Genomic DNA, 1,040,465 nt, shown 5'->3' on the forward strand with positions numbered 1-1,040,465 from the left:
AGGTAGTGCTGAGCCACTTTCTTGCACTGCTTCAGTCCCTGTGGTGAAGGTATTCCCACAGTGTTGTTTAGCAAGGGAGTTCCAGCATTTTGACCCAGTGACAATAAATGAACAGCAATATATTTCGAAGTCAGGGTGGTGTATGTCTTGGTGGGAAACTTAAGAGGTAGTGGTGTTCCCATGCACCTGCTGTCCTTGGCCTTCTATGTATTGAAGGTGAGGATGTGGGACATGATCCTCCGTTCCCCCCACCTGTGTCCCAATCTGCCTCCTGGCCCCATCCTTCCAATCCAGATCATCTGGCTATTCCACATCTTGTTGCAATCTGTCTCCTAACCAACCAAAGTCCCAATCTCTCTCCACTAATCACCCCCTTTCACCCCTCCCTGATCCCAATTTCTGTCTTCCAAATCCCAATCTATCTCCCAGCCCTGTGCTACTTGGGTCCAAACCAGATAGTGAAGTACAAAACAAGACACAGATATTTTCCTTGAGGGTAGATTCATTTAAGGATGCAGCATTACAGATCCCTGCCTCTTAACTGCGCATCCAGTGTCCCAACTGACTCTCTTTATAGTATTTTAATACAAGCAAAATAAATAAACCAGTTAACTAATTGACAGCCCCTTAAAAGGGCACTGTAACAAAAAGATAGCACTTTGAAGGAAACATAACGAATCAAATTAAAATGTTGCTTCTGGCATTTTCCATGTAGAGAGCCCTCCATTGGGGGCCCCCACCACCTTCAGACGGCAGGACGGAATGCCACAGTGTGTCCAGAAACTTGACAAGGGCAAGGACATGAAGGGTGTGAAGCAGTAGTCTGTACAGAAAACCCCTCTGTGCGGAATGGAAGGGCACGGAGGGAATTTCTGTGAGACAGCTCAAGTTGTGGGCTGAGGTTCACTGCAAGCTTGAGATGTCTTGACACCTCGAATGCAGTTAGGGCTGAGCACCATAGTTTTAAAGCTGTGAATGGCTTTGGTGCAAGCTGGACATCAACAGACATACAACATGTAAGCTGTTGTGGCGTCATCCAGCCCACTCCTTTGCCATCCAGCACATACCCAACCCTGGCCACTCTAGCAGCCCGAGCCCCTCTCTTCCACCAGCCACATGAACCTGTATTGGTAGAGGTGCGGATTCTTGAGCAGCAGCTCCCTGATGACAGTGATACTCCTGATGGGAGAGAGTGCCAATGTGAGGCAAACATGTTTCAGTCTTTGATCAGTTCCTGGTAAAGGACCTGCAAGGAGGCGCGGAGACCTCCCAAGTCTATAAACAGGAGCAACAGGTCATAATTGAGGCCATGCATCTGGCGGAAGAAATACATCATCATCACATACCATTGGGAGGGGGCTTGATGCAAAGATATTGCTGCAGGGCCTGAAGGCAGCAAGTTGCCACTTGTGTGCAAAGTGTGAGAATGGATATTTTAAAATATATTTTTGGAGAATATTGTGTTATTCTGTGAAAAAGACTGGGTCTGTGCATGTGTGTGTAAATAATTTAATTAAGCTGGGGAAAAGTTACTAGAGACAGGTTGTCTGGGAGGTTTAAGACATGAAAGGATAGAAGCATTAGGTGTGCATTTACAATGAGATATTATGGTGAGTTTGAGGTATAAGTAAATAGGTTGGATCTAACATTTGCATTTTTAGATAAGTTGAGAGTTTGTTTAAATATCAAAGTGAAGTCAGAAGTAACAAGAAACATTTTTGCATCTTACAGATGTCCCATGGGTAGACAGAAAAGGATATATTACATTTTATTGACCTGAAAGCAGAGACATGAAAGATTTTGTATTTGGAAGGATTTGAGTTTTAAAGAGGTATGAGAACAATGGAAGTGGGAGAAAGATATTTTAGAGTTACTGTGGAGAGCTTAGGGGTTGGCAGTTGGTGGTTGGCTATTGGCTATGTGAGGGAGATCTCCTGGAAACAGCTGCAGGCTGGGAGAAGGTGCAGTTTTGAATCAGCCATCTAGTCAAGCCAAAAAAGTCTTAGGCTGCAAAAAGCAGTCTTGTTCTGAAGTCTTGGATTTCCACCGCAGAGCAGAAGATAGTTTAAGAGGTCATGTGGTATGCCTTTATTAAAGCTACAGCAGTTAACCTTGGTAATATTACTGGATTTTTATAGTTAAACATTTATTAAGGGAGCGTTGCCTGGAAGATGTTTAGTTGTGAGTCTGACCAAGTAGGGAGTTCTTTGTGGGGAATGTTTTGTAAGACTAATTTTAACTGTGTAACTGTAATCTTGTGTCCTTAATTTTTCTTTTCTTGTTAATAAAAATTTTTCTTTTAATTTTTAAATCCCGAAAATGTTACTGGACTTCTCACTGCTGAGATCAGCCTGTCTTCACAATTTCAGAATACAAAAAAAAATGAGTATGGCCCGTAAGCCAAGTTTCCCTCTGGGATTTGGTTTGCTCAACAATTAACATCTGCTGTGGTCATAACAAAAGGGAAACTAATGTCTGACTGCCCTCCCTAAGCAGGAGGCTCAATGTCTCAGCAGCGACCCATGCATCCTTTTGTCCCAGAAGAAGTCAATGAACCTCTTCTGTATCTTAGTGACAAGCTCCTGGGGAGGGATCAAAATGACCAACTAGTACCACAACATTGCAGCTATTAGTTGGTTTATGATCAATGCCCAACCCCTGTTAGATAGTACACGGAGCAGGCCCATATAGTACACGGAGCAGGCCTATCAAAGCTCTAGGTGAGCTCACTCTCTTTATATGCTCTTTATGAAACCAATAAATCAAAATAAACAAATAAACTAATTAAATTAAATTAAAATGGGCATGTTAGTGGGATGGTGAAAAAGGCATATGGGACACTTGCCTTCATCAATCGAGGCATAGATTACAAAAGTAGGGAGGTCATGTTGGAATTGTATAGAACCTTGGTGAGGCCACAGCTGGAGTACTGTGCGCAGTTCTGGTCGCCACATTATAGGAAAGATGTGATTGCACTGGAGGGGGTGCAGAGGAGATTCACCAGGATGTTGCCTGGGATGAAACATTTAAGTTATGAAGAGAGGTTGGAGAGACTTGGTTTGTTTTCATTGGAGCAGAGAAGACTGAGGGGCGACCTGATCGAGGTGTACAAGATTATGAGGGGTATGGACAGGGTGGATAGGGAGCAGCTGTTTCCCTTAGTTGAAGGGTCACTCACAATGGGGCATAAGTTCAAGGTGAGGGGCAAGAGGTTTAGGGGGGATGCGAAGAAAAACTTTTTTACCCAGAGGGTGGTGACGGTCTGGAATACGCTGCCTGGGAGAGTGGTGGAGGCGGGTTGCCTCACATCCTTTAAAAAGTACCTGGATGAGCACTTGGCACGTCATAATGTTGAAGGCTATGGGCCAAGTGCTGGTAAATGATTAGATAGGTAGGTCAGGTGTTTCTCACATGTCAGTGCAGACTCGATGGGCCAAAGGGCCTCTTCTGCAGTGTGATTCCGTGATTCTGTGAAATTGATAGCCCCTTAAAGGGGCACTGTAACAAAGAACAAAATTCGCAAAGGAAACTTATCAAATCAAATCAAAATGGTGTTATCAAGCCAACAATGCACTCCAGCCCCTATAGCTCCCACCGGTCGCGGAAGGGCTCAAGCATGATGGCGAATACAGTGTGCTCCCTTCCCAGGGACACCTGAGCATGAACATAGCCATGGAAAAGAGACATACATTCAGGCCCGACAACCCCCTCAATCGGCCATTGCCTGGACCTGTTCATGGCCACCTTGGCCAGGCCCAGGAGCTGCAACTTCACACAATCTATGTACACATAGAACACAAATTCTTCAAGGCTGCAGAAAGTACAGGCAGCCTGGGAGTCCTTGAACCATCTTAACTTATGGTTGTATGGGACATCGGCATGTAACACCCTCCACGCCAAAGCCACTTATACTGGTGTCCAAAGATCACCCAAAAACTGTGGAGCAGCCCCTTCTGACTCTTTCTAAGTGCTCTAAATCCCTTTTCAAACACATCACCTGTGCATCCTTAACATAATTAACCAACCATTAACCTCTCCAACTCGAACAGCACTGTGAAAATATCTTTCACCTCACAGATTTCAGCAGTGCAAGAAGGTAACTCACAACCATCTTCTCAATGGCAATTAGAAATAAGCAATAAATCCAGATCTTGCCAACAATGCCCACTCCTTTGAGCAAATTAAAGAAAACAACCTCTACAGCTGACAGAAACAGGAACAACATCATGGGTGGAAGTGATATAGGTAGAAGAATAGCTAGTAAATGTGTGAATGAAATCTGACAATTTAACTCTGTGTGGTTCTTCTTAATTTCTCCCTTTCACCTCAAGGTCAATCCTAAATGAGAATTATATTTTTGCCTGCAGGATATGGAAGGGGCGGGGTGGGGTGAAGTGAAGGTTTTGCGGGGAGGGAACGGTGAAGTTGTGGGCACTGCTGCAACACAAAATTTAGAAGCAGCAGTTCTTCCGGGCTGTGGAAAGAAGTGCACAGGAGATTTAATCCCATTTCAAGGGAGATATGAGCCTAGAAATTCAATTGCACAGTGCATAGGTCACAGTCATAAAGCCAGGTATTAAAGTACAAAAGGCAGACATCAGAATGTATATGCATCGTGCACTGGACCGGGCTCGTCTGAGGTTCAATGCAGGACCTTTTTTGTGAAATTTCTCTGCCTTTGTGGATATGATGATGACACAAGGGAGAGCAGAAGCTGCCGGAAGAGGAACTTAAGCAATTTAATATCAGCAGAGAAAATATACTGGCGACACTTAAGGAACTAAATGCCAACAAGTCCCCAGGATCTAATGGCCTACATCCTAGGGTTCTAAAGAGGTAGCTGCAGAGATAACGGGTGCATTGGGTAATGATTTTCCAAAATTTCCTAGATCCTAGAATGGTCTTAGCAGATTGGAAGTTAGCAAATGTAACACTGCTTTTCAAGAAAGGAGGGAGAGAGAAAGCAGAACTACAGACCAGTTATCCTGACATCGGTCATTGGGAAAATGCTGGAATTTATTATTAAAGAAGTCTTAATAATGCGCTTAGAAAATCATAGTATGATAATAAAAAGACAATCAAAATTTACAAAAGGAAAATTGTGTTTTACAATTTAGAGATTTTGGAAGTAACTAATAGGGTAGATAAAGGGGAACCGGTAGGTATAGTGCACTTGGATTTCCAAAAGGCATTTGATAAAGTGCCACACAAAGAGTAAAACACAAGATAAGGGTTCATGGAGTTGGGGGTAATATATTAGAATGTATGGAGGATTGGTTAACAAAGCAGGGAGTAAGGATAAATGGGGCATTTTCAAGTTGGGCTGGATGTAACTAGTGGAGTGCCACAAGGATCAGTGCTGACGGGCTCGATTTTATGGGGTGCTGTGTTCCCCGTGCCCCCCAACTGAAAACTCAGTTGGAAGCTGGCCCACAAAGAAGTCTGCTGTCCCGCAGCCATTTTATGCTCACCAGGGTGTTAATTGGTTTAGGGTGAGACTTCCACCTCATCTGAGAATGAAGTCCTGCCTTAGAGAGCTGCTGAACAATCAGACTGGCCAGCAGCTCTGTAGTCCTAGTAACACCATGTTTGACTGGCTGCCACTGCTGGGATCACAAGCAGAATCTGAAGAAGGGACGTAATGGAAGCCAAACTGAAGGTAAGTTGGAATATTGGCAGGGCCTGGCTGGCAGGGGGAGGTGGGAATCCAGGTCTGAGAGGCCGAGGGATGTTTAAAGGGGAGGGGGTATGACTTTGTGGGTGGATGCCTCTGATGAGCACACAAGACCCCCAAAGGAGGGTCCCCCACTTCTTTCCTAACACTAGCTCACCCAGTAAAACCTGCTGGGCTACTCACTTGGCCTTGGTCTCCCCCAGTCACGGGTAAAATAGTGGCAGGAGTGGGAGCAGGCACTTAAGGGATCATTAATTGGCCTCTTTAGGCTAATAGCCCCAAGGGCAGGTGGACCACCTTAGTCCTCCATTGCCGCCTGTAAAGTGGAAGACAGTTGGGGGCGGTAGAAAGGCAGTGGGCAGGCCACACACTGAATGTTACCTACTCCCCCAGCTTCAAACACAGTGATGGAGGGGTATAAAATCTAGCCTGATGTGTCGGTTATTTAAAGTCTTTATTAATTACTTAGACAAAGAAATTGTGAGTGAAGTATCTAAGTTTGCTGTTGACACAAAATTAGGTGGGACTGTAAACTGTGAGGAGGTCACAAAGAGGTTACAAAGAAATATAGTCAGATCAAATGAATGGGCAACGAGTTGGCAGATTGAGTATAAAATGGGGATGTGTAAGGTTATTCAATTTGATAGTGAGAATAGAAAAAATATTTTTTAAAAGGTGTGAAATTTATAAATGTTGAAATGCAGAGCAATGTGGGCATACTTGTACAAAGAACACAAAGTTAGTATCCAGGTATAGTAAGCAATTAGGAAGGCAAATGGCATGTCGCCCTTTATTGAAAGGTAATTAGACTAGAAGAATAAGGAAGTCTTGCTACATTTAGGGCTTTAGAGGGACCACACCTGGCGTACTGTGTCCATATGTGGTCTCCATATCTCCATAGGAAGGATGTATTTGCCTTAGAGACAGTGTAGTGAAGGTTCACTGGATTTATTCCTGGGATGAGAGGGTTGTCCCATGATGAGAAGCTGCATAAATTGGACCTACACTCTGGAGTTTAGAAGAGTGATAGGTGATTTCATTGAAACATTCAAGATTCTGAAAGGGCTTGACAGGGTAGACACTGAAAGGTTGTTTCCCTTGACTGGGGAATCTGGAACTTGGGAACAGCCTCAGGATAAGGGGTTGATCATTTAGGACTGAGATGAAGAGAAATTTCAAGAGTGTTGTCAATTATTAGAATTGTCTACCTCAGAAAGTTGTGGATGCTCCATTGTTATTATACTCAAAACTGAAATCAATAGATTTTTGATATCTCAGGGAATGGAGTGACATAGGGATTGGGCAGGAAAATGGAGTTGAGGTAGAAAATCAGCCATGTTCTACTGAATGGCAGAGCATGCTCTTGGGGCCAAATGGTCTACTCCTGCTTCTTGTCATTATGGAAGCAGGAGGGTGTTGTGCTGAAGACCATATGCACAACAGGCCTTCAGGCAACATTTCTCCTATCTTAACTTCACCGAAGAATAATTTATCATGCACCCTTGCTTTAGCAATTCTGTTATGATATGGCAGGTGGTAACTGCCGGGCTGACCAAATCCCAAAGGGAAACTTGGTCAATTTAACACAACGGTTTGCAATTTGTATTTTTATTATGAGAAGGTGCATGTACTGAAGTCATAAGTAAAGATTCCACTACTACTTTTTGAGATTTTAATTATTAAATTGAAACATTTATTAACAAAAGAAAAGAAAACCTAAACACACAAGATTACAGTTACACCGTTAAACTTAGTTTTACAACATTTCCCAAAAGATTTCTACTTTGCTAGACTCACAAATAAACACCTTCTCCAGGCTCCTATAGATTCTTAATCTATAAAACATCCAGCAATATTACCACAATGCACCCACTGTTGCTATAAGGGAGGTATCTTACAGGGCTTCTTTCTCCCTCTCACTTGGCAATGGAAATCCAAAGTTTGTAACAAAACCTTCCTTTCTGGAACAACCAGACACTCCTGTGGGGTGGCTAGAGGCTGCTCCCTTCACAAGTCTTCACATAGCACTCTCTTCAAGATCGCACATGGCCACACACCATATAGCTTTTAATCCTTTCTTAAATACATTTTTCTCTTCCTTCTTTACCCATTGTTCTTAACTTTCTTTGGGAGTTACCTTTCCCAGACTATAAAAATTTTACATGTTGTCTTAATGACCATCACTTTTGGGAAAAGTAAACTTAATAACTTTGCTTTATTCAATTATGATCTTTACCAGTTGCAAAACTTCCTTTTTTTCTCTATGAAATTCAACAGCTGAAAATCCAACTCCTCATTTATTTCCTAATGCAAATTCCTATTCACAACCACAGTGCAGAAGAGGCTCTTCGGCCCATCGAGTCTGCACCAACATAAATTCACCTTGTATTTATGTGTATCCCATCTTAGCTTGTCCATCTCCACTTCAAAATGCCTGCTTTTAGCCTAACCCTTTGATAATTTAAACCTTGCAGTCTGACCATCTTCAGTTTAATTAAATTAGTCACACATATACACACAGAACATACACACAGCCTTCACAAGCCTGCTTCACAGTATCCTACCGTAATATTGGAAAAATGATATTTTCTTTATAATGAGGCTATCCCTGAGCTATGTCTACCTGCCTACTGCAGCACAACTGGAACTTTGATGCAGATAGCTCTCAACTCTTATGCCACGGGGTTGTTTCAGGTTGTAACATGCAACATCAGCAGTTGCTCACTGTTGAATTAGGAAGATGACTAAGTCTCCCTACACCAGGTGAAATAGCTGCTTGGCACAGCAAAGCAGGACAAGCTAGCACCAGGTTTCATCCACATGCAGACTTTCCTTATGTTCCAGATTCCATAGTCTGCACTCATTGCCTTATTGTTCCTGATCAGCATCCTGGAATCTTCCTGAATAGAAAGAGATTCCACTCTTGTCAATATTCATCTAGATCTTTGATTCCTGAAGAAGTCTTGATGATTCTTGTACCAATCTTTTGTGCTGTCTTCACTCTAATTAGATAAGTCAGGTCACAGGCTGGCTACAGGTCCTATTCAGAATTGGCTCATGACTCCTGTTAGGAACCCAAGCTATAAAGTTGGTGTACAATAAGAATCAGGCCATCACCAGAAGTGTCTTTGAGCAGATGGTTAATGTGATTTCAACTGGTGTTGGGGTGCCAATATCCACCAATGAATACCATGGGAAGTGCTGAGTGCAAGCCTGTAATTCTATATTTATTAGACAGCATGAATAGTTCATGCTGCCTGAGTCAACATTTATATGCGCTGCAGTTAATGCCTCTGTGAGACTGGAAGCCTCTCTCAGCACTGGCCCCCAAAACTGAGATTACAGCAATCTGAAGTTCCATGGTAGCCATACAAGCTGCCCTGGAAGATGTTATAAGTGCCAACAGATGCTCCATCATGATGGGCATTATGTCATGTTCATGGTGCTGATATTGTGCTCCAAGCTGATCAGAAGGCTCTCCATGCCCTGCCCAAAGCCCAAACACAAGTTGGAGTTGGACTCCTCTCTGCCCACAATCATGTGCACAAACTTGTGGGAAGCTCCAATTTCATGGTGTATGCCTATAACCTTCAATAGCCTGGGCCCTCAAAGTCAGAATGAGCTCTATTGCAGAGTTAGTACATGATTCCATCCTATGGCGAGCCACCACCCGTGCCATCCTATTCTCTGCACTAACTCCTAAATTCTTTTCCCCCATGATTCATCAAATGCCTACCCTCTAAAATATTTACGGTTCTAATCTCTGAGCTTGTAATTGGTATGGTCAGATTGAGTGACTGCATCTTCACGATGGCGGATCTTCAGTTCCAATCACAGGGGCATCAACATTTTCAGCATCTGAAATGAAAGAGAAACACAAGGATTGTCTTTTAATGTGAAGAGAGAGCAGAGGGAGATGTGGCTGATAAAAGTAGTTATGATTTATCAGAATGCAGAATGAAGAGAAATTAAAAATGAAATGGAAGACAAGGTGTGAAGGAACCATGAGCAACATCTCTTCCAACTCACCCATTCACCATGGCCATAACTTTTTGCAGTTGAGGGCTAGCACATTTTCTGTGTTTTCAAGGTTGTCAAGACCTTGGATAGGGTGCACATGGAACTTGCTAGAATTGTACCATGGATGAGAGACTTCAATTACGCAGTGATACTAGAGAAGGTGAGATTGTTGCCCTTAGAGCAAAGAAGGTTAGTTCTAGTGAGGTCATTGAACTTTTTTGACAATGCATCCATATCCTGGATGTTAAACTCCTGATATTAACACCTTCTGCAACTTCTTCCCACTGTATCCTGAGTTATTATCTCAGAAGAAGAGAATGTCCTTCCATCTGTCCACTGCCTGCACTAGGGCTTCCAAGGAAGCATTGGAAAACCATGGTGCATCCCTCAGTGTTTATTGCAGCTATTTAAGCATTTAAGAATAGCTGAGGGTCTCCTTTATCCTGAAGACATATTGCACCTCCCTTTTTAACTGGTGTCAGGGGTACTCAACATCGACCAATGAATACTACAAGAAGCGCTGGCTGCAAGTCTGTATTACTATATTTATTAGACACTATGAATATTGCATGCTGCCTGAGTCAACATTAATGTTTGCGTGCAATTTATGCCCTGCCACCTGATCATCCATTACCAGGTAGGTTGAATTTCAAGATCATTCACCCCATTGCCATTAAGTATATAGAAATAACAATTTGATTTTGTTCACCTCAATTTAATGCTATTCCTTTATAATGTTTGATCATGTCAAGTTTATTTTGACTTTACCACAGAATGTGCATTAACAGTATAATTTATACTTTTAGTATTCTCACTCTTGCTGCTATGAATTTTCACTAATATTTATAATTAAATTATATTCTTCAGTTTGCAAAATAATTAAGTTTATTTTTAATTTGAACTAAAATATACATACTTATGAAATACTAATCATTGGATCTTAATAATAAATATTCAGAAACAAACAGAACATAGCTTCACTTCAGATGGAATATGTTCCTGAAATGGTTTTTATGTGTTTTAGCTTCTAGAGTGCCATCAGAAGACTGCAAATCTATCAGCATTGCTTCATGCCCAAACAAAGTTGAAGAAGCATTAACAATTTTTCCAACAATACAAAGCAAAGTCCAAGCTCAAATTATGCCATGTGACGATTTATCTGACAGCACTTCCTCATCTCAGAGTTCTTACCAAGAATATCTGTCTAGTTTACCAACTGACATTTCAACACCAAGATCTGAGTCATCTTCACAAATTTCTTTGAGTTCAGAAATGGTAGATAATTTTGTAAACAACTCTGAATGCTCTGTAAATAGCTCAATGCCAAGTGAAGCACTTCTAAACCTAATGCAGAGTTATTTTGCAAATGGTGATGATGTTAAGTCTGTGAAGATTTCAATACTTCTGTCCCAGACTGATGACTTAAGTCACAGTAGCAATGTAGAAGAAAGCACCAATGAATCTTCTTGCCAAAATAATTCTCCAACAGATTCTGAACAATATTCCAGAATTAGTTTAAAAAATATATGTGGTTTTCTGCATGGTGGAAATAACTCAGCAGATGTGGAACCTTCCTTGGCTTCAGTTGAAAATTCTGCAAGAAACAGTTCTAGTCTTGATTCACAAGACGTTGTTCATTTTGATTCGCAAATCTCGTCAATGGTGGGTGGTTCAAGTGACTGGTACTGTGCAAATGATAAGGAACCCTGTAGCAAAACTACTACAGTTAGATATGTGTTTACTGATAGTGAAACTGATGTTTAAATGTTGCTATTATAGCTAAAAATATATGTAAATCACTGAACTAAAATCAGTTTAAATTGTATGGCATAGGTAGAAGTGATTACTGGAATAAAACTATTTTAATCCTACTGATAGCCAACAAAGACAAATAAAAATCAGATAGTTTTACATTTTTCACTATTCAGTCCAGAGCTTGAAATGCTTCTCTTATGATTGACTAAAACTGCACACTGTGTTCAAAGTGCAATTTCCCAAAGCACTGTATTACTTTATGTCACCTTTGCTGACGTAAAGGGTTTGATTTTTCTCCACCAACCCGCCCCAATTTGGTACAATAGTAAGGAAAGTTGGGTGGTGAGGCCTGCTGCTACCTCTGAGTCTCTGCTGGTATTGCCACTCAATACATGTAGAATGGGGAGGTTTGTGGCCTATTTCCCTCCCATCAATCCCTCTTAACATAGTTCCTAGGAAATACCAAGAAGCCTGCCAGAAGGAAGGTCCCAAAATTCATAGATGTATGGAGAGGACTTATTAGTGTGTTATCTTCTATTTTTACCACTCTCTCAACTATTGAAGGCCTCAATTTCTGCTGGGGTCTTCAACAAAACAATTAAATTTTGATTTTTGATTTTTTTGTCATATTTGATCATTGAAAATTTCTTGCCAGTGTAAATCTAATAAAAAAACTTGCATTTTATATAGTATATTTCACAAACACAGGACACCGCTAAGTGCTTTACAGCCAATGAAGTACTTTTAAAGTGTTGAATTGTTGCAATGTAAGAAACATGGCAGCCAATTTGCAAATAGGAAGCTCCCATGACCAATAATGAGCATGTAATCTGTTTTGTGATTGAGGGATAAATATTGAGCAAGTCACTGGGTTAAAACTCCTATATTTTTCTTGAAATTGTACCATGGTATCTTTTACATTCACCTGAGAGGGCAGGTGGTTTAACATATCATCCAAAGGTTGGTACTTTTGACAGTATCACTATCACTCGAGTATCAGCCTAGATTGTTTGTGTTTAAGCCCTGAAATGGGATTTAAACCTACAACCTTCTGACTTGACGGTGAATGTACTACCAACTGAGCCACAGCTGACACTCCTTGCAATGTTCCTTCCATGTGGGGGCATGAAACAGAGGATCGTGAATTAGGTGTATACCTTTCAATTGACTTCAGTGAAAAGGAATATTAGATGTCTATAAGAGGCAACAGATCCATTAGCATCCATTTTGTTGAATTTTACTAACATGAGCAGGCAATACAAATATGGATTTAGTTGCTGTGAAGTGGTTAAAAATCTTTCCTTTAATGGTATATTTTTTCTCATTGTTCCTTTTAATCCCTCTTTATTCCATTTCTATTTTTATTTTGTTTTCCCCTTTTTCTCTGTAGCTGGTTGTTGTTTTGTTGTGTGGTAGGTATTTAGACAGAGTTTTTGAGACGCTGCTTCATTCCGTAGTCTCTTTGACTATAACTGTTTATTTACAGAAAGTATTTACGTATTTCGACCTCCACACATGGTTGGAGCTTCTCTCTCTTCCCGATCTTGCTTATTTCTCAGTCATGTGATCTAATATCATTATTACATCGGCATCATATATGCTTCTGATGTTAACCCTTTACTCCATATCTCCCTCCAAGTCTTTATGCCCAACATACTTACATCCTTCTACATCTCCCAAACTATCAGACTTGATGGGGTTAGCCTCTGAGGCGCCTTGAGCAATCCCTGTTCTTGTTCTGATCTCCTATGAGCTTGAGGATATTCATTATTCTCCCTTTTATTAGTGTGAGTGATCTTCTCTTGGGTGGCTGTAGAGCTTGTAGCAAATCTTTCCACTTTAGGATCTAAGTAGTAAGCTCAAGTTTCCATTGGCTTTCTTTCTAAGGATATTAAGACACTGCAGTTTCTCCTTATGATACCCTGGACTGTCTCAACCCTGTGTGATTTAGGTTGTGGAACTTTTTCAATGATTGTACCTTCCCTCTGTTGTTCTCGGATCCATACTCTCTCCTCAGGCTTCTGCCCTGGTAACTCACCTGCTCTATGCCTGTGATTAAAGTTCTGAGCCTGGTTGCTTCTCTGGTTTTCCTCATGCTGTTTTATCTTTTTGTGGTCATTCGTAGTGATGTGATTTGAGTTTTTGTGTCAGAGATAGAAGTTGAGCTCCCAATATCCTACCCATTAGTAACTCGTGGTGAGAAAGCATACTGTAGTGGTAAGGATTGATGACTCAGAAGAGCTAGATTAAGGCCTTTGTTTTTCTTTAATAAATCCTTAATGGTTTGTACCCCTCACTCAACCTTTCCATTTGCGTGAGGATAGCGAGCTGATCTGGTTACATGAATGCAGCTATATTTGTTTGCGAAATTTTGGAACAGCTCATTTACAAATTGCAGCCCATTGTCAGACACTACAATGTCAGGAATGCCATATGTTGAATAAATTCTCTTGAGGGATTGAATGACTACTTCTGTTGTAATACTATGCAATTGATTTGCTTCGATCCACTATGAGTAGTAATCAATAACAATAGAAAGGCTTTCCCCTAAATTCAAATAAGTTAAATCTCATGTGCTCCCACGACCTTGATGGAAAGGTAGAAGGCAATGGTGATTCTTTTTGTTCCTGGCAGCTTACAGCATATGTAAGATAGTTGGAAATCATTTCTTCTACAGAGTGAGTGTAGACCACCAGACTGACTGTTGCGCCCTTGTAAGACACTTCGCAATTCCTGGATGACCTTGGTGATGTTTTTGAAGAATATCAAGCGGAAGTGCTCTCGGTACGACTATTCTCTCATTGAAGACTAGTATGTCAATGACAGGTGGTTGCGCCGTTCAATGTACTGGCATAGTACTTGATTACTGGGGATATAGTCTAGGTATCCTTCTAGTGAATATTCTCGGATTTGAAGATATTCTTCACCTCGCTGCTGGGTTTGCTTTAATTCCTGAAATTTCCTTGTTGTGGCTAGTAAATGCCACAAGGAGTGATTCAGGAAGTATATGCTTCAACCTCCTCAATGGAGTGCAAAACCTCTTGTTCAGTTCATTCTGATAATGTTCGTGACAGTGTGTCCACTGTTGTTTGACATTTTTCTTGCACATACTCTGTGATGTAGTCATAACTCATCAATCTTAATCTACACCGATGGATTTCGGGTGGCAGCTTCACAATTTCTTTCATGTTCAGAAAGTGACTAGTGGTTTATAGTCTGTTTTGGCTTTGAAACATAATTCCTTAACAGTCTGATAATTTTTTTGAATGCCTGCATTGATGCCTAAGCTTCTTATTTTATTGTGGTGTATCATTATTGCCTTTCTGTTAGTGAGCTAGAGGCATAGTAGATTGGTCTACCCTTACTGTCTCTCTTCACTTGAAATAGTACTGCCCCCGGACCTGTAGACACTGCATCTGCTGCCCCTATGGTCAGTAATTCTGGGTTGTAATGTGCCGAGATTTCAGAAGAGATTAATGGTTGTTTAATCCTTTCAAAAACATTTTGCTGATCCATATTCCAGCACCACTGGAAATGGTGTCTCAAGAGTTTGTTGGCCTCCGCTAGAACCAGTAGGAGCCTGCCTACTTGGTTCACCATCCCGAAGAATCTTTGAAGCTCAGTTATGTTCCTGAGTTGCTCAAATTCTCTGATAGCGTTAGCTTTCCTGGATCAACTGTGATTCCAGTGGCTTCTACTTTGTGACCTAAAAACATGGTCATGGGTTTGGCGAACTCACATTTTTCAGTCAGTGTTAGGCCTGCATGCTGTAAGGCTCTCAGGACTACTCTGACCGTACGATCATGCTCTTCTCTCCTGGATCCATGTATAAGTATGTCGTCCATATGACATGCTACTCCTTCCATGCCTTCTATAGTGTTAAACATTGCTCGCTGGAAAATTCCTGTAGCAGAGGCAATTCTAAAGGGCAATCTATTGAAACGAAAGTGTCCAAAGGGCATTAAAAATGTAGTCAGCAATCTGGATTCTTTGTCCAGAGGCAACTGCCAAAATTCACTGTTTGCATCCAATTTGATAAATAAAGTGTTCTTGGTTAGTTTGGCTAGGCTCTCATTCATTGAGGCAATCGAGTGGATCTCACATTCCACTGATTTGTTTAATTGAGTTAAATCCACCCAGATTCTTATGGAGCTGTTTGGTTTTAGGACCATTACCTTGCCTGAACACCATTTTGTGGGCATGCTGACTGGTGAGATAACCCCTTGCTGCTGCAACTTTTCTATTCAGACCTTGACTTTGTCCAAGAGTGGGTGAGGGACTTTCCTCGGTGTAAAGAGGCACATTGGTTGAGCAGCAGCCAAGGGGTGATGTGGCATCCAGTCTTTAATTTTCCTAGCCCTGTAACCAATTTTGGGAATTTATTTCAGAATGTAGTGATGTAATTCTCATCAGCAACTTTGTCCACCTTACAAATTAATTTCAGTTTCAGGCATGTGTTTTTGCTTGATAAAGAGCATTCTTGATTTTGAATGACATAGGGAGGTTCAAACATTTCTCAATCTTTATATTTCAGCTTTGTCAGGAGTTGGCCTTTCATTTTTAATGTAGTAGAACCTTGTAATTTAATAGATGAGGGTTGCAATGTAATCTGTATGAACCATTTGACTTCATCTGATCAAACTGAAAGTCCTGCTCCTATGTGTAATTTAAACTCTGTGGGGTGTTCATCTATGTCGGGTTTAACAGTCTACTACTTGTTTGCAGTGTCATTTACCTCTCCTAGGAAGGATGTTCTTCTGGTTTTGCCACTTCTTGTACGTGGCTCTCTTTTGAAATTTTCTCCTTTTTGCATGTTGTCAGCAATTTCGAGTGACAAACAGTTTTGAAGTGGCCTATTTTTCCACAGTTGTGCACCCTGCCTCCCGCCCCACTGAGCATTCTTTTTTTTTATGGATTCATGGGATGAGGGCTTTCCTGGCTGGCCCATTCCTAGTTGTGCTTGAGAAGGTGGTGGTGAGCTGCCTTCTTGAACCGCTGCAGTTCATGTGGTGTAGGTACACCCACAGTGCTGTTAGGGAGGGAGTTCCAGGATTTTGACCCAGCGACAGTGAAGGAACAGCAATGTTTTTCCAAGTTAGGATGGTGAGTGACTTGGAGGAGATCTTCCTGGTGGTGGTGTTCCTATCTATCTGTTGCCCTTGTCCTCCTAGATGGTAGTGGTCATAGGTTTGGAAGATGCTGTCTAAGGAGCCTCGGTGAATTCCTACAGTGCATCTTGTAGATGGTACACACTGTTGCTACTGTGCGTCAGTGGTGGAGCGAGTAAATGTTTGTGGATGTGGTGCCAATCAAGTGGGCTGCTTTGTCCTGGATGGTGTCAAGCTTCCTGAGTATTGTGGGAGCTGCACTCATTCAGGCAAGTGGGGAGTACTCCATCACACTCCTGACTTGTGCCTTGTAGATGGTGGACAGGCTTTGGAGAGTCATGAGATTAGTTACTTGTCGCAGGATTCCTAGCCTCTGACCTGCCATTGTAGCCAGAGTATTTATATGGCTAGTCCAGTTCAATTTCTGGTCAATGGTAACCCCCAGGATGCTGATATTGGGGGCTTCTGTTATGGTAATGCCATTGAACCTCAAGGGGCAATGGTTAGATTCTCTCTTGTTGAAGATGTCATTGCCTGGCACTTGTATGGTGCGAATGTTACTTGCCACTTGTCAGCCCAAGCCTGGAGATTGTCCAGGCCTTGCTGCATTTGGACACGGACTGCTTCAGTATCTGAGGAATCGTGAATGGTGCTGAACATTGTGCAATCATCAGCGAACATCCGTACTTCTGACCTTATGATGGAAGGAAGATCATTGATGAAGCAGCTGAAGATGGTTGGGCCAAGGACACCTCCCTGAGGAACTCCTACAGCCATGTCCTGGAGCTGAGATGACTGACCTCCAACAACTACAGCCATCTTCCTTTGTGCTAGGTATGACTCTCACCAGTGAAGAGTTTTCCCCTGATTCCCATTGACTGCAGTTTTGCTAGGACTCCTTGATGCCACACTCGGTCAAATGTGGCCTTGATGTCAAGGGCAGTCACTCTCACCTCACCTTGGGAGTTCAGCTCTTTTGTCCATGTTTGATCCAAGGCTATAATGAGGTCAGGAGCTGAGTAGCCCTGGTGGAACTCAAACTGGGCATCAGTGAGCAGGTTATTACTAAGCAAGTGCCACTTGATAGCACTTTTGATGACCCCTTCCATTACTTTATTGATGATCGAGAGTAGACTGATGCGGCAGTAATTGGCCGTGTTGGATTTGTCCTGCTTTTTGTGTACAGAACATACCTGGGCAATTTTCCACATAGCCAGATAGATGCCAGTTTTGTAGCAGTACTGGAACAGCTTGGCTCGAGGTGTGCAGGTTCTGGAACACAAGTCTTCAGTACCATTGCTGGAATATTGTCAGGGCCCATAGCCTTTGCAGTGTCCAATGCCTTCAGCCATTCCTTGATATCACGTGGAGTGAATCAAATTTGCTGGAGACTGGCATTTGTGGTTCTGGGGACCTCTGGAGGAGGCCGAGATTGATCATCCACTTGGCATTCTGGCTGAAGATTGTAGCAAATGCTTCAGCCTTATCTTTTGCACTGACGTGCTGGGCTCCCCCATCATTGAGGATGGGGATATTTGTGGAGCCTTCTCCTCCAGTCAGTTATGTAATTGTCCGCAAACATTCATGACGGGATGTGGCAGGACTGCAGAACTTAGATCTGATCTATTGCTTGTGGGATCGCTTAGCTCTATCTATCACTTGCTGCTTATGCTGTTTGGCATACAAGTAGCCCTGTGTTATAGCTTCAGCAGGTTGGCACCTCATTTTCAGGTATGCCTGGTGCTGCTCCTGGCATGCCCTCCTGCACTCTTCATTGAAAAAGGGTTGATCCCCTGTCTTGATGGTAATGGTAGAGTGGGGGATATGCTGGGCCATGGGTTTACAGATTGTGTTTGAGTACAATTCTGCTGTTGCTGATTGCTCACAGAGCCTCATGGAAGCCCAGTCTTGAGTTGCTAGATCTATTAGAAATTTATTCCATTCAGCACAGTGGTAGTGCAGTTTGTTCTCGCCACACCAGAGACATTTCAAAATGGATGTTGGCTCGCTTCTCCCCATTTTGGTGGGCTTAGGCTTTGGCACGCAGTCTCTCTTCTGGCCTACAAATTGAATGTCTCACTTGATCTTCTCCATACGAACTTTGCTTCCCCTCGAAAAAATACCCAATTCTGTTTCTTAAGTTCTATTTGCCTCACAATCTGCACTGCTTTCACCAGCATTAAATCCTCTCTTGTCTGTAAGAGATCTGATAGTGCCTCATCGGGGATCCTGACTATGATTTTGTCGTGATTCAACTCATCTTTTAAAATTCCATAATCGCAGTTTCCTGCCAGCCTACAGAAATTGTTGATAAATGAATTCACGTTTTTGCCTGGCCTTTGCTGCCTTCTATTAAATTTAGCCCTCTCGATTATTAAATTCTAAAAGGACTCCGAAATAACAGTCAAAAACTTGCATGACTTCTTCACAAGAAGCTGAAGCCTCATCAACCCCTGCCTTGCCATCATGTTATCAGCGAAAGTCCTACAGCATAAAGTAGAGTACTGACATTGTCTTTCTGATCTTTTTTATGTAATCCTGAAGCAGTTCTGTATCTTGTGAACCCTTTTCTCCAGCTGTCCCAGTTCTGGGCCTGTCGTGGGCCTGTTGTGGGCCTTCTGCACTCTGAAGTGATTCTGGGATGGCAGGGTAGAGTCCATGCTTCTCTGGAGCCCTTGAATTGTTCCTGCTCCTCTACTGCTGCTTGCTGCTTCAGGCCTGTGCTCACTGCTGTCCAGTCTCTATGTCTGTGTCACAGCTTGCATCTGCTGCTCCCATAATGTCCCATCAATGTCTTGTGAGTCTTGGAAGTTTTTCTCTTTTTTCCTTCCTTTGAGGATCTCTTCGCTAGCCAGCCCTGTAACTTCTTTCAATTTCATGCTGGGTGCTTTACTCACTGCCACCATGTTTTCTTGTGTGGTAGGGGTTTAAATGGGGTATTAGATATTGTCTAGTCTCCCAAAGGAATGCTGCTCGAGTCCATAGTCTCTTTAAACATAACTGTTTATTTACAGAAAGTATTTACACATTTGGACCTCCAGGCAAGATTGGAGCTTCTCTCCCTTCCAGATCTCTCTTACTTCTCAGTCATGTGACCTGACATCATTATTACATCAGCATTATGTATACTTCTGATGTTAATCCTTTATTCTACATCTCCCTTCAAGTCTTTATCCCCAACATACTTACACCCTCCTACAGTTGTGCTGTCCCATCACAACGGTGGCAGCATCTCATACCTTGTAGTACAGTGTGCAACAGGAGCTTGTACAGCTGATAGTATTCTAATTTGCAACTCAATTAAGTAATATCATTATGCTCCCTGTATAGAGTGACTCATGTGAATGGAGTGCAGTTATGATAAGATAAATTGGAGAAGGGCTCCTTCTCTATTAAAACATAAACTGCATACTTTGAAAGTGAATTGTAACTTCCAAGTGGGAAGCTGGGAGAAGCCAATGGCTAGGCCTTAATTACATCCTTCTGCCAACCAGATGGGTAAAGGATTCAAGCAGGTCTACTTTCTAGGCCATGGTCTGCCCAACGGTACCAAGGCAAAAAACAGTGGGGCATTGGGGCCATTTTGTGGTAGAAAGGGGTTAACTCAGGCTAGTAAAGGCACAAAATTACCTTGTGGGACCCAAAAAAGCATTTCTGCTCCTCCTGACCGCATTAAGTAATGGTTTTAATAACCTGAAAAGCATCCTCTTCCTCCCCAGCATATCAAGTGAAGTAGTGAAGTACTCAATAAGCCATAAGAATACTATGGCAGTCATAAGAACCTAATTAGCATATATTAAAGTTGTCATTGCATGTGACAGGGCCTAGCTCAGCCAAAAATAAATAGGATTCAGTTAACATAATGGTATCTTAATGCCGCAGCAATTGATCATACTGGGGAGGCAGTGGCATAGTGATATTGTCACTGGCCTAATAATCCAGAAACCAGTGATAATGCTCTGGAGACCTGGGTTCGAATCCTGCCACTGCAGATGGTGAAATTTCAATATTATAAATATCTGGTATTAAAAGGCTAATGATGACCATGAAACCATTGTTGTAAAAACCCATTTGGTTCATCAATGCCCTTCAGGGAAGGAAATCTGCTCTTGTCCTTTAGATGCTAGTGGTCATGGGTTTGGAAGTTGCTGTCTAAGGTGAGTTGGTGAGCCATTTGACTCCAGACTGTGGGTGACTCTTAACTGCCCTCTGAAATGGCCGAGCAAGCCACTCAGTTGCATCAAACTGCTAAGAAGCCTCAAAGGAATGGAATCAGACAGACCACCCGGCATAAACCTGGGCACTAGAAATGACAATGGCAAACTCAGCTCTTTGTTGACCCTGTAAAGTCCTCCCTAACATCTGGGGGCTTATGCCAAAATTGGGAGAGCTGTCCCAAAGAATAGCCAAGCAACAGCCTGACAGAGTCATACACACGGAAAAACACCCTACAGACAATGTCCCAGACACCACCATCACCAATCCCTGGGTATGTCCTGTCTCATCTGGCAGGACAGACCTAGCAGAGGTGACAGCACAATGGTGTATACAGTTGTGAGGGTGTTGTCCTGGGAGTCCACAACATAGACTGAGGAGCCCATGAAGTATCATGGCATCAGGTCAAACATGGGCAAGGAAAATTCCTGCTGATTACCACAAACCATACCACCCCCGCCCAAATCAATACTCCTCCATGTTGAACACCACTTGGAGGAAACACTGAAGGTGGCAATGGTGCAGAATGTACTCTGAGTGGGGGACTTCGATGCCCATCACAAAGAGTGGCTCGGTAGCACCACTACAGACCGAGTTGGCTGAGTCCTAAAGGACATAGCTGCTAGACTGGGTCTGAGGCAGGTGGTGAGGGAACCAACAAGATGGAGAAACATACTTAACCTGATCTGCACCAACCTGCCTGCTGCTGATACACCTGTCCATGACAGTATCGGTAGGAGTGACCACCAGACAGTCCTGGTGGAGACAAAGCCCCCCTTCACATTGAGGATAATCTTCATCATGTGTGGCACTACTGCCATGCTAAAGGGGATTTCAAACAGATCTAGCAACTCAAGACTGAGCAACCATGAGGCACTATGGGCCATCAGCAGCAGCAGAACTGTACTCATCAACAATCTGTAACTCCATGGCCTGGCATATACCCCACTCTACCATGGCTGCCAAGCCAGGGGTTCAACCCTGGTTCAATGAAAAGTGCAGGAGGGCATGCCAGGAGTAGCACCAGGCATACCTAAAAATGAGGTGTCAACCTGGCAAAGCTACAACACAGGACTATTTGCATAAGCAGCTAGTGATAGATAAAGTTAAGCAATTCCACAACCAACGGATCAGATCTAAGCTCTGCAGTCCTGTCACATCCAATCGTGAATAGTGGTGAACAATTAAACAATGAACTAGAGGAGGAGGCTCCATAAATATGCCCATCCTCCATAATGGGGGAGCCTACCATGTCAGTGAAAAAGATAAGGCTAAAGGATTTGCAACAATCTTCAGCCAGAAGTGCCGAGTGGATGATCCATCTTGGCCTCCCCCAGAGCCCCCAGCATCAAAGATGCCAGTCTTCAGCCAATTCCATTCACTCCATGTGATATCAAGAAACTGCAAAGATACTGCAAAGGCAATGGGACCTGACAATATTCCGGCAAAAGCACTAAAGACCTGTGCTCTAGAACTTGCCATGCCACTAGCCAAACTGTTCCAGTACAACTACAACACTGGCATTTACCCAGCTATATGAAAAATTGCCCAGCTATGTCCTCTACACAAAAGGAGGACAAATCCAATCCAGCCAATTACAGCCCCATCGGTTTACTCTTGATCATCAGTGAAGTGATGGAAGGGGGGGGGTGGTCATCAAAAGTGCTATCAAGCGGCCCTTGCTTAGCAATAACCTGCTCACTGATGCTTAGTTTGGGTTCCACCAGGGACATTCAGCTCCTGACCTCATTACAGCCTTGCTTCAAACATGCACAAATCAGCTGAATTCCCAAGGTAAGGTGAGAGTGACTGCCCTTGACATCAAGGCAGTATTTGATTGAATATGGCATTAAGGAGCCCGAGCAAAACTGGAGTCAATGGTAATCAGGGAATCATATCTCGCATAAAGGAAGATGTTTGTGGTCGTTGGAAGTCAATCATCTCAGTTCCAGGACGTCACTGCAAGAGTTTCTCAGGATGGTGTCCTAGGCCCAATCATCTTCAGCTGCTTCATCAATGACCTTCTATGCGTCCTAAGGCCAGAAGTGGGGATATTCACTGATGATTGCATAATGTTCAGCACCATTCACGACTCCTCAGATACTGAAGCAGTACATGTCCAAATGCAGCAAGACCTGGACAATATCCAGGCTTGGGCTGACAAATGGCTAGTAACATTCACGCCACATAAGTGCCAGGCAATGACCATCTCCAACAAGAGAGAATCTAACTATCGCCCCCTTGATATTCAATAGCATTACCATCACTGAATCCCCCACTATCAACATCCTGGGGGTTAGCATTGACCAGAAATTGAACTGGACTGTTCCAATAAATACTGTGGCTACAAGAGCAGGTCAGAGGCTAGGAATCCTGTGGCAAGTAACTCACCTCCTGACTCACCAAAGTTCATCGTCTACAAGGCATAAGTCAGGAGTGTGATGGAATAGTCTTTACTTTCCTGGATGCGTGCAGCTCCAACAACACTGGAGAAGCTTGACACCATCCAGGAAAATGAAGACCACTTGATTGGCACCCCATCCACAAACATTCACTCCCTCCACCACTGTTGCACAGTGGCAGCAGTGTGTGCCATCTACAAAAGGCACTGTAGGAACTCACCAAAGCTCCTTAGACAAACATTTGACCTCTAACATCTAAAGGACAAGGGCAGCAGACACATGGGAATATCATCACATGGAGGCTCCCCTCCAATCCTGTCTTGGAACTATATTGCCGTTCCTTCACTGTCGCTGGGTCAAAATCCGGGAACTCCCTCGCTTAACAGCACTATGGGTGTACCTACACCGCATGGACTGCAGCCGTTCAAGAAGGCAGCTCACCACCACCTTCTCAAGGGTAATTAGGAATGGGCAATAAATGCCAACCTAGCCACCGATGCTCACATCCCATGAATGAATAAAGACAAAATCACAGGTGATCTGCAGGTCAGGAAAAATGTCCTACAATATGTTGCATGTACAGATAATGAATTCTTCCCACTTGTCTGTTATTTGCACCATATTTGTGAAAAGAATCTCCATTGCTTACCCATGAGATCAATGCTCCTTAATCACAGTTCTTGAAAACTTGACCACGAGAATCTGGGTCTCCAGACTATTCAGTTGAATGTGCTCAGCACTGCACTCTCTGTGACAGAATGGCACTCCTCTTCTATTCCCAGCTCTTCATACTCACTGTTGCTGAGTGCCTAATCTGCTGAAAAATGTTATAATTCACTATCTACTTCATCCCAAGTGGGTATTTCTGTGCTGGCGCTTGCTTGAGTAAGATCTGAGCAGAAGACTTGGAACCCTTGAGCACCTACAGGAAAAGCATGAGAAACAGCAAAATAGGAGGGGAGTCTTGGGCTTCTGGTTCATCATGACATTCATCTTCTTACAGCTTTTCAGTTCATGCAGCACCAACATTTTTCATTAAAGTACTTTGCAAATGCTTATTCTCCAATAGTTGTTGCCGTTGTGCTGTTCACCCATCCTTGCTTACCTCTTTTTTTCTGATCTGTCCCCAGCAACATTCAGAGGAAGAAAAGTGAGGTGAATCAAACCTATTGATTCGTTCACTCCATTCCCAGAGACATCTACCTGAGGGGATGGGGGAGGGGAGTCAATGCATAGGGTAATGTGCAGAGCATGAATGCAAACAGAGGTGACATGGTGGACTATCTTAGAATGTAAAAGCTATGGAAACTCCAAGATACCACTCATTCATGTATAATATTCTGCGGTTATCCTTGCAATCTAGTTGAATATTGATTTATTGGGAATCTTTGTAAGTGAAAAAGTTAGCATTTGTGAAAAGACACATGTAAGATAAAATGGATAAAACTGATCATACGTTCTACTTGAGGAAATCTTGCTGCCACTAAAGTGCACAGCATTAATGAGAAATGTTATGTTCATGACCAGTAAACATTGGGCAAGTTATGTCCTTGCCAGCTCAATTAACAATGCAGTAGTCACTTATTTGATACATTGATGGTGAGCTGAGGTAACATGTATTCCTAAACATACCTTGAAAGGGCCCAGTACATAGAAAAGTAATTACTGTCCCCACTGTCATCAGCATTGTAGTGTCTCTAAGTGCAAGAGGGTGCCAGGGTATATATGTATCACAACTTCTGTTTAGCTTCACAGTGAAAGCACAGTTTTCTGAAGCATTGCTTATTGGTCCAGCCCAAATAGGAGCACATGGCTCTATAAATATGGATGTAAGAGTATTGGGGGCTGCTATCATGGTTCACATGGTGCTTGAAAACTTGGCTTCCCTTTATTCCTCCTTATCCTCTAATATAGCACAGGAAAATTCCTAAGCAATTCATCAATACGTCATATGTTCAATGCCTAGTGGTCCAAAATGGACACAAGAAGCAACAGTGAACCATTCAACAAAGTACAGATGAAAAAAAAGATTCTTGGCAAGCAATGCTACAAAATTCCTGTGAAGGGTCTACTTAGGGCTTACCTATCAGGATCTGCCTGGGAAAGCTATGCACCTTACATATATCAGAGATTTAATGATATTTGGGCCAGGGGCAGAAAAAGAGGAAATTTTAACAATATACATTGAACAACATTCCTGTTCTAGCCACTAAAAAACTGAAATTGGGCAGATAAACCTAAGAAAATTTTGGGCTTGGTATCCCACATAAGACAAAACAGTAATAGGAAATAAGTGTGATACAAAACAAATGCTCCCACAGGTAGCACATTTGAACATCTCAGCAAGTGCATTCTAGCCTTAATTTAGCATGCTGCAAAATATGAGATTAATTTGTAAGTCTTATTGTAGGTGATCATGGTATTACCCTTTATTTGTTTCAGTGCTTTTGCAAAAGCTTATTTGTTGCAAAATGAAAATACAGTTCTACAAATCTTGGATCTGTAGTCTATGTAATATATGTTGAAAAAAAATATCATTTATAATGCTTCAGCTTTTGAAGGGCTGTAGATCCAATTATGGGCACTGAAAAATCTTATTCTGTTGAGGGTTAAATCCCTTTGGGGATACTCAGTGGAAGATTGGTCAAGTGTACTGAGTGATGGGCTGAGACCATAATTGCAAATTACAAAGATGGGATCTTCCACATACATGGAGCATAAGATCATAAGAAATAGGATTAGGCCATTCAGCCGATCAAGACTGCTCTGCTATTCAATAGATCTTGGTTGATCTGATTATGGTCTTAACTCCACTTTCCTGCCTGCCACTGTCCACGCCCCCCCATCACCACCACCCAATTTGACCCCATTGTCAATCAAAAATCAGCCTTCAATATATTCAATGTCCAAACTCCACTGCTCTCTGTGGGAAAGAATTCCAAAGACTAACAGCCCTCTGAGAGAAATAAGTCCTCCTCATCTCCGTCTTAAACTGGAGACACCTTATTTTGAAACAGTGTCTCCAGTTCTAGATTCCCCCACAATAGAAAATATCCTCTCAGCATCTACTCTGTCAAACCACCTCAGAATCTTATATGTTTCAATAAGATGATCTCTCATTTTTCTAAACTCCAATGATTATAGGCCCAGCCTGCTCAACATTTCCTCATGAGACAGCCTCTTCATTCCAGGAATCAGCCTAGTGAACCTTGTCTGAACTGGTTCCAATGCATGTATATCCTTCCTTAAGTAAGGAGACCATAACTGTACACGTACTCCGGGTGCAGTCTCACTAATGCCCTGTATACTTGTAGCAAGAGTTCCCTACTTTTATATTCCATCACCCTTGCAATAAAGGCCAATATTCCATCTTCCTTCCTAATTACTCGCTGTACCTGCATGCTCAAACATGAAAATGTACAATCCCTCTGTATTGCTGCATTCTGCAATCTCTCTCTCCATTTAAATAATATTCTGTTTTTCAATTGTGTTACGATCTGTTTAGGGACCAATAACATTTAAAGAGAAATCTGAACATCTCAGTTTATGTATGTGTACAATTTTGGAACTCCTCTCCCAGATTTTAAATATGAATAAACTAACCTTCTGAGTTAATCACAATGCAAGTTTGCTGTGAGTTATTAGGAAATTGGATCACCCAAACTGAGGCTTTGGGAGCCTACTTTAAAAATAATTCAAAACACTTCTTCTTACGGACAGTTGATCAGTGGAGGAAGTTCAGTTGCCATTCTCTCCTGTCCGTAACAAAAGATTTTTCCACTAGCTGCAAGCTAAGCAATCGTCCAGCTTCTTTTCCCTCATAAAATCCAAACCGAGATTAAGCCCTATCCACAGTCCATGTGCTGAATGATAAAGTTAGCTTTTCTTCTGCTTACAGTGCTAATCTTACTAATTGTCATTTATTTTCGACATCTTCACTCTGTGAGCTGTAAACTACACACAAGGTCTAAGCTGCAACAAAAGAACTCTCTCAGCAAATACCCAGATAAAATAAAACCATAGACTCTCCCTAAGCTCCACCCATTTCCATGTGGACATAATACACACAGCCTGTTCCCAGGTAGAAATGCAAATTAACTATCTTTTAATTCCAGGAGTTTCTTTATTTTGGGAACCACGCAAACATTTTATCCCTTTACTTGAATAACTGCAGAAGTCATGTCTCTAGTCCTTTAGTTGAGTAAGCCCACCAGCCATTTTGTGATCTTAACTTTCTAGATGTTAACCTCTTAAGTCAACCTGACCGCAACCTTTTAAGTATAATAAACTCCAAGCTTGTTTGAATTGCATTTACTTCAGGATTATTGCCAGTTTCTCCATCAGATGCTTCTATTTACCTACATTAACTTTAACCTCCAACGTAAAAGTTATGTCTCTAAACCAAAAGTTATATTCTGTTAGATATAAATAATGAACTAAGTTCTTGACAATTCTTCCTGCCGAAGTGGAGAATCTCACATTGTCCCACATTATAGTCCATCTATCAAATTTGTGCCCACTCACTTAATCTATCTATATCCCTTTGCAAACTCTGTATCCTCCTCACAACTTAATTTCATAGCAATCTGTTCCTACCTAACTATTTTCTGTATCATCAGCAACTTTGGCTACAATACACTCGATCCCTTCATCCAAGTCATTCATATAGATTGTAAATACTTGAGGCCCCAGCACGGATCCATGTGACACTCCAGTCGTTACCGTTTGCCAACCTGAAAATGACCCATTTATCCAGACTTTCTGCTTCCCGTTAGTTAGCCAATCCTCTATCCATGTTAATATCATCCCCAACAACATGTGCTCTGAGCTTATCCTTTTACTGGAATAATTGCAGAAGTCATGTCTCCAGTTCTTTAGCTGAGTAAGCCCACGAGCCGTTTTATGATCTTAACTTTCTAGGTGTTAACCTCTATGTTAATATATCATCCCCAACACTTTTTATGTGGCACCTTATCTAATGTCATTTGGAAATTTAAATACACTACACCTACTGTATCCCCTTTATCCACTCTGCTTGCTAGATCCTCAGAACTCTAATAAATTTGTCAAACACAATTTCCCTTTCATAAAACCATGTTGACTCTGCTGGATTGTATTATTTTCTAAATTTCTGCTTCCACCTCCTTAATAATAGATTCTAGCGTTTTCCCAATGACGGATTGTGGACTAACTGGCCTATAGATTCCTGTTTTCTGTCTCCCTCTTTTCTCGAATAGTGGTGTGTTACAATCCCATTAACGTTTAAAAAGTTGAATACCCAGTACTTAACTGAAAGAACCACAGCAGAAGATTTCACATTTTTAGACAAAAACAAGCTTTACTGCATATATTAAAAAAATGAAACAAAACAAGCACTTCTAATTTAACATTATAGTTTGTTAAGACTTAGAGTGTACTCACTTCACCTTTTTGAATTTACAAAGTATGCCATTGCTCTCTGGGCCAGAATTTTGATGTTGGCGTGCAGGGTTGGGCTGGGGACACCGACGCGTAAAATAATGCGTGGTGATGTCAGGCGTGCATCCCAATGTCAGCATGCGTCATTTAGATATTACATTTGGTGGGTGCGTGCCAGAGGCGGTTGCACGCCCGCCGAACCGTCAACAGCCTATTAAAGCCATTAAAGACCCAATTAAAGTACTTATCAACACTGCCTGCCCAACCTTAAACTTGGTGGGCAGGCGATGAGCCCAAGCGGCCTTCAAGTTTTTCAGGAAACCTAATCCACGGGCGGGATGAGGTTTCCTGAAGGTTTTATTAAATAAATAAATATTTTTTGCACAATTCATAAACATGCCCCATTTCATGTGACACTATCACATGAGAGGACATGTCTAAATAATTTTTAACTTCATTATTTATGAACTTTTATCATGTACTTAATCTCCCTGAGGCAGCTCCGTGCCTCAGGGAGATTTCTGCACTCTTTCACATTCATGTGCAAAAGAGCACAGGCCCCGACTCTCCCTCCTCCCCCTGCCTGCACAGGTAGCGCTGAGCACCGGCCGTGTGTCACGCTGGGCAGACCTTAATTGGTCCACCCAAGTAAAATGGCGGTTCACAGCCAATCGCAGGCGGCGATCAGCTCCATGCCTGCCTGACCATACAGAAATTTCTTCCCCTGGAATTCACCTTAATTTCTCTTCAGTGTTCCAGTTATTCTCCAAGGTACCTCATTTCATGGGGACCCTTCCATTAGCTTTCAGCTAAGCAATCCTCCAATTTTGTTTCAAAATCTCATTATGATAGACTTCTCAGCTCAACCTTAGGCTTTGCTGTATTCTCTAGGTTAACTGTTTTCACTATGAGGGCTACTATTGAGTTCTTTCTCTAGCTCCAAGCTAGGCAAATCGTCCAGCCTCTTTTCCCTCACAGACTTTATCTCCAAACTGAACTCGTGTTCCCACCCATGTTATTCCCACATTTCCTGCAATGAGTGATGAAGTTAGTATTTTCTCTACTTAACATGCAGGCCTTGCTAATATTTATTTATTTTTCCCTTGATTCAGTGAGCTGCAATTGTCTCTGTCTGTTCCCAAACTGAACTGCTGACTGCTTGACTCTGTGAGCCAACACACACACATGGATAAATTGAACAACACCCTGACCCACACCCCATCTCTATGGTAACATGGCATACTTGGGATGTTCCAAACAGAAATGTAAATTAACTATCTTTGTCCTTCAAATCAAGCTCTTTGAATCTATGGTCCACACGATTAATTTATATCTCTAATGAATATTATTGACATCTCCAAACTCCCTGGTCCCACCAAGGAATTCCTTTATTTACAAAGGTGTTCTTCTTTGATCTAGGAACTACATGAATAATTTAGAAACTCGGGGGGAAAAGCCCATTGTTTCAATTTTCTCCATTCTAATTCTAACCTCATTAAATTAACATAAGTTATGATATCTCAGGCCTGCTTACCCAGTTCCTTAGCCAGGTTTTTCCAAGTGGCTACCTCCTTTTAGATCTTAGGATGCTGGACATCAGGTTCAGGATTGTTTTAATCTCTCCCTTTTCCCTCCTGCTTTTCTACTATTCTAGGGATGCTTTTGCATCTTCTACTGTGAAGGCAGATACAAAATACTTGTTCAAAGTCTCTGCTATTTCCTTGTTTCCCATTATTAATTCCCCAGTCTCACCTTCTAAGAGATCAGGGCTCACTGTCAGTCATCTTTAGTTCTTTTTAAATACTTGTAAAAGCTTTTTCTGTCTGTTTTCATATATTTATTGCTAATTTTATTTCATACTCCAAATTCTTTCCATATTCCTTTTTTGTTAGTCATCTTTTGCTATTTTCTAAAACTGCCAATCTTCTGGCCCACTACTAATCTTTACTGCATTGTACATTTTTTTCTTTCAATTTGATATCATCCTTAACTTCTTTAGTTAACCATGAATGGTGCATTCTTCTCATGGAATCTTTCTTTCTCAATAGAATATATTTCCATCGAGAGTTATTAATTATCTCCTTAACTGTCTATCACTGCTTTTCTACCATCTTACCTTTTATCTGACCTCCACTTTAGCCAACTCTGTCTTCAAACCATTGTAATTGTTTTTATTTAAGTTTAAGACTCTAGTTTCAGACCCAAATTTCTCACCCTCAAACTGAATGGGAAATTCTATTCTGTTATGATCACTCTTACTTAGAGGATATTTTACTAGAAGATCATTTATAAATCCTGCCTTATTATGTATTCCCAGCTCTAAAATAGTTGTTTCACTCTTCGGTTCCAAACTGTATTGTTCTAAGAAACTGAACCAAATACAACCAATGAACTCATCCTCCAGGCTACTTTTGCCAATTTGATTCATCTAATCTCTATGAAGATTAAAATCTCTCAGGATTATTGCAATACCTTTCTTAGGACAAGCTCCCATTATTTCTTGATTTATACTCTGTTCTACAGTGTAGCTACTGTTAGGGGGCTAGAAAACACACTGACTAGTGACTTCTTTCCTTTGTTTTTTTCTTATCCCCATCCAACTAATTCTACATTTTAATCCTCTGAACCAAGATCATTTCTCACAATGGTACTGATCTCATCCTTGATTAACAGAGCTACCCCAACTCATTTTATTTTCTTCCTGTTCTTCCAAAATGTCAAATACTATTGAATATTCAGGTCCCAGCCATGACCTTGTTACAAATGATGCATGCATTCAATTAAACAGCCCTATTCTGCCTTTGTACCATTTTCCCTAATGTGACTTTATTTCTTATGTTTGTATGCTCTGCCCCTTCCTGTGACACTCTGGTTTATAATTACCCGCATCCCCACCCTTCACTAATGCCTTATCCTTTCTCTTTAATTTTCCAAATCTCACCTCATGTGAACCCTCCGCCCGCACTCCTTGCCTCCCGATGCTCCACTATTGAGTTTAAAGACTTCTCTACAGCTCTAATTATATGATTTGCCAGTACACTCATCCCAGTGTGATTTTTTTCCCTAGTACTGATGCCAGTGTCTCATGAATTGAAACCTATTTCTCCCACTCCAACCTTTGAGCCATGCATTCAGCTCTCTGACCTTATTTACCTTATGTCATTTTGCCTGTGACTCATGTAGTAATCCAGTAATCTTTGTGGTTCTGCCTGAGGAGATATCCTTAACCTTGGCATCTTGGCCAGCAACACAGCCTTTGGGAATCACACTATCAGCTGCAAAGAACAGTCTCTATCCCACTAACAATACTGGCTCCTACTGCGACTACATTCCTTTTCTCTCCCTAACTTGAATGGCCTCCTGCACCAAGGTTTTTTTTATTCATTCATAGGATGTAGGCTTCGCTGGCTGGGCCAGCATTTATTGCCCATCCCTAGTTACCCTTGAGAAGGTGGTGGTGAGCTGCCTTCTTGAACCATTGCAGTCCATGTGGTGTAGGTAAACCCACAGTGTTGTTAGGAACGGAGTTCCAGGATTTTGACCCAGCGACAGTGAAGGAAAAGCAATATATTTCTAAGTCAGGATGGTGAGTGCCTTGGAGGGGAACTTCCAGGTGGCGGTGTTCCCATCTATCTGCTGCCCTTGTCCTTCTAGATGTTAGTGGTCATGGGTTTGGAAGGTGCTGTCGAAGGAGCCTTGATGAATTCCTGCAGTGCATCTTGTAAATGGTACATGCTGCTGCTACTGTGTGTCGGTGGTGGACGGAGTGAATGCTTGTGGATATGGTGCCAATCAAGCGGGCTGCTTTGTCCTGGACAGTGTCAATCTTCTTGAGTGTTGTTGGAGCTGCACTCATTCAGGCAAGTAGGAAGTATTCCTTCACACTCCTGACCTGCGCCTTGTAGATAGTGGACAGACTTTGGGGAGTCAGGAGGTGAGTTACTTGTTACAGAGTTTAACTAGTTACACTATAAATTTAATAAAATATTTTTTTCTCCCCAATACCGGTTTAAATGACTGCCCCAGTTTAGATGGAAAAAAGACTTAAAACTCACTGATTACCAACTCCACATCTATTGCTTCTGGGCTTCAGCTCTCAGGTCTCACTGTCTCTGGCTCCCTCTCTTGGGCTACTCTGTTTTTGTACAAGACTGCACTGAATTTCCTCAATTACCAAATTCCTGGGCTAGGATTTTTCCTGCCTGCCGGCCTCAGGCGTGTTCGGTAGCATGAATGGACAATATTGCATGATCGGTTTTGCGACGGTGTGAAACCAGTTCGCGACCATCCACCTAGCCTCCGACCTGCTCCTACAGCCACAGTATTTATATAGATAGTCCAGTTCAATTCCTGATCAACGGTAACCCCCCCCAGGATGTTGATAGTGGGGGATTCAGTGATGGTAATGCCATTGAACATCAAGGGATGATGGTTGGATTCTCTTTTTTTGGAGATGATCATTGCCTGACACTTGTGTGGCGTGAATGTTACTTGCCACTTATCAGCCCAAGCCTGGATATTGTCCAGGTCTTGCTGCATTTGGACGTGGTGCAGTGGTCAGTTTGCTCATCCTCCCTAAAGCCCTGCTCTTGTTCATTCAAGCTGCAAAATCCTTGAACCTGTTGAACAATTAACAGGGCTGAGGCTCCTCCATTGCTCCCTTGTGGATCCTCATTTCTGCCTCTCTTACAGTCACACCATTCTGTCCTGGGCCACAGACCAAATCTGAAATTCCTAGCCTAAGGGGTGTGATTTCCTCCTCGAGCAAAATGTTTAGGTAACTTTCCCCTCCCTAATGCATCACAATGTCCGAAGCTTGGACTCCAGCTGATCAACTCAGAGCCAAAGTTCCACAAGCTCCAGACATTTACTGCAGATGTGGTTGATGTGGATTATGCAGTTATTCACCAGACCCCACATGTTACAGCAGCAACACAACCACCACCGCCCCCCGCCATTTTATTTTGTTTTATGTAAATAATTAGGTTTCAAGTTTAGAATATCAAATTAATTCCAAACCCATGATCACTACGATCTAGAAGGACAAGGGCAGCAGATAGATGGGAACACCACCACCTGGAAGTTCCCTTCCAAGTCACTCACCATCCTGAATTGAAAATATATCGCCGTTCCTTCACTGTCGCTGGGTCAAAATCCTGGAATTCTGTTCCTAACAGCACTGTGGGTGTACCTACTCCGCATGGACTGCAGTGGTTCATGAAGGCAGCTCACCACCACCTTCTCAAGGACAACCAGGGATGGACAATAAATGCTGGCCCAGGCAGCGAAGCCCACACCCTGTGTCTGAATTTTAAAAATTCCTAAAAAGTTATCCGCAGTTATATTACAGAGTTTAACTAGTTACACTATAAATTTAATAAAATATTTATTTCTCCCCAATACTGATTTAAACGACTGCCCCAGTTTAGATGGAAAAAAGACTTAAACTCACTGATTACCAACTCCACATCTAATGCTTCTGGGTTTCAGCTCTCAGGTCTCACTGTCTCTGGCTCCCTCTCTTGGGCTACTCTGTTTTTGCACAAGACTGCACTGAATTTCCTCAATTACCAAATTCCTGGGCTAGGATTTTTCCTGCCTGCTGGCCTCCAGCGTGTTCGGTAGCATGAGTGGACAATATTGCATGATCGGTTTTGCGACGGCATGAAACCAGTTCACGACCATCCACCTAGCCTGCCGATGGCGGGCCACATTCTCCGCCATCAGACATCTGGAATCTCATTGTAATACATCAGCATGTCATTATTAGGCCTGCCTGCCAGAATCATCACCTCCCGCCGCCACTGGATCATCTGCCCACGTCGGTGGGAAAGCACGCCAGTGTAGAACACATCTTGTCAACTGTGACATGAAGAGATTGGGACTTACCCGCCAGGGCTTTGCTCACATTGTGGACATCTGAGGAGTAGAAGATGCTGGAGCCCGACACCAATGGCACACTGGAGGAGTGTCATTGGTATGCTGGGTGAATTCTCATGGACATGGCTCTGCTGAGAAGCAGCGCACGGAAGTTGGATAGTCATTTTAATGCTCACAACAGATGATGGTCGAGGGGTTGGGAGAAGAAGGGCTAGGATTGTTTGGGAGAGGAAGAGTATCAGGGTGGCGTGAGGCTGGGAGGTGGGGAATAAAGGTGTCAGGATGGGGTGAGGTTGGGAGGGGGGAATGAATGTGTCAGGATGGGGTGAGGTTGGGAAGGAGTGAAGAAAGTACACCCTCCAATCCTGCAACTACCACATAGGCCAGTTGAAGAGGAGAACTTACACTCTCCGATCACACAGCAACAACAGAGACCCAGGCTTCCTTTAACCGGTTTTATTCAAGCATATGCAAGGGAGCCACAATCATTCCTAAGAATGAAGACCCAGCTCCCAGACTGATTACTTTTCATTACTTTTGTACTTTTTCTTATCATAATACATTTGAGTACATTTCAATACATCCAATTGGTAACTGATACACCGACCCATGCTAACTCTATCCTAATGAGTACATAAACATGTGATTTTGCTAACCAGTTATTCTAAAGGATGTATACATAATTATATTATCCAATCAAAATTTAAACACTTATGCAAAGACCTTGGTTCTCACAACTCAAGACTGTTTGTGTTTCATCAAAGCCCCCTCTTTGTCCATTATTCATCTTCCCATATCTAAGCTAAAACCATCTGCCCCTTCCCTATGTGAGAGAAGAGTACACTTAATCTAATTTATGTCCTCCTTGTGTCTCCAGTCTGACTCTCAAGGCTGTGTAATGTTCATCTGGTAATCATCAACTCTTAATATGTTTGGCAGCCATGTCTGCCTGGAGATTTTAAGGATTTTTCAGTAAATTCTTATGGTGTTCTCTTTTAGCATTTTTTATTTCCCCCTAACAGGGAGGAATGAAGGTGTCAGGATGGTGCGAGGTTGAGAGAGGAGGAATCAAGGAGTCAGGATGGGGTGAGGTTGGGAGGGGGGAATGAAGGTGTCAGTGAGAGAGGTTGGGGAGGTAGAATGGAGGAGAACAAAGTAATAGGGGAGAAGATGGCAACTGGGGAGGTAGGTGTAAGAGGGGTGAAAGCTGCAAGGGAAGGAGTGCAGAGAGGCAAGGGTGTCCAGGAGGAGGAAGGGTTAAGGAGAGGGGAGGGATTAAGGGCGCAGGAAGAAGTAAGTGAGAAAGGACTTAGGAAAGGTATAGGAGTAAGGCTGGAGGAAGAAATGAGACTGGAGGAAGAGGTAAGGCTGGAGGAAGGAATCGGGAGGGAGGAGGGACTAAGGATGTTGGAAGAGGTAAGGGTAGAGGAAGGAATTGGGGGGCAGGGACTAAGAGTGGCAGAAGAGATAAAGGTGGAGGAAGGAGTCAGGAAGGAGGAGGGACTAAGCAGTGGTGGGGAGTCAAGGGAGTCGGAGGACTGTGGTGTGGGGGGAAGGGGTTCCAATGGGGGGATAGGGGTCGGAGCGGGGAGGGATGCAAAGGGGGGAAGGGGCACGAAAGTGGGTAAGTGTTGTGGACAGGGGAGTGTGCAGGTGAACGTGCATGGGAGGGATCGAATAGGTAGATGTCTGCCTCCTAGGGAGCGAACTGATGGTGGGCATGGTATGGAGGAAGGGTGAGAATGACCGAGGGCAGGGTGAGGTGGTAGAGTGGGAAGATAAGGGTTCCACGGTAGCGATAGAAGGGACGGCGAGGATGGTTGGTGGGGAACCAGATGCTGGGGGTGGGAAGGAGGAGGTCAAGAAGGTGAATGTGGATGAGGGTGGGGTTTTCAGGAAGGAAGGGAATGTGAAGGAAGGGGACATCCCTGAAGGAACAGGGTTGGGGCTGGTAGGTAACGGAGGGAAGGTGGAATGTGATGCCATAGGGGTCAACAGTGATTGGAGAAAGGAAATGGGTGACTGGGGAAAGGAGGGTGGAGTGAAAATAAAACCGAATTAGCACCAGGCTGTCCAAAGTGAAAGTGAAACATGAGCCGTGGTGGGTAATATCATGTGCTGCATGGGAATGTGATCAGTATGTGGGCGGAGATGCGGGTCAGCTCAGATGGACAACTGAAAATGAACCCTAGCAGGCAGCATTGAAAATGCTGAGGACATTGAGGTGCGTGTGAAACGTGAAGGATCCGCGTGCATGGGAGAGTGCTTGCACGAGGCTCCGAAAGGCCCACTATTCCCTCCAGAATCACTCGTGGGTCGGCTGCTCCCTTTACGGTGACGGGCCTTCCAGGCTGATTATGTCCGCCATTTTACTGGAGGAGGAGTACTCTTGGGTGCAGATGAGGACGTGATGGAACTGAGGGACTGGCTGGCTGACGGTGTTGGTCCCTTGGCAGAGCGCCCTGTGAACCAAAGATAAGTACTGCATGGCAGCAGAATCAAAAGCAGGAGAGAGAGCACTCACAGTTGCGTTGAGAGGGAGATGATGTGGTGCAGGATCTTCAGGTGGGTTTTTGCCATCGACCTCACCATCGCCACAGGCTGGATACGCATCCTCACCAGTCAGCGTGATGGCACACTCCTCAAAATGAGTGAGAGGCCTAATGTGGGCCACTCCATTCCTGGTCTGGGGCCTCTCCCTGCTAATGTGAGCAGGCTTCTCTTGCATGAAAACGAATGGAGAGAGTGTGAGCAGGACACGTGGCACTGCATGGGCTATTTGTTTGGTAAGCGGTGCCATGGACAGGAATGAGGACGTGAGTTCAAGAGTATATGAGCCCGAAGGAGATGTGAGGGTGTGTGTGAGAGTTAGTGATGTTGTCCCTTGTGGTGTGAGATTCCTTTGGATGTGTGATAGGTTTGTGAGTGAGTGAGTTGACAATGATGAAAAGAGTGAGTTATCCTGGCAGAACACATGAAACTGTTCATCCTGTAGTGGCACTGGGTGGGTGTCCTCTTTACCAGGGCATTTATACTGACCATCACTGCCACTGCCTTCCAAGCCTGGTTGGTCATGCCACTGCCCACCCTATGGCCAGACAAGGGGTAGAGGACGTCCCGGCGGGCCTCCATGACTTCCACAGGGCATTCCAGTGACGCATCGTTAAACCTGGGGGCTGCAGTCTTTATGCCTTTTGTGGACATCTTCTCTGCCGCAGTTGTGGGCTGGAATCACTAAGATGTGGTGTGCGCGGCTAACTTTAAATATGGCACCTGGTGAGATGGTGGGCAGACGACTGAGAGCCCATCTGCCATTGAAACAGCATGTTTCCCAGGGATGCATAAATAATGTGGTGAGCTTGGGATGATATGGCGTGAAAACCTGCCATCATGGCCAGCGAGAAAAACATCATTTTACTCACCTGCTACCACACTTAGTGCAAATCTGGGACAATTCCGCCAATGGATTTAAGCACTCAGTCACATATGCATTCAGCCTCGAGATGCCACCTTCATGCAACTTCCATTGGGCTTGCACTAAACCTCCTGCATTTATACTAGATCAGATTCCAGTGAGATGAGTCAGCCATTGTTGGCTGGAGAACCAGTTCTAATTAGTTACCTAATTAACTATCTGCAGGTGCCTCTTGGCTTCTTGAGTGTTGTTGGAGCTGCACTCATCCAGGCAAGTGGAGAGTGTTCCATCAGACTCCGGGCTTGTGCTTTGTAGGTGGTGGACAAACTTTGGGGAGTCAGTGTTTGAGTTACTTGTCACAGCATTCCCAGCTTCTGACCTGCTCTTGTAGCCACAGCATTTATATGGCCAGTCAAGTTCAGTTTCTGATCAATGGTAACCCCCAGGATGTTGATAGTGGGGGATTCAGAGATGGTAATGCCATTGAATGTCATGGGACAATGGTTGGATTCTTTCTTGCTGGAGATGGTCATTGCTTGACACTTGTGTGGCGCAGATGTTACTTTTTGCTCTTTTACCTGAAAAGAATAGATCCTTAATGTTACTTCGGGCTTGTGTTCAATTCATTCATATTAAGCATACGCCAAACTATCACATCTAGACTCCTATTGTTTTAATAGAAGCAGAGCGTATCATACCAGATGCTACCTTGCTGGAACCAAAGCAAGGAGTGCTATGCAGTCCAGGTCCCACTGCAATACAGGAATGTGGGTGACAACAACTTCTCTGTACACTAGGACTTTTGTTAACTTGCAGCTTCCATAGAAGCATCAACACTGGGCAAATTTTAGAAATGGGATTCAGTGGAAATATCAAACAGTTGTCACTTTCTATTTGAGGATTGTGATCTCCCACATGTATGCATTGTAGCTGTAACCCCCAGTCTATCATTTTAAAATAGGTTTGCATTTCCGCTCGGAATTCTGGAATGGCACTGACTCCATAAGAGAAAGCAAAAAAGACAATATTTGGAAATATATTTGCAGGCAGGGTAAAAGTAAGCAGCATCTATTTAGGCTTGGTGATGGGAAATTGAAACCAAGTCAACCATCTGTTTTTTATTCACTCATGGGATGTGGGCATCACAGGTGAGGCTAACATTTAATGTTTATCACTAATTGCCCTTGAGATGGTGGTGGTGAGCCGCCTTCTTAAATCGCTGCAACCTGTGAGGTATAGGTAGGTACATTCACAGTGCTATTAGGTAGGGAGTTCCTGGACTTTGACCCAGTCGCAATGAGGGAATGGTGATATACTTCCAAGTCAAGATGGTGTGTGACTTGGAGGAGAACTTGCAGGCGGTGGCATTCCCATGCACTTGTTACCTTTGCTCTTCTCGGCTTTGGAGTTTGCTGGTTTTTGAAGAAGTCTTAGTGAGTTGTTACAGTATATATTGTAGATGGCATACACTGCAGCCAAGATACATCAGTGGTGAAGGGAGTAAATGCTTAAGGTGGTGGATGGAATGCCAGTCATGCAGGCTGCTTTGTCTTAGATGGTGTTAAACTTCTTGAGAGCTGTTGAAGCTGCACTCATACAGGCAAGTGAAGAGTATTCCATCATACTCTTGGCTTGTGCCTTGTGGAAGGTGGAAATGCTTTGGGGAATCAGGAGATTGAATACTCACTGCAGAATACCAAGCCTCTGACATGCTCTTGTAAGCAAATATTTATGTGGAAAATGGTGACCTGCAGGATGTTGATGGTAGCGGATTCAGCAAAGGTAATCCCATAGAATGTTGAGGGGAGGTTGTTAGATTTTGTTGTTGGCAATGTTCATTATCTAACACTTGTGTGATGCAAATTTTACTTGCCATGTGTCGGCCCAAGTCTGAATGTTGTCCTAGTCTTGATGCATACAGGCAGAGACTGCTTCATTACCTATGGAATTGTGAAGGTTATTTAATGTGCGCATTCATTTGTGAACATCATCATCCTTATGATTGAGGGTTGGTCAGAAAATTATTTCTGACGAAAGGCAATCAGCCTGAAACATTAACTCGGTTTCCCTCTCCACAGATGCTGCCTGGCCTACTGAGTATTTCCAACATTTTATGCATTGATATTAGGAATTGTTACATATACCATGCAGGTCTGCAGGATTCCAGAGCATGCCGGTCGTTTCATTCCTTTTAGGCGTTATAGCAGTTTGTACAGCTGAGTGGCTTGCTAGGGCATTTCAGAGAACATTTAAGAGTCAACCACATTGCTGTGGTTCTGGAGTCACATGTCGGCCAGACCAAGTAAGGACAGCAGATTTCCGGCTGTCCTTACCTGGTGTGGCATTAGTGAGCCAGATTATTGCTTTACTAGTTTTTTATAGTTTCAGATTTATTAATTGAATTTAAATTCCACCTGCTGCTGCAGTGGAATTTGAACACATGTCTGAGTCCAAACCTGAGCCTCTGGATTACTGGTCCAGTGACATTACCATTACTCCACTGCCTCCCTATATGTATGGTTACTGAAGGTTGAGATTTTTATAATCAGCTTTAGACGGGGCCTTCAGCCAGTTGGCAGCCTGAGCAGATCTAGTCCTTGTTACTGGCCACCACTGACATCATTGGTCAGTGTGGTCAGGCTGAGCCCTTAAACTCAATGTGCTCCATTGCTGCACAATGGATATTCTCCATCTTCTCTAAAGTCCGGGATGGTATTAGGACTGTACGACTTGTGAACTTGTTGATCCTGTCTCCAGACTGAATCTTTGCATGGGAACCCTGCAAAACAAATACTGTACAAGGCTCCATATTACCCTGTCAGCAGTTGTCCTATTTTGGAGGATGGTCCTAAATAACAAGAACCCTACCACTGCTTTTTTCAGGTAAACTGCATGGTTTTGGCTGATTAAATTACATCCCAAGCACGTGGTGTCCCTAAACTATAGCTGCTCAAATTAGGAAAATGGATCATCTCACTACAATTTGAGGGCGTGCATTTTGCATGCAAGAAACTGGAATTCTAGCTGTTGGATTCCTCTGAAACTTGGGTTTGTATATGCTTAAGTATAACTTTCCACAAGTCAGACACCCAGCTGACCAAAATGAAACTGAAAATATCATGGCTTTTTGAGAAGTATAAAAATAGAGAAAGAAAGAATGCGGCAAAGACATGATAAAAGAGCGTAGAAAATTAGAGAATGACGAATTAATACCACTTGATTTCAGCTGCAGCCCATGTAAGGTACACCTTTTACAGCATTTATGATTATCTTTTAGCTGCAACTTGACGCTTCCTTTTAAATCTCAGCACCTCGGGCTGGCCCAGAATTACACCCCCATCGCAAATTCTTTTTAATGAGTGCAATTATTTTTATGAGAGATGTGAATTGCATTTTAAAGCCAAAGCGAATGTGACGGGTCGGCGTGCACCGTTGCAGGGAATTTCAGGTTTGTTCTTGTTTGTAAAACACTGCGAGGTGGAGTTTGCACCTGCGGAAGATCTGGGAACCCCGTGTACCATCCAGGTGTCAACCAAGAAACGTCGCGAGACTTAAACCTGTATGTCACAAAAGGTGTGAGGAGGGGAGGGGCTTTGTCAAAGTTTCAGGGCCGTGGGAATGCGCCATGGGGGTGAAGTGTTCGCCTGAATTTCTTGGTGGGGAGGAATAACTGCCGCTTCTTTCATAAAATGGCATTTTAATCCCTTTTCTGTTCCTGTTGGACAAATGCTGTCAAAGTTTAAAAAAAAATTGTTTATTTACGTCTTCATTTTTGAGACCGTCCAGAACCTGGCGTTAATGAAGAAACCTGATACAGACACTGGCGTCGGTAAGATGGTTCATCAATTTTGAATTTATTGTTCATTATCTTATTTATTTTTCATTGTATTAAAATAATTGTCATTTTTGTTGTTATTTTTAATTAAAAACCTCCTTTGTATAATCTTTAGGTCTTTTGCTTAGGTCAACCATTCTCCATAACAGTCAAGTATATGTTATGAGCACGAAGATGTACATCAGAATTTATTATTAAGAATAATTAGTTTATATGGATATCTTTAATTTCCCCGGTGCATGTGATAGGATATACAGCTTGTATTAGTGTTGTTTGCTAGGCCTCCCCTAAGCAAACTTAGGTTCACTTAGTCCTGACTTTTTCCCCTCTTAGGCACTCGCTTCAGCTTTAGTCATTACTAGAGTCGGCTGCATGCCTGCCGATAATTGAAAGGCCTATTAAGGCCATTAACTAGGTAATTAACCTGAATTTTACACTGCCCGTCCAACCTTACGTTTGGTGGGCAGGCAAAAAGGCCAAGCAGCCTTTATGTTTTTCAGGAAATCTCATCCACGAGTGGGTTGAGGTGTCCTGAAGCTGTTACAAATTAAATAAAAAGTTTCATTTGAAATTAAAAACGTTTCATTGAATTTTTCTGCTCTTTATTAATTTTTTCAAAAAGCGCTTCAATCTCCCCAAAGCAGCTCCATGCTAGGCCAGCTCTCCCTCCTCCCCCCATCCGCACAGGTAGCGCTCAGCGCTGTTGCTTGTGATCCACACAGGGTGGGCCTTAATTGGCCCATCCACGTGAAATCGCAGTGTGGAGCTGATCGCGGTCGGCTCCACAACTGCCCCCATCCACTCCCGCTGAGCCCAGCCAACAAATGGAAAATCCTGGCCTCTGTCTTTCCCACAAGGGCTTCGAATCTCCATGCTCTAAGAACTTGCTTGGAATTGTCTCCCAAACATCACTTCAACTCGGACGTTTTCAACAAGGATCCACCTTCAGGGTTACAAGCTCTCCTTCCGATGTTCCTTTACCCTGAATCTCCACGTACACTCAAGCTTCAACATCCAAACACAGCTTCAGATATTCGGCCGCCCAAAGGCCTGCACTAAGGAGCCACCAACCTTCGGCCACCTCCTCAGATCTTTTGCCTTCTCTCAAGCCCATTTTGCTTCAAGTCTGCTCCACGCAGCTTTCTCTCTTTAACTCAGAGCCTATTGCCTTGTCTCTTTTTCTCAACTTTGTTCAAACAGGATCTATTTCTGATCTCTGTCCTTGTCCTATACCTGGAACTGTCTTCTGGGGCCTGTTTTTGCCCCACACCCTGGTTTAGGATCTTCTTCTTCTTATCCCTGTCCGCTTCCCGTGTCCTCCTCTTTGGGACACCTTCTTTCGAATGGCACTCCTCTTCAGGTGATCTGACCTCCTGTTTCATACAGTTTGCCTTTTTTTTCCTTTTTCCCTTCAGTGCATACATGCAGGAGCAGTTCTCAACCTACAGAGCTAAAGAAACAAACTGTGCAAGTGCGCACGGCCAATTTCTGGCCTGCAGGCATGAAAAACCACAAACTGAGTATGTGTGACCATTCTACAGCCAGCGCATGCACAGAAGACCTGAAAATGGAAAAAGCACAAACTGCACATGTGCGGCCATTCTATGACCAACACATGTGCAGAAACCCCAAGGTCTGCTGGGTACTGGCGTTTCAAGCTTCCGACTACCGATTTAAACTCAAAGAAAGTTTTCTTTTCCTTGTGGGGGCTCGGCACAATAGCAATAACAAGCCCTCCATTATCATGTGGTAAAGTTACCACAAATTCAGGGTAATAATTGATTGCACTTGGGGGTCATATGTGCCATATACACGATACAGTGAATAGAATATGCAGAATAGAAGTTATGTTTAATGTATGTTCAACCATGAGGACAGAATCATATATGTAAATGTTTCTTACCCTGACAGTTCCTATGATCTCTTAATCCTGCCATGGTGAACAGTGCCAGTGTTATTTCAAGAGCCTAGTAGACTCCTGAATTGGTTGTTGCCGGAGCCAAAGAAAAACCTTGTAGCATGGCTCATAGCATTACTTTGTTACTCAAGAACCAGAACTGAGGAGTGGACAGTGTGGTGTACTCTTCCAGCAGGGTCATAATGGAACATACACTTAGCATTCTCAAACAGTAATTCTATTACTTAGGCAATCAGGGGAGCACTACAGTGCAATCCAACCAATGATTATTGTGCTCTGCTGTGTCCTGAACAACTTTGTCCTGCAGAGGGCCTAACAGTTGTGCACTTGGCAGGACCAACATCTCTCCAAGGTACAGAAAATCTGTTGGAAGCATAGAAGATTTCAGTGTAATAGTGATCAATTCTCTTAAGGTTTATGATCAACGCTGTGTGGAGATATCAGAATCAGATAAGGTATTGAGGTATTGGGTTACATTGCCAGGATGATTCAATATAAGTAAAACACTCCGTTTTGTCTGAGTATATAGACTTTGGTTAGGTCTCACTTGGTCACTTGTGAGGTGACCAAAACTGTGTCCAGTTTTGGTCACCTTACAGAGTGAGTGATTTGGAGGCACTGGAAAAGATTCAATGAAGGGGCACAGTACTCAACTGGAAATTCCTTAGTTACCCAGATAGGTTTAAAAAAAGCTGCGTCTATTTACTTTAAAGGAGTGATATTTAAACTAATTAAGGAAATAAACTGTTCATATTGACACACAATTTAAATTAGTTAGGGAAGGGAAGACCAGGAGTAATGCATCTAACTTACCCAAGAATAGAACTAGGTTACATGCCAGGAGATTATTTTCCTAGTGTAAAGAAAAATATAATTTCTTCCAATATTACAGTGGGATACTGTGAAGCAGGCTTGTAGGGGCTGTGTGTTTGTGTGTGTGACTAAGTTAATTAAACTGAAGACAGTCAGACTGCAAGATATAAATCATCAAAGAGTTAGGTGCAAAAGCAGGCATTTTTGAAGTGGAGATGAACAAGCTAAAATGGGATACAACTAAATATAAGATGGATAGGAATTGCATTTTTAACTGTTAAATTTCAAAGAGAAATAAAATTAAGTTTCACAACTGGCAACGATCATAAATGAATAAAGCAAAGTTATTAAGTTTATTTTTTCCTGAAAGTAATGGCCATAAAGACAACATGAAAGATTTTTATATTCTGGGAAAGGCTACTTGCAAAGATAAGAATAATGAGTTTAAAGATGAAAGAGAAAAAAAATATTTAAGGTAAGATCGAAAGCTACATGGGGCATGACCATGTGATCTTGAAGAGTGTGTTGTGTCGGGACAGATTGGGAAAGTAAGCAGCCTCCAGCCAGCCCAGAGAAGTGTCTAGTTGTTCCAGAAAGCAAGGTTTTGTTACAAGCTTTGGATTTCCATTGTTGAGTGAGATGGAGAAAGAAGCCTGTGAAATACCTCCTCTTTAGCAACAGTGGGTGCCTTGCTGGATTTTTAATAGAATCAATACGGAATGTTGTCTGGAAAAGGGCATTTATTTGTGAGTCTAGCTAAGTAGAAATATTTTGAGAAGTGTTATAAGACTAAATTTAACTGTGTAATTGTAATCTTTTGTGTTTAAATTTTATTTTCTTTTGTTAATAAATGTTTTCATTTAATGTTTAAAATATCCATAAGTGGTAGTGAAGTTGCTACTTCTGACTTCAGTACACATATCTTCTTGTAATAAATACAAATTGCAAATCATTGTGATAACTTGACCTTATTTCCCTTTGGGATTTGATCAGCCCAGCAATTACCACTTGCCATATCATTACAGTAGAGAATATTAGACATATGGAACAAGATACATGCAGTGAATGCTTATTCACTGCATGCCTTCAAAAGACAGTTAAAGCAGATCCTGGTTGGGGCAGAGATCATGGCATAAAAAGGTAGCTGGAATAGCAATTAATAAAAATCTTGGTCCAGATCTGATTGCCTATTAGCATTGGAGAAGGATTTTCCAAACTTTTTTCCCCTAAAATGGCCATGGGTTTTTGTTTTTTACCTCTTCCAGGGCCACTGGTGGGTAGGGGACTTTTGTGAATCATATGTTTAAACTTTATGGAGCAGGCTCAATAGAGCTGGTCTTTTCCTGTCAATTTTCATTATCTCATTAGGAGAAAAAGATTGCAACAGCAGAAAAAGAAGAGGTTGACCACAAGCGAAAACAACTGGTTGCACAATCAACAGCTTAGTCTGCTGCAGTCATCAGGCAGGGTCTATGTGATCAAATATTTAATTAAGTGCCATATGCCACCAATGAGCTGTGTTTGCTGCCAACACCATGCATGTGCAGTTGTATGCTGATGGCAGACCAAGGTTAGAGGCTGCCATCTTTATAGAAGAAAATGTGCAACAAGGCTCATTCGTGGTTGTCACTGCCCCTGGCCGTAGGAGGAGAGAATATTGTGAATTTCTATCCTGGACTGATAGTGATGGATTTTGGAAACTCTTTTTACATGGTGTTAGAAGGGAAGGATTTGCCGACGGAAAATAAAATCTTTATCTTGTGGGATATTTTACTGTAGGCATGTTGGAGAGTGTTTCTAAACTGTGTCCCACAATCCCAGCAATATAGGTAGATTGTAGATTGCTCTGAGTGTTAGACTATATTGCCTCTCCTTCTTCCCCCTTCTGCCATGCTGAGTTCCAGGCTACAGACTCCAGCAGTTATGTCATTGGATTTCTGCACATGTGTGGACCATTGCGCATGCTCAGGTGGCTATCAGTGGCCATCTTGAGTGGTCATATTGTGTTGGCTGAAGACACAGTGAACAATAATTATCACCATTTGGATACTACTACTTTTGTACGACAGAAAAGCTTATAATGGGATGTCTAGTTTAGCCATTTGATAGCCTCCTGAGATGTCAAGTGGAGAAAAGAGGTGCATCCCTCAACAGATCTTACTGGGTAGGTTCATGTGATGTGTTCCATGGTCAGAGACCATTAGTTCAATTGCACTTCAGGGTGTCTCTCAACTTACACTTGTGGAATGGTGGCAGCACCAACTATGCTCTATGCAGATTTGGCTGTCCATTGAAATCAGGAACTTCTGTTGTTGGTTCAGTGATAAGGAGTTGGTTCTATGTGCTGTATGTGTCCCATTACTCCATCTGGAAAATGGGCTGATACGAGCTGCATGAATATAACCTGCTGTTTTGCAGAATGGCTAGTATGATTTCAAGTGCTCTCATGGTGAGTTTTTTCAAGTCTTTGTGAATAAGAACGTTGGTGTTGCTCATAATTTTTTCTATTTCATTTCACAGTGGTGTTGTGGCAAATGGTAGGTGTAGCAATGTGGGACAGTATGCAGTATCCTTGCCAGCTAAAGCTTTGCCTCCATTGAGATCATCCAAAAAGCTCATATTATTTCTCTGCAGTAACCTGAATCTGCATCATATCAAAAGAACTATCATGTCACTTTCCAGTGTCAGTCAAGACACTTTTTAACAACCTTTACAGTGAATGGTGAAAGTGTCGACAGTGCAGTTTGTGCTGATGCATTCCTTCAGTGAAAGTATATTGGGAGGAAATATTGAGGACAATAGCTGTTTGATGTCATTACTGTCCTCCAGGGATTGAGTTTTTTCAGTACCTCCTTCTGTTGGGACAAAAAATGATCGTGCAACTGCAGCACAACAATGAGTGATGAGGTTTCTTCAACCTTTATGTTAGGGATCTCCACATGATTAGTTGAGCAGAGTGATAGGGACATTTGGGTGTGGTTTTGCCCTGAAAAACATCACCACTATGTATTTAGGAAGGGGGTTGCTGGCTGGGGGAAGAGGTGAACTGCAGGGTGTTGGAAGATAGGGGAAAGGCCACGGGGTGGCTCTCAGCACCCCCTCCCCTGCCTTCCTGATGCCAGGTCCCTTGATCAGGGAGAATGCCTGATGTTATGATGTGGCAGGTGGGTAATTGCGGGCTGACCAAATCCCAAATGAAAACTTGGCCAAGCTATCACAACGATTTGCAATTTGTCTTTTATTATTAGAAGTATGTGCCCTGAAGTCAAAAGTAAAAATTCCACTACCACTTTTAGAGATTTTAAACATTAAATGAAAATATTTATTAACAAAAGAAAAGAAAACTTAAACACACAAGATTGCAGTTGCACAGTTAAATTTAGTCTTACAACATTTCACAAAAGATTTCTACTTAGCTGGACTCCCAAATAAACATCCTTTTCAGGCATCAGTCCAAACAGATTCTCAATCTATGAAACATCTGGTAATATTACCGCAAGACGCCCACTGTTACCATAAGGGAGGTATTTCACAAACTTCCCTCTCCCTCTCACTCGACAGTGGAAATCCAAGGCTTGTAACAAAACATTGCTTTCTGGAACAAACAGGCACTTCTCTGGGGTGATTAGAGGCTGCTTTTCACAGGTCTGTATTCACACAGCCCATCTTTCAAGATCTTACATTGCTACTCACTTATACAGCTTTCAATCTTGCCTTAAATATATTTCCTCCTCTTTGATAAACCCATTGTTTTAAACTTTTTTTGGCAGTTACCTTTCCCAGAATATAAAACTCTTTCATGTTGTCATTTTGGCCACCACTTTCAGAAAAAATAAACTTAATAACTTTGCCTTATTTATTTATGATTTTTGCCAGTTGTAAAACCTCCTTTTTGAAATTCAACAGCTAACAATTCACTCCTGACTTATCTCCTAATAGAAATTCCATTCATACTGCATCTACTGGGATCTCATCTTAGCTCGTCCACCTCCATTTCAAAATGCCTGCTTTTACACCTAGTCCCGTTGATGATTTAAACTTTGCAGTCTGACTGTCTTCAGTTTAATTAAATTAATCACATGCACACACACCACAAACACACAGCCCGCATAAGCCTGCTTCACAGTATCCCACAGTAATATTAGGAAAAATGATATTCTCTTTACACTGACAAGGGCAGCCCCCACCTACCCCAACCCACAGGAGTCAGGTTCGCTAAGTGGCAACTACCATTCCTGCCACTGGTTGAAAAAGAGGCACTTAAGATTGCCCATTTAAGGGCCTTAATTGGAATTAGGGTGGGAAGACATCAACAAGTGTTCCCTTCCTGGACTTAATTAGGGTAGAGGCGGGAAGGGGCAGAGGTGGGAAGGTGACAGATCCCCAGCCTTCACCCTGTGGACTGATTTAATGGCCACCCCAGCCAACCCCCCAACTTCCAAACTCACTTCAGAGGAGGGCATTAAATTATGCCCATTAACTCTGCTTCTCCCTCCACAGATGCTGCCTGACCTGTTGATTATTTTCTTTTTGTTTTTATTTCAGATTTCCAGAGAGCATTTTAGAGACTGGCACTACCCTATTTCCTAACAGAATTCCTTAGTTTTCTCATGCAGTATTAAGTTACAGCACCAGCCCTGTAGAGGCAGATGCAATAAGTGATCCAGATTGGTTTTGGTGGATAGAGAAGCCAATTTGGATTGGAATAGAATCAGAGTTAGACAACAACTAGCAGCTATATGGGTAATTTAATTGGAAGTTGAGGAAGTTGAAGTTGGAGTTATTGGGATAAGTAAGCTGAGATCAAACACTTCATGGCCCAATGGTTCCAATGCTGCCGAGACAGGAAAGATTTTCTGTGAAGAAGTTATTGAATAGATAAGATAAGAGAATGGATGAACTTGATATATAGTTTTGCATATAGTTTACTCTTTGGAGATCAGTGAATAAGAAATTCCGTTCAGAAAATTGAAGAGTGAGGTAATCTATGATGTGTTAAATACTGCTTGATCTATGGAATGAGTAGCCATAATGGGCTAAATGATCTTTTTGCATTCCATTATTTTGTTCTTTATGTTTTTTTTACTTAAAAATGAAAGGATAAGTATAAAAATTCACACATTTGCTGTTGGGATATTAAAATGTATTCCTATGGTGTTTTTTTCCAGATTTGTTTGAAAATGAAGGTGCGGCTATGTTTAAAGTTGTGTCGTTTGACACACCAACAGGAGTAGTGCTTGCGATTACCTTTGCAAGCAAAGTGAAAAGTAATTACAAAATTAATTGGAAGGCTGTGCAGCATGAACACAAGGAAAGGGTACTTGCAACAGATATTGAGCAATGCAAGTAAGTTCCCCAGATACTGAGCGTTACAGTGAGTTATGAGAACACTTCATTTTCACCCCTGATGATGTAATGAATGTCATGGAATAAAAATCATATTTAACTGTCAATTTCAAAGGTAAAAGTAAAATTAATTTGGAAACTTTTAACTGAGTGCAGGAACATCAATACTAAAGAAACCTTGAATGCATATTAATTGACACTAAATTGTTACCATTACCCAGAGCCAATGTGTATAATTGGAAAAATATAGTTGGAAAAAGCAAAGAAGATATGAGGATGGGTGAACTTTATAAAGTTCTGCTTGGTGACCTTTGTGAATCACCAAATACTTAAGCAGAATGATGGAGAAGGGAAAGGGTACTTTGTATGTGGAAGAAAAGAATTATTGGAAATCTAATGTTTAATGGACATCTGGAGTACTATGTACAGTTTAGTTTTTGATTCCTTAATTAAGAAAGGGTGTAACTGCAGTCGAAGCAGTTCAGAGAAGATTCACTCGACTGATTCCTGAGATAAGGAATTTTTTTATGAGGGAAGGGCCTATACCCACTGGAGTTCAGAAGTATGAGAGGTGATCTTATTGAAACATATAAGCTGCTGAGGGGATTTGACAGGGTGGATGCTGAGAGGATGTTTCTTGTTGTGATGGAGTCTTGAACCAGGGTACACAGTTGAAAACATTTGGAGTCTCCCATTTGAGACTAAGATGAGGAGAATTTTCTTTCTTTCAGAGGTTCATCAGGCTGTGAAATTCTCTTCCCCAGAGCGGTGGAGGCTTGTCATTGAATATGTCCAAGCCTGAGTTAGTTAGATTTTTGATTGACAAGGAGGTCGAGGGTTATGCAGGGCAGACAGGAAGGTGGAATTGAAGCCACAATCAGAACAACCATGATCTATTAAATAGAGGAGTAGGCTCGAGGGGCTAAATGGCCTATTCAGAATTGAATCACAAAATCATGGAATTGTTACAGTGTAGGAGGCCATTCAGCCCATCGTGTCTGCACCAGCTCTCCAAATGAGCAGTTCAGCAAGTGTCATCCCCTGTCTGCATATTTTTATTTTTCAGATAATTGTCTAATTCCCTTTTGAATGTTTCAATTCAATCTACCTCCACCACATTCTCAGGCAGTGCATTCCAGACCTTAACCACTCACGGTGTGAAAAAGGTTTTTCTCATGTCACTTTTGCCAATTACTTTAAATCTATGTTCTCTTGTTCTCAATCCTTTCATGAGTGTGTAACAGTTTCTCCCTATCTACTCTGTCCAGACTCCTCATGATTTTGAATATTTATCAAATCTTCTCTCAGCCTTCTCTTTTGTGGCTCTTGTAGCCACAAAAGCTATGAATACAAATGTTTGTTCTGTGCCTAATTCTTGTGTTCTTGTGGAAAGTGGGAAAATAATAGTTGTAGAGTAAGAGGTGCTGCTCCAAGTTTGGTTGTAAGTACTTGAGTGCTTCATTGATTTTTTTTAAAATAAAACTTTTAGATCCGTTTTTTCACAAGATTAGTGAATTCAGTAGAATGTTTTGTTTTCTTTAGACCCATTATAAGGCCCACTGCTTTTTGATATACATCAGTGACCTGGACTTGGGTATAAAGGGCATAATTTAAAATTTTGCAGATAACACAAAACTTGGAAATGTAGTAAACAATGAGGGAGAGTGGTAGCAGATGAAAATTTAATGCCAAGGAGTGTGAATGATTCATTTTGAAGAAGAGTGAGATGAGGCAATATAAATTAAATGATACAATTTTAAAGAGGATACCTAGCAGTTCACATACACAACATTTTGAAGGCGACACGGCAAGTTGATGGGCCTGTTTATCTTTTTAAAAAGCTTGTGGAATGTTGGACTTTATAAATAGAGGCACAGAGTACAAAACCAAGGAAGCTATGCTAAACCTTTATAAATCACTCATTAGGTCTCAGCTAGAGCATTGTGTCGAGTACGGGGCACCATACTTTAGGAAGGATGTCAAGAGATGCAAAGGAGATTTATTAGAATTATACCAGGGGTGAGAAACTTCAGTTATCTAGAGAGATTAGAGAAGCTGTGATTGTTCTTAGAACAGGGAAGTTGAGGGGAGATTTAATTGAGTTTTTTGAAATTGAGGGGTTTTGATTGAATATACGAACATAAGAACAAGCAGCCAGAGTAGTCCATTCGGCCCCTTGAGCCTGCTCTGTCATTTAATAAGATCATGGCTGATCTGGTAGTAACCTCAAATCTGTATCCCACCTACCCCTGATAACCTATCACCCCCTTGCTTACCAAGAATCTACCACCTCTGCCTTAAAGATACTCAAAAACTCTGCTTTCACTGCCTTTTCAGGAACAGTGTTCCAAAGACTCATGACCCTCTGAGAGAAAAAAATTCACCTCATCTCCGTTTTAAAGGGGTGACCCCTTATTTTTAAACAGTGATCCCTAGTTCTAGATTTTCCCACAAGAGGAAACATCATCTCCACATCCATCCTGTCAAGCCCCTTCAGGATCTTATATGTTTCAATCAAGTTGTCTCTTACTCTTCTAAACTCCAGCAGATGCAAGCCTAGCCTGTCCAACCTAGAGTAAATAAGGAGAAATTGTGTCTGTTGGCAGCTGAGTCAGTAACCTGAGGGTACAGATTTATGATCATTGGCAAAAGGAGTTGAAGGTTTTTATACAGCAAGTTGCTTTGATGTGGCATTCACTGCCGGAAAGGGTTGTGGAAACAGATTTAATAGTAACTTTCAAAAGGGAATTGGATATATACATGAAAGAGAAGTATTTGCAGGGCTATGGGAAAAGAGCAGTGGAACTAATTAGATAGCTCTTTCAAAAAACTGGCATAGGCATATTTGCTGAATGGCCTCCTTCTCTGCGAAAGACTCTATCTTAATGGTATCCTGGAAACTGTCACAATGCATTCATCCATCAACACTCCCTGATCTGTCAAGGATGAAAACCATATAAATTAAATGGCTTCTAGGTGATATTGGCTTCCCCAGTGCCCTTGGATAATGATCTTATTAAGAATGACCTCTACAGCAGCAGAAAAAAACAACAAGGTACATGCCCCCTATAAGATTGATAACCAAGAGGACCTTTGGGATCTTAAAGATTTGATTTCCTGCCTAGATAGATCAGGAGAGCCTCCCCACTATGTTGCAGACCATGTGTTGTACATAGTAATAGCCTGCTACATCTTTTCAAACTTCGCCATTCAAAAAAAGCTAGACATTGCTGCCGAGGGTGCCCTTGTTCTTTGGAGCCCATACTTAATGGAAGAGAGCACCGTGATTACCTGCACTCAGAAGTCTCCTCAGTTATCTCTGCAAAGGGCATTGCAACACATCTCATCATTGAAGTCTTCTGAGTAATAGGATCTACTTTAAAACAACAGTTTCATCTCCTTCTGTAAGGGGACATTTCCTCAATTTTCTTCCAATTCCAAAATGTGACAACACAGCCCTTTTGGCTCCTACGTGACTTAGAAAAGATACTTCCACTTGTGGGGGAGACCAAAATTAGGGGTTGTAGATAAAAGATATTCACCAAAAAATCTAAAAGTAATTCAGAAGAAGCTTCCTTACTCAGAGAATGGTTAGAATGTGGAATATGCCACTACAGGAGCACTTGGAGGTGAATAGCAAAGATGCATTTAAGGCAAATGTAGATAAACACATGAGTGTGAAAGGAATAGAGGGTAACCCTAATACAGTTAGATGATATCAGGTAGGAGTCTTGTGTGGGGCACAAACACCGACATCGACCTTTTGGTTGAATTGCCTGTTTTGGTGCTGCACATAATTTCTAATTCTATGAATAATCTCACCCTTACTAATACGATCTAATCCTCTTACCCCACTCTGAGCCAGTGCATGGAACTGAAGAAGCAAGTGATACAAGGGGTAAGTGAATGGATTGTGATCAATAAATATAGGGCAAGTCTCTGTGCAGGAACTCAGGAGTGGGCTTGAGTGTGAGTTGATCTTTCTCTTCAGTGTGATTTGATCTTGCTATGGACAAAGAAATAGACACATTGCAAAAAAATGTTTTGGATTGGGGGAGAGCGGATTTTAGTAAAATAAGGCATGACCTGGCCAAGGTAGACTGGGAACAGCTACTTGTGGGGAAATCTACAGAAGAGCAGTGGGGGGTGGCATTCAAAAGGGAAATGGGGAGGGTACACGCTCAACATGTTCCCGCTAGGGTGATAGGAAGGAGTAACAAGCCCAGAGAACCATGGATGACCAGAGATATTCAGGATATAATAAGAAGAAAAAGAGAGGCTTTTAGCAGGTACAAGGGGAGCAAATCAGCGGAGGCATTAGTGGAGTACAGAAAGTGCAGGGGGGAGGTTAAGAAAACAAGTCGGAGAGCAAAGAGGAGATATGAAAAAGCTTTGGCTGGTAAAAGTAAGGAAAATCTCAAGATATTCTATAAGTATATCAATGGGAAGAGGATAACCAGGGAAAGAGTAGGGCCCATTAGGGACCAAGGGGTGCAATCTATGGGTGGAGCAAGAGGACATTGGCAGAGTGTTGAGTGAATACTTCACATCCGTCTTCACCTAAGAGAATGAGGATGAAGGTATGGAACTCGGGGAGAGAGACTGTGAGGTTCTTGAGCAAATTGACATAGGGAGTGACAAGGTATTGGAGGTGTTGGCAGCTTAAAAGTAGATAAATCTCCAGGTCCGGATGATCTGCTAAGGGAGGCAAGGGAGGAGATCTCAGGCTCTGACCCAAATTTTTAAATCTTCTCTGGCCACAGGGGAAGTGCCAGAGGACTGGAGAACAGCTAATGTAGTTCTGTTATTTAAGAAGGGTTGTAGAGATAAGCCAGGGAGTTACAGACCAGTGAGTCTCATGTCAGTGGTAGGGAAACTATTGGAAAAAATTCTGAAGGAGAGAATCTATCTCCACTTGGAGAGGCAAGGTTTGACCTGGGATAGTCAGAATGGCTTTGCCAGAGGGAGGTCGTGCCTAACAAATTTGATTGAATTTTTTGAGGAGGTGACCAGGTGTGTAGATGAGGATAGTGCAGTTGGTGTAGTTTATGTGGATTTCAGCAAAAACTTTGACAAAGTCCTACATGGGAGACTTATAAATGAGGCAAATGTACATGGGATACAGGGTAATTTGATAAGGGGGATTCAAAATTGGTTTAGTTGCAGGAGACAGAGGGTGATGACAGAAGGCTGCTTTAGTGACTGGAAGCCCGTGTCCAGTGGCATACCACAGGGATCTGTGCTGGGTCCCCTATTATTTGTCATTTATATAAACAACATAGATGACTGTGTCGGGGGTAGGATTAGTAAATTTGCGGATGATACACAGATTGGCCGGGTGGTTAACTGTGAGGTTGAGTGTCTTGGGCTACAGGAAGATATAGATGGGATGGTCAAATGGGCATATAAGTGGCAGATGGAACTTAACCCTGAAAAGTGTGAGGTGATACACTTTGGAAGGAATAATTTGGCAAGGAAGTATTCAATGAATGGCATGACGCTAGGAAGTTCTGGGGACCAAAGGGACCTTGGCATGTGTGTCCATAGATCTCTGAAGGCGGAGAGACATGTTAGTGGGGTGGTGAAAAAGGTATATGGGACACTTTATCAATCGAGGCATAGATTACAAAAGTAGGCTGGTCATGTTGGAATTGTATAGAAACTTGGTGAGGCCACAGCTGGATTACTGTGTGCAATTCTGGTCGCCACATTATAGGAAGGATGTGATTACATTTGAGGGGGTGCAGAGGAGATTCACCAAGATGTTGCCTGGAATGAAACATTTAAGTTATGAAGAGAGGTTGGAGAGACTTGGTTTGTTTTCGTTGGAGCAGAGAAGACTGAGGGGTGACCTGATCGAGGTGTACAAGATTATGAGCGGCATGGACAGTGTGGATAGGAAGCAGCTGTTCCCCTTAGTTGAAGGGTCAGTCACGAGGGGACACAAGTTCAAGGTGAGAGGCAGGAGGTTTAGGGGGGATGTGAGGAAAAACTTTTTTACCCAGAGGGTGGTGACAGTCTGGAATGCGCTACCTGGGAGGGTGGTGGAGGAGGGTTGCCTCACATCCTTTAAAAACTACCTGGATGAGCACTTGGCACATTATAACATTGAAGGCTATGGGCCAAGTGTTGGTAAATGGGATTAGGTAGGTTGGTCATGTGTTTCTCACGTGTCAGTGCAAACTCAATGGGCCAAAGGGCCTCTTCTGCACTGTGTGATTCATCACTATCTTCCTCATCATCTTCCTCCTTACTATCATCATAGTCCACTAACACTTCAAAACAGAGTTTTACATCTATTTAGGTTGGGTTAGTTTAGGCTTTGTAGTTTGTTGTAGATGTCTTAATACCCACAGTTCTCTTAGGATTGGGTTAACAGTGCTGAAAGTGTTCTGGAAGAAGCAATATAGCATGGAGATGGCTTCCATTGTGTGTTGATTTTTACAGTCCACTTGATTGAAACCATGCCTTTAGCATGGTTTCTTGCTAACAATAGTCTTTTAATACAGATCAGAGTAGTTGCCATTGCCTTCATCCATTGCCCCTGCTGTGGCTCAGTTATGCAGGTTTCCACAGTGATAAACCTTGCTTTATTATTAATGATGAGGTGTGATTCAGCAATTTCACTCAGTTTATGCAAAGCTTTTTTTTAACTACATGGTAGTGTTGGTGCTTAGGGTGGACAAGGAGCCAAAGGAAGTGTTTAGTGTATTACCTCGCTTGCCTTAGTGAGATCATTGACTTTCTCATGGCACTGGTCTATAGCTCTGGAGGTAATAGATTTGGCATTCAGTTCCATTGCCATCGCCCTCCGGGGCATGAGTGACATTTCGATCCTGCTACTGCTTTGAGTATCATGTTGTCTGCATCCGATGTCACTTCTCTTGAAGAAGACTTAAAGTTATGGGCCTGTGAATTTATGGCATCATCACCTGTACCTTTGTATCCAGCTGTCTCGTTTGACTGTGTGCCACCTGCTCCTCTAGTAGTCATTCGTGCGAAGGATAAGAAAAAGATTGACACACGCAGTGAGGTTAGCTGAGAATCCACAGAACGAGCCAATCATTGCCTCTTCCTTAACCTGCTTGTGTCCCATACCGGTGCTGCAGTATTCAGCAAGAACTGAATTTTTGAAAAATGAACCCAGATTAGAATTATTTTCTATGTGATATGCACCACTCACTAGTCCAATCCATTGTCATAAAAATCGTATAACTCACTATACTATAGCATAAGTCCCAGCAATTTAAAAGTAACTCTTATTTCCAATTTATCTCTATGGGAAAAATGGTCAAAAAAAATCGCAAAAACTTAACACCCAATCAGCTATGCACAAATACAACAAACAAGTAGCGGATGCATTATTTGCCGGCCAAGGCTGTAAATTAACATTCTCATGAACAACTAACAGTAACATACCAGGGAACTGTAACTTCACAGAATGGCAGGATTGTCAAGGCACAAGGATTTGTTGATTACAACATGGCCATATGTGCCCTGCATCAATGACATTACCTATGCCTACAGGAAAGGATTTCACTTTCTCAATGACCAACTACTTTGCAAACAGCACTACCATGGCCTGAATTTTTCCCGCATCGGACAGGCTCGATGGGCGGGGGTGGTTGCAAAGCCTCAGGGAAATTGAAGCGCTTTTGAAAAAAAAATAAATGCAATAAAAATTTAATGAAATATGTTCCCTCGATGGGACATGTTTTTATTTTTCAGAAAAACTTATTATTTAATCCGTAAAAGCTTTAGGAAATCTCATCCCGCTCGTGGATGAGGCTTCCTAAAAACCGTAAAGGCCATTTGGACTTTTCGCCTGCCCGCCAACCATAGGGTTGGACGGGCTGCGTAGACTTGAAATTAATTACTTTGTTAATGGCCTTAATAGGCCTTTCAATTATCGGCGGGTGCACAGCTGACTCCAGAGTCGGCTGTGCACCCGCCGAACGAAATATCGCGAGACTGTGCAATGACGCACGCCTGACATCATCGCGTGTCATTTTACACTCCGTCATGTTGGGCCCGCCTCCGCAAGCTGAATGTAAAATCCTGGCCCATATTTCTCAGATGGATGTTTGCAGTCTAGGAAATTGCCATGATTCATCTTAAAGCATTCCACCATGCCAGCAATCTTTCGCCTACAAAAATTGGTCCATGCCCGACTTCTGAGAGATCAAGTACCATTTACAGCCACAGTTCAAGATGCCTCTGCACTTTCTCAAGACACAAGCTGTGCACAATGCAATGGGGAGAAATCAGGGCAGTGGGATTAATTATGATAAAAACAAAAAACTGCGGATGCTGGAAATCTAAAAGTTGGTCTAAAAAAATGCTAGCAGAGGCATGATGAACCGATTGGCCTTCGGTGCTGCAAATGTCTTCAGCAGAGTCACAATGCAGCATGTAACTGGAATTTTGAAGCCTCGGCTCGAGTGCCTGCAGGCGGCACACTTTTGCCTTAAAAAGAGGCATCTTTGTGGAGGCCTAGCAGGAGACATAAGAATTAGAGCCAGGCCTTTCAGGACTGAAGTTTGGAAACACTTCTACAGGGATGGGGTGGTTGAAGTTTTGATGCGGGGTCAATTTTTAATTTTAAACCTGAGATTGATAGATGTTTGTGAACAAAAGGCGGTGAGGGTTTTGGGACAAAGGCGGGTACATGGAATTTGGTCACAAATAAGCCATGATTGTATTGAATGGCAGAACCAGCTCAAGGAGCTAAATTACTCCTTACTCCTCTTCCTATCAGCAAGAGGAACTGCAACTGGCCAAAGAGGCTGCAACGACATTTGCTGGTAACTACAGGAATTATCTCTGCCTGTCTGATACAGCAGCCCTTCCTTTGACTATTACATCTGACTACTGCATAAACATTTGCTCCCTTCCCAATATAAAGTTACCATTATTTACAAACACTTCCATGTGTATGTGAACTTACCTGGCTCCCTTGAACTCTCATTCACACCATCATATCAAAGCTATTTTTAAATCTTGCCAAAAATAATGTCTGTATATACAAATTTAATATAATTATCATTTTAATGAAAGTCAATACTGTGTATAGTCATTGTTTCTTCCAACATGCTTCACCAACCTGGCAGCCAAGGTAGTCTGCGCATCCATGATAGAAGCTAAGATTGTTTTGCATGTCGTTCAGTCTCAAACCATTACATGCTCCAGTATGGTATTTTCCCTAAGCTGTATGGGTGTGCAGCCACGCACAATCAGGAATGGGCCAACCACGCACAAACGATGTTCCCTTTAAGATATGCACACGCACGAGTACTTGCTAATCTTAAGGGGATTGTGTAGTGCAAAAAGCCAGCCAAGCACAGCAAACAGTTAGAAAGAAACATTGCTCCAGGATGGACTGCATTAATAAATCAGGGAACTGCAAATTTGGGTAATGAACGCCTCTATTTTCCCAACCATTTACTGCACATGCTTGGAGACTTGCTATAGTATTTTTGCATATATTTGATGTTTCCTCGTTTCCTCGAAGAGCTGGATGCATGATATCAAGTTACCTAGGATCTTTGACCAACAGCTCACATCTCCTGATTTTAAGATCATCAGCATCCACCTCCTCATGTGATTCTAGTTCTACTGTCTACTCTGTGCACACCCACTGCACCCCCTCCACACCATGCCCATACCACCCCCCCCCCCCCCCCCCCCCCCACCCACCCACCCCCCAATCTCATTGTCTAATTCCTCCAGGTTGTATGCCAGTGGGCTAATGCTTCAATGAGGAAGGAGGACTGATGATAACTGCTATGAAATGTATACAGGATTGGATGCTTGCTTTTGTCTTGTCTTTCTATTTCTGAGAGTTTGTGAGCAACACCTAAAGGACCAAGGGGAAAAAAGGTAAAAATGGGCTGCTAAAGAGCTGAGTTCATATTACTTTCAGGATCAAGGGGCTCTGATCAGCTAACTTGCTGACAAGTAACGCAAGGTGAAATGGAATGAGATGGAAAAGAGGCATGTAATATCCCGACAAACTTGCAGTCGGCTTCTCTTCTCTGACTTCCCCAAATCTGACTCCTTTTACAAACTCACTTCCCCAGAGTTGTTGATCCTTGCTCTTTGGGCTATTTTTTTTTTGTGTTACAGGCCATCTTATTTAACAAGAATACAAAAAGTGAAAACCACCTCCAGTTACCATGTGCTGTAGTCAAACTATTGCAGAAACCAAAGCTTAGAAATCTAGCCATGGATTTCCCATTTTTAGGGCACTAATCAGCCTAGGTTCCCCCATACAACAGGCAGGAAGCACATGCACATTGGTAGAGGATGTTCCACTGGCTGGTGGAGTGCATGCTGGCTGGCAGCATTCTAAATGGAAGGTCATATATCTAAATTAGGTGTACTGAGGTTATGCTGTAGTGATGGTGGTGAGACGTTAAACTGAGGCCCTATCTGCCTGCTCAGCTGGATGCAAAAGATTCAATGGTGCTATTTTGAAGAGGAGCAGGAGAGTTATGTATAGTATCCTGGCCAATATTTATCCCTCAAACAATGTCACAAATACAGATTATCTAGTCCCTATCACAGTGCTGTTTGTGCAAACTTCTTGCACACAAATAATGTTGCATTTCCTATGCTACAGCACTGATTACACTTCAAAAAGCACTTCATTGGCTGCAAAGTGGTTTGAGACATGTAGCGGTTGTGAAAAGAGCTATATAAATGTAAGTCCTTTCTTGTTTTATGCACAATTTGTATTCCATTTTGGTGCTAACTGGCAGGAATACCTCCTCATTAGTGCTATGTAAAGGCATTTTGCAGCACTTGCAGGTTACTTTCTGATTTAATATTTCTGACTACACTCGAAAGTTCATTGTCTGCACAGAGAGTTTGCTGCTATTGTACTGTTGATCTCTTTGCAGCCAGACTATCAGTGAAGCAGACATAGATGGCCTGGTAGGGCTGCCTTTGGTAATAGAGAATGAAAAGAAGCATCAAAGACATCACAGAGCAAATAAATCTACTGAAAAAGGGAGGAGCAGGACAAGGAGAGCACGGAACAGGAGGCTATATCCAAAGAGAGTCTTCAAAAGGCACTTCTCCTACCTCAGCTTTACTGAGGAGAAATATTTGAACTGCCTTTGCTTTACCAACTGTGACACTTGCTGCAGCCACTACTCCAGCCTCAAACAAGAGTACGGAGAGCACTACCTGTGGTTAAGGTCATCATGGCCCTCAACATTTATGCCAAGGAACTATTTCAGACTGCAACATTTCAAAGCTTTCAATGTACTAATGTATTAAGGAGGTCATTGAGGATTTCTACAGGATGAATTAAACATTTATTTCCCATTGACAGAACAAAGCCAGACGAGAAAGCACAACGTTTCACATGCAGGGCAGACTTCTCTGTGATGCAAGATGAAAGTGATTCCACACACAATACCTTGCTTGCTCCCTATCACCACCCTGGCATTTTTATTCAATGGGATTCTACTCCCTGAAAGTGCAGCTGGTTTATGAATATAGGCAGCACATCATGCAGGCGTGTACATGCTATTCTGATCAGCCTTCCCACTTACCAACAGTTGCACCATTCATACCACTCTTCTACAACCAGCATTCACTTTCCATCCTTTTGTCTTTTTTTCACTGCAGAAACAAATATCAAAACCAAACGCAGATCAAAAAACACATTTATCAAACAAATGTCAGCACTGATGAAAAATATTAATCACTCTTGTGCAAGCCAATAGTTATATGCTTGTTTTGTTATCCTAATGCTGCTATGAATTGCTTCCCTGGTGGCTAGAACTTGGGAGAGAGGTGTCTGCTGAGCTTCCAGCGAGGGCACAGCAGATGACCTTGGATGATCTCAAGCAGCTGAGGCTGCAGATTGTAGCATCTTTGCACAGTCTGCTGAGTCGCACCACAAGGGCACAGGCAGTGTTTATGGGGGAGTTATCAAGCTGTCAGCCTGAGAGACAACAGCAGGTGCCTCTCCCATGGAGCCAGGGCCTCTCTCCTGGGGTGACTCCTCAGTATACTTTTACACCCTGTTCTGAAGCAGATCCCAAAGTGCTGAGACACCCTAGGAACAGTGATCACCAAAGCCAAAATAACAACCATGCTGCCATGGAAGCTGTCAAGAGCTGTCAAGTTCAAGACACCCTTCATCATTACATGGTATTACATAGAATATAGAGCATAGAAACATGCCATTCAGTCCATGCTGGCATTTCTTGCAGTATAGAATGTGGCTGAGACAAACAGATGAGATGTTTTCAAAGAGAAATTATATGAGTATGTGATACAAAAGGAATAATAAGCGATGCTGAAAGGCTGAGATGAGGTAAATGGAATGAGAGGAAACTTATGGAGTATAAACACCAGCACATAATAGATGGGCCAAATGGTCTGTTTATATGCCATGTGCTCGATGAAATTACACAACTGGTAATCAAAACAGAACACATTTCCATGTGCTTGAAATTCTGGTGCAGAATTTAACACATTTTACAAAATAGATAGCTGTATGGGACTTTGGCTATATAGTTACGTGTTTTGACTGTTCTAATTACATTATGCTGTTTAGAGATTAAGAAATGGCAAGTGCTCAGAAGATGAGCAGCACCAATCATGCACCCCAGAGAAAAGGAAGTAACTATAATTAGCACTGTTTTTCCTAATTTATAGAGATAAACTGTGGTGCAATACACCAGGAGCTCCTTATAATTATGTTGAAGTCATTCTACAAAACCTCGATGGCACTAGGAAATTTATAAAAACAGTTAATATTGAACCACTTACGTATCGAGGATATGATCCTGAAGGTAGGACACTGTTAGTTTTGCAACCATTCAAGGTATCATGTTAACAACATAAAAAGGCATGCATATATGCATATAACTATTTCAAGACCATAATTTATGCCTGCCATAAAAGCATGAATCTAGAAGTTCCATGCCAATTTTGCTGTAGAATTAGTCTGATCTGAGCAGATGAGAAATTTAGGATGGAATCTGTTTCTACTGAGTTTCTTACCCTTGCATCCCTTTCATTGTGACATCACATTTACAGGCATGAAGCAGGTATACCTGCTGTACTGATGCCATAACTGGGCACCACAATGTCATACAGAAACAACAATCAATCTAAGAGAACATTATTGCTATTTAGAGAACAGCACAATGGTGAAGGACCAAAGAATGGATGATTTTTTTCCCTTTCAATACTTAGTCAACCACGCACATCACAAATATAAGAATCCATCACAGGACTCATACAACAGAAAGTTGAAAATATTGATAAATATTAGACTGTTGAAACATGAATGGAAATAGCAGGAGAATAGTTTGGAAGATGCTTTTGTAGTTATGTGCTGGGTAGTTAGAGTATTACAGTTAGGGCCTAGAAATTTGGTCGCATGGCACCTATTTTTCAAGCACCAAGTCACCTACTAAGGTCACAATTTGGTGCGCAGGAAGTACCTGTCACAATGATGAAGGCAGTTCCACTGTCATCAGTAGTGCACTTCAGGAATATTCAAATGAAAGAATTATGTTCTGTGTTTTTTGCAATATCGTTTATCCATTTTTGAATGCCCTCGTGCTTCATTCACCATCTGTTGAACTCACACAACACAAACAGTTAACAATTAACGAATAACAGTTAATATTAACATAGTTAACAATAAAGAAGGCCCATCGCCTGCAATATTTAAAAAAAATCATGCAGTAAGTACCAGGCAGGACAAAAACAGAATTACCTGGAAAAACCAGGCAGGTACTGGTTTCTTGTTCAGGCTGCTGTTTAACTACAGTTTTTTGAGTTTATTGCTCTGGAAAGTTCATTTTGTGTAAAAAGAGAGAGATTTTGTTGGAGTTGCACTGCTGGCTATCTCAGAAATAGTTGGTTGCAGTTATGGATGGTTTAATAGTCTACCTTTGGAACTGGAGAAAGAGGGAAAACAGCAGGAAACACACCACAGAGCAGGAGGAGATGGCCACTGAGCAGGAAGGCATATCACAACAGGTGTTCAGGGAGCACTTCTGTTACATTATGCTCAGGAGCAACATCTTCGGCACCATTATTTTACCAAGAAGCCAGTCAACGAGCTAGGTCACCTTCTATAGCCAAAGCTCCAGCCTCGAACCAGGGAATGGACAGCACTCTCTGTGGTTGTCATGGTCGCCATGACCTTCAACTTTTATGCCACAGGCTCCTTTCAGGCTGATTAGGCGATATCAATCACATCCTCAGTTCATAGTATACCAATGTATCAGGGAGATCACTGAAGTTGACTACACCAAGAGGAACAACTATGCCTTCTCCTTCTGTGGACAGAGTGGACCAGGATGAGAGAGCGTTAAACATCCCTACACGGCAGGCTTCCCCAAAGTGCCATGGACTGTACGCTCCCTATCACTATACTGCAATCTTTATCAATCGAAAAACATTCAATTCTGACAACACACAGCTGGTTTTCAATCACAGGCAAAAAACAACAACTTACATTTATATAAAACCTTTTAACTTAAAATGCCCCAAGGCATTTTACAGGAGCATGAGCAGATAAAATGTGATACCAAGCCACATAAAGGGATACCGATGCACAGTGGCACCAGTGTTTACCATCTACAAGATGCACTGCAGGAACTCACCAAACCTTCTTAGACAGCACCTTCCAAACCCACAACCACTACCATCTAGAAGAACAAGGGCAGTACACACAGGGGAACACCACCACCTGGAAGTTCCCCTATAAGCCATTCCCCAACCTGACTTGGAAATATATCGACGTTCCTTCACTGTCACTGGGTCAATATCCTGGAACTCCCTCCCTAACAACACTGTGGGTGTGCCTGCACCACATGGACTGCAGCAGTTCAAGAAGGCAGCCCACCACCACCTTCTCAAGGACAATTAGGGATGGGCAATAAATGCTGGCCTAGTCACTGATGCCCACATCCTGTGAACGAATAAAATAAAATTAGGACAGGTGACCAAAAGCTTGGTAAAAAAGGTAGTTTTTAAAGAGCATGTTAAAGGTAGAGGATGCAATGGGAAATCGGAGAGGTTTGGGGATGAACTTTTTGAGCTTTTAGACAGCTAACGGCATATAAGAACATAAGGAGGAGTAGGAGTAGAACATAGAGCCCTCAAGCCTTCTCCATCACTCAGTACGGTCATGGCTGATCTCCTACCTCATTTTTAACTTTCCTGCCCACTTTCCATGTTCCTTGATTGCTCCAAGACCAAAACTCTACCTCAGCCTTAAATATATGCAATGATGAAGCATCCACAATCCTCTGGATTCCCCAGCCTGGGGATACAACCTCTGTGTTCATCCTGTCAACCCCCCTCAGGATCTTGAATGTTTCAAAGCGATAGCTTCTCATTCTTCTAAACTCCAGAAAAGTATAGGCCCAATTTATTCAGCCTTTCATCATAGGACAACACTGTCATCCCAGGAACTAATCTAGTGAAGCTTTGTAGCATTGCCTCCAAGTCTGTTATAGCCTTCTTTAGATATGGAGACCAAAACTGCACACAGTTAATCATTTGCGACTGAGATGGGGAAACATTTCTTCATCCAGACATTTGTGAATCTTTGGAATTCTCTATCCCAGAGGGTTGTGGATGCTCTATCGTTGAATACATTCTAGGCTGAGATAGATATTTTTGGTCTCTTAGGGAATCAAGGATATGGGAAGCAGATAGGAAAGTTGAATTGTGACAGAAGATCAGCCCTGATTGTATGCATGGTGGAGCAGACTTGAGGGACTATATGGTCTGGTCCTTCTCCAATTTTTTATGTTCTTAGGGCCTAGGCAACTGAAGGCACATTTACTCCAGAATTCTATCCCTGAATCTCTCCAGCTTTCTACCTCTCTCTCCACCATTAAGATACTTTAAAACCTACCTTTTTGACCAAGTTCTTAGTCACCTGTCCTAATAACTCTACATGACCCAGTATCTCATTTTATCTGCTAACCCTCCAGGTGTGGCCTAACTGAAGCCCAATACAAATGTGGCAAGACTTCCTTATTCTTGTACTCCAAACCCCTTGCAATAGAGGCCAAAATCCCATTTGTCTTCCTAATTGTTTGCTGCACCTGCATGCTAACTTTCTGTGTTCCTTGTATGGGTACAAGCAAGTGCCCCACTCACCACTACCTTCTTAAGGGCAATTAGGGATGGGCACTAAATGCTGGCTACCCAGTGACATCCCATGAAAGAAGAAATTTTTGAAAGTCTCTGAACATCAAAATTTAAAAGTATCATGCCTTTTTATAGTAAGAAGCCAGAATTGGAGGAACACAGAGAGGGCAGTACAGCTGGAAGCGACTACAGAGATTAGGAGGGACAAGGCCATGGAAGGGTTTACATGCTATACATTATTTTTTAAAAACAGAGAGCATACCATGGAATTTTATGGAAATAGAGTGAGGTAGGAACAGAGAAAAACAGTACTTCCAAATTCGGTTAAAGAGAAAATTCAGTGCTATGTAAAGGGCTGCAGCTCAGAACTTCCTCTATTCTCTGTCCATGAATAAATGAGCATTCTGAGGGAGAACTTTGAGAGGGGCAGTTGATCCACTGTCAAAGCCCAAGGGGTCTGGTATAACAGGGACGTTAGCAGAATTAGTCCCTGGCAGGTGTACTGGCAGGAAGGTTAGTGAGTAAGAGGATGGAACATTGAGTTTGCTGCTTGTAAGCAACGGGTATCCTGATGGACTCTGTGGAGAACGCTGAGAAAAACAGAGGTTAGCTGTGGGATTATTCAAAGGAAATTTACACTGTGACAGAGGCAGAGAAGTAGGAAGACAAAAGAGTAGAAGTATTGGGACAAGGGAATAAGTAAAATGTAAAGTAAAAGTAAAAGACAATGCATAAGAGTCAGAGAAAAGAGAGAAGGGCCTAAGAGCAGTTAAAAGAAGAGAAAAAAGGGAAATAGAAATAATGGATGCAGGTATAGCGCAGCATTGAAATTTGCATGTGAATGAACACTGTGAATTCAGGGTTTATAAGTATAGCAAAGATTAGGAGGTAAATGTCCAGGTCGTATAAGGAGGATAGTGAGGATAGTGAGTGAATAATGTGGGAGAGTCCAAAGTTAAAGTTTGTGGTCTTATGGTAGGACAAAATTAACTTGTACACAGATAAAGACAGCTTGTGTATCAGCAAAGTGCCCAGTCATGAATGGTGGTGGACCATTAAACAACTAATAGGGGGAGGAGACTTCACAAATAGCCCAATCCCAATGATGGAGGAGCCCAGCACATCAGTGCAAAAGACACGGCTGATGCGTTCGCAGCAATCTTCAGCCAGAAGTGCTGAGTGGATGATCCATCTTGGCCTCCTCCTGAGATCCCCAGTATCACAGATGCCAGTCTTCAGCCAATTCGATTCATTCCATGGGGTATCAAGAAACGGCCAAAGGCACTGGATAATGCAAAGGCTGTGGGCCCTGACAATATTCCAACAATAGTACTGAAGACTTGTACTCCAGAACTAGCCGCTCTCCTAGCCAAGCTGTTCCAGTGCAGCTACAACAATGGCATCAACCCAGCAATGTGGAAAATTGCCCAGGTGTGTCCTGTCCACAAAAAGCAGAGCAAATCCAACTCACCCAATTACTGCCCCATCAGTCTACTCTTGATTGTCAGCAAAATGTTGGAAGGGGTCATCAACAATGCTATCAAGTGGCACTTATTCAGCAATAACCTGCTCACTGATGTTCAGTTTGGGTTCTGCAAGGGCCACTCAGCTCATGACCTCATTACAGCCTTGGCCCAAACATGGATAAAAGAGCTGAACTCTAGCGATGAGGTGAGAATGACTGCCCTTGACATCAAGGCTGCATTTGACCGAGTGTGGCTTAAGGAGCCCTAGAAAAACTGAAGTCAATGTGAATTATGGGGTATGTTCTCCACGGGTTGGAGTCATACCAAGCACAAAGGAAGATGGTTCTGGTTGTTGGAGGTCAATCATCTCAGCCCCAAGATATTGTTGAAGGAGCTCCTCAGGGTAGTGCCCTAGGCCCAACCATCTTTAGTTGCTTCATCAATGACCTTCCCTCCATCATAAGGTCAGAAGTGGGGATGTTTGCTGATTATTGCACAACATTCAGCACCATTCATGACTCCTTAGGTACTGAAGCAGTCGGTGTCCATATGCAGCAAGATCCGGACAATATTCAGGCTTGGGCTGATAAGGGACAGCTAACATACATGCCACAAAAGTGTCAGGCAATGACTGTCTCCAACAAGAGTAATCTAGCGATCTCCCCATAACATTCAAATGCATTACCATATCCAAATCTCTCACTGTCAACATCCTGGGGATTACTGTGGTAATCTGAGGCGCAATACGCCTTTAAGAGAATGTGAGCAGATTGCCCACATGACTGTATTACCCAATTGCTGTGTAGTGTGGGCTACAACGTTAATCTGTAGTTTAGAATAGGGCCTGTTTGGAGAAGCGCACATGGTGTTAATGCTCTGTTACTTGTGTAAATAAACAGTATGTGCTTCAGGGGAGAGGGATAGACTGAAACCGCCAATTCCCTTTCCCTTCTCTCCATAAACAGTATAGTTTAATTTTGATAAATCTTATGGATGTTCCCAAATTCCTGTTAGTGTGCAGTCAAGTTAAAAGTCACCAGCTGAAGACTTTTGTGGATTTAAACAAAGGGTATTATTTATTTACACCCTCACCTTGGAAAGTCTAGTCCTACATCAATCACACATCAGACACCCAAGAAAGATACAATTAAAACCATCAGAATAGTTAGCAGTTCACGTGTCTTTGGGAGTCCGGTGAAGGATGGAGCTTTTCCCACTCTGGAATTGAAGTTCAGGCAAGTTCAGGTGGCTGGGGTTAAATCTGGATTAATTGCAGGGTTCCTTCGAAGTAAAATAAAAGCAAAAAACTGCGGATGCTGGAAATCCAAAACAAAAACAAAAATACCTGGAAAAACTCAGCAGGTCTGACAGCATCCGCAGAAAGGAATACAGTTAACGTTTTGAGTCCGAATTACTCTTCATCAGAACTAAGGAAAAATAGAAAAGAGGTGAAATATAAACTGGTTTAAGGGGGGAGTGGGACAGGTAGAGCTGGATAAAGGGCCAGTGATAGGTGGAGATAGCCAAAAGATGTCAAAGACAAAAGGACAAAGAGGTGTTGACGGTAGTGACATTAGCTAAGATATGTGCTAATTAAGGGTAGAAAGCAGGACGAGCAAGGTACAGATAGCCCTAGTGGGGGTGAGGTGGGGGAAAGGGATCGAAATAGGCTAAAAGGTAGAGATAAAACAATGGATGGAAATACATTTTAAAATAATGGGAACAGGTGGGAAAAAAATCTATATAAATTATTGGAAAAAGGGGGATAGGAAAGGGGGTGGGGATGCAGGAGAGAGTTCATGATCTAAAGTTGTTGAACTCAATATTCAGTCCGGAAGGCTGTAAAGTGCCTAGTCGGAAGATGAGGTGCTGTTCTTCCAGTTTGCGTTGAGCTTCACTGGAACATTGCAGCAGGCCAAGGATGGACATGTGGGCATGAGAGCAGGGTGGTGTGTTGAAATGGCAAGCGACAGGGAGGTCTGGGTCATGCTTGTGGACAGACCGAAGGTGTTCTGCAAAGCGGTCACCCAGACTGCGTTTGGTCTCTCCAATGTAGAGGAAACTGCATTGGGAGCAGTGAATGCAGTAGACTAAATTGAGGGAAGTGCAAGTGAAATGCTGCTTCACTTGAAAGGAGTGGTTAGGCCCTTGGATGGTGAGGTGGGGGGAAGTAAAGGGGCAGGTGTTGCACCTTTTGCGGTTGCATGGGAAGGTGTCATGGGAGGGGATTTAGGTGTAGGAGGTGATGGAGGAGTGGACCAGGGTGTCCCGGAGGGAACAATCCCTGTGGAATGCCGGCGGTTGGGGGTGAAGGGAAGATGTGTTTGGTGGTGGCATCATGCTGGAGTTGGCGGCTATGGCAGAGGATGATCCTTTGAATGCGGAGACTGGTGGGGTGATAAGTGAGGACAAGGGGGACCCTATCATGGTTCTGGGAGGGAGAGAATGGTGTGAGGGCGGATGCACGGGAGATGGGTTGGATATGGTTGAGGGCCCTGTCAACCACCGTGGGTGGAAAACCTCGGTTAAGGAAGAAGGAAGACATGTCAGAGGAACTGATTTTGAAAGTGGCATCATCAGAACAGATGCGACGGAGGTGAAGGAACTGAGAGAATGGGATGAAATCCTTACAGGAAGCGGGGTGTGAGGAGCTGTAGTCAAGGTAGGTGGGAGTCGATAGGCTTGTAATGAATATTGATGGCCAGTCTATCACCCGAAATTGAGACAGAGAGGTCAAGGAAGGGAAGGGAAGTGTTAGAGATAAACCATGTGAAAATGATGGAGGGGTGGAAATTGGAAGCAAAATTAATAAATTTTTCCAGGTCCAGATGAGAGCATGAAGCAGCACCGAAGCAGTCATCGACGTACCAGAGAAAGAGATGTGGGAGGGGGCCTGGGTAGGACTGGAACAAGGAATGTTCCACATACCCCATAAAGAGACAGGCATAACTGGGGCCCATGCGGGTACCCATAGCCACACCTTTTATTTGGAGGAAGTGAGAGGAGTTTAAGGAGAAATTGTTCAGTGAGAGAACAAGTTCAGCTAGACGGAGGAGAGTAGTGGTGGATGGGGATTGTTTGGGCCTCTGTTCGAGGAAGAAGCGGAGAGCCCTCAGACCATCCTGGTGAGGGATGGAGGTGTAGAGGGATCGGACGTCCATGGTGAAGAGGAGGTGGTTGGGGCCAGGGAACTGGAAATTGTTGATATGATGTATGGTGTCAGAGGAATTGCGGATGTAGGTGGGAAGAGACTGGTCAAGGGGAGAGGGAATGGAGTCAAGATAGCAAGAAATGAGGTCCATGGGGCAGGAACAGGCTGACACGATCGGTCTGCCGGGACAGTCATGTTTGTGGATTTTGGGTAGGAGGTAGAAGTGGGCCATCCAAGGTTGGGAGACTATGAGGTCGGAAGCTGTGGAAGAAAGATCTCCAGAGGAGATGAGGTCAATGACAGTCCTAGAAACAATGGATTGATGTTCAGTGGTGGGCTCGTGGTCCAGGGGGAGGTAAGAGGAAGTGCCTGCCAGTTGACACTCAGCCTCTGTGAGGTAGAGGTCAGTGCGCCAGACAACAACAGCACCACCCTTGTCAGCAGGTTTGATCTCAACGTCAGGATTGGACCTGAGAGAACAGAATGCAGCAATTTCAGAGAGAGACAGGTTAGAGTGGGTGAGAGGAGCAGAGAAATTGAGACGACTGATGTCATGCCGACAGTTCTCAATGAAAAGATCAAGAGCAGGTAAGAAACCAGAGGGAGGGGTCCAGGTAGAGGGAGAATATTGGAGGCGGGTAAAAGGATCCATTGAACGGGAAGAGGACTCCTGCTCAAAGAAGTGAGCATGGAGACGAAGGCGGCGGAAGAAGAGTTCAGCATCATGCCGAGTCCGAAATCCATTGAGATGAGAGCGTAAGGGTATGAAACTGAGTCCTTTGCTGAGCACTGAACGTTCAGCATCAGAGAGGGGAAGGTCAGGGGGTATGGTGAATACACGGCCAGGGCTGGGATTGGAAGATGAGATGGGGACAGAGGGACGAGCAGGTGTGGAGGGTCCTGGTTGGGCGTTGGTGTCGATGAGTTGTTGGAGCTTGCGTTCCTTTGCACCTGAAAGAAAGAGAAAAAGTTTCTTGTTGAGGCGTCGGATGAGGCGAAGAATAAAATGAAACTGGGTGCAAGGGCAGCTTAGAAATAGGATGCGTCGGTGGTGCTGGAGGGAGAGGTTGCATGTGTTCAATATGGCGGCGCATGGCACTGAGTGTGGATCTCAGGATGCAACGGGAATAGCAATCCGAGAAGCGTTGTATGTCACAGAGATACCTGTAATCCTGGGTGGGTTTGAAACATAAAGGATAGAACTTCAGTTGAAATCCATGTGGGTTAAGTCGGAGACGGAGACAGTCACTGAGGAAGGAAATATGGCTGTGAAAGCGAGTTTTAGTAAACACCTTGTCAAACACCAGGAGAGAAATGGAAAGCAATGAAGGTGAACAAGGCAAAAGAGAGAGGTGGAAATCCTGTCGGAGAGAAGAGCAATACTTCTTCAAAGCAGGCATTCCTAGAAGAGAAGTGGCAATCAATCAAACACTAAGATAAAAGCAGAAAACTGCAGATGCTGGAAATCCAAAACAAAAACAAAAATGCCTGGAAAACCTCAGCAGGTCTGACAGCATCTGCGGAGAGGAATACAGTTAATGTTTCGAGTCCAAATGACTCTTCATCAGAACTAAGGAAAAATAGAAAAGAGGTGAAATATAAGCTGGTTTAAGGAGGGGTGGGACAGGTAGAGCTGGATGGAGGGCCAATGATAGTTGGAGATTCCCAAAAGATGTCATAGATAAAAGGACAAAGAGGTGTTGACGGTGGTGACATTAGCTAAGATATGTGCTAATGGTGACATTTTCCTTCAAAGTCATCTCTGTTCAGCAGGTCAGGTAGATTGGTCCTGTTGGCTGTTGTAACCAGATGTCTAATTTCTTACAGGCAAACTCGGCACTGTTCAAAACATTTTGGAGGAGGCTTTTAAAAGACTTAAGCCTCACAGGTCTTGACAATTCAAGATGACACAGCCTTTCTTTGCAGCTGTGATGTTGTTGCTGGTGTTCTGCCGACTGCCCGGTCTCTCTCTCTCAGTTTTTAGATAAAAAGTTTGCAAAGTCAGACGGCAGTTTTAATCACATGATAAATGACCATAGATTCACTATCAAGAGCAAATGATGGTCTTTCCTAGAGAAGAAGAATTTTGAGTCACATAGTCAAAAGCCACTGATATACAATGGAAGTTAGACAGTTGCCTTTAGCACTTCATTGTGGATGCTCATTCTCGATAGCCCTCTTTTTGTTACATGACAGACCCGGAGTCAGAGATTCTGGGAGTTTATTGTCCCTGTGTTTTGGAGTAAGCCTTGACAATAGCAGGTGTGAAATTCCACATAAGCGTGCTCTTTAGGCATGTCCATGCAAGGGAGATTCCTGCCTATTATAATCCAATTTGGAACTTTCCAAAAAGCTTGCTAGGCTGTTGAAGTTGCAAAAGTCAGGTGAGCCCCCGGCAGCCATTTACAATTCATCAGGGCCTATTTTAAAAGGAATATAGTTTTTTTAAAAAATGTAATATCTTCATGCCTGCACTGGCATGACGGTGGGTAAACACAAGAGAGAAAAGAGGAGCATGGAGAAAAGAGCTGGTATTGACACTATGCGGTAAATCAGTTATTGCAGTTTCTCATATAAAACTTGAGCCACATGCACAGTGCAATGCAGAAGATGAAAAAATACATATATTTAAATCAGTATTTCCCGATAAATTCAGTTAGACAATGCACTTTAGTGCCAAATTATTGTCCAAATAAATTTGCGATAAATTTTTTGGATTTCATATTAGTTGTGTCTAAAGAGTTATGCCTCTACTAATTTTCATCCTAAGGGCAATAACTGCAACTTGTAACTGTCAATAGATGATTCAAAATACTGTGCTAGTGGCTAATCTCATAAATGAAATCTATCAACCGAAGCAAAAACAATGTTCTAAAATTAACTAGAATTTAAAAAAATACACTGTGCAGGGAAAATTTTTATAAGAAGCAATTTCACCTGCCCATTTGTTGGCTTTCATGGTCAGACCTCATCTCAGCAAGCATCCATAGGCAGCTCACTGCAGGGATGTGTGGCCATGCTGGAAGTTCTTCCCTTCCTGACCCTGCAAATATCATTGCAAAAAAGTTTTTGGGGCTGTTTTCTGAGCTGGTTAGGCCACTCAATGCCTGGTATCAATGGTTTGCACGTTCATAGTGCACTTCATACCCATTGGTAGGAGAAAATTGCAGTGGAGTCAAAGAATCAGATTAGGATTCTGATTTAAATATTTTAATAAAGCTCTCATCGGCTTTGGACAGCAGTACTAGCTAGTACTACCCAGTTTTCAACTCCCTTCCATGCTGATTGCCAACAGGAGCAAAGCAGTGATAATTGAAAATTGACCCCACCATTCTGATTTACAGTTCAACATTTTTCAAGGGTACCAATTGATACTATCTAATTTTAAGTTTGCTGCCTACATCACCTTGATTCTTGCCATTCTCATAGCTGTAATTTACAAATAAGACAACAGTTGGTATTTTTTTAAATAGACATCTCAAGGGCAATTAGGAACGGGCAACAAATGCTGGCCTTTCCAACCACACTCATACCCCGTGAAAAGAATTAAAAAAAGAATTTATTGTTCTTCATTAAATTTCCTCTATGAAGATATTGCTGTAACATCCTAACATAACTGTTGCATAATTTTTACTTAGAAGTTTGAACTGCTTACATTTGGAAAATAAGTAATTATTACTTGCAGCTATTAGGTTTTTCTTAGTGCATTATACATTATAATAGAATCTCCGATTGGTGTGATGTCGCATATGTTCTGGTACATTGAATGGCATCATTTTAAGTTTCACGCTAATCCTTAAAAACAAGCTACAAATTTCTTTATCGTTTGAGTTCCCGACCTGGGCTGTGCCGTCATGGGGAACCATTAAGCATAGCCAAGCCTATCGTAAAGTTGGAGAGAAAAATAGAAAGGGAAACACCCAGACCATTTTATTGTATGTTTTAAGAGTGAGTTATACTTAAACCCCTACGTAAGACCTCGAGTTGAAACTTAAGAAGGCTGACTCACATTGGCTTGCTTCTTCACTGTTCTTGGAAATACAGCAGGGCAGGACTTCCACCCACCCAAGCAGCATTGCCTTGACCACATCCCAAATCCCAAGGATGGGCTGTTTAAAAATTTGGAATAATGTCCATGCCACTAAGTGCTACTGGCATGCTGCTTCTGTGGAAGCAGTGGGATTCTAGACCTTCAAGGTAGGGGTCATGAAGAGATTTAGCAGATTCTTGATCTATGTGTGTTTTACCACATACAGCACAGCAAGTATGGCTGTGTCATGTCTATCATGGCTGTACAATTTGGAGGCTTTTCAGGATTGCTTGATATCCTGCTTTGAGAAACGGTGTCACAACGGAATGGGTGTACACTGATCTAAGTTTATCAGTGAGGCAAGGAAGAGGCAGAAACCTAATTGGAATGTGTTTGTTTCATAACCTTTGCCCCTCTGTTCACATTGCATTGTATTTGTCACCCTGATCCTGGAATTTCAAGGTTCATGTTCTCATTCTTTTGTGTCGGTATGGTAAATAAAGAAGAAAGTACAAATCAATTAATAATAACATTAAATTACAATTTTTACTTTGAAACCCATTTTTAGTATTTAATGAGAAACATGGCTGTGATGCTCATCCATGCATGAACAATGGAAAATGTGTTTTAAAACCAGAGAGCACTCTTGGATACGTATGTATTTGCACCTCAGGATATTCTGGAGACAACTGTCAGTGTGCTAATAGTGAGTACTTCACTAGAAATTTTCAATAAAATTTCTTTTGAGATTATGCAAATAATAGATATTAGCCTATCTTTCTGTCTTTCTTTCGAATGCTTAATTGGTTGTTTTTCTGAAGTTTATTTTGATGAAGGAAAATAGTTTCTGAATTAGCATTTTTGTTTCTCCCTGCAGGCATAAATACTTCTACATCTTCATTTCTAACTTCTGGATGCATTGTAGTATTGTTTCTCCTCATTGTTATAGGCTTCCTTATCTACTTGCATTTTTTCAGGGAAAGGTAAACATTTTCTTTACAATTTAACTTTTCCCTTTAGGAGCCATTTCTTTGCACGTGTGAACCGTGGAATTATCACTTTATTTTCTTTCTTCAACATCTTAGGAAGCATAAAACCACAGAAAAAACAACAAAGACTCGAAAGCCGCATTCAAAAATGTCATCCAAAGGTCCTAAACACAAATCTTCAGAGCCTACAGATTCCAATTACGACGATACAGAAATTCCTACAAAAAATGTTTGTAGCAAGAATTCTGATACCCTACAATTACATTAACTATTTATTAAGCACATTTGTGAAATTAACAGAAAGTAATCTTAATCTTAATCTTGCAAGATTTTTGTTCAGGTGAATATTATATGAAATGCCAAGTTATTTACAATATTTAAGCTTACGTACTTTCAGCTTCATTTGGAAAAGTAATTTTTGAGTCTTGATCAGTAAGAAAATACAGCTAAGCAGTCAGCACAAAAAATAAATATGGCCATAGAGGTCTCCTCAATGAGCCAGTAATGTAAACAATTATGTTAAAAGAATACATTACTATCTTTATCAAGCCTTTTTTACTCACATCACACTTTCAATATTTACCTTCTGTCAGACACCCTCTTTTTGCTAACCTACCAGACATATAATACTAATAGAGTGTTTAAGCTGAATTAGCTACTAGATGCTAGATAAGCATATAAGCAAACGGTATTCCACTTCAAATAAATTCTGCTCCAAAATCTTCTCAAGTCCTCTAGACCCCTTCAACTGTTCTATCCTCTTTTACCTTAATGGATAGATCCTATATATATACAAACATCATAGAGTGTTTGCTATAAAATTGAATTTACAGCCCCTTTCCTTAGGAAAATTTAAATTTTTATGGGCTCAAAGAACCTTCAGTGCTTTCCTAACTTAGAAATAAAGAAAATAAGGCAATGTTACCATTGCTTAAGAGAGTCAAAGGTGTGAGCTGTGGTGGGTGCAATGGGGAATGCCAAGGGTGGACAGAGGAAAACCATAGGCTAGGACAGGCACGAACAGGAGCAACCTGGAGAATTTATTTAAATAAATATCATGAATTATGACATATTCTTAGGTCTCAAATGGCTAAGTATTGCTTTATAACTATAATCTTTAAATATTTCCAGGAAGGAAGCAGCTCACCACATGGAACAAGAAAGGTATGCATTATGAAAGCTGCAAAATATTCCAGTACTTAAGGAATTGTAGCCATGGTAAAGTCAAACGCATCTAATTCTGAATAGACATTCTTAAGCTAAGGAACGTTACTATGGGCACTACATATTTTAATATTTAATTGTTAGACTTAGAAATAGATGGACATTTACTTCTTTCTCATTAAGTCTTCCTCTATCCACATATGGACCTTTTCCCCCAAATTAACATTGGCAGAAAGAAAGAAAAATGTTTTAGATTTCTATGAATAGAGTTCGGTGCCAGCCAGAAAAAAATATAAATAATATTCCCAACTCACATATTTTCTTTATAAAGAATTAGGATTCACAGAAAATGTTGTCATTTTCCAAGACCCATTGATAGAAAATTAAAGGTGACACTTCCTAATTAGCTGACCACTAATTCAAGGTTCATGTTTGGACAATGCATTGGGTTCTTCATTTGAGAATCAGGCATATGCTGACAATTCTACCTATAAATAATTTATCTAATTCAGTAACTCAGTAAAGGCATTAGAAACAAATGTCAGAATGCAAGATAATTGAGAACACGATTGGGAGAGCCAGCATTCCATTGTCTCTCACTGCTTAACATTTACATATACTGCACAATACACCTTGTGACACATCCCTTAATATAGTTTTTGAGGAACTAATAACATGAAGGCTTTGTGCTGCAGTACACTTCACTTCTACAGGAAGAGCTAACCCTATCCAAGATATTCTGCAGGGCACTTGCAATTGATGCTGCAACCGTAAGGCGACCTACCCTCTAATATGTCCAAACACATTTGCATAGGTTTATAATGTAAATCTCAGAGTAGTGATGGATGAAAACAGAACACTGCATGTATGCATCCAATTGTATCTCATCAGTTATTCATCTAAAGCATTCAGAAGATTCAGAAATGGGCAAGGAATGCCAATTCTCACTCCTTTTGTATATTGCCAATGTATGCACTAGTAGCAACATAAAAAAACAAAACTGTAAAAATCTACAGAAGAGGAAATAAATAGTATATCGCTGAACAAGTCAGATCCCTTAATTCCAAATCTGCCTCTCTTAAAATAAACAAGTAGCACTCCTTAGATGGCTCATTGCCTGCAGTTCAGAATTTGGTTGAGGAATCTATTTTAGTACCACTGAAACAAAGGGCAGAATTTTCCGTGCCCTCTGGCGGCAGGTGTGATAGATGGCATGAGCGGACAAATGGCGTGATCGGTTTCACGACGGCAGGAAGGCAGGTCACGATTGTCCGTTGGCAGGCTGCATTTCCCACCATCAGTCGTCAGGACCCTCGTTGTAATACATCAGCATATCATCATCAGGCCATCCCACCAGTACCCTCTTGTACCCCCGCTGGATCATCCGTCCACGTCAGCGGGAAAGCACGCTGATGTGTTTCACAATAGCACAGAGGCAGTGTGCACTTGGCAGCCTGCACTTTGAGTGAACTGGAGGTGAGTGCACAGCAACATCCTGCAGAGCTCGCCAGGATCGCCTGTTGCTCTGCAGGCTTCAGGGGCGCTGGGGAGTCAGGGTTAAGTGCTGCCCTGCCCGACTGCTGGTGGGGTGGGGGGGAATCAAGGGGTGAGTGCAGCCTTACCGTTGAGGTGACTTGTGAATGGGGGTAAATGCAGTCCTGCCTCTGAGGCGACCGGTGGTAGCGGCAGCGGTGGTGGGGGGGGGGTGGGGGTGCGGCAGTGGTGCTAAGTGCTGTGATGGTACTTCAGGGAGGGTGCCTCCAGATTCCTTTTCAGAAGTTTCTTCGGAGCCTGATTGGAAGCCATGGGTCATGGGCTCTGTTGGCTGTTTGGCACATGTGCCTGCAAAAGCAAGGGGAGCAGATTAGTGCACAGCTGTGGCTTGTGAAACAGGACACATCACTCACGGTATGGTTGTCTGATGGATGTTGCATTGCTGGATCCTCACTTGGTAGAGCAGCGCTGACCTCACCGTCAGCACAGGAACGGTCCAGATACTCGCCGGCTCGCTGGATGGCTCTGTTTTCAAAGTCTGTGAGGACCTTGATTTTGGGCATTCTGTCCCTGGTCTCTCTCTCCCGTTGAGTGCCAGCTTGTCCTGCATGGATAGATATGGAGAAAGTGTAAGCAGAACACCTGCCAAGCCAGATGACATTAATGCCTGGCCTGTGTGGGTGTTGAGTGGTCCCATGGATGGGATGAGGACAATGACAGTGAGTGTGAGAGAGTAAATGGTGATGTCCCTTGAATCAGCAGTGAATGCGGGCCCTGTGGATATGTGATGGGTTTTTGAGTGTGTAAGTTGAGTGATGAGATGAATTACTTACCCTGGCGGAACGGAAGAGATCATTCATCCTCTTGCGGCACTGGGTGGCTGTCCTCGTTTGCAGGGCATTGGCACTGACCACTGCTGCCACCGCCTCCCAAGCCGGGTTCGTGCTGTTGCTGCCCACCCTGCGGCCAGAGCAGAGGTAGAGGACATTCGGGTGGGCCTCCATGGCATCCAAAATTCACTTGAGAGACACGTCACTGAACCTGGGGACTGCAGTCTTCTTCACTTTCAGGGTCATGTCTTCCATGCAGCAGTATTGAGCTGGAAGCACTGAAATGTGTGCTGGTGTCTGGACTTTAAATGTGGCGCCTGGAGTGATGCAGTGGCGGGTGATGGCAGGTGGGCGCATGGAAACGACGTGAATAACAAGGCAGGTTCGGGACGATACCATGTGAAAACCCGCCATTGCAGCCGACAGATAAAATGTCATTTTACCCGTACACTTAGTGCAAATTTGGGGAAATTCCGCTCAAAGAGTGATACCTGATTTGATAACAAAGCGACAACCAGCCTCTCTAGAAGAGGACAAAGTGAGCTCCAGTTTCCTTAGTTGGTCAACCTTTACAAGGTGAGTTATGTTTAGTGCTGCAATGTCTATTTTATACCTGTTCAGTTCTCTGGCAGTCAGCATTTTAGTCAATCAGCAGAACCATTGTCCATGACTGTTTAACCATTCCAAACAGCAATGCCGAGAGAGAAACAAACATTTGATTCTTGATTTTGGTTATTTTTGACCAGAAAAATGGGTTGCTGCAGTTGACCAAGGAATAGAGAACCATATTTAAGACTAGTAGCAAGCCAGTTGAGACATCTGGAGATGGGTAGTGTTGAAATATCTGATGTATTCACACCAAAAACTTGAGCTTCCCACAACGCCTTGCTACTATACCTCTTAGCCATAGAAGTTGGTATATCTGCCTAGCCTGCCTATTTTGTCCAAGTTGATGTCGTGCACTGAGGAAACAATTATCTCTGTCATCTGGCATTCACATTCATGGGTCACCCTCAGCTAGTTTAATCTGCAAGCCAATGCTGCTTCCCAGAGTGTGTCCATCGCCATGCACAAGTGACTGCTTGGAGCTACAGCTGAGATTTTTGCATCCATCTAAGGGAATCATTGTGCCTTCGTTCAGAGTGCTATCCCTTCTGCTTAACACTACACACATAATGACAATGTAACATATGTCTTAGCAGGCTGAAATTCTGCTTTCTATGTGTGGGTGGTCCTAACGCATTTTGCCCATTGCATTTTGTACTGCTGGTGTTCGGAGGGCATTTCCCTGGGTTTCATTCTGCCCATCATTTAATTGAGTTGGTATGATCCAAACATGATTTGGAGCACAAAGTTTAGAATTTCTGAAAAGGAACATAAATGTGCTGGTGCTGCTTCTGAAAATGGCACCAGTACTTCCTGTTGGTGCATCCTTGGCACCAGGCAAATGGGCTTTATTCTGCCATGTTTTGTGTTGTTAAGGCAGAAGCTAGCTCACATCTAAGGGGAAAAATATTCTGAATAGATGTATCCAGTAGTAAATGTGAAATTAAAAATACTCAGAACAAATAAATATTCAATCCAAAGAAAGAAACAATAGTGCAAAGTCTATAAATCCAAATTGGCAAAAAGTAAACTACAAAAGTAAACAACAACATGTCAATGTGGACAGTTTTAAAATTACTTTTTGTTTCTGTGCATTTGCAGAACCCTGCTTTATTCCAACTTTTAAAAGCATATACTACTGGCCTGGTGACAAGTGTACATCTTTATTAGAATACCTGAGCAGCAAGGAAACATCCCTAAAACACCCTGAAAGAATGCTGCAATGAGGCTTCTGCCATGGAGCAGCATAAGCCTCCTGCAACCCTGGCACTTACCCTTTGGAAGACCTAGGCCAAGTACAAATCAGACACTAACTGAGATCATCTGCACCCAGCATACAACCGCACCCTAGTGCAACTACATCTACTTATCCATGGTTGGGAGGAGCACGTATGGTGATGGACTGTAGTTTTTCAATGGGGACTCATTGGGTTAGAGATGACCCTGTACTTCTGGGTGCTGAGTCATGAATGGCACAGTGATTAGGATTTGGGATGAAATTTACATTAATTTACACATGTAAATGGGACTTCCACCAGCAGCAAAGTGGGATTTATAGGGGGGAATTTTAACCAAACAATGAAAACATATGCCAAATGGGTGTAGAATTTGAAATTCTGGATTTAAAGCTCAATTTTGGCCCTAATTCCTGATTACCAGAATTTAACTTTACCTGGAGATGCTAAACCTGACATCTGCAGATTTTACACTCAAGTGCTAATTAGATGCAATTTTCAGGGAGCTGTATATGTAGGCTCTTTTCACCCATTTCAACCGAAGGTGTGGAGTGCTCTAGCTGGCACACAGTGGCATGTTAGAGGATGGCTCAGGAACCAAGGGATAGGGTGCACAGACTCTTGGGCTTGTCACTGGCGATCCAGGCAGAAGAGGTTCAAAGAAGGAGGGTTGTCTTGTACCTATGGGGGCAATGTGTAGAGGGGTAGAGGCCCTCCTGGCCCTCTTTCCTGCATCAGTTGGTGCTGCTCTGCCTGGCTTCATGTCCTTCTCCCATTTCTCATCAAGACCATGGGGGACACCAGCAAGGTGCCCATTCCAAGCGCTCCCTTTCTCCTGGTGGCTCCGAGAAAGTGTCCAGTAAGATAGTGTAGCACACCATCTTATTGGACAAACAACTGTTTGCAGTTAGGAGAGAGCATTACAGCAAGTGCTAGCCACCAAAATGAGTCCTAGCAGGCATTTTAAGTGCCAATCAGGCCATTAACAAGTCTTGGGGTGGCTGTCCTAGCACAGGCTGAAACATCTTTATCAAGATGGTGCCTTAAGCTAAACACAGGCTAAACTGGCATTTCAGTTCTAGGCTTTATATTTGCCAACTTGGAGGATCATTATTGCCTTAGCACACTGCTGAAAATCCCCCCCTTTGATTTCTAGGCCTGAATTTTTTTAACTGCTGGGAGATGAGCCCTGCACATGTATGTTATATACATCTCTTGTGCAAGAGAACTAATGTTCCAGGCTGCAGGAAATGGGCATTGTAAACAGGGTCCTGTTTAGTTGTATCCAGTGTTATATTTTGAAATTGGTAGCTACAGTATGCATGCAATGTTGGACACTGCATCCATTCTCTCCTTCCAATTGATGTTGGCGTTGGTAATGTATCAATATCATGCCTATTATTACGTTCATTGATTCAATGTAAATGTACCATGGGTGGGTCCTTTATATGAAGATAAGACTATATACATACAGTGTTAACTCGGAGGCTATGTATGCATGTCTGACTTCTTCATCTGCTGCTGTATTCTGAGGACAGAGTCATGGGACTATTATAGCACATCCTGTCTCGGTGCTCCCTTAAAGGTACATGTACATCATATCACAACATCCAGTTTTTTCTAAACTAGAGGTTTAGAAAACCTGTCCTCAGAATACAGGGTCAAATTTATTGTCCGGCATTCAGGCTGGGTAGTTCGTTACCCTCAGCCGGTTATGGGCATCTTTTATCTTCCCCGGTTTTTCAATTAATACATCTTTACTCCTGGGAATATCAACTAGTGATGACTGGAGAGGGTTGTCCACACTTGTCTGCCAAATAGTAACTCTACATTGGTTCCGCAGTACAATGAAATCTGCAGGTTTGATATGATAGTATTCAGTTCCAACTATGCCACACAGCCTGTCGGCTGATGATCTGCATTGCAGAGTTAAATGGTCTTCGCCCAGTGTAAGAATGGGATTTCCAATGGTGCTCCTGGTGGTCTCTGGTTCTTGTAATTATCTTAATGACACCATGGATGGTGATCAAAGAAAAGTCCCTCCACATCAGTAGACCAGTGACCCCTGGACCTGTGGTGTCCACAACTTAAAATATCCAAGGTGACCAAGGTGAGTTGTTGTAGTGGCACTTGAGGGTATTGGACCCTAGGGACAGAATCTCTGAGCCATTGTATGTGGTGAGTTTGCCAGCAGTTGATTGAACCCTCGCTTGCCACTTCTGTGGTTGCATACATTTCAGTATGCAAAGTGGAAGAGTACTTGCACCTGCACCAGTATCCAGTTTTGCGTACAATTTGTGTTGTCTCTGCATCTGTAGGCATATAATCTGGATGGTGGTAAAGGCTTCTATTGGTACCACTGTGCCAATACATTCTTTGATATTCACTGTGCTGAATGTCTGCTCACTTTGCATATTGATGGCCTGGTTATTGTCATCACCTGACTGTATAACTTGGCTAGCTATTTCATGGATCACATTTGGACAATGGGTGTTACATGCACCTGGTTAATTGGAATGCATTTAAGTACTGCTTAAAGTTAAACCCTTCAGAGTCGGCTATTTAGTCTCTGTTCCTGCATAAACTTCACAGCAGGTAGGCTTATACTATGTAAGCCCTCCCAAATTTGAACAGTTTTACTGAGATCCAGTGCCTGCTTGCTGGAGCAAGATGCGATGTCCCAGAATGAAGGTACAGTGTGTAGGATCCCTATAATGCTGCAAAATCACTTACAAATGGTGAGTTAATAATTGATGGTTACTTTGCTTGCACACCAGTTCTTCGGATATAAATGAAAGGGTTGAGGCTTGTATACTTCTCAGTCAAATCTTCAAAAACAAAGCTGCCACAATGTTATGTTCTTCTATTTGATGTAAATGCAGCGATCATGTAAGAAGGATTGGCAAAATAATAATGTAGGTTTTTTATTTGAAGATAACGCGATATACATACTGTGATATCTAGGAGGCTGTATACACATGTCTGACTTCTACATCTTCTGCTGTCTCTAAGTACATAGTCATGGGACTACTACATCATTTCCTGTCTCAGTGGTAGTGATTGACAGCAGTTTATGATATGGTCCTTAAAGTTACATGTACCTCATATCACAACAGATAATTCTGTATCAGTATTATACCTAATTTCAGCCAGCAGATGTACCACTAAAACCAAGGGTCAAATTGAAAGATAACGTAGAACATGACAGTTAATGGACTGAAGGCAAGTTGCCAGCAAACTTAAAAAACAAAATAAAATACATTTTAAATGGCACAAATGTCATTCGTGGCATAAATAGAATCATAATGGTTAAAATCGATGGAACTGGATTTAAACATGGCTAATCATAATTCCTACATTTTCTCACAGCAATGTACTCAACTCATCCATGTAGATGAGGCCAGTCACGATTTGGCCTTGCTGAAACTGCAGCTATTTGTGATAACTGGATTTTATAGACCATAAGACCATAAAATGTAGGAGCAGAAGTAGGCCATTCAGCCCATCAAGTCTGCTCCACCATTCAGTGAGATCATGGCTGCTCTGATAATCCTCGACTCCACTTTCTTGCCTTTTCCCCATAATCCTTGATTCCCTTATTGATTAAAAATCTGTCTATCTCAGCCTTGAATGTGCTTAACAACCCAGTCTCTGCAGCCCTGACTGGTAAAGAATTTCACAGATTAACTACCCTCTCAGAGAAGAAATTCCTCCTCATCTCTGTTTTAAATGGGCAACCCCTTACTCTGAGATTATACCTCTGGTCCCAAACTCTCCCACAAAGGGAAACAACCTCTCAGTATCTACTCTGTCAACCCCCCTAAGAATCTTATATGTTTCAACAAGATCACCTCTTATTCTAAACTCCAATGAGTACAAGCCCAACCTACACAACCTCTCCCCATAAGAAAATCCCTCCATACCCAGGATCAACCTAGAGAACATTCTCTGGACTGCCTCCAATGCCAATATATTTTTCCTTAGATAGGGGATCAAAATTGTTCACAGTATTCTAGGTGTTGTCTAACTAGAACCTTGTATAGTTTTAGCAAGACTTCCCTATTTTTATACTCCATTCCCTTTGAAATAAAGGCCAACATTCCATTTACTTTACCTATTACCTGTTAAACTTGTATTTTAGCTTTTTTGGATTCATGCACAAGGACTCCCAAATCCCTCTGTGCTGCAGCCTTCTGCAGTCTTTCTCCATTTAGATAATATTCAGCTCCTCTATTCTTCCTGACAAAGTGCATAACTTCACATTTTCCCACATTATACTCCATCTGCCAAGTTTTTGCCCACTCACTTAACCTGTCTATATCCCTCTGTAGACTCCTTGTGTCATCCTCACCACTTGCCTTCCCACCTATTTTTCTGTCGTCCGCAAACTTGGTGATAGTACATTCACTTCCCTCATCTAAGTCATTAATATATATTGTAAATAATTGAGGCCCCAGCACTGATCCCTATGGCACTCCACTAGTTACAGGTTGCCATCCCGAAAATTCCCCCCTTATCCCAACTCTCTGTCTTCTATTAGTCAGTCAATCCTCTATCCATGCTAATATGCTACCCCAACACCATGGGCTCTTATCTTATTAAGTAGCTTTTGTGCGGTACTGTATCGAAAGTCTTTTAGAAATCCAAATATATTATATCTACTGGTTTCCCTTTATCTATCTTGCTTGTTACCTCCTCAAAGAATTCTAATAAATTTGTTAGGCATGATTTCCCCTTCATGAAATCATGCTGACTCTGCTTGATTAGATTATGTATTTCTAAATGCTCTGCTATTACGTCCTTTATAATAGACTGCAACATTTTCCCAATGACAGATATTAAGCTAATTGGCCTATAGTTACCTGTTTCTTTTTGTCTCCCTCTCTTTTTGAATAAGGGTGTTACATTGGCCATTCTCCAATCCTCTGGGACTTTTCCAGAATCTAAGTATTCTTGGAAGATTACTACTAGTGCATCCACTATCTCTGTAGCTATTTTCTTTAATATCCTAGGATACAAAGCATCAGGTCCTGGGGACTTATTGGCCTTTACCCCATTAGTTTCCTGAGTATTTATATAGACTTAAACCCATCTTAATAATGATCATCGATAGGAGTTTCTACGTTGCTTCTACTATCCACCCATCATTCAGCAGAAACACTGGAGAAACAGCTTACTATATTAGATATTATGGAACAACAGCATTTTAAAAGTAATCCACCAGTTGCAACGTGCATTGAGATACTTTGAGAAGATGGAAAAGGCTTTATAATGCAAGTTCATCCTTGTTGTTGAAACCAGTGATCAAACATCAGTCTGACTTTAAATGTTGCTCCACATGAACACAAGGCATGAGCTATAAATAAGCTTTGTGTAGGGTCCCCACCAAGGTCAAATCCTTTTTTTCATTTTTCATTGCTAATCTTTTGCTGCATTTTTACCTACACATTTTTGGCAGGATTTTTGTTTGCAAGATTTTTCAGTGCTACAATAAAAAATCAAAACATGCATGTTGCCCTCAGTTGTATTTTTTGGATGAGGAAGAAGAGGATTCATTTGTAACTATCAGTACTCATGTTGTAATTTCTTTGGAGCTTTCAGTCTAAGAATTGTCTGCAGACACTTGCCTTCTCTTGCTTCACAAGGGAGGCAACAATGAAAATCTTGCTATCTGTTATAACCTGGGCAGTTAATATTGTGTGAGAGAATTGCCACTCCTTTCTAACTCCAATGTGACTGTTTAATTTAAAATTGCAGTGTCCAAGGACATCTGCACTAAGCCAACGGGGTCCTCTTGGAATTTGCTGACTGAGCTCTGATGACATCATTACATAGTATTTACAGTATAGAAATAGGCCATTCAGTCCTACAAGTTCATGTTTGTTCTCCACCCAAGCCTCCTCATACCCTTCATCTAACCCCATCAACATATCCTTCTATTCTCACTTCCCTCATTGTTTATCTTGCTTTTCCTTAAAAGCATCTTTGCTAATCACATACTGCTCACCCTCCCAGAAGGAAAGTCAGTTTTAAACTGACCAACTTTAAATAAGGCCATCCTTCAGCGATTACATGCTGTCAGCAGCCTCGGGTCTCACTTACACACCTCAGTGGAAACGAAGTCCCACGCTCAAGAGCTGCCATCCAATCTGATTGGCCAGCAGCTAGCAGTCCCAGCAGTGCCAGGATTCAGTACTGGGTGCTGCTGAGACTGCAGGCAGTCCCCAGGAAGAAGAGAACATGGCCACCGGAGAGAGGTAAGTCTGTGGTTCTGGATGGGGAGGGATCGGGGAGCGTAGGGAGGGGGGTGGTGGCTGGGTTTTGGAGGCAAGGTACGGACGGACAAAAGGAAGTATCATTTTGGGAGTGGTTGCCCCCAGTGCGCACAAGCACCCCCAAATTATGTGCCCCCCTTCTCGCCTGTTCAACAAACTAATTTTAAAAAATGGCCTTCCCACTCTCACCCACCTGCCACTGCCCGCCAAAACACGCCCAGCAGGGAGGTCATAAAATGCAGCTCTTTGAAATCATCATTGATTGTCATGAAAACCCATCTAGTTCACTAATGTCCTTTAGGGAAGGAAATCCTTACCCAGTCTGGCCTATATATTTTATTCATTCAAAGAATGTGGGTTTCGTTGGCTAGGCCAGCATTTATTGCCCATCCCTAATTGCCCTTGAGAAGATGGTGGTGAGCTGCCTTCTTGAACTGCTGCAGTCCATGTGGTGTAGGTACACCCCTATTAGTGAGGGGTTTCCAGGATTTTGACCCAGTGACATTGAAGGAACGGTGATATATTTCCAAGTCAGGATTGTAAGTGGTTGGAGGGGAACATCCAGGTGGTGGTGTGCCCATGTATCTGCTGCCCTTATCCTAGATGGTAGTAGTCATGGGTTTGGAAGGTGCTGTCTAAGGAGCCTTGGTGAATTCCTGCAGTGCATCTTGTAGATGGCACACACTGCTGCTACTGTGCATTGGTGGTGGAGGGAGTGAATGTTTGTAGATCAGATGCCAACCAAGTGGGCTGCTTTGTCCTGGATGTTGTCAAGCTTCTTCAGTGTTGTTGGAGCTGCACTCATTCAGACCCCTGACCTACTGCAATATGGCTGACTCTTAATTTCCCTCTGAAATGGCCGAGCAAGCCACTCAGTTCAAGGGCAATTAGGGATGGGTAACAAATGCTAGCTTTGCCAGCAGTGCCCACATCCCACCAAAGAATTTTTTTTTTTTTAAGTTTCACTAGTTTGACAATAACCTCCCTCATTTGGATCTTAAATGTTTTTACATTTTTAATTTTTTTTCTTTTAATATCATGTCCACCACGCTAGTTTCCCTACTAAATAATGAAGCAACAATATTATTTACTAATTCTGCCATTTTATTGTCATTATGTGTGCTTATTATGTGCATCCTTTAGTCTCCCCTAGTGGCCCTATCAATATCCTGATTTTTCATTTATCTATTTTCTTTCTATGCCCTTTGATAATTTTTTATGAAGTTTCTGTTTGTCTTCCTAACTCTTTTCTTTTTACTGCTTTCCTAATTTTTTCATAATCTCTTTTGTCAGCCTCTCCTTGGTTATCTATGTACTTATTATATGCCTTTTTCTTTTGTTTTAGTTTTGCCTGTATTGGATGGAATCTTGTAGTTGCATCAAGTGCCCTGACGGTGGGACTGGAAGTATACGGGACTTCCAGTCAGAGGCAGGATGCATGGCCACACACAATCATACAGCAGCCAGCCAATTAGATATTCAGAGTCCATGGGCCTAGCCAAGCCAATTGTCCACTGGGGACAGACAAGAGGTAGATCACCCTGCCATCACTTCACAGCGTCAGAGTTCGGGGCCCCAGGCATTCAGACAGGCATACACTCTCTGCATTCTAGCAGCATCAGTCTGGCTGTGAGTGATGTTTTGAAAATAAAACTGCTGATTTGACCCCTGGAAAGCTGCAACCGCTGGTGCAACCGGCTGCTGTTTTTGAACAATATCTCAGTGCAAAGAACAAGTTGTGTTTAGTTTAATGAAGCCTGGCTGCAGGTTCTCCTCCGTGCCATCCAGGAGGTCCTGTTCGCAGCAATGGCAGCAGGAGACCCTCCCGCCTGACCAAGGTAGCCTGGACAAAGTTTGGAGCTGAGGTGGGCAGCGATGGGGTCTACAAGCGAAATTGGATCCAATGCTGCAAAAGTGAAAATGACCTCCTGCACTCCATAAGGGTAAGTGGCATTGTATAGTCACTGCAAAGTGGCACTTGTGATGGCATCAAACAATATAAATGTGCAAGTGCTGAGGTGTACCAGGCAGGAGTTTGGGTTCTAGGCCTCAGCACCAGATGGAACATGTGGAGTGAATCTCTGAGAACCAGCTCATGCTGTGAAAGTTGTACCAGTTGCAGGAGAATGCGTGGGTGGAACAACTATGAGGGAAGTGACATTGGCTGTCATAAGCCAGCATACTCTTAAAAGGGTTGCTGTGCATTGAGATGATACTCAATCCTTCTGTTTGCCTGCAGGACAAAAGAGCACATATCATCAGGCAGCACTCGACTAGTGGCAGGGTCCCTGACTTCCGTCTATTGACCTCTTGCAGAGAAGGAGGCAGCTGATCTGGCCAGGCAGCAGGATGGATGTTCAGTTGTCGACAGCGAGGCTGGAGTGTCAAGACAACAGAGTGAGGAGTTCTCCAACTTGGTTTTAGAACTGGGCATACGAGACACACATGTGACACTGCATTGGGAAATGGGATTGTACATTACTTCAAGCTAATTCTTTGTATTCTCCGCTAGAGGTCCTCGCAGTCAGGAAACACCTTTCCTCCGGTCTGCTGCAAGCCAGAACTCCAATTCTGAGGATGAGGCCAAGGAACACTCAGAGGATGCACCATTACATCATTCCCCTGCACCCTCCAACAACACAGAGACAGTCATCTTGGTGGGAATACATTCATGATTATGCTCGGGGCACAATCTGCTAAACACATCACAGGCATGTCGTAGTGGCTGATGGAAGATTTTACAGTCGAAGTCCCTGACAAACAGAGGACTGCTGGAGAACTGGCCCATGCTGAGCCCCATGCTGATGACATGCCTCTGGGAATTGCTGCAAGAAACCTGCTGGAGACACAGAGACAGACAGGGTAACATCTGGCAGAGGCGCCAGAGACTTTGCACAGGCTTGAGTGAACAGTGGAGGAGCCCAGCCAAGCCATCAGTTCTGTCATGGCTCTGGCATGTGAGTGCATGGAGAGTTTGGTGACCACCATGGAGACCCAGGTCCAGCAGGACACCAAGTGGCTGGCTGGATATGCGCTTGGACCTGGATTCTGTCACTCTGACCATGAGTCTGATGGCTAGTCAAGAGGGGGTCGAGGCACCTCAGCCACCCTCCAGGTGCCCCTTCTCCTCCTGGAGTCAGGCAAATGCCATCGTACACTGACGGGGAGGAGGAGCAGCAGAAATCTGTTGCAGTGATGTAATCGACGTGCTCTAAGGGTGAAGTAAAAACAGAAGGTGCTGGAAAAAACTCAGCAGGTCGGCCAGCACCTGTGGAGAGGGATGCAGAGTTAACATTTTGAGACCAATGTGGAACTTCATGCCAAGGCTGTTGTTCCTCCTCTCTGCCAGTGACCCCAGCCCCTCCAGTAGGTGAAGCTGACAAAGGTGCACCTGCACCTGTGCAGGAGACCTTCAGCAGGCCAGAGCCTCTAGGCCTAAGGCCACCAGATGATGACCACCAAGGCCACCTCAAGCAATGAGGCATTGCACTCATAAGCTGGCTCCACCTCAACTATGGATGTTGGGTTCATATCAAAGCGTAGTGGTAGAAAACATATGGACAATACTTTCCAGTGGCACAAAGATGGCATGGATGCCCAGCCATTCTATGACATTGTAAGTTTACATGTAAATATATTGTTTTGAGCACTTTATTAATGTGTGTTGAATGGTCATATTGTTGGGATCTTTGGAAACCAGACAGTGGTTTTTAAGGGCTTGGTACTTCATTGAAACTCAATGATGGCTGATTGTGGGGGTTATGGACAAACAGGTTATTGTTAACAAAAACAAAAATACCTGGACAAACTCAGCAGGTCTGACAGCATCTGCGGAGAGGAATACAGTTAACGTTTCGAGTCTGAATGACTCTTCATCAGGTTATTGTAAAGCCTTGTTGTGGAAAACCTGAGCTTCTTGACATAAAGTGGTTTCTATGTTTGTCAACCTTTGTTAGATCGAGAAAGTGGAACCTTGTGGCAAGACAGCATATGTAGCTCACCCCCTTATCACCCCTCAGAAACTGTTGCCTCAGCAGCATCTGCAGCTGAGGGAATCCATATTTTGCAGGTGAACACAAGAGTTCTTATCCAGGCCTTGTCAGGACTAGAGAGTGGGTGAATGAGTCATGTGCAATCTCCAAGTCAGAAGTGTGTGAAGTTTTGACAGGACCATGCATATGGGTTTGCCCATGCCAAGGGCCTGAAGCCTTTTCCCTTCCAGTTGCCATGTGTCCAACTGTGAAGCCCTTCAATGACCTGATGGCATAGAAATTCAAGGCCGTGGTGACTTTTAAGGCACTGACATAGGGTTGCCTCCCATTCCAAGGAACTGTAGGTCATCCTGCAGGAGCTGACATTGGTCAGTGACTGACTGCTGTGACATCCTTACCATCTTTGACACTGCCTTTCTGACATTTGCTGGTAATTACTCCATGTGCGGTATATTCGGTGCTCAGCGTTATACTGGCTACTTTTTGCCAGCATTCTGAGCTGCCTGGTCCTCTGCTGTCACCCCTTGTTGTCCTATTGTGCCTGGCCCTTGACCATTTTCTGCTGGTTCCTCTGCTACTCCATCACTGGGCACACAAGACCCATCTATCTCCCTGAAGTGAGCTGCAGACAGAAGGCTGGCAGGGATCTGGTCAGCACAGTCTATTTTGCCCTCTTTCCTGACTGGATGACTGTGAACCAATGGGGAGCCCACTGCCATGCATCAACCACACCCTGATCTCCACCCACCCCACCGTGGCCAACTCTCTCTTCAACCTGGTCTCCAGCCACCTCTTCCAGCTGTTGCAGCTCTGTCCCTGGACACTCCCATTCTGACACTGGAGTTGCAAGCAATCACCCTACACCCTCCCTCAGTCACCTTTGACCCTCCCTCCATCACTCTCAACCCTCCCTCCATCATCCTAGCTCTGCCTTCCCTGACACCCAAGCCACCCATCATCATACTTGATCAACTGTCTGTCAACCTAGAGCTGCACCCCCATCACCATTAAGTCCCCCGCCCCGGCACTCTAGTCCCCTGCCCCTGTCACTATTGATATGCCAATGTCATTCTGGACCCTCCCTCTATTACCCTTGACCTGTCCTCAGATACCCTCGACTCTCTCAACGACACTGTTGACCTTTGATCTCCCCCGATCATGCTGAGCTGCCTTTGGCAGAGATTGACCTTCCTACTGTCATCCAGTTCCCTCCCTCTGTCCCTCATGATCCTTCTTGGGCCCTCCAGGACACGTCTTCCCTCCCTTAGACAGCCATGACCCACCCAACTTAGGGCCACACAACCCAACCTCCATCCCTCAGACTGCCGTGCCTCAGGCTCTCTGTACAGCCACCACCCTCCCCTACAAGGATAGCCGCCATGCCCCCTTCCATGACAACCATGACCAAGCTCCATGGACAGCCACCATTCTGCTTTCCACAGACAGCCATGCCCCATTCTCCCTGTACAGCCACTACCTTCCCTTTCATGGACAGCCACCGCCCTCCCTTCCATGGCAACCTCCTTAGACAGCTGCCACCCAAGCTCAGTACAACCGCTCAGTCTCCTCTCCCTTGATCCAACAATGTTCTGCTAACAAGAAAAGCAGCTCCTACTCAATCCAAATCCACCAAGAGGACTACATCACCTGCTGCACACCAGCCATGAATCTGAAAGTACCTGTTTCCCATTTGCTACTGACTTAATTGCAAAAGTACAGTTTAATCTGGCGATCATGTATTTTAATGTGTATGCATGGCACTCTAATGCACTGATGGGCAACCTAGGCTAGTGAGTGGGCCACATGAGTGGTCCTCCTTCATCTCAGTGGGCCGCAAGATCGAAATTGGGCGTGTGCACTAACCATGACCCTATGAATAGAATTATATACATTTAATACACACTAAATATTTCATGAGTTATAGGAAGTGCTTAATCATTCATGCATTAATAGAACTGTCATCAACTTCAAATGGTAAAGACAAAGCAAATACTTATGCTTCCCTTACATCATATTTAGTGCGACTTCTGGTTGGATCTATTCTCCACAAGCTTTCTTAGATTAGGACTCATATGCTACACAATTCAGCACTAAGGTGCTTATTCATTAGTCTGTTGAGCTTCTTGCCTTTGATGTGTGCTATAGCAGAAAAAGTCTACTCACATGTGTATGTTGATCCAAAGATTGACATTAACTTTGCAATGCAATGCTGGAGAACTGGACCGGGGATATTCAACCAAGATTCTCGTATACTTTTCCTCTTTATCTGGTTAATTTTGCCTTCATCCAGGGCAGAAACATGAATTAATTCCTCCTCAAACTTCCTTTTCTCAACCCCAAACAATGTGACATACTATGCCACATTGGCTCAGATCAAATTCAAATGGATTTGAGAGTAACGAGAGGAAGGGCTTCAGATCACTCAGAGAAGAAAAGCGGCTCTCAAAACACTCTGCACTGTAGACAACACTTGTATGTGAACTAATGGATCATAGTCATTTCTTTGATCAGTGTTTTTCCAGCATTTTGTTCAAATTTGGGAAGTGATTGTCATCGCATGAAGGTAACTGAGTGGATATTAACTGCAGGTATAGCATGAATTTTCTGACACTAGAAACTAGTGTGGGCAAGAGGTGATTTTTTTTCCCCCGTAATGACTCGTTCAACACGTTCAAGTGACCATTGATGTCAGTGAGAGAAACCACGTCCAAAATCCAGTCTTCATCTTCTAACTCTAGGTATATTTGAGATTTCTGAGCGAGAAACTGCTGGATTTCTGGTAGAAGTGCCAGGAAGCAGTCCAATACTTCACCACAGTGTGCATGACAAGGTCTCCATATTCTGTTTCAATTTGGTCCATGAGTTCCACAAACAGATGGTGATGCCGGGGGCGAGTGTGTATGAAGTTAACAGTCTGTATCACTTTATCCATCACAGCTTTCAGTCTGCCTCACTTGTCATATTTAGCAAAGAGCACTCCTTGGTGTATTATGCAATGCACATCAAATATGTCAAGTACACAAGCTTTCAACAAAGCTACAAATCCATGGTGTGTTCCTGTCATGGAGGGGCACCCATCTGTTGTAACTGATTAAATTTTTTTCCAAAGGTAGCTCATGCTCGTATCAGTAAATGCCTCAAAAAATACTGACCCCACGTATTCAAGAGCTTAAAAACTCTTCTGTCATGTTCAGATCACTGTCAACACAATGAACCCACATGCAAAGCTGAGCAATGTCATTAACATCTTAACATCCAGCTCTATACTGATAGCCTCACTTGAACGTACAGTTCTGAGAAGCTGCTCTGCCAGATCGGCAGCTATATCTTACACTCTGTGACTTGGTGTGCCTGCTGAGTTGCAAATATTTAACACAATTGATAATTTCCTATTGGTTTTTAAACCTACCAAATAAAACATCTGAGGATTCGATGATGCGTTGTTTCACTAATTCGCCATCCGAGAATGGCTTTCTGTTTTTTGTAAGTAACCAAGCAGAATGAAAGCTAGCCAAAGCCACTATGTCAATCTCATTTAATGCTCATCTAAGTACCTCCTTCTGTGTTCCCACGGGTTCCTTCAGTTTTGGAAGCTGTCAAGCACATTGAGCAGAACCTACCGGAAATCTTGTGATGTGAAAGGAATGGTGTGTTTTATAATGTCTCTTAACGTTGTATTTTCTTGGAACTGATAACATTTCATTGTAAATTAAAAATGGCCTCTCTTTCTGTTCAATAACAAAATAATCCAGTTCCTAACTCTCATTTACCATTCTGCCGTTGTCACCAATTTTCCTCTTTTTGGCTACTTCTTCTTCCTCTGTACTTTTTGATTTTGCATTTGGTTGTCCTTCTTTATCACGCCACTTCAACACAAAGCAATCCATAGGGACAAAGTAAATTACCGCAAAAGTAACATAAAAACGCACAACCTCCCACGTCCAGTGGTGTCATAACCAAGAAGGGATGGGGTAATTTTGCTAACTGCGCCTGCAGGCCTAGTATTTGTGGGGCATGCTGATTGAACCATAGCAGCGCTTTGATTGGACGCAGAGAGAGCGCACGGCCGTCACAGTGAATGTTGTGTACAATCAGCATGCACCTCACTTCACGCGTCCTTACTTTGCATGCGTTTCAATTCAGTCATGCCGGTAGGAAAAAATAAGTGGACAGAAACCAGTGGAATCTGGCAACAGTCAACAAAATGTCTCATGGGCCACACTCAGAACCCTGATGGGCTGCATGTGGCTCCCGCTGCCTAGATCAGGAACTACAATTCACATTTAATCTGCTGCCAACTTAATTCCCAACTTTCATTCCACTGTCGGGAAGCTGACATTTTGCACCCCACACATTAAGTGCCCTCACCCACCTTGTTCCCCACTCCCAGGAGCTTCACTAGATTCCACCCATTCTTTTATCTAGAATGTATTATTATGGGCTAGTTCTTGATTTTTAGCAAAATATATTTCTCCTGGACTCTATTAAAATCACAATTTTAAATGTTTCCCACTGCTATTTTTTGTCAGTAAATTATTCCAATTTACTTTTTAGTTCCATTCTCATTCCCTTTAAATCAGCTCTTGTTCAATTTATTGCTTCGCCCTCTATCTTTCTTTTTTTATTTTATTTTCATAATCCCTATTGTTCAGACTTTTTTTTCCAACAGATCCTTTCCCCCATCTCACTAGTTTAAAGTCCTACCGACAGCCCTCTTTATCCATTCCTCTCGAACACTGTGCCCACTTTGGTTTAGTTGAAACCCATCACAGTGGTACAGCTCCTTCCTGTCCAGTATTGATGCCAGTAACCCACAATTGCAGCAGATTATTTATCCCCTCAGTTATCAAATCCCCCATGACTACAATCGTTCTATCCTTCTTTTCCTCCCATCCCCCAATTTCCTAGGCTGCTTCCTGCTTCTTGGTTCCCTGGTTAGCATTCTGGCTGTCCACCCCACAGCTTGCATCTTTATCCTCACAGACAGGAAGTGTATTCTACCTGTCAGGCAGGACCAGTGTCTGCAGAACCTCCTTTTCTATCTCCGCTTAGTTCCCCTTTTCTTGCTGACTAATAGTCACACTTTTGCCTTCCTGCACCCGAGCTTTCCTGTGAAGTGTGACAGAAATATGGTGAAAGCAATCTAAAAATTCCTCCACTTCCCTTATGCGTTGGAGTGCTCACACTCACATTTCAGGCAGAAGACTCTGAGCCAGAGTGCCTCAAGATGTTTACTGCCGATGTGGCAATCTGGTGCAGTTGTTGTCAAATATCACAGTCCCAACACATTGCCTGTGTTGCCATCTCTAACCTTTATTTTTTAACTGACAGTATTTTATATCTATAACTAATAGAATCATAGGAGCCAAGACTAGAAGAGTCAAGTAAGATGTCTTTTACTTTGTTTTCATTTACTTGTGGGCAAGTAGGAGCAGAAGTGCTCTTCCAGGTCCAATAAAGAATCCTTGGCCGCCCCCTGCTCTAGGATTACCCCCCTGCCCCCATCCTCCCCAACCTCCACCACTCCCCAACTTTCTTGGGATTCCTTGCACTATCACCTATCCACTTACTTTAGCTGTGAAGATCGTTCCCTCTATTCCAAGCAGTATCCTCCAACTAACATGATTTTACTGGCCGTCCATTTTGCTTGCTTTGCTGAATTTGCGCCCGGCAGTAAAAATCGAGGCCCTGACCTACAAATAACTTCCACAACAAGGATAGCAGTATCGTTGATAGTAAAGGTGACCACAGCCATTAACCTCCATGCTTAATACATATTTCAGACTACTATCTCAGCATCAATAAGTACATGAATCAGATAACAAAATTTCAAAAGTGAGTCACACCTAAAAGTTTATTGAAAGTCAGATGGGGGCTGGGTTTTAACTCCATCCACCCAGCAAAAACCAGACAAGAGGACAATTAAAATCACCCTGAAGCATCTGGGTACTGAGAGGTTTGGATTTTCATCTGTTTTTCAAAGTCAGCAGCAAGGACACCTGCCCATAACTGGCAAGGTTCATTTTAACATATGCATGTTGAATTCAAATTACCTCATTGGAATCAGCTGTAATGTTTTACTGTGCAGCCTGGGCAGGAGACAACATTGAGGTTCCTGCCAGGTCAATCCAGCGGTGAAGAGGAATAGGGCCTTAAGCAGCTCAAAGACAAGTTCTTATTTTAAAAAATTTTCCTTGTAGGATCAGAAGAATTCCTCCAGGCCCCCAGAAAAAGCTTACACCTCCTCTGCCACAAATAATTCCCTAAATCAAGGGATCCCTCTGCAGGGAAGTCTACCAGCCAATCCTGTCACTTATCTGCTGTCAGCAGATAGCTTCATACCACAATCACCAAATTCTAAAACTGTACCATTAACAAGAACTCGTGACTGGATTTTCCATCTTGTTTCTGCTCAATTCTAGCTGTAACAGGACAGGAGATGGGTCGTGGAACCATTCCACTAGAAGTAACAGCAAACTTTGAAAATATCTTCCTATATTTAGGTAGGCAGATTTAGATTATAGATAATGACATGAAAATGTCAATGTGCCAATTTTAAACAGCTGAGTGGCACTCTGCTGTGTTAAGTCTTCCCAATGCAACTCCCAATGCAGTATGCTGTTGGACAGTGTGAAGTGCAATGCACCCCCTTAATGAGCGCGTTGCCTTCAGTAATTAACATCTCCACCATAAGTGCCCATTTAGATGTGATTTGTGTTGGTCTGAGTTGAGTGCAATGCCTGAATTGGCGGCTGCGACGAAGGGCGGTGCGTCCCGTAAGGCATCGAAACAGTCGCTGATTAAAGTCACCAAGAAGCCACCTAAGAAGCAGAGAAAATCTCGCAAGCAGAGCTATTCCATTTACGTGTACAGGGTGCTGACCCAGGTCCACCCTTCCACCAGGATCTCGTCCAAGGCCATGAGTGTTATGAATTCCTTCGTTATCGACATTTTCGAGCGCATCGCCTCCGAGGCGTCGCACCTCATTCACTACAACAAGCGCTGCACCATCTCGGCCCGGGAGATCCAGAGCGCCGTCTGCCTCATGCTGCCGGGGAATTGGCCAAACACGCTGTCTCCGAAGGCACCAAAGCGGTCACCAAGTACACCAACTCCGTTTAGGTCGACAATTCTGAAGATTATATAAAAAAAAATAAGTGCCCATTTAGCCATGGCTGACTTTCTCACAATTTCCATTGCTGCTTCCACCATTGGTGTGACAATGTGAAGGTAGGATCCCCCTCCACCCGTTTGGGCCCTCTCTTGGGCCATATGTGCCTGTTTCTCTTGGAAGGACAAAAGAGAGCGAGATATGGCACTGCCATTCTCTATAGCCGATGACAACTGCTCCAATTCATTGGAGATGTGTATTTGAATAGTGACAGGTCCTCAGCAGCATGATGGCTATGAGCCATTCTGAGAGGTCAGTGAGTGGCCTGGGTACATATCCCTCCCATGTTCAGGAGCAGCATGTATCCTGAGTCTTCTTAATTGATCTGTCTGCTTGAGGGTGAATATCCAGAGGCCTATCTTGAGGATTGGGCTAGGACCCACCTTAATATGAAGTCAACCTTTTCCCGCAATAATCATCTGACCATTCTCTGCCACTGACTGTGATAGTGATGTCCATCCACACCTGCTTGGTCCATTTGGCTAGCTTCCTCCTGCCACCCTCCTGGAAGGGGACCTCCCTCCTCTCCCTCACAGCCTCCAGCATCACCTCCAGGTTGGCATCTGAAAATTGAGGGGCTTCCTTGCCCGGGTTCTCCCAAATGGGAGACTTATAAAAAAGGCAAATGCACATGTGACACAGGGTAATTTGATAAGGTGGATTCAAAATTGGCTTAGTTGTAGGAGACAGGGTGATGACAGAAGGATGCTTTAGTGACTGGAAGCCAGTGCCCAGTGGCGTACCACAGGGATCTGTGCTGGGTCCCCTATTATTTGTTATTTATATAAATGACATAGATGACTATGTTGGGGTAGGATTAGTAAGTTTACGGATGACTCAAAGATTGGCTGGGTAGTTAACAGTGAGGTTGAGTGTCTTGGGCTACAGGAAGATATAGACGGGATGGTCAAATGGGCAGATAAGTGGCAGATGGAATTTAACCCTGAAAAGTGTGAGGTGATACAGTTTGGAAGAAATAATTTGACAAGGAAGAATTCAATGAACAACATGACACTAGGAAATTCTGAGGAACAAAGGGACCTTGGAGTGTGTGTCCATAGATCTCTGAAGGCGGTGGGGTGGTGAACAAGGTATCTGGGATACTTGCCTTTATCAATCGAGGCATAGATTACAAAAGTAGGGAGGTCATGTTGGAGTTGTCTAGAACCTTGGTGAGGCCACAGCTGGAGTACTGTGTGCAGTTCTGGACATCACATTATAGGAAGGATGTGATTGCACTGGAGGGGGTGCAAAGGAGGAGGTTATGAGCATGTTAGACAAAGGAGAGCCAATGGATGTTATCTACTTGGACTTCCAGAAGACCTTTGACAAGGTGCCACACAGGAGGCTGCTCAGTAAGATAAGAGCCCATGGTGTTAGAGGCAAGATACTAGCATGGATAGAAGATTGGCTGTCTGGCAGGAGGCAGAGAGTGGGGATAAGGGGGTCCTTCTTAGGATGGTGGCTGGTGACTAGTGGAGTTCCACAAAGGTTAGTGTTGGGACCACAACTTTTCACTTTATACATTAATGATCTAGATGAAGGAACTGAGGGCATTCCGGCTAAGTTTGCAGATGATACAAAGATAGGTGAAGGGACAGGTAGTATTGAGGAGGCAGGGAGGCTGCAGAAGGATTTAGACAGGTTAGGAGAATAAGCAAAGAAGTGGCAGATGGAATACAACGTGGGGAAGTGTGAGGTCATGCACTTTGGTAGGAAGAATAGAGGCATAGACTATTTTCTAAATGGGGAGAGAATTCAGAAATCTGGAGTGTAAAGGGACTTGGGAGTCCTTGTCCAGGATTCTCTTAAGATTAACTTGTAGGTTGAGTCGGTAGTTAGGAAGGCAAATGCAATGTTGGCATTTATTTCAAGAGGAGTAGAATATAAAGCAGGAATTTTCTGCTGAGGCTTTATAAGGCTCTGATCAAACCACATTTAGAATATTGTGAGCAATTTTGGGCCCTGTATCTCAGGAAGGATGTGCTGGCCCTGCAGAGGGTCCAGAGGAGGTTCACGAGAATGATCCCAAGAATGAAAGGCTTAACATATGAGGAACATTTGAGGACTCTGGGTCTATACTCGATGGAACTTAGAAGGATGAGGGGGGATCTGATTGAAACTTACAGAATACTGAAAGGCCTGGATAGAATGGACATGGGGAAGATGTTTCCATTAGTAGGAGAGACTAGGACCCGAGGGCCCAGCCCCAGAGTAAAGGGAAGACCTTTTAGAACAGAGATGAGGAGAAACTTCTTTAGCCAGAGAGTGGTGCATCTATGGAATTCATTGCCACAGAAGGCTGTGGAGGCCAGGTCATTGAGTGTATTTAAGATAGATAGGTTCTTGATTGGTAAGGGGATCAAAGGTTACGGAGATAAGGTGGGAGAATGGGTTTGAGAAACTTATCAGCCATGATTGAATGGCGGGGCAGACTCGATGGGCCGAATGGCCTAATTTCTGCTTCTATGTCTTATGGTCAAAGGAGATTCACCAGGATGTTGCCTGGGATGAAACATTTAAGTTATGAAGAGAGGTTAGATAGACTTGGCTTGTTTTCGTTGGAACAGAGAAGACTGAGGTGCGACCTAATCGAGGTTTACAAGATTATGAGGGGCATGGATAAGGTGCATGGAGAGCAGCTGTTCCCCTTAGTTGAAGGGTCAGTCACAAGGGGACATAAGTTCAAGATGAGGGGCAGGAGGTTTAGGGGGATGTGAGGAAAAATTGTTTTACCCAGAGGGTGGTGACAGTCTGGAATGCACTGCCTGGGAGGGTATCGGAGGTGGGTTGCCTCACATCCTTTAAAAAGTACCTGGATGAGCACTCGGCACATCATAACATTGAAGTTTATGGGCCAAATGCTGGTAAATGGGATTAGGTAGGTAGGTCAGGTGTTTCTCATGTGTCAGTGCAGACTCGATGGGCCTCTTCTGCATTCTGTGATTCTGTGACATTGTGCAAATTATGTTTTCTATGATCCTTCACTGTGCAGTCACAGCAGCAATGGCTGCCGTAATCAGGTTAAATCAGGCCCACACTTGAGTTTGCCCACCTCCGTTTCTGCCCCGGTGGCTGTCAATTAGCCACCAAACCCATCTCCATGGCAATTAAAGGCTCACCTCCTCAAAGCTTGGGAGCCATTTTTGTTTTTCTCCAGGTTCGTGGGGCCCAGAAACAATACTGACTTCCATTTCCTCCCCGCAGTGAGAATCCAGCCTTAAATGTTCCATGTGTGCTCCAGGAGCATAGCATCAGAAAATCTACCGGTGGCTTTTAATTGGTAGTGTGTGCACAACAAAAAGGCTGCTTTTTTAATGGCTTTGAGGATTTCAGGTAATTTTTCAGCAAACTAAAAGGAATATCAGTAAAGGGAATGTCCTGTATTGGAGATTTTAAATGGATTATCAAATTATAGTAAAAAGACTATCATGTATGTTTAATTTCCATTGTCCTATCAGGAACTCACTTTCCAAGTTACGAGACAGCTAAGATTTTCTGCTTAAGAGATATCCCAGCGTAAACTTAATGAGACGAGCTTTGTACCCATCCTGTAGATGCAATCCTCACCCAAACAATTTTCTGGTGTTTTTCACTAATTTGAATTTTTTTGTCAGACTCGCAACAGGATTCATTTGCCCATCGGGGAGCTGACTGATGAGAGGGAGAAAGTTGCTTTAGACTGTGGAAATTTACTGAAGCGTAGTCTGGACAGTGGCCTCTGGGCCTGGCCAAAAAGAAAACATTTTTAAATATTTCACCTTGACCTGTACTGCCAGTTACCCTGCAATTGATTACACTTTAAATTTTAAACCACTGCTCTTCCCAGTAGCAACTTTGACACCAAGGCCAGAAATTTACCTTTGCCCGTGCAGGCACACAGCAGGCCTGGCCCTTTGGGTAATGGGGCAAAGTGATGTTGGGAGGACTTCCTGATGTTATTGCGCCACCTCACGATATTTCGGTCGACAGGCGGGCGTGGAAATCAGAAACCCACCTGCCAACAATTAAAGGGCCAATTAAGCCTATTAAATCCCCAATTCACCGTGATTTTGAGTGGCCCGTGAGCTTTTATGCTCAGCGCACAGGCCAATTGGCCTGGCAGCCTTCACGTTTTTCATTCATTCTACATCAGGGCAGGATAAAAGGCCCACAGGATGTTGGTAAGGTTAGGAGTTTTAAATTGAGTTGTTTGTTGGTGGATTACAGTTCGTTTTTGGCATTTTTTTGGTTGATTTGGATATTTCTAGAAGTGTCAAACATTTGCAGAGGCTTTCTGCAGAAAGGCCCCTTCACCACTTAAACCTGTGCTATCATCAGGTCAGACATGGAGGGACCTCAGCTGGAGGGACCTCCTCAGAAGAGGAGGAGAGGCCCAGAAGGGAGATGAGGCCAGTTGTCCGCAGGTACCATCCCAGAGTCTGCCATCTGGACTGAGAGGCTCAACCACAAGGGGTAGAGGGCCAGCAGGATTTACAAAGGAGAAGAGTCTGGAGAAGGCGCCAATACCCAGCAGGCAAAGTGTACAGGCAGCAATCATGTGATCTGGACATGACCAAGGTTCAGTGCTGAAGAAGGCTTTGCCTCTCCAGAGAAAAGTCACCTCTATCTGCGACATAATCAGGCCTGAAATAGCCTCAAACTGTGTAGGTGATCACCCTAGGCCAGTGGCTCTGAAGGTGACAGTGGCACAACTTTTTTGCCTCATGATCGTTTCAGAGGTCGGTGGAAGATCTCCACAGAGTCTCACAATTCGCTATGCACAGTTGCATAAAGCTAGTTACAGATGCACTGTTCCAAAGGGTCAACACCTTCATTCAGTTCAGGACAGACGAGACCAGCGAGGCAGATCAAGCCAGAGGATTCACTGCAATAGCAGGATTTCCCAGAATTCAGGGAGCCATAGCTAGCATGCATGTGCCCATGAAAGCATCAGCAGGGGAGCTAGGTGCCTTTGTGAATAGGAAGGACTTCCACTCTCTAAACGTGCCAATTGTGTGTGACCACAAGAATGAGATACTGCAGGTTTGTGCCAGGTATCCAGGAAGCTGCCACGATGCCTACATCCTGCGTCACTCCCAGGTGCCAAGGCTGTTCATTGCACCAATATGGATGGGTGGCTGGCTACTGGGGCACAAAGACTATCTGCTGAAAAGGTGGCTGAAGACACCGCGAAGACATCCAAGGACTCCTGCTGACAAGACCTCCAACTGCAGTCATGCCTCCATAAGGGCAATAATTGAGAGGACAATAGGCCTACTCAAGATGTGGTTTCGCTGCCTGGACCGCTCAGGGGGATCACTGCAATATCGTCCAGAACACATCTCCCTTACTGTAGTAGTCTGCTGCACCCTACACAATCTCTCTCCTTTGGAGGATGAAGACAGCTATGCTGTTCCAGAGGCCGCAGATGATGAATCCAGTGCTGAGTCTGAGGAGGAGCCTGATCAGCTCCAGGGTGAGGAGCAAGATACAGCACTGAGAATGCTATGGGAGGCAGGGAGGCCGGGGGGCCTTGATTCAGAGGGCTTTCAATTAGGACTCCAAAACCAGGAGTCCAAATGATCCTAAGGAGGCCGCCACCTTACTGATCAGTGCTGAAGAGGCCCTCCTGTCACCCTTCACTCATGTCCCTCCCTCTAAAATGAACTTTGCAGCCCATTCTATGTGTGACTCACGATTCCAAGGCCTCCTCCCTAACAATTGCATGAATCACACTAAGGCCCTTGGACATGATCCCACATTTTAATAGTGAAGTGTGAAATATACGAACGCCTTTACACACATGTCAATAAAAAATAATTCATCTGTAAAACCCCTTTGGTGATCATAGTGACTTAAATTTCTGCTTACGAGAGCTATGTCTTGGTACTTTCCCTTTACCAGCAGTTGCATTAAAGACAGGCTGCTGACTCTGATGCCCCATCAGCTTTGATGACCTTAGCGGGCATCCTCTGGTCCCCTGGGCCTGTGTGGGCCCTGACTGGGTGGGAGACCCCAGTGCCATGGCTGGGCACTCCTCAGTCATCACGATCTCCTCAGATACGACAGTCACTGGCAAAGGGGCAGAGGAGCTGCTGCTATCGTCAGAAGCGCCCTAAGAGGAGTCCTCAGATGCACGGAGCTGCAGGTCATCCGCCTAAATGAGGTTTGTTTGAACCTCCTTGCTCACCAGAGGTGCATGGGACTCCAGCAGAGTCACTACATGCCTCATTCATCTCTCTGTGAACATGCAGGTCTGAACGCAACCCCAGTAACCCCTCACTGACTTCAAGGAGCTGCCTTTCCATGAGAGTCGCCACTCTCCCTGAGGCAGTTGCACAATTATTTTTTTTTGTTCATAGGATGTAGATATTGCTAACTAGGCCAGCATTTAGTGCCCATCCCTAACTGCCCTTGTTCAGAGGGCATTTAAGAGTTAACCATTTTGCTTTGGGTCTGGAGTCACATGTAGGCCAAAGTGGCAGATTTCTTTTCCAAAAGAACATTAGTGAACCCCAGATGGGTTTCTATGACAATTGGCAATGGTTTCATGGTCATCATTAGACTTTTAATTCCAGATTTTTATTGAATTCAAATTTCACCATCTGCCACGGTGGGATTTGAACCAGGGTCCCCAAAGCATTACCCTGAGTTTCTGAAGTACTAGTCCAGTGACAATACCACTATACCACTGCCTCCACTTCAGGGATCTCATTTTAAATCCCCTGCCTGCACCCTCATTCGTCCCAGCGCTCGTCCTCTCCCCACCCGCCCCTGGCAGCGCTGAGCCTCTCCAAACACGTATTTCACTCTGGCCAGCAGTTAATTAGTCAGCCAGTGCAAAATTGCTGTCAGGAGTCGATCATGGCCAGGAGCAGATTTCACACACACTTCCGGTTCCACCGATTGTGCTTGTCTGACAAGCCTAACATTCAGGCCCAGGAATTTTGCACCGTCATGCAAATGACAGGAAAATTTGTTTATTCTGTTCTCGCTATTTTGATCTCCTGTTCTTTTCAACTGAAAGCTCCAGAAATGACAGAGCGCTACATAAAATGCCCTATCCCATTTTCTGCCACTATCTGCTCATGCTACACTGGTATAGCCACCTGTGAAAAATCTTAGCTTGTGTGTGAATTGCACTGACAATGAGTACCAACACTGAAACTGGTTTTACCAAAATATTGCTGGTAAATTATTTCTGAACACAGTTGTTGAAGTAAGACTTTATTTATTTGTATCTGAATTTATTATAAATTACATAATCTTTTGGTTCTATGCAGTCCTGAAGTGCCACTTCATAACACCAAACTTTAAACATTTGTGGGAAAGAATCCACTCCTGCTTCAAACTGGTTCATATTTGAAAAGTATTTAAAGGATTTTAACCCCGTTGAAAGTAAAATGCTTTTCATTCTATATGAGTATTGTTAAGCCAAAATAATTTGCAGAGATAATTCCTGTTCTTATTAATAAAGCAAACCTACTTACTCAGTCTCAGATCTCCTCTATTTCCTGCCATGTGTAGCTCGAAAATAATGATAGTTCTGAACATCTGTGGATGCTGCAGCTCATTGCAACATGTCAACCAGGAGTGCAGCTGAAGGGGTAGAAAATCAGCCAGCACCTAGAGTTGCTTGAAACCATCCCAAATCTGATCTGTCACTTGGGAAAGGACAGAACCAGAGTATGACCTCTATAACACAAAGCAATTTGGACCCTGATGAACTCATATCAGAAATAAAGGTGGGACCCACCCAAAAGATTAGACCAAGGTTGTGGTTTGCACCAAAAATTATGGTGGCAGTAACCTTCTCATTTATCAAATACCCAATGGCATCACTAGTTAAAAAAGCAGCTAGTCAGCAATGTTTTTCCTTCCCACTCCTCTGGCAGGCACTAAGATGCACTCAGTGACAATGATGGCTGCTTTGTTAATTTCCATAAGGTGACCCAACCTTGACCCATGTACTTCTGGAGATAACACCATTGGCATCCACTCCACTGCAATTCTGCCTGAAAACCAAGTCTGTACATTTTTAGGGCCAAGAACGTTAACAAACTGTTGGAACAGGTTTAGTTCCAACCAGGGAAAAGCAAAGTAGCAGTACACACCTTTATGCAGCTGTCACTATTTTTAATGCTCCCTATGCACATAATTGTCGTAATTCTTGTGACACCCAGCTGAAATAAAATAGAACTACAACAGCTCCTTGGCTTATTTTAATACTACTTTCATTTTGCATAGTTAATCTGAAGCCAAAACTTATTGCCATAGGCTAGATTTTTTAAATTTCGTAAGTGCATTAGACAAGTTCATGCATTTGCTTTTATGGAGATAGAGTAAGATAGACATTTATGAGATAATATTCTAACTTCTGCCTTCCAACGAGAAAGACTCCTCCCAGAATATAAAGTCAAAAATTCAGCTTTTATCATATTCTTATTTAGATCAGGGGCTGAATTTTACTGTGGGCTTCAGGATCCCAATTTAAGAATCAAGTGCAGGTCCCAAGCCCATACTTGCACCAGGACTGGCTTGACAGGAGAAAAATTGGGCATTACCCAAAATTTAGGGTCTCTCTCCTGGCTTTAATTTTGTGATGGGACCCAAACATGGGCAAAAGATCTCAGAGAAGCTGAACTTGATTGTATGCTTTCTCCCACCAGAATTTCGACAGTTATTACCTCAATACAATGCATTGATCTGAATAGAGGGGAAAATTCAATAATTGTTGTAGGTACAGAAGAAGGAAGACCCTGGAAATGAACTTGTCAAATCAAATACCCACCACCATCCTCACCCCTAAACCCCAGCTCCAAAATGGTTATCTACACAACACAGGAGGCCAACCAAAACTAATCCCACTGTCTCTGTCACCCCATAGTCCAGTACCTTCCCTTGCCCCAATATTTATTCATTATTAAACAATGATTTCTGCCACAAATATTTCCTGTAACAAGGCATTCCATTTGTCAACAATCCTCTGTGTAAAGAAATGTTGCCCAATCTCTCTCCTTTCACTCTTAGTAATAAATCTTAGGACCTGATTTCAACCCATTCAAAACCCAAACACTTGCACAGAATTAAATTGGGCCCTAAGTCTCCAAAAGTGGAGGAAATTGTTCTTTTTTATTCAATTTATCAAAGCTCTTGATGATTTTAGAAACCTCTATCAAACTTCCTATTACATACCTTTCCTCCAGTAGAAATAGTCCCTGTACCTGAAGCCTCTAGCATCACCTTAGTGGATCTATGTTCTTTACAGCTTCAATGTCCTTTCTGTAATGGGGCACCTAAAATTGTACAGATTACTCTTAAAAACTGTGGAAGGGGTGTTTGTTGGCTGGTAAACTCACTGTCTTCTCGCATCTGACTTACTGGAGGGCCACAGTCAGCAAGGCACATGGTCCAAAATTGGTTTGTTTATTGGATTAGATTCCAATTGTGGCCATCTGGCGTAATCTAGAGCCAGAAGGAACACTTTTTCTGCTGGCTTTAATGGACATTTTTGATGGCGTTCACTGGCTAGGCCACATCCTTTATTAGAAAACCTAGCACAGGCTTTGAGGTGGCTGTTTCTTAAGAGTGGATTCAAAATAGGGATTGGGACCCTCATTAGCATATGTAAACAGTTAGACATTTTTAGGCACCCTTGAGATGCATTTGTCACAGAAATTCGACCTTGTTGCCCCTATTTTATACCTGCAAAATGGGTGCAGTATGGTCCAATTTTTACCCCTGTGTCTTTCCACCAAGTGTATACTTGCATTCCATGAGCTAGATTGAATGGAGGTAGCAGGGTCATGCCTGCTGGCAGGAGAGCTGACAGGAGCCCCTCTTGTCTCTTTTAGGGAAGGCCCACTGAATTAAGTGCCACACAGACACTTGACAGGCCAGCGGCAGGTCTTCACCCGGGGGGAAGGACCTCCAGGGCGGAAGTCACACCTGCTGAGGGCTGCCAGCCAATCAGAGGCTGACAGAACTTCTGTACTTAATAGTGCCTCCAGGTAGGCGATGGCTGCTGCCAGTACTATACCCACCAGAGGCCTCAGATTGAAGAGGGACCTAGGCACAGCTGAGTGATGGCAGGAGAGGGGGGGTTTCACAGGGAGGGTGATGAGAGGGGTAGGCAGCAAGGGTAGGGATGTGGCTTTCAATGGCCTCTCTTCCTTCATGATGCTGGGTTCCTCAATCTGGCACTGAGCGCATTTGAACGAAGGACCCCCCCCCCCCCCCTTAGAGCCCATCTTGCTCCCTGGATGGCAAACCCACCCAGTGGAGGCAGGATGAGGCTCTTAAATGGGCATTAATTGGCCACAATGGCAACAATTGGCAGCGGGGCAGGAACCCATCCATGGGCCTTCCAACTCAGGAGTTAATCAAGGTGGTTGCAGGAAGGTGGCGGGGAGGGCATTAAATTCTGCTCCTTGTTTTTCCTGCTATTTTGTCCCTCCTCCAAGAATATACCCACGATGCAGCCAAAGTAATGAAGGTGTACATATGAGCTGAGCTTAGATAATCTAATGGAGTCAAGAACGTAGGTCAACAACACCTGCTCCAATGCACTTACAGTAGAAGACAGGTGTCAAACCTTTGGGCCCATAAACTCCACTGTAAATTGTTCTTGATTTTTCTAGCCATTTGGAAAATAATTTAAAACTCTCACAATTAAGCCACTGGCAGCTTGAAGAGTCAAAGGTATTTGAGCAGCCAGAGAAGACAGTACTCTGGAGAATTAAAATTATAATCGACAAGTAATTATGCTTTTTAGCACTTCTGAGCTTTAAGTTATCAAATCTTATTAACAGGATGATCAGAAAGACACTGTTCTTGAGCAGGAACCAACAGAAAAAAATGTTAGATTTCAAGTTGAACCAATGCGATATGACATTGAAGATCTGGATGGCCTTCATGACAAAAATTGCAAAGAAAGGAGGCTGACAGAAAAGTACCCTTTTGATAGCCAAAAAGATAGCCTCAAATCTTCAACATCACCTACAGGTAACTAATAAAATTAAAAATGCTTAGGCTGGTATTTTTTGTTTTATATGTAAAATACAAAAGTATGTGGAGGTGATATAGCAATAGCCTACCCCAGGATGATGGGGCTGCAGCAAAGTATTTATTATAGTACAGTGATCTATTTCTCATGGTTAGCTTAGACACTGTTTCATATCTATGAACCTCGGCATACCAGATATCAGCCCTACTGTTCCAGAGGCGCTGTATAATCCAGATTCTTTCCCAATGGAAAGGAAAATAAATCACGATGACACCTTCTTATGTATTTGTGGATGAGTTGAAACCGACATTTAGGGATGCCTTCAAAAATCTCAACCATCTGTCATCTCTGTTGGGAAAATGAATTGTGAGGAAAATCAAGCAAGGGGAAGGGAGAAACATTTTGTTAAAGATGGGTCGGATAAATAAAGGTTAGGATAAATGGGTAGGATAAATAAAATGTTGCACTCTTCCATACAGACCCAGAAAGATCATTGATCTGACTTGATCTCTTGTCACTGGTGAGTTGACATAATTTAGTGTCAAGGGGCACAACACCATTGGGTATCAATGTTTCCAGGCTTGGTTGAGAAAAAAAATCAGCTTCTGTTCCATCGCTCCCAATTTGAAATGTGCATGTGTTAATGACAGACGAGGATGTAATTTGGCTCTAATGTCCTCTTCTGCCCACAGGAGTGAATTGCCTACCAGTACTGGATTCAAAATCAGTCTGGCGGGATAATAGTACTAGTACTCTTAGATTAACATGATACAGAAACCCGTGTTTGAAACCTAGAATTCAATTTGTTGAGAAAATATTAAAAAAACAAAAAATGGCAGTGGTTTATTTTATAAAGCAATCAAATTTACCATCAAAGTTTTCAGTGCCCAAAATTTCAGAACTCCCACTGCCAGCACAAATGGGATCACTTGTTATGTTCCCAATGTCATAGGGATCTGCAGGCCAACTGGAAAATTCCAGTCAGCCTCTGATTAAGGGCCTTATTTGATCTTTTAATTGAATCAAAATACCTGTTGCTTGTGCGCCCTATCTGGTCTCCAAAAAAGTGGCCAGTCATCAAGACCATGGTGGGGAACTAGCACACTAGCCAGCATAAGGAAATTCCGCATCTGCCCGCCTCTGTTCCCACTCCCATATCGGCATTAAAATCATGCCCCACATCTCCCATATCTGGGAATTCCTACTGCTTTATAGAATGATTACAGCAAAGAAAGAGGCCATTGGGCCCAGCATGTCCTTGCTGGTTCTCTTCAAGAGCAACTCAGCTGGTTCCACTCCCCTGTCTTTTCCCTTTAGCCCTGCAAATCTTTCCCTTCATGTGTTTATCCAATTACCTTTTGAAAGCTGCAATTGAATATACCTCCACTATAGTGCATTCCATATCCTAACCACTTGCTGCGTAAAAATGTTTTTCCTCACGTTGCCTTGGTTCTTTGGCCAATCGCCTTAAATCAATATCTTCTAGTGGTCTACCATTCCATCAATAGGAGTGGTTTCTTCCTAACTACACTGTCCTGACCCCTCATCAAATGTCCTCCCAACCTTCTCTTCTCTAAGGAGAATAGTCCCAGCTTCTCCTTTCTATCCACAAAATTAAGGTTCCTCATTCTTCAACCATTTTTTGGCTGAGTTAGGATCTAATGCAGTGTTTTACAACCTGGGTTCTCTGGAACCCAAGGGTTGGTGAGCATCCCTAAAGGGTTCTGCACAATTTTCATGTCTCTCTTTCTCTGGGTGTTTCTCTCACACACCAGCACAGCGTTTAGTTTTCCACATTTTCCCCAGGAGGATAAGAATCCCTAGTAAATAGGGGACATCCCCAGACAGTCTGAACACATTCACCCTTCACTGCTGCAGAACTTCCAAACATCCCAAACTCTGCACCAACTTTCTTGGCTCCGGCTCAATTCAGAATCGTTCACGTGACTACAATTTCCAGAGAGTCCATTAAAGGGAGCTGCTGTCAGCACACAAGACCCCATTAAAGATAGCAGCACAACAAATAAAACACAAAATACCCAGTATTCCATTAAATGAAAAATAATCATTAAAAATGTTTGCATTTCTATTTACTCGTTCAATAGTCTTGTACTTTGTTTTCATTTTTGCTTTATACAGTGGGAGGGAAAGTGGGAGAGAGGGTTAGGGTTCCACAGAATTTCACAAAATATTATGAGGTTCCTTAACCAAAAAAAGGTTGAAAGCTCTGATCTAGTGTATCATGGAAGAAGGTATGTCCGGTGAATTGAAATGTATTGACATGGGAGAATATGTCTCTTACTGGGGTGGTCCAAGACGAAATGTGGCCTAAACCTCAGAAGAGCCCTCAAAGCAAGTAAAAATACATTGGGATTGTCCCCCATGCTTGGGGGCTAAGGCGAACATGTCTGGGAACTGTCTCCTCAAATGTTGGGCAGGTTTCTAGCTGTGTGGGACTGGCTGGGTTAAGAGATGTGTCCAGAGTGGTATAAAACTTAGTTTATACTTCCTGCCCTGTGCTGAGTAAATGCCATCCTGCTGATCTCACTGATTCCAGTAAGCTCAGCTCTGCAGGTAGCAGCATTAGGGAAATGTTAGGTCGGTTAGCAGAGTGGGAAAGCAGTTGGAAGAAGCAATTTAATGTGGATACGTGTGAGATTATGGAAAGAAAATGAGTAAATGTGTACGTACAATGGAATGAAGCTGAAGGTTGAATAATGAGACCCACAGATTCAAATGTATAGCCCAGAAATTTGATTACGCTAAAATATGGAATTCCTGACTTATAGTTATGAGGAGAGACTTGAGGTACTGGGACTATTCCCACTGGAGGAAAGAAAGCTAAGAGGAGATTTATTCAAAGTTTCTAAAACTATGAAGGGTTTGGATAAAATGAATAGGTAAACAAAACTCTCTTTGGTCAGAATGAGAGTAATGAGGGAGTCAACAATTTAGAAGTATCACTAAGAGTGAGTAAAGTGGTTAGAACAAAATTCTTTATATAGTGGATTATAAGAATGCTTTGCCACATGGAATGGCTAAGACAGAGACCATTGTTGCATTTAAGCAAACATGAAATTGAAACATTTTGTGTGACCAGCACTACCTCAACAGAGCCTGAGAGCACTGGTGAGTTGAGGGAATCTTAAATATCTTCCTAAAAATCTAATATTTAATAGATTTAACATTTAACTGGAAATGCTGCTTAAATTCTAAGTCTCATCCAAGCACCTAAACAGGGAGATAGAAACTATCCATTGGCAGCAGCTGAAATAGTTAATTAAGGGGACTAGCTCAAATTAGTTTGTTCTGTACTTGGGCTCAGCCCCTTTGTTTCAGAATATATAAATTCAGACTTTATCGTAGTGTGAGAGTTTGGTGAGCTGAAGGAGTTCAGTGAGGAGGGGAGGGAAGTACCTCCTTTGTTTTTTACTAATTTTTTTCACCCTTCAGGAATTGGTTCTTGTTTTATGACAGGGTAGAAGCGAACTGTTTGGTAAGTATCTGGTAAGTGGATAAGTCTATTCTATTCCTAAGGTTCAAAGTAATACAGGAAATTGTGGTAAGGTTTATAAAATACATAAAATAAAATAAATAATTGAATTAAATAATTAATTATTTAAAGCACATAAAAATGGTAGGACAAGGGATGTGTCAGGGCTGCAGCATGTGGGAGCTCCTGGGTGCCAGTGTGACCCAGGCAAACACATCTGCAGTAAGTGTCTACAGCTTGAGGAGCTTCGGCACAGAGTCATTAAGCTGGAGGCTGAGCTGCAGACATTGTATCACATCAGGGAGGGGGACAATTACCTGGACACTTTGCACCAGGAGGCAAGCACACTCCTAAGGATGGGGTCTTCTGATTTGGAAGGTGGCCAGGGAAAGGAGGCTATGACTGCGAGTGAAGCAGGTAAGAGGACCTAGAGGCCAGGAGTGTCAGCCTCTGCAATTGTCCAACAGGTTTGAGGTTTGCTTAGCTTGTTTGGATGGGAGTGGGGGCTGCAGGGCGGATGAGCTGACTAACCATGGCACTGTAATAAAGGAAGCTTTTCAAGTGTGGAGAGCTAAAAGGAATGTAGTGGTAGTAGGGGACAATATAGCATGGGGATTAACACTGTTTTCTAAAAAAGAGTGAGAATCCAGCTGGCTGTGTTGCCTGTCCGGAGCCCTGGTTCGGGACATTTGCTCAGAGAAGAACTTCAGTTGGAGGGGGAGGATCCAGTTGTCATGGCCCATATAGGTACCAATGACATAGCCAGAAAAAGGAAGGAGGTTCTGCATAGACAGTAAGGGGTTAGGCACCAAATTAAGAAGCAGAACCTCGGTTGGCAAGGATGAGTACCCTGTTAGCATGGATCAGTGTGGAGAAGCGTTAAGGCTGGCCATCAGCCCCGCCCCCCCACCAACGTGGAGCTGAGAGGTGTTAGAATCTGAGTGCCAACTGTCAGTGACACTGGAGCTGGCCAATGGGGGTGAGCCCTAGCTGCTTGTACTGAGTGCCTTGCGGGTCAAGGGCCATGACTCGGATGTGCCCTGCAAGGTGTTCCTCAGGTGGGGTTGGCCGGGCTGCAATGGCACTGCAGGTAGAGAGTGGACTAATCAATGCTCCTCTGTCCTTTCAGAAGTGGAACCATGACAACATAGAGAGGTCAAGAACAGGTGGAGGCCCCCCCAAACCTTCTAATATGACCAGGTTTGCAATGGATGCTTTGGAGCTGGCACCCACCACGGTCAGTGGGTCGTGGAGAGACAGGGGTCTGTGACGAAGGTAAGAGTGCAGTGCATAGAGGTGAGAATTTTGGATTGTGCAAACATTCTTGTGTAGTCTCATCATCAATGGGAGCCTCAAACCTGGAGTCCCCATTGATCATTGAAAGATGGTGGCACCATGATGCAGAGCTCCATTATCTCACCAGGGCGCTTGGCATACACAGTGACAGTGTGATGACTTAAACCAGTGACATGTCGTTGTTCTCCCTTAGATTCACCAGCATGCAGTCATATGCAGGACCCCAAAGAACCATCCTTGATGTCAGAGGACCGCCAGGCTTCAGATGCACCTGTGCCATGCCTGCTCTCTGAACCAGGCACCAGTGCAGATACCAGCACCTCGGTGGATGTTAGATTGTCGGCCAGAATGTCAGTGCACATTGGTGAGGGTGCTGCACACTCACTTGAGGAGCAGGCAGAACCAGAGAGAGCCCATGGTGCTGGCAGTCGGTGGACCAGGATGAAGCTGAGTCAATGCTGAGTCGAAGGCAGATAATGAGCCTCTGGAGTCATCCATTAGGTGGCAAATGCTGATGACCAGCAGGATGTGCGGAAGGATCTGGCGGAGAGCCATGAGGGTATGCGTACTACGGTCTCTGTTGTGGAGGAGTCCATGAGGAGCATGAGCACTGCATTGACCCTCATCATCGATCACACTGACACCTCCATTGAAAGAGTAGCAACCATCATGGAGAGGCAGGTCCAAGGACAGAATCAGAGGCTGAAGCAGATCTTTGGTAGTTTAGCTGAAGGAGGGTTGCATCAAGGCATCCCTGGTGTCCCTGCCTCCCTGAAGGATACAAAGTCTGCCTCCATGCCCTCAGCATTCGCTTCACTATGCTCCTCTTCTGACTCATGACTGGATCGATCCTCTGTGGCCTGTGGAGCTGCGTAATGATCCTCTTCCTCCAGTGGATCCCCCCCTACCAATGCCAGATTGTGGAGAGCGCAGCATGCAACCACTATCAGTGACACCCATTCTGGGGGAATGTAGTGGTCCCCCTGAACGGTCCAGGCATCGGAAGCGCATCTTGAGAAGACCTATGGTCCTCTCTATCACCACCCTTGTGGAGGCATGACTCATATTGTAACACTGCTCTGCCTCTGTTCTTGGCTGACACAGAGGCATCGTAAGCCACCTTTTCAATGGATAGCCCTTGTCATCCAGCAGCTATCCATCCAGTCGGGCTGGAGCACTGAATAGCCTTGGCACCCAGAAGTGCCTGTGGATATGAGCGTCGTGGGAGCTGCCAGGGTACCTTGCAGAGACTTGCAGAATCTGCATCATGTGGTCACAAACTATCTGGATGTTAATCAAGTGGAAGCCCTTCTTGTTGACAAAGACACCCAACTGACCTGCTGGTGCCTTGATGGCCACATGTGTGCAGTCGATTGCACCCTGGATGCAGGTGAACCCAGTGATCGGTGAAAACCCTCTGGCTCACTCAGCCTGGCTAGCCTCATCCATGCAGAAATGAATAAATGTCAGTACCTGCCTGAACAAAGCTTCTGTCATCAGCTTGACACAACTGTGGACAGCTGCTTGGGACACTCCACAAAGATCCCCTACTGACGCCTGGAAAGAGCCGGAGGCATAGAAGTTGAGGGCCGCTAAGCCCTTTAGAGCCACTGGCATGGGGTGTCCACCAACACAATTGGAGGTAATCTCAGGCCTCGATCATGTGACAAATAGATGTCACTGTTTCCCCAGAGAAGTGGAGCCTCCTTTGGCATTGCACCTCAGACATATTGTGGTAGCTGCATCACTTCATGCAAACCCTGGCAGCAGGATAGTGGCGTCTTCTGTGGCGCCTTCCACCTTGGACTTCCTGCTGGTCCTGTGTGCCTTGTGCCTGCACCTCTCCTCCCACAGGTTGCTCCTCTGGAAGCTCCATTGGGACACCTGGCCTCCTCTTCCTTCTTCCTCTCTCTTCCTCCTCAGAGGAGGTGCCATCAGCGGAGAGCACAGTCCCCATTACCAGCGTTACAGAAGGCTGTATGATACCTGGAAGGATCCACATGGTCAAAATTCACCAGGGGCCTCATAGACACCAATGAGTCTTGAAATGAAGCCTGGAAATGCTAAGAATGAAGCTCAGAACAGATGAGAAGCAATGAAAGCAAAAAGTCACTTGTGGGAGTAACGTATGAGCCCCTTAATTATAATTATACGATAAAGCGGAGTACAAAGGAAGCAATAATGGAGAGCCTGTCAGAAAAGTACAGCAATAATTTTAGGGAATTTTAATCTACATATAGGCCAGAATTTTACCGTCGGTGTGCGGGCGCACGCCCGACATGCCTGAACATAACATGACGTCGATGACGTGATGACGTCGGGCATACGTCCTGACGTCATCACACTCTTGCAAGATATTTCGTTCGGTGGGCATGCGCTGGAGTTGGCTGTGTGCCCGCTGATAATTGAAAGACCAGTTAAGGCCATTAACAAGCTAATTAACTCGAAATTTACACTGCCTGTCCAACCTAACAGTTGGTGGGCAGGTGAAAAGGCCAAGCGGCCTTTACATTTTTTAGGAAACCTCATCCACAAGCGGGATGAGGCTTCCTAAAGCTAATACAAATTACATTAAAACTTTAATTTGAATTTAAAAACATGTCCCATCTCATGTGACACGGTCACATGAGGGAAGATGTTTCATTAAATTTTCATTGTTGTTATTAGTCTCAAGGAGATTGAAGCGGTCTTTCGCGCACATGCACAAACTGCCTCCAGCCGCACAAGTAGTGCTCAGTGCTGCCACTCGCGATCCACGCAGGTCGGGCCTTAATTGGCCTGCCCACGTGAAATCGTGGAGCGGAGCTAATCGTGGGCGGCAGTTGGCTTCCCAACCGGCCCTGCCCACTCCCGCCAAGCCCGCCCAATGAGGGAAAAATTCTGGCCATGGACTGGAAAAATCAGATGGGAACGGTAGCCTAGATGAGAAATTCATAAAATGTTTTCGGGATAGACTCTTGGCACCATGTTCTGGAGCCAATTAGAGAGCATGCTGTGCTAGACCTGATACTATGCAACAAGATGGCATTAATTGATAACCTCATAGTGAAGGCATCCTCAAGTAGCAGTGATCATAATATGATTGAATTTTACATTCACTTTGCGGGAGAGAAGAGTGAGTCCAGGACTAGTAAACTTAAATAAAGGCAATTATGAGGCCATGAAAGCAGAGCTAGCTAAAGTGAACTGGCAAATTAGGTTAAGGGATAGGTCAATAGAGATGCAGTGGCAGATATTTAAATGGATATTTCAGAATACACAGAATAGATACACTGCAATGAGAAAGAAAACTCCCAAGGGGACAATCCACCATCCATGGTTAACTAAAAAAGTTAAAGACAGTATCAGACTTAAAGAAAAAGCATATAATTGCACAAAGTTGGTTGCCAGGTAAGAAGATTAGACAGAATATAAAGAACATCAAAGAACGACAAAAAGATGAATAAGGAGGGAAAAATTAGAGTATGAGAGAAAGCTAGCTGGAAATATAAAGACGGATAGTAAGAGTTTCTATAGATATTTAAATAAGAAAAGTGTTAACAAAGTGAGCATTGGTCCTATAGAAAGTGAGTTTGGGGAATTAATGGAAAGTAGGGAGATGGCAGATGAATTGAACAGGTATTTTTCATGATAGATGATATGCATAACATCCCAGAAATAGCTGTAAATCAGCAAATGGAAGGGAGGGAGGAACTCAGGAAAATTACAATCACCAGAGAAGTGGTATTGAGCAAATTGTTGGACTGCGGACTGACAAATCCTTGGGTCCTGATGGATTTCATCCTAGGATCTTGAAAGAAGTGGCTAGTGAAATAGCTGATGCATTGGTTTTAATTTTCCAAAATTTCAGGGAAGGTTCCATTAGATTGGAAAATAGCAAATGTAACTCCTTTATTCAAAAAGGGAAGGAGACAGAAAGCAGGAAACTAGAGGGCAGTTAGCTTAACATCTGTCATAGGAAAAGTGTTAGAAGCTATTATTAAAGATGTTATAGCAGGGCACTTAGAAAAGTTTAAGGCAATCAGGCAGAGTCAAAATGGCTTTCTGAAAGGAAATTATGTTTAACCAATTTATTGGAGTTTTTTGGGGGAGTCACATGTGCTGTGTATAAAGGTATTGTACTTAGATATCCAGAAGGCATTTGATAAGGAGCCACATCAAATAAAAGCTCATGGTGTAGGGTGTAATATATTGGCATGGATAGAAGATTGGCTAGCCAACAGGAAACAGAGAGTAGCTATAAATGGGTCTTCTTTTGGTTGGCAGGATGTAACAAATGTTATGCTATAGGAATCAGTGCTGGGGCCTCAGCTTTTTACAATTTATGTCAATGACTTGGATGAAGGGACAGATAGTATGATTGTTTGACTTGGATGAAGGAACGTATAGTATGATTGCTAAATTTGCTGATGACACAAAGATAGGTAGGAAAGTAAGTTGTGAAGAGAACGTAAGGAGCCTGCAAAATGGCATAGATAGGTTAAATGAGTGGGCATATACCTGGAAAATGAAGTATAATCTGGGCAAGTGTGAAATTGTTGATCTTGGCAGGAAAAATTAAAAAGGAAGCATATAATCTAAATGGTGAGGGATTGCAGAACTCAGATTCAGAGGGATCTAGTGCATGAATCACAGAAGTAGGTATAGCAAGTAATTAGGAAAGCTAATAGAATGTTACCGTTTATTGCAAGGGGAATTGAATCCAAAAATGGAGGTTATGCTTCAGTTGTACAGGGCACTGGTGAGACCACATCTGGAGTACTGTGTACAGTATTGTTCTCCTTATTTAAGGAACGATGCAAATGCTTTAGAAGCAGTTCAGAGAAGGTTTACTAGGCTAATATCAGGAATGGGCGCGTTATCTTATGAGGATAGGTTGGACAGGTTGGGCTTGTACCCACTGGAGTTTAGAAGAGTCAAAAGCGTCTTGATTGAAACCTTTAAGATCCTGAGGGGACATAGCAGGGTGGATGTGGAGAGGATGTTTCCACTTGTGGGAGAATCTAGAACTAGAGGGTCATGGTTCAAAAATAAGGGGTCGCTCATTTAAGACAGATGAAGAGAATTTTTTTCTCTCAGAGGGTCATGAGTCTTTAGAACTCTGTTCCTCAAAAGGCAGTGAAAGCAGCATCTTTGAATATTTTAAAAGCAGAGCTAGATAGATTCTGGATTAACAAGGGGGTAAAAGGTTATTGCGGGTAGGTGGGAGGTTACAGTCAGATCAGCCATGGTCTTATTGAATGGCGGAGCAGGTTTGAAGGGCTGAGTGGCCTACTCCTGCTCCTAGTTTGTATGTTTGTATGTTCGTATGTTAAACTCTTGAAGCAGAGGAAGATAAGGCCGAAAGGGATAGATTAAAACAGAGTTGAGTTTTAGATGCTATATCATAAAGCTAGCACAAACACTTGGGCCAAATGACCTTCTGTATGTTTATGATTTTAAGATTTTAACTGAGCTCTGCAATAAATTATCATGACCTTCAGTAAGCAATTTTACTGCATGTATTTGCACTCTGCCTGTCTTTTACAATATTACACCCAAGTCCTCAGTGTGCCTGAGAGTGCTTCATACTGACACCGGGCCTGGATTTTTGTGCAGTCATGGAAACTCTGCAGTGTATCGAAAATACCTGAAGGACCACAGATCTGGAAATCACACCCCCACATCCAGCAGAAACTATTTTAGCCATTGGGGTTGGGGTGGATTGGAGGCGGGATATGATTCAGACATGAAGAAAACCCGAACTCAGCAAGGTCATTTGATATCAGTGCTGAGTTCAAATAGATCCCACTTTTGCTGGAGCAAGGGCCTTATCATGCAGTGTGTGAGTTACGAATTTTTAGAGTAAATGTAAATGCTCTTGAAGGGTGGATAAGATATGTAGAACTGTCAAGCTGTCAAGTTATTTAAGTCTCTGGCCCTTTAAAAATTGAAAAAAAAACTGCACACCTGTATCAGAGAGTTGAAAAAACTGTTCTATCGGTTTCAATAGCTATTTGTTGACATAATCCTTAGCGCTATAATTATAACATTATGAATACTTGACTGCTTTCTACAACCTATCATTATCACAGTGGAGGGCTGTGAGTTCACAGTTTGATTGACAGCTCAAATGGGTTATTAAATGATAGAATTGTTACAGCACAGAAGGAGGCCATTCAGCTTATCATGTCTGCACCAGCTCTCCAAATGAGCAATTCACCGAGTGCCATTCTCCTGCCTTCGCCCTGCAACTTTGCACATTCTTTCCTTTCAGATAACAGTCTAATTCCCTTTTGGATGTTCCATTTGAACCTGCCTCCACCACACTCTCAGACAGTGCATTCCAGAGCCTAACCACTTGCTGTGTGAAAATGTATTTTCTCATTTGGTTTTTGCCAATTACTTTAAATCTGTGTTCTTTCATTCTCAATCCTTTCATGAATGGGAACAGTTTCTCCCTATCTACTCTGCCCAGACCTCTCATGATTTTGAATATCTCTATTGAATTTCCTCTCAGCCTTCTCTTCGACGAAAACAGTCCCAACACCTGCAATCTACCTTCATAACTGAAGTTCCTCATTCCTGGAGCCATTCTCGTAAATCTTTTCCGCACTCTCTCCAAAGCCTTCACATTTTCATTCAAGGTGGCAGGACAGCTTAAGAGCACCGTTAATAAAGCACACAGTATCCTTGGCTTTATTAATAGGGGCATAGAGTACATTAGCAAAGAGGTTATGTTGAAGACACTACTTTGCCCTCAGCTGGAGTATGGTGCCAGTTATGGGCGTTATGCTTTAGGAAAGATGTGAAGGCATTGGAGAAAGTGCAGAAAAACTGTCTTTGATGTTTTTAAAAATTTATTTGCACAAGGGTGTAGGTGTCGCTATAGGCCAGGATTTATTTCCCATTCCTAACTGCCCTGAGGAAGTGGTGGTGAGCCGCCTTCTTGAACTGCTGCAGTCCATGTGGTGTATACTCACAGTGCTGTTAGGAAGGGAGTCCCAGGATTTTCACTCAGTGGCAGTGAAGGAACAGCAATATAGTTCCCAGTCAGGATAGTGTGTGGCTTGGAAGGGAACTTGCAGGTGGTGTTCCCATACATCTGTTGCCCATGTCCTTCTAGGTGGCAGAGGTCACAGGTTTGGAAGGTGTTGTCAAAGGAGTCTTGGCGGGTTGCTGTAGTACATCTTGTAGATGATACATTGCTGCCACTGTGCGTTGATGGTGAAGGGAGTGAACGTTTAAGGTGGTGATTGGGGGAACAATCAAGCAGTCTGCATTGTCCTGGATAATGTCAAGCTTCTTGAGTGTTGTTGGGGCTGCATTCATCCAGGCAAGTGGAGAGTATTCCATCACATTCCTGACTTGTGCTTTATAGATGGTGGACCGGCTTTGGGGAGTCAGGAGGTGCGTTACTTGCCACAAAATTCCCAGCCTCTGACCTGCTCTTGTAGCCACTACAGTTATGAATACAAATGTTTGTTTTTATAAAGGATTTAAATGTATTGAATGGGCTTTCGTGAATGGAGTTTTTTTATACTATTGATAAGCCTGTAATAGATACTTAGAAATGCATTTAATCTTGTCATGGCTCCTGTGGTCGACCCATGGTGGATACTGGGCAAGTTGTCATATAGGCCAAGGGCATGGGTGGAGGACATGAGTTGGCATTAAGTTGGCACAGAGGTTATAAGGAAGGGGCCATGTGGGGGTTCATGAATTGGTACTAAGTTGACATAGAGGCCATGGGGATGGGTGAAGGCATGGGTTGGCATGAGTTGGCATCAATCGGCATTGAGGGTGAGGGTAATGTTAAACAAAACAACTGGGACAAAGTTCCAGAGAACAGAGGCGGGCCATTTATTGCCAGGTACTGTGTCTGCTTCCAATCGGCGACCAGGGTTGGTGGGCCTGACTCCATCCTACACCCACCCTCTGGAACGAAGATCCCACCATTTGGGGAACTTTTTCCTGAGGTGGGTGTAGCGAGCCGGGAGATATCTTGGCTCAACACACCCACCTTGAGAGCAAAAATCCTAGCCCAGAACGAAATTTTAACAAAATCAGACCCCAGCTGGCAAAAAGTAACTAACTTTCAGTCACTAACTTTATTTACTTTGTTTCACTCAAGTATATAAAAAAGGCTGTTGGAAATAAACAGAACAAAGCAGTAACTTATTTTTTAAGAAGTAAATTACATTTTTTTTTGTTTAGCTGATGGAACTGGACCCTCAGAGGACGTCAGATCTGATTGTACAAATCAAGAGCCCAATGAAGAGATGATTCAATCTATATCTGAAAGCTGTGGTGTAGGGAACAGTCAAGCTGACTTCCATTGTGTTTGTCAATGTAAACATTTTGTTGACAGCATGCCATCATCTGACAGCGATAGCATGCCAATTAGAAATTTACCACCAAGTTCCCAGTCTGATTCAACAAAAACTAGGATTTTAAAAGAAGGAGATGATTTTGAAAATGCCACTGACTGCAATTTAGCAGTCAAAGGATGGGAGACACCTAGCCCTATGGCAAATGAAGACCTACTGGACAGAAAGCACTATTATTTAGTAAGCATTGATAAACTTAAATCTACAGCGCACAGAGAAAAAATCCAAATAGGTGACTTACCAACTCGGAATGACTGCATAAATGAATGCTGCTCTGAAACTTCTTCCCAAGACGTTCTGCAGTGTGATGTGTTCAACTGTGACTGTGATACAAGTAGTCAATCCACAGACAGCTCTTGTTCATGTGCTGAAGAATCAACATATTGTGCTCTAAATAATATTTCTTTACAAGACAACTGTGATACTTTTGTTTTCATTCCAAAGAGACCGACTGATTGTAGTCCTCCACAAGTCCATGCCATAGAGGAAAATTCTTGTGTGAAGGATCAAAAACTGGTCTTCCCACGACATAGCAAAAGTGGTGCAGTCATATATCGACTTTGTGAGCCTGAAACTGAATCCAAGGACTAAATATGCAGTGGTAGGTCACAAAATACGAATCACTGAAGTTGTCATATTAAGTGGTACTAGAGTTACGTTTTACTCTTAGCCTTTATCAATGACAGTGAAGACAAAATATAAAATAATTTATTAATTTCATTTTTCTCTAAGGTATAAAAAATAAAGTGTTTACTAATGTTTCTATTTTCTCAAAAATTAGACAAATTGAGCTATTGTATATGTGTGTTATTGATCCCAGTGCCCAGCACAAAGATTAGCTAGAGGGTGAAATTCCTCTTTTAACAAAAGAAAACCTCTTTTTCTCCTTCATTAATGACCAGTCATCAATTAGCCATGGCACAGTGGTAGCAATCTTGCCTTTGAGTCAGAAAGTTAAGCAGTTCAGGGACTTGGATCAGGAATTTTAAGATGGCGGGGTTTCTCTTCCCACCATCCGAGGAGTCAACGGTGAATACATTCCCGCTGATACAGCCTGCCCCGCAGCCATTTAACGCTCCAACAAGTGTTATTTAGCTGGAAGCGGGACTTCTGTCCCTCACTCGGGAGCAAGTCCCACCTCAGAGAGCTGCTGGCCAAGCTATTCCCTGCAGTGCCAAAGCTGCAGTAGACAGGACTGGGACGGCAAGCTGCCCCCAGTGCCTAAGTCCCTGGAGTCAAGGATCAGATAAGTGTGGGGGTCTCAGGGCAGGGTGGGAGGTGAGCCCCTGCAGGTGGGCAAAGGGTGGTGGGGCAGTTGGTGGAGAAGCCAAAAAGGGAAAAAGCACCTGTAGGGGCCACACAATTTTTTTTTGGGGGGGTGAGGTTTGCCTGATGTTACAAAGAGGCTGCTGATGGTGGTACCACCATCCACCACCCACCCTCCCCCCACCCCACTTCCTGCCAAAGACCTGAACAGGGTTGCTTTTTGGGCTTACCCCCTGCCCCAGAACACCTCCTGCCAACCTGAAAATTGAGGCTGGATGGGAAACAGCCCTTAAGTGGTCAATAATTGGCCACTTCAGGGCCTCAATTGGGCCAGGGTGGACAGGCTGGCCTAGGCCTTGCCCATCCCAGCATAAAATTGCAGAGGTTGAGGCGAGCTGGAGCCTGGTGGGAAGGCCATTCGAAAAATTTTACGGCCACCTCCTGCCTATAAACCCACCAGCAAAGGAATATAAAATTCTGCCCTTGAACATAAGATCTCAGCTGACACTTCAAAGCACTATCAAGAAAGTGTGCACTGTCAAAGGTGTGCTGTCTTTCAGGTGAGACATTAAATTGAGGTCCTGTCTGCTTTCTCAGATGGAAATAAAAGAGCCTATGCTACAGCTATCTCTGATGTCCTGGCCAATATTCATACCTTAACCAACAATACTAAAGCAGGTTATCATTATCACTGTTGTATGAAAATTGGATGCCATGTTTACTACATTACTCATTTCAGAAGTACTTAATCGGCTTTAAAGCACTTTGGGACATCCTGAGGTTGAGAAAGGTGCTATATAAATGCAAGTCTTTCTTTTATCAAAATCACATTCTCAGGAATCACATATTTCAAAACACCATGTTCCCATAACTTTATTTGTGGCTGTTAATTATGGAGAAAAAACCATTCAGCATTAAAAGAGAAACCTCATCCCTGATGTCTACTCCACAATTTGCATTCTAAATGTATTTAACCCTTAAACTGCTAGGGACTCCTAGGAATTCCAGACTCTCTAGACTGAACATTTTTTTTAAGTTTTCAGCACACAATCTGACACAGAAACAATGAAGCTATTGAAATCCCAGGAGTAACTTTATTACTGTATTATTAATCCTAGCCTCCATGAGTAAACATTTAAAGCAATTTTAAACAAAATAATAAAAGTTTATTTCTACTTGCCCTGTCTTCCCATTTTCCTCTCTTCTCCCTTCGTTTGTCCCTTGTTTTTATTATTTTGCACTTAATGCATTTATAACTAATTAGCAGGGCCCCGAGGCATTGCTTACAGTAAGTCATGATATATGTTTCATAATGATATGAAATTAATGATATTATGCCATGCAACAATTAATGTATTATATAACCGTAGAAAAGTTGTGGCATTGCTTACTGACATAAAAACAAGAAATGTTTCTCACATTTAGCTGACTCACCTATTTCTAATTTATTCTGTCTCTCAATCCCTCTATTTGTCTGCCACTGCACTCCTCCTTCTCTCTATTGTATTCCTTAGATACTTGAATTGTCATTTCTACAGGATAAATTTTCCTCTGCTATACTACCTGTATTGGGTAATATCATGGTGGAAAATGCCTGTCACTAAATCATCACTCTTCTGATTGCCACTGGGTCTTCTCTTCCCACTTGCCAGCAGGGATCCCAGCAATCTGTTTCTTGACCATCCCAGCTCAGGTAAGTGATGGTGGGGGGAGAATTGCCTGAGAAACGTTGGAGAGGTATAGCAATACATCCTGGAGTGGCAACAGAAAGCCTACTTTTAGCAAAACGGAGAGGGCTTGGTCATGCGTACCTTTCTGTTTCTTCAGGCTCTCTATCTCTTTTTTGAGGTCTTGTTGCTCATCACAAGCTTTAATTTTATATTTAAAAAATTTCTTCAGGGTGCTTCTTCCCTTTTTTGCAGTAGCTCCTCTTTCTAATGACACTGTAGTGAATGCCCTGCTGCAGCACCACTGGATTTTAATACCCAACAGTCGCAAGCACCCTCTGTATAGCAGGAATCTCTTTTGTAGCCAGAGCTGCACTTTAGTTAGATGTGACAGGAAAATGGGTCAGGTTCACTGCCAAATTGGGGTGGAGGACAGAATTACCAACCCTAGAGAAAAATACATCCCTTTTTTTCACATTTGACAAATTACCTTTCTCCTTTTGTTAAAGTCTTTAATTGCCTCTCTCCGCTTGGCTGAATGGTTGTACTCTCACTTCTGAATCCAAGATGAGTATTGAAGCCTCATTCTGATAATCACATAATCTGGCCAACAAATTAGTTAAGTACTCAGGGATTGTACCATTGTCAAAAGTCTTCCAATAAGATGTTCCTCTGAGATCCAGGCTAGTATTATCCCTCATCAACACCATCAAAAACAAATTAAATAACTTTTTCTTATTGCTGTCTATGGATCACTGCTCTGTGAAAATTGACTGCAAATCAAAATGTAATTTGTTGGCTGTGAAGTGCTTTGAAATGTCCCAATGACAACAAAGGCACTGCATAAATGCAGTTTTTTTCTTTCATGCTATTTTCTGTTTCCAATTCTCTGTATGCCCCACAGAGACTGTCTTTTCTCTGCACCTTTTTTTCTTTTTATATGTCTACGTTGTGGCTAGGATTTTATGCCCCTCCCCCCCACCCCCGCCCTTATCAGGCGGGATAATTACAGTCCCACCAAACTGAAAAGAGATTTAAATGGCTCGATGCATCCCCCGGGGGAGACATGCCATGGCGGGGCCATAAAATCCTGGCCTGTATGTATTTGCTGCAAAAATAACAGAGTAACAGAGTGCATTCAGTGCATTCCTTTGTTAGTGTAGAAAAAAAAACAATCTGGCAAAAAAGAGATATGTCTTGAATTGCAAATTACCATAAACTGCTCCACCATTAGCCTCGCAAACTTGCCACCCTCCCCATGAAATTGTTGGATTTGCACTGTGAAAACAAATTAATCTCTCTCAAGAAAGTTAGACCTGCTATTTCACAGCATAAGGGCCTTGTTAATGGAGTAATTTATGTTTCCAATGCCTTTCCACTTTGAAGCCAATATCAGTTAATGATAATTGTTCTGAACATGCCATGTGAAGCATATAACAAAGGTGAAAGTTAAACTGGGGAAATTATAAAGGAATTAAATCCTTCCTAGAGAAAAATGCATTAGGGAATACAAATAACTGACAGAACTGAAAGGAAACAAAGAAAGCACAAATTAGAAAGTGCTCTACTAAATGTGAATGTCGTGATTGAGAATATGTGGGCTCGCAACAGGCTAATAAAACAAGAAACGTGTGATCAGCAGAGAGGCAGATCATCAAGTTTGATTTGTTGAGAATTGCGATGAATTATATAGCTTTCATGTGTTTGCTGCATTTGCCTTTGGTTCTTGAATTTCATGAATTAAAAAGCAACCTAAACTCTTGGCAAGAGCTTGTCTTCATTCATATGTCTAAGTGTTATGTTCCCTAGGCAAAAATCTTAGAACTATACATTTTCTTGCATGTTGTTTGGTGATATTTTAATAAACTTTGTTTAAACAATCATCTGTTTGAGCTAGTACTTCAGAACTTTAATAAACATGCAAATCCTTAAATTTCATTAGTTAAGGAGATAAACTGTCCAAGGTCTCAAATGCCCTGTTGACCTCACCAAGTCACTATCAATTTGCACTTCCAGCAAGTTGCAGCACAAAATTAGGTGGAACTAAAGGGTAAGGAAAAATCCAACTCAAACCATTCACCACAAAATGCCCTACTCCAGAAATTCTTGGACAATATATTGTACATACTTTCTCTTACTTCATTTTTATGTGTAAGGCTATATCTTTTTCATATATCTGATTTATTCTCAACTGGCATGGGGACCTGGGTACGATCCACCCAATAGAAACTGGGCATGGACAGTTAACATTTAGATGGTTACTTCCCACTGGGCAGAAGTAGTTTTGCAGCTCATCTGAAGACAGAAGAGGCCCTTCAGGTAAAGCCTAAAATTTTCCTTTGTGGGAATGGGACCAGAACCAGGCCCACAAGGAAAGTGACAGTCTCCATTATCCCTGAATATATGAGATCTTCCTATGAAAAGTTTATACAATAGCATAAGCCATTTATTTTTATTTAAACTGAATCGTTTGGTTTATTTTCCATAAATGAAATCAGCAATTCTTACCTTGATATATGCATTTCTATTGTGATAACAGTCACATAGTAAACAGAATAGTACAATAATAAATTTGATGTACTGCTCAAGAGTGAAAGCGTGCACTTAAGTATTAGTCTCATTTACAATAGAAGCATCATTATTACAGTATAAGGGATGGTGGTGCAAGTTTCTAACTGAAATTTAATGGCCGCAAAATTATGACTATATTGTGGTGGTGAAAAGATTTGTTTTTAGTGTGGCATCAGAGAACATTCTTAAAATGTGTAATCTTAAGTGGACAATTAACATTATTGCAAGACAGCCTGATGGTTCAGTGAATCCGTGCACTGATGTGTGTGTATTTGTAGAAATTCTTGGCAGAATTTAGCTTTCAAGTCGGGGACCCAAAGTCAGGCGCAAAGCAGGGTCTCAAACATGCTCAGAAGGGTGGCAGAACTTCCACCTCAATTTTACCGGTGGCAACTCATGAATAAAACGGGTTTACTGTCCTGTGCAGGATGATCTCCTGCTCCCTAGAGCTGCCATCCCAATCAGAGGGCCAGCAGCCCAGAAAGAAGAATCAGTTCGGACCAGTACTCTTATTTCCCAGTTTTTATGGTGTTCCATTTTAAGGTATACAAGATCAGTTCAGAACAGTATTCTTATTACCCAATTTTTACTGTATTTTTCCTTCTGGGAACTCAACAGCGCCACTAGGAACAGTGGCCTGGGCCCTGGAACCTATACAAGATTTCTTTTTTAATTCACTAACAGGTTGTGGGCATTGCTGGCTAGGCCAGCATTTATTGCCCATCCCTAATTGTCCTTAAGAAGGTGGTGGTCAGTTGCCTTCTTGAACCGCACGGTGTAGTTTACCCACAGTGTTGTTAGGGAGAGAGTTCCAGGATTTTGACACAGTGACAGTGAAGGAATGGTGATATATTTCCAAGTCAGGATGGTGACTGGCTTAGAGGGGAACTTCCAGGTGGTGGTGTTCCCATGTAGAAGAGTGAAGCAACATTTTAAGAACTTTTTAAAAAAGATATTGATGGAGGGAAACCCCTCTGACCCAATTGATGGAACTGCAGGGACTGCCTTCCCTGCCTGCAGCATCATCTTTGAATGAGGAAATACTTGCCCCACCCAGCATCATCCCTCTCCCCCAGGTTGCCATTAGGAGGCTGCCTCCCCACTCGGCAAGGGGTTGATTCAGCCGGTGGCCATTAATGGGCCATCTTAATATTCAAATCCACTTGCTTATGGAAGAAAGCCTGTCAGAAACCAGACACACTGTTGGTAAGATGCCCTGATGGCAGGACCTCATGGGGGGACCATTTTGACCTGACTCCCCTTAATTTTATTGGCCCCCTACCGATCCTGCCTCCTGGGTCCAGTAAAATCCTCCCCTCTAATATTCACTATTGGGCTGGATTTTACACTCCCCACTGGCGAGGTTGAAGGTGGGGGCTCGTAAAATTCAGCACATGACCTTCTTGCTCCCTACTCGCCCACCCCAACCTGTTCGAAATTTTATTGAGGGGCTTTTGGGAGAATCGGATGGCCTGCCCACCCTTGGTCCAATTAAGGCTCTCAAATGTCCAATTATTGACCACTTAAGGGCCTCATACCACCCCTACTATGGCAAGGGGAGACCCACGCGATGTAGGAAGCCTGTCAGCTTTAGTGGCACAGGCTGGTTTCAGGAAAGTGGGGAGAACCTCCTTTGCAGGTTCCCTGTACCCATCGGAAGCACCCCACTCAAAATCACACTTCCCCCTTTACCCTCCATCCTGGCACCCCACCCCTCTCACACTCCTCGCCGAGGCCTGCCAACCTGAACCCAGTGAAATCTTTCCCTCTTGCCTTGGAGTCCGGGCCCAGCGATGAACTCCAGTGGGGACTGCCTGTAATCCCAGAAGTGGCCACTGCTCCTGCCTAGCAGTGCTGGGATCACAGAGCTGCCAGCCATCTGATTGGCTGGCAGCTCTCTGAGATGGAACTTCCTGTCCTTGAGGGATGGAAATTCACCACCAGTCTATTAACAGCCAATTGACCATTAAATGACAGCAGGGTGGCCATTCTTCCCCTCAGTGACTCCCCACCAACATTTTAACCCTGTGGTGGTGGGGGCTAGTGGCATGGATGACTGTTCCCCATAAAATCCAGCCCAAGATTCTTCACAGAGTGAGTTTCCTAACTCATCCAGACTATCTGTTATATGTCTTGAGTTGGAAGGGGATTAATCCATCCTAGTCATAGAGGTCTACAGCACAGAAAAAGGCCCTTCGGCCCATCAAGTCTGTGCCAGTCAAACAAGTACCTAACTATCCTAATCCCATATTCCAGCACTAGGCCCAGAGCCTTGTATGCCATGACATCATAAGTGCACATCCAAATACTTCTTAAATGTTATGAGGGTTTTTGCCTCTACCACCCCTTCAGGCAGTGAGTTCCAGATTCCCACCAACCTCTGGGTGAAAAAATTCTTCCTCACATTCCCTCTAAACCTCCTCACCCTTACCTTAAATCTATGCCCCATGATTATTGATCCCTCCACCAAGGAGAAAAGTTCCTTCCCATCAATCCTATATATGCCCCTCATAATTTTATACACCTCAATCTCCTCTGCTCCAGGGAAAATAACCCCAGTCTAACCAATCTCTCCTCATACCTAAAACTCTCCAGCCCAGGCAATATCCTGGTAAATCTCCTCTGCACTCTCTCAAGTTCAATCACTTCCTTCCAAAAATGTGGATTCCAGAAATGCACGCAATACTTTAGCTGTGGCCTACCCAGCGTTTTATACAGTTCCAACATAACCTCCCTGCTCTTATATTCTATGCCTCAGCTAATAAAGGCAAGTATCCCATATGCCTTCTTAACCACCTTATCCACCTGTCCAGCTACCTTAAGGGATCGGTGGACATGCACACCAAGGTCTCTCTGATCCTCAGTACTTCTTAAGGTCGTACCATTCATCATGTATTCCCGTGCTTTGTTTGTTCTGCCCAAGTGCATCACCTCACACTTATCCAGATTAAATTCCATTCACCACTGATCAGCCCATCTGACCAGCCCGTCTATACCCTCCTGTAATCTAAGGCTATCCTCCTCATTATTTACCACTCCACCAATTTTAATGCCATCCGCAAACTTACTGATCAACCCTCTTACATTCAAGTCTAAATCGTTTATATATACCACAAACAGCAAGTGACCCAACACCGATCCCTGTGGAACCCCAGTGGACACAGGCATCCAGTCATAAAAACACCCCTAAACCATCACCCTCTGCTTCCTGCCACACAGCCAATTCTGGATCCAATTTGCCAAATTTCCTTGGATCCCATGGGCTCTTACCTTCATTATCAGTCTCCCATGTGGGACCTTATCAAAAGCCTTGCTGAAGTCCAAGTAGACTACATCAAATGTATTGCCCTCATCTACATGCCTGGTCACCTCTTCGAAAAATTCAATCAAATTGGTCAGACACGATGGGCTGAATTTTGCCATCAGCGAGCAGGGGGCGGGGCCCACTCGCCAACATGCAAAATGACGCGGGATGACGTTGGGGGAGCGCCCAACATCATCCCGCCCCATTTAAACCTTAAGGAAGGCGGGGGCACAGACAAATCAGCTGCGGGCCCGTTGACCTGTCAATGGCCAATTGAGGCCATTGACAGGATCATTAAATCAATCAAAGGACCTGCCTGTCCAATCTTAAGGTTGGCGGGCAGGCCAGGAGACCCGGCGGGGAATAGAAAAAACATGAAACCTCATCCACCGGCGGGATGAGGTTTCATGTAGGGATTTAAAAAGTTCAATAAAGTTTGAGTGAAATTTATGAACATATCCCATCTCATGTGACATTGTCACGTGAGGGGAACATATTAAGGATTTTTTTTTTTACTTTTTTTACAACTGTCAGTGATCCCTCTGAGGCAGCACTTAGCCTCAGGGAGATGTGCGCTCTTTCGTGCGCATGCATGAAAGAACGCACCCTTGCTTTTGGGTAATCTCCCCCCCAACTGCACAGGAAGCGCGTAACACTTCCTGCAGGGTGTCACACTGGGCGGGCCAACTTAAAATGGTGGCGTGGGCCACTTCTCCGGTGGGGATCAACTCCCTGCCCGCCGGAGATTGGGTTGGGCCCGCCCTCCCGACAGGCAGAAAATTCTGCCCAACGTCCCCTTAACAAAACCATACTGACTGTCCTTGATTAATTCCTGTCTCTCCAAGTGTAGATTAATTCTGTCCCTCAGAATTGCTTCCAATAGTTTCCCCACCACTGAGGTTAGACTGACTGACCCATAGTTCCCTGGTTTATCCCTCCCTCCCTACTTTAATAACAGTACCACATTGGCTATCCTCCAGTTCTCTGGCACCTCTCCTGTGGCCAGAGAAGTATTGAAAATTATTACCAGCGCCCCTGCTATCTCCTCCCTTGCCTCACTCAATAGCCTGGGATATGTTTCATCCAGGCTGGAGATTTATCTACTTTTAAGCCTACCAGACCACTTAGAACCTCCTCCCTTTCTATGCTAATTTCTTGAATGATATCACAATCCTTCTGCCTGATTTCCATAACCACGTCATCCCTCTCACTTGTGAACACCGACACAAAGTATTAATTTAGAAGCCTACCTACGTCTTCTGGCTCCATGCACAAATTACCACTATGGTCCTTAATGGGCCCTACTCTTTCCCTCGTTATCCTCTTATTCTTAGGGGAGGACCTTCTGGTCAGGGAGCAGGGGCGTGGCCCGCCTACCGACATGTAAAATAACGTGGGATGACATCGAGCGGAACTCCCGACGTCACCCCACGTCATTTCCATTTTCAGGTCAGCGGGGGCACAGTTGAGTCAGCTGTGCGCCCGCCAACCTGTCAATGGCCTATTGAGGTCATTAATAAATCAATTTAGGTAATTGACAGGGCTGCCCCTCCAACCTTAGTGTTGGCGGGTAGGCCGGGAGCCCCAGCGGGCTTAAGAAAAGCATGAAGCCTCATCCACAGGCAGGATGAGGTTTCATGAGGATTTTTAAATATCTAATAAAGGTGTGAGTTAAAGTAATGGACATGTCCTAACTCATGTGACAGTGTCACATGAGGGGACATGTCAGGGAAATTTTCTAAACGTTTGCCTTAAAAGTTTTAATTCTGAGGTGATCTCCTTGAGGCAGCACTTAGCCTCGGGGAGATCAGTGCGGCCTTTCGTGAGCATGCGTGAAAGGGCGCACTCCCAGCTGAGGGAATCCCACCTCCCCCACAGCTCGCACAGGAGACGCATAGCACTTTCAGGCTGACGTCACGCTGGGCAGGCCTTAGTTGGCCCGCCAACTCAAAATCGCAGTGCACTTCCCTTACAATGGGGGGAAAATCTTTCCTTTAATGTACTTGCAAAATAACTTTGGAATTTCCTTTATTTTTTATTTTATTTTTTAAAATGTTTTTGCTCTCCTAATTTCCTTTTTAAGTTCCCCCTACACAATCTATACTCCTCTAGGGCTTCCGCTATTTTGAACCCTCGGTATCTGCCATAAGGCTCCCTTTTTCTCTTTATCCAATCCTGTATATCTGTCGACATCCAGGGTTCCCTGGATTTGTTGGTCCCATTCTTTATCTTCACTGGAATATGTTGGTCCTGTACTCTCCCTATTTCCTTCTTGAATGAGTCCCACTGCTGAGATGCAGATTTACCTAAATGTAGCTGCTCCCAGTCCACTCTGGCCAAATCGCATCTGATCTTATTAAAATCAGCCTTCCCCTAATTTAGAACTCTGATTTCTGGCTCATCCTTGTCATTTTCCATAACAATTTTGAATCTAACGGAATTATGATCACTATCTGCAATATGCTCCCCCAATGATACCTCGACCACTTGCCCAGCTTCATTCTCTAAAATTAAGTCCAGGACCACCTCTCTTGTAGGGCCTTCTACTTACTGGCTTAAAAAGCTTTCCTGATGCATTTTAAGAATTCTGCTCCCTCTAAACCTATCACACTATGACTAACCCAGTTAATGTTGGGGAATTTGAAATCCACCAGAATTACTACCATATTATTTTTACACTTTTGGCTCTGTTTGGCTCCGTCAGGCTCTGATTGGCCCTGTTTGGAACAGTGTGGAACTGTTTGGCTCTGCCAGGCTCTGTTTGGCTCTGCCAGGCTCAGTTTGGACCCGTTTGGCTCTGCTTGGCTCTGTTTGGCTCAGCCAGGCTCTGTTTAGCTCTGTTTGGCTCTGCCAGGCTCTGTTTGGCTCTGCCAGGTGCTGTTTGGCTCTGCCTGGCTCTGTTTGGCTCTGCCAGGCTCTGTTTTGCTCTGGCAGGCACTGTCTGGCTCTGTTTAGCTCTGTTGGCACTGTTTGGCTCTGAATGGCTCTCTTTGGCTCTGTTCAGCTGTGCTTGGCAGCGTTTGGCTCTGTTTGGCATGGTTTGGCTCTGCCAGGCTCTGTTTGGCTCTGTTTGACTCTGTCAGACTCTGTTTGGCTCTGCTTGGCTCCATTTGGCTCAGTCAGGCTCTATTTGGCTCAGTTTGGATCTGTTTCACTCAGTCTGGCTCTGTTTGGCACTGTTTGGCTCTGCTAGGCTATCTTTGGCTCTGTTTGGCTGTGTTTGGCTCTGCCAAGATCTGTTTGGCTCTACCAGGCTCTGTTTTGCTCTGCTTGCCTCTGTTTGGCACTATTTGGCTCTGATTGGTGTCTTTGGGTCTGTTTGGCTGTCTATGCCTCTGTTTTGCACTGTTTGGCTCTGTCTGGCTCTGGTTGGATCTGCAAGCCTCTGTCTGGCTCTGCCAGGCTCTGTTTGGTTCTGCTAGGCACTGTTTGGCTCCCTTTGGTTCTGCCAGGGTTGGTTTGGCACTGTTTTTATCTGTTTCGCTCTGCCAGGCTCTTCCAGGCTCTGATTGGCTCTGCCAGTCTCTGTTTGGCTATGCCAGGCTCTGGATGGCTCTGCCAGACAACAATTGGCTCTGTTCGGCTCTGTTTGGCACTGCTGGGCTCTGATTGGCCCTGTTTGGCCCTCTTTGGCTCTGTTTGGCTGTATTTGGCACTGTTTGGTTCTGACAGGCTGTGTTTGGCTCTGCCACATTTTATTTGGCTCCGTTTGGCTCTGCCAGGTTGTGTTTGGCTCTGTTTGGCTTTGTCAGGCTCTGTTTGGCTCTGATTGGCTCTGATTGTCTCTGTTTGGCTCTGATTGACTCTGTTTGGCTCTGAATGGATTTCTTTGGCTCTGTTCGGCTGTGTTTTGGCTCTGTGTGACACTGTTTGGCTCTGTCTGGCTCTCTATGGCTCTGTTTGGCTGTGTTTAGCTCTGCCAGGCTCTGTTTGGCTCTGCCAGGCTCTGTTTGGCTTACTTTGGCTCTGTTTCACTCTGCTTGGCTCTGTTTGTAACTGTTTGGCTCTGATTGGTGCTCTTTGGCTCTGTTTGGCTATCTATGGCTCTGCTTGGCTCTGTTTGGCTCTGCCAGGCTCTGTTCCGCTCTGCCTGGCTCTGTGTGGATCTGTAAGGCTCTGTCTGGCTCTGCCAGGCCCTGTTTGGCTCTGCTAAGCACTTTCTGGCTCTCTTTGGTTCTGCCAGGGTTGGTTTGGCTCTGTTTTTATCTGTTTGGCTCTGCCAGGCTCTTCCAGGCTCTGTTTGGCCCTGCCAGGCTATGCTTGGCTCAGTTTGGCCCTGTTTGGATTTGTTTGGCACTGTTTGGCTATCTGCAGCTCTGTTTGGCTGTATTTGGCTCTGCCAGGCTCTGTTTGGCTCATTTTGGCTCTTTGGATCTGCAAAGCTCTGTCTGGCTCTGTCAGGCTTTGTTTGGCTCTGCCAGGATCTGTTTGGCTCTGCCTGGCTCTGCTGGGCCCTTATCAGCTCTCTTTGGCTCTGCCAGGCTCCACCAGGCTCTGTTCAGCTCTTCCTGGCTCTGTTTGGATATGCTAGGCTCTGTTTGGCTCTACCAGGCTATGCTTGGCTCTGTTTGGATCTGTTTGACTCTGTCTGGCACTCTTTGGATCTGATTGGCACTCTCTGGCTCTGTTTGGCTGTATTTGGCTCTCTTTGGCTCTGCCAGGCTCTGTTTGGCTGTTTGGATTTGCCACATTCTGTTTGGCTCTGTCTGGCTCTGCCAGGCTATGTCTGGCTGTGTCTGGCTGTGCTTGGCTTTGCCAGGCTCTGTTTGGCTCTGATTGGCTTTGCTTGGCTCTGCCAGGCTCTGTTTGGCGCTGTCTGGCTCTGTCGGGACCTGCAAGGCTCTGTCTGGCTCTGCCAGGCTCTGTTAGGCTCTGCCAGTCTCTGTTTGGCTCTCTTTGGTTCTGCCAGGGTTGGTTTGGCTCTATTTTTATCTGTTTGGCTCTGCCAGGCTCTTCCAGGCTCTGATTGCCCCTGTTTGGCTATGCCAGGTGTTGTTTGGCCCTGCCAGGTTCTGTTAGACTCTGTTTGGCTCTGTCTGGCTTTGTTTGGCTCTGCCAGGCTCTGTTTGGCTCTTCCAGGCTCTATTTGGCTCTGTTTGGCTCTGCCAGGCTCTGATTGGCTCTTGCAAAGCCAAGCAGAGCCAAATAGAGCCTGGAAGAGCCAATCAGAGCCTGGCAGAGCCAAACAGAGCCAAATAGAGCCTGGCAGGCTCTGTTTAGCTCTGTTTGGCTCTGTCAGGCTCTGCTTGACTGTTAGCCTCTGCCTGGCTCTATTTGGCTCTGCCAGGCTCTGTTTGGCTCTGCCTAGCTTTGTTTGGCTCTGCCAGGCTCTGTTTGGCTTGGTTTGGCTATTCCAGGTTCTGTTCGGCTCTGCCTGGCTCTGTCTGGATCTGCATGGCTCTGTCTCTCTCTGCCAGGCTCTGTTTGGCTCTGCTAGGCTCTGTCTGGCACTCTTTGGTTCTGCTGGGGTAGTTTGGCTCTGTTTGGATCCGTTTGTCTCTGCCAGGCACTTCCAGGCTCTGATTGGGTCTGTTTGACTCTGCCGGGTGCTGTTTGGGTCTGCCAGTCTCTGTTTGGCTATGCCAGGCTCAGTTTGGCTCTGCCAGGTTATGACTAGCTCTGTTTGAATCTGTTTGACTCTGTTTGGCACTGTTTGGCTCTGATTTGCTCTCTTTGGCTCTGTTTGCTTCTGTATGGCGATAATTGGCTCTCTTTGGCTCTGCCAGGCTCTGTTTTGGCTGTCTGGCACTGTTTGGATTTTCCACATTCTGTTTGGCTCCTTCTGGCTTTGCCAGGCTCTGTTTGGCTCTGTTTGGCTGTGTTTGGTTCTGCCAGGCTCTGTTTGGCTCTGATTGGCTCTGTTTGGCTCTGTTTGGCTCTGCCAGGTGCAGTTTGGCTCTGTTTGGCTATGCCAGGCTCTGTTTGGCTCTGGCAGGCTATGATTGGCTCTGTTTGGATCTGTTTGACTCTGTCTGGCACTGTTTGGCTCTGCCAGGCTCTGACACATTCTGTTTGGCTGTTTTTGTCTCTGCCAGGATGTGTTTGGCTCAGTCTGGCTCTGACTGCCTCTGTTTAGCTCTTTTTGGCTCTGCCAGGATGTGTTTGGCTCTGCCAGGCTCTGTTTTGTCTGTTTGGCACTGTTTGGATTCGCCACGTTCTGATTGGCTCTGTCTGGCTTTTCCAGGCTCTGTTTGGCTCTGTTTGGCTGTGTTTGGCTCTGCTAGGCTCTGATTGTCTCTGTTTGGCTCTGATTGTCTCTGTTTGTCTCTGAATGCATCTCCTTGGCTCTGTTCGGCTGTGTTTGGCTGTGTTTGGTTCTGTTTGACACTGCTTGGCTCTGACTGGCTCTGTTTAGCTCTGCCAGGCTCTGTTTGGCTCTTCCAGGCTCTGTTTGGCTCACTTTGGCTCCGCCAGGCTCTGTTTGGCTCTGTTTGGCTCTGTTTGGCTGTGTTTGTAACTGTTTGGCTCTGATTGATGCTCTTTGGCTCTGTTTGGCTCTGTTTGGCTATCTATGGCTCTGTTTGGCTCTGCCAGTCTCTGTTCGGCTCTGCCTGGATCTGTTTGGATCTGTAAGGCTCTGTCTGGCTCTGCCAGGCCCTGTTTGGCTCTGCTAAGCACTTTCTGGCTCTCTTTGGTTCTGCCAGGGTTGGTTTGGCTCTGTTTTTCTGTTTGGCTCTGCCAGGCTCTTCTAGGCTCTGTTTGCTCTGCCAGGCTATGCTTGGCTCAGTTTGGCTCTGTTTGGATTTGTTTGGCACTGTTTGGCTATCTTCAGATCTGTTTGGCTGTATTTGGCTCTCTCTGGCTCTGCCAGGCTGTGTTTGGCTCTGCTTAGCTCTGTTTGGCTCTGCCAGACTCTGTTTGGCTCTTCTTAGCTCTTTGGATCTGCAAAGCTCTGTTTGGCTCTGTCAGGCTTTGTTTGGCTCTGCTAGGCTCTGTTTGGCTCTGTCAGGCTTTGTTTGACTCTGCTAGGCTCTGTTTGGTCTGCCTGGCTCTTCCAGGCTCTTATCAACTCTCTTTGGCTCTGCCAGGCTCAGCCAGGCTCTGTTCAGCTCTTCCTGGCTCTGTTTGGATCTGCAAGGCTCTGTCTGGCTCTGCCAGGCTCTGTTTGGATCTGCTAGGCTCCGTTTGGCTCTGCCAGGCTGTGCTTGGCTCTGATTGGATCTGTTTGAGTCTGTCTGGCACTCTTTGGCTCTGATTGGCTCTCTCTGGCTCTGTTTGGCTGTATTTGGCTCTGTTTCACTCTGTCAGGCTCTGTTTGGCTGTTTGGATTTGCCACATTCTGTTTGGCTCCCTCTGGCTCTGCCAGGCTATGTCTGGCTGTGCCTGGCTCTGCCAGGCTCTGTTTGGCTCTGATTGGCTTTGTTTGGCTCTGCCAGGCTCTGTTTGGCTCTGTCTGGCTCTGTCTGGACCTGCAAGGCTCTGTCTGGCTCTGCCAGGCTTTGTTTGGCTCTGCTAGGCTCTGCCTGGCTCTTCCAGGCTCTTATCGGCTCTCTTTGGCTCTGCCAGGCTCAGCCAGGCTCTGTTCAGCTCTTCCTGGCTCTGTTTTGATCTGCAAGGCTCTGTCTAGCTCTGCCAGGCTCTGTTTGGATATGCTAGGCTCTGTTTGGCTCTGCCAGGGTATGCTTGGCTCTGTTTGGATCTGTTACAGGCTCTATTTGGCTCTGTTGGGCTCTTCCTGGCTCTGTCTAGCTCTGTTTGGCTCTGTCTAGCTCTGTTTGGCTCTGCCAGGCTCTGTTTGGCTCTGCCAGGCTCTGTTTGGCTCTGCCAGGCTTTGCTTGGCTCTGTTTGGCTCTGTCTGGCACTCTTTGGCTCTGATTGGCTCTCTCTGGCTCTGTTTGGCTTAATTTGGCTCTGCCAGGCTCTGTTTGGCTCTGATTGGCTTTGTTTGGCTCTGCCAGGCTCTGTTTGGCTCTGTCTGGCTCTGCCTGGACCTGCAAGGCTCTGCTGGCTCTACCAGGCTCTGTTTGGCTCTGCCAGTCTCTATTTGGCTCTCTTTGGTTCAGCTAGGGTTGGTTTGGGTCTGTTTTTATCTGTTTGGCTCTGCCAGGCTCTTCCAGGCTCTGATTGCCTCTGTTTGGCTATGCCAGGTGCTGTTTGGCCCTGCCAGGATCTGTTAGAGTCTGTTTGGCTCTGCCTGGCTCTGATTGGCTCTGCCAAGCCCTGTTTCACTCTTCCAGGCTCTATTTGGCTCTGTTTGGCTCTGTCTGGCTCTGTCTAGCTCTGTTTGGCTCTGCCAGGCTCTGTTTGGCTCTTCCAGGCTCTATTTGGCTCTGCTTGGCTTTGCCAGGCTCTGTTTAGCTCTGTTTGGCTCTGTTTAGCTCTGCCTGGCTCTTTGGGTCTCTCTTTAGCTCTGTTTGGCCCTGCCAGTTTCTGCCAGACTCTATTTGGCACTGTTTGCCTCCGTCAGACTCTGTTTGGCACTGTTTGGCTCAGCCAGGCTCTGTTTGGCTCTGCCTAGCTTTGTTTGCCTCTGCCAGGCTATGTTTGGCTCTGCCAGGCTCTGTTTGGCTCTGCTTGGCTCTGCCAGGCTCTGTTTGGCTCCGATTGGCTCGGTTTGGCTATTCCAGGTTCTGTTCGGCTCTGCCTGGCTCTGTTTGGACCTGCAGGGATCTGTCTGTCTCTGCCAGGCTCTGTTTGGCTCTGCTAGGCTCTGTCTGGCTCTCTTTCATTCTGCCAGGGGTCGTTTGGCTCTGTTTGGATCTGTTTGTCTCTGCCAGGCACTTCCAGGCTCTGATTGGGTCTGTTTGACTCTGCCGGGCGCTGTTTGTCAGTCTCTGTTTGGCTATGCCAGGCTCTGTTTGGCTCTGCCAGGTTATGACTGGCTCTGTTTGGATCTGTTTGACTCTGTTTGGCACTGTTTGGCTCTGATTTGCTCTCTTTGGCTCTGTTTGGTTCTGTATGGCGATATTTGGCTCTCTTTGGCTATGCCAAGCTCTGTTCTGTCTGTTTGGCACTGTTTAGATTTTCCACATTCTGTTTGGTTCTGTCTGGCTTTGCCAGGTTCTGTTTGGCTCTGTTTGGCTGTGTTTGGTTCTGCCAGTCTCTGTTTGGATGTGTTTGGCTCTGATTGGCTCTGTTTGTCTCTGTTTGGCTATGCCAGATGCTGTTTGGCTCTGTTTGGCTATGCCAGGCTCTGTTTGGCTCTGGCAGGCTATGATTGGCTCTGTTTGGATCTGTTTGACTCTGTCTGGCACTGTTTGGCTCTGACTGGCTCTCTTTGGCTCTGTTTGGCTGTTTTTGGCTCTCTTTGGTTCTGCCAGGCTCTGACACATTCTGTTTCGCTCCATCTGTCTCTGCCAGGATGTGTTTGGCTCAGTCCTGCTCTGATTGGCTCTGTTTGGCTCTTTATGGCTCTGCCAGGCTCTGTTTTGTCTGTTTGGCACTGTTTGGATTTGTCACGTTCTGATTGGCTCTGTCTGGCTTTTCCAGGCTCTGTTTGGCTCTGTTTGGCTGTGTTTGGCTGTGTTTGGCTCTGCCAGGCTCTGTTTGGCTCTAATTGGCTCTGATTGTCTCTGTTTGGCTCTGATTGTCTCTGTTTGTCTCTGAATGCATCTCCTTGGCTCTGTTCGGCTGTGTTTGGCTGTGTTTGGTTCTGTTTGACACTGCTTGGCTCTGACTGGCTCTGTTTAGCTCTGCCAGGCTCTGTTTGGCTCTTCCAGGCTCTGTTTGGCTATCTATGGCCCTGCTTGGCTCTGTTTGGCTCTGCCTGGCTCTGTTTGCATCTGTATGGCTCTGTTCGGCTCTGCCAGGCCCTGTTTGGCTCTGCTAAGCACTTTCTGGCTCTCTTTGGTTCTGCCAGGGTTGGTTTGGCTCTGTTTTTATCTGTTTGGCTCTGCCTGGCTCTTCCAGGCTCTGTTTGGCTCTGCCAGGCTTTGTTTAGCTCTGCTAGGCTATGCTTGGCTCAGTTTGACCCTGTTTGGATTTGTTTGGCACTGTTTGGCTATCTTCAGCTCTGTTTGGCTGTATGTGGCTCTCTCTGGCTCTGCCAGGCTGTGTTTGGCTCTGTTTAGCTCTGTTTAGCTCTGTTTGGCTCTGCCAGGCTCTGTTTGGCTCTGGTTGGCTCTGCCAGGCTCTGTTTGGCTCTTCTTGGCTCTCTGGATCTGCAAAGCTCTTTCTGGCTCTGTCTGGCTTTGTTTAGCTCTGCTAGGCTATGCTTGGCTCAGTTTGGCGCTGTTTGGATTTGTTTGGCACTGTTTGGCTATCTTCAGCTCTGTTTGGCTGTATTTGGCTTTCTCTGGCTCTGCCAGGTTGTGTTTGGCTCTGTTTAGCTCTGTTTGGCTCTGCCAGGCTCTGTTTGGCACTGCTTATCTCTGTTTGGCTCTGTTTGGCTCTGTCAGGCTTTGTTTGGTTCTGCTAGGCTCTGTTTGGCTCTGCCTGGCTCTTCCAGGCTCTCATCGGCTCTCTGTGGCTCTGCCAGCCTCCGCCAGTTTCTGTTCAGCTCTTCCTGGCTCTGTTTAGATCTGCAAGGCTCTGTCTGCCAGGCTCTGTTTGGATCTGCCCAGCTTTGTTTGGCTCTGTCAGGCTCTGTTTGGCTAGGCCAGGAACTCTTTGGCTCTGCCAGGCTCTGTGTGGCTCTGCCAGGCTCTGTTTGGCTCTGATTGGCTCTGTTTATCTCTGCTAGGCACTTCCAGGCTCTGATTGGCTCTGTTTGGCTCTGCCTGGCTAAGTTTGGCTCTGTTTTACTCTGTTAAGCTCTGTTTGGCTATGCCAGGCCCTGTTTGGCTCTGCCTAGCTCTGTTTGGATCTGCAGGGCTCTGGCTGGCTCTGCCAGGCTCTGCTTGGTTCTGTTACGCTCTGTTTGGCTCTCTTTGGTTCTGCCCGGGTTAGTTTGGCTCTGTTTGTCTCTGCCAGGCACTTCCAGGCTCTGATTGGCTCTGCCAGTCTCTGCTTGGCTATGCCAGGCTCTGTTTGGCCCTGCCAGTTTATGATTGGCTCTGTTTAGATCTGTTTGACTCTGTTTGGCACTGTTTGGATCTGGTTTGCTCTTTTAGGCTCTGTTTGGCTCTGTATGGCTTTATATGGCTCTCTTTGGCTCTGCCAGGCTCTGTTGTTTCTGTTTGGCACTGTTTGGATTTGCCACGTTCTGTTTAGCTCCGTTTAGCTCTGCTATGCTCTGTTTCGCTCTGTTTCACTCTGTTTCACTGTGTTTGGATCTGCCAGGCTCTGACAGTTTCTGTTTGGCTATGCCAGGCTCTGTTTGGCTCTGTTTGGCTATGCCAGGCTATGATTGGCTCTGTTTGGCTGTATTTGGCTCTCTTTGGCTCTGCCAGGCTCTGTTTGGCTGTCTTTTGCTCTGCCAGGCTCTGTTTGGCTCTGTCTGCTCTGGTTGGCTCTGCCAGGCACTGTTTGACTCTGCCAGGCTCTGTCTGGATCTGCAAGGCTCTGGCAGGCTCTGTTTGACTCTGCTAGTCTCTGTTTGTTTCTCTTTGGTTCTGCCAGGTTTGGTTTTGGCTCTGTTTTTATCTGCTTGGCTCTGCCAGGCTCTTCCAGGCTCTTCTAGGCTCTGATTGGCTCTGCTAGGCTATGATTGGCTCTGGTTGGCTCTGTTTGGTTATGTTTGGCACTCTTTGGCTCTGTTTGGCTGTGTTTGGCACTATTTGGCTCTGCACAGCTCTCTGGCTCTGTTCAGCTGTGTTTGGCTCTGTGTGACACTGTTTGGTTCTGCCAGGCTCTGTTTGGTTCTGTGGCTCTGTTTCACTCAGTCTGGCTCTGTTTGGCACAGTTTGCTTCCGTTTGTCTCTGCCTGGCTCTGCCAGTTGCTGTTTGGCTCTGTTTGGCTCTGCCAGGCTCTTTTTGGCTCTCTTTGGCTCACTTTGGCTCTGTTTGGCCCTGCTTGGCTCTGTTTGGCTCTGCCCGGCTCTGTTTGGCTCAACCAGGCCCTTCTTCACTCTGCTTTTGCTCTGCCAAGCTCTGTTTGGCTCTGCTAGGTTCTGGCAGGGTCTTTTTCGTTCTGTTTGGCTCTGTTTGGCCCTACCAGGCTCTCTTTGGCTTTGATTATCTCTGCCAGGCTCTGTTTGGCACTGTTTGGCTCTGCCAGCCTCTGCCAGTGTCTGATTGGCTCTGTTTGGCTCTGCCTGGCTGGGTTTGGCTCTGCCTGGCTCTGTTTAGCTCTGTTCGGCATTACCAGGCTCTGTTTCACTCTGTTTGGCTCTACCAGGTTACGATGGGCTCTGTTTCAATCTGCCAGGCTCTGTTTGGCTCTGCCCTGCTCTTTATGTCTCTCTTTGGATCTGCCAAGCTCTGTTTGGATCTGTTTGGCTCTGTCAGTCTCTGTTTGGCTCTGTTTGGCACTGCCAGAGTCTGTTTGGTTCTGATTGGCTCTGTTTGGCTCTGCCTGGCTCTGCCAATTGCTGTTTGGCTCAGCTTGGCTTTGCCAGGCTCTTTTTGGCTCTGTTTGGCTCTGGCACATTCTGTTTGGCTCCATCTGGCTTTGCCTGGCTGTGTTTGGCTCTGTGTGGCTGTGTTTTGCTCTGCCAGGCTCTGTTTGGCTCTGTCTGGCTCTGATTGGCTCTGTTTGGCTCTGCCGGGCTCTGTTTGGCTCTGTCTGGATCTGCAAGGCTCTGCCAGGCTCTGTTTGACTCTGCTAATCTCTGTTTGGCTCTCTTTGGTTCTGCCAGGGTTGGTATGGCTCTGTTTTTAACTGTTTGGCTCTGCCAGGCTCTTCCAGGCTCTGATTGGCTCTGCCAGGCTCTGATTGGCTCTGGTTGGCTCTGTTTGGTTATGGTTGGCATTGTTTGGCCCTCTTTGGCTCTGTTTGGCAGTGTTTGGCACTGGTTGGCTCTGAATGGCTCTCTTGGGCTCTGTTCAGCTGTGTTTGGCTCTGTTTGACACTGTTTGGCTCTGCCAGGCCCTGTTTGTCTCTGTGTGGCTCTGCTTCATTCAGTCTGGCTCTGTTTGGCACAGTTTGGCTCCGTTTGGCTCTGCTTGGCTCTGCCAGTTGCTGTTTGGCTCTGTTTGGCTCTGCCAGGCTCTTTTTGGCTCTCTTTGGCTCTCTTCGGCTCTGTTTGGCCCTGTTTGGCTCTGTTTGGCTCTGCCCGACTCTGTTTGGCTCTACCAGGCCCCTCTTCGCTCTGCTTTTGCTCTGCCATGCTCTGTTTGGCCCTGCCAAGCTCTGTTTGGCTCTGCCACACCCTGCAAGTGTCAGTCAGGCTCTGTTTGTCTTTGTTTGGCTCTGCCAGGCTCTGTTTGGCACTATTTGGCTTTGTCAGACTCTGTTTGGCTCTGCCAGGCTCTGGCAGGGTCTGTTTGGTTCTGTTTGGCTCTGTTTGGTCCTACAGGCTCTCTTTGTCTCTGATTGTCTCTGCCAGGCACTGTTTATCACTGTTTGGTTCTGCCAGGCTCTGCCAGTGTCTGTTTGGCTCTGTTTGGTTCTGCCTGGCTCATTTTAGCTCTGTCTGACTGATGGTCACCCATTCCCTCTCTGTCTGTACTTCCGTAAGCTCTGGGGTGGCCATGTCTAAGAACGTGCTATCCACAAAACTCTCAGCCTCGCGGATGCACCTCAGTGCCTCCAGCTGCCACTCAAGCTCTGAAACTCGGAGCTCAAGTAGCTGCAGCTGGTGGCACATTCGGCACATGTGGTCATTCAGAGCACAAGGAGTATTTAGGACATCCCACATGTTGCAGGCGGTACACAACACGGAACTGAGCTGCCCTGCCATGCCTCTAGTTGAAAAAAAAATCTTACTTTAATTTAAATACCGTTAAAAAAAGTTCAATTATTTATGTGCTTTATATAAAAACTAGAACTCTTACCTTTCCTTAGCTTAAACCATTTTAAGCTGGAGAAAAAACTGGAGAAAAACACTTTCAGGTTGTCTTTAGAATTGTTCATCTCCTTAACCTTATCTGCTGTTTTCAATCGTATAGGATGTCATATATCTCCTTTGCACTTCATTACTAATAATTGCTCCCTCCTAACCTCCAGCTTGTTAAACAAGTTTTGGGTGCTTTGGTGTAATGAATTAGAATACAATGACACTGTAATAGTAAGTGGGCATTGGAGGAGAAGATAAATCTTTAACAAAAACAAAAACAGAATTACCTGGAAAAACTCAGCAGGTCTGGCAGCATCAGCGGAGAAGAAAAGAGTTGACGTTTCGAGTCCTCATGACCCTTCGACAGAACTGTTCTGTCGAAGGGTCATGAGGACTCGAAACGTCAACTCTTTTCTTCTCCGCCGATGCTGCCAGACCTGCTGAGTTTTTCCAGGTAATTCTGTTTTTGTTTTTGTTTTGGATTTCCAGCATCCGCAGTTTTTTTGTTTTTATAAGATAAATCTTTACTGGATTCATAAGAAAATGTTTAGGAGAATTTAATATGCTCAATGTCTACTGCATAGCTGTTTTTAACTGGAGGCTACTAATTATACATTATTTGACATTAATGACTTTTTGAAGTTGGGTGTCTGATAAATGTATAAGTCACCACTATGCATAACAGCTTTCAAAACGATCATCAATATTCAGGTCCTGTAATACCAAATGACTATTTGAACGCATTTGCTTGTCACTCATAGTTGAACATGCTTTTGGTTGCAAGAAGGACCCTCCATTGGTGCTAATTAAGAGTCAGCCAACTTTCAGGTGAATTGAAACAAAAACGGAAATTGCTGGAAATACTCAGCAGGTCAGGCAGAGGGAGAGAAACTGAGAGCAGAATTTTCCACTCCTGCCAGCAGCGAGAATCGTGGTGGGCAGGTGCAATAAATTTGGTATGATTCAGTTTCCTGCTGGTGAGAAATTAGTTTGGAATTTTGTTCTCCCCACTTTGATGGCGGGTTAAAGGTGGATCGAGTTTACTGCTCATCTATGTCACATTTGCATTCATTTGCATCTCATGAATGATCATTAAAAGTCCAACTCGCCAGAATTATGTTCTCCCTCCAAATGAAGTGGCCCACCAGCGGATAATTAGATGTAAGTGGTGCACAGCTGGTGAACTTCACTTCATCAACAACTTGGAGATCGGTAGGCGCTACTTACACTCACCTTTAAGATGCTGTGAAATATCAGGTGCCTGTCTCACAAGCTGTGCCAAGGCTGGGCATGGGAGGCAAGAACAGTGGGGAGGGGGGAGATGGAGGCAGGACTAGTGAGGGGGGTGTGCAGAACACAAGAGGGAAGGGGTGAGACAGAGGCAGGACAAGGTGGGTGTGCAACTCGAGAGGGGAGGGAGAGATAGAGACTGGACTAGGGGGTGGTCAAGGAACAGAATGCAGTAATGAAAGACTGTCGGGAATTATAATGCTGTCCAAGTTAGATTACAGGAGGATATAGACAGGCTGGTCAGATGGGCTGATCAGTGGCAAACGGAATTTAATCCAGATAAGTGTGAGGTGATGCACTTGGGCAGGACAAACAAGGCATGGGAATACACGATGAATGGTAGGACCCTGGAAAGCACCGAGGATCAGAGTGGCCTTGATGTGCGTGTCCACCGGTCCCTTAAGGTAGCAGGACAGGTAAATAAGGTGGTTAAGAAGGCATACTTGATACTTGCCTTTATTAGCCGAGGCTTAGAATATAAGAGCAAGGAGGTTATGCTGGAACTGTATAAAATGCTGGTTAGGCCACAGCTAAAGTATTGCGTGCAGTTCTGGAATCCGCATTATAAGAAGGATGTGATTGCACTAGAGAGAGTGCAAAGGAGATTTACCAAGATGTTGCCTGGACTGGAGAGTTTTAGTTATGAGGAGAGATTGGATAGACTGGGGTTATTTTCCCTGGAGCAGGGGAGATTGAGGGGGGACCTGATTGAAGTATATAAAATTATAAAGGGCATAGATAGGGTGGACAAGAAGGAACTTTTCCCCTTGTTGGAGGGATCAATAACCAGGGGGAATAGATTTAAGGTAAGGGTGAGGAGGTTTAGAGGGGATGTGAGGAAGAATTTTTTCACCTAGAGGATGGTGGGAATCTGGAACTCACTGCCTGAAAGGGTAGTAGAGGCAGATGGCCTCATAACATTTAAGAAGTATTTGGATGTGCACTTGCGATGCCATGGCATGCAAGGCTATGGGCCTAGTGCTGGAAAATGGGATTAGAATAGTTAGGTACTTGTTTGACCGGTGCAGATTCGATGGGCCAAAGGGTCTTTTTCTGTGCTGTAGACCTCTATGACTCTGTGAGTTAGAGACTCTCCTGGGACTGAGGCCACACTTTGGGGGCACATTGAAGGAACTGTTCTGGGTCTGAGTCCATGCTCTCAGGGTTATATTGAGGAGACTGTACAGGCTCTGCATTTGCATGTGTGTCTTGGTCTCAGTCTTGAGTAGGGGAAGGCCTCTCTGGGCATTGATGGTCGTGTACAATATGGTGTGCAGGATGTGGTCAGTCTTCTATGGAATTTGGTCCTGCGGGTTGTTATACAGCTGGTGGTATTTGCCACGCTGAACAAATGCACAAGGGAAACTTGACCACACTATGAAAACAGTTTTGCAATTTGGATTTATTACGACAAGGTTTGTGCATTGAATTCAGAAGGAATTAGTCCACTAACACCTTTAGATATTTAAAAAATTAAATTAAAACAACTAAAACAAGAAAAGAATTAAAACATATACACAGATTACAGTTACAACATTACTTAATATTATAATAAATCCCAAAATTCCTAATTAACATGACTCCCAACTACACGCCCCCTTTAAGGCAACAGTCCAAAATAGATTTTAATAGGCAATCCAGCAAGGTTACCATAGGCAACCACTCGACAGTGGATTTCCAAAGACTTTTAACACAACTTTGGTTATTGGAACAGCAGACTTCTGCAAAGTGGTTAGAGGCTGTTTCCCCAGGTCTGTTTCACACGGTGTATCTTTTAGATCTTACACAGCCATCCCTGATACAACCTTCCATCCACCTTTAAATATGTTTCTTCGTCTTTAATCTGTAAATCCCAATGTTCTCATATGTCTTTGGAATTTATTTCCCTCATGCTATAAAAATCTTTTATGTTGCCAAATGGCCTTTTCCTTTTGGGAAATTACAGTGGCCTGGGGGCTGGGACTGAGGTGCTTGCTCCGCCTTTTCTTGCTGGAAGCTGGAATAGAGAAGAGATAATTAGTGATTGACTAGGCAGGCCCCAACACTATAGGTCACGCACAATCATTGTCCCCATGTTGCGGATGGATCCTCACTGGCTTGTTGGGGGAGGCCGATCTCACCTTTTGTGCAAGGATGATCTCTGCCCTCACCAGTCAGCTCTGCCACCTGCTCCATGTTGGAGAGTGTTCTCAGCTCAGGAATCCAACTTCCAGTCTTCGCTCTCTCCCTTCTGTTGTAGGTGATCTTGTCCTGCATAAAGACAGACAGATTGACTGTGAGCACTATGGACAAAAGAGCATTTCAGAAGCATGCATGCCTGCTGTGTCGGCTGAGCCCTCCCCAGTCAGGGATTAAGTTATCATTTGTGCAGGATCTTACATAAGATGGTGAGCTAAAGTGGCTGGCAGGCATGATGTCCATTTGCTAGTAGTGTGGACTCTGATCCCTGTGGACTCTAATCCTTAGACTGCCTTCTGAGGGTGTGAGTTTGAAATGCATGGAATTTTCACTTACCCTGGCAGAGCGCATCAGATCATTCTTACATTTCCTGCACTGCAGGATGGTGCTTTTCTGCTGGCCACGGGCACTGACTTCCCTGGTGACCTCTCCCCAGGTCATTGTTGTTGGGTGTGAGGACCTCCTGCTCCCATTCCTTGGAAAGAGGACCTCCCACCTTTCCTGGATGGTCTGGAGGAGAATCCCCGGGGAAACCTCGCTGAACCGTGGAGTGGAGGGTTTTGTTCTTTTGGGTGCAATGGTGAAGCAGAAATTTACAATACACCTGGCCTTCTGTGAATGAATGCCTTTGCAGATGCTGTTTAAATATGGCGTCAGGACCTTTGACCCCATGAGGTAATGGCACAAGATTCAACGAGCTCCTCGTTGACGCATGATTAATCAGCTGAAAAGCAGAAAATCATGCAGATTAATCCAACCCACTACCCAGCGAGAATCAAGCCGACTTTCCCGCCCACCACTGCACTTAATCTTCAAAATGGAAAATTTCACCCCGAGTTAATATTTCAGGTCAATGACCCTTCAATCAAAACACAGACTCATTAAATTTCAGATTTCCATAATCGGCTTTTTTTTCTAGGTATTGTTGATCCTGCATAACTTCTGCTATTGGAAATTTTGTGGAAGCACTGTGTGTTTTTTGATGTGTTGTAGTGAGTTGCTGGATTTGGTGGGGAATGTTTCTGCATCCTCACAGGGAGGATTTGTAGCCTGTTCACACAAGGGCAACAAAAGAGTGGGGATTGTAGTTGCAGAGCCTCTGGGTCTGCAACATAATAGGGAAATGGAGCACAGGCTGCAGAAAAGGGACGCTCTGCACAGAGGGAGGTGTGGGAGGTAGGGAGGAGGAATCTGGGATTCCATTGTTCCAGGTGAGCCATCCATAAGTGGCCACACTGACTCGTGTTCCCTTACGATGGCAGCCCTTCACTACCTTTGTTCCACTATACCCCATTCATCTGTGACATCCCATTACACTGCAGAATCCTGCAATATATGCCGCCAAAAAAAACCCTGGCTATAACATTTTTATCAAACAATGTATCCGATGATAGAAGCAAAAATGAACTATTCACTCTTAAGCACTGCTAAAGTGTCTATCTTGAGGCTGGCCTTGCCTTTCTTAGTTTCCTACATAATGCTATTCCAGTGGCTGCACCGTGGCTGGCAAAAGGCTGCTGACATTCACTGGGGGAGACTACAGAGGGCCTTGCAGGATGCCTTCAAACAGCTCAGGGTCTTGAGGACACTGCTTCAGGCTGCATCACCTTGACATACGTGGCAGCAGTCTGGTCTGACTATTTGGGAGACAACAGCCAGGGCACTGATCATGTGGCAATGATGGGAGCACGAATGCTTCATCCTGAGAGATGACAGCAGGTTCATGCTCCTCAATGCCACTGGCACTCCCCTGGGGTGGCAGCTTAGCAATCCTAACAATCTGTTGGAGGAAAGATGATTGGACTACCGTCAGAGTCTGCATGCCCTTTTGAGTACTGAGATTTGCAGCCATGATGACAGCAGTTTGCGGCTGCATGGCACCAAGCGTGGATCTCATGACCTCAGTCTGAGCTTCCACTGCAGCACTGGGACATTGGGTGGCTTCTAGCTGTGCAGTGATAGAAGTTGAGACTTCAGCCACCAGATGCTGTGTTACAGGTGATCCATAAGCGCTGCCATGGCATTGGCCACCAATCACACGGTGGAAAGGATGGGCTCCAAACTCTGCATGAAGCGCTATGCCAAGTTAAAGCCAGACTCCTCCATGCTCCTTGACAGTGACAACAAGCTGTCTGGCAGGCCAGCTAATACACCAGATCTCTTGGTGTGCATGTTCAACAGGGTTCTCCTGTTTACAACTCCATCAAAGTCCTCGTCCGAGTCCTCTGCATCAGTTCTCAATGTGACCTCACCCTCCGGTGATCTGGGATGAGAACTATCCTTTCCATCTGGACTGGCTACAGCCCATTTGTATCATGTAACTCACCATGTGCCCATCCCAATTCTACACTGCTCTGTAAAGGCTGCAGAGTACCAGCACCTAAGCTGGTGGCTGCAAGTGTCAGATCAAATGATGGTGCTCCTTCATCGATGCTGCAGTCTTGCTCTCGCCCTTCCTCCTGAGGCTGTTATGGATGGGCAGGCAGCAGTTTTTGTATGTCTGAGAGCAGAAAGTCTAAAAGGGAAGGTTGGTGTGAAGGAAAGTGGGTAGGTTGGAAAGCAAGATATCCATGGTCACACCTTCAGCATCTTGCAATTCATACCATATAACAGGGTGAGAGTAATGTAGAAGCTGGGAAGGGGCATAAGGCAACAGGAATGGGCCTGGGCAGACCATGTGACCTTTACACCTGAAAATAAGTCTGAATTAATATTTAACCCTCAATGTGAGATAGTTAATTCCACAAACGATGGTATGCTTATTGGGATTTGGGGGTTGGACAGCAAATGGGTGCTGCTATGGACTCAAAGGAAGCAAACAAATTCTTACAAATAGAACTCAAAAGGATTTGCACCCATGTTAATCAGTGGGAAATCAAGTTCAAAATAGGTAAGCAAAGTGCTTTGTATTGGAAGTAAAAATAACAAGCACGTATGTTCCATACAACACAAACACAAACAACAACAAAAAAGGCTGGAGAAACTCAGTAGATCTAACAGCATTGTGGAGAGAAAGACAGAGTTAACGTTTTGAGTCCGTATGGCTCTTCTTCAGAGCTAAAGAGAAGTAAAAATGTGGTGAAATTTATATTTTTTAAGAGGGGGCAGAGGAGGTGAAGCTGGATAGAAGGCCAGCGATATATGATGGGGTGGGGGGAGGGGACACTGGTGAGAAAAAAGATCGAAAATATTATTTTCAATCTTTTTTCCCACCACTGTTCCCTCCCCTCTCCTTACCCCCACTAGGACCATCTGTCGCTTGTTCATGTTATTCTTTCCAGAGTGCTTACCCTTGTCCAGCTATTATCACATTCTGCTTTCTGACCTGAATGCCACCTTAGCACCTCCTATAGCCAGTACCACAACCATAAACACCCCTTTGACCTTTTGTTTATGACATCTTTGGTGATCTCTCCTTTGCCTCCACCTATTGTTGGCCTTCTATCCAACTTCATCTGCTCCACCCCCCTTAAACAGTATAAATTTTACCACAATTTTACTTCTCTTTAGCTCGGAAGAAGAGTCATATGGACTTGAAACATTAACTCTGTCTTTCTCTCCACCGATGCTGTTAGATCTGTTGAGTTTTTCCAGCATTTTTTGCTTTTGTTTCAGATTTCCAGCATCCGCAGTATTTTGCCTTCATTGTATGTTCCAAACGTGAGATAGAATTTGTCTGGATGAAAATTGAATGGAACTTATGTGTGATCATCAAATTTTTCTCACCATGTTTAAGGATTGAAGCAACACTAAAAGCAAACTAGCTACTGAAATATTTTCTAAAATCAGTGGAGTTCAAATCCCATTGAATTCAAATTTGTTTACAGGCCCCTGATCAGATTGCTCCTGGAAACCTTAGAATCACGGAATCTTACAGTACAGAAGGAGGCTATTCAGCCCATTACAGTTGTGTCGTTTCTCTGAAAGAGAAAGCAATTCCATTTCCCTGCCATCTTGCCCGATTGTTTTCAAGTTTTCATGTTCAAATATTTGTCCATTTCCCAACAAAACTTAACAAAATATTTAATGAATTCTTCAAAAATCCTCTTATTCTTCTTTGTACTAATGAAAAGGGCCCCAGTTTTTCTCCTCTCTTCACAATCAGTGAATCTCTTCTGTACTCTTAATGACTGTCGCATCCCTCCTAAAGTGCCCAGAATTGAGCACAATAGGATAATTTTTTCTGCTCCTCACACCAAGTACCAGATAAATGTAGCACAACTAAAGGCTGTTCCATCTTTCCGGGCTTCAAATCACCCAAATTTACTCTCCTGGGCCAACATTGAGTGGGTGCGTCCCTAACGTGAGTCAAACTCTTAAGCCAGGAACTGAGGTCCGAAACAGGAAGCTCTTAGGTCTGCAGCTGCACTCGAAGCCACTAACCTTGGGGGCTTCCGACTACCACAGGAGAGGAGAAGACCCTAAAGCCCAAAGGTCCTCAGAGGAGAAGGAGAAAAATAATTTACTGCTGCTTCCATCCCCTTTGGTTGCTTCCAGGTTGTCCAGAAGCCCAGGTACACCCATCCAGGAAAGCTCCAGAAATCCTGCAGCTGTGTAGTGGGGGTGGAGATGTGAAGTTGGCTCAAGCAACAACAAAAACTGGTATTTATCTAGCACCATGAACATAATAAAACATCCAAAGGTGCATCATTGGAACCCAAAAATCCAAAATTTTATACCATATCATATAATTGATTATGATATTAGGGCTGTAATGACTTGACGAGCAGACAGGTTTCAACAAGAAACAGATGAACATTATTATAGAGAGCTTTTCAGATGTTACATGCTCGATCAGGACTCTCAACAGGAAGCCCCACCCCCTGGATTGCCCACGCTTAGAGCTCATTGGTCGGAGTCTCTCAGAACATCCCGTGATCCCTGAGAGACAGCAGGAGAGGTTATACCTTCAGTTGCTACATTTTCTCCCCCTTTAGTTTTTTACAATTTCTACTTACAAGGAAACATTTGAATATCCAACAACATATACATATATTCAACTTCAGGTGCTTAAAGATCAAGTCTCTGAGGTGCTCTCCCTATACAACTACAGCGGCGTAGCTCTACCACTAGAGGTTCCTCAACAAGATCAACAGGACCTAGAACTGCAGTACGAGACACAACATCAGAAATTGGCAGTTCTGGGTTTAACAACTCCAAAGAGACATCAGGCATGTCTATTACAGCTCAATCTGTCACCTCAGGAATTGACTGTTCGACGTTAATCACAGGTGGAATAGATGGTTGTTAGACTGTCTCTCTAGCACGAATATAATCTACGTGCTTACGAACGATTCTATCTTCCCCTTGTACCTGGAAAGATAAGGGACAAAGGTTCCGGGAACCCAACAAGGTTTACTTCCGAAATTTCAAACAAATACCATGTCAGCTACACTGGATGTGCAAGCTTTGCTGTGTATATTGTGGTTCAAGTTTTGATTATTCTGATTCCGCTCTACCTTCCGCTCTAAATTTGGAAACACCAGGCTTAATCGTGTACATAGCCAGTGTTTCATCAATAAAACAGGTGGTGTTGAACCCGTAGTCGAATGTGGCACTGTAAGATAACTGAGAAGAAAGCGGGAAAGTCGAGATTCTGGAGTACCTTCTGATAACCTTTTCACACCAGACTTGAAAGTTTATACAGCTCTCTCAGCTAAACCATTCAATGAGGGATGGTAAGGGGCTGTTTTAATATGTCTGATTCCATTCAGATTCCTGCATTTCTGAAATTCTGTGCTGGTAAAGGCTGTACCAGTATCAGAAATGATGATTTCAAGTAGGCCACATATACTAAAACAGTAATGTAACTTCTTGATAGTTGCGCTCGATGTTTGCGACTTGACTTCATATACATCCATCCATTTAGAATGTGCATCTACAATCAACAAAAACATGATACCTAAGAATGGTCCTACATAATAGCTATGTAATCTAACCCAGAGTCGACCAGACCACTCCCACGGATGTGGGGAAGCTGAAACAGGCAACTTCTATTGTTGCTGACAATGGAGACAGTGCTTAACCATGCTTTCAATGTCATTGTTAATGCCTGGCCACCAGACATAGCTTTGTGCTAGCATTTTCATCTTTGATATACCTAGATGCACACTGTGAGCTCTGTCAAGAGTGTTTCTCTATCTTGTGATGGGATCACAACTCTTGGTCCCCATAACAAAATCCCATCTTGACAGCTTAACTCTGTGTTTCTGGTATGAAACGGTCTCAAATCTTCAGATACAGGCAAATTTGACCATCCTTGCAAAACAAATTCTCTGACTTTCCACAATAATGGATCTCTGTTTGTCCAATTTCTAATTTGCTTCACACACACAGGTGAAGAATCCTTGAAATTTGGTAATAGCACAACTTCTTGTGGAACAGGAGCATGTTCAATGCTATCTGGTAACAGGAGACGACTGAATGCACCAGCATTTGCAATGTGCAAGCCGGATGGTACATAAAAGTATACTCATAGCAGATAATATCAGAGCCCAACATTTTATTCTTGCTGATGCTATTGGCAGAATGGCCTAATCCTCACTGAATAAACTCATTCATGGTTTATGGTCCGACACGATGGTGAAATGCCATCCATGTAGATACTGGTAGAATTTCTTTACTCTGAATGCCGCCGATAAGCCTTCCTTTTCTAGTTGGAAATAACCTTTCTCAGCTTTGGAGAGGGTTGTCAAGACGTAGCCAATGGGCCTTTCTGATCCATTTTCCATTCTATGTGATAACATGGCTCCTACACCATAAGGAGCGGTATCACAACTCTTTCGATGGGTCGTAGTGTACCAATAAACATGATGAATGCAGCAATTTCTTTACTTTCACAAAAGCTTCTTCCTATTGTGAATTCCACGACCAATGATGATTCTTTTTAACAACAAGTGTAATAGTGCCAACACAGTTGATAAGTTAAGAAAGAAGCAGCTATTGTAGTTGATCATACCCAGGAAGGACTTGAGTTCGGTCACATTGGACGGAGAGGGTGCACCTTTTATTGCCCGATCTTTATCTTCTACCAGATGTAAACCCATGGCGTCCCACCCTGTGATCCAGGTAAGTAACTTCTGGTGCTTGAAATATACATTTTTCTTTCTTTATCTTTCCATGAACCTTCTTAGCGCCTCCTCCAGGCTGGCCAAGCCTTCGGTCTCAGTTGACCTTGTGATTAGAACATCATCTAGGTATACTACCACCCAGGGAAGTGCTTGCAAAAGACTCTCCATCGTTCCCTGGAAGATAGCGCATGCAGATGATACTCCAAGGGGTAGGTGAGTGTACTGATAAAGACCATTTTGAGTGTTAATAGTCACATATTCTCTCAATGTGCTATCCACTTCTAATTGTCAGTAGGCATGGCTCATATCCAATTTTTTATAGGACTTGCCTCCAGCCAGCTTGGCATATAAGTTGTCTATCCTTACAATGGGGTACTTGTCCAGTTTTGCTACTTTATTTACGGTCAATTTATAGTCCCCCCAGATGCGTATAGTTTGGTCAGGCTTAACCACTGGAACTATGGGTGCTGTCCATTCCGAGAATTGGACAGGTTGGATGATGCTCAGCTTTTCTGACCGGCACAGTTCTGCATCCACCTTCTCCTTCAACACATAAGGCATAGGCCTGGTCTTAAAGAAACATGGTGTCACCTGAGGATGCACATATATCTTGGCCTGCACACCTTTTAACTTCCCTAATTCACCCCAAAATACCATGTCGTATTTCCTTAGCAGTTCAGGGACTTCGTCTGTTTTCAGATGAAATATCATAGACCAGTCAAGCTTGATCTTTTGTAACCAGTCTTGGCCTAAAAGATTGGGTCCTTCTCCTTTCACCATTATCACAGGCACATGGGCTGTCTGTTGCCTATAAAACGCTGGTACTTTGGCGATGCCCCTTACCTGAATACATTCGCCAGTGTATGTCTTTAATTTAGTGATTGTCCGCTCCAGGTTTATTGACTGTCTACCTTTATTAAGGTATTTGAAAGTGTGCTCTCCCACCACTGTAGTCGAGGCACCTCTATCTACCTCCATTATTTGTGGCTTCTCATTAACTTGGATTGTGACGGTGATCAGCTCAGTTTTTACGGGAGTTATGTTATGCAGGGAATAAATGTCAGCATCGGTAGCTTCAGGTTCTGCTGTATTTTTTAATTCAATCATGTTAGTTTACTGCTTTATGGGCTGCCTCAACTTTGCCCTGCATTGCCTTTCTATGTGACCTTTCTTTTGGCAGTAATGGCATTCTTCCTCCTTGAATTCACAGGTGTCCGATCCATGGTCACGCCCACATCTACAACAACTTAATCTTGGAGTCACTGCTGAAGTGTTTCTACTAGGCCTTTTCATGTTTCTAACAACGGACATTGCAACTCGCTTCAATGCTGTGTCTCTGGTTTTCACACCATGTTCAGCGGTAGGTTCCCACCCACATGAAGAATAGCGCCATGTTGTATGTGTTGCAAAGCCTGCGAGTCTCTTGCAGCAATTTCCATTGGTGAGGGGAATTTCTAGGGCGCACTTAAAGTCGATGTTGACCTCGGCAAGTAAACGGCGCTGAATGGTGTCGTTCTGAACTCCACAAACTAATCATTTAATGTGTCCCCAAAGTCGCAGCGTTCTGTTAACAGCTTATGGTTCGCTACATAGGTTGTGATGGACTCTCCTAGGGCCCTAATTCTGGAATTAAATTTAAAAGCTGCATTATTATGGTTGGCTTCGGCTGGAAATGCGTTTTCACAAGGGCCACTAGTTCATTATGGACTTAGGATTTGGCGCACTCGGGGCTGTCAGGTTGGGAATGAGATTGTATGTATTACTGTCACATGCACTCAAATGGATGGCTTTCTGCTTTTCTTCTGCAGTAATTTCATTCACTACAAAATAAAATCCAAGGCGCTCTACTGGCTCCAGTCTTCCATTGTCGCATCATAAGTATCGATTCTGCTGAAGAGTGGCATGACTGGTGAGTAGTCTTTTCTTTTCTTAAGATTCGATGTGCTCACGGTAACAAGGCAAGGTGCAATGTCAGAGCTATCCTATCCCCATCCCCAAATGTAGTGGCTCAACGGACCGGACAGGTTTCAACAAGAAACAGATAAACTTTATTACAGGAAGCTTTTCAGGTGCTACATACTCAATCAGGACTCTCAACAGGAAACCCCACCCTCTGGATTGCCTGCGCTTAGGGCTCATTGGTCAGAGCCTCTCAGAACATCACGTGACTCCTGATAGACAGCAAGAGAGGCGATACATTCAGTTACTACAGGGGCAAATGATCAAAAGCTGGGCCAAATATATAGGTTTTAAGGAGGGTCGTAAAGGAGGAAAGTGAGGTGGAGCAGAGATTTAGGGAAGGAAATCCAGAGCCTAGGAGCTAGGCAGCTGAAGGCACAGTCACCAGCAGTGTAGTGATTAAAATCAGGGTGCTCAAGAATTAGAAGAGTGCAGATATCTTGAAGGGTTGTGGGGTTGGAGGAGATTAGAAAGATGGGAAGGGCCATGAAGGAATTTGAAAACAAGAATTTTAAATTTGAGGTGTTGAACAATTGGGAATCAATGTGGATCAGTGAGCACAGGGATAATGTGTGAATAAGACTTGATGTAAGTTAGGACATGGCCAGCAGAGTCAAGTTTCCAGAGGGTAGAATGTAATTAAAGGACAGAAGAGATTGTAGTTACTAATGGTACTGGAATTCCCCCATGAAGCCAGGGTTACACAATATTTGTGTATACACACATATTACCTAGGTAATATGGGTACAGGGGAGCACAAAATCAAAATATGCAGGTAACACAAAGGCAGTGTGGTTCAGGATATAAGCGACTTTGAACATTCTCCACCATCCATAAACTTCAGCTCATCCAAAACACTGCTGCCCTTATCTTATCCTGTACAAGTCACGCTCACTCTTCACCCCTGCGCTTGCTGGCTTACATTGGCTACTGACCCCCATTCCAAGACTCAATTTAAAATTCTCATTCTCAGTTCTGAAGAAGAGTCATATTCGACTTGAAACATTAACTCTATTTCTCTCTTCTACGGATGCTACCAGGCCTGCTGAGTATTTCCAGCATCTTCTGTTTTTACTTAAAATTCTCATTATTTTATTCAAATCCCTTCATGGGCTGCCCCTCCCAATCCCTGTAACCCCCTCCAATCTTTTACCTTCTTTCCACCCCTTGAAAACTCCAATCCTCTGGTGCATCTCCCTATTCCTTTGCTCTATCCTTAGGACACCACTTAGAATTTCCTCTTTAAACTCCTCTGCTGCTCCTTCTTTTAGAACTCACTTCCTTAACCAAGCTTTTTGTCACCACTCCTAATACATCCTTCTTGATCCTGGAATCCCTTTTATCTGATAATACCTCTGAGGCACATTGAGCATTTTTCTACAGTGGAGCCACTACGTAAATGTAGGTTGTTCTTCTTGTTGTTGATATGCGTCATGTAAAGCTTCAGAATTCCTCACTGACATTAGTCATAATTTCCATCTTTGTAAGTTACATACAAATAAATAATGCATAACCTTCTCATGGGTTCACCTGTTCAGTGTAATTGATGCATTTAAAGTTTCTTGCTGCTTAGAAAGTTTTTGAGCCTTTCCCAGTTCTGCTGGCATAATTCATTATTTTTGCTTTGATGAACTACTTCACTGGCACATTTTAGATCCCCCACCCCACCCCCTACTATGGTAAGAAATGTCAGAGCAGCACAGATTTCCTTACTCTTCTTTGTGCCTTAATGGAGGAGGAGGAAACAAACAGAAAGAAATAAAGGGGAATGAGGCCTCACCAAAGAAGGATAAAACCAATCCACAATTACTGCCCACAGCAAGTCTATATGTTCTGCAGATCTTATGAGGCACTAATTGAATCTCTCTGCCTTCAAAGACTTTGATTTAATAAGGAAGCCCTGAATAAACCATCTTATGCCTGATGGTCCCAATCAAGTCTGTGTGTTGCTGTCAAAGAGAACAATTCTGAACCTTTATACCACAAGTACATTTCAGGCTGCAAATGGCCACTTATACAACAACTAGGGAGCCATCTGAGCTTGCATATGCTAGGGCACTGATGGCATCTTTAGGAGAGACTTCTACACAGAGGGATGAAAGTTATTCAGTTCAGTCATTTTGCTGGATTTCCAAGAGTTCTGGGGTAGTAGACAGCACTTATATTGTCTTGTGCACTCCCGCTGTGTAAATATTAAATTTCCTAAATGGAGAAAGATTTAGCTTCCTTATTCATTTTAGTACAATTAGCTGCATTGAATCCTGTAATTCAAAAAACAAAATTTCAAGGAGTAATCAAATCGTTTTCAGCTTGAGGAACTTCAGCTTCCCAATATTTCCTGTATTACAACAGTGGCTACACTTCAAATATAGTTCATTGGCTGTAAAGGCTTTCAGATGTCTGGTGGTCATGAAAATTGACCTATAAATGCAAGTCTTTCTTTCGTTTCACTCTTCAGATAAGTCAGTTGAGTCTTTGGACGGCTTCTGGGAGTCAATGGTGCTTCTGGGAGACAGTGAGGTTAATTTAAAACATGTTCTCCCCCCCACTCCCCCACTGTCTCCACGCCCCTCATCTCATCCCATCCAGTGTGCTATGGGTTGACATCCTCCAAGTTCACCTATGCTCTGAAGCGCAACTGTTCTCACCCAATGATTTTTGGCCTTCACCAACTTTGAAACCAAACACAGACAGGCAGATTCTAATTTAAGAGTTATGACTCACTGATGTCATCGATACCATGACAGCATTTTAAATTCAGGATTCAGAAGGTATCAGGTAGCCAACACCGACAGCCAAATAAACCACATTGGGAGTCAAGGCGTGATCAGAAAATGCCACGTTAAGTTAAAATATTTGACTTTTATGTGGAATCCAGCAAGTCAGGAAGAGAAAGACTGCTGCTCAGCCCCTGACAGAGTCCTTGAGCCGTCCCCCTTCTTGCACTGATCAACATTGGCTCAGAACCCAGCACTGTGTTGATGCTGGGACTGTACCATTTTGTGAATAGCAGCTTCTGGCTCTCCTTACCGTACACAATTTTTCCTCCCACTTGACGACCATTTTGATATTTCCCTTGCTTCAAGTAGGAAACAGATTTTAAAAGTAAACAGACGGTCTTTACTCTTTTCATGACTTCCAAATGTTCCACCCTGCATCAATTCCAGCTTGAACTAAAATTGTCCCCGGCACCGGTGTGTTTACTTTCAGGTTGGCACGTACACAGGATCACAATACCAACAGCGCTGAGGGGTAAATGTTGAGCTTTAATGCAGCCATAAAAACAAACAGTACAATACAAAATGGCTGTGAACACAACAGGACCCAGACTTCCACCCGCCAGAAGGCAAAAACATATCTTGGCGTGTCCTCTTTCTCTCTCTCACCTGTATATCACATACCCATCTTGTGCTAACTAACGATGCCCAAAAAAAAACCAAGATGAATACATCCCTTGCATCAAAGTGCACTCACAAGTGAACATATAGAATAAAACGTCATAAACGTAGAAATAAAAATGTCTTTGTGAAAGGCAGTCCAAACAACTGTATAGGAAACACGACAAATAGCGTGCATACTGAGCCAGGGTGACCAATTGTCCCAGACTTCGTGCAACCATCCTGTATCTCTGGAACTTGTCCCGCATCCTGGTTACCTGCATCCAGGACGCATTTTGCCATGTATTCCCGATCATCGAATTTCATGCATGCGCACTGTACTCTCCTCCTGGTGGCCCGCTTAGATGCCAAAGTGCCCCTTAATTTATTTCCCGAGAGATGATCACCCTGCACTGGGCACACAAACACATTGCACATGGATGAACTACCCTGGGCTTTATTCAGCACTTAACTAAGAGCATCAATCCAGAAGTATGCAATCTGCTAGGTGGTATATAATGCCTCTGATGAGCGGAGCATCTTAACATAGACGTCGAGGGAACAAGGCTAGTGCCACATGTGGACTGCTGGCTAAGCATGCTTTAAGCCAGTGCTATGGGATCAGGATCCTGGGCTGGGGTCTGCAAGACTGGAGTAGGCGATAAAGACTGTGGCCCTGGATCAGACATCAGTATCTCCACATCGGGTTGCAGCTCAGTGATTCATCCCAAAGTCAATGATGGAGGCAGAACTGTGGGATCCATTGTAGCAATTTGTGTGGCTGACCCAATAGCTGACACTTCTGACAACACTGGAGCTGTGGATGGTGTAGATTGACCATCTGGTATGTTAGGGTTTTCCGGAACAGGCCGGATGGATGGGGAACATACACCGTGGTTGATAGGACCATAGCCAGAAGTGAAGCAGATTCGAAAGGCCAGTACTGACCTTGTATCATTCAGATATCTAGACTCGATAAGTTGTGCTACAGGGCTGGGAACTGATAAATTTGTGAATATTGCACCAGCCATTATCAATAGAGATAACCAATTAAGTAGTATGGTGGTCCAATGATAACAGCATCCAGGGGGCTGTGTATAAGGCACAGTGAGGAAGGACTCTTGAAAGCATCTTGGACGCTCCGATTAAAGACTCCATGCCAGAAATCTACTCCAGTGGAGAGCAGGTAGAGAGGGTGGCCATATGGTGTGGGCCAGCTTGCCAGGTGTCCTGGGACCAAATCCATCCAAGACCAGTCATAGTTTTAGGGCAGATGATAGTTTTAGGAGCAGATAGGTGTAGGCCACAATGTTGCCAGTTGTGAAGAAGTTCTTCAGGACTGTTACTACCATAGTAGAGGTCAGCTGCAAGCTCAGTGACCAAGCCCTCCACTTGAAGATCATCTAGGACATTGCATGTCAATTCCTTAAGGGCAGTTTCAGGTCCAGGCATGTCCATGACAGATCACATATTTCCATGAACATCTTTGTAGGGTGTGACCACTCCACAATACTTCATGGAAGAACATACTATTGAATCTGGAAAAGACATTGGTTAGATCTGTTGCAATAGTGTGTTTTCACTGGGCAATCTTATATAAGGTTAAGTCAACATCTGGCATGAATGCAGGCTTACTGTAGCACTCAACATGGGCGAATATGTGACAAGTTGAAAACCCAATTTGACATCTTCACAAGTAATGAAAAGTTAAGATACTCCACAGTGATCCACTTCAGGCTGAGCAGACGCCAAGGTTTTCGAGATCATCAGACTTTCATTGCAACTCAACCTGTTTGTCTCTGGCATACGGGGGGAGGCGACCCTTTCTTTACAGAGGCTGTATGGGTCCCACATTGAAAGTGGCCTTGAAGAGTCCAACTTTGTCATTGTAACCTGGAAATAATGGAGCCAAGATATCAACATACTCCTGCAGGAGTGTCGGGAACTGAGAACATGTGTGCTGAGGCAGGGTGTGATCCGAAACCACAAGAACAGATCCTGAAAGCAGCTGAAGGTGTTTACACCTTTTGTTGCTTGGTAAGCGTCTGTGTCATGTCATCCTGAGAAGGATGAGAATCTTGGTTGTGGAGGTGAAGACAGGTCATATACGAGCAAGATGTTCATTGCGAGGTAGGACTCATGGTTCAAGGGAGAAGTTCGTGATGTGAATCTTATCATCAATGTGAATCATAATATGTGGTGGAGGCCAAATGTTGGGTGGCTTGTTACACTTTAGTCCTGAAGGAAGGGTAGACAGTTCAACTGCAAATGTAATGAGGTCTTGCAGAATCATCAGGTAGTGTCATCTCATTGAAATCCATGGTCAGATTGTTTTTGAACTTGAGGGAGCATGAAACACATGGGTTCATCTCACTCTGCATGGGTTGGAGGAAGGATGATATCCATAAAGATAGGTGGTGGAGTCACCAACTAACACTAGGCATTTGGCCATCAAATTGACTCATCATTGATTTCCATGAATGCAGTGCCTGCAAGTGCCTGAACATTGAGGTTCTCCAAGACCAGCCTTCCAAAGACAAGGTTGTGATGGTCTCTGGGCAGAGAGAAGCGTGTTTCACCAACCACGTTTAAAGTTGATGAACCATCAGTCTGGTGAACAGATTGGGTTGAACCCTTGACTGAGACACCGAGTCTCATAGCTGTAGAAGCACAGATCATGTTGCCAGTGGTTCTACTGTCGATGGTCATCTGACTAGCATGGTGCTCAAAGAATGTGTTTAGGTAGGTTAACAGACAGATCTGTACACGGAATGCAGCTGATTCTAATGAGGCATCAGCAGATTCTGCATCCCCTCCATCTAAATGAGCATCTAGGACACTATCCTTATCATCATTATTCAAGGGCAGGTGGTGGTGTCACTGGACTAGCAATCCAAAGACATAGGCTAATGCTCAAGGGACACCACAGCAGCTGGTGGAATTTAAATTCAATTAATTATCTGGAATTAAAAGCTAGTCTCAACAATGGTGACCATGAAACCATTATCAATTGTCATAAAAACCCATCTGCTTCAATAAAAATCTGGCAGGAGGAATTCGACTTCCAGTCATTGGTATGATTGTGGAACCACTGAGATATGGCGGCAAACAGATCTTCAAGCTGATGTATGTTATCCATAACCAGTCTTTCTCTCTCCTGAGCAAGAATGTCTGCGTAGTTTTGGATCTCCTCAAGATGGCAGATGATTTCAAGACAGCCACTGTGGTTAACCAAACAGAACTGCATGTTCCCAAGTACTCAAACAAAAAAGAGTATCCTTCAGCTCAAAACTTTCTTCTCTCTTTGCACAGCAGGTTTGCCTATTCTCATTACAGGCCCCAGAAGATCCACAATGGTCAGATCAACCAATCATCCAGAAGGTAACCATAGTGCTTCCAGAGGAAGAGATGAAAGAGATTGATCAGCAATCTGAGGAGTCTCTACTTCCGGTCCTGACAATGGTATAGCAGGGCAACTCTGCAACCACTGTGCATATGTTGCAACTCTCTGCTAGCATTCCAAAGCCACAAGAGATGCTGGAACCTAGTACCAGCCATCCATGGCAATGAAAAGTAGAGGTGAACGTACCATTAAACCTTATTCTCGTCACAGGAACACTATTCCTCAGCCACAGAGAACATTGAGATGATCCACATGATGACGGAAAAAGTGAAAGAAGCTACAATGAGACAAATACAATGTTCGCCCATCCTGCAAGAAACGAGTTAGAGTAACAGCAACCACCGATCAACGCAACAGCCGAACCAACCAAGTGTGGTTCAACATGAAGGAAAGGAAGAAAAGAATGAAAGCATACCCAGATGCCAGCTCAACCTCCAGGCCAACAGGAAAAACCAACAATGGCAGAGCTTACCACTCCTCCGACAGAACTGTGAACAAGGTATGGAAGGGTTATAAGACCACCTCCAGACCACCTGAACCTTTAAATTCAAGGACTTGAAGTGGGGAGATGGGGTAATGATAATGTAGTAAAAGCGCTAATATAGTAATAGTGATAATGTATGGCGAGATTTTCCGGTCCCGCCAGTCGCAGATGAGATGGGAAAATTTGGAGAGGGGCTAAATTTTCCCATCCTGCCCATGGTGATACCTGCCGCTGGCAGGACTCGGAATTCCTGCCCTTAGTAACAACAATGTAAATGTATGGGACTGATAACAATGTAAGATATGAAGCAAACTACTAGAACTCCAAATGCATTGGATAAAACCTTGGGGGAGGTGTAATATAAGGGTCTGGCATATATAGGGTTAATGTGGGATTGAGTACAGTAATGCCTGCACAGGGATGTAAGAAGGCACATGAACCAGACCCAGGGTCAGTATGGTGTTGAGCAGAGACATGTATAGACCTAAACATGGAGACTGCTCCTAGCTTGTGCCCTTTACTGTACATGTGTAAATAAAGATAAAGACTTACAGTTAACTTACAGAAGACTGCAGAGACTTCTTTAAGACATAGTGTTCTGTAACCAACACCCTCCCAACAACGGGGTGCTGGCAGACCTGTGAGCAGAATGGGGGGGGGGGGTTGCTGGCAAGAGCTGTGAGAGCAAGTGGATCGGGTGGTGAGATGCTTGCGAACCTGTGAGAGGGGTGGAGGGTTACAGTGAAACCTTCAGAGCTGAAGGTTGAGGGGGAGGGGGCAGCCGCACAATCCACCCCAATTCTGATGCTGCCTCCTGTCAGATCCACTCCCCAGGCACCTACAGTAGAGCCCGAATACAAACTGCAATCCATACGCAAAAAGAAAGGCCTGTTGAGACACCATAAATCCGGGACAATGTATGGCGAGAAAAGTGCAGGAGGAAAAGCTGAATTACTGGACAATCCCAGAAAATGAAGGAAGGTTAGTTATCCTAGACTAAATCGAGGTCACTAACCATGTATAAGAGCCAAATAAACTCACCAATTTACTTTGAAGAGGCGTATGAAAATATTCAGATGCTGAACCAGGCCAGTATAGGCTGTGTTTACATTCAGATGAGCACTTGGAGAGGATCACAATATCCAGTGGTGTTGAGGTGGAACCTCGAACTTTAATGCAGCCATAAAACAAACAGTACAATACAATGTTACAAAATGGCCATGCTCACAAGGGAACCTAGGCTCCCAGCCACCAAATGGCGATAACATATAGTGACGCAGTGTATACCCCTTTCTTGGTGCCCACTTTGAATACTACACCAAGGCCATGCATCCACCAGAGTGATCATGGAGAGGTCTAGAGGAGTCTTGAAGATAAACTTTGGCTTTAGCCATGAGGGAAACTATAGTATGGACCTGAGTATGTTTCTCATATCATGGCATATGCTCCACACTTTCAGTATTCAAAAACAAGACAATGGAATGATAGGAGGAGTTGTGCTGCTCTGAACCTGAGGAAGCTGCAGCTTACTAACAGGGGCATCAGTATGCAGAGAACTCTTCTGTTTCAGCAGTCAGAAACATTCATAAGGAAATAATTAATAGTGAAACATTCTGTTTGGATTAAAATAGCACTTTTAGCAATATTCCATCACAACTTCTTCCCAGCTTTTCTGACAATCTCAATAAACTCCAATATTTGTCTTTCTGATCCCATAAACACAAACGTTATATGACTCCTAACCACCAAATCAAAGTGCAGCATTGTTGTTAACTTTTATACTTCATAGTTGATAGATTTTTTAAAAATCTCAATAAAGCAGTACTGTCTAAAACTATCTTCACTCACTACATGTGGCAATTCAGCCACAAACATCTGGCAAATTAATGTTGTTCATTTGTAAAGCCACATAAGTACTGAAACAAAAACAGAAAATTCTGGAAAAACTCAGCAGGTCTGACAGCATCTGTGGAGAGAGAAACAGAGTTAATGTTTCAAGTCCATATGACTCTTCCTCAGAGCTACGAAGTTGTATTACGGGTTGTGATAGTGAGTATGAGTATGGATGTCACTCACTAGACTGTAATTTGTCATCCGTTTCTAATTGAGCAAGGAAGAATCAACCAAGTTGCTGGCCGACAGAAATCACATATTGGCCAGGCCACGACTATGTTTAACAGAATATAGTTCAGTTGTTGGATTTCCAGTGACCTAGAAGCTGAAGGGCTACTTACTCGATGGAATAAGAAAAATAGTCCACCAATTGTTATCTTCTCTGTTCCTGTTCTCTCTGGGCACCTCTAAATGATGATACATTTAGATCTGCTGGGCCGCTCTGTGAAGCGCTGTGAAAGCAGGGCCAGCTTTCAGAACAACAATGGTCCGATTGCTCTCAAAATTTTCTTGGGGAATCATCAGAGATGTTACCCGAAGAACTTGGTTTTCTTTAGCTGGTGGTGGCTGTTTTTTGCAAAACGGTTGAGGTGCTTGAGTGACGGGCAGCACTGCATAGCTGCCAGTGATGGTTGAAATGTGCAATTTTGGCAACCTGGGGCAGTGCAGCAAATGTGTTCAGCCTTCACCTTAATCAACCTGTAGAAACAAGTGATTGAAAGGAAAAGGGCACTACTGGCAGAAAATGGGAGGTTACAGGAGATTGGCATGATCCAAAGGTCTGTTAAATGTTCAGATACTATGTTCAGAAATGGTAGTAGCTAGAGCGCAAACAAGGCATATGTCAAAATACAGATGTCAACATGTAGAGATTCATCAATTCTGATCCTTCCCTGAGTCTCTGAGTCTTCAAATATGTCAATCATGATAAAATAGAGATATTTTACCCTTGAAGAAGTGTTTCTTTTAAAATAAGTTGGAGTACACTGTCAGAAATAAAACACTTCAGTTAACGGATTATCACCACCCTCTGGAAGTGCATACAGGAGGTTTGCTTTATGGAACAGGTGATTGAAAAACCCTTTTGAAGCTGCTCTCCTGGCTCTGGCAGTGAGTGTTTTGTTTTTTTCCTGAAGATTTAAAATCTCAAACCTGTTTTCAAAAGATTGTGCTTCTGTTTTATTAATATTATATACGTTTTGTATCATGTTGCAAATATGGTCTCCTGATTGCCACACATTTTGTAAGCACCAAAATCCTATTGGACAACATTGCATAAAAGGAAAAGCAGAGTGATGTTTGGTTTTTAAGAGATTGATCAAACTATCACTTCCCCAAAAGTTCCCTCAACAGTCTTTTTCCCACATGAACACTGTGCCCTCCCATATGTAATATGCACGCTCTTCATAGAGCCACTTTCCTCCAACTCTCTCAGTTCACACTGGTAGTCTTCCCTGTACTGCCAGTGCAACCTGGCACTCCCCTTGAACGTGTGATTCCCACTGATGGTACTCCCTTGTAGTCCTTGTAGTAACATGTTAGAGAAATACTTTAAAAATAATGATATTTGTGATGAATTATTATGGCCAAAAGGTAAGGAACATTATAAGGAGCATAAAATCAAAATTACTTTTCCACTTTGGGACCTAGTTATTGGATCAGGATAGTAGCAGATCAAGCACAGTACTTTTTTTCCATTAATTCACGGGCTATTGACAATATTGGCAATGTCAGAATTTATTGCCTCTTCCTAATTGCCCTTGAGAAAGTGTATCACTGTAGTCAATTATAGCAACTTTTGATACAACTGTTTGGTTTGCTCAGTGATTTCAGAGGGCAGTTAAGAGTCAACCACATTGCTGTGAATCAGGAGTTACATATAGACCAGAGCAGGGAAAGACAGGTTTCCTTCCCTAAAGGTTATTAATGAGGTTTTTAACGACAATCCAATAGTTGTCATGGTCACCATTACTGATACTAGCATTTGATTCCAGATTTATTCAATTAACTGAATTTAAGTTCCCTAAATGCTCTGGTGGAAATTGAACTCCCATCTCTGTTTTATTAGTTTAGATCCCTGGATTACCAATCGAGTAACATGAGTACTATGCTACCGTATCTTTGTACAGTACTTTCCTTTTTGTGGAAGATCTACTTTAACCTCAAAGTCAGCTGGCACTACCAGTGTCAATTTTTCTGCTTTCACAATAACTACCCATTCAGTTTTAATCTCTGGTTAGCACCTGTTAGGTCATGGTTCCAATAACTGTTTTGCATAGAGCTCTAGTGCTACAGTTCATCCTAACAGCATGGATTGGATTTGAACTCAGGCTGAAAAGGTAACAGGGAGGACGGTGTATAACGGCTCAGTTACAATGCTGTTAGAATGCTTCATTGCCACTTCATCAGTTTTGTGAGCAGCAGCAGCTACTGGTGGCCAAGTTCATTGGGGAAATGCAAAAACAAGACATCCTTGTAAGGAGACTTCGTAGGTGACCAAAATCTTGTTTAAAGATATCAGTCTTATCTCATCTGCATTGAATTGAGCGCATAATCTTTGCTGACACTTCAGTGCAACACTGAGAAAGTTCTGCATTTTGGATGAGATGTTAAACCAAGGCTCTAGGTGCTCTCTTTTGAGCGGACTTAATAGAGCCCATGACACTATTTAAAGAGTTCTCCTGGTTTCCTGGACAAACTTTTTTGCTCAGCCAACGCCAATAAAATCAAAAGCAAAATCTTGCCGATGCTGTCAGCAGATTATCCGGTCATTTATATCTTGCTGTGTGCTGTATGCAAACTGGCTGCTGCACTTCCCTAAATTAATGTTTGAATCCCTTCAGTCAGGTTTCCATCCTATCACAGTACCAAAATGTTTCCTAGTGAAGTCACAAATGACATTGTGTGTGCTCATGACAAAGGTAAACAATTCCTCTTCATCCTTCTTTACCTGTCTGCAGCCAAGTTTTTACACGGTTGATGACACAATCCTCTTTCCACTGTCGCCGAGCTGGGTGGGACTACTCTCACTTGGCTCCATTCTTATCTATCCAAGCATAGCTAGAGTATCACTTGGAGAGTCTTCTGTTACCACTCCCACACCCTTGCTTCTGATGTGCCCCAAAGAACTATTCCTGGCACATTCCTGTTTCTCATCCACATGCTGCCCCTCAGTAAAATCATCCTAATGCTCAGTGTTAGTTTTCATGTGTATACTGACAACACCTAGCTCTACCTCACCACCACGTCCCTCAACTCCTCCACTGCTGCTGAATTATCAGATTGCTTATCCAACATCCAATACTAAATGAGTAGACACTTCCTCCAATTAAATATGGGAAGGCTGAAGCCATTGTTTTTGACCCGTGCTCTGAATTCTGTTCCCTTTCCCGAGCAACAGTCCAAGACTAATCCAGGCTGTTCACAACCTTGATGTCACATTTGATCCTGAGATTTGCTTCTGATCAAATATTCACACCATTATTAAGACTGCCCAGCTGCCTTCATAATATCGCTAGACTTCACCCTGTCTCAGCTTAGCTGCTGCTAAAACTCGTCATTCAAGCCTTTGTGTCCACTAGACTTGACTATTCCAATGCACTCCTGGCTTGTCTCCCAAATTCCACCCTCTGTAAATTTGAGGTCGTCCAAAGATCTGCTACTGTGCCTTAAATTGCACCAAGGCCCTGTCACCTATCAGCTTTGTGCTCGCTGGCCTATATTGGCTCCCAGTCAAGCAACATCTTAATTTTAAAATTCTCATCCTTGTTTTCAAATTGTCCCATGGCCTCATCCCTCTCTATCCCTGTAATCTCCTCCAGTCCCACAAACCTCCAAGATATTTGCACTCATCTGATTCTGGCTGCTTGAACATCCCCCATTTTCATTGTCCCCCTGATTGGTGGCTGTGCCTTCAGTTGCTGAGGACCTAAGCCCCTACACCCTTCCACCTCTCCATCTTGCTTTCCTCCTTTATGACACTCCTTAAGACCAGCTTCTTTGACCAAATCTTTGGTCATATGAGTTAATATTCCCTTATGTGGCTCGGTGTCATTTTAAGCTTTATAATGAATCACAGAATCACAGAATTGGTATGGCGCAGAAGGAAATAATTTGGTCCATCATGCCTGCACTGGCTCTCCAAATGAGTGACTCACCTAATTCCATTCTCCTACCTTCTCCCTGTAACCCTGCACATTCTTCCTTTTCAGATATCAGTCCAGTTCCCTTTTGAATGCTTCAGTTGAACCTGCCTCCACCACACTCTCAGGCAATACATTCTAGACTCCAATCACTCGCTGCATGAAAAAGTTTTTCCTCATATCACTCTTACTTGCCTTTTACTATATATATGCCTATAGAATACTTTGGGATTCCCTTTAATGTTAGCTGCCAGTCTCTGCTCATACTCCCTCTTTGCTTCTCTTATTAGCTTCTTCACCTCCCCTCTGAATCTTCTATATTCAGCCTGGTTCTAAATTGTAGTTTCTACCTGACACCTGTCACAAGCACACTTTTTCTTCTTTATCTTAATTTCTATCACCTTTGTCATCCAGGGAGCTCTGGATTTGTTTGCCCTACCTCTCCTTCCATGGAATATACCATAATTGTGCCCAAATTAGCCCTTGTTTGAAGGTAGCCCATTGGTTAGCTACCATTTTCCCTGTCAACCATTGACTCTAATTTGTTCAGCCCAGTTCCATTCTCATCCCATTGTCTTTTTCCATAGTCAGCCTGAACCTTAAGATATAATGATCACTAAATGTTCTCCTACCAACACTTGACCTACCTGACCCACCTCATTTCCTATGAAATACCTAGGTTAAAGGCGCTGCATAATTATAAGTTGTCGTTGCCTCACTTCCTTAAATTACAACACTGACTACATTTCAAAAATATTTAATTGACTGTGAGGTGATTTCAGATGGTCTGAGGACATGAGCAATACCATATGTAGACAAGCTCTTTCTTTCTTTAAAGTAATAGAAGTTTGCGTTGATCTTTAACAGCAAACATTGTGTCCTCTAGACATTGTCAGCATGAAATGAGCAGCATGTATTCATGCAAGGAGTTGGGACTGTATGAATTGAGAATGACTTATCCTAAAATTAAACCATAAAAAATGTAAATAAAATGTTAAAAAAGACACTGGAATTCTTAACATTCCCATTTTATTAAACAGTAAAGAATATTAGCACAGACACTGTAGATTTTACAACCTGCGTCCAATCTTTTCTCATCACTTGTGGGTAACACTCCTGTTTCTAGGTCAGAAGGTTGAGTACAAGTCCCACTCCAGAGACTTCAGCACAAACATTTAGGCTGATACTCCAGTGCAATGCAGAAAGTGCAGCACTGTCAGAGGGCGCCACCTTTTGGATGAGATATTAAATCTGATCAGGTGGATGGAAAAGATCACGTGTGCATAAGAACATAAGAACTAGGAGCAGGAATAGGCAATTCAGCCCCTCAAGCCTGCCCTGCCATTCATTATGATCATGGCTGATCTCATTTCGGCCTCAACTCCAATTTCCAGCCCTCTCCCCATAACCTTTCAACCCATTACTAATTAAAAATCTGTCTATCTCCTCCTTAAATTTACTCAGCGTCCCGGCATCCACTGCATTCTGAGGTAGTGAATTCCACAGATTCATGACCCTTTGAGAAAAGTAATTCCTCCTCATCTCTGAATTAAATCTACCACCCCTTAGCCTAAAACTATGGCCTCTCATTCTAGAATGCCCCACAAGGGGAAACATCCGCTATAAGTCTACTTTGTCCAACACCTGTAGCATCTTATTTGCCTCAATTAGATCTCCTCTCATCCTTCTAAATTCTAGCGCGTATAGCCCTATCTCTCCTCATAAGACAAACCCTGCATCTCTGGAATCAACCTAGTGAACCTCCTCTGAACCACCTCCAGTGCAACTACATCCTTCCTCAAGTAAGGGGACCAAAACTGTGCACAGTGCTCCAGGTGCGGTCACACCAATGCCTTGCACAGTTGCAACAACACTTCCCTATTTTTATACTCTATTCCTTTAGCAATAAATGCCAAAATTCCATTTGCCTTCCTTATTACCTGCTGTACCTGCACATTAGCTTTCAGCAATTCATGCACAAGGACACCCAGATCCCTCTGCACTGAAGCATTTTTTTTTTTGCAAAAATATACTTTATTCATAAATCTTCAAAAACATTTCGAACATTTTAAATCACCATTACAAAAATACAAACAGGTTCAACTTTTACAAACTGAAACACAAGGTGTATCAGAAAAAACAATGAATATTTCAATCATTGGCAGACATACATTTTAATCTGTGCAAACTGAGGGGCTCTTTACAGTTCCCAGCCCCCCAGTGCACTGTGGCAGAAAGGTCTTAGGCAGCGACCCTTCCCCATTGCGCCTTTGCGGCGGCTGCCCCAAGCTTAACTGTGTCCCTCAGCACGTAGTCCTGGACCTTGGAAAGTGCTAGTCTGCTACACTCGGTCAGGGACAACTCTTTGCGCTGGAAAACCAACAAGTTTCGGACAGACCAAAGAGCGTCTTTCACCGAGTTGATGATCCTCCAGCTGCAGTTGATGTTTGTCTCGGTGTGTGTCCCTGGGAACAGCCCGTAGAGCACAGAGTCCTCTGTCACAGAACTGCTCGGGATGAACCTCGACAGCAACCACTGCATCCCTCTCCAGACCTTGTTTGCAAAGACACAATCTACAAGGAGGTGAACAACGGTTTCTTCCCCACCACAGCCTCCTCGAGGGCAACGTGCAGAGGGGGTGAGACTCCTGGCGTGTAGGAAGGATCTTACAGGGAGGGCCTTTCTCACCACCAGCCAAGCTACATCTTGGTGTTTGTTGGAAAGTTCTGGTGATGAGGCATTCTGCCAAATTACTTTGTCAGTCTGCTCAGGGAACCATCCCACAGGATCCACCCTCTCCTTTTCCCTCAGGGCCTTTAAGATGTTACGTGCCGACCACTGCCTGACGGACTTGTGGTCGAAGGTGTTTCTCTGCACAAATTTTCCCACGAGGGACAAGTGGTACGGCACAGTCCAACTACTTGGAGCGTTCCGCGGCATCGCGGCCAGACCCATCCTTCGAAACACCGGGGACAGGTAGAACCTCAGCATGTAGTGACACTTGGTGTTTGCATACTGAGGGTCTACACACCGCTTGATGCAGCCGCACACAAAGGTGGCCATCAGTATGAGGGCAATGTTGGGCACGTTTTTTCCCCCTTTATCTAGAGGATTGTACATCGTGTCCCTGCGGACATGATCCATTTTCGACCTCCAGATAAAGTGGAAGATGGCTCGGGTGATCGCCACCACACAGGAGTGTGGAATGGGCCAGACCTGCGCCACGTACAGCAACAGCGAGAGTGCCTCACACCTGATGACCAGGTTCTTACCCGCAATGGAGAGGGAGCGTCGCTCCCACATGCCCAGTTTCCTTTTCACCATAGACACTCGCTCCTTCCAGTTTCTAACTCGTGCCCTGGTCCCTCCGAACCATATCCCCAGCACCTTCAGGACATCAACCCTGACAGTGAAGGGGACAAAGGATCGGTCAGCCCAGTTCCCAAAGAACGTGGCCTCGCTCTTCCCACGATTTACCTTGGCTCCCGAGGCCAGTTCGAACTGGTCGCAGATGTGGATAAGTCTGTGCACCGACAGCGGATCAGAGCAGAAGATGGCGACATCGACCATGTACAGGGAGACTTTGATCTGAATGCCTCCACTACCTGGGATCGTCACTCCTCTTATGCCCGGATCCTTCCTGATGGACTCAGCAAAGGGTTCTATGCAACACACGAAAAGAACAGGCGAGAGAGGGCAGCCCTGCCTGACTCCAGATTTAATAGGAAAGCTATCTGATTCCCACCCATTGATTGAGACTGCACTACTGATGTTAGTGTAGAGCAGTTGGATCCAATTGCGAATTCTGTCCCCAAACCCCATTTTGGAGAGCACATCCACCATATAGGTGTGCGATATTCTGTCAAAGGCTTCTCCTGATCCAGGCTGATGAGGCAGGTATCCACACCCCTGTCCTGTACATAGGCAATCGTATCCCTGAGCAGCACGAGGCTGTCAGAGATCTTCCTGCCCGGCACAGTGCAGGTCTGGTCAGGGTGGATCACCAATTCCAGAGCGGATTTGATCCGATTGGCGATGACCTTGGACAGAATTTTATAGTCCACATTCAACAGTGAAATGGGTCGCCAATTTCTAATTTCCTCCCTTTCCCCCTTGTGCTTGTAGATGAGGGTGATAATGCCTTTCCTCATGGATTCTGACATACTGCCGGCCAGGAGCATACTGTCGTACACTTCTAGCAGGTCTGGGCCGATCCAGTCCCACAGAGCCGAATACAACTCCGCCAGCAAGCCGTCGCTTCCGGGAGTTTTACTCTTCTCGAAGGACTCAAGGGCCTCAGTCAGTTCGTCAGGAGTTAGCGCTTTGTCCAGACTCTCCCGTGTAGTGTCATCTAAGACCTCCGTGATAGAGGACAGGAAGGACTGGGAGGCCGTGCTGTCTGTGGGCTTTACGTCATACAATCCGGCATAGAAGGATTTGCTAATCCTCAAAATGTCAGATTGCAATGACTTAACTGAGCCGTCTTCTTCCTTCAGGCTGCTGATCACAGAGCTCTCTCTGTGTACCTTTTGGAAGAAGAAACGTGAGCACGTCTCATCCTGCTCTACAGAGCGGACTCTAGAACGGAAGATGATCTTGGAGGCCTCCGAGGCAAAGAGCGAGGCTTGCTGGCTCTTCACCTCTTGGAGTTCCTCCTTGATATCGACCCCCATCGACCGCAGCCAGAGCAGATTCTGCATGTTTTTCTGGAGTCGGGACATTTCCCTCTGTTCCTTTCTAGCTTTCTGGGTGCCTTTGAGGACGAAAAACCTCTTGATGTTTCCCTTGATTGCTTCCCACCAGTGTGTCAGTGACTCAAAGTGGGGTTTCATGGTTCTCCAACCTTTGTAATCCCTCTTGAGCTCCTCAATGTTCTCTGGGGTCAGCAGTTGCACGTTTAGCTTCCATACCCCCCTGCCAACCCTCTGGTCCTTCTCTAAGTGGCAGTCAGCCAGTAGGAGGCAGTGGTCAGAGAAGAACACCGGCTTGACGTCGGTGGATCTGACTGCAAATGCGCGGGACACAAACAGGAAGTCTATCTTGGAACGGACTGACCCGTCAGGCCGCGACCAGGTGTATCTACGCTGCCCTCCATCTGCAGGGTTGCTGAAGACGTCGTGCAGCTTAGCATCCTTTACTGTTTCCATCAGGGATCTGGATGTAGCGTCCAATCTGCTGGCGGCCCTGCCAGATCGTCCAGCCTCATCGATGATGCAGTTGAAGTCACCGCCCAGAATGACCGGCCTGGAGGTTGACAGCAGCAGTGGGAGTTGCTGAAAAACCTCCAGCCGCTCAGCCCCTTGTGACGGGGCGTAGACATTAATTAAACGGAGTGGAGCATTCTTATACATTATGTCTGCTACGAGGAGGCGCCCGCCCACCACCTCCTTAATCTGGGAGATGGTGAAGCAGCCTCCCCGCAGCAGAATCCCCAGGCCGGAGGAACGAGAGTGGTTTCCTCCTGACCAGATCGATGGCCCATGGGACCACCATCGTGACCATTGTCTGTAGGAGCTGAGGTGCCGTATCGCACACTCCTGTAGAAACAGCAGGTCAGCTTTGACCTTGGTAAGGTAGTCCAAGGTCGCAACACATCGCGTAGTAGATTTAATGCTACGCACATTTATGGATACAATCTTTACACCCATTTTAAAGCAGTTAGTCGCTTACCAAACCTGTTGTCTCTGAGAGTTTCTTCAAGCCCGTGGTGTGCTCAAATTGCTTCACTTGGGATGGGCTGAGGAAAGCGTCCTGAACCTCCCCATTGGAGATGTTCTGCTCGGGTGGCATCTGGGGGTCCGTGCAGAGAGCGGGGTTTGAAATGTCCTCTGTTGGAGAAGCTTCTCCAATCCTCTCCCCCTCTGGGGCGTTGCTGCTCCCGGCTTCCCGGAGCTGGGGTGCGCTGAGCTCCGCCGTCAGGATCTTCATTTCTGGCAGGTCTTTCTTTTCCTCAAACACCTTCAGGAGTTTGACACAAGCTGCCACATGCTTGAAGGTCACATCAAAGAAACCAGCGCTGGGGAAATCCTGTAGGCAGTAGATATCCGCAGCCTCAAAACCACACAGCTTGAATAGGATCCTCTGCGTGAAGAAGGTCCTATCCATTCCTGTTCCTTGCTCGCTACCCTTCACCATGACTCGGATGGTGTTAGGTACCCCATGGTAAGGGATTTGACTGGTTATAGCCATTGCTCTTTCCCTGGCAGAAATGCGCTGAAGGTCTCTCCCCTGCCAGATAAAGTATCACTGAAGCATTCTGAAGTTTCTCTCAATTTAAATAATAAGTCGCCTTTTTATTCTTCCAACCAAAATGGATAACCTCACACATCCACGTTAAACTCTATCTGCCAAATTTTGGCCCTTTCACCTAAGCTGCCCATATCCATTTGTAAATTTTTTATTTCTTCATCGCAACTTACTTTCCCACCTATTTTGGTGTCACCTGCAAATTTAGCTAAAGTACCTTCTATCCGTGAATCCAAGTCATTAACATAGATGGTAAATAGTTGGGGCCCAAGGACCGAACCCTGTGGCACCAAACTAGCTACAGCTTCCCATCCAGAAAAAGACCCATTTATCCACACTCACTGCTTTCTGTTGGTTAGCCAATCCTCTATCTAAGCTAATATATTGCCCCTAACTCCATGTGATCTTATCTTGTGTATTAATCTTTTGTGCGGCACCTTATCAAAGGCCTTCTGGAAGTCCAGATATACTACGTCTACAGGATCCCCATTATCCACTTTGCTTGTCACATCTTCAAAGAACTCTAGCAAATTAGTCAAACATGATTTACTCTTCATAAAACTATGCTGACTCTGATTGATTGCATTTTGACTTTCCAAATGTCCTATTACTACTTCCTTAATAATGGATTCCAACAATTTCCCAACAACAGATGTTAAACTAACTGGTCTTTATTTTCCTACTTTTTGCCTCCCCCTTTTTGATTAAGGGCATAATATTAGCATTTTTCCAATCCACTGGAACCTTTCCAGAATCCAGGGAATTTTGGAATATTATAGCCAATGCATCCACTATCTCTGCTGCCACTTCCTTTAAGACCCTGGGATGTAGGCCATCAGGTCCTGGGGACTTGTCACCCTTTAATCCCAATAGTTTGCTCAGTACTTTTTCTCTAGTGATGGTGATTGTTCTAAGTTCCTCCCTCTCTATATCCTCTGCACTGGCTGTTACTATTGGTGTGGTTACTTTAAAGAATGACAGGGGAGTTATCCCCAGTGCTGTGGCCAATATTTATCCTTCAATCAATATCACTGAACTGATTAACTAATCATTATCACATTGGTTTTTGTGAGTACATTTTGAATATTTCATAACGGTAAATGCCTTGGAACATCCAGAGGTCATGAAAGGCACTTTTTGAATGCAAATCCTCCTTTCATCCTAAAAGTCCCTGACAATTTGATGGATATTTAACAGCCCGAAGCAGCAAGCAACATCTGACTGATAGCACTTGCCAAAGCTGGGAAAATGACACACTAACAATTAAAGAATCTTATGAGAAATGTCATCCATTTAAATGAGGACCATGTTATGATTTTCAAATGGAACCACACTTCATTAAGTGTAATATGTTGTATGATGTCGTATGTGCCTGCATGTTATTGTAATGTAAAGGTGCTCAGCAGAACAAGGGTTATTGTGGGACCGACGAATAGCACTGCCCATGGTGTGATGTAGATAACAGACTCAGAGAGAACAGTCTAGAAAGAAGACTCTGGAACCAATCTGCATGGAGGCAACAGCATCACACATGACAGTAACCTGGGATCTGCAAACTGTTAAAGGTTAACAATAAAGGGTTCATGTTCAAATACACAAGTCTCAGGACCTCATCATTGAGACATCTAAAGAATTCATATTACAACATGGTTGACAACAGTGGGATATCAGCGTTATCAGCATAGCACAACACGGTTGGCAGTGGCGGTTACTTTTAAAAGATGTCACATCAGAGATAATACCGTAATCTGACATGGTGATCCACAGTGATATGAAAGGTGGCAGTTTAAACAATGAACCCAAAACAGTATCCCAGGTATGAAAAACTAAAAGCAGCAGAAGGCAAACGAGATAGATGTGCAGCTAAGAAGAAAACTTGAAGAGAATGTTAAAGAAGCTTCACTACAGAGGTGGAAGTGAGGGATCCACCAGAGCGGGTGGAAGTCCAATACAGAAAACTCCAAGAATCTGATTCTTGTTCACAAGATGGTGAGCAAAAAAACAAAAAAAAAGTAGCTGTATTTACATTTTAGAAATGGTGGTGGTCCCAAGGGCTCAGCATCCAGAGGGCAGCTGAATGAGAGCTGCAAGTAAAAAACAAGGGTTTAAAAAAGAAAACAAACCTGTAAAAATCAGCTGGCAGAGTCAAATGTTTAAGAAGAAAAACTGCAGAGTAAAGTATAAACTGCTGAAAAAAAGGAAATTACCTGAAAGAAAAAAAGAGCAAGCAGTGCAGAAGAAAAAAGTGCTGTCACTTTAAGTTTTGAAAAAAAGGCCGCAATCAGAGCACGAGCACGCCAAAACTCCAAAGAAGAGGACCTGCAGGAATAAAAGAAAGAATTGCAGAGAAAAGCAATACTCCTACCTTGGAAGTTTAGAAATGCAAAAACAAAGGCAGCCACGATCACTGGAGAGCCCGCCAACATCTGAAAAAGTGCAGGAAACTCACAGCACAGAAAGCTGACAGCTGCAGTCAGTCTGAGTGAAAAAACAGTTACCTGACAGTCTTAAAGGAGTAACCTCATTTAAAGAAGTAACTACAAGAAAAAAGTCTGCCACAGACAGCAAATTAGAAGAGTCAGACGCATTTCTGCTACTGGAAGGGCTAAACAAGACCCAAGAATAGGAGTCTTGGAGAAGACAATTTTCAGTGTACAGAAGAAGTATAAGATTAAATAAGCATCAGAAGAAGCACAAGTTGATTTGGTGAGATATTAAATGGCTTTGATAGATGTTTTAAGCTCCAACCCTAGAAGAAAGTCTAGCATGCTTTCAATACAGTGCCAAGGGCAACAAGAGATACAAGAGAAAGAACAACTCCCAATAAAGCGCTGAGGGCAACAAAAGACCCAGAGGCTGGGCAACAAAAGATGCCAGAGTGAGTGCAATAGAAAACCCCAAAGAGAGGGAGCCAAAAGACCCCAGAATGAGGGAGACAGATGGCAGTGCAGAGTGAGCAGGTGGTTATGAATGAAGGAAAGCTATCTGAGGTCATGCAAAAAGTAAATTAAGCTGTTCTACAAGAAAATGTTCACATCAGAGCTGAACTGAATATTTGAATCGTAAGATTCAAGCTGAGTATATACCTCTGAAAACGCACAATAAACTGAAGTCTTCAATGAATCAAGCTGTTAGAGATCTGAACAAACAAATTTCAGAGATACCACAAAGGTATCAGGAGGAAATAACGACCCTCAATTCCACAGTTGGCAAATCAAAGTAGCAGTTGTGCAAACTCAACCAGATGTGGAGGCAAACAAGACATGCAAGAAGTTGTAACCCTGAAAGAATCCCTGAAGAATCAATCAATATGTAGCCATGGAAAGACGTGAGGAGCTACAGAGAATGTTGAATATTACTTCAGAAAAAGCTGCGGTGGAATTATCAATAGAAATGAAATGATGCACTGAAGCCCAGAGTGAGTTGAAAGAACAATTGATTGTCCTTCAAGATCAAATGCAACAGGGAAGTATAGCGATTCAGCAACATAAAGAAATGAAGACTGTCTTAAACAGCAGAATGGAAGCACAGCAGAAGAAACTTGAGGAGACTATGCTGAATTGCAGAAAACTTCAACATGAAGCAAGTGAGCTCCACAAAGTAAAGGAAAACCATTGAAAGACCTTTGAATTTTACAAGAATCCTTAGGTCAAAGTTTATTCTTCTGGAAAATTACAAAGAGAAGGGAAATGAATTTAGTGTCACTCTGAACAAACTGAAGAACTGGTTGGCAGAGGAGGCTCAGCAATATTCTATATTCCAGATGGAAGCCAAAAGCTACAAGAAACAGACTAAAGAGCTGAAGTAACAGTTGAGTGGAAAAGAGGAGGCACTGAAAGGAAAAGTCATCAAACCTTCCAAACTGCAAGCTGATAATGAAGCAATGGATTGCACAATTACAGAACTAAAGTAAGTTGAGACTTCGCCAGAGACAGACTTGGCCAACAGTGAATCCAAAATGAAGGACAAGGAAAAAGTTCTGTTGCAGAGAAACAAAAGACAGAACTAAGGTCGGAAAATGTAAATCTGACACTGAAGCTCAAGGCACTAGAAAAAGAAAAAGCTGCTGAATGAAAAAATTCATAAAGATGCAAAAGGATTTGAAAACAAAACAGCAAACAAGTATTTGGCTGAAATTATGAAACAAGTGGAAATGAAAATTATACACCCAGCAAGATGGCAGACACCACAAAAAAAGAAAATTTGCGTCCACTCTAGGAATGAACAGCGTACATATTCCCTTCGAAAGGAACGGGACAAAACCACAATCTCCAGAAAAAGCAGACAGGTTGTTGATAAAGCAAAACACAACTCAAGGTAGCACAAAGAGTGAATCAGATGGAGATAGCCAAGTACCAGAAACACAGAGTACTACTACCATTTCTCCAGACGTGATAAACGGAGATATGGAAGAACTATCAAGCCTCAAGACAATTTGAATTTATAAAGTCTGAGATGGGGGAATGAGGGGCAGCAAGTAAAGCTTGTATTACAAATAGTTATACTCTATTTGAAAGTAAAGATTTACTTGGAGAAGAAAAGGAGATGTTGTATGATGTTATATGTGCCTGCATGTCATTGTAATGTAAGGGTGCTTAGCAGAACAAGGGTTGAAATGGGACTGGAGAATAACACTGCCCATGGTACGATGTACAGAGTTACATGGTAATAGACTCAAAGAGAACAGTCTAGAGAGAACACTCTGGAACCAGCCTGCATGGCCATAACAGCACCACGCATGACAGTAACATAGGATCTGTAAATAGTTAAAAGCTAACAATAAAGGGTTCATGTTTAAAAATGCAAGTTTCAAGATCTCATTATTGAGACATCTAAAGAATCCGTATTACAACACAATGGGGGGAGAACTGCTGAATGGATCCCCTCCACATAGTCTGTAAAAAATAAAAAAAATCCCCCACTAGAGCTATACCTTGAGTGCCCTACCATCCATTCTTAATTAGCACATTCGTTTAGATAATATCACCAACTTTAACTTTAACACCTATGTGTTCTATTGTACTATTGTCGTTGACATCTTTTGATGATCTGCTTCTATCACTGCTTGTTTGTCCCTACAACCACACCCCCCCCTCCTCCACCTCTCTGTCTCTCTATCTCTCCGCCCCCCACACACACACCTTAAACCAGCTTATATTTCAACTCTTTCTTGGACTCGAACTCAAGTTCTGTCGAAGGGTCATGAGGACTCGAAACGTCAACTCTTTTCTTCTCCGCCGATGCTGCCAGACCTGCTGAGTTTTTCCAGGTAATTCTGTTTTTGTTTTGGATTTCCAGCATCCGCAGTTTTTTTGTTTTTATCTCTGTGTTTAATTGACTGCCACTGCTCTTCAAGAAATGCTTACCTCCTTGAAGAAGTTCTGTTCCTCTCTGCGACAAGATTTCCGTATCTCTCTGTTGTCTTGCTCACCTTCCTTGCTTTCCATTTCCCTCCTAGTGTTTGACAAGGTGTTTACTAAAACCCGCTTTCACAGCCATATCTCCTTTCTCAGTGACTGTCTCCGTCTCAGACTTACCCCACGTGGATTTCAACTGAAATTCCACCCCTCATGCTTCGAACCCACCCAGGATTACAGGTATCTCTGGGACATAAAACGTTTCTCGGACTGCTGTTCCCGTCACATTCTGAAATCCACACTCAGTGCCATGCGCCGCCATATGAACACACTCGACCTCTCCCTCCAGCAGCACCGCCATACCCTTTTTCAAAGCTGCGCGTGCCCCCAGTTTCATTTTATCCTTCAGCTCATCCGACACCTCAACAAGCTTTTTCTCTTTCTCTCAAGTGCTAAGGAACGCAAGCTCCAACAACTCATCGACACCAACACCCATCTAGGACCCTCCACCCCTGCCTGTCCCTCCGTCCCCACCCTTTCTTCCAATCCCAATCCCAGCCGTGTATTCACTATACCCCCTGACCTTCCCCTCTCCAATGCTGAACGTTCAGTGCTCAGCAAAGGACTTAGTTTCATACCCTTATGCCCTCACCTCAATGAATTTCGGGCTCGGCATGATACTGAACTCTTCTTCCGCCGTCTTCGTCTCCGGGCTCACTTCTTTGGGCAGGAGTCCTCTCCCAGTTCAACGGATCCTTTTACCCATCTCCAATATTCTCCCTCCACCTGGACCCCTCCCTCTGGATTCTTACCTTCTCTCGATCTTTTCATTGAGAACTGTCGGCGCGACATTAGTCGTCTCAATTTCTCTGCTCCTCTCACCCATTCTAACCTGTCTCTCTCTGAACTTACTGCACTCCATTCTCTCAGGGCCAACCCTGACATTGTCATCAAACCCGCTGACAAGGGTGGTGCTGTTGTTGTCTGGCGCACTGACCTCTACCTCGCGGAGGCTGAGCGTCAACTCGCAGACACTTCCTCCTACCTCTCCCTGGACCATGACCCCACCACTGAACATCAAGCCATTGTTTCCAGGACTGTCACTGACCTCATCTCCTCTGGGGATCTCCCTCCCACAGCTTCCAACCTGATAGTCGCCCAACCTCGGATGGCCCGCTTCTATCTCCTACCCAAAATCCACAAACAGAACTGCCCCGGTAGACCGATCGTCTCAGCTTGCTCCTGCCCCACAGAACTCATTTCTCGTTATCTTGACTCCCTTCTCTCTCCCCTTGTCCAGTCCCTTCCCACCTACATCCGTGATTCCTCTGACACCTTACATCACATCAACAATTTCCAGTTCCCTGGCCCCAACCGCTTCCTCTTCACCATGGACGTCCAATCCCTCTACACCTCCATCCCCCACCAGGATGGTCTGAGGGCCCTTAGCTTCTTCCTCGAACAGAGGCCCGAACAATCCCCATCCACCACTACTCTCCTCCGTCTGGCTGAACTTGTTCTCACGCTGAACAATTTCTCCTTCAACTCCTCTCACTTCCTCCAAATAAAAGGTGTGGCTATGGGTACCCGCATGGGCCCCAGCTATGCCTGTCTCTTTATGGGGTATGTGGAACATTCCTTGTTGCAGTCCTACTCCGGCCCCCTTCCACAACTCTTTCTCCGGTACATCGATGATTACTTCGGTGCTGCTTCATGCTCTCGTCAGGACTTGGAAAAATGTATTAATTTTGCTTCCAATCTCCACCCCTCCATCATTTTCACGTGGTCCATCTCTGACACTTCCCTTCCCTTCCTTGACCTCTCTGTCTCAATCTCTGGTGATAGACTGTCCACCAATATCCATTACAAACCCACCGACTCCCACAGCTATCTCGACTACAGCTCTTCACACCCCGCTTTCTGTAAGGACTTCTTCCCATTCTCTCAGTTCCTTCGCCTCCGTCACATCTGTTCCGATGATGCTACATTCAAAAACAGTTCCTCTGACATGTCGTCCTTCTTCCTTAACCGAGGTTTTCCACCCACGGTCGTTGACAGGGCCCTCAACCGTGTCCGGCCCATCTCCCGCGCATCCGCCCTCACGCCTTCTCCTCCCTCCCAGAAACATGATAGGGTCCCCATTGTCCTCACTTATCACCCCACCAGCCTCCGCATTCAAAGGATCATCCTCTGCCATTTCCGCCAACTCCAGCATGATGCCACCACCAAACACATCTTCCCTTCACCCCCCTTATCGGCATTCCGTAGGGATCGCTCCCTCCGGGACACCCTGGTCCACTCCTCCATCACCCCCTACTCCTCAACCCCCTCCTATGGCACCACCCCATGCCCACGCAAAAGATGCAACACCTGCCCCTTCAATTCCTCTCTCCTCACCGTCCAAGGACCCAAACACTCCTTTCAAGTGAAGCAGCATTTCACTTGCATTTCCCCCAACTTAGTCTACTGCATTCGTTGCTCCCAATGTGGTCTCCTCTACATTGGAGATACCAAGCGTAAACTGGGCGACCGCTTTGCAGAACACCTGCGGTCTGTCCGCAAGAATGACCCAAACCTCCCTGTCGCTTGCCATTTTAACACTCCACCCTGCTCTCTTGCCCACATGTCTGTCCTTGGCTTGCTGCATTGTTCCAGTGAAACCCAACGCAAACTGGAGGAACAACACCTCATCTTCCGACTAGGCACTTTACAGCCATCCGGACTGAATATTGAATTCAACAACTTTAGGTCGTGAGCTCCCTCCCCCATCCCCACCCCCTTTCTGTTTCCCCCTTCCCCTTTTTTTTCCAATAAATTATAAAGATTTTCCTTTTCCCACCTATTTCCATTATATAAAAAAAACCCACTAGAGCTATACCTTGAGTGCCCTACCATCCATTCTTAATTAGCACATTCGTTTAGATAATATCACCAACTTTAATTTTAACACCTATGTGTTCTATTGTACTATTGTCGTTGACATCTTTTGATGATCTGCTTCTATCACTGCTTGTTTGTCCCTACAACCACACCCCCCCCCACCCTCCACCTCTTTGTCTCTCTATTTCTCCGCCCCCCACACACACACCTTAAACCAGCTTATATTTCAACTCTTTCTTGGACTCGAACGCAAGTTCTGTCGAAGGGTCATGAGGACTCGAAACGTCAACTCTTTTCTTCTCCGCCGATGCTGCCAGACCTGCTGAGTTTTTCCAGGTAATTCTGTTTTTGTTTTGGATTTCCAGCATCCGCAGTTTTTTTGTTATTATTATTGCTTCTATCACTGCTTGTTTGTCCCTACAACCACACCCCCCCCACCTCTCTGTCTCTCTATCTCTCCGCCCCCCACACACACACTTTAAACCAGCTTATATTTCAACTCTTTCTTGGACTCGAACTCAAGTTCTGTCGAAGGGTCATGAGGACTCGAAACGTCAACTCTTTTCTTCTCCGCCGATGCTGCCAGACCTGCTGAGTTTTTCCAGGTAATTCTGTTTTTGTTTTAGTCTGTAACTTCCTTCACAGTGATGGCAACAGCCTTCGCTGATGGTGGGTGACGTCATACGCAAGTGCTCACGCGCACAGGCCCATGACGTAATACGCAGCTGCTCACGTACACAGGCCCGTATCGAGGCGCAGGGGAGAAGAAAAGGGTCAAATCAGAGGAAAAAGCTGCAGCTGGACGGCCCCGGAGGGAGGGGGGCTGTGGGCTCAAACCGGCCTCTTCATTCAGTGGGCAAATGATTAATAAAGAGTTTATTTTCTTGTGTTAATGAAAAGTTGGTAGTGGGCCAGCAGTCTGTGGATTTTTCGTGTTTATTACACGCCCCCCCACCCCCAATCACACACACACCCTGAATTTCAGGGCGGCTTGTTTTTTGTTTTGTTTTCGGTGCGAGAAAGAAACAGTAAGAAGCAGCGGCCTTGTTTTCTGAGAGGAAAGGAAATGTTCTGTTTTTGGTGGTAGAGAAGGAGGAAGCGACGTTCCCCATAAAGAAACGTGCGTTGTTTTCTTTTACTCGTTTTCTGCCAGTTTATTTTACCTCCTTCCAAGCACCCCCCCCCCACCCCGAGTCATGCTGTGATGGTAAATACGGTGTAATATTTAAGGAGAAATATGGGAAATTGTTTGAAATCTCCTACGTCAGATGACATTTCTTTGCTCCATGAGTCTTCTGACCGGGCGAGTTACGGAGACGGCACCGAAATAGATCAGGAGCCGCCGCCGCCATATCAGGTTCGTCTTTGTTTGGACAAGTTTTCTTTTTGTCGTCTGTCTGTCTGTCTGTCTGGTGTCCTTCGACCTATTTCTATTGTATGTGTCCAGCTGCTTATAAAAACAAGCCAGTGTGATTTTGAAGTCTATAATGTCTTATCTTTGGTCACTATTTTTAACGTTTTTCGCACGATCATCAAAGCAACTGCTTCTTAAGAGGTCTTTTACTATTTATTCGTTCGAAATAAAATATGCCGCTGCTGGCCAATGAAAAAGTAAAACAGTAAGACCCTAGATATCTGAAGCTTTACGGCGAGCAAGGCAAAATAGTTTGCCATATTCTCACCGTATTGACTCATGTTGATATATTTATTTTTAATTATTCTAATAAATATTTAGAATTTGAAGTTATAGGCCTATCATTACTTACGATTAAAACTATGTCACAGCTTTTGAGTATTTACTATTCTTCGTGTCATTTGCAAACTGACGGCTTCATTGTTTAGTGTAATTATTAAATATACCTTATTTGATCCATGAGCCAGCCTATATAATTTATTTTATCTTTGGTATATATTTCGCTTTACGTTTTAGCACAGTTTAATGCAGTCAGGAGAAAACAAGAAAGCTTTGTGAAGTTAGTACACTATTGTGTCTGCAGTGGATAAAAATATTCTTGTCCTTATGCAGAAACAAATTCTGGCCTTTGTCTTGTACAAATGGAGCATGAGCATTTTGCACTGACATTGAACTTCAGTGCTTCACATTTCAGTAGGAATGAGCATTTTTTAAAATTCCGTCCTAGACTTTGTGAATAAAGCTTTGGTTCAATGTTTGTCAAAGGTACTGCCATCATGTGGCAGTGAAATTTGATCCATTTGGCTCCAAATTCCCTATACAAATTCACAGAAACAGTTTCTCATTTCTTTCATGTGTCTCCCATCTCCTTTTCCCAGTTGATGTACACTATATCACATTCTTTTATGGAATTATGTTGAGCTTTTGTGATAACACTGTGGTGTTTGTTGGAGATTTGTTGCAATATGGCTTTCTCCCACCCTAGTTTTTTAATGGCAATCTGAACTTGAGTGAATTGGGCTCCAAATATCCATTTACCTGTAGATAGAGTTGGCTTTCTTAAAATTATAAATGAATTGCTTATTTGTCTTGAACTATAGGATGACTTGATTCTCAAGTATTTGCTTTGTTATATTAGTATTTTTGTTATATGTTGGAAAAGGTGTGTTCTGGAACAAAAAAAAGGGCAAATAATCTTCTAAAGGAGCATTGTCTTTAAGAAAAAGTTGGTCTAACTTTTTATCTTGTTTTCTAACAGAAAATCCTATAAAACTAGCCAAATGCATAGTTCAATCATTTGTGCATGATGTCATTATGACAAAATTCGAATCTTGCTCTACCCATGTGGGAAAAGCTTGTTTAGCACTGCCTTGTGACGCCACTGATCCTTTGCGTAGCTTGTAAGCTTCATTCCAGTGTCTGTTTTGTGTTTTAACTATTAGTAAATAGTTTAAAACATCATTAATAAAAGGTTGGTGTGACACTTTTTAAAGTTAACTTGTGTTCATAACTATTGGAAATTTTATATTCATTTTCATTCACCAGTTTATAAACTTATTTTTAACTTATGCCACTAATTTCTTTTGACACAATTGAATTTGCCAGATGCATCTTTATTTTAGGTTGAAGTTTGCAATAGACCTAATGAAGCTGCTTCTGATATTACCATAGGATCATTATTAGAACACCAGTGTGTTGCTCGATTACAGATCTAGATTTTCAGGGGTATGTTGATTCTTTTTTTTCCCCCCAGTCAATGTACAGATACTTGGTGACAGCAATTTGAATGCTTATAGTGCCCTTTTATATAATATTCCATAAAGAGAGATGGATTGAGGAAAGGTTGGCTTTTTTGAGACCTTTAAAGGTGGGGAGGAAGAAAGCAAAATTAAAAGGTATAGAGAGTTTCAGAGAAGAAGTCAAAACAAGTGAGATACACGGAGGGTGGATGCACAGGTGAGGAGAGTCTCAAGAATGTAGAATGGCCTAGGATGGGTGAAGAAGACTGAGTGCAGGATAGGATGTGACTGGCCAAGTTTTGATCAAGTTGGAGCACATAGTTCCATGAAGCTTTTTGAGCATTTCAGTCTTGAGCTAATAAAAGTATGGATAGAACTTTCGTAAGATAAAAGCAAAAAACTGCAGATGCTGGAAATCCAAAATAAAAATACCTGGAAAAACTCAGCAGGTCTGGCAGCATCTGTGGAGGGAAACACAGTTAAGCTTTCGAGTCCATATGACTCTTCAACAGAACTAAGTAAAAATAGAAAAGAGGTGAAATATAAGCTGGTTTAGGTGTGGGGGGGGCGGGTACGGTAGAGTTGGATAGAGGGCCAGTGATCAAACTTTCGTGCTAGAAGGGCTGAAAATCAGGCAAGCGTGACCAGTATTACACAAGTGAAATCATGTTTCCTCCATAATTTGAATATGGAGTTTGAAATTTACTTTAACATTGAACAGGACAGTTAAATTGTGGATAATCCTGCTTTAACTGGCATGTACAACCATGGAATGGGTAGATGTAGATACTGGAGAATGGGAGCTTCTGATGAATCAAATACATTAACTCTGGTTTTCTCTTTTTGGCTCTAGGTTGTTTGACATGTTTGTGACTTGATGTTGGTAAGCAGTTCAGAAATCCCCAAATAATTATGGTGGAAAAGCAGGACAGGATAATGTGCAGTTAGGTCCAGAAAACACTGGCTCCATTGGCTTAAGTAAGAGTGGAACCAGAGAGATGACTGATGACAGCCATTCGGGAAGATGGAGTGATCAACTGTGTTAAATACTGCAGGATAGCTGAGGAGGACAGAAGCAAAGCTTGCTATGGTTCTAGTTTGAATGTGTCACCATTGACTTTGACTAAGGTTATGTTAGTATAAAACATAAGCCAGATTGTGAAGATTCAAAGACGGTACAGAATTAGGTTGCAACAAAATGTTGAAGGTCCTTTGGAGAAAAAACGGGGGCTGAGGAGTTAATGGTCCGTGATCTGAGGAGTGACTGATAACTGTCTTTAAAGGGGAGGGGAATGGTGTCTGAACAAAGTTTTGTTCATGGATACTTGAATATACTGTAATTTCCCTCCTGGATAATTTTGCTTGTGGACAAAGATACTACTCAAAAGATGTTGAACCTAGCATAGTGCAGCATTTCTACTGGCTGTTGTTTGTTCCTCCAGTGCTGTTATCCTTTCTTTATTGATTGTTGTCCAGGTTCCTCCTGCAGATTCAAAATAAAATGTAGTTAAGCAAGTGGATATTGGGAGAGAGACGACATCAGCATTGGGGTCAGGATTGAAGCTGGGCAGGTAGTATTGCCGTTTGAGTCTAATCGTGCTGAAAGAGCAGATGTGTGCTAGTTGAGATGACATAGTAGACAAAATATATTTGTGTACGCCAACCAGCATGTAGTTGAAAATGTTGGTAGATGGGAACATTGTAACGTTGTTTGTCCAGTTTGAGTGTTGTGGATTTTTTGAGAGAATTTTGGAGGGCTCTGCATTTTTGCTTATGAGTTATGGCTGTTTTCCTTTCAGGAAATGGTGCAGAGAATCTTTAATGTCAGGCATAAACATAAGAGCATGTAAACCATTTAATGGTCTTAAGAGAAATTTTTAATCAGAATTGTCATTTGTAGTAGTTGAAACTTCCAAGTAGAATTCTTGAAATGTGTTTTATTATATAAGTAACACTTCGGTGAAAATTGGATTTGGTTTTATCCTTTCTATGCTAGAATTTTTCTGCAGTGCTATCTATCTTATAAATAGCATGTCAATTCAATAACTTGAGTGTTTTTATCATGTTGCCATGTTATATCAATGTGTTTCAATTCCTTCCAACGACAGCCATGGAATCATGCAGGGTTAGGTACAAAAAAAGGCTATTTAGCCTGTCATACTTGTGCTATCTTACCTCATTAGAGTTACCTATTATTTCCCTATAATTTTTCTGTGCCCTTTTTCCTTTGCTGCTTAGGTGTTGACTTGGTTTGAATAAATACTTGTGGTAAAGCATTCAAAATTCTTCCTAACTTCCCCTTTTCATGCTTCTATTTCTAAGTTCATACTTCCTTGTAACTGGTATTGATTCAAAGGAAGCAAACTTGGAATATTCACTTTAATAATTTTGAGTACTTCTATTATAAACTGAGTGCTGTGAGGATCTGTTGAGAAATGTATGTATCAGTAAACACTACCTGTCACTTTCAATTTATATTTCATTGGACTTTCACCAAACTTAATGTCCTCATGAGTTCTTGCCATTTTTAAAAAAAGTACATTGGGAGCCTCAAAAGAACTATGCTTTTCAATCAGAACACCAAACAATCAGTCTTAATAACTCATGCCTTAAAATTGGGTCTTAAACCTGTTAATTTAGTGTTCAAATGCAACTCTTGAGTCAGATGAGCATGGAGTTTTTTTTTTATTTCTTTTTCAGCGATAGTAATGCCAATGAATGTCAAGGGGAGATGATTGGATGGTTGGATTCTGCCTTGTTGGAGATGATTATTGCCTGGCACTTGTTTGGTGCGAATGTTATTTGTCACTTATCAGCCCAAGCCTCAATGTTGTCCAGGTCTTGCTGCACATGGATGACTCTTATCTGAGAAGTTGTGAATAGTGCTTAAGATTGTGCAATCATCAGCAAGCATCCCCACTTCTGACCTTATGATGGAGGGAAAATTGTTGATGAAGCAGCTGAAAATAGTGGGCCTAGGACATTACCCTGAGGAACTCCTGTCGTGATGTCCTGGGACTGAGATGGTTGGCCCCCAACAATCACAGCCATCCTCCTTTGTGCTAGGTATGACTCCAACCCGTGGAGAGTTTCTCTTTGTTCCCGTTGATTTCGGTTTTACTAGGCCTTCTAGGGCATACTTGGTCAAACGCTGCCTTGATGTCAGGGGCAGTCACTCTCACCTTGCCAAATCTCTGGAGTTCAGCTATTTTATCCATTTTTGGACCAAGGTTATAATGAGATCAGGAGCCGAGTAGAATCCAAACAGCATCAGTGAGCAGGTTATTGCTGAGTAAGTGCTGAGATAGCAACATCACTTTGCTGATAACCGGGAGAAGACTGATGGGCAGTAATTGGCTGGGTTGGATTTGTCCTGCTTTTTGTGGACAGGACTTAGCTGGGCAATTTTCCAAAAGGCATTTGATAAGGTGCGACTTAAAAGGTTACTACGCAAAATAAGAGCTCGTGGTATAACAGGTAACATATTAGCATGAATAGAAGAATGGTAGTAGGCATAAATTGGTAATTTTCAGGTTGGCAAACTATAGTTAGTGGAGTGCCAGGGGTTCATTGCTGTGGCCTCAACTATTTCCAATCTGTATCAATAACCTGGATGAAGGGATTGAATGTATGGCTGCTACATTTGCTAATGACACAAAGATAGGTAGGAGAGTAAATTGCGAACTAGGGGACACAGTTTAAAGATTAGGCATCTCCCTTTTAAGCCAGAGATGAGAATTTTTTTTTCTGAGAATCATTCATCTGTGGGATTCTCTTCCCCAGGGAGTAATGGAGGCCATTTCATTGAATATATTCAAGGCCAGGTTAGATTTTTGATCAACAAGGGAGTCGAGAGTTATCAGGGGGCAGACAGGAAAGTGGAGTTGAGGCCACAACGGATCAACCATGATCTTATTGAATGACTGACCAGGCTCGGGGCTAATTGGTCTACTGCTCCTAATTCTTGTTCTTTGTTCCACGTAGCTTGTGTTTTAGCTATATTGGAACAACTTGGCTAGGGGCACAGATAGTTCTGGAACACAAGTCTTCAGTACTACTATGGAAATGTTGTTAGGGCCATAACTTTTGCAATATCCAGTGCCTTCAGCTGATTCTTGATATCACGCGAATCAATTTGGTTGAAGACCTGACACCTGTGATGCTGTGGACCTCTGGAGGAGGCCAAAATGGATCATCAGCTTGGCACTTCTGAAATGTGATTGCAAATGCTTTAGCCTTGTCTTTTGCTCTTATGTATGTGAGGATGGATTGGAGAGGTTGGGACTGTTTTCCTTGGAGAAAAGAAAGCTGAGAGGAGACTTGATAGATTCAAGATCCCGAGGGGTATGGACAGGGTAAGAAGGTGTTCCCATTCAAGAACGAGAACTAGAGGGCACAGATTCAAAATACTTTGCCTAGGAGTAAATGTGATGAGGAAATTTCTTTTCACCCAGAGGGTCGTTGGAGTTTGAAACAAACTCCCTGAGAGGGTGGTGGAGGCAGGTTCGATCGAGATATTCTAAAGGGAATTGGATTGCTATCTGAAAAGAGACAATGTGCAAGGTTATGGGGAGTGGGACTAGGTAGAATGCTCTTTCAGAGAGCCAGCGTCGACTCGATGAGCCGAATGGCCTCCTGTTCTGTAAGTCCTATGATTCTGCGCAGGGCTTGCCCCATCATTGAGGATAGACATTTGTGAAGCAGCTTCCAATTAATTGTCCACTACCCCACTCTCTACTCCCTAATGGCATACAAATTAACTTGTTTATTCTTTTAATAGTAACACTTCTGTGCTTCCCTGTTATCAATCATCCATCTCACCACCCATCCAAAGCTATGCGCAACTATTTGTCCTAAATTGACGAATTTTAAAAATCTATATTGGATTTTGTCCCCTTCCTTACCACAGCCGGCACTCTCAGTTTGGAAGAAAGGTTTCTATGCTTAGAATGACAATGATACTATCAATTCAACAGTCGTTGTCTTTTGACTAACAGCACTGTGGGGCATGGAAGGAGGTCCCGAGTCCATCATTTGATCCACACCGACCATCCAACCAACTTAGGCAGTTGCCACCACCACCCCACACACACACACACACACACACACACACATACCCCCTCCCAAAAGGACTCCAAGTTACTGTGGTAAAATGCACTTTTGCATGCATGTTGTAGCAATCTGGAGCTATGGACAGTGATGATAGAGGCTCCAATCTTCTTCTATCACATGGCTGAGCAGGAATCTCTTCCACTCTATTACATAGGGGTTGGAGTATGAGTGAAGATGACTTACTGCAATTGCATAGGACCTTGGTAAGACCACATCTGAAGTCATGTGTGCAGTTTAGGTCTCCTTGCCTAAGGAAGGATATACTTGCCGTAGAGGGAGTGCAAGAAAGGTTCAGTAGACTGGACAATCCTCTCACCCCAGGAATCAGAGGAGAAATTTATTGTCTAATATTCCAGAGAGTTTAGAAGAAAAAGAGGTGGTCTCATTGAAACGTATGAATTTCCTGTGGAACATGCTAGGGTAGGTAGTGGGAAGATATTTCTCCTCTCTTTCCCTCCCCTCTTTAGCCCTCCCTCCCCTCTTTAGCCCTCCCCCCCCCCCCCCCCCCCCCCCCCCCCCAACCTGGCTTTGATTTGTAGAACTAGGGGCTATATTCTCAGAAAAATAGGTCAATTCATTAGGACTGAGATGAGAAAGTTCTTCACTCAAAGTCGTTGTATCAGCATTGAAAGATACAGCACTGAAAGCCCCTTTGGACTATGGATGCTCAGTCATTGAGTATATTCAACAGAGATTGATAGACTTTTGGATACTAAGGCAATCAAGGGATATGGTGATAGTGGAATTGAGGTTGAAGACCTTGTTGAATGGTGGAGCAGGTTCAAAGGGCTGGATTACCTACTCTAATATTCTCAAGTTCTTATGCAGGTTCTTCATTTGGTGGCTGGGTTTCTTTTATCATTATACAAAATTCTTTATTTGCGAGGAGTAGATGATACTTGAAAATGCACTTCAATCAATTCTGACTTGTATTTACTTGTTGCGTAGCGAGATGAACAGCCAGTCTTTAATTCTAATATATGTACCAATAGTTTCTGTCGACCTGCCACCCATTACTTAATGGACCCAAAAGTAGCCATGCAACTTTGGTTGCTGACCTGATTAAACCGTCTTTATGGCTAAGATAAAACAAAGTGCTTATAGTGAAGCAGTCATCATAGACCAGGCTCTCAATGTTTTATACACAATTGGTGACCTTGGAAAAATTCACAATTTACAAAAATGAATTGTTTTACAGAAATTGTGACAAAAAATGAAGGCAAAATCATCAGACTTGAACTCTTGTCAAAAATGATCTTCAAATCTTTTGGGAATGTAATTAAGATAATAGTGTTAATTATGTCCCTTAGGCATCCCTGACTCATAGACTACCATACTTGGTGGGTGAACAGGGTAGACCCAGTTGCTGAGTGATTTTCATTCTGGTCAAGAGCCCATTGATCAGAGAAATGATAATTTATTATAATCTGTGCTTTTGTGTTTGGTAACAGGTGTAGCTCATTCAACTGCTCAAGCCTGTGCTGTTGCTCTGTTAGCTTGTGGATAATCTGTACCTCAGCTCCATTTATCAATATTTTGATCCATATCTATTGATATCATCACCAAACAAAAATTTATATCACTTTTAGTAAATGTTGCCATAACACAGTTGTTAAATGTGCATTCCCAAGGTTATACAAAGAGATTGGATTGCCCAAAGTTGGTATGCACCTGAAGACACTGCAAAAGTGAGAAAGCCTGGATAGGTTTTTCATTCCAACATTATCTATAGACTGTACAAATGGCCTGAGCTTTCAATAGTAAAACATTTGTGTTGCCAGATGTATATCAAATGTGATCATTTTTTAAGAATTAACAGGTAAAAATCTTGGGGAAAGGAGCAATGTTGCAAAAAAAGGTCAAATGCATTACATTGCAGTGTGCAGCATGGAAAACAAACTTGGGGAATTGGAAGCAATTTTAAAAGATCTAAATTTAGTAGCATCAACAGAAATGGGAAAATAAATATGTCAAGAAATCTATTTAGGAGTGATAGAAAAGATAGGAGGTGGAGAAGTAATATTGGTAAGAGGGAATACTTGTAAGTGGGATACATTTGGCCATTTGACAATGAGTCATCCTGCCTAATGCCACTTTCTGGTTCTTGGTTATGGCATTTCAAATGCTGATCCAACTTCTTAAATGTAATGAGGATTTCTGCCTCTACCACCTTTTTAGGTAGTGAATCTTAGACCTTGATCACCCTCTGGATGAAAAGGTTTCCCCCTCGAATGCCCTGTGAACCTCCAATCTCTTACCCTAAATCCATGCCTCCTGGTTATGGACTGCTCAACCAAAGGGAAAAGGGCCTTCCTATCCACTCAATTTAGATCACTTATAATTTTATGCACTTCAGATAGGTCCCTCAGTCTCCTCTGTTCAAAGAAAATGACCCTAGTTTATTCAGTCTTTCCCCACAGTTAACATTCTCCAGTCCAGGCAACATCCTTGTAAGTCTTATCTAGTATAGTCACACCTTTCCTATAGCATGGTAACCAGAACTGCATGCAGTACTCCAACTCTGGCCTAACTAGTCTTTTATACAGTTCCAGTGGAATTTCCCTGCTCTTATTCTGTCTCTTGCCTAATAAAAGCAAGTATCCACTGCACTGCAGGAATTCACCAAGGCTCTTTCAACAGCACTTTCCAAGCCCACGACCACTACCATCTAGAAGGATAAGGGCAGCAGATAGATGGGAACACCACCACCTGGAAGCACCCCTCCAAGCCACTCACCATCCTGACTTGGAAATATATCACCATTCCTTCACTGTCATTGGGTCAAAATCCTGAAACTCACTTCCTAATGGCACTGTGAGTGTACCTACACCACATGGACTACAGCAGTTCACGAAGGCACCTTCTCAAGGGCATCTAGGGATGGGCAATAAATGCTGGCCTACCCAGTGAAGCCCACATTCTGTGAATTGAATCAAAAATAAAAAATCCTGCGTGTTGTCTTTACTTATCTACCTATCCTGTCAATAGGGACCAGTGGATGTGCACTCCAAAGTTCCTCTTCTTCTGTATTCAGTACCTTAACATTTATTATGTATTCCCTTGCCTTGTCAGACTTCAAATGCATTCCCTCTCACTTCTCCAGAATGAACTCCATTTGCCACTGTTTCACTCATCTGACTACTACATTTGATATCTTCCTGGAGTCTACAGCGTTCATCCTCACAATAACCATAGCCAATTTTTATGTAATCTGTAAACTTCTTAATCATACCCTCTGCATTCAAATCCAAATCATTGATGTATACTGCAGAAAGCAAGGGAACTAGTACTGAGCCCTTTGGTCTATTCCTTTCTCTCATTTTAAACAATGGTGCAACTTTAGCTGTCCTCCAGTCTTTTGCTACCAGACCTGTAGTCACTGAGGATCGCATAATAATGGTCAGAGTCTCTATTTCTTTTTGCTCTCCCTTGGCACGTTTCATCCAGAACTGGGGATTTATCCACTTTCAAAGATGTTAAATGCTTTAATGCTTCCTCTTTAACTATGTTACGTTCATCTAATCTACCTTACTCCTCTTCCCTGATTTGTATTGTCTGTATCATCCCTCTTTTGTGAAAACAGATGCAATGCATTCTTTAAGATTAATTCCCATGTTCTCCATCCCCAGTCAGGCTACCCAATGGTCCCTACTGTCTAGTTATCCTCTTGCTCTTTGTGTACTTTTTTTAAAAAATACCTTTTGGTTTTACATGTCAACATGTTTTAATGCCCTCCTTTTGCTTTCCTGATTGCCTATTAATTTTGCCCCTATGACTTTTAATTGTCCTGTAGATTTTCTGCAGTATTGAACTTTGGTATCTGACATAAGAGAAGTAAAGTCTGAGGCTGTTTTATGTATCCCTCCTTTCTTATTTAATGCCTCTATATCCCCAACTCTTTCCAATGCTTTGTAAATTCTGTCACACCCAAAGTCCTCTAACACTGACACGTGCTTTTTTTTCCCATCCACTCTTTCCTTCACCATCCTGTTTAATCTTCACACCAACTAAAATTCTAGGCTGCTTTCTGTCACTTCTGTTATACAATGTTTCACCCTTTGTTAGTAAAAAATCCTCCCCTACTCCGAGGGCATTGGTGAAGTACAACTGTGCTGAAAATCGGCAATGCTTCCTTTTAAACCATCAGTTACGGTAGCATTGTGCCCAGTCTGCTGCTTGTTAATTGTCCTAGCTAGATATTGTGATTACTACCCTGGAGGCCCATTTCTTTTTTTAAACTTAACATTAATTATTATTAATGTTATTGTTGAAACTTGATTTGTTCTTTCTGATTATTGGTTTTAATGTAAACTGTTTATTTAGGCTGCTGACTTCGTTTTTACAAGATCATCTTCCTTTCCTCTTTTTTTGTTTTGTGGCCTGGCATTTGAGAGGCGACAGCCTACCTGGCACTCGCAGTTGTTGCTCTGTAAAAATGCAACATGAGGGAGTATGTTGGAGAGAGATTTTTGGCTTTCAAAAGAACATTTGGTAACTTGTGTACATGTAAATGACATCTGGAGTTTGAATTTCATTATTCATTATTAAATCAATGTACACAAATCATGCCATGTTTTGTCAATATATTGGTGAAAGACAATAAAGGACTAGAAGTGATATTCCAACATTGTATTTCTCTTGTGTGTGTCAAAAAAGGGCACCCATAACACTCTTTGCAAATTTATAAAGCTTTTTTCTGAATTTTCTCTTTCCAGTGTAGTTCATATCTAATACAAGAAATCCTGATAATCTTGGCTCCCCTGCAAAAATATCGGCTGTTCTATGTATTGCAAAATCCCCTATTCAAAAGCAGCCAATCAGGATTTACTTGGAATGGTGGAAGTGTCATTATAGATTAATGTTCTCTTTTGTTTTCTTTGGGGTTCAGAGTATTTATACAAAACTTTCTTTGAAATTGTGGGGCAAATAGCACATGAACTTTGCAAGGAGATTAAATGAATGAGATAAGTCTGTGATAGATTAGACATAGCTGCAAGACTAGAGAAACAATGTGAACAACTGCCCTTGAAATTAAAATGCCAAGGTGTCCAAACCAAATACCAATGGCTGGAATCACACTCAACATATGGAAGGTGCTTGTCCTTGTTGAGGCTAAGTATTGAAGCTCAAGGTATCACTAGGAATTCCTCAAGACCGCTCCCTAAGCTGTCATCAGCTTCCTTCAAAGATCTTCCCTGTCAAAAGTTTAGGAGTGTGGCTGTTCAATAAGGATTTCAAAATGTTGAGGTAATTCACAACTATAATAATGAAGCTGCGCAGCTAACAGTAGCAACTGGACATTATCCAGGCTTCAGCTGACAGTTGGCCGGGATATTGCCTGGCACTTACGTGGGATCAAGGACAATGTCTCAACTTCTCCTGCTTTTCGATGGTACCACTGTCACCAAGACCCCACCTTCATACTCATGTAAATGTTGAATTTTGGAGACCAAAAGCCATGGGGCCGTATTTTACATGGGTAATGTTTTCGAGGGGTTGATATGCATGTTTGATTTGGGCCCAAATGAAATCCAAGAAAGATGATCTTGAGGGAATAAAATAAAAACCAGCAACACTAAAGAATCCATATTAACTACTAACATTTATGACATTATAAACTATATACAAATCATCCAACGCAATATAAATATGTAACAAATTAACTGCAACACTTCACGTTGAAATTTTTTGAAATCACTCTGATCACCATCTGAGTCACTGAATAATTCATCCCAATCACTTGGTTATGTAACATCATTTGGATCTTCTTTGTCTTCATCAAGCATGTCCTCGGTACTGTTGAGCACATTTTTAGAAATAATTTTTTGACAGTATTGGAATTGAGTTCATTCCATGCATCTGTGACCCATTGACACAATGTTGCTAGCGAGGGTACTTGCATATTTCTGCTCTTAATGAATATTTTTTCACTCTTCCAACATCCAATTGTTTCACGTCTTACAGTACTGCCCTTGAGTGGTGTATTTACATACACATCCAAGGGAAGAACAACATTCGTAAGGTCGCCAAGAGCAACTGCCACATTGGAGTTGGTCGATCTCAACGTCACTGACTACGTTGTCGATGAGGTAGGAACCCAAAGTATCCCAGAAGAGCAAACATTTTTCTTTGTGCAGGTTTTAGAGCATGGGCGAGTGGGGTTTATTTTGGGTTAAGAGGCAGGCATCAGAGAATTGGATGAGCTGAAGTTTATAGAGGATGGAAGAAAGGAAGTCCAGTCTAGAGATGATGCAAACGTGGCTGAGAGTTTTGACACCAGTTGGGCTGAGGCAATAACTTAAACTGTGATGGTGACGATATGGGTTAGGAAGCAGGACACAGTTTGCAAATAGTCAGCTTTAACTTGAGAAAATGGACTCCTGGGGTGGAATCTGTGACAAGGGGACAAAATTTGTGGACGAGGCCTAGGATGATGGCTTCAGTCTTCCCAGTGGAGGAAATTGTGGCTCAGCCAGAGCTGGATGTCATATAAACAGCCAACCAACTGGGTAGTGGAGGAGCTGAGAAACTTGGAGCTTGGTGTCAATTGTACACTTGTGAACTCTGATACCATGTCTTGGAATGATGTTACAAAGTGCAAAGCTATAGATGAGCAAGAGGAAGGGTCAAAGTTCCTTAGTAAACTTCAGAAATAATGTCATGAGGGTGGGACCAGATGCCAAAGCTGGAGATGCTCTGGCAATGGTCAGATATGTAAGAATGGAACCAAGTGAAAGCAACCCACTTGGGTGAGCAGCAGAGGAGAGGCTTAGAGGAGGATGGAGTGGTTAGACATGTCAAATAGGACAGTATGATCACTGGTGGTGTTACTTGTGTTTTTCTTTAGGACTGTTGCAGTGCTGTGGCAGAAGTGGAAACTTGGAAGGGATTCAGCAGGAGGTTCCAGGAAAGATGAACATGGATGTAGGAGGTGACAGCACGTTAAAATAACTTAAGGGTCTTAGCATCTTTGAAAGTAATTAAGTAATGGTTGACGGCTGTTTTTGTGACTGGAAGATGTTTCCAATGGGGTTTCACAGGGCTCAGTACTATGCCCCTTCCTATTTGTGATAGATCAATGTTTTAAACTGGAATATACGGGCAAGATTAAAAAGTTTGAAGATGATAGAAAAATTGGCTTTGTGGTTATCATGAGGATGAAAGTTGTAGACTGCAAGAATATATCAATGGAATGATTAGGTGAGCAGAGGTGTGGTAAATGGGATTCAATCCACAATTGTGAGAGTGCATCTGAGAGGACAAACAAGGCAAGGGAATACACAATAAATGGTAGGATGATGAGTAGAAGGACCTTGGACTGCATGCCTATAGATCTCTGAAGGTAGTCAAGAAGGCATATGGGATGCTTTCCTCTTTTAACCATGGCACAGAATATAAAAACAAGGAGGTTCTGTTGGAACTATACAAAAACACTAGTTAGGCGACAGCTAGAATACTGTACAGTTTTGCTCACAGCATTATAGGAAGGACATGATTGCACTAGAGAGGATGCAGAGGAGATTTATAAGGATGTTGCCAGGAATGGAGAACTTGAGCTATGAAGAAAGAATGGATAGGCTGGGAATGTTTTCTTTGGAACAGAGGAAGCTGAGGGGAGATTTAATTGAGGTTTATAAAATTTAGGGACATGGAGAGAGTAGCTATTTATCTTTGTAGGGAGACCAATAAGCAGGGATGTAGATTTAAAGTAATTGGCAGAAAGATTAGCGGGGAATTCAGATTTTTAACCTAGAGGGTGGTGGAACCTGGAATTCACTGTCTGAAAAGCATGGTGCAAGCACATCTCATTCCTCTAAACCCCAGACATGTGTAGGTGAATCTACTCAGTGTCTCATCATAGGACAGCCCTTTCATCCCAGGAATGAATCTCCCAAGACAATAATATCCTTCCTTGGGTATGGAGACAAAAACTGCACATACTAGCACATTTTCTAATTATGCCAGATCACTGTACACTTCTCTGAAGTGCCAAATTACATTTATTTACATTGAAAGTGCTAAATGCATGTTGTTGGCCTGCTTAAAGAATATGGATCATTTACAAAAATTGCCAATTAAATTAAACTTCAAACTAACTTTTTGGATTAATAAAAATTGCCAAATATTTATCCCAAAAATGACATACTTGATATTCTTTGTATCCATTTGACCCAACAGTATTCTAGTTGTGGTCTGACCAAAGCCTTGTGCAATTGTAGCAAGACTTCCTTATTTTTGTGGTATGGCGATGTGGTGGTGGTATTGTCGCTGGACTTTAATCCAGGGACCCAGGGTAATGCTCTGGGGACCTGGGTTTGAATCCCATCATGGCAGATGGTGGAATTTGAATTCAATAAAAATTTGGAATTGAAAGTCTAATGACCACAAAACCATTGTCGATTGTTGTAGAAACCCATCTGGTTCACTAACGTCCTTTAGGGAAGGAGATCTGCTGTCCTTACCTGATCTGACCTACATGTGACTCCGGACTCTCAGCAATGTGACTGACTCTTAAATACCCACTGAAATGGCCTAACAAGCCACTCAGTTGTATCAAACTGCTACAAAGTCTCAAAAAAGCAATGAAATCAAACTGACCTGGCATTGACCTAGGCACCGGAAACAATAACGGCAAACTCAGCCCTGTCAACCCCGCAAAATCCTCCTTGCTAATATCTAGTGCCAAAATTGGGAGAGCTGTCTCACAGACTAATCAAGCAACAGCCTGACATTGTCTGTGAGTCATGATTCAGTGAGTATGACTATGTCCCAGACACCACCATCACCATCCTGTCCCATCGGCAGGACAGACCCAGCAGATGTGGTGGCACAGTGGTATACCGGCAGGAGGGAGTTAACACGGGAGTCCTCAACAACGACTCCAGATACCATGAAGTCTCATGGCATCAGGTCAAACAGGCAAGATAACCTCCTGCTGATTGCCACAAACCGCCCTCCCTCAACTGATGAATCAGTGCTCCATGTTGAACACCACTTTGAGGAAGCACTGAGGGTGGAAAGGGTGCAGAATGTACTCTGGGTGGGGGCACTTCAATGTCCATCAAGAGTGGCTCAGTAGCACCACTTCTGACCGAGCTAGCCGAGTCCTAAATGACATAGCTGCTAGACTGGGCCTGCGGCAGGTGGTGAGGGAGCCAACAAGAGGGAAAAACATACTTGACTTCATCCTCACCAATCTACCTGCGGCAGATGCATCTTTTCATGACAGTATCAGCAGGAGTGACCACTGCACAGTCGTGTTGTGTAGCACTACCACTGTGCTAAGTGGGATAGATTTCGAACATATCTAACAACTCAAGACTGGGCATCCATGAGGAGCTGTGAGCCATTAGCAGCAGAATTGTACTCAAACACAACCTGTAACCTCATGGCCTGGCATATCCCTCACTCTACCGTTACCATCAAGCCTGATTCAATGAAGAGTGCAGAAGGGCATGCCAAGAGCAGCACCAGGCATAACTAAAAATGAGGGGTCAACCTGGTGAAGCAATAACAGGTCTACTTGCGTGCCAAAACGCATAAGCAGCAAGTGATAGACAGAGCTAAGCCATCCTATAACCAATGGATCAGATCTAAGCTCTGCAGTCCTGCCACATTTTCGTGAGTGCTGGTGGATAATTAAACAGCTCACTGGAGAAGAAAGCTCCACAAATGTCCCCACCCTCAATGACCAGGGAGCCCAGAACATCAGTGCGAAAGATAAGGCTGAAGCATTTGCTACAACCTTCAGCCAGAAGTGCCGAGTGAATGGTCCATCTCAGCCTCCGGAGGTCCCCAGTTTCACAGATGCCAGTCTTCATCCAATTCGATTCGCTTCTGCTTTCTGCCACGGCCACTCAGCTCCTGACCTTATTATAGCTTTGGTTCAACCATGGACAAAAGAGCTGAATTCCCTAGGTGAGGTGAGAGTGACTGCCCTTGACATCAAGGCAGCATTTGACCGAGTGTGGCATCAAGGGCCCCTCGCAAAACTGGAGTCAATGGGAATCGGGGAAAACTCTCCACTGTTTGGAGTCATACCTAGCACAAAGGAATGTGTTGGAGGTCAGTCATCTCAGCTCCAGGACATCAGTGCAGGAGTTCCTCAAGGTAGTGTCCTCGGCCCAACCATCTTTATCTACTGCTTCAATAATCTTCCATCCATCATAAGGTCACAAGTGATGTTCGCCGATGATTGCTCAATGTTCATCACTTGCGACGACTCAGATACTGAAGCAGCCCATGTCCAAATGCAGCAAGATCTAGACAATATCTAGGCTTGGGCTGCCAGGTGCTAAGACAGTAAGATGTAGGAGCAGAAGTAGACCATCTGGTCCATCAAGTCTGCTCCACCATTCAATGAGATCATGGCTGATCTGATAACCCTGAACTTCACTTTCCTGCCTTTTTTCCCCCATAACCCTTGATTCCCTTACTGATTAGAAATCTGTCTATATCTGTCTTGAATGTATTTAAGACCCAGCTTCTACAGTCCTCTGCGGTAAAGAATTCCACGGATTAACTACCTTCTGAGAGAAGAAATTCCTCCTCATTTCTGTTTTAAATAGGAGCCCCCTTACTCTGAGATTATGTCCTCTGGTCCTGGACTCTCCCACAAGGGGAAACACACTCTCAGCATCTACCCTGTCAAGCCCTCTAAGAATCTTATGTTTCAATAGGGTCGCCTCTCATTCTTCTAGACTCCAGTTCGTACAGCCCAACCTAATCAACCTCTCCTATTAAGAAAATCCCTCCATACCTGGGATCAACCCAGTGAACCTTCTCTGGACTGCCTCCAACGCTAGTATATCTTCCCTTAGATAAGAGGACCAAAACTGTTCACAGTATTCTAGGTATGGTCTAACTAGTGCCTTGCATAGTTTTAGCTAGACTTCCCTATTTTTATACTCCATTCCTTTTGAAATAAAGGTCAACATTCCATTTACCTTCCCTATTACCTGTTGAACTTGTATTTTTGGGATTCATGCACAAGGACTCCCAAGCCCCTCTGTGCTGCAGCCTTCTGCAGTCTTTCTCCATTTAAATAATATTCAGCTCCTCTATTCTTCCTGCCAAAGTGCATAACCTCACATTTTTCCACATATTCTATCTTCCACTTTTTTGCCCACCCACTTAACTTGTCTCTATCCCTCTGTAAACTCCTTGTGTCATCCTCACCACTTGCCTTCCTACCTATTTTTGTGTCATCCACAAATTTGGTGATGGTGCATTCGCTTCCGTCATCCAAGTCATTAATATATATTGTAAATAATTGAGGCCCTAACACTGATCCATGTGGCACGCCACTAGTTAGATCGCCATCTTGAAAATGCCCCCCTTATCCGAACTCTGTCTTCTAGTAGTTAGCCAATCCTCTATCCATGCTAATATACTACCCCCAACTTATTAAGTAGCCCTACATGTGGTACCTTATTGAATGCCTTTTGGAAATCCAAATATATTACATCTGCTGGTTCCCCTTTATCTATCCTGCTTGTTACCTCCTCAAAGAATTCTAATAAATTTGTCAGGCATGATTTACCCTTGAAGCAGTGTTGACTCTGCTTGATTAGATTATGTAATTCTAAATGCTCTGCTATTACATCCTTTATAATGGACCCTAACATTTTCCCAATGACAGGTGTTAATCTAACTGGCCTATAGTTTTTTGACTCCCTTCTTGAAAAAGGATTTTACATGGGCAGTTTCCAACCCCCTGGGACTTTACCAGAATCTAAGGATTCTTGGAAGATTACTACTAGTGTATTCACTATCTCTGTAGCTACTCCCTTTAATATCCTAGTAACACCACACATAAGTGCCAGTCAATGACCATCTCTAACAAGAGAGAATCTAACCATCGCCTCTTGATGTTCAATGGCATTAGTATCACTGAATTCCCCACTATCAACATCCTAGAGGTTACCATTGACCAGAAACTGAACTTAGACTAGCCATATAAATCCTGTGGCTACAAGAGCAAGCCAGAGGCTTGGAATCTTGTGAGCTTGCGACAAGTAACTCTCTTCCTGTCCACCATCTATAAGGCACAAGTCAGGAGTGTGATGCAATGCTCCCCACTTGCCTGGATTAGTGCAGCTCCCGCAACACTCAAGAAGCTTGACACCATCCAGGACAATGCAGTCTGCTTGATTGGCACAACGTCCAGAAAGATTCACTCCCTCCACCACCAATGCACTATAGCAGCAGTGTGTACCATCTGCAAGGTGCACTGGAGGAATTCACCAAGGCTCCTTAGACGGCACTTTTCAAACCCACCCACAGTTTCAAGCCCATATGACTCTTCAGAGCAGACTCTGAATAAGAGTCTTAAGGTCTTGAAATGTTACCTTTCTCTCCACAGATGCTGTCAGACCTGAGTTTTTACAGCATTTTTTGTTTTTATTCCAAACATGATGTGGCCTATTCATTGCAAATCATGAAAGCATAACTTATATGGAATTATTTTACTTTCATGGCTCTGATTTCTAGCATCCAATTTGGCTTTTTTTATTGCTTCACCGCATTGTCTGATGTTGAAAGTGAAGTGCACAACTTTAATTTCAATTCTCTGCATTTACCTGTTCTAATTCAATTTCAACATTGTATATGTATGGCCTGCATTCCTTTTAACATGTGTAAACTATTATTTCACTTGTCCTATCTCTCCAATTTTTGTAAATACTTTGTTGTATCTGCTTCAACTGCTCTGCTTTTTGGAGTGGTGATCAAACTTGTTCAGTTTACAGATTTTTATGTGATACCCCTTGAATAAATTCAGAAATGGGGACCTTTGTAGAACTCCACATTATTCTAGCCTCAAATCTGAGATTATATCTCCCTTTATTTGTTTTTTTTTTAATTTTTTTCCCACTGAACCTATGTTCCTTTCTAAATTCTGTGGGCCTTTAGTTTACTTAGTCTTTCAAGAAACTTCTTATCAAAAGCTTTCTAAATGTCTAAAACTATATGGCATAAAGATTGCTCAAAGCTATTTTTTCTAGCTTCAAAATATACAATTTTTTTCACTTTTCAACAGGATTTACTTGTGTATGATTTTTGGATGCCTTTTGATACTGTGACTGGGTAACCATAATTTTTATAGAAGCTTTGGTGCGAATCTGGTTATTGACCATGTATGAATTGAAGCCCAGCTAAATCTTGTCCTTTTTTTATTTGTTCACTGGGTGTGGGCATCACTGTTTCAGCCAGCATTTATTGCCCATCCCTTATTGCGCTTGAGAATGTGGTGATGGGCTGCAGTCCATGTGATATAGGTACGCCCGCAGTGCTGTTGGGGTGTTCCAGGATTTTAACCCAAGAAGAGTGATATAGTTCTGTCAGGATGGTGTGTGGCTTGGAGGGGAACTTGCAGGTGGTGGTGTTCCCGTACATTTGCTTCCCTTGTCCTTCTAGGTGGTAGAAGTGATGGGTTTTGAAAGTGCTGTCGAAGGAGCCTTGGTGAGTTGTTGAACTTTCCAGCTCTCTCCTACCTCCTCCGGTCTTTTTTTGACAGAGACAACCCTGACTGGCATTAAAATTTAGCAAAGCTAATCACTTAAGAGCTTAGTGAAATTTATTTTTAAATTATATGACAGCTCTGCAGTTAAAAGGAAAGATGTAAAGTAATCATTTTTTAATTTGATATTTATTTAGTACCAAATAAAACCAATTTTGTTCTTTTAAGAGGCCTGACTAGGACCCTAAAATATGCAAATATTAAATGCTACAAGAAAAAGCATGTGTAACAGATCTTGTCTAGCAATTCCATAGCTGCTTAAGGGACCTTCTCAATCTGAAGCTATTTGGCATATTTAAGGCAGCTAAATGGAGCAATCTTCTCACATTTGCTAAATACAGCTGTCTAAACTTAACTGCAGTGCCCAACAATGTCTTTGACTGACATATTGGCCTTGACAACTGATGTTATGGCTCCCACATAGGCTTGCTATATTTTGAGTAATATAAGATGTGGAATTATGCAAATTTAGTTTTTAATGATAGTTCCTTCCCCAGGTTAATATCCCACCTATCCATTTCCATATGCCCTTCAGACTAAACTGCAATGGCACAGGTGCTGAATCCTTGGTCTTCTACTGAAGACTCATACATAGGCAGGAACCCATAAATGGAATATAATTTTCATGTTTGCAGTCGGCACATAATTTACTTCAGAACTGATCAAGTTAGGCTACTTGCTACAATGCTTGGAGAGCATGTCATTCAGAATGCATGTCCAACTAAATAAGTAAACTATTTTACACCCTTCTGCTTCTCAACAGCATAGGAATCTTTGTATGTTTGATTGTGTGAATTTGCCTATCCTTCCATAGCTGAATATTGATCCACCTCCTTTCTGAGGGTTAGTCATTTCAGTTTCAGTTGCCTTTATTGGAATTCTGGCTATACATGGCCACAACTATAAGAACAAAAAATAGTGGAAGTAAACCAATTCAACCTTTCGAACCTTCTCTGCCATTCAGTATGATCATGGCTGATCTCCTCCTTCGGTTCCACCTTCCCACACTATTCCCATTTTTTTCCATTTATGGGATGTGGGCATTAGTGGCTGAACCAGCATTTATTGCCCACCTCTAATTGCCCTCGAGGGTGTTGGTGAGCTGCCGTCTTAAACTGCTGCATTCCATGTGATGTAGGCATACCATGGTGCTATTAGGGAGGGAGTTCCAGGATTTTGACCCAGCAACAGTGAAGGAACAGCAATATATTTCACAGTCAGGGTGGTGTGTGGCTTGGAGATGGGGAATTTCCAGGTTGTGGTGTTCCCCTATGTCTGCGGCCTTTATCCTTCTAGATGGTAGTGGTATTGGGTTTGGAAGGTGCTGTCTAAGGAGGCTTGGTGAGTTTCTGCAGTGTGTTTTGTAGATGGCACTCATTGCTGCCACTGTCAGTGGTGGAGGGAGTGAATGTGCTATCTGTAAAACCTTAATTCCCCCAAGTGAAATAGGGAAGGAAGGATTGATTTGATTGAGAGTGAAGGTAGAAAAGTAAATCATATTTTTAAAAATGTATTTTAGTATTTTGAAAATTTAACTATTAACGAGCTGCAGGAATGAGACTCCACAGTTTTAGTTCACTTTCTGGGATGGCGAAATTGAGTAGCATGGCAGGAACATAATTATCCTTTTAATGTGGAGGTTTAAGTAGCAGCCCTAACTTTATGGCGATGAAGTGGTTGGAGAAGAAGTTTCTTCTGATGTCTATGGCCATCTGAGACATATTAAATTTCCCTTGTTGTGTGACCATAACCAAAGTCTCAGCATTCTGCTGACAGATCAAAAAGTCCAAAAAATGCTAGCCCTAGGGAGCCTGCAGTTCTGAACAGAAGAAAATCCAAAATCAAGGCACTTGCCAAGGTGAATAAACCTTGCACAATTATCATCTCCCTAGTTAGAAAATGTAGTCATTATGACTAATGGCAGCTAAAGTCTAAAAGTGATTATATCTGTCTTTTTACCAACTAAAATAGATCAGTCAAATGCAAATTTCATTACTTGATTTTAAAGATATACTTTGCAGACATAAAAATGTAATGAATGTTAACCACAGCAATAGAGGTGCCAGTATCTAATCTAAAAGAAAATGTTTGTTTTTGCAATAATGCAATTAATTCTACAGTTACCAGTCTCATACTACAAATTGCATTGCCTTGTTATAAATTGCAGAGAGCATTGCAGAAGGGTTAGTTCATTTTCAATTTGTGACGGTGTCCACGTTTTAAAGTTTTTTTTTAACAACCCAGGAGATTCAGCAAGCAACCTGGGTATTGTTTAAAATGTGGTTTTGCACTAGACTTGAGCTGTAGCACAAAACCATGCTAAGTTAGAGACTACCTACCAAAGATTGAGAGATTACTAAATAAGGTCATAGCTTTTTCTTCAGTGTTTGGGAGTCATCACTGATCTGACCCCCAAGTTATGTTGCCACTCCCATGTCAACATGCACTCAAAAACCATTTTGCATCAGTGACTGTGGGGGTATAATAATGAAATTACTTGCCTACAAATAAAAGTGGTGGCTTATATAATTAACACTTCTTAGCATTTTTATGGGGAGGTAAGGAAATTAATGTGTTCAAAAACAAAATATGGCAAATGCTGGAGATTGAAATAAAAAAGTGCTGGAAAAACTCAACAGGGCTGGCAGCATCTGTAGAGAGAGAAATAGTTAATGTTTTGAGTCCAATATGACTCCTGTTAGGAACAGAAGTTTGAAATTAATACATTGTCGCGATGAAAATTGTGTATTGGAAACTACACAGCCATTTTGTAAATACCTGTTGGATGAATCTTGACTGGGAGAGTTAGCAATTAATAATGCATTTTTTCTGTAAAGAACTTTTGTCCTTATCTGGTTTGTCATTGATTTGAATAATGTTTACAGAAGTCATTATATTTATGGTCCTTGGTTCCTATTAATGGCCTTGTTGTTTTAATATTTGTTGGACAATTAAGCACAATGTTACAATTTATTGGTAAAAGGGTTCCTGAGCCCTGTGCAGATCCTTGCGCCTCTCCTTTGCAACTCTGCACCATGGCCAAGAAAGTCTTCCCTCCCCTGCTCTACTAGTGACTGTATTTTAGCCCAAACTACAAGTTCAAGTTTGAAGTTCCATGTTCAGAGTATGTTGCTTAATCACCTTGTTCTGTGCTTCTGCTCTGCTCTTCTCAGTGGATGAAACCCTATTCAAATTTGCTATCATGACCTTGTGGATTTCTCTGCCATCAGGACTGCTGCTGTGCTCGATTGCTTTGTAAGACTTGAATTTCGTGACTCAGCTCGATCACTCGGTTGCTTCAAGTTTTGATCTGTTTCAGCTTATGGTGCCAGTCCCACCTGCTCAGCTTAACTGTCTTATCAGATTGTGAGAGAAATTCATTTTCTCCTTGGCTGAAGTACCTGATCTCCTCCTTCCAAGTTCTCAGTTTTCCATTCCTTCATTTGGGAATTTTTCATTCTCTGCTGAGCTAACTCTGACCTGTTATTTCGGATCTCCAGCATCTGGAGTGTTTTGCTTCTGATCTGTTCCTGCTTTGCATTCAGCTCCATTTAATATTGAATAACTTGTGCTTTGCCACTTTTCATGTGCTTCCCATGAATTCTGATGCCACTCATCCTTCACAATAATTATGTTAGCTTTTGTTGGACTGAATTGTAATGGCTCCCATTGCTTTCTCAATTCAATGTGCTCCTTTCCTCCCTACAGCTGTTTCTTGGACAAGTTCACCTGCCCCAATTACATCATTTTTTTTCTCTTCCTTTACTATTTCAATGGGTTTCATGGTCCTTGAATTTCACCCCCATTGTTACCTTCAACAATTACATAAATTGTGAACACCAGATGATTGTACTGGTTCGCTGAATTTCCTGTGACCCTATCTGAGCAATGGAAGTATTTATATTAATCATTCCAATAATAATGTCATAGTCTATAAACTTTTGTCTGCATAACTGCAGCCACATAGCAAATGGGACCTGCTTTGGTATAGGATCCATAGGATCTCCAGTGTTGAGCTACTCTTTTTCAGTTGATCAGGACTGCCTATCTGACATCCAGTACTGGAGGAGCAGAAATTTCCAGACAAAACTGAAGCCATTGTCTTTGATCATTGCCACAAACTCTGTTCCCTCACCACCAACTTAATCCCTTTCCTGTCAATTGTCTGAGGCTGAACCAGGCTGTTCGATGTCATATTTGACATTGAGCTTCCAGCCACATAGGCTGCCTGAAATAATGGCAGGGTTATTTCCACTTTCGTAACATTGCCTGACTCTGCCCCTGCCTCAGCTTATCTGTTGCTGAAACCCTCAGCCATGCTTTTGTTACCCCTATGCTTGACTATGCTCAAACATACCTGGCCAGCTTCCCACATTTAATCTTCCATAAACTTGAGGTATCCAAAATTCTACTAATTCTACCATGTCCTAACTCATGCCCTATTCCGTTCACCAAGCACTTGCTGACCTACACTGACTCACAGTTAAGCAAGGTCCCAATTTTAAAATTCTCATTCATATATTTTCAAGTCGTTCCATAGCCTTGCCCTTCCCTAACTCTGTAATCACCTCCAGCCACAAAACCCTTGTATATTTGTGCTTCAAATCTGATCTCTTAAGCACCCCTGATTTTTAAATTGCTCCTCCATTCCCTCCCTGGAATTCCCTCCCAGGATATGTCGGCGTAAAGGTCCCACTCTGGGCTCAAGTTGTGTACAAAAATTATACTAGTGTTTTTTTTAACCCTTAAGTTTCTGTGTAAACTCATTTGCATATCACAATGTAAAATCTGTCCTGAACCAGTGCAATCAGGCAGCATTTTAGAACACAATTTTTTTGTTTTGCTTTTTGAAATGAAGTCCTTGATATATTTGAGTGGTAACTTGATGCAGTTTTAATATAGCTGTAAATAAGTTTATCACAAATAAATATTTTCAATCAGTGTCCAGTCCTCCCCTTCTAAGTACAGGCAACTTGATTTTAAATAACTGAAAATGATTTTAAGAAGAATATTTCAGAAATATTCTCATTTATATTGGTGTCAGCTTGTCAGCTTCTTAGTAAATTAAAAATATTACTCAATTTTTTAAAGCATACCTATTAGCATATGGACTCTGCATCTAAAAACAAAAAGCTTAATTTTAATACTTGTCTCAGAGGCCTGCAAACGGGACCCAGTAACAGAAACTTGCAATGATGATCATTTTGATCTGGAGGTGTGGTCAATTTGCAGTGTGCTTATTTTAAAAACTGCACAAAAGGCCCAGGAAACTCAGTTTGAGTTGGGTGTAATTTGCTCTTGTAATTCCTAGATCTTTTGAGTGGGTTTGGTTATTTCCTGTGAATTGCCCTGGAAAAATCCGACATTGTGAAAGGATAAGTAAATTATTTTCAAAAGCAAATGCAGTTAGCAAAAAATTGAAGGCATCCTTGTCGGATCTGTTAATTGTATGGCGCATTTCAAGCGCATATATTATTTTACTTTTAAATGCCATTCTGTTTTTCTTGATGAGGGGTTGGGAGGAGGCATTTTTTTTAATAGCAAAATGCCCATGTATTAGTTCAGTTCTGTCAAAGGGTCATGAGGACTCGAAATGTCAACTCTTTTTTCTTCTCCGCCGATGCTGCCAGACCTGCTGAGTTTTTCCAGGTAATTCTGTTTTTGTTTTGGATTTCCAGCATCCGCAATTTTTTATTTTTATGCCCGTGTATTAGGTTGCTTGATACTGGGAATTTACTGAATCCACTAAGAAATATAGCACTTTACAGTAACAACACTACATTACTAACCCTTCAAGTTAACTTGTAACAATTACAGTAATTATGGATGTTACAAGGTTCAGTTATTTAGTCACTGCTCTTTCATTGTTCAAACAACATAGTCATTCACTTGTCACCTCAGCTTCTTGCAAGTCAGTATTCAGCAAGCCAGGACTGCCACTGCCTGAATTCTCTCATGCATAGCAGATCTGGCTGAGTTATTTGTATGTCACGTCATCCTGCAAATAGAGGTTTCTGCTCAGCGTTTTCTTAAGGTGAAGCTATTTTTCTCCAAGCGTGAACTTCAGTTACTACTTAATGTTTGCTGGGCAATACCTCAAACAAATCAAACTTATATATAACATTTGAATCAAAGCAATTAGCTGGGATTTTCTTACAGGAGACTAACCATTATGAAAAGTCAATCTACTGAACAAAAAAGAAAGACATGCATTTATGTAGAACTTTAAGACCATGGGATGTCTCAAAGCACGTTACAACCAATTAAGTACTTTTGAAGTGTAAACAAAAAGTGCTGGAAATACTCAGCGTGTCTAGCTGCATTTCTAGAGAGAGAAACGTAGTTAACATTTTGAGTCAGATTTTGACTCTTCAAACTGAAGGAGGGTAGAATTGTGATGTGTTGCATGCTGTCGAAAGTGGGGGAGGAAGACCAAAAGGGAAGGTTTGGGATTGGGTCAAGGGCAATAACATAGGAAGATACCCAAAGCCCCAAGCACACCTTCCAGGTGAAACAGTGATTTGTTTGTACTATTTTCAATTTAGCAAATTGTATTCACTGCTCACCATGCAGTCATCTCTACATTGGCTAGACCAAATGTAGATTGGGTAACTGTTTTGTGGAACACCTCAGCTCAGTCCGTAAGGATGACTCCGAGCTTCCGGTTATGTGCCATTTTTAATTCATCACTTCTCTCCCATGCTCACATTTCTGTCCTTGGCCTGCTGCAGTGTTCGTGAAGCTCAATGCAAGCTTGAGACAGCACCTCATCTTCCATTTAGATACTTTACAGTCTTCTGGACTCAACATTGAGTTCAACCATGAACTCTGTCCCCCATTTTGATCCTTTTTTTTGCATGTGCCGGTTTGAATTTTGTTTTTCATGTTTTTGCTTTCAGACAAAGCTGCTCTTTGAGGATTTACACTCACTTCCGGACTAATGCTTTGTCTCTTTACCACAATCATTACAACTTTCTTTGCCTTTTGTTCCATGACATTTTTGTCATTTAATCTCTCCTGCCTGCTACCCTTTCCCAGACCTTCCTTTATGTTCTTCCTCTACCTCCCGCCACACCTCCCCTCTTCACCCCCCACCAGCATAAACCCATCACATTTCAACCTTCCTTCAGTTCTGAAGATGTCATTTTTGACTCAAGACATTAACTCAGTTTTTCTCTCCACAGATGCTGCCAGGACCTGCTGAGTATTACCAGCACTTTGATTATATTTCAGATTTCCAGCATCTGCAGTATTTTACTTTTACGTAGTGTAGTCACTGCAGTTTGGGATTGAGGATGATTTGCTTCCACTTTAGTTCAGTGGGTTCTGAGATGGATGATGTCCAATGTGCGATTGGCAGACTCTGCCAAATGTGGAGCAGGTGGTGCTTAAAGGGTTGGGCAGTTGAGGTGTTTGGAAGTTTGTGCACTGTCTCTGACGTGTTGATTTCACCTCTCTGTGCTCCTAATGAAGTCTCTCTGTCTTTGGTTCTTTCCCAAATAAGCTTTCCCCATTTTGGTCGGCCACAAGCCAGGGATTCCCATGAGCTGCTGGGAATGTTTCACCTCTCCGGGACTTTGAGGACATCCCTCTTGGGAGTTTCCTGCTGCAACCGTTTTCCAAGCAGAGCAGTTACTTTGGGAGCCTGGTGTAAGCCATACAACATATCATGCCCAGTGGAGCTGGTTTTGAGTGATTAGTGCTTTGATGCTAAGACATATTGGCTGCCTCTCCCAAGCCAACATGTGTGCTGCAAAGTCTCTCAAACAGCAATGAGATCATGACCAGGTAATCTGTTTTGTTGTGATCTTGATTGAGGAATAAATATTGGCCAGAGCACCAGGGATAACCCTCCTGGTCATCATGATATATAGTGCTATGTGATCTTTTACAAACACCTGCTCAGACCGAGGAGGCCTCAGTTTACTGTCTTATCCCAAAGACTGGAAGCTATCAGATAGTTAACTTTTTGAAGGGATGCCCATTGAATGAAACCGATGAACAAACATTTATTTGGTTTTTTAAAAATTGTTTGTTATCATCATGCACAAATGATGGGCTTTGTCAACAGATGATTCAAAATTAATTTTGTTAATTTGTCAAAACTAAGCAAGTGGTAGTGTGAATATTTTAATACGATAACTGTTATTGCACCTTAATTGAAGCATTATTACTTTGTTCCAATGTGTCTTTTTCTCCTGCTCCCACCTGTTCTTCTTAGGAACAAGTTCAGGTTCCTGTCTACCATCCTACTCCAAGTCAGACCCGGTTAGCCACTCAACTTACCGAAGAAGAACAGATCAGAATAGCGCAAAGAATAGGCCTCATTCAGCACCTCCCCAAAGGGGTCTATGACCCAGGAAGAGATGGATCAGAAAAGAAAATTAGAGAGTGAGTTTTGAATTTTCATAATTTAAAAATCTCTCAAATAAGTCACTTAATCTCAGCCCAAGGTTGCTGCGTCAAGTAGTTTTTGCTCAATCTATTAGAAGGACACTGCAATTAACCACCTGTACCCCATTTTTAGTACAAAGCCATTCTTAAAAGTAACCCCTTGTGCCAACAATTGAAAGCCATTGCTAAAATGATTGAACAGCTCTTCCCACCTTCCTCTTTCTGTTCCCCTTTTAGAAACGCTGGTAATGCACTGACTTTGTTTAACATTTACCAGTGCTGTGCTTCAGATTAACCTGTTGAATGCTAATTTTCAGCCCTTGCAGTGTCAAACCTGAGTTAGCTTTTCCCCGTGCAACATTTTAACTAGTGTTTCTGATCTGTTCTAAATTTTAATATTTGCTTTGCATATTTTTTCCTATGGCTCTATCAGCATGGTTTCCATTCTGGAGCTCAGACCCATAAGTTATGATTCATTATCTTTTAGCAGCTATAAAATGTTAAACATAATCATATTGAGAATTTACTGCTTTTCTAATTGTACCATGAATGCTGAAAAAGCACCGTGTGCAAGTCAATTTTCTGAAGTTATACAGTAACTTTTTTGTGTGCATTAAACTAATTTGTGTTCTTCTAAGCATTTTTTTTGCCTTTCAGGTGTGTTATATGTATGATGGACTTTGTTTATGGTGATCCAATTAGGTTTCTTCCATGCATGCATATTTATCATCTGGACTGTATAGATGACTGGCTGATGCGATCCTTTACCTGCCCTTCGTGTATGGAACCAGTGGATGCTGCATTGCTTTCTTCATATGAGACCAACTGAGAAGGCTTTGCCTTCTATATCTAGATACCGTGGAAAAAAAATCCTGATCTCTACCATTGAGCCAAAGAGTCAGAGATTTGGAGAACCCTGATTGTATGCGATCATGTACTAAGTACAACACTGACGATAACTCATGACTGCAGTTGTTAAAAACTTGTATGTAATACTTAAATGCTGTTATAAAAAAATAAAAGTAATCTACAAAGCCCTGACCACATGTTGTGTATCTTAAACAAAGATGGCTAATACATTTGAAGTGACCATTAGTTTTGTGACATGAGCACAAAAACCATGATGCAGTGTGCATTTCAAAAGTTTTTGTAAAACATACTTGCATGTTAAAGGAACAGTATCCTCTCTTTGTCATCTTGTTACGGCTGTTCATTGTTGTTTTATATCGAATGCATGGAATGCTGTTTTCGCAAGTCGGTGGTTACAAAAGTATCCCATGCAGCACAACTCTCAGGAACAACGGGTGCTTACTTTCTTTTGGTATAAAAGCTATCTGGGGAAACAACTTTTAAAAATAATTTTGAGGCACTCAAACTTTACATCTGCTGTAGCTTAATTTATGTATGCATATGTACGTACAGATGCATATGTATGTATGTGTGTGAATGTGAGTGCCTGTAATTTTTATGCAAATGGTTAGCATTTTTAGTGCCTCAACCAATGTTTCTAGCACCTCTTTAGCCAAAAGAGCCTCTGCAAAGATGGCATGTTGGGTCTTCAGGTTCCTTGATGAAAGGATACTGCAGTAATATATTATCATTTGTGTTCCGCTACCATAAAGTTTATAATTTGCTGGCATGTGGAAGAAGAAATACGGATTCAAGTTATGAAATCTAGTCTTTTGGCCTACTTAAAAGGATACTGTTTCTATACTGCAGTACGTTGTGTTTAGTATTTTGTGGCTTAGTCTTTTCCAACAATGATTTGGTGGGATGCTAACATTTTGGTCAGGGTTTTGTTTACAGGAAAACTCTAGGTGCCAGTATAGCAAACAATTTGTGCAGAAGATTAAAATGTTTGTTTACTATTTTTTTGAACGATTATTTGGCTTCACTTCAACTATGTAGTGGTACTAAATGCATGCGAAGACAGACTTCATAATACAATAAGTAATATCTCCCACAGTCCATCAAGCAATGTCAATGCTGATGAAGAGACATATATGCAAATACTGAGCCTATGGACCATTGTCCTGAAAGAAAAATTACTTCCTGTGCAAAAACCTGGGGAGCACACTGCAGATGAGTAGTGAACAAATATAATTGTTTAATAAAGTTTTGTTGCAATGATTGAACTCTCATTTTAAATTTTAATTTTACAGCCTGAAAAGGATTATTGGTCCTGTATAAATTTGGCAGTTGTCCATAAAACATTGAGATCAAAATTCCAATTGCACAGTACTTTTTTCTTTGCATATGTTAAAACAAAATGGCAGAATATGCAACACAGTATTTACTTGAGCTGGTCAGCTTGTTAGTCAACCTACACCATCCCAACTGAAGTCATAGCACAATTAAAATCTGGCTGGCACTAGTTGCAAGGACAAGGAACAGTGAAGCTTTAGAATATTAGTGGATGAACATTAATCAGAAATTCCGATTGTATCTTCCATTAAAGAAATTTGAAAGACAAAAATGCAGTGGATTGGTTGAAGGGACGTTCTTCATGAAAAGGTACTTGCCAAGCACATTGAGGAAAGGTGATGTGAACACTCCTCATATGTTGATGTGCAACTGATAAGATGCAACATTTTAATAAAATTGGCCACTATCATTTCATAAAGTTTGCAGGTACTTTTTCATGAAAACTGCTTTTAAAAAATTTATAAATAGATCAAATTGTGGATGAAGAAAAACCATATAATTGGACCTGGAGTTTTCCTTTTTTAAAAAAAAAATCTTTAACACTGGCACAAAGAAGTAGGAATTCAAGCTTTTTTGCACAGTTCTTTTCCATTACAAATGGAACTCATGGCCTTAGGTCTTTTGAAATGATGTCTTGTTATGAGCCAGTCTAGCATGGTGCTCAAAAAATTGATTCGGGATGCACCTCTGAACATTCTAAAGAATAGTTAGTAAAACTGCATTTGAGAATCAAGTAGTTCCAGTGGTGTGCAGAGGTTCTTGTAAAGGCAGAGATGTATTTTTCAAAATCTTCTTTCACATTTTGCATTCAAGATTCTCAAATTTTTGAGTACTATTAGCTGACTTGCAGGTCTTCCAAAATAATGGAAACTGTGCTCAGATAAATTAATAGGTTGAGGGGAAGTTTGTTTGTTCAAAGCAGCTTAAAGGCTCTAGCTTTAATGGTTTTGCATTATTTGTGAAATAAGAGGTAAGATTTAAATTCAAACATTTCCTCATGTAACTTGAGGGACACAAGTTGCAATAGATGTTGCTAAGGTTAAGAGCCGTTGGTCTTAAATCATTGTAAAGGAAGACCTGTGTTTGTGCAATATTTTCAATTGAGAAACCATAGTATTTGCAGCAGTTTCTTTTATGACCATTCCACAAACTTTTTAGTAACTACACTTTTATTGTAATTATGTTTAAATTTCAGACTTTCAGCGTGCACATAGGGGTGCACAAATGTGTGGGAGTAATCAAGAGTGTTGTGTGTAAAACTGGCAGAACTTTTGAGTGTTCCATTTTATTTATAAGTGGCATATTACACAAATTTATGCAACGATGGTGAGTTGAATAGCCTTTTAGCAGTGGTTTGTTTCTAGGCACTTTGTGTTAACAGCTCTAACACAGATTTTGTTTTGATACTATTTCAAAAGACTCTTAATGCTCCAAGCTTGTAAGAATTGGCCTGTCCCCTTGAATGGATTGGTGGCAGCATGGTTTTTCTTTTCCTTATAAATGTTTCACTGTACTTCTGCATCATTCTTCTGGACAATTAATTAGATGTGGTTTCACTACAGTTTTGGTATGAAAACACCAAACAGGTAATTCATTCATAAGCAACATGATCATAATGCTTCCCCACCCTGAAAACAATTTTTTAAAACATTCCTGCCATACCAGTAAAAGCTACACTGAACTAAGATTTTTTTTTGTACGTTTCACCTGAGAATCAGGTTTGAGCTACTGTGAGATTGTGTTCTACTGCCTTTCTTGCCCTACACCACCAGCAAAACAACCATAAGCATTTAAAACTAGTTTCTTTTGCATACTACCATATGATTCTGAAATTACCCCACAAGAGCACACAAACACATGCATTTCATGTACAGTTAAATACACTCCACTAATTTAGATATTTTATTTGCTTAAAACCAAAGCTTACTGAAAAATAAATGGAGTTGAACACTGCTTTCTTTTGGTCTATTTTTGGCCTGTTGCCACCTTAGCTACAGTTGCTTAGTGGGCTAAGAGTTGAGGCTTTTAGATGTATCCTAGAATGAAAAAAATGATCCACCTTTTTGATTACATTGCGGCGCGGGGTTGGGTTGGGGTGGGGGGGGTGGGGAGAGATAACCTTTTAACCTTCAATTGTGTTAATATTTTAGTTCAAAATATTTGTTTGTCAAGCAGATTATGCCAGCCTACTACTGTGATAACTGTGTAGCCAGTAATTTTAATGAGCTTACTCATGACCTCCTTAACCCTGTTAATCAAAAGACTTTCCTGAGTTAATAGAGAATCTTTGCAAATGTGACATGATAAATTCTTGGACATCAGATTTGGTCGAATGACTTTTGCTTAAATTACAGAATATTCAAAAGCTGAAAACAAATTTCCTGGCTATATGGTATGAGATATTTCTATGCACATTGTAGGCCATTTTATTGCATTATCTACTCCAACTTGCTGAAATGTAGAACATTGTAAAGTTCTTTACAAGTTGTATAACCAATGTGTTAAATTTGTTCTGGTTTTATTTATTGGTAATCAACTTGTCTCAATAAATATTATGCTTTTTCAATGTTTAGGTTCTTGACGTTTTGAAATATTGATTTTACGGAAGTGTTTTGCTTGATTTAAACCTCTAGTTAAGTACCTATTTTCTTTTAAAAGTAAAGAACCTTACAGTGCTTCCATTCTGGTGCAAAGCGTACTGGTAAAGTACTGCACAAGACATTCCACTTTCAGCAATGGTTGTAACCATTGCATTTTAGAGGGGTAAAAGCATACTTTTATTTGTTAGCTTAACTTTTAGTGTCTAACTGTAGATTAGTAATTCAAATTTTATTTATATATAAAGCATTGCACATTCCAGTAAGCTGAGATTCGTGTATAATTATTTATGGGCTTGCTTAAGACAGCAGGTATTTAAAAACCACAATACTAAAAAGTCATTTTGAATGTTTTTTTTTGTAATGTGCCCCTCAACTTAAGATCGTCTCATTGTTATTATTAATTGTCTTTTATGACTGCAGCAATTGTAGATCTAACTAGATAGGAGCCTCTTGTCTGGTGACATCAAGGATAGCAGGTTGGTGGCTCGGTTAAACCTGTTGTTTCACTTGGAGCCAAGTCAAGTATTTGTATTTATAAGCACCTGTTTTTGCATAACCATTAATTAGATGACTAAGATGAGTATGAAACCCATAGAATATTTAAAATATGCAAAGATACAAGTGTATTTATCATTAACAGAGTTGTTGGATTTTGATTTTTTGTGGCAGCCAATTTTTTGAGAATGTGTACAGAAGGCTGTTCTTGAAGCAGACTACAATTGCACATTCTACCCTAGGATTAAGGTTCCTGCCCAGGCATTGAGAGAGGAGGCTTAAGAGCCATTAAAGTGGTCAACATTCAGGTTACAGTCTCCAATATAATAGGCTAGAAGTCACATTTACTTTTGAAGGTTGGCGGGGCTATCACATGCAAGGCTCATGGATTATCTCAGGCCTTCAGCAGAGGTGCAGCGACCTTCATACTGGTTCACCAGGTGATTGTCTGCATGTACAAATCCATAGTGTATATTGTCAACAAAGTCTGAGATCTTAATTAACGAAATGTACTCTGCAATATGCTGTTAATATCAGAAATACCTGATGGCCTTAAGATTGGGCAATAAGTTTATTGGCATGAAGGCATGCATTGCTTTGCAGTAATTGAGGTTCAGATTGCAAATGTTTTCCAAACTATTGCACAAGTAACATGCATCACCGTTTTTCATTAATACATTGTGTTCATTTTATTTAAGTTTTCCCTTTCTTTCAATTCACAGTAAGTAAATTTAATTTGAACTGAGACAACAGAAAATGCTGGAAAAACTTTTTGTTTCTGTTTTTATTTCAGGTTTCCAGCATCTGTAGTATTTTGCTTTTATATTATTGAATTGAGACATCTTGGCTCTCTGAGTTGTTGGTGGGGGAGGTGCAGATGAGGGGAATGGCCATCAGTCAAGGTGGCATCAGTTCTTAACTAAGGGCGATAAAACAAAATGGCTACGGTGCATGGTAGCCCATCAGCATGAAATCTTTCTCTAATGTTTACATTAATCTATAGCAATGTTTTGAGAGTTTCAGCTTTGTTACTTCCAGCCCTTGTGCTTTCACCAAATGCTGCTATTAAGATTAGTATAATTAAGAGCTTGTGATCCAATAAACCTTTTATGAAATTATAGAATGGGTTATAACACAGGAGGAGGACATTTGGTTTGGTTTGTCTTGTCCTTGTCTGCAAGAGCAAGTTGCCAATCCTACTCCCCTGCCTTTTTCCCATAGCCATGCAACTTTTTTTTTCTCCAAGGGTAGATGGTGGCACAGTGGTATTTTCATTGGACTAGTAATCGAGGCCCAGGTTAATGCTCTGGGGACAAGGATTCAAATCGCACCACAGCAGCTGGCAGAATTTGAATTCAGTTAATAATCCTGGAATTGAGAAGCTAGTCTCAATAATAGTGACCATAAAACCATTGCTATAAAAACCCAGCTGATTCACTAATGTCCTGTTGGAGAAGGAAATCTGCCATCCTTATCTGGCCTGCATGTGACTCCAGACCCTTAGCAATGTGGTTGACTCTTAACGGCCCCCTGAAATGGTGTAGCAAGCCACTGGGCTCAAGAGCAATGAGGATGGGCTCAAGAGCAATGAGGATGGACAACAAATGTTGACCTTGCCAGCGATGCCCACATTCAATGAAAGAAATGCTCCAATTCCCTTTTAAAAGCCATGATTGAATCTGCTTCCATCATATACTCATGGGCAGCGCATTCCAGAACTTACCACTTGTTACATAAGTACTTTTTCTTCATGTCTCTGGTTATTTTGTCATTCACCTTTAAATCAGTGTCCTCCGGTCTCAGTCCTTTGGCCAGTGGGAACAAATGTGTTCTATCTTGACCAATGAGGATTTTGAACACCTCTATCAAATTTCCTCTCCTTCTCCAAGGAGAACACCTCTCCTCCTGCCAAAGGTTCCCCTTACAATCTATCCATGGAACTGAAGTCCCTTATCCTTGGAACCATTCTCATAATTTTTTTTCTCCACCTCTTCTAAAACCTTCAACCTAAAATGTGGTGTCCAGAACTGGACACACTACTCCAGTTAGAGTCAAACCAGTGTTAAGTAAGTATTCTTCATCTTGTTTTTGTAACCTGTCTCTTTAAAAAACCACTTTCTCAACCTGCCACTTTCAACAATTTGAGCACATATACCCCCATCTCTCTTCCTGCACCTGCTTTAGAATTTAGCCTTTATTTTTTATTGCCTTTAGTTCTTTCTACCAAAACGTATCGCTTGTCTTTGCATTAAATTTCATCTGCCATTTGTCTGCCCATTCCACCAGCCTATGTATGTCCTCTTAAAGTCTATCGCTATTCTCACTTTTGAAATACTCAAGTTTTTTGTCATATGCACATTTCGAAAGTGTATCCTGTTCATCCAAGTCTAGGTCATTAAGATATATCAAAAAAAGAGGAGGGGCTCCTGGTACTGACCCTTGGGAAACCCCACTGTAAACCTTCTTCCACTCTTAGGAAACAGTAATAAATGTTTGTTTTCCGTCAATTAGCCTCCACCTTCATATTCATGGTGCCACTGTCCCTTTTATTCCACAGGCTTCAATTTGCTGGTAAACCTATAGGTGGCATTTTTTAAAATGCCCTTTGGAAGGCCATGTACAAAACAGGCAGAATTTTCTGAGCCTGCTGGCAGCAGGTGCCATAGGTGGCGTGTGCAGAAAATATGGCAGGACCCACTTGACAAGGGTGTGAAGGCAGGTCGTAATCTTCCACTCAGCCTGCTGAGAAGCGGGCCATGTTTCCCGTCATCGGTCGGCAGGGAGTTAATTGTAATACATTAGCATATAATTAAAAAGCCATCCCATCAGGCTTTTGGAACGCTGCTATATCGTCTGTCCACATCAACAGGAAAACACGCCGACCTGTTTCACAGCACGATTGCCTATACACTGCATTCCAGGCATCGGTAATCGAGGTGGGGGACAGGGTAAGTGAGGGAAGTGGCCACGCATTAGGGACACCTGTATAAACTGACCATGACTCTGCAACTAAGACATCAGGCGCACCACAGTGATATGATTGGGGAGAGGCTTCTAGCCTGCCTGCCCATGCAAGCATAGAGTCACCAAAGGGCCACCAAACGCTTCATACCTTACCCAACACCCCCCCACCACCCCCGGCAGACCTAGAGTACGCCACCACTTTATTGGACCGTGGAGCATTTGGACTGCACAAGTTGTACAATCTCGCCAATGCTGGCCATGTAGCAGTCATTGCTGGAGGTGCTCACAACCCCTTCATAATCTCAGCATCTTGGTTTGGAACAGTGTACCCCATGTTGCAGGTGGACAGGGCAGCCATTCCTGCAGATGACTGAGAACCAGTGTCACCGATGACTGCGCATGTCTAGGGACCTGGTGGCTCACATCTGCCACTTAATGCAGGACTTGGTGCCAAGATGACGTGGAGGGCATCCACTGCCAGTGAGTGTGAAAGTGACAGTGCTCAATTTCTATGCCAGTGGTTCCTTTCTGGGCTCCACTGGTGACCTCTGTGGGATTTAACAATCTGCCACCCACAAATGCGCCCATGAGGTCGCTGATGCCATCTTCTCCCTGGCACATAATTTTGTGCATTACACCTGGGACCTGGACAGCCAGAATGCAAGGGCCATTGGATTCACCCTGATCTCGGGATTCCCACAGGTGCAGCATGTGATTGCACTCGTGGCACTCAGTCTCCATCTCTACACTCAGTGGACTTCTTCAACCGCAAGGGCTTCCATTCTTTGAACATGCAACTGGTATGCAGCCACCAGAAACACATCCTGCAGGTATGCGCACGGTTTCCAGGAAGTGTGCCTATATCTTGAGTCGCTCGCAGATCCTGCAGTCTTCCAGGGTCCACAGAGACTGCAGAGTTGGCTCCTTGGGGACAAGAGCTACCCACAGAGGCCATGGCTGATGACACCCGTGTGGCAGCCTCAGACTGCAGCAGAGCGGCGTTATAAGGCTCATGCATCAGCTCACAACTTGGAGCAGACCATTGGGATGCTGCAGATGCGGTTCCAGTGCCTGGACCAGTCTGGTGGAGCCCTGCAATACAGCCCACAGACGGTGTCATGTATTGTCGTCTGCTGCGCTCTTTATAACCTGGTGCTGCAACGGAGTGAGAAGCTGGCTGAGGAGGAGACACAGGTGCTGCACACCACCTCCGATGAGGAAGTCGCTGAAGGGATGAGGGCGAGGGGATCCTCAGTGGTGACGACAATGGGGATGAGGCTCTCGCACTGGCTAGACGAGGCAGGCACACACCCAGGAGGCTCTCATAGCTGCCAGATTTGTAGAGGATGATTACAACATGCAGTCAGGCGTCCCCATAGATCCTCTCGTCGCAGTTGTGAACATTTGACTGGGAATGCTCCTGTCATGGAGATGCAGTGGAGGTCCTAATAGTCGCCTGATCGCAGGAGGATGACGTGAAGTGAGGACACTCCATAGATCTTCATATGACCTCTGAAAATGTCTGATACCAGGTCACTCGCCTGCACTCCATGATCAGGGCCATCTCAGAGACAAAGCCATAAAGCTTTAGAGGCATCTGATGCTGTGTCCGCCTTCAGGAGCTGGTGCACAGCATCACTGGTTGCAAATGCTGGTGTACTGGGGGCCAGCCCCACCTAAAAGGCGCTGAGAGCACTCAGTATGAGAGAACTCTGGCGCCTGCTCACTACATTCTGGCAGCAATGACCAGCACTGCCAAGGCGCAGGCATCAGTGATGTTTCCAGGGAGTGAGGCCAAACCATCGCTTTGGTCTGAAGGCTGTACAGGGAAGAGGCCCTGGACTGAGACACCTGCCTTTTATCTTGTGCGGAAAGGTTTCACACCCGAGTGACAAGCACAGCTCATCAGAACAAGGAGCCACAGGCAGGGATACATTCTTAGGAGCTCATTGACAATAGTGAGCAGTATGTACAAGTGATCAACACCTATGACTAGGCTGTGCAATTAATTTTACCTAACTTTTCCTCGCCCTGCCACTATGTCTTGGTGCTCTCCGGACATCCACAGCAGAGGTAGAGGCAGCCTGCTCACTGTGACACCCTTTCTGTAAGGACTTTGGCGGGCATCCTCTGGAGGGCTGAGACTTGGAGGGCTCTGGCTTGCTTTCAGGATCCTGCTGTGTGGCTGTGGCACCCTCCTCAGCCTGTGAAACTGGATCTGCAGAGGTCACAAGAAGAGGGAAGTCAGATGTGCTGGTCACTCCCAGAGTCACCTGGATGGATGGACCCAGAGAGTGCACCTGCTGATCCTCCTCCATATGGGTGCCTGAGGACCCCTGGCTGACTCTCTAAACCAAAGGGGTAGCTGGAGTGAGATCAAGCTGCCCAGCACCCCTCTCGCATACACACTGTTGGAGGCTAACTATGGCAACAGCGATGGAGTTAAGCCTGTGCAGGAGTGACATCCTGGACCAAAAGTCTCCATGGCAGCCGCCATCCTGCCAGTGTTGACTTCGGTGCGTTGCAATGCCGGCGCTATCACCTCAGCTTGAAGACGGAGGGACTCCTCCATCGTGCCTCACAATCTGAGGAGTACAGCGGACATCCCTTCCTGATCCCTAGCTTGCCTTTGCAGCTCCAGCAACTGTGACATGACCGAGTCCAGAGGCTTGTCATCTGACTCGGGCTCAGCAACGTTCTGGCCACCAGCAATCCTCCGGGTACCTGGACAGTCCCTGCCTCCACCTGTTGTAGATCAGAAAGTGTGATTTTCTCACTAGATTGTGATCCCAAGGCTACTCTAAAGCTAGGTCCCACCAAGGTGTGTGTGTCTGCTCCTGTGGAGGGTCTGGCTGAGCACTGTGACGGGACTTCAGGGATGGTGCCTTCAGATTCCTCTTCGGAGGTTTCTTCAGAGCTTGATCGGAGGCCCTGGGTCATGGACTCTATCGGCTGTTTGACAGATGTGCCCACGAAAGCAAGGGGAGATATTTAGTGCATGGCAGTTGCCTGTGAAAGAGGACACAACACTCATGGCATGGTTATCTGATGGATGTTGCACTGCTGGATGCTCACTTGGTAGAGCAGCACCAACCTCGCCGTCAGCACTGGACCGGTCCTGGTCATTGCCGGCCAGCTGGATGGCTCTGTTTTCAAATTCTGTCAGTACTTTGATTTCTGGCGTCCCTCCACTTGTCTGCGACCTTTCCCTCCTGTTATGAGCCAGTTTGTCCTGCATGGATAGAGATGGGGAGAGTGTACCAGGATGCCTGCCAGGCCGGATAAATGTGCCTGGCCTGTGTGAGTGGTGAGTGGTCCCACGTAAGGGATGAGGACAATGAGGGTGTGAGAGAGAGAGTGAATGGTGATGTCCCTTCCTTGGCAGTGAGTGAGGGCCCTGTGGACGTGTGATGGGTTTGTGAGTTGAGAGTTAGGAGTGATGAAAAGAGTGACTTACCCTGGCGGAACGGAGGATATCATTCATCCTTTTGCGGCACTGGGTGGCTGTCGCCCTTTGCAGGGCGTTTGCACTGACAACCTCTGCCACTGCTTCACAAGCTGGGTTGGTGACATTGCTATCCATCCTGCGGCCCGAGCTGGGGTAGAGCACACCCTGGCAGCATCCAGCAGTCACTCTAGGGACCCATCGTTGAATTTGGGGGCTGCAGTCTTTTTGCCTTTGCTGGCCATGTTTCCCAGGCAGCGATGGTGAGCGCTTTACTGGCGGCTGCCTTTTAAAGATGGTGGCTGGCGTGATGCAACAGCGGGGTGATGGCGAGCGGGCAAATGACAGCCCGCCTGCCATTGAAATGGCGTGTTTTGCAGGAGTGAATATATAATGAGGTGTCCTCGAAGACAAGGCATGAAAACCTGCCTTGGCAGGTAGGACTCCATTTTACCCACCTGCTACAACATTTTGTGCAATTCTGGCAAAATTCCACCCTACATCTGTCACCTCATCAAAAAAAAAAATTAATCAGTCTAGTTAGCATGGTTTACCTTTAAGAAATCTGTGCTGTCTTTCCTTGATTAATCCACACTTGTCCAAGTGACAATTTTGCCCCAGATTATTGTTTCTAAGTTTTTCTCACCATCAAGGTTAAACTGATTGGCCTGTAACTCTTTCGAGTACAAACCCGTTTCCATCTGTTTCAGGTGAAGTTACATTGTTTCATAGTTTACCATTGTGAGATTTGAACTACAAACCCAGTACCATAACCACTTGGCCATTTAGGCCAAGCCTGATTGGCCTGTAACTCTTTTGAGTACAAACACGTTTCCATCTGTTTCAGATGAAGTTATATTGTTTGCCATTGTGAGATTTGAACTCTTGATCAGCAGGCTACTTAACAGTAGTAGGCCCAACCTGGTCTTTATAACTCTTTCAAGTACAAACACATTTCCACCTGTTCCTATTCAGATGAAGTTACATTGTTTCATAGTTTGCCATTGTGAGATTTGAACTCTTGATTCATAGTTTGCCACTGGGTGATTTGAACTCTTGATACTCTTTTTGAGTAAACCTGTTTCCATCTGTTTCAGATGAAGTTACATTGTTTCATAGTTTGCCATTGTGAGATTTGAACTCTTGATCTTGGGGTTGCAAACCCAGTACCATAACCACTTGGCTATTTAGGCCAAGCCCCTGATTGGCCTGTAACTCTTTCGAGTACAAACACGTTTCCATCTGTTCCCATTCAGATGAGGTTACATTGTTTCATAGTTTGCCATTGTGAGATTTGAACCCTGGATACTCTTTTGAGTAAACCTGTTTCCATCTGTTTCAGATGAAGTTACATAGTTTGCCATTGTGAGATTTGAACTCTTGGTCTTGGGGTTACAAACCCAGTACCATAACCACTTGGCTATTTAGGCCAAGCCTACTCTTGATACTCTTTTGAGTAAACCTGTTTCCATCTGTTTCAGATGAAGTTATATTGTTTCATAGTTTGCCATTGTGAGATTTGAACTCTTGATCTTGGGGTTACAAACCCAGTCCCATAACCACTTGGCTATTTAGGCCAAGCCAGATATGTGTGTGTATAACTCTTTTGAGCACAAACATGTTTCCATCTGTTTCAGATGAAGTTACATTATTTCACAGTTTACCATAGTGAGATTTGAACTCTTGATCTTAGGGTTACAAGCCCAGTACCATAACCACTTGGCTATTTAGGCCAAGCTCCTAATTGGCCTGTAACTCTTTCGAGTACAAACCCGTTCCCATCTGTTTCAGATGAAGTCACATTGTTTCCCATTGTGTGATTTGAACTCTTGATCTTGGGGTTACAAACCCAGTACCATAACCACTTGGCTATTTAGGCCAAGCTGATTGGCCTGTAGTTGCACCAGTTTTGAATAAGGATGTATCATTTGCAATCCCTGGCCCTCTCTAGCACCACCAAGTGTCTGAGGAGTGGAAGGCTATGGATAGTGCCTCCACACTTACCAACCTTGCTTCCCTCCGTATCCTTGGATGCATCTGATCTGGTCCTGGTGACTTAAGTACAACCATCCTTTCTGGCTCAAATACCTCTTCTTTCACTATGACTTCAACATCATCATCATTGATAAAGACATGCAAAATACTCATTCAGTGCCTCAGCTGTGCCCTCTGCCACCTTGTGTAGGTCCCCTGTTTGGTTCCTAATCAGTCCCCCATAAATCCAGACTACCCCTTCACTACTTATAATACAAAAGAAGACTTTTGTCAGTCACTTCTCATACTTTCTCTTTGCTTCATTTCCTTTTTTACTTCTCCCTCTAGCTTTCTGTATTCAGCCTGGGTCTTTCTAGTATCATCAACCTAACATCTATCATACCCAGGGATTCATTGCTTCATCTTGCTCATCTGTTTAGTTATACAGGAAGCTCTGGCTTTGGTTGTTGTGGGAATGTATCTCAACTAGATTCAAACTCTCATTTTTAAAGGCAGTGCAGTGTTGTTGTTTGGCCTGCCAGTCCTTGATTCAAATTTACCTGTGTCAGATCCATTCTCACCACACAGAAATTAACCCTCTTCCAATTAGGAACTTTTATTCTGGAGTGTCCCTTGTCCTTTTCCATAGTTAACCTAAACCTTATAATACTATGATTACTGTACCCTAAATGTTCCCCTACTGCAGGCAAACTACTGCTTACAGGCCACATCTAGCCCATGGGAGCTGTTCATCTGGCCTTCGAGTTGTGAAGCATCTGGGCCATGCAGGAACTATTTTGAGGAGCAAGAATCAGAAATTGAGAGGGGGTAGGAACTCTGATTCACTGTTTTAGAGTGACCTTTAATGAAGGACCACAGGAAGTGGTCTAAGGTAAAACAAGGCATGGTGGCTGGAAGTGGGCTTTTTATGCTGTGGGAATGGAGTGCAGCTGCCATGTGAAGAGAGGAAGCGCACATGGAGGAGCACTAGGAGCAGCACAAAGATTTAAAATGTAAGTAACCTCTTTCCTGTTTTCTGCTGTGTCATGAAAATATAATTTTAATAATATTGTGATTTATTGTAAAAGTGGCTTAATAGTGGGGTTTGGATAGTTTGTGTGTGGGGGGAAGGGGAATTTAACAGAATTGGAGATAGCTGGTCTGCAGGCTAGGAGTCATCAAAAAGAAACTAGGTTTGAAATGCTAAATCTGTAAACATGGCTGAAGTTTTAGAATGTGAGGTGTAAGGAATATTTGCATTTTTGGATAAATTAGGTTAGTTTGAATTTCAAAGGGATGTTAAGATGTTACACCTAGCCAGAAGAAGCCAAGCATGTTTATTTTCCCAGAAGTAACAAATTTCTTCATAGTGCTAATTTTATCTGTATTATGAGAGGGGTAAAGTTCCAAAGGTATATCTGAACAAAGGAATTTACATTAAAAAGGGAGAAACATGTATGAAGGAGATGTGACTTTGTGTAAGAGGGGAAGGCATTCTAAGATCTAACACAAGTGTGAAAAGCCTCCAGCCTCTGTGCATCAAGTTGCTGTCTACAGGAAGCGAAGCTGAGAGAACTCACTTTGAATTCTCCTATCCAAGGTATTCTGTTGCTTTGCCTGGGTCTGTTTAAATCTATTTGTTTTTACTGTTGCCTTGAGAGGTGTAACTGGAAGCCAGATTAATTAGGGGTTTTAGGAGTTAATATTGTAGTAATTTGTAGACCTATGTATGTGCTTGAAATCTTTTTTCTTCTGTTAATAAATGTTTAATTTTTCTTAAAAACCTCTGAAGTCGTGGTAGTCTTATTATTTCTGAATTCAGGGCATGCATCTTGAAATAGTATATAAATTGCTAAACAGTTGTGACCGCGTGATCAAGTTTCCCTTGAAGATTTGATCCACCTGGCACACATCATCAGCCACGTCATAACATGAGTGGGTGTTATGAAACTAACCAGTAACTGTATCTATCAAATAGTTCCATTGATCTGGAAAACTCATATGCTGTTCTGATATCACTGATTTTATTGATCAATAATTGTTTCATCCTAATCCCTAACAAAGACAATAGTGGGGGATAAATCTGTATATCTGGTGAACACCTTTTTCCTTAAAAGCATCATGAAATTGTAAATTTAAATGCAGCCAACTCATGATACTGTATAGTATAATTTAAATGGGTGCTATTTGAAAAGGATTCCTTTTGAGAACCACTGATCTAGCAAAAGGGAAAAAAAAATTACATCTACATCCGTTCATCAAATTTAAAAAAAAAACCCTCAAACCCTAACCCAAATTGGGGAAAAAACTCATCAAAAAGAGAAAGGTAAATTCAAAATATTAAACAAAAATGATTAACACATTACATTTTTATGGGTGCAGCCTTCAACAGCTCACCAAAACTTGTGGCCATCTGTGCCTGACTGACACTAGATCCACTTGATCCACCTCATTCTCCAGAACCAGATCCAGCAATGCTTTCTTCCTCATTAGGCAGGAAACCTACTGATCAAGACAATTCTGCACGTACTTCAGAAACTCTTCCCCTTCTCTACCCTTACACTATTGCTATCCCGCCTGTTTTAGGATAATCACAGTCCCCAGTTATAACTACTCCATAGTTTCTCATCTTAGTAATTTCCCTGTAAACTTAGAGGTTATCACTGTTGTGGAAGTAACTTAATTTGTTGTTAATGAAATTTTAAATGTGCAAATTAAGGTATTTCAGCTTAATTTTTTATGGAAACCTTTTATGGGGGAGGGAAAATGATTATAATTAGAATTGAAGGAAAGAAGCATAAGTCTGGTTCTAACTCCCAAGTTAGAAACCTTAGAACTGGCAATGTGAATTCTTAGTATATAAAGAGGAGAGCAACATTTCTGGAGCGTAGAAGAAATTTTCCTAGCCTTGCAATGCAGAAAACAACTGACTTTTTAAGTGTGTAGTAATGGGAGGTACAGAATACCTCCCACGTGGTTTTGTATTTGTCCTCCTGGAGGAAGAAGGTGTTTGTTATAATGAGGTCATGCTAAGAAAACTTGGTCAGCAGGACGCCATTTGCATTGACTTTTCCCACCCTGTTTTCTGCAATGGTTCTGCGCTGGATGTCAGAGTCACAGCCAGCCCTGGTATTAAAGTCCACTAGAAGGATGATTTTTTTCTTTCTTTGGATGATGGTGAGGAAATTATTAAGATCAGAGTAGAGCTTGATGTTTTTGTCAGAGCTTATGGCCCTACCCTTGATGGGGGAGGCGACAGCATTGTGGGACTGTCGCTGGACTAGTAATCCAGAGACTGGCTCTGGGGACCCAGGTTCGGATTCCACCATAGCAGATGGTGGAATTTGAATTCAATAAAAAATCTGGAATTATAAGTCCAACGATGACCGTGAAACCATTGTCGATTGTTGTTAAAACCCATCTTGTTCATAAATGTCCTTTTAGGAAAGAAAATCTATCACCCTTGCCTGGTCTGGCGTACATGTGACTATAGACCTAAAGCAATGTGGTTGACTCTTAAAGGCCCTCTGAAATGACAGCCACTCAGTTGTAACAAAGCACTACAAAGTCACAAAAAAGTAATGAAACCGGACAGGCCTAGGCACCAGAAACAGCAACAGCAATCCCAGTCCTGTCAACCCTGCAAGGTCCTCCTGACTAATAACTGGGGGCACCTGACATAGTCATCCTCATGGAATTATACCTTTACAGATAATATCCCAGACATCACCATCAGCATCCCTGGGTATGTTCTGTCCCACCAACAGAGGTGGTGGCACAGTGGTATACAGTCGGGAGGGAGTTGCCCTGGGAGTCCTCAACATCGACTCCAGACCCCATGAAGTCTCACAGCATCAGGTCAAACATGGGCGAAGAAACCTCCTGCTGATTACGATGTACCACCCTCCCTCAGCTGATGAATCAGTGCACCTCCATGTTGAAGATCACTTGGAAGAAGCACTGAGGGTGGCAAGGGTGCAGAATATACTCTGGGTGGGGAACTTAAATGTCCATCACCAACAGTGGCTCGGTAGCACCTCTACTGACTGAGCTGGCCAAGTCCTAAATGTCATAGCTGCTAGACTGGGTCTGCGGCAGTTGATGAGGGAATCAGCAAGAAGGAAAAACATTTTTGACCCCATCTTCACCAACTTGCCTGCTGCAGATGTATCTGTCCATGACAGTGTTTGTAGGAATGACCACCGCACAGTCATTGTGGAGACAAAGTCTCGCCTTCACATTGAGGATACCCTCTATCATGTTGTGTGGAACGACCACCATGCTAAATGGGATAGATTTTGAACAGATCTAGCAACTCAAGACTGGACATCCATGAGGCACTGTTGGCCATCAATAGCAGAATTGTACTCGAACACAATCTGTAACTCTACCATTACCATCAAGCCAAGTGATCAACCCTGAGAGCAGGAGGGCATGACAGGAGCAGCACCAGGCATACCTAAAAATGGGGTGTCAACCTGGTGAAGCTATAACGCAGGACCACTTGCATGCCAAACAGCATAAGCGGCAAGTGATGGAGCTAAGCGATCCCACAAACAGCGGATCAGATCTAAGCTCTGAAGTTGTGAATGGTGGTAGGCAATTAAACAACTTCAACTGGAGGAGGAGGCTCCACGTATCCTCATCCTCAATGATGGAGAAGACCAGCACAGCAGTGCAAATGGTAAGGCTGAAACATTCGCAACAATCTTCAGCCACAAGGGCCGAGCGGATGATCCATCTCAGCCTCCTCTGGAGAACACCAGCATCACACATGCCAGTCTTCAGCCAATTAGATTCACTCCATGTGATATCAAAAAACAGCTGAAGGCATTGGACAGTGCAAAGGCTATGTGCCCTGACAATATTCTGGCAAATAGTACTGAAGAATTGTGCTCCAGAACTTGCCGCGCCCCTAGCCAAGCTGTTCCAGTACAGCTACAACACTGGCATCTACCTGGCTATGTGGTATGTGGAAGATTGCCCAGCTATGTCCTATACACAAAAAGCAGGACAAATCCAACCCGGCCAATTACCGCCCCATCAGTCTACTCTCGATCATCAGTAAAATAATGGAAGGGGTCATCAACAGCGCTATCAAGCGGCACTTGCTTAGCAATAACCTGCTCACTGATGCCCGGTTTGGATTTCGCCAGTGCCGCTCAGCTCTTTTTACCTCATTACAGCCTTGGTTCAAGCATGGACAAAAGAGCTGAACTCCCAAAGTGAGGTGAGAGTAACTGCCCTTGACATCAAGGCAGCATTTGACCAAGTGTGGCATCAAGGAGCCCTAGCAAAACTGGAGTCAATGTGAATCAGGGAGAACACTCTCCACTGGTTGGAGTCATACCTAGCACAAAGGAAGGTGGTTGTTGGAGGTCAGTCACCTCAGCTCCAGGACATCACTGCAGGAGTTTCTCAGGTAGTGTCCTAGGTCCAACCATCTTCAGCTGCTTCATCAATGACCTTCCTTCCATCATAAGGTCAGAAGTAGGGATGTTCGCTGGTGATTGCACAATGTTCAGCACTATTCGCAACTCCTCAGATACTGAAGCAGTCCATGTCCGAATGCCGGAAGACCTGGGCAATATCCAGGCTTGGGCTGACAAGTGGCAAGTAACATGCGTGCCACACAAGTGTCAGGCAATCACCATCTCCAACAAGAGGATCCAAATATCGTCCCTTGACATTCAATGGCATTACCATCACTGAATCCCCCGCTATCAACATCCTGGGGCTTATCATTGACCAGAAACTGAACTGGACTAGCCATATAAATACAGTGGCCACAAGAGCAGTCAGAGGCTAGGAATCGTGCGACGAGTAACTCACCTCCTGACTCCCCAGAGCCTGTCCAACATCTACAAGGCACAAGTCAGGAGTGTGATGGAATATTCCCCACTTGCCTGGATGAGAGCAGCTCCCACAACACTGAAGAAGCTGGACACCATCCAGGACAAAGCAACCCACTTGATTGGCACCACATCCACAAACATTCACTCCACCACCAACGCACAGTATCAGCAGTATGTACCATCTACAAGATGCACTGCAGGAATTCACCAAGGCTCCTTAGCAGCACCTTCCAAACCCATGACTACTACCACCTAGAAGGACAAGGGTAGCAGATAGAAGGGAACACCACCACCTGGAAGTTCCCCTCCAAGTAACTCATCCATCCTGACTTGGAAATATATCGCCGTTCCTTCACTGTCACTGGGTCAAAATCCTGGAAATCCCTTCCTAACAGCATTGTTGGTGTACCTAGACCAGAGACTGCAGCGGTTTAAGAAGGCAGCTCACCACCACCTTCTCGAGGGCAACTAGGGGTGGACAATAAATGCTGATTCAGCCACTGATGCCCACACCCCGTGAATGAATTAAAAAATGACATATTGGTTACGGCTGAGCTGTAGGTGAAGCATAATGAGCCTTTCATTTATACAATTGGGATATTTCGACATTACATCCAAGGTCCTACTCCAGATGGTAAAATCAACAAGATGACCATGAGGGTCTCTGTTAACAGAGAGATGGTGGCATAATGGTAATGGTACTGAATTCATAATCCGGGGACATGGGTTCAAATCCCGCTATGGCAGCTGGTGGGAAATAAATCTGGAATATAAAGCTAATCTCAGTAATGGTGACCATGACGCTATCGTCTATTGTAAAAACCCAATTGACTCACTAATCCCCTTTAGGGAATGAAATCTGCCATCCTTATCCGGTTTGGTTGACTCTTAACTGCCCTCAAGGGCAATTGGGATGGGCAACAGTTGCTGACCTTGCCAATGATGCCCACATCCCATGAAAGAATAAAGGAAAAAAAACCCTTTCCTTTCCAGTAGGTATATGCCCCGCTTGTTCCTTCAGCTCCCCTCCCTGGAAAGGTGAATCTTGCTGAGGGCGGTGATGCCAAATTGGAGTCTTGATAGCTCGTGTGATACAATTGCAGTTCTTATTTCCAGGCAGAAACTCTTGAGATTATTCATGTGTTCTAACATTCCAAGCTGCAAAATTTAGTGTTTTTTTTTACTTTTGACCACCAAAACGGTGATCCTGCTGGGTGTGGTTCCCTATCCAAGAGAAGGTGGGATAGCCTATTTTTAGGGCACATTTTCTAGCACCCCTTCCCATTTGGGGTGAGCAGAGGGTATTCTGAAGAGGATTGCTAGTCACAGATGCTGTTGTTCAAAGACACCCTGTCCCAGTACAGGTACCCAAAAGCCTTCATGCTTCTATCGCCTGTGTGCAGATTCTTGACTAGGGGGACCCCTGGCTCAGTGCCCTCTCCCTGTCGCCAATCTTCCATTGCAACAAGACTTGGCTGATGAACTCTGGTGGAAGCCTGCGTGTGACTTTGTTTAACATGGGGCTCCTGGGACACTGTCATCGTCCACACGATTTGGACAGGGGTTGGTAGTATTATCAAAGGCAAAATACTGCAGATACTGGAAATCTGAAACAAAATCAAAAAATGCTGCAAAAAATCAGCATATGGACAGCATCTGTCCATATGACTCTTTAGAGCTAAAGGGAAGTAGAAATGTGGTGAAATATATACTGTTTAAAGGGAGTGGAACAGGTGAAGCTGGATAGAAGGTCAGTGGTAGGTGGAGGCAAAGGAGAGACTGCAAAAGATGTCATAAACAAAAGTTCAAAGGGTTGTTAATGGTGGTTGTGGCTAAAGGAGGTGCTAATGGTGACATTGAGTGGAACGCACAACGTGAGAATGGCCGGACCAGGTTAAGCACTCTGGAAAGTGACAGATGACCCTAGTGGGGGTGGGGTAGGGGAGGGGACGGAGGTGGGAAAAAAAGATTGAAAGTAGGCTAAAAGCTGGGGATAAAAAGCTGGGGATACAAAGTATTATTAAAATGTCTAATTTCATGATTCATACGTTTTAGTAATAAAACATGAGATTGGGATTAAAGTTTTAAAAATAAGATAATGGCAGCACCTGGTTTGGGAGGCTGGTAAACAAAGCCTAAAGTAAATGTAATTCAAAGGATAGCTGTGTTTATTTAATAAGGTCAGAATTAGAAGTGTGAAAACACTGAGCGATGTGTAATATCTTTGAGTCTTGGTTAGGGTTGCCAACCCTGCAAGGAAATGAAGATCAATCTCCAGGACACTGCTCTGTGCAACCCTGGAGAAAAATCACTGGGACATTAAAAAAGAGTTTTTTTACATTTTCTGTGAACATTTCTCTTTACCAGATACAAAAATACTAAAAATGGGAAATAAGGCTGTTTGGCTGACAGTCGAGCACCATCTAATGGAGTAATTAGTCTTTTTGCTTTCTAATTGGCACGGAAAGTGTGTACGTGACAAGGACGAATGAGTTGACAGATTAATGGCTGGAGCATGGGGACAGGTAATGTGATGAAACCTACAGGAGTACAAGTAATCACAGTTGGTGACCCTAGTCTTGGCAGAGACAAGGATCTAGATTTAGAAACCCTATTTCCATCCTGATCAGACAGAAGAATGCACACTTAATGGGAGATGGTGGCATAGTGGGAATAGTGGGACCCAGAGACCCAAGCTGATGTCATGGGGACATGGGTTCAAATCCCACCACAGCAGCTGGTGGAATTTGAGTTCAGTTAATAAGCCTGGAATATAAAGCTAGCCTCAGTGATGGGGACCATGAAACTATTATCAGTTGTTGTTGTAAAAACTCATCTGGTTCACTAATGTCCTTTAGGAAAGGAAATCTGCCATCCTTGCCTGGCCAACATGTGACCCATAGCAACGTAGCTAACTCTTAACTGCCCTCTGAAATGACCTAGCAAAGGTCAGTTCAAGGGCAGTTAGGGATGGGCAACAAATGCTGGCCTTGCCAGTGACACTCACATCCCATGAAAGGATAAAGAACTTAATCTCTTCTGATTTTTGCTGACGATCTTCCATTGGAGGATCACTCACATCTGACCCAGAGCAACAAATCTCATAGGAAGCAGCACAGAGAATGCATGCAGAAGCCACATCCCCATTTTTATGACACTAGCTGCCATAAAGAGTTCAAATATCCTAAAGCTGAGAGAAGGTAAAGGTGGCATAGTGGGTGAGGTGGGTAGGGTAGCAGGTGGGTCAGAGAGAATCGGGTCAGGGAGAGTCAGGTCAAATCGTGGGAGAATTGGGTAGTGGGGTTAATCAGGTTGGGTAGGGAGGGTTGTTGTGGGGTCAGTGTGTGATTGAGGGGTCAGTTGTAACCAGGTGTTAGACCAGGTTTTTTCCTGTCTTAACATTTCCTGGATAACTATCAAGTTAAGTCAAAACAGTGAAGTCTCTGACTCTAACTCAGAATTGTAGACTTTTATGGAGGGCCCCAGGTAGCAGGAAAATTGCCCATCAGAAGTTCAAACTTCCCAGGCCATTCCCACAGAGCTCTTGTGTTGGGGCTTCTGAGGGGTCCTATATCACATCTTCTGGGGTACGTCCGGTCTCCAACTGCTGAGAGACTGGAAGACCTTGACCAATATGTCTATAGCTGTCCTCATAAGAGGTATAAATTATTCCTTTGGCTCCCGGATCAAAGGAAGGTTTGCAAGGGAAGGTCGGAAAGCATCTAGACACTTTGCAGATCAAGGACAAGTTTGGGAATTGAGGTTAGTTAACTGAAATCTCAATCTGGGATATCCCAGGTGTGCTGTAGTCATGGACATAGATTGTATGGAAATATTCTTTTGGTTTGGATTTATCAATGTGTTTTTCTCACAGAAACAGCCTTCCAAGCTGATGAACTATAAGAAGGCAGTTGTGTATCTTCCAGCAGCCAGAACATGGAGCATGGAGGCCGTGAGGAATCGGGGGTTTCCTGATCTGGAGTCACTAAGCAGGAATTGAGTGGGCCCATGCTCTGAATGAAAAGTCCAAGTGCATGAGGAACTAAAATTGTCAGATCTGTTTGGTAAAATTAGTGGAAGAGATTGGCAGTGGATTCTCGCAAAGAGAGCATGCACGTTCTGGAAGTCTAAGTGCCAGAATGTGAAACTGAGGAGTTAGTGAATACCTGGGAACTGTGGCACACTTTGATTTGGTCCTAGATGAGTGAAGGAACCCTTGATCCTGTAGTGTGTAGGGGGACTCTTTGGCGGAAACAAAATAGAACAGGGAGTGTCCTGTTGAGATTTTCAGGCTTAAATAATAAGGATTTACAAAATATAGTGTTAATAGTACTTTGTTTAATTCTTGTACAGTATAAGTTTTTGTTTATGGCATGAAATCTTGTGGCATGATTGTTTCAGTTAATAATTGTGAGTTTGAAGTTCTTTTAAAAAGTTCGTGGTCTCCCTCAATCATAACGCCTTCTGCCTTTGCAGCCGATGAGATGGACAGTCCTTTACCTGTTCTGCAGTTGAGGACTCTTTGAAATGCACTTTGTCTGGCACCTTGCCCTGAACCTTGCTATCATGGGTGGCCCTACCAGGAGCAAGGAGCTCCTGATAGGATCATTCAAGGAATCATCAGCTCTCTCAGGCCTCCCCACCACGTCAAGGGGGCAATCTACTGAGAAGAACTTCCTGAATTATGTCATTTTTCAGGTCAAAGATCGAAGTGATATCTGTATCATTCAGTCCATGTGGGGGACTGATGCCTGCTGGACAGATAATTAACTTGTTCAATCGGTGATGAACTAGCGCCAAGACATTGCAAGGTGCAAAAGTCCAAGAGGAAGAAGATCAATGTCTCAGCCCTAAAGCAGCTTGATCAAAGAGAGGAGTTCTACATACAGCTCACAAGTAATGTGAAAAATCTTCACACATTCTACTTTGTTAGATCCCACTGTTCTGGAATTTAGTCAGATGTAGTAGAGTCCTGTGCTCAGACCTTTGGGTTTGAGCATCACTGTCACTAGGACTGGTTTGGCAAAAATGATGCTCAAATCTGGAACAAAAACAAACAATCTTAATTGCTTGGCACAACATCCCAAGGTTGCAATTCAAGAAGGCAGTATTCCATCAACTCAAGCCTGATGCCAAAGATTAATTCAGAAGATAAAGGACATGTAGGAAGAGGGCAGCAGATAGATGGGAACACCACCACCTGGAAGTTCCCCTCCAAGTCACTCACCATCCTGACTTGGAAATATATCACCGTTCCTTCACTGTTGCTGGGCCAAAATCCTGGAACTCCCTTCCTAACAGCACTGTGGGTGCACCTACACCACATGGATGCAGCGGTTCAAGAAGGCAGCTCACCACCACCTTCTCAAAGGCAATTAGGGATGAGCAATAAATGCTGGCCCAGCCAGCGAAGCCCACATCCCGAGAATGAATAAAAAAACCCTGAGATATTCAACGATATGCTGATCATCATGACATATAAAGCTTTTTGAAGCCAGCAAGGCCATCTATAGACAGAGGTCAAATGAACAAAATCTCTTTCATTCACAAGATGGTGTTTGTCCTGTTAAGGATGACAATGCCATCTGTCAATGCTGGAGCACACATTTTCAACAACTCCTCAACCGTGAATCCACAGTGGCAGCTTATGCTCACCAGGCTATCCCGCAGTACCCTGTGGTAGAATCTGTGGATGAACCACCATCGATGGGAGAGTTGCCAAAATCAATCAAACAAATGAAAAATAACAAAGTCTGTGGCCCTGATGGTATTCCAGCTGAGATCTTCAAAGTTGGTGGAGATTTGCTTACATCAAGACTCCTTGTATTAATCCTAAAGATTTGGGAGGGAAAAGAACTCCCCCTCCCAATCAACTTCAAGAATGCAACAATTGTAACTGCATTCAAGAAGGGAGATGAATCTAAAACGTGCTGTACAAGTGCGGTATTTCTCTCTTGTCTTTCACAGGAAAATTCCTGACATAAATTCTCCTGAATCGCCTACTTCCTGTGGGTGAGGAAACCCTCCCAGAGACAGTGTGGCTTTAGACCTCCCATAGCAACTTCTGACATGGTCTTTGTTGCCAGACAATTGGAAGAAAAATCTCAAGGACACCAGAACTTCTCATTACATTCATTGACCTGACCAAAGCATTTTACTCAGTAAAGAGTGTTCGAAATGGACGAGTCAAGAGTGCGACGGAACACTTTCCGCTTACCTGGATGAGTGCAGCTCCAACAACACGAGCTTGACACCATCCAGGACAAAGCAGCCGCTTCATTGGCACCCAATCAACAAACATTTGCTCCCTCCACCACCAAAGCAGAGTAGCAGCAGTGTGTAACATTTACAAGATGCACACAGGAACTCACCAAGCCTCCTTAGACAGCACCTTCTAAAGCCATGATCATTACCATCTAGAAGGGCAGCACACACATGGAAACACCACCGCCTGGAAGTTTCCTTTCAAGCCACTCGCCATCCTGACTTGGAAATATATTACCAGTCATAGAGGTCCACAGCACAGAAAAAGGCCCTTCGGCCCATCGATTCTGCACCAGTCAAGTACCTAACTATTCTAATCCCATTTTCCAGCACTAGGCCCATAGCCCTTGTATGCCATGGCATCTCAACTGCACATCCAAATACCTAAATGCTATGAGGGTTTCTGCCTCTACCACCCTTTCAGGCAGTGAGTTCCAGATGCCCACCACCCTCTGGGTGAAAAAATTCTTCCTCACATCCCCTCTAAACCTCCTGCCCTTTAAATCTATGCCCCCTGGTTATCGATCCCTCCACCAAGGGGAAAAATTCCCTCCTGTCTACCCTATCTATGCCCCTCATAATTTTATACACCTCAATCATGTCCTCCCTCCATCTCCTCTGCTCCAATCTCTCCTCATAACTAAAACTCTCCAGCCCAGGCAACACCCTCATAAATGTCCTCTGCACTCTCTCTAGTTCAATCACATCCTTCCTATAATGCGAATTTCAGAACTGCACGCAATACTCTAACTGTGGCCTAACCAATGCTTTATACAGTTCCAGCATAACCTCCCTGCTCTTATGTTCTATGCCTCAGCTAATAAAGGCAAGTATCCTATATGCTTTCTTAACCACCTCATCTACCTGTCCCGCTACCTTAAGAGACCGGTGGACATGCACACCAAGGTCTCTCTGATCCTCGGTGCTTCCCAGGGTCCTACCATTCATGTATTCCCGTGCCTTGTTTGTCCTGCCCAAGTGCATCACCTCACGCTTATCCGGATTAAATTCCATTTGCCACTGATCAGCCCATCTGACCAGCCCGACTATATCGTCCTGTAATCTAAGGCTATCCTCCTCATTTGCCACCCTGCCGATTTTCGTGTCATCCACAAACTTACTGATCAACCCTCCTACATTCAAGTCTAAATCGTTTATATTTATATATACCACAAACGGCAAGTGACTCAACACCGATCCCTGTGGAACCCCACTGGACACAGGCATCCAGTCACAAAAATACCCCTCAATCATCACTTTCTGCTTCCTGCCACTCAGCCAATACTGGATCCAATTTGCCAAATTGCCTTGGGTCCCAAGGCTCTTACCTTTGTTATCAGTCTCCCTTGTGGGACCTTATCAAAAGCCTTGCTGAAGTCCAAGTAGACTACGTCAAATGCATTGCCTTCATCTACATACCTGGTCACCTCTTCGAAAAATTCAATCAAATTGGTCAGACATGACATCCCCTTAAAACCATGCTGACTGTCCTTGATTAATCCCTGCCTCTCCAAGTATAGATTAATTTTGTCCATTAGAATTGCTTCCAACAGTTTCCCCACCACTAACCTGTAGTTCCCTGGTTTATCCCTTCCTCCCTTCTTGAATAATGGTACCACATTGGTTGTTCTCCAGTCCTCTGGCATCTCTCCTGCAGCCAGAGAGGTAGTGAAAAGTATTGCCAGCGCCCCTGCTATCTCCTCCTTTGCCTCACTCGACAGCCTGGGATACATTTCATCCAGGTCTGAAGATTTATCTACTTTTAAGCCTGCCAGACCACTTAGAACCACTTCCCTTTCTATGCTAATTTCCTTAATTATATCACAGTCCTTCTGCCTGATTTCCATACCCACTCCCTCATCCCTCTCCCTTGTGAACACTGACACACAGTATTCATTTAGAACCCTACCTACATCTTCCAGCTCCACACACACATTACCACTATGATCTTTAATGGGCCTTACTTTTTCCCTAGATACCCTCTTACTCTTAATGTACTTGTAAAATAACTTTGGATTTTCCTTTATTTTACCTGCCAATGTTTTTTCATGCCCCCTTTTTGCTCTCCTAATTTCCTTTTTACGTTCTCCCCCCTACACATTCTATACTTCTCTAGGGCTTTTGTTTTGAGCCCTTGGTATCTGCCATAAGCCTCCTTTTTTCTCTTTAGCCAATCCTGTATATCCCTCAACATCCAGGGTTCCCTGGATTTGTTGGTCCCACCCTTTATCTTTACAGGGCCAATGTATTCCAGTACTCTTCCTATTTCCTTCTTAAATGAGTCCCACTGCTCTGACATAGGTTTACCTAAAAGTAGCTGCTCCCAGTCCACTCTGGCCAAATCATATCTGATCTTATTAAAATCAGCCTTCCCCCAATTTAGAACTCTGATTTCTGGCCCATCTTTGTCCTTTTCCATGACAACCTTGAATCTAACGGAGTTATGATCACTATCTGCAAAATACTCCCCAACTGATACCTCTACTACTTGCCCGGATTCATTCCCTAAAATTAAGTCCAGGCCCCTCTCTCGTAGGACCTTCTATGTACTGGCTTAAAAAGTGCTCCTGGATGCATTTTAAGAATTCTGTTCCCTCTAAATCTATCACACTATGACTAACCCAGTTATTGTTGGGGAATTGGAAATCCCCCACCATTACTACCCTACTATTTTTACACTGCTCTGAAATTTGCCTACATAATCTGCTCTTCTATTTCTCTCTGACTGTTTGGGGGCCTGTAGTACACTCCCAGCAATGTGATTGCTCCTTTTTTGTTTAAGTTCTACCCATATGGCTTTATTTGAGGAGCCTTCTAAGATGTCATCCCTCCTTACTGCTGTATCCTTGATCAATATTGCAATAGCCCCTCCTATTTTACTTCCTTCCTATATACTGGAACATTGAGCTGCCAATCCTGCCCCTCTCCCAATCATATCTCTGTGACAACAATGACATCATGTTTCCATGTGTTAATTTGTGCCCTCAACTCATCTGCCTTATTCATCAGACTCCTTGCATTAAAACAAATACCATCCAACCTTGCCAAACTCCCTTGTGCCTTAACTGGTCTATAATTTCTATGCCTTCCAGACTCACTTGCTCTCCTTCACTGTTACTAGGTCAAAATTCTGAAACTCCTTCCCTAACAGCACTCTGGGTGCACCTACACCACATGGAATACAGCGGTTCAAGAAAACAGTTCACCACCACCTTCTCAAGGGCAATTGGGGATGGGCAATAAATGGGCCTAACCAGCAATACCCACATCCTGTGATGAATTTTTTTTAAATTCCGGATGCTCTGTACACTGTTCTCCAAAGATTTGGATGCCCATGATACAATCTTGCCACAGCTTCATGATATGACTACTAGGAGTGGGATATTTGAAACAGACACCTGCAAAATCCAACTGATGTCAAGCAAGTGTGTGTGATAGCCCCCATACTATTTACAATCTACCTGACTGTGGCTATTCACCCCCATTAAAGATCAACTCTCCCCTGGTTAAATACCAGCCAATTGGAAAACTCTTAACCTTGGTTGATTCCATGCCGAATTTTTTTTAAAAAAGGAAACTAAACTGACCACCATAGACATAATCTACGGTTTGTGAATGACTGCAGTGCTGTTGACCACTCTGCACTAGATTTGCAAACCACTTGAAATTGTTTCAATTCTGCATAGAAGAACGTCTGGCCTGTTGTCGAATGTTGCTAAAACACAATTCATATGTCAACCCAGACCTGGTCAGCCAAATATTCCACCTCCCATTTATGCTGAAGGATAGACTTTGGAATATGTTGAGCTCTTCCCAGACCTTGGCAGCCATCCTTCACAAAAGGCCACTATTGACTAGATCCAACACTCGATCAGCTGTGCCAGTTCAGCCTTCTACATATTACAGCAGTGGGTGTTTGACAACAAAAACCTACAAGCCCTAGTATACAGAGCAGTTGTTGTTACCATACACAGTACTTCAGTAAGACCTGGACTGTCGAGTGTTAGAGAAATTCCATCAGCAATGTGTCCACCACACCCCCTGGATTCAGTGGGGAGACCATTCAGCAAACACTAGTGTCCTCCTTGAAGCCAGCTCCGCAAGCATTCGGGCAAAATTCCTGCAAAATCAACTTCGATAGACTAATAACTGTTTGGATGGCTGAAAACACTCTCTCCTTGTTACGCTCACACGATACGGAATTATGGAGAATAAATTCGAAACAGACTCTTTAAAACAAAATGAAGCTGAGGTTAGGTGACCTCTTTCTTTTCTGGCAAGACACATGCAACTACACAAAACCCCTGGGCTAACCTCCTTGTCTGAACAAGTCATTAAAATGCAAACTAGCTTCCAGGTCATATCTTTGAGAAGTCATTAAAATACAACAGACCTTTCCTGTAGTCAATAGACCTTTCCTGTAGTCAATAGCTGCCCTTCTTCCAAGAAACTGTTTTCTCAATACTGCTTGCAAACTTTTCAGTTTCGGAGTTGAAATCGGAGAATGGATGTGAAACAACCCTGTTCTATCACAATGTCATATGAATGGGTGAAACTCAGACCCCTTTGACAACAGCCTAGTCATCAGAAGCCATTTGTGAGGACAATAGACACCCTTGTTACATGAATTTGATAAGGACATTTTAATAAGGCACACTTTTGGAGCAGCAAGGGAGAAAAGTCCAGACTAGTGTAGTAATTGTAGGTTAAACCTATCATATTGTTATGGGGATCATGTGACTATACAGATGAATCAGCCCTAAGCACAGATAACCTTGGGGGCAGAGCTTTCTAGCCTTGGTTTCGGTACAAACATGCAGCTTCATGAGGAGCTCTGTAAATAAAGTTTACTGTTCCTTACAAGGAACCTGCCCTGCACTCAAGCTTATTACAATTATCCTTTCCTCCCCCTTTAATTTTGTTTTACCACTCTTATTTACAAAAATATTTTAAATCGCATCGTATGCAATTATATACCGTTCATACAATTATAAATTTAGTCTTTAAGGAGGTTTTCTGATTCAGGTAGAGCTATGCAGCTCTACAGCTTGTGATTCTTCCATTGGATTGACTTGACCAGGAATTGCAGCATCAAGGACATCCTTAGACAAAGGCAGTTCAGAATTATTTACATCAAAGACATTGGGCATGTCTATGCTTTGTTGATCTAGCACCTTGGATCAAAGGTTCAACTTCAATTTAAGGTGGAGTAACTGGTTGTTGGGAGTGTGTCTCGATTTCTGAGATGATCCATGTGTTTCCTAACAATCCTGTTTTTCACTTCCATTTGATATGACAAAGGTCTTGTTTCAGAGACAATTGTACCAGGAACCCATCTCGGTCCAGTTGCAAAATTTCACACACAAACGGTCTTCCCCACAGTAAATTCACAGCCCTTTACTGTGAATATCATGATTCACTTTCTGATTACTCTGGTTTCCATCTTCCCATCTAAGTTAGAGAATTCTAGACTAAATCTTGTACAAAGCCAGTGTTTCATTAGCAATTCAGAAAGTGTTGAATCCATGGTTGCATGAGGAGTCATGCGATGATGGAAAAGAAATCTTGAAATTCGTGTTTCTGATGTTCCCTTGGATAATTTCTTCATACCTGTTTTAAAAGGTTTGTACTGCTCTTTCTGCTAACCCATTGGATGAGGGATGATTCAGTGCTGTTCTGATGTGTTTAATCCCATTTAGGTTCATAAATCTCCAGAATTCCGAACTAGTGAAATAAGTATCATTATCCAACACAATAACTCCTATAGACCATGTATACTAAAACATTGGCGCAGCTTTTCAATAGTTGCACACTATGTAGGTGATCTCACTTCATACAAGTCCATCCGCTTTGAATGTGCGTCGATGATCACTAAAAACATGGTGCCTAAAAATGGACCTACATAGTCTATGTGTAGTCTAACTCCAGGTTGACCAGGACACTCCCATGGATGTAGTTCTAATAACCTTGGTTAATTAAATTTGGCTATAGACTTTAGGTCTTTATTGTAACTTAACCCACAGTTCTAATTTAACCCTAGTTGTTTATATTCATTTTTTTTATATATTAAGCAATACCTTTTATTCCTGCCTTACTGAATTCCTACGCTTGCCAAACTCCCTAGCGCTCCGGTGAAATCTGTACTCTGGTGCAGCTGCTCTGTGCTAATACTCATTATTTATTCACTTCTTGCTCTGAAATCTTTAATTTCTTGGTTGCTCTTTGTTTGAACCAATGCTCTAGCTTAGAGAAGAAAAAAAAGACATATCAATTAATCACTCACCTAATTTCCTCTGATTTCACACTTCTAAAATTTTCAAAATCTTGATTCGAACACAATGCTCCCAACTAGCTCTTTTATATCCCCCTCTGGTCTTGTTCAGCTCCCACTTCTCCTGGCCTCTGGCCTCATTTGTCACTGCCCTTTTATATCCCCCCTCCCCACTGGTCTCACTCAACTCCCGCTCCTCCTGGCCTCCATACATAATCGTTATCCCAACTATATCTTCTGGCACTTAAACAATCTCCTAACCAGGTTAATAATTTGCCTTCAATTCCATGAAATTTAATTTTACCTATAAAAGTCCACCCAAAGATATTCCCTGCTCAGCTACCTCAGTTATGTCCTCAAATAATTACATTTGTTAAACATGACCTGCCTTTTATAAATTCTTGTTGGCCTCTTGGCTTCACCCACTCACAGTGAATGAGGGCATATTTAGGGACTTGAGATGTGTGTGTGATCTATTCATGATAGCACATGATTCTCTGATGGACTGCCATCACATAAAAAGGAAAGCTGTCCACAAGTGGGGACTGTAGGTGATTACAGAAGTGCCAATGACCAGTTTTAGCTGGAATACTTAAGTTATATAGGGATCATGGAAATGGCAGTTTATTCATCCATGCTGTTCAATGCTTTGATGGTAAATGAAATAAATGCAGAGGGACTTGTAGATAAACAGTTCCAACAAGAGGAGTTCCATATTGTTCACTTGCATGGGGTACCTGACGGGGATGGAGTGATGTCATCATAGCCTCTCCACTAACATTGCCTTAGTCAATTTGTTACTGAAATTCTCATTTGTGCTTTTGTTACTTCCAGACTCACCTCTTCCAATACTCTCTGGGCCAACCTCCCCGTTTCCACCCTCTATCAAATTCTGCAGCCCATACTCTACGCCTTCCCAAGCCCCACTCCCCCACCGCTTGCCAACTTCAATTGGTTGCTGATCCACAAATTTTTTAATTTATCATCCTCCTGTTCCTGGCCTTGCTCCTCCCTATCCCAGTAACCACCGCCTGCCTTGAAAATTCTGCTTTCCTCCAACTCTCTTTACCCCACTATTGGCAGCTGTGCCTTCAACAGTCTGGGCCCTATGTTCTGGAATTCCCTCCCTATACCTCTCCACCTCTCGCTCCTTTAAAACCTTACTTAAAACCTAAATGACCAATCCTTTAGTGACCCATCCCAATATCATCTTTGGCTCATTGTCAATTGTTGGCTGATTACACTCCTGTGAAGCACCTTGGGGCATTATCCCATGTTAAAGGCGCTATAAAAATGCAAGTATTTGTAACAACTTTACATGTAAGTTATATTATTTTATGAAGATAAAAATGAGAAAAGACATAGCTATACATCTAGCATCCTAAAACTTTTAATCATTAAACAAAATGAATATAGTCTTAATTTACTTAGTTCTGAATCCAGCAGAATATTGAATCAAGAGTCAAAATTCAAATATTTCAAGTTTTGAACAAATTACAGCAAGAATACTTAGGAACAAGAGAAAGCCATTCAGCGCTACAAGCCTGCTCTGCCATTCAATAAGATCATGGCTGATCTGGTTGTGGTCTCAACTCCACTTTGTTGTCTGCGTGAACTCACATTTCAGACTAATGTTTTGGCTAAATGCAAACTTTTCTGTGTTCGCGCGTAAGTTGGAGCATAAGGTGAAAACAGAAAAATTAATCTAGAGATGCATGTTTACTATGCAGGAGAGCAGAGGAAAATCTGAGTGGTTAAAGGTAGAGGTGATGGATAGAATGTTTCAATTAATTTGTTGCCATTTCCCAGCACACATTGTTACTTTTTGACTAAATTGCTGAAGGCAAGAATTCATTTCACACACAATCTAGATGTACATTTTAAAAGAAACACTTGTTAGACTATTTATAGCCGAAAACAAAACATGTACCATGCAGTTAGCAGGGGTCTTCAATTAAAGGCGAAAAGCCAATTATTTACGTTCAGTGTATTTGTATTTAGGGCAAATACTCGACCAAACGGAAGAAGCGATACAAGTAAAATTTTAATGGTTGCCAACCCCACCCCAGAATTGTCTTAGAATTTCCAGGACACTTATGTGAGCAGTCCAGGAGAAAATGTTATTTGATCTTTTCTAAAAAGGTTTTTAATTTTATTTATAAAAATGTTGGTGATGGGGGATAATTCAGGCTGTTTGAATGGGGCAATTGGAGGTGTGGGTTGTGTGATGTAATCTCCAGGCATATGTTGAACCAGAGTTGGCAACCCAAGGGATTGTTAGATTACAAAATTCCCCTTAAGGTGGCAATCTTGTTCAGAGGGGGCAAAAGGCTTATTGAGCATGGAAAAAATCATGGTATCAAGGTATGGTAGAAGAAAATTTTTTTGAGACTGTGACTGCACTAGTGTTTCGACATAGAAAAAATGTTTTACTTTCCATCTGACTACATTATACCTGGCCTGGGAGTGTTTGTTGCTGAAACTGGAAAATAAAATGGAAAAATTGTCTTTGCCAGGACTGACATCCCTCACTTTGACAAATACAAAAGCTCCATACTTTAATTTTATTCATAACATAGGCATGTTCCTATTTGAAACAAAAATGAGCCATAAAACCTCTGTTACTCAGGCCCAGAGTCGGGCCTGAGTAACTATTTACTTTAGCAGTGTAGGCTTAGAAAATTTAAATAGAGATTTCAAAATGAAAATACTGGATTGTGTGCCTATTGATAGACTATTTCAGTTTTTCAGCTTGAGAAAACTAGGAGCATGTGTTTAAGTTATGCAGAAGGAGGAACAGATTGGATGTTAAGGGGGTGGTTCTTTTCCCAGAGCCTATTGAGCCTCTGGAGTGTATTGCGGGCTGGTGCTGACTAACTCTTTTTTAACCTTCAAGAGGTAGTTGGTCCAATTTTTGACTGGGGCAGAGACCATATATAAAAGTTAAGTAGATTTACAATTAACATAGACAGAAATGAATTTCCAGATATTGGCCCTTTTTTGTATATTTTTTTTAACTCTCCTGGGATATTACTTACTGCAGGGCTTGGAAAAGTGAGAAAACATGTCTTATTTATCCATCAGACAGTGGAATAAATGGTAGCGGAAACTTAGCTGAAAACCTTCACATACTCAGGAATAAAAGGAGAAAAATAACATTTACTGCAGTGCCCATCTGTCATTTCCAGAATGCTGATATGAAGCAACCATAGGCCCCAGATTTTAGTGCTTTATTTTGTTAACATCCCATATTTTGAGAGTAGGTAATTCTGAGCATGAAACTGATGGTATGACTTTCATGTTTATCTTTTCCCACATTGCCTCACCTCTCCCACTGACCCTTCCACCAAGTAGGCAGCGAAGTCACTGAATGCATCAGCCTTTCTGAATGCAGTCGCCACCACTTACAGTGGCTATATTAACCAAAATTACCTGCTGTATAATTGGCTAATTTTATATAAATCTATATTGCTTATGAGAAGGACTGAAAGTCTAGATTTAATTGCAAACTGTAATAGGTAAACTCCTGACAAATTATGTAAATCAGGAAATACCAAAAGTGAACCTGGCTTTTAAATAGCACGTAGCATGTGAAATATTCTATTAGCAACTATTTTTTTTTAAAACTGAAAGCTGTCCCCGTTCATGCATTTGTCAATCACTATGTTCACAATTTCTTCAAATACATTCAGTATTAGCTAGCACTACTTAAAGGAGAATAAGTATAATAGGTAATTGTACCTTAACTAGACATGAACTGTTTGCTTAGTAGTTATTTCTGCATGAAATAAGCTTACTGTGCTATAACCAGTGTCTTTGTAATTGGCAATAATAATGGAAATTGCTGTATGCTATTTTCTCAATTCAAACAAGGGCAGATTATGGTGATGGTGATCAATAAATTGGATGGGGAGTGTGGGGTGGTGGGGAAGTGCATCTGGTTGTAGCTTCCACGTATTGCAGATTGAGTTATGTATTTACATTTTTACAACAAAAGCAAGTTTCTAAATAGTTGTGCTGTAGATCCCCAATACAATAATTATGTTTCCCTGAGATTGTGTAAGGCACAGTGGTGTATATAAACCCTGTGATCCTGCTTGCAGTGAGTAGCAACAGGTTACTATTGAAAACACTCAGGTCTGGCAGCATCTGGGGAGTGAGAAATGGAGTTGACATTTTGAGTTAAATATGACTCTTCAGAAATCCAGTTTTGAATAAGTTGTATTCAACTGAAAATACTAACTCTGTTTCACACTCTATAGATGCTGGCAGATCTGCTGAGTATTTCCATCACATTGTTTTTAATTTTAGATTTCCAGCATCCACAGCATTTTGCTTTTATTTTAGATTACTGGTAGATATGGCTATAGGTATACCATTCTCCAGAGAGAAACTTTTGCTCATGGTATTGCAGCTCTTGTAGTTCGTTTGTATCAATAATTTAAACGTCTTAAGTTGTAGAAGGCAATGATTGACTTCCATTTTGTGTGTGAGATTTCACTTTGAGAAGAGCAGCTTGAATTCGAAAATGAGTTCTTGATTCCATAGAATAATTCTTGTAGTTTTGTCTGAAAGAGAATAAGTAACCCAGTATGAATTCTCCGAGATTACCTGTACAATCTGGATGCATTTACTTAAAGGGTTACAGTTTAAAAGATACGCAGTGATGAACATGCACAAAATGACTTGAAACATTTTGAATCAAAAACATTTCTTTACATTGCTTGGAAAAACTCAGCAGGTCTGACAGCATCTGCAGAGAGAAAAACAGTTAACGTTTTGAGTCCGTATGGCTCTTCAACAGATCTAAGGAAAAATAGAAAAGAGGTGAAATATAAGCTGGTTTAAGGGGGGGTGGGACAGGTAGAGCTGGATAGAGGGCCAATGATAGGTGAGATAGCCAAAAGCTGTGAGAGACAAAAGAGATGTTGCAGTTGGTGATATTATCTAAGGAATGTGATAATAAAGGTACAGATAGCCCTAATGGGGGTGGTGTGGGGGGAAGGGATTGAAATAGGCTAAAAGGCAGAGATAAAACAATGGATGGAAATACTTTTAAAAATAATGGAAATAGGTGGGAAAAGAAAAATCTATATAAATTATTGGAAAAAAAGGGGATCAGAAAGGGGGTGGGGGTGGAGGAGAGAGCTCATGATCTAAAATTGTTGAACTTAATATTCAGTCCGGAAGGCTATAAAGTGCCTGGTTGGAAGATGAAGTGCTGTTCCTCTAGTTTGCGTTGAGCTTCACTGGAACAATGCAGCATGTTGAAATGGCAAGTGACAGGGAGGTCTGGGTTATGCTTGCGGACAGACGGAAGGTGTTCCGCAAAGCAGTCACCCAGTCTGCGTTTGGTCTCTCCAATGTAGAGGAAACCGCATTGGGAGCAGCGAATGCAGTAGACTAAATTGAGGGAAGTACAAGTGAAATGCTGCTTCAGTTGAAAGGAGTGTTTGGGCCCTTGGACGGTGAGGAGAGGGGAAGTAAAGGGGCAGGTGTTGCACCTTCTGCGGTTGCATGGGAAAGTGCCATGGGAGGGGGTTGAGGAGTAGGGGGTGATAGAGGAGTGGGCCAGGGTGTCCCGGAGGGAATGATCCCTGTGGAATGCCGCCGGGTGGGGGTGAAGGGAAGATGTGTTTGGTAGTGGCATCATGCTGGAGTTGGCGGAAATGGCGGAGGATGATCCTTTGAATGCGGAGGCTGGTGGGGTGATAAGTGAGGACAAGGGGGACCCTATCATGGTTCTGAGAGGGAGAAAAAGGTGTGAGGGCAGATGCGCGGGAGATGGACCCTGACAACTACCATGGGTGGAAAACCTCAGTCAAGGAAGACATGTCAGAGGAACTGTTTTTGAAAGTGGCATCATCAGAACAGATGCGACGGAGGCAAAGAAACTGAGAGAATGGGATGGAGTCCTTACAGGAAGCGGGGTGTGAGGAGCTGTAGTCGAGGTAGCTGTGGGAGTCGGTAGGATTGTAATGAATATTGGTGGACAGTCTATCATCAGAAATTGAGACAGAGAGGTCAAGGAACGGAAGGGAAGTGTCAGAGATGGACCATGTAAAAATGATGGAGGGGTGGAAATTGGAAGCAAAATTAATAAATTTTTCCAGGTCCAGACAAGAGCATGAAGCAGCACCGAAGCAATCATTGATGTACCGGAGAAAGAATTGTGGGAGGGGGCCAGAGTAGGACTGGAACAAGGAATGTTCCACATACCCCATAAAGAGACAGGCATAACTGGGGCCCATGCGGGTACCCATCGCCACACCTTTTGGAGGAAGTGAGAGGAGTTTAAGGAGCAATTGTTCAGTGTGAGAACAAGTTCAGCCAGACGGAGGAGAGTAGTGGTGGATGGGGATTGTTTGGGCCTCTGTTCGAGGAAGAAACGGAGAGCGATCAGACCATCCTGGTGGGGGATAGAGGTGTAGAGGGATTGGTCGTCCATGGTGAAGAGGAGGCAGTTGGGGCCAGGGAACTGGAAATTGTTGTTATGACATAGGGTGTCAGAGGAATCACGGATGTAGGTGGGAAGAGACTGGACAAGGGGAGAGAGAATGGAATCATGACAGCAAGAAATGAGTTCCATGGGGCAGGAACAGGCTGACACGATCGGTCTACCGGGACAGTCCTGTTTGTGGATTTTGGGTAGGAGGTAGAAGCAGGGATCATTCCCTCCGGGACACCCTGGTCCACTCCTCCATCACCCCCTATACCTCAACCCCTTCCCATGGCACCTTCCATGCAAGCGCAGAAGGTGCAACACCTCCCTCACCGTCCAAGCGTCCAAACACTCCTTTCAACTAAAGCAGCATTTCACTTGCACTTCCCTCAATTTAGTCTACTGCATTCACTGCTCCCAATGCGGTTTCCTCTACAGTGGAGAGACCAAATGCAGACTGGGTGACCTTCGGTCTGTCCGCAAGCATGACCCAGCCCTCCCTGTCACTTCCCATTTCAACACTCCACCCTGCTCTCATGCCCACATGTCCGTCCTTGGCCTGCTGCATTGTTCTAGTGAAGCTCAACACAAACTAGAGGAACAGCACCTCATCTTCCAACTAGGCATTTTACAGCCTTCTGGACTGAATATTGAGTTCAACAATTTTAGATCACGAACTCTCTCCTCCATCCCCACCCCCTTTCCGATCCCCCTTTTTTCCCAATAATTTATATAGATTTTTCTTTTCCCACCTATTTCCATTATTTTTAAATGTATTTCCATCCATTGTTTTATCTCTGCCTTTTAGCCTATTTCAATCCCTCCCCCCAACCCCACCCCCACTAGGGCTATCTGTACCTTGCTCGTCCTGCTTTCTACCCTTAATTAGCACATTCCTTAGATAATATCACCACCTTCAACAACTCTTTATCCTATTGTCTCTGACATTTTTTGGCTATCTCACTCACTGGCCCTCTATCCAGCTTTACCTGTCCCACCCCCCGTAAACCAGCTTATATTTCACCTCTTTTCTATTTTTCCTTAGTTCTGTTGAAGAGTCATACGGACTCGAAACGTTAACTGTGTTCCTCTCCGCAGATGCTGTCAGGCCTAAGATTTTCCAGGTATTTTTGTTTTTGTTTTGGATTTCCAGCATCTGCAGTTTTTTGCTTTTATCTTTACATTGCCTCCTCTTTATCTGTACCCAATTTGGTGGCTCAGTCATTGCTCTGTATTATGCCTTAGAACTGTAACATAGAGGCAGCTGAGAAGCAGACATTTGTGTTGAGCATTTTTGTCCAACAACTTCTGGCATCATGGAATGTGGACAGTAGGTGCATTTCCTTTATTCTTGGTGTCATGTCAACTTCATGAATCCTAAGCTGAACTGTAAGTCAGACTCCTTTGTTCACTAAAAATTTGTCCAGTTTTTAACTAGGTGCTACAAGGACCATAGAAGAGTTGCATTTGGAATATTAAAGAATACTCCGTTGCATTTGGAGCATAAGCTTTAAAGTTACCAGCTTTAAAAGTTCATGGCTCCCCCAGGGAGCCATTTAAACATAGATTTACAGTCATGTTGATGTGGCTGTAATGTAAGACAACCTCTTGGATGTGCTCTTATACCATTTGTCATAATTTGGGTGACTGTGTTTGAATTAGGCTACGCAGTTTTAGTTAATGCAAAACCACTTTACCCTAATGAAAATTCTGTGGTATAACCATCCTTCAAGTGATGCTATTTGAACACATTTGTAGGTATAAATAATATAATTCATTTGACACACAAACTTCAATTTTCCTCCACTTTTTTTGAATAAAACATGCTTCCTAGCCTTACTCATAACAAATGTGGGACATACTAAATTATCTTTGTTGTTCACCTTTGTCCTGTCATAAGGAAATAATATCTTCCAAATGTCTCAGCACAAAATTCAACCTCTTGTAACAAATTGAGGTCTTTCTATGTTTTATATGATGGCAGGTAAGTTAATGCCAACTTCTAAATGACTTCAGCCAACTGTAATCTGCAGAAGATCTCTGTTTTCTCGTGTAGATATTTGAATCTATTTACCAAGGCCGTTGTAGTCAATAGAAAAAAGTGTTTGGTATTTGGAATGGCATTGTTTTGAAATGTTAACGTGTGGATTGCTGACATAAACCTACAGTTTCCGCTCAGTTGTCTGGCTTTTATTTCAGCTGGTACCAGCGTAACTGACATGAAAGATCACTGCATTTTAAGTGCAAATTGTGTTCAATACAATTCGGGTTTCTCTTTGATTTGTTCATACGATGCAGGCATCGCTGGCAAGGCCAGCATTTATTGCCCATCTCTAATTGCCCCCAAGAAACTGTGGTAAGCTGCCGCCTTGAACTATTGCAGAGCTTGTGGCATAAGTATACCATATGCTGCTAGGGAGTGAGTTCCAGGAAACTGACTCAGTGATGATGAGGTGATGTATTTCTAAGTTGGGATGGTGTCTGGCTTGGATGCAAACTTGCAGGTGATGGTGTTCCCATGTACTTGCTGTTCTCCCAAATGATAGAGGGTATGGATTTGGGAGGCGCTGTTGAAATCTTGACAAGTTGCTGCAGTGCATCTTGTATAGACTACACAGTGTAGCTGTGGTGTGCCAATGGTGGAGGAAGTATCAGTCAAGTGGGCTTCTTTATCCTGAATGGTGTCGAGCTTTTGCAGTAATGTTAGTGCTGCCCTAATCCAGGCAAGTGGAGAGTATTCTATCATACTCTTGACTTGAGCTTGGTAAATGATGGACAGGCTTTGGGGAGTCAGGAGGTGAGTTACTTGCCAAAGAATATCTAGCTTCTGACCTCTTATAGCTACAGTAAGTGTGTGGCTGGCGCAGTTAAACCTCCTAACTGCTGTCCTGATGCAGCCTGTAGCCTCCGTTTGGCACATGGAATTCCATTTTCCCCCACATAAGATACCTAGACTAATCCCACTATATCTTGCTTATTCCCCAAACCTTTTAACATTGCTTTCTGTAAAGAAACCATCCCATTCACTTTTAGAAGACTTTGCGTCAAAGGTATATGGCAAAGAATTCTAGATTCTAATCACTCAGTCTAAAGGCATGTTTTCTATTCTCTTCTTTAATTGCTTTTGTCACTATCTTAATCATAGTGATAAACAACCTATTACTATTTCCCTTATGACTTTGAAAGCTTAATCAGGTCACCTCTTGATTTTCTCAGCTTTATTTTTTTCAAAGAAAAAAGTCCAAAACTTCTGAAGTCCCTCTGATTGCAATTCTTCAACCCAGCGCTAAGCTACTGAATCCCACCAAATCTTATTCATTGTGTTTTTTAAGATGGATGGCCAAGGCAATGTAACCCAAAGGTTTTGCACAATTTTTAACGCCATACTTTGTTATGCTTGTAACAACTTACAGGGGAAGCAACTCAAAATAGAAAATACCATGAGCAGTTTTAGCAACTGTTTGAATTGCATGGCCTTTCGTGCAAAAAAAAGTCCTGATGATGTCCCGTACTAACGAGGGCAAATCCATGTGACTATATTCTTTGCTCAAGTGTGTCAGCCTTTTCAACTCTGTTTACACTTTGCCTTGACTCAATCATCTACATTCATAGGGTCTGTAATTGATGTCATTTTCAAGCTCTCCACAGCCTAGAATTGGAAGCTGATGGTTACCTTAATGACTGTGGTCCGTAGGGACATAGTCATGGGAATTATGTCCAAAGTACTGAATATGGGTTGAGAGCCAGAAGAATGGTACCATTCCAGCATTGGAGACCCTTGAGTTTAAACATTGGCTGATACTTTGGCATTAAGCAACCTCAATGAATTTGGGCTTTGATTTATCCTTGCGCTCCTCGGGCACCCTGTACATCATCAAACTATTTTAAGGGCAAGATTTGCAATGTTTCATTATTTCATTGTATAGAACCTTGGTTAGGCCACACTTGGAATATTGCGTGCAATTCTGGTCGCCACATTACCAGAAGGATATGGAGGCATTGGAGAGGGTGCAGAGGAGGTTTACCAGGATGCTGTCTGGTTATTAGCTATGGAGGTTATTAGCTATGAGGAGAGGTTGGAGAAACTCGGATTGTTCTCACTAGAGCGACAGAGATTGAGGGGCAACTTGATAGAAGTTTACAAAATTATGAGTGGCGTGGACAAAGTAGATAGTCAGAAGCTTTTTCCCAGGGTGGAAGAGTCAATTACTAGGGGACATAGATTTAAGGTGAGAGGAGAAAACTTTAGAGGAGATGTGTGGGGCAAGTTTTTTATGCAGAGGCTAGTGAGTGTCTGGAATTCACTGTCAGAGGAGGCGGTGGAAGCAGGTACGATAGTGGTGTTTAAGAGGCAGCTTGACGAATACATGAATAGGATGGGAATAGAGGGATACGGACCCCAGAAGTGCAAAATGTTTTAGTTTGACAGACAATATGATGGCGCAGGCTTGGAGGGCCGAAGGGCCTGTTCCTGTGCTGTACTTTTCTTTGTTCTTTGTTCCTTGTGAACAAAGAGAGGACAGTATGCAGGGTGAACCAGCTTCAGTGATGCTTTCACAAGTTCCCCTCTAAGCCACACACCACCCTTGACTTGGAACTATAATCACTATTCCTTCAAAGTCACTGGACCAAAATCCATGAACTCCCTTCCTAATTGCAGTGTGAATGTTCCTACACTACATGGATTGCAGCAATTCAAAAAGGCAGTTCACTACCATCTTCTCAAGGGCAATTAACGGTTGGTGACAAATGCTGGCCTAGCCAGCGACGCCCACATCCATGAAAGAATAAAAATAATGACAGAAGGGCTTCTAAGCTAAGAAAATCCTAGTTGAAGGATGTACATGTTACCAAATTGATAGTTTCCTCTTTTTGAAGTGAGCAAGTTTAATAGAGTTTACATATATTGGCACCAACTCAAGTTTCTGTTTGAGATTCCTTTGGTGCCAGTCAGTGCTAGTATTTTCTTGATGCCAGTGAACCCTTGGCATGTAGGGATGTGAAAGAGTCCTCAGTGCTGGTTGGTTTGTGTGCCATGTTGCTGCTGCCTTGTGTTAGCAAGCTCATGGTGCCAGCTGGTATTTGCAGCAATTAATATCAATATGTACTCAATGGTCCCTGAATGAATGTGGTTGAATTTTTAGGCTTACTGGCTTGTCTACCTTCAGAGCGATATAGGAAGCACAGTGTAGTAACTCCTTACCAGCAAGTTTTGTAAACCCAAGGTCATTTTAGTAAGCTATAGTATCTTATGTACACAATCATGCAAGTCAGCAATGGTGAATGTTATTGTCTTCTGTATGCTATATAAAGCTTGGGTACATCATCTGTTCTAACTCTGTAAACATCTAATTTGCTTGCAACTTAGGCAATGAATCTCCGAATCTGTGAAGAGCTGTGTGCTGTATTATAACAATTTCTGGTATTCTCATGTGCTAGGTGTAAGATTTCAATATTTGTGCTTTATCCTTTGTCTGCTAATACTGGTTTGGTTTTTATCTACTTATTTGCTCTTAATATAGCCATGTAACAGAGTAAAGGACTCGTTACAGATTTTAGCATATGAGCTAAAGAACAATGAGGAATGAGTTAATTTCCTTTTGTAGCTTGTCTTAAAAAACAGAGTTTATATACTCTCTGAAAGCAGCTGATACTGAGATTTCATCTTCTGGTGTTTAGAACTCTAACAAATTCCCACAAACATGAATGAGAGAATTAGCTGGTTAATCTGTTTGATGAGGAATATTGGTCAAAAGACTCCCTGCTCGTCAAGGATCTGATAGCATAATAGTTATGTCTGTTGACTACTAATCCACAGGCCTGGATTAATGATCCAGAGACATGAATTCAAATACTACTATGGCATCTGGGGAATTTAAGTTTAATTAAATATGTAATATTGAAAAGCTTGCTTCGGTAATGGAACTATGAAACTACCAGATTATCAAATAAAACCATCTGATTCACAATGCCCTTTAGGGAAGATAATCTACCATACTTTCCTGGCTTGGCCTATATGTGACTCCAGACCCACAACAAATATGGTTGATTCTTAATTGTTCTCTGAAACAGCCCAGCCATACAGCTGTATTCCAGAAAAGTGGCTCACGGTCACATACTCGAGGTCAATTAAGGATGGACAATAAATACTAGCAGCACTCACATCCCATGAATCGATTTTAAAAAGAAGTCTCACTGTATCTTTTATGCCTGATCATGTAAATGGGGCCCCAGTTTAACATCCCACTTTTGACAATGTTGCACACACTCAATACTACATTGAATTCTGGGATAGAGCTTGAACTTATAGCATTCTGATTCAGAGCCAAAGGTTCTACCACTGGAACTTTTTCAAAGTCATGGATAACATAACTTTGGAAGAATAAACTTCTACAAAGGCACAGGTTCTGGACTTTATACAGTGTGAGAACAGGTGACCCGTCTGTTTGCAATCTCATGCCAATATATTCATATGCGTTCTGAGGTATGGTTAGCCAAGAACCCCTTGAGTTAGACTGTTCTCCTAGAATGTGTGGATGGTGTGAAATGAAGAATAGCAGGTTTTTTAGCAATATTTTCTGGACAAAGGAACAACGGAGATATTTTACTTTTATTAGTAGAAAAATAACTGTTAGATTTTCTTACTTTGCACTTTCCAGCAATTTTATTGTCTCCTCATTTCTTCCTGTTTGCATGCAGAGGAGACCATGTTCAAGCAAAGCATTTGGAATCAAGTAATGGTCATATTGGATCATCTGCTCTCTGAAATAGAAAGTGACAGCAAAAGACTTGTTAATTTAAAGAAGAATGGAAAAAGATATTTGCTGATCTGGGATTAAAATCAGCTATAATTAGCAATAACTCCAAATTGCTTTCCTTTTTAGGTTCTCTACACTTTTTAAGGAAGGAGGAGAGAACAGTCTTGACACCACATTCACAAGGACACCACATTCACGATCAGTGCTAATCTGTGGTAAATCCAGAAATATCTCTTACAAAAGCTACTTTTCAAATAATGCCATCAAATAGTGAGATTTGCACATCCATTCACAGCTGAGGGAATACAGAATTCTGGTAATGAATCAGTGAAATTTACAGCACAGGAGGCATCCGGCCAATTGTAACTCTTTCGAGTACAAACACGTTTCCATCTGTTTCAGATGAAGTTACATTGTTTCGTAGTTTGCCATTGTGAGATTTGAACTCTTGATCTTGGGGTTACAAACCCAGTACCATAACCACTTGGCTATTTAGGCCAAGCCTCTGGCCAATTGTATCCACACCGACCATCAAGGAGCCAAGTAATCTAGTCCCACTTTCCTGCACTTGGTCTGTAGCCTTGGATGTGCACTTGAAATGCTGTAACCTGCAAGTAATTTTTAAATGTTATGAGGGTTTCTGCATCTATTGCCCTTTCAGACAGTGAGTCCTAGATCCCCACCACATACTCGCTGGGTGAAAAAAATTTCCCCTTGAAACCCCATCCATTTCTTTCCCTCCTATCCATTGTATCTAGACTCCATAGAATTGTATACACTTCAGTTAGCTCTCCCCTTGTCCTCCTCTGTTCCAAAGAAAACAACCCTAGCTTATCCAATCTTTCCTCATAACTAAAATTCTCCAGCCTAGGCAACATCCTTGTAAGTGCCCTCTGTACCCTCTCGAGTGCAATCACATCTTTGGAGCAAGTGACCAGAAATGCATATGGTACTCCAGCTGTGGCCTAGCCAGTGTTTTAGACCACTCTAGCTTACCTTCCCTGCTCTTATATTCTATGCCTCTTCCAATAAAGGAAGGTATCCTGTTTCCCTTCTTGACCACCTTATCTTCTTGTCCAACCACATTCAGGGATCTGTGGGCAGGCACTCCAAGGTCCCTCTGCTCCTCTTTACTTCTCAGTATCCTACCATTTCTTGTGTATTCTCTTGCCTTGTTTGTCTTCCCCAAATGCATTACCTCATACTTTTCCAGACTTAACTCAATTTATCACTGTTCCTCTCAGCTGATTAGTCCATTGACTAGGAATATGAATGATGTGGCTACAAAAACAAGTCAGAGGCTAGGAATCCTGTGGTAACTCACCTGACTCCCCAAAGCCTATCCACCAGTGTGTATCATCTGCAAGATGCACTGCAGGAACTCACCAAGGCTCCTTAGACAGCACCTTCCAAACCCATGACCGCTCCCATCTAGAGGGACAAGGACAGCAGATGTGGGAACACCACCAAGGCACAAGTCAGGAGTGTGATAGAATAGTCTCCACTTGCCTGGATGAGTGCAGCTCCAACAGCACTCAAGAAGCTTGACACCATCCAGGACAAAGGAGCCCACTTGATTGGCACCACATCCAGAAACATTCACTCCCCTCCACCGCTGACGCACAATGGAAGCAGTGTGTATCATCTGCAAGATGCACTGCAGGAACTCACCAAGGCTCCTTAGACAGCACCTTCCAAACCCATGACCGCTACCATCTAGAGGGACAAGGACAGCAGATGTGGGAAACCACCACCTGGATGGAAGTTCCCCTCCAAGCCACACACCATCCTGACTTGGAAATATATGGCCATTCCTTCACTATCACTGGGTCAAAATCCTGAAACTCCCTCCCTAACAGCACTATGGGTGTACCTCCACAAATGGACTGCAGTGGTTCAAGAAGGCAGCTCACTACCACCTCGAGGGCAATTAGGAATGGGCAATTAATGCCGGCCTAGCCAGCAATACCCACATCCCATGAATGAATTAAAAATGCCTGCATTGTATAGCTTTCTTCATCATCAACCACATGGACAATATTTGCATTATCTGCAAACTTCTTAATCATAGCAATTACTTTCAAGTCTAATCTGATTATATACCACAAAAAGCAAGGGACCAAGTCCTAACCCTGAAGAACCCCCGGAAACAGTTTTCCAGTTGTCGAGAAACATCCATCGGCCATTAATGTTTGCTTTGAACCTCTTGAGTCAATTTTGCATCCAACTTGGCCTTGGATCCCATGGGTGTTTACTTTTGTGATCAGTCCGTCAGATCTTATCAAAAGCCTTGCTGAAATCCATACAGACTACATCAAATGTACCTCATTGACCCTCCTTGTTACCTCTTCAAAAAATTCAACCATGTTCATCAGACACAACCTTCACTGAACAATTCAATGCTTGCTTTGATTATTCTGTGTCTTTCTAAATGAAGATTTTTTCTGTCCCTTAGAACTTTTCAAATTATTTTCCCACGGCCAAGGTTTGGCTCATTGGCCTGTAATTATTTAATCTATTCCTTTCTAGACGATAGGGCAATGTTAACTGTTCTTCAGCACATGCCTGTAGCCAAAGAGGTTTGGAAAATGATTTTCAGAGCCTCCTATTCTTTTCGCGCTTCCCTCGACAGCCTAAGATACATTTCATCCAGGCCTGAAGGCTTATCCACTATCAAATATGTTAAATGTCTTAATACTTTTACTCTGTTAATTTTATCTAATATTTTATGCACTTCCTCAGTAGTAATGTCTGTTTTATCCCTTTTATGAAAACTGATGCGAAGCATTCATTAAGAATTACACTGATGTCTTCTGTCTCCACACACAATACCCTTATGGCCCCTAATAGGCCCGATTCTTTTAGTTATCCTCCTGTTCTTTAAGTATTTTTAGAAAATATCCATGTTTTTCTTGATTTTACATGCCAATATTTTTCATGCCCTCTCTCTGCTTTCCTAATTTCCTTTTTAACTTCATCCTTACAATATTTATACTCCAAGGTTTTCTGCAGTATTGAGTCCTCAGTCCTCATCATAAGCTTCCCTAAAAATATTAGGGAAAACATGTAGATGCTAAATTAGGCTGTCAGTCAGTTGTACTTACTTTGTATGAATCCAACGGAAGGATTGTTCTGCTTCCAAAAGTTTTCCCAAGTGCTTCAGACAAAGACCTTTGAGCAGCTTCACCAAACACTGGTCATCCACCAGGAACTCAGTTGCTGAAAATGAGAGAAGTAATCAGAAAAGCTTTTTTTTTTAAGAAATCACAAATAGATCTCTCATTATTTAACCTTGTTTATCTTCTGAGAAAGATGAGCACATCCTCTATTTAATACCAATGAGGTATCAGAATAAAACAGTGTTATGTCATCCAGGAAGGATTACGCTATCTTGTGTACACTAAAGATTTGTATAACTATTTATTTATAGGACCTTTAGGATCCTCGGAATGTCCTGAAGTGCTTCATAGCTAGTTAAGTACTTTCTGAAGTGCAATGGCTTTTGTGATGTAGGAAAATTTGCAATCCAATTTCTGCAGAGCAAGGTCTTACAAACAGAAAACGAGATAAAGGGTTAGATAATCTGCTTTTAATGGGGGCATTGGTTGAAGAATTCATGTTGGCTCGGACACCGGGAGAACGCTGATGCTCCTTTTTAAATAATATCATGGAATTTTTACATCTATCTGAAGGGGCAGATTGGGTCTGAACTTAGTATCTCCTGAAAGATGGTAACTCTGCCAGTGCAGCACTCTCGCTGTTTTGCGTTGAGGGAGAATGCAGGATGCCATCACATTCTGAACCTCAATTATGCTGCTGTTGAGAGTTGTGCAACAGAGAGCAGGTTCTTTTCAAGAGAATAAAAGTCTAAAAGCCAATCAGTTCTGCCATTGCATATCTAATAAGAAAAATGAACATGAATCATGAGCATTTCTGGCACAAGCAAAGACAACAAAGAAAATGACAATTTCATCCAGTATATATGTTAAACAGATCATGTGATGGATTCAAAAACCAAATTATTAACATAGTGTTGCAAAATTTTTTTGAATGCGTGTTGATTGTTTGTTTCCTCTGGTAAAACTTCATTCCAGTCTTGTTCTCCTTGTGTACCATTCTGTTTTTGGAAGTGCTAAAATAATGCATGATTTCTGGGTACAATGAGCTTTGATTGTAGATTGCATATACTGAAACATGAAACCAATATCAGTGTATTTGTTTCACAAGTGTTGTTATAACAGCCTCACTTTAAAACATTGGGCTGTAACTTCTGAATACCTCAGTGTCGGATTACAGGGGTATCCCAAAGATGCGCTGGGGAATCCCTCTCAGAACTTCACAGGTAAAGGTTTGCACAGCAATTGCCCAGAAGTGCAAACTTCCTCTGGGCAATTACGCTATGCTAGGAACCTCCAAAAATGTGACTTAAATTGCAAACTTTGGATGGTTCCCGCTGTGTTACACAAATAGTTACCCAGAGAAAGTTAAAAGAATTAAAACCTCTTCTAACTTCTGGGTGACTATTGTAAAGACGCAGACCGACCCTCCACAACCACCTCCGCCGAACCCCCCCCTCCAACAATGGGGAATTCACCCTGACTAACCCCACCCACCCAGGGTTCAATCCCCTGCCCCTTCAAGACCCCCTGCCCCCTCCTTGAGCTCCGACCCTCGTGCTTGTGCTGTAAAAAAGGAGGCACCTCCTTCTTCAATCCAACTCTGCTGGACTGCAATGCTGGGCCTCAAGGACAGCTGCACTGCCTGGATCTTGCCTGGGCTGAGACGGAAGATTGGGCGAGACAGACACGGAGGAAATTTAGAGGGAGTAACTAGCCACGGAGTGGCAATCTGACACTAAATCCACTCCAAGGATTGCCACTCCAAGGAATTTACAGCCCATTATATATCACCTTTGTGATTTTCCTGATGTATTTTTATATAAATTTCAGTGGGGACTTCTCCAATTGCCCACATTATTTTTGGCAGACAATCCACAGAAACCCTGGTCAAAATGGTTTAAATGCGACTTCAGGGTTTCTATGGATTTTCCACCGAAGTTAAGGAGAACCCTGTGGATATCAATTGTACACTAAGTGTCAGATGTCTAAAGGCAGTTCAAAGTTTATGCATTCGTCCCCTCCAGTGCACCAGTAATTTTTTTTCATTTTTCATATCAACCAGCCATACAGCTCTATGAAATTGCTAATTTGATGATGTTTTGTGCTGAATTACTGGTGATTTTCTGCTTATGCTGCCCGCACCTACTGGCAACTGGGTTAGGACAGTCAAGCCATAACAGCTGGCAAGGATAGAGGTTTTAATTCATTCTTTTGGTGTGGACCTTGCTGACAGAGGCAATTTTTGGATGTCACCAGTTTCCCATTTTGCAGTGGTTTAATACAACTCAATGACTTGCTAGCCACCTTAGAGGGCAGTTCCTTGTAGGTTAGATCTGATGAGGAAATATAACCAGCTGTTATATTTCCAGACTTTTAGAGCCAAATTCAAATTTTTAAACTGCCAAGGTGGAGTTTGAATTTGTATTCTCTGGATTATTAGTCTAACCCTCAGGATGAGTCCAGTAGTATAACCATTACAGTATCAGAAAATGATCATTTCCACAACCTGTCTAAGGAGGTTTCAAACAAATTCCCAAAGTTGAAAGCACAGTGTTCTTGGGTATTGTGTCATTCAGTCCCCAGAGAACAAAACTCTCTTTCAATATTGTATTTTGAGAAGATATTGAGCCATGGTAAGTTTGTGCCTGTGGGAGTGACAGAGTGCACCAAGTTTTGGTACATCAGACTCTGCCTCAGAACAGAGACTGATCTATGATGTAAGATTTAACAAGACATAGATTAGTTCAAACAGCAATGAGGAGTAGTTGTCAGATCTGAAGCTGGGAGTTGGGGCAAAGGAAAGCCTGTGAGCAGTGGCTGTCTGCTCAGTGCAGCTTGGAAGCTTGGATCGTGCCAGTAATTAGATGCTGGGGTGCAGCCATGTAAACCCAGTGGGATGCAGTCTCAGAAGAGACTGAGCAGCTTGAAGGTGAGCAGTTGCTGGGCATTTTGTTGCTGAGCAGTTCTGTTGCCTGACAGCTAATTGCAGACAAAAAAAGGAGGGCCTCCAGGTTGAACAGCAGCTGCTGTTGTAGGGAAACTGGAGGCTAAATTCTCAAAGGAGAGGGGCTGAAATCCTTCATGAGGAAGACAGTTTGAAGGATTTTTGAGATTGTGAACACTAATGTCTAGGTAGGTTGCTGAGAAAATTCATGGGATCCGTCTTGGTTGTGTTTTTCATTTGATGTGTGTTTTGTGTTCAACTATAGTTAATTGTTAATTCTGGATGTTGGAGTATAAGATGGATAGCACTGATTGTTTGCTTGTTGACTCTTGTATAGTAAAAAATCTTCTGTTTGTTTAAAACCATGGAATCCTGTGGCTTTATTCTTTTAGTAAACACCTGGATTTCAAATTTTCTCTACTTTAAATAAAGAGTTACTGGTCCCTAACTGGATCTTAACAATATTTTTAAAGTCATTAGCAGAATCTCATGTATTTACTCATGGAATATCTGAAATCCTTAGCTGTATAACCATTTGGCAGTTCCCTCTTCTCTCTCTTCAGGTACCATGCCCTGTGTTGGTAACCATATGTGTTGGTTTGTGGTTATACTTGGCAAGGTACTGCAATGGTTTACTGTTGCCTTCTGTAGACTCTCCCACTCTTGTCACCTCCCATAGTGTATTGGAAGGATCTACAAGTTCTCACTCAACCAGTTGGTCTACATTATAAACTCACCTTCCTTGCCCATCAAAACCCAGCATAGGACTTGAATCCAGTGCATCTGGCTCAGAGGCAGGGTGCTACCCAATGCGCCACAAGATCTCCCCTAACTCCCTCCTACTTTTCCATAATTCTACAGTTTATTACTGCTTAATGTTAAATTCAACAGAAGCTTCAGATTGGACTAACCTGGGGCACTTTCAAGTATCCTCTCCGCTTCATTAAGTGTTTCAAGTATACCTTCAGTTAGATCTTGATGTTTCCCAATCACTGTATAGCCATTCCAAATATACATCATTTCCTGAAAATATATTTACTAAATTACATCTCTTTTACTACTTTTTACACTCTATGCAGGTGGTTCTTATGAAAGATTTTTAACAAAAAATAAATTGTGTGATTAGGCTTATTTGAAAAAATTCGTTACTCTAAAGTAACTTTCATAATCTGTCACAAGTGGAATGAATGATTACATGCAAAATGAAACATTTTCAAATTTGCTATTAGTTGCTGCATGCATACATTTTAATACTTCAATTCTGTTCTGTTGGTTGTTGTAGGTTTGGTACCAGCATCATGGAGAATCTGAACTGCAGAAAATACACAACATATAAGGAAGGGAACAGGGGAAATAGAGAACAATGGACTGCAGCAGTTGAAGAAGGCAGCTCAGCACCATCTTCTCAAGGGCAATTAGGGATGCTAGCAATGCTCACATCCCATGAAAGAAAAAAAAGGAGAGAATAAATTACAGTAGGATTTCACCAATAGAGAGTGTAGTTTTTTTCACCAAATGATTGCATCTTATGATAAAATTTCATGACAAAAATGAACAAAGGTGAAAACAAAAAAAAAAGCACTGAGAATGGCAACCTTTTCTGAAAGTAAGGTACATTGCTATACAATATACTCACCAGAGCAGGTACTGGGAGTTTTACGGGATTCTGTGTAAGATACCTTCGAGCCTTTCTGATGGCAAACTTTTCTGTTGGCAGAGACTTCCCAGCAATTTTCTGTTTCATACTTGGCACTTTTCTGGTGTCAAAATCATGTGAGATATAGATATGTTTAATATTCTCCAACATTTTCTCACATACAATATTCACACAGCAAAATCAGAATTCTCAAAGCAACATAGAACATACGAAATAGGAGCAGAAGTAGGCCATTCAGCCCCTCGAGCCTGCACCGCCATTCAATAAGATCGTGGCTGATCTGTTTATGCTTCGACTTCTACATTCCCATCTACCCTTGATAACCTTTGATTGCCTTTTCTAACAAGAATCTATCTATCTATCTTTCTATCTATCTCTGCCTTAAAAATATTCAATGACCCTGCCTCCACTGCCTTTGGAGACAGAGAGTTCCAAAGTTGCACAACCTTCTGAGAAAAAAATTCCACCTCATTTCTGTCCCAAAAGGACAAACCCTAATTTTAAAACAATGCCCCCTAGTTCTGGACTCACCTACAAGAGAAAACATCCTTTCCACATCTACATTGTCAATACCATTCAGGATCTTGTACATTTCTATCAAGTCACCCCTCACTCTTATAAGTACCAATGGAAACAAGCCCAGTCTGTCCAACCTTTCCTCACAAGACAACCCACTCATTCCAGGTATCAATCTAGTAAACCTCCTCTGAACAGTCTCCAACTCATTTACATCCATCCTTAACAAAGGAGCCCAAAACTGCACACAATATTCGAGATGCAGTCTCACCAATGCCCTGTATAACTGAAGCATAACATCCTTACTTTTATGTTCAATTCCTCTTGTAATAAAGGATAGCATACCATTATCCTTCTTAATTACTTCTGTACCTGCATACTGTTTGTGATTCGTGCACTAGAATCTAGATCACTCTGGTACCTCAGAATCCTGCAGCCATTCTCTGTTCAAGTAATACTCTGCTTTCTTATTCTTCCTGCCAAAGTGAACAAATTCACATTTTCCTATATTATATTCCATCTGCCAGATTTTTGCCCACTCCTTCTACCTATCTATATCCGTCTGCAACTTCCTCTTTCTGACTGAACTTTGAGTCATCTCCAAATTTAGCTACCATATCTTTACTCCCCTCATCTAAGTCATTGACATAAATTGTAAAAAAAAAAAGTAGAGGCCCCAGCATAAACCCCTGCAGGACTTCACTTGTCATGTCCTGTCAATCAGAAAAAGACCCATTTATGCATACTCTCTCTGTTCTGCCAGCCAGCCAATCTTCTATCCATGTTGCTCCCTACACCATGAGCTTTTATTTTCCACAATAACCTTTGATGTGGCACCTTATCAAATGCCTTCTAGAAATCCAAGTACAGCACATGTCCAAGCCTACAGGTTCCCCTTTATCCACAGTACATATTACTCCTTCAAAGAATTTCCGATAAATTGGTTAAATATGATTTCCCTTCCACATGCTGACTCTGCCCGATTACGTTGAGCTTCTCTAAGTGCCCAGCTATAGTCTTGTTAATGATTGATTCTAATACCTTCCCCACAGCAGACATCAAGCTAAATGGCCTAATGTTTCCAGTTTTCTGCCTCCCTCCCTTCTTGAATAGAGAGATTATATTTGCTACTTTCCAGTCTGATGGAACCTTTCCAGAATCTAGTGAATTTTGGAAAATTAACACCAACGCATCCACTACCAAATTAGTCACCTCTTTTAAGGCCCTAGGATGAAGTCCATCAGAACCCAGAGACTTGTCAGCCCGCAGCTCCATCAGTTTGTTTAGTACTGCTTCCCTAAGGACTGTAATTTCACCAAGTTCCCTTCTCCCTTCCACCTCCTGATTTACATGCTCTAATGTATTTCTCCTGATTAACCTTTTAGTCAGTTGTTCTTTGTCATTCTTTATATTCTGATCAATCATCTGACCTGCCACTCATCTTTGCGCAGTTATATGCTGTTTCCTTAAGTTTGATGCTTTCCTTAACTTGTTTAGTTAACCACAGATGGCAGGTCCTGCCCTTAGAATTTTTCTTTATAATAGGAATATAGTTATTCTGAGCATTCTGAAACATCCCCTTAAATGTCTGCCACTGCTTCTCTACTTATCTATCCCCTAGCCTAGTACCCCAGTTCACTTTGTGGGCTTTCATGCCCACATAGTTGCCCTTATTTAAGTTTAAAATACTACTCTTAGACCCACTCTTCTTCCTTTCAAACTGGATGTAAAATTCAATCATATTGTGGTCACTGCTACCTAGGGTGCCTTCCCTCTGAGGCAATTAATTAATCCTGTCACGTTACACAATACCAAGTCTAATATAACCTGCTCCATGGTTGATTACAGAATGTTCTGTTCTAAGAAACTCTCTCAAAAGCATTCTATGAACTTCTCATCCAGACTACTATTGCCAATCTGATTTTTCCAGTTTATATGTAGGTTAAGACCATCCATTATTATTGCTGTCTCTTTATCACAAGCACCCAATAATTCTTCCTGTATACTTTGTCTTACATTGTGGTTACTATTAGGGGGCCTGTAGACCACTCCCACCAGTGACTTCTTTCCCCTACTATTCCTTATCTCCACCCAAATTGATTCTACATCCTGATCTCCTGAACCAAGGTCATCTCGAACTATTGCACCAATGCCATCCTTGATCAACAGTGCTACCCCTCCAACTTTACCCAGCTTCCTATTTTTTTTGAATATCACATAGCCCTCAATATTCAGGACCCAAACCTTGTCATCCTGCAGCCAAGTCTCCGTAATGGCTAGCAGATCATATTTATTTACTTCAATGTGCTATTCTATAATCCTCAGTTCCCATGTTACTATAATTGTCTCCTGCCTTGAATCTACCCCTTGAGTTGCCACACCTACCCAAGCTTGGTCCCTCACCGCCCACTCCCCCCTGCCACCTCCTTCTCCTTTCCCTCCCTCCTCCTCCCCCCCCCCCCCCCCCCCCACCACCACCACCCAACCCCAACCCTTTGTTTAATTTAAAGTCCTCTCTACTTCCTAGTTATGCAATTTGCAAGAACACAAGTCCAAGCATGATTCAGGTGTAGACCGTCCCAACGGTACAGCCCCCAATTTCCCCAGTACTGGTGCCAGTGCCCCACGAACTGGAACCCACTTCTCGCACACCAATCTCTGAGCCCTGCATTCATCTCTCTAATCTTATTTGCTCTATGCCAATTTGCGCATGGCTCTGTTAATAACCCAGAGATTATTACCTTTGAGGTTCTGCTTCTTAATGATACCTCTGTAGTAATCCATCATACCAGTTCAACACAAGGATAACATGAAGTATTAATTTATCACAGTAATCATTAAGAACACCACTGGTATGTTGAAGCAGCGCTTCACAAGATCTAGAGATGCATGCACCACAGTCAGGCTAAGGTTTCGAGGATCACGTTCTCATATATGCAGGCACAACTTCACTATTGCCATATGCCTTGTAACTTCCTCAGCACTAATATTTATCTAATTTCCCTTAAAGAAGTGCAATGGCCTCCACCCCAACCATTTCATGTAGAAAAACACTCCATGCTCCAACTAACCTGTGTGTAAAGAAATTTCTCCAAACCACTCTCATTGCTTTGTTGGTGATCATTTTAAATTGCTGACACCATAAAACTAATTTTTCTACCTATCAAAAATCTTCATATTTTGATTACCTCGATTAACTCTCTACTTAGCCCTAACTGCTCCTGTTGTTAATAACTCCAGTGTCTCATGTCACCTCATGACTATCATTTCCCATTCACCATGGTGAATCTATGTTATTCACCTTTAGGGCTTCATTGTGCCTTAAATAATGGGTTACCTGAAATGGAACACACCCCTATTTGTGGTCTAACCAATGTTTTGCACAAATCCATCATTATTTCTTTACTCTTGCACCCTGAGCTCCTATATATAAGCCCCAATTTTTAACTATTTGCACTCTCACTTTCAGGGCATGATTTATGTGAACCCTTAGGTGCCTTTGTTCATCCATCTCCATCCTACACTCAACTGACTTTCTTTTCTCCCAACATGTATTGCGTTACACATTATTCTCATTAAATTGTATCTGGCACCTCTCTACCCTATTCTGCTAATTCACTTATCTTCCTGATTGTTTCAGAATGCTCCTCAATGTTTGCTAACCTTTCTACTTGCATGTTGTCAGCAAATTTTGTGATTGGCATCTATCGGGGAGGTCATCTTGCACAGTGGATAGCGTCCCTGCCTCTGAGCCAGAAACTCTGAATTCTAGTTCCACCCCAGGACTTGACGGCCAAGGAAGGTGCATTTATAACGTGGCAAAACAAGTTGAGTATCAACCTGAAAATCCTTCCAACACACAACAATGGCAGGCGGCAAGGGCAAGAATTCCTGGTCAGTCAGGTGATGGAAAAAATTGAAGCCTTTACCATCACTATCCATAGCTCCAGACTACAACATGCATGTAAAAGTGTATGCTTCACAGCAGCTCAGGCTCTGAGTAAACTATAACACACTGCCAAGGCACCTATATATACTGAGAACAAAAGTGGACCCAACACTGACTACTCCAACTCACCCTCCGTTTGAGCAATTCTCACTTAAGCCAATTCTTTGGTGCCAATTTTTGTGATCAGGCTTACTTAAGTACTGAGGCAATCTGACAGTTCTAATCACAGAATTGCCAGAAAGTGGCCATTCAGCCCGTCGTATCTGTGCTGACTCCTCGAATGAGCAATTCACCTAGTGCCATTCATTCCCCTGCCTTCCCCCCATAACCCTGTAATCATACATTGTGTAGGCAGCTCACCAATTCAGAGCGTGGGAAACCCAGCAGGCCAGCAAACATCTTAAAGCCAACCTGCAACTCTTAAAAGAGAGGTGGATTTTTCACAGGTGGCAAGTGGGCAGTGTGTTATTGAGGCAGCAGTAGAATATATGGCCGAGGCACCCCAATATACTTTTGTGGATGCCTTCAGATCACCACCTGGTCATTCAGTGAATTAGCAAGTAACAGCAGAAAGACCTGGCTGCGGGATCAATGCCAGCAGCATACTTCCAAGCTTGTATTTCAGCAAGAAATTTAACTATATTACCAAACTGCCAAAGTCAGACCCTCTTCTCATCTGCACAAAGACAACTGGGGATGAGCAGTAAATGCAAGCCTTGCTAGTGAAGCACAAGTGTACCACAAATTATTTTTTTTAAATCTCTTACTCCCTCCCCAGCCCTACAACACCATACTTTAACTTCATTATTAGCAATGTTTTTTTTTCATTGCTGCTTCATATGTCTGCATTCCAATCACCAATAGTACATCTCTGCTTCCACTCTCAGACTGCAACTGCCCATGATATGTGAATGGGTTGAGGAAGTAGCAGTGGCTACACTGATTGACAAGACAATTGCTTTGAGATTTTAAATGATTAATTGCCGCCATTCAATATTTAAGTTAGGTCTCCTTCTGGTGAGACTGCTGGCCATCTAAATATTGGAACGGGCATACTTTCAGCTGTAAATTGTTGTTCTCGCTTGTAATTTTAAATGCTATTCCTGTCAACAGGATGATAAAATGAAAATAAGCCACTTCCTATTATATGTAAACCTAGCCAAGCTTCTCCATTTTAAGCCTGCTGCTGAATTCTCCTAACAAGCTTCATGAACCACCTTATTGAGCATACTCTGAAAATCTTCGCTATCTCTTCTCAGTCAGTCAATCATTTCATCTCCAACTGCACCTTTAGCCCAAGATCAGTGGGAACCTAAGAGAAACAGTACTAAGGGCCCTTCTGTCATTTCTCCAGAGATTCTGCCAACCTTCCCAAGGAATGAAAGGCTTAACGTATGAGGAACGTTTGAGGACTCTGGGTCTATACTTGATGGAGTTTAGAAGAATGAGGGGGGATCTGATTGAAACTTACAGAATACTGAAAGGCCTGGATAGAGTGGACGTGAGGAAGATGTTTTCATTAGTAGGAGAGACTAGGACCCGAGGGCACAGCTTCAGAGTAAAGGGTAGACCTTTTAGAACAGAGATGAGGAGAAACTTCTTTAATCAGAGAGTGCTGAATCTATGGAATTTATTGCCACAGAAGGCTTTGGAGGCCAGGTCATTGAGTGTATTTAAGACTGAGATAGATAGGTTCTTGATTGGTAAGGGAGAATGGGGTTGAGAAACTTATCAGCCATGATTGAATGGTGGAGCAGACTCGATGGGCCGAATGGCCTAATTTCTGCTCCTATGTCTTATGGTCTTATGTATTTTTTTAAAACTTATTATTATTATTATGGTCTTATGGAATTCCTAACACTTAGAATGTCACCACTGGGTGAGCTCCTAATCACAGGTCTTTTGCACATCAGCTGCTTTCCCATATTATTCAATGATACAGACCCAGGAAATATACCTCAACTCAGCATATTACAGATCAGGGGTGTCTAGGAGGACAATCTGAGCTTAAATCTGTGTAAAGTAGTTAAACTAGCAGTTGATTAAAACCAAAATATTTGGCTCCCATTTTTAAACTGAAATTGGATTAATACATCTAAATTTTCATAGAGCCCTTAACTTGATATTTCTTTTGCCATCATTGATATGCAATTCTAGATGCAATTGCTGCAAAAATTATATCTCTTTTACTTTGTTGTCCTGATACTGAAGAGATTATTTAAGCAAGAATCTGAGCTTTTTTGATGTGCTGGTGTAAAGATCCATTAATATGTTGCCACCAGGGGGTAGCACTGCACTGCAGGACTGTTACTCCCCACAGTGGTATGGTTTACATTAATTGAAACAGCCAGAATTAATTATTTAATCCCAATATATGACTGTCTTCTGGGATTTCTGCTATATTAGTATAGTAGAATCAGAATTTAAGATGCAAGGCAATAAGGAACCATGGTCCAAATATACTGTTCAAGGATTTATTTGCAAGTACGTCAATTTTGCTTTAAAACAACAGCATTTAAAACTCAAAGATGCTAGAATCTTTTAAAATAAGGCACACATACTTCAATTTTTCATATACTCTAAATATCTTTACAACACAACGGATTGCTACTTGGCCTACTGGTTAAATGTGGGCAGTTGTGGCATATTGAGAAGCTAAATTTGCGCCTAAACCACTAGGATTTTCAACCTCACCACACAAGATTGGATCCTCTAGACAGTACATTCATCCAAAGGCCATTGTAGAACAAACTTCCAGGAAACAGAGTCAAATATTCCATAATTGGCTCATGACTTGCCCGAGACGTTTTTGCAAAACTTTTTCTAACAGCTCCCTAATGACTCAGTGGGTTTACACTAAACAGAAAGCGAGATCTCAAGTGATTCCCAGCCTATACTCAGTCACCTGAACTCAAGCAGAGCAGTAACAGGGGTGCTACAACTTGTATCAGTTGGTGACTAATGAAGGGGGAAATCGGCTAAGGTTTATCATTATCCTCCATTCCCTATTGGCAATATGATTATGGGTTTATGTGACACGGGGTGAAGTCAGGATTTTGTTCTGAGATGCCAAATATGATTGCATGTTCTGCTCACCCATGAAGAATGCTACGTGGTTGGGATAACAGCAAGCACTTGCTACCTATAATCCATATCCCAAAGGAGGAGTTAACACCCTCAGCAGAGCTGGAAATGGGCAAAACAGGCTTCTCTCAAGCTGATGCTTTCCCATAAGTATTAATATATTTTCAATTACCACATCAATACATTGGTGTAATCTATTTCTAACAACATTTCAAGTTTGTATGTTAATGGAGAATATGGTGTAACAATTTAGAAATGTTCTAAAGGTATACATGTGTGTAAAATGTGATTACCTAGAATTATTTCTGGAAATCATTCGTGTCAATAGTAATCAGTATGTAGAAAACTTATTCAGCCAGTCAGCAGGCAGAGCAGAGCCTTGTTGCATGCAAGATTGCAACATTTCTGTTCTGTTGTAGAGTGTTTCCCCTCCTTTACAAAAAGGTTATTTTATAAAAGGAAATATATGCACTGAAATGTGAAACTCAAAGACACTAATGTGACTTTTCTGAGCTGAATGATCTAAACCTTGATGATAATACATAAAGTTAAAAACATACAATGTCAAAAACATTTATATTTTTCAAGAATGAAAATATCATTAAACTACAGTCAAAACAAATGAAGACAAGCATATTAGTTCATTAAACAACTGACCTAAATAGTTCAATTTCATCATCTCCAAAAGGTTTGTAGTCCTCATCCTCAAGCATGCCAAGATAGGCTGCTTTCATGTACATATATGTTGACTGTTAAAGGGAAAGGAAAAGATTAGGGCAACAGTCAAACCTAGTCATTTTAAATTTTTTCTTGTTTGTTTCAACTTTTTCAGTATCATTTGCTTATTGTGATTTTTTTACATTATAAATATTACATACATTATTTAATTCCAGTAATAGGAACGACCTGCCTGATCTTTCTTCTGTTTATAATCAGATTAAAAACAAATAGCCAATTTATAACATTAAAATACAGGTAGAAATTAGTTTCCATGTCATCTTTGCAATATCAATGTTTTCCAATCAAAGTAGGGAGAATTTCATTGCATCTGTCTGAGTTACATTCAAACCAAGTTCTACAAGTCAAAAACATCTTTTCCACTGTAACCTGCCATGTCTATGAATCATTAAATGCCAAACAAGGACATACAGACTGAATTGATGCTATAGATGCCATTCTGAATTTAAACACCGTTAGATTAACATTCAGACTTGTAAACACTGATCATCACTAGATCAAGGCATTTGCCATCCTGGTCATGTTAATCTGGTAACTATTGGGCTCATTTTTAATAGATTCTAGGTTTACCATGCTAGTATTTTGGAAGCAACACTTTTTATCTCATGTCCCTCTGGTTTACCATTGTTTCTGCCACTAAACAATGGAATGATAAATATTGAAGAATTGTGCTTTTAGTTCATTTTAAAAAGGAACACAGTTTATTTGAACACAATTCTTCCCTGCCTTAATGCAGCCAAACTAAGAGTGCATAATTTCAGTTTAGGATCAGAGGCTTCTAGCTAGCTGTTGGGGTGATGTTAATCTCAAAAGTGCCAAAGACATATTTACTATTCCAGGGAGCAAGTAACCCAGCCTCCATGAAGAAAACATTTTACTGACTAGGATTTTTGCACTGTATTCAGCAATGTTTAGAACTCAGTGGCAGGTTACTTTTCCATTATGTGTCTACTGGAAACACCAGGGAGTAAATTACTCAGAATAATGTTCTGAAACCCAGCTTCAAATCATCATTTATCTATCCTTCAATCTTGAACCTTTCCAGTAATGTCATTCTTTGCTATTGGGCACATTATGAATAAATATATATTCAGGGAACATTTCAAAAAACACATATACAATGGCCAATATAAAATATAGTAAACATTTCTCCAAGTGTAAATAAGAGCTACAGATCTTAAAATTAAGTAGATGCACAATGTGATTTTCAGTCAGTTCTATGGGGCTGGTTTTGGATCAGCCAAGGCACCTGCCTAAAAAATTCCTTACCTCTCCCCTCCCCTTTCCTTCCTTTACATCAGAAAATAACAAAATGGAAAAGCTAAAATGATGAAAGCTCAATTCAGTGAATAACAATGTGCTCAATACAAATGCCAGAAAATATTGCTGGAGCCAGGCAGCTTTTATTTTAGCTGCAGCAAGCTGGACCTCAGCTGACTTTGCTTTTAATTTCCAATAGATATTGTTACTGCCTAATATTTGCATGACTCACTGTAGTTAGGTCTTTAGTTTTTTATCAACATTGTACATGTGGAATGTATTATTCCACTATCAAACGTGCCTGTAATTATTATCAGAATTCTACAAATTTTGAAAAAATAAAATTCAGGCAATGTTAGTAACATTGTCTGCAAGAGTCTCTCCACATTTTGCCCCATGAGTTAGTAAAGTATCAAAAAACTACATTAAGGAGTATCTCCATATTTCTCTCGCAATGCACTTCAACCACATTACAATTCATTCTTTACTATGTCAAAGTAGCCAGTCCAGCATTATTAGTGTCAAATTTGAACATTTTTCATGAACTCAAGGACACTGGGAATGCCACGGGCTTATTGACTGAATCAGTGGATCAAATTGCATATGTGATTTTTACAACAATTATAGGGTACTTAATCTAGGTAGACTACGTATTACATATTGGGAATCTTTGAATAATGTGAAAAAAAAGATTTTCATTCTTGAGCAATAACTGTAGTCTATGAATCTGTACTTTATTTGTGTGAGCAATGTTTGAATCCAAATCTCAGACAACAAACAACTGTGCTGCATTCACCTAAAAGCAAGTCACAGCATTTAGGAGTGGAGGGAGCCCTGGGGAGTAGCTGGATGAGGTGGGTAGGTGGATGGGGTGGGGGAAGAGGTACTTGTTTATCTCTGACCAGTGCACGTTGTAATGTTCCTTTGATAGTACTGAAGCACCTCAGGGTGCAATATGATCTAAGTAAAAAAAACTTAATATCATTGCTCTTTCTGTAATGACCATTTTGAAATGTTGGTAATATTCCTTTATTGCATTGAAGCACTTCTGAGTGCAATATGATCTATGTAGAAGACTTGAATATTATTGTACTTTCTGTGATGGCTGTTTTGTAATGTTGTTTCAGATATTTTATAAATAAAGTATATTTTTGCAAAAAAAGACCAATACCACATGCAGAGTTACCCTCACCTTGGACCACGAGTTTTCTTTGCACAATAGATCAGCGTAGAAATATGCCATTTTCCACTGACGTTTGAAAGTAAAGCACCACATTAGCTCCCAGTAGCACATATGATGAAACTGCTTCCAGTGTTGCTGGGCCTCACAGCACTCTTCAAAGCGTAGAATAGCCTAGAGCATTTTTGAACAAGCATAAATAAATTGATCAAAATGAAGATCAACTTGAATTTGAGGTAAACTAGAAAATCAGATATTCTGCATTCTATTTCCTATACTAAAATGCTTTTTTTTTTGTTCAAAATTTATAGCCACTCTTTAAAGAATCTAGGTATTAAATGCTTTTTAGTAAATGCAGAGAAAGGAAAAACTTTTTTACGCAGCGAGTAGTTAAGATCTGGAATACACTACCTGAAAGTGTGGTCAAGGCAGATTCAAACAGGCCTTCAAAGGGGAATTGGATAATTACCTGAAGAGAAAAAAATTGCTGGGCTATGGAGGGTGGGGGAGTGGGACTACTGAGTTGCTGTTGTGGAGAGTTAGCAGAAAATGATGGCCTGAGTAACCTCCTCATGTGTTGTAAACATTCTATGATTCTATAGAAAGGGACTATTTTAACATCCTCCTCTTTACCCAACAGAAATTGCGGGACCAGGCAGTTCAAATCATCAGGGGATTGGTTGGTTTGGGGGGGGGGGGGGGGGGGGGGGCGGCGGGCGGCGGTGTGGAGAGAGAGGATGCAGGATGCCCATCATACATTTCCATCTCATTATTTTAACTTGCTTGGTTTCAGCAGCAAAGGTCTCCCAGCCAGAGAAGCAGGGGTGTAATTTAAATGGAAAATTGTTTTCCAATTATGGTTTTCAGAAGAACAAAGACAGATGAATTCACAAGTCCTCAAGTAATATTTTCTGCTAAAGTAAAAACAAGATAAGGCAAAATATCCCAATCTACTAAGGCCAATTTATAACGAACTCTGTCAGCTTATATATAGTCAAATAAATAAGTTATACAAAGCAAAACAGATGCTGTGTTATGTCATTGTTGCTCCACTGGTGAGGGAGAGAGACAGCATGATAATGTAGCTGCTTAAAAATACCAGAATTACACTTCTGGTACTGTTGACAGAATGCTAAAGAATATGGTTGCAAAAAACAAATATACCGCAGTCCTTAGGATAATACATTTTGTGTTTTACAAATTAGTCAAATCAAGATTGTTGCACTAATATTGCATTGTCAAGACCATTTAGGCTCCATTAATGACAAGTAGTAATTTCAATCTTTACAAGATAGAAAGTGCTGACAGTTATGCTCCTTTGGAATAATTGGGAATAAAATCTGTTGGTTCTGTCAATGGTATGTAAATGAGCTAGGTTCTATAACACATGGGCAATCTATTCTGCCAGATTACCCCCTTGTAATCAAAATGAGATTTTACCCATTTCATGCCTAACTTTACTTACTGCATCAATATTTCCTCTGATTTCTTCAATTCTTCCTGCAAAAAACAAGAAGATGGCACCCTGTAGGAACACAGAGAATTTCAAATTAAAATCCATTTGTTACTATTTAATTGCAATGTTTAAAATAAAATATTTATAAGTCTTCCAGAAGATACCTTGGGATAGCGTTTAAGAAACGGTAGTAGTAGTTGCTCCGCATCATCAACATCACCTTCGCCTGTCCCTGTTCAGAATTACAAAATTCAATTCAAAATATTTATATTACAGAAGTTATAACTATGACAAAATTTGTTAAAACTGTACTATTTCTTACATTTTTTAAATGTAACAGGTTAGTATGTAATTTGTTTCTATTGTCAGTTTTTTTATTTTTAAAATCTCCCATCCTCCCCATCATCCTTTATCTTTCTTTTCTACAGGTAACTGTAGAGGTCTAACGACTAAAATCAAAAATGTAATATACTTTTACTCAGAAGATATTGTATAAAGAAAGCTTCAGGTGGTTCTGTACAACTGTCTAAATAATATTTGCAAAAGCAGCAGAATTCCTGCTGTATCCACTACTACAAGAACAAAAATACCTTGGCCGCAAAATTCACTTCCATTGGCCTTTGGAGCCAGTGCTCCGAAGCCAAAGAAGCTGAAAATAGTATGTAATGCGAGCCCTACTGCCAGTGTGCAAGCGTAGGCATGCTGCGCATGCCGAAAGCATGCAGAGTGGACCGATTGTGATGTCAATCAATATTTTCGGCTGACTTGATGCATGTTTTGACAATTTGGACCGCAAAGGTCCAGTTAATGCCGTTTCCTATTTGCTCACAGCTGAATGTGTATTCAGTTGCTTGGGGAACTGTCATAATAGGGTTAAAGGGCCAGCCATTCAATTTGCATATGCAAGCTTGAGTTACTCTTGCTCATGCAAAATTTATGGAAGTGCTTCATAACAGACATGCGACGCACAACTAGTAGAGAGGGAAAGATCTATGCTGAGGGAGAGAGAGGATGGCTCTCCCCACAAGGCCCTAGCCACCAAGGGTACTCAGGGAGTACTTCCAGCTTCACCTCAACCAGGCGTAATGTGTGAGGGCCCCACAATTCACCAACAAGAACTATTGCCACACTGCAAAGCAAGGATCACGCTACCTTTGATCATCAAGATCACTGCTGCTCTCATTCTAAGTAAGTGAATTCTTCCAAGCAGGAGCAAGCTGCATAGCCAACATTTATCAGAGCGCCATTCATCACTGATCATCTATCTTACCAGAAAGAAGAAGTAGCAGGCACACAGTGGCAGGATTCTCAATGGTGAAAAGAGCATGCATGTGGCTCTGTGGGTACCTCATGTAAACAGCAAGTCATACCAGAAGCACAAAGTCTACTACTCCATTAACATGCAGTTCATGTGCGACCAGCACAGAATATGATGTCAATGAATGCCTACTATCGTGGCTGCAGCCACAGTGCTTTCAGCCTGAAGTAGTCAGCCATTCCTACCATTTTTGGGCCAGGGCTGGTTGCTTTGTGACAAGGGGTAACCTCTATATGCTTGACTTACATCTCCCCTCCGTCCCCAACCATGTGAGGACAATGCACTTATAACAAGAGCCATACAATCACAAGGAACATTATGGAGCAAACCATCGACATCCTGAAGCAACTGTTCAGCTGCTTGGACAGCTCAAGGGGAGCCCTCCAATACTAACCAGTGTGGGTCTCCAAGTTTCTGATTGCCTACTGTGTATTCCACAACCTCACCATCAAATCACTCTGAATTAATAGACTATTTAATACTGAAAACAATGACAACATAAAAAAGGTGCAATAGTGATTCCTACCAGTAACCGTAGCCCCGCAAAGGTTTGTATTCCTAAGCGTGCCAAAAGAACTTTCATTACAGTATTTAAATAAATCCAGAACCATAAAATTGATTGGAGCATGTGCCTAGCTCTCCAAATAAATAAAAACCTTGATTTAATTTTCTGTTCACTGATGTGTGCATATCAGAGCTGTACACAGGACTATCTAATGACATCACTAGCTGCATGAGTCATGATGTTTCCCCATATCTGAGAAATGGTTACTTAATTATATAGAGTCACATGAAGATTCCTGCTTCATTATATGGTTGTTGCACACAAATGTCACTCTTTTTCGTTTTATCCTTGTACACGCCTGGTGAAGGTTTCTTGCATTTGGATTGTCGGTTGTGAGCAACAGCTACTGACTTCCACAGTACAAGGAAATAAACAGATATCCACAATGAGGTAATTGATAATATATGCACTGCAATCCCTTAGAAATGTACAAAGAAACAAAAGGGGGCACAGCATTCAGATCCCAACACCAGGGAAGCAAAATACCATCCAAGGCTCACCATCATGAATTCTGCAGCCTCAGAAGCACCTGTCTTTCCCTATTCGTAAAAACTCCCACCACTATTGCTTTCCCAATCTTTCTCCTGCCTCCTATACAGCCAAGACATTTGTGGTGCCATGGTCATGGCTCTGTTTGCACTCCCGAAAGGAACTATCACTCTCATTAGTATTCAGAACTGAATAATGATTGGGACTCCTGCACTACCTGCCTGGTCCTCCTTAACCATGCTGCAGTCACCCATTCCCACTCTGACTGCATAACCTTAAGCTGTGGAATGACCACATCCAGAAATGTACTATCCACATAGCTCTCAGCCTCACAGATGCACCGTGGTGGCACCAGCTGCTGCTCAAGCTCTGAAGCCTGGAACTCAAGCTCCTCCAGCTGATGATACTTCCTGCATATGTGGTTGTCCAGGACATGAATGACTGCTGAAGTTCCCACATGGAACAGGATTTGCGTCCTGTGCATCGAATGGGACTGAGGTGCCCTGCCAGGCCTCCATTTAGACCTTCAACTGACTCAACAGAAATAAACTTAAAACTTATATAAATAAACAATCACCAATCAGCTAATTCCCTTATTTTATAGAGAAGTTAATTTAAAGAAAACATAAGACTTACATGTAACTCTTTTGAGTACAAACACGTTTCCATCTGTTCCTATTCAGATTAAGTTACATTGTTTCATAGTTTGCCATTGTGAGATTTGAACTCTTAATCTTGGGGTTACAAGCCCAGTACCATAACCACTTGGCTACTTAGGCCAAGCTTAAAACTTACATGTACTTGAACACAGCAAATTTAAAACTTACTAAACCTAACAGGCAATTAATTAAATTTCTTTGTTTGACCCACTGTCCTCAATTAGAGTAAAATGAAGACAGCAATAATGGATACTAATCGATCACCAACCTGTTACCCTGTGACCTTAATCCTTGATATTTTTTTGATGAATATATATACTGCTGCCACTCAGCTCCATGTTGTCTGTGTGTCCAGGGCCCTGTCTTTTTTTTATTTGTTCATGGGATGTGGGCGTCACTGGCTAGGAAGCCCTAATGATGGAATTTAAGAGTCAACCACATTGCTGTGGGCCAGGAGTCATATGTAGGCCAGACCAGGTAAGGACAGCAGATTTCCTTCCCTAAAAGGCATTAGTGAACCAGATGGGTTTTTACAACAATGGTTTCATGGTCATCATTAGACTTTTAATTCCAGATGTTTATTGAATTCAAATTCACAGTGGAATTCAAACCCAGGTCCCCAGAGCATTATCCTGGGTCTCTGGATTACTAGTCCAGTGACAATACCACTATGCCACTGCCTCCCACTCTATATGTTGCTGCTGCCACTACTCAGCTCTCTGTTCCATGTGTCAGGGGCCCTGTCTCCCACTCTTTTTACTGCTGCCGCCACTGTTCCTTCTGCTGTTGCTGCTCAGGCCCATACTCTATGCATTCCCTTACTGCCTGACTTGCAGGTTGCTTTGATTAACTTTGGTCCTATACAGTGCCAACCCAGTGGCTACAGTATAGCTGGGGACTTCCAATGGAGGAGACTGTTGATGGCCTCACAGAACAGCCTTGAGTAGTTCTGGGCTTTATTAAGGGTCTGGCTCTGGACCACACCCCTCAGCATGGACAGCAGCTGTGTGGGCTGGCTGACTGACAGGTAACATCAACGACACTGGCTGAGTGGTAGAAGTGGGACATTGAATGCTGTTATCATGGTGCCACCAGCACTTCCTGTGGTAACACCTCAGCAATCCTAGTAATCTGTTGGGAGATTGCTGGGCTGCAGTGAGAATCTGCTTGCCCCTTTGAGATCCACAGCCATGATGTCAGCAGTTTGAGTCTGCATGGCACCGAGTATGGATCTCATGATCTCAGTCTGCAGCACTACGATGTTGGGTCGCTTCTACCTATGCTGCAATGGAAGCTAAGACTTTGACCACCAAGTCCTGTCACTACTGCCACACTGGAAAGAATAGGCTCCAAGCTCTATGTAAAGCCCTGTACCAAAGTGGAGCTGGGTTCTTCCATGCTCCTTGACAGTAACAACAGACTGTCTGGCAAGCCAGTCAATGTGCCAAACATCTTGGCATGTATCCTCATCAGTGCCCTCCCCATCAAAGTCCTCAAGTGAGTCCTCTGTAACAGAAATCACCTGCAACCTCTCACTCCAGGGAGCTGATACACGAACTGTCTTTTCACCCTGGCCTGGCTGCAGCCACTTGTGCCTGGTGACTCACTGCATACAGAACCCAACTCTATACTATCCTCTAAGGTATGAGCAGTGCTCATATCTGAGCTGGTGGCTGTGACTGTCAGATCAAGTGATGGCACTTCTTCCTCAGAGGTCTCCAGTAGCTCTCACCCTTACTTAAGAGGCTGCCAGATGGCAGTTCTTTGGTATCTGAAATTATAAATGGAAGGGTGTGGCAAGGGAAAGGGATGTGAATGGAAAGCATGAGGTCCACAGTCACACCATCTGTGGCTTTCACGTCACAATTAGTGCAACTCTCCTTTAAGAGGGACAAGCTGCCTATGAGACTTGTGGGCTAGCTGAAACATGCGCCAGCCACGCATGCTGTTGGCCCCCTGTTGAGCACGGAGCAGCCAACAGTGTGTCTGATGCTGGGCTGCACACTGAAATGATGGAGTGATTCAAATGAAGAGGCAGTACGGAGTTTGCATGCTGCCTGTCTCAATGGGACTAATTGCAGGCTAATCTCGGTTCATGATGCCCATGCCCAAAAATAGGGGTAATCAATTTTTTTCCCCATAGTACATTTCTAACGCCTTTAACTAATAAACATCCCAAGATGCTTCACATTAAAAATAAGAGACACTGAACGAATGGAAAGGAATTAGGAAAGGTGCGTGAAAGCTGGTCAAAGAGATGGGTTTTGAGAATTTTTGTAAAGGAAGATGGTGAAGAGAGAGTGATTTAGGGAGGAAAGTTCAGACAGTAGGATCCAAAAGAGTGAAGGGTCTGGCATCAATGGAATGTTGAGGCAGGAGGGTTGGAGGAGAAATAGAACTGGAGGAGGTTCCAAAGATATGGTTGAGCAAGGCCATGAAAAGATTTAAAGACAAGAACAATGGTTTAAAATTTGTTGGAGGATGGATACTATTTAAGAAAGAGTAAGAACCATCATCAACATCACCTTCGTAAGTCAATAAGAACAAGATAAGACATTTACACATTACAGAGTTCTCGACAAGTTGGAGTTAATGAAGGATAGGGATGTTAAGCCATCAAGGAGAGCTGGAAGTAGTTGAATTTGCAAGAAATTAAAGTATCTATCAGGGTTTCAGTGGCTAACAGGCTAAGATATTGTCGGAGATGGGTAGTAAATGTTCTTTGTGCACAATGAAACAATTCACAACCAGAAAAAGAGAAGCCTGCAAAAATGTTTTGAACAACCACTATAGGTTCATGGGATTCTATTTGATATTTTCTACTTCCCCTTCCCATTTTCAAGTAGTTATAGCGTACAGTCAGAAAATATGTTTAAGCAAAGGGACTATGAATAGAGACTTTGCTTTGTTACAGCTTATTTAATTATGCTTCTAGGATCATTGGAACATCTTTCCTCTAATGCTGCAGTTACACATGATATGATTTAGAGATAACTTCAAGCTTTCCTTTGTAACTAGGCACAAAGCTTAGATTATGGGTGACCAAACTTAGGGCCTCAGCTGTTAATATCCCCATTTAGTAACTTTATCCCACAGTATTTTAAAGCTGGAGTATCACAATAATGTATGAAAATTTAGCTTTGGACAGCATTCTCAAATTTTTTTTCCACATGCTGCTGTATTTCAGTCTGCAAAAGACCAAATGGATTGAGGAAAATAACAGCAAGGTGTCAGTTGTGACTCAGCAGTAGCACTCTTCACTGAGTCAGAAGGTTGTGGGTTCAAGTCCTGCTCCAGGACTCAATTGCAACAAGCAAGGCTGATGTTATAGTCCTGAGTGCTGCACTGTCAGAACTGCTGTCTTTCAAAAGAAACATTAAACTGAGGTCCAATTTGCATTTTCAGTTGAAAGTAAAAGAACTCAAGGCACTATTTCAAAGAAAAGCGGGGGAGTTATCCCCAGTGTCCTGGCCAATATTTATCCCTCAATATCAACAAAACAGATTAGCTGGTCATTTATCACATTGCTGTTTGTGGGAACTTATGCGCAAATTGGCTGCCGTGGTTCCTACATTACACTCTTTTCTAAACTTCAAAAGTGCTTCATTGGCTGTGAAATGCTTTGGGGCATCTAGAGGTCATGAATGGCACTATATAAATGCAAGTGTTTTACATCTCCTTTATCAAGGAATGAAGAAGATAAATTGAATTTGCATCAACATACTAATTTATCACATCCTCGTCACATGCCAGAGTATTTCACAACCAATGAATTATTTTCACTGTTGACATGTAAGGAAATACATAGTCTTCTTGAGCACAGCAAGGCCACCAGACACAGCACATGTACTACTACTGGAACACTCAGATATTTAACAGTCTTCAGAGTCCTGCAGTTTGATATTGGGTAGTATCCTTGCATCTCAGTGAGAAGATCATGTATTCAAACCTGACTTCAGGGACTTGACTGCATAATCTCAGTTGCATCTTCAATGCCAAAACTGTGGGAGACCTGCATTGATGAAGGGGCTACTTTTAAATGTTTTCATTTTTTGAAACAGAGTATTCTTCCACCTATTCAGATGACATAGAAACTCCCAAGACACTACCAAGAAAACAACAAAGGAGTTTCCTGATATATTAGCCAACACTAGTCCCTTAAACAACATCTTGAAAAATTGAATACACGGTCATTTATTTCATAGCTTCTTGTGAAATTGTCTGTGTGCAAATTGGCATATGCCTACAAAACTTTAAAAACAATGAATTGAATGTGAAGTGCTTCAGGATATCCTGAGAATGTGAAAGCTACTAGATTAATGCGAGTTTGTTCTTCATAGACACCATCCCCATGCTCAGACGGTTGCAATTTTAAGATTTTTGTGCAGCACATGATAAATGCACCCTCCTCAACCTGTGGAGTATTTCCACTGGAAACCAAATAAACTGAATTTTCATCTTTATTTTAAAAGAAAGCTTAGTGTTTTTTATTCAATATCTCTCATTTTTTATAGAAAATTGTCAAACTTATGGAAATATCGTTTGGCACTAACATAAAGGTTCTGAGCTACGTGGCGATCCCAGAATTTTGATCTCCCTTGTGCCCTCCTCCATGGTAAGTTTGGTGGCAGGAGTTCATTTAATCAGGTAGGATGGCCTTCCTGTCCTGCCTAAATTTGGGTAATAATATGCACTTAAGGGCCTCGACCCATCACCACCGGTATTAACCCAGTGTGGCGGGTGGTGGTGTTGAGGTGAGGGTGGTGGGGGGGAAGAGTGGGAGTGGGGGAGTAGGGGGTTGCCAGGTGGGGAACATGACAAGCAAATCAAAGAACAAAGAAGAAGAACAAAGAAAAGTACAGCACAGGAACAGGCCCTTCGGCCCTCCAAGTCTGCGCCAATCATATTGCCCGTCAACTAAAACATTTTGCACTTCCGGGGTCCGTGTCCCTCTAATCCCATCCTATTCATGTATTTGTCAAACTGCCTCTTAAACACCACTATCGTACCTGCTTCCACCACCTCCTCTGGCAGCGAATTCCAGACACTCTACCCTCTGCATAAAAAACTTGCCCCACATATCTCCTCTATAGTTTTCTCCTCTCACCTTAAATCTATGTGCCCTCGTAATTGACTCTTCCACCCTGGGAAAAAGCTTCTGACTATCTACTCTGTCCACGCCACTCATAATTTTGTAAACTTCTATCAAGTCGCCCCTCAAACTCTGTCGCTCTAGTGAGAACAATCCGAATTTCTCCAACCTCTCCTCATAGCTAATAACCTCCAGACCAGGCAGCATCCTGGTAAACCTCCTCTGCACCCTCTCCAATGCCCCCATATCCTTCTGGTAATGTGGTGACCAGAATTGCACGCAATATTCCAAGGGTGGCCTAACCAAGGTTCTATACAGCTGCAGCATGACTTCCCAGCTTTTATACTCAATGAAGGCAAGCATGCCATATGCCTTCCTGACTTATGCCTTATCCACCTGCGTTGCCACTTTTAGTGACCTGTGGACCTGTACACCCAGATCCCTCTGCCCGTCAATGCACTTAAGGGTTCTGCCATTTACTGTATAATTCCTGCCTGTATTAGACCTTCCAAAATGCATTACCTCGCATTTGTCCGGATTAAACGCCATCTGCCATTTCTCTGCCCAAGACTCCAAACGATCTATATCCCATTGTATCCTTTGACAATCCACTTCACTATCTGCAACTCCTCCAACCTTAGTGTCGTCTGCAAACTTACTAATTAGCCCTGTTACATTTTCCTCCAAATCATTTATGTATACTACAAACAGCAAAGGTCCCAGCACTGATCCCTGCAGAACTCCGCTAGTCACTGCTCTCCATCCAGAAAAGCACCCTTCCACTGCTACCCTCTGTCTTCTATGACCAAGCCAATTCTGTATCCATCTTGCCAGCTCAGCTCTGATCCCATGCGACTTTACCTTCTGTACCAGTCTGCCATGAGGGACCTTGTCAAAGGCCTTACTGAAATCCATGTATATAACATCCACTGCCCTTCCATCGTCAATCATTTTTGTCACTTTCTCGAAAAACTCGATCAAGTTAGTGAGACACGACCTCCCCTTCGCAAAACCATGCTGCCTTTCACTAATACGATCATTTGCTTCCAAATGGTAGTAAATCCTGTTACAAAGAATCTTCTCCAATAATTTCCCTACCACTGACGTAAGGCTCACCGGCCTGTAATTTCCTGGATTATCCCTGCTACCCTTCTTAAATAATGGAACAACATTGGCCATTCTCCAGTCCTCTGAGACCTCACCCAAAGCCAGTGAGGATACAAAGATTACTGTCAAGGCCCCAGCAATCTCCTCCCTTGCCTCCCTCAGTACTCTGGGGTAGATCCCGTCTGGCCCTGGGGACTTATCCACCTTAATATTCTTCAAGATGCCTAACACCTCCTCTTTTTTGATCTCAACATGATCCAGGTTATCTACACACTCTTCCCTAGACAAATTGAACACTAAGTCCTTCTCTTTGGTGAATACTGATGAGAAGTATTCATTTAGTATCTCTCCCATTTCTTCTGGCTCCACGCACAGATTGCCACCTCTGTCCCTGAGTGGGCCTACCCTTTCCCTGGCTACCCTCTTGCTTTTTGCATATGTATAAAAGGCCTTGGGATTTTCCTTAATCCTGGTTGCCAGTGACTTTTCATGACCCCTTTTAGCCCTCCTGACTCCTTGCTTAAGTTTCTTCCTACTTTCTTTATATTCTCCATGGGCTTCATCTGTTCCCAGCCTTCTAGCCCTTACGAATGCTTCCCTTTTCTTTTTGACTAATCTCACAATATCCTTCATTATCCAAGGTTCCTGAAACTTGCCATGCTTATCCTTCATCCTAGCAGAAACATGCCGGTCCTGAATTCTTATCAACTGACGTTTGAAAGCCCCCCACATGTCAGTTGTGATTTGCCCTCAAACATCCGCCTCCAGTCTAGATTCCTCAGTCCCTGCCTAATATTGTTATAATTAGCCTTCCCCCAATTAAGCACCTTAACCCGAGGACTCCTGTTATCCTTATCCACCTGTACCTTGAAACTTACTGAATTATGGTCACTTTTCCCGAAAAGCTCCCCTACTGAAACTTCGACCACCTGACTGGGTTCATTCCCTAATACCAGGTCCAATATTGCCCCTTCCCTAGTTGGACTATCTACATATTGTCTCAGGAAGCCCTCCTGGATGCACCTTACAAATTCTGCACCATCCAAACCCCTAGCACTATGTGATTCCCAGTCAATATAGGGAAAGTTAAAATCACCCACCACAACAACCCTATTGCTTTTACATCTTTCCAAACTCTGCCTACATAACTGTTCCTCAATCTCCCGCCAGCAATTGGGAGGTCTATAGTAAACCCCCAACATTGTGACTGCACCCTTCCTATTCCTGAGCTCTACCCATATTGTCTCGCTGCATGAGCCCTCCAAGGTGTCCTCCTGTCATACAGCTGTGATATTCCCCTTAACCAGCAGTGCAACTCCCCCACCTCTTCTGCATCCCTCTCTATCCTGCAAGAAACATCTAAATCCTGGAACGTTTATCTGCCAATCCTGTCCATCCTTCAACCAAGTCTCTGTAATTGCAATAACATCATAGTCCCAAGTACTAATCCAAGCTCTAAGCTCATCTTGCCTGGTGTACTTCTTGCATTGAAACAAATGTATTTCAGACCCCCAATCCCACTGTGTTCAGTAATTTCTCCCTGCCTGCTCTTCCTCTTAGTCCTACTGGCCATATTCACTGGTTCCCAATCATTTATTTCACCTGCTGACCTATTGCTCTGGTTCCCACCCCCCTGCCATACTAGTTTAAATCCTCCCGAGTGACACTAACAAACCTTGCAGCCAGCATATTGGTGCCCCACCAGTTTAGATGCAACCCGTCCTTCTTGTACAGGTCCCACCTGCCCCGGAAGAGATCCCACTGATCCAGATATTGGAAACCCTCCCTCCTACACCATCTGTTCAGCCATGTGTTCAGCTGCACTATTTTCCAATTTCTAGCCTCACTGGCACATGGCACAGGGAGTAATCCTGAGATTACAACCTAGAGGTCCTGTTTTTTAATTTTCTGCCTAACTCCCTGAACTCCCGCTGCAGGACCTCGTCACTCTTCCTGCCTACACATTTAGTACCAATATGTACCACGACCTCTGGCTGTTCTCCCTCCCCCTTCAGAATGTCCCGTACCCAATCAGAGACATCCTGGACCCTGGCACCAGGGAGCAACATACCATACTGATGTCTCTTTCACGACCACCGAAGCGTCTATCTGAGCCCCTGACTATAGAGTCCCCTATGACAATTGCTCTTCTGTGCTTTGACCCTGGCATGTTTGCTTGCGGGCTCACAAGGAGGTCCCTTGTTCAAAGACACTCAGTGCCTAATTGAGAGACCCGGCATCAGAAATCAGGGGGTGGGAAATTGAGGTTGTGGGGGGGTGCTGAAAACCACCCCCTTGCCTGTGCCACTGAGCCCCCTCCCATCATCACCACTGATTGGCCAGCAGCTCTTGATGGGTAGTACTTACGCCCCTCTGGTTTCCTTGATCCCAGGGAAAGGCCCACTGTTGACTGTTAAGTGCCTGATTGGCACTTATTATGGCAAACCTTTCCCAAAGGACCGGACATGACACAGGAGTCTCGCAGTCTCTCTAGCTGGCAGCTGAGGCTCCCGGTGATGCCACAGATTCCACCTTTGTTAGCAAAACTGAAAATCTGTATTAATTTTTTAAAAAACAGCAAATGACTGACGTTTGTAATTCAGATGTAAAATGTACTCACCTAACACAAAACTCATGAATGTGTGATAACACAGAAGCAGCATGGTACAAAGCAGAGCACGAAAGTTTTCAGTGGATGCTCCTTCCTGTAATTGTTCCAAACCATATTCCTAAAGACAAAGAATCTCATCAGTAGAGCAGATTACATTCTCAGTGCATTGCTGTTTTGTTAAAATGTTAAAAAAGCATTACTTAAAATGGTTTCTCTGATGCAACATTTCTTTCATATTTAACAGGATTTATTGGTCATCATTCCAATAATATTGAATTGAACAGTGACTACACTTCAAATGCAATTCATTGGTTGTTAAAGGTGGTATTAAAATGTGAGTCAATCTTCCTTTTTGAACGAGCCATTAGTTGTCCAACACAATTATATATTGATGATCCTAATCTGAGCAGCCTTTACAATGCTTTTTCATCATTTATCATGTCTGCATTTAATATTGTAATATGTGAGTGTGGGAGAAAATTCATTAAATCTGCCCCTTAATTAGAGTGTCAGGGTTACAATAATCCCAACATCCAAGTTTAAGTCCTTCACTATTACTCTCGAAATGAGCTGGCTGATGAAAAATTCATGAGAGCTGTTAATGTAAAAGTTTTGAATTTAACTACTCGACAGATCAGACAGTTAACGGTCATACTGAACTCTGGAACCTCGTTGTAATGTTTATCAATAAGAAGCTAAATATCTTTATTTCGCTCTCCCTTCAACTGAAATCCATCTTTTTTGGATATATTTATTTGCCTTACTTTAAAGATCAGGATGCTCGTACTGAGGGAGAAATTGCACTAATGGTTGGAGCCTCACTAAACTGAAGTCCCAGCTGGACCTCCACATCTCATTGGACCACCCCGTACCCATGTTGATCTATCATCAGAGTGGAGGCCTGCAGAACTCTGAGGATTGTAGTCAACTCCACCCCATCTTGATCCATTTGGATCAAAGCACCCCCCAAAAAATCCATTTGATTGACAGGTCCCTTCCTTCCAAACTTCCTCCACTGCTCCTGTATTCAGAGAATTATGCAGCTGCCCAAGTCATGAAGCAATCAGATGCCCAGGCCCCAGGAGGGCATGGGCCCTGGTGTTTTGCATCTTGTGCACCCCACTCTCTCAGGCCCTGCTCAACAAGTGTCGTTAACAAGTTAACCATCAAATGCCACAAGGACAACTCACCAGTGAACCCTGGTTAATTCAATTTGTAAACTGTGATAGATATTCAACTTTCCCATAATGCATGGTGATTGAACAATGAGTCCTTAGAATTCACAGGACAAAATGTTTGAAAAATGTTTAAAGAATTAAATCTCACAGAGACGTACATTTATGAGACGTTAGCAAATCATTAAATGGAGAAGCAGCTGACTACAAGCAAATAAACTGAATTGACACTGATCTTGTGGTTTTCATTAAATTATTTTGAGCTGAGAAAAGCAGTTTCTTGGGTAATATAATAGTCCTATTTCAATTCATGTATATTAGTGTCAAAATGCATATCAATTCTAAATTCACCCTTGCATAACCAGCATGGAATAACTATTGTTACCTGGGAATGTACAAGAGAACTTATGTGCTTTGTCCTATACTTCAAAGTGATTGGCAGTTGTATTGGGATAGTATAAATGATTACTCAATCTCACATCATTTTTTCTGCCCTGATAATCAAAACTATGAAAAGAACAGCTGATCAAATGTTTTTTTGTGCCATGATCATTTACACTTTTCAGTTTATAAATCACAGACAAAAATGTTACATCCTCTGGCACAAGTTGTCAGAATTGGAGGATTATACAGTGAAGATCAATGGGTGAATCAGATTTCTAACCACCAAATTCATGCACCAGCAGTCTTAGTTCAGCAAGTGAATGGCAGTATTATTGTGTTGTTGAAAAGAAAATGTTTTGAGGTATATGGTGAGATTTGAAAGAGATAGGCAAGTAGGATTGATTGCAAACAAAAATGGGGATAGGGTTGTTGCACCATGTGGCCTATAACTGTGTCTAGGAATTCTTATGTTTCTAAGTTTATATTTGAACTTGTACACATGGAAGGGTCAAATTTCTAGCTGAGAACGAATCCCATTGGCAAGAGAAGTACTTTGCCAAGCTTCATTGCTGGTATACTGTAATGGCTCCTGTGATTCATAGAATGTTGAACATAAATATTGAAGTCTGGATTACATATCAGAAACTTTGTGGTGACGATCCAATCATAAACTTGCAGAGAGCTAGTGGTTTGACGCATCTCTGAATGTGCAAACATTGATTTGGACCGGTCATTGTTATTCAATCTACTAACGTATACTGCATTGGACAGTACTGAGCCCAAAAGCAAAGCATGAATTTTCTCGGCATTCTGCCAAAGAGAGCTACAATATTCAACTGCTGGACAAGTTATCTGTACTGAACTGGGAAAAGCAATGTTACCCTGGAAAGTGGAAAAAATGATTCCACCATTGAGATTTCAACTTTTGTGTAATTATATTTACCTTGTTTCCAGAAAATCCAACAAATTCTAAAAGTCGGAGAATCCTTGTTGGCAACAGGGATATAGTCTAAGAAAATTAAGGAAAGGAGAAAGGAAAAATATTTAGGAACTCTTCTGTTGATGAATTGATATTCAGTTTTCACCAAAAAAAAGGAAAGAATTAGGATGCAATCAAAGGCTGATAAAAATCTCTACATATATGTTCCAATTTTGCAAGTTTGGTATAAACAGGGCTTTGCTGGCCCATGGTGCATGCTGAGAAGATGGAAAACTCTCAATTTTGCAACAGGAATCCTTTTCCCTAATTTTAATTGACAACCAACATAAGAAAAACTTGCCCAGAGATTTTGCCTTTTAGCACAATTGATCGAGATGCAGAAAGATCATAAACCTGATACGTTAATTCTGTTTCTCTCTCTACAGATGTTGCCAGACCCACTGAGTACTTCCAGAATTTTCTGTTTTTATTTCAGATATCCAGCATTCACAGTATTTTGGTTTTGAACGAGATTTTAGTTTAAGGTTTAATAGGGAATATCTATTAACATTAGAATTTTCTGCAATAAAAAAAGCGAATTCTTGTTTCCTTAAAAATTATTTTAAAGAAGAAAAACATTTATTGCAACAACCTTATTAGGAATTTGTTCTTTCAATCAAACTGATTTAATTACTTTATTTTATTCAGTGTTGTGGTCTCATCGGATTTCAATTTAGTAAAGAATCCCTTCATACTTCAGACTGACTTGAAGTGACCATTGTTGTGAGTTTACAACTCAGCAAAACCTTTGATCTCAGCCAGATCTGACTGGAATTTAGGCACTTCTCTACAGGCTGCTGAGAAAAAATATGCAAAATAGTAGGATGAAATTGGTTTTCAGCTGTATTGCAAAACAATCACTCATATAGTGTACAATGGGTTGCCCATTCACTATGAGTCAATTTTGCAATACTTGGCGAAGACCAATTTCACTCCAGCCCACCTCTAGGTTGATCGGGTCCCCCTTGTCCTCACTTATCACCCCACCGGCCTCCGCATTCAAAGGATCATCCTCCGCCATTTCCGCCAACTCCAGCATGATGCCACCACCAAACACATCTTCCCTTCACCCCCCCATCCGCATTCCGTAGGGATCGCTCCCTCCGGGACACCCTGGTCCACTCCTCCATCACCCCCTACTCCTCAACCCCGTCCTATGGCACCACCCCATGCCCACGCAAAAGATGCAACACCTGCCCCTTCACTTCCTCTCTCCTCACCGTCCAAGGACCCAAACACTCCTTTCAAGTGAAGCAGCATTTCACTTGCATTTCCCCCAACTTAGTCTACTGCATTCGTTGCTCCCAATGTGGTCTCCTCTACATTGGAGAGACCAAACGTAAACTGGGCGACCGCTTTGCAGAACACCTGCGGTCTGTCCGCAAGAATGACCCAAACCTCCCTGTCGCTTGCCATTTTAACACTCCACCCTGCTCTCTTGCCCACATGTCTGTCCTTGGCTTGCTGCATTGTTCCAGTGAAGCCCAACGCAAACTGGAGGAAAAACACCTCATCTTCCGACTAGGCACTTTACAGCCATCCGGACTGAATATTGAATTCAACAACTTTAGGTCGTGAGCTCCCTCCCCCATCCCCACCCCCTTTCTGTTTCCCCCTTCCTTTTCTTTTTTTTTTCCAATAAATTATATAGATTTTCCTTTTCCCACCTATTTCCATTATAAAAAGAGAAGGAGAAAAAAATTATTTATTTATTTATTTGCATCTTTTATGTTCTCCCCACCCCCACTAGAGCTATACCTTGAGTGCCCTACCATCCATTCTTAATTAGCACATTCGTTTAGATAATATCACCAACTTTAACTTTAACACCTATGTGTTCTTTTGTATTATTGTTGTTGACATCTTTTGATGATCTGCTTCTATCACTGCTTGTTTGTCCCTACAACCACACCCCCACTCCACCTCTCTCTCTCTCTCTCTCTCTCTCCGCCCCCCACACACACACCTTAAACCAGCTTATATTTCAACTCATTCTTGGACTCGAACTCAAGTTCTGTCGAAGGGTCATGAGGACTCGAAACGTCAACTCTTTTCTTCTCCGCCGACGCTGCCAGACCTGCTGAGTTTTTCCAGGTAATTCTGTTCTTGTTTTTGTCTAGGTTGATCTTTCATTTCTCAGTTGTCACCTACAGTCGCACCACTAACAAAAGATGCAGGTTGTCTGTTCTTCAGTAGAGAATAATTCATAACATGGCAACAGTGGGAGCAGAGCTAAAACAACAATGTAATCTGCTTGAGGTGGAGGAAGGGGTGAAGGGAAATAAATTAATAGTAATAAAGCATATGTTTTTACTCACTAGGTTAAAAGCGCCAATTCCAAGTTGAACACCTCCTTCAAAATGGCTGTAGTTCTCTCCTTTTTTGTATTTGGATGACTGCACAATATTAAGAAGTTCCCTTTCAGAAATAAAACAAAGCGATTAGAACACAGAGTTGAAGAAAATAACAACTTAATTTTTTTAAAACAGAAAATAATGTAATAATCAAGTACTCTCCACTGTTAATTGCTTACCCTTAAAATTTATATCTGATCTTATTTTTTCAGATTTAATGTTGTAATTATTTGCATTGATAATGCTCATCACTGGAGATCCACCAACATTCATTTTAAGGATCTAGTATTGGGTGCACATTTTAGAATGACGTAGCCTGGAGATTCCCTTCATCAAGCCCTCTCAACAGAACAGAGGATGTTTGCTTGTTTAATAGAGGCTATTATATTGCAAGATTAGGAAGATTTCATATTCATGTTGCTGAGAAATTAAAGCCAGAACAAAAGGGTTCCAGAGACTCACAAGATATCTGGCATGTTTATTAAACCTATAACTAGAATATTAGGTAAAGAAATGAGCAGAGTTGCATATACTCAATACAATTTAAATTTGAGACAATGGAGGGGATTGTTAATACATTTTCCAGTGGCTTGAGCTGATCATTTTGGATTGTTTTTTATACTAGTTTTTCAGTAGAGAAAGTGATCAACAAGCTTTACAAGTCCAAGTGCCCAGTTTACCAATCCAGTTTAATAATACGGTGAATGGGAAGGTGGGGATGTGGGTTTTATTCCCCGCTGGGCTGCTGTGGGATAAACTAACTGAAGACCAATCAATTCCCCACAAGAGAGGGAGAAAGGATATGTCAGCACCAGACTGCTATTGCATGAATCTTGGTGACCAGGCCAGCATTATTTGAAGCAGGGGAGCAGTGTTCCTTATTTGGGGCTGCCTGGGCTGTCATCACTCCAGCACACCCTCCATACAAGCTGCATAAAATAGAAGTTTGCAGAACCCCACTGAAGGGCCCTTTAAATGTGAATAGTTACATAGGAATTGGAGGAGGTCATTCGGTTCCTCAACCACCATCCCTCCCCCACCCCCTGTCATTTAATACCATGGCTAATCTGCAGCTCAACTACATTTAACTCCCTTAGCTTGATCCTTAACAACAATGTACTGATCTCAGTCTTGATATGACCTGGCATCCATAGTCTTTTAGGGAGAAAATTCCAGATTTCTGTGACTCTTTGTGAGAAAATGGGCTTCCTAATTGCACTCATAAATGACCTGGGTCTAACTTGAAGCTGTTATCCCTCATTCTTGATGCCCATCTCCTTATACTTGATTCAAATATCTCAAAAGATGATCTGAAACAGGGCAGGAATTATAATTGTAATAACGAATCAGACAGCCACCTTCCCCTTTAATCAGTTCTATTAGTTATTCTTACAATGTGACAAAGCATAAAAACCACACCAACAATTATCAACCACCAAATACCAGAGTCCAGCCCAACTTACTTATATGTCTGGTAACTGTTTCTTATTTTGATGCTGCCTTTGATAAAGCTAATCATGTTCTCATCCTGTAATGAAAATGTTAATTGAAGTGAATTCGAAGTATTGTACTTGATATGGTTGTCAAGAAAGATTACATTGGCTTCTCAGTCTGGAAAGCAAAAATGACTTTTATTTTGAACAGTGGAAGATGTTGTGCATGAAGGTAAGAACAGTCAGTAGGAGTATTAGAAACTTCAAGAAGGATATTTCTAGCAATACATATTATAGAGCTTACTGATAATATAAAATCACAAGACCAGCTGATGTATGCCTGGTGTTGCTCTTGGCAAGCACCCTGCACTCTTCATTGAACCAGGGTTGATCCCCTGGCTTGATGATAATGGTAGAGTGCTGGATATGCCGGGCCATGAGGTTCCAGGTTGTGTTTGAGTACAATTCTGCTGCTGCTGATGGCCCACAGCGCCTCATGGATGCCTAGTCTTGAGTTGCTAGATCTGTTCAAAATCTATCCCATTTAGCATGGTGGTAGTGTCACACAACACGATGGAGATTATCCTCAATGTGAACATGGGGCTTCGTCTCCACAAGGACTGTGCGGTGGTCACTCCTAGCATTACTGTCTTGGACAGATGCAACTGCAGCAGGCAGATTGATGAGGGTGAGGTCAAGTATGTTTTTCCCTCACCAACTGCTGCAGACCCAGTCTAGCAGCTATGTAATTTAGGACCTGGCCAGCTCGATCAGTAGTGTTGCTACCGAGCCACTCTTAGTGATGGACATTGAAGTCCCCCCACCCAGAGTACATTCTGCGCCCCTGAAACCCTCAGTGCTTCCTCCATGTTCAACATGGAGAAGCAGTAATTCAATAGCTGTGGGAGGGAGATACGTGGTAATCAGCTGGAGGTTTCCTTGCCCACATTTGACCTGATATCATGAGACTTCATGGGGACCAGAGTCGATGTTGAGGACTCCCAGGGCAACTCCCTCCCGCCTGTATACCACTGTGCCGCCACCTCTGCCGGGTCTTTTCTTCCAGTGGGACAGGACATAGCCAGGGATGGTGATGGTGGTGTCTGGGACATTATCAATAAGGTATGATTCCGTGAGAATGACTATGTCAGGCTGTTGCTTGACAAGACTGTGAGACAGCTCTCCCAATTTTGGCACTAGCCCCCAGATGTTAGTAAGGAGGACTGTGCAGGATCGACAGGGCTAAGGTCAGTTGTCATTTCTGGTGTCGAAGTCAATGCTGGGCGGTCTGTCTGGTTTCATTCCTTTTTTGTGACTTTGTAGCAGTTTGATACAGCTGAGTGGCTTGCTAGACCATTTCAGAGCCAACCACATTGCTCAGGGTCTGGAGTCACATATAGACCAGACCAGGTAAGGGCAGCAGATTTCCTTCCCTAAAGGGAATTAATGAACCAGATGAGTTTTTACAACAATTAACAATTTTTATGAATTTAAATTCAACCATCTGCCATGGCAGGATTCAAACCCGGGTCCCCAGAGCATTACCCTGGGTCTCTGGATTACTAGTCCCACAACAATACCACTACACCATTGCCTCTGCTACATATCAGCTGCTGTATTGACAGTACAAATAATTGATTTACTTTAGTGTCTAATTTCAAGATAGTAAAATTTTCACTTAAGAAAGATTTGGGAATGGCATATTGGGATATGGTTCTAGATAAAATAACTATGATACTGAGCAAAGTGTTTAAACAATTTCAGTCAAAATTAAATAGAAAATGCTGGAAATACTCAGCAGCATCTGCAGAGAGAGAAACAGTTAACGTTTCAGATCAATGACCTTTTGTAAGAATTGGAAAAAGTTTGAAATGAAACATGTTGTAAGCAAGTAGAGAAACAGGGAAAGGGTGGGAGGAGAACAAAAGCAAAGGTCTGTTACAGGGTGGAAGCAGGAAAGATTAAATGATAAAAGGCACAATGGCATAAAACCAAAGGAGCTGGTAATGGGATAAATCAACAAAGAAAAGATGGGCCTATAGTCTTAAGTTGATGCTGAATGACAAGAAAGCCACATATGTTCTGAATGGGAAAAGGAAGAGCTCAAGGGAAGGTGAAGCCTCAGCGGTTAACTAGGGTGTCTAGAGAATATGACCCCCTCAAAAATGTATTTCCGTACACGTAAGATTCAACAGCTGGATGTGTGGCAGGAATTTTTTTTCAGTTGTCTTTGAAGACAGGGAATCAAAGAATCAAGGAATCAAGGATTGGCCCTTTGAATGGTTTCTCGCATTGCTTTCCCTGACAAGGTGACGCCACAGGACAGGATGTTTAGCAAAAGTTTTTTTCAATGGAAGCAACAGTAACCCCCCCAAAAAAAGATTTTAGCAAAGATTAAAACTGATCATGCTGCAGGGCAAAGTACCATTCATCCTAAATTGTTTAAAGAGTTTGGGGAATTTACATTTGAGCTCATTGCTTCCTGAGAACTAAACGTTCTCCTTTTATTGCAGAAAGGGAAAAGAAATTGGACCCTGGCAGCAGGGAAACTGTTGGAAAACATTTTGCATGAAGTGATAAGTCATCACTTGGAAAATGTGATTGAATCACAGAATCATAGAATGATGGCAGTATGATGATTAGTGATACCAAACATTTAGGAAGCACAGAACCTGCCACACTAACATTGGTTTCCACACATGATGAAAGATATTAAGGCTCTGAAGGACGTGCAGAGGCAAGCAACTAAATTGATGCCAAATTTAGAGACCTTGAGTATGAGAATAGGCTATGGGGGTTAGGGTTATCTATTTGATAGAAATGCAGGCTTATATGTGATTGAGATTTCATAAAACAATGTAAGGTTGGATGCAGTTTATTTACAAGGTTATTTGCAATGGATAGGGATGTAAGGGCTGGAGGTCATGTTATAGAATTCATAGGCAAAGAGCTTAGATTCTAGGAAGTATTTCTTTTTACAATGTGTTTTCCAGAAGAAACAAGCTGTGTAACAAATATGTTATTGCTATGGATTTTTGAAAGGGAACCTGACAAGTTCCTAAAAAAGTAGAGGATTGACAATTCTAGAAGTTTAAATAGTTAGTTAGTTCATACAGTGTTGCACCACAGGCATCCGCCTTCCCCTGGAGCTGGCATGTTTGCCTTCGAGGGCAGGGAAGGAATTTCTCAGTTTTTCTTGAATTGTTGCTGTTTTTTGCAACCTTTCTTTTTGTATTGCCACAGGATGCATGATCAGCATGCAAGATTATGCAGTTTACGGGACCAGGCAAGTTTGATGGCCCCAGGTTATTTCTCCTGATTCTTCATTTTGTATATTCAATGGTGTTTTAACTGAGGAATAGATACAGTTTAAAAGTGAATTTAATTCCAGGGAATGATTGTGCAAAGAAAACAAAACTACTTCAACTGAAATCATCATTTCAGCAATCATACACGATTTAATATGAATTGATTTTCAAGCAATAGCTACAACTTTTCATTCCCCTTCCCCAGACCAAAATACTGTTACCTGTAAGAAAGTGAGAGCAGCCCTCTGTAACAAACACTCAGCGTAGCAGACTTCAGCATGCATCTCCTCTGTGTGCAGATCAAGCATTGCAGATAAGCTTTTGTTACTTAAATACTGCAACAAAACACCATTCATATTTTTTTGAAGAACGGTCAATACTTAATATGAGACATGTTAACATACTCAGAAGTTAATCAAGGTTTATTTAACAAATTCCAATGAAACAAACTTAAATATTAAAGAAATGATATTCACTGACTCTTCTGCTGTAATTCATGTAAACCATTTGTACATATGAACCAAAATAATTCAAAGCAAAAAGTTACTTTTTTCATCATGTTTCTCTCTCTCCAGGTACCATGCCCTGAAAGGGTACTGGCAACCATGGATTTCTATGTTTGATCCATGGTTTATGCTGGGAAGATACTGTAGTGGTTTGCCACTGCCTTCTGTAGATGGCTGACCAGGAAACTCTCCCACTCTTACCGCCTGCCATCGACATAGTGTAAGTATTTATAGGTTGATAATGAATGTGTTTGTTCACGTTAAGAACAGACTTCCGTGGCCATCAGTCCTGGGGTGGGATTCGAACCCAGCGCTTCTGGCTCAGAGATAGGGGCACTATCCACTGCGTCACAAGACCTCTCCATCATCCTTACCTGGAAAATATTTTTACTTGTGTAGGAATGACTTGGTGGGTAAGGGGTTAAGGTTGAGTTTTGCTGAAAAAGTATTGTCAAAGCTTTCGTCTTGCACTCTTCAGGATAGATGCAAGAATGCCAAATTTCAAAGAGAACAACAATTTATACTGCATGATCAAAGGGTGTCGATAGGTTGGCAAGTCGACTCTGATTGGTTGAGGCATTGCCATGGAGAATGCACCAGGGAACTATTGACTCCCACAGTTTTGTTTAATTCAAAAAAGGCCTTTTCGTCTGTAGAGCATAGATCCCTGAGTATGAATTAGTGTAGCTTCTAGCAAGCGTGAGCCACATTGAGAGCCCAACTGATAACCTCAAATTGGTTGTTAGTGTAATTCTTAGCACACTTGGGATTATTCCACAATTGCTGTCCAATCACAGAATCTGATCTAACATTTGACATTTTGTTCTGAGTTTTGCAAGCAGAGTCTGATTGAGTAGTCAGTACTCTGCCTATTGTGAATAGCCAAAGGGATGTGCAGTTTGATATGATCCACCAATCATTGGGATGTACGGTCTACATATCTGGCATCACACCAGCACTGAAATTCATATATCACATTACAGATGTATTTGGTAGGCAGACATGTCTTTGGCTTAATGGCAGCATTTGGTCAGTGGAAACTCAAGTTCCTACTGCATAGTAGCAGTGTAAAATGGCTAGCTTCACCTGTTGCTCAAATTTTTGAGATAGTTTATCCTTCAAGAGTAATTTGAGGTAGAGTGGGCACTTTTCAGGTCCAAATGTGATGGCCTTAGGCCCAATAGTGAGTATGCACAATACATAGCAAGCAATGATCTGATTGGGTAGCCATTATCCCACAGGATAGTTTTGATGCACTCTAGTTCAGCATCAAGCTTGCACGGTGAGCAAATGACTCAGTCCCTAATTACAACATTGCCAATAAGCATGGGGGGCTGTGGAAATTGCATATTGGCCAGTAATGGGAGGCTTCTGCAAAATTTTCCTTACATAACTTAAAACACCCCATCCCAGGTCAAATTCATGTTTGAAATGAAGCCCTCTAATGAGCTCCCTTTCCTTGACGTGCTAGTTGAGAAATCCACTCATGGATTCTCTACTACTGTCTATTGCAAGCCTACCATCACTGGTATTGCTGAAACTGAAAGGAAAAATCTACAAAGCAACTCTGAGAGTGGCTTTGTTAGATAGTGCAGAAACTTAAGCAACATCAAGAAGAGAGGAAAAACAACTGGATATCAATGAGATGCAGATGCTGAGATGGATGTGTGGAGTTATGAGAAAAGACAAAATCAGGAACTAGCACAACAGGGAGTCAATGAAGATAGTGAGAGCATCGAAGAAAGTAGCCAGGAAGCGATTCAAATGGTATGATTATCTGTTGTGGAGAGAGAGAGGAAATGTGGTGAGGAAAGTAATGGAGATTGGACTGCCAGGAAGTAGATGGGGAATGCCTAAGACCAGGTAGAAAGACGCTGTGGCAAGAGGCTTAAATACAGCATGACTGAAGGAAGAATAGGTAACTGACAGGAGGAGGTGGAGAAGGGTGATGAACCAGCATTGTGTGGCGATCCCAAGTAAAATGGAAGAAGCCAAAAAGAAGGCAGCTCAGTGAACCATTGGATTAAAATGAACATGAATTGTTTGCTCTTTTAACAAGAGACACTTAAATGCTCCCTGATAGCTTCAGAAGTTTAGAATAGACATCGCACCCTATGAATAACAGTTATACTTGGAATAGGGAAAAGCAAGGTGACCTGGAAAAGCAGAGGGATTTGGGGTTCAGTTTCAAAAGTCAATAAAAGCTTCACCTAAAGTGGCTAAGGCCATATGAAAACTAATAGCCTGCAGCACTCACCATCAAGGCTCTCACATAAATAACAGCTATTACAAAAAACTGCTGCAAGACAGCAGTTGAAATAATTTGTGTACCCTTTTTAAAAGTGGCATGAAAAAAAGATATCAGTTTTAGGAACTAGTGAGGATAAAACCATAAATACTAACCTTCCGTAAATTGTTCTGCAGCATGCTTATTCATCAGGCTGTTGACTGAGTCTGCAACAGTGGTCTTCTTCCTAAATCTAACAGTAAGAGAGAGAAATGAACCCAGGTTACTAGCCTGTGGATATGACAATGAAGGTGAGCTTACAAGTCCCCTTCACTCTCTAATTATACTGAAGGTTTGTGTTGGGATACAGTTCTATAGGCTTAGCTAAAACTTTAAGCACTAAAAGCAAAAAAAAGTATATCTGTACCTGTATTTGACGCATTGCAATACTAAGTTATATGTTTTCTTAAATTACTGATGCTTAATATTTTGGTCTGATTTCTGCCATGCTGCCTCAAGTCTGAGCAACATGACTCCTTCAACGTAACTCCTTTAACCTTGCATCTTGATGGTTCTGATACACTCACAAATGAACTGATTATAGGTTCATTGAGTCATCTTCTTGCAATTTAATAGGTAAACACTAAGAGTTTGGGCTGTCATTTGTCATATGCCACTGATAGGTCTTTAAAATGCTAAATTAATTTTAGTGTAGACTATGGTCAAATTGAAAAAAGATCAAGGCATAGAATAGATTTCATAATTAGAGTACATGCTGAGTTATAAAAGTGTTCTTCTTTATTCTGGTACAACAGCAGTGCAGTCCAACACAAAGATTTTTTTTAAATCTTCTGCCAGGAAAGTAATTTTAAGTCATACAAAGTAATTATTGCGGGAAAAACAACTTTAGGGGCTAAAAATTGAATCGCACCATTATCTGAGCACAGGGATCACCATTCGCAAACTGTCCACACCAGTTCCAGTGGAGGTAGGCTGCATGCAAATTTGATGCAACTATCTTATTTCCATGATTGTAGCATTGGACCAAGCAACTGGCATGCTGCTGGCTGCCTCTGCACTCACTGCTGAGATGGCACATTGTATTCTTAAAGGCACTCTGTCCCTCCAAAAGCGGCAATGAATTACAGGAGGCTGCTGCTGAATACTATTGCTGTGATTCTAAAGAAAGAATACCAAGGCAGAGAGAGGGTTCCAGTGACAGACACAGTAGAGGTGTGACAGAAGAAGCAACACCGTGCTTCCACAGGGAGCCAGGAGGCCCTCAAGGATAATCCACAGAAGAAATTGGGAACTGGTGGATAGGGAGGTCAATTCCTGGTGTCTGGATGCAAGGACTTGCTGTAGTGCCACAAGACATCTAATAAGCTCCCCCAGTGATCAAGGCTAATGAATGTATCTTCACATGCCATTTGCTACCTTTTATGTCTTAGGTAAATGAGTTTGTTGGCCAACCGAACTGTAACTGCACCCCTTCCTTTGTTCTCCTCAATTGCTGCTTGCAATAAATAATGAGGAGAGACTGATGTAAGAATAAACAGTGATAGTTTATTGAGACATAGGGCAGAATACCATATTATATGTGCTCACTCAGAAACCTCCAGAACTAGACTTACAGTTCCCAGTTGCCAGCACTGTACAGTGATTCGTCACATGATCAGTACACTTGCATTCTCTTGAAGTGACAGGGTACCTCACTTTACCACACTATCCATCACTCCACGCAGTTTCACATGCTGTTCAATGCACAACACGCCATCGCTCATCCAGCACAAGTACCTGGCACTTAGAACTCACGTCTAATTTCCAGATACTCTATCTCACCTTCACACACCTACCAATACTGACAGCCTCACACCTACTTCTCATTGCCACCACATACCTCCATGGCACGCACATCCCCCAAACAAAGTGTCATTCATCCCTCAGTCTTGCAGGATAAGGTGGTCCATAACATTAGGGAGCAGATCAAAACATGGACCTCCTGAGCCCTATAGAGGAGATGGTCCTCCACATCATGGGGCCAGCTGCAACAAAGCCCATGGCATTTTGCATCATTGAGAACATTGAGGATTATGGTATGTTCTTGCCTTAGGTCCCTTCTCAACTCCCAGTTCACCCTCATCCTGTTTTCTGGAATGATGAGCAAGCTGCTGATGGAGTAACCATGGACAACTTGCTGTCTACCCCACCCCATTCCCTCACCCAACTTTCCTTTTTCTGATTTTCTGCTCTTAAACACCTAAGAAATGCCACCTGCCCAGCCACAGCATATCCCAGAGGAAGACAGAGCAACACCACAGCACTGATAAAGAGGCCCCTTCACTTGACCTGGCCCTCATAACCACCAGCTCAAATTTTGACACTACACTAATTTGATCTAGAAATTTATACCATACTCCAAGAACAGGAGTATCCAAGGACAGCGTTGAGATCAGTGCATGGTGAATGGCATGCAGTCAGAGCTAGGAGTAATAGTTTATGCCCCGGCTCACTATAGGGCAAGGTCACAGATGAGTTCTGCTGCAAGGGACTTAGATGATGACAATGAGGGTGGCATACAGGAGAACGCTTATGAGGTTGCACATAAAGATGTTGAGTGCATTGCCTGGCCTGCCAAGCAGCCTCTCGTCATTATCAAGAAGCATAGAGGAATCTGGCTCCAAGTTGATAGAGGATATCATGCAGAGTATGCCCTCTCCATAGCCTCTGCTCCATTTCCTTGTCATGCTGCCTACCCAGAGGCACTGACATTGCAGCACCAATACCTGTTACAGCCTTTGTATAGGCAGGTCACTTTCTCCTCTGCCCTCCCTATGAGAATGCAATAACACTTCCTGCTTAATCCAAGAACTCACCACATCACCTCCAAAAACACTGCAAAATACTTTCATAAATGTTGACATAGGAGAAGTTCTTAAAAATTACCTTACCTGTAAGTTGTGTGCTAGGCCCTTTAAATAAAGCTATCCTTGGGGCTTTCTTACAGCTTAACACTTAATCTTTGTTGGCTGATGTGCAAATTCATTGAATGGACTAAAATGGTCCAAATTTAGTAAATGAGCATCACATCAGCCAGTAGGATTGTGAGGCATCAGGACACAGCCAGCTCAGTTACTTGCCGTACACACAGGATATGCCAGCATGAGCATTCTGAGAATGATGTGCCATGAGGGCCACTCCGGAAGTGCAGCGCACACCCCTAGGAGAGCATTTGGTTTCTGTAGCTCCAAAAGAGCTTGCAGCGCTACTGATCCGAACATCATGCCCTATATCTTATTTGCAGATTAACAAAGGTTAATGAAAAGGTTGCTATTCAACTGTAATAAATGTATTGCTTCCTCACTGAACTGTGTTAAATACAATGGGGTTACAGTTTCACGGGGTTTCTTCTGCCCCTTCACTATAACATCAGAAACCTAAGGAAAAAGGTGTAAATTCACCATCACCCCTTGTCCCTATTTCTTGATCAGTTAGCTAGCTGATCAATCACTGCACTATGAAACACTTTAATGATATTTAAAACATTTGCAATAAATTACCGTTTTTAGCAATGCAACCTGGAGCAGGAAGTTTATATTATCACTTTCATTTTCTCCTTTCCTCCTCTTTCCTATCTCCTCCTGTTCCACCTAACTATTTTCATATTTAAATTTTCTAAATCTCATAATAATCCCTGGTATGCAATGTGTTCCCTAATAAACTGGAGGAATCAGGGATAAAAGAGATTGAGCCTCCTGATGCACTGGGTAAAATAGGACCCAAATGCAGACACTACCTTCCACAATGCCACTGTTCAATCACGTTTCTGTATGTTTACTTAATATAAACATTTCAAATATTTCTTTCTCCATTGATCTTTTTGGTGAATACTACATTTGATGCTTGCACCATGTTAGTTTTAGGACTCTCAAACTGAGCTCAGAAATTGAATGGAAGTTTACCATATATAACAGGTGGTTGGAATGAATGACTGTGTAGTTGGTATTCAGTTCTACTTACTGTATTCAAACATTTAGAAGCCCAAATATCAATGAAGCATTCTATTCCCCTATGTAAACAATTACAAAAAGCCATAGTTTCATAGGAAAAATTGCTATATTACATAAACTATTTTATTTATCTCCATTTGTGACAAAGGTTAATGCTCATTATTGTAAGTCCCCTACACAATGAGTTCTTAAAAGCCCTCAGAATTCGGGAGGTTAAATAAAGCAATATTCATCAGTAATTTACTCAGTGCTTTGCCTGCTCCACCACTGTGTCTTTGATGGATGTTGCGAGTGCAGAGCAGGGGAAGCCTCCAGGAAATTCCTGGTGATAGTTTTCACCGGTTGGCAAATCAGTGACCAGAGAACATAAACTGAGAATTATCAGAAGATGCAGTGGAGTCTGGAAGACATGATTGCATACAGACAGCCATTAGAACATGGCTGGTTCGCCCCAAGTGCCTGTTGAGGCAGAGACTATAAAACATCATTTAAAAGGAAACCAGTCATATTTGACAAAGGAGTAATATAAAAACGATGGGTGAAAGACCAGGGAAATAGGATTTGTGTAGACAGCTCCAGCTGGAGAGTAAATCCAGCATGTAACTCTCATAGCAACTTCACCCAGTGAAAACACCAGCTCTCCTCTGTGCCCTTGCTCCCAAAGTTGAAGCCTTGGTGTACATTGCATCTATAATAAAACTGGAAATTGTACTATAATGCAATTTTGCATCTTCTATAAAACACATTTTGCCAGTTCAGACCTACAAACGTACATTTCATATAATTTTCATAAAAAGCAGACTTTAAAAAGTTATCTTTTGCTATATTTAACCTTATTATGGTGCATAAATTGATATGTGAATCCTATATGTCTGTACTTGGAGTCAAAACTATTAGATGTTGCTGAGTAGCAATTGTTCAATTGCATTGTTACTGAACTTTACAATTTTACTTTCTTCCACGTATTTCTACATAAAAAAACTTGCTTTTGGCAGATTGTTTGGGCTTCTTTCATTGTGTTCCCAGCATTAATAATATCCTCAGGTTCAAAGGTCATCATAGCTTGCATTTCCAATATTGTGGCATAAGTCAGAGAATGGTACATGCTGTCTTTGGCTCTGCAAAATAATAGTGAAAAAAACAAGGAAATGGATACAGTAAATATTTTTAATCAATTAATTGCAGCTCATTTCTGTTAATTCAATGTCATTTGTGCTAGAAAAAAACTGAATTATGCAGTAGCTTGAATTTAGCAATGTAATTAACATGATATAGAACATTTTGCCAGAGAAAAAAACTGATTTGACATAACTCTAATTGAGAAATTCTAAATTAGTAGAAGACTATTTAATACTAAAAATAATTACTTTATAAAAAAGGTGCAATAATCATTTCTACAAGTAACCATGGGCTTACAAAGTTTGTATGCCTAAAGGTGCCAATAAAGATCTTTTATTACAAAATTTAAATAAATCCAGAACCATAAAATTAATGGGATCACCTGTCCAGCTCTTCAAAAAACCTTGATTTAATATTCCGTTTACTGCTGTGTGTATATCATAGCTGTACACAGGATTATGTACAGGAGTCATCATACTTCCCCATATCTGAAGAATTGGCTACATATTTATATAGAGTCACATGAAGATTTCTCCTTCATTATATGGTTTAAATTTTATTCCTTGTACATGCCTGGTAAAGATTTCTTCTATTTGGTTGAGCCACTGATATGCATAGCACAAAACCATAAACAGATATTGATAATATCCCCTTATAATCCCATAGAGTTGTACAAAGAAACCAAACAATTTACACAATAGATTGGAGAAGCTGGGACTGTTCTCCTTGAATAAAAGGCTTGGAGGAGATTTGATAGGGGTATTCAAAATCATGAAAGGTTTGGATAGATTAGATAGAGAGAAATTGTTTTCATTAGTGGAAGAATCGAGATCCAGAGGGCACAGATTTAAGGTAATTGGCAAAAGAAGCAATGCCAACATGAGGAAAACCTTTTTCACACCATGAGTGGTTAGGATCTAGAGCGTCCTGCCTGGGACCATGGTGGAGGGAGGTTCAATTGAGGCATTCAAGAGGGAATTGGATTATTATCTGAAAAGAACATGCAGGGCTACAGGGAGAAGACAGGAGATTGTCTCTAGGTGAATTGCTCCTTTAGAGAGCCAGCACAGACATGATAGGTCAAAAGGCCTTCCTCTGTGCTGTAAGAATTCTGTGATTCTATGAAAAGGAAACATAGCCATCAGCCCCCAATACTAAGCCAGTGCATCAGTACAACTGACTATGCCTATGGTTAGTCATCAATATTTCAGTCAAACATTTATTGAAATTGATGCACTTCTCTTAGTCAGTCTTGAGTACAACTATTGTATGTAGTGGAGAAGTCTGAAAATGTTCACACTAGAATTTTAAAGAATATGAGAAATAGCAATTAACTGCAAGATATAGTTTATAAATCACACTCTGGAAGCACATCTGATCAGTCTGATTTCATAGTTGGTAAAGAAAAGGGCTTTAACACATGACTTAGAAAGGACTGACATCTATATAACACCATTCATATACTTGAGACACCTCAAACAATTAACAACTGGTATGGCAGCCAATTTGCAAACAGTAACATCCCACAAAGAGCAATGAGGTGAACAACCAGCAAATTTAGTTTGTCGGAAGGATGAATATTGACCATGAGAACTCCCTGTTCTCCTTCAAATAATGTCATGAGATCTTTTACATCCATGTATTTAGGGTCTCAGACTCCAAAAGATAAGTTTCAATAATCAGTTTTTTTGCAGATCTTTCGACAAAAGATGGACAAATGCTTCTCAAAAGGGCTGTGGTATCCTTAATCCCTACTGGAGTCAGCCTTTCTCCAAATTATGTTGACATCCTACCTACAAAGCCACATCTCACTTCTATATTTGTTGCAGCTAAGTGAAAGCTGCAATTAACACAGTCACTGTTGAGAAGTCTGTGCAGTGGAGACACATCACTCAAACAATGAAGAGCAAGTTCCACAGCACAGCAACAAATGCAATGCTGATGGTCACTTGTATTTAATAAGTAATGAGTCTTAATTCGACCGTGACTGGATTAGGTCATTGATAAATAGCCTGATGATACATAGAAATACAGAGAAAAGTGTACAACACAAACACAGGCCATTCGGCACAACTAGTCCTTGCTGGTGTTTCTGCACTACGTGAGTCTCATTCCACCACTTTCATCTAGCCCTATCAGCATAACTTCATATACCTTTCTCCCTCGTGTTTTTATTTAGCTTTCCTTACATGCATGTTAATCATTTCTAGTACTTGCATGCTTGGTGACTGTTCACCAAACACATTTGTCAGTTGAGTTGACTGATTTTTTTCCAGTTATACTTCCTGTGAAGCTGAAAAAATAGAAGCCATTGTCCAATGTACAATTGAGTTATTTTAAAGAAGTTCATTCATGGGATGTGGGCACTGATGGCAAGAAAAGCATTTGTCGCCCATCCATAATTGCTTTTGAGAAGGTGATGTGCAGCCGTGTTCTTGAGCCTCTGCAGTCCATTTGGTGTAGGTACACCCACAGTGCTATTAAGGAGGGAGGTCCAGCATTTGGACCTAGCAACAATGAAGGAACAATAATAGAGGGGAGAATTTTCTCCCTGTCAGGGGAGTTGGCCGGGAGCGGGTGCAGGCGGGTGCACAGCCGATCACCACCCGCAATCGGCTACGCACAGCCATTTTATGTGGGTGGGCCAATTAAGGCCTGCCCGGCGTGATGTGCACCCAGAAGCACTGAGTGCTCCCGGTGCAGGTGAGGGGAGTAGGCTGAGTTGGGGCATGAGAAATCTCCCTGAGGCACAGGAAAAAAAATTTAGCACATGTCCCCTCATGTGAAAGTGTCACATGAGCTGGGACATGTCTATGAATTTTAATGAAAATCTTTATTTCACTTATAAATCATTCATGAAACCTCATCCTGCCCTTGGATGAGGTTTCATGAATGATTTAAAGGCCGCCTGGGCCCTTTGCCAGCCCACCAACCTTAAGGTTGGACGGGCAGCTATGTTATGTGGTTTAGTTAGTTTTTAAAATGGCCTTAATAGGCTTTTGACGGTTCGGCAGGCGCCCAGCTGACTCGGGTGCATGCCTGCCGAACTGAAAATCTTGACGTCGGGTGCGTCATTTTACGCATCGGCAAGTGGGCCCCGCCCCCACTCACCAAGCTGAAGATTCTGGCCAAAGTTCTAAATCAGGAAAGTGTGTCATTTGGAGGGGAGCCTGCAGGTGGTGGTGTTCCCATGCTGGCTGGCCTTGTCCTTCTCAGTGGTAACTCTTTCGAGTACAAACACGTTTCCATCTTTCTCAGATGAAGTTACATTGTTTCATAGTTTGCCATTGTGAGATTTGAACTCTTGATCTTGGGGCTACAAGCCCAGTACCATAACCACTTGGCTATTTAGGCCAAGCCTCCTTCTCAGTGCTAGGGTTCATGGATTTGGAAGGTGCTAATTAAGAAATCTTGGTGAGTTGGTGCAGAGTAGTGCATTATAGCGGTGGTGTGAGCGGTAGTGTGATGGAGGTGGAGGGAGTGAAGGGTTAAGGTGGCTGAGGGTGATGAAGCACATTAGCTGCAGAAAATCTATAAGCTGTAGAAAAAACACTCAATTATTGTCACAAAGTCTAGTTTGAGACTCCAAGTGTAATAATGAGATTTTTTAAATAACAAATTTATTGGGCAAAAAGCTGAATATTAAAAAAGACAGTTTAAAATCACTTACTCCTTTCTTCTCATTTTAGATTTTTAATCTCTTTGGAATATTTTGTTATTAGTTTGAGAAGGAAGAGGACAATCCATAGCAGCTTACTGGTGTGTTTGAACGTTTCTCCCCTGTCACTGTAGAGTGGGGGTAGTTTGCAGCTTTTCTATCTGAAATCGTTGGGATAATGGTACCCCATGCTCATGACCTTAACAGTCTAGTATGAAGATTAATTGTCCTGCGAGAAAGAAGGTTGTTAGAAAGGGATTTTATTTAAAAATTGTTCAAAGGCTATAAATGTGGAAGGACTTTGACTCATCTATCTGCACAAATATTGTCTAAATTAATGCATATGAACTTCTGAGAGGAAACTACTCCAAGGAATGACAAATGGTAGACCATCTAACAACACAGTTTTCTTGCAAACATAGAATTTAGCATAAGCTGTTTAAATGCCATCTTCACTGTTCTTGCATCTTTGAGGAGCAACATGTAATTTGTATGGTTACATTTCACAAAGAGAAATTTTTCATACCTGGCACATTGAGCACAGTGGTGACTCAAAAGAACTCCACAATCTGCTACCCAATAACAGAATGAGTATGGTGACAAGACTGCTAATTTTAATTCAGGACTAGAGTGTGGCGTGTGGCGTGTGTCGTTGGGGAAGATGAAGGTGAGGAAACATCCCTTACCGGCATGAACCTTGGGCCAATTTAACTCTTCTCTATGTTTAAATTGAAGCTCCTCCCTGAACCCAGCAGGAGTCATGTCCTGACTGACAAGCAAAAAAGGGACTGCAAGTAGCAATAGGCCACACGGGGAATTCGGTGGAATGGTCCCTGACAGTCAGTCAAGGGTCTGTGGAGCTCTGGAAGCAATAGCGGTCAGGAAGTGGGGATAAACTTATGGCATCGGGGGTCTGCAGTTTCCTCATGTGATCCGGAGGAATGCACCTGCTGTTGGAGCCACTGGAAGGAACACAGTTGTAAGAAACCAAACTCAAATTAATATTTTACATGTGAATATAAACTTACGCAAAAACTGAAACAGCCCCACTCAAAGTCACAGGCAACATCATGTGTGACTGTGACCATACTACACTTTAATTCTCCTCATCCTTCACAACTTCTCTGCAGCCTTTGACATAGTCAACCATGCCAGCTTCTTCTAATGCCTCTCCTCTGTTGTCCAGATGAGTGGGACTGTCCTTTCCTGCTTCAGAGATTAAATAGTTCAAAGTCATTTTACAGTGAAGGGTTATAATTCGTATCAGAAGAATATGACTCAGTGTAAGGTCCACTCGTATGGTCAAGTCCTGGTTGGAGCTCAATTTAAACAAGCTGATACATGTCATGATGCCTCAAACTAACAATATTTTGGACAATTAAATTAATCCTTTTGAAACTGGACTTTAGAAATTGAAGAGCAGTCAGCCTAAAATCTATTCTTCAAAACATGCAGATATCAGCTTGGGCTTTCTCCAACAACTTGTCCCTGCATGAATAGTTTGTTTACAGTTTTCATAAGCAGACAGCATCTCTTATGAACTGAGCTCTGCATGTTTTATTCTCTGCTGTACTATGTTAGTCCAGTCTGAGTTCAGCAATCATTCCCTGTTCTGATGAATTGGAGAACACTCTGGCTTCCTTCTACATTAGATGTCAGCCCGAAAGGTACAAACAATTTTCACAGAGTAAACTATGAACCTGGTTTACTGTACTTGTAACAATATTTCACAGAAACAAACATATAAGCAAAATTCTATATAGAACAAGTTGTGATTTATGATAAAAAACCAGAAAACACTGGAAACAATCAGCAGGTCTGGCAGTATTGGTGGAGATGAAGGCAAAGTTAACTTTTCAAGACAAAGACCTTTCATTAAGATTTGATGACAGGTAGGTATATTGTATTGGCAAACTAAAATATCTTCCCCAATTACTTTCATATACTAAGACAAGATGCAAGATATTCAGAGAGTGTAGGCAAGAATCCAAGGCCCTCGATCTACTGTTTACTCAGATATTGAGCCATAAGTTCTCAAGAAACGTCAATGACTGAAATAATACCTGTTTCTCTCCAAAAATGTTGCCCAACCTGTTGGGCATTTCCAGCATTTTCTTTTTATATTTCAGACTTCCAGCATCTGCAGCATTTTGCCTTCATAATTTACAATATTGTATATACAACTTGGATTACTTATTATTCCTAGAATTTTGAAGAAGAAACAGTGACAACAGTAGACTTGTTTAAACAGTCTCTATGCTAATATGTAAGCAACTGTTGCAGAATTTCATACATACCAAATGCTCAAAGGAATAATAAACGGAACCAAATCATTGGCCACCAAACCTCGCATGTATACACTGGATTCCTTTGTTAAAGAAGAATTTCTTTGAAGATGGTCTTTAGCAAAGACAAAATCTTAATTATCCAACATCTGAGTAAACAGTAGATTGACGCCCTTGGATTCTTGTCTACTCTCTCCGATTGTCCTACATTTTCACCAGTTTGTCTTAACAAATGACAGCAATTGGAAAATATATTTTAGATTGCCAATACAATATTCATCACATCTTAAACTGGATTCAAGTAAAGCATTAGCTATGATGGGGTACAAAAATTGGCATTGCTTTTTAAAGAGAGCTCACTAATTACTGTATTCAGGATAATATGTTTGGGCCTGTCAAAGTAGGAACAACCAAGCTGCCAAATGTTGCATAAAGCGAGCCTTTATTTTAACAATTCATGAACAAACAACCCGATAGGGTGGTAGCCGAAACATCTCACTCACCATATTGAACTTTGCAAATGAGCATTTCAAGATTACTATTCAAAACTAAGAAGGAACCTTGCTAGATTTCAAAATACCATTATCAAAACTTGTGTTCAGAGGATAGATGGGCCTTTTCATCTTTGCTTAGGTGTTACAAATGATGGGCAGAATCGTCCCAGATTTGCACATCATTTTACCCGCCAACCACAATGGCGAGTTTTCATGCCCTATTGTCCAAAACCCACATTATTTATGCAGTCCTAGGAAACACAACATTTCCATGGCGAGTGGGCTCTCATTTATCCAACTGCAATCACCCTGCTGCTTCATCATACCAGGCGCCATATTTAAAGTCCGGCCGCAAGCACACATCTCAGTGCTCCCAGACCACCACTGCTGCACAGAAGACTTGGCCCTGAATCTGAGGAAGATTGCAGCCCCCAGGTTCAGCGACATGTCCCTCAAGCATCTTTTGGATGCTGTGGAGGCCCGCCGGGATGCCCTCTAATCCCGCTCTGGTTACAAGATGGGCAGCAACAACACTAAACCGGCCTGGGAGGCAGCAGGGTGGTCAGTGCCAACGCCCTGCAAAAGAGGTCAGCCATCCAATGCCGCAAGAGGATGAATGATCTCCTTCTGTTCTGCCAGGGTAAGTCACTCTTCTCATCACTCTCAACTAACACAAACTCAAACCGATCACACATCCACAGGGCCCTCATTCATTGTCGGTTCAAGGGACATCACCATTCACTCTCTCACACTCACCGTCATTGTCCTCATCCCGTCCATTGGACCACTCATCACCCACACAGGCCAGGCATACTTATCATCTGGCCTGGCAGGCATCCTGCCTACACATCTCTATCTGTGCAGGACAAGCTGGCACACAACAAGAGGGAGAAGTCGCAGGCCAATGGCAGAATACCCGATATCAAGGTCCTCATGGACTTTGAAAACAGAGCCATCCAGCTGGCCTGCAAGGATCTGGACCAGTTCTGTGCTGACAGTGAGGTAGGTGGTGCTCTACCAAGTGAGGATCCAGCAGTGCAACATCCATCAGACAACTATGCCATGAGCGACGTATCCTGTTTCACAGGCCACTGCCATATGCTAATTATCTCCCCTTGCTTTCGCAGGCACATCTGCCAAACAGCTGATAGAGTCCATGACCCTGGGTCTCCAAGCAAGCCCCAAAGAAACCTCTGAAGAGGTATCTGGAGGCACCCTCCTTGAAGTCCTGTCACAGCGCTCACCCACAACCTCCACCAGTGCACAGACACACACCTTCGTGGGACATAGCTTTAGAATAGCCCTGGGATCGCAATCTAGTGAGCACGTTGCACCGTCCGATCCACAGCAGGTGAAGGCAGAGGCTTCCCAGGTTTCTGGCACTCGGAGGACTGCTGGAGGCCAGAACTTTGCTGAGTCCGAGTCAGATGATGAGTCACGTCACAGTTGCTGGAACTGCAAAGGCAGGCTCAGGAACATCAGGAAGGGATGTCCACCGCTCTCCTCAGATTGCAAGGCACAATGGAAGAGTCCGTCCGCCTTCACTCTGAGGTGAAAGCGCCAGTATGCTAATGCACCGAGGTCAACACTGGTAGGATGGTGGCCGCCATGGAGACCGGTGCTGCTGCACATGCTCAACTCCATCGCTGATGCCATAGTTGGCTTCCAACAGTGTGTACGTGAGAGGGGTGCTGGGCAGCTCAATCTCACTCCAGCTACCCCTTCTCCTCAAGGAGTCAGCCCGGGGCCTCTGGGCACCCATAGGGAGGAGGGTCAGCAGGTACACACTCCGGGCCCATCCATCTAGGTAACTTCAAGAGTGTCGGGCCCATCCGACTCTCCTCCTGTGACCTCAGCAGCTCCAGCTCCACAGGCCGAGGAGGGCGCCACTGCCACACACCAGGACCCCAAAAGCAGGCCGGGGCCATCCAAGTCTCGGCCCTCCAGAGGATGCCTGCCAAGGTCATCACAGACAGTGCATCGCAGTCAGCAGGCTGCCTCCACCTCGGTTATGGATATCCAAGGAGCACTAAGCTGTAACGGCAGGGTTAGGAAAGTTAAGAATTAGTTGCACAGCCTGGGAACGGGCATTAATCTCTTGCACATTCTGTTCACCATTGTCAATAAACTCCCGAGAATGTCTCCCTGCCTATGACTCCTTGTTCTAATGTGCAGTGTTCTTGACACTCAGATGTGAAAGATTTCTGCACAAGATAAAAGCAGGTGTCTCAGTCCAGGGCCTCTTCCTTGTGCTTGGTGCAGCCTTCAGGCCCAAGTGATGGTCCGGCCTTACACACCCTGGACACATTACTGATGCCTGCACCTCGGCAGTGCCTGTCATTGCTGCCAGAATATAGTGGGCAGGCCCTACAGAGTTCTCTCATTCTCTCGGTGTGCTCTCAGCACCTTTAAGGTGGGGACGCCCACCCCCCGTCCCCAAAATCTCTTCAGCATCTGTGATGAGCTCAAGTTTACAGATAGTAGAATGTGGAAGACCGGCCAGGAGTACACTGGAATAGTCAAGTCTAGAGGTAACGATGGCATAACTGAGGATTTCAGTAGCAGGTGAGCTGAGACAGGGGGTGAAGTCAGGTTATGTTATGGATGTAGAAATAGGCTGTTTTAGTGATGGCATGAATATGAGGTTGGAAGCTATCTCAGAGTCAAATGAGACACCAAGATTGCAATAGACTGGCTTAATCTCAGACTGTTGCCAGGAAGAGGAATGGAGTCAGTAGCTAGGGAACAGGATTTGGAGCGGGGACTGAAAACATTGACTTCAATCTTCCCAACATTTAACTAGAGGAAATTTCTGCTCATCCAGTACTGGATGTTGGATAAAAGTCTGATAATTTAGTGACAGTGGAGGAGTTGAGAGAGGCGATGGTGAGATAGAGTTGGGTGTCATCACTGAGCATGCTGTGCTTTTGGATGATGTCGCCAAGAGGCAGCTCGTAATAGGATGGAGCCAAGATAATTCCTTGGGGGAAACAAGAGGTAATGGTGTGGGAGAAGGAAAAGAACCCACTGCAAGTAATTTATTTAATTCTTTCACGGCATGTGGGTGTCACTGGCTGGGCCAGCATTTTTATTGCCCATTACTAATTGCCCTTGAGAAGGTGGCTATGATTCTCTGGCTACAATTAAACAGGATAAGAATGAAATCATGTGAGAGCAATCTCACTGAGCTGGATGGCAATGGAGGAGGAAAGTGTGGTCAACTATGTCAAAGGCTGCAGGTAGGTCAAGAAGGATGAGGAAGGTAAGTTTATCTTTGTCACAGACACACATGATGTCATTCATGACTTTGATAAGAGCTGTTTCAGTTCTGTGGCAGGGACAGAAACCTGATTGGAGGGATTCAAACAAGGCATTCCAGAAATGATGGAAACAGGTTTGGGTAGCAAGCAACATGTTCAATATTCAAGGACTTAGAGGAAAAGGTTGGAGATGGGACAGTAGTTTGCAAAGATGGTGGCATCAATGATTGGTATTTTGAAGAGAGGGGTAATGATGGTAAATTTAAAGAAAAGGGGGACAGTGCCTGAAGAGAGAAAATCACTGCAGTCTCTGTGATAATTCTCACAGTGCTGTTAGGTAGGGAGTTCCAGGGTTTTGATTCACCAGCAAAGATATGGTGATACATTTCCAAGTCAGGATAGTGTGTGATGTGGAGGGGAACCAGCAGGTGATGGTGTTTCCATGTGCCCTGCTGTCCTTGTCCTTCTAGGTAGTAAAGGTCACCCCTTTGGAGGGTGCTATTGAAGCAGCCTTGGTAAGTTGCTGCAGTGCATCATATAGATGGTACACACTGCTGCCACTGTGCATCAGGGATCTAGTAAGTGAATGTCTGTGGTGGTGGACAGGGTGCAGATCAAGTGTGCTGCTTTGTCCTGGGTGGTGTCGAGCTCCTTGAGTGTTGTTGTAGCTGCACCCATTCAAGCAAGTGGAGAGTTTTCCATCTCACTTCTGACTCATGTCTTGTAGATGGTGGACAAGCTTCGGGGAGTCAGGAGGTGAGCAACTTGCCACAGAATTCCCAGCCTCTGACCTGCTCTATTAGTCACAGTAGTTATTTGGTCCAGTTAAATTCTGGCCAATGGTGACCTTAGGATGTTGATGGTGGGGATGCTTGATGATGGCGATGCGATTGAATGTTATGGGGAGGTGGTTAGACTCTCCTTTATTGGAGTTGGTCACTATGGATTGAGAGCCCAGTTCTCCTTTCCTGCTACCTGCACTGCTCCTTTTATTTATCACTATTAAAATGACCAATGAAATTCTCATTGGGGTCCTTTACCTAATACTCAGAACGTCCAACTGTGAACATGGGGGAAAATATCGCAGTAGTTTCAAAGCTTAGTAGCCCAAAAAGGGTATATAGTAAAATGAAAATGCATTAAAAGTTTGTAATTACCTTACATTTCTCTATATTGAACCACATCTGCCATTCATCTGCCTCAAAGAACCTTTTTTTTAATTCTTTCACGGGATGTGGGTGCCCCTGGTTTGGCCAGCATTTATTGCCCATCCCTAATTGCCCTTGAGAAGGTGGTGGCGAGCCACCTTCTTGAACCTCGGCAGTCCTTGTGGTGTAGGTACATCCAGAGTGCTGTTAGGGAGGGAGCTCCAGGATTTTTAGCTAGCAACAGTGAAGGAACGATAATATGGTTCCAAGTCAGATGGTATGCGGCTTGGAGGTGAATTTGCAATTGCCCTTGCATCTGCTGCCCTTGTCCTTCTAAGTGGTAGAGGTCACAGGTTTGGAAGGTGCTGTCGAAGGAGCCTTGGTGAGTTGCGGCAGTGCATCTTGTCAATGGTACACACTGCTGCCACTGTGCATTGGTAGTGGAGGGAGTGAATGTTGAATGTGGTGGACTGGGTGCCGATCAAGCGGACTGCTTTGTCCTGGATGGTGTCAAGCTTCTTGATTGTTGTTGGAGCTGCACTCATCTAGACAAGTGGAGAGTATTCCATCACACTCCTGACTTGTGCCTTGTAGATGATGGACAGACTTTGGGGAGACAGGAGGTGAGTTACTCACTGCAGACTTCCCAGCCTCTGACCTGCTCTTGTAGTCACAGTATTTATATGGCTAGTCCAGTTTCTGGTCAATGGTAAACCTCAGAATGTTGATAATGAGGGATTCAGCGATGGTGATACCATTGAATGTCAAGGGGCGATGGTTAGATTCTCTCTTGTTGGAGATGGTCATTGCCTGGCACTTGTGTGGTGCAAATGTTACTTGCCACTTGTCAGCCCAAGCTTGGATATTGCTCAGGTCTTGCTGCATTTGGACATCGACTGCTTCAGTATCTGAGGAGTCATGAATGGTGCTGAACATTGTGCAATCATCAGCAAACATCCCCATTCTGACCTTATGATGGAAGGAAAGTCATTGATGAAGCAGCTGAAGATAGTTGAGTCGAGGACACTATCCTGAGGAACTCCTGCAGTGATATATTTGGATTGACATCACTGATCTTCAACAACCACGACCATCTCCCTTTGTGCTAGGTATGACTCCAACCAGTGGAGAGTTTCGTAAGGAGTAGGGCTCCTTGATGCCACTTTCTGGTCAAATGCTGCCTTGATGACAAGGACAGTTACTCTCACCTCACCTCTTGAGTTCAGCTCTTTTGTCCATGTTTGGGCCAAGGCTGTAATGAGATCAGGATCTAAAGTGGCCCTGGTGGAATCCAAATTGAACGCCAGTGAGCAGGTTATTGCTGAGTAAGTTCTGCTCAATAGCATTGTTGATGACAATTTCCATCACTTTGCTGATGATTGAGAGTAGACTCTGGCTGGGTTGGATTTGTCCTGCTTTTTGTGGACTTAACATACCTGGGCAATTTGCCACATTGCTGGGTTGATGCCAGTGTTGTAGCTGTACTGGGACAGCTTGGCTGGTGGCGTGGCAAGTTCTGGAGCACAAGTCTTCAGTACTATTGTTGGAATGTTGTCAGGGCCCATAGTCTTTGCAGTGTCCTATATCTATATTAGTCTATATCTCCCTATAATTTACTGCATTCTTCTTCACAGCTTGTCATGCACTCCAATGCAGTCTCATGAACAAATTTCAATATCCTTCCTCACATTTATGCCCAAATCTTTAACATAATTGGGAAAGAAAAGAGGTTCTGAACAGGGTTCTGGACACGCCACCAACTATGATCTGTCGATCTGAAATCATTCCTATCTTTTTGCTCTTTGCCTCTGCCCCTGAGCCATGCACCTTAATTTTTGATGTCTCTTAGGCACTTTAACCAGTGCCTTCTGAAAATCACATATATATCAATCCCTCAGCTTCTTTTCATCTATGTTTCAATTTACTCAAATAATTCAATTATTCTAGCACTTTATTAAACATGATTAGTCCAGAAAGATCAAAAGGAATAACAAGCAAACTTTGGTGCTTGTATCACAACTGGAAACCATCCTGGATGAATTCTTGCAGTCCCTTTTCATTTTGCCTACAAACTATTGTTTTATCCCAGTTTAGTTTCCATTAAAGTTCCCTATAGTTTAAAGACTGTTACTACTGCAAAGACCTTAAAAGTCTCATCTGTAACTTCTTCCATACTATTCAGTGATCTCTCAAATACCATTTTCCCAATAACATAGAAGTTCTATTATGTCCTAGCACTATCCTGCCAGATTCTATCCGTACACCATCACTATTTTTTCCATGGTTAAAATGTTGTCTTTGCTTAATAAGGTCACCAGTCCTATTTTTCTTTCCTTATCTCTCCTGAAAATTCTATACGTGATTGAAGCCAAGTTTTTGTGAAGGCTACAATAATGAGGGGCAGAGATAGGGCAGACAGGAAGGAACTTTTCTCCTTGGTGGAGGGATCAATAACCAGGGGGCATAGATTTAAGGTAAGGGGCAGGAGAATTAGAAGGGATGTAAGGAAGAATTTTTTGCTGGTGGTGGGAATCTGGAACTTTCTGCCTGAAAGGGCGGTAGAGGCAGAAATTTAGAAATATTTGGATGTGCACTTGTGATGCCATGGCATACAAGGCTATGGGCCTAGTGCTGGAAAATGGGATTAGAATAGTTAGGTACTTGTTTGACCAGCGCAGACTCGATGGGCCGAAGAGCCTTTTCTGTGCTGTAGACCGCTATGACTCTATAACATCATATCCCGCTATTCTAAACAAATGTTTCTGGCTACTAAAACTTTATTTTATGTTTGCATAGAAATACTAAAATTCTGACACATTCATACTCCCCAGTAGCCTTTTCCCATTTTTCTTCTTCTTCTGTTTCCTTCATTGTGTTTCACAGCAGCATTACTTCCATCTACTTTAAGGCACATCAAATCTGCTTGCTTCCTTTAACTTCCTATTTTGGACTACTTTTTTCAGTCATAATATTTATTGTTAACTACTATCCTATGTGGTCTAAAATCTGTCCCTTCCATATTTGATACATAGGGAATTTTAGCCCATGGGACGGTTGGGTTGTGGATAGGTGTGAAGGTAAAATTTTGAAATTCTCAACACCAAACTCAACCCACCCACTTTTGGTTTTAAGAGAGGGGAGTGATCAACCTGCTCCCTGGAGGCAGATCAGTCACTAAAATTGTTTAAGCAGGCTGCGTGCTTGCATTTCAATTTAATTTTTTATTTTTAACACAAGGATTCCCAAACCATGTTAAAGGAAGTGAGAAGAGCCAGGTCTAGAAAGGAAGTTCCTTCATTACATTACCTGTAAGCCAAGAGGTGCCCAGGCCCAACAACTTTACTGCCCCACAATCAGGACCCAAGGAATCAGATGAGCATCCTCAATCCACAATAATGTCAGACCTCCTGCCATCCCCACCCCCACCGATATTGGATTGGATTCATTCCAACACCCAGGTTCATGTCCCCGCCGAACAATGTCTGTATCCATGTGATGTCCGACCCATCCATGAAGTCAGATTCCCTCCGTGCCCCCCCAATGTCAAGCTTACCTGATACCTGTTACCTGGCTGCTTTCCAGCCTAACACAGTCTGTCAAGCTGGCTGGTTGACAGTTTGGAAACTGCTGAAAAAAATTTAAAAGACATCCTGCTGGTAACTCTTCCCATGTTACAAATCTCTATTTCTCTGGGAGCGAGGCAAACATGCATAAAAATCTTCTCAAATGCCAAGGATGTCTGACAAATGTGGAGGATGTATTGTAAATGCAACCTAAGGTATACATCACAAGGTTTCTTAAAAGGATGCAACCTTTTTTTCCCTGTTAGAAATTACAATACATTTACTTTTTTCTTAATGCGTTCATGGATGGAAGTATCGCTGAGAAGGCCAGTGCTTGTTGCCAATTGCTAATCACGCTTGAGAAGTGAATTTTGCTTATTCATCCCCACTCTATTCCTGGCACTGAGTAAATATCAAGGCATGGTGCCATTCATGCTACGATATTAACTATGATATTTAATTTCATATTTTTTAAGAAAATGCTGAAGTTGACTCTCAACACCCATGATACTGAGAATTATAATGTAGCATTAAGTAATCTCATGGAGGGGCTCAGATGACAATTATAACTGCAATTCTCCACAGGAAATCAATGCCTTGTAATCATTCCGTTTCTTATTTTTAATATACATTCTCCACAGTTTGTGAATACAGTTACTTATCTTTTGCTGTTATTTCTGTAGTAATCAATCATATAAAATAATAATACTAAACTAATTACCGTAAAGAAATAATAAAGACTGACTCTCATGCTGAAAGATTCAATGCATTTATCCCAATACTAAATGATTGTTTTAGGAATCAATCCTGACATCATAGCTCAACCAAGTTTGCTTTTGTCATGTCCCAAGAGCACTGCAACCAATTGTATGGTGTCATGCTACAGTTGTGGTGGTTACTTGAAGTATTAGCAGCCGTTTTATTGCTACTGACCAAAGGTGGTGAAAATTACAGTTTTGCTGTATAACTGAGTACACAATGAGAAACATTAATCATAGCTGTAGGCTAATAAGCTTGAGATTAATATTGATTACCTCTCTTGCTCCTGTTCTTTTACATTCTTCTATCTTTAAGAAAAGGAACCTATTCTGGATCTCTCCATTCCTGAAACATTGCCCTCACTTACATTATAATGCTTTATATGGTAGCAAACTCTGTTAACATTTGTAACAAAACAAGACAGATTTGCATCCTGGCAAATATCCTGATAGTAAATTTATTCTCCAACAATCTCAATTAATCTTATTTATGCCTCAGTTAACTTCTCTGTGCACCACATACTGTTTTGATATTTAAAGAAATAATAACAAAGAAGCTTTTTGATAGGTGAGGCTGACTGTTACTGGGCAGGTAACTCAGTAATTAAATTGATGAGAGGATACAGTTTATCAACGACACTGGTCCTTACTGTTTTGCTAACCAACTGATAGCAATGGAAGTGACTTTCTGTAATATGATGCTTAGTTAATGTTACACTTTGTTCTCAAAGGCCTGCGTAGGTGGATCAAGGTCTGAAGTGCAAGTTCCCAGAATATGCCAATTGAGTGGGAAGCTGGCACACCCTTCAATAAGACAAGTGTGCATGTAGCTATAGGAATTGACTACAAAGTCGTTCGCAATTACACAGCTTTTCATTATTGTTATTTTCTTACATGCATCTTAATTTATTTTAATTTGTTTTACAATTTTTGCCCATATTTTCCTTTCTGCAGTTTGTTTCAGCTGAAATATATTGTTTTAACTCATTTTAAATAAGGGGAATAAACTCAAAAAAGAATCAGAAAACAATTTCAAGCAGGTTGATGTAATTGTCATGAGTAAAAGCTGAAATAATACTTGATTCACACTGCAGTTAGGTTTTAAGTCACAGCAAATTCCACTACCCTGTATGCATTATAAATCTTTATTTTTTTGGGAGCTAGACAAAATATGCATAAAAATTTTCTCAAATAACAAGGATGTTTGACAAATGTAAGAGAATGTATTGTAAAGTACAATCTAATGGTATACATCACAACATTTCTTTAAAGGATGCAGCTATTTTTTTCCTGTTGCAAATGACAATGCATTCATGTGATGTAAGTGTCACTGGCAAGCCCAGCATTTGTTGCCCATCACTAATCGTCCTTGAGAAGTGAACCTTACTTATTACAGGAAGTGTTTTGTTTCTTTAGCTAGATAAAATGATTTCATGAGACTGGAATTAAAATTCATAAATCATTCACTTGCCCGACCTAGTGGAAATTTCTTCATGGAAGAAAAAAGGAGCTCAACACAATGACTAATATCTCCACCCTTTAGTGAAATACAGAAACACACAAAACAAATATTAAAAATTGTGTCACTGCATTTTTAACAACTGCTTTTATGTAACATGCATTCCTTTCTACTTTGTGCAAATAGGCAATTATAGATATATTGGTTTAGAGTCAAATTGCTGCAACTTAAACATGAAAGCACAGAAAACATGAAGCATAAGATTTCTGGCACAGAAGGGAGTCATTCTGCCAATCATGTTTGTACCAGCTGATAAATCCCACTATCCAGCTCTTGGTTCATAGTCCTGTAAGTTACAGCATTTCAAGCCTATATTCAAGTTATTTTTTAAATGCAGTGAGGGTTTCTGCCTCTATCACCTTTTCTGGCAGTGAGTTCCAGATCTCCTCAATGAAAAAAAAATTCTCTTCAGCCCGTCTCTAATCCTTGTGACAATTAAAATTTATCCCCCCTGTTTATTGACCTCTCTGCCAAGGGAAATATGTTCTTCCTGTCTTCTCTCTCTAGGCCCCTCAGAATTTTGTACCTTTCAATGAAATCTGCTTTCAGCCTCCTGTGCTCAGAGGAAAATAGCCCCAGCCTACCCAATCTTTCCTGATAGCTATAACTCTCCATTCCTGGCAACATTCTCATAAATCTTCTCTGTACCACAAGAACACAAGAAATGGGAGCAGGAGTAGACTGCTCCACCATTCAATATGGTCATGGCTGATCTTGGGCTTCAACTCTATTTTCCTGTGCGCTCCCATATCCCTTAATTCCCTGAGAGATCAAACATCTGTCTATCCCAGCCTTAAATGTATTCAACAATGGAGCATCCACAACCCTCTGGGGTAGAGAAGATTCACAACCCTCTGAGTGAAGTAATTTTTCTTCATTTAAGTCCTGAATGATTGGTCCCTTCTCCTAGGATGCGCCCCTATGTTTTAGTGTTCCTAAACAGCAGAAATGATCTCTCATCATCTACCTTTCAAACCTCTCAGAATTTTGTAGGATTCAATGAGGTCTCCTCTCATGCTTATAAATTCCAGAGAATATAAACCCAATTAACTTGGCCTCTCATCATATGACAATCCCCTCATCCCAGGAACCAATCTAGTGAACCTTTGTTGTACTGCCCCCAATGCAAGTATATCTTTTCCTAAATATGGAGATCAAAACTGCAAATAGTTTTGATGCAATCCCACCAAAATCCTGTACAACTGTAGCAAGACTTCTTTAATCTTTATTTATACCCTCTGTAGTGCAATCACATACTTCTATGTAATGCAGTGACTGCGACTGTACACAGTATTCCAGCTGTTTGGTTTAATGAGCTTTTTCTACAATTTTAGCTTTACCTCCTTGCTCTTATATTCTATGCTTTGGCTAGTGAAGGAAAATATCCTTCATGCCTTTTTAACTACCTTATTTACCGGTCCTGTTACTTTCAGGGATCTGTGGTCATGAATTCCAAGGTTCCTCTAGACTTCTTAGTAACCTGCAATTTATTGTGTATTCCCTTGCTTTGTTTGCCTTCTCCAAATACATTACCTCACACTTATCTAGATTGAATTCCATTTACCACTTGTTGCCCACCTGACCAGTCCATTGATATCTTCCTGCTGCTTACAGTTTCTTCTCCGTGCCTTTCTCTTCTGTAACCATCTCCGCCGCCTTCATTCCTATCTAAAACAAAAATTTATCTCCAAGCTAATTGAGGTGATATGGGATACAATCACTCACTTTTGTTTAAGAGTGTCAGCCATGGCTTAGTTGGTAGCCTCCGTGCCTCTGAGTCACAGTTTCAAGTCCAATTCCAGGGTTTGGGCATAAAAATCAAGGCTGAACCTCCAGTACAGTACTGAGGGAGGGCTGCACTGTCGGAGATGCCATATTTCAGATGAGCTGTTGGCCAGCATCGGGCATGTTCGGTGGCATGAGCAGACAATATGGCGTGATTGGTTTCATGATAGTGTGAAACCAGTTTGCACTCGTCTGCTCAGCCCGCCGATGGCAGGCCACATTTCCCACCATCGGATGTCGGGACCTCATTGTAATACATCAGCATATCATTTTAAGGCCAGCCCACTGGATCATCCCTCCCTCCCGCTGGATCATCCGCCCACGTCAGCAGGAAAACACGCCAATGCGTTTCACAACAGCACATAAGTGATATGCATCTGGCAGGCTTCACTTCACTTCACTTGGGACTTCAAGGTTTGTTTGTCTACCTTGCTTCAGTCAGCACACACAGTCATCAGTGCCAGGCTTCACAGACAGCCCGACATCACTTTTAGGGGGGTCGCGGGTGGTTCTCTACCTACCAGATCAGGCTTATGTGGATGGCTTTTCAATGACTGCAGGGCAAAGTCTTGCTTGGGGAAGGGGGAGAAGTGGCCTCAGACAAGGGAAGAGGCTACAGCAAGAGCTATACTAGGGAAGGAGGGTATCCCAGGGTGTGTGTGGGATCACATGTTGATCTGTGCAAGAGGCCTCAAGATGGTGAGGGCTGAGGAGGCAGTCTCCAGAGATGGTGAGGCCAGATGGACATGTGAGGGTATGTGTGTGAGAATGAGTGGTGATGTCCCTTGAGCTGGCAGTGAGTGAGGCCAGTGAATGTGTGATAGGTTTGAGTGTGTGAGTTTAGAGTGATGAGGTGGTTGCCATATCCTGGTTGCATGGATGAGATCATTCATCCTCTTTCTGCATTGGATGGCCAACCTCTTCTGTGCAGCATTGGCACTGACCATCACTGCCATCACCTACCATGCTGGATTGGCAATGCCGCTGCCCGTCCTGCAGCTGGAGCGGGAGTAGAGGACATCACGGCGGGCCATCATGATGTCCAGATGGCATTCCAGTGATCGTCATAACACCTGGGGGCTGCAGTCATTTTGCCTTTTGTGGACTTCTTCCCTGCAGTAGTTGTGGGCTGGAAGCATTGAGATGTGTGCGCATGGTTGGACTTTAAATATGGCACCTGACGTAATGAAGCAGCGAGGTGATGGTGGGCAGGTGAATGAGAGCCTTGCCGCCATGGAAATGGTGTATTTCCCGGGAATGCGTAATTAATGTGGTGGGTTTGGGACAATACGGCATGAAAACCGGCCATCGCAGCTGGCAGGTAAAACATTGTTTTACCCACTCGCTCCTGCACTTAGTGCAAATCTGGGACACTTCCACCCCCTAAACCACGACACCATCTGCCTGCTTGGGTGGATGTACAAGATCCCACGGCACAATTTTGAAGAAGAGCAGGGGAGTAATCCCCAGTTTTCTGTCCAATATTTATCCCTCAGTCAACATCACTAAAACAGATTATCAGGTGATTATCACATTCCAGTTTGCAGAAGTTTGATGTGCTCATTTTGACTGTCACTTTTCCTACATTAGCACAGTGACCACGCTTCAAAAATACTTATTTGGCTGTAAAGTGCTTTGAAATGTCCAGTGATTGTGAAAAATGCTATATAAATTCAAGTCTTTCTCCTTAAGGGGCAAAATCCCAACCAACATCTGGCTTAGAAGGAATTCTGAAATATCGCTACATACCAAATTACTGAGTGATAGGATACAGGGCAGTGCCTGCAACCTCCCATACAGGGAGATTCTAAAGTTATTTTCACACCTTGGGCAATTATCCAGTGGAAACCAACAATTTGCCCAATGGAACTAAGAAAGAAAATGGAAGGACCAATAGCCCTCTTAATTTGTTTTAAAAGGATCCTTCAACTTGTAAGGAAACTGGGATAACACAGTCACATCAGAGGGGAGAGAACAGCCCCAAATCTCAAGTGGGTCCGCTTCCCATGGCTAGATTAGGCTATAACATGAAACCCAAGAAACTCATGCTTAAAGCCAGAAGTGAAGGTCATATAATGTTATATAATGAATTTTACAGAGCATGTACACCTCACAACCATCAACCATTACAAGAATTTTGACCAAGTCACAACACAATTACGGTGATGCAATCCTACCATTGAGCCAAAATTAGTTCTCAAGGAGTTAAAATCACCATCTGTAGTGATGTGGGTTGGGATTCAAACTTTTTAAAATTTATTTATGGGATGGGATTGCTATCTAGGCCAGCATCATTGCTCATCTCTAATTGCCTTTGAGAAGATGGTGGTGAGCTGCCTTCTTGAACCGCTGCAGTCCACTTGTTGGAGGTACACCCACAGTGATGTAAGGGAGGGAGTTCCAGGATTTTGACCCAGCAATAGTGGAGGAACAGAATATTTCCAAGTCAGGTTGGCGAGTGTCTTGGAGGGGAGCTTCCAGGTGGTGATGTTCCCATGTATTTGCTGCCCTTGTCCTTCTAGATAGTAGCAGTCATTGGTTTGGAAGGTGCTGCCTAAGGAGCCTTGGTGAGTTTCTGCAGTGCATCTTGTAGATGGTACACACTGCTGCCACTGTTCATCGGTGGTGGAAGGAGTGAATATTTGTGGAAGGAGTGCTAATCAAGTGGGCTGCTTTGTCCCGGATAGTGTCAAGCTTCTTGAGTGTTGTTGGAGCTGCACTCATCCAGGCAAGTATTCGATCACATTCCTGACTTGTGCCTTGTAGATGGAGGGCAGGCTTTGGGGAGTCAGGAGGTTAGTTACTCGCCACAGGATTCCAAGCCTCTGACCTGCTTTTGTAGACACAGTATTTATATGGCTGGTCCAGTTCAGTTTCTGGTCAATGGTAACCCTCAGGATGTTGACAGTTGAGAATTCAATGATGGTAATGCCATTGAATTTGAAGGAACGGTGCTTTGAATCTCTCTTGTTGGAGATTGTTGTTGGTTATTGCCTGACACTTATGTGGCCTAAATGCTACTTGCCACTTGTCAGCCCAAGCCTGGATATTGTCCAGGTCTTGCTGCACTTGGACACGGACTGCTTCAGTATCTAAGGAGTTACGAATGGTGTTGAATTTTGTGAAATCATCAGTGAACATCCCCACTTCTGACATTTTGATGGAAGGAAGGTCATTGATGAAGCAGTTGAAGATAGTTGGGTGGAGGACACTACCCTGAGGAACTCCTGCAGTGATGTCCTGGAGCGGAGATGATTGACCTCCAACAACCACAACTATCTTCCTTTGTGCTAGGTATGACTCCAATCACCGGAGAGTTTTCTCCCTGATTCCCATTGACTCCAGTTTTGCTAGGGATCCTTGATGCCACACTCAGTCAAATGCTACCTTGATGTCAAGGGCAGTCACTCTCTCCTCACTTGGGGAGTTCAGCTCTTTTATTCATGTTTGAACCAAGGCTGTAATGAGGTCAGAAACGGAGTGACCCTGGCGTAACCTAAACTGGGTGTCAGTGAACAGGTTATTGCTAAGCAAGGGCCACTTGATAGCACAGTTGATGACCCCTTCCATTACTTTACTGATGATCGAAAGTAGACTGATGGAGCGGCGGTAATTGGTTGGGTTGATTTTGTCCTGCTTTTTGTGTACAGGACATACCTGGGCAATTTTCCACATAGCCAGGTAGATACCAGTGTTGCCAAGCTGTTCCAGTACAGCTACTAGGGGCGCGGCAAGTTCTGGAGCACAAGTCTTCGGTACTATTGCCAGAATGTTGTCAGGGCCCATAGCCTTTGCAATATCCAGTGCCTTCAGCCGTCTCTTGATATCACGTGGAGTGAATCGAGTTGGCTGAAGACTGGCACCTGTGATGCTGGGAACCATGTAGGAGGCCGAGATGGATCATGCACTCGGCACTTCTGGCCAAAGATTGTAGCAAATGTTTCAGCCTTATCTTTTCACTGATGTGCCAGGCTGCTCCATCATTAAGAATGGGGATATTTGTGGAGCCTCCTCCTCCAGTGAGTTGTTTAATTGTCTACCATTCACCACTGGATGTGGTAGGATTGCAGAGCTTAGATATGATCCATTGCTTGTGGGATTGCTTAGCTCTGTCTATCATTTGCTGTTTATGTAATTTGGCACACAAGTAGTCCTGTCTTATGGCTTTGCCAAGTTGACACCTCATTTTTCAGTTTGCCTGGTGCTGCTCCTGACATGCCTTCCTGCACTCTTCATTGAACCAGGGTTGATCCCCTGGCCTGGTGGTAATTGAAGAGTGGGGGATATGCCAGGCCATGAGATTACAAATTGCGTTTGAATACAATTCTGCTGCTGATGACCCAAGGCGCTTCATGGATGCCCAGTCTTTGAGTTGCTAGATCTGTTTAAAATCCGTCCCATTTAGCACTGTGGTAGTACCACACAAGGCAATGGAGAGTGTCCGCAACGTGAAGATGGAACTTCATCTCCACAAGGACTGTGCAGTGGTCACTCCAACTGATACTGTCATGGATGGGTGCATCTGCAGCAGGCAGGCTGGTGGGGATGAGGTCAAGTATGTTTTTCCCTCTTGTTGGTTCCCTCACCACCTGCCGCAGACTCAGTCTAGCAACTATCTCCTTTAGGACTCATCCAGCCCGGTCAATGGTAGCGCTACCAAGCCACTCTTGATGATGGATATTGAACTCCCTGACCCAGGGTACATTCTGCAGCCTTTCCACCCTCAACACTTCCTCCAAAATGGAGGAGCACTGATTCATCAGCTGAAGGGGGAGGATGCTGACTGGCGGTGGTACGTGGTAATCAGCAGGAGGTTTACTTGCCCATGTTTGACCTGATGCCATGAGACTTCATGGGGGCTGGAATCAATGTGAGGTCTCCGAGGGCAACTCCCTCCCACCTGTATACCACTGTGCCGCCACCTTTGCTGCGTCTGTCTTGCCGGTTGGACAGGACATACCCACGGATGGTGATGGTGGTGTTTCCAATAACCATGTTACCAGCAGTCTTGTTCAGTAAAGTAATTCTTAAATTTTCACATAAGAATACAACTTTTTTAAAAAGAAGAAACAAAAGGAATATGGTATAGGGATTAATCGGTGAACAATGAAGTTGCCACAGTATCACAACAGCTTAAACAACACTAGTAATTTAACAGTTGGTAGTTTAGCAACTGCAATTTTTCCTTCACACCTTTAAGAAAATTTATCTTCAGCGCTACTGAATGAAATGTCAAGTGCACAAATTTATCTTTAATTCTGCTAACTAACTATTTGCCGCAACATTGATCCATTGGACCCAAAATCACACTGGAATGTTTTTTTCCCATTAAAAGTTGTGGTCTGTTCATTAAACAGAGTAAAACTGGTGAATTTTAAATCTGAGTGCACAACAATGTTGGCATGAATATTCATACATCTATAAATATGCCTGATTTTTCATTCAATTAATAATGAGCTTCAATGTTGAATGTTAATTCAAGGTTTAAAAGCTATTTACTATGAAACGAAGTAATTGTTGAACTGTGTATACACAGGTAGACCCCTTAAACTTTGATTGATCAATTGCAAACCACACTAAAGTAGACAGGACAATTAGTGGCACTATCATAAAATGGTAGTTTTTAACCTCTGAGCCATAAATATCTGGTTTTTCAGATTTTTTTCTTTATTTTTCCCTGAGAACATAGACTTATGCTGAGGCCCAGCTCTAAGGGTGCCAATAACTCTTTGATACTTTAATGAAGTGGTTGTTCTTCAGATGAGTTAAACAAGCTATTAAACACTGAGGGGAAATCCCAGCTAAAACTGGTCCTGCCCTCATCAAACATCTATATTTTTCAGTAGGAATCGCTGAGTAGCAAACAGAAGCAAAACAACTAGCTTTTTTTTTCCCTCACTAGTCCAAACTGCAATGAGAACAAATGTAGATCTCTTAATGTAGACAGGTCAGGACAGCTAGCTTCACAAAACCAGGGATTGAACCTGCAGTTGCCATGGACTTCTTTGTTATTATGACACCATGTGTTCAGCTACTTACATTGCTTCTCTCCCCTTTGCTAGCCCACCAAGCCAAGCTTCTCCTCAGGCTCCACCTACCTTTCTGCCCTTTCAAATCTGCCATCATCACCACTCTCCTCAGGAAACTCATCCTTGACCCTACTTCCTGGCAACTGCTGTCATCACTCCAACCTTCCTTTCATCTCCAAAGTCCTTGACTGGGTTTTTGCCTCCCGAATGCTTGCCCATCTTTACTGTTTGTACCCCTGCAATCAAGTTCCCACTCTTGCCACAGCATGAAATTTCCATTCCCATCGTCACAAATGACATCCAATGTGACAATTACCAGAATAAACAATCCCTCTTTATCCTTCTTGACCTGTCTGTAGCCAATGACACATTTCACCACACCCTTTTCGCCAATGCCTCTCTTTTGTTCAGCTAGGTGGAATAGCATTCAACTGGTTTCATTCCTATCTATCCAGTCATAACCAGACAATCATCTATAATGGCTTCTCACCCAACTGCCGCACAGTTATCTCTCGAATTTCCCCTAGGATCTATCCTTGGCTGCTTTCTATTTCTCATCTACATGCTGCCCCTCCAACAAGAATGTAATGTCAGGTACCACATGTACACTGACGACACCCAACTCTACCTGGCCATCACCTCTCTTTACCCCTCCTCTGCCTATAATTATCTGACATCCAGTACTGGATGAGCAGAAATCCAACTAAATATAGGGAAGACAGAAGCCATTGTCATAAAGTCATTCATGGCAGAGAAGGAGGCCATCTGGCCCATCAAGTCCATGCCAGCTCTCCTCAGGGAAATCCAGTTAGTCCCACTTCCTCACTCAATCTCCATATCTCTACTATCTTCGTTCCCTGCCACAAACTCCGTTATCTAGCCACTGACTTCATCCCTCTCCATTGCAACTATCTGAGGCTGGACCATACATTTAACAATCTCAGCGTCCTAACTGACACAGAACTGAGCTTCCAACCACATATCAGCTCCACTGGCAAGACTGCCTACCTCCATCACCGTAACATTGTCCATCTCCACACTTGCCACGAGTCATTTGCTGCTGAAACTTTCATCCATGCCTTTATTACCTCTAGACTATTCTAATGTGCTCCTTGCCTGCCTCCCATCTTCACCCTCCATAAACCTGAGCTCATCCAAAACCTTTGCCGCCCATATCTCAACTCAATCAACTCCTAATTACTCACACCACCCCTGTGCTTGTTGGCCTATCCTGGTTCCAGTAATACCTACATTTTAAAATTCTCATCTTTGTTTTCAAATCCCTCCATGACCTCAGCCCTATTGCTGTAAACCTTGCCAGCCCTACAACCCTTCAAGCTTTGCCTTCACCTGTGTGGACCCTGAAATTTCTTTCTCAAGCCTCGTCACCTCTTTTTTCCTTTAAGACCTTTATTAAAAACTGCTGCTTTGTTGTATCCTGGCACTCCTATGAAGTGCCTTGGTACGTTTTACTATGCTATTTAAATGTACGTTGTGTTGCTGTCTTGGTGTGAGTCAGAAACTGGGCAATGCACTTCTCAACTGATGCATGAGACATCAGGGGAACTTGAACTTGATTTTTCAACTTCTTTTATAAAACAATTCAGAAAAATAATTTGATCAAAGTTGTAAACGTTACTCACTTTGAGCGAAGTTTGGTCAGAGCTTCTTCAAATCTGTTGCTAAGAAACAGGTCTAGGGCTGCCACACATTCATCCAAAGACACCTTCAAGTCAGGTTTAGGTGACCTGCATAAAAGGAATTTTGAGAAATAAATGAAAACAGAAACAATACAATCTATGTACACAATCATATCTATTTGAGAATCTCAGATATGAAAAAAATGCTGCTATGTTTGATATTTGAACCATAAAGCTTGCAATTAAATTACAACATAAAACATCCCTTGATATCTGCTGCTACCTTATTATATGCTGAAATATTCAAAATTTGCTCAACCCATCGCATTGGAGTTATTCTGAAAAAGTGAGTCAGCTTTCCAATATGCTCCTGAAAGTTTCCTTAAAAATGTCACTAAAGCACAGATTGAACATAATTGGAACTGTGTATGTTAGCCAACATTCAACCACTTCCACTGAAGGTGGGAATGCACTGGCTGCAAGAGAAACCAATTTGGAAGGATCTCTCAAGGGCCTAGAGAGAGCGCACCCAGGTTCTCCCAACTGGCATTGGAGGTCTTGGTGGAGGAGGTACGGAGGAGGAAGGATGTCCTCTATTCACAGGGTGGAAAGAGGCCACACAAGCAGCTAATGCGATGCACAATCAAGGAGATAGTGCAGGAGGTGACAGCAGGAGCCTGGCAACAGGACATCGCTTAGTGTCACAAGAAATTTAGTGACTTGACAAGAGTGTTCAAGGTAAGATCGCAAACACACTTCTCAATAACTGCACCACCACCAGCATCCCAAACTTACACATCACATCCACCGTCTAACAATAGACTGATATTCCCATACTTCGCACTACACCGGCACTACTCACACCTCAGATGCATCTTACAGCTCTTCAACCATGTGAGGCGTTACACACAAACACATCTGTCACAAATCTCTCTCTTTCAGGAAAAGATAGCACTAACAGGGCTAACACTAATAGGAAATGCTGTGTCTAAAGGCAGAGCAGGTGGTGTATCATCTACAGCTGGTCATGCCAACTACCTTACAGATACACAACTAAGCTGATTCCAAACCCGCCCCCCAAAGCCAACCTCACTTCCAGGTGACAGGTCTGTAGCTTGATGCTAAGTCTGAACCTATTCTCTCCAGCCTGTAAACTGTGGAACCCAACTTTATGCAGTATCTGACCGAGGTTGCAGCTTCCAATATAATTACTAAAGCTTCCACTACACCGCTTGTGTCTTCCATGGAATATCAACCTGCTGCAATGGAAGCTCAGGGGGACTCTGAGCTCCTCTGTGTTATTGATGGCCAGAGGTCTGTTCCCCACCAGAATACTGGGCAGGCTGAGCACAGGCCCCGAAGTAGTAGGTGTGGGAATCATGGAACAGGAACTTATTGGACTATCTCTGGATGTTCGCATTGAGCATCCCCGCTACCTACCCTCCCCACCCCTGCCACCCCCTTCACAACTGCCAGCCATGCATCCTAGAATGCCGAGATGGGCTAGTTTGAGGCAGGGCCATCTTGGCCCACAGCCTCTCAAAGGTGTCCAGAGGACATCTGAACTGCCCTCTTCAGATTCTCAGCAGCCATCCATCTCGCTAGCTGCTGTCAGTGGGGTTACATTTCATAGAAGCACTAGATAATGCAATAGCACTTATTAATGAATACTAACAGTAAACAGTGGGGTGAATAGTTTAATACTTGTATGTGCTGTTTGTGTCATGTTTCCACTGCTTTTGATGCAGTGTGATGGTCATTGGGTAGTGAGGGAAACAATGGTCTTTTTTATTGTGATCTTCATGGGAAAGGGGTTGAAATCATTGACTGCAGATGCTGGGTTGCCTGGTGGATCTTTCCTCCTGGAAGGTATATCATGTAGCAAAGCTGCTCCGGAGTCTGAGGGTGGAGCATGTGTCTCAAAAGTGCTCAATTAGATGGTAACGAGTGTCTCTCCACGGCGCATCTTGTCTAGCTGGAAGCCTCTGGTTCTCCCCTTGTACCCCTCCTCTTGTGGCTCCTGCACTTGAACCTCTGACACAATTGCTGATGGGAACTGCTGGTCTCTCATGATCACCAGACTGTGGAACATGTAGCAAATCATCACGAATCTTGAGACCTTCTTGGCTGAGTACTGCAGTTGTTGGTGTCATATGTTATGATCCCAGCTGATGTTACTACTGGACAAGCCTGATTCCAGGTTGGAGCCCAGCTTGATAGATTCTAACTTTTATTTTTGTTTGTTTTGACACATGGAGAGTAGCTACTGAACAGTTACAGGAGTCAGCTGATTAACAACATTTATTCAACAAGAAAAGATGAGTTATATTACAATACTCCTTCACTCACAACGATACCTTTGCAGATATATACAGATTTGTAAGGCTAACACAAGTTACAAAAGCTCTCTTATACTCTAATGTCCTCAGTAAGTACATAGTCTAAAACCACACTCTGAAACCAAGTGACAGATGCCATCTCAACCAGATGCTATTGATTTCTCATCAATTTCTCCCAGATGCTTGTCACACCATGAGCGTGACTGCACTCCATCTTTCATACAAGGGTTTCCAATCTCCACTCTCCAGGAACTCACCTTGGAATTTTCTCCCAAATCGATGTTTTCTCTCAGGCGCCTTCCGCAAAGGTTCACCTCCACGGTTTCAAACTCGCCTTCCAATGTTCCTCTCCCCTGGGTCACCACATGCATTGAAGCTTTTCTCATGCACTCTCTCTCACTGACTTAGCTGTCAACAGTACACCACTGCTTCATTTGCCCATAGCAAAGAGTTACAAACCTTCTTTTGTCTCTTTAACTTGAAGGTTGGAGCCTTCCCCTGCTCCTCACTATTAACTTCACTTAACAGGGCCTTTTCCAGGTTCCTGTCCTTCCTTTGACTGGATGGTCTTCTTGGAACTTTCTCCTATTTCTGTCTCACTCCTTTGGCCTTGGGACTTTTTGGTTCCTTTGGGAAATCTACTCTCTCTGTAGTTCCCCTCCCACCATCCAGTCTCTCCTGGCAGCTGTCTTCAAAATAACTGAACTCAAAACTGCTGTTTCTTTAGTTTTTTCCTGTGTATGCATGTGCGTGGGGCCTGCCTCTCTGGACCCCTGTTGCCAGACAACAGCACAATTTTTTTCTACTCTTGTGTTTGCTTAACTTCTCTTGGAGTCATTAAATTCATTGGAAATGCAGGCACCTTTTAAAGTGAAACTAAAACTCAACTTGACCTTTTCTTAACACACATGTACAGAAATACAAATCAAACTTAAACTTTAAAACTAAATCTCACTCCTAGCACCCACAAATACAAATATAACTTACTTAAATTGTCTCTATTTCCTAACACATACCTTTTTTTTCTTTCACAGGGTGTGGGCATCGCTGGCTATGCCAGCGCTTATTGCCCATCTCTAATTGCCCTTGAGAAGGTGGTGGTGAGCCACCTTTTTGAACCGCTGCAGGCCATGTGGTGTAGGTATACCCACAGTGCTGTTAGGGAGGGAGCACAAAGGAAGATGATCGTGGCTGATGAAGAACGATTCTCTCAGCCCAGGACAATGCTGTAGGATAGTAAGCTAGGCTCAACCATTTTCAGCTGCTTCAGTGACATTACTTCCAACATAAGGGCAGAAGTCGGATGTTTGCTGATGATAGCACAGTGGCATCATACTCCTGATATCGCTATTTCCACCCCCATAACATCGCCCGACTATGCTCCTGCCTCAGTCCATCTGCTGCTGAAACCCTTATTCTGCCTTCGTTACCTCCAGACTTAACTATGCACTCTTGGCTGGTCACCCCAAATTTACCCTCTGCAGGTCATCTAAAACTTTTCAGCCTGTGACTTAACTCACACTAAGTCAAATCCCTCCATAGCCTGGCCCTCCCCATCTCTGTAATCTCCTCCAACCTGACAATCCTCTAAGATATCTGCACTCCTCTAATTCTAGCTTCTTCTGCATCCCCAATTTTAATCATGCCACCACTGGCAGCTATGCCTTCAACTGCCTAGGCCCCAAGCTCTGGAATACCCTCCCTACACATTTCTGCATCTGTACCTCACTTTCGTCCTATGAGACACTTCTTAAAACCTATCTCTTTGGCCAATCTTTTGGTCATCTGACCTAATATCTCCTTGTGTAGCTCAATGTCATAATTTGTTTTATTAAGCTGCTATGAAGCATATAGGCAAGTTTTATCATGTTAACGGAACTTTACAAATATAAGTTGTTGTTCAATACCATTCAGCACTCTTCAGATACTGAAGCAGTCCATGTCCACATACAGTAGGACCTGGGCAACATTCAGGCTCGGGTTGATAAGTGACAAGTAACATTCATGATACACAAGTGCCAGGCAATAACCATCTCCATCAAAAGAGAATCTAACCATCTCCCACTGACATTCAATGGCACTACCATTGCTGAATCCCCCACCATCAACATCTTGGGTGTTACCATTGACCAGAAACCTTACTGTGCCATATAAATACTGTAGCTACAAGAGCAGGCCAGAGGCTGGGAATTCTGCAGTGAGTAGCTGACCTTTTGATTCCCCAAAGCCTGTCTACCATCTGGAAAGCACAAGTCAGGAGTGTGATGGAATAATTTCCAATTTCCTGGATCAGTGCAGCTACAACACTCAAGAGGGTCGACACATTCTAGACAAAGTAGCCCATTTGACCAACTACCACCTTAAACATTCCATCTTACATTCCATTCCTTACCATTTACAAGATGCACTACAGCAACTTACCAAGGCTCCTGCAACAACACCTTCCAAATCCTGACCTCCACAACCTAGATGGACAAAGGTAGCAGATGCTTGGGAACACCACCACCTCCAAGTTCCCCTCCAAGTTACATATCATCCTGACTTGGAATTATATCACCGTTCCTTCACTATCACTGGGTCAAAATGCTGGATCTCCCTCACAACAGCACCAGGCATTGACTGTGGCAATTCAAGAAGGCAGCTCACCACCACCTGTTCAACAGCAAATATGCAATGGCTAAAATGTTGGCCTTGCCAGCGACACTCACATCCCAAGAACAAATAAGAAGTACGGTCTTCCCGAGCACATTTGATAAAGTCCGTCATTCAAGGCCCATAATTAAAACTGAACCTCATCTGCAGGATTTTTCAGTCAGTGTGCGTGTGCAGGCCCAACACGCCGACACGTAAAATGATGTGCGAGGGCGTCCGGCCAGAGTCCCGACGTTATCGCGCTGTCTCGTGAGGTTTCATCCAGAGTCGGCTGCATGCCCGCTGATATGTAAACGGTATATTAAGGCCATTAAGGAACTGATTAAGATAATTGCCAATGCTGCCCGTCCAACCTTAAGCTTGGCGGGTAGGCTTTTGTGTTTTTTAGGAAACCTCATCCACGAGCGGGATGAGGTTTTCTAAAGCTTTTATTAATTAAAGTTTTTAAATTTCATAAATATTAAAACATCTCCCATCTCATGTGACATAGTCACATGAGGGAGCATGTTTAAATAAATTTTTAAACCGTTTATTCACTATTTACATTAGCGATTCAATCTCCCTGAGGCAGTTCCATGCCTCAAGGAGATTGAAGCATTCTTTCGCACGCGTAAATAAAATGGCGGCATGGAGCCGATCCCGGGCGGTGATCGGCTCCGGGGCCGCCCCCGTCCCCGTCCCCGTCCCAGCGAGGCTGCCCACCACCTGAAAAATTCAGGCCCATGGGTTTGAAGGCTTATTACTGACCTGAGCATCGAGAGACAGAGAGTAAAGATAATGGGCAGGAACTCTAATTGGCACAATGTGACTAGTGGTGTCCTGCAAGTATCTGTGTTGGGGCCTCCACTATTCCCCATACATTTTAATAAATTAGATGATGGAACAACCGGCCACATATCCAAATTTGCTGATGACACGAAGATAAGAAGCATTCTAAGCAGTATAGATGGCAGTGTAAAATTACAAGGGGAAATTGATTGATTTGAATTGAATTGGCAAAACTGTGATATATGGGTTTCAACACAGGCAAATCTGAGGTCATCCACTTTGGACCTAAAAAGGATAGATCAGGATACTTTCTAAATGTTGAAAAGATAAGAACAGTGGAGGACTAAAGAGACTTAGGGGCCCAGGCACATAGATCAGTAAAATGTCATGAACAGTTACAGGTAATAAGCTAATGGAATACTGGCCTTTATTTGTGTAGGACTGAAATACAAGGAGGTAGAAAGCCTCTCTCGCTGTCGCTTGCCAATTCAACACTCCACCCTGCTCTCATGCCCACATGTCTGTCCTTTGCCTGCTGCATTGTTCCAGTGAAACTCAGCGCAAACTGGAGGAACGGCACCTCATCTTCCGACTAGGCACTTTACAGCCTTCCAGACTGAATATTGAGTTCAACAATTTTAGATTATGAACTCTCTCCTCCATCCCCACCCCCTTTCCGATCCCCCTTTTTTTTCCAATAATTTATACAGATTTTTCTTTTCCCACTTATTTCCATTATTTTTAAGTGTATTTCCATCCATTGTTTTATCTCTACCTTTTAGCTTATTTCGATCCCTTCCCCCCACCCCACCCCCACTGGGGCTATCTGTGGCTTGCTCGTCCTACTTTCTACCCTTAATGTCACTTATAAGCACATTCCCTAGATAATATCACCACCGTCAACGGCTCTTTGTCCTTTTCTCTATGACATCTTTTGGCAATGTCCACCTATCACTGGTCCTCTATCCAGCTCTACCTGTCCCACCCACCACCCCCGCCCCCCTTAAACCAGCTTATATTTCACCTCTTTTCTATTTTTCCTTTGTTCTGATGAAGAGTCATTCGGACTCGAAACGTTAACTGTATTCCTCTCCGCAGATGCTGTCAGACCTGCTGAGTTTTTCCAGGTATTTTTATTTTTGTTTTGGATTTCCAGCATACGCAGTTTTTTGCTTTTATATTATATTGAGGTAGAAAGCATGCCCCAGATATATAAAGCCCTGGGTAGGCTACACTTGGAGTATTGTTTGTAGTTCTGGGCACCACACCTTAGGAAGTAGGGAATGCAGTGTAGGTTTACCAGAGTGATCCCTTGACTTTAAGGTTTAAATTACAGGGAGATATTAAACCAACTAGTGTTGCATTTCCTGGAATTTATAAGTTTAAGGGGTGGTTTGATCAAAGTTTCCAGGATACTAAATTGAATTGATAAGGTAGAGAGAAGCTATTTCTGCTGCTTTGAGAGTCCAGGAGATATGGTCTAAAAATTAGAGCCAGACACACAGAGTGTAGAAGTTTAGAACTTTTTCTGCAAACAACAATTGCCACTATATTAATTGTTAAATTTAAAGCTGAGATTGATAGATTTTTGTTATCAAAGATATGAAGGGATATGGGAGGAAAGGCAAGTATATGGAGTTGGAACACAGGTCAGTCATGATCTCATTGAATGGGGAAAACAGGCTCCATGGACTAAATAGCCTATTCCTTTTTCCTAAACTGGCATTGCAGCTTAAGATCTGATCTTGCTTATTTTAGAGGCTCTTTAGCACCTCAAGTAGCCATGGAAAATTGTCCTTGATGGAAATTTGGAGGAAAAACAGTTAACTGAGATTTTAACAAATCAGTTTAAATTACTGTGAACAGTTGATTCCTATCCAATTTTCACTACATGCCAACCTTAAAAACTGACAAATAGCTTCAATAAAGGTAAATAACCATCACTAACTGATGTCATAAACAACTTGAATGGCAGCTGAAAAGTGCATTGGAAGATGGGCTTGCTGAGTTTAGAAGCAGGTATTTTTAACATGCCATCATGTGTGCCAGATGGGAAAAGGCAAAATCACTAGGTTTTGAAGATAAACAATTCTAAAGAGAAATCTCAGTGCTGAAGGTATGAATTTCATACTTCAAGGAGGTCTGAGGTTATGGCTGGCATTTAGATTCATTTGTGGGATATGGGTGTTGTTGTTATTGCCTATCCCTAATTGCCTTCGATAAGGCAGTGGTGAGCTGCCTTCTTGAACTGCTGCAGTTTGTGTCCTGTAGATACACCCACAGTGCTGATCAGGAGGGAATTCCAGGATTTTAACTCAGTGACAGTAAAAGAAAAACTACATAGTTCCAAGTCAGGATGATGTATGACTTGGAGGGAAAATGCAGGTAATGGTGTTCTCATGCATCTGCTGCCCTTGTTTTTCTAGGGCAGTAGAAGTTGCAGGTGTGATGCTGCAGTGCATTTTGTAGATGCTACACACTAGTGGTAGTGGAGAGAAGGAATGTTAAAGCTGCTGGGTGGGGTGCCAATCAAGCAGTCTGCTGCCTTTTGGATGGTGTGTGAGCTTCTTGGCTTCTTGAGTATTGTTGAGGCTGCACTCATCCAGGAAAGTGGAGAATATTGAACTTTTTTTATATTATTCGTTCATAGGATGTGGCCATCTATTGCTCACCCCTAATTGCTTTTGTTCAGAGGGCGTTTAAGAGTCAACCACATTGCTGTTGGTTTGGAGTAACATGTAGGCCAGACCAAGTAAGGACAGCAGATTTCCTTCCCTAAAGGATATTAGTGAACTAGATGGGGTTTTTACAACAATTGACAATGGTTTCATGGTCATCATTAGACTCTTAATTCCAGATTTTAATTGAATTCAAATTCCACCATCTGCTTTGGTGGGATTCAAACCCTGGTCTCCCGAGCATTACCCTGGGTCTCTGGATTACTTGTTCAGCAACAGTACCACTAAGCCATTGCCTCCCCTTGTGCCTTGTAGATGGTGGAAAGGATTTTAGAGTCAGGAGGTGAATTACTCACCATAGAATATCCAGCCTCTGACCTGCTCTTATAGCCGCATTATTGATGTGGCTGATCCATGGAAACCCTCAAGATGTTTGTTGATTGTGGAGACCAGCAAAGGGAATATACCATTGAACGTCAAGGCGAGGTAGTTAAACTCCCTCTTGTTAAATATGATCATTTCCTAGCGTGTGTTGTGCATGTTATTTGCCACTTATCAGCTTAAGGTCTTGCTGCAGAGGGGCACGGACTGATTCATTACCTGGTGAATGGAACAGAACATTTTGCAATCATCAGCGAACATCCCCACTTCGAACTTTATGATGGAGCAAAGGCCATTGATGAAGCAGCTAAGATGGCTGGGCCTAGGACACTACTCTAAAGAACTCCTGTAGCAATATCCTGCAGCTGAGATGATTGGGGTCCAACAATCATCCAACTAGATATGACTCCAACTTGTGGAGATTTTTCCCCCCCGATTCCCACTGACTTCAATTTTACTAGGGCTCCTTGATGCCACACTCAGGCAAATATTACCTTGATGTCAAGGGTAGTCACCCTGACCTCAGCTCCGGGTTTCAAATTTTTTGCCCAAGTTTGGACAAATGCAATTTTTTAATGTAATCTGGAAGCATATGATTCTGGCATAACCCAAGCTGAGCACCGGTAAGCAGGTTATTTCTGAGTAAGTGCCGCTTGACAGCACTGTTGACAATAACTTCCATCACTTTGCTGATAATTGAGAGTAGACTAATGGGCCGGTAATTGATCACATAGGATTTGTTCTGCTTGTTAAGGACAGGGAATACTTGGGCAATTTGCCACTCTGTTGGGTAGGTACAGCTTGAAGAGAACTATAGTTCTGGAGCACAAGTCTTCCAGACTACAGCCAGAGATTGAGAGGGCCCTTAGCCTTTGCTATATCCAGTGTGCTCATCCCTTTCTTGGTATCACAAGCACTGATCGAATTGATTGAAAACTGGCATCTGTGATGGTGGGGACCTCAGGACGAGGCTGACATGGAACATCCACTTGGTACCTCTGGGCTGAAGATGGTTGAAAATGCTTCAGCCTTGTCTTTTTCAATTACATGCTGGGCTTTGCCATCATTGAGAGTTGAGATGTTGGTGTTCCCTCCTCACCATTAGCTGTTTAATTCATGACTGGCTGTGACATGAGTGCAGGGCATTGATCTGATCTGTTGGCTGTGCGATCGTTATACTTTACCTCATGTTGCATCTGCTGCTTACCATGCATGCAGTGCTGTAATGTAGCTTCACCAAGTTGACCCCTCATTTTCAGATACCTCTGCTTCTGCCCCGGCATGCTTTTTGAGATTCCTCATTGAATGAAGGTTGATCCCCGGCCTAATGTTAATGGCAGAATGAGGAATTTGCAGGGCCATCGAGTTACAGATTTTAGAGAATAATTTAATTGCTATCTGAGAAGCCAAACTAACTTATTCAGATTGTTTAATATACAAAGAAGCAAATTGTAGAGATGTTAATAAAACTTGACAGAATTCAAGAGCTACTTGATAGCATTGTTGAAGACCCCTTCCATTACTTTACTGATGATGGAAAGTAGGCTGATGGAGTGGTAATTGGCTGGCTTGGATTTAGTCCTGCTTTTTGTGTACAGGACATACCTGAGCAATTTTTCAAATAGCCAAGTAAATGCCAGTTTTGTAGCTGTACAAGAACAGTTTGGCTAGGGGTGTGGTAATTTCTGGAGCACAGGTCTTCAGTACTATTGCTAGAATATTGTCAGGGCCCATAGCTCTTGCAGTATCCAGGGCCTTCAGCCGTTTCTTGATATCACGTGGAGTGAACTGAATTAGCTGAAGACTGGCATCTGTGATGCTGGGGGCCTCCCGACAAGGCCGAGATGGATCATCCACTCGGCACTTCTGGCTGAGGATTGTAGCAAATGCTTCAGCCATATCTTTTGCATTGATGTGCTGGGCTCCTCCATCATTGAGGATAGGGATATTTGTGGAGCATCCTCTTCCAGTGAGTTGTTTAATTGTCCACCATTATTCACCATTAGATGTGGCAGGACTGCAGAGCTTAGGTCTGATCCGTTGGTTGTGGGATAGCTTAGCTCTATCATTTGCTGTCTATGTGATTTTACAGGCAAGTAGTCCTGTTTTATAGCTTCACCAAGTTGACACCTCATTTTTAGGTATGCCTGGTGCTGCTCCTGGCATACCCTCCTGCACTCTTCATTGGACCAGGGTTGATCCCCTGGCTTGATGGTAATGGTAGAATGGGGGATATGCCAGGCCATGAGGTTACAGATTGTGTTCGAGTACAATTCTACTGCTGCTGATGGCCCACAGTGCTTCATGGATGCCCTGTCTTGAGTTGCTAGATCTGTTCGAAATCTATCCCGTTTAGCACAGTGGTAGTGCCACACAACACTATGGAGCGTATCCCCAATGTGAAGGCGGGACTTCGTCTCCACAAGGACTGTACGGTGCTCACTCCTACCAATGTTTTCATGTACAGATGCATCTGCAGCAGGCAGGCTGGTGAAGATGAAGTCACAGATGCCAGTCTTCAGCCAATTTGATTCACTTTGCATGATATCAAGAAACAGCTGAAGGGACTGGATACTGCAAAGGCTATGGGCCCTGACAACATTCTGGCAATAGTACTGAAGACTTGTGCTCCAGAACTTGCCGTGCCCCTAGCCGAGCTGTTCCAGTACCGCTACAACACTGGCATCTACCCGGCTATGTGGAGAATTGCCCAGGTATGTCCTGTACACAAAAAGCAGGACAAATCCAACCCAACCAATTATCATCCCATCAGTCTACTTTCGAGCATCAGTAAGGTAATGGAAGGGGTCATCAACAGTGCTATCAAGCAACTCTTGCTTAGTAATAACCTGCTCATTGATGCTTAGTTAGGGTTCCCTCACCTGATTGTTAGGATAACTTGCAAAAGGTTGACACACAAGTTAATAAATTAAGAAGCAGAAATGATTATTTATCAGCACTTATTCATAGAATCTGGGTAGAAATTATAATAGAATTACGTTTAGTGCAAAAGGCAATTTAAAAAAATTCAGTCATGTCAACGGCAAAACATTACAGATGTTTTTTCACAAATTCCTTTTTTTTGGTGTTCTCAATTGGTCTGAAGAATGATTTTATAGGCAAACTCCCATGATGTTGTTTATGGTGATCTTTGTATCTCTCATTGGCCTGGATCTTCCGCAAAGTGGCAATCATCATCAGACTGCCACTCTGCTCTAACAGTTCCACGCTTAGACACAGCCCCGCAATTCTTGCTGGATCTCCGAGCCCGGATTCTCCAGAAATCCACTTGAGAACTCCAGCACAGCGTGTCGGTGGGAGGGGAGGCTGGAGGAAGACAGGACACACCCCCTATTTACAGCACTAGGTGCCATATGGTAAATTTAAATGTCAAGTGTGAACGGATGAAGGAGAGATGGGTAGGGTGGCAGTTGGGTGAGATGGTGGCATAGTGGTATTAGACTAGTATTCTAGAGACCCAGGTTGATGCTCTGAGGACCTGGGCTCAAACCCCACCATGGCAAATGGTGAAATTTCAATTCAATAAAAATCTGGAATTAAAAATCTGAAACCGTCAACAATCGTTGTAAAAACGCATCTGGTTCACTAATGTCCTTTAGGGAAGGAAATCTGCTGTCCTTACCTGGTCTGGCCTACATGTGACTCCAGACCCACAGCAATGTGGATGACTCTTAAAAATGCCCTCTAAACGAGGGCTGACCATGAACAAGTTAAAAAAAGGTGGTAGGTGGGTAGGGTGGCAAGTGGATGAGGTGGTAAGTGGCTATGGTGCCAGGTGTGTAGGATGGCAGGTGGTTGAGATGCTGGTGAGCAGGGTGCCAGGCAAGAGGATGGCTGATGGGTAGGGTGGCAGATGGATGAGGTGGGTAGGGTGGCAGTGGGTCAGGTGATAGTCATGCCAGTTTGGGCAGGGTGGTCAGGTCAGCCTTTATATCTCTTTGTCCAGTCTCTCATATTTCTGTACATGTCTCTCACCTGATCCTTTACCTACTTTTCTTTTTTGCCTCAGTGTGCAAGATTATCTCACTACATAAATGTCTCCCTTGTCTCTCTGTCTCTCCCTCTCTCATCTCCCCAGTCATAACTTCTTTCAGCATCCCAATTAATCTCTCCACCTAGAATGACTACAGCAGCTGGCATGAAATATTTTTAACTGGCCAAATTGGCCAAAGAAAGAACGAAGCTGAGGGGCATGGCTGGAGCTGGGAGGGGCCTAGAGAGAAGCTACAACAGCATGTGGAATTCCTTCACTGTCACTGGATCATAATCCTGGAACTCTGCCTAATAACACTGTGGGAGTACTTTCACTACATGGATTTGGGCAGTTCAACAAAGCAGTCACCAACACCTTCTAACTGGCAATTAGGGATGGACAACAAATGCTGGCCTTGCTAGCAATCCCTACATTCTGTGAATGTATATAAAGAACATAATGGTGTCTAGGATGAAGAAACAGTAGGAGAGACGTGAGGACCTGTGCATAAGGCAGGCAACTGGAGACAAGACAATACAGGTAGGACTCTATTGATTAGAATAGCATCGTTTTAAAGTCACAGCAGGAAGAGAAGAGGAAGTTTTTGGTTGGCTAGTGACATTTGTTTGGGGTGCTGGAATGGTTAGTAAAGGGAAGAAAAGATAGGAGGATCTGCAAGTTGAATGTGCCTTAAACCAGGAATGACTGGTAAGACAAAATAGCAGTGGAATCCAGGGACTTCAGGAGATCCTCAGCAGGGAAACCCTTGACACCAGGTAAATGGGGGACACTGAAAAAAGGCATGGTATGGTTAGGTTCAAGTATGCTGTAGCAGGACAGAACATGTGGCACACTACCAGCTAAAGTTCTGAGGCCTTCATTACAAGGTGAGTATGGTAAGTGTATCAGATTTTAAATAAGCTTTACAGCAACTATTACCCCACTTTCTACAACATTGCTTCAACAGACATTATTAAATTTAAATATTTTACAGATATGGACTAAGGGAACCCTCTGTCTTTGCATTCTCTTTTCCTCCCTGTAACAAATGCAAATATTGATTTTCTCACGTGCCCCTGGTACCTGGAAGGTCAAAATGTTATCTGGAACAGTTGCAGATTAAACTTTCTATTTGCCTCAATGCTGGACCTGACAATAAGCATTTCTGCAAAAACATCATTACTGTGTGCAAATGAAATCTCCTAGCAACTCCTTTAATGTGTTGTTTCTCACCATTTCTTACGTATTCTTTTGAATCTTAAAATGCAATGAATTTCAGTAATGCAAACAATACAATCACAGCAAATCCATGACTACATCTTGTAGGGTTTTGATTGTGAAAATTCCCAAACCTTACTCAGTTTGAATCCAGCCATAAGCTTTTGGTCCACATTAAGCAGGAAATATTTTGGGGCCTGGAATATAAGGCTGATGTGGTCCAATCAATAATAACATGGTTGCTCAATAGTAAACATGGGGGGTGCTGGTGGGGTAGTCATGCAATAATGCAGATACCTACTGATTAAAAGTAATTCCAGATTGACACAATAGGGGTGTCTGATTTTCAACACATAACACAGACAAGAAAGTATTTGGTTTTAAATGCTAGCTTGTCCAGGTAAATTGCTGCCAACTGATATTCAATGTTTCACAGATGAACTTTTTGCAGACATTAGTTATCACCACCAGGTTCAGATCAATTTAAAAAATGATTTGCATTTATATAGCATCTTTCATGGGCTCAGGGCGTCCCGGAAAGCTTTACAACCAATGAAGTACTTTTGAAATGTAGTCACTGTTGTAATGCAGGAAATGCGACAGCAAATTTGTGCACAGCAAGCTCCTTTAAACAGTAATATGATTGTGCTCAGATAATGTATTTCTGTGATGCTGGTTGAGGGATAACTATTGGCCAGGCCACCAGGGATAACTGCTCTGCTCTTTGAAATATGCCATGGCATATTTTGTTTCCATCACAGAAGGTAGATGGGGCCTCTGTTTAATGTCTCATCCAAAAGATGGAACTCCAACAGTGCAACACTTCCTCAGTACTATACTGAAGCATCAACCTAGACTTTATGCTCATTCTCGGGAGTGGAACTTGAGCCCATAATCTTCCGATTCAGCAAGGGACGTGACCCTCAGTTGAAGGCTTCTGGATTATGAATATGAAACAGAGTATATAGACTCCATTGCTCATCAGAAAATGGGCAGAACCTGGGGCTTCCACTGAAAATTGGACAGGTACTCAGAGCTTTTGAAAGTAGTAGGAAAGAGTTCCTTTCTCCCTAGTACTATTGATGTTCTGGGTCCATTAGACATAAAGGTCTCCATTCTCCAGGTTTAAACTCCTCCTCATATCTGGCAAACACTCTCACTCAGTTTTTGCCCCCATTTTAATTTTGACATCATACCTTCAGCACCGACTCTCCTGCGTATATTATGTATTCCCTTCATTCACCATCAAAACCTACCACTTAGGATTCTTTGTACACACCAGCCATGGCCTAATTGAACAGTGGAACAGACTGAGGTTCATGGCCTACCCCCTTTCTTACAGAGAAATGTTGAACTTGGAACTTTTAATGGGGTGGCTTTGAACCAGCTGCATGCTGATTTTGAAACAGAAATGCAGAAAGCAGGTCTAAACAAGTTGCATGTACCCATTTCATCACTACCTACACAGAGATTATACCCAGTACAAATCAAGATGAAACATAGAGTCTTGCAGCACAGAAGACGGCCATTTGGCCTGTCTTGCTACTGTCAGCTCTTTGAACTAGCTTTCCAATTACTACTGCTCCCCTGCTCTTTTCCCATAATCCTACAAATGTTTCGGCTTCAAGGATATATCCAATTTCCTTTTGAAAGTTACTTTAAATTGCACTCACTATATTGAAAGCCACTGTTGAATGAATCTAATTTAACATCCTTACAGTAAGGGAGCAGGGTTAGGTTTGTGCATGAGATGGTACTAAGTTATCAGTCTAATGCAAGCATTTCCATGTTGTCATAAGGATAATGTAAATTGTTGTGGCAGGTGTAAGAAATTTTCCCACTATGTCTACTTGAACTTTGAAAATCACCCAGCAACCCAATAGATTTTAACCCCCCAGAACCTGAAATGAAGCTGGATAGAATATTTTAAGCTGTTACATGAAGGTGAAACACTGATGCTTACATGTCAATCACTTGTGATGCCTCCAACTTGAGGTGATAAATTAGGAATATTACACAACATTATAATTTATTGGCTTAAGTGTAATGTTTCCTGTGGCAAATTGGCACCAGTGCACTAATTAAGACTGGTGACAACAATGCATCTAACCTAATATTTAAACTATTAACTACACTCATTGACTCCTCAGCCCACAGCAACTACCATAATCCAGCCTTTGTGAAACACGTCAGTCTCAGTCCAGTGGATCATCAAATCCTTTGCAACTTACAGTAAGTGAATTGATGCAACACAGTTGTAAACTTCTAATATGAAGATAGAAGCATTATTTCATCAAACCAAAGGTAACTATTGAACAGGCTCCCTAGGGGGACGGTAGAGGTATATAATGTTGATTCATTAAGTAGAAACTGGATAATTTCTTTCAGAAAATGTTATTTTGGAATAGATTCTATTGATAATACAGTACATAAATAATGATATATGGTTAAGTGTGCTATGCTTAGAAGGATAATGTGACATTGGGCCTCTGGTTCCCAAAGCTTTCCACGACTGGGTCCAAGGGTGCTCCATACATTATGTTTGGAGCTTTTGTTAACTAAATGGTAGAGATTCATTGCTATTATTTGTTGAACCTCCATTATTGTTCTAACATGTGACTACCCATATAGTAGAAGGCAAAGTAGAAGAGATCTTAATTTTTCTAAGTCTAAGAATTTCTATGTTCCTAACACTTGTGAATCTGCAGGCTTTGTATAAGTACAAGACTGACTGGAAATAATTACGCATCCTTCAGCAGATCCTAAATGTCAAAATCTGACAGATTCTTGGATACACATCCTCTCCACACCCATTGTACACCCTGGCCATCACTAAATCTGTCTAGTACCATCTTCATAACATCAGCCAACTCCACCTCATCTGCTGCTGAAATTCTCATCCATGTCCTTGTTACCTGTAGTCTTGACTATTCTAATGTACTCCTTGCCAGTCTCCCACATTCCACTTTCTATAAACTTAATGTTATCTAAAACTCTGCTGCCTATGTCCTCACTTGCACTAAGAACCATTTGTCCATTACATCTGTGCTCACCAACCTACACTAGCACCCAATTAAGTAGGTGTCATCCTTGTTTTCAAATCTCTCTCTGGCCTTGCCCCTTCCTGTCACTGTAATCTCTTTCAGCCCAGCAATCCTCCAAGATATTTGTGCTCCTTTAATTCCAATCTTTTGACCATCTCAAATTTTAATTGCTTCACCATTAACAGCCATGCCTTCAGCTACTGAGTCTCTAAACTCTCCTCAAATTTCTCCATCTCACTTTCCTCCTTTAAGGCACTCCTCCTTCAACAGTATCTCTTTGACCAAACTTTTGGTCAGCTGCCCTAAGGTCTCTCATGTGGTTCAGTGTCCCTGTGAAGTGCTTTGGGATGTTCTAATACTTTAAAGATGCTACATATAACCAAGTTGCTGTTGTTAACTATTGCATAATTATAACATCGATGTTAAAACTAACTGAAGCGTATGAAGATTGATGGTTTTAACCCACTGATTCTTAGCTAAAACTAAAAGATAAAATGTTTTTGGAACCCCTTTGTATAATTCCATGAATAAGCACCGGATCTAGCTTTAGGAAATAAACTGATGTACGAAGGTAATAATAGGGGAATATCTATGGAACAGCAACTGTAACAGTTGGATTTACTGTTAAAAAAAATGAAAAGAAGCAATCAAAACAAAGACACTTGAGTAGAAAAACAGTAAATTCTAATAACATGATAAAGGAACTAATAGAGATAAATTGGGAAGAAAGCTGGCTACTATGAGTGGACAAACAATAGGAAACTGTTAAACAGGAGATACTAGGTTTATAAACTGGACTTAATCCCAAAAGAATGAGTGCAGCAAAGCGGAATTTCTTGATGAGTCGGGACATTAAAGTAAGACTTAAGAAAAAGACATTAACAATTTTAAACCTAATAGAAAATCAAGAAAATACAGGAGGCTAGAAAAATCACATGGACTAAAGGAAATATGTATGATAGGTAATATAAAGGGATATTGCAAAGGAATCTATAAAACACACAGTGGGTAAAATCATTGTTAAAGGACCATAAAAGGATGAGATATTAAATGACTACACTGCCTCAATTTCTTTTTTACAGAAGTGTGCAGGTGGGAATGAAGGACCAGAAGCAGCGAAGGAGGATCACTAAAACTCAAACAGTGGAAAGGCAACATACCCTGATAGTTTACATTCCAGAATGTCGACGAAAATTAGAGCGGAAATAGAAACATTAAAAACTCAGTTCTACAATTTACATTTGTTTCCCGCATGTGCAGATAAATATAAATGATTTAACGAGCAGCTTTATTTTAAACGAATGCACCCTCACACCAAATGGGATATAGTACGAGTGTTAATGATGTCAAAAACAAAAACAGGATTTCATGGAAAAACTCAGCAGGTCTGGCAGCATCGGCGGAGAAGAAAAGAGTTGACGTTTCGAGTCCTCATGACCCTCATGAGGACTCGAAACGTCAACTCTTCTTCTCCGCCGATGCTGCCAGACCTGCTGAGTTTTTCCAGGTAATTCTGTTTTTGTTTTGGATTTCCAGCATCCGCAGTTTTTTTGTTTTTATCTCTGATGTTAATGATGTGCTTGGACACGCCGAGATCCTGTTCAGCACTAACCTCACGTCAGCCTTACTCTTCTGTTTCCAAAGCGATGTGAAGTTCATGAATGCGGACATCGATTTAGAAGACGGATCCAATTGCTACAAACGGAGCACGAAAGTGATATGGAGTTGTTTTAAAGCTTTGAATGATTTCTTTCCCTGTGACTTCTTTGTCTGAAGTGAATGACGTGAGAAATTTTGTCTTCATTCCACAGATGCGCCACTCCCAGAAGCCGCCTTCCACTCAGATCCCAACCTCGCTCATTATCTCGGCGATACTAACTAGTTTATTCATGAGCTGAAAACTTTCGCGATATAAAATCTCTCTGCTTGCTTAAATGAATAAAAATCAAAATTCAGGGGTTTTCTGAGCCTGCTGCAAATTTAAATCGCCCCACTTCCGTCATGAGACCAACAATTCCTTTTGTTTAATGATAAGATGAAGAATTCAGGAGAAACATATTTACCCAGAGTGGATAAAATGTGGAGCTTGCTGCCACAAGGAGGAGTTGGGGTGAAAAGCGGTGTCTTTCAAGGGAAGTTGAGTAACCACACGAGAAAGGAGTCGGCTATGGGGTTCAATGAAACAGGGTAGAGGAAGTTAACGAGTTATATAATTATAGGCATAGACCTGTTTTTGCACTTAAATGTTATGTAATATACTTGGCCATCAATGATCAGGCATCATGCTTTTTTTTAAATGATGATTCAACAGTACATTAGCTCTGTTGCTGTCACCAACAAAAAAACAGATAAATCGTGCCTTTCAGATGCTTAGGTAAGATATATAGAAATATAAATGCTCAGAAGTTTCACAAGTTGAAAACCATTGCACAACTCCAACAAAGGGCCTGAATTAATTATCATGAAATATGGTCTGTATTTGATTTGTTACATCCTAAATATCAACCTCAGATTATTGACAAATATCTTCACACTTGCGGCTGAACAGAACTCTGAAGAAGAGTCATACCGACTCGAAACGTTAACTCTGTTTTTCTCTCCACAGATGCTGTCAAACCTGTTGATTTTTTCCAGCATTTTCTGTTTATGTTTCAGTATTTCCGGATGACTTGTTAAAGCTGTATTTATTTAATCCGACATCACTTGCACTCCAACTGCTGACGATCCCCACCCCAGCTATTGCACTGCAGGCACGTGCCACTATTTCAGAGTGCATGGAATCAGGACAGATTTCCTACTGCCTAGTAGTCTAACCGGTTCTATAATTTAAAAAATAAAACAACATTTGTTTGGTATAACCTAGGAAGGTGGCATCCTGTACTCATTCCTACAGAGGTCATTGAACCTCTTTCTACACTGAAGTCAAGTCCTAAGGGTTAGCACTGACCCTGATCATCTCAATTACCTATGCCCAGGCCTGTCTGTGTGTCCTTAAGGATCCTCTCACTCTATCAAAATTAAAAGTAGTCCACACAATTATGCCTTTTTTTTCAAAAGTCATATTTTAACATTTTCTTGATGGATTACATACTTCACTAGCCAACCTCTTCCTAGGTTTTGGTTAGTGTTGCTGTTGAACTGACCATTAGGTGGTATGTTAGTGCGATTCACCTGCTCATTCTCTGTTACCCCTGGACTAGCTATTCAGAGGCCTGGATTAATTATCCAGAGAGAGAGATTCAAGTCCCACCATGGCAGTCAGAGAATCTGAATCCAGTTAATTAAATAAATGTGAAATTTTTTAAAAAGCTAGCAGAAGTAATGGTGTCTAAGAAACCATCAGAATGTCGTGAAAACCCATCTGGTTCCCCAAGGTCCTTTAGGGAGGAAATCCATCTTGTGCAAAAACCCTCAGAGCAACAGCCTGACATAGTCATGCTCACCAAAACATACCTTTCAACCAACCATTGGTAAGCATTACAGACTTACCAGAGGTGGTGGCACTTCTGTATACATTTGGGAGGTAATGGGCCTGGGAGTTCTCAACATTGGCTCTGGAGCAATGTTCCCTCTAGTTTCCGTTCATTTTATACTTTTTGGTGCCTTTAAGATTGCCGTGCAGCCACACATGTGCATACCTTAAAGGGATCACTTCTGCATGGACTGTTTATCCATACATGGTAATTCTGAATTGCAGAGTGGAACATTGTTCTGGACTCCAATGGAGTTTCATTATCAAACATCCTAAAGCTGATTACCATCTACAACCATCCATCATCTTGTGAATCAGTACAGCAAGGCTAGGACAATATCCCAATTACCATTGGGCTGATAAGTGGCAAGTATCATCTGTGCTACACAAGTGCCAGAAAGTGAACATCTCCAACAAGAGAGGATCCAAATACCTCCCCTTGACATTCAATGGTGTTATCATCATGGAATCTCCTACCATTAACATTCTGGGGACATGTCAGGAAGAGATAATAATTGTCATAGTGTTATTGAAATTTTTTGTAAAGTAGAGTAATAGTGGGGCCTATGGCTGTATGTGTGTGTGTGTGACTTGATTGAATTAAAGACAGCTGTTCTGAAGGCTTTGATGTATTAGAGGATAAGCTAGGTTTGAATGTTAAGTAGGTAGACATAGGTGTAAAGGGAACATTTGCATTTTTAAATAAACCAGGCTAGATTGATTTCAAAGGAGGGGTAAAATGTGTCACCTAGCCAGGTGAAGCTGAGAAACAGTGTGTTTATTTTTCCAAAGATTACTGGTAAAATAGGTACTATGAGAGATTTTTATTATCAGAGAGGTAAAGTCCAAAGACATAGTGAAACAATGGGAATTTGTATTCAAAGGGGGAAATATGTATAAAGGAGTGAAGGTTGTGTGTAAGGGCAAGCATTCTAAGATCTAAATAAGTGTCAAAAGTCTTCAGCATCTAAGCCTCAAGCTGCTGTCTACAAAGAACTGAAGTTAAGAAAACTCATTTTGAATTCGATTGTTCAGGGTATTGTGTTTCTTTGCCTGGGTCTTTTGAAATCTATGTGTCTTACTGTTGCCTTAATGAAAGTGTAACTGGGAATTAGATTAACTAGTGGATTTAGAAGTTATCATAGTAGTAATTTGTAGATCTAAAATAATTTATTCTATTAATAACTGTATAATTTAGTTTTGTAAGAAACCTATAAAACTCGATAGTCTTATTACTACTAAATTCAAGGCATGCATCTCAAAATTTATACAAATTGCAAAACAGTTGTGGCATTTGTTTCAAGTTTCCCTTTGGGATTTGAGCAGCTCAGCATTTACCATCAGCTATGCCATAATAGGACACCACTGTCCAGAAACTTAACAGGGTCATTGCAGTTGGTGGTTTTCCCATTCCCTACTCCCCTTGTTCTTCTAGGTGGTAAAGGTCATGAGTTTGAGAGGTGCTGTTGAAGAATTCTTGGTGGGTTGCTGCAGTGCATCTTGTGAATTGTACATATCTTGCTGATAAAACTTAACCAACCACGTATAAACTGTGGCTACAAGAGCAGGTCAGAGGTTAGGTATTCTGCAACAAGCAACTCAGCTCCTGACTCCCCAAACACTTTCCACCATCAATAAGTCAGAGTGTAATGGAATACTCCCCACTTGCTTGGATGAGTGCAGCTCCAGCAGCACTCAGTAAACCCGACACCATCCACAGCAAAGCAGCCCACTTGATTAGTGGCCCCCATCCTCCACCTAAACACTCTCTCCCTCCACCACTGGTGCACTGTGGTTGTAGAGTGTACCACCTATAAGATGCACTGTAACAACTTGCCATGGCTTCTTCGACAGCATCTCCCAAACCCAAAGCCTCTACCACATAGAAGAGTAAGGTCGGGAGGTTTGTGGGTACAGCATTATTTCCAGGCTCCCCCCTCCCCCTCCCCCTCCCCCCCAAGTCACACACTTTCTAGACTTGGAAAAATATACTGTTCCTTCATTGTTGCTGGATCCAAATGCTGAAATTCCCGACTTAAGATCATTATGGGAGTATCTACACCACAGCCTGCAGCAGTTAGACAAGGCGCCTCACCACCATCTTTCACAAGGGCAATTAGGGATTGGCAATAAATGCTGGCCTTGCTAGTGACACCCTCACCCATGAGTAAACAAAATACTAATGAGGAGGAAAAGATTGCAGTGGAGATACAGATCCATGCTCTTCCACTCTGTGATACCTTTGTACAATGAGTTTTAGTAAATGTGTAACTGGATGATATGGGCCATGCACAAATGATCATCAACTTTTTTATGCTGTGAATGGTTAGGATCTGGAATACACTGCCTGAGAGTGTAGTGGAGGGAGGTTAAATCATGGCTTTTAAAATAGAATTGGATAATTATGTAAAGAGAAAAGATTTACAAGGCTGGGGAAAAAGTGGGGATTGGGACTTGCTGCGTTGCTTTAGCAGAGATCTGGCACAGATTCTATGATTTTTCTCATTTCATTGCATGGACTCTTCTTTCACTCTACCACCAGCAACAAAGCTGATTTCAAAAGCTTGCCATTTGTGGCATAGTGGCCATCAAACTGGAAATCATTTCACTTTGTTGCACATTTGCAATAAACCTGTTGATTTTAATAAACTTCATTAATAATTCATCTTTAAAGGTAAACTGTTTAAATCAACACTCTTGCCGCCATACACAGATGAGATTACATCACAAGTAACTTTTAATTCTGTTAGAATTGTGCGTAATCAAAAGAAACATGCTGGGAAATTAAACACATCACAGTGTATATAGTACGATATACAACATTTCTTGAAATGGATGAAAAGTTTACGTCTCCACGGAAACATTGCTATTGCATAGAAGTAAGATTAACCATAAAATCAAAAGAATGAGGAGTAAGCCATTTGGCCCCTCAAGCCTGCTCCACCATTTGAAAAGATCATGGCTGATCTAATTGTGCTCTTAACTCTACTTTCCCGCCTGTCCTCCTTAACCCTTAACTAAATTGTTGGTCAAAAATCTGTCTATCTCAGCCTTGAATGTATTTAATGACCCAGTCTCCATTGTGCTCTGTGAAAGAGAATTCCAAAGACTAACAACCCTCTGAAAAAAGAAATTCCTCCTAATCTCTGTATTAAACAGGAGACCCCTTATTTTTAAACTGTGCCCCCCTAGTTCTAGATTACGCTATGAGAGGAAACATTCTCCCAGCATCTACTCTGTCAAGCCCCCTCAGAATCTTATATGTTTCAATAAGATCACCTCTCATTCTTCTAAACTCCAATGAGTAGAGGCCCAACCTCCTCAACCTTTCCTCAGGAAACAGCCTAGTGAACCTTCTCTGAACTGCTTACAATGCAAGTACTATGTATTCCTCTGAAGAAAAGTAATATGGACTTGAAATATTAACTCTGTCTTTATTTCCACAGATGCTGTCAGATCTGCTGAGTTTTTCCAGATTTTTTTGTTTCTTTTTCAGATTTCCAGCATCTGCAGCATTATGCTTTCATGCTATATATTCCTCCTTAAGGAGACCAACACTGTATACAGCTGTATACAGTACTCCAGTTGCAGTCTCAACAATGCCATATACAGCTGTAGAAAAATGTCCCTACTTTTATACTCCACCCCCCTTGCAATAAAGGTCAACATTTCATTTGCCTTCCTAATTACTTGTTGTACCTGCATGTTAACCTTTTGTGATTCATGTACAAGGACATCCAGATCCATCTGTACTGCAGCATTTTGTAGTTTCTCTAATCAAATGTACTATGCTAACAGGGAAATATGCTGACTATTCATACAGTAAATAAACTTAGACAACTATCCCACAATATGGGACAATGCCTAAACTAAACCAAAATTATTAGGCAATCTACACCATTCTGTTGCAACATGTTGGCATTAAAGGCGTTCACTCTACAAGCTGTAAAGGCACCCCTGTGTGCATGAAGGATTAAGACAGACATCAGCAAAACAAAAATAAAAATACCTGGAAAAACTCAGCAGGTCTGACAGCATCTGTGGAGAGGAACACAGTTAATGTTTCGAGTCCGTATGACTCTTCAACAGAACGGACATCAGCAAGTTGGTTTAGCATGTTTCAAAGGCCACTTACACCAAACTTGCAACACCTGACATGCCCAGAGGAAGGCCAGAGGTGGTGCAGCTGTAGAAATTCCCCAAGCGCCAACAATGACAATATGAACTGCTCATTCTATGGGCATCCATGTTGATCCCGCAACAGACTCTTCAGTCAGGAGAGGACCACAGAAGACGATGAAATCATTAACAGCTTGGACATAAATAATGAGGAGTCTACCATGAATCAGCAATATAAACTAAACAATCATGACTCTAAATAAATGATCAGATTAATTACAATGAAATGCAAAGGTAAAATGACCTGCAGGAAGAATATAACCACATGCAGAAACACTAAAAAGGTGGTCGAAGGAAGACCTGGAGAAAGCACAGATTATGACAAAAAACATAATGGAAAATTATTTTTGAGTGTTTCAATATTCATAGAAACCAACATCCAGGCAGCATTTGACTGAGTGCAGCACCAATGAGACTTAGCAATCCTGCAACGGGAAGACTATTAGATCTTTATGGATGGGATCAATTAAGATAGAATGAATGGACTCCTTCATTCATATTTATCTTGTGATCTTGTGTTAACAAACTGCAACATTGACCTCTAAATGTTTCCTGACATGGAGGCAAGAATATTATGGAGAGAGAATTTTTCTGGCGTATTATCAATGTTAAATAATTCTGAAACATTTACTGAAACTGACAAATTTCTGACTTATAAAAGAATTGCATCAGTAAGAAGATACAACATTTTAAAACAAGCAAACAATTAATACATTGCTACTAACCAGAGAGATGGAAAGATAATCTTTTTCTGGTAAAGTTCTAAATAGGTCTCATGTGACATTAAGGTCACAAGATGTCAACGTGACCTGTGTTATGGATGTGGAAAGATATGAGATAATTTCCACCTTTATCCCACCTCCCAGCTGACTGCAACAGGATGTATTTTTGAGGAGTGTTTTAATGCCTTGAGAGCTGTGACTGTAAAGAAAAATACCAAGACAGGCTTTCTTGCAGAGGAACATAGGAGCAGGAGTAGGTCATTAAGCCCATCACACCTGCTCTGCCATTCAATATGATCATGTCTGATCATCCACTTCAATGCCTTTTTCCCACACTATCCCCATATCCCTTTAATTGGTATTTAATAATCTGTCAATCTCTACTTTAAACATATTCAATGACTGAGCTTCCACAGCCCTCTGGGGTAGAGAATCCCAAAGATTCACAACCCTCTGAGTAAAGCAAGATTCTTCTCATCTCAGTCCTAAGTGGCTGTCCCTTATTTTGAAATTATTGTCTCATGGAGGGATATTAATGTTTATAATGTTATTGGAAATTAATTTTAAATTGGACTTGTAGTAGGGTCTGTGTCTATGTGTGTGTCTGTGTGTGGCTTAACTGGATTAAAGTCAGCTAGTCTGGGTGCTTTGAAGTATAGTAGTTTGAGATGTTAATTAGATAAACATAAGATTAGAAAGTAAAGAGTACATTTGCATTTGTTGAATAAACCATTCAAAAGAATTGGTAAAATCTTGCATCCAGCTAGGAGACACCAAGCAATGTGTTTATATTACTAATAAAATTGGTGGAATGAAAGGAGTATTGTTAAGAGGGGTAAAATTAAAAACCTAGTAATACAATCGAAAATTTACATTCAAAGGGAAAGCTAGGTATAAGCTGAGAGGAGCTTGTGTGTATGAGTCATAGGCATGTAAGATCTAGCCAGCTTGTAAGCCTAAAACTGTGTTTGCAAAGGAACCTCATTTCAAATTCGTAAGGTCAAATGTGCTTTGCCTGGTGTCTGTTTAAAGTCTATGGGTTATTGTTGCCTTGGTGAAGATTTACCTGGGAGTGATTAATTTGGGGATTTGTTTATAAGTTATTATGGCAGGAATGTTTAGACATGTGTATGCGTCTAATTTCTTGTTTAATTAATAAATGTTTAATTTAGTTTTATATAATAAACCTTCTGAGGCTTAGTGGTCTTATTACTGAATTCAGAGCTGCATCTCAAATGTACCAAATGAAAAAATAGGTTAGGACAGTTGTTCACGTTTCCCTCTGGAATTTAAACAACTCAACCTTTACCAACTGCTGTGTCATAACACCTGGTTCTTGACTCCCCAACCAGGAGAAACATCTTAACTAAATCCACCCTGGCTATCCCTTTAAGTATTCTGTAGGTTTCAATGGGATCACCTCTCATTCTTTGAACTCTTCATAGGACAGTCCTGCCATCCCAGGAACAAGTCTGGTGAACCTTAATTGCACTCCCTCTATGGCAATAATATCCTTCCTAAGGTAAGCGGACCAAAACTGCACACAGTATTCCAGGTGCAGTCTAACCAAGGTTCTATGTAATTGAAGCAAGACTTTGCTCCTCATGCACTCAAATCCTCTTGCAATAAAGGCAAACATACCATTAGCCTTCCTAATTGTTTGTTCCTCTTGTTTATTAGCCTTCATTGACTTATTGACAAGGACACCCAGGTCCCTTTGTACATCTACACTTCCTAATCTCTTACTATTTAAGGAATCCTCTGCACATCTGTTCCTCCTACCAAAGTGGATAACCTCACATTTTTTCACATTATACTCCATCTGTCATGTTCTTGGCTCTTCGAGAGGCCACTAGCCTCTTGAAGCCACTTTGCATCTCCCTCACAACATACATTCACACCTAGCTTTCTGTCATCTGCAAATTTGGAAATATTAAATTTGGTCCCCACTTCCAAATCATTGATATATTGTGAACAGCTGGAGCCCAAGTGCTGTTCCTTGTGGTACCCCACTAGTCATAGCCTGCTAATGCGAGAATGACCCATATATTCCTACTCTCTGTTTTTTGCCTATTAGCCAATCCTCAATCCATGCCAGTATAATACTTCCTATCCCAAGTGCTTTAATTTTGCTAACCAACCTCCCGTGGGAGACTTTATCAAAAGCCTTCTGAAAATCCAAGTATATAACATCCACTGAGTCTTCTTTATCAATTCTGTATGTAACATTTCCAAAAAACTCCAACAGGTTTGTCAAACATGATATCCCATTCATAAATCCACGTCGACTATGCTGAATCAGATCATTATTATCCAAGTGTTCACATCCTTTAGAACAGATTGCAGCATTTTCCCTACTACTGATGTATGGCTAACAGGCCTGTAGTTCCCATTTTTCCTCTCCCTCCCTGTTTAAATAATGGGGTGACATTTCCTACCTTCCAATCTGCAGGAACCATTCCAGAATCTGTACAATTTTGGAAGATGATCACCAAAGCACCCACTATCTCCATAGCTACCTCCTTCGACACTAGGATGTAGAATATCAGATCCTGAGGACTTATCAACCTTCAGTCCCATTAATTTCTCCATTACAACCTTCTTACCAATACTAATTTCCTTCAATAGCTTATTCTCCCTAGTCCATTGGATTTCTAATTCTGGGAGATTTCTTGTATCTTCCTCAGTGAAGACAGACACAAAGTAATCATTTAGCTTTTCTGCCATTTCTCTATTCCCCGTTATAAATTCTCCTGACTGTCTGTAATAGACCCACATTTGTCTTAGCAAAATTTTTCCTTTTTAAGTAACCATAAAAGCTTTTACAGTCCATTTTTACATTTTTGCTGGTTTACATTCACATCCTACTTTCCCTTTATTGGTTTCTTGGTCCTCCTTTGCTGTATTCTAAAATCCTCCCAATCCTCATGTTAGTACTATATCTGGCAACTTTATGAGCCTTTTTAAAAAATCATTCAGGGGATGTGGGCTTCACTGGCTGGGCCAGCATTTATTGCCCATCCCTAGTTGACCTTGAGAAGTTGCTGGTTAACTGCCTTCTTGAACTGCTGCAGTCCATGTGGCGTAGGTACACTCACAGTGCTGTTAGGAAGGGAGTTCTAGGGTTTTGACCCAGCGACAGTGAAGGAACGGCAATATATTTCCAAGTCAGGATGGTGAATGACTTGAAGGGGAACTTCCAGGTGGTGGTGTTCCCATCTATCTGCTGCCTTTGTCCTTGAGATGGTGGTGGTTATGAGTTTGGAAAGTGCTGTCGAAGGAGCCTTGATGAATTCCTGCAGTGCATTTTGTGGATGGTACACACTGCTGCTACTGTGCGTTGGTGGTTGAGGAAGCGAATGTTTGTGGAAGGGATGTCAATCAAGTGGGCTACTTTTTCCTTGAAGTGTCAAGCTTCTTAAGTGTTGTGGGAGCTGCATTCATCTGGGCAAGTGGGGAGTATTCCATCACACTGCTGACTTGTGCTTTGTAGATGGTGAACAGGCTTTGGGGAGTCAGGAGGTGAGTTACTTGTCGCACAATTCCTAGCCTCTGACCTACTCTTGTAGTCATAGTATTTATATGGCTAGTCCAGTTCAGTTTCTGGTCAATGGTAACCCCCAGGATGTTGGGATTCAGTGATGGTAATGCCATTGAACACCAAGGGGCAATGGTTGCATTCTCTCTTGTTGGAGATGGTCATTGCCTGACATTTGTATGGTGTCAATGTTACTTACCACTTGTTAACCAAAGCCTGGATATTGCCCAGGTCTTGCTGCATTTGGACATGGATTGCTTCAGTATCTGAGGAGTCGTGAATGGTGCTGAACATAGTGCAATCATCAGTGAACATCCCCACTTTGACCTTACGATGGAAGGAAGGTCATTGATGAAGCAGCTGAAGATGTTTGGGCCGAAGACATTACCCAGAGGAACTCCTGCAGCAATGCCCTGGAGCTGAGATGACTGACCTCCAACAACTGCAACCATCTTTCTTTGTGCTAGGTATGGCTCCAACCAATGGAGAGTTTTCCCCGATTCCCATTGACTCCAGTTTTGCTAGGGCCCTTTGATGCCACACTCTGTTAAATGTGCCTTGATTGTCAAGGGCAGTCAATCTCACCTCACCTCGGGAGTTCAGCTCTTTGTCCATGTTTCAACTAAGGCCATATTGAGGTCAGGAGCTGAATGGCCCTGGCGGAACCCAAACTGAGTGTCACTGAGCAGGTTATTGCTAAGCAAGAGCTGCTTGATAGCACTGTTGATGACCTCTTCCACTTTACTGATGATGGAGAGTAGACTGATAGGGAGGTAACTGGCCTTGTTGGATTTATTCTGCTTTTTGTGTATAGGACATACCTGGGCAATTTTCCACAAAGCCGAGTTGCCAGTGTTGTAGCTGTACTGGAACAGCTTGGCTAGGGGCGTGGCAAGTTCTGGAGCACAAGTCTTCAGTGCTGTTGCCAGAATATTGTCAGGGCCATAGTCCTGTTCAGTGGTCACTCTTTCTTTTAATCTCATATAATCCTTCACTTCCTTTGTTAGTCACGGTTGAATGACTTTCCTTTTTGAGTTTTTGTGCCTTGAAGGAACGTGTTGCAAGTTTAAATCAAAAGAAAAGATAAACATTTAATTTTCGCAACACTTGAAATGTAAGCACAACAAATACCCTCAGTCCCCACTCCTCAGTCACATAAGATACACAGACGCACGGGCGGAGACACACACACACAAGACTTCCAAAGATGTAATATGCTCTTAGATTACTAGAGTATGGTAAAAAAGAAACAAGTCACTTCCTTAAACAGTCCTTAACAGTATCGCAGAATCTTTACAGAGCAGTAGGAGGCCATTCAGCCTATCAAGTCTGCAATGGCTCTCTGAAAAAGCATTATACATAGTCCCATTCCCCTGCCTTATCTCCGTAACGCTGCACATTCTTTCTTTTCAGGTAGCAATCCAACTCCCTTTTCAATACCTTGACTGAACCACCCTTTTAGGAAGTTTGTTCCTAACTCCAACCATCCTCTGGGTGAAAAGTATTTTCCTGGCATCACATTTACTCCTTTTGCCAATTATTTTGAATGTGTGTCCTCTAGTTCTTGATGTTCTCTTGAATGGGAACAGTTTCTCACTATTTACCCTGTCCATACCCCTCAGGATCTTGAATACTTCTATCAAGTCTTCTCTCAGCCTTCCTTTCTCAAAGAAAAGCAGTCCCAAGCTCTCCAATCTATCCTCATAGCTACAGTTCTTCATCCTGGGAATCATTCTTGTGAATCTCCTCTGTAATCTCTCTAATGCTATCACATCCTTCAAATGTGGCACCCAGGACTGGACCCGGTGCTCCTGTTGTGGCCTAACTAGTGTCTTATACAAGTTCAACATGACTTCCTTACTCTTGTGCTCAATGCCCTTATTAATAAAGCCTAAGGTACTGTATGCTTTATTAACTGCTCTCAACATGTCCTGCCATCTTCAATGACCTATGTTCATATACACCAAGGTCCCTTTGTTCCTGCACCTCCTCCCTTTAAGATGGTGGTTGAAACATAGCAGTCCTGAAGGATTCTCTCTTGGTTTAAGACAAAAGAGGTTGGAAGTTTCTGGCGGTTTCAGTTGTAATTGTTGTTGAGTTCCTGTGGTGAGGGTTATAATCCTGTAGGTAGAATGAATTAGCACCCCCCCCCCCATCCCCCGCTTCACTGCCTGAGAAGACTTTCTTTTCGAGGTGGAGTTCTTTCCGTTTGCTGGGCGAGATCTCTCCCTCTTAAGTGCTGGTCCCAGACTACCTGACCTGCCATGCCCTTGTGGACCCATAAGGCATTTCTAGGCATTTCCTATCATAGACCAGTTTTGATCATGTGACAACAATTTTGATGTTTTCCATTGTCCACACAATGGTTTGATGGCAGATGTAATTTGGCACACAGTGGAGGATGTTTGCTATCTTACCAATATTCCAGCTATGATTAACCTCCAAAACGACTTTATTGAAATTCCATCTTCATGAGGCCAGCGATTCTGGCAGTCATTGTCATTTTAAATCTCTACAATTGAAATGAAGAGGGGTAGTCAATCAGCGCATGGGAAGGCCACCTGCATTTTAAACAACTTCCCAGATGTATGTTCAGACATGTCTGTCTCTGTCTGTACAGAAGCCACAAAAGAAGTCACTTGACCCTCTGAAGTTCATTTTGTTAAATTAAATTATGCATAGTTTATGCTTCTTTAAAAAAAAGTGTCCATCTTCCTAATAGGTTTTACAGGCATAAGATGTGACCTTGACACCCAGTAACACAGGCTATTATAGAACGTAAAATGATGTTAATTTCAAGGCAATCCCAAAGTGGTCTTACTTTCAGTTCTTTCCAAATCTATACTGCACATAGGCCAAGACAAAATTCTAATGGAGTTTTGGAACTGTGTAGGAAATATACTATTACTTAGTACATTGCAGTAACTATATGATATAATTTTGAACATTTACATCTTAATTTTTTCAATTCAAAGAAAATATAGTGTACCTTGATAAGATGATTACTATGGAACTGCTAGTCTTTGTCTAGGATAGGACAAATCCCATTTCTATGTTAGTTTGTTTTCATTCTTTCCAGAGAAATTATGTGAGGTAGCAAAACTTACCATGCAGAGAAGACAGAGTATCAATCTCAATCAAAAATAAGGTTTGAACATTGTTCAAATTAGAGGGTTAACTGTTATGTTCAAATGTTATTTAGCAGTAGTGTCACCTTCTATCTGCTCTACAGAATTGGAGTGATAGGAAGATCTTTTCCTCTAGGGTACTGATAATTAATTGAATCACACCTGCATAAATTTACGGTAGCTCTGTGAATTGAGCATTGTTTGTAGTTTTCATCATCTTCCCATACTGAGACATTTCACAAAAAATAGGAATACTAGATTGTATTAAAGAATCCATTTTAAATTTGAAACTCCATTTTGTAACAGTTTTTAAGGATAAAAGAGCAGGAGTAGGCCATTCAACTCTTCAAGCCTGTTCAACCATTTAAAGTTGATCTGTACATCAACTCCACTTACCACTTTGCTGCACATCCTTTGGTACCCTTAGCTAGCAAGCATCTACCAATCTCGATCTTGGAACTTTCAATTGAAAGCCAGCATCCATAACCTTTGCCCAGAAGTATAGATTTCCATTTCCCTTGTGTGAAGATCTGTTTCCAATTTCACTCCTAAACAGCCTAGCTCTTATTTTGAGATTATGCTCTTTTGTTTTCATTTCACCAAAGGAAATAGTTTGCCTATATCTACAGTATTGGATCCGTTTATCATTTTATACAACTTGACTAGATCACCACTCAAATCTTCTAAACTCAAGGGAGTGCAGGCCAGCTTTATTCAACCGGCCTTCATGACTTAACTCTTAAAATCCTCCTATCATTCTGATGAATCTGCATTGTACCCCCTCCAAGGTCAATATAGTTCCTAATGCTTTGTGCCCAAACTTGAAAGCAGTACTCTGGAAGGAGTCTGACCAAGGCTCGGTACAAATTAAACAGTACTGCCTTTCTTTTAAATTCCAACTCCCTTGAGATTAAGGCCAACATTTCATTAATTTTTTGATTACTTGTTGTCACTGTGGAGAAGCTTTCGCATAAGAACACAAGAAAAAGGAAATTGTAGTAAAACTTATTTACTCTTATACTCCAATCTCTTCGCAACAAAAGCATAACATACCATTTGCCTTCCTAATTACTTGCTGTACATGCATATTAACTTGCTGCGATCCATGTACAAGGACACACCGGTCCTTCTGAATACTAAAATTTCCCAGTCTCTCACCATTCAAAAATAATCTGCATTTAAAATATTTTCTTACCAAAATGGTATCTTTACATTTTGCGCATTGTATTCCATCTGCCATGTTCTTGCTCAGTCATCCAATCTGTTTATATCCCTCTGCAGCCTCTTACTGCTTCCTTTCCCACTTAACTTTATATCATCAACAAATTTGGATATATTCCACTAATCTAAGTCATTAATATAGTTTGTAAATAGCTGCAGCCCAAGTACTGACCTTTGTGGTGCCTGACTAGTTACAAGCTAGCTGCCTACCTGAAAATATCCCATTTATTCTTATTTTCTTTTTTCTGTCCACTAACTAATTTGTGCTAATCTATTACCCCTAATCCAATAAATTTTAATTTTGTGTAATAACCTCTTGTGGCACCTTATTGAATGTTTGTTTGTGAAATTCCAACTACATTCTGTGGTACCATCCTGTCCATTCCATTAGTTATGTACTCAAAAAACTCCCAAGACATTTGTGAAACAGGATTTCCCTTTCATAATGTTGACTCTGCTTAACCATATTGGGATTTTCTAAGTGCCCTGTTACCATCATCCTTCTCATAGGTTCGCTTACTACTGATGTTAGGCTAACTGGTCCATAGTTCCACGTTTTCCTTCTGAAATGACAGGGTTATATTTGCTCCCTTCCAACCCTTGAGAACTGTTCCACAATCTAAGGAATTCTGGGAGTTCAAAACAAATATAACCACTATCTCTGCCGCCAACTCTTTTAAAACCCTAGGATGCAGGCTGTCAGGTCTCAGGGATCTGTCCTTTGGTCCCATTAATTTCCCCAGCACTATTTCTTTATTTATATGGATTTGTTTGAGCTCACCTCCTCACTAAACCCTTCCCTTGGTTTCTTTTTATTTCAGGAATACATTTTGTGCCTCCTAGTAGAGAGTTGCAAAGTATTTGTTTAATGTCTTGCATTTTCTTATTCACCATTACAATGTTACCTGTTTCTGTCTCTAAAGAGGACCAACACTCATTTTACTTACTCTTTTCCTTTTTAAATACCTATAGAAACTTATGCTGTTTTTTACATTTCTAGCTAGCTTCTTCTTATACTTAATTTCTTTCTCCTGATTAACCTTTTAGTCATTCTCTGCCATTCTTTGTATTCTGACCAATCATCTGACCTGTCACTCATCTTTGCACACTTATATGCTGTTTCCTTAAGTTTGATGCTTTCCTTAACTTCTTTAGTTCACCACAGATGGTGGGTCCTGTCCTTAGAATTTTTCTTTATAGTAGGAATATACTTATTTTAAGTATTCTGAAATATCCCCTGAAATGTTTGCCACTGCTTCTCTATTGATCTGTCCCCTAGCCTACTATCCCAGCTCACTTCAGCTAGCTCAGCTTTCATGCCCACATAGTTGCCCATATTTAAGTTTAAAATATTAGTCTTAGACCCATTCTTCTCCCTTTCAAACTGGATGTAAAATTCAATCATATTGTGGTTGTTATTACCTAAGGGTGCCTTCATTCTGAGGTCATTAATTAATCCTGTCACATTACACAATACCAAGTCTAATATAACCTCTCTGGTTGGTTCCAGAACATGCTGCTCTAAAAAAAACTCTCGAAAGCATTCTATGAACTCCTCATTCAGGCTACTACTGCCAATCTGATTTTTCCAGTTTACGTATAGATTAAAATCACCCATGATTATTGCTGTCCCTTCATCGCAAGCACCCAATATTTCTTCTTGCATACTTTGCCCCAAATTGTGGTGACTATTAGGGGGCCTGCAGACTACTCCCATTAGTGGCTTTTTTCCACTATTATTCCTCATCTCCATCCGCACTGATTCTGCAACCTGATCATCTGAACCAAAGTCATCTCTATTGCACACATGCCATTCTTGATCAACAGTGCTACTTCTCCACCTTTACCTACCTTCTTAAATATCATATAACCCTCAATACACAGGACCCAATCCTTGTCATCCTTCAGCCACATCTCAGTAATGGTTTTCATATATTTATTTACTTCAATGTGCATTATCAATTCATTTTCTTTGTTATGATTGCTACATGCATTCAGATACAGACCCTTTAGTTTTGCCTTTTTTAAATCTTTGTAACATCTAGTCTTGACTATTGGGATATTCTTAGGTCCCTTCCTGATATTCTATGATCCTCATTTCCCACATTACTATTATGGCCTCCTGCTTTGAATCTACCCCTTGATTTGTCACATCTATCCAAGCTTGATCACTCATTCCCCTTGTTTAGTTTAAAGCCCTACTATCCTAGTTATGTGATTCATAAGAACACACGTCCCAGCATGGTTCAGGTGCAGACCTTCCCAACAGTACAGCCTCCACTTACCCCAGTCCTGGTGCCTGTGCCCCACAAACCAGAACCCACTTCTCACACACCAGTCTTTGAGCCACGCATTCATCTCTTTAATCTTATTTGCCCTATGCCAATTTGCACATGGCTCAGATAGTAATCCAGAGATTATTACCTTTGAGGTTCTAATTCTTAATTTGATACCTGGCTTCTAATACGGACTATGCAGAACCTCCTTCCTTGTCCTGCCTATGTTGTTGGTACCTACTTGGACCACGACGACTGGATCCTCCCTCTCCCACTGCAAGTTCATCTCCAGCCCTGAGCAGATGTCCTGAACTCTGGCACCAGGCAGGCAACACAGCCTTCTGGACTAACGCTGTTTGCTGCAGAGAACAGTGTCAATCCACCCCACTATACTGTCCCCTACTACCACTACACTGCTGTTTGCTCCCGCCACTTGAACGGCTTCCTGTGCCATGGTGCCATGGCCAGCCTGCTCATCCACCTTGCAGACCTTGCTTTCGTCCACACAGGTTGTGAGCACCTCAAACCTGTCTGACAATTGCAAAGTCTGAGGTTCCTCCACTACTGTCTGCTTGGTCCCATTACCTGCCTCAATCAGGGTCACATCATCCTGCCCCCCACTGCTGACCAAATCAGTGACCCTATTCTAAGAGGCGTGATCATCTTCCGGAACAGTGTCCAGGTATTTTTCCCCTCCCTTATCTTGCACAGTGTCTGTAGTTCGGCTTCCGGATCAATAATCCTGATCCAGAATTCCTCTAGCTGCTTACACTTTCTGCAGATGTATTTGTCATGGATTATCTTGGCATCCAAAAGCACCCACATTCCACAGCTGCAACATAACACCTGTCCTGCCATTGTTACTTATGTTATTTGGTTAACTTAATTACTCACTTAATTAACTTAGAATAATTCCTATTTATGCTACACCTCTGTACACCGTGCGCCCACATGAACCTAATTCGCTACTCAGTCAGTCTCCATCGCACTCCGACATAGTCACCTGTATCCTCATGTGCCCCTTACTGACAAGAGTTAACATTTCAATTTGATGATCTTTCATTAGAACTGGAGAAGGTTAGAGATGTAACAAGTTTCAAGCATGTAAAGAGGTGGGTGAACAAAATAAAAAGTCTGTGATAGGGTGAAAGGCAGAAGATATTAAATATCTGGAGGGATGAGGTGCAAGGCGAAATGGAATGTTAATCGGATAAGTTAAGGAACAAAGATAGGCTCAGAGAAGGTGTAAATCGGAAAAAGCAGATTTGTCACCAACAGCTGTAATCCAAAAAAAATACAAAACACACCCTGCCCCGAAAAAAAATAGGAATTGTCGAACTCTGTCAATGCTTGAATGCTGTGAAGTGCCTAATCCAAAAGATTAGTCAAAAGTTGAATACATTCCACTGCATTGAAACAGAATAGGGCGGAGGACAGACAGGTCATAGTGGCAGTGGAGTGGAGAATTAAAATTACAGCCATAGGATGTGGGTGTCACCGGCAAGACCAGCATTTGTAGTCCATCCCTAGTTGCCCTTGAACTGAATGGCTTTGCTAGGTCATTTCAGAGGGTAGTTAAGAACCAACTATATTAATGTGCATCTGGACTCGCATGTAGACCTGACCAGATAAGAATGGCACTATTACTAAGACTAGCTTTCAATTCCAGATTTTTATTAATTAATTGAATTTAAATTCCACCAGCTGCCATGGTGAGATTTGAACCAATGTCCTCCAGGGTATTAACCTGGGCCTCTGGAATTTCTAGTCCAACTACACCACCATCTTCCGATAATTGAACGGACTTGTTCCACAAAATGGTCACCCCAGCTGCATTTGATTTTCCCAACATAGACTAGACTGCATGGTGAGCAGGGAACACAGTGCACTAAATTTAAAGTAGTACAAGCAAATCACTGTTTCAACTGGAATGAGGCTTTGGGGCCATGGATGGTGAGAAGGGAGGAGATAAAAGGGCAGGTGTTGCGTCTCATATGCTTACTTAGGATGGTGCCATGAGAAGGGAAGGGGGTGTTTGGGATGATTGAGGATTAGAGCATGGTGCCGCTGACGTAATGGTCCCTTGAGAAAGCTGCAAGGGGAGGGGGGAGATGTGTTTGATGATGCTGTTATCCTGGAGGTGGTACATTCAATGGGAAAGCTGGTGGGGTGGAACTTGAGGACAAGGGAACCCTACTGTGGTTCTGGGAGCAGACACAAGGGGTAACAGCAGAAGAGCAGAGAAAATATTCTGACAAATCTGCACTATTTTGCTTTCGTGTGGTTAAATAATGCATAGAGGAATAACATATAGGCAATAAAAGCCATGGTTCAAGACTCAAAGTTAGGAATGTTCTCTGGCATACTTCAAGTAATTGGGAAATGATAATTGGGAATTCATCAAAAATTTGGAAAAAAAAGTCGCTGGCAGCATGATAAAAGAAAATGCTACCTTCAAAAACTGGGAATCCTTTCAGAATTAAAAAAGTCTGGTAAAGGATAGATAGGTTGTATGTAAATCAAAGACAAAGAAACTTGCAAGGAACATCAAAACAGCTATAGAAAAGTGTTTAGAAAAGACAGATTGGAGAGAGAAAAGTGGTGGCATAGCACTGGATGTAGAAGATGATGGCCGAGATTTCCTGGCTCCGCCCAAACAAGCTAGCCAAAAGTCCATTGACTTTGACAGCACTGATAAATCCCATCAGCGGGCGGGACTGGAAGATCCTGTCGAATGATTCTGTGGGAGATGGAAAGCTACAAAATGAATTATTCTAGTCAGGCATCTCCAATACAGATGAAAACGCAAGTTAGCATCAGGGCGAGCATCACCAGGTCAGCAGGAAGACAGATTGCTCTTATCCATATGATAGAAAGGGTATGTGAAAACCGAAAAGCTATTTTATTGGGAGGCTTCAATCAAATGAATATAAACCGGGAAAACCAAGGTGTGATTTCTTAGCCAACTGTGAATTCGTAGACCTATATAGAACGGCACAGATGGAGTTATCTGGATTCAGCGTTATACATTCCAATGGATTAAATGTCTTCACATAAGTTTACATTTTATTTATGTTTATTTATTTGTCCAGGCAGTCAGCAATTTCACATGAACATAAAAGGAAAATCGCTTAAAATTTATAAACTGACAAGTTAAAAAAATAAAGCCAGTAAAAAGTTTAGCAGTGCACACGTTTAACTTACAGCAGCAGTTTTAGCAAGTATCCTGAAACCGATGCTCTATACAGTTATACATTGTTAGCAACTGCTGGTTACAGAAACAGTTAATGTGCTACACTTGAAAAGTTTATGATTGTTTAAATCTACTTTGTAACTAAGGTGTAAATATATACAGCTGTTCAATGGCTTGTGTATCCTATTGGACAATATTATTTGAACAGGAAGCTGCTGAAATGGTAGCTCCACTACCAACACTGCAAAGTAGTATAATTAGAACTAAATTGATTGCATTTAATACAGACTTGCATCAGTATTTAGCTTGTACATCACTTTTTTTACATATACAGAATAAAGATTATTTAATAGTTCTGAATTAATAGGTTTCACCACACTGATCCAAGTCCAGTATAAGACTCTTCAGTAACAAACTAATAATTTCAGGTAAGAATTTCCAGTATTGTCAAAGTTACTTTAGGTAGCTTCTACATAAAATGTCATTAGTAAGAACAGGGTTGGTTAGGAAGTCATGGTGACCAGTAACACTGAAGACCAACCACATCAGCGTTATTCATGCTTCAGATATTTCAGATTTACTGAGTGCTATGGCCAGTTCCAAATCCTCTTGTTCTTGCTGATTTAGTCTCGCTAGTCGCTCCTTCTCTGCTCGTTCACTTTCTCTTTTGGCCCACTCTATCTGGTCTTCCTCACTGGGGTACTGAAACATTAAAAACAGGACTGAACAGAAAAATACAGACTGTTTCTTACAAGCGGCAAGTAGAACATAAGAAATAGGAGCAGGAGTAGCCATTCGGTTCCTCAAGCCTGCCCCGCCATTCAATAAGAACATGGCTGATCTGCTCCAGGCCTCAACTCCTCTGTCATGCCAGATCCTCATAACCCTCAAGTCCCTGATATTTCAAAAATCTATCTACCTCCTCTTTAAATACTTTCAGTGATCTAGCCTCCACAACTCTCTGGAGTAGAGAATTCCAGAAATTCACTACCCTCAGAGAGAAATAGAAGAGTGGATATGTAGGCAAATGTTAGAGAAGTGTAAAAATAATAGGGTAGTATTGTGGGGGATTTCAACTTCCCCAACATTAACTGGGTTAGTCATAGTGTGATAAGTTTAGCGGGAGCTGAATTCTTAAATGCATCCAGGAGAGCTTTTTAAGCCAGTACGTAAAAGGTCCTACAAAAGAGTGTGTGTGTGTGTGTGTGTGTGTGTGTGTGTGTGTGTGTTTGTGTGTGTCCTGGACTTAATTTTAGGGAATGAAGCCAGGCAAGCGGTAGAGGTATCAGTGGGGGAGCATTTTGCAGATAATGATCATAACTCTGTTAGATTCAAGGTTGTTATGGAAAAGGACAAGGATGGGCCAGAAATCAGAGTTCTAAATTGGGGGAAGGCCGATTTTAATAAGATCAGATATGATTTGGCCAAAGTGAACTAGGAGCAGCTACTTTTAGGTAAATCTGTGTCACAGCAGTGGGACTCATTCAAGAAGGAAATAGGGAGAGTACAGAGCCAACATATTCCAGTAAAGGTAAAGGATGGGACCAACAAATCCAGGGTACCCTGGATGTTGACAGATATACAAGATTGGATAAAGAGAAAAAGGGAGGTTTATGGCAGATACTGAGGGGTCAAAACAGTGGAAGCCCTAGAGGAGTATAGAATGTGTAGGGTGGAACTTAAAAAGGAAATTAGGAGAGTAAAAACAGGGCATGAAAAAACATTGGCAGGTAAAATAAAGGAAAATCCAAAGTTATTTTACGAGTACATTAAGAGTAAGAGGGTAACTAGGGAAAAGGGTAGGGCCCACTAAGGACCATAGTGGTAATTTGTGTGGAGCCGGAAGACGTCGGTAGGGTTTTAAATGAATACTATGTGTCAGCGTTCACAAGTGAGAGGGACGACATGAGTATGGAAATTAGAAGGACTGTGATATAATTAAAGAAATTAGCATAGAAATTGAGGAGGTTCTATGTGGTCTGGCAGGCTTAAAAGTAGATAAATCTCCAGGCCCAGATGAAATGTATCCCAGGCTGTTGAGGGAGGCAAAGGAGGAGATAGCAGGGGTGCTGACAATAATTTTCAATACCACTCTGGCTACAGGAGAGGTACCAGAGGACTGGAGGACAGCCAAGGTACCGTTACTCAATAGCAGAAGAAGGGATAAACCAGGCAACTACAGGCCAGTCAGTCTAACCTCAGTAGTGGGGAAACTATTGGAAGCAATTTTAAGGGACAGAATCTAATCTATACTTGAAGAGACAGGGATTAATCAAGGACAGTCAGCATGGTTTTGTTAAGGGGAGGTCATGTCTGACCAATTTGATTGAATTTTTCGAAGCGATGAGGGCAATGCATTTGACGTAGTCTATTTTTACTTCAGCAAGGCTTTTGATAAGGTCCTGCATGGGAGACTGATAACGAAGGTAAGAGCCCATGGGATCCAAGGCAATTTAGCAAGTTGGATCCAGAATTGGCTGAGTGGCAGGAAGCAGAGGATGATGGTCAAGGGGTGTTTTTGTGACTGGATGCCCGTGTCCAGTGGGGTTCCAAAGGTATCGGTGTTGGGTCCTTTGCTGTTTGTGGTATATATAAATGATTTAGACTTGAATGTAGGAGGGATGATCAGTAAGTTCGCAGATTACACAATAATTGGTGGGGTGATAAATAGTGAGGAGAGCCTTAGATTACAGGAGGATATAGATGGGCTGGTCAGATGGGCTGATCTGTGGAAAATGGAATTTAATCCAGATAAGTGTGAGGTGAGGCACAGGACAGGACAAACAAGACACAGGAATGCACGATGAATGGGAAGTACCGAGGATCAGAGTGAACTTGGTGTGCATGTCCACCGGTCCCTTAAGGTAGTGGGACAGGTAGATAAGGTGGTTAAGAAGGCATATGGGATACTTGCCTTTATTAGTCGAGGCATAGAATATAAGAGCAGGGAGGTTATGCTGGAACTGTATAAAACTGGTTAGGCCACAGCTAGAGTATTGCATGCAGTTCTGGAATCCGTATTATAGGAAGGATGTGATTGCACGAGAGAGATTGCAGAGGAGATTTACCAGGATGTTGCCTGGGCTGGAGAGTTTTGTTATGAAGGGAGATTGGATAGACTGGTGTTATTTTCCCTGGGGCAGAGGAGATTGAGGGGCGACATGATTGGGGTGTATAAAATTATGAGGGGCATAGATAGGATAGACAGGAAGGAACTTTTCCTCTTGGTGGAGGGATCAATAACCAGGGGGCATAGATTTAAGGTAAAGGGCAGGAGGTTTAAAGGGTATGCGAGAAGAATTTTTTCACCCAGAGGGTGGTGGGAATCTGGAACTCACTGCCTGGAAGGGTGGTAGAGGCAGAAACCCTCGTAACATTTAAGGAGTATTTGGATGTGCACTTGCGATGCCATAGCATACAAGGCAATGGGCCTAGCGCTGGAAAATGGGATTAGGATAGTTAGGCCAGCACTGACTCGATGGGCCGAAGGGCCTTTTTTTGTGCTGTAGACCTCTATGACTCAGAGAAGAAATTCCTTCGCGTCTCCATTTTAAATGAGTGTCCTCTTATTCTGTAACTATGTCCCCTAGTTTGAGATTCCCCACTAGTGGAAACATCTTCTCAACATCTACCCTGTCAAGCACCTTCAGAATTTTGTACATTTCAACAAGATCACCCCTCATTCTTCTACACTCTAATGAATAAAGGCCTAGCCTGATTAGCTGTTCTTGATAAGTCAACCCTTTCATTCCAGGAATTAGCCAAGTGAATCTCTTTTGAACTGGCTCCAATGCCTGTATATCCTTTCGTAAATAAAAGGACCAAAACTGTACACAGTACTCCAGATGTGGCCTCACCAGCACCCTGTACAGTTGTCACAAGATTTCCCTATTTTTAAACTCCAACCCCCTAGCAATACAGGACAAAATTCCATTTGCCTTCTTAATTACTTGCTGCACCTGCATGCTAACTTTTTGTGTTTCATGCACAAGAACACCCAGATACCTCTGTGCTGCACTTTTTTGGAGTCTCCATTTAAATAATGGTCTGCCTTTTGATTCTTCCTACCAAAGTGTATGACCTCACACTTTCTTACATTAAACTCCATCTGCCAAGTTTTTGCCCACTCATTCAACCTATCAAGTCCCCTTGCAGATTCCTCATGTCCTCATCACAACATGCCCTCCCACCTATTTTTGTATCGTCAGCAAATTTAGATACATTACACTCTGCCCCCTCCTCCAAATCATTAATATAGATAGTAAATAATTGAGGCCCAAGGACTAATCCTTGTGGCACTCCACTAGTTACGTCTTTCGAACCTGAAAAAGACCCATTAATCCCGACAGTCTTCTGTGTGTTAATCAATCCTCAATCCATGCTAACACATTACCCCCCAATACGTGAGCTCCTATCTTGTGCAATAACATTTGATGTGGCACCTTATCAAATGCATTATGGAAATCCAAATACTTTACATCTACCGGTCCTCCTTTATCAACTCTGCTTATTATATCCTCAAAGAATTCTAGCAAATTTGTTAAACATGATTTCCCTTTCACAGAACCATGTTGACTCTGTTTGATTGCATTAAGCTCTTCTAAATGTCCTGCTATTTCTTCCGTAATAATGGGTTCTAGCATTTTCCCAATGACAGATGTTAGGCTGACTGGCCTATAGTTTCCTGTTTTTTGTCTTCCTCCTTTCTTGAACATGGGCATCACATTGGCGGTTTTCCAATCTGTTGGGACCTTCCTGGAATCCAATGAGTTCTGGAATATTTCGACCAATGCCTCCACTACCTCTGCAGCCACTTCCTTTAAAACCCTTGGATGCAGGCCATCATGTCCTAGCAACTTGTCTGCCTTTAGTCCCATTAGTTTCTCAAATACTTTGTTCCTTGTGATAGAGACTGTTACAAGATCTTTCCTCCCACTAGCTCCTTGCTTATCTGATATCTTTGGGATGTTTATAGTGTCCTCCACTGTGAAGACCAATGCAAAATATTGGTTTAAGTGATCTGCTATTTCCTGGTTCCCCATTATCAATTCTCCAGTCGCATCCTCCAAAGGTCCCACACTCACTTTTGCCACTCTCTTTTTATACACCCGTAGAAGCTCTTGCTGTTTGTTTTTATATTTCTTACCAATTTACTTTCATAATCAAATTTCTCCCTCTTTATCAGCTTTTTTGTCATCCAATGCTGGTTCCTAAAAAATTCCCAATCCTCTGGCCTACCACTAGTTTTTGCCGCTTTATAAGCCTTAATTTTTGATTGGATACTCTCCTCGACCACATTTGTTAACCATGGGTGGTTCATCCTTCTCATCGAGTCCTCCTTTTTGACCAGGATAAATTTTTGCTGAACGTTATGAAATATCTGCTTAAATGTCTGCCACTGCCCCTTAGTCTATTTTCCTGGCCCGTTTTAGACAACTCTTTCTTCATACCTCTGTAATTGCCCTTATTTAAGTTGAGAACACTGGTTTGGGACCTGAGTTGCTCGCCCTCAAACTGAATTTGAAATTCTACCATGTTGTGATCGCTACCCCCTAGAGGATCCTTAACTACGATATTTCTTATTAATCCCATCTCATTACTAGATTTAAAATAGTCTGTTCTGGGTAGGTTTTGCAATGCATTGCTCTAAGAAACAATCCCTGATGCAATCTACAAATGCGTCTTCCTTGTTACCCCTACCAATTTGAATTTTCCAGTCAATGTGTAGATTAAACTCACCCATGACAATTCTTACATGCCTCCATTATTTCCCAATTTATACTTTGTCCTACAGTGAGGCAACTCTTTGGGGGCCTATAGATGACTCCCACCCATGACTTCTTCCCCTTGCTATTCCTTATTTCCACCCAAACTAACTTCACATCACAATCTATTATATCTGTATCATTGCTCACCACCACACAGATACCTTCCTTTGTTATTCCGACCAAACTCCATTTCCTTTTTGCCTATTTTTCCGGAATGTCAAATATCCTTGAATATTGAGTTCTCAGTCTTGGTCACCCTGCAACCTTTAATAGTTATCAAGACATATTCATTTATTTCTATTTGTGCCATCAACTCATCTATCTTGTTATCTGAATGCACGCAGCATTTGTAAAAAGCCTTGAGCTTTGACTTTTTACCATTATTACTCATTCTGGTTCTAATTTCTGCTGCACTCTTCTCATATTTTCTGCCCCTTTCTGTCACACTCTGATTATCGTTCACCTCTTCACTTCCTGCACCTCTGCTTTCTCGTTTCTTTTTGATTTTTTAAACTTCCCTTCAATTGAACCCTCCCCCTCACTAATTAGTTTAAAGTCCATTCTACAACCATAGTTATATGATTACCACTAGTCCCAGAATGGTTCAAATGAAGCCCATTCCAATGGAACAGCTCTCTCCTTCCACAGTACTGGTGCCAGTGTCCCACAAGTCCCCAGTACTGGTGCCAGTGCCCCATGAATTGGAACCCATTTCTCCAACATCAATCTTTGAGCCACGCATTTACCTCTCTAATCTTATTTACCTATGTCAATTTGCACGTGGCTCAGATAGTAATCCGGAGATTATTACCTTTGTGGCATGACAAAAACAAAATCATAGAGTTATACAGCACAGAAACAGGCCCTTCGGCCCATCATGTCCATGCCGGCCATCAAGCACCTATTTATTCTCCCATTTTCCAGCACTTGGCCTGCAGCCTTGTATGCTATGGCATTTCAAGTGCTCATCTAAATAGTTCTTAAATGTTATGAGTATTCCTGCCTCTACCACCCCCTCTCAGGCAGTGTGTTCCAGATTCCAATCACCCTCTGGGTGAAAAAAATTTTCCTCAAATTCCCTCTAAACCTCCTGACCCTTACCTTAAATCTATGCCCCCCTGGTTATTGACACCTCTGCTAAGGGGAAAAGTTTCTTCCCATCTACCCTATCTATGCCCCTCATAATTTTGCACACCTCCATCAGGTCCTCTCAGCCTTCTCAAGAAGAGGGTGCTGACAAATATCAGGAAAAGTAGAGATGGTGAAGGTAATGGATAGGGTGAAAGCTGACCAGCAGGATGTACTAGAAGGGCTAACTATGCTTAAGAGTGGATAATTCGTCTGATCTGGCTTGCATCCAATGTTGCTAAGGGAAGTGGGGGTAGAGATTGCAGAAATGCTTGCCATAATATTCCATTGCCTTAATATTCCAATCTTCTGTAGATTTAGGGGTGGCATCAGAGGATTGGAAAGTGGCAAATATGACACCCTTGATCAAGAAAAGGTGTAAGGACATCCCTCGTGACTATGGGTTGGTCAGTTTAACATCGGTAGCAGGTAAGGCTTTAGAATCAATAATCAACAACAACTTAGATCTAGATGGCACCTTTAATACAACAAAACATCCCAGGAGCATTATAAAACAAGTATGACAATGAATCTTAAGAATCTTTTTTCTTTAACTCTAGGCTGTTAAAATCCATTAACCCTTTTCACTCCAGTCTCAAACTTTAACGAACATATGGACAACAAAAGATCAACTGTACATCGAGCCTGCCCCACATCATGAGAGCTGTTTCATCAGGGCTAAACACTTCTTCCTAATCTCCCCCATGTCCCACCCACCCTGTGTACTCAATCTACCTCCTTTTTAAAGTGTGCTGTCTTCTTTATGGCTGAATCCTCACCACTTGAGGCAGTCCAGAGAAGGAACACTAGCTTGATCCCCAGATATGGAGGGATTTTCTTAAGAGGAAAGGTTGAGTAGGTTGGATCTGTACTCATTGGAGTTTAGAAGAATGAAAGGCGACCTTATTGAAACATGTAAGATTCTAAGGGGGCTTAACAGGGTAGATGCTGAGAGGTTGTTTCCCCTTGTGTGAGAGTCTAGGATCAGAGGGCATAACCTCAGAGTAAGGGATTGCTCATTTAAGACAGATGAGGAGAAATTTCTTCTTTCAGAAGGCAGTGAATCTGTGGAATTCTTTACCAAAGAGGGCTGTAAAAGCTGGGTCGTTAAGTATATTCAAGGCTGAGATAGACAGATTTTTAATCAGCAAGGGAATCAAAGGTTATGGGGAAAAGGCAGGAAGTGGAATTGAGGTTTATCAGATCAGCCATGATCTCATTGATTGGCGGAGCAGACTGGATGGGCTGAATGGCCTACTTCTGCTCCTACATCTTATGGTCTTCCTGTTGTTTCACCTTGAATCACACAGGAGATATTAGGTCAGATGACCAAGAACTTGGTCAGAGGTAGATCTCAAGGAGTGTTTTGAAGGAGGAAAGCAAGGTAGAGAGGTGTGGGGAGGGTATTCCAGAGGTTGGGGTCTAGGCAGCTGAAGGCATGACCACCAACGGTGGTGCAATTAATATTGGGAATGCACAAGAGGCTGGAATTAGAATAACCCAGTTATCTCGGAGAGTTAAGAGGCTGGAGAGGTGACTGGGAATGGGATGGAGGAGAGGGGTTTAAGAAGACAGTTGGCAGTACAGAAAATAAGCAAGCAGGGGGTTCAACGGGCAAGGTTATCTTTGTTTTTCAGGATGATCTTGCAATAGCGAGCAGTTTTAGTAGAAGAGGATAGGAACTGATAGTGTTTTAAGTGGCCCAGCCGATCTGGCGGTGGATGGTTAAACAACTGCCCTCTGAAATGGCCTAGCAAGCCAGGGTAATTAGGGATGGTGAACAAATGCCGGCCTTGCTAGCAACACTGACATCCTATGAAAGAATAAAAAAGACTAGGACAAAGGTGGAGGTGAGGAAGTGGTTGAGTAAATCAACAGCTGCAGGAATGTTGTGATGAATGGAGGGCCAAAGGATAGATGGTTGGGACTTTGAAAGTGTGTGTAGTCATAAGTCAATTGGGGGATTTTTTTTTTCCAGGTACATTGGAGCAAGGAAGGGGGCATGTGGGCGGTAAGTGATACAAGGAAATTATCAGAGACGGCCTAATCTGTAATTGATATAATGGGACAAGCAAGGCCGTGTGAGATGGCAAGGACAAGGGTGGGGGAGTTTACATGGAGGGAGAGATTTAGGGAGGATAAAAGGGAAAAGAAACATGATGAGTTGAGATAGAGGTTGAAATCATCAAGGATGAAAAGTCATTTGGTGAAGAGACTGGGAGAGGAAAGAAATGAAGATATCTCAATGATAAAGTTTTTATCGCACTTGGGAAGGGAGTACAGAACGATTATTTTGAATTCAAAAAAAAAATTAACAGGCACTTGGAAAGGTTTGAGTTAAATAAGGAGAGCCATCATGAATTTGTAAAAGACAGATCGTGTGTTTGATTAATCTATTTGAATTTTTTTGATAAAGTATTAAAGAAGGTTGACGAAGGGAACACAGAGGATGTTGTCTAAAGAGATTTTAAGACAGTGTCTGACAAAAAAAGCATAAAAAGCTAGTTAACAAAATTGAGGCTCGTGGAATAGGAAAGTCAGTGTCAACTTCGATAAAAAATTGGTTTAAGGATAGAAATCAGTGAGTTGTGATAAAGGATTGTTTTTCAGGCTACAGGATGGAATAGTGGTGTTCCCTAAGGGTCAGCGTTAGGAACACTTCTTTTTTGATATGTATGTAAATGACTTGGATATTGGAAGACTGAGTAAAAGTTCATAATTTGCCAACGATACCAAGTCTTTTTTTTATTCACTCACGGTATGTGGGCTTCGCTGGCTGAGGCAGCATTTATTGCCCATCCCTGGTTGCCTTTGCGGTGGTGGTGGTGAACTGCCTCTCGAACCGCTGCGGTCCATGTGGTGTAGGTACACCCACAGTGCTGTCAGGGAGTTCCAGGATTTTGATCCAGCGACAGTGAAGGAACGACGATATATTTCCAAGTCACGATGGTGAATGCCTTGGAAGGGAATTTCCAGGTGGTGGTGTTCCCAACTATCTGCTGCCCTTGTCCTTCTAGGTGATGGTGGTGGTAGGTTTGGAAGATGCTGTCTAAGGAGGCTTGGCAAATTCCTGCAGTGTATTTTGTAGATGGTACACACTGCTGCTACTGTGCGTCAGTGGTGAAGGGAGTGAATGTTTGTTGATGTGGTGCCAATCAAGCAGACTGCTTTGTCCTGGACAGTGTCCAGCTTCTTCAGTGTTGTAGGAGCTGCACTCTCCCAGGCAATTGGGGAGTATTCCATCACATTCCTGACTTGTACCTTGTAGATGGCGGACAGGCTTTGGGGAGTCAGGAGGTGAGTTACTCGTAGCCCAATTCCTAGCCTCTGATCTGCTCTTGTAGCCACGGTATTTATATGGCTAGTCCAGTTCAGTTTCTGGTCAATGGTAACCCCCCCAGGATATTGATAGTGGGGGATTCAATGATGGCAATGCCATTGAACATCAAGGGGCAATGGTTGGATTCTCTCCTGTTGGAGATGGTCATTGCCTGCTACTTGTGTGGCACAAATGTTACTTGCCATTTGTCAGCCCAAGCCTGGATATTGTCCTGGTCTTGCTGCATTTGAGCTGGACTGCTTCAGTATCTGAGGAGTCATGAATGGTGCTGAACATTGTGCAATCATCAGCGAACATCCCCACTTCTGACCTAATGAAGGAAGGAAGGTCATTGATGCAGCTGAATATAGCTGGGCTGAGGAACTCCTGCAGTGATGTCCCTGGAGCTGAGATGATTGACCTCCAACAACCATAACCATCTTCCTTTGTGCTAGGTATGACTCCAACCAGTGGAGAGTTTTCCCCCTGATTTCCATTGACTTGAGTTTTGCTAAGGCTCCTTGATGCCTCACTCAGTCAAATGCTGCCTTGATGTCAAGGCCAGTCACTCTCACCTCACCTCGGGAGTTCAACTCCTTTGTCCATGTTTGAACCAAGGTTGTAATGAGGTCAGGAGCTGAGTGGCCCTGGCGGAACCCAAACTGGGTATCAGTGAGCAGGTTATTGCTGAGCAAGTGCCGCTTGATAGCACTGTTGATGACCCCCTCCATTACTTTACTGATGATGGAGAGTAGACTGATAGGGCGGTAATTGGCCGTGTTGGATTTGTTCTGTTTTTTGTGTACAGGACATACCTGGGCAATTTTCCACATAGCCGGGTAGATGCCACTGTTGTAGCTGTACTGGAACAGCTTGGCTAGGGGCGTGGCATGTTCTGGAGCACAAGTCTTCAGTACTTTTGCTGGAATGTTGTCAGGGCCCATAGCCTTTGCAGTATCCAGTGCCTTCAGCCATTTCTTGATATCATGTGGAGTGATTCGAGTTGGCTGAAGACTGGCATCTGTAATGCTGGGGACCTCCGGAGGAGGCTGAGATGGATCATCCACTCGGCACTTCTGACTGAAGATTGTTGCGAATGCTTCAGCCTTATCTTTTGCACTGCTGTGCTGGGCTCCTCCATCATTGAGGATGGGGATATTTGTGGAGCCATCTACTCCAGTGAGTTGTTTAATTGTCCACCACCATTCATGATTGGATGTGACAGGATTGCAGAGCTTACATCTGATCTGTTGGTTGTGGGATCAGACTTAGCTCTATCACTTGCTGCTTATGCTGTTTGGCATGCAAAAAGTCCTGTTTTATAGCTTCATCAGGTTGACACCTCATTTTTAGGTATGCCTCGCGCTGCTCCTGGCATGCCCTCCTGCACACTTCATTGAATCAGGGTTGATCCGCTGGCTTCATGGTAATGGTAGAGTGGGAGATAAGCCAGGCCATGAGGTTACAGATTGTGTTTGAGTACAATTCTGCTAATGCTGATGGCCCACAGCGCCTCATGGATGTCCAGTCTTGAGTTGCTAGATCTGTTCGAAATCTATCCCATTTAGCACTGTGGTGGTGCCACACAACACAATGGAGGGTATCCTTAAAGTGAAGGTGGGACTTCGTCTCCACAATAACTGTGCAATGGTCACTCCAACCAATACCGTCATGGATAGATGCATCTACGTCAGGCAGATTGGTGAGGATGAGTCCGAATATGTTTTAACCTCTTGTTGGTTCCCTCACCACCTGCCGCAGATCCAGTATAGCAGCTATGTCATTTAGGACTCGGCCAGCTCAGTCAGTAGTGGTGCTACCGAGTCATTTTTGGTGATGGACATTGAAGTCCCTCAGCCAGAGAACATTCTGCACCCTTGCCACCCTCAGTGCTTCCTCTAAGTGATGGTCAACATGGAGGAGCACTGATTCATCATCTGAGGGAGGGCGGTATGTGGTAATCAGCAGGAGGTTTCCTTGCCCAAGTTTGACCTGATGCCATGAGGCTTCATGGGGTCCAGAGTCAATGTTGAGGATTCCCAGGGGAACTCCATCCCGACTGTATACCCCTGTGCCGCCACCTCCGCTAGGTGTGTCCAGGGATGGTGGTGGTGGGGTCTGGGATATTATCTGTATGGTATACTTCCGTGAGGATGACTATGTCAGGCTGTTGCTTGACTAAACTGAGAGAGAGACTCTCCCAATTTTAGCACTAGCCCCCAGATGTTAGTAAGCAGGACCTTGCAGGGTCTGTAGGGCTGCGATTGCCATTGTTGTTTCCGGTGCCAAAGTCAATGCCGGGAGGTCTGTCTGGTTTCATTTTGTGTCTTTGCTGAGTGGCTTGCTAGGCCATTTCAGAGGGCATTTAAGAGTCAACCACATTGCTGTGAGTCTGGAGTCACATGTAGGCCAGACCAGGTAAGGACGACAGACTTCCTTCCCTAAAGGACTCGGCCAGCTCAGTCAGTAGTGGTGCTACCGAGTCATTTTTGGTGATGGACATTGAAGTCCCTCAGCCAGAGAACATTCTGCACCCTTGTCACCCTCAGTGCTTCCTCTAAGTGATGGTCAACATGGAGGAGCACTGATTCATCATCTGAGGGAGGGCGGTATGTGGTAATCAGCAGGAGGTTTCCTTGCCCAAGTTTGACCTGATGCCATGAGGCTTCATGGGGTCCAGGGTCAATGTTGAGGATTCCCAGGGGAACTCCATCCCGACTGTATACCCCTGTGCCGCCACCTCCGCTAGGTGTGTCCAGGGATGGTGGTGAACCAGATGGGTTTTTACAATGGTTTCATGGTCATCATTAGACTTTTAATTCCAGATTTTTATTGAATTCAAATTCCATCATCTGCCATGGCGGGATTTGAAACTGTCCCCAGAGCATTATCCTGGGTCTCTAGTCCAGCGGCCATACCACTAGTAATCAATGGGCCATAACTTCCAACTAGCGTTGGAAAGTGCTAGGCTGCAGAAATTAGAAGAAATAAATGCACACTTACCAAGTGTTGATAATTACGCGGACCCTTCCATTCACCGGAGCTGCATTGGACCTGCATCGAAAGACTCCTCGCAGGTCCCAGTGAAGTATAGCTCCGGAGATTGGGGGTGGTGGATGGGAATTCGGGGGATGGTGGAGTTCGGGGATCCCATTGGGGGCGGGGGGGCAGTCCTGTGGTGTTGGTCTGGGTCTTTACAATAGATCCCCAGAAATCTGAAGAGGTGTTAATTCTTCTAACTTTTTCTGAGTAACTATTGGTATAACCCAGACGGAACAATCCAAAAGTTTGCGATTTAAGCCGCATTTTTGGATGGTTCCCAATGCAGCGCAATTGTCCTGAGGAAGGTGGCACTTCTGGGCAATTGCCATGGAAATCCAAGAGGGATTCCCCAAGCACATCTTTGGGGCTCCCCCCCAACCTAACACTGGGGAGCTCGGAAGTTATGGCCCAATGAGGATGATACCAATTGACTGCAACAGGGCATAGATAGGTTAGCAGTTTGAGCAGACAAGTAGCATATGGAATTTAATACAGAGAAGTGCGAGGTGATGTATTCTGGCAGGAGGGCAAAGTTAATGGCACAGTTCTAAGGAGTGTGCAGAGGCCGAGGGATATGGGGGCTGATGTAAATAAATCTTTGAAGGTGGCAGTTAACAAATCATACAGGATCTTGGACTTCACAATTAGAGGTATTGAGTGCAAAAGCAGGGAAGTTATGCTGAACCTTTATAAAGTTATATAATTAAATAGTTATATAGTTACAAATTTTGCATCTAGTTCTGGTCATCACACTTTAGGAAGGATGTGAGGGTGCAGAGAATGATTCCAGGGATGAGGATAATGCTGGTGAATCTGGGGTTGTTCTCCTTGAAGCAAAGGAGGTTGAGAGAAGTTCTGATAGAGGTGTGCAAGATTATGACATTATTAGACAAGGTAAATAAAGAAAAATTGTTCCCATTAGCTGTTGGTACAAGGATTAGGGGACAAGAGATTTAGATTTTGGGCAAGAGAGAAGAGGAACGTGACAAAGAACTTTTTTACGCAGGGAGAGGTAATGACCTAGAACTTGTTGCCCACAAAGATGGTGGAGGCAGAGACGATCAACGATTTCAAAGGAAACTGAATAGGCCCTTGAATGAAATAAAGCTATAGGGCTATGAGGATAGAGTTTGGAAATGGGACTGACCTGATTGCTCTACAGAGAGCCAGCATGGATTCAATGGGCCAAATAGCCTCACTGTGTGCCTTAATGACTCTAAGTTTCCTCAGGTCAAGAGGCCTCACAGCCTCTGGGACGGATGGAAAACATGCTTAGGCCTCTGAAAATGTTGAAAAGCTGCTCGAAGTAAAATTTTCACGAGTACCCTGAGCTGACCGGCTCTCCCAAATTCTCTCCTTTCCTGTTCAAAATGTGTCATAAAATCAGTTTTTTTGTCCCTGTGGACTTTATAAGCTAACACCTGTGGGAATTGTAACATTCACGGCAAAGGATGTTCCCACACTTGTTACATTTGATCCTGACTAGTAACAAGAGCAGGATCCTCTTGGAATGTTTTGATAGGTCACCCAGATCAGTTCAAGAGTCAGTGAAGAGCAGTTCAAAAGTCAGTGAGTTTTAGTCAAAGAGTGTCAGCAGTGGGAGAAGGAATTCCATGCAGCTAAAGTGCTGCCCTGAGGAGCCGGGTTGGCTGGCTCTAGGTAGTGAGGGTTCGGGAGAAGCACTGGAAAGCTGAAAAGGCAGTGGAAGGTCGGTGACTCTGTGCTGTGGGTTACGGGAGCAAAGGTAACCCTTTGTAGCAGTGGTCTTCTGCATGGCGTGGCTGAAGAGCTGGAGCTGTGTTCGTGAATCGGTGTTGGAGTGCAGACTCAGGAATCCAGGGGAACATAGCCCCAGGAAGCAACATTGAAACTCTGGGAGGTAAGCAGTCATTAAGACAGTCCGAGTCGAAGTGACTTTTGCAGGAAATTCCGAGGCTAGATTTTTCAAAGGGAAGAACGAAGGCTTGCGATTGTTCATAAGAGAGTCAGGATTTTAACAAGATTGTGTAACTCACAGTGAGCACTGATGTCTGGGTGGGTTGGTGAGAAATCTGTTGGATCTGTCTGATCACATCTGTCATTTATTGTGCCGTGTGGTGTGTTCGATCACAGTTTGCCTGCTATTTCATATTTACCTCATGTTAATTCTTAATGTTAGAGTATAAGATAGATATTGTGAATTGTTTTACTTTTCTGACTTTGTATAGTGCAGTTTATTTTGAGTTTATTTTGTTTGTTCAAAAGCCGTGGAGTCTTGTGGCTTTATTCCTTTAGCAAATACATGGGATCTCAAACTTTGTCTACTTTAAAAAGGTTACTGGCCTCTAGCCAGATCGTAACATAAAATTGAGGGTATGGTTCAGGATCATAACAGATGCAGTGAACGTTCAATTAAAACCTCTCCACTGACAACATTGACAAGATGAACAACATACATTCTGGGCAACATGGATAAGAATGGATGTTCTGCCACTTCTTGTTGCAGCACAAGATTCCCAGTCAGTGGCAGGAAAGCCATCTTGCCATATTTGCCTAAACAAAATCTCTTAAAGATACACAATTTTTGTAACTCAGAGCAAATTATCAATACACACAAACAAACAAACACACTTACAGCATTGAAGTTTGCAAAATTTGTGTTGTCTCCTATATCTTTACTTGGAGAGGTAGGAGCAAATGGATCAAGATGATTTTCTTTATGGAATGAATTCCCTGAATTAAACGGATGGAAAGGATCATTTAACTTGAAGGAGTCGGATAATTCTGACTTTACAAGGGAAAGTCTTTTACCTACATTTAAAATAAAAATACAAAAATATTAAATATCTTGACACGAAAGAGTTGAAGTGGTTAACTTTCAAATCAGTTAAAATCTGATGGGGAGCAAAGCATCATTGTAAATTTAGAAAAAAGGAAATTCCCTACTGTGAACAAAGACGCATGATTAACCCTGTCTGAATAATTAAAATAAACAGCATTAGTATTTGAAACAAAACTCTACCACTTTTTGAAGTCATCCTATTCACTTACCAGGTGGTGGTGGAGGGGGTCTTGTTGGAGTGCCAACTTTTGGTGGTAGTGCTGGAGGAACCTCTTCAATTTTTGTAGGTTCATCTGTGAATCCATTTTTTCCAAAGGCATCATTATTGTGGTCTGTTCCTGCGGCAGAACTGAATGGGTCTGCATGGTCGGACTGAATGCATATTCAGAAAGAAAACAGAATGAAGAATGTTACCAGCGATGTAAAGCTTATGGCTGTGAAGGACGTCCTGTGGGTGTAATACAGCAACAAAGAGCTCATACAAATGTCCAAAGAATTCAAATCAGTACAACTTGTCTTTGTGCATTAATACAAAGGATTGAACACACTCTGCTTCTCCACATCAGTGAGCTAATATGACTGACTTAAAGTAACTTCCAACTTCTTCTTGCATTCTAATGGTCTTGAGGCCACTGCTGAACCAACTGTCCTTGAAGCTTTCCATTTTCAAAAACCTGACTGTGTGTCTTCTATTTTTAATATGTATTTACAACCAAAGGGAAGTCTACGTCAGACAAACCCTGCAAAGTGCCCGAACCAGAGGCCTCCCAACCTAGTTGGTGTTAGGGGTTTATTGATTACATAGAAAGGATAATGAATTGCATCTTTATTTTTTGGAAAAACTTCAAAGTCTAGCTACTGATGCTGCACATCTGCAATCCCTTCTTCATTTTGCTTCTCAAGTTAGACCTTTTTATTTAATTTATTCTCTGGATGTGAGCTACTTTGGAAGTGTGGTCAATGTTCTATTGTAGGAAATACGGCCATAAATTTGTGCACAGTAAGGTCCCACAACAGTAGTGTGATAACAACTAGATAATCTGTTTTGTCAATGTGAAATATCGGCAGAACACTGGTTCTTCTGTGAAATAGTGCCATGTGATCTTTCACATCCATCTGAGAGAACAGACAGGACCTCAGTCAAATGTCTCATCCGAAAGTCAGCACTGACACAGCAGCACTCCTTCAGTACTGCACTGGAATGTCAGTTAAGATTTTTGTGCTCAAGTTTCACTTGGAGGGAGTTGGCAGAGGTGGTGGCAGCGACAGACCTGCGAGGAAACTACTGAGTATGGAATAAATTCAGACCCAGGCTCGAAGCTTTCATTCACCTGGAAGGAGTCAGGAGAGACAGCGGCAGCAGGGCCCTTACCCTTCAGGAATTGGCATGCATTGATGGAGTTTGGAGATGGAAAAAAGCAAATAGTGACATCATAGGAAAGCCATAAGTTGTTGGTTGGTGAGTAACTACTTTCCAGGGAATGTCTGTGAAGAACTGGAAATTAGAATACCGTAAATTTTTAAATAACCTTTAAGTAGCTGCCTTATAATTAATTAAGAAATGCTAGCTGAAGGAAAGCATGAAACTGGTGAGTCTACTGTTTTAGTTTATTCTTAAATGGTAAGGTTTATTGTATTACTAAGGTTTAAGTTAGTATAGTAAGTGGCAGTGAGGAGAGGCATTAACTTAATTTTTAAATTAAGAAAATAATTAGTCAGTTAGTTAAAATGCAATAAGGGCAGATGATGTGTTGCAGCTGCTGTATGTGGGCTTGGTTAACACTCGTGTGATCCATGGCAACCATGTCTGCAGCTCGAGGAGCTTTGGCTCAGAGTCAGTGAGCAGGAGGCCGAGCTATAGGTTCTGCAATGTATCAGGGAGGGGGAAAGTTGCCTGGACACTTTATCCCAACAGGCAGTCACAACCCTTATGCTAGGATCTTCTGTTCTGTCAGTGATCAGGGACAGGGAGGTGTGCCTGCAAGCAAGGTAGATAAAGGGATCGAGAATGCAGAAGTGGAGGAGCTTCAACCCTTGCAATTGCCGATCATGTTTGAGATTCTTTAAGCTTGTATGTTTGAGAGCTGGGCTGTGGAATGAATAAGCAAACTGACCATGGCACCATGGTATAGGAGGCTATTAATGTGGGGGTAGTAAATGGAAATGTAGGGGTAGTAGGTGACAGAATAGTCAGGGAGATAGACACAGGTCTCTGTAGGCAAGAGCGAGAGTCCAGAAAGCTGTGTTGCCTGCTTGGTACTAGGGTTCGGAACAGCTGCTCAGAGCTAGAGATGATCTCAGGATTATTACCAGAGCCACAAGCAAATTGGCATAGGGTAAATAAGATTAGGCAGTTGAATGCGTGGCTCAAAGATTGGTATGGAAAGAATGGGTTTCAATTCATGAGGCCCTGGCACCAGTACTGGGGAAAGTGGGAGCTGTACCATTGGGACGGTCTTCACCTGAACCATGCTGGGACCAGTATTGTGGGGAGCAGTATGACGAGGATGGCAGAGGGGGTTTTAAACTAAATAGTTAGGGGGAGGGGGTGGGGAAGGGAGGGTATGGTAAATTAAAGGGAAAGGACAAGGCAATAGAGCAAGTTAGCAATAAGAATAATAATAATCAGAACATGGCAGGAAGGAACAGAACATACAAATGTAAGAGTGCGCCAGCAGATAAGGCAAGAGTCTGCAAAAAAATAATAAAAAGACAGAATTAAAGGCTCTGTATTTGAATGCACATGGCATTTGTGACAAACTGGATGAACTGTCAGCACAAATATAAATAAATATGTCTGACCCAATAGCCATTTCAGAGACATGGCTGCAGGTGATCAAGGCTGGGACTGAATATTCAAGGGTATATGACATTTTGGAAGGACAAGAAGTTAGAAATAGGTGATGGGATAGCTCTGTGAATTAAGAATGGCATTAGGACAATAGTCAGAGATGACCTTAGTTCTAAAGTCAAGGTGTCAAATCAGTTTGGGTAGAGCTAAGAAATAGCAAAGGTAAGAAGTCACTTGTGGGAGTAGTTTATAGACCCCCATAATCTACACTGTAGGAAGAAATAATGGGGACTTGTAACAGAGGTATGGCAATAATCATGGATGATTTTATTCTACATATAGAGTAGGTGAATCAGATTGGCAAAGCTAGCCTGGTAGATGAGTGGTTTCAAGGCAATTTCTTAGAGCAGCACTTTCTAGAGCCAACCAGAGAGCAGGCTATTCTATACCTGGTAATCTGTAATGAGGCAGGATTAATTAATAACCTCATAGTAAAGGAGCTTCTCAGTAGCAGTGATCACAACATGATTGAATTTCGCATTCGGTTTGAGGGAGAGAAGAGTGTGTCTAAGACTAGTGATTTAAATGTAAATTAAGGCAATTACAAGGGTATGAATATAGAGGTGGCTAAAATGAACTGGGAAATTAGGTTAAGGGGTAGGTCAGTAGATATGCGGCGGCAGACATTTAAGTAAATATTTCATAACACTCAGCCAAGCTACATTCTAGTGAGAAAGACTCCAAGAGTAGGATGCACCATCTATGGCTAACTCAGCAAGTTAAAGGTAGTATTGAAAGAAAAAGCATACAACTCTGTGAGGATTAGTGGTAGGACAGAATTTAAAAACCAGCATGAATGACTAAAAAAAATTAGGGAGAAATTAGATGAGAGAAAGTTAGCTAGAAATATAAAAACAGATAGTGAGAGTTCCTACAAGTATTTAAAAAGGAAAAGACTAATTAAAGGGAGCATTGGACCTCTAGGGAATGAGTCTGGGGAATTAATAATGGGAAATAAGGAAATGGTGGAAGCTTTCAACAGATATTTTGTGCCTGTATTTAATGTAGAAGACAAAAATGGATTCCCAGAAATACCTGTAAATCAAGAGAAGACAGGGAGGGAGGAAAAAAAAACAATTACAATCACTAGGAAATGGGTTCTCAGGAAACTATTACAACTAAAGGCTGATGAGTCCCCAGGCCCGATGGCTGTATTCTAGGGTCTTAAAAGAAGTGGCTGCTGGGATAGTACATGTATTGGTTGTAATTTTCTAAAATTCTCTAGTCTGAAAAGGTCTCATCAGATTGGAACATAGTGAATGTAACTCCTCTATTCAAGAAAGGAGGGGGACAGAAAACAAAAAAGTACAGGTCAGCTAGTCTAACATCTGTCATAAGGAAAATGCTAGAAGTTATTATTAAGGACGTTATAGCAGGGCACTTAGAAAATCTTAATGCAATTCGGCAGAGTCAACGTGATTTTGTGAAAGGGAAATCATGTTTGACTAACTTATTTGAGTTCTTTGAGGAAGTAACAAACAATGGATAATGGGGAGCCTGTAGATGTGATGTACTTGGGTTTCCAAAAGGCATCTGATAAGGTGCCACATAAGGTTACTACAAAATAAGAGCTCATAGTGTTGAGGGTAAGATATTAGTATGGATAGAGTAGAGATAAATGGCTTCTTTTCGGGTTGGCAAGCTGTAACTAGTGGAGTGCCACAGGGATCAGTCATGGGGCCTCACCTATTTACAATCTATATCTATAACTTGGATGAAGAGACCAGATGTCTGGTTGCTAAATTTACTGATGACACAAAGCTAAGAAGGAGAGCAAGTTGTGAAGAGGGGAACCAAGGAGTCTGCAAGGGGATATTGATATCCCTTTGTATGGACTGCAGCAGTTCAAGAAGGCAGCTCACCACCACCTTCTCAAGGGCAGTTAGGGATGGGAAGTAAATGCTGGCCCAGCCAGCGATGCCCACATCCCGTTAATGAATTTAAAAAAAGATCAAATGAGTGCATAAAAATTTGACAGATGGAGTATAATGTGAGAAAATGTGAGGTTGTCCACTTTGGCAGGAAAAACAAAAAGGTTATATAATTTAAATGGAGAGAGACTGCAGAACTCTGAGATCTGGGTGTCCTAGGACATGAATCATAAAAAGCTAGTATGCAAGTACAGCAAGTGGCTCGGAAGACAAGTGGAATGTTGTTAGTTATTGCAAAGGGAATGGAATATAGAAATGTTAAAGTTTTGTTACAGTTGTACAGGGTGTTGGTGATTTTACATTTGGAGTTATGTATACAGTTTTGGTCTCCTTACTTAAGAAAGGATATAATTGCATTGGAAGCACTTCAGAGAAGGTTCACTCGACTGACTCCTGGGATGAAAGAGTTATCTTATGAGGAAAGGTTGGACAAGTTGACCCTGTATCCACTGGAGTTTAGAAACATGACAGGTGATCTTATTGAAACATATAAGATACTCAGGGGACTTGATAGGATGGATCCTGAGAGGATGTTTCCCCTTGTGGGAGAGACTAGAACTAGGACACAGTTTAAAAATAAGGAGTCGCCCATTTAAGACAGAGCTGAGGAGAAATTTTTTCTCTGAGGGTCGTTAGTGTGTAGAATTCTCTTCCCCAGAGAGTAGTGGAGGCAGGGTCACTGAATATTTTTAAGATTGAGTTAGATAGAAAGGGAGTAAAAGGGTACAGGGGGTAGACAGGAAAGTAGAGTTGAGGCCACAGTCAGATCAACCATGATCTTATCAAATGGCAGAGTAGGCTCATGGGGCCAAATGGCCTATTCCTGCTCCTAATTTGTATGTTCCTATGTTCATTTGAATGGGAATTGAACCCGCAACCTACTCATTCAGAGGCAAAAAGCTACCAACTGACCCAAGGCAAAGGAGCTGGTAATGGGACAAGTGGTTACACCATCATCGTTTTTTCCATTTAATATCTCTTGTCCTCCACCTTTTCAGGGCATTGTATTTTGTTCTTTCAGCAACTTCCTTTTCATGCCTCTGTTCTTGCTTAAAACCTGTTACATCTTTAATTTTCTCTAATTCTGAGGAAAGGTCAATGACCTGAAGCTCTGTTTCTATTTCTAACTCCAGAGATGCTGGGAGATCTGATGAATATTTCCATCATTTTCTGTTTATATTGTAGAGTTTCTTCAGAATGCCAAGTTAGAAAGTAGTTTCAAGTACTTATATTCATTATTTTCCTTCAGGCTTTTTTCAAGTATGAAGCACCACCTCATTATCACCAATGCAATTATTCATAAATCAGATATGCACCAAGCAGTGTACTTCTTCACTGAAAAAAATTCTAAAGCTAAACATGGGCAAAAAGGGGGCATGTTTGAGGCTTCACTATTTCCAACCCAACAAGCCATCAATACAAAAGCAAAATACTGCGGATGCTGGAATCTGAAATAAAAACAGAAAATACTTAAAACACTTAGCAGGTCTGGCAACATCTGTAAAGGGAGAAACAGAGTTAATGTTTTAAGCCTGTGGCCTTTCATTAACCTGAAACGTTAGCTTTGTTTCTCTTTCCATAGATGCTGCCAAACCTGCTAAGTGTTTCCAGCATTTTTTGTATTTATTTCAACATTCCATCAAGCTTATTTTCTAAAGCATAATAACAAAGCAAGAGCAGCAACTGTAGGACATGGGAATTTTGTAAAACAAAAGATTAAAAATAACAAGAAAATGTTCCAAGTATCCATTTTGCATTACATTTATAATTACCTGTGATAATGTATTAAAATCAGCAAAACCACTTCCAAATGAATCGTTTCCAAACATTGAGACAAAAGGGTCAGTGACTGGAACACAGAAATATAACGTAATCATTAAAAATGTTAAGTTTCATTACAGTCGGCTTCATTTAAAAATGTCAGTCACACCAGCAACAGTGAACTGCAATACATAGAAACAAATCAGGTCTAGAAGGCTCTGCAGAATTTTCTCCAAATGGTTGAGATTTGCTGAAAGCAATTGGTAGAGATTGATGTTCACTATTAAATAATAACTTTGTTGAAAAAGATAGAATTAAAGCTTTAAAACCTTTTTCTTTTTGAAAATTTGAATCACAGAAAAATATATTCACACATTTTTAAGCCATCGTACATTCAACTGTACATTCACATTGAACATTTAATGACATCATTACACATTAAAGTGTACATTCACATCTATTTTATGAATGCGTATATTGCATAGATATTTCTTAAGGCCATTGTGCATTTAGGTGTACTATTTATCTCTCAACCAGAAAGAGGCTATCTGATGGTTCTAATATTGCTGTTCATGGGACCATGCTGAGCACAAGTAGGCTCTGTTTCCTGTGACAGTGACTGCACTCCAAAAGTACTTAATTGACTGTAAAGTGTTTTGAGACGTTGTGAGGCTGTGAAAGGAGCCAAATAAATGCAAGCTTTTTCTTTCAATTCAATTCAAATTTAATAAAGCCATTGTGCACTTAATTACATCTTTAAGCATGCACTTAAATGAGTATTTTATAGAATCACTGTAAATTGTGGTTCCACTTTGTTTCCAAGTGTGCATTCAAAAATTCAGGTATCATAGGATGCCAGTGCTTGAACCGGAAGCAGTTCAGGAGGTTGAGGCAGCTTGTTTGATAATGAACTCTGGAGTTAGTTGGACCTGGGAATCGGGATGCGGGTGGATGAGAAGGAAGAGGGAGTCCCTACAGCATATTTGAGAGTATGTAAGTTGAAGTTCCTGCCAGTGGGTGGGTAGTTTGTTTTATGTGGGTGTCATTAACACTGTTTAGCCACAAGTCCCAACTTTAGTAGAAAATATCCTACTTACAATATACTGCATTATTTAAAGATCTGCCACCATCGTGTGAAACTTTGCACTCTTTCTCTGTCACTAAGATCCGGAACATTCAAAAATGCCGTAAGGAAAAGATCCACTGGTTATCTCGCCTGTCCTGTACAATTGTGATACATTTGCACCATAATGTAGACGCTCCTTACCCAATCAGAGCTGTGTAATTTCTTGGGAGAGGTGAATAAAAGATAAAAACCCAAGCAAGTTATAGGGGGAAAAATCTGTAACATTTATTTATGACCCCATTTGGCAATCAAAACATTCTAGAATACCAAGTTCCTGATTTGTGATAAAGGATACCTATCTATGGCCCCAGCCAGTAACAAGTTCAGCTTTCATTTGAAGTAACTCAGTGAATCAGCACTTGCTGCATAAGCTGGCAACCTGTTCTGCCAGTCCACCATTCTCTGAGAAAAGAAGAACTGCCTAATATCCAACCTAGTGCTGTCCCTGTATACCTTGTAAGCATGGCCCCCTTTCCTCCCTAGCCTATCCAGTTAAAATAATTGGGCCACCTTTACACAATTTGGTTCCCTAATGATTTTATAAACCTCGGTCAAATTACTCAAGTCTAAGATGTAAATCAGTGTGAGAGCAACAGTAAGCTCATGATGACACCATGAAGATGGCAGTAGCAGATCATCTGAGGCTCCCTGTAAACAACAATCTAGAGATCTATTAGTGTTTATATCTGCATGAGTGTGTTTGTTATTTATAACCATGTAAATAGTATAAGATGGATATTTGCATGTGTATTACCAGAATTAAATTTCTCACCTGTTTCAACAGTGGATGAGACTGTACCACCACCAGGAGCAAATGGATCATTGGCTTTCAATGTTTCAATCTAAAATCAAACATATATAAGTACGATCATTTTGAATGATCTGGTTTTATACACATCTGTGTGAATTCAGAAACAAAATGCCACCTCATGTACAGAATGACAGAACTGTTACAGCACAATAGGAGGCCTTTTGGCCAGTCGTGTCTGTGCTGGTTCTCCAAGTGAGCAATTCACCTGGTGCCATTCTCCCTGTAACCCTGAACATTCTTCCTTTTAAAAAAAAAAAATCCGATTTTCCCCTTGAATGCCTCGATTGAACCTGCTCCTATCACACTATCAGGCAGCGCATTCCAGATCTAAAACACTCACCGAGTGGAAACATTTCTCCTCAAGTTGCCATTGTTTCTTTTGCCAATTACCTTAAATCTGTGCGTTCTCGTTCTTTCCACCAGAGGAAACAGTTTCTCCCTATCTACTCTGTCCAGACCCCTCATGATTCTGATTATCTTTATTTGATAAAGGAGGAAGAGATATTCTCCTCTTTGCCTTCCCAGAGGAAAACAGTCCCAATTTGTCCGATCTATATACATAACTAAAATACCTCAGCCCCAGAACCAATCTTGTGAATCTTTTCTATACTCTCTTTAATGCCTTCATATCTTTCCTAAAGTGTGAAATTATTCTATTAATTATTAGTTATTCCAATTTGTTTGGGGCGCAGATTGGACTAGCAGAATGTGGATTAAAACAACATTTTTGCTTTGCCCGGATTTTTCAATTAGACCAGAACTTTCATGAAATCAGAATTTAATCTCCCAAAGTACTCAACATGAAAACAGAACTGCTTTTGTCAGTTTAAACCTGAAATTCAAATATATAAATAATATCATGTTTTGTTTATATTAGAAGAATTCACTTCAACAATGAACCTCTAAAAATAATTGACTTTACTGTGGAAATCTTGTATTTGGGGCTAAGCGGCATAGATGCGCTTTGAAGTAGATAGAAATGGGTTCAGGCCTAAAACTTTATGGAAGACAAGTTCCTATTCTCATTTGAAGTATCTGGAGAGGAATCTAGTGAAAACCAGTAACCTGCCTACATGGGGAAGTGGGGAGATCAAAGACACATCATCCGTGCACCTCTAATAGGTGGTTACTAATCTTCCCACCCTCTCAGTTGGAATAAATGTACCATATAGGGGATTGGAAAACAAATAAGAAATATAATCTTAAAATATGTGTGGCTAAAAGGTTAAAATAATTATATATGTTGATTGAAAGCTTCTTTTTGCATTAATTGTTGGAAAACATTCTGAAGGTGTGCTGGGTATGATCCCTCAGGTCACAGAAGCTCTCTTAATACCTCACACAAATGATAATTCTTCAGCTGTCAGTAGCTTATTTGATCATGGGAGGTATAAATCTGTTCCTGTCCTCACCTTACACCCAGGCACTTGTCTTTATTAGTATGACTCACTGGATAGTTATCAGGGGCAGAAACTCTGGCTAATTTTGGTACCAAGGGCTTTAAGATCAATCACAGTACTTCATCCAATACTGAGGATGCACCCTACAAATTCAGTACAGACTAAGGACTTAATTTTGGCTGCGCGTACATCAAATGATCCATTTTGGAACACTAGTTAAGCATAATGAACATTTTTGCAATATCTTGTACAGCACTGTGTAGAAATTCTTTTATGATACATTAACATGGTCACTATCATTAATAATCTTCTACTTAACATTAGAAACTAATTTTTAAATAATCCTAGCCCTCTGCCTATATTTTAACCAACCACTAACAGGCATGTGAGAGACATGGGGTGACCTTTCCTCAGACTTAATTCCCTCTCCATGGAGCAGCTTCTGCCCTACAATTTTCTCAACGACAAGGCCAAAGTTAGGAACTTGCGCACAAAGGCTACAAGATTAAAAATTTGAACTTTCGTAATTCTCCTGGCTGCCTACAGAATCATTGTTACACTGGATACTTTATATTTAATAAAGCAACATATGCACTATTGTGTACATAACTTATTTCCATACTTACTGATTCCACATTATTGTTGGATATTGTAGCACTGAATGGATCAGACTCAGTGGAAGTAAATGGGTCACTTGAAGACTGTTGAAAGAAGTTATCAGAAGCATCTGCAAAAGGATCTGTGCCTTTAAAGGGATCTCCTCCAAAAGGATCTGCAATGATATTGTACAAATGACTGAGGAAAATATCTTAAAATCATAGGGCTGATGATTTTAATAAACCTCAGTTTAGTTGTTTCATAGACAAGAAATATTTACAGAAATACAGGACAAAATTACTCTGAACAAAAGCGGCAAGTAATTGAGACTATCTGCTTCATAGCATAACTGAGAAAGCCTTTCAAAAATGGGAGTCATTAGTACTTGATAGGTTGCATCCAAAAGAGTAAAAAAAAGCAGTAAACTGGTAGCAGATCTAAAATGTTAACTTTATGCACTTCAAAACAAGTTTATAAAATTTCTGATATCTTGGATATAAATGTGATGTTGTAAACAATATAATTGAGTGCTTGGAGAAATGTCTTGTGCACGGATGCCTGTTGTGTACTGTGGCTTGCCATAGTCATGTGATCTCAGTCCTATGACCTCTGAGTCATTCTTTTGTGAGTAAAGGATTGAGACAGAAGCCATTTTACATACCACATGGAACACTGAGGATGGTTAGAGATTTTATCCTGGTCTGTCTTTAGCAACTAACCTTATGCTCTTGGGCTAAGAAGTGAGAAAAGTAAAGTCAGCCATAGTTTCTGTTCCTGATCATGATCCAATGATACCCTATAGCTTTGTTGGAAAATATCTGCTTGAGGACATTAGATATATATGATGTGACTTGGCTGCTACTGTCCCCTTGCCTCATACAGCACTCCCCTACACTGCGTCTGAAATGAGAAATGGCCTACTGAGTCACACACGTAAAGATAGTCACTTTAAAAGGGTTTAAGTAGATTATTGGCACTTATGGGACGACATGCCAAGGTAAATCAATATCTGCAGGACAGATTACAGTAAATTTCTATACTCTGTTTTGAGAACATGTTATTTATAGTTATGTTGCCCCACCCATTCAGAAAATGAGATAAATGATTTTTTTTCAAAGAGACAGATGGAAAAATTATCAACATTTCCATTTATTCAAATTATTTAAAAACTGGAGATCTCCCAAATGTACAACAGGTGGTGCAATATGCTGGAGTGAGTAAGATGCCAGTCTGCCCCAATTCTCTACAATTTTATGTTCTCAGCCAGTTTTAAGTGTTGCTGAGGAGAATCCAGGTGTTTTAGGGAGGTAAGGAACAGTTAATGTTTGAATCACCCCTAGTTACAGAGTGACTTTCAGGATTTAATCTGTAATGGGGGGATTTGAAAATATATCAGTAAAAATGCATGTTTTAAAAATCAACAAAAAACTTGAGTGTGCAAAGTTGAATCCTCAGACCATTGTGTTCTAGTTAAGCAGTAACAATGGACAAGACATGAAGTAATTATCACTTTACTTGGCTGAATTCCTACCAGAATTCTAGCAGGAAAATCTGTGAAGACTAAGCTGATGATTCACAGGCTAGCAAATCCGACAAAGTTTCAATTTTAAAATCCTCATCTCACTTTCAAATAGTTCCATGCCCTTGACCCTCTTAATCTCTGTACCTCGTACAGCACTACAAACCTTCAAGATCTCTGCATTCCTCCAATTCTGGCATCTTGAGCATTCCATTTTAATCGCTTCACCAATGGCGACATTGCTATCAGCTGTCTTGAGTCTGAGCTCTGATAATCCCTCTCTAACACTTTCAGATGCTTTAACTCTCTCTGCTCCTTTGAGATGCTCACTAAAACCTCTCTCTTTGCCTAAGCTTTTGGTCACCTATCCTGATATCTCCTTCTGTGACTAAATGTCAAATCTTTTTTTTTGAAAACGCTCTTGTTAAGTGCCCAGGGAAGCTTTGCTATGTTAAATGTGCTATATAAATGCAAGTTGTTGATGTTTGTTGGGACGGGGGAAGCAGAAATAAAAGGAGCAACTCATAATTAGAATTTGTACTGCTGACATATTATCTGATTTCATGCTAAGAAAATTTAAATGTTACTTTAAATATCTGAACTTCTGCCAACTGATGGCTGGACAAAAGGTTCAATGTCACTAAGTAGTAACATTACTCCTAACCCGATATGCTTAATGCTCCAAGCCTCTCTCCACAGCTGAAGGCCTCATGCTAAATTTTTTTCAAGGACTGCCATTCCCATATGTCTGCTTCCCACTACGACTAAAAATTTGAGAGTCAAAATCAACTTTGTACTAATGTAGGCAGAGCATGCTGAAACTGCTTTCAATTGACATGTACCACAGGATGCTCTTCTTACCTGCAATATCAACTTTTCCAAATGGATCATCTTTAAAGGGGTCACCTTCAAAAATAATTAAATAAAAGCATATTAAGAAAAAAATGAACACACTCATATCAGTAAAGGATTAACAGAAATGATGCTGTTTTTTAAATTTACGGATGTGGGCGTTACTGGCTAGGCCAGCATTTATTCCCCAACTCTAGTTTCCCATGAGAAGGTGGTAGTGAGCTGCCTTCTTGAACCAGTCCCTGTGGTGTAGGTTCACCCACAGTGTTGTTAGGGAGGGAGTTCCAGGATTTTGACCCAGCGACAGTGAAGGAACGGCGATATATTTCCAAGTCAGGATGGTGACTGACTTGGAGGGGAACTTCCAGGTGGTGGTGTTCCCATGTATCTGCTGCCCTTGTCCTTCTAGGTGGCAATGGCGTGGATTTGGAAGGTGCTGTCTAAGGAGCTTTGGTGAGGTTCTGCAGTGCATCTTGTAGATGGTACACACTGCTGCTACTGTGTGTTGGTGGTGGAGGGAGTGAATGTTTGTGGAAGGGGTACCAATCAATTGGGTTGCTTTGTCCTGGATGGTGTCAAGCTTCGAGTGTTGTTGTAGCTGTATTCATCCAGGCAAGTGGACAATATTCCACCACACTGCTGACTTGTGCCTTGTAGATGGTGGACAGGCTTTGGGGAGCCAATTTTGTTATGCAACACATTTCCTTGACTAAAGATTATTGTTAAAATAATACCGTAGTTAGAGCTGTACAATAATCTCATCTTGAATATTCAATTGTATTTACTTTTAAGAAATAATTAGCAAGGTGGCGTTCAGTGAACTTAACTCTGACATATTGTTGGCTGAAGTGCAGGTGAAGGTGTTACATGCTGGTGCAGGGGTGGGTGTGTGGGGAGGGCATGAAAAGCACAGTGGAAAGAGGAAATGGTTGGGGAGAAAGGAAAGAAGGGGGAAAAGGATGAGTGGAGGATTTGAAAAAGGAGGGAAGGGAGAAGGTTTGGGAAAGGAAATTATTGGGGGGAATGGAGAGGCAGTGCAAAAGTCAGGGAAAGGAGTGAAAGGATGGAGATAAGAAAAGAGGTCATGAATTTTGTATATGGGAGACTGAATTATTGTACATCCAAAAGCTGTGTATTTTTCTAGGGTTTCTAACTGATTTTGACATATGCGTTCAGCCACAGCTTCAAACGGTTGTCTATTCCTGGTACCAAAATGATTGTTCTGGCAAATGCCAGGGTTACAGAGGCTTTCCTCGATGTGCTAACCCAAGTGTGGATGGTGCAAGCATTAGCAGTGTTGAAAGGCCTGGTCAATAGCTGAGCTCATCAGTATGGTGTACAATGTTCTCCGATCATGTGTCATTAATTGAGATGATTGACAAGTATTACACTTTGGCCGGGATTTTCTATGCCTGCCAGTGTTGTGCGTGTTTGGTGGCGAGCGGACAATATGGTGTGATCGGTTTCACAATGGCAAGAAACCAGTTTGCAATTGTCCACTCAGCCTGCCAATGGCGGGTCACATTACCTGCCATCAGACATCGGGAACCTCATTGTAATACATCAGCATATCATTAATAGGCCTGCCCTCTGGACTCATTTCCTGCACCCCCCCCCCACCCCCCCGCTGAATTGTCTGCCTGTGTCGGCAGTTAAAACATGCCGATGTGTTTCACAACAGCACTTAAGCAACGTGCACCTGGCAGGCTGCACTTCACTCAGGACTTCAAGGTTTATTTGCTGAACTTGCTTCAGTCAGCACTCACAGTCATCAACGCCAGGCTTCATAGATAGCACCACATCACTTTTAGGGGGGCTCACGGGTAGGTCTCTACATACTAGATCAGCCATATGATTTCAATGACTGCAGGGCAAGGGCTTGCTTGGGGAAGGGGCAGAAGTGGCCTCAGGCAGGGGAAGAGGTTGCAGGCCAAGAGCTGTACTGGGGAAGGAGGGTGTCCCAGGGTGCGTGTGGGGGCACATGTTGATCTGTGCAAGTGGCCTCAAGATGGTGAGGGCTGAGGAAGCAGTCTCCAGAGGAGATGAGGCCTGATGAACATGTGAGGGCATGTGTGTAAGAATAGGTGGTGATGTCCCTTGAGCTGGCAGTGAGTGAGGTGCCAGTGAATGTGTGATGGGCTTGAGTGTGTGAGTTTAGATTGATGGGATTGTTGCCATACCCTGGCTGCACGGATGAGATCATTCATCCTCTATCTACATTGGATGGCCAACCTCTTCTGTGCAGCACTGGCACTAACCACTGCTGCCATTGTCTGCCATGCTAGATTGGTGATGCCACTGCCCATCCTGCAGCCAGAGTGGGGTTAGAGGACATCATGGCAGGCCTCCATGGTGTTCAAATGGCATTCCAGTGATCATCATTATACCTGGGGGCCGCAGATTTTTTGCCTTTCGTGGACATCTAGTAGTAGTGGTCATGGACTAGAAGCACTGAGATGTGTGTGCGCGGCTGGACTTTAAATATGGTGCCTGGCATGATGAAGCGGTGAGGTGATGGCGTGGTGGGTGAAGAAGAGCCCGCCCACCATGGAAACAGCATGTTTTCCAGGAATTCATAAGTAATGCGGTGGGTTTGGGACGACACGGAATGAAAACCCACCATTGTGGCCAGCGGGTAAAACGTCATGTTACCTGCCTGCTACTGCACTTAGTGCATATCTGGGACGATTCCGTCCTTTGTGTCTTGAGAACATGGCCTTACACTTTATTTCTAAACTGTGGGTAAATTGTTAAATTATGTCATCTGCATAAAACAGTGCATCATGAACATCCATGAAAAAACTGCTTCATCCAAAAAATATGCTAATTATCACATTATATTAGAAATACATTCCATCAAGAGTATTTTAACCCCTTTGTTAACCTATTCTACCTATATTGTTTTTAATTTCTCAGCTCTCAATATCTTGCTGTGTCTCAGAACATATGAAATAGGAGAAGTAGGCCATTCTGCCCCTTGACCCTCATTAAGATCAGGGCCGATTTGTTTGTGTTTCGAAATCCACATTCCCATCTACTCCCGATAACCTTTGTTTCCCTTGCCTAACAGGAATCCATCTACCTCTGCCTTAAAAATATTCAATGACCCCCTCCTCCACTGCCTTCAGAGGCAGGGAATTCCAAGGTCGCACAACCCTCAGGGAGAAAATATTTCTCCTCGTCTCTGTACTAAAAGGGCAAACCGAATTTGTTTTTATTATTCATTCACGGGATGTGGGCTTCGCTGGCTGGGCCAGTTGTTATTGCCCATCCCTAGTTGCCCTTGAGAAGGTGGAGGTGAGCTGCCATTTTGAATCGCTACAGTCCATGTGGTGTAGGTACACCAACAGTGCTGTTAGGGAGTTCCAGGATTTTGACCCAGCCACAGTGAAGGAACGGCAATAAATTTCCAAGTCAGGATGCTGAGTGGCTTGGAGGGGAACTTCCAGGTGGTGGTATTCCCATCTATCTGCTGCCCTTGTGCTTCTAGGTGGTAGTAGTCTTGGGTTTGAAAGGTGCTGTCTAAGGAGCCTTGGTGAATTCCTGCAGTACATTGTACACACTGCTGCTACGGTGCATCGGTGGTGGAGTGAGTGAATGTTTGCTGATGTGGTACCAATCAAGTGGACTGCTTTGTCCTGGACAGTTTCCAGCTTCTTCGGTGTTGTTGGAGCTGCACTCATCCAGGCAAGTGGGGAGCATTCCATCACACTCCTGACTTGTGCCTTGAAGATGGTGGACAGACTTTGGAGAGTCAGGAGGGGAGTTACTCATTGCACAATTCCTAGCCTCTGACCTGCTCTTGTAGCCACAGTATTTATATGGCCAGTTCAGTTCAGTTTCTGGGCAATGGTAACTCCCAGGATGTTGATAGTGGGGGATTCAATGATAGTAATGCCATTGAACATCAAGGGGCGATGATTGGATTCTCTCTTGTTGTATATGGTCATTGCCTCACACTTGTCTGGTGCAAATGTTACTTGCCACTTGTCAGCCCAAGCCTGGATATGGTCCAGGTCTTGCTGCATTTGGGCATGAACTGCTTCAGTAGCTGAGGAGTTGCAAATGGTGCTGAACATTGCTGATGATTGCACAAACATCCCCACTTCTGACCTTATGATGGAAGGAAGGTCATTGATGAAGCAGTTGAAAATGGTTAGCCCTAGGACACTACCCTGAGGAACTCCTGCAGTGATTCCTGGAATTGAGATGATTGACCTCCAACAACCACAGCCATCTTCCTTTGTGCTAGGTATGACACCAACAGCAGAGAGTTTTCCCCATGTTTCCCATTGACTCCAGTTTTGCTGGGGCTCCTTGATGCCACACGGTCAAATGCTGCCTTGATGTCAAGGGCAGACACTCTCAGCTCACGTTGGGAGTTCAGCTCTTTTGTCCATGCTTGAACCAAGGTTGTAACGAGGTCAGGAGCTGAATGGCCCTAGCAGAACCCAAACTGGGCATCAGTGAGTAGGTTATTGCTGAGCAAGTGCCACTTGATAGCATTGTTGATGACCCCTTCATTACTTTACTGATGATGGAGAGTAGACTGATAGGGCAGTAATTGGCTGGGTTGGATCTGTCCTGCTTTTTGTGTACAGGACATACCTGGGCAATTTTCCCCATAGCTGGGTAGATGCCAGTGTTATAGCTGTACTGGAACAGCTTGGCTAGGAGCACGGCAAGTTCTGAAGCACCAGTCTTCAGTACTATTGCCAGAATGTTGTCAGCGCCCATAGCCTTTGCAGTATCCAGTGCATTCAGCCGTTTCTTGATATCACATGGAGTGAATCGAATTGGCTGAAGACTGGCATCTGTAATGCTGGGGACCTCCGGAGGAGGCTGAGATGGATCATTGTTGAAGATTGTTGCGAATGCTTCAGGCTTATCTTTTGCATTGCTGTCCTGGGCTCCTCCATCATTGAGGATGGGGATATTTGTAGAGCCACCTCCTCCACTGAGTTATTTAATTGTCCACCACCATTCACGACTGGATGTGGCAGGACTGCAGGGCTTAGATCTGATCCGTTGGCTGTGGCATCACTTAGCTCTGTCTATCACTAGCTGCTTATGCTGTCTGGCACACAAGTAGTCCTGTTTTATGGCTTCACCAGGTTGACACCTCATTTTTAGGTATGCCTGGTGCTGCTCCTGGCATGCCCTCCTGCACTCTTCATTGAACGAGGGTTGATCCGCTGGCTTGATGGTAATGGTAGAGTAGGGGATATGCCAGAACATGAGGTTACAGATTGTATTCAAGTACAAATCTGCTGCTGCTGATGGCCCACAGCACCGCATGGATGTCCAGTCTTGAGTTGCTAGATCTGTTCGAAATCTATCCCATTTAGCACAGTGGTAGTGCCACACAACACAATGGAGGGTATCCTCAATGTGAAGGCAGGACTTCGTCTCCACAATGACTCTGCGGTGGTCACTCCTAACGATACTGTCATGGACAAATGCATCTGTGGCAGGCAGGTTGGTGAGGATGAGGTCAAGTATGTTTTTCCCTCTTGTTGGTTCCCTCACCACCTGCCGCAGACCCAGTCTAGCAACTATGTCATTTAGAATTCAGTCAGCTCGGTCAGTATTGGTGCTACCAAGTCACTCTTGGTGATGGACACTCAAGTCCCCCACCCAGAAAACATTCTGCGCCCTATCAATCTAGTATCAATCTAGTAAACCCCCTCTGAACTGCCTCCACCGAATTTACCAACACTCACTTCACTTACTCTTTCCCTTTCTAAATACCCATAGAAACTCTTGCTATCCATTTTTACATTTCTAGCTAGCTTCTTCTCATACTCTTATTTCTTACTCCTGATTAACCTTTTAGTCATTCTCTGCCATTCTTTATATTCTGACCAATCATCCGACCTTTCGCTCATTTTTGCACAATTATATGCTTTTCCCCTAAGTCTGATGCTTTCCTTAACTTCTTTAGTTAACCACGGATAGTGGGACCTCCCTTTAGAATTTTTCTTTATAGTAAGAATATACTTATTCTGAGTATTTTGAAATATTCCCCTAAATGCCACTGCTTCTCTATTGATCTATCTCCCAGCCTAGTATCCCAGTTAACTTTGGCTATCTCAGATTTCATGCCCACATAGTTGCCCTTATCTAAGTTTAAAATACTAGTCTAAGACCCACTCTTCTCCCTTTCAAACTAGATGTAAGATTCTATTGTATTATGGTTGCTGCTACCGAGGGGTGCCTTTACCCGGAGGTCATTAATTAATCCTGTCACATTATACAATACCAAGTCTAATATAGCCTGCTCTCTGGTTGGTTCCAAAATATGCCGCTCTAAGAAAATATCTCAAAAGCATTCTATGAACTCCTCATCCAGACTACTACTGTCAATCTGATTTTTCCAGTTTACTTGTAGATTAAAATCAACCATCATTATTGCTGTCTCTTTATCACAAGCACCCAATATTTTTTCTTGTATACTTTGTCCTACATTGTGGTTACTGTTAGGGGGCCTGTCGACCACTCCCACTAGTGACTTCTTACCCTACTATTCCTCATCTTCACCCAAGCCGATTCTACATCCTGATGATCTGAACTAAGGTCACCTCTAAGTATTGCACAAATGCCATCCTTGATCAACAGTGATACCCCTCCACCTTTACCCAGCTTCCTATTCTTCTTGAATGTCATATACCTCTCAATATTCAGGACCCAATCTTTGTCATCCTGAAGCCATGTCTATGTAATGGCTATCAGATCATATTTTTCTACTTCAATGTGCGCTATCAATTAATTTACTTTGTTATGAATGCCATGCACATTCAGATACAGAGCCTTTCGTTTTGTCTTTTTGCTATCTTTGTAACATCTAATCTTGACTACTGGGGTGTTCTTAGGCTCTATCTCTCTGCCCCTTCTTTCAATTCTATGACCTTTATTTCCCTTATTAGTATTACGGTCTCCTGTCTTAAACCTACTCCTTGATTTGCCACAACTACCCAAGCTTGATCACTCACCCTCCCCACCCGCACCCCCTGTTTAGTTTAAAGACCTCTCTGATTCCCTAGTTATGAAATTTGCAAGAACACTTGTCCCAGCACAGTTCAGATGTAGACCATCCCAACGGTACAGCCCCCACTTTCCCCAGTACTGGTGCCAGTGCCTCACAAACTGGAACCCACTTCCCTTACACCAATCTTTGAGCCATTCATTCATCTAACCTTAATTGCCCTATGCAAATTTGTGCTTGGCTCAGATAATAATCCAGAGGTTATTACCTTTGAGGTTCTACTTCTTAATTTGATACCTAGCTTCTCATACTGACTATGCAGAACCTCCTTAGATAAAAGCAAAAAACTGCGGATGCTGGATATCCAAAACAAAAATAAAAATACTTGGAAAAACTCAGCAGGTCTGGCAGCATCTGCCGAGAGGAATACAGTTAACGTTTCGAGTCCGTATGACTCTTCAACAGAACTAAGTAAAAATAGCCTCCTTCCTTGTTCTGACTCTGTTGTTGGTACCTACATGGACCACAACAACTGGGTCCTCCCCCTCCCACTGCAAGTTCCTCTCCAGCCCTGAGCAGATGTCCTGGACCCTGGCACCAGGCAGGCAACACAGCCTTCTGGACTCTCGCTCTCTGCAGAGAACAGTGTCAGTCCACCTCACTTATACCATCCCCTACTACCACTATATCTCTGTTTGCTTACCCCACTCATCAGCCCACGCTTTTGTCCACACAGCTTGTGAGCACCTCAAACCTATTTGACAACTGCAAAGTCTGAGGCTCCTCCACTACTGTCTGCTCGGTCCCATTACCTGCCTCACTCACAGTCACATCCTCCTTTCCCTCAATGCTGTCCAAAACAGACGACCCTATTCTAAGAGGCGTGATCATCTTCTGGAACAAAGTGTCCAGATATTTCTCCCCTTCCCTTATGTTGCGCGGTGTCTGCAGTTCGGCTTCCAGATCAATAATCCTGATCCAGAATTCCTCCAGCTGCTTACATTTTCTGCAGATGTGTTTGTCCTGCATCATCTTGGTGTCCAAAAGCTCCCAGTTCCACAGCTGCAACATAACACCTGTCCTGCCATTGTTACTTATATTTAGTTAACTTAATTTAATTACTCACATAATTAATTTGGAATAATCCCTATGTATACCACACCTCTTTCTCCCATGCACCGAATTCCCACATGAACCTAATTTTCTACTCAGTCTCCATTTCACTCCAACATTGTCGTGTCTTCTTGTGCGCCCCTTACTGATCATGTGGTTTGAAAAGCCTGTATCTCTTATAGATCCTCTGAAGAGTCACTAGCTAATTTAGCTTCCTGTTACAGTAATTAACATCACTTGAACCAACTGCTTTCAGGTGATTGACAGATTACTAGTGCTCCAGTAAGTTCTCTACTTAAGCTAATCTAATTTACTTTAAGGTTAGTTCTATATCAGATCTTGATTCCTAATCTATAGTTAAAACTTGAAAAAGACTTAGCAGAACTAAACACATGAACCTAATTCGCTACTCTCTCAGTCTCACTCCAGCATCATCGTTTGTCTCCTTGCGCACCGCTTACTGATCACGCGGTTTTAAAAGCCTGTCTCTTTTATAGACCCTCTGATGGGTCACTAGCTAGTTTAGCTTCCTGCCACAGTTATTAACTTACAAGGGCAGGGTTTGGAACGCAGGAGAAAGTCCAAAATGTTGCAATGCACTGCTACGCATCGAGACTGATGCATTCAAGGAGTTAATTGGTTTGACTGACTGATGGTTCAGCCTCTTCATTCAGGCAAAATACTCAAGTACAGTGTAAAACATAACATAAGCTTATGTTGATGTTATATTTCAGAATATCTGAAAAATAGCTGGGAAATTTCTTTAAGATTTCCAGCACACCATAGGAAACTTTATGTGTAAGATACAAGTTTTTTTTCTCAAAATATTTTTGTTATAAATTTTATAAGTCAGTTTTATAGGGATGAAGCTGTGTCCTCGAAGCACACAGATACAATTTTTTCTGGTATTTGTTTATTTAGATGGTGGTACTTTCTCCATCTGAAAGTTGAACAAATCATCAATCAAATCAAAATTTCCATTAAATTAAACGTCTCATACACATCACATTCATTACACTTTAAATGATTATATTATTTTGATGCTATGAAAATGTTTTGTGTAATCAATCAATTAAAAATCTTGTGTAGTGAATTAATTATGCAGATTTTCTCATAGCATCAAAATAATGTGATAATCATTTAAAGTGCAATTAATGTGATATATCTGAGAATAATCTGTTTTTGGCAATATAAAGGCTACTGTTCTACTTTCAGGCCAGGTATCAACATAATAGCAGCAATATATGTTGAAAGCCAATTCCTGAATGTACTAAAGCCAAGAAGTGCAAGATCCATTATTTGAGCCTCCCAATGAACTGAGTATAACTGGATAATTTACAAACTTAGTATTGAGTCTTCTCAGGTTAAAATAAAGTGAACAGCCTCAGATAACATTATAAAAATAACTACTGGAGAACCAGAGCTCTGCATACACCCACAGCCTTTCACCTGGCAGAGTATAGGACACAACTCACAGCATATATTGTATCATGCACTTCAGATCCTAAAATTACTGGTCTCAGACTAATAATAGGAAGAACAAACTTGGAGTTATATATTGGCTTACATGACTTTAGGATGTCCACAAGCACTTTACAGCCAATGAGCTGATGTAGTGTAACTAACCCAAGCCAACAAAAAACAGGGTTATTGCCCTTCTTAAATCTCAATTAATTTAGGAATGTGTGGATTTTAAAGTCAGTCTGAGAAGTTTTAGTTTCCCACACTTTTTCTTACAAAATTCAATTTGACCTCTGCTTATGAAAGCAGGACAGGTACACTGATAAATCTAATCTAAAATTATTGAATCTCTATTCATATGACCTTTTTTTTGAAACTGTGTGAAGAGGATAATAGGTTTCAAAACTCAAAAGGAAAACAAAATAAAAACTTGAACTCACTTCCAGTGAAAGGATCTGTCTGAAAGAAATCCAGGTTTGGGTCTGGAATAGTGTTAGAATATTCAGTAGCTTTCAGATCAAAAGGGTCTTCCTGCAAGAATTAAAAATAGATATTCATGCACAAATGTACATACGAATTAATTTTGGCCTGGATTTTGCAGTAAGCAACACAGCAATGACACTTATTGCTGACCTCGGAGAAAGCTGTCCACATAGATTATGTGATCTACGTAGTATGGATTCCCCCTTTCCCAGCATCTTTTGAACCTGGCTTTAAGTCAAGGGGATCTCCAGGCGTCCAACAAAAGTGATGTCATCAAGCAAGGTAAGCAGCTAATCACAATGAAGTATTCTTACAGATAGCAAATCAGGAAGTAAAATGCAATGAACTTTCATTTTTAATTAGACTTTTACAGAGTTAAGTAAATAATTGGGACATGCACATGGGATTATGGTGGAAGCTAAAATAGCCAACTTTAAAGAAAAAATGAATTTATTTTTATCGTAATGGAGAAATTTAACATTGCACAAATATAAAATTAGTTTTTCAGGGACAGTGTTCAGCAGTAATTATAAACTTAATACACCATTAAAAATGTAGTTATACTTCAGTCAACAAGGTATAACTTTTACAGCAAGACTAATAGTGTAAAAGGAAAATACTGCTGATGCTGGAAATTTGAATTAAAAACAGAAAATGCTGGAAAAACTCAGCAGGTCTGGCAGCATCTGTGGAGAGAGAAACAGAGTTACGTTTCTAGTCTGTATGACTCTTCGTTAGAGTCAACAAGTCAATGGACTAAAAACGTTAACTCTGTTTCTTTCTCCACAGATGCTGTCAGATCTGCTGAGTTTTTCTAGCATTTTCTGTTTTTAATAGCGTAAAAGGACAAGTTTTTGTCAGTTCATTGATTTCTGTTTGATTGCAGTCTGGGGGATCTTTCAACAGTGCACCTATGGTGAACTGCTGAGTCACTGATAGCAACTTCTGGATTTTTGCATTTGACTATCATGTGTGCATTGAAGAAATTGCAGTCAGTTTTAAAGGAGTAATGGTGCTGAATGCTTACAGTTTCACCATCATGCCAACTGCAAAATCCAGGCCATTAGAACACTTGCTTCCCTTCAACTTGTATCACAATCATCAAAAATCCTAGCTAGCTACGTTCGATATCCAGAACGAAATGATAATAATCAAATTCTACCTTAAGAAGCAACAAGTGTTATTTAATCAATGAAAATTCTTCAAGCTTACTTCAAACCTAAAATGTATTAGAAATATTACAGTTGAGAAATATCCAATTTTGCAGAAGAATAATCATCTGCCCATGACAATTTCAATGACAATTCAATATATTTTCTGATAATTAAAAACCTACGCAGTGCATGCCACATAACACTGACAACTAAGATGCGGTTTGAATCTCAACTGCAAGATCACTTTCAAATTTAACCAATTTTAGCACAACCACAAGATGGTGCACTTCATAGCAACTGAATATTTCAAATTAATGTGAGGATCTGAAAGGGGAGAAAGGAAAGGAAAAAAACAGACAAAATCAATACTGCAGATCAAAACTGCATTTCCTATTCAAGGCAGAAATCAAGCCTGCAGACATCCACCCAACCTAGCAGCTAGACCTTTCCATTTTATTTAATTTAAATAACAGTACAGTTCTGTGCAAGCAAATGCAAATTGCCAAACCTACCTTTTCTGCAAAACTTGGTTGCTGAATTTCAGCTTGTTCTGTCTTCATCTCTACAGTGTTTGGGATGGATTCATCAATGCTTTTGTTGACCTAGAAAAACATTTTTTGACAAATATGTTGTTGAAAGCTGAAATAGCCATCAATTAAAATAAATGGGTTCATTTTCCATTAAAATAGAAACTATTATACAAATATGTTAAGGGTTCATCACCAAAAGTAATTTCTAACTTTCTATTGCCCAGAATAAGAGAGAGAGAGAGAGAGAATGGGAATAATACAAATAGATAAAACAGACAAAACACAAACAACTCATTGCAAAAATCAAAATGAAGCTGTATCATTGCCCTGATTTCCTGAGTCATACATTTAATTGAAAAAAAACTGAACCTGCATTTATATAGTCTGGCAGAAACACCCTAAAAGTGCTGCACACATAATCAACTGCACTGAAGTGTAGTTGGTTGTGCATTGGAGGTCATACCTACATTTAATAATGCCATCTTCAGTACTTTCTGGCAGTAACAAAATGCATATCCTAAATTAATTTTAAATTGCAAAACTAATGCAGATTAATAAGGTTGTGGAAAATGCAAATAAGCTACTGGGGTTGATTCCTAGAGAAATACAATTGGAAAGCAGTGAAGTTATGTTAAACTTATAAACTATGTTGGCTAGACCACACTTAAAAGAGTACTGTGCACATTTCTGGGCTCCATATTACAAAAAGGTTACAGAGATACTGGAAAAGCTGCAAAATTTTCAAGTATGATACCAGAACCGAGAGATTGTGACAATCAGGAAATACTGAATTGGCTGGGGCTCTTTTCTTCAGAAATGAAAAGGCTGAAGGGTGACCTAAGAAAGATCTTTAAAATAATGAAGGGGTCTGATAGGATAGACAAAGATATTTCCGCATGGGGGAATCCAAAAATAGGGGTCATAAAAATACAATAGTTACTAATAAATCCAATAAAGGTTTCGATGGAGTTCAGCATTCAGGCTCCACTATGTTAGGTCAAATGTTCACTCAAGGTTTTTGTTATATATCATCATTCATGGTAAGAAATGGGGCTGAATTCAATGTCTAAATCATGATACCATCAAAGTCAGAATTTCATCTTTATAATTTGTTTTTTTTTCCTGAAAAAATTTAAGCATTTGGGTCCAGTATGATTTTATTGAAGATTTGGTCAAACATGTATATATATATATCCTCTTAGTTTCAACAAATCATCTGCAGTCTTTGATATGAATCCTGAAAACACATACCAGGCCCCATGTGAATCCCCCTCTTTGTCCTTCCTCTCCTCTCATCTTTCTGGAGAGTTACAACATTATCACCAAATCATGATTGGACGTAGCACCTGCCAATTTGAGTGGGTCAGTGTATGGCTACAATGGATTAGATGTTTGGCCAACCAGGTTTTTAAAAAAGTCAATGGATCTTTTCCCTATCCCAGCTGCCACAACAGGCTGACTGAGAGTAAAGGTGATAGCACTCTCATTGGAGGGAGATGGAGAGTTGGGGCAATGACATTTTTATGATGATCAATTTCTCTTTTAGACAGGGCTTGTGAAACTTTTGTCTTGCACACGGTATTGGAAAATTGGAAACAGTTCCACAGTTTCTAGAATAATAAAGTTTGCGCAGGATTAGGTTACTTGACCCAAATGCTGCCTCTGTTCGTAAGAAAGCAAGACAAATTAATCAAATTGACCACCACACCCTAGCATTATTTTGTGTAACAGGTGTAGATCATAGGCCAACTACTTGCACTCTTGAATTCTTTCTTTCAAAATGATATAGCACTAATTTTCCCCTCCCATTTTTGATGCCTATTTTCAGTTCCTTGATCCAAACAGCAATGATAAGGAGAGCAACATAACAAGAGAAACGGACTTTGACTGATTGTAACTGGCAGCCAGAGAGATCAAGGTTAAACTCTCAATTTCTCCGTCCCATCCCTCCTTGTTGTGAAGTATTCAGCCTTCAACTAAAATTTCCCTTGGTGACTTTTCTTAAAAACTCGAATTCAACATGTGATAATTGATGATAGGCATTCACATCCTTGAACTCACAGTCCAATTATTTGATATACCAACGTTCTACACATCAGGATCAGCAACCTGTGACTGTGACAGAGTGAATGCCCTTGACATCAAGGCAGCATTTGACCAAGTGTGGCGTCGAGTAGCTCCAGCAAAACTGAGCTCAATGGGAATTTGGGGGAAAATTCTCCACTGGTTGGAGTCATACCTAGCACAAAGTAAGATGGTCGTAGTTATTGGGGACAATCATCTCAGTCCCAGGAAATCACTGCAGCAGGTTGTCAGAGTAGAGATCTAGGCCCAACCATCTTTTCAGCTGCTTCATCAATGGCCTTCCCTCCAACAATAAGGTCAGAAGTGGGGCTGTTTGCTGATAATTGGACCATGTTCAGTATCATTCACAACTCCTCAGATACTGAAATAGTTTGTGTCCATATGCAGCAAGACCTGGTCAATGTTCAGGCTTGGGCTGTTAGAGGGCAATCAACATTTGCACCACACAAGTGTCAGGCAATGACTATCTCCAACAGTAGAGAATCTAACCATCTCCCAATGACTTTCAATAGCATTACCATCACTGAATCCACCACTATCAACATCCTGGGGGTTACTATTGACCAGAAACTTAACTGGGCTAGCCATATACATAATTTGGCTATAAGAGCAGCTAAAAGGTTGGGAATTCTGCAGTGACTAACTCACCTCCTTACTCCCAAGACCTGCCCACCATCTACAAGGCACATGTCAGGAATGCAGTAAGATATTCTCCACTTGTCTAGATGATGTGACTCCAATAACACTCCAGAAGATCAACAACATCCTGGACAAAGCAGCCTGCTTAATCGGAACCCTATCCATCACTTTAAACACTTACTCCCTCCGACACCGATGTACAATGGCAGCAGTTTGTGTCACACACAAGGTGCACTGCAGCAATTCACAAAGATTGGCCGTGTAGTGGATAGCGTAGAGGATAGCCATAATCTCCAAAACAATATAGATGGGATGGTGGAGTGGGCGGTAAAGTGGCAGATGGATTTTAATATAGAGAAGTGTGAGGTCATACATTTAGGGAGGTCAAACAGTTACAGGGATTACACAATAAATGGGAATATACTAAGAGGGGTAGATGAAGTGAGAGATCTTGGCATACAAGTACACAGGTCCCTGAAGGCAGCAGTTCAAGTAGACAAGGTTGTAAAGAAGGCATATGGAATGCTCTCCTTCACTGGCAGAGGTATAGAATAGAAAAGTAAGGATATAATGTTAAATGTCTAAAACACTGGTGAGGCCACAACTGGAATATTGTGTGCAGTTCTGGTCACCACATTACAGGAAGGACGTAATAGCTCTGGAGAGAGTGCGGAGGAGGTTTACAAGAATGTTGCCAGGGTTAGAAAAGTGTAGCTACGAGGAGAGATTGGATAGGTTGGGGTTATTTTCCTTAGAGCAAAGAAGGCTGAGAGGTGACTTGATTGAGGTGTACAAAATTGTGAGGGGAATAGATAGAGTGTACAGGATAAAATTGTTTCCCTTGGTAGAGAATTCTGGAACCAGGGGACAGAGATTCAGGATAAGTGGCAGAAGGTGTAGGGAGGACATGAGGAAGAACTTTTTTTACACTGTGGGTAGGGGTGTCTGGAATTCGCTGCCCAAGTTGGTGGTAGAGGCAGAAACTCTAAACTCTTTTAAAAAGTACCTGGATCTGCACCTGAAGTGCTGTAAGCTGCAGGGCAATGGGCCGGGTGCAGGAAGGTGGGATTAGAAAGGGCACCTGGGTGTCCTTGAGCTGGCATGGACAAGATGGGCTGAATGGCCTCCTTCTGTGCTGTAACTTTCTATGGCTCCTTCAACAGCACCTTCCAAACCCTGACTTCTACCATCTAGAAGGAAAAGGGCAGCAGAAGAAAAGGAATACCACCACCTGCAAATTCCCCTCTACAAGCCACACACCATCCTGACTTGAAACTACATCACAGTTGCTTCACTGTTGCTGGGTCAACATTTTGGAATTCTCTTCCTAACAGCACTGTGGGTGTACCTACACCAGATGACTGTAGCGATTCAAGAAGGTCGCTCCCCACTGCCTTCTCAAGGGCAATCAAGGGGTGAGTAACAAGTGCTGGCCTAACCAGCAATGCTCACATCCCATGAAAGAATCAAAAAAAGTAATCGTTTAGAGCAGATAAAATATTGACAGTACAAATTTTACATTTAGAATCAAAATGATTTTAAATACTTGAAATCATTAGTATTTGCAATGTCTTACCACAGTCTCAGTGATAATTGATTCCTTCTCCAGTGGGCTTTGCCTCTCAGTATTTTCCTTGTGGTCAGTAGACTCACTGACACTGTTGTTAAGCTCATACTGCTCAACACCACCATTGACAAGGGCAGGTTGCACAAGACTCCGCCAATTCAGTTGATTGTTGAAGCTTTCCTTAGATTCTTGTAGCTCAGACAGCTTGGATTTTGCCTTTGAATAAAAACTCAAGCAATCACATGACATGACTAAGATACAAATGCCAGACAATCTGAGGCACTCAAATTCAAACTTTAAAAAGTATCTAAAGTGCAGTATGCATAATATGGAGCCACGGGCATGAAGTATATATCATTTTATGTATGCAATAGAGACACATTATTTTTTAGGAAATACCAGTATTATCAAATCATAATGGAAATTGTGTACAGCTCTAGTATATTATCTAGATCTTTACAATTTATAGAAACATCTGGATACCATTCCCAGCTGTTTTTGACCAAGAGTCACTGAACAAATTAAATAATACTGAATCCAAGAAATAAGTTGTCCATTTTCTGATCGGCAAGCAGCTTTAAAAAGTAGGTAAGTACATACATGACCATTAAATTATTTACACTACAAAGAAATTCTTTTGTGGTGAGCTTTAAATGTAAACTTTCTTTCTATTTAGCTGAACAGCTTGTTGTACATACTCAAGTCACAAGGAAAAGGAAACAGTTTTTTTATACAGATGGTTTTCAAAACTGCAAAGCCAGAAACAGCATGATTTTAAATAGCAACTAAATCAAAATTTGTCGAAGAATGTATAAAATGCAAACTCATGTCAGCTGTTCCTGTAGCACTGTATATAACCACACTGAAAACTTTGAAGAATGGGTTATCATTTACTGAATATGAAATGCAGGAATTAAATATAGTGTTTAATTCATCTCTTCCATATAAACTGGGTCTGTTTTTGTAATTTTAGTGTAATCAGCAGCAGCACAAAAATAAACTATGGAACTCACCCACAATGAATTGGCCTTTATGAAGGGACACACAACAGTACTCAAGGTGTCAGTGTTGAGTTTATCCAAAGAAAGAGATGATGACCCAGGTTAGAACTGCATGCATCTGTATAGTACTATTTATCATAGGGGTTTGTCAACATCACAGATGACTGTTATGTCCACGACTTTTCCATTTAGTGACAGATCAGGTCTTGGGTCTGGTATGGCATGGTTACTTGTATACAAAGCCCTTAACGCCATCTAGAAAATTAATCAGACTACAATCTAAGAAGAATTGAGTAATAATAATCACTCGAATGTCTTGAAAACAGAAGATAGGTGGAACAGCCCCAAAATCGAGTGAATCAATCATCCAGATTACACACAAATCTTTTAAGACAGCATTCAAATTCCATTTATGCTATTCAGTCACACTGATTTGAAACAGACTGACTTCAACTCACTTGAATTTTATTAGTGCTCTAAGAGATTATTTTCTGATTAGAAACACTTCAAAGCCGTGTCCATATGACAACAGGAGAGCATTTCAAACATTCTTTAGTCCAAACCCTACTACAAAGTGCACATTTTTGAGAGGCTTTGACTGCTTCTTTTAATTGCTTGATTTGACAAGTTTTAGTACAAGTCTAAATTCATTATTTTTATCAAAAACGATATATTTTTTATATATAGCATTCAGAACTTATATTCACTAAGCAACTGCCATCTAAATAGCTGAACTAACAATTAAACTGCTTTGAATACTAGAATATGGAGAGATTTTGGACAACAGTTTTCATGTTAGAAACAACACAACTAGAAAGTAACACAGCAACTTTTGCCCAATATATCATTCATTTTCAACGAGGCAAACATCACAATAAAATCCAGCTTCATTTATAGCAGTATACAACAGCAAAAACAGAAAAGAACAATTTTCATTGTAAGTCAACAAGGTATAAAATCAATTAATGATCTTGCAAAGGTTTAGAATCAAATGATGCAATACCTAAATATAGGGCCGGTGCAAGAATATTAGGTGCCCTAGGTGAACCTTCAGCCTTGTACCACCCCACCACCACTTAACTTTTTAAAATGAATACAGTAAAATGACACTAACACTTGTTTCTCCTCAGTCCCACACGCACACAACTGCAAAAAATCGTCAGACTCATGAGTAGTTGTTATCCATTACCTGCCCTCGCTCCACTCTCAGCCACCCACAATTCCTGCTCTCTTGGAGCTGTTCACTAGATTTGCATATTCCCACACCACTCGTGAGGCCTTGTCACGTGTCGCTATGAGATCACCCAGGAGCTTACTGATTGGTTGAAAATATGCAACTTTAGGTAACTGGCATGAGGGGTGGGAAAGGAGGAAAACCGTGATTGGAGGATCAGTGAGCATGTGCGAAAGGGGAAATGGAAAGGGAAAGCTATGGTTGGATGGTCAGCGAGCACATGGCAGGAAACAGGAGGCTATGACTGGAAGATCAGAAATCACCTGGAGTGGGTGCAGAGCAGGGAAAGGGGAAGATATCATTGGCGGATCAGCAAGCATGGAGCAGAAGGAGAGATTTTGATTGGTGAATCAGTGGGCATGGAGGGGAAGAGGAGGCTGTAATTGATGAATCAGCAAGCACAGAGGGGATGGGATTTGTGTCATTGAAGAATTAACAAGCATGTGTGGGGGCTGGGCGGGGCCGTGAAAGAATTGCTTCAGAAAATTCCAGAGTTCCGTATGCACTTGTGGAAACTTTGGACACTCGTGGAAAGCTGTTCATATCATTTAATAGCTCTACGTAGTTTCAGTTCAGTTTTTTGCCACCCCCCAAATTTTGCTGTCCTAGGCAACCGCCTGATTTGCCAAGTGGTTGCACCAGCCCTGTCTAAACACTTGTTTCTAAAGCACTGCTCAGCTCCTTATGAAGAGACAAAGCACTTTACAGCCAATGAATTACTTTTTGAAATATTGCGATTGTTGTTTTGTAGGAAATGTGACACTCAAATTATGCACAACATGGTCCCACAAACAGCAATGTGACAAATGTTCAATTAATCTATTTCAGTAGTTTCAGTTGAGAACTGAATGTTGGTCAGAACAGTAAGAGGAGCCCTTACTGCACTTCTTCAAAAGATGCCATGAAACGTTTTCTGACCACCAACACAGGCTGATGGTACCTTTGTTTATGTCTCATTCCTACAATACAACTGTGACTACAGTTTAAAAAGTGCTTCATTGGCTATAAAACGCTTTGAGACATCCAGTTAGAAGTGTTATATAAATGCAAGTCTTTTTTTCTTTCTTATTTCAAAGAAAACAGTTTGTCAAGAAACCCGTTAATATTGGACTGAAGTATAGTTTGACAGTATGTGTTCAAATTCAGAATGAGCAGTGAATTTTCTAAGTGCTACCAAACTAATACTAATTTCATATTTTTCACAAGCATACAAAAATGATGAATAAGGATGCTCATGGCCAGATATGTAATCCTACATTAGTTTTTGAATAAAATAGTTTTAGAATATGGCTAGCTATCTTCAGCAAGATATATTGCTCCTGATCAGTATTCCATGACTCCCTATTGCTTACGTGCTCTTCTATTCAATTTGCCCAGCCTAACACTTCATTTACAGACAGTTAGGCTATGAGAAGTTTCCATGTTTTACTGAAACTGACAACTGTTCTTGGATAGAGAAACATTCCAAGTAATTAGTAACCCTTGAATGGCCGTTGATCTAATTTAATTAGGATATACAGAGTTATCAATTACCTTTTATTTCACTATATCTTCAAAGAATATTGAATGACCACATCAGTTGGCTTCATGCCAGTAAAGTGTGTTTTCATCTTTGGCAGCCAGTAGAAAAGTTGTATATTTAGAATTTTGGTGACCAGAAGAGAAACTAGGTCAATTGTGAAACTGCTTCGTGCTTCACTGGTAAGAAATAAATTTCTATTTTAAAGTTTATATAAAGTGAGTGTGAATGGCATCTTTATTACGTTATACATCAAGAAGGGTAGCAGCATGCATGATTTACTGATTTATGTATTATTTTGCTCTGTTACATGTTTTGTTTAAATTAGCAATTGAATTAGAGCCTGAGTCTCAGTTTGCTAGAATGTACATTAAGTTTGCTTTTCCATAGGAGAAGAATTACATGATGGCATTTGATGTATTCCAGTCACTGATATAAGAAAAGCTTACAATAGTGTACAGTTTACGTTATCGGACTTGTATTTGAGAGGCCTGGGCTAATTATCCTGAGAATTTGAGTTCAAATTTCACGGTGGCCATTTTATGATTTGAGCTCAGGCATATCAAAGTTCTACAATAATTTGTAGCTTTTCAAAAAGATCCACTATTCCATTTTCAGGGCAACTAAGTGTGGCAATTAATGCCGTCTTTGACAGCAACACCCACATCTAGAGCATCCTTGTCTTTCCTTTGCTTAGCTAGATACTGGGTAAGAAAGATGCACTTCAGATCGTAGGAGATGCAAGATCTCCTTTTGGGGGTGGTAAACAATATTGAACCAGAGAAAATTTCTAGCATAAAAGACTAAAAACATGGCACCCAAATTGATGCGATAAGGAAACCTTCTTGTATTGGCTAATAATAAGCAATGATTTAGATACGAATTATGAAAAAGGGATTACCCATCTTCAAAGATCACTTAATGTTAGTTCCAAAGGTGGCTCATAAATAAGGCAATAAAGGGTAAGCTTATTTTATAAAATTATGTTGCACTATATAAAATTCTCACAGTATATTAATTTTGCTAGCATGTCTGATATTGCAGCAGAACGAAAAGAACTTCAATATAATTGCAAAAAGCCCTACCTCGCAGACGTGATAAAATAATCTGGTATGATGTGTACAAGCAATAACCCATTTACCTGGTTAATTTCATGGTGGGATGCCTGAAGAGAATTCTGCACAGGCACCAACTGGGTTTGGCTGGCCTCCATACGTTCCCGCAGTTCTGCTGTCTCCTGGTGAAGTCGGCTCAGCTCCTCCTGTGCTTTGATGAGCTCCTCCTCACAAGACAATATCTGGGTCTCCTGATCTGAAATTTCAGTCTTAAGTGATGAGATCTGAAACCAAAGTAAACAATAAATATGAACATATAAGTCTAGTGAATACCACAAGCATACCTCTTACCCTCTCTTGGATCTTCGCAATGAGAACTGCCAGCATGATACTGACAGTCTCAATTTTTCTGTTCCGTTTACTCACTCTAACCTGTCTCCCTGTGAACTTGCTGCATTCCATTCTGTTAGGTCCTACCCTGCTGACAAGGGTGATGCTGCTCTTGTCTGGCGAACCAGCCTCTACCTTGCAGAGACCCACGTGCCAATTCTCCGACATGTCCCCCTAACTCCATGGGTCCATGACCACACCACTGAACCTCACGCCATCTTCTCCAGCTCTGTCACTGACTTCATTTCCTTTGGAGATCTCCCTCCCATGTCCTCCAGCCTCAGTCCCCACATCCCGAACAGTCCACTTTTCCCTTCTTCCCATGATCCACAAACAGACAGACCTATTATTTCAGCCTGTTTATGCTCCAGGGAACTGATTGCTTCCTTTCTCGTTTGTATTTTTCCGCTTGTATGGTTTCTTCCTACTTAAAGAATATGACTTTCTCAATGCCCCCGTCACTTTAACAGTTTCCAGTTTCCTAGCCCTAACCCTCTCCTATTCACCATCGATGTCATCTTTGTCTACACCTCCATTCCCCACCAGGACAGTCTGAGAGCTCTCCGCTTCTTCCTCGAACAGAGGGCCTACCTGCCTCCATTTACCACATTCTTCGCCTGGCTGAACTTGTTCTCACATTGAACAACACTTAGCACTAACTCCACTCACTTCTTCCAAAAACGCGTTGCTATGGGTCCTAGCTATGTCTGTCTTTCTGTGTGGTATGTGGAACATTCCTCATTCTACTCTGGCCCACTCCTTCATATCTTTTTCAGATACATTGATGACAGTATTGGCGCATTTCCTGTTCTCAACGGGAACTGAAAATTTTAATCAACTTGGCTTCCAATTTCCATTCTTCTCTCACCTTCCACACGGTTCCACTCTGACTCTTCCCTTCCTTGCTTCCATTTCTGCGGATAAGCTATCAACAAATATTCACTGATTCCCCACAGTTAGCTCAACTACATTTCTTCATACAACACTTCCTGTAAAAACTCTGACATTCTCCCAATCACTCCACCTCCATTGCATCTGTGGTGAAGGTTCTACCTTCCATGCCAGTGCTTCTGAAATGTCGTGCTTTTTATAGAGTCATAGAGGTCTACAGCACAGAAAAAGGCACTTCGGCCCATTGAGTCTGCGCCGGTCAAACAAGTACCTAAATATTCTATTCCCATTTTCCAGCACTAGGCCTTGTATGCCATGCAAGTGCATATCCAAATACTTCTTAAATGTTATGAGGGCATCTGCCTCTACCACCCTTTCAGACAGTGAGTTCCAGATTCCCACCACCCTCTGGGTGAAAAAATTCTTCCTCACATCCCCTCTAATCCTCCTGCCCCTTACCCTAAATCTATTCCCCCCGGTTATTGATTCCTCTACCAAGGGGAAAAGTTCCCTCCTGTCTACCCTATCTATGCCCTCATAATTTTATACACCTCAATCATGTCCCCCCTCAATCTCCTCTGCTCCAGGGAAAATAACCCCAGTCTATCCAATCTCTTCTCAAAACTAAAACTCTCCAGCCCAGGCAACATCCTGGAAAAATCTCCTCTGCACTCTCTCTAGTGCAATCACACCCTTCCTGTTTTTATGGATTCCAGAACTGCACGCAATACTCTAGCTGTGGCCTAACCAGCGTTTTATATAACTCTAGCATAACCTCCCTGCTCTTATATTCTATGCCTCGACTAATAGAGGCAAGTATCCCATATGCCTTCTTAACCACCTTATCTACCTGTCCCGCTACCTTAAGGAACCTGCGGACATGCAAACAAAGGGGTCCCTCTGATCCTCGGTACTTCCCAGGGTCCTACCATTCATCGTGTATTCCTGTGCCTTGTTTGACCTGCCCAAGTGCATCACCGCACACTTATCAGGATTAAATTCCATTTGCCACTGATCAGCCCATCTGACCAGCCCGTCTATATCCTCCTGTAATCTAAGGCTATCCTCCTCACTATTTACTGCCCCATCAATTTTCGTGTCTTCTGCGAACTTACTGATCAACCCTCCTACATTCAAGTCTAAATCGTTTATATATACCACAAACAGCAAGGGACCCAACACCGATCCCTGTGGAACCCCACTTGACACGGGCATCCAGTCACAAAAACACCCCTTGACCATCAACCTCTGCTTCCTGCCACTCAGCCAATTCTGGATCCAACTTGCCAAATTGCCTTGGATCCCATGGGCTCTTACCTTTGTTATCAATCTCCCATGCAGGACCTTATCAAAAGCCTTGCTGAAGTACAAGTAGACTACGTCAAATACATTGACCTCATCTACACACCTGGTCACCTCTTCGAAAAATTCAATCAAATTGGTCAGACACGACCACCCCTTAACCAAACCATGCTGACTGTCCTTGATTAATCCCTGCCTCTCCAAGTGTAGATTAGATTCTGTCCCTCAGAATTGCTTCCAATAGTTTCCCCACTACTGAGGTTAGGCTGATTGGCCTATAGTCTTCTGGTTTATCCCTTCCTCCCTTCTTGAATAACGGTACCACATTGGCAGTCCACCAGTCGTCTGGCACCTCTCCTGTGGCCAGAGAGGTATTGAAAATTATTGCCAGCGCCCCTGCTATCTCCTCCTTTGCCTCACTCAACAGCCTGGGATATATTTCACCCAGGCCTGGAGATTTATGTACTATTAAGCCTGCCAGACCACTTAGAACCTTCTTCCTTTCTATGCTAATTTAATTATATCACAACTGTTTTTTCCTCAACCAAGGATTCCCCCACACCACTGCTTGACATGGCCCTCGACTGGGTGCATCCCATGTCCTGCACTAATGCTCTCACCCCTTACCCTTCCTCCCAGAACCACAACAGATTTCCCCTTGTCCTCATCTTCCAAACCACCAGCTTCCACATTCAACAAATCATCCTCCACCACCTCCTGCCACCACCATGGGCATCTTCCCCTCCTTTTAATGTTCCAAAGGGACTGTTGCCTCCATGGCACCCTGTTGGGCACCCCCAACACCCCTCAACATCCCATGGCGCCTTTCCATGCAAGTATAGGAGATGCAAGACCTGCCCTTTTACCTCCTCTCTCCTCACTGTTTAAGGCCCCAAACCCTCCTTCTAGGTGAAACAGAAATTTTCATGTATTTCTTTCATTTTAGTATACTATGTTCACAACATGTCCTGTTTTACACCAGAGAAACCTAATGCAGATTGAGTGACCATTTTTCAAAACACCTCCATTCACTCCACAGGCGTGACCCTGAGCTTCTAGTTATCTGTAATTTAAGTCTCCACCTTGCTCTCACACTAACCTTCCAATGAAACGCAAAGTGAGCTTGAAGAACAGCACACACTTGTCCTATTGCCACTCCCTTTGATGGGAGGGTGTCCAGCCAGGGACTAGTCAGGTGTCGGGGGTAGTCAGGTCTGGTTGGTGGGTAGTTGGGCGGTGGGGGGGTAGTCAGATCTCATTGGCGATGCAGTTGGGAGATCAGAGGGGTAGTCGGGTCAGGAGCATGTCAGATGTTGGTGGGATGTAGTCAGGTGGTTGGAGGGTTTCAGTGTAAGTGATTAGGGCATCAGTTCTGAAGTTAACCACAAATTATGCTAGGTTTTAATCTGTATGACATTTCATTTAAGTACAGCAGAACTATCCGAAGTGTCCAGCTCTTAACTCAAGGTCAGACACCTTTGTGGAGAGTTCTGGGGAGCAGGGGAATTGCTCATCGGAAGTTGAAACTTCCCAGGCAATTCTCACATAGGTCAGTGCGCCAGGACTTCTGCAGGGTCCTGACATGCATCTTCGGTTGTACATCTGTTCTCTGACGATCCACAGACAGGAAAATTTGGCCCCATATCACTTTTTAAAAGTTATTGGTCTCTATGGGGATCGTAACATATTATTGTATAATAAGATTAATTTCTCAACAAAATATTGTAACCGATCTGAAGTTACTTTACTGCATTGAACACATACAGGTTAATTCAACGCAGTTTAAAACTGGCATTAATTCACAATCCTTGAAACAAATTCAAAAAGAAATTGATAAGATATTTTTGTTCAGTTACAGCTGTTCTTCCACACTGATCATTAACAGCCATTTAAATGACTAAGTCAGAATTTGCATTATCATTTCTCTTTCCGTTCAAAATTGACACCCAGGTCAACTTGATATTGATTCTATATTGAATAATTTATGAGCTGATTGATCATTTGTTAACCAATAAGCATCAAAAAAATTATTATTAGAACTTGGTGTATTTTAGCACATTGATATAAATCAAACCAAAACATGTTGGCCCAGATCTTCTATTCTCCAGATTGTCGGAGACCAGACATACGACTCAAAATCCACATCACGACTCCACAGAAGTCTTCCCCCCAACCTGACCCGACTACCCCTCCCACCACCTCACCTATCTGCCACCTTACCCACTTACCTCCCTACCCTATTACTCATTCATCCATTTGCCCATTCACCAATATTCACACTGGACATTTAAACTCACCATAAGGCGGGTAGTGTTGTAAAAAGTGGGTGTCTCACATCTTCCCCCCAACGCTACAGCACTGCGATGGAGCTCTTCAAGGGATGCTGCATTCCGCATTTCTGGAAAAGCAGGGCTTGGAAGACCCAGCAAGAAATGCAGAGCAGCTCGAGGAAAAGTTCGAGTCGAGCGGCAATCCAGCGATGATTGCCACTCCACGGGAGATCTGGGCCGTTACCCAAATCTACAAGAACTATATTTTGGGCCTGAAATACAGGAAGAAACGTTCAGTCTTTCCTTGAATGACCAGGAAAGCCAATTGAAGGAAGTCAGCTAACCTTTACTGCAAGCATTTGGAGAATATTGTTTACCTCTCAGCCTTAAAAACACCTCAATTGCCTCATCATTGTGTCCCCTGCTGGATCTGAACAAGTCCAGTCACATGAAGCAGTCTGTCCACTATAATTTTTCTAAGGTTCTGCGTGATTTACATACGAATATACGAGTTAGGAGCAGGAGTAGGTTACTTGGTCCTTTGAGCCTGCTCTGCCATTCAATAAGATCATGGCTGATCTGACTGTAACCTCTCACCTACTCCGGTAACCTTTCACCTCCTTGTTTATCTAGAACCTATCCAGCTTTGCCTTAAAAATATAAAAGACTCTGCTTTCACTGCCTTTTGAAGGAAGGAGTTCCAAAGACTCACTACCCTCTGAGACAACTTTTTTTTCTCATCTCTGTCTCTTAAATCGGTCACCCCTTATTTTTAAACAGTGATCCCTAGTTCTAGATTCTCCCACAAGAGGAAATATTCTTTCCACATCCACCCTGTCAAGACCCCTCAGGATCTTATATGTTTCAATCAAGTCGTCTCTTACTCTTCTAAACTCCAGTGAATACAAGCATAGCCTGTCCAATGTTTCCTCATAATACAACTCAATCCTTCCTGGTATTAGTTTATTAAACCTTCTCTGAACTGCTTCTAATGCATTTACTTCCATCTTTAAATAAGGAGACCAATAGTGCACACAATACTCCAAGTGTGGTCTCACCAGTGTCCTGTACAACTGAAGCATAATCTCCCTACTTTTATATTCAGTTCTCACAATAATCAATAACATTCTATTAGCTTTTCTAATTACTTGCTGTACCTGCATATTAGCCTTTTGTGATTCATGCACTAGGACACCCAGATCCCTCTGCATTTCAGAGCTCTGCAATCTCTCACCATTTAGATAATATGCTTTTTTTATTCTTCCTGCCAAAATGGAGAATTTCACATTTTCCCACATTATACTCTATTTGCCAGATCTTTGCCCACTCATTTAAATGGTCACTTTGTAGCCTGTGTGTGTCCTCTTCACAACTTACTTTCCTACCTATCTTTGTCATCAGCAAATTTAGCAACCATACCTTCGGTCCCTTCATGCAAGTCATTTATATAAATTATAAAAAGTTGAAGCCTCAGCACTGATCCCTGTGGCACACCATTCGTTATATCCCGCCAACCATTCATGGGTACACTCTGTTTCCTGTTAGCTAGCCAATCTTCTAATCATGCCAATATGTTACTCCCTACTCCATAAGCTTTTATTTTCCACAATAATCTTTGATGTGGCACCTTATCAAATGCCTTCTGGAAATGTAAGTGCTGTGCATCCACTAGTTCCCCCTTATCCACAGCACATGTGACTTCTTCAAAGAACTCCAATAAATTGGTTAAACATGATTTCCCTTTCACAAAACCATGTTGACTCTGCCTGATTGCCTTGAATTTTTCCAAATGCCCTGTCATGATATTACACATTTCTTGCTCTCCATAAAACTTCCAGCATTTTCTGTACATCCTTCTTTTGGGACACACAACAGATGATTTCACCAGAGTAAAACTACCATTTTGCTAACACTTTGAGCTAATACACAGGGTTGGGATGTTCAAATCTTAAAAAGTGGGAGGACAAGTTAAAGCTTTGTTAAAAAAAGCCACGTAAAATACATTTAAATGGGTACATATTGAAACTAGCTGCTTATAACGCAATACAAAAATATTTAAGATTTGTTGGTTTACTCTGAATTAAATTCATCATATCTGATCACCTTAACAACGTTAAATTCTTCGCATGATAATGTTGCCCTTTTAAGGAAAGGAGGTGGGTGAATATTTCCACAATGATCTTAGGTGGGTGCTTAACATTCTTTTAAAAAACTGCTAAAATACTCAACATAAAAGACCAAATTTCTTGCAACTACTGTATTGGTATATTCTATTCACTATGGGAGTATGTGAAATCCAAAATTTGTCTGAAAATGCCTCAACCCTCTGTCTCACTCTCAGTATTGGCAGTTAGCGTACAATTCCATCACAGCTCTCATGCTTAGAGCCTACTGAATAATAAGGGTGCTCCCAGAAGGTTACATCCTACTGTGATTCCATTTTCATTTCAGGACTGAGCTGCACAATCAATGATTAAAACATATAACCACTGCTGACAGCATCTGTGGAGAGGAAGATATGACTCGTGTCAACTCTGTCTTCCTCTTCACAGATGCTGTCAGACCTGCTGAGTTTTTCCAGCTATTTTTATTTTTGTTTCAGATTTCCAGCATCCGTAGTATTTTGCTTTTATATAACCACTGCTATCATTTATATTCCTGTGACAAGAATCTGTAATCTCATAACTTCTCCTTTTCTTGTGAGAAAGTGTCTGTATGCTGCTTAGTATTTATTAATCCTCAATTTCAAGAAACACTGGTAAAAAGCAAAAGTATACCCTTCTGTGGTATAGGTGATTTGTACACTTATCCATCAAGTCATTAAATCACTTGACCATTCTCATTCTTAAATCAGTACTTGGTGCGGAGCAGAATTAATTTGGGAAATCTGTGCTGTCTTATGATTAAATAAAAGTATACCACAGTTTTGGGTACTTGAGTGACAAATGAAAAATAAATTAATTATATCAGAATACTATAATTGCTAATTTGCAAAATCTTGCCAACTGTACCTGTCACCATATATTAGAATGGAATTTGTGAAATAACCTATCACTAATTCTAAATGTCAAGAAACCAGTTTAATCCACTAAATCCCATCAGACAATCTTTGCCTAATTTTCACTAAAATTACTGTACTGATTTAAAGATTATCTGGCAAACAAGACCACAATCAGAAACTTACATTTTAATTAAAATACCTAAAGAACTTATTTCTATAAAATCTGATTGCAAAAGTAGTCAACATGATTATTCATCATCAGTGTTCATACAGACAGCACAAAAGAATGCACTTAGATGTACAATATTTAAAAGATTAATCTACCTTATTAATCCCTATTAACATCTATGACTGTAACCCAAGTTTGTGTAATCAGTAATAGCAATATTTATATGCCACTGGCATCACAGAGGTGTAATTGGTCAGAAGTGGATGTCACAATGCAGAATGAGACATTGAAAGAGGAAAAGGTGTTTATTTAAGGAGGATCTTAAATCAATGAGAAGGGAGAGATTTAGGGAGAAATTCCCAAGTGGTTGAAGGCATAGCCACCGATGATAGAACAAAGGGTGGGGATATTCAAGAAGTCAAAGTCAGAAGAATGGAGCATTCTGAAGGGAATTTTAGGGCTGGAGTGCATTGTACTTCGATAGTAAAATCCATAAAGCGATTTAAACATGAGGGTGAGTTGTTGTAATCGGAGATATTGGAGGACCAGGAGCCAGTGTAGGCCATTGGGATAGGAATGTGTGAACATGACTTGGTGTAGCATTGGATAAGGGCAGCTGAGTTTGGGAAGAGCTAAAGTTTACAGAAAATGAAGGCTTACTAAGAAAGGCACTGGAATGTATGGAGGTTAAAAGTCATGGATATGAGTTTCAGCAGCATGTGGGTTTAGGCAGGAGCAGTGGGGTGAAGTTGGGTGGAAGTAGCCAGTTTTTGTGATGGAGTCAAGGTTGTGAATAGCTTGGTTCAGCGTGGGTTCAAACATCCATGCAAGAATATATTTCAGGATGACAGTCAGGGTTCTGTATGAAATGATTTTTCACAATGTCAATCAAAGTTCTATTGGGTAGAACCCACTATAAAACTGTTGCATAACTTAGCACTAAATTGTCAATGTGGCTCAAAAGGCAAGTAAAGATAACTAGTGCAGTAAACGAAGGTGACAAAAGGTGCACTAGGAGCACTAGAGGTACATTATTGGAATAGAATGAAGGGAGCTTTATCCAGCAGCTGGTTGCACCATTGTTAACTTGGAAATATCAATTAGACACTGGATGAAGAAGTGGCTCTGTGCCAGAGCACAATCTTTTAACTTATGAACGTTAATGTTCAGTGAAAAAAATTGTATTTCAGACATAAAGGCCGGGATTTTCATAAGTATGGAAGGGTTCCACGCCTTCCAAAATGGCACCAGAGCCCAGATTCCAAAAGTCCCGACCCCGATCTCGGCACCCACCATTTTCTACGGCGGAGGGAAATGGACCAAGGGGAATGGAGGAATGGCAGGCTGTACTTTGCACATCGATGGTTCGTGGAGGCTGCTGCATATGTAAAGTGTAGCCGCCTTAGAACAGATGCAATATTCATTCCTAGGATTTCCAAAACACAACTCATGGATTTTAGACGTTTGAGGAAAAGGTCAAAAGCTGCTGAAGTTATCTGGAGAGGTAAGGTATCCTTTTGGAGAGGTAGGGTTCCCTTTGGGTTTGTTAACAGTAGACATGAATATGCACAAAAAATGATTGCCTCGGAGGAGCTGTCCAGCTGTAAAATCATTTAAATCCCCAGGCCCTTAAAAAAAAAATCAATCTAGCTACAGTTGAAAAAAATCAGTGCTTGCTTTTTCGTTGTTTGCTGACAAGCCTTATCATTATAGGATTAGTGCAGCTTGATTGCTTCCACAACCTATCATTGTCACAATGGAGGGCCTGTATATTCACAGTTTGATTGACAGCATCTAGGTTATAACTAGATTAACTGTCTTTGATGTAGAGCTATGAATACAAATGTTTGCTTTCATATGCGACGAAGTTCTTGAAGGAAATGTTTGTTTTATAAGGGATTACGTAGTTGAAGGGACTTAACTGTTATCAATGAGAGTGTTTTTTAAATATGGTGAAGTCTGCAATAGACATTTAGAACTTTAGTTTTTTTTCATCTCAGCATGGCTCCTGAGGCTTGCCCATGGTGGATAATGGATGAGTTGGCTTAGAAGGCATAAGGGCAAGGGGTGGGAGCATAGGTTGGCATGAGTTGGCACTAATTTGGCATAGGGGCTATAGCAGGGCTGGGGAACCTGCGGCCCACAGGGAGATTTCAAAATCTGGCCCCACCCCCAACGTGCTGCACTCTGGGCCAGCTGTTGCCATGTTCTGATGCCTGAACCTCGGCCACAGTCACCTGAGGCCCAGGCTGTGGGCAGAGAGTGAGGCCTGAGTTCTGGGAACAAGAGCGCAGGGCAGGGACGGGAAACTGCTGGCTGCTGATGGGCTGGTGAATTGTGAGTAACCTGGGGCGGGGGAGAAAGGGAGCTGGACATCCGGGACAAAGTGGGAAAGGAGAGGGAGAGAGAGAAACACAGGCAAACAGAGTGGGAAAGGAAAGAGAGAGAAAGAGATAGAGCGGGAAAAGGGAGAGAAAGAGCGATATAGACAAAGTGGGAAAGGAGTGGGAGAGAGAGAGAGAGAATGGGAAAGGGAAGCAAGCAAAAGATTGAGCTGAATTTCAGCAGTGCTGTGATTGAGACACAGAAGCTCTGCTACTCATTAAGGAAAAGCAAACTCAGCCATTGCATTAAAGCAGTGGCTGAGATGAACATTTCTGTACTCTCACTTAGAAAAAAAAAATTAAGTTGGTTTTTAAATGTGAGGGGCCTGCAACTGATTTTGTCTATGTTTGAGTGGCCCTTGATAAGAAAAAGGTCCCCCAGCCCTGGGCTATGGGGATGAGGTCAATCACTCACATTATTACATTCACAAGCAACTAGGCCCTACCAGCTGTGTCTCTTCAGTACACTTCTGTCTGATGTCATTAAGCTCCTCCTCCAGTTGGTTTTTCTGTTGATCCAAGCCACTGAGCACTTGCTGTACTTGTTGCCTCTGTTCTTGTAACTTTTGGAGATTTGTGCTCTCTTTATCAACTTCATCCTGGAGATCCTGGAGACAGAGTATTCACTTAGATTGAAAACACAATTTATCAACAAAAAATTGAATATACATGTTTAATGTATGTGTAAATGACTATTGTAATCACAACAGATATTGAATTTCACTACCTAGAGCAATTTCTTGAAAAACCATAACGTATGATACAACTTTGAGCTGGATGGCCTCCTTTGTTGCTGGATAATTTATGAAACCACAACAACTTACATTTATATTGCACCTTTAAGGTAATAAGATGTCCCAAAGTGCTTCACAAGAGCATAACAAATTGTGAGCATGTGAATGCAATGCTTGCCTTTTCATCTACTCTTCTTCCACCTTCAAGGGCTCCAAACATTCCTTTCCTGATGAAATGGCAATTTACTTGTGCTTTTTTCAATTCAGTATATTGTATTCACTGCACTCGTCTCTACATTAGCAAGACCAAATGCAGATTGGGTGATCAAATTACTGAACAACTCTGCTCGGTCTGCCTGAGCTTCCAGTCACTTGCCATTTTTATTCTCCGTCCCAGTCCCACTCTGCCCTCAGCCTCCTTACACTTGGTTAGGCATTTTACAACCTTCCAGATTAAATAATTAGTTCAATAATTCCAGATCATAATCACTGCACCCAGTTTTTTCAAAAATCACCAGCATCCTTTTTGTCATTTAGCATCGCCCCTAGCTAAGCTGTTCCAAGATGACTACAACACTGGCATTTACCTGACAATGTGGGAAATTGCCTTGATATGTCCTGTCCACAAAAAGCAGGACAAATCTTATCCACCAATTACCACCCCATCATCCTTCTCTCAATCATCAGCAAAGTGATGGAGGGTGTCCTTGACAGTGCTATCAAGCGGCACTTATGCAACAATAACCTGCTTACTGATGCTGAGTTTGGGTTCACCAGGGCCACTCAGCTCCAGACCTCATTACAGCCTTGGGCCAAAAGTGGACGAAATAGTTGAATTCCAGAGGTGGCCTTGAGATAAAGGCAGCATTTCACCAAGTGTGGCATTAAGGAGCCCTGACAAAACTGAAGTCAATGAGAATCAGGGAGAAAACTCTTCACTGGTTGGAGTCATTCCACGTTATGATGTGCCAGATGATGCGTCCCAAGTGGACCAAGTCATTCTATCACAATGATTTTGCAATTTGCATTCATTATGAGATGTGTGAGCTGAATTCAGAAGTAATAAGTCCAGCAAGACCTTTAGAAATTTTAGAAATTAAATTAAAATATTTTTTAACGAAATAAAAGATTTCAAGCACATACATAAGGACATAAGAAATAGGAACTGGAGTAGGCCATTCGGCCCCTCGAGCCTGCTCTGCCATTCAATAAGATCATGCCTGATCTTCTTGTGTTTCAATTTCCACATTCCCACCTACCCCCGATAACCTTTGCTTCCCTTGCCTAACAAGAATCTATCTACCTCTGTCTTAAAAATATTCAATGACGCCGCCTCCACCATCTAAAAGTAAATCAATGGGAAGAGGATAACCAGGGAAAGAGTAGGGTCCATTAGGGACCAAGGGGGGCAATCTACGGGTGCAGCCAGAGGACATCGGTAAAGTGTCGAACGAATACTTCACATCCATCTTCACCCAAGAGAATGAGGATGAAGGTATGGAACTTGGGGAGAGATACTGCAAGATTCTAGAGCAAATTGATATAGGGAGTGACAAAGTATTGGAGGTGTTGGCAGGCTTAAAAGTGGACAAATCTCCAGGTCTGGATGCTATGTCCCAGACTGCTGAGGGAGGCAAGGGAGGAGATCGCAGGGGCTCTGACACAAATTTTTAATTCCTCTCTAGCCACAGGGGAGGTGACAGAGGACTGGAGAACAGCTAATGTGGTTCCGCTATTTAAGAAGGGTTATAGAGATAAGCCAGGGAACTACAGGCCAGTGAGTCTCATGTCAGTGGTAGGGAAACTTTTGGAGAAAATTCTGAAGGAGAGAATCAATCTCCACTTGGAGAGGCAAGGTTTGATCAGGGATAGTCAGCATGGCTTTGTCAGAGGGAAGTCATGCTTAACAAATTTGATTGAATTTTTTGAAGAGGTGACCAGGTGTGTAGATGAGAGTAGTGCAGTTGATGTAGTTTATACGGATTTCAGCAAAGCCTTTGACCAGGTCCCACATGGGAGACTTATAAAGAAGGCAAATGCACATGGGATACAGGGTAATTTGATAAAGTGGATTCAAAATTGGCTTAGACTGAGGGTGGTGACAGAAGGCTGCTTTAGTGACTGGAAGGCCTGTGTCCAGTGGCATTCCACAGGGATCTGTGCTGGGTCCCCTATTATTTGTCATTTATATAAATGACATAGATGATTGTTGGGGGGGGGGGGGGGGGATTAGTAAGTTTGCGGACGACACAAAGATTGGCCGGGTGGTTAACCGTGAGGTTGAGTGTCTTGGGCTTCAGGAAGATATAGATGGGATGGTCAAATGGGCAGAAAAGTGGCAGATGGAATTTAACTGAAAAGTGTGAGGTGATACACTTTGGAAGGAATAATTTGACAAGGAAGTATTCAATGAACGGCATGACACTAGGAAGTTCTGAGGAACAAAGGGACCTTGGCGTGTGTGTCCATGGATCTCTGAAGACGGAGGGGCATATTAGTGTGGTGGTGAAAAAGGAATTTGGGACACTTGCCTTTATCAATCGAGGCATAGATTACAAAAGTAGGGAGGTCATGTTGGAGTTGTATAGAACCATAGTGAGGCCACAGCTGGAGTAGTGTGCAGTTCTGGTCGCCACATTATAGGAAGGATGTGATTGCACTGGAGAGGTTGCAGAGGAGATTCACCAAGATGTGGCATGGGATGAAACATTTAAGTTATGAGGAGAGGTTGAATAGACTTGGGTTGTTTTCGTTGGAGCAGAGAAGACTGAGGGGTGACCTGATCGAGGTGTACAAGATTATGAGGGGCATGGACAGGGTGGATAGGGAGCAGCTGTTCCTCTTAGTTGAAGGGTCAGTCACGAGGGGACCCAAGTGAAAGGTGAGGGGCAGGAGGTTTAGGCGAGATGTGAGGAAAAACCTTTTTACCCAGAGGGTGGTGACGGTCTGGAATACGCTGCCTGGGAGGGTGGTGGAGGCGGGTTGTCTCACATCCTTTAAGAAGTACCTGGATGAGCACTTGGCACGGCATAACATTCAAGGCTATGGGCCAAGTGCTGGTAAATGGGATTAGATCGGTAGGTCACGTGTTTCTCACTTGTCGGTGGAGACTCGATGGGCTGAAGGGCCTCTTCTGCACTGTGTGATTCTGTGTTCTGAGGCAGAGTTCCAAAGTCGCATAAACCTCAGAGAAAAAATTTCTCCTCATCTCTGTTCTAAAAGAGCAACCCCTAATTTTAAAATACTGCCCCCTAGTTCTGGACTTACCCACAAGAGGAAACATCCCTCTTGACGTCCAACTTGTCAAGACAATTCAGGATCTTGTATACTTCAATCAAATCACCCCTCACTCTTCTAAACTCCAGTGAAACAAGCCCAGTCTGTCCAACCTTTTCTCATAAGACAACCCACTCATTCTGGGTATCAATCTAGTAAACCTCCTCTGAACCGCCTCCAATGCATTTACATCCTTCCTTAAATAAGGAGACCAAAAATGCACACAGTATTCGAGGTGCAGTCTCACCAATGCTCTGTAATACTGAAGCATAACATCCTTACTTTTATGTTCAATCCCCCTCATAACAAAGGATAGTATTCCATTAGCCTTCTTAATTACTTGCTGTACCTGCACACTAACTTTTTGTGACTCATGTACTAGAACACCTGGATCCCTCTGCATCTCAGAAGTATGCAGCCATTGTTCATTTAAGTAATACTCTGCTTTTTTATTCTTCCTGCCAAAATGAACAACTTCACATTTTCCCACATTAAGCTCCATTTGCCAGATCTTTGCCCAGTCACTTAACCTATTATATCCATCTGCAATCTCATGTCCTCTTCACAACATACTTTCCAACCTATCTTTGTGTCATCTGCAAATTTAGCTACCATGTCTTCGCTCCCCTCATCTAAGTCATTGATGTGAATCGTAAAAGGTTGAGGCCCCAGCACAGACCACTGTGGGACTCCACTCGTCACATCCTGCCAATCCAAAAAAGACTCATTTATGCATACTCTCTGCTTTCTGTCAACCAGTCAATCTTCTATCCATGCTAATATGTTACCCCCTACACCATGCGCTTTTATTTTCCATAATAACCTTTGATGTGGCACCTTATCAAATGCTTGCTGGAAATCCAAGTACAGTACATCTACAGGCTCCCCATTACCCACTGCAAATGTTATTCCTTCCAAAAACTCCAATAAATTGGTTAAACATGATTTTCCTTTCACAAAACCATGCTGACTCTTCCCAATTGCCTTAAGTTCTTCTACGTGCCCAGCTATAACCTCCTTAATGATCAATTCTAACAACTTCCCCACAACAGACGTCAAGCTAACTGGCCTATAGTTTCCTGTTTTCTGCCTCCCTTCCTTCTTGAGTAGAGGGGTTATATTTGCTACTTTCCATTCTGATGGAACCTTTCCAGGATCTAGCGAATTTTGGAAAATTAACCAGCACATCGACGACCTCATTAACCACCTCTTTCAAGGCCCTAGGGTGTAATTCATCGGGACCACCCACAGCTCCATCAATTTGCTCAGTATTGTTTCCCAAATGATTTCAAATTCAGCAAGTTCCTCTCTCCCTTTCATCTCCTGATTTGCAGCTATTACTGGAATGTTTTTTGTATCCTCTAGAGTGAACACAGAAGCAAAATATTTGTTCATTTCTTCCGCCATTTCCTTATTATCTACTATTAACTCCCCACTGTCATTCTCTAGAGGACCTGTACTCACTTTACTTACTCTTTTCCTTTTTAAATACCTGTAGAAACTCTTGTTATCATTTTTTACATTTCTAACTAGCTTCCCCTTATGTTCTAATTTCTTTCTCCGGGTTAACCTTTTAGCCATTCTCTGCCGTTCGTTATATTCTGACCAATCATCTGTCCTACCACTCACTTTTTGAATGCTTTTTCCTAAAGTCTGATACTTTCCCTAACTTCTTTAGTTAATCACGAACGTTGGGTCCTCCCCCTTGAATTTTTCTTTATAATAGGAATGTACTTATTCTGAATACTTTGAAATATTCCCTTAAATGTCTGCCACTGCTTCTCTATTGATCTATACTCTAGCCTAGTTTCCCAGTTCACTTCAGTTAGCTCAGCTTTCAACCCCACATAGTTGCCCTTATTTAAGTTTAAGATACTAGTCTTAGACCCATTCTTCTACCTTTCAAACTGGATATAAAATTCAATCATATTGTGGTTGCTGCTACCTAGGGGTGCCTTTACTGAGGTCATTAATTAACCGTCACATTACACAATACCAAGTCTAATATAACCTGCTCTCTGATTGGTTCCAGAGCATGCTGCTCTAAGAAAATATCTCAAAAGTCTTCTATGAACTCCTCGTCCAGACTACTACTGTTAATCTGATTTTTCCAGTTTATGTGTAGATTAAAATTACCCATGATTATTGCTGTCCATTTATCACAAGCACACAATATTTTCTCTTGAATGCTTTGTCCTACACTGCGGCTACTGTTAGGGGGCCTATAGACCACTCCCATTAATAACTTTTTCCCCCTACTATTCCTCATCTCCACCCAAACCAATTCTATATACTGATCTCCTGAACCAAGGTCATCTCTAACTATTGCACCAATGCCCTCTTCGATTAACAGTGCTACCCCTCCACCTTTACCTAGCTTCCTATTTTTCTTGAATGTTAGGTACCCCTCAATATTAAGGACCCAATCTTTGTCGTCCTGCAGCCACATCTCCGTAACTACTATGAGATCATATTTATTTATTTCAATGTGGGCCATCAATTCAATTACTTTGTTATGAATGCTATGGGCATTTAGATAGAGTCTTCAGTTTTGTCACCTTTGTAACATCTAGTCTTGACTGTTGACATATTCTTAGGTTATTTCTCTCTGTCCCTTCCTGCCACTCTCTGACCTTCATTTTTCATATTACTGTTCTGTTCTCCTGTCTTGACTCTGCACCTTGAATTGCCACCTCTAATCAAGTTTGATCCCTCACCCCTCTTGTTTAGTTTAAAGCCCTACATATGGTTACAATTACTTACTACTATAATAACTCCTAAAATTCCTAATTAACCTGACCCCCAGTTATACCCACTTTAAGGCAACAGTCCAAAATAGATTTTAGATTTAAAACAGAACCAGCAGGTTAACACAATACCCACTTGACAATGGTATTCCAAATGGTTTTCCCCAACTTCAGTCTCATTATATAGAAGACTTATGCACAAATGTTTGGAGGCTTCATTAAGGCTATTTCTAACTCCTGTTAGATCTTACATGGCCTTCTCCCACATATCCTTTCATTCTCCTTTATATATGTTTCTCTCTTGTTAATATGTAAATTCTATTGTTCCATATGTCTTTGAAACGGTATCTTCCGCATAATATAAAAACTTTCATGTTGCCAATATTGTCAGTAACCTTTACGAAAAAGAAACACACTCATCCTTGCTTATCTGGCTAGATGTAAACAGACTAAATCCCTTCATTTATCTAAAAATGCAAATTCTCTTCACACCTTACATGCTAAACCAGCATCCATGTTTACTTATTAGCACGTCAAGCACCTAGATTCTTTTGATGATTTCAAGCTTGCAGTCTAATGGACTCTAAATGTAATTAAATCACAGACAGACCCAACAATACTTACCCCCATAAACCTACTTCACAATAAACCAGAAAAATATTATGAAAATTAATATACTTTCATCACACTAGCACAAAGGAAGATGGTTGTGATTGTTGGAGGTCTATCATCTCAGTCCCAGGATATCGCTGCAAGAATTCTTCTGGGTAGTATCTGAGGCCCAACCATCTTCAGCTGGTTCATCAATGACCTTCCCTTCATCATAAGGTCAGAGGTGTGGATGTTTGTTGATGATTGCACAATGTTCAGCACAGACAGTGGCTTGGCAGTATAGAATTTGAATATTGCAATGCATGGTTACACAAATGGTATTTTCTACTAACAGGAAGCTGCCATAAGTCCAAAAAGACATTTTGCCCACTACACAATTGAGCAATGCCATGCATGAGTTTTAGTATCAGTGCTTTATCAGGTACGCAGGCCGCAGTCCTAATGACTGGGTGATCGCATCAAACAGCGTGCAGCTTTTGTTGTTTATAATAGACAGACCATACTTAACCAGACCATGCTTGCAAAAGCCAAAACAAACCATCTGTTAGATGTTATTCTGCAACTGGGCAGGACTTGCTAAACAATACTAAGTGCGCTAATACTTATACTAACAGCCAATTTAAGGGAGATTTAGGGAAATGGTGGCATGATGGTAATGTCACTGGGCTAGTAATCCAGAGGCCTTGGCCAATGCTCTGGGAACACGGGTTCAAATCCCACCATGGCAGCTAGTGGGATTTTAAAAATTCATTTACTTAAAAATCTGGGATTGAACGCTAGTCTCAGTAATTCCAACCATGAAACTATCATCAATTGTCATTAAAAAAAACAATCTGGTTCACTAATGTCCTTTAGGGAAGGAAATCAGCCATCCTTACCTGGTCTGGCCTATATGTGATTCCAGACCCACAGCAATGTGGTTGACTCTTAAGTGCTCTCACGGCCAATTAGGGATGGTATCTAGTGCTGGCTTTGCCACCAACGCCCACATCCCATGAATGAATAAAGAAAAAAATGAATAAATAATTGATCAGTCAATCTCGTAATATGCCTCATTTACGCTTGCTATACATTCATACTCAGGAACCTGTTCTCTGCAAACAAAAGAAATATGTTTAATCCTTGCACCTTTACTGAATTACCCAGGAGCCTGGGAAGCCTATAGTTCCCTGGTGCATACTCCAAAGCAGTGCCTCGACCAGAGTCGAATTGCCAACCAATCAGCATCCTGTTCTCCTGCAGTATAAACCATTGCTCCCTTTGAAATTTGGCACTCTTGCTTTTGTCTGGATGAGTGCAAGCTGAAAAGCTTTGGTGATCTATCTCTCTTTTCAGCAATATTTAATGTTTAGTACCATTCGCAACTCCTCAGATAATGAAGCAGTCCATGTCCATATGCAGCAAGGTGGACAACATTCAGGCTTGGCCTAATAAGTGGCAAGTGACACACAAGTCCCAGGTAATGACCATCTCCAACAAAATTTAACCATCGCCCCTTGATGTTCAATGGCAATACCGTCGCTGAATCACTCACTATCAACATCCAATGGGGTTACCATTGAGCATAAATTGAACTGGACTAGCCATATAAACACTGTTGTGACAAAAGCAGGTCTGAGGTTGGGAATTTTGAGGCAAGTAACTCACCTTCTGACTTCCCAAAGTCTTTCCACCATCTACAAGGCACCAGTCAGGAGTGCGATGGAATACTCCATGGAATTCAGGGACAGAAGTGAGGAGAATGTTTTTCTCTCAGAGTGTCATTAGAGTGTGGAATTCTCTTCCCCAGAAGGTCATGGAGGCTGGGTCTTTAAACTTATTCAAGGCTGAGTTAGACAGATTTTTGTTAGACAAGGGAATCAAAGGTTATGGAGTGCAGACAGGGAAGTGGAGCTGAGACCACAACCACATCAGCCATTATCTTATTGAATGGTGAAGTAGGCTCGAAGGGCCGAATGGCCTGCTCCTCCTCCTGTTCCTATGAATGTTCCTATGTACTCTCCACTTGCCTGGATGAATGCAGCCCAACAACACTCAAGAAGCTCAACACCATCCAGGACTAAACAGCCCTCTTGATCGACATCCCATTCACCAACCTAAACATTCCCACCCCCTACTCATGCAAAGTAGCAGCAGTGTGTACTATACACACGACGCACTGCAGCAACTCACCAAGCTGCTTCAACAGCACACCCGTGACCTCTACCACCTAGAAGCACAAGGGAAGCAGACGCATGTGAACACTACCACCGACAATTTTCCCTCCAAGCCACACACCATCCTGACTTGGAACTATATTGCCGTTCCTTCACTATCACTGGATCAAAATCCAGGAACTCCCTTCCAACAGCACTGTGGGCGTACTGACACCACATGGACAGCAGCGGTTCAAGAAGGCAGCTCACCACCACCCTAAGGGCAATTAGGGATGGGCAATCTTGTGAAAGAACATAAAAAATTTAAATGTCTCCTGCTCTCCCACCAATACCTTCCTCTGCGCCTCTGTACTTGCTAAAATCTGTTGCATCTCTAACTTCTGTCAGCTCTGAAATACATCAATGACCTTAAAGGTAACTCTCTGTCCACAGACGCTGCCAGAACATTTCCTGAGTATTTCCAACATTTTATGTTTTTATTTCAGAGTTTTAGCATCCTCAGCATTTGCTTCCTTTGTATTAGGTAGTGAACATCATGTACTTGTTTGTAAACAAACTGAAATTCTATTTAGTTTGGCAAGTTAATGCATTTTGTTCTTCTCTACGAGTATTGCTATTAAATGTAAGCTTCTCTCTTCAATCTCCCCAAAGGCACACAGCAGCCAATTGTCATTACAACACTTTAAGTACTCTGCTTTCATTTTACTGTAATATAACCCAAGGATTGTAGTGCCATACATTGAAATAGAGTATCATTTTTAATTTTATACATAGGTGCATTCTACCATTTGAACTTAATTATTTTAATCCTACTTCTAAAAGGTCAAAAGCCCAAGTGTTCAGAAAAAACATTATATAGATGTTTTTCGAGGAGTTGTAATGTACCTTCAACTTTCAGAAAACTGCTTTCACATAAAATAAGAAAGCACCCTGCAGTACAATTACATTCCAAAGTCAGGCCAATACATAAAAGAGGTTGGCAAATGCTACATGTTAGAAAAAAGGATTTATTTGTGTATAATTTCAGAAACTTAAAAAATGCTAACTGAAACCCGAGATATCATTTTGACATTTCACATAGCAAACTAGAATAGCCTGTCTTTAGGTGCTTTTCTTCAGATTACATCAAAAGCAATGAAAAATATGATATTGAAAGCTGTTAGCATAGATGTTGGATAGACAGCACAGCAGGTTCACAGGGTGGGCAAAGGCCCAATAATAGAATTATTAATTAAAAAAGGATACAAAAGCAGCTCTGAAGAGTCATACAGACCCAAAACTTTAACTCTGTTTCTCTCTCCACAGATGCTGCCAGACCTGCTGAGTTTTTCCAACAATTTTTGTTTTTAATACAAAAATAGACCAAATTTGATCCTTTATAATCTATTCAGTTAACTATCTTTTACCTCTGCCAGTTATAGTTCATTCAAAATGTCTTTTAAAGAACAACGCTTTGATAAAAACAGATTGCTATTACAGACAAGTATAATATTTTCAAAATACATATCAGAATAGGCCTAAAAAGTCTGTGTGAAGGACTTTACATGCAAAGCAGTAGCCTTTCGATATTACTTAAGACTAGTAAGCTTGCCAGTTATCAATAATCTTCAATAGCTTCAGATTATTATAATTGTTTGTCAATTATTTTTTGTAAGCAAGTCTTATTTGTTACAGAAACTCAAAGAATGGCATTCTTACAGTTTTAGTAAATATATTTTAACAGTAAATATTGTCTAAAATAGGTGTGGCTTCTATTACATATCCCTCTACATTTTATAGACAGAGAAATGCATTTTAGTTTATGAATAAGCAGCTTACATAAAAGCCACAGGACAATTTTGAAGTGGTGTCTCTGAATTTGATAAACAAATACACTTCCGCCAAATATTAATCCATATGTCAGTACAATATAGCATTCAAATGAATGAAAACCCCCAATATCATTAAAAAATGTCTGCAATATCCCAGCACATTTAATCCAATGCTAAAAGAAGTTACAGCAGAATCTTTATAAGGAGTAGAAAACTGATCCCTTTATAAAAATTTTATTTCCAGGAATTAAGTTTGAGGTACAAATTACTGAAATAGCAGTTCCTAATTAGGAAGGGAGTGGAGATAGGTTAAGGCCTGGCATTCAATAGGAATACCAATAAAGGCACCAATGCAGATAATAAAGACTTCACAACTGGCAGGTCAAGTGAGCTGTGTCCATTCCTCCTTTAGTGGATTACATACCAATCACTGAGAAAACAAGGAATCAGCTCCCAAAACTTGGACTGGTAGGGGAATGGTGACTTTTCATTCTTCTTTCCCATCTTGTACCGTAGTGGTAAAGGTTTCTGCTTAAGTCTTTCCCTGTGATGTGGTGGAGACTTGGAACTTAGTTTGTGTTTAATTGTATTATGACTCGATGTACTGGCTTTCTGTCCTGGGTGTACCCCGTCTAGCGCCCATTGCCTGTCAGGATAGGCTCTGACTCCCCACCACCCTGAATTGGACAAAGCGGTTCTAGAAAAGTGAGTGGGTGTGTTATGACTCTAGGCTGTTCCCATCGTTTATTCTTCTCACAAACTGTAATGTTATTTACAGATTTTCAGCTTCTGTTGTAAACAACTACGTCATCATGCAGCAAAAGCAAGATATTCAACATTTTAAAAGGAAGAAATTATATTTGACATTAAACTGATTCATCTTATTAAAATCTATGTTTGCAAGAACTTCTTGTATACAATACCTTATATTTTGTCACATTCTTTCACATCTTTTTGTCAAATTTTCTAATATAAATTCATGTGAAACATTAATAATGGAAATGGCCTTGTGTTAGCTTTGGTTTAATGATTGGCATTCTTCCCACTGCAAGCACCACAGTATTTTCAGAGTACAATTACAGTGTGATAAGTTTAGTTAGGTAGTTTCCATTATAAAAGATTGGCGGTTATTGTGGACAGTTGCAAGGATTTTAGTATATAAGTCGTCATTTTCCCAGGTGACAAACAAGAGTAAAAACGATAAATTAGGTAATGGGCATGTAAAACTGGATCAAGGAAACAGTCATAATGCAGTCCCCATGTCATACATTCTAACCTTGTTTTTCATAATAATTCAGCAAAATTTGGGCAAATTGAGAATTTGGTTGAAAATTTGAATTTTACATTGGGATAGACTTAGGGATGGGTGACACAAAACTGAGATGCTACACCATCATCATTGACAACAGGGTGTAATTATAGCATGGTAATTTACACAGTTTTGATTTTAAATGTGAAAAATGGAAAGTTACAATAGCATAGCACATGGAAACAAAGTTATTTATATAAATATATCAATTTAGAGAAAGTGTGTTTGCATTGTCCTTTATTGGAGCAGCTTCTCCTCCTGAAAGGTTGTGTGAAGTCCATTTTAAACTGCTCAGACAATGAAAGAGGTAAGAGGCAAGAGGCAACCATGGGGGACAAAAAGGTAAGAAATAACACACAAAAAAAAGAAAAAACACATACGAAAATGCAAAAAAAAAGCACAGGGAACGAGAAAAGAAAAAAAGATCAAAAGGGGACAAAAAAAAGATAGTAAGAGCTACAAAAGGGAAGTATGAAAAGTAACTTGCAAGGCACATCAAAACTAACATGAAAATGTTTATAATTATTTTAGGAAAAAGAGGGTTGTCAAGAGCAAGGTGGACCCCTTTAAAAACTGATCATCGTGATATTGTCAATAAAAATGAGGAAATGTATGTTGAACAATTACTTTGTATCAGTGATTAGTCAGGGAAGGGATTAGTCAGACATCCCAAGGAGACTAATATTGAAGTAGGGGCAAGAGATTCACCAAAATTAACGTATGCAAAATGATAGCAATGAAGGAAATAATAGCACTAAAGAGTGACGAATCCCTAGGACTAAATGGATTCCATCTTTGGGTTTTAAAGGAAGTAGGTGAAAACGTTACAGATGTTCTAACAATAATTTTCCAAAATGTTCTCATTTTTCAACCTTGTTGCAGCAGTCTGTTTATTTATGGTGAGACTGCCACCCTGGCTCTTGGCCCTGCTAGTGTCCTGCACCTCAGGTAATATTGAATTATTTATTGATTCTCCACTACCAGAGCTCCAAAAGAAAATACTCCCATCAACAATCTCAGGACAAGGACAGGGCACAAAAATGCTTCAATTCTCCCAAGGACAAGAGCTGCTGGTATAGAGTCAAGAGAGAATCGAGGTCCTACTGCTGCATCACCGTGGAGAGAATCCATGCAGATATGTGTAGGTGATACACGCTCAACACAGCCCTGATCTGAGGCTACTGTGCACCACCATAAATTAAATACAAACATTAAAAGTCCCTAGTACACAACCAACTGGGGAATCGAGGTGGAAAAAAAATAACAAAATTGTTCTAGAAAAATGTGATTGACAGGGCCCAGCATGAGCTTAGTCCTTAATATGCCCCAAGATTCATATTACTAACCTGTCCATCCCACATGTAGCTCTGGAACAGTTTGAATGATCCAAAAACCTTCAATGAGCACTTGTTTGTATCTGTCCAACTGACCCCCTGTCCTTAACTTCTTCTCCATCTTCCCCTCCTTTCCTACTCATTCTTTGCTATTCTTTCCCCAATTTAAATCCACAATCTCCTCCTCTCTCTCCCTTCCACCAATCTTTCTCATCCCGCTCTTCTCTCCCCTCCTCTTTTTTTCCAACCCTCCATGTACAAGCATGACTGATTAAAATGACTTTTTAAAAAAACTTCTGGTGCACAATTTGGAGGACATTAGCTACTATAAAAGAGTGCAATACACACCAATGTTCCCTATTAACTTCAGTTTTGTGTGCACAGCTGGCTTACTGCATGGTTCCTTTAAGATTGATGCATGGATGCATAAAAGTGAATCTTAAAGGAACTGTTGCTTGTGCACAGCTCGTTTGTTCCCTACACAGCAGTTTCTCAACTGCTTAGCGGGAACACTGGTACACACACAGCGAATTAATAGTCTAATAAAAAGTTACTGCTCAAAATAGTCAGTACCTTTATAACAGAGAACCCTTCACCACCCTTCTCCAAAATCATGCAAAATTGTTATAGCTCAGAATGAGTGACGTACATCAGCATTAGGCTGGCCACCTCTTCCTCAAGTAGCAGAGATGTCTTGACATCTTCAGCACTTGAAATGAGGTAAGGCAAATAAGGGTTACTTTAAGCGTAAAGGGAAGAGACAGGTGATCAAGAAATCACTCAAATGATGAGAGATAATTCTACAAGCTTTGAAAAGCTACTGTACATTGACTTTTCAAATATTCTGCCCTAATACTTATCTTTTACTTTCCACTGTCTGGCAAAGATTTGTTTAAAATCTAACCTCATCTCAAGAATCATGGAGGTCATAAGTTGATTTTTGCATTTTGTTTGAAGAAAATGTGCTGGAAATCATGGGTGGAGAGTCATAGGCTGTGACAATTGGCAATCATACAGGATTTCTTCACAGCTTATCTTCCTCCCTTCTTACTTAAAACCTCAACCAAACAATGTATGGCAAACTGCAGATTCTTTCATCAGCCATTCAACTCTCTTAGCACTTCCTTCACCCAAGGCTAACCCTTGTCCATCTGTTTCATTTCAACTTAAGGTTTGGAGATACCTCTGGCACTTGAGGAAGAAGTGGCCTAGTGCTGTCACTTGTTCTGATGCTTGCAAACACCAGATTAGAGGTTGGGATTACACATAAAGGTGGTGGCACAGTTCTCATATGCCAGTGCTGAAGCTGTACCTAGGCTGTTGACAGAAGTCAAATGCCATGCCTGGAGGGAATAATCCTTCAATCTGTGGCATGGTTGGAATAAAGGTGGCACCAAGGATCGGTGCAAGATGGATGTATCATGACTGCTGCCAGGGAACCAGGCACAGACCTGCAAGGTTTGCTTTCCTGCTGTTGAAAACCACCTGAACGTTGAGTGGAATCCCTTTTGATTGATAAAGATGCCAGGTTGGTTATGTGGAACATGGAAGCAATATGCATATACTCTATGGCAGCTTACACCCTGGAGGAACACTGAAGGTGACTGAATACAAAATGTTTCAAATTCTATGGATCAAGGTCCAGTATAGAAAGCTTAATGAAAAATGTAACTTTCAAATGCTAATACAATGAGAAATATGAATTTTTAACTCAAAGAAATGCAAATTCAGAATGTACCTGCTTTGAAGCTGAAACCCAAACAAACTATTTCCAACACCTCTACCAATGTTGTATTGTAAATGCCTACAAAAGGGTACAAAAACAGCAGCTCAAGCCTCTGCACAGTACATTCCCATGCAGAAAAATCTGAGAACAGGAATTCATTGAGCAAAGGATCATGATAGAAACTCTAGAGCTAACAGTCAATTGGGCCATTGACCTATCAACACCAACTTATAAAATATTTTTCAATTACAGAGGTTGGTAAATTCAACTAAGATGGGTATTTTGGATCAACTGGTCAGTTCTAAGCTATGCTTGAAGAATGGCTGAATCCTTTTCGAAATAAAAATTCAATTTGTAATACCACCGACATTGTTAGAAATTAACAGCCTTTCAAATGCAGCTCAATAAATTGATTGTTTCATTGAGATGAGAGAACAGCATGAAAAATTCAGCTGCAAGAGAAGATTGATAAATTGTCAGTTCTACTTCAGCTTTCAAATCAGAAGTTCTAATTCCCGATTAGAATGAAATCACTAATGCACCTGAATTTCAGACTGAAATAGTTTTCTGGTGCAGCTATTTTAAAAAAACTGTAATTAAATCAATTTCTCTAAAAACAAACAACATCGTGAATCTTTTAAATAAATCATTCCACAGACTCCAAATTATGTAAAAACATTCTGACTGCATTGCATAAAGCTCATTATTTAATGTCCATCTATTTTAATGTAAATTTGCACAGAAGTTTCAATACTTTTCATGCAACTCAGAGCAAACAGGACTGAGACGCTGTAACTTATTTACAAAATATTTACATTATTTATATAGTTTAGTGCGCTAAATCATACTCATAGAGTCATAGAGGTCTACAGCATAGAAAAAGGCCCTTCGGCCCATCGAGTCTGGGCCAGTCAAACAAGTACCTAACTATTCTAATCCCATTTTCCAGCACTAGGTCCAGAGCCTTGTATGCCATGGCACTGCAAGTACACATCCAAATACTTCTTAAATGTTATGAGGGTTTCTGCCTCTACCACCCTCTCAGGCAGTGAGTTCCAGATTCCCACCACCCTCTGGGTGAAAAAATTCTTCCTCACATCCCCTCTAATCCTCCTGCCCCTTACCCTAAATCTATTCCCCCTGGTTATTGATTCCTCTACCAAGGGGAAAAGTTCCTTCCTGTCTACCCTATCCATGCCCCTCATAATTTTATACATCTCAATCATGTCCCCCCTCAATCTCCTCTGCTCCAGGGAAAATATCCCCAATCTATCCAATCTCTCCTCATAACTAACACTCTCCAGTCCAGGCAACATCCTGGTAAATCTCCTCTGCACTCTCTCTAGCGCAATCACATCCTTCCTATAATGCGGATTCCAGAACTGCACGCAATACTCTTGGTGTGGCCTAACCAGCGTTTTATACAGTTCAAGCATAACCTCCCTGCTCTTATATTCTATGCCTTGGCTAAGAAATGCAATGTCCTTTAATTTAATCCTCATTACAGAAGGAAGACTTAAATATTTAGTCATCTACTTTCACTCACTATATACATTCACAAAGAACTGAGTTACAGCTGATGGATAATCAAATATAATATGCAAAGGGTAATGAAGTCCATAAAGCATGTATAAGACATTTTGACAGGTGACTCTATTTCTGAATCAATTTGTATGTCGAGCTGTAAGTGGCACAGTTTAACATCAGTTACTAAGGTGTCCATCTATATTTCCAAATATCCAGCCAATAACAAAGAAAGCCTGCAGTGAGGCAAGCTATTTTTGAAAAAATAATTGAATATATTCAGATTTGAAATACTTATTTTGCATCCTTCACTCTGACAGTAGAAGTGCAGATATATGACATATATTTCTGATAAAGACAGCAATTACTAAAGAGTCTTAACAATATATGCACAGCTGAAGAACCACAAATTTTGATACGGAACATTCATTGTGATTAGATATCAATTTTATATATTAGGATCACTAAGTGGGCTGCAGCATTCCACTTCAAAATTCATTGAAAATTACCCTGTCAGATTTAGTCTATGAGTGAAAACACAATTTTCAAAGTGTCAACATTAATCTACAATACCAGTTACTACAATTTGTAACAGTGTTCTTAAAAGACTGATTGTGGACCTTTGACCACAGCATGTCACACTGGCAGATATGGCAGCAAACTCTGCCTTGATTGAATCTTTCTTCCACTTATCAACATGCCCTGATTCACTTCTCAAATTTACACTAGCTCTCTCCAATGTTGGCTGGAAAGTATTGTCAGTAGCATGGCCTACCTGCCTACGCTCTGCCTAACCATAATTTCTGGCCAGCTAGACCAGAGAGCCACTCCTCCACCACAAAGAACATTTCATACCCACTCTGGACATCTGATATCTAATCACCAACATAATTTTTGTGTTTTCCCTCTTCTACTTTGATTTTCCCCATCCTCTCTTATCTTTGCCCTCAACCTCACCTACTTGCCTCTTCTTCTCCACCCCTCTTCTGAACGAAATCCCCCTTTTTCTCAATTGTTCTTTTCTCTTCTCTTTACCTCTCCCCCTCCTCTCATTCTTGTTATCCACTACTCTCCCACCTTCCTCAATCTCTTTTTACCCCATCCCCTAATCCCACCAGCTTTTACCTCTTTTCTCTTCCTTTCCCACTGCTGTCCATTTATCTCCATCAATCCCATCAACCCCCAAATCTTCTAACTGTGCTTGAACTGAATGAGGCAGTCATAAGTCTCCGCGACACTCCACAACAAGATCAAATAATACAAATCAGATAGGAACAACATTATGGTGATGCCCACAGCAAGTCAGAGGCTATGCTGTCTCTCAGCAGTAACGTTAACATGAATGTGCCACAATATGATATCTCGCGACTAAAGTCTAGGCATCTGCTCCTACAAGTCCACATATCCATCCCCTCGCATTCTTGTGACGAATGCTTATCTAGCTTTAACGTTATATGTGATGCAAAAATTATGGCAACCACAGTGTGATGTAAGGTTTTAATAGATTACTAGCTTATCTGCAGTGTTGCTCAGGCAAATTAAAGGATACCCTGTTGATGCTTCAAGATGATAGAGAAGTGATTCCATGTAGATAAGAGGAATGTAATGGTAATAGGGAGTAGGGTTGGCATCTTGAGATTTGACAGATGTAGAATGATTTTGATGTGAAGGATTATGGCAAGCAGTCCATTGATCTGGGAATACTGCAAGGGAGGCTCTAGGCTCCAGGAGAATTATGAGAGGTGTTGGAACATGTGTCACTGGTGGGAGGCATGGGTGGAATTGCAGCAGAGAGGGGACACGTGGGTCTGGGGTTATTGTGATTGCCTGGAAACTGATAACAAAAGAGGGAAAACAGTACCTGTAAGATTTAAGGGGGAAGGGGCATAACTGAATAGGGGCTGGAGTTTTCATTCATCCTGCAATAAAGATTAAAATATTAAAAGCATTTTTTCCAGCAGTGAACTCAGCACCAGTTGTTAATTGATTAACCCACAGTATTGTACACTGGCATAAACAATCATAGTGCAGGGAAAGATTGCAGATGAGGGATTCAATTTGAAGATAGCCATCAGTTCAAGTGTGAGACTTGATGGGAACAATGGACGAAAAGGAGCTATGAGCATGTGCACAGACCTTGACACACAGGAGTTCAGTCACACCGCAGCTGGGAAGTCTAATAGCAAAAGTCAAAGTGATCAGGAATGGGAGACAGAATAGAGAAGACATGAGTCAGGATCTGGAAGGATAAGGGTTGCGTATGACATTCAGCCAGAGAGAAAGATATTTGCCTACATTAGAAGAAATTTGGGTATAAGATATCCAGTAATATTAAGAAGCAAGACTAGAAAGAATGACAGCAAAGCATCACAGAAACTGTAAATCCCATCCTACACTTTCACCACTAACCCACTGCTTGGCAAATCTGATCAGTTCACATAAGGGAGCAAGAGCCACAAGAATGCAGTAGGTGGTGCTAATCCAACTACACACTTATAGAAACTGTACAAAATGCCAACGTTGATTATCATGAATAAACAAAAGGCTACAACAGCAAAACCAATGCTACAGGCAAATGAGAAAGCTAATTTAAATATATTCAACATGTCCAAAATTTTGCTTGAAACAAGATCAGCTTTGTCATTAACTTAAGCTTGCTATTCTTTTAAGGAAATCATTTGAAACCCTCTGAATTTACAAAACAGTTGCCACAGGTACAGTAACCAGTGAATGAGACATTATTTAATGGACATATTAATATAATAACAGAGGCACGCTATCTAGAATTAAGTTCAGAATATGCAGTCACCATCCCAAATTACCATGACAGCATGATTGATGCGAATATCATAAACTTTGCAGTTTCCTCCTATGATCTTCAGCAAAAGATGTATTTGTGTTGTAGTACAAAGGGAAAATTGGATTTCAGCATCCATATTTAACCACTAGCATGCTTAATTTGTGGCTCGATTGCCTCATTACCAGAGGAATAGTATCAATGTCAATCCTTTCAATTGCCACAATTTCTTAACCTAAAACAAACTTTCAGGTGCAAAAAAAAAATTACAATTGCAGTCTCACTGCAAAGCTGCTTCACTTTGCACTGATGCTATGTAGTTCTCATATAAATCTGGAGTCAAAGGTAATGCACTGTCATGGTGAAACAGATGGAGGCGATTTCTTTGAAGGAATCTCTCTCCATTTTATTCTAATTTCCTTACTAGACTTGACACTCACTTAGTTCAACCATCAATCAACGAAGCTGATAGAAAATTGATTGACAGAGACAAAACAATAGAAACTATACAATGCTCCTGACAAACATAGGTACTGTCAAGTTACAGTCCACAAGAAACAAGGGAGACCATATTCTAGCACTGCAGGGAGTGCAGAAGAGCTGAGGTGAATTCCTAGTGTTGAAAACATGAGTTATTCGGAAAGAAACACCTAGAAAATAATTTATCAGGCAAACTCAGGTTTAGTTGAAGTACAAGATTCAGTAATTTCCTTTAGATGTAAACCAAATATATAACTGTTTGTGTTTTGAATAAATAAGCTCATAGGCATCCAAGAAGGTAAAAGGGTTAACAATTGATAATAACCCTAATTTTAAAAAACTGGAATTTTGATTCTTTTGTTTCTATACAACAAAATCTTATTGGGCATCAGAACTCATTTTCATAAAATACTTAATTTGAAATCTTGATAAACTAAACTTTCAAAATCTCTTAAAACTAAATTTTCAAAAAACTACTGCTGGAATATTTATTGGAATGTAAAAGCATCACAAATTTCTCAAGATAACTCACAGAGACATTTCTAGTATTTTCAATGGCAATCTTGTGAAAACTAAAAATGTGCAATTCGCCACTTGACACTAGAATAAAGCAATTTTAAAAAATGATGATAAATTGTCCAGAAGATACATATTTAAATGCATGATGGGATAACTTCTCAGCACTCTAATGTGTTGTGCTTTATAATGCAAGACATGGATTCACACCAGTCATTCCCTACATAACAAAGGGTATCCAACTCAGATGTGCCATCTATCATGCATGGAGATAATGAGCACTGGGATGTGCTTCTTCAGAGTGCAAGGGAAAATTCAGTGAGACAGCCACTTATCAATCCAGGAATAAATAACGTGTCTGTCTTGGCAGTTAGAGAAATGCATGATACAAGAAAACTTGCAAGAGGATAGTTGTGTTACTGAATTATCTTGGGTTTCATGAACATTAAAAAAAGTTGAAATTTTGAAAAAAAGCTTTAAAAACAAAATACTGCAAATGCTGGAAATCTAAAACAAAAACAGAAAATGCCAAAACATTTTAGGTCAGTTAGCCTCTGTAAAGAAAGCAAAAGAGGCCCGACTAGCGGAGCTGACACTCAACTAGGCCAACCATTACAGAGAAATGATCAAGAAAGCAGCTAGAATGTTGAATGATAGAGCTAATTCAAGTCAAAGGAAGCCATGAATAAAGTATACAGGGCTCATATCAGACCACATCACACGTACTGTGTCAAGTTCCAAACAAGAACACAGATTCTAGTATTGGAAGCATTGCAGAGAAGGGTCATTAGGCTGATACTAAAGTCAAATATCTGAGTTATTGGGAAAGACTTCTGAAATTTGGGTTTTTCAGGAGCATCCAGAGTGAGGAGTTCACCAACCCCTACTTCATTCCCTAATGCGACACTCCACAGTTTCCCTGCCCCGAAGAATGAGTGGCCGCACTGAAACTTACAAAGTTCTTATAGGTGTGACAGGGTGGATGTCGATAGATGTTTCCCCTGGCTAGTGAGTCTAAAACATAATCTCAGGATAAGGGGTAGGCCATTTAATGCTGAGATGAGGAAGAATTTCTTCACTAGGAAGGTGGTAAATCTTTGGAATTCTCTACCGCAGAAGGCTGTGTAAGTTCAATCATTGAGCAAGTTCAAAACAAAAATTGATAGATTTCTAGAGGCTAAGAACATCAAGGGATTTGGAGATAGGGAAGTTGGCATTGTGGTAGATTATCAGCCTTAATCTAATTGAATGGAAGAGCAGGCACAACGGGTTGAATGGCATATTCCTGTTCCTATGTGATCTTATGGAGGTTTACTAGGTAGTTTATAATATGGAAAGGTAGATTCTATTGGATGGATGAACTAAAATGGAGCAAATTACCTTTTTCCATCTGTAATTATATTGTAGCAAATACAATGCACACCCTTTGAAATAGGGAGGGAATGATCCCAACTAGCTGACCACTCAAAACAAATTGCACCTGAAAGAAAGCCCTGAATAAAAGCTCACGGCCAAGAATACTGTTTCAAGCTTAAGATTAAATAAGTTCTACTCTTTTATATTATATTGTATCTTAAAATTTTCTGCCTTGGGATCACAGTTCAGTTTGCTTTGATACGAATCTGAGGCTTTATAATTATTTAAACTGCTTTAAACTCTCTTTTAATTTAAGGTAAAACAGGATGTTCTAGAATGGGGGATGGTGAAATCATATTGAACTTAGCCTAAAGACAGACTTGAGCGATTTGGTTATCCTGAGGACAGAGACCCTTAGAAATTCAAGTCCCAGTTTTCATACCGCGAGTCAAAAGAGGGGCAGGTGTCCTTTTTAGGATACAGACTCTCAAAGAGACAGAGAGACCTGGAGAGGAAGACTGAAAACAGCTGCTGCTATGCCAAGCAGAGGGAAAGACTGCATTCGGCTTCACCCCCAAGGAGAATGCAGAATACAGAAGCTGACTAACCTCAGTGTTTTGGAATTTTCTGTTTTTCTTTCAGTTTTACAATCTACATCAATGATTTGGATGAAGGGGCTGAATGTATGGTAGCCAAATTTGCCGATGACACCAAGATAGGTAGGAAGGTAAGTTGTCAAGAGAAGGTAGAGAGTCTGCAAGAGGATAAAGATAGGTTAGGTGAGTGGCCAAAACGTTGGAAATGTGAACTTGTCTGCTTTGGCAGGAAGAACTAAAAAGCAGTATACTATTTAAATGGAGAGAGATTGCAGAACTCGATGATACATAGGGATCTGGATGCTCTGGTACATAAATCACAAAACATTAGTATGCAGGTACAGTAAGTGATTAGGAAGGCAAATGGAATGTTGGCTTTTATTGCAAGCGGAATAGAATATAAAAATAGGGAAGTTTTAATGAAGCTAGACAGGGCCTTGGGGAGACCACATCTGGAATACTGTGTACAGTTTTGGTCTCCTTATTTGAAAAAAAGATATAATTGCATTAAAAACAGTACAGAGAAGGTTCACTCAACTCATCCCTGGGATAAAGGGTTTATCGTTTGAAGAAAGGTTGAACAGATTGGGCCTATACCGATTGGAGTTTAGAAGAACAAGAGGCAATCTTATTGAAACATACAGGATCCTAAGGGGACTTGACAGGGTAGATGCCAGGAGGATGTTTCCACTTGTAGGGGAGACTAGAACTAGGGTACGCAGTTTAAGAATAAGAGGTTTCCCTTTTAAGACTGAGATGAGGAGAATTTTTTTCTGTCAGTGTCATTAGTATGTGGAATTCTCTTCCCCAGAGAGCAGCGAAGGCTGGGTCATTGAATTTATTCAAGGCAGAGTTAGACAGACATTTTTGGTAGACAAGAGTCAAGGCTTATGGGGGGAAATCAGGAAAATGGAGTTGAGGCCACAACCAGTTCAACCATGAATTTATTGAATGGCGGAGCAAGCTCAAAGGGCCAAATGGACTACTTCTGCTCCTAAGTTCTATGTTCATAAGAGAACTGATTCGCTGTTGAAGAGATGAGAATTGTACAAATTTAAAGAGGTTCGATGATACTCAGGAGATTGAATGAAGAGACTTTCAAAGTACACTGGACAACTCGGCCTGGAGGAGCAGGGCAACGAGAGCCTGCTGAATAGCTGGGATGAGTTTGGAACTCCATCTACAAGGCTACATATCTGCTGAGAATGTGGCTTCCAGGGCTCAACAAAACAGATACAGGAAGAATGTTTCCCTGGCTGGGGAGTCTAGAACCAGGGGATGCAGTCCCAGAATAAGAGGTGGGTCATTTAGGACTGAGATGAGGAGGAATTTCTTCACTCAGAGGGTACTAAATATTTGGCATTCTCTACTTCAGAAGGCTGTGGAGTTCAGTCATTGAGTATGTTCAAGACAGAGATCGATAGATTTATAGCTATTAAAGACGTCAAGGGATATGGAAATAATGCAGGAAAATAGTGTTGAGGTAGAAGATCAGCCATGTTCTAATTGAATGGTGGAGCAGACCCCCGGGACTGAAGGCTTACTCCTGCTCCTACTTCCTATGTACAGACAAGACATAGGGCTTTTGGTTGTGTTAATTAGTTAATGGGGAAGCACCCTTTCTGTAGTTTAGTGTATTTGTTGCCTACTAAGTCATGTTTAGTTGGTATTGATTTCAGTTTGTTACAGTAAAAGTCTTAAAACAAGAAATCTTGTTGTGCAATTCCTTACTGGGAAATTCATGTCTTTTTAAAAGCTATCGGTCTCTACAGGGATCGTAACAGTTTTTTTGTGAAAATTTAAACTCGATGGCTTCATGCGAGGCATACAAAAAGTAAATACAATATTAGTTCTGCCGACTTCTTCTCCCATCCACTTCAGGGCGAATCTTCCAGTGTCCTTAAAGCTCTACAGGTCCTGTCTCTTTAACCAGAGAATGAGCTCCCACCAGCAGCTGGCCTGGTGGCTAATGGGGAACAACTTTGTCCCCTGCTGTTCTCAGCAGCTGCTATTTTCCTGTCTGTTTCTCTCTCCCAGACTCACTCACTCTCTATACAGGGTGTCTGGGTCAGTAAATCTTCCCGCAGCAAGGCCAGCTGCTCCTTCTTGTGTTCAGGTGTGGAAGTTGGCACTTTAGCAGGGTATGGTGGTGTTGTGGTAATGTCACTGGACTAGTGATCCATAGGCCCAGGCTAATGCTCTAGGAACATAAGTTCAAATCCAACCAGGGCAGCTGGTAAAATTTAAATTCAATAAATAAAAATCTGGAATATAAAACTAGCCTCGTTAATGGTGACCATAACAACAATCATTGATTGTTACATCTAGTTCACTAATGTCCTTTAGGGAAAGAAATCTGCCAGCCTTACCAGGACTAGCCAATATGTGACTCCAGATACACCGCAATGTGGGTGACTCTTAACTACCCTCTGAAATGGTCTCACAAGCCACTCAGTTCAAGGGCAATTAGGGATGGGCAAGTGACACCCACAGCCAAAGAAAGAAGAAAAACAAACTTGAGTATCAGTAGGACTTGCCTTGGGTCCCCGTTCCTCATGGCAATCAAGTCACATAGATTTATCACCGGCAGAACTAGTATGAGGTCACTACTCCATTGTACCCTGAATTAAAAGAGATAGTTTAAAACATAACCATCTTATAAAACCTCACACTCCTACAAGAAAAATGGGATTGGAACTTGCAATGGTAGTGGTGCAGTGGTGGCACTATCACTTTGGAGTCAGAATATACTGGGTGCAAGCCCCATTCTAAAGACTTCATCACTATTGGAAGTGTCACTTTTCAGGTGAGACATTAATCTGAGGCCCCATCTGTCCACTTGGATGGATGTAAAGGCATTATCTCATGGCACTATCTGTAGAGCAACAAAACCCTTCCTAGTCAACATTTATTCCTCAACCAGGATCATTAAAACAAATAATCTTGTCATTTATGTCACTGCTGTTCATGGAACCGTGCTGTGTGAAGATTAGCTACTGCATTCCTTAAGTTATAAAAATGACTACACTTCTATAGCTAATTTATTGGATGTGAAGTGCTTTGGGATGTAAATGCAGCTCTATTTTTCTTTGCTTTTAGTAGATATGCCAGACCTCTACAGTTCTTGTTGGCACAGAAAGCTGTTTTCTACCTCACCACATGAATGGGGGCAATGATGTCTGCACTAGAAGCAGGCAGTTGTCGGCTATACACTGCATCTCTCTCTTGCATATTTATTTAAATAAAACTTTAGTTCACATCCTTTACACTTCAAAGTTCAGGTGCAAGATACCTTTTTTTAAAAAAAAGCCAGTGATCTGGAGCTTAAATGTACAAGCAATTTACTAAGCTGTAATTGATCTCAGCTACAATTACAGGCAGCCACAAGTACTTGGATTCCCACATGGAATACCTGAGCAATTAATTTAGCAACTGAATGTCACAACCATACTTTGAATTCCAAACTATTCATGAGAAACGATATATAACATTCACAAGTATGTACAAGGATATATTTCTTCCTTTCCTCATACTGCCCTGCACCATGCACCTTCCTGACTAAGAGGATGGAGTAAGCAACTGGTCTCTTCAATTTTGAATAAATGCAAAATTCTACGGATTCTGGAAATCTGAAATAAAAACAGAAAGTGCTAGAGATACTCAGCAGGTCTGGCAGCATCCATGGAGAGAGAAACAGAGTTAACATTTCGAGTCACTCTGATTCTTCTTCAGAACTCTGAAGAATTTCTGACAAAGAGTAATATTCGACTTAAAATGTAACCTGGGAGTAATTTTCTTACATTGTGTGAAAATATCTGGTCTCTGTTTCATAACTCGTCGTTACCATAGGTGTCAGGTACAAATCGACCTTTGAATTCTCCAAAAACAGAGGTCGACTTATATGCTGAGTATAAAATGTGAATGAAAACATAACACCATTAACTTAAATTGCATTAATATGACACGGTTTTTTGAATAAATTAATTGTACAATGAAGGGGTGTTAAAACCCATCAAATTCATTGTGTTCAGCATCTGATGCAAAGAGTTCATCCAATTCATTCTGAGTCACTTTGGCTATGATAGTATTAGAAGGATCCCACACTGAATCAGATGTGGCGCTCTCAATTTCAGAATCATCCCTCCACAAATCATCATCTTCTCCTTCCATTCAATTAGATATTCCACATTTTTTGAACGTGGAATGATGATAGTTTGTGCACTAATAACATCTCAGAATTTGGTGACGAAACTACAAAACATCAAGCGGGCCAGCACACATATTTCCATTCTTTGTGAAGGTTTTTTCTCCAGCAACCATCCACCTATTCCATTCAGCATGAACATGATCCTTGAATGCCTTGTTGAAGCACAATCCAAAGGTTGAACTACGGACGCTGGACTCCCTGATAGGACTGCAACGTGGGTGCTATTTATTCACCAGCGCCTCTTGACCTCATTAGTTATATGAGACCCGAACATGTCCCATAGTAATAAGCCACATTCTTTATGTAGACCACTAGACGCTTATTCCACACATGATCAATCCATAACTTCACTCCATCCTCATACATTCAACCACTGTCATAAGCATGCACAAAAATTGCAGGGAACTTGATTTTCGGCATGGTTTTACATTTGAAAATTATCATAGGGTTTAATTTCATTCCAACAGCCATGCAGGCTAATGCCACCGTGAATCTTGTCTTCTTATGCCCTGTTGTTTTCATTAGAATGTTTTCAAACCTTCCACTCCACAGTGCAATTGCTAGGTATATTGAAAACCATGGGCAGTTCATCCAAATTTTCAATGTGGCTTTATGGGTACTCATGTTTTTGCAGTTGTCTGTTGGTGATTCACTGGAATCTAGTAATTTTGACATTAAGGTCTTTTGATAGCTTCTGAGTGATCTTGGTCTCCTGCTGCAACACAAGACATTTTTGTTTCGTAAAGTGGCTACACCAACTAGCTGTTGCTCTGAAATCTTTGCTGGAATCAGGATTTGAATTGGCCAACTTAGGTGAGTATTGCATTATTACTATATTATTGCTTTACATTTTTGGTGATGATAAAACCATTCTGATGATTTTAGAGGACCCATTCTGATACATGCTTCTCAAGATTAGGCCAGTAGATGGTCCCTGTTCTCATAGTGCATTTGGTCTTAGGCATCCTCTTCAGAGCAGATTCCTTTTTCTTCCATTTTCACATCAGTTTCTAACTACCAAATTCCCTCACTGCAGCAGTTTTTGACGGGTTAACAAATGTTGCAACTTTTAGCTTGAAACCAGCTTCATACTTCATTCATTTTTATGGAAGATTCATTTCTCTTCATCATTCACCACACAGGGTCTGCTGGACATCTTCACAACACAGCCCATATTGCCTACTTGATCCCTCGCACCCAGTTATAAGGTAAGTAAAACTTATATGTGTGAGATGAAAAATTGACACTGACTACAAACTTGAGTATAGCATGACTGAAAAAGTGACTTGTATGCCAAGTATATGCAAAAACACGATTTTTGAGGTAATCTTATATGCTGGATCAATTTGTATGTCACAATCTATATTACAGTGTATTTAAAACAGAACAATTATGTACATTCAAACCACTTGGGCAACCGACTTGACAAAACAGACAGAAGCTCTTTAAGTGACCTAACATTATTCCACCATCAATCAAATTTAATGATTATCACTATGTTACTTGGTATTTCCTTTACCTACTGTAACAGTTGAAGAAATATGTTGCCTTTGCAGCAGTGACAAGTGGTGCTATTTTCTACAGCTTACCCTGTCCATCACTGCATATTTTTCAAAATATACAGTAAGAAACAAAATATCAAAATTAAAATCAAATATTATTTCTACCTATCTAGATCGCAATGATAAACAATAATAAAAAAAGGCAAGCACATCAAAGTTGGTGCGCATCCAAACAAAAATATAGCACAAGATAAAAGAAAACAGAAAAAAGCAGGATGGCAAATTAAAAACTGTACTAATTTCTGTAGCTATAATGTTATGCTGCAAACCTCAAAAGATTAGCATGCTACAGAAAGAAAATTAATAATATTTGCTTACTGACCTCCTAAAATGTTATCACAGGTAGAATGTGCCGATTTATTTTGATCTAAATGCCACAACATAACATGAATACTGATACATTTTATGAATGAGCCATGATGTCATGCCATTGTAATCATGTATGGTGCTGATGTTATAATGTTCTGTCTCTATTACCCGGGGAGAGGATTTCAGAGCAAGACATTAGATCTAATCATGATGGTTATGAATATCTGCTAAGGTTATATTAAAAGCTGGCAAAACAAAAGTAGACAGTTTGTTCTCTACCATCATCTGTCCAGTTAAGCTAATTCCTCCATCAAGGCCGCCTAGCAACGAGGGCAAATACAACTTGCAATTTGAAGAAACTGCCGTCTAAATTCTGTACTGATCAATTTACAGGCACGGCTGCAAGCACCCTGGGACTGGATGGACTAAGTCACAAGGAATATGATTAGCAGCGTTAGGCAATAAATTAAATATCAAATCTGTGTATCAACATCTTAGGCAAAAATATGTACAACATAATGTTTAAGTGTAAAAGGTCTTTTTACTTCAGACTAATCTTGTGCAAACTAAAATGGCATTGTGCTAAAAATGGTTCTTTATTTTCAGTCACATATTTTCAAACACTGCTTAACAGATTTTAAATTGTCTATCAGTAAATGTAATACAAAACTATGACAAGTATATTTTGTCCAACGGTAATACAATTTTGCTATTATGAAAAATAGCTACTGCGTGCCTTCAGTAAAATTCTGCATGATGTAACTGACTGATACTGTGATTAAAATCTTTCACTGTTAGTAAAACTGGCAAAATCTCAGCTCTTGAAAAATAGCCAGAAAAATACAGCAAGGACAAGATGACTTTGCAGGTGCTGATCCTTTAATTAAAAAATAAACTGCTGCAATTAACACTCACCTGGACCTCACTCGTTCGCTGCTTTATGGCCTCCTCCTTTTCTTTGATTTCCACTTCCACACTGCTTTTCTCCCTGGAAGACCAGCAGACAAGGCAGGTATATTTAAGGACATCGGCGACAACAGGAACAGCCAACCAGCTCCCAAACCCTGACTCGCCCTTCAAATGCATCTTCAGACAGCGAGCTAATGCTTGAAGGTCCTGGTTTGGATTTCAGTATACCTTGTTTTAAACTATGAGCAGAAAGCCAAATTTCAGTGAAGAATGAAAATGTCTGCTCTCAGAAGTGGGTTTTGTAAAACACAGAGGCAAAAATCAATGAGACGTTTTTTCACCACAAATGTCACTGTTGCTAGGGAGCTGTCAGCTAATCAAAACTAGAGTTTAGAGGAAGAGGAGGGGCTAAAGATCATCCCACCATTAAATAACATTATTATTCACTGTTAAAACACTAAATTTTAAACTACGTGTTATACACACACTTTTGCTGATGCCAATAAATTAATATAGGGTACAATGTACTTTTACTATTAATCTGCTTTTAAAAAAAAACAAAAATGACCTTCAGAATATGACAAAATGAAACATTTCTGCATTATTTCCTTTTTAATAACTGATATTGACCAGACAAAATCAGCACTTTATTGAAAGTCCTAAATTGGTAGACAGTTAAAGTATACAACATACACAAATAATTGGCATTGTGGCTTTCATGCACTGTATATTAATTCCTCCACCTATACCTATAATGTGGGAATTTCAAACAGGATAATATTGGCATGATTTCATTTAGAAATATGTCCCCAATGCACAGACATGGCTGACGATTATTTTTTGACCTATCAGTTATCATTCCTATCTCACAACACATTTTTTCATCTTCCACCTCCCAACTCCCCCGCAAACGCCCCCCCCACCGCCACGCCAACACCAATAACCTGATAGTTTTCAGACTCACCGTTCGTTGGATGGAGAGCGATGCCGTGGAGATTTCAAACAATCTCTTACCACTCGCATCATCTTTACAGCACATTCTGATTCATTCTAACTTGGCACTGACCTTAACATTACAAACATGGGGTTCAAAATCAAATGCAGATCCACTGAGTGCTGAGAGTGAATCCTACAACTGCAGACCTGCATGGTATAATCAGCAAAGGCTGATGTTCTCCAACAGCTGCAAGCCTGCCCTTCCTCACCGTGTATGCAGACAAGGGTTTCGGATTCTACAGAATCAGTTCAGGTACCAGGAAATAGCAGTCACGTGAAAAATTCCCCAGCCTGAGAGACTCTCCACGCTGGATTTAATTAATCATTCATTTCATTCACTATTCATAGGGTGGTGTTGGAGGAGGGGTGGGGGGGTAGCAGGAGGAGATTTTGAGGGATCTTCTCACAAGATGCCTGATTGGGCTTTTAGAATAGTTTAAATAGACAATTCCCTGTGTGCATCCCTGTTTAATTACACTACAAGTGCTGCTTGCTGAGGAAACTGAATATATAAATAGCAGGAGGCTACCAACCCTGTGTGGCAGTGCATGAGGGTGACTTATACTAGCCAAGGCAGCAGAAGAGTGAGGAAACAAACAGGTCAATTGAAGGAGGTTATGAGTCAATAAGAATAAATTAAAGACTGTTTACTAAGTACAGGAAACAAAATGGAAGTACAGGTACTAAATTAAGGTCTCAGGTCTATTTTAGTCACTATTAAATCAATGCATTAGCATTCATTCACAAATCTTGAGTTCCACATGCAAATTTTACTTATGATTATCTTAAAGCCTCTGGTTTAGAGACTGTCACAGGGCTTACAAACCATTTATCTTTAGGTTCTAGACTCTGATGTGCACTCAACAAAGCTCTTTAGAATTTGTTCAAGTCGTAAACATGATCTGATGGTTTAAACTTGAATTGATGTTCCATACATTATTGACTATGGCAGTTAAAGATTTTCCTGGACAATTCATCCATCAGTTGTCAAATCAAAATGATGAGGGTAATAATTATGTAGATCCTCACAATTAAATTACAATTAATTAGTGTTTCAATAAAACAATCGGTCTACAAAGTTGACTTTAGATGAACCATCAGTCAGTTAAGAACAGTAAATTTTAATTTATTTTAAAAAGGTAATAATTAGTATCATCAACTTAAGTATTTTAGATCGATCATATGTCACAATTTTCAGTTGGAAGAATTTACTCGAATTTACAGGAAGCAATTCAACAACAGCTTATATTTAAATAGTGCCTTTAACATAATGAACTGTCTCAAGGTGCTTCATAGGAGCATTATAAAACAAAATATGACACCAAGATACATAAGGAGATATTGGGTCAGATGACCAAAAGCTTGGTCAAAGAGGTAAGTTTTTAAAAATGTCTTAAAGGGGGAAAGCGAGGTAGAGAGGTGGAGAGGTGTAGGGAGGGCATTTCAGAGCTTGGGGCCTAGGCAACTGAAGGCATAGCCACCAATGGTGCAGCAATTATGGCTGGGAATGCACAAGAAGCCAGAATTAGAGGAGCACAATTATCTCATAGGATTATAGGGCTAGGGGAGATTACAGAAATAGGGAGGGGCAAGGACATGAAAGGCTTTGAAAACAACTATGAGAATTCAATAAAACAGATAAATACTACATGTCAGAAAGGAAAGCAATGTATTCTTGCTTCAGTTGAAGTTCTAAAGGCCTTTATTTACAGTACCCTGTCCAAATCCCGAGGAATTCACACCATTACATTAACAGTATGTCATTACTCCTTTCATTAAGGGGCACTGCAGCCTAACCTCAATATTTTACAGTGATTAAATAATTAATGGCTAACATTTTCAAGAGACAGGATTACATTTTTTTAATCATTTCTCATTAGTTCTGTAATAAATATCAAAGCAGTGACAAACCTGGCAGATTCATAATTTTACTTCAAAAGATTTAGTTATGGATTTTTGAAACAAATCAGCCTGAGGTTAGGAAAACCACTCAAGAATCATCAGATTACAGTTAATGCAGTACTTTCAGCTTGCCTGCAGCAAATAATGAACCCAAATTTAGAAATATATGTGAAGCTGAAGTATAGCATACAAATGCAACTTTTCATTCTGAGTTTAAAAAAAACTTTTTTCCCAATTAATTCCTGAAGGTGCTCTTGCATTGTACAGTTCTCTGAAACAATATCCTGGAAGCCATTTTTATTGTGCAAACTTCAACGGCAAATATCACTAGGCTATGTAACTGCAGAAGGCTTCATAGTTAAGCCAAACCGTGTCCTCACCGAGCGTCTGCATGCACACCTCAACAAGGGAGAAAAGCACGGTGATCAAAAACAAGAAACACAATTCATTTTTCACTCCCCAACTAATGACAGCTGAAAACAAATTGCATCACCCTTGCAGATCAGCTACTTCAGCAGAGACTGGGGAATGAACCCAGGGAGTGAGGGTAGCCTTCAAGTGAGGGAAAATTTATAAATTTAAAGATCAAATTCAAGGCCAAGTTGCAGTGTAGCAATTTGAGGAAAGAAAAACAGAGCATAACAGGGAGGGACATAGAGGCCAATAGTAATAGTGCATCATAGTCATAGAGTCATAGAGGTCTACAGCATAGAAAAAGGCCTTTCAGCCTATCAAGTTTGCACCAGTCAAACAAGTACTTAACTATTCTAATCCCATTTTCCAGCACTAGGCCCATAGCCTTGTATACCATGGCATCACAAGTACAAATCCAAATACTTCCTAAATGTTATGAGGGTTTCTGCTTCGACCACTCTTTCAGGCACTGAGTTCCAGATTCCCACCACCCTCTGGGTGAAAAATTTTTTCCTCACATCCCCTCTAATTCTCCTGCCCCTTATCTTAAATCTATGCCCCCTGGTTATTGATCCCTCTACCAAGGGGAAAGGTTCCTTACTGTCTTACAGCTACCTCGACTACAGCTCCTCACACCCTGCTTCCTGTAAGGACTCCATCCCATTCTCTCAGTTCCTTCGCCTCCGTCGCATCTGTTCCGATGATGCCACCTTCAAAAACAGTTCCTCTGACATGTCCTCCTTCTTCCTTAACCGAGGCTTTCCACCCACGGTCGTTGACAGGGCCCTCAACTGTGTCCAGCCCATCTCCCGCGCATCCGCCCTCACTCCTTCTCCTCCCTCCCAGAAACATGATAGGGGCCCCCTTGTCCTCACTTATCACCCCACCAGTCTCCGCATTCAAAGGATCATCCTCCGCCATTTCCGCCAACTCCAGCATGATGCCACCACAAAACACTTCTTCCCTTCACCCCCCCTATCGGCATTCCGTAGGTATCGCGCCCTCCGGGACACCCTGGTCCACTCCTCCATCACCTCCTACTCCTCAACCCCCTCCTATGGCACCACCCCATGCCCACGCAAAAGATGAAACACCTGCCCCTTCACTTCCTCTCTCCTCACCGTCCAAGGGCCCAAACACTCCTTTCAAGTGAAGCAGCATTTCACTTGCATTTCCCCCAACTTAGTCTACTGCATTCGTTGCTCCCAATGTGGTCTCCTCTACATTGGAGAGACCAAACGTAAACTGGGCGACCGCTTTGCAGAACACCTGCGGTCTGTCCGCAAGAATGACCCAAACCTCCCTGTCGCTTGCCATTTTAACACTCCACCCTGCTCTCTTGCCCACATGTCTGTCCTTGGCTTGCTGCATTGTTCCAGTGAAGCCCAACGCAAACTGGAGGAACAACACCTCATCTTCCGACTAGGCACTTTACAGCCTTCCGGACTGAATATTGAATTCAACAACTTTAGGTCGTGAGCTCCCTCCCCCATCCCCACCCCCTTTCTGTTTCCCCCTTCCTTTTTTTTCCAATAAATTATATAGATTTTTCTTTTCCCACCTATTTCATTATTTTTAAATATTTTAAAATCTTTTATGCTCCCCCCACCCCCACTAGAGCTATAACTTGAGTGCCCTACCATCCATTCTTAATTAGCACATTCGTTTAGATAACATCACCAACTTTAACACCTATGTGTTCTTTTGTTCTATTGTTGTTGACATCTTTTGATGATCTGCTTCTATCACTGCTTGTTTGTCCCTACAACCACACCCCTCCTCCACTTCTCTCTCTCTCTCTCTCCGCCCCCCCACACACACACCTTAAACCAGCTTATATTTCAACTCTTTCTTGGACTCGAACTCAAGTTCTGTCGAAGGATCATGAGGACTCGAAACGTCAACTCTTTTCTTCTCTGCCAATGCTGCCAGACCTGCTGAGTTTTTCCAGGTAATTCTGTTTTTGTTTTGGATTTCCAGCATCCGCAGTTTTTTTGTTTTTATTCCTTACTGTCTACCCTATCTATGCCTCTCATTATTTTATACACCTCAATCATGTCCCCCCTCAATCTTCTCTGCTCCAGGGAAAATAACCCTAGTCTATCCAATCTCTCCTCATAACTAAAACTCTCCAGCCCAGGCAACATCCTGGTAAATCTCCTCTGCACTCTCTCTAGTGCAATCACATCCTTCCTATAATGCGGATTCCAGAACTGTTCAGAGTTTTATACAGTTCCAGCATAACCTCCCTGTTCTTATATTCTATGCCTCGACTAATAGAGGCAAGTATCCTATGTGCCTTCTTAACCACCTTATCTACCTGTCCTGCTATCTTAAGGAACCGGTGGACATGCACACCAAAGTCCCTCTGATCCTCGGTACTTCCCAGGGTCCTACCATTCATCATGTATTCCTGTGCCTTGTTTGTCCTGACCGAGTGCATCACCTCACACTTATCCAGATTAAATTCCATTTGCCACTGATCAGCCCATCTGACCAGCCCGTCTATATCCTCCTGTAATCCAAGGCTATCCTCCTCCTATTTACCAGCCCACCAATTTTCATGTCATCCACAAACTTACTGATCAACCCTCCGACATTCAAGTCTAAATCGTTTATATATACCACAAACAGCAAGGGACCCAACACTGATCCCTGTGGAACCCCACTGGACACAGGCATCCAGTCACAAAAACACCCCTCCAATTCTGGATCCAATTTGCCAACTTGCCTTGGATCCCATGGGCTCTTACCTTTGTTATCAGTGTCCCATGCAAGGCCTTATCAAATGCCTTGAAGTCCAAGTAGACTACGTCAAATGCATTGCCCTCATCTACACACCTGGTCACCTCTTCAAAAATTTCAATCAAACTGGTCAGACATGACCTCTCCTTAACAAAACTATGCTGACCATCTTGGATTAATCCCTGCCTCTCCAAGTTTAGATTATATTCTGTCCCTCAGAATTGCTTCCAATAGTTTCCCCACCACTGGCCTGTAGTTCCTTGGTTTATCCCTTCCTCCCTACTTGAATTACAGTACCACGTTGGCTGTCCTCCAGTCCTCTGGCTTCTCTCCTGTAGCCAGAGAGGTATTGAAAATTTATTCCAGCGCCCCTGCTATTTCCTCCCTTACCTCACTCAACAGCCTGGGATACATTTCATCCGAACCTGGAGATTTATCTACTTTTAAGCCTGCAATACCACTTGGCACCTCCTCTCTTTCTATGCTAATTTCTTTAATTATATCATAGTCCTTCTGCCTGATTTCCATACCCATGTCGTCCCTCTCACTTGTGAACACCGACACACAGTATTCATTTAGAACCCTACCTACATCTTCCAGCCCCACACACAAATTACCACTATGGTCCTTAATGGGCCCTACTCTTTCCCTAGTCTCTTATCTTAATGTACTTGTAAAATAACTTTGGATTTTCCTTTATTTTACCTGTCAATGTTTTTTTGTGCCCCCTTTTTGCTCTCCTAATTTCCTTTTTAAGCTCCCCCTACACATTCTATGCTCCTCTCAAGCTTCTGTTGTTTTGAGACCTTGGTATCTGCCATAAGCCTCCCCTTTTCACTTTATCCAACCCTGTATATCCCTCGACATCCAGGGTTCCCTGCATTTGTTGGTCCCCCCCTTTGTCTTTACTGGAATATGTTGGCCCTGAACTCTCCCTATTTCCTTCTTGAATGAGTCCCACTGCTCTGACGTAGGTTTACTAAACGTAGCTGCTCCCAGTCCACTCTGGCCAAATCATACTAAAGTCGGCCTTCCCTCAATTTAGAACTCTGATTTCTGGCCCATCCATGTCCTTTTCCACAACAACTTTGAATCTAATGGAGTTTTGATCACTAACTACAAAATGCTTCCCCACAATTACCTCTGCTACTTGCCCAGCTTCATTCCCTAAAATTAAGTCCAGGACTGCCCCCTCTCTTGTAAGACCTTCTACATACTGGCTTAAAAAGCTCTCCTGGATGCATTTTAAGAATTCCGCTCCCTCTAAACCTATTGCACTATGACTAACCCAGTTAATGTAGGGAAAGTTGAAATCCCCCACTATTACTACCCTATTATTTTTACATTTCTCTGAAATTTGCCTACAAATCTGCTCTTCTATTTGCCTCTGGCTGTTTGGTGACCTATAGTACACGCCCAGCAATGTGATTGCTCCTTTATTGTTTTTAAGTTCTACCCATATGGCTTCATTTGAGGAGCCTTCTAAGATGTCATCCCTCCTTACTGCTGTAATTGATTCCTTGATCAATATTGCGATACCCTCTCCTCTTTTACCTCCTTTCTGTCTCGCCTGAAGACCCTATATCCTGGAATACTGAGCTGCCAATTCTGCCCCTCTCTCAACCATGTCTCTGTGACAGCAAAGACATCATACTTCCATGTGTTAATTCGTGCCCTCAACTCATCTTCCTTATTCGTCAGACTCCTTGCATTAAAATAAATACCATCCAACCTTGCCAAACACCCTTGTGCCTTAACTGGCCTATAATTTCAATGCCTTCCAGACTCACTTGCTCTCTCTTCTAATTTTGGCTGTGTATCTCCCCCTGCTGCATCTCCTCTCAGGATCCTATCCCCTGCCAAATTAACTTAAACCCTCCCCAACAGCACTAGCAAACCTCCCTGCAAGGATGTTGGTCCCATTCCAGTTCAGGTGCAACCCACTGCCCCCAGAAACAGTCTCAATATCCAAGAAATCTAAAGCCCTCCTTCCATTTCTCCAGCCACACATTCATCTGGACTAATCTCCCATTTCTATACTCACTAGTGCATCAGTGAATAAGGTAAATTCAGAGAAAAACGATAAAAACATATTTTTTGTTCATTCACAGGATGTGGACATCGCTAGCTAGGCCAGCATTTATTGCCCATCCCTAATTACAAACATACGTAATAGAAGCAGGAGTAAGCCATTTGACCCCACAAGCCTGAAGAAATTAAATTGGCAAAAGTAATCTGAAGGACATGTTCATAGAATACATTTGAGGCAGTTTCCTACAAGGATACATTGTGGAGCCAACCACAGAAGAGGCTATTTTAGATCTTGCTTTGTGTTACGAGGCAAAGTTAATTAGTAACCTCATTGCAAAGAATCCTGCGGGGAAGCAATCTTGATATGATGAATTTTACATCAAGTTTGGGTATGACATACTAAAGTCCATAACTAGAGTATTAAACTCAACCAAATCCAGCTACATAGGCATTGAGGTTGGCTAAAGTAGATCTGGTAATTATATTTATAAATAATATTAAAAAGTATGACAATCATCAAGCAATGATGGACATTTTTTAAATTCATAATTCCCAATACACATCTCATTAGGCAATAAAAACTCCTCACGGAAAGTTATGTTGGTTAACTAACGAGGTGAAGGATAATATTAAATTAAAAAATTATAATGCCAAGATGGGTAATAAGTCTAAAGTTTGGGAGAATTATAGAAACCAGCAAAGAATTACCAAAAAATTGATAAAAGAGAGAGAAAATAGGAGTAAAATTTCAAGAAATATACAAACTGATTGTAAGAGCCTCTACAAGTATGGTAGAGTCTAACAAAAGTAACGGTTGGCACCTTAGAGGCTGAAACAGCAGAAATTATACTGGCGAGTAAAAAATTGGCAGAGATGTTAATCAAATATTGTATGCTTATCTTCACAGTATAAGACACAAAAAACATACCAGCAGTAACGGGGAGCAAAGGGTCTAATGACAGTGAAGAACGGTAATCAACATTAGCGAAAAAAAGGTCTTACATAAATTAATGGGATGAAAAGCCAACAAATGCTGACCTGATACTGGACCTGATGATCTATATAACTAGGGTTCTAAAAGCAGTGGCTGCAAAGATAATGGATGCACTTTGTTTAGATGCTTTTACAGAATGTGGGTGTAACTGGCAAGGTCAACATTTGTTGTCAACCCTAATTGTGATCTTTCAGAATTCTCTAAATTCTGGATTAGTCCCAGTAGATTCAAATGTAGCACCTCTATTCAAGAAATGAGGGAGAGAGAAAACAAGGAATTACAAGCCAGTTAGCCTGACATCAGCCATCAGGAAAATGCTGGTGTCTATTTTAAGGAGGTTATAACAGGACACTTAGAAAATTGTAATATGATTTAGACAGAGTCAACATGGTTTTATGAAAAGGAAACTACTTGGCAAATCTGTTAGGAGTTTTGTAAAGATGTAGCTAGCAGGGTAGATAAAGGGACCCAGTGGATGGAGTATATTTGGATTTTCAAAAGACATTCAGTAAGATGCCACATGAAAGGTTGTTGTATAAGCCTCATGCATTTTGGAGTGATATATTAGTATTGGATAGAGGATTGGTTAAAAACAGAAATGAGGGTAGGATTAAACAGGTTGGCAGGCTGTTGCTTGTAGGATGCTGCAAAGATCAATGCTGGGGCCTCAGTTATTTACAATCTACATTAATGACTTATATGAAGGGACCAAGTGTAACATATCCAAGTTTGTTAATGATGCAAAGTTTAGTGAAAAAGCAAGCTATGAAGCAGACACAAAGAGTCAGCAAAGTGATACAGGTGGGTTAAGTGAGTGGGCAAGAAGGTGACAGGTGGAGTATCATGTGGGGAAATCTGAGGATATTCACTTTAAAGGAAGAATTGAAAATCAGATTTTTTTTTTATCAATGGTGAACTTTTAAATGTTAGCATTCAGAGGGATTTGGGTGTCCTTGTACATGAAACACAGGAAGTTAACATGCAAGCAATTAAGAGGGCAACTGGTATGTTGGCCTTTACTGCAAGGCAGTTGGAGTACAAGATTAAGGAAGTCATGTTTCAATCTTTTCCCCCCAAAGAATTGTGTAAAACAACTGATTGGAAACTACTAGAAATGATTTCATCAGTTTGGTTAACTGACTGAACTTTAGATGTTCAGACTCATAATCTAAATTCAGCTCAAAGCCTCAAAGCTCTGATGGCAAGCCCAAGCTTTGGGGAAAGGCAGAGGCTTGCAAGTAAAATTTGAATGAAGGTGTTAAAAAAATACAAAAGATAAATAAATGGATATATTTAATCATGTTATTATGAAATAGGTAATTGTTTGAAATTTTAATTGTTATGAAATTTGAGCAATAGTACAGCAACGTCCTGCAGCCAGATTTTGCAATTACTGAGCAATAAGTTACATAGATAGTTTTTACTGTAAATAAGGTCATAGGAATTTATAAAATAATGAGAGGTCACCATTTGCAGACACAAAGTGTGTGCAGACACAAGGGCCCAGAATTTCCACTAGGTTGTGCTGGTTTCATCTACGCTATTCACCCAGAATCGGACAAACCAAAGAAAGGGAAATGAATTTCAAGCACAAATTATGTCCAGCACAAATCAAGCTTCTGCAATCTTTTGCACTTGTTTAACAAGCATTGGGCCGGAAGCTGGCGACACCAACAAAACTGGTCAGGCCCCAGATCAAGTTAATCACTGTAGCAAGTTTCCGCTAACTGCACCTATTTGCAGGCCTTCGAGGAGACTCTCAAAATTAAGCTTTTTGTTAGGCACAAAGGACACTAATAGGCACATTTCATATGTTTTAAAAAAAAAGGTGAAGAAACTGACTACTGTACAACAATATAACCAGTAAATACTCCTGTGTAGATTTTATTTTAAATAAGTCTTTTTCAATTATTTAAAATCCAGCTACTGAGATCTGTTGACCAGACACTGATTAAAAATGCTTATCATTTGTGATTTCATCTGTATTAATAAAACTGCACCAATTTACCACTCCCAAATATATCAAGGAGCATTTTAATGGAATTTCTTTTTAAAAATTACATTCTAAAATTCTGCCCAATTATGCTACTTCACAGAAGATTTTATGTTCATTGGTGTACAAATGAGTTTGAACAGAAACTAAGCAAAAAAAAAACCTTAGTATTAGCTTCCCCTTTCATACTAATGTTTCCTCACCTCTCCCTTGCTTTGCTGTCATGAGCCTCATCTTTACTCCTGTATCCACTTCCTCCCATTTCCACTGCTTCTTCCAAGGGAAGGTGGTAAGAGATCACACCTCCCTTCACCTTAATGCATTACCCTCCTTCACATCCTTCCTATTTCTTTCAAAAAGGCTTTGTTTAATGTCAAAATCTGACTCACTTGATTTTTGTAATCAACTAAGAATGAGGAAAGAAGGTCTCTCTCACTTACATATAGGTGTCGGTAATTAGATCATGTTTCACAGTCATAAGCAATTAGCATTTACCATTTCTAACGATCAACAAAACACAGGTAAGAATTACTTGGATTCAAAATTAGTTGAACTATTGCTGTTAATCAAGCCTGTCTCTCCCATTCTCATTTTAACACCAGTCACTCAATTAACAAAATATACCTGTTGAAGTTAACAGTAAAGAAAAACTACAACTTGTAATCAGTAAATTGTTTTTTGCTCCTCTCTTACACATGGCTACTGTTTAAAAAAACACAACTATAGATGTTAACTGATTAAAGCTTTTCCAATATGTCATCTAACTTTTCTTCTGATTGATGATTGTTAGAAGCGAAAAGAAAGTACACCTGACCGAACAATACTGGGAAATTAGTTACAGTGCATACCTCAAACTGCACAATCCAAATCCCTGTAGTCCTGGAATCCTTTTCCCTTCAGGTGCTTAACCAATTCCTTTTTGAAAGCCATAATTGAATCTGCCTCCATCACATGCTCAGCTAGAGCATTCCAGATCCTAACCACTCACTGCATAAAAAGGTTTATCCTCATGTTGCTTTAGGTCCTTTTGCCAATCATCCTAACACCCACTAGTTCAGTTCATGATGGAGAGCAGTAGCAGAGTGGTCACCCTACTTGGCTAGTAATCCAGAGACCTGTATCAATGATCAGGAGACAAGAATTCCTTTCCCGCAAGAGAACTTAAACTCAGTTAATTCAATAAACTGGATTGTTGTTAATAAAAAATCTGATGTACTAATGTCCTTTAGGGAACAAAATTATCCTTACCTTGTCTGGCTTATATGTGATTCCAAACCCCAATCAATGTGGTTGACTCTTAATTTCCCTCTGAAATGGCCTAACAAGGCACTCAGATATATTCAAGGCAGTGGCTCACCACCAACTTCTCAAGGGTAATTCAGATGGGCAATAGGACATGACATTATAGCACTGACATAGGGTTAGCATATTATTTTGACCTGCTTACTTTTTGGCTTGAAATTGGATGAGCTATTAGAGTTTTTCCGTTTGGTATTTGTGCTATCTTATCTACCTAAAAAAGGAAACACTGAAAAAAGTTCAACACAAATAAAGTTAATGTGACTGCACCACCAAATAATGGAGTTAATGAGAATGAAAAAAAGGAGTCCCTGAAAATTAAAAAGCAACCCTTGAGAAAATCTCAAAAAGAGCCCTCGAAAAAAAAAATTGACCACTGCCCCTGTTTATCAAACCTAGGGTCCTATATACCTTTTTACCACTTGCATAACCTGATCTGTTATCTTCAATGATTTGTGCACATGCACCCCTAGATCTCTCTATTATTGCACCCCCTTTAGTATTGTATCCTTTGGTTTATATTTCCCCTCCTTATTCTTCCTACCAAAATACATCACTTCATTATCTATACCGTGTTTAAATTTCATCTGCCATGTGTTCGTCCAATTCACCAGCCTGCCTATGTCCTCTTAAAATCCATCATTATCCTCTTCACAATATTTCCAACTTTTATGTCATCTACAAATTTCAAAATTGTGCCCTGTACACACAAGTCTTATTCATAAATATATATATCAAGAAAAACTCTGGTCCTAGTGCAAATCCCTGCGGAATCCCACTGTATACTTTCCTCCTGACCAAAAAACAACCGTTCACCACTAAACTCTGCTTATTGCCACTCAGCCAACTTTGTATCCTTGCTGCCATTGTTCTTTTTATTCCATGGGCTTCAAATTTGCTGGCCAGCCAGCTATGTGGCAAATTATCAAATGCCTTGTGGAAGACGATATACAAATCAACCACATTGCCCTCATGAACCCTCTCCATTACTTCATTAAAAATTTGTCTTTAACAAATCCATGCTGGCTTGCCTTAATTAATCCAGACTTGTTCAAATGACTTTTAATTTTGTCCTGGGTTATCATTCCCAGCATTAAATTGACTGACCCGTAGTTGCTTGGTTTATCTTTACACCCTTCTTTGAACAAGGGTGTAAACATTTGCATTTCCCCAGTCATCTAATACAATCCCTGTATCTACAGAGGATTGGAAGATTATGGCCATTATTTCCACAGTTTCCACCCTTACTTCCCTCAGTATCCATAGATGCATTCTGGTGACTTATCAACTTTAGGCGCAGCCAGCTTTTCTAATATTTCCTCTCTATCAATTTTTAGCCCATTCAGTATTTTAACTACCTCTTCTTTCACCATGACTTTGGCAGCATCAAGTTCCTTAGTAAAGACAGATGCAAAGTACTCATTTAGTAACTCAGTCATGCCCTCTGCCTCCTTGAGTAGAACACCCTTTTGGTCCTTGATCAGCTCCATACTTCCCTTTACCATCCTTTTATTCTTTATATGCTTATAAGACTTTTGCATTCCCTTTTAAGTTAGCTGCCAGTCTCTTCTCATTCTCTCTTTGCCTTTAAGTCCTTTGTCACATCATGTCTGAACTTTCTATACTTAGCCTGCTTAATTGTACAGCATTACCAACCTGGTAATTCTAAAAATAAATGTGGAAGAGCCACCCAATGACCTCAACATTAATGACATAGCAAGCTATTAGGAAAAATAATTGCAAATATTTCACTTGATGCCAAACTAATGCCACTCAAGAAGACTTAAGACACTGGTGATGAAGAAGATGTATTTTTATTTGTATTGAATTTTAATTCATGAAGCATTCAAATAACCACTGTATATTAGGCATGTGAAGACAAGTTCTGGTTTGTAGGAAATGTAGGTCCACTTATAGGAATGGTAGGTAATGCTAAACCCAAGAAAACGTGCAGTATAAATCCAAAAAAAGACAACACCTATGAACTGCTGCCACTAATCTGCACATTCCCTTTCTTGCCAGGAGGGCAAGACCACTAGATCATTGCTGTAGCAATCATTGTTCTGTAAACAATGGATAAAAGTTCAGATGTGGAGGTTGTGCCTATTCCACTTTCCCCAAGATAGAGCATCCATTACCACAAAGTGTCTCTTTTATGGTCTAACTGTTACACAGATACAACTTCTCTAATACAGTGTCAATGGAGATTTAAAACCCTATCCTTCAATTTACAGATCATCAAAACAGTATTATAAGCCACTTTCTAACTAGTCCCACTTACCAATATTACAGTGAAAGTTTAGGGACCTTTCTGCATCCTAATAATGATTGGCACCAAACCCTGGAGATAGGATATTTTTGTTCAGCCTTAAGGAAATGCTTTCCACTAGCTGTTGTGTCAAGGTTCAGCTAGTTCATCTGTTTTAAGGGGCACAGTATGTGCTTATTTAGGCGGTGTTCAGGAGAATGATTGCAATACACTCACATTTAAATCCTGTAGTCACCTACACTAGTCATCATGTTTCTTCTGGTGCCTGCAGTTCACTTAGTGAGGGCTCAATTAGTGATGTCTGACCAGTTAGCGTGGCTTAGTAATAGGATCTAAAGGGCTAAATGTCACTGGGTGTAAGGATCCTTCTCATTTAGTTCCACATGAACCTGCAAGTGAATTTATAAACTGCTAACTTTTAGCTGATTAAGCATCATTAGTATCTTTGCCTAGATCTGGGCATGGGGGTTGCTCCCAAATCTTGTCTTTGTAAATCTGTATCTAAGCTTCCTGGATTTGGGTTACTGGGTGAGTCCTTACAAGGAGAGCACACACTCAAATAGCAACACTATCTGTTTAAACTCTTGGAGAATCAAGCATGGTGATTGCCTTCTGTTTGTGTCAGACACCTTGGTGACCAAACTGGTTAATCAATCACTGGGTAAAATACATACTTTGTTATGTTTACAAGATATTGACTTTTCACAAATTCAAGTGGTCATCTTACTGGAATTAAATTTTATTCAAAAGAAGAAGCAATTCATTCTCATGAGAAACTCATTAGTAAACTCTGTTTAAATAGACTAGCTCTTATTCCTACTCCTATTTATCATGACTAAATCATACATTTTCAAGCCAGGGTCCCCAGATCCAGAATTCATTCAAATCGTTCACTTTTGCATACTGCTTGAAAAAATTCTGCAATTGCATTTTTTTCCTGAAGTTAGCACAGAGAGTCCTGAGAAGTGTGACAATATTGGCACGGGCACCTTATACAGAAAGGTTTGAATATCAAGCATGAAATGAATGGCCAATATAGCTGCATTTGGTAAAGATGTGCAAAATGGCTCAGGGATTATGTTTCAATTCAGTTTCAATTCAAAGTGCAAATTATGCACTTAATTTATTACATTGATTTGCTTTGTTGTCAAATGAGACTGTTGCATCACAATTGCAAAGAAAGAAAGAACAACCAGGCACATGTGACAGTGAGAGCAAGAGCACGCATATGAGATAAAGATAGAGAACTAGCCACAGGAAAACTGAGAAAGATTTAAAAAAAAACAGAAAGCACCCAAAAGCCAACAATGAAACGACAATTAATTTTTGGACGTTAAAAGCATTTTACAAAAAACATCATTTTAGCAGCACTTTGAAGTTAATAAATAAAGTAGCTTGTAGTTGGGCTAAAGTGTTAGTTACAAGGCTGCTAACGGCTTTGTGAGCTGACACGAAATGTGCGAACCTTACAGACTAGGTTCTATCTCCAATCTATGCTGACAAAACTCTCACAACTGATCATTAACCAGTGACTCCTGCAGGAAGTATGAGAGTGTTCATGAATTGAATGGTAAATGAGGATAGAATCAATCATAGAATAGAATCATAGAATGGTTACAGCGCTGGTCATTTAGCTGTTATATCCATGCCAGCTGTCTGCTAGAGAAACTCATCCAGCCCTATTCACCTGCTTTTCCCCATAGTCCCGTAATTTTTTTCTCTCCACACAATTATCCAATTCACTTTTGAAGGCTTTGATTGAATCTGCTTCCACCACACTCTCAGGGAGTGCATTCCAAATCCTAATCACTTACTGTGTAAAGAAGCTTTGACAATAACTTTAAATCAATGTCCTCTATTTCTCGATCCTTCCACCAATGGAATCAGTTTCTCCCTATGTACTCTGTGCAGACCCTACACAGACATCATTGGCTTAGTATTATTGTTTATGGAATTAACACGCTCCAGGACCTCTGAGTATGTGAACTTGTCCTAAGGATACATCTGAGACAACAAGGGTGGAAACTGTTCAGCCTTTTCTCTCGCCCAGCATATGTTGTCCAGGTCTCACTACTTTAGAGGAGTGCAGAGGACACAGGCTTGGCAGGCTCGCTGTTTGGTGTTCAGTCAAGTTGCTGTCGGTCCACACTTTCTTTCTCAGCTTGGACATAACAGCTGCAGCTTTCGCAGTGTAAACGTAGACTTCTGCATCGAATGATAGATTGCTGGTGATTGCGGAGCTTAGATAGGTGAAGCTATCAGCAACCTCCAAAGTCATATTGTCAAAGCTGATTGATGGTGATATGGCAACATCCTGGACCTTGACTTGTCTTCCTGATGCTGATAATCAAACCAAACTCCTTACAGGTGTGAGAGAGCCTGCCCATTTGCCGCTGAAGGTGTTCCTTTGTATGGAATGTTAATGCAACATCAAATGCAAAGTTGTAACCAGTAGTTAATGGCGCAGTACCTGGCAGTTTGTCAGACTTTACTTCGGCAGCTCTTAATGTATTCAGGGTCTTTTCACTTAGATCTCTCTCGCTATTAATGAGAGCAGATTGCTTGGCTTCAATGACACGTTTCATCAGAGTGATGTTGCCCTCAACCAGTTAGTGATTTTCCACCCTTGCTTCCCATATATCGAAAGAGTGGCATTGGAAGATGTCATCAACAGTGCTATCAAGCAACACTTACTCAGCAGCAACCTGCTCACCAACGCTTAGTTTGGGTTCCGCCAGGGCCACTCAGCTCCAGCTCTCATTATGACATTGATTGAAACAAGAGCTGAATTCCAGAGGTGAGGTGACAGTGACTGCCCTTGACATCAAGGCAGCATTAGACCGAGTGTGGCATCAAGAGCCCTAGCAAAATTGATGTCAATAGGAATCAGGGGAAAACTCTCCACTGGCTGGAGTCATACCTAGAACAAAGGAAGAAGTTATGAATGTTGATGGCCAATCATCTCAGCCTCAGGACATCATTGCAGGGTTCCTGAGGATAGTGACTGGGGCTTAATCATTTTCAGCTGTTTCATCAATAAATTTACTCCAAAATAAAGTCAGAAGTGGGGATGCTCCCTGATGATTCCAAAATGTTTGGTATCATTCGTAACTCCTCAGATACTGTAGCAGTCCATGCCCGCATACAGCAAGACCGAGACAACATTCAAGCTTGGACTGGTAAATGGCAAGATTGATTGGCTATCTCACTACTGTTTGAAGGATCTTGCTGTGCACAAATTAGCTATGTTTGCCTACAAAACTATGATTATACTTTAAAATTGAAGGGCTTTAGGACATGTCGTGCATACAAAAGACTCCATAAAAATACAAGCTTTTTATTGCTTCTTTAAAAACATGTAATATAGGACATCTAGCACATACCCAGAAATGGTTTTAGTACCTTTCTATTTGCTAGCTGCAAAACACAATCATTGTACAGATAGTCAAGGTATATTCCATCGAAAGGGAAAGGCAAGGCAAACAAATCCAGAGCTCCCTGGATGAAAAAGGAGATAGAAATTAAGATAAAGAAGAAAAAGTGCGCTTATGACAGTTGTCAGGTAGAAAATACAATTGAGAACCAAGAGGAAGACAGAAGGTTCAGAGGGGAGGTGAAAAAGCATATTAGAGAAGTGAAGAGGGATTATGAGAAAAGACTGGCAGCCAGCATAAAGGGGAATCCCAAAGTCTTCAATAGGCATATAAATAGTAAAAGAGTGGTAAAAGGAGGAGTAGGGTCGATTAGGGGCCTAAAAGGGAATGTACTCATGGACGAAGGGGCCTTGGCTAAGGTATTAAATGAATACTTTGCAGCCGCCTTTACCAAGTGACAGACGAGGAGACTGTTCAAAATTGATAAGGAGGAAGTGTTCAGTACACTGTTGGTACTTAAAGTTGACAAGACACCAGGACCGGACGAGATGCATCAAGGATATTGAAGGAAGTGAGAGTAGAAATTGCAGGGGCACTGGCCACAATTTTTAAGTCCTTCCCTGGACCCTCCCCTAGACCTCCTAGGGGAGGTGCCAGAGGACTGGAGAATTGCAAAAATTATGCCCTTGTTCAAAAAAGGTTGCAAGGATAAGCCCAACAATTGCAGGGCAGTCAGTTTAACATCAGTGTTGGGCAAGATTCTAAAAACAATTCGGGGTAGAATTAATAGTCACATAGAAAAATATGGGTTGATAAGGAAGAGTCAGCATGGATTTCTAAAGGGGAAATCGTACTTAACTAACTTGCTGGTGTTTTTTAAAGAGGTAACAGAAAAGGTCAATGTTGATTAGGTGTACATGGACTTTCAAAAGGCATTTGATACAGTGCCACACAACCAACTTGTTAGAAAAGTGGAATAAAAGAGACAATAGCAACATGGATGCAAAATTAGCCGAGAAACAGGAAGCAGAGAGTAATGGTCAGTGGATATTTTTCGGGCTGGAGGAAGGTTTGTAGTGGAGGTCCCCAGGGGTTGTTATTGGGACCCTTGCTTTTCCTGATGTATATTAATGATCTTGGTGTGCAGGGGATAGTTTCAAAGTTCGCGGGGCGTTTAAATTGTGAGGAGAACAGTATAGAACTTCAAAAGGACATAGACAAGTTGGTGGAGTGGGCAGATAGGTGGCATATGAAGTTCAATGCTGAGAAGTGTGAAGTGATGCATTTTGGTAGGAAGAACACAGACCAACAATACAAAATAAGGGGTGAAATTTTGAAAGGGGTGCAGGGGCACAAAGGCCTGGGTGTATACGTGCATAGATCATTGAAGGTAGCAGGACAGGTGGAGAGAGCAGTTAATAAAGCAAACAGTATCCTAGGCTTTATTAATAGGGGCATAGAGTACAAGAGCAGAGAGGTTATGCTGAATTTATATAAGACACTCATTCAACCTCATCTGGGTATTGTGTACAAATCTGGGTGCCTCACTATAGAAAGATCTGAACACATTAGAGAGTGTGCTGGAAAGGTTTACAAGAATGGTTCCAGGGATGAGAAACTTCAGCTATGAGGATAGATTGGAGAGGTTGGGACTATTCTCCTTGGAGAGAAGGCGGCTAGGAGGAGATTTGATCGAGGTGTTCCAAAATCATGAGAGCCTGGACAGAGCAGATAGGTAGAAGCTGTTTCCACTAGTAAAAGGATCAAGAATGAGAGGGCACAGGTTTAAAGTGATTTGCTAAAGAAGCAAATGTGACGTGAGAAAAAACATTTTCACGCAACAAGTGGTTCGAGTCTGGAATGCACTGCCTAGAAGTGTGGTGAAGGCAGGCTCAATCGAGGCATTCAAAGGACATTAGATGATTATTTGAATAGAAACAATGTGCAAGGGTACAGGGAAAAGGCAGGGCAATGGCACTAGGTCATAATGCTCATTTGGAGAGCTGGTGCAGACACAACGGGCTGAATGGCCTCCTGTGCCGTTAAAATTCTGTGATTGGATTTACAAACAAAATATAAAACTATATTAAGACTGTCTGAGAAAACTGGATAGCCCAAAACAACATCACTATGATTATGCAAAAATAGAGCACCACAGGAACCCAGAAGGTACTAAACATTTTCAGGGGCCAGGAAATACAATTGTTGGATACTGGGGTTTTTGCTGACAACCTCACCCACACCTTTCCTGATCTCAGCTGAGCTATTGGAGATGGAGACGTCATCAGTGCCAAGTGGAATTTAGATGTTTTCCAACAGAAAATGTGAAAAAATATGTACTAGAAACTAAAACAACCTGTACTGCTCTCAAGTTCCGCTGGTGACTGATTAAGCAATGTTACTGTCACAGCCATCTGAACAGAATGTTTACTTCCCCTTTCTCAGTTGTGATGGGGTCAAGCAAAACATAACTACAAATAGGGAAAGGGGAAGAGACAAATAATTTAAAAGAAGTATAATTAATTCAATGAATTTTTACTTGTAAATGTGCTTTACAATACAATACTTGGCACATCATAACATTCAAGGCTATGGGCCAGGTGCTGGTAAATGGGATCAGGTAGGTAGATCAGATGTTTCTCACGTGTCGGTGCAGACTCGATGGACCAAAGGGCCTCTTCTACACTGTGATTCTGTGAAGACTTATTCTAAAATATTGTGCTCATAAAACCTGATTTTAAATATGCTCAAGAGTCAAAAATCATCAGACAGCAGATCCTTCATTAAAATGCTCTAGTCTCCTCAAAAGGTCTGCAATTTTTGCAGGTTGTGATAAGGAAGAAGGCAAAGGGTGAATGCAGTGTTTTGTCGGCCAGTAAAAATATCCCATGCTGATCCAGCAACTCTTAGTGACATTTTGCTTTGTGCACACAATTATGAGGTTGTTTTTTTTTAATTCGTTCATGGGATGAGAGTGTCACTGGCAAGCCCAGTATTTATTGCCCATCCTTAATTGCACTTAAGATGGTGGTGGCAAGCCAACATCTTGAACTGTTGCAGTCTAAAAACAATAATGTGTACTTGCATGTATTTACCAGTAATTATAATATCAAGCCTAAGTGAACCAAAAGAATAATTGCCATCAGTTTTAGAGTTATTTTATAAAATAGCAAATAATTACAATGTTAAACAATCACACAGTTTGACACAGCTTTGCCCATTGGAGGTACTTTTGTACAGTGCAGTTGCATATATAAAGTGACAACATTTTGTTTACCTGTGAAGATCAGCAATTTCATTGTGTATAGAATCAAGTTCTTTGATGGCTGAAAAGTCAGTTATAGTGTTCAGGGTTGCTCCATTCTGTGAAAAGCAAGTTTTAGGTTATTTAAGCATCTAACTTCTAACACTTCACAGCATTTAAGTTATAAACAGGTTTAAGTTCAAGGCTTTACTTTATTTCATGGATGAACTATCATTTTGTAGCTTAAAAAGAACTTATGTAAAATCAACTTTCTAAGGCATAATTCTGGGTCTGAACTCACCCAACAAACAGTCTGCTGCTCCAACACAAAGTGACCAAAATTGGCTCAACCACACCATCAGGCATCAAATCCAATGGGATGACCTACCAAATGGCATGTATACTTTAATTCTGAGCACCAGATTAAAGTACATGTATCTGTTTGCCAATGAAGCAGCACAACAATTGGATATAGCCAAAGACAACTATAACAATGTTAGATATCCTACACATGACCCTAATGCTAACTGGAAGCACAGAGAAACTGGCACTGTTCTTTAATCTTGTTAGTTAATGTGTTAATTCAAAACAATAACAGATTATTTAGTTTAAAAGGAAGAAAAGTTTAGTTTAGCACTCCTTAGGAACTCCTTTGGAAGATTGTGAAACTTGAATTCTTTTCTTGGTAGATTAAATAACTTTTTACCAAAATTGTGCTTGATGAAAATCTTAAGTGAATTAAAAAAGAGCAGTCTGAAAAAGAAATGTCTGCTTTCATGACCAAAAGATGATGAACAGAGGTGATAGATTAAACAGTAAATAATAATGCTAACCTTGCGTTTTTAACGAAGAAGTGTTACAATAGGCTTCCAACGTTATTCACATATTATGGACATCAAAGCAGTGCAGCAAAGGATGGCTGGCACAGTGAGAAAGGCATAGAGCCTGTAGCAAAGCAGAGGCCAGTAGAATGCAAGAAAGAAAGGTTTAGCAAGAATTAGTAAAGCTACAAAACAGAATTGGATTAATTGTGGAAAATCAAACTTCCAAGAACCACATTCTTAATGAATTTTTGCTTTGGGTCAAGCAGCATCTCAACAAAATGAAAATCAGAATTTCCAGAACAAGGAGTACTATAAAACACAATTATTCAAAAGAATCAGTCACATACCCAGAAAATGTATTTTTACATGTAATCAATTTGTTTCACTAAGATACATTAATGTGCAAAGTGACTTGAAATTCAGGAAGGAATTAATAAGAGAACCCTGAGACAAAGGAAGCATTAGACTGTCACCAACACACTTTTCTCCTTCAGGAGAATTTCTGGTGGAAGCTTTTATTTAATTGCAGAAAGTTCTTCCCCTCCACTGTTTATTTTCTCCCCTTACTGGAGCCCTACTCTTGAGACATTGCGCATCCATCGGGAAAAGAGGATTAAATCTCCTGCCCACCAAACCAATGTGCAACAATTGGAGAAAAATGTTGTACCACCAGCTAAAATAACAGAATTACTATGCTGTAATATTCCTAATTTATAGGTTACCAAAATAACAACATTTCCAAAAGAATACATATTTTAAAATATAACAATTTAAAATCATAAACAAAAATAGAAAGTGCTGGAAACATGCAGCAGTTAACACTTGAAAGGAGAAAGACAAACTAATGTTGGCGTCTTGGACAGTGTTCTTCTTCAGAAGATCAAGGGATATACAAAACGTCAGAAAAGAGAGGGGAAAAAGAGAATGGATGGAAAACTCAATCAAATAGCACCACAATCATAAATGGAAAAAATTAACAAAATCAATAGATTGTTAGATAATACAAGGAATAATTCTAAATACACAATAGATAAATGGTAAACAACAGTAAGTTACAACTAATTAAAGTTATGAGAAATATAACCTTGGAAAATGCAAAAAATTGAAAAAAACTGAACAAAAACCACACAAACTGGAATTAAAATTGAATGACCAGAATAGCATATAAGACCAAAGGAAAGTCAGAGCAGGAATATGGAATCAAGTGAAAGTGAAGAGCAATCTCGTTGTTGTGAAAGGAAGTGGTTGAGAGTGCAAGCACTGTAAATGTACAGTATTTTGGCCGAGTTTAGCAGAAGCTTCAGAAACAGGGTTTGATATTTCTGCTGGGTATACTAATTCTTAATATGGACTTGAGTAACTTCGGCACTTGGCTGCATCTGAATGCCAGCATTTTGATTATATTTTCAAATCTGTCTTGATTGACTTTCCTTTCTTAAAAAAAACCCACCATTTTTTGCTGTTTTGAAGGAGAGCATTCATTATATTAGTGTGTTCCATGTGTCTGTTACCATCTATTTCTTGTTTGAAAGTGTATTCTACATTTATTAACTTTTGTGTCCCCAGCATCACTCATGTTTCTCACTCCTCCTCTTTCTTTCTGATTCTATTAAGATGCTTGTTTCCCCTCAGTATTCCGTTCTGAGGAGGGCTGTTGTTCAAAATGTTAACCTATCTTGTTCTTTCTGACAGATGCTGACTTGCTTGTGTGTTCCCAGCAATTTTTTTGTCATAATAAACTCATCATGTCTACCATTTGCATGACAAAACTCTACATTCTATGATTCATAAGGATACTAAACAAATTAAGAGCAGTTAGCTTTCTTTAATACAGAAAATTAAAAGCAAGATGAATGGGACTATCATGAGTTGTTTATATAGTCAGCAGAATATAGAAAATATGCAAAAAGCTTGTAACAGCTCAGAATCAGCTTTGAAATTCTTATTCATCAAGAATTTTGCAATCTATATTATTGCTGGAATCAATTTTAATAGCACATATTACACCAGTTTCATATTTCTACTGATACACTTTTGAATGAAACTTGTTTCTTCTCTTTCCTCAAATAGGAAGTATTCCTCAGTATTTTCTAAAGAAATGTCCATTTCTTTTATGGCTGCTGAGTTTCCACCTTTAGCCTTGCACTATATGGCAGGAAGAAAAAGGTAAGGGCAGAAGATGTATAAGAAGAATGTATGAAACGATCATATGACAGGAATGGGGCATTTTAGTGGAAGTAACAGTTGTTCATTAATATATTCACAATCCCTTACACCAGTCATGCGTTCGCACACTTTCCTAAATCAACAAAAACATCACAAGATTCATGATTAGAATGATAAGAATTCAACAATAATTTTATTTGAATTGTTTTGGACATACCTAAATCTGAATCATTGCTCAGATCAGCGCAGTTAGTTTTATTTATCCTGAATATGAAGCTAAGGGCCAGTGTTGGAACAAGTAGGTTAGCCCACATCATCCTCATAAGAGCTGTTCAAAGCTGGTCACATCACTGCAGTGCTAAAGTCATGCCAAAAAAACTCTTTACCTTTTGTGCACTGTCAGGAGGCATCATCTCTGCTGTGAGAACCTGAGGTGGATCAATGCCTTTTGTTATCTTCTGGTTTATTAAATGTAATGCCAAGGCAAACTGCTCCTTTGAAAGCTTTCCACAATCATTTGTATCACAGAGTGCCCTGTGAAGGGAGAAAATTAAGGCAGCTCAACAGGTCTGCTAATTTGTATCAAGTAAGTAGGATTAACTTAATTTAGATTTGGGTCATTTTACTTTCAATTCCCACGGTTGAAATTGCAATAATGGGTGGAATTTTACGGCCCTGTTGTTGCAGGGGTGGGGCATTAAAAATGCAATGAGCCCTTCAAAATTCCATTGACTTTGGCGGGACTGGAAGATCCTGCCGATGGGAGGGTCGTAAAATTCTGCTTTTGTCATGTAGTTTTGCACATTTAAATTAAGCTTGAAGCAACAAAAATGAACATAGTTTAACTGCACAGTCATCAAAATATGAATTTTTAATATATTTCTTAACCCCTCTGAGCCACAAACTATGCAGTGCCAATCGCTAATCAGTGGCCCATGAAAAATTTGCTTCAAATCCACTTGAACTGTGGAGAAATACCCAGCAGTACAACCATTGGTTCCTTTCAAGCTTGGTTGTGTTTTGAGAAAGAGAATATTGAGTTATAGTGCTGCTTGGTCCTTCACCGGTGAAAGTGAGTAAAGGTGATGAATTAACAATTTCATAGAAAAACATTAAAAACAAATTGGTTTCAGTGTAATTTTTCCTCAGGGGAAGGACAATGATTTCCCACTTCCCTGCCAAAGATGACGATACATGCTAGAGAGTTGAGTTCCATATGATCCAGTGATATCTTGTCTAAGCTGCTTTAGTCATAATTTCAGATGATTGATGTGTGGAAAATTCTTTTCAGTAAACCAGGCTAGCGGGCTAATCGTCAACACCACCATGCAGACATGCATAGTTCAAATATCAAATTACCAAGTTTTCCAGAGATGATACTGTTGCAACTTCCTGTCAGGTCTATAAGTTAAGATTCCATTTGACCTTATAGCCTCATCACTTAGTTTTTCTTAGTTCCTTTCCTCTGAATTCAAAGATATTCATTAATTAGTCACCAGGAAATTAACAATAATGGTTTTGAGTTCTCAGGAGACAAGCTGATACTCCCAAGGGCTTTTCCAGTGACATTATTCACCATAAAACTGAGTACATTGCTGCCAACTCCCTGACTCTAAAATGGACAGAAACCATATCCCATTAAACTGATTCACCAGGTGGTTCAGAGCTTCAGCAGAAATCACCAAATTCCCTGCAAACATTTCCCTTTTCTTCCCACAAAACCCACAACATAATTTTGCATCTCACACATGGCCAAAGGAAGATCTTCCACTGCATGTGTAGACTGTGTACCGTGAAGACAAACTTTGGACAGAATTATTAACTGCTTCAGTTGCACTGTAACTTTTCTGCTGTTTTCATATCTTCACACTCGTCCCTTGAAGAACAGTGTGAAACATTGGAAAAAGTTGCAGACTGATTAGCAGTCTGACAAGCCTCAACAGAAATACTGCTTCCATGGCCAGTATCATCTTTGTGGCAGCTGGTGGGTGGTTAGTTCCAAATGGTGTGAGGGTGTCTATATTTTTATATTTGATTTGTATGTTTTTGAGGCAAAACAGAAACTGAACTGAAAATGAAATTGAAAGGGAAGCAGAATAGGTAAGCCTAAAAATGAAATTCAACTTCCTATTTTCTAAGGAAACTAAAAACAAACTGAAATTAGGAAATTGAAACAGAAACCCTGTTGAAAGACATAAAAGGACACAGATCATTCCAGCAGTAGTAGCGGTTGTTAAGTTCAATGGAGTCGAGTAACAAGCTGAGGAAGACTCAAGAAGAGGCTAAATCCAGAAGCTGAGAATAAGCAAAGATACAGTTGCTGCAGCTGTTTCTGTTATTTGAAGATAACATTGGTGGATCTATATCATCCAGGCCGGGCTGAGCAGGTTCCACCAACATGTGCCATTTGTGGTGAATACCATGCCTGTGAAATTCGGGTCGGTTGTGTGCTGCTGTTGGCTAGGGGTCAGGCTAGCTCTTAGGAGAGGAGCTAAAATTCTTCATCAGGAAGTCATAGTTTGAAGGACTTTATGACTTGCTGTGATCACTAAAAATCTGAGTGGACTGTTCAGCCAATTCATATGATCTATCTTAGTTGTATTACCATATAATGTACAAATTATAGTTTATATTCAACCACAATTTGCCTGTTAATTCATGTTTGACTTGTGTTAATTCTAGATGTTAGGATATAGGATGGATAGTATTTAGCATTTACCTTGTTGACTCTTGTATAGCATTTTTTTTCTTGTTTTAAACAGTGGAACTTGTGACTTCATTCCCTTCATAAATAACTGGGATTTTGAACACTGACTCTTAAAAAAATGTTACTGGTATCTACGAACATCATAACAATAGCAGGAAAGATTTATTGCCTCCCACAACCCATAAGATGAGGGAAAATCACCATCATCCGTTGGATGTGAGTATCCCAATAGATGCCAACCCAGACCTCATGGTCAGTCATTATACGCCATGATTGTCTGGAACAGAACTCAAAGACTACACTTTCCAACTCAGAGATGGGAGTATCAGCAAAAACTGATTCTCTGGTCGTTTGTTGCTCAAGGGATGTTGCACGGTGGAAACTGGCTGCTACATTTGCCAACAACAACATCATCTTATATTATATAGCATGTTTAGTATAATAAAAATCCCAAGGCACTTCACAGGAAGATTATAAAACAAAATATGGCACTAGGCCACATATGAAAATATTAAGTAAGGTGAACAGAATCTTGGTCAAAAAGGTAGGTTTCAAGGAGCATCTTAAAGGAGGCATGTGAGGTGGAGATATGTAGAAAGGGAGTTCCAGAGCTTAGATCCTAGGCAACTGAAGGCGCATTCACCAATGATGGAGCAATTAAACTTGGGGATGCTAAAAAGGCCAGAATTTGATAAGCACAGATGTCTTAGGGGTTTGTGGAGATTATGGAAGTGGGGGAGCGAGGCCATGGAGGAATTTGAAAACAGGGAAGAGAAATTTAAAATCAAGACATTGCCTGACTGGGGGCCAATGTAGGCCAGCAAGCACAGAGGTGACAGGTGAACATGACTTGATGCAAGACAAGACCCAAGAAGCAGAATTTTGGATGACCTCAAGTTTACAGAAGGTTGAACGTGGAATACGTTGGGATAGTCAAGTCTGGAGGTAACAAGGCAGGAGCTGAGATAGGGCGATGTAACAAAGCTGGAAATATGCATCCTTAGTTTTTTTATTCTTCCATGGGATGTAAGCGCCACTGGCAAGGTCAGCATTTAATGCCCATCCCTTGAGAAGGTGGTGGTGAGCCATATTCTTGAACTGCTGCAGTCTATCTGGTGTAGGTACACCCACAATGTTGTTAGGGACAGAGTTCCAGGATTTAGATCCAGCGACAGTAAAGGAACGGCAATATAGTTCCAAATCAGGATAGTGTGTGACTGGGAGGGGAACCTTCAGGTAATGGTGTTCCCATTTGTCTGCTACCCTTCCCTTCTAGGCGGTAGGGGTCATGGGTTTGGAAGGTACTGCTGATTGAGCCTTAGCAGATGCTATGGTGCAGCTTGTCTATCGTACACATTGCTGCCACTGTGCATCAGTAGTGGAGGGAGTGAATCTTTCAGGTAACGGATAGAGCGCCAATCAAGTGAGCTGCTTTGCCCTGGATAGTGTCGAACTTCTTGAGTGTCTTTGGAGCTGTGGTCATCCAGGCAAGCAGAGAATATTCCATCACACTCCTGATTTGTACCTTGTAGATGGCGGATAGGCTTTTGGAAGTCAGGAGGTGTGTTACTCACTACAGAACTCCCAGCCTCTGACCTGCTCCTGCAGCCACAGAATTAATTTGGCTGGTTCAGTTAAGTTTCTGATCAATGGTAATCCCCAGGATGATGATTGTAGGGGATTCAGTGATGGAAATTTCATTGAACGTCAAGGGGTGGAGTTAGATTCTCTCGTTAGAGATGCTCATTGCCTGGCACTCAAGTGGCAAGTGCATTCGCGCCACATATCAGCCCTAGCCTCAATGCTGTTCATGTCTTGCTGCAAATGGACACAAACTATTTCAGATTTTAAGCAATCATGAATGGCACTGAACATTGTGTCAATCATTAGCAAACGTCCCCATTTCTGATGTTATGATAGCAGGAACATTATGGTTCAAGCAGCTGAAGATGAAAAACTCCAGCATGGAGAAATTTAGATGGGTGTTATGATATGGCAGATGGTAATTGCCAGGCTGACCAAACCCCAAAGGGAAATTTAGCCAAACTATCATAACAATTTGCAATTTGTATTTTTATTCCGAGAGGGTATGTGTACTGAAGTCAGAAGTAGATTCCACGACCTCTTTTGGAGATTTTAAATATTAAATTAAAACATTTATTAAAGAAAATAAAACTTAAACATGCAATATTACAGTTACACAGTTAAATTTAGTCTTATAACATTTCTCAAAAGATTTGTACTTAGCTAGACTCACAAAATAACACCCTTTTCCAGGCAACAGTCCTCCATAGGACAACTGTTGCTATAAGGGAGGTATTTCACTAGCTTCTCTCTCCCTCTCACTTGACAATCAAAATCCAAGGCTTGTAACAAAATCTTGCTTTCTGGATCAACCAGACACTTCTCTGGGGTGGCTAAAAGCTGCTTCCTTCACAGGACTCTGCTCACACAGCATGCTCTTCAAAATCACATGGCCACACACCTCATATTGTTTTTAATCTTTCCTTAAATACATTTTTTTCCTTTTCATCTTTAAACCCAGTGTTCTTAACTGTCTTCTGAAAGTTACCTTTCCCAGAATCTAAAATCTTTCACATTGTCTTTATGGCCACTACTTTCAGGAAAAATAAACTTAATAACTTTGCTTTATTTATTTATGATCTTTGCCAGTTGTAAAACTTCCTTTTCTCTCTGAAATTCAATAGCTAAAAATTCATTCCTCATTTATCTCCTAATGCGAATTCCTATTCATGCTGTATCTACTGGTATCCCATCTTAGCTCACCCATCTCCACTTCAAAAGTGCTTGCTTTACACCTAACCATTTGATGACTTAAAACTTGCAGTCTGACAGTCTTCAGTCTAATTAAATTAATCACACGCACAGCCCCCACAAGTCTGCTTCACAGTATCCCACAGTAATACTGGAAAAAATTATATTTTGTTTACATGGGGAACTTTAGTGGAAGTTTGGCCCAATGGGCTTCTGGAAGGGAGGGATGCGACAGAGGCAAAGAGGCAACTGATTGGAAAGTCATGACCTTAGTGACATAGAAGTCCAGGAGCTCCTCACTCTTATTGCTGGAGTAAAGGTTGAAGAGACAGGGGAGAGGGATTTAAGAAACCTACAATACAATACTAACTGCAGATAAAAATTTACCCATAAGTTGTGAAGCACTTTGGGACATCTTGTAGACACAAAAGGGACAATATAGATAGAAGTTCTTTCTATTCTTGCTACAATTCTAAAGGATTGCATCAAGCTAAAACTATCATCCATTAAAATCCCAGGTAAGTCTGTTAACATCATCTACAAAAGTAGATGCTGTAATTCCTACAGAAATGCCTGGAACAAACAATTCTGAGAACAGTGCTTCTGATGTCACATACCACTTCTTTGTTAAAGGCATCAAAGATTTGGCAGCCACAGGAAACGATGTTGCACTCTTTTTCCTGCTGAATGAGACACAGCTCAGCCTAGCCTAGCCCCAACTCTAGATTCGGGCTCAATGACAGTACTGCACCTCAGCAGCTGAACATCAACCTGGGAGAAATTGCAGGTCAGAGGTCCATAAAGTCATCAAGAACCTGAAGAACCACAAGTTGATCAACAAGAAACCAGCAGTGCTATTGAGATTTGCAAGGATACTGTCACAACAAAGCTCAAAGAACTGTTCAACAAGATCTGGACAGCGGAGGATGTCCCAGATGACTGGAGATGAGGAGTAATTGCCAAACTGCCAAGGGGAAAATCAGCAACTGCAACAACTGGAGGGGCATAACACTACTGTCAGTACCTGGCAAGGTCTTCAGCATGGTGCTTCTCTACAGATTGAAAGCTGAAGCTGACAGTGCCCTTTGCAAAGAACAGGCAGGCTTCCGAGGTGGCAGATCATGCTGCCAGCTGATCTTTACACTCAGGGACATCATAGATCAGAGCCTAGAGTATCAGAAGCCAATTGTTATCAACTCCATTGATTTCAAGAAGGCTTTCGATAGCATCCATTGGCAGTCACTCTGGTACACTGCACAACAGTATGGCATCCTGGAGCAGTATATTAACATCTTCAAAGCCTTGCACCACAACTCCAGCTGCTGCTTCAAGACCAGCACGGGCATCACAGACTCCTTCAACATCATCACAGGAGTACAGCAAGGCTGCATACTGTCCCTATTCTTTTCCCTCTTGGTTATTGATTTCATCATGAGAAAGATGGGTGTGGGTATAGACTTGGGTATCATTTGGCAAACCGGATGACAAACCTGGATTTCACAAACGGCATTGCCTTGCTGGTCGAAGTATTGTGTGTGCTCCAAGACAAGACAGCAGTCTTGAGTAGCAGCACCAAGGTTGGTCTATGCATCAGCTGCAAGAAGACCAGGACAGTGACGGCTGGACGGCAACAAGGCCTTCCTATCACCATCAGGCAACAGAACATGGAAGATGTCAACCACTTTCCCTACCCAGGAAGCAACATATCCAGGGGAGTCGATGTAGAGATCGATGTCCACTTAAGAATCGGCAAAGCAGCATTGATCTTCCAGCAGTTCCACAAGGTCAGGGCATCCAACACCAACAACATGGCCATGAAGCTGCGACTCAACGTCTATATTAGTGCCAACAGCAATCTATGCCAGTGAGGCATGCAGGAGAACAGCAAAGGTGTCACTTAAGCTGGACATCTTTTACCAGCATTGCCTACATAAGATTTTGGGCATCACATGGAGACAGCATCACCAAGAAGAAGGCCTACAGAGAGCTGTTCAGAAGCACCTGCGGAACATCATGTTGAAGAGATGACGGTGACTGGCAAATCAAATACTTCGACTTCTGGGCTAACACCCTGTCAGAGTGGCAGTAGAATGGACACCACCAGGCGGAAAAAGAAGGTGGCCGGCCAAAGAAGACCTAGCAAAGGAGGACATTTAAGGAGGACCTTCAAAAGCAGGATACCGCCTGGGCTGGGGTGAAAGGGATTGTGATGGATTGGGGCCACTGGTTGAGTCTTGCTGCCCATTGTCCTACACTGGACCAGAGTAACCAAGTCCAAGAAAGAGTCATTACATCTCCCATTTATCTTCACATAGGTCTTGAAGGTGTTTTCATTGTTTGCGTGTGATCCAGATAAAGTGCGCTGGCAAACTATTCTACTATATGGGACTTCACAGCTGAGCCAGATTCTGTCTTCACCTAATACTCATGACAATGAATTCATTTATGAAACACATTGATACAAAGAGTACAATAGAGTTGGTAACCTGGAAAGCTGAGATCATATAAGTTGAATATATCTTGAGAAACGTACAACTTTGCCGAATAGTAATCAGGAACAGATGATTTTTTTTACCCTCCTTAAGCTTAATGATGATCAGGCTAATTGCAGCTTTAAAAAAAATTAAAAACTTCTTAAAAATAAACTGAAACTGTAACAAGTCAAAGGGACATTTAGAACTAGTTCTAAGTAGATGAAAGAGATACCACGATTATCACTAAACACATACCAGATATGAGCCAGTGTCGCTGGAGGTAGACCCGTGGTGAGAAAGAAGTCTTTGACCTCTACCCCAGAGACAAATCCATCCTGGTCTTTGTCAGTTTTGATGAAGATTTCATCATATGTTGTTTTGTCAGTTGGTGTGACAACCCATTTTACAGCCTGGAAAAAACAGAAAACACTGCTAAAACTAAAAAAGTTCAGAAATCACATGATACACTTTATATTAAAGTAAAATATTGCGGATTCTGGAATCTTAATGCCAGAAATACTCAGCAGTTCTGGCAGCATCTATGGAGAGAAGAACTGTGTCAATGATGGCCTTTTGCCAGAAAAGGGAAAAACAGATGTGTCACAGGTATTAAGCAAGTGCAGAGGGAGAGAAAGAGGTGATGCAGAAGAACAAAGGGAAGGTCTATGATGGGGTGGAAAGCAGGGGAGATTAAATGGCAAAGGGATGGTGATGTAAGGCAAAAAGGGGTGACAATGGGGCAAGTAAAAATTCAAAAGACGGTTTTATTGGATGTGTAAACATATTGATTTTACTTTGAATTATGAAAATTCAGTGAGTATGATGCTAAAGATGATATTTGAGTGAAGATTATCACAATGAAAATAATCACACCTCCAGGCTCAGATGATATATCACTTGACATAGTGCACCATGCCTGAAAATGGATCACCAGCAACATATAGGTTGTGATTGTGTTTTGTACAAAAAGAAAGCGGGTTACATTGGGGAGAAATCCAAATCAAGTGAAACTATCCCTGGAATCAACAACATACGCAGTTAGAAACCCTTGCATTTCACAATTTGAGACAAAAATGAGAGTTTAAGACAAAAAAAAGCACATTGTTCTTTACCTACATTGATTGCACGGTAAACAAGATAACACTAACACCAAGTTTTACGGCATTACACTTACTTGCCCTCAGCGTTTCTTAGTATAAAATTTTGCATGAGTGAACAGTGAGTAAACAAGATCAGGCTCAGCTACAATAACTGCCAAATTTGAACAGCTGACACAATACTGAGGGCCACTCAGGAAGAATGAATACTTGTGGAGAGCACCCAAAGATTACAGAGACCTGTGGGACCACACTCCAGCATAAATTTGTGACTTGAGCAGAAAAAGCTTTGTGCTAAAATCAATTCTTCTTAAATGCCACAGATTAAGATCACACATACCTGTTAATTGTATAAATTGAAATTAAGGACATACAGGTGGAAAGCAGTGATTGAATGGTTACTTGAGCACATATAAAGAGACATTTAATGGCACAAGAGTGGAGTAACGGGGTATATCCCTATAATGTTTCACTCTGTGAATAATCTATCCCAAGTAAAGACTGGCTTTGAATTCTGCCTTCACCAACTGGCTATCAGGAATATAACAATACCCAGAGTCTTACAAATGTTGTTGAAGTTCAGCCTGCTTTCTCGTTTGGTATTCTGCTCCAACTTTCCTAAGTTATGGGTTTTTTGGCAAACTGTGGGAGATAAGGATAGTAAATCAGGTGGCAAAAGTCATCCAAATCAATGTAAGGTCTAATGCAAGTTAGGTTAACAAACCACCAGATGTTTGTAATTGGATCAAAACAGAAATGATACTGTCTCTAATTTTGAAGTAATATCAGTCATTGAACACCAAAGTCAGAATAAATTTGCCAACTGGAACATCTCTATATCAGTTCAAGCAAAGGGCGAACATACAAGCATGTCAAACCTGGTTTGGGGGAGATGTGTCAGAGTCTCTTGTGAACTGCACAATCAACAGTGTATTTTGTTAAAATCAACAAAGGAAAAATGGTGTTGAAAAGAAAACACCATTATTACATGTACTACCTGGACCACTGGTGTTTTAGAAGGTAGAATTCCCACAGGGGGCAAGGGCTGTCGGCTTTCCTTGGAAGTAGGTGGAGATGGAATGAGTGGCACTGAAGATGGAACACTAGCTTTTTTCCTCTTTGAAGGTGGTACTAAGGCAGGCGACAATGAAAATGGTACAGGTTCCTTCTCAAGAGCACGGTAAACCAAGTACATGGCCTTTATTAGAGAAAAATTATAGTGAGTCATTATATTAAAACAATTATATTACAGTTCACAAAAATACTAAATGAAGCACAGACTAATAAAGAAACCTAGCTATGGATGTAATCAGGACAATAGCCATACTTATACAATGATGTCTAACTAGTACATCAGGGGCAGGAATGGCAGAAAATAAGTTGTAATGGTACCCATGAACTATGTCCTTAGTAAACTCCTGAGAAATGCTTGCACTTTCATCAGATGCCTCAATATAAAATATTAATTAGAACCCATACATTTTGCAGATTACAACAGGGTTTTTAGATAATCATGGACCACATTTATTTCAGTGAAGGAAGTGTAATTGTGACCATTGAGTTACGTGATGTCTGTAATGTGAATCTTGCCTGCTTTCACACATCTACACAAGGGAATATATATATGTGGAAATTAAATAGTCAACAAAATTCAGGGAACAATCAATTGTATTCCTAATAGCAAATTTTGGATTTCAATGTGTTCCCAACAGAAATTGCATGAAGGTTTGAGTCTCTTTTGCCCTTTCTTAAACACATCAATATGACAAGACTGGGCACAGCTGTGTTATCCTATAAACTTGAATATTTTATGAATGGCTTGGATAAACTTGGTTGCATCCAATAAAGGAAATATATTTGGCTTTTTTCTCTACCACATGTCTCGATACACCTGAAATATATTCTTTTAATATCTGTATATGGGTACACAGAGACAACTGAATAAGTGACAGCTATACTAAATAGCCTGATGGAAAACTACATAGACAGCATGAAATATCATCAAACTGGGGGGAAACTAGCCCAGATTACAGCATTAGAATCATCCCATATAACCATTTTTTTATAATGAATGAACATATTTTCTGGAGTTTTTAGGAGCTGATTAGGCTGCATTCTATTTTGAGGCAGTTTTCACAATCGCCATCACTGGTGGACAGCAAAGCGGTGAGCTGCACATATTCAATGCGGAAGGTATCTACGATATTGGATACAAGATTCATGGTGTAGTCAGGCAGTGTAAATACAAAAAATATAGTACTTAGTAATAAAACATTATTTTGATGCTCCAGCCCACTATCAGTGCTGATTTTGAGCAGATCATTAAATGTGCAAGGTTATTCTGAAGATGGTAGAGTTAATTCTGAGCACCCAGTGGGGAAATGGAACACTTCCACACTGGGAGTACAGAAATCTCAAAAACAGCCCTGGTGTTTTTCCCTTTGATTATCATCAGTCTCTACAGGGAAGCACCAAGCTACCAGGCAACACAGCTTGGATGCAGAATTCATCATGTGGTGAACCACAAATACCTTCAGCCTGCAATTCAATTCTATTTTTAGTTGTAGTATCGGCAGTCACAACCTCCATGACAAAGCAGGATGTACCAATGCAGAAATTATCTTTAGATGTTATGCCCAAATTGTTTACTGTCCATTAGGTACACGTCACAATGGCGGTAAGCCACTTTCCCTGTACAGTAAAATTGTCAAGCTCAACAGTCATAATTTGAGAGATGTCAGCCTTGGCTCAGCGGCTGCCATGTTTTCAACAACAGTGGCTACATTTCACAAGTACTTCACTGGTTGTAAAGCGCTTTGGGACATCCTGAGCAACGTTCCCTATGATTTTCTTTGAGTACGTGGATGATTTCTTCAAGTGCATGGCCCCTTTAAATTCTTTTGCACCACCATGCATGGACGGTAATTTAAAGGGGTTGATTTTTGCAACCTGGTGGGGATTTTAAAGTTTCTGTATGCCCTGTGTAGCCATTGTAGTTTAGAGTGAACATTGGTCCTGAGGTTGTGGGAAGTGCTCTATAAATAAAAGTCTTTTGTTTTCAATCAAATACACTCAGGTACAAAGTTTGGAATTGACTTAATGATGACATCATTTTGGTTTTGATAGCATAGCAGTTATCTTACCAGACCAATGATCATGAGACATGAATGCTACTCTCATCTAGGCAGCTGGGGAATTTAAATTCAGTTAATTAATTAAATAAATCTGGAATACTAAGCTTACATCAGTACTGGTAACCAGGAAACTACATGTTGTTGTGAAAACCTCCCCTGTTTGCTGGTGCCCTTTAGGGAAAGAAATTTGCCATCAGAACCTGGTCAAGCCTATACATGACTTCACAGCTATAGTGATGTGGCTGACACTTAACTGCCCTCTGAAGTGGCCTAGTGATCGACTCAGTTGTATCAAAACTGCTACAAGAAATTTTAAGAATAAATACACCAGATGGACCACTTGTATTGACCTAGCCACCAAATTTAAAGACAAAAAAGTATGCACAGTCCAGTCAATGCTGCAAAGTCCTCCCCACTAACATCCAGGGGCTTAAGGCAAAATTAGGAGAGCTGTCCCACAGATGGGTTTTTCTTTTTTATGGAATGTAGGCACCTTTGGCCAGGCCAGCATTTATTACCCAGCCCTAATTACCCTTGAGAAGGTAATGGTGGGCTGCCTTCTTGAACCGCTGAAGTATATGTGATGTAAGTACACCCGCAGTGCAGTTAGGGAGGGAGTTCCAGGATTTTGACCCAGCAACGGTGAAGGAACGGCAATATATTTCCAAGTCAGGATGGTGAGTGGCTTGGAGGGGATCTTCCAGGTGGTGGTGTTCCCATGTGTCTGCTGCCCTTGTCCTTTTAGATGGTAATAGTCATAGGTTTGGAATATGATGTCTAAGGAACCTTGGTGAGTTGCTGCAGTGCATCTTGTAGACGGTACACACTGCTGCCACTGTTCATTGATGGTGGAGGGAGTGAATGTTTGTGCATGGGATGCCAATCAGGCGGGCTGCTTTGTCCTGAATGGTATCAAGCTCCTTCAGTGTTATTGGAGCTGCACTCATGCAGGCAGTGGAGAATATTCCATCACACCCCTGACTTGTGCCTTGTAGATGGTGGACAGGCTTTGGGGAATCAGGAAGTGAGTTACTCGTCACAGGATCCCTAGCCTCTGACCTGCTGTTGTAGCCACAGTATTTATATTGCTAGTCCAGTTCAGATTCTGGTCAATGGTAACCTTCCAGGATGTTGACAGGGGGGATTCAGTTATGGTAATGCCAATGAATGTCAATGGGTGATGGTTAGATTCTCTCTTGTTGGAGATGGTCATTGATTGGCACTCTTGTGGCACAAATGTTACATGCAATGACCATCTCCAACAAGAGAGAACCTAACCATCACTCTTTGACATTCAATGGATCTACCATCACTGAATCCCTCACTATCAACATCCTGGAGGTTACCATTGACCAGAAACTGAACTGGACTAGCCATGCAAAACCTGTGGCCGCAAGCGCAGGGGATCCTGTGGCAAATAACTCAACTCCTGACTCCCCAAAGCCTGTCCACCATCTACAAGGCACAATTCAGGGGTGTGATGGAATATTCTCCACCTGAATGGATGAGTGCAGCTCCAACAACACTCATGGAGCTTGATAAAAGTGAATATCATCAGCAAACATATAGAAGTTGACCATCATTGGCAGGCATGGGGTTTTCAAGTGGTAGAATGAGGATAAGGAAGAGGAGAAACAAGGATACAGCATTAGGAGATTGACTGCTTAGAGATGGAAAGAAAATACTGTTCAACAACAAACAGCCTTGGCCACTGCAGTTAATATATTCTCTTTTTTTGTACAATGTTCTTTGCAGCTTTCAAAGCAAGCAACAGTTTCTGAAATCCTGCAAGTGCTATATTTCAATTCAACTTGCTGACATTAAGTCTCGCAAGCATTTACAATTGATATATAATCTGGCACTGAGTTTATTAACTTCTGCACCACATAAAAATGCTGTGAATTGTACTGCAGAAAATAAGATATATCTTACAGTTCATTCATTTCTAATTTAAAAATAAATATTCCTTGATTTTCACTTCCACAAGAACAGAGATACAATCCATAAAACTCAATCACAGGAATACACTTCAAATTCTGTTAGCTTCTGCTAACAGGCAAAAGTGCATGCATATATTTGGCACTGTCTAGCTATTCAGGGAATGCAATTTTAATCTTTAGCATCAAGAGCTGATAAAATAATTCATGACTAAACATCAGTGGATAAATATTCAAGTCAAATCTATGAAATTTTATTTGAAAAACATATTCCCTCCCTCCCTACAATCAGATTCCAAAGCTTGGGTTTACTTTTACTGCCAAAAATCGGCCCAGAGATACATGTGCATCGTTTAAAATATAAAAGAACCAAACCGTAAATTCCAGCCATAAAACACAAATGCTGGAATAAACTTCAAGGAAATAGTAAATCTTAGGATCAGGAGGCACTATAAACTGGCAGTTGTTCTCCCTGTTCTCCTAACTTTCCACATGTCAGAAAGCAGATAACTGAATCATACAAACCCAAATTCAATTCCACTTTGCGCTGCTTTAGCTACTCTCAGCTGAGATGGGGTTTAGGGTGGTGGTACTACTACCACTTGGCCATACTACTCAAGGTCTGCAGAGTTGCTATTCCCTTCATTATTCAAAGATCATTGTCGATGTGGAGACAGGATTGGACTTAATGCTCCTAGCAGCGAAATATCCTTGGCCACATTGCATATGAGGAGTGACCCAAGAATGTTGGGTACTTGAGTGAGATATCAGAGGCTATTTTTAAACTCAATACAGCCTTGTTGCACATTCTATATTGTAAATATAATATATATATATATTATATATATATATATGTAAATAAAATCATCAGACAGCCTGTTGCACCAAAACAGATATCTGTACAATTAATTTACAACTTACAACAGCAAATTCATCTCGGTCTAATAATCCATCACGATCGGTATCACTGAGGTCCCAGACCTAAAAACAATTTAAAAAGGAAGGTAAGGTTTTAACCAGCTCAGTACTGAACATTCTTTCTAACTCAAATTATCCAGGGCCAGAATTTGTTCTCAGTTGCGAACAAATGGTGTGAGCTGTTTATTACACCGCTCATTGACTTTCTATGGAATTTTATACTCAAACTTACAGTGATTAGAAAGCTATTCCAGCACATTGCCTTCGACAAAAGTCTGGAACCTGTGGAACAGGACCATCAAATCAAAGGACTGTTTCTGAGCAACACAGAATCTGAACCAGGAAGTAACAGTTAGAATAGTTAACCTAATGTCAAATCAGTTACAAAAAGCAAAATAAAGAGAGAGAAAGAAAGATGGGATTAAGTGAGAGAGATAAATGAGACAAAGAAAAATTAAAATTACCTTTTTTTTTGAAATCTCCAACAATAATTAAAACCTGAAGAAATGAGACTCCACACTTATAAAATTTTCAGTGCCAGAGAGGTTATTTGGTAGCAATTAAGGCTTATCATGTCATTAGAAATTTAGAATGTATAAGTTCTGACTTTCTTGTGACGGGTTTCATAGATACTGTAATACAAGAAATACATGAGTGTAAATACCAGGAAAAGAGTGATAGGTTGGGTCTCCTTTCTCTCACGATAAGAAGGCTGAGGGGTGACCTAATAGTAATCTTGAAAGTTATGAAAGGTTTTGATCAGAGTGGACACAAAGACAATGTTTCTCCTTGTGGGGAAGAGGCAAATAATAGAAGACAGTCACCAAAAAATCCAATCTGGAGTTCAGTATGCTTAAATGTAAACGTATTTAAGGCATGGTTGCAGGTGCATGCAAGAAATCTTGTTGTGACCTTGACACCATCTAGGACAATGCAACCCACTTGACTGGCACCCTATCCACCACGTTAAACACTCACTCCCTTCACCACCAATGCATGGTGCAACAGTGTGTACCATATACAAGATGCACTGAAGCAACTCATCAAGCCTCCCTCAACAGCGCCTAGAAGGACAAGGACAGCAGACAACATCACTACCTGCAAGTTCCCATCCAAGCCAGACAGTATCAAGACTTGAAATTATATCACCATTCCTTCGCTGTCACTGGATCAAAATCCCGGAACTCCCTCCCTAACAGTATTGCGGGTGCACCCACACCACTTGGATTGCAAAGGTTCAAGAAGACAGCCACCAGCACCTTCTCAGGGCAATTAGAATGCTGGCCTAACCAGCAATGCCCATATCCCATGAAAGATTTTTTTAAAAGTATGAGCATGTTCTCTCATACATTAAAAATATTTCATACATAAAGATTTAAGAATTCTGGAATTGACACAGCAGGTTTAAAATTTGGCTTCACACTCTGCTGGAGTTATACTGCAGCTGATGTGAACTAAAACCAGTATCAGATGCTTTCTAGAGAGGAACCTCACATAGCTAGGCTTTAGACTAGTCAGAATTTGATATCCAAGTTATACTGCCAATTTTGCACTGATGCCTATCCAAGATCACTTCACAACAGCATGATAGTGGCAATATCACGGCTGCCATAATTCAAATATGCAAGTTTTTTTGGTGTGATTATTTCCTAATGTGCAAGCATTATATTGTTCTTACCCTTCCCAGGACATCCACAGGTAGCTTAGAATTGAGAAGCACAGGTTTCACTTTATCACCAGACAGGAAACCATTCACAGGATTAAGGCTGTCAAAAATTATATCATACTTTGCCTTTTCTTCCAACTGCAATTCATAAATTAATATATATAAGTTAATAACTATAAACCAAGAACTCTTTTTTTACAAATGTCAATTTACATTCATATTTTAACTAAAACTATTTACAATGTTATAACTGAAGGCATTTAAAGGAAAACAACTTAATTCACAAGTTTGATATTTCACACACAAAAACTCTAAGGATTGGAAATGTTCACAATTTTAGTAACTATTCTATAAATTTCTAGGTATTAAGAATGGAATATTGGAAAGATTTCCAGAAAGAAAATTAAAAACCTAATCATCAAAACCTCTACTCGATGCATGTAGCATTTTATTTTTAAAAATTATTCTTAAAAGATAATTTGTCAAGCACATCCCACTTTCAGTCACAGGTCTTTTATTGGATAGTCAAAAATCTCAAAAGAGGCCTATGTTAAAACTCAACATTTAAAACGCAGTACCTTCACAGCCCAGGGAACATCAATAGGTGCTGAGCCACTAGCCGGTAATGGACTATTTCTATCATTCTAAAAATAAAAATGACAAGGTTCATAATTAAGATTTGCAGTGATCTTGGTAGAACAAAAGTCAAGTGAACAATATCCTAATTTTATTCTGCAAAAATAAATCAATCTCATGACTCTCTTGCTTTAGCTCCTTAATGTACAATTAGTTTGGAAGTTTGGAGAGGGACCAAAAATCATGATCATTTGGAACAAAGACTTTTTTGATGTAGGAGGCAATGGAGGAGAAAGGGGGAAGGAAGAGATTCAGGAGGGAAGGACAGGACGAGGGAGAGAAGACCATGATGGGGAAAAGGTGGGTAGGGCAAAGGGATGGAGACGTGAGGTAAAGGACGCGAGAGAAAGAATGGCTGAGAGAGAAAGAGAGACAAGAAAAAGCAAATTTTCATTCCATCAGTCTGGGCTGAGTTTAAGAACAGTACTCAGACACTAAAAGATACTTACTGCATTAGTTCCCCTTTGAATTAAATGAAAACATGTAAATTCCAGGCTGAATTCCTGAACGGGAGCCAAAAGGTCAAAACTCTGCTGCCATTTCAGATTACAAAGAATAATAAATGAATTTACTTACAAATTTTGGTGCTGGGGCAGCAAGGTGCAAACTGTTCAGAGAAACCTCAAGTCCATTTTGTGCACAGCCTACAAGCCTTAAGGCAACAAAAAATTCCTAAAGAAAATAAAATGAACAATTAAATAAATTGACTCATCATATGATCAAAACAGTCAAGTTGCAGTAGTTCTAAGGATACATGCTATTGTACAATACTAAGTAAATCCAGCAGCAGTTAAAATTTTTCTGAATTTAAAATCTAAACAAAAATACCTGTTTGTTTAAAAACCCCTTTCCATCCGCATCAGCTAAATCCCATATCTGAAAAATACGCAATTGGTAGATTAAATACATTGCACATTTTCCTTGGATCTTTTAAATGTTACTACAGTCTATTGATTGGTATTCACAATTACTATAACAGTATTCTGCAACCTGCGACCTTTGGAAAACTACAGTAAAGTTCAGAAAAATAAGGCAAAATTCAGTCAACAAATTTTACCAATACATTTTATCAAAAGTGTCCTAAAAACTAAACATACTTTAGGCCATGCTATTCTTTTTGCCTTTGACTTTGGGATCTTTATTAGTCATTCATATAAAGCTAAATCAGAATAAAATAGCAAAAGGTAGGACACCCTCAAGTTGGTTCAGACATGATACAGCAGAGGATTATAAAAAGACAATTATGATATACTTGCAGTCTAAGGAAGTATAATAAGGCCGCTATTGATTCCATACAACACTTATACAGTCCACTTAAGAGCAAGGCGAATCCACATTTGCATTATTTTGATAGCAAAGCATCAAATGTAAATTGGATAGATGATAGACAAAAGAGGGGTATGGAAGCAGAACTTCTGATAGTCCACACTTGGCGATAGAAACAAAAAGTAACAAGAGCAGACAGAAAGAAATAAATGGAAAAAAAGGCAAGTGAAGATGACAGATATAAAAGAGGAAAAATTGATGAAAAAGTAGCCATGTTAACAAACATGTTATGTTATGCCTCCTACCAAGACGAAATACCTTATACTTTGACATATTGAATTTTATTTACCATTTTATCTGCTCACTCAGCAAGTCTGTTTATATCATACCATATAACTGCTGTAGTCCTCCATGTTATTCACGCTGCCCAATTTGGTATCATCTGGAAATTTCAATGCCCTACCTCCAATTTTGAGTCCAAATGACTTACATACACAGTGAACAGAAATGATCCCAGCACAGATCATCGTAGACACTACTTCATACTCTCAGACTGCCAGTCAAATCTTACTCTCTGTTATCTGTTTTACAGCCAATTTTCAATCAATTCTGCTCCCCAGCCCCTGACTCCTCATGTTCTGATAAATCAAAGGCCTTGTGAAAGTCTAGGTGTATCACATCCACTGCATTGTTCTAGTCTGTTGTTATTTCATGAAATTATTCAGTAAGCATAGTTAAACATGATCTTCCTTTTAGAAATTTATGCTAACTTTTCTTTCCCTATATTCTCTGTTGCTAGGTGTTTTGCCGTCTTATTTTAGCAATGATTCTAGCATCTTTCCCACCACTGATGCCTGGTTTTTAGATCCCTGGAGTGATTTATCTCCATTTTTGAAAATAGGAATTGCATTTGGTCTCGAAACATAAACTCTGTTTTTCTCTCCACGGATGCTGTCAGACCTGATGAGTTTTTTCAGTTTCCGTTCTTTCTTTCAAATTTCCAGCATCCGCAGTATTTTGCTTTTATATTATAATTGCATTTGGTGTTGTTCAGTCCTCTAGCACTAATCGTTTTTCTGTTAAACTTTTGTATTTTTCCTCCATTTCTTCCCTAGTTTATTTAAGTACACACAAATACAATTCATATTCTCTGAATTACTGCATGCAACATCATGGAGATTGACCAGGAATATTAAAAATCTTGCACCTGCAAACACTGGACTTTTTCCATTATAAATTCGTGGTCTGAAATTTCAAAATCAGGGTCAGGATTGGAGGTGACCGGGCCAACAATTTGGCACTCCTGCCATTATGTCAGTGCAGCGCCACCACAAGCCATTTCAGAGATGCCAGGTTGGGTCACAAACAACTACCCACCTGTAAGAAGTGGGTAGCCAATTTAGAGCAAATTAATTTAATTAAGGAGTTTATTATGGCCCCATTCCATATGGGAAGTCAACATTGGCCTGGAACACAGCCAAAGCCAACATAGTGGGCTCAGGTCAGGAAAGGTGGCTGTGCCTGAACCCACCAGGAACCACCACACCCCCGCACTGGAATGACTGCAAGGCCACAGTTGCAGCCACTGGCTGTCCCATGGAGGTAGTGGTTATTTAAAAAATAAAAATTACCTGGCCTACCCCCTCTCGCTTTCCATTTTCAGGTCGGCAGCACCATCTTGGCCTGTGGGGTTGCCAATCTGAGAATATGGTGGGCTCCCCATTAGCCATCCAATCTTTGGAGCCCACTGGCCATCTCTTATTGGATGGTGAGCCCATTCCCTGGCTTTTGATTAGCCATTCCTTTAAAAATAGTTGTGGAACACGCCATGAGTGGTCAGGACCTGTAACTGGTCCCCACTTCCGGAATGAAAATTCACCTCACGTCCACATTTATAAATGGGAATGGTAGCACAATGATCATGTTTTGGGACTGGTAATCCAGAGGCCTTGGCTAATGATCCAGAGAGATCAGTTCATATCACACCATAGCAGCTGGGGAATTTAAATTCAGTGAATTGCATAAATCTGGAATAAAAAGTTATCATCAGTGATGGTGACCATGTCACTGCCAGATTATTGTAAATCCAAATGGTTCATTAATGTCTTTTTTTGGGGGGGGGGGGGGGGGGGGGGGGGGGGGGGGGGGGGGGAGATATCTGCTATCTTTATATGTTCTCTCCTCTATGTGTTTCCAGAGCCATAGCAATGTGGTTGACTCTTAACAGCCCTCTGAAAGGCCTAGCAAGCCAATCAGTTGTCAAGAAACATGGGCAATTAGTGATGGGCAATAAAAGCCAGTGACACCCACATCTCAGAGTTAAATAAAAAAATGGAAACTGGCATAAACTCGTCATGGTATGTTAACACCTTTCCATTAATGAAGGTGCTGCATAATCAACACTAGTAAGAGTATATACTTACAGTGCAGCATAAGCAGTTTTTCTTATAAATGTGAGCATATCACTTATAATGGAATTGTGAATATTAAAGCAGAATGCATGGTTTTAACATGAAGATTGTAACCACCTGATGACTTTTCTCTGGATTATGTGCACAGTGACATGAAAGATCATTTAACATATGCAGTTAACTCACATCTTGCATCCAATTCATCCGCTTAAGAAGACAATTCATTATTTTAAGAGCAAACAAGAATGAACTAGCATTTTTAATGTAAATTCATATACACAAATAGGAAGATGCTACAGGTACAGGGGGATGCTAGCTCAAAACAAAACAAACAGGCATGCAAAATGGTCTCATGAAAACGGCAGCTCCTCAGTTTTTTTCATGAAATTGCTGCATTTGCTCATTAACTCCTAATTAAGCCCGCTGCAGAAGTTCAAGACTGCTACTTAGTAGTGCAAGTATATTTTTAATGAGGAGATTTATGTTTCTCCATGGCCAAATATGAAGTTATTCACTTTGGTAGGAAAAATGAAAAAAGCAGACTATTTTTGAATGGAGAGACTGGAAAATGTTTCCACTGAGAGAGACCTGGGCATTCTTGCACATGAATCAGAGAAAATTAACACGCAGTTACAGCAACCAATTGGGAGGCAAATGCTATGTTAGCTTTTGTTACAAAGAGATTGGAGTACAAGAATAAATAAGTTTTATTACAATCATACAGGGCAATGGTGAGACTACACCTGGAGTACTGCGTGCAGTTTTGGTTCCTCAAGCAAGGAAGGACATATTGCCCTTGAGGGAGTGCAATGAAGGTTCACTAAACTGGTTCCTGAGAGGTGAATGTTCCCTGGAGTTTAGAAGAATGAGAGGTCATCTAAGTGAAAACATAAATTCTTAAGGGGCTTGACAGGGAAGATGCTGAGAAAATAGTTCCACTGGCTTGGGAATCTAGAACATGAGGCATCGTCTCAAAGTAAGGCAAAGGCCATTTAGGGCTGAGATGAGAAGACATTTCTTCAAAGAGTTGTGAATATTTGAAATTCTACCCCAGAAAGCTGCGGATGCTCAGTCCTTGAGTATATTCAAGACAATTTATTCAAGATAGGGGTGGATAGATTTTTAGGTATTAAGGGAATTAAGAGATATGAAAACAATGCAGGGAGGTGGAGTGAAGGTGGATCAGCCACAATCTTACTGAATGGCAGAGTAGGCTCAAAGGGGCTAATTTCTGCTCCTATTTCTCATGTTTTTATGTTTCTGCAATACACTCAACCTCTCTGGCCCAGAAAGGGAACAATTTAAACTGTGGAACCTAATTCCTAAAGGTAGTAAACTGTTGTAAGCAAAGTTCAAAATGTAAAATTCTCATTCCCCTTTATCAGTTTGCACTTTCCTCAAATTATGCGCAAATAATTTGAGCTGAAGGGCGATGGAGAAAATCTAACTTATGGAGCATATTTCCAAGTGCCCTGCTCCAGCAAAATCTGAGGCAATAATTATTCGTTGAATGGGGTAAAGCTAAATAATATGACGTTCTGGTTCACAACATATTAAAAGCAACACCTCAAGTGGAAGATTGAACAAGAAAAGCAAGTTTTAAATTCTACAGATTACTCAAAAGGAGCTATAATAGGATGAATGTAGGTAAACCAGGTAGGAGAGAATAAAGTTAGTCCAGATAAAATAGGGAAATGACAAACAGGGAACAAGATGGAAATTTAGTAGGGAAAATGGCAAACAGAATTTTTTTAAAGGTTTAGTATTTACTAAAATGAATAATTTACTTGTTTCAGTATTATAGGACATACAGATTATGAAACTCCATTCATCAACGATTTAAGTTCAGCACAGGAACCAGAACGATAACAAAAAGCTGTACCTTTCCAAGCACGAGGTCAGATAGGCCAGACCTTTTTAAAAATGAGGCAGCTTCTGCTGCTCCAACTCTTCCACCATTCACTGTATCAATCTGTAGAAGTGAAAGACAAAACACTGGAAGTTTCAAGCATGGAATTGTTCTGCTCTATTCGACACGCATGTTTAAAACAAAATGTCCCTTGGTGGTAAAAACAGTGCCTGAACTTGGAAGCACCACCAAAACTGAAGCTGTGCACTCATCTCCAAGACAATAAGCTGCAAGAAAAACACTGAAAAAATAAAAATCTTTAAGCCCTAGTCATGCTCACCCACTTGCCAGTAGAGTTGCAGGGTAATGTTGGCCAAAGTCTTGGTGTCAGTCACCTATCAACTCTTTCAAGCATATAATGGTGTTGCAGGCTAAGAGGGGAGAAATAAATAAAAACTGGGGGGAAAGAGAAAGAAAAGGTAACAAAATACACATGGTCTTATATAGCTGCAAGTGTGAACAAAGGAGAATGTGCCATCATAGGAAGCCAACAAAAACATAGAGACATAGAAACTAGGAGCAGGAGTAGGCCATTCGGCCCTTCAAGCCTGCTCCGCCATTCATTATGATCATGGCTGATCATCCAACTCAATAGCCTGCTCCTGCTTTCTCTCCATACCCTTTGATCCCTTTCGCCCCAAGAGCTATATCTAACTCCTTCTTGAAAACATACAATGTTTTAGTCTCAGCTACTTTCTGTAGTAACGAATTCCACAGGCTCACCACTCTCTGGGTGAAGAAATTTCTCCTCATCTCAGTCCTAAATGGTCCATCCCATATCCTCAGACTGTGACCCCTGGTTCTGGACTCCCCCCACCATCGGAAACATCCTTCCTGCATCTACCCTGTCTAATCCTGTTAGAATTTTATAGGTTTCTATGAGATCCCCCCTCATTCTTCTGAACTCCAGCAAATATAATCGACTCAATCTCTCCCCATATGTCATCCCAGGAATCAGTCGGGTAAACCTTTGCTGCACTCCCTCTATAGCAAGTGCATCCTTCCTCAGATAAGGAGACCAAAACTGCACACAATATTCCAGGCATGGTCTCACCAATTACAGCAAGACATCCCTGTTCCAGTACTTGAATCCTCTGGCTATGAAGGCCAACATACCATTTGCCTTCTTTATCGCCTGCTGCACCTGCACATTTACCTTCAGCGATTGCTGTACAATGACACCCAGGTCTCATTGCACATTCCCCCCTCTCAATATATAGCCAGATAATAATCTGCCTTCCTGTTTTTGCTACCGAAATGGATAACCTCACATTTATCCACATTATACTGCATCTGCCATGCATATGCCCACTCACTCAGCTTGTCTAAATCACCATGAAGCATCTCTGCATCCTCCTCCCAGCTCACCCTCCCACCCAGCTTTGTGTCATCTGCAAGTCTAGAGATATTACATTTAATTCCTTCATCTAAATCATTAATATATATTGTGAATAGCTGGGGTCCCAGCACCGATCCCTGCGGTACCCCACTAGCCACTGCCTGCCATTCGGGAAAAAAACCATTTATTCCTACTCTTTGTTTTCTGTCTGCCAAGCAGTTTTCTATCTATCTCAATACACTACCTCCAATCTCATGCGCTTTAATTTTACACGCCAATCTTTTACGTGGCACTTTGTCAAAAGCCTTCTGAAAGTCCAAATAAACCACATCCACTGGCTCCCCCTCATCAACTCCACTAGTTATATCCTCGAAAAATTCCAGTAGATTTGTCAAGCATGATTTCTCTTTCGTAAATCTATGCTGACTCTGTCCAATTCTGCTACTGTTTTCCACATGCTCAGCTATTAAATCTTTTATGATGGACTCCAGAATTTTCCCCACTACCAATAGTATACCAATACAGAACACTTCTTTTGGCCAGCTGCTCCTGTAAAATAAATGCCAACTGAAGCATATCATACAAAATTAATTTAAATGAAAAACATAGAGATAATAAATATAAATGAAATTTTTGTTTCCGAACATTTGAGACTAGGTAAACTGCAAAATAGTTTGCAAATATTTTAAATTATTTTTATGTCAGATAAATGGTACAGTTCAATGCATTAGCATTCCAATATCCCAAGCAGCCATCCTTTATTGCAAACCTCGAGACTGCATATTCCCAGGAGATCCCACAGCCAAGTCAAATCCTCTGTACCCACTCAATGTCTACATGAATACACAGTCTCTAAGAGATGTCACTGACAATGATCAAGGTTGAGAACCTGAGCTGAATTTGTTTGCTCTCCCTGGGTCATGTCATGCCCAGGGCAAGGCGGGGGGGATGTTCAGTTCAGAGGTCAGCGATCAGCAGGGAGGGGAGGATGTCAGGTGTCAGATCAGGTCGAGTTGGGTTGGGTTGGGCCTGCAGTGGGGGGGGGGGGGGGAAGAGAGAGAGAGAGAGAGAGAGAGAGAGAGAGAGAGAGAGAGAGGAGGAGGAGGAGGGAGGAGAGTCCATTGAAGGTTGGGGGAATCCCTTGGGTGGGGTAGTTGGGGGGTGAGCAGTCCCTTGGCTGGGGTAGTCAGAAGGTGTGGGGAGATCCCTGGGGGGTGGGTACAGGGAAGTCCCCTGGGGGTTAGTCTGGGTCTGTACAATAGTTACCAAGAAGTTAGAAGTGGTTTTAATTCTTCTAGTGTTTTCTGGGTAACTATCGGTGCAACCCAGTTGGAACCATCGAAATTTGTGATTTAACTCGCATTTAGGATTGTTCCCAGCATAGGGGAATTTCCCAGGGGAGGCTTGCAATGCGGTGTAAACCTTACCTGTGAACTTCTGAAGGGGATTCCCCTGCGGATTAGGGGATACTGCACCCCCCTCCCTCACCCCTAATACGCAACTGGGGAGCTTGGAAGCTATGGCCTGTTGTGTTTTTGCAATAGAACAGGTGAATAGATTTCTGCGAGAGTGCTGATAGGATCATGGAGTATCTGGATGGTTTCTGGCTTTTCATTCATACTTTGAACTATTTTCCATTTGCACTAATTTTTGTATTTCTCTCCCCCACGACCCCTGACCCCCCACAGCTCTGACCCCTCAAGTGAAAACCTGAGCATAATCAAGCAAGAATGGCAGATGCTGTGTATCAACTTCAGATATCCCGCCTGGGGGGTCAAACATTTTTCCTCTAATCCTTCACAGCAAAATTAAAATTTGTAAGAATATAATAATTAAACCTTGTATGCATAAATTTAGTTGCTGATTTCAATTCTTCTCAGATTATTTAACATCAGGTTATATCAGGTTAACCTAAAAAACACAAACCCTAAATATCTGATCATTTACATACCAAAATAAACTGTTGTGTACCTTCTCTGTATCAGCGAATTGTATGGTGATCTAATATGCACTAATTAAAAACTATTGTTATTCTGTCTTCCTGACTCTCTGATTATAGAAAAAACTTAAGAGAGAACATATTTTTTAAAAATGTATTTGTTCACAGGATGTGGGCATCACTACCTAGGCCAGCATTTATCGCCCATCCCTAATTGCCCTTGAGAAGGTGATGGTGATCTGCCTTCTTGAACCACAGCAATCCATGTGGCGTAGGTCCATCCGCAGTGCTGTTAGAAAGGGAGTTCCAGGGTTTTGACTCAGTGGCAGTGGAGGAACAGTGACATATTTCCAAGCTAGGATGGCATGTGGCTTGGAGGGGACATTGTAGCTGGTGGTGTTCCCATGCATCTGCTGCCCTTGTCCTTCTAGGTGGTAGAGGTCCTGGGTTTGGAAGGTGCTGTTGAAGGAGCCTTGGTGAGTTTCTGCAGTGCAACTTGTATATGGTATACATAGCTGCCACTGTGCGTCAGTGGCGGAGGGAATGAATGTTTAAGGTGGTGGATGGGGTGCCAATCAAGCCGGCTGCTGGTGTCGAGCTTCTTGAGTGTTGTTGGAGCCACGCTCATCCAGGCAAGTGGAGAGCATTCCATCACTCTGGTTTGAGCCTTGTAGATGATGGACAGGCTTAGAGAAGTCAGGGAATGAGTTAGTCACCAGGGAAGTGGTATTAAGCAAATTATTGGGCTGTGGGCTGACAAATCCCCAGGTCTGGATGGACTTCACCCTAAGGCAGATCGTTAATCCATTACTTTTAATTTTCCAAAATTCCCTAGATTCAGGGTAAGTTCCATTAGATTGGAAAATAGCAAATGGAACACCTTTATTCAAAAAGGGAGGGAGACAGAAAACAGGAAAATATAGGCCAGTTAGCCTAACATCTGTCATAGGGAAAATGTTAGAAGCTATTATTAAAGATGTTATAGCAGGACATTTAGAAAAATTCAAGGTAATCGGGCAGAGTCAACATGATTTTGTAAAAGGGAAATCATGTTTAACCAATTTATTGGAGTTCTTTGAAGGAGTCACATGTGCTGTGGATATAGGGGAACCAGTGGATGTACTGTACTTAGATTTCCAGATGGCATTTGATAAAGTTCCACATCAAAGATCATTGCAGGAAATAAAAGCTCATGGTATAGAGGGTAACATATTGGCATGGATAGAAGATTGGCTAGTTAACAGGAAGCAGAGATTTGGCATAAATGGGTCTGTTTCTGGTTGGCAGGATGTGACGAGCGGTGTGCCACAGGGATCAGTGCTGGGGCCTCAACTCCATGCATACAAAACAAAGGGGATCTTCAAATTCAGAGTGCATCAAATAATCAAACACTTATTGCAAGCTTAGAGGTGTGGCTACACTGATTAAGAAGACAATGTCAAATTCGTCAGGTCACCAGAATAATGAGTATCAGGGATCTGAAATACATCATGATCAGCATATTAAAAACCTGGTTAAGTCTTTTGTTAAGGGCTTCATAACAAAGTTGTTTTTGAAGTTGCTTCTATGATTAATTTTTGTCTTTTGTCCTCAATTATTACAGGTATTTAATCAAGAATAATTAACCATATCTAAAATCAATATAACTTTCTTGTGGGAGCTCCATTGCAAAGAACACATAGGACAAAAAGGTTATGGCATTTTAGCTCAGAGTGATGGATCATTCATCAAAAATGAATAGCAGAGTTCCTCCAATTCAATAAAAGTAGCATCTGATACATGAATCAGCTGATCACAGTTGAGGCAGGAGTACCATAGTGGCATACAGCCCAGAAAGAGCCTTTGACCATTTGATTGTGTTTGAGCCAACTGTTTGCTAGAGCAGAACCAATCCCAATGCTTGGTTGCTCCCTATAACCCCATTGGTCTCTGCCTCAATCGCTGTCAAAGCAGTCCATTTTCCACCAGCCATCTGCATAAAGAAATCTCTCTTAACCTTGTTCACTCTTCTGGTGACAGTCTTGACTCTTCAACATCATCTCTTCAGCAAGACAAAATAGGCTTTCTGTTTCACTCAATCACATCTCAACATAATTTTTTAAAAACTTAATTCTCCTCTTAGCTTTCTCTGCTCCAGTGAAAATGGTCCCAGTATCTCATGTCTCACTTCATAACTTATTTCCAATCACTGGCATCACCTGATGATTCTATGCTGTGTAATAGAATTTAACCCTTGGCCCACAGAGGAGGTAGAAAATAATCAGGCAGATTTTCCACTCATGATTGCTCTCCACTAACCCCTGCTAAAAAGTGCATACATTTGGATATGTAGCAAAAAGGGTTGGGCTCTGCAGATGTTCTCCATGGTTGAATAGGATGCTACTATTCATAATTTAGACACATGTATGATGCAGTTATTTGGGCAAGTTACCAAAAGCTACACCAACTGTGAAAATGTATCACCACTTGAATAGTATCTTCAGATAAGGAGAGAAAAATAAACATAGAAAGAATAGAACTACGTAGATCTCTGAAACCATCTATGCAGACTGTAATAAAAATAAAAAACTGCGGATGCTGGAAATCCAAAACAAAAACAGAATTACCTGGAAAAACTCAGCAGGTCTGGCGACATCGGCAGAGAAGAAAACAGTTGACGTTTCGAGTCCTCATGACCCTTCAACAGAACTGAGTGAATATTAGGATAGGGGTGAAATATAAACTGGTTTAAGGTGGGGAGGCACTTTACAGCCTTCCGGACTGAATATTGAATTCAATAACTTTAGATCTTGAACTCCCTCCTCCATCCCCACCCCCTTTCCGTTTCTTCCCCCTTCCTTTTGTTTTTTCCAATAATTTATATAGATTTTTCTTTTCCCACTTATTTCCATTATTTTTAAATTTTGTATGCCGGGCTAGTCTTTCCACCCCACCCCCACTAAGAGCTGTACCTTGAGTGCCCTGCCATCCATTTTTAATTAGCACATTCGTTTAGATAATATCACCACCTTCAACATCTCTTTGTTCCTTCGTCTGTGACATCTTTTGATTATCTGCTCCTATCACTGCTTGCTTGTCCCTACAACCACACCACTCCTCCCCACCCCCCCACCCCCCATCCCCACCCCCCACTTTAACCGGCTTATATTTCACCCCTCTCCTAATATTCACTCAGCTGTGTTGAAGGGTCATGAGGATTCGAAACGTCAACTCTTTTCTTCTCCCCTGATGCTGCCAGACCTGCTGAGTTTTTCCAGGTAATTCTGTTTTTGTTATGCAGACTGTAACATTGTTTGCTCACAAAACAATAATTTTGAAACCTTTTACTAAAATCATGGTTTAGTTTACACCTTTGAGTAAACAGCCTTTTTTCATTTACAAAGCATTCAAATGTTTATTGTAACATTTTTTTAGAATAGTCAATGCAGTTAAATGTGTCCAAAGACTTACAAAAGTTATTGTCATGTGCTCTGAATACTAAGTAAAGCTTAATTTACCTGACGATAATACTTCTCATATAAAGGATTTCCACTCGAAAGCTGTAAAGGAATAAAAAACAATAAGCATTCTGATCTTAATTACTAAAGTTAAAAACAATGTATGATAATCAACACCAACATTTTCAAAAATACTGGAGGCTAGTTCTGAAAAAAATTGATATAACCAGTTGTTTACTGCTAAAAGTTACCATTCTTGATTACTGAAATATTTGATTTTCCATTGTTGATACATGTTTACTCAATAGGCAAAACCATTGAACTTACTTACCATGACTTACAACACATTTCTAGCAAAAATTTAATACCAAAAGACAAAGAATTCAATAGGTTATCTTTTCTTTTAAATCTCAAGTCCAATTTTCCCTATCTCATCCCTTCCATCCTCAAAGTAGCAACTCTTGCTGAATTCAAGCCATATGCACATATTATTTGTACAAGTGGCCATTTTTCACAAATGTCAGCAGGCTTCTCAACCAACAGAGAGCCATCAAAGTTCGACCCAAATCTCTTATGAATGAGCAACTGTGGGTGCATTTTTTTTCTTTATCCTTTTATGGGAATATGGGTGTCGCTGACAAGGCCAACACCTGTTGCCCATCCCTAACTGCCCTTGAACTAAGTGGTTTGCTAGGTCATTTCAGAGGGCAGTAAGATTTAACCACACTGCTGTGGTCTGAAGTCACATGTAGGCCAGACCAGGTAAGAGTGGTAGATTTCCCTTCCTAAAGACATTAGTGAACTAGATAGGTTTTGACAATAATCAATGGTAGTTATCTTGGTCAGCATTACTGAGACTAGCTTTATGTTCCAGGTTTTATTAACTGAATTCAAATTCCACCAGTTGTTGTGGTGGGATTCAAAGCCATATCCCCAGAGCATTAGCTTGGGCCTCTGGATTACTAGTCCAGTGACATTACCACTGCCCTACCCCTCATATTTTCTTCTTTCTCCATCTGTGCCTGATCCTTGTTCTTCCCCCACCCATCTTTTCTCACTTATGTTCGGTGGCTAATGCACAAGAAAGTCTCCACTCCACAACTTTGTACACAAAGTGCTCACAGCCCTGATTGCAAACTCCTGTTCTCACAAAAGTTCACAACTCCAATGTACCAAGACACCAATCTATGCCATTTGTGTTGGGGCCCTCTTAAGTGAGATGAGACCTATTTAGGGCATTAGCCACAACGCTTCTGAGGTGCTTGATAGGGGTGCAAAGGGAGCCTGCTTGCACTGATTTGTGTTAGCAAATGAAGACATGTTAACCAGATTCCCAAAACATTGTTAGTACCAGATGCTGATGGAAACAAGTATGGGTGTGTGTAGAAGGGAATTTTGGCCTGAGTTAGAGGCTGCAATTTATCCAACATAGTGATATGACAGGACAGCTTTCAGTGAAGAGATATGGACAAAGTCGTCAAAATAAATAGTAAGATTTGGAGTATAAGTCAATGGGAATCCACTACCATTAAGGGGACTATAATGGATAAAGTCAAAACTAATATTTTGTAAGGATTTTTTGGGGGATTGTTGCTGATAGAAGAATTAGGCTGACTTGCAATGTGGGAGTAAAAGGACAATAAAATAAAATCTTGCCCAGGCAGGGTAACCTTCACATGCAATCTAATGCTCCTATTGTTTCAAAGATTTCAATTGGCATCACTCAGTGTAACTGAGAACCTGAATTCTCAGCTCACATACCTACACAAAGAGTTCCCAGCTAGAGATTGGAAGAGAGATAATATTCTGCCTTACAGGCTAGGATTCACTATTTATGCACACATGCTGAAACAGTATGCATCCACAGAACAGGCCAGCCCTGGTGGCTTAAGGAAAGGCTTCTCAGAGCCCAAAATCAGCTGTTTTCCAACTTCCAGTACAAATAGTTCCTGGAAAAGCCAAATGTTAATATGAAAAGCAAACAATAATGAAAATGAAAAAGGTAGGGCTTCCAGGAAAATGAGCAACCATCAATGATGGATCAGTGGAAAATGTCCAAGTCAGGATGACATTACTTGGAGGAGAACATGGAGATGGACTTAGACAACATTGCTGCTCTTGCCCTTCTTGGTAGGAAGGTGTTGTTGAAGTAACCTTTATGATTTAGTGCAGTACATCCAGTAAATTGTGCATTGTGCACCCCCAGCATGCCAACGATGCGGGTACTTTGTTATGAGATCCAGTGCAAAGGCACTGATCAAGTGAATTGTTCTAACCTAGACGGGTGCTGGGCTTTAAGCAACAATGCTTTAGGTGTTCAAAATCTCGGCCCACTCTTGTATTTATTTGCTGAAATGGCTAGTCCCATTAAGTTTCTTGTCCACTGATATTCCCAAATCAATGATGGTAGAGAATTCAACACTCATCATGTCATTAAGGGCAAAGGAAGATGGCTGGATTTTCTCTTACATAAAATGGTAATTATGTGGAACATAAGTGGCTCAAATATTACCTACAATTTGTCAGCCCAGGTAAAGCTGGTAGATTTAAATGGTATAAGTTTGGAGGTTATTCGTGGCCTGTGCTTGCTTCATTATCAGAGCAGTTGTGAAAATAGCTGAACATTACGGAATCATCAACTAACAGCTCCATTCCTGATCTTAAGGTGGAGGAACTACTATTGATGAAGTATGTGAAGATAGCTAGGATGAGGACACTTACCTGAAGAACTCCCAAGAAAATGTCCCAGGCAAATTAAAATAGGCCTCATTCTAAATTACCCACACTCAAAGGCACCACTGTATTAATCATAGCATAAAATACATCTCGATAGAACATGAATGATAGCCCAATTACATGCATTCCCTTTATTATATGGAGCCCTGAACACGCAGTCACATCCACAAGGACAGAAGAGAATCAAGATTTAATAACACAAATCATTACAAAATCAACTTGCATTTATGTAGCACCTTTAAAATAGTAAAATGCACTAAGGTACTTCACAGAAGCATTATCAGACAAAAATTGACCCTTGACAGCAGAAGGAGATATTAGGACAAGTGTGGCCACTGCCGGAGGCCAAGAGTACTGGACGCCAGACCAGCAGCGCTGTGGCTGTGGAGAGAGACGTTAAACACATGATGGTGATCTCATCACAGGCCTCCCATCCATAAGCCCAGGACTAAAAAATTCACAAGAAATACCCATGTTTATGAATATAATTTCTTAATTTCAAGTGAAAACAATTGATGAGACCAGCAAACATCAGATTACTTTAGATAAAAGCAAAAAACTGCGAATGCTGGAAATCCAAAACAAAAACAAAAATATCTGGAAAAACTCAGCAGGTCTGGCAGCAGACAACAGAACTGTTGAAGAGTCATTGGAACTCGAAATGTTAACTGTGTTCCTCTCCGCAGATGCTGCCAGACCTGCTGAGTTTTTCCAGGTATTTTTGTTCTTGTATCAGATTCTGTCAAAGAGTCATGAGGACTCGAAACGTCAACTCTTTTCTTCTCTGCCGATGCTGCCAGACCTGCTGAGTTTTTCCAAGTAATTCTGTATTTACTTTAGTTGCATGCCTGTTTAAATGATTCTTCCATCCTAACCTTAGAGTACACCAGGGATGAAACAATCCAGCATTGGAAAAGGGGCAGACCAGCTAATAACTGGACTGCCCTGTATAAAATTAGACAACCGGTCAACCGAATGAGGGCAGGGGACCAAATTTGGTCGAAAAGTTATGTTTTAAGGAGCACTTTAGAGGAGAGAGGGGTACAGAAGTGGAGAGTCTTAGGGAGGGAATTCCAGAGCTTAGGAACTAGGCAGCTGAAGCATAGCAAAGAAAATTATAACAATGGTTGACAAGTTGAACAAAAGAAATTGGGATAAAAACAAAAAACTGCGGACGCTGGAAATCCAAAACAAAAACAAAATTACCTGGAAAAACTCAGCAGGTCTGGCAGCATCGGCGGAGAAGAAAAGAGTTGATGTTTCGAGTCCTCATGACCCTTCGACAGAACTAGGTGAATCCCAGGAAGGGTTGAAATATAAGCTGGTTTAAGGTGGTGTGGGGATGTGGGGGTGGGGGGGGGGGGGGGGGGGGGGTGGTGGTGGTGGTGGTGGTGGGGGGAGAGAAGTGGAGGGGGCTGGTGTGGTTGTAGGCAAAAGCAGTGATAGAAGCAGATCATCAAAAGATGTCACAGACAAAAGAACAAAAGAACACATAGGTGTCGAAGTTGGTGATATTATCTAAACGAATGTGCAAATTAAGAATGGATGGTAGGGCACTCAAGGTATAGCTCTAATGGGAGTAGGGGGAAGTATAAAAGATTTAAAAATATTTTAAAATAATGGAAATAGGAGGGAAAAAGAAAAATCTATATAATTTATTGGAAAAAAACAAAAGGAAGGGGGAAGAAACAGAGGAGGGAGGGGGTGGGGATGGAGGAGGGAGGTCAAGACCTAAAGTTGTTGAATTCAATGTTCAATCCGGAAGGCTGTAAAGTGCCTAGTCGGAAGATGAGGTGTTGTTCCTCCAGTTTGCGTTGGGCTTCACTGGAACAATGCAGCAAGCCAAGGACAGACATGTGGGCAAGAGAGCAGGGTGGATTGTTGAAATGGCAACATCACTCCTTTCAAGTGAAGCAACATTTCACCTGCATTTCCCCCAACTTAGTCTACTGCATTCGTTGCTCCCAATGCGGTCTCCTCTACATTGGAGAGACCAAACGTAAACTGGGCGACCGCTTTGCACAACACCTGCGGTCTGTCGCAAGAATGACCCAAACCTCCCTGTCACTTGCCATTTCAACACTCCACCCTGCTCTCTTGCCCACATGTCTGTCCTTGGCTTGCTGCATTGTTCCAGTGAAGCCCAACGCAAAATGGAGGAACAACACCTCATCTTCCGACTAGGCACTTTACAGCCTTCCGGACTGAATACTGAATTCAACAACTTTAGGTCTTGACCTCCCTCCTCCATCCCCACCCCCTCCCCCCTCTGTTTCTTCCCCCTTCCTTTTGTTTTTTTCCAATAAATTATATAGATTTTTCTTTTTCCCTCCTATTTCCATTATTTTAAAATATTTTTAAATCTTTTATACTCCCCCCACCCCCACTAGAGCTATACCTTGAGTGCCCTACCATCCATTCTTATTTGCACATTCGTTTAGATAATATCACCAACTTCGACACCTATGTGTTCTTTTGTTCTTTTGTCTGTGACATCTTTTGATGATCTGCTTCTATCACTGCTTTTGCCTACAACCACACCAGCCCCCTCCACTTCTCTCCCCCCACCCCCAACAACCATCCCCCCCCACCCACCCCCAACCCCAGCTTAAACCAGCTTATATTTCAACCCTTCCTGGGATTCACCTAGTTCTGTCGAAGGGTCATGAGGACTCGAAACGTCAACTCTTTTCTTCTCCACCGATGCTGCCAGACCTGCTGAGTTTTTCCAGGTAATTTTGTTTTTGTAAAAGAAATTGGGGCTTGCTTCAATGACAAAAGCAAAGCACAGTGTGAACATTAAATTTTCACGAAGTGCAGAATACTTGCTAAACTTTGGTTAATTTAATTTTTTTCACAAATGTTATTTCCTGCATGCTCCCTCACAAAGTTATAAAATAGCATTGCATTTAAACAATGCAATCTTTTGTAGGCTGCCCCAAAGTAATGAAGAGCAACACCAACCATGCAGATAAAATTATGTTACTGGAACAATGTTTTAAACTTTAGACTCATTCCTGGTTAGGCTAAGCCAACATTTCTTTTCTTCTCCTCCAGTAGGAGGGTGAGGAAAAGAAAAAGGAAGTCACAAATAATATTTTAACAAAAAAGAATCAGCCTTGTAGCACTCTTGCCTGACTCAGAAGGTCATAGCTCAAGCCCCCACTCCAAAGTTTCTTTTCATAGATTCATGGGAGGTGGGCGTCGCTGGCTAGGCCAGCATTTATTGTCTATCCCGAATTGCCCTTGAGAAAGTGGTGGTGAGCTGCCTTCTTGAACCGCTGCAGTCCATGTGGTGTAGGCACACCCACAGTGCTGTTAGGGGGAGAGTTCCAGGATTTTGACCCAGCCACAGTGAAGGAACGGCGATATATTTCCAAGTCAGGGTGGTGAGTGTCTTGGAGGAGAACTTGCAGGTGGTGGTGTTCTCATGTGTCTGCTGCCCTTGTCCTTCTAGATGGTAGCTGTCGTGGGTTTGGAAGGTGCTTCCCAAGGAGCCTTGGTGAATTCCTGCAGTGCATCTTGTAGATGGTACAAACTGCTGCTGGTGTGTGTCGGTAGTGGAGGGGGTGAATGTTTGTGGATGGGTTGCCAACCAAGCAGGCTGCTTTGTCCTGGATGCTGTCAAACTTCTCGAGTGTTGTTGGAGCTGCATTCATCCAGGCAAGTGGAGAGCATTCCATCACACTCCTGACTTGTGCCTTGTAGATGGTGGACAGGCTTTGGGGAGTCAGGAGCTGAGTTACCCTCTGCAAGATTCCTAGCCTCTGACCTGTTCTTTTAGCCACAATATTTATATGGCTAGTCCAGTTAAGTTTTTGTCAATGGAAACCCTGTAGGGTGTTGATAGTGGGAGATTCAGCGATGGTAATGCCACTGAATGTCAAGGGGCAATGGTTAGTTTCTCTCGTTGAAGATGGTTTTAGCTCGTCTGGCACGAATGTTACTTGCCACTTGTCTGCCCAAACCCAGATATTGTCCAGGTCTTGCTGCATTTGGACATGGACTGCCTCAGTATCTGAGGAGTTGCGAATGGTGAACATCATGCAATCGTCAGCGAACGTCCCCACTTTTGACCTTATGACGGAAGGAAGTAATCGATGAAGCAGCTGGAGATGATTGAGCCTAGGACATTACTCTGAGGATATCCTGCAGTGATATCCATGAATTGAAGTGATTGGCCTCCAACAACTACAACCATCTTCCTTTGTGCTAGGTATGACTCCAGCCAGCAGGAGAGTTTTTTTCCCTGATTCCCATTGACTCCAGTTTTGCTAAGGCTCCATGATATCACATTTGATCAAATGCTGTCTTGATGTCAAGGTCAGTCTCTTTCACCTCACCCCTGGAATTCAGCTCTTTCGTCCATGTTTGAACTAAGGCTGTAATGAGGTCAGGAACCGAGTACTCTGCTGGAACCCAAACTGAGCGTCAGTGACAGGCTATTGCTAAGTAAGTGCCGCTTGATAGCACTGTTGATGGCCCTTTCCATCATTTTACTGATGATCGAGAGTAGGCTGTCGGGGCAGTAATTGGCCAGGTTGGATTTGTCCTGCTTTTTGTGTACAGGGCATACCAGGGCAATCTTCCATATCTCTGGGTAGATGCTAGTGTTGTAGCTGTACTTAAACAGCTTGGCTAGGGATGCAGCACGTTTTGGAGCACATGTCTTCAGTACTATCGTCAAAGCTTAGATTTCATCTGTTGGTTGTGGAATCACTTAGCTCTGTCTATCCCTTGCTGCTTATGCTGTTTGGCACACAAGTGGTACTGTGTTATAGCTTCATCAATATCCAGCGTCTTCAGCCATTTCTTAATATCATGTGGAGTGAATCAAATTGGCTGAAGACTGGCATCTGTGATGCTGGAGACTTCCAGAGGAGGCCAAGATGGATCATCTACTCAGCACTTCTGGCTGAAGATTGGTGCAAAGACTTCAGCCTTATCTTTTGCACTGGATGTGCTGGGCTCCCCCATCATTGAGGATGGGGATATTTGTGCAGCTTCCTCCTCCAGTGAGTTGCTTAATTGTCCACCACCATTGCTGACTGGATGTGGCAGGACTACAAAGCTTAGATCTGATCCATTGGTTGTGGAATGCTTAGCTCTGTCTATCACTTGCCGCTTATACTGTTTGGCATACAAGTAGTTCTGTGTTGTATCTTCACCAGGCTGGTCCCTCATTTTTAGGTATGCCTGGTGCTGCTCCTGGCATGCCTTTCTGCACTCTTCATTGAACCAGGGTTGATTCTCTGACTTGGTGGTCATGGTAGAGTGGGGGATATGCTGGGCCATGAGGTTGCAGATTGTGGTTGAGTACAGTTCTGCTGCTGCTGATGGCTCACAGTGCCTCATGGTTGCCCAGTTTTGAGTTGGTAGATCTGTTTGAGATCTATCTCATTTAGCATAGTGCTAGAGCCGCACAGCACGATGGCGGGTATCCTCAATGTGAAGACAGGACTTCGTCTCCACAAGGACTGTGCGGTGGTCACTCCTACCGAAACTGTCATGGACAGATGCATCTGCAGCAGGCAGGCTGGTGAGGATGAGGTCAAGTATGTTTTTCCCTCTTGTTGCTTCCCTGGCCACCTGTTGCATGCCCAGATTAGCAGCCTTGTCCTTTAGGATTCGGCCAGCTCAGTCTGTAGTGGTGTCAAGCCACTCTTGGTGATGGACATTGAAGTCCCCCCACCCAGAGTACATTCTATGCCCTTGTCACCCTCATGGTGGTCAACATGGAGGAGCACTGATTCACCAGCTGGGTGGGGGGTGTGTGTGTGTGTGTGTGTGTGTGTGTGTGTGTGTGTGTGTGTGTGTGTGTGTGTGTGTGTGTGTGTGTGTGTGTGTGTGTGTGTGTGTGTGTGTGTGTGTGTAGTGCAAGGAGGTTTCCTTGCCCATGTTTGACCTGATGCCATCATGAGACTTCATGGGGTATGGAGTTCATGTTGAAGACTCCCAGGGCAACTCCCTCCCAACTGTATACCACAATGCTGCCACCTCTGCTAGGTCTGTCCTGCTAGTGGGACAGGACATACCCAGGGGTTGTGATAGTGGTGTCCAGGACATTATCTGTAAGGTAAGGTTCCGTTAGTATCACTATGTCAGGCTGTTTCTTAACTCGTCTGTGAGACAGCTCTCCAAATTTTAGTTACTAAGGACGACTTTGCAGGGTCAACTTTGCAGGGCTGAGTTTGCCATTGTCGTTTCCCATGCCTAGATCGATGCTGGGCGGTCCACCTGGTTTCATTCCTTATCCAATTTTCTGTAGCAGTTTGTTACAACCAAGTGGCTTGCTAGGCCATTTCAGAGAGTATTTAAGATTCAACCATTCAGTCACATGTAAGCCAGACTAGGTAAGGATGGCAGATTTCCTTCCCTAAAGGGCATTAGTGAACCAGATGGGTTTTTACGCCAATGACCAATGGTTTCATGGTCGTCATTAGGGTTTTAATTCCAGATTTTTATTGAATTCAAATTCCACCATCTGCCACGGTGGGATTCGAGCATCATCCTCAGGATTACTAATCCAGTGAAAATATCACTATGCCACCTCCCCATCAATGAACCTACTCAAAGGTGAGCAGAGGAATTCTCCCTGTATCTTGGCCAATATTTATCCCTCAATTAAGAACATTGATAAAACAGATAAACACATCATACATCTCAGTATTTCTAGGACGTGACAATGCACAGATTAGCTGGCACTTTCCCTGCATTATAACAGCGGCTGTATCTTAAATGCACTTCTTTATTTGTACAGTGTTTTGGGATGTCCTAACAATGTCAAAAATAAAATATAAATGCAAGTTCTTCCTCCTTTCTCCCTTAAAAGTATGAGTCATTGAGAGAAAAATACTTCACTAAATACGGATTTAATAAAAGTTATTTCAAGTATTTAAATCAGCTAATATTTGAGAGAATATTTGCCCTCACTGACAATATAAGGGAGCTGAATAATGCCTTTTACCTCTGGAAGCAGGGCTCAAATCCAGCCAGAATAATCAGGTGAATATCTCCTATTTGCTGGCTCTAAGGGCTCCCACTATAGGCAAGTTGGGCAGTCTTAATCTAGTTTCAGTGGATGCAGACAGCTGCTGTAAGGAAAAGTCAATATGACATACATATATTTTTAAAAACTTGATCATGTTGAATTGCAATAAAAAGCCAACTTCACCAAAGAGTGGGATACTTCAAAAAATAAGTGGAGGCTTATTGTTAGATGTGCATTAATTGTGTTTAATTGCATGCAGGTAGTGGGCATTAACTGGCCACTCACTTGAGCCCTGTATAAATAGACATAAACTAAAATGCTGGTGGCTGGGTTAAGGAGATGTATGCTTGCAATGTAACTCTGTATATAAATATTGAAGTGTGTAAAGATTGACTCCAGTCCTATCCTTCACCAACTGGCTTTCTGGAGTAGAACACTTAATTAACCATCTTGATTTCTTATTATTTTAGTACTAGTGTCTAAGGACATAATTAACCAACAATGTATTCAAATGCTCGTGTTAACAATTACAGTAACACAGAGAATACAAAGGAACACAAAACAAAAACAGAATTACCTGGAAAAACTCAGCAGGTCTGGCAGCATCGGTGGAAAGAAGAGTTGACGTTTCGCGTCCTCATGACCCTTCAACAGAACTGGACATGAGGACTCGAAACGTCAACTCTTTTCTTCTCCGCCAATGCTGCCAGACCTGCTGAGTTTTTCCAGGTAATTCTGTTTTTGTTTTGGATTTTAAGCATCCACAGTTTTTTGTTTTTATACAAAGGAACACATCCATTTACAACTTCTTAAAATTAGCTTTATGCTTGTGAATTGTTCTGAACAACTTGCATTATACTTAGTTGCTGTTAGGATTATTGCAGAGAATTATCCAACCTTTTTTCACTAAATCATTTGCCAGTATAATGGCTTTCAGATATAGACTGCATCAAGCTGCCCTTCCGATCTCTACAAACTCGTCATGGGAACCAACAAATAGGAGAAATAGGTCTAGGGATGTCAAATAAAAACAAAGTACTTATCATGATTACAATATTTTAGTGAGTCGCTCACAAGCTACAACACCATTATCATGAGAAAAGGGTTAGTCAGAGATCTTCCATGGCTCCTGAGATGGTGCAAATGTGTCTCAGGGCGATTTGTCACCTCCTCTGCTCTATACCTCCACATGGCAGTCAAAAACAATATACCCGGTGCCCAACTCATCTTACTCCCTGGTTATTTGTTTAGACCAAATTCGATGATGTCCAACTTTGGTGTACTGCTTAGCCCAAGGCCAAATCTTACACATTATCAAGAAGTCTACTTCACCTCCACAACATCAATCATCAGATTTCGCTTTCTGCACTGTGCTCAGATGACACTTAATACCCAGGTGGTAAAAAAAACCTCCGATGTTACCTTTCACAAATGCTAGTGGAGTGAAAAGAGATGGAAAAAATGCTTTTCAAATAATGAAATAAGCATATTCTCATAGAATCAAAGATTTGCATAAAACAAGGACAGACAAACAAAATAAGATGGTTTATAAAGAAGTGATGTATCACACAACCCAAAAACATAAATCTGCTGTCTCTCACAATAAACTTCTTCATATATTATCCAACCTATCCCCTACTTATTTTAATCAGCAATCAACTTCAGATTCTATCTTTTTTCAAAAGCAAAATACTGCAAATGCTGGAGTTATGATGAAAGGTCATCAATCTGAAACATTAACTCTTGTTTCTCTCTCCAAAGATGCTGCAGACCTGTTTTCTATTTTTTTCAACCTTGTTATTGACCTGCACAATGAATTTGTCTGTCTAATCACAAACAGGACCTTAAGAGTATCGCAGACTTATCTGACTCAGTTATCAGATTACTAAGACTGCCAAGGAAGATTGATTAATTACCAATCTTCCATTGCCAGGCATGTTATCTTGGACCCAACTCAACTGTAAAGAAATCCAAATCCTCCCTTCCCACTTTCTCTCCACCACCATTCCACATACACAAATATGGGCACTAGTTGATGACTAAAACAACTGACCAGGCTGCTTAGAAGACAGTGAAAGAGAATAACTATAGGAGCTGGAATCAAACATTTGGCCGTTAAAGGCACAGAACTGGAAATTTAATCATAATAAACTAATACCAAAATTCAGATTGCATAAGCAGCAATCTAGCAGGGAATATTTTCATGAGTTGGTTGTTCAGGGACAGGGATAGAAGAAAAAGGCACACAACTGGCTTTTGGAGCAAAATTACAATACTCAATTATTTCACTAATTATATACTAATTTACAAGTTTGAAAATATAATGCTGCGCATGTCAATTTTAAAGAAGTGTTATTATAGAATTCCTTTTAATACCTCTTGTATTTAGCTTTAATTTACCTTGCACCATACTGACCTCTCTGAAAACCTATCACTGCATCCTACCTGGTATGTTTTATTTGCTTAGTTTGAATTCTTTTTATATCCACTGGAATTATCAAGCACAGATTTAAAAGACACAAGATATTCATTACGATTACAATATTTGAGTGAGTCACTCACAAGAACACGAAGAAATAGGAGTAGACCACATGGCCCGGCAAACTTGTACCTCCATTCAATACGATCACTGTTGATCCTAGGCTTCAACTCCACTTTCCTGCCCACTACCCATATCATTTCATTCCCTGAAACCAAAAATCTGTCTATCCTAGTGTTCAACGACAGGGCACCCACAACCCTCTGGGGTCGAAAATTTCAAAGATTCACAACCCTTTCAATGACGTAATTTCTCCTCATCTCAAGTCCAAAATGATCAGCCCCTTATCCTGAGACTGTGTCCTCATGTTTTGCATTCCCTGACCAGTAGAGACAATCTCTCAGCATCCACCCTATTGAATCCCTTCGGAATCTTGTATATTTCAATGCGGTCACCTCTCATTCTTCTAAACTCCAGAGAATAAAGTCTATTATAAAGGATGTGATAACAGGACACTTAGAAAATATCAACGGGATTAGACAAAGACAACATGGATTTATGAAAAGGAAATCATGCTTGACAAACCAACTGGAGTTTTTTGAGGACATAGCTAGCAGAATAGATAAGGGAGAACCAGTGGATGTGGTGTATTTGGATTTTCAGAAAGCTCTTGATAAAGTCCCACATAAGAGGTTAGTGTGTAAAACTAAAGCACATGGGATTGGGGATAATATATTGGCATGGATTGAGAATTGGTTAGCAGACAGGAAACAGAGAGTAAGAACAAACGTGCCTTTTTCGGAGTGGCAGGCGGTGACTAGTGGGGTATCACAGGATTCAGTGCTTGGGCCCCAGCTATTCACAATATATAGCAATGATTCGGATGAGGAAACCAAATGTAATATTTCCAAGTTTGCTGATGACACAAAACTTGGTGGGAATGTCAGTAATGAGGAGGGTTTTAAAAGGCTCTAAGGCGGTTTAGACAGGTTGAGTGAGTAGGCAATACATGGCAGATGCAGTAGAACATGGACAAGTGTGGAGTTATCCACTTCAGTAGGAAAAACAGAATGGCAGAGTATTATTTAAATGATAAAAACAAAAAAACTGCGGATGCTGGAAATCCAAAACAAAAACAGAATTACCTGGAAAAACTCAGCAGGTTTGGCAGCATCGGCGGAGAAGAAAAGAGTTGACGTTTCGAGTCCTCATGACCCTTCGACAGAACTTGAGTTCGAGTCCAGGAAAGAGCTGAAATATAAGCTGGTTCAACTCGCAGACACTTCCTCCTACCTCTCCCTGGACCATGACCCCACCACTGAACATCAAGCCATTGTTTCCAGGACTGTCACTGACCTCATCTCCTCTGGGGATCTCCCTCCCACAGCTTCCAACCTGATAGTTGCCCAACCTCGGACGGCCCGCTTCTATCTCCTACCCAAAATCCACAAACAGAACTGCCCCGGTAGACCGATCGTCTCAGCTTGCTCCTGCCCCACAGAACTCATTTCTCGTTATCTTGACTCCCTTCTCTCTCCCCTTGTCCAGTCCCTTCCCACCTACATCCGTGATTCCTCTGACACCTTACGTCACATCAACAATTTCCAGTTCCCTGGCCCCTACCGCTTCCTCTTCACCATGGACGTCCAATCCCTCTACACCTCCATCCCCCACCAGGATGGTCTGAGGGCCCTTAGCTTCTTCCTCGAACAGAGGCCCGAACAATCCCCATCCACCACTACTCTCCTCCGTCTGGCTGAACTTGTTCTCACGCTGAACAATTTCTCCTTCAACTCCTCTCACTTCCTCCAAATAAAAGGTGTGGCTATGGGTACCCGCATGGGCCCCAGCTATGCCTGTCTCTTTATGGGGTATGTGGAACATTCCTTGTTGCAGTCCTACTCCGGCCCCCTTCCACAACTCTTTCTCCGGTACATCGATGATTATTTCGGTGCTGCTTCATGCTCTCGTCAGGACTTGGAAAAATTTATTAATTTTCCTTCCAATCTCCACCCCTCCATCATTTTCACGTGGTCCATCTCTGACACTTCCCTTCCCTTCCTTGACCTCTCTGTCTCAATCTCTGGTGATAGACTGTCCACCAATATCCATTACAAACCCACCGACACCCACAGCTATCTCGACTACAGCTCCTCACACCCCACTTCCTGTAAGGACTCCATCCCATTCTCTCAGTTCCTTCGCCTCCGTCGCATCTGTTCCGATGATGCTACATTCAAAAACAGTTCCTCTGACATGTCCTCCTTCTTCCTTAACCGAGGTTTTCCACCCACGGTCGTTGACAGGGCCCTCAACCGTGTCCGGCCCATCTCCCGCACATCCGCCCTCACTCCTTCTCCTCCCTCCCAGAAACATGATAGGGTCCCCCTTGTCCTCACTTATCACCCCACCAGCCTCCGCATTCAAAGGATCATCCTCCGCCATTTCCGCCAACTCCAGCATGATGCCACTACCAAACACATCTTCCCTTCACCCCCCTTATCGGCATTCCGTAGGGATCGCTCCCTCCGGGACACCCTGGTCCACTCCTCCATCACCCCCTACTCCTCAACCCCCTCCTATGGCACAACCCCTTGCCCACGCAAAAGATGCAACACCTGCCCCTTCACTTCCTCTCTCCTCACCGTCCAAGGACCCAAACACTCCTTTCAAGTGAAGCAGCATTTCACTTGCATTTCCCCCAACTTAGTCTACTGCATTCGTTGCTCCCAATGTGGTCTCCTCTACATTGGAGAGACCAAACGTAAACTGGGCGACCGCTTTGCAGAACACCTGCGGTCTGTCCGCAAGAATGACCCAAACCTCCCTGTCGCTTGCCATTTTAACACTCCACCCTGCTCTCTTGCCCACATGTCTGTCCTTGGCTTGCTGCATTGTTCCAGTGAAGCCCAACGCAAACTGGAGGAACAACACCTCATCTTCCGACTAGGGACTTTACAGCGTTCCGGACTGAATATTGAATTCAACAACTTTAGGTCGTGAGTCCCCTCCCCCATCCCCACCCCCTTTCTGTTTCCCCCTTCTTTTTTTTTTTCCCAATAAATTATAAAGATTTTCCTTTTCCCACCTATTTCCATTATATAAAAAAAAAACCCACTAGAGCTATACATTGAGTGCCCTACCATCCATTCTTAATTAGCACATTCGTTTAGATAATATCACCAACTTTAACTTTAACACCTATGTGTTCTATTGTACTATTGTCATTGACATCTTTTGATGATCTGCTTCTATCACTGCTTGTTTGTCGCTACAACCACACCAACCCCCTCCACCTCTCTGTCTCTCTATCTCTCCGCCCCCCACACACACACCTTAAACCAGCTTATATTTCAGCTCTTTCCTGGACTCGAACTCAAGTTCTGTCGAAGGGTCATGAGGACTCGAAACGTCAACTCTTTTCTTCTCCGCCGATGCTGCCAAACCTGCTGAGTTTTTCCAGGTAATTCCATTATTTAAATGATGATAGATTGGGAAATGTACAATGGGACCTAGGTGTCCTTGTACACCAGTCACTGTAAGCAAGCATGCAGGTGTAGCAAGCAGTTAGGAAGGCAAATGTTATGTTGGCCTTCATTGCAAGAGGACTTGAGTACAGAAGCAAGGATATCTTACTGCAGCTGTACAGGGCCTTGGTGAGCCACATCTGGAGTATTTTGCGCAGTTTTGGTCTCCTTACCGAAGAAAGGATATACTTGCCATAGAGGGAGTGCAGCGAAGGTTCACCAGACTGATTCCTGGGATGGCAGGATTGTTATATGAGAAAGGATTGGGCCAACTAAGCCTGTATTCACTGGAGTTTAGAAAAGTGAGAGGAGATCTCGTTGAAACATATAAAATTCTGACAGGGATGGACAGACTGGATGCAGGGATTATATTTCCTCTGGCTGGGGAGTCTAGAACAAGGGGTGACAGTCTCAGGATATGGGGTAGACCATTTAGGACTGAGATGAGGAGGAAATTTTTCACTCGGAAGGTGGTGAACCTATGGAATTCTCTACAGAAGGCTGTGAAGGCCAAGTCACTGAATATATGTAAGAAGGAAATTGATAGATTTCTGCACTCTAAATGAGTCAAGAGATATGGGGAGTGCGCAGGAGTACGGTATTGAGATAGAGGATCAGCCATGATCATACTGAACGGTGGAGCAGGTGTGAAGGGCCAAATGACCTACTCCTGCTCCTATTTTCTATGTTCCTATGTTTCAATTTACTCAGCCTCTCATCATAGGATAACCCAACCTCATCCCAGGAACCAATTTAATGAACCTTTGCCTTACTGCCTTCAGTGCAAGTATATCCTTTCTTAAATGTAGAGACCAAAACTGCACACAGTACTCTAAATACAGTCTCACCAAAACCATGTATCATTGTAGCAAGACTTCCTTATTCCTATATTCTAATCTCCTTCCAATAAAGGCCAACATGCCAGTTGTCTTCCTAATTGCTTGCTGTGCATGCATGCTAACTTCTGTGTTCCTTATACAAACAAACCCAAGTCTCCTTGAACATCAACACTTACAAGTTTCTCACCTTTTAAAAAATATTATGCTTTTCTATTATTACAACCAAAGTGAATAACTTCACATTTCCCTCCATTATTCTCCATCTACCATCATGCTGCCCACTCAATTAACCTGTCTATATCTCTTTACAACCTTTCGGTGTCTTCTCCACAGCATACCATTCCATCTATCTTTGTATCATCAGCAAACTTAGATACTTTACTCTGTCTCTTCGTCTAATTCTTTAATATCGATTACAAATAGCCTGAGGCCCTCTCATAATATCAGATACTTGGAGAAGATGCTGAAGGTGACCCTGGAACTATCTCCATGATGCTGTCTTTAATAATGGATAGAAGTAGAAAAACTTTGACCACTCATGTCAGCAAATTGTCCTGATCACCATTACCCAATCCATATCCCTTCACCCGTGCAATTTAATTTTGAATATTGACATAATTTCTGTCTCAACAACCACTCTCTTTTATTTTATGTCATAATCTGCACTGCGCTAATAAAATATCTCAATCCTTCAAGTTTGTGTTTATATTTTCTCATACCAGGCAGTATCCTAACTATCTGTGTTTAACCCGCTAAAGGCATAATAACATTGCCAATAGTATGGAGTCCAACATTGCATTGTTCTCTGACTGAGAACCAATTAAGGTTTTATACAAGTTTATCATCAACTCTTGGCTTCTATATTCTTCTTTCAAACGCTCTCTCCCTGTCTGTGCTCTTTCTGTTCATTTCATCTCCTTCATTTCCTCTTTGTCTTTTGGATGAGACATTAAACAGAGGCTCTGTCAGAACTCTCAGGTGGATATAAAAGATTCCATTGAACCATGCTGAAGGGCAGGGGGGTTATATTGGTATCCTGGCCAATATTTATCCCTCAATCAACTTTGCAAATACAGATTATCTGGTCATCATCACATTGCTGTTTGTGGAGCTTGCTGTGTGCATATTGGCTGTCGCACTGCCTGCATTACAACAGTAACTACACTTCGAAAGCACTGCCTGCATTACAACAGTAACTACACTTCGAAAGCACTTCATTGGCTGTAAAGCGCTTTGGGACATCCTGCAGTTGTGAAAGGTGCAATATAAATGCAAGTCTTTCTTTTCGCTGCGTTAAGAATGAAGCACACTAATCATCAGCAGAAAAACAGCAGCATGGAAAATCATGTTTTAATGCAAGCACAAATCCAACCAAGGTAAATTCAAACTCTAATTCAAGCATCTTAGCCTTCTTCAGATAGTTTTAAGCATATTTGCTTCACTAAGCCCCCACCTGACATTTTATTTGAATAACTCACAAACAGTGCAGCACCAGATCTATTATTAGAAAAGTTTCTCAATCACAGCTAAACTGTAGTCAATCCTTTTTTACTATTCTTTTCAATCAGCAAATCTCTGCCCTCAAAATATTTAATGTTGGGAAATTCTGAACACTATTCACTGAATACTGTGGTGCTCTACAGTCTAATGCACTGAAAACATACTGGATCAATTCTGTACAGGATAACACATGTTGACAATACAATCCTTGGTTTCAACAGTTTACAAAATAGCACAATGACTGGAATTGAACTTTGCCTGAAGGTTCACAATCAATTAGTCTACTCCTAACAATTCAAAGATGCTTTTCTTTGGTTAAAAAGATGATTTGTCCACCAATTTGAATTAAACAACATAAATACTCAGGAAAGAATTTAGTGCTAACAAGAGTGAATCATCAGATTTTTAACTGAAGTAAAGAATTAGACTCCATGTTTTTTAATTGTTTCTCAGGATGTGGGTGTCATTGGCTAGGCCTAATTGCCCTTGAGAAGGTGGTGGTGAGCCACCTTCTCGAACCTCTGCAGCCCATGTGGTGTAGGTACACCCACATTGCTGTTGGGAAGGGAGTTCCAGGATTTTGACCCAGCAACAAAGAAGGAATGGTATACAGTTCCAATTCAGGACTGGGGTGTGACTTGGGAGGGGAATTTGCAGGCAGTGTATCCATGCATCTGCTGCTCTTGTCCTTCTAGGTGGTAGAGGTTGCGGGTTTGGAAGGTGCTCCCTAATGAGCCTTGGTGAGTTCCTGCAATGCACCTTGTAGATGGTGTATACTGCTGCCATTGTGCGTTGGTGGTGAAGGCAGTGAATGTTTAAGGTGGTGGATGGGGTGCTAATCAGGTGGGCTGCTTTGCCCTGGGGTGATGTCGAGCTTCGACTGTTTTGGGAGCTGCACTCATCCAAACAAGTGGAGAATGTTCCATCACACTCCTGACTTGTGCCTTGGAGATGGTGGACAGACTTTGGGGAGTCAGGAAGTGAGTTCCTCAGCATAGAATTCACTACCTCTGAATTACTCCCTGTAGCCACAGTATTTATATGGCTGGCCCAGTTAAGTTTCTGGCCAATGATGACCTCAGCATGATGGGTGATTCAGCAATGTTAATGCCATTAAATATCATGGGGAAATGGTTAACTGCTCTCTTGTTGGAGATAGTCATTGACTGGCACTTTTGTGATATGAATGTTACTTGCCACTTACCAAGCCTGAATGTTGTCCAGGTCTTGCTGCATATGGACACATACTGCTTCAGTATCTGAAGAGTTAAAAATGGTACTGAACACTGTACAATCATCAGCGAAAATCCCCATTTCTGACCTTATGATGGAAGGTCATTGATGAAGCAGCAGAAGATAGCTGGACCTAAGACACTTCCCTGAGGAACTCTTCAGTGATGTCCCAGACTGAGATGATTGACCTCCACCAACCACAACCGTCTTCCTTCGTGCTTGGTATGATGCCAGCCAGGGGAGCATTTTCCCCCCAATTTCCATTGAGTTCAGTTTTGCTGGGGCTCCTTGATGCCACAACTCGGTCAAACTTGATTGATGTCAAAGACAATCGCTCTCACCTCCCCTCGAGTTCAGCTTTTTTGTCCATGTTTGGCCAAGATTTTAATGAGAACAAGAGCTGAATGGCCCCGGCAGAACCCAAACTGAGCGTCAGTGAGCAGGTTATTGCTGTGCCCGTGCCACTTAATACCACTGTTGATGACCTCTTCCATCACTTTCCTCTTGATCAAGAGTAGACTGATGGAGCAATAATTAGCTGGTTTCAATTTGTCTTGATTTTTGTGGACAGGACATACCAGGGCAATCTTCCACAGTGTTAGACAGATGCCAGTGTTGTAGTTGTACTAGAACAACTGGGCTGGGGGGCAGCTAGTTCTCAAGCACAATCTTCAGTACTACTGCCGTAATGTTGTCAGAGCCCACAGCCTTTGCAGTATCCAATATCTTCAGCCATTTCTTGCTATCAAAAGTAAATTGAATTGGCTGAAGACTTGCATCTGGGGTCTCGGGAAAAGGCCAAGATACATCATCCATTCAGTACTTCTAGCTAAACACTGTTGCACTGATGTATTGGGCTCCCTCATCATCAAGGATGGGGATATTTGTGGAGTCTCTTCTTCCTCCAGTTAATTGCTTAATTATCCACCACCATTCATGACTGGAGACAGGACTGCAAATCTTTGATCTGATCCACTGATTATGAGAACACTTCGTTCTGCCAATCGCATGCTGCTCCAGCTGTTTGCCCAGTAGCTTCACCAGACAAATGACACCTCATTTTTAGATATGTCTGGAGTTGCTCCTGGCATGTCCTCCTGCACTTTTTAATGAACCAGGTTTAACCCCCCCAGCTTGATGGTGATGAAGAAGTGTGGGATATGCTGGGCCATGAGGTTACAAATTGTGGTTGAATACAATTCCAATGGTTCATAGGACCTCATGGATGCCCAGTTCTGAGTTGCGAGATCTGTTTTAAATCTATCTCATTTGGTAAGGGATAGTCCACACACAACACGATGGAGGGTATCCTCAATGTGAAGATGGGGCTTTGTCTCCACAAGGACTGTGTGGTCATCACTCCTACCAATACAGTCATGGATAGATGCATCTACAACAGGTAGATTTTTGAGGATGAGGTCACATTTTTCTCTCTTGTTGGTTCCCTCACCACCTCCTGCAGGCCCAGTCTAACATCCACGCCCTTCAGGACTTGGTCAGCTCGGTCAGTAGTACTACCAAACCACTCCTGCTGATGGAAGTGAAGTCCCCCAACCTCAATATATCTTCCAATTGATGTTCAACATGGAAGAATATTGATTCATCATCTGAGAGGGGCGGTAAATGTTTTGACCTGATGCTATGAGACTTGAAGGCATCTAGAGTCAACATTGAGGACTCCCAAGGCAACTCCCTCCTGACTATGCCGCCACTTTTGGTGGATCTGTCCTGCCAGTGGAACAGGACATATCCGAGGATGGTGAAGGTAGTTTCTGGGACATTGCCTGCAAGGTATGATTCGGTGAGTATGAGTATATCAGGCTGCTGGACTAGTCTGTGGGACAGTTCTCCCAATTTTGGCACAAGCCTCCAGTATTATTAAGGAGGACTTTGCAGAGTCGACATGGCTAGGTATGCCATTGTCATTTCTGTTTCCTAGATCAAAGCTGGGTAATCCATCTGGTCTCATTCCTTTTTGACTTTGTAGCAGTTTAGTACAACTGAGTGGCTTGCTAGGGCATTTCAGAGGGCATTTAACAGTCAACCATACCTGTGGGGGTCTGGAGTTACATTTAGGCAAGACCAAGTAAGGACAGCAAATTTCCTTCCCTGGAGGACATCAATGAATCAGATCAGTTTTTAAGACCATCAACAATGGTTTCATGGTCACCATTTAGCTTTTAATTCCAGATTTATTAATTATTTGAACTTAAATTCCACCAGCTATCTTGGTGGGATTTGAACCCGCATCCCCAGAATATTAGCCTGGGCCTCTGGATTACTAGTCCAGTGATATTACCACTATGCGACCGTCTCCCCCATGTCATACAACTTTATTTCCTAAAAAGACAGATGAAATGTGCAGTAGAGGCACTGTGACAGAAATGAAAGAGTGAAGTGAATAGGAATGAACAGCTGAAAGGTTTATGGCTATTAACTTAGAGCAGTGTTGTCCAGAGAAAAACCACTGACCAGCCAGAGACATGGCTACAGTGGCACCATTTTAGCTGCATAAACAAATTTTATTGGGAGATGTTATATATACAATATTACAAATGTACTTCATGTGTGCATTTACTTAAATACCTTGTGAAAAACCCCCAAGAGGAAAAAAGCTTACCTTAAGTTTAAATCGGAGTGTGGGAACTACAGTTCCCAACCGGCTTCGGGACCTCTGTGCATGCGCCGTCTGTAGAATGGCCACACATGCGCAGTTGCTGATTTCACAGTCTTCAGGCTGGGAACTGTGCGAATGCACAGTTCATTTTTAAAAATTCTTTTAAGTTGGTAGCTGGTCCTGCACGCCTGCGCAAAAAAAAGGAGGAAAAGTGAAAGTGCACAAAATTGGAGGTCAGGTGTCCTGAAAAGGAGCGCCATTCGAGAGAAGGTGTCCCACAGAGCAGGACATCGGGAGAAGCTCACAGAAGGTCCCAAGGCAGTGACAAAAACATGGGTCAGAAACAAATCCCAGAAGACAGTCCTAGGCAAAGGACAAGGACAGAGATCATAAACAGATCCTGTCAAACAAAGTTGAGAAAAAGAGCAGGGCAATTGGCTCCGAGTTAAAATGAAAGCTGCGTGGAGCAGACTTGAAGCAAAGTGAGCTCAGGAGAAGCTTGAAGATCTGAGGAGGCAGCTGTGACTCTGCTTGGCATGGCTGAATAGCTGAAATTGTGCTTGGAAGGTAAAGGTGAACCTCAGGTGTACACGCAGATCCACGGAAAAGTATACATCAGAAAGCAAGATTGAAAACCTGGAGGTGGATCCTTGTTGAAGGCGCTCGAGTGGAAGCGACGTTTAGGAAATAATTCCAAGGTGAGTTTCAAATAATTCCAAGTGTGGAGATTGGAAGCCCTTGAGAGAAAGACAGAGTTTCAGAAAGGCCAGTTGGCTCACAGTGTAACAAGCATGTGTGGGAGGGGTGGGTTGATGAGAAATCCATTGGTAACATCTGTCACTCATTTTGGGGTGTGGTGTGTCCGACCACAGTTCGCCTATTAGTTCATACTTACCCTGAATATTAGAGTATAAGATAGATATTGTAAATTGTGTTATCTTTATGAATTTGTATGTATCTGTAAAAGAGTGGAGGAATAGGTGTGATTTGAATCATTTACTGAGGTTTGTTTTGAAATCTTTACAACCTTTTTGTCTGGTGTAAAATAGTTCATTTCTTCTTGTTTAATAAACGTTTTATTCTTTGTGTTAAAAGTACATTAGTGTGTGTTCAGTAACTGCCCTCCATGATTTCTAAAACAAAATAAAAGTTAGGATCTATCAAGCTAAGTTTCACTCTGGGGTCTGACTTGTCCAGTATTAACATCAGCTGGATCATAACAATCTGACATCATTCAGTGTGAAACTTTGAAGTCTTTTTCTTTCACTAAAGTTTGGAATTTTGGCATGAATTCATCAGGCATAGCACATCTTGGGGCAGTTGCTGGGTTTTTGTCCAGCAGTTGCAAGTGATACTTTGACTTCACATTGCTTGCTGAGAATAATGATTCACACAATAAGATTTGTGAGGTATGTCCCTGTTCTGCAACCAGGACAGTCCTTGTCTTTTGCCATTGTGCCATGTTGTAATCGCTCGTCATTCATGAGGCATGCTAGCTTCTACTGGGCTGGAGCAATTATTCTTTATTGGTTAATCTGACCATGACAAAAATCTAGATTGATGTCCCTGTCACTGAACTCAATATCCACTTCCTCCACTATGTACTACTTGCGAAGCCATGCTTTATATCAAAAATTACTTTATGTATTCACTGATTGAAAACCACTGGTTGAGTTTAAAGACTAAAACAGCAGTTGCTAAGAAGACTGCTGAGCGTCAGGTAATTTGTAAATTGTGTTATCTTTATGAATTTGTACATATCTGTAAAGGGATGGAGGAATAGGTGTGATTTGAATCGTTTCCTGAGGTTTGTATTGAAATCTTTACAACCTCTTTGTCTGGTGTAATATAGTTCATTTTTTCTTGTTTAATAAACATTTTATTCTTTGTGTTAAAAGTACATTAATTTCTGCACAGACTAAGAATTATCTCAAGTCTCCGGAAAGTTTTTAATTAATGACCACAGGTGGAGTGCCCTCCCTTGAATGGGCATGCTGGAAATGAAACCACTTGTCGAATTTACACTTCTTCTTGTCTGTGCACTTACCAAACTCAAAATCCATTGGCTCTGAAACTCAGTCTCTAAGCTTGATACTTAATAAAGAGAGCTGCAGAGAAACCAATGCATCATAACAGGTGTGAACAGCTACCATGCATTCCACATTGTATAGCAATGGTTACTGACTTTGAATTATTTGTGTGGACAATAGAGGTATTGATCATGTGGTCTCATGATCCAAACTGACTTCAGATAACAAATCTTACTACTCTAAGAACCAGGGGAAATAAGCCAATCTGCAGATGAACAGAACAGAAGGCCCCTGAGTCAACACCCTCTCTCTCCCCCACTCTTCAACCATCCTGCAAGCTCAACTCTGTCTGCTTTTTGACTATCCACATGCCACAGATAGAGATTTTTAAAACATTAATCCAGCAGCTACTGTCTCCATCAATATCTTTAAACTGCTTCAATGACAAATCCTGAGGGATCACTGAGCTTAGCCTGGATCCATCCAAGTCATCAACCTATGAGATCTAACCTCTCACTCTGTAACTTATTGGTATGTGCATGTACATGAAAGTTGGAGCATTTTTATTGTTTTTCTTAGACCGAGTTAAGTAGAACAAATACTATCCTCTTTTTCTTTTTAAAAACTCAAAGAGGCCTAAGTTTTTTTTTACAGTCACAGTACGTAAATGGTTAAACACTCACTGAAGTGGCAACCATATTCTTTTTTACAAATCTGTTGCGAGCAAACGAGGAGTCAGAAAAAATGTGGAGCCATTCTGCCTCACTCACCTGCTTGAAGCAACTATCTATAGACAACACTACAACAATTCATCAAGCTTACTTCAACAATATCCAACAGCCCTCTAACCTCTACCATCAACAAAGAGCAGAAACCGCAAGGGAACTACTTCTAAATTTCCCTCCAGGGACACAGCAATCTAGTCTGAAGATAGAAAAACAAAATTCTCAGATACTTCCTGAGAAAAGGTCATCAACTTGAAATGTAGGCTGTTTCCCTTTCCAAAGGCAAGTACACATGCAGTAAACATGCAAACATATGAATCAGGAGCAGGACTTGGCCATTTGGCCCCTCAAGCTTGCTCCATCATTCAATAAGATCATAGCTGATCTGATTGTGGCTTCAACTCCCCATTCCTGCCTATCCCCAAGGAGAGAGCACAGAAGTCTGAAAACAGCACGAGAGGCGAGAGCAGTGGGAATCTGAAAAACAGTGTGAGAGCAGAGAGTAGCAGGAGTCTGAAAGCAGCATGACAGGAGAGAGCAGGGGAGTCTGAAAACAGTGCAAGAGGAAAGAGCAGCGTGAGTCTAAAAACCATTTCCACTGCTGAAGAAACTGAGTTAAAAATACAACCGTGGCATCACAGGAAACTACTAAACTGATTGGCCAGTAACTGCTTGGTGTAAGGGACAGTATATTAATAGCTAGCTTAGGACACAAGAGTTTAAGTATATATATAAATATAAGAACTAAAAGTTTAAGATAATTTAAAAATAAAATAATTAAAATAAATACCTAACACACATATCTGTGTAATTAAGTATAACTTTTAGTTGTACATGGTGCAAGCATTTAATAAGCACTGTAAATTCTAGATACATAGGAATTATTCTAAGTTAATTCAGAAAGTAATTAGATTAAATTAACTAAATAACATAAGTAATAACGGCAGGACAGGTGTTATGTTGCAGCTGTGGAATGTGGGGCCCTATGGACACCAAAGCAATCCAGGACAAACACATCTGCAGAAAGTGTAAGCAGCTAGAGGGATTCCAGATCAGGATTACTGATCTGGAAGCCGAACTGCAGATGCTGTGCAACGTAAGGGAGGGGGAGCAATTCCTGGACACTTTTTTTCCAGAAGACGGTCATACCTCTTAGAATAGGGTCGTCTGTTTTGGTCAGCAGTGAGGGACAGGGGGATGTGACTGGCAGTGAGGTAGATAAAGGGATCGAGCAGACAGTGGTGTAGGAGCTTCAGACTTTGCGATTGTCAAGCAGGTTTGAGGTGTTCACAACCTGTGTGGACAAAAGCAAGGTCTGCAAGATAGATGAGCTGACTGGCCATGGCACCATGGTACAGGAAGCTGTTCAAGCGGGGAGCAAAAAGCAATGTGATGGTAATAGGGGACAGTACAGTGAGGGGGATTGACACAATTCTCTGCAGCAAAGAACAAGAATCCAGACGGCTGTTAACTGCCCGTTGCCAGGGTTCAGAACATCTGCTCAGGGCTGGAGAGGAACTCAGAGTGGGAGGGGGAGGATCCATATGTCATGGTTATGTAATGCCAATGGCATAGGGACATGATAAAGAAGGAGGTTCTACATAATCAGTATGAGGAGCTAGGCACCAAATTAAGAAGCAGAACATCAAAGGTAACAATCTCTAGAAGGCAAATTTGCATAAGGCAAATAAGATTAGAGAGATGACTCTAGATGAGAGAAGGCTTAAAGACTGGTGTGGGAGAAGTAAGTTATGGCTTGTGGGCACCAGTGCTGGGGAAAGTGGAGGCTATACCATTGGGATGGTCTACACCTGAACCATGCTGCGGCCGGTGTTCTTACAAGCCGCATAACTAGGGAAGTAGAGAGGGTTTTAACCTAAATATTGGGGCACAAGGGATCAATTCAGGAAAACGTGGTAAATTCGAGAGTAGAGACAAGGCAAGAGAGGGAGGTATTAATGTGGGAAATGATAAACAGACCATGGCAGGAAGGAACAGTACAAATCTAAAAGTAAATCAGTAGACAAGGCTAGATGTTACAAAATAATAAAAGGACAAAATGTATTTATTATACATCATGAAATCTTGTAACAACACTGGCAGGTAAGATATTGAAAGATGACTAACTAGTGGAAAACTTCTCCCTACAGCAACACTATCCTGGATCATCTTGCTAACTGAGATACTAGCTGCCAATCTGCATTAAAGGCAGGAGATTGTACGGTATGCTGAAATCCAATGCTGGGTCAGGACTGCATGGCAACATACCATACAGAGATTTAGATGAACAAAATCACAAGAAAAGAGAAAAGCAGATTATATAATAACAAAGCTAGCCTAATCTTTCACATCACATCTTTTCACAACAGCGTCAAAGTCAGTCGTGCTACAGTTGCTGCCACTCTGAGTTAGCAGGGGCTTTAACAATCCAGGCTCACATCCAATGCAGTATTGAGTGCGTGCTGCACTGTTAGAGGTGTCGTCTTTCTGATGATGCATCAAACCAAGGACCCGTCTGACCTCTCAGGTGAGCATAAAAGATCCCATGGCACTATTTCAAAGAGCAGGGAGGTTATCCCCGGTATTCTGGTCAATATTTATCCTTCAATCAATATCACAAAACTAAACTATCAAGCTATTATCACATCGCAGTGGGAGCTCGCTGTGTGACTACTGGCTGCTCCGTCTCCTACATTAGAACATCACTAAGCTTCCAGAAACACTTCATTAGTTGTAAAATACTATGGAACATTTGGTGGTTATGAAAGGTGCTATATAAATGCAAGTTTTTTTCCCCTCAAACCCCTGCTGTGTCACAATGTTATCATTTAGTATCTAAAACTATAGATGGTACTTACAATCTCAGGCCACAGATGAATATTTTTTGTATAATGGTGATATCTAATATTGCATTTAAAAGAGGTGGGTCAGCCTAGAAAACAATAACGCTCTTCCTGTCAGATTACTTAATGAACACTACTTATCCCAAAGTAGTAAAATATTGGCATAAGCATCAAACAGACTCAAAAGGCAAAAAAAAGTGGCAAGACAAATATAATTGGCAATTGTTTTGACAATAACAGAAGATACAAACTAAATGGCAAAAAGGCCAAAAAGACGTACAGAACAAAAATATAAGTGACTGCTTGACCAAAGTGAGATTGTAATAAACTGCGTAAATCTTAATTTCAACGTTCACAAAGTCCTCTGAATTTCTAACATAATCAACCTTCATACCCAGAAATCATGTGCTACATATGCAGGATTCAGGAGGTGTTTTGGTCTCCCAGAATCAATATGCTACAATGTATCTAGGTTACAATTTTTTTTTCAGTGAGAAAGGAGGGCATTTTATATGTTAAAAAAACCTTAACCGTCAACAGAACCAGAATATCTCCAACTCCTGAATGTTTTTATCTGTCACACTTTTCAAACAAGGAGAAAGCCAAGGTCTGACTTGTAGACTGAACATGTCAAATTCTCACCTCACCCTATGTTCACTTAACAGCAATTCAATTTGTGACCCCAAAAGAACACAACAGAAAACACTGTGCAATACTTGATATAATGCTCCTGTGTAAAGCATATGGACTTCCAAAAGATGTTTAATAAAGTGCCATTTAACAGGCTTGTCAGCAAAGATAAAGCCCATGGAAAAAAAAAAGAGACATTTGGCTGAGTGACAAGAAACAGAGTAATGATGAACAGTTGTTTTCCAGACAGGAGGTAGGGATATAGTGGGGTTCCCCAGAGGTTGGTACTAGGACTACTGCTTTTCTTGATCTAAAGGTCTAGATTTGTCCAGGGCACAATATCAAAATTTGCAGATGCCACCAGAGTTGGAAGTATTGTGAACTGTGAGGAGAACGGAGACGGACTTCAAAAAAGATAGACAAACACATGACAGATTAAATTTAAAGCAAAGAAGTGTGAAGTGATTAATTTTGGGAAGAAGAATGAGGAGAGGCAATATAAAATAAAGGGTACCATTCTAAAATGGGTACAGGAGCAAAGGAAACCTGGGAGTTTATGCGCACAAATCATTGAAGTTGGCAGGGCAAATTGAGGAAGCAGTTAAAAAGGCATATGAGATCCTGGGCTTAGAATACAAAAGCAAGAAAATTATAGTGAACCTTTATAAAACATTGGTTCGACCTGAACTGGAGTAGTGTCCAATTCTGGACACTGCACTTTAGGAAGTAGGTGAAGGCATCAGAGAGGGTACAGAAAAGATTTACAAGAATGGTTCCAGGGATGAGGGACTTCAGTTATGAGGATAGATTAGAGAAGCTGGGGCTGTTGTGCTTTTAGAAGAGAAGATTAAGCAGAGATTTGATAGCAGTCTTCAAAATCATGAGGAGTCTGGACAGATAGGGAGAAGCTGTCTGCACCGGCCGAAGGGTCAAGAACCAAAGGACAATGATTTAAGGTGAATGGCAAAAGAACCAAAGGCAATAGGAGGAAAAACACATTACAAAATAATGTTGAGGATCTGGAATGCACATCCCAAGAATGTCAGATTGGCATCCTGTTATCTGCGGGAGATGATGAGAATACAGCCTCAAATCTTTGGGGAGGCGAGTTGAGATATTACACCTCTTTGTGCCTTTCCAGAAATGGCTTCTTCAGCCATACAAGGTTGTTTTTTAATATTCATTCATTGGATGTAGGCCAGCATTTACTGCCCATCCCTAAGTACCCTTGAGAAGGTGGTGGTGATCTGCCTGCTTGAACTGCTGCAATCCATGTGGTGTAGGTACATCCATAGTTCTTTTAGGGAGGGAGTTCCAGAATTTTGACCCAACGACAGTGAAGGAACGGCGATATATTTCCAAGTCAGGATGGTGTGTGGCTTGGAGGGGAACTTCCTGGTGTTGGCCTTGTCATGCATCTGCTGCTCCTGTCCTTCTAGATGATAGCAGTAATGGGTTTGGAAGGTGCTGTCCGAAGAGACTTGGCATGTTCCTGCAGATGCTGCTGCTGTGCATCGGTGGAGGAGGGAGTGAATTCTTGCTGGGGGGGTGCGAGTCAAGCAGGCTGCTTTGTCCTGGATGGTGTCAAGTTTCTTGAGTTTTGTTGGAGCTGCACACATCCAGGCAAGTGGAGAGTATTCAATCACACTCCTGACTTGTGCCTTGTAGATAGTGAACAGGTTTTTTTTGGGGGGGGTGGGCAGGGGTTGTTCAGGCAGTCAGTTACTTGCCACAGGATTCCTAGCCTCTGACCTGTTTGTAGCCACAGTACGTATATGGTTATCCCAGTTAGGTTTCTGCTCAATGGTAACCACCAGGGTGTTGATAGTGGAGGATTCAGCAATGGTAATGCCATTGAATGTCAAGGGGCGATGTTAGTTTCTGTCTTGTTGAAGATGGTCTTTGCCTGGCAATTGTGTGCGAACGTTACTTGTCACTTGTCAGCCCAAGCCTGAATATTTTCCATGTTTTCTGGCATTTGGACATGGGCTGCTTCTATATCTGTTGAGTCACGAATGATGCTGAACATTGTGCAATCATTCGCAAACATCCCCACTTCTAACTTTACGATGGAAGGAAGATCATTGATGAAGCAGCCGAACATGTTTGGGCCGAGGACACTCCCTTGAGGAACTCCTGCAGTACTGTCCTGGAATGAGGTGACTGACCTGCAACAACCACCATCATCTTTCTTTATGCTAGATATGACTCCAACCAGTGGAGAGGTTTCCCTCTGATTTCCATCAACTCCAGTTTTGCTAGGGCTCCTTGATGTCATACTTGGTCAAATGCTGCCTTGATGTCAAGGACAGTCACTCTCACCTCATCTCTGGAGTTCAGCCTTTTTTGTCATGTTTGAGCCAATGTTGTAATGAGGTCAGCAACTGAGTGGCCTTGGCAGAACCCAAACTGAGCATCAATGAGCAGGTTATTGCTAATCAAGTGCCGCTTGATAGCACTGTTGATGACCTGTTCCATTACTTTATTGATGATCGAGAGTAGATTGATAGGGCAGTAATTGACTGGATTAGATTTGTCCGATTGTATTAGATTTGTCCTGTTTTTTATGTACAGGACATACCTGAGCAATTTTCCACAATGCCAGGTGAATGCCAGTGTTTTATCTGTACTGGGACAGCTTTGCTAGAAGGGTGGCAAGTTCTGGAGCACAAGTCTTCAATATTATTGCTGGAATATTGTCAGGGCCCATAGCCTTTGCAGTATCCAGTGCCTTCAGCTGTTTCTTAATATCATGTGGAGTGAATCGAATTGGCTGAAGATTGGCATCTGTTAGGGAGCTCCAAAGGAGGCGGAGATGGATAATCCACTCAGCACTTCTGGCTGAAGATTTTTGCAGATGCTTCAGCCTTATCTTTTGCGCTGTTGTGCTGGGCTCACCTATCATTGAGGAAGGGGATATTTGTGAAGTCTCCTGCTCCAGTGAGTTGTTTAATTGTCCACCATCATTCATGACTGGATGTGGCAAGACTGCAGAGCTTGGATCTGATCCGTTGGTTGTGAGATCGCTTAGCTCTGTCTATCACTTGTTGCTTGCGCTGTTTGGCATGCAAGTAGTCCGATATTATAGCTTTATGGTAATGGTAGAGTGGGGAATATGCCAGGCCATAAGGTTACAGATTGTGGTTGTATACAATTCTGCTGCTGCTGATGGCTCACAGCACCTCATGGATGCCTAATCTTCAGTTGCTAGATTTGTTCAAAATCTATGTGCCATACATGAAGTAAGAGCAAAGATGAAGTATTCTATTTGATTTTTTTGTCTGCATAGCTGGGCAGGATTTGGAGACCCAGACTTGCCCAGCATCTGCATCTCCCTCTCAACCTTATGACCTGAAAAGGAAGAGTGGGAGCCCCTACATCTGGAGACCACTCATTTGCAGAAGTTGCTTGCTTAAAAGGGTCACCTGCTCCCTATAGGGCTCCACTCCAGTAGCTTTGACTCTCCCAAGCCACAAGGCAGTGGCTAGATTTTACCCAGAGCTGGGACCTGGTTAACGGTCACCAGGGCACATCGACATGTTGGTGGGTCTGTATATCACATCTCGGGTCAAAGATTACTCTAAGATCTTCTGCAGTTCAGCCTAGGACCAAAGGGTGCCTAATTGCGTGTGTCACAGCTGATAACGTGATGAAGGCAGATTCAACCATGGCTTACACGAAGATATTGGATAATTGGCTAAAGAGAACAAAATTGCAGGGCTATAGGGAAAGAGGAGAATAGGACTTATTGCAGAATAGGAGTTATTGCTCTTGCAGATGAACACAACAGGCCAAATTGCCTCGTTCTGTGTTGTAATCATTGTGATTCTATTCTATGATATCATTTGACATAGCGATAGTAACATTTCAGGCAATCTGCTCCAAAAGCACTACTCACCATAAAACAGGGTTTTAGCAGGGCAAAGCATCAACCTGTGTAATGCACGATTTATGTGGAAATAAGTCTGGGCTTGAAGTTCGGCGTATATATAATGAGAAATAGCCAAAAGAAAAACACTAGTAATTGGACATCAGATCTAGATGCGAATACATGCCGTTTCCCCTAAATGAGACATTTACTTATGAAATGCCACATTAAGTCAAATCAGTGTAACATGTTCCTGATACAGTTTAAATCTTGCCGGTTTCGCCCTCCCAGTTGCAATAAAGTAACCACCTGGCCTATCCCACCCACACTTCTCTCCCGGCTTCTGAGTTTGCCCAGCGGTTATGTAGGCCCGGCAATTCCTCCAATCCCTCAACAAAATCGCAGTTTCCCACAAACTACGCCCACAGGTTTGTTTCCTTTTTTCCGGTTGTCGCTGCCGCACAAGCCCCATTGCAAAGCGAACTTTACAGAATAAAAATTCAATTACTCTCAACCACCGGGACCGCATTCCTTCGGCGCCCACTCCTTATTCTTCATCATAAATCATCGCAAATGTTATAATAACCCCAATGTTTTAAACAAGAAGGCCCAGTTTTTACCTGAGTGAGTGTAAACTGCCCCGCCATGCTGTTTCCTACACTTTAGCCCATCATGCACTGAAAAAGTTCGTGAACTTTAGGATCACAAATAAAACCTGGCACTGGATTTTCAGATGGAATAGATTACTTTAGGAGTTTAAGCATGCAGTTTGCTCACAAACAAATGAAAACTAAAAAAAAAATCAATACCCCCGCCCCATTCTAGCAGCCCATGCCAGCTCTTAAGAGCAAGCCAGGTGACCTGGCGATCATTTATCTCTCAATCTTTCGTTCTGTCATATGTCTCACGGCACTCCCCAAAGTCTGCTCACCATCTCTACAGCACAAGTCAGGAGTGTGATAGGATGTTCTACATTTGCCTGGATGAGTGCAGCTTCAACACCACCCAAGAAGTTCAACACCATTCAGAATAAAATAGCCCACTTGATTGGCACCCTATCCACCATCTTAAACATTCACTCCCTTGGCAGGTGCACCATGTGTGTACCATCTACAAGATAAACTGTAGCAACTTACCAAGGTTCCTTTGACATCAGCTTCCAAAGTCAGGCCCTCCTGGAAGGACAAGGGCAGCAGTTAAGGCACTTGGGAACACTTCAACCTACTAGTTCCACTGCAAGTTACACACTATCCTGACTTATAGAGGTATAATGCCATCCCTTCATCACCACTGGGTCAAACTCCTGGAACTCCCTTCCTAATAGCTTTGGAAGAATACTTTCACCACTTGGACTATAGTGGTTTCGGAAGGTGAATCAACACCACCTTCTCAAGAGCAAGCAAGGATAGGCAATAAATGCTGGCCTTACCAGTGATACCCACATCCCATGGACAAATAAATAAAAAGTTTTCTCCTGTGCCATCTTGATAGTGGCAGCACCCTGGCCTCTGAGTCAAAAGGTTGTTGGTCCAAGAATTTGATTGTATCATTTAGACTGACATGCCAGTGTAATACTGAGCAAGTTCTGTCTTGTTGGAATTGCAATCTTTTGGATCAAATGATAAGCCAAGGTTCTATCAGGTTGTTGTAGCAGATGTAAGGAAATTTATGTCTGTAATTGAAGAAAAGTAGGTAAGGTGACCTGGCAAATATTTATCTCTGAAAGAAATTAACGAGTTATCTTTGCTGTTTGTGGGACCTTGCTGCCACATTTGTCTACGTAAAAACAGAAATTAAACTTCAAAGTTTAGCTAAAAACTTAACAGACATGGATCACAAAATTCACTAACCTATGTCCATTCTAAAGTAATACAGGTAGCATTCAAACTTGGTGCTGCCTGCTAATTTAAATAATTGTGGCACATAGCCCAGCTCTGAACATGCTGTTGAGTGGCTGCATGACCTAGGAGGAAGTCCCAACTTGTACAAGGCTAGCCCCACTTAAAATTAGTACAGAAGTAAAGTACTGCAAATGATGGAAATCTGAAATAAAAATAGATAATACTGAAAAAAACTCAGCAGATCTGGCAGCATCTGTGGAAAGAGAAACAGAATTAATGTTTAAGCTGATGACCCTTCATCAGAATGTTTTGACAAAGGGTCATTGACCTGAAACATTAACTTTCTTTCTCCACCAGTGCTGCCAAAACTGCTGAATATTTCCAGCATTTTTTGTTTTTATACCACTTAAAGCTAACCAGCGCTACTTAAAGCCAATTTGTACCTCTTAAAGCAGAGGTGCATTCTGGCTACAGCAGACACTGGCCTAATTGTAGAAAAGTGTACACGAAGAGTGAAAATGACATGACACAGTAGAGTGCGGGCTCTCAGATTTTCTGATGTAGCACTTGAGGCCCTGGTGCAGGAGGTGGTCAGGAGGACAGATGTCTTGTACCCACAGGGGGCCCTCCAGATAAACAGAATGAAATGGATGCACATAGCTTTAGGAATCAATGCACACAGTATTATTCTAAGACCTGGATACAGTAATGCAAGATGCTTAATCACACAAGTGGTCAAGGATCACTGAATTCACTTTCAATTGCCATATCCTTACATGTGATCCATTAACCTCAGACATTGCTAAATTCACCACACCCCCCGACTTATCCACCAACAATATCTATCAAGCACATCACATACATTGCTTCGCCTCACCCTCATACACCTAGCACCACTGCAAGCCTCATAGCCATGATTCAACCTTGATAGACACATTACCCAAACTCTTATCTCCACGCTCATTGCTCTTCAAGAGAGAGGGAAGTGGGTCAAAATGGTACATAACCTGCAGCAGCAGTTAACCAACAGGGCACAGGTAGGGCTGCATGTCCCTACCCCCATGTAGGAGATGGAGGTTGCCATAATTGGGGCGGCTGTCACTGAGGCCAAGACCAAGAACAAACTGAAATCACAGAAGATAACAGTATGTTCCTGCTTATTCCACCTTTTCAAATCCCACTCCCCTGTCATCCCACAATTTCTTCTGATATGTAAGCTGCAGTTGGCCTAAGCATGCACTTCTTCTGCCACCCCCTTCCCCCACCCCCACCACCTCTACCACAACCCTACCCTTGTGCCTTCCTACTTTCAGATACCCAAGATCCATATCTGGTCAGGCATAAAGGCTAGGAAGAACAGAACACATGATGATGAAACACTATCACTTGATTGTTCACCTACAGACACTAGCTCAGATACTGACAGTACAGACACTTTACCATGTAGCATAGCAGCAGTATCTGCACATTGTGAGTCACCAGGTAGGAGTGACCTATGGCAAGGAAGGGGCGGAAGGTGCAGGTGCTAGCTTGCCAGAGGTGAGATCACACACAAATTCGGTTACCAAAGGATAGTTTCTATGGGACAGCGTACAGGAAAAAATTGATGGAAAGCCTGCAATCACTGTCAAAGAGCATGGGAGAGTCCAGCTCCAAATTGACACAGGGCTTTATACAGAGTTTGGAACCCTTCTCTTTCACTGTGAAAGTAGTGGCCAACTCAATGAGAACACTTGTGGACCCAACCATGATACAGTGCCTAATGACCAATGTCTCAGCTTCCATTGCAGCACAAGCAGAAGCCACCCAACATCTGAGTGTTCAGTAGAAGCTCAGACTGAGGCCATGGAGTCTCAGTTTGTCGCCATGCAGGCTCAGACTGCTGCCATTGTGGCTACAGATACAAGATCTCAAATCCTCTCAAAGCAGTCCGATAATCTGTGTTCCAACAGATTACTAGGATTGCTAAGGCACAACCTGGGGGGAAATCACAGCATCTCCTTGGAGCACAAATCTGCTGTCCTCTCTCAGGATGACAGCATTCATGTTCCCACTACTCCCACTCCACCAATGCCCCTGCTGTTGTCTGTCTGCCGGTCAGCTCAGACTGCTGTCACCCATGCCAAGGTGAAGTCCAAAGCTGGGCCTTCTAGGCCAAGAGTTGCTCTAGGGCATCCTGTAAGGCCATTTGCAGTCTCCCCCACTGTCAGCAGCCTTTCACCAGCCATGCTACGGTCACTTGGGTTAGCACTGTGCAGGAACACTAAGTCAAGCAAATACACTTCTTCCCTACTCCCAAGTTTCCTCCATTTTAAAACTTGTATTTATTCTCCCTGGTTCAATCTCCTTGGGTCATGTCCAAATACTTGAACCATTAAATAAACAAATTACTCACATAGTTCTAAATAACGCAGGAGGTGTTGCTGGAGTACTCCAGGATGAACTTCCCTGATTTTGTCTCTTTTTGCATTATATTTACTCAATAAACTGCCTTGATAAACCCAGGAAGTTCATATACAGGGAATCAAGTAGGATTCTACATCCCTGCGCTATCTAACACATTACTTGGCACATTAACTGTTCCACCCTGTGTCCCTGTTTCTAATCCAATTGTGTTGGCTTCAAGCAGGCTCTGGTAGAGTCTGTGCTCATAATGAATGCATTTATATAGTTACATGAACATTGTGAATAAATAAGTCAGGTCTAGAAATGACACCAGGAGTTAGAGAAGAAAATTATGTGTAAGAGAATTATAAAGGGGTGAGAAGAATCAAAGGCATCGCAATACAGGTGAAAAATTCAGTCAACTGGCATTAGGAAGTGCCAGCCCAACATTAGAACATATTAAATAGGAGCAGGATTAGGCCATTTGGCCGCTCAAGCCTGCCCTACCATTCAAAAAATTCATGGCTGGTCTGCCCAGGCAGATCAACTCCTCTTTCGTGCCAGCTCCTCATAGCCCTCAACTCCCCACTACTTCAAAAATCTATCCACCTTCTCTTTAAATACTTTCAGTAATCTAGCCTCCACAGCTCTCTGAGGTAGAGAATTCCAGACATTCACTGTAGAGACAAAATTCCTTCACATCTCCATTTTAAATGAGTGTCCCCTTATTCTGTAACTATGTCCCCTAGTTCAAGATTCTCCTACTAGTGGAAACATCTTCTCAGCAGCTACCCTGTCAAGCCCCATTGGAATCTTGTATATCTCAATAAGATCACCCCTCATTCTTCTAAACTCTAATGAATCAGGGCCTAACCTGTTTAATTGTTCTTGATAAGTCATCCCCTTCATCCCAGGAATCAGCCTGTGAATCTCTTTTGAACTGCCTCCAATGCCAGTATATCCTTTGTTAAATACAGGGACCAAAACTGTACACACTAATTCAGGTGAGGCCTCACTAACACCCTGTACAATTGTAACAAGACTTCCCAATTTTTAAACTCCAATCCCCCAAAAGTTCAGGCATTTGCCTTCTTAATTATTTGCTGTACCTGCATGCTAACTTTTTGTGTTTCATGCTCAAAAACACCCAGATCCCTCTGTGCTGCACTTTTCTGGAGTCTCTCTCCATTTAAATAATAGTCTGCCTTTTGATTCTTCCTACCCAAGTGCGTGACCTCACACTTTCCTACATTAAACTCCATCTGCCAAGTTTTGCTCACTCACTCAACCCATCTATATCCCCTTGCAGATTCCTTGTCCTCATCACAACATGCCTTCCCACCTATTTTTGTATCATCAGCAAATTTGGGTACATTACATTCTGCCCCCTCCTCGAAATCATTAATATAGATAGTAAATAATTGAGGCCCAAGGACTGATCCTTGTGGCACTCCACTAGTTATATCTTTCCAACCTGAAAAAGACCCAATAATCCCAACTCTCTGTCTTCTGTGTGTTAACCAATCCTCAATCAATGCTAATAGATTACCCCCAATACCGTGAGCTCCTATGTTGTGCAATAACTTTTTTATGTGGCACCTTATCAAATGCATTTTGGAAATCCAAATACACTACATCTACCAGTTTCCCTTTAACAGCTCTGCTTGTTATATCCTCAAAGAACTCTAGCAAATTCGTCAAACATGTTTTCCCTTCCATAAAACCATGTTGACACTGTTTGATTGCATTAAGCTTTTCTAAATGTCTTGCTATTTCTTCCTTAATAATGGACTCTAGCATTTTCCCAATGACAGACGGTAGGATGATTGGCCTATAGTTTCCTGCGTTTTGTCTCCCTCCCTTCTTGAACAGGGACCTCACATTAGTGGTTTTCCAATCTGCTGGGACCCTCCTGGAATTCAGCGAGTTCTAGAATATTTCAACCAATGCCTCCACTATATCTGCAGCCATTTCCTTTAAAGCCCTTGGATGCAGGCCATCAGGTCCTGGCAACTTGGCTGCCTTTAGTCCCATTAGTTTGTCAAATACCTTTTCCCTCGTGCTAGAGACTGTTACAAGATCTCTCCTTCCATTAGCACCTTACTTATCTGACATCTTCGGGATGTTTGTAGTGTCCTCCACCATAAAGACTGATGCAAAACATTGGTTCAAGTTATCTGCCATTCCCTGTTCCCTGATATCAATTCCTCAGTCGCATCTTCCAAGGGTCCCACGCTCACTTTGACCACTCTTTCTTTTTATATACCCATAGAAGCTCTTGCTGTTTGTTTTTATATTTCTCACCAATTTACTTTCATAATCAATTTTTGTCCTCTTTATTAGCTTTTTAGTCATCCGCTGCTGGTTCCTAAAAAATTCCCAATTCTCTGGTCTACCACTAGTTTCTGCTGCTTTGTATGCTTTAGTTTTTGATTGGATACTCTCCTTGACCACCTTTGTTAACCATGGGTTCATTCTGCTCATCGAGTCCTGGCTTTTGACCGGGGTAAATTTTTGCTGAGCTTTACGAAATATCTGCTACTGCTCATCCACTGACCTTCCCCTTAGTCTATTTTCCCAGCCTGCTTTACACAACTCCTTCTTCATACCTCTGTAATTGCCCTTATATAAGTTGAGGACACTGGTTTGAGACGAGTTGCTCGCCCTCAAACTGAAGTTGAAGGGAAAGACTGCCCTAGGTGCGGGAATGATTCTATAGAAAAATAATACACGATTAAGCACCTGACTCTTGTTTGATGAGAGCTGAAGCTGAGGTGATGTTGTATCAGTTGCTTACAAGAAGGGCTACCGTTTGTGCCAATCCATGGCATCATTGCAAAGGGCAGCAAGAAGGTGCAATTAAGTTTCAAGCCATATGCTGAGTATTACTGTCCTTGCAACTGCAAGCCCTCTGCTGAAAGGTAGATGCACATGGCCTTATATCAGTTGACACAGCTTGGTGTCTGCCTTAGAAGTGACCCAGTTCCTGACAAGACAAATCTCCATGCAAGTTCCTATGTGGATTTGCCAGAGTCTGAGAAATAATTGGTGACATTCCAAACAGACACCATTGGATTCTGATCACCCTGGTGCATGCCTTCTTTCATGCTGTATCATACAAGGTATTACATGCTGTGCTTCAGAAACCTTCCAGCAAAATCTTTATTCAAGTATTTGCATATCATTGTGATGTTTCTTGGGGTTTACTAGCACAGACACTTTTAGAAAGAGGGACCTTCACCTATGCTATGTTTGTTGATATGAGATATGTTAGAACCATGAATATAAAAGTCATAAATAAATCCAACTGGCAATTCAGGAGAAGTTTCTTTACTCAGAGTGGTTAGAATGTGGAATTCACTGCTCCAGGTAATAATTGTGACAAATAGTATAAGTTCCTTCAAAGGGAAGCTAGATCCTCACAATAGAGAGAAAGGATTAGGGGGATATATTGAGGGGTTAGATGAAGAAGGATAGGAAGAACCTTGTGGAGCATAAACACAGGTATGGACCCATTGTACCAAATGACCTATTTCTGTACTGTAAACAACTTCTTTCTTTTCCAAAAATATATTTTATTCATTAAATTCATAAAACTTTGTTACTTCAAAACTACAGAAAGTGCAATGAAATTCAGCTTGTCTCCATACAGTATTTTCCACAAAACATTTGCCTCAAAACAATTGTAATACTCTAGATATTTATAATGTACATTACATGTTCAGAATATAGCCCAGGGTTATATACAGATTCCAGGCCCTCGGTGTACTACAGTTGAAAGGCCTTAGACAACAATCTTTCCCCATTGCACCTCTGCTGTGGTTGCCCAAGCTTTAGTGCATCATTCAGCAAGCGTGGAGCAAGGCAATAGGGCTAGTTAACAAAATAAATAAGAGATTACAAAGGTAATTTAGTTAGATCATGGTAATTCAGCATTAGCTACTTGCTGATCATGAACTTACAGTTGAGATCAAATTGATCTTGATTGAAATTGATTGGCACTAATTTGGGAGTAGAATTGTGTACTGGTTGTTATGAGAGGCAAGTGTACTTAAATAACGCAGAGAATGGAAGTTCAGATTTCAGTATGACAATCTGAGAATTTAAATTCAGTTTCCAAAAAAGCAAATAAAAAGATGGAATCAGTAAACATGACCATGAAGATGTCGCACTGTCCTAAAAATCCAACTGGTTCACCTATGTACTTTAGAGAACAAAAATTACCTTCCTTACTTGTCTAATCTATATGTGTTGGTGACTCTCACCTGCCCTCTTACATTATATAAAACTGCTTGCAGTATTTCAGGAAGCCAGTCCACCACCATGTTCAGGGCAAATAGGGACGGACAATAAATGCCAGCTTTCCCAGTGACATCCATATCCTGAAAATTAATTTTAAAAGTTTCCTAAGACAGTGGACAAGTTATGACATTAGATCGCTAGTCCACAGAATAGATTCAACTTCATTGGGCTGAATTTTACTGGCCCCTGGGAGGTGGGGTAGGGGGAGGTCACTGGTAAAGTAGCATTGGATCGGCTCCTTGACCATTTCCTGACATCGGATAATTTTACTGACAGCAGGACTGAAATCAGACATGCTGCCTGCCCGAAGGAGGCGAGAGCCAATTTACATATATAAAAGCCCTATTAAGAGCCAAAGCAAAAAGGGTTACAGTCCCCATAGCCCCAACAATATCCCCACAGGGGTTTTGCCTCCAGTACTCAGCCCTGGAATTTTCAAAAATATTTTTTTGCTGCAGTGCCCCTGTCAACCTTAGCAATGGCCACCACATCTGGTGGCGCTGCTGAGCTGCCAGACCTCTGAGTGGGCCAGCAGCTCTCAGGGGTGGATGGCATCCTGAAAAGGCTTAAATGGCTGCCGCCTATAAGATTGAGAGAAAAGGCCAGCCGGCCACCGGCAATATACATTTACTGGCGTTGTCAGGCCTTTCACTCAATCGGCAAAATTCAGGCCTGTGTTCACAGCTAGCAATATTTTTACAACTTATATGACCTTGTCCTTTTGAATTACCGTGAATGAACCAGTTAACTCAACTTCTTCAGGGAGATTGGTGTTAGCTGTCTGAGACATGAGGGTGATATACCTCCTTGTGTAGAGCTGCTTTCAATTTTTCCTGGGTAGTCTTCTTCTGCTGGTAGCTGTGTCTGAATTAGTTGGTTTCAATCTCTTCTCCCTTAAATTCACAGCTCAGTATTTCACATATCTGGCTGATAAAGCTATATGATCTTAATATCTGTAACTCTCTCCGACCTTGCAATTACTTGTCATTAAGTTACTTACTGTTTGCGAGCAGGAACTTCTGTTTTGAGTATTTTTTTTAAACTTAATTTCTCCTCACTAAAATAGTTTCTTCAAGTTTAACAAAAGGAAATTACTTTAAAAAACCTCAGAACTCTTGCCAATAGTCTGAGCCCTTGCTGGCTTTTTGAGTTTGATACTTTCTGCCTCTGTTTTGAAATTAAACATTAATTATTGAGATTATGTTTGAAAAGTGATCCACAGGAACAACTTTTGGTAATATTACTGTCTGCTGGTTTTTTTTCATTTTTTGTAAAGAGTTGTTAAATTTACATTCAACATAGTGAGGCAGTTCTGGCTTCACTTTTAGCTGTTATACTGACCATTGCATATCAGTGGGCAAATTGCAATTGCACTAAGCGGTGGGAATATAAGGACAAGAATAAGAACTAAACCAAGGAACAAAGACATAAAATTTAGTGCCAAAATACCATCGTAAATATCAACAATTTCCAAATCCTCTTAATTCTATTTTAAAAATCTGACATCAGAAGATCTCATTACCCCTCTGAAACTAATTGCAACTTCAGAATTTAATGTGTAAACAGATTAACATGGAAATGCTGAGGCTGTTTTCCATCATTTACTGCTCTAGCACCCCACCACCACCACCTCCCCACCCCAGCAAGCCAGCAATCAGAAAAATCAATTGATTAACTTGAAAACTTTTGCGCACTCCCTCTATTCTGCTCTAATATCACCTTTCAAAATCTCAAAAAGTTAAACCATGTTCAGTGAGGTATAATTGGGATTTTAATGGCAATCTGAATAATAGCTGCTGTTAAACAACCAAGCTGACCTTGAAAATTAGTAGAATGATGTTAAATTTCTCCATTATAAATAATTTCTGAATTTTTTTAAATTTTAAAAATATTTTATTTCACTGTGAAGTTTTTAATTTGTGCTTTTCATTTCCTGGTTTTCTGATTATGAAAATTTTCTGATCATGAAAATTCTTTAACGCGATTGGCCGCTTAGACAATTTGACATCATTGCAGTGGTAAAGTTCTGGCCACAGAGATCGCTAGATCTCTCACCACAGCTTTCTCCAAGGTCAGCGCTACTTGGTGTTGCTCCAAGATATGCCAAGTTAATCAATGATTTCCAAGCTCTTCAGGTCCTTTCTAATAAGGGGTCTCACACAAGTACAGATAGAGCAGGCCATCTTAATGTGCCTTCTCTATGCCTGTGGGTTTGATGGCTTGATTTAGTAAGGGAAGTTTTATTCGTCTGAACCACTGTGATTTAATTAGTATTAAGCCTTTCCCTTTGTGGTATAAAGTCTAACCAGTTTTTAAGGACACATTTAAGGCATTTCTTAGAGCATTTATCCTGCATTTATGTATAATCCTTGGCATCAAAATCCAATTGGCTGAAAACATACCCTTTCTGGTAGAAGTTTGATAGTATTGGTGAGCCCCGGAGCCTTCACTGATTTCTGCTGGACCAATATTAGCACCTCTATTGAGTGTACAAACTTTGTACCGACAAACCTAGAGCTTTATGGACTATTAGGGTCAGTTTCATATTGGGCAGCAAATTTGTCAATTGAGCCAGCAATATGATAGCAAGGTTGGCACTGTGATAGGTATTACATAGGCAGACTGACCACAAAGAAACTATCTAATCCAATGAACTTCTGAATATCAGTCCAATAACCACAAGTTAATACTAAATTACATCCTAAACCAAAACTGTGATATTTAACACTGTACATTAATGAATTTTCATACCTTATGCTCTTGCATTTGCTGCAAATTCCCACCAATATTATAGTGCAATATATATTGAGAAAATAATGATACCCTTTCACCTTTAAGACACAGTTGTTTATGAAGGTACAACAGTGCAATTGTTGGAGATATCCTTTTGGAACAGGATGAACATTCTAAAAGTAGACAAATTGTCTAGCTGAACATTCAACATGTTTTAGAGGTTTACAATTCATATTTATGTGTATCCATTGCCCCATCTTCTTGTTTTTCCTCTTTTTCTTCTCCCCCTTCCTTATCCGTTCTTTCCTCCTTTTGTTCCTTCTTTTCTTTTCCCTGTTTTTCTCTCATTTTCTTCTCACCAACCTATTATGAAACAGCAAAATGTGTTACCTTGTGAAACCCTTTGCATTATGTAGTTTAAAAACAAATGTGAGTTACAATCAAAATCAAAAATGCAGCTGTCCAAGGTTTATGTCTTGCCAACACACACACACACATTAGTTGTTTATACTCCAGGAGTTTTGTAGTTCAAGTCAGGGAGATAATATAATTGTCATAATGTTATTGTAGCGGAGAGGTGTGTGTGTGTGTGTGTGTGTGTGTGTGTGTGTGTGTGTGTGTGTGTGTGTGTGTGTGTGTCTGTGCGTTGAATTAAAGGCAGCTGGTCTGAAGGCTTTAAAGGGAACCACTTGCATTTTTAAATAAACCAGACTACATTGAATTCAAAAGAGGAAGTTAAATATTACACCTAGCCAGCAGAAGTTAAGAAACAGTGTGTTTATTTTTCCCAAAGATTACTGGTAAAATTGGTACTATGAGAGATTTTTATTAGAAAGGTATAGGTATTATTATTACAAAGTCATTGTGAAACAATGGGAATTTGCATCCAAAGGGAAAAATATGTATAAAGGAGCAAAGGTTGTGTGTAAGGGAAGGAATTCTAAGATCTAAAACATGTGAAAAGCCTCCAGCATTTAAGCCTGAAACTGCTGTCTACAAAGAACTGAAGTTAAGAAAACTCACTTTGAATTGGATTGTTAAGGGTATCGTGTTTGCCTGGGTCTTTTAAAATCTACGTGTCTTACTGTTGCCTTAACAAAAGTGTAACTGGGAGTTAGATTAACCAGGGGGGATTTAGAAGTTATCATGGTAGTAATTTATAGATCTGTGTGCATGCTTAAAATCATTTCTTCTATTAATAAAGGTTTAATTTAGTCTTGGTAGTCTTATTACTACTGAATTCAAGGCACGCATCTCGAAATTTATAAAAATTGCAAAACAGTTGGGGCAGTTGTTTCAAGTTTCCCTTTGGGATTTGAGCAGCTCAGTATTTACCATCAGCTGTGCCATAACATTCAGGATAAATATCTATAACTTGAGGGCAAGAGTCATGTGTTTGGAGGCTCTATAAATCAGACAGTGGAGTCACTCTATACACTTGTTCTAAATATGATCTGATGTTTAAGCATGACACTTAATCATGAACACCAGGTTGTCCTACTGTCAAGCATCGATTAGAAATATTGCCAACTTACGTTGTTCTGGTTTCAACGGAGGCACACAGTGCGCCTTACAATCTGCCACCAAATTTATAATCTCTGCTTTTGCTTAATGGAAACGTAAACAGGGGAGGTTGGGTCCTGGGCCTTATATGCATTGATTTACTCAGCCGGAGACTAATGGTCAATCTCAATTTAAGGTGATGCAGCCAGATTGATCTGTTATACAAGAACAGCTTTTAGAGGAATCAAACATTGCTCATCAAACGTTGCTTTTGTGTATGGGACAGTGTACGATAAATTCAAACTTATCTTGTTATCAACACATTACATCCCAATATATTTAAAACACAACAGCTAAAACAGTGCTGTCAAGATTTATCGCAACAGAAGATGCTGCAGTTGAATTACTATTAAACTGAAAAGTTCATCGGTTTATCATCTAAACTGCTTGAATTAATGCTTTTAACTCAGGTGTGTTAATATATTTTCAGCATATTTTCAGCAAGGAGAATTCAGTACAAATTGAGTTATTGAGGTAATGTGGCATGGAGCTAGAGCCATAAATATTTATTATGACATTTGACTTGAAACATAATAGTATTATGTGATGAATATAATACTGGGATATAATTGTGCAACTTCCTCCATCCCTAAAATCTTCTATACAGAATCCTGTGCTCCTCCAATTCTGACCTCTGCACATCTCCAACTTCCTTCATCCCACCGTTGGTGGCCATGTCTTTACTGGTCTAACCTCTAAGCTTTGGAATTCCCTCCTTTAAAGCTCTTTGCTTCTCTCTCCTCAAAATCTAGCTCCCTGACCAAGCTTTTGGTCATAGGTCCTACTGTCTCCCCTCTTTGTCCTGATGTCAACTTTTGTCCAATTACATTTCTGTGAAGTACCTTGGGACATTTTATAACATTAAAGGCGTCATAAATGCAAGTTGCTGGTGTTTTTGATGGCATTCAGGCACTGGCAAAAGATCTTTCGAAATAAATGAATCAACTACCTTAGTTATTCCCCATGTTTGATTGCCAAATTCCTCAGCATATTTTACATCATTTGTAATAAGGAAATTGTCAAAGATTGTTCCAGATTTCACCTATGACAGACAAAAAGATAGAAAATTTACAATGTATAATTTATGTTTGGCTCACTTCAATAAAGTATTGAATCCTCAACATACATACCTGCCACAGATCAAGGCCAAGAACACCGATATTATTATATTGGTACATGTTGGCATCTAATGTGTATTCGGGATTATCAATTTCTGGATGGACCCAATTTCCTTTGAAGTTAGGATTGTTAATCTGTTGAGATTTCCATTCACCCTGAGCACAAGGTATTTTTTTTATTAATTTGGGGTTCATTTGACCATTAAGACAATCGCAACAAGCACAATTAGAAATTAAACAAATTCTTTCCTATTAATGCATTGTGCTGTATTGTTTACAAACTGAATGTTTATCCAAAAGGGAGAATGAGGAAGAAAAACCTAGTAACACTCACCTTTACAGAGTCCTTGAGAAGGAAAAATATCATGCTGGGCACTGTATTGTTGAAAAGCTAGTCATTCAACTGATTAACAATTATCAAGTAATCCTACCGGTCCAAGGCTAAAATACGCTTGCTATTCTACTGAGCAGTAGTTTGCTGGAATTTCTTTTGCAAAACCCTAAATATGTTCCTGACTGATCCAGACCTTACTAATCTGAATCTAAATTGCACTAAATTGAGTGAGGAGAGAAGCATTTGTGAGATGAAGAGGTGAAATTGTCAGAGATTAGTTTCCTCCAGAGGATGCTGTAAGTGCATTTTCTACCCTCCCAGCTTCTCAGGTGTCCCCCATTTTCTCCTAAGATGCTATTTCCTATTGGCTTCATAGTAAACTTTTGCACCTGGTGCCTTATCCAAATGGTAATGTTTCATCACAAGTCTAGACAATGAAAGTGGGTGCCATAAGATCATCACAAGTTTGATCTTGTTTACCATTAACCCATAAGTACCTTTGGCATAAATAGGGGTGGGTTCACTTGCCACAACTACTGTATGTCTGCTGCAGCTTGGCTGAGATCAGGTCATTCCACAAGCCTGGGGGCCTTCAAAGTTAGCCAATTTACTCTCTAGTAAGCGTTATTGGGTTGGTTAAGATACAGTAAACTTTCCAGAGGAATGTACTTTATCTTTTTAGTTCATATATCCCAAAAGAAATTTGTTGGCTTTCTGGAATAAATGTTTCATAGCTTGACTAATTCAGTGATGAAACTATTTTCCTGGAAAACACCTGTTATAAATATGAAGTTTGTAAGATTGTTATGATTTGGGACTGTTTAATTTAGGATCAAATGGAGTAATGAAGGGGTCATGTGACCTGTTCTGAATAGCCCAACAAGCCTGTTGTTAAGGGTGGGGTTGGGGCAGGTTGTTTTGTCAAGGAGAAGGTGCACAATATTCACATCTGTAAACAATTACCAGATCAGCTGTGCTGATGGCAAGGGGACTGTCAGTCTCCAAATCCCATGGAGGTGTTAGGGTAGTCTGGTTTTATAAATAGTTATACCTTAAACTGTCTACTTAGTTCCAATATAGAATGAAGTTTGGGGTTTAAAGGATAGCTAATTAGAATTTCTACCCGGGTCCAATTGATTCATGTCGCCATGGAGATGGGCTTCAAGAGGGGAAGAGTCCATAGGAAGCCATTGTATGTTTTTCTAAAAATATCCCTGAATCTCTCAGACAGGGTCAGTCTGTGAGAATCAGAGAGAGAGAGTGTGCGCAGAGAGATAGAGGCAGCAAATCTCTCTTGTTCACCAAGCAGGACGTGGGTGGGAGCTCGCGGTCGGATTGAAGAGATTAAATTCATGAGTTTTTAAATGAAACTAGAAGATTATGCTATCTTTGACAATAGGTGGGGGAATCTCCAATTCATCCCAGTCCAAGGAGTAGAAGTTATCTAGCTGGAAAATGATAAAGGAGCTAAGGATAGCTTTGGACCGGTTCCTGGAGAATAAGTGTCCACTTAAGGAACAGAGTGAAATATAACTATGGCAGTGAAATTTTCATTGTGGTAAAATTTAAATGGGTATTTTTTCTGAAGTTTAGAGTATAAGTTACCTACTGAAATATTGTTTAGTCAATGTTGCTTTTAGTTTATTTGTTGCAGTCAAAGTCTTAAAATTTGAAATCTTGACATGTGATCCTTTCAGTCATTCACTGGAAGTTCAAATTTCAAAGTTTTGGTCTCTACGTGGATGTTAACACCACCATACATTTATGGCCTAAGATTGTCTAACATCTAATTTCTCCTTGTGCAATGTTTCAATTGCTGGAGACACATGCATCCATAAACTAGAAAACAAGTTATCAGAAGCAAAATAATTTAAACATAGAGTAACATGAAAGAAATATACGCCATGAAAAATAAAATCACATTTTCAATTTTCACCTTATATTCTGGATTCTGAATCATAGGAGGCTCCCATTCACCATTCATCACATCATTCCAGTCATCAGATTTCTTGGCATCAGGATCTGGAATGGTTTTTGCCTTTTCCCAGGCCTCAATTTTTGTTTTTAAGCGAGAAAGAAGAAAAGAGAAAGAAGGTGAAAAAATGTATATTTACTTTCTGAAAGCATCTCCAGAGCCTAAAGTTTTTAGATGTAAAGGAAATGCCTAAATTTCCTTCGCCTGATTACAAAGCACTTCTCAAATAGTGGGTGGAATATTACACAGAGACAGAGGCCCCACCCCAACTTATAAGGTGGCGGCAAGCCTGCTTCAGTGTGGCTAGAAGCCCTGAGCTGATTTTACGGTCATTGGGCTGATAATTGGCTCAGGGCGATACATGCACCCCATCTGGAAGTCCTCAATCCCAGAACAGCTCTCCTGTCTCAGTAACGCCACTGGGAGCAGCAGCCACTGCCGGGACTACAAGCAGTCTCCAACAACAATCGACACAGGTGCCAGGTTAGGTGATGAGTGGGGTGTTCTGCCATGACCAGTCTGGCAGCCCCAGCGAAGCAGTTGGGGGGTACTGACATTGTTGGGGGAGGCCTCTGTTGGTTACAAGGCATCTGACCAGGAGAGATCCCTTCCCCATTATGTAACAAGGCCTCACCACCTGGCATAGACATCCCCCCTCCACCGCACTGGTAAATTATGATAGGCGGAGACCCTTAAGTGGCCAATGCATGCTACCCGATGCCTGCCCACTGCTGTTAAAATACCAGTGGGGGTGGGTAGGGGACAGGCACAGCACTCCTGTTGTGCCTCCTAATTTTACATCCCTTGCCCCACCACCTGCCAACCCATTCCTGGGGTGGGCAGGGGGTTGCAAAATTCCACCCAAGAATAAATCTCATTAGCACCAAGAATTTTTCAGGAATGGATCTTTGCCACTTGCTGAGCAAAACAGTTTTGTAGCTGCATCCTTCTGTCACCAAATGTTAAAACGGCTTGCTATTGTTGACCATCTGTGATCAATAATATCAACCTCAACCAGAAATTCATTCAGCTCCCTTTTGAATGCTTGCATCAAATATGCACTCACTGCACAAGCCAGTAACTTTAATGATAACCTCAGAGCATCCTAATATCGAGCCTTGTTCTATGCTAATGTAATTTATGCATGTTACCTATTTCTTTCTAACATAATTCAAATAGCCTATTCATAGATAAAAGCCTAGTTCTGTTATTTTCAAATACTTCATATCAAATCTCCTAAAAGTCTTTGTTTTTGCAAAATAAAAATCTGTGCCTATTGTGATAGCTGTAGGCTTTTAATTTAGGTACCAATTTAATGGCCAATTCTGAACTTTCTCCAGGGCTTTTCTATGTGAAGGGTCCAAAACTGGATGCACCCATGAAATAATTAGGTATCAGTCCAACATATGGAGAGAAGAATCATGTTTAGCAATGTAAATCCCAAGACTGGCACCAATTAACATCCCCTTAGTTCTGGCGCAATTAAACAATAAATGTAGACAAAGAGACAACAACAACTTGCATTGACATGGAGCCTTTAACGTAGTAAAGTTTTCCAAGGTGCTTCGCAGTAGTGTTTTCAGACAAAATTTGATACTGAGACGCTTATAGATATATAACAAATGACCAAAAGCTTAGTCAAAGAAGTAGGTTTTAAGGAGTTACTTCGAGGTGGGGAGGCAGAGTACCTTAGGGAAGGAATTCCTGAGATTAAGCAACTGAAGGCGGCCACCAGTAATGGAACAAAGGAAATTGGGGGGGGGGGGGGGCGCGCGGCACAAGAGGCCAAAATAGAGGAGTACAGAAATCTCAGAACTGAAGAGATAGAGGAGTTACAGAGATGGAGATGGGTCATGGAGGGGTTTGAAAACAAGAATGAGAACAAGAGTAAAATCAAGAAATTGCCAGATGTAAGATCTAAGACTGCCTGAGGAGCTGAGAAGTTACCAAGAGACCCTTGAAAGGACCAAAGTGACAACAGGAAGAGGAGCCTTGAATGGTTCTTCATGTCCTGATCTTGCTCACACGGCCCATCCATGATTTCTAAGCTCTGTGCATAGTGAAACTTTAACACAATTATCGGTTATAGCATTCAAAATCCGAGTGGCTTACTCACTGGAATCCTGTTAAATTTGTGCAATTTTTAAAAAATGCCACTAAGGTAGTTATAAATTATTTAAATTCTTCAGAGTTTATGATGCCCACTTACTTCTGGTTTCACATCATCAGGGTCATTAACCTTCTCCCGATCATCCCAGTCTTCAGGTTTCTTAGCATTTGGGTCCTTCATTGTTTTAGGAGGCAGTAGGTCCCAGTCATCCTCCAGAGTCCCAGATTCAACTTTTTTGTTATCAATCTTCACTTCATAAGTGTTATCAGAATGAACTATTAGGGTGTAGAGATGTGTGTATTCATCGTCCTATGGGCGAAATGTTATTTCAATTCAAAAATAGAAATGACTTCTTCAATGATCAAATTCCACCCCTCAACTGCAAAATAATCAGAAATAGTTTCCTTTCATTTACTAATTTACCACTTCTAGCAAATCAAACTTGTTTGGCTTAGTAGTAGAATTATCTATCTCCAGGTCGAAAAGGCAATCCAGGTGAGCGGAAACTCCAGCTCTGAAAATTAATTTCAATAAAGTGTAAAGAGCGGGGGATTCTTCAAGTATAAAGAGCAGGGATACTACAGTAATTAATTAATAAATGAAGTAAAATACAATAGTGATGGCAGGATGGGTGATGTGTTGCTGCTGCAGCATGTGGAATCTACTGGACACCAAGGTGATCCAGAGCAAACACATCTATAGTTAAGTATTTGCAGCTCAAGGAACTTTGGAGTTGAGGAGCTGGAGTCCGAGCTGCAGACATTGCACCACGTCAAGGAGGGGAAAAGTTACTTGGACACTTTGCTCCAGGAGGCAGTCACACCCCTCAAATTAGGTAATTCAATTTTGGTCTGTGATCAGGGACAAAGGGTGCGACTGCTGAGGCAAGTATGGGGACCCAGGGGCAAGCGTTTGAGGAACCTCGGCTCTTGCAATTGTCCAACAGTTATGAGCTTCTAGCAAGCTGTGTGGCCAAGAGCGGGGACTGCAGGGAGGATGAGCAAACTGACCATGGCACCATGGTACAGGGAGACATTCAAATGGGGGGATGAGATAGGAACGTAGTAGTGGTACAGGAAAGTATAATTAGGGGCATAGATACTGTTCTCTGCAGCTGTGAGCATGAGTCCTGAAGGCTGAGTTGCTTGCTCAGTGCCAGGGTTAACGACATCTACTCAAGGTTGGAGAGGAACTTGGAGCGGCAGGGGAGGGATCCAGTTGTTGTCATCCACGTTGGTACCAATGACATTGATACGACTAGAAAGGAGGTTCTGCTAAAAGAATTTGAACAGTTAGAAGCTAAATTAAAAAGCAGAACCTCCAAGGTAATAATCTCAGGATTACTACCTGAGTCACGAGCAAACTGATATAGGGTAAATAAACTCTCAAGTAGTTAAATGCATGGCTCAAAGATTGGTGCAGGAGGAATGGGTTTCAGTTCATGGGGCACTGGCACCAGTACTGGGGCAGAAGGGAGCTGTTTCAGTGGGGTGGGCTTCACTTGAACCGTGCTGGGACCAGTGTCCTGGCAAATCGAATAACTAGGACTGTACAGAGGGCTTTAAACTAAATAGAGACCGGCGGAAGGGGAGGTTTGGAGAGGGGATATGTAGGCTTACAAAGCAAAAGGATATGGCAGCATTGCATGGCAGCTATTTAGGTAATGATACCCAGAATGTAATAGGAAGGGACAGTGTACACAAATAAAAAATCAGCAGCAAATAGGGTCAAAGTGTAAAAAAAATGGTAAAAAGGCTAAATTAATGGCTTTTTACTTAAATACACGTAGTATTTGGAACAAAATAGATGATTTAACGGCACAAAAAGAGCTAAATGGGTATGATCTTATAGCCATTACAGAGAAATGGTTACAAGGAGATCAAAGCTGGGAACTAAATATTCGAGGTATGTGACTTTTGGAAAGGACAGGCAGGAAGGAAAGGGTGGTGGGGTAGCTTTGTTAGTACGAGATGGAATAAGTACAATAGCAGGAAACGACCATGGATCAGAAGACGTAGAATCAATATGGGTGAAGGTAAGAAATAACAAGGGGAAGACGACACTGGTGTGAGCAGTCTATAGGCCCCCGAACAGTAGCTATACTGTAGGATAGAGAATAAATCAGGAGATAATGGGGACATGTAAAAAAGGCAGTACATTTATCATGGGTGACTTTAATCTTCATGTAGATTGGGAAAATCGAATTGGCAGAAGTAGCCACAAGCAAGAATTCATAGAGTGTATTCGGGACCGTTTCCTAGAACAATATGCTATGGATCCAAGCAGGGGTCAGGCTATTTTAAATCCGGTTATGTGTAATGAAGCAGGTTTAATAAATGTTCTCGGAGTAAAAGATCCCCTAGGAAACAGTGATCATAATATGGTGGAATTTAGCATTCAGTTTGAAACTGAGAAAGTTGGGTCAGAAACAACTGAGCTAAACTTAAATAAGGGTAACTACAAAGGAATGAAGGCAGAGTTGGTTGGAGTGGACTGGGAAAGGAGTTTAGCAGAAAAGACAGTTGATGAACAATGGCAGACGTTTAAGAAAATAAGTCATGACTCACAACAAAGGTGTATCCCAGTGAGGAAGAATGATTCTAGAAAGGGGATAAACTAACCATGGTTAACCAAGGAAGTTAAGGATAGCATCAAATTGAAAGAAAAAACATACAATGTGGCAAAAATTAGTGGTAAGCCAGGGGATTGGGAAAGATTTAAAAACCAACAAAAGATGACAAAAAAATAATAAAGAGGGAGAAAATAAACTTTGATGGTAAACAAGAAAGTCATATAAAAAAGAACAGTAAGAGCACAAAAGGAAGAGAGAGAAGCCAAAGTGAACATAGGCCCCTTAGAGAATGAGGCTGGGGAAATAATAATGGGGAACCAGGAAATGGCAGAGGAGTTGAATAAATACTTTGCTAAATAGTCAAGGGGCAAAAGTGTGTGGAGGGAGGAGGGCAGGGAGGAAATAAATACAATAACTATCACTAGAGAAAAAGTACTAGGGAAACTAACGAGGCTAAAGGCTGATAAATCCTCTGGTCCTGATGGGTTGCATCATAGGATATTAAAGGAAGTGGCTACACAGATAGTGGATGCACTGGTAGTAATCTTCCAAGAATCCTTAGATTCTGGAAAAGTCCCAGAGGATTAGAAAACTGCCAATGTAACACCCTAATTCAAAAAGGGAGGGGAAACAAAAAACAGGTAACTATAGGCCAGTTAGCTTAGCATCTGTCATTGGGAAAATTTTAGTGTCTATTATAAAGGATGTAATAGCAGAGCATTTAGAAATGCATAATATAAACAAGCAGAGTCAGCATGGCTTCATGAAGGGGAAATCATGCCTGACAAATTTATTAGAATTTGTTGAGGAGGTAACAAAGCAGGATAGATAAATGGGAACCAGTAGATGTAATATACTTGGATTTCCAAAAGGCGTTTCAATTATATACTATATATATATATATATATATATATATATATATATATATATATATATATATATATATAAAGACTTGGAAGCCAAGCGGTGAGAATGACACAAAGAGTCTAGGGTAAGCTAGTGGGCAAAAACTTGAAAGATGGGAGAAAAAGTGTGAGGTTATGCACTTTGGCAGGAAGAATAGAGGAGCTGAATATTATTTAAACAAAGAAAGACTGCAGAAAGCTGCAGCACAGAGGGATTTGGGGGTCCTTGTGCATGAATCACAAAAAGCTAGCATACAAGTTCAGCAGGTAATAGGGAAGGCAAATGGAATGTTGGCCGTTATTTCAAAGGGAATGGAGTATAAAAATAGGGAAGCCTTGCTAAAACTATACAAGGCCCTAGTTAGGCCATGCCTAGAATACTGTGAACAGTTTTTTGTCTCCTTATCTAAGGAAAGATATACTGGCATTGAGGTAGTCCAGAGAAGGTTCACTAGGTTGATCCCAGGTATGGAGGGATTTTCTCATGAGGAGAGGTTGAGTAAGTTGGGCCTGTACTAATTGGAGTCTAGAAGAATGAGAGACGACTTTATTGAAACATAAAAGATTCTCATGTGGCTTGACAGGGTAGATGCTGAGAGGTTGTTTCCCCTTGTGACAGAGTGTAGGACCAGAGGGCATAATCTCAGAGTAAGGGGTTGTCCATTTAAGGCACAGATGAGGAGGAATTTCTTCTCTCAGAAGGTAGTGAATCTTTGGAATTCTTTACTGCAGAGAGCTGTAGGGGCTGGGTTGTTAAGTACATTCAAAGCTAAGATAGACAGATTTTTAATCAGTAAGGGAATCAAGGGTTACGAGCAAAAGGCAGGAAAGTGGAGTTGAGGAATATCAGATCAGCCTTGATCTCATTGAATTGTGGAGCAGACTCGATGGGCCGAATGGCCTACTCCTGCTCCTACGTCTTATGGTCTTATGAATTCTGTGTTGACATCCAGCAGTATATATGCATCTGGTGGATGTGAGTGACCCTCCTCATTGTTTGGGTTATAGAAGCCCATGATACTGTATAGGACTAATCATGCCACTGAATAGTATAAATATGGTTATGACCATGAAAACAGCATTCATGTCACAGCTTGTCAATCTGCCTGCAAATCCTTCCACTGCTTCATATTATTCTCCGAAGCAATTGTGCGAAGATACAAATGTAACAACCACCATAATGGACAAAGATTTCTGAGACATTTTAAAAAAGGCAAGTCAAACTTATCTGCACAACTCAATTCTTTTATTGACTTATGCTCAATATGAAAGATCAGGAATATAATTATTTTGTATCTGGAAACTTCCCATCAGAGCCAAGCAATCCTTGATCAGACAGAGCATTGTTGATTTCAAGCAAAGCTCCACACTACCTGAATGGATTTTCCATTTCCCCAAAATAGCTATTGTTATGCCCAAGAGAAACTGCAAGTTTAGAATGGTGGACCTCTATTGAATTGCAATTGGGTAGGAACTTGGCCAAAACTAGTTTTAGACAGAACCATTTAGCCAGCAGAGTTGAATTCACCATATTGGTTTGGACTAAATTAAAACTCAGATCTGGAAGACAGTATGCTAAGGCACTAAGTCACCTGGCTCCTACCTACATTGTGGAAACTATCATACTATTTGCAAACATAAACATAGAAGTGTGCTGCAAGAAAAAAATATGCATATACCAAGTTATTTGAGAAGCAAATGATTTACTAAATGTTTAAATAGCAAAACTGCTAAAACCTGAGAACAATGAGAGAGGTGGTGGCATTGTGGTATTGTCACTAGACTGGTAATCCAGAGACCCAGGGAAATACTCCGGGGACCTGGGTTCAAATCCCACCATGGCAGATAATGGAATTTGAATTCAATAAAAATCTGGAATTAAAAGTCTGATGATGACCCTGAAACCATTGTCGTAAAAACCCATCTGGTTCACTAATGTCCTTTAGGGGAGGAAATCTGTTGTCCTTACCTGGTCTGGCCTACATGTGACTGTCTTAAATGTCCTCTGAACAAGAGCAATTAGGGATAGGCAATAAATGCTGGCGTCGCATTGCCCACATCCCATGAACGAATAATAAAATAAAAAATTTTAGTCAATAAAAAGTTCCTAGTCCCCCCTTCTTGATTTAATTTCCTGTCAAAGGGTGCTGAGCCACTTGATTCAAGGTCTGAGGCATTAATTGCTGGAAACTGCACAGGAGTAATCAGAAGTGACTCACCATCTTCTTTAGAGAAGCCTCTTTTAACATCAGTTTAGCAGACACTTTTTAACAGGCTAAATTATTAAGCAAGTTTCTAATAATTACTTAGAGTTAATGACAAAAGCAAGTTATACACAATACAGTGCTAGATGTCTGGAAACAGTGTTACACTCGAGATGAAGTACTCCCAGAATAAGCAATCATGTTGCAAAACAAAAACAAAATAGCCTTTAAAGAAAATACAATCATAATCTTATCAGAGTGCCCCTGCCAGGAGAAACAAATGCTCAGTCACAAATGTGCTTTTTTAAAAAAAATCACAACTGAATTTCTTTCAAGAATAAACACTTGTTTTGAAACTCAGCCTGACAGTGATCAGCTAAACAATACCAATCTTTTACCAAAGCTAAATAAAGATTATCTGATAAAAACAAAAAAACTGCAGATGCTGGAAATCCAAAACAAAAACAGAATTACCTGGAAAAACTCAGCAGGTCTGGCAGCATCAGCGGAGAAGAAAAGAGTTGACGTTTCGAGTCCTCATGACCCTTCGCCAGAACTTGAGTTCGAGTCCAGGAAAGAGCTGAAATATAAGCTGGTTTAAGGTGTGTGTGTGGGGGGCGGAGAGATAGAGAGACAGAGAGGTGGAGGGGGGGGGGGGGTGTGGTTGTAGGGACAAACAAGCAGTGATAGAAGCAGATCATCAAAAGATGTCAACGACAATAGTACAATAGAACACATAGGTGTTAAAGTTAAAGTTGATAATATCACCAACTTTAACTTTAACACCTATGTGTTCTATTGTACTATTGTCGTTGACATCTTTTGATGATCTGCTTCTATCACTGCTTGTTTGTCCCTACAACCACACCCCCCCCTCCACCTCTCTGTCTCTCTATCTCTCCGCCCCCCAAAACACACACCTTAAACCAGCTTATATTTCAGCTCTTTCCTGGACTCAAACTCAAGTTCTGTCGAAGGGTCATGAGGACTCGAAACGTCAACTCTTTTCTTCTCCGCCGATGCTGCCAGACCTGCTGAGTTTTTCCAGGTAATTCTGTTTTTGTTAAAGATTATCTGAGTTGATTATGAGGACTACAAAAAACACGGTCTTCTGGTTTCCATTGTTTGATCATTTCAATCAGAAAGGATTGTTAGATTGCACAGAAAGGAATTTTCTTACATTGCACTCTAGGTTCAAAATATTTAACTTAATTGATTTTCTTCATTAGAAACAAGTACCGCCCTCCAACAGCCTGGCCAAATTGGGATTACAGAAATGTTCTTGCAGGCATATTCCTTGACAATTTATCAAAGTGTTACAGTGCCAATGTACTTTATACCTTCAACAAATTATTGTGGCAGTGAACAAAAGACCTTGCCCACAAACAAATATCCTGACTTTTAACCTCTATTTTGGAGGTGTGATATTTAAAATCAGAATTTATAAGTTAAGTAAAAATGAAGAACAATGCAAACAAAATTCCATTCTTGGCATACCTTAATCTTACAATGTGAAGCAATCTCAGTGTAAAATTTTAAGTCAACAGCTAAACAAAACACCCTAAATTGATTAATAGCACACTACGGAAGGTTCGAGTAACATCAATCACTAATTGTGCAAAACATAATGGGGTGAAATTTGCCATGGTAGTAGTGAATCAATAGCCCATTTACACTCCACTCAATTTATCTTTCCAATGAATTCAATGGAAAACACCAATGGGCCAAATGTAAAACAAGCTGACAATTCACTATCATTTGCTTTACATTACATTGTAAGGTGGATTTCACCCCCAATGCATTATTAGAGTTTTTTGAGGATTTAGTAGGGCAGATAACGGGGAACCAATAGGCATTCGATAAGGTGCCGTGTGTTGGTAAATAGGCAAGATAAGGGCTCATGGATTTAAAGGTAATATATTGGCATGAATAGAGAATTGTTTAACAGATAGGAGGCAAAGAGTGGGTTTAAATTGGGTCATTTCAAATTGATAGGCTGTGACTCGTGGAGTGTCACAAGGATCAGTGCTGGGGCCTTAGATATTTACAGTACATATTAATAACTTAGATGAACAGACAGAGCAATGTATCTAAGTTTGCTGACAATACAAAACTAAGTGGAAAGGTCAGCTGTGGGGAGGCTGCAAAGAGATATTAACAGATTAAGTGAGTGGGTAACAAGATGGCAGGTCGAGTATAATGTGGTGAAGTGTGAAGTTATTCACTTCGTAAGAATAGAAAAGCAGAGTATTTTTTAAAAGGTGTGAAACTTGTTGATGTTCAGAGAGACTTGGGTGTTTTTTTAAATTTATTCTTTTATGGGATGTGGGGTGTTGCTTGCTAGGCCAGCATTTACTACCCATCACTGCCTGCCCTTGAGAAGGTGATGGACTGCTACAGCCCATGTAGTGTAGGTACACCCACAGTACTGTTAGGAAGGAGTTACTTTGTAGTAGTTTGATACAACTGAGTGGCTTGCTAGGCCATTTTAGAGGGCACTTAAGAGTCAACCATATTGCTGTGGGTTTGGAGTCACATGTAGGCCAAACCAGGTAAGGACATTCATGAACAAGATGGATTTTTATGACAATTGATAATGGTTTCATGGTCACCATTACCATTAATTCCAGATTTATTAATTTAATTTAAATTCCACCAGCTGCCAAGGTGGGATTTGAACTCATGCCCCAGAGCATTGGCTTGGGCCTCTGGATTACTAGTCCAGTGACACCAATATGCCACCACCTCCCCTAACTGGGTGTGCTCATACAAGGAATGCAGAAAGTTAGCATGCAGATACAACAAGCATTTAGGAAGGCAATTGGCATGTTGCCCTTTATGGCAAGGGAATTGGAGTACAGGAATGAAGAAGTCTTGCTACTGGACTTTGGTCAAATCACATCTGGAATACTATGTGCAGTTTCTATTTCCATATCTAAGGAAGGATATACTTATATTGGAGGCAGAACAGTGAAGGTTCGCTAAATTAGTCCCTGGGATGAAGGGCTTGTCCTATGACAAGAGGTCGAATAAATTGGGTCTATATTCTCTGAAGTTTAGAAGAATGAGACACAATCTCATTGAACCGTACAAAATCCCAAAGAGGCTTGGTAGGTTAAAATGCTGGTCAGGGAATCTAAAACATGAGGCACAGTAAGGGACTGACAGTTTAGGACCAGGATCAGGAGAATCTTGGAATTCTCTACCTCAGAGGGTTGTGGTTGCTCCATCCCATAAGACTGGAATAGACAGACTTTTCATCTGTCAGGGAACCAAGGAATACGGGGAGCAGGCAGGAAGGTGGAGTAGAAGCCTAAGATCAGTTATGATCATACTGAATGGTGGAGTCGGCTCAATGGGCCGCATGCTTTACTCTTACTTTTATTCCTTGTGTTCGCATGTTTATTCTACATACCTACAAGTTTGTAAAACTCAAACTTAGCGTTATTTGAAAAAATAATTACCTTGCATCTAATATCTTTTTTAATCAAATGGTATTTTCCTTTGTAGTTGAAGATCACATGAACCTTTTTAGTTTCTGGTCCGCAAATATCAGGACCTAAGGAATGTAATAATATTAGGACTTTACTATTGAGTTCTTAAATAAATTATAAGCTTTCAGAAAAACACTGATTTTCACATTCTGCCATAAGCTAGCGATTGGCAGCAAATTTCAGCACCAATTACTGTTGGGAAATTGGCGTGAATTTTGTATCAACGCTAGCATAACTTTCTGATTATGCTGTCACAGGAAATTCCAGCCCCAATGCAATATACCGTAATGCTATAGAAATACACATAAATGCTTACCACCAAACTTCTGTAAACTAAATTATCTCAGATTTACATTAGTTTAGATCAATTTTAATCCAAATTAAACGTAATGAAAAAAAAACTCCCTATTTTTCCAACCTGCTCTTAAAAAAAGGATCCTTTCTACGTCTTCCTTCTCATTCACCTACCCCAACAGGGAATGTTCTGATTTTTATAGTTGCACTCATGTTTGATGAATTTAAGGTAGATCCAGTGACATATTAAATAGAATTACCTGGAAAAACTCAGCAGGTCTGGCAGCATCGGCGGAGAAGAAAAGAGTTGACGTTTCGATTCCTCATGACCCTTCGACAGAACTTGAGTGAGTCCGGGAAAGAGTTGAAATATAAGCTGGTTTAAGGTGTGTAGGGGGGGAGAGAGAGACTTCTCTCTCTCTTTCTCTCTCTCTCTCTCCCCCCCTACACACCTTAAACCAGCTTATATTTCAACTCTTTCCTGGACTCACTCAAGTTCTGTCGAAGGGTCATGAGGACTCGAAACGTCAACTCTTTTCTTCTCCGCCGATGCTGCCAGACCTGCTGAGTTTTTCCAGGTAATTCTGTTTTTGTTTTGGATTTCCAGCATCCACAGTTTTTTTGTTTTTATTTTTGTTTTTATAGACATATTAAATAGTACCATTTCGAAGAATGAGAATCAGTTGATTTGTTGTCACCACTTACCAAACATTACATAATAAGGAGAATTTCCAGACATGTCTTCCTGGTTCAGATTAGCAGGAAAGAGCTTAATGTATCCACCACCACAGTCAATACTTTGTTCATGTTTTACAGTGTATTGTATGACTAATGTTTGTCCTTCATTGTTGAATTGTTCAAATTTAATTGACCTTGCATAGAACTTGGCATCCTGACTTGTCTGGATTCCTAGGAGGTGAAATAAAGTATATATTTTCAGATCCTTTGGAGGGCAGACCAAAAATTCAGTACAAGGACTTTAACTAAAATAGCCATTCCTAGACAGCTGCCACATTGGGGTGAGTTTTGTTGTATAACCTTAACTGTCTGACGTAGCACATGGAAAGCTGTCTGGGGGAAGAGGCTGGCGGTGATGTGTGGAGAAGGCCATAAGTAAAAAATAGGTCATGTAACTGCACAAACTCCAGAATGAAGGCTGGAGGCACAGAACTTAAGGCATTTGTCATTCTGTCTTTAAAAGAAATTGTTTTTGTGTAGGAATTTCTGTGGTGGATGTTGTTCTCATTGGAAAATCAGAACTTGTTGCCTCCCTGGTGTTAGGGCATGGAACATTTCAGAAGAGCTGGAAAAGATTACAGAGTGAGCATGGGAACGGTCAATGTGGTCCATGTGGAGTGGAGTCAAAGATAGAGGAAAGGCATGACATTTTTGCAAAAGAAATTTAGGCAGTGGATTTTGGAACAGAATACTCTGGATTACTTCCCCCACCATGTGCTAAAAGAGGGAAGGATTGAAGATTAGAGAACTCAACATGTGGCTAGAGGAGTGAAAAAAGGTTTCCATTTTGTGGTACACTGGCACCAGCTCTGGGGAAGATGGAGCTATTCTGCAAGGATACACTACATCTTAATAGGAAGGAAGCTCATGTCATTTAAACTAGGAAAGAAAGGGGCAAGGCAAATAAAAAACAATTAGAAAAAACAAGAAAAAAATCTAGAATTAGATTAGATTGATATATAAAAGATGACTAATATGCAGAATGAATAAAAGTACATGAGAACAAAATCAAATCGACCAGTTATAAGCAGGAAGCATGTTTGATCAAAGTATCATGGGAAAAGCAGCAGCATTAAATGTAACAAATATAAAGTGGGCTATAATATTTTTAAGAAGTAAATATATAGGAAAGGAGAAAGAGAGGCAATATTAACATAGGAAGGAGGCTACAGAATCAATATGGGTAGAGACCATAGGATTGTTGCACATGTACAATACACACCATCATTATGGGTAGGGAGAAAAGAATGGAAGGGGAAAACTGTAGGCAGATTAGGGAAATGAGTTGATGTACATTCATCATTGCTTAATCTATTTTCAGTATTTACCTTTGTCCTTCTCAGAATCACCATAAAATTTTCCAGTATGGAGTATGAATTTACCATAGTCAGACCTGTGTTTTGATTCTACCCATCTGTTTTCCCAAGCATCTGCAAAGGAAAAAATGGAAATGCAATAAAAACTTCTTTAAAAACTATACATATGTTATTACATGATTGAGAAAGCTCTGAAACTGGATAATGGTTGTAACAAGTTAAAGCTAGGTACTATAATAAATACCTTTTCTGATGTTGCAGCCTACCTGATGGAGAAAACTAAACTTCTGATAGGACCAGTGTAACTGGCCCAAGAATGAAGGCTGTTTTAAAAAATGGTTGTCCACAAAGCCTAATGCATTACTGCTGCAACCACCAGGCTTATTCACTATTGGCCCCTCTCCACCCTTTTAGGTTGTAATGACCTGTGCTGTCACTCTTAAATTAACTAATTTTAGGAGCAATTTCATTTTAAATTCAGGTATTAGATGTCATACCTAGATATATATATATATAATAGCTATGGCCGTGCGCAAAAGGAATTTTTGGGCTTCAAAAAAACAGCAAAGACCTTGTTATCTCTACAGAGGTCTTAATGTCCCCTGTGACTACAGAACTCAGATTCCAAGGAAATGCACAAAAATCCTTTGCATTTCTAAGGCAGAGCTCTGGCCAACAGAGACGATATGTCTGTGAGAACAAAGGGGCCCTGAAACCGCTGAAACTTATTAATGGATGCAACATTTACCATCTCAAGACTCCAGACCAGGAAGCTATATCCTTTGAACAAACCAAGGGGAAGAAGTGGGAGTTGTCACATGAACCCCACCCCCCCTCCCCCTCCCCCACCCCCAAATTGCTAGAATCTGTAATATTGCCTTGTGAAGCTAAATCCAGGCAGTCTGCCATCTTCCGTCAACAGAACAACACCAGAAACAGAGCCCTGTCCAGGTTTTAAATTGCCTGGCCTTCATCTATACTGGAACATCTGAACTTCTGTACCAGTGCCTCCTCTAAAACTGATTCATCTCTACTTGTTTCTCCCAAATGGAAGTCAACACTACTGGAAAAGTGGATCACCAGGCATCAATTTCAGCCAGATAACCTCTCTGAAGGAATACACCACCGGACTTTTTATTCTGGACTCACGTGAAAAAATTATTCTTATTTCATTTGCAGAATTTTTCTGGCTTGGAAAATAGAAAAGGGCTTGTACCAAATGATCGGAAAATTAAAGGTGCCCACTGTACCACACATACAAAATTTCACCTTGACCCAGTGGTGCCATGGTCAATCACAGCAGTTCTTGATGAGTCTTGTGGGGGAGTGGAAGAATAACTCATTGGGGTTCTAAGAATGCAAACGTCAAGGGAATAACTGGTTTTAAAATAAACTCGGGGCAGGAATGAACGTTTGGTATTAAATGCTCGTTATCATTAACCTCGCCCAATGAACCAAACTGTGCCTTTCACCTCTTCCCTAATGCACAAACTCTGCCGCTTACCGCCATCTGCGAACTCTTCTTTCAGGTAGATCAGGGGCTCTGCCAGCGACTGGGCGGCTAAAGCCACCAGCAGTAGTATGGCTACCTTCATGTCACTGTTATTAAGTTGTTTCGTGTGTTGTTTGTTTTTTCCCGTCGTTATTCAGAGCCGGTCAAAGGTTTAAGCTTCACGTTCTCTGTTAACGATAGAAAACTGCCGTTTGCCCCGACAATAAAATTGCTGTCCAGCAGTTAAATTAATACAGGCCATTGGGTGAACAATGTTATCTGACGGCGAGACGGCCAGCAGCCAATGAGGAGGAAGCTGGGCTCTGTGAAGTAATTGCCAGGTTCACAGAGACCCTGAGAGAGAGGCATGACCTTTTTCAAAATTAAAGCAACATTTTTCATACATGAAATTAGTAACTAAAAAGGCATTAATAACATACATGTGCAAAAGCCCTAATAATAAATTATAAAGCACAATGAATTTGTATCATACCCCATATCCCAATTACCTGGAATTAAAGTCATTGATACACACAAATCAGCAATGTCCCAAGGTCAATCCTTGTGTGGCACCAGTTGATTTCATCCCTGAGGTAGTAAGAGAAGTGCTATGATTGACCATGGCACCACTGGGTCAAGCTTGGGTTACAGCTCCTGACGGCTTTATTGAGACCACTGTGTAAATGGTGAATGGGAATTGCCTATCATGTTCCAAACAGTTTGATAGCCTGCTAGCTCTCCTGCACTGGGGGAACATGTATAGAAAAAAACAAACTATCATGGTGGCGGTTCAGCAGCCAGGTGAAAAAACTTCATTGTTTAGTTCTCCCTACCACCATCTCTCTCCCCCCACCATCCAAACCCTCTCTTGCCTCAAGACTCCATGCTCTATGGCTATTCCAGCCTCTGGAATCACTTGCAATGATTTATCCTCCTATTCCTGCACAGAAGCAACATAAGAGCTCATTTGGACAAAAAAATAAGGCAGCGGGGCATCAGGACTCTGGGCAGGAAGACTTGGCAGAGCATCAAGAATCATAACAAGGAGATACAACAGACAACTGAGACCTAGGAGAGGTATGAACATCAGCACTGGGACAACATGAACTGCAACAACAACTTATATTTATATAGTGCCTTTAATGCAATAAAACATCCCAAGGCACTTCACAGGAACCTGATTAAATAGTATGACACTGAGACATATAAGAAAATGTTAGGTCCACCAAGGATCCACCTTTGTCCCCCTCTATTTCTCATCTACAAGCTGCCCCTTGTCAACATCACCTAAAAGCACAGCGTTAGTTTTTGCACACATGCAGACATCATCCAGCTCTACCTCATTCTCATCTCTCTTGACTCCTTTACTGTTGCTAAATTATCACAGTGTTTATCTGGATGTACAGAAATTTCTTCCAATTAAATATTGGAAAGACTGAAGCCATTATTTTCAGTCCCCATTCCAATTCTGTTCCCTAGCTATCAACTCCATCCCTTGTTCTGGCAACTGTCTGAGACTAAACCAATCTGTTCACAATCTTTGTGTCACATTTGACCTTGAGGTGAGTTTCCCATCTCATATTCGCACCATCAGTAAGATTGCCTATTTCCAACTCAGTAACATCACCCACTTCAACCCTGTCTCAGCCCATCTGCTGTCGAAACCCTCATTCATGTATTTGTAACTTCTACACTTGTCTTAACTTGATTCAAGCCTCAATTTCTATCCCACCTATACTCTCTGACTACACTGGCTCCCGGTCAAGCAAGGTCTTGGTTTTAAAATTTTAATTCTTGTTTTCAAATCCCTCCATTCCCTCGTCTTTGCCTATCTCTGTAATCTCCACCTGCCCCACAACCCTCCAAGATATCTGCGCCCTTCTAATTAACCTCTTGAGCAACCCCAATTTTAATTGCTCCACCATTGGTAGCCATGCCTTCAGTCACCTCAGCTTTAAGCTCTGGAATATCCTCCCTACACCTCTCTGCCTCTCTAATACAAATGCAAAATACTGCTGATGTCATCAATCTAAACATTAACTCTGTTTCTTTCCACAGATGCTGCCTGATCTGTTTTTTATTCATTCACAGGATATGGGCTTTGCTGGCTGGGCCAGCATTTTTTGCTTATCCTTAGTTACCCTTGAGAAGGTAGTGACGAGCAGCCTTCTTGAACCATTGCAGTCCATGTGGTGCGGGTACACCCACAGTACTGTTAGGAGGGGAGTTCCAAGATTCAGGGAGTTCCAAATACTGTTCAATATTTGTTTTTATCTCTACCTCTCTAACCTCACTTTCCTCCTTTAAGACAACCCCTGAAACCTATCTCTTTGACCAAGCCTTTGGTCATCTGATCTAATATTTTCTTATATGTCAAAGTGTCTCACTGCTTTATCATGCTTCTGTGAAGAGCCTGGGGATGTTTTATTGCATTAAAGGCACTATAATCTGCTATACCAGTTCTGAAATTCATACCTCTCCTAGGACTCAGTTGTCTGTTGTATCTCCTTGTTATGATTCTTCATGCTCTGTCAAGTCTTCCTGCCTTGAGTCCTGATGACCTACTGGCTTCTTTTTTTGTCCAAATGAGCTGTTATGTTGCTTCTGCAAGTCCTAAAGCTGTTACCAACTCCTCACCCTGCCCTGTATCCAGATGTGGTGCCTGACCTTAGTTCTACAGTGATATATATCTTCTTCCTCTTAGGCAGTCCCTCGGGATTGAGGATGATTTGTTTGGCTTATATCCTTTGGAATTTAGAAGAGTAAGAGATGACTTGATCGAAGCCTTTAAGATCGTGAGAGGTCTTGACAGGGTGGATGTGGAGAGGATGTTTCCTGTTGTGGGAGAATCTTGAAACTAGGGGTCACAGTTTAAAAATAAGGGGTTGTTTATTTAAGAAAGAGATGAGAGTCATGAGTCTTTGGAACTCTCTTCCTCAAAAGGCTGTGGAAGCAGAGTCTTTGAATATTTTAAGGCAGAGCTAGATAGATTCTTGATTAACCGGGGGTGAAAGCTTATTGGGGGTAGGCAGGAGCTTACAATCAAATCAGCCATGATCTTATTGAATGATGGGGCAGGCTTGACAGGCTGAGTGGTCTATTCCAGCTCCTAGTTCATATATTAATTCTTCTCCACCTCCATGGGTTCTGAGGTGGCTGATAAATCCAATGCAATCTACACACTCTACTGCATGGAGGGCAAGTTGTCAGGAAGATATAATAATTTTCATAATATTATTGGAATTTATTATAGAGTAATAGTGAGGTCCGTGTCTATGTCTGTGTGTGTGTGTGTGTGTGTGTGTGTGACTTAATTAAATTAAAGGCAACTGGTCTGAAGGCTTTTATATAACAGAAGATAAGCCAGGTTTGAAATGTTAAGTCGTTAGACATAGATGTAGAGAACATTTACATTTTTAAATAAACCAGACTAGATTGATTTCAAAGGAGGGGTGAAATGTTTCACCTAGCCAGGAGAAGTTAAGAAATAGTGTGTTTATTTTTCCCAAAGATTACTGGTAAAATTGGTACTTTGATGGATTTTATTATTAGAGAGATAAAGTCCAAAGATATAGTGAAACAATGGGAATTCGCATTCAAAGGAGAAGGTATGTATAAAGGAGTGAAGGTTGTGTGTAAGGGCAGGCATTCTAAGATATAAAACAAGCGTGAAAAAACCACAGCATCTAAACCTCAAGCTGCTGTCTACAAAGAACTGAAGTCAAGAAAACTCACTTTAAATTAGATTGCTCAGGGTATTGTGTTTCTTTGCCAGGGTCTTTTAAAATCTGTGTGTCTTACTGTTGCCTTAATGAAAGTGTAACTGGGAAGTAGATTAACTAGAGGATTTAGAAGTTATCATAGTAGTAATTTGTAGATTCATGTTTTCACGACGGAGGACACTAGTACCACCCAATAGTAACAGGTAGTGCAGGGGGTATAGAGAAGGAGGAACTTAGAACAATCACCATCACTAGAGAAAAAGTACTGAGCAAACTAATGGGATTAAAGGGTGACAAGTCCCCAAGACCTAATGGCCTACATCCCAGAGTCTTAAAGTAAGTGGCAGTGGAGATAGTGGATGCATTGGCTATAATATTCCAAAATTCCCCGGATTCTGGAAAGGTTCAAGTGGATTGGAAAAATGCTAATATAATGCCCTTGTTCAAACAGGGGGGGAGGCAGAAGGTAGGAAACTATAGACCAGTTAGTATAACGTCTGTCGTTGGGAAACGTTGGGAAATTGTTGGAATCCATTATTAAGGAAGTAGTAATGGAGCATTTGGAAAGTCAAAATACAATCCATCAGAGTCAGCATGGTTTTATGAAGAATAAATTGTGTTTGACTAATTTGCTAGAGTTCTTTGAAGATGTGACAAGCAAAGTGGATAATGGGGATCCTGTAGATGTAGTATATCTGGATCTCCAGAAGGCCTTTGATAAGGTGCCGCACAAAAGATTAATATACAAGATAAGATCAAATGGAGTTGGGGTAATATATTAGCTTGGATGGAGGATTGGCTAACCAATAGAAAGCAGACAGTTGGGATAAATGGGTCTTTTTCTGGATGGCAAGCTGTAACTAGTGGGTTCGGTCCTTGGGCCCCAACTATTTAAAATCTATATTAATGACTTGGACTCAGGGACAGAAGGTACTATAGCTAAATTTGCAGATGACACCAAAATAGGTGGGAAAGTAAGTAGCAATGAAGAAATAAGAAATTTACAAATGGACAGGTTAGGTGAATGGGCCAAAGTTTGGCAGATGGAGTTTAATGTGGATAAGTGTGAGGTTATCCATTTTGGTCGGAAGAATAAAAAGGCGACTTATTATTTAAATTGAGAGAAACTTCAGAATGTTTCAGTGCAGAGGGATCTGGGTGTCCTTGTGCATGAATCGCTGAAAGCTAGTGTGCAGGTACAGCAGGTAATAAGGAAGGCAAATGGAATTTTGGCATTTATTGCTAAAGGAATAGAGTATAAAAATAGGGAAGTGTTGTTGCAACTGTACAAGGCATTGGTGAGACCGCACCTGGAGCACCGTGCACAGTTTTGGCCCCCTTACTTGAGGAAGGATGTAGTTGCATTGGGGGCGGTTCAGAGGAGGTTCACTAGATTGATTCCAGAGATGCACAGCTTGTCTTACAAGGAGAGATTGAGCAGTTTAGGCCTATACTCGCTACAGTTTAGAAGGATGAGAGGAGATCTAATTGAGGTATATAAGATGCTACAAGGGATAGACAAAGTAGACGTAGAACAGATGTTTCCCCTTGTGGGGCATTCTAGAATGAGAGGCCATAGTTTTAGGCTAAGGGGTGGTAGGTTTAAATCAGAGATGAGGAGGAACTACTTGCATCTATGGAATTTACTACCTCAGAGTGCAGTGGATGTCAGGACGCTGAATAAATTTAAGGAGGAGATAGACAAATTTTTAATTAGTAATGTGTTGAAAGGTTATGGGGAGAGGGCGGGAAATTGGAGTTGAAGCCAAAATAAGATCAGCCATGATCTTCTAAATTCCAAAGGATATAAGCCAAACAAATCATCCTCAATCCTGAGGGACTGCCTAAGAGGAAGAAGATATATATCATTGTAGAACTAAGGTCAGGCACCACATCTGGATACAGGGCAGGGTGAGGAATTGGTAACAGCTTTAGGACTTGCAAAAGCAACATAAGTTCTTATGTATGTACTTAAAATAATTTCTTCTATTAATAAAGGTTTAATTTAGTTTTGTAAGAAACCTATAAAACTCGGTGGTCTTATTACAAGATACACATCTCGAAAACTATACAAATTGCAAAACAGTTGTGGCAGTTGTTTCAAGTTTCCCTTTGGGATTTGAGCAGCTCATCATTTACTATCATTTGTGCCATAACAAGGCGGTGCTTGAAGGGTCTGGTAGATTAGTTGTTGGAGGTTTGTGTGTTTTCTCTGACACCTCAATTTCACCTCTGCATGTTCCCAATGAAGCCTTTCAATATGTTTGGTGCCTTCCCAAATTAACCGTTTCCATTTTGGTCATCACAAGTCATGGATTCCTGTATTTTGTGTCAATTACTCCATGCCTGTGGATTGTTTGCACAGTGAAATCGCACGTCTCAGTGAAAACTGGGGTCAAATGAGCTGTGTCAATGCACCAACTCTCTTCTCTATCTTCCTCACTGCATACTGCACCTGACCTCCAGCAAACTACCCACAAGCGTGGAGATAATTTAAGGAAAGACAGGAATCTCTTCAACCTATGCCTTCAATCCAAAACCAAAATCATTCCAACTTCACTCATTGACCTCCAGTATGCTTGTACGTACATTCACTCAGAAACTAAGCTCCAGGTCATTGATGTCTCCTTCTCCAAACCATATGAGAAAACTGGACTTTCACTAAACACCCAGAAAACTAATGTCCAACCAGCTCCAACAGCACAACTCCTCCAGCAATTAAGATCAATGGTGAGGTCCTCGCAAATGTGGACCATTGGTGAGAATCACAGTTTGCATGTAGTTGTATAATAGGCAGACAATGGTGACAAATATCTGAGGGCAGCCAAATTTGAAGAGGATATTCCATAAGCTTTCCTGATTGACAGTGTCAGAGGCTTTTGTAGGCTGAAAAAGGCCATGTAGAATGGCTGGTGCTGTTCCTTGCATTTTTCTTGGATTTGTCGTGCAGTGAAGATCATGTCTATGGTGTCTCCTGACGGCTGAAAACTGCACTCTGGAAGGAACTCTATGGCTACTGGGAGGAGGCGATTGAGAAGGATCCTTGTAATGGTCTTCCTTGTGGCAAATATCAGGGACAATCCTCTGTAGTTACTGCAATCAGACTTGTCTTCCCTCTTGAATACAGTCATGATCACAGTGTTCAAAGCCGCTGGCATTCACTCTTCTTCCCAGATGAGGGAAATGAGGTTGTGCAGCCATGCTAGGACTGTATCTCCACGAGGTTTCAGAATTTTGTTGGGGATTCCACCTGTTCAAGAAGTTTTACTCTGGACTGGGATAGTGTTGAAACTGAGCTGGATGAGATATTGAGGAATGAAATTAAAGTCAAAGATGGAGTCTCAGTTGAGGAATTCTTAAAATGTTCTCTCCAATGAGCACTAACAGTCTCTCTGTCCTCTCCTTGCTTGGCCCTCTGCATGATGGGTCCTTGAGTGCTTGGACCATAGATCATCTTGACAGCGCTGAAGAATCCACGCATGTCATTGCTGTCTATGAGGTGTTGTATTTCCTGCGCTCTTTCTACCTACCATTTTTTTTAATGTTATTTGTTTTATGCTGTACCATTAACTTCAGATGCCTGTGGGACAGCTGCTTTCCTTTTGGGATGTGATGAAGTTTGTAGCCTGTGAAAGCTTTGCAGTTATGCTCGAGTAGGTACTATATCTCTTGGTTGTTTTCGTCAACCAAATCACAATGTTTCCTGATAGAGACACCAAGAACATCTTCACAGGTGCTTGTAATGATGAATTTTAAGTTAGACCAGACGCTTTGAACACACTACAAAAATAAAAATACCTGGAAAAACTCAGCAGGTCTGGCAGTATCTGTGGAGAGGAACACAGTTAATGTTTCGAGTCTGTATGACTCTTCAACAGAACTAATTAAAAATAGAAAAGTGGTGAAATATAAGCTGGTTTGGGGGCGGGTGGGGGAGGGTAGAGCTGGATAGAGGCCAGTGATAGGTGGAGATTGCCAAAAGATATCATAGACAAAAGGACAAAGAGGTGTTGAAGGTGGTGATATTATCTAAGGAATGTGCTAATTAAGGGTAGAAAGCAGGACAAGCAAGGTACAGGTAGCCCTAGTGGGGGTGGGGTGAAGGGAAGGGATCGAAATAGGCTAAAAGGTAGAGGTAAAACAATGGATGGAAATACATTTAAAAATAATGGAAATAGGTAGGAAAAGAAAAATCTATATAAATTATTGGGGAAAAAAGGGGGATCGGAAAGGGGGTGGGGATGGAGGAGAGAGTTCATGATCTAAAATTGTTGAACTCAATATTCAGTCTGGAAGGCTGTAAAGTGCCTAGTCGGAAGATGAGGTGCTGTTCCTCCAGTTTGCGTTGAGCTTCACTGGAACAATGCAGCAGGCCAAGGACGGACATGTGGGTGCGAGAGCAGGGTGGAGTGTTGAAATGGCAAGCGACAGGGAGGTTTGGGTCATGCTTGTGGACAGATCGAAGGTGTTCCGCAAAGTGGTCACCCAGTCTGCATTTGGTCTCTCCAATGTAGAGGAAACCGCATTGGGAGCAACAAATGCAGTAGACTAAATTGTGGGAAGTGCAAGTGAAATGCTGCTTCACTTGAAAGGAGTGTTTGGGCCCTTGGATGGTGAGGAGAGGGGATGTAAAGGGGCAGGTGTTGCACCTTCTGCGGTTGCATGGGAAGGTGCCGTGGGAGGGGGTTGAGGTGTAGGGGGTGATGGAGGAGTGGACCAGGGTGTCCCGGAGGGAATGATCCCTACGGAATGCCGCCAGGGGGGTGAAGGGAAGATGTGTTTGGTGGTGGCATCATGCTGGAGTTGGTGGAAATGGCTGAGGACGATCCTTTGAATGCGGAGGCTGATAGGGTGATAAGTGAGGACAAGGGGGACCGTATCATGGTTCTGGGAGACAGGGGAAGGTGTGAGGGCAGATGCGCGGAAGATGGGCCGTACATGGCCTTGTCAACCACTGTGGGTGGAAAACCTCGGTTAAGGAAGAAGGAAGACATGTCAGAGGAACTGTTTTTGAAAGTGGCATCATCAGAACAGATGCGACGGAGGTGAAGGAACTGAGAGAATGGGATGGAGTCATCACAGGAAGCGGGGTGTGAGGAGCTGTAGTCGAGGTAGCTGTGGGAGTCGGTAGGTTTGTAACGAATATTGGTGGACAGTCTATCACCAGAAATTGAGACAGTGTGGTCAAGGAAGGGAAGGGAAGTGTCAGAGATGGACCATGTGAAAATGATGGAGGGGTGGAAATTGGAAGCAAAATTAATAAATTTTTCCAGGTCCAGACGAGAGCATGAAGCAGCACCGAAGCAAACATCGATGTACCGGAGAAAGAGTTGTGGGAGGGGGCCGGAGTAGGACTGGAACAAGGAATGTTCCACATACTCCATAAAGAGACAGGCATAACTGGGGCCCATGCAGGTACCCATTTTCCCACCTATTTCCATTATTTTTAAATGTATTTCCATCCATTGTTTTATCTCTACTTTTTAGCCTATTTTGATCCCTTCCCTTCACCCCACCCCCACTAAGGCTACCTGTACCTTGCTTGTCCTGCTTTCTACCCTTAATTAGCACATTCCTTAGATAATATCACCACTTTCAACACCTCTTTGTCCTTTTGTCTATGACATCTTTTGGCTATCTCCAACTATCACTGGCCCTCTATCCAGCTCTACCTGTCCCACCCCCCAACTCCCCTTTAAGCCAGCTTAAATTTCACCTCTTTTCTGTTTTTACTTAGTTCTGTTGAAGAGTCATACAGACTCGAAACGTTAACTGTGTTCCTCGCCGCAGATGCTGTCAGACCTGCTGAGTTTTTCCAGGTATTTTTATTTTTGTTTTGGATTTCTAGCATCCGCAGTTTTTTGCTTTTAACTATGAACACACTGGTGGCTGGATGTTGAGACATTGGCAGTGAGGTGGTGACTGAGAATGACCACCTTGATGGGATCTTTGAGGCCTCTGATGTTAATTTCCTTGCAAAATTGCTTCTGTTGCCTCTGTTCTTTGGGGCCAGGCTGAGATGGAGATCAGGTATGGTAGTGATTGGTCCAGCAGTCATCAGTACCTATCATTCGGCGGGTAATGTGGACACCTTTGTGGTCTCTTGCTTGAATGATCATGTAGTCAAGCAGCTACCCAGGGTTTGGACTTTGGGTGTTACCATGAGGACTTGTGCTTGTCCCACTAGTGGAACAGTGCGTTGGTTATTACAAGGTCGCATTCTAGATATTCTGTCAAGAGGAGGATTCTATTAGAGTTTGCTTTCCCTACTTTATCCTTGCCAATCGAACTCTTCGAGAGTTACATCCTTCCTGACCCCAGTGTTGAGACTGCTGAGAACCAGTGTGCCACCTGCCAGGTCTTGGGCTAGAGATTGCTTGAGATAGGTACAGAATCCTTCCCTTGCCTCATCTGTTGCTTTATGTGTAGGAGCATATGCATTGATGATTATGGCTTGCTGATTCTTCATTAGGGTGAACTGGACAGTTATGAGGCCCTTGCCTATCCCACAAAAGGTGTCACTGAGGTGCCAGACAATCTCATGTTTGATTCTCATTCCTCCTCTGAAAGGCCCTTTCAGAAAAAGTACCCACAGTCTTGCTCTTCAGTTGGCCTTCTCCTGCATATTGTGTTTCACTTAGGGTGGCAATGTCAATGTGAAGCCTCCTGTATTGTTGTATACAAGTTCTTCACATCTTACATCTTGAACTTCTTTTATTCCTGACTCTATCTCTCCTTCCTCGTCATATGACACCTGGAAATAGTTCACCCAATTCCTAATAAAGGTGACTGTTAACTTTCTAACTACCAACCCCATTAACCTACATCAGTACTTTCTAAAGCTGCTGTTACCTTTCAAGTCATCCACCACCTAAACAATTCCAGCCTAATCCAAGATTACTGGTATAATTTTAACATAGCTATTCCACAGATAAGCTTTGTTGTTTATACTATAAACCTCTGAAATTCTGCATTTGAATTTTCACTTGGTTTTGGTTTTGATAGCTTCAAGGCTTTCATTGGCTCTGGCACTCTGTACTTCTAAGTAGCTTACCATTATAAAACTTCCCACCACGGTTATTGTGTGCATGGCTATTAAGTTTTGTCGATTTGCTTTGTATGTGCTTTACACAAGCCCATTACTTCTTGTTTGTTTCTTCATTTGGCCCTTTTCTCCTGTCTCCTACCCTTCCTGTCACCCAATCATGCTGCCGTTGATTTCTTTCTTCTCAAGCAGTTAATAAAAAGTTGTTTAAAACAGTTTCTTCTTTCCGGCTCCAAAACAGGGAGTTGGAACTGGAAGGCAGAAGTAAGGCAATTATTTGAAACTTAAAAATATTTGAGGGAAATGCAACTGTTACTGAGGAAGAGTAAAGTTTCTTTCTTCATTGTAGTGAACTTATTTTTATTTTGTTGATGCTACTGTAATCAGTGTGCCTCTGAACATTTTTCTCTTGTTGTTTATAAGTTTCAAATATGTTATCTTCCAGGCTCTTTCTCCACCCTGCATTCCCAGTGTGTAAGTGGAAGGAAAAATAAGCAGCACATACTCTGTGAATGTGGTGAAATAGCCAAAATAGGAGCCAAGTCAGTGGAGTGAATAATCCATGAACTAGTCTGTGTCAACCTGAGGACCTAACCAAACATTGGCTTCAGACCTCAAATGTGTGCCCACAGCAGTTTATTGGGGAAGGAGGGTAGAAAATCAAACAACCCCTAAGCTAGGCTAGTAGGTCAAAGGGAAAGCAATCTTAGGAGAAACCTCAAATCGGCCAGAGGTTTTTTGTTGACCCAGAAGTGCACACCTACTTTTGAACTCACAAAAATAAAACTCAAAATTTTCTAAGCCATTTTTTGAGTGGTCTCCAGCAGTCCCTTTAAGATCCATTGGATAGGCTGCTTCATGTCTGCAACACATATGCTGAGTGTGCACATCGCATGCTTTACCCCTTATAACTTATGTCCATGTCCTTGTTACCCTGAATTTGACTATTTTAGCACACTCCTGTTTGGCCTCCCATCTTTCACCCACCATAGATTTGAGGCTATCCAAAACTGTGCAGCCCACATCCTAACCCACACCAAGTCCTGTACACCCATTATCCCTGTTCTTGCTGACTACTGGTTCCCGGTTAAGCAATGCTGCAATTTTAAAATTCTCATCTTTTCTTTCAAATTCCTCCATGGCCTTGCCCTTCCCCACCTCTGTAATCGCCACGGCCACACAACACTCAGATATCCACACTCCTCTAATTCTGCCCTTTTATACATGCCCAATTTTAATCACGCCAGCATGGGCAGTCATTCCGTCAGCTGCCAAGGGCCTAAGCTTTGGAGTTTCCTTCACATACCTCTCTGCCTCTCTACATCTCTTTCCTCCTTTAAGGTACTCCTTAAAATCTATCTCTCTGATCAAGATTTTAATCATCTGCCCTAATATCTCCTTATGTGGCTCAGTGTCAAATTTTGTTTGTAACGCTCCTGTGTGGCACCTTAGGACAGTTTACTACGTTAAAGGTTCTGAATAAATATAAGTTGTTTCTGTTGTATCTTAATTTTGCAATCGGGGTGGAATTCTGATTTGCATATTCAAGCAGCTGTACGCCTGTTTCAACTTACCTGTAGACATGTTGCTTGTCCATTTAAAGATCTGCCTAAATGTGGTGTCTGGCCTTGAGCATAATTGGGGCAGCCAAGGTGCCCCACCAATTTTAAACCCCATCAAGAACAAATGGATGACCAGGGTGACGGAAAGGGTGCTTCACGCAAATCCCAACAGAGCAAATTTGAGGCATGATGACGAAATGTGTACCCTTTTCCTTTTGTAAACAAAGAAATAAAGACTGATGGAGGAAAAGGCAGCCTACCCAACATTGGTGATATTTTAGAATCCAAGTCTGCTGAAAGAGATGACAACTTCCTGAGCTCCACTGCCTTCTCCTGTACTTCTCATTCTCTACACTTGGTCTTGACTTCCCATGTGGAATGTCAAAGTAGATGATTGGCGATTCCATCTTAAATTTCATAACATGTCTCCTATATAATAATTTATCAAATACTTTCTGAAAATTAATATATAGAACCATTTGCTTCTCATCAATACATTTTGTGACTTCAAAATATTCAATTATGCACTGTTGATCTACAATTTCCTATATTTTGTTTTGGAAAAATATACTTTATTCACAAAATATCTGAAAGAACATTATAAAGAATTTCAAAATGGCCATCACAAAAAGTGCAATCATATTCAAGTTTTCCGCACAGATCATGAGGTGTTTCAATACAATCTATGAACATTACGGACATTTCAACATGGTCATTACAGATAGGCAGACAGTGCAATGGTATTCAAGTTATCTACATAGATCATGTTGCACTCTGAGGTGCTTCAATACAATTGTGATACATGTAGTATTCACTGCATACATTCAATGTGACTCATAGAGCCCGAGGGGTCTATACAATTCCCAGCCCCTCGGTGCACTCTGGCTGAAAGGTCCTAGGCAGCGACCTTTCCCCATTGCGCCTTTGCGGCGGCTGCCCCAAGCTTTAGTGCATTCTTCAGTACGTAGTCCTGGACCTTGGAATCTGCCAGTCTGCAACACTTGGTTGGGGACAACTCTTTGCACTGCAAGACCAACAAGTTTCGGGCAGACCAAAGAGAGTCTTTCACCGAGTTGATGATCCTCAGCTGAAGTTGATGTTTGTCTCGGTGTGTGTCCCTGGGAACAGTCCATAGACCACAGTCTTGTGTCACAGAACTGCTCGGGATGAACCTCAAACTAAAACCACAGTATCTCTCTCCACACCTTCTTTGCAAAGGCACATTCCACAAGGAGGTCAACAACGGTCTCTTCCTCACCACAGCCACCTCAAGGGCAACGCGCAGAGGGGGTGATACCCCTGGCGCGTTGGAAGGATCTGACAGGGAGGGTCTTTCTCACCACCAGCCAAGCTACATCTTGGTGTTTGTTGGAAAGTTCTGGTGATGTGGTATTCTGCCAAATGACTTTGACAGTGCGCTCGGGGAACCATCCGACAGGGTCCACCATCTCCTTTTCCCACAGGGCCTCTAGGACATTACATGCTGACCACTGCCTGATGGACTTGTGGTCAAAAGTGTTTCTCTGCATAAATTTATCCATGAGGGACAGGTGGTCCAAATACTTGGAGCAGCAGCACGGCCAGACCCATCCTTTGCAACACCAGGGACAGGTAGAGCTGCAGCACATGACACTTGGTGTTTGCATACCAAGGATCTAAGCACAGCTTGATGTAGCCACACACAAAGGTGGCCATCAGGATGAGGGCGATGTTGGGCACATTTTTTCCCCCTTTAACTAGAGGCTTGTACATCATGTCGCTGTGAACACGATCCATTTTTGACCTCCAGATAAAGTGAAAGATGGCTCAGGCAATCGCCACTGTGCAGGAGTGCCTGACCTGTGCCATGTACAGCAACACTGAGAGCGCCTCACAAGTGATGACCCAGTTCTTACCTGCAATGGAAAGGGAGCGTCACTCCCACAATCCCAGTTTTCTTTTCACCATAGCCACTCGCTCCTTCCAGTTTCTCACGCATGCCCTGGTCCCTCCAAACCATATTCCCAGCACTTCAGGCAGTCTGAACTGATGGTGAAGGGGATAAGGGATTGGTTGGCCAAATTCCCAAAAAAACAAGGCCTCGCTCTTGCCATGATTTACCTTGGCTCTTGAGGCCAGTTCAATCTAGTTGCAGATGTTGATCAGTCTGTGCACTGACAGTGGATCCGAGCAGAAGATGGTGACATTGTCCATGTACAGGGAGACTTTGATCAGAGTGCCTTCACTGCCCGGGATTTTCACGCCTCTTATGCCCAGATCCTTCCTGATGGACTCAGCAAAGGGTTCTATGCAACACACAAACAGGGCAGGGGAGAGAGGGCAGCCCTGCCTGACTCCAGATTTAATTGGAAAGCCTTCTGATTCCCACCTGTTGATTGAAACCGTGCTACTGATGTTCATGTAGAGCAATTGGATCCAGTTGCAGATCCCCTCCCCAAAACCCATTTTGGAGAGCACATTCACCATGTAGATGTGTGATACTCTGTCAAAGCCTTCTCCTGATCCAGGCTGATGAGGCAGGTGTCTGCTCTCTTGTCTCATGCATAGTCAATCGTATCCCTGAGCAGTGTGAGGCTGATCTTCCTGCTGGGTACAGCGTAGGTCTGGTCAGGGTGGATCACCAACTCCAGAACAGACTTGACCCGACTGGCGATGACCTTGGACAGAATCTTATAGTCCACATTCAACAGCGAGATGGGTCGCCAATTTTCTAATTTCCTCCTTTTCCCCCTTCCGCTTGTAGATGAGGGTGATGATGCCTTTCCTCATGGATTCTGACATGCTGCCTGCCAGAAGCATACTCCCGCACACTTCTAGCAGGTCTGGGCCGGTCCAGTCCCACAGAGCCGAATACAACTCAGCCAGCAAGCCGTCGCTTCCGGGAGTCTTATTCTTCTCGAAGGACTCAAGGGCATTAGTCAATTCATCAGGAGCTAATGGTTTGTCCAGACTCTCCCATGTACTGTTGTTTAAGACCTGCATGATAGGGACAGGAAGGACTGGGAGGCCGTGCTGTCTGCGGGGTACACGTCATGCAATCCGGCATAAAAGGATTTGCTGATACCCAAAATGTTGGACTGTGATGGCTTTACTGAGCCGTCTTCTTTCTTCAGGCTGCTGATCACAGAGCACTCTCTGGGTACCTTTTGGAAGAAGAAACGTGAACACGTCTCATCCTACTCCTCAGAGTGGACTCTGGTCAGAATATGATCTTGGAGGCCTCCAAGGCAAAGAGCGAGGCTTGCTGGCGCTTCACCTCTTGGAGTTCCTCCTTGACACTGATCCCCATCGACTGCAGCCGGAGCAGGTTCTGCATGTTTTTCTGGAGTTGGGACATTTCCCTCTGTTCCTTTCTAGGCTTATGAACACCTTTGAGGATGAAAAACTTCTTGCTGTATTCCTTGATTGCTTCCCACCAGCGTGTCAGGGGCTCAAAGAGGGGTTTCATGGTTCTCCAACTTTTGTAATCCCTCTTAAGTTCCTCAATGTTCTCTGGGATAAGCAGTTGCACGTTCAGTTTCCATGTCGCCCTGCCAACCCTCTGGTCTTCCTGTAAGTGACAGACAGCCAGTAGGAGGCAGCGGTCAGAGAATAACACTGGCTTGATGTCGGTGGATCTGACTGTGAACACTTGGGACACAAACCGGAAGTCTATCCTGGAATGGCTGGACCCCTGACCTGGTGTATCTATGCTGCATTCCATCTGCAGGGTTGCTGAAGACGTCATGCAGCTTGACATCCTTTACTAGTTCCATCAGAAGTCTGGATGTGGCGTCCAGTCTGCTGTCGGCCCTGCTGGATCGTCCAGCTGCATCGATGATGCAGTTGAAGTCACTGCCTAGAATGACTGGCCTAGAAGTCGCCAGCAGCAGTGGGAGCTGCCAAAGGACCGCCAGCCGCTCACTGTTTTGAGCTGGGCCATACACGTTAATTAACCTGAGTGGAGCATTCTTGTACAATACACCTGTTACAAGGAGGCGCCTGCCCACCACCTCCTTAACCTCAGAGATGGTGAAGTTTCCTCCCTGCAGCAGAATACCCAGGCTGGAGGAACGTGAGTTGTTTCTTCCTGACCGGATCGATGGCCCATGGGAACACTATCGTGACCGTTGCCTGTTGGAGCTGAGGTGCAGTGTCACGCACTCCTGCAGAAACAGCAAGTTAGCTTTGACCTTGGCAAGGTGATCCAAGGTCGCAACACATCGTGTAGTAGATTTAATGCTACGCACATTAATGGATACAACCTTTATTCCCATTTTTAGAGCATCTTGTCACTTACCAGACCTGTTGTCTTTGACAGTTCCAGTCTTTTAGTCTGTTCCTGTACACTCATAGTGTTTGCAAATTGTCTCACTTTGGATGAGCTGAGGAAACCATCCTGAAGACGTTCTACTCAGGTAACATTGAAGGGTTCGTGCAAGGAGCGAGGCTTGAACTGTTCTTTGTTGGAGAAGTCTCTCTGATCCATTCCTGGCTTCCCAGAGCTGGGGTGCACTGAGCGATTCATTGCTCCCAGCTCCCTGGGGCTGGGGTGCGATGGCCTCTTCAAGTTGAGGGCAAAGTTGGGGTGCGCTGGTCTCTTCATTGTTTCCAATGTTCTGTTGGATGTCTCCTCCTCCAGTTCCCTTGCCCCTCTTTGTCTGAAGAGCAGCAGCCTGTCATCTGTGTCAGATGGGAGTCACCTCTTGCCACTCATCTGGGAAGTGGCTCGGTTCCTTTCTTAGCCCCTTCGTTTTGGTCTTCTTCACCAGCTGTCACTCACCCGGTTGATCGTCTGCTGGTTCCTCCTCCATTGATTTGCTCTGCTGAGTAGTGGGAGGTTTGGAGGGTAGTGCAGTTGTTTGGCCATCTGCTGCCTCAATCCTTTCCTTCGTCTTGTCTCTCTCTGTGTCCTCCTTTGTCCCATTATGCTTGCTGGAGGCCTTTGTGGGTGGAGGTTTGCAAGTCTCCTTGGCAGTAATGACACTCACCATTTTGTCTGCTTGCTCCTCATTCATTTTGGCTGCCTGTGCATAAATGAGGCTGCGTTTGAGGCAGGTCTTGTAGAGGTGGCCTGCCTTGCCACACAGGCTGCAGCACTGTCTGTTTGCAGTCCTTTGTCAGGTGGCCTTCCTTTTTGCAATTCTTGCTGAGGACGCCTCTGCAGTTGGCTGCCACATGACTAGATTTGCCGCATGAATGGCCAACTTTAGGCTGCCCAGCATAGATAAGGTAACCACAGCTTTCCCCGATAGCAAAGCTGGAAGGAGGATGGAGGATTGCTCCCTTACCATCCATCTTGAGTGTGACCTTGACCTGGTGTTCGCTGGTCCAAATCCCAAAGGCGTCTTTGACCTCAGTGCAGTTCCCAACCTTGTCGACATACCTGGTGAGGAAGGTGAGCTCATAAATGACAGGAACATGGGTGGTGTAAAAGTGTACAGTCACCACACGGTCCCATTACGACAGCAGAGTAATGAGTGGTGCTGCTGTGAGGATTCTCATCCAAGGCTGGTCTCTCTTCTCCTTGAACATCTTCAGGAACTTGACGCAGGTAGAAGCATTTGTGAAGGTCACATTGAAGTTTCCAGTGCTGGGTAACTCCTACAGACAATAGATCTCTGCAGCTTCAAATTGACAGGACTCCAAAAGGATTCTCTTGATGAAGTAGGCACGGTCAATGGATGTACCTCCTTTGCTGTCTTTTACCGCCACCTTAACGGTGTTATGTACTCCCTTGTTTGGGGCTTGACTGGTTGCAACTATCAGCTCTTTAAGTTCCTGATGTTAGGCACTTAAGTCCCTTCAAAGGAGAACAAACAACCACAGAAGAGCTTCCAATACCAAAAGGCAAAAAGGCCAAAATCTTTGCTGAAACCCCCCAGTAAAAGAAATGATACCCACAAAAATAACACTTACACATATGTAGAAGCGACCATCATCATGGTGTCTCTCCTGCCAGGTAAGTACACTTGATTTTAGCCAAAAGGCTGAGAAGGACATTGGAATGTTAATCTTTTCTTGATGATCTATAACATTCGTCAATCTGTAATCCTGAAGCACAATTCTTGCTTCCAGAGTTGTCAGCAACCTTAAGTGAGCACAGATAACGTTTTTTAAAAAAATGTTATTGTTTCAGGGGTCTGATGTGGCAATTCAGATTTTTAAATTACCGACTCCTGGTAGTTGAGCAGTTAATATTTGTTTGTTTCACTGCAGGACTGATGTAGAAGATATAAAACAGAAAATTTAGTCCTCTGGGAGACGGAAGTTTTGTGGAAAAAATCTGCAGTGCTGGAAATTTGCAATAAACCCCAAAAATCTGGGAACATTTTTTTCAGGCCTGCAACCTTAATTAGTTCCGAAACGTCGACCTGAAACATTATAAATAGGCTCCAGCTTTTAAGTGGATGGAGTTTGAATGCGTTGAAATAGCGCCCAAATGAGCTCTGCTCTCTCCACGGAAGCTTTGTTGAGTTTGTTAACAGTCTAGAGGTTAAAACGTGAGTGATGGGGTTAATCCTACAGTGAGATTCGTTAAAATAAAAAAAAGTGTATAAACTGATGAGGGTGTAAACCTGGCCCCATTTTTTAAAAAAAACAAGCCATATTAAATTCCCAGTCTCCTCCCCCAAGCCCAGATCTTTTTCCAATGAGCAACCAGCGCTGACGTAGCGCTGGGTTTGTTTGCATTCCCTGAAGATGGCGTCCATCATGGAAGGACCGCTCAGCAAATGGACCAACGTCATGAAAGGATGGCAGTACCGCTGGTTCGTGTTGGACTATAACGCTGGCTTACTCTCTTACTACACGGTGAGTGGAGCTGGAGCTGCCATAACGACCTCGAAAGGCCGAAGCTATGAGCTGCTGGATATTGTGCACTCAGTCAGGCTTTTTTCTTCTTGTGTGTGTCTGTGTCTCTCTTTCTCTCTCCCTCACCCCGTGAAGGAGGGTGACACACAAACTTGATAGCGGCTGTAAAAAGGCCCCGCCCCTCGTGGGCTGGGCTAGAGAGCGTGTGACAGCAGAATTAACCAATTAACTTTAAAACTCCGTAAAGTTGGCCTGTCAATTGAACGTCGGTGACCAATCAGCATGTGGAAGAAGGGTGGGACTTTAGGTTGAAGGGTCAGGCGTTGGCAGGCTAGATTAGTCGGTGCTGTGGTAACGGTGGCGCTTCAAATAAGCGGTTGCAGCCTTGTCAGACAGTGGTAGGATTCTTCTCGGTGTGTAATACACTGCAGAGCTTCGGTAGAGTCACATAATCAAACAGGAATTTTGGTGCTTGATTCTTTTTAAGAGTGCCTGGCCTGCATTACACATTTTAAGATGTGGTAGAGATAAGCGGCTTAGTCATTTATTACACGGATCCATTAATTATCCTAAAACCTTTGCCAAACCTTGTTTCCTTTGTCCATGAACGCATAGCAATTGAATTGAGGCACCTCCCAAAGCAAAAGCAAAGTTTGATCAATATTTGTTCATGAAAACGTTGTAGTAATCCACTCGACATCTAATTTAGCGATAACCTCGTTTGCAAGTTTTCTAGTGCGAATCATTATGTGAGGGAAAAATACTCAATTAAAACTGCTAAATCCAAACCTTTTTGAAAGGTTAAATGAAGGAAGAGTTTTTATTTGTGGGGCGTGTAGAACTGTGCTTTGCTCTTGTTCTTAGAAAACACTAAAATATTTGCAACTTTGAGTCAAGAATTATGCCATATTATTAGTCTCATTTAAAATTATTACTTTATGCCTGACTTATTATTGGCTAGAAAAGACAGGCTGACTTTCTATTTCTTGGCTTCATCCTCTTGATCTGGTTGAAGGTGAGCACAAATGATCACTCTTCAGTTTCTCTTTCTGCTCATGTGGGGAAGTAAACACTTGGGTGCAGTTGTGTGTGCACAATATAAATCTATCTGTTAATGGTTTGAAAAATTATTGATTTGGTATGTTATCTGTAGATGACAGTGAATGCAATTTTATGTGATGGAATGGGAACGATGAGGCAGCATCTAGTGTTAAGGTGACAACATCAAAAAGCACTCTCAGTAATCCCCAAGTATTTGCAGATACTCTTAAAGCAACTGTGCAATGTGAATGTGGCATTTGTTGAGCCGGAACAAAAGGAAAAGTCAGAAAAAGAAATGCATATCTGTCAGAATGTTCCCAAATTTTGTAAGAGAGATGCAGCAATAGTTAGAAAAGCAGTGAAGTCTAACATGGTTATGTGGATATCAATTAAAACCAGTTGGAAGCATTGGAATTGGAGCAGTGTAAATGCAGCAGCATATGCTGAGCAGCTTTCAAGCCAAGTCAACCCACACCAGTAATGGCAGCCCTGCGCTGTTCTACAGTAGACAATGAATGATAGATAATATGCTTCCATGCTCATGTATATCTTGGAGAGGTGCATTCACATCCCTTCATGGAGCAATAATTACATTTTCTCAAACTATATTCACGAACTCTACTACCACTTAGCATTAATTGCTTGTTCAGTAAGAAAACATGCATTTGCATTCCCAACAAAACTCACTTCGCAGTAATTCTTTGAAATTGCATAAAACACACATGCACCCTCAAAACTCCCTTTCACCAAATATTAATTATTGGATCTCACAGCAAACACATTAACAATCCCAGTGCCTCCCTAGGAAGAATTCTGCTATTGGAAGAGACAGCCAAATGAAACAATCTACATTTTGATATCAGACTCTCAATTTGATTTTCCCCTGCCTACTGATGTGAACCAGTGCAACCCTGATTAAAATAGTCCATGATCAAAGATGAAAATGTAGTGATGCACATTACTTTGAGTTTAGGGTGGGTGAAATACTTGAGGTTACACATGCTTCTCTTTCCCTAAACTTAATATAATTTTGGGTGCAGGGGACAGTTAAAATATATTCCCATCTGTGTGTATAAATTTCAGTGTTCAGCCATTGAGCAGCTGCTATGAATGATATATCAGTGAAGAATGACTCCACCATGTGTGATGAACCTAGGAGGGCATTGAAGATGGAACTGGGCACTATGCTGGCATGAGAGAAGATATAATGACTATTGCGACAGCTAGAAGTGGATTCACAAGTAAGTCCTGCAGTGAAGATGCAGTGGAAGACAAAGGATGGCCAACTGTGTAGAAAGCAGCAGCCATTGAGGAATCATAGAATTTACTGCACCCAAAGACCATTTGGCATATTGTGGCTATGCCAGTCGTAGCTTATTTAACTGAAGCTGTCTATTCTATTTTTCTTGCTCTTTCAATTTACCATTTAAAGTTAATTTTCAAGTATCTATTTGGTTCTCTCATTCTTCTGACAGACATCCAGCTTTGTTTTTTCAGCGATACTTCTAATTATTAATTCATAATTTTCATACTTTTACTAAAGTAAAAAGATACACTCGAGTGCTTCTATATAATTAACATCAAATACCGGCTATAATTTGACTAAATGTTCACTTAGGTTTTTGGCTTTAATCTCCTCTGTAATAATATGCCCAGAACAACATGATTATTCCAGTTGTGGGCTAACCAACATCTTGTATAAATTCTTCATTGCTTTTTCTATTTAATGTATATCTGTTTAAGGTCCAGAATACCATTTAACTTTCTTTGGCCATTTCATGATTCTGTAGCCTAAATCTTTCTATTCCTCCATTTTTTTTTTTGAAGATGCTGAACATTTAAATTATTCTTTCACTTGTGTTACCAAAGCCTATTGCATCTTGTTGGTCTATTGTTAGAAGAGAGATTCTTGTTTCTAATTTATTCCTGAAATCAGTAATGTTCTAAACATTGAAAATCAAGTATCACAGAATTATTCAGTATACAATACACGCAATAGAACCTAAGCTTACTGTCATGATCTTGGTAGAGATCAGTAACTTGCTTTGGAAATTTGGAAACCCAGGTATTGACTAAAATAATGACGCCACAAGATTCACTGTTTAAACAAAAGAATTTTACTACAAAAAATCAAAAGAACATGAGCAGTAATAACAATGCTTTATCTTAACTAGTCAGAACCGTTAAAGATATTAAAAATACAATGAACACAGTTATTTATACTCTAAAACAAACTTCTTAACTCAAATTTTCTTCTACACCCATTTGATTTACACCCCCCCAAAAACCTCATGTTAAATATTTATCAGAAAATGCAAGGTTAAGCACTTGTTCTGAGTGCTGTCTGAAAGATTTGTATAAGGGTTGAGACTTCAGGGGCCTTCTGCTTACTTCTGGCAAGGTTTTCCCTTCAGATCTCCTCCAACTGTCTCACATTTATATAGCATCAGTTCAATGCAGGCATCGCTAGCATCTTAAGCATAGCCACGTCCAGTCAGAAATCACCTGGATCTAATATTTTTTAACTCTGGAGTATTGCATCTAGGATTGCACATACTCTGGTGCACTCTCTTCTCAGCTTGGATATCCCAGAAGTCCAACTCATTGTTAGGATCCTTCAGTTAACAAAAGGTTTAAAACTTTTTAGCCAGCACATAGAGTTCAACTGAATTCAGCTCGAAAGATATACTCTTTGCAATCAGTTTGTTCAGAACTAAATTATTTGAAAAAAGAAGCATGCACCTGTAATTTACTACTTATTTACCCTTTTTTGCTATAATTTATCTCACCAGCAGCTTGGTAACATGACCTGTTACTGGAAGCAATTGCTTTTTACAAGAAATCATCTTTCAGAGAAACTGTGTTCTTAAAGGGATCACCACCCCAACATGAAATATAGTTTTTTTTCCCCAAAAGCGCAGAGCCATGACAATACACATAAAAGGCATTGCTTATAACTAAACCTAATAGTTTGCTTGGGGATTCAAAAATGTTGTAGTTCTGAGCTCAGTACTTTAAGCCTTTGCAAATCCAATGCTCATTACAACAACTAGTATTTAGACATTTTTCTTATTCTGTGTGTGACAATTATGCATTACATAATTATATGAAAATTAAGATGTAACTTGGACGGGTATGAGAAATTTCCACGATTTGGTTGATTTCTGACATGACGTTTTGGAAATCTGCCATTTTAAATGTATGTTCTGACGTTTGGGACTAGTATGGGGCTTAAAAAAATCGCACCTCTGTCAGTTGGTAAGAGCAGGATTAACTGCAGAGTTTTGATTGGAAGAGCAGCAAGTGCTGGAGAAACAGAACTGCTTTTCCGATCTCAGATCCTGTTTCTCCCTCGTTTGCTGCTCCAGCTCCTCCAATCACAGGTTCCCTCTCTTCTGTTTGCTGCTCCTCCAAAAAAAAAAAATCCATGCTGGAGGAACATCAAGGATGGGAGAGAGGGAACCTTTATCTTTTCCTCCTTCTCTACCCCCACTTTCACAATTTCTAAGCATGGGTTAAATTGTTTTCCAGTAAGTGAGATTATGCTTTGAATATAATATTTAATTACTGAAATCTCAGTGCAAGCATAAATACCAGATCTTCCAGTGATTTTAAACTTCTCAAGACTAAGATAGTTGGATCTTTTGTGAAGTGTTCGTAACTGCTCACCTCATGGTACTTTACAATTCCACCCATTTGATGTGGCCTAGAGGATCTGCATTTCACCACGAATGATTAAAAAGTGCTGTAATTTCCTGTCCCCTCACACTGTAGTTACTTTGCCACTTTGTGCTATAATGTGTACATGATTCATTGTCACAAAAAAATTTAGACTATTTTGGCTTCAGCCACTAATTTTCAGACCATTATTGTGTTCGGCCACTCTCATCCCTGATAAGAGTTTAATTGACATCACTTATAAATAATTTTAATGAAGTCTTATTTTTCCATCAGCTGGTACAAATACCCTACTTTATCACACAAGTGAAACTATCAATATAATTGCTATTCTACCAAGTGAAACTTTCAATTTAAAATCTGCATTTGATTCAGTAACATTCTGTGCCAGTCAATCTCCTATCATCCATTCTTCACAAGTTTTATCGCTTCCAAAAACTGCAGCCTGAATCCTGACTTCTACTGAGTTCCAATTCACTCACCACCCCTGTGCTCGCTAATCTACATTGATTCGCAGTGCAGCAACACCAAACTTTAAAATTCTCACCTTTTTTCAGATCCCTCCCTAGCCTCATCCCTTTTTATTTCTGTAATCTTCTCCATCACCACAACCTTCTGAGAACTCATGTTCCTCCAATTTTGGTCTCTTGTGCATCCTTGACTCCTTTTGCTCCCACCATTGGCAGCTGTGCCTTTTGCTGTCTAGGTCTTAAACTCTGGAATCTCCTAACTAGAGCTCCTGCTCTGCTGATTTAAGGTATTACTTAAACCTATCCATTACAGAACTTCTGGTAATCTATTCTAAAATCTCCTTATGGCTCTTTTGAATCGCTGTTGGATGTATGACTGTATTAACAGTGATATATGAAAACAAGTTGTTGAAAAGTCTGAACTTCCTGCCCCCTCCTTAATGCCATCATCATTTTTAAAAACATTAGCATTATCAACACCATGGCTTGAAGAGCAGGGCAGAGGGTGGGTAACCAAAAGGCTTAATGATTAAAAATTCAAGTTACCTGTTTGATAGTATACACTCTACTTGCATGGGTGCAGCCTCAGCAATACAATGAAAACTCAACAGCTCCTGTGTCTGAACAAAATAACCATGACTTCCATCATTGGCGCACTGTAGCTGCAGGATATACTATCTACAGAGTGTGTTTTAACACCTCGCCAGTCTTACTTCAACACCGACCTCCAGCCTTGCAACCTCTACCACCAAGAAGGACAAGAGTAGAAATATCACAGGAACAATACTGCCTCCATGTCACATCATCTTGATGTGGACATATACTCTTATTTTTATATCATTGCTGGGTCAAAGTACTGGAATTACCTACTTAATGCCATTGTAGGTGTCATTAATATGAGGGCTGCAGCAGTTTGGACTAAGCTTGCCATTACTTTTTTGAGTGTTACAATCCGGTTATGGGCCGTTAACATTTAACGCAAAATCCGAATACCTTGTTTTAACTAACAAACTATGTCACAGGATTTCACTTTTTAAACAAAACAACTTAATTGTGTATGTAAAAAGACTTAAAACATGCACTATTAACTTTACAATATGGTTTATAACTATATATGTTATATGCTCAGGTTTACTTCCTACTTCCGCTAAGAATTCTGTTATCAGATACATCAATCTTAAAGTTAATTATTTCTGTATGTATGTCACAGTTCTTGGGAGAATTTTCCTCAGCTGCAGCTATTTCAGAGATGAAACTTTTATTTGTCTTCGCTTGACTGTGGACTTGACTCAGTCCTTTGTTCCGGTTATTTTCCAATACTTCCAAGCTAATAGGCAGGTTACCTCCTTTTGCAATAAGACATTGTGAGGCCTACACTTGGGCAGGACAAACAAGGCATAGGAATACACATGAATGGTAGGACCCTGGGAAGTGCTGAGGATCAGAGGGATCTTGGTGTGTATGTCCACCGGTCCCTTAAGGTAGCGGGACAGGTAGATAAGGATGTTAAGACGACATATGGGATACTTGCCTTTATTAATCGAGGCATAGAATATAAGGGCAGGGAAGTTATGCTGGAACTGTATAAAATGCTGGTTAGGCTACAGCTAGAGTATTGCGTGTAGTTCTGGAATCCACATTATTGGAAAGATGTGATTGCACCAGAGAGAGAGTGCAGAGGAGATTTACCAGGATGTTGCCTGGACTGGAGAGTTTTAGTTATGAGGAGAGATTGGATAGACTGGGGTTATTTTCCCTGGAGCAGAGGAGATTGAGGGGGGGACATGATTGAGGTGAATAGAATTGAGGGGCATAGATAGGGTGAACAGGAAGGAACTTTTCCCCTTGGTGGAGGGATCAATAACCAGGGGGCATAGATTTAAGGTAAGGGTGAGGAGGTTTAGAGGGGATGTGAGGAAGAATTTTTTCACCCAGGAATCTGGAACTCACTGCCTGAAAGGGTGGTAGAGGCAGATACCCTCATGACATTTAAGAAGTATTTGGATGTGTACTTGTGATGCCATGGCATGCAAGGCTATGGGCCTAGTGCTGAAAAATGGGATTAGAATAGTTAGGTACTTGTTTGACTGGTGCAGACCTGATGGGCCGAAGAGTCTTTTTCTGAGCTGTAGACCTCTATGGCTCTATTTTCCCACAAGCTTCAAACTAGGCAATCTTCAAGCTTCTGCTCCTGACAAGACTCAAACTGAGGTTAAGCCTCACCAGGCAGGTCTATCTAACTATATTTATTTTGCTTAACTTCTCTCAGTGAGCAGCAAACCACATGAGGTTCAAACTGCAATTAAAAACCTCTCCCAGAAAATACCCAGATGAATTGAAACCAGAGAGCCTTACTAAGCTCCACCCACCTCCATAACAACATAGCCTGCTCTGGGCTATCCTCAAGCCGCTCTTTAAGCTAATTATCTCTCAGTTAGCCCAAACCGACCTTTTAAACTAATTATCCCTCATTTACTATTTCTCCAGCTAAATATTATAGCCCTATCTCTTGTTTTCTGACTTTATTAAACAAACATGGGTAACTTTCTATAATAAAAGCAAGATACTGCAGATGCTGATGACCTGAAATAAAAACAGTGCTAGAAAACAGATCTGGCAGCATCTGTGAAGAAAGAAACAAAGTTAATGTTTGGAGTCCAATACGACTCTTTGGAACTAAAGAGAGGTTGAAAGTTGATGGGTTTCATGCTGTTGAAAAAGTGGGGAGCGGCAGGTAAAGCAAAAGAGGTCAGGGATAGGTTAGAGGGTGGGGGAGATTAAATGGCAAAGATGTAATGGAACAAAAGCCAAAAAGAGAGTGGTAATGGTAGTATTAAAGACACAAAGCATTGGCCCAGAGTAGGTGTTAACAGCAAAATAAAAGTTAGTGCTTTCTGAGAGCAAAAACATGAGAACAAGCTATAGACTGTGTCTTGTTATCCATGCAGAATTAAGATGTCCCAATTTAAAAAAAAAATTTAGCTATTTTTATTTCCATACACCAGATTATAACTTAATTAATATTGGCTGTTTTCTGCAAGTAATAGTTGCATTGGAATTTTTTGGTAGCTTATGTTTTGCATAGAAGGCAAATGGTATGTTGGCCTTCATTGCAAGAGGACTTGAGTACAGGAGTAAGGATGTCTTGCTGTAGCTATACAGGGCCTTGGTGAGACCATACCTGGAGTATTGTGTGCAGTCTTGGTCTCCTTAACTAAGAAAGGATATACTTGCATCGAGGGAGTGCAGCGAAGGTTCACCAGACCTGGGATGGCCGGATTGTTGTATGAAGAGAGATTGGGCTGACTAGACTTGTATTCAAAGGAGTTTAGAAGAATGACAGGGATAGACAGACTGTATGCAGGGAGGATATTTCCTCTGGCTGGGATATCTAGAGCAAGGGGTCACAGTCTCAGGATACGGGGTAGGCCATTTAGGACTGAGATGAGGAGAAACCTCTTCACTGAGGGTGGTGAACCTATGGAATTCTCTACCACAGTGGGATGTGGAGGCCACGTCACTGAATATATTTAAGAAGGAAATAGATTTCTAGACTCTAAAGGCATCAAGGGGCATGGGGAGAGTGGGAGTATGGTGCCGAGATAAAGGATCAGCTGTAATCGTATTGAATGGTGAAGCAGGCTTGAGGGGCTGAATGACCTACTACTATTTTCTACGATTCTATAAAGTTCCAATTCTATATTCTTGCTTAATGATTCCTTCTGGTTAATGCAATCTTTCAACAATGTAGCTGAGATTAAAAAACAATTAATGGAACTAAGAGATTAGCGGAGCACCAAGTATTGAGAAGCACTGCAATTTGCATTTATATTGAAAGAAAAATTCCTCTTTCAAACACTTTTTTTCTGTGACAAATGTTGAGATTAGTTAAAAGATTAACATTGCTAATGACAAGTTGAGGAACTGTAGCTGAAAAATTCATCATTTTCATCCAGCATTTTGCTGTATAGTGGTTTAGAACAATTGTCCATAAAATACGTACATTTTGTTTGTGTTCCAATATCAAATATTTTTTAACCAAAATGAAATGTTACTCATCAGAAAATAATTAGCCTAGTAATGAAAGCAGGATTTGAAACATGCATGGGGGAGAGGTAGCAAAATCACACTTTAATATAATTTCTGTTTATCACTGCTTAATACTGTAGATTGCGGCATATGGGTTGACCTTTGAATCTGTGAAAATCCTCTCAAAAACTGGGGTTGTCTTGTATGCCGAGGATGAAATGTGAACCGTAGGTTGAGCGGTTGTCATTTTGAAATGAGAGAATTTCTGTTCATTGGTTGCTATGTGGAGTCTACTCTGTTTGGGTGTGTCTTAAACCCCCACATCTTCTTGGTAACACAGTCCATATTGTCTGTTTGATCCCATGTGCCAACTTATAAGGTAAATGTAACCCTAAGCATGTATTTCTAAGTGAAAAGTTGAGGCTGACTCCTAATGCAAGTATGATCCTTGTTATGACACAGCCAATGGAAAATGCTGAGTTCAAATCCCAGAGGGAAACTTGAGACAACTGCCACAACTATTTTTGCAAATAGTATGTTTTGAGATGCGGGCTTTGAATTCAGTGGTAATAAGACCACTGAGCCTTATGGGTTTTTGCAAAACTAGATTAAACATCTATTAATGAGAGAAATGATTTTAAACACATACATATGTCTACAAGTTACTATGATAACTTCTGAATCCCCAAATTAATGTGACTCCCAGTTACACCTCTGTTAAGGCAACAGTGAGACACACAGATTTTAAAAGATCCAGGCAAAGAAACATGATACCCTGAACTATCCAATTCAAAGTGAGTTTTCTTAATTTCAGTTCGTTGTAGACAGCAGCTTGAGGCGTAGATGCTGAAGGCTTTTCATACTTTTGACTTTTACACACAACCTTCTCTCCTTCATGCATATTTTCCCCATTGAATGCAAATTCCTCTTGTTTCACTATGTCTTTGGACTTTATCTCCCTGATAATAAAAATTTATCAAAGTGTCAATTTTAATCTTTTGGGAAATATAAATACACTGTTTCTGAACTGGCTAGGTGACACATTTCACCCCTCTAAAAACAATCTAATTTGGTTTATTTAAAAATGCAAATGTTCTTTTAGACCTGACATTCTAAACTTTCCCCATGTTTACCTACATAACATTTCAAACCCAGTTTATCATCTAACACATCAAAGCCTTCAAACCAGCTGCCTTTAATCCAATTAAGTCACTCTCTCTCTCTCTCTCTCACTCTCTCTCACTCTCTCTCACTCTCTCTCACTCTCTCTCACTCTCTCTCACTCTCTCTCACTCTCTCTCACTCCCTCTCACTCCCTCTCACTCCCTCTCACTCTCTCTCACTCTCTCTCACTCTCTCTCACTCTCTCTCACTCTCTCTCACTCTCTCTCACTCTCTCTCACTCTCTCTCACTCTCTCTCACTCTCTCTCACTCTCTCTCACTCTCTCTCACTCTCTCTCACTCTCTCTCACACTCTCTCACTCACACACACAATTTATTGTAAAATAGTGGTATCTATTTTCCTGACATTCTAAACACGTGTTTATTAGCTGAAAAATGCGGGTTGTATACAGAGTATAGGACTAAACCAGCATTTAGGTGTTCAAAAACAGGGATTGTCTTATGTACCAGGTCAACTTAAATGCTGCGATACACAGTATTTCTGTTTAATCAGTATTTAAATAAAATATTTTTGAGGTCCTAGCAGGTATCTTTTTGGATGGGATGATAGATTGAAAATGTATGTTATGAGGAGATTGGAAAAATGTATGATTGACAACAGGATGGGGAGTCAAAATTGTGTTTTGCAACAGCATTGGAAATTAGTATTGTTAATATTAACTAACCACATCAGGGCTTTTCTTGCCTGGTAAAGCCTGGTACATTATAATTTATTGAGAATCAATTCTTTGGTTTTATGTCTTTTGAATTCTTTACAATGTTACAGTTTACTTCCTGAGGTATGTTGTAATGACTAGTCAAAGGTCAGCTTTAAATCTTTAAACTTTTTCTGTAAAGTTTTGTGCATCAGTGTACAGTTAAATATTATTGACCCAGATTAAGAAGTTTGTATTTGCTGACATCCAATGATGTTTCAAAGTTATGTACAAAACCTATAATTCTGTATGAAATGCATCTTCACAGGTTCTAATTTCACAAACTCGTGATCAGTCAGACATTTTCTGTTATCACCTTATCCCAATTTTCTTTTAGATTTCCCTATTGATACGCAAAATTTAAAAACACAATTGAGAACAATATAAAACAAATCAAATGTCTTGTAGAATATCTTGGTTCAGACTCAATTTGAATACGGTGGGCAGTTTTAGGTTCCTCACATTGTGGGTGATATTTAGATCCTGGAAAAATTTTAGCCATGACCATAGGAGGTTAATACTGAGCTTAAAAGTCCTTTGTTAGTGCCATAGACTTTGACTTTTACTCGGGAAAAGTGTGCATTTTGGAGAGAATTGATTGAAATCTTTAAAATAATGAAGGGACAGGGCTTTGAATTAGATAGGTTAGACAGAACCAGGGGGCATGCCTTTTTTATCATTTGTTCATAGGATGGGGTGTTCCTGGCAAGGCCAACTTCTGTTATTCATAACTTGCATAAGCATGGTTCTAGATTAGATATCAGGAAGTATTGTAGCCGGTCCTTCATCAAGAATACGTTTAATTTTAAAAGCTGAGTGAAAACTATTGTGTGAGGTCTTGGCTCAGCAAGAGCCAAGGAAAAATGGTTTAAAAGTGACAGATGATCTGAGTAGTCAGAAATAAGTAACTTAGGGGTCGAGTCCTGTAACTGGTCCTTTAGCAAGAATGCATTCAATTTTTAAAAAGCCAACATTTAAAAGCCCAAAAAGGTACTCTAAAAAGGCTGTTTGTAATGGACAGTCTTCAGAAATTGGCCAAACTGTGCCTCCCAGCATTTCATGGGACCTTTTAAAACCTGACAGACACCAATGAATAACTTTTAAAAAATATATTAGTCAAGAGATAGCTAATGAAGCCAGCAGACCATGCAATGGGCATGTGTCTACAAACTGTAGAACTGTAAATAATATCTGCAGATTTGGAGTCACTGTGTCTGAATGTGCACCCACATTCCTTGGAAATGCTAATCTCAGGGAACCTTTCGATTAGAGCAAATCCTAGCTGATATGATGTCCAGAATCTTCCCCTGTTGAAACCATCTTCATAAGTTAATGGTCTATTCATGAGGCAGGATATAAGGTTGCTGCAAAATGTAAGAAGGCACCGATTTGGAGAGGCAATTTGGCAATCATTGTCATGGGTGTGATTTTTTTTTGGTAGCTTTAAGAAATGTATGTTTAGTACTAAAAGTAGTAGTGGTAGCAGATAGCAGTAACAGCCGAAGCAGATGACAGTAAAAGCAGGAGCTGCAGCAGTGGCAACACTGTACAGTATAAAGCCCTTGGCAAATATATTTAAGTTTGAGGGAATTGGTTGAACTAAAATGTGACAACTATGCTAAAGGAACAGCTGGAAAAGGAGCAGCAACTTTTCAGTGTCAGCAATTCAAGGGTTAAGTGTGAGTGCAGCTCAGAAGTTTTGGGAAGAGTGTTTGTGAATATGTCATGAAGCTATTAATGTATATAATATTTTGGAGAATATTTTTCTTTTAAAATAGAGGTTTAGTCTGTGGGTGTGTCATAATTGGTTTCAAGCCAGCTAGTCTGGGTGCTTTGATGGGTGCTAGTTTTGATATGTAAGAGAGATAGCATGCATTTGCATTTTTTGAATAGAGAATTCAAGAATTGGAGTGAAAACTGATGCCTTTCTAGCAGCTACCAAGCAATATGTTTAATATAGAGTTGGTACAATGAAAGGGTTTTAATGTTAGAGAGGTTTAGTTCAGAGGTTGTTGATACAATGAGAATTAACATTCATTGGGGCTGCCAGGTATAACTTCAATAGTTTTCGGGTGTGCAGAACAGAGGCAATGTGAGATCAAAAGGTAGCTGCAAGCCTCCAACTGGCTCCACAGGAACCAAGAGAAAGAACCTCATTTTGAATTTGTATGTTGAAAATGCTTTGCATGGTGTTTGGTTAAGTCTATGGGTTGCTGTTGCCTTAATGGAGATTAGTTTGGGAATTTGTTAAAAGTTATGACAGTAATTTGTAGCCACGTGTATATCAATTTTAACCTGTGGAAATTAATAAAATATTTCCTTTAGTTTAAAACAAAACCTCGAACTGGTGGTCTGATTCCTGCATTTTAGAGTCGCATCTCAAACATAACACTTAAAATTATAGGTTATGACAGTTGTTTAAAGTTTCCCTCTGGGATTTTTAAATAACTCCGCTTTACCAACTGCATCGGTCAGAACAAATATGATACTGATCTAACTTGAGCAAGATACTGAGGTTTGTAAGTTTATCCATGTTGCAATAAACTATTAAAAGGAAGAGTAATGAGCATTGCCCACCGTTTTCTCCACCTGGATGGGTTCAGGCCAAACCTTAGAGTTAGGAGTGAAAGAGGGGAGGTGTGGTTTCATCTACCTAGAGCATTTTCACAATTTGTGCAGATTTACAGCAAGCATTCAAAGGGGGCTGGCTGATATTCTAAAATAAAACAGAAAATTCTGGAAATACTCGGAGTCAGGCAGCATCTAGAGAGAGAAAAACAGCGCTAACTTTTCAGATCCATGACCTTTCATGAGAAAGAGGAGAAAACTGAGATCTAGTTGGACAATATCCTAGCTATGGCTGATATCACAAAAAGTAGGTGGAGTGTTGCGCATTGTGCATCATGGTCATTGCAATCGTGTTGAACTTTTTTTTTATTGCCTTGGAGAGGAATTTCTCAGATTTTTATTTCCGTAAATTAAGTTAGGATTTGTAATTGCTTTTGCCTCTCTCATCAGATTACATTGCTGGTGATGAAGGTTGAGGGGTGTTGGGGATCATGATGCTCAGTTGCATTATGAGACATGTCCAATGGACCAACTGATTCATCCCTCTCTGTCATTTTTGTCTGTTCCTGTACATTTTTATATGCAATAAGTGAGAATACAAGATAAATGTAATTTTGGTTTACTTTCAGATTACTCCTTCAGTTTTCTCTCCCACTTCCATTTTGTTCTGTGACAGTATACTTTTGTTACTTTTCCTACTTTTCTATCCCTCAATTCTTTTACTGTTTGGATAGAAGATTGGCTGTCTGGCATGAGGCAGAGAGTGAGGATAAGGGGGTCCTTCTCAGGATGGCAGCTGGTGACTAGTGGAGTTCCGCAGGGGTCAGTGTCGGGACCACAACTTTTCACTTTATACATTTAATGATCTAGATGAAGGAACTGAGGGCATCCTGGCTAAGTTTGCAGATGATACAAAGATGGGTGGAGGGACAGGTAGTATTGAGGAGGCGGGGAGGCTGCAGAAGGATTTGGACAGGTTAGGAGAATGGGCAAAGAAGTGGCACTTGGAATATAACGTGGGGAAGTGTGAGGTCATGCACTCTGGTAGGAAGAATAGATGCATAGACTATTTTCTAAATGGGGAGAGAATTCAGAAATCTGGAGTGCAAAGAGATTTGGGAGTCCCAGTCCAGGATTCTCTTAAAGTTAACTTGCAGGTTGAGTCGGTAGTTAGGAAGGCAAACGCAATGTTGGCATTTATTTCGAAAGGACTAGAATATAAAAGCAGGGATGTGCTGCTGAGGCTTTATAAGGCTCTGGTCAGACCATATTTAGAATATTGTGAGCAATTTTGGGCCCCGTATCTCAGGAAGGATGTGCTGGCCCTGGAGAGAGTCCAGAGGAGGTTCACGGGAATGATCCCAGGAATGAAAGGCTTAACATATGAGGAATATTTGAGGACTCTGGGTCTATACTTGATGGAGTTTAGAAGGATGAGGGGGGATCTGATTGAAACTTACAGAATACTGAAAGGCCTGGATAAAGTGGACGTGGGGAAGATGTTTCCATTAGTAGGAGAGACTAGGACCCGAGGGCACAGCCTCAGAGTAAAGGGAAGACCTTTTAGTACAGAGATGAGGAGAAACTTCTTTAGCCAGAGAGTGGTGAATCTATGGAATTCATTGCTACAGAAGGCTGTGGAGGCCAGATCATTGAGTGTATTTAAGACTGAGATAGATAGGTTCTTGATTGGTAAGGGGAATCAAAGGTTATGAGGAGAAGGCGGGATAATGGGGTTGAGAAACTTATCAGCCATGATTGAATGGCGGAGCAGACTCGATGGGCCGAATGGCCTAATTTCTGCTCCTATGTCTTACATCTTTCCATTTTTCTGTCATTGCCTGCTAATTGGATTATGTCCTAGGCCCAATCGTCTTCAGCTACTTCATCAATAACCTTCCTTCCATCATCAGATTAGAAATGGGGATGTTCACTGTTGATTGCACAATGTTCAGCACCACCAGCAACTCCTTAGATACTGAAGCGGTTCATGTTCAAAGGCTGCAAGACCTGGACAAGATCCAGGGTTGGGCTGACAAGTAGTAAGTAAAATTTGTGCCACACAAGTGCCAGGCAATGACCATCTCCAACAAGAGAGAATCTAACCATCGGCCCTTCACATTCAGTGGCATTGCTTTGCTGAATCCCCCACTATCAACATCCTGGGGGGTTACCATTGACCAGGAACTGAACTGGACTAGTCATATAAATACTATGGCTGCAAGAGCAGGTCAGAGGCTAGGAAATCTGTGGCAAGTAACTCGCCTCCTGACTGCCCAAATCCTGTCCACCGTCTACAAGGCTCAAGTCAGGCATGTGATAGAATACTCTCCACTTGCCTGGATGAGTGCAGCTCCAACAACACTCCAGAATCATCCACGATAAAGCAGCCCGCTTGATTGGCACCCCATCCACAAATATTCACTCCTTCCACCACCGATGCAGCAGTGTGTGCCATCTACAAGATGCGCTGCAGGAACTCACCAGGCTTCCTTAGGGAGCACTTCCAAACCCATGACCATTACCATCTAGAAGGACAAGGGCAGCAGACACATGAGAACACCCCCACCTGGAAATTCCCTTCCAAGCCACTCACCATCCTGACTTGGAAATATATCACCATTCCTTCACTGTCGCGGAGTCAAAGTCCTGGAACTCCCTCTCCAATAGCACCATGGGTGTACCTACATCACATGGACTGCAGTGGTTCAAGATGGCAACTCACCACCACCTTCTCAAGGATAATTGGGGATGGGCAATGAATGCTGGCCCAGCCTGCGAAGCCCACATTCCATGAATGAATAAAAAAATTTAGCAACCATATCATTAGTCCCTTCATCCAAATCATTTATGTAAATTGTAAAGAGCTGAGGCACCAGCACTGACCCCTATGGCACATCACTCATCACATTTTGCCAACTAGAAAAGGACCCATTTATGCCTACCCTGTTTCCTGTTAGCTAGCCAATCTTCTGTCCATGCCAATATGTTACCCCCTACACCATGAGCTTTTATTTTCAGCAATAACCTTTGAAATGGCACTTTATCAAATGCCTTCTGAATAAGTTACATCCACTGGTTCCCTTTTATCCACAGTATATGTTACTTCTTCAAAGAACTCCAGGAAATTGCTAAACATGATTTCCCTCTCGCAAAACCATGTTGACTCTGCCTGGTTACTCTAAGTGCCCTGCTATAACATCTTCAATAATAGCTTCAAACAGTTTCTCTATGACAGATGTTAAGCTAACTGTCCTATAGTTTCCTGCCTTCTGTTTCCCTCTCTTTTGAATAAAGGAATTACATTTGTTATTTTCCATTCTTATGGAACCTCCCCTGAATCTAGTGAATTTCGGAAAATTAGAACCAATGCGTTAACCATCACAGTAGCCACTTGTTTTAAGACCCGAGGATGAAATCCATCAGGACCCAGTGACTTGTCAACCCTTAGTTTCAACAATTTGTTAAGAATCACTTACCTGGTGATTGTCATTTTCTTGAATGCCTCCCTTCCAATCAATTCCTGATTTATATCTATTTCTGGGAGTCACTTGTATCCTCTATTGAAGATCGATGCAAAATACCTATTCATTGCATCTGCTATATCCCTATTTTCCATTATTAACTTGCCAGACTCACTTTCTATGGACCAATGCTAACTTTATTAACTCTCATTTAAATATCTATAGAAACTCTTAGTATCTGTCTTTATATTTCCAACTAGCTTTCTTTCGTACTCGTAATTTTTTCCTCCTTTTTATTATTCTTTTAGTCATTCTTTGCTGTTTTCTATGTTCTTTCCAATCTTCTGACCATCTTTGTGCCATTATATGCTTTTTCTTTATTTAAGTTTGGTACTATCTTTAACTTTTTTAGTTAACCACAGATGGTGGATCCTCCCCTTTGAGTTTTTCTTTCTTGTTGGAATGTATCTATTCTGTGTATTTGGAAATATTCCCTGGAATGTCTGACACTGCATCTCTATTGACCTAAATTGCCAGTTCACTTTCGCTAGCTCTGCCTTAATGCCCTCATAATTGCTCTTATTTAAGTTTAAAATATAAGTCTTAGACCCACTCTTCCTTCAAACCGAATGTAAAATTCAGTCATATTATAATTGCTGCTACCTAGGGGCATGTTCTATGAGATCATTAATCTTATCTCATTGCACAATATAGGGCCTAATATTGCCTGCTCCCTGGTTGGCTCCACAATGTGCTGCTCTAAGAAATTATCCCAAAAACGTTCTATGAAGTTGTCATCTATGCTACCTTTGCCCATCTGGTTGTTCCATTGTGTTTGTAGATTAAAATCCACCATGATGATTGCCGTACCTTTCTGACAAACTCCCACTATTTCTTCTATGATACCCCATTCTACCATGTGATTACTATTAGGGGCCTGTATACCACTGCCACAAGCGACTTCTTGCTTTTATGATTCCTCACCTTTACCCAAACTGCTTCTATATCCTGGTTTCCTGACCTTGGTTCATCCCTCTCTATTGTTCTAATTTCATCTTTAATTAACAGAGCCCCACCCATTTTCCTAACTTCCTATCCTTCCAAAAGTCACATACCCTTCAATATTCATGTCCAAATCAATGCCATCTTGCAGCCATGTCTTTAATGACTATTAGATTGTACTTATTTATCTCTATTTACATTATCATTTCATCTGTTTTATTTCGAATACCATGTGCATTCAGATACAGAGCCTTAAGTTTTGTCCTTTTGTAATCTTTGTAACCTCTAGCCTTGTCTGTTTGTTACTCTTAGACTTGAGCTCTCTGATTCTTCCTGTGAAGCCAGAGACTGGGGAATAGCAAGTATCAGAAGGGATGGGTTGTAAGGCTGGAAGAAGTTACAGCTGAGGCAGTGCGTATGTCTGGTGGGACGGGAGTTGTAGAGCAGGGAGCCAACATAGATCATTGGGTATAAGAGTGGTGAATGAGCAGGACTTAGTATTGGATAGATTAAACGTGGGATAAAATATGTGCAGTAGAGTTTATGACGAGTTGAAGTTTATGGAGAATGAGGCTGGCCAGAAAGCATTGGGATAAAAGGCACTATGTAAAATCTATAATTTATGATGACGCAAGGTCATCATCCTGAAACGTTAATTCTGTTTCTCTCTTCACGTGCTGCCTGACCTGTGGGTTTCCTGCATTTTCTGTTTTTTTTTCTTGTATTTGTAATGTTCAGTTGCGCAGTCCAACAGCAATGCTTAAATATTGATGGTGAAATAGGGATATAGTTGAGGATCAGGCACTTGTTAACCTATTTATAAATTGTGATTCTTAGCAAGTCAATTTTTTGTTTTGCTACTTTGAGATAAATAATTCATTTACCCTTAGATTTATCAGCTATCTGTTGAAACCAGCAGCTGGAGAAGCTGAAATTACTACCTTTCAACAGGACAAAGCACAACATAAACATTTGTGGAAATAAGTGCGAGCTGCTGCTACTATTTACTTAAATAAGACCGAGCTGAAATTAAATATAATCACCCTGAATTATCTTTGAAGGTGTTTTCCCCCAGAGCTTTCACTACAGTGTTTAATAACACATTTCTAGATGCCTGTACACTGGCAACAAATGAATATGAGAAAGTAACACTGAAAACTGGACTGACAATTAGGATTAGGCTTGAGCTTTTAACAATGGACAATTTGAGATCATCTAAATTTATCTATGGATGTAGAAGATGCAGTACTAGTTATAACACACAGCTAAATGAAATCGAATAGCTAAGATAGTTTGAGAAAAAAGGACATTGTGTTTTTTGGGTTGAAAAACCAGTCTTATTTTTGTAATTTTATACTATTGCAGAAGATCTTTAGCTTATTCAGCTGACTTGAAAACTGTGACAAGTTTCAGGCTGTTCTCATAATGAGACGATAGAGTCATGGAAGTTTTGCATTTTTATGGTTGACAGAAGCTAAACATTTATGCAATATCATGTGCAAACGGTAAAAATGAGCTTTTTGTTGATGGCTAGATTCTTAATTCACTGTGGCAGAAAGTCATTGAGAGATAAAGGCATAATGCCAGCTAGAAGGATTTGGTGATTGGAATAAGGAGAAAAGAATCTTCTAAATTTTCACATTTTTTCTACTCATAGGATGTAAGTGTTGTTGACAAATCTTGTATTTATTGCCCATTCCTAGGTGCAGTCAAGAAGATGGTGGTATAGTGAACTGCCGTACAGAACTGCTGTAGTCCACGTGGTAAAGGTGTTGCCACAGTGTTGTTCGTTAGGGAGTGCCACGATTTTGGTCCAGTGATTATGAAGGAATGGTACTATAGTTCTTGCAGCCCATCTAATTGGTAGAGATCATGAGTTTGGGAGGTGCTGTTGAAGAAAGCAGTATTCCATTTAGAAAGAAAGGCTCGATGAGAAGGATACACCATCCATGACTGACTAAGAAAGTTAAGGATGGTATCAAATTGAAAGAAAAAGCTTGCAGTGCTGCGAAGATTAGTGGTAGGCTAGAAGATTGGGAAATCTTCAGAAACCAGCAAAGAATGACTTTAAAAAACAGGTAGTATAGAACTTGCATATTGCTGAAAAGGTATGCTTAAATTTTTAATCTGCAGTCATCAGGGCAAATGCAAGAATGCCAAATTTCAAATGATCACAACAATTTATATAACAGGAGAAAAGGGTGCTGATTGGTTAGCAAGTCGACACTGACCAAGGCATTGCCATGGAGAAAGCAATGGGGCCGATAGGTGCCCCAGCCTCCTGGATAACTCCAAAAAGATGCAAGCATCAGAACTGGCACCTCAACTATTTGCAATCTATATTAATGACCTGGATGAAGTGAATGACTAATTTGCTTATGATACAAAAATGGGTAGGAAAATAAGTTGTTAGGATACATAGAGTCTGCAAAGTAATATGGAATTGACAAGTTAAGTGAGTGGTCAAAAATTTGGCAGATGGAGTATAATTTGGCAGGAATAATTGAAAAGCAGAATATTACTTAAATGGAGAGAAACTGCAGGATGTTGTAGCACAAAAGGATCTGGGTATCCTAACTTTTTGTGATTCATTAAGTAATTAAGAAGGCAAATGGAGTGTTGGCTTTTATTGCAAGGGGAAAGGAGTATAAAAGTAAGGAGGTATTGCTACAGCTGTAAAGGCATTGGTGAGACCACACCTAGAGTATTGTATATAGTTTTGGTCTCCTTACTTAAGGAAGGGCATACTTGCATTTGAAGCGGTTCAAAGACTGTTCACTAGGCTGATTCCTGGGATGAAGGGTTGTCTTGTGAGGAAATATTGAGCAGGTTGGGCCTAAACTGATTGGAGTTTAGAAGACTGCAAGAGATAATCTTATTGAAACATTTAAGATTCTGAGGGGGCTTGCAGGATAAATGCTGTGAGGATGTTTCCCTCATTGGGGAATCTAGAACTAGAGGGTACAGTTTTTTAAAAAAAAAAACTGGTCTCCCATTTAAGACTGAGATGTGGAGAAATTTCTTTTCTTGAAGGTTTGTTAGTTTTTGGAATTCTCAACCCCAGAAAGTATTGGAGGCTAGGTCATTGAGTTAGACAGATTTTTTATCAGCACAGGAATTGAGGGTTATAGACTGCAGGTAGGAAAGTAGAGTTAAGGCTACAATTTAGATCAGCCGTAATCTTATTGAATGGCGAAGCAGGCCTGAGGGGCCAAATGGCCTACTCCTGCTCCTATTTCTTATGTTCTCATGTAAACCATCTTTTAGATAATACACCCTGCAGCCTCAGTGGTGGAGGGAGTAATATTCTAAGGTGGTGATGGGGGTGGTGATCAAGTAGGCTGCTTTAACATGGATAGGGTTGAGCTACTTGATTATCATTGGAGCTGCAATCTCCAAGCAGCAGAGAGTTTGCCATCATACTTCTAAGTTGTGCTTTGTAGATGGTGGAAAGGCTTTGGGGACTTGGGAGGTGAGTCACTTGCTGCAGAATACCCAATCCTTGACCTGCTGCTGTAGCCAGAGTGTCTATGTAGCTGGTTCAGTTCAGTTCCTGGTCAACGATAATCCCCAATATGTTCATTTTAGGGAATTCTACAATGGTAATGTCATGGAATGTGAAGAGTAGGTATTAGACACTTGCTGGAGATGGTAATTTTCTGGCACTTAAATGGCAAGTAACATTCGTGCCACATATCAGCCCAAGCCTGGATGTTATCCAGGCACACACCACTTCATTATCTAGGGAGTTGTGAATGGAACTGAACAGAGTGCATTTATCAGTGAACGACCCCACTTCTGACCTTAAGATGGAGGATGGCCATTGATGCAACTGAAGATGAATGAGTCTAGGATTCTTCCTTGAGGAATTCCTGCATCAGTGTACCAGGGCTGAGATGATTGTCCTGCAACAACCACAACTATCTTCCTTGGCACTTATGGCTTCAGCCCGTGGAGAGTCTCCCTCTAATTCCAATTGACTTCAATTTTTATAGGCATCCTTGGTGCCACACTGTAATTGAAGTACCAGATTGAGAAATTAGCAGTTAGTGGTACAGAGGTCCTGGGCAAATATGGAGACTGCATATGTTCAAAAGAGGAAGGAAGAAGACCCAAGTTTACCAAGCAGGTATATCTGAGTATGATAAAACTGAGTTTCCAAACAGCAACTCTCAATCCTCCATATCACAGCTAAATGCTTTTTTGCTTTAGTCTGCAAGCTTCGAATTGGTAAAGTTCTGTTTATTTTAAATTGGTTAATCTTTTCATTAATATGCCAGATGGAAGAATATTTCATGGATGCATTATGTATCTGTATGCTACCAGCAAAGCATAATTTTGAGCTGTTACAAACTGCTTCTAGTTTGCTAGTAAGGTGGTGGAAAGGACTTTGAGAAACATTTTGAATTATTTCTCTGTTTATCCTCTTTCTACTTTTAATGGTGACTGCTGTTTGATCATGAGTTTTGATATCTGCTTAAAATTTGTTTGTTCATAGGTTAAGTTGTAATTTTGTTTTTTGTAATGTATGGTATTCGATACAATTGGGTTCAAGGTAGTGATTTTTTTTTTGTCCTGTATACTTTTCCTTTGCCTTATGTACACTTTGCACGCATGTTTGAAGTGTGGCACTATAAATACCAATGGTTTGAATTATTATTTGTGTGGATGTGTGCTCAATGCAAGACCTGTTTTGTACAGGCTTTGTCCTTTTCTTCAGGCTTCCTATCTTATGTTCAACTTTAAAAAGATGGGTCTCCAAATTGCCTGCAGGTCTTTTCCAATGTCTTTGTATATCTAGCTAATGGGAAGTGTGCAGGAGTAGCTTGGGGTTATTTTTCTTCCCCACAGTATCACATGGTGCCACTTATAATTGACTTGAAATGTATTGATTTTAAATTGTCTGATTTTTGTTTTCACATGTCGCTATAAAATGTAGCTGCTATGAATATTTTCTAAATTGGTTTAATTTCTTTCCAGTCTAAGGACAAAATGATGCGTGGCTCCCGAAGAGGCTGTGTTAGACTGCGGGTGAGTATGAGATATTGCACTATTGTGAGATCCTTGGAATCCTATTGCTGGTCCATCAGAAAAAATTTGATAACAACATTAAGGCCTTGGGTTGTACTCATATTTTTCATAGTTTTTCCTCCAATTTCTCTCCTATTATTCCCCATGACTTCTCTGATTTCATCATACCATGAGACCCAATTTCCATTTAGCTGCTGGTCAAGCATAAAACGTAGGTTTTAACCAAACTTTTGGTCACTTAACTCCTTTTCAGCTTGATATCAGTTTTCTTTAAGCCTCTTTGTTGTAGCTTGGGTTGGTTTTCTACATTATAGTTGCGATACAAATACAAGTTGTAGCGACAATAAACCTAGGTGATGATCCAAGCTGAAAAGAGCAGGAAACTCCTCGTTTGGAAAAAATAGACAGAACATAAGATAAAAACCTAGAAGTGGCTTTTAATTCTGTATTCTAGGAAAGAGACTGAATTGAATGTTTTTTTTTTTGTTCGCAGGTGTGTATGAAGTGCTAGAGACGTTTCCCTGGATTGAAGAGTAGTATTCATGTCTGAAATGAAATGAGCTTTGTAGGCAGTTAAATTATTAAAGGAAAAGATGTTTTGGCAAAGAGAAAGCAAACTTCTTGGCAATTGGCAGTTCCATTTGAGTTGAAAGCAGGTGGTGAAGTTGAGCATGTCAGTAGATGAAATAGTACCAAGTGGAAGGGTCAGGCATTTATTCAAATAGATTTATTTTGTTTCTTACTCAAATTACAACCCATTAAAGTAGAATTGTATTTTTCCGTATCTTGTGAATTGCACTTGGAGAAATTGATAACTGTTACAGGATTGCATACTACAGTTTCCAGATGTCTTCATTCATTGAAACCTGTTATGATCCCAGCTGATGTTACTACTGGACAAGCCTGATCCCAGGGTGGTACCTGGCTTGATAGATCTTTTATTTGTTTGTTTAGATACATGGAGAAGGGCTACTGAACAGTCACTGGAATCATCTGATGAACTTAAAAGCATAAAACATTAAACAAGAAAAGATGAACTATATTACAATACTCCTTAACGCACAACTATATCTTTACAGATATATACAGATTTATAAGGATAACACAAGTTACAAAAGCTATCTTATAGTCAAGTCTAATGTTCACCGCCCACGTAAAGCAATTGGCAACTGGTGGACAGACACACCACGCTCTGAAACGAAGTGACAGATACCACCCCAGACAGATGCTATGGATCTGTCCTCATCTTACACACACACACACACACCGGCCGAGGCTTGTTACACCATGGGTGAACCGGTCTCACTGAACTGTTTTTCACCCAAAGGTTTCCGATCTCCACTTTCCAAGAGCTCACCTTGGAATCTACTCCCAAACTGGCACTCAGGTACCTTCTGCAAGGATTCACGTCCAGGGTTTCAAACTCTCCTTCCAATGATCCTCTCCCCTGGGTCACCACATGCATTCAAGCTTTCTTCCAAGCACTCTCAGTACACGACTGCTTCACATGCCCATAGCAAAGAGTTACAGACCTTCAGTTGCCTCTTTGGACCTTCTGCCTTCTCACAAGCCTATATCACTGACTCTGCTTCTTGCAGTTTGGCGCCTTTCTCTACCCATCACTCTTACCTTCACTGAGCAGGACCTTTTCCAAATTCCTGTCCTTTTCCTTTGACTAGAAAGTCTGCTTGGGACTTCCTCTTGGTCCACTGTCCTAGATTTGGAGACTCTCCTTTACCTTGGAACTGGCTGTCTGCCCCTTCTAGGTTGCTTCTGCTTGTCAGCAGTCTTCAAAACTGAAAAACTGCTTTCTGGTTTCTTCTCTGTCTGTGGGAGGGACCTGCCTTCTGGACCCGTTGCTTGGCAACAGCCCAGTTTTTCTACCTCTCGTGTTTGCTTAACTCCTTTGTTATAAACTCTCATTAGAAATGCAGGCACCTTTTACAGTGAAACTAAAACTCAACTTGCCCTTTTCTTAATACAGATACAAATCAAACTTGAACTTTAAAACTTTCATTCCTAACACCCACAAATACCAATAAAACTTAAGCTATCACTATTTCCCAACAAATAAGAAGGAAAAAAAGACTGATTTGCCTTCACAAAGCACCTTTCACAATCTTGGGATGTCCATATGAACTCAGAGGAGTAGGCCACTCTGCCCCTCGAGCTTGCTTCACCAGTCAAGATCATGACTGATCTGAATGGAACCTCAACTCCACATTCCTGCCTATCCCTGACAACCTGTCGCCCCCTTGTTAATCAAGAATCCATCTAGCTCTACTTTAAAAATATTCAAAGACTCGGCTTCCACCACGTTTTGAGGAAGAGAGTTCCAAAGACTCAACCCTCAAAATTTCTCTTCATCTGTCTTAAATGAGCGACCGCTTATTTTTAAACAGTGACCCCTAGTTCTAGATTCTCCCACAAGAGGAAACATCCTCTCCACATCCACCCTGTCAAGACCTCTCAGGATCTTGTGTTTCAATCAAGTTGTCTCTTCCTCTTTTAAACTCCAGTGGATACAAGACTAACCTGTCCAGCCTTTCCTCATAAGACAACTCACCCATTCATGGTATTAGCCTAGTAAGCCTGAACTGCTTCTAACACATTTACCTCTTTCTTTAAAGTAGTACACAATACTCCAGATGCGGTCTCACCAATGCCCTGTACAGCTCAACATAACCTCTCTGCTTTTGTAATCAATTCCCCTCACAATAAATGATAACATCCTATTAGCTTTCCTAATGACCTGCTGTACCTGCATTCTAGCTTTTTGTGATTCATGCACTAGGACACCCAGATCCTTCAATCTGAGCTCTGCAATCTCTCACCATTTAGATAATAAGCTTTTTTATTCTTCCTGCCAAAATGAATCATTTCACATTTGCCCACATTATACACTATTTGCCAGATCTTTGCCTTTTCACTTAACCTATCTTTGTCACTTTATAGCCTTCTTATATCCTCTGCACAATTTACTTTCCTACCTATCTTTGTCATCAGCAATTTTAGCAATCATTCCTTCAGCCACTTCATCCAAGTCATTTATATAAATTGTAAAAGGTTGAGGCCCCAGAAGGATCCCTGTGGCGCACCACTCGTCACATCCTGCCAATCAGAAAAAGACTCATTTATGCCAACTCTGCTTCCTGTTAGCTAGCCAATCTTCCAACAGTGCCAATATGTTACCCCCTACACCAACACCATTTCTGCATATTTTCTGCAATAACCTTTGATGTGGCACTTTATCAAATGCCTTCTGGAAATCAAAGTACAGTACATCCACCAGTTCCCCTTTACTCACAGCACGTGACTCCTTCAAAGAACTCCAATAAATTGGTTAAACATGATTTTCCTTTCACAAATCCATGTTGGCTCTGCCTGATTACCCTGATTTTTTTTTTCCAGGTGCCCTGCTATAATGTCTTTAATAATAGCGTCTAACATTTTCCCTTTATAGGCTAACTGGCCTATATTTTCCTGTTTTCTGTCTCCCTCCCTTTGAGTAATAGTTTTTTTTTAATTCATTCATGGGCCAGCATTTATTGCCCACCTGTGCCCTTGGGAAGTTGGTGGTGAGCTGCCTTCTTGAACTAGTTCAGTCCATCTGGTGTAGGTACACCCACAGTGCTGTTAGGAAGGGAGTTTCATGATTTTGACCTAGTGACATTTGCTGTTTTCCAGTCTAATGGAGCCATCCCCAAATCTAGGGAATTTTGGAAAATTAAAACCAATGAATCTGCTATCTCACTAGCCACTTCTTTCAAGACTTAGGGTGAATTCCATCTGGACCTTGGGATTTGTCAGCCCGCAGCCCCAACAGTTTGCTACAAAACCACTTCCCTGGTAATTGTAATCTTCCCGAGTTCCTCCCTCCCCTCCACTTGCTGATTTACAGCTATTTCTGGGACGTTACTTATGTCCTCCATAGTGAAGACAGAAGCAAAATATCCATTTAATTCATCTGCCATCTCCCTACTTTCCATTATCAATTCCCCAGACACACTCGATAGGACCAACGCTTAGTTAACTGTTTTCTTATTTAAATATCTATAACTGTTTTCTTATTTCTATGTCTATAGAAACTCTTACTATCAGTCTTTATATTACTAACTAACTATCTCATACTCTAATTTTTCCCTCATTCATCTTTTTGTCATTCTGTGCTGTTGTTTGTTCTTTCCAATATTCTGACCTGCCACCTGTTTTTGCGTAATTATATGCTTTTTCTTTCTGTTTAATATTGTCTAACTTTTTTAGTTAACTACGGATGGTGGGCCCTCCCCTTGGAATTTTTCTTTCTCCATTGGAATGTATATATTCTGTGTATTCTGAAATAATCCTTTTACTGCCTGCCACTGAACCTCTATTGACATATCCCTTAACCTCATTTCCCAGTTCATTTTAGTTAGCTCTGCTTTCATACCCTCATAATTGCCCTTATTTAAGTTTAAAATACTAGACTTGGAAGCTCTCGTTTCTCCCTCAAAATGAATGTAAAATCATATTAAATTTTACTGCTGCCTAGGAGTGCCTTCACTTGGAGGTTATCTCGTTGTTCAATACCAGGTCTAGTGTAACCATCTCTCTGGCTGGCTCCAGAATGTGCTGTTCTAAGAAACTATTCTGACAACATTCTATGAACTCCTCATTTACGCTACCTTTGCCCGCCTGATTTTGCCAGTCTATATATAAATTAAAATCACTCACGATTATTGCTGTAACTTTCTGGCAAGCTCCCACTATCTCTTTTATACTCTGTCCTACCGCGTAGTTACAAATAAGGGGCCTGTACACCACTCCCACAGGTGACTTCTTGCCTTTATCGTTCCTCATTTCAACCCAACCACTTCTACATCCTGGTTTCTTGAACTTGGGTCATCCCTCTCTAATGTGCTAATACCATCATTAATTAGCAAAGCCACTTCTCCACTTTTTCCTAACTTCCTGTCCTTCCTAAAATGTCACATACCCTTCAATATTCAGGTTCCAATCTATGTCATCCTGCAGCCATGTCTCTGTAATGGCGATCAGATCATGCTTATTTCTATTTGCGCTATCAGTTCATCTATTTTTGTTTCGAATGCTACATACGTTTAGACACAGTCTTTAGTCCTGTCCTTTTTATTATTTTTGTAGCATCTGGTCTTATCTGCTGATATACTCTTACACTTGTACTCTCTGTCCCTTCCTGTCACAATCTACAGCCTATCATTTCCCATATTAATACCTGTCTCCCTTGCCTTGTCTCTACTCTTTCGTTTACCACACCTTCCCAAAACTAATCCCTTGCCCCACTATTCAGTTTAAAGCCCTCTCTACTTCCCTAATTAGGCAGCTCGCAAGGACACCAGCCCCAATACGCTTCAAGTGTAGACTGTCCCAATGGTACAGATCCCACTTTCCTCAATACTGATGCCATTGCCCCACAAACTGGAACCCACTTTTCCCACACCAGTCTTTGAGCTATGCATTCATTTCTCTAATCTTATTTGTCCTATGCCAATTTGCACGTGGCTCAGGTAATAATCTAGAAATTACGTTTTTCGGGTTCAGTTACTTAATTTGGTGCCTAGCTTGTCATACTGACTATGCAGAGCCTCCTTCCTCGTCGTACCTATGGACCACGACCACTTGATCCTCTCCTTCCCACTGCAAGTTCCTCTCCAGCTCTGAGCAAATAACTTGAACCCTGGCATTGGGCAGGCAACAAGACTCTTGCTCTTTGCTACAGAGAACAGAGTCAATCCCCCTTACAATACTGACCCCGACGACCACTACATTCCTCGGTTTGCTCATCCACCCTGCAGCCCCTACTGTCATCCAAACAAGCAGAGAGAACCTCAAATCTGTTGGACAATTGCAGGGGCTCGCTCCTGCCCTCGGGTTCCCTTACCTGCCTTGCTCACAGCTGTCCCTGACCACTGACCAAATCAGAAGATCCTATCCTAAGTGGTGTGACTGCTTCCTGGTATGAAGCATCCAGGTAACTTTCCTCCTCCCTGATGTGTCACAGAGTCTGCAGCTCAGCCTCCAGCTCATTGACTCTGAGCCGAAGTACCTCAAGCTGCAAACATTTGTCCCAGGCGTGTTTGTCCTGGATCACCATGTGACCCAGGAGCTCCTATATGCTGCAGCCTTGACACATCACCTCTCCTGCTATCCTTAATGTGGTTTAAATAATTACTCAATTATATTAAACACTTATTCATATCGCTTTCTTATATATTTTATTAACTTTACCATCAAATTGGGTACTATTTTAAACATTGGGGATAGAATAGAACTTACTCAGTTACCAGATATTTACCAAACAGCTAGCTCTTTTCCTTGCAATAGAGCAAGAACCAATTTCAATGGGGTGAGAAAGAAAGAGGAAACAAACAACAACTTCTCCAAACTCTCCTCTCACCAAACTCCCAAGTCTTCACTTAGTTAGTCAGCTGCACTAAAGAACCCTGAATTTATAATAAACTGAACTGGGGCTACAGTAACCAGATTCAACCAGTTAGCTAATTAACTACTCAGCTCCTACAGCTGAGAGTGAATTTACCCTGTCTAAACTGTAAGAAAGAAAAAACTTAGTCTGCTTACACAGTACTTTCCAGTTACTGTTAATTACATACTAGATTAGATTTTAAGAACAAAATTTAAGAACAAAATTAACACTTAAAACTCTCCTCTCACCAAACTCCAAGTCTTCATTCAGTCAGCTGCACTCCATTTCAAAAAAACAGTCCCAAAGGCAATTAAGTACTCTTGAATTGTAGTCACTGTTATAATGTAGGAAACGTGGCTGTCAGTTTGGGCATAGCAAGATCCCACAAACAGCAATGTGATATTGATTTAATAATCTGCTTTTAGTGATGTTAACTAAGGGATAGATATCGGCCTTTACACCAGGGATAGCTTGCTTGCTCTTCTTCAAAATTGTGCTGTGAGATCTTTTACATCCACTTGAGAGAGCAGGCGGGGCTTGGGTTTAATGTTTCATACGAAAGATGACATCTCCGACAATGCAGCACTGTAGTGGAGTGTCAACCTGGATTTTGTGCTCCAGTCTCTGGAATGGGCTTGAACCTACAACTTTCTAACTCAAAGTTGAAAGTGCAACCAGTTGAGCGACGGTTAACATTCTGGGTTCTGTTGTTCTAGGTGGCAAATTACTTGGGATGAATGCAAAACATTTTGTAATTATGACTCAGTAGATGTTCATTGTTCTTGAGTGGGGATATTCACTAAATAATTTTCCTTCTTGGTGCATGTCTGTATTAACATCCAGGCTGAAACAATACCTGTTTCTGGGTTTTCTTGGTTAGAGTAGGTTTCTTACTTATCTTTTGCTATAAGCATTATAGAAGCTACTTGTGAACACAGGAACTAGAGTAGGCCATTCAGCCCCTCAAAGATGTTCCCTAAATCAGTTATATCATGACTGATCTGTACCTCAACTCCATTTACTTGCCTTTGTTCCATATCCCTTGATAGCCTTGCCTAACAATCTATTGATCTTATGATCTCGATTTGAGCCCAGTAACTTTTTGTTTAAAAAAAGGAAAAAATCTGAAATCCTGTTATTTACTGAAAGAATGAAGCCGCAAGATTCTACTGTTTAAAACAAAAAGAAGTTTTATTATACAATAGTTGACCAAAGCATACACTCAATACTATCTTAGATAACCCCATATACTCTAAAATCCAGAATCAACGTAAGTTAAACATGAATTAACAGGCAAATTGTGGTCGTCCCCTAACCATCACTCCTTGAAGTTCAATGGCATTACCATCATTGAACCCCCCCATTATCAACATCCTAGGGGTTACCATTGACCAGAAACTGAACTGGACTAACCATATAAATACTGTGGCTACAAGAGCAGGTCAGAGGCTAGGAATCCTGTGGCGAGTAACTCACCTCCTGACTCTCTAAAGCCTGTCCACAGCTACAAGGCACAAGCCAGGAGTGTGATGGAATACTCCCCACTTGCCTGAATGAGTGCAGCTCCCACAACACTCAAGGAGCTTGACACTCTCCAGGACACAGTAGCCCGCTTGATTGGCACCACATCCACAAACATTCACTCCCTCTGCCACCGACGCACAATAGCAGCAGTGTGTACCATCTATAAGATGCACTATAGGAACTCTCCAAGGCTCCTTAAACAGCACCTACCAAACCCACAACCACTACCATCTAGAAAGACAAGGGCAGCAGATAGATAGGAATACCACCACCTGGAAGTTCCCCTCCAAGTCACTCACCATCTTGACTTGGAAATATATCGCCGTTCCTTCCCTGTTGATGGGTCAATATCCTGGAACTCCCTCCCTAACAGCACTGTGGGTGCACCTACACCACATGGACTGCAGCAGTTCAAGAAGACAGCTCACCAGCACGTTCTCAGGGGCAACTAGGGATGGACAATAAATGCTGGCCTAGCCATTGAAACTCTCATCCTGTGAATGAATAAAAAACAATGATAAATTTCACATTTTAAATGGTAGATACAACTGAAACAGATCTTACAAATTGGCTCGGCAATCCAGTCAGAACATATGTTATCTCAATCACAAAGTATTTGAAAACTGTCTCCATCGCAAAGAATTTCAGCCCCTGCTCTCCTTGGATTTAGCCTGACCCCCAGCCAACAGCAGTGCACAACCAACCTGAGTTCCATGGGCACGGTCTTCACCAAAAATGGCACATGTATGCAGAACTCCCTCCATTCTGCTTACGATGATCTGGTTGGCGTAGATCCACCAATGTTATTTTCAAGTAACAGAAACAGATGCAGCGACTGTATGTCTGCCCATTCTCAGCTCTTGGATCTAGTCTCTGTCTTTTTGGCCTTCCTGTATTGTAGCATTGGAGTCATCATCATCATTGGAGCTCTGGCCCGCTATCCATTTTATATGGTTTTAGCCAGTTTCAGACTCCTCAGAAGTTTGTTCCCCATCTCAGCCTTAGTTTCCTTAGCAACTGAAAGGATCAGCTGCCCCTTCTCAGCTTCCCCTTCTTGATCTAAAGGGTCTATCTAAAAAAAAAATGCAAGCCTTGAAACCACAGATTCCATCATAATCTCTATGTTGAAAATGTGAATTGACTCAGCACCTACAGCCTTTTGGAGGAGCAATTCCAGACTCCTTTTGTGTGAAAAATTGCTTTCCATGCTAGAATCCTGTTGGATTCTGTTTTAATGTTTTAAAGAGAAACCTGAACACCCCAGCAATCAACTGACAGAACTATGCCACAATATTTCACGTTTTTAAACAAAAGCTTTGTTATATGTAAGAATTAAACAAAGCAAGCACTATTAACACTATAGTTTATAATTGCTTATGCAATGAAGTTAATTCTACTTTTTACTCCTCCCCCCAAGAATTCTCTTATACATTACAAAAATCTTAAATGTTCTTTAGGGACTTCTTTAGGGACCAATCCTACCACAGCCACAACCCTCCCGTGTTCACTGCTCCTCGGTGTTTCAGCCATTCCTCGAGGTAAGATTCTATGGGGATCCTTCCATTAACCTTATGCGACCCTCCACCTTTTCTTTACAGATCGTGTGACTTTGGATAGCTCAGCTCCTTGTTTGAGTTACTGGCAGATACCCAGTTGTCTTTCCAGAAAGCCAACTGTGCCACAAGGCTCTGTTTGGACCACTCGGTTTCTTCCACTATCTGCAAGCTAGAGCAAATCTTCCAGCTGCTTTTTCCCTCGCAAAACCCAAACCGACATTGAGCCTCTACCTGCATTTCATTCAATGAATGATGAAATGAGTATTTTCTCAGCTTGAAGTATCAGCCAAACTGACTATCATCTCCTGTTGGCTCCGTGAATCTGGTGAGATGAAGTTTACACCAAAGCAAAGCTGCAACTGCCTCTGCCTATTCCCTAAACTGAATTGCTTGTTTCTGTTAGCACTCTGACATAAATTAAGCAGAAGAACCTTCTAATCAAGGCTGCGCCCTGAATCACTATCTCTATGGTAATGCAGATAAACAGAAATGCAAACAAATTATTTTACCTTCAGTGCTACCCACTGATCCTGCAGCCCATAAAAATAATTTATATTGCTAATGGAGTTTTACGTTCCTTTCTGCAGATCTTGTCTCCAATACAAGCTTAAGAGCTGGGTTATTCGTTCAAGTTTTTTTTCACTATCAACTTTGACTTTACTGAGTAAGCACAGGCTACCTTACAAGACTCATGGACTGTCTGTCCCATCCCTGTAACTTGATCTTCCTGATTGTGTCAAGGAAACGTTGTCATGGGGCAAGGTGTTATCTCTCTGCCCTGATCACGCTAAATGGCACTTCACTGGAAGTGGTTAGCAAATTCTGCTACCGCGGGTCCACGGTGACAGTCTGTCCCTTGATGAAGAGCCCAATACACACGTAGGAAAAGCGGCTACCACCTTTGGCCAACTCGCAAAACGCTCATGGGATAATTTCAGGCTGACCCTCAGGATCAAGCAGATGGTTTATAAGACCTGTATTTTCAGCACCTTTCTATAAAACATGGGTGACTTACAACTACCAGGAAAAGAAGCTCAATAATTTCCATTTTCACTGTCTGCGGTGCATTATAGGTATTATCTGGCAGGACAAAATCACGAATGCAGCAGTCCTGTCAAAGACAGAGCTCCCAAGTGCACTGGCACTAATCAAACAGAGGTGCCTTTGGTGGGTCGGGCACGTCTGCAGGACAGTCGCATACTGAAGGACCTGTATGGTGAAGTAGCCAGTGCCAGATGACCAGTGAGATACCCATGGCTCCACTTCAAGGATGATTACAAACGTGACGTGAAGGCCCTAAACATAGACGATTTCACCTGGGAGTTGGTAGCTGGCAGAAGGAGGAAATGGTGACATTCCTGTGGGCTGTCATGTGTTAGCACAACAACCAGTAGCTGCAACAGGTGCTAACACCAAAAACAACAACCTACAAAGACAAAAGCAAAATACTGCAGATGCTGTAAATCTGAAACAAAAACAGAAATTTTGGGAAAACTCAGCAGATCTAAAGGTCTAACAGCCTCTGTGGAGAGAAAAGAAACAGAGTTAACGTTTCGAGTTCTTATGACTCTTCTTCAGAGCTGAAGAAGTCATAAGGATGCGAAACGTTAACTCTGTTTCTTTTCTCTCCACAGAGGCTGTTAGACCTGCTGAGTTTTTCCAGCGTTTTCTGTTTTTGTAACCCACAAAGACACTTGGCAGCTTCATGTGCAGCGCTTGTGGCAGAACCTGCCTCTCAAGGATTGGCCTTCTCAGCCATCGGCAAAGGTGAGCACATCCCACCTAATGCTACTTGTCTATTATCTCTTGTAGGTGGAAGGATGCCAACTCACTCACCTTTTTAAGTGTAATAAACCCAGGTTTGTTTGAGTTGCATTTACGTCAGCATTGTGTTTACCGGTTTCTGAAGCGGATGCCTCTGTTGTAAGGGTTCAGTGGGTCTCAGGAAGAGGTTCAGAGGCATATTAGGTTGAACAGTAGTGCTTATTGGTAACACATACTCTGTACATATGTAAATAATAATCTTCCAAATTAAGAGCTGACTTCTATACAAATCTCTGCATACTCTTAGACTGACCCAGGTTCCCTGTCCATACTGTGGGTAGTACTGTTCTCCAGTCCCACAATAACCCTTGCTATGCCAAACGCCCTTATAACACCCCCCCCCACCCCCCAAAGTCTTTAACCAACATACTTACAGTATAATCTTTCTTTTACATGCTACCTCTTCTTCATCCTCCCTGCCACTTCCCGCTCCAAGTCTCTGACTTCATAAATTCAGACGGTCTGGAGACTTTGACAATTCTTCCAGATTGCATCTGCATCTGGTCACATTTGGAGGAGTGGTAAGCTCAGTTGTTTTGGGCAAGCTTTGTTGATTTGGAGTTTGAATCATAGGGCTGCCTCTTACCTATGTCAGGCAGACTGGGCGGGAACGGGCGCAGAGCCGATCACTGTCCGCAACCAACTGTGTGCTGCCATTTTACGGGTCAATTAAGGTCCACCCAGTGTAATACACGGCTGGTAGCGCTCCTGTGCGGGCGAGGGGAGGAGGGAGAGTCAGGGCCTGTGCTCAGGGAAATTAAGTTGGTAATGAAAATTTTGAATAAATGATCTGAAAAATTATTTAAACATGTGCCCTCACGAGAGCTAAGACATTTTGCAAATTTTATTCAATTATTTTATTAAACCTTTAGGAAACCTCATCCTGCCTGTGGATGAGGTTTCCTGAAAAACGCGAAGGCCGCTTGGGCTCTTCGCCTGCCTGCCAACCTTAAGTTTGGCCGGCAGCGCTGTTAATGAGCTAAATTACTTTCCTAATGGCCTTAATAGGCCTTTGACAGTTCGGCGGGTGTGCAGCTGCCTCCGGCCTGTGCCTGCTGAATGAAATATCGGAATGACGCCGGGACACACGCCCAACATCACCTTGTGTCATTTTGTGTATCAGGTTGTCGGGCCCGCCCCTGCATGCCGATGGCAATATTCTGGCCATACTATTCTGTGTTTCTACCATTTGACTGTCCCACCTGATTCACCTTTTACGCAACATGGAGTTGAATTTTTCTTAATTAACTGCCATTCTGCTTTGTCTGGATACTTTAGGCTTGTCCCGTTCCTTCTGGAGGGACTGTTCACTCTGTTCCTTCGAGTTATCTTTTTCTGTGGGGTCCACCATGATATTCCTGGAAGTTGACCTTTTCAAAACTAGAACAAACCTTCATTTCCACTTGTTTCACAACTTCATTTAAATATTTGTTCACTCTCTTATTTTCCAATTCTTTTTCAAGCTTATGAATCTTTCATTCAGCTCCGTAACTACTCTTGAGTTCCTTTGTCTTTGTTTCAGGTTATCTTGGAATCCTTATACCAAGCTTAACAACTTCACCACGGAATTCAGTTCCTTTCGGAATCTTTCTTCCATGGTCACTGTCTGCTCCTTAGACTTGTTCAATTCACTTATTACATCCTCAATCTGTTTCTTGGAATTTTCCTTATCTGCTTGTATTTGCTCTTCCATACTGTGCACCTTATCTTTCATGTACTTCGGATTGGATTGAAGTTCAAGAATTTCATCAGTTTTGGTTGTTAATTCTGCATTCAACCAACTGTTCTAATTCATCACCAATTCCTCCTCCTGTTCCAGGCATTTTTCATGATACTTGATGAACTTCAAGAATTTGAAGTCTCAAGTTCTAATTGAAGATCCATCTTTGTTGAATTTGCTTCTACAAGGTTATCATTTCAAGTCCTCCTTTCAAGTGTTCTATTCTTGTGAGTGACACTCCAGTGTTCCCATCAGATCTTGTTTTTCATTAGCAAATTCATCTTTCATCTGTGAACCTTGGTTTTCTGCATTGAACAGTTTTTCCTTAGCAGAGCCTAATTCCTATGTGCTTTCCTTCAACTCACATTTTAATTTTACTTCTGCTAATTGGTTCTGAGATTCTTCATGCTGCTTTGTGAAAACTACTTCTTTCATTTGTGTATGCTGCAGAAGTGGTAGAGAACACTTTTTCTGACTGTCAAATTGGAGCTGCAAGTTTTTCTTTTTTGTAGCTCCTGTACACAAGAATTCTCCATCATCTTCTCCTTTCTCTCCTGCAGTTCCAAAACTGTGCTCAGTGATATTTTCATTACCTCAAAATGTTCAACAGGAATGTACTGTAACTGTATTCCCTCTTTCAATGCCTGGATCTCTGTTTGCAGCCTGATATTTTCCTCCTGGTATATGGGACATTGCTGGGTCTTCTCTGACAACTGGTTCTTCAGTTCTTTTAGACATTAAATTTATGTTGCCTCTCTCAATTTTCCAGAGGAATGAACTGCAACCTGAGGGCACCTTGGATTGTGTGAAGCTCAGTCAACAGGTTTCCCTTTTTTTTGTGAAGCTCAATTGTTTCCTCTCGAGTTTCTCATAATTTAAAAGAGTCTCCACGACTTTGTTCTGCTGCTTTGCCATTCTGCTATTAAAGGCAATCTTCATTTCTCCGTGCTGCTGAAGGTTTATTTACTTCTTTTGCATTTGATCTTGAAAGACTATCAACTATTCTTTCAACTGGTTTATTTTTTTGTCCAGCTCTTGCCATCTTACTCTACCCTTCAGTGTACTGTTTTGTCATTACTGATGGTGCCAACATAGTTTTCTCTGAAGTAGCATTCAACATCTTTTTAAATTCCTCATGTTTTTTCAGGGCACATATTGATTATTCAAAGAGTCTTTCCAGGCAGCAAGTTCTTTGAGTCCATTTTCTGACTGCTGTTGTGCTTGGCTGTACTTCCGGTTGAATTCTGCCAACTCCTCCTTTGATTTGCTAACAACGGAATTCGGAGTTGTTACTTCCACCTTGTGTTTTTTCGAAGATATGTACTGAGTCTGCCCGTGATTCTGGCCTGCACACGATTCTGATTTTCACTTATTGCATTCTTCACAATATTCAACTTTGTTTCTTTCAAAGCCTCGTTGTACCTTTGTGTGACCTCAAATTATTTGTTTACATTTTGGTTCATTGAAGATTTTAGTCTTATGCGTTTTCAAAGGTACATACTCTGCTTGAATGTGTTTCAAGTTTTCTAATTCAGCTTTGATATGAACATTTTCAGATCTTATTTCTGTCTTTTCTTTTGCTGCCTACAGAGTATTTTGGTTTCACTTTTAAGCAGGTCTGTCCCCAGAGAAGCCTTAACTTGTTTAAGTTCTGCAATTGTGCTACTTGTGACTTCATTAGCAGCTCACAGTTGGAATGCTCTATGACTTGCCTTTCATCCGGCCAGCTAGCTCAGCGCTGCCACCTGCTGTTTCCAGTTTGGATACCGTGTCAGTGTTTTCAAAAAGACATCTGCCTGCAAGCCTCTGGTTCTCGGCCTCCTCTTTCCTCTGCGCTAAACTCTTCAGCTCACACACTTCATTGCTCTGCGATGGTCTGCCACTATCGTGTGGTGTGCTTGGGTATTGTCTTCTGCCCCTTTGTATAATTGGGGGTGTTCTATCCCTCTTTAGGCTCTGCACGTTCCATCACTTGAAGATTAAAATACTTGTCAAAGGCTTTTAATATCCCATCAAAGCTGGCTGAGGATTCAGCAAGTTCACTAAAGAAATATAAAAATGTATGAGCTTGGACTTTGTCTGATTTCCTATTTAATCCTGTTATACTCAGGTAACTTAAAAACTTCCTTCTCCATGATGCCCGGTTTTGCATCTGATGGCCCTTCTATCAGCCCAAATTGATCTGGTAGGGTTGGTTTAGTATCCATGGTTGCCTTTCAGCACAGGGGAGTACCTCTTTAAATCTTTTTTCTCTTTTAAAGATGGTGCTGCGGTAACCGTTTTTTCAATGCGTGTTTCCCTGTGTTTGTCAGGCTCCCTTGGTGATCACAGTACCGACCTGAAGAGGATTGATTTTCTGCAGCTATTTTTAAAATCAACAATTTTGGGCCTTTATACAATTTTTGGAGAACTTTTGGGCATTTAAAAAGCAATTTCTGGCTTTTGCTGAGTTTTAAAAAATCTTGTTTTCTTGTTCAACGGAGCTTGGCCGTCACGTGATATGGCTTTGTCTCTGAATTCTGGCTGGCTGTGGTGATTAACAAAATGGGCTGCTCTGCCTGATTAATGACCTGAAGAGTTTTAAAGGCTAGTCAACCTTAGAACTGAATTTTTTGCTCACCCTTGCTAGGTCCTTGGACTCTGCAGTCGGTGAGGATTCGCAATGGCCCTCCATGTGCTCTGGTGGAGTCCTTTTAGCTGCACAGTGAATTTTGCTTCTGACCATCAGCCTCAAGCTTTTTAGGCAATTTCCAGCTCAGCCTTCAGTTCAGGTGCAGCTCAGTCAGGTTAGGATGGTGCTCCTTTAGTTTTTCAGATCCCCGGTCCTTCAGCTTCTTCGGCCTGGGTTCATTCATGAGCTGCAGCCATGTTGTAAGGGTTTGTTCTGTAGGTCTTACAAAGAGGTTCAGAGGCTTGTAAGGTTGAACAGTAGTGTTTATTAGTAACGCGTAAATATTTACGTATGTACAAAGCATAGCCAAAACTAAGAGCTAACTCCATGCTTACTTCTACGTTGGTCTCTGCAAACTCTTTGATCCAAGTCTCTTGTCATGTGACTGTTTACATCACATCACACTCTGCAGGACTGTTCTCCAGTCCCACATTAACCCTTGCTGTGCCAAACACCCTTATACGACAGCCCCTATTACTCCACAGTTAAAACTTTAATTCCTAAAATTAAAAGTTCTGAAACATATGAGTTGTGAACTAAATCTAAATACACCTGATTTCATTTCTAACTGGTTTCCTGCAATTGAAGGATATACCCACACCAGAGGTAACATATTGATTGTAACTACTCTATTGAATTCCATAATCATTTTAAATACCTTCATTAGTTTACCTCCCAGGCATCTAAACTCCAGGAAATACAAGCCAAGTTTATGCAACAGCAATGTGGTTGACTCTTAAAAATGCCCTCTGAGCAAGGGCAATTAGGGATGGGCAATACGTGCTGACCTAACCAGTGATGCCCACATCCCATGAATGAATTAAAAAAAAAACACTCCTTTTAATTTAACTCATTAAGCTCAAGTATCATTCTGGTGAATCTACATTATTACCTTTCCACTGTCAACATATCTTCCTTGAGGTTTGATGCCCAAAATTGAGGCAGTACTGCAGATGGGGTCTGACTAAAGTTCTGTACAAGAATAGCATTACTTTTTCACTCTTAAATTCCAACCCATTTGAGATAAAAACTTTTTGTTATGGTTATTATTTAATATTCCATTAGCCTTTGTGGATATTCGTTGTGCCTCTGCACTAGCTTTCCATGATTTGTGCATGTGGACAGTTATATTTCTTTGCTCCTTAATGGCTCATATTCTTTAACCGTTAACAAAATATTTCAACTGAACAATTAAACAACTAACTGGAGGAGGAGGCTCCATAAATACCCCCATTTTGAATGATGGTTGAGTCCGGCACACCAGTGCAAAAGCTGGGGTTGAAACGTTCGCAACCTTGAGCCAGATGTGCTGAGTGGATGATCCATCATGACCTCCTACTGAGTTCCCCAGCATTAGATGCCAACCTTCAGACAATTTGATTCACTCCATGTAATATTAAGAAAAGATGGAAAGCACTGGAAACGACAAAAAATTATAGGCCCTGTAACATCCCTGCTATTGTACTGAAGACTTGTGTTCCAGAACTAACCATGGCGCTAGTCAAGCTGTTCAAGTGCAGCTGCAACACTGGTATCGACCTGACAATGTGAAAACTTGCCCAGGTAAATGCTGTCTACAAAAAACAGGGTAAATCTAATCCAACTAATTCCTGTCCTATCAGTTTACTCTTGATCATCACTAAAGTGATGGAAGATTGTCATTGATAGTGCTATCTAGTGACACTTATTCAGAAATAACCTGCTTACTGATGTTCAGTTTGGGTTCCACTCGGCCCCAGGCATCATTACAAACTTGGTCCAAACGTGGGCAAAAAAGTTAAATTCCAGAGGGGACATCAAGGCAGCATTTGACCAATGATGGCACCAAGGAGCCCCAGCAAAACTGAAGTCAAAAGTAATTAAGGGGAAAATACCCCACTGGTTGGAGTCGCACCTAGCACGAAGTGAGATGTAATTGTTGGAGAACAAACATCTCTGCTCCAGGACATCATTGTAGGTGTTCCTCAGTGCAACCATCTTCGATTGCTTCACCAATAATTTTTCTTCCATTATAAAGTGAGAAGTGGGGATGTTTGATGATTGCACAGCATTTAGTAACATTTGTGACTGCTCAGAATCTGAAGCATTCCATCTCTGCATGCAGCAAGACCCAAAAAACATTTAAGGCTTGGTCTGAGAAGTAGTAAGTAACATTCACAATATATATGTGACAGGCAATGGTTCTCTTCAACAAGAGAGGATCTAACCACCTCCCTTTGACATTCAACAGTATTACCATCGCTGGGTCCCCAAACATCAACCAGGGAGATAAAGGCTGACCTTGATGGCGATATTGCATTCCATGAATTAATCATTTATCTTTTTTTCATCTAGCTTTTTAAAATTTCTGCTTTTAAAAACTTTATTCCATTAAATTATTCTATTTTTTTCCTCACCATATGCAGCTGGAGAGAGGACCAACAAAAGCAGTTGCTTCACACCAAAACTTTTTTTTTTTGCTTAAACAAGAGAATGAAGACATATGCTTTGTTTTGTTTAAATTGAGAATTTAGAAAATTCTCATTAATGAAAAGATTTAATATTGGGGGGTGGGGATAGTTGTGTACTGTCATTCAGCAACAAAATTTATAAATGCCACCAGCCGATGTGAAAAAAACATTTTTTCTCAGCTTTTTAAACGCTACTATAAAATTTAAAAACTAAGTGGTGTTGTGGTAACTTACTTTTCTTGCAGCATGATTGCGCTTCGAGTTGTTTGTGTTGTGTATATTTAATAAATCAATGTCTTCATTCGCTATTTGAAAGTGATCGTATTAGCATTTCGATTTTTTTTATTCATTCACGGCTGTGGGCATCTCCAGCACTTATTGTACATCCCAATTTGCCCTTGTGAAAGTGTTGGTGAGCTACTTTCTTGATGACAAGTGTGAGGCTTGCTAGGCTTGCAGAGGGCAGTTAAAAATCAACCACATTACTGTTGGCTTCAAGTCACGGGCCAGATGGGGTAAAGATGGATTTCCTTCCCTACGTGACTTTAGTGAACCAGATAGTCCTTTTGACAAGCCACTGGTTTCATGGTCATGATTACTGGTATTAGCTTTTTATTCCTGGTTTTATTTAATTAATTGAATTTAAATTCCTGAGCCGTGCGATTTGTACTCCTATATCTCTGGATTATTACTAATCCAGTGATATAACCACTTTGCTACTAAATCCACACACATTCAAAATGCTGCAGATGCTGGAAATATTACTAGTGGCTACGATACCTTGTTGAGCAGCAGGAATTTTATGCCCTGGGGAGTGGCGTAAGTTGGGGTGAAATGGCAGGGGGGTGCTGTGCCCATCTTCCACCCACTTTTGCTCATGTTCTGCCAGTGGTGGGTGGCCCATGGCAATCATCTTGTTAAAGACAATTGCTAGTTAAACAGGTGATGGGCATTGATTATCCCATCTAAATAGAATAAAAAGATAGAGCTGGAACACTTTGCGTGGAAGCTACTTGGCAGTCCGTAGCACTGAGGAGTTGTCTTGAAAATAAACCAGCTTGAACCAAAAGACCAGCCTGGATTAATTCTTCTGCCACAACCTCTTATTATGATTAACATGGTAGCAGAGGATGGTTTTTAATCTTTGCTGATTGATCGCTGTTTATGAAGATTTCTGTCTCAATCCTCTGAGGGGAAAAGAAGCGTTCTGTTGCTGACAATTTAAGTTATAGAATGGTGGAAGGATGGTGGAAAATCGCAAGCTTTGACTATCCACCAATTTTTTTCTGACTCTGAACCTTATTAGCAATGGAAGGCTGAAATAGAAATTTGGATCTGGGTTACTTTTATACTGAAGAAGCAAGGTATGGCTTTGGTGTTATCATTACCAGCCAAAAGTAAGTGAAGGAGTAAGATATTTTCAGAGTGGAAAGTGGATGATTTGGATCATGAAGAGGGATTAAACCTTCTGTAACAATTTTTAGATAAGTTTTACTAAAAAGATGAGTTATTGGAAGCCTGTGAAGCTTGGACGATCCTTGATAGGTTTAGGAAATCAGGATGATCAGTCTGTGGAAGAATATATCATGGATTTTGATAAATGGTACAGGACATTACAGAGATTTGAACTTGAAATTCCGGAACCGGTAGTGACACTTAAATTACTGGACTCTGCTCCCATTTCTCACATTGATAGCCTTTTAGTACTAACAGAGGTTCAGTTCCGGGGGAGAGAATCTCTTGGATCAAATGGTTGCTGAGCTAAAAAAATTTCTAGGGAAACATTCATTTTCTGCTACTTTTTTCGCAAATGTGAACAACTATGCTATAAAACAAAGGATAGCGGATTCGATGGTGGCCGAATTTCGAGGTCAACCAAATATTAGACGAAGATTCCAATACAAAGATGGGGTTAATGACGAGGTCTGAAAATAGTTGTAACTCTATAAATGGTCGTAACTCTAGCCAATTTGAGAGTCGGGACAAAAAGCTTGTCTGGGATGGTGACCGTAGGCATTTAAACCCAAAAAATGCACAGGGAATGGTTAATCGGTGTTTTTGGTGTGATTCCCAGTATCATTACGCAATGAACTGCCCACAGCGAAGGAATCGCATTTTTGAAGTGACCCATGAGACGGATTCATCTGAAACTGAAAACGATGATGGTGACTGCCATGATGGAATTGTATTGATCACTGAGAGTTTGAATCCAGTGATGAGTATCTTGATGGTAGATTCCTTCAACTGTGCAGCTCTGGACAGTGGTTGCACTTCTACGGTGTGTGGCATGGACTGGCTTGACTGCTATCTGGAATCTCTCAATGAGGCAGACCGGTGGAAGGTCAAGTAGTATGAAAACTCTACCTGCTTCAGGTTCAGAGATGACAATACATTAACATCCTCCAAATGGGTGATCCTCTCTTGTAAGATAGCAAGGATCAATCTGTTTATCAGTACTGATGCGGTTTCTAGCGAGATACTGCTATTGAGTCGATCTGCATTGAAGAAGGCTCAGATGACGCTAGATGTGAAGAATGATGGAGTAGTCATGATTGGAAAAAACGTGTATCTACATTTTACTTGGTCAGGCTATTACTGCTTGGCACTAAGGAAGCCAGCGACTTTCTCATCAAAAAGTTCGTGACCTTTGTTAACTGCTGAGAATAAGAATTTGGTGGACAAAAAGATGATCATTTGGAAATTACATAAACAGCTTGCACATCTGGTGCCACAGAAACTGAGGACTTTGCTTCGAGGTGTAGGAGTGGTTGATAAAGGATATGATGACCTTATTGAACAAATCACTGCTCAGTGTGAAATTTGCCTTTTAAATATCACAAGACACCACTGCGTTGCATCCTGTTGAGTTTGCCAGTAGTCAGGGAGTTTAATGATGCAGTGGCAATGAAAAGTTTGGGACAAGGACATGGGTATTTTTTTTACTGCACTTCATAGATGTGGCAACCAGATTTAGCCCATCCATTGTGATACATAGTAATGACAAAAGGACCATTGTCGATAAGGTCATGGAGAAATGGGTAGGAATAGGATTAGGAACACCAATGAAGTTCCTCATGGATAATGGTGGGGAACTTGCCAGTGAGGAATTTCGAGATACGTGCAAAAATTTAAACATCATACTCATGCACACTGCAGCTGAGCTCGTTTAGTAATGGTCTTTGTGAAAGAAACCATGTGGTAATAGATGACATGTTACATAAAATATTAGCGGATCAACCAGATTGTAAATTGCAAATGGCGCTACCATGGGTGGTGCATCAAAGGACTCTCTGCAAATGGGTTTGGGGGGGGTGGGGTGGTACAGTCCCTGCCAGTTGGTGTACGCAAGAAATCCGGAGTTACCTTCGGTGTTGGCAGATGCTTCCCCCTACTCTAGAAGGGACTAGCCATTAGCTTCACCTTTTCTGCTCATCTGAACGCTTTGCATGCGGGCAGAACAGCTTTCATTAAAGCTGAGGTTTTGGAGAAACTTCAGCAGGCCCTATGGCACCACATAAGACCTTCGGGAATGCAGTTTAGACAAGGAGACATGGTATATTATGAAAGGGAAGGCCAGGAAGAGTGGAAAGGACCTGGCAAGGTAATGGGGAGGTGATGGGAAAGTAGTAATTTTGTAACACAGCAATCAAACTGTTAGGGTACATTCTTCATGGTTGATTGGCATTGACTAAACCTTTTACAGGCTCTGAACAGGGCATAGAACACGTTGTACCATGCACTTCACACATACTGAGTAATTGTAGGAGCAGACGACGGCAGGTAGAGAGTTGACTGACTATGAGCAAAGTAACACTGAGGTACAGGATAACGCTATTCGACCAAAAGAGCAACTATCCAAAGTAGGAACAAAGGTAACCTTTATGCCAGAAGGGACCAGTGTATGGAGGGTTGCCACCATCATAAGGAGAGAAGAAAGGCCACTGGTAAATACAAACATTGGCTAAATGTGCAGGATGAAGGACAGGAGACAAGATCTATCTATTAGCAAACCGAGATAAAGATGTGGAAACCCAGAAAGCGCAGTATGAGTTCTGACAGTGGACCAGAAAGTGGTCATGACTCTAGAAAAAAATCATGGGACTAGCGAACGGAGCTCTGCTTGCACGGGGGAAAGATCATATCGTAGTAGTCAAGAAAGGGAGAGGAATGTGAGTAGAGGCCGTAGCTTAACAAGAATGAGGACTAGAGAGCAAGCTAGGAATCTGAATAAGAACAAAGTCCTTATGACCGAGAGATTCCAGTAGCTGCTAATAAATTGGAAAATAAGCTGATAAAGGAAGTCAAATGAAAAGAATTAGAAGGTTGGAAGGAATTTGGGTTATATTCTGAAATATCTGACAGAGAACAGCCAGATTTGTTTCTCAGATGGATCTGTAGAGAAAAGGTACTCCCAGATGGCAAATATAGGGCCAAAGTGAGATTAGTAGCCCGAGGCTTTGAAGTGCGACTAGGAGATCAGCATGTCAGAGTGGACTCGCCCACTGATTTTTTTTTTTTAAAAGGTATTTTGGCATCCTATTCCTGGGAGTGCAAATCCAATGATATAAAGGCTACATTTTTACAGGGGGAGAAGTTTCAAAGAGAAGCTTTCTTGAAACTGCCCAAAGAAGCCAGGGATGTAGGAAGAAAGCTATGGAAATTGAACAAGTGTGTTTATGGATTGAATAATGTGTCAAGAGTTTGATATTTTTCCATGAGGTCTATCCTGTTGAAAACAGGTTGCATTCAATTAGAGGCAGACCCCCCGCGATGTTCTACTGGTACCATAAGCAGAAACTAGCTGGAATCTTTATCATGCATGTTGATGATTTCCTGTGGGGAGGCTCTGTAGAATTTGAACAATGGGTAATTGAGAAGGAATTCAACTTCGGAAGTCAGGCTTCAGGGGCCTTTAATTACATAGGTTTAGACATTTAAGCAGAGCAAGTTAGGAGTGACATTGAATCAACAATCTTATCTAGAAAATGTTAATCATATCCCAATAACTTGTGGTAGATTCTCACAAAAAGAAGATCCTGCTACCGAGGAAGAATTGGAACAGTTGAGAAGCTTGATTGGGCTGTTGAACTGGTTGTGCACTCAGACCAGGCCTGATGCTAGTGATGTGTTGGAGCTGAGTACCAGGATGAAAAATGCTACAGTTGAACAAGTTCTGAGAGCAAATAAAACACTTTATATAAAAAAAAAATTAAATTCTGAGAGATGTGTGCTCAAGTTTCCAGCCTTGGGTGATCCAGAAGATATGAGGTAGGTCATTTTTAGGGATGTTACACAAGCCAATCTTCCAGATGGGTACTCTAGCACAGCAGGATTTATCATATTCTTGGTGGGAAAGAATGATAAATGTTGCCTGCTGGCTTGGGAGGCCAAGAAAATATAAAGAGTAGTGAAAAGCACCTTAGCTGCTAAAGCGCTAGCCTTGGTAGAAGCATTCGATATGGAGGTTTACTTATCCAATATACTGACAGAAATATTATATAAGGGGCAATGTGGGGAAAGTTTGCCCATAGAACATTATGTTGATAACCGGTCTCTTTGGGATAATATTCATTCCATGAAAAGTGTCAGTGCAAAAAGGCTTAAGAAAAGACTCAGCCAACATAAAAGAAATATTAGAGAGAAGAGAGATCTCTAAGATACAATGGGTTGACGCAAGCCATCAACTATCAGACTGTTTTACAAAAAGAAGTGCCTGTTCCAAGAAATTATTAAATGTATTGGAAGAGGGGTGTCTTATGTTATAATGAAGCAATGAAAAAAACTTTTTTGTTTTACTGTTTTTATATATAGTTAAAAGAAATATGGGAATTATAGACGTGGAAATACATGACATTATTTCCTTCAGCTGTTTGTTTAAAAAATGTTCTTAAGTTTTTTTTTCAAAGTTTTAATTTAAAAAGAAAAGAGGGGAATCTGTCAATGTGGCAATCACCTTGTTTAAAGACAATTGCTAGTTAAACAGGTGATGGGCATTGATTATCCATCTAAATACAATAAAAAGATACAGCTGGAACAGTGCGAAGCTACTTGAAAGTCAGTAGCACTGAGGAGTTGTTTTGAAAATAAACCAGCTTGAACCAAAAGACCAGCCTGGATTAATTCTTCCGTCGTAACCTCTTATTGTGATTAACAGCCCGCCTGTCCTTTGGCCAATGAAGGCCCTTAAGTTGCTAATTAATGGCCACCTAAGGGCCTCCTCCCAATACTGGTGGGGGTGGGTTAGAATTAGGCTAAATTAACAATTCCATACTCTAATAATGTTATTTACTTGAGCTTTATTCTCATCTTTTCCCACCAAAATGGCTCCTGTTTCCAGATGTACCAGTTACTGCCTCCTAAATCTTTCCCTGGGTGGATAGCACTGGATTTCTGTATTCTGAATTGCGATTTTAAAAAACTCACACTGAACAGAATTGGTCCCCCAACCACCGATTGGTTGATTTCTCTCCCCCCACCTCACCCAACTGCTTTTTTGTATTCAGAGCCCTGGTACTGAGTGATTCTCAACTCTGTAAGTAACTTCGTAAGCAATCCATATATTTTTTTCAAAATCTAAGATATTGGTATGAAGGGTCCTGCAATTTATAAAACAGAATGAGTGTCTTTGACAGACTAAAGTCATGCTAGACAGACAATAAATAGGCACTGCAGCAGTTAAACTGTATGCTGATGCATCCTAAAAAAAAAAAGCCAGTTGTTATGTTGATAATACACAATGGGCTTTGCTGGAGTGGCAGGGAAAAAACTGCATACAACAAATCGACAGCCACAAAAATGGACAAGCCAAGCAGAAAATATCAGTGCATCAAAATATTTGAAACCTATGCAATTTCACTCAAAGAAAAAGAAGTTACTGGTAAAATAGATAAAAATAAAACATGCAACTACTCAATATTTATCTATTGTATGTTAAAAGCATTGGGTGTTTCCCAGCTGCTAACCTAACATTTACTTATTGTTGGAAGACAAGGAAACCTGTTAATTCCACTTGTGTCTATCATTGCAACCAAATAGTTTAGAAAAAAAGATATCTGAAATGATCACCTTAAAAAGAAAAAAAATAAGGGACCAACACATGAAGAACATTCAATAAAATAATGAATTTGGAACAGATTCACAATCTGTTGGCCCAATATTAGCTCAGAGGTGGACATGGAGCTGGGGGTGCTGTTTTGCAGTCAGGGAAGCTGGAAGAATGGGTTTCCCTCAAGTCCTGCTGAATTTCACTAGTTTATCTTTTTTGTCTCGTTTCCCAGCCTCAGTCAGCTAGATTGAGAGGCTGGCTGCCTGGTAAGTAAGCCTTCAGCACCAGGCTGTAGCGGGGAGCAGAGTGGATTCAAAAAGGTTACAGGGAAGATTGGACGGGAGATGGGAATTGGCAGGGGTGGGGGCGATCTGGGAGAGGAGATCTTTTGGGGGTTGGGGGGGCAAGAAGTTTTTGGGTAGATTGGAAACAAATTGACTGGCACAGAAATGGACAAGCCAAGCAAAAAAAATACCAGTGCAACAAAATATTTGAAGCCTATGCAATCTCACTGGTACTCAAAGAAATAGAAGTTACTGGTAAAATAGAGGAAAAAACATGCAGGCTAAGATCAGAAGGTTGTGAGGGTAAGATCTGAAGGATTGGTGGGAAGAGGTTAGAGGCTGGAGTTGGGGAGTGTAGAGGACAGAAGGTGGGATCGGAAAGATGCTGGATCAATGGGGAGATGGGACATTGTGCTTTGAGTGGGTGGAGATAAATTGGCAGCAGCAGATAATCTGGAACCAGCAGTTAAGTGGAAAGATACTTAACTGGCTGCATTCAGCAGTCCTTGTCTCCCAACTTGGCTTTTTTTTATTCATGCACGGGATGTGGGCTTCACAGGCTGGGCCAGCATTTATTGCCCATCCCTAGCTGCCAGGATTCCTGAGGCTTAGGAAATCTTCGACCAGTGTTAAATTTTAAGTGGAGTTTAAATCAGCAGCATGCAATTTTTTTGTAATAATATAAATAAATCTATCTTCTGGGAGAAAATGGATTGGAGTTGGATTTGAGATCAATACTGAAGCTGGCAGTTCCGATGAAAGGTCATCCACATGAAACGTTAACACTGTTTCTCTCCACAAATGCTGCCTGACCTACTGAGCATTTCCAACATTTTTTGTTTTCATTTCAGATTTCCAACATCTACAGCATTTTGTTTTTGTAATAGTGTATGTAAAAGTTCTTCATTGTTGCATGGGTTGCTTTCAACATATTGTATTCTGTGGTCTGCTTGTCTTTTCATTTATTTTTTACCTACTTGTTTTTTATGATTTCCCATCTTCCCTTGTATATTTCTGAGTACGCCTGCTGTCCTTCAAATTAGTTTTAATTTGGCTGGAAAGGATAGCTTCATTAAGATTTTCTTCAATGCTTTCTACTTTTCTAATGTTGATCATGCAATCATTATTGTTTCAGTTTTCTTAACACTAATTTTGCATTTCCTCAGTCTGCACTTGGAAAAGTTCATGATGCGAAGCAAAAAGGATAGCCAGACAAAAATATACTGAGTTACATTGAGATTGACCAAAATCTCCTTTAATTATGCCTTCTGCATGAACATCATTAAAAAGAATTGGTCCTGATTAGCTGTTGGCTATAAGAACAACAGTAATGAAATGACCCTGTGTGGGCTAGAAAATCTGCACTTTTTTTTTGCTGTGTTTTTCTTAATGAGTAACGGGAATATAAATTTCCAGAATTAATGTTCTTGGCCTTTTTATCGAGCATTGCCCTGATCTTCAGAAACATTTTCCTCCCTGTCTTCTCCTCCATAATAGAGAGGTGAGTTTTTTTTTCTCACAGCTCCAACTCAATTTCCAGCATCTATTCTGAACTGACACTTAACTGAGTGATCCTTGCATTGTTACTGATGTTTTTTTCAGAGTTGAACTGCTTGCTGCTTGTTCAGATGGGCATAAAAAATCTCATGGGATAATTTGGAGAGTTTGAGGGGTCTCCAATATGCCGACAATCATACTTCAGCCAAGAGGACCAAATGGGCTTTGTCGTCATCTTATTTGTTGTTTGTGGGACCTTGTTGCATGCAATTTGGTTACAACATAGAATATAGGAGCGGGAGTAGGTAATTTGGCCCTTTGAACCTGCTCCACCATTCAATATAATCATGGCTGACCCTCTATCTCAACGCCGTACTCCTGTGCTCTCCCCATACTCCTTGACGCCTTCAGAGGCTAGAAATCTATTTCCTCCTTAAATATATTCAACGACTTGGCCTCCACAGTCTCCTGTGGTAGAGAATTCCATAGGTTTCCACCCTCTGAGTGAAGAATTTTCTCCTCATCTCAATCCTAGATGGTCTACCCTGTATCCTGAGACTGTGACCCTTTGTTCTAGAACCCCCCCCCCCCCGCCCCAGCCAGAGGAAATATCATCCCTGCATCCAGTCTGTCAAGCCTGTCAGAACTTTATACATTTCAATGAGATCCCCTCTCATTCTTCTAAACTCCATTGAATACAGGCCGAGTCCTTATACGACAATTCTGCCATCCCAGGAATCAGTCTGGTGAAACTCGCTGCAATCCCTCTACGGCAAGTATATCCTTTCTTAGGTAAGGAGACCAAAACTGCACATGATACTCCAGGTGTAGTCTCACCAAGTCCCTGTACAGCTGCAGTAAGACATCCTTGCTCCTGTACTCAAGTCCTCTCGCAATGAAGGCCAACATACTTTTTGTTGTCTTAACTGCTTTCTGCACCTGCATGCTTGCTTTTAGTGATTGGTGTACGAGAACACTCAGGGCCCTTTGTACATCAACATTTCCCAAACTATCAACATTTAAATAATACTCTGCCATTCTGTTTTTCCTACCAAAGTGGATAATTTCACACTTATCCACGTTATTCTGCACCTGCCTTGTATTTGTCCACTCACTTAACCTGTCTAAATTGCCTTGAAGTCTCTTAACACCCTCCTCATCGCGCACGTTCCCACCAAGTTTCATGTCTTCAGCAAACTTGGGAATATTACATTTGGATCCGTCATCCAAATCATTAATATATATTGTGAATAGCTGGGGTCCAAGCGCTGATCTCTGCGGTACCCCACTAGTCACTGCCTGCCACTCCGAAAGATACCCGTTTATTCCTACTCTGTTTCCTGTCTGCTAACTAATTCTCAATCCATGCCAATGTATTACCTCCCCCAATCCCATGTGCTTTAATTTTACACACTAAGCTCTTATGTGAGACTTTATCAAGAGCTTTCTGAAAATCCAAATACGCCACATCCACTGGTTCTCCCTTATCTATTCTGCTAGTTACGTCCTCAAAGAATTCCAATTCCAATAGGTTTGTCAAGCATGATTTCCTTTTCATAAATCCATGTTGACTTTGTCAAATCCCGTTGATATTTTTTATTGTCCTGTAATCACCTGCTTTATAACAGCCTCTAGCATTTTCCCTGCTGCTGATGTTAGACTAACTAGTCTGTAATTCACTGTTTTCTCCCTGCCTCCTTTTTTTAAATAGTGGGGTTACATTTGCCATCCTCCAATCTGCCGTGACTGTTCCAGAATTTTGGAAGATGACAACCAATGCACTCACTATTTCCATGGCCATCTCCTTTAGTACTCTGGGATGTAGATTATCGGATCCTGGGATTTATCGGCTTTCAGTCCCATTAATTTCTCCAGCACTACTGCTTTAGTAATACTAATCTCCTTCAATTCCTCTACAAAACTACGACTACCCTACAAAGCAATTTATTGCTTGTGAATTACTATGGTACATCCGAGGATGTAAAAGGCACTGTATAAATGCAAGTTCTTTCTATTATTCATTTTTATTTTCTCCCTTCATGTTTCCTTTTTTCTGTCTCCTTTCTTTCTTAATCCTTTTGCTTCCATCCGTTTATCCAGTTCAGCAGGTTTACAACAACCAATAGTTAACTTCCTTTCTCTATTATCCATCACTTCAATCTCTGCATCACCCTAGGCCTTTTTTTATAATTTCTTCCTTTTGATCTAGATTTCTCCTACTTGAGTTACCAATACCCACCTGCTTTATTATACCTTCTGTAGACCCTATATCTGGGTGTATTTTTTATGTCCAAGCATCCTAGTTTCTTGTGCTTAATCCTGTCACTTCACATGCTTCCTTCAAAATATATATTTCCAATTACACAAACTTTGCATAACATTTCCTATGGCTCAACCTAAAATGTTCTCTTTTTGGGTACTGATGGACCAGCTGTGTATTGCCAGCATCTTCTAATTTTACTTAATATTCCTACTTTGTACTGTACAAGGTTGTCCTTTAAGACCACTTGTACACAATGATGTACTTTAAACCACAGAAATGCATAAATGCAATAGCCTGGGAGCAAAGACATCCATTTACAAATATGAAGGAACAGTGTGTGACCTGTTAATGTAGCACCTTATTTTTAGTCAGCACTGAAATGGCAGTCTTATGTCACTTGCATGTGAGAGCAATTCTTTGATCACAATTATGCCCATTATATTGGGTGGCTATTGGAGATTTTAAATTCAAATGAGATGTGCCAAATACAGTTAACCTGTGCAGCTGTTTAAGTGAAGTTGTATTTGAGATAAAATACACCCAGAAAATGGTGGAGAAACACAGCAGGTCACAAAGCATCTGTGGGGGAGGAAGGTAACATTAACATTTCAGGTTAATGACTTTTTATCAAAACTGACCTGAAGCAACCTTCCTCTCTCCACAGATGATGCCTGACCTGCTGAGCCTTTTTATTTCAGATTTCCAGCATCTCTGGCATTTTGTTTATTGTACCATTTATAAGATTGGCTGTTTCAAATTGATTAAGGAATAGGGGTCAGCACCCAATACATTACTCCTGTGTTCCCTTCGTACATCCTGCATGACCTGCTGAGTTTCTTCAGCATTTTCTGTTTTTGCTTGAGCATTGTTGTTGCTGGTACACGCATTAGCTGAAAACCTTCACAGAGGGTGGCAGGACAGGAGAACATCTTTTTCTGCTGTTATCTGAAATACAGCACTAATAAGGATCACTGATTCAGTCCAACTTTAATGTTCAATTAAGAAATATTCTGCATTGGATTGAACCAAACAGCTTTTCTGCATTTCATTCTTACTCCCGCCACCTTCTAAACTCTTTAAAAAGTTGGTAAAATTTTACGTTTTAGTACTAAATTTAGTGGACATCAGCTTTGACATTTTTCAGAATGGTTCTAGTTGAGGGACTGCTGTGTGGGATCCTGTTTAAGCATGTTCAGTCTCAATTGGAGTGTGAGGTATTGACTTTGGGTGAATTAAAGGGAAAATTTTCTGCCCCCCCAATTTGACGAAAAATATACGCCAAAAGAAAAATCATAAACCTGATCAACCAGTTCTATTTGGCTGTCTGTTGCTATATATGTCATTTTTGAATGTCCTTTAATATTGAACCTACTCACAAGTAAATTTGGGTATGTTTGCTTGCCAGGTGATGGATTCAGAGACATAGGCCAGAATTTTCCTGTTGGTGATTTGGGGGCAGGGCCTGCTCGCCGACGGGAAAATGATGTGGGATGACATCGGGAGGAACCCCCGACATCATCCCAGTCCATTTAAATATTGAGGAAGGCGGGCAGATGGCGAAATCAGCTGTCTGCCCGTTGACCTGTCAATGGCCAATTAAGGCCATTGACAGACTAATTAAGATCATTTAAAGACCCTGCCCGTCCAACCTTGAGGCTGGCGGGCAGGCCAGGAGTCCCAGCAGGCTCCTGATAATACATGAAACCTCATTCACTGGTGGGATGAAGTTTCATGTCCATTTTAAAAAAAGTTTAATAAAGTTTATGTCCTTTTTATTAACATGTCCCATCTCCTATGACATCGTCACATGAGGGGGACATGTTGGTTTTTATATTTTGCTATTTTTAATGTTTTTTACACTGTCAGTAATCTCCCTGAGACACCACTTAGTCTCAGGGAGCAGTGCGCTCTTTCACGCACAAGCGCGAAAGAGCACACTTTGACAGATGGGGAATCCCTCCACCCCCTGCACAGGAAGTGCATTGCCCCCTGCACAGGAAGTGCATTGCGGGCAGGCTGCTGGGCGGGCCTTAATTGGCCTGCTCACTCAAAATGGCGGCGGGCCCCGTGTCAGCGGCGGAGTTTGGCTGCCCGCCTGCTGCCGAACCGGTGGGGTCTGCCCGCCCATCAAGGTAAGAATTCTGGCCATACTGTTAACTTCCCTCTACCCCAGCAAATTATGTCATGGCATCATTCAACTGTTCTGTTTGATCTGACATAACACCACTAAGGTGGTGGCTTAACACTTTGCTTATGTCTCTGTGAAGGTGGAATAACCAAGTTCTAATGGAATTTAGCTACTCCATATGAAGATTTTGCAGCAAATTTATATTTTAAAAAGGTGTGAATATGATGCAAAAATTGTAATATAACATTAGCACTCATCGCCTTGTGGTAGATTCCTTGTTGTTTATGTCCAAGATGTAAATAATTTAATCAACTTCTGTGGATCCTCCCGTGACTGAAGAGCCTGATGTGGGATGGATACGGACGTCCACAGAACTGGGAGTTCATGATGTCATTGTTAATGCAGGGGGAGTTTCTGCAGCTGTGCCATCTCTGGCCTTCCCTGGCATGTCAGCTGTCGTGAGTTTGGCATAAATGGTCCTTGAAACAGCTGAACCAATTTCAGTGCATGCCTCCTACATAGGCCATTTGACTGCAGTGTTTTCACAAGAGAGATGGTCTATAATAAAGAAGTTTGTAAGGCTGTCTGAGGGTGACCTTTTATGTTTTGTGCTGATGACCTTGTTGTCATTTGACCTGAGTTCCCCTACTTTGGGATTTTGTAATTGTCCATGCGGGAAGCATGGCCCGTCCAGCTAAGTTGAATTTTCTGGAGCGTGGTCTCCATGATGTTGAGCCCAGCATGTGGGTGGACCTCGTTGTTGTGATTTTGTTCATCCATTGAACTCTCATGATACATCTTGGGTGAATTTGGTGGAAGTGTTCCAGAGCTTTGATGTGGTAGAGACAATGGCCTGGCTAGGGTTTGATTTTAGTCTTCAGCTTAATGCCATGTTGCTTGCAGACACAATTATGGATTTGACCATAGGCAGAACTTGCTTTCTGCATGCATACATGGATATCTTTATTGAAAGTGGCATCCTTAGAAGGCATGCCAGCAAGGCATGAGAATTTTTCTACAGCCTTGAGACTGATGCCATCAACAGTTATGTCTGGTGCTTCATAGTGTGTGCCTGATGCTGGCTGAAACTTAACCTCAGCCTTGCAGTTGCTGATTTAGAGACCAAAGTCTTTGGCAGCACTTGAGAATTTGTTTGACATGTTTGGATGTCTTCCTTGTTGTGGGCAGCTAGGGCACAGTCATCTGCACATAGAATCTCTCTGATTACGGCCTCTGTGCCTTTTGTGGAGGCATACAGTCTGAAGAGATTTGAAGAGCTCCCCAGAATGGAACCTGATGTTTATGCTTGCAGACATGTCTCTGGTGGCTTCCTTAAGCATTGCAGCAAAGAAGAGATTGAAGAGTTGAGGAACTACAATGCATGCCTGCTTAAGCTGTTGGTTACCACAAAGGCATTGGACATCTCACCATAGGCGCACAAACATCCACCTGTGCCATCATGAAATAGGCGCACATACTTGTTTGGACATCCTAGCTTGGAGAGCATGCGCCAAAGACCAGGTCGACTTGATATCAAAAACTTTAGTTAAGTCTCTGAACAGCATATATAAAAATCCTGATGTTGCTCTCTGTACTTCACTTCTCTTGTTGTTTTGCTTCAAATGCCTTACCAGTTGACAGTTTGCCCTAAACCACATTTTGATTCTGGGAAGACATCGAGGGGTCTGTCTAGTGGATGGTTTAATATAACCCTTGAGGATATTTTAGGTGATTGAGAGAAGACTTATCCCTTATAGCTGCTGCATAAGTTTTTGGATATTTTCTGCTTCCAAATGCTGACTATGTTGGCATCTTTTAGATTCCAGATACTCTTGAAGGTCGCTGTAAGTTTGTTAACAAAGCCTAGGCAGTAGAAAGCACAGCTGCCAACAAAAGTCAAAGGCAGCCATGGAGAATACACAAGGGACCAGAGTGGGAGAATTGTAGTGTTTTGGAGGGTTAGAGGAGGTTACAGAGAGGGGTGGGGTGAGACGTGAGACCATGGAGGGATTTAAATATGAGGATTAAAATTCTTAAGTGAGGCATTGGGAGACTGAGCCAATATAGACCAGTAAGAACATGAATGATGAATGAACCGGGTTTGGTGTGGGCTAAGAAGCACACAACAGAGTTTGAATGAACCGACATTTATGGAAGGGGAAGGATGAGAGATCGATGAGGAGAGTATTGGTGTAATAATGTCTGACAGTACCAAATGATGTCCTGGAGGTGAAAAGGTAAGTGGTCTTTGTGATGGAGATTATGTAGAATTGGCACCTTAGTTCAGGGTTGAATAAAGCATGGAGGTTGCAAACAGTCTAGTTCAGCCTGGACAGTGGCTAGCTAAGGGAATGAAGTTGGTGATGAGGGTGCAGAATAGTGACGTTTTGGCAGATTAATAATGCCATTGTGCTCTATGGCTTTATCAAATAGTTACTGCAAGGAACATGGTGGCTTTATTAACATTGTGCACAACACTTCTCCAGCCTTAGTTTAACAGTTGTGAAAAATGCCTTGTATTGAAGTGTGAATTTTCCCTGAATAGTGTTTTATAGGGCCCAATTTTAACTGTTCAAAAATCCACCCATTTGCACAAAGTTAAAATCAGGCCCATAATTCCTGCTTGAGGTTGACTGGATTGATGTTCATGCACAAAATATTGGTATTGTGGTATTGTGTACTGGACACTAATTATCACCAATAGAAGTTTTAACACACAGGTGTGGCATTTTTTTTTTTTGTTGCATCATGTACCATTAACACTTTTATCATGACTGTTATTTAGCTAGGCTAAATAAGCTTTAAGCTCTCTCTTCCCCTTCTCCCGACCTTCACTTACTGCAGTAGTACCTTAAGTGTTTTGATTTGAATTTTGGGAATACAAATTATTTTAAATGGAGATTATTTTTCAGACCATTTCCTATATACACTGATGACCACATTTATTTTATTTACTTGATCCCATTCATCACATAGACTATATGGGACCTATTCTTTGGAGAGAATTTTTAATATGCATATATAATATTCTGAAATGGGTCTTAAATTTTTCTCTCTTAAAATTAGGTAGACAAATGCAATTCATCTAATCCTTTCCTCATCGATAGAGTCTTAAATACTATGAACTGCGGACATACCCTGCAATTTCTTGGTGACTTTTTTTTACAGATCCTTTTAAGGTGTCCTTATGTTGCCATAATCTGGGATTGTAATTTTTTGTTTTCATTGACTCAGTTGTATACTTATCTGTATTTTTGAGGCTATTGTACATTTCAATAGCAGCTGTTGTACATTTCAATGGTGCCGTTTGTTAGAAGAAGACATTAATATATTCAGATTTCTTTGGCTTGGTTGCCCCTATATTGAGTACAATGTGTATTTATGGATTGAGGTAATTTGTTAGTGGTTATTGAGATTAGTTGAATTTGGGGAACCTGGGGTGCTGTCTATTAATAATCACTAGTAGGTTATGATTGTTGTCACTTTCCTATTGGGAAGAGATGGAAAGGAAAAGGGATGGCCATAAATGAGTCTTCAAAAACATGCTGCAAGCTGTTTGATATCTGTGTCTGAAGTAGATACTGGATGCATTTTTTTTTAATAAAATGATGGTGTCACTTGTTCTAGTTGATGTCTCATATATACTTCAACGAAAAGTTGCGGACAGCCCTATTAAGGGCAAGCATATGTCATGATGCTTCTAAAAGTCTTGTAAAACCAGTCTTCAATCTTCAACTATCATTAAAGCACTGACAAAATGCTTAATGATATTTTATTCATTTCTGGGATATGGGCTTGCTGGTATTTATTGCCCATCCATAGTTTCCCTGAGAAGGTTGTGGAGATGAACCTTGAATTGGTTTAATACAATTAAGTGGCTTGATTGACAACTTCAGATAGGGTTGCCAACTCTCCAACATTGTGCTGGAATCTCCAGGAATTAAAATTAGATCTCCAGGGCATTGCTTCCAGAAACCCACAAGAAAAATGATCAGAGCATTGGAGGAAAGATTATTTTCATTTTTAGTGATAAGATGTAGGAGATGGGTAAAAGGCTGTTTGGCTCTCAGGCAGGTAAATAAGAACCGGCTTTTCAATTAGTCTAAGTGGCAATGTGCTTTGAGGATAGCTGTATTGAGCAACCAATGGCGAGAGCTTGGGGCAGGGGTGGTTGGATGTAGGAGCATCATGTGAGCCTAATCAGAATTGGCAACCCTAACTTCAGAGTGCAATTAAGCGTCAGCACATTTGGTAAGGGCCAGTTGTTTAAGAAGGTTATCTTTCCTGAAGAACGTTTAATGAATCAGTTGATTTTTTTTTTATATATATGACAATCCAACAGCTTCATGGTCACTTTTAGTGGTATAATTTGTTTACTGATATAACTTGTTTACTTCCGTTTTTATTTTCAAAACTGAATCCTAATTCTTGATGCTGTGATGGAATTTGAATTTGCATTCTCTGAATTATTAATCCAGTCACCTTAATTAAGTAATATGATAATGTACTACTGTACTCTGAATCAACATTTTATTCATTTTCAAATACTTTTGAATCAAAATCTTCTATGAATTTTTTAAAAGAATATTAAATTTTCAATTGAACTTTTACTCATGGCCCATAAAATCACTAATTAAAAATCATATTCCATAGATGTAGATAATGCAACTTAAATGTTTCAAAACTGTATTTTTTCTGTTTGATGCTTCATTTTAGGCAATACTTTACTGAATGTATGTAAATTAGATAGAGGAAACATTAACAATGGATTGCCTGGGGTTGCTGCTGTCAGATATTTATGCTTTGCTTGACAGTTTCATTTATCTTTGAACCGTTGCATTCCATCTTTCCTTCATGCCATGGTACAATTGATTATTTTATTCGTTTGTGTAATGACTGGACTAACTCCAAAATGCTGATGGAATATGCCACCTCAATGGGAACATGAACACAGGAGCAAGAGTAAACCATTCAGCCCACTGAGCCTGCTTCGCCATTCAATATGATCATGGCTGATCATCCACTTCAATGCCTTTTTCTCACACTATACCCATATCCTTTTACGTCATTGGTATTTAGAAATTTGTCAATCTCTACTTTAAACATACCGAATGACTGAGTTTCCACAGCCTCTGGGGTATAGGATTCCAAAGATTCACAACCCTCTGAGTAAAAAAAATTCTCCTCACCCAGAGCCTAAGCAGCTTCCCCTTTATTTAGAAATTGTGTGCCCTGGTTCTAGACTCCCCAGCCAGGGGAAACATCTTACCTGCATCTACCCTATCTATCCCTTTAATTATTTTGTAGGTTTCAATGAAAGCACTTCTCATTCTTCAAAACTCTACATAATACAGGCCCAAATTCCCCAATCTCTCTCTTCAGAGGACAGTCCTGCCATCCTAGGAACATGTCTGGTGAACCTTTGTTGCACTCCCTCAATGGCAATAATATCCACCCTAAGGTAAGGGGACCAAAACGGCATTCGGGACTCCAGGTGTGGCCTCACCAAGATTCTATACAATGGAAGCAAAACTTTGCTACTCCTTTACTCAAATCCTCTTGCAATAATGGCTAAAATACCATTAGCCTTCCTAAGAGCTTGCTGCACCTGCATGTTAGCTTTCAGTGACTTATTGATGAGGACACAGAGGTCCTTTTGTACATCTACACATTTTAATCTCTTATTACTTAAGAAATACTCTGCCAATAGCTTGTGGAAACTTACAAAATGTAATAATTACAATCTAGACAGTATTTTTGTGACTATAAAAGACTATTTAAGAATTCTGTAATTTCTGGCTGAGGCCTAGAAACACATTTCAAATGTCCCACATAGCAGTGGAACATTTCTGGTTTTGTTGCTGTGAACATTCAGCAACTTATCTTTTATTGAGAAATGAGTTCCACGATGGAAATCCATATGGTTGGTTTTTTTCAGCAATTAAATAATCCTGTCCTAAACATTCCCCTTTTGAGCCAACCGTGGTAAGGTGAAATAAGTGCTCAAATGTGGTATGTTTGCATTTTTGAAAATCTCTTGAAGCTTAATTTTCACTTTCCCCTATATTTTTCCAATCAAGATATACATTATCATGTAACCATAGTGCTAGATACCATGTCCAAAATGGTAACCATAGAAATTTTAACCTATTATTATTTCAAACCATGATTTTTTTAAATACTGAATAATGGAAGTTGCGATTCCTTATTTATGGTCTTTGTAAGTGGAATATCAGTACAATTTCTTCAATTTTTAATTTCAGATGGAGCAAACAAAAGGAAGCATTATTCTCATGGTACATGGTCTAGGCCTAAAGCATCGAAGTGGTGGAAATTGTTTTTTTTCCCTCTCTCCCAGTACATTGAACCCAGTATTGGGTGAAGCATAATCTGTTGAATACAGGATATAGTTCTCACTACCCTTTTCCAAACTGTAGTAAACTTATCTTGATTTATACTTAAATGAAAAGTTTTTACTTGAAGGCCATAACATCTGTCAAAAGCCTGAGCTTGAAATCAATAATCTACCCTCTCTTCCTATCATCTCCCTCAAGGAGATTACTTTCAAAACAAAAACTTAAAAAAATAAATTGCAATGAGGAAAGACAGGCAAACTTTCTCTGTTACTGTCACATTGGAATAGAATAATAGAATCTTAGCCATATATCTGTGAACGATGACCATTGACTTTTGCTAGCTCAGCAATATCTATTGAGCTAATTATAAAAGCAAAATACATTTGATGCTGGAAAACTTGAAATAAGAGAAAATATTGGAAACACTCAGCAGGTCAAGCAGCATCTGTGGCCAGAGAGAAACAGAGTTGATTGCTCAGGTCGAGGATCAAACCAATGCAAGTCAAAGAATAGCATTTCTTTCGATTGGTTACTTAGAATCTGCCAGACTCAATTTCAGATGCTCCCACTTTTGCAGGCAGCAGGTACTGGTGGTAGTACCGCTGTTGCCATTTTCAGTTTCTGTCGACCTTATTTTTTTCTTTGCTTGCCTCATTACCACCCCTGCTTTGCCTTGTGACCAGCACCATATTTATCATTTTAATAATCCTTGCATTCTATCCTATTATAAACCTTTCCTTTTGTTCTTCTCTTTGGTCCTGTTTTCCCTACCTCTGGACTAGCTTAAAATGTTAGCATCGTGCTAACATTACCAGTTCTGCCGATACGTCATTGACTTGAAACATTAACTCTTATTTTCCTCCACAGATGCTGGCTGACCTGCTGAGTATTTTCAGCACTTTCTCTTATTGATAACGTAATTAGTTGCTTTTAAAAGTAAACTTTTGCTTTTTAAAGTTTAACTCTTATCATGGAAAAGATGGCCCCATCCTCACTCTCACATATGCACATTTTTGCACATGTGCATGCTTTCTCCGATTTTGTAAAAAACAATTTGCTCAAATAATTTTTCTTCTAACTTCTTGTTTGAAAAGCATTTGAGCAGAAAATGCCTCAAAGCTAAAGAAAAATACTCCGCCAGTACAGCTGACTGGGCAATACTGATGAATCCTGGAAAATGAGGTAGACTGCACAGTCCAGATTCAGTTTACGGCATCATAGCCCTACATAAAAATGTACTGCAGGCTTTGGAGATCTTCAAGTAAGTACTTCAAAGAACATATCAATTCTGTGAGAATATATTTTTTTAAATTTTCTGTTTTGCTTTAGAAGGAAGACATTTCAGTTACTAGTTATTTACATACTTGGAACTCAATCTCAGCACCTCATCTTCCGACTAGGCACTTTACAGCCTTCCAGACTGAATATTGAATTCAGCAACTTTAGATCTTGAACTCCCTCCACCATCCCCACCCGCTTTCCGTTTCTTCCCCCTTCCTTTTGTTTTTTCCAATAACTTATAGATTTTTCTTTTCCCACCTATTTCCATTATTTTTAAATCTTTTATGCCCTGCTAGTCTTTCCACCCCACCCCCACTAGAGCTGTACCTTGATTGCCTTACCATCCATTCTTATTAGCACATTTGTTTAGATAATATCACCACCTTCAACACCTCTTTGTTCCTTTGTAACATCTTTTGATTATCTGATGCTATCACTGCTTGCTTGTCCCTACAACCACACCACACCCCCCCACCACTTCTCTCTCTCTCTCTCTCTCTCTCTCCCCCACACCACCCCACCCCCCCCTTAAACCAGCTTATATTTCACCCCTCTCCTAATATTCACTCAGTTCTGTTGAAGGGTCATGAGGACTCGAAACGTCAACGCTTTTCTTCTCCGCCGATGCTGCCAGACCTGCTCAGTTTTTCCAGGTAATTCTGTTTTTGTTTTGGATTTCCAGCATCCTCAGTTTTTTGTTTTTATCTCAGAACTCATTGAACTGGAGTGTAAACAAATCATCCTCAATTGCGAGGCACTGTATAAGAATAAGGGGATTTAAATACCTATTTTTGCTGTTTAAATTTCCATACTGCATGTCAGACCCCACCTGAGAAAACTGTTCCTGTCAATGCCTCTCAAACTGACTATGAACAGTTTCAGGGAAGAAAATGAGAGCTAAAAACATTTTTAGATGCAAATTTTTTGAGAAGCATTTTGTGTGATTGTGCAGGAAAGCCACCTGGTGGCTAAAATGTGCCATTACAGGCTGACAAATTTATGTAGACAAATCCTATTAAGTGTGATATTAGAATTGATAACATTTAAAAAGCTTGTGCAAGAATGTGACAGCAGCAATTAATTTTTATGCTTGGATTACTTAGTTAAGAGTCTCCTTTACCTCATTGCACATGAGAGAAAACCTACTAGTTCCACTTCTGTCTGGTCAGTGCATGATATTTAACTGCATTAGAGAGCTTTTTGTCCAAAAGATCGTAGTTTTCTACTGTTTATGTTTGTACTGCCAAGTCTATCACAAACTTGTTTTGTCTCTGGATTGTCTCCAATTTCTCATCTTCATGCTGCCCCTGATGACATTATCTGAAGCGATAGCTTTAGTTTTCAAGGATATGCTCACGACAACCAACTCTACCTCACCACCATCTCTCTTGACTCCTCCACTTTTTATCATACTGTTTATCTGATATCCAGTACTGATGAGCAGAAATTCCCTCCAGTTAAATATTGGGAAGACTGAAACCATTGTTTTTGGCTCACACTCCAAACTCTGTTCCCTGGCTACCAACTCCATTCCTCTTAAACTGGCAGCAGTCTTAAATCAAGCCAGTTTGCTTGCAACCTTGATGTCACATTTGACCCGAGATGAGCTTCTGACCTATTTGCGCCATCACTAAGACAGCCTATTTTTATCTCAGTAACCTGGCCTGACTTCGCTCCTCTCTTAGCTCATCCGCATCAACCCTCATTCTTGCCGTTGTTACTCCTAGGCATGACTAAGCCAACACACTACAGGCTGACCTCTCAAATTCTGCCCTCTGTAAACTTCTTTTAATTTCAATCTTTCACAGAATGTGGGTGTCGTTGGCTGGGCCAACATTTTGTTGCCCATCCTTAATTGTTCTTGAGAAAGTGATGGTGTGTTGCCGCCTTGTGCTGAAGGCCATGTGGAGCAGGTACACCCACAATGCTGCTAAGAAGAGAGTTCCAGGATATTTACCCAACAACAGTGAAGGAAAGGTGATATAGTTCCAAGTCAGGATGGTATGAGGCTTGGAGGGGAACTTGCAGGTGGTGGTGTTCCCATTCATCTGCTGCCCTTGTCCTTCTAGGTGGTAGAGGTTGTGGGTTTGGAAGCTGCTGCCTAAGAAGGCTTGACAAGTTGCTGCAGTGCATGCCCAGATGGTACATATTGCTACCACTGTGCGTCAGTGGTAAAGGGAGTGAATGTTGAAGGTAGTGGATGGGATGCTAATCAAGTGGGCTGCTTTGTTCTGGATGGTATTGAGCTTCTTGAATGTTGTTGGACCTTAACTCATCCAGACATGTGGAGAGTATTCTGTCACACTCATGACTTGTATCTTGTAGATGGTGGGCAGGCTTGGGGGGAGGGGGGATCAGGAGGTGAGTTGGTCGAAGCAGAATTTCCAGCCTCTGTCTAGCTGTTGTAGCTACAGTATTTGTATGGCTGGCCCGGTTAAGTACTGTTGATCTGGAAGTGCCAATGAATGTCAATTGAGGTCATCCAAAATTCGGCCCATGTCTTAATTTGCAGCAAGTCCTGTTCCTTTTATTATCTCTGTGCTCGCTGGCATGTGTTGGCTCCTGGTCAAGTCACACCTTGACTTTAAAATTTTCATCCTTGTTTTCAAATTCCTCCATGGTGGCCCTCCCTATCTCTGTAATCTCCTTTAGCCCCACAGCACTCCTCTAATTGTGGCCTCTTGTGCATCCCCAATTTAACTGCTCCATCATTGGTGATTGCGTCTTTAGTTGCCTAGGCCTCAAGCTCTGAAATTCCCTCTCTAAACTTCTCTATTTCTCCACCTCACTTTCCCGTTTTAAGACACTCCTTAAAACCAACTTCCTTGACCAAGTTTTTCATTAGCTGACCTAATGTTTCCTTATGTGGCTAGCTGTTATACTTTGCAAACCTCTTGCAAAAGTGCTATATAAATGTAAGTTGTTGTTAAAGTGATCACAGGTATTTTTTTGTGGACAGTTTTTTAGCTTGACTCTCAACCGTCCTACTAGGAGGGCTAGCGGATTGCCTTTAGAATTCTGTACATCAATTGGCAGTGATAGTTCAGTCATTGAATGTGTTCAAGACCGAGATTGATTGATAGATTTTTATACAATTAAAGGCATCAAGGGATATGGGGATAGTGGGGGAAACTGGAGTTGAGGTAGAAGATCAGCCATGATCTAATTGAATGGCAGTGTAGGCTCGAGGGGCTGAATAACCTACTCCTGTTCCTATTCCCTATAATCCAATCTTTAGTCTGGCTCTGAATCTTTGACCTCTGAGAGGGGGCCCTTCCAAGAGTAATAATCCTGCCAGTATATCTCTTGTGGTTGTAGGAGCACACAAGCTTTCTCAATATATCAAGGTGCATGTCCCTTGGGAAAGAAGATCTTGTAGACTAGATACAAAAATGAGGACAATGTATGATTTCAAAATTGCAACTGGATTACACCTGCATGCCTTGGCCCAGTGAACTCGTATCTTCATAACCTAAAGGTTTTTTTGGTCTGACTCCCTTACAATGTTTCCGCTAAGCTCCACAGGTGGCAGCTGTGCACCAGCCTGAAAGGTACCTTGCAGGCCTCACTTTGTGATAATGTGTGCACACAGCTGTGCAAAAAAAATGAAGAAACTGCACTGTTCACTGAAAAATGGAGATCACGCAGAGTAACTAAATTTTAAAGGGAACATTGCTCCCTTCTACAATATCCATGCAAACCAACTAGTATCAAAAAAGTTATAATTTAATCTATTCATTTTAAAAGTCGAGTTTTAATTTAATAGCTAACATGGTTTGCTTTGAATTGCATTTAAATTGTTTTGGCTTATGCTGCCATTGTGTTGCTTGCTAGCTGAAAGTATGAGCTGAATAAAGGATATAGCTGCTGAAAGTAGTTTTATCCTTGGACACAAAATGTAAGAATGTTCATTTGATCATTAATAATGTAAGAAAGTCAAGCTCATGACATTCAATTTTCATGAATAGATTAAATGTTAAATATTTTATATTAGTACTTAAAAGGTTGTTTGGTTTAACCTTGTGTGACTAATCTGGTTTTATTGTTTTTTCTTTCCTTTTCCCATACTTTGTTCTCTGATTGCGCTTAGTACTCCACTTGCCTCTGCACTATTTGGAATGTAATCTCTTCCTAGTACCATTTTGTCAAAATGTACAGATTAATTGCTTGACCTCTGCTGTGCCCTATATATGTATAATGGTGCATTGGAGCTCCAATATGAATTACATTCCGAGGCCTGTACTCTGCTCCAATTATGTGTCTTAGCCTCAACCTCTGACATACTTGCAAATATCCGTTTCCCATACTATCCGTATTGTTGTGTTGAGGAAGGTTGTCAATTCATGCCAAGTTAACATTGTAGAATTCTTAAACCAACAAACAGAACAATTTAATCCCACCTGCTGGAACTGCATTCAAACCCGAGCCCTAGAGAGTTAGAGGAACCAGCCTTGAGGGATCTTATTAAAGAATGAAAGGAGAGCCTTTTAAGTCCTTAGGATGTCCGAAAGTGCTTCAGTTAGTTAATTATTTTTGATAGGCAGTCATTATTGTAATGGAGAAAAACACAGGAGCCAAATTACACAAACAATGACCTGTTACTAACATTGAGACTAACATTGAGCGATAGATGTGACCAGGACATGAAGAGAACTCCCAAACTCCTCTTATTTAGAATAATATAAAGTGCCTCATTTACCTGTGTTTTTTTTGTGTTGAGCCTTCTGTGTGCATTTATCTTGACCTCTGGTTCTCCTTGTCATTCTGTTTTGTTCTCCCTCTTGCTATCTCTTGTTCACTTCGTTTGTTCATTTGTTTGTTGTTTTCTTTTATCTATTTTCTTTTACCTTTCAAGCAAGCATGAAGACAGCAGCTGGTCACTGAGTATGAGCTTGGAATTTAGCGAGTGTGGGAAGAGGTACTGTTTACTTAGGTAGCTACCTTAACTTTGACATTATATTTTTAAAAGAGCATAGAGCATGACAAACCAGTTTAAAAGAAGTAGCAGGCTCAGTCTGTGGAGCAGTTGCATTCTGAGAAAAATTGGAAGTGTGACATCACAGGGAAACTTGTAAGTGATAGGTTGGTGAGTATTTGGCTCCTTTATCTTTCAAAACTTAGGTAATTTAGTAGCATTGGAAGGTTTTATTAATAGTAGTAAGGTTTACTTGCAGTGGTGAAGCTTATTGGGATCAGTATGGTTTAGGTTTCTAGTCTCCAGGTTTATAATAAATAGTCTGTTAAGGCTATTTACAGGCATGGCAGCGCAGCTCAGCTCAGTTGTGTGGAAAGTCGTGGATGCTTCCTGGGGCTTAGATGACCACATTTGCAAAAAATATCACCAGCTACAAAAACTTGAGCTCCAGGTTTCAGAACTTGAGAGGCATCTGAAGTCACTGGCAAATCTGCAAGGCAGAGATCTAAGTAGATAGTATGTTTTAGGGAGGTAGTCACACTGCAGGTAAAGAGAATACAGGCAGAGAGGAAATGTGTGCCTGGCAGGCAGGCTAGGAGGACCAAGCAGATACTGCAAGAGTCCCCCGAGTCCATCATGCTTACTAACCGGTTTTCTGTTTTGGATACTGGAGAGGCTGATGGTTCCTCAGGGGAGTACAGCCAGAGCCAAATCCTTGGCAGCATGGGTGGCTCAACTGCACAGGAGGGGAGAAAGAAGATTGGAAGAGCAATAGTGGTAGGGAATCAATTGTTAGGGGAACAAACAGGCATTTCTGTAGCTGTAGATGTGACTTCAGGATTTTGTCTCCCTTGTTATGGCACAACCAATGGAAAATGCTCAGCTGCTCAAATTCTAGGGGGAAACTTGAAGCAGCTGCCACAACTATTTTCAATTTGTATGTATTCTGAGATGCAGCTTTGAATTCTGTAGTAATAAGACCACCGAGTCTTATAGGTTTCTTACAAAACTAAATTAAAGCTTTATTAATAGAAGAAATATTTGAAGCAAATATATAGATCTACAAATTACTACTATGATAATTTCTAACACTCTTAGTTAATCTAACTCCCAGTTACACTTTTGTTAATGCTATAGTAAGATGCACAGATTTTAAAGGCCTAGGCAAAAAAACATGATACCCTAAACAATCCAATTCAAAGTAAGTTTTCTTAACTTTGTAGATAGCAGCTTGAGGCTTAGATGCTGGAGGTTTTTCACACTTGTTTTAGATCTTTAGAATGCCTGCCCTTGCACACAGCCTTCGCCCCTTTATACATATTTGAATGCAAATTCCCATTGTTTCACTATGTCTTTGGACTTTACCTCTAATAATAAAAATTTATCGTAGTACCAATTTTACAGTAATCTCTGGGAAAAATAAACACTTTCTTAACTTCTCCTGGCTAGGTGAAACATTTCACACCTCCTTTGAATTCAAGCTAGTCTAATTTATTTAAAATGCAAATGTTCCCTTTACACCTTACATTCTAAAACTTCTCCCATGTTTACCTACTTAACATTTCCAACCGAGCTTGTCTTCTGATACATCAAAGCCTTCAGACCATCTTCCTTTAATTCAATTAAGTCACACACACAAATACACACACACACTTAGACGCAGACGCCACTATTACTCAACAATAAATTCCAATAACATTATAAAAATTACTATATCTTCCTGACACCCTGGTGCCAGATTCAAGAATGTCACAGAGCAGCTACAGGACTTTCTTATGGGGGAGGATGGCCAGCCAGAAGTCAAGATACCAATGGCATAGATAGAAAGAGTGATTAGTCCTGAAAGCAGATCTTAGAGAAGCGGGAAAGAGGTTAAAAAGCAGGACTTCAAAGGCAGTAATTTCACATTACTCCCAGTGCCACATGCTAGTGAGTACAGAATTGGAAGATGGAGAAAATGAATATGTGGCTGGGGAGACGGTGTAGGAGGGAGGGCTTTATATTTCTGAGACATAGGGTTCAGTTCTGGAGAAGCTGGGACCTGTACAAGGCAGATGGGTTACACCTTAGCAGGAGCAGGATCAACATCCTTGCCGGGAGAGTTGCTAGTGCTGTTGGGGCGGGTTTAAACTTGTTTGGCACAGGGTTGAAACCAGAGAGGGAATTCAGATAAGAGAAAAACAAAGCTGGTGACGGTAGGACGAAAATTATTAAGCAAAGTTGGAAGGCAGCAGAAACGAAGGCCAGCATCAAATAGGGTCAAAATACAGAAAAATGATAAAAGGGCAGAATTTAAAGGCACTCTGCGAATGCAACGTGCATTTGGATAACAAGGTAGATAAATTTATGACACAAGTAGAAGTTAACAGATACGATCTAATTGCCAATACAGAGCGGTGACTGCAGGGTGACCAACGCTGGAAATTGTTCAAGGGTATTCAATATTAGGAAGGATAAGCAAAATGGAAAAGAAGGTGGGGTAGCATAGTTAATAAAGGATGAGATCGTTGTATTAGTGTGAGAGCATCTTATTGAAAGAGCAAGATGTAGAGTCAGTTTGGGTGGACCTGCAAGCAGCAAGGGGCAGCAAACATTGGTGGGAGTTATTTATAGGCCAGCAAACATTAGTGGTAATGTTAGGGCACTGTAAAGATCAGGAAATTAGAGATGCATGTAACAAAGTGATCCTGGGGAACTTCAATCTACATCTGGACTGGGTCAAGCAAATTAGTACTAACGCTGTGGAGACTTCCCTTTGAAATTCAAATGAGCACTCAATTTATCTAAAAATGCAACTATTAGTTCCTACCTATTTACTTGTACCTCAAACCCACCTTAATATCTTTACTACAAATGCGCCTAATGCCACTTTCCTTTCATGTCTTAAACCTCCCAGACAACCGGTCTTTAGTAACCTTTCCCCAGCTTAATTAAATCATTTACACACAGACATACAGCTGCCTTCACAGAATAACACAATACCCAAAAATATTTTTTAAAAATCCATTCTCACACCACCTTGCAAAAAAAATGAACCATCATAATTTCAAAACTATTACACTATAGTGTACATACATCAACCATGAAAATATATACAAGTTTGTTGTAAAAATAGAGTTCATTCCAGTCCATTCTCCATTTGCCAATATCCAAGCTCTTTTGAATTTTAACTCTTGACAACAGATCTGCAAATAAATTTTCTCATCCAGCCACATGTATAATTTGTAAATTGAACGATTTCAATGATAAACTCCACCAAAACAGTCTGGCATTTTTGCTTCGAAACTTCTCCAAAAACTTCAAAGGGTTGTGGTCAGTATATATAACTGTCTCTGAAGAATTGTTTGCAGCATACACTTAAAAACGCTGCAAAGCTAACACCAAACTTAAAGTCTCTTTCATACAGTTGAATTTTTTTTTTCTAATATACATTCAATTTCCATGAGAAATATCCCACCGGCTTCTCAATTCCGAGTTCATTATCTTGTAGCAACGCAGCACCAACACCCACATCACTGGTTCAACAGCTAACTTAAACTGCTTTGTCTAATCAGGTACTGATAGCAAAATGTAATAGTATAGCTTTCAAGCTGTTGAATGCATTCTGACACTCCTTTGTCCATTGGAATTTTCTGTTCTATTTTTAAAACAATCCAATCAGCGGAGCAACTACACTGCTGAAATTTGGCATGAATTTCTGATTAAATCCACTCATGCCTGGAAATCTCAAAATTTCCCGTTTTGTTGTAGGCACTGGGAATTCTGCAATAGCTTTTACTTTTGCATCTTGTGGAGCTACATGACTACGTCCAACAGTGTGGCCTAAATATGTAACTTGTGCTTTCGCATATTTATTTTTGGTCAATTTTATAACCAAATTGATTTCTGCAGTTGATCAAACAGTTCCTTTTAAATGTTGTAAATGTTCCCCACATATTTGACTGAGCTTTTTAGAATCCAGCAAAGGAGGACCAAGAAACTGATAAAGAGAAAATAGAATATGAAAGTTAACGCGAGAAATAAAAATGAACTGAAGAAACTTCTATAGGCATCTAAAAAGGAAAAGATTAGCAAAGATAAATGTGGGCCCATTACAGACAGAGACATATTAATATATAAAGGGGAATAAGAAAAATGGCGGTGAAATTAAACCAATACCTTGTGTCTGTCTGCATGGAGGAAGTTACAAAAATCCTCTCAAATAATAGAGAACCAAGGGATTAATAGGAATGAGGAACTGAAAGAAATTAGTAAGAAAGTAGTGCCGGAGATATTAATGGGACTGAAAGTTGATAAATCCCCTGGACCTGATGATCCATATCCCAGAGGTTGAAAGAGGGGGCCATAGATGCATTGGTGGTCATCTTCCAAAATTCTATAGATTCTGGAATGGTTCCTGCAGGTTAAAAGGTAACCCTATTGTTTACAAAAGAAATGAGAGGGAAAATGTGGAATTACAGACCTGTTAGCCTGACATCAGTAATAGGAAAATGCTAGAGCCTGTTGTAAGGAATGTGATAAATGAGCACTTGAAAAATAATGATAGGGCTGGGCAGACTCAACATGGATTTATGAAAGGGAAATCGTGTTTCACAAATGTGTTTTTTGAGGATGTAACTAGCAGAATAGATAATGGGGAAGCAATGGACCTGGTGTATTTGGATTTTCAGAAGGTTATTATGACACAGCCAATGGTAAGTGCTGAGCTGTTCAAATCCCAGAGGGAAACTTGAAACAACTGTCATAACCAATTTTTTGCAATTTGTATGTTTTGCAATGCCGGCTTTGAATTCAGTTATAATAAGGCCGCTGAGTCTTTGAGGTTTTCATAAAACTAAATTAAACATTTATTAATTAAAAGATTGTAAGCGCATATATCTACAAAGTCCTACTATAATAACTTCTAAAAATCCCCTATTTAATCTGATGCCCAGTTATACCTCCATTAAGGCAACTGTAAAAAATACAGATTTAAACAGACCCCTGGCAAAGCACACTCTGGACTGTCGCATTCAAAATGGGTGTTTTCAGCTCTGGGTCCTTGCAGACAGTGGCTTGAGGCTTACAGACTGAGGCTTTAGACCTTAGAATTACCCCTCTTTTACTAACAGCATTCTCTTCCTTTATACATATTTTCTTCTTTTGAATGTAAATTCTCATTGTATACCTAGATTTTTTGAACTTTAGCTCTTCTAACAAAACCCTTTCATAGCACCAATTTTATTAGTAAGCTTTCGAAAAATTAAACACATTTTTGTTTGGCTTCTTCTGGCTAGGTGTAATATTTCACTCATTCTTTTGAATGGTTTATTTTAAAAATGCAAATTGCCTTCTTCAGACCTTAAGTTTTAACTTCCTTATGTTTACCTAATTACCATTTCAAACCTATTTCTCCTCTATATCAAAGCCTCTAGACCAGCTGTCTTTAATCCAATTAAGACATACACACATAGACGCAGACACTACTAAAACTCTTTTAAAATAATTTTCAATAATATTATAGACATTTTATCTTCTTGACATCCTCTCCTTATTGAAAAATGAACCATCATAACTCTAAAAGATGGATTCATTTTTAGTAACCCATCTTACACTATTTCCTATACTTATCTATATACTTATACATACATTAACATAATATATTATATATATATATAAAAAACAGAAATTATTCAAGTTCAGTGTCCAGGTCTTAAATGTCTAATTTTCCCTTAAAGCTTCAAACTCTTGATAAAACATCTGCAAACAGATTTTCTCTACCAGCAACATGTATAATCTGTAGATTAAATTGTTGCAGTAATAGATTCCACCTGAATAGCCTTGCACTTTTGTATCAATTTGTCAAGAAACTTTGAAGGATTCTGGCCTGTATGAACAATTGTTTCTGACAAATTGTTTGCCATATAGATTTGCAAATGCTGCAATTTTAACACCAAACCCAACATCTCCTTTGCGATCATTGAATATCTTCTTTGTTGTGCATTCAACTTCTGTGAAAAGTGCCCTATCGGTTTTCAGTGTGGTCATCTTGTAACAGTACGGCCCCAATACTTATATCATGTGTGTCAATGGCCAACTTAAATTGCTTGGTGTAATTGATACTGCCAAAACTGGTGTCGTGGTTAATACAATTTTTAAACTGGAAAATGCCTTCTGATACTCGAGTGTCCATTGAAAATTCTTGTTCCTTTTTTAATAGTTCAGTTAGTGGAGCAACCACACTCCTAAAATTTGGTACAAATTTCCAGTAAAACCCACTCATGCCCAGAAATCTCAAAACTTCTCATTTTGTTTTAGGCACTGGGAGATCCATGATAGCTTTGACTTTCACATCTCTCAGAGCCACCTTTAGCATGTCCAATGGTATGGCCTAGATACATAACTTTCACTTTTGCAAATTCACTTTTAGCCAAGTTCATCACCAAATTAGCTCCTTGTAATCGAGTAAATAATTCTTCCAGATGTTATAAATGCTCATCCCACGTCTGACTAAAAATGATTAAGTCATCAATAGAAACAGCACAATTGCTTGGACTGGCAATTACTTAGTTCATTAGTCTGAAATGTTGCAGGTGCATTCTTCATACCAAATGACATGACTTTCAACTGATACAGCTCATTTGCCATCTTTCCAAAGCCCCTTGTGACTCCAGATGGTAAGCTATTGACTTAAATTGCTTTATCCCCAAACTATTCATTGCATCCTTAAACACCTGTGACATAAAATTTGAACCATGATCTGATTGTATTTCCTTAGGTAAACCATGGGGAGAATTTCTCCCCCTTTGGGGGGGGTGGGTGCAGGCCCCTGATCGGGTCCACGTCGCCATTTTACATAGGCCAATTAAGGTCCGCCCAGCGTGACGTGCGCCTGGAAGCGCTGTGCGCTCCCTGTGCGGGCTGGGGGCGGGGTTCCCTGAGACGAGGCCTGCACTCTTTCACGCTTGCGGTGGAAGAGTGCAGAAATTTTCCTGAGATGCCTTGGAGAGTAGTTTTAATTTTTAAAAATTTAAATAGAGAAAAAAGTTTTAAGACATGTTCCCTCATCTGACAGTGTCACATGAGCTGGGACATGTCAATGAATTTTTAGAAAAATTTAAATTCAATTTATAAACACTTCACGAAACCTTATCCCGCCCGTGGATGAGGTTCCATGAAAAATGTGAAGGCCGCCTGGGCTCTTTGCCTGCCCACCAACCTTAAGATTAGATGGGCAGCTCAGTTTATTAGTTTAATTAGTTTTTAAATGGCCTTAATAGGCCTTTTGACAGTTCGGCTGCGTGCCCACTGAACTGAAATTCTAAATGACATCGGGATGCACACCTGACGTCACCCCGTGTAATTTTATGCCCCGGTGAGAGGGCCCCACGCCCCGCTCACCGAGCTGAAAATCCTCCCCCATATCTTGTAAAAAATGTAGTTAACTCTTCCACAATCTTCTTTGTTGTAATATTTCTCAAAGGCATTGCTTTAGGAAACCTGGTCAGCAAGTACTGATTTCCACTTTTAGTCGTGGGGGGGGGGGGTGGGGTTGGTCCTACACAATCAATGATGATCTTAGTAAAAGGTTTTTCAAATGCTGGAATTGGAATTAAAGGTGCCGGCTTAATCGCTGCTTGTGGTTTCCCTATCACCTGACACGTGTGACATGTCCTACAGAATTTGACTACATCCCTATGCGAACCAGGCCAATAAAAATATTTCTATATTTTTGCCTGTGTTTTCCGAATTCCTTGATGGCCCCCCCTTCCATTGGAATTTCATGAGCAATCTTCAGAATCTCATTTCTACACCCAACTGGTATAACAATCTGATGTACCTCCCTCCAGTTTTCAATTGCTGAGACATGATCTGGCCTCCACTTTCTCATTAAAATATCACCCTTAAGATAATAACATTCTGGAATACATTTTGCCTTTCTGAGTAAGTTGTCTGAAATAATGATTTTAATTGCAAATCCTTTTGCTGCATTCAATTAACTGCCTTGAGCTAAACACCTCAACTGCCTTTTCCTCTGCTGTGTCTTTCTGAACAATGTTATCAAACACAGCGCCCGCTAGTTGGATTTCAGTACCCTCTTCCTGACTTTGAACTGCATGTCCTCCTTGTTCTTCTTGTTTCAACCTATGTGCCTGTGACCTCATTACCGCACGATCTGGAAACAATCGAGGATGCTCCTTTTGCAATGCCTCTGTTGAAGACACTTCTACAGGCTGTTCAGCTACCATAGGCATCACCCACATCTGTGATCCAGCTATATCATTACCCTGAATAAATTGAACCCCTGCAATGGGCAATTTTTCCAACACCCCAACAGTCCCTTCACCTGTTTTCCTCTTACTTGTTAAATTTATCTTCCATAATGGAATAGGTTTAGTATCTCCATGAACCACACTATTATCAGATGTTCCTGCAATACTCCCTCTAAACAACAAATATCACTATCCCACAACATTAAGGATTGACTGGCCCCGTGTCTCTTAAAAGTTTGACATCTTTATCTACTCCACCCTGCATGCATGGAAAGACTTTCCCTTCACATACAAAATCTCTAAACATCTCTGCAACCTGCTCCCCTGAATTCACTTGGGTAAATTGTGAACACAGTCCCACTTCTTTACCTATTGCTGATTTTCTATTTTACCTGCACTCAAACCACTGTTTTTTCCAGTGCCTGATCTTCAGAACCCACTGTACTCTTACTTGCATTACTTTTCTGCATCCTTATAATTCCAACAGATTTTTCCTGCAATTTCAAGCACGCTGACCTCATGTGTCCACCTTTATTACAATGAAAGTACCTCAGTTTTCGAATGTCACTTCTACCCTCAGCATCTTCCTTTTTATTCTGAGAAAAAACTTCCTGGGAATTTCCACCTACTCCTCTTCCTGACTACCTGCCTTCCTTTCACCTTCCCGTTTTCTATCCTTATCCGATTTTAAAAGGGTGATGCAAAAACTAACTCCTAATCATCAGCTATCTCTGCTGCTTGTCTCACCATTTGAACCCTCTGCTCCTCCACATGATTTCTCACTACCGAAAGAATTAAATCTTTAAGCTCTTCCAAAAGAATTACTTCTCTAAGCGCTGCATATGGTGTCTCTATTTTTAATGCCTGTATACACTGGTCAAAATTACTTTGTTTTACTCTTTCAAACTCAATATAAGATTGCTCAGACCATTTTCTCATATTCCTAAATTTCTGCCTGTATGCCTAGGAACCAACTCATATGTACTCCAAATAGCCCCTTTTTTTAACCACATCATAATTCACTGACAGTTCTTCTGACAGTGAAGCATATACCTCGTGCTCTACCCACCAACCTAGACTGTAACAACAATGTCCAGTTTTCCTGTGGCCATTTCATCTGTTTAGCTATCTTCTCAAATGAAATAAAGAATGCATCAACACCTTTTCCCTCAAACTTTGGAAGAGCTTCTACAAATTTAAACATCTACCCACTGGGTTTTCGGTTAAAGGTTTTTTCATCATCAGAACTTTCCTCAGAATCGTAAATCTCTTTTTTAACTTCCAGCCTTTTAAGCTGGTATGCCCTTTCACTTTCCTTCTCCCTTTGCCTTGCTTCTCTTTCTTTATCCTTCTCGCTTGCTTGGAATTCCAGATCCAGCTTCCTTTCTTTCTCCACCTTTCCTGCTTGCTCCCTTTGAAATGCCTTCTTTTTTTCTCTCTGCCCTTTCCTTTTCTTCATTTCTAACTGAAATCTCACTATCTCCAGCTGTGACTCATTAGTGTCAGGTGTCACCTCCAACTTGAAATGCTGTACTATTACTTTAATTATATCTGCTTTTTGTATTTTTGCAATTGTAACTTATCAGCCAACTCTTAACTTATTCACCAAGAAAAATTGCTGGAAAAGCTCACAGCTCTGACGACATCTGTGGAGAGAAAGACAGAGTTAACGTTTCGAGTCCGTATGACTCTTCAGAACTAAAGAGAAGTAAAAATGTGAAATATATACTGTTTGAGAGGTGGGACAGGTCAAGCTGGATAGAAAGCCAGTGATAGGTGGAAGCAAAGGAGAAATTGCAAAAGATGTCATAAACAAAAGGTCGAAGGGGGTTGATGGTGGTGATACTGGCTAAAGGAGGTGCTAATGGTGACATTAAGAGCAGAAAGCAGAATGAGCGAGTGACAGATGGCCTAAGTGGGGGTGGGGTAGGGGGAGGGGACAGTGTGGGGAAAAAATATTGAAATAGGCTAAAAGATGGGGATAAAACAGTGAATGGAAATAAAATTTAAAAAATAATAAAAATAGGTGGGAAAAAATATAAAAGTTTAAAAAATAAATATTTGAAAAAAGGGGATCAGAAAGGGGTGATAATTGAGGAGAGAGCTCATGATCTGAAGTTGTTGAACTCAATGTTAAGTCTGGAAGGCTGTAAAGTGCCGAATCAGAAGATGAGGCATTGTTCCTCCAGTTTGCGTGGAACATTGCAGCAGGCCAAGGACGGACATGTGGGCATGAGAGCAGGGTGGAGTGTTAAAATGGCAAGCGACAGGGAGGTTTGTGTCATTCTTGCGGACAGACCGCAGGTGTTCTGCAAAGCGGTCGCCCAGTTTACGTTTGGTCTCTCCAATTTAGAGGAGACCGCATTGGGAGCAACGAATGCAGCAGACTAAGTTGGGGGAAATGCAAGTGAAATGCTGCTTCACTTGAAAGGAGTGTTTGGGCCCTTGGACGGTGAGGAGATGCATCATAAAAAGCGAGCTTGCCTGCATTGTTGACAAAATGAGAACAAATCTTTTTAGAAACCACCTTTCAAGCAACGTTATCCTGAACAATTTTAGCTTGCTTCTGTGTATTGGTGTTCTAGGTGAGAGGATAGCTAATATTTGGGATGCAACTTACGGAATTAATTTTCTACACACACTGGACTGGATGGCATCATTCCCCACCAATGCATGGATGCTGAGGATCATTCTTTAAATGTTTATTAATTTTAGTGGTTGATAATCCTAAAATTCTGAGTACAGCACTACCCTAGGTGGGTAAAGAAGAGTCTTTTAAATTCATTTTTGGGATGTGGGCATCGCCCATCCCAAATTGCTTTTGAGAAGGTGGTGGTGAGTTGCTGCCTTGAACTGCTTTAGTCCATGTGGTGTGTCATCACCCACAATATGGTTGGGGAGGGAGTTCCAGGAATTTGACTCAGTGACAGTGAAGGGACGAAGATATAGTTTCGACTCAGGATGGAGTGTGGCTTGGAGAGGAGCTTTCCAGGTGGTGGTGTTCCCATGCATCTGTTGCCCTTGTCCTTCCAGCAGTGGTCACAAGTTTGGAAGGTGCTGTCTAAGGAGCGTCGGTGAGTTTCTGCAGTGCATCTTGTAGATGGGTGTACACTGCTGCCATTGCGTGTTGATGATGGAGGGAGGGAAAGTTTGTGGATGGGGTGCCAATCAAGTGGGCTGCTTTGTCCTGGATGATGTCATGCTTCTTGAGCATTGTTGGAACTGTACTTATCCAGGCAAGTGGGGAGTATTCCACCACACTTCTGACGTGTGCCTAGTAGATGGTGGGCAGGCTTTGGGAAGCCAGGAGGTGAGTTACTCTCTGCAGGATTCCTGACCTGCTATTGTAGCCACAGTATTTATATGGCTAGTCCAGTTCAGTTTCTGGCCAATGGTAACCCCCCAGGGTATTGATAGTGGGGGATTCAACAATGGGTGGTAATGTCATTGAATGTCTGGGAGTAATGGTTAGATTCTCCGTTGTTGGAGATGGTCATTGACTGGCACTTGTGTGATGCGAATGTTACTTCCTACTTGTCAGCCCAAGCCTGAATATTGTCCAGGTCTTGCTGAATTTGGACGTGGACTGCTTCAGTATCTGAGGAGTCACGAATGGTGCTGAACATTGTGCAATCATCTGTAAACATCCCCACTTCTGCCCTTATGATGGAAGGAAGGTTGTTGATGGGCCGAGGACACTATCCTGAGAAACTCCCGCATTCATGTCTTGGAAATGAGGTGATTGACCTCCAACGACCACAACCTTCTTCCTTTGTGCTAGGTATGACCCCAACCAGTGGAGAGTTTTCTCCCTGATGCTCATTGACTCCAGTTTTGCTAGGGCTCCTTGATGCCACACTCGGTCAAATGCAACCTTGATGTCAAGGGCAGTTATTTTCATCTCACCTCACCCCACCTCTGGAGATCAGCTCATTTTGCCTATGTTTGAACCAATGCTGTAATGAGGCCATTAGCTGAGTGATCCTGGCGGAACCCAAACTTGGGCATCAGTGAGCAAGTTATTTCTAAGCAAGTGCTGCTTGATAGCACTGTTGATAAGCCCTTCCATCACTTTACTGATGATAGAGAGTAGACTGATGGGGTGATAATTGGCCAGGTTGGAGTTGTCTTGCTTTTTGCATACAGGACATTTCTGGGCAATTTTCCACATTGTCAGGTAGATGCCAATGTTGTAACTTACTGGAAGGACTTGGCTAGTGTTGTGGCAAGTGCTGGAGCACATGTCTTCAGCACTATTGCCGGAATATTGTCAGGGCCTATAGCTTTGCAGTAAGCAGTGTCTTCAGCTGTTTCTTGATATGGCATGGAGTGAATTGAATTGGCTGGATACTGGCGTCTTGATGCTGGGGATCTCCAGGGGAGGCCCAGATGGATTATTCGCTCAGCACTTCCAGCTGAAGATTGTTGAAAATGCTTTGGCCTGGTCTTTTGCACTGATGTGCTGCGCTCTCCTATAATTGAGGATGGGGATATTTGTGGAGCCGCTGCCTCCAGTGAGTTGTACAATATAAGTAACCTAAATTCAACTGTCCATGCTAAATCTTGTGTCTAACATATATGTCCATGTGTAAAACTACCTGAGATGTTGTCCATAGGTCAGAGTTAACATGCTCATTTTCAAGCATGATGTTTGTGCATTCAAGGTGCTTTTCTAAAAGCTGGAACTCATAATTTATCTGACACTTCAGTGCAGCACTGAGGAATGTTGCATTGTTAGAGGTGTTATTTTTCCAAAGCTCTGTCAAACCAATGCCCTGTCTATCCCATCGGGTGATTGTAAAGTTTCTATGGAACTCTGTGTAAGAATAGGAGAATGCCCCAGATATCCTGACCAACATTTATCCCTCAACCAACACCTAAAACAGGTGTAATTAAAAACAAAAAATGCTGGAAAAGCTGAAGAAGAGTCATACAGACTAAAAACATTAACTCATTTTCTCTCTCCACAGATGCTGTCAGACCTGCTGAGTTTTTCCAGCATTTTCTGTTTTTATTTCAGGTTTCCTGCATCCGCAGTATTTTGCATATACCTAAGACAGGTGATTTGGTTATTTAACTTGTTGCTGGTTGCGGGACACTGCCATATAAAAACTGCCTGCATTTGCCTCTATTACAATATTGGCTTCACTTCAAAAGTGCTTTGTTAGCTGTGAAGCAATTTTGGGCTTTCTGAGGTTATGAAAGTTCCCACCTTGGTTTCTTCTCTGCCTACCTCCATTGCATCACAATAGATAAATTTTTGTTCATATAGTTTGTCATTCCAGCCCTTACTGCCACCAACCCACTGTCACAACGAAACACTTGAGGTTGTTTTACTTGAAAGCTGCTGCAAAAATGGAGTTTGTTAACTAGTTACATTGTGTAATTGAAAGATTTGATAATACTGTGGCAAAAAACTGAAGGGTCAAGAACCAGAAAATACCAATTTAAGCTGAATAGTGAAAACCAAAAGGCAACATGAAAAATAAATTCATGCAGCGACTGATTAAGATTGGGAATGCACCGTGTTATAATGCTGGGGAGGCAGAATCAATCATGGCTTTCAAAAGAGGATAGAATAATTGTCTGAAGAGAGATGTTTTGCAGGGTTACAAGTGGGGGAGTGGGATTGGCTAAGTTGCGCTTGCAGAGATCCTGTATTGACATGACAGGCTGAACATTGTACTGTGCTGTAACCATTCTACGATTCTATAAAAACGAGCTTAATATTATAAGTGAAAGCAATGTTGGAAATTGGAAGCTAAAACTGAAAATGCCAGATACAAAGGTTAGGCAGCAGGTGTGGCGAGAACATCAGTTGTTAACTTATAATTTCTATATGTATGTTGTCATTGCTGTAAAGGCAGAATTGAATGAATATCCCTTTTCTAATAGACTGACTTAAGTGATTTATATCAGGCTTCACCAGTGGAAGCTGCCATCCCACATAAAATAAATCATCATCTTCAGCATTTCTGAAGTTGTCCGGACTGATCTTAATCAGGTATCTGCTAAGAACATGTTGAAAATGTAAAAAAAGTGATTTGTTAGAAGTATGGATTTCTGGCTTTGTTGGGCAAATTTTCATTTTGATTCTTTTTATAGTATTTGAAAGCAGAAATATTAACTGCAGAAAAACTGATCAGTGACAGCTGACCTTTTTAGACTAATATTCAAAATGCACTGATTATTGTTCTTGAACTGGTTAGGATTGTGTATACGAAACCTGTAATGGACATGTTATTGCTGAATTATTAACTAATGAATTATTTATTTTACATATTTTCCCTCAGTAAATGCTGCATGCATGTTTAGACATTTTTTTGAATTTCAATGAAGTCTCTCAGGAAAGACTGCTGCATGTGAGTCTGATGTTCTGCAGTATTTGGTATCTCCCTCTACCTTTTTCAGGCTGTTAACATTCCAGTGCAGTAGGCTGATGATGTCACTGCTTATTTCACCAGGCTTTTTGGTCTCTTTGTTTCCTAGGGAGCTGTGATTGGTATAGATGATGAGGATGACAGCACCTTCACAGTCACGGTGGATCAGAAGACATTCCATTTTCAAGGTGAGAACTAGAGATATTCTGACGTACATTTGAAAGGCTGAAAGCACACTGATTGCAGAGAGATTGGATGAAAATTGATGCTTGGCATTTTGTTTGTGGACAGAAATTTTGACAGTATTTGTGAAGCACCCATCAGAGTGTGTTGAACATTCTGGATCTTTGTCTGCAGGTTAGAACTGTGGGTGTTTGACTGCACTGGATTAAAAACATATTAAACAAAGAATTATTTCACGAGGATTTGGATAATATACAAAATTGAAGGATAAGTTATAAAGGGAAAAGAAGTGCTCATTTCTGTTTGCTTTAGTCTGAACTGCTGGGTGCTCTTTTAACTGCTGCTCTGCAGTGTGAGGACTGTGACAGCGCGGGCAGGACAGTGACTGAGCCAAGCAGGGTTGTGTCTCTACTTAGGACTGCAGATGTGCATTAACAGGAAAGCTGAAAGCAGCATTTGGCTTTAAGGTGGAGCCTTATGTCCTACAAACCTACAATTTCTCCCATCTGCATTATTTGTGTCTTCTCTGCTTCATTTCCTTGTCATCATTGCTTTTTCTTACTGATCTGTAATGCTAATTTGACCATCTATTGCCATGTTTCGCCACTGTATGCTGTGGTTCTCCGGTAGGAAGGGTAAGGCATTGTCATTCCAATTTTCTGTTATCACTTGTGATTGTGAAAGCACCATTTAACGTTTCCATTGAAAATGCCAAGGCATTTTGGACTCCAAGAATGAGGGGGGGGAAAAAAAGGTATGGAGACAAAAATTGTTAGGTTGAGAATAGCTTGTGCAATTGAGAAAACTGCAGTGAATATACATGGCTTCCTGGCAAGTAAATAATCGGTTATCTGTCAGTCCTGCTTTTTAGATGTGACCAACGCTTTATCGTTTGCCTTAGGAAATTTAAACACTTAATGGTCAATACAACCGATATTATTGTACTGATTAGAGAATTAAATTATTTGTTCAGACTTTGGCTCCTGTGGAAAATATTGCATACCTACCTGAAGAATAAGTAAGTTGTCATCTGAACCTCTTTCCGTACAATGTGCATAACATTTTTTGTACAGGTGCAGTGATAAATATAAGTTAGTGTTTTGGCACCACATAACAACATCCTGGTATTGAAAGCTACATTTTAGTGTACACTGCTATGAAAAGGACTCTTGAAAGCCAGAGTTACAGCAGGAATTCTGTTGTTTTGATCACTGAGGAAGCACTGATTAGAACTCTATTCTTAGTGGGTTTTTTTTTGCTGCATGGAGTATAGAGCTCCAGAATGCAAAGTTGGATGAGTAAATACAGTCATCCCTTTAGAATGTTGTGATGATTGGCATAGTGTGTAATTCTACTACAGAAATTTGATTTTAATTCTAAGAATTAATAGCTTTTAAAAAATTAACAACTATGAATGATGTGGAGTAGTGTGTTAAACTTCCAAGAGGAAATAGGGAGGCTGGTGGAATGGGTGGACAAGTGGCAGACCAAATTAATGTAGAGAAGTGTGAAGGAAGAGCAAGGAGAGGCAATACAAAATAAAAGATACAATTCTGAAGGGGACAGGGCAGATTGATAAAATGATTAACAAAGCACACAGGATCATGGACTTTATAAATAAGGGAATAGCGTACAAAAGCAAAGGCGTTGTGATAAACCCATATAAAACACTGGTTTAACCTCAACTAAAGTATTGGGCTGGATTTTATGCTCCCCACTGGTGAGTTTGAAGTTGCGGAAGCTTGTGAAATCCAGAGGGTGGCCTGTTGCCAACCCGCTGCCCCTCAATCCCATCTCTTAAATTCTAAGGGGGTTGGGAGAGTTGTTGGGTGGCCAGTCCACCTTTGAGCCTCTTGTGGCCAATTAATGTCCACTTAAGGGCCTCATCCCCGCTGCTACCTGTTTTTTACCCAAGGCAAGGGGGGGGATCCACATCATATGGGTAGCCCAACAGCTTTAGCTGTACAAACTGTTGGGAAAGTGCAGGGGTATCCCCTTGGGTGGGGCTGGTTGCCTTGGGCTATCAAAGGCACCTACCCCTGCCCAACCCCCACCTTAACCCACTCTGTGGCCTCTTGAACCTGGGCCCCTCACCACCATCACCAAGACACCTGACTTTTTAGACTTACCTGTGCTCCTTGGCGTGGTGGGACTGTCTCTAGTCTCCACAGTGGCCACTGTGCCCACCTGGCGATACTGAGACTACTCAGCTGCTGGCCATCCAATTGGCCGGTGGCTCTTTAAGGTGGGCCTTCCTTTTGAGATAGGGGTTGATGTCTTGTGATAAACAACTAACGCTGTTCCCAACATTAAATTGCTGTGGGGCAGCTGACGGGATTGTGGAAGGGCTCCCCAACCCCACCACTGACATTTTAGCTGGTGGAGGGATGGGGTGCATGGCATCCTGCAAAATTCAGTCATTACATCCAGTTCTGGGTGCCACACTTGAAGAATTTGAAGGCATTCAGGAAGATGCAGAAAAGATTCACAAGAATAGTTCCACGAGTGTGGACTTCAGTTACATGGATAGATTGGAGAAGCTGGCCTCTTCTCCTTGGAGAAGAGATTAAGAGGGGATTTGATAGAAGCGTTCAGAACCATGAGGAGTCTGGACAGAGTAGATATAAGGATAAACATTTTCCTTTGGAAGGATTGGCTAGCCAGAGGACACTGATTTAAGGTGATTAGCACAAAAAGCAACGGCAACATGATGAAAACCTTTTTTATGGAGGGAGTGGTTAGGATCTAGAATGCACTGCCTGAGGTGGAAGCAAATTCAATTGGATGATTATCTTGAGAGAAAATTTGCAGGGCTCTGGGGGAAAAGATGAGTAAGTGGGACTAGTTGAATTGTCTTGCACAGAACTGGCATGGACATGATGGCTAAATGACCTGTGCTGTAAGCATTCCATGATTCTGTATGATATTCAGAAATTGCCTTGTATTAAAATCTATCATATTCTACAAACATTAACAAAGATAAAGGGGATGTAGCAGCATTGGAGTGGTAGAACAAAGATTCATATGGATAATACCAGAATTGAAAGCTTATAACCTTCAGGAAAGACCGAACAGACTGAAGCTCTCTCCTCTAGAAAAGATAAGGCCAAGGTGTGATGAGAGATATTATTAGATTAACAAAGGGTTCGATGTAGAAAAAATGTTTCCACTTGTGGGGAAGGCATGCTTCAGAATCGCCGATTCTATGTTGAGCTAGGTGGGAAGTGCAGCAGGTAGTGTATTCAGAAGAATGGTCTTCCTCAGGGAAGCGTGTTTGCACTGCTGCTGTACAACATCTACGCAAATGACCAACCTATAGACAGTGTCACACGCCATTTTATATATGCTGATGGCTTATGTGTCACTGCCCAAAGCACTGATTTTAACACGGTGGAGAAACCACTTTCTGAGGCCTTGGAGGGACTAACATCCTACTATGAAGAAAACCACCGTCGTGCAAATCTATCAAAGATGCAAGTTTGTGCATTCCACCTCGGAAACCGTGAAGCCAAACGCCAGCTGAAAGTAACCTGGTGTGGAGCAACACTGACGCATTGCGAGCACCCTATCTACTTGGGAGTCACCCTTGACAGATGTCGCACCTTCAAGAACCACATCGAAAAGACAAAGGCAAAAGTGAGCGCACGAAACAACATCCTGAATAAGCTCACTAACACAAAATGGGGAGCAAGCTCGAAAACATTGTGAACCAGTGCACTTGCTCTTTGCTATTCCACTATATACGCCTGCCCTGTATGGGAAAGATCTACTCATGCTAAGAAGATGGATGCCGTTCTGAATGCAAGCTGCTGACTTATCACAGGTTGTTTAAAACCAACAAACACCAACAGCCTATATATCCTGGTGGGTATCACTCCCCCGATATAAGAAGAACGGTGGCCAGCAAGAAAGAGCGACTCTATCAAACATCAGATGAGAGCACCCTCTACATGGTCATACACCTACACCCAGCCGCCTAAAGTCAAGGAAGAGCTGCATGAACAGTGTTGTTCCATTACAATCAACCCCATCTGAAGCCTGCATCGCCTAGTGGAAAGACTGGCTCACCAGTCTCGAACAACCCCCAGTGATGGAAATTTTACCGGATGATAGCCTTCTCCCCAGGATCTAATTGCAACTTGGCAACCTGGAAGTGCCTTAACAGACTTAGGACTGGTATAGGTCGTTCAAAGGTGTCACTAAGCAAATGGGGATATACAACCAGCCTGATAACTTGTGAATGTGAAACTGAGCCACAGACTATGCAACATCTCCTGCAATGCCTCTCACTAGAGGAATCCTGCACTGTTGCAGATCTTGCCGAATTCAACAACAAGGTTCAAAAATGTGTCCATTTCTGGCTGGGCCATGTATAGACTGTTTGTGGACATGATAAGAAGACGACTTGTGGGGAAGACCAAAACTAGAGGTCAGAAACATAAACCTAATGGGGAATATTTATCTAGAGAGTGATAAGAATGTGGAGCATACTACCACAGGAGTAGTTGAGGCAAATGGTATACTTGCATTTAGAAACAGGAGTAGATCGTGTAGCCCATCGTGTCTGTTCTGCTATTCAGAGAGATCATGGCTGATTCAAAAACTAATTCCAAATACCCGCCTTTGCATCATATCCCTTCATACCTTTTTGTTAACAAAAATTTGTTGGTCTCAGATCAATTGTTAATATTAAAATTAACTTTAATTGCTGTTTGCAGAAGAGAATTCCAAACTTCTGCCACCCTTTGAGTGTCGAAATGTATATTAACTTTGAGGTCTGAAAGATCAGGTTCTAATTTTTTGACTATACCACTTTGTTCCTAGACTCTCCAATAAGCAGAATTAGTTCCCCTCTATGTACTCTACCTGCCGATAGGGAGAAAGGAATAGAAGGGTATTCTGGTCTCTGGCAGTGTTTGTGCTCCGCATGAGCTTTTCCACCTGTCTTCATCTAAGGTGAGAGGAGACTCATGTGGAGCATAAAGACCAGCATAGCCCAGCTAGGCTGAATGGTCTGTTCCTGGACTGTAGACTTGACAAACTCCATGTTGAGTGGAAAGTATTGCAGTGTAGGTGTTGTATCAGTGTCAAAATGAACGTATCTGCCTTTGGCATTTTAACTTCTAGAAAATAAAATTATTGGGAAAAAATAATTCCAGAAGGTAAAAAAAGAGAGCCATCTCATTTTGGAAACTTTTAATTTAAATTTCTTCTCTTTAATACTAATATTATTTCCCAGTTAGTGATTTGTTTTGGAATAACTCTCTTCTGTGCTTCTGACAACCCACATGCATCCTGAATAATACTACAACATTTTAACATAAGAGTTGGTGCTATTTTGTTCATTTCAAGTCAGTTATTTTAAATTTAAATCTTTCAGGATCTCTTGACTACATCCAACATATGGAACTGAACACAGAAGGTTGGCCACTAATTAACTCTGTAACCTGATGCAGGGAGTTGCATAAAAGCAGACTGGGAAAACATCATTTTAATAAATCTATTACCCATCTAAGCAAACCTTGCCATCATGGTTTGTCCTCAGCAAGCTCCTGGTATTGTCTACTCTGCAATTTTAAGTCTTCCTGACCCACTATCTCAGTTTTATCTTTCTGCATTATCCTGCCTTTTGAGGCCATTAGTCTTCATCTCTACCAGTGCAGTTTTCTCACTATCTTTCAGTTTCTACATGGGAGCACTCATCTTTGTTACCTTTTGCATCTTCTACTCCACCCTCTCAGTTAATAACCAACATTTTCCTTGTGTAATGTGGTACAATGTACCAGATAAGCTGCTTCTCCACCAATGACAGCCTTCCAATTCAGTTCAATTTCATTTTATTATCCATATGGAAATTCATTTCGAGTACATTGCTCATTTGCCCAAAAACACAAAAATGAATGATCATAACAAGAAGAAAAAACTCATCGCAGAGATCTAACTTTAATTAAAATATGTATTTAAAAACGACTCCATTGCATTAAAATAATCAGTCAGTGAGTGCCATCGTGAGTTCATTTCCTCATCCAGATATCAAACTCCTGTTAAAGGTTCTTATAGAAAAGAGCACAAATGAGCTCAGGTACCAATTTGTCCTGCATCTAATGGGTTGATGACCTTTTCCCTGAACGCAACCAGCAGTAATACTGAAACAAGAGAAAGCTAGATCTTTCTTCTGTACTGATGAAAAGTCATCAACCTGAAACATTAACTTAGTTTTTCTCCACAGATGCTGCCTGACCTGCTGAGTTTCTTTCCCAGCATTTTTGTTCTTTATTTCAGATTTCCAGCATTACCTGTATTTTGCTTTTGAAATTAGTCTTCCTAGAAATTTCCAAGTTTTTGTGCAGTTATTCATGCTTTCTGGTTGAACTTGGAAGTGGAAGCATAATTCATATGATTGTCAGTAAATGCATCATATGGTGAGCCACAGACAAGAAAGGTCTCAGCTTATTTGCATGTATTTTTTTTTTAGTGGAGTTTAGCTGATGGCAATGGCTGGGGTGTTATAATTGGCCTTGGATCCTCTTGATTAGGAAGGAGAAAAGCTGCATTATTGTTGCATCTGTTTGCTAACAAATGACCTCTTTGGATGAAGACAAGATCAGATTTGACTGATGTCTCATGCAACTGAATTGCCTGTTATTATACACTGTCTGGGTTTGCATATCTTGAGAGTGGAACAAGAGAAAGGAGAAAATTGGGAAAGAGGGAGTCTGAAAGAAGAGAAACTGGATCTATGCTGTCTCTAATTTTCTCTGCTGATTTTCTCCCTTCTCTGGAGGATGGTGAATCCTTGCTGTGGTGCTGTTCCGCAGATAACGACACAACCCTGATATCCACAGAACACAAGCTTTCAGTAGAGGTGACTGGATAGCAATCAGGAATGAGAAACTAAACCATCTTGCCATGTGCTGTCACTTTTTGATGTTTCCAATTTCAGGTTGTGCTGTCCAAGATTACAGTAAAATTGGACGACCCAATTTGTAATGATAAACCTAGATAACAAAAAAGTATCTTGTGGCTCTCTTTCAACATCATTTATGGTACAGTTCAGTGTCTTTCCTGGTGTCTGTTTAGGATTATAGGTTTTCTTTTGTTGAAGTAAATTAGCCAAAGGGGATATTGGGCCAAATCTTTCAGAGAACTAGTGTGTTAATGGCACATGCTGTTAATGCCTATATTGGCCAGCAAATTCAGGAGATGAAAAGATACTCTGCAAGTTGTGACTCTCTTGAACTTGCAGATTGATTTATATCGCTTGGCGTTTGGTTTGCATAAATGGCATTCCGCCCTTAGCCTCCCTGTTATTTTTAAGAACTTTCTGGATTTGCATATTATTTGCCTATTAAATTTATCAGGGAAATTTAGGTGTTGTATTTAAGAATGTAAGTATGTTTTCAACAGCATAATTTACATTTCAGATAACTAAGCAATCTTTGCCTGTATGCAGCTAGACCTGGACAATAATCATAAGGCTTGGACTGATAAGTGGCAAGTACCATTTGTGCCCCACGAGTGCCAGACCATGAGCATCTCCAACAAGAGAGCCTAACCATCTCTCATTGATGTTCAACTGCATTACCATTGTTCAGTCCCTCATCATCCACACTCTAGGGCCACCATTGACCAGAAACTTAACTGTACCAGTCACATATATACTGTGGCTATAAGAGCTAGGAATGTTGCAGTGAGTAATTCCCCTCTTGATCCCCTAAAAACTGTCCACCATCTAGAAGAAACAAGTCAGGACTGAGATAGAATACTCCCTACTTGCCTGGATGAGGCAATCAACAACCTCAGCAACATCCAGGTCAAAGCTGTCTGCTTAATTGATATCACATCCAACACCTCAAATGTTCATTCTTCTCCATGGCTGCAGTGAGTACCATCTGTGACATAAAGACTTTTTCAACAGCACTTCCAAAACCTATGGCTTTTATAACCTAGAAGGATGGGGCAGCAGGCACATGGGAACACCATCAACACCTGCCGATTTCTCTCTTAAGGTACACACCATCCTCATTTAGCAGTATATAACCATTTCTTCTCTGGTCAAAATCCTGGAACTCCCTCTTTCAGCCTTGTTTGGTTAGCAATGTCAAGAAGGTTCTTGCTTCAACCCCTCAAGAACAATTAGGAATGGGCAATAATGCCGGTCCTGCCAATGATGGCCGCAATTTGCCTACTGCCCCATCCCTAATTGCTGCTGTTCAGTGGGCATCTAAGAGTCAACCACATTGTTGATTAGAGTCACGTATAGGCCAGCGGCATTTCCTTCTCTAAAGGACATTAGTGAACCAGATGGGATTTTGCGACAATCAGCCATGGTTTCATGGTCATCATCAGATAATTCCAGATTGTTATTGAATTCAAATTTCATCTGCCGTGGTGGGATTTGAACCCAGAACCCCTACTAGTCCAGTGACAATGCCACTGCCACTACCTCCCTCATGCACAAGTTTTTTAAAAAAAATTATTCTTGAATGCCGATGGACTTCTCTGGCCAGAGGGAACCAGTTCAAACTCTTCAGTTATTGTTCCTGTATGTATTAAATTCCTTTTTAGGGATGAAATTAAACACTCTTATTTCTTAGTTTTCCATCCTCTTCTTCTGTTTAATCCAAATTTATTTTCTTTCCTTTATTTCTATTTTCTGTATCTGATTCAACTCTAATTTACCCACTTTAATTCACTGTCCATCTCCAACATTCCTCCATTTCTTTCTTAACCCTTAAATTTCATTCATTAAAGAGATAGTGAATGGTTGGGCCATTAGTCTCAGATGCCCCATTGCCCTCTCAGTATCATCTTGCACTTCCAGAAAGTTATGGCACAAAGTTTTTCTGAGCTGAAGAGTGCAAGAAAAGTTGAGCGCGGTGATGGGCAACCTAGGCTAGTGAGTGGGCCACATGAGTAGCTCTCCTTCATCTCAGTGGGCCACAAGATTGAAATCGGGCATGTGCACTAACTGTGACCCCATGAATAAGAATTTGCAGGGCGTGCCAGTTAAACTGTAGCAGTGCTTTGGATGCAGAGGGAGCACGGCTGTCACAGGCAATGTTGTGTGCAGTCAGCATGTACCTCACTTCACGAGCCCTTGCTTTGTGTGCGTATCACTTTAGTAATACTGGTAGGAAAAGAACTATGCAAATGGAAACCTGTGGAACCTGGCAACCCTGCGCATGGGCAATGCACAACAAAATGTCTTGTGGGCCACACATTCAGAACCCTGATAGGCCCCATGCCCCCCCCCCCCCCCCCAAGCCACTGATCTAACTAATGCCAAATGCTACAAAATGCCCTACTCCAGCAAAATTCCAGGTAACACATGGGATCTAATGAATGTGCGCACTAAATAAAATAGTGTGCAACATTTTTGTAAAGAAAAGCATTCACAAAGATTCCATCAGTATTGTTACTAATTCTCAATCATTTGATACAGTATTTAAAGCTGTCTTACTTGTTATGTTTATACATGAAAGGGTGTTGGTGTTTTTGACACAATCTGTCAACCAGCAATGTTATGAGGAAATCATGATTGAATTCTCTTGATAGGCTGACATCATTCCCCTCCCTCCCTTACTTCCAATCATGGGCCTCTCCCATGTTTCTGTTCTGTTTCTGTGAAGAGAATGAATCAAACATTTGCATTTATCTTTTGACTTTAAAACTGAGCATATAAGCAAAAGATTTGATCTTAAATGTCCATGCATCATTGCCATAAAGGATAATGATAAAACTTTGAACCCTTAATTTCAGTTGTATTATTATCACTTTTGACTTCCCAGTGATCAAGCTTTTTAAATTTCCTGACGTGATTGAAAATTTCTGCATGATGTCTTTGGAGCATTCACCAGTCTTTGTAATGAGGCCATCTGACAAAAAATGTACTTGTTTTAGCAAATGATCCATTGTAACTATTATTGCCATTTCTACCCTTTTTGGTGATGGATGTTTTAGCTTTTTGATACCATTACATATCCCAGAATTTTCAGCCCACAGTGATGCAAACAAATGAATGAGAGCACCTTTGTTCATTATGTTACTCAAATGATTTGTGACACATTAACTGTAAAGACTTCAATTACACTTCTATTCTGGAAGTACTTCAGGCAGAAGTGACTATGCAGTATCCTAGCTTACTAAAGCCATAAGCTGCAATTAGCAATCTTGAGGACATTATTCTGTACATTGACAGTAGGACGACAGCTGGAAACAAACTACATGGTGGATGCATTGGTGGTCATCTTTCAAATTTCTATAGATTCTGGAACATGCCTGCAGATTGGAAGGTAGCAAACATAACCCCACTATTTGAGAAAGGAGGGAGAGAGAAAACTGGGAATTACAGACCTATTAGCCTGATATCAGTAGCTGGGAAAGTGCTAGAATCTATTCTAAAGGATGTGATAACTGGGCACTTAGAAAATAATGGTGAGATTGGGCAGAGTCAACATGGATTTATGAAAGGGAAATCCTTTTTGACAAACCTACTGGAGTTTTTTTGTGGATATCACCAGCAGGACAGATAAAGGAGAATTAGCTGTATTTAGATTTTTCAGAAGGCATTCTAAGGTCCCACACAAGAGGTTAGTAAGCAAAGTTGGAGCTCAATCACTGGCATGGATTGAAGATTGGTTAACTGACAGAAAAAAGAGTAGGGACAAATGGGTCATTCTCAGGTTGGCAAGCTGTAACTAGAGGGGCCAATGGCAAGGATCAGTGCTTGTGAATAGCTGGGGGTCAACCTATATAAATGATTCCCACATCCAAATCATTGACATAGGTTGGGCTACATCCAAATCAATGTAATGTTTTCAAGTTTGTTAATGACACAAAACCTGGTGGGAATGTGAGTCATAAGGCAGATGCAAAGATGCTTCAAGGAGATTTAGACAGACACAGTGGGCAAGAACATGGCAGATGGAATATAATGTGGAAAAATATGAAGTTATCCATTTTGGGAAGAAAAAATACGGAAATGCAAGGTATTTCTTAAATGGGAAGAGATCGGGAAGTGTTGATGTCCCAAGGGATCTGGGTGTTCTTGTTCATAAATTACTGAAAGCTAACATGCAGGCTCAACAAGCAATTAGGAAGGCTTTTGTTGCAAAGGGTTATGATTATAGGAGTAAAGAAGTCTTGTTGCAGTTAATTAAATCCTTGGTGAGACCACACCTGGAATGTTTTGTGCAGTTTTGGTCTCCTTACCGAAGAATAGATGTACTTGCCATAGAGGGAGTGCAACAAAAGTTCACCAGACTAATCCCTGGAATGGCAGATTGTCCTATAAGGAAAGACTGAGGAGACTGGGCCTGTGTCCTCTAGAGTTTAGAAGAATGAGAGTGTACAAAATTCTTATAGGGCTTGACAGGGCCAATGCACGATCGATGTTTCCCTTGGAGGTCTAGAACCAGGGGAAACAATCTCAGAATAAGAGGTAGGCAATTTAGGACCAAGATGAGGAGGAATTTCTTCAGAGGGTGGTGAATCTTTGGAATTCTCTGCCCCAAAGAGCTGTGGAGGCTCAGTCATTCATTATGTTCAAAGCAGAGGTTGATGTATTTCTAGATACTAATGATATCAAGAGATATGGGGAGAGTGCGGGAAGATGGCATTGAGGTAGAAGATCAGCTATCATCTAGTTAAATGGTGGAGCAGGCATGGGTCCGAATGATCTACTTTTGCTCCTATGTTCCCATTGTTGGTAGAGGTTACAAGTTTCCAGTGCCAATTTCTGATGCTAGAAATGGGTTGCATAAGTTGTTGCAAAACATCAATTAATTGAATTGAATTATCTCCTTGTTAAGTCTGATGTTGTAATTTCTACACATTTGAGAGTCTTGCAGTCTTTTGGCTACAACTTCAATTGACAGCTAGCAGTCAGGGTCAGTGACTTTGCCAAACCAATCAGCAAATTAACAATAACAGACATGCTGTATGGTGTCTGGCATTATCCTTTCAAATGGGCCAGACCAGCTAAAGATTCTAAAATATGTGATTGACGTCTGCTTGTAGAGCGGAAAATGTCCATAGTAAGGTAAATTTTCTACTTGTAAGAACTACTGGTGTACGTAACATAAAATTTGAAGAGTGGTGGGTAAGTCAGGATCATCTACTGATTGAGAATTTGTCAGTGTCTTTTTTGCTAGGTGGTGATATCATTCAGTATGGGGTTCCTTTTGGTCTGAATGGGCAAGTACAGTTAAATAACAGATATTGGATGCCCAGAATGTAAAGAAAGCTCCTCAGTGACAGGTTTCAAGTAGAAACAGGTGGATAAATTCAGGCAGTAACACTACAAAACACCTTGGTTACATTTGTTCCATCACAAATTGGAGCTACAATGTAAACATTACCGAGGGCATTGGGTTGTGGACTTCCTAGAAGTCCTGCCTGATGACAGTATTGGAAGATCCATATCAACTAGTATACGACCATTGTCTACGACACTTAATGCTCAAAATGACACTAATTTCCAATTTGCTGTAATATTGGTCACAGCAAAAGTAAAAACCTATTTTAAATTGATAATGAAAACAATAGTAACTTGCATTTATATAGCATCTTTAATGTAGTAAAACATCCCAAGACACTTTACAAAGTTTGATACTGAGCCGCATGAGGAAAGACATGAGGAAAAACTTGGTCAAGGAGGTAGGCTTTAAGTAGCATCTTAAAGGAGGAGAAAGCTGCAGATATGGCTGAAAATGGTGGAGTGATCAAGGATGTATAAGAGGCCAGAATTGGAGTAGTGTGGAGGGTTACAGTGATGTAGAGAGGCGAGACATTGGAAGGAATTTAGAAATGAGGATGAGAATTTTAAAATCAAGATATTGCTGGACAGGCAACCAATGTAGATCTGCGAGCACAGGGATGATCAGGAATTGGTGCAATTTAGAATATGGCCAGCAGGGTTTAGGATAAGCTCACATTTATAGAGGCTGAAAGAAAGAAGGCTGGCCAGCAAGACATTGCAATAGTCAGGTCCAAGTGGGAATAAAGGCATGGATGAGGGTTTCGGCTGCAGATGAGCTGAGGCAAATGTAGAGACTGGAGAAGTTAGAGGTGGAAGTAGGCGGTCTTGGTGGTGGCAAGGATGTGGGGTTGGAATCTCAGCTCAGGGCCACATAGAACGCCAAAGTTGCAAACAGTCTTGTTCAGCTGCAGATGGGTGCTGGAGAGCAGAATTGAGTAGGTAGCTAGGGAACGAATTTGTAGTAGATACCAAAGAACATAGTTTTGTTCTTCGCAAAATTTTAGTTCAAGGAAATTCTGCTCATCCAGTACTGGAGCAACTTTTTTTTATTCGTTGATGGGATGTGGGCATTTCTTGCTATGCCAGCATTTATTGCCCATCCCTAATTACCCTTGCGCAGAGGGCATTGAAGATTCAATCACATTGTTGTGGGTCTGGAGTTGCATGTAGGCCAGATCAGATTTCGTTCCCTAAAGGATATCGGTGAACCAGATGGGTTTTTACGGCAATCGATAATGGTTTTGGGTCATTATTAAGATTTTTAATTCCAGGTTTGTATTGAATTCAAATCCCACCATCTGCAATGGTGGAATTCGAACCTGGGTCCCCAGAACATTACCCTGGGTCTCTGGATTACCAGTCCAGTGACAATACCACTTCATCAGAGGCGGGAGAAAATTAAAATGAGGTGGTAGCAAACATTTTTTTATTCGTTCATGGGATTTGGGTGACACTGGCTAGACCAGCATTTATTGCCTATCCTTAATTGCCCTGGAGAAGATGGTGGTGAGTCACCTTCTTGAACTGCTGCAGTCCATGTGTGATACCTTAGGCTATTTCTTCAGATGATGCTCCTGAGGGATAGGGTTTAGATGGGAATTAGGAGGCTACAAGGTCAGAATCTTGGGTATCTCCCAAGATAATGGTGCAAGGGCGGGAGGAGAAACTACTGCAAGTAATTCTCGAGCTACAACTCGATAGCTTGAAATAGAACTTTGTGTGGCATGCCTTCATATAGACATGGATTTGTGGGGTAGAACTTCATGGAGGAATGAATAAGGACATGCCATGAAATTCTGAGGTGACTTTGGGTGGATAGCGGTTCTCTTCTTTTTTGTCCTTACTGATGATGTAGTTAGTTATAAGCTTTCATTTGCCTTCCACTACTGGGTAAATGATGTTGAGGATGAGATGAAATCTTTGGTAAGTGAATCTAAAGAAGTTGAATGAGATGACAGCATCTACTGATCTGTGTTGATTTTTTAAAAATCTGTGAGTGAAACCTGGTTGCTCAGACACTAAAAAGTAAGGAATTATATCTCAACCCAGAGATATAACTTAATCCAAATGTTTTGATCCCCAGTCTATCAAATCAGAAAAATCTTCGAATTTATTGGTGCAATTTGATAACAAACAATTTTCAAGTCTCCTTTGAAAAGGTCGGAGTTGTTTATTTACACGATAATTAATTTGTATGTCAAATGGACTCATTTAGAAGAATGTACTGCAAGATAAGCTTGGTATACTGTTAATCTGAAGAAAATGCTTTCTTATTTAGAATCTCCTGCCACAATGCCCCATCCACGACTGAGAGGGTAAGCTACAGAACTGCTGATGTTGCTGCATAGTCATACTCAAGGTGTCTCCAGTGACTGACATGTTTGGGGGTGGGAAGGAGAAGGAATTGCAGTAATAGAGACTTGAGTAGGATGTGGAAAGCGCTGAATACAGCAGAGACCTAGAAAGGTGGATATTGAGATTGAGGTAAAATACCAAGCTGTCATATTGAAGGGCAGGGAAACAAAAAGATTGGTCAGAACTGAATGATGATAAAACAGGGAAGGCCAGAGATCAAGTAGGTTAAACAAGAGATCGATGATGACAATACAATACTTGGAAGACCATTAGACAAGGTAAGTTTGAAAGGGATAGAGGAAATCAAATTAAAATATAGAGCTAAATAATGGAAATCAATATTTGGAATGATTATTTTGGGAAAGGTAATTTGAGGAATCATGTGACAGTATTGGATGGTCCCTGAAATAATCTCCTTGTGACAAATTGCAACATGTGTGGGTAAAACAGGAATCTTAATTTTTGTTTTTTGTTTATATATAAATGGATGTTTGATCCTTTTATGTTCCACAACTTTTATTGGAGATAAAATGTGACAAGGTATAATTAAAAATTTTAACTACTTAAACTAAATGCTAGTTAGCAGTTTTAATTAAGTGTACCCGTAAAGCTACTCAAGTTAACTTTCTGTTTCTGCTATTTTGACATGCTATTTCATTTAAAATAAACAATATGCACAAAACAAGTATCCTGCAGTTGAAGTTAAACCCATAAATGCAAATTTAGTGATGAAAGAAAATGGCAATTTGGCTGTTTCTGTCTGTTTTCCTTGGACGTGAGTGGAAGTAGCCAGTTGTGCAGACATAGCATACAAGGCTATGGGCCAAATGTTGGAAAATGGGATTAGAATAGATAGGTGCTTGATGGCCGGCACGGACATGATGGGCTAATGGGCCTGTTTCTGTGCTGTATAACTCCGGCTCCTCTATTTGCTTAGTTGATGCTGGATAGAATTGCATTCTGCACTTATCATACCCCTTTCCTATTTGAGTTTGGGAAAAATTGTGATTTTACTGTACAAATGATGGTGCAGTTCTTGAGGTGTTACATAGAATTGCATAGAAGTTGCACCACAGAGATAGGCCATTTGACCTGACTGGTCTATGCTGGTGGCCACATGAGCTGCCTCCCAACCAACTTCATCTAAAACTACCAGCATATCCTTGTAATACTTTCTCCCTTTTATGTAGTTATCAGACTCCCCTTTAAATGCATCAATGCTATTTGTCTCGGCTAAGTTAAGTAATTTATTTGTGTTTTATTTTTGAGGCCTATTGAATCTAACAATAACACCCTGTTGAACTTTCCACTTTGGATTTTCAGAGTGCCTTTTTTTTTGTCCGATCTGTATCTGATGAGAATGGTGTTGCATAAGTTTGAATTGTAAGGGTGGTGCTGCCATATGGAAAGGATTGCTTAACAAGTGGAATGTTTTTTTTAAAAACACAATCCAGTGGAATGACTGTCGTCATAAAAATTGGTAGTGTTCAGATAATAGTATTACATGGTTTGTTTGGTGTTCCGAACTTTAGAAGATGTTTCATTAACATTACAAATGATAGGAAAAGTTCAATAGCAGGTAAGGGAATCTTTATTAAAATGGACAGGGGGTCATTTGACAAATGTTAAATTAAAAATGTATTTATTCTAAAAATAATAGAATTTACAGGTCACTATAAATGATTGGATCAGTTGTTTTAGTCAATTTGAACATTACAGCAGTGAATAGAGACCACTTGGCCCAATGTGTCTCTGCTGGCTGAAAAATGAACCTCTCAGCCTAATCTCAAGTGCCATATCCAGACATCTTTTAAATGAGTTGAGGTTTTTGCCTCTAATGCCCACATGTCCGCCTTTGGTCTGCTGCATTGTTCCAGTGAAGCTCAACGCAAAGTGGAGGAACAACACCTCATTTTCCGACTAGGCACTTTACAGCTTTCTGGGCGGAATATTGAGTTCAACAATTTTAGATCATGAACTCGCTCCTCCATCCCCACCACCTTTTCCGATCTCCACCACCACCGCCCCCCCCCCACCTTTTTTCCCCCAATAATTTATATAGATTTTTCTTTTCCCACCTATTTCCATTATTTTTAAATGTATTTCCATCCATTGTTTTATCTCTGCCTTTTAGCCTATTTCAATCCGATCCCTTCACCCCACCCCACCCCACCCCCACTAGGGCTATCTGTACCTTGCTTGTCCTGCTTCCTACTCTTAATTAGCACATTCCTTAGATAATATCACCACCTTCAATCCCAGCCCCAGCCGTGTATTCACTCTACCCCCTGACCTTCCCCTCTCTGACGCTGAACGTTCAGTGCTCAGCAAAGGACGTAGTTTCATACCCTTACGCCCTCATTTCAATGAATTTCGGGCTCGGCACGATGCTGAACTCTTCTTCCGCCGTCTTCGTCTCCGGGCTCACTTCTTTGTGCAGGAGTCCTCTTCCCGTTCAATGGATCCTTTTACCCACCTCCAATATTCTCCCTCCACCTGGACCCCTCCCTCTGGATTCTTACCTTCTCTTGATTTTTTCATTGAGAACTGTCCGCGACATTAGTCGTTCCAATTTCTCTGCCCCTCTCATCCATTCTAATATCTCTCTCTCGGAACTTGCTGCACTCCGTTCTCTCAGGTCCAACCCTGACATTGTCATCAAACCTGCTGACGAGGGTGGTGCTGTTGTTGTCTGGCATACTGACCTCTACCTCGTGGAGGCTGAGCGTCAACTTGCAGACACTTCCTCCTACCTCTCCCTGGACCATCACCCCACCACTGATCATCAAGCCATTGTTTCCAGGACTGTCACTGACATCATCTCCTCTGGGGATCTTCTTCCCACAGCTTCCAACCTGATAGTTGCCCAACCTTAGATGGCCCGCTTCTATCTCCTACCCAAAATCCACAAACAGAACTGTCCTGGTAGAACAATCGTGTCAGCTTGCTCCAGCCCCACGGAACTCATTTCTTGTTATCTTGACTCCCTTCTCTCTCCCCTTGTCAAGTCCCTCCCCACCTACATCCGTGATTCCTCTGACACCTTACGTCACATCAACAATTTCCAGTTCCCTGGCCCCAATCGCTTCCTCTTCACCATGGACGTCCAATCCCTCTACACCTCCCATCACCCACCACGATGGTCTGAGGGCCCTTAGCTTCTTCCTCGAACAGAGGCCCGAACAATCCCCATCCACCACTACTCTCCTCCGTCTGGCTGAACGTGTTCTCACACTGAACAATTTCTCCTTCAACTCCTCTCACTTCCTCCAAATAAAAGGTGTGGCAATGGGTACCCGCATGGGCCCCAGCTATGCCTGTCTCTTTATGGGGTATGTGGAACATTCCTTGTTCCAGTCCTACTCCGGCCCCCTTCCACAACTCTTTCTCCGGTACATCGATGATTACTTCGGTGCGGCTTCATGCTCTCGTCGGGACTTGGAAAAATTTATTAATTTTGCTTCCAATCTCCACCCCTCCATCATTTTCACATGGTCCATCTCTGATACTTACCTTCCTTGACCTCTATGTCTCAATCTCTGGTGATAGACTGTCCACCAATATCCATTGCAAGCCTACTGACTCCCACAGCTACCTCGACTACAGCTTCTCACGCCCCGCTTCCTGTAAGGACTCCATCCCATTCTCTCAGTTCCTTCGCCTCCGTCGCATCTGTTCTGATGATGCTACCTTCAAAAACAGTTCCTCTGACATGTCCTCCTCCTTCCTTAACCGAGGGTTTCCACCCACGGTCGTTGACAGGGCCCTCAACCGTGTCCGGCCCATCTCCCGTGCATCCGCCCTCACGCCTTCTCCTCCCTCCCAGAAACATGATAGGGTCCCCCTTGTCCTCACTTATCACCCCACCAGCCTCCGCATTCAAAGGATCATCCTCCGCCATTTCCGCCAACTCCAGCATGATGCCACCACCAAACACATCTTCCCTTCACCCCCTGTCGGCATTCCATTGGGATCGTTCCCTCTGGGACACCCTGGTCCACTCCTCCATCACCCCCTACTCCTCAACCCCCACCTATGGCACCTCCCCATGCCCAGGCAAAAGATGCAACACCTGCCCCTTCACTTCCTTTCTCCTCACCATCCAAGGGCCCAAACATTCCTTTCAAGTGCAGCAGCATTTCACTTGCATTTCCCCCAACTTAGTCTACTGTATTCATTGCTCCCAATGCCGTCTCCTCTACATTGGAGAGACCAAACGTAAACTGGGTGACCGCTTTGCAGAACACCTGTGGTCTGTCCGCAAGAATGACACAAACCTCCCTGTCGCTTGCCATTTTAACACTCCACCCTGCTCTCTTGCCCACATGTCTGTCTTTGGCCTGCTGCATTGTTCCAGTGAAGCCAAACGCAAACTGGAGGAACAGCACCTTATCTTCTGACTAGGCACTTTACAGCCTTCCTGACTGAATATTGAATTCAACAACTTTAGGTCTTGAGCTCCCTCCTCCATCCCCACCCCCTTTCTGTTTCTTCCCCCTTCCTTTTGTTTTTTTTTCTTTTCCAATAAATTATATAGATTTTTCTTTTCCCACCTATTTCCATTATTTTTAAGTATTTTAAAATATTTATGCTCTCCCTACCCCCACTAGAGCTATACCTTGAGTGCCCTACCATCCATTCTTAATTAGCACATTCGTTTAGATAATATCACCAACTTCAACACCTCTGTGTTCTTTTGTTCTTTTGTCTGTGACATCTTTTGATGATCTGCTCCTATCCTAACAACCGCCCCCCACCACTCCACCTTAAACCAGCTTATATTTCCCTATCCTTGTAAAGAAAGATCAGTTCTGTTGAAGGGTCATGAGGACTCGAAACGTCAACTCTTTTCTTCACCGGTGCTGCCAGACCTGCTGAGTTTTTCCAGGTAATTCTGTTTTTGTTTTCAATACCTCTTTGTCCTTTTGTCTATGACATCTTTTGGCTATCTCCACCTATCACTGGCCCTCTATCCAGCTCTACTTGTCCCACCCCCCAGTTTATATTTCACCTCTTCTATTTTTCCTTAGTTCTGTTGAAGAGTCATATGGACTCAAAACATTAACTGTGTTCCACTCTGCAGATGTTGCCAGACCTGCTGAGTTTTTCCAGGTATTTTTGTTTTTATTTTGGATTTCCAGCATCCGCAGTTTTTTGCTTTTATCTTAATGTTTTATATAGTTTCAGCACAACCTCCCTGCTCTCGTATTCTACCCCTTGGCTAATAAACGAAAAGATTCCAGATGCCTTCTTAACCATCTTATTGACCTGTCCAGCTACCTTCAGGGATCTGTGAGCATTCACTCCAAAGTCCCTCACTTCCTCTTCACTTTTCGGTGTCATCCCGTTTATTGTGTATTCCTTTTGCCTTGTTTGAGCTCCCCAATTGCATCAACTCACACTTCTCTGGGTTGAATTTCATTTGTCATTTTTTTGCCTACGTCACCAATCCATTGATATCTTCCTGCTATCTACAGCTATCCTTCTTGGTGTCATCTGCAAATTTCTTGACCATTCCCCCTACATTTATGTCCAACTCATCAATATATACCACAACAAGCAGGGGATCTGGTACTGAGCTCTGCAGAACCCCACTGGAACTGCCTTCCAGTCGCAAATACACCCGTCAACAATTATCCTTTGTTTCCTGCCATTGAGCCAATTTTGTATCCAGCTTGCTACATTCCCGTGGATCCCATGGGCTTTTTTTTTAACCAGTCTATCATGTGATACCTTGTCAAAAACCTTGCTAAGATCCAGCTAAACTTCATCAATCCTCCTGTTGCTTTCTCAAAAAGTTCAATCAGATTCGACAGACATGACCTTCCCTTAACAAATCCATTCTGACTGTCCTTGATTACTCCATATCTTTTTAAGTGATAGTTTCTGTCTCTCAGAATTGATTCCAATAATTTTCCCACGACCAAGGTTAGACTGACTGACCGATCCCTCTCTTTTTTAAACAAAGGTACAATGTTAGCAGATGACCAATTCTCTGACACCATAACGGTAACCAGTGAGGGTTGGAAAATGATGGTCAGACTCTCTCCTATTTTCTCCCTGGCTTTTTTTAACAGCCTGGGCTACATTTCATCCGGCCCTGGTCATTTATCCATTTTCAAGGATGCTAATCCCCTCAGTTCTCCTTCTTTCCCTATGTTTATGATGTCCAGTATGTCAAACAAAGGTTTCCTTTTTGGCCTTTTATGGGCCCTACTCTTTCCTGAGGTATCCTCTTACTTTTAATGTATTGATAAAACAACTTTGGATTTGCTTTGATTTTGTTTGCCAATATACTTTCATACCCTCTCTTTTCTTTCCTAATCTCTTTTTTTAATTTCACCTCTCCACTTTCTATACTCTGCTTAGCTATTTAGTGCTGTAAGTTTCTAGAAACAAGAGGTAGGTAATACAATTTGAAGAATAAACCTAAAAATAATTTATGATGAAGTAAATTGTTAGGTTAGTAATGTTAGCTTGTTAAATTATTTTGGTACAGAGTTGCTAATTTGCTTCTTAGACTTTTTTTTGAAAAATATACTTTATTCATAAAATATCTGGAAGAACATTACAAAACATTTCTAAATCGCCATCACAAAAAGTGCAATCAGATTCAACTTTTACACATAGATCACTAGGTGCTTCGATACAATCGATGAATATTACAATCATTTCAATATGGTCATTACAGACAGACAGTGCAGTGGGATTGGAGTTATCAACGTACATCATGTTGCACTCTGAGGTGCTTCAATACAATTATACTACAATTAATATTCAATGCATACATACATTGTGAGCCGTACAGCCCGAGGGGTCTATACAATTTCCAGCCCCTCAGTGCGCTATGGCAGAAAGGTCTTAGACAGCGACCGTTGGGCCTTTGCGGCGGCTGCCCCAAGCTTTAGTGCACCTCTCAGCACATGGTCTTGGAATGTGCCAGTCTGCAACACTCAGTCGGGGACAATTCTTTGCACTGGAAGACCAACAAGTTTTGGGCAGACCAGAAAGAGCGTCTTTCACTGAGTTGATGATCCTCCAGCTGCAGTTGATGTTTGTCTCGGTGTGTCCCTGGGAACGGCCCGTAGAGCTCAGAGTCACAGAACATGAACTGCTCATGATGAACCTCGACAGAAACCACTACATCTCTCTCCAGACCTTCTTTGCAAAGGCACAATCCACAAGGAGATGAACAACGGTCTCGTCCCCACCACAGCCACCTTGAGGGCAATGTGCAGAAGGGGTGAGACTCCTGGCGTGATGGAAGGATCTGATGGGGAGGGCCTTTCTCACCACCAGCACATCTTGGTGCTTGTTGGAAAGTCCTGGCGATGAGGCATTCTGCCAAATGTCTTTGACAGTCTGCTCAGGGAACCATCCGACAGGATCCACCACCTCCTTTTCCCGCAGGGCCTCTAAGACGTTACGTGCCGACCACTGCCTAATGGACTTGTGGTTAAAGGTGCTTCTCTGCATAAATTTTTCCACGAGGGACAGGTGATATGGCACGGTCTACATCGTGTCCGGACCCATCTTTTGCAACACCAGGGACAGGTAGAACCTCAGCACTTAGTGACACTTGGTGTTTGCGTACCAAGGGACTATGCACAGCTTGATGTAGCCGCACACAAAGGTGGCCATCAGGATGAGGGTGATGTTTTTCCCCCCCTTATCTAGAGGCTTGTACATCACGTCCCAGCAGACATAATCCATTTTCGACCTCCAGATAAAGTGAAAGGTGGCTCAGGTGATCGCTATCGTGCAAGAGTGTGGAATAGGCCGGACCTGCGCCACGTACAGCAACAGCGAGAGTGCCTCACACCTGATGACCAGGTTCTTACCCGCAATGGAGAGGGAGCTTCGCTCCCACATGCCTAGTTTTCTTTGCACCATAGACACTTGCTCCTTCCAGTTTCTAACACATGTCCCGGTCCCTCCAAACCTCACCCCAGCACCATCAGGCCATCAGCCCTGACGGTGAAGGGGACAAAGGATTGGTCAGCCCAGTTCCCAAAGAACATGGCCTCACTCTTCCCACGATTTACCTTGGCCCCCGAGGCCAGTCCAAATTGGTTGTAGATGTGGTTCAGTCTGCGCACCGACAGCGGATCTGAGCAGAAGACGGCAACATCGTCCATATGCAGGGAGGCTTTGACTTGAGTGCCTCCACTGCCTGGGATCATCACTCCTCTTATGCCTGGATCCTTCCTGATGGACTCAGCAAAAGGTTCTACGCAACACACAAACAGGACAGGGGAGAGAGGGCAGCCCTGCCTAACTGCAGATTTAATAGGAAAGCTGTCTGATTCCCACCCATTGATTGAGAGTGCGCTACTGATGTTAGTGTAGAGCAGTTGGATCCACTTGCGGATTCCCTTCCCAAGCCCCATTTTGGAGTGCACATCCACCATGTAGGTGTGAGATATTCTATCAAAGGCCTTCTGAGGCAGGTGTCCACACCCCTGTCCTGCACATAGGCAATCGTATCCCTGAGTAGCGTGAGGCTGTCAGAGATCTTCCTGCCGGGAACAGCGCAGGTCTGGTCTGGGTGGATCACCAATTCCAGAGTGGACTTGACCCAATTGGCAATGGCTTTGGACAGAATCTTGTAATTCACATTCAACAGTGAAATGGGTCGCCAATTTCTAATTTCCTCCCTTTTCCCCCTTTGTGCTTGTAGATGAGGGTGATGATGCCTTTCCTCATGGATTCTGACATGCTGCTGGCCAGAAGCATACTCTTGTACACTTCTAGCAGGTCTGGGCCGATCCAGTCCCACAGAGCCGAATACAACTCAACTGGCAAGCCGTTGCTTCCGGGAGTCTTACTCTTCTCGAAGGACTCAAAGGGCCTTAGTCAGTTCGTCAGGAGTTAGCGGTTTGTCCAGGCTGTCCCGTGTACAGTCGTCTAAGACCTCCATGATAGAGGACAGGAAGGAATGGGAGGCCGTGCTGTCTGTGGGCTTCATGTCTTACAATCTGGCATAGGAGGATTTGCCGATCCTCAAAATGTCGGACTGTGATGACTTCAGGCTGCTGATCACAGAGCTCTCTGTGTACCTTTTGGAAGAAGAAACATGAATACGTCCCAAAATAAAAACAGAAATACCTGGAAAAACTCAGCAGTTGTGGCAGCATTGGCGGAGAAGAGCAAAGTTGACATTTCAAGTCCTCATGACCCTTCAACAGAACTAAGTAGAAAGTAGAAAATCTCCGCCGCTGCTGCCAGACCTGCTGAGTTTTTCCAGGTATTTCTGTTTTAGGTTTCCAGCATCCGCAGGTTTTTTGTTTTTATCTCTGTGAACACGTCTATCCTGCTCCAGGAGATGATCTTGGACTTATTAGATAAATTAATATGTGCTGTATATGCAATTTCCATTTCATTCATTTATAATAAATAAGACATCTTCCATTTGTGTGCACTTCTTCCTGTTAGTGTCTGGAATACCATATAATAAAAAGAAATGTATTTGTTCAATTACTGTAAGTATCAAACTTTGATAGCACAACAGCTTGCATTTATATAGTGCCTTTGACATAAAGCATTCCAAGGTGTTTGACAGGAGCATAATCAGACAAGTTTCATGTGTGCAAATTTGTCCTAGGCAAATGTATTACTTGTGTTTGGCTCATATGCAAATTTTTGCAAAAATCTGAAGAGAAGGAAAGACCAATGATTTAGAATATAAAGAGAAACTCCTTCACAAACAGAAAATAGCCTAACACAGGAGCAGGGTCATGAGGACTCGAAACATCAACTCTTTTCTCCGCCGATGCTGCCAGACCTGCTGAGTTTTTCCAGGTAATTCTGTTTTTGTTTTGGATTTCCAGCATCCGCAGTTTTTTGTTTTTATCACAGGAGCAAGCATGCCTGTAGCATATGACTTAAATATAACCTTAGCAATCAGACTTAATGGTGAAACCCAGATAATTCCTTTTAGGTTCTTGTAATTTGAAGAGCAATTAACATCCTTGTGTTAGGCTTTCCCTTTCTAAACAATTACGTTTTAACTGACCTGAGGCTCTGTTTACTTAATAGCAGTGTCACTGTGACCTTAAAAGAGAATCAGAATAATATGTTGCGCATAAAATGACATAATGGTTCCTGCCTTTATGGTTTATTGTGATCCTCATCACAGGATATCCATTATAAAATGTCACAAAGATGTCTAAACCTGGAATATTCCAGAAAACAAAGGACAGAAGGCATCAATTTAAATTTATGCAAAGTAAATTTAAAGCATAGATATGAATTAGAGTTTCTTTAGTCAGTGACAACTGTTTAGAATAATCTGCCAGAAGTAGTAGAACCAAGCTGTTGGGGTTGTTTAGTGGGATGTATTCAATGGACCTCATTGACTTTGTTTTTGCCTGTTTTCTTTTTGTATTTTGCAATTGTTAACTAAGTGAAAACATTTGATTTATTTTTCTATATTCTTTCTTAATCACAAGATTCACACCTGACCTGTTGGCAGGCTGACTAGGGAGTGAACCTTGTTTTCTGTGTAGAAACAAAGAAAAGCACATTTCAAATGGTGAAATGCAGGGGAGTATTTCAAGACATGGAGTTGTTTTCTTAGTTTAAGTTAATCAAAGCATGAACATGGAAGTCTGAACAGAAAGGGCTTTTGATGGGACCCCGCATGGGAGGCTGATAATGAGGGTGGGAGACCTTGGGATCCAGGGTGGTTTGGTGTATTGGATCCAGGATTGGCTGAGTGGCAGGAGGCAGAGGGCGGTGGTCGAGGGGTGTTTTTGCGACTGGATGCCTGTGTCCGGTGGGGTTCCGTGGAGATCGGCGTTGGGTCCCTTGCTGTTTGTGGTATGTATGGACAATTTGGACTTGAGTGAAGGAGGGTGGATTGGTGGGTTCGCGGATGGCGCGAAGATTGGTGGGGTGGTGGGTGGTGAGGAGGATGGCCTTAAATTATAGGAGGATATAGACAGGCTGGTCAGATGGGCTGATCAGTGACAAGTGGAATTTGATCCAGATAGGTGTGGGGTGGTGCACTTGGGCAGGACAAACAAGGTATGGGAATACACAATGAATAGTGGGACCCTGGGAAGTACCCAGGATCAGAGGGACCTTGGTGTGCATGTCCACTGGTCCCTTAGGGTAGCAGGACAGGTGGATAAGATGGTTGGGAGGGCATGTGGGATGCTTGCCTTTATTGGCCGGGTGTAGAATGTAGGAGCGGGGAGGTTGTGCTGGAACTGTGTGGAACGCTGGTTGGGCCGCGGCTGGAGTGCTGCGTGCGGTTCTGGAATCCGCATTGTAGGGGGGTTATGATTGTGCTGGAGAGAGTGCCGAGGAGATTTGCTGGATGTTGCCTGGGCTGGAGGGTTTTGGCTGTGAAGAGAGATTGGATGGACTGGGGTTGTTTTCCCTGGAGCAGAGGAGATTGAGGGTCGGTGGGGGGAGGTGGTTGGGGTGTATAAAATTATGAGGGGCATGGGGTAGACAGGAGGGAACTTTTCCTCTTGGTGGAGGGATCGATGGTTTGGGGGGTGGGGGGGGCATGGATTTAGGGGGGGTGGGGGGGATGTGGGGAGGAATTTTTTTACTTGGGGGGTGGTGAGAGTCTGGAGTTCACTGCCTGAAGGGGTGGTAGAGACAGAATTCCTCATAACATCTGGGAAGTATTTGGATGTGCACTTACGATGCCATGGCATGCAGGGCTATGGGCTCAGTGCTGGAAGATGGGATTAGAATAGTTAGGTACTTGTTTGACATGTGCAGACTCGATGGGCTGAAGGGCCTTTTTCTGTGCTGTAGACCTCTATGACTCTAAGAGGCAAGCCAAACCATAAGCACTAAATATTGAATAATTTTCAACTGGCCACTGGAGCATAAAATTGGCCCTGTGCCTTGCAGGTTGAAAGTTACCCCGATTGGATATTGGTTGATATTTTGCAGTAAGAATAATGGTGAGGCTATCAATGTTCACTATTATTAAGGAGTAAATCAGACCTCTGGCATTTGCACGTGCAGGTAAACTTGGAAATCAGAAAATTGGTTTCCAGTTTGCTCCACAGGTATCTTGCTGAGAGATTCGGCATTCAAACACATGAAGGGCATGAAGCTGCAGCGCTTACCCGCCAGGAATGTTAAATGTTAATTGCTGGCAGATAATCTCATTGGCCCTGAAATGGAACTTTTGGAAGTGTGGAGACCTATTGCTTAAGAATTTAGTTACTGGCAAAGTTCAAATTAAACCTTTTTCTATTTTTTCTTCATGACTTTGATCCCTCTCTCAATTCAGTCTTTATTTCCTTATCTTTATTTTGCTTTCTGTATAAACTTTCACATCCTGCTTCAGGCCCCGCGGCTGGGATTTTACAGGGTGGTGATGGTCCTGCCCATTTGCTGGTAAGTTGGGTGGAGCTCTGTCTCAGCCAATCACAGAAGCTGTGACTGGATTTTATGGTCCTTGAGCAATTAACTGTCTGCAGTTGGAGCTTCATCCTCTCTAATGGAGGATGTCCCATTCTCTGAGCTGCTTACCAGTCAGAGGGCTGGCAGCTCTTTAGACCCAGCCTCACTACTGTGAGCAGTAGCACTGCTGGAACTGCAGCAGGCCAAGTGCAGCCAGTATGGAGGAGGCCCTAGAATCAAGGTGAATTTGTGGGGCTTTTTATTCTTCATGGGATGTGGTTGTCACTAGCTAGGCCAGCACTTATTGCCCATTCCTTTTTCAAAGAGCATTTGAGCCAATCACGTTGCTGCGGCTCTGGAGTCACATGTAGGCCAGACCAGGTAAGGACAGCAGATTTCCTTCCCTATATGGCATTAGTGATCCAGATGAGTTTTTATGACGATCAGCAATGGTTTCGTGGTCATCAGACTTTCAATTCCAGATTTTTATTGAATTCAAATTTCACCATCTGCCTTGGTGGGATTTGAACCCAGGTTCCCAGAGCATTATCCCGGGCAATCTCCGGAAAAGCAGTCCAGTGACAATACCACTACACCGCCGCCTCTCTTGCGGGGGCCAATCAGGCAGGCCTGCTGAGAGGTGGGTCGATCATGAAGGCAAGGGAGGGTGGTTTATCAGCATGGCCCTCAGGAGGGACCCTGTCCCCAAACCCACAGGGAGGCTGCCACCGTATACCTGTCCTGCCGCATAGCAAAGTGCCCAGCTGCTGCTGGTAAATTACCAGTGACGGTGGACAGAGGCCTGAAATTGGCCTCTTAAGGACCCTCAATTGACCTAAGGGCAATAGGGCAATCACTTTGTCACCCCAGGTAAAATGTCTTAGCTACCTTGAAGGTATTATACTGTCATATTGAATGGATTCTGCATTGTTGAGTCCTTGCCAAGAGAAAAATGTAGGAACTACGTCAGCCAATTTGCACATGGCAAACTCCCATGACCTGCAATGTGATGATGACCAGACAATCTGGTTTTTACTGATGTTGGTTAAGGATTAAATATTGGTCAGCACACAAGTGATAGCTCCTCTGCTGCTCTTCAAAATAGTGCCATGGTACCTTTTTTCACTCAGATTGGGCCTCAGTTTTATGTCTCATCTGAATGATGGCACCTCTGACCATGCACCACAGTCTTCTAACTCAGAAGCGAAGGTGTTACCAACTGAGCCAAGACTCTCACTTAAAAGAAAAACGCATAACTGGACAACAGACCTGAATAATATTGAAGAGAAAATGCTGGAAATACTCAGCAGGTCAGGCAGTATCTGAAGGGAGAGCAACAGAGTTAATGATTCAAATTGATGACCTTTCATCAGATTTTCAGCATAAGCGGTATTTTGCTTGTGTGGTAGGCCTGAATAGTAGACTGTTACTATGGTCATTGCTTTAAAATAATTGTACAAGTTAAATTATGTTTTATTTCTTGCATTTCATTACTTTAACTGGTATTACTTTAACTGCTGTTTTGAAATTCTGTTGTAATGTTTTTGTGAAAACTGAATTGCAGTGTCAATGTATGGGAAGAAAGTAGTGTTGCAAAATAAATGTCTGCATTGAAGAACTAATAATTGTCATCTAATTGCTGCAATTTAATCAGTATTAATCTACAGTTGAATAGATGAAAATAGTTTTGTCCATGTATAAATTGAACAGGACGCAGTAATCAGTCATTGATCGTTTTAATTTTCTTTTGAGTACCGAGAATACTTTTGCCAAAAAGTATTTTTAAAGGTAGCTGGTCATAACAGCCCAGGTTATGGTGAATTTGCTATAGTTTGAATATAAATTGAGTCAGGTAAACCAAAATCCAAACTGGGTTTCACTAATGGCAGAAAATGCTGGAAAAACACAGGCCTGGTAGCATCTGTGGAGAGAGAAACAGAGTTAACGTTTTGAGTTTGTATAACTCTTCATATGGTCTCAAAACGTTAACTCCGTTTCTCTCTCCACAGATGCTGCCTGACCTGCCGAATTTTTCCAGCATTTTTTGTTTTTATTTCTGATTTCCAGCATCCGCAGCATTTTTGCTTTTGTTTCACAAGTAGCTACTAATTTGGATTCATTATAAACTTCAGCTATTGGAATTAAAATTGGTTGTGCATATTTATAAAATCAATATTACTTTGGGTGAATCTAAATTTTGTTTAAATCAAGGCCCTGTCGGTCCTCTGAAGTAGGTGTAAAAGTGGGACTTCTGGTGGTGTTCTGGCCAATATTTAACCCTCAAATAACATCATATTCTCTATACTGTTTTGCGATTTTGTTGTGCTCAAGTTGGTTGCTTTGTTTCTCTATATTACAGCAAGGAACACAAGTCAAAAGTACTTAATTGGCACTTAGGGGCATTCTGAGTGTGGAAGGTGCTATATAAATGCAAGATCTTTATTTGGTGCAGGTATTTTTTTTAAACTCTACTTTAGGGGAGAATTTGAAGGATGTGTGCTTGTGTACTGGAGATTTTGGATACTACTTCGGAAAACAAATTTGAAGAACAGGTGGTGTGCAAATAAAGATTGTAAATGTTGGGTGGATTGTTTAGAATCATGGAAGTTAATTTTCTATAGTGTCTAGTTAATGCAGTGCATGTATTTTAAACCATGTCATTGAAATAGTTTCCAGTAATTAACTTCATTTATATAGACTATCACATGTTGCTAAGCATACATAGAAACAAGGAGTAGGCCATTCGGCCCTTCCAGCCTGCTCTACCATTCAATATGATCATGGCTGGTCCTCTATCTCAGTGCCATATTCCCACTTTCCATATCCCTTGATGCCCCTAATATTCAAAAAGTTATCAATTTCTTTCTTGAATATACTCAGTGACCTGGCCTCCACAGCCTTCTGTGGTAGAGAATTCCCTAGGTTGATGACCCCCTGAGTGAAGAAATTTTTCCTCATCTCAGTCCTAAATGGCCTGCCCTGTATCCCAAAACTGTGGCCGCTGGTTCTAGACTTCCCAACCAGGGGCGAACATCCTCCTTGCATCTCGTCTGTCTAGCCCTGTTAGAATCTTGTACTTTTCAATCAGATCCCCTCTCTTTTTTCTAAACTCTAAGTGAATACAGGTCCAGTCAAACCAACCTCTCCTCATATGACAGTCCTGCCATCTCCAGTATCAGCCTAGTGAACCTTCGCTGCACTCCCTTTATGGCAAGTATATCCTTTCTTAGTTAAGGAGACCAAAACCACGTACTCTACTCCAGGTGTGGTCTCAACAAGGTCTTGTATAACTGCAATAAGACATTCCAATGAACTGAAATCCTCTTGCAATGAAGGCCAACATACCATTTGTCTTCCTAATCCTTCCTGCACCAGCCTGTTTACTTTCATTGACTGTGTACAAGAACACCCAGATCCCTTTGTACATCCACGTTTCCCAATATATCACTACTTAAATAATACTCTACCTTTTTGTTTTTCACACCGAGGTGTATGACTTCACATTTATCCACATCACGCATATGCCATATGTTTGCCCAAACACAAAACTTGTCTAAATTGCCTGAAGCCTCTTGCATCCTCCCCATAACTCGTAACCCCACCCTGTTTTGTGTCATCAGCAATCTTGGAAATATTACATTTGGTTTCCTCATCCAAGTCATTTATTTATATCATGAATAACTGGGGCCCAAGCTCTGATCCCTGCAGTACACCGTTAGTCACCGCCTGCCACCGGTCTGTCACCCAATTTTCAATCCATTCCAGTATATTACCCCCGATCCCATGTGCTTTAATTTTGCCCACTAGCTTCTTATGTGGGACCTTATCAAAAGCTGCCTTGAAATTCAAATACACCACATCCACTGGTTCCCCTTAACTATTCTACTAGTTACATCCTCAAAAAACTCCAGTAGATTAGTTAAGCATGATTTCCCTTTCATAAACGCGTGCTGACTTTGTCTACTCCCGTTAATACTTTCCAAGTGTTCTGTTACCATGTCTTTTATAATAGACTCTAGCATTTTCCTCACAACTGATTTAGGCTAACTGGCCTATAATTCTGTTTTTTCTCTCCCTCCTTTTTTAAATAGTGGGGTTATATTTATCACCCTCCAATCTGTAGGAATTGCTCCAGAGTCTATAGAATTTTGGAAGATAGCCACCAATGCATCCAATATTTCCAGGGCCACTTCCTTTTGTACTCAGGGAAGTTTATCTGGCTCTGGGATTTTTCAGTCTTTAACCCCATTAATTTCTCCAGCAACATTTTTTTACTAATACTGACTTTCTTCAATTCCTCCCTCTCACTGAGACCCTTGGTTCCCTAACATTCCTGGGAAATGATTTATGTCCTCTTTTGTGAAGACAGAACCAAAATGTGTTCAATTCTTCTGCCATTTCTTTATTCATCATTATAATTTCCCCCATTTCTGACTGTAAGGGACCTGTGTTTGTCTATGCTAATCTTTTTCTCTTCACATTATTTATAGAACTTTTACAGTCAGTTTTTATGTTCCCTGCAAGTTTACTCTCATATTCCATTTTACCCTCCTTGATCAGTCTTTTAGTCCGCTTTTGCTGAATTCAAAACTGCTTCCAGTCCTCAGACTGGCTGCTTTTTCTGGCAGTTTTATTTGTCTCCTCTTTGGACCTAATACTATCCCTAATTTATTTTGTAATCCGTGGTTGATTCATCTTTCCTGTTTTATTTTTGCGCCAGACAGGAATGAATAATTATTGTAATTCATGCATACATCCCTTAAATATTAGCCATTGCCTATCCACTGTCAACCCTTTTAGTAAAGTTCCCCAATCCATCATTGCCAACTCGCGCCTCATACCCTTGTGCACCCCTTTATTTAGATTCAGGGCCCTAGTTTCGGATTCAGCTTCTTCACTCTCCATCTTAATGAACAATTCTACCATTTTATGGTTGCTCTTCCCCCAGGGACCCCGCACAACAAGATTGTTAATTAATCCTTTCTCATTGCACACAATACCCAGTCTAGGATGGCCTGCTCTCTAGTTGGTTCCTCAACGTATTGGTCTAAAGTACCATCATGTACACGCTCCGAGAAACCCTCCTTCATGGTATTATTGCTAGTTTGGTTTGTCTAATCCAAATTTTGTCTAATCCAAATGTAGATTAAAGATGTACCCATGATTACAGATGTACCCTTATTGCATGCATATCTAATTTCCTGTTTAATGCCTTCCCTTACATCTCTCTTACTGTTTGGGGGCCTATAGATTCCGTCATGATTTTCCAAGCCAATATCCTTCCTCGCTATTGCATTGATTTCCTCCTTTACTACCCTACTTCCTTTCCTATTTGTCTGTCCTTCCTAAGTATTGAATACTCCATGGGCAGAATATTATGCCCGGCGTGCAGGCTCACGCCCGACACACCCAAGCGTAAAATGACGCGCGATGATGTCGGGCGTTCGTCCCGATGTCATCGCGCAGTCTCGCGATATTTCGCTCGGCGGGCACACGCCGGAGTCGGCTGAGCACCCTCCGATAATTAAAAGGCCATTAACAACCTAATTAATTCAAATTTACGCTGCCCGTCCAACCTTGCCGTTACATTTTTTAGGAAACCTCATCCGTTAGCGGGACGAGGTTTCCTAAAGCAAATAAACATTAACTAAAAACTTTATTTTTGAAATAAAAACATGTTCCAGCTCATGACAGAGTCACATGAGGGGGCGTTTTATTAAAGTTTCAATTCACTGCATTTATTTTTACACAGTGCTTCAGTCTCCTTGAGGCAGCTCCGTGCCTTGGAGATTGAAGCACTGTTTCTTGCACATGCGCGAACTGCATGCTAGGCCTGGCTCTCCCTCCTTCCCCCCGTCACTGCACAGGTAGTGCTCAGTGCTGTTGCTTGCAATCCACACAGGGCAGGCCTGCCCATGTGAAATAGCAGTGCGGAGCTAATCGCAGGCGGTGGTTGGCTTCCCGATCGCTCATGCTAAACACCCCAAGGGCAAAATCTTGCCCTGGTTGTTCAGTTCCCATCCTTGGTCACCCTGCAGCCATGTCTCCGTAATTGCAACTATATCATAACTGTTTACATCTATTTGCGCTGTTAATTCATCTACCTTATTGCGAATGTCCCACACATTAAGATACAGTGCCTTTAGACTTGTCTTTTTAATCTAGTTAGTCATCTTGGCTTTATTTTGCACTATGACTCCATTTGTTTTTTGCCCTTTTTTTCTGCCTTCCACTTTTGCGTCTTTCATTTCTATCCATGTTTCCCCTGTCTCCCTGCTCAGGTTCCCATACCCCTGCCATTCTAGTTCAAACCCTCCCCGACAGCATGAGCAAACACCCCGTGAGGCCCTGGTCCTGCCCAGATGCAACCTGTCCTGTTTGTACTGGTCCCACCTTTTCCAGAACTGGTCCCAATGTTCTAGGAATTTGAATCCCTCTCCTCTGTACCATTTCTTCAGCCATGTATTCATCTTATATATCCTCTTATTTCTATTCTCGTTAGCACATGGCAGTGGTAGAAATCCTGAGGTCCTACTTTTTAATTTGCGTCCTAACTCCCAATATTCAGCTTGTAGGACCTCATCCCTTTTTTACCCAATATGTTGGTACCAGTATGTACCACGACCATTGGCTGTTCACCCTCCCCCTTCAGAATGCCTTGCAGCCTCTCCGAGACATCCTTGACCCTGGCACCAGGGAGGCAACATACCAACCTGGAGTCTCTTTTTTGTGGCCGCAGAAACGCCTGTCTGTTCCCCTTACTTTTGAATCCCCTATCTCTATAGCTCCATCACGCTTCTTCCTCCCCTCTTGTGCAGCAGACCCACCCATGGTGCCATGGACTTGGCTCCTGCTGCTTTCCCCTGAGAAGTCATCTCCCCCAACAGTATCCAAAATGGTATATCTGCCTTCCTCTACTCTGCCTAGTGGTCACCCATTCCCTTTCTGCCTGTTCAGTTTTTACTGCGGTGTGACCACCTCACCGAATGCGCCGTCCACAACAATTTCAGCATCGCGGATGCTCCACAGTGAATCCACCTGCAGCTCCAGCTCTGAAATGTGGTTAGCCAGTAGTTGCAGCTGGATACACTTCCTGCACACATGGTCGCCAGGGACACTGGAAGTGTCCATGACTTCCCACATAGTGCAGGAGGAGCATATCATGGGTGCGAGCTCTGCTGCCATGACTTCCCTTTAGATTAAGTTTGTTGGTTACTCCCTTTAAAGAATACTAACTATGCTAGGGGCCTTATTCCACTCCAAACGCTCCCACTACAGTCCAAAGTCCTCACCTTATTTTGTTTAAGCTAATGGACTGGATACAGGAGAGAATGGAACAGATGCCAAGCTCTTGTGGCATAGTTAGAATAAATTATCAAAAATTTGGTTAAAGAAACATTTTGGAGAGGTGGATTGAGTTCCATAGATTAGCGATCAGATGATTGGAGGCTTTGTTGCTAGCAGTGGTTCCAAGTGATGGGAGATGCACCGGTCAGAGTCATAGAAAGAAATGTAGAAAAACATAGAAGCAGGAGCAGGCCATTTGGCCCTTTGAGCCTGCTCTGCCATTCAATATGATCATGTCTGATCCTCTATCTCAGCACCATACTCCCACTCTCTCCCCATACCCCTCAATGCCTTCAAAGGCCAGAAATCCATCTTCTTCCTTCTTAAATATATTCAGTGACTTGGCCTCCGCAACTCTCTTTTGGTAGAGAATTCCAAGGTTCGCCACCCTATGAGTGAAGAAGTTTCTCCTCATCTCAGTCCCTGTTTCCTGAGATTGTGACCCCTTGTTCTAGACCCCCCCCAGGCAGAGGAAACATCCATGCATCCATTTGGTTCAGCCCTGTCAGAATTTTATACGTTTCAATGAGATCCCCTCATTCTTCTAAACTTCAGTGAATACAGGCTTAATTGGCCCAATCTCCCCTCATATGACAATCCTGCCATCCCAGGAATCAGTCTGGTGAACCTTTGCTGCATTCCCTCTATGGCAAGGATATCCTTTCTTAGGTAAGGAGACCAACTTCACACAATAATCCAGGTACGGTCTCAACACCCTGTACAGCTGCCGTATGACATCCTTGCTCCTGTACTCAGTCCTTTTACAATGAATTTGCCTTCTTAACTGCTGCACTTGCATGCTTGCTTTCAGTGATTGGTGTACAAGGATACCCAGGTCCCTTTGTACATCGTTTCCCAGGATATCACCATTTAAATAATACTCTGCTGTTCTGTTTTTCCTACCAAAGTGGATAACTTCACTTCACACTTATCCACGTTATACTGTATCTGCTGTGCATTTGTCCACTCATTCAACTTGTCTAAATCGCCTTGAAGTCTCTTAACATCCTCCTCACCACTCACATTCCCACCTAATTTTGTGTTGTCAGCAAACTTGGGAATATTACATTTGGTTTCCTCACCAAATCATTACTATATATTGTGAATAGCTGGGGATGCAGGAAGGATCATAAGGCTTGGGAAGTTTGTATATGCTGGGTGTGCTGAGACCATGGAGGGATAACATAGATGAAGATCTGTATGTCCCCAGCATTGCAGATGTCAATTTTCAGCCAATTTGATTCACTCCACGTGATATCAAGAAACAGCTGAAGGCACTGGATAGTGCAAAGGCTATGGGCCCTGACAGTATTCTGGCAATAATACTGAAGATTTGTGCTCCAGTATTTGCCACACCCCTAGCCAGGCTGTTCCAACTACAACACTGGCATCTACCCAGCTACGTACAAAATTGCCTGGCCAATTACTGCCCCATCAATCTACTCTCGATCATCAGTAAAGTAATGGAAGGGTTTATCAACAGTACTATCAAGCGGCACTTGCTTAGCAATAACCTGCTTGCTGATGCCTAGTTTGGGTTCCACCAGGTTTACTCAACTCCTGACCTCATTTCAGCCTTGGTTCAAACATGGACAAAAGAGCTGAACTTCTGAGGTGAGCTGAGAGTGACTGTCCTTGACATCAAGGTTGCATTTGATCAAGTGTGGCTTCAAGGACCCCTAGCAAAACTCAGATCAATAAGAATGGGGGGGGGGGGAGACGGACTCTCCACTGGTTGGAGTCGTCCTTAGCACAAAGGAAGTTGGTTGTGGTTGTTGGAGGTCAGTTATCTCAGCCCCAGGACACCACTGCAGGAGTTCCTCAGGGCAGGGTCCTCAGCCCAACCATCTTCAGCTACTTCATCAACCACCTTCCTTCTGCCATAAGATCAGAAATGGGGATGTTTGCTTGTGATTGCACAATGTGCAACACCATTTGCGACTCCTCAGCTACTGTAGCAGTCCATGTCCAAATGCAGCAAGACCCGGATCATATCCAGGCTTGGGCTGATAAGTGGCAAGTAACATTCATGTCACACAAGTGCCAAGCAATGACCATCTCCAACAAGAGAGAATCTAACCATCGCCCCTTGATGTTCAATGGCATTACCATCATTGAATCCCCCAGTATCAACATCCTGGGGGTTACCATTGACCAGAAATTGAACAGGACTAGCCATGTAAATACTGTGGCTACAAGAGCAGGTCAGAGGCCAGGAATCAAGTGATGAGTAGCTCACCTCCTTACTGCACAAAGCCTGTCCACCATCTACAAGGGACATGTCAGGAGTGTGATGGAATACTCCCCACTTGCCTGGATGAGTGCAGCTCCTACAACACTCAAGAAGCTTGACACTGTCCAGGACAAAGCAGTCCACTTGATTGGCACCACATCCACAAACATTCACTCGCCGACCACCGACACACAGTAGCAGCAGTGTGTACCATCTACAAGATTCACTGCAGGAATTCACCAAGGCTCCTTAGACAGTACCTTCCAAACTCACGACCACTACCGTCCAGAAGGACAAGGGCCGCAGATAAATGGGAACACCACCAGCTGGCTGTTTCCTCCTCCTCCTCTCTCCCTTCTCCCCCCTCCCCCACCAAGTCATTCACCATCCTAACTTGGAAATATATCACCATTCCTTCACTGTCATTGGGTCAAAATCCTGGAACCCCCCTTCCTAACAGCACTGTGGGTGTACCAACACCACGTGGATGCAGCGGTTCAAGAAAGCAGCTCACCACCACCTGCTCAAGGGCAACTAGGGATGGGCAATAAATGCTGGCCCAGCCAGTGAAGCGCACATGTTGTGAATAAATTTTAAAAAGAAGAGATTTTAAATGCAATACACTGCAAGCCAGCAATGATAGTGGTGATGGAACAAGATATTGGCATTGGACATGGAGTTGGGGTTGGGAAGTGAAGGCTAAATGGCAAGGAGAAATTTGCAGAAAATCAATCCAAAGATAATAAAATGGTTAAGGGTTTTATGATCAGTGAGAAGGAGCGAACTGGCTCCTCTCTATTTAGCCTCCTCGGTTGGTCATAACAAAGGTCTAAGTTTCTTTTTCACGAGGATATGCCTTTTCCGAATCCAGATGTGTTTAACTATTTATATAGTGAGCAATAGGAGCCAATCAAACAAGGTTTTCTTAGTTAGAGAGCAAATTTATTAAACACTAAACCCCAGAAGAAAATAATACAAATGCGATGTCTCACACACACAGGTATCAGAAATAAAGGAAGTTACAGTCCAATGAAAAAAAGGTTAAAAGAATAAAAGGTTAAGTGTGCTTTCATTTTCCTTGAGGCGTAGATTTTTAACATTGCGGCCGATTTAGGTTAGCTGCTTTCTTGGAAGCGGTCAGATGTAGAGGCTGTTGTAATTACTACGAAACCTCTTCACTGGTAGGTTTCTAATAGTTAACTTCTTGAACAGGATGACACACTTTTTTTCTAAAAGAGAGGGAGAAAACACAACACAACTTTTCAGCCTGTTTTCTCTGCTGAAAACTTCCTTGACGCTCTTTGTGTCACTTCCAATCTCTCTGCAGTAGCTGCAGACTGGCCTGTTATACTTCACCCATTGTGCATTTCCATGGGATTTTAGATGGGTCTGTCTGTGGCAGCCATTGTTTCAATATCTGGCACTTTGCATTTTAATTTTAGATAGTGGCGAGTTTCAATGGATCTTTGAATTATAGGAAATGTCCATCCCCTCTGACTTCCCTGAGGGTGTCTTGTTTGCTTTTTCACTTTCCCCTTGGAAGGCGACCATGCATTTTTAAGTAATTTCTTCTGTTTCATTTCAAATTACAAAATTTTCAGTCAGTTGCAAGTTTATAAGTCATATTTTCAAAATTAAGGGAACCAAAGCCTCATTGTATATAAGATATATAAAAAACCAAGGACATGTAAAAAAAAGTTTTAAAAAAACACGCACTCCTATTCATTCTCTCACTCAACATGCAACTGTTCTTCTCCACTCTGGTCTTGATACCCTGATAACCCTAAATTACGTTAGGACCTGGATAACATGTTCTTACCTTGGTTTTTTCTCTTCGCATTGTTGGTTACAAACAAAGCCTGTCTTCACTTGAAAAGATAAAGCTGTGGTCAGGGTTCTGAAGTTGCTTTTTTTTTGGATGGTAGGCATGGCGGAGAGTTTTGTCAGCCTGTGCCTTTTCCTTGCTGTAACTCCAGACTAAGTATCATCTAAGGGGTTTGGTTAGTTTACCTGGCTATTAACTCCCAGATTGCTGGTAACAGCCAAGCTGCTCTTGACTACCTGTAGGGGTGTTCTGTGCTTCTCACTGGCCCTGCCTTCATGCTGTTTAGCATAGAGGTTTTTGACATCTAAACTTTTTGGATTGTTAGCCTGTTTTGCTTGAATCAGTTTTAATCCATCACTGTCCACCTCCAAAGCCTATGAAGTTATTAGCTCCAATCTAAGCACTCTTACAAATCTGATTTATGGGAGATCAGTGGGCTATAATTGAATTTCTGCCTCATGTAGCAATTCTGGTTTTGCACCTGGCCCTTCATTTTTAGTGAACTTTAAGACAGATGAAACAGACCAAGTTTTATCAGTCGTTAACGCTCCATGAATTTCACTGCTATTCTCCTTGTGATCTTCAGAAGTATTCCTTGCTTTGGGGTAGGTTGTCCTCTCTTCCTCTTTTTTTTGTTTTGGGAGTGGGCAATGCCCTAATCTGTTCCATGTCCCCTGGAACACTACTGCCCCCAAATAGATGTTCAGTTTCTTTTGTATTCCCTGTGGCTCTTCAACCGAGTGGGACATCACCCTCACTTTTTCTTGGCCTGTTTGGGAGCTTCCCTAGTCTCCATTTTAAACCTGCCATGAAGGTGCCTGCTAAACACATCACTGGCTCTCTTGCTTGATCCTTTTTAACCTTTACAGGCCCTTTGTGGACCCCTTTTACTCCTGCTGACCTGGCTTCAGCTTTTTTAAATTACAATGGCTGTTTCTTAGCTACTACAACTACCGCGGATTCTAAGATAAAAGCAAATACTGTGGATGCTGGAAATTGGATACAAAAACAAAAATTGCTGGAAAATCTCAGGTCTGACAACATCTCTGGAGAGAAAGACAGAGTTAATGTTTCGACTCCGTATGACTCTTCTTCAGAACTGAAGAGAAGTAAAAATGTGGTGAAATATATACTGTTTAAGGGGAGGGTGGGACAGGTGTAGCTGGATAGAAGGCCAATGATAAGTGGAGGCAAAGGAGAAATTGCAAAAGATGTCATAAACAAAAGGTCGAAGGGGTGTTGATGGTGGTGATACTGGCTAAAAGAGGTGCTAATGGTGACATTAAGGGTAGAAAGCAGAATGAGCAAGTGGCAGATGGACCCAATGGGGGTGGGGTGGGGGGAGGGGACAGTGTGGGGGGAAAAACATCGAAATAGACTAAAAGGTGAGGATAAAACAATGAATGGAAATACATTTTTAAAATAGCTGGGAAAATATATATCTCTATATAAAAGTTTAAAAAAATAAATATTTGAAAAAAGGGGATCAAAAAGGGGTGAAGATGGAGGAGAGAGTTCATGATCTGAAGTTGTTGAACTCAGTGTTAAGTCTGGAAAGTTGTAAAGTGCCTAATCGGAAGATGAAATGCTGTTCCTCCAGTTTGCGTTGAACATTGCAGCAGGCCAAGGATGGACATGTGGGCATGAGAGCAGGGTGGTGTGTTGAAATGGCAAGCAACAGGAAGGTCTGGGTCATGCTTGTGGACAGACTGAAGGAGTTCCGCAAAGCGGTCACCGAGTCTGCGTTTGGTCTCTCCAATGTAGAGGAGACTGCTCTAGATTCCCTAAAAAGGTGTCAGCTAACCAGACAGCAGGGTCATCTGTCTGCTGTGCCAGTTCCGCCACCTCTGATGGAGTTTGTTTGGCCATAGACCGGGTTACCCCACAGTCAGTATAGAAGCCAGGCCTAATCTCCTTCAGCTTTTGGGTTTCCCTGACCACGGTCTGCTCTTCTGAGACTACTGAAGATGCTGTCACTTCTGATCCTGCCAGGCCATTGCTGAGGTGTAGGTCGACCCTGTCCACAAGCAAACTGGAAAGACTTCCGTGGTCACTGGGTTGTACTCCAGGTGTACCTGGTATAATGGGATGGGTATGTACCCCACTTCAATATTCTTTACCAACACCTTGGCACTTACTGCACTCTTTGGTGGAAAGAGTGCCTTTTCCCAGCAGTAGAGTTTGGCTTGCCACTGTATCCCTCAGTATCACTACAGGGTTACTTGCCCTACTCTGAGGAGATGTGGCCACATTTTCTTTTGCTACCGAATTCTTGTAACTCTTAGGGATATTTATAAACACACCCACACTCAATAATGCATCTACAGGGATTTGCTGCTGCAGTCAGAGCCATAACCTGGTCTGCTATGCTCTCTCTCTCTCCCATTTTCTGTGCAGGGTTTGTGTGCCACAACAAATCCCACAGGTTTTTCCTGTAATCTCCAGCAGTCAGCATGGAGGTGTCTTGCCATGTGGCAGTTAAAACACACGGGCTTCTTGTCCTCACTTCTCTTCTCAGCACCATCCTTTCAGGCCTGAGGAGGGCCCCCTGTGTTTCTAGCTGTTCTTTCCTTCCTGGGGTGCTCAGTTTCCTATGACTCTCCCACCTTCTATCTTTCTCAATTGGCTGGGGTGACAAGGGAAGGGTTTCCTTTGGGATGAGGATTTGTGGATAAGCTCATAATCATCGGCTAGAATTGCTGCTTGCCTGGCCCCTGTTACATCCTATTTCTCTATGTAGGCTCTTATTGGGAGGGGTATGGAGTTTTTGAATTCTTGAGAATTATTTCATGAAGGTTTTTGTAGGTGGCCTCAATTTTAAGCACTCGTACCCACAAGTCAAAAGTGAGCTGTTTAAGCCATTTAAATTCCGGGTACATCTGGTCAGGCTGTTTCCTGAGGGTAAAAAATTTCTGACTGTACACCTCCGACACTTAAAATGGCCCTTTTTGGTGCCTCATAGTTTGTGCCATTTTCCTTAGGCAGGAGGCATTAAATCTCGTGAGTTTTTCCCATTAGCTTACTTTGCAACAGCAGGGGCCATTGTTGGGTTGCCACTTGAACTGCTGGGCTACCCTTTCAAAAGAGATAAAGAAGGCATCCAGGTCCTCTTCGTCAAACTTAGGGATTAAATGGGAAAACTTGAATATGTCAGCCCTTAAATCTAAGCTAGGTGTGTCTTCAATGGACACAATGGGATCCTGCCATCTCAGCCCGAGCTGTTTTAATTTAAACTCCCTTTACTATTTCCTGGAATTCTGCTCCTCCTGTTCCTGCCTCTCTCCCTTTCCTGCCTCTCTTCCCTTTCCTCATATTCCAGTTCCAATTTTTGCTAATGCAATCTTAATTTTTCTGCGGCTAATTCATCTGTTTCAGTGCCCTCAATTTCCACCTCTAGATGTTTCATCCATTTTAAAATATCTATTTTTCTAGCTTTCAGGCAGAACTCTACCTTTAAGTGCCTAGCTACACCTTTTAATTGTTCTAAGGGCAGTGCCCTTAACTTCTCACCAGTTATCTCATTTTGCTGTATGAAAGCATTGACATTGAATGTGAGTATTATAGCACTTCAGTATTACAGACCCAAGAAAACCTTTTGCAATTTTTAAATTGTTTTTGAAGGAACAATTTACTTTCCCTATTCTAATTCTTTTGTCAGTCTGTGGGAACAAATTCCAGGTACAAGGTCTGAATTCTGTTATGACCAGGTGAGGAGTGAACTGGCTCCCCTCTATTCAATCTACTTGGTTGGCCACAACAAAGTTCTAAGTTTCTTCTTCATGAGGAAATGCCTTTTTCGAATCCTATTGTGTCAACTATTTATGCAATGAGCAATAACAAGTCAATTAAACAAGTTTTCTTGAGATAAAGAAAAGGCAAATTTATTAATCACTAAACCAGAGGAAAAAGATGATAAAACTGTGATGTCACACACATAGGTATCAGAAATAACGGAAGTTACAGTCCAATTTTGAAAAAAAGTTCAAAGGATATATGGTTATTAGCCATTTGGTAGTACAGAACTTGAGGATTGCTGAAAAAAAGAGTCTTACATGCATCAGGACACTTCAAGAATACCAATATAAGGGGAAAACAACAATTTATACTGTATGAAGAGAGTGCTGATTGGTAGAGGTGTTGCCATGGCGAATGCATCAATGATGGTGACTGACAGTTAACTGCCAAGCATTATTTGAAATTTAAACCAGGCAGCTTGACCCTGAGGAATGAGTCAGTGAATGGCTGTCACTTATTTGTTTAGCTGGGACAGGCGCAATGTGTGTACATGTTCTTTCTATTTGCAAAGAATAGGGCCCTGCGTATAAATATTTGTAGCTTCCAGTACATGCAAATGCGCCATGCTGTGAGCCCGGCTGACGATCTTAAAAGGGTTGTCGGCGTAATTCTTAGCACACTGAGGATTATTTAGCAAATGTTGTCTAATCACGGAATCGCGTCTAATGTTGGACATTGTGTTTTGAGTTTTGCAAGCATGGGTTGGCTGGGTACGGTCTGTATCTTGCCCGCTGAACTCTGCTCCGACATGATGTTTAATACGATCCGCCAGTCTTTGGACGTGTGGCCTACAAACCTAGCATCACACTGGCACTGAAATTCCTATACCACATTATTCATTTGTCAGACAGACAGAAAGTCTTTTTGGCTTGATGGCAGCATTCTGTTAGTGGCGATTACCACTCGTGTTGCTGCTGCATAATAACAGCTTGAAACAGCTAGCTTCACCTGTTGCTCAAATTTTTGGGATACCTTACCCTTCCAGGGTAATCTGAGGTAAACTGGGCAGTTTGCGGGGCCGAAGTGACAGCCTTGGGCCAGCTTTCAATAGTTTGCATGATATATAATGCAAACTGATCTGATCAGGGTAGCCATTAACCTACAGATGCCTTTGCGCCCTATTTCAGCATTAAGCTTTCATGGTGAGCAAATGGCTCCTGCCTTGTTTACAAGGTTGCCGATAAGACCAATCTTATAGTGTGTAGAACTATAAGAATCCCAACGCATATATTGACCAGTGATGGTAGACTGTGGTAGAGAACCCTTGGCAGATTTCTTAACTTGGATGTCAAGGAAGGGGAGTTCATTTGACTGTTCCATTTCAAAGGTGAATTTTGAGCATAGGATGGAGCCTATTAATATGTGTAAGGAAATTATTACATGCAGCTGCAGATGTAAATATAGCAAACGTACCATCCATATAATCGAAAATATGTGAGGGGTAGGAGCCTAGGTGTTGTTCCATCAAAGAAACATTTCTCATTGGAACCCAACAAAGATGTTTGAGAGAACTGGGCATAGTGGGGATCACATAGCAACTCCACCTATTTGGTCGTACGTGGTGTCATTAAAACTGAACTCAACTGCACGAGTTGCCAAGTTCATAAGTTCACTACTGATTCATGCAGTGGTGACGGATCTAGATTGCCATGATTATAATGCTGCAGTGAAAATATTTATGGCTTCCTTAAGTGGAATATTGGTGAATAGGCTAGCAACGTCAAATGAGCACATAGACACAGCATTGCTATCGATGTGCAAGACCTGCATGGCCTTAGCAAATGTGAAGGAGTCCTTCACGGTGTATGTAGAAAACTTGGTCAAAACTGGTTGTAACAATTTGCCCAACCACTTGGCCAATTCATGTTGTGCAGAACCGGTCAGAGATAAGATGGGATAAGATAAAGGGACAACACTTTTGTGTACCTTGGGCAGCACGTACACACGTGGACGTAGCAAACTGTGCGGACGAACCCTGTCATATATATCACGCAGGAGCTCATCACTCTTACACAAGTCCAGCAAGCGTTTTTTTAGCTTACTTTTGAGCAAGGCTGTCTGGCCATGTTGAGTGGCAGGTCCAATGGATATGAATTTGGACTGTCATTAAGAATGGTGTGCATGCCTTTGATATAGTCACGCTTGTTAAGGATGACTATTTCTGTCCCTTTTTCAGGTTTACTGATATGTACCAAAAACAAAAATAGTTGAAAAAATTCAGCAGGTCTGACAGCATCTGCAGCGAGGAATACAGTTAACGTTTCGAGTCCGTATGACTCTTTATCAGAACAAAGGAAATATAGAAATGAGGTGAAATATAAGCTGATTGAGGAGGGTGGGACAGATAGAGCTGGACAGAGGGCCAGTGATAGGTGGAGGCAAAGAAGAGATTGCCAGAGATGTCATAGACAAAATGACAAAGGGGTGTTGACGGTGGTGATATTAGCTAAGCAATGTGCTAATGGTGACATTAAGGGTAGAAAGCAGGACGAGCAAGTGACAGATAGCCCTAGTGGGGATGGGGTGGGGGGAAGGGATCGAAGTAAGCTAAAAGGCAGAGATAAAACAATGGATGGAAATAAACTTAAAAATAATGGAAATAGGTGGGAAAAGAAAAATATATATAAAACTTTTATCTTACTGATGTGTATGTCCGGGTTGGTCTTAAGGCCTTGCAATGCTGTATGATATTCGCATTGCATTTGAAAGTCAGATTGGTCGTTCGGAATCCAGCAATGTGCGTGTGCTAGATCAGCTAGGCGTGCTTTCAAATATTCAGCGTCTTCAGTGGATGCTGGTTTGTGGTGGGATAGTTGGGAGGAGGGGAGTTCAAACTCAGCAAATACCTCTTCCGGTTTGATTTGGGATGAAGGCACACCGAAATTGAAACCGTGCACAAGAACCAACTCCTTGTTTTCTGAGAGTATGTAGTCAGAGGCCTTGTTACATGTTTAGTGGCATCATTAATTGTGTTGCCAAACTGCTTCCACTTAAATGAGTTAATGGCACAGACATATTTCAAACAGGTACTGTTTATGCTGCAGTGATCTATTGAAGCAATATAGCAGCATAAACGGATCAAATTGAAAAATGAAAGAAATTTGCACACCTCAAACCGGGCACAGTGTAAATTAATAATCCTATCACCAATTGCTCAATCTCATTGCATAAGTTTTCACTCTATATCATTTTAGCATTATTGATGGGTTTGGAAATGAAAACTAACACACCTTGGGTTTAGTACACGCTTGAAGAAATTCAATAGATAGCTTACCTGAGCTTTGCTTACCTGTAAGTTGAACTATGTTGTTGCCAAACTGACTTTGGTCTTTGTACCCCTCAGGTTTATAAATAGTCATCTGGTAGTGCAGAACTTGTCTCTTTTTTCAGCAATACTCATGTCAACGCTTTTCATCATGGGCTCGTTAGGAGACTTGCATGAATACCAGATAAGATGAAAACAGTTTATACTGTATGTGAAGAGAGTGCTGATTGGTTGGCAAGTGGACTCTGATTGGTATGGGTGTTGCCATGGAGAATGCATCAGTGATGGTGACTGATAGCTAACTGCCAAGCGGTGTTTGAAATTTAAACCAGGCAGCTTGATCCTGATTGGTCAAGGCATTGCCCTGAAGAATGAGTCAGCGAATGGATGTCACTTATTTATTTAGCTGAAACAAGAGTAATGTGTGTACATGTTCTTCCTATCTGCAAAGAACAGGGCCCTGTGTATTACTATATGTTGCTTCTAGTACATGCAAATGCGCTACACTGCGAGCTCGACTGACTATCTTAAATTGGTTGTCAGTGTAATTCTTATGCACTGAGGATTATTTAACAAATGTCCAATCGCGGAATCACATCTAATGTTGGACATTGTGTTTTGAGTTTTGCAAGCATGGGTTAGCTGGGTGCAGTCTGTACCTTGTCAGTTGCGAGCAGCGGCTGCGACATGCTGTTTAATACGACCCTTCAGTCTTTGGGATGTACGGCCTACATACCTAGCATCACACTGGCACTGAAATTCCTATACCACATTACTCATTTGTGTGATAGGCAGAACATCTTTTTATCTTGACGGCAGCATCCTGTTTGAGGTGGATGCCACTCATATTGCTACTGCATAATAATAGCATGAAACAGCTAGCTTCACCTGTTCCTCAAATTCTAGTAGATTCATGTCCACTTGCCAACCAATCAACACTGTCTTCACACACAGTATAAATTGTTGTTTTCCCCTTTTTATATTGATATTCTTGCAAGTGTCCTGATGAGTGCAAGACAAAAAGCTTTGACATGTCTCTTTTTTCAGCATATATAGTTACGTGCCCTTTTATTTTCCTTGAGGCATAGATTTTAAACATTGGACCCAATTTAAGTCAGCTTGGATGCACTCAGATGTAGAAGATGTCGCAATTATTGCGAGGTTTCAGTTCGCTGGTAGGTTTCTGATAGTTGACTTCGTGAACCAGGTGACACACTTTCCAAAAGAGAGAGAGGGAGAGAATGCAGCTTTTCAGCATGATTCCTCTGCTGAAAACTTTCTTGACGTTCCCTGTGTCACTTGCGATCTCACTACAGTAGCTGCAGACTGGCCTGTTACACTTCGCCCATTGTGTATTTCCAAGGGGTTTTGAGTGGGTCAGTCTGTGGCAACCATTGTTTCAATATCGAGCACTTTGCATTTTAATGTCTTTTTCTTAGAAGATGTCGAGTTCTGATGGATCATTGAATTATTGGAAATGTCTGTCGCGTCATTCTCCCCTGCGGGTGTCCTTCACTTTGGAAGGTGGCCTTGCATTTTAAGTAGTCTGTTTTGTCTCATTTCAAATTACAACATTTCCAGTCAGTTGAAAAATCATATTTTCAAAATTAAATGGGCATAGCCTCATGACAAGGGTTTTGGCAACAGTTAAGGTTAGGAAAGGAGGGAGGGAGGTGGGGCAATATTGTAAAGTGCTTTGATGACAAATGGGATATGAAGCTTGCAGCACTGTAGGTCTTAAAATGGAAGTCCTTCACTTGCCCATGTAAGGTCATTGCTGAATGTTTCAGGATGTATTTGTTTGCAAGATCTGCAAGGCAAATTTCATCAACCTGGATTAGATTTTCTTGGAAAAAATAACTGCTTCAAAGAGCAAACATTTAACAGGCTTAAGGTGCAAATGGACTGAATTGTAGATAAAAGTTAATTAATACAATTATAACCCTATTGTCTCCATTGGCTCAATTAAAATTTTACCAAAATTTCATTTTTTGTGTTTTCACAGCCCGTGATGCAGATGAGAGAGAGCAGTGGATTCATGCATTAGAGGATACCATTCTTCGTCACACTCTGCAGTTCAGGGTGAGTTCCTTGTATTGGGTTGTTGTAAAATTACAACGTCTCTGTAGATATTAATTTCTGTATTTTTTTTCATTGAAATTATGCTGTTGCAATTGAGTTTAAAAGCAATGTGGTGTTGAAAATGAGTGCTTGTGCATTAACACTAGTTGCACTCGTAATAAAATGGAGTATAATGATGAATGAGAGCTCTGAATGTTGACTTTGTATCACTGCAGCAGGTTGATACTTAACAAGTTATAGCATAAAGTCAAATGTTGGAATTTATATGAGATGTTTTTGAGGGGAAGGTTTAGACTTGTACTCCTCCTGTTGGACAGCTTCAAGCCTGAGGATATTTTTTTCATGTCGGGGATTTCTAATTGAAAGGAGAAAAGCCAGCAAAATCTGTAATACCTCAATGTTTCAGTTCAGTTTTTTTTTTGCTGTAAACGCTTGAATCTGTTACCCAACAGTCATTTTAGTTTCAATATTTATAGGGAAGCAGGGAGGGAGCAGTGTACATGTTAGCAGCTGGGAAACCTGGAGCTAATGGGAAGGCAGAAGCATCTGCTGAATTGAACATCAGGAACTCATTAGGATTTTTAAAACTTCAATTTCCACCTCTTTCCCCTCCCACGTCCCACTCCACCAATCCTAGCAGATGGCCATATTGAAGGTTGTGTAAGATTTTGAATTCGGAGCTGCAGGTACCTAAGATAGGCAGTACAACTATTTGTAAGTAATTTTAAGATGTTTTTTTTAGGAAGCAACAACTTAGATACGATGTGTTAATTAATTAGACAGAGAAAGTATACAATCCATGACGGTTGCGAGCAGTTTACTGATCCCAGAGGACGAATGGATGGTTGGCACAGAGTTTGTCAATCTCTGTAGCTTGTGATAGCATTCTGCTCTCTAGTCAAAGTGTTAGCAAACTCTTCCCCTGTCTTCCTCTTCCTCTTCTATCTGAAGAAGGTGGCTGCCTGATGAGCACTACCAGCTCTCCAGCACTGCCCCCTGTCCCTGCAAACTTGTTAATATACCTTTTTTGCTGGGGGCTGGTAACTTGCCTAATGTCAATCATATAATCAAACCCATCTGACCAATGGGTGCAGGACAGGTACCCAAAATGTCAGGGTGGTTACTTCTTCCCCTGTTCGTCACTCTGCTCAAGGTCAGCTTTTTAGATTACATCATGCTAAGCATCATACCCTGGCCTTTCTAAATACTTACATAAATAAGGGGGTACACAAGACACCATCCTACAAATTTAGCAATGTCAACATGGCAGCCTGAACCAAGTGATGCTCATGTTTCCAGATAATGTTTAGAAGTCGAAGCGTTTAGAAATTGCTTTTCTAGAGAGAATCAATGAGGTTAGCTAATTTTGTAGAAGTTCTATACTATGCAGAAAATACCAGTTTATTAAAGACCCCAATTTCTTACAGTTGGTTGGCTGCCAGATGGAAAAGCGTGTGGTAGGAAGCAGTTACCTGATCAATGAGGATGGTCCCTTGCTATCGAGAAGATTGGGTTTTGGTGTGGAGGGGGAGGCTTGGAGCAAGGCAGTGAGGATGGAGGGAGAGACTGCAGGGGTATTGGGTTTGGAGGGGTGGGGGTGGCATTCAACTGCCCTGTAGGGGAAGGCATTGTGGAAAAGCTGCCAGTCGGGGGATCACAACACATTGGGTTTCAACACCTTGTGGAGAGTTTAGAGGTTGTTTAAAATTTTCTCTACTGTCCTTTTCAAAACCTCATACAATGCTGAGTCATTTGGATCAATTCCTGCTCTGGACCAAAGTTGTGTATTTTTTTAATTTGTTCATGGGATATGGCATTGCTGGCTGGGCCTTGCCCTTGAGCAGGTGGTGGTGAGCTGCCGCCTTGAACTGCTGCAGTCCGTGTAATGTAGGTACACCCTCAGTGCTGTTAGTTCCAGGATTTTGACCCTGCAACAGTGAAGGAATGGCTATATATTTTCAAGTCAGGATGGGAAGTGGCTTGGAGAGGAGCTTCCAGGTGATTGTGTTCCCATGTGCCTGCTGCCCTTGTTCTTCTAGATGGTAGCAATCATGGGTTTGGAAGGTGATGTCTAAGGAGGTTTGGTGAGTTCCTGCAGTGCATCTTGTAGATGGTACACACTGCTGCCACTGTGCGTTGGTGGTGGAGGGAGCGAATATTTGTGGATGGGATGCCAATCAAGCGGGCTTGGCTCAGTGATATCCCCTTCAATCAGAAGGCTGTGGGCTCAAGCCCTACTCCAGAGACACAAGCATCATCTAGGCTAAAATGTGCAATACTGAAGAAATGCTGCACCACTGGTGGTGCTATTTTTTAGATAAGGCATTAAACTGAAGCCCTATCTGCCCTCTCAGGTGAATGTAAAAGATCCTGCCGCTTTATTCCAAGAAGTGCAATGGAGTTCTCCTCGTGTCCTGGCCAATATTGATCCCTCGGTCAACAACACTAAATCACATTATCTGGTCATGTATCTCACTGCTGCTTGTAGTTCTTGGCTGTGTGCAAATTGGCTGCTACCTTTTCTTATGTTATAAGAGTATCTGCACTTCAAAAGTACTTTATTGGCTTAGCGTGCTTTTGGATGTCCTGAGGTCATGAAAGGTGCAATGTACCTTTCCTTGCAAGGTCTTGTCCAGAGTTTGGTGGTTCTTCCATCATGTTTATACACCTAGGGAAATTTCTTGTTTTATGAGCCCAGTTATGGTTTTAGACTTTTAAATGGTGCAGTTTTAATATATTTTCTTGAAGCAATTCTATAAAAGCTTTTACAAATTTACTTGTTTTTCAGCAAAACTTTGATCTTCGAAAGTCATTGAATTACAATTGCAGCTTTTGCACGTTTATAGGTTTTCTTGGTGTTTTTCATTGTCACATGACACTAAGTCCCAGTCACAGGTAGCTGATGCAGGCACCCAGCTTCCAAGTCATGATTGACTCTTTTATATCATCTTTTTTGTTCTGCTGACAAGTAATTGCATAAGCATGAAACTTGCTGCTAGGTTCAACAAAACGGATTGTTGTCACCATTTCACCATTTAATACATTCTTCCAAGTAAGAGAGGTGGCCCTCAACCTCTTTGTAAAGTGACTTAGAATTCTAATGTGTCTAAGAAACATGATGGAAGCGGAGATTAGTTGTTTCATGTTTTGTTAGTTCTGGTCCAGTGCCTAAGTGACTTGAAGGAATCATAGAGTATTTGCTTGCAGTGCTTTGATGTGACTGTGCACTTGTTTGAATTCCAATGTTCAGTGCTATGTATTACTTCGGCATTCATATGAATAGGTGAAGAAGAATATTGGATTAACCCCCTTAAATGATGCCACTCATTCTTTGCATGTATTTCACCTTCCGTATACAAAGTTTCTCTCTAGCTACCCTATCGAATCTCTATCATTTTAAAGACCTTGATTAGATCACTCCTTAAAGGAATACAAACCAAATTTACATCTTTCTTTTGGTTCAGTGACTAAAATGATACTCCACATTGGATCAGACCAAATCTCTGTTTAACTGAAGCATCACTTCCTCACTTTCCCACTCTCTTGAGATAAAGACCAATATTTCATTACCTTTTTTTGATTACTTTTTGTATCTATACACTAGCATTTTGTTACTAGTAAATGGCCACTTTAATTCTAGACCAAGAAGAGTAGATTGATGCTGATATGTGTCTGTTTTGAAGGAATAGATTGTTTAAAATTTGGATTGCTAATATTTTGTCGTTAAAGTAAAACTCTAAAATATTCATGTGGTGAAATTGCAAAATCTTATATTTAGTGCATAATCTTGAAAGAATTATGCACATTGTTTCATTGGTAAGATAGAAATGGTATCAACAGTATTCAAATATTGGGTCCGGATTTTGCTTCCAACTGCCCATAGACATTTGTGGACCTGTGAGTGGCAATTTATGGGTGGGAGTCTGAAACAACACTGCATCCTCTTCTGGGGATCTGGAACTGGTGTGAGCAGGGCACCGACAGCACGTCTCCTTAACCAGTTGGATTGAGGAATTCTCACTGAGGCACAACAGTCCAAACCAGGAAGTGTAATTTAGCAAATTTAATTAAATGTAAAATTATCTACAGCAAGCAAAATAGAGGGAAAAAGAAAGATGGGATTAAGGGAGAGAAATTAAAAAGACAATATGTAAACGATGTATGTTTTAATTCTCAAACAATAATTAACTAAAATCTGAAGGAATGAGACTCTTAGAAGTTAATTTTCAGTGGCAGAAATTATAACTTATCACACTACTAGAAATTCACTTACACTTGAACGAACAAACCCTAACATTTTCTGAGATAAAAGCAAAATACTGCGGATGCTGGAAACCTGAAACAAAAACAGAAAATGCTGGAAAAACTCAGCAGGTCTAACAGCATCTGTGGTGAGAAATGCAGAGTTAACATTTTGAGTCCGTATGACTGAAGAAGAGTCATTTAGACTCAATGTTAACTCTGCCTTTCTCTCCACAGATGAAGTTAGACCTGCTAAGTTTTGCCACCATTTTCTGTTTTTGTTCCTAACTTTTTCTGGCCTGTTTTGTTTTATCCATTCCTGGGAAGTAAGTATTGCTGTTGCCCATCTCTAATTGCCCTTGAAAATAGTGTAAAAATACCTACAATGTTGTTAGGTCCAGCAACAGTGAATGAAGGGCAATAAAGTTCCAAGTTAGCATGGTGTGTGGCTTGGAGGGGAACCTGGAAGTGATGGTGTTCCCATGAGTCTGATGCCCTTGTTCTTCTAGATGGTGCAGGTTGTGGCTTTGAAAGCTGTTGGCGAAGGAATTTTGGGAAGTTGTTGCAATGCATAGTGCATATAGTACACACTGCCACCATTGTGTGCTGATGGGAGGGGAGTTTAGTAGATATCTAGTGGGTAAGTACCAATACTTCATGCCCTTGCATGTATTACAATGCTAAGTCTATCAGTGAGGTACTGTTGTAACACAGGAAGTTTTATTGAAGGTGGAATTAGACATGTGTTCACTTTTTTTGATAATATCCTAGGTTAACATTTTAATAGGCTGGACTCACACACAAATTCCTTTGTTTATACCTAGCTCCCCCTTTGAATGTAAATTTTCCATTGTATTACTAGTCTTTTTAATTTTACCTCTCCTAACAATAATCCTTTCATTCCTTCTAATAATAATCCTTTCATTCCACCAATTTTATTAGTAATATAAACACATTGCTTCACGTCTGTCAGCTAAGTGCAAGAGTTTACCCATTCTTTTGAATGGTTTATTTAACAAATGCAAATGTACTCTTTACCTTCTATCCTTACTGTTCACCTAATTAACATCTCAAAACTACTCTACGTCAAATCACCCAGACTAGCTGATTTTAATCCAATTAAGTCACACATAGACGCACACACAGACACAGACCCTACTACAATTCCAATTTTAAAATTATTTCCAATTACATTGTAGACATTAATATCTCTTCGTGACAGCTCTCTCAAATACTTTTATATCTATATCTACAGTTTCATAAAATATCACATTCACATATTTTATGAAGCCATTGTATGATTAAGAATATGTTCTTTTAGGTGTACAGTGTCAATTTGAATATATATCTTCACACTTAATTCATGCATTCACTTCACCTCCTGAACGAATGGTGCCTGTGGGTGGGACATATGTTCCTTTTGCTGAGTACAAAACAAGTTGGGAACATGAAGGACATTTATTTTGTCTCGTTAATGGGATTAGTTAGGGTGGGGGTGGGGGAAGCAATATGCCGAAGGAGTAGGTTGTGTTGAGTGGGTCTCCCAAAGAAGCCCCAGACATTTCCCCAATCCAGATGGGGACCAAACATTGCTTGATTTGATTGAACAGGCATCCCACATGAGTTTCAACCATGTGTTGGTACAGAGGGGATTTCATCTTCTTGCAGCTGGTAATGAGAGTTGTGTTTAACCTCATTGTAGAACAGTTTTTTTTTTTCCCCGTGTACAAGCTCAGAAGGTACTTAGCTGGGTCTTTGGATTTGTGAAATTGATTATGTTCCTAATTGTCTCTTAAAATGCTATCTAGAATAGCTGGATGTAGAGGCATTATGCACTTATGACTTGAAATTGTGGAATGTATGAAGTCTGCTACGTGCGATGTATGCTTTGAATTGGCATTATTCCATTTTGCTGCAAGGGATGACATTTAGGGTTTGTCCATGTGTTTTAATATTTTTCCTCCCTTATCTGTTGGATTAGGTCACATTCTCAGGCTTCCTTTTCTGTCTTTAGCCATGCAGTAAGGTAGAAAAGTTGGAGATGCATTTGCAAGAAGGTACTGTGGAGTGAAGGAGAAGTTCCAAGGGGGTTGGTTGTGCTGAAGTCTATAGAGCATTTTGGAGTCCTGGAGTGCTTCATCTGAAGTTAATGATTTTAGTCATTATTAAGAACTTGGGTCTGCCACAGTATGTAGTATCTCCTCAAATTCTGAGATTTAAGCCTGCATTTTACAGAAGTTGACCTCCACTACCCTGTATCTGCTAATGCAGTAGTAGAACACAAGAATATAGCAGTGAAATGCTTTTGTGATCTGGATCTTGTAATTTAGTTCAGCTCTTAAAACCATTTTATTCCACAGTACAGAAAATACACAACTACACAATGTCATTGAGAACTCCTAAGCAGCATACCTGCATAAAACGTCTCTCAACTGCCACTGGGTTGACCAATTTTTTTGATCTCTTCTAGCTTTTGGAGAGAGACCTTTTAATAACAGAAAATAACAGAACCAGAAAGGCTGTAAGGGAGGTGGTGTGAAAGGTTATTGACAGGGATTAGAATGGGGAAGAAGGCTATTGGCAGGGATAGGGATTGGATGTTGGCTGTGAAGGCTGTCAGCAGCATCAGGAGGATGATAGGTATATTGGCAGAGATCAGGGTCGATGGGGTGTGGATGAAGGCTGTTGAAAGGAATCAGGAGCAAAGTAAGGCTGTAGACATTGATAGGGAGGGTGAGGACCCTCTTGCCATTATCAGTGGGAGTGTGCAGGATGCACTGGGGAGCATGCCCAAGAGTGGGAGGGGATATCCTAGCTCAAGGGAGACCTTAAGACAACTTTGTAAGGTCTGGAGGAGCAAATCTGTCCCTCGCATTTTGTGAGGAAACCTGAAATAAACTTTAAAACTTACCTCTGAGCCTCTTCTCCCCCAAGATCCAATTCCCATCAGGTCTGCCTGTTAAAGGGGCTGACGACACTCCTTCCCCTAGACTTAAGGTTGAAATTGCGGATTGGCACTGGTGGCAACAAAGTTTACAAGGATAAAACCTTGTAGGACCTTCTCAGTAACTTCTATTTTTTGGGAGAAATATTTATACTCCAATGCGCATTACATCTATTTGCCCACCTGTCTATTCTTGAATTCTACTATTACCAGCTAAAGTATCTGTCAAAAACCCTCAAGATTGGAATGTTAAAAAACTAGCTTAGTTTAACTTCTTACAAAATGTAGCTTTTTCCCCATATTTCCTGAGTGCATTGATTCTTGCTAGTGTATAGTTCTGCATCGCCAACACCACTCTTCTGTCAGCCTGTAGTCAATCTTGTGTGAGCTCAGGTAGTAAGTGATGGCAGTAGGGGAATTGGGGGTGTATTGCTGAGTCTGATCTTGTCCTCACCCAATGTCTATATGTGTGCTTTGCAACAGAGATGATAAAATAATAATGTAGAACAGGAATCCTGGCTAATTTATTTTTTCTCTCCCTCTCTCTAGTGCAATGACATTGAGGCCCATTGTAGTATTCCACCTGCAGCCCAACTTGCTCAAAACAGAATAGGGATCAATCCTTTACCTTTCTGACCTGTAACTCAGTACTACAGTAAGCAGTGCCTTGTCCACTAAAATTGGAGTTGAAGGGGGGAGCTTTTCTTTTAACATGATTTTGCAACACTTGGTGGAGAACTTTCCCGCCGTCGGTGGGGGGGGGAGTTCGGCGGGGGTAGACACGGAACCAGTTGGGCCCGCGCCACCATTTTATGTGGGTGGGTCAGTTAAGGCCCACCCAGCATGACGCACACCCAGAAGCGCTGTGCGCTCCGTGCGGCCGGGCAGGGGGAGGGGGTTCCTGTGTCAGGAGTGCACTGTTTCGCACATGTGCGCAAAATAGCGCAGAAATCTCCCTGAGGCACAGAGGTGCTTCAAGAAGATAAGTTTTAAGTCTGAAAAATTTTAATAAAGAAAATTTTAAGACATGCCCCGTCATGTGACAGTGTCACATGAGCTGGGGCATATCAATGAACTTTACTGAAAAACTTTAATTTATAAACCCTTCATGAAACCTCATCCCAGCCGTGGATGAGGTTCCATGAAAAATGTGAAGGCTGCCTGGGCTCTCCGCCTGCCCGCCAACCTTAAGGTTGGAAGGGCAGCTTTCTCAATAGGTTTAATTAGTTAATTAATAGCCTTAACAGGCCTTTGACAGTTTGGCTGCGCAGCTGACTTGGCTGCATGCCCGCTGAACTGAACTTCTAAATGACGCACGGTGATGTCAGGATGCACGCCCGACATCACTCTGTCATTTTACACTTCGGTGAGCGGGCCCCACCCCAGCTCGCTGAGCCGAAAATTCTCCTCTTGGTATATATTTGACTTGCCTTATTTATGTTGAATTCTACAAGTTAGAAAAATCAATGTTAGTCAGAAAGATTTAACTGAGGAGAGAGGCCAATAACTAGGAGGATATAGGTTTAAGAATTGGTAGAAGGATTAGAGCGGAGGTTAATAAATTTCCATCCAGGTGTTGGCTGATGTCTGGAACTCGCCAGAGGCAGAAACACTTGGATATGATGCTGTATAGTACGCCGGTTTGAAGTATTGCGTCCAGTTCTGGGCACCATACTTTAGGAAAGATGTGAAGGCATTAGAGAGGGTGCAGAAAAGATTTATGAGAATGGTTCCAGGGATGAGGAACTTCAATTATATAGATTGGAGAACTTGAGACTCTTCTACTTGCAGACGAGAAGGTTGAGAGGAGATTTGATGGAGTGATTCAAAATTATGGGGTCTGGACAGAGTACATAAGAGAGAAACTGGTCTCATTGGTGGAAGGATCGAGAACCAGAGGGCACAGGTTCAAGTTGTTGTGACCCACTGGGGATAGTGCACTGTAATATCAAGCCCCACTGTTCCCTGAGCCACAACAAATGTAAAAAAAAGTTTGATCAAACTATCAGATTGCCCCAGTTCTACCTAACTTTTTAATTTAAGTTAACAGAATATGAGCACCAGGTTTGTAAACTTAATGGGAAGAATTTTCTGCCTGGCTGGCGGGTGGGCAGGCCTGACCCAACCTCCAGCGGGTGGGGAGCCAATCCCCTTCAGCGAAGCGGGCCGCACTGGCGTTTTATGTGGGCGGGCCAATTAAGGCTATGCGCTTCCTGTACGGGTGGGGGTTGGATTCCCTAAAAGCAAGAGTGCAGTCTTTCGCACATGCACACAAAAGAGCGCACAGCTCCCTGAGGCTAAGTGCTTCCATGTTGAAAAATATTAAAAGTAGAAAAAAAAATTCCCTAATATGTCCCCCTCATGTGACAATGTCACATGAGATGGGACATGTTCATAATTTACAAAATAACATTATTAAAATTTTAAAAATCCTGCATGAAACTTCATCCCGCCGGTGGATGAGCTTTTATGTTTTCTCTATTTGCCGCCGGGGCTCCTGGCCTGCCTGCCAACCTTAATTGTTTAAATTATCCTGTCAATGGCCTCAATTGGCCATTGACAGGTCAGCGGGCCTGCAGCTGATTTTGCTGATTTAAATGGGGCGGGATGACATCGGGGGTTTCGCCCAACGTCACCCCGCATCGTTTTACGTGTCAGCGAGCAGGCCCTGCCCCCTGCTCGTCGATGGTAAAATTTTGCCCAATAAGTCAATAACTGTTTATTGACCAAACTGTCGTTAACCAGTGGCGAAAGAAATATGTGCTGCTTAGGAACTGCTAATTTCTAACACTATAACTTAAACTCTAACCCCTTAAATCCCTATACACACAAACAAGACACATGAGCCACACACAAACATGGGGCAGAATTTTCTGGGCCCAACACACCGACATGTAAAATGACGTGTGATGAAATTGGGCGTGTGTCCTGACGCCATCGCGATATTTTGTTAGGCATGCGTGCGCCGAAGTCGGCTGTGTACCTGCCAAAATGTAAATGGCCTATTAAGGTCATTAAGAAATCAACTGAGCCACTTGGGAACGCTGCCCACCCAACCTTAAGGTTGGCAGGCAGGCAGGCAGAAAACCCAAGTGGCCTTCGCGTTTTTCAGGAATCCTCATCCATGAGCAGGATGAGGTTTCCTGACACTTTTATTAAATAAATTAATTAATTTTCATATATATAAAAACATGTCCCCACTCATGTGACACAGTCACATGAGATGTTTAAATAAATTTTTAAATCGATTCTTTAATTATTTTAATATCCATTCAATCTCCGTGATGCAGCTCCTTGCCTCAGAGATTGCTGCGCTCTTTGGCGCGCATGCGCGAAAGAGTGCTGGCCCTGACTCTCCCTCCTCCCCCGCCTGCACAGGTAGTGCTGAGTGCTACTGGCCACGTATTATGCTGGGAGGGCCTTAATTGGCCCGCCTGCGTAAAATGGCAGCGCGGAGTCAATTATGGGCAGCAATTGGCTCTACACCTTCCCCCGCCCAGCCCGCCCACCATAGGAAAAATCCTGGCCATGGATTTTAAGGGTGGGATAAAACAGTTCAATAGCACCAATTCCGGAATACAGGATTCAATGGGTTGAACTTGATCGATGTCTTCCAAATTCCTTTTAGTTCTTTGTTTATTACACAAGGTGGTCTTCCAGTACTTTTCGGTCTTTAGTTCACTGGTCAAGTGCTTGCCTTTCAATGCCTTTAACGGTGATTTTCCCCTTTGCCTCTTGACAGGGGTTTTCAGAGAGAGCAGGTTATAGAGATATGAGAAGACAAACTAGCTAGCTATTGTGGAAGTACTGTAATCTTTCACAGATAGGAGAAAGAGGCTTTAGGTGTTTTAACTTTCAGGCTTGGAGCTATTCTGCTGCCTTGCTCTTCACACACAGCCTTGGTCGCCTGGTCAGGAGCCAATTAAAATGCTGTTGGCAGGCAGCTCTCTTGGTCCAGGATTCCTTTCCAGCACACTCTGTTCCAGGACTACAACAGTGTATGCATATCGCAACCTGTTCAAGTGGACATGTCTTTCAACCTGCAGGCATTGTAATCCTAATCCATATCCAACAAAAATAAAAAGATATGTTTCTTACAAAGTTAATTGACAAAAGAAGTAATGACAACATGAAGAAAACTTTTTTTACACAGCGAGTGGTTAGGATGTGGAATGTACTGCCTGAAAGTGTGGTAGAGCAGATTCAATCATGGCATTCAAAGGGGAATTGGATCATTATTGGAAAATGAAACATTTGCAGAGCTATGGGGAAAAGGAGGGTGAGTGGGACTAGATGAATTGCTCTTGCAGAGAGTCCGCATGGACACGACGGGCCAAATTGTTTCCATCTGTGCTGTAAATCACATTCTGTGATTCTATGATACTACTTGAGATGCTGTGGCCTACAGGGCTATGGGCCAAGAGCTAGAGGTTGAAATTAGGATAGATAGCTCTTTTTTAGATCAGCACAGACACAATGTGCTGTAGCTGTAACTCTGTTTCTTTGTTTCTGTGTTCAACAATCTAGTAACTGCTTAAAAATAAGCTCCCTACAGCTGCTGTATGTAGAATAGTTTATGCCATGATATGAGCTGCTTAACAGAGCTCAGTGAGGACTGTAAACCAATTTGGATCACATCATGTGGCTCTTGAGTCTGTGCGCATGCATTCATGTGATCACTATACAGCAGCATCTAAGTTTATTTACATTGCACCTTTTTAAAACATCACCAGGCATTTCAAAGGAGCATTATCAAACAGTTTCACACCAAGCCATGCAAGGAAATATTCAGACAGATAAAAAAGTTTCATCAAAGAGGTAGGTTTTAAAGAGCATCCTATAAGAGAAAAGAGAGATAGATAGGCTGAGGGGTTTTGGGGTGCAATTCCAGAGCTTTGGCTCCAGGCAGCTGTAGGCATTTGTGGAGCAGTTGAAATTGGAGAAGAACAAGAGGCCAGACTCAGAGGAACATGGAGACCTCAGAGGGTTGAAAAGTTTGAGGAGATTTCAAGCTGGAGGGGTGGGGTAAGGCAATAGAGGGATTTGAAAATGATGAGTTTTAAGTTAATGTTGCCAGACTGGGAGCCAATGGAAATCAGTGAACACAAGGGTAATGGGTGAACAGGACATGGTGCAAGTTAGGATATGGAGTTTTGGGTGAGCTTAAGTTGATGGAGGATCAAAGATTGGAGGTGGCCAGAGAGCATTTGAATTGTCAAGGCTAGAGGTAAAAATGGCATGGAGGAGGGTTTCTGCAGGGGAAGAATAAATAAGATGGATAAGCAAATTAATATACTGACAATAATTTTTATAGGTGGAGTTTTTATAATTACCCCCTGCAAAAGAATCCAAACTTATTAGTTTTGTTTCCCTTGTGCAGGTATCCTCCTGGAATAAAATACTTTATTAAAAATAATATTTGATTGTTCATACCATTTATAAAAATTCTGATTAACATTTTACTGTTTTGTTTCTGTTTCATTTTTTGTATTTTAAGACAGCTTGATTAGCACAGTAATTGTAAAATCACTAGCCATAGGAGTGACAGGACATGGGTTACAGCCTGCAATTCACCATCTTATAGGTTTCTAAAATTGACTGTTGATGGGAATGTATTAATTAAGCTGTTAAATTATGATTCTGGTAGTGCTTAAGTTGTGCAAAATCAGAGACATGCCCAGTGGCACCCATTATGTTTTCCCAAATTTCTTTGTGTTCATAGTCTCCAAGGGCAGATTTGTGAGACACCTGTCCTTGTTGCCTTTATTTTAGGTTGCATTTCTGCTTCACTCTTTTCCTCTCTCCATCTCAGAAAGCAGCAAAACTTGTAATTTATATCATATAGGATCATGTACTTCCTGTACATTAGGCCATTACATTATGCGGAGAGATTACACAAACTAGGGTCATATTCCCTGGAATTTAGAAGATTAAGGGGCTGATTTGATCAGAGTTTTCAAGATATTAAGTGAAATGATGGAGTAGGCAGAATCTACTTCTCAATGGGGAACCTAGGACTGGGGGATATAGCCTAAAAATTAGCCAGCCCTTTCAGGAGTGAAGTTAGGAAACACTTCTAGACACCAAGGTGATGGTAGTTGATGCTAGGTCAGTTATTAATTTTAAGTTTGAGGTTGATTGATTTCTTTTAACCAAAGGTAGTAAGGATATGACGCAAAGACATTAGGTCATTGACTTAGGCTTGAGGGCCTGTTCCTATGTCCTGTGTTTCTATTTGACCCATCATCTCAATGCTGGCTCTTTGAAAGAGGGGTTGTGCTAAGACCAACACACCTGCTTTTTGTTTGTAACCCTGCAGGTTCCTCAGTACCGCCCAACTCCCTTCTTAAAATTATTTATGGTATCCATTTCCACCACCTTTTCAGGTTGAGCATTCTGGATCCTGACAACACTGAGTGGGAGAAAATAAACCTCCTTATTACCCCTCTAGATCTTTTGTCATTGATTGAGGGAGGATAGAACGTTCATAATATTTGATGAGCTGAACAGCCTGCTTCTCTGTTATAACTTCAATGTATTACTATGTACCTAAATATGTATTAACTCCTCAGGAACAACTGTTGAAAGCCAGTACAGTCACTACTACTTAAAACATCCATGGTTAAAATGGGCAATCACTTATGGCAAAAATGCATAACCATTATTAAAAACAAAAATACCTGGAAAAACTTAGCAGGTTTGGCAGCATCTGCGGAGAGGAATACAGTTAACGTTTTGAGTCCGTATGACTCTTCAACAGAACTAAGTAAAAATAGAAGAGAGATGAAATGTAAGCTGGTTTAAGAGGGGTGATGGGGCAGGTAGAGCTGGGTAGAGGGCCAGTGATAGGTGGACATTGCCAAAAGATGTCATAGACAAAAGGACAAAGAGGTGTTGAAGGTAGTGATATTATCTAAGGAATGTGCTAATTAAAGGTAGAAAGCAGGACAAGCAAGGTACAAATAGCCCTAGTTGGGGTGGGGTGAAGGAATCGAAAAAGGTAGAGATAAAACAATAGATGGAAATACACTTAAAAATAATGGAAATAGGTGGGAAAAGAAAAATTGATATAAATTATTGGGGAAAAAAGGGGAGGAGATCGGAAAGGGGGTGGGGATGGAGGAGAGAGTTCATGATCTAAAATTGCTGAACTTAATATTCAGTCCGGAAGGCTGTAAAGTGCCTAGTCGGAAGATGAGGTGCTGTTCTTCCAGTTTGCGTTGAGCTTCACTGGAATAATGCAGCAGGCCAAGGATGGACATGTGGGCATTAGAGCAGGGTGGAGTGTTGAAATGGCAAGCGACAGGGAGATCTGGGTAATATGACATAGGAGCAGAAATTAGGCCATTCAGCCCATTGAGTCTGCTCCGCCATTCAACCATGGCTGATAAGTTTCTCAACCCCATTTTCCCGCCTTCTCCCCATAATCTTTGATCCCCTTACCAATCAAGAACCTATCTATCTTGGTCTTAAATACACTCAATGACCTGGCCTCCACAGCCTTCTTTGGCGATGAATTCCATAGCTTCACCACTCTCTGGCTAAAGAAGTTTCTCCTCATCTCTGTTCTAAAAGGTCTTCCCTTTACTCTGAGGCTGTGCCCTCGGGTCCTAGTCTCTCCTACTAATGGAAACATCTTCCCCATGTCCACTTTATCCAGGCCTTTAAGTATTCTGTAAGAGAATACAGAACACTCTAAGTATTCTGTAAGTTTCATTTAGATTCCCCCCTCATCCTTCTAACCTCCACCAAGTGTAGACCCAGAGTCCTCAAATGTTCCTCATATGTTAAGCCTTTCATTCCTGGGATCATTCTCGTGAACCTCCTCTGGACCCTCTCCAGGGCCAGCACATCCTTCCTGAGATACGGGGCTCAAAATAGCTCACAATATTCTACATGTGGTCTGCTCAGAGCCTTATAAAGCCTCAGCAGCACATCCCTGCTTTTATATTCTAGTCCTCTTGAAATAAATGCCAACATTGCATTTGCCTTCCTAACTACCGACTCAACCTGCAAGTTAACGTTAAGAGAATCCTGGACCGGGACTCCCAAGTTCTTTTGCACTCCAGATTTCTGAATTCTCTCCCCATTTAGAAAATAATCTATGCCTCTTCTTCCTACCAAAGTGCATGACCTCACACTTCCCCACGTTGTATTCCAAGTGCCACTTTCTTTGCCCGTTCTCCTAACCTGTCCAAATCCTTCTGCAGCCTCCCCGCCTCCTCAATACTACCTGTCCCTCCACCCATCTTTGTATCATCTGCAAACTTAGCCAGGATGCCCTCAGTTCCTTCATCTGGATCATTAATGTATAAAGTGAAAAGTTGTGGTCCCAACACTGACCCCTGCAGAACTCCACTAGTCACCGGCCGCCATCCTGAGAAGGACCCCCTTATCCCCACTCTCTGCCTCCTGCCAGATAGCCAATCTTCTATCCATGCTAGTACCTTGCCTCTAACACCATGGGCTCTTATCTTACTGAGCAGCCTCCTGTGCGGCACCTTGTCAAAGGCCTTTTGGAAGTCCAAGTAGATAACATCTATTGGTTCTCCTTTGTCTAACCTACTTGTTACCTCCTCAAAGAATTCTAACAGATTTGTCAGGCATGACCTCCCCTCGATGAAACTATGCTGACTTTGCCCTATTTTACTATGCACTTCCAAGTATTCTGAAATCTCATCCTTAACAATGGACTCTAAAATCTTACCAACGACTGAGGTCAGGCTAATTGGCCTGTAATTTCCCGTCTTTTGCCTCACTCCCTCCTTAAACAGGGGGCTTACATTAGTGATTTTCCAGTCCTCCTGGACCCTCCCTGACTCCAGTGATTCCTGAAAGATTGTCACTAAGGCCTCCACTATCTCTTCAGCTATCTCCTTCAGAAATCTGGGGTGTAATCCATCTGGTTCAGGTGATTTATCCACCTTCAGAACTTTCAGTTTTCCTAGCACCTTCTCCTTGGTAATGGCCACCATACTCACCTTTGCCCCCCCGACTCTCTTGAACTTTGGGAATGTCACTCATGTCTTCCACTGTGAAGACTGACGCAAAGTACCTTTTCAGTTACTCCGCCATTTCTTTGTTCCCCACTACTACTTCTCCAGTGTCATTTTCCAGCGGCCCAATGTCCATTTTTGCATCTCTCTTATCCTTTATATATCTAAAAAAAAAAACTCTTGCAATCTTTTTTTATATTACTGGCTAGTTTACCCTCATATTTAATCTTCTCCCTCCTTATTTTTTTAGTTGTCTTTTGTTGGTCTTTGTAGGCTTCCCAATCCTCTGGTTTCCCACTGCTCTTCGCCGCATTATATGCTTTCCCTTTAGCTTTTATGCTGTCCCTGACTTCCCTTGTCAGCCATGGTTGCCTCGTCCACCCTTTAGTATGCTTCTTCTATCTAGGGATGAATTTTTGCTGTGTCTCCTAGATTACTCCCAGAAACTCCTGCCACTGTCTTTCCTGCTAGGCTCATCTCCCAGTCAATTCTGGCCAGATCCTCCCTCAATCGTCTGTAGTTGCCTTTATTCAACTGTAATACCGTTACATCTGATTCCAGCTTTTTCCTCTCAAATTGCAGGGTAAATTCTATCATATTATGGTCACTTTCTCCTAAGGGTTCCTTCACCTTTGATTTTTCCAGTCTACCTGTATATTGAAATCCCCCATGATTACTGTAACCTTGCCTTTTCTATCTCCTGGTGTATCTTGTGCCCCACATCCTGACTACTGTTCGGAGGCCTGTACATAACTCCCATTATGGTTTTTTTAGCTTTGCGATTCCTCAACTCTACCCACACAGATTCTACATCATCTGACCCTAAATCATTTCTTGCTATCGATTCAATTTCACTTCTTACTAACAAAGCAACCCCACCCCCTCTGCCAACGTACCTATCTTTTCGATAGGATGTATATCCTTGGATATTTATCTCCCAGTCCTGATCCCCTTGCAGCCATGTCTCCGTAATGTCCACCACATCGTACCTGTCAATTTCAATCTGCACCACAAGCTCATTTACCTTATTTTGTATACTGCGAGCATTCAGATACAACACTTTCAGTCCTGTATTTCCCGTCCCCTTTCTCATTGTCGTCCCTTTATCTGAAGTGCTTGAAGTTAGATTCCTAGCCCCTTCCAAACACTCTGTCCTATTTTGTGTTCTGGAGACTTTAATAGCCTCCTCTGGGCTCTCCTTTCTTTTCAGTTTTTTTCATAATTTTCCATGTAGTTGAATCCACCCCCCCCCCCCGACACTAACCTGCTGCTTTGTTTCCCATTAGTCATACTTGTTGGAGTTTTACCCTCTTCCCACCCCCCCCCCCTCTAGTTTAAAGTCCTGTTGACCACCCTATTTACCCTTTTCACTAGAACATTGGTCCCAGATCGGTTCGGGTGGAGACCGTCCCTGCGGTACTGATCCCTCCTGTTCCAATGCTGATGCCAGTGCCCCAAGAAATGGAACCCCTCTTTCCTGCACCACTCCTTTAGCCACGTGTTTACTTCCCTTATTCTCGCGTCCCTATGCCAATTTGCACATGGCTCGGGTAGTAATCCGGAGATTATAACCCTTGAGGACCTATTCTTTAATTTAGTTCCTAGTTCCTGATAATCCCCAAACAGGTCCTCTTTCCTAATCTTACCTATGTTATTTGTCCCAATGTGGACCACAACAACTGGATCCTCCCCCTCCCTCTCCAATATCCTTTCAAGCCGGTCAGAGATGCCCCTCACCCTGGCACCAGGCAGGCAACATACCATGCGGGACTCTCGATCCTGCTTACAAAGGAAGCTATCAATTCCCCTAATTATAGAATCCCTTACAACTACCACTTGTCCTTTTTCTCCCCCCTCTTGAATGGCCTCCTGTGCCACAGTGCCATGGTCAGCTGGCTCATCCTCCCTACAGCCCTCTTCCTCATCCACACAGGGAGCAAGTACCTCGTACCTGTTGGACAGCTGGCTCATCCTTAATCTACCGGGTGTGACTGCCTCCTGATACAAAGCGTCCAGGTAACTCTTCCCCTCCCAGATGTGCCGCAGTGTCCTCAGCTCGGACTCCAGCTCATCAATTCTGAGCTGGAGTTCCTCCAGCAACCAACACTTGCTGCAGATGTGGTCACTGCGGCTCGCAATAGGATCTGCCAGCTCCCATATTATACAGCTACAGTACATCACCTGCCCAGGCATCTCTAATTAGATAATTAATTTATTAATTAGTTTTGCAGTGTTTTTTTTTCAAATTGGTTGGTAGGAAATCTGCACCAAATCAGGTCACAGCTTTCCTGTGACGTCACTTTTTTCAGTTTTGGCTTCAGTTACTCTGTGCCCTGAGGTCACCGCTCCGGTGCTCCTCCCTCTGAGGCTGCTCCTTAGAGACAAGACCGCGAATCCCCGAGGTAAGCTAGATTTATACTCACCGCTCCGGTGCTCCTCCCTCCGTGTCTGCTCTCTGGAGACAAGGCCGTTGCTTGCGGACAGACCGAAGGTGTTCTGCAAAGCGGTCACCCAGTCTGCGTTTGGTCTCCAATGTAGAGGAAACCTCACTGGGAGCAACGATTGCAGTAGACTAAATTGAGGGAAGTGCAAGTGAAATGCTGCTTCACTTGAAAGGAGTATTTGAGCCCTTGGACAGTGAGGAGAGGGGAAGTAAAGGGGCAGGTGTTGCACCTTCTGCGGTTGCGTGGGAAGGTGCCATGGGAGGGGGTTGAAGTGTAGGGGGTGATGAAGGAGTGGACCAGGGTATCCTGGAGGGAACTATCCCTGCGGAATGCTGCCAGGGGTGGTGAAGGGAAGATGTGTTTGGTGGTGGCATCATGCTGGATTTGGTGGAAATGGCGGAGGATGATCCTTCGAATGCGGAGGCTGGTGGGGTGATAAGTGGGGACCCTATCATGTTTCTAGGAGGGAGAGAAAGATGTGAGGTCGGATGCGCGGGAGATGGGCCGGACATGGTTGAGGGCCCTGTCAACCACTGTGGGTGGAAAACCTCGGTTAAGGAAGAAGGAAGACATGTCAGAGGAACTGTTTTAGAAAGTGGCATCATCAGAACAGATGTGACGGACGCGAAGAAACTGAGAGAATGGGATGGAGTCCTTACAGGAAGCGGGGTGTGAGGAGCTGTAGTCGAGGTAGCTGTGGGAGTTGGTAGGCTTGTAATGGATATTGGTGGACAGTCTATCATCAGAAATTGAGACACAGAGGTCAAGGAAGGGAAGGGAAGCGTCAGAGATAGACCATGTGAAAATGATGGCGGTGTGGAAATTGGAAGCAAAATTAATACATTTTTCCAGGTCCAGGCGAGAGCATGAAGCAGCACCGAAGTAATCATTGATGTACCGGAGAAAGAGTTGTGGGAGGGGGCCGGAGTAGGACTGGAACAAGGAATGTTCCACATACTCCATAAAGAGACAGGCATAGCTGGGGCCCATGCGGGTACCCATAGCCACACCTTTTATTTGGAGGAAGTGAGAGGAGTTGAAGGAGAAATTGTTCAGTGTGAGAACAAGTTCAGCCAGACGGAAGAGAGTAGTGGTGGATGGGGATTGTTTGGGCCTCTGTTCGAGGAAGAAGCGGAGAGCCATCAGACCATCCTGGTGGGTGATGGAGGTGTAGAGGGATTGGACGTCCATGGTGAAGAGGAGGCGGTTTGGAGCCAGGGAACTGGAAATTGTTGATATGATGTCGGGTGTCAGAGGAATCACGGATGTAGGTGGAAAGGGACTGGACAAGGGGAGAGAGAATGGAGTCAAGATAGCAAGAAATGAATTCCGTGGGGCAGGAACAGGCTGACACGATCGTTCTGCCGGGACAGTCCTGTTTGTGGATTTTGGGTAGGACGTAGAAGCGGGCTGTCCGAGATTGGGAGACTGAAGTTGCAAGCTGTGGAAGGAAGATCTCCAGAGGAGATGAGGTTAATAACAATGGCTTGATGTTCAGTGGTGGGGTCATGGTTCAGGGGGAGGTAGGAGGATGTGTCTGCGAGTTGACGCACAGCCTCTGCGAGGTAGAGTTCAGTGTGCCAGACAACAACAGCACCACCCTTGTCAGCAGGTTTGTTGACAATGTCAGGGTTGTACCTGAGAGAACGGAGTGCAGCAAGTTCAGAGAGAGACAGATTAGAGTGGGTGAGAGGAGCAGAGAAATTGAGATGACTAATGTCACGCTGACAGTTCTCAATGAAAAGATCAAGAGAAGGTAAGAATCCAGAAGGAGGGGCCCAGGTGGAGGGAGAATATTGGAGGTGGGTAAAAGGATCCGTTGAACGGGGAGAGGACTCCTGACCAAAGAAGTGAGCACTGAGACGAAGGCAGCGGAAGAAGAGTTCAGCATCGTGCCGAGCCCGAAATTCATTTGAGATGAGGGCGTAAGGGTATGAAACTACGTCCTTTGCTGAGCACTGAACGTTCAGCATCAGAGAGGGGAAGGTCAGGGCGTATGGTGATTACATGGCCGGGGCTAGGATTGGAAGACGGGATGGGGACAGAGGGACAGGCAGGCGTGGAGGGTTCTGGGTGGGTGTTGGTGTCGATGAGTTGTTGTAGCAAAGCAATATAATCATTATCAACTTGTATTAAGGTCAATTTTAAAGTTGCTGTTTGTTGCGTTTGCAGTGCTCTGTTTATTCCTGACAGAATCTGCGATCACATAGGCTGGATTTATCAAGAAAAACAAAAATGTTTTAGCTTTAATCCCAAACAGGATTAAAAAAAATGATATTAAAACTGATGCCTTTTTTTTTACTGACATCTATTTTTTAAAATCTAGTCTGAGTAGTCAAGAAAAGGAAAAGCAAATATATCACCAGTTAAAGTTCAAGCACTTAATTGTGGCTTTTGAGTCAAAGTAGAAAGCCCTGAAATCTGATCTTAAATGTCCTTCCCAGTATCCTAATTTCACATTCCTTCCAGCCATCATGGTTATCTCTGCTATATTAGTGCTGTAATAACTGAAATACTGTAAGAAGGATGACAAAAATCTTATAGCTCTGAACAGAAAAGTATCCAATTTCTTCTGTCCAAAGTAATTGTATTCATCCTATTTAATGAGTAGGATCTTCCGGTTGGCGAGCAGGGGTGGGGCCTGCTTGTTGCCGCAGGAACACATAGGGACATAGGGTGGAGCTCCTGACGTCACCCCGTGTCATTTCCATTTTCAGGTCGGCGGGGGCATAGCCGAGTCAGCTGCGTTCCCGCCGACCTGTCAACAGCCTATTGAGGCCATTGAAAAACGAATTAAAGCCATTAATGGATCTGCCCATCCAACCTTAAGATTGGCGGGCAGGCTGGGAGCGCTGGTGGACTTCGCAAAAAGCATGAAACCTCATCCATGAGACGGGATGAGGTTTCATGAGGGTATTTAAATTTTTATTAAAGGTTTCAGAAAAAGTTATAGACATGTCCCAAATCATGTGACAGTGTCACATGAGGGGACGTCAGGGAAATTTTTTTATCATTTGTATTACAAATTTTAATTCCAAGCTGATCTCCCTGAAGTAGCGCTTAGCTTCAGGGAGATCTGTACGCTCTTTCGCATGCATACGCAAAAGAGCGCACTCCCGGCTGAGGGAATGCCTCCTGACCGCACAGGGAATGCATAGCGCTTCCGAGTGGACGTCACACTGGGCAGGCCTTAATTGGCCTACCCACGTAAAATGGCGACGCGCCCCCATTCAGGGGCGCTGTTCGGAGGTGCACCCGCCCGTGCCTGCTCCTGATTTTTCCCAATGTAATGTTGCTTAAAACAATTGCTTGTAGCTTGCTATGTGTGCAGAGCAAAGAATTCTACGTTGAATTTCAGGGTGATTAATGAAGTCATGCTTTCCTGGGTTTTAAGGATGTCCACTAAGTATTGTGTGGGCAGATTTTTTTTTAGTTTACTATTGCATATACTGCAACTATGTCACAGCATTACCCTGATATACTGGCCATCTTGTATAGCAGGCAAATAACGTTCACATGAATGCATCAGCTATAAACAGTCAGGGCTGTAGTGTGAATATTTGTTTAAAGTAATTTATTCTTTTTGGATATTTGATTCCCTACTCATTGCATATACAGCTAACTTAAAAGGGTTTGGGGTATTCATCATCCATGACGCTCTAATGATTGACAAACATACATACTCTAAAGATCTTCGATCTGTCCGCAAGCATGACCCAGACTCCCTGTCGCTTGCCATGTCAACACTCCACCCTGCTCTCATGCCCACATGTCCGTCCTTGACCTGCTGCAATGTTCCAGTGAAGCTCAACGCAAACTGGAGGAACAGCACCTCATCTTCTGACTAGGCGCTTTACAGTCTTCCAGACTGAATATTGAGTTCAACAATTTTAGATCATGAACTCTCTCCTCCATCCCCACCCCCTTTCCGATACCCCTTTTTCCCAATAATTTATATAGATTTTTCTTTTTCCACCTATTTCCATTATTTTAAAATGTATTTCCATCTATTGTTTTATCTCTATCTTTTAGCCTATTTCGATCCCTTCCCCCCACCCCGTTCCCACTAGGGCTATCTGTACCTTGCTTGTCCTGCTTTCCACCCTTAATGTCACCTATTATCACATTCCTTAGATAATATCACCACCTTCAACACCTCTTTGTCCTTTTGTCTGTGACATCTTTTGGTTATCTCCACCTATCTCTGGCCCTCTATCCAGCTGTACCTGTCCCACCGCCCCCTTAAACCAGCTTATATTTCACCTCTTTCCTATTTTTCGTTAGTTCTGTTGAAGAGTGACATGGACTCGAAACGTTAACTATATTCCTCTCTGCAGATGCTGTCAGACTTGCTAAGTTTTTCCAGGTATTTTTACTTTTGTTTTGGATTTCCAGCATCCGCAGTTTTTTGCTTTTATACTCTATAAAGACTGCTTTTTGGACCTAATCAAAGGTAAACATTGTAATATCCTCAACAAAAACAGAATTACCTGGAAAAACTCAGCAGGTCTGGCAGCATCGGCAGAGAAGAAAGGAGTTGAAGTTTCGAGTCCTCATGACCCTTCAACAGAACTGAGTGAATCTGAGGAAAGGGGTGAAATATAAGCTGGTTTAAGGTGGGGCGGGGGAGAAGTGGGGGGGTGGTGTGCGCCTCCGTCGCATCTGCTCTGATGATGCTACCTTCAAAAACAGTTCCTCTGACATGTTCTCCTTATTCCTTAACCAAAGTTTTCAACCCACGGTCGTTGACAGGGCCCTCAACCGTGTCCGGCCCATCTTCCGCGCATCCGTCCTCACACCTTCTCCTCCCTCCCAGAAACATGATAGGGTCCCCCTTGTCCTCACTTAGTACCCCACCAGTCTCCGCATTCAAAGGATCATCCTCCGCCATTTCCGCCAACTCCAGCATGATGCCACCACCAAACACGTCTTCCCTTCACCCCCCCCCCCCCCCCCGTCGGCCTTCCGTAGGGATCGCTCCCTCCGGGACACCCTGGTCCACTCCTCCATCACCCCCTTTTCCTCAACCCCCATCTATGGCACCTCCCCGTGCCCATGCAAAAGATGCAACACCTGCCCCTTCACTTCCTCTCTCCTCACCGTCCAAGGGCCCAAACACTCCTTTCAAGTGAAGCACCATTTCACTTGCATTTCCCCCAACTTAGTCTATTGCATTCGTTGCTCCCAATGCGGTCTCCTCTACATTGGAGAGGCCAAACGTAAACTGGGCGACCGCTTTGCAGAACACCTGTGGTCTGTCCGCAAGAATGACCCAAACCTCCCTGTCGCTTGCCATTTTAACACTCCACCCTGCTTTCTTGCCCACATGTCTGTCCTTGGCTTGCTGCATTGTTCCAGTGAAGCCCAACGCAAACTGGAGGAACAGCACCTCATCTTCCAACTAGGCACTTTACAGCCTTCCGGACTGAATATTGAATTCAACAACTTTAGATCTTGAACTCCCTCCTCCTTCCCCACCCCCTTTCTGTTTCTTCCCCCTTCCTTTTGTTTTTTCCAATAATTTAAATAGATTTTTCTTTTCCCACCTATTTCCATTATTTTTAAATCTTTTATGCCCTGCTAGCCTTTCCACCCCACCCCCACTAGAGCTGTACCTTGAGTGCCCTACCATCCATTCTTAATTAGCACATTCGTTTAGATAATATCACCAACTTCAACACCTCATTGTTCTTTTGTCTGTGACATCTTTTGATTATCTGCTCCTATCACTGCTTGCTTGTCCCTATAACCACCCCCCCACCCACCCCCGCCAAACCAGCTTATTTTTCACCCCTTTCCTCAGATTCACTCAGTTCTGTTGAAGGGTCATGAGGACTCGAAATATCAATTTTTTTCTCCGCCGATGCTGCCAGACCTGCTGAGTTTTTCCAGGTAATTCTGTTTTTGTTTTGGATTTCCAGCATCTGCAGTTTTTTGTTTTTATCTCATTGCAATATCCTCTCTGGACGTACTGCAGTGAGCATGGTTTTTAAAGGGGAAAACTTTATTTCTTCCTCAACTCCCAAACTATTGCCCAAGTAACATTCCACTTGCATGTGACCAAGTTTCTTCAATTGTTTTTCATCTTAATGCTCAGTTGGATTGAGCCTCTTTGACCTCTGGCAGCCAGGTACCTTGATGTTATCAGCACTTGATGTTTAAACTAAAAGATTGAAATGATTTTTAAATGTGCTGATTGATGTTGAAACTCTGCCTTAAACCTTTATTGCTTGGCACTATTATGATATTTGTTGTAAATTGCTAAATGTTTGTGATAAAATGCCAGGTTGCAGTGCTGGATACAAGTGAATTGCATGCAACCTAAGCAAGTATTAAATTGAATTTGCAAAGCTTTTTTTCTGTTATATACTGATATGACTAGCAGTTGTGCATATCATGGTTCTTAAATTGAAGAAATCTTTGCAAAATTCTGTTTCAAAGTAGAACAGCGCCTGTGTGTAAACACAGCATAATATGTCCTAACAGAGCTCATATGCGATGATCCTAGACCAATCCGTGCAAGCTCTTATAATATACATGCCCTTTAGCCAATCCGGGAAGCTGCTACATATCAGCCTCTGAAGTTCACAGATTAGCAAATAGAGGAAGTACTGTGCCGTGTAGCTTCTACAACCAGGGTGTTCAAAGCTGCTTATGAACAGAGCTCTTTTCATCTTGATTAAGTTGGGGAAAATAAATTCTTTATTATATCAAGATATTTTGTAAAAGAACACAGAAGAATTAACATTGGAATGAAGTAGGTGAGAATAATGGCAGTGAAAGGATTCACCGACGTAAGTTGCTAAACCTCTTTAATTAGGAAGTAGGCCACAGTCCTTTTCTGTTTCAGGCTTAGTGCCTGTGGTCATTTTAAATGTCTTGCTTTTAACTTCAAAACTGTACATTGACTATAATTTGAGTGAATAATTCTGTAGTTTGTCTGGTTTACATAACTTTTATATTGTAAATAAAAACTTAAGAGTATGGCAATGCTTTTGTGAATACTGAAGTGATTGAATATCTCAACCATTTCTTTGAAAGAGACAAAACAATTGTATCAACCATAGTTCATGATCTTCACTTAAGTTTGCATTAGAAGATTATACAACTATCTATATGTATAATCCTAATGGCGGTACATTAATCCAGAACCCTAAAATTTTTAAATTGTATTTTAAAACAAATGTTTTCATTTTTCCCCCACCAATGTTTTCCACTTTTCTGAAAACTGACTTGTACTTGGTTATGGCCCAAAAGTGCAGTTTGTTTTTAGATATCCTGTTTTAGATGACGTGAACAAAAATGATGATTTCATCATGCAATTTGATTGTTCTGTAAGGAGAGATCAGGTAGTCATTCCAAAGTTATATTCAAAAGGTTAGGATGGCACAAAAGGAAGCCATTCAGCCCTTCGAGTCTGTGCAGCTCTTTGTAGAGCCATCCAGTCAGACTCCTACCCTTGCTCTATCTCCATAGCCTATAATTTTATTTCATTCAAGTGCCATTCAGTTTTCTTTTGAAATCATTGATTGTCTCCTACCACCACTCTCGTAGGTAGTGAGTTCTAGGTCATTGCCACTTGCTGTGTAAAGCAAGTTCTTCCTCACGTCCTTCCTGCATCTGTTGCTTAGACCTTAAATCTGTGTCCACTGGTTCCTGCGCCATCAGCTAAAGGGAACATTTATCTTTGTCTACCATATTTAAACCTGTTATAATTTTGTACTCCTCCATCAAATGACCCTCCAGCTCCTTTGTTCCAAGGGGCAACAACCTAGATACTCCAATCTAACAGTGTAGCTAAAATCCTTCATCCCTGGAACTATTCTGGTAAATCGCCTCTGCAGTCTCTCAAGGACCCTGAAATCCTTCCTAAAGTGTGATGACCAGAATTGGAAGCAACACTGACCTAACCAGAGCTTTATAGAGATTCAGCATAATCTCCCTGCTCTATACTTATACCTCAAATTATGAAGCCCAAAATCTCATATGTCTTGCTAACTACTCTTTTCAGTGATATTGTTATGGCGAGGAAGGGGTTTAATTTAAACTGCCCTGATTATTCCCTCTTGCCACCTGTCTGTAAATTGAAAGGTGTTTCGATTTTGATTTCCCTCTTTATAAACAGTGGCGTATTTCCTAAATCTCAGTTTTGGTGTGATCCAATTTCTATTAATAACCCCTTAACAAACTCGAGGTAGGGAAACTTAGACAGGTAGTTTATTTGTGCGCCCTCAAACACGAGGGGGAGGGGCACAACGTAGCCTCCTTTTGCACTCATACAATATAAGAGGGTGCATAGAGAAAGGAAGATTTACAGGGCAAAGACTGCAGAATAAAGAATTATTGTTTCATGTGAGTCCAGAATCCAAGTCCAGTGGTGTATATTTTTCAGAGGTCAGCAGGCTGAAGACTGATGTTGGATAATTCATTTTTCCAGTAGAGATGACTTCTACGATGAGATAAGCGTATGGAGATGAATTAGTCTTATAGGCACTGTACAGAAGTTCCAGTAGAAACTGTGTAGATGGTGGAGGGGGGAGTGCATCGTGTGGTATTCAAACCTGGGCAGAATCCGTTTTCTGAGCTGCCATTTGTTAGATGGAAAATGGCAGACTGAACAGCAGTGCAGTGGAAAAGTGTAACTGGGTCTCCCAGCTAGGATGTGTCATGTGACTCCCACCCCTCCTCTTTGGCTTTGACAAAGGATGTATATTCTTTTGTCTGGATTCTTGAGATTGTTAATGTTCCAGCCATTAAGAATTTCAAAGGAGGTTGCAAGGTCCTTTTTTCCGAGCAAACTGGTAGTCTTCATTGGCCAGGCCTGGCTTAGGAAATGTATATGGCCTTTGTATAATTCCCTTTGAATTTGATTTCTGTGGCCATAAGGGTAGTTAATGTCTCTTCAGAAAATGAGGTGTCATCTTCTCTGATATTGCCAGAAAGCTCCTTTTTTGTTCAGGGTTACAGGCAGAAATAGCTTCAGCATTTTTAAAGTCTTTGTCCAGTTTTAAGAATTTTAGGAAGTAGCCATCTACTCCCACTTGCCTGCCAATTCTACTAACCTTGTTAATCTTGTTACAGTTAATTGGTATCCTCACTGTTTGCTACACCTTCAAGTTGTGTGTCATTGGCAAATCATGATATTTTGCTTTGTATTGTAATGTCCATGTTTTTTATATACATCAAAAAAGGCAGTGATCCCAGCACTGACATTTGGGGAACTTCACTCTCTCCCATCTTCCAGGCTGCCTGATTTTTACCTGAACAAGTCACATGAAAATCACCATTTACCATGACTCATTCTTTTTTGTTCCTAAGCCAACGTTTTTTAATTCTTCTGTTCCATGAGCCCTCTATTTTGTTAACCGGCCTTTTATGTATTACTTTGTCGCGTGTCTTATTAAAATCTGCTTAACTCCCCTTATTAACCTTCTCTTACTTCATAAAAATTCCATTAGATTAGTCTGCCTTTTAGAAATCTGTGCTGGCTCTCCTTAACTCAAACTCTCAAATGTCTGTTAATTATTTCCTTGATTATTATTTCAAAAACCTTACCCATTACTGCTGTTAAACTGATCAACCTGAGGTTACTAGGGATGTCCTTGAACAAAGGTGTCACATTTTCCAGTTTCCAATCCTTTGGCACCTTCCCCCTATCCGGGGAAGTTTGGAATGTTAAGCCCTTCTGCTATCTCTACTCTCATTTTCTTTAGCCACCTGAGATACAAACCATCCAGACCTGGCAATTTATCCATCCTAAGCATAGCCAGCCTTTTTAGTACATCCTGCTTATCAATTTTCAGCCCATGCATTAACTCTACCATCTCCACTCCTACTGATATTTTGTCAGCTTCCTCTTTCTTAGTAAACACTGATACAAAGCACTCAATAAGTATTCTAGCCTTCCCCTGCAGCTGTGAGCATATATCATTCTCTTTGCCCCAGATAGGACCAACCCCTCCTCTTACTACCCACCTACATGCATGCAGTAGAAGATTTTTGTTCCTTTTCATGTTATTGCCGTTATGTTATATGCCATTATATTGCCAAATTCTCTTCTCCGCTTCCCCTCTCAATTTCATCTGTCATGCATTATACATCCTCTTTTTGTGTGTGTGTGTGTTAATCATATTATCTATCACCCTTGTCATCCAAGCAGTCCAGGCTTTGGTTCCCTTGTCTTTCCCCCTTGTTGGAATGTACCTAATCTGCATCTAAACATCTGCTCCTTAAAGATCACCCATTGTTGAATTACAGTTTTTCCTGTCTTTGGTTCCATTTTAATTTGGCTGATTCTGCTCTCATCCCAATGAATATACAAACATACAAAATAAGAGCAGAAGTAGGCAATTCGGCCCCTCAAACCTGCTCTACCATTCAATAAGATCATAGCTGATCTGTTTGTGTTGAGAGAGAGAGAGAGAGAGAGGAAGTGAGGACATGAGAGGGGGCGTGAAGGCGAGAGGGGGCGTGAAGGCGTGAGGGGGGAGGGGGGATGAGGGGAAGGAGGAGGGGGGGTGTGAGGGAGGCGAGGGGGGGGCGCGAGGTCGTGGGGGGAGAGAGGGCGTGTGGGGAAGTGAAGGCGTGAAGGGGTGAGGGGGGTAGTGAAGGGGGGAAGAAGGGGCATGAAGGGGGGAGAGGGGGGATGAGGGGAAGGAGGAGTGGGGGAGAGGGGGCGTGATGTCGTGTGGGGGGAGAGGGGGCGAGAAAGGGGGGAGAGGGGGCGTGAGGTCGTGAGGGGGAGAGAGGGCGTGTGGGGAAGTGAAGGCGTGAAGGGGGGAGTGAAAGGGGAGGGGGGCGTGGGGGGTGAGAGAGGGGGGCGAGAGAGGGGGGCGTGAGGGGGGCATAGGGGGGTGAGGGGGGGGCATGAGGGGGCGTGGGATGGGGGCGTGAGGGGGAGAGAGAGGGGGCGTGAGGGGGGCGTAGGGGGGTGAGAGAGGGGGGCGTAGGGGGGTGAGAGAGGGGGGCGTGAGGGGGAGAGAGAGAGGGGGTGTAGGGGGGTGAGAGAGGGGCGTAGGAGGATGAGAGAGGGGGGGCATGAGGGGCGAGAGAGGGGGGTGTGAGGGGGGGAGAGAGAGAGAGGGGGGGCGTGAGGGGGAGAGAGAGAGAGAGGGGGGGCATGAGGGGGAGAGAGAGAGAGGGGGGCGTGAGGGGGAGAGAGAGAGGGGGGGGCATGAGGGGGAGAGAGAGAGAGGGGGGCATGAGGGGGAGAGAGAGAGAGGGGGGGCGTGAGGGGGAGAGAGAGAGAGGGGGGGCGTGAGGGGGAGAGAGAGAGAGGGGGGGCGTGAGGGGGAGAGAGAGAGAGGGGGGCGTGAGGGGGAGAGAGAGAGAGGGGAGGTGAGGGGGAGAGAGAGAGAGAGGGGGAGGTGAGGGGGAGAGAGAGAGAGAGAGGGGGATGTTAGGGGGAGAGAGAGAGAGAGGGGGGGGCGTGAGGGGGAGAGAGAGAGAGAGAGGGGGGCGTGAGGGGGAGAGAGAGAGAGAGAGGGGGGCGTGAGGGGGAGAGAGAGAGAGAGAGGGGGGCGTGAGGGGGAGAGAGAGAGAGAGAGGGGGGCGTGAGGGGGAGAGAGAGAGAGAGAGAGGGGGGCGTGAGGGGGAGAGAGAGAGAGAGGGGGGGCGGGAGGGGGAGAGAGAGAGAGAGAGGGGGCCGTGAGGGGGAGAGAGAGAGAGAGGGGGGGGGCGTGAGGGGGAGAGAGAGAGAGAGAGGGGGGCGTGAGGGGGAGAGAGAGAGAGAGAGGGGGGGCGTGAGGGGGAGAGAGAGAGAGAGAGGGGGGTGTGAGGGGAGAGAGAGAGGGGGGTGTGAGGGGAGAGAGAGGGGGGTGTGAGGGGAGAGAGAGAGAGAGAGGGGGGTGTGAGGGGAAGAGAGAGAGAGAGAGGGGGGCGTGAGGGGGAGAGAGAGAGAGAGAGGGGGGCGTGAGGGGGAGAGAGAGAGAGAGAGGGGGGCGTGAGGGGGAGAGAGAGAGAGAGGGGGGCGTGAGGGGGAGAGAGAGAGAGAGAGGGGGGCGTGAGGGGGAGAGAGAGAGAGAGGGGGGCGTGAGGGGGAGAGAGAGAGAGAGAGGGGGGCGTGAGGGGGAGAGAGAGAGAGGGGGCGTGAGGGGGAGAGAGAGAGAGAGAGGGGAGGTGAGGGGGAGAGAGAGAAGGGGGGGGGCGTGAGGGGAGAGAGAGAGAGGGGGGCGTGAGGGGGAGAGAGAGAGAGAGGGGGGCGTGAGGGGGAGAGAGAGAGAGAGAGGGGGGCGTGAGGGGGAGAGAGAGAGAGAGAGGGGGGGGCGTGAGGGGGAGAGAGAGAGAGAGAGGGGGGCGTGAGGGGGAGAGAGAGAGGGGGGGGGCATGAGGGGGAGAGAGAGAGGGGGGGGCATGAGGGGGAGAGAGAGAGGGGGGGGCATGAGGGGGAGAGAGAGAGGGGGGGGCGTGAGGGGGAGAGAGAGAGAGGGGGGCGTGAGGGGGAGAGAGAGAGAGGGGGGCATGAGGGGGAGAGAGAGAGAGGGGGGGGTGAGAGAGAGAGAGAGTGGGGTGTGAGGGGAGAGAGAGAGAGGGGGGTGTGAGGGGAGAGAGAGAGAGGGGGGTGTGAGGGGAGAGAGAGGGGGGTGTGAGGGGGAGAGAGAGAGAGGGGGGCGTGAGGGGGGGGAGAGAGAGAGAGAGAGAGGGGGGTGTGAGGGGGAGAGAGAGAGAGAGAGAGAGGTGGCGTGAGGGGGAGAGAGAGAGAGAGAGGGGGGCGTGAGGGGGAGGGGGAGAGAGAGAGAGAGAGGGGGGCGTGAGGGGGAGGGGGAGAGAGAGAGAGAGAGGGGGGCGTGAGGGGGAGGGGGAGAGAGAGAGAGAGAGGGAGAGTATGGGGGAGGGGGAGAGAGAGAGAGAGAGAGGGAAAGTGTGAGGGGGAGGGGGAGAGAGAGAGAGAGAGGGGGGCGTGAGGGGGAGGGGGAGAGAGAGAGAGAGAGGGGGGCGTGAGGGGGAGAGAGAGAGAGAGGGGGGCGTGAGGGGGAGAGAGAGAGAGAGAGGGGGGCGTGAGGGGGGAGAGAGAGAGAGAGGGGGTGCGTGGGGGGAGAGAGAGAGAGAGGGGGTGCGTGGGGGGGGAGAGAGAGAGGGGGTGCGTGGGGGGGAGAGAGAGAGGGGGTGCGTGGGGGGGAGAGAGAGAGGGGGTGCGTGAGGGGGGAGAGAGAGAGGGGTTGCGTGAGGGGGGAGAGAGAGAGGGGGTGCGTGAGGGGGGAGAGAGAGAGGGGGTGCATGAGAGGGGGTGCGTGAGGGGGGGGAGAGAGAGGGGGGGTGCGTGAGGGGGGGAGAGAGAGGGGGGTGTGTGAGGGGGGGAGAGAGAGGGGGCGCAGTCCACTTGGCCCATCTCATTCCCCAACAAATCCAGCAATGCCCTTTCCGAGCTGGAACAAGGACGTGCCAAGGAAGTTCTCTTGAACACATTTCAGAAATTCTGCCCCACCCTTACCCTTTTTTCTTACATTATCCCAAACAATATTTGGGTAATTAATGTCTTTTAATATCTTTTATATTATATTATCTCTCTCCTCCTCGCGCCCACTCTCTCTCTCTCTCTCTCTCGCTCCTCCTCGCGCCCCGTCTCTCTTTCTCTCTCCACCCCTGACGCCCCTCTCTCTCTTTCTCTCTCCCCCTCTCGCGCCCCCCTCTCGCGCCCCCCTCTCGCGCCCCCCCTCTCGCGCCCCCCCTCTCGCGCCCCCCCCTCTCGCGCCCCCCCCTCTCGCGCCCCCCCCTCTCGCGCCCCCCCCTCTCGCGCCCCCCCCCTCTCGCGCCCCCCCCTCTCGCGCCCCCCCTCTCGCGCCCCCCCTCTCGCGCCCCCCCTCTCGCGCCCCCCCTCTCGCGCCCCCCCCTCTCGCGCCCCCCCCCCTCACGCGCCCCCCCCCCCCTTGCGCCCCCCCCCCCCCTCGCGCCCCCCCCCCCTCGCGCCCCCCCCTCTCGCGCGCCCCCCTCTCGCGCGCCCCCCTCTCGCGCGCCCCCCTCTCGCGCGCCCCCCCTCTCGCGCGCCCCCCTCTCGCGCGCCCCCCCTCTCGCGCGCCCCCCTCTCGCGCGCCCCCCTCTCGCGCGCCCCCCCTCTCGCGCGCCCCCCTCTCGCGCGCCCCCCTCTCGCGCGCCCCCCTCTCGCGCGCCCCCCTCTCGCGCGCCCCCCTCTCGCGCGCCCCCCTCTCGCGCGCCCCCCTCTCGCGCGCCCCCCTCTCGCGCGCCCCCCACCCCCGCTCTCTCTCACGCGTACGCGCGCCCCCCTCGCTCTCTTCCCTCATATGATGTGTATATTTAGATATAAATCTCTGTCTTTCGCAATTTGCAGGCCTGTGAAATAAGCCCCTATACGGTGATAATAGCTTTCTTGTTTCTGTCTTGTTTCTGAACTTGAAAAGGGCTTCAAGGACATCCTCTCGTTTGAACACTGCAATGACTTTCCTAATCAGTGCTGCCACCCCACCTCCCATTGTTTTCATCACTATTTTTTCTTAACACTTTGTGTCCTTGAATATTATATGCCCTCTGCTCACTATTTTAAAGCCATATTTCAGTTATTGCCGCTACATCATATTTTCACATGGTTATTTGTGCTTGTGTGTTGCCAACCTTCTTCACCAAACTTTGTGCATTCACAAATATGCATTCTAAGCTTGTCTTTGTATTCCTTGCAGTCCTTCTTAGTCTGCTCCTATCTAATAATGGACAACTTCCTTCTTTAGTACTATCCAATGCACTCCCTTATGCACCTTATTTCTCCCTTTCTAAATGCTGGCAACCACCTGCCAATTTAGTTGCAACCTTCATCAATCACATGTGAACCTCCCTACGAGAACATTTGTCCCAGTCCTGTTGAGTTGCAGCTCATCCCTTTTATTTGGATGAATCTTGACCTAGGACTGATCTTAGTCCCCAAGCATCTGAAGCCCTCCCTCCTGCACCATGCCCCAAGCTGGGAAAAATAGCTTTCCTTTGTAAAATGATCTTTTTATAAAGCTTAATCCTCTTTGAATTTTTTCAAATTGGTGATAACTGTAATAATCATTTTTGATAATGTCAATTGTAGCACTGAATCAATTTTCTGAAAATTGCAGTGAAATTAAGATCAGCTTTAAATCCAAAAGCAATACTGGAATAAAAGTGCTTTTATTGTTTTGCAAATATATTATTTTGGTTCTGTACTTTGGAATTTGCTGCAATGAGACAAAACGAAGTTTTTGAGGAGTTTCACTTTGTTTTTAAGAACTTGCTCTCTACCTCCCCGTGTCCTAAGGAAAAGGTGGGGCCCTTAATCTTAACCTTTTTATGTATGTACTGGAACCAGTGCATGTAAATGATTCAAAGTTCTTTTTTAACTTCTGATAAAGGAATAGGTTCTGATGATTGTGAATCCAGTTTGGGAGGCAGTATTTCGAGGACTTAATTACTTGACTGACCACAGATCATTTTGACTATCAAACACAATGGACCTACAAATACTGAAATATCTAACTTTTTGTACATTAAAAGGTTTTCCTTTGTTTAGGTTTCAAACAAATTTTGAGCTTCCCTTGTTGACTCGAGTTGATCAATTGAGTGGCTGAGCCATTGAAAATAAGGAGGTTTGATTGTTGCTTGGTACAGAATTTAGACTATTTTGTAGGAATAGTGGGGCGACATTGCTATTGACCTCAGTTGTCCCTAGGTTAAGGAAATAATAACTAGCTGCATTATCCAGTGATTTCCTCTAGAAATGTACCTGTACACATATATATTGGCCTTTGCTGTGCTTCCCTGTTGCTCAAGACATCATGAGTTAGAAGAGAAAGAAGCACGGTCCTTTTTTTGTTATTTAAAAAAAATGTCCAATAGCTAGAGCAATGTGGGAGAAGATTTATATGCACAGACAAAATGATGGGCTGGAAAAGACCAGCTGCTCTATCAAGCCTGTCCATACTCACGTTGTCTGGAGCATTATGACCAGGCACTTCCCAGGCTGCAGTAGCATGAAATCTCCTGGGACAGGAAAAAGGGGGGAAAAGAAATCTGAAAAATTCTTCTCTAATCTCTTCATGCAATCAAAACTAGTTCAGAAGATCACATTAACTATGTCTGTGTAAACTGGTAAAACATACTGTTTACATGATGAGCAGAGTGGTGTCCTTATGAGTTCTGTTGAAAAATATTGTTGTATTAATACAACCTAATACCCTATTTACTTTGGCTAAGGCTTCTGTGCATTGGCCTTGAACAGTCTGTGCACCAAGATAATTTACTCCCTCAACCAAGTTCAGCATTGTTGACTGTAAATAAGTATATTCTGTGTTGGTCCTACCGACATGAATCGCGCTGCATTTATTTAAGTTATTGGCCATGGCCATTTGCATATTGTGCAGCTAAATCTTTTCGTGGGAAATTGCACTTCTCTACAGTCTTAACACTTGCACAGATTTTAGTATCATCTGTATGCTTGCTGACTCTACACCCGACACGAATCTCCAGTATCATTATAATGAAAATGCAGATAAGTTGTAGGCCTAGCACCTGGTTCCTGGAGGACACCAGCCTCTAGGCTGATTCACAACATCGGCTGTAGCATTCTGATAGAGGAAACCAATTCCTAATCCAGTATATAAAATTTCCATTGATACCACAAGATTCTATCTTGTGAAGTAATTTGGTTAAGATATCCTATTGAAGCGTTTTGGAAAGTCTCGGTGAACAATATTAGCCAGATTATCCTCCTCCACTAACTCTTCAAAAAACTGAATCAAGTTTGCAAGACGCAACCTTCTTTTGTGGAAGCTGTGTTGCATATCTCTAATAGCCCCTTTCTTTCTGAGTGATCATGAGCATCTCAAAATTCCCTCAAGTAATTTCCCTATAATTGATGTCAAGTTGAATGGCCTGTAGCTCCTTTGACTCTGATTTGTCCTTTTTTTGAAAATCAGAACTACATAAATTACCTTTCTTATCTAAGGGAACAATCCATGGTTATATTGTACTAAAGATATGGGCAAGAGGTTCACAGAACACTTGCCTCACATGCTTAACAACCTTGGGATGGATGTCATCTAGACCTGGAATTTCCTATTCTATCCAAGATGACAATACTTTATAATGTTATTGACTACAATAAGTCTTACAACTAGAATCTGAGCATCATCCACAGGAATCTATAGTGATGCAACATAGTCATTTAACAGTTCTGCTAATGCCTGGGAATCTGCTCATCTGTTCAGAATTGTCTTTCAGTGGCTGATAACATTTTAAGGTCTTCTAATTGATAGCATATCTGAGGAAACTTCTGTTATTGCTACCATGTTTCTGTGCTTTTTCAAAGATTTCCCAACTTGCCTGGTTGCGGCTTTTGTTTTCCTTAATTGTGTGTGAAATTTGTCTACGTTCTCCTCTGACTTGACTTGCTTAATCCTGTAAAATATCTTTATTTAAAGTTTAATTTATCTTGGCATATATCTTGTTAGCTATAATGAGCTTCTCTTCATTTGTGCCCTCTTTTAACCTTTGGGGCATACACGAACCTCATTTTATATTAGAATGCTTTTGACGACATATTTATCCTCCATATTTATTTGTTTATCTAGCAGGTTCACCCAGTCTATTTTCACCAAATGTTCAGCCATATTGCTAAAATTAGCCCTCATAACATCACAAACCAGCATTAGATTTTCACTATTTACGTATAGCCAAACCATAAATGCCAGTATAAAGAGTACGTTTATGATTTTGTTCAAGAAAACTAAACTTGGATGCATTACATGGTTTATTAATTTTTTTGGTGAACATAGTACTCCAGACTAAATTGTGGTAAAATCTTTTGATTTAATAGTTCTGGAGAATACACAAGCATTGCTTTGATTACTCTCTATTAAACAGCTAAATTATTTTTTTATTTGAAGAATATTGTTAATTATATGAACACTTCTCAAACTCACTATATGGGATAAAAAATTATTTTTTTTAAAAATTTCAGGACTGAAATTTTTTGGCATTAAAAGACACGGAAGCTGCCTTATGAAATTATTCTGGTTGTCTTCGTGAAATTGCTCTGAAACCAGATGCTTCATGTTGAATACAGTTCCATAGGCAAATAAGACCTTGCCATTTTCCACATGTAAGCCTAGATGGTGAGTAGTAACTTGACTGAGAGAGGCAACACAGCAGCGTACATTGTGCTCACAAGGACATTCCAGTAAGGTCCATTGAATAGGTTATCAGTAGTATGAACAGGTTATCAGTAGTATGAACCTTATATGTGCTTCTCTTCTCCCTCTCACACCCACCATCATCTACCCAAGGGCACTACTACTACTGCATTCCTCACTGCCTTCCCAGCTGCGAAACTGCCAATAAACCAGTCATCGGAAATGGATCCTTCTTGGTCAATATGGATCGAGTCCATGCAGTCACAAAATTTAAGTGAATGGGAGTCAAAGCTAGTTGGTTTTATTCACTAAATCTAATTTGGATAAACAATGATCAGCCATTATGTGGTCAAATAACTAGTGTGTTTTTTCAAAGACTAGAGAGACTGGGATTGTTTCTATTACAATAAAGAGTATTAAGAGGAGTTATAAAATAAGTGCTCAAAGTTATAAACGTCTTTCATAAAGTAAATTGAGGAAAACTAGTTCTGTGATTCAGTAACTAGATGGTATAAAGTTAAAATTATTCACAAAGGATGAAGAGAGAGAATGGGAGATTTTGTTAAATACAGATGGTTGTTGGGGCATGAATGCCCTACTATGAAGAGTGGTGTAGACAGCACCCACGAAAGCTTATAAAAGGGGTATATAAATATTTGAAAGTAAAAATTTAAAAGAATGTGGGTAAAGGAAAGGGAAATAGGATCATGCTTTCACTGAGCCAGCACAGGGATGATTAACTGGACAGCCTCATTCTATGCTTTTAAATTCTGTGATTCTCAGGACAGAGCCTGGATTGTTTCTCTCTAACATGCAAATTGTGCATATAATCTAACTAGTAGACAAATTCATTGATTTAATTTAAGGAGCATCTTTTAAAGTTGTGTCCTGGCCAATATTTATCCCTCAACCAGCATCAATTAAATAGATTACCTGGTCATCATCTTATTGGTATATGTGGGCCCTTGCCATGTGCAGTTTGGTTGCCACAATTCCCGACGTTACTATAGTGACATTAAAGCAATTAGGTATTTTTGAAGTAAAGCGCAGAGGGGGCTTCCTGAGGTTGTGAAAGGTACTGTATAAATGCAAGCCCATTCTTTCTTTAAATTTAATAGTGCTCTGTGGGAGCCTAATGTTTTTTAATACTGAACGTTAAAAGTAAATTTAAGACTGATGAAGCAAATTTTAAAATGCATATTTGCTGGAATTTTATTGCATGTTGTTAGTCTTTGTACTGCATGAGACAGCCTACAAAAGGTGGCCTCTCCATGCTTGCTTTAGTCCGATCAGCAAGCTGATTTATGCATTATTCTACCACTCCAGGGAGGTGGTGGTGTAGTGGTATTGTTACTGGACTAGTAATCCAGATACCCAGGATAATGCTCCGGGGACCCGGGTTCAAATCGCACCACAGCAGATGGTGAAATTTGAATTCAGTAAAAACCAGGAATTAAAAGTCTAATGTTGACCATGAAACCATTGTTGATTGTTTCAAAAGCCCATCTGGCTCACTCTTTTCCTGGAAAAAAATCTGCGTGGTCTGACCTATGTGTGACTCCAGACTCAGTCTGAAATGGCAAGCCATTTGGTTGTATCAAACTGCTACAGAAAATTGGATAAAGAATGAAACCGAGCAGACCACCTTGCATCGACCTAGGCACCGGAAATGACGACAGCAAACTCAGCCCTGTCGACCCTGCAAAATCCTCCTTACTAACATCTGGGGCCTTGTGCCAAAATTGGGAGAGCTGTCTCACAGACAACTCAAGCAACAGCCTGACATAGTCATCCTAACGGAATCATACCTTATAGCTAATGTCGCAGACACCACCATTCCTGGGTGTGTCCTGTCCCACCGGCAGGACAGACCCAGCAGAGGTGGCAGGACAGTGGTATACAGTTGCCCTGGGAGTCCACAACATCGACTTCGGACTCCATTAAGTCTCATGGCATCAGGACAAACATGGACAAGGAAACCTCCTGCTGATTACCATGTACCACCTACATCAGCTGATGAATCAGTACTCCTCCATGTTGAACAGCACTTGGAGGAAGTACAGACTGTTCTCTGGGTGGGGGAGTTCAATATCCATCAGCAAGAGTAGCTCGGTAGCACCACTATCGACCAAGATGGCCGAGTCCTAAGGGACATAGCTACTAGATTGGGCAGGTGGTGAGGCAACCAACAAGAGGGAAAAACATACTTGACCTCATCCTAACCAGCCTGCCTCGCAGAAGCCTCTGAATATTACAGTGTTGGTAGAAGTGACCGCTGCACAGTCCTTAAGGAGATGAAATCCTGTCTTCACATTGAGGATCCTCCATCTTGTTGTGCGGCACTATCACTGTGCTAAGCGAGATAGATTTTGAACAGATTCAGCAGCTCAAGACTGGGCAGCCATGAGGCACTGTGGGCCATCAGCAGCAGCAGAATTGTACTCAATCATAATCTGTAACTTCGTGGCCCAGCATACCCCCCACTCTATCATTACCACTAAGCCAAGGGATCAACCCTGGTTCAATGAAGAGTGCAGGAGGGCATATCAGGAGCAGCACCACACATACATAAAAATGAGGTGTCAACCTTGGGAAGATACAAAACAGGACTACGTGCATGCCAAATGGCATAAGCAGCAAGAGATAGACAGAGCTAAGTGGTTCCACAATTTGCGGATCAGAACTAAGTTCTGCAGTCCTGCTACATCCAGTCATGAATGATGGTGGACAATTAAGCAACTCACTGGAGGACGAGGCTCCACAAATATCCCCCTCCTCAATGATGGGGGAGCCCAACACATCAGTGCAAAAGATAAGGTTGAAGTATTTGCAACTATCTTCAGCCAGAAGTGCCAAGTGGATGATCCATCTCTGCCTCCTCCAGAAGTCCCCAGCGCCATAGATGCCAGTCTTCAGCTAGTTCGTTTCACTCCACGTTGTATCAAGAAACTGCTGAAGACACTAGATACTGCAAAGGCCATGGGCTCTGACAATATTCTGGCAATAGTACTGAAGACTTGTGCTCCAGAACTGCTGCGCCCCTAGCCAAGCTGTTCCAGTACAGCGACAACACTGGCATCTACCTGGCAATGAGGAAAATTGCTCAAGTATGTCCTGTAAACAAAACAGGACAAATCCAACCCAGTCAATTACCTCCCCATCAGTCGATTCTCGATTATCATCAGTAAAGTGATGTAAGGAATCACCAATGGTGATATCGAGTGGTACTTGCTTAGCAATAACCTATTCTCCAATGCTCCTGAGTTCTGCCAGGGTCACCCGCCTCCTGACTTCATTACAGCCTTGGTTCAAATATGGACAAAAGAGCTGAACTCCAGAGTTGAGATGAGAGTGGCTCCCCTTGACACCAAAGCAGCATTTGAGCGAGTGTACCATCAAGGAGCCCTAGCAAAACTGGAGTCAATGGGAATAGGGGGGAAACTCTGTGCTGGTTGGAGTCATACATAACACGAAAGAAAATGGTTGCGGGTGTTGGCGGTCAGTCATCTCAGCTCCAGGACATCACTGCAGGAGTTCCTCAGGGTAGTGTCCTAGGTCCAACCATCTTCAGCTGCTTCATCAATGACTTTCCTTCCATCATAAGGTCAGAAGTGGGGATGTTTGCTGATGATGTTCACCATTCGCGACTCCTCAGATACTGAAACAGTCCATGTCCAAATGCAGCAAGGCCTGGACAATATTCAGGCTTGGGTTGACAAGTGGCAAGTAACGTTCATGCCACACAAGTACCAGCCAATGACCATCGCCAACAACAGGGAATCTAACCATTACTCCCTGACATTCAATGGCATTACCATTGCTGAATCTCCACTATCAACATCCTGGGGATCCCCACTGACCAGAAACTGGACTGGATTAGCCATATAAATATTGTGGCTACAAGAGCAGGTCAGAGGCTAGGAATCCTGCAGCGAGTAATTCACCATTTGACACCCCAAAGCCTGTTCACCATCTACAAAGCACAAGTCAGGGGTGTGATGGAAAACTCTCCACCTGCCTGGATGAGTGCAGCTTCAACACTACTTGACACCATCCAGGACAAAGCAGCCAGTTTGATTGGCACTCCTTCCACCTCTAATGCACAGTAGCAGCAGTGTGTACCACATACAGTTTGCACTGCAGGAACGCACCAAAGCTCCTTAACCAGCACCTTCCAAACCCACGACATCACCACCTAGAAGGACAAGGGCATCAGGCATGTAGGAGCGCCACCACTTGGAAATTCCCCTCCAAACCACTCACCATCCTGACTTGGAAATATATCGCCATTTCTTCACTGTCACTGGGTCAAAATCCTGGAACTCCCTCCCTAACAGCAGCGTGGGTGTACCTATATCACATGGACTGCAGCGGTTCAAGAAGGCAGCTCACCACCACCTTCTTAAGGGCAATTCAAGATGGGCCATAAATGCTGGCCTAGCCAGCAACACCCACATCCCACAAATGAATAAAACAAAATCACACCTGAAATCACTTCACCGTGAAGCACAAATGGAAAAAATGTATTTAATAGATTTAGTTTCCTCATCAGTGAATAAACAAACGTATTTGCCTTACGCATAAATTGTTTCAGACAGTTTTTATCTTACATGCAGTGAGAACTGTCTATTTTGATGGCAATCTTTGTGTTGTCTATTCTCTTTAATTTTTTGCATGAAATGTTTGATTTGTTTGGAAACTAGCTGTGAGCAGACTGCCATATTAATTGGACAGTTCCATGACATTTGATTTCCTCTGTAGAAAGCAATTAATATTTCCCATAAATGTTGGCTTTTGACATATATGGTGTTGAAAATCAGCTTTCTGTAAGAGGTGGGAACTTAACTCTTTTTTTCATTTGGCGAAACTGGAAATCTCTTACAGATGGTGCAGGAGATCAAAATGAATTCATACCATAGCAACAAAACTTGAGCTTGTCAATTGGTAGATATTTAAATTAAGTCAAAAGACATGATAATGCCAGATGTTCCTTTATTTTGTTAAACATGTATTTTTATCTGCTTTAGACTGTATGCTACTAGTCGTTGTGGTAATATCCACCATTTCAAAGAGAATTTGATAATATGAAGTGGGACTACACTAAACCCATTAAGCAGATTACTGCATGTGAGGTGATTGTTGGCCTTTGAGATTTATCTCTGAAAGGGCAGAAAATAGGCAGTGTTTGAAATGTCCTGGATAAAAGTCACTCACAGGTCATTAGCACAAAAGCAAAATACTGTGGATGCTGGAGACCTGAAATAAGCTTGGCAAATGCTGGAGGTACTCAGCTACCGGTAGCATCTGTAGCGAGAGAATAACAGTTAACGTTTCAGGTGATGATCTTTCACCAGAACAGCTATTAGCATGTTGAGAAACAATATGGTGTTAAAAGCCCAAAGCTGTAAACTGCTGCTTTGATCATTTTAATAGTTTCCATCTAATTTGGATTAAGTTTCTTTTAATTATATTGATGTGTAGGTAATGAATTGAATGCTATTCCGTAGTAAATCCACTTCTTGTGTAACTTGTATTTTCAAATAAAAGCAAAAATTGCTTCTGGTACCATCTCTGAAGCGAGAAACAGACTTAATGTTTCAAGTCAGTGAATTTTCATTAGAACTAGGAAAAGTTAGAAATGTAATAGGTTTTGAAAGAATTTTTTTCTTTCATGGGACGTGTGCATCGCTGGCAAGGTGGTTGCCCATCTCGAATTGCCTTTTAACTGAGTGGCTTGCTGGGCCATTTCAGAGGGCAGTGAAGAGTCAGCCACATTGCTGTGGGCCTGGAGACACATGTAGGCCAGACCAGGTAAGGAGGGCAGATTTCTTTCCCCAAAGGACATTAGTGAATCAGTTGGGTTTTTATGACAATTGATGATTGTTTCATGGTCAATATTACTGAAACAAGCTTTCATTTTCAGATTTTATTAATTGAATTTAAATTCCACCAGCTGCCATGATGGGATATGAATCTTTTTCCTCAGAGCCTGGGCAGCTGGAATACTAGTCCAGCAACATTATAGCTACGCCACCATCTCCCCATTCAGTGTAAATGGGGAGGATGTGAAAAAAATCAAAAGGGTAGGTCTGTGATAGGTTAGAGGGCAGGAGAGATTAAGTTACAAAAGTTTACATGGTGCAAGGCCAATAGTAGTGATAATGGAACAAGTAAAGAAACATAAGATGTGTCTAGTGGAACTTTGAATGTCATCTGAACACAAAGTAAAGGAAATAAGAAAGAAATGTGAGGGGAAAAAAATCTAATGAGCAAAGAAACAGGAAACAAAATGGGAACAGAGGTCATGATCTTAAATTGTTGAACTCAGTGTTGAGTCCAGAAGGCTATAAAGCACCCAGTTGAAAGATGAGTTGCTGTTCTTCAAGCTTGTGTTGAGCTTCCTTGGGACACTAGCTGGCCAAGGACAGAAAGGTTAGAGTGGGAGGCAAGGTGGAGAATTAAACTGACGGGACTGAAAGCTTGGGGTCATGCTTGTGGATTGAATGGAGGTGTTCTGCAAAATGGTCATCCAGTCTGCACTTGTTTTTCCCAATGTAGAGAAGATGACATCATGAGCAGTGAATACAGTATACTAAATTGAAAGAGGTATAAGTAAATTGCTATTTCACCTGGAATGAGTGTTTGGGGCCTTAGACAGTGACCAAAGAGGAGGAAGAAGGCAGTTATTGTATCTCCTGCACTTGCAGGGAAGGTGAGCTGGGAGGTGGGGGGGTATTGTTGGCGGTGATGAAGGAGTGGACCAGGGTGTTGCGGAGGATATTGTCCCTGTGGAATGCTGCAAGGGAAGGGGATGGAAAGGTGGCATCACACACAAGTTGGCAGAAATGGTGGAGGACAATCCACAGAATGCAGAGGCTGATATGGTGTAAAGTGAGGACAAGGGGAACCCTATTGTGGTTCTTGGAGAGAGAGGAAGGGATGAAAATAGCAGAAATAGAATGGACATGACCACAGGCCCTGTCAATCAGTTGAGGAAAAAGAAAGACCTATTGGAAACGTTAGTACAGACGGTTACTTCATATGAACAGATGTGAAGGAAGTAGAGAAATGGGGAAAATGAAATAGAGTCCTTACAGGAAGGAGGGTGTGAGGAAGTATAGTCAAGGTAGCTTTGGGACTTCATGGGCTAATAATGAAGATTGGTTGAAATCCTAACCCCAGAATTGGAGACGGAGAGGTTGAGGAAGGGAAGATGGATCATGTGCAGGTTAGAGAAGAATGGAAATTAGAAGCAAAGTCAATGAAATTTTCCATTTGAGAATGAGAGCAAGGAAACTGAACTAATGCAGTCATTAATTTACTGGGAAAAGAGGTGAGGGAGCTGGGGTCCTGAATAGGACAGGAACAAAGAATATTTGACATTCCACAAAAAAGACAGGCGTAACTAGTACCCATGCAGGTACCTATAGCAACACCATTTTATTTGGAGGAAGTGAGTGGGATTGAAGGAGAAGTGAAAACCGCCCAGCATGACATCAGCTGTCTCAATTTCTCTCATCACCTTGCTCTCTCTAACCAAATTTGCCCTGAAATTGCAGCAGTCTATTCTGTAAGGTCCAACCCTAACAAAATCATCAAATCTGCTGACAAGGGTGGTTGTGGTGTTGTCAACCCCCTTACGTTTGCTCCTAACTCTCTTGGACCATAACTCAGCCACTGAACATCAAACCATTGTTTCCAGGACTGTCACTGACCCCTATCTCCTCTGGGCCTCCAACCTCATAGTCTCCCAACCTCGAACAGCCCATTTCTACCTCCTTCCCAAAATCCACCAACAGAACTGCCCTGGTATACCTATGGTTTCAATCTGTTCCTGCCCCACTGAACTGATTTCTTCAGCTATCTACACCTGTGACCCTTCTAGGGTCCTCTGTGATTTTAACACTTTTCAGTTTCTTAGCCCTAACCATTTCCTTTTCACCATAGACATTCAATCTCTCTACACCTGCAACCTCTACCAAATGGTCTGAGAGCTTCTTCCTTGAACAGAGGCCCAACTGGTCCCCATCCACCATCACCCTCTTCCAGCTGGCTGAACGTATTCTCACATTGAACAATTTCTCCTCCAACTCCACTCACTTGATTAAAATAAAGGGTGTTGCCATGAGTATCTGCATGGGTCCCAGCTTTGCCTGCCTTTTTAGGGATATGAGGAACATTCGTTGTCCCAGTCCTACTCAGGGACCCTGCTCACACTTTTTTTTGCTGCATTGATGACTGTATCGGTGCAGTTTCCTGCTCTCACCCTGAACTGAAAAATGTCATTGCCTTTGCTTCCAATTTCCACCCTCCTCTCACCTTCACCTGGTCCATCAGGAGGCTGAGGGGATTTGAGGCCTCAGCTATTTACCATCTATATTAATGACTTAGAAATATTACTCGCTGTCTCTTCATCTAAGTTTGCTGATGATTCCAAGCTAGATGGAAGGGTAAGCTGTCAGGAGGACACAGAGGCTGCAAAGAGATATGGACAAGTTAATTGAGTGTGCACCAATATGGCAGATGGAGGACAATAGATGGAAGTGTGAAGTTATTCACTTTGGTTGTAAGAACAGAAAAACAGGATATTTTTTAAGGTGAGAAACTTCGAAGTGTTGATGTTCAAAGAGACTTGAGTGTGCTAATGCAAGGAATGCAGAAAGTTAGCATGCAGGTGTAGCAAATAATTAAGAAAGCAAATGGTTTGTTGGCCTTTATTGCAAGTTGGTGGACTATAGTATAAAGCAGTGTTACTACAGTTGTACAGCATTTTGGTGAGATCGCATCTGGAGTACTATGTGCAGTTTTGATCCCCAAATTTAAGAAACTTGGAGGCGGCACAGCGAAAGTTCACTATATTGGTCCTTAGGACGAGTATGTTGTCCTACGATGAGAGGTTAAGTAATTGGGCTTGTATTCTCTGGAGTTTAGAAGAATGAGAGGCTCTCATTGAAACCTACAACATTCTGAAGGGGCTTGAGAAGGTGGACACGAGGTTGTGGATGCTCCCATCGTTGAATGCATTTTAAGGCTGGGATGTACAGTTTTTTCCTTTAAGAGATATGGGAAATGGGTGGGAAAATGGAGTTGAAGCCCAAGATCAGTCATGATCATATTGAATGGTGGAGCAGGCTCGATGGGCCATGTGGTCTACTCCTAATTTTTGTGTTTTTGCATTTGATTGGAGTGCACAAGGTTGTGAGGGACCTGAATTGAGTGGATTGGAAATGATTCCCCTTAGCAGAGGGGCTAGTGACTAGAGGGTATAAATTTAAAGTGATTGGTAGAAGGATTTAAGGGGGGAAATGAAGAAAATTGGTTTTTCACCCAGAGGGTGGTAGGTGACTGCAACTCTCTGCCTGACAGGGTAATAGAGGCAGAAACCTTCAACTAATTTAAAAAGTGTCTGGAAATGCACTTGAAGCCCCGTAACCTTCAGGGCTACGGACCAAGTGCTGAAAAATGGGATTAGGCTGGATGGCTTGTTTTTTGGCCTGCACTGACATGGTGGGCAGAGTAGCCACCTTCTGTGCCATAAATGTTTCTAAATTTTCTAAATATCTGAAAAGGAGGAATGCACAGGGATGTGGAGAGAGGGCAGGGGAGTGGCAGTATGTGAATTGCTCCTTAGGAGAGCCAGCATGGACACGATGGGCCAAATGGCTGCCGCCTTGCTGTAACAATTCTAAGATTATATGATTTTATCACAGACTGTTCCCTTCCTTGATTTCTCAGCTTATCTCCAAAAATGGAGACAATCAACAAATATTTACTATAAATGCATTGACTCCCACAGCTACTTTGACACTTGCTCACACCCTGCTTCCTGTAAGGACTCTATTGCTTTCTTCCAGTCTCTCTGACTCCATCACACCTCTTTGGACAGTACAACTGAGGATCCCCCTACTGTGTTTGACTTGGGCCTCAATTGTGTATTTCACACACTTTTGCTCTCATCTGTTCCCCTCCCTCCCAGAACCATTATAGGGTTCCTCTTCACCTTTCATCCACCAGCCTCTGTGTTTAATGAATCATCCTCCATTCCTGCCACCTCCAGTTAATGCCACCACCAAAGATATCTTTCTCCTTTCTCCCATTTCAGCATTCCGAAGGGACCATTCCTTCTGTGACACCCTGGTCCACTCTTTAGTCAACCCAACACTGCCCCCCTGCCCTTTCCTGCAGCATCTTTCCATGCAAGCGCAAGATACAACACTTGCCATTTTACCTTCTCACTGTCCAAGGCCCCAAGTAATCCTATTATCCCATCATGGGATATGAGTGTTACTGGACAGGCCTGCATTTGTTTCTCATCTCTAATAGCCCTTGAGAAGGTGGAGGTGAAGCAGCAATTTACTTGTACTTTTTTCAATTTGTTGTATTGTATTGATAGCTCACAATGTGATCTCCACTATACTGGGGAGACCAAATGGAGTCTAGTTGACTGCTTTGCAGAACTCCTCCATTCATTCCACAGGTGTGACCCTCAAGCTCCCTGTTGTTTTAAGGCTTTAACCTTTCTGTTTTTGGCCTTCTATAGTGTTCCGATGAAGCTTGAGGCATAGAACCTCACCTTCCAACTGGACACTTTAAGTCTTCTGGACTCAACATCGAGTTCAACAGTTTTAGATCATAACTGTTTCCCTAGTTTTGTATTGTGTTTCTTTGCATGTTAGGTTTTTTCTTTCAGTTTCTTATTTCCTTTACTTTACATTCAGACAGCATCTATGCTGCCATTCACATCCTGTGGACACATAGTTTGTTTTTTCACTTGTCCCATTACCACTCCCTTTGGCTTTGCATTTTGAAATCTTTTGTTATTGAACTTCTCCTGCCCCCCACCCTATCACAGACTGTCTCTTTTGATCTTCTTCACATCCTCCCCTGTTTCACTGGCTCCAAAACTATTAGACTTCTAACTTTTTCTAGCTCTGCTGAAAGGCCACAGATGAGAAATGTTAACTCCACTTCTCACTCCACAGATGCTACCAGACCTGAGTATTTCCAGCGTTTTCTGTTTGTATTTAAGATTTCCTGAATCCACAGCATTTTGCTTTTGGATTTGTATTTCCAAATATCTGCTTGAGCTCAATGTGTATATGAATGCGGTGTGCTGGCACTGGGAGAATTAATGTTTCAGACCATTTTGTTGAATGTTTCCTGCTAGTTGCCACAAAAACCTTACCATAATACTTATCTTTACAGGGTGTTGAAACAGGATTTGTTCCAAGTGTGCAAGATTTTGACAAAAAGCTTGCTGAAGCTGATGCTTATTTACAGATCTTAATTGATCAACTGAAGGTAATTGAATCTAATTTATGCTGTAAGTTTTAATAGCTTGGGCAAGTTTGCATTAATCCACTGTGATACAACATACAAAACATAATTGCTTAAGTGTTATCAGCCATTTAGTCAACGTGGACCAATCAGATTCCAAAACAAAAATTGAAAATCTGCCATAAGTTTCCTGCCAATTTTGCTATACCTAGCCCCAGAAAGAAATGAGGTGCATACTATAAAACATCTCACCCCACAGCTCTGCATGAAATCCCATGGCTGTAGTTACCTAGCCCCACTAGCTGCCAGCATCCTTCCTCTATTCCTCAGGCACACCTGCTCCTTTTTAATCTGAATTTTGAGCTGCTCTTCCTTGGTGGTAGACACCCTATTATTTAAGTGTGTTCAATCTGTCAGTGATTTCATCTGTTGTGGGTCCTCTCATGACTGAAGAGCCTAATGTGAGATTGGCATGGTTGTCCACAGAACTGGCAGTTCATGTTGTCATTGTTGATAACTTCTGCAGCTGCACAACCTCTAGCCTTCTGAGTACATTGGATGTTGCAAGCTTGGCATGAATGGTCCTCAAAGCATGTTGAACCAAATTTCAGTGCTTGTCTCCTCTTGGGCCAGTCATCTGCAGTGTTTTCCCAAGAGAGGCGGTTTGCAATGCGGAAGTTTGTAAAGCTCTTTTATTAAGATGCCCTTGTATCGTTTGTACTAACCACCTTGATGTCATTTGGCCTGAGACAGTTCCCCATAGAAGACCTGCTTGGGGATTCTGCAGTCATCTATGTGGAAAACGTGGCCTAACTGTCTTAGTTGAATTTTTTGGAGAGTGCTGTTGAGCCTAGCTTGTTGATTTTGTTCTGCTGTTGAATTCTCATGATGGAGCTCAAGTGTCTTAGGGAGCATTCCAGAGCTTTGATATGGCGCCTGTAGCAGACCCAGGATTCTGTGCCAGACAGCAGGGTGATATGAGTAGTGCCCTGGTAGAGTTTGATTTTAGTTTTTAGTTTAAGGCCATGCTGCTCATCTACTCATTTGCTACCATCAGTGCTTTGTTCCCTCAGTATCTTGACATATCTGATTTCTGTTTTGGGTCGAGCAGAGCATTTTTTAATATTCATTCATGAAACGTGGGTGTCACTGACAAGATCAGTATTTATTACTGATTCCTAATTGCCCTTGAGAAGTTGGTGGTGAACGACCTTCTTGAACCACAGCAGTCGCCTGGTGAATGTACTCCCATGGTGCTGTTAGGGAGGGAGTCCCATGTCTTTGACCCAGTGATGATGAAGGAACAGAGATATATTTTTGAGTCAGGATGATGTGTGACTTCAAGGAAACTTTCAGGTGTTGAAAGTCTGCTGCCCTTGCAACCTCTACCACTTAGAAGGGCTGGTTTGTGAGATGCTGTTGAAGAAGACTTTGCAAATTACTGCAGTGCATCTTATAGATGATACGTACTGCATCCACAGTGCACAGGTAGTGAAGGGAGGGAATGTTTAAAGTGGTGGATAGTGTGCCAATCAACTGGACTGCTTTGTCCTGGATGGTGTTCAACTTTTTGAGTGTAGTTATCGCACTTGTCGAGGCAATTGGAGAATATTCTATCACAGTCCTTGCAGATTGAGGAAAGGCTTTGGTAAGTCAGGAGATGAGTCACTATTTGCAGAGTGCTCAGCCTCTGACCCAGAGGTTTGGAGCTGAGTACCCTGGCAGAACCTGAGGTGAAAGGGTTAGTGGTGAGTAAGTGTTGCTTGATAGCACTGTTGATGATGCCTTCCATCACTTTGTTGTTGCCTGCAAGTAGGCTGATAGAACGGTAATTTGTCCTTATTTTTATGGAGTAGTAATCTGCTGCTGCACAGTTGGACTGGAAAATTTAAGTAGCCACGCAGGTTTTCTCAGTTTCATGAGCATCGGTCTTGCTTCTTCATAAAAGAAAGTTCAAAAGAAGTATGACTCTTCAAATCAATTGATCTGCAGATCCCACAATGAAGAAGCCTGTATAGAATTGAAGCTCCAGTTCCCTGCTCTGCAATACTGTCACCACAATCAATATAGAAGAGTTCTGCCTGTGTATATTAAGTAACAGTAGTACATTTCTTCAGGCCTTGCACCTTGGGAGTTGAGCCAGTGTAGTCTTCAGGTGAAGCAGAGCTGGAGTGTGAGAAGTAGTTGGAGTAGGGCACAAAAGCGTAAGACTTGTAATGAGGTTCATTGATTTCATGCACTGTTACACAAGGTGAGTGAAGCAAGATTCAGGTAAAGCAGGGTTAGAAGGCATGGGGAAAATTAAACTAGGACAGGGAGGGGCAGTAGGTGCATTTGTGCATGCACATGTATATTTAAGGGCAGGGTGGGTTTTGGGTATGAGGTGGAGGGGGTTGGGTTTAAGACTCCAGAGGGTTAGGAAGAAAGGTGGAGAGCGGCGGGAGGTGGGTGGCAGTCCATCTTAGTTGGGTGGGGGCCATCCTCTGATCCTCAAAGGGCAACTCCCAAAGGTAGAAGACACCCTTTCTTCCCAGCTGATGTTACTACTGAGCAAGTCAAATCCCAAGGTGGAACCCGGCTTGGTAGATCCTAACTTTTATTTTTTGTTTAGATACGTGAAGAGTAGCTACTGAATAACGTCACAGGAGTCACCTGATGAACTTCTAACAAGAATAAAACATTTATTAAACAAGAAAAGATGACCTACATTACAATATTCATTCACCCATAACTCCTCCTTTAAAGATATATACAGATTTATAAGGATAACGCAAGTTACAAAAACTATCTTATACTCTAATGTTCACAATAAGTCACAGTCTATGTAAACCAATAGGCGACCTGTGGCCAGGCACACCGCACTCTGAAACCAAGAGATAGATGCCACCCCAGACAGATGTTATGGATCTCTTGTCAACTCCCCTCAGACGCTTGTCACACTGTCAGCCAACTGGTCTCACTGAACTCCGCCTTTCACACAAGGGTTTCCAGTCTCCACTCTCCAAGAACTTACTTTGGAATCTTCTCCCAAATGATGCTTTCTCTCAGGTCCGCCTTGAGGGTTTAGAACTCCCCTTATGATGTTCCTCTCCCCTGGATTGCCACATGCATTCAAACTTCCTTCCATGCACACACTCTCAAAAGCTCAGCTGTTCAGAATACCACTGCTTCTCATGCCCATAGTAAGGAGTTACAGACCTTCAGTTGCCTCTTTGGATCTTCTGGCTTCTTGCAGGCCTTTATTGCTTTAAATCTGCACCCTGCAGCTTTCTTCTCTTTAAGCTTGAAGCTTGGAGCCTTCCTCTCTGCTCCTCACTCTTAACTTCACTTAACAGGACCTTTTCCAGGTTCCTGTCCTTTTCCTTTGACTTATTTATCCTCTTGGGACCTTTCCTGTTCCACATCCCTGGATTATGGAACTTTCTTCTTTAGTTTCTGGAACCTGCTCATGCAGTTTCCTCTCGTGTGTCCAGCTTCTCCTGGCAGCTGGTTTCAACTTTAGTTTGGGACTGCTAACTGTCCCTCTGCTGTCCAACCTCTCTGGAATCCTGGCTTCAACTGAACTGAAACTGCTTTTCTGGTTTTTCTGCCTTTGTGGGCCCCTCTCTCTGGACCCCTATTGCTAGGCAATAGCACAGGTTTTTTTTACCTTTTTGTTTTAACTTCCCTAAATGACTACCCCCTTGATAACACAACGCTCTACTTCAAGGGTCGTAAAACTCATTAGACTGCAGCCACATAAACAAGCCTCAGACCTGCTATCTCCACTCTAAAATGAAGCTAGATCCCAGGTTTCACCTTATTAACCCACAAATAGAAAAATATAAATTAAACTTAAAGATATACCTTATTCCTAACATACCCAAATACGCATATCATTTACTCAAACTATCTCTATTTCCTAACACTGCCTTTTGAAGATTGTATTTAAAAGATTGAGCTGGCTGCCCATGCCAAACATTTTATGGCGTGGGCACAGTATTATCAGGGACAACTGGCTTGATAACAAACTTAATTGACACTTGATTATCTATTTAAATATGGCAGGAGGGCTGCCAATTTTGGCACCTGCCCACTCCTACTCCCCCGTAGTATGGGGATGAGCTCGGGGATGGGTGGGAAAATGGTAGAGTGGGAATCCACCCTATTTTATATGCCCCCTGCTAGAAACTCATCCAGTGGGGGTACATAAAATGCAGCCCCCTATTTCCAACACTGATCAGACAAAAGTATCCACTTACCTACCTTCAATTTTTCTGGCCAATCTTCCAATGGAGGACCCTGCCAAACTCAATTAGCTCAGGGAGCCCCTGAGATATCAGCGAAGGGAATCCATGCAGAAGCCGGCCTTTCTTTTTTACGGCGCTAGATGCGGTATTCTGCTAAGTGTTCACTAACACACTGAAAAGCTTTGGGACATTTAAACAGCTTTTCAGTGTGCTAGTGAGTGCTGTAGGGTGGGTGAAGTAAGTGGGTAAGGGGATAGGATGGCAACTGGGTAGGGTGACGAGGTTGGGACATGGGGAAAACATGTGGCGAGGCTAATTGGGTCTTAGGGGTGGGAGGGTGTGAGTCAGGTTGGTTTCGGTGGCGATGTTGGGGGGGTCAGGGCGGGAAGTTGGCTGGGGGTGTGGTGATCAGAGGGGGAGTGGGATTGTTTGGAGGGGGAAGTCATGTTGGGTTGGGGGAGTCAGTTGTATAGGTACCAAGGAGTTAGACTAAGTTTTTTCTGTCTAACATTTCCTGGGTAACTACTCAAGTAAGTAAATTGGAACCGTTGGACGCTCTCACTCTAACTCAGAGTTGGGTTCCGGGAAACAGGAGAATTGCCCTTCAGAAGTTCAAACTTCCTGGGCAATTCCCATGGTTTCAGTGCCTTGAGACCTCAGAGGGGTCCTGTAGTGCTTCCTGGGGGTGGTATACATCTGGTCTCCGATGACCCAGAGACTGGAAGACCTGATCCATTATTATTGTAATGCCATATAAAAGATTAAGTGATCATGTTCCTCCTCTGATGCTATGGTTATATGTGACTCAGTACTGGAGATACAACAGAAGGCTTTGATGTGTTAATGCATGTTGATTCACAATGTAAATATACAATGAAAATTGCATTTTGAGACCCAGCATTACATAACTTTTAAAATTGAACAAGCATGGCAGGTATCAGGGGTAAATGCAGACGCTTATATATTGCATTACTGCTAAATAGACAGCATGGAAGTTTCTTATGCATTTCAAATTGGGATATGGTGACCCATCTGAAAGTTTCAGTGAGGTGGACAGATGGGTATCTTTGGTGGATATTTTATTATTGATTCTTCAAATTTCTTATCGATTGGCTCATTGATTTTATTTTGTTTTTTTTTGTTCAGATGTGTTTGTGGGACTGGTAGGATTTCAGGACCAGAAAAGGATTCTGGTGGAATTATTCAAAGACGGCAGCAAATATTCAGCTGTAAGGAGGCGGTGGGAAAACGACAGGGGATTCAAGCAAAGAATGAGACAGGAAAAAGGGCCAGTGACAGGATTAACCACAGTCTTTGAACCTGGTTTCATCTCCACCATGTCTCTTTTTGGCACACTTTTTAAAACTTTTTTCACTCCATCTCTGTCTTCTTTCTCCCTCTTTCTCTCCAGGGGAAGAGAAGGAAAGATTAGAAAGAAGGAATGCAGAAAGAAGATTTATAGAGCACAAAACAAAACTTACATCACTGTAATCAGAACATTGACATTTCACTTGCAAACAAGTTTTTGAAGTTCACGCTTTTATTTTTCAAAATTACTTGCATAAACACATTGGGAAGAGAGTGCAGGGATGTTCGAAAAAAAAAATCAATAAGCAGACTGAACACCTCTTGGGAAATTGTGTAAACTGACCATGTGCTTTATACCTAATCTAAATTTATCTGTGTCACAGGTTGAGGGACAAAATGCTGAACCCCATGATTTCCAGAGAGATTGAGGCCTTCAAAGCCTTGAAGGCATTAAAATACACAAAAGACAGTTTTTAATAGATAAACTTCATCATGCTGTTGTGAACTATGTAATTTTTGAATGTATTTAAACCCTTACTTTGAACATCAAAATTTTAGTTATTGAGTACACAATGTTGGCTCAGAAAATGTTTTTTTAATTATTCATGGGGCATCAGTGTCACTGGCAAGGCCAACCTTTATTGCCTTTCCCTAATTGCCCTGGAGAAGGTTTTGATGAACCATCTTCATAAACCACTGCAATGTGTGTGGACTAAAGTTTTCCGTAGCAGCTTTGATACAACTGAGTAATTTGTTAGGCCATTTCAGAGTGCAGCTAACAGTCAAGCACATTGCTATGGGTTTGGAGTCAATTTAGGGCAGACCAATAAGTGCTTTGGCCCACTAAATTTTGCTTGCACAGCGTGCGTATGCAGTAGAGGAAGCGTTGGACTAAACCAGATAAGGAAGGCAGATTTCTTTCCTAATTAGGATTTTTACTGACAATGCAGTAGTTTCATGGACACCATTACAAATGCCAAGCTTTCTTTTAATTTCAGATCTATTTAATTAACTGAACCTAAATTCCCCAGCTGTTGTGATGTGATTTGAACTTTCACCTTTGGATTATTAGCCCGGGTTTCTGGATTACAAATCCAGTAACATAACCACTATGCCAATGCACCTATTTAAATAAAATATAGAAAGCATTTGTGTGAGTCAAATGGCCACATTTTCTCAATCCACTGAAGCAATCGATGTCCATATGCAGCAAGACCTGGACAACATTCAGGCTTGGGCTGGTAAGTAGCAAGTAACATTCGCACCACACGAGTGCCAGGCAATGACCATCTCCAGCAAGAGAGAATCTAACCATCTCCCCATGCCAATCAATAGCATTACCACTGCTGAAACTCCTCTATCGACATCCTCGGGGTTACCATTAACAGGAAACTGAACTGGACCAGAAATATAAGTACTGTGGCTACAAGAGCAGGTCAGAGGCTAGGAATTCTTCAGCAATTAACTCACCACCTGACTCCCCAAAGCTTGTCGACCATCTACATGGGACAAGTCAGGAGTGCATAGGCATACTCTGCACTTGCCTGGATGAGTGCAGCTCCAGTGACGCTCAAGAAGCTCAACACCATCCAGAGCAAAGCAGCCCTCTTGACTGGCACCCCATCTGCTACCTTAAACATTCACTTCCTCCACCACTGATGCACAGTGGCAGCAATGTGTACCATCTACAAGATACACTGCAGCAACTCACCAAGGCTCTTTTGACAGTACCTTCCAAACCTGCAACCTCTACCACCTAAAAGGACAAGGGCAGCAGATGCATGGGAACACCATGCAAGTTCTCCTCGAAGCCACACACCACCCTGTCTTGGAAATATATTGCCGTTCCTTCACTGTCGCAGAGTCAAAGTCCTGGAACTCCCTTCCTAACAGCACTGTGGGTGTACCTACACCACACGGACTGCCGAGGTTCAAGAAGACAACTTACCTCTACCTTCTCAAGGGCAATTGGGGGTGGGCAATAAATGCTGGCCTAGCTAGTGATGCCCACATCCCCATAACAAATAAATAAAAATAAATACTAGGTAATGAACTCTCTGTATAAAATAGCAGCCATTGTAGGTGAACAGTGACACATCTAATATTAAAAAGACCCATTTCAAAGTTACACTCAGGATTAACAGACACTGCATATACTCACAATGAGGTTTCATTGAAATGCATAGTGTGTATGTCCTGCTGTTCCCCAGCTACTCCCTGCCTCTGACTTCTGCCAACTTTGGCCTTGGATCCTCTGTGACTTTCCTGTCACTAGGCTTGAAGGAGCCCATGTTTCTCTGCTCCCCTCTTACCATTCAGCACCCCCCTCCCCTGACTTCTTCCCTCCCCCACCCCCAATCCGTCTGCCACTTGCACTTTCCCAGTCCAGGCCTCTTCACTACTTCTCTCCCTGGCCTTGGTGCCTCATTTCCATTAAGCTTCAACCACTTTGCCTCCATGTTTAAAATAACATGCCCTTTGACTCACTGTGAGCAATGCCGCAGGAGGTTGACTTACAGAATATATTTTTTTAAAATCCTGCGCTCTAACTTTTTGAATTATTACTTTTTAATTTTTTAAGATGCAAACTGCTTATGTAAGTTGGTCATGCTTTAATTGCCTGCCTGGGATTGGAGGTACTGCAGCAGTCTCATTAACAGTAAGTGTAGCTACTATGTGACAAGGTTATATAGGTAGTTTCTATTGTAAATATATAGACAGGGATTTACAATGGAAACAGCACAAAGTTTGATAACAAGGAGCAAGGTGTCATAAACAGGAACTACATTCAAATGCAAGGTTTTTTAAAATATGTCAATCCAGACACCACTTAAAAGGTAAATTGATTTGCATTACTGATTGCCTTTTACACCCAGGCTTTCTCATTTTCAATATTTATTGTGGTTATATTTTTAAAATTTTCAAAAACGCCAAATCTAGTTGTATGAATATACCGGCTCAAAAAAAATTTCTGTGACTGAATTTTTGTAAGTTAACTTTTACACAATTATCAGAAGAGTTTTTTACCAGATAATCAGTTGACTTTATTGAAACTATTGTTGATGACTGACTGCACATGGTGAAGAAAAAGCTCAGTACATGTGATTCTGAACAGACTGAGTATTAGGGCCTGGTTTGTGCTGAGCTTGGTCAAACAGAAATAAAAACATTTATTGAGTATCACTGCATCTGCGCTGTTGAGGGGAAATCAAATTGATGCATTTCTGTTAGAATTGCTGATATGCTTTTTTTCATACACTCAGCTATTTGATGAAAAAGTCAAAACTTGCAACGACGATGAACAGAGAAGGGTAAGTACCTATGTTCTTTAATGTTATTTAATGCATCGTATTTTAATTAAATAAATCATTTGCACATCAGTAATATTTCATACGTTTAACTTTTTGTAAAAAATAAAATGCAAAAACCAGTATCCTTTAAGTTGCTTTAGATAATGATTTAAGCCTATTCATCTTAATTTAATTCATTAATGAGAAATGAAATGAAATAAGCAGACCAAAAGGAGAATAAATGCATATGGGAATTTATGTGGGCAGTTGTCTTTACTGAGAAAAAGCAAAGAGATTTGACAGGTGGGAAAATGCTGTTAGTTGTTTCGTAGTGCAGAATTTGAGTCTTGCTGAAAAAAATTTTTTTTTTTTGTCGAAGCTTTTTGCCTTGCAGTCATCAGAACAATTACAAGAAAATACCAATATCAGAGAAAACAACATATTTATACTGTACGAGAAGAGAGTGCTGGTTGGTTGGCAAGTGGACTCTGGTAGAGGCATTGCTCAGTTGATTGTGACTGACTGTGACTGACAGTTAACTGCCATGGGGAATGAACCAGACAATAGCTGTCACTTATTTTGTTTAGCTGAAACAAGTGCAATGTGTGTACGTGTTCTTTCTGTCTGCAAAGAAGAGGGCCCTGTGTATTAATATATGTAGCTTCCAGTACACACACATGCACTCTACTGGGAGCCCAACTAAGAATCTTAAATTGGTTGTCAGGGTAATTCTTAGCACTGAGGATTTTTAGTAAATGTTGTCAAATTGTGGAATCACACCCAATGTTGGATACTGTTTTGAATTTTTTAAGCAAGGGTTGGTTGGGTACAGTCTAGGCTTTGCGCATTGTGAACAGCAGAAGGGACAGGCTGCTTGATACAATCCAGCAGTCTTTGGGAAGTATGACCTACAGACCAGGCATCACTGGCACTGAAATTCATATACCATGTTACTCACTTGTGTGATAGGCAGAACATCCTTTAGGCTTGACAGCAGCATCCTGTAAGTGGTGAATACCACTCGTGTTGCTGCTGCATAACAGCAATGTGAAATAGCTAGCTTCTCCTGTTACTCAAATTTTTGAGATACCTTGCCCTTCCAGGGTAACCTGAGGGAGACTGGGCACTTTTTAGGGCCAAAAGTGATGGCCTTGAGAGTTTTCACGATGTACAGTGTGAAATGATTCGATCAGTGTAGCCATTATCTCGCAGGATGTCTTTGATGTGCCTTATTTCAGCATCAAGCTTGCATGGTGAGCAAATGGTTCGGCCCTATCTACAAGGTAGCCGATAAGGCCAATCTTGTAGCGCGTGGAACTGTAAGAGTCCCAATGTGTATATTGACCAATGAAGGTAGGCTTGCAGTAGATTGTGGTAGTGAGCCCCTGGCAGATTTCTCAACCAGAACATCACTTTTGGCCCCTGACTTTGGTATTTTCTTGTGAATTGCCCTGATGAGTGCAAGACGAAAATCTTCAAAAAGTTTCCAGCAATTTGAAAATGCTGTTGTTTTAAAACAATTTTTAAAAAAATGTACTTTCTCAAAACTAAATAATGCATATACATTTGGGCTCTTTGGTGAACCTGGACACATGTTCAAACTCGTAGTTTTCATTCTCACTGCACATAACTGACATCATTGATTTCCATAACTCTTCCAATCTAATTTTTCTGCCAGTTTTCACCTCTCCTCCCATAAATTTGTTTGTTTGACTCCATTCTGGATTACGGTTCCAAAGACACCAGGTGCTCTCCGCATCTCATCCAATCCTGATGTGTTAATTTTGCCGGTGAAGGTCAGCATCTTTCTTTGAGCACCCAAACCCATACAAGTGGCTTCATGATGCACTTTGAACAGGAAGATAATAGGATGGTGAGCTTTAGCTGATTTTCACTCCTTAACCCAAGGATGCTGAAGGCAGTTGTAGTTTCCATAGCATTTCTCATGTTGAGACCAGCTAACTCAGCACAGCCCAAGAATTGCAGTGACAAGGAGGAAGACCTGAATAGATGAGGCTTAGTCCATTGCCGCCTCAAGATGAGATTTTGTTAGGCAGCAAGAACTAGAATGAAGAGCTGCGACAGTGAATGAAAGATTTATTAAGCCGCAAGACAGAAATGAGGCTTAGTATCTAAATATTTTATGCACCCAAGAACTCCAAGAGCAGCTAGGTGCTCTTCTTAACACACTCACTCTCCTGCAATCCCTCCAATGCTGCCAGCTGTGGTGAAGGCAGACTACTGATCAGGCTTCTCTGTGGCTTGAGATGACCTCGGTAGCCATTCCCTGGCTGCCCAGGTGCAGGAGCCTCCTCTACTGTTACTTAGGTGTAAGTCACTGGCAGTGGGGCTGAGGAGCTGCTGTTGATATCAGGAGCACCCAGAGAGGATCCCCCAAAAGCAGAAATGACCCACTCCTCCTCCCTTGCAAGGCACGCCCCTGCTAACCTGAAAAGGTCAAGGACCTAGTGGAGAATCCAGGCACCTCTTTATCCCCTCTCGCCTGGCCACTGCTGCATTGGGTTTGTGGGCAAGGTGATGGCATGCAGTTCTGCTTGCATCTCTGACACCCACTGAGTGGCCTGCTGGATTAGATGCTCTGAGGATGGGCCATCTCTCCACTGAGAAACCCAATCACACTCCAGAGGCCTGGTTGGCCTCCTCCATCGTCTGCATGTAGGTGTGCATTCTTCTGGAAATTCTGCCAGATATTCCTTCACCTCTTACCTCAGCTGCAGCAGCTACTGTGTTACTGACAGCTACCAAGGCACATCATCAGCCTGGAGCTTAGCATGGGCCTCCGACTGAAAATACCCTCAGCTATCATAGCCTCTTGTCAGCTGCTCAGGCATGTATGTGCTGTGCTCACCAGCTTGTGATCCTGAATCTAATTGCAAACACATACCCATTGACATGAGAGTATCTACGCTGATGGAACGTGCAGGGGAATGATGCGATGTACTGGGATCCTTTCTCCTCCTCAAAGGTTTCAGTCTATCAGCTCTGCTTCCCATTTGCACATCCCAACTATGCTTGCTGAAGTTCCAGTGGTTGCACGTGAGCACTATGCCTTGTGTGTGGCAGACGCACCTTATGGAATATTTATCTTAGTAGACTGAAGGAGGTTATTGACTTACATGCTGCACTGAATCCAGGTTTTGGGGGTGATACCACTGCTGCTGGATTCCTCTGCGACCTCCATCCAGGTTTGTATAGTCAGTTGGGGCTCTCCTCCCATTCCTTGAGAAGAAAACCTCTTCCTGCCTTGCCCTTTTAGCCTTGAGGAGAACCTGAAGAGAGGTATCGCTAAACCATGGGGCCATCCGAGGTCTTCCATCTGTCATTCTTGTTGCAGCTTTCTGGTCAGCTCCTTGGTTAGTTGCAGACAGCAGTCAGGAAGCAACGGAAGGATGACTGCAGTTGGCAGTCAAGGAAAGGACTCCTCTGCACAGGCAAAAGTAAATACAGGGCTGGCTGCTGTTTACATATCACTAAAAATACTAAGCAAAAATAAAGCTGCATCTCTTGACAGGAATGTACTGATGATGATGAAATGCTGCAGCCTCCCTCTGTCATTTTTTTTAAAGTAAGAAAGCATATGTTGGAGAAGTGAACATCGTTTTCAACCATCAACCTAATTATGTCAACCACAAGAGATTCCATTCACTGAATGTGCAGCTGGTGTGACACCATCGCAAATGCAATCTGCAGGTCTGCGCATGATTTTGAGGGAGTGTGCATGACTCCTACGTTCTCAGTCAGTCACAGATCCCTGATGCATTCCAGGGTCCACAGAATTTGCAGTGATGGCTCCTGTGGGTTGGCTACCCACAGAGGATGTGGCTGATGGCACCTGTGCGGTGGCCTCAGACTGCAGCAGAGAAAAGGTATAACTAGGCTTGTGCTGCAACTCACAACTTGGTGGAGTAGACTATTGAGATGTTGAAAATGAAGTTCCGTTGTCTGGACCAGTCTGGTGGAGCCCTACAACATAGTCCACAGAGGGTGCCATGCATCGTCGTCGTCTGTTGCGCCCTTTGCCATGCCAGGTTGTAACAGGGAGAGGAGCTGGCTGAGGAGGAAATGGAGTAGCTGGAGGCCTCCTCCGATGAGGGTGCTGACGAGGGTGAAGTCGTCGTCTAAGGGAGCAATGACAGGGATGAGGCCCTCACACTGGCCAGACGGGGCAGGTGCGCTAGGGAGGACCTCATAGCTGCTAGATTTGTGGAGGATGACGACGACTTGCAGTGAGGACACTCCATAGATCTTCACATTGCCTCTGAGAATATCTGACTCCTGTCTGGCCGAGGGTAGCTCGCTTGCGCTCTGTGATCAGGATCATTTCATAGCGATAAAAGCAAAAAACTGCGGATGCTGGAAATCCAAAACAAAAATAAAAATACCTGGAAAAACTCAGCAGGTCTGGCAGCATCTGCAGAGAGGAACACAGTTAACCTTTCGAATCCATCTGTATGACTTTTCAACAAATCTAAGTAAAAATAGAAAAGAGGTGAAATATAAGCTGGTTTGGGGCGGGGGTTGGGGTGGGACAGGTAGAGCTGGATAGAGGGCCAGTGATAGGTGGAGATAGCCAAAAGATGTCACAGACAAAAGGACAAAGGCATTGAAAGTGGTGATATTATCTAAGGAATGTGCTATTTAAGGGTAGAAAGCAGGACAAGCAAGGTATAGATAGCCCTAGTCAGGGTGGGGTGGGGTGAAGGGAAGGGATCGAAATAGGCTAAAAGGTAGAGATAAAACAATGGATGGAAATACATTTAAAAATTATGGAAATAGGTGGGAAAAGAAAAATCTATATAAATTATTGGGAAAAAAGGGGGGGGGGGATCGGAAAGGGGGTGGGGATGAAGGAGAGAGTTCATGATCTAAAATTGTTGAACTCAATATTCAGTCTGGTAGGCTGTAAATTGCCTAGTTGGAAGATGAGGTGTTGTTCCTCCAGTTTGCGTTGAGCTTCACTGGAACATTGCAGCAAGCCAAGGACAGACATGTGAGGAGGGGGTAAGTAAAGGGGCAGGTGTTGCACCTTCTACGGTTGCATGGGAAGGTGCAGGGATCGTTCCCACCGGGACACCCTGGCCTACTCCATCACCCCCTACTCCTCAACCCCTTCCCATGGCACCAAACACTCCTTTCAAGTGAAGCAGCATTTCACTTGCACTTCCCTCAATTTAGTCTACTTCATTCGTTGCTCCCAATGCATTTTCCTCTACATTGGAGAGACCAAATGCAGACTGGGTGACTGCTTTGCAGAACACCTTCGGTCTGTCCGCAAGCATGACCCAGATCTCCCTGTCGCTTGCTATTTCAACACTCCACCCTGCTCTCACACCTCCTTTTCAATCCTCTTTTTTTTACCAATAATTTATATAGATTTTTCTTTTCTCACCTATTTCCATAATTTTTAAATGTATTTCCATCCATTGTTTTATCTCTACCTTTTAGCCTATTTCGATCCCTTCCCTTCACCCCACCCCACCCCCACTCCCACTAGGGCTATCTGTACCTTGCTTGTCCTGCTTTCTACCCTTAATTAGCACATTCCTTAGATAATATCACCACCTCCTTCAACACCTCTTTATCCTTTTATCTATGACATCTTTTGGCAATCTCCACCTATCACTGGCCCTCTATCCAGCTCTGCCTGTCTCACCCCCCTCCTTAAACCAGCTTATATTTCACCTCTTTTCTATTTTTACTTAGTTCTGTTGAAGAGTCATACAGACTCGAAACATTAACTGTGTTCCTCTCTGCAGATGTTGCCAGACCTGCTGAGTTTTTCCAGGTATTTTCATTTCATAGCGACGCAGCCATGAAACTTTAAAAACATGTGATTCTTTGTACGCCTTCAGTACCTGACATCTTCAGGAGCACAGCGTCAGTGGTCACAGGTGCTGAAGAGATGGGGGCCAGCCCATCCTTAAAAGGACTGAGAGTACACAGAGAATGACGGTACTCTGTGACACCTGCCCACAACATTCTGGCAGCAATGACAAGCACCATCGAGATGCAGGCATCAGTAGTATACCCAGAGAGTGAGGCTGGACCATCACTTTGGCAAAAAGAACAGGGAAGAGGCCCTGGACTGAGATGCCTGCTTTTATCTTGTGCAGAAAGGTTCCATATCTGAGTGATATGAACACTGCTCAACAGAACAAGGAGCCATAGGCAGGGAGACATTCTTGGGAGTTCATTGACAATAGTGAACATTATATACAAGTGATGAACACCTGTGCCCAGGCTGTACAGTTACATCTTCTTAACTTTCATAACCCTGCCACTACATCTTGATGCTCCCCAGCCATCCACAGTGGAGGTGGAGGCAGCCTGCTGACTGCTACGCCTTGCCTCTGATGACTTTGGTGGGCATCCTCTGTAGGGCCAAGACCTGGAGTGCCCAGATTTGCTTTCGGGGTGCTGCTTGTGGCAATAGCACCCCCCTCAGCCTGTGGAGCTGGAACTGCTGAGGTCACAGTAAAGGGGGATTTGGATGGGCTGGTCACTCCCAGAGTCATTTGGATGGATGGCCCCAGGGAATACACCTGCTGATCCTTTGCCCTATCGGTGCCCAAAGGCCCCTAGCTGACTCCTGAGGAGAAGGGGTAGCTGGAGTGAGATCGACCTGCCCCGCACCCCTCTCACGTACACACTGTTGGAGGCCAACTATAGCATCAGCAATGGAGCTGAGCCTGTGCAGCAGTGCAGGAGTGACATCCTGGACCAAGATCTCCATGGCAGCCGCCATCCTACCAGGGTTGACGGTGCGTTGGTTTGCCGGCCCTATCACATCAGCCTGAAGGTGGGCAGACTCCTCCATTGTGCCTTCCAATCTGAGGAGTGCAGCGGACATCCCTTCCTAATGTTCCCAAGCTTGCCTTTGTAGCCCCAGCTGTTACATGACTGAGCCCAGAGGCTTGTCATCTGATTTGGACTCAGCAAATGTCTGGCTTCCAGCAGTCCTCTGAGTGCCAGACGCCTTGGAATTTGCTGTGTGTCTCTGCGCTGGTGGAGGATGTGGGTGAGCGCTGTGATCGGACTTCAAGGAGGCTGTTTCCAGATTCCTCTTCAGAAGTTTCTTCGGGGCTTAATTGGAGGCCCCAGGTCATGGACTTGGTCGACTGTTTCCCAGATATGCCTGTGAAAGCAAGGGGAGATAATTAGTGCATGGCAATGTCATGTAAAAGAGGACAAATCACTCACGGCATGGTTGTCTGATGGATGTTGCACTGCTGGATCCTCACTTGGTAGAGCACCATTCTGTCAGCACAGGAATGGTCCAGAACCTCGCCGGCAAGCTGGATGGCTGTTTTCAAAATCCTGGAGAGCCTTGATTTCAGACATTCTTCCACCAGTCTGCAACCTCTCCCTCTTATGTGCCAGCTTGTCCTGCATGAGTAGAGGTGGATGGAGTGTATGCAGGAAGCCTGCCAGGCCAGATGATGTATGACTGGCTTTGTGGGTGGTGAGTGGTCCCATGGATGGGATGAGGACAATTAAGGTGTGTGTGAGAGAGTGAATGGTGATGTCCCTTGAACTGGCAGTGTGTAAAGGACCCTGTGGATGTGCGATGGGTTTGTGAGTTGAGAGTGATGAGAAGAGTGACTTAGCCTGACAGAATGGAGGAAATCATTTATCCTCTTGTGGCACTCAGTGGCTGTCCTCTTTTGAAGGGTATTGGCGCTGACTGCCACTGCCACCCCCCCCAAGCAGGATTAGTGAGGTTGCTGCAACCAGAATAGGGGTAGAAGATATCACGGCGTGCCTCCACTGCGTCCAAATGGTGCTCAAGGGATGTGACATTGAACCTGGGGGCTGCAGTCTTTTTGCCTTTCAGGGCCATGTCATTTTTACAGCAGTCCTGGGCTGGAAGCACTGAGGTATGCGCGTGGTTAGACTTTAAATATGGCGCCCAGCTTGCTTAAGTGGTGAGGTGATGGCGTGGCAGCGAATGAGAGCGCACCCACCATTGAAATGGCCTGTTTCCCGGGAATGCATAATTAATACTACAGGTTTGGGACAATATGGCGTGAAAAGCCATCATTGCAGCAGGCAGGTAAAACACAATGTTTCTTAAGGCCAGGCTAACTGATCTAATACAGAACATAGAAACATATGAATAAGATCATTGTAACCTCAACCCCACATTCCTGCCTACCCCTGATAACTTTTCACCCCCCTTGTTAATCAAGAATTTACCTAGCTCTGGCTTTAAAAGTATTCAAAGATTCTGCTTCCAGCCAAAGTGGAGAATGTAGGCATCAACCCTGCTATCACTCGCATTAGGGACTGGCAGGCTAGAAAGGTGAAAAAGGTTCCTTGTCCTGATTGTTAGCCTATGACTTTAACTGGAAGCTACTTTGTTTGCTGTGTGGCCTGGGCATGGTTTTACTCAAAATTATGAGTGTAGCACTATTGGATGTGATGCTCCCAGTGAAATAGCTTGCCACTCACCATCTCTGTTCGTACATGACTTGTAGCCATTGGTCAAGTTTTTGGAACCTTCTCTTAGTCTCAGAACCAACCAAGCCATTGAGTGAATTTCACCACTGAACCATAGAGGAGCTCATTGTTGACCTACCAGTGCAGGTGCTCATATACCTTCTCATGGATAATAATGGAATAAAAGTAATATTATTTGTAACATTATTTTTTTTTAATTAGTAGGATTTGGCTAAATAATAATTCCGTTTAAAAAAAAACAGTAAAAATTTGTGCTTTAATTGCTCATTGCTCTGGAAGCTATTAAAATTATTTGATTGAACTTCTGTTATCTGTAGACTGTTATGGCCAGGTGAAGAGGGATAGACTGGTTTTCCTCTTTTCCCACTCCCTATTTGGTTATTGCATAAGTTTTGAATTTTAAAAGAATGCTATATTGCCAATTCACTATGTACTTGACTGTGTACAATTTGAGAGAATTAAACTGGACAGATATTTTTGAGTTAAACCTACAACACATGTTTATGGTACTAAAACCCACCCAGGTGAAAAGAAAAATTAAAATGTTAAAAATGTACAAATACGTCCCACTTGCCACTAATGCGTGCAAGCACACCACAAACCCCAAGCAGGCAGAAAAAATACAACTTTACAGAATATCGGATGTTAAACTTGGCCAAGTTCAAGTGCAGATTTTTTTTTAAAAGTCAATAAAGGGGAGAGTTTTCTCCCCGTTGGGCAAGCCAGGTGGGTGTGGAGCCGATTGCTGCCCACGATTGGCTGCTCGCTGCCATTTTATGTGGGCGGGCCAGTTAAGGCCCACCCAGTGTGGTGCAAGCCCGGAAGCACTCAGCACTACCTGTGTGCGCGGGCGGGGTGGTGAAGGAGAGAGAGTTGGGGCCTGCGCTCTTCCGTGCATGTGCACGAAAGAGCGCAGAAATCTAAGACACAGAGCTGCCTCAGGGAGATTAACTTAAGTTTTAAATTTGGAAAAAATAAAACTTTTCAGACATGCCCCCTCATGTGATAGTGTCACATGAGCTGGGACATGTTTATGAATTTTCACAAAGTTTTATTTAATTAATGAGACCTTCATGAAACCTCATCCCGCCCGTGAATGAGGTTTCATGAAAAATGTGAAGGCCGCCTGGGCTCTTCGTCTGCCAACCTTAAGGTTGGACGGGCAGCTTTCTCACTAGGGTTAATTAGTTTATTAGTGGCCTTAACAGACCTTTGCCTGTTCAGGCGCGTAACCAACTCTGGTGTGCGCCCGCCGAATGGGAGATCAGAATGACCAGTGATGACGTTGGGACACACGCCTGATGTCACTGCGCGTCATTTTACGCGTCGGCGTGCGGGGCCCGCCCCCACATGCCAGACAGAAGATTCTGGCCAAAGATTCAATCCAGAGGCGTTCGTTCTTCACAGTCATGGCTGGTACGACCCTTTTCTCCTGGAAAGACGGTTGTAAAAACCCAGCAGCTTTTAGTTGAGTCTGTCTGCTGTTGGAATGTAGGCACACTTTTATCTCAGCAAAACCCTGTATAGTAGAAACAAAAACAAAAATTGCTGGAAAAACTCAGTAGTTCTGAAGAAGAGTCATAACCTCTTGAAACGTTAACTCTGTCATTCTCTCCACAGATGCTGTCAGACCTGCTGAGTTTCTCCAGCAATTTTCGTGTTTGTTTCAGATTTCCAGCATCCACAGTATTTTGCTTTTAACCTGTGTAGTAGAACACTGTAAAGAGAGGGGAAAAAAACCCACACTCTCCTGCGCCTAGAATATCTTAGTTCAAAGATAGTTAGTTAGTTCAAAATGATCTTAGTTCAAAAAAATTGAGCAGTTACACACAAACTGGGTCAAATGACCTCTCTCTCGCTCTCTGGATTATTTCCAGGAGTTCAAATAAATCAATTGTGAATTCCAAAAGGAAACAGTTTTACCCATGTCTGGGCTGATTTTTTGCCATTGTCTCTTTTTGCCGAATTAATTATTTTTTAATGTCCCAGCCATGAACTCCTGAATGATCCATCCTCCACCTTGATGAGCTAGGAAGGAGCTGTCTAGGGACAGCATTTTCATTGTTGGGGTCCCCATATACTTTGTATCTCCATGAAATGGAATGCGACTTTACAGGTGCAAATTAGCAGCTACTTCAAGCCAGTGCCTTTTGTTTAGCAGAAGTGTATTTATTTATTAAAAAGGTTCAATGTTTATGACCAGCTGATGAAATTACACAATATTCAGTATAGCACATGTTCAGTGATAAAAATGAAGTACTTGTAATAGTTTCCAATTTAGCACATCTTTACAGTAAATGATACCTGCCAATGATAAAATGAGATGTTTAATTTGTTATTTATTTACGATTTTCTTCCTTTTCTTGTAGAAAGTTGAAAACCTCAAAGAAGTAACAAGTGTAAGTGTATCTGTGTGTTTTTATTGATTCATCTGGTCATTAAAGCTAATTTAGTACAGCAGATTTGTATTAAATTGTGCAAAATACTTCTGAACATTGCAGATACTGCATTATTTTTATTTTTTCAGAGCATGGTTGAATCAATTAAACACTGTATAGTGTTACTGCAGATTGCCAAGGTAAGGTAGCAGCTAACTGCACAATATCTTTGTGCTTTGTTTTTACACCTGACAGAGTGCAGTAAGGATTTTTATTTGAAATGTCTTTAATAATTTACTAGATTAACATTGTAAAACTATCTGGCATAACAACATTGTGAAGATCGCTGTAAAATGTGAATTTGCAAGTATTTGTTGTTCGGTACTGAGTCAGAGGTCTAATTCTGATTCTTTGCCTAACAGTTACCAGTTTCAAAAATTGCTTGTGCATTTTGTTGTACATTAAAACAGCAGTCAGATTCTATATGCATCTTGGTTATCTTACTAATATTGTAATAGTTAATATTTGAGGAGTTTTAATTGATTACTTTAAAATATGCAAGTTCTGTACATGATATGCAGCACCAACAATTAATTTATAAGTGGATCCTGTGAATTCAAGAACTGATCAATTCTGGGATAAACTACTCTTTAAATCATTTTAGTGCAATTCTATGCTGTCCACAGCTTTTTTAAAATTAAGACCAAGGAGTGGGTGGATGTAAATCTGAAATGACCACAATTACATGTTACTGGCTCCATATAGGTCAATCATTTTATTTAAATTATAACAGTGATGGTACTACAAAAACACTTTATTATCTGTGAAATGCTTTTGGATGCCCTATATAAATACAAGTACTTTTTTTTTTCTTCTTTCCATTTTGGGTCTCAGTGTTCCCTCTAATTTTTTTTCCACCCATGCACAAATGAATTTTATGTGCACCAACATCAAGGTAATGTTTGCCACCAGTAGAAACAAAAAATATATATAACAGTTTTAAGAAGTTACCATAGGTATGGAAAAAGAGGAGAGTAACGTCCTCTGCCATTTAGTCAATTGACAGAAGATAAGTTGAATTGCTAATGATGGCTCAAGATAAGACTAGGATCTTTTGTTTCAATTTGACAAGCAAGACAATAGCAAGAACTAAGGAGGCTTGCCTTTTGAATTTGTGGAAAATACAGCATTTTTATTTTTATAGTGTTCACTTAAAACTGCTATGAATAGAGAGGAATAATTTATTCACATCAACAAACATAATCAGGCTGAGATAAAGTGTCTCTGAATTTGGAGAGAGGTTAGCTCTTGTGAACTGGAGGGTGAAGGTCAAAGAGACAGTGTCCCTGTAATTTAAGTAAATATTGAAGGATAAACTGTATTGGGGAAGTGGGGCGGGTGGGAGGGCGGTGAAGGACTGTGGAATGCAGAGAATGGAATCCCAGGAGGGAGAATGATTGTTGTAGTAGTTTTTGGAAAAGTAGCAGCATTTATCCCACCTACAGTTTTTTTTAGATTAATCTATGAATTATGAGGTATTAAACTGGCTCACCATTTTTAAAGTAAACCATCTGTCTCAATGTACACAAAAGTAATAAGGGAGAGATAGTATTTGAAAGTATGCATGGTTTAGAATGTCCCATGAGAGAACCTCACAGAAACCTTTGCATTAGTATTTGGAAGTCTGGGCTAGGAATCCAAAACTTTTAACAAACACCCTAGAAATACCCTAATGTTTTAAATATGTTGAAAGTATTGGCATCAATCTTCCTTTTAATAATCCTACAAAACCAGCTGCAGCAGCATGACTAGATCAGTAATATTAACTGGTTCAAAAATCCTCTTGCTGACTCTTAATAACTTGCTAATTCTTAACTTGCCTTCTGCTCACTGCTTCCCTCCTAGCTTGCCACTTCCCTTCTGGATGGCTGCTTCCACCCTGGAGTGGGGCAAGAGGGAGGAAGTGAGAAGGATTATGTGTTAGAGGGTCGCAGGAGGGAAGTGGCAAGCAGGCTGCAGGAAGACAAGTGCTGACATCGCTTCGGGCTCCAGAAACTTACATGAGTGAATTTCAGCTGTTAATTCCACCTGATTAATTGTGTCAGGTTTGGCTCTCATCCATAATTTCTGTCGTTGGGGAGTCTACCAGTTCTTTGCTCACGGACTAGTGTGACAGTAAACTTCATTTAATCATCAGGATGTGTGCGGCTGTTATAGTTAAGCATGTGGCACTTGATGGACAATTACACGGCCACTCGGTTACAAAGTTTAGAGGGAATACTGGTCCCAAATGATAAAGATAGTATAAAATGCTACTGTGCATGTTTTATGTATGAATTCAGAGTTGTCATTTTTTCAACGAAACAACAGTGTACAAAATTCTTGGTAATTTATTTTAAGTCAAATATATCTACAGCAGGAGCTCAGGAGAGCCATCAGAAAGTTCTTGAAGAAATGTGTAACTGTCCTGGGCGTGCTTTTCAATTTTGGTGCACATACCACTCAATCATTTTGGGCTGTTTTGTAGAGGCACCACCCAGCTTAAGACAAGGTGTTATTCTGAGATGAGAAACACGGCTTTGACAGTGACCATGAGCTGTACATATATGCCTGGTAAATGGAGAATTCAGCAATTTTAAAACAGTCTACAGCTTTTAATTGCAACTTGCTTAATTTTGTGCTTAATTCTCAATTTACTGTATTATGTATGTTGTTTAATTTAAAATTGTTGGATCATTCTAATTTTTTTATTGATAGTTTGGGAACTGGGATCTTAACAAAAAAACAGTAATTGTAGTTTTAAATAGCATAATCTCATTATTTAACACTACCTAGTAGGGCTTTCTATTATATATTTGTGTAATATAGCTTATTAGAGTGAAAGGAAATTTTCTGCATGATTTTTTTTCTCTATTGGTCCCTTATGCTTCAATAATATTTTTTGCATATGTTTGCATTTTTTAATTCCATACAGCTTGAATTCAATACCTGGCATCCTGTCATGACCAGATGTTTACAAAACTCAATTACAGCTACTTATTTGCCTGCTTTTTTTTGTTTTACTCTGCAGAATGTTGCTTTTGTACGCCTTGATTCTATCCTGCTCAAGGTGAAACATGTATTTTTTTCAACCCTGACATTGTCATCAAACCCGCTGACAAGGGTGTTGCTGTTGTTGTCTGGCGCACTGACCTCTACCTCGCAGAGGCTGAACGTCATCTCGCAGACACTTCCTCCTACCTCTCCCTGGACCATGACCCCACCACTGAACATCAAGCCATTGTTTCCAGGACTGTTACTGACCTCATCTCCTCTGGAGATCTTCCTTCCACAGCTTCCAATCTGATAATCTCCCAACCTCAGATGGCCCGCTTCTACCTCCTACCCAAAATCCACAATCAGGACTATCCCGGCAGACCGATCGTGTCAGCCTGTTCCTGCCCCAAGGAACTCATTTCTTGCTATCTTGACTCCATTCTCTCTCCCCTTGTCCAGTCCCTTCCCACCTACACCCATGATTCCTCTGACACCCTACATCATATCAACAATTTCCAGTTCCCTGGCCCCAACCACCGCCTCTTCACCATGGACGTCCAATCCCTCTACACCTCCATCTCCCACCAGGATGGTCTGATGTCTCTCCTCTGTCTGGCTGAACTTGTTCTCACACTGAACAATTTCTCCTTTAACTCCTCTCACTTCCTCCAAATAAAAGGTGTGGCTATGGATACCTGCATGGGCTCCAGCTATGCCTGTCTCTTTATGGGGTATGTGGAACATTCCTTGTTCCAGTCCTACTCCGGCCCCCTCCCACAACTCTTTCTCTGGTACATCAATGATTACTTCGGTGCTGCTTCATGCTCTCGCTTGGACCTGGAAAAATGTATTAATTTTGCTTCCAATTTCCACACCTCCATCATTTTCAATGGGTCCATCTCTGACACTTCCCTTCCCTTCCTTGACCTCTCTGTTTCAATTTCTGGTGATAGGCTGTCCACCAATATCCATTACAAGCCTACCGACTCCCACAGCTACCTCGACCACAGCTCCTCACAGCCCGCTTCCTGTAAGGACTCCATCCCATTGTCTCAATTCCTTCGCCTCCGTCGCATCTGTTCTGATGATGCCACTTAAAAAAACAGTTCCTCTGACATGTCCTTCTTCCTTAACTGAGGTTTTCCACCCACGATCGTTGACAGGGCCCATCTCCCACGCATCCGCCCTCACACCTTCTTCTCCCTCCCAGAAACATGATAGGGTCCCCTTTATTCTCACTTATCACCCCACCAGCCTCCGCATTCAAAGGATCATCCTCTGCCATTTCTGCCAACTCCAGCATGATGCCACCACCAAACACATCTTCCCTTCACACCCCCGGCAGGATTGATCGTTCCCTCCGGGACACCCTGGTCCACTCCTACATCATCCCCTACACCTCAACGCCCTCCCACGGCACCCTTCCCATGCAACCGTAGAAGGTGCAACACCTGCCCCTTTACTTCTCTCCTCACCGTCCAAGGGCCCAAGCACTCCTTTCAAGTGAAGCAGCATTTCACTTGCACTTCTCTCAACTTAGTCGTTACTCCCAATGCGGTTTCCTCTACATTGGAGAGACCAAACGCAGACTGGGTGACCGCTTTGCAGAACACCTTTGGTCTTTTCGCAAGCATTACCCAGACTTCCCTGTCGCTTGCCATTTCAACACTCCAACCTGCACTCATGCCCACATGTCCGTCCTTGGCTTGCTGCGTTGTTCCAGTGAAGCTCAATGCAAACTGGAGGAACAGCACCTCATCTTCCTACTAGGCACTTTACAGCCTTCCGGACTGAATATTGAGTTCAACAATTTTAGATCATGAACTCTCTCCTCCATCCCCACCCCCTTTCCGATACCCCTTTTTTTCTAATAATTTATATAGATTTTTCTTTTCCCACCTATTTCCATAATTTTTAAATGTATTTCCATCCATTGTTTTATCTCTACCTTTTAGCCTATTTCGATCCCTTCCCCCCACCCCCACTAGGGCTATCTGTACCTTGCTCGTCTTGCTTTCTACCCTTAATTAGCACATTCCTTTAGATAATATCACCACCTTCAACACCTCTTTGTCCTTTTGTCTGTGACATCTTTTGGTTATCTCCACCTACCACTGTCCAGCTCTTCTTGGTTTGCCGCCGCCACCACCCCCCCTCCAAAACCAGCTTCTATTTCACTTCTCTCCTATTTTTACTTAGTTCTGTTGAAGGGTCATTCGGACTCGAAACATTAACTGTGCTCCTATCCGCAGATGCTGCCAGACCTGAGTTTTTCCAGTTATTTTTGTTTTTGTTTTGGATTTCCAGCATCCGCAGTTTTTTGCTTTTATTTTTTTCAATACTTGCATGACTGTACAGCCTGAGCTTGAAATCCTATTTAATTCGGTATTCATTTTGATGCGCTAAGCTGCTTATGTATGTAATGAGCCAAATACTGCAGCGACGACTTTGCTCCAACAACATGGGCACACATGCGCCATATCCCCACACCCCTGTGACATGTCTATTAGTTCTACTTGATTTGTCTTGAGTGATTAACGCCATGGATCCATAAATTTTAAACTAATTTATTTGAGCAACATTGGCATTGATGAATTCCCATTTTCTACAGGAGCCAAATTCAGTGGTCTGTTGGAATGAGATTTCTGTTTAGTGGTTGAGTTTGCAGTATCTGACTAGACATATTTTCTATTTGCTGCTCATTCATAGACATCTTGCGCTTAGCATCTTGTATCCTGTTCCCAAAATAATCCCTGGTTCAGAGCGTAGACAGGCAAACTGCTCCTAATTCTTGATGATAACTGTTCCTGATGTGGATGAAATTTTATATTAATAGTCTGCAGGAGAATAATTCAGTCTTGCTGGAATGACATCCTACTATTTGTGCCATTGCATCACTATACTGACATCCAAGTCTAGTCAATTTTGGGTGATATCTTAAGCTTGTACATAACTATATATAATTGCGTTATGATAGCCAGCGCTAGCTTTGTACCACTATACTTTCATCTAAGTGCAGGATGAATAATGGCAGGTGCTATATGTGGATTTTCTAGCTAAATTTCCACTTCTACATGTACAAGAGTCCTGGCAGTGAACACTGCTGTTACATATTTTTTTTTTGTATTTGTTCTGGAAATGAAATGATTGCTGCTTGTTTGTTGCCTTTCTTTGGTTGTCCAAAGAAAGTGGTAATGGATCATTGTCTTGAATAGATTAAATAGAATTCTAAGTTTGTGACCCAGCAGTTATGAAGGAATATTGATATTTGTTCTGGTTAGGATAGTGGATGATTTGGAAGTGATGGTGTTTCCAATGTAATTGCCGCTTTTGTCCTCCTTGGAGGCCTTGTCCTTCTTGTGGGTAGCGGCTGAAGGGCAGAGCTATAGAGATGAACTAAGCCAAGTGAGCTTCTGCGGTGTGCTGATAATGGTGGGGTAGGGTTGTGCTGGGGCGGTAAGTGGTTGGTGCCAGGGTTTATGCTCAGTTCATTGATAAGGGTGCCAATCAAGTGGAATGTTCAGTCCTGGATGAAGAGTGATATGGATGGTAATATTAGAATATGGAAATAATTACCATTACAGGAAATAATTATGGCAATTGACTTTATCTCAAATTAAGTAAGACTGCTTGAATATGTTCACCACCTAGCCAATGTTTTGGGTGCATGTCTCCTTTTTTGGCACCCTTCCACTTATGAGAGATGATAGACACAGAGCAAACAATCCAGATTTGGGTGTATAAGATTTTACATTATTGGTGCAGTTTAGACAATAATGGCTAGTGTGGATTTTAGATGAGTCCAGTTGGAAATGACCAATTTTTGAACATCGTTAGCACAGCTTCTGGTGCAGCAGAATGGATGCAGAAGCAGTACTTAATTGGGGCATATGGCGGGACAAAAATTCCAAAAGCATTTTGAACGGCTCAGTAGACATCTTTCTCCCTTCAAGCCTCGAAAATGTTAACAGTGGGTTGAGAATTAAGAAATTATAGGGAACGGTGAAGGACAAGAGATCCCAAGGTACAGCACTAGTCTAAAGGCAAGTGATGGAGCAGCTTAGAACTTGATCCCCCATTTAATGGCTGTGGAGGTGGAGCTGGTGCTGCAAGAGGTGTTTGTGACCCCCTCAGCCACTCCATGGCACCATCCCCATAGGTCAGTATCCTTTCAAGGAGGCGTATATAGTCAAGATTCAGACGATGTCCGACCATTATTCTCACTTGATGTGCCAACCCTTAGTAGCTGTGAATATTCTTGTAGCAGATAGCATAACTCTGCATCTGGCTGTCTGCTGCCTTGAGTCATTGAAAAACCATTCCCCATGAAAGGTGTCAGTTAAGCAATCCAGGGCCTGTTGATATGGCAGATAGCATCTTCGATGCAGCTGTTGATCACCTTGGTATGCCAGTGCCATTGTACTTTGATTGGCATCCTTCTACAGAAACATCCAACCACCTGTATATGGTTAATCAAACATTCACTTATATTCCTGATGCTACATGGTCTACTGTCCCAAATTGCCTTAGTAATAGCAGCCTCTCCAGGCATTAACTGTCTGCTTAAATGAAATCTAGTCAGCTGTGTCTACAGATGCAGATGGACACAACATCTGTTTTGCAGCCGAATTTGCTTGACATTCAGCTGTAGTTCCTCCTTTTCTTCCAAAATAGCAGATTCTTGCTACAGGAAAAAAAATTATATACATTGGCACAAAGGCTCATGAGAACCTGTGTGGCCACTGGTGGTTGGGGGGTCTGGTGGGCAGGGTGGAAAAAACCAAAAATCATAGAAATGGTCAAGAAATTACTAAGAAATTGTAACTTCAGTTTAGCTACTTATGCTTTTCGAAAAAGCATTTACCAAAGCTAATTGTTGACAGGTGATGTTCTGCATGCCAAAATGTTGGTAATGACATGCAGGATGTCCCACTCCCCAACTGAATATTAAAATAAATGTCTTACCTCTTTTTTTCAAGTGATCACATCCTTGTTCCCCAGAAACCAGGTTGCAGCACAATGTGGGCGATTTAATAGCAAAAATGAATTCCTTCTTCAGTCACTCACTTTATCCTGATGGAATTGGCAGTTTGAAGCAAAAAATCTATTTCTTCCCTTTTGCTTTGGATACCCTTGTCCAACCACCATTTCCAATGAGACAATCAACAAAATACCATTTTCAGGTCTTGGTGCCGATCTACACCTTTCCTTGAGCACATGAGAACAGTGTAGTGTAGGCTGATTGATCATTCCTTCCTCCTTTCCTCTGGAGAACTTATCAGCATTTCTTGGTGTTCTCTCATGATAACACAGTTGAGGACATGATCTTGTGGTGGATCAATACAAATCCATTATATACCATAATACAGTTCAGCCACAAATCTCAGCTGCAAGGACTGCATGGTTTCATAGGTTTACTTGTCCTGTAATGAAAAGTGTAACTAAAGCCATTTCCTTCATGCAACCTGTACTTTATATGTAATATAATATAGGATGTAGCATAAAAATGATGCATAACAAAAACAGTAAAATGATGGCTTGCTTTTTATTATTGTTTATTGTGTTCTCAAAAATTGATCAGACTCAAAGTATTTTGCCCAATTACATAAAAATTGTTGTAAAAATGGTAAGGATTTTTAAATTCTGGGTCTTTAGTATACTAATGATTACCAGAACATTAAATGGGATATTTCAGACTTTGACCTGTTGTTAATGGTATCTTGAAAAATCTCTTCTTTCCAAAATTTAAAGGACCAAAGTAATGAGGAGAAGCACGCAGATGGACTTATAGTAAGTTTGTAACCAGTATGCTATATTGTTACTCTCTTTTTCTTTTGTATTTGGGTATACAAAGAAAAAAATATTGATTTGAAATGCAGTTGAGAAGGAAACCCTATATTTTCTGTAGTGGATATTTAATTATTGATTTTCTGTGGTTTACTTTTTTCCTCTGTTGGTTCTTTTTCCTTTATATCTTCTCTAGCCTGGCATCTATGGTGAATGTTATTTGTAAGAGCATTACAAATCCTAGGAATATTAATATTCTTTCCTGTATAACTGGCCAGATTAATTCCTTGACAAAAGATTGAAATTGTGCCTTAAACTAAAACTGTAAAATATTGCAGCCTTATATTGTATCCTAGGTTTTTGGATTATAGTAATAATGCAAGGTTTCATTTTGAGATCTACTATTGAAGTTCAGCTTGACCTTAATCAGTTGCTGGACTGCAGTTTACAGTCAAACAGGAAATATCTGGTTTGTAGGCTTGTATAGATGCTGGGTTATGGAACTTGCAACCCTAAAATGGGTCTGATCTTTTTGAAACGCAGGTTTTTGCAATTTTTAGCTCTATGTCCAGCTCCTGGACTTCCTTCAATGCTTGACATTTGCTTGGCATTCCTTCACCTGGTTGTAGGACTAGATACTGTTCAGCTATTTGTACTCTCTCTCAATTTTCTGTCTGCTAGTATGTTTGTTGAATACCATGCAGTTTCCAAACTGCATTATATTTACCTTTTAAAAGGATTCATCTATCACATTTGGTAAGTCTTACAAAATAGACTATTAGAAAACAACATTTTATCCTTTAAATTTATTGAACGTATCTGTTTCAGCTTTAATATCAATCTCAAATACTGAATTGAGATCTGCCGTTTTTAAATGTTTTTTTTATTGTAAGCATTGCACTTTAAATGCTTTAACTTGACTACCAAATTAATTAATTTTAAATGAGAAAATGCATCTCCATATTTATGCATTCTTCTAATATCCATGGTATGGTATAATTTGTTTCTGCCATCCAAGTTTTATGTATACTTATGTTCATCCTTTTGGCAATGAAGTGCTTTGATGCATGTTAAATTTTTTTTGCAATATGCTGTAATCATGAGAAATAGACTGCTATAGTAGCACTATTCAAAATTAATATACTCACCCTTTATACATCCACATGTTTAGATATTATATTGTTTCAAGGTTGCTACCAGGCTGCTGACTCGTTAAAATTGTAATTGCGTTTTGAACATAGCCTTGTACCTAACACCATCAAAAGCATTCAGAAGGGTTTTTCTAGTCCTCTTTTAAAATCATTCTAGTTTGCCGATACTTTTCATTTGTGATTTAAAATAAAATGCTGCTTAGTAAAAAATCTTTTTAAAAAATTGTATAATTTCTAAACTGTTCCATGAAGTTGTGTTGAAGGAAATGGTTATTGAGTGTGTTCATGTAACTGCTTTCATTCTTGAAATCTGATTGATAAACAAATAACATTCTCTAAATACTGTGCACTTTAAACCATGGGATATGTGTTTGCATGGATCTTCAAATTGTTAGCTACTAATGTAACTAACAGATCAAACTGCGTTGAAGACTGTTGTGAAATTAGTAGCTGTATTTTTGATTATTCTTCCTCTATTCATTAGTTTAGGTTTCTCCTCTGCTTTCTCTTTCTCAGGTTTCAGCTGATTTTCACTCTGGATCTGTTTCTGTGCCCCTCTGTCTTCCATTATTACTATAGTAATGGAATGGAACTGTTTTAATCTCTCTCTTTTTCTCACTTCTCTAGAGTACCATCAACCCAGTCGATGGAATTTTTCAACCTAATCCTCTGGAGTCAACAGTAATTAGCACTATGCCTACCCAAGCTGTTTTACCACCAGGTACATAGCTGTCTCCACCAATTATTTTAATTATGATGGTATATGTATTATTGGTAACAGCATTATTGTATTATGAAAAAGAGAGTTGGTCGACTCCTTCATTCCATTACTGTCTTTGGGACTTTAATAACAGAAGTAGTTTTGAGGTTAAAAACTAATTTTAAAATATGCAAGTTTTATCCAACACTTGCAGGTAAGTCTATCAATTACATTTAAGGCAAACCAGGAAATATTACATCATATTGTATTAAATATTTGCCTGAGGTGGGGAGAGGGGGGTTGAATAACCATATAATTTGAATTTTCACACAAGCAGGGAAGAAATATTTTAAAATATTGTTTGAGGGGGCACTTCTGGTTTTTAAAAAAATATATAACTTTAAATTATCATTGCCATTTTGAAAAAAATCAAGTTCTTTATTGATTCTGGATTACAGCACCTAGTCTTGTCTATGTGTCTTGTGACTCTTTCTGAGATCGCCACTGTGTTTTTGTTCAAATACAGTCCATTATTAAAATAATCTGCAATTTTCAAAATTTATGTTGTAGCCCAAAATTTAATAATCTTTCAAACTCCCTCTATACTAATTGTCTGAAGATGATTTAAAAAGAAGATATTTGATGTTTAAGTTATATTTTAGTGTATTTATGATGTATTTTCTTGAATCAGTGAAACTGATGAAAAGTAATTATATAATGGTTACAGCGCTGTAGGAGGCCATTTGGCCTGTTGTCTCTGTAGCTGTTCTCTACAAGAGCAATTCAGCTGGCCTCACTCCCCACCCATTCCTGCAGCACTGTATTTTTTTTTCTTCAGCTGCTTATCCAGTTCCCTTTTGAAAGCCCCAACAGTATCTAATACCACCACATTCTCGGTCATGCATTCTACACCCTAATCATTCACTGCATAAAAGAAGTTTTTCCTATGCTGCCATTGGTTCTTTTGCCAACCAGCTTAAATCAATGTCCTTTGCTTCTTGACCCTTCTGCCTTGGATGTTTCTCACTATGTATTCTGTCTAGATCCCTCCTGATTTTGAACACTTCCATTAAATCTCCGCTCAACCTTACCTTCTCTAAGGGCCCAGCTTCTTTAATCTATCCACTAATTGAAGTCCCTCATACCTAGAACCATTCTCGTAAATCTTTTCTGCACCCTCTCTAAACCCTTCACATAGGAACAGGAGTAAGCCATTTGGCCCGTCAAGCCTGATCTCCCATGCTGGTTGTGGTCTCAACTCCACTTTCCTGTTTGCCCACCATAATCCTTGACTCCCTTGTCTATCAAAAAATCGATCTAACTCAGCCTTGAGTAAAGTGTGGTGTTCACAACTGATGCAGTACTCCAGGTGAGGCCAAACTAGGTTTGTCATAATTTGCCTTTGTTGGCCATTCGGCCCCTTGAGCCAGCTCCCCCATTCAATAAGATCATGCCTGATGATTGTGGCCTTAACTCCATTTTCCTCCCTGCGCCCCACCCTTTGACTCTCATAAGAATATAAGAATACTCATAAAACCCATGCCTTTTAAACCACATTTAATCCACAGTGTTGCTTTGTTGAAATCATCCATCGATTATTGCTTGATAAATTGCTTGATAAACTGGCCATCACCAGTTCACTATGTAGAGCACACTGCCCATTGGAGTGTTACCATATCACATGTTGCTGTCAAACTGGAGAAAACTATTCCAATGAACTTAATTGCGTATTTATTATAAAATATATCCACTGTTAATCTCCTTGTAGATTCTCCAATGGAATTCTCCAATTCTCTTCAGTGAAAAATCCATGGAAACCCTGAAGAAATTGCATACATATCATTTTACTGGGGTTTCCATAGGATTTTTTCATAGTCAGCCCTGCTTAAAAGGCTGTTACTTTATGGGTCTTAACTAAGATGCACTTTGATTTATCACCCTAATTCCTCTAGCCCTTCTCCTCCTCAAGCCCCCATCATGTCTATTTTAAAATCATCATTGTTTACTGCCCCTCTTTGAAACACAAATTAATTTTTTACCAAGACATCCATCTTCCTTTGATTCCTCAGCCTCTATAGTGAATGATTTGTCGTCATCAGTAATTGTAACATCCACCTCCGCTCTCCTTTTCCCCCCTCTGTTCTTCATTTGCTACCTTCCTTTGTTCCCTAAATATCCCCTTCCATATAAATTCTCCCCCACATTACAGCCACCTCTTTGATCACTGGTGAAGCTTTCTGACCATTTATCCCTTAACACCCCAGCTGTGTTCAAGCTCCCACTGCCAGGCCTTTGGCCATTCATTTGCCTCTGCAGCTGTTGAATTGTTCAACCACTTTCTCATCTCCACTTGATGCGCCTCTCCCTAGCAACACCTTCATTGTTTTCCATTCTGATTGTTTTCTGGTAAGGCCTCCAATTTTGCATTTTAAAACTCAGATGGCAGAGCCTTAATAGTATCTGGTGCACTGTTGGTTTAGCCATCCTTGACGCCTCAGTCCTTGCAAGCTACCGTGTATCTTTAACCTCCCTTTATGTGCAAAAGTCATTGTTATCACTTCCCAAATCTGTGCCTATCTCTCCTACAATTCCCTGTTTAAATTTCTGAAATAAATTTTCCAAACACCCCACAGCACAGTACTGAAATGACTTTAACAAAAGTCATGGACAACATTGACCCAGATCTTGTGGTCCCAATAGTGGTGAACACTGAGTCAAGAATCAAAGGGAGGAGGGATCAGAAGCAGATCAAAGAAAGCATTGAAAGTCATTGTAAACACTTACGTGTGATTGAGCTGAAAGCAGACCTCAAGGGGCGTGTCTTCAACACATGATGTCAAAGGAGGCATGGCTTTGCTGGAATTGTGCCATGCCACTAAGCCTCCCTACTTACCTCACCAATGAAGCCTTTCTGCAGCTGGGAGAAAAAGTTCCCGCCGCAGCCAACAAAAAAAAGTTAGGGATGTAGTTTTTAATGCAGTTAATGATGTACGCCTCCATTTCACTGCTGACCGCAAGGTCTGGGCCATTCTCTGTGACCATATGGTACATTGCACCTCCTTCACCCCACTGTAGACTTTACTGGGTTGCCTATCCCATTCTCCAGTGTCTCTCTTCCATTCTCAAGCTCTGGGCAAGCTGAGGTTTGCTGAAGATAATGACTGATGTGCCTTCCTCATATGTCACATTGTCATGTGACATTGCTGTTGCTTGGATAGTAGTCAAAGTACCTCCAGCAATGTCTTCTCTTCCTACCTTCATACCCTCACTTCGGGAGTTGCTCAAGGGGGCATTTTTGGCTCCTTTTCTTCCTTTGCATGCAGTCTCATGGTGACGCCATCCAGAAAATGGATTTGTGTGACAGTTTTGTATGAGCCAGTTTTCTCCAACTAAACATTGAGAAGCCTGAAGCCATCATCTTTTGCCCTGTATCAAAACCTGCATTCTGAGGTATCTAGTTAATGATAGTTAAGGAAAATTTTGGGCAGAATTTTACATGTGGCATGCGGGGGGCAGGCCCAACACGCTAGAACGTAAAATGACGTGTGATGATGTCAGACGTGTGTTCCGACGTCATTGCACTGTCTCGCGATATTCCGTTTGGCGGGCATGCGCCAGAGTTGGCTGCGCACCGCTGATAATTTAAAGGCCTATTAAGGCCACTAACGTACTAATTAACTCCAATTTTACACTGCCCAGCCAACCTAACAGTTGGCGGGCAGGCGATAAGGCAAGCGGCCTTTACATTTTTTAGGAAATCTCATCCACGAGCAGAATGAGGTTTCCTAAAGCTAATACTGACAATATGAAAACTTTATTTTGAAATTAAAAACATATCCCATCTCATGTGACACAGTCACATGGGGGGACCTGTTTCATTAAATTTTTAATGTTTTTAAAAAGCGCTTCAATCTCCCTGAGGCAGCTCCGTGCCTTAGGGAGATTGAAGCACTATTTCGTGTGCATGCACAAAAGAGCTCTGGACCTGACTCTCCCTCCTCCCTCCGCCCACATAGGTAGCATCAGCGGTACCACTCTGCAACCACCTGCACCCACTCCCACCAAGCCCACCTGACCAATGTAAAATCCTGGCCATTAAAGTTAACTTCTTATAAGATAAAGTGGTGTCAGCGTGAAGAAAGCAGCTGATTGCTGAAAAGCTAGTGAGCCTCTGATTTATTTTTGATAAGTCAGTTAATAGTCTAATAAGTAGAGACAAGGCAGGGAATCTTGGTGCTGTGAAGTGCATATCCAGTTCCAAGTGGGAACTCCAGGAAGCTGCTTGTGTCAGCAGAAGAGCTTGAACTCCAGGTTTCGTGGAAAGCATGTTTCTGGATCTGGTCACATTGCAGGTTGAGTGTTTGTAGGCTGAGTGGGAATGGGTGACTGCCAGGATACTAAAGACGACCAGGCAGATAGTGTAGGAGACCCTTGAATGCATCTGGCTGTCCAACTGTATTCAATTCTGAATACTAGTGAAAGTGATGGTCCTTGGCACCAGGGGCAAGGATGTCAGCTGCAGAATACTCTGGGGAGGGAGGGCGAACAGCCAGCAGTCATGGTCTGTACCATTACCAATCACATGGGTAGAAAGAGTGATGAGGTCCTGTGGGCAGATTTTAGCGATCAAGAAGCAGGACCCAGAAGATAGTAATCCCAGATTACTCCCAGTGTCACGTGCTTGGGAGTATAGAAATGGGTAGAGCAGATGGATGTGTGGCTGAAGGGATGGTGCAGGAGGGTGGGCTTTAGATTCCTTGGACATTGAGATTGGCTCTTGGGGATATGGTGACCTGTACAGGCTGGACTGGTTGCACCTATACAGAGTTAGGACTAATGTCCTTGCAGGGTGATTTGCTCGTGCATTTGGGGAGGCTTTAAACTAACTTGCCAGAGGAATGGGAACCAAAAGGTAATAGTAGAGGGGAAAACAAGGTATGTAAAGCATTGGAAGAGACAGTCAGCACTAGATTAAGAAATAGCAAGGTATTACATGGGGTCAGAGTAAGAGAGAATGCAATAAGGTCTAAATTAGGTTTACAATGCATGTATGTGAATGCACACTGTGGTAAAGAAGGTTGGTGAACTGCAGGCGCATCCATATTGGGAATCTGATGTTGTGGAGATAAGGGAGACCTGATTCATAAAAGGGCAGGACTGGGTACCAAATATGCCTTGATAAAAGGTGTTCAGGAAAGAGGGAAGAAAGGAGGAGGGGTTTAGTATTGACTAAGGATAATATTACAGTGCTGGAGAGAGGATGTACATGAGGGATCAAGAACAGAATCTATTTGGTTAGATCTAGGAAACAATAGAGGAAACACTATACACTACTGGATGAATTCTACAGGCCACTAACTAACAGGAAAGATGTAGAGGAACAAATTTGCAAGGAAATTACAGAAAGGTGCAAAAACTATAGGGCAACTTTAATTATCCTAATATAGACATTTTGTCAAAGCTTTTCATCTTGCACTCATCAGGACAATCACAAGAATACCAATGTCAGGGGAAGCAACAACTTTATACTGTACGAGAAGAGTGTGTTGATCGGTTGGCTAGTGGACTCTGGTAGAGGCATTGTCATGGAGAATGCACCAGTTAATGGTGACTGACAGTAAAATGCCACGCATTGTTTGAAACTTAAACCAAGCAGCTGGACTCTGGTCAAGGCATTACCCTGAGAAATGAACCAGTAAATCTCCTATTTTGTTTAGCTGAAACAGACATAGTGTGTGTACTTGTTCTTTCTGTCTGCAAAGAATAGGGCCCTGTGTATTAATATACATAGCTTCCAGTACACGCAAATGTGCCACACCGTGAGCTCCACTGACCATCTTAAATTGGTTGTCAGGGTAATTTTTAGTACATTGAGGATCATTTTAGCAAATGTTGTCCAATTACAGAATCACATCTAATGTTGGACACTGTGTTTTGAGTTTGCAAGCATGGCTGGTTGGGTACAGTCTGTACCTTGCCCTTTGTGAATAATGGAAGGTACATGCTGTTTTATTCAATCCGCCAGTCTTTGGGACATACGGCCTACATACCTAGCATCATACTGGCAATGAAATTCATAAACCACATTACTCATTTGTGAGATAGGCAGAATGTCTTTTTGGCTTTTTGGGAGCATCCTGTTAGTGGCGAATAAATGCCACTCGTGTTGCATTCCAGAGTAGAAATAATTAATTGGTGGGGGACCAATTTCTGTGGGCTAAGAACAGATCAGGCCCAAGTAAATTGGAATCAAAGATTGATAAGCAAAACTGTAGTTTTACAATGGATTGTATTTAAAGAGCAGATGGGTACAGTCAAGGTACATTCCCAAGTGGGAGAGGGAAAAGTAGAACAAATCAAGCCAGAGCTCCCTGGAAGATGAGAGAGGGGGAGAGATGAGGCAATAAAAGGGTGCATACGACAGATATCATGCTGATGATACGAGTGAAAACCAGGCTGAAAGTAGAAGATTCAGAGAGAAAATGAAAAAAGGGAGAGCAGCAAAGTGACCATATAAGAATAGACTGGCAGACAACATAAAAGAGAATCCAGAAGGTAAAAGAAGGAGTAGAGCCGATTTAAGGGATTTATAGATGGAGGCAGAGGGCATGGTTGAGGTGGTAAGTGAGTACTTTGCAAGTGTCTTTATCAAGAAAGATGCTGCTGCCAAAGTCATAGTGAAGGACGAAGTAGTTGAGACAATGGGGAGGAGGTATTAGAGAAGCTGGCTTTACTTAAAGTTGATAAGACACCAGGACCAGATGGGATATATCCGATGATACTAAAGAAAATAGAAATTGTGGAGGCGCAGGCTATAATCTTCAAATCCTCATTAGATACAGGGGTGGTAGCAGAGGATTGGAGAACTGCACTTGTTCAAAAAAAGGTGCAAGGATAAACCAGCAACTACAGGTCAGTAACCTCGGTGGGTCGCTTTTAGCAATGATAATCAGGAACAAAATTAACAGTCACTTGAACAAATATGGATTAATTAAGAGCCAGCACAGATTTGTTATGGGCAAATGATGTTTAACTAATTTGACTAAGTTTGTCAATGAAGTAAGAAGAGGGTTCATGTGGCATACATGGATTTTCAAAAGGTGTTTGTTAAAGTACTATATACCAGGCTTGTCAGTAAGCCCATGGGATGAAAGGGATAGTGGCAGCATCAATATGAAGGGGCTGAATGACGAGAAACAGAGTAGTGATGAATGGTTATTTTTCAGACTGGAGGAAGGCGTACAGTGGGGCTCCCATGGGGTCACTGTTATGACCGCTGCCTTACATGATCTGTACTAATGACCTAAACTTGGGTGTGCAAAGCACATGTCAAAATTTGTAGACAAGACAAAACTTGAAAGCATTCTGAACTGTGAGGGATTAGTGATAGACTTTAAGTGGATATAGACAGGCTGGTGGAATGGGCAGAGACATGGTATATGAAATTTATTACAGAGAAATGTGAAGTGATACATTTTGATAGGAATAGTTAGGAAAGGCAATATAAAATAAAGGGGTTCAGGAGCAGAGGACCTGGGAGTATATGTGCACAAATCATTGAAGATAGGGCAGATTGAGAAAGCAATTAATGAAGCATTCAGGATCCTGGGCTTTATAAATAGAAGCATAGAGTACAGAAGGAAGGAGATCCAGGTGAACCTTTTATGTCATTGATATTAAGTATCTTCCAAAAGGCGTAATTTAATTTAAAGCGGTAAGTCATGGCAGGAGAGCTCAAAGCCGTGGTGTACTCCTCCTGCTCTATGTGGGAAGCCGGGCACATTTCCAATGCCTGGGGCAAGCATGTGTACGGTAAGTGTCTCCAGCTACAGCTCCTGGAATCCCGGGTTTTGGAGCTGGAGCGGCAGCTGGGGATACTGTGGAGCATCCGCGAAGTGGAGAGTATTGTGGATAGCACCTATAGAGAGGTGGTCACACTGCAGGCTAAGAGTCCACAGGCAGGAAGGGAATGGGCGACCACCAGACAAAGCAAGAAGACTAGGCAGGCAGCACAGGAAAACCCTGTGGTTATTCCCCTGCAAAACAGATATACTGCTTTGGATACTGTTGGGGGGAATGGCCCCTCAGGAAAAAGCAGCAACAGCCAAACTCAGTGCACTGCGGTTGGCTCTGCTGCACAGGGGAGAAGTAAAAAGTGTGGGAATGCAATAGCAATAGGGGATTCAATTGTAAGGGGAATAGGTAGGCGTTTCTGTGGCCGCAAACGAGTCTCCAGGATGGTATGTTGCTTCCCTGGTGCTAGGGTCAAGGATGTCTCAGAGTGGCTAGAGGACATTCTGAAGGGGGAGGTGAACAGCCAGTGGTCGTAGTACACATTGATACAAACGACATAGGTTAAAAAAAAGGGATGAGGTCCTAAAAGCAGAATATAGGGAGTTAGGAAGTAAGTTGAAAAGTAGGACCTCAAAGGTAGTGATCTCAGGATTACTACCAGTGCCACTTGCCAGTCAGAGTAGAAATAGCAGGAAATATCGGATGAATACGTGGCTGATGAGATAGCGTGAAGGGGAGGGTTTCAGATTCCTGGGACATTGGGACCGGTTCTGGGGGAGGTGGGACCAGTACAGACTGGACGGGTTACACCTGGGCAGGACCGGGACTGATGTCCTAGGGGGAACATTTGCTAGTGTGGTTGGGGAGGGTTTAAACTAAAATGGCAGGCGGATGGGAATCTATGCAAGGAGGCAGAAGAAGGAGAATCAAGGACAAGAAGAAAAGACAGAAAGGGGAATAAGAGAAGTGATAGGCAGAGAAATCAAGGGCAAGGATCAAACAGGGCCTCTGTGAAAAATAGTGGGAACGGGACAAGTAATGTTAAAAAGACAAGCCTTAAGGCTTTGTGCCTTAACGCGAGGAGCATTCGCAATAAAGTGGATGAATTAACCGTGCAAATAGATGTAAACAGGTATGATATAGTCGGGATTACGGAGACATGGCTGCAGGGTGACCAGGGATGGGAACTGAACTTCCAGGGGTATTCAGTATTTAGGAAGGACAGACAAAAAGGAAAAGGCTGTGGAGTTGCATTGCTGGTGAAAGAGGAAATTAACGCAGTAGTGAGGAAAGATATTAGCTCCAACGATGTGGAATCTGTATGGGTAGAGCTGAGAAACACTAAGGGGCGAAAAACGTTTGTGGAAGTTGTATATAGACCCCCAAACTGTAGTGGTGATGTTGGGAATGGCATTAAACAGGAAATTAGAGATGCATGTAATAAAGGAACATCTGTAATTATGGGTGACTTTAATATGCATTTGATTGGGCAAATCAAATTAGCAACAATACCGTAGAGGAGGAATATCTGGAGTGCATCTGAACCAATACATTGAGGAACCAACGAGAGAACAGGCCATCATCGACTGGGTATTGTGTAATGAGAAAGGAATAATTGGCAATCTAGTTGTGTGAGGCCCCTTGGGGATGAGCAACCATAATATGATAGAATTCTTCATCAAAATGGAGAGTGATGTAGTTGATTCTGAGACTTGGGTCCTGAATCTTAATAAAGGAAACTATGATGGTATGAGGTGCGAGTTGGCTATGATTAATTGGGAAATGTTACTTGAAGAAATGACGGTAGATAGGCAATGGCAAACATTCAAAGAGCACATGGGTGAACTGCAACAATTGTTTATTCCTGTCTGGTGGAACAGTAAAACAGAAAAGGTGGCCAAACCATGGGAAATTAGAGACAGTATTAGATGCAAGGAAGAGGCATACAACTTGGCCAGCAAAAACAACAGACATGAGGATTGGGAGCAGTTTAGAATTCAGCAAAGGAGGACCTAGGGATTGATTAAGAAGGGGTAAATAGAGTACGAGAGTAAGCTTGCAGGGAACATAAAAACTGACTGTAAAAGTTTCTATAGGTATATGAAGAGCAAAAGGTTGGTGAAGACAAATGTAGGTCCCTTACAGTCAGAAACGGGAATTTATAATGGGGAGCAAAGAAATGGCTGACCAACTAAATACATACTATGGTCTGTCTTCACAAAGGAGGACACTAATAACATACCAGAAATGTTGGGGAACACCAGGTTTAGTTAGAGGGAGGAACTGAAAGAAATCATTATTAGTAGGGAAATGGTGTTGGGGAAATTGATGGGATTGAAGACCGATAAATCCCCGGGGCCCCCTAACCTACATCCCAGAGTACTTAAGGAAGTGGCCCTAGAAATAGTGGATGCATTGGTGGTCATCTTCCGAGATTCTACAGACTCTGGAACAGTTCCTATAGATTGGAGGGTAGCTAATGTAACCCCACTATTTGAAAAGGGAGGCAGAGAGAAAACAGGGAATTATAGACCAGTCAGCCTGACATCGGTAGTGAGGAAAATTCTAGAGTCTATTATAAAAGATTTAATAGCTGCACACGTGGCACAGAGTGGCAGAATTGGACAGAGTGAGCACAGATTTATGAAAGGGAAATCATGCTTGACAAATCAACTGGAATTTTTCAAGGATGTAACTAGTAGAGTTGATGAGGGGGAGCCAGTGGATGTGGTTTATTTGGACTTTCAAGGCTTTTGACAAAGTGCCACGTAAAAGATTGGCGTGTAAAATTAAAGCGCATGGGATTGGGGGTAGTGTATTGAGATGGATAGAAAACTGGTTGGCAGACAGGAAACAAAGAATAGGAATAAATGGGTCTTTTTCCAACTGGCAGGCAGTGGCTAGTGGGGTACTGCAGGTATCGGTGCTGGGACCCCAGTTATTCACAATATATATTAATGATTTAGATGAAGGAATTAAATGTAATATCTCCAAATTTGCAGATGGCACAAAGCTGCATGGGAGGGTGAGCTGTGAGGAGGATGCAGAGATGCTTCAGTGTGTTTTGGACAAGCTGAGTGAGGGGGCAAATACATGGTAGATGCAGTATACTGTGGATAAATGTGAGGTTATCCATTTTGGTAGCAAAAACAGGAAGGCAGATTATTATCTGAATGGCTATAAATTGAGAGAGCGGAACGTGCAATGAGACCTGGATGTCCTTGTACAGCAATCACTGAAGGTAAGCATGCAGGTGCAGCAGGCGGTAAAGAAGGCAAATGGTATGTTGACCTTCATAGCCAGAGGATTCAAATACAGGAACAGGGATGTCTTGCTGCAATTGTACAGGGCCTTGATGAGATCACACCTGGAATATTGTGTGCAGTTTTGGTCTCCTTATCTGAGGAAGGATGTACTTGCTATAGAGGGAGTGCAGCGAAGGTTTACCCAACTTATTCCTGGGATGGCGAGACTGACATATGAGGAGAGATTGAGTCGATTAGGATTATATTTGCTGGAGTTCAGAAGAATGAGGGGTGATCTCATAGAAACCTATAAAATTCTCACAGGACTAGACAGGGTACATGCAAGAAGGATGTTCCCGATGGTGGGAGAGTCCAGAACCAGGGGTCACAGTCTGAGGATATGGGGTAGACCATTTAGGACTGAGATAAGGAGAAATTTCTTCACCCAGAGAATGGTGAGCCTGTGGAATTCATTACCACAGAAAGTAGTTGAGGCCAAAACATTGTATGCTTTCAAGAAGGAGTGAGGTAGAGCTCTTGGGGCGAAAGGGATCAAAGGGTATGGGGAGAAAGCAGGAGCAGGCTATTGAGTTGGATGATCAGTCATGGTCATAATGAATGGTGGAGCAGGCTCAAAGGGCCAAATGGCCTACTCCTCCTAGTTTCTATGCTTCTATGAATGAATATATGGCCTTATCTATCCAATTCCAGGCACCACCTTTAGGAATGATATAAAGGCATTGGAGACGGTCTAGAAAAGATTTGAGAATGGTTCTGGGTTACATTGATAGACTGGCAAAGCTGGAGCTGTTCTTGGAGAAGATAAGGTTGAGAGCAGATTTATTAGATGTTTTCAAAATCACAAGGTATCTTGGCAGAGTAGATAAAACTGTTCCTATTGGCAAAAGCATTGAGAACCAGAGGATATTGATTTAAGATGATTGTCAAAAGAACCAAAGGTAACACGAGGGAAAACCTTTTTACACAGCAAGTGATTATAATCTGGAAAGCACTGCCTGAGTGTGTAGTAGAGGCAGATTCAGTTATGGCATTCAGAAGGGAATTGGATAACCAGCAGGAGAAAAAAATTTGCAGGGCTAGGGGGAAATGGTAGAGGATTGGGAATAGCTGAGTTGCTCTTATAGAGACCCATCATGTACAATACTCCTCCTGTGCTGTAACCTTTCTCGGATTCAATACTACTGATGTCATTCCCTTCCCTGTGTCAGGCTGTTATAAGCCTCAGCTTCTGTTTGACCCTGAGTTAAGTTCTAATCCCATTACAAAATGATTGTTTACCTCCCATCCTCCACCTTCTAAACTACAGCTCATTGAAATCTGAGCTAAATGTATCCTTTGCTGTGTTCTAATCCCATTACAAAATGATTGTTTACCTCCCATCCTCCACCTTCTATACTACAGCTCATTGAAATCTGAGCTAAATGTATCCTACGCTGTGTCAGGTCCTGCAATCTTCTCACTCTTGCATCTTGCGCATCCTCCTCTTTCCATCCTCCTTTGAGAACTGTGTCTTTAGCTTTCAGACTCCAAGCTTTGAAAACCTCTAACAAAAATAAAAAAAACAGGTCTGACAGCTTCTGCGGAGAGGAATACAGTTAACATTTCGAGTCCGCATGACTCTTCATCAGAACTAAGAAATATAGAAATGAGGTGGAATATAAACTGGTTGAAGGGGGGTGGGACAGATAGAGCTGGATAGGCCAGTGATAGGTGGAGGCATAGATATAAGTGCCAAAGATGTCATAGACAAAAGGACAAAGGGGTGTTGACAGTGGTGATATTAGCTGAGGAATGTGCTAGTGATGACATTAAGGGGAGAAAGTAGGACGAGTAAGTGACAGCCCTAGTGGGAGTGGGGTGGGGGGAAGGGATCGAAATAGGCTAAAAGGAAGAGATAAAACAATGGATGGAAATATATTTAAAAATAATGGAAATAGGTGGGATTAGAATTATTGGAAAAAGGGGGATCGGAAAGGGGGTGGGGATGAAGGAGAGAGTTCATGATCTAAGATTGTTGAACTCAATATTAAGTACAGAAGGCTGTAAAGTGCCTAGTCGGAAGATGAGATGCTGTTCCTCCAGTTTGCATTAAGCTTCACTGGAACATTGCAGCAGGCCAAGGACGGGCATGAGAGCAGGGTGGTGTGTTGAAATGGCAAGCGACAGGGAGGTCTGGGTCATGCTTGCAGACAGACCATAGGAGTTCCGCAAAACGGTCACCCAGTCTGCGTGTGAAGAAGTCCAGTCTGAGAAAATGTTTCCCCTTCCTCTCAAAATCCTCCTAAAATCCATCTCTTCAGCTTAGCTTTTGGCCACTACTTATAATATGTCCTCTGGATTTGTGTCCATTCTCGGTGTAGCTCTTTATTCTTAATGATAACTGTAGATTGAAAAATGAAACTTTATATGGTTTTTAAATTTTGTTTTTAAAGATAACCTTTTCTACAAACAGGCTTTGATTTTTTTTTTACAACTACTGTTTTTGTCCTTTATTTGTAAGACTGGGAGAATTTGCTCTCTTTCAATCCTGGATCCTTTGTTATTGTAATACCTCATTCCACAGTTCCTTAACACATTACTTCAAAGCACCATTACATTGCACTAATTTGGCTTAATTATATGATTAAAGCTTTGAATTTGATAAGAGTGCATTCAGTCTTTATTAGCTGGAGTGCTCACCTACTCATTACTGGTTCATATGTTTTAATTATTTGGACTAAACATATGAGATCTGAATATTTGTGCTAAACAAACCATGTTAAGTATTAGTTGATGCTCTTGTCCTGATATTCTGAAAGAAACTAGTTGCCCATTAAATCCCATAGGAGTAGGAAAAAACTATGAATTCATTTTAAAAATTCCACTTACCAAAACATCAGTGTAACATGTAAAAATCATGTCTAAATCAGCTGCAGAATTAAAAAAAATATGGATTTATTAATTCAACTTTACTGATTGTAATCGTATCACTGAAGAGATTGAAACAAAATTATTTAATTGTACGGAAACAAAACTGGCAGGCTTGAAAGGCAGTTGCTTGGTATGTTCAAAAACAAAGCAACACGGTTACATTTTTGGTGCTGGTTCAGTAAGTGAAAGATATACTTGTGCTTTGTACTCACAAAAAGGTCCTATTTAGTTTCAGTTTTCATCACTGACTTAATTCACAATGGGCAATTTTTGACATCACCCCCACTAAAGACTTTTGACTTAAGAAGATGTTAAATTTTAACATTATTGGATGTAAAGAGCAGACACATACTTTACCAAGAGACAATAACGTATTTCAATAGAGCCTTTAATGTTTAAAACACCCCAAGGCACTTTGGGGAAGGAAGGTGGATGGGGTCGCTGAGGGAATTTAAGAAGGTTCAGGAATGGATGCTAACCCATAAAGGGATAATTAAGTCAAAAAGATGTGTTTTGAGATTGTTTTTGAGGCTGGAAAGAAAAGTAGTGAGAAAGAAGGATTTAAGGCTGGAGTTTCAGGGGTAGAGCCAAGGTAGTTGGAGACACCAATGATGGGGTTAAGGACATGCAAAAAGCCAGAGTTGAAAACCAAAGTGCATATAAGATAATATATGGTTGGAGGTGATTGCATAGATAGGGTGAGGTTGTGGAGGGATATGACAACTATGATTTCAAATTCAGTATACTTGGGAACAGCGTGCCAATGTTGATCAGCAAGGACAGGAGTGATTGAGGAGGAGTTAAATTGGGAGAGGATATGACAACTAAGTTTTGGATAAGATGGAGTTTAAGGAAGGTGGCATTTAAGAGACCAGAAAGGCAGATGTTGCAGAAGTTAAATCTCAGGGTGACAGTAAGGGTTTTGGCACCAATAGGGTAGAGGGGATAATGTTGTTGCATTGGGAAAAAATGGTCTTGGTGATAGGATGAGAGCTTTGAGGTTCTGCTTTGGTTTTAACTGGATGGCAAGATTTAGCTCATTGGCTCACTTAGGGGGAGAGGAATTAATGGTGAGGAAGTGGAGTGGAATGAATACGATGATTTCAGTGCTGATGTTCAAACAAGATTATATTGCAAAGTTGGTCTTATTCTGCAAACAGCTATTGTTCATACCTGTATATGTGAGGAAAGTAAACCAATGAGGAACCTTTTGTAAAGAAACTTACCACTTTATAATTCTTCCATCTTCCAGTTGCTTTGATGTGTGAAGGATGTTGAAATGAAAGCGAAGAAAATATCATTTTTTAGTGTATGACTGTGATACATACAACACGGCAACTTTTAGTTAACTTGCAGTTCAGCTATTGATCTTTGCTGATGTGCTGCTTCATTTGTCTCCATCCATTTTGGATTGTTAACAGAGCATTACCCTCTGTTATTCCCTGTCCTCATCTCCTGTGTTGGAAAGTAAGAGGAACCTATAAGCCGATAGGGTAGTTTCAGCATTCGTATGCAATGAAGAGCTCCAATAAAAGCTATGGTGTATTTTTATCCATCACAAAGCAGTGGCCCAAAGTCTGCTGTTAAAATAATGATGGGGTTAATAGCACTCATTGCTTTTTATACCCAGATGCTGCAGCAACTTCGGACATGTGCCGGAAATCGAAAAGTTGCTTTCAATAGATGTGCTGTTCTACCATTAGTAGTTGCAAAACCAAAATCTCGCTGTCTGACTCCACATTTAAATGCATTGAGTGGCGTGAAGTTCCTGTACCTATCGTGTAGATGCAAAGTAAACACAACTGAGCAAGTTAATAAAACAATTTCAAGTCTAAGTACCCTTCTAACAATATAAGTGCTAATTACTGTCAGTCAAATTATCTGACATGGAAAATTGACAATTGCATGTGTGCTTTTTCATTCCTTTAGGGCATATGAAATAGGGGCAGGTGTAAGCCATACATTCCTTTGAGCCTGTTCCTCTATTCAGTAAAATCATGGCTGATCTCCGACCTCAACTCTACTTTTCTACCTGATCTCTAAATCCTTTGATTCCCTTAAGTCCAAAAACCTATCCATCTCAGCTTTGAATTTACTCGACAACTGAGCAATCACAGCCCTCTGGGGTTGAGAATTCCAAAGATGCATAGCCTTCTCAGGTTTTAAGTGTCGTTGCATTTTTTAAAAAGTTAATGCTTCCACTTTTTACCCTTTTAATCCGGTCTTTTTCCCTTTATTTCTCTTCTGTACCTGATCTGACATTGAATTCACCCACTTTAACTTTGCTCTTCTTTCTTAGTCCTTGCATTGTTGATTTTGAAATTCTTCAGACTGATTGATTGGTTGAGGAGATACACAATTGCTTATTCTGTTCACTCAGATCCTGATGTCCTGTTGAAGGCACTGCCGCATTTCCATCTCACACTTCGAGCAACTTGAAACTCAAAACATTGTCAACCATGGACAGACATTGACTTGGCAAGTCAAACTAACTAGCCAAGTCCCTACAGAAGTCCCTAATGTAGGGATTGTCAGCTATGACAAAAATCTTGCCTGAAAATACTGAGGGAATGCTGCATTGTGGGATGAGATGTTAAACCGAGGCCCTGCCTGCCCTCTGGTGGATGTAAAAGATCCCATAACACATCTTGGAGAAGAGCAAAGCAAGGGAGATATCCCTGGTGTCCCTGCCAATATTTATCCCTTATTCAATATTATAGAAACAGATTATCTGGTCAGTATCACCTTGCTGCTTTGGGAGCTTGCTGCGCACAGATTGGCTGCCACATTTCTTATGTTATAACAATGACTACAAAGTAGTTCATTGGTTGTAAAGCGCTTTGGGATGCCTGAGGTTGTGAATGGCGACATACAAATACAAGTCTTCCTTTTGTCCATTCATTCTTAACCAACAGCAATTGCTATTCATTGCCCTGCCACACAAATTTTGGGCCAATAAGTTCTTGCTGAGGTACTGCCATGGACAGCATTTAGTTTTAGGTAATTAGTCCACATTATCATTGTCATATGTGAGTCTCAATATTGTGTTGGCATCACAGCTGAGCCTAAGCTTGTTTTCTTCCCTAACACAGGAACATTGGAAACCCATTGTAGAATCCCTATCATTGCCTTGTCTGAGATCAGCAGAGGCTAGGAATCAATCCTAGGACATTCCTACCCTTCACAGTTCAATTAATCATTAGAAAAATCTGCTAAGCACTGGCTGTAGCTTTAATAGTTTCTCTTTTTCAGCCATTGGAGATATGCCTGGCTTTAGTTCAGCAACTGCAATAGTGACATGATTGAAACTGAGAGGAGACCTTTTGATTATCTTAGGGATAAGTGTTAATACATGGGGGATCATAAGGAAGATTCTGTGGCTAAATGTTTTCTGCAGTCTAAAAAAAAGTTAATATTTATTACTTCCTGCATGATTGCTAAATTATTATGGTTATTGATTATTTATAAATTTGGGAGGGCGCCAGGAATATGCAGCAGGTGGAATTTGAATTTGGTATGGGACCTGAATCTGCCATGTTTCTGCCCTTTCTCTTCCTGGCTAAAAACTTTGACATTGTTTGCACTTGTTCCTCTTCTGTCCTGACAGCAGTAGAAGAGGCAGAGTTGATCCTGTCCTATCGACAATCCCAAAAGTTCCACATTTTCTGCAACCCATATAAAATATTGACAATACAAATGTAGAAGTTGGACATGTTGCTGATTTCCCAGAGGCAATCAGTGATTGGTCACCACAGAGAGATGACATTGAGAGAGAAGCCCACCTCCTGACAGAGCATCATTGAAACTCAATTGTTTAGTGCTGTGGAATGGAAGGTTTTAGCTCCAATATCCCACTTTTGCAGAAAACAAAGGCTGCGGTCCCTTGATTGTGTAAAGCAGTCCTGCTACCTCCTAATGACTAGTAAGGTTAAGAGACTAACAAGGGTCTGTGAATGGAGTGCTTTCCTAACAAGAGAGTGAGTGCAAGTGAACTAAACTGAGGTTAACTCGCATATGCTTATAAAAATGTCTAATCATTATAAAAAAGAAAATTCAGTGGCTATTACCTTCGTGAAACTCAGCTTGTACATATTTCAAAAAGCTGATTTATTTTTGTTTAAGAAAATAGTGGAAGAAAGATAATAAGGTTATAGGTATTTATCTCACACATTTATCCTGGCTCATTAGTAATTTGTCCAGTAAAATATCTCCAAAGTGCAAAAACCCAAGATTTTCTGTGGCAGGGCAATGAATGACACCTGCTATTAATTAGACTTACCCTTGCCTGTTTAATGGGTCAGATTTGCTGAGAATGTAATCGTGATGCCAACAATGCTCACAAGTGCTTTCAAGTAAATTGGACGGCAATTTACTGCAAGTGGATATGTGCAATTCAGAAGCTCATCAACAATTTTTCAGTTCAATTGGTTAAGGAGGTGCACAGTTGCTTGCCCTGGTCATACAGGTCTAGATGCCCTGTAGAGGGTGCCCTGCAGTTTGGATGTTCCGCTGACAGTAACTTGCATTGCAAAACCCGCATAAAGTCTATAGGTATATGCAAGACAAAGTTTGCAAAGCACAGTAAAAACCATCCCATTGTCAACGATATTTTGCGCTGGAAATGCACGATGGAAATAGTGTGGCACCCTCTTAATGCCACCTGGGGTGAACAGGACAAACAACTGTGCATCTCCCCAACTAATCAGACTGAAGCATTGTGAAATTAACAGTGCAAGGATTGAGATGGAAGTGTGTATTAAAATAGGTGAATTCAATCCCAAATCATATTCAGAATGAAAGAGGGACAAAAAGATTGGATTGAAAGAGATAAAAGTAAAAGCAAAAAAAGGAATAGAAACTATTGATGTAAACCTCTCCAGAATTGAGTGATAAAATGATAGCTATTGACGTTAAAACTTGCAAAAAAAAATTTAAATCTCCAATTAAATCCTGAAGGAATGAAATCTCTCATTTGTAATATTCAATTTAATTTAATTTTCAATGCCAGAGAGGTGGCCTGTTGGTATTTGACATTTTATCATGTCACTAAAAGGGTATTTAAACTTGCAACAACTTGAGTTAACTTACCGTTAAGAGTTTATTCATATTTATCCTGCAAGTACGAGAGCTTCACTTTTCTCAGTGCATCTGAATAGGGAGCCAGACAGTGAAATGCGATTTTTTGCAAAGCTAATGGCAGACTAGTGCATCTCCAATAGCTTTGATTTCCCCATTTAATTGTGCCTCTGAAGTTGTTGTGGTATTTACACTTAGATAACATTAAGCACTATCCATCTCACTGTTAAATTGACAGCAAATTTTGGACAAATGTGTTCTCTTTAACCCTCAACAACAACTCACAGGCCTTGTAAAATGGTACCTAACATCTTTACAGCTAAATTTATTAACTTAGAATAGCTTTTGAAATCAAATGTGACTGGATTGCAGAGCTTATACATGCAGTTTTCTATTGAGATAACGTGGAACTCTAGATTATGCAGCAGGCTAAACAATACAAATTTGTAATATTTATTGTCATAAACTGAATTTTGCAGTTGAAGTGCTAACAAGTGGAATGCAAAATTCATAATAAGAAAATATAGATTCCACTACAGGCATTTGTTCCAGGGCTCCATGTAAATGAGTCCTCAATTTATGATGCTAATACTAAAAGTAGTAATGCAGACTCCTGATTGCAAACTGAGAGCTCAAATTGAATACATTGCTAGATCATTGTATTTTGTTGTTTCACAGGCTAAGTATCATATTTGCAACAGCCCTCCTATTGTTTTTAATGGAATAGAAAATATTGATGTGAACCTCTCCACTGCTGATTCAACTGACTGATGAAATTGATAGCTATTATTAGAAGAGATCCTGTTTGTTTTTCACATTGAAATGTTGTATTACTTTTTAAAATAAAATAAACAGGATGTGTTGTAAATATATGAATACACTGTATACTATTTGAGACTGGGCTAGTCACTAAAGGACATGCTGCACTTTCTTCTGACTCCATTCCAAACACTGTACTGGATAGTCTTTACTGTTGAGGAGGACTCTATAATGCGCTGTTTTGATGATTTTTTTACAGAGCCTGCTCAGTTATGCAAAGCAGAGCAGCGTCCATCAACATTGGCTGTGGGATCTGCTGTTAATGCAATGGGCGACCGTCAAACACCAACTCCCAACAGTACAGGTTAGATATATTTTATTTCTCTATAAGTACATTTGTAAGTTTATGTGCAATGACATGGATATAAAAGTTCAGGTGTTATTGGCTTGACGAGAACAATTAACGTAATTTGATGATGTATCAGCTGTAGTTTTATTTGTGAGTTTTGTGATTTTCTTTTTTCAAAAGAGGGAACAGTAAAGTAGCAGTTGATTTTACATGAGAAAATCTTGATATCCGAGCATGGAGGGCACACTTTGTGTGGAGTGATAGCTCATAGGTTTTGTTTCTAGTTGTACTGCTAAAGAAAACCCTTCTGCCCCACCCCTGATTCAGTCTGGGAGATAGAGGAGTGAAAGTTGCTCAGCCTTCATTGTGCTCCTAAAAGCAGCCCTGAGGAATTGCATAAAGAGAAGCTTGAGAGCAGGTTGTTAGTGTTTTCTCTCTGTTGAGACTTGAATGACAATGGAGTTTCATTTTTGTATTTTTATATTTCTCTTGCTATGAAAGGCAAATTTGGTAGTCTACATTTAACCATTGTGTATTAATTTTATGCTTTACTTAAACCTTTATGGTACAACTTAATACACCTGTTTTTGGCATGAATCAAGTAAGATAGTTTGATTATTAGTGTGATAACCTCATGACTGGAGCAGGTCTTCATATTTGTAATGCCTACTTTAACTCTACTGTTTTTAAGCAGTTTATGGTCAACTTTGCCCTACTGAATGTGATTGAAATATTAACATCGCTTCTTTTCATACAGTGGCAGCCAGTTTTAGCAACCTTTTCCAGTTATCTCGTCATTTGGCTGAAATTAAGGAGTTAAATATTCATATTATCTTAATTACTCAAATTGTGTTAGTAATAGTAATTGTAGTTAAATTGTTCTCCTCAGTATTGATACCAAGATGCTGGCTGCATCACGTGATTTGCATTTGTGAAGTATTAAAATGTATTAAAAAGTTTTAAAGGGAGAAAACGAATCCTTTTTGTTTGAATTCTGCACCATCAGGGAGCCAGGAACTGGTGTGAATACTTGGGTGCATGATCTATTTTGTGAAATAAGTTAGATATTCTATTGCTCTCCTTTTGAGTAATGGTTATCCATTTGCATTCCAGACAGTTGTTCTTTTTTTGAGGAAGCTGTTATTTAATCAACAAGCTATTACAACAGTTATTTAATAGGTAATGTTAAGCTACAAAGATATAATATAACATTACTAAATTATTTGGATTGATCTGCTTGAGTATTAAGGTTAGGAAAGGGGTACTTAGCCAAGTTCCTTGCTCCTGCTCCTGTCAGGTAACTCTTGCTGGAATTATGTGGGCATTGGATAATGTCAGGATGGAACTCTTCTGTGGTACTGCATGGATAAATAGTCTGCCAAACTTTACTGTCTAAAGAGTCATGAGAAAATCAAAATAATGGTTTATTTGTACTATAAATTGATTAGATTGTCACTAGTAAAATTGCTTGTCTTCAAAAACACAATTCTTCCTTAACTGATCAACTTCCAAATGTAGATAAATATTTCTGTTATCCCACAAGGGAAAAAAGTCACACTATCCAGGAAAAAAATGGAACACTATCCATTTTAAAGAGCCTGTATCCTGGATGAAAGACTGATCATCTTCGCTACGTAATAAGGTCATAATATAATATCTTATTACCTACAGTGGAGAAGATCATGTAAAGGTTAATTCTGGAGTACCGTCTTAGTTCTTCGCTCAGAACAGCATTTGTGTGCTGTTGTCAATGCGTACCCCTCAACTTGTACCTTAATAAAAAGAATTAGATACATAGGGCCACTGTGTGCCATTTGATAAAAGGATGCACATTCCTGCTGAGTTCATCTTGGCAGTGCATCAAGATAGCCTACTGTAACTAAAGCTGTTTAGTGTTACTAAAAATGAGGGAGTATAATGTATGTTGCAAAGTAGTTGGATTATTTTTAACTTATTTAACCATATCTTATATAAAAAGAATATATGTAAAATACTTTTTTTTTAAAAAAAACTATTTAATAGGATAGTACATTCAACATCTTAAAAGAATAAAAATTAAATTTGCATTAGAAAGTAAGCAGTAATTGACTTTATATTATCCTTTATATTAGAAAACGTCCAGCAATAGAAGTACATGTTAACATCTCAAGTACAATTGTGTGTTTCTGTGAATTAGGAAGTGGACAGTCAGCACCAAGCAGCAGCATCACTTCGCCCAGCCATGTAAATCTGTCTCCTAATACAGTCCCAGATTTTTCATATTCCAGCAGTGAGGATGAATTCTATGATGCTGATGAGTTCTACCAGAGTAACTCTTCTCCAAAGCGTTGCTTAGAGTGAGTACTTTAAAATCAATTATGTGAAACTTATTTTCTTAAATATTGAAGTGAGCTTATGATGACAGAAATGTCATTTTCCTTTAATGTATGGTTTGCATTGCAGGCTATGAAATATATTAAAGGAAATCAATTTCAAAGTTATTCTCAAACTTCTATTGCCTGCCTTGACAATTTTTCACAAAATTAACTAAGTTTTTACAAATCCAATGAAATAGGATGTGCTATTCTGAGAGGTAATGTGAGAATGACTGCCCTTGACATCAAGGCAGCACTTGACCAAGTGGCATCAAGGAGCTGTAGCAAAACTGGAATCAGTGGGAATCGGGGGAAAATTTGCCACTCTTTGATCAGAGTTCCTCCTATTTGGGTTGATTAATATGTTTCATTGATCAATATCTTCCCCTTTCAAGCTGTTATCTTGTATTACCAGCCTATCTTATCCACTATCTGAAAAACTAGAATGTTCTGACTTTCCTTCCCAGCATTTGGCATGACAATTGCACCATGACTGGCCAACATTAGGACAAACGTGGTGGGATGCACACTTTAAAAGCAACAGGAGGGGTTGCAGCTGACAGTATTAGTTTTCATGATCATTTCCTCTTTAATGTTCCAACCCTCTCCTGTACTCAATACTTAAAGTGCAAAATGCTTTCGTTATAGTGATTGAGTTTTGATTTTCCTGTTATCTTGCCATATTCCCAAGGATACTAATTCAGTCCTAAGATTGATCCCATATGATTCCATGTTGTTCTTTTGGTGTATCTATCTATTGATGATATTTTGTCAGGGGAACATCTGACTTACTTATCTTGATCAAAAGAGCAAGCTGGAAACTTGGTCCTTTCTTGTGTTTCTTAGTTATGACCTGCTCTTTGACATAGCGATCAGGATCTCCTGTAACCTCACCATGAATTGCCTTTCTATGGTCTTGTCACAATTTGATGCCTGAGCTTCTTTCAATACCTTTATAGGGCACGTACAGCATGTGATTGAGCATTAATCCTCACAGTTCTCTAGAATAATAAATTTAGAATGAACAAGGAAAGAACATTATTAGAATCACTGCTGAGTAACAATCCAGAATTAATTTTAAAAACTTAGTGGGGGAGCAACTTACAACTAGTGACCAAAATATGATTGAATTTGATATTAGATTTGAACGTAAATGTAAGTAAAGCAAACGTTGAAGGGATGACAAATTAGTTAAATATAGTAAACTGAGCTGAACTGTTAATGGATAAACCTAGAGTTAAACAGTGGCAAGTATTCAAGAAATATTTGGTTCAATGCAAAACTAGTACATACCATTAGAAGGCAAAGGTTCAACATGTGTAGTTAAGTATCTATGGTCAACAAATGAGGTAAGAGACTGTATCAAGTGACTAGGCTTACACAAATGCAAGGAACAGTGTAAATTCAGTGAGCTGGGAGAGCTAAGGAAAGAAAGAAAGCTGGAAATGATGGTTCCACAAGGTAATATAAAAAAAAAACGTGCAAGGGATATCAAAGCTTAAAGTTTTTATAAATATATCAAGGGGAGAGTAGTAAAGGGGGATGTAGGCCTATTAAAGATGGATGCAGGCAAAATTTAACAAGGAAATGGAAGAATTATTTAATGAATATGTTTTCACAGTGAAGGAAGATGACAAACTAGCATTAAGGGAACCTGGAAATAAATCAAAGGGAGAAATTTAGTGGATTAAATATAAGTTTAAAAAATGGCAATGACAAAAATAATATGACTTAAGATAAATGTCTAGAATGTGATTTTTTTTAAAGTAAAAAAATTGCAGGTATGTTAGTCATATTTTCTGAACTTCTCTAGATTCTAGAATTGCGGCTTTAATATTTTGAAATTTTCTAATCTAAAGGATGGAGGGAGGGGGAACCAGATAATTACTGACCTGTTAAGATTCCAGTAACATCCCCATGACTGCTGTTAAACTATCATCACACACACAGTGACTGAATGCTTTGACAAGTATGAGCTGATCATAGAGTCAACATAAATTCGTGAAAGTTGCTCATGTCTGACTAATTGAATTGAAACTTTTGAGGAAGTTACAAGCATGATCGATAGAGGAACATATGGACTTTCAGAATGTATTTGATAGGGGATTGGAGAACAAGAATAAGGAAGTCTTCTACAATTGCGCACGGCATTGGTGAGATCACACCTGGGGTACTGTGCGTAGTTTTGGTCTCCATGTTTATGAAAGGACATGCTTACATTGGAGGCGGTGGAGCCAAGATTCACTAGAGTGGTTCCTGGGATGAGAGGGTTGTCCTATGATGGGCTGAGTAAATTGAGCCAATATTCTCTGAAATTTAGAAGAATGAGAGGTAATCATTGAAACATACAATATTATGAAAGGGCTTGACAGGTGGACACTGAAAAGTTGTCCCCCTTGGCTGGGGAATCTAGAACATGGGGATACAATCTCAGGATGGAGATTAGGAAAAATGCCCTCACTCAAAGGGTTATGAATCTTCAGAATTTTCTACTCAAGAGGATTGTGGATGCTCCATCGTTGAATATATTCAAGACTGAGATGGATAGATTTTTCGTCGCTCAGGGAACCAAGGAAAATAGGGAATAGGTGGGAAAGCAATGTTAAGGCCGAAGACCAGTCTTGATCTTATTGAATGGCGGAGCAGGTTCAAGGGGCCATATGGTCTACTCCTCCAGTTTCTTATGTTATTATTATAAGGCTCTGTATAAGAGATTATTAAAATAAAAAAAATGAATGTAGAGTAACTCTGTGACCTGGTTTGGTAAACGCTTGGGTGGTAGGAAACCGAGTGGGGATAAAGGGAACATACTCTGGTTGGCAGGGCGTGCCAAACAATGTTCCATAGGGATCTGTGTTGGAGTCACAGCTTTCCACCATATATATTTCACCTTGATGCCCAATCAATCTTGTATAAAGAACAACTGAGTTATACATCCAATTTTACTTATGACATTTAAGCTATGAAGCCGGGTAAATTGTGTATATGTTAACAGCAAGTTATAAAGTGACATAGACTAAGTGAGTGGGAAAAATCTATGGCAGATGGAGTTCAACATAGGGAAGTGTGAAGTCATCCACTTTGGATACAAGAAAGATAAATCTTAATAACAATGAGAGATTAGGAGCTGTGGAGAAGCAGTGGGATGTGGGCGTGTAGGTATACTGCTCACTAAAAGCTATGTAATGTAATATTGGCCTTTATCTGAAGTGGGTTCGAATACAAAAGTGAGGAATGTTTCAGTTGTACAAAGCGTTGGTCAGATCCCATCTAGCATACTGTATTCAGCTTTGGGCACAAAATTCAGGAAAGAGATATTAGCCTTGAGAGGAGGTACAACGCAGATTCACCAGAACTGGTACCAAGCATAAAAGGTTAAAATATGAGGTCAAATGGATAAAGTTGCTTTGCATTCTCTTGAGTTTAAGATGTTGAAGAGTAATCTAATTAAGGTGTTTAAAATGATTAAGGGACTGGCAGAGTAGTTTTAAGAAATTGTTTCCACTTTTGGGGAAATCAGTAACATGTTGGAGTTGTATAGAACCTTGGTGAGGCTACAGCTGGAGTAACTGTATGCAATTCTGGTTGCCACATTATAGGAAGGATGTGATTGCACTGGAGGGGGTGCAGAGGAGATTCACCAGGATGTTGCCTGGGATGAAACATTTAAGTTACGAAGAGAGGTTGGATAGACTTGGGTTGTTTTCATTGGAGCAGAGAAGACTGAGGGGCGACCTGATCAACGTGTACAAGATTATGAGGGGCGTGGATAGGGAGCAGCAGTTCCCCTTAGTTGAATGGTCAGTCACGAGGGGACACAAGTTCAAGGTGAGAGGCACGAGATTTAGGCAGATGTGAGGAAAATTTTTTTACGCAGAGGATGGTGACGGTCTGGAGTGCGCTGCCTGGGAGGGTGGTGGAGGCGAGTTGCCTCACACCCTTTAAAAAGCACTTGGCATGTCGTAACATTCAAGGCTATGGGCCAAGTGCTGGTAAATGGGATTAGGTAGATAGGTCAGGTGTTTCTCACGTGTGGGTGCAGACTCGATGGGCCGAAGGGCCTCTTATGCACTGTGAGATTCTGTGAACAGAGGCATAATCTTAAAATTAAAATTAGGCCATTTAGGAGTGAGCTCAGGAAGGACATTTTAGTTATTATTTGTTAGGTAAGGGTATCAAGGGAAATGGAATAAAAGTGAGTAAATGGAGATGAGATACAGATAACGTGATCTAAAAGAAAAACAAAAAGGTTTAAGGGGCTGAATGCATTCCCCTTGTTCCTATGTTCTTAGATCTGATTGACTTGGGTTTGTTCAGTGGGTTGTGAAGATCTTTACCTGGCTAAGAACCCTGCTCTTGATTGTTGCGAAATGACCCTTGTTGGTGCACGTGGTACCATATCCAGGCAGTAGTGTGCACCTTGAGGAGGAGGCAGAAGAAAATTTGAGATACAAAAAATGATTCATTTTGAGAGATTGTGATTTGTCTTTTGCACAAGTGCATATGCCATCAGAGCTACACGGATTATGGATTCCATGAAGTGATTATCTTTTATACTACATTTTTGGCAGTAAGAAAAGAGAAGCCTTACATATAAATCCATGTATTGCCTGTGCAAGGTTGTTGTATCTTGGACCGATATTAGAAGAGATTTCAAGAAGCATTTTTAATACTTTTCTACAGATATAGATTGTATACATTCCTTTGCCTTTGATTTTGCTTAGATTTGTTTCGAAAATAATTTTCAGTTGGCATTTTTGATCGATACAGTTTTAGTTATAATGAAGCTGATTCGCATGGTCTCCATTCAGCTGGAAGAGGGCAATAATAGGACATTAATGGCAGTGTACCACATATTACCCATTCCTGCTTCCAGTATGGCTATCACCATTTCCTTGAAGGATTTCACTAGGGCAACCCAGGCACTTAACTGTTTCAGGCAGGGGCTATTTGTAATATGCAAATTGGGGTTGTATGTCATTTCCAGGAGCCCGATGCAATTTTGATATACCAGTTGATGAATGTTCTACTGACTGGTTCACTCAACATCTGGCACCAATCAACTCTGGAAATGTTTTTTTCCATGCCGAGAATTCCTGTCTCAACCCATGCCCTCATCCACCTCCACCAGTGCCTGTTTGCTTGAATAATGCTCGTAACACAATGGGCATATGGAAGTGAAGCTCTGGCCCCTCTGCCGAAGTTCACCCAAAGTTGAAATTAATCCTGATGTTTTAACACATGATGAGTGCTGAAAGAGCAAGCAGGCAAGTTCTGTAAGGGGCATGTGGTCTTCCCTGCCAGAGGACATACGAATTAGGAGCAAGAGTAGGCCACTTGGCACCTTGAGCCTGCTCTGCCATTCAATAAGATCATGGCTGATTTGAATGTAGCCTCAACCTCCCATTCTTGCCTATCCCCGATAACTTTTAACCCCCTCGTTAATCAAGAACTTATCTAACCCTGCCTTAAAAATATTCAGACTCTGCTTCCACCGCCTTTTGAGGAAGAGTGTTCAAAAGACCCGCAACTCTCAGTAAAAAATTTCTCCTCATCTTTGTCTTAAATGAGTGACCCCTTATTTTTAAACAGTGACCCCTAGTTCTAGATTCTCCCATAAGAGGAAACATCCTTTCCGCATCCACCCTGTGACTCAGCATCTTAAAGGTTTCAATTAAATCGCCTCTTACTCTTCTAAATTCCAGTGGATACAAGCCTAACCTGTCCAGCTTTTCCTCATAAGACAACCTGCCCATTCCTGGTATTAGTCTAGTAAACCTTCTCTGAACTGCTTCTAATGCATTTACATCTTTCTTTAAGGAGACCAGTACTGTACTCAGTACTCTGGATGTGGTCTCACCAGTTCCCTGTATAACTGAAGCATACTTTTGTGATCAATTCCCCTCCTAATAAATGATATTCTATTAGCTTTGCTAATTACTTGCTGTATCTGCACACTAACCTTTTGTGATTCATGCACTAGGACACCCAGGTCAATCTAACTTTCAGAGCTCAGCAATCTTTCACCATTTAGATAATAAGACTTTTTATTCTTCCTGCCAAAATGAATGATTTCACATGTGCCCACAGTATACAGTATTTGTCAGATCTTTGCCCACTCACTTAACCTATCAATGCCACTTTGTAGCCCCCTTAACTCCTCTTCACAATTTACTTTCCTACCTATCTTTGTCGTCAGCAAATTTAGCCACCATTCCTTCGGTCCCTTCATCCAAGTCATTTATATAAATTGTAAAAAGTTGAGGCCCCAACACTGATCCCTGTGGCAACCTGCCAAATAGAAAAAGACCCATTTATGCCAACTCTCTGCTTTCCATTAGCTAACCAACCTTCTATCCATGCCAATATGTTACTCCCTACATCATGAGCTTTTATTTTCTGTAGTATCTTTTGATGTACTTTATCAAATGCCTTCTAGAAATCTAAGTATAGTACATCCACCGGTTCCCTTTCATCCACAGCACCGTGACTCCTTCAAAGAACTCCAATAAATTGGTTAAACGTGATTTCTCTTTTACAAAACCATGTTGACTCTGCCTGATTGCCTTGAATTTCCCTAAGTGCCCTGCTATAACATCTTTAATAATAGCTTCTAATGTTTCCCCATGCCAAATGTTAGGCTAACTGGCCTATAGTTTCCGGTTTTCTGTCTTCCCTTTTTGAATAAAGCAGTTACATTTGCTATTTTCCAATCTAATGGAACCTTCCCCAAATCTAGGGAATTTTGGAAAATTAAAATCAGTGAAATCAACTATCTCACTAGTCACTTGTTTCAAGACCTCAAAGTGGAGTCCTTCTGGACCTGAGGATTTGTGAGCCTGCAGCCCCAACAATTTGCTTAATATCACTTCCCTGGTGATTGTAACAGGATGATTGCAGTTAATTTGAATTCAGTAAAAATCTGGAATTAAAAGCCTGATGATGACCATGAAACCATTGCTGATTGTCATTAAAAACCCATCTGATTCACAAATCTCCATTAGGGAAGGAAATCTGCTGTCCTTACCAGGTCTGGCCCACATGTGAGTCCAGACCCGCAACAATGTGGTTGACTCTTAATTGCCTTTGTTCAGAGGGCAATTAGGGATAGGCAATAAATGCTGTCTGAGCCATTGACGCCCAGTTTTTATTTGAATTTAGTTCTGTTGATTCTTGCCTGAGCCAATAAATTGTCTGGGACATGGAATTGAGTGCATCATCGCAAACCGGAAAAATAGTTGGCACAATGTACATTTTCACAGAGGAATTCTGTGCTTGTGTCTTACTCATTTTTGTCTCAGCTGAAACAAAAGACCTCTTTAAGAACTCAAGAGGGAAAATAACCATTTTGTTGGGAGTGGAAAAGGAGGGCAGTGAACAGTGTTTCAATGTTTGTCAGATAAATGCCAGGTGAATTCATTAGACCACATTGTTTCCTGTTTCACAGTACTTGCATCTGTTTATGAAATATGTGTTATATGTGTAAAGTTGTCACTTGTCACATTCATACAACTGTTTGTACAATATTCCAGTAGTTTCTGTGAAAATGGGAAACGATTCTTTGTAGGGTATTTAACTGTTAATTTTGGCTGTAATTTCTACAAACTTTAAAAATGAGAGAAGAGATCACTTGATATTTCCCCCATATTTGTAGTGTGGACCTTTTTGATATAAGGTGAGAATTTTATATACTTTTGAAGCAATTCACCACAACAATGCCAATGTGGTAGAAGAATGAACATTTCGATATTGAATGCATTCAGTGAGTGTCCCAGGAAACTTTATCTGATTATCTACAATCCAGATTTAAATTACATAGAGGAATACACTGTGGGAAAAGTTGAATACCCTGTCTGTTCAGCAACAAATAAAGTACTAAATTACTCATGAGAGATTGTCTGCCTTGGAAATTCAGTATTTCTTGCAGAGTATATATGAAATGGACAGCCATAAAACTCCTGTTCTTCAGAACCCTATGTCACCCTTCTTGTCGAGGAAACAAAATGGACAAGTATTAGCCACCACCAATTGACAATATTTCCACCAAATATATAAATTATGCCCACTGAAGACCTATTTAGACAAATTCCTTATCAAACACAGCTGATACAAAAAACTCTCTTTAAAAACTAGAGAGGGAAAAATGCTCATTTTGGCATTTCACCTTTCAACCCTCTTGTGTCAATGGGCGGATTTGTCCCAGAATGTGTGATGGGGGAGGGAAAAAGAACGTTTTACACACCGACCGCAATGGCACCTTTTCACACCATATCATCCCAATCGCGCCTCATTAATCATGCATTCCCATAAAATTCACTGGGTCGCTGGCGGGGCGGCCTCTCATTCGCCAGCCACACCGTCACCTCGCTGCTTCCTCAAGCCGGGCACCGCATTTAAAGTGCAGCCGTGCACACACCACCCCATTCCTTCCAGCCCAGGACTGCTGCACAGAAGACGTCGTCCCAAAAGGCAAGAAGTCTGCAGTCCCCTGGTTCAGTGACTTATCCCTGGATCACCTTTTGGACGCCGTGGAGGCTCGCCGTGATGTACTCTACCCCTACTCTAGTCGCAGGAGGGGCAGCAACATCACCAATCAGGCTTGGGAGGCAGTAGTCAGCGCCAATGCCCTGCAAAAGAGGACAGCCACCCAGTAACTAAAGGGGATGAATGATGATCTCCGTTCCACCAGGGTAAGTCATTCTTCTAATCACTCTCAACACACACACTCACAAACCCAACACACATCTACAGGGGTCTCACTCACTGCCAATTCAAGGGACATTATCATTCACTGTCTCACACACACCTTCATTATCCTCACCCTGTCCATGGCACCGCTCACCACCCACACATGCCAGGCATACTTATCATCTGGCCTGGCAGGCATCCCACTTACACACTCTTCATCTGTATTCATGCAGGATAAGTTGGCACACAACAAGAGGGAGAGGTCACCTGACATCAAGGTCTTCACAGACTTTGAGAATAGAGTCATACAGCTAGCCGGTGAAGATCTGGACTATTCCTGTGCTGACGGTGAGGTTGACAGTGCTTAACCAAGTGAGAATCCAGCAGTGCAACATCCACCAGGCAACCATGCTGTTAGTGATCTGCCCTGTTTTACAGGCCACTTCATGCTCTAATTATCTCTCTCACTTTCGCAGGCATATCTGGGAAACAGCCGAGGGAGTCCATGACCCAGATGCTCGACTCAAGCTCCAAAGACACCTCAGAAGAGGAATCTGCTGAAACCCATCACAGCGCTCACCCACACCCTCCACCTGTGCAGAGACACATGCCTCTGTGGGACCATGCTTTAGATCACAATCTGGTGATCACGTCGCACTGTCTGATCCACAGGCGGTGGCAGGGACTTCCCAAGTGTCTGGCACTCGGAGGACTGCTGGGGGCCAGAAATCTACTGAGTCTGAGTCAGATGGCATGCCTCTGGGCTTGGTCATACCTCAGTTGCTGGAGCTGCAAAGGCAAGCTCAGGAGCATCAGGAAGGGACGTCCACTGCACTCCACCAATCGTAAGGAACGATGAAGAACTCTGTCTGAGGCAATGGCATCAGCATGCCAACGCACTGAGGTCAACACTGGTAGGATGGCGGCCGCCACGGAGATCTTGGGCCAGGACATCGGTCCTGCACTGCTGCGCAGGGTGAACTACATCACCAACATCATAGTTGGCCTCCAACAGTGTCAATACGAGAGGGGTACGGGGCAGCTCGATCTCACTACAGCTTCCCCTTCTACTCAAGGAGTCAGACACTCGTAGGGAGGATGATCAGCAGGTGCAAACTCCGGGGACATCCACCCAGGTGTCTCCGGGAGTGTCTATCCCATCCTAATCCCCTCTTCCTGTGACCTCAGCAGCTCCAGCTCCACAAGCCAAGGAGGGTGCAGGTGCCACTGCCACACAGTAGGACCACAAAAGCAGGCTAGGGACCCTCCAGGTCTAGGCTCTCCAGAGTGTGCCCATCAAGATAATCACAGACACAGCATAGCAATCAGCAGGCTGCCTCCACCTCTGCTGTGAATGTCGGGGGAGCACCAAGTCTTAGCAGCAGGGCTAGGAAAGCTAAGAAGATGTAACTCTTATTGAGTTAAAACAATCAAACTAAAGCTAAGAAGATGTAACTCTTTCGAGTACAAACCCATTTCCATCTGTTCCTATTCAGATGAAGTTACATTGTTTCATAGTTTGCCATTGTGAGATTTGAACTCTTGATCTTGGGGTTACAAGCCCAGTACCATAACCACTTGGCTATTTAGGCCAAGCACTAAGAAGATGTAACTCTTATAGAGTCAAAACAATTAAACCAAATCAACAAAATTGGGATAAATCAGGCACAGCCCGTAATTCAGGTCAGCTGTAAAACCAAGAACAAAGTTTAAAGGAACCTTACAAACTTTAAATCAAAATGAGATTAAAGGGGTCAACAAAACACCCCAGTCCCCGCGGTGCCCACCGAGCACGGAAGGCCTCGTGTGTGCCAGCAGACACCGCGTGCTCCCTCTCCAGGGACATCCGGCTGCAAACGTAGCCGCGGAAGAGGGACAAACAATTGGGCGGGACTCCCCCGTCCTTGACTCACCCACTGCCTTGACCTGTTAATGGCCAACTTGGCCAGGCCCAGGAGCAGGTTCACAAGGAGGTCCTCCTCCTTCCTGACCCCCTTCCGCACCGGTTGCCCATAGATCAGGAGCGTGGGGCTCGCTAAGAAGATGTAGTTGCACAGCCTGGGCATGGCTGTTAATCACTTGTACATACTGTTCACTATTGTCAATAAACTCTCAAGAATGTCTCCCTGTCTATGGCTCCTTGTTCTGATGAGCGGTGTTTGTGTTACTCAGATGTGAAACCTTGGTCCCTGCACAAGGTAACGGCAGGTGTCTCAGTCCAGGGGCTCTTCCTTATGCTTTGTGCAAATTTCTCAGCACACTGATGGTGTACCTTTACTGTCACTGGTCACATCATCAGTCATGCCTGCACCTCGGTGGGGCTTATCTTTGCTGCCAGAATGCCCTGGGCTTACAGCACAGTGTTCCATCATTCTGTGTGCTTCCAGTACCTTTTTGAGGTGCGGCTGGCCCCCCATCCCAGCCGCATCTGTGTCTGGTTACAGTGTGGTCCTGAAGGGTTCAACTCACAAAGGGTGCCATAGGATCAGGAGGAGTTAAAGTTTCCCTGCTGCCTCTCCATGATATGAATCTGTTCACAGAGTTCAAGCAAGGTGCCATCAGCCAGACAGGATTCAGACATTCACTTAAGCTATGTGAATCGTGTGGCTACAAGAGCAGGTCAGAGGCTAGGGATCCTGCAGTGAGTAACTCCGCCCCCCCCCCCCCAAAAGCCTGTCCACTAGCTACAAGGCAAAAGTCAGGAGTGTGATGGAATACTCCCCACTTGCCTCGATGAGTACAGCTCCAGCAACACTCAAGAAGCTTGACACCAAACAGGACAAAGCAACCTGCTTGATTGACACTCCTTCCACAAACACTCAACTACCTCCCCCACTGACGCATGGTGTCAGCCGTGTGTACCATTGACAAGATGTTCTGCAGAAACTCACCAAGGCTCCTTAGGCAGAACCTTCCAAACCCATGACTGCTACCATCTAGAAGGATAAGGGTAGCGGATACATTGGAACACCACCATCTGGAAGTTCCCTTCCAAGCTGCTCACCACCCTGACTTGGAAATATATCACCGTTCCTTCACTAATACTGGGTCACAATCCTGGAACTCCCTCCCTAACAGCACTGTGCCTGTACCTACACCACATGGACTGCAGTGGTTCAAGAAAGCAGTTCACCACCACCCTTAAGGGCAATTAGGGATGGGCAATAAATGCTGGCCTAGCCAGCGATGCCCAAATTCCACAAATGAATAAAAAAGAATGGATTTACAGAATGTTCCCACTGCATGTCGTAGCCATCCTCCTGAATGTAGGGACTATGGGCATCTGCAGTGTCTCCATGATAGGAGCCTTATCAGAGAGTATGTGTGCTGCCATCAGCCAGACTGGAGTCAAATGTTCACAGATGCAATGTGAGGATCTTTGGTGTCTTCTCACTGCATGTCATCATCATTCTGCACGAATCTACCAGTTATGAGTGACTCCCAAGCGTGCCTGCCTCATCTGGCCAGTGCGATGGCCTCATCACCATCATCGCCTTTGAGGATCTCCTTACCCCCATCGCCGCCGATGTCCTCCTTATCGGAGGAGACATGCAGCTCCTCCATCTCTTCCTCAGCCAGCACCTCTCTCCATTTCAGCGCCAGGCTGTAAAGAGCGCGGCAGGCGATGACGATGCGTGACACCCTCTGTAGGCTGTATTGCAGGGCTGCTCCAGACTAGTCCTACACTCCGATGGTTTGCACCACCAAGGTGCAAGTTGCAGCATGAGCCTCATTGTACCTTCTCTATGCTGCACTCTGAGGCCGCCATACAGGTGCCATCAGCCACGTCTTCTGCCAGTAGCCCTTGTCCCCAAGGAGCCAACCCTGCAGCGTCTGTGGACGCTGGAAGGTATCATGGATCTGAGACCTACTGTGAATGTAGGAGTCATGCACACTCCCTAGGAACTGTGCGCAAACCTACAGGATATGTTTGTGGTGGTTGCACACCAGCTGAAGATCCAATGAGTGGAAGCCCTTGCAGTTGATGTAGTTGATTGCTTGTTGCCACAGAGATCCAAGCACCATATGAGTGCAGTCGATGGCACCCTGCACCTGAGATCTGGGCAAACCCCAGCGCTCCTGCATCATGGTTTTCTTGATTCTGGGTGAAATGTACAAAGCTGTGTGCCTTTGCGAAGATGGCGTCCATGACCACCTTGATGCATTTGTGTGTGGAGGCTTATGATATCCCAAGAGGTCACCTGTGGAGCCCTGAAAGGAGCCACTGGCATAGAAATTGAGCGCCACAGTTACTTTCATGGCCACTGGCTGTGGATCCCCTCTATGTCCCCATGTCGCCATATCGCCATATCCTGCAGCAGGTGGCAGATGTGACTGACCTGTTCCCTGGACATGTGCAGTCTTCGGCGACACTGGTTCTCGGTCATCTGCAGGATGACGAGCACCACCTGTAGACCCTGGCTCTAGCTAGGCATCAACCAGTGACCGCTCACTGTGGCCCTTCAGCGGTGTGCACAGGAGCCCCAACCACCCCTTCTTCCTGAGGGTGCTGCTCCTCCATTTGCCCAGCCAGGCACCTCCGTCATTCTCTTCTCCTTTGTCTCCACTCTGTGTAAGCCATCAGGCATACAGCTAGGTCACCAGGCTCCATGCTGCAGATGTACTACTCCTGCAGGATGAAAGAGAGACACATGGGTTAGCTTGGGTGTACTAAGAACCTCCCTTGGTTAAGCCTGAGGGCCCCTTAATGCACCCAAGAGACTGCTGGCCACCTCTTGGTTGGCCAGAGATTTGTGCACTGCATAGCTGCCTGAAACCCCACCCACCTCCACCCCACTCCAGCTGACCAATTGGAAACAACTTTGCCCACTGGACTTCATGCTATGCTCCCAGGTCAAATGCAGGCATTCTCCTAACCCACGCTGCAAAACTGTGCTATTAGTTTGAGCCATGGGGGAGACTTGTCCAAACCTGAATGATGACATTACAAGGGGCTATGAGTGCCTCCATCGGTGACTGCACCATGGCCAGCTTTCGCAAGGAGAGTGTACAACACGCCCAGTTGTCTTAATTGCTCTGCAGTCCGCCAAAATGTTCACATTTGCAGTCTGTGCCCAGGGAGTGAAAAGCTCTGGAGCATTTGGTGGCACTTCCATGCCTCTACGTTGCTTGAGTAGACAGATAAGGTGGAGGTCTGACTCCAAGCAAGACAATTTGGCTGTCTGAACTGTCTCAGGTACAGAGGAATGGTCACTTTATACAAGGTTTCCCTAATGCATGGCTGCTTCCCTCCCTGCATCACCTCACACTTCTCCACATTGAACTTCATCTGCCACCTATCTGCCCACTCCACCAACTCTACGTCCCCTTGAAGCTCCACACCGTCCTCCTCTCAGTTCACAACACTCCCAAGTGTTTGTATCATCCACAAATTTTGAATGCACACTAAGACCTGGATCATTAATATATATCAGGTAAAGCAAGGGTGCCATCACCAAACCCTGGCGAACTCCACTACAAACCTTCCTCCAGCTTGAAAAATACCCATTGACCATTACTCTCTGCTTCCTATTTTTCAGCCAATTTTGCCCTTTTTATTCCACGAGCAATATCTTTTCTCACAAGTTGGTTGTGTGGCGCTGTCAAATGCCTTTTGCAAGTCAAATGTACACCACATCAACATTCATCGACCTTTTCTGTTACCTCTCAAAAAGCTCAAGTTAGTTGAACACAATTTCCCCTTTAGAAATCCATGCTGGCTCTTTCTTATCAACCCATGTTTTTCCATGTGAATACTCATTTTGATCTCTTATGCATCTGTGATTTTCTTCACCCTCACTATTTGTTGCTATGCCTTCAGTTGTGTAGCTTCTAAGCTCTGGAATTCCCTCCCAAAACAACTCTGCTTCTCTATCTCTCTCCTTCTTTAAGACACTTCTGAAAAACGACTTACACCTGTCCTGATGGATTTTTGTGCAGTTAGGTGCCAAATTTTGCCTGGTAACACTGCTATGAAGAGCCTTGGGAGATTTTATTACAGTAAACACGCCTGCTGTTGTATTGTCATAAAAAAGCTGAAATAATGTAAAGGCATTGAGATCAAACAGGATTGTTTGGCCAGTTTTGTTCATCTGCAGTGACAATGTATTCACAACATACCACAATTTTGGCACAGGTTATAACCAACAATGGTAAATTTAACTAGTCTAATTTCATAATGCACACAGGATTCCTTAAAATGTATTTTTTCAAAGGTAGGCGCCATTATTTCCAGAGCACAGTGAAGATCTCATTTCTTCTTCAAATTAGAATGTATAAACATTTTACCAAAAGAATGAAAATGTTTAAAATGTGGATAAAATGAAGATCAGTATTTTGAGTCATAGAGGTCTACAGCACAGAAAAAGGCCCTTCAGCCCATCGAGTCTGTGCCGGTCAAACAAGTACCTAATTATTTTAATCCCATTTTGCGTCTGTGTTCATTCATGGGATGTGGGCTTCGCTGGCCGGGCCAGCATTTATTGCCCATCCCTAGTTGCTCCTTAAGAAGACAATTAAAAGCTGAAAATCAGGAGGTGGGAAGAGAGGAACTTTGGTGAAATTGAAATCACTAGGGAAACGGTACTGAGCACATTGATTGGGTTGCGGCTGGCAAATCTCCGGGTCCCCAAGTGCTACATCCGAGGGTCTCGAGGTGGCTAATGAGCTAGTCGATGCGCTGGTGTTAATTTTCCAAAATTCGCTAGATTCTTGAAAGGTTCCATCAGGCTGGAAAGTTGCAAATACAACCCCTCTATTCAAGAAGGGAGGGAGGCAGAAAACAGGAAACTATAGGCCACTTGGCTTGACATCTGTTCCAGGGAAGGCATTAGAATCGATCATCAAGGAGGTTATAGCTCGGCACTTAGAAGAGCTCAAGGCAATCGGAAAGAGTCAGCATGATTTTGTGAAAGGATAATCATGTTTAACCAATTTATTGGGAGTTTTTTTGAAGGAGTAACATGCACTGTGGATAAAGGGGAGCCTGTAGATGTGCTGTACTTGGATTTCTAGAAGGCATTTAATAAGGTGCCGCATCAAAGGTTGTTGCGAAAAATAAAAGCTCATGGTGTAGGGGGTAACGTATGGAAAGAAGATTAGCTGGCTGGCAGAAAGCAGAGAGTATGGATAAATGGGTCTTTTTCGGATTGGCAGTATGTGGAGTCTCACAGGGCCTCAACTTTTTACAATTTACATCAATGACTTAGATGAGGGGAGTGAAGGCATGATAGCTAAATTTGCAGATGACACAGCTAGGTAGGAAAGTATGCTGTGAAGAGGACATTAGATTACAAATGGATGTGGATGGGTTGAGTGAGTGGGCAAAAACCTGGCAAATGGAGTTTAATGGGTGAAGTGTGAAATTGTTCACTTTGGCAGGAAGAACAAAAAAGCAGAGTATCACTTAAATGGAGAATGGCTGCACAATTCTGAGGTACTGAAGGATCTAGGTGTTCTAGTACATGAGTCACAAAAAGTTAGTATGCAGGTACAGCAAGTAATTAGAAGGCTAATGGTATTCTTTATTACGAGAGGGATTGAATATAAAAGTAAGGGTGTTATGCTTCAGTTATACAGGACGTTAGTGAGACCGCACCTTGAATACTGTGTGCAATTTTGGTCTCCTTATTTAAGGAAGGTTGTAAATGCATTGGTGGCTGTTCAGCGGATTGATACTTGATTGATACCTGGAGTGAGTGGGTTGTCTTATGAGGAAAGGTTAGACAGTCTGGGCTTGTTTCCACTGGAGTTTAGAAGAGTGAGAGGTGATTTGATTGAAGTTTACAAGATCCTGAATGGTTTCGACAAGGTGGACATGGAAAGGATGTTTCCTCTTGTGGGTGAGTCCAGAACTAGGGGGCACTGTTTTAAAATTAGGGGTCACCTTTTTAGGACAGAGATGAGGAGAAATTTTTTTCTGAGGGCTGCGTGACTTTGGAACTCACTGCCTCAGAAGGCGGTAGAGATGGGATCACGGAATATTATTAAGGCAGAGGTGGAGATTTTCTTGTTAGGCAAGGGAAACAAAGATTATCGGGAGTAGATGGGAAAGTGAAAAATGAAACACAAGATCAACCAGGATCTTATTGAATGACAGAGCAGGCTCGAGGGGCCAAATGGTCTTCTCCTGTTCCTACTTTCTTATGTTCTTTTCTGGTTGAAACTGACTGACTAACACAAATCGACTGTTCACTGGCACATGAATTGATCTGGCGACCTATTGCAATGCTCCAAGAGGGTCCCGCCCTGGTTAGTAGACAGGAACAAATGTAACAAGCAGTGGAGTGTCCTGCGCCTTAAGTGTTCACAGACTTACAAGCTTACATAGCACACAGAGACGCAGAACGAATGGATTTCACAACACAAGATTCAGTACTCAATTTCATTAATGGCAGCAATAACTGCAGAATCGGAGCAGTGCGGTCACGTGTGAACCCGCTGGGGCCTCAGCAAGTCGGGCAGTCGAGCAAATCCCCCTTCCTGCACACGGAGTAGGTGATGACGACCACGAAACCATCGTCGGAAAAGCCCATCTGGGTTCACTGATGTCACTCTAGGGAAGGAAGGGAAATCTGCCGCCCTCACCCGGTCTGGCCTACGTGTGACTCCAGACCCCGCACAGCGACACGGTCAGCTCTTAAATGCCCTCTGAGCGAGGGTGCAATTAGGGATGGGCAATAAATGCCAGCTGAGCCAGAGATATCCCACATCCCATGAACGAATTCGAAAAAAACCCACCACAGTCCCCCGGCTCTGCGCACAAGTTGTCACTTTGGTCCCTAATGGGCCCTAACTCTTTCCCTTGGTTATCCTCTTGCCCTTGGTATGTTTATAAAATTGCCTCGGGGAGGGGGGGTTGTCACTGCCCCTTTAAATCACAAGTGAACTTGGGGAAACTGCATATACTAGCTGACCACCTGCCAATATATATGTGGAAACAAAGTTTTTTAAAAGTTGCTCTGCACTGTATAATTTCTTTGTAGCTTCTCTTAAAATTCACAAGGGTGTTAAGATCTATATAGAAAACGTAACATCTTGCACAGAGTATATTGTATCTAAGGGTATATGCATATTTTAAATTGCAATTCTAGTTGGCAGAAGATATTTGTGATATAAAATTTGCAATTAGTATTTTAACAGTGATCAGCATTTACATACAATCAGCTACAGTAACCAATATAATAATGGTCTCATTGTGCCTATCCTTGTCAATTGGCCAAAGATTTAAAGGTATAAAGTTAAATATTTGGATTCTGGGCCTAAACTCCCTAAAGTTTTGAAAAATTAATCTTTAGTCACCTTGGTTTACATGGTAAAATTTGTGTCCTTTTCACTTCATTTGAATTGTGCTGGGATCAGTGTTCTGGCAAGTCAAATAACTAGGGTGGTAGGGAGGGTTTCAAACTAAAAAGCGGGGGCAAGGGGTCAAGTGAGGGAAAATGTGATAAATTATAGAGGGGCCAAGGCAAGAGAGCAAAGTAGCAATGAGGGTAATGATAATCAGAGCACGGCGGGAAGGGTCAGAGGCTATAGGTTGCAAAAATAATAAAAAGACAGAACTAAAGGCTCTGAATCTGAATGCGCGTAGCATTTGTAACAAAACTGATGAATTTTCAACTCAAATAGAAATAAAAATGTATGATCTGATAACCATTACAGAAACATGGCTGCAAGATGACAAAGGCTGAGACCTTAATCTTCAAGGGTACGTGACATTTTGAAAGGTTAGGAAGCTAGGAAAAGAAGGTGGGTTAGCTCTGTTAATTAAGTATGACAGTACACTAGCGAGAGATGATCTTACTTCTAAAGATCAAGATGCAGAATCAGTTTGGGTAGAGATAAGAAATAGCAACAGTAAGAAGCCACTTGTGGAATAGATCCCCTTACAGTAACTTTCCTGTAGGATACTTTATACAGGAAGAAATAATGGAGGCTTTCTGAGAATGGTACAGCAATAATCATGGATGATTTTAATCTATATATAAACTAGATGAATCAGATTGGTAAAGGTAGCCTTGAAGCTGAGATCACAGAATGTTTTTGGAACTGTTTCCTAGAGCGGCATGTTCTAGAATCAACCAGAGAGCAGGCTATTCCCAACTCAATAATATGCAGTGAGACAGGATTAATTAATGACTTCACAGTAAAAGTGTGCCTTGGTACCAGCAGTGATCATAACATGATTAACTTCACATTCTGTTTGAGAGAGAGAAGCGTGTGTCTAAGACTCATGTTTTAAACTTAAATAAAGGCATTTAAAAGGGTGTGAAGATAGCTGGCTAAAGGAAACTGGGAATGAGGTTAAAGGACAGTTCAGTAGAGATGCAGTGGCAAACGTTTTAAGGAGATAGTTCATAAAACTCAGCAAAGATACATTCCAATATGAAAGAGAAACTCTAGAGAAAGGACAGACCATCTGTGTCTAACTAAGGAAGTTAAAGATAATATCATTTTGAAAGAAAAAGTGTACAATTCTGTGAATATTAGTGGCAGGGCAGAAGGTTGGACAGAATATAAATACACCGCAAAGAATGACCAAAAAAATAAGGAGGGAGAATTAATGTGTGAGAGAAAGCTAGAAATGTAAAAGCAGATATTAAGAGTTTCCGCAGATATTTAAAAAGGAAGAGTAACTAAAGTGAGTGTTGGTCCTCCAGAGTGAGAGTCTGGGGAATTAATAATGGAAAATAAAGAAATGGCAGCTGCCATTTTGTCTGTCTTCACTATAGAAGACACAAATAACGTCGCAGAAATAATTGTAAACCAGGTGAAAGGGACGGAGGAACTTGAAACAATTACAATCACCAGGGAAAGGGAACTAAAGGCTGACAAGTGCCCAGGTCCTTAAGGTCTTAAAAGAAGTGGCTGTTGAGATAGTAGATGCATTGGTTTTAATTTTCCAGAATTCCCCAGACTCTGTAAACGTACCATTAGATTGGAACTTAGCAAATTTAACTCCTCTGTTAAGAAAGGAGGGAGACAGGAAATTATATAATATCTGTTATAGGGAAAATGCTGGAATCTGTTAAGGGGGTTATAGAAGGGCACTTAGAAAATCTAAATGCAATCAGGCAGATTCACCGTGGTTTTGTGAAAGGGAAATTGTGTTTGACTAATTTATTGGAGTTCTTTGAGGAAGTAACAAGCAATGTGGATAATGGGGAACCTGTAGATGCAGTGTACTGGGATTTCCAGAAGACATTTGACAAGGTGCTGACACATCAAGGGTTACTGCACAAAATAAGAGTTCATGGTTTAGGGAGTAGCTTGCTATCATGGATAGATGATTTGTTAGCTAACAGGAAACAGAGCAGACATAAATGGGTCATTTTCGGGTTGGCAAAGTGGAGTGCCACAGGGATTGGTACTGGGGCTCAACAATTTACAATCTGCATCAGTGACTTGGCTGAAGGGTCCAAATGTATGGTTACTAAATTTGCTGATGACAAAGATAGGAAGGAGAGTAAGTTGTGAAGAGGGCATAAGGAGTCTGCAAAGGGATTTCGTTAGATTAAGCGAGTGGGCAAAAATTTGGCAGATGGAGTATAATGTGGGAAAATGTGAACTTGTACACTTAAGCAGGAAGAATAGAAATGCAGCATATTATTTAAATAGAGCGAACTTGCAGAACTCTGAGGTACAGAGGGATCTGAGTGTGCTGGCACATAAATTGTTAGTATGCAGGTAAAGCAAGTGATTAGGAAGACAAATGAAGTATTTATTGTAAGGAGAATGGAATGCAATAGTAGGGAAGTTGTCTTATGAGGAAAGGTTGGGCCTGTATCCATTGGACTTTAGAAGAATGAGAGATGATCTTATTGAAACATATAAGCTCCCGAGGGGACTTGACAGAATGAATGCAGAAAGGATGTTCCCCTTGTGGCAGAGACTAGAACTAGGGGACACAGTTTACAAATAAGGGGTCTCCCATTTAAGACAGACATGAGGAGAATATTTTTTTCGCAGAGGGTCGTTATTCTGTGGAGTTCTTTTCCCCAAAAAGCAGTCGAGGGCAGAGCTATTGAATATTTTTAAGACTGAGTTAGATGGATTCTTGATTGACAAGAGAGTCAAGGGGTATAGAGGGTACACAAGAAAATAGAGTTGAGGGCGCAGTCAGATCAGCCATGATCTTATCGAATGGTGGAGCAGGCTCAAGAGGTTGATTGGCCCACTTCTGTTCCTAATTCTTATGTTCATAAGTGTGAAAGATACTTAGATAATGTAATTAAGATATTGCTAAATGCTGTCATCGTACAAGATCAAAAATGTTTGAATTGTCCCCTTTTTGTCTTTTTGTGGGTTAGAATTATTATACTCTTAACTGGTTTCAATATGCTTTTTGCTGTTTTTTATGGTGTAAAGACACGTATTCAATGATGGTTTTGTAAATGGTGCTATCAATACAGTTGGTACATTTTGCTAGGCAGATGAAATTTGCCTCGTTACTTTGTCCAAGTGGCCATTATTTATGTTAGCCATGCAGTGATTATTAGCTGGCCAGTTGACCATGGGATGGGGAAAGGGGAATATTGCCGCTGAACTGATTTCTTTCCTTACTCAAAGTCCGTACGTTCACATTTTCAACAGGGTTTGCTGAAGTAGTCAGGTGTGAATCTTTTACCCATCCCTACCACAGAAGCAGAGGCAATTGTCCCATTCGTTGCCCTGACTGGCTATATTGGTACCAATTTTAGATCAAATTTCAGAATTTGGTAGCCTTTATGGTTGAGTCTTCAGGGGAGCATTTGTATGATATTAAAAAAAAACACAATGAATAAAGAATACTTTAGAACAAAGATTAGGATCATAGAATGGTTACAGCATAGGAGGCCATTTGGCCTGTCATGTCCATGCCAGCTCTCTGGAAGAGCTCACTTTTTCCGCCATAGCCCTGAAATTTTTTTTCTCCAGATAATTATCCAAGTCCTATTTGAAAGCCACAATTGAATCTGTTTCCATCCCACACTCGGGAATGGTAGTCTTAATAATATAGCCATAAGAAAGAGTAGTTCTGAGATTATAGAAGCAGTTTTAGAAGAAATGCTAAGGCTGTGGTTTCCCAGCAATAAAGTCTCTCTCTATCCCAAGTTCCAGGAATCCTGCAGCCCTTGCTGGAGATAACAAAGACACAGTACAGTCAATTGTCTATTATTTTTAAAATGTGTTATCTAGGTCACATAGCTCCTTGAGGCACCGGTCTTCATGTAGACGTTTTTGGCCTCAACCTGAGATCTGTGAGATGGTCTAAAGAGTCCATCAAAAATAACCAGAGAATGTTTAGAACAAATACAACTTGTACCCATAAATTGGTTACTTCCTATCCGGAAGAAATACCTATGTTTGTTTCAGCAAGTTTGCCTACCTAAGTAGGGTCACTGCATTTTGAAGGTAATTCACCCTGTGAAGTGTTTTGAGATGCCTAGCTACATGAAAAATTGCTTAGTACTTTTAAAGATGTTGAAATCTCAACACAAGTTCAACTGGACAGATACTGTCACATGACAGTCGGCCACAATGGAGGGAGGTGAAGGTACCATTGTGCTTCAGTCATCTGACGTCATGTCCTATATCTTCCTCTGCCTTATGGTGAGTTGGGTGTGAGGGTTTTTTGGGGGATAGTGGGGCAGGGGGTGGTTAGTGGTAGTGGTAGAATTTAACACATGCAACTGGTAAAATTTATAGCCAGTTTACAAAACATTCCTTCAGTGTTAGCATTTGCACGCAATCGTAGATTTCTAAAAAGTGGGTATTAATTGAGGAGGGAAGCCATGTGACATTAGGTTTGAGTACTGAAAATTGAGGATTGTTGGTCAGCACCAGCAACAAGTTTTGCATTAAATATATAATACAAAAATACCAATTATATATGTTCAATTGTATAACTAATTTTTATACAGAAGTAGTATTTGTGTTTACTGAGGACCATGGAATATTTATAATGCAGGAGGTGGTGGCCTCAGAAGCAGAAAGGTTGAGAACCACTGCCTTAGAAAGCGATTATCAGACTTTAAATTTGCATTAAATGTTCTGGATGGTTTGAAATGCACTTTTAAAATTAGTTTTTGTTGTGTATGTCTTTCCTTAGTTGCTTTAAGCTTTGTTTAATATTATTGTCTTTTTCAAAATATGGAGAAGTTACCTGTTACATTTCTACATCTCCTCCAATTGCTCAAAAATGAGAAAATTATGTAAAAGAACTGCATATATATCTATTCTTGCATGTTCTAGATCAGTGGTGGGCAATCTGCGGCCCACAGGTTGCATGCGGCCCAAAGGGGTTCTGAGTACGCAAAACATTTTGTCAACTCTTACCCGCACACAGACCAGAAACTTAACTATGTTAGGTGGGCTGGGTGGGAGTGGGTGGGCGCAGAGCTGATCGCCACCCATGATCAGCTGCATGCCGCCATTTTACGTGGGCAGGCCAATTAAGGCCCGCCCAGCGTGACACACGGCTGGTAACACTCAGTGCTACCTGTGTGGGCAGGGGGAGGAGGGAGAGTTGGGGCTGCGCTTTTTTGCACATTAGTGTGAAAGAGCCCAGAAATCTCCCTGAGGCATGGAGCTGTCTCAGAGAGATTAAGCACATAATAAAAATTTATAAATAATAAAGCTAAAAATTATTTAGACATGTCCCTTCATGTGACAGTGTGCAAAAATTAATTGAGTTTATAAGACCTTCAGAAAACCGACCATGGATGAGTTTTCCTGAAAGACGTGAAGGCCACTTGGGCTCTTCGCCTGCCCGCCAACCTTAAGGTTAGATAGTCAGCACTGTTAATTATCTAAATTACTTCCCTAAGGGCTTTAATCAGTCTTTGACAGTTCAGCGGGCGCACATCCACCAAACGAAAGATCTAAATGATACGCATTGACATCCAGATGCACGCCTGACATCGCGTGTCATTTTGCGCATCGATGTGTTGGGCCCGCCCCCACACGCCTACGCAATATTCTGGCCACAAGGTTCGCTGCTATGGCTCAATCAGCATGCCCTATGAATTGTGGGTCAGCAAATGCAATTAGCAAAATTACCTGGGAGAGTGCCGTGGTTGGCTGTGGGTGCAGGAAGGTGCACTTTTGGTGGTAATTTAGTAAGCACACACTGGCAGCTATATGTTTTAACTCCTGATGAATAGAGAGTGACAAGCCATGAATCAATCCCAGAGATTTCGTTCAGATCACACATGGTGTTTGCCGATGGATGCGGGAGGTTGAGCTTTTGACACTTTTGGTGACAATTTAATTTGCCCCCATGGATTGCTTTGCATTGAAGTGGCATGATAAAGGAGAATCTAGTGCAAAATCAAAAAGTACAGAGGAAGAAGAAGTAACCAAAAAGAGGAAAATCGATGACAACGGCAGAATGGTAAATGAGAGTTAGGAACTGGATTATTTTGTTATTGAACAGAAAGGGAGGCCATTTTGCTTAATTTGCAACGAGTTGATATCAGTTCCAAAAAAAATGATGTTAAGAGACATTATGAAACACATCATTCCTCATACATCGCAAAATTTCCAGTAGGTTCTGCCCAATGTGCTCAACAGCTTCCAAATCTGAAGGCATTCTTGGAAGCCCAGGAGCAGGCACTTAGATGAGCATTAAATGAGAGTGACACAGTGACTTTGGCTAGCTTTCATTCTGCTTGGTTACTTGGAAAAAACGGAAAGCCATTCTCAGATGGCGAATTAGTGAAACAATGCATCATTGAATCCTTGGATGTTTTATTTGGTGGGTTTAAAAACCAAGAGAAAATGATCAGATATGTTAAATGTCTGCAACTCAGCAGGCACACACACTGAGTCGCAGAGTGTAAGATATAGCTGCCAATCTGGCAGAGCAGCGTCTCAGAACTGTACATTCAATTGAGGTTATCAGTATAGAGCTGAATAAATGCAAAGATATTGACAACATTGCTCAGCTCTGTATGTGGGTTTGTTGTGTTGATAGTGATCTGAACATGTCAGAAGAATTTTTAGATCTCTTGAATATATGAGCAAGCATGGCGCTCAGTATTTTTCGAGGCATTTACTTTGTTTCGAGGCACAAGTTACCTTTGGAAAAAGTTGTATCAGTTACAACAGATGGGTGCCCCTCCATGAAAGGAACACACCATGGATTTGTAGCTTGGTTGAAAGCTTGTGCACCTGACATATTTGGTGTACATAGCATAATACATCAAGGACTGCTCTTTGCTAAATATGACCAGTGAGACAGACTGAAAGCTGTAATGGACAAAGTGGTACAGATTGTTAACTTCGTACACACTCGCCCCCTGCATTACCGTTAGTTTGTGGAACTTGTGGACCAAATTGAAACAGAATATGGAGACTTTGTTATGCACTGAAGTGCACTGGCTAAGCCGTGGTAAAGTACTGGTCTGCTTCCTGGCACTTCTACCAGAAATCCAGCAGTTCCTCATTCAGAAATCTCAAATGTACGCAGAGTTAAAAGAAAACTGGATTTTGGACGTGGCTTTTCTCGCTGACATCACTGGTCACCTGTACTGATTGAATGAGTCATTGCAGGGGGGAAAAAATTACCTCTTGCCCACACTAGTTGCTAGTGTCAGAAAATTCATGCCACACCTGTAGTTAATATCTACTCCGTTCCCAAATTTGAAAAAATGCTGGAACTCTGATCAAGGAAATGACTATGATCCATCAGTTCACATACAAGTGTTGTCTAGCTTGGCCTGAATAGCCAAGTGGTTATGGTACTGGGTTTGTAACCCCAAGATCAAGAGTTCAAATCTCACAATGGCAAACTATGAAACAATGTAACTTCATCTGAAACAGATGGAAACGGGTTTATACTCGAAAGAGTTACAAGTGTTGTCTACAGTGGCAGAGCATTTTGAGAGCCCTTTTTCTTCTCTCAGTGATCTGAAGCCCTTCCTCTCATTGCTCTCAAATCCATTTGAATTTGATCTGAGCAAATCTAGCATAGTATGTCAAAGGCTTGGGGTTGAGAAAAGGAAGTTTGAGGAGGAATTAATTTGTGTTCCTACCCTGAATGAAGACAAAATTAACCAGATAAAGAGGAGAGGTATACAAGAACCTTGGTTGAATATCCCCGATCCAGTTCTCCAGCATTGCATTGCAAAGTCAATGTCAATCTTTGGATCACCATACACCCGTGAGCAGACTTTTTCTGCTATGGGACACATCAAATGGAAGAAGCTCAACACTCTAACAGATGTAAGCCTCGGTGCTGAATTGCGAAGCATCAGTACACCCCTGAGTCCTATTCTAAGAAAGCTTGCAGAGGATAGATCCAACCAGAAGTCGCACTGAGTACAATGTAGGTAAGGCAAGCATAAATATTTATTTTGTTTTTACTATTTGAAGTTGATGACTATCAATATATGTATGATTAAGCATTTTCTGTAACTCATTATGAAATATTCGGCGTGTATTATGGGGTTATGGTTAGTGCACGTACACGATTTCAATCTTGTGGCCCATGGAGATGAAGGAGGGCTACCCATGCAGCCTATTCATTAGCCTAGCTTGCCAATCACTGTTCAAGATGCTCGGACTTTTGAAAGTAATTTTTCCTGAATAACTTCTTACAGCGTACACTTAAGCCACAATAGCTTGATAATTCAGTACCAACAAACAACCTTGTAATACAGTTCTCCCTTTTATACGACGTTGTATCCAGCATTATTTAGCTTATGTCATAAATGCTCGCTATGCCTTTTTATTGTTATTAGTGCACATGAGAAAATTAACTGTGAAGATTGTAAGTTGAACTCATGGTAGTTCTTAAAGGGTTGAAAGATTGTTTGAAACTATATAATCATGGTGTTGAATATTAGAAATAACTGCACTATTTACCACTCACTACAGGAAAGTTTCAAAGCTACATCAAATAAACTTTATATTTGACATTGGAATTTTTGATTTTTTGTAGCTCAATATCTCCAGTAGCGATCACACATGGCAGCACAGGTGGCAGTCTGAAGCGACCAGACACGACAGAATCACTGAATTCGTCCATGTCTAATGGAACAAATGATGCAGGTGTGTTTTTGCTAAACTGTGTCCTTTTCTTAAATTGAGAAGAATTAAAAACTCTTTGAGTTGGTCCCCTAATGTTAAATGTCCATTGCTTCATTACTAGAGTGCTACTTAAAAATATTTTGAATGAAAATACTGCAACTTGTATTTCCTACCAAAAGCTTTCTGAGAGGGGCCGGTTATACTATCTTCTTGTCTTCAATATTGAATGGACAGACCGTTATACCTGTTCAGTAGGCTGATCTTTTATTATGAAGGCTAAAAAATTACAAATCTTAACAGATGCTGAAGTTAATTTGTATCTTTTCTGAGTATCTCCATGAAAAAGGCAGCGTAGTTAAAAAGGTATGTTTAACTGAACAAGATAACATTCGGGACTTTTTTAAGGACATCTCTGCAAACGTGAATAATGGTTCATTAATTCCAGAATTCTTTGATCTTTTACTGTCTTTTCTGCTGCTTGCTTTGCAGGTTTTTATACAAACACATGCGTGTATTAGCACTATTGAATTTTTTCACGAATTTCACATATTGTGTGTGCATTTATTTATGGTGTTATCCACAGTTGGTCAGTAAATGCAAGTTTTTATATACAGGAGGGCAACAGTTTGGAGAGATTTCAGAAACTCATTTTAGAGCCACTTACTGGCAAGAGGCTGTAACTACATTCTGACCATTGATGTGGGAAAACTGGGAAATGTTGAAAGAGCAATTTACAATGATAACAATTAACAGAGAAGCATGATTAAAATTCGTGACAAAGGGAAGTAAGGTTTGCAGAGAGGCAGTGCATGTCCCATGCAATATTTTTAATAGCTGCTCTATTTGTGGAGTATTACAACATACACAAAAAAAGCTTACAATGATTTTTTTTTGCCATATATCAGCGTTCCAGGCATCCCCATTAATCAACTTTAACCAGAAACTCATCTCAAAAGGCACATAAATGCTGGACATAAAACCTTCAATGAAATAGATTAGCAAATGGATTCCAAAATCAGACCAGTCACTTCAATCTTCAGATTTTTGTTTTGACTGATGTAATACTGGGATTGTCAAAGTTCGCAACCATAACCTGGACAAAACAGTCATTTCATGCACTGACCTTGCTGCTGTCCACTTACATTGTGCATAATGCTGGAATTGGTTCTTCGTGGACACCAGGAGTGTTATTAAACTAAAAATTAATTAATTTAACAGATTATTAATAATCATTATCATTTGTATTAGCAATTCTGCCATGAATGATCCATCAAACCTAGGCATTGGAAACAACAATGGCACACCCAGTCCTGTTGACCCTGCAAAGTCCTCCTCACTAATATCTGGGGGCTTGTGCCAAACCAGGGACAGCTGTCCCACAAACTAATCAAACAACACTCTGAAATAGTCATGCTCATGGAATCATACAATGTCCCAGACACTCTCCCTGGGTAAGGGAAGGCAACGGTGTAGTGGTATTGTCACTAGTAATTCAGAGACCCAGGGTAATGCTCTAGGGACCCGAGTTCGAATCGGGGTAGATGGTGGAATTTGAATTTGATAAAAATCTGGAATCAAAAGCCTAATGAAACCATTATCAATTGTCGTAAAAACCCATCTGCCATCATTACCTGGCCTACATCCAGATCCCAGCAATGTGGTTGGCTCTTAAAAACATGGACAAAGAAACCTGATTGCTGCCTACCATCCTGAGCTGATGAATCCATACTCATCTATGTTGAACACCACTTGGAAGAAGGACTGCAGGTGGCAAGGGCACAGAATGTACTCGGCTGGGGGTCTTTAATGTCCATTCCATCACCCACAGTGACTCAATAGAACCACTACTGACTGAGCTGGCAAGATGCAAGAGGAAAAAACCCACTTGAGCTTACCCTCCCCTATCTACCTACCACAGATATATCTGTCCATGACAATATTGGTAGGAGCGACCACTGCACAGTCCTTGTGGAAACGAAGTCCCATCTTCACAATGGGATACCTTCCATTGTGTTGTGTGCAATACCACCATGCTCATGGGATAGATTTCAGAAATATTTAGCAGCTCAAATTGGGCATCCATGAGGCACTGTGGGCAATCAGCAGAAGAATTATATTCAACCACGATCTGTAACCTCATAGCCTGGCATAATCCCCACTCTACCATTACCATCAAACTGGGGGATCAACCCTGGTTCAATGATGAGTGGAGGCAAGCATTCCAGGAGCCAGCAACACCAGGCATACCTAAAAATGAGGTGTCAATCTGATGAAGATACAACGCAGGACTATTTGCACGCCAAAGAGCGTAAGCAGAATGCCATAGACAGAGCTAAGCGATCCTACAATAGATCAAATCCAAGCTCTGCAGTCCTGCCACATCCAGTCGTGAATGGTGGTGGACAATTAAACAATAACAGGAAGAGAGAGCTCCACAGATATCCACATCCTCATGATGGGGGAGCCCAGCACATCACTGCAACTATCTTTAGCCAGAAGTAGACTATAAGACATAGGAGTAGAAATTAGGCCATTCGGCCCATCGGGTCTGCTCCACCATTCAATCATGACTGATAAGTTTCTCAACCCCATTTTCCCGCCTTCTTCCCGTAACCTTTGATCCCCTTACCAATCAAGAACCTATCTATAACAATAACAGAATTACTTGGAAAAACTCAGCAGGTCTGGCAGCATCGGCGGAGAAGAAAAGAGTTGACGTTTCAAGTCCTCATGACCCTTCAGCAGAACTGGGTGAATCCAAGGAGAGGGGTGAAATATAAACTGGTTTAAGGTGTGGGGAGGTGTTGGGTGTGGGGAGAGAAGTGGAGGGGGGTGGTGTTGTAGGGACAAGCAAGTAGTGATAGGGGCAGATAATCAAAAGATGTCACAGACAAAAGAACACATAGGTGTTGAAGTTGGTGATATTATCTAAACGAATGTGCTAATTAAGAATGGTTGGTAGGGCACTCAAGGTATAGCTCTAGTGGAGGTGGGTGGGGCATAAAAGATTTAAAAATAATGGAAATAGGTGGGAAAAGAAAAATCTATATAAATTATTGGAAAAAACAAAAGGAAGGGGGAAGAAACAAAAAGGGGGTGGGGATGGAGGAGGGAGTTCAAGATCTAAAGTTGTTGAATTCAATATTCAGTCCGGAAGGCTGTAAAGTGCCTAGTCGGAAGATGAGGTGCTGTTCCTCCAGTTTGAGTTGGGCTTCACTGGAACAATGCAGCAAGCCAAGGACAGACGTGTGGGCAAGAGAGCAGGGTGGAGTGTTAAAATGACAAGCGACAGGGAGGTTTGTGTCATTCTTGCGGACAGACTGCAGGTGTTCTGCAAAGTGGTCACCCAGTTTACGTTTGGTCTCTCCAATGTAGAGGAGACCACATTGGGAGCAACGAATGCAGTAGACTAAGTTGGGGGGAAATGCAAGTGAAATGCTGCTTCACTTGAACGAAGTGTTTGGGCCTTTGGACGGTGAGGAGAGAGGATTTTCCACCCACGGTTGTTGACAGGGTCCTCAACCATGTCCGGCCCATCTCCCGCGCATCCGCCCTCACGCCTTCTCCTCCCTCTCAGAAACATGATAGGGACCCCCTTGTCCTCACTTATCACCCCACCAGCCTCCGTATTCAAAGGATCATCCTCCGCCATTTGCGCCAACTCCAGCATGATGCCACCACCAAACACATCTTCCCTTCACCCCCCTGGTGGCATTCCGTAGGGATCGTTCCCTCCGGGACACCCTGGTCCACTCCTCCATCACCCCCTACTCCTCAACCCCCACCTATGGCACCTCCCCATGCCCACGCAGAAGATGTAACACCTGCCTCTTCACTTCCTCTCTCCTCACCGTCCAAGGGCCCAAACACTCCTTTTAAGTGAAGCAGCATTTCACTTGCATTTCCCCCAACTTAGTCTACTGCATTCGTTGCTCCCAATGCTGTCTCCTCTAAATTGGAGAGACCAAACGTAAACTGGGTGACCGCTTTGCAGAACACCTGTGGTCTGTCCGCAAGAATGACACAAACCTCCCTGTCGCTTGCCATTTTAACACTCCACCCTGCTCTCTTGCCCACACGTCTGTCCTTGGCTTGCTGCATTGTTCCAGTGAAGCCCAACGCAAACTGGAGGAACAGCACCTCATCTTCCGACTAGGCACTTTACAGCCTTCCGGACTGAATATTGAATTCAACAACTTCTAGGTCTTGAGCTCCCTCCTCCATCCCCACCCCCTTTCTGTGTCTTCCCCCTTCCTTTTGTTTTTTCCAATAATTTATATAGATTTTTCTTTTCCCACCTATTTCCATTATTTTTAAATCTTTTATGCCCCACCCACCCCCACTAGAGCTATACCTTGAGTGCCCTACCATCCATTCTTAATTAGCACATTCATTTAGATAATATCACCAACTTCAACACCTGTGTTCTTTTGTCTGTGACATCTTTTGATTATCTGCTCCTATCACAGCTTGCTTGTCCCTACAACCATACCACCCCCTCCACTTCTCTCCCCCCACCCAAACCACCACCCCCACAACACGTTAAACCAGCTTATATTTCACCCCTCTCCTTGGATTCACCCAGTTCTGCTGAAGGGTCATGAGGACTCGAAACCTCAACTCTTTTCTTCTCTGCTGATGCTGCCAGACCTGCTGAGTTTTTCCAGGTAATTCTGTTTTGGTTTTGGATTTCCAGTATCCACAGTTTTTTGTTTTTATCTTTGTTTTTTAAGAACCTATCTATCTCGGTCTTAAATACACTCAATGACCTGGCCTCCACAGCCTTCTGTGGCAATGAATTCCATAGATTCGCCACTCTCTGGCTAAAGAAGTTTCTCCTCATCTCTGTTCTAAAAGTTCTTCCCTTTACTCTGAGGCTGTGCCCTTGGGTCCTAGTCTCTCCTACTAATGGAAACATCTTCCCCACATCCACTCTATCCAGGCCTTTCAGTGTCCTGTAAGTTTCAATCAGTTCCCCCCTCATCTTTCTAAACTCCATCAAGTATAGACCCAGAGTCTTCAAACGTTCCTCGTATGTTCAGCCTTTCATTCCTGGGATCGTTCTCGTGAACCTCCTCTGGACCCTCTCTGGGGCCAGAACATCCTTCCTGAGATACGGGGCCCAAAATTGCTCACAATATTCTAAATGTGGTCTGACCAGAGCCTTATAAAGCCTCAGCAGCACATCCCTGCTTTTATATTCTAGTCCTCTCGAAATAAATGCCAACCTTTGCCTTCCTAACTACTGACTCAACCTGCAAGTTAACCTTAAGAGAATCCTGGACTATGACTCCCAAGTCCCTTTCCACTCCAGATCTCTGAATTCTCTCCCCATTTAGAAAATAGTCTATGCCTCTATTCCTACCAAAGTGCATGACCTCACACCAAGTAGATGATCCATCTCGGCCACCTCCTGAGGTCCATAGCATCACAGATGCCAGTCTTCAGCCAATTCGAATCACTCCATGTGATACCACAGAACAGTTGAATGCACAGGTTACTGCAAAGGCTGTGGGCTCTCACAACATTCCAGCAATATTCCTGAGGACTTGTGCTCCAGAACTAGCCGTGCCCCTAGCCAAGCTGTTCTAGTACAGCTACGACAATGGCATCTACCTGGCAAATTGGAAGATTACCCAGGTATGTCCTGTCCACAAAAAAAAAAGCAGGACAAATCCAATCCGGCCAATTGCCACCCCATCAGTCTACTCTCGATCACCAATAAAGTGATGGAAGAGGTCATCAACAGTGCTGTCAAGCAGCATTTGCTTAGCAATAACCTGCTCACTGACACTCTGTTTGAGTTCCACCAGAGCAACTGAGCTCCTGACCTCATTACAGCCTTAGTTCAAACATGAATGAAAGAGCTGAACTCGAGAGGTGAGATGAGAGTGACTTCCCTTGAAATCAAGGCAGCATCTGATCAAGGAGCTCCTGCAAAACCCGAGTCAATGGGAATCGGGGGGGCGCGTTCTGCTGGTTGGAGTCATACTTACCACAAAAGAAGATGGTCATGGTTGTTGGAGCTCAGTCATCTCAATCCTGGGACATTGCTGCAGGAGTTCCTCGGGGTCGTGTCTGAGGCCCAACCATCTTTAGCAGATTCATCAATGACTTCCCTCCATCGTAAGGTCGTTAGTGGGGATGTTCGTTGCTGATTGCACAATGTTCATTATCATTTGCGACAACTCAGACACTGAAGCAGTTCGTGTCCATACACAGCAAGACCTGGATAGCATTCAGGCTTGGGCTGATAATTGACATTCACGCCACACAAGTGCCAGACAATGACCAGCTCCGGGAATGAGAAACTTGAGTTATGAAGATAGATTGGAGAGGTTGGGACTGTTCTCCTTGGATAGGCAAAAGCTAAGAGGAGATTTGATAGAGGTGTTCAAAATCATGAGGGGGCTGGATAGAGTGGATAGGGAGAAACTGTTCCTGCTCGATAAGGGATCGAGAATGAGACGGCACAGATTTAAAGTGATTTGCAAAAGAAGCAGATGTGATGTGAGAAAAAACTTTTTCACATAAGAGTGGTTCGAGCCTGGAATGCACTGCCTGTAAGTGTGGTGGAGGCAGGTTCAATCAAGGCATTCAAGAAGGCAATAGATGATTATTTGAATAGAAACATGTGCTAGGGTACAAGGAAAAAGTGGAAGAATAGCACTGTCATAATGCTCTTTTGGAGAGCTTGTGCAGACTCTATCTGCCGAATGGCCTCCTTCTATGCCATAACAATTCTATGATAACCATCTCCCCTTGACATTCAATGGCATTACCATCGCTGAATCCCCCGCTTATCACATCCTGAGGTTACCATTGACCACAAACTGAACTGGACCAGCCATATAAATACTGTGGCTACATGAAGAGGTCAGGGCCTGGAAATTCTGCAACAAGTAATTTACCTCTTGTCTCCCCAAAGCCTGTGCATCAACCACAAGGCACAAGTCAGGAGTGTGATGGAATACTCTCCACCTGTCTGGATGAGTGCAGTTCCACGAACACCACGAAGCTTTATGCCATCCAGGACGGAATGGCCCACTTGATTGGCACCCCATCCACACTTTAAACATTCACTCCCTCTACCACCAATACACAGTGCAGCAGTATATACCATCTACAAGATGCATTGCAACAACTCACCAAGGCTCTTTTGAGGGCACATTTGAAACCTATAACCTCTACCACCTAGAAGGACATTGGCAGCAAATGCATAAGAACACCATCACCTATAAGTTCTTGTCCAAGCCCTACACCATCCTGACTTGGAAATATATTGCCGTTGCTTCACTGTTGCTGGATCAAAATTCCTAGAACTCCCTTTCTAATAGCACCGTGGGTGTACTGACTCCACATGGATTGAAGCGGTTCAAGAAGGTGGTTCACCGCTACCTTCTCAAAGGCAATTACGGATGGGGAACAAATGCTGGTCTGACCAGTAATGCCCATATCTCGTGAAAGAATCACTTAAATAAAAGCCAAGAACTACAGTTACCATTCTGAAGAAATCCTATTGGACTCAAACTTTTAACTCTGTTTCTCTCTCCATAGCTGCTGCCAGACCTGCTGAGGTTTTCTAGCACTTTTTTTAATTTAAGGACTACAGCTACTTTAATTAGTAAAACCAAATTTTGAAAAGCGTCAGTGATTTATAAATACTCTAGTCACCTTTTTAAATATAAGTTCCAATTGCTTGTTTTCATTCTCAGAGCTGTTTGATACGCACGATGAGAGGGATGATGAGGGTGAAGGGGAATCTGTGGAAGAGCATAAGAGTGTCATCATGCATCTCCTGTCTCAAGTCCGATTAGGCATGGACCTTACAAAGGTGAGGCTGATGCACCACGTGTTTTTCAGTGAATCACCACTCTGAAAGGTAATAGAGTTTCTAGTAAATCTCCCATATCCTTATTGCTTTGGTTTGGACCCATTGGGAAAATAATATTTTAATATTTCATCCAAGTGTGCTCAGTGATTCGTTGATGAACAAATTATCAAATTAATAGACAAATTGTTACTTTGTTTATTTAAATTTCTGGAAAGCTGCTCAATTTCTGTTGTTTTTTAAAATAACTGGAATCAATAATGAGTATCCTAATGATGGAAATATAACTACTGTCTGTTAGGAGCATAATTTGAGATTTCTTCCATTTCCTTCCTTTGAAAAGTGTACGCCACCTTGTTTTGTCCCATCATTGGTTTACAATTTAGATCTCTTGTGCAGAGCCACATTTTTTTGTTTTAATTTTGAAGATGCCATTGAGATTTTTCATATTACTTAAAAAAAAAATGCTGATCCTCTTGCAGGTGGTTCTTCCCACATTTATCTTGGAAAGACGGTCTTTGTTGGAAATGTATGCAGATTTTTTTGCACATCCAGATTTGTTTGTGAGGTAAGTATTCTCTTATCCATTTAAACTGGCTTCTGCAATGATATGGAAAGCCTGTAATTATGACACTAATTCATTTGTATGTGATTTAGGACTGGTGTGTACAGATTTTAATAAAATTTCTTCAGCATTGTTTCCATTATAATTTGTCACAATAGTTTAATCTACATATAGCTTTATGAAGATGTTTTCCTCCTTGTGAAATTTTGCAGTGAAGTGAGAAAGTAGAAATCTGAGTTATAAAAAACTTAAAAATAGCCATTGACTCAGTGATAAATTTCAATTTGTAACTTCCACTACTATATCTCAGTCTGGAGAATAATGCAAATCTGCAATTTTAAATATTGAGTTCCTCTCCCAAAGTAGTGGGGACGGAGTTATGTACCCTTGTATGTTGATTAGATTGTCTATTCTAGGAGAGGAAAGTAAAATCACAGCCCGAGTCATTGCTCGTGCCTCTTGTTACAAAGCAAAGTCGGCAGAAAGCCCAGGACAGGTCTTTTGTCACTCACTCCGTTTACTCACTCTAAGGATATACATGGCATCGATTACCTAAAGAAAGAACCTTTCCAAAAATGTTGTTCTTGCCACAGCTGTTGAATGTGATTGTTTTACTGTCCCATGAAACAAAATATTCTTAAGCTTTTTTTTGTAAAGTATTGTAGACCAAAGTGACCCAAGGGACCGGATGGTACAGGTTGTCAAATGGTACCTGTCGGCCTTTCATGCTGGTCGCAAGGGATCTGTAGCCAAGAAACCGTACAATCCCATTTTAGGAGAAATCTTCAAATGTCATTGGAATTTCCCTGAGAATGAAACGGAAGAAAGTACAGTAAGTTGCTTTTTCTAATAATCATTACATAAAATTAAATTAGTTTAATTTTTAGGTTTTTTTCTGCATTTTGATCTCTTGGATCCATGTTCGGTGCTGTGCCATTAATGGCTCAGAATTTACATTTAATATAGAAAAAAAACCACTCCTGTATTACCTCCTGAGAAGAAAGATCGCTCTAATGAGCATAAAAATTGCTAGACAAAACATATGACCAAAGTCCTTTCAGTTTTCCTCTCTGGAGACGACTCTTTTCTCCTTTCATCCTTTCACTCATCTGTCATTCCTTCTCCCTTTCTCTCATTTCCTGCCCTTTCTTGTTTGTTTGTTACCACTTTTCCTTTTCCTAATTCCTTTTCTTATTTTATGAAGATGCTCCATCACTTTCTCATTAACCCCAGTCACACATTTGTCAGTAGTGGTTCTTTATCTCAATCGCTCTTTCATGTCAGGAAACATCATTGGCTTCTGTCTTGCTGCAGAAGACAAACCACTGAATTTTATGCTTGTGTTGGTAGTAGCAATGATGCTCCCTGTTTGAATCAAATCAACTTGTTGGGAGCCCAGCACAGTGTTTTCTTGCATGTGGCAGCACTTACACTAACTTCCACTCCGAAACTCGCTCTAGTGGCTCAGTCAGGCTAAAAATAGGTGAATGAGAATTGCACAAATACATGAAAAGATAAATTGTTTTCCACCCAAAATGTTGATTAAAATGTCAAACCATGACCTATTTGCACATATTTCCATTGCACATATTTCCAGTGTAAACAATGGTTTCATATGTCAAGATGCAAAATGTTTTGAATTTCACCAGTGAATGATGCTCGGTGAGAGATTAAAAGAAATACTTCTTGATCAGCTTTCATCAAAATATGAAGAATGAATCAGCCTACAATTTTCAGTTTTGCTGCTCCAAAAGCATTTCAAATGTCACACCCCCAGTTACAAAATCTCTCAAAATTACAAATTCTCAGCTGATTTTGCTATGTCATGAAATACACATAATTTAGAACATCTTATTTTTCCCACGAATGCCTGTAATTTTCACAAAAAGCTTGCACAAATAAGGCAGATCCTTGGCTCGTTGTCTGCTGATGCTTCATCCTGATCTGTATTTTTTGCAGTTTTTGTCAGTGGTGGTTTGCCAATACCTGTCACTGTCAGGGACAGGGCAAGGCCACAAGTCTATCTCAGCTGAAACGGGAATCAAAGTCTTGCTGTTGGTGTCATTCTGAACCACACATGCTAGCTGCCCAGTCAACTGAGCTAACCAGCTTCCTTGCATGTATATTTCCTTTTAATGTAAAAAAACGCTTTTTTCTTTTGAGCATCTTGCACAACAATTGCTGGTGTGAAACCATGAGCAAAGATGCTCACCTACAGGGGACCCATCTTTTATAAGGTAAACGGAATAAGATTTGCAGATATCACATGGTCAGCCATCACATACTTGAACCTCCAAAAATGCTTCCAACTCGAGTTGGCAAAGCTACCAGCAGTGGAAGAGAAAAGGTAAAAGGGAAAGAGCAATTCTAAAACAGAGAAGGAAATACCTTTTTTCCTTTTATAAACTTTCAAAGTTTCAGTAGGTTACTCGATCAGTCTAAAAGTGGTTGATTTCAGCAGTAATTTATAATCTGGTCTGGATTTATGCAACTGATCTTGGATAACGTTTATTAGCAAACTGTCTGTGTTGAAACTCAATCCACAATCATGAAGATGGCAGAAAAAGTGTCAGTTTTTGTGAGAACAAGGGGTCGTGTTTTCTCTGCAATTAGGCTACCAAACTTATTATGTTCAAAGTAAATGCCAGGTTCACTAAGGTTCCACTATCCAGATAATGTACAAATAATTGCTGAATCCATTAGCAGCATTAAAATGTTCAGAAATGTATTATTGTACTGTCTAGATACCAGTAATTTCAGAGCTTTCTGCATATTTAAATACATTTTTATATGTTACATGTTCCCTCTTTTGCCACAGGAATCTGTTGCTGAAGGTCCAGTTCCAGAGGCTAGCCAGAACAGCGTAACATTTGTAGCAGAGCAGGTGTCGCATCACCCACCAAGCAAGTTTATTTCAATAATCTCGTTAAGGATATCCAACTGCAAAATAGTATTCCTTTTATTATGTGGCCATCTTTGTACCTTTGTTATATATCAAATCTCAGACAGGTGACTTGCTTCCAAATTCTCCAAATAATGCTGTGGAACCAGCATTCAAGCCCTATGGGAGTACATCATCTGATCAGAGGGTTTGTTTTTCCCCCTTTCTCACTGACTCCAGACTCCCTTTCTCCTGGCTACCAGTGCTTTCTGCCATTTAGAACTGGAATAAGAATGTCAAAGCCTCAGCGAGTCTACAGAGGAGATTTGCTGGAATGGTACCAGTTTTGTAGTGAGACAAGAGAAGGTGGGATTGTTCTCCTTAGAGCAGAGAAGGTTATGGGAATTAAAAGAGGTGTTCAGAATTGAGGTTTTGATGAGGGGAAATAGGGAGAAATTGTTTCCACTGGCAGGAAAGTTAGACCTGCTGAGTTTTTCCAGGTATTTTTGTTTAGGAAAGTTAGTAACCAGAGAACATAAAGTTGAGGTAATTTGCGAAAGAACTGTTGGGGAGATGAGAATTTTTTTTGAACAGTGAGTTATGATCTGGATACACTATCTGAAGGGGCAGTGAAAACCAATTCAGTAAAAACTTTCAAAAACAAATTAGATAAATACGTGAAGGAAAAATAATTGCAGGGCTATGTGGAAAAAGCAAAGAACTAATTGTATAGCTTTTTCAAAGAGCTGGCACGACCACGATGGACAGAATAGCCTCCTTTTGGGTGTATAATTCTATGATCTCTATTGTGTAGCCAGAATTCACCCTGCTTCCCCAGCGCTTTCCCAACTGATCCAACCCTGACCCTGATGAAATTCCCAGTTTCAAACACATTTAAGTTTAGAGGCCTGCTAGTGGTGCCTGTACCTGTGCTTAGCAGCTTAACATGGAGGTAGAGGGGCAGGACACCTACAGCAGCTTAATAAGTCAGGCACTCTAGGAGCTTTGAAAAGTTTTGCTGCCTCCACCGTGCAGACCTGTTCTACTCCTAATTCATTGAAATTCATTTGATCGTAGATCCTTCTTTGGACATTTAAATTGTTACCACTGCATCTTTTCTAATGACACTGGTACCTGTTGAATGCAAATCTAAGTTGGGCCGATAATGGTGTGAAATGTGACACATGACACCATTCTGTCATTGCTGCTTCATTTGAAAATGCCCACCCATATTTGGGAAAGTGCTTCTGGCAATCTCTTCCAACATGGAAGCTAAGACAGTGGCATAAATAGACAGAAATCCAGGGAATTGGGTGACACATCACATTTTCTTCTTCCACCTGCATCACCCATTTACAGAGCTCATGTTTTCATACCAGTTTACAGCTGATAATTTTCACATTTACAATGCATAAAGATTAAGGCATTTAGTTGCTTAATAGTAAGGCTATCGCTGGCAAAAGAGACATGCTTTCAAAGCTTTTTGTCTTGCACTCATCAGGACAAATGGAAGAATACAAATATACAAATTCCAAAGGGATCACGCTTGTTGCGTCTTGCATCTGTCCTGATAAGTGCAAGACAAAAAGTTTTGACAGCATGTCTCTCTCTTCATCAAAAGGGCATTTGTTCACAGCTCTGTAGAAATGGAAGCTAAGGTCTTTCAGTGTTCATCACCTACTAAATATTTATCCCTGGAAGTAATGATTCTAGCTATGAAGTAGTTTCAGTTTGTATTCAATACCATTTGAACTACTTCGTAATTTTTGGTTTATTAGTCACGACTGAAACCTAAGTAACCTCTCAAGACTGTTACGGCATTCTCTAAAGAAACTGGAAAAATTCCTATCCTATGTTTTATATTGGAGTAGAAATAGCTACTTTTGTGCTCTTGTTAACAACTAATTTATTAACAGCTCCAAATATGTTTTCTTTCTATCAGTTATAATTTCTCAATCTAAGTATCTCCTTTATCCGCCGCTATCTAGAATGCAGCTGGCGTTGATCATAGAATCACAGAATCCTTACAGAACAGAAGGAGGCCATAGAAAAAGCATTCTACTTAGTCCCACCTTACACCCGCAACATTGCACGTTCTCTCTTTTCCAATAGCAATCCAATTCCCTTTTGAAGACCTTGATCGAACCTGCCTCTGGAAGTTTGTCCCACACTCCAACCACCCTCTGGGTGATAAAGCTTTTCCTCACATCACTTTTACTCCTTTTGCCAATTATTTTGAGTCAGTGACCTCTAGTTCTTGATATTCTCTTGAGTGAGAACACTTTCTCACTGCTTACTTTGTCCATACCCTTCAGGATCTTGAATACCTCTATCGGGCCTCCTCTCAGCCTTCATTTCTCCAAGGAAAACAGTCCCAACCTCTTCAATCTATCCTCAAAGCTACAGTTCTTTATCCCTGGAACCATTCTTGTGAATTTCCTCTGTACTCCCTCCAATGCCTTCACATCCTTCCTCAAGTATTGTGCCCAGAACTGTACATAGTACTCCAGATGAGGCCTAACTAGTGTCTTATACAAGTTCAACATGACCTCCTTACTCTTGTACTCAATGTCCCTATTAATAAAGCCTAAGATGCCATATGCTTTATCAACTGTTCTCTCAATATGCCCTGCCATCTTCAATGATGTATGTACATATACACCAAGGTCCCTCCGTTCCTGCACCTCCTTCAGAGTTTCTCCCTTTATTTTATACTGTCTCTCTATATTCTTCCTGCTAAAGTGAATTACCTCACACTTCTCTGCACTGAACTTCACCTGCCACTTGTTTGCCCAAACCTCCAAAATGTCTATGCCCTTTTGAAGTTCACGACTATCCTCATCACAGTTGACAGCATTTCTAATCTTCGTATCATCTGCAAATTTTGAAATCGTGCCTTGAACACCACAATTTAGGTCATTAATATGTATACCAGGAAGAGAAAGGATCCCAACACTGACCGCTGGGGAACTCCACAACTAACCTTCCTCCAATCTGAGAAACAACCATTTATTGCTACTGTTTCCTGTCACTTAGCCAATTTCTTAGCCAAATGCCTACTTTCCCTTTTATTCCATGAGCTAGGATTTTGCTCACCACTCTGCTGTGTGGCACGGTATCAAATGCCTTTTGAAAATCCATATACACCACATCAACAGCTTTGCCCTTATCAATCTTTGTTACTTCTTCAAAAAAACTCCAAGTTAGTTAAAACATGATTTTCCCTTAATGAATCCATGCTAGCTTTCCTTAGTTATTCTGCACATGTCTAAGTGACTATTGATTTTATCCCTAACTATAGTTTCCAGAAGTTTCCCTACCACTGAAGTCAAACTGACTGGCCTGTAGCTGCCAGCTTTATCCTTGCACCCCTTTTTAAACAAGGGTGTAACATTCACAATTCTCCAGTCTTCTGGCACCTCCCCTGTGTCTCAGGAGGACTGGGAGATTATCACTAGTGTCTCTGCAATTTCCACTCTCACTTCCCTTAGTACCCTTGGATGCATCTCATCTGGTCCTGGTACCTTATCTATTTTAAGTAAAGATAGCCTTTCTAAAATCTCCTCCTTCTCAATTGTAAATTCTTCTAGTGTACCAATTACCTCCTCTTTTACCTCAGCATCTTCTTCCTTCGTAAAGACAGACGCTTATTTAATACCTCTGCTATTTCTCTGCGTCCACATGCAAGCCCCCTTTGTTTATTTATTTGTTTTGCTTTGTATCTAGCTTTTTACTTATTTTATATCTTTGCTCTGGAGAGTATTTTATTATACGATAAGATAGATTAGAGAAAAGATTATAATGCTAAAGAGCAGTTTCAAAAGACGTTCTTCTTCTTTGGGCAACCTGCCGGCTCCTGTGATTACTTGCCGTGAGTAACGTACCCTCAAATTTTTCTGTTGTAGTGCACAGAAAATTTGTTGAAATGCACGTGCCTTTTTTTTGGTGCAGCAACTTGAAGGCTGACTCATGCTTGGCCTCCGCAAGAAGTATCAAGTTGCTCTGTGGCTATGCATCTTAGAGGAAAAATTGGTTGTGAGGTGTGTAGGAGCAGTTTGCTTTCCCTGCTTTTATTTTTTATAAGCTATTGTGCTGAGCAATATCCTGCCATGTTCCAGTGTGATAGGAAATTTGATATGAGCAATATTGTGCTCCCACCTGCTGGTGGATGAAGGAAAAGGGATTGAAAGGATATGGGAACAGGGTGGGTAAATGTGAGTGAAATTATTTGCTCGTGGGGAGAAAATACTGACCTGTATTGTACAGGCAGAATTGCCTGTTTCCATGCCATAACTTTTATTTATTTCTATATTCATCCAATCCATTGTGCAGCATATTGTAATTAGTGTTCCAATAAGAGAAAAGTATAATTGTCATGCTTTCCCCTAATGTTTTTTTTCCTTTATAGTTTCTGCATTTTATGCTGAATGTCTCTCAAAAAGAATCCAGTTCAATGCTCACATTTGGACTAAATCTAAGTTTCTTGGAATGTCTATAGGGGTGCATAACATAGGACAGGGTAAGTTTTTTTTTCACAAAATGTATGCACTAATATTCTGTATTTTCACTGTAAACAAGCTGCCTCAATCTTTTGTACTTTTTAAAAAAAAATTTTTGTCCTGCTCAATTTTTTTTCTTCCCTTTCCTGGGGATTTTGACTCCACGATTTCATAGGCAGCAGTCATTCTCCCTTATCTTGCCTAAATGACCATTATGTATGAGCCTTTGACCACATTAGGCATCACAGTTACAATTGTGGCTTCCTCTCCTGTCATCTGTATATATGTATTCCCAGCTGAGGTTTCCACAGATGGACCAGGTGCAGGAGCAATTGCTGACTTTCACCTTCATGAACTAAGGGCACTGCAACCGATGGAGACTCTCTACTGTTGCTTTTGAGATGGGCTGACTCAATACAGACCAGAGAATTAAACTTGAGTCTTGCCTAGTCTCTGATTCGGAGACAATGACTTTACCTCTGAGTTATTGGGAAAACTACAGTATTTTTAAGAATGAATGAGCAAAGGCAATTTGATCCATAAGGGCCTTGAATTCAGCTGTTTTTTTTTAAATTCCCTCATTGGCTATGACTCTTGATAAGATTTTTTTAAATTCAATTTGTTATCACTGAATTAAATTTATGTCTTTTGATCCTATTAGCATGACTTATGTTGAACTTGTTTTATGAGCTTAGTTTACACTACTTAATACTTGTTTTCAGCTCTCTTCAAAACCATCAACTATCCAAAGCTGAAGCTTTTCAAATCTTTCCTTTATAGCTTATCTCCTTTACACAATTTCATTCTTGCTTTCTTCACCGTCTCTAATGCAAATGTATCACTTCTGTATTTTGGTAGCCAAATTGTACACTACTGCCCTTGCCATCTGACCAGTTGATTGTGAAACATTGACATAAGCTTAATACTCCATTGTGCTGTCTACATGTCCCAACAATCTACTTCTATTTTAATTGCTTCCTTATGTTGTCTTGATATTAGAAATGCCATGCTTACTGTTTGTTACTCCCAGGCCTCTTTGATTCCCACCGTGCTATTTTTGTCCATTTATTATTTACCTTTGTTGGTTTTTCTGCCAAATGTGCAATAGTTCATATTTTCAGTAACATTTGTTTATTTCCTCCTGGCACCCAGTTTTCTCTCCTGACACCTAAGGTTTTGCTAGTCTGAATCTTTGAGCTGACATGTATAGAAGAAGAGGACACTGGGAGGGATGTTGAGCAGGTCCAGCTGCTCAAGAAGTGGTGTGTCCCTTCCTATCAATCCATGTACCCACTTGCTTGCAGAGGTAAAATTGCCTTGCTTTGGCAAATGTAGTGGTGGCAGAGGTTCCTCCTCCAGAAGGAATTTGTGCCAGCAGAGCCTTGGTGGCTTCTCTACTGTAATTGAATATTCGCTTCACTGACCATTACACTGTATAGCTCTTTGTAAGTACACCCCCATCAAAGCATGTCACCCTTTATAATAAAAAGAGATGGTGCTGGAAAAATCTCAGGTCTGGCAACATCTGTGGAGAGAGAATCAGTGTTAAAGTTTTGAGTCCTATATGACTCTTCTTCAGAATCGAAGAGGTTGAAATGTGATGGGCTTTATGCTGTTGAAAAAGGTGGGGAGGGTCAGATGGAGCAAAAGAGAAGATCAGGGATGAGTTGGAGGATGGCAAAAATTAAATGACAAAGATGTCATGACACAAAAGGCAAAGGGAGTGGTAATGGTAGTAGTAAAGAAAAAAAACATCGATCCAGAGTGGGTGTTAATAGCAGAATAAAGGCCTGAAAACAAAAACATGATAGATTTTTTTTCTATTTGTGGACATGAGAAGGAGGTAGAAATAGGGTGTGCAGGGCTGGCAGACAATGAGGTTGGAGGCTATGGAAGGAAGATCTCTAAAGGAGATGAATTAGGTTAGTGACAGTCTTGGAAACGATGGCTTGTTGTTCATTGGTCGGGTCATGGTTCAGGGGAAGGGGGAAGAAATGCAAGAGATTTGCTATTTGGGCTCCGTAAGATAGAGATCAGTTTGCCAAACAACATCGTGACCCTTTTCAACAGGCTTAATGACAATGGTAGGGTTGGATCTGAGAGAGCAGAGTGCTGCATGTTCAGGGAAGACAGCTTAAGAGTGATGAAGGCAGCTTAGAATGAGTGAGTGGAGTAGAAAAATCGATGTTATGTGTTATCGTCTGTGCATACTTTTTGTATCTCACTGGGAACCTGTGTTTTTTTTTCTGGATCTGAGGTGGCATAGAAACAAATGGAAAGCTTCTGTAAAGACTGCTGCACCGACCATGCAACAGAGCACTAGAAATGGCATGTTAAGACAGTTATAGTTGGCTATGGCCTAACCTTGGCTGCTTCTCCTTGCAAGCACACTGCAGAGTTGACCTTAAGTATAATATCTTGGAATGGCAGTGTGCAACCCTCCTCTCAAGCACCTTTTGCAGCACTACCTCAACATTAGTAGTTATCAAACAAGATTTGGTTGTTGAAATCACCCATTATCATCTACACATACCCTTCTAAGATTAGCAAGGACAAATATGGGTCCATTGCAGGCAGAAATGGGAGAATTTATAATGGAGAATAGGGAAATGGCAAAGAAACTAAACAATTACTTTGGCCAGAATTTCCCAGCCCCTCATGCTGGCAGCATCTTCCGGTTCCGCTAGTGTGAACTGAGATTGCGTTGCCATAGCCTCCAGGGCTATGGGCCAAACGCTGGAAAACGGGATTAGTGTAGTCAGATCTTTATTGACTGGTACAGGTACGATGGGCTGAATGGCCTCCTTCTGTGCTGTAAACGCCTATAAGTCTATTTCAATGGCTCACCGGCCCTGCCGCTGATGGGTGCTGGAAGTTGCATTACTGGAAGAGGCATTACTTGAAAAATTAATTGGATTAAAGGTTGATAAATCACTGGGCCAGATGAGCTGAATTCCAGAGTGTTGAAGATGATGGTTATAGAGATAGTGGATGCATTGGTGATTATCTTTCAAAATTCTGTAGATTATGGAAAGGTTCCTGCTGATTGGAAAGTAGCAAATGGAACTCCATTATTTAAGAAGGGAGGGAGAGAGAAAGTTGAGAACTGCAGACCAGTTAGTTTGACGTCAGTAGAAGGGAAAATGTTAGAATCTATTATAAAAGATGTGATACTGGACACTTGGAAAATAATGATACAATTGGGCTGAGACAACGTGAATATATGAAAGGGAAGTCGTGTTTAACAAATCTTTTGGAGAGTTTTGAGGATGTTACTTATTACTTACAGCATAGATAAAGGAGACCCAGTGAATGTGGTGTATTCGGATTTTCAGAAGACTTTTGATAAGGCCCCTCACAGGCGGTTAGTAAACAAAATTAGAGCACATGGGATTAGAGGTAATATACCGCTGTGGATTGAGAATTGGTTAACAGAGAACAAAATAATTATAAACGGGTCATTCTCAGGAATGAACAGGCAGGCTGTTACTAGTGGGATACTGCAAGGATCAGTGCTTGGGCCACAGCTGTTCACAATCTATATAAATTATTTGAATGTAGAGATCAAATGTAATATTTCCAAATTTGCCAATGACACAAAACCTAGGTGGGAATGTGAGTTGTGAGGAGGATGCAAGGAGGCTTCAAGGGAATCTGGACAGGCTAAGTGAATGGGCAAGAACACGGCAATATAATATGAATAACTGAAGTTATCCACTTTGGTAGAAAAACAGATAGGCAGAGGATTCCTTAAATGGTGAGAGATTGGGAAGTGTCGATGTCCAAAGGGATCTGGGTGTCCTTCTTCATGAGTGACTAAAAGCTAGTTTGCAGGTAAACCAAGCAATTAGGAAGGGAAATATTATGTTGGACTTCATCGCAAGGGGATTTGAGTACAGAAGTAAAGATGTCTTGCTGCAATTATATAGAGTCTTGGTGAGACCGCACCTGGAGTATTATGTGCTGTTTTGGTCTCCCTACCTGAGGAAGGATGTATTTCCTGTAGAGGGAGTGCAATGGAGGTTCACTAGATTAATCCTTGGGATGGCAGGATTGTCTTATGAGGAGAGATTGAGGAAACAGGACCTGTATTCTCCAACGTTTCAAAGAATGAGAGGTGATCTCATTGAAACTTACAAAGTTCTTACAGGCCATGACAGGGTAGATGTGGATAGGCTGCTTCCCCTTGCTGGTGAGCCTAGAACCAGGGGAAACAGTCTCAGAATAAGGGGCAGGCTACTTAAGACTGAGATGAAGAATTTCTTCACTCAGAGGGTGGTGAATCTTTGGAATTCTTTACTCCTGAGGGCTGTGGAAGTTCAGCCATTGAGCATGTTCAAGACAAATTTGATAATTTCTGGATACTAATGACATCAAGGGGCATGGGGATATTGGGAAAAATGACATAAGAGGTAGATGATCAGCCATGATCTGTTTGAACGGTGGAGCAGGCACAACAGGCCGAATGGCTACTTTTGCTCTTATTTCCTATGTTCCTAATCTCACTCTGTAAAATGCTGTCATTTTTTTTTCATCTTTTCTGGGGATCTGTCCTTTGCTTCCTTGTGAATTCAAGGCAGACTCTCATTTTTGCCTCCCTGTTTCAACCTCCTTATCATTGAAATTATCCTTCAACATATGAAAACTCCTTCTTCTCCTTGTCTGTTCTCATTGCTTTCTGTCCTGAGCAACCTAAGCTCTTGCATACTGATGTTACTCAGAAATGCTGACCTGATCCATGATTTTTTTAGTCCCTGTGTTTTTGTAATTTCCTTATTTTACACACATCCAAAATCCAACCTTTTATTCTGAGCAATATTTTAGGTAATAGGAAATCTGTTGTGTTGTTCCTGACCTTTGCCTTCCCTGCAGATTTGAAAGGAGTCTACCTGCATACTAGGTCAGACGACAAGCTCCGCTATCTGTTCAGACTAAAGTGAAGACAAAAATATAAAACATCTTGCTTGATCAGAGAACTCCCCAATGCTGATGATGCAGTGCCAGTTGTTCACACGGAAGCTCCGTTACAAGGACTCATGGATTGTCTCTCCCATGCCTATAACTTGTTCTCCCTGTCAATAAATATCAAGAAAATCATGGTTGTGGGACAGGGTGACACATCTCTGCCCTTACTGACACTAAATGACACCCTGCTGGAAGTGGTTAACAAATTCTGCTACCTTGGGTCCATGGTGACAGTATTTTTATTACAGAACTTGATATATGCATAGGGAAAGCAATTACCACTTTTGGCAAACTCACGAAACATGCATGGAAAAATAATCAAGCTGACTTTTAGCACCAAGATGCTGTTTCATGAGGCTTGTGTTCTCAGCATTGTGTTGTGAAGCATGGATAACTTACAAAGAAAGGAAACTCAACAATTTTCATCTTTGTGTTTTCGGTGTATTCTCAACATCTCATGGAAGGACAAAATCATGAGTGCAACACTCCTCTCAAAGTTCCCAAGTATGTTAGCACTCATCCAGCAGAGGCAACTTCTTTGGCTTGGGCATGTTTGAAAGACTGATGCCATCCCAAGCATTTTCTGTTAGGCAAAATAGCCGGAGCCAAAGGAACAGAATGATGTCAAAGTTCTGTTTCAAAGATGTTTGCAAGCCTGACATGAAGGCCCTAAACAGTGATTTTTCACACCTGGGAGACACTAGCCAAGACAGAAGGAAATAGCAACGTCGTCTTTGGGCCAGTGTTTGCCCCCATGACGATCAGTGGCTACAAAGGCTTGACAGCAGGTGCCACAAATGCTGGTTATCTGATGTCATTTTGGGTATTTGTCCACCAAAAACAAGAACCCACAATGACACCAGATAACCACGTCATATGTGGCACTTGTGGCAGGTTCTGTTTCTCATGAATTGATCTGTTCAGCCATTAGCAAGTGTGAAACTATCCCATCCCCAATGAATTTGCTGCATGCCCAGCATCTTATGTAAATGGAAGAATGCCAACAATGTGTCATTTGCTTTTAGCTTAAGAGCTTTATTTTTATTTTACCTTAAGTAATTTTCAGTTTATCTGTGTTTTTCCTTCACCTTTAGAACTTTCCAAGTTCCGCTTATCCATTTAAAGTTTATTTCTTTCACTTGACAGGATGTGTGTCTCTGCTTGATTACGATGAGCATTATATTCTCACTTTTCCAAATGGCTATGGAAGGCAAGTATTACCCTATACGTTACCACTTTAAATGTTCTTATCTTATTGCCCTTCAGTACACATTAAGAATGTGTTTATTATCATCTGTAATATCTTCTCTTCCTCACTCACAAGGTTACCTCTGGTGTCTCCCAAGGATCTGTCTTTGGTCTCCTCCTGTTTTTTATTTACATGCTACACCTTGGTGACATCATCTGAAAACATAGTGTCAGATTTCACGTGTACGCTGATAACAACCAACTCTACCCCACCATCTCTCGCCCCTTCCACTGTCTCTAAATTATTGAACTACTTGTCAGACATCTAGTACTGGATGAAAATATTGGGAGGACTGAAGCTATTGTCTGCAGTCCCCACCACAAACTCCACTCCCTTGCTATCAACTCCATCCCTCCCCTTGGCAACTGTTTAAGGCTGAAATAGACTGTTCACAAGCTTGGTGTTGCATTTGACCCAGAATTGAACTTTTGACTACATATCCATGCCTTTACTAAGACCATCTATTTCCATCTCTAACGTCAGCTGACTCCACCCCTGCCTCAGCTCATTTTCTGCTGAAACGCTCACCCAAGTCTTTGTTACGTCTAAATTTAACTATTTCATCTTTCCCCTGGCTGATCTCCTACATTCTACCCTCTGGAAACTGAGGACATCCAAAATTCTGCTGCCCATGTCCTTACTCACACCAAGTTCCCTTCATACATCACCCTTGTGGATGCCAACCTACATGGGACCCTGGTTAAGCAATGCTTTTCCTGTGCTTGATTTTAAAATTCTCATCCTTGTTTTCAGTCTTCAGCCTCCCCCCTCCCTATCTCTGTAATCTCCTCCAGCCCCACAGCCCTCCTCTAATTCTGGTCTCTTGTGCACCCTTTAATTGCTCCATCATTAATGGCTGTGCCTTCAGCTGTCTGACCCTAAACTCTGGAATTACCCTCCTTACATCTCTCTGCCTCTGACCTCACTTTCCTCCTTCACAACACTCCTTAAAACCTGCTTCCATGACCAAGTTTTTTGTCAACTACTGTAATATTTCCTTACGTGGCTCATTGTCTAATTTTGCTTTATAACCTCTTGCAGCACTTTTGGACGCTTTATTACATTAAAGGCATTACATAAATACAGTTTGTTGTTGTAGTTCTTTTTGAAAACTATGCTAATTTTAGCTTTTTCAATTGATTTAACAGGTCTATTCTAACAGTTCCTTGGGTGGAACTAGGAGGCGAGTGTAACATTACTTGTGCGAAAACAGGATATACTGCCAACATTACATTTCACACCAAGCCCTTCTATGGAGGCAAGAAACACAGAATTACTGCTGAAATCTTGTAGGTTCACATCAAATATTTGAATATGTTGATTTTTAGTGATAAGTAATAACTTACAAAGAAATAAATACGCTTAATTTGTTTGCTATTTTAGTTCTCCAAATGACAAGAAGTGCTTTACCTCAATTGAAGGAGAGTGGAATGGAGTTATGTATGTTAAATGGAGTACAGGGGTAAGTTTTTTTTTTAAATCAAAGGTGCCAGTCACTTTTCATAATGTGCTGCTATTCTGGTAAAACAAACCATGCTAAAAAAAAAAATGATTAATAGTCATATAGTTGCAAGGTGTAACTGTTTACTAAATCACTAATTATTTTTAATATAGCTGAAACTAAAACTTCTTTTCATTTCTTGTTTTACGTTTTTTAAAAGCTTCTGTTTTGTTGTCCTCCCCTCCAAGCAACCCTGGCTTCAAATAATGGCCAGAATTTAAGGTTTGGCGTACGGCCCGACACACACGAGTGTAATATGACGCGTGATGACATCGGGCGTGTGTCCCAACATCATCGGCACACTCTCGATATTTCATTTGGTGGGCGCACCCGCCGATAATTGAAACGCCTATTAAAGTCATTAATGAACTAATTAACTTGAAATTTACACTGCCTGTCCAACCTAACAGTTGGCGGGCAGGCAAAAAGGCCAAGTGGCCTTTACATTTTTAGGAAACCTCATTCACGAGCAGGATGGGGTTCCTTAAAGTTAATACAAATTAAATAAAATGTTTATTTTGAAATTAAAAACATGTCCCATCTCATGTGACACAGTCACATGAGGGGACATGTTTCATTAAATTTTTATTGCATTTATTAATTTTTTAAAAAAGCGCTTCAATCTCCCTGAGGCAGCTCTGTGCCTTAGGGCGATTGAAGCGCTCTTTCACCTGAGGCCCAGCTCTCCATCCTCCCCCCGCCTGCACAGGTAGCGCTCAGCACTGCCGCTCCTGATCCACGCAGGCCCACCTGCATGAAATCGCAGTGCGGAGCTGATTGCAGGCGGCGGTCAGCTTCCCAGCCGCTCCTGACGAGAGAAAAATTCTGGTCAGTGAGAAATTTGGCCCATGAGCATCAGTGGGGATACTTGAAAGTGCATGAAGTAATAACCATGTCATATAACTAGTTTTCCCATTTCCTCAGACATTGGGCAGAATTTAGCCCTCGGCTGGTGGGCGGGCAGCTGAACCCCGCCACCGAAACGGGGCTCGCCTCCATTTTGAGTGGGCGGGCCAATTAATCCAGCGGCCTGCCCGACAGGAAGTAGGGGGAATCCCCTTCTGTCAAAGTGCGCACTGCTCCCTGAGGCAAAGTCCTGTCTCAGGGAGATTCGTGAGAGGTAAGTAAACTCTAGAAATTGGGAAATATTAAAATTATTAACATGTCCCCCTCATGTGACAGTGTCACACAAGATGGGACATGTTAATAATCACATAAAATTTATTACATTTTTAAAAAATGGACATGAAACTTCATCCCGCCAGTGGATGAAGTTTCATTAATAATCTGCAGTCTGCTGGGGCACCTGGCCAGCCTGCCAGCCTTAGGGTTGGCCGGGCAGGGTGTAGAATAAGGTTAATTAGCCTGTCAATGGCTTTAATTGGCCATTGACAGGTCGGTGGGCAGACCGTTGATTTCACTGTCCGCCCGCCTTCGTGAATATTTAAAGGGACCGGAATGATGTTGGGGGTTCCTCCCGACATCATCCCACAGTATTTTCCCCTCGGTGAGTGGGCCCCATCTCCAAATCGCTGAGGGGAAAATCCTGGCCATTGTCTGTTGGCTTTTGAGTGGCTGTGCCATATAGACCAAGGAAGTCACAGATTAATTTGCTGGTCTGAACTGTTAGCTTCCTTAAGATGAGATGTTAGTTGGAGTATTGAAGATCACCTGGGCACCTCTAGGTTAGGGAAGTGAAAATCATCTGAGCTTTCCACAACTGCTTGCCATCCAGTGACCCATCCTGTAAGTGCATATGTGAACCCAACTTAGCTGAGATGCCATCTGCTGTAAATATAGCCTATATGGACTCAGTGACAAAGTTCAGAGCTGAATAACAGCCAAGTGCAAGATAATCAAAGGGCGACTGACTACCATGAAACTCTGCCATTGTGAGGTCAATAGATGAGTGTTTCAGCTGCAGTGGCAGTGCTGCCTGAAATGTGGCAGGATGGGACTTGCCATCGTTGGTTCCAGTGAATTTGGATCAGTCGAGCAAATTATTTTGGACAAAAACAGAATTACCTGGAAAAACTCAGCAGGTCTGGCAGCATCGGCGGAGAAGAAAAGAGTTGACGTTTCGAGTCCTCATGACCCTTCGACTGAAATTATTTTGGAGGTTTCTGCCACTGATCATTCCTGTGCCAGGGAGTCCACCCCACTACAGAGCTAGAAGTGGAAAGCCTTTTTGGTCCTTGCCAAAATCTCATGGTGTGGGACAGTGCATCGATCATCCTGTGATTGATTTCAGCCAATGGATAGGCCATTTAAATATGTAATCTTTAGTGACACTAAATGCCAATAAGATGCTATTTTGTGACAGGCATTCAGCATTGTAAATGATTAGAAATGCGATGTGATGTCACACCATTATTACCACCTTTTCTGAATGCATCTGTCAGGATTTGGCCAGGCACTAAATGGTGTCGGGTAGAAGTGCTGTTGGATGATGAGTGTGGGTTCCTAAGTGGTTGGGGAAATAAGTGTAACTCGGGCAGAAAATCCTGCCCAATATTGTCACTGAAATAGAGGAGGGAAGGATATAAAATTAAATATTAAATTCACAATGAAATTTGTTTTAAAAATAAATACAGCAGAAATTATTTTGTTCCAGAATGGTCAATGTTTATGTTTTGTTTTGTGATTTCAAAATAAATTAGCACAAGTATCTTTCTAAATGTATATAGTGCAAGATTTAAAATGTCTTACTGATAAAACTGATGACTTTATGGTTTGTACTTAACGCAGGAGAGCAGCATATTTATAGATACAAAGAAATTGCCTATTATCAAGAAAAAAGTAAGAAAATTGGAAGATCAGGAGGACTTTGAATCAAGAAGGTAAAGATTCACCATCCCTTTACTACAGTCATGAGAGAAACTTAGTTTCTTGCCCTTAAAAAGGGGAGAAAGTTACAACCATGTATTCAAAGTACACCTGCTTATTATAGGCAAATCAGCCAGCCCTTAGATTGGTTTCCAGCTTTTGGGTGGCTGCAGAAGGGTTCCCGATTCACAAATAAAAAGTACTCTCCAAGATTTTCCTTCCCTTTTTAATTGTTCTAATCAAGTACAACCCTGTCTTCATGATTTTTTTTAAAGTTGTGCACATAATGAATATGCATAGGAGGCATGTTCTGTATACATTTTGTTTTCCTCCTTCAGCTTTGAAATATAATGCATTGCCTAACTAAAGTTACATTTAATAATTATTATACTCTGGAAAACATTAGATGGGAAAATAATTACAATATTAACCAATGATGCAATGCATTGAAACAATGGTCTGGGAGAAACTATCACAATTCCTGTTTTTTTCTTAGCAAATCTATATGTTGAAAAATGGGTAAGAACTTAGCAATGTTCCTGAAATAAGCACAAGGCAATAAATATCCTGTGATTTCTTTTGTTAACCATCATATTAATGTTTGTGAAGATGGCTCATAAACCTGAAAGGAACCTTGGACAAAGTATAGGTTGTTGCATATATTGTGGCTCTGTGAGTTGTTCCAAATAATCTAAGTTGTAAGTATAATTGATTTGTTCATATATTATCTTCATCTGGATTCAGAAGAGTTTGAATTGGTTCCTTTATTCACATCGAAATCCTCCACTATCAACATTCTGGGGATTACCATTGACCAGAAACTGAACTGGACTAGCCACATAAATACTGTGGCTACAAGAGCAGGTCAGAGGCTGGGAATCCTGTGGCAAGTAACTCACCTTCTGACTCCCCAAAGCCTGCCCACCATCTAGAAGGCACAAGTCAGGACTGTGATGGAATATTCTCCACTTGCCTGGATGAGTGTAATTCCACAACGCTCAAGAAGCTTGACACCATCCAGGTCAAAGGAACCTTCTTGATTGGCACCCCATCCACAAACATTCACTCCCTTCACCACCAGCGCACAGTGGCAGCAGTGTATACCATCTACAAGATGCACAGCAGGAACTCACCAAGCCTCCTTAGACAGCACCTTCCAAACCCACGACCACTACCATCGAGAAGGACAAGGGCAGCAAACACATGGGAACACCACTACCTGGAAGTTCCCCTCAAAGCCACTCACCATCCTGACTTGGAAATATATCTCCATTCCTTCACTATCACTGGGCCAGAATCCTGGAACTCCCTCCCTAACAGCACCGTGGGTGTAGCTACACCACATGGACTGCAGCAGTTCATGAAGGCAGTTCACCATCACCTTCTCAAGGGTAATTAGGGATGGGCAATAAATGAATGAATTTTTTTTTTAAATCTGAACTGAGCATTTTATTACATAATAAAGTAAAAAGGCTGCCGACTTTGGCTTTATTTATATCAGATAGCATTAAATGAATTTCTGGACCATATGTTATTGAGTAAAATAGTACTGAGCAACCTACTATTTTAAACCTTTGGGAAAAGGCTGCCTTTTGTCCCTTAGTTATATAACAGTGAGGGAAGTGTGGGGCAAGAAGCCATTGTCAGAGATGCTTTGCCTGAGATTCGACAAATAAGAGTGTAACCAAGCAAGGGAAATCCCTCTGAGCTGGAGAATGGAGAAGAGGCATTGGAGAAAGTTGGTGTGGCTGATAAATTATTCTTTCCTTTTTCAGTCAGCTTAGATATATAAATACAGCATAAAATTTTGCTATCATCCTCTGAAGAAGGTTGACTGAGCATACAGTCTCTTTATCAACCTCATGATGATCTTATGTTTGTCCCTTGACTTCAATCCCACTGTACTGCTGGCCACCCACCTTCTGTTCCTGACCACCATGATAGCTGACATTGTGAATAGTTTTCTGTCAAGTACTCACTTCTGCCTTTCAAAACTCCGACCATCACACCCCCTACCCCCAAAAGAATCTACCCTTGACCTGACCTTTTTGAAGTATTGCCCCAAAATTCATACAAATATAAAAAAAACCAGCAGGCAGGAAGAGACTAGCTGATCCATCAAGCCTACCCCACACTTGATGTTTCGGGTATTCTGACGAGAGACTTTTCCCCAAGCCATGTAATTTCCCTGAAGAGATTTTAAAAAGAGAAAAATGGATACCATGGAAAATTCCTGATCCCATACAGTGAATGAAACCAGTCCAGGACACACGCAAACACAATAAATAAGAACAGGAGTAGGTCAGTTAGCCCTTGGTCCCTGCTCCGCCATTCAATATGATAATGGCTAATGTCTTACCTCAACTTCACCTTGCTGCACTATCCCCATATATCCCTTAATTTCATTAGTATCCAAAAATCTAATGATCTGTCTTGAATATACTCAACACTAGAGGCATCCTCTAGTGTAGAGAATTCCAAAGATCTACAACCCTTTAGTTGAAGAAAGTTCTTATCTCAGTCCTAAATGGTCAACTCCTTATTCTGAGATGGACACTTACTTTCTAAGTTATATCATCTTAACACCAGTCAAGAGGCAGTCCAGCTTCCTCATGAAGGCACTTATGCCCATCTTTCACACAACTCTGTCCTTGTGTACATCGCGCACTCCCTTTTGTCCTAGCCATTGGCAGCTGTGCATTCTGTCTTGTAGGTCCTCAGTTCTGGAATTGGCTCCCCAAACCTCTCTGCCTCACCACCTCCCTCTTTTCTTTTAATACTGCCCTCAAAACCTACCTTTTTAGACAAACTTCATGTCATCCTTCTAAATTGCACAGCATTTTAGATCTCTTAAAATACATCTGTATTAAAATTTTGGAAGTTTTATGTTAATAGTGTTGTAAAGCTGCGGTGAATACCCTGAATTCCATAGAACAAGGGAAAGCATGTTGGAATATCTTTAACGCCAAAGCATGCAATATTGCCTATTTGTCTAAATTATTGTATCAATTTCCAAGACTTCCATTTGTTCTTTTATTCAGACTTTGGAAGGACGTAACGCATAACTTGAAAGTAAAGGATATCGATGCTGCCACAGATGCAAAGCATAGACTTGAGGAAAGACAAAGGGCTGAAGCAAGGGAGAGAAAAGAGAATGAAGTTCAATGGGAAACACGGGTATGAGACCACATGCTTTATTGCAACTACTTTTCTCAGATTCAGTGACTTCAGTATTTAGTTGTGACTTATTAATTATTTTATATATCGAATAAGCTGGTGAGAACTGAAGAAACAAACAAGTGAAATGTAACATCTGACTTCAGTAAAGAAAAGGAAGTTGCCAGTGTTGTAATAAGGGGGCAGGTGATCCAGATGGCTTGTATCCTAGGTTGCTGAGGGAAGTAAGGGTGGAAAGGCGGAGTTTCTGGTCATAATCTTCCAATCCTTCTTAGATATGGGGTGGTGCTAGAGGATTCGAGGGTTGTAAATGTTTTACCACCGTTCAAAAAAGGAAAACAGGTAAGCCAGCCAACCTAACCTCAATGGTGGGAAAACTTCTACAGACAATAATCAGAGGCAACATTGTCACTTGGAAGAATATGGGTTAATAAATAACAGCCAATAGATTTGTTGAAGGCAAATAATGCCTGAGTCTTCGATGAAATAGTAAGAGCATTGATGAGGGGGGTGTGATTAGATATGATGTGTATGTGAACTTTTCAGATGGTGTTTGAAAAAAATACCATTTAATAGACATGTTAGGAAAAGAGATGCACATGAAATTAAAGAGGTCGTGGCTGTAAGGATATGAAATTGGCTGAGAGACAAAAATAAACAGTAGTTGTGAACAATTGTTTTTCAGACTGAAGGGAAGAATGCAGTGATGTCACTGTGTTCATGTGACATATTAATGACTTAGATCCAGGTACAACGTTCGCAGATTGCAAAGCTTGGAAATGTAGGAAACTGAGGAGGATAGTAGCAGACTTCAGGTGTGCTGAACAGACTGGTGAAAGTGGGTAAATGTATAGCAGATGGAATTTAGTGATGATGAGTGTGAGTTGATGCATTTTGGAATGAAAAATGAGGAGATGCAGTATAAACGGTAAAATTTGGGTGCAAGAACAGAGACCTGAGGGTTCTCATGCACAAAATCTTTAAAGGTGGCAGAACCAGTTAATAAAGCAGTTAAGGCATAGTGTACAAGAGCAGAGAAAATATGGTATTCTTCTTAATCACTGGTTAGATCTCTGCCTTGACATCCTTTCTAAAGTGTGGTTCCCAAAATTGGACACACACTCTAGCTGAAGTTTAAACAGTGATTTATAAAGTCTTTACAGTGTAATGTTTATTATGCCTGTAAGTTTAGCTTCCTTACTGCAAAACCAATCTTTTCTATACAGGTTCTTTAATGCTAATACATCAGCTTCCTTCTCTTCAGAAGATACCTCTGATATCACACCCAAGTGGTGATTCATTTGTCAGCCTGATAGTGAGTTTTTATAGGCTACTAAATTAGGGAGAACATCATGACCAAGCAAGAAGAGTCAAACCGACTCAAAACGTGAACTGTTTCTCTCTCCACAGATGTTGCCAGACCTGATGAGTTTTTCCAGAATTTTGAGTTTTTATTTCATATTTCCAGCATCCAGTTTTTTGCTCTTATCTAAGATGATGTCCTTGTCCAATTTGAACACTTCCCCGCCCACCCTGTCTTCCACACAAGGTTCAACTAAATGGTGACTAGAAGCAGAAATTCAGATCTCTCTCTCCACCGCCTGCCAAAATTCAAAGAATGCTAAGGCCAATTGTGGTTCCCCAGCTGCTACCCTGGCTGAAAGGCATTAACCCAGCCCACCCCAGGAATCAAATATAGGATCTTCTGGTTTGCATGGCTTTGTGCTACACTGGTCAGTGCCTTTAACCATTCAACAATTATTGGCTCACTGTATTTCTTTCCCTCTACAGATCAGTAGAGTCATATTATTTCATTTGTATTATATTGTAGTAATTTAATTGATAAGCTTTATGGAACTTGAAATTGGAAACTGCTTTTGATCTCTCTAGGTGTTTCATGAAGATGGAGAATGCTGGATATATGATGATCCACTACTAAAGAGGTTAGGTGGCAATAGATATTAGGATGTTCAAAAATGGCTGAACAGAACACCATTTAAAGCCTTCAACTGAAAAAGACTCCCTTTCACCTGACAGAAAATTTTGTATCAAGATTCTTAAAATTTAATAATACTATATAGTAGCTTTGTGGTTACATAAATGCATTGTGAAGAAATGCATTGTCCAGGTTTCATCTGGTAATATTTTAAGTGGTTCCTTTCTCAGGGAAATTGTACTTTAAAAAGGTGTGGTGGAACGATTAACATCTTGCAAGACTTGTGAAAAGATTCCTTCTTTTAGTGCTGTAGAATGGCTGTTAGGAATGTTTTGCTCCTGCTCCACATCAGAAATTTGTAATGTTAGTTGCAGATCTCCAAGTTAGATATACAAGTTCACCTGCCAAAATTTGTGTATACATTGAAAATAATCTCAAGAAATCAGCCTAAGGAAAAAAGTCTTGGATATCTGTACAACTAAGTGCACTCTCTAGTTTGCCATTTTAGATGTAAAAAATGGTAACACTTTCATACATTGTGTTAAGTCCTACATGCACAAATGTAGGGCTTTACTAGAATGTTTCATTACTGCTTGAATCTCTTTTCATAGACATGTGTACATATATATATATATATATAGAGAGAGAGAATTTCATTAATATGAACAGTGTTTATTAGTGTACTGATGCATTAATGTTTATATATAGATGTAAAATGAAAATGAAGCCAATGATTTTGCTTTATAATTTAACACTTTGAGGCCTTATTAATTTCAGAGTGTTACATTTGATTGAAGTCTGTATAGAATTTTATTCCAAGAATGATACCTAACTGGAATATGTAATATGTGATTGCAGCTAGATTTCATTCTTTTGTTTATTGTAGCAACAAAATAAATCTTCATAAAATACATTTTGCATTTGTCATAATGAATTTGCCTTGAGTACTTTAATTGTAATATGAAATGCTTGTGGACATGAAATAATCAAATAAAAGGGCATAATCCTGCCCTGAAATACATTTAAAGGGATAGTCATTAGTTCTGTGGAGGCAAAAAATATTTTTGTATTTTGTAGATTAATTCAAATGTCAATAAGGGGAGATTTTCAAAGACATAGACTTAAAACATTTGATTGGACAGTGCCCATATGATTTCCTTTTCCTGTTTAATGGATCTCCTACCCTTTGGAATAGGAAGGGATGGAAAATATTATAGATATATTCAGTGATATTTTTAGATCTCGTCTTTCTACTATAGATATTACATCCTTTTTCTATTTTCCCTTTACTTGCCAAAATCCTGTATTTTGGCATATTAATTTCCAGTCTTGCTCTGGCTGCAGTTAGGTCTCTAATTACTACTGTATTAGCTTGCTACAGAAGCATTGACTACTGGTTTTTCTCTTCCTTTTACAATGTTTTTATCTGCTTCATTATATCCTGTACCTTCATGCCGTAGAGGCAAAACCTTGTGCAGACCCTCTGATCAAGCTGTTGTAAAAGTCATATTCATCTAATCATTGCTGCTTGTTTGTATATATTTACCATTTCAACCGCACCTCCCAAACCATAATGTCCCACTACCAAGGAGGACAAAGACGGCAGGTGCATGGGCCCACCATTAACTCCAAGTTCCCCTCTGAGCACACCTGACTTGGACATATCGCAGTTCCTTCAAGTTCACTGGATCAAAATCTTGACAATGTCTAACCATATTGTGGGAGTACGTTCACCATATGTACTTTAGCAGTTCAAGAAGGCAGATCATCATCACCTTCTGAAGGGGAATTAGCAATAAAGGTTGGTCTTGTTAATACCACCCATAAACCCTAGAATGAATGCAAAAACAGCTTGCCTACATGTATTGTTCAGAATTACCTTCTCTAATTTATCAGATAGAGTTTCAGCCTCATATGGTATGGGGTGCCTCTCTTTATTGCTAAAGATCATTAACATTTGAGTTGCAGCAGAGCAACCCAAAGACAGTTGTGATGGATATCTGGCATTCAATCCTTTTTAAACTGAAACCAGGATGTTTGTCTCTACTACGAGCATATGAACAAGGAGCAGGAGTAGGCCACTGAGTTCCTTGAGCCTGCTCCACCATTTAATAAGATCATGGCTGATCTGATAGTAACCTGAAATCTACATCCCACCTACCCATGATAACCCCCTTACTTACCAAGAACCTATCCACCTCTGCCTTAAAAATATTCAAAGACTCTGCTTCCACCACCTTTTCAGGAAGAGAGTTCCAAAGATTCACGATCCTCTGGGTGAAAAAAATTCACCTCATCTGTTTTAAATGGGCAACCACTTACTTATTCTTAAACAGTGACCCCGAGTTCTAGATCCTTCCACAAGAGGAAACATCCTCTCCGCATCCACCCTGTCAAGACCCCTCAGGTATGTTTCAATCAAGTCGCCCCTTAATCCTCTAAACTTCAGTGGACACAAGCCTGGTCTGTCCAACCTTTCCTCATAAGACAACCCACCCATTCCAGGTATTAGCCTGGTAAACCTTCTCTGAACTGCTTCTAACACATTTACATCCTTCCTTAAATAAGGTGACCAATACTATAAACAGTACTCCAATGTGGTCTCACTAGTGCCCTGTCCAATTGAAACATAATTTCCTTACTTTTGTATTCAATGATAGCATTCTATTAGCATTCCTAGTTACTAGCTGTACCTGCATACTAAACTTTTGTGATTCATGTACTGGGGCACACGGATCCCTCTGCATGTCAGAGCTCTGCAATCCCTCATCATTTAGATATTATGCTTCCCTTTTCTTCCTGCTTTTCTTCCTGTCAAAATGGACAATTTCACGTTCTCCCATTCGCTAGATCCTTACCCACTCACTTAATCTATGTCACTTTGTAACTTCCTTATGTTCTCTTCACAACTTACTTTCCTATCTTTGTCATCAGCAAATTTGGCAACCATTCCTTCATCCAAATCATTTATATATTTGTAATCAATTGAGATCCCAGCACTGATGCCTGTGGCACACCACTCATTACATCTTGCCTACTTGAAAAAGATCCATTTATGCCAATTCTCTGCTTCCTGTTAGCCAATCTTCTACCTATGCCAATGTTACCCCCTATACCATGAGCTTTCATTTTCCTCAATAACCTTTGATGTGGCACTTATCAAATGCCTTCTGGAAATCCAAGTACAGTACATACTAAAACAAAAATACCTGGAAAAACTCAGCAAGTCTGGCAGCATCTACGGAGAAGAGCAAGTTCACATTTCGAGTCCGAATGACCCTTTAACAGAACTAAGTAAAAATAAAAGAGAGGTGAAATATAAGCTGGTTTAAGGGGAGCGGGGGGGTGGGTGGGACAAGAAGAGCTGGATAGAGGGCCAGTGATAGGTGGAGATAACCAAAAGATGTCACAGACAAAAGGACAAAGAGGTGTTGAAGGTGGTGATATTATCTAAAGGAGTGTGCTAATTAAGGGTAGAAAGCAGGACAAGCAAGGTACAGATAGCCCTAGTGGGGGTGAGGTGGGGGGAAGGGATCGAAATAGGCTAAAATGTAAAGATAAAACAATGGATGGAAATACACTTAAAAATAATGGAAGTAGGTGGGAAAAGAGAAATCTAAATAAATTATTAGAAAAAACAAAAAGGAGGAAAATCAGAAAGGGCGTGGGGATGGAGGAGAGAGTTCATGATCTAAAATTGTTGAACTCAGTATTCAGTCCAGAAGGCTGTAAAGTGCCTAGTCGGAAGATGAGGTGCTGTTCCTCCAGTTTGCGTTGAGCTTCACTGGAACAATGCAGCAGGCCAAGGACGGACATGTGGGCATGAGAGCAAGGGTGGAGTGTTGAAATGGCAAGCGACAGGGAGGTCTGGGTAATGCTTGCGGACAAACTGAAGGTGTCATGCCAAGTGGTCACCCAGTCTGCGTTTGGTCTCTCCAATATAGAGGAAGCTGCATTAGAAGCAACAAATGCAGTAGACTAAGTTGAGGGAAGTGCAAGTGAAATGCTGCTTCACTTGAAAGGAGTGTTTGGGCCCTTGGACGGTGAGGAGAGGGGAAGTAAAGGGGTAAGTGTTGCACCTTCTGTGGTTGCATGGGAAGGTGCCGTGGGAGGGGGTTGAGGTGTAGGGGGTGATGGAGGAGTGGACCAAGGTGTCCCAGAGGGAACGATTCCTGCGAAATGCCGCCGGGGGGGGTGAAGGGAAGATGTGTTTGGTGGTGGCATCATGCTGGAGTTGGTGGAAATGGCGGAGGATGATCCTTTGAATGCGGAGGCTGGTGGGGTGATAAGTGAGGACAAGGGGGACCTTATCATGTTTCTGGGAGGGAGAAGAAAGTGAGGGCAGATGGGCCGGACAATGTTGAGGGCCCTGTCAACCACCTTGGGTGGAAAACCTCGGCTAAGGAAAAAGGAGGACGTGCCAGAGGAACTGTTTTTGAAAGTGGCATCATAACAGATCCGTGATTCTTCTGACACCCTACGTCATATCAACAATTTCCAGTTCCCTGGCCCTAACTGCCTCTTCACCAGGGACCTCCAATCCCTCCACACTTCCATCCCCGACCGGGCTGGTCTGATGGCTCTCCGCTTCTTCCTCGAACAGAGGCCCGAACAATCCCCATCCACCACTACTCTCCTCCGTCTGGCTGAACTTGTTCTCTTAAACTCCTCTCATTTCCTCCAAATAAAAGATGTGGCTATGGGTACCTGCATGGGCCCCAGTTATGCCTGTCTCTTTATAGGGTATGTGGAACATTCCTTGTTCCAGTCCTACTCCGGCCCCTTCCCAAAATTCTTTCTCTGGTACATCAATGATTACTTTGGTGCTGCTTCATGCTCTCGTCTGGACCTGGAAAAACTTATTAATTTTGCTTCCAATTTCCACCCCTCCATCATTTTCACATGGGTCCATCTCTGACACTTCCCTTCCCTTCCTTGACCTCTCTGTCTCAATTCCTGGTGATAGACTGTCCACCAATATTCATTACAAGCCTACCGACTCCCTCAGCTACCTCGACTACAGCTCCTCACACCCCGCTTCCTGTGAGGACTCCATCCCATTCTCTCAATTCCTTCGCCTCCGTCGCATCTGTTCTGATGATGTCACTTTCAAAAACAGTTCCTCTGACATGTCCTCCTTCTTCCTTAACCAAGGTTTTCCAACCACGGTGGTTGACAGGGCCCTCAACGTTGTCCGGCCCATCTCCACGCATCTGCCCTCACACCTTCTTCTCCCTCCCAGAAACATGATAGGGTCCCCCTTGTCCTCACTTATCACCCCACCAGCCTCCACATTCAAAGGATCATCCTCTGCCATTTCTGCCAACTCCAGCATGATGCCACCACCAATCACATCTTCCCTTCACCCCCCCCCCACCGGCGGCATTCTGCAGGAATCGTTCCCTCTGGGACACCCTGGTCCACTCCTCCATCACCCCTACATCTCAACCCCCTCCCACGGCACCTTACCATGCAACCGCAGAAGGTGCAACACCTGTCCCTTTACTTCCACCCTCCTCACCGTCCAAGGGCCCAAACACTCCTTTCAAGTGAAGTAGCATTTCACTTGCACTTCCCTCAACTTAGTCTACTGCATTTGTTGCTCTCAATGCGGTTTCCTCTACATTGGAGAGACCAAACGCAGACTGGGTGTCCGCAAACATTACCCAGACCTCCCTGTCGCTTGCCATTTCAACACTCCAACCTGCTCTCATAGCCATATGTCTGTCCTTGGCTTGCTGCATTGTTCTAGTGAAGCTCAATGCAAACTGGAGGAACAGCACCTCATCTTCCGACTAGGCACTTTACAGCCTTCCAGACTGAATATCGAGTTCAACAATTTTAGATCATGAGCTCTCTCCTCCATCCCCACCCCCTTTCTGATTTTCCCCCACTTTGTTTTTTCCAATAATTTATATAGATTTTTCTTTTCCCACCTACTTCCAATATTTTTAACTGTATTTCAATCCATTGTTTTATCTCTACCTTTTAGCCTATTTCGATCCCTCCCCCACCCCCACTAGGACTATCTGTACCTTGCTTGTTCTGCTTTCTACCCTTAATTAGCACATTCCTTTAGATAATATCACCACCTTCAACACCTCTTTGTCCTTTTGTCTGTGACATCTTTTGGTTATCTCCACCTATCACTGGCCCTCTATCCAGCTCTTCTTGTCCCACCCCCCCTTAAACCAGCTTATATTTCACCTCTCTTCTATTATTACTCAGTTCTATTGAAGGTCATTCGGACTTGAAACATTAACTGTGCTCCTCGCCGTAGATGCTGCCAGACCTGCTGAGTTTTGCCAGGTATTTTTGTTTTTGTTTTGGATTTCCAGCATCTGCAGTTTTTTGCTTTTATCTTACAATACATCCTACCCTAATGCAAATTCCATTCCACATTTTTTCTTGAAGCTGTGCTGTCTCAATTCTGCTGCCTTGTAAATTAATATTTAATATGTTTGTAGATGAGTAGGGAAGAATGGCATTGCATACATTTTGCAAATAATATGTTTTTATTTACCTTTCTCCAAGAAACAGTTCATGAGCATCATACTCTAAATTATCAATTACCTTTTTCCCCCCCCCCAGACTCAAGCCTCGACTGAGTGCTGGTAGGCTACTTAACTGGGACTAGGGAAGTGTTCGCAGTTATAAAACAGCCCTGTTCTCAGTAAATGGCTATGGACAATGGAACCAAGTCCAATTTTTCCCCTTTGCTAAGTGTCTTCAAATCCCCTCCAGTCCTGGCTGCTGTCCCAGCTGAGCATCACAACAGTTCAGCTCACAACAGGATCAAACCTAGATGCTGCCTGGTCACTTAATCAGTGTAGGTCACAGGTATAACTACTACAGCAGGGGAGCATGGTTTTGATCATCTGTCATTCCATCACAGTGTCACTGAAAATGCCTGCAGTGGTCGTTAAGATAAAATGCAGGTTTATGTTCTCAAATGTTCCAAAATTAACTTCCAACAAACACCTTGAATGAGAGAGGGAAAATCAAAAAGAATACCAAATGACACTGATGTACCTTACTACCACTCGAGCGGAGCAATTTCATTTACAGCTAAGAATAATCTATTGCATGATCCAGACCTTCACTTCTTGTGTCAAAGTTACCTATTCCAAGTTATATAGGTTTGTTATTAGAAAAGTACTAAATTGGTGGCTCTTTTGTAACAACTGAATTTCAGAGAAACACAAGATCAAGGAAGCGGAATAACCCTCTCCAGGAGTATGCCCAATAATTTATTTTCCCAAAAATACCTGGAAAAACTCAGTTCTAACAGCATCTGTGCAGAGGGATACAGCTGACGTTTTGAGTCCGTATGACCCTTCATCAGAACTAAGACATAAGCTAATAGAAGGGGGTGGGACAGGAGAGCTCAGTAGGGGGCCAGTGATAGGTGGAGGCCAAGAGACTGCCAAAGATGTCATAGACAAAAGGACAAAGGGGTGTTGACGGTGGTAATATTATCTAAAGGATGTGCTAATGGAGACATTTAGGGAAGCAAGCTAGTGGCAGATGGCCCTGGTGCGGGTGGGGTGGGGATCGAAATGGGCTAAAAGATGGAGATAAAACAATAGATCGAAATAAATTTAAAAATAGGAGGGAAGAGAAAAAAAGTTGTAAAAAAAAATAAATTGAAAAAAGGGGGATCGCAAAGGGGGTGGAGATGGAGGAGAGAGTTCATGATATGAAATTATTGAACTCAATATTCAGTCCGGAAGGCTGTAGAGTGCCTAGTCGGAAGATGAGGTGCTGTTCCTCCAGTTTGCGTTGAGCTTCACTAGAACATTGCAGCAGGCCAAGGACGGACATGTGGGCTTAAGCAGGGTGGTGTGTTGAAATGGCAAGCGACAGGAGGTCTGGGTCATGCTTGCAGACACACTACCCTGCTCTCATGCCCACATGTCCATCCTTAGCCTGCTGCAATGTTCCAGTGAAGCTCAACACAAACTGGAGGAACAGCACCTAGTCTTCCGACTAGGCACTCTACAGCCGTCCGGACTGAATATTGAGTTTAATAATTTCAGATCATGAACTCTCTCCTCCATCCCCACCCCCTTCCGATCCTCCTTTTTCCAATAATTTATAATTTTTTAGAACTACTTTTTTCTCTTCTCTCCTATTTTTAAATTTATTTTGATCTATTGTTTCATCTCCACCTTTCAGTCCATTTTGATCCCTTCCCCCCCCCCACCTGCACTAGGGTCATCTGCCACTAGCTTGTTTCCCTTAATGTCCCCATTAGCACATCCTTTAGATAATATCACCACCGTCAACACCCCTTTGTCCTTTTGTCTATGACATCTTTGGCAGTCTCTTCTTGGCCACCACCTATCACTGACCCCCTATTGAGCTCTCCTGTCCCACCCCCTTCTATTAGCTTATAGTTCATCTCATTTCTATATTTCTTAGTTCTGATGAAGGGTCATATGGACTCGAAACGTCAACTGTATCCCTCTCTACAAATGCTGTCAGACCTGCTGAGCTTTTCCAGGTGTTTTTGTTCTAGATTTCCAGCATCCACAGTATTTTGCTTTTATTTTCCCATCTTGCTCAGAAATGTCAGCTACTTTTTTGAAGATTGGTTCTCGTAGCCCAGCTCCATAGCCATGTAATAGAGCACCACAAAGCAAAACCTTGCAGAGCTTTAATGTTCAACTGTATATAGATAGTATATAGATACTCCCTTATCCATGATAAAATAATTCAGTGTGATACCCTGAACTTCCAGCAGCTTAAAAGGAACCTTAAAAATGTCAGAATCCAAAATCTTTAATCTAAAGAAATCACATCCATATTTGTGTACACTTATCAGCCGTTCTTAAATGAGTTTAAGTCTTTCCCTTCACCTCCCCCCCCACCTCACCAAAAAAATGTTCAAGTTGATTCTTGCTGGGATCTAGTTTTAGACTGATGTTTAGAAAAGACAGAACAATTTAAAATACAGCCAGCTGCCTTTACTGTATGGGACATATTTATTCCGGTTATAGAACCAGTAATTAATACATGAAAACAAAAACTCTCTTGCTCCCCCACCAAAATTATAAAGCATTAAAACAAACAGTACAGGTCCAAAACAATTCACTTAAAGTTCTGTTTAATGGATTTTTTTTTTGCAAATGCATCAGTTTGGTCTTTGAAAACACCAACTAGTTGGAGAATTCATCATAGCTGAATAAACCAATGATTGCTTCCTATTCAAAACTGGTGAGATCTAAATAGGCAGGTTTGAACAAAATAGGCAAACATCTAGTATAAGTTCCATATTCCTCTCAATCAAAACCCACTAGTTAAAAGCAAGCCTGCCAAACACATTGAGCACTTATAAAATACATCCTCCTACTTCAAAAGAATGCTTTGTCAAAGTGTTTCAGTGACTTTTCAAAAAGTGAGTTAATAAACCAAACTGCACTATCATCCAAATAATTACAGCATTTTGCCTCAATAAATCTTGATGCAATTGCATCATTATTAGGTGATCAGTGAAGTACATAGACCTCAAAATACACTCTTAAATTAGCTAGTTATATTGACACACTTATGCCTGAAATTCCACCAATTTATGGTGGAACACCTTTTTCTCAAAGCAAAACACCAAGAATCAGGATTTAATTTTACATGTAAACTGCATATCCTCAAACACTTGCATATTCTTCCTGTGACCTTTTCCAATAGACAAACATCATTTCAAAATTTTATGAAAAGGGTAAAGTTTGAGTTTTGAAGTGAAAGCAGTTATATTATTAATGGGGGTTGCATGTTCCATCTGAGGGGACACAGGTACAAAAGTAAGCTGACACGCTTCCCCACGGGTGAACTTGGATTCACATGTTGAGTCAGCAGGAGTTAAATCTGGTTCATGTTGCCCTTGTCCAATCACCTGTGAAACACCAAAGCAACAGGAATTAGTACAGTAAGATCTCCTCCAATTAAGTTACTCAAATATCAAAAAGCAAATTTCAATCTATTGCTGGCATCTTACAGCACTTACTCATCCTTTACAATCAGTGGAAATCACAACATTGTATCATCCGCATTTTCTGATTTCAGTAAAGCTGCATATGAAGAGGATGGAAATCTTGGAACAGACTTCAAGTTCTTAAAACTGAATTTAAAAGCTAATCTTAGCAGTGGAGTTCATTAATTGTAATCTGTATGGTTGAATTTACAGTACAGAAACCATTTTATTAAAATACAGAAATAAAATGGAAATGGAGGATACATTCCTGGGAGAGGAATGAGATTTGGAAAAGCATTATGTTGAGGGTTTTCTATCTTTAACCTTGTTAGAACGCTACTGTGCAGTGAACAATTCACTTACAAAACAAAATGTGATTTTTTTTTAAATCACAAGTGGCCCCTACTTTGAACAGTAGCAACAACATCGAAGACAGCAGATGCATGAGAATACCACCACATACAAGTTCCCCTCCAAGTCACACACCACCCTGATTTGGAACTATATTGCTGTTCCTTCACTGTCACTGGGTCAAAATCCTGGAACTTCCTTCTTAACAGCACTTTGGGTGCGGACTGCAATGGTTTATGAAGGTAGCTCACCACCACCTTCTCAAGGGCAATTAGGGGATGGATTATAAATGCTGGCCTAGCCAGCGACATCCACATCTCAGGAACGAATACATAAAAAGGTCCATAATGCTCATAATACATAAAAATAATTTTTGTGCTGAATATATTTTACAAGTGTATGAATTTCCGTCAAATCCTTTCAACATTGATTTACAGTTGTGACTGGAATAGTCTGGATAGCACAGGAGGATATTTTTTCATTGATTAAAACTGAAATTCTTCCAATTACATGGTTCAACTACCAGTGCATTTGAGGAAATGCACTAAATCATTAAAAAGTGGGCCTTTTTTTTTAGTAATAATAAAAATGTTTGCACTTTGCTATTGTGGCATCTCATTCAACCTAAAACAAATTTCATTTCAAGAAATACCTTCCTACACATTAGGTATTATACATTTGAGATCATTTAAAGTTAAGACCCAGTCTAATGTGTGCACTGACTTACATGAATACTAAGTTTTTTACTCTTGTGTCCTTGGTGGGCGTTGAACCAATTGACCAAGTCTGATTTGGTAAATGACTTAAGAGCTTGAATCTGTGAGAAAAAAAAATATCAAGATAGTAACACATTTATTGCTCTTTTTAATATAATCGTAAATTTGATAGGGCTATTTTGAGTCAATATTAATAAAGAAAAATCAACTAAGAAAATTTTCTCCACACTTGCCTGCAGTCTGCAATTTCTTCTAAAACTATTGTATAATGGAAGTGGTAGTGCTCCATCACACATTGGATGGTGTGTGTAGGTGCAAGTCCACATATTCTCACATATCTTAGTGATCAATTACCGAACGGTAGCAGGAAAGATTCAGGGAGGGAGGCCTGCACTCAACCATGTGGATATACAAAATTTGGATAATGCAAGAATATCATAGAATTTGCATATTGTATCAAAACATACAGAAAAAATTGTTCAAACTGGCTGCTGTGATTTTTTGTATTAGAACAGCAACAACACTAAGTATTTCATTTACAGAAACTAATCAAGGCATCCATCAGTAAAGCGGAGAAGCTCTACTCTATTGAAAGCAGCCCTGTTCTGTATTCGTGTGACCTGTATAAGGTAGCAGCCTGTAAAGATTGTAACTTTAAGTACAGGATGTTCTAATACTTGAATGCTTGTTACATTTGTTCCGGTCTAGTAGCAAGGGCAGGACCCCTCTGGGAGTGTTTTGATAGGTTACTCAGATAAGTTCAAGGGTCGGTAAACAGCAGTTCAGAGGCGGTCAGTTCTCTTTTAGTCGGAGAGGAACCCCAGACAGGGTACAGGGAGAGATCCCAGAGAAGGAACATGGAGAGGTCCCAGAGAGAGAGAGAGAGAACCGGGCAAGGAGCCACCACTGGTAGGAACCCCTGGGGAGAGGAGCAAAGAAAGAGGTTCCAGTCAGTAAAAGTGCTATGGTTACCAGGCTTTAAGTAGTGAGAGCTCAGGAAAAGCCTTTGAGGTCTTGAGAAGGCAAAAGAAGTTTGTGATTCCGTGCCGTGGGCCACTGAGATGAAGGTAACCCTTTGGAGCAGTAGTGTTCTGCTCGGCACAGCCAAAGAGCTGAAGATGTACTTGTGAGTTAGTGCTGGAGTGCAGATTCAGGAATCCAGGGGAATGGAGCCTCAGGAGACAAGATTGAAACCCTGTGAGGTGGGCAGTTGTTGAGGCTGTCCGAGTTGGAGTGACTTTTGGAGAGAATTCCAAGGTGAGATCTTCAAAGGTGAAGAGTGGAATCCCTCATGAGAGAAAGAGAGAGTGAGAGCGAGAGACAAAGACAGGCAGTGTTCCAACCACATTAGTTGACTCACAGTGGTTACTGACGCCTGGATGGGAAGTGAGAAAACCGTGGGATCTGTCTTGGACACATTTGCTATTTAGTGTGCAGTGTGGTGTGTTCGACCACATATGACTATTAATTCATATGTACTTCATATGAACCCTGAATGTTAGAGTAGAAGATAGATATTGTAATTTGTTTTTATCTTTCTGACCTTGTATTGTAAAGTTTATTTTACTTGTTTAAAATCTGTGGAATCTTGTGGCCTTATTCTTTTAGCAAGCGTCTTGTATCTCAAACTTTGTCTTTTTAAACAAAGGTTACTGGTCCGGATTGTACCAAAAAACTTGAGAGTCTAGTTCAGGATCAATAACCAGGTTATGAACTAAGACATCTCTCAACTTCAAATGCCATATATGAGCCCCCAACTTTTGAGGGATCAGCTCATCTAACTCAATGGAATCATATCCCTGCTTATTACCAGGATATCCACAAATCACACTTGCAAGCTACTAATGGAAATGCAGGATAATTTTTGCTTCTACTGGTTTTATTTTTTGGTTTACACACAGGATCAGACGGGCAAAGATAATCTCAGGTATGGATGGGAGTTTGTCCTCTTTAAAGAGCTTCTTAATTGCGAACAATTGCTGGAAAGCGGATATACTTGGACCGTGCCATGAAAAGGCTGCTGTGCAGTTTTGTTGTGGCTCATTGGTCATCCTTTTTACTGAATGTAAATTTGGCTTGTGCTTGTGATTTTTAACAGATCCCAACAATTCCACTATTAACCTGCTAAAATCATCTTCCTTAAGGTAGTTGCATAGCCCCAGGAATGAAGTTCAGAATCCACTCTATGCCAGAGGGCACAGAGAAGATTCAATGATATTTTCTTGCACAGGAGCAGAAGTTTTTTTTTTTGCTGGGGAGAGCCTGTTAGAGGAAGGTCCCATGTTGCTAGACAAATAATTAGGAACATAGGAATGGGCAGTAAGCCTTTTAGCCCCTCAAGCGTGTTTTATTCAATGAGATCATGGTTGATCTGTGACCTAACTCCATGTTACAACCTGTGCTTGTCCCATATCGCTTAATACCTTCAGCTAACAAAAAGTTATCAATCTCAGTTTTAAAACTGACACCTGATTTAGTATCAATTGCTGTTTGTGGAAGAGTTCCAAACTTCTACCACTGTTTGCACAAAGAAGTGTTTTCTAATCCCACTCCTGAAAGGTCTGGCTCTAATTTTTTAGACGATGCCCCACTTTGTCCTAGACTTTCCAATGAGTGGAAATAGAAAATAGTTCCTCCCTATCTGCCCTGTTCCCTTACTATTTTGAAAACTTTGATCAAATCATCCTTAGCCTTATTTTTTTGAGTCACCATGTTAAAATAAGCTGAGTCTGGGATATGTGTAAAATAATTAGTCCAGGAGTAAGGAATCAGAAGTGAGCATATACTGAATGGAACAGTAGTAAAGCATGCTGCTAATATACAAGGATTACCATGGATAAATTTATGAAACCATCAATAGTGTTTATATGCAGTAAGAGCAAGTAAGGTACTGGACTGCAGTAAAAGGAGAATACTGTACAAATCTAAAGGAATTGTACATTTGCTCTGTAAGGCCACATCTAAAGTACTGTGCTTGAATCTAAAGACACATGATAATGGAGGAAAGAAACTAGGGATTATCTTTGCCATCCAGAATAATCCCGGAATGAGTGGTTTTGGCAGATGAGGTTTGATGTAATTAAGCCAGGTCTGATGATGGACGGTTAAGGCCACTTGTATGCTAGTGCATTCTAGTCTGTGCTCCTAAGACAAAGGGGAGAAGAGAGAGATAACCAAGATGAGTGTGTGTATAGTTTGTACTCAGCACAAAGGTATCAAAGGCAGACAGTGAATGAATTGCTGAGCAGATCTACAGCTGCAGAAGTATTATGACAAATGGAAGATCAAAGGCTGCACAATTAGGAGTTTAAAAGTGCAGTTCTATGTGACTTCAGAGAGAATCCCACCCATCCTACCAACCGCCACCTCAGAAATGTACACAAAGGGAAACTGGGTTAGAAGGGGTAGGAGGATAAAAGGGAGAGAGAGGAAGTGGTCAGATTTTTTTTGTGATTGAGACTATGTGAGTAGAGAAGCCTCATGAGATGGGAAGGTTTTGGCAGGGAAGTTAATATGAAGGATGAGGTGGAAGAAGTTAGTGAGTTGAGACAGAGATTAAAATCATTAAGGATCAGATTTTGCTCCATCTGGAGGCCCAAGGACAAATACTACAGGCAGAAACAAAGGATGCCAATTGAAAACAAGGAATTTAAAGCAGATGTGAGTGTGTTGGAACAAAGTGAGATGCAATAAGTAGAAGGTGCCAGAGGATTAGGGGGAAAGAACAAGCTGTGTTTTGGTGATAAAGGCCAAACTGCCATTGTGGTGGTTTCGGAGGAGATATGTTTAAAAGTATGGCCAGCGGGGCAGTTACATTAAGTAAGGAGCAAAATGTCACCAGTTAAATGGAAAAAAACTGAACAATGAAAAAAAAGCACAAAAGAAATAGGGAATTTTAAAGCATTCTCCAATACCTGTCCTATTAATTCTCTCCTGAATTAAAATCTAACATCTATAAGCAACAGTCAATAGCCTTTCCATTTCTAAATTCTGCAAAATGAAGGAGGTGTGGTCTACTACTAAGATGATGGCATGTTTTCATAATACTTATTCTAATTTCTTAAGTAACAAAACTTAATGCACAAACTGGAAGTAATTTAGAATATGATTCTCTGTCGAGTCAAAGTACACTTAGTTAGCTTGACTCTTTCTTAAATTTCTTATTCATGCTTAATATTTTATTTTATTACCTCGTGGTTAAGCCTGTCAAAGAGATACTGTTGTGTAAAAACTTCATCCCAGTTTCTGTCTACTTCTTCTCCTAGATGGGTATCTTCACACAGTTTAAGCTTTATCAATGCTGTAACCTGTTAAAATACAAAAAAAAAGAGTTTGTGATCATGAAATATTTAATTTTGAACGCAGGTTGTCTGAAACTTTTGTTTACTAAGTATAGTACTTCTCAAATTGAGCTATCCTTAACTTAAAGGGGAAAGAGAGAAGGAAGGAAAACCACTGGAATATACCTTTCCCTTTAATAATTTACAGCTTGAACATTTGACCACTAGGGCATTATATAATCAGCATTTATTATGAATTGTGGCTAGTGTTTTCTAAAGGTTCACTAGCCTTCCCTAAAAATCTTAGAATTCATCAGATCAAAGTTCTGCAATTCTGCTACATCCAGTCATGAATAGTAGTGGACCAATTAAACAACTAACCTGAGGAGGAGGCTCCAAAAACATCCCCATCCTCAACGACGGGGCGCCCAATGACAAGGCCAAACCATTTTCAGCCAGAAATGCCGAATGGATGATTTAACTTGGCCTCCTCTTGAGGTCCCCATCATCATAGATGCCAGTCTTCAGACAATTCAGTTCACTCCACACAATAATCAAGAAATGATTGAAGGCACTGGATATAGCAAAGGACATGGGCTGTAATACTGAAGACTTGTGCTCCAGAAATAGCCACGCTCTTAGCTAAGCTGTTGCAGTGCAGCTACAATACAGGGATCGACATGCAATGTGAAAAATTGCCCAGCTACGCCCTATCCACAAAAAGCAGGACAAATCCAACCTGGACAATTACCACCCTATCAGACTATTCGCAATCATTAGCAAAGTGAGAGAAGACATCGTCTTCAGTGCTATCAAGTGGCATTTACACAGCAATTACCTGCTCACCGATACTCAGTCTGGGTTCTGCCAGGGCCATTCAACCTTAGACCTCTTACAGCCTTGGTTCAAGCATGCACAAAAAGGAACTGAATTCCAAAAGTGAGGTGAGAGGACTGCTCTTGACATCGAGGAAGCATTTGGCCAAGTGTGGAACCATGGAGCCCTAGCAAAACTGAAGTCAATGCAAATCAAGGGAAAATCTTTCCGCTAGTTGGAGTCATTTCTTGCACAAAGGAAGATGGTTGTGGTTGTTGGATGTTAATAATCTCAGTCCCAGGACATTACTGCAGGAGTCCCTTATGGTAGTGTCCTAGGCCCAACCATTTTCAGCCACTTTATCAATGACCTTCCTAAAAGTGGGGATAATCGCTAATGATTGCACAATGTTCAGTATCATTCATAACTCCTCAGATACTGAAGCAATCCATCCCTGCATGCGACAAGACCTGGACAACATTTAGGCTTGGGCTGATAAATGGCAAAATGATATTCACGCCACAAATGCCAGGCAATAATCATCTCCAACAAGTAGAATCTAACCATCTCCCTTTGACATTCAATGGCATTAACGTCACTGAACCTCCCACCATCATCATCCTAGGGGTTACCATTGCCGAGAAACTGAACTGGACTCGACATTTAAATACTGTGGCTACAAGAGCAGGTCAGAGGCTAGGAATCTTGCAGCGAGTAACTCACCTCCTGACTCCCCACTCTGTCCACCATCTACAAGGCACAAATCAGAAGTGTGATGGAATACTCCCCACTTGCCTGGATGAGTGCAGCTCCCACAACACTCAAGAAGCTTGACACCGTCCAGGACAAAGCAGCCTGCTTGATTGGCACCCCATCCACCACTTTAAACATTCATTCCCTCAATCAGTGGTGCATTGTGACAATAGTATGTACCAGAGACAGGATGCACTGCAGCAACTCACCGAGGCTACTTCAACAGCATTTTCCAAATCCATGCCCTCTACAACTAGAAGGACAAGGGCAGAAAATGCATGGGAACATCACCACCTTCAAGTTCCCCTCCAAGCCATAAACCATCCTGATTTGGAACTATATCGTCATTCCCTTACTCTTGCTGAGTCCAAATCCTGGAACTCCCTCCCTAACAGCACTGTGGGTATATCTGCACCACATGAACTCAAGGGTTCAAGAAGGCAGCTCACCAGCACCTTTTCAAGGGTAATTAGGCATATGTAATAAATAATGGCCTTGCCAACAACACCCACATCGCAAGAACAAATGAAAAAAAAAACATGGTTTGTAAGAAAGTTGGAATTCTAAAGGATCAGTGTAGTGGAATAATTAAAAGATGGAAGCAAAATTATTTAGTTTTCACTAAAACCATGAAGGAAAATAATTGAATAACTATCCTCGTTACAGCTGGTGTCTGAACTTGGATATGAATAGCAAAACTCAAACCTGGTAAAAAGGATCATTCTGTTGCTTCAATTTTAATTAGTTTTAAAGTAAAGACACTATTACTTTTCCATGTGACCCTGATTATGACCAAAAAGTCCAGAATACCATCCAGGATATATCTGATCTACTTCAGAGAAAAGAACTTGGACTGGCTCCAGGGTTTATTGCCAAAGATCAAATCTAAGCTCCAGGACAACTGGAAAAACACCAAGGTCATTCACAACCATACACAGTGGGAACCTTTTAATTATTTTGTGATTAATGGTGTTCCAAATGGGTGAGAAAGCTGTATGTTTAGATTGACTCTCAATAATTCTTGCTGAATCAAGATGATGCCCTAGTACTAGATGCAAATTTGTTACATTAACTTCAAATCCTTTAAAGACAGGATGAACCTCAGATAAAGGACCAAGAAGCCCGGGTCACAACCTAAGCTGGCAAAGAAAAAATCCCTCTCTTCCAAGATTTGCTGATAAATCTTCTGACTTCATCAAATTCCCTGAAACCACAATAGATAGCAGTCTCAAATACTTTGACTAAGGCAAGGCAGGGTGTGGGGGAGGTGCTTGTCTCATGGTGATTGAATTTTACCTCATGACAATTGGGATCTGAGGGAGTATATTTTGAGAAAAGATGCTTTATCTTGGGTGGAAAATTTAAAAATTGTCAAGTATTGAGGAATTTTTGTAAGATTTGTACCATTATAGTGTGTACTGGTGTATTATCAGTTTCAATAACAATGGCCAAATGCTGGATTCTGTTAATATATTTTTGTCTACCATAATTCAGGCTTATTTTCAAACCCTAATAAAATTATATCCATTGTTCATATTACAAACAGCAATGATGAAAATCTACACAAACTCAGAATTTATGAAAGCTAATAATACAAACTTAAAAGTCTTTGCTAAAATAGTTCTAAAGAATGATCCTCAAGTGACCCACAAAAGGAGTACTTAAAATTTTCAGCCATCACTGGAGGATCAATTCAAAGTTGAGTGAGTCAACAACTTGCATTTATGTTAGCATCTTTAACATAGGAAAACATTTGAAGGCACGTAATCAGACAAATGTTGACATTGAGTCAATGGAGGACATATTAGGACAAATAACCAAAGGAGTTGCTGAGGCAGAGTTATAGGGAGGAAATTCCAGAGCTCATGGTGAGTGTATGCACAAGAGGCCATAGTTAGAGGAACGCAGAATTCCCAGAAGATGGCAGAACTGAAGAAGGCTACAGGGATAGAGAGGCGAGGCCATAGAAAGATTTGAACACCAGAGTGAGAATTTTAAAATCAAGGCACTGGTGAACCAGAAGCCGATGTAGATCGGTAAACTCAGGTGACTTGGTGCAAGTTAGGTTACAGCAGCAGAGCTTTGGATGAGTTTAAGTTCCTGGAGGTTGGACAATGGGAAGCCAGCTAGAATCCTTGAGTGTGGAGGTAACAGCAGCAAAAACGAGGGTTTCAATGGCAGAAGGGCTAAGGGAGAGGCAGAGACGGTGATTAAAGGAGGTGAAAGCCGGTAGTTTTAGCGTTGGAATCTCAGCTCCAGATCAAACAGGACAGCAAAGTTGCGAACAGTCTGGTTCAGCCTCAAGCAGCCCAGGGAAAAAGGGCAGAATCACTGGCTAGGAGACAGAGTTTGTGGCATGGGGAGAAGACAATTGTTTCAGTTTTCCCAATAATTAATTGGAAGAATGTGTGTCTCAGGCAGGATTGGATGTAGGCAAGCAGTCAAACAACACAGAGGCAGTGATGCGGTTGAAAGAGGTTGTGGTGAGGTAGAACTGGGTGTCATGGAACTAGATGTTGTGTCTTTGGATGATATCGTGGAGGGAAAGCATATGGATGACAAATAGTATAAAACTGAAGATACATTTATTCTGACATTTTTCTGTAACAGTTGCAATCATTTTTTTCATTAAAAAAGATTTATTGAATGGATGAGATCCAAGCAGAAAAATTGACCTTCATTCAAGGTCATATAAAGTTTTGTTTGAACTCTTTGTAATATAGTTAACATTCCTCACCTGAGTAGAGAAGGAATCTTGACTCATTGTTGTTAGCTTTATATAAAAGCCGTTAAGAAATTCTTCAATTTTCTTGTCTACCAATTCAGTGCTGTTTAAGGTTTTAAATACAATTAATATCACTAAATCATAATGGTATTCAAAAAATTAGGATGCAGTATATGAAAATATAAAATTCCATTTAAACATAACAGTCGAGAGTGGAGAAGAGGAAGTTTCCATGAAATTAACAATTTATTTGAATTAATACAAGGTGATTTTACAAAACCTCAAGGAGTCCAACAGCCCCCAAGTGTATTGTAAATGAGGTTTGACACTCCGTGCAGTGTCATAAAGCGGTGGGAATTCACCCCTCACACCTCTTCACTTTGGATTCAGGCTGAGCCTTCACTTTAAATTTACACTGCTATTTTAAGCATTGGCTTGCAAAGATGTTAAATTGGCAGATCTCAAAAAGATAATTCAATATAAAAACACAGATTAGACAACATTTGTTCTGCATTAGAATACATTTCATCTAAAAAATAAAATGATTCAGCTAGGTAATAATGATTACTTTTATATTTCAATATTGCTAAATAAAACCTAGACTACCTGAAAAATAAATTAAGGCTTCGTGCTATATTCAATGTAAAACAAAGCACTACACTGTAAATCTAATTTTAATATAAAACCAATACTATCTTTTTGACAATATATTAAAACAAGATTTAATTTCAGGGAGTGGGAAAAGTTTATGCTGGTGAAACAGTGGGTGCTCTTCTGAAGTGGGAGCATAGATGCATTGCTGAGCACAGTAAAACAGCATCTTAGTTTGCATCTGGTTGTGCTCTATCTGACCTGGGACTACTTGCTGCCAACACTGGGTTAATAATTGGAAGAAGTGCTCTACTCTGCTGCAATGATCTTTTTCACCATAGCAAGTAAAGCATTTACTTAAAAGAAATTTCTCCCCAAGAGATGTCATGCATTGATACTAAACAAACACACTGTCAGGAGTGGTAGGATGATGATTAAAATTTCCTACACAACCTCAGCCCTACTACAATTGTACAGGCACTGAAGCAAGAACAATATTGGTAGAGGTATGTGAGCATATTGCCTAGTCATCTCTTCAGTCAGACGTTTAGGGTGACCCAATGCAACCTATCGACAAGAAAAAATGCCCATAAACACTACATGAATCCTCCCCAATGTCCTCTTGCTTGGGCACACCTCCAGCAGGGACAACCTATTCCGTGCCTGCTTCAATTTTTCTCTCACTAAAATATAAAAATGAAAAATTGAGCAAGAAAAACTGAATACAGAAGCTAGATGGAAATTTGGAATGGAAGAGACAGTGACAGGGGGCAGAAGATTGAAAACAGAATCACAGAATATCACAATGCAGAAGAGGCTCTTCGGCCCATCGAGTCTGAACCGACATGTGAGAAATACCTGACCGACCTACCTACCTAATCCCATTTACCAACACTTGGCCCATAGCCTTGAATGTTATGACGTACCAAGTGCTCATCCAGGTAGTTTTTAAAGGATGTGAGGCAACCCACCTCCACCACCCTCCCAGGCAGTGCATGCCAGACCGTCACCACCCTCTGGATAAAAGGTTTTTCCTCACATCCCCCCTAAACCTCCTGCCCCTCATCTTAAACTTATGTCCCCTTGTGACTGACCCTTCAACTAGGGGAACAGTTGCTCCCTATCCACCCTGTCCATGCCCCTCATAATCATGTACACCTCGATCAGGTCGCCCCTCAGTCTTCTCTGCTCCAATGAAAACAACCCAAGTCTATCCAACCTCTCTTTGTAACTTAAATGTTTCATCCCAGGCAACATCCTAGTGAACCTCCTCTGCACTCCCTCCAGTGCAATCACATCCTTCTTTTCAGTCCCTCCTAATTCAAATTTGTGATTGTGGTGTGGGGTGGTCATTTCATCTGACACTACTTGGACCAAAATTAATATTCAAAGTCAGTCCACTTCTGTAATCTTCAGTGACCCAAAGATTTAATGATAATGCACAGTATAAACTCACCTAAACTTTGTTGCCTGTGTTTCCACTGTAATAGAAAATCCCAAGATTCCAGAGGTATTTCGACAAGAAGGATACACATGGTACCTGAAGTGCAGGGCATAAAACTATATGAAGAAAGCCACTCTTTTAAAATAATAAAATAAACAAGTCAATAAACACTCCTAAGCTGCTTGTTCTAGTGGTGAAGAACATTGACACAATGTTAGGCTTTTATCAAGGTATAAGCAGAGACCACAAGTCTTAAGTAACCCATGTAGCATCATGTTAGTCTTGACTGAAATTGATTTAATACGGTAATTTTATTCAAGTACAATTGTTTAGTTTGTACCTCTATACCTATACAATCACTAACCTGAGATATATAAACCTGAGGATAGATACAGCAGTGTTATGAGTTCATAAAGAGCTGAAACTTACTACCAAATTCTCTCAACCAGAAACATGTCAAACATACTTCAAAACCTTTCCATACAACTTTAAGTCTAATTAACAAATCCAATGAACTAGTATCTCCTGATGGTATAGCAACAAGGAATGCACAAAGGCTTGAAAGTCTTCAGTGTCCCTTTATTAGTCAATGCTTTCTTTACTAGTGCAATAGTTTAATGCATTTTTTAAAGAATCTTTGTTAACAAAAAACTTAGTTCTACTCAGTTTGCCTTTCATTTTAAATTCTTGATTCTAATTTTTCTAATTTACAGTTTATAACCAGCACAGGAAAGTTTTGTGCTTCAACTACACTACACGCATCTAACTTTCCAGCATCAAATGGAAGCTGGGACCCACATTAAGAAAGTTTAGGTACAAGAAGGTGGTTCCTTACTACTATGTTCAGTGCTCCACTCAACATTCCTCTTTTGTTCCTTTAAGCTCCAGTTATACCATCCCAGACACGTTTGTATACCCCTATATCCCAATGTTTTAGGATCAAGAATTAACTACATAATTTCCCATTCCCTGTGAAACACCTTACATTTATCAACTTTTCCTTTTAAAACCTGAGTTTGACATCATTTAACCATTATTTTCTACTTTATCTAGACTTCTCATTTACTCTTTTCAGCCTTCATGGCAAACTGGACTTCTTTTTTCATCTTATTTTCTCAATAAATTCAAAAAAAAATCTTAGAACCATAGAAAAGTTACGGCGCAGAAAGAGGCCATTCAGCCCAACATGTCTGTGCTGGCCAGAAAAAGATGAAAAAGAAACTAGCTGCTCATTCCAATTCCACTTTCCAGCACCTGGTCCGTAGCCTTGCAGGTTACAGTGCTTGAGATGCAGATCCAAGTACCTTTTAAATGAGTTTAGTGTTTCAACCACCAATTTAGGCAGTGAATTCCAGACACCCACCATCCTCTGGGTGAAAAGGTTTTTCCTCATGTCCTCTCTAATCCTTCTGCCAATCACCTTAAATCTATGCCCCCTGGTAATTGACCCCCTCAGCTAGGGGGAACAAGCCCTTACTGTCTACCTATCTAGGCCCCTCATAATTTTGTATTCCTCAATTAGGTCACCCTTCAGCCCCCTCTGTTCTAAGAAAAACAACCCTAGTCTATCCAATCTTTCCTCATAGCCACAATTTTCAAGCCATGGCAGCATTCTTGTAAATCTTCTCTGTACTCTTTCCAGAGCAATTATGTCCTACCTGTAACGTGGTGACCAGAACAGTACGTAAAACTCCAGCTGTGGCTTAACCAGCATTTTATACAGTTCCAACATTACATACCTGCTTTTGTATTCAATACCTCATCCAATAAAGGAAAGCATTCCATATGCTTTTTTTACCATCTTATCCAACCATCCTGCCACCTTCAGGGACCTGTGGACATGCACTCCAAGGTCTCTCACTTCCTCAACCTCTCTCAATATCCTCTCGTTTATTGAGTATTCCCTTGCTTTGTCTACCCTCCCCAAATGCATTACCTCACACTTTTCCGGATTGAATTCCATTTGCCACTTTTCTGCCTACTGAACCAAACCATTGATATCATTATGGAGACAACAACTATCCTCTTCACTATCAACTACATGGCCAGTTTTTGTGTCATCTGCAAATTTCCCAATCATACCTTCCACATTCATGTCCAAATCATTAATATATATACAACAAACATCAAGGGCACCAACAGTGAGCCCTGTACAACACCACGGGAAACCGTTTTCCATTCGCAAAAACATCCATCGACCATTACTCCGTTTCTTGGGGCTGAGCAAATTTTGCATCCAACTTGCCACCTTCCCCTGTATCCCATGGGATCTCACTTTTCTGACCAGTCTGCCATGTAGGACCTTGTCAAATGCCTTACTAAACTCCATGCAGACAACATACCCTCATCAATCCTCCTGGTTACTTCCTCAAAAAATTCCATTAATTTAGTAAGACACAGTCTTCCCCTAACAAATCCATGCTGACTATCCCTGATCAACCCATGCCTTTCTAAGTGATAGTTTATCCTGTCCCTCAGAATTGATTCCAATAATTTGCCCACCACTAAGGTCAGACTGACCAGTCTATAATTTTCTAACATATCCCTTGCACCCTTTTTAAATAATACCACAACATTTGCAGACCGCCAATCCTCTGAAACCTTGCCTGTATCTAGTGAAGATTGGAAAATGATCCTCAGAGCATCCTTCCTAGCTTCCTTTAACAGCCTGGGATACAATCCATCCAGCCTGGTGACTTATCCACCTTCAAGGATGTTAGTCCCTCCAGTACTTCCCCTCTCACTATGCTTATTGTATCTACTGTTTCACACTCTTCCTCATTAACTAGGATATCGACATCAGCCCTCTCCTTAGTGAAGATGGAGACAAAGTATTCATCGAGAACCCTGCCCACACCTTCACCCTCAGAGATTTATCATGTACACCTCTGATAGGCCCTACCCTTTCCTTAGTTATTCACTTGCACTTAATGTACTGGTAAAACATCTTTGGGTTTTCTTTGATTTTACCTATCAAGATATTTTGGTATCCACTCTTTGCTTTCCTAATTTCCATTTTTACTTCACCCTGTATTTTCTATATTCCTCTAGGCTTTCTACAGTATTAAGTATTTTGTGATTCTCTTGGCCAGCAGAAACCCAGATAAAATGCACATTATTAAGCAGGAGGAGAAAAATACTTACCCAAGAGTTTCTTTTGTCCTTAGAAAATCAAAGCATGGCTCTTCCATGTGCATCTGAAATAAACGCAGAAAAATCTCAGCAAAAGAAAAATACCCTATGAAGTATATAAATGACTTCAGGTCCCTTTACACTCAATTTTTATCACTATCACATAACTAATCGGGATAAATGTTTACTTGGGTTGGACCTAAAATTCGACTTCTATTTCAGCAAATATGACTGAAATGAGCATACCAAATTGGTGAGGATTTATTTATTTTTTTGTTCTTGGGATGCAAGTATTACTGGCAAGGACGCAGTTACTGCCCATTCCTAGTTGCCGTAGAACGTTACAGTGCATTTCCCTCTTGAACGGCTGCAAATCCTTGCATTGTAAAATCTACCTCACGGATGGAGGTTTGGCTATATGTCAGCATAAACCTAAGACGATTGATTTGAAGTGCAATTCTTGTTAATTAGATGCAGACAAAGGTCCCAAATTTGAATTCTAGCTTGGGGCTGAATTAGCTGATAAACCAAGCCTCAGTTACCCTGATTAGGGAGGATTAGAGAGTAAATAAAATCAACTAGCATTGCTACTCCTGTTTGCTAACCAGTGACATATACTGGAAACCGCAGATGTGTCGTGATGTCACGATCTTTACATGTGACGAGGGGGCAATTGGATGAGGCTGCCAATGTAATGAATCTGCACTTCATTTGCTTCATGAGACTTGTATCTCTCAAAAATAGATTTAAAAATAAATTGTAGATCAGTATCATATCAATTTTGGGGAAAACGTTTTAGATGACAAGGGATCAAATTGGTGATGTTATGAAAGCCTGCGAGGTGAGCCATTGTTGATGCCATCCGAGTCTAGTAATTGAAGAGGGCTCAGGAAGAGTCCTAAAGATTCAAGAAGCCAGCTGAAGTTTGGTAACTCCGTGCTGCGGGCTGCTGGGGCAAAGTTACCCCTTTGGAGCAGTAGTGTCCGGCTCAGCGCAGCCAAAGAGCTGACATCGTGCTTGTCAGTTGATGTTTGAGTGTACTTAGGAATCCAGGAGAACAGAATCTTGGAACACGAGTTCCTGCAAGGTCGGCTGTCAATGAAGCCAGCCAAGTTGGAGCAACTTTTGGAGAAAATTCCAAGGTGAGATCTTCAAAAGGTAAGTATTGGAATCTCTCCTGAAACTTCATCTCTTTCACTGAGATTGGTTAACTCAGTGTTACTCAACCCCAAGTTTGGGTGGATTGTTGAGAAATCTGTGGAATCTGTTCTGGTGTTTATTATGCATTTTGGTGTGGTCAGCCACAGTTTGCCTGTTCATTTACACATACCTCATATTAATCTTGAATGTTAGATTATAAGGTAGAGATTGTAAATTGTTTTATCTTTCTGACCTTGTATAGTAAAATTTACTACTGTTTGTTCAAAACCCGTGGAATCTTGTGGCTTTCTTCACAGTGCAAGTGTCTTGAATCTCAAAACTTTATCTACTTTAAACCAAAAGATCATTGGTCCCTAACCAGATCCTACCAGCTACTTGGGATCTGGCCAAAGACACTAACAATGGACAGTTGGAAAATTTTAACTTGCTGAAAGGACCATGAGCATTAATTCAGGAAAGGAATGTCTTGTATAAACAACTCACTTTTTCTATGACAATACTGAATAGTGACCAGGTGAAATGCAGTTGACACATTTGTTTTTTCAAACGCATTTGACAAGATCCCACGAGAGAAATTAATGGCTAAAAATATAGATCAGGAAACAGAAAGTAAGTTGTTGGACAGAAAATTGATTTCAGAACAGGAAATAGAAGAGTTCCATGAAATAAATGCTATACTATTCAGGTTGGAAATATTTTAAGAAGGAACTTTTTTTTCTTTAAAAAACTGTCCTTGCAAAGCAGGTAGTGCTAGCTAGATTGCATTTATCCCAAGTTACCCTAAAAGGCTGGTAGTATGCCTTCTCTTGAACCACTACTTTCGCCTTGTGACCTTATGTATCCAAGCACTCCTGTGTATACACACCCATGCCAAGATTTCCAGCCCCACCGTGGTAGGACCCACTGCGGAGGATGTGGCGGCCCAGGAAAAAGTCCACTGACTTTCGGTGGAATCAGACGTTCCCGGTAGCGAGTGGGTCTCGCCCAAAAAAGATACACAGGGTGGAATTTTGCCATAATGAAACTAAGTGCGGTGGCAGGTGGTTTCAGCAGCGCCCAGGCCGCTGTCTGTAATGGCAACAACACTACCTGATTCTGCCGTAGGAGCCTCATTAATTATGCAGAGGCTGGCAGGTTCTAAGGTCCAGGAGCCATATTTAAACGACAGTCCAACACACACAATCTCACTCTCTCCAGCCCACCAGTGGTGTCTGGCAGCCAGAAGAGAAAAGCTGAGAGCACGAACAGGTAGGTAGCATCCCGCTTCACACACCAGGCCCTCCAGGTCTTGATCAGAGGGGTGCAGGCGCACAGCCAAGTGCTCTATCCCAGGGATGGCTGTAGGGAGCACAGCAGCCTGGGAGGTAGTCACAGCGCAAGTAAGTGCGGCTGGCACCACGCCTGAAGTGCCACCCAGTGCAGGAAGAGATGAATGATCTCATCCGCGCTGCCAGGGTAAGTCATTCTTCAACACCTTCCAATGTCAAACTCTCATCATGGCATTGTGCACGCAAATGGCAATTAGCAGGGGACACATATCAACACTCGTTCTCTCACCGAGACTTTCGCATCACCACTATCTCATCTGTCATGCTGCTCACACTCCATCCTTTGGCCCATCTGGGGTGTGCTCATCACCTACAAGGGACATGAATCTTACCCAACCTCTGCTCCATCCCTTATCAGATGCCTTTCTTTCTTCTTCATACAGGCCAAGCTGGCACACAACAGGCATGAGCGAGTGCACCCGGGGGAGGGACGGCTGACGTCATTGCCCTCACTGAGTTCGAGGAGGCTGCAGCCGAGCTGGCGAGGGAGGACAGGGATTGCTCCTGTGGGGAAGGGGAGATCAGTCTCTCCCACCAACCCAGTACGAATCACAGCTCCATTACCTCATCAAATCCTGACATTCACAGTGAGTCACGTACAGTCTTATCTAACTCATGCTCATTAGCTGAAGCTTTATTTTCTAGACACCAACAGATCGAGACACTCTAGCCAGTCCAGCATCACCAGTGCAAGCCCCAAGACTTCATTGGAGGAGGAAGCTCCAGAAGGACCATCAAGGCACTCTCACACACCCTCCACCAGCTCAGAGTGACACACATCAGTGGGGTGCAGATGTAGGCTAGGCTTATGCTCACTTTCTGGGGAACACCTCACTGATACATCCCCGCAGCAGTCGGAGGCAGGGACAGCCCAGGTCTCCAGCACTCAGAGGGCTGCTGGAGACCAGCCACCCACTCGGTCTGAGTCAGATGATGAGCCTCCAGAAGCGGCCGCCAAATCTATGCTGTAGATGCAATGACAGGCAGCAGAACATCAGGCAGAGTTTCGGCGGTCCCTCAACAGACTAGACTGAACGACGGAGGAGTCTGTCGCTTTCTGTCTGATGTCATTGCTCCGACATGCGAATGCCTCGAGGTCACCATGGGAAGGCTGGTGACCACTATGGAGAACTTGGTCCAGGAGCTCTTGCCAATTTGCACTCGGCCCTGCACTCCATGGCCACACACCCTGGTGGGCACCATCAGGATGTAGACGACATGGGGAATGAGACACGTTGACCCCCTTCCAGGTGCACCATCTCCTGCAGGAGTCAGCCCAGGACCCTCAGGCACCCACAGGGGGAATAAGCATTAGTCGAACACCCTGGGAGTCTCCTCTCAGGACACTCCAAGGGTGTGCAGCTGCTCACAGCCCTCTCTGCCCTTGACCCCAGCTACTCCAGCTTCTCAGGCCACAAAGGGCGCTTCTGCCCCTGAGCAGGTGGCCCTCATCAGGCCAGAGTATCCCCAGATCATTGGTCACCAGAGGACATCTGCCAAGGTCATCACAGACATCAGGATGTAGGATGTAGAAGTCAGCAGGCTGCCTCCACCTCTGCTAATGTCAGGGGCTGCACCCAGGTGTAGCGCTAGGAAAGTTGTAAAATTGATGTCACTTTTGGGTCATGGGTGTGCTATGTAAATCAATTGTACTTTTGTTAATACATTGATAGTTATGTAAATGTTCCTGTCAACTGAAGGCGTTGCGATTTTGTACTTTGGAATAGTCTTATTTCAAGGTTTAGCCTTCCTCCACTCTGATAATGTCCCACTGAGAGATACACATTCCTGTGATATCAACCTTAGTTGAACTAGTCTCCGCACACTTGTGTGATGTCAGGGGGATGTGTTTAAATCTTTATTGGAAGTGTGTGATGTAAGCATTTCTAACCCTTCTTCCTCAAAGAATACCATTGAGCGAGGGTGGCTCATCAGCACTGATATTCTAGCGGCATTTGTGTCTACTCGGTGGTAGTGGCAGAAGAAAAGACATGCACGGGAAGAGGAGATCTCTAGGCATGCCCACATCTCAGTCACAGCAGTATTTCGGTCATTAAATGGCAATGAAGGTTTCAAGTCTACTCTCGCATAGCTCTTGTTCCTAAGCGGGCTTTCAGTTCCCAGAGTGAGCTCATTCACGGGGCCCCACGGACCAAAGCAACATAACCTGGCGAATCATGAGTCAAGTGTGAATGTGGGATTCGTTCTCGCTGCAAGTGGGCGGACATGCCCTGAATTGAAAAAACATGGCATCAAGGGCTAGAGAGATGTTGTCATATTCCTTCACTTGACTTTACTCTTCCTGGAACCTGTCAGTGATTAATATATCACAGGCACATCTCCCATGTCTTCCATCCTCCGTGGCATGATCACACTCATACTGACCCTCAGCAGTCTCCAGAGGTTCTTGGCCCTACAGATCTTCTTCCTCCTCCAGGTCATCCTCTGGCAGGGGTCACCTCTTTGCATTGTCAGGTTATGAAGGGTGCCACACACTAGCGATGGTGCGGGAAACCCTGTTGGGATTGTATTGGAGTGAGCCACCTGAGTGGTCCAAGCATCTGAAAGATATCTTCGCAAGCCCTATGGTTTGCTCTATAAGGGAACATGTGGAGCTGTGAGCAGCGTTGTACCTCTCCTCCGAATGACTCTGAGGGCAACGCACTGGTGTCATCAGCCAGCATTTCAGTGGGTACCCCTTATTCCCAAGCAGCCATCCCTGCAGATGTAATGGCCCCTCAAAAATCTCAGGCACCTGGTTGTGACTCAGGAGGCCTTCTCTCTGTAAAGAAACATTGAAGACATTAATGACCCAAGGGGCAAGAAACAAAGCTCAGAAGATGACACATTTGGAGACTGTAAGGGTCCAGTTTGCCCTGCCCTACGTGCATGCTGATGCCACCTTGTCCCTGAAACACTAGCACACACATTGAGGTGACCAAGATGGCATTGCAGATGTAACATCTTGAGCCTTGCGTGGGATGCTAAAATTCAAGTGAGTTGAGTGACCCAACCTAGCTCTGTGCTCCAATCTCCAATGTGGCATATTAATGACCATTCAGGTGCTCATGGTCAATGAGTGGATGCCCTTTGGCCCTTTAGGAGTGTCACATCTGATGAACACGACAGGCCTTCACTGATGAAATGCCATATATGATACAGCTGTGCCTCCTTCACTATTGCCTGCATTCCCATATTCTACATTCCTATATATTACTCTTGAGATGCAACGACTGTGATTATAAGTAGCCCTTTAATAGCGCTAATGAAGCCATTGGCTTTCATCACAAGGAGGTGGTCTTCCTTTTCTTCTAAGCAGACCTCTGCGGCAAAGAGATGTTAGAGGACAAGCCTGGAAAGGCCCCCATCCCCCTCACTCTGCCATTCCATGACCTTCCCTCCCCACTGCCCCCATCGTGTTTGCCTTTCCCTCTCTCTGCCATTCCCCCAAATTCCCTCCCTGTTTTTTTTATTCATTCATGGAATGTGGGCTTCGCTGGCTAGGCCAGCATTTATTGCCCATCCCTGGTTGTCCTTCAGAAGGTGGTGGTGAGCTGCCTTCTTGAACTACTGCAGTCCACATGGTGTAGGTACACCCATAGTTCGGAAGGGAGTTTCAGGATTTTGAACCAGTGACAATGAAGGAACGGTGATACATTTCCAAGTCAGGATGGTGAGTGACTTAGAGGGGAACTTCCAGGCGGTGGTGCTCCCATCCATCTGCTGCCTTTGTCCTTCAAGACGGTAGTGGTCGTTGGTTTGGAAAGTGCTGTCAAAGGAGCCTTGGTACATTCCTGCAGTGCATTTTGTGATCTACACACTGCTGCTACTGTGCATTGGTGGTGGAGAGAGTGAATATTTGTGGATGTGGTGCCAATCATGCGGACTGCTTTATCCTGGACGGTGTAAAGCTTCTTGAGTGTTGTGGGAGCTACGCTCATCCAGGCAAGTGGGGAGTATACCATCACACTCCCAACTTGTGCCTTGTTGGTGCTGGATAGGCCTTGGGGAGTCAGGAGGTGAGTTACCCGTCGCACGATTCCTAGCCTCTGACCTGCTCCTATAGCCACAGTATTTATATGGCTAGTTCAGTTCAGTTTTTGATCAATGGTAACTCGCAGGATGTTGATACTGGGGGGTTCAGTGATTGTAATATCACTGTGCATCAAGGGGAGATGGTTGGATTCTCTCTTGTTGGAGATGGCCGTTGCCTGGCACTTGTGTGGCACGAATGTTACTTGCCAATTGTCAGCCCAAGCCTGGATATTGTCCAGGTCTTGCTGAATTTAGACATGGACTGCTTCAGCATCGAAGGAGTCACGAATGATGCTGAACATTGTGCAATCATCAGTGAACATCCCCACTTCTGACCTTATGATAGAAGGAAGGTAATTGATGAAGCAGTTGAAGATGGTTGGGCTGAGGACACTACCCTGAGGAATCCTGCAGTGATGTCCTGGAGCTGAGATGACTGACCTCCAACAACCACAATCATCTTCCTTTGTGTTAGGTATGACTCCAATCAGTGGAGAGTTTTCCCCCTGATTCCCATTGACTGCAGTTTTGCTAGGGCTCCTTGATGCCACAATCAGTCAAATGCGGCCTTGATGTCAAGGGCAGTCACTATCACCTTCCCCAATCATGTTTGTCCTTCCCTCTCACTGCCATTGCACTGCCTTCCCTCCCTGTTGCCCCCCTTCATGTTCATCAAGGTGACTCTCGCCTCACAACCCACCCCCAGTTGAAGTGCTAGTCTCTGAAAGTAGGCCTGCATGAGTACCACAGCACAGTGGTGTTCCTCAGAACAATGAAAGCAAAGAGAAGGAGCAATCCAACCCTACACCCCAACAGAGTGGCATTCATTGCAACAAGACCAGCGCAGCACTATGTCAGATATGTTCCACTCACCTTGAAGTTACCTGTGAACTGAGATCCGACTTGTGCAGGTGACACTTTGTCAAACGGGTTTGAGGCTGACATAATTTCCCGCTGGTGTGACAGAAGATTGGAAGGCATGGCAAGATTCCAGTGAGCAGCTGTTTTAATGAGCATTCATGACATGCTAAGGAATGCAAATGGCATTCGCGCCACTAGTCAGTGGGATAACCGATCCGCCATGAACACACCATTGGGAGAATTGCGATATGCTTTTAAGACGGCGGATTTGCGACTGTTTGCCTGCCACTGGATTCTTCACTCCCGCCCGCCACGAAACCCACCATGGGTGAGATGGGAAAATTCCAGCCACAGACACTATATTATGTTTGTGATCTACAATGATCACTGGAATTTTTTTTTTTTAAAAACAATTATTAGGACAGTGAACACTTTCTACTACAGGTATTTATTGAAGCAGAAATTCTAAAAAAGTTAAAAGGGGAATTGTAAAGGTATTGATGGTCTTCAAATGGGATTAAAACTGACAGTTCCAAATTAAGAGCTAGGAATGGTAGAGATTCAAGAGACCAAATGAACTATATTTGTGCTATAATTTCTACAAAACCTAATGTGACATAAGCAACATCTCCTAAATTTGCAAATACCATCAAAAGGACGAGGGAAAATAATGAGGAAAATTTCACCAAGATTTAACATTCTAAAGACCTACTGGCAAGAATACACTGGCTGTCTCAATAATTCTTTCAAAAACTGGTATACTTTTAAAATTCTAAAACCAAATAGAAAACCTTATGCATAGCTTAGATTAATTCACTTACAATAAGTAGTTCCATGAGTGCATAATCCTTTACTTTCCGAGGACCTGACTGAAAAATAAATTGAAAATTAAGAGTTTCTTTTAAGAACGAACAGTTAATTATTAATGACCACATTAAGATAAGCAACAGTACTTTAAAATGAAAGGGCAACAGGCTCATAAAATCAAGTATGCTGAAAGTTGGAATCTGTTTATATGTTAATATATTTATGTATTTAATAAAGTTCATTCATAACACATCATCCAGCCATGTGGTCAACTTTCCATTTGGCAAAGTTATAACATTCATTTCAAAATGAAGTTCATATTAAAAATATTCTCCATAAAAATTTACCATAGTTACTAAGAAATACAGGGAAATATTATCATAGAATGTGAAGATCATAAACCTGTGCTGCAGTGATCTTTTGAACACACAAGTTGCATGCAGTTTGACTAGTAGCGCCACTGCTTTGATAGGCACAAATAAATTTTATGATATTCAAAGCCTTTTTGACTCTGCTACAATTATGACTGGAACATTGCTTGCAAGTGTAAAAATGAGTGTTATAACAAAAATGCTCCAATAAAAGTTATATTGAAAACAAAATGCAGTTACGCTTTTCAATGTCAACAATATGTGTTTGCTATCTCAGGCAGGTTATATGTGGAGGTGCTAAATGAATGTTAACATTCATCATCAAAATGTTGCTCATGACAGGTACAATTCAGTCACAATAGAGAGCTAAAAGAACTAAAATTGAGTGAAAAACAAATGAATAACTATTAGTGACCTACCTGGTAATAAACAGTGACCTCTGAATTTGCATCATTTTTGTTGAAAGACCTTACTTTGCACACATGTGGTTTATTTGGTAATTCCACTACCTTGAATTGGACAGGTCCTGGCTTCGCCAGTGGCTTGCACTGCAGCTTTCTGTTATATAATTAACATTTTTTATTCACTGAACAGAAGCACAGTAATCAGTTACATTTTTTAAAAATGCTACGCGAGATGGAAATAAGTAAATACATATTAATAAATATAAATCATTCCTAGTAAGTAGAGGCAAGTCAATTTAAGATCAGTGGTGGGTAAAGTTTTAGAAATAGTAATCAAGGAAAATATTAACAGGCACTTGGAAAGGTTTACAGGCACTTGGAGAGGTTTAAGTTAATTAAGGAGAGTCAGCACAGATGTGTAAAAGGCAGATCATGTTTGACTAATCAAACTGAATTTTTTGATGAATTAACAGGGAAAGTTGATGAAGAGAATGCAGTGGGTGGTATCTATTTGGATTTTAAAAGGCTGGTTAAAAAAGAATTTTTTTACGGAAGGCTTAAGGACAGATAACAGCAGGTTGTAGTAAATAGTTGTTTTTCAGGCTGGAGGATGGGAGATAGTGGTGTTCCCCAAGCATCAGTGCTAGGATCACTGCTTTTTTTTTATATGTACAAATGGAGTACAGAGTAAAAATTCAAAAACTGTCAATGATATCGAACTAGGAGGTGTCACCAACAGTGTGGCTGATACCAATATATTGCAACAGGACATAAATAGGCTAGCAGAATGAGCAGACAAGTGGCTGATGGAATTTAATATAGAGAAGTGTGAGGTGATACATTTTGGCAGAGGAATAGGGAGAGGTGATATATGCTTAACAACACAGTTCTAAGAGAGTGTGCAGAGGCAGGAGGACCTGGGGATTCACATGCATATATCTTCGAAGGTGGCAAAACATATTGAGAGTAGTTAGCAAAGCATATGGGACCTTGGGCTTCATAAGTAGAAGTATAAAGTACAGAAGCAGGGAAGTTATACTGAACCTTTATAAAGATCTGGTTGGGCCATAACTAGAATATTGTGTCTAGTGCTGGTCACCACATTTTAGGAAGGATGTAAAAGTCCTAGAGAGGATGCAGAGGAAGTTTAACAGAATGGTTCAAAGGATGAGGGAAATTAGCTACAAGATTAGGTTGGAGAAGCTGGGGCTGTGTTCCTTGGAGCAAAGGAGGTTGAGGAGAGATCTGATAGAGGTGTACAAGATTATGACAGGTTTAGATAAGGTAGCTTTTCCTTATTAGAAGAGGGTACAAGGACTGTGTAATATAGTTAAATTTTGTTTAACAAAAACAATATTATGCTATTCATTGGAATAATACAGCAACGGATTATGAATTTAGTTTTTACAGATTAAATACTTAAAATGCCGAGAAGAAACAAAGTACTTACTTCACGACATAATTTAGAAACTCAACAGACTCCTTGAGAGAGAAAAAAATTGTTAGTTTCAAATAAAAAAAACTCATGACTATTAATCAAGAAGTAATCAAGTAATTTGATTACATGAACAAAGGAGATTTACTGCACATACAAAGCACTAAGATATTTATATATTAAATATCCTCTGCCAGAATGGATTTTTAATATGGTTAAATGTCAGAGGTGGTTTTCTTCTCAGTAAAATATAGTGATGTTAATACTTGCACTTTCCCACACAATGAAGTAGGAAAACCACCACATTTTTGCCTCATTTGGCTTCTGCCAGCCAGGTCCTAGGTGGTATCAGCAACAGTCTGGGGTTAGATCACATGCCCACTTACGTCAGATGCTGGAGTTAAGGGAATAAAGTACAGACCAGCAATAACCAGAACTTGTATTATTTAGCATCTTTAACATAGAAGAACCTCCCAAAGTACTACACAGAGGTTGAAGGAAGAAAATGAATGCCAAACCAAAGAATGTTAGGAGGCTGTAATTAAAAGTTTGGTTAAAGGATTGGAGAAGAGCCTTATAGAGCAAGGTTGGAGAGGTAAAGGAATAGTAAGGGAATTTCAGAGTATGGGGATCTAATTGGCAATGGCATGGTCACCAAAGCTAATCAGAAGAGAACAGGGGAATGTATGAGCAATCAGAGTAAGAGAAATGCAGAGTCTGGGTGAGGTGAAGGTATGTAGCATTGGAGAAGTTGGGATAGAAAGATAGTTTAAATCTGGCAATGGGGGTAGTGCATCTGCAAGGACAGGTACAAGCAACAGTTTTAATGAGGTGAACTTTATGGGTGACAGAAGATGGGAAGCTAGCCTGAAGAGCAATGGAGTAATTAAGTCCAAAAGTGTCAACGGGTTGGGTAAGGATTTGAGCAGATGTGAAATAGGGGGTGGAGGTGGGTGATAATTAGAGGTGGAAGGAGGCACCCCCAAGGTCACAAGCTAGGAAGGGGATGGGGTGAATAAGGGTTTAGAGTCTGTGGTGAGCACTAAGACGACAGCTTGTATACTCCTAATTCGCTGAAGGAAATTGTTGCTCATTCAAAACTCGAAGTTGACGAAGCAACTTAACAGTACAGAGGCAGTGGAGAGACAGAGTTGAGTGTATTTAGCATTTACGTAGAAACCTGGTCAGTGTTTGTGGATGATGCTGCCAGGTATAGCACACAGACGAGGAAGAGAAGGGGTATCATGGATGGTTCTAGGGAGAAAAAAAACACCAACAACAGAAGACTGGGTGGAGGAAGAAAGGGCATATGTGCCAATGCAGGAGAGTCAAGCAATAGGGGAACAATGGGCAAGGAAACCTCCAGCTGATTACCATGTTCTGCCCTCCCTCAGCTGATGAATCAGTGCTCCTCCATGTTGAACACCACTTGGAGGGAGCACTGAGGGAAGCAAGTGAGCAGAATGAACTCTGGCGAGTGGGGAACTTCAATGTCCATCACCAAGAGTAGCTCAGTAGCGCCACTACTGAATAAGCTAGTCAAGCCCTAAAGGGCATTGCTGCCAGACTGGGTCTGCGGCAGGTGGTGAGGGAACCAAAAAGAGGGAAAAACATACTTGACCTCATCCTCACCAATCTACCTGCCACTGATGCACCTGTCCATGACAGTGTCGGTAGGAATGACCACTGCACAGTCCTTGTGGAGGCGAAATCCCAACTTCAGAATGAGGATGCCCTCCAACGTGTTGTGTGGCACTACCACTGTGCTAAATGGGATAGATTTCAAACAGATCTAGCAACTCTGTACCAGGCATCCATGAGGCACTATAGGCCATCAGCAGCAGCAGAATTGTACTCAACCACAATCTGTAACATCATGGCCTGACATATCCCCCACTCTACCATTACCAACAAGCTAGGGGATCAACCCTGGCTCACTGAAGAGTACAGGAGGGTATGCCAGGAGCAGCACCAGGTATACCTAAAAATGAGGTGTCAACCTAGTGAAGCTATAACACAGGACTACTTGTGTGCCATCCAGCATAACCAGCAAGTGATAGAGCTAAGCGATCCCACAACCAATGGATAGATCTAAGCCATATCCAGTCGTGAACAGTGGCAGGCAATTAAGCAACTCACTGGAGGAGGCTCCACAAATATCCCCATCCTCAATGATGGGGGAGCCCAACACATCAATGCAAAAGATAAGGCTGAAGTATCTGCTACAATCTTCAGCCACAAGTGCCAAATGGATGATCCATCTCGGCCTCCTCCAGAGGTCCCCAGCATCACAGATGCCAGTCTTCAACCACTTCGATTCACTCCACATGATATCAAGAAACAGCCGAAGGCACTGAATAGTGCAAAGGCTATGAGGCCTGACAATATTCCAGCAATAGTACTGAAGACTTGTGCTCCAGAACTTGCCATACCCCTATCCAAACTGTTCCAGTACAGCAGGAACACTGGCATGTACCTGGCTATGTGGAAAATTGCTCAAGTATGTCCTGTACACAAAAAGCAGGACAAATCCAACCAATTACTGCCCCACCAGTCTACTCTTGATCATCAGTACAGTAATGGAAGGGGTCATCAACAGTGCTATCAAGCAACAACTGCTTAGCAATAACCTGCTCACTGGCATCCAGTTTGGGTTCCGCCAGAGCCACTCAGCCCCTCACCTCATTACAGCCTTCGTTGAAACATGGCCAAAAGAGCTGTACTCCCGAGGTGAGGCGAGACTGAATGCCCTTGACATCGAGGCACATTTGGCCGAGTGTGGCATCAAGTAGCCCAAGCAAAACTGCAGTCAATGGGGATCGGGGGGAAAACTCTCCACTGGTTGGAGTCATACCTAGCATAAAGAAAGATAGTTGTGGTTGTTGGAGATCAATCATCTCAGCTCCAGGACATCACTGCAGGAATTCCTCAGGGTAGTGTCCTCAGCCCAACCATCTTCAACTGCTTCAGCAATGACCTTCCTTCCATCATAAGGTCGGAAGTGGGGACGTTCGCTGATGATTGCACAATGTTCAGCATCATTCATGACTCCTGAGATACTGAAGCAGTCCACGTCCAAATGCAGCAAGACCCAGACAATATCCGGGCTTGAGCTGACAAGTGGCAATTAACATTCGTGCCACACAAGTGTCAGGCGATGACCATCTCCAACAAGAAAGCATCCAATCATCGCCCCTTGACGTTCAATGGCATTACCATCACTGAATCCTTCACTATCAACATCCTGGGGGTTACCACTGACCATAAACTGAACTGCACTAGTCATATAAATACTGTGGCTACAAGAGCAGGTCAGAGGCTAGGAATCCTGCAGCAAGTAACTCACCTCCTGACTCCCCAAAGCCTATTCACCATCTACAAGGCACAAGTCAGGAGTGTGATGGAATACTCCCCACTTGCCTGGATGAGTGCAACTCCCACAACACTCAAGAAACTTGACACCATCCAGGATAAAGCAGCCCACTTGATTGGCACCACATCCACAATTATTCACTCCCTCCACCATCAATGCACAGTAGCAGCAGTGTGTATCATCTACAAGAAGCACTGCAGGAATTCACCAAGACTCCTTCGACAGCACCTTCCAAATCCAAGACCACTACCATCTCAAAGGACAAGGACAGCAGATAAATGGGAACACCGCCACCTGGAAGTTCTCCTCCAAGTCACTCCCCATCCTGACTTTGCAATATATCACTGTTCCTTCACTGTTGTTGGGTCAAAATCCTGGAACTCCCTTCCTACTAGCACTATGGGTGTTCCTACCATACATGGGTCAGAATTTTACGACAGCAGGATTTTACATTCCCACTGAGGTCAATGGAGTTTAGAATGGCTCGCCATATTTTACAGGCCCATTCCTGTCGCAACGGGGCTGTAAAAATCCAGCCATGGACTGCAGTAGTTTAAGAAGGCAGCCCACCACCACCTTCTCAAGGGCATTTAGGGATGGGCAATAAGTGCTGGTCTAGCCAGCAACGCCCACATCCCATGACAGAGTAGAAAAAAATAGAAAAAGTAAAAACAGCTCAATTCTATTGGTCTCGCACCATGATCACAATACAAATTTCATATTAACATGTGATGATACTGCTACAAAACAGCATTAGGAGCAACAGTTGCCCACATAACAATAGTGACTGCAATTCAGAAGTAATCTATTGATTGGAAAACACTTTTGGATATTCTGGAGAATGTGATAAATGCTATATAAATACAAAACATCCTTTTCCTATAAACTCAATCAATACATTACCATGCGTTTAACTTGTTTTTTTATGGTTTTCTCTCCTCTTCCTTTCCAGAAGGAATCAACTCCTTATGGATTACCACTACATAACCTTCCGGTATCACATCCAATGGCCATCCTTCATGTATGAGTCTGGAGAGTAGCTGTTGTGCACTCTGTCAACAGTTAAGTTCAATCATGTCCTCAGCCAATATTCATACCCTCAGCCAATATTCATACATGCACACTTTCCAGCAGCAATCAAAAGCAGGAGCCCATGGCTATTTGCACACCCTCCTATCAGGGGAAACAAGCTCAATTTTAGTACAGAATCTTATTGCTACCCTAGCTGAGATGAGCTAACTCAGTACAGCTTGGGAACTGAACCCAGGAGCTTCTGATGGGCATAAGAAACTTGCATACCAACTTTACGCAATAGGGAAGGTGGGACCTGTACAAGCGGGACGGTCTACATCTAAACCAGAGCGGGACTAACATCCTAACATCGCTAGTGCTGTTGGGAGGAGTTTAAACTAATTCAGCAGGAGGAGGGGACACAATGTTAGCAGAATAGGGACGCATTATAATACATTAAAACAATCAAGTCAGATGGAGTACAGCTGCATTAAGTTTCAAGGGAGTAAGGCAAGGCTGGATGGCCTCTACTTTAATGCCAGCAGTATTACAGGCAAAACAGATGAGTTAAGGGTGAGGATTGACACGTGGAATTGTGATCTAGTAGCCATCACTGAGATGTGGTTGAGGGAAGGGCAGGATTGGCAGCTCAACATTCTGGGATATAGAATCTTCAGGCGAGACAGGGGAGGGGGTAAAAGAGGAGGAAGCATTGCATTATTAGTTAAGGAGTCAGTTACTGCAATAAGGAGAGATGACATCTTAGAGGGGGGCATTGAATAAAGCTTTGCGGATAGAGCTTAGGAATAAAAAAAGGGCAGCCGCATTGTTAGGAGCTTATTATAGACCCCCAGATAGTCAGCGGGAAATTGAGGACAAATATGTGCACAATTTGGGGAGGTGTGTAAAAACAATAACAATAGGGTAATTATATTAGGTGATTTCAACTTTCCCAACATTAATTCGGATAGACATAGGGCAGAATGGGCGGGCGGGCCCCACCGGCTCAGTGGCAGGCTGGCAGCCGATCACCGCCACTGAAACAGGCCCCGCCTCCATTTTAAGTGGGCGAGCCAATTAAGGCCCGCCCAACGGGCCACCCGACGGGAAACACTATGCTTGTTTTACTAAAATCCGCTCTCCCCCAATTCAAAACATTTTTATGCAACTTGCCTATTTCTTTGTCCATAACGAGCTTAAATTGAAGCCCGAAAGAGCACACATCTCCCTGAGGCAAAGTGCTGCCTCAGGGAGATCGCTGAAAGGCTGGCAAATATAAAAAATAGAGTAAAAAAGTAATTAACATGTCCCCCTGATGTTAAAATGTCACACGAGATGGGACGTGTTCATGAAATAAACAAAAACTTTATTAAATGTTTTTAAAACCGCTATCAAACCTCATCCCGCCACTGGATGAGGTTTGTAAAAAAAAAATCACCTACCCGCCTGCCTTTGGGCCCGTGCGCCAAGCCAAAGTTCGCACGGGCCCCTCAAAATAGTCGGCGATTGGCAAGTTAAGGGCCTTAACAAGGTCTTTAATTAATGACGGGTGTGTGTCCCACTGCATAGCGTGCTCACTGACCAAAATATCACGATGCCGCGCGCTGACGTCAGGACTCTCGCGCGACATTTTAAGCGCTGGCTCCGCCACCCAGAAGATTCTGCCCATAGTGTTAAGGGCTTGGATGGAGTGGATTTCTTGAAATGTGTACAGGAGAACTTTTTAGGTCAATATGTAGAGGGTCCAACAAAGGAGGGCGCATTGCTGGACCTAATTCTGAGGAATGAAACCGGACAGGTGGCCGAGGTGGTGGTGGGGGAGCATTTGTGATAGCAACCGCAACATGGTTCAACTTAAGCTCATTATAGACAAAGAAATAGGCAAGTTACATAAAAATGTTTTGAATTGGGGGAGAGCGGATTTTAGTAAAATAAGGCAGGATCTGGGAACAGCCACTTGTGGAGAAATCTACAGAGGTGCAGTGGAGGGTGTTCAAAAAGGAAATGGGGAGGGTACAGGCTCAACATGTTCCCTCTAGAGTGATAGGAAGCAGTAACAAGCCCAGAGAACCATGGATGACCAGGGAAACTCAGGATACGATGAGAAGGAAAAGAGAGGCTTTTAACAGGTACAAGGGAAGCAAATCAGCGGAGGCATTAGTGGAGTACAGAAAGTGCAGGGTGGAACTTAAGAAAGCAATTAGGAGAGCAAAGAGAGGATATGAGAAAGCTCTGGCTGGTAAAAGTAGGGAAAATCCCAAGACATTCTATAAGTATATCAATGGGAAGAGGATAACCGCGCAATCTATGGGTGGAGCCAGAGGACATCAGTAGAGTGTTGAACGAGTACTTCACATCCGTCTTCACCCAAGAGAATGAGGATGAAGGTATTGAACTCGGGGAGAGAGACTGCGAGGTGCTTGAGCAAATTGATATAGGGAGTGACAAGGTATTGGGGGTGTTGGCAGGCTTAAAAGTAGACAAATCTCCAGGTTCGGATGATTTGTGTCCCAGACTGCTGAGGGAGGCAAGGGAGGAGATCGCAGGGGCTCTCACCCAAATTTTTAATTCCTCTCTAGCCACAGGGGAGGTGCCAGAGGACTGCAGAACAGCTACTGTGGTTCTGCTATTTAAGAAGGGCTGTAGAGATAAGCCAGGGAACTACAGGCCAGTAGTATGGAAACTATTGGAGAAAATTCTGAAGAAGAGAATCCATCTCCACTTGGAGAGGCAAGGTTTGATTAGGGAAGTGAGCATGGCTTTGTCAGAGGGAGGTCATGCCTAACAAATTTGATTGAATGTTTTGAGGAGGTGACCAGGTGTGTAGATGAGGGTAGTGTGGTGGATGTAGTTTATATGGATTTCAGCAAAGTCTTTGACAAGATCCCACATGGGAGACTTATAAAGGCGGCAAATGCACATGGGATACAGGGTAATTTGATAAGGTGGATTCAAAATTGGCTTATTTGTAGGAGACACAGGGTGATGCTTTAGTGACTGGAAGCCAGCGTCCAGTGGCGTACCACAGGGATCTGTGCTCGGTCCCCTATTATTTGTCATTTATATAAACAACATAGATGACTATGTGGGAGGTTGGGTTAGTCAGTTTGCGGATGACACAAAGATTGGCCAGGTGGTTAACAGTGAGGTTGAGTGTCTTGGACTACAGGAAGATATAGACAGGATGGTCGAATGGGCAGATAAGTGGCAGATGGAACTTAATCCTGGAAAGTGTACTGTGATACACTTTGGAAGGAGTAATTTGACAAGGAAGTATTCAATGATCGACATGACACTAGAAAGTTCTGAGGAACAAAGGGACCTTGGCGTGTGTGTCCATAGATCTCTGAAGACGGAGGGGCATGTTGGTGGGGTGGTGAAAAAGGCCGAAGGGACACTTGCCTTTATCAAATCGAGGCATAGATTACAAAAGTAGGGAGGTCATGTTGGAGTTGTATTGAACCTTGGTGAGGCCACAGCTGGAGTCCTGTGTGCAGTTCTGGTCACCACGTTATAGGAAGGATGTGATTGCAAAGAAGATTCACCAGGATGTTGCCTGGGAGGAAACACTTAAGTTATGAAGAGAGGTTGGATAGACTTGGGTTGTTTTCGTTGGAGCAGAGAAGACTGAGGGGCGACCTGATCGAGGTATACAAGATTATGAGGGGCATGGACAGGGTGGATAGGGAGCAACTGTTCCCCTTAGTTGAAGGGTCAGTCACAAGGGGACATAAGTTCAAGGTGAAGGGGCAGGAGGTTTAGGGGGGATGTGAGGAAAAACTTTTTTACCCAGAGGGTGGTGACGGTCTGGAATGCGCTGCCTGGGAGTGTGGTGGAGGCGGATTGCCTCACATCCTTCAAAAAGTACCTGGATCAGCACTTGGTACGTCATAACATTTAAGACTATGGGCCAAGCGCTGGTAAATGGAATTAGGTAGGTAGGTCAGGTGTTTCTCATGTGTCGGTGCAGATTCAATGGGCTGAAGGGCCTCTTTGCACTGTTAGATTCCATGATTCTATTAGAATTGTGAAAATTGTAGCTCAGATAGCTGTCCAAAGGGGGTTGTGGTGGCAAAGAGCAGAATATAAATATGGTAATAATAGGCGACTCCACAATGAGGAGGATAGATAGCATCCTCTGCAGCCAAGGACAAGAATACCAAAGAGTGTGTTGCCTACCTGGCAGCAAGGTAAGGAATGTCTCATGGTGACTGAAGGGAACTTGGAAAGGGAGGGGTAAATCCAGTTGGCCTGTCCATATTGGAACAAACAACATAGGCAGGAACAGGGAGGAGGCTCTGCTGAAAGACGGTCAGGAATTAGGCTCTAAATTAAAAAGCAGGGCCTCGAGGGTAATAATCTCTGGATTATTGTTCGAGTCAAAGCGAATTGGAATAGGAGCAGATAGTTCAGGAGAATTAACATGTGCCTAAAGGGCTGGTATGGAAAAGAGGGACTCACTATCATGAGACATTGGCACAAGCCCTCGGTCATGAAAGACCTGTACCAATGAGGTAGGGGAAAAGGTGAATAGGGAATTGGCAAAGGCTTGAATCTGGGATCGACAAGAAACATAAAGCAGCCTAAATATAGACAAAACAGGGAAGGAGAGCATAGGAAAGAATAAAGTAAGGGAGGACATTGATAGCAAGGCAATAAATAGTAATAGAACAAGAGTCTAAAAAGATGATTAAACAAAGTGAGAGGGAATCCTATTAAAATTGAGCTAAGATGTGTGTACAATGGACATACTGTCCATAATCAAACAGGAAAGTTGGAGGCAATGATGCATTGGAGAAACAAGATATACTACATGGCCACAGAGAAATCAGGACTGGGAATTAAACATTGTAGAATATAAATATTTGGAAAGATAGAGGGGGGGGGAAGGTGAGGTGGAATAACTGTACTTACTCCATAAGACATAGGAGCAGAAATTAGGTCATTCGGCCCATCGAGGCTGCTCTGCCATTCAATTATGGCTGATAAGTTTCTCAACCCCATTTTCCCGCCTTCTCCCCTTAACCTTTGATCCCTTTACCACTCAAGAACCTATCTATCTCGGTCTTAAATACACTCAATGATCTGGCCTCCACAGCCTTCTGTGGCAATGAATTCCACAGATTCACCACTCTCTGGCTGAAGAAGTTTCTCCTCATCTCTGTTCTAAAAGGTCTTCCCTTTACTCTGAGGCTGTGCCCTCGGGTCCTAGTCTCTCCTACTAATGGAAACATCTTCCCCACATCCACTCTATCCAGGCCTTTCAATATTCTGTAAGTTTCAATCAGATCCCACCTCATCCTTCTAAACTCCATCAAGTATAGACCCAGAGTCCTCAAACGTTCCTCATATGTTAAGCCTTTCATTCCTGGGATCATTCTTGTGAACCTCCTCTGGACCCTCTCCAGGGCCAGAACATCCTTCCTGAGATACAGGGTCCAAAATTGCTCACAATATTCTACATGTGGTCTGACCAGAGCCTTATAAAGCCTCAGCAGCACAGCCCTGCTTTTATATTCTAGTCCTCTTGAAATAAATGCCAACATTGCATTTGCCTTCCTAACTACCGACTCAACCTGCAAGTTAACATTAAGAGAAACCTGAACCGAGACTCCCAAATCCCTTTGCACTCCAGATTTCTGAATTCTCTCCCCATTTAGAAAATAATCTATGCCTCTATTCTTCCTACCAAAGTGCATGACCTCACACTTCGCCACATTGTATTCCATCTGCCACTTCTTTGCCCATTCTCCTAACCTGTCCAAATCCTTCTGCAGCCTCCCTGCCTCCTCAATATTATCTATCCTTCCAGCTATCTTTGTATCATCTGCAAACTTAGCCAGGATGGTCTCAGTTCCTTCATCTAGATCATTAACGTATAAAGTGAAAAGTTATGGTCCCGACACTGACCCCTGCGGAACTCCACTAGCCACTGGCTGCCATCCTCAGAAGGAACCCCCTTATCCCCAATCTCTGCCTCCTGCCAGACAGCCAATCTTCTATCCATGCCAGTACCTTGCCTCTAACACCATGGGCTTTTATCTTACTGAGCAGCCTCCTGTGTAGCACCTTGTCAAAGGCCTTCTGGAAGTCCAAGTAGATAACATCCATTGGCTCTCCTTTGTCTAACCTACTCATTGCCTCCTCAAAGAATTCTAACAGATTTGTCAGGCATGACCTCCCCTTGATGAAACCATGCCGACTTTGCCCTTCCATGTATTCCACGTATTCTGAAATCTCATCCTTAATAATGGACTCTAAAATCTTACCAACGACCAAGGTCAGGCTAATTGACCTGTAATTTCCTATCTTTTGCCTCACTCCCTTCTTAAACAGGGGGCTTACATTAGTGATTTTCCAGTCCTCTTGGACCCTCCCTGACTCCAGCGATTCCTGAAAGATCACCACTAACGCCTCCACTATCTCTTCAGCTTTCTCCTTCAGAACTCTGGGGTGTAATCCATCTGGTCCAGGTGATTTATCCAACTTCAGACCTTTCAGTTTTCCTAGCACCTTCTCCTTGGTAATGGCCACCAGACTCACCTCTGCCCCCCCCCGACTCTCGAACTTTGGGGATGTTACTCGTGTCTTCCACTGTGAAGGCTGATGCAAAGTACCTATTCAGTTCCTCCGCCATTTCTTTGTTCCCCACTACTACTTCTCCAGAGTCATTTTCTAGCAGCCCAATGTCCACTTTTGCCTCCCTCTTACCCTTTATATATCTAAAAAAACTCTTGCAATCTTCTTTTATATTACTGGCTAGTTTGCCCTCATATTTAATCTTCTTCCTCCTTATTTCTTTTTTAGTTGTCCTCTGTTAGTCTTTGTAGGCTTCCCAATCCCCTGGTTTCCCAATGCTCTTCGCCGCATTGTATGCTTTCTCTTTAGCTTTTATGCTCAGGATAACATTAATGGCAGCTGAAAAAAGAGCCGCAGCTAACAACAACACAAAAATAGAATCCATATGGATAGAGATAATAGAGAATAAAGGATCAATCACACTAATAGATGAGACTACCAAGTAGTGGAAGGGAAGTGAAGGAAGATATATTTAGATAAATTAGGGAATTGAGTAAAAAAACATCAAATGATACTCTTGGGGAATTTCATTGGATATTAAATGGACAGAAGAGGTAGGTAAAGGGGATTAGGGAATGGAGTTCCTATAATGGGTACAAGACTTCTTTCTAACCCAAAATGCAGAAAGCCCAACAAAAGAAGTTTCTCTATTGGATTTAGTAATGGGTAATGAACCAGAGGAAATAAGAGAAGTAAAAGTAGGGGGAACATTTAGACAACTATGACCATAATATATTACACTTTAAGATGATGATAAAGGAGGACATCCATATGATAAAACCAGGTTATTAGATTAGAGAAAGGCTGATTTTGAGAGGCTGAGCATAAGACCATAAGACATAGGAGAAGTAGGCCATTTGACCCATCGAGTCTGCTCAGCAATTCAATGAGTTCATGGCAGATCTGATAGTCTTCACCTCCACTTTCCCGTCTTTTCCCCATAACCCTTGATTCCCTTACTGATTAAAAATCTGTCTAACTCAGTCTTGAATATCCTTATCAACCCAGCCTCTATAGCCCTCTGTGGTAAAGAATTCCACAGATTTACTACCCTCAGAGAAGAAATGCCTCCTCATCTCTGTCTTAAGTGGGTGGCCCCTTTGAGGTTATGTCCTCTGGTCCCAGACTTTCCCACAAAGGGAAACAACCTCTCAGCATCTACCCTATCAAGCCCCCTAAGAATCTTATATATTTCAATAAGGTTGCCTCTCATTCTTCTAAACTCCAATGAGTACAGGCCCAACCTACTCAACCTCTCCTCATAAGAAAATCCCTCCATACCCAGGGTCAACCTAGTGAACCTTCTCTGGACTACCTCCAATGCCAGTATATCTTTCCTTTGTTAAGAGGACCAAAACTGTTCACAGTATTCTTGGTATGATCTAACGAGTGCCTTGTATAGTTTTAGCAAGACTTCTCTATTTTTATACTCAATTCCCTTTGACATAAAGGCCAACATTCCATTTGGGAAAATAAAATGGGCAGACAACAAATGTAGAATAACAATTACACATTTAAAACGGTATCCAACAGAGTGTGGGTAAAATATATTCCACAAAAAGAACAAACTAAACACTAGTGAGACTCAATTGACAAATAAAGCCATTAAGGAACAATTGAGGATTAAGAAGGGGCATACATTAAATACATAGACAGCAGAGGTGTACGTGATAAGAGAATACAAAGAGATTAGGAGAATAGTCAAAAAATAATTAGGAACACAAAGAGACACTATAAAATTAAATTATGAAATTATAATGATACAATAACATATTTTACAGGCACAGCAATAGAATAAAAAGAAAGGCTGGGATGGGAAAAGGGATTAAGGGATAGACAGGATAGTACCACAGGTAGGGACAGAGAGATGGCAGAAATATTAAATAATTATTTCGCTTCAGTATTTATCAGGAATCTAGAACAGTTGGACATGACATTAAATGCCGAGATGAGTAATGAGAGAAGTGCATTTAAAATAACAAAAAGGGCTAAATTGAATAAACTAATCAGACTCAAAGGGGTTAAAGCCCCTGTTCTTGATTAATTGCACCCCCACATATTAAAAGAATCTAGGGAAGAAATAGCAGAGGCATTAGTACACATATTTAGTAACTCATTAGAAGTGTAGTGCTGGGGTGGGTGAAGTAGTTAACGGGGGAACAGAACATGCCCAGAGAATTACAGACCAGTCAGCCTAATATCAGTGGTAGGAAAATTAATGGAACCCTCAATAAAGAAGAGAATAGAAGAACATATAGAAAAGAAAAATATGAATAGACAGTATGGGTTTCAAAAGGGGAAATCTTACTTGACCAACCTTATTAAAAATTTTTGAGGAGGTAACAGAGTAGACAATAGTAAACACTAAATGTAATTTATTTAGATTTTCAAAATGCCTTCAATAAGTTGCCATATATAGACTAACAAATAAGGTCAGAGAATGTGGGGTCAGGGAACAAGTGACAGAATGAAACATGAGCTGGCTTCAGAAAGCAGAGAGCGGGAGTTAAGGGTAGTTGTTCAAAATGACAAAAGGTGGGAAGTGGTGCTCTACAAGTGATCAGTGGCAGGGCAACTGCTTTTGACAATTTACATTAACGGTTTAGACTTTGGAATCAAAAACACAATTTCTGTATTTGCAGGTGATGGCAACTTTGGGGCGGGGGGATAGTCAATACTGAGAAGGGCCGCAACAAATTAAAGAAGGACATTAATAAACTTGCAGAATGGGCAAATAATTGGCAAAAGAAATGCAACACAGATAATTGTGAGGAGTACATTTTGGTAGGAAGAATAGGGAGATAACTTATTACTCAGAAAGTGCTAGTCTAAGTAGGTAAAAGAACAATGAGATCTCAGAGTACAAATACACTAATCATTAAAAGTTGTGTACTAGTTCGTAAGACCATAAAAAGCAAACCAAGCACTAGGGAGGTTATGCTAAATCTACATCTAAACTTGGTTAGAGCACACTTGAGAAAATGGCACAGAAATACCTGGAAAAACTCAGCAGGTCTGGCAGCATCGGCAGAATGTGGTTCTGGTTGCCATTTAGAAAAAAGATGTAGATGCAGGAGAGAGTGTGCAGGGAATATTTACAAGAATGATACCAGAAATGCACAAAGAAAGGATGAACAGGCTGGGTCTTTATTCTCTTGAAAAAAGAAAGGCTGAGAGATGACCAAATACAGGTCTTTAAAATTATAAAAGGTTTTGATAGAGTGAATAGAGGAAGAATATTTCCAATTGTAGGCAAAAGCATAACTAGAGCCCATCAATATCAGATACCAAGAAATCTAATAGTGACTTCAGGAATTTTTTTTACCCAGAAGAACAGCGAGAATGTGAAACTCACTACCACAGAGAATGGTTGAAACAAATTGGAGAAATGCATTTAAAGGGAAGCTAGACAAGCATATGAGGGGAAGGGAATAGACGGTTACAATGATAGATTTACATGCGGAAGGATGGGAGGTGGCTCGAGTGGGTCATAAGCACTGGCATGAATTTGTTAGGCCAAATGATCTGTTTCTGTGCCATATTTCCTATGTAGAGTACTGAAACAGGTCTTCATCAAGAATATTAATATTCTTAGATTAAAGACTTCCCTCACACTGTTACATTTTTGCTTTGGTCTTCAAAATGCTGATACATATTCAAAGCTAACAGAAACAACTTCTAGCTGGTTGACAATGTCACAATAAAACATTTACTTGGCTTGTGAAGTTTCCTTGCACTAATCCTTCCACAAAAAGTTGAGATTTGAAGTTCTTCACAAATGACATCAGTGCCTCAATTGTAGATCCACCTTTCATCAAAGTTTGGTGCTTCTGCATCAAAGACCACCGTCCATGCTCTAGAATTAATAGACGTATATCTCTGCAAAGAGACAACACAACAGAAAGTCTACTTAATGATACATATATTTCAAATTTACTATTTTAAATGAAAATCTCTGATATGATTACAACCAGGCCTAGGATACATTGGATGTTTCCCTCCTTTCCTTTAAGCATTTGTCAACAATACAATATGCTGGAGTGGACAATTTCACATTTTTTTTTATTCGTTCATTGGATGTAGGTGTTGCTGGCTGGGCTAGCATTTATTGCCCATCCCTAAACGTCCTTGAAAACTGAGTGCCTTGCTAGGCCACTTCAGAGGGCAGTTAAGAGTCAACTACGTTGCTGTGTGTCTGGAGTCACATGGAGGCTAGACCAGGTAAGGACAGCAGATTCCTTTCTCTAAAGAGCATTAGTGAACCAGATTGGTTTTTATGACATTCAACAATGGTTTCATGGTCATCATTAGTTTCAGATTTTTTATCAAATTCAAATTTCACCATCTGCCATGGTGAGATTCAAACCCTGGTGCCCAGAGAGACAGTGCAAGTGGGAGGGCTTTAAAGAGGAGAAAGTTTGGGTACATACGAGGTACATTCCATGTAGGGGAAAGAGGGGACAAAAAAGCCAGAGCTCCCTGGATGACGAAAGAGATGGAGAGTAAGGCGATGCAGAAAAATGATCCATATGATGACGGATGTCAGGTCAATGATACAAGTGAGAACCAGCCTAAAACCAGAAATTTTAGAGAGGAAGTCAAAAAAGAAATAAGAGCAGAAAAGATAGAGCATGAGATGAGATTTGCAGCCAGCATAAAAGGGATTCCAAAAGTCTTCCATATAAACATATACATGGGCAAGGAAACCTCCTGCTGATTACCATGTACTGCTCTCCCTCAGCTGCTGAGTCAGTGCTCCTCCATGTCAAACACCACTTGCAGTAAGATCTGAGGGTGGTAAGGGCGCAGAATGCACTTCGGGGGGGGTGGGGAGGGGAGACTTCAATGTCCATCACCAAGAGTAGCTTTGTAGCACCACTACTGGCCGAGCCCTAAATGACCTCGTATGTACCCAAACTTTCCCCTCTTTAAAACCCTCCCTAGGCAGGATCTGCAGCAGGTGGTGAAGGAACCAAATAGAGGGAAAACTGTTCCAGAACTTGACCTCACCCTCACCAACCTGCCTGCCACAGGTGCATCTGTCCATGACTGTATTGGTAGGAGTGACCACTGCACAGTCCTTGTGGAGACGAAGTTCCACCTTCAAATTGAGGATACCCTCCATTGTGTTGTGTGGCACTACCACCATGCTAAATGGGATAGATTTTGAACAGATCTAGCAACTCTAGACTGGGAATCCATGAGACGTTATGGGCCATCAGCAGCAGAATTGTACTCAACCACAATCTGTAACATCATGGCCCGGCTTTTCCCCACTCTACCATTACCACCAAGCCAGGGATCAGCCCTGGTTCAATGACGAGTGCAGGAGGGTATGCCAGGAACAGCACCAGGCATACCTCAAAATGAGGTGTCAACCTGGTGAAGCTATAACACAGGACTACTTGTGTGCCATCCAGCATAACCAGCAAGTGATAGACAGAGCTAAGCGATCCCACAACCAACAGATCAGATCTAAGCTCTGCAGTCCTGCCACATCCAGTCGTGAATGGTGGTGGACAATTAACTCGCTGGAGGAGGCTCCACGAATATCCCCATCCTCAATGATGGGGGAGCCCAGCACATCAGTGCAAAAGATAAGGCTGATGCATTTGCTACAACCTTCAGCCAGAAATGCCGAGTGGATGATCCATCTCGGCCTCTTCCAGAGGTCCCCAGCAACACAGTCTTCAGCCAATTCAATTCACTCCACGTGATAATAGGAAACGGCTGAAGGTATTGGATAGTGCAACGGCTATGAGGCCTGACAACACTCCAGCAATAGTACTAAATACTTGTGCTCCAGAACTTACCATGCCCCTAGCCAAACTATTCCAGTACAGCAACAATACTGACAACTACCCGTCTATGTGGGAAATTGCCAAGGTTATGTCCTTTGCACAAAAAACGGGACAAATCCAAACCGACCAAGTACCGCCCTATCAGTCTACGCTCGATCATCAGTAAAGTAATGGAAGGAGTCATCAACAGTACTATCAAGCGGCACTTGCTTAGCAATAACCTGCTCACTGTCGCCCAGTTTGGGTTCTGCCAGGGCTACTCATTTCCTGAACTCATTACCGCCTTGGTTGAAACATGGACAAAAGAGCTGAACTCCCAAGGGGAGGTGAGAGTGACTGCCCTTGACATCAAAGCCACATTTGACCAAATGTAGCATCAAGGAGCCCAAGCAAAACTGCAATCAATGGGAATAAGAGGGAAAGCTCTCCACTGGTTGGAGTCATACCTAGCACAAAGGAAGATGGTTGTGGTTGTTGGAGGTCAGTCATCTCAGCTCCAGGACATCACTGCAGGAGTTCCTCAGGGTAGTGTCCTCGGCCCAACCACCTTCAGCTGCTTCATCAATGACCTTCCTTCCATCATAAGGTCAGAAGCGGGGATGCTCGCTGATGATTGCACAATGTTCAGCATCACTTGCGACTCCTCAGATACTGAAGCAGTCCATGTTCAAATGCAGGAAGACCTGGACAATATCCAGGCTTGGGCTGACAAGTGGCAAGTAACATTCACGCCACACAAGTGTCAGGCAATGACCACCTCCAACAAGAGAGAACCCAACCATTGCGCCTTGCTATTCAACAGCATTACCATCACTGAGTCTCCCACTATCAATATCTTCAGGGTTACCATTGACCAGAAACTGGACTGGCCATTTAAATACTGTGCCTACAAGGGCAGGTCAGAGGCTAGGAATCCTGCGACGAGTAACTCACCTCCTGACTCCCCAAAGCCTGTCCACCATCTACAAGGCACAGGTCAGGAGTGTGATGGAATACTCCCCACTTGCCTGGTAGAGTGCAGCTCCCACAATACTCAAGAAACTTGAAACTGTTCAGGACAAAGCAACTCATTTGATTGGCGCTACATCCACAAACATTCACTCCCTTCACCACTGATACACAGTAACAGCAATGTGTACCATCTACAAGATGCACTGCAGGAATTCACCAAGGCTCCTTCAACAGCACCTTCCAAACCCACGATCACTACCAACTAGAAGGACAAGGGCAGCAGATAGATGGGAACACCACCACCTGGAAGTTCCCCTCCAAGTCACTCCCCAGTCGCTGGGTCAAAATCCTGGACCTCCCTCCCTAACAGCACTGTTGGTGTACCTACACTGCATGGATTGCAGCAGTTCAAGGATGCAGCTCACCACCACCTTCTCAAGGGCAATTAGATATGGGCAATAAATGCTAGCCTAGTCGGCAATGTCCACATACCATGCATGAATAAAAAGATAGAGAACAGGGCTGTGCAGTGAATTTGCATGGGAGTTTAAGACATGCCCACTCTGCGTCAGGAGCCAATGATATTTCAAAAAGGTGGCCACCCATACTACATCCACAGTTCACTTTTATATTTGGACTATCAGCTGTCCCCTGTTTTTGGAAGTTTTTTTTTAGGCTTCAAAGGTCAAGTTAAAACTCCAACATCTGTATTAATTAAGGAAAGTCAGTAGAGATTTGTTAAGGGTAAATCATGTTTAACTAATTTGATTCAGATTTTTGACAAGGTAACAAAGAGTTGATGAGGGTAATGCAATTGATAGACATGGACTTCCAAAAAGTGTTCGAAAAAGTGCCATGTAACAGACTTGTCAGCAAAATGGAATGAGTGCCAGTGGCAGCTTGAATACAAAGTTGACTTAGTGACAGGAAAAAGTTGCTTTGGAGGATGGTACGTGCCTAGTGGGGTTCCCACAGGGGTCAGTATTAGGACGCCTGGCTTTTCTTGATTTATATTAATGACCTAGACTTGGGTGTATACAGGACACAAAGTCAAAATTTGCAGATGACACAACTTGGAATTATTGTGAACTGGAAGGAAGATAGTGATAAACTTCAAGAGGACATAGACAGGATGCTGGAAAGGGCAGACAACTGGCTGATGAAACTTAATGCAGAGAAGTGTGAAGTGATCATTTTGGTGGGAAGAACAATGAGAGGCAATATAACTTAAAAGAGTACAATTCTACAAGTATACAAGAGCATGGGAGTCTGATAAGTGGGGCCACAAATCACTGAAGGTGGCAAAGCTGTTTTAGAAAGCGGTTAATGAAGTATATGGGTTTCATAAATTGGGGCAAGGAAGTTATGATAAACCTGTAAAAAAAAACTAGGTCATCCTCAACTGGAGTACTGTGTCCAGTTCTGAGTGCCACACTTCAGGAACAATGGGAAGGCATTGGAGAGGGCACAGAAAAGATTCACAAAAATAATCCAGGGATGAAGAGCTTCAGTTACATGGATAGGTTGGGGAAGCTGAGGCTGTTCTCCTTGGAGGAGAGAAAATTAAGAGATTTGTTAGTGGTGTTCAAAATCATGAGGGGTCTAGACAGAGTACATCAGGAGAAACTGTTCCCATTGGCAGAAGGATTGAGAATCAGAGGACACTGTTTTAAGGTGCTTGGTAAAAGCAGCAGCGGCAACATTAAGAAAAACATTTTTACACAGCGAGTGGTTAGGATCTGGAATGCACTGCATGATGTCTACTGGAGACAGATTTAATCATGGCCTTCAAAAGAGAACTGGATAATTATCTGAGATCTTCAGAGCTATGGGGAAAAGCCAGAGGTGTGGGGCTAGCTGAGTTGCTCTCAGAGAGCTGGCAAGGAAATGATGGGTTAAATAGCCTTCTTCTGTGCTTTAACCATTCTCTGATTCTAGGATGTTGATGGTGACAGATTCAGCAGTAATAATGCTGTTGAATGTCATGAGGAGATGGTCAGATTTTCTCTTGTTGGTGATGGTCATTGCCTGACAATGTGTGGTACGCATGTTACTTGCCACTTAAGAATGTCCTGGGCATAGTCTACGTCAGTATCTGAGGAGTTACAAATGGTATTGAACACAGCAATCATCAGCAAACATCTCCACTTCTGACCTTATGATGGAGGGAATGACATTAAATAAAAAATAAATAATTTACAGAAAACCTACAGGCAAAGCACTTATTCATTTGTCTATCAGGATGCTGATTACTTTTTAGTGGTAGCTCTGAAAATGAGTGACTTCTGTGTTGTACTCTTGATTGGCTATATTCATTTTTCTACAGTTACTGTGCAGTTCCATCAAGGACCAATTGAAGAGGCAATTCTGGGAACGCTTACACCCATCAGAAACGTATGCATCTACATTTTGCTAAAAATAATGGAAAGGAAAATATATGGTTCTAATGAAAATCTTTGTCATATTGGAGCTGGGAAGCGCCAGATGACGGACAGAAAAATGGCTGGTTTTGTTTTAGCAAACACTAGAGTACAGTATTTAATACCTGCAGTTTCTTGATGTGACCACTAATTTTAATTATAGTTTTATTCGGGAGAACAGATCAGCAGGGTCAACTACTCAGAAAGAAAGCAATGATCTATAACTAGGCGCACAAAATTTACATATATTACAAACAGCAGATCTAAACCTATTTATTAGATACTATATGAGATCTTGCAGAAGACATGGCTGAAACAATGAAAGCAACTGACCAAATGAACAAAAGAAATTAAATTAAAAAGCAAAAAAGTCACAAGTGTTCCTTGTCTAAGCTCACAAATTGATCCAAGTGTTAATAAAGCATCAATTAAGTCTTCACTTACTTTCCCAGTTTTTCAGGTTTGATTAGAACATTGAAGTAACTCTTTTTTAATTGTTCCACAATCATTCCAAACACATCAGGAGTAGTTGCAAACTCAGCCAGATGATCAATGATGAGTTGGAACAGAAGCTGAAGAAAAAAAAAATTGCTTAAATGATTCAAGTGTAAAATTTTGCAAAACACTCATCAACTGGATACTGGGACAACAACCCATCCATATTTGTTATTGTTATAAAGTGCTTTTTATCATTTGGTACATTAAAGTGAAGGCATTCAGAATAACTCATTCTCATATATGTAATTTTTCAGAATACTTCCTTCTTCAGCTAAACACCAGAAAGTACTCAGTACTCTATTCCTTTTCCTTCCCTTATGGAAAGATACCCATCCAACCCCAGTCTAGGAGCTTATAGATTGCGGCAGCCTAGATCAAGACTACAAACTTTGAAAGTCCATGCTCCAAGCACACTTTGTGATAATTTATCCCATGTCAAGAGTTATATCAAGGGACAAGCTTTTCCAACGGCTGTCAAAGTTATCAACTTCTTTGCCTGAGTCTTCTGGGGATCTGCTTATGACATTTGCAGGATCTTAGTTGGCTGCAGACAAATGCATTGCACAGGTGACTAATGCGATACTTGCTTGGACAGGCAATTACGTACACTGCTAGTCAGAATTAATGAACAATCAGGTTTGGAACTCTGGCTGGCTTCCCACAAGTGCAGGGTGTCACCAACTGATTACCTTCTATATGATAATCAGACACCCCGAGATCAACTTGGAGTGCTCGTGAACCATAAGAATTTCCACTCCATTGATGTGCAGCTGGTGCTTAATCACAAAAGATGATTATGCAGGTGTATGCCATGATGCTTTTGTCCTGCAGCAGTCCACCCTCCCTGATTTCTTTGCCACTCGAAACAGACTTACAATTGGCTGGTTGGAGACAAGGGATACCCACCTAAATCATGGCTGAATTCACCTGTGAGGAATCAATTCAATGAAGATAATGAAAGTCATATAAAACCATTATGTCATTGAGCAAGCAATCAGCACGCTAAAAATGTGCTTCAGGTGCCTTGATAGATCTGGGGGTGCCCTTCAATGCACACCAGCCAGGGTTTCCAAAATAGTTGTGCTGCGCTGTGCACTGCACTGCACAACATTACATAGCAGTGGACCTGCATGAAGAGCAAGACACAGAGCAGTGAATGAAGGGCAATGTAGTTCCAAAACAGGATGGTGTATGACTTGGAGGGAGGATTGCAGGTGGTGGTTTTACCATGGGGTGTTGCCTTTGTTCTTCTAGATGACAGAAGTCACAGGTTTGGCAGGTACTATCAGCAGAGGTAGAGGCAGGCCGCTCAGATCCCTACTCCAACTGCTGCAGTACTCTTGGCTAATGTCATCTGGGTTTTGAAGTACGTCCAGGCCATGCCAAAGCCTTCTGCACCTGCATCTGTGAGGAATCAGACTCACCACTGGGACACAAAATAGATGGAAGGGAGGATCAATGGATGGAAAGTGGAAGCACTTTGAGCAGAATCCCTTCCTTCATGTCCTCTTGTCATTATCTCTCTCATTGCTCACTGGCACTTCCCTGTTAGCAGTGTGCTGCAGAATGCTTTGCTTTAGATCAATGGGGCAATTAATGGCTATGATTTCATCAAACCTATTTAAGAAGGCATTCATTGTGTGCTAGCCATTGGTGACAACCTACATGCACACTTCATTGCCACGTCTGATTCTCTATGCAGGTGGCCCTCTTTCCATAGAAAAAGACATCATCACAAATGCCTGTGCTAGGATGCCACACATTCTTGAGACAGACTCCGTCAATCTATCTGCAACAGTGCATAGTGCCAGTACATCACACGTTCTTTGCTGCTGTTCCAAATGTATCCTTTGTCGATGGCCTCCGAGGTCCACAGGAGCAGATCTTGGAGTTGTTTGGTCTCCAGCACAGACTCTTTTCTGCTGTCCTTATCTCCGCCATCTGCTCTTTCTTACTTGTGATATGTAAGTCACCAGGTGAAAACTCATCTACCTTCCTTATGGGTCCCACCAAATTGTGAGCATATCAGCTGGTGTACAGTCTGCATAAATCCTGTAATGATGCACCCAGAGTGTGTGATCGCTTCTGAGGAGTTGTTATCATCTTTCTCCTGGATCAGCTGCTGCAGAATGCTTGAAGGCCCCGTGAAAGATTAAAAGCATGAAGCAGAACTGTCAAGGTAAGGATGTTTTAACTGATTACTATGCATAATCATATTTCATTGGCTGCTGACATCAAGCAAACATGGTAAGTGTTGCATGCCATGTGGCTGTGTGCTATTTAATTCTGCTACCAGATAGCTATAACACCCCAATCTCCAACAGCCAGACACGCTGAGACTTCACTGGTCCCCACAGTCTTCTCTGTAGATGTTAATAGCAAGATTAATGGAGGACCACTTCTGCTTTCTTCCTCTGCTGTGAGTGAGAGCAATGTGTTGAACAGAAGAATGAACAGTATTTGAGAGTGGCTATGAGAGAAAAAGCATGGCATTGATGAGGGCAAGTGTTAGTGGTGAATGGACAGATGGGCATGTGAAGAAGTGCAAAGACAGAGGAATGGGTGTGCCTACAACGTAAGGTGGTGTGTGAGGACTGGTGTGCAGAAGTAGGTTTAAAAAGTCCGAGCGAGGGGGTTGGTTTGATACTGATGTACACCCTCATGCCACTTTTGGCACTGAACTGAAGAGCATGGCACCACACTTCCATTACTCACTTCCTGAGCAACCTGAAACCACACTTTCTCGTTTTCAGTGCATGCTTCTTGCTCCCATCATTAAGGAACAATATCTCTCTGCAGACCTTTCCAACTCTCAGCATTGCATCTAGCGGGACATCACTAAATGAGGTACAGACTTAGAACATTAGGACTCCATTCCGATAGTTCCCTCTTTTGTTCTAACTCCAGAATCCATCAATTGTCATAGAGCCATTTAATGCACAGGAAGGCATTTGCCCCATCATGTCTGTCCTTGGCTTGCTGCATTGTTCCAGTGAAGCCCAACGCAAATTGGAGGAACAACACCTCATCTTCCGACTAGGCACTTTACAGCCTTCCGGACTGAATATTGAATTCAACAACTTTAGGTCTTGAGCTCCCTCCTCCATCCCCACCCCCTTTCTGTTTCCCCCTTCCTTTTGTTTTTTTTCCAATAAGTTATATAGATTTTTCTTTTCCCACCTATTTCCATTATTTTTAAATATTTTTAAATCTTTTATGTTCTCCCCACCCCCACTAGAGCTATACCTTGAGTGCCCTACCATCCATTCTTAATTAGCACATTTGTTTAGATAATATCACCAACTTTAACACCTATGTGTCCTTTTGTTCTGTTGTTTGTGACATATTTTGATGATCTGCTTCTATCACTGCTTGTTTGTCCCTACAACCACACCAACCCCCTCCACTTCTCTCTCTCTCTCTCTCTTTCTCCCCCCCCCCACCCCCACACACCTTAAACCAGCTTATATTTCAACTCTTTCTTGGACTCGAACTCAAGTTCTGTCGAAGGGTCATGAGGACTCAAAACGTCAAATCTTTTCTTCTCCGCCGATGCTGCCAGACCTGCTGAGTTTTTTCAGGTAATTCTGTTTTTGTTTTGGTCCTAAGCATTGTTAGGTTGACATTTCCCATTTTTGCTGGGGCTTGAAGGGTTTTGGAAAAAGAGTCTTGTGAGGGTTCTTCAGGCCTCTTACTGAGCTCTTGTCCATTTCTTTTAATTAAAATAACTGCTCTGAGCATTTCTAGTTTAGTTTTGCAACAAAGTATCAGTTATATAAGTTCTCTTGCTGGAGATATGACAGTGCTTGAGACCAGCTCTTAAAGAATTTCTCCTGCTTAATCCGAGTAATTTTTCTCCCCAGGTTGAGCTATCTAAAGTACCTCAAGCCATATTAATAGTTGGACAGTTTAATCAGCTGTCACGCCAATGAGATGAAACATTGAGCAGGACCTAAACAGTTCAGGTCTCGATTGTGTTTCCAGGTCCTGACCATGTGGCACGCTGGCAGAGGAGATCTTCCGGGAGGCGGCCAATTACCAATCTGTGTTCATTATCCAAGTCAGGACTGCGAGTGGTTCTGGGAGCCGAGAGGGTCAATGGGAGGGCCTGAGGCTCCAAGCAGCCGACAGCGCCACTAGGATAGACGGGGGATGCCAAGGGAGCCTAAAGATGAAGAAGCTGTCCAAAGGTGGAATAAAAAACTTGAAATGAACTGCGGCTACAGCTGGAGGTTGCATCTGTAGCAGAGATCCTCGGGGGGGGGTGGTGGAGGGGTTTGAGAGGTGGCCTCCCTGGGCCTCGGCCTTCCACTGGGAAGCTGCCTCCAGTCACCGGCCAAACTGGCCTCTCTGAGGGGTTTCTCTGCATTCTAGTAACATTACCAATTTGTCTTTAAGCAGGCACCTAATTGCTGATGATCAACTACCCGCCTAGAAGGAGTGGATAGGTGATGTTGGTTTCACCCTCCCAATAACAGGTTTGCTCGGAGGCAGGAATGCACTGGGGAGTCAGTCAGTCTGACACAAACCATTCTGTACAAAAACAGAAAATTCTGGAAAAACTCAGCAGGTCTGGCAGCATCTGTGGAGAGAAAGACAGGGTTAACATTTCGAGTCCATATGACTCTTCTTCAGAGCTAAAGAGAAGTAAAAATGTGATCAAATTTATACTGTTTAAGGGGGGTGGTGCAGCTGAAGCTGGATAGATGGCCAGCGATAGGTGGAGGCAAAGGAGAGATTGACAAAGGTGTCATGAACAAAAGGACAAAGGTGTGTTAATGGTAGTGGTGTGGGCTAAAGTAGGTGCTGGTGGTGGCATTAAGGTCAGAAAGCAGAATGTGGTAATAGCAGGGCAAGGGTAAGCACTCTGGAAAGAAAACATGAACAAGTGACAGTACTTTTCTTTAGCTCTGAAGAAGAGTCTAAATGTTAACTCTGTCTTTCTCTCCACAGGTGCTGTTTGACCTGCTGAGTTTTTCCAGCATTTTCTGTTTTAGTTTCAGATTTCCAACATCCCCACAGTATTTTGCTTTTATGAACCATACTGATTTCCCTCCCAGTCCCACTCCAACTCCACCTCCATGGAGCTCAAGTGATTCTGCTTATTTTGTGTTCAGTAAGGGAAAAGCCCAGTTACTTTCCTTGCAGCAAATCCATCACCCTCTTAGGCAGATCATAACAACTCGCTGAGTTTTTTAAAAAAAATTAACCCCTGCCTGATTAATTTGCAAGTTATAAAAATATGACCCCCGGTAATCTACAGAATAACCATTCTGCTTATTAACTCTATCAAAGCCCATCTTAATTTTGAACATTCATGTTAAATCCCCCTTAACTTTCTCTGCTCAGAGGTGAATAATCCAATCGTGCCGTATAACTCACTTGTATCTTGCAAATATTGTATTTTCAAAAGTATTTCCTCTGATATCCCATTTTTAAAAACAAATACATAAAGAAAGAATTATACTTAGATAGCGCTTTTCACAATCCCAGGATATCCTCAAACGCTTTACTTGAAGTACTTTTGAAATATGGTAACTGCTATAATGTAGTAGAGGAGAGGCTTGCTAGGCCAACTAAAACACCAGGGAGTTCTTGCAGCAGGTCTTCAAATTAAAGCTGCCTCTCCTTAGAATCCATAATGCACAGGTGGTACAGGCTAGGTACAAGGGCAAAAGGTAAGGAAGCAAAAAACAGGGCTGCTTGGGTAACGAGGGATAGAGATAATGATGAACCAGCAAAAACGTGGGAGTATGATGCATGTCCGGTGGATTCTTCAAGTGACAACCAGGTCAAATACAATAAGTTGAGAAGGGAGGTGAAGAGGAAGATAAGACTGGCAAAGAGAAAGTATGAGAATAGAATGGCAGTCGACATAAAAGAGAACCCAAAAATCTTCAAATGGCATGTAAATAGTAAGCGGGTAGTTAATTGGTGGAGTGGCTCTTATTAGGGACAAAGAGGGTGTTACAAACTTAGAGATGCAGAACAAGGCTAAAATACATAAGAGCTCTTTATATCGGTGTTTACTAAAGAAGAGGAACCCGAAAAAATATCAATTGACAGAATTGAAAAGGTAGTGGTACTGGAAAGTTAGGCTAAGATTAGGGCAGTTAAGTCTCCTGGTCCAGATGGCTTACATCCAGGTTGCTAAAAGGAGGAGAGAACAGAAGGGCTTGCCTTAATTTTTTGATGTTCCCTAGGTGTGGGGGATGTGCTAGAGAGTGGCAAATGTGACACCTTTATTCAAGAAACCAGCAGCTACAGGTCATTAGTTTAACATTAATGGTGGGTCAGTGTGATGATTGTCACTTTAAGATCAGTTTAACTGAGTAGGGGTCACATGACTTGTTCAATCAATCTGTGGCTAGCACAGGGAAATAAATTCTGGGGAGGGGTTTCCTAGTAAAAGATGGCTGAATTAGGGGCTGGCTGGATACAAGCAGCCATGGGAGCTCTTGTGTAAATAAGGTTCGTTTTGTTTGACTAAGAAGCCTCCCAGAGTATGTTTCTACATTTGGCAATGAGGAGAAAAAAAACTATCCTGCCACTGTCTCCTACCTGCATCTGTGAGTATTGTATTTAATTGACAACTGTAAATAGGAAATTATATTACTCACTGAGATGCCACTTTTTGGCTGGAAAGACTGATTAGACACCTCTGCAGAGGAATGGGGTCATTTCCAACTAAAACCTTCAGTCATAATGCAATGTTTTAAGTTGAATACACAAGTGACAGCCCCGGATAGTCGTACATTGTGAAACTCAAACAATTATCACATGCAGTTTTCGCATGGCCCTAAGTGATAAGCTGCAGGATCGATTAGTCTGTGGCGAGTAACAATACCATATAACATCGGTTGTTAGCAGAAGTTCATATAGATTTCAAATGCATGATGGAGTTTGCGCTCAGTATGGAAAGCACTGAGGCAGATGCATTGGAACTACAGGGCACGCAAAGTGGCGCTGTGCACCAGTTGAGGTGGGAACTGGCAGCCAACTGTGGTGCCAAATCGGCAGAAACCACTGGAAAAAGGGAAGCAGTTCCAATAAGCTGTAGAACTAAAAGATACAGTGGAGGCAGTCAGGCAGTGATTCCTAAGGTCCAATGTAATCGATGCACAAATAACCACACTCCTGGATCTTGTCAACTTAAGGAAGCTGAGTGCCTGAGTGTAGGGGGAAAAAAAAAGGACACCTGGAAAGACAATGCAGGGCTAGGTCCAGGCAGTCAAACAGCCAGTCCAACAAGATGTTACATGTACAGTGTGGAAGACCCTAGTACTAGTAAGTTGGATATTTACTTGAATGCTCCATGGGGGAACCAGTATGGACTTGATGGGCCGAATGGCCTCCTGTGTTGTAAATGACTGACTGCATAAAGTTAGCTAACATTTACACATATATAGATTAATCAAGAACAGCAACATGGCAGTGAAAGGTGTGTCATTTTTGAGGGTTCAAATCAATTGCGAGTTTTTTGATGTCAATGATAGATTAAAGTGAAAGCAATAGATGTGGAACATACAAATTTTCGCAAAAGACTCTAAAGTATCTCAAACTTGTTAGAAAAATTCAAGTTTACGGTATGAAAAAACTGTAACAATATGAAAAAAAGTTAATGGCAGACAAGAGTTAGAGTAAAAGCAAAAAACTGCGGATGCTGGAAATCCAAAACAAAAATAAAAATACCTGGAAAAACTGTTGAAAAGAGTCATATGGACTCGAAGCGTTAACTCTGTTCCCCTCTGCAGATGCTGCCAGACCTGCTGAGTTTTTCCAAGAGTTAATTGAACTGGAGAAAGGTTAAGTTGTTAATATTTGGTCCATTTTTATTCTTGACATAAACAGATTATTTGATTTTGGGCATAAGGAGCACAATCTCAAAATTTGCCAATGACAAAAAAAATGTTAACTCATCAGTTCTTTCCACAGGGGCTGTTTGACCTGTTGTGTTTCTGAATCTTTTGTTTTTGTTTCAGATTTCTATTATCTGCAGTTTTTTGCTTTTTATTTGCAAAAGTAGAGGTTTTGATGAACAGAGAGGAGGACTGTAAAATTCAGGAATATACAAACAGGTTCATGGAATAGGCAACCAAGTGGTAGGTGCAATTTGCTGTGAAAAAGGGCGAGACAATACATTTTGAGGGAAAATAGTGAATGTGAATATATACTCAGTAGAAGACATTGTGGGGTGCGAATGAATAGAGGGTTCAAATACATAATTTCCTGAAAGGAAAAGTACAGAAAGAGTTCTAAAAATGTTAGTAGCATTTTAGATGTTATAAAAGGGGCACATAAAGAAATCATGACAGATTTATAGAAAACATTGGTTAAGTCATAGCTAGAGCACTGTGCAATTTTGGGCAACACATTATAGAAAAGAAGTTAAAGCTATAAGAAGTGTATAGCAAAATACAGAACTCTGTTGAAGAGTCATATGGACTCGAAACATTAACTGTATTCCTCTCCGCAGATGCTGTCAGACCTGCTGAGTTTTTCCAGGTATTTTTATTTTTGTTTTAGTTTTGGATTTCCAGCATCCGCAGTTTTTTGCTTTTATCTTAAGGAAGTGTATAGCATTGATTCACCAGGTTGAATCTAGGAATTGGAAACTATAGTCACAAGCAAAAATTTGAAATACTGGGGCTATTTTCCTTGGAACTGAGAATTAGAAGACATTTTGTAAAAATCAATAAAAATGTTGATAGACAAATTAGGGAAAGACCTTGATCTCATTCAGGAGTCAGTGATAAGGAGTCCAGTGATAAGGATTTGTCACTTAAAACTGTCAATCAGAGCAAAGAGAGGGTTAGGAAATCGGGCACATTTCAAAAGAGAACTGAATAAAAATTTGAAGCAGAGCAAGATATAAAGCTACAAGAAGAGTAGACCAGTGGAATTAGTGCTGAATTGCCTGACAAAATCAGTCCAAAAGCCTCTCTCTATGCCGAAAAGCTTTCTCATACCACCATTTTTAAACCTCAGTAGTGTCCTCCCTAGATCACTGACCCAGCACTCTAGTTTCTCATTGAAAATAAATCATTTTAGTAAGGCCAAAGGATAATTGGGCATTAGAAATTGTAAAAAATCTCAATTCTGCTGTAAGGAGTGCTCAAAGGTTATGCTGAGGTACACTAAAGGGGGCATTCACTCTGCATCAGTCCTATACTTAAATATATACTGAAGTATACATGCAAGTAGTATAATAGAACTCAAATCGACAACTACTTACCCCAAGTTTGTGGTTAAATCCTTTCACTTTGACGACTAGCCCATGCTCTTCAGCCACTAATTTGTACTCTAATTGAGCGACATCGGCCTCATATGCAGGTTCAGCTAAGTTGTGAGCCACAATATTGACGAATAAGTCAAACAGCACCAAGCTAGGGGCAAAAAGGTTACATATTACTGAATGCAACATCGAAACCCACTGTAACACTAAAAAATGTTACTAGAGCTGCTATTACTCATAGCTGTTTCAAATAGACCTCATGGACTAATAGTGCAAGAACATGAGGATGAAAACAGAAGAAACAGCTGCTTTAGTCCATGAAATTCACTTCTGCTGCAGGCCTCAAAGAATCTGCTTTTTTTTTTATTCATTTAAAGGGAAGTGGGTATTGCTGGCTAGGCCAGGATTTATTGCCCATCCCTAATTGCCCTTGAGGTTGGTGGTGAGCTGCCTTCCTGAAATGCAGTCCCTGTGGTGGAGGTATATCAATAGTGCTGTTAGAGAGGGAGTTCCAGGATTTTGACCCAGCGACAGTGAAAGAACAGCAATATATTTCCAAGTTTTTTTTTAAAAACTTGAGCTAATCCTTTAGCTCTGTTCTCAATATAAGTTAAATAGTCTGCATTATGAATGCCTTTCAACATTTTCTTCTTTGAAATTAACATTAGTTCCACTAGGTTATATATAATGGCCCATGGAAATGTGGATAAAGGGAAACCTATAGATGTGGTGTACTTGGATTTCCCAAGAGGCATTTGACAAGGCGCCACATCAAAGGTTACTACACAAAATAAGAGTTAATGGTGTAGGAGGTAGCACATTAGCAAGGATAAAAGGCTGGTTAAAAGCAAAATACTGCAGATGCTGGAAATCTGAAATGAAAACAGAAAATGCTGGAAAATCTCAGCAGGTCTAGCAGCATCAGAGGAGAGAGAAACCGAGTTAACGTTTTGAGTCCGTATGACCCTTCTTCAGAATTATCGGTTTTTGTGTAAAAGATTGGTTAGCTAACAGGAAATAGAGTGTAGGGTAAATGGGTCATTTTCAGATGGGCAAGAAGTAACCAGTGGAGTGTCACAGGGATCCGTGTTGGGGTCTCAACTATTTACAATCTAGACCTATGACTTGGATGAAAGGACAAGTACGTTTGCTAAATTTGTTGATGACATAAAGATAGGTAGGAGAGATAGGTAGGAGAAGTTGTCGAGAGGACATATGGAATCTACAAAGGGATATAAATAGGTTAAATGAGTGGACAAAAATTTGGCAGATGGAGTATAATGTGGGAAAATGTGAATTTGCCCACTTTGGCAGGAAGAATAGAAATGTAACATATTATTTAAATGGAGAGAGATTGCAGAACTCTGCGTACAGAGGAATCTGAGTGTTCTAGTACATGAATCAGAAAAAGTGGTATGCAGGTACAGCAAGTGATTAGGAGGACAAATGGAATGTTGTTGTTTATTGCAAGGGGAATGGAATGTAAAAGTAGGGAAGTTTTATGAAAGTTGTACAGGGTGTTGGTGAGACCACATCTGGAAGATCAGTTTTGGGGTCCTTATTTAAGAAAGGGTATAATTGCATTCAAAGCAGTAGGTTTATTCAGCTGTTTCCTGTAACAAAGGGATTGTCTAATGAGGAAAGGTAAGATAAGTTGGGCCTGTATCCATTGGAGCTTAGAAGAATGAAAGGTAATCTTATTGAAACATACAAGATGCTGAGGGGACTTGACAGAGTGAATGCTGATAGGATGTTGCCCCTTATGGGAGAGACTAGAACCATGGACACAGTTTAAAAATAAGAGGTCTCCCATTTAAGACGAAGATGAAGAAAATTTATTTTCCCTCAAAAGGTTAGTCATTCTATGGAATTCTCGTCCCCCAGGGAGCAGAAGAGGCTGGGTCATTGAATATTTTTAAGGCTGAGTTAGATAGATTCTTGGAGGGCACGGGGGTAGACCAGAAAGAGGCCTTAATCAGATTAGCCATGATCTTATCAAATGGCAAAGCAGGCTCGATCAGCCGAATGGTCTACTCATTTTCCTATTTCATACGTTCATATGGCCCAAATCTTCCAGTCAGCGTCAAGGCTGTGCACATTTCCACTGCCAACGAAAATTCTGCAACGAGACCATATTGCGTTATTTCAGCTGGGACTTGCGATCCCGGCTGTAACAGTGATGGGCCAGTGCCAACATCCCCACAGAAGGCCAATGAGCACAGGAGAAGACAGGCAAAGAGGCAAAAGAGCCCCTTTTTATGACATTAGCTGCCGTATTCAGTGAGTTTTTAAAGGCCTAAAGTTTTTTAATGTGTGGGTGAGTGAGCTGGTGAGCAGGATGGGTACAAGTAGTTGGGTCGGGCGGGTAGTCAGAACAGGTCAGAGAGATGGGTAGTAGTGGTGGGAGATAGGTCAGGGCTGTGGTGGGAGAAAAATCAGATCAGGTTGAATGGGGTGGTGGTGGATGAGAGTCTGGTCAGATCGGGGAAGGGGTGATTGTGGTGATCTGTTCAGTTACGCTGGCTAGTCATCACGTATTAACCAACATAACATTTTCTGGGTAAAATTCAGATAAGTCCCACATATCTGACCCAAGTCTCTGATACTGAGCTCAGTGTCAGAGTCATTCACAGAGGGTACGGGGCAGAGCAAATCAGCCCATTGGAAGTTTAAACTCCCCGGGCAATTTCAGTGCATATGGGTGCAACCGGACTTTTGCAGGATCCCAACGGACAACACTAATCTATGTCCAGAGTTTGCTTTCCTGGACATCGGATAATCCAGGTCAATAAGTTCCTTATTACGCTGTAATCGCGCCTTCCCAGGGCAATGGGCTTGTTGTGCCACAGTTTTTTTTTTGCATTTCTCAGCTCCCCAGCATGTACTACAGAAAAACTCCGTCCAATTCTACTTCCTAATTTGCTGTTAAGCTTTACTAATTAACTAAAAGGAATACAAAATCAAAGGACTGTATAAAAATAAGAAACAAAATGTATTCCGTTAGATTGGGGACTGAATTATCCCTGTGCGCCATAGCCAAATTATACCCACATCATCTTGTGCAACGTTTCTCAAACTAGGTTCCATAGACACTTTACAGGGGATCCACAAAACAACATGAAAGTATTATTATGCCAGGCTTGGTGCAATCTGGAAGCAGCAAACGTTACACGCAGGATAAACAGACTCTACTGTGAGAGAAGCAGGCATATCCAGCTCACAAATATCTATTAAGTAAATACCTGTTTCCTTAAGACGTAAGAGCAGAAGTAGGCCATTCGGCCCATTGAGTCTGCTCCACCATTCAATGAGATCATAGCTGATCTGAATCCTCAACTGTGCTTTCCTGCCTTTTCCCCATAACCCTTGATTCCCTTACTGATTAAAAATCTGTCTATCCCAATCTTGAATATACTTAACGACCCAACCTCTACAGCCCTCTGCAGTAAAGAATTCCACAGATTAATCATCCTCAGAAGAAATTCCTCCTCATCTCAGTCTTAAATTGGCAACCCCTTACTCTGCGATTATACCCTCGGGTCCTAAGCTCTCCCACAAAGGGAAACAACCTCTCAGCATCTACCTTGTCAAGCCCCCTAAGAATCTTATATGTTTCAATGTCACTTCTCGTTCTCCTAAACACCAATGGACACAGGTCCAACCTATTCAACCTCTCCTCAAAAGAAAATCCTTCCATACCTGGGATCAACCTAGCGAACCTTCTCTGGACTGCCTCCAATGCCAGTATATCTTTCCTTAGATAAGGGGACCAAAACTGTTCACAGTATTCTTGGTGCGGTCTAACTGGTGCCTTGTATTGTTTTAGCAAGACTTGCCTATTTTCACACTCCATTCCCTCTGAAATAAAGGCCAACATTCCATTTGCCTTACCGATTACCTGCTGAACTTGTATGCTAGCTATTTGCCATTCATGCACGAGGACCCCCAAATCTCTATGCTGTAGCTTTCTGCAGTCTTTTTCCATTTAAACAATGTTTAGTTCCTCTAGTCTTCCTGCCAAAGTGCATAACCTCACATTTTCCCATATTATATTCCATCTGCCAGGTTTTTGCCCACTCATTAACCTGTCTATATCCCTCTGTAGACTCTGTCATCCTCACCATTTGCCTTCCCACCTATTTTATGTCATCCGCAAACTTGGCAGTAGTGCATTCATTTCCATCATCCAAGTCATTAATATATATTGTAAGTAACTGTGGCCCCAACACTGATCCCTGTGGCCATCCTGAAAATGCCCCCTGTATCCCAACTCTGTCTTTTAGTTAGCCAGTCCTCTATCCATGCTAATATACTACCCCCATCATCATGGGCTCTTATCTTATTAAGTAGCTTTATGTGTGGTACCTTATCAAATGCCTTTTGGAAATACAAATATATTATATTTATTGGTTCCCCTTTATCTATCCTGCTTGTTACCTCAACGAATTCTAATCGATTTGTCAGGCATCATTTCTCCTTCATGAAGCCATGCTGACTCTGCTTGATTATATTATGCATTTCTAAATGCTGTATTACATCCTTTATAATAGACTAACAATTTCCCAATGACAGATATTAAGCTTATTGGCCTATAGTTACTTGTTCTTTGTCTCCTCCCTTTTTGAATAAGGGTGTTACCTTGGCAGTTTTCCAATCCTCTGGGACTTTTCCAGAATCTAAGGATTCTTGGAAGGTTACTACCAGTACATCCACTATCTCTGTAACTGCTTCCTTCAATATCCCAGGATGCAACCCATCAGGTCCTGGGGAATTATCGGCCCTTAGCCCCATTAGTTTCCCTAATATTTTTTCTATAGTGATTGTTATTGTAGTTATTTCCTCCCTGCCTTTTGCCCCTTGATTATTTAGTATTTTTGGAATGCTATCATCTTCTACCATGAAGACTGAGGCAAAGTATTTATTCAACTCCTCTGCCAATTCCCCAGCCTCATTCTCTTAAGGGGCCTATGTTCACTTTGACCTCTCTCTTCCTTTTTATATATTTAAAAAAGCTCTTACTGTCCGTTTTTATAGTACTTTTGCGAGTTTAGCCTCAAAGTTTATTTTTTAGAGGTCTACAGCACAGAAAAAGACCCATCGAGTCTGCGCCAGTCAAACAAGTACCTAACTATTCTAATCCCATTTTCTAGCACTAGGCCCATAGCCTTGTATGCCATGGCACTGCAAGTACACATCCAAATACTTGTTAAATGTTATGAGGCCATCCACCTCTACCACCCTTTCAGGTAGTGAGTTCCCGATTCCCACCACCTGCTGGGTGAAAAAAATCTTCCTCACAACCCCTATAAACCTCCTGCCCCTTATCTTAAATCTATGCCCCCAATTATTGATCCCTCCACCAAGGGGAAAAGTTCCTTCCTGTCTACCCGATCTATGCCCCTCATAATTTTATATGCCTCAATCATATCCCCCCTCAATCTCCTCTGCTCCAGGGAAAATAACCCCAGTCTATCCAATTTCTCCTCATAACTATAACTCTCCAGCCCAGGCAACATCCTGGTAAATCTCCTCTGCACTCTCTCTAGCGCAATGACATACTTCCTATAATGCGGATTCCAGAATTGCACATAACACTCTAGCTGTGGCCTAACCAGTGTTTTATACAGTTCCAACATAACCTCCCTGCTAAATACATCAAATTCAGCTCCGAGCTGGGGTTCCTGATTTGAGGGGCTTAAAAGCCAGCAACCTGTGATAGACCAGAATCGAACCCAGGTCAACTACTTGGAAGGCAGCTATATTCACCATTGTTGACTGCTCTCTCAGCCAGCAGCCAAGTCCTCTTGGTTAACCATTTCAAGAGGCCAGCACTTAGTCTCTCAGCCAACAACCAATTCCCTTTTTTGGCTAGCCATTTCACGGGGGCCAGGGCTTAGTCTCTGAGCCTGCAACTGAGTTTCCCACCGAGCCTGGACCTTGGGCAATATTTCAGACCGACAATGGAGTTCGGAATTTTTCTCCTCCTTTATTGTTTGTTCGATCATCTTTTGTTGGCTTTTAAATCTTTCCCAATCCTCTGGCTTACCACTAATCTTTGTCACATGGTATGTTTTTTCTTTCAATTTGATACTATCCTTAACTTCCCTGGTTAACCATGGTTGGTTTACCCCCTTCCTAGTATCCTTCTTTCTCACTGGGATACATCTTTGTTGTGAGTCAGGAACTATTTTCTTAAACATCTGCCATTGCTCATCAATTGTCCTTTCTGCTCAACTCCTTTCCCAGTCCACTCCAGCCAACTCTGCCCTCATTCCTTTGTAATTACCCTTATTTAAGTTTAACATAGTTGTTTTCGATCCATGGACTGCAGCAGCTCAAGATGGCAGCTCACCACCACCTTCTCAAGGGCAACTAGGGATGAGCAATAAATGTTGGCACAGCCAGCAAAGCCCACATTCTGTGGATGAATTTTAAAAAGTTTCTCACGCTCAAACTGAATGCTAAATTCTACCATGATTTGGTCACTGTTTCCTAGGGTTTTTTTTACTCCGAGATCATTTATTAAATCCGCCTCGTTACACATTACCAGATCCATGATAGCTTGGTCCCTGCTTGGGTCCACAACATATTGTTCTAGGAAACTGTCCCAAATACACTATGAAATCTTGCCGGTGGCTTCCTTTACCAATCTGATTTTCCCAATCTACATAAAGATTAAAGTCACCATGTTTTTTTACATACACTCATTATCTCCTGATTTATTGTTTGTCTACTGTATAATATAGCTACTGTTAGAAGGCCTATAGACTACTCACACCAGTGCCTTCTTCCCCTTTTCTTACCTTCACCCAAACAGATTCTACATCTTCCGATCCAAGATCATTTCTTGCTATCGCACTTATTCCATCCTGTACTAAGAAATCTACCCCTCCACCCTTTCCTTCCTGCCTGTCTTTTCAAAAAGCCATATACCCCTGAATATTTAGTTCCCAGCTCTGATCTCCTTGTAACCACGTCTCCATAATGGCTATAAGATCATACCCATTAACCTCTGTGCCTTTAATTCATTTATTTTGTTCCAAATACTATGTGCATTTAAGTAAAGAGCCATTAATTTTGCCATTTTGCTATTTGCTGTAATTTTTTTAATGTTTGTACACTCTGTCCCTACCTGTTACACTCTGGGTATCACTACCTAAATAGCTGCCCTGCAAAGCTGCCATATCCTTATGCTTTGTTCTTAAAAGCATTAGGGTACAGGAACAGAAAGACCTGAGGGTATATGTGTACAAATCATTGAAGGTAGCAGAACTGGTTGAGAAAGTGATTAAAAAGCAAATGGAAGCCAATTCTTGGCTCCAAGTAGAGTATTGTGTTCAATTCTGGACATTGCACTTTGAGAAGGATGTGAAGATTTATAAGAATGGTTCCAGGGATGATCGATTTCAGTTACACAACTAGACTGGAGAAGCTGGCTTTGTTCTCCTTTAGAGCAGAGAAGGTTAAGAGGAGATTTAATGGAGGTATTAAAAAAAATCAAAGGGTCTACACAAAGCAGAGAGAAAAAACTATTCCGTTGGCAGAAGGGTCTAGAACCAGAGGACATAGATTTAAACTGACAAAAGAACCAAAGGTGACACGAGGAAAAACTATTTTTATGCAATGAGTGGTTAGCATCTGAAAAGCATTGTCTGAAAGGGTGGTGGAGGCAGATTCAATCAGGCTTTCAAAAGGAAATTGGATGAAGAAACAATGCGCCGACATGCACAGAATAGTCTTTGATAGTGAGACTGTTAGACAGATATGCATTAAGAGTGGACCTATTCAAGATTGTGTCTTCAATGGAAGTGTTTTCATAGACAGATCAAAGTGAGTTCTTGAGCATGCAATCCTGCTGGATGAGAAGCACTCACATGAAATGTGCCTGGATCAGATCAGATATCCCCTAGCATTCATGTCATCCTTGCCATCCTTATGAGGGCTTAGATGCTTGAGTTGGCCTGTTGAAGGAGTGCAAGTCCTTCTTGCTGATGAATCTCATTGGCCTCTCACTTGACACCTTGACGGCCACATGGGTGAAAATGACGATGCCCTACACCCGTGGGAATCCAGCAATGGAGGCAAATCCCGTGCCTTTTGTGCCTGCGAGGCCCTATATGCCTGAAATTGTTTTAACTGCCCAGTTATCTCAAATAGGACATCAGTGGCTTGCAAAAGCAATGGTATGCTGCTGCTTGTGAGACACCAAAGGATCACTGCAGATCCTTAGAATGAGCTAGAGACAAAGAAGTTAAACGCCACAGAGCTACTGCCAGGACATGGCAAGCTGAGAGTCTGAAGTCTTCCTCAACGAGGACACAAATCTCAGTGACCTTCTGCCGAGATAGGTAGTCTCCTGCAGCACTGATTCTGAAATGTCTAGGTGGCTGCTTCTTTGGTGGTATATTCAATGCTGAGGGTATAGCCTCCCTTGCCTTGCTGCCTCTCATTCCTCTCCTCTGCCCTCCTCATGACCAGAGCTCTGCATTTGCTTTGGAGAATGATGATCCTCATCATGACTTATCCCTATCTTCGAGTCCCTTTAATCCCATGTCCTGCTGCTGCCTTGTTTGCAATCAGCTGCACTCTGAAAGTTTACAGATTTCATCTTTTCCACCTCCCCCTGCTATGCCCCCATAATCCATGATCCTCATGAACTATTTGCTCCCCTGACTGTGCTCATCCAATGAATGAGTGTCTCTCAGCCATGCACCCTTTTATGGGCCCATCTAATTGAATGGCACAGCTGTGACTAGCTCTCTGCTGTGCTACTGCCTCCTTCCACTAGGACTACTTCTGCTCCAATAATACAAAACTGGCCCTTGATGTGCTAACAACAAGCCTTGCTAACAAGGTCAATTTGCCTATTTTCTGGATTAGGCAGGTTGCTGGGTCCTACCTTCCCCCTGAGAAAAATCACCAGTGGTCAGGAGGCCATGAAGATGGCTGACGGGTGCTAATTTTCATGCCCACCCACCTCCATGCTCATCTCCATCTGGGAGTGAAAATCCTGACCATGTAATGGCAATTAGATCAAAACCATTTATCACTGTCATGAGTTGTACAGGGCATCGGTGAGACTATATCTGGAGAACAAATCTCCTTATTTGAAAAAAATCTAACTGTGCTAGCAGTAATACAGGGAAGGTTCAATCAACTCATTCATGGGATGAAAGGTTCATTCCTGGGATGAAGAAAGGTTGAACAGGTTGGGCCTATACCCATTGGAGTTAAGAATAATGGGAGGTGATCTCACTGAAACATATAAGATTCTGGGGGACCTGATAGGGTAGGTAACTGGAGGATATTTCCACTTGTGGGGGAATTAGAACTTGGGGCCACATCTTAAGAATAAGAGGTCCACCTTTTAAGACAGAGATGAGGAGAAAATGTTTTCTCTGAGGGTCATTAGTATGTGGAACTCTTTCCCAGAGAGCAGTGAAGGCTGGATCATTGAATTTATTCAAGGTAGAGTTAGACAGATTTTTGACAGAAAAGGGAGTCCAGGGCTATGGGGGAAAGAGAGAGGAAAGTGGAATTGAGACCACAGCCAGATCAGCCAAGGTTTTACTGAATGTAAGAGCACACTCAAAAGCCTGAATGGCCTATTCCTGCTCTGAAGTCCTATGTTCCTAGTTCATCTATCTTAATACAAACGCTTTGTACATTCGAATAATGAGTCTTTAATTATATTTTTTACCACTATTCTATGCATGCACTTTATTTGCTATTAGCAAATCACTGTTAGCATTAAACTCTGTCCCTTCCTGTCCCAATCTACTTGTGTTACTCAAATCACAACACTGCTCCATTACTTCGACATTTCTTTTGATTTTTAAATCTTTCACCTGATCACCCCCATTTAGTGTAAAGCTCTATCCACAGCCTAGTTATACGATTCACCGGGGCACTGATTCCAGCCCAATTTAAGTGGAAGCCATCCCAACAAAACACCTCCCTCTTTCTGCAGTACTTGTGCCAACGCAACATTAACTTAAAACCCCTTGTTCACACATCACTCTTTAAAGAGCTAGGATAGTTTCTAGTATTGGGGTAACTTAATGCATAATTTAAAAGTGAAAAGTCATGGACCTAAGGAAGCAATACAAACAGTGGGAGCACAAAATAAATGGAAACTATCTGCACAAAATGACACAGCAGAGAAATCTGCCTGATTTAGTGAAAAAAATTCTTAAATCATCAACAGTGGTAAACAATGTGAACAGAATCTTGAACCATATCACTCAACATAGTACAAGCCCCAGGAGGCAATAATGTGCTTTTGCAAAATACTAGTCTGACGTCACATCTGACCCCTGAACTTCTTGTATTGGTCTGTGCAATGTTCATACAAGAGGGACTTCCCTTAACATTCCCCAGAAGTTAGCATCACTAGTAGTTAAGGAGGTGGTGCACTACATGCTAAAGAATACATATTTTTCCTCCACAGTATTGCTATGTATTGGAAAAATATTGTTTCAGCCATGCACTACATTTCCACGCAATTTATGATTGCTGTCATAGCTGATAAAATATTATAAACAGAGTCATGTTTGCTTCTAACCAGTGTGCTACGACATCAACTAATTAGTTTACTGAAAAATGCAGTAATTCTAAGCTTCAATTGACCTAATCTGTGACACATTTATAATTTCTCTGGTTATATAATTATACAAGTTCTTATACAAATGCTTACTTTTCTGGAGATTTATGAATGTAAGGCGATATCAAGTGGAATCGAATGTAACCTGTAAAGCAAAAATTTCTGTGAACATTATAAAAAGTAACATTGTACCTAAATTTGCTGAAAATATTTACTTATACCCCAGATATAAAAAAACTAAAAATGTATACTGTGAAACACTAAACATTATTCTAGATTATTTAAATATAAACAATTATGTGCTTCCCCTTTGTGGCATAATGTTTCGCACAGGGATTACACATTTACCAAAATAAATTTTAAAAATCAAATATATAGCAATTGATTTTGCAACACTGCGTTTCACATGGTAACAATATTCCAAGTAGGATAATCCTTGGTGACAAATGCTCTGCAGAGGCAGAAAGAACACAGACATTAGAATGTAAGAAATGTGCTCATCAAAACTGCCATCAAACCATTGAAAATAGTGAAAAAACCCAAAACCATAACACCTGCTCAGGAAGGAATGCTGTATGACATTAGAGAACTAGAGGTCAAAGAGAAAAAGAAACAGAAATGAGAGGGGAAAGGAAGTTGCTCCCTCAACGGAATAGGAATTTAAAATGATAACCTGCCCTATAATTGGAGGGGAATAAATAGACCAAAGGTTACTTGAATTATCTGATTTCCAGTACCTCTGACAAAGAATCTTAATCCCTCACTGTTTCAGTGAGTTCCTTTAATGAATAAAAACAAAAAAACTACGGATGCTGGAAATCCAAAACAAAAACAGAATTACCTGGAAAAACTCAGCAGGTCTGGCAGCATCGGTCTTCTCCGCCGATGCTGCCAGACCTGCTGAGTTTTTCCAGGTAATTCTGTTTTTCCTTTAATGAATAGTTGAATCTTAAAACCAAATATCTTCTAGGTTCAGTCTCAGGCTATGCTAGTGGGTTTGCAGCAGTAAGAGACTACAATTGACCTCAACATGTTAGTTAAGGAAGTGAAAATTAACTGGCACCTCTGCTTCTGATCCAGAAAACAGTCAGTAGAGCACAAATGTGGATTTCAGATACTCAATAGTATTGGGCTTGGCTGTGAAGCTTTCAAGTGGAATAGCCTACTGGCACTTATTGTGATGTTTCAAATCAGTAATGGTCACTTGTTTGTGTTACAGCACTGCAATCAGCACCCTTGGAACTGTACAAGTGAATGAATTGCTGCTGCCCCTTTCATTTCCAGTAAATCAGATAGAGAAAAGAATATCAAGTAACCTACCTTTAGGAATTTGAAACTTAGTATCTTTTTTGTACCATAGGCGACCATTTTTGTTATCTAAAACTTTCACAGGATATGTGGTATCAGTGCAATCCGAACTCTTTAGTGTAAAATCAGTTGCTGGGGAAAAAAAGGGAGCCATTAATTTTACTGTTGACAATAAATGAACAAATTAAATTTCTCTTGCCAACTTTTTCTGGCTCAATGTTTTTCTTGAGGTTTTATTTTGTGATTTTTAGTTAGCTGTAAAACAAACTTTAATACACGACTCACCTATATACTTGTTTTCTTCTGGCAGATGAAGAGCAGGGTTCAATTGAAAATCACTTGCCCATGTGTCAGCCCAATATTTGTCAACATCTATCAGCAACAGAAATATGAAAATATCCTGTGAATAAATAAGCTCCAGAGGAAACCCATTGTGATGTATTTTGGTTCTTAAATGAGACAGAATAGACCGGATACTAACACTCATTCATGGGGAAATGGAAAAAGAAATTATGCACAAGTAGCAGACTTTCAACCACATGCAATGAAGTCCATTAAGGTTATTTAGAAACAAAATGGGCACATATACATTTGATTCTTTAAATTTGCTCAGTTACACAAATGTTCTCATTCACGAAGGTAAAGCAATTCTGTCAGTAATTTGGTAAACTGGTAAGAAAATATAGTCTCAAGTCAAGCATATAAACAAACTGCCAGGCATCATGACGTTCTGCACATTATCACATTTCACGGATACCAAGTTAGTTATGGCACCATCTTAAGGGCATAAAGATCTACATGCAATACGCTATACAAATTTACAAAAAAGAAGCCTTGAACAATTGGATGCTTCAGTGCAAGACTTCAATTGAATGGTCTTCCTCATCTAAAATTATCTTTTGATCTTATGAAAAATTTCATTAAAATCTGTATTGTAAAACCACATTCGAAACATTTTTTTCTAACACCTTCGCATCTCCAGCCTACATTTGTTCAAATCCAATTTCTCCAACACCATATACAACAAGAAGCTTGTCCATTTCCTTTATTTCTATACCCTCTTAAAATCGTTGACTCTTTGCTCAGACACAGTTCAACATTTGCTGTAAAAAGTTACCCCTTTCACTGGCCACTTTACCTTCAACATCATAAGAAGTCCCAAACCACTGCTCTGTTAGCATACACTTCCCTTCATTATTGGGTGAAAGGAGAATCAAATTTGCCTTTTGTGGAGTGAGTAGCGAAGAAGCAGCAGCAATCACCTGTAAACAAAAATGAAGAAATTTAAACACTCTTTCACTGAACTGTCTAAAAGAGAAAACCTACTTTATACTTAAAAGAGAGATTTCATCTACATAGAAAGATTATAGCATTTTTAAGTAATTAACAAGTATCTGGGATGTTCCTGAGAAGTATAAGATACTTCAATTCCTTTCTTCCAGCATTCAACAACTTATTGTAAAACTATCACAAAATAATTGACTTGTGTTCCATACCTTCAGCTAACTCTTCAATTAGAAAACCACCACATTGTAACTTGTGTATAAATACCACTAAGCATTATTCCATAACAAAATTCACAAATACACTCAAATTTAAAAATGTTTGAAAGGTTTAGAATAGCAATCTCCACTCTGGAGCACCAACATACTGTGCCACAAAATCAAACACAGGAGGTCTGATGCCTCCAAATCCACAGTTTCCAATTTTGGCTGTATAGCTGTGGGTAAACAACAAGCAAAGACCAGCTACTTTTGTATCACCAGGAGGTGAAAGAAAGGTTCAATGAAATTTTTTCGGTGCAAATACCCCAGTCTCTCTCTTTCATTTCACATCAACCAGCCACTAACCCCAGAACAATCAAGAGCAGTAAAATTGCTGAATTACTAGGTCAGGTGCTCCGAATGGGTTCTCATGTACAAGCTCCAAATAATGATAGTTGAGAAGCTACATGATGTGCAGCGCATGAAGTTGCAACAATTTAAGTAATTGTTGCAAAGCAAAATATGCCACCTCTCAAGTGAGGACTTTTGCTTAAGTTGTTTGTCAACAGATAGGAGATGAATAAGCCAGAGGAACACTTTGTTTGAAGCTAGCCCTTGTTCTCAAGAAAAAGTTAGTTTTCAGGTAGAATTCTTTCAGAATAAATCTGAAACTTCTCCAATCTCAAGAACAGCATCTCTATAAACAGACTTTCCAAGGAGTCTGCAAAATAATCTGAAAGCTCTTATCGATCAGGGCCAGCCTCACATGCGGTAATTTGTGAGCCAAGAGGTGGGAGCAGCAAGCAGCTGACACATGTGCAACACAGATTGGCTGGTTATCTCACCTTAGAGGGGAAGGTGCATGGAGGGGTGCTGAGAATGGCACAAAGATTGCCAGGCAGACCCAGAGTTACTAAGGCTGGTGGTGGACACCAGGAGAGTTCAGCCTTGTTCAAGAGAAGGGAGGTTTTTGAATATTTAGGTACTACATACCTAAAATCAAAGAAAGGGTGGCAAAATATAAGCTCTTCCCTAATGCTGGTAAGTGGAGAATGATGTCACTGTCAATCATCACATTAAGGACAGATAGACTCTGCAGTGAGAACCAGGCACACCCAATCTCACTGATATCTGTAAATAAACACCTTTTTTCTTAAAATCATTATTAAACAACCCTTACATGCAGCACTTTATTATGAGTACTATAATTTAGATGGCAGGTCTGTGATTACTAATTCATTTGAAAAGGGGTTCTTTAAGAAAAAGGTTTTAGGAATCATTGCTCTATAGGTACATGGAATTCATCTGAAAATATTTCCAAAGTTACTGACACCACTGCTGCTTGGGAGGGTGGAACAATTGCCTCACCTCATAGCACAACAGCGTTGAATTCAAGGCATGCTTTCCAGAAGTTTGATAGAAGCAGCACATTTAAGATATGCTTGAATCACACAAACAAATAATACTGAGACTTCATGACGCAAATCTAATGATGGCAAATTCTCCCAAATCTAAGCAAATTTCAGTGCATTTTTTATTGTATAAAGGCAACAATTAACTCCATATAATTTACCTCTGGTTTGTACTCAAACAGTAACTGGTCTCCAGTAAGGAAGTCTTCCTTTTTGAAAAGCTGCATATTTTCACAAACATTTTCTACAAAATCAATGGGATCAGTCTAAGGAAAGAATATCAGAAGGTCAGGATCATAGCTCTGTTTTAATACCTTGCTAATTAATTGGTAGAAAATTATAGAACTGGTGAAGGAAGGGAAGTAGAACAATGTATACCTGTTCCTGGTAATGGAATTCATTGTCTTCAATCTTCTGAATCTCTCTATAAATTCTAGGGGAAAATTATGTAAATAAATGTGTTAAATTATACCATTATATGTAAACGTATTTATTAATTACTCCTTAGAACAGAAAATAAAGTAGCCCTAATGGCTTAGTAGATATAGCAGTTCCTAATATGATACAAAACAACATTGACCAGGAAGTTCAAGGTTCAATCTTCTGTCTGAGGCTGAATTAGATAACTACATATGGTCATAGTGCCACTAGACCAGGGAAGAGATAAAACCGTCATCACTTTCATTCCTAAGTGCTACCCTCTGCTGAAAAGCAGATGTGTGGATTTCCAATGAGTACAAAATTGGGCTTGAATATAATGCCCAACATCAGAAGCTTGAATTATGAGGAATTCTGGCTATTTTCCATTGAAAAGCAACCAAGAATGAACCTCATGTGTATACAATACATAGATAGTATAAATCTAGAACTTTACATCTAAACCACGAATATAATATGGTCAAAGTAACAAATGTCAAATCTAGGTTAAATTGCAAGTAGCTCTTCCTTCAAAAAAATGTGACCATTGCTCTTCAGATTTCTGAGTAGGCTAGTAGAAACAAAAAACACTAAAATTTCTTAAGAACAGCTAAATTCTGATGTGGGATGGTTGGAGTGGGTGGGGGGTGTTAAGGGAAGACAACAGTTCCTTTTGGATGAAGTAAGATGTGCGAGTGGGATTCCTCATTTGTAACCATCTCGTGATTCCCTTCCCCTCCTGCATGATTGAGCATCCCACCAATGCTAGTCACCAAGACTGTTATATGAAGGGTCAACTGGGGAAGGTATCAGAGGGTTGCCAGCAATTGTGAACGATACCCCAGCCTGAGTAAATGATATAAAGGAAGGTGGCAAAAGGTTAGCGGAAACTCACATACAGTGCATTTTTTCAATTTCACAAGCAGTTTACATATCTGAGTAAATCACAATGGCAAGTAAGGTTTTCTGTGTATATTTTAATGACCAAATATATGAACAGCATACAAATAAAAAAATTACCTTTCCTGAGGGCCAAGCTTTTGTAGCATTTTCATATACTGAAACACAATATGTGCAACCTATATTAAAAACAAAACAATAGTTGTTATATGCAGTAAACATATTTGATTGGCACTTACTGCCCATAAATAAGCAAGAAGAATAATTTGTTTTGAATTTCAGTAATTTACTAGTAATTAGTATTTTGTAGGTCAAAGAGTAAAACATTCTGGGAGCATTACTGAAAATGAATATAGATGAATAAATAATCACTAGTGATTGCCTTTACCTCATAGAACTGCTGATAGCCACCATCAGTTAATGTAATGGAAATGTTAAACACAGAATAAGTTGAATTTTGTTCAAATCCAGTTTCACCATTTCCTCCAAATAAGGCAAGAGCTAAGCATCTGGAAAAAATATATACTTTACTTGTGTGAATAAATAAATATGTAACAAGACATTTTCATGAAGGAAACTTAGTACACAATGAGGCAAATATGTATGCCAGAGGTGCTCTGTGTGCACCAGCTCACAGGACACAATACACTATGAATGGAGGTCTGGGAAATCTTGGGTTTCAATTTGTTCCCACTAGGCCTAAGTGCAGGAAAATGGAAGCAGCAAAATTAATAATTAAATGACAAAATGGAATCATAATACCTCCTGCATCTTTCTCTGGCCTTTATACCAGTTTAACAGTGACAAAAATGCAGTTCTACTTTGTTTTATTTTTGTAGAGGTTTCTTTAATTCAGTCACTAGCCAATTGTTTTTAAAAAAACTAATTACTGTTAGAATATTGTCACAAGCTCAATACAAATGTTGCAAATTTCTTTATTGGTTATCCATAATGCTCAAGGAAGTCACACAATTTTCAAATAAATATCAACTGCGCCATTTGCTCAGTTAAATGACTCAAAAAGATGTAGAAAAGTAAACAGTATCTGTTGATGCACAGAGTCATAATAAATGGAGTGCTAACATTAGCAGAATATGGCTGAGAGTGGACTTCTCTGGTGAGTAGTGGGTGAGTACGTATCAAAATGAAATTTAATTTCACAATTTAACTTAAAACTTTAAAAGAAACTGTATGTCATGCAAGGGATTGCCTGAATAGGGGCTAATTACTGTGAAGAGAATAACTGGTATCCTTTCAACTGCAGGAGATGATGGGAATGCAGATTCAGAACTTTGGTGAGGTCAAATGAGATCATTTGCTGCACTTCTTTTGATCTCTGAACAAGCCAATTGTGGAAAGGCAAAGTCTGCCACAAGTGCTGCACATGAATTGTCCCTTGCCAGTGGTGCAGGATGATCTCTGCTGACACCTTTCTTGCAGAGCTGGCGAATTATTTGGAGCCTCTGAAACCACATGTCATCACGGTGGCAAATCCCTGCCCACAACTGATGCCACCCAGGGTCTGGGAGAGGTACAGATGGTGTTAATCACCAGGATTCATGCCTTCCGGGGGAGGGGGGGGAATGCAGTCTTGAACAGTACCTCCTCTGTCTCAAGTGGCTGTCTCACACCCCAGAGATAGTGAGTGAGTGCTGCATGCCCTTGGGGGCAGGGACGGACTCAACTCGCAGCTTTTGCTATTGGCAGCACTGACCCACTGCACAGGTGGGAGACGGCCATATCCACAGGCAGTATTGAACATCCCAATTCTGTAACGTGGCCACCATTGTTCCCGAAACATACAAACATATGAATTAAGAGCAGGAGTAGGCCATTTAGCCCTTCAAGCCTGCTCCGTCATTCAATGAGATTACAGCTGATCTGATTATGGCTTCAACTCCACAATCTGCCTGCCCCCAGTAACCTTTGGCTCCCTTCTTAATCAAGAATCTATCTAACTCACTTTAAAAATATTAATTGATCCTACCTCCATCACTCTCTGAGGAAGAGAGTTCCAAAGATTCATGACACTCCAGAAAAAATGTCTTCTCATCTCCATCTTAAATAGGAGACCACTTATTTTTAAACGGTGTCCCCTAGTTATAGTCTCTCACGTAAGCGGAAACATTCTTTCAGCATCCACTCTGTCATATCCCTTCAGGATCTTATATGTTTCAAAAGATCCCTTCTCATTCTTCTAAACTCCAATGGATACAGGCCCAGCCTGTCCAACCTTTCCTCATAAGGTAAGTCAGGCAAACCTTCTCTGAACTGCTTCTAACGCATTTATATCCTTTCTTAAATAAGGAGACCAAAACTGTACACAGTAATCCAGATGAGGCCTCACCAATGCCCTGTACAACTGTAGCAAAACATCGCTTTTATATTCCATTCCCCGTGTAATAAGCATCAACATTTCATCTGTCTTCCTAATCACTTTCTGTACTTGCATTCTAACTTTTCCTGATTCATGTACCAGGACACCCAGATCCCTCTGTACCTCAGAGTTCTGCAATCTCTCTTCATTTAAATAATATGCTGCTTTTCTATTCTTCCTGTCAAAATGGGCAAGTTCACATTTTTCCACACTACACTCCACCTGCCAATTTTTTGCCCACTCCCTCATCCAATGGTAATACAGAGATTACTTTGAGGTTCTGTTTTTTAATTCAGCCCCTAGCTGCTTATGCTCCCTCAGCAGAACTTCTTTCCTAGTTCTACTTATGTTGTTGGAACCTACGTGGGCCTCCCCCTACAAATACAGGTTTCTCTCCAGCCCAGAGCAGATTTCCTGAATCCTGGCATTGGGCAGGCAACACAGCCGTCTGGAATCCTGCTCTCGGCTGTAGAGAATGGTGACTACCCCCTGACTATATTGTCTCCAACTACCACTACATTCCTATTAACTCCCAATCCCTCGACTGGCTTCCTGTACCGTGGTGCCAAAGTCAGTTTGCTCAATCACCCTGCAGCCACCACTTTCATCCATACAGGCTGCAAGAACTTCAAACCTGTTGGACAATTGCAAAGGCTGAGGCTCCTCCACTTCTACTTTCCGGGCCCCTTTACCTGCCTCACTCAGTCACACCCTCCTGTCCCTGACCACTGACCAAAACAGAAGACCCTATCCTAAGGGATGTTACTGCCTCCTAGTACAAAAGGTCCATGTAACTTTTCCCTCTCCTGATGCATCATAGTGTTTGCAGCTCAGCTTCTAGCTCAATGACTCTGAGTCAAAGATCCTCATGCCACAGACACTTACAGCTGGCTTGTTTGCCCCGGTTCACCCTGTGTCCAAGAACGTGGGACATCCTGCAATCACAACACATTACCTGCCCTGCCATTTTTATTGTGTGTTAATTTATTCTTAAGTAATTTATAATAGCTAAACACTGCTATTCCCAATAACCTTCACTACTGCTAGTATACCTCACTACAACTAATTAAAATGTTACAATTACTAATAAATTACATGGCTTTTAAAGATAAATGAGCAAAATATTCACCAACCAATCATTTATTTGTTTTCCTGTGATGTTACACTTTGAGTTCTCTCAGAACATGGCTGCTTCACTCTGGAGCCACAGACTGGACTGGATTGGGTTGCTCTTCTGGGTGGTGGTTACCGCTTCCAGGTCCTCTTTTCACCAACTCTTCTGAGTGCTGCTGACTGCCACCAGGTCTTCTTTTCCCCTGCTCCTCTAGGTGGTAAATACTGCCCAGTCTTCCCATTCTTCTGTTTATACAGAGCTCCTGGACCGACATCCTAACTGGCACCCTCCGTGGAGATCTACCCGACAGACGCACCAGTGCCAGTGCAACCCCCTCTCCCGAGCCTTACCCTAAATTCCTGGTTCTCCTACCCATGCACTCCACATGGTTTCAACTCCCTGCGGCGATGGTCATCGGATGCCATCAGACAGTGGGTAGAAATGCGGATTTGGGATGCAGTTTGGCAAGAAACATATCGCTGATCTTCTGGGCTATTGGAGAGAGTACATGGGGAGGAATCCCCTGATTCTGGGAAACTCTGCATCATTCCAGGAGATTGGGAACATCAGTATATTACCCACCAGAGCAGAGATGATGTGCAAGGTTTTTCCACATACAAAAAGAAAAGTAGCCAATGACCACGACGTGAGCAGCAGGCTTTCCCGGTAGGTGTATGAGCTGCAAGGAAATGAGCCAAGGAAAGCACAAGACAGAGGGAGCATGTGAGTGAGCAAGAGAGCGCAGGGAGAGTGGGGCGAAGGGCAAGACAGAGAGCATTTGAGAACTCTCAAATAGAAAGGATATCAAAGTTATAGAAAAGGGGCTTTTTAGGTTCACCAGGATATGAAGAAAGATGTGGAGGCAGAGTTAGGAAGGGAAGCTTGAGGGTGCATGAGCGAGCATGTGCATGTAAGAGTGTGAGTAAGGGCAAGGGGTGTGTGTGTGTGCGTGCATGCGCATGGGTGCAAATGAGTGAAAGAGATCCTGGGGACTGCAAGCGAGCCAGGCACACGTGTGTACACACACACGTGCACATACCCGCTTCCCCAACCTTCTCTTCCTCCCCCCTCCCCAAAAACACATCAGGCCAGGTGACGAGGAAAACCCAGGCTGAAAGACAACCAGCTTTTGACCCCTAAATTCGTACGAATTTGCCGAGACCCGCTCAGAGTGTGTGCCACCAGTAGTGAATTTAAGTCAGTGTTAGTTAGACCCGATTCCTTAACTTGACCCTGGTGCCCTCCCACTTTCCCTGGGACTTGGGGCCTCGTCTCTCTCCAGCTCTGCTTCTAAAGTGAAAAGGCACTAAAGGTTTTATTAGTTAACTCAGGTGCTTGGCACATTTTAAATTAATTACTCATCTTTTTAAAATTATCAATGTGTTGCTTTGACATTCTTGTTAAAAGGAAATGAAAGGCTCACAAGAAGTCCGATTGTTTTTTAAAAGAGCTGGCAAAAGGGGTTATTTTTGCTCCAATAAAAAATGGGAACTGTCGAAAATGCTCAACATGTCTGGTGGCAGCTGTGCAGAAAGAGTCAGTGACCCTTTGTCAGAACTAGTGCAGGTCATTGACTGTTTCTCTCTCCAAAAATGCTGCCTGGTTTGCTGAGTATTTCCAGCATTTTCTGTTTATATTTCAGATATCCAGCATCTGCAGTACTTTGTTCTCCTATTATATCTTCCATGCTGGGCATTTGCAAGTGCGGTTAGTTTCAATTTAAAATGAGAAAATATTTATCACTCAATGCAAAGTGTAATTTTATTGTTAACAAAGCCCACTTTTGTGGTTAGAAATAGCACATTGTTGCGGGTGAATTGGTTGGTGCTAACTTACTGGAAGTTTTTGGCATTTTTAAATTGTAAGTGAAACCAGGAGTCATGCACCAATAGAATATGTTACTGTTAGTTCAAGATATTCTCATATGTACGTGGGATTGTTTTTTGCAGTGCTTTGAGGTTCAAGTCTTTTGGATGTTGCTGCCCTGATACGGCATAGGGCCATATTCAAAGGAGAGTTGGTTACGTAATATGAACGACCAAGTTTTGTTTAATAATCTAATAAAGCAGTGATTGTAAAGTATATCACATTGAAATGTAAGCTTTTGATGGGCTTTCTAAATAAAAGCATAGAATACAAAAGCCAGGAAGTTCTACTAAACCCTATATAAAATAGTTCGATCCCACTGTGACTGTGGTTCACACTTCCGGACACCAGAAGGATTTGAGAGAAAGGATTAAAAGTGGTGGGTGGGTAGTGGTGGTGGCGGCAGCAAAATGGTGGGATAAGGGGGCCAGAAACAGGAGAAGCACACCAGGAAGCAAAATTTCTCTCCCTGGCGCCCTGGTATCACCATTTGCATCAATTGTCATTTAGAGTTTCCCTACTTGACATTAAGGGCTTTCATGCTCTTTTGACAGCATCTTTGAAGTGGAAAAATAGTGCCCTGGTCTCTTGGAACAAACTACCTCTCCAAGTGGCATATCCTGGAGATACCACCAACTTCCATCCTGTGCACATGCCCAAGCCAGCGAAACCATCTTTGTTTGATTAGCACTAGCATGCTTGGCATATTTGCCCTAGAATGGACTTCTTCATGTAGACTGTGAAGAAGGCGGCACTTGTGACTTGGACGTGGTTCAAAAAGATGTATAAAACTAAACAGTAAATGGAGTGCATTGTAAGAGAGTAAAAGTTGGAATTTGGTTTCAGTTCAGATGGGGAGGAGGTGCAGCTTTTTGCCTCCATTACGTGGCAGCTTGGGGCAGTAGATATTTAAAATTAACACTGTTTTAGTGCTTAATGCAAGTTACTATGAGAAAAAAACAAATTAAAAGACAGATATAAATGATCGACAGTAAGATATAGTAGAGAAGACTATGGTTGGGATTTTCCGTGCCCACTGACGTTGGGTGTGTTCGGTGGCATGAGTGGACGAAATGGCAAGAAGTCCAAAAATCAGTTTTCACGACGTCATGAAACCAGTTTGCAATCGTCTGCTCAGTCCACCAATGGTTATTATGCATATCATTATAAGGCCAGCCTGGTGGAATCATCCGCCCCGCTAGATCGTCCGCCCATGTATTTTACAACAGCATATAAAAGGCATCCACTTGGCGGGCTACACTTTGAGGGGAGCTCAGAGGCAAGTACAGAGTAATGTTTGGGGGGTGGGGGAGGCAAGGGCTGCCCTGCAGTTGAAGGCAACACACATGCATGGGCAGAGTGGGGGCGCGGGTGGGTGGCTACACATTATACAAGGTTTCCCTAAAGTGACCATTTCTCTGCAGCTGAGACAGTTCAGGTGCAGCCACACTGATATGATTGGAGTTGGGCCTCTATCTTCTCTGCTCACTCAAGCAATGCAGAAGCATCAAAATGCCACCAGGTGCTCCAGAGCTGTTCACCCCTTGGGCACAGACTGCAAACTAATGAGCATTTTATTGGAAGACACAGCATGCTGTCTAATGATCAAAGCTGCTGCTAAATCAGTCAGGTGGAGTACGGCGGAGGTGGGTAGGGTTTCGGGCAGACATGCAGTGTACTAATCTCTGGCCATTCAAGTGGTGGCCAGCACTCTCCAGGATGCGTTAAGGGGCCTTCAGACTTAACCAAAACAGGTTCTTAGTACACCTATGCTAACCCATGTGTGTCTCTGTTTCATCCTGCAGGAGTACAACATCAGGATCATGGAGCCTGGTAACCTAGCTGTATGCCTCGTGGCTTAGAGTGTGAAGATGACGGAGAAAAGAGCAACTGAGGCACCTGCTATGCAGAGGGAGGAGCAGCATCCTCTGGAAGAAGGGGCAGCTGGGGCTCCCACACACACACCGCCGAACAGCCACAGGGAGCCATCGCTGGTCAGTGCCTAGCTAGATCCAGGGTCTACAGATGCCACCTTTCATTGTCGCAGATGTCCGAGAACTGGTGTTGGTGAAGACTATGCATATCGAGGGAACTGGTCGGTCACATCTGCCAGTTATTGCAGGATTTGGCCCCACGGATGCATGGAGGGCATCCACTGCCAGTGGCTGAGAAAGTGACCGCGGTGCTCAATTTCTATGCCAGTGGTTCTTTTCAGGGCTCCACAGGTGACATTTGTGGGACATCACAAGCCTCAACCATGAGGTCACAGATGCCATCTTCACGAGGGCACACAACTTTGTGCATTCCGCCCGTGACCATGACAGCCAGGATGCAAGAGCTTCCAAATTTGCCCAGATCTCAGGTTTCCCACAGGTGCAGAGTGCTATTGACTGCACTCAGGTGGCTCTCAGATCTCCACTGCAACATGCGGTCAACTATGTCAACCAGGATGTGTAACCACAAACGCATCCAGCAGGTCTGCACACGGTTTCCAGGGAGTGTGCATGACTCCTACATTCTCAGTCGGTCACAGATCCTTGAAGTCTTCCAGGGTCCACAGAGGCTGCAGGGATGGCTCCTCAGGGAGGGCTACCCGCAGAGGACACGGCTGATGACACCTGTGCAGCGGCCTCAAACTGCAGCAGAGTGACACTATAACAAGGCTCATGCTGCAACTCGCATCTTGGTGCAGAAGACCATTGGGATGCTAAAAATGAGGTTCCGGTGCCTGGAGCTGTCTGGTGAAGCCCTGCAATATAGTCCACAGAGTGTCACGCATCATCGTCGTCTGCTGCGCCCTTTACAACCTGGCAACAGGGAGAGGAGCTAGCTGAGGAGATGGAAGAGCTGGAGGTCTCCTCCGATGAGGAGGATGCCAAAGGGGATGAGGGTGAGGAGGTCGTCAAAGACAACAATGATGGGGATGAAGCCCTTGCACAGGCCAGACTAGGTAGGCCAGCTCAGGAGACCCTCATAGCTGCTAGATTTGTGGAGTATGATGACAACATGCAGTGAGGAGACGCCATAGATCCTCACATTGCATCCATGAACATTTGACTCCAGTCTGGCTTATGGCAGCGCACATACCCTCTGTGATAATGCTCCTGTCATGGAGATGCAGTGGAGGTCCTAATAGTCGCTCGATTGCAGGAGGATGATGACGATAACATGGAGTGAGGACATGCCATCGATCTTCACATAGCCTGAGAATGTCTGACTCCTATCTGGCCAAGGGCAGCTCACTTGTGTTCTGTGAACAGGGTCATGTCATTGAGATGCAACCACGAAACTTTAAAAGCATCTGTTCCTTTGTCCGCCTTCAGCACCGGACCCCTTCAGGAGCACAGCGCTGAAGACGTGGGGGCCAGTCCCACTTTAAAGCTGCTGAGAGCACACAAGAGAGAATAACGGTACTCTGTGATGCCTGCCCACAACATTCTGGCAGCAATGACAACCACCATCGAGGTGCAATCATCTGTAACATGTCCAGGGTATGTGAGGCCAGACCATCACTTTGGTCTGAAGGCCACACAAAGCATAGGGAAGAGGTCCTGGACTGAGACATCTATCTTGATCTTATGCAGAAAGGTTTCACATATGAGCAGGCATCCTCTAGAGGGCCAAAACCTGGAGGGCCCCAGCCTACTTTTGGGGTTCTGCTGTGTAGCAGTGGCACCCTTCTTGGCCTGTGAAGCTGGAGTTGCAGAGGTCACAGGAAGAGGAGATTCGGATAGGCTGGACACTAGGATGGAGTCATCTGGATGGGTGGCCCCAGGGGGTACACTTGGTGATCTTCCTCCATATGGGTGCTGAAGGGACTCTGGCTGACTTGAGGAGAAGGGGGACAGCTGGAGCGAGATCGAGCCGCCCCACACCCCTCTCACGTACGTACTGGAGGCCAACTATGGCAGGCCTCAGCGATGGAGTTAAGCCTGCGCAACAGTGCGGGAGCGACATCCTGGACCAAGGTCTCCATGATGGCCGCCATCCTACCAGTGTTGAGGTCGGCTCATTGGCATGCTGGCGCTATCACCTCAGCATGAAGGCAGACAGACTCTTCCATCGTGCTTTGCAATCTGAGGAGTGCAGCGGACATCCCTTGGTGATGTTCCCAAGCTTGCCTTTTGCAGCTCCAGCAACTGTGAATTGACCAAGTCCAGGCTCATCATCTGACTCGGGCTCAGCAAATTTCTGGCCTCCAGCAGTCCTCTGAGTGCCAGACACCTGGGAAGTCCCCACTGGCAACTGCTGTGGATCAGACGGTACGATGTACTCATCAGATTGTGATCCCCAGGCTACTGTAAAGCTAGGTCCCACCGAAGTGTGTGTATCTGTGCTGATGGAGAGTGTGGGTGAGCGCCATGACTGGACTTCAAGGAGGGTGCCTCCAGATTCCTCTTCAGAGGTTTCTTTGGTTCTTGACTGGAGGTCCTGGGTCATGGACTCCGTAAGCTGTTTGGCAGGTATGCCTGCAAAAGCAAGGAAAGATAATTAGTGCACGGCAGTGGCCTGTGAAACAGGACACACTAGTCACAGCATGGTTGTCTGATGGATGTTTCACTACTAGATCCTCACTTGATAGAACACCACCAACCTCACCGTCAGCACAAGAACGGTCCAGACTGTCACCAGCTAGCTGGATGGTTCTGAAGTCTGTGAGGACCTTGATTTCAAGCATTCCTCCACCGGTCTGCGACCTCTCCCTCATGTGCCAGCTTGTCCTGCATGAATAGAGATGGAGAGAGTACTAACAGGATGCCTGCAAGGCCAGGTGATAGTATGTCTGGCATGTGTGGGTGGTGAGGGGTCCCATGGATGGGATGAGGACAATGAAGGTGTGTGTGAGAGTGTGAATGCTGACGTCTCTTGAACCGGCAGTGGATGTGTGATGGGTTTGTAAGTGTGTGAGTTGAGTGTGATGAGACAAGTGATTTATCCTGGCAGAACAGAAAAGATCATTCATCCTCTTGCGGCACTGGGTGGCTGTCCTCTTTTAAAGGGTGTTGGCATTGACCACTGCTGCCACGCCTAGTTGCTCACACCACTGGCCATCCTGCGGCCAGATTGGGGGTAGAGGACATCATGACGAGCCATCACTGCATCCAAAGGGCGCTCAACAGACGCATCGTTGAACCTGGGGCCTACAGTCTCTTTGCCTTCCAGGGCCTTGTCTTCTTTGTAGCAGTCATGGGCTGAAAACTCAGAGGTATGTGTGCGGCAAGACTTTAAATATGGTGCCTGACATGATGAAGTAGCAAAGTGATGGCGAGGCAGGTGAATGAACACCCAATGAGATGTAAAAACATCTTTTTACCTGCCTGCTACCGCGCTAAGTGTGAATTTGGGACAATTCCGCCCTATGTGTCTAGACTGCAATATGTGGGAGTTTGTGGAAAGCGAGACTGTCCCAAGCAAACACACCTGTTGATGTCTCCGTCTTGAATCTCTCCAACTTAGCTATTAAGTTGGAGTGTGAATTGAAAATACTCTGACACAAGGATGGTCTACTCCAAATCTCAGTCACATCTTGTGGAGATGCAGGATCAAAATGGACTTTGCGTGGCTTACACAGTGTACCAAGTACGGGAAACACAGAGAAGATAAAAAACAAAGGCCAGAATTTTCCAGCCCTTCACAGCAGGATCTTCCACGGGAGGGCTGGAAAATTCCAGCCAAAGATCCACAGAAACTGATCCTGTCCAAGATGTACTTGTTACCTGTGACAATAAGGGTAAAGATCGTTAAAGGACAGCCAGAATGCTGACTATGACAACTTGGATCAGAAGATTGTGTGAAACAGTGAGGAAGAGAAGTACAAAGTGGAAGTTGTAGGGAGATGCAATAATTTGAGGATGAAGAGCATCCTTTATAAGCAGAATGGAAAGTTCCACATGGTATAATGCCTACCTAGTATTAGGATAAAGGGACAACGCGAACCGGCTTGAAAGGATATTGGAGAGGGAGGGGGAATGATCCAGCCATGATTCACGTTGCGATTAACAACTTTGCGAAGAGTAAGAGATTCTGTTTAGAGAGTATTGAGAACCGGGGGATAAAAGACCCCAAGGGTTATAATCCTAGGATTACTACCCAAGCCATGTGCAAATTGATGTAGCAATAAAGCAGATGAGGGAGACGAACACATAACTGAAGAAGAGATATTCCGTGTCATGGATCACTGGCACTAGTGCTGAAATAGGAAGGACCTGTACTAGTAGGACAAACTTTACCTGAACCTGAGAAGAAAGGATAAATAGGCCTGTCACAAGAAATTTAAACTAGCAAATGGGGGGGAGGACTCAAGTGGAAAAAGTAGTATAAATAATAAGATAAAAGCAAAAAACTGCAGATGCTGGAAATCCAAAACCAAAACAAAAACAAAAATACCTGGAAAAACTTGAAAACAAATGAGAGAGGAGAATAGAACAACTGCCAGAAAGTATGCTTCAGACACTGCAAGTAAAAAGAAAAACTGAAAGGTGTAAACCAATTAAATCAGGAGAAAGAAATAAGAAGCATGTTAATAAAACGTTAGAGCAGAAGGCCAGTGAAAGTGTGTGGCCCAAATAAGCGGTCTTTATACAAACACAGAGAGCGTATAACAAATTGAATAATTTGCAGGTGCAATTCAATTTGGAGGATATGACATGGTAATGGTAGCAGGATGATCAGAACTGGGAGCTAAATATACAAGATTATAAGGTAGAGAGGAAAGATAGGGAAAATTGTAGAGGAGGAGGAGGACTAGCCTTAGTGATTAAGGAGGTATCACTTAAATGATAAGAGGATATAATGAGAGGCAAACAAGCAGTGAAGACTCTATGGACAGAATTAAGAAATAGGAAAGGGCGTAATACTGCAGTGGAAGGTCCTCCCCACCCGGTAGCAACTGTGAAGTTGAAGATTGTACAAATGCAGAGATCAGACAAGTATGTAGCAAAAGCACAGTAGTTTTAATGAGAGATTTTAACTTCCATATAGGTTGGGATAAGCAGATTAGCACATAGCAAAAAGACTTCGAATTTTTTGAGTGTATTCAAGATAGCTTTCTGCAATAATATGTTTTGGAACCAACAAGGAGATAGAGCATATGAGATTTAGTAATGAGCCATATTTAATTACCAACCCAGCAGTGGATGGACATTCAGTTTGGGTTCTGCCAGAGTCATTCAGTTCCTCACCCCATTACAGCCTTGGTTCAAACATAGACAAAAGAGCTGGACTACAGAGGTGAGGTGAGAGTGACTGCCCTTGCCACACTCGGTCAAATGCTGCCTTAATGCCATCAAGGAGCCCTAGCAAAACTGGAGTCAATGGGAATCAGGGGGAAAACGCTGGTCAAAGTCATACATAGCATAAAGAAAGATGGTTGTGGTTGTTAGAAGTCAATCATCACAGTTCCAGGACATCACTGCAGGAGTTCCTCAGGGTAGTCTCCTCGGCCGAACCATCTTCAGCTGCTTCATCAATGACCTTCCTTCCATCATTAAGGTTAGAAATGAGGATGTTCACCAATGGTTGCACAATATTCAGCACCATTCGTGACTCCTCAGATACTGAAGTGTCCAAATGCAACAAGAGCTGGACAACATCCAGGCTTGGGCTGACAAGTGGCAAGTAACAATAACACCACACAAGTGCCAGGCAAAGACCACCTCCAGCAAGAGAGAATCTAATCGTCACCCCTTGACATTCAATGGTATTCACATTGCTAAATCCCCCACTATCAACATCCTGGGGTTACCATTAACCAGAAACTAAACTGGACTAGCCATATAAATACTGTGGCTACAAGAACAGGTCGGGGATAGGAATCCTGAGACGAGTAACTCATCTCCTGACTCCCCAAAGTCCATCAGTGCTTGCCACAACACTCCCTATAGCTTTTAGCAATTTGAAACAAATATGGAAAGCACCAAGCACATGTAGAATCTCATCAACTGCCTGAAGAAATCAACCATCAACTAACCCGAAAGCAGTTGATGATCCCTCTAAATAGCACTGCATGTGGCGGGTTGGAGGGGGGAGGGGGAGGCAGGGTTCCTTTCTGCTGCCTAACCTACATTCAGCTGAATGAGGTTAAGAGTGCATCACTGGAGTGAGGAGCTCAAAAATGACAATGTCAGCATCAAATCAGCAGTGACTTCATGATCTGCCTGCTATGCACATTTCCAGCAGGCAAATGCCTTCATCAATATGAGGCCTGGTAGGACTCGCAAAAGTATGCACACACACATTGAATGCCATTTTGATCCCCAAATGGCACTGGCAGTGCCCAAACAACAAGTGTTATCTAGTCCAATTTCATGCCCACTATATTTAAAAAATAATTAGTGCTTTGGAGTGGGGAAAAAAAAAAATACAGAATTAGACTGGAGCATGTTGTAAACAGTGGCGGTGGGGGGCGGAATAAAAAAATAAAAATTCACTAGCTTCCAAATATAGCATGGTAGCAATTTAAACCATGCCCCCAAGCTCGAATTCCCATCCTAAACTTCTCTGTCCCTCTATGCCTCTCTTCTCCTCTAAAATCTACCTTTTTGACCAAGGTTTTGATCATCTGTCCCAATACCTCCTTCTGCAGCTTGGTATCAAAAATATTTTTATTAATAATGCTCATTAAGCACCTTGGGATGTTTTGCTACTTTAAAGATACTATACAAATGCAGGTATTTATGTATAATTGCAAAACAAAATCTTAACAGTTTATGAATAGTCTCTTAGCCCTGATTTAAACTGTCTTTTTTTAAGTTACAGAATTGAAGATTTTTATTTAAAATGACATCATCTATGCTATTTTAATGACACTGGAGGTGACAATGTACTTTCTTTATGCCATAGTCTTTGTGATGGAAAACAATCGCTTCTTAATTTGGACATGGAAACCAAAAGTGCATTAGACCACATTACATATTGCTAGATTTTCCTTTTCAACATAGTAAAATTGAGCTGATGTTGCAAATGCTATGACAATTGAGTGCATGTTCTTGTGATTAAGAGCAACTGATACTAATTGGGGAAAGGTTAGGGCACACATATAAGAACCAGTTTCCAACTGTGTTTGGGGAGAACTGTGTGGAAGAGTAAAGTAGTGCACTTATATTACACTGGATTTTGTGAATAGTCCTCTGTTGAAGACACACTGGCTCCAGCTTCTTCCTTTGCCAGATCCATGATCAATGCATTAATATGAACACGGTCAACAGTAAAAATTAATCAGCTAGTATGCATCATAAAGTAGCTTTGCTACATTTATAATATTCAACCTTCATCATGCCTAACACTTACTTTGTCCGAAGCAGAGACAGGATACTGCCTTTACCTTCATGTCCAATTAGCCACGATATATAGTGGAGCGGTTTAATCCTGACAATAGATTTTTTTAAAATATAAATCAACATTTTTCAGTTTTCACATCAGCATTAAAACAAAATAAACTTTATTCTAAGTTAACCAAGGCTGCCATTAAATTACTACTATATCAATGAGAAGCCATTTTCAGATGCACTTCGATCAAAAATGACAGTCTGATTCTGATTGTGCATTAAACAGCAAAAGTTGAGAGACTGCACCATGGTCTTGTACTGTTTAAATCTTCTAAAGGGCATGGTACAATTCCAACCAGCTTGAAGCCATTTTTGAATGTTGTCACTAGCTCATAAGGACTTCCGGAGAAGTTTAAAGACTTACTGTGTCTTTTCCTAATGTCATAAGAGAAGCTCTGCTCCTACCCACATAGGAAGCAGAGATCTGGAGCATGAATCCAAGAACATATGTACAATGCTTAGTTAGCAGATAGTGTGACCTGCAGCATAGCACAACTAACAAATTAAACTTGAGCATACCATTGTGCATTACACTATATAGATACTAGTCTGAGGTCCCTGTCCACAGTACAACAGCAGCCCACGATATTAAGGAGGGAAAAGGAGAGGAAAACTATTATTCATTAGGGCAAAAGGCAGCTTTAAGAATAACTATAAATAGTTTAAAACTAGTATATATTAGCATTCAGCTTCATTTCAATTTGTTAGAAGAAGTCAAATAAAATGTTGCTAACATATATCAATGATGTCAAAAATCATGCAAATGATGCTTATTTTCAATACTTTTTTGGTGACACTTGGTTAAATCGCATTATAGGACTGTTGGTACTGATTTTGACTTATTAATACTTGCATAGTAAAACAGAGAGAAAACCATATGACTTATTCAGTAATCCTGGGAAAAATGGTCCCTGGATCAGCGCAGGCGAACACACTCATGCAGTTACATTAAATTACATCTTCCACATTCAACTAGATCATTCAGTTTTTTTAAGAACTTGTATGTGCTCCCTGTGGATCTTGAAACTGCACAGACATATGATGAAGGGGACCCTGCTGAGTCAAGAACATGTAGCTATTAAAGGGCTGATCAAAATTAATGGAATCATAGCCATGCCTCATATAGTAGGTAAAAATTTTGCAGCCCTTCTAAAAATTCAAAAAAAAAAATCAGTATATTTCCTCTTTGCAAAAAGCATTGGAAAGCAGAATTATTGACAGACAAGAGTGGAATGACTAATTAGACAACATAAAAAAACGCTTTCTGCAAGAAAACAGCAGTATTGTTGCCTCAGCCCCCCATTTGATGGCTGGCAATGAACGTTTTGCTTTCAGTGAGATGCAAGAATAAATCACAAAGCTCTTAACTTAGAAACCATGCATATTGGACAAATTCAATATAGCCCAAAATATACAATACAGGTACAAGCTAGAATTCAACAAACTTATTGCAAAGATGTTGACATGAACAAAGAAAATAAGATATAGGTAAAACAAAAAGAAAAACTGCAAATGCTAGAAATTGGAAATAAAAGTAGAACAAGCTAGAAATACACAGCAGGTCAGTTAGCAACAGTAAAGAGAAATTATGACATTTCAGATTGATAAATCATGAGAAGGGTGCAGGTAAATCCTTGAAAAATGGGTCTCATTATTTTATAATTAAATGCCTTATAAAATCTAAATATCTTGCTCGTATACAGTAACAAATATTGTACCTGTAATACTGCTTCTGGGGTGGAAGGGCCCAAGTTATATTCAGAGAATGAACTTTCTTCACAGGAACAACTGCAAGATAAAATGGTTCGACAATTTGTGAAAAAATCTTTATTAAACATGCAAGTTTAAAAAGCTCCATTACAGTCAAATCAAATTTGTTGCACATAAAATTTATTATTCTCCAGTTACTCTTGTCATGAAATAGTTATCAATCACATTAATTTTAAATATTGGAATGTTTTTAAGTGAAAGAATATTAAATGAATTTTGAATGCAGATGCACGGAAAGCTTTCAAAATAACTCTTGTCAGTCAGAGATGGGATAGATATCGATATTCCAAAAGAAAGCTTGAAAAAGGCTTGAAGTGGTTTTTCCCCAAATATGGCCATTCAAATGTCTTTTTTTTTAATCTTAGCTAATTTGTGCACAGGAGATCCCCAACTGGGGATTAAATGATAGCTGTTTCTTTTCCCTTTATTTAGCCCAGTCTTGCAGTTGAGAAGCAAACTCTACATTTATGAATACTGAAGTTTACAGATCATATACAACCTGTACAAACTCAATTGACCAAGTCACATTTTTACATTGAGCTATTAAGTCATTTTAAGAAAACATAGTATTATTGGAATTTAGTGTACACATACCTCTATAAAGTCTGTTAAAAGCAGGTGTATCAAAGGGATCCCTGGCATCAGAGAAGTCTGGTTTTGGTAGGCCACTTCATACATGAGACATTAGGAGAAAATAAAGGTTTATTTTGTAACAGTTTTTCAGAAATCATCATTAAGGTTCACATCTCACTGTTTTAGAAGAACAATTTAAAGCCAATAATTAATTTGCTCTACCAATATGCAGCTAGTGATCACATTCACCTGGTTACACACAAGAAGCTCAACACAATCCAATACAAACAAATAACCAACCTGATAGGTGACTCCCTCCACCACACATCCACAACCGGTGTACAGTGGCCACAATGTATCACATACAAGATGCACTGCAGCAAGTCTACACCTGTGACCTCTACCAAGGCCAAGAACAGCATAGGCATGGGAACACCACCACCTACTAGTTTCCTCCCAAGTCATAAATCATCCTAATTTGGAAATGTATCACCATCCTATTATCACTGGGTCAAAATCCCAGAATTCCTTCCCTAACAGCACTGTGGGTGCACCTATACCACATGGGCTCAGTGGTTCATGATGGCAGCTCACCATCCCCTTCTCAATCACAATTGGGGATGGATATTAAATGCTGGGCTTGCCAGCCACACACACAACCCAAGAACAAATTTTTAAAAAACAAAGCTGGTTATGAAAAAAGACAAATTTTAAACATGTTTGACTTGCAGAGTCTAGGCATTCTTTAAATTAGCATACAGGTGTTCTTGGGCTTCCTTTGACAACTCAGCAAATTTACTCCAGTGGAGGATTGAATTATGCAGACCAGAGAAATCTCAGATTCAGTCCTTAGTCTATGCTGAGTTTACTAATCTCAGCCAGGATGGTAGTAAGGTTATTACAAGAGATCTCAGTTCCCTGTATTGAGGAGGAAAAGTTGGGATGGGGTGGAGTAGGAGGGAAAATAGCCAGTGTTCCAGTCCTGATCACTACTCAATGATCCACACCTTTAGTCCATGCATGGGGAATATTAGGCCAGGGGAGGTGTATGCTCACCAAGAAAGCCCTCAGAATCAAGTGGTTTGTTAAATGTCACTGCAAAGACTCATGCATGAATGTTAGCCACCTGATTAAAGTATTATAAAGGGGACTACTACACATGGGACCATATTCAAGCAACAAGTCAACACCTCAGGAAAAGACCAAGAAGAAAAATATTGAAAAAGCACAGATGTTCTTAAAACATTAAAGTAGAATTTTTACTAGTATTTATTTTTGCATGAGATTTTATAATACACATAAGAGGTCTTACTTGTTTGGTATTTGAGAAAAAATCTCCTTCACCCAAGCTTCCAAGGTGTCCAAGGTTTCTACGATTGTTCAGAAGGAATTAGTCATAGATCAATTACATCATAGTTTCACTAAAACTACTGCTAAAATTTTGGGAATTAAAAGTTGACTTACAGAAATCATGGGGATGGTCAGTAGCTCAGTTGACTAAATGGCTGGAATGGTGCAAAATGAGACCAACAGCATGGGTTCAACCCCCGTATTGGCTTTGATGATTTTGGAGGCCTTGCCTCCTCGCCTTGCCCTATACTTAATGAGGAATGGTTCCCTTCAAACTAATTATAACCAACTGTCTCTATCAAATGGAGAGAGATGCCAATGGACCTTTGTGGACTACCACCTATATATAGAAATCATAGATATACCCTTGAATATCTTGTATGTATACTAATGTATTGCCTTCTGACACATTTGATTGAATCCACTTTTTTAAAAATAGGGATTTTAAACTTTATGAATTATGAATTCTGTATATTCCTATTGAGCTACAGTACATTCTACAAATCAATTTTTGAACCCTTAATGCAACACACTACACAAACCTGACAAAAGCATTAAGAATCTGTTATAAAAGATTTGCTGTGGAAAAAATAAATTGTACAACTAAGCATGAAATTTACAGTTAACTATAGCCTAAATTAATCTCAATATTTCTTGAATCTTTCCTAATAGTTGAGTGCTTATAGGCATTGCAGGTAGACAGACAAGGCCAAGTGTAGTCTTTAGGTGAGACAGGATGAGAGGCTTAAGGGGTAATTGAGCCAGGGCAGATAGGTACACATCTTACAGCTGGCAACATATTTTGCCCTTATGTCTACATTTCAATTATAAATTATCATGTCGAAAGCTGTTCAACAAACGTTCAGTATAATTTCTGATCATCCATCTATATGTGTGCACACTTTCCAACAACTTTTCCATTATAAATACATGTGTCCACATTTATTATTGAAACCGCCTACGTAAACCCATCACACTGGAATTACACTGTCTCACTGGTGGAGGCCTTACAATGCTATCTAACGCTGGTGCAAGTGTATAACCACAGAGTAACAAGTTTACATAGGCAGTATGCATTACAATTTACATTGGTCATTTGTTGAATAGCTTTGTAAATCATACAGCATAATAAGCAGTACTGTATGACCTAAAATGAAATATAAAAGATTCTATTCACCAAAGTTAGCATTCAATATTCACCTTTGGACTGGACAGCCAGAGTCATGTAATGAGCAGAGTAATGTCGTTTACAAAACTCTTTAAGTCTTGCATAAGTGTCGATGTTCTTCTCTTTTGGCATAATTTTCAGAGTTTGAGAATTTCCTAATGATATTACAAATAAATATGAATCTACACTATGAAAAGGCAAAACAAAAACATTTAAGATAGGCCAGGAAGGCAAAAGAGAAACAGAACTTACCCCAAAAGAATTTTCCCATCGGATGACCGGGCCTAGCAAGGCTTCCAAATAACAATTCTTTCCTGCTAGAGTCAGATGGTGATGCAAGCTGAAACTCTGCCCAACAGAAAAAAGTGTGAAGCGTTTATTAAGTACTAGTTTCTTAGCCTTTTTTAAAATTCTTTCACAGAATGTGGGCATTGCTGGCTAAGCCAGCAGTTATTGCCCATCCCTAATTGCTCGAAAAGGTGGCAGTGACCTGCTGTCTTGAACTGCTGCAGTCCTTCTGGTGTTGGTACACCTACAATGCTGTTAGGAAAGGAGTTCCAGAATTTTGACCCAGCTACAGTGAAGGAACGGCAATATAGTTCTAAGTCAGGATATAGTTCCAAGTCAGGTCCCCCTATCCTGACTTGGGGGGTGTGGCAGTAACTGCAGGGATGGTGTTCACATTCATCTGCACCCTTGTTCTTCCAGGCAGTAAAGGTCATGGGTTTGGAAGGTACTGTCAAAGCAGCCTTGGTGAGTTGCTGCAGTGCAACTTGTAGATGCTACACACTGCTACCACTATTTGTCGGTGGCGGAGGGAGTAAATGATGGAGGTGGTGCATGGGGTGCCAACCAAGCAGGCTTCTTTGTCCTGGATGGTGTCGAGCTTCTGGAGTGTTGTTGGAGCTGCACTCATCCAAGCAAGTGGGGAGTATTCCAGTACACTCCTGACTTGTGCCTTGTAGGTGGAGGATAGGCTTTGGGGAGATGAGTTACTTGCCACAGAATTCCTAGCCGCTGACATGCTCTTGTAGCCACAGTATTTATAGGGCTGTTCCAATTCAGTTTCTGGTCAACGGTAACCTTCAGGATGTTGATGGTGGGGGGATTCAGCGATGGTAATGCCATTGCATGTCATGGGGCGATGGTTATATTCTCTCTCATTGGAGATGGTCTTGTCTGGCACTTGTGTGGCATAAATGTTATTTGGCACCTATCAGTCCAAGCCTGAATGTTGTCCAGGTCTTGCTGCATATGGACACAGACTGCTTCAGTATATGAGGAGTCACAAATTGTGCTCAACATTGTGCAGTCATCAGCAAACATCTACACTTCTTATCTTATGATGGAGCGAAGGTCATTGAAGAAGCAGCTGAAGATAGTTGGGTCCAGGGCACTCCTAGGAACTCATGCCGCAATATCCCAGGACTGAGGTGACTGGCCTCCATCAACCACAGCCATCTTCCTTTGTGCTAAATACGTCTCCAACCAGTGGAGAGGTTTTCACCCGATTCAAACTGACTTCAATTTTGATGGGCTCCTTGATGCCATGCTCGGTCAAATGCTGCCTTGATGTCAAGAGCAATCACTCCCACCTCACCTTGAGTTCAGCTCTTTTGCCCATGACCAAGACTGTAATGAGTTAGGAGCTAAAAGACCCTGGCAGAACCCAAACTGAGTGTCCGTGAGCAGGTTATTATTGAGTAAGTGCCCCTTGGTAGGATACCTTCAATTGCTTTGCTGATGAACAAGAGTAGACTGATGGACCGGTAATTGGCCAGATTGAATTTGTCCTGCTTTTTGTGGGCTTTTCCTGGGAAATTTTCCACATTGATGAATAGATGCCAGTGTTTTAGCTGAGCTGGAACGGATTGACTAGGGGCACAGCTATTTTTGGAGCACATTTTCAGTGCTTTTGCCAGAATGTTGTTAGGGCCCATAGCTTTTGCAGTATCCAGTGCCTTCAGGCATTTCGTGATATCACATGGAGTGAATCGAATTGGCTGAAGGCTGGCATATGTAATGTTGGGAACCTCAGGAGGAGGCCGAGATGGATCATCCACTCGGAATGAAGAGTGCAGGAGGTCATGTCAAACATACCTAAAAATTGTGTGTCAACCTGGTAAAGCTACAATAAAGGACTGTTTGTATGTCAAGCAGCAAGTGATAGACAGAGCTAAGCAATCCCATAACCAACAGATCGTATCTAAGCCCTGCAGCCCTGCCATATCCAGTTGTGAAGACTGAAGATAGTTGCAAATGCTTAAACATTGTCTTTTGCATTAATGTGCTGGGCTCCCCCATCATTGAGGATGGGGATATTTGTGGAGCCTCCTTCTCCTGTTAGTTGTTTAACCGTCCGCCACAGTTCATAACTGGATGTGGCAGGGCTGAGATGTGATCTATTGGTTGTGGGATTGCTTAGCTCTGGCTATCGCATGCTGCTTGACATACAAAGTCCTTTGTTGTAGCTTTACTAGGTTGACACATAATTTTTAGGTATGTCTGACATGCCCCCCTGCACTCTTCACTGAACCTTCAACAAAGACTGCCAGAAATTATAATGGATTAGACTGTGATGCCCACAAGTTCAAACAGATGAAACAGTAAAATTACAGTTAATGGTCATTTTTAACTCTTTGAATTGATATAAAACACTAATAGAGAAAAAAAATTATAGATGCTAAAATTGCACATTACCACTATCCACTGCCTCTACTTCTCGGTCAATGGTGTCTTGAATCATTAAGGGACCAATGAAAAACTGTGCCCATCTGGAAGAAATGCACAGTAATACTTTTTCCTTAGTATGAAATGTGCCTGCTGTCAGTACATTCACAGGCAAACATCAAAGTTCAGTTTTAAAAACTTACTGATGCCATTATATTTTCCCCAAGAAAAAGGAAAGATTATTTGCAAAAGGCATAATGTCAAAAAAAAAGGAAAGTGACATAAAGAAAGCTTTTGAATACAGCCCTGTAAGGATCAGGATTGCCATTTATCATCTACATAGATGATCAAGACCAAAACCATTGCAAGCTGATCATATTTGCTGAAAGTGTAGCACAGACAGATGATGAAAAATATATAAAACAATTTGTATTTAAATTTTCTGTGTCACTGTTCAATCAGATAAATCTATGATTTTTTTCCATATTATACAAGATAACAATAGAATTGGGAGGAATAAATCAGAAATTTGTTCCATGTGGCCATCTGGTGATCAAAGCCTACAACTACTTCATGATATTTCACAGCAAAGCTGAAGAAGAAATATTAATAGAACAATTTAATGAGGGTGGGAAAGCAGGGAAAAAAATCAAGGGTGAGCAAATGGGGAAACCAATGGTGAGGAATCGAAAACTCTGAAGGCATGAGAGGACGGATCTTTGACTTTACTGATAATGGTAGCTCGCAAGTTGCAAGATTAATAGTAACAATAGTAAAATTCAGATTCCCGTCATAACCAATAATTCACTTACTGTCCACATGTAACTGGTATTAACAGGAGTAAGATCTCGATATAACTAACCTGTAACCCTATAACTTGCTGATCTTCACCCTGAAGCCCTAGCCCAAATCACCCTATACTGCAAAAGACATGGTCAAGCTCCCTAGCCGATGTCATTTTTAACAGGCAAAATCTCTCTCCCTACCTCTTTGGTACTTAATTTGGACTCCAGTCCATGTGAAGATGATAATTCTGAACGAGGAACCTCAGTATCTGAGTTGGACTTCCCTATTCAAAACTAAGCAACAGACTAAGCTGAATCAAACCAAGAAATCACACACAGGGAAGTGAGCTCAGTGTTTATCATGGAATATCAGCCTAAAATCAGTTCAGCACCTACACTCCAAAACCATCCCTGAGCTTGGACACAATAATGGAAGGTTTCATAAAATCACAGAAATTTCAGAATAGGAGAACGCTACTCCAGTAACCCCCATTTCCCTCAAAATCTTTTAATATTTTTGCATTTTCAAATACATACACAATTCCCTTTGAAATGAAATTTTAGACTCCGCCTCAATCGTCACGTGAAGTATCCAATGGTCTTAATAGCCTTCAGTTCCTCCTCTTTTCCCTCTTGCTTCTTCCAGTGAAAATCCATGTTTCCCATTCCCTAATTCTCCATTTGGCTACCAATGAAAATAATCTTTAATATTTACCTACAGTAAGATCTCCATGTTTCACTAACTCCTTTTCTGACTGCTGTCATACAGAGTTTATGCGTTTATTTATTCCCCATGATCAAAGTGTTTTTAAGTGTGATGTTTTGTGTTTTCTTACACTCAGAATGATTTTCCCAGTTTAAGCAATTTCCAGCAACAGGCTTTTATAAATTTAAAAATAAAGATTATTTATTATCTCATACTTGTCCCAGAGGTTTAAATATGATATCTCATACACACCACCATACACAAAGATGAAGAAAAAAAGTACATTTACAAGTAGTAATTATTTCAGTCTCTTTCATAGCAGGCCTGTAGTTTTTTCAATGAATGAATGCTTTGGTTGGAATGGAGGTCTTGTAAAGTACACGATTCTTAGTAAGCAGCATGGCTTTCAGGTAAACTTGAAGATGGAATAGGTTGAGGAAGAATTTTTCTCCCACTTTCAAGGTATAGCCTTGCAGCTAGTTTGATGGCTTTTCAGATGGTGTTTCATGTGGTATCTGCCACAGTGGTTTTGATCAGAATAGCTTCTGCTGTTACTATTAAAAAGAATAAGTAACAAACCTGTCTTGCCCATGTGATAAGGTGGTGTATTAGGCCAGTAAACAATCCATGTTGTTTTTACACCCTGAGTTTCAGACAGCCAAGGTCTTTATGTTTGGAATGAGAAGCCATCACAATACACTGAAAGGTCGATGAGATCCATTTAAATTCATCTACCAGCCATGGAACATCGAAATCAGTTGTCTGCAAACCTTACTGCCTGTAGGTTTTTGGATCCTTCTTAAACAATGATGTGTGAATCTCACAGGTGGTTGTGAGATTCCTTCACTCAGGTGCATATTTAATCAGGTATTGGCCGCAGACTCTACTGTCTACCAATTCAAATGCCAAAGAATTCACAGGGTATACAGTGGCCATCTTAGGTTTGTGCCTATTTTTTAAAAATATAGCTTAAATTTTTTTTAATATCTTCCATGCCTATACTAGACATGACACTGCTGTTCTCTCAGTGCCACTATCATTCACCACCTACTTGCAGCTGCTCCTGGTTCTCTAGAAAATGCATGTATAACTTCAAAACTAGTTGGAGCTTGCAAGGCACATGGTTCCTCTGCTTTTCCACACACTTTGCAGCAGGATCCTGAAATAGGTGCAAGACGATCATTGGATATTTCAATTGATCCAACACGAATTTCAGGCAGCTGCCAGGATATGCCCAAAAACAATGAGGGCCAATGTGACAGCAGTGGCACAGATTAGGTGCTGGACCCAGATAATGGCTTCCATTGTGCCCGTTTTACACCCAAAAAACTGGAGAAACTCATTCCAATTTCTACCCCAGTATGTCCAAGAGACGTGTTAAACCTCAGGATGTTTGGATCAGCCCCAACATATAAATTGACATCCGATATAGATGAAACAGGATTGACTAGGTAAATGAAATTTAACACTGCTAGATGTATCTTGTGACACATAAGCCATAAAACATAAGTCAAAAATATGCAACAAGTGGAATTAAAATACCACAGGATGGTTTAAAAAGGAATCTGTGAATTATAGCTGATATGAAGCTTTGAATGAAAGACAATATGGAGAAACAAATAAAAAACTAAGCAGAATGCAGGTCTACAAAAGTTAAGGCTAGTCACACCACACTTGTGGTATTACGTTCACATTTGATTATTACACCACACAAAACCCTAGTGACCCAAGAATTATCAGCAGCATGCTCTCTGGGTTAAAATGATAAACGTAATCCCTAATAATAGCATTGTGCATACAAAGTCTAGGGGTTACTGAATACATACTTACCTATCAAGGGCCTCCTTGAAATACTTTCTCTGGATGTCAAACTGGAATACCGTGTGCTCACAATCAGTTGATGCATTATCACTGCCACCATGCTTTTTCAGGAAAGCATCAAATCCATTCTCATCAGGAAATCTTTCACTCCCCATAAAGACCACTGCAAGAAGAATCAAATTCATACAGGTAAAAAAGTACTGAGATGATAGAATGCCTAGGATTAATAGTAGTGAATTTAATTCAAATTATAAAAAGTAATATTTTATTAAGTAAAAATAAATTCTCTCTAGTTAAAATTGCACTCTTGCTGTATAACCTCAATGGAATAAAAGACTTACATGAAACACCAGCACAGATTATCTGGGCTGAATGGCCTAATCTGTACTTTATATTTTACATAGCTATGTATGCAACTCAAAATTAAATTATTGCTTTGTTGCAGAGTCTTTATGCGATATGTCAAAAATCAACATTGCATGTCAGAAATGGCAACTGTTGCAGGCCAGCAGTTATAAGGTCAAACCTCCATGTAATAATTTGTAGGACAATGATATCAAATACTTAACTGATCAAAATATATGTTCCCACAATTACATCTTTAATGTTCCTTCTAACTTCTGCATTTTACACTAGCTTCCACTAATATGGCATTTTCATAATAATAAAATGTCCTAAGGTGCTTCATGGAGCAGAAAATAACAGTAGTGATGGAAGGAAAGGTGGTAATCAAGATCAAAGAAGTATATTGTGAGGAAGTACCAGAGAAGACTCGGGATAGTATTCCAAAGTGTGCCATCTTTGCAGCCAATGGTGAAGTAGGGGAGGTACAGTTGAAAAGGACGCCAGAGTCAGGGAGCAGAGGCTGCATGCTGTAACACAGAAACTAGGGAAGGATGAGGTCATTGAAGGGAGAGGCAATGGAGTTATCAAACAGGTTGAATGCATCCCTGTAGCAAGACGGATAGAGATCGGAGTTGGCTGATCAGCAAAAACATGTGCTTGTACTGGTAGATGATGGTTAGCAGACTTTGTGTTGGTACCTTAAACCCCAGCAAGCAGTCAACAACTTCAGAAGGCAGGAAAGAATTGATTGAGGACATAGAATTTTAAAGATACTTTATAGCAGGAAAGCCCACATTGCATTTTAAAATTGCATTTACCTTAATTTCCCAAACATACCAGTAAGATCCCTGCAGATTAAAACAAATCTGAGGAATGTCTTATGCAAAAGAAATCTGAGGTCAACTTGTCAACACAAGTATTGCACGAGAAACATTACATTGAACTTAACTAGCTTATTAAATAGTATCCTTTCCAAAGTCCTACATCAGAAACTATGATAGCATTAGCACACTAATACAGTCTGGGTATATTTAAGGATTTAGTCTCAAACATATTAAAGTTGAATTGTAAACAGACTTAACTCACTGTGTTCCAAAAAATGTGCCAGTCCTGGAAGATCATCAGGATCACTAAAACTTCCAATCCCAACACAAAGAGCAGCTGCTGACTACAAACAATGAATGTCATTAGAAAATCATTAGTTGTAAGAATAAATTAACTTTCTCCTTCCCTTCACACTAGAAGTGACAGATAACTTGCTGATAGGCATCTGCCTATGGTGCTCTGAAACCAGCTGCGAGATGGTATGAAATGCATTCACAATTTTCCCTTCCCCATGTGTAGGAACTTCCCTGAAGCAGTGTGGACAATACCAAGTGAAAGATCAATAAACCTCTCCCTCCTTCGTTGCATAGAAGCCACAGATTTTATAGAATCTTATAAATTTGCAGCACAGGAGGAGTCCACTCAACACATTTTTCACCAGAAAATAATACTTAACCACTTAAAAAATAAGAAATTGGTCCTGCATTCCCTCTTAAAATAGTTATAAATATTCAACACAAAAATTGGGTAGTACAATATCTACTGTAATTATTTTAATGCAGTGATCCATTTCTAAAGTGTTCCATTTTGTGGAGTAACTGGAGAAGAACAAATTGTACATCACACCAATGTATACCTTTTCTTTGCCAATCATAATTCTAATTGAAGGAAGGCATGTAGCAAGTGAGCTGGGACATTAATTGTTATATAAAACTGCTGACAGTCAGGAAAATACCCTTTTATCCATCCATCCAGCCAGACCCACAATATGTACACCAATCCACCTCTCTGACCACCCACACCCCTACCCCAGACAATCAAAACTAGTCCTTGGGAAATAAATGTACCTGTTTATTTTAAAATTTACAAGTAGCTCCTCTATTTCTTATTCCTGAAACTAAAGCCTCATCATTAACAATCTTATCCATGTAATTTCGAGCATGGAGCTGAAAAGTTGGAAAGATACTAGGCAGAGGAGAAAAAATATTAGACAGACTCTTCACATTACCACCACTGACTCGCATCTCATAACTGTTGGTTCAAAACTATAACAAGCTGAGACAAAAACAGAAACAGAAATACCTGGATAAACTCAGCAGGTCTGACAGCATCAATGGAGAAGAGCACAGTTGATGTTTTGAGTCCTCATGACCCTTCAACAGAACTAAGTAAATTTAGGAAAGGGGTGAAATATAAGCTGGTTGTGTGTGTGTGTGTGTGTGTGTGTGTGTGTGTGGGTGGTTGGCGGGGACGGGGGGGGGGGGGGGGGGGGGGGGGGGGGGCTGTGATATTATCTAAAGGAGTGTGCTAATTAAGAGGAGCAGACAGGACAGATAAGGTACAGATAGCTCTAGTGGGGTGGGGGAATACTGAAAGGTAGAAATAAATAATGGTGGAAATACATTTAAAAATAATGGAAATAGGTGGGAAAAGAAAAAAATCTTTATAAATTATTGGAAAAAACAAAAAGGAGGGGGAAGAAATGGGAAGAGGGTGGGGATGAAGGAAAGAGTTCAAGATCTAAAATTATTGAACTCAATATTCAGTCTGGACGGCTGTAAAGTGCCTAGTCGGAAGATGAGGTGCTGTTCCTCCAGTTTGCGTTGAGCTTCACTGGAACAATGCAGCAAGCCAAGGACAGACACGTGGGCAAGAGAGCAGGCTGGAGTGTTGAAATGGCAAGCAACAGGGAGGTGTGGGTCATGCTTGTAGAAAGACCGAAGGTGTTCTGCAAAGTGGTCACCCAGTCTGCATTTGGTCTCCCCAATGTAGAGGAAACCGCATTGGGAGCAAGGAATGCAGTAGACTAAGTTGAGGGAAGTGCAAGTGAAATGCTACTTCACTTGAAAGGAGTGTTTGGGCCCTTGGACGGTGAGGAGAGAGGAAGTGAAGGGGCAGGTGTTGCATCTTCTGCGTTTGCATGGGGAGGTGCCATGGGAGGGGGTTGAGGAGTAGGGGGTGATGGAGGAGTGGACCAGGGTGGTGGCATCATGCTGGAGTTGGCGGAAATGGTGGAGGATGATCCTTTGAATGCGCAGGCTGGTGGGGTGATAAGTGAGGACAAGGGGGACCCTATCATGTTTCTGGGAGGGAGGAGAAGGCATGAGGGTGGATGAACAGGAGATGGGCCGGACAAGGTTGAGGGCCCTGTCAACTACCATGGGTGGAAAACCTCAGTTAAGGAAGAAGGAGGACATGTCAGAGGAACTGTTTCTGAAAGTGACATCATCAGAACCGGTACAACGTTTTTTCCAATAATTTATATAGATTTTTTTTTCCCACCTAGTTCCATTATTTTTAAATTTATTTCCACCATTGTTTGTTTCTACCTTTTAGTATCCGCCCCCCACCCCCTTTCCTAATTTTACTTAGTTCTGTTGAAGGGTCATGAGGACTCGAAACGTCAACTGTGCTCTTCTCCGCCGATGCTGCCAGACCTGCTGAGTTTTTCCAGGTATTTCTGCTTCTGTTTTTGTTTTGGATTTCCAGCATCCTCAGTTTTTTGTTTTTATAACAAGCTGAGCCCAGGCAACAGGTAATTGCTATACACCACATAAAGAAGAGAAAAATCACAAACATGGAAATAATTTTATTTCAATCTTACATTTTGGTACAGGAGGAAGTCCAAACTGTAAAAATATAAAATAATGCACCTCAAAGTATGTCTTCAGTATTTGGAAATCAGCTTTACCCTACATAGAGTGCTATACAATTCTGCATTTTGAGTGCATTACAAAATAAATAATTCCTCACCTTTTGAGGCTTAAACATCTGTAGCAAAGTGCAATCTGTATGCTGGGTTTTGTCTCACAACAACAGCTTGTATTTATATACCACCTTTAAAGTAGCAAAACATACCAAGGTGCTTCACAGGAGCATAATCAAAATATGACACCCAGGGCCGATGACCAAAAGCTTGTCAGAGATAGGCTTTAAGAAGTGTCTTAAAATGAGGGATGGGAGAGGTTTAGGGAGGGAATCTCAGAGTTTAGGATCTTATAGCTGAAGGCACGCCTGCAAATGGTAGAGTGTTTATAATCAGGGATGCTCAGGGGCAATTGAGGGAATTGGAGAAGCAAGGTATCTCAGAAGGTTGTGGGGCAGAAGGGGATTACAGATATAAGGAGAGGTGAGGCCATGAAGGAGTTTGGAAACATGGGTAAGAATTATAACATTGAGGCGTTGCTTAACTGGGAACCAATGTCAGTCAGTGAGCACAGGGATGATGGGTGAACAGGATTTGTAGCAAATTAGGACAGAGGCAACAGAGGTTTCAATGACCTCAAGTTTATAGAGGGTAGAACATGGAAGCTGGCTAGGAGCATGCTGCAATAGTCAACTAGAGAGATAATAAAGGTATGGATGAAGGCAGGATTCAGCAAATGAGCTAAAGCAAGGCAGAGATGGGTGGGCATGGGCGATCTTTGTGATGGCACAGGCATGGTCAGAAGCTAACCTCAGGGTCAAAGGTGACATCAAGGTTGTGAACAGTCCGGTTCAGCCTCAGCTGCCAGCATGATGGACAGAGTCAGTGGCTAGCTCTCCTGCTCTTACTGCCTGCCATTGGTGTATGTTGGAAGGATTTACAAATTGATACCCAACTTGTTCACATTATGAACACACCTTCCTTGACCATTAAGTCCTGCAGTGGGACTTAAATCGGAGCTCCTGGCTCAGAGGCAGGGGCATTACCCACTGTGCCACAAGACCTCGTCACAACCCTACTGTCTCAACATAAAAGAAAAGGAAAAGATTGGGATCTTGGCACCACTGTCAACAGATCTAGAGGAGGGAGGAAAACCAGGATGGCAACAGGTCCATTGCAGGTAAAGCAGTTCTGGCTGTGTATATAAGCTTTCTTTTGGCTGCCCTTGTGCATTTAATATCAGCCACTGGACGAGGGCTTAGGGTTGAAAGAAGGAAAACTGTTTCATTTTTGTTGCATTCTTGGCTGCCAGCCCAGCACCACGTCCCTCGTTTCTTTAATATCCTTAAATGGAGGCTTTACACCTTCAAGAAGTCCCTGAAAACCAAAAGGTAGCCCTCAAGAAAATCTCAAAAAGAGCCCTTGATTAAAAAAAATAATGTTGACCCCTGCTCCAGACCTCATTACATGGACAAAAGAGTTGAATTCTGGAGATGAGATGAGAGTGACTGCCCTTGACAGCAAGGCAACATTCGATCAAATGTGGCATCAATGAGCCCTATCAAAATTCAAGTCAGTGGGAATGGAATTAAAATCAGAGGGAAAACTCCCCATTGGCTGCAGTTAAGATATTTATGCTTCAAGGGAGCCAATATCACAGCCCAGGACATTGCAGCAGGAGATTCTCATGGCTTCATCAATTACCTTTCCTCCATCATAAAGTCAGAAGTAGGAATATTCACTGATGATCAAACAGTGCTCCATTCCATTCTCATCTCCCCAAATACTAATGCAGTCTGTGCCTGTGTGCAGCAAGACCTGGACAACAGTCTGGCTCGAACTGAAAAGTTGCAAGTAACATTTGCTCCACAAGTGCCAAGCTATCATGATCTCCAACAGAAAAGTCTAACCACCTTCCCTCGACATTCAATGGGATTACCATCATCAAATTCTCCACAATTAACCAGAAACTTAAATACATTAGCCACCAAAAAAAGCTGCGGCTGCAAAAGCAGGTCAGAGGCTGGGCATTCTGTGTGACTGACTCACCTCCTAACTCCTCAAAGTTTCTGAGAATGATGGAAAATTTCCACTTAACTGGATGAATGCAACTCCAACAACGCTCAGAACACTCAACAGCATCCAGGACAAAGCACCCCATTTGAGTGGCAGCCCCATCTACCGCCTTAAATATTCACTCCCTTCACCACCATTGCAAAGTGGCAACAATGTGTATCAATTACATGATGTGCTGCAGCAACTCACTGAGGTTTCTTCAAAACCATGAGCTCTATCATCTAGAAGGACAAGGGCAGCATGGATACACCAACATTTCCATGTTTTCCTCCAAAGTCACACCCAGCATCTTAATTTCGAAACAGTTTGCCATTCCTTCAGTCAATGGATCAAAATTACGGAACTCTCTATCTAATAGTACCAAAGAGTCTGCTGAAGTTCAAAATGGTAGCTCACCACCACCTTCTCAAAAGGTAAGTATAAATGGGTGACATCCATATTCCAGGAATGAAAAATAAAAGATAAGAGCAACACTAGATAATGACTTTTGTAGTTCAGCCAGATCTGGCGTTAAGTGGCTAAACCAATTATCAGCCATTTCTATCCAAGCCTGCATCCCCTGAATTTAAGGGAGTGGAGATGAGAGCCACACGCAGGAGAACAGCCAGGATGAGAGAGTAATGGTTTTAATGAAGAGAAGTGAGACTATGATTGAGCAGATCTGTAGCTGCAGCAATGTTGTGATATATCAAGGGCCAAAGGTTAGACAGTTGGGATTTTTAAAGTGTGGCTTTAAGTGGACTGGGAGAGAGTTTTTGTCCAGGGGAAGACATAGAAGGAAGTAGAGTTGAGAGGTATGTGGTACATGGGTGAAGAGCAACACAAGGACGTGAGCAGAGATGGCCTTATTTGTGATTGACGCAATGGGAGTAGTGAGGCCAAGTGAGATGGCACATCAAGAGGGTGGCAATGAATATGGATTGGGGTCCTTAACTGGAGGATCAGATTAATGGTGGATGGGAAGGCAGTGAATTCAAAGAAAAAAGAACATAACAAATTAAGGCGGAGGTTGAAATCACTGGAGGATGGGAAGTTGCTTGGTTCAGAGACTGAGGGAGAAAAACAGCAAAACTACCTTGGTACAAAACTTTTTAAATGGTATTGGGGTGGGCAATAAAGAACAAGGATTTTAGGCAAGAGACGAGAGGGGTAGAACAATGTGAGATGCAAAAGGAGGAGAAAGTACCAGAGTAGCAGGCAGACAGACTGAAGTGTGATTTGGTGACAAGAGCCACACCTCCACCACAACATTCTAGGTAGGGAAAGTAGTGCAAAGTATAGCCAGAAGGGAAGGCTTTATTTAGGGGGAAGAAGTGTCATCACAACTCAGTCAGATTTCCATCAAGGCCATGGTATCTACAGAATGATCCACAACAAGCTCATGGATGTCAAGGGCCTTGTTCACAAGTGAACGGACACGCTGAAGGAAGATGGAGAGGGGCGGTGATAGCTAAGCAGCTAGCTAATTCCATAAGGTCAGGTTAATTGGTCATCTTAGGGTACATTTACAATGCAAGTTTAGCAAAGATGTAAAACAGATTTCATTTTGCACCACTGCTAAACTTGTGAAGAGTTAATGCAGAGTTAAGGCACACACTGACCCTGGAGTGAAGGAGTGTGCAACTCTGTCCCTAAGGGAATTTCAATCCACTTTGTTCCAGTGGCAGATTAGATTGCAATTACACTATAACTGTTCTAGCGCAAAGCAAAATTATACATAAATGCACTCTTATTTGCAAATGGGGACAACACACCAAGGTAACCAGCATCTACTTAAACAGGGAATGTATTCCATGGAATTGACAGGTAATTCTTTTAATGTCCCAAATTTATTATTTACACAGTTCTTAACTACTCACTATCACAACACTTTGTGCTTTAAAACTGCTTGGGCAGTGTAAAATTTATATATTATTTACACGAATTGAATTTGAATTTTTTTCATAATGACATCATAATTATCTCCACTACTTCTTGCTGCACGTCAGATTATAATTGTACTAGTGCTACTCTTTATGGTCATGGATGTGGATTTTCACAATCCAATGACACTAGAAGTTAATTACAAGTGAAGATTCTATAGCTTAGTTCAATGTAAAAAAAATCTTTACCTGCTTTTCTGAATTTTTTTTGTTTCCAGCGCATGTTAAAAATCCAAATTCATCCTCATCATAATCCTCTACGGTTTCTTCTATAGAATCATCATCATCATCATCTTCATCCGACAAGTTTTCAGAACTGCCATCATCACTTTCCTCTTCCTCAATCTGCATAACCGAGTCAGACTTTGCTCCCCGTTCAGTGGACATGTCGGAGATTAAAAGCGCACTTAAACCATTTTCCAGTTTGATATATCTGAAATATATTTTGAAAGCGTATCTTAAATGAAATATCTTTTCATACAAAAAATGTATTTTATACCAAAAGGGTTCTACAAAAATGTTATCAGTCATTATTAAATCTAGTGTGATGTTTGTTCCTAACCCAATGTCATTTTGTAATTGTTTGACATTTTCTTTTAATTCATATGCTGAGATTTTGTGTTCATGTGTTTTCATATTCTTCTTTTTATGGTTATATTTCAGGTGCTTTTCCCCATGTGATTTGGTCCACTTTCGTCGGTCTAGCATTGTTTGCAAGATGAGACTTCGTCCCCACCCCGTCCTCTCACCCACAGTGGGCCATAATTTTCTTTAGTAGGGAAACATAGCGTCCACTGTTAGTTAGACTTCACTTGTCTGTTTAATTGCAATGATGTTTCGCATGGCAAATTGCCAAGTGTGAGCTGATAGCATCACAGTGAGGGAGGGGAAAAGGCCATCAGGATGATGGTGATGTTGGGCACATTTTTCACCCTTTATCCAGAAGTATTTACATCCTGTCCTGGCGAAGACTGTCCATTTTCAACATCCAGATAAAGCAGCCGATGGCTCAGGTGATAGCCACAGTACAGAAGTGAGGAAGGGGCCAGACCAGCACCACGTACAGCAAAACCAGGAGCGCCTCACTCTTGATGACTAGGTTCTTACTCACAATGGAGAGGGCGCATCGCTCCCACAAGCCCAGTTTTTGTGTAACCATTGCTTCCAGTTTTCTTTCAGTTCCTTCCAGTTTCTAGTGCAAGCCCGGGTCCCTCCAAACCATATCCCCAATACTTTCAGGATTCAATAATTTAGAAACTCACCATTTAGAAAAAGGTCAAATGCATTCAGTAGATTACCTTTATACCACCCAGGTTTTTAGCAGCCCACGATGGTAGCCATTGTTTGCTAACCAGGAAACAGAACACCATTGCTTGAGAATTACCAATTCAAATCATTATTTTTAAACAGTCTGATATTTGGAACTTTAAATCAGACAGGTGCCCAAATAACATAGGGACACAGAGGGCAATACAACGCCACCTAAACAAAATAGCTCATTCGGGGTATAGGTTAAAGCATGCACTGCCTAAGAAGACTGAATCCCATCATGTTAATTCTGTCAATTTGGATCAAAAGATCAGTCTATCATATATAAACAAGTTTCAATTCCACAGAGGATTCTAGGCTGGCAAACTGCTCGAGCTTTGTTTACAGTTTGTAACATCATTAGAAAATTTGCAGGACAATCCACTTTCGTCACTTCAATATCTTTCCTGTGGCACATCTTGAGGCTAAAAGAAATCCGACCAAAATTCTGTAGTTTAAGAAAAATTATAATATAGACCTATTACACTCAATTGGGACAATAGCACCTTAACAATATGGGTCACATTTATGTACAAAGCTTTGTAAAGGTATGACTCACACTACAGTGGGTCAACAGCATTTTAACAATATAGCTCACAGTCACATGGGAGAGTATCATCACTGAAGGAATATTTGTGGGCATTCAGTGACAGCACTAACAATATAAACTACTGCATGAACAAATACCACAGATGCTAGAATCTAAAATATTGAAAATGCTGGAAATGCTCAGCAGGTCTGGCTACACATGTGGAGAGAGAAACAGAGTTAATGTGAACTCCACAGATGCTGCCAGACCTTGCATGGATCTATTGCATTTCTGTCAAGTAATATGGTAACAAAACAGAGCTGTCATGAGTAACAATTCTTAAGGATATGGATCTATTACACTTATATGTATCTTAAACACTAAAGGGAAAACTGCATTGTAACAGTATAAATTTATATATTCACCTGGAATAACTGCATTGTAACAATATGGCTAGGTTACTTCAGGGAGATTTAATAATCACATACAAGAACACCATATCTCCTCCCCTCAATTAAGGATATTAGTGAGTCAGTTGGGTTGGCAATCCTGCAGCTTTATGGTCACTTTTACTGGTATCAGATTTCTAAAACTTTAAACAGAGTTAAAATTCTTAAACTGCCAAGGTGGGATTTGATCCCCCATTTTCTTTTCAAACAGCTCCTTGGATTACTAGTCCAGTAACATAACCACTACACTATTGATCCTATATTATTGGAGTTTATGTCAGAATAACAAACTCCATAAAAATATGTTTTTATGCAGACAAAAATCACAATTAAGAAAAAAACGTGCATTTATATAGCACATTTCACATCTTGAGGAAATCTCAAAGCACTTCACAGCTAATTAAGTAATTTTGATGTGAAGTCATGGTGCCTATATAAGAAAGTAAGCCACAGGAGCCCAGAAACAACATGATAAATCACCAGGTAATGTGTTTTATTGGTGTTGGTCAAGGGATAAATGTTGGCCAAGGTATTGGGAGAACTCTCCTGCTGTTCTCTGATTATTACCACAGGATAATTTAGAGCCATTTAAGAAAGCAGATGGGCCCTTGGTTTCACATCTAATCTGGAAGGTGGCACCTCTGACAACAGCACTCTTTCAGTACTGTACTGAAATGTCAGGTTACAATATATGCTCCATTCTCAGAAGTAAGCTTTGAACCCAAAACCCTCTGACAGAGGGGAAAAGTGTAAGCACTGAGCCAGGGTTGGCACAAAATAGGTGATAATGTGGCACACAACATTCCATACTGACATCATTGGCAACCATTCTGAAATTCATGTTTCAATTTAACTCATGTTTAAATATTAAAACTTTTTTATCCTTTTAATTTTACTTGATCTATACTTTAAATTAAACGTGGAGGAATAGTGAAAGCCAATTTATCAGCGTATAGTGTTTCACTGTAACATGGGAGATGTGCAGATCGTCCCAGCTCAACATCCCATCACTACATATCATAAGCCAAGAGACAACCGAACTCGTTACAAACAAATTATGTCAGCCATTACTTTTGAAGATACTGATCATATGTTAGAAACATTCTAATTTCCAGTTATTTCTTCACACAAAATATCTTTGAATAAATCTTATCGTAAAGCTGATACAAGTTATTTGGAAACCATTTAAATACCTCGAAAAATGTTCTACATTCCGGAACTCAAGGTTCTGGAGATGCCAACTATTTATTTTTCCAATACAATTGTTTCTTTTTTTTGCGAGTGAAAAGTAACCGGTTTTCTACCCTGGCTGAAAGAACAGTTCCGCATTGCTTGCTGTTTGTGGAATCCCGTTATAGGCTGCTGCGTCTGCCTGTACATTTACTACATTTCCATATGATTTTTTGAATGTGAAACGCTTTGAGATGCGATTTTAAAAATGCTACTAAATGCAATCTACCCCAACTGAAAGCAAGTTAGCAACTTGCTCCCAGATTTTCGTTATTGCATCTCTCTTCGATTATTTCTCCTTCCTCCTCTCAGCTCCCCCATCCCCAGCATGAATGGTTGGGGACATAATTCCTTCTTCAGATGCTTTCTAATCAACGACAAAAAATAAATGATTAAGAACAATACTCTTCTGGAGGAGAGAAGTAATGAACCTCTGGATGAGCAGCGGGGGGGGGGGGAGGGGGGAGTCGCCAGCTTGATTTTACCTGTACTCTTTAGGGTCACTGGGAGATTTGACAATGTCCGGATCGCTTCTGTTTTCCTCGCGTTGAAATTTCTCCTCCTGCTCCAAGGTGTCCGCTGCTGTTGTGGCCTCCGTCGCCGCCGTGTAGTTATCCACACTCTGAGCCGTATCTCTGCTCGACAATTTAGACTTGTTCCTCACAGGCATGGCCAGGCCCCGCCAAACAGCCCGAGGAGGCGACAAGCACAAGGCGGCCGATCGGGCTAACGCGACCTGCGGGCAGCGGCAGATGCCAGCACCCCCGCCGGCTGTTGAAGGCCTCGACCACACCGTCCAACCGGTTAAACTTGCAAACGGTTTAAATGCTGCAACGGACCGTTTAAAAAACGTAATCAGGGTCCGTCGTAATGTGAATAAATAAACAAACAAGGTCACCCAGTTAGATGAATGGGTGTTGCGGCCTGATCCCTTGGCTATGAGGGGATGATAATTGGAGCACTAAGGCCACTGACACTCAGCCCACGGGGCAAGGAGGGGTTGGGGTGGGAATCAGCAAACCGTCCGCGCGCTTCCACCAAACCGCCTGCACCGCGGGGGTTGAGCCACACCCCCCCCCCCCCCCGCTTCATTCTGATTGGTGCTTTTCTACACAGCGACGATTCTGTACGGTTCCACCGTATGTCAATCATCGTCCGTGACTATCATGTTAGGTTGAGACGTTTCTAGATTGTGTTCCCCGCCCCCCCCCCCCTCCCTCCCCTCCCCGGAAGGAAGAAGCCTCCTATGTGGAATTATACACATGTTAAAAGGTCCAACAGCTCCGCACATCTGCTAGCTTGAGGCCACTCCCACCCACCACCAAACTTGCAAGCGCCTGTCCCCTCTCCGACCCCACTGTCCTCGGCCTTCTGCACTGTCCCAATGAAACTGAACTTAAGCTGGAGGAACAGCATCTCGTTTTTCTACCAGGCACTTACTTTCCTGCCTTCTGAACTCGACACTGAGTTCAACGATTTCAGAACGTAACCCCTGCCTTTTTGTTTGTTTTCGGGTTGCAGCTGCTGGTGATGATTTTGCTTTACCCATTTTGCATCTCTAGATCTATCTTATTTATTTTCGTTAAACAACAGCACCGCTGCAAACCATCACTTGCTAAATACGCAAAGAAGCTCAAATTCCTACCTGTATCATAAAGTGATTTCCCCTCTCAACATTGTTTAACACACTCCAATTCTTGTGGCATTTAAGACGTGTCTAGTTTTATTGCTTTGTTCAAAACTCCCAGGCATGAACACAGAACTGCTTCTTTTGGTCCATGTGCAAAATATGATAAAGCTTAGAGATTGGCAAAAAATGGAAGCAGTTTCTAGAGTAGGGAATTCTACTCAATACTGAACTAAGACATGAATCCCCTGAAGAGGGAAATAACCCTATGGCTAGCACATTTCTTAACTAAAATGCTGTGCATACTTTCATCAGTAGGCCTTGTTTGGCTAGTACTTTAAGATGGTTTGCACAATGCAAGCTAGCCTGTGTAAGATTTAGACGTTGCTGAAAACAGATACTTGTCATATAGTTAATGAGGTAACTCTTAGCCTTTTTCTATTTGTTCTCAAGATCTAGGCGTTGCTGGCAACATTTATTGCCTATCTCCATGCTGGCAACATCACATTTATTGCCTATCTCCATGCTGGCAACATAACATTTATTGCCTATCCTCATGCTGGCAACATCACATTTATTGTCTGGTAGTACCAGGCCTTCTGCTTGCAGTCCTTGTGGTAATGGCACTTTCACTATGTTGTTAGGTAAGGAATTCAAAGATAATAATGAAGCAACCAGAAACAAAAATAAAAATAACTGGAAAAATTCAGCAAGTCTGACAGCATCTGCGGAGATGAATACAGTTAACATTTCGAGTCCGCATGACTCTTCATCAGAACTGAGGAAATATAGAAATGAGGTGAAATATAAGCTGGTTGAGCGGGTGGGACAGCTAGAGCTGGATAGAGGGCCAGTGATAGGTGGAGGCAAAGAGGAGATTGCCAAAGATGTCATAGACAAAAGGACAAAGGGGTGTTGATGGTGGTGATATTAGCTATGGAATGAAGCAACCAGAACAGTTACATGTGACTAAGATGGAAATTTGAAAGTTACTTGTTCTTATGTGATTCCTGTTGTTGTCCTTCATGGTAGAGGTTGTGGCAAAGAAAAATGCCCTCAAATCCTTCATATTCCAGATTCATTAACTGAATTTAAATTCTATCAGCTGCCATGGGGTTTGGGCCCATGTCCCCAGAGCATTAGCCTGGGCTTCTGGATTACTAGACCAGCAATATTACCTCTACGTTACTGTCTCCACCTAACCTGCACCTATGTTCTCTGGAGTGGGCTTGAATGTGTCCCTTGACAAAAAAGCCTTTTTGCTCTGTTTTATTCCCACAAACTGCAATCTTTTAGAAGTTATAAGGTGTATTTTCATGAAATTTAAACAATCTATTCTCTGTTAATATCAATATCAGTCTTTCTTCTTGTCTTTCATAATATCATATATAATTTCATTATATTTCTGTTTTAGTGTGGCCATTCAGTTTCTCCCTGACTCTCCTTGTTGTCTGTCTGTCAATGTTTCTTTTTGTCTTTTTGCTTTCTAAGCATTCCACTATTGTTTGTTTCTCATTTTTTTAGCTCTCCCATTTCAGTGTCAACTTTCATCAACAAAGCACAACAAAAGTGTACAAGTGTCCATAAAACAATACTTAGGTCTCCTCAGTGCTCCAGATGTTCATAGATTGGCAAATTGCAAATGTAAAATTATCTGGGGTATCATGATCATTATTTGAATGGTAACCAAACACTTGAATGTTTCTTCAAATGTACACAGCCATTAGACCCCCATCTCTCTTTGTGCACTTGTGATAATGTGTTCTTCTTTTATTTATTATTTTATTTTCGATGTATAGTTCTCAATGTGCCTGCGAACGTTATGTATTTATTTTAAATATCATGGTAAATATGATGCAATTCAGCTATATGATTTATTTCCTGATTATTTACTTTTTTCTATAGCAATTAAAGTAATTTAAATTGATTACAGCAAAGGAAGATGAAAAATACCCAAGCTAGAGATGTATTATAAAATGTATTGTGTGCTGATGCCTCTAGCCTTGAACAACTTGGGCTACTACAAAAAGTGATCTAAAAAAGTAAATTTTAATTCTAATCTTTGCACTATTCAATTTGCCACCAAGCAGATTTTAGTATGTATTTTCTTCCATTATTATAGTAGCATGGCAATGTCCAACCGATAACCAGCAGGCCTACCCATGCCCACAGAAAATTGCAGCTGACAGCTCTTCCCACAGTAGAAACAGGAGAACACGAGATAAAGGAGAAGGACTGGACCATATAGCCCTAGAGCTTGCTTCACCATTTAACCTTCTATCTCAAATCCATTTCCTACCCTATCTCCATATCCCATGATCCACTTAACAGCCAAAAGTCTGTTAACTTCAGTCTAGAGTATAACAACAATATCAATGGAACATCCAAAACCTCCGGGATAGAAATTTGAAATAGTGAAGAAATTTCTCCTCATCTCAGTCCTAAATGGCCAACCCCTTTTTATTAATTTTCCCATTGGATAGCCAGCCCTAGCAAGGCTTCTAAATAACAATTCTTTCCTGCTAGAGTCAGATGGCGATGCAAGCTGAAACTCTGCCCAAAAGAAAAGTGTGAAGTATTTGTTAAATATTAGTTTCTTAGTCCTTTTGTTATTCTTTCATGGGATGTGGGCATTGCTGGCTAGGCCAGCATTTGTTGCGCATCCTGAATTGCCCTTGAGAAGTTGGTGGTGAGCCAACATCTTGGAACCACTGCAGGTGATCTGGTGAAGATATTCCCAATGCTGCTGGGATGGGAGTCCCAGGAATTTGATCCCACAACAGTGAAGGAACAGCAATATAGTTCCAAGCCAGGATGGTGTGTGGCTCAGACATGAACTTGCAGGTGATGGAGTTCCCATGCATCTGCTGCCATTGTTGCTCTGGGTGGTAGAGGTTGCAGGTTTGGAAGGTGCTGCCGAAAGAGCCTTGATGAGTTGTTGCAGTGTGTCTTGAACACAGTACACACTGCTGCCACTGTGCATTGGTGGTGGAGGGAGTGAATGTTTATGGTAGTGGATGGCGTGCCAATCAAGTGGGCTGCTTTGTCTTGGATGGTGTTGAGCTTCTTGAGTGTTGTTGGAGCTGCACTCATCCAGGCAAGTAGAGAGTATAACATCTCACTCCTGCTTGTGTCTTGTAGATAGTGGACAGGCTTTGAGAGTGAGGAGGTGAGTTACTGACCTCAGAATTCCCAGCTTCTGACCTACTGTTGTAGCCACAGTATTTATATGACTGTTCCAGTTCAGATTCTGGTCAATGGTAACCTCCAGGATGTTGATAGTGGTGGATTCAGTGACGGTAATACCATTGAATGTCAAGGGGAGATGGTTAGATTCTCTCTTGTTGGAGATGGTCATTGCCTGGCATTTATATGATTTGAATGTTACTTGTCACTTATCAGCCCAAGCCTGAATGTTGTCCAAGTCTTGTTGCATCTTGGCATGGACTGCTTCAGTATCTGAGGAACCTCAAGTGGTGTTGAACATTGTGCAATCATCAGTGAACATCCCAACTTCTGACCTTATGATGGAAGGAAGGTCATTGATGCAGCAGCTGAAGATGTTTGGGCCTAGGACAATACCCTGAGAAACTCCTGCAGTGATGTCCTGTGACTGAGATGATTGACCTCCATCAACTACAACCATCTTCCTTTGTGCTAGATATGATTTCAACCAGTGGAGAGCTTTCCCCCTGATTCCCATTGGCTTCAGTATTTCTAGGGCCCCTCAAACACTGCCTTGATGTCAAGTACAATCACTCTTACCTCTCCCCTGGAGTTCAGCTCTTTTGTCCATATTTGGACCAATGCTACCATAAGCCGAGCGGCCCTTGCAGAACCCAAACTGAGCATCAGTAAGGAGGATATCGCTGTGTAAGTGCCATTTAATAGCACTTTCTTGATATGCCAAATTAGTGCCAACCCACCCTTACACCTACCATGCCAACTCACCGAGTATCCTGCATGGGTAGACCTCATGGAACACGCTGAGATTAAATAAAATTCTTAAGTGTCTATTTATGTATTCACTATTTTTAAAAAAACACTCTAATTGATAAAACCCATTCACTTCTTTTAACTTCCTTTAATCCGTTTTAAAACAAACATTTTTATTCATAGTCCCACTTCAAAGAGTTTATAACCACTTGGAGCTGTCAATCAAACTGTGAACTGACCGGTACCCCTTTGTGATAATGATAGGTTGTGAAATCAGTCACGCAGTACTAATCCTATAATGGTAACCCTCAGGCTTGTATCAGTAGACAGAGTGAAATAACAAGCACTGATTTTTAACACTGTAGACAGTTTTTTTTTCAAATATTTAAAGGACAGACATTTAAATCCCTTGAAAGCTTGACAATTCTTTTAACAGTTCTCTTGACAGTTCTCTTGACATTTCTGTTGAAATTTCTCTTAACAGCTCTCTGGATGTTTCTCTTGACATTTCTCTTGACTGCTCTCTTGACAGTTCTAATGAGCTTGACAGTTCAAATGAATTTATCTACTTTTTACACATATTCATGTCTAAATTTAACAATCCCAAAGGACCTTACCTCTCCCAATGGTGACCATATGTAGAAGAGTACCTACCTCTTCAAAAGGATACCCTACCTCACCAAATAACCCCCCTAACATTAGACTCTCTCCTACTAGATCTAAAGTGCACAAGTCATGTTTTGGACACCCCACTAGCCAAAATCAGATCAGCCTAAAGGCAATTGCATTTTAACATATGCAGTTTCCTCCATGAAGCATGGATATGTAAAGTGCGACCCGTTCGTTTCCCCACTCCCCTGCAAAAATTATGGAGGCTGTTTTCAAGGGCGGGTCTTCCTGACCCAGGTTTCTGCAGCCACTTTCAAAAAGACAGAGAGCCTTTCCGTCTGCGCAAAAATTCAGGCCTAAGACATTGTTGGATCCCACTCTCAGCAGACAACAGCATCATATCCCTTTCCACCATGCCCTAGAAGCAGTGGTCACCTCTAATCTGATTACCCTCCTGAGTCCTGGTGCTGCTGCTTCTATCTGTTGCTCAAGTCCCCATCTGCTGTTTCTAATGATGACATATTTGGACCCCAAGGCTGTTGCCTCTCACCCCCCCAGAGACATAAGCCTCAATTTTAATGGCGGGGGGGGGGGCGGGGTGGCGATGGTGTGGCATTGCGGGAATGCACAGGAGTCCAGTAGTGGGCAACAAACCTGGCAAGGTCAGGGGCATGGAGGACCTGCCATTACTGTCATTTGAATAAATATTTGCAGAGTCCCACCCAATAATCAGCTATATTGACTACTTGGCCACAGCCAGGAACCCATAGGAACAGTCCCCAACAATCATTGTGTGGAGGGGATTATTTGGTTTTCTAGTGGGAGAGTTAGGGTTTCCTTTTGAGCAAGCTAGGAGAAGAGCTGGATAAGCCACATGCCTTCTTCAGCACAAAGCTGTCAAAAATAATTGGAGCAACAACAAATGTCAGAGTTTTAAAGAAATTCTTTCACAGGACATGGATGTCGTTGGCTAAGCCAGCATTTGTTGCACCTTGAGCAGGTAGTGGTGAACAGCCTTCTTGAACCACTGCAGTTCATGTGGTGTAGATACACCCACAGTGCTGTTAGGAAGGGAGTTCCAGGATTTTGAACCAGCGACAGTAAAGGGACGGCAATATATTTCCAAGTCAGGATGGTGTGTGGGTTGGAGGGGAACTTGCAGGTAGTGGTGTTCCCAGTCATCTGCAGCCTTTCCCCTTCTAGGTGATAGAGGTTTGGAAGTGCTGTCGAAGGAGCTTTGATGAGTTGCTGCAGTGCATCTTGTAGATGGTACACACTGCTGCCACTGTGCATAGGTGGTGGAGGGAGTGAATGTTGAAAGAGGTGGATAGGGTGCCAATCAAGTGGGCTGCTTTGTCCTGGACAGTGTCAAGCTTCTTGAGTGTTGTTGGAGCTGCAATCATCCAGGCAAGTGGAGAGTATCCCATTACACTACTGACTTGAGCCTAGTAGATGGTGGACAGGATTTGGAGTGTCAGGACGTGAGTTACTCACCACAGAATTCCCAGACTTTGACATGCTCTTGTAGCCACAGTATTTATATGGCTTGTCCAGTTCAGTTTCTGGTCAATGGTAACCCCCCCAGGATGTTGATCGTGGGGGATTCAGTGAAGGTAATGCCATTGAGTGTCAAGGAGAGATGGTTTGATCCTCTCTTATTGGAGATTTTCTTGTCTGGCACTTGTACTTGCCACTTACCAGCCCAAACCTGAATATTGTCCAGGTTTTGCTGCATATGGACACGGACTGCTTCAATGAGACTGTTGTAATCCAAGCATTATAGTGATCATTTTCTCAAATGCAGTGTCAGCATTGCCAGCAGATGGAGTCAAAGGATCGTATCTTTACTTGAAGGGACAGGTAAGGCTATAACACAGTCAACTGCAGACTTACTTCAATAATCAGTCATGCAAGCTATGTTTTTCAGATTGATTTTTTTTTAAGTTTAATTAGCTTTGCTATCAAAGGCTTTCTAGCCTCAATCAGTATTATCACTAGGCAGGTTGGAATTAAAACTGCAGAATATTTAGAAGCCTTATCCCAGTTGTATTAGAATTTGGAATTCATTGGGCAGTGGAAACAAAGTGGTTTAATTTTTCTGATAAGAAGATGAAATGAGTATTTTTTTTAAGAAAGATTATCCATTCCCATGAGGGAGCATAGCAGCCCAGGCAATAAACCTAACTCATCATCATAGAGAGGGAGTTTTCATCTGTTATGTTCACACTGATTGTTCTGTTTTCTTTGCACAGAATCTGATATTAAGCACTGACACAGAAGGCCAGAGTTTGACCTCATTTCTAAGTAGTATGAGTACAGTTAAAAATAAATTCAGAACTAAATCAAATTGTAATAATTTACTCCAGCTTAGAGGCAGAGGTGGTCAGTTCCAACTAATCCAAAATGTAGTTCCTGCTAACCAATCATGGAATTTTAATAGTTACTATTTGAGATAATGCAGAACATATGTGGGCCCTTAAAAATGTCAGGCAAGACCCAGATGCGGACATTTTGCCCTCAGTTCCAACAGATCCAATTTTTGCTGGTGGGGGAAGGGGGCAGGGTGTGACTCACATGAGAGGAATCCGAACTTAGCAGGGCCATTTGAAATGAGTGCTGAGCTCAAACAGACCCCATTTTGGCTGGTCCAAGGGCATTAACCTGCAGCGTGGGAGTCATGAATTTATGCAGTAGACGTAAACGTTCTGGAACGTGGATAAGGTATATTTAAGTCTCATGATCTGAAGTTTTTAAATCCCCCAAAAAAGACTGAAGCCATCAGTGAGAGTTTAAAAATACCTCTGCTGGACTGCTTTGATTGATAGGCCATCTGGTGGAGGTTAGAAAAAAAATTACCATTTGTTCATGCAGCTTTAATTGAGCTCTTTGCTGACAGTTTGCAGGGGCTATTATTATGTCAATTTGAACGTTTGGCTGAGTTTCAAAAGCTACAATTATCTCAGCAGGGGATTCTGAGTTCACAGGTTGATTGACAGTTTAAAGAGGCTATTAAAGGATTTGCTGTTTTTGATGTCAAGTCTGAATTGAAGTTTGTTTCTTTTTACAAGAGATTAAGTGCTTGAAGAGATTCAAAAGCTTTAAATGGGTGTCATGATTGGGATTTTATTTTAGTATCATGTATGGAGGGGCCGTAGGGGTGCATGAGAGCAAGGGTGCTAGATGGCGGGACATTTTGGCATGGAGGGTCCATGGGGGGATATGAGGGGGCATAGGGCTGGGTGGGGAATGGGTTGGAATGGAGGAGGCATGGGGACTGGTTGGAGGGTGGGAGGTGTGAGAGGCATGGACGAAAGGGCCCAACAGCTTCTAAACCAACTGGAATAAAGTCTCAGAGATTCAAGACGGGCCTTCTAACCAGCTTGCTTCTGCACTCATCCAGCCCCAGGGTCGCCTAGGATCTGCTTTCAGGGTCAGCAGGCCTGCCTCAATCCCGTTCCCCGCTTCCTCTGAATGAAAATTGGATCTAACAGGGCCCTTCCTGAGGTGGGTTTGCCATGTCAGGAAATTTCCCAACTCAAGCTACCCAACTCAGTAACAAAATTCCAGCCCTAAGCCATGCCCTCATTCACCATCTAGATCAACTAGTTTTGGGTGAACACTGGAGGTTGATCATATATTTATTCCTATGGAATATCTGGAATGCCAAGTGTATGGTTCACCCATCGTCATAGTATTTCTGGTCACATTTGCCACAGTTAGTCTTTAAGTACTTTGAATGCCTCCAAGTTCTAATGTGTGTGTAGTGATGTGCAATACTGGTAAATTCCTGTGTGTTGCTTCCTATTGAATGTAACATAGTTCGTATGCATAGTTGGCAGGTCATAGAGTAATGGAGTAATTTTAGCACAGAAGGCCACTCGGCCCATTGAGTCTATGTCAGCTCCTTGTAGGGCAATCCAGCTGGTCCCATTCCCCTGTTCTATCTCTATAGGTCTGCAAGTTTATTTCCATTAAAGTGTCCATCCAATTTCTTTTTAAAATAATTGATTGTCTTCGCTTCCACCACCCTCGTTGACAGTGAGTTCTAGGTCATTGCTACTCGCTGTATAAAAGAGTTCTTTCTCACATTCCCTCTACATCTTGTGCCCAAAATCTTTAATCTGTGCCTCCTAGTCTTTGTACAATTAGCTGTTGGGAACAGCTTTTCTTTGTCTGCCTAATCTAAACTTGTCATAGTCTTGTACACCTCTATCAAATCTCCCCTCACTCTCCTTTACTCCAAGGAAAACAACCCCAACTTCTCCAATCTAATGTTGTAGCTAAAATCCCTCATGTCTGCAACCATTCTAGTAAATCTCCTCGGCACCTTCTCAAGAACCCTCACATCCTTTCTAAAGTGCGGTGACCAGAACTAGATGCAATATTCCAATTGTGGCTTAACCAGAGCTTTGTAAAGGTTCAAGATAACTTGCCTGCTTTTGTACTCAATCAATACCGCTATTTATGAAGTTCAAGGTCCTAATCACTCTATCAATGTGGCCTGCCACCTTCAAAGATCTATGCATATAAACCCCCAGGTCTTTCTGTCCCTGCAGATTTTAACAGGAAAATTCACACCTTAATGTCAGAGATACAAGCTTTTAACTCTAAACTAATGCTAGAAATTATGGAATCAGAAGGTCAATATCCTTCAAGGAAATAGAGTGAGATAATTAGGAAAAAAAGTAATATTGTTATCAGTTAGTAAGAAAAACATTGCATTCTGAGCCAGTGAATGAAAACAAGATTCCATTGTCGTACAAGATATACTGAGTACTACCATTTGATAAATTCTTTGACGCATTTGATAAGAACAATAATTCTTCATATAATAATCATAACAGTTTATCTATTTAAATATCCATGAGAGGGGGAGAGATTCAATATATATCCTGAGCTGTGCAATGTGTATAGCAGTTTGAGGTTCAGACAGTTGTCAACATCAGAGTGGAGGTTTGGTGCTGCAGAGAGTGAGGGAAGAGGAAATAAGATGACAAGACACTCTGTGCTGCATTCACACCTTCTAGGAACTAGCCCAAGAGGAGCATTGGCAGTCACTTCAATTTTATTTATCTTGAATAGAAATAAATTTCATGGACACCACGGTATTTTAGAAAAGCAGAGAAGATTATGAAATATGTCACATGGGTGAAATTATATCAAAAACTTCAGGTGACTCAGCACAACACCACCATTTATTTGTCCATAGCATTGAAACTACTTATAATTTCTTCCTTTTTTAATGGAATATACTTATTCTGTACTTTTGCTGTCTTTTTTTAAATAAATATCCCTCTGTGCAAATTTCTCCTTTTATCTCACCTCAAGTAGCTTGTCAGTCATTGCTCTAAAATGCGCCTCAATCCAATAAAGTGTTCTGGTTCTTATATTGACCTTTTGCTATCTAACTGGATCTTAAACCATACCTTATTATGGTCACTGGTCCCAAGGTGCTTACCCACATTTAGCTCATCTACTAGATTTAATTCATCCCACAGTTAGCAACGCTCCACCCTTATGGGTCCACTAACGTGTTGCTTGAGGGAGGAGGTGTGTGTATATTTAGGAATCCCATTCTATCTTCTCAATTTACTCCCTTTTTGTCCCAGTTGATAAATGGATAATTCAATGCTCTCAGGAATAATATTTGTTTCTTTCTAATCTGATTACACTTCCTCCTCATTTTCCTCCCACAATTTGGAGGGCTGTAATACACTCTTAGAAATATAACAAACCCTTTTTTATATTTGATCTCCAACTATATGGCTCTGCCTTTACCCATTCTTGTCTACATCAACTTTCTTGACAGTATTTCTTCTTTTACAAATATTGCTGCTGCACCTCATTTCTATTCTTTTCTTTTGTTTAAGTTATCCATAAGTTTTACTTGAGTCTCACCCCTACTTATAATGTGCCCAATTGATTTTATTCCTCTGCTCCATTTACATTTTGTTAAATAATAACATTATCCTCATCTGTTTCACCCCTCACTATCAGCTGATCCTGTTTAGTTTTATTTCCCTGGGCCATCCTTCATCTCATTTAAATACCTTGTCACTTCCTCATTTAATTGCTTTCCCCATACATTAGTACTCTCCCTGATATAGTGCATTCTGGTGGCAATATCTCCGATGTGTCCTAGAACTGCTGCCAATGCCCCACAAAGTGTCTTTCCGGACACCACAACTGTAATTTTCTTCTGCATTGCACACTGGGGAAAAGGTGAAAACACCGTCTTGAGAAAATGAAGCACCTTCAACTCCTATGAAGAATGGCACAGCTGTATCATTCACTGCTGCTGCGAAAACAAAAGAAGTATTCAATAGCTGAGAGTGAATGAATCTAGGAGACCAAAAGAAGAATGAAAAACATCCTGAAGATACTGCAGGATATGAGGAAAGGAAGATTTACCTACTAATCCTAGGGTAGGATTTTCACTTTCTGTAGACAGTGGCATCATTTCCAGGCTTGCTTCAGTGTGAGGCTGCTCTGCTGCAATCAATAGAATCACAATGTTAGCATGAGAAAGTAGAATTGCACCATCATCAATAATGGAATAAATCTCCAGAACCGGATCTATATGAAGTTCTTGCATGGTACTCTTCAGCTGTAGGTGCTCTGTAGTTTGGGCCTCTGCTCCTTTACTGAAAGAAGATTTTAGTGCATCCATGATTTGTTGGTGAGATCCAAGTGTGAATTGCAGCTTACATTTGTACAAATTAATAATAATCCCTGTTGGATTGATCCAACTTGGAGTTAAGCATCTCATTCTCTCTGGATAGCTTTCTACTGGCTGCACGCAATTGTTGATGCATGACATCCATGGGCTCAGTGGAATAAGTAGACAAATTCCCCTCTTTATTGCCTTTTTCAACGAAAGTATGATTCTCCTCAAAAGAGACAACAAAGATTTCAGAGGTATTGGCAGTAGAGTCAGAGTGTGGTAAGATCTAGGACCTCTTCTTCCAAAAGACCATCTGATTCTGAGACAGCTTCATTCACTTGATCTCTGTGCAAAACAGCCAACTAGAAGCTCCTCTAGTGGATGGTCACCATATTGCTTAGTGTCTCTTGTTTCTGCCTCTTCTAGCCTGTCTTCAAAGAGAAGTGAGAGATCTGCAATTTTCTCCTGTGGTCCAGTGGATGGTGTTTCTGCAACAGATTAGAGACCAGCTCACTACGTAATGAATGGACTTTCATTTCTGCTGCAGGGTTTTTCCAGTCCTCAGAGCATCTTTGGAAATTCATCCCTGAGTATTGCTCCGCTGTCCTCTGTTGTTACCTCAGCAAGTGGGAAATGGGCCTTCGGCTGTGATCAGCCCCCGACCACAATTTCACGTTGGTTGGCCAATTAACAGCCAGCCAGCGTGAAATGCACACTGAGAAATGCTCAGCACTGCCGGGGTGGGGGTGGGAAGAATGCAGGCGCCAACCTAGCTGAGGGTGCAGGTGAGTAGGCAGTTGCCCCAGGGAGCTGCAGACCTCCACAGACTAAAGGAAATGATGAAAATGTTGCAAAATATGTTCATGCAACATAACCAAGCATCTGAAAGCATTCCTCATAAAAAAACAATCCCCAGATATCTCTCCAGATATTTCCCCATGGAGATTTCCTCCCCGGATCGAAGTGTCAGCAAAAATGTGAATAGCGCCTGGGAGAATGGCATGTCCGCCAACTGTAAATGTGGATGGGCCACATAAAATCACTGTTAATTGCATCATTAACGGGCTTGATTTCTCACTTAATTGACAGTGGGCATGCTTCCAACTGCCGCACGCACCCGCTGAGTGAAATATCGGGCTGGAATGCTTGCCCAACATCATCTCGCACTATTTCACATCTGTTCGGGTCAGGCGCATGCCTGCCTGTGGGACATAACATTCTGGCCCAAGTCTTAAACATGCTGACCTGCTAAGCAGAGAAATTTGCTGGTTCTGTAAGATAATGAGAATTTAGCTAATTTCTTTATCTTGATGCCTAAAAGTTGTCGTGAACTGACCCTTCAGTTTGAGGTCTGTGACTCCTGGCTCATGGAGCTTTACTACAGATGGTTGGATTTCTACTTCCTTAAGCTAGATCTAAAGCCAGCCCAATTTGTCTGAAAAGATTGTGACCCCAAGCCCTGGCATCTAGTTTAAATTCTGTTCTGCACCCTTGGATTTCCAACTCTACAGATCCAAACTGCTTTTCGGGATCTGTGATGTCACCTGGGAAATCGTCAAATGGAAATGCTGTATTTCCAATTTCCTGGACTACAAAATGGTTGAAAGCTTGTTCCAGCTTTCTTCCCCTAACTCAAACTTCAGATCTGCAGAATTGTTTAAAATGTCCAGACATGCCACAGTATTCAGAAAGTATTCAGCTCCCTCTGTTGGGCAGTCTTTGTGGCAATACTGTTTTTTGGTTCCACATCTGGAACATTTTCACATAGGTAGAAGGGTTATTCCTGCTTCTTCAGTGGTTTTGGTGGGCTTTCTTGCAGGTTTTTCATGGATGGGGCTCCCATACTGGGCCTATGTACTGGATCAACCCCTCCCAAGCCTCAATGTCTCCCCAAAGTATGCCCCAATTCTGCTGTCACAGCTCAGTCCACCTTGCAAACTGTTTTGATGTTTTCTAACATTAATCCTCCTTGGATTGCAAAAAGTCTAATGGCACGTTGTTGAGCATGCCGACTACGATGTGGTCACGAATTAACTCTTGCTTTAAACATCCTTAGTCGCAGCTTCCCTCCAGTCAATACAAGTTGTTCATAAATGAATCAATGGATTCACCTGGCCTTTGGCTCCTCTGGTTTAATCCTGCTTGTTCAATGACTAAAATTTCTTAGGGCTGAAGTGATTATTGAAGGCCCTCATAACTTCCTTGTAGGATGCCAAAGTCTCCTCAACTCTTTGTTGTGCCAGGACATCATCACCTCTGGCCCCAATTGCATATAAAAGGGGACAGATCTGGAGACCTGGTGTTTTTATGCCTTTTCTTGTAATCCCAAAGGTGTTTGGTACCTCTCAAACAGTGTCCTCCAGAGTTTCCATTGTTGTCTTTGCTGCAGACATTTGATTTGTTGGAAAGGCTGTGGAAGGGGTAGTGGCTGTTCAATTGCTTTCAACACTATGTGTGGCTTACTGTCCCCTACCAAGGTACATTTCAGTTTTGTTCTTCCTCGTTGTGAAGTGGTGCTGTTCCAAGGTCTCCACCTGTGGGTTACCAATCTGTGGTCCCACCAAACAGCAGCCTCCAACGCTGCCATCCTATTTTGATGAGATTTTGCTTACTCTATGAGTGACTAGAGTATATCACTTTTCTTGAAACTATTTATTTAGAACTATTTACAAAGACCTTAAGGTAAGTACATTGTTATCTGGACATAGACTGTTCTGTGTCTTGCTTCCTTGGAGCCTCTTGGCCAACTGGCCCTGATGTCGTGCTTACATCATCATTAACATAATTGTCTCGTTAATATAATCATTAATCCTCTACAGTTGGTGAAGTATTCCTAAAATTATCACCTGTGAAGTTTGATTCCTAAACTTTTTTTTAAATAAAAGTTTATTTTACAAGATTTTAAGCTTTTCTCAACTTGCATCATTGATTGCTACATGGACCACGATGACTAATTGCTTTCCATCTCCTTGCAAAATATTTTCTAATTTATAGGCCATGTCCCCTATTCTAGCACATAGGAGGTAACAAAGCATCTGGAATGGTCAGTCTGAATTGCAAAAAAGCTGTCTCAACCCCTCTGACTATTAAATTCCTTATCATTACTGCATTTTAGCTCCCATTTTTTCTCTGGGAACAAGTGCTACCAATGTGGGATAGCTTCACTGTCATTTCCAGGGAGGAAAGGTGAGCAGGTTGGTATCAAGGAGAGGGTTCTCCACCCCCATGTCACAGCACTGTGCTGGTGGGGGGGGTCTGCATTCTTGATGTTAACCTAGTTTTTTCTTCAATCAGACCCTCTAAAGACTGCTCCACTTTGTTAGCTTTTTCACATTTTCCATTCCACTTACCTATCACCCTGAAACAGTTTTCACAATGTATGCATTATATATATATATATATATATATATATATGATTTCTCTCATTATGCCTTCTTTTGTCTCTTAGGCATATCTTGCTTGTCATTTAACTGTTTCAATACATGGCAATCTTCCATTCCTTAAGAAGATGGTTTGTGCCATAGTGGTCAACTCTGTGTTAAGCATCACCTAATGTGGCTCAGGTGCCTCACTCTAGCTTGGCAATCTCTGCCACATTTGGCAGAGGAAAACAGTGGGCTGAGAAGATGCATGATTCACTGACTTTCCCTGGCCCCACTCCTCAGCCAGCTGAGATTTTTATTTCTGCTCGCCTCTTCCAATGCCCTTCCAAACAGTCAGCGAATCTCTCCCAGTTGACAGTGTCAATATTTGCCAACTTCATATGATTTCCACTATAGCACTTTGAAGGCCATCCTGTGTATTGTTCTGTGTGTATGGTCATTGTATTTTTTTAATACATATTTACCTGTCTCTTGTTTAGTTCCTTTTTAAATGCTGTTTATCTGCACTATTCTTCAGTTCTGAAGAATGGTTTATACCTGAATTGTCAATTGACTTGTATTTTCTCAACAAGTGCTGCCTGACCTGCTGAGTGTCTCCAGCATTTTCTATTTGGAAACATATCTGGCAGAAATGGTTTTGAGTGAGAAGAAGCAGAAAAACCAAAGGGGAAAAAATGTAAGTTTACTAGAATCATAAAAACTGAAGAATGGAGAATTGGAATCTTGGGTCTAGCCCTCAAATGTTAATTAGCCTTTTCTCTCTTACAGATACTGACTAGCCAGTATTTTGTGTTCTTATTCCTGAGGTGCTAGTCTAGCTGCAGCTGCCACTTCAGCATCAGACAAACTGCCCAATGTCACTGGGGGCACAGAAGATGGGTTGGACTGAGTCAGCTCCTCTGCATTGGGACATTTATGATGTATTCACATGACGACCAATGCAAAATTCAACATGAGCATCCTGGTTCTGTATAAGAAGGGCGTTAATTAAAATTTTTTCACACGTCCATTCCAATTCAGCTCAAGTAATAGCCAGTCTCCGCAACACAGAGTCCATGAAAGGGCACACAAGTGCCTGAGCTCCAGAAAGAATAGGCTTGCAAGTAACAATATTTCTCAGGTTAGGCTCACAAACTGAAAAGAAGTGCAAAGCTCAAGAAACTGTGTCACAAGCCATTATGACGACAAACAATATTGTTACACTGTCAATTTCTGCACTACATCTGTAGTAGTGAAAACTGCAGTCAATGTTGAGAATACAGTCATTTTCAAATTACTACTATCCTGTCCTGTCCTGCTTATAGCTACTCCTACCAAGAGATTTACTGTCATAGTATATCATGCTTATCTGTCTTGCACCATTATCACATGTTCACTGTAGCTTGTCTGCAACCGCTCTCTGACATCTGTCATCCAACAATGCCTAGGTTGGCCCCTCTTTTTGCTGCCCTCCACTTTGCCCTCTAGAAGAGATCTCTGTAGCTTTTCAGCTCTAATCAAATGGTTGAAATACTGACATTTCTTTTTCTGAATGTTACTTTTTTAGAGTTCTTTTTGTTCTTATAATTTCAAGCATCTCTTCATTTGTCTTATGGATTGTAAATGGGATTTTTAACATATGTTTTAGCATCCATATTTCAAAGGCCTCTATTTTCTTCCACAGATATTCACTTATTGTTCAGGTATCTGAGGCATTAAGGAAATTGAATAGAATGTGGCATCTTATGATTTTTCCCTTGTTACAAGCTTGAGCTTTCTTGTTGTTAACACACTGCACATCTTCACAAAATTACTTTTGGCTATCTCTATCATTCTTATGACTTCAGCATCGCATTTACCACCCTCTGTTGTCATTTGTCCTAAATAGACACTTATCTATTTGTTCCAGTGTGATATCATCCACTTCAATCTTCACTCCAGTTTTTCTAATGTATCCCTTCTGACTATCCTATTTTGTCTTTTTGGTGCTCATACTCTATCCATGTTCTAAGCTTCTAGATTTTACTTAATCTATGATAATGTGTACGGCCTCTTCCAATTCAGCAAGTTGCGCTGTGTCATCAGTGTACCATAAGTTTATTATGTTCTTGCCTCCAATTTTAAGCCCTAGAAGTACATCTGAATCTCTGAATATTTGTTGTGTGCACAGATTGAATAATCCTGACAACAGCACACACTCTTCTGTGCTCTCTTCACTTGAAACATATCTTCTAGCCTGATGCTTGCTATTTGGTCCCAATATAGGCTCTGGATAAATCTCACATCTTTACTGTCAATGTCAATGTATTAGTGATAAATACAATGGAACCCTCTTTCATGTCTCTGAAGCATATGTAAGTGTTCTTGTTTACTTCTAGATATTTATTGAAGATTGTTCTTAGGTTAAATATTCCCTTTCTTGTTCCTACTCCAGGTCTAAATCCAAGCTGTGTTTCACCAACTTCAGCTTTAAATGTGTTATTTCTTTCTATTATGATTTTCAAAATCACTTAAATGAGATGACTCATTAAGTTCATAGTTCTGAAATGATTGCACTCCACTCCTTTAGGTTTCGTAGATAACTTAATGAATAATGAATGTCTCAAGTCACTTGGCATGTATCCTTTAGCATATATTTGAACACAAATTTCTGTTATTATTTAAACTTCTGTTTTTCCCAGGACTTTTAAATGTCCTGTTGTGACTTCATCTATGCCTGGAGCTTTTCCTGTACTCATCAACTTAAAAGCATTCTTTAACTTCTGATATCATAATGTTTGGTTCACCATTTGACTCTATATATGGAGGGATCCCACAATTTGGACCATCATACAATTCGAACATACGAACATAAGAAATCGGAGTTGAAGTAGGGCTGATCTGTTTGTGTTTTGAATTCCACCTTCCCATTTACCCACGTCAGGGAATTTGTTTTTCTATTTTCAGTATTTTTTAAAGTGGAAGTGACCTCCCTGAGGCTGCACTTAGCCTCAGGGAGTTGTGCGCTCTTTCGTGCGCATGCGCGAAAGAGCACGCTCTTGATTTTAGGGAATCCCCCCTGCCCACACAGGAAGCACAGGAAGCACATAGTGCTTCCCACTGTACATCACGCTGGGCGGACCTTAATTGGCCTCCCCACGTAAAATGGCAGTGCAGCTCGCTTCGCTGGCGAGGATCGGCTCCCCACCTGCCGGAGATTGGGTCGGGCCCACCCGCCCAACAGGCAGAAAATTCTGCCCCATGAGTTTTTACTTTCTGCAATAATCTTTGATGCGGCACCTTATCAAATGTCTTCTGGACATCCAAGTACAGCACATCTACAAGCTCTCCTTTATCCACAGTGCATGTTACTCCTTCAATGAACTTCAATAAATTAGTTAAACATGATTTCCCTTTCACAAAACCTTGCCAACTCTTCCCGATTACCTAAAGTTTCTCTAAGTGCCCAGCTATAACCTCATTAATGACTGATTCTAACATCTTCCTCATGAAAGACATCAAGCTAACTGGCCTATGTTTTCTGTTTCCTCCCTTCTTGAATAGAAGGGTTATATTTGCTATTTTCCAGTTTGATGGAACCTTTCCAGAATCTAGCGAATTTTGAAAAATGAACACCAATGCTTCTACTACCTCATTAGCCACCTCTTTTAAGACCCTAGGATGAATCCTTTCCAGATCCGGAGACTTGTCAGCCCGCAGTTCCATCAGTTTTTTCAGTACTGTTTCCCTAGTGATTGTAATTTCACCAAGTTCCCCTCTCCCTTCCACCTCCTGATTTGCAGCTATTACTGGAATGTTTTCTGTATCCTCGATAGTGAAGACAGAAGCAAAATATTTGTTAATTTCATCCACCATTTCCTTATTGTCTACTATGAACTCACCATTCTCACTCTCGAGAGGACCAACACTCACTTTACTTACTCTTTCCCTTTTTAAATTCCTGTAGGAACTCTTGGGGCAGGATTTTCCCCCCATTGGGGGCGAAGTTGAATTGCGGGCGCGCACAGGCATGCCTCCGATCGGCGCCCCTGATCAGGGGCATGGTGCTATTTTACGTGGATGGGCACAGCGCAACGTCTGAATGGAAGTGTTATGCGCTCCCTGTGCGGGCGGGGTGGAATCCCTAAACCTGAGAGTGTGCTCTTTCATGCCTGCGCACGAAAGAATGCACTCATCTCCCTGAGGCTAAGTGCTGCCTCAGGGAGATTGGCTGTTCTGTCACAAATCTTAAAAATAGAGAAAAAAAATTGCTGACATCTTCCCTCATGTGACACTGTCACATGAGTTGGGACATGCCCATCATTTTTTTAAAAACTTTAATAAAACTTTTTAAAACCCACATGAAACCTCATCCCGCCTGTGGATGAGGTTTATCATACTTATTCTAATTCCTGCCGGGGCTCCTGGCCTGTCCACCAACCTTAAGGTTTGATGGGCAGATCCATTAATTAGCTAAATGATTCTGTCAATGGCCTCAATTGGCCTTTGACAGGTTGGCGGGCGCACACCTGATTTTGCTGTACACTCGCCTACCTGAAAATTTAAATGGGGCGCGGTGATGTTGGGAGTTTGGCCTGACGCATCCCACGTCATTTTACGCGTTGGCGAGCGGGCCCCGCCCCCTGCTGGGAAAATCCTGCGCTTGCTATCTGTTTTACATTTCTAGTTAGCTTCCTTTCATACTCTAATTTCTTTCTCCTTATTAACCGTTTAGTCGCTCTCTGCCATTCTTTATATTCTGACCAATCATCTGACCTGCCACTCATCTTCGTGCAGTTATATGCCTTTTCCTTAAATTTGATGTTTTCCTTAACTAGCTTTAGTTAACCACGGATGGTGGGTCCTTCCCTTAGAATTTTTCTTTATATTAGGAATATACTAATTCTGAGTATTCTGAAATATCGCCTTAAATGTCTGCCAGAGCTTCTGTTGATCTATCCCCTAGCCTAGCATTCCAGTTCATTTCAGCTAGCTCAACTTTCATGCCCACACAGTTGCCCTTATTTAATTAAAAATTCTAGTCTTAGATCCACTCTTCTCCCTTTCGAACTGGATGTAAAATTCTATCATATTGTGGTCATTGTTATCTAGGGGTGCCTTCACTCTGAGAGTATTAATTAACCCTGTCACATTACACAATACCAAACCTAATACAACCTGCTCCCTGGTTGGTTCCAGAATGTGCTGCTTTAAAATACTATCTTGAAAGCATTATTTGAACTCCTCATCCAGGTTACTGCTGCCAGTTTAATTTTTCCAGTTTATATGTAGACTAAAATCACTCATGATTATTGCTGTCCCTTTATCACAAACACACAATATTTCTTCTTGTATACTTTGCCCTCCATTGTGGTTACTATTAGGGGGCCTATAGACCACTCCCACCAGTGAATTCTTTCCCCTACTATTCCTCATCTCCAACCAAACCAATTCTACATCTTGATCTCCTGAACCAAGATCATGTCTAACTATTGTACCAATGCCATCCTTGATCAACAGTGCTACCCCTCCACCTTTACCTAGCTTCCTATTCTTCTTGAATATCATTTACAGCTCAATATTCAGAACCCAATCTTTGTCATCTTGCAGCCGTATCTCTGCAATGGCTATCAGATCATATTTATTTTCTTCAATGTGTGCTATCAATTCATTTTCTTTGTTATGATTGCTATGTGCATTCACTATACTATCCCCCACTACCACTACAGAACCTTTCATTTTGTCTTTTTGGTTTTTTGTAACATCGAGCCTTGACCATTGGGTATTCTTATGTTTCATCTCTCTATCTCTTCCTGCTATCCTATGACCCTCATTTCCCACATTACTATTATGGTCTCCTGCTTTGAATCTACCCCCTGATTTGCTACATCTACCCAAACTTGATCCCTTACTCCCCTTGTTTAGTTTAAAGCCCTGCCTACTTCCCTTATTATGTAATTCACAAAATCACATGTCCCAGTATGTTTCAGGTGTAGACTGTCCCAATGGTACAGCCTCCACTTTTCCCAGTATTGGTGCCAGTGCCACGCAAACTGGAACCCATTTCTCACACAACAGTCTTTGAGCCACATATTCATCTCTCTGATCTTATTTGTCCTATGCCAATTTGCATGTGGCTCAAGTAATGATCCAGAAATTATTACCTTTGAGGTTCTACTTCTTAATTTGGTGCCTAGCTCCTCATATTGACTATGCAGAACCTCCTTCCTTGTCCTGCCTATGTCATTGGTACCTGCATGGACCATGATGACTGGATCCTCCCCCTCCCATTGCAAGTTCATCTCCAGCTCTGAGCATATGTCCTGAACCCTGGCACCGGGCAGGCAACACAGCCATCTGGATTCTTGTTCTGTGCTGCAGAGAACAGTATCAATCTCCCTCACTATACTATTCCCCCACTACCACTACATTTGCTCCCCCCACTTGAATGGCTACCTGTACCATGGTGCCACAGCCAGCCTGCTCATCCACCCTGCAAACCTTGCTTTCATCCACACAAGTTGTGAGCACCTCAAACCTGTTTGACAATTGCAAAGTCTGAGGCTCCTGCACTACTGTCGGCTCGGTCCCATTACCTGCCTCACTGATGGTCACATCCTCCTGTCATTCACTGCTGACCAAAACAGATGACCCTATTCTAAGAGGAGGCGTGACCATCTTCTGGAACAAAGTGTCCAGGTATTTCTCCCCTCCATTATGTTGTGCAGTGTCTGCAGTTCGGCTTCCAGGTCAATAATCCTGATCTGGAATTCTTCTAGCTGTTTATACTTTCTGCGGACATGTTTGTCCTGGATCGCCTTGGCGTCCAAAAACTCTGACATTCCACAGCTGCAACATAACATCTGTCCTGTCATTATTACTTATGTTGTTTAGTTAATTTAATTACTCACTTAATTAACTTAGAATAATTCCTATGTTTGCCACAACTCTTTTCCCCATGCACTGAATTCGCTACTTTCTCAGTCTCTGTCTCACTCCAGCGTAGTTGCCTGTCTTCTTGCACACCCCTCATTTACATATTCTGTCCATCCTTTTGCTATTGCATCCCTTTCACACAATATTTTGCCATCTTCATCCCTTTCTTTCTATCTGTCAAAGATTATTACTATTGTACTAAAACTGATGATTTGCCAATAAGTTTCATGTCATGGTTCTTCATTTAGTACGATTCATGATTTCATGATTGGCAGATCAAATTTAATTATAAATGCGCTTCCCTGTATTCTAAAAATTAAAATAGAGAGGAGAAATGGAAAAGGAATTAAACCAAATGGAAATGAAAAATTAAATCAGTCAGATGCATAGTGGAGAAACAAGGATGAATTGATTTTCTGGAATTATGCTTAATTATCTTTAGGGCTAGAGAGAACTTTTCCTTCACATGATTGCATGGGAGATAGTTAGATTCCATATTCTGTGTAAGAACCAGGTTGGATAGATTGAAAGGCCTTTTCCTCTTTCCTGCTTTCTTGTATTCTTCTTTAGGCTTAATGAATCATCTTGGTTGGCAACAGAAATTTGTCTCAATGATAACTAGAATTTAAATCACTTACCATGGGATTGCATAGTGACGGTTGTGACTGGCATATTGCTAGAGAATTTATCCCAAACAGCAAAATTCCTATTATAATTTTGGCAAAGGGTAAGGAAACATCAAATTCTGGAAATTTCAACCTCACAATTATACCACTGCTAGATAATTTGCAGGGAAATGTGTTTATAGCAGTCTTCGATTAATCACCAATATACCGAAAATTCCTTGTACCTTTGCATTATCATTGAAAACTGGCCTTAAATGGAAAGGTGTGATATGTAGTTTGTGACATTTGAAAATTTGCCTCAAATTTCTTTTATGATTTTCAGAAAATAGAACTTTGAAGAAGAAAACACCGTTCTAAGATTTCCAGTAAATTGATCCAGATTTGTTCATAACTTATAAACTTTATTTTTTTTAAAAAGACACAGGAAAATTTAAAAACACATGACTGCTTTTTCAAGCAATTATCAATAATCAGAGCATTTTTTTAAAGCTGTGACAAATCACCAAAGCAAACACCTCATATTTTTACACTTTTACATTCTTGAAGGAAAGAGAAAAGAGAACATGACCTGAACTAAGCTTACTTCAGACATTCTCATACTACAGATATCAACAGAAGCAACAATAAATGTTTCAAATAGCTCTTTACAACACATATCTATCTCTGGACACTGCTTAACTACTGCATAAACCTAACGTTTTACTAATTAAAATATAACAAGGAATGTTTCAGTAATACTGTAAATTGAGAAATTTGATGAATTGATGATTCTGAGATTTAGTTTTTTAACATTTTCTACTTACTTATACATCAATATAAAATATCAAAATATTTTTTGATCTAAATAAAACACTTGATATTTATAGCGTAAAATTTCCCAATTTACTTTCCGTAAGAGATACAAATCTGATGTCCTTCTGAAGAGGGTATCTTAGACTTAACTTTTTGACAGTGTCATTGAGTTATATAACAATGCAACTCAGTGACTTCATGTCCTCCAGCAGGAAGGTATATTCACGACTCTGGTGTAATATGTTAGGTTCATAGGATATCATTCTTTGGTGTCATAAGTAGTCACCAAAGCAGAGAAAGCGGCATTAGGGTATCCGTTTTCAAAATATGTTGCAAAGCCAAAAAGAGTTTTGGTGTTTTAACACATTGCATTACAGAGGGGAAAGAGAAAGATTTGTGTCAACTGCTCTCCATTTCGTGAAGTTTCCGAAAAGCTGGGGAATGGTGTATACTATAGGGCAGTTATAAATAGAAAGAAAAACAAAATTAAAATTGAGACAGAAAAAAATTCAAAGATGCTTGTTCAGGTTAGAAAGTTTATGTTGCAACCATCTCCTTGTTTAAATGCTTCCCTGCAGAATACAATTGATTCATGACTAACGCCTACATTTGGACTTGTTGTCCAATCTCTGATACCAGTGAAGCTCACTGAAGTTTTATAAAAGAAGAGAATGATTAGTGATGCAGCTCTTCGTTATTTTCTTTTTGATTTTATGATTACTGGTTAATTCAAATGTCATCACTAAAATCAAAAATATAGCCAGGTTAAAGTTTATTCTTGATTGCTGTGATTTACAGACTTTTGTGTGTCTCTCTAATTCTTTTTTATGTAGATTATTAAAACTTACAAAATAATTTTTAAAAAAAGGAACGGATTTTGACAACTGTTAACACCACAATGCTAATCAGGTATAAATCATTTCAGTGCTACCCAATATTTATCCCTCAATCAACATCACAATAACAAATTATCTAGTCATTATCACATTGCTGTTTGTGGGAGTTTGCTCTGCAGTAATTGATTGCCACATTTTCTACAATACATCAGTGACTAAACTTCAAAAATGCTTCATTGACTCTAAAGAGGTTCAGGACATCTTGACCATAATTTTTAGCTCGGTGGGTGGGTGTGCGCCCAACCCGACCGAGGGTGAAATGATGGATGATGATGTCGGCTGAGCACGCCGATGTCAATGCGCAGTTGTGTGATAGTTCGGTCAGTGGGCACGCGCCGGAGCTAGTAGTGCACCTGCTAACAATCAAAATGCTTATTAAGGCCATTAAGTTATTAAATAACGTTAATTTTTCACTGCCCATTCAACCTAATGGTTGGCGGGCGGGCAAAAAGGCCAAGCGGCATTTGCATTTTTTTGGAAACCTCATCCATTGGTGGGATAAGGTTTCCAAAAGCAAATACAAGTAAAATAAAAACTTTATTTTTAAATTAAAAACATGCCCCTGCTCACGTGACAGGGTCAGGGTTGGCTTCCCGACCACCCCTGTCTATCCCCGCCGATCTTGGGTCAAAATTCTGCTACTTGTGCTCGTTAAAGGTGCTATATAAGTGATAGATTTTTAAAAAAAACTTACTGTGCAAGAATAACAGCGCAGTCTATGTTCAGTTTGAAATAGACATAATTCCAAATGTTAATTCCAATTTTTGCCATGCCATCAAGGTGATTTCAGGAAAATCAAAAAGGAGAACAACTTGCATCACTTCATTGAATGTCCTCCAGTTACACAGCACAGTGACTGAAGCTTGAGAATGGGTTATCTATCTTTATGTGTGTGACACAGGAAGATCTAAGGATTGGAGTGTGCAGAAATAACTAAATAAAAAGAAGATGATTTAAAATAACGGATGCTGGTGACACAGTATCACAACCTGCTGGAGGGACAATGCACAGCATCAGGGTGGACAAAATACAATATACTGATTTCTCAAGCTTGCCATGACAACACAGTAGCCAATAGATACCAGGCACTTCACCATAGGGAGGGAGAGAGAATTCAAGTGCAAACATCTTTGTATGTCTCCAAGCATTTTTTTTTAAGAGACATTGGTTGAACATTGATAGCAGTTCACCCGTCTGTCTCTGTGAATAGGAATCAAATGGATAGAACCCACAAGCACAGAAGGTGTGAAATTACATGGAAAAAAAAGCAAATCTCAAAAACGGGCAATGAAGACACTCGTTCTCAATAAATGCTTCATATTCTTGTTTTAAACAAAGAAGAAAAATGCCATTTTAAATGATGAGGCAAAAACTATTATATATTATAGCTGGATGTTTGCATGTTTTTGAACGTACCTTTTATTGTGTATGCATGCTAAAATGAATCAAAGCTTGGTGGAGCATTTGCTGACAACAAAAGAAAAACTCTGCTCAAAACGTTAAAAAACAGTATAATTAGATCATCCTATCAATGAGTGTTTATATCCTGATGTAACCAGCCCTGCCGAAACATGCTGTGTTACAATATTCCAGTACACTCTGCTATTGTACTGTGCTTGGCTAGAAACTGCCCAGTGCTTATTATCCCTGACTAATGCTATTAACTCATCACTTTATTTGGTCTGAAATTTCAAAATCCTGAAACAGCCATTGGATCATAAGGTTAGAAAGGGCGATGGGTCATTCAATTCTTCCAACTCATTGTTTTTTGTGTGCAGGAATTTGGATCATTCAATTGTAAAATACCATTTTAGACCATTTATTTACTTATTAAAGATACTGAAAATACAGTTCCTAGAGCATCATCAGTTCTCTAGTGCCCCAATAATTAGCCTTTTTCAGTTTATTAGACTTAACAGTTAGTTCCAGTACAATGCAGCCAAGTGGTTATGGTACTGGGCTTGTAACCCCAAGATCAAGAGTTCAAATCTCACAATGGCAAACTATGAAACAATGTGACTTCATCTGAATAGGAACAGATGGAAACGTGTTTGTACTCGAAAGAGTTACAATATTAAGCTGTGCAAGGTATCAGAGGTGAGCCTGATCTTCTCCACCTCTGACAATCACTCCCTCCACCACCGGTGCACAGTGGCAGCAGTATGCACCATCTACAAGATGTGCTGCAGCAACTCACCAAGGCTCCATCAACAGCACCTTTCAAACCCGTGGCCTCTACCACCTAGAAGGACAAGGGTGGCAGACACATGGAAACACCACCTGCAGGTTTCCCTCCAAGCCACATACCATCCTGACTGGGAACTATATTGCTGTTCCTTCACTGTCACGGGATCAAAATCCTGGAACTCCCTTCCTAACAGCATCTCGGTACATCTGCAGCGGTTCAAGAAAGCAGCTCACCACACCCTTCTCATGGACAATTAGAAATGGACAGCAAATGCTGGCCTCGCCAATGATGTCTACATGCCACGAAAGAATTTAAAAATGCACACAGTACTTTCCATCAGGGTTCACCAGACACCAACTAGGCGTGAGGGTCCAGAAATTTTCCCTAACGCTAGCTCAGATGTGTTGAGTCCAGTTATAGTGCCTCAGTTACCGTCCTGGCTGCAGCTGATTCAGTGTAGACTTAGGATTGGATCTACGATTTTCCTGACCTGTATTTTTAGTATCACACTGCGCAGTACATTTATCTCATGAGGCGTCACAAAAGATCATTAATAGAACTGGACTGAGGAAACAGGCAAGATACATACATTCTCACCTGTAATTCTATAGAATTATCAAGATTGTTTCTAGCTTCAGATAGTGTATACAAATTAGATTCTTGATTGACAAGGGAATCAAAGGGTATAGAAGGTAAACAGGAAAGTGGAGTTGAGGCCATATTCACATTAGCCATGATGTTATCAAATGGCGGAGCAGACTTGAGGGGTCGAATAGACTGCTCCTGTTCCTACTTTGTATGTTCATAAAGCAACACAATTTTAACACTAGAAATTGTATTTTGCCACTGGCTAATCTGTTTCATATATTGGAACACAAATAATGTAAATAGTATTCCTGAGAAGTCTATATTTACAGGCTTAAATAAACCACAGACAAGACTTACAGTATCAACTGAAAAATTTAAACAGCAAATAAAAACAATTTATGAAATAAAATTCTGTGAAATGCCAGCAGCTTATACTAATTAATAAAAGAAACTGTACCAGAAATGTGAGATTTCTGATAAGAATGTGTCCAGCACCTTTTCTTTTGTTTCATTTCTCAACTTTCATCCCTTTTCCCAGGACATGCTGATTCATGCTGCAATACTGTTCTACTGGCAGTAGTTGCTTTCCACTATCTCACTCCAGATAACAGTCTTCACATACAAGTCTTTCATGCAAGTGCTGATAGCCTATTTAACTGTGACAGCATCACTGTTAAACCAACATTAGGGCTGACTTTTCCATTCCTTTCCTCTCACTAGATCAAATTGTAGCACGCCTACCTCTGTTCTATATGTTAACATTTAACTCATGGTAGGCTGAGAATAAGAACAGGACCAGGTGGTCTTAAGAATTTAGTACCACTCCAGGCAATGTACTTGCTCAGCAAGTTACTTGGGAAACTTCCTGGGAACCTTTGAATGTACCCTAATAAATCCAGCAGGGAATTTTACTTGCTTGTTGTTGAAATGAATTGAACCAATCTTTCATGACACAAAGATTGGCCGGGTGGCTAACAGTGAGGTTGAGGGTCTTGGCCTACAGGAAGATATAGACGGGATGGTCAAATGGGCAGATAAATAGTAGATGGAATTTAACCCTGAAAAGTGTGAGGTGATACACTTTGGAAGGAGTAATTTGACAAGGAAGTTTTCAATGAACGGCATGACACTAGGAAGTTCTGAGGAATAAAGGGACCTTGGCGTATGTGTCCATAGATCTCTGAAGGCGGAGGGGCATGTCAGTGGGGTGGTGTAAAAGGCATATGGGACACTTGCCTTTATCAATCAAGGCATAGATTACAAAAGTAGGGAGGTCATGTTGGAGTTGTATAGAACCTTGGTGAGGCCACAGCTGGAGTAGTGTGTGCAGTTCTGGTCACCACGTTATAGGAAGGATGTGAACACCAGGATGTTGCCTGGGATGAAACATTTAAGTTATGAAGAGAGGTTGGATAGACTTGGGTTGTTTTCACTGGAGCAGAGAAGACTGAGGGGCGACCTGATCAAGGTGTACAAGATTATGAGAGGCACGGACAGGGTGGATAGGGAGCAGCTGTTCCTCTTAGTTGAAGGGTCAGTCACAAGGGGACACAAGTTCAAGGTGAGGGGCAGGTGGTTTAGGGGGTGATTTGAGGAAAAACGTTTTTACCCAGAGAGTGGTGACGGTCTGGAATGCGCTGCCTGGGAGGTGGTGGAGGCGGGTTGCCTCACATCCTTTAAAAAGTACCTGGATGAGCACTTGGCATGTCATAACCATTCAAGGCTATGGGGCAACTGCTAGTAAATGGGATTAGGTAGGTAGGTCAGGTGTTTCTCACGTGTTGGTGCAGACTCGATGGGCCGAAGGGCCTCATCTGCACTGTGTGATTCTGTGATTCTATCTGTTGTTGCTGCAGAAGCTGGCATTGTTTCACGATCACTGCTAATTACAAAAGAAGCAAAACATGCTTGTACTGATCTTAAGCATCCTAAATTCTCATTCCAATACCTGTGATAGTCTTTTCTTCCACTATGTAGGCTATTTTTTCCTATCTTCCTAGGTCCTTCCAATGGTATATACTATTTGCCAACTGGCATGATGAACATACAACCTATTCCAGGGTCTCTGCTTCTGCCTGTCTATAACTCCCATTTTGATGGTGCAGAAGTTAAGCACAGCGTGGGTTGCTCACCATCCAAATCCCTCTTATTTGTTCAAGCAAAACATCTCAGTCACCATTAAAAGTGACTCAGTGTCTTCTTAAGCTCCTCAGCTGAGGATCGGAAATCACTGCCTTGGAACTTCAGAGCAGCCAAATCTACATTCTGCCTCTCTGTGCTCATGCCCTCATACAGTTGTAGAAAATGCCTCCAAAAGATCTTGACACTTTTTAGCTATTTAATATTACTGCAATAATTTCAATAGATGCATTTTATGATACTTAAAATCCCACAAATATACCTACTACAACTTTGAGCATGCTACAAGACAGAAGCTCAGTAGCAAAGCTGAAATCACCACAGGGGGAGCCCCATGTTTAATTCAGGGCAGGAGTTATGCAGGCTGGGCCTGAGGCAGTCGGCAAACCATCCAGATCTTGGCAGTGTGTAGCCTGGGAGATTTTAACTCCTGGGCCTCAGCTGCAGGAGCACCATTAATCATGTGCCAGAAACTAGCAGAGAGCAGTAGGTGACTGGAGGACATATGGGAGCAGAGTGTTAGGTTTCAAGACACCAGTGCTGGGGAGAAGAGGAATAATTCCTGGCACAAAGGTAAATGCTTGGGCTATTGGACTGGAGTGAGTCATGAACCCCCCACGGCAAAGGAGAGTTAACTTTTTGAAGCTTGTAGGGCCACCACAATTGCCCCACATAGGCCTCCAGTTAAAATTGCTGCCACTTCCCAATTATGTCATCCAAGACCAATCTGCATATTTAAAGCCAGGTTCCACTTGGGGATGTCCTTCATGCCTGCTCCAAAGAACAGGTTAAAATTGGATCATGGACAAAATCAGCAGGATTTCAACAAGTAATTGTGGTTTTAACTGTCTGCTCACTTGATTTCTGATGGGTTAAATTTTAATGTTTGATTGCTGAATCATACTAAGCAGGAGCTGCTGAGCATAAGTTGCAGTGTTTTCCAGCAGGGTGACAGATTATTAGAGGGAAAGGAGGGAGGTGGTGGCATAGTGGTATTGTGACTGGACTAGTATTCCAGAGGCCCAGGGTAATGATCCAGGAACCTGGGTTCAAATCCCACCAACTCTGTTGGTGAAACTTGAATTTGAAAAAAAAAATCTGGAATTAAAAGTCTGATGATGACCATGAAACCATTGCTGCCAACCTGGTTCACTAATACCTTCCATTAGGGAAGAGAAATTTGCTGTCCTTACATGTGACTCCAAACCCACACAGCATTCTTAAAAATGCCCTCTGAATGAGGACAGTTAGGGATAGGCAAAAAATGCCATCCCATGTATGAATAAAAAAAACATCCTGGCTAACTACAGAAGCAAACCTTAGAACAAGCCATCAAGTTGTCCAGGTCAATAAAGAAGCAATAAAAAAGAGGGTTGGGGAACATGCCCAAAAAGAACAATTAAAAGTTTTTAAAAATTCAATTGACCATTTTCCCTCAACAATGTTTTTGGAAAAATTAGGTTGTTGTTGGTTAATGCAAGCGGATTTGAGTATAGGAGTAGCAAAGTATTGCTTCAATTGTGTAGAACCTTGGTTAGACCACACCTGGAGTGGTGTGTGCAGTTTTGGTCACCTTACTTTAGGAAGCATATTAATGCCATAGAGGGGGTGCAATGAAGGTTCACCAGACTTGTACCCGGGATGGCAGGACTGTCCTATGTAGAGAGATTGGGGAGTCTTAGCCTCTATTCTCTAGAATTTCAAAGAATGAGAAGTGATCTCATTGAAACCTACAAAATACTCAAAGGGAGAGACAGGGTGGACTCAGGTAAGTTGGTTAAGAGTCTAGAACACGGGGACACAATTTCAAAATAAGGGGGAAGTGACTCAGGACCGAGATGAGGAGAAATTGTTTTACTCAGAGGGTTGTGAATCTTTGGGATTGTCTACCCCAGAGGCTGTGGA

The 1,040,465-nt window shown here is 41.9% G+C and overlaps 7 protein-coding genes across 26 annotated transcripts; 3 read left to right on the forward strand and 4 right to left on the reverse strand.

Moving 5' to 3' along the window:
• The first annotated feature begins 41,481 nt into the window (after positions 1-41,481).
• On the forward strand, positions 41,482-122,386 carry LOC121288957. The gene is made up of 8 exons (XM_041207822.1): positions 41,482-41,716; positions 49,622-49,799; positions 62,475-62,611; positions 75,158-75,295; positions 75,467-75,572; positions 75,675-75,807; positions 76,710-76,742; positions 122,318-122,386. Exons 1-8 carry the CDS (start codon positions 41,614-41,616, stop codon positions 122,384-122,386), a joined length of 897 nt encoding a protein of 298 aa, XP_041063756.1. The 5' UTR covers positions 41,482-41,613.
• Positions 122,387-186,497: 64,111 nt separating this feature from the next.
• On the forward strand, positions 186,498-220,287 carry rnf11b (ring finger protein 11b). 2 transcript variants are annotated; one of them, XM_041208348.1, is made up of 4 exons: positions 191,510-191,553; positions 199,564-199,688; positions 215,340-215,509; positions 216,170-220,287. In XM_041208348.1, exons 1-4 carry the CDS (start codon positions 191,511-191,513, stop codon positions 216,339-216,341), a joined length of 510 nt encoding a protein of 169 aa, XP_041064282.1. In that variant the 5' UTR covers position 191,510; the 3' UTR covers positions 216,342-220,287. The 2 variants fall into 2 exon arrangements, with proteins under 2 accessions (XP_041064283.1, XP_041064282.1); XM_041208349.1 differs by lacking the exons at positions 191,510-191,553; positions 199,564-199,688 and adding an exon at positions 186,498-186,691.
• Positions 220,288-248,906: 28,619 nt separating this feature from the next.
• ttc39a (tetratricopeptide repeat domain 39A) lies at positions 248,907-355,889 on the reverse strand. Of its 5 annotated transcripts, none has more exons than XM_041208492.1 (19): positions 355,301-355,382; positions 354,850-355,007; positions 336,167-336,271; positions 309,892-310,023; positions 305,072-305,148; positions 302,384-302,451; positions 298,885-298,949; positions 297,386-297,485; positions 295,032-295,097; positions 292,539-292,647; positions 280,853-280,920; positions 280,698-280,757; positions 279,245-279,406; positions 276,712-276,803; positions 268,485-268,605; positions 267,760-267,871; positions 263,890-264,004; positions 260,673-260,789; positions 248,907-252,153 (listed from the first exon to the last, which is right to left on the reverse strand). In XM_041208492.1, the coding sequence occupies exons 2-19, from the start codon at positions 354,906-354,908 to the stop codon at positions 252,036-252,038; spliced, it is 1,746 nt and encodes a 581-aa protein (XP_041064426.1). In that variant the 5' UTR covers positions 354,909-355,007; positions 355,301-355,382; the 3' UTR covers positions 248,907-252,035. The 5 variants fall into 5 exon arrangements, with proteins under 5 accessions (XP_041064426.1, XP_041064431.1, XP_041064425.1 ...); XM_041208497.1 differs by lacking the exons at positions 354,850-355,007; positions 355,301-355,382 and adding exons at positions 328,288-328,377; positions 338,760-338,915; XM_041208491.1 differs by lacking the exons at positions 354,850-355,007; positions 355,301-355,382 and adding an exon at positions 355,807-355,889.
• An 18,942-nt stretch (positions 355,890-374,831) lies between these two features.
• On the reverse strand, positions 374,832-551,683 carry eps15 (epidermal growth factor receptor pathway substrate 15). Of its 4 annotated transcripts, none has more exons than XM_041208185.1 (25): positions 551,621-551,683; positions 519,043-519,084; positions 512,241-512,330; positions 507,510-507,557; positions 507,258-507,353; positions 506,624-506,689; positions 506,058-506,183; positions 504,383-504,442; positions 499,388-499,588; positions 497,549-497,703; positions 489,724-489,871; positions 486,381-486,466; positions 465,093-465,165; positions 435,572-435,733; positions 424,805-425,002; positions 419,919-420,125; positions 415,601-415,690; positions 413,892-413,982; positions 403,902-403,946; positions 401,551-401,696; positions 399,486-399,555; positions 397,599-397,675; positions 391,254-391,416; positions 390,838-390,935; positions 374,832-375,668 (listed from the first exon to the last, which is right to left on the reverse strand). In XM_041208185.1, exons 1-25 carry the CDS (start codon positions 551,645-551,647, stop codon positions 375,522-375,524), a joined length of 2,712 nt encoding a protein of 903 aa, XP_041064119.1. In that variant the 5' UTR covers positions 551,648-551,683; the 3' UTR covers positions 374,832-375,521. The 4 variants fall into 4 exon arrangements, with proteins under 4 accessions (XP_041064119.1, XP_041064117.1, XP_041064118.1 ...); XM_041208183.1 differs by having other exon boundaries at positions 390,838-391,013; XM_041208184.1 differs by lacking the exon at positions 551,621-551,683 and adding an exon at positions 551,031-551,048 and having other exon boundaries at positions 390,838-391,013.
• Positions 551,684-562,182: 10,499 nt separating this feature from the next.
• Positions 562,183-601,613, reverse strand: calr (calreticulin). Of its 2 annotated transcripts, none has more exons than XM_041208310.1 (9): positions 600,604-601,613; positions 580,897-580,998; positions 579,536-579,739; positions 578,507-578,601; positions 569,461-569,670; positions 567,213-567,326; positions 564,955-565,098; positions 564,774-564,866; positions 562,183-562,624 (listed from the first exon to the last, which is right to left on the reverse strand). In XM_041208310.1, the coding sequence occupies exons 1-9, from the start codon at positions 600,605-600,607 to the stop codon at positions 562,484-562,486; spliced, it is 1,107 nt and encodes a 368-aa protein (XP_041064244.1). In that variant the 5' UTR covers positions 600,608-601,613; the 3' UTR covers positions 562,183-562,483. The 2 variants fall into 2 exon arrangements, with proteins under 2 accessions (XP_041064244.1, XP_041064243.1); XM_041208309.1 differs by lacking the exon at positions 600,604-601,613 and adding an exon at positions 582,389-582,479.
• osbpl9 (oxysterol binding protein-like 9) lies at positions 601,367-890,881 on the forward strand. 10 transcript variants are annotated; one of them, XM_041208298.1, is made up of 24 exons: positions 601,367-601,497; positions 624,608-624,658; positions 683,356-683,434; positions 730,892-730,968; positions 778,901-778,996; positions 787,773-787,820; positions 798,650-798,679; positions 798,808-798,858; positions 807,446-807,484; positions 809,260-809,353; positions 829,397-829,501; positions 831,663-831,822; positions 858,452-858,561; positions 866,256-866,374; positions 866,854-866,939; positions 867,594-867,768; positions 869,755-869,839; positions 874,226-874,336; positions 880,428-880,491; positions 881,679-881,819; positions 881,914-881,992; positions 884,780-884,871; positions 887,899-888,034; positions 889,925-890,881. In XM_041208298.1, exons 1-24 carry the CDS (start codon positions 601,387-601,389, stop codon positions 889,997-889,999), a joined length of 2,214 nt encoding a protein of 737 aa, XP_041064232.1. In that variant the 5' UTR covers positions 601,367-601,386; the 3' UTR covers positions 890,000-890,881. The 10 variants fall into 10 exon arrangements, with proteins under 10 accessions (XP_041064232.1, XP_041064233.1, XP_041064235.1 ...); XM_041208307.1 differs by lacking the exon at positions 601,367-601,497 and adding an exon at positions 601,844-601,910; XM_041208299.1 differs by lacking the exon at positions 807,446-807,484 and having other exon boundaries at positions 601,382-601,497.
• Positions 890,882-899,062: 8,181 nt separating this feature from the next.
• LOC121289236 (nardilysin-like) lies at positions 899,063-1,009,261 on the reverse strand. 2 transcript variants are annotated; one of them, XM_041208465.1, is made up of 31 exons: positions 1,008,704-1,009,261; positions 1,004,892-1,005,135; positions 998,100-998,181; positions 996,678-996,831; positions 993,387-993,460; positions 990,939-991,034; positions 990,719-990,841; positions 989,481-989,538; positions 988,190-988,263; positions 987,544-987,613; positions 985,788-985,865; positions 971,531-971,651; positions 971,263-971,321; positions 970,204-970,258; positions 969,987-970,091; positions 968,068-968,191; positions 967,215-967,301; positions 966,942-967,061; positions 965,715-965,766; positions 955,019-955,169; positions 945,730-945,857; positions 939,827-939,992; positions 925,166-925,197; positions 923,731-923,869; positions 922,955-923,002; positions 914,761-914,813; positions 911,629-911,712; positions 909,594-909,684; positions 905,198-905,314; positions 901,019-901,108; positions 899,063-899,862 (listed from the first exon to the last, which is right to left on the reverse strand). In XM_041208465.1, the coding sequence occupies exons 1-31, from the start codon at positions 1,008,886-1,008,888 to the stop codon at positions 899,665-899,667; spliced, it is 3,258 nt and encodes a 1,085-aa protein (XP_041064399.1). In that variant the 5' UTR covers positions 1,008,889-1,009,261; the 3' UTR covers positions 899,063-899,664. The 2 variants fall into 2 exon arrangements, with proteins under 2 accessions (XP_041064399.1, XP_041064400.1); XM_041208466.1 differs by lacking the exons at positions 998,100-998,181; positions 1,004,892-1,005,135; positions 1,008,704-1,009,261 and adding an exon at positions 997,431-997,569.
• Positions 1,009,262-1,040,465: the final 31,204 nt, after the last annotated feature.

Source organism: Carcharodon carcharias, chromosome 16 (assembly GCF_017639515.1).
Source record: "Carcharodon carcharias isolate sCarCar2 chromosome 16, sCarCar2.pri, whole genome shotgun sequence".
Classification (NCBI taxonomy): Eukaryota; Metazoa; Chordata; class Chondrichthyes; order Lamniformes; family Lamnidae; genus Carcharodon; species Carcharodon carcharias.

What these genes read in the sequence shown, in the direction of transcription:
- LOC121288957 (XM_041207822.1), top strand. Translation starts at nt 41,614, where the DNA reads ATGCTGTCAAAGTTTAAAAAAAAATTGTTTATTTACGTCTTCATTTTT. An exon ending in ACAGATATTGAGCAATGCAA is followed by an intron (nt 49,800 to 62,474) that starts GTAAGTTCCCCA and finishes CCTAATTTATAG; the next exon opens with AGATAAACTGTGGTGCAATA. An exon ending in CAACTGTCAGTGTGCTAATA is followed by an intron (nt 75,296 to 75,466) that starts GTGAGTACTTCA and finishes TTCTCCCTGCAG; the next exon opens with GCATAAATACTTCTACATCT.
- rnf11b (XM_041208348.1), top strand. Translation starts at nt 191,511, where the DNA reads ATGGTTGGCCCCCAACAATCACAGCCATCCTCCTTTGTGCTAG. An exon ending in CTGACTACGTTGTCGATGAG is followed by an intron (nt 199,689 to 215,339) that starts GTAGGAACCCAA and finishes TGTTCTTCTTAG; the next exon opens with GAACAAGTTCAGGTTCCTGT. An exon ending in TCAGAAAAGAAAATTAGAGA is followed by an intron (nt 215,510 to 216,169) that starts GTGAGTTTTGAA and finishes TTTGCCTTTCAG; the next exon opens with GTGTGTTATATGTATGATGG.
- ttc39a (XM_041208491.1), bottom strand. Translation starts at nt 355,874, where the DNA reads ATGCTGGAAAAAATCAACAGGTTTGACAGCATCTGTGGAGAGAAAAAC. An exon ending in TTCCGTTGGATTCATACAAA is followed by an intron (nt 260,790 to 263,889) that starts GTAAGTACAACT and finishes TTTCTATTTCAG; the next exon opens with AGAGCAGATGATCCAATATG. An exon ending in AAATTGCTGGAAAGTGCAAA is followed by an intron (nt 252,154 to 260,672) that starts GTAAGAAAATCT and finishes ATTCTCTTTCAG; the next exon opens with ACAAAACTACAAGAATTATT.
- eps15 (XM_041208183.1), bottom strand. Translation starts at nt 551,647, where the DNA reads ATGGCGGGGCAGTTTACACTCACTCAG. An exon ending in GAAATTGCTGATCTTCACAG is followed by an intron (nt 465,166 to 486,380) that starts GTAAACAAAATG and finishes CTGGTCTTCCAG; the next exon opens with GGAGAAAAGCAGTGTGGAAG. An exon ending in GTACTGAAGAGACACAGCTG is followed by an intron (nt 425,003 to 435,571) that starts GTAGGGCCTAGT and finishes CTTTGGTTTCAG; the next exon opens with ATCTCATCACTTAAGACTGA.
- calr (XM_041208309.1), bottom strand. Translation starts at nt 582,479, where the DNA reads ATGAAGGTAGCCATACTACTGCTGGTGGCTTTAGCCGCCCAGTCGCTG. An exon ending in AGAAGAGTTCGCAGATGGCG is followed by an intron (nt 580,999 to 582,388) that starts GTAAGCGGCAGA and finishes TTTCCTTTGCAG; the next exon opens with ATGCTTGGGAAAACAGATGG. An exon ending in CTGATGATGTGAAACCAGAA is followed by an intron (nt 567,327 to 569,460) that starts GTAAGTGGGCAT and finishes ACAAAAATTGAG; the next exon opens with GCCTGGGAAAAGGCAAAAAC.
- osbpl9 (XM_041208298.1), top strand. Translation starts at nt 601,387, where the DNA reads ATGGCGTCCATCATGGAAGGACCGCTCAGCAAATGGACCAACGTCATG. An exon ending in TGTTACTGCAGATTGCCAAG is followed by an intron (nt 798,859 to 807,445) that starts GTAAGGTAGCAG and finishes CAAAATTTAAAG; the next exon opens with GACCAAAGTAATGAGGAGAA. An exon ending in ACCAACTCCCAACAGTACAG is followed by an intron (nt 829,502 to 831,662) that starts GTTAGATATATT and finishes TCTGTGAATTAG; the next exon opens with GAAGTGGACAGTCAGCACCA.
- LOC121289236 (XM_041208465.1), bottom strand. Translation starts at nt 1,008,888, where the DNA reads ATGCCTGTGAGGAACAAGTCTAAATTGTCGAGCAGAGATACGGCTCAG. An exon ending in AGAAGAAAACAAGTATATAG is followed by an intron (nt 967,062 to 967,214) that starts GTGAGTCGTGTA and finishes TTTTTTCCCCAG; the next exon opens with CAACTGATTTTACACTAAAG. An exon ending in AGGTCACTGTTTATTACCAG is followed by an intron (nt 923,003 to 923,730) that starts GTAGGTCACTAA and finishes TTTATTTTTCAG; the next exon opens with TCAGGTCCTCGGAAAGTAAA.